Genomic DNA, 1,021,948 nt, shown 5'->3' on the forward strand with positions numbered 1-1,021,948 from the left:
CCTACATGCAATTTAGCATTAAGCTCTTTTAACTCCCTTCTCAGCAGGTTTAATTGGAGCTGTATCCATCATTTTAAAATGCTGCAAATCTGGTAGCAGGCTGTATTCATGATGGATCTGAATATATATTTAGGTGAAAAATATAACACAGGTGTAAGGCAATTTTTGTTCACCAGTGGAATTTCAGCAAAGTGGTGAGATGGTGGGTGAATTATGAGGGTTGTCATCCTCTACTGAAATTAAATTGTATAGTTCTATAATCTGTAACAGACTAGTTTTTAATTACCTAATATTTTATTTTTATTTAATAGGGAGATTAACTGGAGGCCAAAATACTTGTAGATTAACCCAGTTCAGTCTGGAATGGAAATAATATTTTTAAGGGCTAATGTTGAATAGAGCATTACATTTTTAAAAAGCTACCATAGTTCCTTAAGTCTGGTTTTTCTTAAAAGTTGAGTTCTTTTTTTTGTGTATTGGAGAATAACATGGTGAATTAAGCTCTGGCTCTAAGTATTAGTTTTTCATTTATTCTGATGAAATATATACACTCTTAGAAAGCAATAAAATCGAAATTTAATTTTGTGTTACTTTCCTTGCAAATGCATCAAAATGCATCTTGTGCCATCTGTGTAGGGTTTTTATTTAACTATCTTAGTGAACTTCTTATAGTGGGGGTATGATCATTAAATGATGTGCCAGGTGCAGTTACTTTATATGTCAAGTTAAATACTTACATTTTGGTGTCTGGACTGTAACAGTGTTGGTGTATCTTTTGTTTTACCTTTATACCCTCTCATTGTCAACTTAAGACTAGTTATTTATGGCTCATAACTGAGAAACTCAAGTTCTGTCTGTTTTCACCAAAAATGGGGATATTCGAGGCTAGATCCTTAGTTGCTATAAATGGAGTCAAACCAGGGGTGATGCAGGGCTGGTGTCCTGAGCAAGCAGGGCAGGGGGGGCCCTCAGGCAGAAGGGGCAGGATTTTTAAATCGCTGGGCCCTTTAAATCACTGCCGCTACCCCTGGGCTCTGGCAGCAATTTAAAGGGCCCGGGGCTCCAGCTCAGGTAGCGGCGGCCAGTACCCTGGGCACTTTAGATCATCGCTTGAGCCCCATGGTAGCAGTACCTACGGAGGCAGACGGGAGCCCCAGGGCTCTGGTGGTGATTGCAAGGGCTGGGGCTCCAGCCGCTGCCAGGAGACTTGGGCCCTTTAAATTGCCTCCAGAATCCTGGGGCTCCCGGCCACTGCCACTACCCCAGGGCTCTGGCAGCGGGGCTCTGGCGGCAATTTAAAGGGCCCGGGCTCCGGCTGCTGCTGGGAGCCCAGGCCCCTTTTAAATTGCCATCCTGGGGAAGCTGCCCCCTGCCGGTATGGTCAGCTGTGTACCGGTTCTTGCCAGTATGCCGGACCGGACCGGACTGGCTTACTTTCACCTCTGAGTCAAACAGATATGGTTCAACATGAGAGAATTCCACAGGTTAGATGCCTTTTGTAACTGGCCTAGGAAGCAAGAGTCCCTATGCTGAACCAAAATCAAGATGTGCATTATGATAGTCAGTAGATACTTATCATGGCATAACATGTACAGTTTTATATTGTTGTTGTAATAGTGTGGTATACTCTATGGCCCCACCCTCAAAGGATTTTAGGCCGCCTCTGAGACAGTTTGATTTCAGGTGCTTGAAACCTGCATGAAAGTGTATTTTGGTTGGGGTTAACAGGATGCAAGAGAGGTGCAGTTCTGGACGGAAGGAACTAGGTGTTGGTATATGGGAGCCAAACTGTGGGAGAAAGCTTGGGATGAGATGTGTTTTCTTGTGATTTTTTGTTTTTGTTAGCAATAAACCCAAACCCTAGGAAGGGTGTAAATTGAGGGAGTATTGGGTGGGAAACTTTATTTACTTATAACTGTCATAGTATCTTAGCAGAAATTAGCATTGGAAAAATATAAATATTGGATCTATGTTTCTGCATCATCAAAGAGAACCTGCAAATAGCTTCCATGGCCAGAAGAAACCATTGTGATCATCTAGTCTGACCCCCTGTATAACACTGGCCATAGACCCTCCTCAAAATAATCTCTAGCAAATATATTTTAGAATAACATCCAATCTTGATTTAAAAATTGTCAGTGATGGAGAATTGTGATTTTTGGTAAATTGTTCCAATGGTTAATTACTCACTGTTAAAAACTCATACCTTACTTTCCATCTGAATTTGTCTAGCTTCACTTTTGCAGCTTCACTGCAAGATGGTATCCAAGATGGCATTGTGAAACACATGTCAAAAGTTGCAGCAGACCCAGAAAGATGGCATACAGCATTTTCTGGGATATCTACAAAGAGGTGGAAATCTTGTAGGGTGCAGAAAGGCTCATTTGATTGGAAGTGGTATGTATCTGGATGGGTGCTGGTGTAATAGATTGCCTTCAAACATCGAAGATTGCTCAGATTTGATCTGGTGTTAAGGCTGAAATTTGGCTCAGGACTTATTCTTTTTGTCCCCAAATCATTTTGCCTGTCCCTTACTGCTGTTTTTAATGCTTTTTTCCAGTGAGTTAGTAACTTCAGAGGGAAGGCAAGTTTTCCAGAGCTACAGAGGAAGGGAAGTCAGCCCTTTATCAAAATCCATGTGAGTCCAGTGCTGCTCCTATGGCATCTACTCTGACAAATAGTGTGGTATTCTTTGTAGAATGCACAGGGCCTCTGAGATCATTTAAGCACTTCTTTCCCTTGACAAAAACATGTCTCTGGAAGCAACCACTGAGCTATGAAAACTGGATTATTTTGGCCCTTTTAGAGACTTCTGTGTGTACACTTCTTAAACTCCCCAACCCACCAACTATTTACAGTTGCATATTTTATTTAAACATAGTACAAGATCTAAACTTAGCAGACTGGACATAAAACATTGTTCAAGCCTGCTTGAGTAGGACCTCCTCATTAATTTGTATGCTTCTGATCATGCAGTGTTCCTTTTTAAGCCATTGCACAGCTGTAACTTGAGGGCCTCACCACTGTTGGAAGCAGTGGAGGAGCAGTCAATAGTGCATAAGCTTTCAGAGTTCAAATCAGGCAACTGAGTCTATCAATAAATGGTCTTCGATGTATTCTTTGTGTGCTTGGACTGGCTTCCCAAAGTGCACGAACACTCACACCTACTTGGCTCTGATAGAGAGAACACAGAAACAACATATGTCTTAAAGATATCACTAAATGTTACTTCTGGAAAAAGTCAGAGAAGAAACTTTGGCTTTTTTCCAGATCCATATTTATCTTTACTGGCAAATATCCTTGTTTCAAAGCAAACTTTTAATCCAGTTCTAGTACAGTTAAAATCACTCATTCATGAATTTAGCCCACTAGGAAATGCTGAGTGTACATATTCTTTATGGTATCCAACTACCTAGCATATATTCAAGCATGGGAAGTCCCAGAATTCCTCTGTCTTCTTCACTGGTGGTGAAGATTTAAGAACAACAATCCATGAAGCAGCGTTCGCTACATTTGGGTGAAAGAGACTATCAGAAAAGGACTGGTTTGAAGAAAATGAAGTGGAACTGTTACCTCTCACCAACATTAAGAACACAGCCTGTCTGGAACACAACAAGAAGCCAACAGAGAGCACCAAAGTGAGACTTCAACATGCAAAATCCAAAGTACAGCAAGCAAACAGACGCTGTACAAATTATTACTGGATCAAGCTCTGTGAAGAGATAGATGGCATCAAACACAAGAAACCTCCAAGTCATGTTTGATGGCCTGAAGAAAGCTCTAGGCCTCACTGTCAAGAAGGTTGCCCCTCTCAAATCACACAGTGGTCAAATCATTACACATAAAAGTAAGCAGTTGTTCTGTTGGGTTGAACACTATTCAGAGCTTTATGCAAAAGAAAGTAACATCACCAGCGAATCACTGGACCAAATACCAACTCTATAGGTCCTGCCAGAGCTAGATGTGGAGCCCACTGTAGAATAGCTAAGCAAGGCCATTGATTTGCTATCAAGTGGCAAGGCTCCTGGAAAAGATGGCATCTCGGTGGAAATTCTCAAGTGCGGGAAAGACAGCCTATTACCGTATCTTAATCAGCTGCTACTTAAATGCTGGAAAGAGGGTGAGGTACCACAAGAGATGCTTCATGCAAACATCATCACTCTACATAAAAATAAAGGTGAGAAGGGAGACTGCAGGAACTACGGGGGTATCTCGCTACTAACTGTGGCAGGAAAAGCTTTCTCAAAAGTAATCTTAGTGCACCTACAACAGCTGTCAAATCGTCTCTACCCTGAATCACAATGCGGGTTCAGGGCTGGAAGATCAACTATTACCATGATATTTTCTCTGTGTCAACTTCAAGACAAGTGTAGAGAGCCAAGCCAACTATTGTACATCTGTGATGTTCCCCTCTGGTGTTATCTGGACAAGTGATCTGCTAGGTCACTCCAATCCTTGACTCTGGGATTCACATGTCCAGTCTTGCATGCACTTCCTCCACCCCCCATGTAATAGGATTTTCATTCGCAAATGATCACAAGGGACTTCCACTTAGATGGCTCATCTGGAAGATGTGTATATTGCATACACAGTCACCTTTGTACATGTTTATATGTTCGTACAGGCTAAACACGATGCATATGTTTTTGTATTATACAAATAAAAATAAAGGTGACTTTATTGGAGATTTCTAGATGATGCAGCAGGACAGCCTTCTTTTAACACGTTTCAGCCTTATGATGTGCTCACACCTGTGACCTTCTGACTGCATCTTCAGATGTTAAATCCAAATATCAGTCACTTTTCAACCTGCACTTCAGTATTTTTAAATGATTTTTGTAAACTAACTCCCAGTATGTGTTTCTATGGCATCTTTGTTTTAATTGTTCCCCCTCAATTAAAAACAAAATGATATTCAGTAGGGGGAAAACAAGCAGTTGTATGGAAGCTGAGAAACCGCTTTCTAGGCCTCTAGGACTGATGCTGCAGTGAGAGTCTAGTAGAACCTGGGCAGTCTTAAAACAGCTTTTATCAGAGTGGATGTTTATGAGTAAAATCATGAGATTTTACTGCTTAAGCAAATCACAGACTAATTTAGCATGATCTGTTGTACTTCCCCTTGGGGGGAAAAAAAAAAAGGAAATAGCAACAAGGCCACTAATGAAAGCGATGCAATTGTCATGTTCAGACAGGGTCAAGGAGCGGCAGAGAGGGCTGATGCACTAAAAGCTGAAGTATTAAAACACGGTTATTGAAGAGAGACTTGGATCTGCATTTACAAGCAACCTGACGAAACCATCTGTGTGACAGTCTAGGAAGTGACCTATCACTATTTGCTTCAAGGCAATCTATTTTTCTCATGCAATTTATTGTTTAAAATGTGGTGTTCATGTAAATAAACGTTTGTCATAAACATTTTCATGATGTAAATGAATATCCAAGCCGCAAACACAGATAGTGCCAAGGAAAAACAGTGTAGAAAAGGAAACAAAATTTCTAAAGTTCAAAAAAACCCAACCAAACAAAAAACCCACAGTTGATTCTGTAGACCTAAAACGTACTCTGAGGGTTGTATGTTTTATTTGCATATTTTATTATTCCTATGGATATGCCACTAGCTTTTTCTGGATATATGTAACATTTTAAAAATATAATAGTCTGGTTTGATACAGCTTTTACATCTATTAAACTGACGAATTCAAGTAAGAGTAGAATCAGACTCTTCAAAAACAAAAAGTAAACACCAATACTCCTAACCCCATCTTTCTGCTCAGGGTTGGAAGCTGTCCTATAAGATACGCTAGAACACAACCAAAAATTATGAGCTTGATGCTGGAAGAACTGGGTGAAATTCTGTGGCCTCTGTAACACAGGAGGTCAGACTCCATTGTAATGGTCCCTCTTGCCCTTGAAAACCAACAATATGTGAATCAGGCAAAAAGTTTTGCATGCTCGGTTAAGCAAAGTTCAAATGTACATGGCCACTTACATTCATATTTAAGCAGCTAAAGAAATGGCTAAACTCTCAGCTGTTGAGCACCTGTAGCTCTCATTGATTTAAGTGTGAAATACAGAGATGCTGAACACCTGAAAATTAGGCATGTTTTGAATTCAAATGAGATTGCAAATGTGAATTTAGGTGCCTTAGCTTAGATGGCCAAATGTGAAAAATTTGGCGCTAGTTTTCGTGTGGGAGCGAAAAATAGATGCCTACAGCATTGAGCTGTGCGGAAGTTGTTGTGAGGATTTTGTGTTGACTTGGGCTCTGGAATATCAGTTAAATTTAGTGATAATTCTAAATTAGAACTTTGGAAAAATTTTTATCTCATTGTTTTATAGCCACTGAAGTTACCTTTTTCGTCGTGCATTTGGAATTATTAGGCATTCCCGTTAACACTAATGGAGGTTGAATTTTGTCTCCTTCTCTAAGGAAGGTATTGGAAATGTTAAAGATACTACTCGTCACTGTAGTACCCGATTTTGTCATAATCTTTAATAAAGTTACCCTGAATGTTCCCATTTTAAACATGGGGAAATGAGATGAGGAGACTACGTGACTGGACTACGGTCACAGAGGAAGTATTTGGCAGAATCAGAAACTGAATCCAGCTCTCCCAAATCCTATGCTGGTGCCTAAACCACTGGACGATCCTTCCTCTTGAAAATATGGTAATCCTTTTAGTTGGGACATCTGTCTGGGTGGCCTTCCGTGCCAATAAATAGGCATTTCTGGTTAGCAGAAGACACCGCTTCAAGTGTTGCCTAGGTATTGCAGAATTTTGTGGTCAGCCAATGATTACATAAGTGCATAGAAATTAAAGCACACAAGACTTAAGCATCACTAAACTAAGAATACTATCCCTCTTTTGCAGAACTACCACCATCATTAAGTGGTGCCGATTTGTTAATATGTTGCTGGACTTGAATCTGCTCCTTAAATGTCCCAGTTAATTGCACCTTGAATAATTGATATTCTGTATACAGTGATGCTTTCCAGGGTTGAGTGCTCACCACCACCTGCCCTTAGAATTAGGAGGTCTTTGTGCTTCACTCAGGGGTTTCCTGGGGTACACCAATGAGAGCTTCAGGAGGAAGCAGTTGGACTGAATGTGCAATCCTAATGCAGAAAAATTATGCATGACTGTTGATGTGGTTATTTTGGGGGTTAGCCTTTTGGCTCTGTATGGAAGTTCCTAAAAACAAGTAAACAGTGCAAAAGGGAAAAGATTAAGAGCTGACACATGTAATGCAGTCTAAAGACTATAGTAATAATGAATAACCGAGAAATTAGTTATTGTCTTTCATACTAATGAGGAAACGTGTATTTTCTAGTGCCTGACAGAATGATAGCGTGCATCTGTTTTTTTTCTCAGCTATTCGATATTCCTTGTACCAAAAAGGCTATAATGTCTTTTATTGCTTTTTGCAACTAATATTTCTAATCTACAATACTTACGTTAGACTGGATGCTGCAATAAGGTCCTATATGCTTCTGATTGAAGATCTCAAATAGAATTGAGTCCATCTTGTATATTAGTGTTCATCATCTTGGAGATATATTTATGATGGAGGTGGACAGATCTTGGGTATTTCCATGATTTCATGTCGCTGGGACTGGAAGATAGTCCAGTCGATAGTTGCTGTGTTTTGTTCACTCTCTCTGAAACGTTTAGCACTGGCCACTGTTGGAAGACAGACTACTGGGCTAGATGGACCATTGGTCTGACCCCAAAATGTTCATTGTTATGGGAAAAGAATGAAAGGTGAAATTCTGGCCCTGTTGAAGTCAAATAGAATTTTGCCATGGATTTCAGTGGGGGAGTGGGATTTCACACCTAGCTGTATGAAGAGATAATCCAGAAATTTATATCTCAAAGGAAAATATGTAACCATGATATCTTTGCCATTATGTGTATTGTGTATTAGTGACTTATGTAGCACCCACTACCTGGATGTCGAGGTAAAGGGAAACAAAATATTGAATCCTACAAGTAATACATACGCCTGTTACTAACGGTGTTAAATACAATTCAGTATATGATGCATTTTTGCTAGAAACCAAACCTAAAACCTTATCAAATATTGAACCAGATAATTCACTCTGGTTTTTATAATGTGCTTGTGACATTACACTCCATATTGCTTATGAAATTATGCTTATGATATGGATGACATAACTGACATGTACTTTATGCAAGATGGCTCATGTAAGATACCATTGGAAAGGTTATGATTTACTGAAATTGATTATCCAATTTGTATGCATGTATTATTTCTGTATCTAAAGTTAGGAATAGGTACTATGTAACAATTACAAATGGCTGTGTATTGGAAAGAAACCCACCAGATGGCGGGCCATCAGATTTGATGGGCCATTAGGAAGGAACAACAAGACTGAAGATACTAATCACTCTCCCTCCTGGGAGGCATCCTGGGATGTGACTGTAACACTATCATGTCAGGTGATCTTGTCACCTCACCTGATACTAAACATTATCTTGGATTTCTTGTAACCTTTCACTAAAAGGGGAGGGGGGCCAAGTTGGGGAAACATAGGATTCCTGCCTTATATAAACTTATTTAAGGATGGGAAGAAAGGCAAATGGGGCTCTACTCCTGTTTGCTAAAGATACCTGAAGGGCAGGCAAGGGGGAGTCCAGAGTGAGAAAGAAATATAACTGGAACTCTAAGCTACAGAAACTTTGCAATCTGCCCAAAATATCATTTACAGTAAGAAATTTATGTTTTGTAACCTGTTTCTTAAGTGTATTGAACTTAGCTTGTGTATTTTGTTTTATTTGATCAGTAATCTGGTTTGTTCGGTCTGTTATGTCTTACATTCACTTAAAATTCACCTTTTGTATTTAATAAACTTTTCTTGTTTGTAATATAACCCAGTTTGTGCAATTCATAGTGGGGGAAGGGGGAGGGAGGCAGGCAGGCAGGCAGAGAGGCTGTGCATACCTTCCTCCACGTTGAGGGAGGAGGCGGATTTCATAATAATCCTTTGGGTCTGCACTCCAAGGGAGGTGGACACCTGAGTGCTGGGGCAAGTCCCTTAAACTGAGGCTTCCCGGAGCTCATCTAAGTGTCTGTGTCATTCTGCAGTTGGGTATGGCCCTGCCTGTGTGTGTGCTGGAGGAGGCTTAATAGCCTGGCTCAGCAAGGCCGGTAAAAAGGGGGCCCTGGCTGGCAGAACAGGTGAGCTCAGTGGTATCTCAGCACATTAAGGTGTCCAACCCATCACAGGGCTCTGAAGGCCACTAAAACGAATTTTTATCAGAATGCAAAAGGGAGAGAGTTGGAATGGCAAAGAGATCCTCTACTGAGGAAAACTGGTCTATCAGTACAGAAGGGTTCAATAGGTGCCAAATGCAAGAGAATCCCACCTAATCTTAAAATTCTGTGATGCGTTAGACGAGGGGTTCTTTTAGAAATGTGTAGCTGAATCACACGTGCTGTACAGGGCTGTAGTGACTATTATCCCTGAAGTTTATAGCGTACTGAGAGAAGCAAAGAAAACCATTGCACAGTTTTGAGTACAGATGTTATAAAGATCTTAACAGTTTGCCCCATTGGTGGGCAGTTGTCTTTTGCCCTAGCTGAAGCCTCTTGGTGGTTTTAAGAGCAGTGTAGAGTGTCTAATAGTAATCTACTCTGGAGGTGACAAAGAGATGATGGGCATTGTGAGGAGGACTACTTTGGAAAAGCTTACATAACGCTACTTTTAGAATCCAGGTGTAGTGATGGATCCGTGGCAGTGAGGAATGTTAGCAAAAGTTGAGCGAGCCCCTTGAAGAGATGCTTCACCTGCTGCTTCCATCCTTTTCTCTAACTGCCTTGCCTACTTTATGTTGTTCCGTTAATTATGGCTGTCGTGTTTCCAAAAATCACATTTGGCTTCTGTGGTTTTTTTCTTTCCCCTGGAAATGGTATAGGAGGTGTGTGTATATGAAACTGAAATTATAATCCTCAAAATGTTAGATGCTTTAGATACAAACAGACAGAAATATAGTGGGAGCGGTAGTGACCATTATAGCAAAAACGCAATTTCCATTTAGCAACTTTTTTTTCCCCAATTGCTCATAACTTAGATAAATGAAACTGTTTTGTGTTGAAATCTTCCATATTTGGTCTCAGACCACAGACATTTCTTCAGAAAATTTCAGCCAAATTAATTTTGCAATGCCTCTATCAGAATATCTGGTCTTGGAAGGCCTTATGTTAAATAATTTCAAAACATCAAATTTACAAGCACTTTTATTCTTAATTTTTTGGGGGGGGTAAAATTTATTTAACTTAAATGCAGTATTTACTGTGCCTACATAAGGCGTGAATGATGCATATATCTTTCTGATATGTGAAATGTTATATTTATGTAGTCCACTCTCCTTATGTGTGCAAGAAAGTATCAAATGACAAACGTGTTTTGTCACTAAATTTTCAATGGAAAACCCACAGAATATGTCCTACATATAGTCTATGGCATTCAGAAAGTGTTTTCTAGGCAATAGAAGTACATAGAAAATAACTGAAAGAGAATTTGTCATGTTTATTGCAAACAGACGTGTTTTTAATGGGATTGTCTGTGAAAGGGTGTTTGCCTGGAAGAGTTCTGCCACCTCACTTATGTGGCAGATTTCCAGCTATTAGCAACATTTCTATCAGTGGTTTGTTGGTGGAGTGATACAGTCTATCAAGAAAATACACCAGATTGCAGCAGGTTAAAGTAATTTTTTGCAGCAGGCTGAGGAATGATGACTGTAGGTCCCTACTACTTCTGTAAACGTACTTCCTAGGATTTGTCATCTGGAGTTATAAATACCAAACATCTCTCCCTCCCCACCTATATTTTTTTTTCTTTTTATACTGCTTTCTCAAATCCCACAAAAACATCTGTGATAGGGCATGCCTGCCCTATAGCACCCTTGCTGGCTGACCAACACCCTGCTGACATGCTTACTCAACTGGGATTCAAAAATAAACCACTTGCCTACAGAGTCTTCAAACAATATTCCCCTTCTCTGGTGTTCATTTTATTTAGGCTCTCCCTAAGAAATCCCTTTCAGGGTTGGTGTCTTTGCAGTTGTCCTTACGGATGGGGGGATTTTAGTCCTGACCTTCCAGGCCCATAGATTTTCCCCTCCAGGTTTAGGAATTTCAGCCCTCTTTCTTTGACACAGTATGTTCTGTCAGTCTGCTGTCTCCTTGGTGCAGGAGTCCTACAGCTGCTGTATGTGTTACCTTGGGGCATCTGGTTCCTGTCTCCAATGAGTCCCCAGGTGCTGAGGGAATATCTACAGCTCTGTTTTGTCCCATCCAACCAGAATCAGCCCTGGGATACATGCCCTCCTTACTCTACAAGGCTCCTGGTCCCATAAGGGAATAAAATCACAGGTTTCTCCCTAAATACAGACTGTTTGCCTGGGACTACTTTCTCTCTCCCCATATCTGCCTTTTGTCATTCTCCTAGACCCTTGGGTAACCATAAAGGGTTACACCACAGGAAAGGAGTGGGGTGACCCTTAGACCCTGCTATTCCTACAGGAACAAACCACCCTTATCACAACACCCAAACAAATATTTGTGTCCTTTTTTGTAAAATCCAAGGTTATTCCTGACAGATAAAAATAATGTGGTTTGTATAGGCATTGATTTTACTTCATAATGATGTATCTGTTCCATCTATAATGGTCATATGATCTAATCAAAATTCATCTTCTATAAAGGGTAATGCATGGAGAATTAGACTATCGTAACACTGTTTCACTTTAAAAGAAATTCAGAAGCAACAAACAACATTACTGCACTTTCTCACTGTTTTTCGAGGTATAATATCCAGGAGCTGAGAAATAATCAAGTAACACCTGGAAAGGTAGGTGAAATGACTGCAGGTTATTTTCCTCCTGATGTGATTTTCACCTTCCAATCACATACTTAGGATTGCAAATTAATATAGTTTCGTTTGAGTTTCTTATTTCTGTTTACATACACACAATTTCAAATATTTATTATGAATATTGTGCTTGGTAAGGTATCTTAATTTTTCTCACATTTTTGTTGAATCCTTAGTCATTTATTTTCAGAACTATTTCTGCTGAGTGATAGTTGTTGTTTGTTCGTTGCTTTGCAGCTGACGGAGTCCTGTTCTAAGGCCATGTGCCAACTGATGGTAAATTATGATTTGTAATTTCACAAATACACTTTTTTGCTTAGTTTATCTGCTCTCCTTTTCTGCAGACAACTCCCATGGATTTTTTCTGAGAGCTGTTCACTTACAGGGAAAGAAGCATGTCAGTTGTCATCTGCCATGCATGTCTGAGATGAGAACTTTGTTGTCAAAGTGAAGATATTGGGGAGTAAAGTGACAACATGGAAGCATTGTTCTGTAATAGTTTAGAACACCATAGTTTACAGTGGTATTACCACAGAACTTTAGATAACCTTTGTCAAATACTATATGTAATAGTTGAGTACATGGAATTGCACAAACCGGAGTCGCTGCTGATTTTTTTTTTTTGCAGGGGGGAGGAAGACTTAAACAAATGCTTAACTTTAATGGGCTTCATTCTTGTATCAAAATTTCATCATCCCACATGTTCAGTGAACTTTACTTGCTTGATTAATACAAGCTTAATCTTGAAAATATAAACTAACAGGATTAGTGCATTGATCTGTCAAAAGTGTGTGATAGCAATTGCTTAATGTTGACAAATGTATAATTGATGGAATGCTCCAAACTGTTTGTAAGAGAAGAACACCAGTTGACACAGTTTAGACAATAGCATCTGTTACATTCATTGAGTCTATATCCTGCAACGTAATATTACATTAATAAAACACTCAAATTTCATCTTTTTTCAGCACGAAACAGGGATTACATAAAGATGACAACAGTGTTTTTTTTAAAAATTGCACTCATTGAATTACAAAATAAAATGAACAGCTGTGTATACCTTTCTTTTGAAGCCATGACTTATAGTATTTTATTTGTACAGCAGCAATATCCAAAAGCCCCAGCTGGGATAGGGCTGGATGTTGTAAAGGTGCTGAGGCATTAGGCAAGGTACTGAGCCGAGTTGCTCAGCATTTTTCTGGATATTGAGGGAGGCTTTTACACCCAGCTAAGTACCCTAATTGAGCATTCAGGACTTATGGTTAGGGAGGGGCTAGTAGCTGGGTCTTGGTGTGAAAAAGTTGTGCCAGATGCCAGCCTAGAGTAACTCCTTAGATATGTGTGGTCAGTGGCAGGACTTAGCCGTTCTGCCAAGCATAAGTCAAGAAGTGTATAGGATCCATTCGAGGCTCCAGCCATTGCAGTGACTCTATAAATGTACACTAGCATGCCCAGCTGTTAGTCAGGTCCCATCTTTCCAGTGCAATCATAGCCTGGTAGTCCTGACAAATTATAAAACCTACAGTGACTGCCATAATGAATAAATAACATGCTGTCAGTCAGCTATTTGTCAGAGATAAGCAATGAATTCCATTTTAAAAACCATCCACCAAGCAGCTAGCAAATTTTGCTTTTAGAACACCTGGTGTGTGCCAGGAAAGAAGACAATCCATTCTAGAAAACTCAGCTCTGTCACATATTCCTTTCTGCAAAATACAGAACAATAATTCCTGTTTTCCACAGTCAGGGGGTTCTACAGGTTTGGGCAAAAACACAAAAAAAAACCTTGTGAGTTTCAAGTCACTGGCACGGATAATGGTGGGAACTCTTGTGCTAAAGGACTTAGAGAAGTTTTCCAACACTGATGGAAGATAGCAAGAGAAATATTTAAGCCCCAGTTGAAGTGCACTTTTTAAAAAAAAAAAAAGCCAGAGCTGCTCAGTCTGAGGTCTGGTTGGAATTCCTGCTGCTTTACCTGTTTTGATAGCAAAGTGCTTTTGCTTTTGAAAGCTGTGTATTTTCCATGTGCCTTTGATGTGTTTCAGGAAATGTAGTTGAGGGAAAAGGTTTGACTTATGCCATAGGAGTGCCACCGGGAATCATAAGGGGGAGGGGTAATAAAGTTTTCCGATTACTATGGTGGAATAAAGTAGCTGATCGGCTGGGTAGCCTGCTGGATCCTTTTCAGAGTAACAGCCGTGTTAGTTTGTATTCGCAAAAAGAAAAGGAGTACTTGTGGCACCTTTAGAGACTAACCAATTTATCTGAGCATAAGCTTTCATGAGCTGTAGCTGTAGCTCACGAAAGCTTATGCTCAAATAAATTGGTTAGTCTCTAAGGTGCCACAAGTACTCCTTTTTCTTTTTGCTGGATCCTTGTTGGCTTTTATCTTGTCAGAGCCTCCAGCATGCATGGCCCATCCTAGAGACTGCTGTAGTGGGAAATGCCTTTGTTGCAGCTCAAAATATGTTATGCCGAATTGGACAGAGGTTTACTGAACCATGCGCGTATAGTACTTGTTGTGTTTTGCTAGGATGTTTGCATTGGTATGATTACTTTTATAATTGTTCAATGTATTTTCTTCCCAAGATAACTTGTGGTGTTTGGAATGTATTTTACTATGAGTGATACCAGATATTTGTGTCACATACACTCTCTTCATGGGAGAGTTTAGTTTTTGGAGCTATAAATGCAGGCTTCCATTACATTATAGATTTGTGTAACTGGGGGAATGGGATGTTTGAAGCTCGGACTTTTTGCCAGTAAGCAGGGAATGGCCACTGAGAGACCTCCAGGCAGGGTACCCAAAAGATGCAATTTCTATTTTGTAATTTGTCCTTGCAAGAAACAGTCAGGCATCCTGTAAGGGTGTAGTTCGATGAATAAAGAAAGCCTGCACTAAGTGTGTAATCCAAGTCATGGGAAACAAGTGCAGTGATTCCTTGCTTAATGCTGTAGTTATGTCCCTGAAAAATGCTAATTTAAGCGAAACTATGTTAAGCTAATCCAATTTCCCCATAAGAATTAAAGTGAATAGGGGGGGTTAGGTTCCAGGGAAATATTTTTTGGCCAGACAAAAGACATCTATATACACACCACACACACGCACTCCCGCCCCCCCCCCCCCCCGTATAAGTTTTAAACAAACAATTTCATTCTGTACACAGCAATGATCATTGTGAAGGTTGGCTGAGGTGGTAGAGTCAGAGGGTGGAAGAGGGTAGTATATTTCCCAGGGAATGCCTTACTGCTAAATGATCGAGCACTCGGCTGAGCCCTCAAGGGTTAATACATTGTTGTTAATGTAGCCTCACACTCTGCAAGACAGCATGAATGGAGGGACGGGAGACAGCATGGCAGAGAGAGACAGAGACACACACCCTCTGTGTGTGAGAGAGAGAAGAGATGTGCACTGCCCTTTTCAGTAAGCTGATGCCACTGTAAGTACATTGCCTTTTTAAGTAGATTAGCTAATTGAGACAGCAGCTGCTGTCAGCAAGCTCTGTCCTGAGCCCTGTAGTGTCGTCCCCGCCCCCGTGGAGATGGCGTACAGGAGTGGGAGGGAGAGCGACACCCTGAGATTAGCACCCCTCTTCCCCCTCCTCTGCACAGCAAGCAGGAGGCTCCCCAGAACAGCTCCAAGGCAGAGGGTAGGAGCAGCACATGGCAGTGAGGGCGAAGGACAGCTGAACTACTGGCAATTGGTAGCCTCCTGGGTGGCAGCTGCACAGGGAACTTAGGGGAGTTGGGAGCTGACGGGGGGGCTTCCGGTCCACCCTGGTTCCAAGCCCCCACCAGCCAGTTGCAACAGGCTGCTCTTCCTGCAAGCAGTGGACAAAGCAGGCGGCTGCCAAACAACTTTATAAGGGAGCATTGCGCAACTTTAAATGAGCATGTTCCCTAATTGATCAGCAATGTAACAACAAAACACCATTAACTGGGACGACTTTAACTGAGGAGTTACTGTAGTGAAGCTTCTTGTGAAATCTTCTGCCACTTCACAAGCACTGCCATCAACCGCAGATCTGTATCCCGTCAGAGCAAGGTGGTTTTGTTTTACTACAGCTTGCAGGATTTAGAGGTAAACTAAGCACTCAGTTGAGCATACAGAAGAGTTCCTCCCTATGCAGGATCAATCTGATGCAATTTCTTGAACTGTAAAATAGAAATGGTAATACCTATTTCATAGAAGTGTAGAGGCTAAATTCATTCATGTCTGTCCATAATAGTATTTCTTTAAAACGAAACAACAACACTGAACATATTTGTCTGTTACCTCACAAGTTCTGTCTCAAACTTTAGGCCTGCAGTGGTTTGTAGTGACCATTAATGCTTTAAATAGACTTAAAATAATTTTTTTGTTTCCTGGAAAGGGAAATGGTTCCTAGACACTGATATATTAGAGCAGAGATAGCTGTTCTATAGTTAAGGCTGAAGCTGACTTCCCTTTAGAAACTTAATTTTCAACCTTACTCAAACTTCCCCAAAAATAAACCACCACCTCTGAAATTTCACCATGTTAAACTTCATGTACATAACAGTTGTAGATACCAAATGTTAAGCACTTAGTTTTCAATGTGGGCAAAACCTTGTCCATCCACCTTAGACTACTCTCATGACCTGCCCAGGAATAACTCCCTATGACACTATTTTGGGGTTACTCAACATGTCTGGGGTGAATCACTACCACCTGCTCAGAGTGAGATGGAGCCCTGTCTTGTGCCCATGAAGGGAAACACTCATCAGTAGAGCCCTGTGCAGATACAAAATTTGTATCCACATCTGATCTGCAAAATATGGTCCATGGATATCCGTGTCCATGGATGCAGATATCTGCAGATACAAAGCAGATATCGGCAGATTAGCATGGCTCTATCCATCAGCTGCTTGGTAACACAGGCACTCTACTTGGAGGTCCACCAGCCCTGCTCTTTCCCAGTGCAGGCTAACAATTTACATACCCCCCCTTTGTTACACTCAAGTTTGCAGTCCTCTATCTTCTGAACACCCACAATGCACACTGATCCACTGCCTTTGTGGAGAGAGTGCACCACAGTTCACTGACTTCACCTCAGGTCAACACTCTCCTCACCATAAGGTGCATGGATCGGTTTATAGTAATACGAAATTGAACAGTCTGAAGTAAAGGATTCAAATAAAAGCAAGTATAAAGAGTTTGGAAACGTAATCTTACAGGTAAGAGAAAAACATAAGAAGCAATATATAGCCAATAATTATTAACAGGTTACTTTCTTGTCTAATAAGGTATTTCTCACCCAAAGGTTGGTTTTTGCAGCTCTTGACCAGTAGCGGATAACCACATGCCCAATCTTCTGCTCTTATGCAATCCTAGGCTATTGTCTCTTAGCCCCGGGGGCCTCCCCTTTAATGAGAACTCTTGGGTTGTTTTGTCTCTTAAATCTCCTGCCCTCAACTGTTGCACAGAGTAAACATGTCTCCATGGGTGTCCGTTGTTCGTGTGGATTGGGTCAGCTGTTCATGCAATAGGCTTCGCTCCCCACAAATTTGCAACACAATATCCTATGTGGTACATATCTTTAAAATTGTTTACCACAATCTCACAGTAACCATGACAATCAGCTAGATCGGGGTGGGAAAACTTTTTGGCCCGAGGGCCACATTGGGGTTGCAAAATGGTATGGAGGGTCGGATAGGGAAGACTGTGCCTCTGCAAACTAGCTGGCCCCCACCCCCTGACTGCCCCCCTCAGAACCTGTGACCCATCCAACCGCCCCCCCCAGGACCCCACCCCCATCCAACCCCCCTGTCCCTGCTCCCTGTCCCCTCACTGCCCTGACCCCTAGCCACACCCACACCCCCTGACAGGTCCCCTAGACCCATCCAACCCCCCAGCTCCTTGTCCCCTGACTGCCCCCTCCCAGGACCCCACCACCTATCCGACCCCATCCACACCCCCGCCCCCAACAGGCCCCCTGGAACTCTCAACCCATCCAACCCCCCCCATGTCTCCTAACTGCCCCCCCCCAGGACCCCACCCCCCATCCAACCTTCCCTGTCCCCCCCCCCCCGCCATCCCAGGACTTCCTGACCCCCCCCCCAGGATCCCACCCCCTATCCAACCCCCACTGCTTCCTGTCTCTTGACTGCGCCCCCCCCCCCCGAACATCCACCCATCCAAGTGCCCCCCAGGACCTCCTGCCCCTTATCCAACCTCTCCACTTCCCCTTACCACGCCGCTCAGAGCGGCAGGACAAGCTTATTGGAAAGCTTGGGAGGTGGGCAGGCACGAGCTGTGCTGCCCGCGTGGTGGCGTACCTGCGGGGGAGAGGATACAGTGGTGGAGGGGCTGGGGGCTCGCCTCCCAGGCGGCAAGCTGAGGGGCTGGGCAGGATGGTCCCGTGGGCCATAGTTTGCCCATCTCTGAGCTAGATCTTAGCGTTTGGCAGAGACCACACACAACCTGTGCTGGTGTAATAATGAGAAAATGTTGAGACACAGATATCCCTGCCTGGGTATGTCTAGTACACTCTCCACACCACATCCCTTAGACATGCACACTGCCCATGGGCTTGTTATGAAGTCTGCAGAAGGGGGAGTCCCACTTGGATGGGCCCCATAAGATAAGTTGGCATAGGACTCCTCTCCTACAGACCTTTTAAATATCAATCTGATTGAAATAAGGGGCATTCTATTTCCCCAGCTTTTGGTTTGAAACATGAACATGTTCAGCATTTCAGGTGCATGGCAGTATGGGAAATTGACCACATAGAGCAGTTGGTCAAGACACACAGTTTCATCTTCACAGAACAGAGTTATGAAAGGAGAAAAGTTACCTCATCCCACAACACGATGTCCTATATTACAGGTAAGGAGATGGCCAAAAACTTATTCTTCATAAGCATGGGCTAGTTTTGGATAGGAACAGGATTGGATCCAGGAAGAGCAGGATGTTCTAACACACATCAGAAAACATGTCTTGGCTCCTTTCTTTCATACTTGAGGAGCGTCTGCCCTTAAAAATCTGAAATTAGTTTAAAAACAAGTTTTGTGGGATTTTTTCATTTTAATTTGATTGAACAAATGGGGAACAGGGTGGTTTAACCACCACAATAAGAGTAATAAGTCTGGGTTGTGTAATAAACTATGCTGTTGACTGGCTGTGTGACTTTGAGCAAGTCATCTAACCTTTTTGTCTCAGTTTTGCCTTCTGTGGAATTGGGACAATTAATGCCTACCACTGTAAACTGCTTTGAGAGCTATGGAGGAAAAGTGATCGATAACTTTGTTAATAAATGTTTTTTCTCTTGCATATCTTGCTGCTGCAGAAGTCCCTTTAAAACAAACACTTTCAAGAATCACAGGTTTCAGAGTAGCAGCTGTGTTAGTCTGTATCCGCAAAAAGAAAAGGAGTACTTGTGGCACCTTACTCTCTAAGGTGCCACAAGTACTCATTTTCTTTTTACTTTCAAGAATGATTTTTTTTCTCTCTACAAAAAAGCAGAGCTGCATTCACATAGGTGTTAAGGTTTCCAGGTTGTGTAAAGCAATAGCTAGCATCAAACCACTTTCTGTTGTGAGGAAATTTTTATCTCGTGGACAATGCACCCTTCCCTTTTGAGGGTGGTGAGCTCCACTTGTGGAGACAATGGACAACAATGATTGTGCGCAGCTGTCAAAATGAATTTGAAAACTGAAACTAAAATTGCTATCCATTATTTATAGGACTGTGGCGTTTTAAAATCAGCGAGATCTGTTCAGGCAGTACCCAGCTCCAATATATAAAATAATAAGGGAATGATTTTTTTTTTTTAAATGGGAGATATTTATGCCTGGAGCCAAGGTAATTTTATGTGATGCTTCAATAGGCTGTTACATCTTGGCTATGACCTTGCACATTACCTTTGGCTGCACTCCTTTAGCTGCAATACTTATCTTTGCCTGCTCTTCTGTTTTGAAGGGAATTTTTATTCCAGGAATTGGCTAGAATCCACTTTAAGGATTATTGATCATAATGGAGTTTATTTAGGTTAGAAAAAACCTACATGAAGGCATGTTTATAAGATGTTTCCTGTAGTTTATGGTCTGTAGATCATACCTTTCTTTTATCTGCCTCCTTTTCTAAACTCTGTCTCAACTTGCTTTCCACCTCCAATAAATTCTGAGGATGCATTGACCCCCAATTCTGCAAGAGGGTGAACAGCAACTGGCAAATAACATTTATTTTAACAGTAGTTAAACCACGTTAGCTAAAATGTGAGAGATTTGGAGCCTGTTCAGAAATGTCTCTTGAATGAATCAGTGCCAAGTTCAGATGAGTTCATTCAAGCATTTTTTTGTCAAAGAACATGAAAAGACAAGTTATTCCTCTCCCCCTCGCTTATTGTCTCTCAATTCCTATAAGAGATCTCTCTAATTTCACTGTTAGAAAAGGGTGTATAATTTATCTGGGGTTTAAAGAAATCTGACATGCTGTGACTAATTCCAACCCTCAAGTCCTGGAATTTGTTTTAAACAAGAAAACTAGTTTTGTGGCGGAAAATTTAAGTGATTGTTCACCAGAACCAAGTCTCACAAAGGGTAGGTCTTCCTTGTCCTGGTAAACACACAGGAGGCACCACCAACAAATTCTACTCAGTAAAACTGGTATAAAGCTGTAATAACTCCATTGACACCCACTATCTGGGGTTATACCAGCGTTTTTTACAGCATTGTAATGGAGAACAGAATTTCAAAATTTGCCTATTTAACCTTAATGTGATGAGGAAAAACTTGGGAGTCTGAACCTTGGGGCTAATGGCATTTCAGAATATTCATGGCAGTCAATAGTAGGCTGAGAGAAAACTATGTGTATCTGGGGAAAGAAAAACGTTACACACACACACACACACACACACACACACACACACACACACACACACACACACACACACACACACACACACACACAATTCTGTTCTGTTGTTCCATTGTTTCTCCTTATTTGCCTTTATTTGCCTTGTTTCTCCTTATTTCCTTTTCTTTGTCTTTCCTTTACTATATATTCTTCTGTCTTCCTTTCCTCACTCTAACCTAGGGTTTGTTTTCAAAACAGTACAGGGATTTATACTTTGGGGAGTATCACCCATTAAGGTTTGACATTTGAGATCATGTATCCTCTTAGGGGATGACACGGAAGGCCATGAGAGACCCTTGTATCAGAAAGTTGTACTTCCCTCTTGCTTTAACTAGGGCTTCTGTCATCTGGCACTAGTGACTCCAGGTATGTGGAGTCATCCCTACTCTTTGTGGCTTCTCTTTTGACATCAACACCCCCCTCCCTGCAAACACTGTTTCTGCTTGTGTCTTAGGCTTTCTAAAAAAATTATGGAGGAATTGTCATCTTGAGCTGATCTATTGATAACTCAGATTTTATCTTGGCCCACTCTGTTGACATCTTGGTTAGTGGATGACCTAAATAAACTGCTGGTGGAGTTAATCAGATTTTGGTCACTGACTTTGATGCTAAGAGGTTCAAAGTGTCTTAGTCCCTCTGCTGTCACTAGCAGACGTCCTCAGCCTGCCAATATCACATTTACAAAGGACTTGGATTTTCTCCCAGGAGAAATGGGAATTAGATGTTAATGACTAGATTAAACCCTGCCTCTGAATGCGTGTTGCACGATTGAAGTCCTTGCTCTCCACTGAGGGAAAATTCCCAGTGTTAGCATACACACCCGTGCTAACCTCTGTGAACATGTAGGAAAAGGGCAGGGCAATGGTACCCATCTCTTTCTCAGTAGCTACCAGAGCTGGCTGAGTGCAGTGGGAAATGTATGTTGCAGCTGTTACACGGTGGCAGAGTCAGCCCTCCCTCTGTGTTCCTGGATGATTTCATGCTTGCCTGAGGCTCGGTGCCTCAGTCAGCTCTTCTGAGATGATGCAAATTAGCACCTCTCACAAATTGCTTAACATTCTCTCCCTGTTAATGAGCTGTGATTCAGTCTGTCCAGTGTGCATGCGCACGCATGTGCATGTATTGTCAGGACAGTGTGTTCCTCTGAAACTTTTCTTGTAGCATCCTCTTAGAACTTGTTGAATTGCTGCCGAGAATGTGCGCAGTGAGTGTCTTGGACTTCACCATAGGTCAATTACACATTTTTAAAATAGACATTAGAAATTGCTATGTTCTTCTTTTGGGTTGACTTTTTGGTTTCTTTCCCAAAGAACCTGGTTAATGTTTGAACAGACGTAAGAATTTGGAACCTATTCATCTTCTGTAGAAGAGGTTTTGTATTAAAGAAGGGGAAGAATTACTGAGCTTAGTTCAAGGGAGAATAAGCAGGATAACGTTAAAAGAAAAATTGTGGCTGAAATTATGAGAATCTTCTGACAGTGGTGTATTAGACTGAGGAATAGGCTTCCAAAAGAAGTCAAGGTCTTGGGTTTTGAAAAACATTTTGAGCCTCCACCCCCCAAAAAAAAAGCAAGCCAGAAAACGTACAATATGGGACAATCCAAAGTCCTTTTAATCTAGTTACTGATGTCCCCCTCATCACTATAACAATATCCAATGCCTTGTAATAATGGATTTTATCCTAACAAGGCCTGTGAAGTACAGAAATGCTTCTCCCTGCCTTGCACATGGAGACATGAGGAGTGAGTAGATTGTGACATGCTCGAGGTTACACAGGAAGTTGGTGGCTGATCTGAGAACTCACTTCTAGATCTCAGGATCCCTAGTGTGCTGGAAAGGACACTGGACCATCCTTCCTGCATTGTCTAAAGTTCTAATAAGCCCCATGTGCCCCTGATTTTGCTAATTCCTCTTAACGCTACAGAGTAACTCAAGTGCCTTGTAACTTAAATGTTGTTGAAGCATAGTGGATTAAATATAATTGGTATTCACACTATTACAATTCTAACTTAAATATTCAAGATGAGTGAAATTCAGAGAGCTGTCCCTCTCCTAGTCCCTTTTATGTACAGTAGCTTTCAGTTCTTAGGCCTCTTGATTTGAGGACAAAATTCCCTGCTTTTACCTCTGCACGAGAGGAATTAAGCATGGCATGGCGTTATTTTGAGAACGCAGGGCTCACATAAAGCATCTGTAACTACAGGCTAACATTTTCCAAAGTGACGTAAGCTATCTCTACGCTAGGGAGGGCGAGTCCCCCTGCTCGTATACACATAAGCTAGCTCTCATAGAGCTACTGCAGGTATAAGGAGCAGCCGTGGTAGCACAGGTAACAGCAGTAGAGGCATAGCTGACCCGTGTTGAGCACAAACATCACTGAAACCAGTGGGATACGTACTCAGCACAGCTCAGCCATAGCTATTGTGCCTATGCTGCTATTTATACTCACGCTAGCTCAATGAGCCATGTGTACACGGGCAAGGGGATCACACCCTAGTGTTGCATTGTAGACATGGTGTTAGTGACTGAAGAGCCTAAGCCTCCTTGTCATTTTATTGACTGTCAGGGTGCAAAAGCACACTGGGAACACAGCAGTACCTCCATGCTATGGTGATGGGTGTTCTATAAATAAGTAGTTAGGGAGAAAATGCCAAGAACATCAACGGAAGGCTTCCAACTTCTAATAGAAGTATTGACAAAATGCACCAGACTGTAGTGCAGTCTGCAAGGTGGGCTGTGGCAATATGAGGATTGATATTGTTGCTCCTTTGAGCCAGAGGGAATAGCTAATATTTGGGGCCTGGTCAGGTTGTTTCTGTTTAGGAGGAGAAACTGACGATATGGGCCAGGTATTTCTTTGGGGCAGTCCTGTTTATTTTCAAACTATGTACACAAAGTCCTATTTCCCTGAATGCAGGAGGCAGATTACTTGCTCAGAAATCCAGTCCTGCCTTTCCACCAAGTATGGTGCCCCAGAGAAGCTCTGTTGTCTTCCTCACGAAGCCATACCCATAACTGCTTCCCTTGCTTTTTGCTGGCATTATGCCCTACACATACAGGTTCATACAATTGCAAAAATAATTGGGCATGTTTAACCTAGAGAAGGGTTAGGGGGACTTAAGTCTTCAAATATGTTAAGGGCTGTTGCAAAGAGGACTTGGATCAACTGTTTTCCGTGTGCACTGGGGATAGGATAAGAAGTCATCAGTTTAATGTGCGGCAAGAGTGATTCAGGCTGGGTATTAGGAAAAAGTTTCTAACTATAAGGGTAGTTAAGCTCTGGAATAGGCTTCCAAGGGAGACTGTGGAATCCACATCATTGGGAGTTGCACAGAACAGGTTAAACACCTGTGAGGAATGGTCTATGTATATACTTAATGCTGCCTCTGTGAGGGGGGCGGGGACACACTAGATGACCTCTTGAGGTTCCTTCCGGCCCAACCTTTCTTTGAGTCAGTCCCTTAGCCCCTGTGCTTCCAACCAGTCTGAGGTAAATTCCTCAGCCTGCATAGATAAACTTCTGGTCAACCTTGCTATGAAGCCTGTTGCCTTGGGTAGTGGCTTCCTATTGTTCCCTAAACTACGTATAAGGGTATTTTTTTGCCGCTTCTGTTCAGCCTGAAAGAAGACTGGTTAGCACACCCATCTGCTTCAGAGATCTGTAATTCTTTATAGATCCAAGACCCGCTAATACTTACCAGCATAATATGGAGAGGCTGTGGGGAAAGGAGGGTACTAGGGATGGATAATCTGATGAGCAACTTGAACTTCTCAGAGCCTCTTACTTTTTGGGTCCACAAAACTCGCTGAGTTTAGAAAAAACAAGCAAACAACTTTTCTCCTTGTAATTTAAATTTGGATTAGAAAGTTCCAAATAAAAATCATACTGTTCTAAGAAATATGACAAGATGAGGATAAATACAAAGAAAACTGTCTCTGAAAATCAATTTAATCTAGTTTTTTCTAGTAAAATACCAATATGCCCTAATAATTGTATGGTTACAGGTTGGTTTTATTATAGGATGGAATTAAAATTTTTTGAGTGCCTTAGTTATGCCTTTCTGCACGACCATGTTGGCATTTCTTTTAAGTTTAATCTTAACTCTGAATTTCTGTTGTTCGTAATGCTTATTTTGGGGGTGATTAACAGCATTCCTGTGATGTTTTTACCTTAAATTACTGAAATGTACTCAACACTAACTCTATTTTGAAGTAGCTTTTGAATTGAGGTACCTACTGTTTGAGATTTTAAAAAATGAGTGTGTAAAAATAGACTCCTAGGTCAGTATTTAAGCACTTAAATAAGTGGTCTAATTTTTCCAAAGCACTATGTGTCCTGCAGGGCTCAAATGAGGTCAACGCAGGTGCTTAAATATGGACTGGAATGCCTATTTTTCAAAATCTTGCTCATGGTATTTACATATTTATTCCCTTTTTGTAGCTTCTCAAGTGGATTGAATGTGATACTTTGCCTCCAATACAGAAGTCATCCAACTAATGATGTTCCAGTGGGCTAGAAATGAACAAAACAAGGTCACCCATCCCTATCTACTGCATATGCTGCCAGGGCCTTAAGATGATTCGAATTCTATGGGATAGAGCTTATTGCCAAGGATTGACGGACAACTTGGCAACATAACAATGATGGGTTCTAATTAACCTGTGTGGCAATGGGTGGGTTCCAATTGACCTGTGTGGCAATGGATGGTTTTTGGTTGTTAACACAGCATAGATTAATATTAAGATATTAAAACACATATAGGTGGATATGCATAAAGGAATAGAAGGAGCATATACTACTGAGAGTGGTATATGAGATGATAATACTCACTACTTCTCTAGTGTCTTCAATGCAAGCATTTAAAAGCAATTTACAAAGTCTAAATTAAGGCACAATTTTTCTTTTTATAATAATAGCATCCACAGTTATGTGGGACACGTCCATTAATGTTTTAATGGCTTTTAAGTGCATAAAATGCTTCTATTGTATCGTAGTGCAAAACAAATGTCAGTTTGTGAACACTGATTGACCTTGTAATGGCTCTATTAGCTATTATGGTATCAATGAAGCTATAGTGGTCTGAAAATGATGATGGCTCATGTACTGGAGTCAGACGCATTTATATTTATGGTTGTAATCAGCATCAGTTGACTAATTGGTGACTAGTGTAGAAAAGGCATGAGGTTTCCCAGTTAGGGTAAATGTGTGGTCTGTGATGTTGGGTTGCTGGAATCTTATCTGACTTGTAATGTGTATGCTAATTCAGAGTGACACATGCTTGTTGGAAAAACCTGATGTCTTGGCAGATAATGAATTCATTCCTTTCTTGCTTTTGTTCTCATCTGGCCACAAGTTTTGCTTAGTGTGAACTTGTCCTTTTTTTTTTTTTCTTCATTTCCATTGCAGTGCTAACTGTAGAAGGCGATCTTAAAGTTTCCTAAGTTAAATGAAAACTTTAATGATCTCAGCTTCTGCCAATGGATTTTTGGTTTTGCCATTTATTTTTCAATCCTATTCAGAATTGCTTGACCTACTTTGAGTAGCCTATTCAGTAAAACACAGAAGCTTTTCATACAATCATGAGGACTGGATCTTTTTGAGAATGCTTTGAGGATGTCAACAAGCATGTGGAAACGGTTGATCCAGTCAATATAGTACACATTGACTTTCAGAAAGCCTTTGACAAGGTCCTCACTAAAGGCTCTTGAGGAAACTATGTAGTCATGGGATAAGAGGGAACGTCCTCTCATGGATCAATAACTGGATAAAAGGTAGGAAGCAGAGGCAGTGCTTAGCCTACTGGGAGCTCTAAGCAGGAATACTTTTGCTACCCCAACACACATTAAAAAAGTGTATAGGGTGCCCCCTTGAGCTGCTTGGAGCCCTAAGCAATTGTATAATCTGTTTATGCCTAATTCTGGCACTGAACAGAGGGTAGAAATAAATGGTCCGTTTTCACAATGGAGAGGAGTAAACAGTGGGGGTTCCCCAAGAATCTGTACTGGGACCTGTGCTGTTCCACATTTTTATTAATGATCTGGACAAAAAAGTGAAACCATGAAATGGTGAAATGCACCCGATACAAAATTATTCAAAATATTTATGACCAAAGCTGACTGCGAAGAATTACAGGGGGATCTCACAAAACTGGATGATGGTAACAAAATGGCAGACGAAATCCAGCATGGGTAAGTACAAAGTAATGCACATGAGGAAAAAATAATCCCAACTACACACACATAATGATTGGTTATACGTTATCTGTTAACACTCAGAAAAGATCTTGGTGTCATCAAAGATAGTTTACTGAAAACTTCAGCTCAATGTGCAGAAGCAGTCAAAAAGGCTAAAAGAATGTTGGGAACTTTTTGGAAAGCAATCGACAACAAGAAAGAAAATACCATAATGTTCCAATGTAAATCTGTTGTGCACCTGCACCTTGAATACTGTGTCCAGTATTAGTTCCTCCCTCTCAAAAAAGATACAGTGGAACTGGAAAAGGTTCAGAGAAGGCCAACAAAAATTATCAAGGGTATGGAACATATGAGGAGAAACTAAAAGAGATTCGGGCTGCTCGGTTTAAAAAGAGATGACCGGGGGGCGGGAGGGAGGGATTTGATTGAAGTCTATAAAATCATGAATGGTGTGGAAAGAGTAAATAGAGAAGTGTTCTTTACCCTTTCCCACAAAACAAAACCAGAGGTCATCTGATGAAATTACTAGGCAGCAAGTTTAATGCAAACAAAGGGAAGTACTTTTTCACACAATGCACAATTAACTTATGGAACTCATTGCCAGCGGATGTTGTGATGGCCAAAAGTATAAATGGGTTCAAAAAAGACCTGATAAATTCATGGAGGACAGATCCATCAGCCTCCATGGAGGCCAGCCCACATGATGGACAGGTCCATTAGCCAACACGGTCAGGGATGTAACCCACCCCATGCTCAGGGTGATCCTAAACCTATGACTGCAGAAGCCAGGAGGGGAAGATGAGCAAAAAAACAACATAAAAACAACTGTTGTGTACGCTCCCCCTGGAGTTCTAGTACGGGCTACTGCTGGAGACCGGATCTGGGGCTAGATGGACCATTGGTCTGATCCAGTATAGCAGTTATTATGTGCCTTCACTGATCTGAATCTAACTATTGCTGTCCTTAGTAAAAATGCTGATCTAGTTCAGCCAATGTGTCAGTAAGCATGCTTTGACTAAAAACCACTTTGCCTACCTCTCTAGGAACTTGAATTGTAAGAGGCATTTAAGTTTCATAAAATACCGCCCAACAGTTACTGAGGCTTTGGTATCAAGCCAGCTTGGACAGATTTTTTTCTTCTTTCCTAGCTGCATCTATGCACCTCCTCACCTTTTTATTGAACCATTCTTCTTTTCATACCTTGTGACCATTGGTAGGGTCTGCAACACAAGACAAAACCTCACTGGCTTGTTCACCTGGTGCTTTGCGATCACATTTGGTGTTCCGGGTTATCAAAACTCGGTAGGTTCCTGGGTAGTTGCTGTTGTACCAAGTAGCGTGTTAATTTTGTAGAAAGCCCCATAAGGAGGAGGAGTTGTTCACCCGTATGGTAGTGTGGCATGGTTCCAAATGGCTTATGGTGTTCACTTTTCTCTTCTCAATTGCACATGATGCTGGATGTGTCTCAGCCATGAGACTGGATTGTCAATATGATTTCATATTCGGAGAGCTGATGTATTTCAAAGATTTTGCATTTATTCCTCTGCCCAAACAGTTTGTGTTTACTTGTTCAGATTCTGCACAGTTGGCCGGCAATAACTGTCCATTTGATTAAGGTTTGCCAACTCCCATTACTGTTAATCATCCTTGGCTTAATTCCTTGTTTCTCTTCCACCTAAGCACTGAAACTTCTGACAATTTAGGTTATTTCCACCTCTTGGGGCTGATCCTGATGGTAGTATACAAACAGATTAAATTCAGGTAGGATTCTCCAAAACACTACTCTAGCTCCTCTATATTTGCTGGTGGCTCGTGCTTACAGTTGAGCCATTAACCTATCAAAGTATACCTAGTACATGTTCTAGGTAGCCCATTACTCTAGTTAAGTCAGCAGTATTATGCCAACTGAGGAGAAGCTCCTGGAGTTGGAGAAGATCTTTGCACTGCATGAGCTCATTGCCAGATGGCAGGTTTCAGGAAAGGCTGGGTACTTGCCTAGCGTGTGAGGATCATGTAAACAGCTGAGCAAGCCTGCCTCACTGCAGTTCTGTTGATGTCCGCTCTCCATACTCCATGTATGTTGGAGTAGCAATAAGGCCTTAGGATCGTAGGTTAGTGGTGTTACACCAGAAGAGGAAGATATGGAATAATTACTGAAGAGAAAGCTATCTTACTTTTTTTGTTTTTCCTCCTAGGCTATAAAATTGTGCAAATCGGACTAGCAAGGTCTTTGGTCCATATTTCCTTTCCAGGTTTGTCATACCACAGCCTAAATTTAGAAGAGATCCCAGAAGGAGACTAAGTTGATGTAACTTAAACCAACATTTGATCTCCTTTATGTGCACATAACACCATTTTAGATTCTTTCTAGATTCTTGCCCACTTAGCAGTTACAACCCTTTATGCATCATCATTGAATTTGGCAAACTGAGTCTAACATGGTGCAGCTGACAGGGTGAGAAGTGTAGCAACAAAAGCAACTCAGGCCTTGTCTAGTCTTAAAATGCTACAGCTGCGCTGCTGTAGCACTTTAGTATAGACAATACCAATGCTGACAGAAGTGGTTATCCTGTCAATGTAGGTAATCCCCTTCTTTCCCTTGCCCCCCTCCCCACCCCAGAAGGCAGTAGCTAGGTCAACAGAAGAATTCTTCTGTCGACCGAGCACTGTCTATGCGGTGATTTGTGTCTGCTTAACAACATGGATAGGGGTGTGGATTTTTCACACTCATGATTGGCACAGTAAAACTGACCTAATTTTCTAGTATAAATTTTCTAGGAATGGTGTCCCTAGTCTCTGTTTGCCAGAAGCTGGGATTGGGTGACACGGCATGGATCACTTGATGATGATCTGTTTGTTCATTCCTTTTGGGGCACCTGCCATTAGCCACTGTCAGAGGACAGGATACTGGGCTTGATGGACCTTTGGTCTGACCCATTATGGCCGTTCTTATGAACCAGGCCTAACTTAAACTTAATTTCTTTAGTCTGCTTAGCACATTGCATCTGCTCAAATTTTCTTGCCCTGGTACAACATTTGAAATGCATAAGTTAATTGAGTTTCACGTAAATGCATCAGTGCGATGGAAGCCACTCTGGACTTAGTTTCAGTAGTTCCATAACATCTGCTAATTTCCCCCACAGAATAGTCTGTGTAAAAAATAACTGCAAACAAGGCATGGGTAACTTTAACCCCCAGATGTTAGAAACTGAACTTTTGTTTCTTGTTGTGATTATTTCAAAATGTGGCAATACCATGTTTGTTTGGACATCCTATTTATGCTCCTTTTGGCATATTACTCATGTGAGCAGGTACCCCTCTAAGCATGCCTTGGAACATAAGCCACATAAAAGGTATACTCCTAAGGGTATGTCTACACTACGGAATAAGGTCGAATTTATAGAAGTCGGTTTTTTAGAAATCGGTTTTATATATTCGAGTGTGTGTGTCCCCACAGAAGTGCATTAAGTGCATTAACTCGGCGGAGTGCTTCCACAGTACCGAGGCTAGAGTCGACTTCCGGAGCGTTGCACTGTGGGTAGCTATCCCACAGTTCCCGCAGTCTCCGCTGCCCATTGGAATTCTGGGTTGAGATCCCAATGCCTGATGGGGCTGAAACATTGTCGCGGGTGGTTCTGGGTACATATCGTCAGTCCCCCCCCTTCCCTCCCTCCCTCCGTGAAAGCAAGGGCAGACAATTGTTTCGCGCCTTTTTTCCTGAGTTACCTGTGCGGACGCCATACCACCGCAAGCATGGAGCCCGCTCAGGTAACCGTCACCGTATGTCTCCTGGGTGCTGGCAGACGCGGCACAGCATTGCTACACAGTAGCAGCAACCCATTGCCTTGTGGCAGCAGACGGTACAATACGACTGGTAGCCGTCCTCGTCATGTCCGAGGTACTCCTGGTAGCCTGTGTGAGGTCGATCAGGAGCGCCTGGGCAGACATGGGCGCAGGGACTAAATTTTTAGTGACTTGACCAGGTCATTCTCTTTAGTCCGGCAGTCAGTCCTATTGAACCGTCTTATGGTGAGCAGGCAGGCAATATGTCCTTCTGCACCGTCTGCTGCCAGCCAAAGATGTAAAAGATAGATGGAGTGGATCAAAACAAGAAATAGACCAGATTTGTTTGTACTCATTTGCCTCCTCCCCTGTCTAGGGGAATCATTCCTCTAGGTCACACTGCAGTCACTCACAGAGAAGGTGCAGCGAGGTAGATCTAGCCATGTATCAATCAGAGGCCAGGCTAACCTCCTTGTTCCAATAAGAACAATAACTTAGGTGCACCATTTCTTATTGGAACCCTCCGTGAAGTCAATCCTGTAAGCCGTGTCCTCAGTCGCCCCTCCCTGCGTCAGAACAACAGCAAACAATCGTGCATCTGAGTTGAGAGTGCTGTCCAGAGCAGTCACAATGGAGCACTCTGATTGGGCTAAAACATTGTCGCGGGTGGTTCTGGGTACATATTGTCCGGCCCCCGTTCCCTCCCTCCCTCCGTGAAGGCAAGGGCAGACAATTGTTTCGCGCCTTTTTTCCTGAGTTACCTGTGCAGACGCCATACCACCGCAAGCATGGAACCCACTCAAGTAACCGTCACCATATGTCTCCTGGGTGCTGGCAGACACGGTACGGCATTGCTACACAGTAGCAGCAACCCATTGCCTTCTGGCAGCAGACGGTGCAGTATGACTGGTAGCCGTCCTCGTCATGTCCGAGGTGCTCCTGGCCACGTCGGCTGGGAGCGCCTGGGCAGATATGGGCGCAGGGACTAAATTTTTGGTGACTTGACCAGGTCATTCTCTTTAGTCCTGCAGTCAGTCGTATTGAACCGTCTAATGGTGAGCAGGCAGGCAATACGGATTGCTAGCAGTCGTATTGTACCATCTTCTGCCGGGCAGGCAAGAGATGACGATGGCTAGCAATCGTATTGTACCATCTTCTGCCGGGCAGGCAAGAGATGACGATGGCTAGCAGTCGTACTGTGCCATCTTCTGCCGGGCAGGCAAGAGATGACGATGGCTAGCAGTCCTTCTGCGCCATCTTCTGCCAGCCAAAGATGTAAAAGATAGATGGAGTGGATCAAAACAAGAAATAGACCAGATTTGTTTTGTACTCATTTGCCTCCTGCCCTGTCTAGGGGACTCATTCCTCTAGGTCACACTGCAGTCACTCACAGAGAAGGTGCTGCGAGGTAGATCTAGCCATGTATCAATCAGAGGCCAGGCTAACCTCCTTGTTCCAATAAGAACAATAACTTAGGTGCACCATTTCTTATTGGAACCCTCCGTGAAGTCCTGCCTGAACTACTCCTTGATGTAAAGCCACCCCCTTTGTGGATTTTAGCCTCCTGAAGCCAACCCTGTAAGCCGTGTCGTCAGTCGCCCCTCCCTCCGTCAGAGCAACGGCAGACAATCATTCCGCGCCTTTTTTCTGTGCGGACGCCATACCAAGGCAAGCATGGAGTCCGCTCAGCTCACTTTGGCAATTAGGAGCACATTAAACACCACACGCATTATCCAGCAGTATATGCAGCACCAGAACCTGGCAAAGCGCTACCGGGCGAGGAGGCGACGTCAGCGCGGTCACGTGAGTGATCAGGACATGGACACAGATTTCTCTGAAAGCATGGGCCCTGCCAATGCATGCATAATGGTGCTAATGGGGCAGGTTCATGCTGTGGAACGCCGATTCTGGGCTCGGGAAACAAGCACAGACTGGTGGGACCGCATAGTGTTGCAGGTCTGGGACGATTCCCAGTGGCTGCGAAACTTTCGCATGCGTAAGGGCACTTTCATGGAACTTTGTGACTTGCTTTCCCCTGCCCTGAAGCGCATGAATACCAAGATGAGAGCAGCCCTCACAGTTGAGAAACGAGTGGCGATAGCCCTGTGGAAGCTTGCAACGCCAGACAGCTACCGGTCAGTTGGGAATCAATTTGGAGTGGGCAAATCTACTGTGGGGGCTGCTGTGATGCAAGTAGCCCACGCAATCAAAGATCTGCTGATATCAAGGGTAGTGACCTTGGGAAATGTGCAGGTCATAGTGGATGGCTTTGCTGCAATGGGATTCCCTAACTGTGGTGGGGCCATAGACGGAACCCATATCCCTATCTTGGCACCGGAGCACCAAGCCGGCGAGTACATAAACCGCAAGGGGTACTTTTCAATAGTGCTGCAAGCTCTGGTGGATCAGAAGGGACATTTCACCAACATCAACGTGGGATGGCCGGGAAAGGTACATGACGCTCGCATCTTCAGGAACTCTGGTCTGTTTCAAAAGCTTCAAGAAGGGACTTTATTCCCAGACCAGAAAATAACTGTTGGGGATGTTGAAATGCCTATATGTATCCTTGGGGACCCAGCCTACCCCTTAATGCCATGGCTCATGAAGCCGTACACAGGCAGCCTGGACAGCAGTCAGGAGCTGTTCAACTACAGGCTGAGCAAGTGCAGAATGGTGGTAGAATGTGCATTTGGACGTTTAAAGGCGCGCTGGCGCAGTTTACTGACTCGGTTAGACTTCAGCGAAACCAATATTCCCACTGTTATTACTGCTTGCTGTGTGCTCCACAATATCTGTGAGAGTAAGGGGGAGACGTTTATGGCGGGGTGGGAGGTTGAGGCAAATCGCCTGGCTGCTGGTTATGCGCAGCCAGACACCAGGGCGGTTAGAAGAGCACAGGAGGGTGCGGTACGCATCAGAGAGGCTTTGAAAACCAGTTTTATGACTGGCCAGGCTACGGTGTGAAAGTTCTGTTTGTTTCTCCTTGATGAAACCCCCCGCCCCTTGGTTCACTCTACTTCCCTGTAAGCTAACCACCCTCCCCTCTCCCTTTGATCACCGCTTGCAGAGGCAATAAAGTCATTGTTGCTTCACATTCATGCATTCTTTATTCATTCATCACACAAATAGGGGGATGACTACCAAGGTAGCCCAGGAGGGGTGGTGGAGGAGGGAAGGAAAATGCCACACAGCACTTTAAAAGTTTACAACTTTAAAATTTATTGAATGACAGCCTTCTTTTTTTTGGGCAATCCTCTGTGGCGGAGTGGCTGGTTGACCGGTGGCCCCCCCACCGCGTTCTTGGGCGTCTGGGTGTGGAGGCTATGGAACTTGGGGAGGAGGGAGGTTGGTTACACAGGGGCTGTAGTGGCAGTCTGTGCTCCAGCTGCCTTTGCTGCAGCTCAACCATACACTGGAGCATACTGGTTTGGTCCTCCAGCAGCGTCAGCATTGAATCCTGCCTCCTCTCATACGCTGTCGCCACATTCGAGCTTCAGCCCTCTCTTCAGCCCGCCACTTACTCTCTTCAGCCCGCCACTTACTCTCTTCAGCCCGCCACCTCTCCTCCTGGTCATTTTGTGCTTTCCTGCAGTCTGACATTATTTGCCTCCACGCATTCGTCTGTGCTCTGTCAGTGTGGGAGGACAGCATGAGCTCGGAGAACATTTCATCTCGAGTGCGTTTTTTTTTCTTTCTAATCTTCACTAGCCTCTGGGAAGGAGAAGATCCTGTGATCATTGAAACACATGCAGCTGGTGGAGAAAAGAAAAGGGACAGCGGTATTTAAAAAGACTGGCTACACTCTTTCAGGGTAAACCTTGCTGTTAACATTACATACATAGCACATGTGCTTTCGTTACAAGGTCGCATTTTGCCTCCCCCCACCGCGTGGCTACCCCCTCAACCCTCCCCCCCTCCCTGTGGCTAACAGCGGGGAACATTTCTGTTCAGCCGCAGGCAAACAGCCCAGCAGGAATGGGCTCCTCTGAGTGTCCCCTGAAGAAAAGCACCCTATTTCAACCAGGTGACCATGGATTATATCTCACTCTCCTGAGGATAACACATGAACGGATGTTGCTTGAACGCCAGCAAACATACACTGCAATGCTTTGTTGTACAATGATTCCCGAGTACGTGTTACTGGCCTGGAGTGGTATAGTGTCCTACCATGAAGGACGCAATAAGTCTGCCCTCCCCAGAAACCTTTTGCAAAGGCTTTGGGAGTATATCCAGGAGAGCCGCGAATGCCAGGGCAGAGTAATCCTTTCACATGCTTGCTTTTAAACCATGTATAGTATTTTAAAAGGTACACTCACCGGAGGTCCCTTCTCCGCCTGCTGGGTCCAGGAGGCAGCCTTGGGTGGGTTCAGGGGGTACTGGCTCCAGGTCCAGGGTGAGAAACAGTTCCTGGCTGTCGGGAAAACCGGTTTCTCCGCTTGCTTGCTGTGAGCTATCTACAACCTCCTCCTCCTCATCATCTTCTTCGTCCCCAAAACCTGCTTCCGTATTGCCTCCATCTCCATTGAAGGAGTCAAACAACACGGCTGGGGTAGTGGTGGCTGAACCCCCTAAAATGGCATACAGCTCATCATAGAAGCGGCATGTTTGGGGCTCTGACCCGGAGCGGCCGTTCGCCTCTCTGGTTTTCTGGTAGGCTTGCCTCAGCTCCTTCAGTTTCACGCGGCACTGCTTCGGGTCCCTGTTATGGCCTCTGTCCTTCATGCCCTGGGAGATCTTGACAAAGGTTTTGGCATTTCGAAAACTGGAACGGAGTTCTGATAGCACGGATTCCTCTCCCCATACAGCGATCAGATCCCGTACCTCCCGTTCGGTCCATGCTGGAGCTCTTTTGCGATTCTGAGACTCCATCATGGTCACCTCTGCTGATGAGCTCTGCATGGTCACCTGCAGCTTGCCACGCTGGCCAAACAGGAAATGAGATTCAAAAGTTCGCGGTTCTTTTCCCGTCTACCTGGCCAGTGCATCTGAGTTGAGAGTGCTGTCCAGAGCGGTCAAAATGGAGCACTCTGGGATAGCTCCCGGAGGCCAATACCATCGAATTGTGTCCACAGTACCCCAAATTCGACCCAGCAAGGCCGATTTAAGCGCTAATCCGCTTGTCAGGGGTGGAGTAAGGAAATCGATTTTAAGAGCCCTTTAAGTCAAAATAAAGGGCTTCATCGTGTGGACGGGTGCAGGTTTACATCGATTTAATGCTGCTAAATTCGACCTAAAGTCCTAGTGTAGACCAGGGCTAACTCACCTCATTCTTTGGGACCAAAGTTGTCAAAAGTAACTAGTAATTTTGGTGTACCCGATTTGAGACACCTTAAAGGAACCAGAATGTATGTGTGCAGCTCTTACATAAAAATGGGCTCTTTTTTATGCTGTCAAGCTGGGCCCTGAAAAATTGAGATAGCAAAAATCATTAATCACTTCTGAACAGTTGCGAGGAGGAACTTGTTTGTTATGTAGCAGCATGCTCAGTAACGCAGCATCAAGTTCTCTTGCATTCCCTGTCCTTCGCATCACCTTTCATATTGCACTTACACACAAAATGCTCTGCACATGTAAACCCATAATAACTATGGGCCACATCCTGTGCTCTTTTTGTGCATGATGTTCTAAAATGCAAATAAACTGCAGAATTTGGCCATGGAAGAACACATGTAAATAAATATGCCCTCCTTCATTCTACATACAAATAAGAAATATTAGAAGTTAATAGGCCAAATTAAACCATGTTTGCATTTACTGAAATCAGTGGAGTTATATAGGGATGAATTTGGTCCTTGAAGCTGATGATTCCATATGCTAATCTCATTGAATAGTGACTTGGAGTTCAAGAAAAACTCCAGATAGCGTTTTAAAAAAAACAACCGAGCAACCTCTTGTTAAGAGATCTTTTATGCATGAAGTGTTTATGACACTGTTAAGAGATCTTTTATGCATGAAGTGTTCTCAGGTTAGCTGTAACATGATTGGTGTCTTTCCTAAAACAACCAGAACTCAATAAGACAGTAGGTCCGATAAGATTTATTTTGATGGCCAAAAAATGTCTTCACATTTAATAGTTGTGACAGAATATAGACCGAATCCAGTAATTAAATTCCAAGCATTTTATGGAGGACAATCCAGTTTGGGGTGTAGTCACGCTTGAATACATACTGTTTAGATACATAAAGCTATAGGTAATAAAAGAACAGCAGCATTATACAGTAGGAAACTTTTTCAATTTTTAGTGCTGTTTTTCCCTTTTTGGTTAGTGGCCTGAAAATTCTAATTCTTAAAACCCTTTAAAGACTGCTTTTGTTCCAAAGAGAATATAAGTTTTGAGTGCAAAAGAACCACGTGAATTGAGTAAAATTTCCTCCAAGGTTGAGAGTTCATGTCTTGTTCCATACAGCTGCAGAGTTTTACATCCATTATTAGCCTGTGCACATTGGAGGTTGTTATAATGGAAGTGCTGACACATTTCATCTTCAGGGCTGCAAACCATGTTATGATAACTTAACATTCTCTTATTTTCAATTTATGAATATTGTGTAAAAGCCCTGTTATGTTAAACTTAAAAAAAAAAAAATTAAACTGAACATAATGCTCATGAGAGCTTCTGGATTGACAGGCCTGGAAAGTGATATATTTTATTTAACTACACAACAGTTTGAACAGGGGCAGTGGCAGTTCAAGTTTCCCAGCATCATCTTGCCAATGACAAGGAAGAATCAGAGGGTCAATAAATCTCCAAACCCATTCCACGAGAGAATGGCAACACGTGTGCCTATTACAATAGGTTTCTTGTGATACAGAACAGCAAAGGGTTACAGAAAACACCAGTTTATTACATGCTAGGCAAAAAAGAAAAATTTTGGTGTCAAACAAGTTCAAATTTGAACTAGTGACTGTGCCTTTTAGGTGTAACCCTGTGCAAAGGGAGATGTGTAACCTGCACCACTGCCAGGTTTAGCGCAGCAGACACTGTGACTTGACTTATGCTTCTGAGACACAGTTCTCTCCCTGCTTCCTCCTTGTGCCGGGGCTGGGGTGAATTGATATGCTCCTGGTTAATACTAGCAATGCCCCTTCATGTTGTGCTGGCTGTGTTTAGTAGGTGGAGTCAAGGCACTGCATTCCTTACCTTTCCCAGCCCTCCTGCTCCAGGGAGTGGGGTCAAGTGACTATGCAATATACGCCTACAGGCTTAGACCCAAGGTACAGTCAGCTTAATACAGGGCTGTTAGGAGCATTCCCCTGGCTCGATGTGTAGTCCAAGACACAATCAAGCCCTTAAATAGTAAACCTGTTGGAACAGGCAAATCACCTAGCATGTTTCTGGGCATGGTATAAATAACCACAGTGAACCTGCAGGTGCAAGGCACCAGCCCCCTGAATCAGGTTCTGAATATTTTTGAGGGACCTTCTTGAATTCCTAGGCAGTTTATCCCGCACTGGATGTATTAAGATACAACCTTCCCCCACCAGAAATTAAGAATATAGATATCAGACGGCCGTCTTTGTCTTCAACTACAGTAATAACTGAAGGGTGGAGTAGGTGAATACAGCACCATCCTCTACATCTGAACTTGTGCCAGCTGACTCTGAGAGCTTTTTTTAAAAGGCTTGCCCCTTGTTGTAACACTTACTAATTTAAATGGCAAAATGAATGACTCAACATATCCACATTATTTGTGTACATTACACATGTAGCATGTGTTGTTCAGTCAACTGGAATGAAAAATAATTCACTGCAGTTAATGAATGCTATATATGAAGCCTGGCCTGGGGCTATTTATCAGTTGCCAATTGCTTTAAAATATTGTATCCCTTATCATTTTCTTCCTTTTGGTTAATGCTATAAACTATATCGACAAAGTAAAATGTTTTCTTATGACATGAGTGCCCACTCATACTATACAGTATGTATTCAGCAGGTTAAACATTTTAACTGGTAATTCTAGTGTTTTATTACCATTGTAGCATTGGTATTCATTTCTAGGTCTATAGGTTTCTCCTCTTTTTTTTTTGTTTTGTTTCAGTTTTTTTGTGTTTGGGGTTTTTTTTTTTTTGTTAAAATGTAAGCACTGTACCCCTATACAGATGGGATAACCAATTTGGATGGAAGATTAACTGACCAAACTGTAGCCCAGAACTTGATTTTTTCCCTCCTCCTTCACCTGCAGTCTCTTACCTGTCTTCCAATTTGTGTCTCCTTTTTCTTGGACCAAATTGGTAACATCACAAAAAGAGCTATGTCAGCTGTCTAGTGATCTGAACCAAGGAAGTTCACTGACCTTTTTGATGTTCACTGAACACTGATTGATACAAGTCTGATGAGTTCTTTAAGGTGAAATCTTCAAAGCTGCAGTACAAACCAGGATAATTTTGGCCAGCTTTGACTGTTAGAAGTTTTCCTTTCCAGGCGGTATAAGAACCTGCATTATAAATAGATAGGGTTTCTATTAAAATTCTGTAGAAGTTTCATCCTCTCAACTGTCATCAATACAGAAAAATTAAATATATCATTGTTGTACAACAGTTACTTTTGCAGACACGGTAGAACTGTGTTATAGGAAATATAGTTTATGCCAGTCATCAAAAAATCCAAGTTAAGTGGAAAAGACTCATTAGGTCATCTAATTCCACTACCAATACAGGATTCTTTTCTACAATATTTTCTCCAGTGTTTTTATATCAAGGGAGGTGGATTAAGTAGTTGCTGAAAAGTTTGTCTTAATTGAAATCACATGTAAAAACGTTAGATGAGGAGATATTTTTACTTTCTGGCAATAGCAGGTAGTTGATGCTCGTTTGTTAACTTAATCAGGAGCAGAGATGAAGTAAATCTTGATGGTCTCCCAGCTCCATACCAGGCTCCCCTTCTGATTCCCCTTTTCACTAGCTATTAGTGGAGAATTAAGAAACATGAACAGTGGTCAATGGGGTTTCCTCAACAGCAACAGGGATTTGTTCAGGTAACTTTGAAGGCGATTCACTCTCAGCCTAGAGTCAAGGACTCGTTAGCCTCCTCTCCCATCAGTCCCTTCCTGACAATTACAAGACTTTATTTCTAGTCTCACCCTCTACTCTTCTCCCTTGCCGTGCTCTGCATGAGACAGGTTTGTAGAGCTCCTGGGGCTGATGAGGTAGGAAACAACATAAACTGTTGCCCAGAAAGGGGCTGAAAGTAGGAAAGTGGTATTTACAGAAAAGAAAGCAAGACTTATGGCAAAATTGTAGATGTTCTCCTCTCTCCTGCTAAAAAGTCCTCAGCAGATGGATATTTGGTTTGGGTGGGAAAGATCTCAATCTCTTCAAGCTCCCCTGTCCAGTGCTAATATTCGCAAACCTTTGCTAGGAGCTGTAAAAGGAAAGTTACTTCCACTAATACTAATATAGCTCTGTGATTGGAACACTGGGTCTTCAAGTCTCTGTGTAGTAGTATGGAAAGTACTGTCTACTCCATGTATCAGGTGTGTGGTGTACTGGACTGTATTTTGAAATATGGTACCAACCGCTCAGCTTAAAAATACCTGAAAAATAACAAAACACCCGCACATGTTAGAGTTCTGAAAGCTCTGAAAATCCTGAGGGGAATTGGGTGTGGGTTGGAGAAGACTGCTTCCACAGAGCACCTGAAGCAGTATGTCCCCTGCAGGCGTTGGGAAGCATGTTAATCTGCAGCACTGGCTGCACTCATTCGTACTTTGCCGGAAGGGGGATAAAAGGTTGAGAAAACGCTTTGAGGTGTGGGCAAGTTAGAGAGGTAGCCGCAAGCAGAACAGAAAGCTTGGTTACTTTCATCAATCTCCTCTCCCTGTTGTCGATGCAAGAAAATTAAAATCCGCACGCTACCGTCTTTAAAAGGTGTGTTTTAGGGCTTGTTGAATGTTGGTTTTTACTGTAAATTGGCAGTGACTTACTATGGTTGTTTCTCCGAAGAGAATACTTTGCTCTGATCTAACGTCATCCGTCTCAACATGCTTCACATGGTTGAATATTGTTCTAATTTTATGTGAGCCGTTAGCTGGCTTGCTTAAGGCAGAATGGGGAATTAGTGTCAGTGCTGGGAATGGAATGCAGGTTTCCCTGATGCCTGCTCTATCCAGTAATGATTCTGCCTCTGCCTTCACTGCTGCCGGTACCACCCTGAAGCTTGCCCACTGCCCAGGCGATTTAGAAGGGCCTGGGGCTTGCAGCGGTGGTGACCAGGCCTTGTAAATTGCCTGGGCCCTTGGGCAATTGGTTCCCCTCACCCTCTTCCCCCCCGCCATCTGCGGGCTTGACTAGTAGAAAGCCAAGTGAGACTGGGTAATGATAAATGATGCTTTAGTTAGACTTAAAGGGACACTTCTAACATCAGGCATTTAACATTCTCAAAAAACCTCCTCTTTTGGCTGAAATTTTTTTCAACTTCTCAGCCAAATACTAACAATCAATCAAACAAACCCCCCACAGCTTGTTTTCCATGGGGTCAAGTCAAAAAATGGCAAAATGGATTTTTTGATTAAAATGCGTTGTAAAAAGTTAAAATGCTTGTAAGTGCTTGTGGAAGAACTCCAAAACAGAATTCACTTTTAATTCTCAGTTTTGCCATGGCCATAGTCCTCAGTGTGTAAGTTGGTTTTGTTTTTTGTTTTTTTTTTGAAGCTGGAAGAAATTTAATTTCAAAGTAACATAGCTAAAATTGCTTACTGTAATTACATATATTTAAGGCTAAGGTTTTGTTACAGGTATTTTTAGTAAAAGTCACAGAATGGACGTGGGCAATAGACAATAAATCACAGAAGCTGGAGCCCTGCAGCTTGGGGCTGAAGTCACGGAGGTCACATAAAATAACGGATTCCATGACCTTGGCAACTGACTTGTAGCGTTACATAGAGTACATGACTTTCCATGAGATTATTTCAGCAACTTTCCATGAGATTATTTCAGCAACTACAGAGGCAGGCATGATTTATCTGCAGCTCCACACACTGAAGAAACCTAATGCTTATTTCAGGAGTCAGAAACTTTTTAAAAACAAAAACCTCCTTGTGTGCATTTTGAACGCCTCATTACATACAAAAGTGCAGAACAACAATATACATAAACCTACCACCTGTATATGTAATGAGGCATTCACTGAGTTCCATTTCAATAGATGCACATAGTACATGTATTTTAATATGTGGTCTTTCAAATAAACGCTGGCAGAGTGCAGTAATGTGTCTGTAGCAGGAGCAACACACTTGACTCAGGCACCATGCTTAGAAATAAATTCACTGCAATTTAAATCCACGATGATGATGATGATGATCACTTTTGCTGGCCTCAGTAGTAAAAATTAAAGCAATTTATGCTACCTTGCATATATTTCTGTGGCAAAAGCATAACAATAAGAAGTAGGGAAGCGTCTTAAATGTCCTCGGCCTGTATACAACCCTCCTGGGTGGATCTATAATAGTAAAGTTTCCCAGTTTTTGTCAGGGTTAGAGAAACGCCTTACTTCCTCCTTCCTTACTAGGAGAAGAAAGACATAAATGTCAAAATAGGTTGGCTTGCTGAAAAGTAGGACATCTAGTCACCTACACCAGGGAAATTTGGTGTTCATTGGCCATCAGTACTTCACCTTCCTCTGCGCTGTGTGTGCGGTACACCGGTACAGCCTCAGCCCTTCAGTGTGTGTTATATAAAGTTAGTCCCTAGAAACCACTTACTGGCATATTCTTCATATACCACCTTAATTCTGCCCACTTCCTCTCTGAATTTCTACTAAGGGTTTTTCTTATGAACAGACATTGCTTCATCTTGGTGTGTTACTGTGTGTATTGAGTTAATTCTTGAACAATCTTTGGGAAAAGAGCAAAGAAATTTATACAAAAAAGGCTTTGAACACAGGATTTTTCAATCATCTCTGTTGTTAGAGACCTGATCCAAACAGCGAACTTGAGATCTGGCTCCAAACTTTCCCTCAGTTCATAAGCATTTCAGTCCAAGATTTTTCCTCTTGCCTATTCCAACTTGTAAAGAGGATTCATATCAGTTGTTCTCCATGTCCACTGAAGGTAGGAAAAGGAGTAATCACCAAGGTGATTTAGGAAAGAGAGATTTGAGGAAGGGAGATTTAGGTTAGATATGAGGAAAAACTTCCCAACTATGATGATAGTTAAGTGCTGCAAGAGATTATCAAGGGACGTTGTGGAATCTGGAGGTTTTAAAGAATGGTTTAAACATCTATCAGGGATAGTCTAGTATACTTGGTCCTGCCTGAGCATAGGAGACTAGCTGACTTCTTGAGATCCCATCCAGACCTACATTTCTACGATTCTATATGTTTACCCATGTACTCAGTAATGAGCCTTGGGTAACTATGCGTGATGAAACAGGGAGGTAAAGGTGTTCAGGGATTGTGAGATGTGTTATGATAGTTCTGTATCCTTAATGTATCTATTTAATTGAAAACTGCTCTGCCACATTGCTTATATTTTGCCTATATATTATGGCAGTGGTTCCCAAACGCCTTACTAAGGCATCCCACCAACTGGATTTGTCCTTTTTTTTTCAACCCACCATTTTGTATTTGCACCCAGCACGACAACCCTAATTCTGGCCTGGTGCAGAGTGCCAAGAGGAAGTGTTGGAGAGCAAGCCTGCTCCACATTATCCCGCAGTCGTGACTCCTGTCCTGGGAGATTGGGCCCGGCTCCCTGCTCCAGGTGTTGCAACCTGGTGCATGGGGTCACAGTGCTGCTTCGGGTTGGCCAGAGAGGGGAGCTGGACCTAGCCTCATAGGAAATGAGCTATTGCTGCAGGGTGAGTGTGGGGTGGGCTTGGTCTCCAAGACTCCCTCCCACCTCTCCTCCGCATCAAGATGGGAGGAGTATTTGTTTGCCAACATCAGGACCCAGTGATGGGTTAATCCAAATCTGAATATGGCGATGCATCTAGAACCTTCCCGTGACCAACTTGTGTGTTGGGACCCACCACTTGGGAAATGTTGTGTGGGGACAACCCTTCAGCCTGATCTTAACTGATCCGATTTTTGGCATGGCATTGCAGGCATGTGCAATTAGAGCAGTGATTGAAGTTTCTTTGATATCTAAGTACTCAATTTCACCTGCAGATTTTTCTCTTTAAAGGCAAAACAAGAAGTAAAACATCTTGTATGCTGCCATAACAAAGGCAGCAAAGTACAGGTGATAGAAGTAATAAACAACAAACATTAGAAATTATGTACTCTTTTTAAAAAAAAAAAAAAAAAAAAAAAAAGTATAGACCTTTAAGGGAGAACAGTGTCAGTTTTTCATTTTCCTGCATAATCTATTGATGTGATGGTTCAACTAGCAAGCATGTTAGAAGAGTCCTAATAGTTACTGGATTACTCATGATCAGTTAGAGAGTTAATAAAATACCGATCATTGTAAGACTAATTTAAACATAACAGTATTTAAGAAACTCTTGTATATTTTCTCCTTTAAAAAAAAGGGGGGGGAATAAATTACAAAATGTTAAGTCAATCACAATCTGTACCACATAGATAAAACCTCTGTAAAAAATTAAATTGCTGTTCTTAATTCTTAGGTATTTTCAAACACTTGCAGACAAATATCAATGTTTGTCCCACAAGTTGTCACCTCTTGTTATAATAAAGGCTTATTCATTAATGACCAGTATTGACATGCACTATGATTAAATTGCATCAGTGTTATCTAAAATTCATAAGATTTGATTCCATTAACTGTGCTTAAAACACTTATAGAGACGAGATGGGAATAATTACAGTGGAATAATTTCTCATTTGCAATGAACCTAAAGAATAAATAGTGCCTCAAAATGGAATCAATATCTTATTTTGTTTTAAAGTTTTTTCATTAAGAAAGTGAAAAGTAAAAATGGTCACTGTAGATGATGATTTCGACCTGCTGTTCTGAAATGTAGGACGTAGAGTGGGATGTAGGATGTAGAGTGAATAGCAAGGAAGATAAGCTTGCTGATGACAAAAAATTATTCAAATTGCTTAGCAGCAGCAGCAGCGAAGATTTCTAGTAACTAAGTAGACAACATAACAGAGAAAATTAAACATAGACAGGTTTAATATAAATTTTTGCTGCTGCTAGCATGCTGTATTTTGGGAATAATTGAGGGAACCTGCTTATTTAATTGTATATTTTAAAAAAACACTTTTAAAGGTGTCCAGGATGTAAGATAAACACGTTTTTCAAATTAGCATATTGTAAATAACACAAGGTAATGTCCATTGCAAGCCAGATGTCTTAAACATTTTTGTATGGCCTTGTGAACAAACTTTTGTCATCACTCCAAGGACACTTTCTAGTCTAAGCATGCTACTCTTCAAAGGTGTAGCCGAGTATTTGGGCATGGATTAGGTTTTGGGGTGTTCCCAAGCCTGTGGTGTTTGCTTGAATAGGGTTCCTTGGAAGCATTATTTTTGCTAGGAAAGCATGACTGTCCACAGCACCTGCTTTTAGGGCTGGCAAAAACTTTTTGCAGTAGAATACTTTTTTATTTTAAAAATAGCTTTTTATGGAAATTTTCACAATGAATATGACTTTTTCCATTATTCCAATATTCCATTTTCCCACTATTAATGCTGAAAACTGGAAACAGAATGTTAGCTCCATTGGCTAGTGGTTTTTGTTTGCCTTTGCATTGTTAACTTAGTCACTTTTTTTTTTTTTCAAAACTAAAAGCTTTCAAAAATGAAAGCATTCAGCATCAAAACAAACCAGTCAAATCAGCCCATTGCAGCAACACATGGAATTTCAGGACCTTTACACACTGGGGGTTTCTCATCGAGCTGTACAAACTGCAGTTCATGATTTGCCACGGGGGGGCATGTCTGAAGAGAAACAGCACTGAAATTTTGGAACTACAAATCAGCCATAAGGGTCCTGCAGGGAATGTTCCCAGTTCAGGAGGCTGCCTTTACAGGAATCGACGACTGTGCCAGCAGGGCTGTCTTTAGGGAAAATGGCATCCTGTGCAAACGTTTTTTGGTGCCCTTTATGTGCTGCTCAGCAGGCAGAGGAGCAGCAGTGGTGCTGCAGGTGTCATGCTTCTGGGAGGGCCGAGATGGGATGTGTGAGAGCACCTGGCTCCTGCCCTGCAGCCCCCTTTGTCCCCTCCCCCACCTCCCAGGTCGACATGGCCCTTCTGCAGTGTCTTGACCACAATGCTCCCCCCTGACCATGGTGGCCTGGGTGGTTGCTCATGATGCCCAGGAAGGCTGGCTCTGTATGCCAGGTGGGCTGTGGTAGGAGTTGCTGAGAGCAGGGCATTCTTATACCTCAGCTACTGCAAGGACATTTGGGGCTATGGCATCTGTAACCCAATTTAAAGCAGAACTCAGGGCGACGATAATTTATGCTTTGGACCAAACTGGCCCCTGAAAGCACTAAGATCGGTAAGTACAAGCTGCTTCCCATTGGTCCCTCTGCTGGGCTTTTCATCAGCACAAACGATCCAGGGACACAGCTTCATAGTTAAGAAGCTGTACCACAGAACCCCATTCCCAGGGCACTTGCATCAAGTGGATACAAGGTCAGGTTCAGATTCAGCAAACTGGGTGTAGCACCCGAGAAACTGAGCCCAAATTCTCTGGGCTTGTTTATTCCTATATTTAAGTAAGAGTTAGTGTCCGTGATGACTTGTATCATGATGGAACTGTTGACAGTCTTTCCCCACTCACTGTGTGCTAAACTGAGATGTCTGTTATTGATACAGCTTGACAAGAAGTAGCAAGAGGAACCAGAGCCCCCGCAGGAATAGATTGTGTGACAATTGATATCTTTCACAAAAAAGACAGAACTGACAAATTATCTGCAATGGCAAAATGATAGAATGTCTTGGACACACGAAAGCACGGCTTGTGTAATGGATGGGACAGTTAACTCAAAAAGCTGAGCTGCGTATTAAACCTGCAAGTGCGGATTATTATTAAACTGATGTCTACTGAACAGTTCAAGATCCAGTAGGTGAATAGTTAAAAAGAATCGTATGCACCTAAAAAGATAAAATGTAATAGTCTTAACGAAAGAGGGTTTTGTTTTGTTTTTTTAAAAAAAACAGACTGCAAGATAAGCAACAATACTCTAATTATTTCAGTCTTCTGCTTTAAGCTGCATTATGCTGACATTGCAAATATTGTCATCTGTCTGATGAAGTTCTTAGATTCTGATTATCTTTGATAGAGCTTGTCAGTTTAATGTTGTGTGTGATCACAATGGCTGTCAGCCATCATATACTGCAGGGACAGCTGAGTTCCACTTTGACTCAGGAGGGAGGAGATTATGTGAGGAGGGATCCCTTCATGCAGACGTCTGCGTGTCATGACCTACCCCATCTCTGCTGTAATGTTATGAAGAACAGGAGAAGACATCTGAATAATAAACACTGACTGGAAAACTTTTGCTACAAAGGTGGAAGATACTTAGTCTGTTGTTCCTGAGTGGTAATTGCTCTTCTAGTTCTAGACTTCCTGTACTCTAGGTCCTTTCACACAAGCTGAGATCTGCTTAATCCACAGCAAAAGACATACCTTATTTGATGAAAGAGACAGCGGCTTTGTAACTTCATGCAGCTCAGGATGGATTTACCACTTTACAGGTTAGTTGTAATTCTTGGAAGGGATCAGTTTATAATCAAGAGACTATGGTAAATTGATGCTTAAGAAATGTGTATTACAATTTTTAAAAAATTATGCCTGAACCTTGTTTCTCAATAGAAAATTTAAATTGGTATCATAGAGAAGCCTCTTTGGAACCTTCAGGTTCAAATTTTGATTCGTGAAGTTTGACAGATTTTGATGATGATGAGAGCTTGGTGGCTGGTTTTCTTAAAAAAGGAGGGGGACCAAATGCCCCACAACACATTTGTTCAACCCTCCCAGCTGTGTTCTCTCAAATAATCTAAATAACCATGCATTGGAGGAAAGATGGCTTCTGTTTAAAAGGACTGGACTGGGACTTAGGAGGCCTGGATTCCACTCCCAGCTCTGACACAGACTGCCTTAGTGACCTTGAGATTTGGGCCCAGATCCTCAAACCATTGAAGTCAACTGGAGTTGTGCACCTACATTCCTGTGAAGGTCTGGGTCTTAGGGTCTCTAAGCCTCTGCACCTCATTTGTAAAATGGGGAGAACTATACTTCACTACATCATAGGGGTATTACGGCTAAATAAATGAATGTTTGTGAGGTGCTTAGTTACTACAGCGATGAGGTCCATATAAGTAGCTAGATATGGCTGATTACCTCTCTGACTGCTGCATGTTGTGCTCTTTCCCCTCTTGGAGAATGCCATTGCTAGATGAGCAGAGTCATTTTACTAAATTAGCAAGATGTCACTGTACTGTGTTAATGTTAACGAACAAATGTCAAGATTGCACAGGCTGGGAATGCTATTTCTTAACCCCTACCATTAATCTATTTATCTAGCCCCATAGAAAGAGGGAATGTCCTTAAAAATAATTCAAAAGGAATCAATCACTTAAGCCGTTCATACTAAGCCAGTGACATGACCTGAATATTTATGGAACTTTCATTTTAGTTTGAGAAGCTGTCAGATCATCCAGATTTATACTTGCTTTCACATTCCAAATAACTTCATGAGAGCTCCCGCAAAACTCATATAACAGAGAATAAACAAATCATTCACCGCAGAATGCTTTGATCTGTTTGTGCTTAAATCTTCTTGCAGAAAAAAAAGGCAATGAGTTTCAGTAACACAAGATTCTAGACTGACCGACTGTTTCTGGGGCCATGCACCAGTGTAACAAGGAATAGAATTTGGCCCAGTATTTCTGTATGTGTGAGAGTATTCCAGTGAGGGTATTGGTGATGACATTACATCCTGCAGTCATGTGGCAATTTATTCCTGGAGCTCTACAGGGAAAAAAAAAAAATCTGATCTCTCCACAATCCATCTCCATTAATAATACTAAGCAAGAAATATTTTACTCCTGTGATGCTCTGTTTAGAAAGTAAAGGTGGGCTTCTACTCCAGGCAACCCCATTAATTCCTCCCTTTGATTGGCAAGTCGACATAGATTTCAGAAGGATTGCATGTGTGTTGCAGACAGCAGAATTTGGGGAGTTTCTCTCCCAATAAGTAGTGCACTAAACAGTCCTTCACCTTAAAAAGGCAACCTTGTATTGCACAGCTGTTATACAGCTGCAGCAGTCTTACTTTTAGCTGAGGGAAAGTCCAATATATAAAATACACACATGCGCGCGCACACTTTTTAAAAATAATGTTGTTGCTTCGGAGATAACTAGGAACAAGTCTGAGCTCCAAAGTTATGCTTATAGAGAAATAGCATTTACCAGGTACAAGAAATGGGTACTGGTCTGGAGACTTAAATTACTCTAGTACAAACCTATTTATTTTTCATTTCCACACCCCCTCCCCCCCATGTTAAAAGAACTAATTCCGATTTTGGATCCATTTGTTTCCAGCAATACAGATTATTATTATTTATTATTTATTATTATTTTATTATTTTATTATTATGAAATAAAACTTTTCTTTCAAACAATGCAATGTTTAACAAACCAAATCATTCTGGAGTTGAAATACAGATATGTAAAAATGTTTCTGACAGTGAGTTTGGTTCCATGTCCCTGATCTTGGAGAAAGTCAAACAAATCATAATTTATTAAAAGACAGAGGAAAAATTTTGGAGTTATCTTTATTACTGTAAAATGAAAATAATACTGTATTCCTCTCTGCCTATTGCACATTCATCACCAAGATATCAGACTGCTTTCCTGCTCCCATAAGTCTCTACTGCTAAGTATAAAACTGTTCTCTTTGGTTATAACTATATTTTTGGAAGATGAGTAGAGCGGTCAGTATTGTTTCACATAACAAGCATTGCTTGAATATGTGTAAGATGGTTTAATTGAGTCCCTAGTAAAGATAAAGTACTTGGCAATGTAGTACACTAGAATTTGGGGTCCCAATCCTGTAATTAGCTATGCAAGCACAGTGATGTGCCCATGCACAGAGTCGTGTTCATCTATTTTGGGTACTTACATGGCACTCATCACTCAAGTGTCTGAGCTCCTCACAATCTTTAATGCATTTGTCCTCACAACACTGCTGCATGAGGGAAAAGCTATTTATTTGAGGTAAGAAGATGCAATGGGGTCTAGTGAATGGGACACTGGATGGAGGTCAGGAAACTTGAGTTCAATTCCTGTGTCTGCCACTGGGCAGCTGAATGAGTTTGGATGAGTCATTGCCCCTCCCTGTTCCTCCGTTTCTCCATCTGTAAAATGGGTATGACAATGACTTCCTTTGCCAAGTATTTTGAGATCTGTGGATGAAAAATGCTATAGATATGGGTGGAATTTATCCCAATTTTACAAATGGGGAACTGATCCTCCATTTTCCAAGAGCTAGATTTTTAAAGGTATTTTGGGAACTAAAGATACAGACAGATGTTTTTGAAAATCCCACTAGGCACCTATCTGCATCTTAAAGTAGCTAAATGCCTTGGAAAATCTGGCCCTAAGTGACTAGACCAAGGTTAGACGGGTAGTGTGCACTGGAGGGGACAGGGAATTGAGTTTCCTGACTCCAGGCTACCACCTGACTCCAGGCCACCACCTTCAACATTGCACCATTCTTCTTTCTTGAAGTCCCCTTGAAGTCAGTAGGGCTGCACAAACTGCAGGATTTGTTTGTATAACATCTTTTGCTTCATATGTGTCCCAAAACCTTTATAGGTCTAAATACATGATCACATCCTGTAATCCTTACTCATCCCTGCTCAAGCAAAGCTCCCAGTGCTATCAACAACTGTTTTGCTGGCATATGGACTATGGTTTTTGGCACAGTTGCCATTTTCAGTGGTGATTAAACTTTAAAAGGTGTGCACCAAGGAGAAATTTCTCTTCTAATAAGAGATGAAAAGATGCAGCATTTCCACTGTACCTGGCATGACGATTATCTGAAAAGGCCAAGCAGAGGCTCCTTATCTGGGGAAGGTAGAGTAACAAGGAAATCCACTAAGGACTTCATCCTGCAAATGTAGTGTGGTTGGGACGTGTAGATAAAAATACTACAATGATGAGAGCTAGGAAAAACTTAAAATAGATATCTAAATACAGTAGATAGAAAGGACCTATGAAGTTATCTAGTCCAATCCCCTGCCAAAGCATGCTGTTTGTTCTCCAGGTCCTTCCCAGCCCAGTTCTTAACTATCCAAGCTATGGGAGTTACTCCGGTTTATGCTAATGTAACAGAAAGCAGAACCTGGCTTGTAGGTAAGGAGGTTGTGTGGGCATTTTTATCTTACCTTCAAAAGAATATTAAACCCTGTCAGTCGAACTATGTATACTATTCCTCTTTCGATAAATGATCCCCTTAATTACTTGTATTTCCTGTTCTTAGTGTATGTTGAAACATTATTGTATTTATGTACTGCAAACTTGCCTCTGACTTCCACCATTCAAGTATTTTTCTTCTTTTAAAATGTGTCCTTTCTTTTGCAGTAGGGGAGACATGACTTTCCTATAATGAATATAAAGGGGAATTCTTAATTAGGTGGCTAAACACAGATCCTCCAGTTGTCTGTGACTTTCTAAATCAGACTAATCTAGCCAGTGCTTGCCTAGCCTCATCACACCAGGTCTCCCTGAGTCCTGTCCTGGACTAAGCAGTCATGGTCAGCTGACATGACAGTAATAATGTAAAAAGAAAAGGAGTACTTGTGGCACCTTAGAGACTATCAAATTTATTTGAGCATAAGCTTTTGTGAGCTACAGCTCACTTCATTGGATGCGTTTAGTGGAAAATACAGTGGGGAGATTTATATACATAGAGAACACAAAACAATGGGTGTTACCATATACAGTGTGATCACTTAAGGTGAGACATTACCGGGGGGGGACGGGACCTTTTGGAGTGATAATCAAGGTGGGCCATTTCCAGCAGTTGACAAGAATGTCCCCCTCACCCTCTGCTCTCCTGCTAGTAATAGCTCACCTTAAATGATCACTCTGTGTATGGTAACACCCATTGTTTCGTGTTCTCTATGTATATAAATCTCCCCACTGTATTTTCCACTAAATGCATCCGATGAAGTGAGCTGTAGCTCACTAAAGCTTATACTCAGATAAATTGGTTAGTCTCTAAGGTGCCACAAGTACTCCTTTTCTTTTTGCAAATACAGACTAACACAGCTGCTACTCTGAAACCAGTAATAATGTAGAAATCTTTGGTCACTTGGTCATTCCGTTAGCTGAGAAAATTTCATGGCAGTACATCTGCCACAAGTTAATGCTTTTTTCAGAAAGGGGGTGTCAACACCAAGAACGACAGACTTACCCAGTAAAGGCTTGGTAAAGATCAACAGTGCATATTTTTTCTGTAAGACCCTGCTCCGACCCCCCAGATCCAACCACCCATCCACTTCAGGAGTGTTTTGAAATGAGAACCCAGATCCATATTGCATAAATGGCCAGAATAAAACTGAACTCCTCACGTGAACACACCTAAACGATGGGGTGTTTGAAATCCAGATCCAAATGTTGCAACTTCCGCCCATCCCTGTTTCATACATCATATTTTAATGGTGCCCATTTCTGCCAAGTTCCTAGGTTTCCTTCCTCTTTAAAATGCTTCCATTCACTTTTCAAGAAGAAGAAGAAGAGAAAAAGGTTGTTAGCTCACCTGTGCAAAACCTCTGAGCCATGGTCATGAAGAGGTTGCCTCATGTTCTGCCCACTCACTGGGGTCCTGTGCAGCGTAGCCTCTCTGCCTGCACCGTTTGCTTCCAGTATTTTATGGTCAATAAGCTTCACCAAGGTAAAGTTAAATAGTATTTGTGTTTTTTGCTTCATATAATGTGTAACCAGGTAGGGACCTGTGCTGTTAGGAGGCCCAGTAAATATTTCCCTCCCCCACTCTCCAGTTAACTCCTTTAAAATATAAGGTAGGATTGTCCAACGGCTAGGGCACTGCACTGGGTATCGGGAGACCAGGGTTCTGTTGCCAGCTGTACCAATGGCTTAGCATGAGCAAGTCAGTTGCCCTCCGTATAGTTTCCTCATTATTAACTCTACTTTGTAAAGCACTTTCATATGGAAGGATTAAAACTGGAAAATAACAGCTAAATATTATAAATCATGAGGGTCCTTCTGTTGCTCTCCTTGGACTTATTGGGAGTAAGATCACTCCACAATACCTTGATGACAGTCAGGCAGCACCATCCTCTTGCCTTTGTGTTGCCTCACACTGCATTCAGAATGCTCTTTTAAAGAAAACACACCCACACGCACCCTCCACACGCACACCACCAGGTAACATGATGATGGGTGCATGCTGTAAAACTTCCCCACTGTTTCAGCTGCTTCCGCGTATGGACCATTCAGTCACTGTTATCCAACCTGATATGAAGGGACTCTCTCTTTCAAATGAGAGTGGCAAGGGGTTAATTGTAGCCCCTCTCCAAACTAAAGCATGTCAGAGCAAAATACTGTATTAAATGCTTGTTCAGAGATTTTATGATTCTGTCACTACCATCATCTCTTACTGAGCTTGGCTTTAAAAGCTCATGAAAGGCCAGACTTGGTAATTTACATTTGTTTAGGCACAAAGCTGGCCAACTTAGACTGGCTACGTATTGATTATGATCCTGAACTTTACAGAGAAAACTCAAATCATAGTGTCTGATGTTTTGTCAAGCAGGATCTAATCTTTGCCTTCTAGTCTGAGAAGACTAAGTGGATGTTCATTCAGATGGAGGGAAACAGCTGAACCTTCTGCTAGAATGAGTATAAAACCTATGTTCAGCTTTGTAATCACTCCATTGCTGGGGAAGAGGCTCAGGAGTGCTGATATTTTTGCAGAAACTTAAAATAGTAAATTTCCTATTCTAACCCCTAAAGGAATTCTGGGCTTTATAACATTATCTATAAAAGTAGACTGGCTGTTATTTTACTCACTGGTTAGTATATGATGAAAATCAGTGGGAATTTAAACAAGTCTATAAAACCCCCAGTTGTGATGCACTTCAACAGCACTTGGAATACCTTTGCATTTAGTACTTGAAGACCTATTCATATTGTAAATCCTCCTGCTTTCATTATCTATCTGAGTCAATAGCTAGTTCATTCCATATATAAGATATGAATGTATGAAATACATGATGTGATATAATAGTTTAATAGGCATGGATTTGGAATGGCATCCGCAAGTAAGTAATATAGGCTGTCTCAAAAGAGAGCCAATAAAGCATTTATACCTTACCTCACCATCAAGTAATTTGTATAGGCCATGTACTATACGGCTGTGTGTGTGGGGAGGAGAAACTATTTTAGAAGTGTGTTAGATTGCTTGTAAGAATTTTTTTATTGCATCCCTCCACCTGTAAGGCCATTTGCTTTAGATCCCAGGAGTCCAACAGTACAGACATCAGAGCAAGCAGAAAAAAATAAAACTAATGAATTTAAACAACTTTTCTAGCAGCAAAAATAATGAAGCTCTAATGCCTGATATTTTGGGACCTACTAAGGGCAAGTGTTTCGTGCTGTCTCATTGGAATGCTAGGAATCCTCCCCTTTCCAGGAGTAAAGGCTCCCATTACCAGCTGTGCAGTGTCATGAAACATCAGACTTTAAATCTATCAGCATGCATGAGTGCATGCATGCTTATCCTGCACCTCTGACCAGAGTATTTGTAAGGATGGAACGTTGACATTCAGTGAAAAGAGTCAAACATATCTTTAAAAGGTTGAGTTAAAACAAACAAAACAGAGGTGCTTGGAATGTTGTAATAAATTCTGAAAGATTAGTGCTAGGGTGACCATATGTCCCAATTTTATAGGACAATCATGATATTCGTTTTGTGGCTTGGTCTTGTTTAGGTGTCTAATTACACCCCACACCCTGTCCTGATTTTTTCACACTTGCTATCTGGTCACCCTAATTAGTGGGCAGAGAGCTGGTAAAGTGCAATTTAACACTGGTATAGTGGGGCTACCCACGTCATAAATACAAGCTTATATTGAAAACACTTTGGCCCGATCTACGCTACAAAATGCAGCTATATCAGGAAAGCCTGACACCATATTTTGTCGTGTAGAAAAGCCCTTTTCCAGTTCCGTAACTGCCTAAACCTGGTCTTTAACTCGGTTAAAGAATACAGTTGTAGCTCTGTTACAAAATTACCACCACCAGGTCCTTTTGATAGGGCTTTATTTGTAGTATGGATGAGCCCCAGAACTGTTTAGATTAGCTGTTTGTGTTTCAATGCAGGCGGAAGATGCAGAGTGGTGTGATGGTGATTTCATTCCTCAGCTGCAGCTTAATTAAGGAGCCTCAGTGATAGAGAGAGACTAACATTCTGAGTCAGTATTGGCCAGAAGTTACTGCAGAGGGGTATCTGATATAAAGTGAATTTCTTTATACCTACAATAGAAAATAACTCGACTTTTTTGGATATTTACCACCATTGTGTGGCTCCCTTATTAATGTTGGCACTACATGTATTTGTGTGTTGGGACCTATTGTGGGTTCCAGGGGAAAACTAATTTTTATATAGCCCTGTAATTGCATGTACTGGGTCTGAAGGACTCTCATACCAGATGTGATAGCTTTGGAAATTAAGGTGTTTTGTGAGGTTTTTTTATATTAATGTTAAGAGAAAAAATGAGTAAATATGATAAACTCAATGAAAATATTACTGTAGGCTCAATGAGAGTCCTAATGAAGTTGTTGACAAAACTTCCAGTGACTTTAACATGCACATGATTTTGAGCCTGTGAAGGTATGTTGGTGTTTTTGTGTACTGGATAGTTCTATATATGAGATTTATATAGAGAATTCATGTAACTGTTTCCTTTTAAGGAACAGGGGGATTATGTGACTTTTCAGATGTTAGTATCAGGGTGGATTTGATTTAAATCACTAGTCAGAAAGACTCGATTTAGTCATGGATTTCTACATAAAAGTGCATTCTTGTTGGTTGTTATAACCTGAATACATATTCCTCATAGGTAGAGGAACTGCATTAAAATATTCCCAAACTGGGTCTCTTTTATGGCCTGCTGCCATTACAGGTTTTCCCTTCAAGTGAGAGAATGGTGGAGAAGTTGTATTGGAGGGCCTGGGCGGCCCAGCTTGCCGAGCAGCAGAGAGGGTTGCTCTGGCTGTTGCGGGGGTGGGCATCCAGGCCCTATAAGAGACCAGGTGCCAAGGACAGGAGGCCAGGGCCTGGACTCCAGAACTGTTTCGCCTGTGAGCGACTGGGACACTTCAGGAGGGAGTGTCCCCACTGGGAGGGGACAGAGAGGCCCCACCCAGACAAGGTGCCCCCTGTGAGGGTAACAGGGGGGCCCTCAGCTTGTTGGGTCTGTGGGGAGACAGGGCACCTGTAGAGGGAGTGCCCCTGCAGGGCTCCCAAGGCCCGGGCCGGCCCAGAGGGAAGGGCTAGGGCCCAAACAGGCTGTGGTAAGGCCATGGCCAAGGGAAGACACAAGCGGTGTTTCCACTGCCACAAAGAAGGACACTTAAAGGGGCACTGCCCCCAAAGGCAGAAAGGGGGAGTGTCCGAGACAAGGGCTTGGTCTGAGACCAGCCCCAGGGAAGGGGTGGTGAAGACCTGGTAGGGAAGGGGTGGTGAAGACCAGCCCCAGGGAACGGGTGGTGAAGGAGAGAGAGAGGTTGGGGCAGAGAGGTGCCACCTAAACCAGGGAACCCACACTGGGACTGGGGGGGCTACAGTGGGGACCCAAATGGAGATGGGAACCCCCATAGCACCAGGGCAATCTACGGTGGGAACCCAGAGCCTAGAAGAGGGAAGCAGGTGGCTCCACAGTGTGGATGGTCTGCGAGAGGAGAGGGATGCCCTGCGGGCCCAGCTGCGAGGGAAGCTGGGGCGATAGGGATCCCCTTCCTTCCCCCTCCCATGTAAGAATAGTCTTAAGGGGGGAGGTGTGTGGTGAGGTGGTGCCCCACCCCCATGCCAGATTGGGCTACAACTGGCCAGAGCAGCTGTGCAAGGTGGCAGCCAATCAGGGAGGGCCTGTTAAAGAGCCAGTCAGGGCCAGTATTACAGCCAGCCAACCAGGGCTAGGCAAGGCCCTATATAAAGGCTGCCCAGGAAGCGAGCAGGCAGTCTCTCTGACCTTCAAGGGAGAAGGTCTGTCTCCTGAGCGAAGGAGACCAGCACCCAGGACAGCGCAGTGCTGGGCAGGCTTGGGGGAGCTGAGGAGAGCTCCAGCCCAATACCCATCAGGCTACAGGCCCTGACAGAAGGGCCCACAAGGTGCAAGCGGGCTGAAGGGGAAGCGACCCAGGGAGGAGAGGCAAACAAGGGAAGCGAAGGAGGGCAGGGAGGCTGCTGCCAGAGGGTCCCTGGGCCGGGACCCAGAGTAGAGGGTGGGCCTGGGTCCCCCCCTTCCCCCTTGTACTACACCTGGCAGTCAGGAGTGGCCATAGTGGACTGTACCCGACCCCTGATAGAAGGGGTTAGACTTTTGGGATGTGGCTGGGGTGAAGAGAAAAGACTGCTGTTAGTCTCCCCCCCACACCCCTTTGTGGTCTTGGGGGCACTGCTGGAGGGCAGTGTCCTGAAGAGGACGCCGCGAGGGAAGGGAGCAACGCGGGTCCAGAGGATGCCAACAGAGGGCAAAAGACGGACAGGACGCCACTGGCAGAGGGCGCTCTGCATGAACTGAGCTAATTCCCAGACATGCCAGCGGGAGGCGCTGCGGTGGTGAGTGCCAACCCCATCATGGTGACATAGCTTTTGAAAATGGGATTTAGACTTAAGACCCATTGAAAGTCATTTAGGTGCTTTAAATTTTTTTGTCCATTTGTGTTCAACATAATGCTTATTTTCTCTATTGACTCAGCCCAGGAAGGTGGTGAGCATTGCTTCCCTCTAGATGGAACAAATGACAAAATGAGCAGAGGTGAGCTGGAAATCTATAGAATTACGCCAGGATTCGAATAGGCCCAGGATATCCATGAAAATCTAGGAAGAATGATGACATGATGCTTACAGACAATGATATAAATGCAAGGGGTTTTTTTGTTTTTTTGTTTTTTTTGAAGGGAGGGTCCTTAGCCCTGCTATCTCTAGGGTGTTTAGGTCAAGAAAAACTAAGCTATGTTATTGCAATGAAAGAAAATATTACTTTCAAGTGATACTTCAAAAGAAATGATACATGACAAACTAATGAACTTTAAAGTTATTTCATAAGATGTATATAAAAGAAAACATATGACTGAGCGGAATCTCCACTATTTCAGTTCCATTATGTTTAGGCTTTCTAGCACAGGGCCTAGAGCACAGGGCCCTCTATATGAGTGTCCCAAACAACTAGACAATATTAGAGTGTTGCAATGAAAACATAATTTTAGAAATTAAGAAATTTATATATAAAGCAAATATTTTCACCTGGGCATTAAGGCAACACTTGTAATTTGCTAATCTCTTTGTAAGTATTCATCCAAAGTGTGGAATGGCTGCTTGTGGTGTGAACTCCTTTCTGATTGAGGACTGCTAATTTATATCATATGCTGCATTAATGTTCTATAGCATGGATTAATTAAAAGTGCTGTTGAAGCATGATTGCGAAATTCTTTATTCTTGCAATTTCATTTCACAACTTAAATGTAATTTTAATATTGTTTCTTTGCATTTAAAATGTTAGCGTGTTGAAGTTTAATATTCAGGAAAATGTACAATATCCAGCTCTAAAGAATAATCTGTTAGAGGCGCTGTTAAAATATTCATCCTGAGCACCACAGCAGAAAGTTGGAAGAAGTCAATTTACAGCTACCATGGGAATGATGACTGCATTAACTAGACTAGTTTTTCTTCCCTTAGGAGACTGTTAACCTGCTACTCCTGGGGCTGTTCTATCTTGTGTTCTCTTATGACTGGCCTGCTCTCATGTTCTGATTTCAAGACATGGGTCAGCCCTCCAGCAATTCAGGTCATCATTGAGAGGAAATTCACAAGGCAGAGAGCATAGATGTGTGGCCATCCAAAAGTTTTGAGCAATCCATAAATTTTGTGTGCAGCATCAAAGGAATGAGCTGGATTGCAACGAGTCATGAGGAAAACCCAAGGGAATGGTTTAAAAAGAGGTTTACTGAAAAGTTTAAAACAGCTTATATAAATCCTGTTTTGACTCAGGAACTAAACTCTCTGAAGAAATTTTTAAAAGTCAAACAAAATATACATGATGCAAAAGAAAGATGGTTTTAAACTGTAAACTCAAAACATGCCCAGAAGGAAGCTGACTGTTTTGACCCTGACAGGTATAACACAAGTGTGAATTAGTCACTGATAACCTCAGGCAAAACAGAAGCTGCTAATTTTGTCCATTGGCTGATGTATGTTTAATGTTGTTTCTGCTTCATTCCATTCAAGTTCTTACCACCTTAATTAATTGACATAGCCAGTTTGTATTGTTCAATGTCTTTATAGCCAGAGGCATTTGAACAAAACATAAAACTTGTAAAACCTCTGGTTTGCAGTCTGCGGAAAACAATATACTATATTTTAAGTAGTCTAAACTGGATTAATGTTCTGAAAGTCAATGTTACATATATATAGCTCCATAAAATGAGGCGGAAACCGGATCACAGTTATTGCAGCTGTTTCTTGTATTTATAAAGCTTCCAGTAGCATGTACTCAATTGAAGGGCTGCAGTTTGATCGCTGTGCTTGTGTGTCTTTCAGGAGAGTTAAAACACATATATCCAGTGGGGCTCTGTATTATGTTTGGATCTCAGTGTAAATGCAGTTGAACATCTTCTCCTGAAATTTTGGAATACTGAGTATTGATGAGCCTGTTTTGAATCTTGGCATTGATATGACTTACGTTTGAATATATCAGTCTCATTCCACTGACATATGAATACCCAGAGTAGGAATGTTAATCTAACTACAAAGTGTAAAGTCAGGTTTTTTGCCTTGAATCACTTAGCAATTTACCTTGAAGATCTGCCTCTTTCTCCAAATTATTGAAAAAGAACCTTCCCTGGTGTGCGTGGGCGGGGGGGGGGGGGTGGTTCCTGTCACCTGAGTCATATCAGGTCTCAGCAATACCTCCAATGACCAGTAGTCTGTTATAGTCCAGAGAGCGTTCAGTGGACCTTACCCTTGCACATGAATTTCCATCCACCTCTAGATCTTCACGTGTCTCTGGGCCTGGTGGCTGTCTGGAAAGGTGTTAACTGGAATGGATAGCACTTTCATTAGCAACCTCGGTCAGGTTGTAACCTGCACCAATTTCACCTCGTCAGTGACAGTTAAAACTGATAGAGTTCAAATTAGGTTAAAACAGCAACCTTTACCATTAAACTAGCTTATGATTTCGCTAAGCCCTGCAGATGAACCTTTCCAGTGGTAGCTGTTCCAGGCTGGCTGAACAGACAGGAGTCTGATATAGCAGAACTTTTAGTGACTGTTCTTTGTTTGATTGACATTTCAGATTTGTCGTGGGCAAAATATATTGTTCCCTCTCAGCTCTTCGCAATATGGTGCCCAAACAAACATAGTAAGATCAGATGGATTTGGAGCAGATAAAATAAATAAGGGCAATGATTGAAAGTAGTCATTTATGCATCTGTGTTGTGTTTTCTTAAACTTTTTGAATGGCACAGCCAGTGCACACCTGAAGACCACTCGGGTCACTTCATTGGGTGAAAACATGGTACAACTTAGATATAGATATGGCATGTCCAGGGGACCAGTAATGGGTTATAGAAGTTATCAACTCAGTAACATGGTCAAATCCCGCCTTAGATCAGTAATGGCTGAGAGTTATTGCCATATTATGTTTGGTTAGCTGTGTGAAATTGGTTTCAGTCTAATTCTTAGAGCACATGTCCACAGAACAAAATCCATGACCACAACAGGCTTAATTAGCATCCTTGTTGGAAATCTCACCAGAAGAAGCCAGTGGTGATATTTGAGTAATTCCTGCTCTTCAAGGGCCATATTGTGACTTTTCAGCTGCAGCTTATTATGAGTGGGGAGCAAAGAGGCCATCAAGCAACAGGAATCTTTTGAGGAATTCTAGCTGACTCAGCCAGAATTCTTCTGGAGGAGTGGATGCTAGGATGGAGTGGGAAACTCTTTTACAAGGCAGCCTCATGTTTCTTCCCTCATTGACTCTGATGGCTGTTGGAGGAGAAGTTGGGGCCACAACTCCCCTACTTGGGGGCCAAGATTGCCAATACAGCTAACATGGAACTTCAGCTCTCTTCTTGGGTGAGGCTAAGAGAATCAAACTGGAGATTGATTGTGTGAAAGTAGAATGAATTATATTGAAATTATAACTCATTAAAGAAATGCTGCTTGAAGAGTTTGTTGAAATATAGTTGTCAGGAAGAGAAACATTAAGGAGTGTGAGACAATGGGTCCTCAAACTAATTAACGTAGAGTTCCTACTGAGCTAGGAGATTGGTAAACGTTAGTATGCAAATAAGATATATATGTATATTTGTCAGTTTCTGCTTCCTTTTGTTTCCTATGTTAAATTGGCTTTGACTTATCTGTATATATAAGTTAGCTTGAGCTTTTGCAGGGGGCTCACATGTATCTGGGCACATTGGCAAAGCGCTTTGCTAATAAACAGAGTGGTCTGACAAATTCAGGGAGTCTTGAATCTGACTTTGACAATAGGAAGTGGTGGGGAGTATGTAGTCTAGATTGTATGAGGCAAAGTAAACAATAGCTTGGCTTTCTTATTTTTTTTTTAAAAGATAATGTAGCTGAGGAGTAGCATAGATTTGAAGGAACATAATACATGGATTTCAAGAGGACTGAGAAGATGAGGTGGGGGTAAAAGTAGGAAGATTTAAAATAAGGAAGGAAAGAGAAGAATATTCTCAGCTTGTATTTACTCTTCTCTTCCACATCAGAAATCGTTCCCTCCTCAAATCACACTGAGGGAACAGGAATTAAATGTGTTTCATTGATCACTTACAGCAGTTGTGACGACATCAGAAAGATCTAGTCAGAATATGGCTTTGTACAACTGGCTTCCTCTACAAGACTCACGTTTTGCTTTCGGCAGGGGTCACCTTTGGATTACTAGGCTCACAGTTTTGGGTCTTCATTTTCAACAGAAACAAGATAATGATAAATCAGAGGTTTTCCAATAGAAGGATGATGAAAGTAAAACGTATGAAGAGCAGTGAAGGCATTTAACGTGTATGTTACAGTGATGATTGCCTTCCAGACAGATGACTGGTTTGGAGGGCTACGTGGGTGTTGGTGTGCCTTGATTGGGCTAGCTCCTCACTCCAGGCAGGTGTAGGTGCTCCATGACTGTTGCAGCTAGGTCCTTGCCATGGATTTGCTGTGCATCCTGAACATTATCACAGCTGAGACTCAGACTGGGACCATTATAATCAGTAAGATCAGCAGGCAACAGCTCTGTCAGATGAGCCAAAATGGAGTCTCCCTCAAGCTAAACCAGCCAGAGCTGAGCTGTTTGTCTAAGATGGAAGTTGCTCTTTGCATATCCTAGTAGGCTTCAATTTGAATTTCTGTCTGTACAAAGTAAAGATTGCCTTGGCATCTGTTTTACAGACCCCTTAGGGGCCAGTTATTTCTACTTGCATTTTTCATTATCCTACACAAAGGAAATTGTATGTTCCCATTAATTCTCAAGTTTGTTGCATTGGATGTGTGTAGGGTGTGGGGGGTAATCAAGGTAAGTGTTCCTTTTACATTTTTTTTTTATTTACCATTTGTGCTTGTGAAGGCTTCAGACTAAATACTCTGCATTTCCCATAGAGCAGCAGTCAGGGCAGGACACTTCTGAACATTGCCTTTCCAATGATTTCAGCCCCCAGTTTAGAAGGGAGGGAGCTTACCTTAAAAATCAGGAGAAATGATCTGGCCTCCATGCCAAGTTAGACAAAACTCTCCCCTGGGAAGGGGCTGCCCGCTGTAGGCAATTGTACTAATTTATGAGTAGTAGGTCTGTAGCATTGGATCTGTTTTGAGAAGAAAGACGAGAGCTGAAGGTCAACAAACTCATTTTAGTCCTCACCCTACTCACTGAAGGTATTCGAATAACAGTGTCAGGGCGAAAATTCAACCTGTTAAACCCGCAGGCTGCTGCGTGTACACTTGTTGTATGCAAGAGTTAGTTGTAAGCCAAATCAACTGCTGCCTGATGGACACACATTGAACCAGATCAGAAAACATTTGGTATACCTCTTACATTTCTACTTTATGTGAAGAAACATTAATAGGATGAAAAGGTTCTAGCTCTAGGACAATTATGTTGGTGGCTCTTCATTTAGTAGTCTCCAGTGGCAAACCATTTGATTTTAATTACAGATATAACTTTTTTGAATGCCAGGGTTAGTTATCAATTTCAGTTTTTTAAACAACTTCTTGCATACACTTCATTCACAGCTGAAAGCACTGTATCATTGGCAATTCTGCTCATAGTTACTGTCATTTAAAAAACAGGCTATTCAATAGATTTGTCTTTTGTCTTCTGCTGGGATTTACTACTTTGGTGGCAGTGCTCAAATTAGGTTAGATCTAAATAACCTGCTACTTTAACCAGGAAGAAAAGCAGAGAAGAGGATAGTCTCATAAAACACAAGATTTGACATTAGAACATTGTTTCTATACCATGCCCTGCCACAGATGCTATGTGAAATTGTTTCAGGGTTTTGTAGGAGGGGCCTCAGAAACTTGACTGATGTCTTTTACTCTTTCCCCTGCAGAAATAAGTAAATTGTTGGAAATGACTGAATTAAATGGCTGGAAATTGAATCTAGACAAGGTCAGACTGAAAATAAGGTGCAGGTTTTTTACAGAAAGGGTAATTAGCACTGGAACAATTTACCAAGGGTTGTGGTGGATTCTTCATCACTGGCCATTTTAAAATCAAGATTGGATGTTTTTCTAAAAGGTCTGCTCTAGTTCAAACAGGAATTAGTTTGAGGAAGTCCTATGGCCTGTGTTATGCATGAGGTCAGACTAAATGATCACGGTGGTCCTTTCTGGCCTTACAATTTATCTAAATTTAAGAGTTCGACCAAAAAAGAAGTGCCACAATGACTAAGTTCCAGCTGTGTTATTCATGCAGCCCCTTGTTCCCCTTTCCACATCAAATTTTTAATATGTGTTTTCTTTTAAAGGAAATGTAATGATTGGTGTAAAAAGGGGTGTAGCAACTAGCATTGAACTTGAATGCAGTTTGCAAGAGGGAAAAGTTTGGAGGAGGTATCAAGAAACCAGTCTATGTGCAAATGGCTGGAATGCTGTAAATAGTTGTCTTAAGAAAGAGCCAATTTAATGTTAGAAACATGGAGTCCTCTCATGCTGTTACCCAGCATGCAGTGCATGAAACGAGGGACTAAAAGTATTTGTCTGAATACTTCTGAATTGTCATTACGGTCTGGGAATTGGTTGGCTTCTTTAAAATGTATTTATTTATTTCTTTTGGTGCCTTTGTTATAGAAATGGAACATGTTCCATTTTATCTTTCATTATTTGACAGAAAAATAAGTTAGCAATCCTGGTTATCTGTAAACTCTCTAGAATGGGTTACTATTTAATGAAAGAGATAAAAGTTAAACTCTAGGGTCTACCTTTCAGTCACTTTCAGAAAGGCCTCTGAATTCCAGTATAAAATGCAATGAAGGTGTTACTATGGTAACTTTTAAATGTATGAGTGTATTGGTACATGAAACTACACTTCAGTGGACAGTGAGCCAATTAATTCTGGTCTTGTGTGATAGCACTTATGGCTTAGCAATGCCCTGAACTAGGCTGCTTATTTACTTAGCCTCCTTGGTGACTTGGGTGCTTTTCTGAAAATTTCGCCCATTGAGTAGTACCCAATTATATGAGCAGTCCCAGGAAGTGAGGAAGTTAAGTAACATGAGTAAAGCTGGCACAGTCTGGTCTTAAATGAAATAGCAATGAGAAAAGCAATACAGTAATGGATTTCAGCAGGCTTTTAAAAATTGACTCTTTTATTCTAGATTATTACTCTTGTAGACTTTCTTATAAACTTTCAGAAGTAACAGCTTCCAAAAGAAAGTTCATGCTTTACCCCTATCAATAGCAGGCAAGTGGAAGATCTGTGTGCTGGCTAGGGATGGTATTGGTCACGTTTCTCACTGTGTTCGCAAGCAAGTTGCATTATTGACACTGGATCTCAAGGGCTGCTGGGAGGCTTGCACATCTGTGTTTTTCCTCAATTTAACCCTTTCAGTTATTTGTTTTCAGTGCAATATGATGCTAATTGAGGATCAAACCAATGTTTGGTTTCCCAGAGCGTAGGAAATTTGCTCCCTGGTAACCATTATGGCCTCATCATGAATGAAACTTTCCATGGGCAGAACGCTTTGTAACAATTTTGGTGTCACTTGAGACTCTGGCAGTGTTGAGAATAAAATTAAGTACTGCTGAATTGTGTGTCATGTCTTAAACTGGGATTATGAGAATTCTTCCTTTAAATGCAGTAATTTTGAACTAGGAAGCCTCTTTCAAAGGGAGGATGCTTTCACATACCTTCAAAAGTAGGCAGTTCATTGTACATGTTACTCAGCTGCTGGCATTACTTCAGAGGACTCAGTGTTAGAAAAATGCTGAGGCTTGACAGGATTGAGCCCCAGTAGTTCAAGTAGTGCCTCTCCTAATAGCTCAGACCAATTTTGAAAATGAGTGATGACTGGTGGGCGTGTGGGTTGATAGCTTTTTCTATAGTCCATTGTCTGGATTGACCCCCTCAAACAGCCCTCCAGATCCTGGCTTTGTCTGACCACCTACATAGTCCCTTGAGAAATTAACTTCTGCCTCAGGGTTGTGTTATCTTTGGAGAAGTCCATGAGGGACATGGTTATCGGAGCTTCAGGATGGGCACCTCACCACGAGATCCAAAAAAACCCCCCCAAAACTACTTGAAGATGGAGAAGTACTGGGAGGATCTTGCTGCTATCCACTCCAGTTTGAATGTCTGGGTTTAGGGGTCCTTCAACCCCAGTGGGTTCTAATTTTTCCCAGATGACCACTCCATATCAAATATAAGGTCAGCTTCTCAGGCTGGGACCTACTCATTCCCTTGGCTTTTTCCCCAGTGGTTATTCTCACTGGGAACCTCTCCTCAGTGATACCACTCTACCACCTATATCAGGATGGATGGATGGGGAGAGAAACTCCTGCCTCTATCATTGTGGGGTTGTGTGGGTGATGATGGAGTAGCTCTTCACTGACCGCTGCCTCAGAATTTGACGAGTACCCTATAGATGGAGAACCTGGCTCGGCTTTGGAGCTCTAGCTAACCTGAATATACCCAGTGTTTGAGCCACAGCTTGCCCCTGAGAGAGTTGTGTAGAACAAGCTTTGAACATGTAAGGGAAAAGCTTATGGTCTGTGGAGCAATGATGAGACAAAGCAAACTTGTGGGGTTAGTTTTTCAAATATAGGCATGTACACTGGGGCATATACAATGTATCTAACATTGTGTATTTGTGCAAATAAGTTATTGTTGTGAAAATGCATGTGTACAAGCTTGAAAATCTGGCCAGAGAAATGAGGCAATTGAATATTTAGTGACTGGCTAATTTTTTAAAAAAGTCATAAGTCCATAGTGTTAGCTCCAATGTCTTTAAGAAATATAATCTTTCCTTGTGAGATTTCTAATATGATTTCCAGATCCAAAGAAGTTTGTGAATTTAGAATATATTTTAGATAACTTACTTAACCTAAACCCTGAAGTCTTATGAGTTTCATTAATTTTCTATAAAACATTCCCCCTCAAAAATGTAATATTCAGCAGAAATACTCCAAAACGCTGTAGCAATTATAACCCTTTGCATGGAGAGAGCCATGTCAGTGCATCACAATATCTCAGTGACTAGAGAGGTGAGCTGTTCCTAGAGAATGATTTATTCTCATTGAATAGTCAAATGTATCCCCTTTTTCTGTTGAAACCCCCCACCCAAAAAACTTCAATGAACCACATGTTTATGAATGTGGTTATTCAAAATGATTTGACCAATATGTGCTGTGAATATGGAATATTTGGAATTTGCGATTTCAACAGTTGGTGGTTGTTTGGCTTGGTTCTGTTGCTTAGTTGGCTGAGTGATTAAACTTTTATAAGCAAGAGAGAAGTTTTGATTCTGGGAGCAGGTAGGAGCAGTTTATGGAGAGGAGATAAGAGCTGTACAAATGAGATTAGGGAATTATAGGTTTCTAAAAACTTTTCCTGTCTGGACCACATAGGTTTTTGCCTGAGATACCAATACTAGAAAAATTGAGCTATGTTGCTATTGGTTGAGATCAGACTTCTTATTTTTTTCATCACATTCACAAAACAATTCTATCTGGGTAGTTTATATTCTCCTCCCTCCCCCATCGTTAGTATATGTCATCCTAGCTGAAAAGGCTATTGGCATACCTTTCTTTGGTCATTGAATTCCTTTAGTAAAAGGACTTGCATTAAGGCTTTCAGTTGCCACATAGTCCCAAATGTGCTGTGGTAGACAGCATATCCCAAGTCAGCTACAACATTGTTCTATATATCCACCAACTGCATTTATTGAATTCCGTGATTTCCATTTTCTGTCACTGGTAACCACTTTGCATGGTCATTAAAACCAAGTGTATGTGTGTACAGGCACAGTTCTAGTTGGAAAAGATATGATTGTGTCCTATGAATGATCTCTGTGCCAGGGCCTTGAGTATTTCTACAAATCTATTCCTTGACTCTGTTAATGTTAATCATAGTCTGAAAATCTATTCCAAATAAGTGCATTATTTTTACTGCCCTCTAGTTTGTCTGTCTCCAAGCTCATTGCCATAGTTTGTGTGTATTTACATCTGATGTCCTTTTCTGACGGATTCCAGGAAAAGACTTGTGTGAACATTTTATATTCACATGTAAATAAACATATTCACACACACAATCATCTTTCAAATGTTTTTGCAAAGAAAGCTTTGTTCGCTGCATGAATGTTCACGGAAAATAAATACAACTCAATGCAACTGAAACAAAATAAACTTAAAATTTGATAGAATGCTTGCAAAAATAGTTCTCACTATTCAGCCAACTCTGGGACTTTGGCAAGTATTACTGCACTCATTTACAGATTGATGAGCTGAGGCTAGGGTGGGCCCAAATTTTCATTAGCATCTGCTAGTTAAGGGTGCCTTAGTTTTTGGATGTCTAATATGAGACAGCAAGGGCCTGGAGTTGTGGATGTTCAGTCGCTCTGAAAATCAGGCTCTAGCAGAGACAAAATTGGGAAGCCATAGCAAGTGAATAGTTATGAAAATAGACTCCCATCAGCTTGCTTAAGAAATTAAAATGTGTTAATGACGATGTAAACTAGTGTTAAGACCATTGCTATAGCACACTGTTAGTGAGTAGGATCCCTGTTTTTTAATATATAAAAAAACCATGCCTGCACTGAGTAGGGTCTGCATTGTTTGGCACCATAAATGGAGTTTTTCCTCTTTCTTTCACCTAAAACCTGCCAGAAGTTGCTCGGGATTACTGCTGGAAACAAATTAAAGTTAGCCAATAAAGAAAGATGCAAGCAGCTGTTGCTCTGGTGTGTGAATGTTTAAGATTCTGGGAGTTGGAATGAAGGTTGTTATGGGTTCTCTTCTACAGAGTTATTTCAGTGGTGCAGAGAGCAGCTGGTGAGGTTAGGAGCATGTTTCACTCTCTGGTGGCTGCCAAGTACATGCTGTATTAAAGGTGAAGTATGTGCTGGGAAACAGATTCCCTCAGAGTTAACCCTGCTTATCAGATACCTTCACAATTAAGACCAGTGTTAAATGCTTTCTATTGCTTATGCGAATTAAACATCATGTAACATGAATAACATTGAAAATATTCTTCAATAAATTTGGGTCATCATTTCTGAAAGTTAGAGGTCAAGCAGAGCTGAGCAATGAGATGATCTTTATCCAGAGGTCAAAGTACAGTATAATCAGGCACATTCTGTCCTAACAGTGACCTAAATAATATAAAGGGACATTGTTTTCTTCATTCCTCCCCCAATTTTCCAGAGAGCTGGTGGAGGATCCAGCCTGTCATTCTTGTGCCAAATGTTTATTGTACCAATTGACACTTGCAGTTAATAAATTATTGAAGGAAGGTGTCTCAGACTATGAGTTTTTAACTTGGAGTTCTCTGCCCAGATTCCGAAATGAGTCCAGGCTTATTATGAAATAAAGGTAACAGAACATGAGAAACCAGGATCCATTGTTGTATAGCATATTACAGAGACTTGATGAGATACGTTCATTATCATCAATCTTCATTAATGATCTGGAGGATGGTGTGGATTGCACCCTCAGCAAATTTGCGGATGACACTAAACTGGGAGGAGTGGTAGATACGCTGGAGGGTAGGGATAGGATACAGAGGGACCTAGACAAATTGGAGGATTGGGCCAAAAGAAATCTGATGAGGTTCAACAAGGACACGTGCAGAGTCCTGCACTTAGGACGGAAGAATCCAATGCACCACTACAGACTAGGGACCGAATGGCTAGGCAGCAGTTCTGCAGAGAACAACGTAGGGGTGACAGTGGACGAGAAGCTGGATATGAGTAGACAGTGTGCCCTTGTTGCCAAGAAGGCCAATGGCATTTTGGGGTGTATAAGTTGGGGCATTGCCAGCAGATCGAGGGACGTGATCGTTCCCTTCTATTCGACAATGGTGAGGCCTCATCTGGAGTACTGTGTCCAGTTTTGGGCCCCACACTACAAGAAGGATGTGGAAAAATTGGAGAGAGTCCAGCACAGGGCAACAAAAATGTTGAGGGGTCTGGAACACATGACTTATGAGGAGAGGCTGAGGGAACTGGGATTGTTTAGTCTGCAAAAGAGAAGAATGAGGGGGGATTTGATAGCTGCTTTCAACTACCTGAAAGGTGGATCCAAAGAGGATGGATCTAGACTGTTCTCAGTAATAGCAGATGACAGGACAAGGAGTAATGGTCTCAAGTTGCAGTGGGGAAGATTTAGGTTGGATATTAGGAAAAACATTTTCACTAGGAGGGTGGTGAAACACTGGAATGCATTACCTAGGGAGGTGGTGGAATCTCCTTCCTTAGATATTTTTAAGGTCAGGCTTGACAAAGCCCTGGCTGGGATGATTTAGTTGGGGATTGGTCTTGCTCTGGGCAGGGGGTTGGACTAGATGACCTCAAGAGGTCCTTTCCAACTCTGATATTCTATGATTCTAAGTCTCATGGCTAGAATATTGGTATTGAGGGGTATAGCTTTTGCATTGCCTCACCCCTGAACAATACATCAAGAATATATACAATTGTTCTGAGGTCGAGAAGGAGTCTGGGTAAAGATAAAAGGGTTAAATTATGCAATTTATGCACCATACCAGGAAGAGAAGGTAGATGAGATATTTCTAGAACAAATAACAGAAATATCCAAACTAGAAGACATGGTAGTAATGGAGGACTTTAACTATGCAGGCATCTATTGGAAAATAATATGTCAAAACAAAAAAAATCCAATGAGTTCTTGCAATGTGCTGGGGAAAACTTTTTGTTCCAGAAGGAGGGAGTAATCAGGGGGACAGCCATTTCTGACTCGATTCTAGCCAACAGGGAGGAATTGGTAATGAATCTGAGGGTGCAAAGCAATTCAGGTGAAAGTGATCATGAAATGATGGATTTCATGATTCTAAGGAAAGGAAGAAGTGAGGCAGCAGAATAAGGACAATAGATTTTAAATGCAAACTTGAGCAAACTCCGAGAACTGGTAGATAAGATCCCATGGGAAGGATATGTATGTGGAGGAGAAAGGAGTTTAGGAGAGCTGGCAGTTTCTCAAGGAGACAATATTAAAGGCACAACTGCAAATGATCCCAATGTAAAGAAAAGATGTGAGGAATAGTAAGAGGTCTATATGTCTACATAAGTGCTCTTTAATGACCTCAAAAGCAAAATGGAATCCTACAAAAAGTGGAAACATGGACAAATTGTGAAGGAGGAATGGAGTACAAAGGAACAGTACAAGTACATAGGAACAAAATCAGAAAGGCTAAGGCACGAAATGAGTTACATCTAACAAAAGACATAAAAGGCTATAAGAAGAGGTTCTTTAAATACGTTAGGAGAAAGACAAAGGAAAGTATAGGTCCTCTACTTCATAGGGAAGGAGTGCTGTTAACTGATGACATCAAGAAAGCTGAGGTGCTTAATTCCCATTTTGCTTCAATGTTCACTAAAAAGGTTAATGGTGATCAGATACTTAATACAAGTAATGTTAACAAGGGGCAAGGAACACAAGCCAAAATCGGTGGCGAACAGGTTGAAGAATATTTAGGTAAGTTAGATGTTTTCAAGTTGTCAGGGCCTTATGAAAGTCATCCTAGGGTACTTAAAGAATCTCAAAACTGTTAGCAATTATCTTGAGAACTCCTGGAGGATGGGTGAGGTTCCAGGAGACTGGAGAAGGGCAAACATGGAACCTATTTTGAAAAGGGGGAATAAAGAGAACCTGGGGAATTGTAGACCAGTCAGCCTAACTTGGATGCCTGGAAAGATCTAGAACAAATTATTCAACAAACAGTTAGTAAGCACATTCAGGATAATAGGGTTATAAGGAATAGCCATCACGGATTTGTCAAGAACAAATCATGCCAAACCAACCTAATTTCCTTCTTTGGCGAAGTTACTAGACTGGCACGGGGAAGCAGTAGATGTGTGATGATCTTGATTTTATTAAGGCTTTTGATACAGTCCCACATGATGCTCTCATAAGAGAGAACTAGGGAAATGTGGTCTAGATTAAATTGCTATAAGGTGGGTGCACAACTGGTTGACAGACCCTACACAGAGTAATCAGCAGTTTTATGTCAAACTGGGAGGAGATATCTACTGGGATCCCACAGAGGTCAGTACTGGGTCCAATACTAGTCAATATTTTCATTAATTACTTCGATAATGGAGAGTATGCTTATAGAATTTTCAGATGACACCAAGCCAGGAGTGGTTGCAAGCACTTTGGAGGACAGTATGAGAATTAAAAATGAATCCTTGACAAATTGGAGAATTGATTGGGATTCAAAGAGATGAAATTCAGCAGAGACAAATGCAGAGTACTTTACTTAGGAAGAAAACATCAAATGCAGAACAGCAAAATAGGAAATAACTGACTAGGTGCTAGTGCTGCTGGAAAGGATCTGGGGGTCATAGTGGGTCAAAAATTGTATATAAGTCAATCATGTGATGCTGCTGCAAAAAAGACTAATATTCTGGTGTGTATTAACAGGATTGTCATATGTAAGACACAGGAGGTAATTGTCCTGCTCAGCTCGGCACTGGTGAGGCCTCAGCTGGAGTACTGTGTCCAGTTGGGGATGCCACGCTTCAGGAAAGATGTGGACAAATTGGAGAGAGTCCAGAGGAGAGCAGCAAAAATGACAAAAGTCTTAGAAAACCAGACCTGTTAAAAAAAACTGGCATTTTGGTTTTCAGAAAAGAATACTAAGGGGGGGGGGGGTGGGACCTGATAATAGTCTTCCGATATCTTAAGGGCTCTTACAGAGAGGATAGTGATCAATTGTTCACCATGTCTCTTGAAGGTAGGACAAGAAGTAATTAGTTTAATCTGCAGCAAGTGAGATTTAGGTTAGATATTAGGAAAAATGTTCGAACTCTAAGGGTAGTTATGCTGTAGAACAGGCTTCCAAGGGAGGTTGTGGAATCCCCTCAAGGGAGGCTTTGAAGAACATGTTGGAGAAGCTCCTGTCAGGAGTGGTCTAGATTTACTTGGTCCTGCCTGAGTGTTGGGAGCTGGACTTAATGTCTTCCTGAGGTCCCTTCCAGCCTTACATTTCTATGATTCTATAAAACTTTGCTGTCCCAGAAGTGACATTGTATTAATTCTCTTGGGAAAATGTCTGTAGAGGATTAAACTTGGATAACTTACCCCTTGCAAGAGCAAAAAGTTATTTTCATTAGTGTGCAGGGTTATGTACAAAAGCATTTCCATTGATGTAAGCCCAGGTGTGACACTTCCTTGGGACGTGCAGAACTGTAGGTCACCGTGTTACCCCCACCCCATTTTCTGCCCCATCTCAGCAAGAGATTTGCAGGTGCTAAACTTGGTTTCAGCTTCCTGTCACCCCAAACAAACTTCTCAGGATTTGCCTTGCAGTTTAACGCTTCGTGTATTCCAGTTGTCAAATTCCCCAGAAGCATCCCCTGGAGTATTTAGCTGGTCACTGGACAATCACAGAAATTATCAAGTTTGCTATCTCCAAAGAGACAGTGTATGCCCCAACTTGTTTATTCAATTGAGAATTTATACTTGGCTTAATATTACAGCACTGAGATGTACTTAAGATAAAACAAGAAATTTGTTAACAAAGATGGAGATTTAAGTGATATAAAGCAAGGATAATGGAAACAAATATGGTTACAAATTAAACAGAAGTATAACCCTTCTAAAGAGACTAAACACAAGTTTAGCAGGCTAAAATCTTTCTAAAAAATCAGTTTTTCATCTAAAGCAACTTCTCAGGCCTGCTCTACGCTAAAAAGCTAGGTCGACCCAGCTAGGTTACTTGGGTGTGTGAAAAATCCATACCCCCAAGCGACATAATTAAGCCAACATAACCCGTGGTGTAGACAGCGCTAGGTTGACGGAAGAAATCTTCCATCAACCTAGCTACCATCTCTCAGGGACGTGGATTACCTACACTGACCGGAGAACCCCTACCCATTGGCGCAGGTTGTGTCTACGCTGAAGTGCTTCAGCTACAGTTGTAGCATTTCAAGTGTAGCTTAGTGTTATCAGGTGCCAGTGCCATGGTTTCAGCTTTCATGCGTTGACAAACACATGCTGGGCTAGCACACATCACACCACCAATACTTGTACTATATATAAATATGTATTACACACATAATAGCAGTTATAAATCCTAAATTGGCCTGTGCCTGTTATGTTATCCTGCTCACTTACGCTAAGTATCCCACAACCCCTTGCATTCACTGAAGTAAATTGTGGCTTAAACAAATAGGGAGCTGTAAAGACCAGGACAGATTAGTGCTTTATCATAGCAACAGGAAGGGAGTTACTCTCACAAACCAGTACTGAAATCTCTCTCAAAAAAAGGATAAGACACATGGTTGTTCTACCCTAGTACAGACCGAGGAGGTGCCATCATGCCGTATGGTCCCTGAAATACATCTGTTCAGAATAAAGAGATTAAAGGGTACCCAATGGTACCAAAAACAATGTAGAAAATTGATTTGGTTAAATTTAGTTTCAGATGACATACCTAGTACCTTTTACGAGTAAACAGATGGTGTATTAAAAGAGGGCTTTAGGGGTGTAACTTTGGGAGCACACCTTCTGTGTAAGGTGAATGTAACAATGCTTCATGAGACAGCTTCCTGAAGAGTGGTATTGTATTGAACCTCTTTCCTATTCTATATTATTGTTGGCTTACAGCAATAAACTTGACTGATATTGGTTATTTGGTCTCTTAAATATATGTTTCATAATAAACTCAAGTGTAGTCAAGGAATTTACTATACAATTTATGAACAAGTTGACTCAAAAAGTGCTGTCCGTTTTGTTCCTTTGGGGATGGATACCTAAAGAGTGTTGTTGCTCCTTCTTATAGTCCAGTAAAGTTTTCAAATGTCACTTTTTTTGAAGTGTACCCCCAGATGAAGTTGTTCTTCCCGACTGCTGGTGCTCTGGTGAGCTGACATCATAGTAGTGCTTTGTTATCCTCCTGTTAACTTGTCAGTCATATTTACTTGTCGCTTGTCAGATGCAAATGAGCTCCCCTTGTATTTGGCTCACCCTGCTTAATTTACAGAAGAAAGCTAAGCAGACATCTTTCCAGACAAAGAAATGTTATCAACCCTGCCTGGTTACATGGTTTAAAAATATTTTTAAACCATACACACAACTGCTTGACTATCTCCCATATGTACATTTTGCAGGGCTTATGATGACCAGTATGATACAAGCTTTTATGAGATATCTTACATAGCATTCTTTATAGATAAATACCATGACAGCAATGTGCTAAGTATGGTGAGTTTGTCAGGCCTGATAGGAGTTACTCTTACATGACACTGAATTCTTTGCCAGTTGGCACTGAGGGGCTCTTAGGGCCACACCAGCATGCAGGTTTACTGCTACCAGGCAGATAACGTGTTTCATCCACCCCTTCCAGAGGCTAATGTATCTGAATCTGTGTCTGATATCTTCAAAGAACAGTATTGTCAAGGCAGTAGAGCATAGACAGTGTCTTGGTGGTGCACTATGATGACCTTCTGTTGTACTCAACGTATCAGAGTGTCATCTCTTTGCAAGTCACCTTAGTTGTGTAACCTGCAAATTATTTGTGACAGAGAAATATGAGGTAAAGGTTAGTGTGCCTGAGGCAGTCCTCAGGTTCCAAGTCTGATTGTAGCAGCTGTCATTGAGGCAAAAAAGCAATTGCATCTGTAAAGCCTCATCCAGTGGGACTCTTCCAGGTGATTGACAGGTTAGCAAATCAGGACTTCCATTGGCCTGCAAAATCAGTTATAGGGCCAATATTCAAAAGAATTCTGATCCCTTGTAGGCATCTACATGAAGCAGTTAGATTTTCAAAAGTGCTCATCACCCAGCCACTCCTGTTAGTTTACAGTTTGTGATGGGAATTGGTTGTGTGTGTTCAGCAAATATTTCCCGTGACTTGAATATTAGCTGTTTTGACTTTTGCCACCAGCAGACTGAAAAGAAGAAAACAAAATAACACACAAACCTCCCCACCTCTCTCATCTTTCCTTTGCTTGCTGGAGAAATGCAATGTGTTTCACTAGTTGGTTATGCAGGAGAGTGTAGTACGCTCAGAATTAGAACAACACAAGATTCTCTTTTTAGAACAATCTCAGTTAATTATACAAATCATTTGCAGCCAGAAGATGAGCTTGCAGAACAGTAATTCCTTAATCTTTTTCAGCATTGGCAGGAACTGGAGACACAATTTCTTGCCCACTCTCCAGCCTATGGAATTGCCACTCCTCCCATTTCCTAGAAATGTAAATGGGAAACAGGAAAGAGAGTCTGTCTTCTGCTTGTTGCTTTCATGGATGAAAGGCTCAGCTGATGTGGGAGCCAAGCTGCCCGCTTCGCTTTGTAACAAACTACAATTTGCTTATATATTTTCTGTGCCAGAAGAATGATTTGTCGGCTGCTGTTCCTCTGCTCTGACCCCCAATATAAGATGATTTTTGAACCTTGCATAGGGTTTCCTATTTTCTCCTGTGGTAGCTGTCTGCAATCACAACATTCACAATTTACTTGATGTTTTGATCTCCTCAAAGATACTTCAGCTTGTACAGACCTGGAGATTTTTGGATGAAGCTTGGATTTAATTCCTTAAATCTTTGGATGTTAGATTTAGAATTTGGAGCCTTTTCTGATGATCCTTCTTGCGTACAGGAATTTTTCTCTGTTCCCTGGGCTCAAAAGGACCGTTTCCCAAACCATCTCTAGTGAATCAGCCAGATATTTTGTGCCCCCATTGACTTCAATGGGGTCACATAGAATCATAGAATATAGGGCTGGAGGGGACCTCAAGAGGTCATCTACTCCATTCCTTGCACTGAGGCTGGATCAAGTATACCCAAAATGCTTTACATGTACAGTATTTAGTCAGATGCATTCTCTTTGGCTCTTATTTTTCACTGCCTTGCAGCCCATGTCAATTTACACCCACACAATCTGGATATGAAATGCTGCGTCTCACACTCAATTTGTAGAGATGTAAATGACAAAACAGGCTGCAAGGCAGTGGAGAATCAGGCTCAAAGACAGAGCAATCTTTTATATTCTTGTAGTGCAAGTGGTGTAGAAGCCTTTTAAAAGGTGACAGGTCAGGGGAAAATAAAACCTCTGAAGTGAGAGCCAATGATAAATAAGAACAGGTCTGGACTCAAACATGTATCACTGCAACCTATTGCATTCTTCTTAAGCGCCATAAATGCCACTTGGGCTAAGCCCTGCCTATTGTTGTTTTACATGGACTCCTGTTGAAGATAGTTGGAAGTGTGTGTTCTCCTGTTGTATTTTTGGCAAAAGTATCAGTGGAGGAACACAGGTCGGGTGGGAGTGAGGGAAAGAGAGGATGTGTGGCTAGAAAGGAAGAAACCAGGAGTTAAAGGCCTTGTCTATGCTGGAAAAGTTGCACCAGTTTAATGGAACTGATGTAAACACGAACCTAGTTAAACGGATACAAATGCAAATGTAAGTGCACTTAAACTGGTTTAACCCTCATGGACACAAACTAAATTGATTTAAGCAAAGCTTAAACAGGTTTGAGTGAGTCTACTTTATGCATTTGAAACAGTTTAATTAGATTGATTTTAAATCAGTTTAGCTGAATCAGTGTGACTTCTGTAGTATAGACAAGATGAAAGAAGAAGAGGACAGAGAGAACATTAGAAACACTAAAGTTAGAGTATTGATGTTACTGCAAATTTTACTAGCTAATCAAATGAAGCTACAGTATACTCTTATTGCGATTCAAAGCTGTGTAAAACGACAGGTCTTTCTTTACTTTGTGAATGTGGTAGTTGTAGCTGTTTACTAAAAAAGTGGACGTTTATAATTGCTTGGGGTGGGGCATATTTATTACATAGCTATTTTTTGGCAAAATGTCATTAGTGAAAACTCTTTTCTGTGGAGAAAATGGAGAAAAAATCTTCCCCTTTGTCTTGGCAAAAAATTGGCCTTTTCAGGAACGCGTCCCAGAGTAAATTTACCATGTTTTGTTTTAAAGATGGTTTGCTTTCACAGTGAAAGCAAAACTCAGAATTCCTATAAGGTGAAGTTATAGGTTCTGATCCTAAACTGGTGTGATTTAGGGTAACTGCATTGAAATCAATGGAGCTATGCCAGTTTATACAAGCTGAGGTTCCGGCCTTTAACTGTGAAAACTTGCTCTCATTCACAAATACTGAGGCAACAGAGGAAATCATAAAAATGTAAACTGTTCCTGTGACAGCAGCTTTTTTTTCTTGACATACACAGAGTAACAAAGGTTTTTATTCTGGGATCAGCATGTTTGAACACTTGCAGCATATGGAAATATTTCCAGATTAAAGGAATAAATGAAACAAGGATGGAGACTTGTAATTTGCAGTAACGGGATATAAAGCTTTACAAGACTTTTGCATCCAGAGAGTTTATAATTGGCATATCAACTTTCTTGTGGGAAATATTGCTGCTTTGTATAACTGAAAGGACAAATTCCTCACTTGTTCTGTCATCTGAGTTCTTGGTAGTTAGAATTAAATACAATTTTCAAGTGAGGGTTTAAAAAAGTCAGTAATGCTTGTTTGGAAAAAATGTGCTCCAGACCTACTGGAAATGTGTATTTAAGTTCTAAATTACCAGTCTGAATCAATCTTTATGATATAAAGAAGAATTTGAATCTTCTTGATTAATGTTTAATGCTAGTGTTAAGAAAGAAATTGAAACTGTCATGAAGACATTTGCTTCTATAAACGAAGAGCATCGGAATGTTAAAAGGAGAAAAGTTTCTTTAGCTGACTTTAAGTTAAAGGTTGTCTTTGTGTAAGGACATAGTAGCATATAGTACATTGGCAGGAAACCCTGTGGCTCTCGCTTTAACCTGTTTTGCATAGACAATGAGATTGACCACCCAATTTAGGAGTACACGTTCCATAAATGACAACTCTATATCCAAGTAGGATGTCCACCTGAATCTTTGTGGCTGTATCAAGGAGTTGGCAATTTCCTGGCAGTTGAGACTTAATTCCTGTAGCCCCTAAGACATCTGCCTCCAAATTTGAATGTCTGGATTGCGTTGCTGTTTATCCAAGGATTCTTCTAGAGACCAAAAAAAAAGTCTCTTGTGTTGAAGCTTTCAGCAGAATCTAAGATGTTTTAATTAAACACAGGTTTAAAAAAATCAGAGCCTCCATGTAAGCAAAAGACAATTTATTTGCCACGAGGAGAAAATGTCATGAGAATGAGCAGCTGTTAGCATCCTAATTCAGTGAAATAATGTTCCTTCAACATGACCTCTTTAGCCTTCTTGCTGTTGCAGGGTTTGATATAGGATATTAAAACTACATATCTAATATTAGTGAAAAAAATTCTTTGAATTCAAGGGTTAATGTCAATTTAAAATATTACACTGTAGTCTGGAACTTGCTTACCAACTATTTTTACAAGTAACATCTGAGACAAGTGAAAGTTTAGAGAAAAATGCTGCTTTATTAGTTTCATTTAATTTACTTTGTACGTTTGACAGTATTTATGCATAGCTAGTTTCCTTTTTTCCTGTATTGTGGAGTCAATTTCCCATGCTGGTATGTATGCATTTCCCATACAGCAATAGAAGAGAGAGAATCCTTTTAATAAACGGGAAAATGTGACTGTAAAACAACAACAAATTTTCCAAGGGACTCCGTGGCAAGTGCAATACTGTACCTGAATTTGCTTCCAACTCAATTTAAAATTTCACTAGCTTTCAAACTGGCTGTGTCCTTATCAATACGTTTACAGCACGTTAATAAGAATAGATTGTGTAGTTGCACTAAAAAGGTAATATTTACAAGAAGATCTGCCCTCATTTAAGGTGATGCACCCATGTTGGGTGGTGGTGATCTTTCCTCTCAAATAATTTGGTAATATTGGTTACACTCAGAGATTGAATTTAAAGGGCATTTTGTGTACTGGATTTTTCATGACCAAAATGTTGATGGATTAGCATTCCCCTCTGCATAACTAATAGAATAAAATAGGGGGAAATATTTGTTTAATAAATACAATAAGAGGAATCCTTAGTCCCATATATTTAAAGACAAGTCCAGCCATTGACACCATAGCTGAAAATAATTATTTCTGATTAATTTCCCTTAGGCTATAATTTACTTATGCAGCACTTAGTTTCTCCATATAGGATTTAAGTGGGAGGCTTTGAGTGGTACATAGACCTAGTGTTAGCTTCTGCACAGTGACAGGAGCAAATATCACTGTGAATTAATATGTAAACTTTTAATCTCTAAAAAGGTAATTAAGAAGAAGTTAAACATTTTTTCACTTTGTTTTAAATCAGACTGTATCTGAAGCTGCAAAATGTTGATCTGGATCCACATTTTTACTTTCTTAAAATTCTGTCTAAATTCACAAAACTTGGATCTGAATTCACGGTTATATTTGTATTTTGAGCACTTGCAAGTTCCAGGCTGTTTGGATCAGGGTTTTGGTCTGGCCTCATCTAGCTTTCTTTAAAAACCATTATTTAAAAATACTTAGGAAAAGTCCAAGTGAAAATGTGATTAAATGAACATGAGACATTTCCTTTATGAAGACAAAGGAAGCAGTTGGAACTTAAGCAGTTCCAAATAAATAATTTATCTTTTTACAGTTTGTCTCCAAACAGCCCAGTTAAGTTAGACTGTTGTGGAGTTCATAGATCATGTCACATTTGTACCTGGTTACTGGGAGGGAGGGTTCCTGAAAAAAAGTTTAAGCAGGCTCTTATTAGTACTGCATTTATTGTGAAGTTTCTTCATGTACATTTGATAAAAGAATTTCCTTAGCAGCTTATTTATATAATAAAAACTGGTTTTATATAAGTGATGTGGAAATTCAGCTTGATTCAGCAGGGTACAAAATAAGCACAAGTCTTTGAAAATTATTGTTTAAGTAGTGCCCACAGTGTTGTGCAATTCATTTGCCATAGAAATCACCCCTTGCAACAGAATTTGCTTCAGAATCTAAAAGCTTTCTTCAAACAAAACAAAAGGTGAACTAGAATTTTCTTTAAAAGATGATAAAATCTTAAGTGAATCATTTAGTGTCCATTCATTCTTGTAGATTATCTGTTTTTGTAACTGACCACATAGGATTGCTGAGTGGTCAAAGCTTTTCACATACTTAGATTTTACTGGGGACCAAATTTGAATCAAAGTGGAATCTCATATTCAGCCCTTCTGCATTTTGAGTGAGATCAGTTAAGCGTCACGTGATTTACCATGTGTGGGCCTTTTGGATGAAACACGAAATAACAAGTTCCTCTTGGCTCTGCATGGACATTAGGAATCCTGCAATGCTCTACATAGAAGTGAGAGCTGATCCCTGGCCTTGACTTTCTGTTCTTATTCCTCATTCTGCCTAGCACTGGTGGGTGGTCTGCTGCTGCCCACTTCCATAGAGAATGGATTTCTGTGTATTTATAGACTACTAAAGAACACTTGGACAAAGGACCTACGTTAAGTGTGTGTATATATGTGTATATATATATATATATATGTATGTGTGTATATATATATATGTATGTGTGTATATATATATATGTATGTGTGTATATGTGTGTGTATATATATATATATAATGTGAATGAGCATATGTTGTGTAGCATTATTTTATAATCAGGTATTGAATTAGGATATGATTTCAAGTTAATTATTTGCAATCCCTTTATAATTAAAACATTCATAGAAAGTGTTGACCTAGATATCTAATCATTTATTGAACCGGCCGAGCTATGTTTTACAAGTAGCAGAGTAATCATTTGTTGTATACATTCAAAAACTGATGAGGAAAGGTTTTGCTAGCATGTGGTGGGCCTGAATCAGTAGTGGGTGTGCAAACTGGGACCAAGTGCATCTCTGCAAATCAGTTAGAAACCCACCAGGGTGCACAGTTTGAGGGGTATTCATGGTTTTCACCACATTAAGTAAGTTTTGTATTTGATTTGCTCATTGTGCCTCAGTCCAAGCCGATGCCCAGAGAACTTTCCTCAGTGTTGGGCAGTCATCGTCTTATCGAATGCAGAGCTTGCCAAGTCACTTTGGGGCAGCCTCATTAGCAAAATGTGGAACGCTCCAACCACCATCAAATCTGGTCAGAGGGCAGTTGTCAGCGATGTGTGATGTCTGCCTTTGGCCACAGCCGCATGTGGGTTCCTCTTGTTGTCCCCAGGTTCAAAGGCTGGCTGCACGCTGACCCTGGCCCATTCGAAATCGGTTCAGAAGGACATATGCTTCGGTTTGAGCAGTGCGGCAAATCAAAACCATGAACACGCATGGTTGGGTCAGTTATAAGAGACTGATTTCTGATGTCCGCTGCAGACTATTCTTCATGTCACTTCAACATTGCAGAGAAATCTGGGCAGGGCAAGTGGGCCCACAATGGGTGCCTCAATGACAAACGTGCTTTTGGGTGGCGGAAGGGGTCTGTGTATAGTGGTAGGATAAGGTTTGTCCAAGGAAGAGATCATTGTACAAAATAATAGACTACTTATTTATCCACTGGCTTTCATAGCTGGGTTAGTATTGCTCTGGAGGTTTTATCATCAGCCTACTGTGGTACAATAGAGTGTCTGCTAAAACACTCTAGTAAATAACCGTATTGATTCAGCTACACTCACTTATTAGAGGCTGACTATGGTCTTTTTTTAGTTGGCGAGATGACAGAACTAGGACAATATTCTAGTACAAGAAATATTCACAACAGGGCAGGCAAGTCAGAAACAATAAAGGAGTGCAATATATGACTAAATCCTGAGATCCTTAAGTTCCCCTTGAGTTCAGTGAGAGTTTGACTGATATGGACCTTAGTGTTTGGTCCATTATTTGCACTTGCAACAAGGAGGAGGGATGTTTTTAGGCTACTGAAATAGCATTTTCATAAGACACAAGACTTAAGCAGCCCCTTTTAGCTGAGGCTATCTAAGCAATTATAGACCAGTGAATTTAGCTCCTCAACACCTCTGTGGTGGCCTTGTATCCTTTGTACAGAAGAAGAAAGTAAAGGTCATGGATACTAAATAACTTCCCCAAAGACTCTCAGAAATTCTGTGGTAGAACCATAAACAGAACTCACGTTGTCTAATTCCAAGTGCTCAGCCCTAATCACAAAATCATCCTTTTCCTTCATCTTGGATCTTCATGTGCTGATGCGTGGCAATAGGGTGACCAGATGTCCTGATTTTATAGGGACAGTCCTGATTTTTGGGGTCTTTTTCTTATATAGGCTCCTATTATCCCCCACCCCCCGTCCCGATTTTTCACACTTGCTGTCTGGTCACCCTAAGTGACAATAAGAATTTACGTTTCCCACAGAATATTACAAGGCAAGTGAGGAGTAAAAAGGCAATCTGGTAATATATGTGTGAGGCACCAATTGTGACATGCTTGGAACAGCAAGGAGGAAACACGACAATAGATACACAGCACACAAGTGTTTATTTGTTAGCTGGGCTGAAGTAGCCAGAACTCTCAGAGAAGAGACCGATCCTCAGATGGTAGCACAGTGAGAGTGAAACAGTTAAAATTGTTGCGCCACAAAAATCTCAGTACTCGATCCTAAAACCACATCACCTTCTATCATTTCCATACTGAGTGCACTGACAGATTCTCTCTATTTCTGCACAGCTGAATAGGCAATTGCTTTGATTGCAATATAATGGGCACAGGTGGTATAATGACCTGTTAGTCCTTCCATATGGAACACCTGGTGCAATTTCTCATGTACTTAACTTTGCAACAGCTGATGGTTAAACTGCTCATTCAGTAGAGAGAGGATGCTTTTAACGCAACTCTTTTTAAAAGTTTTTTGGAGCTTAGTCTTCCTATGTGACACGCTTACTACTCTAAGCCACCATCTTCCTTTCTTTCTTGACAGGCCCTTTACATTTCCCTGGTCTAATTCCACCTAGCTGACCACAGAAGTCTTTTAAAATAAAATTCTCAAACCCCAAAACCTAAATAGCAGAAGTCCTTCCTCCCAGTGTTCCCAAAGGGGGAAATGATTGTGGTGTTCCATCCTGCTTCCATAGCCTGGAAAGGAGACTGAATCACACCTATTAGTGAGATCAGGGAGCCTTTTTGTACAGTCCTCTCCACTGGGTGTGGATTAATTGGGAGAAGAGTGGAGCAAGGCTTCCCTCTACATCACAAGGCTGCGGGTCCCAGGATCTTAAAGAAATAGTAACCTGGCTTTTCTGCAGTCACTATCTGTCACTCTCAGGGGCCTCTTGTTCTTTCCAGCACCTGCCTCTCTGTCAGAATTGTCAAGTGGCCATCTGAAGCAGGGACAGATGGAGGCTGAAACAGGGGCAGGCTTGTGTAGAAATGGGCACAGGCAAGAGCAGGAGCAAGGATGAGCTGGGGCAGTCTGTCAGAACTATTAGACAATGGGAATGCTCCTAGCCAGGTCCTGACACTGAGCAGACTGGAGAGATTGCTTCCCTTAGGAGCTTACATTCCTGCCTTGGACTCATCTGGGTGGGTCCTCACCTGTGAACTGGGTGAACCCTGGTTGAATAGCGTGGGGCCTATCGCAAAACCCATAAGTAATGCCTTTGATGACTCATTATGCTCTCTGGTTCAGGGATGACTCATCCGGCTTAAAAAAGCTCAGACTCAGAGGTAACCCAGGTTTAGCAGGCTCAAGACAATTCTACATTTAAATGCGGCATCTGCACAGCTGCACCAATGCAACTGCCGAGGTACTGCTTCAGTGAAGACACTCTAAGCCAATGAGAGCACTCTAAGCCAATGAGAGCACTCCCATTGGCATAGTTAATCCTCCTTCCCAAGAGGCAGTAGCTAGGTTGGCGGGAGAAGCTCTCCACACAGGGGATGTAATTGCATCGCTCAGGGATATGGATTTTTCACACCCCATAGCAACATAGTAAACCAGACCTTAGGTTCAGCGGTAACTCTGGGATGATTTATCACACTCTGCCATTTCTGAGGTCCTCGTTTGCTCCAGAATTCCTGGAACTGAGTAGTCTGGCCTTAAAGGGACTAATATAGATCTTATTACATCCAAATTCCATTACAGTTAGAGATCACAATTTGGTTTTAAATCCTGTAATGAACAAATCTCCTGTTGGAGGCATGAAAAAACATTTGTACTCATCAGTTGTGATAAAACTCCAGTGGGTGCGGCTGAGCAGATTTAATCAATTGGATTGTAAATATGAAAGGTACTGAGTATGTACGAACTCCTTCAGACCAGTTGACTAATTTATCAACAAGACAATTTCCTTACCCTGGGGGATCAAATATATGAAGGGTACTGAACGAAAACTGAGATGATCTGCCTTTCAGATCATGCAACTATTTTAAAGAGCTTTTAGCCTTCTCGTTCAGTAGCTGGCAGGAATCAGGCTGATTTGCTGTTAAAATTCTCCACTGAAGGACCTTAAATTTTCTGCCCACGTCTATTGGCCTGCATTTTCTTCGCTTGAGGATCCAAAAAGAAGCATCCCTTTAGTTGCTACATCACTGGATGTTCCTCAGTCCTTAAAAAGATACGATAAGTTGAGCAACTTCTGTAGCTAACCCATACTCAATATGCATATTTGAGTTTAAGATTCACAGTTTAAAACTTGCATTGTTTATCTCTGCAGTTCAAAACTCACTTTAATGACAATATTCAATTACATTTTGCTTTTTTAAAAGTATTCTTGCTCTGTTAAAACTTATTCACTAGCATTTTCATGACAAGAATGCTACAGACAGACATTCCAAATGAATTTGTTTAGAAATTCAAAATAACACATCTACAACTTTTTTGTACAGTATTGACTAACTGTAATAATTCTCTCCACATGCCCCAGAAATTCTAGCTGAAATCCACAGTGTTTTACTAAAAGGGATATCAAGCTATCAAGGCTATCAGACAACTTCTTACAACTACAATACCCACCTGCAGAAGTGAAGAAACAGATTGATAGAGCCAGAAGAGTTCCCAGAAGTCACCTACTACAGGACAGGCCTAACAAAGAAAATAACAGAACGCCACTATCCGTCACCTTCAGCCCCCAACTAAAACCCCTCCAACGCATTATTAAGGATCTACAACCTATCCTGAAGGATGACCCAACACTCTCACAAACCTTGGGAGACAGGCCAGTCCTTGCCTACAGACAGCCCCCTAACCTGAAGCAAATACTCACCAACAACCACATACCACACAACAGAACCACTAACCCAGGAACCTATCCTTGCAACAAAGCCCGTTGCCAACTGTGCCCACATATCTATTCAGGGGACACCATCACAGGGCCTAATAACATCAGCTACACTATCAGAGGCTCGTTCACCTGCACATCCACCAATGTGATATATGCCATCATGTGCCAGCAATGCCCCTCTGCCATGTACGTTGGTCAAACTGGACAGTCTCTGCGTAAAAGAATAAATGGACACAAATCAGATGTCAAGAATTATAACATTCATAAACCAGTCGGAGAACACTTCAATCTCTCTGGTCACGCGACTACAGACATGAAAGTTGCGATATTACAACAAAAAAACTTCAAATCCAGACTCCAGCGAGAAACTGTTGAATTGGAATTCATTTGCAAATTGGATACAATTAACTTAGGCTTGAATAGAGACTGGGAGTGGCTAAGTCATTATGCAAGGTAACCTATTTCCCCTTGTTTTTTCCTACCCCCCCCCCCAGACGTTCTTGTTAAACCCTGGATTTGTGCTGGAAATGGCCCACCTTGATTATCATACACATTGTAAGGAGAGTGGTCACTTTAGATAAGCTATTACCAGCAGGAGAGTGGGGTGGGAGGAGGTATTTTTTCATGCTTTGTGTGTATAAAAAGATCTTCTACACTTTCCACAGTATGCATCCGATGAAGTGAGCTGTAGCTCACGAAAGCTTATGCTCAAATAAATTGGTTATTCTCTAAGGTGCCACAAGTACTCCTTTTCTTTTTTTAAAGGGGATTAAACTGTGTCTTCATTTCAAGAAGAAACCTCCGCAAATATATATAATAAATTGTTAACAAGCAAGAATACTATGCTTTCTCTAACTGTTTCTTGCTAAATGCTGAGAGAGAGCCATTAGTTGAGTTTTACGCATAAAATTCAGGAGGGCTCGATCTGCTAAATATCTATCTGGCTTTTACTTGACAAGATTTTAGGGAGACCTTCAGAAAGGTTTGTGAACTTTATAAAAGCAATACAAGTATGCAGTTGTTGTCATACTATATTTTTTGTACTTTTTTTAAAAAACGAAAGCTACTGTAGTTTTGTTTTGATGCAAAGCTTTTATAGTGATACAGCAAGCAAAACCTTTTCATCCACATCTGATTAAATTGCTGTATTTTTGATTATTTGCAAGAAATAGTCAATACAGCCAGTGTAGTTATTCTTTCTGCAGAAACAGAGGCACTTGATTGTCCCTTCTTAGTTTCTTGAATTGGAAACGAATAATAAACAAAATAAAGCAGGGTTCAGAAATCTGAGGGATTAGTATAATTCTACACAATTGCATTGCACTAAAGCAAACTCTGTAAGCCAGGTGTTAGAACAGGTTATTAATGTACTTGTTTTCCACTGCTGGAATCTGTGTTAGGCTACAAGTGAAAGGAGTTCAGGGATAGTGTGTGCGTTTGCAAGAGGGATGAAATGACATAGACTAACATCCACTTAAGAGTACCAGTTAAAATAAAACTGCTGATTCAAGAAATACCCTGTTCCTCACCAAACCAAACCAAACAAACATAATGGCTCAGGAACTTCTGGAAGGAAGTGTATACATTTTTGCAGGACTGGGGCCGAATATTTCACATGGGGTAACTACACACTGTAGACACCTAGTTCAAGGAGACTGCTCACAGATAGAAACTTACTCATGTGTAAGTGTTGCAGCACTGGAGCCTTACTTCTTAGCTGTGAATATAATATAGGGCAAAATCCTTATTTCAATGAAGTTGGAGTTTTACCATTAACTTCAGTGAGACCAGGATTTGGCCTACAGGAGAAACACTCTGCCCAGTGCTTGGCTTGAGCATCCCAGTCGTGCTCTGGGCAGTGGTGCAGAGCAAGGTGTAGGCATTCTCTTGGTCTCAGCCAAGCCATGGAGCAGCTATGGACGCACAAGAAGGAATTGACTCTAGCTCACTATTTCCTAGCTGCATGGGCTCTGCAGGACAAAAAAGAGTAATCAATGAAGTGACAAGAGTCTGAATACACAACTGTTGAATAAAAATATGCAGAGTACAACCATTCTTTGCTGTATTACCTGCTTATATAAAGACAGGGTTTCAAAAATGCATCTCTTACTTGCTCTCTCCTTGGATGGGCAGTGTAGAGAAGCTAATTTCCAGTGCTTGAACCTAATAATAAAAACTAGAGCTAGAAAACACCTGCCATACATTAGGTTATCTAATCTACGTCACTGCTAGTACAGGATTGTTCCCGAAAGCAGTGTTTTCTAGCGAGTTGTCCAGTGTGGCTATAAATGTCTTTTAGGTCAGAGCATTTATGTTTTAACCTTTTTATTTATTCCTTTTTGTTTTGTAGAAAACAGTACAGTGTATGGAAAAGAGAGGCAAATATAAACTGGTGGGGTATCCATGGAAGCCATTTTACAATTGCAAAGAATGTGGAAAAGTACAAGGGTCACGTGGCCTTTGCTAAGAAATCTTGCTCTTGTTTATATTTTAAGCTTAAGAGCTTTTTCCCCCACTTGTATTTTTCTTAAAATGTATTGTTTCTGCCAGAGGGGGTTGCTGTAACATTAGGGAGGAATGCTGGGCCATAAAGCCAGTATATTTTTTATAACTGTGATATTTTGTAATAGTTTGCTTTGACATCCTTATACCTTGTCTTTCCAGTCAATTTATAGGCCTCTTATTTACCCATCTCCTTTCATCGCTTTCAGTGCCAGCTGCTGTTTTGCCTCCATTATTCTATGGAAAGTTTTTTTTTCAGGGGATGATCTCTTTTCTGTACCAGGACAATTTTCCCAGATTTTTTTCTTGCCTCCTGTTCCTTCTCCTGGAACAGAAATTGAGACTGCTGCAGCTCCAACAGAGGGAAAATTTCCTGGTGCATTGTTGGATATATTCAACAGCCACTTTTTTCACTCTTCTGCCTAGTTGACCTGATTCTCATTTTGACAATTACCCAAATATGTGAAACTTTGAAGCTTGATTGCACTTAGTGGTGTTTCGTATCCACCACAGGTTCCTGAATGGCTGATACGGTACTAGTGAAATACCTAATAATTATGGTTAAAGAGAGTGTAGCCTAGTGGTTAGAGGCTGTGACTAGGAGCTATGGGGTTCTGCCTCAATCTCATAGGTGAACTCAAGCCAGTCAACCTCTGTGACACAGTTTACTTATCTGAAAAATGGGTATAATATTGCAGTGTAAACTGCTAATGAGAAGCAGCTGATGGTAGCCACCAAAGGAACTAGACTTTTTCTGACTCTAGTTGAACAGGTGACTACACAACAGCATGATTGCTATGGATGAACTCTCATGAGAGCAGTGATTTTGCTATCTGTTAAGACAAGTGAGCCCAGTTAGCGCAGGTTTCATTGCATCTGCTGACTTCACCTGGTGAAGATAAACTGGTATTTGAAAATCCTCAGATAAAAGGAGCTATATGAAGGTCTGATCCTGTAAACACTTACTTGAATAGGCCTTAAGGATCTTCCATTAGATTTGTTTCATCGAGACTACTGCTAAGAGAAAAGTTGCAGCATTTGGACAGTAAGTACAAAGTATTATTGTTCCAGTAGATTATTTTGTTACAAGGTGACATCACCCCACCAAGACTTTCAACCTGCTCTAGGCAATGCTGAAGGATTGTTGCTAATGCCAACGTGTTGGAAAAGAGTTTACACTAAAAGAAGGCATATGACCATTTTCTCTCCTTAAATAGATCTAGGTGCTGTTCTCTTATTTTTTTCTCAAGTTAAGGAGAATATTTTACCAAAATGTGTTCATATTTTATTCACACAATCCTTATTTTATTTGCAAAAAAAAGTCAATCAGTAAAGTAGTAACATTTTTTGAGATTTAATTGGGAAGGTAGAAGAGCTAGGATTACTTTTTTGAGGCGTGTATTAGATCAATTCATTAGGTAGGCGACAAGAGTTACAGGAATTAATGGTTAGATAAGAGAGGCTCTTTCTATCAAAATATCTCAATGTCACTTAAACATCAGCACAAATGTGACTTGCAATACTGAATAATTGTTTTTTGTTCCTTTCAATCACTATTACTCATCTGCAAATAACCTAACAGTGAAGGATTTCTGTTTATGCAAATACCTAGAGTTAAATATATAGGGTGACTAATTTGTATTCCACAGTATTAGGAAGAAAGAACTAAATGAGGTACTATCAGGGGAGAAACATTGGAATCAGCTTTATGGTTCAGTTTCTCAGGGGGCAAATAAATGGTTCTAGATGAAATAGTTTTTTTATGTAATATCTTCCATGAAAGAAAACCAATTCTATTGAATATTTTCCTTATTAGAGCTCTGCTAAAAAAATTTTTTTTGGTTTGGGGGTCAAACCAAAATGTCAGAAGAAAATTGGTTTGGTTTGAACCTAGGGTAACTGAAGTGAGGGATCTCCCTTACAGACGCCAACAGGGATTTTACAGGTAACTGGCTGGCTGGGTGTCCATAAGGGAGCTCCCCCTTCTTCAGTTATCACAGAACCGAAACAGGATTTTTTGGCTTTCCTCAACAAAATGAAAGACCTGAAAAATATTCACTTCAGATTGAACAAAATGTTTGCTCTCCCCAAAGTTGTTTTTGTGTTTTTTCTTTTCGTTTTGGGGCATTTTCACCCCTTTTTAAAATTAGCTAAATTTTAATTAAAATGCCATTTTGAAATGAAAATTCAAAACATTCTGCTTTGAAAAAGTCCAGATGAAACATTGTTTCAAAATGGTTTTGACTTATTTTTTTGTTTTTTATTTCAGCAGAAACAGTTAGCCAAATTCAACCTGAATTCATGAATATTTTGGTGCCTCCCCAAAATGCATTTTTTTGGTGAATTTACTGTTGGCTGAAAAAATTTCACTCAGCTGTACTTATTACATGTGCTTCTTTCTCGCGCAGCCCTCATTGGAGCATCTGGACTCCATTTATATAGGAGTTAAGAAAATACAGTATTTCCTGTATTAGGGGTGCCATATTTTGTATTCGTAACCTTTATCTGTTGACCATGTTAATAATGCCTTTCATCAAAATGTGTAAACCTCAAGAATAGTATTTGTTTTATCAAAGTAGACTCCTTTCCTTGCATCTTTATGTTAAAAGCTTTAACATTATGTGCCTTTGCTTCATTTAGAAAACCTATACCATTTCTGGTCCACTGATTTTCTGTTACAGCATTGCAGACTGCAGGTAGGCAGCAGTTTGTGGAAATTTAGTGTCCGATGATAATGTTTGGGTCTTTTCGCCGAGTGTTACACTTCATGCAAATTATATTTAACGATCTTTGAGCTGCTATGCAGCAGTATGGCAACTCTCTCAAGCAACCACAACGTGATCCAGAAACTCAGGTTTCATTTTCAAGGAAGGAAGTTTCTAGACACCCTCTTGCAAAGAGAACCTCAAAAATGTGGAAAGAGAAGTGACATCTGCTTGACTCTGGAACAGTATCTCTGAAAGTGTGAACTCCCTCATGCATCTTGGTGAGGTGTTGACTCAGATGCACTCTGATCATTAAAATGTGAACATTAACTGTTTTGTTGGCTCTGAAAAGTATGTAAGGAAGGAAAGAGGGGAATCACAGATATGCATTATCTGTGGTGAGTGAGGTCTCATTTTGACACCATGAGTGGGGTGGCATTTATGTAAGGTGATGAGTCACCCCCTGAACTAGAGCGTGATTAAGCCATATGCGCTGATGAGTCATTCCTGTGATAGGCTTCAGCCAATCTACAAGCCAGAAGCTGATCTGGTGACTCTCAGCGCAGGCATATGAGCCTCGCAGGTGAAACAGCAGCTCAGTCTGCTCAACCTCACTTCATGGCTTGGAACCCTCCCCTGCCTGATAGTGGTAACAGAGTTTACTTTGTGGGCAGGGCAGGGCATGGAAGAGTTGTACCACCACCATTTTTCAGGTATGACCCTTACAAGAAGTACATTTATGCTACTATTAAAACCCACCCAAAGGGCTGGATTACTCTGCCCCACAGGAAAACCCATGGGAGGGGGCCATAGAACTCTGAGAAGGATCAGCATTGTTTTAGGCAGAAGGGACTCTGGTAATGGATTGAACACAGGTAAGGTCTCTGAACTGCATGGACCCAGGATACAAGGACATTGTCATTCCTACAGACACAGGAGATGTTTCAGAAGTTTATTCCTCTACTGATTTTTCTACTCCTTGGCAGTTAGTTAAACAATAGCAGCCACTTAAAATCAGCATTAATTCTTTTCCAGATTTATGCATGGAAATCTGAGGGCTAAGCCAGGGGACAATAACATGAAGAGAATCCAGTTTCTGCTCTATTCTTTATCCCCCCTGCCCAAGAGCTCAAGAGGTGGGCAGCAGTGCCATGGAGGCAGCATTTACCCATGCTGTATAACCCTGGGGAGTTCTGCCTATGTTGGGTCTACTCAGCTCATGTAAACAAAAAGGGATGAGGCAGCTTCCAGTTATTTAAATTTCCTGGTGTGAAGCTAAGAGACTGAAGCCAAGGGTTTCCTCTACTTTCTGTCTGCTCCCAAAGATCTAGGCTTTAATGATATACTCAAGATAAGTTAGAAGGAAACTGAGAAACAATAAGAGAGGAAATGTTTTGGAGGTAGGAGAAACCAAAAGTAAAATCTGAAGTTGACTTTACATTACCTGTTCTATCAAAGAAGGTTTTAGAAATCCAAGAATAAAATGAAAAATAAGTGTTTATATGTGTTCAAAAGCCTCTAATGGTCTTCATTTTTTTGGTGACTTATTTCTTTGAATGCCCTCGAACACATGAAATTTGGGCAATTTATAATTGGGTTGAATTTGTTGGATCCTGTTTAGGTGTGAAATGGTAGGGGAAATTCCCAAGTGGAGTTTCACAATACCATAGACTGAAGCGGTCAGTAGTATAAACTTGCAGCTAGTGAAGTCTTCAGTGCTCTCGAAAGCTGCTCTGCAAGTCATTCCAGTGTGACTGGGGGCAGGATGTCTCTGAAATAGTTCTTATGAGAATAGGCAGCTAAGGCGGGGCTTCAGACCTGTTGGACAGGGTCAGGTGGATATAAGATTTAGATAAGTATCCGAACTTTTGAGAGGTTATCAGAATGGAATTTCTAAAACTTTTATGATTTGCCCCTGAATAGTATGAATCTTATGATGGAGTTTTTCTTTCCATAAATAAACTCTCACAACAAAGGGTGGAATGCTCAAAAGATATTAGCTCCTGACTTCCATTTAGGCTCCTAACTCATTTTGAGCATTCCATCCAAACACCCTATCTCTTGAGTCCAACCCCAGACCAGTAATCCAGGTTAGGCACTTGAAAGGTCAGTGACTAATTCTGCCCCCTACTGCTTCCTATCTTCTGTCACGTGGAAAATGCTGCTGTTGTACATCCAAGAACTGTGTCAAACTAAGGCGTTGGCGTTGACCAAAAAGGAGTTAGTCATGTTTTGACATGTTTTCCTGACATATGTTGTTTTCATGGGGGTAAATCTCTGTTTCAATGTTTCTTCTTGTACCTCGTGTTCATTTAGAATTGCCACTAGAACATTCCACTCATGCCTCCACTGTGTATGGACTACAAGCATATTAAGCAACAATGTGGTTAGCCCCTTTACATTTGGAATTAACACTTGCTTATGTTCCTAAAGGGGTGACACATTTGTGTTTGGAGACTTGTAAATCCTGATGGTTTTCTTCCAGGGTGTGTTAACAGACCCGTATTATTTATGCCAGTAAATTACATTATTCCCTAAAATTGGCACTCTGTCAGTGCAACACACCTGCAATTTCAGGGGAAAATAACATTATATAAAAGAAGAATAGATGGAGCTGCTGGGAGATGCAAGGAAATAGCTCCATAAAATGATTCTGGTGACACTGTAAACCACTAGAGCAAAGCATGAGTGGTTTATGACATCACTAAAACCTCCCAGATGAAGTTTTGTCATTGTTTCTCTGCTGCTGCTTATCTTGTGGTTTTATATGTAGAAGTAGAGTGAAAAGAACATCCCCAACTCTGAATTACCTTTGACAATCTCTAAGGAATTCTTGAATAAAAATAAAATATTTTTGTTTTCCCTAGGCAAAAAGAAAACAAAATAAATAATAACAAATCAAACATGACCTGACCCTTCCTTTCCCAGTTGGCAACAAAATAAAAGACATGTTTATTTCACTAAAACTTGTAATTAAAAACACCCAAAGCTGGAATCTTCTAAAAAAAAGTTGAAATTATTGCTGACATGCATGCATTATAAAATCTATTAGAGCTTTTTCAAAGTTGCTTCTATTTAAAGGCAAGTCTGAAAATAACACATTAAATACAGTTGTCTGTCCTTTATCCAGCTGAGTCCTTTTTTGCTCCCATGTCTCAACTGAACTTTTCTCTCTTCTGCTCAGATCTAATCTTCCCCCTTTAAGGTAGTAACTGATTGGAATGTTTCAAGATATAGGACAAGATCCTCACTTGGCATAAATCTGTATATCTCCACTGACTTTGTGGTGCTATGCTCATTTACACCAGTTTAGAATCTGGACCTTTCTTTTCTTTCTTTCTCCTGTCACCTTCAGGGGCATAGGGCACCCACCAGTTTCTGTAATTTATTTCAGTCTTGTGCTGGAATGTTCAGGCTTATGAGTGTCATGTTGATGGATTTAGCTTGTTTTTCTATTCTGTGTAATGCTTTTCTAGGTCACCTTCCTTTTCTCTTTCTAGATGGTATCCATGTTTCCACTTGATGTGGAAGTTGTATTGGTGGCACCTTTTAAATGTGTCCTAAATATGACTATTGTCATCTTTATACCATATTTGATGCTTTAGGTTGGTTTGCTCTCCTTTAAAATTTCTGATGTTGCAACAAACTCTTTCTGATGAATTCTGAAGATCTTTCCCAGGCATTTACTTTGGAATGAGTTAATTGTCTTATAAATTTTTGTTCCAGATTGTCATGACTCTGTTCTATGAAGGAGGGCAGACATGACACCCGTGTTTAAAAAAAAATTGCATTTTTGTCACTGCTAATCACACTATTTTTTCCAAATCTCCTCAAGTTTATGAAAGTTGATTGCTGCTTTTGATATTTGTTCCATAACATCTGTCATGGTTTCACCATTATTGCACATTTCACTCCCTAGGTAGATAAAATAACTTGCATCTTCTAGTATTTCTCCATCTACTCTGATGGTTCCTTTTGGGACATTGATAGCCATGTATTTTGTCTTGTTGATGAACAAACCATCTTATTTTGCTGTCTCCCCTGAAAACTGCATCTTTTCTTCCATTAAATGATGTGTGAAACTGAGCAGGACAATGTCATCAGCAAAAACAAGGTCATTCAGTTGTGATTTATCATTTGTCCAAAATATTCTGTTTCCAAGCGCAAACCCCAGATGGACGCGCACACACTTTGTTTTTGATACTAGGCCAGTTACAATACAGTAGAGTCAGTCAAGAAGCACCTGTGGTACTATCTGATACTGTGAATCTGGATGTCCTATTTCTCCATTGTGATTTCAGTGGGACTGTAGTGTTGCATGGGTGTACGAAGTGTGAAGACATTACAGTTTATACTAACACTGTAGCTGTATAGAACTTCTGTCAGTAGTGGAGAGAGAGCTCTGTTCATCTCCTGTTTTTCACACAACAAGCAGTCAACCTGTGGAACTCTTTGCCAAAGGAGGTAGTGAAGGCCGAGACTATAACAGGGTTCAAAAAAGAACTAGATACATTCATGGAGGATAGGTCCGTCAATGGCTATTAGCCAGGATGGACAGGGATGGTGTCCCTGGCTTCTGTGAACAGAGGCTAGGAATAGGCAACGGGGGATGGATCATTTGATGATTACCTGTTCAGTTCATTTCCTCTGGGGCACCTGGCATTGGCTGCTATCGGAAGGCAGGATACTGGGCTAGACCACAGCTGCCAACTTTCATGTGGTAAATAAGCACCCCGACTTTCACAATAATCAAAAAATCAAGCTAATCCCATTTCAAAACAAGGCCAAAACAAGCCAATCCCTAAGAACCCCAACATTGTATGTGACTAGATCCCCCCGGCCTGCAGGCTGGGACTGTGGTGGGCCCGGTATGCACCATTGCCTCTTCCCACCTGCCCCCCCCATTCCCTTGCCCCTGCTTGCCGGGAGCCAATCAAAAAAAAAAAGAAGCAACAAGCTGCAACAAGCTATAAGCCAAAAACTAGCTAACAAACAACTCACAAGCCAATTAAGCCAAAAAGAAGCCCAATATCTGCATTTTTTTTGTGGGTTTGGCATGCCTGAGATGGACCTTTTGGTCTGACCCAGTATGGCTGCTGTTATGTTTATTACCATTTGAGCTCAAGTAGATCTGTAGATATCTATATTAAAGTGGAAGACAGCCGCAGTATAGCAGCAAAGCTATGAACATGTAGGAAGAGCCTTTCTAGGCAGGGTTTGTCAGAGTAGCAGAAATTCTCAACAGACACTGTCCAATAGATTCTGTTAGTGTAGTTCATCCCCTGCTTTAGAATGGAGGCATGTTTAAAATAATACAATCTAAAAGTGCGTAATGGTAGACGGACCTGGTGTTACTACAACACTGTTTTGATTCATGCCACTTAATTTATAAGCAGAGAGTTTTGGTATTTATGAACCTGCAGAATTAAAAGCATAGGGCATGATAACACAGCATTGCAAACATCCTAGCCCAGTGCAGGCATAGAACTGGGTTACTAAGGGATGCAGATAGGACAGTGCCCCAGATATGTGTGTCACCACACAAAGTTCCATATGATAGATAATCACAGTACTAGTATGTTGAGATGATGTGAGAGACCCATCATTAGTAGCAAAGACCAACAAATGGAGTGACAGTAGGTCTCACTGTAGTTTCTGACTTCTACCCATGCTCATGTGCTTCTAATTCCTGGGTCATGTACCTTAAAGCTAACATTGGTAGCTTTATTTTATGAGCCATTTAGTACCTGCTAGTACAGTTTGGTGCATGGAATGTGCAGCATTCTCTTGGATCTCTTTTTTTTTTTTCCTAGTGTTCATGCCTATTTTTCATTGGTTCTACTTTTTGTGGGTGTGGTGACAGTGCTCACTGACGTAATGTATGATGTCCAGTGGAGTTGCACCAGCAGCTATTGTTCGTTATAACTTACCACCAGCTTGGGTGGGTGTCACATAGCTTGTACCTCTTTTGGGTGCTGTATGGAATGGGGTTAGCAACACTGTTTTATAGTAGACATCATAAGCCCCTGGAAATTTGCTGCTTTCTCTGTCTGTGCAACTGATACTAGGGTCACGCTAACTGGGCAGGGGGTCATGTTTTCATTAATGCTGTGCTAATGTACTTTCTGAAATGCTTTGGGGGAAATAGTGTAATTCAGCAGAAATGTCTGCACTGAGAGACAGCCACCAAAATGTCTATGAAATTGGATGAGTTTCTGCTTCTTGATAGACTCTGGAAAGCATTCAGTGCAGATGATTCAGCACCTTTGGAAGAAGATCTCTTATTTTTTGTCCTAAACCATTCCCCTTGTACTGTCCCCATCTCCTTTTAATCTTTTTGGGGAGCCCATACCTGCTTATTAATTATCTGGTGAGTTCATGGGGACCCTACTAAAATGAAATAGATGCTTACAGGTAGCTTAGTGAAGCACTGGAATGTCTCTAAAAGAGCATCGCCCCCATGCCCTTCAAACAGGCGAGTCTGCAGTTGGGGGCTCTGTGGATCTGCAGGGAAGCTACATTGACTGAACCCAATTAGTCAGTAAGATTCAAGAGGATGAGAAATGTTTGGGAAAGTGGCTTTGTCACCTTAGCACTCTCCCTGGCTCATGTGGCTTTCAATACAGGATAGAACAACCTGTGAGCGTGCCTAATTTGTGCCCAGTAGTCAGTTGCCCCTTTGAGTTATTCCAATAGCCAGGAATAGCTGGCAGACTGCCCTTCCCCCTAGAATGCTCCCAGTATGTTCTCTGTACTGGGGGGCTCCTGCAAGGGATGGTACAGAGCTGGCTATGGTACCATTATGCCATAATTACAACTTCTTTGTTGGCAGAAATACTTGGGGTGGTTGGGGACACCTACAGCAGCTTTACAATCACTTAACACTGATGTAGAGTGTCCACATTGTGCCCACTGAGAGTATTGGCAGATTCTTGGCTGCCTTTCATGTTCTGCTGGGATGGGTTTCACAAGGTTCCTTCTTTTCCAGTTTACTCAGAGTTGCAGTAGGTGGGCTATATAAGCCAACTCCACTGCATTAGAAGGAGAGGTATTGTGCCAGATGCTGTGAAAACTGACCTTTGTTTGTTAGAATGGGGTCTGGGGATCCTGAGTTCTCCAAGAGACCCTTTCTCTGTACAGACCAAGAGGTATTTATTGTTTATATTACTGTGATCCTAAGCAGCCCTGTATTCACACTCTACACACTGTTGAAATAATCTTTGTACAAAATACGCCTTGTGAGGTATCATTTGAAAACTAATAACTCACTGATCATTAATATGGTTGCATGATATATGCACAGGATGTCCAAAAAAGGTATGAATGTGTGCTAGAATTACATTCTTAAAATGTGTTTGGCACGGTTTGCCTTAGACAAAAGAATTTGTGTATGATTTTCTGACCATCCTGGTCTTCAGGCAGACATATATTAGGTAAACAAAGTTATCAAGCTAACAAGAGGGGAGGAGGCAGCCTGGTATCTATGCCCTAGTGTGAGAGAGAAGCTTGGTTTGGGCTTTACTTTTCAAAGAATTCATTGCAAAGGGTCACTTGAGGGGCTGAACCTCAAGTGATAAGCAATTGAATAAACTGATTATATACAATATTGCTATATAAGAAAAGTGTATAAAGTGGAGGAAAAGCTGATACACTGGTGATTAATATCATTGTGAAATGTATTAACACTGAGGCTTTATGGATACTTAATGATGTTATGCTTTAAAGTGTGTGGCCAAACAGGGAGAAAGGGTTTCTTTCCCAGACGGGGGGGGGGGAACATCACAGCTATCTACCTGTCTCTTTGGAAATTAAGCAAGATGTGACCAAAATGGTGGAACCCCAATTTATATAGGGGATGGGAAGACTATAGAAAGGGAAGAACAGCATGAGGTCATCCTGACTCTTGAAGTAAGCTAAATGAACTTTGAGAGGTATGCTTTCCAGAGATTTACTGGACTATAAAGGGAGGGGCGGAGAACCTCTAATTTATATATCACTAGACAGACACAAGGGAATAGAGCTCTTGCAAGCTGAGAAAGATGGGTCCTTCAACCAAGGGCAGAGTGGGAGGAGGTTGAATTCTCCGGGAACTGAACATAGGTGAGGAACCTGCTTAGGCAAAGTTCGTTCTCCTAGGACGATAGGGGAAGCCAGCACCTTGTACTTCTATGGAAGGTCCTGTTTGAGAGAAAGTCAGCCATGGCTGGGAAGGAGGAGGATTGGTGAGAGAAAACATCTTGAACAAAGTCTGAACTTTGCTAGATTTAGTTTTAGACTTTTACAAGTGTTTTGTCACTTTCATTTGCTGGTATCTCATTCTAACTTTATTCCTTTTATTTGGCATCATTTAACCTATGTCTTACTGATATTTTACAATAAATTTGTTTTATTTTTACTGAGTTTAGTGCTGTGTTTGAATGGAAGGGTGTATTTTCCCCAGTTAAGTTGTGATGTGGTTTTGTGCCTTTAGGGGAACAAACAAACCTTATTATTTCTCTGAACTGTCCAGGAGAGGGCTGGACTTCACAGAGCACATGGTTTTGGGAAATTCAGGACCTGGGTGTGTGTTGGGATCACCTTGTAAGTAGTAACCAAGGTTGGTAAAGACCATGAATAGTGACTGGTTGTTGCTGGCAGGGTGCTGGGGTCAGAATGGTTGGACCAGGGTTACAGTTATACACAGACACTCGGGGTGTGACCTGTATGCTTGTTGCTGACTGTGAATGTCCCAGGCACGGAGTTGCAGTAATAAAGCATTGTAAGGCACGAAGGATTGCAGGGCAAGTGGTGACACAACCCCTCATTGGTCTGGATTGCACCCTAAACCCTGTGACAATTATCTAGAGTCCCCAACCAAGACTGCGGACAGTATCATTTTAGGCATGGAGCCACATAGTCCATGCCCTGAAGAGATTAAAATCTAACAGAAAAAGTGTGGGAGGAAAAACAGGCACAGAGAGGCAAAGTGACTTGCTCAAGGTCACACAGAAGGTCAGTGGCAGAGCTAGGAATGGCTTTCAGCTCTCCTGACTCCCTGTGCAATGCCCCATCAACTAGACCATGCTGCCTCTTTGCTTTTCATCCTTCATCTCTATCTATTTTCTGAGGCATGCATGCATAATTTTACTCTGTGTACATGCAAAAATTCTAAGAGAATAAGAAGGTCACAAAATTGGCATTCAGAAGTTAGCAAATGCCACAATTACAATTTCCCTTCCAATGGATTTTCTTTGATTGGGACCTAAATTTTCAAAAAGATTTCAGTTACAGGAGGGTCTGAGTCTTTTTACGTAATTCTATATTTTCAACCACTATGATTCCAGGACGCACTTTTGTTCTCATAGTCCCCCTTGGTTCTATTGCGATGTTAACACTCAGCACCTTATGTCTGTCTGGGGAAGCAAGATAGGCTATTCCAAAGCTGCATGCCATTATAATTTTGTTGATAGGCCAGCGAGGAGTGCTTTAAAAACCAATTACATTGGCATCACATCCCCTCTTGTATGCACCTGGTCCCCACTGGCTTGGCTAGCAAGAAGGCTCACGTTTCTGTAAAGCCCAGTTCTCTGTTTGACAGCCAGATTCTGACTGGGAACTATATATATTCTTGGCATTCTCTCCTGAAAGGACTTTGGATTCCGACTGTGCAATTGGTGTTGGAATGCTGTGTGATCTGAGTTGGCAGATTTGTTTCATTTTCTTTCATGCAGCCTCCTTGATTTTTGCTTCTGTAGTTTGTCTGGTTTGGTCAAATTTGAGTGGGGTAAGAGAGACTTGGAAGAATTGTGGAAAAAGCCCTGGAAGTTAAGTATTACATATCTGCCAGTTACAGCAAAATGATTGCTTCTTCAGCCTGATGGCAAAATGTTTGCTTCAAAAGGCCAGGACTTGTGTTCTAGTCTCACCGCCAAGCGTGTGACCCAAATTCATTTAATTGCATGTGTTGGAGTGTGGACCTGGTAATGAGCTCATGTTGTGCGAATGTGTGTGTGCCTGCATGCAAAGTATTGCAGTGTGCTCTTCACTGACCTAATTTGGATGCATATACAGTACAACGCTCCCTATTAATGATAATGTCTGTTTAATGAGATCAGCCTAATAGACTTTGTTACTACTGCAGTCTTTTTTAATGGCTGTTTTACGCAGACATTGTTGTTATAAAGAGGGGACTGCATGTGAATTTTAATCAGCCATTTAATGACCATCTGCTTGAGGCCAACACTGACATCAAAGTCACCTGCTTTATACTCTAGCTTCCTTGGAAAGAGAATGTTGGAGGACTCTCCATATGAGGTATGGTTCTCTGGCCAAGATTTTTTTAAAACAAAAGGGCAGGCTCTTCAGAATGCAGGGAGACTGATATCTGGGGGAGGGAAGATAGTGATATCCAATGTCTCCTTCAGGAGTTAAACTGGGGAGAAGGGGAGAGAAACTTTAAGTTCTCAATGTTTCTTAATACTCCACCATGCAGTGGAGATAACATGAATCAGTGCATCCTGTGGCTGCCCAGGCCCATCCCCTTCCTCTTCCAGCTCGTTTTTGGGTTGAATGTGCTCCCTATTCCTACTGGATATTTCTCTGTTGATACATCCAAAGGTTGTGTCAGCTCTTTGGGCTGCAGCATTGCACTGGGAGGTTCACCATGACCACAAAGTCCTTTTTAAAGTCACTGCTTTTCAGGATACAGTCCCCCACACATTGTGGTTCCTAGATGTGTGACCTTGCATTTGGTTATATTGAAATGACTTGGAAATTGATTGTTAATGGGAGGATTCTAGAAATCTTCAAATTTCTACTTTGTGTGCATTTCCCACCAATTAATTGCAAGTAATAAATTTGGGGAAGAATGATTACTTATTCATCTTTTTAAAGACTTATAATGAAAATATTGCATTGCAATTATTTTTATTAGACTGTATACATTATTACATGAGTCTACCTTTAAGTCTTACAACTGACTGATTTGCAACTGATTAGTCATACAAATTGCGGGGCGGGGGGGGGACAATCTAAGCCCAAGTAATTTTTACTTAGCAACCCAGAACTTTCATTGTCAAATATTTCACTGGTTCACTGAGTATTTCTTGACTGCAACTGAATTCATATTTCCATTTCTTAAAGATTAAATATAAACTTACTTGGATCATTATTGCCCATGTCTTGATCTGATTTACACATCACTGGGCCCTGTTGAACTCAGTGGGCTTACTCAGAGTGTAAGTCAAGGCAGAATTTGGCCCTAAATCTGTCAAAATAGATGCTCCAGTAGTCTGCAAGGCTGTACTAGGAAATTGTAAATAACATGACCAGCTACAGCTCAGATATTCAGATCTGCTCCAGTGCTTGTCAGGCTCAGAGGGTGGGAATAACTTCTCACAGCCTAGTACTGGTTTTAGAGGTTGTTGGGAAAAGTCCTCAGGGCCATTTAGGGCTAAATTGTGCCCTTAGATACCGCCCTTACAAGCCAGACAGACGGATCTCTGAGGTACAGTTCTTCACCTGCTTCCCTTTTTCACTGGGTGGTGGGATTTTCTTACTGCCCTTTAGAGTGCAGCATGTTCTTCCCTCACCTGGTGTCTGGCCAGTATGTAGGGAAGTGCAGCTGTGCTTATATCCCTCTCTACTCATCAATTTATAGGGCAAGTATTGGGCATACAATACCTGCTCTACCCCGTCCCCCCTTGTGCCTGAAGCTCTGGCACAAGGTCTTAGCCTTCTTCAGGGATGTGGATCAAGGGTTGGATTTAGATTCAATCCACCTGTGATTGTACGGCATAATATATCTTTTCCCCCTCCTCATTTGACTTAATGACTTGGCAATAGCACACTGCATAACCAAGTAAGAGATTAATTTTTTTCTTTATGAATTAATGGCACTAAGTATCTCAAGATAGGAAGAAGTGACCCTTTTTTTTATTTGTGCTGATGCATGCAGAGAGAAAGAAAAAGCAAGTCGTTTCCTATCAACATATCTTCATCAAAGTTTTGGAAGGAACAACTTTTCTGCACACACAGGTCGTCAAAACACATTAGTTTCTGAAAGGTAGTCATAAAACTAAATGAGGCATGTGGAGATAAATGCAGCAGCATCTATTTCAATGATTGGACACCCAATTAGGTGGCTTCGTTTGAATGTCTGATACAATGCAACCTCTGCTCAGTGTGTCTCTGTGTCCTGATGTTTTGAGGAACCGTGACAATGTGTTAGGATGTGTGGATACATTGGGAACTGCCAAAGTATTGCAAAGTACTCCTTAGAGGTACTGAAGTAGTCTCTTAGCTATTATGGGCTACATTCTCCTATATGCACCACTAGGTGTGATGGAGGAAGTGTGCAGAGAAGCAGACAAAATTCCTTCTCGGGGTTCCTAGCCAGGGCACACTGTGGCAATATCTTTTCAGGGTGTATAGTAAACTCCTACCTCTATACTCAGCCAGCTTCATTGGCCAGTACAAAGCAGGGGTGGAGCTGTGGCCTATTGCTCCCTCCCTGCCAAAAGAAACTTTAGAAAAGAGCAGGGACTGTGCTGTCTTGTTGGATCTTAGTGAGCAGAGTTGCAAGAATGGGAGTTGGTGTTTCTTGTGCTTCCTCTTGCTGAGCATCTGCCTAGAGGCTGGCCAGCATTTGGTCCTTGGTCATTATTCAAGTATGTAGCTGACTACAGTGGGATTGGGAACTAAATGTGTAGGTAACAAGTTAGCCAAATTAGATGGTGTTTTAAAAGTAAACTATAGAGCCAAGTGTGTAAGACTAAGATTAGGCCAGTCATGATGTATGGGGTAGAATGCTGGCCAATGAGGAAGAGAACTACTAGTTCACACTGCCAAAATGAGAATGCGTGGGTGTATGCTGGGAGCTGATAGGCTATGCAATGAGTGCCCAGGTGGAAGCAGGGCTGGTGCAAGGATATTTTGTGCCCTAGGCAAAACTTCCACCTTGCGCCCCCCCTCCGCCCTTCCCCCTGGACTCACACTTGACACAAAGTATTAGCAAAATGATGCAGCAGCAATTGCCAGAGTCTTAAATCTGAAACAACTCAACAAAAATAGTTAGTCTCAGTTGACAACCTCTGAAAACTAGTAAACGTAGCACTATAAACAGCCTGTCAGAACGGGTGATGGCTGTGCGCAATGAGAAAAATGACGTCATTGCCACTTTGTACCATAGTGAGGCAGTACGCTTGTCCCACCCACCCCGACACTCTCCCCGGAACACTCTCCCCAGACCCCCCCGGCACACAACTCCCCTGCCTCCCCCTGGAGCCTGGCAAGGCACACAGCGTCCCCCCCACCTCCCCACAAAACCCAGACCAGCACACTCCGCCTTACTCCCCTCACTGGCCGGCTTGGCCCACTGGCCCCCCACTTGTCCCCCAAAGCCTAGCCCAGCACACAAGGAGCCCCCAGCCAGGCACACAGCCAGACACGCAGCCCCGCCTCCACCTTTTTTCCCACCCGGCACACAGCACACCCCCCCGCCAGCCCTTCCCGGCACACGGCTGAGTCCTGCTCCCGTCTCCAGAGCATGGCACGCAGCCCAGCTCACCCGTGCCTCAGCCTGGCCAGCCCACTGGACCCTGCCCCCCGCTCCAGAGCTTGGCATACAGCCTCCTCTCCCACCCCCACTGAGCCCAGCCACACCACTCTGCCCCTCCCCCCAGAGCCTGGCACACAGGGTCTTCCCCCCCCTCCCCCGAGCCTCCGGCACCAGCAGGCCCCTGCTTCCCCCCCATGGGGCAGAGCCCCCCGGGCAGCACATGGAGCCGCCTTCCCCCTCGCCCTGCCCCCACAGCCCAGGCACCCAGCGCTCCCTCCCCGCTGCCCGCCTCACCACCTCGGGTCCGGGGGAGCTGGGGCTCGGCATGGGGCTTGCACCTGCAGGGGGAGAGGTGGGGGGGGTGACCCCAAGCCCACCCCCCCTCCGCCCAGCTACCTCCCACCTGCAAGCTCATTGCCGCTCATCCTGCTGGAGCCCTTTTTGCCTCCCCCAAATCTTAGCACCCTAGGCGGCCGCCTAATTTGCCTAGTGGTTACGCCAGCCCTGGGTGGAAGACAAGGGCTGATTGGGTATGCAGTGAAACAGTATGAGCCATGATGCAGGTAGCCCCCATCACTGAAAAGCTGAGGGAATGTCAGCTGAGATGGCTGCGTCATCTGAGGTGACAAGAGGCAAGATTTGTTGGTCTGAGAGTACAAGATCCACTGGTGGGCCATGCGTGCCCCCCCATTTTTTAACTTGGGCATAGTTTGGGGGCAAAAAGGAGGTATTGCTCCTCCAAACTCTAAGCCTCAGGCAGGCACGTGGTGCTGTTGGCAGGGCTGTGTTTCACGTTGTGGGAGCTGATCACAGTGCTGCAGGTGCTGGACTGGGGCTTGTGGGAAGGGCAGAAGGAGGATGGGCTGCATGGCTGGTTCCCAGCAAGCTACGTGTAGCCACTGGAGACAGGAGACCAGCTGCCCCAAGGGTGTGGGGTGGGGAATGTAGGGGGCTAGGGCCACAAAGAAGTGCAGGGTTAAGGGAGAACAGCAGGGGAGTGCAGGTGTAAGGGGAGAAGAGGCACAGGAAACAGAGGTGATGCATGGGGGGGGGCATGCAGGGGCATGTCCCCCCCCCCCGATTTTTCGGAACGCCTCTGGTTGGGATGCCCAGCAGCGAGAAGGCAGTGCTCCCCCTTGCAGCTGCACTTGGAGTGTCCGTGCAGTGCGGGGAGGGAGGAAGCAGCGGGACAGTTGGCTGCTGGCTGAGTTCCTCCACCTCCCCCACCCCCACGTGGGGCTGCTTCTCCTTTCTTGCTTCTGGAGTCCTGGCGCTGCTGCCTGCTTTGCAGACGACCCGCTGAGGTGCGTCAGAGGCAATGTGTGGGGTGATCACGTGCCCCCTCCAGAACCTTTCAATTGTGCCCCCCGCCACAGTTACATGTCACCTTCCCCCACCTTTCTACAACGGTGCTAGTGGTCTTGACCAGATCTCATAGTAATGTAACAAAAATCATGAGGAAGACCCAGAAAAAGATGGTTTGAGAGGTTGCAGTTCATGAAGAAGGGTGGTGTCAACTTGGAAGATGCACTCACTAGGAGCACGTGGAGGAAAAAGAACAAGAGCTGCTGACCCCAACTAACAGGACAGGATGAAGAAGATGCTTTCTAAAGACAACTTTTTCTGTCAGTAAATAGAGCCTGTTTTGTTGGAAGTAAATGTACTGCACCTGTGATTGAAAATTCTGAAGGCATACGTATTAAGGGCTCCGGGATTGAGCCCAATGGCAGCTATATACTCTGAGACTAAAGCTCATGCTGGGGTGTTTCAATCAACACAGACTCAGCAGGGTGGCTGAGAAACACATTTCTTTCTAATGGTCAGGCTAAATTCTGGGGTCTGCTATGGAGTCACTCTTTCTTACATTTCCCATATCCGAAATATACAAGTTATCAATCTAGTCCAACAGGGGGGCTATATTCATTAGGGAGTTCCGGGGGGGGGGGGAGGCAAAGAGGTGATAGTTACATTGCAAGAGCAAACACAGCAGTCAGAAATACTACAGCTCCATCCCAAATGAAAAGATGAGGAAAATGCTGAAATATAAATGGGATTTCTTCTGGTCTGAATGAATACAAGTCCATTTGAATAGGACTCATCAAAGTTATAATGAAAGTGAGGAAAAGGTTGGGGAAATTCTTGCAGAGAGAAATTCTGTAGCAGGGCTGTGGAGAGGTTACGCCAGAAATATGTTTATATTCTATGGCTGACCAAACAGAAAACACCTGTAGCAGAGCGACAATCACCTGAGTTCTTGTCCACTGATATTAGGCGTTATTTCATTCCACTCTTTTTTTTTTTAAATATATGGTGGGGAGATTTTTCTCAGTCACGCAGGTTTACCCAAAGGTTTAACTGAGGAATCAGTGGGGGTTGTGCCTGAGTAATGACTGAGAGATCTGGCTCAGAGGGCCTGGTCGTGATCCCACAGAAGTTGCTGGCAAAGCTCATTGTCTTTGGTGGGAGTAGATTAAGTCCTTATTCTTAAATCCCGCATCATCCATGAGTGTGAAAGCTGCCAGCAGAGGAGCTTCAGTGGTTCCATTTTACAGGAAGAGACAGGATTTCCAGAGTCTGTGCAGGAGGCCTGCACTCCCAGCATGCGGTGCAGCCCGGGACTACCTATGCTCCTTGCTCAGCTGGATGCATCAGCACAGTGGTTGTAGACATGAGGCAGGATGAGAGTAGGGCTGATGGATCTGTCACTCCACTGGTAACTTGAGGCTGGAGTAGTGGTGTTGGAGCAACTTCATTATCATTCCAAGGTCCTTAGGATTCCTTGGTTCTTCCTTTCATGCGGATTCCCAGAGTTATGCCTTGGCTAGTTGAATTAGGTGTTGGGGACTGGAGTGCCCCTTGTGTATTAGCTGGACTGAATATGGCTGAATGTGGGCAAATAAAAGTTAGAGAGAATCTCACTTCAAGGGGGATGGGAAAGGAAAGAAGGAGGAAGAGGGGGTGACTTTAAAAGTCTTGAAATTGCTGCTAGAAAGTCTTGGGAGACTGTCATTTTCAACCCATGATTGGTTGTTTTGAAGAACTTCCAATTAAGCTTTTCAATCTCCCGAAATAAAATATTGTGTAACAGAGTAAACGTTAGTCAGCCATAAAGCCTATGCTCAAATAAATTTGTTAGTCTCTAAGGTGCCACAAGTACTCCTTTTCTTTTTGCAAAAAATTCCATTGAAACTCATGCTGAAGTTAACTTTCTAACTACCAATTCTCAGGGGAGGTGGAGCAGGTAATTTAGTACTCACACCTCTTCTACTTGTTCCCCAAATCTCTGGTAGTAAGTTTATAACTCTTATCTCATCGTTGCAAGGAAAGAACTAGGGATGTGTTTGAAGCTGTTTTCTTTAAAGTCATGTGATTTTGCTAATCTTACTCAGCATTGTGGCTTACTAAAACCACAGTGGGAATGAAACATGATGAGACAGCCTGCATAGGTACTTGGGAGCAGAGTGTAATCATGTCTTGGTACCTGTAGGTCACTAGGAAGTGAAAGGTAAAGTATTTTGGTGCTTACATATTTTTTTGGTTATTTTTATATAGAGTTCACCATCATGTATTCAGGTGCTATGTAAAATACTGAAATAAAGTTGAGTCTAGTGATAGAATGAAGCAGCCACTTTACTAAACAAAGGGCAAAGGAATATGACCCCTGCCCCCCAAAAAAAAGTTGGTGAAAAAGAGGGTGAAATAGTCCAAGATTTTCTGATAAAAGACCTTACATTGAGGCCTCAAGATGTATGCAGTGAGACACTGGTGGACATAAAATGTGACTGTGGAGTTTTCCCTGCTGCTTTCACGCAACCAGCTTAGTATGTGTTACAGTCTGCACTGCCTTGTCTGCATTAGTGTTTTCGAATGTTAGCTGACACCTTCTAACAATACACCTTTAATTCATAGTCAAGGCAATGATTGAATGTAGTGGAAGATGTGACCTTTCTTTAGTTAAAAAGGGCCCAAGAGTCTACTGGGCTAAAGCATGGTAGAATAAAACTTTTATCCTGTAGAGCATATAAATAAACTCTGTTGGTTTAAGGATTTCAGCAACTAATGGTTTTCCTACAAAGACAATTTTGAGGTGAAGTCAAACCTTAGAGTCAGGACCTTCAGATAAGTGAGGGTTTTGATTAATTGTGGGTTGTATGGATAATGGAAGTCCCCCATGCTTAACCCCATAGTGCAGATTTGGATAAATGAGATCCCCAAACCAAGAAAGCCAAGGTTCTTGCTTAATTCAGATAAAATCTCAGGATGGAACACAAAGACAGCTCAGCCAACCTCAACAGCTTTCCGTGGGCAGATAAGATTTTTGGTGCTAGTGATACAGAGAGGCTAGGTCTAATGTTATGAGTACAGGACGGTTAGCCAGCAACTCTTGACTGAGTTCTACACTCAGCTATAAGGCTAACTTCACTGTGGCTTTGGGCTAGTAACTTATCCTTCCTCCCCAGTTTCTACACCATAAAATGAGGACGATACTACCTAGCTCACAGCAGTCATGAGAATTAATGTTTGTAAAATGTGGTCATGATGAAGAGTGCTAAGAACTTACTGAGACTTGAGAGAACACAAGCGCCAGCCCTCAACAAGAGCCATCCCTGGATTTAATTGTTACTTTATTATGAAGCCATGGTCATGGATCTGTAGTCAAGGTTGCAGCCAGTATACAGACATCCAAGCTCAAACCGAGGCAAAACTTCTAGAGCACAGAATATTTCTGAACCCCCTTTCAGTTTGACAGACAAGTAGATCCATGACTGCAGAGCCAGGATATAGACTACATTGTATAGAAAAAGCAGTACAGACTCACACCTGCATTTCAATTCCTACCACCCGCATCAAAACCATTCCACAGCAACTTAATGAAAACACGTTCAGTGCCGGAAGACATAACGTATTCATAGTATTGACAAAAATTGGATGGGTATCCTATGTGGATTGTAAGAATATGGAAAATATTTGTTCATTGTGGATATGTTCATCAGTAGAGCTCAAACTTTTCATATATTGAGGGATCAGGAATTTGAGGAATATTGACAGGATAAATTATTTTCCTATGATTCAGGGACGTAGCAAGTAATAAAACATTTGTTGAATCAGCATATAACTTGCTATGAGATGATTTTTCAGCTCATGAGGTAGCTATAGGACCAGCTATTAGTAGGGCTGTAGGCCTTGATGCTTAGGTACTATAGTGGTGGGGTCTCTAGAAATACTTCTTATTTCATAGTAACAGTTTTCAAGCCCCAGTCGTGCAATCTAGTTTACTAGTGTGATCCGTGAACCCACCAAAGCCCTGTTAAATAGAATAGAACTCCATACGCATTCATGGAATTGGTAGTGCATTCAGCTTCAGAACTGGGCCCCATATAGTGTAAGCAGAGACTGTGCCTTCATATACACTATATACAGCACCTAGCATGTGGGAGGTGCTACTGGAAACAAAAACTATTGAAACAGGAAAATAGGCATTATTTAAAGACTAACACCCTACAGATCGCCTATGGAAAGAGTAGCTGTATATGGTGTGACAGAACATACCCCTGTGGTCACATCTATGCACTGTTGTAATAATGTCCATACAAGGTATGCCTTGTGAGGTATCATTTAAAAACTCATAACTTGCTGTTTAGTAATATCATGGCAAAATACACAAAGTAAAATTATGAACATAAGATGAAATCATGATTGAAGTATGTTTCCAGATAAGTCTGGGGAGTGGCTAAACCAGTTCCTCAGAGACAGAGGGCAAGCTGATGTCTCAGCCAGGTCTCAATAGGGCTGATGGACCACTACCTGCTAAGTGGCCATTCTTTGGCAAGGAAGCGGGTAGGGACAAAAATCTACATCTTGGCAAAGAAATAGCATAGGGTTCCCTTTCTTCACCAGACTGCCTGTCACTTTCCTTACAGCTGGAAATACTTCTCAAAGGGAGAACAGGACTACAAAAAGAAGGAAAACAGCTCTTGGACTGGGGTGGGGGAGGAGGTGGTTCTTGACCTGAAGAGTTTTGCCAGTAATCTGCTGGAGCATGTGGTGACAAATTTTGCTTTGCAACTAAGTTAGTTTCTTAAGCAGATATTAGTAAACATTTTATCTTTATTTTTCTTGTAACCATTTCTGACTTTTATGCCTCATTACTTATACTCACTTAACATCTGTCTCTTTGAGGTTGATGAACTTGTTTTACTGTTTTATCTAATTGGGTGTGTTTATGTTGGAGTACCTGGGTACCCTATTTCAAATAATAAACTGGTATGTTATTCCCTTAAAGGAATAACAAACTTAACATATTTGTACTGTCCAGGAGAGAGCTGGGCAGTACAGGACAAATATTTCTGGGGGAACATCTAGGACTGGGCAGGTGTTGGGGTCACCCTGCCGCATAACCAAGACTAGAAGAGCCAATGTTTGGCTGGCTAGCGCACTCACAGACATAGCTGGGAGTGACTTACATGCTGGAGGCTGTTTGTGAGCAGTCCACATTGGAGGCTACAGCAGCAGGGCATTGTAAAGGTTACCCCAGGTTACAGGTCACACAGCTATTTATTAGTGTGGATTGTGCCCCAGCATGTCTAATTTGGCTTCTGAGGTTTTAGGCACACAATGCAAGGTACTGTATAATAACCATAGTGGTAGTAATATCACAATAATTTGAAGAACATAGTCAAGCTATTGGTAATATTTGAAAATTACTTTTATTAATCATTCATTTTAATGCCTTGGTAATATGAAACTGAAATTGGTTTCCTTATTCAACTGGTTTCTTTCAGTGGCACCTGCCTACTCACATATTATTGTAGGGTTGCTGGACAACCATGACAGAATAGACTCTTCCCACTACCTTATACAAGGACCTTAAAACAAAATCTCATTCACATGGTACACACAAACCTAACTTCGTGATTGGGCTTGCTGTCTGATTAATCCAAGCCTTCTGAGAATAAGACATACACTGAGATGTTCCCTTCAACTTTTGATTGTTCATTAATGTTGTGGACAGTCTTGTCTTTCCACTCTTTTTTCTTTTTCCTTTTCAATTTTGTTTGTCGTATGTTGGAAATCTAGAGAAGAGATTGTGGACACCAATGTGTCAGAAATGCCCGTAAGATTGTTGTCGTGTTCTGTAGGATTCCTCCTTTTAATCTTCCATCAGCGATTTCAGGATAGAGGCTGGTAATGGCTACCAGAATATTCTCAGCTGATTACTCTAACAATAAGTTTCAGAGTAGCAGCCATGTTAGTCTGTATTCGCAAAAAGAAAAGGAGTACTTGTGGCACCTTAGAGACTAACCAATTTATTTGAGCATAAGCTTTCGTGAGCTACAGCTCACTTCATCGGATGCATTCAGTGGAAAAGACAGTGGGGAGATTTATATACATAGAGAACATGAAACAATGGGTGTTACCATACACACTGTAACCAGAGTGATCACTTACAGTGAGCTATTACCAGCAGGAAAGTGATCACTCTGGTTACAGTGTGTATGGTAACACCCATTGTTTCATGTTCTCTATGTATATAAATCTCCCCACTGTCTTTTCCACTGAATGCATCCGATGAAGTGAGCTGTAGCTCACGAAAGCTTATGCTCAAATAAATTGGTTAGTCTCTAAGGTGCCACAAGTACTCCTTTTCTTCTAACAATAAGATGAATTACTTGTGAAAGCAATATTTCAGGTATTGCTGAAATTTTTTCTATGTATATGTTTGTTTGTAATAAAGTACCATTTTTCAATGACTGCCTTATGTACCTGGAAGATATTGTGATGCAGATGGATCTCTATATTTCATTACAATGGTAGATACAGATCTGGGGTGTCTTGATGGAGCCCGAAAATTTTGCCAGGTACAACAACTGCACCTTGAGTAAAAGCAGCATGCGGTAAAACATTAATCTTTTCAGAAGGCATTGGAACAGCATATGTGTACATACAATATCTCCACATAAAGGTAGACCTCTCTTTGGTCTTTTCATCTTTCCTAGTTACTGAGAGAGAAACTCTGACAGATAGTTGAATGACTGCCTTCTGGACAGAACCTTCAGGCAGCTGGATAAAAGCCCTGGGAATTCTGAAATACAGATCCTATGACACTTATAACTTCATTATTTGGAGTTCTTTTGAATTCCTTATCTGTCAACATTGCTATATTAAAAATTCATCAGCTCTGAATCATTTATTCCTGTAGATGGGATTGCTACGAGATGCTTTTTTTTCCTGTTTGATTTATTGCTGCTTTACTAGGTGAATGTTTTTTATTTTTCTGTCCATCATATTAAGAGCTGATGTAACTTGGAGCTCACAGCTGCTATCAATGCATTAAAACGCCAGTTCACTTCCATGCAATTGGAGCACCTCACCAGTTTGATGGTGGGACATCTTGAGTTCTCAAGTTTAGAATCCCCTTCCACTTAACCTGATGAAACTCATGTGATCTTAGCGGAGTTACTCTTGATTTACACCAGTAAAAATGAGATAAGAATGTTATTTAAAATATGGTGTGGCACAAATATTATCACAGTTAGTTCTGCATCTCCACTTCCATCTGTGTATTCAACTCTTATTTGCTTCAAATTTGAAGACCCTAAGTTTTAAGACTATTACTGAAATAAACAAAAGTTTGTTGTTCTATTCGGATTACTCTAAATATTCACCTGCGATTTTTATTCTATATTGCATGAATGTTATATTTTTTAAATCTATGCGAATAGAAAGTCTTCCCTTGGTGCTCTGGGTATAATCTATATTTCTGTATCTGTGTGTGTGTGTGTGTGTATATGTATATGTGTATATATATATATATATATATATATATATATATATATGTATGTGTATATATATATAACTATTTAATGCAGAGTCACAAAGTGACTCTATTTAAAGTTGCATTCAGACTTGTGTCAAAATGGTACTAAAATCTAAACTAAGGTACTATCTTTCCCTGAATGGCCAAACCCCAAGTGTTCAAAAATCATGAGTCAACCCTCCAAAAATAGAGAGAGAGGGAGGCTTAAAAATCATGAGAATAAAAAACAACCAATTTTGGTTTCTTATTAGCCTTTGAGTTTTTTAACTTTTGGAGTCACTTTTCTTCAGGCTTTTCTCCAGCCACAGGGGCTAGACAGTTTTTAAATGAAAGATAAATTGACATTATCACAGGACTTCAGGAGCTAGGCTTTAAGGAAAATACAAAATATTACAAGACTCACAATAAAATTGTGAGTGTTGGCAGCACTGCTTTCCCTATGAGCCCAACTGAGTCAGATGAGGTATTTAAAGATTTTCATCTCATTGAGCTCTGCCTCTATTCCTCTCCATTAATTGAAACAAATCCCCATTTAAAGCTGTTATCTGATAGCTAAATACAGTGATGAGCTGCCAAAATCTTAACAACCGGTTCCCTCCTCACCCCACGAGGGGGTCGTGGCCCACCCCTGCCCTCTGGGGACTCCTGCCCCATCCAACCCCCCCATGTTCCTTGATGGGGCCCCCCCCCACCCCCCGGACCCTGCCCCATCCACCCTCCTCCCCTGTCCCCTGACTGCCCCCAGAACTGGGCAGGAGCGTCTCCTGGGCCACCGTAGTGGGTGCCCACCCCTTCCCTAAGAGCCAGAGGGACCTGCTGGGGGGCGAGGTGGGGAGTTCCGGTGGTGCTTACCTGGGGCAGCTCCCAAGAAGCATCCGGCAGATCTCTGGCTCCTAGGGATGGGGTAGCATAGCTGGGGGGGAGCAGGGGAAGCAGCCGCTTCCCCCACTGATCACATCAAAAGTGGTGCCTTAGGCGCTGACTCTGTGGGTGCTCCGGGGCTGGAGCACTCATGGGGAAAATTTGGTGGGCAGCTCCCCGCCCTGTGTCCAGCCCCAGCTCACCTCACCTCCACTCCACCTCTTTCCCTGAACACGCTGCCCTGCTCTGCTTCTCCACCCCCTCCCCCAGCTTCCCGCGAATCAGCTGTTTGCTGAGACGCAGGCGGCAGCTTCGCACTCAGGCCCAGGGAGGCGGAGGTGAGCTAGGGCGGGGAGCTGTTCCCCTGCGCGCCCCCCTGGGTTACCTGCTGCGGCGCAGGCAGCCCTCCTCGCACCCCGCCGCCCCAGCTCACCTCCACTTCCCTGGGCCTGAGTGTGAAGCCGCCGCCTGCTTCTCAGCCCTCCCAGGCTTCCTGCGTGAACAGCTGATTCGGGGGAAGAGCGGGGGTGGAGAAGCAGAGCGGGGTGGCACGTTTAGGGGAGAAGATGGAGCGGAGGTGAGGTGAGCTGGGGGCCGGGCGGGAAGCTGCCGGTGGGTGCTCTGCACCCATCAAGTTTTCCCCGTGGGTGCTCCAGCCCTGGAGCACCCACGGAGTCGACGCCTAAGGCTCCACTTTTGGCTGGTTGTTAAATTTAGAAGCCCTTTTGGAACCGGTTGTCTGAGACAACAGGTTCTAAAAGGGCTTCTAAATTTAACAACCGGTTCTAGCGAACTGGTGCAAACTGGCTCCAGCTCACCACTGGCTAAATGTGAGTTCTATAAGCTCTATAGCTTCTAAGGGGTATGTAAGACATCCAGATCTATCTATACACAAAGTGGATTTTATATAGACTATAGGAAATGTTCTCTAGCATGCTCAGTAATTGCCACACCCTTGTCAGAAATTTTCCTGCCATTTCTAGCTTTGTCTCCTGCTCTGCCATATGCACAAATGTGGAAAACCAGGTGGCTTCTTTCCTCACTGCTGCAGTCAAAAAATCTCTGGGTTATACAAGAATTTCATGGGTGCTTCATAAATATAGAATGCGGGTTAAACCCTTTACATTTCTTCTAGATTCATAGATTTTTAAGTCCAGAAGAGATCATTGTAATCTGTTCTATGCCCCTCCATAGCACAGGCCATGAAATGTCACCCAATTATTCCTGCATAAAATCCAATAACTTGTCACTGAACTTGAGCATATTTTTAGAAAGAGATCCAATTATGGTTTAAAGACTCTGATGAAAAATCTACCACATCCCTTGATGATCTGCTCCATTTGTTAATTACTCTACTGGTAAAATGTTGTACCCTATTTGCCATTTGAATTAAGTTCAGTTGTTTCCCAAGGGGCATGTGGAAAACGTCTTTCTTCTTCAACACCACCATAAGCACTCATGGTCCAGTATCACATCTCATTGGCTGGGTCTTTTGCAAGGAAACTGACTTCCCTGTCTTATTAATAAAACATCTTATTTTGTGTATTCATGCAAGTATATGAAAACAACATTCAAGAATTATTACTAGGTTTGGAAATATTTAGAGATCCTCACTTACTAGAACAGAATTATTGAAAGGCACTTGTATTTCAAAGGTCTCCAAAGAACAATGGATGCCTCAAATCAGTGATGTTCATGAGAGTAGGGCATTAAACTGGTTTGCTTTATGATAGCAGCTAATTCGCAGCTTTTAAGAATAGGCTTATGTCAGCAGTACAGTGGCACACTTGCAGGGTGAATAACTGGTGGAAAACTCTTCTAGTGCTCAGCACAATCTGAACTCCAATGTGGCAGATCTTTGGAGATGGAAAGAATCTCTGGATGGCTCATATGAGGTGTATGAGGCCTTGTCTACAGTTTAACTGAAATTGGTTTTAAAATGGCCTCAGTTAAACCAGAGCAAAACCTTGCATAGAGACACTTATTTCGGTTTGGGTGGCTAGCTTTGGCATAGCTTAAACTGAATCTTAGTGAAGATTCAGTTAAGATAAACTGAAATAAACCTACTTTAAACTGAAATAAGAGTGGCCACACAGATTTTTACTTTAGTTTTAACTAAGTCCATTTTCAAACCAATTTAATTTAAAGTAGTATAACTCTCTCATTTTGACAAGCCCTCAGGTCTATACAGATTGCTGAGGGAGTGACGGAAAGGTATTAAAATGTGCATGGCAGAACATAACTGCAAGCTAGATTGTATTTTCTTGAAGGGAAGCAACATATTTTCAAGTATTAGGATTCTTCACAGAGAGATGGTCATGGTGACTGTCTTCTCTCCTGCTAGTTTCACTTCCTAGAAAAACTCTCCGTTGTTTTGCTCACTGCCTCTTTTGTTAGAATCAATAGTGTTGTCAAGGTTCCTCCCCCACTCTGAACGCTAGGGTACAGATGTGGGGACCTGCATGAAAACCTCCTAACCTTATCTTTACCAGCTTAGGTCAAAAAGTTCCCCAAGGTACAAAATATTCCACCCTTTGTCCTTGGATTGGCCGCTACCACCACCAAACAAATACTGGTTACTGGGGAAGAGCTGTTTGGAAACATCTTTCCCCCCAAATACTTCCCAAAACCTTGCACCCCACTTCCTGGACAAGGTTTGGTAAAAAGCCTCACCAATTTGCCTATGTGACTACAGACCCAGACCCTTGGATCTTAAGAACAATGAACAATCCTCCCAACACTTGCACCTCCCCCTTTCCTGGGAAATGTTGGATAAAAAGCCTCACCAATTTGCATAGGTGACCACAGACCCAAACCCTTGGATCTGAGAACAATGAAAAAGCATTCAGTTTTCTTACAAGAAGACTTTTAATAGAAATAGAAGTAAATAGAAGTAAAGAAATCCCCTCTGTAAAATCAGGATAGTAGACACCTTACAGGGTAATTAGATTCAAAACATAGAGAATCCCTCTAGGCAAAAACTTAAGTTACAAAAAAGATACACAGACAGAAATAGTTATTCTATTCAGCACAATTCTTTTCTCAGCCATTTAGAGAAATCATAATCTAACACGTACCTAGCTAGATTACTTACTAAAAGTTCTAAGACTTCATTCCTGGTCTATCCCCAGCAAAGGAAGCAGACAGACAGACAGAGACCCTTTGTTTCTCTCCCTCCTCCCAGCTTTTGAAAGTATCTTGTCTCCTCATTGGTCATTTTGGTCAGGTGCCAGCGAGGTTACCTTTAGCTTCTTAACCCTTTACAGGTGAGAGGAGCTTTCCCCTGGCCAGGAGGGATTTCAAAGGGGTTTACCCTTCCCTTTCTATTTATGACAAGTGTAGAGCCTTTTGCGTGCCATCACAGTTAAAGCTCTGTAAAATATTTCCAGCTGAATTAAAAACTTTGAAATCAAAGGCTTTTTTTCATTTTTTGATTCATAGGAAGAAAATCTGAAATTTTGCTTCATTTTGCTCTAGAATAGAACTATGTTCCAGTGCAAATAGGATCCAGAATTCCCATTCTGATAGTTTCCAGTCTTTTTGTGGATACTTGTATCTTGAGGGTCTCTATTTTCTCTTTTCCTTTCAGTCACTAGCATTTCCTCTTGTCCTTTCCTGACTGTAGATAGTAATTTGGCAGCACCTTTTGGGAACACACTATTTCTGACCAAATACTCAAGGTCTTATACTTTTCTGCCTCTCCCCAAAGGTCAGAATTTGGTTTGCCTTTGTGTCTGGAAAGAGGGCAGAGTTTTTATGACTGCAACAACTTAATTCCAAAATAATGTCAAAGTAATATTGGGAGAAAAATCAAAGGTAAGCAGTGTCGTACCAGTGTTTGGTCCGGAATCCTAGCAACTGCGTCGAGAGAGAGAGTAAAACCTTGCAGCTGCTAAGTGCTTAGGCAAAATATTATTTTTAGAGTTATTTTGTGTGTGTATTTAACCTCAGACTGATGGTTTCTCCCCTTCTTTCATCTTCTGTCACAACATTTCTGTGTCTATGCAGCTAATTTCCTCTGGTTTATGCCCACTTTGTTAAAAGTGTGTTGTAGGTGACACCATCCATCATTACAATTTTAGACTGGAAAATGTCTCATGTCAGTATGGGGACAATGGTATTTTCTCAATCACAGCATCACTGAGTAAGTTTCATTTTGTGTCTCCAGTTCAGCCTTGTTTGTTATAGTGTTTTTTAATAGAGTTCTGGACTCATCAATCTGAAGTTGAGACATGGTCCAGATAAAAATTATTTAGTTCTTATCAAAGGAGATGAAATTTGCCCCATGTAGATATCCATCATGATGCTGCCATCCACTTCAGCCCTATTTTGAGGGGGGTTTAAGGTAATTCATGAACTGGCTTTGCACTGGCCCTCTGCACAGGGGGAATTTCACCCAGGGAAAATATTCACTGATTTTTAAGATCAGAAAGGACCACTGTGAAATCTAATCTAAGCTTCTGTGTAACACAGGTGGTAGAATTTTACCAACAGATTCCTGCACTAAGCCCAATGACACATTTGACCTAGAGCATCTCTTTGAGAATGAATTCATAATTAAGTAGGAGCTAGAGGTTGCTAATGCCTTCCTCCAGCTCAATAGTTTATCCTCTGCTGAGTACAGTCCACTAACATTTACATAGCTGCCATTGTCCCATACATAACGGAAGTTTTCATTGTTCACACTAATCTAGCATTTCCCTCTAACCCCCATGGTGTCTCTTTTTTTGCTTCTAAAATTATTTAATCAGACTGTAGAGTAGTCACATGGTTGGAGATCCCCTTACTATTTGTTTATAGCAACAATGATTTTCTTTTTCTTGCTACAACCCTCATCTAATTTGTAATGAAATATTTTCAATTACAAATAAAGACTGTATCATTTTAAAGTTTTACATTTGTTGATTAAATGGCTGGTAGAGCAAGAAGGAAATGGGTCTATTTGATGCTGGCAGTGGCTCGGCTGATGGTGAAATTTTGTCCATTTCCATTAGGATGGAAACTCCAAAAATACTGATAGCAATTAGAGATGGGTTTAACTGCAGTGCTTGGAACAGCTTATCAAACTCTCCAAAGTTAGAGTATTGAACTCAGTCAAACTCTCCAAACTTAGAGTATTGACCTTGTGGGCTTTTGACTCAGCTCATTACAAAGGGAGTGATTCTGACATCTAACACCTCCAAAGTATGGGGGTGGCCAGATCTCAGCTTTTGGTTTGGGCCCATTTCTTAAATTTAAATAATAGTTTCCAGTTTAATTGGGGTTGACACTTTGCAGATGTAGCGAAATTCTCCTCTGTGCAGAAGGCTATCACAAAGCCGCTGGTCAAGTCCAACTTCAGCCCTGTCTAGGACTTATATAAGTATAAGTGGTGCATGGTCTTACTGAGCTGATCCTTTATGAGGATGAATTTTTACCCATAGTAAGGAAAGCTACTCTCAATGAGAGTGTGTAGAGTTCTGACAAAGCAAAACAAGGGTAGCTTACTTCTGCATCTGTCAAGGTTCCTTCCCCACTCTGAAGTGTAGGGTACAGATGTGGGGACCTACATGAAAGACCCCCCTAAGCTTACTTTTACCAACTTAGGTTAAAACTTCCCCAAGGTACAAACTATTTTATCCTTTGCACTTGGACTTCCACTGCCACCACCAAATGTTTATCTGGGTTTATTTTATTAGGAAAGCGTTGTTTGGAAACGTCTTTCCTCCCAAAATCCTCCTAAGCCTTGCACCCCACTTCCTGGGGAAGGTTTGGTAAAAATCCTCACCAATTTGCATAGGTGACCACAGACCTAAACCCTTGGATCTTAAGAACAATGAAAAAACATTCAGGTCTTACAAGAATAATTTTAATAGAAGAAACAGTAAAAAAGAAGTAACAATAAAAAGAATCACCTCTGTAAAATCAGGATGGTAAATGCCTTACAGGGTAATTAGATTCAAAACATAGAGAATCCCTTGAGGCAAAACCTTAAGTTACAAAAAGACACAGAGACAGGAATATCCATTCTATTCAGTACAACTCATTTTCTCAGCCATTTAAAGAAATCAGAATCTAACACATATCTAGCTAGATTACTTACTAAGTTCTAAGACTCTATTCTTGTTCTGTCCCTGGCAAAAGCATAACACAGACAGACCCTTTGTTTGTCCCTCCCCCCAGCTTTTGAAAGTATCTTGCCTCCTCATTGGTCATTTTGGTCAGGTGGCAGCCAGGTTATCCTAGCTTCTTCACCCTTTACAGGTGAGAGGATTTTTCCTCTGGCCAGGAGGGATTTTAAAGGGGTTTACCCTTCCCTTTATATTTATGACAGCTTCTTAAGAAACTGAGTAGGGTTTTACTGTGCATTTTAAACGTGCACCCTGAGAAGAGATCCTTCTCTACATCTTAGAGTAAACGTCACAGGACTTAACAGTGTTTTTCCAAAGGTATTTAAAATAAATCTAAGTACTTGCAGAAATGTACAATGTGCTTGCTTTATTGACCTTAGTGCATTGCCAGGTGCACCCAATGTATTTACTCCCCACCCCTGGCTTTTTTTTTTGTTATATATTTTTATTTTCTCTGTCACTTTCTCTTCCTCATTGTTCCCATATTGCTAGGAACAGAGAATGCTGATTGTTAAGGAAAAAAAACCCTGCTACATTGCACTTTAGATATTTTCTCCTAAATAGGCAAGGACAGGAATATTAAGCAAAGTAGTCTTGTGAGAAAACATCAATAAGCAGAACATCGATAAGTAGCACTTAAGAGCTTCTTTTGTTTGACTTTTAAAACTACTTTACCTGCAAACACAATTTATTAGTGACAATTTGGGACCAATATAATATTGAGTATTTTTGCTCAGTCCTTAAGTTGCCATCTCTTTATGCAATTAATTTTGATGATATTTATTAACACCACCACAGCTCCCTACAGTATTCTGACTGGGAGCTAGAGATCAGCCCTGATGAAAACACTGGATCACCTCTGAGGGAGAAAACTTGGACGGGGGAGAGAGGGAGGCATGAGTTTAAGATGGTGCACCCCATAGTGTGGGTGCTGAAACCCAGTTATCCAGAGTGGAGGCAGGAAGACTTGCAGGACATAAGAGCCAGAAAGAAACTAGAAATAGGGAAGAAATCTATTGTTGAGAGTGCTAAGATGGGGCTGGATTCTGGGAAGGAGAGAAATTTGGCCCAAAAGAGACAGCTGGGCTCTGAGGTCCTTTAAGGAGCCAAGAAACTTTCCCAGTACCAACTGAGCCAACCAATCTTCTCATCTACCCCAGACTGGCAAGGCACCCTGATTTTTCATCATTTACAAAATGTGAGATTCTAAGCACCATCCACCTATTTAAACTCTGGAGGAGTAAGTTGCACAAATTAGCCTCCACTTCACCCTTCCTTGATAAGACAGGTTTCAGAGTAGCAGCCGTGTTAGTCTGTATTTGCAAAAAGAAAAGGAGTACTTGTGGCACCTTAGAGACTAACAAATTTATTTGAGCATAAGCTTTCATGAGCTACAGCTCACTTCATCGGATGCAAGTACTCCTTTTCTTCTTGATAAGACAGCAAACCAACATCTAGTGTTTGGGGAGAGGATAGATGGTCTTGTCACTAAGGCATAGCTCTGGGGGTGCTATGTCTCAGGTTTCCTTTGTGACCATGCAGAAAACAAAGCTTCTAAATCCACATTTAGACACCTATATTAGTGGCCTGTTTTTCCCCCAAAGCTGCTAAGCATCTGTACCTCTGAGTTTTGAGACTGCTCATGCGAGTAACTTTTTTCACTTTTGTAAGTGTTTGCAGCATCTGGCCCCTATGGGAAAGAGAAGATTAAGCTACTGTTCAAGATGTCACCCCGACGTTTTCAAAGGGATTTCATCTGTGCTTCATCCTTATCTTGCTGCTAGATGCTAGTGAGTTATTGTTATAACAGAATATTTATTCAATAAACTGTAGCTGTGCATCATCCACCCTTGTACCTTTCTTAAGGTTCTGTGGAATTCAAACAGATGAATTTAGATCTCTTCTTGTGTACCATAGAAGGGTTAGCTAAAGCAAATAAATATCCAGAAGAAAGTCAAAGTAATAGAACAAAAAATTATGCCATTTACAGAATGCCTTAGGTACTGGGTATGTCAGACAGATTGCAATCAGAAGAGAGTAAGGTACAAAATGAATCTATTGCCATGACAGTGAAAATGGGAAATGCCATATAGTGGGTTCCATGGCTACAAAACACACCAGGAAAGCGTGCGATGTTGACTGTGGTGAACAAAGGAATTTTCCAAAGCAAACAGTGAATTCAATACCTTCTACATCAGTATTAGTAGGCAAATGGCAGAGGTACCAAATGCATTCTTGGGCACTGGAACAGGTCTCCCTTGAATGTAGAGTTGTGAGCTGATGTGGAAAGTTAGTAGGTATATAAATAAGCTAGATAAACTATGAAGTAATGTTTTAAAAACCATATATAATGGTCCAGCAGTAGCATGAACTATTCCTGTCAGATGAGAAAACACCAGCAAGATGAGTATTGTACTTTTAGAAAATGAAATCCTTACATCATGCTCCCTGGGTTTCTGTAGGTCAAAATTCCTCAGCATACATCTTTCAGGTTTGGTGACAGCCACTCTTACTTTCAGCAGTAAATTTTAAAATAAAAATTCTGTTGTGCCCCATGCAATATTAAGGGCTAGGGGTGTGTGTGTGTGTGTAAGTGTAAGTAACAGCCCAATTCTCATGCCATTCCAGTGGCACAAAAGGGTCATAAAGCTGCTCTGAAGGGCCATCTGGGGATTCCTGTGGTTGGAGGGAGAGTGACTGGAGTATTTTATGAGTACTTTATGATACTCCAGTTGCCCCAACTTCTTTTGGGAGTTGTTTTGCTCAGGGAGAAGCGGAGAAGTAGCTTTGAGCCACCTTTGGCGCCCCCCCTCCTCCCCCAGATGCACTGAGGACTATCAGTTATCTACCCAGGATTAATTTTTCCTCTTGGTCTTGCTGTACTCTTCTACTGATTGCAGTGTTATGGGTATCTTACTTCACCCCTTCATATATGAAATTAGTTTTGAACATCTCTAGTGCACTTAAAAAAAACCACTCAGGCTTCTTTCTAATATCTTACACATATCCTTCAATTCCTCCCAGGCCTTGTACCCAGATTGGTAGGTGTGTTGTATTTTGACATGGAAAATGGTTTGGGCACCTGCCAGTATCAATGTGGGTTTTTCTTAGCCTGTATCATGCGTTCCTTCCAGTTTTGTCAATGGTCCTTGACTATGGAAATGCTAATATTCATGCCTGCTTCTTATAGCTAATGAATGACTTGATGATTATGATGTACATTTATAAGGCATTTCCCACAATGAAGGATTCCAAAGCACCTCACAAAGTGGTTTATAAATAGGCATTGCTTTATCATCCTCTGAAATTCAGGGTTGCGAGATGACCTTGATTAACACTGCATGGCAGCACTGTTAGAACAAGTAACAAACCAGACACCACTATATCAATAATAATAAAGAAGTAATCAATAGTAATAAAGAAGTCTGTAATAAAGAAGGAAACCCAACCACAAAAACTCTCTCTGCCATTGTTTGTTATGTATTAGTGCCTGGATTTGATGGGACATGCATGGTTTACAGTAAATATTTTTTTCCAAATGGGCACCTGCCTTCAGAACTAGCAGCAGCAACCTGCTTCCTTCTAGTGCCACGTGTATAAATGAGGCTGGCACAGTATCGATTGGAGCTATATTTACTCATTATTGGCACTAAAAGTTTCATTTTACTCTCTTGCTTGTTTTCTGCCTCTGCATTTAGGCAAGAATGTCTCAGAACTGGAAATGCCCTGGGGTTGTACTACTTTTAACGGCAGAACAGTAATTTCCTATCACTTAGACAAGAGAACTTGTTTGTTCACATGCCGCTCTCATTCAAATAAATGAAAACCAGAGAGCTGTAAGCGACAGAAGAGCCCCCCCTCTGTAGTTTTTGTACAATGCTGATGGTTGTGATCCATAATCTGAAGCTCCCATATGCACCAGCACCTCATTGGAGCAGGCAAGGTTCTTGATGGTGGAGGGCCTCCCAGCCCATTGAAAATGTTTCTTTTAGTATGTCATTCTGGCTGTTCTCTCTGTGAGGTTGCATTTGCCAGTGAACCAAGCCTAAGGCAAGCACAGGTCTCCTGCTGTGCCCATGTTTAATCTCATCCTTTTCCTCCCCATATAGAATGTTTACGTGTTCTGTTTCTGTCTGTCTCCGCCTCTAGTTTGTTAGGCACCAAAGTTGCATCTTCTAAAGGTAATGCTGACACTATCTCAACAAGGCACCGTCCCTCCTGGAACTTCTGTGCTAGCCAGGAGAATGTGCTAACATCTTTATGCTGGGTGAGGCATGCCCTTCCATTAGCAGCCAGCCAAACGTGCTGGCATAGTATCTGCGTGTGGAAGGGAGGTGGTGAAGAGTAGTTCCATGGCTCTGCTTCCTCCTTGCTTCATTTGGAATGGTTTGTTTCGCAGGGGTTGCTAGCAGGGAACAGTCCTTGGGCTCAGGGGAATTGAAGGGGTCCTTGTTTTCAGCTAGTTCCTGCGCAAGGGGATAGTTTCTTGTGCATTCCCTCTCCTCTTGTGTACCTATGCAAGTGCTGGCCACAGTCTGATACAATGTCAATCTGTCTCCCAGGATTAGTGACAGGCAGAGTTGAGATTTGGTGCTGTCTGGATAATTAAGGACCCTTCAGATGCATCTTTGAATCTTCCTTTATTAAAAAAAAAAGCAGTAAAAATCCCTATTACAATATTCAGCAATATATGCAATAATTGCCCCAAACTGCTGTGTCAATGTTGTAAGCTGCAGTGTTTTGCTCAGTAATGAAATTTATATTTTTAATTGTTTTCAGAACCTTTACTAAATCAAAACTTCTTGATCTGCAGAATTGGCTTGGAAATCCTGTGAAAATTATTCCAGTTCCAATATTTCCTGGGTGGTTCTTGTAGTGCTCATGATATTTAAGTACTGCCTTCTTCACTTAGAACTGGAACTAGTCAGCATGGAGGTGTGAGAAATAGTCTGGGGGAGGAGAAGTCCATTATAAGAACACCTCTGAATCTGCAATAGTTAGATACAAATATATGAATCAAGTTTATATGTCACCTAAATCAGTTTTCCTATCTTTTCCCTGGATTCCTCAACTGAAGTATGCAGAAATGCACCCAGATTCTTTGTATGTTAAGTGGCATTTAACTAACTCTATACTCCTAACTTACGCAGTAAACAGAACTCCCCACTGACTTGAACGAGGAGTTTTGTTTGTTTCTTAAAGTATCATATGGTTCTTTATCCCTAGTACAAGGTTATTTATTACCACAGTACAATATCAAAAATGATATTGCTCCACACAGGAATCTGGGAGAGGAGATCTATTCTCTGACTGGAATTTTGTGCTTCATCTGCTACGATAACTTATTAACATTTATAATTTTCCAGTTGAAGTCATACTTCCCCACCAGATCTGTATGATGGGTTGAGATGTGTTGGCATTGAGCAGTATGGTGGAAGGCAAGAATTACAAGTCACTTCCCTTTGTGAATGTGGAGAAAAGAGGACACTGAAGTCTGTCTGAGATACACTCCCGAATAGTCACTGAGTCAGTCCGTGTTCTAATGAATTAGAAGACAGACTGTTGTGTAATTGAGATGGTGAGTAACTCTTTTTACAATTCTGCCTTCAGTTACATAGATATGTTTCCCATAGGAAAACATGAGTTACACCCATGTAACTCAGGGTAGAATTGGGCCTTTAGAATAAGCGCAGCACTCACCTTCAAACCACTCTACCAACCTTAATTCTGAGGACATGTCTTTCAGGCGGGCAAACCGTAATATTTCCCTATTCCTTTTCTTAAAGAGATGGAGAAATTGAGGCAGAGAGGTAAAGGCCAAAAACTTAATGGGAACTGTAAGTACTAAGCAAGGCCTGGCCATTTTAAGTTTCTAAATATGGATTTAGTTATCAAATAATAGAAAAAAATTGCCCTAAGTAGTCTTCTCTGGGCTCCAGATGGACTCTGTGTCAGACCCAGGGTCAGTCTGTGATCATTTCATGTGCATACCCCAGTAGAATTTTTCCTTTTCTTGAGGAAACCCACAATTTACCCTATGTGTAATGTGCTAGGTGCTCCCACAGGTCTCCTGAGATCATATTAGTGAGAGAAGCTGAAGCGCACTCCTGTGAGGCAAGCAGTCTGAGACATTTTCTTTTTCTTTTTAGTGTCTGGCTGCTTGAGTTAACTATAGAACATGGTAATCCCCTCTGCGTGTCATCCTCAGAGCTGTAACAAAGCAAAATGATTTTTGTAATGCCTTAAAATAAGTAGAACAGAGCTGAAAGTGCTTGTTGAAGATAAGTAATGAATGTAGAGGCTGCATGATTTTATAAACAAGCCTGATGCTAGAGATGATGATACAAGATGATGTGGAATTGAAAAGTAATACTTTGCAAAGCATGATGTCAGGAGGCATTCAGGTAAGTTGAGCAGGTTGCTTTCATTAACAGGATGAGATTCATGGACCAGGACCAGCCAGCAGTGAGTGTAGTTAAACAGTGAATGATCAGTATGTGAAGAAGCTTGGCACAGCTGATGGTGCAGTGTCAATCAGGGTTCCAGAGATATATGAGAAGTGAGCTGTATGGCTAGAAGGGATCCTCTCCCACTCAGTAGTACTGCTGCTGGTGTGTTTCAGGGCAGCCAGTTGCCAATGAAATCTGAAACCTGAGGCTGCGTCTGAGGGCTGGCCTTGCTAGGTTGTTCCAGCCTTCTGTACTGTGTATTTACACATCCCTGCACACACAATCACTCTTTTTCTAACTTTCTGGACCACTACTCCTGTGACTGCTAGGATTTCTCAAGTACAGGTGGTGGTAGTGCAGCGCTTCAGAGTTAAAGTAACGCAGTCCTCAGGGATCGAGTCTGCAGATGGTCTGAGCATTCAAGAGAGAGAGGAGAGGAAATTTTTTTTCTTCGCAGTGACAACTTATTTTAGCACCACTGTATTTCCTCTCTGAAACTGCCTTGTGAAGCTACCACGTTTATGGTTCTGAATATTTCCCCCACTTGTGGGAAGTAGAGTGCTTGGTTTTTGGTTTTTTGTTTTCTCCTTTCTTATTCAACCGGGTGGAGTGGTTTTCTCGAGCTGCTGCTGGTCTGGATCAGCGCTGCAGTTGGAAGCAGGGTAGGTGGAATTAAAGTGGTGTTTGTGACAAAACTTTGGAGAAGGGCACATTCTTTTGACAGGACAAACTCTGACTGCAGACCAGGAAGCCACAGCAGCAGCTGTCCGTGACAATGCTGTTCTTGTCTTGGAGAGGGAGGCAGCTCTGAGGATTCTGTTCTGTGCTGCTATTTTTTTAATTACAGACTTTGTCACAATGTTCCTTTTTTATTTCTTCCAGGGATAAAAATAGAATATTCTGTCATCTAACTCTAGATTAAAAATAAATAAAAATAAAGGCTCTTTGTGTGTTTTGAAATTCCCATGTTAATATTCATCTTCAGATTTGTAATAGTTCTCTTTGCATGTTCCTCTTTGGTACAAATGTCTGGAGTTCAACTCTCCTAGATAACAGGCTCACTGGGGCAGAATTTGTAATAAGTGCTTTGATTGTAATCACCAAAGAGTTAGGAAATCTTTAGTGGATTTTAAAGACACCCAAGTGGTTTTGTGTTTAAGATAAGAGAGCTGCAGAAATTGTGGATTTTTTTGTCCCCTCTTTTGAACTTGTATAAAATATATATCTAGTATATCTCAGAAATATGGATATATGCTTGCAGAGCTTTGAGTTCTCTTTTTAAAACAAATCTTAAATAGGATTTCTAGTATAGGAGAGTTACTGAGTACTGTGACTTGTTGTCCGAGACCTCACTAGATATTGACTAGAAATAAACAGCATGATCCTTTTTAGGCACAAATGCCAATATATCATACATACGTAGAAAAAGGGTCCAGATTAATCCATTGTGTAACCACAGTGACTTCAGTGGGGCTACGTTTACCTAGATATGATAGATGAATTCAAAACATCGTTATTTGGGTAACTTCTTTTGTTGTTAGGTATCTTGTCCTAAAAAGAGACATTACTTTTATCCAAGTTTCAGGAGGAACTGATTTATGTTGCGTGTCTTGTATTAAGAAATGAGAGAGGGGGATTGATCCATAAACAGAACAAGGCATGCTACCCTCACTAAGACAAGCTGATTGGAAACTTGTGGTATGTACAGATAAGTACAAAGTATTACCAAAAAGCAGTATGTGCATCCCATAATCAAAAGCAGAGGTAAATGGAGAGAGAGAGATTGAGTGAAGTCCTTATCCCTAGCTCCCCCTGAAATTCAGATGCTATGCTGTGGCGTTGTTTTTGTTGTTGCAACAGGCACTGGTGGCACATGGTACAATGAGTTTAGAGACAAAAACTAAAATGGGCTTACAAGTTCCCTTCTTGTGTGTGGCTGGCATCTTGTTCGTTGCTTTAGTTTCCTGTTTGTTTCTTCCTTGAATGCTGCTGTCTCACTTTCTTGCAGCTCATCTCTCCTATAAAGTTACGCAGGGATAGATTGAGGTTTAAGTGGGTGCCCACCCAGAGAAGCCCCACAGCCAGCCCAAGGACAGTAGTGAGTCCAGTTTTCCTCCCTGCCTCCCTCCTTCCTCACAGACAGAGTACCTCACCAGATGATTTCTGGCTTCAGGGGGATGCTGCATGGCTTTACTTCTGAAATCTGGACTTCTCTGGTGGCTGCAGGTTCAAATCCTGCTGTGCCACGGGCCCTGTAGCTCAGCTTACTTTTCACTGGCTTTTTGTTCTTTGCTAGGAAGATGAAGCTCACAGAGTTAGATGCAGGAGGAAATAAGACCTCTTAGATGTAGTTGTTGCAAAACTAATAGGGTGAACTCTTTATAAAAACATGTCTGTAGGAGCATCAATAACAAAAATCCCCTGTGAGATTAGCTGTGCAAAGCTACAGACACAAAACACACACTGCTTTCAAGGACTTTCATCTACTATGGTTTTATTCAATACATGATCTTAAATACACTAGGAAAAAGTAGGATGTATAGATGAGTCATAGCAGGTGGCACAAAAGTGGTTTGCATCTTATTACTGTAGTGCTTTTTTCTTTAGGCTGTTTGGTGTTTGCTACCAGCATCCTTATTTATTTCTAGTGTGACCTACTGGCTTTTTGAAGGACATGTTATCCCCAGAGTTATTAATTATCTGATATGTTTTTCTGTGACATGAATAAGTAAGCATTGCTGGTTCAGACTGTGCCTGGCATTTTCACTATAGTACCAGCTTGGCATTTCAGTGCCCTAAACCAGTGGCTCTCAACCTTTCCAGACTACTGTACCCCTTGTAGGAGTCTGATTTGTCTTGCGTAGCCCAAGTTTCACCTCACTTAAAAAACTACTGGCTTGCAAAATCAGACATAAAAATACAAAATCACAGTACACTGTTACTGAAATGTGCTTATTTTCTCATATTTACCATATAATATATCAATTGGAATATAAATATTGTACTTACATTTCAGTATATAGTATATAGAGCAGTATAAACAAGTCATTGTATGAAATTTTAGTTTGAACTGACTTTGCTTTTTATGTAGCCTGTTGTACAACTAGGCAAATATCTAGATGAGTTGATGTACCCTCTGGAAGGCCTCTGTGTACCCATAGGGGTACACATACCCCTGGTTGAGAACCATTTCCTTAAACCCCATTGCAGTTGAGTGTGATCCATTAGTTTTCCATCAGGAAAAGACATGCTCTCTCGTCTTTTCACTTCTCTATGTATGTTTTCATCATTCACTGTATGATATTTCTGTCTTTTGTGTAAGTGCAATGCTGCAAGCAGAACAGGTGGTTGATACTGCTTTACCATAGGGAAGCACATGGGCATTTAAAGAAACCCATAACGCTATCGTGTCAGTCTTCAGAGGGGCAGAAGGTTGCAATGACTGTAGAATTTAAAGTATCTCTTCAATCATTCTTCATAGCAGAAAGACAGCAGGGACTGAAAATGAACATATACCTCCTACATATGTATTTTGATGTCTTGGTTAAAGAAACACAAAATACTAGTGCTGTTTTTAGAATGGCTGTTGATTGTGGAGTCTAGGGAAAGTAAAGTAAGTGTGTGTGTGTGTGTGTACACGCACGTGTGCGCGCGAATGTGGGGGTGGGGTGCAGGATTGCCAGGTCACCCTGTCACACACCCTGAAATCTCTCTCTCTTTTTTTTAGTTGCAAAAAGGGGGTTTCTTAGTGCTCCTCGAAGCTGTTGAATTGACAGCCCTGAAAAATCTAAGCTTTTCTTATCTTTAGAGCAGGCATAGCAGATGGTGGGAGCTCAAGCTTCCCCAGCACGAACCAAAAGAGCCTCAACTCTGACCTGGAAGGACCTACTGAAGCCCCGACCTTCTAAGTAATTCCATGCTGGCAAACCTCCACCTTCTCTCCACCCTCTCCCCCCACACACCTGCAAAGAGCATCCTGGAAGTAACTGAAGTTCTGTTTTGGGGACTTTTCTGCAGAGAGCTCCTTGAAGGATCAGGGCCTTTGTTTCCAAGTGCATTCATTTCTTGGCTTCTTCTCTAATATTGCCACTAAGTTTTGTGCTAAGGACACTTGCCTTCGTTGAATTGAAACAGTGAACTATTTCACAGAGATTTATAGATTATGAGGCCAGGAGGCACCCCTGTGATCTTCTAGTCTGACCTGCCATCCTGTATAATACAAATATCCAATCGTTATGTAAAAATTTCCAGTGAAGGAGAACCCATCATGATGCTGGGTAAGATGTTCAATGGTTAATTACCATCACTGTTAAAAATGTGTGCCATCTGTCTAGTCTGAATTTGTTTAGTGTCAACTTCCAGCCATTGAATCTTGTTATATCTTTGCCTACTAGATTGAAGAGTCTTCAGTTATCAAATTTCTGTTTCTTTTGTGGGCACTTATAGACCAGTGGTCTCCAACCTTTTTACGCACAAGATCACTTTTTGAATTTAAGGGCAACCCAGGATCTACCCGCCCCTTCCCTGAGACCCCATCCCTTCCCCAAAGCCCTGCCCACTCACTCCATCGCCCCCTCTCCGTTGCTCGCTCTCCCCCACCCTCACTCACTTTCACCACGCTGAGGTAGGGGTTTGGGGTTTGGGAGCAGGTGCGGAGTCTGGGCTGGGGCCGAGGGGTTTTCAGTATGGGAGGGGGCTCCAGGCTGAGCCTGGGGCAGGGGGTTGGGGTGCAGGAGGGTGCAAGGGGTGCAAGCTCTGGGAGAGAGTTTGGGTGCAGGAGGGGGCTCCAGGCTGGGGCAGAGCATTGAGGTGCAGGAGGGTGTGCGGGGTACTGGCTCTGGGAGAGGGGGTCAGGGCTGGGGCAGGGCTTTGGGGTACAGCATGGGCTATGGGCTGCTGGCTCCAGGAGGGGGCTTAGGGCTGGGGGTTGGGGTGCGACCTCCCGCCTGGCTGCACTTACCTTGGGCAGCTCCTGGTCAGCAGTGCAGGGAGGGTAAGGCAGACTCCCTGCCTACTCTGGCTCCATGCTGCTCCTGAAAGGGGCCAATGTGCCGGGGGGGCCATGTGGCTCCGGATGCTGCCCCTCTCTGCAAGCACCACTCCCGCAGCTCCCATTGGCCACATCTCCCCATTCCCAGCCAATGGGAGCTGCAGTAGCGGTGCTTACAGGTGGGAGCAGTGCACAGAAGGAGACCCCCCCAGCCCCCGGGGCTGCAGGGCAGACGCCCTGTGCCACCAGAGATTGCGATCAACTGGGAGATTCTCTAGGATCGACCAGTCAATCACGATTGAATGGTTGGTGACCACTGTTATAGACTGTGATCAAGTCACCTTTTCTTTGGTAAGCTGAATAGATTGAGCTTTGTGAGTCTTTCAGTCTAAGGCCTGTTTTCCAACCCTGGAATGATTCTCATGACTCTTCCCTGAAAGAACTGCTTGAAGTATTCCAATAGCAGTCGCACCAAATACGGAATGGTAATCAATGTAACCTCCTTACTCCAACTGGAGATGTTCATTTATACATCCAAGGATCACATTAACCTCTTTGGCCACAACATTGCACAGAGAGCTCATGTTCAACTAATGATCCACCCAGACCTCCAAATCTTTTTTAGTGTCAGTGCTTCCTAGGCCAAATATGGCATGGATTTGTTGTTCACAGATGTAGGATTTTATTTGGCTTTACTAAAGTGTATAATGTTTGGTTGGCCCAGGTCAGTAAGGGATTCATTTTGCTCTGTATTGGTGAGCTGTTCTCCTCATCATTTCCCACTCCCTCAATCTTTGTGCAGCTGCAAATTTGATCAGTAACGATTTTTCCCCCTTCCAGGTCATGGATAAAAATGTTAAATAGTGTAGAGCCAAGAACCAACCTCTGCGGGAGCCCACTAGAAACACCCTGTTCAATGATGATTCCACATTTACAATTACATTTTGAGTCCTACAAAATCAACAATACGTCACACATTAAATGGTATCATTCTAGCTTCTTAATCAGAATGTTGTATTGTATCAAGTCAAATGCTTTACACAAGTTTAAGTATATTACTTCAACACTGTTACCTTTTATCTGTGAATCTGTAATCTCATCAAAATAAATATCTTGTTAGTTTGACAGGGCCTTATATACTCCATGGCATAATAGGATTAAATTCCACAACAGTGGCAAAAAATTTCTATGGCAACATTCATTTATTCTCTTGTCATGAAGTACCCTTCATGCCTCCTTTCTTAGCCCCATACAGTTATGGGTCATAGCTGACCAATTTAATTGGCATAACCTTCGGCTGAATATTTTTGATGGTGATAATTTTCAAGGCTGAGTTGCTTTTTCTTCCATGCTGTCCAACTCAGTGGGACTTGGTTCCTGTAGCTCAGAACCAGGTAAGGGGATGTATCAGCAGCTCATCTCCCTGGCTATCTGGGCCTCAGATGCTGCACTGTTCTCTGGGTTTCTCAGCATCCTTCTTTTGAGTTCCTTCAGTTCGTGGTTGCCTGCTGCACGCCAGTCCTGGCTCTTTCACCACTGGCAGCATAGCTGTGTGGAACCGTTCAGGGTGCATGCACTCTAATCAAAGTGACTTCTGCTTTTGGGAAAACTGAGGAGCAAAAGTCAAAGGCAGGTAGGTTCTGGTAGGCAGGGAACCAAAACAAATGTAAAATGATGAACTCTGGAGCAAATATGTGTTTGTTCTGGGGCATCTTGGAAATTGCCAAATTATGCAGTAACAGAATTGCAGAATTTACAGGGCTCTGAGTGAAACAAATCAGGCAGTTTACTGCTCTCAAAGCTATTGTTTCAGGCCCTCTGCAGAGATCACTACATCAGTTTCCAAGATTATCTCCCCAATCATAAGGGCTAGAAATAAATATATTCTAAAAAAGCTGAGATTCTGGAGCATTAATTCTTCAGCAAGGGGTGAATTCCTTGGCACTTGCCACAGCTGTGGAATTGTGGAATATATGAAATCCTGCACGCAGGTCACTGAGCAGCCATCAGATAGTAAAGATAAATCAGTACAACATGGGTGTTGTATGTGGAAACATGGATGCCACAACTGTGCTTCCTTTAGTTCCCCTAATGCTTTTCAAAACTTGACATCAGTGGACTGCCCCCAGCATCTCCAGAACAGGGAGCATTGTACTGATAGGGAAGCGTGACCAGTCAAACACCAGAATGCTCTTGGAGCATGTATAAAAACAAATAAAATTCACCCCGGCAAGTGGTGGTGCTGACAAAAAGGCCAAAATAGTAGTATTTTGTTTCCTTTAAAACGTCTAAGGAGATGGCAGCTTATTTTCCGACTTGCTGGGAGAGAGACCCTGACCACTACCTGGCTCCATCCAGGTCTCCCCCTGACTGTGACTTTTAAGTCTCTCTTTACGTGACCCAGCTTGCCCCACTCCCCTGATTCTGAGGGCAAGGGGGCTGACTGGACCCAGAAGGAGTCAGGATGGTCCCTCACCTGGGAGAGAAGAGGGCAGCCCCAGCCCACCCTATTCACTATGGCCTAATCTTGGGCCCTAAACCCAGCATTCTGGGTTTTCCCTTAACTGTCTTGCTGAAACCACTTCTTCTCCCTCAGTTACCACATCCCCAGTCCTATGCAGGTCTTACGGGAAACCTAAAACAGAGTAGAATGGGCCTGAAAGTTGTTGGTTGTCAATACATCCTGACTAAGGGAGGGTAAAGCAGTATACTCTAATAAATATTCTGTGTGTTTTCAGCCAAATGCTCAAGGATCTTCCGGCAATCTACAAATGTACACAACATATTGCTGCTCTTGTACAGGAGAACAATTAAGAGATGAACCCTGCAGTGACAAAGGGCTGGATTCTAATTGAACTGGAACTTCTTACTGCACAGCTGGTATTTAGTCAACAGTAATATGACCTAAAAAGATAAGCTCTTCTTCTATGTCCTATGTGTGGGACATCAGCAAGCATAAGAGCCTGCTGCTTGCTTACAGCTAGCAAAGCTTGTCCTCTTAGGTCAGGTGATACAAACGTGCTTTTGGTGTTAAAGATTCCAGGCTCAGTCCCAACTAGTGATCATAATGTGTTTGTATGTATGTGGTCATGGATTGTTTTATTAGTGTGCAGTGGCATAATCCCCACAGACATGTGTTTAGAAAAAGATTGAAATGTGTGGTCCACCCGGAGCAGTGGAAAGCTGGCCTGGCCCTGTGGAAGTGTAACCCACGCTTGGTGTGGTCATATGTCCCCCTCTAATGGCGCCTAGATCAGCCAGAGATTGATGACCCTGTTATAGCCTTGGCTACTAGACACATGTCTTTTAGCTCATGCAGTAGAGGCTCATGCATTAAACTCCAAAGGTCCCAGGTTTTATCCAGGCTGCCGCCGACCAAGATCTGTTGGCAGTGGAAGCAAGCCTAAGGCTGGCTTAAGTGGCTGTGCTATATTCACCTTCACAGCCTGTAGCATAGAGAACATACATGGTGGTGGAAAGAGGTTGTGACTAGAGCACCTCTCTTCTCCAGTGATCCCAGTTGCTGGAATGCCACTTTGGAGGGCCACTGCAACCAGATGTTATTTAAATCAGCCTAAGGCTATTCTAAGTTGCTTGAAATGCCATATCACCTAAAGAACGGGAAATGGCATAAAGATGGAAAAATGTAACCTTTGCCTCCTCTTCAAGTCCTGCAGTGAATGCAGTTTAGCTGGACCTGAGGATGGGGCCCTATATTTCTAATTTGCGCACTGGCTGAGGGTTAATTTACTTTGTTTAAAAAAAAATCAGAAAATTGGTAAATTAAAAAAATCCTCCAACCGTTAGAGCTTTGCATGCCATGATACTACCAGGATCTTGTTAGGACTATCATGATGTGTATTTAGGACTGGCTATTTTAATTTAATTTATTATTGTTGTAAGGTGTTGCTAGTCATATTTACCTGAACTACTTGGTCTATGACCAAGAGATAAAAATTTTACCTATTGGTGAATAGCCCAGGACAGGATAAAACAAACTTCTAAAACTTCCTGTTTGAACACACTGTATACTTGCATTGCTATGACAAATACGTGAATGCTGGAGTAACTATGAGTTAAATTACAAATTATGAATATTTTTTTAATTGATATGTTGATTGATATTGACTGCAGCACCTCTTAATGATCAGAGTATTGTTTTGGAAGGTGTGCTGTGTAATGTGTGTTTGTGTGTGAGTGAGAAAATTAAGCCTTTACCTCTTCTCAGAGAACAAGATCAAAATCATGTCTTGCATGCATGGATAGTCACTGGGGTTATCCGCTGTAAAGTGGTTTTAAAAACACAAAACAAAAAATCTGCACAGTGGAAAGAAACCTTGTTACTGGCAGTTTGCAATATTTGTGCAGCTGTTCCCACAGCTCTGTCTTAACTTTCACTCTCAGCCCCCAGAAACAAGTAAATGGATGGCTTTGGAGGGTGGAGGGGAAGGCATTTCTTTGCAGGGCCTGACTGGAGCAGACTCAGGAGAAACAAACTATGCCTTATAGTCAATGAATTGTAAAATACAAAGTTAAATAACAATTCATAGCACGGTTTTTAATACTTGCAACTTTTTAAGTCTGGGTTTGCTTTGTCTTGAGCAGGAATAAATGAGATTCTGGCAAAACACAGGACAAAGAGATATTTTAAAAATGGGTGCCTGGCTTTAAAGTGTGGTTATAATCATTGTGAATTTTTAAGAATGATCTTGTTGGATTCCATGCCTATTCTACCTCAATGACTTCTAGGTCAAATGTTCTGAGTTTAAAAAGTAATGGAAAAAGTCCAACCCTACAAACTCAATCAGACGTCAAACAGTTCTTTCTGGCATATGTAACGTGGCCAATAATAAGAGTCTGGAATCCAAACATAGTAGCTAGGGCCCTGGTATGTGAGTAACTGGGTACACGGTTGGGATTTAATTTAATTTTTGATATATGAGGCAGAATGGAATCTAGCTTGTTCTGTCATAACTTCATCTGCATATCTTTTTTTCCTCAGTAAATACAGATATATAAAGCAAGCAAATATAACTCAGAAACACAGGGTACTGGTATGTTGGGTGGTGCTATTTTTATATAGTTATATTTCTGATATCTGCACTTTAAATTAATAATCTTAATATGATTTAATTTAGATTTAATTACACTGTTACTACGAGCTGAATTAGTAATTGCTGATTATTTATTGCAGTGTAAAATTGAGTCTTAGATGTTAGTTAGCACTGTACAAGTATGACAAGGGTCCTCCTTACAAAGTGCCTTTAACCAAGTTCAAGTATGAATTAAAAAGGGGTTCCAGCTAAAACAGCTTCTAGCATGACATGGCAATACCATACTAGAAGCAAATTTTAAAATTTGTTTCTAATATGTCTATAAGAACATATAGTATTGCACTTCAAAAAATGTTTGGTTTAATTTATCTTGCAATATCAGTATTGCCGGCACTGATGATTTTATTGCAACTTTTGTGACATTTGATATATTTCTCAAAGCCCCAGCACCTGGAGTTATGATACGTGAGAATCTCGGCTCTCTCGCTCTTTTTTAGCAATACATTACTAGTTGCTGTGGTTTTTAGAGGAAAGTTTGAAATCATGAACCCTAAAAGCTCAAAACTCTGAAGGCGAAAGAAAGGAATCTAACATTTATGATTTTTTTGTCCAGTCTCATGACTTTTGAATAGTTGTCTGATAGTACTGGAACTTGGTAAATGCCCCTATAGAATATGAAAAAGTGGACTATTGCAACTAGGTCATATTATATAAGGATCTGATCCTGCAAGGTTCGGAGTGCCACCAACTCTCATTTGTATCAGCTTGGAGTTAAAAATATGCACCTCCCAGGAGACCACAGCATCTGCAGAGTTGTTCCAGCTGGCTTCACCGTTCAGAAACACGTCAGGTGATATATTTAAATCTTACATGTTTGTATACACTTAGATATATGATAAGCTTTGTCAGGTGTCTTTCCTAAGGGATGTTAATGTGAGAACGGCAAGAAATTGAGAAATCATCATATATATAGTGCTCTTATTTTATTTCTATGCAAAATAAACTTAAGGTTAGAGTAAAGGGATATACAGTAAAAGCTGTGTTATCTGACACTTTCCCAACCGGAAATCTCTAGAAACTGGCATTTCTGATATCTCCCAATACAAATCTTCAATAGGGTTGCCAGGTGTCTGGTTTTTGATCGGAATGTCTGGTCAAAAACGAACCCTGGCAGCTCCGGTTAGCACCGCTGACAGGGCCATTAAAAGTCCAGTTGGTGCAGGGCTGGCAGGCTCCCTACCTGGCTCCGCATTGCTCCCCAGAAGTAGCAACATGTCCCTGCTCCTAGGTGGAGGAATGGCCATGGGGGCTCCCTGCACTGCCCGCACCCCAGCCCACGTACTGGCTCTACAGCTCTCATTGGCCGGGAACCGCGGTCAATGAGAGCTGTGGGGGTGGCGCCTGCAGGCAGAGGTAGCGCACAGAGCTGTCTGGCCGGGCTTCTGCCTAGGAGCTGAGGAACATGTTGCCTGGATCCAGCACCCCAAAACCAATCCTGTGCCACAATCCCCTGTCCTGAGTCCCCTTCTTCACCCAAACTCCCTCCCAGAGCCCATGCCCTGCACCCCTAAACCTGAGCCCCCTCCTGCACCCATTGGTAAGTATAACTCTGAGTTAACTGGAATTTTTGACTAACCAGCACCCCCCATTCCACCAACATGCTGGATAACAAAGCTTTTACTGTAAATGGGTAATATCCTTCCCCCACTCTTGGCATATGCTGTGCACAATGGATATTGCCCAGACTGATCCCACCACATTCCTGGGGTTCACTTTTGAAATCCATGGATATATGTAAAACCAAATGATCTTTATTATGTATTTTTAATTAACTAACTAAATGTTAGGGCAGGACTGTGTTTACAAACATGGGCCCTAATCTTACAGCTGACTTTGTAAATGTGCCAGAGCCAGATGTAGAGAGGCAATCCAACCCCAAATGAGTAGGTTAGGAGCATTTGATATGTATAAATAGAGGAGGCAGAATTTAACTTTTATTTTTTATATAATTTCAATGGATAACAGATATTTTAAAGAATTTTTTCAGTTTTAAATTTTCAAGTTCCATGAAATTATGGGAGGGGTCAGGTAATTATTTAATCACAGATGCTGAGATTCAAAAAGTTAAAGCTTCATAACCATTAGGATATAAATGGTCAACATCTCATGTCAAAATATGCAAAGTAAATATCCTTAAATCAAACTCTAAACTCTCAAGCAGCATTTTTCTTTCTTTGCCTACCTTTTTAAATGGAAATATTTTTTCGTCGGTGTTTATGTGTACGGGGAAATCAACATTTACTGATAAAAATCTAACCTTTCCATGCCTACATATAAAGTGTTACCCAACATTGTCTTAAGATAGAAGAAAAGATCCACACCAAATCCATACCTCTCACACAGATTAGATCAGTGGTTCTCAACCAGGGGTACACATACCACTGGGGGTTACGCAGTGGTCTTTCAGGGGGTACATCAACTCATCTAGATATTTGTCTAGTTTTACAACAGGCTACATAAAAGGCACTAACAAAGTCAGTACCAACTAAACTTTCATACAGTGACTTGTTTATATTGCTCTGTATACTATACAGTGAAATGTAAATAGAATATTTATATTCCAAGTCATTTAAAAGTAAGCAATTTTTCTGTAATAGTGTGCTGTGACACTTTGTGTTTTTGTCTGATTTTATAAGCAAGTAGTTGTTAAGTGAGGTGAAACGTGGGATACGCAAGACAAATCAGACTCCTGAAAGGGGTACAGTAGTCTGGAAAGGTTAAGAACCACTGCATTAGATCACTTTCTGTCTTTGGTAACTCTTTACAGTAATGAGCCAATCATTAATTTCTTTGACATTTCTGGTAATAACACTAATCCTGAAGAATTTACTGGCTATGAATGTGGCTGTCATAAACACTTATGCCGGATTCTCATAATAATTCAACTTTTAAGACAGACAACTTATTACAAAGAGCTATCACCTTCTATAACAATTCTTAACACTCTGCCCTTTGTAGTGGTTAGCATGGACCTTGTGTGGGAGAAACCAGTATTAATCATTTTAAGCTTTGCATTTGTCAGACAAATCATTTTGTTCGATGTGAGGGGAATAAGCAGGGAGAAAGAGGTGGGTGGCTGGTTGTGCAGGCTGTTGTGTGAATCTGAGAGCCAGACAGAGTTCTGTCAGTGCAGCACTTATATTACCTCACTGTTTGCTGTGGAGTCCTCCTTTGTTTAATATGTGGTGAATTCCCACATGTACTTCTCTCTCCCTTGTCCTCAGCCTGAGGACACTGCTCACAGGGCTCAGAATGCCTCTCTGCTGATACCAGGAAAGGACCAGAGCTGCAAGTTGAATGTGCACCACATGGCACATATGGTCGAGACTATTCATCATGTAACAAGATTAAGCCTTCATGCAGCAGTGCCGTATAATGCAGGCACACGCTGCTCCAGATATCTTTACCAGGCAATTTGAAAAGTGCAGAACATCAGTTCAGCAAAGGTGGTCTGTTCCTAACACTAAAAAGAGAATCCTAAATGCTTAGACTCCGTTCAGACATTTGCATGGTGTTTGATGGTGTCACTCCTGGGACGCTGCTTCTGATATCTTCATCTTCCAGAGTGAACAGGAAAGCTGTGAATCGTGAGTTTTGCTGTTTTTTATTCTTTTAGGGAGTGACAAAAAATGCTACCCTAGCCACAAGGACATGTTAATTATGATTGTTGTTGTTTTATTATGTCTCTACCTGACTACATAGTAAAGATTTTATAGCTTCTTTAAGTGTCCATGAACTATTGGGAAATTAAAGGGAAATACCTGGTGGAAATACTCAGTTAATAATTTAATTTACAATCTGTGCTACGATACTGAATACCAAATGAATTCAGGACAATAAAACAATAAAGTAAAAGTCGTCAGGGGCATGGTGAAGCTGGTATAATGGGATTATAAATATTGATTGTTACAGAAGAATTTCATAGGGAAGTCATTTGTGGTATTTCAGATTTTTATTTTGAATACACAGCAGACAGACCTTAGTGAGACGATGCTCTTGTCAGTCAGGGATGGCAGGGAATAGATCTGGCTCCACGTAAGAGACTGATTCTCTAATACCACTGGTTGACCAGCAATTTTTCAGCAGAATAATTAGGACTGCATTTGTGGACATAGAGAAAAGGAGTTTGAGGATCAATGGCAGCTAATTATTTCTCAAACAGCTAGGTCAAATTTTGCTTGCCTTGAGTTTGCTACAAGCTTTCTCCTGTCATTTAACTCTTCCATGAGACTCGCCACAAACCTCTCTTTATTATCTTTCTGACAGAAGGGTCCTTAGAATACTGTGTTGGGAATATATATCTGTCTGTTTCTCTTCTGACAAGCTTAGCTTTGTGCTGCTTGACTTGTAGTCATTTCCAGATATCAGATCTTGATCTAGTTGAAAGGGGGAGTCCATTTGGAAGTATTTTGAAGGGCATTTTAAGCAACACAACTATCTGATCAGTAAGTAGGACATGGTGCAAGTCCATGGAATGTTATTAACCTATAAAATTCTTGAAAAAAATGTGAGTGCGCGCGCACACACGCACACACACACGCTGTAGAAACTGTAATTACCTTGGTAGTACAGTATTCGAAACACGTTTTTGAGGAACTAAATGCTACCTTCAGTTACAGCTGTGAAGCCCCACTGAAGTCATTGGGTTGCATATGTATGACTAAGGGCAGAATTTTGGTTTTAAAAGAGTTTACTGGGGATGGCTTTTTAGTTAGGATTTGGTGCATGGTATGAGGAAAATTTATCTGTATAATACTGTCTGTATAGAACTCTTCCTGTCTCTGAAAAACATGAGGTAACTGAAATATCCCCAAATGAGGCATATTTAGTATTTAGTCAGATTTGCTTGTGGAAAGCCATAGCTTGCCTTATTACGCAGAGATTTGCCTCATCCTCTTTGAGGAAAAAGTTGAGTATTTTCTTTTCAAACGCAGATCTGATACTTATTGAATTGTCGTTGGGTGTATATTGTAGATCGGCAAGCCACTTTTATTTTCTTTGTCCTGTCTTTTTAAAAGTAGAGCTCTAAACTGAGTACACTGTCAGAAGTCTTATTGTTGATTTGTATTGTGATTGCTCCTAGAGGTCCCAGTCTGGAGTCAGGTCTCATTTGTACTAGGTGCTCTATACACGTCTTATTAAATGTAATCTTGAACTAAAAAAACAAAAGCTATAATACACAGTTTAAATGTGTACTTTTCCGTAGTGGACAGTCTTTTCCTCTCAGGTTACTGGACTTTTTGAAGTTCTAGTTCTTTAACAACTAGCACGGTACACACTTCCTTTGCATTCCAATCTTAAACAATAAGAAAAAAGAGCTTTTTTATTCTATTTCATTTCAATTCTGTATCAAATAAAACCTGAGATGAAAAGGCAAATGGAGTAACAAAACTGATTTATCTAATAGATTTTCACTCTTTTCCTCCCCCCTGGCTTTTACTAACAATATGTATGGGTTCCTCTGCTGCAAAGAGAGGGGGAAGGGGGGAAGGAGCAGTAGCCAAGTGTTCTGTCAAAGAAATATCCAAACTACACAACCATGCACCACCAGAGAGAACCCTTGAGGTCCGGTTTGAAGCACACTATTGAGAGAGTGTAGGTAAAGCTCGCACTGTAGCTGCCCATACTATTTTCTCTATACCAGGCCGAGAACGTCAGTCATGAGGGTTATCAATGTGGCATTTACTTACTTAAAAGCTTGGAGATAAGAAGTGGCCAAGGTACCCTGGGAGTTCTTTTCTTTGACAATATACTAAAGCCCTAAGGTATAATATACTCTTTATTAGTCTCTAAGGTGCCACAAGTCCTCCTTTTCTTTTTGCGAATACAGACTAACACGGCTGTTACTCTGAAACCTGCACAGAGGCAGCTTCCATCTGAAGATAATGCAAAGATATTTTGGACATGAGTTGTGGAAGTACCTGAACTCTGTTAATCCAGGCTGATGGTTGCCAGGTTTTATACTTTTATATCCCCAGCTGGTGCTAATGTACATCAGTATTGTTCCAAGTACATTCTGCTGTTCTATCTTTCCATGCTAAGATAATCAATTTTCTTTAATCCCTCTCAGTACCAGATACCCTCAGTCTTTGATCTCTCTCTTTGTTAGTGAATTATGCAATCCTCTCTAAGTTGTGGAAGACAATAGTATTTGTCTGCTCACAAGATACAGTCACTTTTTTATGTATTTGCATTTGTAGATGCTCTCATGAATTAGTAGCATTATAGGCTCAGCTGATTTATGACAGCATAGCATTCTTAATCTTGACTCATGATTTATTTATTGTGTAATGTAACTGAGATCTGGGATCCTTGTATCATTGTTCTTTTGGAAAAATTATCTTAGAGTGGCTTAGTTATAGTCAGTATGAGTCAGTTAAAAACATGTGCTAAACAAAATGGAAAAGCAAGTGTAAAAATGGGAATAGAAGTACTCTTTGCATATATTGAGTGAACTTCACCTACTTTGCCCTTTTTTCTGTCAAGGGGAAGGTGTTATGTGTAAAGATGAGACGCAGGCTTTGGGGCCTTGGTTTGATCTCACCATTGACTTCAGTAAAACTACTCTTGATTTACAAGGGTCTAAGTGAGCTCAGAATTGTATCTTTTGTTAGAACTCAGGAATGCAAGCCAAAATCTCCTGAATTCAAACAGTCCCATTGTGGTGTTCAACCAACTCACTTTTCACCTCGCTTAGTTACCCCATCTGGAAAAATTAAGGTAACTATCTAACAATGGTGGCACAAGGATTCAAGCTGAAAAAACAGAATGCATGCTAAATAAATCTGATATATGAGGCAGCTATGCACATTAACCCCAGCTATTTGAAATGAGAAAAATAGGTGAAGCTGACAGTGCCATCTATTCTTAGGGTTGCTTGACAATTCCCATGATAAGATTTTGTTTCCAGTTGCTTGTAAGTGTCCCGAACTTTAATTGTTCAGGCTGAAATTTTTCATGCTGCATGTCTGCCTCTGGCTGAACATTTTTGGGAACTTTCAGCTAAAATGGTTCAGCTGTTTACAAGAAAGGAACTAGAGAAAATATATTGCTTTATCTATTTAAAAAGTTCTTCTGCTTCATTGAGAAATGATAGCACCTCCATGCTTTGGAGCAGGTACTTCAAAATTTGGCAGTGGGCATCCTGGAGTCAGGGATGAGCCATTTTTCATGTCCATGAAAATTGCCCCAAACTTGGCCAAGTTATATGCCTCTAAAAATATCCGTGTGCACATGCCCACGAGAGACTTTTGAGTTTGATTGCTAAATTCTCTGAAGTGTCCATCTGTATTCAACATGCTCCAGCCCAAGGCTGAAGGGCTGAACAGGATTTTTTCTACGATCTCTCCCCGCAGCTACTGTGATGCCAGCAAAGAGAGACACTTTCTTGTGCTCTCAATGCTCCTATTGCTGGACTCAGGCAGTGAAGAGAAGGTGGAGGGAAGAAGCTTCTCTGGAGGGCAGAGAGGAGAAAAATTGGAGGGGGAGGAGGCAGAGAGGATTGTAGAAGCAGAGATGGCAGGAGCCAGGAGCAGAAGAGGATTGACGACAGGATGATTGGGTAGGAGCAGAAGTGGACAGGGACCAGGCTTGGGGCATAGGCGCATAAAGGTTTACAACCACTAAATAATACTCCCCAGATAGAATTGAGCCCAGCAGTCCTCTGTATCCACATTCCTCCACAGTCAGCAAATAGCTGTTACTCCTTGCTAGTGGATTATGTCACCCCCCTTTTAGTGACTGGCCCACATAGGAGGATAACCTACTACTGCTATCAGTTACTCCATTACTTGCAATGACACAGGTCTGTGCCATGGATCTAAGGATATCTCTGCACTGCTGCCCGGAGATACAATCTCCAGTTCGGGTAGACATACCTGCACTAACTCTGATTGAGTTGCCATACTAAAAATAATAGTGTGGTTGCATGGGTGGCAGCATGTGTTAGCTGCCCCAAGTATGTACCTCGGATTTCAGATAGGATTGTGCTCAGAGTGGTTAGCCTGTCTGTCATCCATACAGCTGCAGCTGCCCTTCTGGTTTTAGGACTCTAGCTCTGTCAGATATGTCTACCCAGGCTGGAAATTACACTTCCAGCTGCAGCGTAGACATAGTGCTAGAGTCTGAACTCACTGATGGTCCAATGTGGGTGTCAGGATGATCTCACATAATGGGGTATATTTTTTGTGGGGGAGGGAGGAGACAAAAAAGGGAAATTTTCATTAAACATATGTTAAGAGAACATAAAGGTTGCGGTGTTAAGGACTGAAAAATTAGGAAATGCCAGAGTTAATTTGACCCCCTTGTGTATATGCATTATGATACTGTCTTTGATTACATGATCACACACTATCGTCCCCACCCGACCCCTTCCTTTATTCCATGTATGTGACGGACAGTGCTCAGGGAATGAATCAAGGTTCTGTAGTGTGGATAGTGTGAGTGAAATAAGGCCTGGCCACACATTGAATATGGAGGATAAAAAAATAATATATTGAGTAACTCCATCCTGTGGGGGTCCAGTAGAAAAAACGGTATGTGATCATGTAATTAAGAGCTGTATCTTGATAAATATATGCACAGTGGGCAGAATTAAAGTTGTGCAGGCAACCTTATTTTGGGGAATTTCCTGTGAGTTCTTGACTTTTGCAACTTTCTTTTAATGTATTGTTGCGGAATGTAATTATATTATGGCCCGTGTTATATGTGAGGTCAGACTAGATGATCACAATGGTCTGTTTTGGCCTTGGAATCTACGAATCTATACACCTTGGCATAAAATAGACAATCATCTGGTTATGCAGCATGTAGTAAACCAAGTTGTGCTTTCTGCTCTGTAGCACAATTCTACTCAGACTTCTTCTTGGCTCACAGCAGTTTCCTGAGACCTGATTCTGCACTTTTGTATACCTTCTGTAGTCATGTACACCTGTTAAAAGTGAGTGTAAAGTTTTACCACCAGTGTGAGTGGAGAACTTTGGTTTGCTCGAGATTTACACTCACTTTTGCGGGTATAAATGACTGCAGAAGGGGCAAGGCAATGGAAGATCAGGCACTTCTTGTTGTGGGTTCATCATTGTATGTACTGTATCTGGAAGCATCCCATGACATTGCATTGTGTTTTTAGTAGAACGACAGGGATGATCTTGATCATCCGATGAAGTGAGCTGTAGCTCACGAAAGCTTATGCTCAAATAATTTGTTAGTTTCTAAGGTGCCACAAGTACTCCTTTTATTTTTAGGGATGATCTAGGTTTACTTAATCCTGCCTCAGTGCAAGGAATGGATTAAATGACGTCTTGAGGTCCCATTCAGCTCTACATTTTTATGATGGCAGGAGCACAGCTCTATGTAAGAGGGAGAGGAGGGCCAGCAGGAAATCATACACCTAAATGGGTCAGTTAGGCTTCTAGCCAGCTTCTCCACTTCAGTATGTCTAGAAGCAGGGATGTCTGAATGACTCTTCCAGTTTTGAATTTGGATGCTTAGATTAATTTTGAATTTGGATGCTTTTATGGAAACTGATATTAGTAAACATTTTGAATCTGAGTCTCATTAATTGAAAATTGCACAAAAAGTGGCTCTTATTTTTCTGTTGTGTTTCTTGGATAGCTCATCATTTGCTAAAAGTTTTCAAAGCTACTATGGTAGGAAAGAGTAAAGTACTTTGGAAATCGTCATAGGATACTGCCATTTCTTTTTGTTAACTGACTTGTTAAAGTTTCAGTGGGATCTATAGAGTTACTTTAAAACTATAAATGGTAGAAAATTTTTTGACAACATTTTTCCATTGAAAAATGCCATTCATCTAAATTTAAAATGTTATACAGAAACGTATGGTTTTCAATGATTTTTTTTGGTCAGGAAAGTTTCTTAGGTACAGGATGGCATTTTGAAAAAGAAGGAGAGGTGGACACATTCTCTTTATTTGGTTTGGCACAGATCTGGGGGACTCTGTTTCAAATTCCTGCTGTTTGGTGTGGAGTGATTTGGAATGCAGAATGTTTTGTGAAACAGAATTGTTTGTTGTTTTTCAGCCAGCCCTGTTTAAAACAATGACTATTATTTGTAAGTTGTGAACAGCATAGTGAAAATAAAACTATTTCATTTATTTTATTTTGAATTGCTTAGGTAGCATCTTTTACTGGAGAATCTCAATGCTTCATATAAACATTAAATAATCATTATTACATCTCTGTGTGGAAGGTGGTGTTACCATTTTATTCACAGTCTCTAAGGTGCCACAAGTACTCCTTTTCTTTTTGCGAATACAGACTAACACGGCTGTTACTCTGAAACCAGAAGTTAAATGCTTTGTCACATGCTAAGTCTGTGGCAGAGGTGGGAATAGAACCTGAGACTCTTGATTCTGTTTCTTGTTCGCACCAATAGGCATCTCCATCTTCCTCATCATTTTATTTATTATATAGGGGAAAATATTTCTTGATACCTTCCTACTGTAGTTCTAGTTAGAGATCTGGTCTTTGGACCCAATATGGTACAAAGAGACACTTAGTTTGGCTTTCTCAGTTACATTTACATTTTGAAAATTTGGTTTATTTTAATTGAATAGAGCATATTGAGAAAATAAATCCATTTCCCCCACATAATCCCTTGACCAACACCAAGTTGTCAAAGTTGGGTAAATGTACATGTATGAAAGCAGGTTACTAGGCATGCTAACTAATAGTATGAATTTGGAAAATGCATTTTTGCATGTACAAAGAGATGTACTCTAACATATGAAGAGTAGAGTTCAGGAGAGTCTTCAAAAATTTGACCCTGGATATTTAAATTGGTTTTTAATTTGGACCCCTGTTTAACCTTCCCGCCATACCACCAACTTGGACACTGCCAAGACTGTTTCACAGCTCTGTAAGACAAAGAATGGAAGTACTGTATCTAGTATTAGACTAAAAGAGGTGACTTACAAGACCCCAGTGGCTGATGGTAATGCAAATATGTGGAAAGCAAGGGGGCTGGAGAATACTTGACATTATTAACTTCAGAAGAACTCAGAAAAAATGGCAGGAGCTTTGTTTCCTGACCAGGATTGTGTACATACCCTTGTGAAAAGGAACACCCTGAAACTATTACTGCATTTGGGAGCATTGTATGTTATTTTTAAGGGGTGTGTGGGTAGTAAATGTAACAATTCTTCAAAGCTTTAAAAAGTTGAAACCCCACTATTTCAGTATTGCAGTTGAGGCTGACACAACAAAATCACCCTTTCATATTAGGATTCCCTAGATGTTTACCCATATACTTAATCATAATATGGACGTAAGGATATGCTTTCTGTCTTGTGACAATGTAGTGTGTTATCACAATATGTCTTCCTTTTGGTTATTTTTGCAAGTAAGAGAAGATAGCCAAAGTTTTATGATGGTACCAGGTGGTAAACAGTCTGGGAAGTATGAAGAAAGACCCAATCCTAACACTCTGTTATCTCTTACTTTGGATCAAGGAGCTAGGTTTTTTTTTTTTTTTTTTACCTATCTGCCTGGGCAAAGGCAACTAAAGCAGCAATTCCCTCATCAATTTATCTCCTTATCACTTGTTTGTGGAGGCACCAGCTCTACTTGCTTTTATTGAAAGATGCTGAAAATACAAGGTACTAATAAACTCATTCCTGATGTAACTCTGCTAACTTCAATGGAATGAATTTGGCCTAATCAGTAATTATATCTTTCTGTGTGTTTATCTAGGTTCTCTTTTATTAATTGAGTAGAGAAACTTGCTGGCTCTCAGCATATTCTGATTCATAGTGCCATGTTTTTTTTTATCCTTAGACATTTCATCCTAGTCTACCCAGAACTGTAAGCTTTTCCAGTACAAGCATTTTTAATTGGTACATACTTTTGATTTCTTCAATGCAAAATGATTCTTGACCTCTCAAAAGAATGTCCTGGTACGTTCCTAGGCTGCAGGAATTTTTGAAGGAGTTATAAAAGAGAACTGTTCAAACACATGGCATTAGTAACTCTTCCATACTGTGGACACTGATATTTTCAAGAATTGCATGTAGTGTTAGCTGCATGAATGCCTCTGACTTTAAAAACCTGAACATGTAGTAGCTTATACTCATCATTTGGAATGATCTTACCAGCATCAGTAACTATCTCCACAGCAGCCCATGATGATTTTGGTTTAATCTCAATGGAATATCAGGTTTGGTTGGAATGTTTGTTTACTTTTCATAGCCAAATGTGAGGTGCCATTAATAGATTAAGGAATTCCTTTGGCAGAAAACAAGAGCCGAATTCTTTTCTTAGTTACTCCGAGGTAAATCTGAACTAGTTCCATCAACAGCAGTGGATTTACAGCATTGTAACTGAGTGCATAGCTCTAACTCTTTTAATTGATGAATATTAATTTACATGTGGCCTGATTTTTCCTCTCATTTAAACCAATTTTATAGTGGTATAACTTGATCAACATAGTGGAATTATCCTTGATTTGCAATGCTGTAAGTGAGGGAATAGTCAGGCCCCATAATAACAACATCTAGGGACTGGAGTTCCTGTACTTCTGTGACTGACTAGGACATTGTAATGTGAATATTGAAATACAGGCCTCTCAACTGTGCCTCATTGTGAAGTACTGTATATCAATTACAATAGCATAACCAAAACATTTACAAAGATGTTTTCTATAGACCTAAGCAAATTAGATGTAATGATGTAATCTGTAAAGATGGGAAAGGCCTGTTTTTTTCAGACTGGGGGAGGGGGAAGGGAGAAACCAAGGCTCTTTGTTGTTTGAAAAAAATCACTTTGCCCATGTTCACACCCCCTTTGTGTGTTTGCTTCATATGCACATTCATGAAGAATGAATTTTACAAGCCCAAATGCTTACAAAAAGCAAATGTTAAGGTCTTATGCTAGGGCATTCATGGAAGGCTAAAAATTCCCTCCTATGAACATTCCCAACAGAAATTGCTACTCTCCTTCAATCAGGGAACAGAAACAATACCATGTGAGTTGTAGCCAATAACAACTAAGCAACACAGTAGGACTAGCAAACCAGAGAACCTATCAAATTCATGAAAATTTAGTGTAATAATGTTGAATGAATTCTGGAACAAGATATGAACTATAGACAGACATGTGGGCAGAAAAATGAAAAATTCATGAAATTATTCATAACAAATCATTTGCTGTGCTCTAGCCGTCTGTAAGTTCTTGACATTTTTAGGGTGAATCATGCAACTTGAAGTTTGAAATTTTCCAGCAATGATAAAGAAACAAATCCCATGTCATTTCAATGGTCCTCTGTAATATCTCTGTCCTCATTTTGGGTGTACATTTTTGACATTGGGAGGTTGTAAAATATGTATATTAGAAATTCCCTCACATGCTTCTCAGTGTAATTTAACTCAAAGTGGAAGACTTTGTAACCTTCTTTTTTGCTTCGTTACTGGAAGTTTTTCTGTTGCTTTGTATAACTGAAACAGAGAAGCTGTTCATAATAATAGTCAATCTACACCTCTACCCAGATATAACGCGGACTGCGGGAGCCAAAAAAATCTTACCGCGTTATAGCGAACGTGCTTTGGCCCCCCTGCTCCTTGTCCCCTGACCGCCCCCTCCAGAGACCCCCCCATCCCTAATCACCCCCAGGACCCCACCCCCTACCCAATCCCCCAGCTCCCTGTCCCCTGACTGCCCCGACCCCTATCCACACCCCCCGCCCCGTGACATCCACACCCCCTGGCCTGTGACAGGCACTCACCAGCGGTGGCAGGAAGCGGCGCAATGTGGCCCCAGCCCGCTCCGCTCCGCCAGCTTCGGCGCTCTGCTTCCCACCGCTGGTGGGTGCAGGGAGGTTGGGGAAAGGACGCCCCCCGCACTCACCAGCGGCGGGAAGCAGAGCGCCGAGGCTGGGAGCTGGCAGAGCGGAGCGGGCTGGGGCCAGGTGGCTCCGCTTCTGCCGCTGTCGGTGAGTGCGGGGGTGGGGGAGGGAGAATCCCTTCCCCCAAGCGACATGGCTGGGGCCGGGGCGAAGGAAGTGGAGCGGGCTGCTCCCGGGCCCCTGATAATCACCCGGGCCACTCTGGGCCTGCGGGGCCCCAAAAAGTGCCCCCCCCAAACTCCTGCCTCCCAGACCCTGGGGTGGTGGGGGAGGCCTGCTTTACTGCATTGTATGCGAACCCATGTTATATTGGGTCGCGTTATATCGGGGTAGAGGTGTATTCATTAGCAAAGTACAATAGATCCTTTTAAGGCTTTTTGATGGCCGAATAAAAGTATGTCAGAATAGGAGGGTCGTTTTTGTTCTTCCATAGAGCCAGATTATGATTGGATCTTGTGTGGGGTATGTGCAAGGTTGGAGAGTACAAAAGAAATCTTGCACCTCACTTGCCTGGCCTGTGGAAGAAGGTTGAGTGCAAGGAATCTTCCACATGAAGGTTGCACATCTAAGGGTCAGACTCAATTGCCATGCCTATGTTCAGAACAAAAGGAGTGCTGTTTCTGTGCAACTTCAGGGGTCCCATTGCCCCAAATGGGGCAGGGAGGGGTTGGAGAGACAGGGTCACAGTTCCACCTCTTTTCTGTATCAGTTGGCAGACTGGGATGGCCATACTGGAGGAGCAGGCTATAAAGAATGGTACCACCAATTTAGTCATCCCTTATTAGAGAGAGATTAATCCTCTGTCAGCTCCCCAAGGGATGGTGGGGAACCAATGTCTTAAAGGCACAGCTTTACTCATACTTATTAATAGGGTGACCAGATGTCCCAATTTTATAGGAACAGTCCCCATTTTTGGGTCTTTTTCTTTTTCTCCTATTACCCCCCCACCCCCGTCCTGATTTTTCACACTTGCTGTCTGGTCACCCTACTTATTAATGCTGCAAAACATTGGTAATTGTCTTTCATAAAATACTTGAATGCATGACAGTGCGGGGTAGAATAAAAGCTTTATTGATGAGTTCGGGATGGTGCATTACTGATAGTGGCAAAGCAGCAACAGGTCATTCCAACTGAGTATTGATGAAACCTTTATACTCACATCACACTAGCATATATTCTGTATATGCCATGTACAAACCAAACAAAAAACCCACCTTGTTGGGACTATTTCTCATGTCCCTCTCCCTGTAAAGCCCAAGTGCCTTGAGTTACCAGGAATCCAAATGTATGGGCTCACAGCATCAACAAAAACTTCTTAATGTTAAAACCAGCTTTTCCATACTAAAGTGTTCAGTTCATAGTTGCTGTTTCGGGATCTACCTGGGCTAGAAGCAAGTGCTACCCAGCTCCCTGAGAAGATGCCTTTCACCAGTGATACAAAGCTCGTTTCTAGCCCTTCTGTTCTGCAAGATGATGATGATGCCATGAGGTGCAGCACTGAATCTTCTCCATCCTGGAGCTTAGGGCAGTGGTAAATGGGAACTATAGCAGTATGATAATCAAATTATCCACAAGTGGAACAAGGAGACAGTCTGCTGGCTTAACTTGAGCACTATGCAGGAGACTGGGGTAGCTGGATACAATTACTGGCCCTTGTTCCTTTCTTTTTAGGTTTACTGTTGTCAGACATGTTGAACTCTAGTAGAGCTTGATTTTAGCATCTCTTTCATTGATACAGGTTTACCAGTATCATTCCACAGTAACTTTACAAGGGAAACTATTGATATGGTTTTATTCTGCAGCCCATATTTCCCTGAATATTGCCTGTAACTTAAAATAGGCTAGTCCCTTGAGCAAGAGGATCAGGATCAGACTCTGTGAATGGGCTAGGGTTTTTCTGTAGCTGATATAATTTTCCCATAGTAATAATATTTTTCATTTATATGGTATTCATGCACCAAAGCCTCCAGGAGCATGAATAATAAAATAGAGTGAAAAATATTGCTTAGAAGAATTGCAGTATGGACGAATAAAATCTGAACCAGAGAAACTGAACTGAGATATAAAACAGTGATATGACTGAGATGTAACAGTATTGTACTTATGAAACCATCACTACAGTGAGTCACAGCAGAAGTTAAAGGCTGATTCTATTAACTTAAGAGCTTCCACAAATTAAAAGGGAGGTTTAGATGCCAAATAAAATTTTGCTTTTCATTGGAGCCAAGTTACTGTGACTGTGTGTTCAGATGTCTCAAACTTGTTTCTACTGTTACTTTGTCCTCCATACGTTTGTCTGTCAGTTCACTTGTATTGGCTAAGTCCTAAACTGTGAACTTTCGGACGCAGGAACCATTTTTGTTCTAAATGCTGTACAAATGAATATCCCAATGGTACACTAATCTCTGGGGTCATTATTCACTACTGTAGTAGAGCTGTGAGCCTGGGAAGCATTGACCTTTGTTAAGTTTCATGTAAATTTAAAGTTTGGGGCCGGCTTCTGTCCTTCTGATAGATCAAAACATTGGAATCTGAGCACCTTGGAACTTTTGAGAAAAATCGGATTGGATCTTAATTTTGTGTCTCTGACATATCAGTTATGTAAATGGTACAATATTTTCCTTATTTCATTTATACGTACAGCTTTCATGTAATGTGATGCTTGTGAAAAGTGCTGGGTTGATGGAATCAGAGCCATCAGGAGTGGAGAAGATGTATTAGGCAGGAAGATGGACTGAATAACCCATTACTTATTTCTTAGCAGAGCAGTTCCTGGAAACATCAACCAAGCTTGAAAAACCCATTGTGCTGAATGTTGCACATTAACTCCTTGCTCTGAAGAACTTGCATGAGTGTTCCCTATTGAATATTTTTAGTGGGTGGGGTTTTTTTCAGTCTAGTTTTTTAATACCCCAACCAAATGAAGTTTCTGCCACCCCCCTTGGGAGACTATTCTACAGCCTAATATGAATCGGTATCAAGAAGCATTCCTGATGTCTACCCTTCTCCTCTTTCACCACCCTAAATAATTGCCCTGGTATCTTAGTGATTGCAACCTTCAAATATGTGTAGATTGTTATTGTGTTCCCTTGGTCATCATTTCACCAAGCCAGCCTCCTGCTAATTTTTGTTTCTTTTCTTTGGATTTCTTGCAGTTCATCAATGTTTTTCTGGTTGAAAGGTGCCCAAGAATCAAAATCAGTAGGCAGACCAGTATTACATTGACCTTTTATTGTTTTCCCATATGGAATTGCATTACTAATGTATGCATAATTTGTGATCTATTATCACTGCTAGGTCTCTTTCAGAAATACCGCTTTCCAGATTTCTTCCACCAAATGAGTATATCAGTTTCAGATTATTTTACCCCCAATATGATAGCTTGCATTTTTTTAAATATTAATCTTCTATTTTCTCTCCACGTTTCTTAGTTTTCTTCCATTATTTCTCCATCTGCACTGATATTAGTATTTGTGCTCTTCCTAATGAGAAAATGTCATTAACCTGTTTTTATTTCCTCTTCAAGATGAGCAATGTAGATGTTAAATAAAAACCAGACCTAATGCCAATCATTGTAGTACCCACGGAACACTGTCCCCTAATATGACATAGTTTAACTTTTTTCCCTGTAGTATGTCTGATAAGATTTATTCGTTGTGAAGCAGTGCTGTATATTGGTCATAGATGTGAAATCTTTTGTATTGTGGGCTCTTTTGTGCTGTTTAGACTCTGCCCTGCATTGAGTGAAACATACTGCCACATATTCAGACCCTGTATGTGTAGAGACTCAACATGTGTTTCTTTATTTTGCTGGTAGTAGTAGTTCTCCTTTCAAGCTAGTAAGTGACAGGTCACTTTTTTTCAGATTAGTAATGTGAATATCTACCTTTCTTCTACGTAACAGTCAGTAAATACAAGAATTTCATTCAGTACTTAATAATTTCTCGGAAGTGGTATTGCTGGAGAAGAATGGCACAATATCTCAGGGGAGCGTAAGGGACCGTTGACCAGAGCAGCCCCTGCCTATACACCCTTTTTATATTTTTAAGGGGACTTGAATAATGTTACCTGTGACCTCACCACTCACAAGTAACACATCCATCCCAAACTCATGGTAATAAAAGCTTTATACCGTAGTATATTGTCTTGTATATTTTTTCTCTCTCTCCGCTGGATACATTGATAAAGTGTGCGTATTTGTATATTAAAGCGTTGTCTATATTCAGGGCACCAGCACAGCTTGCTAACTAGCTGCTTTGAAGATCTGAGGCTTAAAGGCTAGCCTTGAATAGGTTGCTTGTATTAGAGCTCTCTCTCTCTTTTTCTCCACCCATAAGAACAACTATATATTGAGAAAATTGTGTATTTAATGAATTGCAGCATGTTAAGGACAAGATAACGCTGATGAAGCTGGCTAAAGATTTGTGTTGTAAGGAGAAGGCAGGCGCTTGCTGCCCCAAGATTGCACTGTCAAGTGCATATGCTTGCATTGCCCCTGCCTTTGCTGCATTTGTCCTGTGACTCCATGGAGAACTTTGTCCTCATTATCATCAGTCTTGCACTTTTTATGAGGACTAAATTATCTTTGTAATAATGAGTGATAAACATGCCTCCCTGTCAGAGAGCAGCCACTTGGTCTCTTTACAAAGAACTGAGAAGCTTTATGATTCATTTTAAATGAGTTATATGAATGATGTTCAATCACTTTCAAATTACTGCTAGTAAAGCCTTGTTTCTATTCGGGATGCCAGTACAGTTTGCTAACTACAGTAACTCCTCACTTCATGTTGTAGTTATGTTTCTGAAAAATGCGACTTTAAGTGAAATGATGTTAAGCAAATCCAATTTCCCCATAAGAATGAATGTAAATAGGGGGGTTTGGTTCCAGGGAAATTTTTTTTTGCCATACAGTACAGTACTGTAGTTGGGAGGTGCCCCCGCCTTACCCCACATGGGCACAGCCCACTGGCACTGGAGACAATGAGGCAGGCAAGGAGGCTGAAGGTGCTGTAAGCTAAGAGAAGCATGTTGTGCAGCGGCAATGGCAGCTTCCCCTACTCTGCAAGCACCGGGGTGAGGGGCTCAACCATCGGCCTGCCCACTCCACCCCTTCCCCCAAGCCTCCACCCTTAACCCACCTCTTCTTTCCCCCACTCCTCCCCCTTTACTCCGCACGCCGCGTCCTCACTCCTCCCCCCTCCCTCCCCTGCCTCCTGCCTGTGGCAATCAGCAGGCTTGCAGCGTTCAAGATGCAGGGGAGGGAGGGGGAGCCTGCACGCCAAGCCCTTGCTCTCCCCCCCCAACGCTGCAAGCCAGCTGATTGCCATGGGCAGGAGGACGACGGGGAAGGTGCTGATCTGCAAGGTCTGCCGGCGGGCGGGAGGCACTGTGGGGGTGGCGTAGGGGAGCTGATGGGGGGCTGCCAGCTGTGGACAAAGCAGGCAGCCAGACAACATTATAGCAAAGCATTGCACAACTTTAAATGGAGCATGTTCTGTAACTGAGCAGGGACATAAGATCGAAACAATGTTAAGTGAGAGGATGTTAAGTGGGGAGTTACTGTAGTTGGTTTGAAGATCCAAGGCGGCCTGGAAAGGGTTTGTCAGACTAGACCACATTGGACACATAAACTAGTCCGATGAACTGAACTCTCGCTGTTCAGTCAAAAACAGCTCCAGAATGCTGCTGTGACTCTGAATAGGACAGCAAGAACCACAGCTATAGATATGGTGAGTTGTCCTATTACAATTTGGAATTAAAAATTTTCAGTGCACACAGATGGTTAGTTGAAAGAAGAAAAGAAAATGTATACAAAGGAGAAAACATCTTTTGAAAGTACTGTATCCTGAGGATGTATGGTAATAAGAACTTGAATTTATCTGACTAGATACCAACATGAATATCATGTTTAGAAAGTAATCCTATCTTAGTGAATGCTTCCAAACGAAAGGTTAGTTGTAGAATGGATCTGGGAGTTGAGAATTCTGGGTTCTGCTCCTGACTCAGTCATGTGCTTACTTTAGGAGTTTGTGTTATATTTTATGTGCCTCAGTCTATGAAGCTGTACAACTTGTATAATGCTTGCCTACCTCAGGGACAGTGAGGCTTAATTATGGGCTGTCCAGTGTTTGGGGCTGTTGGGTAAAAGGGGCAAGACACATACTATGGATGGTAGTTTTTAACTAATAATAATTATGTATTCCTGAGTCAAGAAAAGACTCCCGATTATGGAAAGCACTTAAGCATGCATTTAAAACTCACTGAAGTGTGTGCATGAGTGCTTTCCTGAACTGGTGGTTGTTCCTAATACTACCATTTATCTTTGTTCCGTAGATCTCAATGTGCTTTATAAAGGTGAGCAATATTTATCATCTCAATTTCAGAATGCGGGTAGGGTTGAAATGAGATGCAGTAAGCCTGGCTTGCAGTGTCCAGTCCCCCATGGAGCACCTGCAGAAGGGCTTACAGGATGAAGCATGCCTCAGTTGGGGCTAACCCACCACCATGACCCTCCTCCTTATACCTGCTGCTTTTTGCTCCTCTCAAGTTTGTAAAATTGAGTGAGGAGCATTTGTCAGAATTTCAATTATAAATTACATAGGAGGAAACTGCTGTCTTTCCTGGGTACTGGAGAACACGTATGGCGTGTAAAACGCAGCATATGAGGGCAAAAGAATAAAAACTACAGGAGCTGAACTGTGATGTTTCTTAAAATAGCTAGATGGTGAGCTTTGAGAGATAGACTCTGGGTTCTGAATAAGCTTCTATAATAGAACAGGCAGAAATGCTATAAGCAGCGAGATGAATTGCTGAAAGTGACGTTATCAAACAGCATCCTTGGTTGTATAACCCCTGAGATACTCATGAAATGCTTTGGTTAATCAGATAAGAGGTTAAAAGACAGCTTTATTTATTTTAACAGAGATATTCTTCACATGCTGAATCGCTTATACACTGGGGATATAACTGACCGAATAGCATCTGTGTAGCATGGCATTGCTGCAGATTAAGGAGGAATGAAGAATGTAAAGATTAACTGTCCTGTTTTTGCTATACAGACTTGCATGAATTGATCAATTTGAGCAAGTGGGTGTCATTGTTATAGTCAACAAAACATACCAGTACAAAGAGATTCTGGAGTCTGGTGGATTAAAGTAAAATCCTGTCCACTCAAACATGCTGAAAGGACGATGTCAGGAAACAAATCTTTTAAAATTTAGGAAAGCAGTTTGTTATAGAACAACCCCTTGGAAATGTGAAAAATAAAATGTATTTCTTTTCAGGATTGTTTTATTTCCATCTTGCTCTTATGCTGGTTTGCTGTTAAGGGTGGTTCACATGTGCTAGGTTTCCTTTTGTTTGTCAGAGGAAGGAGAGACATTTAAAAATATATAAAATAATGAATTTTGATAGGGAGGATTGTGTCCTAAGGGATCTGGTCACTGTGGTTTCTATAATTGTGATGCTCTTGCTTTCTGGATACAGCACCTTTGCAGTTTTAAGACCTCTTCCTGTGTGCAAGATGGGGAAGTCATTTTGTTCTGAGTTGTTGCAGCCTGTCACAGAGACACCCACAGAGTACTTTCGCTTTTGGAGATTTTACTTTAATTTGTCTTGTTTTCCTTTAATCTAAAATAAATTGTAGTTGGCTGAAAGTCTAGATTCTGCCATTTTGTACTCCTAGAATCATAGGATTGGAAGGAACTTCAAGAAGTCATCCAGTCCAGTCCCCTGCACTGATGGCAGGACCATTATCTAGACCATTCCTGACAGGTGTTTGTGTAATCTACTCTTAAAAATCTCCAGCGATGGAGGTTCTACAACCTCCCTAGGCAATTTATTCTAATACTTAACCAGCTTGACTGTTAGGAATTTTTTTCTCATGTCCAACCTGAACCACCCTTGTTGCAATTTAAGCCCACTGCTTCTTGTCCTATCCTCAGAGGTGAAAGAGAACAATTTTTCTCCCTCTTCCTTGTAACAACCTTTTATGTACTTGGAAACTGTTGTCATATCCCCACTCCCTCAGACTTCTCTTCTCCAGACTAAACAAACGCAGTTTTTGCAACCTTCCCTAATAGGTCATGTTTTCTAGATCTTTAATAATTTTTGTTACTCTTCTCTGGACTTTCTCCAATTTGTCCACATCTTTCCTGAAATGTGGTGCCCAGAATTGGACACAATACTCCAGTTGAAGCCTAATCAGCGTGGAGTTGAGCGGAAGAATTACTTCTCGTGTCTTGCTTACAATACTCCTGCTAATACATCCCAGAATGATGTTTGCTTTTTTTGCCCCAGTGTTACACTGTTGACTCTTATTTAGCTTGTGATCCACTATGACCCGCAGATCCCTTTCCGTAGTACTCCTTCCTAGGCAGTCAGTTCTCATTTTGTATGTGTGCAACTAATTGTTCCTTCCTAAGTGGAGTACTTTGCATTTGTCCATGTTGAATTTCATCCTATTTACTTCAGATCATTTCTCCAGTTTGTCCAGATCATTTTGAATTTTAATCCAATCCTCCAAAGCACTTGGTTGCAACCCCTCCCAGTTTGGAATCGTCTGCATACTTTATAAGTGTACGCTGTATGCCATTATCTAAATCATTGATGAAGACATTGAACAAAACTGATCTCTGTGGGACCCCACTCGATATGCCCTTCCAGCTTGACTGTGAACCGCTGATAACTACTCTCTGGGAATGGTTTTCCAACCAGTTATATGCACCCACCTTGTAGTAGCTCCATCTAAGTTGTGTTTCCCTAGTTTATTTATTTCTGAAAAGGTCATGCAAGACAGTATCAGAAGCCTTACTAAAGTCAAGATATACCACATCTACTACTTCTATTGAGTAGTACAGTTCTCTGAGTAATCCCATTGACTTTAATGGCATGGCTCACAGGGTAATATACTACTTGATGAAAGGGTAGTCTATGGAAACACAAAAATATGCCTATTTCTAGATTTACAGGCAAGTTCTTCTTTCATTTATATGAATATAAACTGAGAGCAAATCCATTTATTTCAGTGCTTCAGATGTAATCCAGTGTCATTGGAAGAAGAATTTAGCCCGTACCGTGAGGTTTCTGTCTGGTTGGAGTGTTTCCGTAGTAACTTTCACAGTCATGTCCAGGGGCTTTTCAAAGTTATATTTTAAACAGCTGTAGTTCCCTTCTGAATCCTCACCTTATCAGTCTTCACACACCACCATCTGGCTTTCTAGGTGCCCTTTATTTTTCTTGACTGTTGGGAATTTATACCTCAACCAGCACCTCAATTGCTCCAGTCCGTATCACTGTGTTGCTCTGACTTGCAGTGACCTTAGCCTAGACTATATGTTTACCTGATCACATTCTCTCACTTCATTTTCCCCTCTTTCACTGACCTACCACACTCCACTATTTTTCAAGGTAAAGAATTCAAGAGAGAGGGTGCAGCTTGGGCTATAGTATTAGGAATGCAATGGAAATAGGTTGATCAGTTTCTCCTCAGCATCTGTTTTTTAATGGAAATAAAGTTTGAATGGATAGAAAATATTTTCAAAAATGTGATCTATATAATTTCCCACACTATCTCAGCTCTCATTGTAAGGGGCTTTGAGATGTTCAAATGATGTATCATACTGAGATTTCTGACTGAGGTGGAATCATGATCAAGCTAGTAATGATCCTAAAAGCATGTGAATGATCTTGTTAGCAACTCTTACCTTGTACATATGTATTGCTTTTATATTGAGCTGGCAGTAAGCCAAAGACAGAAGTTAACAGATGTCTGTTTAAAGAGACAACCATTTTAAATGATATCTTCTTTGCAAATCTTATTGTTCATTTATAATTCAGAGTAAATATGGTTCCTCCTTTCTTGTTTTGTATCATGGAGGATCTGTCCCCTCCCAGTCCTTCTGTTCTCTCTCCTTGCCATCAAAAGCTCAACATCATCTGACTATCTTACTTCCTGAGTCACCCAGAAGAGTCTGTATGAAGCAACACAACAGTGGCAAGTCATCCAAATGTGACTGGCCTGTGCGGAAATTGACGGCAGCAGTGTGAAGTGTGCAGGTTTCACCTAACATCTGCTAATGAAAAATATATTCTTTTCACATAGACTAATAATATATTAGGGTGACCACTACTCTGTAGGATCTCCTCCTGAATCATGTATATGGCTTTGCAGAGAGCACTCTCAGCCCCTGGTGACTTTGCAGGAAAGGTCAAAAGTGCCTAAGTGACTTAGATGCCCGAGAGCCGTTGACTTTCAGTGAGACTTTAGGCTACTGAGTGCCAAGGTCCCTCTTTTAAAAATGGAACTTAGGAGCCTAAGTCACTAAGTGGCTTAAATTTCAAAATTTTACCCCTACTCTCAGTCTCAAACTCGTGCTGCTCAACCTCCCGGTTCAGCCTCCAGATCTGCAACTTATTACTGGTTGCTTTATTTGAGAGAGGACAAATATGTGCAGAAGTTAATTAGTCCGTGGAGTCCATCATTCTGGTTTGGCTGCCAGCTGCTTTTCTCTACCTTTCCTCAAGTTATATCTTGCAGAATAATGTATCTGAGCTAACTTCACTAGCAAAGCTAACTTTTTGGTTTTGTGTGGGTTTTTTATTTTTTTTTAAAAAAGACTATTCACTTAGCTATTCAAAACCAATTTAATTAGAGACTCTGGCTGCCCTTTACCTCCAGTCATTTAGATTTCCTTGCTTTTTAAAAAGAGGATTCTTCCTCAGTGAAAAGATCTGGGCCAGCATTTCATGCTGCTTGAGGTTTCTATTGTTACATCTTATACATGAAGGATACAAGATTTATGTAGCATATGTGGTGTTGAAGGTTGTCAGGCTCTTTTGTGGGCTTGTAATTCATAATGCCTGTAGGCAGAATGGAAGGGTCTGGATTTGACTGCCAGAGGTTTTCATTATCCGCTTATGGTACAATCTCCTTTCCCAGGTGTTGTGAATTGAATAGTTTGGGCTGGTGCATAGTTTCACATATCTTTCTCTATAACATACAAATCCATTCGTGAAAGGGGAAGGATAGTGGGTGGAATAGTTTTGTGTTTTCAGTGTAAATTCTTTTGGAGGGGAGGATGGAATTTTTCATTACCCTTTATTTCCCCCATTTTTACATCCCTAAAAGGTTCTGAATGGACTCAACTCTTTAGCTACTGAAGTCTGAACACAGACTGTTGTAGCATTGGGCCATTGTTGCTCTTGGGTTTGCCTGGTGGACATTTGTGCAGTGATAATGGTGGGATCCTTCAGGAATTATATCAGGTTCTGTCTTCTCCTCATCAAAATTAAAAAACAGGAATAGTCCTGGTGGCGGAGGTGGGTCAACAGTCCTCGCGTCTCTTCCTAGTTCTGTCACTAACTCAGGAAAATACCTTGAGCAAAGCACATACACCAATATCTTCAAGAATGTCATTCAGTGTGGGTGCCACCGTTTTTGGACACCCAATATGAATATCTAAGGACTCATTTCTCCAGTGGGTGCTATGGCTGGTCAGCAATGCTAATAACCAGGCCCTGGCTATCTCAGACTGAGTATTCAGAATAAGCAGACACTTCTGAACTTTGGCCTTAATCACTCTTCTGTAAAACAGATATAATACCTCTCTCTTTTTAAGGTGTTGCAAAGTACTTTGAGAGCCTTTGCTGACTAGTAATATATACCCAAAGTAAAAAGTATTCTGAATTGTAGGAAACAGTTGAGAGATTTTTGTATTTGTTGAATAGATGGAGATAACACCAGCACATTTTGATAATCGTGAACTGTCAGTCCACCTATCAATAATGAAATCTGATATCATTTGAACTATTTATTTCTTATCTCCTTCAGGTGTAAACAAACAGGAATGCCATTTGTTTCCTGAAATACAGACCCTGCAAATGATCTATGTTTCGATGAAAATGGCCATGTGTGTGCGCGCGCGCGCGTGAGCATGTGTGTGCGCGCACCCACAAACCAAGAACAGATAGAAACAGTACTTCTCAGGATGCCATTTTTTGTCAGGTTTGCACCAGGAATGGATGATGGGATCTTCACTGAACTGCTGTCATATGCAACAACTTGTGTGACAGGGGTTGATGGGATCTTCACTGAACTGCTATCATATGCAACAACTTGTGTGACAGGGGTGTATTAGCTGCAATTGTCTATATGTATTTAACCATCTGTTTCACATGTTGGATGATTGCCTGACAAAGGGACAAACCTGTGAAAGTAAACCTATTTGCCACATTTTGGTTCATACCAACCCTTTGTGAAGACAAATGCGTTTTAAACTAATGTAGTAATAAAGGAACAAAAGTTATAAATTAGCAAAGCCATACTTTCTGCATGAATAGCAGAGATTGTGTTTGGTTAGATAATGCACTTGTTCAATGAATACATCAAAATTGCCAGTGCTAATGTAACCAGAGTAGATAGATTCTTGTACTGGTCCATGAAGAATAATCTTAAAGGATACAATCTGATATCACTATTTGCATTTATCCTCCAGCCTGATCTTTTCATTGTTTTTATTTGTTACATTTCTAGCTCCTTGGAGCAGCTGCTTTGCCTTTTAATATATTTGTAATTTGCGGTCTGCTCCTACTGTACAAATCTATAAATATAATACAGGTGATGCACTGTACAGGCGTACAACTATAATGAAGCTGATGCACTTGTTGATAAACATGTTCTCCAAATTATATAGATTTAAACTGATAGCTTTGCCCACAAGTGAAAATTCCCCATGCACATAAATCACAACAGGAAAAACTCTTAAAACATCTGGGGAAACTCACTCCTGTGCAGAGGGTCAACCACTTAAGTGCTGTTGAAGTCCTCAAAGTTGATTTTGTGTAGGTGCTCTTCTCAGGTGAATTTCACTGCTCATGCATTGAAAAACAGGCACCTGCATGTGCAAAATATCATGCACAAAATTTGAAACCCTGGTCATTTTCATGCCTTTTCTACTGACTGCTTCCATTCACCTGTATGATGGCCGTGTTCTCTGAAGTGAAGGAACACTGGAAAGTCAGAGGATAAGACAACACGGCATGTGTGTGTTGTATCAAGTTTCTGGTATCTTATGCTGAAGACAAATGGTTATATGTGGGCATGCACATGAATATTTCTGCTGTGCACCAGAAGGGCTGATGACGATATGGAGCTATGTTTACAGTCAGACATTAGTTTTCAGTGGAAAACTGGGCCTGACAAATGTAGGTCAGCTAAATCATTTGTTTTATGTGATCATTTTCATTAATAACTGCTTCTCAAGTTGCTTTTAGGCATTGGGTTAAGGACTTCTGGGGTGTGATCATGCAGTCCCTACACAGTCCAAATTCACACAATCATGGAGAAGTTTTGACTGCATACAAGACCTGATTGTACGTTTGAAAATCAAAAAGCAACATAACACAAGAGACTATTAAGAATAGAATGGCAATTGCATGGTGGGACTCAGAGAGGATCATGGTAAATACAGGACACACAACACTGTCAATTTCTTGTCCTTTCCTCTGAAGCATAGGGTGCTGGCCACTGTTGGAAACAAGACACTGACCTAGATGGCCAACAAAATAAACATAACCTTCCACAAAATAAACATAACAGTCTTTTGATGACTCAAACAAAAGGGTGCAGTTGGTTAGGCCCTGACCAAGCCGGTCGTCTTGTGTTAAGACAGGGGAAGAGGCTTTGTTTGGTGTCCAAGCTTTACCCTGAATTGGACTTGTAAGAAGCAGCCAGACCCTATTATCCTGTCTACTTGGCCCTGATTTGACTCCTGGGGGCATGTGTCTAAATTCAGTGCTCCTGTCCCGTCCGAGACATCCTCCTTGGGTAGCATGCACCAAAGCAACAGGTGTGATACACATTATCACCATACACCTTTTCAACTGGAAATGCAAATGTCTCACCTGTTTTATCCTGAGTAGCTCATCCTGTCTCAAATCCCTTTAAACTAATGGTAGTGACAGGAACAAATATGATGACATGCTCATCTGCTCCTACATTGCAGCTAGAAATAGGCCATGTCCAGGGCCGTCCCTAGAGGGGTGCGGGGCCTGGGGCGGAAGTGATGAATCTGTCACTTCTGGGACCAACCCGTCATTTCCGGGACCAACTGCACTGACCAATTGCACTGGTCCACAGGGCCCCCCAAATCACGAGGCCCAGAGCGGTTGCCCCCGATTCGCCGTACCCAAGGGATGGGTTTGGAGTTGGATCCAGATTTGGATTCAAAGCACAGGGTGCTTTGGATCAGTAACTTAGGTTTCAGTTATTATAGAGAGAGGGTCTAACCACAAAGTTTGGATCCAGATAAGAGCTTCCTCAAAGTTTGGGAGTGTTCAGCTGGGCTTTTATCCTGTGGGCTGAAAACATGAAAACTTCTATTGTAGTACTGAGTACTACTCCAGACTACATTACAAGCAATAGCTGGAGGGTGTTATGTGGCTCATAGAGCGCACTATTTCTACTTCCATGCTAAAATGTTAAAGTTGAATAATACAATTGGTTCTCTCTTTCTGAACCCATAATGCGTGCTTGAAGCTGTTTTGCCATTCGTTGATGTTTGCAGGAATCAAAGCTGGCCTTCGGCAGCACGGGATATCTTGTAAAAGGGACTAGTGCTCCTCTTGTTTTTGAATCACCAACTTAGAAGGTGACAGAGTCCTTGATTTCACCTAAATCTCACGCAAAGAGAGGGAGAAAAGTCAAGTGTTGGTGCTTGATTTTCCTATTGCAAGTATAAGACAATTTATGGAACCCCTTCATTGCTACAGTATTCTTGACGTCCATTTCTTCCTCCCACTCTCCGTAAAAATGAGCACAATACCAATTTAAATGATTTTCTGGTGAGTACTGTGGATCCACCAGCCAGTAAGCATGGGTGTTGGGGCTCTGTACATTTCAAGCACTAAGAGTTGGCTTTATATTGTTATGAAGTTGGCTTTATATATGCATCTGATGAAGTGAGCTGTAGCTCACAAAAGCTTATGCTCAAATAAATTGGTTAGTCTCTAAGGTGCCACAAGTACTCCTTTTCTTTTTGCGAATTCAGACTAACACGGCTGCAGCTCTGAAACCTTCTTATAACCTTTAGCCCAGTGGTAAGGGCAGTCACTTAGGATGTGGGAAACCCAGTTTTCGCTTTCTCTTCTGCCTGATGTGAAGAAGGAATTCGAACTTGGGTCTTCCACACTGCAGGAGAGTGCCTTCGCCACAGGGTTCTGGGATATTCTGGTGTGGGTCTCTCTCAAGCTCTACTGTTTAAAGCTGTTCCACTCTGCATAAATAAAGTTATTGGAGCAAGGAGCTTGGGCCTCTTACACCCTGAGTGAGTGCCCTAACTCCCCTGGGCTGTAAATAGAAGCCTAAATCCTGTTGACTTTCAATCAGATTAATGTTCCTAAGTATAGATGAGTGAAATTTTTCAGGTGAGTAATCTGCTGAAAAATACTGTTTTGGTCAACCTGAAACTATTCATGAATTTGACACAAATTTTCTAAATATTTTCAGCCCATTTTTTTCGGGGCTTTGGTATCATTCACAAAACAGTTGGAGGAGGAGATACTGGTGGTAGTGGTAGCCCTGCTGTCGTCATTCATAGTGGTAATTCATTGTCATTCATAATTACAAGAAATAGTCAATGGTTGAGAGAAAGAGGGGGAGAGAGAGAGTGAAAATGAGACTGATTCTAAGTGCCTATATCACCTTTGAAAATTACTTGAGTCTTGTTACGCTGAGCAGAACAATGTCTAAATACCCTTACAAAGCTGGGCCTAAGTACTATTTTCGAAATTGACCGAGGCTTCAAAGTCATGTAAGCACTTTAAAAAATCTAAAGCTATAGCAACATATGTTCTTCTATAGTAAAGCTTGTCTTTCTCTCTCTTGGTCTCTTTATAGTAAAACCTGTGTTTATTTTTTGGTCTAGGAATCTTTTCAAATGTGTATATACATAAATGACATTCAGGCAGAATTTTGTGGTCTAATATTGGGCAATGTCTGTACCCCACAATTAAGAGGCATTTCCCAAATAATCTCTGCCTGGCAAAAGACCTTGGTACAGGCACAAAGTATTGGTCTTTGTCTCGTAAGAGAGAACTGTATGAGCAAGTACAATTCCTAAATATTTATGGAGGTGTGTAGGAGGCAAGTGTAAGGGTGAAGATGCTGGCATGAGGCAAAAAGAAAGGCAGGAAAGAGGTATATAATAATAGCATTTGTATGGGGTTTTCACAGCTAGAAATGGCTGTGCAAACATGAACAAATGTAACATAAAATAGAGGAATTATATTACTTTACATGTGACTGCTAGGATGACATAACAGATATTCCCTCCTTCTCTCAGATATGTAAAGGAAACCTTTGTGGCTTTTAACCAAGTGAAATGTTAATTCCATGAATTCAAATTCATTTTTTCCTGGGCAGAGGACTGAAACGCCAGCTACAAAGCAATGGCACTGATTAGCTGGCTTCCTCAGTGGAAAGACATACCTCTCGGCTTTTAAAAACATTGACTACACTGTCTCCAAAATACGAACGTGGAAATCTCAGTGTCAGTGTGGCTAATATTTTATACGATCGAGGCAATGACAATTTCCAATTAAATAGTTGAATACCCAAATTTGCTGATATTTAACTTTTTTAACTGAGAAGGGATCATCTTAGTTCCGTGATCAAAGTAGCAGGAAATGAATCAACATTAAACATAATTAGCATTAAATATGACAAAAATATATACACTGACTTTTTTATTTAAAAAGATTTGAGCTGTAAACTTAATGTTTACAGTGTTTTCCTTTGGACAAGAGTAATGTGCTGTTGCTTTTGCTGTTACTTGGCTCTTACCTTATAGGCATATACACAAACACTATAAAATAACAGTTTCAGTAGAGATGGGTTGAACTAAAACATTCACCAGTAGGTGCTCCTACTCCAAACACCCACACATCAGTAGATACACCAGTTTTCCTCTGTATCCACACTACTACAGGTCTGACCTCTGTAATGCATATCACTGCGTTGGCCAATTAGTACTTTCAGTGATACCATGTCATTTCCAGACTTGGTACTTTGCTGAGGGCAGTATTTACTGTAAGAATGAGATGAATTTAACGTGTAATGTAAGTAGCAAACAATCCCATCTCCTTCCCTCCTCCACCCCAATAGCCACAAGCCTCACTCTTTCCAGAGCCTGCTTGCTCCTTCATTTTTGAACAGTCCTGTTTCCCCACTGCAGTGTTTGCATTGGATTCTTCTCTCCTTTTAAATAAAGGCCGTTCTGTCTCTACCCATCCTTCAGGATGTCAGTTAAATAGCAGTTCCAATTTGATTTGTCCAGGGGCCACTTAATTTCAGCAGGGTTTTGTTTCTTCTCAGCTGTTGTCAAACTAAAATTTCTTTTGCTGTCTCTGGGCATATTTTTTAGCCATTATAATTTGTAACACACCATCCCATTGGGAAATTTTACACCAAGTGTGGAAAGCCTGACTGTGACCCTGAACTGCTGTACAAAAGATGAAGGAAGAATTCCTGTTGTTTTCATTTTGTGAGAGAGCAGACTGTCCAGTTACATTCTCAGCGGTGCATTATTCAAGAAACCTGGTGACATCCCTGCTCGGATGAACTTTGCTATCACACTTTGATCAGAAAGAGTAACACCAAAATTATTTCTATATGTACAGCAATGATCTTCTGAGATTGTGCCTGCCAGCTCTAATCCATTCATATGTTAATGAAGTCAGCAAACATTAAGTGTTCACAATACAGCATGTACACATCAAATTGTCCTTCTGAGGGGAGGGGAATGGTGACTCTTACTCCATATACTGTATGACACATGATAAACAAGATCAAGAGGCTTTGCAGTGTCTTCAGACCTTCCGAGGCTGCCTATCCTAATGGTTAGGGTAGGGATCTGGGAATCAGGACATCTAGTTTCTGTTCCTGATGCTGCCTCTGACTTGTTCTCTGACCTTTGGCAAATCAATTAACTGCTCTATGCTTCAGTTCGCCAGACTTTGCAGCTGTTCTGAATTTCCCCCACTGGCCATCCCATGTGAGACTGAAATATTTTTCTGCATGTCATTTGGACCTCCAGTTACTAGGTCTTATCGTTCTGGCAGCTTTGTATGTGGCTGAAGCTGCTTCTTCAGGCTCTCACTGCCAATGTCCTGCTGTATGTATTTTCGTTCAGCATAGTGGGTTATATAGAACAAGTAATTTGAGCGAAGCCTAGAGAGCAGGAGGAAGATGAGGTAACCATCAGTTCCCACTGCCTCAATTGCCCCTCCCCTCTTCTAAACACAGAAGAAGTATCTGCCCTACCCCACAGTTAAATATTATATAATGAGGGAGGTGGGTAAAGAACATGAGATAGGATGGGAGTGGGGAGATGGATGCCCCCTATCCAACCAATAATAATCAAAAGCAGACCAGGAGTAGTTGTTCCTCTGTAAATTCCTCTTCAAGGTCCAGAAAATCCTCCTTTGTGGTGGGACAGTTTGTAGTCAACATTGACTCAGGGAGTGCATGTCACATGCTCTACAAATCATACTTGCAAAGAGTTATATAGGTAAGTTTTTAGCAGTTTTGCTAGTCATCTACAAACAGAGCCCCTCTTAAAAAGAACAGGAGTACTTGTGGCACCTTAGAGACTAACAAATTTATTAGAGCATAAGCTTTCGTGGGCTACAACCCACTTCATCGGATGCATTGAATGGAACATATAGTAAGAAGATAGATATATACATACAGAGAAGGTGGAAGTTGCCATACAAACTGTAAGAGGCTAATTAATTAAGATGAGCTATTATCAGCAGGAGAAAAAAACTTTTGTAGTGATAATCAAGATGGCCCATTTAGACAGTTGACAAGAAGGTGTGAGGATACTTAACATGGGGAAATAGATTCAATAGGTGTAATGACCCAGCCGCTCCCAGTCTCTATTCAAACGCAAGTTAATGGTATCGAGTTTGCATATTAATTCAAGCTCAGCAGTGTCTCGTTGGAGTCTGTTTTTTGAAGCTTTTCTGTTGCAGAATTGCCACCCTTAAGTCTTTTACTGAGTAGCCAGAGAGGTTGAAGTTTTCTCCAACCAGTTTTTGAATGTTATGATTCCTGATGTCAGCTCCTCTTGACTCATACCAGTGCAGTGGAGGTAGCAAGTGACAGAGAGACCTGTGGTGTGTGCTTTCTAGTGGTCAGAAAACTCTCTGTAACCAATTAGGCACATTTAGTCCCACCTGGTTGTAGCCCCTACCAGGGTCACAGTGCTGAAAAACAAACATTTGTCTTTTGAATTTTAAAAAAAGAAGGACCCGGTGGAAAGGACAGCAAAAGTTAACCTACATAATCATAATCATCAGGGCAAATCCCAAAAGGATGTAGCTTCCTTTCACGCTGCAGGCCACCTGGATCAATCTCTAGCTTGGTCTGGCTGGATGTACTCCTGTTCTTTTTGCGGATACAGACTAACATGACTGCTACTCTGAAACCGGTCTGTTATTGGCAGTCTGACCAATGTGATCAGCCATGTGATTGCTGACCATCTAGTGGCATTCCTTGGTAAACACACTTGTAGTTGACTTGTTTTCCATCTTAATAATATGTCTCTATCAAGAGAGCCTCTGAAGCAAAACCATTGCTGCTGAAGGCAATTGGTAGGATCAGTTATGAATATCCCCAGTGTTGATTTTTGCCAAGCCACTTAATATGGAGCAACTGACGAAGACAATGAGAATCAAAAATATCAATCCATTGCTTTTCAGCCTTCCTCAGTGCCTGTGTTGCACAGCTGTACGGTAGAGCTGGTATAACCATAGTTCTACAGATCAACAGCTTTGTAGTGAGCTTCATCATGATGTCCCTGCAACAGTTGCTTGATGGGTCTCTAGGATTTTTCCCAAGTTTTTGACAGTTGCCACTTGTTCAGTATTCTGTCCAGACAGGTTAATACTGAGCTGGCTGTAATCTAAAAATGGATAGTAATGGACAAGGAATTAATTTTCTCTAGAATAATAACCAGACCAATGTATGCTGCTTATTGCCTAACCAGATTGGTCACCACCTGCAGCAATTACAGTTGGTTACAAACTGTAACCAAACAGTTACAGCTAAGGTGAGCACGGCACCATTCAGGAGGAGCATCCAAAGGGCAGTTCCTTGGATCCTGAGCTCATTCTATGCCGGGTTGGTCTCTGGCTGTCAAGAGCCTGACATGGCAGTTGAGGACCAGCAAGGATGTAGGATCTGGTACTGTATCTAACTGAAAAGGCAGGTGGTGTTTTAAGAACTTGGAATGTAATTACTAAAACCGTGAAAAATTTCATCTAGAACCACGAATGGACCTGAAACCAGCTGGTTTCTAGACAAACCTGTCAACGATGGCTCACGCTCATGAAAATGTGGTGGACTGGGACTTGGTGCTGTTTGGGCCCATCCTCTCTCCAGGCATTTTGTGGCTAATAAGTGCTACATTTTATGAGAAATGCCTGTTTAATATACAGATAACTGGCTGGTGGAGAGCGAATGTTTCTCCGCTATCACTGTCAGGTGGAAACAGTAACGCTCCCCCAACCCTCCGGAAAAGAAAAGGGAACGGTCTAAAGACCCTAGGGAGAAGGTTGCATGCCCCATTAGGCAGAGGGAAAAGGGAGTGAAGTATGACCAGCAGTGGTCAGTAGAGATTGGGTCTGTGACATTGAGAAAAAGAGCAGCTGGTGAATGTGTGGGAGCATTTCTTAGCTGTATATTCTTTACAACCCCATATCTCCAGGCAAACCCAAGAGGGTTCACTAATAGACAGCCCCAATGAATGGAGTGTACAGGATTTGTTCAGATCTAGTAATTACCTAAATTGGAACTTGGCCAGGACAATCGGGCAGATTCTTTCAGAAAACACAAGTTTTATGTTTCATTCAGAAGATGGGTTTTTAGGAATACTCTTATTTTGTTTATTTAGAAAATGCCATGGCTTTCTGCCTCATGTCTCACAATGGCAAGACAGAGTTGGTTATCTTGAGATAATCCCATACTTGGTCATGTGTTGTTTATGTACTCTTTGCACCTCTCTGCTGTCTGTCAGTGCCAACACCTGATATTCCTGCAGTTTATTTTTATGATGGTGCTGAAGCAGCTGTGAAAACAACTAGCGTGAGTAAGCCAACTGTTGGATTTCTGATTCAAAATCTGGATTGTAGTTTTCAGGTTTGGAGAGTAAAGGAGAAATGTAGAACAATAAAACCCTTTGTAAATTTAGTCTCTTGGGATTGCATGTAATGGTTCAATTGCCAAAAACAAGTCAGCTGACTCGCATTTCTACTAATTTCATGCAAGAAAATGGTTTGAAGAGTGAGGGAATTGGGGGGAAGCAACTCATTTTGTATTACACTCTTTCAGGGATGTAGCCGTCAATATATTTTTAAACAAAAAGAATATATCATACCAATGAATATTTTACCTGAAAGGATGTTCTCTCTTTTTTTTTTTAAAAAAAGAACATTGTTTACTCCCAAGCACCTCATTTACTTGAGTATTATGTGAATAATTTAATGTGTACATGATATCTAGCAAAAACACACAGATCAATAAACATTCTTCGTGGCTAGCTAACTGAAATCCATATACCTACTGCATGTACATTGGTGTCAGTGCCAATGTAGCCAGGTGGTCACCTGCTCTGGCCTTAGAGGGCTTAAAACAGCCCAGGAGAGGGCTGTGGCTGGGAGCTAGCAGTTCCCAGGCTGATTGGAGAAGTAGGCTCAGCGGTGGCCACACCCCAATCAGGGCTCAGCGGGCCCTTATAAGAGGGCAGCGGGCCAGGAGCAGACAGAGTTTCCTCTAGCTGTAGAGTGAGACAGGTCTGGCTGCTGGGGAGTGAACTAGGGTACCTGAGGTGAAGCAGGGCTGGTTTTATTCTCTGACTTCTGATTTATTTGATGATCCATTTCTTAACTTGCTAAAAAGCAAAACAGGTGCCTTTGTGATGACTGACTTGTCTTTGTCCTAGTCATGGCACTGTATATTACTGTATTAGTAAAGGGTTTGCCCTTTTATATAAGGGGCTGTATGGGATTTGATCTCATTTTAGGCTGTTTCAGTACATGTGGTTTTGCATCCTTGAGTTTCACTTGATAATTTGGGTGTATTTGAACCCAGTACATTGAAGGTTGGAAAAAATAAGCTTCACGAGTTTGTTCAACTCCATGCATTGCATCTGGGTTAATGAGGAATTATTTGACCTTGAAAGCTTATCACAAGCATATATATGGTACATGCAAAATCAGTCTAGAAGATTCATGCCTATCCAGACACTGGAAAGTATGGTTTTAAGTTTTGACAAAGGTGTTGCAGGCTTTGAAAGAGTTTTACATGAAACTTTTTTCTAGGTTCATGTCTATGTTCAAGCCCCAAAGTAGTCAAGTTTTTCATGACTTAAGGTTTAACTACAAAAGTTCTGCACTAATTGGAACATTTGATTACCACCCTCCTTCCCCCCCCCACACACTCCCTCCTCTCCTTCCTTCCAGTAGGGGATCTATTACATTATGTGGTAAACCTAGCAACAATTCTATTTTCTGTGTACTACACCTTTACATGTAAGAAGCCTTTCTTTGTTCGGGGGAAGGCTTTGATGGAACAGAGGACCTTATAGCGTGAGACACGCTCATCTTTCTCTGTCATGGAGACTTTATGTTGGTTCTTTTTTGTTGCTTCCCTTTAAACTAAAATAAGGGCTTGTCAACACAGGGAATTATTCTGGAAAAGCTATTGTGCTTTAAACTCACATCTTCCCTTAATCCAAATGAACTGTCGAGTGTGAATAAGTCCTAAATCATCTAGATTGAAGGGGCATGCTTTGCTTGTTGTGAATGGAAATATATATCACGTTGTACCTGAAAAGTTGTTTTGTTTCTCTCCCTGCTTATTTGCTGTTTAACATGGAATTTACTTTTCATGAAACTTTGGAAACCGGATTATACTCTCCCAGCTGACTGACACTGGCATGAAAATAAACAGGTGGATAGTAAAAGCTCTTGTAGGGCATTTTTGTTGTTGGGGCTTATTTGTTTTCTAGCTATGTTGAAAATTGGCAGGCTGCTACTTCTGCCCCCTCCCCCAAAAAGAGAATAATGTGGTTTCCTTTCTTTTCTTTTCCCCCTTTGTTGTCTAAACAGGAGAGTCTGTCGGCCTCATTATGGATGAGAACAATGGCTCTGCAGAGAGTCCCCGGCTAAGCCAAGGACGGCACAATGCCATTAAGTGTGGGTGGCTGCGGAAGCAAGGAGGCTTTGTCAAGACTTGGCACACACGCTGGTTTGTTCTCAAGGGGGACCAGCTTTATTATTTCAAAGATGAAGATGAAACCAAACCTTTGGTAAGCAGGGGGAGCAGGAGGGTGGGAGGTGAGATAGGGAACTGAAAGAACAGTGGCAGAATTTGATGCAAATGGAAGAAACAGGCACCCCAATCTGGGTTGCCTTGTTTGGTTTTTGTTTAGAGGGCTGGCTTAGGCATTTGGCACACAAAACGGTACTTGTCTTATTTAAATAAATATATGGCTTCCCTCAGATGCTTGGGTCCCAGAGGGTTTGTCTGTGCTGCAATAAAATACCACGGCTGGCCTGTGTCGGCTGACTTGGCCTTGCAGGGCTCGGGCTGCAGGGCTGTAAAATTACAGGATAGATCTCCTGGGAGTCTAGGTCCCAGAGCCCAGGCTCTGACCCAAGCTTGAATATCTACACTGCAATTTTATAGACCCACAGCCCAAGCCCGAGTCAGCTGACATAGGCTAGCCATGGGTGTTTTGTTGCGGTGTAGACATACCCTAAGACAGATTTTCTTCCTCAGACCATTTTAAAAGTTGCCTACTGTGAGACAAGTCGCAGTAGCAAATTCCTGCTTTTTTCAAATCAATGAAAGGTGCTTATTTGAGATAAGGTGGATAAGTAAACTATTGTGTATGTAGCTTGCTTGTTACTTAAAGGAGTAGCCATATGGATTTCTCCAGCCTTCAGAGTCACAATCATACAACATGTAAACTCACATTTACCAACATCCATAATGTATAATAAACTGCTGTCTGGAATATGCTCAAAATTTACTGTTCCTTAATGGTCATTTATTTTCCTATTTACGTACTTCTTTTATAGGCCTGTTTTATGGCTACAAACCTCCAAAGTGCCATAAGAAAAGAGTAAATAACTCTGCCTCCCTCCCAGCTCAGGGCAAACCCGGGCATCTGTGATATTAAGTTATTGCAGACAGAAGAACAATGTTGTAGTATATATGGTCTTAATTTTCTGAGGCCCTGAGCACCTCCCAGCTCCCTCTGCCTTGAGATCGAGTTCTATATGATGAGCACTTCTGTTAATTATGTCCCACATTTATACATATAGACATATACACCTACGCTCATATTTTTCACACACATGGTCTAATGCTTAAGATCAGTTTAAATACAGTGTGTGTTTATATAGATTTTTTCATAGTGTGTTATCGTTAATTCAAAGGTCAGTACTGACCATCATCTAGTCTGGCATCCTGTATTACATGGGCTATAGAATTTCACCAGTAATTCCTACATCAACCCCATAACTTGGGTTAGAACTAGAGCATATCTTTCAGAGAGACAGCCAGCCTTGATTCAGGTGTTCTAAAGGAAGTTTCCTGTTGTATAAACCTCAAGAAATGTAAGGTTTAAGTTAAGGCCCATAGTGCAGCAGTTTATTCTCCTTAAATAACCCTTGGTTTCTAATTTGTTTAATTTACACATTTTAGTTATTTCATATTTCACTAAATACCCTTTTAAAATTCATATTTACAACCTCTCTGTATATCTTTCACTATACGCATTTTGAGATTTTAAATACAAGTTGCATCTCCTATTGACCTTTGTGCGTTTCTGGAAGGCAAACAAGAAACCATTTAATGAAATTGCTACAAACTGAATGATGTTTAAGGGAAGTAAGCTATTCTGTGCCTGAATACAAATCTTAATAATCTGTCTTCCCTAGTTAGTTACTTTTCTCCATCAGACCCTGTCTTGCATAGTTCTTTGTTTTGATGCACCACTTAAATGAGCAGCCTGATTCTGCACTTGTTTATACTTTCCGAATGAAAATGCAAAAGCAACTTCCAAACAGATATACAGAATCTTCTTCTTGTCTTTTCTTTCTCCCATTTTGAGGTTCCCTCCATGACTTCTGTGACCATTCAGTATTTGGTTTTGACTCTCTCTCTGAGGATGGAAAAATTACTCCCGTGAACTCGTCTAACTTAATTTCTCCTAGGTTACGTTATATTTTACGGCACCTTAGAGACTAACCAATTTATTTGAGCATAAGCGTTCGTGAGCTACAGCTCACTTCATCGGATGCATACTTATGCTCAAATAAATTGGTTAGTCTCTAAGGTGCCACAAGTACTCCTTTTCTTTTTGCGAATACAGACTAACACGGCTGTTACTCTGAAACCTGTTATATTTTATTGCATCTTAAATGATCGCAGGCTCCCTGGGTGCTGAGCACTGTCAATAAACCTTTTGTGCAGTCAGCAGATGGTTGTGTGTATCAGGAAGAATTACAATATTTGTTTAGAAAGAAACAAAAATTTATAGTTGGTCAAAGGAAAGGAGAGGTTGAGGAATAACTGCCAATGTAACGATTTGGCCAGGCCTAGAAGTAGCAAACTGATACCAAATTCTTGAGTCAGAGTATTAGCCAGCTTGCTAAAGTAATTGCATTAGCCAGAATTTTCAAACTTTGGTGTCTAAATTTAGACTTTTCACTGCATATGTAGCCATCTAAATAAAAATGGCCTGACTTTCATAGGTGTTCAGCACGCTCACCTCAGTAGTTAGGGCACTAGCTTGTGAGTCAGAAGACACAAATTCAGTTCCCTGTTTTGCCCCAGACTCTTCGTGTGTGACTTCGGATGAGTCACTTGGTCGCTCTGGGCCTCAATTCTCCATTTGTCAAATGGGAATAATAGCACTGCCTTACCTTACAGGTGTGCTGTCAGGATAAATACATTGAAGATAGTGAGATGCTCAGATACCATGACGGAGGGACCACATAATTACCTAAGGAGAGCTAGACTTAAGTGAGAACTATAAATGCTCAGTTGTTCTGAAAATCAAACCACTTAGGCAGATGCCTAAAGGTAGGCTCCAAAATCTGTTTAGGCATTCATGTCTGAAAATTCTGGCCACTTGACCAGATCCTCAGCCAGTGTACATCAGCATTGTTCCACTGATTCCACTGGATCTGTGCAAATGCACCCTATCCCAGGATCTAGTCCCCTATCTTCAACACACAGTTAGTGAGCCATAAGAAGTCAGTATATTTGGCCGTATCATTTATTGTTCTGTCAGTATACCATTGTTTAGAATTTGCTATCTGAAGTCATTTTAATCTGTGTAGACCAACCAAAGTGTTATATCATGTAGCAAAATCCAAGTAGTCTCAAGCATGGCTAATTCTAGATACTCACTGATCTAATTTCTATAATAAGCTCCTCTTTCTTATAAAGAGACCAGTCCTGCAAATCCCACCCCTCTAGAACTACAGCTGACTTTTCTCACCCAGAGCATACAATATTTTTGAGTGAGCCAGGGCTACATTCTAAGGAGAGTGTTGCTATTTAAACGTAAGAAAAAATGGTGCCATATTGTATTCACAGTTACATTTGCATAAATATAATAAGCTAGTGAAGAGAGGTGAAGTCTTATTACATGTAGACTTTTCACACTTACAGGCAGTCAATAATTACTCTTTTATGATGCAAAATTTAAAGGACTCTCTGACAACAAAATATATTTAGAAATAAGGACACTTTAGTGTTCTCTACATTTATTCCCTTTATTCACTGATAAAATAAGAAAAACTGGATTTTCTTCTGTACCTGTTTTGTAGAACTGAAGTCCTAAAAAGGTCATGCCTTTACACGATCATCTAAAAAACACTAACCACAATATTTCAGGACACAGAGCTTTACTGGGCTGCTAGCTGAAGGCAGTAATAGTTGTGATAAGGCCACACAGCTTTACATGGGCAGTTATTCAGTGCGCTAAAGCATCAATAAGTGCATTAAATAGTGAGAGGCCATAAAGTATGTAGTGTGTCTCAATGGCTACTAGAGCTTCTTAACTTTTATAGGTGAAAGAAATCTGTAAGTTTGATTCTGAAACCTTTGGTGCTTCTAATTGAGCTCCTTTTGAGTTTCTTGCCTAAAAGTCATCAGTAATTATTAAAACACCCCATGATAGATGTAGGAGGGAAAAAAATCTTCAGAAGTATTACTTGTTTAAAACTCCCATCAATAGTTACGGGAAACTAGTGGACCAGACCAAATTAGGGCTGTTCCAATACCCGCTTTGTTGCAGTTTTGAAATATTTCTGAACCAAATGAGAATGCTGAAAGGTGTCCTGGATTTGATGCCTCAACTTTAACATGTAGTACAATATTCTCATTTAGCTACATAGGAAAGTTATACTGTATGCATTCTGGTATCAAAATTCCCATGACTGTCTGGGAGCCCTAGTCTCTATGCTGAATTTGGGGCAGAGGTGTGAAGCAAACAACTTTACTTTGACCACTTACTGTCTGTTAAGTAACAATGCTGTTATGAGATGGAGAGCAGCAACTTCTAAAATGGATTTATCTAACTTTCTGGAGCCTATAATTAAGAAAACAAACACCTACTGAGAGGAATCCCAATCTGCTGATTTAAAGTCATTAACAGATTTTTAGGTTCATTCACACACACCACTGCAACTCACTTAGAAAATACAACTAAGGAGAACTAATTATTTTTCTTTTTATCTGTTTTCAGTCCAGATCATAGTGTTTGGGCTGGTGGGTGTGAGAAGAGGGAAAGGGTTTGTGAATGATGCAACTGCTTGGGCTGAGTCTCTCTCCCTGTGATGGGGAAAAAAGATCAGGGTACATTTATGGGTCCTGTTGGATAGTACATATAAGTGGTAATGAAAGGTTAGGCAAACATTCTTAGTGAACAATTTATTCAACACATTAAGCCCTGCAGCAGGTTGGCAGTGCTCCCTAGTACACTTGGTCTGATAGCTGGGAATGCACTGTCTGGGAAGACTAACTGCTCCAGGTGGCTTGTTAGACACCTGGCAGAAGGGAACTGTCAGGGAGAGAAAGAATAAGGGTTTGGAACCCATTGGGGAGGAGCCTGAGTGGAACCAGACTTGAGGAAAAGTATACTTATTTGCTCATATTTTTGTCATTAAGGCAAACCCGTGAGGGGCTAAGTTTGTTTGGAGTTAGTTGGTTTGGGGAATCATTTGCAAACACTTCCATTTTTTTATAAGTTTATTTGCTATTAATGATTGTTGGGTGAGCACTTTCTGCAGATAAATTTGAGCTTATGTTTGTTTCCAAACTATTAATTTTGACAGTTACTGACTATTAGTTTTTGTACTGCATGTGGAAGGGAAGAAAAGGATGGAGGGCATGTTGTATGATATTGTTTCTATTTCCTGACTGGATAACTGAATCCTTATAAAAGGGTAAGCACTTGAGGTACACATAGTGAAAAATTATTTGGGCACAAATACCTTTGTTAGCAGATAAGTATTGATAATTGCATAAAGAACAGCCATTTCCCAGTATTAGAATAATGACAACCTGTTCATTCGAACGTTCATAAGGGAAGAACATGGCTTACTAACAACGTAAAAATTTGGGAAAATATTGGCAAATAACTTTCCCTCCATTCACCCAGTACTAGTGTTAAACTGCCTGGGGGATGCTATCCTCTTTTGTGCTTCTGTTCTGGTGTCTCTGCACTTAGGTTCTCCAGCTACTCCATTTTCTTTTTTTTTAAATATTAGCCAAATTAATCCTTAGTGTAACTCCTCTTGACTTACATAGTACATTATAATTTAAAAATCAGTAAAAATCAACCGAACTCCACTGGACATGCTCAGGAAGCATGGATCCTTGATAAAGAAGCCTGTCTGAGTTTTACTGTCTACCTTCGTTCCTGAAGCCAGTATGGAGACCCATGATTGAGTTTACTATGAAGGCAGTCTGCCCTGCCCATTTCCTCTGATTTTCTTGTTGCTTTATTCATGCCTGGGGAACAGGCAAATCAGTCCTGTATCTCCTGCTGCATCTATTCAGGGTGCTGTCAAGTTCTACAGTCCTCCTGTGGAGAGTTGGCAGAAAATTTTCCAAAGCTCACCCCCTTAAAACAACTTATAAAGTTAACCATCTTCTGAAATGTGAAGATTTGAGCTGAAATTTTCAAGAGAATTTGCCAGTAGTGATTTTGCAGGTTTACAGGAATTGGCTGTTTAGTTATACCCTAAATTCAATATATTTGCAGCAAAAACTATATCACAATTAGAAATCAGTTTCACACTGTAGGGTAGCTTCGCAGCATTCCATAAAATAGAAATGAAATTCTCTGCAATTATTTTGTCTTCAGATTTCCATTGTTTTTCATTAGGACATGATTAAATTTGATAGAAACTATGAAGGGGAAATTAGTTATCAGATACACGGTAGCTGTAAGTAAATATAGTAAAGCAATAGCTCTAATGTGTAAAGGAAAACCTTCCTTACTTTCCCAATAAAATTTACTATTAAAAACGTCAGCAACCTCAGGTATAAAGTTGGAAGGCAGTGGGGACTAGAGGAATGAGTAAATGGTTGGGAGTCAGGAGGTTTTAATTCTAATCCTGGCTTTGCTGTTAGCTTTGTGACAGTAGTCACCTATCTCTGTTTCCTTGTCTATACAATGAAGATTGTACCAACTCAGGTACACGACAAGAATGACTGGACAATTAGTTAATGCCTGTTCAGTGCATTGACCATGCAGTTCATTATAAATGCCAAGTGTTATCTTTAGAAGTCTTTCAGTTGTGTGGGCAAATAATGTACATCGTATTTGTTCTGAACACAGGAATTGAAACTTCATGACAACTAAATAATAGTAATGATGAATGGCAGGAACATGTCTGATTACATCGTGTCAGCTCCTCTGCTATTGTAAACCTATGTAGCTTCTTTGAAGTCATTGCAACATTGGCTGAAGGTCTGATTCAAAGTATCCCCACAGATACATACAGATTACGTAGAAAGGTTGAGGGAAAGGTGCAATATATGACCCTTATTTTTCATAACCAAGTGCCATGAAATTTCATTGATTCTTTATTATCATCAAACACAACAGTCGTTCCCTTATATTGTTTTATCAGTCAGAGTAGCAGCTATCTTTTTGTGTGATGCCTTGAAATATCTCAAAGGGCCTTAGGAAGATGGTGTTTTCACTTATTGAAGATGAAGGTAGGGATATAAATAGATTGTTATTTATTGGAGAAGGAAATGAAAGGGCTAAAAAAATGAATGCAGAGCAGATTAATACAATTAATACAATACAATACAATACAATTAATACAATACTAGCTGGGGAGAGACAACTAAATTTCTGATAATTCTGAATAATTTCTCATCTTGGAAATGATTGATTTTTTGGTTAACTTCCTAAGTCTTGTCATTCTTGTATGCCTTGGCCTTTTGTGCTTTGAGATCCGGTCTTGTGCCAGGTCTGAAGGTCAAATATCTTGCCAGAAAAGTGGGCAGCCGAAGAGATCAACATTTAACATTCTCCATTTCACAATACAGCTGTTGTTTGGATGCAGCTGATTAACAGGCTTTTCCCCTTTCTACTCTGTTTTTGACAGAAAATGTTTTCCCAGCAATGTCTGAGTAGGCGATGTCTGGAGTTAAGACAGGGAGGAGAGGGGTGGCGCCTTCTGAGAGGTGGTGTTTTTGTAGTCTTGCAACTGGCAGTAAGAATCTTTGCAGTGTGATTTTTCTTACAATAGTTTCACTATATCACAAATGCTTGACTAGCTTTATTGAGTCAAGAAATCAGTCTCCTAGGGTGAAGTCAAGAATCCAGATGAAGCACTATTGACATAAGGGCATAAACAGTGATGGGCAAACTCATTTTGAACCCACTTCAGTATTTTGGGCTGGATTTTGCACTCGTACTTGTTTTATATCAAGACTAACTCCATTAAGTTGAGGGTCTTAATTCTGGGTTTTGGCCAGTAAAGGGAACCTAACGGGCATGAACTGGCCACCCAGGAATAACCAGTAGTGTAGGGGTTTGATCAGGTTTGGGGGGGGAAATGTAGCAGGAACGTCTCTCTGATTATACTGAGCTGATGCAGCTGCACTTAGAGGTTTCTCTGGTTAATGCTGGGGATTGCGTCATCCCCAGCAACTTCCAGGATCCAGGAGATGCAAAGATGGTGCTCAACCACCCTCTTAAAATCAGGCCCCTTAAAATAGTCTCCAGTTAGGCCCTCCAAAATCACGACTTGCTACTCACCCATACACAGGGAATCCACTTGTGCTAGTTTAGTTTTGGGGAAACTTTGGTCCCTAGTACATAGTACAGAATTCCCTTTAGCTTACATATTGTATATGTACAAAGTAGGTACCTGTTTCTTAAACTCTAGTTCTTTGTAGCTAGCGTAATATCTGTATAATCATATAACCGCAATACCACTGATTCCAGGTGGTAATAACTTTGGATAGTTTCTTTTCTTTAGAAAGGTTGTGTATGTCAAAAATATACATAGTGATGTTACCTAATACACACAAATGCTCTTTTAAGGTAATTATAAGTGATGCTCTGTTTTGTTTTGTTTTTTTTTGTTTATATGATTGATGCAAATTTTCTGATCAGTTTATAGTTATTGTAGTTTCACAGCTTTCTGACAGAGATTTCATGCAATTCAGGAAAAAGATTAGGAAGAATCTCTTGGCTCTGGCATATATATAGAGACTTGTTGGATAGATTAAATATAATAGAGAGAGAGAGAGAGAGAAATCCAACCCATGAGATTACAGAAACCAGGAAGTTCCAGCAAGATGTCTTGCAAATTGGATTTAGAAGTGGCTTATTTATGTATGAAATAAACTAAAATGGAATTGAGCATTTTCCAGGCAAGAAAACAAATGAGGGAGTCATACATCTCAAGAGGAGATTTCAAACTCTTTGTAATAGTGTCAGGACAGTAGCTTCTACTGGCAGCTTTAAATGCCTCTTCAGAACTAGACTGGACAAATGACTAGAAAATGTGCTTCAGAGAGGAATGCTGTATTTCCAGGGAGATTGAGTCAACGATCAAACAGGAATTTTCCACCTGTAGCTTCTTCGTTTACACTCTCTCTCCATTATTTCCTTGTAATCCATGGAACCATGCTTTCACTCTTGAATGTAACTTTGGAAATTCCGCTGTTTGTATATGTGATGCTTTGGGGGTTCACCAGACCAGTAAGGGGCTGTCATTGCCTGCCCTGTAACCCTGGATGCTTCTGTTCTGTACAGCTTTGACTCAGAGCCCTGACACCAGAAGCCTGCTTATAGCTCAATGACTTCACCTTGGCTTCCACCAGCCTGGTTACTCCTTGCAGGGTGATCTCAAAAGACCTTCCTCTCTCGAGTCTCCCCCAAACCATCTCTTCTGCAATGTGACGTCCCTCTCACGGAACCGACAGACGATACACTGGCCTGGTAGTTTGGTTGAGGATTTCACCCTTCAGTTTAGTATACAGCACTGAAATGGTTTTGTAATAAAACCAGATAGAGTTTATTAACTAAGAACAGGTATTTAAGTGATGTGATAACACACAAATATGATAAGTCAAACAAAACAAAACACGCTTTCTAGGGATTAAAATTGTTTAAACTATTTTCTCACCTATAGTCAGTTCTCAGAGAATTCAACCCTGTTGTCTGAAGGATCCAGCCTTCTCAGATTACAAGTGCTCTGGTTCCTTGTATCTGTCCAGTGATGGGTAACAAAATTAGGGTACCTTAGGCACTGCCTGCCAAATATATTTTAGAAACGTATTTCCAGCATACATGTATAACTCTTTTTATACGCTGCCTGTACATACATCACATAGTAATATTAATGAACAGCATGTTACCAGTTTGCATATGACACCTTACACAACACCTTTTTGGTACTGATTATGACAACAGTGAGTTGGAGGCAATGAGTGCATCAGGCCTGAGGAGAGTTATGGTTTGGTGTGCTTTCTGTCAGTGGGCATTTGAGGGGTTCCCTGGGTCACAGTATAACTAATCAGAGGCCTATGCTTCCCAGATCATTCTGAGCTGAAAGTGATGCTTATGTCACTGGAAAGGTAACCTCCCCTTGGTTAGTAATAAAGTCTCAGAAATTATCTACTTTAAGGCCCCGGTGTTGATGTTACATTTAGGGGAGGGGGGTGTCAAAAATTTGAGTTGTTTTTTTTTTTCCACTAAAAGATGGGGTATAATTGAAAGAATTTTTTAGAAGGGAGAAAATTTTTTCAGTGTTTAAAAAAATTACTTCAGGGAAATTTTTTTTCCTATTTGTAAGAAAGTTTTCTTTTCTTGAGCTTTAGTGTAACAAGGTGGCAGTTTCTAGAACTCCATGCTGGCAAACTACTCCCAACCATCACTCTTTTCCCCTCTGCCTATAAAGAGCCTCATGGAAGTAACTGGGGCTCTGTCTTGGGGATTTGTCTGCAGAGAGCTCCTTGTAGGATCAGGGCCTTTGTTTCCTTTCTTTGCTTCTTTTTACTATTGCCACTTAATTTTGTGCTGAGGATGCTTGTCTGCTCTGAACTGAAACTGTGAACTAATTTCAAATATTCAGAGGTTGTAAGGCCAGAAGGGAGCACTGTGATCATCTAGCTTGTGAACCTGATCATGTCTTTCAGAAAAAAATCTAATCTTGATTTAAAAATGTCCAGTGAAGGAGAATCCACCACCACTCTTGGTAAGTTGTTCCAATGGTTAATTACCCTTACTGTTAAAAATTTGCAACTTATGTCTAGTCCAAATTTGTCTAGATTCAGTCTATCAGATTTGTCTGATAGACTGAAGAGGTGTTATCAAATTTTTGTTCCCCATGTAGCTACTTTGACTGTAATCAAGTCACCTCTTAATCTTCTTTTTGTTAAATGAAATAGATTGAGCTCCTTGAATCTTGCTATAAGGTATGTTTTCCTGTCCTTTCATAATGCCTGTGGCCTATCTGTGAACCCTTTCTAATTTTTCAACTTCCTTCTTGAACTGTGGACACCAGAACTGAACACTGTATTCCAATAGCAGTTGCACCACTGCCAAATATAGTGCATCTCCCACAAGGCTTGGTAATCTGAGCCAATGGTTAACTGACCCTCACTGTTTGAATGTCTTGAACTTTAGCTTCCAGCCACAGGCTCTTGTTATGCCCTGGTCTGCTGATTGAAAGAGCCTTAAACATATGCTCATTTGTTCACAGGATCATAGCCAAAGCTAGGGAAGAAGTACTAGATTTGAACACTCATCCAAATCTGAAATTTTGGCTTCTGCCCACCTCTGACTAAAACTGGATAATTGTCCTCTCAAATTGGCCTGCAGTTCATCAGATGTCTGTGTATGAGAGGGCTGCCTCTTGTGTACAAACTGAATTTTATAAGTCTCTCACTCTGGCATAATATATGCTTTCTATCTGATATAACTTGTGTAAAAATTTCATTAACAGAGAAGTCCATTTAAGACATCTGTTAGAAGCTAATGGGAAACCAACAGAGTTCAACTGAATTTTTTAATTAAAATAATGTAAAGCTTCTAATGGAAGCGTTAAATAGAAGTTAATATGATAATTACATAAATTGAAACTGAGCCTGCCGATGGGGAAAAATCCTTTCAGCACTGTAGTTAAATATGGATAAGGAGAGAAATTGTTGCCTTGTCTTACAGATAGCACTGGAATGGATAATATTTTTGTATGCAGTGGAAATTTGCTAATCCACACGCTTTATAATTAGCTTACAAAAATGATGAGATCTCCCCAATTCTCAGCAGAATTTTAATAGCAGAGTTCAACATTCATCCCTCCTGCCAGAAGTCACATAATTCAGGCTTTGTTCAAATACTGAACAGGAGTGGTGTGCAATGAAATAAACTCAATGGAGGGCAACTCAGCTCCTCAGCAAATGTCATTATAAGCTACTGGTGTAAAACCAGAGTATCTCTATGGACAGTAATTTACATCTGTTTAACTGTGATCAGAATGACAGCTGCAGCTTCTCTGTTGTATCTTTGAAGAGGTTTTGAGGTGGTGAATCAGTGCAGTCACACGTGATATGGACTGCATTCCCAAACTTATTTTTCATGCCAGTTTATATAGACCCAGCACAGAGCCCCAGTCCAAGACACCCGCAGAGTGCAGAGGAACCTGCATATCATCTTGCTTTGCTTTTTGGCATTTCTGTGCAAAAGGTCAAGTTGCAGAGCTGATACCATGCAGAGGATCTTGGGTGTGGCTTCTGAAGTGGGGTAAACTTCACCTGTGGGGCTGAAGAGATGGCTTGCATTACTAAGAGTTCCATGTTTTTATAAAATATATTGCAGCCCATTCACTAGCATGTGCTGATGTACAGGATAATAAGTAATAAAAACTTAACTACAAAATAAATTGAATGCACTTTGTGACGCATTAGCCTTTACACTTTTTTGTAATATATGTTCACTCTCTCATTAACTTGAAAAATTCTATAATTAGAGACAGGCCTCCCAGTCACCACTGCAAATTAGTGAGGTGCTATTGTCAGGTTTCAGAGTAGCAACCGTGTTAGTCTGTATCTGCAAAAAGAAAAGGAGTACTTGTGGCACCTTAGAGACTAACAAATTTATTTGAGCATAAGCTTTCATGAGCTACAGCTCACTTCATTGGATGCATGCAGTGGAAAATACAGTGGGGAGATTTATATACACAGAGAACATGAAACAATGGGTGTTACCATACACACCAAAACAAGAGTGATCAGGTAAGGTGAGCTATTACCAGCAGGAGAGTGGGGGGGTGGGGTGGGGAAACCTTTTGTAGTGATAACCAAGGTGGGCCATTTCCAGCAGTTGACAAGAACATGAGAGGAACGGGGGGGGGAGGAAATAGTTTTACTTTGTGTAATGACCCATCCACTCCCAGTCTCTATTCAAGCCTAAATTAATTGTATCCAGTTTGCAAATTAATTCCTATTCAGCGGTCTCTCATTTGAGTCTGTTTTTGAAGTTTTTTTTAAAGAATAGCCACTTTTAGGTCTGTAATCGAGTGACCAGAGAGATGGAAGTGTTTTCCGACCGGTTTTTGAATGTTATAATTCTTGAAGTCTGATTTGTGTCCATTTATTCTTTTACGTAGAGACTGTCCAGTTTGGCCAATGTACATGGCAGAGGGGCATTGCTGGCACATGATGGCATATATCACACTGGTAGATGTGCAGGTGAACGAGCCTCTGATCGTGTGGCTGATGTGATTAGGCCCTATGATGGTGTCCCCTGAATAGATATGTGGACACAGTTGGCAACGGACTTTGTTGCAAGGATAGGTTCCTGGGTTAGTCTTTTTGTTGTGTGGTGTGTGTGGTTGCTGGTGAGTATTTGCTTCAGGTTGGGGGGCTGTCTGTAAGCAAGGACTGGCCTGTCTCCCAAGATCTGTGGGAGTGATGGGTCATCCTTCAGGATAGGTTGTAGATCCTTGATGATGCGTTGGAGAGGTTTTAGTTGGGGGCTGAAGGTGACGGCTAGTGGCGTTCTGTTATTTTCTTTGTTGGGCCTGTCCTGTAGCAGGTAACTTATGGGTACTCTTCTGGCTCTGTCAATCTTTGTTCACTTCAGCAGGTGGGTATTGTAGTTGTAAGAGTGCTTGATAGAGATCTTGTAGGTGTTTGTCTCTGTCTGAGGGGTTGGAGCAAATGCAGTTGTATCGTAGAGCTTGGCTGTAGACAATGGATCGTGTGGTGTGGTCTGGATGAAAGCTGGAGGCATGTAGGTAGGCATCGTGGTCAGTAGGTTTCCGGTATAGGGTGACCATCCGGTTTATGTGACCATCGCATATTAGCACCGTAGTGTCCAGCAAGTGGATCTCTTGTGTGGACTGGTCCAGGCTGAGGTTGATGGTGGGATGGAAATTGTTGAAATCATGGTGGAATTCCTCAAGGGCTTCTTTTCCATGGGTCCAGATGATGAAGATGTCATCAATATAGCGCAAGTAGAGTAGGGGCGTTAGGGGACGAGAGCCGAGGAAGCGTTGTTCTAAGTCAGCCATAAAAATGTTGGCATACTGTGGGGCCATGCGGGTACCCATAACAGTGCTGCTGATTTGAAGGTATACATTGTCCCTAAATGTGAAATAGTTATGGGTGAGGACAAAGTTCAGCCACCAGGTTTGCCGTGACATTATCTATTGTAATTCATTAAGGAGGGCATAGCACATCAACATTTATTCTGACAAGGGCAATAAGAGATGTTTTCAAACCTCCACCGCAACACTAAAGAAATGGCATTTGCTGATTCCTCTGATACGATAACTTAAAAGAACAAAAGGCAGATTATAACACTGATCAGGAGGTTCTCTGCACTTCAGAGTGATATTTCATTTGTCTCTCAATGTACACGAGATAACATTACCTTGAAGATTGCATAGAAATGTATAGTCCTGATGGTGAAAACATTGAATTATACATCAGGGCAAATTATTTGGAAATGTTTTCAGAAACTGATAGTGTTGGATTAAATGTGGAACTTTCGTGAGACCAACAACGTCATTTAGGATGAGGTCCTGCCAATAATGAGGGAATTTACAAAAAAATCTTTTTTGAAATCAGTATCTTTGACTGTTAGAAAATGAAAAGTGTAACTTGGTTCAAAAATGAATTAAGGAGTATTGCCTTTACCATGGATGCAATGAAAAGGAACATGACCTTTGGATCTGTGGCCAAGAGTCCCAAAAATGGGTGCTGAACACTAGGCTTTCTTAAATACTAGGCCTGATTTTTCAAAGGTGCTGAGTTTCTACTAATCTCTCATAGTAATAATGCACTTCTCTAGCATCTTCAGTTGAAGGATCTCAAATTCCTTTGAAAACATAAATTCAAATGTGAAGTAGAAAAAATGTTATTCCCTTTTCTAGATATGTGACTGGAGCCCTAGACCAGTTGTGTGACTTGCTCAGAGTCACACCAAGAGTCAGTTGTAGTGACAGACACTATTCTTTCTTCTTTCTAATAACTCCTGTTTTTATTTTGCTTTCCCCACACGGCTTTTGATTTTGCATTAACTAGTCAAGGGAGAGGATCACTCTTTTCAATGTGCAAGGTTAGTTTTGCATACAGCATGCAAACTTGAAACATGTTCTGGATTTAGACCATCTGTCCCTGATTTAAACTTATTTTCCATTTCCTGAAACATTTGTTGGAGAGAAGACAAACTATTATACAACATACCTTTCCACTTTGGACATTTAGCTATTTTTTTCATGTTTTTTCCCTCTCTGATTATTCATAGCCTATATTAGCTGAGCACAAACCCTCTCATGTTTATCTTAAAGTCTAACTTTCTAACCCAGCGTTTGAATGAGTTTCAGATTCGGAAGCAAAAGAGTTTTGCTGTGCCTGTTTCAGATAGCAGAATCTCATTTACTCTTTTTGTACTTGACATTGAAATAGATGTGGTTTGGTATAGTCTCAGATAAAGGATACGAAAGGCCCATGAGGCCTGAGCTACCTCAACTTGCATTATTGGTGGAAGTTGAGAGCATTCAGTACCAGAGTGGGCTGCAAAGAGAGAAACAATTTGGAAGGTTATTTGGGTTATGTGGGAACAGATTCTGATCTCCATTAAACTGAACTGAATGGACTTCAATAGAGATGCTCTGGTTTTACACCAGTGGCTAATATTAAAATCTAGCCCTTGACAATTTCGCAATATAGAGATGGTTCTTGAATATTTTGCTCAGACTCTCACATTAAGTACAGAAAACTGCCATTTTCTTTTAACTGTGATCAGCGTTTATGACTATCATTTACTGCTACTGCACATTTAGGTGAATTATTGTAGGGACACAGAATCATTACTGTCCCATGACTTAAATTAATGCCATTAGATGCATAATTTACTTTTGCCAGTAGACATCCAAAAGGCCGCTACCATTTTAATAGGTAAAAAATTTCACTTTCAAATGTAAGGTAAATGGGCTAGATCAGTGGTTCCCAAACTTTTCAGCATCATGCCCCCTCTTAAATTTTCAAGAAACCCTCTCACCCTCCACCTTTCCTTTACCATCATCCAAACCCCCCCCCCCCCCGCTCCTTGTCCCCATGACTGCCCCCTCCTGGGACTCTCCACTCCACCGGGACCCCTCCCCCTATCCTACTCCCTCGTCCTCTGACTGCCCCGACCCCTGTCCACACCCCCAACCCCTGACAGGCCCTCTGGGACTCCCACACCTATCTCCCCCAGGAACTCCTGCTCCCCCAGGAACTCCTGCCCCTTATCCAAGCCCCCTGCCCCCTTACTCAGAGCAGCAGGACTGGCTTATTGGAAAGCCTGGGAGGTGGGCAGGCGCGAGCTGCACTGCCCCCACAGCGGCGTGGCTGCGGGGGACAGTGGACAGGAGCGGAGGGGAGGGGCTGGGAGCTAGCCTCCCCGGCCAGGAGCTCAAGGGCCAGGCAGTCTTGCGCCCCCCTTGGAATTTTTTCACACACCCCCAGGGGGGCATGCCCCCCAGTTTGGGAACCAATGGGCTAGATTAATCCTTCATGTAACAATGTTCACTTCAGTGATATCACTGTGGGAGATAATAAACCCAAAAATGTAAAACACAAGACATTTTAGTTATGTCTTGCTTTTGTGAATGCACAGCTCCCAGGATAGTGGCCCTCCCATCCTGACTACGATCTCTGGGAACTACTGAAATGTGAATGAGAGCATTAAAACCCTCTTCAGAAAAGTCCTTATTTCTTTAATTGCTGCAAATTGTTATGCAGTTTGGGCCAAATGAATCAGTCCTTGCTTAGTCCAGTCTCAGGAATACCTCCTGTGGACTTCAGTGCAATGATTTTCTTGAGAGTAACAATCTGGATTTAGCCCTGGGAGGACAGGTGCTAGTGCCTGCACAATATTAGTCTCCTCCCATTTCTGCTATAAATTACCATGGAGGATCTGACACTGTACTTCAGAGGGCAGTGTCCATAGTCTCTCATTTAGTACAGTATTCTTCCCAGGGTCTATTCCCATTCTTCAGTACAGCATATAGTAAGGCAGCTGCTGCTTCTGAAGCAATGTTTTGTATACAGTGTGGGGAAGGGGTGACACAACAACACAGGCAGCTGTGGGGGTCTTTTCATGTACCTCAACGTGCATTGGATTGGATCCTAATCAACTGCCACAGGAGATTTAAGTGCCCATTAGAGCTGTAAATGTGATGTGTAAGATCTAGTTGGCAAAAGCTTCTGAAGCCTAAAAAATAAGTTGTTTGAAAGTCGAGGGGGAGAGAGACAAAGTTCGTAAGTGTTACGTATTTTGGAGGATTAGAAAAGTTAAACTGAATACAAATAATCTATTGCTGGGGGGTTATTTTGCCTACTTTTAATCCCTCACTTCTAACTCTCTGTTGGGACTGGGACTTTTGCTGATAGCATCACACTAGGAGGCCCAAGCAAGTTGTACTCAAGTGGCTAGCCTGAGCTGCCACCTGAGTTACCCCTGGCTACACTGCTATTCTTAGTTCGCCAACTTGAACAGAGCTAGTGCATCTGTCTGCCCAAGATAGGGAGCGTTTTCCCAGTTCCAGTATAGACGAACCCTTAAATTAAGAGTAACTTTTCACTTAAATCAGTGGCATTACAGCAGTGTGAAATGACTGAGAGATCAGCTGTTGGCCCTAACTGTTTTTTTGTCTTCTCCCTTAGGCAATCAGACCTTAGGCTTCTTGCATGCCTCATGCCATATGCTCCTCATGCAATGACCCTGTTCTGAATGTTGTATGTTCCAGCAGTGACCCTGACTGCCACCATTGTAACTGTTGATTTTGGTTGCTGGCTCATTGGCATGAGGTTGAAATATTTCTTAAGCTTCCTACTTGTTTATTTACTGTATATAGTATAGCTTGCAAGCTTCCGGGATTTATATGCAACAGTTCATGTCTTTGTGAAACAGCTTACTGCAGACCTATGCCATATCTTCATCTTTAATATCCTGAGTTAATCTATTTTATTTACCCTCTTATTAAAAGTTGCCATTTAAGCCACCTTTCACTGCAGTTCAAAGAGAGTTGGTGATCAACTTGAATAGACTCAATACAACTCCATAGTGGTACTGAAACAGCAGCTAATGCTAGATAGCACTCAAACCCTTCACTAAAATCATATCACTGCCCAAGTAACTGTCCCTTAGTGCTTCAGATCCTGACTGAATGATCAGTCCAGATCCTGTGTCACCATCTGACAGTGTACAATGTTTATATTGCCAATAATTTACTATTCAAGTTCTAGTTTGGAATTACTAGTTTTCATTAGCTCGTTTCTGCTTCTAGTCTTGATATTTAAAGCCCTGATTGGACTAGGCCCTAGCTATCTTAGAGAGACTGCAGTTCTCTCCTTACCTTGCTGCAGCAGTGATGACTGTTAACTCTGCAGCTGGTGATCCTTAAGGTAAAAGGGAGGCAGCTTGGTAAAGGTCCCTTGTCTGAGAATCTCCATGGCACCAGAAATCAGCATGATCCCAGACCTTGCCCATCTTCCTGCAGATCTTCCCCACTGGAACAACACAATGACCCAGAGACATTGATCTTGCAGATAACTAAGGGAACATGATTGGGACAATGATTTTAACCAGAGAAGGAGAAGCATGTCTAGCTCCTTTTGTGGAAATAATTAAATAGGACTCTTATATTTACACACCATGTACACAGGTACTGTGTTGGCAGATGCATTAGCAATGCAGATCTATAGGCAGCAGGACTAGAGATCAAGCCCAGGCCTTTCACCTGGCAGTGCAAGGCTAGCCCTGATCTAGTCACAGAATCTCACTTAGCAAGGAGAGGAAAGAGAAGGGAAGAAGCTTGACTGACAGCTCTTAAGAGAAATAGTGAAGAGAGTATGAAGTTTAGCATTAAAAGAAATCTCTTGTTGCCTTAGGTGTTAGATCAGAGTCAGAGATGTGCATAGTAATGCAGTCTCTCCTGAAGCCATCTTTTCTTTTACTGACAAAAAGAATGCAACTGTGGTGATAAAGCTTTGCTCATACGTATTATTGATTTTTGATTTTTACGTTACCCTGTCTTTTTAGAGTGTGTCGTGCTTATGGGAAAATGATATAGCCACTTAGAGATGATAGATTCATTTATGAAATAGGAAAAGTGTTGCCTTTATATTCCTTGAAATGAAGTAATGCTCAGGAGACCTACTAATCATAGGTGCTGGAACAAGGGATGTTGGGGGTGCTGTTGCACCCCCTGGCTTGAAGAGGTTTCCATCATACACAGGATTTACAGTTTGGTACAATGGCAGTCAGCCCCCCCACTATAAAAATTGTTCCAGTGCCACTGCTGATAATGCAAGGGTGGAGGGAAATGACATTTCTGAAGGAAGAATGAAAGTTTAGTTGGCCTTTTTGGAAAGCAAGCAAGAGCCTCTATGTCCTATATTTGTTAAATATTTACCAATGTAAAAACTTAAAGTAGCAGGCATGTCAATTAGTCATGTTTAATTTACAGCTAAAGGGAGAGACATCTTCACATATTTGCTGTGATTTCTAGAGGCTGATTCATCCCATCAAAGGTTTGCAGGAAAAAATGCATCTTGCCTGGTCAGATGTCTGGTTGCATTGCCAGTGCAGCAAGCCAACCTGCTGAAATTCATTATATTTTGATTAAACTTTAACATCATATTTGGATTTCAAAGGCTGTTCCCAGGAGGACTCTTCACTCTCATTGTATTGCTGCTGATACTCCGTCTCTTCCCAGGCTGCTAATCAACTCTGATTCAGCTTTGGTATCCCATAGGGTTTACTCTCATCTCAAAATGCATTGATTGGTATACATAACTCTCTGTGCACTGGAATGCGTGGGCCTCTAGCCTTTCATTTCCAAAGCATTCAGCAGGGAGTTAGCTGTATAGCTGCCTCTGACTTGAATGGAAGTCGTGCACCTAAATCCCACACAGTAATTTATGGAAAAGAGGGTTAGATTCCAAGCCCTAGTTTGTTTTCATGTTTGATCACCTTTCCATGCACTGGCTAAGAGGACCTGCAATTCAAGCCAAGTACAGATGTTTGTGTATATTTTCCACCACTGCTTTCCTAAGAAATACTAGTCTAGGTTAATTTAACAGTGAGGCTCAAACAATTTCTGGGAAATACAGATAATACTATAAAGAATCAGGTCTGTACGGGCACAGATCAATAATTTTCCAATTTATCTCTCAATAGTCTGTAAATTCGGTAGTTCTAGCCACAAATAAATCCATGCTATCTTGGAGCATGCATTAGCATTGGTTACTGTCCAGGCACACACACTTGTGCCAGTGCTTTGCATAATAGGGTAAGAAGTTTTAAAAAGTGCTTCCTCCAAAGCAGCTTAAATTAAAAAAAAAATGTAAAACAAAACACATAATTACAAATACTGTAGTTTAGCTTGAAATAAAATAAATGTCAGGAAAAAGTTATTCAGTGTTTACTCCCAACGTGCTTTTCTTTGGTATCGGGCTCTAACTTAGGCTCTGATACAGAAACGCAGGGACTGGTGAAACAGCCAAGAGTAGCAGGAACTCAGCAGTGTTGTGGCCATAATCCCTGTGCTTAGATGCATGAGGAGGTGAGATAGAGTTCCTTTAGCAGACTCAGTGCTGTCCAGGGAGCCCCTTAGGCTGAGGTCATTTCTTGGTGTGGAGATCATTCTGCTTTTCCCTTTTACCCTACCAGAACAGTGTATCAAGGTGACAAGGAAACGAAAATCAGGCCTATAGTGTGCAAAATATCTTTCCCCCGCCCTTTTTTAATGTACGTTGCTGTGAATTGGCACTGGGGGAGATCCTCATGAACTTTTCAATACTTTAAAGTAGGTTTTGAGGCCCAGGTTACTGGGAACCTTTAATGTATTAAGACTGAGTCAAGGATTAATAGCTACATAAGTCTGACACAGCTGTTTTTTCTACCTATTAAAATACACTAAGCTTAAATTTCTGAGGTGTTATATCCGAGCATTCTTGTTTGTTCCAGAGCCCTCATTTGGAAATATGGAGAGCATAGCATCACAGCAGTGTTGTAGAATGGAAGACTGTAGGCACTCAAGGGTAAATTTGTAAATAGGGTTATATTGATCATGGGTCAGGTTTTCAAAGGGATTCAGGCACCTAAAGATGCAGATTGGCACCTAGTATGGTTGTCAGAAATGCCTAGGTTTACTTTCCGGTCAGGGACATCATCTAGTGGGGAGGACGGTTCTTTTTATACAGGGCAGGGTTGTGGTCATTCATTACGCTATGCTGATGCAATGCAGTTGATTTCAGGGTTTCATGAACAGCTGAGAAAGAGAAGGGAGAGGAGGAAAGAAATAGTGGGGCAGAAAATAACACAACAGGCAAGGGAGGCAAAAGAGGATTTTGGATGTCTTTGTGATGCTGGTAGTTAAGTATTTTCACTGATGGGCTGAGGACTGGATGTCATGATATGATTTTCAGAACACACAGGTGAAAATACAGGCTTATTAAATAAGAGCAAGGTCGGCTGGCTGTCGTCCTAGAAGATGGTAATTCAGTCTGGTCTGCTTCTTTTATTTTGGGGTTAGAGATTATGAGATAAGACGAGACAAGCGGGGATGCAAGGTGGGATGGGGATGAGACAGAGAGAATGTTGTGTTGTATTTTTATAAAGTCTTTTTTTAACAAAGCCAAAAAAGGGAAAGGTGGGCAGCATAGTTCACCTCCCTCGTTATTTTGTCCACCAATTAGGCCTAATATCCATCACAGTAATTTTGGTCTATTAAAGTTCTGGTTCTACATCTTTTATTTTTACTAAGCATGATTTCAACAAACCTTGAATCAAATCAATAGATCCCTTTCATTTGGACTAATTCATCTTTTTTGTCTGATTCCCTTACACTTGTTTATAGTATTCATTTATTGAAACAAACTTAACCAATCTTTATGGTTATTTATAAGTAGGTAAAAATTATAAGTTTATTGTGAAAGTTCATAAAATGGTACATATTTTTTACAGTTGAGCTCACAGTTAGAGTACATTTATGATCACAACATAATCTATCTGTAGGCACCTAAATACCTTTAAACAACTGGCCCCATGTCTACTATACAGACTTTGTTTTGATTAAGATTTTCTGGATAGGAAAATGTAGGTAACCTTTTTTGGTGCTTGGAGTTCTGTATACCAACTGTTCTTTCTCATTGTCACCAAGACCCTAACCCAGGAAGTCAAGGAATAGTAATCTCACAAAAGGCTGTCATTGAGATATTGCCACTCTAATTTCTTCTCCAAAGTGATTTTGATACATGCATGCATCTGAACATCTGGATCCTTAATCGGATCAAGACAGTATCTATATGTGGTTGAAAACAAGGGGTTTTTTTCAGCAAAGATTTTCATTCATAAAATTTAAAAGAAAACAATAGAAGAATCTTCTTTTGACCTTGACTGCAAATATGTGAGTGTCTGAAGTCAAAGTCTCTAGACTCTGCCACCATGAGATGTATGTACTCCGTGTCTGAGTTAGACTGGAGAAGAGGACCAGGGACTTTTAATGAGATACCAACAAGTCAACTGCTTAATTTTAAACCTTTGTGCCTCATGCATTTGTTCATTCCAAATGTTCACAGGACTGCTCCCATCTCTCATGCTGTGGTACAGTGGAGCCTCCTTACAGTGAAGCAGAATGAAAGTCCTGTCATATTGCAATTCATTGCATGGGCGAATTGCTATTTCCAGATATAGTGAACCACTGTATAGAGGGGCACCTCCACTCTGCTGTGCCAGAGGGGTTGCCTGCTCTGTCACTGCTATCGCAGGCTTGGACTGCAGCCTCCTGTACCACTGCTCCATGTGAAGTGATGGCCGGTGGAACTGCAGCATAGTGGATCCACCATCTTTGTCCCTACTTTTCGCCCGGCCCATCCTTGCAGGCCCCACAGGCCCAGTGGGAGCCTCCAGAGAGGTTGTGATGAACAGAGGTTGTGCCACCACCTGTTTTGTCTCCAGCTCCTACCCATCTCTGCATGGCGAAAGCTGTTTCTGTGGTGGGGGGGAATGAGGAGCAGGATTTACATGCTACTAAAGTTATGTGGCGGGGGCAGGGGGAGGGCTTCACGGTGCAGTGGTGTTTGCCTTTTAAAATGTTCTTGAGATTTTGCTATGGTGAGTCATTTACTGATAATTTCCAGCTTTGCTGCTGAAATCTTGCCCATCTAAATTCCTAAATGCTTAAAAGCTTCGAATTATCAAATCCTGCTTCGTTCGCAGTGCACATCTTTTGTGATGTTCTTTAGGACAGTGATGTCCTGTCAACGAAAGGGTGTAACGAGGCTTGGCAAAATTAGATTGTTTGTTGCTTTGTAACTTCTGTGGAAACCATCCATGCCGGTGACAGTGGAGCTGCAGGGGACTCCCTGCGGGGTCAGGGAAGGTGGGGCTACGAGGGTGTCTCTGCGGGGCCTGGGAAGGGATACTGGATCTTTGTGGATGCACAGTACAGGGGAGACCGCACTTGCAGGGCAGAGCAGAGATCTCTCACTGGGACCATGATGGCGGAGGCCAGCTTAGCCTGGGGATGGCCCCCACCTCCTGGCCACTGAATGAGTGAGCAGGGCCAGTGACACTGGGCTACAGAGGGCTCTTTGCATCGCCGCGGGGCTCAGGCTACCAGCTCCCTGCAGGCACTAGGTGCAGGGAAGGTTGCCACAAAGTAGAGCAAAGACCCCGGTTTGATTACTATTGATTGATATTTTTTAGTGTATTTCTGTGTGTGTAAGGTGAAATTGACATTTAACAATGATTAATCATATAAATCGAATCTTGCCAAGTCTGGCTTTAACTTACTTTTCCTGGCAGCTGCTATACCTGCGGAATATACCAACTAATTGAATTTCGTCATGCTACACAATTCTTAAGGATGTAAGGTGAAATTCTGTGGAAACCAATCTCTAAATTGATCTTTAAGCCAACTTAATGTTTTCTCTTTCAGAAATACCTGTAGTCTAAACCATTACAGAATTAATTTTTGTTTTTTCATTTCATTAATTTGAGCAGGAGAGGTTATGTGATAAGATTGTCTTTAATAAAAGTTGGCAATTGAGGGGATGAATAATTAACAATGTTCAGTTTTGGAACTCATTTCATCTGACTGATACAATTTATGAGTTGCTCAAATGTCACAGAATTCTATCTCCTGCATTTAACTAGCTGCTTGTGTATGCATTTTAAAAGAGCATTCAAGAAATAGGAAAATTAAACTTACTACTCTTGATGTGTTATTACCTTGTATTGTCCTTTAAAATCAGAAAGTTAATGAACTTCTGGGTGTATCTGCTCAGTTTCTTACATGTTGCTGGACCTACTAGTAAATAATTGCCTATGTTGGGGCTGTAGAAGTCAGCTGAGTTTTGATGGAATGCAGGAAGGAGGTAGTTGTGCTTCCACTTAGGAATGCTATTCCATCTTCCACCTTTACACGCAGGCTGAAATGTTAGATTTGATGCAGTGATTTTTCCCATGTACAGAAAAATGGCAGTTTGCTGCAGCTGTCCGAGGATTTGCATTTAAAAGCACACTGAGTCCTTTATAGCTAAGAGAAGGAACAGGCTATTTACACTGTACCAAGAGCAACCAGTTAGAAAGACAATCTCATGCTGCAGAATTGACATCTAGATCTAGGTTTTAAGGATTATAAAATATGCCAGTGTTCAGATCCAATGTATTAGTTCAGGCCAATCTTTGGTCAGAAATGTCAGTCGTATTTGTATGTACATATAGCAGAGAGAACTAATACCAGGATTATTGTTCTCCCCTTTAACAGTAATAGGAGTTACGTGTGGGGCATCAAGGAGAGGATAGGTTTCTAAGCAAGGGGATGAGAGAAACACTTAGAATTGTGTGTATGTACTATGTATATGTATTACATAAATATGTGTAATGTGAATTACATACATTTGTTTGTAATGTGCACAGATACCACACGCACAGCGTACAAGAGGTGTATATAAACTGTTTTATCTGGAGGTCTGCAAAATCACTTCACCTAGGAAAGGCAAGATCTCACATTCACTCTGTTATCTCTGTGTATATTTGTATATTATACATGCTTGTTTTAGGGTGTCAGTTTATCCGCTTTTGGTGAGAAGGCAAGAAGTATTTATCAGCACACAACATCACTACATAGCAGGTTAGGACAGGAAATAATTTCACTAATAAAATACTGCAGGTTCATCTTTTTGCTTCTAAGGTTTTGCTCAGTTTGAATGGCAGTGGTTTTTAAAATAAGAAACAACCAAAAACAACAAAACTGGGCCTGGAGCAGGGGAACTTTCAACCTGTTTTCCATCATTTATGTAAGAATTATATTCAGAAATATGACATGCACTTTAATTATTGAACATATGCTTTACTGGGAACCTTTCATCCTCAAACATTCAATGTTATTCTTCAAAGCAATGCATGGTAATTTTAGACACACAACTCCAATTGACTTTAATTGAAGTCATATGGCTAAAATCCAACACATGGCTTTGAAACTTGACTGTTTTAACTATTTAGTACACTTACAGCAACAAAGATATGCAGTATGCTTTTCAGATCAGTTAAAACATCTCACAATCTGAGGCCGCAATCCTGTAAAGTGCCTACACATGCACTTAACTTTAAGCATGCAAGCTGTCCCATTAACTTGAAAGAGGTGATCAACATTAAAGTTAAGCATGAATTTATATGCTCTGTTGAAGCAGGATCTACCCACCCTGGTTCTGACGCTGCCTCAGCTGTAAATGTCCCCAGTGTAGGGGGTCTAAAGTCCAGTTCCCATTGCAATCAGTGGGAGCAGGATTGTGTCTGCAGATGTTGTCAGCAAGGGATGATGGACAAAGAATGGATAATGCAAGGAGACGGGCAAGTGTGAATGGTCATTAGATATGATTGCTACTTAAACATCTTGTTCCTCTTAACTTTCCTTTTAAAAGTATTTAAATATCTTGCTAGTTTGAAGGAGCAAAGTCAGTTTGCAGGGCAGGAATGATGGAATGGAATTCTGTGATTGAAAGGTAGGCGAGTTAGACTGCATGGTACACAAGATCAGGAGAGATATTTTAGGTGTGGAATTGCTTTGTGGGTCAAGTAGTTCAAGAGTGCAACAAGACATGCTGAGCTGGCAGATATCTTCTTTGCCAGGGTAACAAGCCTTGCAGATGGGGGGAACCTGTAGATGCAATATATCTTGACTTTAGTAAGGTTTTTGATACGATCTTACATGACCACCTTATAAATAAAGTAAATAAATAATCTAAATAAAACCTGAAATACAACCTAGATGCACCTACTATAAGGTGGGTGCACAATTGGTTGGAAAACCATACTCGGAGAAAAGGAGTACTTGTGCACCTTAGAGACTGACAAATTTATTTGAGCATAAGCTTTCATGAGCTACAGCTCACTTCATCGGATGCATTCAGTGGAAAATACAGTGGGGAGATTTATATACATAGAGAACATGAAACAATGGGTGTCACCGTACACACTGTAACCAGAGTGATCACTTAAGGTGAGCTATTACCAGCAGGAGAGCAGAGCGGGGCGGGGGGGAACTTTCATAGTGATGATCAAGCTGGGCCATTTCCAGCAGTTGACAAGAACGTCTGAGGAACGGTGGGGGGTGGGGAGATAAACATGGGAAAATAGTTTTACTTTGTGTAGGTGAACGAGCCTCTGATAGCGTTGCTGATGTGATTAGGCCCTATGATGGTGTCCCCGAATAGATATGTGGACACAGTTGGCAACGGGCTTTGTTGCAAGGATAGGTTCCTGGGTTAGTGGTTCTGTTGTGTGGTTGCTGGTGAGTATTTGCTTTAGGTTTGGGGGGCTGTCTGTAAGCAAGGACTGGCCTGTGTCCCAAGATCTGTGAGAGTGATGAGTCGTCCTTCAGGATAGGTTGTAGATCCTTGATGATGCGTTGGAGAGGTTTTAGTTGGGGGCTGAAGGTGACGGCTAGTGGCGTTCTGTTATATTCTTTGTTGGGCCTGTCCTGTAGTAGGTGACTGTTGGATACTCTTCTGGCTCTGTCAATCTGTTTCTTCACTTCAGCAGGTGGGGTATTGTAGTTGTAAGAATGCTTGATAGACATCTTGTAGGTGTTTCTCTCTGTCTGAGGAGTTGGAGTAAATGCGGTTGTATCGTAGAGTTTGGCTGTAGACAATGGATCAGGTGGTGTGGTCTGGATGAAAACTGGAGGCATGTAGGTAGTAATAGCGGTCAATAGGTTTCCGGTATAGGATGGTGTTAGCATCGTACTGTCCAGCAAGTGGATCTCTTGTGTGGACTGGTCCCGGCTGAGGTTGATGGTGGGATGGAAATTGTTGAAATCATGGTGGAATTCCTCAAGGGCTTCTTTTCTATGGGTCCAGATGATGAAGATGTCATCAATGTAGCGCAAGTAGAGTAGGGGCATTAGGGGACAAGAGCCGAGGAAGCGTTGTTCTAAGTCAGCCATCAAAATGTTGGCTATCCTTGCAACAAAGCCCGTTGTCAACTGTGTCCACATATCTATTCAGGGGACACCATCATAGGGCCTAATCACATCAGCCACACTATCAGAGGCTCATTCACCTGCACTTCTCACATCCTACTCAGAACTGATAAGGCCTCAAATTAGTACTGTGTCCATTTCTGGGCACAACCTCTTGGGAAAGATGTGGACAAGTTAAGGAAAGTCCAAAGGAGAGCAGCAAAAATGATTAAAAGTCTAGAAAATATGACCTATGAAGGAATTGAAAATGAAAGATTGGAAAAAAAAATGGGTTTGTTTAGTGTGGATAAGAGAAAACTAAGAGGGGACATAACAGTCTTCAAGCACATAAAAGGTTGTTATAAAGCAGAGGGTGATAAATTGTTCTCTGTAACCACTGAGGACAGGACCAGCAGCAGTGGGCTTAAATTGCAACATGGGAGATTTAGGTTAAACATTAGGAAAAACTTCTTAACTGTCAGGGTGGTTAAGCACTTGAACAAATCACCTAGGGAGGTTATGGAATCTCCATCATTGGAGGTTTTCAAGAACAGGTTAGACCAACACCTGTCAGGAATGGTCTAGAGAATCTTAGCCCTGCCTCAGTGCAAGGAATTGGACTAGATGACTTATTGAGGTCCCTTCCAGTCTTACCTTTCTATGATTCTACGTGTAGGGTGCAAGCAGGGAAATGGAGAGGATGGGTAGCTGAACAATGCTGTGCAGATCTTTGACCATGAGGAGCTTGAATGTGATGTACTAGGAGACTGGAGGCCAGGGAAACGATTAAACTAGGGGAGAGAGGGAGGGTGACATGGTCAGAGTGGCATGTGAAAGAGATTTTAGTGTGCAAAATCTGGATGAGCTTGAAGGGTGAATATGAGAACTGGGAAGGCCAGAGAGAAGGGAGTTGAGTTGAGAGAGGACTAGGCCATGGATCAGGGCTTTAGCAGGAGCTGTGGAGAGGAAGAGATGGACTTTGGAGTGGGGATCACACTTTCCCTGTGGTAATAACCACCAATCTTCACAGTTTCCCAATTTCCTTTAGAGGCTAATTATCTACTTTCATCACTCTGAGAAGTGCTAAGCATTTGTAACATCCATTAACTGCAAGATCCAGCTAGTGATGCCCATTCATAAAAGACCTGAGGCACCAATGATTTTTATAACCTTCTGCAAATCACAGAAAGGCACATAAAATAGACCTTGTACATGACGTCGAAACAAATGGACCTGTTTAAAGAAGGCATTCATATCCTGTGTTTGTAGACCCTTTTAAATTAATATTTGGCAATAGAATATTCTGTTAAATAAAACTAATGGCAAAATGCAAAGGCTTTTCCGAACTATTAAAGACCATAAATCTGCTTTTTCACCAGTTAGTGTTAATGCTCGGATTGGGACAAATTGCTGTTGAAGAATGAAACCTGCCAAAGGCAAAAACTGTTCTGCAGTGAGATATGTAATCAGTATGTCCCCAGTGTGTTGCAAGCACTGCTGGAGGAACATGAGGGTCTTTTTTTAATATATAGCATGGCTGTGAGTAATAGATATTATCCAGCAAAGAGTCCTTGAACATTATGGAGTTCATTAATGTGAGTCTAGTCAGTGAGAAGATTGAGTGATCTTCCCTCTATTAACTGCCTGTGCTAGGAGTTGAAGATTAGATTATCATATGCATTCCAAAGGGAAAAAGCTGAAGAATCCATCACTAGACAAGGTCTGTGCTTATCTGCCTTTGGGGAGACCCCTAAAGACAAGGCAGAAGATGTGGGGGAGGCTAAAAGGAGGAGTACAAGGTTCCTTAAATGCATGGTGGGAGATTCTCTAGACCGTTCCTGACAGGTGTTGGTCTAACCTGTTCTTAAAAACCTCCAATGATGGAGATTCCATAACCTCCCTAGGTGATTTGTTCAAGTGCTTAACCACCCTGACAGTTAAGAAGTTTTTCCTAATGTTTAACCTAAATCTCCCATGTTGCAATTTAAGCTTCTCCTTTGACCCAAAATATGGCATTGTGAGAGGGGCATTTATTTGCCTAAGCCTTCTCAACAGGAGACACCTCTGTTGGTGCAACTTCATTTCTCCAGAGGAATAATATATCCCTCGAACTTCCATATCTCAAAAATAGCTGGTCTGTATCACATCCAATCTGAGTAAAAAGATTTGAGGGTCATAAACCAGACATGGAAAGCTCAAAATGAAAAAGGACCTTTTCTGAGGATTGCAGAGAACACCAAAAAATGGGCTTTTAACAGATGGAAAGCAATTCTCAACCCTAACTAAGAGGAGTGATAGTCCCTGCTCCAACTTACACAGTTATCAATTCGAAGTGAAACCAATTTGTACGTATTAAATTTCTGGCCAGTAATCGCACTATATTGTGGTGCTGGATGTTTTCTCTCTAGTAACACAAGCAGAGGGAGGCAAAATTCTGGAGGGAAGGTGGTAGGAACCCTATGAAGGAGCAACAGCTCTGCAATGTTATCCCTCCCTCCCTCCTTCCTTTCTGAACTGGGAAGCAGATGCTTCCCAGTGAAATGCCTGCAAACTTCATGGAAAGCCATGGAGGATATTGCTGGAACCTGGACCAGGTGGGACTTATTAGTTCAAATCCAGGGTATAAAAGAGCTTGTTTTCCATTCTGAGAGTGAAAAGGAAGCTGGGGGAAAGAGGGGCGTGGGAAATGGGACAGCTTGGTGTGATCCCAGGAACAAGCGAAAATCAGAAGAAAGTTTAAGGTGCGGTTTATTTTACTGGTTTAGATTAGCAACAAAGAACAAATTCTAGGAATGAGTAGGTTTTGGACAATTACTGTGCGTGTGAGTGAGAGAGCAAGCGCACATATGCATGCTGTTTGGGGCGAGGAACCTGCACCGTTCGCATAATCCTTAGTTCATAGTGTTTAAGTGAATTTCAAAATTAGATGCACTGTAGTAGTTGGTTCAGTCACCAGTTATTGTTTCTTTTCTTAATCTGTTCTGTTCTCATTCAGTCACACCAGCTTTACTCAGCTCTAGTGTCTTCATGTCCTTCATTCCTGCCAGTCACTGTGACATTGGAGCACCAGACTGCCACTCTGTTGGAGTCAGATGGAGTAATACTGGTGTAACCAAGTGAGGACTCTGGGCTGTTTCTATGCTAGGTTATTGGAGACTGTCCTCTTCTTGGTGCATGCAACAGTAGAGCTGAACAGAACATTTCTAAATTTATATGAAAAGTAGAAGGGGATTTTATTTTCAATTTTGCATCCAACCAAATGTCTGTAACACCAGTTAACTAATGTGAATTAAGCATGTGCAACATGAAGAGATTATAGAATGCTTATAACTGTGCACCTGGTGAGTGCTGGAGTGAGTTTAATTTACAAAACAATCCTAGGAGGGCCCAGACCTGCTGGTGATTTGTGCAAGTGAAAATCAGTCGCAGGGGATTGCACGAAGGCTTTTGTTTTGAAGCTATGCATCATTCAGAAAGAGAGAATAAAGTCAGGGGGGGAATAAAAAAAAGTATGTGGAATGTGCCTTGAAGCTTTTAAAGCTTTTACATGCAGTAGGTGTTTGTGCTGTAATATGCTTGTCAACAGGTATTCAGCCTGACTATCTAGGATCTGTATTAATTAATGGCAAAGTCAAATCTAGCAGTAGTTCCCAACAAAATGCGTACATCTCTAAGCTCCATTTAGCTTTGCTATTTCAATTACCTGGTGCCCATCTGTTTCTTTTCAGTGGCATGAGGGTGTCATTTTCAAGCTTATGAATGTTTTAGAATTTCAGGAGTTAAAATTAAATTTTGTTTGTCTCTTGTGAGACAACAGATGTTCCAGCACTTCAATTACCCTCAGTACAGTTTCACTGATTTAGAATATATTACATTCATTTTCAGATATTTTTTCTTTTTAGTTCCATGGATGGTAATTTATTTTTTGCTTTGGCTATTTGGGTTTTTTTGCTCCTAACCAGTTATTGTTGTAACAAAAAGCAGCATATTAATTCATAACGCCTTAAATCTTGCTGTAAAAAACAGAGTGGCTTTTTATTCCTACAAAAGTCCAACGATATAGCAGAGTGACATTTAAGAAAAGGTAAATCTAGAACCTGACATTGAAATGTATTGGGCTATGGAATAATCTCCCAATAGATGGGGTACAGTCCCCCTTTTCAGGTCTTTTATAACTAGACAGGGAGAAGGCACTAGAAAATGTACTGTTGTGCAAGGCTTTCAGTGGCAGGAGATTGGAATGGATGATCTGAAAGGTCTGTTCCATCTTTAAGTTCCTTTGAGAAGCAGCTGCAGCAGAACAGAGGAGAGGTGGAGTTATATCCCAATGCTCTGAATGCTAACGCTCTCCCCTGGCTTACGTAGAGGTGGGGACAAGCAGGCGAGAAAGAGGACACACATGGGAAAAGTTTTGTAACTGGGGGAGGGAAGAAGCGGGAGGTGCACCGAAGCACTGGGACAACAACAATAATCCCACCATGGTGTGAGTGGGGAAGTGAAATAGAGAGAAAATGCAAGCAGTAAAAGCAAAGGCCTAGACTTTCCAAAGTCACTGGTGACTTTGAGTGCCTCCACTTTTGGGTACCCCACTTAAGACCCCTTGGAATGGCCTGATTTTTCAGAGTGCAGGTGCTCAGCACTTTTTGAAAAAACAGGCCCCTTTTTAGGTGTGTCAAGCTGGATGCCCAGAATCACTAGTCACTTGAATGTTTAGGCCCAAGTGTTTAATATGATGGTGGGAGATTGCATTTGAGTTTCTATAAGCTCCCATTCCACCTCTGACAATTGGATTGTTTGCTAAAACAAACTCTGAAATAAATCCTTTCTTCCTACATAAACGTCCTATGTGTGTAAATATTAGTAAGGATTCTGATGCGATTTCTATTCCCTAATAAGATTATTTTAATGAGTTCTAGTAACATGTTATTTGCTAAATAGATTTTGGTTGGTTTGGTCACTTTCCTTATCTGATCTTTCTGGACTGAGGTCTGGGGGATATACCACTGTGCCATGTTTTAGCCTGAAGCACTTAGGCTTGAGAGAGTCTCTGCAGAAGTGTTAGGAGGACACAAAAAGAGCCCGGGAGTTGCTACATTGATGGGTTGGATAATGGAGGTTGGGGAAAAGGACTATGGATCAGGGAGTAGTTTGGCACGTTTTGATGTGTTTTAAAAATAAAAATATATAAAATAACCCTCAACCACTTCAATATCTGTTATTTGCAAAGAGTTGGAGTCAGTAAGACAAATCAGGCAACGTCTGAGTTCTGGATCATAATTTCTGTTAAAATGGAAATCTCCGTGAAAATTAGAAGCGGGGTTGGGGGAGGGAAGGAGAAAAACAAGTATGTATTTTGTGGTACTAGCACAAAGTTCACCTGTGTGGTGACCTTGGGATGGTACACCCTATCAGTTCCACTTGGATGCATTGAAATTGGCTAGGGATTGTGATTTTCAGGTTTCCAGCAAGGGAAGTGTGGCTTCTTACCATGTGCAGTTTGCAGTCTGGCCCTCTGTATTTGGTAGGAGTTAGCAGTCAGTAATTTTTTCACAATGATTCAAAATGCATTGGGGCCACATTGCCTTGTGTATAACATATTTTGTTAGTCACCCAAATTATGGCATCCTATCAGGGCTTTGGAGCGGAGCCCGGAGCTGGAGCGCAGAGCAGCTCCGGAGCAGTGGAGCTGCAGGTTTTTGCCTGTAGCTGGAGCAGAGCCGGAGCACAGCTCCAAAGCCCTGCATCGTATAAATATCATAACTACAGGTGGGATTTTCAATGGAGCCTACAGCACTTAGGCATCTCAGGGTATGTCTATACTACCCGCCAGATCGGCGGGCAGCAGTCAATCCAGCAGGGGTCAATTTATTGTGTCTAGACTAGACGCGATAAATCAACCCCTAAGCGCTCTCCCGTCAACTCCTGTACTCCATCGGAGCGAGAGGTGCAGAAGACACCGCGGTGAGTAGACCTAAGTACGTTGACTTCAGCTACGTTATTCACATAGCTGAAGTTGCTTAACTTAGATCAATCCCCCCACCTAGTCTCTTTGACTTTCTGTGGGTGTTGGACTCAACTCCCATCGGTTAATCTAGTCTGGAATGTATTCATAATTGTTCCCTTATCCACATTCTGTGAGGAAATATCGCCCAGAGATGTTTTCATGACATAGCATCCATTGTAAATGTCTTGACATAACACTTCAGTCGTAATTAGGGTATTGATGTTTTTCATGAAAGCAATTAAAATTCTGCTTCTACTGAAAAAAAACAGTGGTTGCAAATGTTTTTAATCACTTTCCATGCAATCATCGTGCATTGTGTGTGCTTTTGTATGCTGCGATGAAAAGAAATGTTCACTTCAGATTGACTCCCACACATCAATGGCTCTTGGTCTTCCAAATCTTGAAACTTCTAGGATGTTGATCAGCTCTCTGCTTCTCTTTCCTTCCTCAACTTGCCAAGTTATGATTAGCTTTATATCTTGACAAACAATACATGGTGCCAAATGGTAACTGTTGTAAGTAGTATTCTGTTACAGAGCTACCCTTTCAAAGAGCTAGAGAGAAAGATTGAGATTTGAGACTAATCCCAAAGGCTTTGTTTCACAAAAGACCTAAAAAGTTTAGACACTTCTCTGAAGCTTTTGCAATTTTGCAAAATTGGAATGGAAAGTTTGATATTTCTGGTAATTTTTTGCTTCCATTTCAGCCAGAAATTCCAGAAAAATAGTCTTTTTGTGCTATGATAGCACTTGTGCTTCCAGTCATGTAACAACTGCTGAAGTCACAGAATACTGACCCTTGTCAAGAGTATAACCTGCATAATACATAACATGGACCAATGCTACAAGAAGAAGTGAGATAGTTGGAATCTGGAGTTTTCCTTAGTGTATATTGAAGATCTTTTGATACAATTGGTGGACGGCTGTAAATTGTGTGGTGTTTATTTGATACATCTGTGTCCTGTGACTCTGATTAATTTTATTTGACTTGGAGAATAGGTCTTCTAGCAAAGAGAAAATTTATCACTCAGCTCAGTGCATTGTCAGGGTGTATCTTCATATCACTGCATTTACGTATTTAGGTTTCAGTTTTAATATTGTCATTAAGTATCACTGGTGGGGATTAGTTTTTAATCACGATTATGATTACCTTCCTAAAGAAATGTGTGAAAATACAGTCTGCTGAGTAAGGGCAGAGTACCTGTGGGGCTTGATAGAGAAGTGTGTCATGGAGAAATCAAAAGGCATATTCAGTTCAGCCTCTAGGCTGCAACTGTAGGACGCTCAGACGGTGACTTGTAATAGGCGTTCGTTGGGGTCGGGAGTGTGAGTTTGGTAGGGGTTACACCTTCCTGCTCACTTGTAATCGGGGGTGCCAAATTTTCGTAATACCCACTCACCATAACAACACTCACTAACCATAACTTTCTCCACCCTAACTTTCTCTTAGTGTAGGGCCAACCTGGAAATGGAGGTGACCAAGGATAGAGTAGAAATGTGTGCAGGTTACGGCAGTTGGTTGGGTCTTGGGGACAACAGGTGTTATTTATGATTTGGCTTTCCAGAAATAATTATTTAGACAGCTAATTTTCTTTAACAATCTGTTGGCAGTTTCCTTACTCTTACTTGGGTGAATAGTGCAATACAGCTGTCAAACAAAGTCCTTCACTGCTTGGGTTCTCAAACAGAATCTGTGTCACTGGGACGGTTAAACACACACTGGACTGTGCCTTGATTAACATTTGGCTTAGCCCACTTGTTGCTTGCAGTGCATACACCTTACTGTCTTTGGCTTATTCAAAAAGCCCAGAGTGAACAGATACGGCCCCACAGCTACCAGCATTTAGGAGAAGTAGTTGTGACAGGCACAGTCCACCTTTTTCCCTTCTGAGTGCCAAGATGCTTTTAAAGTGTGTGGGCCTGATTCTGAGCTCACTTCACTATTAATCAGGAGTAAGTCATTTGAAGTCAGTGGGACTGCGCTAGTGTAACACTACGGTAATATGAGAATCACGCTCTGGTTCTTGCGTATGTGGTTGTGGGGGACATGGCGAATAGTTTAAATTAACCATTTTAGCCAGTTAACCTCCAGTAAGCCCCTCTTTGCATTCACTATGCAAGTTTTTCTGCCTGTCCTTCTTGCCACACCTGTAGGAACAAAACACATACAGGACATAGTTACATCACTGCTGAAAGGCTGCACTCGCCCAGGCTTGATGCCCCCAACTCACACACATTTTACTGTTTATATCACCCTTTACGCTAGGTATTTAGCCCCAAAATTCTGTCGGGGAAGTGAGCCAGAAGGATGAGTCCATCACAGCAAGGAGACAGAGAAGGAAGGGCTCTTGGGGGGAAGTAGGAGTGAAGAACAAAAAGCTTTGGGTGATTTGGGGAGCACGGAGCAGGTCTGGGCCAAAGTCTGTATGTAGGAGCCATAGATTAAAATTAAATTAGAATATCAATCCCATCACTTCTGGCAGTTTGGCAATACTTTCAGAAGTGACATCTGAGTTTCAACCAATCAGTGGGGTTGGTGCTAATACTTTCAGTAATGATGTTTTGTCCTTTAGAGGTCATGTTAATGAGGGAACAAAAGCAAATGCTAGGATCTGTAACCTGAAATATAAACAAGGTAATTTTGTAGTCTCTGCTGCAGGCTTTGTTATGCTGGATTCTAGGGATTAGGTTTTCTTTTTATCTGGCCTAGGCCTTTCTCTTAATGGAAAATAGAGAAACATTCCTTTGGAGGAGGAATCAAAAGTGATATGCATGCATCTCATGTCTGTGCAAGCAACCCAACCAATCTTGTGAAATTGAGTGGAGAAATTAGTTTGTTTGTTCACCTGAAAGAATATGGTGAAACTGCAGAGTGAGGTTCTTAAAAGCAAAATGTTTGTTTAAATCCTCAGAAGGGGCTTGTTTGAAATGAATAAGTGGTTGAACTTTCTGCACCTAACCAGAACCAAGAATATGTTCACACCTATTCACTATTGTCTGGTTGTTCTATCCAGGCATACAAAAGTAGACAAACTTTGGCATCTAATTCTACTTAATTCTAGTTAAGTCAATGTCACTGTCTTTAATATGAACAAGTCCTTGAACCATGCAAGACCTTGGAAATGAGAGTGCTTGAGGGATGTGCTCCAGCTTTTAGGGGCAGAATACTGTATGCTCCCAAAATGTCACAGACCAGAGTAATATGATATGATTGCCAAAAATGGCGGATTTGAGCCAGTTGATGATAAAAAGTAGTCATTTTATGGGAGAACTAAATGGACTTTGTATTAGGCTGTAAATGAATTGGAAATTCAATGGGGTGGGGGAGGTGAACTCTTGGCAAGAGTCCAAGAGCCTGCACTTAAAATTTTGTAGCTTTTTATTTAAAAAACATGCTCTAGAATAATGTTAACTTTCTTCAATCTATGTTTATTATTATTTTACTTGCCTTGAAATAGGATAAATTGAAAGGAACAAATTTTATTATAGTTTCTGAATTTCTAACTTTTTACAAAATGCAATACTTGCTGGATCACAAGTGATGCCTTCTGCTGAGGTAACACAGTGGATGAGGGATTATTTTACTGCTATCTCCAGTGGTGGAAGCACATGGCTGTGACCAATACCAATGGGATACTGTACGTTAGAACTGCTACAGTACCAATGAGTTTTACATGTGAAGACCTGGCCAAATATTAATCTGTAGAAGAACATAAACCTTGTAAGTAAGATATGTTTATGGAAAACTAGATGGCATAGTGAATTAGTGTCTGGGAGAAGCCTTTGCGTATGGCTAATTACTAGAGCTGGTTGAAAGTTTTTGGATGAAAAATGGGAAGGTTTCTCAGTGTGTGTGTGGGGATGTAGGTGTGGATGTTGAGGGGAGTTGTCCTACCCCAGAATAGCTAATAGCCTGATCATTAAAGTACTCGCTTGTGATATGAGACCCAGCAAAGTATTTTCTTTTCCTGGTTCAGATCAGGGACTTGATTCTGAGTCTCCCACATCCCTGGTGAGTGCCCTAGCCTCCAGGATATTGGCTATTCTGGAGTGGGATTCTGTCTCTTTTTTTTCACAAATTTTTTTGAAAGGCCTGGAATGTTTCACATAAGAGAATTCTTACTTCCTAGCCAGCTAATACTAATGAATGTGTTTGCCTCAGAAGTCACATCTATGGGAACACCATAATAAATACGAGGACTAATGTGGCCCATAACAATAGGACAGTCCTAGGCAGCTCCTCTCCAGCTGTCATATTTCTGTCCACTGACCCCTATAAGAGGTGTGTCTGTTTTGTATTTGTATGTACTGAGCATCTTTCAGTTTCAGAAATGTTGAAGGGAGCAGCGAGCCTGTCATTTGTGTGTGAGGGAGTGGGTCCCAGATCCCATCTTTCCTAATATACCAGATCCCTTCTAAAACCTGGATTCTTTAAAACCTAGCTCAAGTCAAAAGTGAAAATGATGGTTTTTGTCTACTTATGTGTGCACAGAATAAACATCACCACTCAATTTAATATGAATGACAGTCATAGCTGATAGACAGTCAGGGCCCCCCAGGAATATAATAGTGTTGAGGGCTAAGGTGATTTTTTTTTCAGTTGTCTACAAGGAAAGCTCCCACTGCAGCTGCCTATGTGACTCGAGTTGTTGACCCCTCACTTTCTCAAGCTTCAAATTTACTTGCCAATCTTTTAAAACATCTTTGGAAAAATAGTGGTATTAAAAATTTTTAATTTTAAACCAGCAGTATAAAAATGGCTATCATACTAGGTCTGTGGATGCTTATGGCCAAACTTACAAAGAAATTCCCAAACTAAGTCATTTCCCCTGCAGCCATCTTTTAAAAGGGCTAGATTCTGATCTTGCCTGTACTGATATGAATCCAAAGTTTGTCTGTTGAAGTTTCTGGAGTTACTTTGGGTTTACAGTGGTGTAACTGAAATAAGAATCTGTCCCTACATGCTTTACAACTTAAGCAAGGAACTGGTTTTAATTTCACTTTTTCCTGTTGAAATATTTTAGTTGCTAACCAGAATCACATGGAGGGACTGCCATGCTTTCTAGCTATAATAATGTCATTATAAAAAAGAAAAGATTTTTTTGTTGTTTGTATTTGTTCTATGTATGAGTTTCGCTTCATCATCCTAAAACCTAAGTTTTTTGCAGGAGTTTTACAATCAGATGTTAAGAAGAAATGTAGTCTTATCTGATTTCTGGGATTTCAGATGGCTTTTAAAATAAATACGTTGCACTTGCATAGCACCTTTCATTTGAGAATCATACAGCATTTTATACATGTGAGTAAATATTACTATCCTCTTTTTTTTTAGATTATAAAACTGTGACATGGAGGCTAAGTGGCTACAGTTGCACAGAAAATCAGTAGCAACTAGAATCCAGAATTCTTGATTACGGTTTCTATACTTAAAATGATAAATATCCCTTATGGAAACATCCAATAGATGTTTTTTAAAATAGGGTTTTATAGAGAATGAGAGCCATTGTGAAATATTTTTTAATATATCTATGGGGATGATATAAATCTCTATTAATTTTTACAAGATACTTTTGAAAGAAACATGAAAATATATTTGTCCGTTATAAGTTTTCCATCAGATGCTCATACCGCCTACATAATTACAAACACTCAATACAAAAAACCATACATGACAGCTTTGCATATATTATATCAACAACACGACAGCTCTGCCAAATCATGTAACACCACCACCAACTACGCTCATGAGCATAAAATAAAAATTATCCAAGTAAAGACATCTCCATAAATGATGATGAAACTCAAGATGGTATGTTAAATAAGAACACAGAGGTAATGGGAAGAAACCTTACTGAACACAACAGAAACATTCATACTGCATGGTCTGTTGAGTCGTCGTCATGCATAGATTGCTTTCAGAGAATTGTGTAGAACAGCCATACCTTTCTAGATACAGTGGTTCAGACTAGAATTTTCATCCATTCCTAGTCACAATCTAGTGGTAAAGTTTGACCATTGGTTTCTTCAGATAGGATAATTCCTATATTCCAGTAGTATTATCCATTGTTTTGTATATGTTTCCATTTATTACTGCAGAATGGAAGTTGGCATTTCTAAATTAAGTTTTTCTACTTGCTTCTCTTGCTTTCTTTCAGGAATCACTGTACGATTTTGTTGGATACTTTAATATATGTAGGTCTAGAGGTTTAGATAAAATTCAGATTAGTTTCCCAACATGGAGGTGCTTAATCCAGCCCAGCCATAAACCTTTAGAGTTTGCCTGCCTTTGCATCTACATTTTTGAATAAAATATTAGTGCCAAGATGTTAAGGTGTGATTAAGTATTTCGGTGCCCTGTTTGAGACACTGATTCTTTGAAAATCAGGCCCCTTTAAGGAGTCTCTTGTTGCACCCAGCATCAGTAGCCACTTTTGAATATTTGTCCCTGAAATTTTATTTAAAAATTCAGGCAAGTTAATATTAAGCTAGTGATAAGCAAGTTTCAAAAGATTTAAATATGTGCTCGGTTTGGATGAGAATTTCGCTTGGAAGTTAATCTGCATTTTATCTAGCTTCTGTAAAATTGGGCTAGAAATCTTTCCGAATGTCGAGTCTATCCTGCTTCAGTTTTGGTTGTAAATAGAGCAAGGAAAATCTCTGTCACAGTATTTTGAAAACTAAATATGACAAACGTGAGTTTTGGTGAAGGTGTGGGTTTGGAAGGAATTATTATTTTAAGCATCCAAATCCTCAGTTTTACTTCCAATAGAATATAGGTAGCTCTTGGTTTTCTTTTTAAAACTTACCTGATGGCTGCTGCCATAAGCAATAATTCTCTAGAATGACCACTGCAGCAGCAGCCCTGTCACTGGCAGATGATCGGTTGTCCAGGAGACTGATCTTGTGAAATGCTGAGTGCCCTCCACTCCCATTGAGATAATTGTCCTTGATATCAAAGGGAAGTTTAGGGAATATGCACCACAAGAACAGGCCATTAGATACTGACTATCCCTGGAGTGCTGTTCAAGAAAGTACGGAAGCTGATAAACCTACCAACTTGGCTTCTCTAGCCATATGTGAATCTAAACAGTTACAGTACAGTAAATCATGCTTTCAAAGGCTCAGGTAATCCCCAGGAGAGGCAGTAAATGGGCCTATCACGCTTTCCATTCATAAATTTCTATAATGGCAGTAATGAACTTGGTCTGCCAAAGCATTTCCTGGGAAATTGACTTTTCTTTGCTTCTAGCTATCAACTCACTCATCAGGTCATTAATCCCCGGGAAATGCTATGGTCCTTGTTCCTTATTGCTTAAATGAAGGACTAATTTAATGCTTAATTCTTCCATGTGTAAAATGTAGCTCTTAAATGCTGTTTTTGACTAAAAGGGAAATCTCATTGGAGGTGTTCGTTATGAGTTATACTCTGCTTTCAATGTATTTACATCTCCCACTAATGTTGAGTTGTGTGCCTAGGACGATATCATAATGCATCTATCTATTTTGTATTTTTAAATGCACATCTGGTTTCACACATCCCCCCCCCCCGCTCTGTACCTACCTGACATGCCTCTGTACTGGGTTAGTGATATCTTCCAGGCTTAAAGTATCTCTGGCTGCTGATAGCACATACACATGAATGAACTTGAGGCTTTGCTTAATTGAAGTAAAACATATTGGACTGAACTTTCAAATGTATTTGCTGAAAATGTGCTGTCAGAATGTGTGCACACATATGCATGATACCTGCAAAATGCTTGTGTGTGCAGACGGGTGGTTTGCATATCCACATGGGATTAGTTGTCTACTCAGCTACCCATTTTTACCCCCCACACACAGTGTGGAATATATCTTGAGGGGAATTGAGGGAACACACAGCTTGTCAGGTGTGAACCTTTAGCTCAGTATGAGTCTTCTTATATTAACCTAGCCTGCTCCACCACACTATGAGGTTGACCATCTGATGGTCTTTTGTGCCTCATATGAGCTGAATTTGTGGTCTTAGTGCAGTTCTCAGTGGACATGTCCACATCACAAAAGCAGTATTCAAAACTGGCATGTTTGATGAAGGCACAGAGGTTCTGAATAGGCACAGAAACTGAACTAGCCTCTCACCTTCGAGAACAAGGTTTCTCTGTCAGGCTTAACGCACACTGGTGGGCAGTGTAGGGAAATTGGCACTGCTGCTGCCTTGTTTGTCTCTTCTGTGGCTTACTAATGGGCTTTAATGTCCAGGGCTGGTAGGCAACACAACCACACAATAAGCCATGGGGCCTGCCACTGAACCTGAAGATCCCACAGTGATCAAATGGATCTGTGCTAACAGGAACTCCTCTTTGGCAGTAGGTGCCTCTGGGATCCATGCCCTGGAAATGGCTCTGTAGGAAAACTGATTCAACTCCAAATTCTATTACCTATTCCATCTAATCGCTGTGTGGCTGGAGGGGTGATAAGGTTCATTTCTTTCTGCCATCCAACATGGGCTGCCAGCTCCTTACCTCCTCACTCTGCATTGATCCCCACAGAGTGGAAGAAAGGGACGCTGTTGTGGAGATGGTTGCCTGCATGCTGAAAAAGAAATCTATTCACAAAGGGTGCCTTCCATGAATGGGCCTGGGGAAATGATATATTTATCCCCACAATATGCAGTGGCAGTTCAAACTAAAGGGCCTCATCAAAAGCTAATGGAAAGACACCTACCGACTTCAGTAGGCTTTGGATCAGACCCTACTGATACTGGGGTGGTGTCTCTGTTCCAGAATTCTGGTCATTAACTGTGTTTGTTTCAAAGGCAGAAAGTTGAAAGGCAGGGAAAGGAAAGGGGAAGATGTTGCTGGCACCCAGTGCCCAGAGGCAAAACAACAGCAGGGGTTTGTTACCCGGTATGCTTCACTCAATAATCACACCAGGGTGGAGAAGCAGAAAAGTTTATTTGCAGCTGCAAACAAGGTACAGGGAGAATAGAATCTCAAATCCTGCACATCAGAGCAGGTCATTACACACACTTTTATATTTCTTAATGCTACTGCACTACACATCAGCCAATTAAAACTTTGCACAAATACTCTGCCTTCCTTATATGGGTTACAACAATATTTACTTCTTGCAACCTCTAACAAGCATTCCTAGCAACTTAAACAACCAGCACATTCTGTCTGGCCTTGTAACTGTCTCTCCTATTATTTTTAACTTGGCGTCAGCAAACCTTACACTATAAGGTATTATCTGCGGCTCAACATTGTTTTAAAGAGCAAAAGAGCTTACTCAAACCAGCCAGGCCTGAGTTCTATTAAGGGGGGTTGAGAAGAAGCCCTTAGGCCTTCAGCAGGGAGACCTCCTCGACCCTTATGGCCTTCCATCCCCTCAACTTAACTAGTGGCCATGCCCTGGGGTCTCCGACAAAGAGACTGCTAACCTCTTTACTGGTAAAGCTGTTGCGCTATGCGTAGGACCAAGAAGCAAACTACAGCTGTCCAGTCTCTCCCTGGAAAAACAAAGCGGCTATATGATGGGATTTGCCAAAGTTTGCTCTGCTGGAAAACTGTTGGTAGTGGGAATTTGTTTTGCAAGATGAAGCAGAAACAGACTGTGGAAATAACTGCACGAGAGCCAACTGAGAGAATGCCCTTTCCAGAGCCTATGAGTGGCGGAATTGTGGCTCATCAGCCATGGCTGCCTTTCAGATAGCGTCGCTGTTCTCCTGCCCAAATAGAGCAGCTTAAAACCCAAGTTCAACTGGTTAGAAATACTGTAATCTCCTGTGAAAAGAAGAGCAGTTACAGGACCTCAGGTGTGATAATAATTGAGCCAGGTGGAGGGAGCAGCTGTCATGGACGGTTATTTTGGCATGAAGGCACAGAGGAAGGGCTTTGTCATAGAATCAGCTGGCATTACATGTGGAAGAAATGGAACAAAGCTAGAGAGGGATGAGCTGAGCAGCATCAGCTTGTGACACAGGGAAGAGGAAGTTTTAATTTTGCCCCTAAATGTTGCTAGGCACAATTCCTGGTGTCCCAGTAGCATGGGAATGTGTTTCTCTTTTTGCTTTTTTATTGTATCACTTTTTGCTTCACATTTTCAATAATTTGTTTTCTTCTACATAGTTCAGTTAAGCACAGCTGCAGACAGAGACAGCGTTTCCAAATCCTTCACTGTGTGGAATAATATTAAAGGTCTCAAATATAGAGTCTTAATCACATGATCAGCTGACTCTGCCAAGGGTTCCCAAATACTGCTGTTAAGCTGAGAGGCAAGGGAATTTTTTATCTCTCATGAAACAGTCTCATCCAACTCTATTGTAATTGTATTCAGTAACCTGGGGCCTGATCATCACTTTCTTTAACCATTGTTGACCGACATATTTTTATCCGTGTAAAAGACGTGAGTTAACCATTTAGTTGATTAAGTCTGGGGGCCAAATATGAATGTACATAGTAAGCTCTTGACAAACAGCCCAAAAAATTCATAAAATCAATCTTTGTTCTTCTGAAATTGAGCAGTTTGAAACTGGCACATAAACACCTCACACATTTTCCCTCTTCTTTGAGTAATATAATTCCATATGTTCTTGATATGAACCTCAATATTCTATTTTATGTGTTTAACCAATATTGTGGGTACTAAAAACTACAACATGGACAAAACTGTAAAAACGTGAGATTTAAAACCAATAGTCTGACTGCTTATGTTCCTTAAGGTTCCCATGGCACCTTTCATAAAAGTGACCTCAATATCCTGGCAAAATTCCAACTCAGGTAATTACATGTTGTCCTCCCCTTTTAGTTGGATACATTTTTTTTTCTTCTTGTTGTTGTGTTCGTTGCTGTGATCTGTTCAGAGATGGTTACATTTCAATGATAGGTGAAATTAATCCTAGCTAGTACATTCCTTATGTATTTCACATGAGTGATAGTGAGGCTTAACTAATATATGTAGGTACTCTAATAGGTATTATAGATACACAATTAGTAAATAATTGGTAAGTGAGGTAACCAGATACTTGATTGTATTCAAATCTTTGTGCTCTCCTAATATATTTAGCGTAAGTTCTTCTGTTCCATACAAAACTTAGGCCATCTTCTTTGGCACTTAGAATTTTTTCATCTCCCAGTGGTGGGCATCTTTATTATCTGAGCAAGTTTTGTAAGTAGCACCTAATCAAGGCATTGGGACTGACAGAGAATCTCTGCTGGCTCCTGAGAAGGATAACCCTGGTAAGCCCTCAGTCACTCATTTGATTAAGTGTAGAGGGCAAGGTGATAGTAATGGTCCTTTTCCTGTTAATCTGATTTGTCATTTAAACACTGGATTTTATTGGATGGGTCCTATTAAAACTTAAATTACTAGAGCAGTGTTTCCCAAATTTGGGACGCCCCTTGTTCAGGGAAAGCCCCTGGAGGGCTGGGCTGGTTTGTTTACCTGCCGCGTCCGCAGTTTCGGTCGATTGCAGCTCCCACTGGCCGCGGTTCGCTGTGCCCGGCCAATGGGGGCTGCGGGAAGCGGCGCGGTATCCGATAAAGTGAGCTGTAGGTCACGAAAGCTTGTGCTCAAATAAATTGGTTAGTCTCTAAGGTGCCACAAGTACTCCTTTTCTTTTTGTGAATACAGACTAACACGGCTGCTACTCTGAAACTTGAGAATGATGGGAAGTGTGTGTCTGTTAAAAGGGCGCATCATGAGGACAAGGTGTTTAGGTCCCACCCCGCCCAAACTCCTTTCTTGGATACTGTACAAATGCCACATACCCCCTCAAGCAGCAGAACAAATGGATCAGAAGAAGCCCTCGTTAGTCCTTAACTAAAAAGAAATGTACTTCTTTTAGCCTATTAGTGCATAAGAATAGCCTCCCCTAAGTCCATTACATCGGAGATGAAAGCAGTGTTTGCAGCTGAATAAGCAGCTACAAGTACATGAGTTATTGCTAGGGAAAGAGGCTTATTAGAGCTTTGCCAAGCACAGTGGATTGTGTAGGGAAAAATACTGAATGAACTTGACCTGGGTTTTTTAAATCCTTTTACTCTTCCACTGGAGGCCTGAAAACAATTTCCTTGACTGTTTCTAGAGTTGTGGGTGCTGTTCTTTCTCTCCTCCTCCTTCTGCATGGGTATCTATAGAGAAGTGACACGTGTTGCAAACAACTGCTGGAGAGCAAGGAGAGGGGAGGCTGTGTTGGAGAAATTGAGAGAAAGAGAGAGGCTAAATCTTGCTTAAATGTCAGCTTAAATCCTGATATAAGGGAAAAATACAAATTAGAACAGACACCAATTTGGGAATACACAGGAATCCAAAGCGCAGTGCCCACATGATGTGCATAGCTGTGAAAGGTCGACCTACTATACACATAAGCAGTTGCCCAAGTTAAACGTTTGGGGTCCAATCCTCCAATGCCTTGCATGTGTGGGACAACTTCAGGAAGAATTCTGTAAGGCTTACAGAATTGGGATGAACAGTCTTTCAACTAAATTTAAGGTGTTTCATGTTCTCACCATTACAGAAAATTAAGTGGTGCCATAAATTTTGGAACAAGTTGGTCATAAAATTGCATATGTGGCAAAATGCCATAACTTGCACTGCTCTGGTATTCAGTAGATGAGGAGAACAAATGCAACATACATACCAAGTAGGAAGAATTAGGATTAGCAGAATTAGCAGAAATCATAGCTTAATGAAGCATATAAAGTAAACTGGACCCCTCCCCATCCCCAAGTATCTTAATATATGCCGATGGTGTCCTCAGGTGAGTATGTTGTTTTGTATAACTCTGGTCTACTTACACTACTTTGTGACTTAGGCCTATTTTATAACCAACTTTTATCTGGTGTGAACTTGCCCCATTCCTCCCCCCCTTTTAACTTCATTGTATTTGACCAAAGTTTTCCTAACACGACTGTGTTTTATTTATATTTTAATGGAATTTTTCATATTTAATTTTTACTGTATAGTTCAAAAAATCCTGTATGGGCAAAATCTCATACAAGTTCTGATTCTTCACCTATCCTGATTGATTACACTGCAGAGAGCAGCTTTGGTCCCACCGTTTTGCATGCACATACATTAGAACCTCATAGTTACGAACACCAGAATTATGAACTGATGGGTCAACCACACACCTCATTTGAAACCAGAAGTACACAACCAGGCAGCAGTAGAGATGAAAGAACAAACAAACTAATACAGTACAGTACCTGGTTAACCATACAATACTAAAAAAAAAAAAAAAGGGGGGGGGGAAGTATAATTTTTTTTTTTTTTTGACAGGGTAAGGAAACTTTGTCCTTGTTTCGTTTAAATTAAGATGGTTAAAAGCAGCATTTTTCTTTGTATAATAAAGTTTCAAAGCTGTAGTAAGTCAATGTTCTTTTGAAAGAACAACCATAACTTTTTGTTCAGAGTTACGAACAACCTCCATTCCTGAGGTGTTTGTAACTGAGATTCTACTGCATATGAACCATGCAATTAGCTAATAACTAATTAGCTTAAGTAATAACACATGCAACATGATGAGTAGGAATACCAGTTTCTTTTGCACATATGAAGTTAGGTGGATTCCAAAGCAGCAGGGCCTGAATATTGCTAGAAATGCAGCGTCCTGCCTGGGTCCTTGTGTCAAGTAAGTAAGATCACTTAAAAGATCTGTATAATTTAATTAAACATACAAAAGTCTTTGTTGTTGTTAGTACATATGACATTTATTGCCATACTGGTAAGGATAAATTATTTGGGACCTGCTCCTACTGGTTTCAAAAGCAAGTCTCCTAATTATTTTCATGAGAGCAGATGCAGACTGGAGATGTGTAATTCAGTATTAATGTGGTGGTGGTCTCAGTGTACCTGGGAACAATGCAGGTCAAAAACCTTCAGTGCTTCCAAAATCTCTGTCCACTGTCACCTACATTGATTCCAATGGTATGAAATGTGAAGCTAGAATGTGCTACCATACTCTCACTGAGTAGTGCCTTTCCCCAGGAGGCTGCTTCTGAAAGCAGTAGAACTATCCATGGAGCAAGGTCCTAATCAACACGAATTAGGGTGGGAGAATCAGGCCTATGATGATGAACCGTGATCATTGAGGAACAAATCCAGCTCATGACTACTAACTTGGATCATATAGGATCAAAACCAGCAATCCTTACTCAGTTCTTACTGGGTTAAAACTTTCCTTGACTTCACCGGCTCATTTGTATGCAAGAAAAAATGAACATTAATATGATCCTGTTTGAATTTGAGCTATGGTGTAAATATATCACTATAATGTAGCTGTGTCTAGCATCACACATCTCATACTAATCTGGGCTGATGGCGATTTTTTTCACTCTATCTCTTTTTACAATATAATGGATTCCGATATCATTTACATCACTCTGAGTCAGGAATAACTTCATAGATATTAATCAGCTACACTTAAGTAAAACTGGTGTGGGAGAAGAATCATGCTTAACGTCTCTTAAAGAGAAGTAAACATTTCACCCCTTTTTAGCCTTAGGCAGGTGAACATGCTTACTACTTTTAAAAGCTGTAATCCTTTAAAAGCAGGTGCAATGGATAACAAAAAGATGCTAGTGCATCATACTGATTGGTATGAGATGCTTGAATCTTGGTTCAGTTAGATCACGTTATATTATAGTTCAGTTTCATCAGAGAGAAAGCGTAGACCATATTAATGTCTTTTTTTTTTCCTTTAAAGACTAGGGCAATTTATTAACTGCTGCTTTTTCTTAATAGAAAATCAGTACATATCCTTGGAATCATTGCTCAACTCAAAAGATGATATTGAAAGGTAGAAAATGGATTGTTACCTATTTAAAGTGTGAAAGTTGAAAAATATATATTCAGTATCACTCCGATATCCAATGCATCTTACTTGTAAATGTATCTCTGGGGCAAGGACAGAGCCGCCTTTTGCGTTGTACGTTGCATAATACAACAGGGGCCCAGGACAGATTGGAGTAATAATGAATAACGCAAATCCAAAAAAGTGTGACAGTTCCTATAATGTTAGACTATATTAGACTATTTAAATAGAAACTGTAGCTGCCTCAAGCCATTTAAAGAGGGACAAGAATCCCATAAAGGTGTTACAGTGCTTTCCATTCTATTGAATAGCACTTGTATTTAAATGGCTACAGACCAGACATATCTTAGGTCTTGAATAAACACTAAGAAACAGACAGCATGTCAGTGAGGATGAACTGATGAGAAAGGTGTGCTGAATATCAAGCAAGTGGCTGAGCTGCCATTGGTACTTTGATACAGACACTCATACTGATTCTCTTTTGATATAGATATTTATGTTGAAAAGTCACCTCTTCCACATCTGCATTCTTTTTAGTGCTAGCTGCTTGTTTTGTAATCTTTGCATAGCTGAAGACCAGAGCCTTTGTCTTATTACTCAAGAGGAAGGTCATTACATTACAGTATAAATTTGTGTTCCAAGATGGAAATCTACTCAGTCCCCTAGTGGGGACTGACAATAATGATTGTCAGCAAATCATTTTTTTAAAAAAAGCCATAAAACCCTCCTACTAAGGATAATCAAAACAAACTCTTCTTCTGAGAAGGGAAATAGGCTGTTCAGAGACAGAATTTTTTACTTAGAGTTAAAGAAAGTAGTCTTTGGTTTCATAACACAAATCTGTTCAGAAATGGGCTGATGCAGCTGTTCATAGGAAGTGAATTTTTCCTCTGGGTTTGAGTTACTGAATACAATATTTGTGCATGGTGTGTGCTTCACTGAAGGGACCTGTCTTACTCTGTGTTCTGCATAGCATCTCTCACTCTTGTGGGGTGCGGTGTAAATAGTAATGAAGGCACATGCCAATCTGTTCAGCAGTGTCCTTTGTTCCATGCAAGTAGATGGTTTTAGATGTTTCGTAGAGCCAGTCAAGTGTCCCATCCTACCACAGCAATAACTTTTAGCACAAAAAAGAAGACATGGGGACACAGTAGAATACTTTTTTTGTATCAATATTATGGCACAGGAACTAGTGAGATATATACCTGTAGGTTAGCCAGAAAAATACTGGTAGTGTCACAGGATGGCTAATGTTTTAAGAGGCTGAGCCCAACCTGTGACTTTTATTAGCAGGCTCTCAGCTGTGGCTTTGGGGAAAGGGGTCAGATGGTGCCTAAGGAGCACCTGGTTCTTTAAAGGCCAGTAGATGGTCAGCGGATGACCAGAGGAGTGAAAGGGTTAGGTGAAGGCAGGACCGGCTCTAGGCACCAGCAAAGCAAGCACATGCACAATTCCAGGGGCGGCATTCCAGCCATCCTTTTTTTCTATTTTTTTTCTTTTGCTTGGGCGGTTGCACTCTCGGAGCTTGGGGCGGCAAAAAACCTAGAGCTGGCCCTGGGTGAAGAGCCCAGAAGAGCTGAGTGGGGTGAGGAATCAGCTCTTTGAATTGTAGCCCATGTGAAACAGAGTAACTATTTTTATTTTGGCAATTTGCTTAACGTTTTCTCTTGAGCCAATACGTTATGCCCAAAGGCAAGGGCCTGAGACAGATTTTTGTGTTACATTGATCTTTCCTGGGCTGATGAGACAGCCCAATGGCTTACAGTGGGTTGTAGGAAAGCTCTTCAGATTGCTCTCCTTGGAGACATCTGAAAAAGTTCAAGTGAATATCAGAACTTTTTGCATTAGAATCAAGTATTGATCTCTGAGCCATTAAGTATTTTCCCTAATGTATACCTGATTTCCTTTCTTCCCCCCCAAAAAAACCCAAATACAGCACCAAACATTCATTCACATACTCTGTGGTAGTTGGATATTTTGCAAACAGGGTCAGGAATTCTCCTTGTTGTGACTCTGTTGGTACCAGTAAACCTTTTGAATGGGATAAAAGCAGCAGCAAATCTCAGAGGCCGGGAGGAAATTATCCTGTAATCTGTACTGCTTTCATATTACCCGACAAAACAGGAGTCCATTCAGAATAGTTGTTGCTGGTCATACAAAGCAAACACAGACTCCAAGTCTGTGAGTAACAAAATTTGAAAGTAAATCAAATCCAGCCATTCAGAGTTGTGCTAAATTCCACCGCATGAGCACAGTTGAAAAAGTGCCACACTTCCTGTTAAAGATGAACAGAAATGCTTTTAAAAAAATTCAACATCCCTTCTCACCTTTTTTCACATCCTGTTATGTCTCAGATCTTTACAACAAAGTAACAATGGATACCCTGAATGCTGGAAACATTTGTTAGCCACCTTGAGCATTTCATTCCATCACAAGCAGCTTAACTCTGTTTGGTGTTTACTCCATTCAATAACAATCTGAAGCTACCTCTGTTTTATCCTGGTCTGTATGTCCCTAGCTAGTGATGGTGATGCAGCACATTTAGAACCAATGTTCATATGCTATTCATATGTAATTGTTTGCTATACTCTGTATATCTAACCAACCCGCTTTATAGCCAATGATTGGATTGACTTACTCTATTTACTTTCCATGTTTTGTAGGACCATCTACTTCTGCCAAGTAAAAATGATCAGGCTTGTTCCTAAATTGAAATAGAAAACTAAGGAAAAGAATACCAAAGTTATAAATAATTGATGATAATTATAAAATTGGTGGTAACATTTTTACAGCATAATTTGATTGATATGACAGTTATCACAGGAGCCTTGAACAGGATGCTCTTGTGAGCAAGGTAATTTATCTCACTAAATCTATTCCTGCATAAATATTTTAGAATGAAAGGCATAATAAATCTGTCTACAGCATACACACAGTAGGGCTGCCAGACTTGCCACCTGTTTAGGATTTTAATGAACTGTTTTGTATTCAGCACAAAAAAAAGTCGAATTAATGCTGTCATTTTTCTTTGCTGCAGCTCTACTTATTTCAGGAGCTCTGAGAAATCATTTAGCAAAAGCTTCTAAATGGGGCAACTCTGATCTTTCAATTAAAGTTGCAGCAAACTGGCAAAGAAGGCCATCTGAGTTTTCTACAGCTCAGCTAGGAGTTACTACAGCTCTGCTAGGAACGTGGGCTTTCTGCTACAAGCCTGAGTTCACTCATGAAGGCCAGCCAGCTCTTTATCAGGAGCCTAAGAAGGCCAAAGATCACATCACTTGAGCAGCAACAAACTTGAGCCGCTCTGCAAGTTGGAGCGGCTGAAATGGAAGGTCATGTGTGGAATAAGGTCTCTGTCTCTGTAAGAAGAGTTCAGAGCTGGACTAGGAGGCTCTAGGCGTCAGTGAGAAAAACTTAGAAGTATGGGGGAATACACTGAGTACCATAAGACAGAGTAGACTGCACTTATGGTGAAATCCACTCCAGGGCAGAAGACCCCCATCAGGCCACATGGCTTAAGCCCATACTGAGGAGGTTAGAGTGAGGCAAAAGGCCTTGGAAGCCGTGAATGCCAGACTGTGAAATTCACCTTGTGCAGAGGGCCTGCACAAAGAGCATGCATTAGTCGCTTTCCTCTGGTGAGCTATTAGGAATGATGTGGAGAGCGGAGTGCTATGACCAACTGCAAAGTGGCAATATCCATGCACAGCTACACCTTGGCATGTCTTCTTCCATTTACATATATCTGTACTGTGCGACAAGAAAAGAGGTTCAATTGATTCTTCTCGGGCCCATCTTTTTCTCTTCTGAGCAACAGCAGCTGCTTGGTGCCTCCTAGCAGCTCAGCATGGCTCCCTTTTGTACCTCAGTCCAGTGGAGGGTTTTGTCTCGATTTACCTGATTGTTTAAACAAGCAGCCGCTTCTGACTCATTATGTAGCTATTGGTGTTTAAGCTACAGTGTCTTCTCAGAAGAATGGGAAGCCGCAAAGGAGGGGGAAGAAGCCAAAGCCGTAAGGAAGGGAGCTAGAATAATCGAGGAAGGGAAGTGAGAGGAGGTGTGTGAGGAATATAGAAGGTAGATGGGACTGTTCCACTGCCTTCCAGAGAATCAAGGGGACCAATTGATTTAAAAAAAAAAATCATCTGCACAAACTATAAAACACACAAAACCGGGGGGGGGGGGAGGGGGAGAGAAGCTGATAATGAGGGAATGTGACAATTTGTTTTTATTGCCAAAAATAGAATGGAAAATGTTCTGAATTGCAAATGCCATTAGTAAATCCCACATTTTGACTGGCCGCTATTCTCAGGACTAGCTGTGTTAGGCACCAGGTACAACAAAGGTGGTTCATGCAGGGGCAAGAAAAATGGTTCATCTGATCTACACTACTGCAGGGTTTGGCTGTGCAAGAGGAATCCTTGCTTGGCCATTTAAGCTAGCTTTAGTTGTGCTTTGCATCACTGAGTGGTGCATCCAGTGATTTTCATAATTGGATAATATTACTAAAATTGCACTGTGTAAAAGATAATAGATGAATGAAAATTGGTTATCTAAGGAATAATTATAATAAAAAAAGGAGTAAGGACTTTAGGTTTGGCCCTTAAACTATGGCAAAAGTGACAAATCACGTGAAATGACTTCTGTTTTTTGACTTGCTTAGTGTAAGAAACTTGCATTTAAATCAAAGTGGATAGGCAAGGCTGACTTCCCGGAACTTGAAGCAATTGTTTTGCCAGAAAGCTCTTGGAATCTCTCTTTGAGCTCAGTTGTGGAATATGAGATTCCTTCTTTTATCCTCCTCCTAATTTTACTTTCAACAATATCTAGTCCAACATTTAATGAGTTACTTTCTATAGCTTGCTCTGCCATAACCACTAGTTATCTCCCTCCGCTGCTTCTTAATGTCAAGACTTTCATTTCTGTAGCTGTCATTTGAGACCTTAATTATATAAATGTGTGGTCAATACTTGAAATGGTCTGTCTGCTCCAGAGTATCAAATATTTGGGCAATAATTTCATGGCTTTTAGTTATCCGTTCTAAAGACTCTTTAAACTCAAGATTTCTCTCTTGGGAATGAGGCCTTTAACATTATGGGGGCAGGAGTGTTCCTCCTCAGATATGGTATGTTTAAATGACAATGTTTGCTGTTTTAATGGCCCTTTGTTTCTTGGTAGCCATTGCAGAAAGGGGGATGAATTAGCTCTCTCCAATAACTTGCTAAATTTCTTATAAACAGGATCTACATTAAGTACAGCTCAGCTGAGACACATCTGTCTTCCCTGGTAATTCAGCAGTTTCCCCACCCCCAAAAACCGCTGTTGTCTATTGAACAAAACATAATGTGCAGTATGAAGTCTAATTTTAACGAGCATTTTCATGCGCATAGATCTGTGTGAGAGCTGGAGAATAAACTTTGCTCCAACTCATTAGTCCTTAAATACAGTGTTGTATTAACGTTGATGTGTATTTCTTTCTCTGTTCCTTTTGCATTCAGGGAACAGTAGGGAACCATTCTTGTAAGTAAATTAACCTCTGCAAATTAATTCCATGGATGGTAACAAGACTGTAATTTTTTTCTTTGTAAAGTACGTGCAGAATCTCTGAAACGCTGAGTCCAAGCCCTGTAATGTTGCACTTCTCCGTACAGAATGATTAATTTTTGCTCTATCCCTGCCCGTGACATCTCTCTCAAGTCATTCTTTCCACTGCTCCTCTTATCTATCCAACATCTCCTCCTCCCTCAACCACCTCTTTTCATCAGTATGTATGTAATATATACAAACACACCTGTATCTCTCCCAGTGACTTTCCCTCTCTCCTACCCCTGAATTTCCAGATAAAAAATTCACAATGAAGGGGATACACATGGCAATTAGTGTTTAATGTGCAAAGGTTTCCTTCTTTTAAACCAGGGGTTAACCAAACTCATAAAGGGGAGCTCTGAACTGAGTGGCTTAAAAATTAGTCTAATCATGTCCTTAATGTGAGTGGTTAAACACCTAGGCCTTCTTTAACAGCGTTATCCTCCCCCTCCCCCCCCCAATTCTTTTTTTTGTGGAAAAAATAGTATGTGATCGCATAATTAAAGACTGAGTCATAATGGGCACAGGCAGCCTTCATTTGGGCATTTTCTAATTTTGGAGTGCTTGATTTTGCAACCATTAACAATGTTTTTCTTTATATGTGGCTTAATGTGATTTGTAATGTGGGCAGCTTTCAGGAGCAAGGCTATAGGGCAGCGGTTCTCAAACTGTGGGTCGGGACTGCCAGGGCTGGCTTAGACTTGCTGGGGCCCAGGGCCGAAGCCCGAGCCCCACCACCTGAGGCCGAAGCCTGAGGGTTTCAGCCTTGAGTGTTGGGACTCAGGTTAAAGGCCCCGCACCTGGGGCTGAAGCTTTTCACCCTCCCAAGTCAGTAGGGCTTGGGCGGGCTCAGGCTTCAGTCCCCCGTCCCTGGGTTGTGTAGTAATTTGTGTAATCAGAAGAGGGTCACGGTGCAATGAAGTTTGAGAACCCCTGCTCTAGGGCTTATAGTCCCATTCTGCAGACTGTGTTGCGCTGATTTAACCAAAGAGGTGAATTTTTGGGAAACAGGTTTAGTTAAATCAGTGCAGCTTTCAATGTGGGCCCTCTTAAAACCATTTATACCTGGCTTATATCAGTTTAGCTTACCCCTGTACATTTATAGGGCCAACCTGAAGCAACATAACCCTTTTTAAACCCACAGAAGTTTGTCCACACACAAAATTGCACTGATTTAACTGAACTGGTTTAAATTAAACCAGTGCAAGCTGGTGTGTAGACAAACCCTTCAAAATGTTTGATATTAGGTATGGTGCAGTGTCTGAGATGTACTGAAGTACCTTACACTAACATTACTAGGGGTTTGCTCATTTTTTAATCTCTCCACTTCTTGTGATGAACACAGATAAGAAATGAAAAAAGATAGTGGGATAATTGCTTTCTTCTACTGAAATTGTTCAAGAAAAATTAGCTGCATCTAAGTAAATAAGCTTATGTACTGGGTGGGTGGAGGAAGGATGGGTATGGCAGACGTGTTAAACTAGACTAGGTACCTCAGCAAATCTGCTGTACTGAGAAAAGCTGTTGCCTTTTAATCCAACATCTGTCTTAAAACTTTTAAGATGTCTGGCAGAATTTAGAGGAATTAAAGTAACATATTAAATTTTCTTTTAGGCAGTAAGGTAGCAATTAATGCTGGGAGATAGAGATGGATGGAGAGAGATACTGTGCTGTGTAATTCCAGGCATTCTTTCAGCCATTATCAGGAGACGGTGATTCATCTTACTGCCCACATAATAAATTAACTCTCTCCAAAGTCTTTCATAAAACTAATGAAATCCACTGTCCTGTACTACGCATGCATCTAGAATGTATTTGTATGTGAAGTTAGTTTTGTGAGGCTCTGTGAATGAATCTGGCACAATTTTCCATTTTCTGGAAAAACTCTGGAGATTCCTCTAGTGTTCTGAGTGCTTCATTAGCTTTTCCTGAGGCTGAGAAAGAGAAATTGAATCATGAAGTGAAATATGTGGCAGGAGAAAAAAGAAAACTTAATTATATTCCATTTGGGGGAGGGATAGCTCTGTGGTTTGAGCATTGGCCTGCTAAACCCAGGGAAGTGAGTGCAATCCTTGAGGGGGCCATTTAGGGATCTGGGGCAAAATTGGGGATTGGTCCTGCTTTGACCAAGGGTTGGACTAGATGACCTCCTGAGGTCCCTTCCAACCCTGATATTCTATGATATTCTATATTTGACAGCTGAATTTATTTCTGTGTAGTAAAAGCATTTTGCAAATCATTACAAAACCAGTATTAAAGCAATATGAACAATTAAAAAATTAATGTATCGCTTTTTGTTTAGAGAAACATAATGCAATGATGTAGTCCTCAAGTTTTGTTTTTTTTTTTTCCGGATGGACGATGGGGCTCCCTTAAACTATTGTTTCTGAGGATTTTCGTACACTGAAAGATGGTTCTGTCTTTCCTAATGTTTTAAAATTGAGAAAAAAGGTCAAATGCAATGGTGTTTTTTCAGGCAAGTGTATCTGAGTACTGACTAAATGGTAGTCCAATAACTGTCTCTGTGTAGCTCAAAAGTTTCTCTTTCAGCAACAGAAATTGTTCCAATAAAAGATATAATATCACCACCTTGTCTGTCTATTATCACCTGTCTATCTTCCCATGTAGGTACTTGGTACATTTTTCCATAAAATACAACATCCCTTTTCTTTAGCCATTCCTCTAATGTTGGCCATTTTTTCCTTTTCTATTGGGAACTACCAATATTAGGGGCTAACCCTGCAATTCCCAAAGTGGCTTCTGTACATGTGCAGTAACTGATTTTCCTATAACACCTTAACAAAACAAGTGTTCAGTTTGAGTGAAAACAAGGGAGAGGCTGTTCCTCTCCTATCTGAATTTCACATCCTTTATGACCATTTAGCAAGGAGATCAATCCCCTTACCACCAATGTATCATTTCTACACAAAACCTTTATTGGGCCTGATTCTCCACTGCCTTGCACCTGGTGTAGTCATATACATCTGTGTAAAATACTGCCACTCCTATTTGGTAGCATTTTATGTTGGCTTAGTATTCACTCTGCCCAGATATAAATGGCTTCACAAATTTCAAGACAGTGGGGAATTGGCCTCACTGTGCCTGTCTTATATCCTCCAGTAATAGTGTTACTTTAATAGCTTTATTAATAGGTTAAGGAGTATAATAATCTGTCACACTTAAGTATAGAATGTCTGGTACCTTCCCTTCCTCAGAACTGTCATGCATTTTGTTGCTTTAGATTTTTTCCCTCTGTCTCTATATTCTTCTCTGTGTCATGCAGCACAACATGAAGGGTATTTTACAGTGGCAAGCCAATATTTATAATTCCCTCTGTTTTCATCATAAAATATCCAGTGATGAGATTGAATATCCCCAAAGTACATAGGGAGGAAAAAAATCTCCATTAGAAAACCATCTACCCCTTGAGCTGAAGAGAAGAATAACATTGTTCAGCTTTAAAATACCAGCTAAGCTCAGTAGGCAGAACGTTTGCCCTGTTTGGTTCACAGTTACCAGGAGTGACCCTGCAAGGCTGTAACTATTAGATTGTAATTTGATTGCTATGCAATCACTGCTAAATTATTTGATGGCTTATAACAGCAGGAAGCAAAGTAAATGACTGTAGAATGTTTTAAAATCAACTGTTGTTAGTTAATGATAATGTAATGTAGTGATAATGACTGGCACGAACAGTCAGATCTAATAGGCATAATGGTTTCTCCAGGCTGAAGCGTAATCCCATGAAAGGTTTGCATGCTTTTGTCACACCTACTGATATCTGAGATTCTCTCAGTAGAGGCTGGAGTGGTGTTCTGACCTCTGGTAGATTATTCTGTTTTCGGCAGCTGGGGGGGTCAGAGAGTCATTTTGCTTTCACAACATGTAATATTGTTTATAAACTCCATAATTGTAAATGACACCGGGGTAAAACAAAGCTCAGATAGGCTGTAACATTGTGATAGACCTTATAAAACTAGTCATATTGCATAGCCAAGGTGTTAAAACATTAAATGTGGTAGTGCTTTGTGGCAGAGTGGAGCGATGGATTTTTGTTTTGTAGTTACAGCACAAGATTGGAAGACGGATAATCTGGGTTCTATCTTCAACTCTGCAACAGATTTGCACTGTGATTTAAACAAGTCACGTAGCCAGTCTGTACCTCAGGTTTTCCTTCAGTAAATGGAGAATAACAATGCTCCCCTAAAGGGGATGCATTGATAAATGTCACATTCTCACAATAAGCTAATGAGATCTATGATTACAAAGTTTAAATATGGATTCCTCAAGTTAGGCACCTAAATTGCAGGTGTAATTTCTCAAAGGTGCTGCACATTTACAGCTACCACTGACTTTGTTGGGATCTGGGGAGATGTGGCGGTTCTGAAAATAGGAGGTTGGATGTTCAGAAGTGCTTAGCCCTCACTCCTCCCAAGGAGGTCCATGTGAATTTTATCATTGAGCTCAAAGGGAGCTGAATTTGTCCAGTGCTCAGCCATTTTGCAAATCCCACCCTGTTTTAGATGCCTCACTTCAGTCAACCACATTTGAATATGGATCATTCACTAGCAAATGCACTGTAGCTTTTGCTACCAGCACAGAAAACTCTGTGATATTATGGTTAACCAACTTCCAAGTAAGGACGAAGGAAAAAGCTTCTACATAAAGTAAAACTCATAGTTTTTTCTGAAACTGCACAAAACTTCCATAAAATCTCCCACGGGAGTTTCAAATCAGGTAGGGAAAAATATATTTTAAGACAGCTGCTCTACTGTAAAGTGGAAAGACAGGTTGATAATGTAGAAATGGTACAGATGATTAAGAAGGTTGGGGAGAATAGAAGAAGTGAGAACTGCTGGTTACTTGAGTCAGATCTTCTCTTCAAATGATGTTCTGTAAGGGAAAAAAGAACAAATAGCTAGTCTATATAAATGTAGCTAAGCTCTGTGAAATGCTATTATTTGAGATAATAATAAAGATGTGGTTTCATGACAATACATTCAAACTCTTCCCATGGAGTTCGGAAAACAGTTAAAATGATTTTTTTATTTCCGGAGCTGCCAGTATGTGTCTTAAAACTTATTAAGACTAGCCACTTGTGCAGGTGGAACCACGGAGAGCATGCCATGTGAGTTTTTTTTTTCCCTTGAATTGTAATAACTGATGTATCATTAATGTTTGACTAAAGTATTAAAGTTTAGGACACTTGAGTAAAGCAGCACCTTTGCCAAAGAGAGTCTGAAATCCTAGTTAAGACATTAGCTTGTACAAAACATTTATTCAGAAATATATTCCTTATAGGAGTAAAGGGAAACCAGATATTCCTTCAAGATGCTGCAAAAAGAACAAACAACTATTAATGATAGTCATGTGTCCTCAATCCCATATAACAGAAAAATTCAGCATAATCTATTATGCTTCCTTATGTTATTTGCTAAAGCAGCTATTTCTCCATAACCTTCTTCTGACCTGTACATTTAGATTGCCATTAGGGTTGCCAACTTTGGTTGGATGAATTCCCGGAGGTTTCATCACATGACATTATCTTTAATTAAAGATTAATCTTTAATTCCTGGAGACTCCAGGACAAGCCTGGAGGATTGGCAACCCTAATTGCTGTTTGTGGCATGGATTGGTTTACTATGTGTATGTATCATGACTACTGCAGAAAGGCCCTGATCCTGTTTGTGTCTTTGGATGCTACTGAAGTACAAATAAATAATAATGGCATACCTTACAACTATAGGGCCCAGTGCTGCAACCCTTACTATCGTTTATTTGGAAAGTAGTTGTATTTGAGCAGCATTTGTTCACTACTGACTTCATCTAACGGTTGCATAATCAGGCCCTTACTTTTATAGCACTTTCATACAAACTGCATCTCTAAATTTTTTACAGAGTTCGGTAATAGTTACAAAATGAAAATAATAGAGGAAGGGAGAAGTTAAGAAATTTTGAGTGCAGAAAGAAAATATATGGAGTTCCATAAGGAGACAAACTCAATGGCTAATCAGTTTCCCTGGGGAAAATCTGATGGTCTTGAACACTTGATGACAAATAGGTCTAGTGCAGGGAATGAAGATCAAACAGGGTTTGAGTAGTGTATTCAGGTATCAGAAACTTCAGGGGATATGACAGGTGAACAAATTACACAGCTGATACACCAATCTTACCGTGCTAAATAGAAGGTACAAGATGGAAAAATACTCTGTCATCTGACTGTCATGAGACACTTATGCGGTAAATATTCTTGCTCTTCTTGCTTGCTTAGCATGATATTCACATGCAGAAGAATGCCCCAAGTGTTACAGGGGATTAGAGAAGGATACAGTGTCTATTGGAGAGTACAATTGAGATATTGCAGCTGTGAGTTCATACTGTCAAATTAAGTTTCTAATCCAAACTAGCCTGGCTTCCTTAAATCCACTCCCCATAGAACAAAATATTTCATTTTCCTGTGTTAGAGGCTTCTAATATGTAGCATTCTCATTTCTAGGAAAAAAATTATTCAGCTACCATTTCGGTGTCACTTGGTTTGTAGAAATGATGTGCTGCCAAGATATTAACTGGGGTTTTTTCCATCCCCTTCCCATTGATGGCTTTGGGGTCTGGTTAAAAACTAGGTCACAAATTCTTAAGTTAACCAGACCACTCCTGCCTGCTGTGATATAGTTTATGTGCTACAGAGGTAGTAGGTCTCCTTTGGGTGGTGCAGGGGAGTTGAGAGTAGGGTTCTAGGTTCACCCCAGTACCAGCTCTTCAAACTCCAGGCTGGGGCTGAGTAATCTCCTTGCAAGCGGAAAGTCAGGCTGCAGGACCCTGATGAGTGCAGCAGCTTTGCTCCGTTTTCTCTCTTCCTTCAGCTGCACATTGCTGGAGCTGTTGATGGGACTATGAGCCTTGTCCCCCATGTGCTTGCCACAAGAACGTGTATATAAATAGTGATCCAAATTCAGTGCTTGGGGCGGAGGGGATGGTCAAGGGGGTGGCACAGGGTGTGTGGATGGAACACAGAATTTAGCCCGTTTCAGTAGATTTTCTCTCTTTCTCCATGCTGCTGCTTTTTTCCAGCAGTGGAATGAGAGTCCAGTAACATGAGAGACGATGTCAGACTTTTGAACCCACAGCATTCAGATGAGCTTGAAATTAGGCAAAATACATTTTCCCCTTCCTTGATAGCATCTCAAAGTAATCATTTTGCCGCCCTTCTGCCCTCCCTCCCTGTTCCATGGTTTTATGATGAAGATGAATACCCTTCTTAGGTCTGAGATTTTTTTTCCCCGAGTAGTGGTTCCTTTTCTCCCACCCCCATTAGCAGAGGGTTGGGGGAGGGGGAGTATGGATACTTAACTTTTTGAAACTTCAGAAGCTTGTACGACACTTTGGAAAATTCATGGTTTATCCAAGCACTAAAGAAAGATCATATATTATACACATGGGCACACCAGTGCACCTGAGCAATGAGACTGATGGTAAAATGATGCCTGACGGCAAGCTGTCATCCACACTGTAGTTCAGTCATATGCCGCAGCGGGGAATGGAGTTTCTTTAGTCTACAGATTTATTCTCGGATTGCCTGAATGCTCATATGAAACTTTCTGACAGATCGTAAGACACCAATCAAGTGTTCACTGTCTGATACTCTTGGTATGCTATATAAATAGTTACAGAACTTATAAAAAGGGGAAGTAAATAACATCCAGATTTGTGTGAAACCAGGCAGAATGGGAAGTGAAAAAAGTTCTTAGTTTCATTTTCTTTAAAACTTCCCCCTCAGACTGAAGAAGCCAGGTGCATGTTGCACAAACAAAGCTATATTTAAAAATAACCTTTTCTCTTTGATATCTGTTTGTTTCCAACAACGGATCTGTGGGCAGACCGCAAAATAACCCAAATTACCATTCAAGTGCATCTTTTCTTTATGAAGCTCACTAATTGCCTTGTATGGTGTTTCCATCTGGGATCCTTTCATATAAATGAAAACAACAAGGAGTCCTTGTGGCACCTGAGAGACTAACAAATTTATTTGGACATAAGCTTTCGTGGGTTAAAACCCACTTCATCAGATGCATGGAGTGAAAAAAAAGTAGGCAGGTGTAAATATACAGCACAGGAAAAGAGGGAAAATTGCTTTTTGTAGTGCTTACCATTGGCCTCGTTAGCCTCGTTTGTCGATATTCACCCCTTCTTGTCAACTGTTGGGAATGGGCCACATCCACCCTAATTGAACTGGCCTCATTAGCACTGACGCTCCCCCCCAACTTGGTAAGGCAACTCCCATCTTTTCATGTGCTGTATATTTATACCTGCCTACGTTTTTTCACTCCATGCATCTGATGAAGTGGGTTACAGCCCACAAAAGCTTACGCCCAAATAAATATTACTCTCTAAGGTGCCACAAGGACTCCTCGTTGTTTTTGCTGATACAGACTAACATGGCTACCACTCTGAAACCTTTAATACAAATGTAGATGTCACTTAAACATGGATGTAGGCTTCAAGTTGCAGGAGGAGATGAACTTGCAACAGATATGGGTGATAAATATTATGACTGTCTTGTTCTGGTTTTAGTCATTATTTTCTCTGAAATTTGTCAGAGACATTTCATTGTAAAATATAGAAAATAAGCATTAAAGGCTCTTTTACATCAAATAATTAAAAGGTGTGATATATTGTAAATAAAGCTCTTTGTCACCTATGCTAATGATAAGCTGGGAAGTTAAATACATATTTCATCTATTCCCTCATTTGTAGTTTTATTTTAGTTTATATTTCTGTAGATTAGATCACCTTGGTTTTGCATAGGTTACATTTGATTAATTTAAAAAAATATTTAATTATTTCTCTTGGGTATCCTTTTATGTATGCACTTATTCATGCTCCTGATCCAGTGTCCAATGAATGACACTTATTCCAAAAGCAATATCCAGTGTTATGTATTTTCTGTGTAGAGTTTGAGTTTAAAAAAGCAGTTTCAGATGGAAATCTGAATCAGGCATGAAAACGCTCCTTGTCTTAAATTTTATTTATTATACTTGTCACCAACTGCTTGTAGCCAAGGTTTCAAAATGATTTCCATTATAACTCCATATTTCTGCTTGCTTATAACTTTCAGAAAAGTTCCCCTTTGTGCTGCAACTTTCCATGCTTGGTCTCTGCCCAAAGATGATTTTTGTTTTGTACTATTCTTTTGAAATGTTGAGATAGTTTTGGTTAGCCACGTCTGACTTATAAAAGGGTGATAAAATATACATTTTCCTATTCTTAAAATCATTTTTTTCCTCCTCAGATAACTCAAGAACAGGTGAACGTGGAGAGTTCCAACTTACCATGGAAATACTCTTTTTGGAAATGCTAGGGTTAAAATGTTGATTTTGAGTTAATGAAGTGTTGTGCCTGTTTAAAGAACGCTGTTTGGAGCATCAGCCATGGGAAATCTCTGCACAATACATACTTATACTGTGCAACTGTCCAAAGGCCTGATCATGACATGCCCCAAACTCCTATCATAGGTGTGGATCGAATGTAATCAGTACACATATGCATACACCGCATGTAAGTGCAGTTTTCCCAAATTGCTAGGACACTGTGACGGAACTAGCCAGGGAGCAGGCACTTTGTTTCCTTTTCCTCTTTATCCCTTTAAAAAATAATCCTAGGAAATGAAATGCAAGACCTGTATTAATGCAATGCTAAAACTGCACAATTACAATAAAATCAAGCAATGTGAAAGCTTAAGTTCCCCCAGTGACATTAACATGGCCACACTGTGCATATCTTGCATTTTCTGTTTTTTAAAAAATAACTCTACAGCTTGTGCCCGTATTCCAGTCTGTGCACGCAGGTAAAATAAGTGGGATGTTTGCCAGGAAATAAGACAGGAGTTTACAGGGAAAATATTTTTCTGCCTTCAACTTCAGGTTAGGGTGTGTAGCATTTGCATAAGTTCACTACAGCCACTACTGAAGCTGTTTACTGCAGCAGCCTTCGTTGCTTCTGTAGAGCTCCAACGTACGCTTGAGTTTGGGCCCCTGTCTCCATGTAGGGGTGGACTTATGTGGTGTTCAGATGCTGCTTGTAATTATTAGAACTGGGAGCACTGGTTGTTGGGAGTCTGAAAGGACAGGAAACAGGAAGGAAGGGGGGCGAAGTTGAGGAGGAGGACTGAGAGCTACTGAGGGTGCAGCAGCAGCTTGGTAAAGAGGTTTCCAGTTTAAAAATAAAGTCCTGTTGAAGTTTGTTAGTACCTTGCCTGGTTGTTACAACAACTTGATGGCCATGTCCCTTACTTACCACCACTGATCAGAAGGCTAGTTAGAGCAGCAGCAGCAGGTGTGTGTGAAGCATTCCCTCCTTACCTTCTCCATGGCTTGTCTTATCTGGGCTATCACAGGGCATTTGGCTGCAAACATGACCATTCTACAAACAGGAGAATTTTGCCCCTTGAAATATATTATTTAGCATGTTTAATGCATGCTCTGAGATACAGACAATGGTGTGATGTAGATAAGTTAATGGTTCTATACGAGCCTTAACTTTCTCATTTTAAGGCTTTTATTCCCCACTGCATTTTTCTGGTTAATGTGGATATCTGAGTGTGTTTTTAACTGAAACGTTTTAAAAGTAGTTTCCACAAAAAAAAAAAAACCCTGAAGAAATGAGAATCACAACTTTTGTCCTATTAAGGCTATGTCTACCCTTACATCTGCATGAGATTACATGCACAACAAGTGCAGCTACACGCTGCAGTTTAAAACTGGCTGTGTCAGCACTTATCTCTATGGTGCGTAGCTACATGCCATGGTGAAAGGCTGAGACAGTGGGGAAAGGCTCCGGCAGCCCCCTGTTCCCCACCCTTCGTTGCAGTGAGGAAAGGATCCGGCAGCAGGAGGCAGCTGGGAAAGACACCGGCAGCGGGAAACTACACTGCCTGTAGACATGAGGCATGTAGCATGGGAGGCTTTGCTTGGGTGTGTAGAGAGCCCGTGTAGACTACATATCCCCTAGGGTGTGTAGACAGCCCATATCCACTACATATCCACCCCTACATATCCCTACTCTACACACTATGTCTACACGGATATTTATTCTGTTTTAGCTGGGAGTGCAGTGTCTGTTACTCTCCATGCAGGGGTGAAAGTAAGGCGGTAGGGGCTGGTACGGTGTACTGGTAAAAAGTGGCCACCGGTACCGGCCTGTACAGCCGACTTTAACGTCGCTGCCCCTTTTGCGCCCCACGTTGGCAGCCCTGCTGGGTCCCTGCTGGCAGGGCTGCCGATGGGGGCAAGCAAAAGCGACAGCGATGTTAAAGCGCTGCCGCGGCAGAGGACCCTGCTTAAAGCGTTGCCATGGCAGTGCTGTAACATCGTTGCCCTTTTTGCCCCCGCCCCCGGGCCGCCAACGGGGTGGTGGTGGTGCCAAAAAGAGCAGCAGCCCCGGGCCCTTTAAATCGCCCCTGTGCAGGCCAGGCAGTGCAGATGGGCTGCCTGGGGGATGCTGACCCACCCCCCCCAGCTCCGCCCCTTCCACATGAGGCCCCGCACCAGTAAGAGTTCAGTTTTACTTTCATCCCTGTCTGCATGCCACCCTAAGTGTAGGCATATCCTATGTGTGTAATTCATAGATGCCAGGTCCAGAAGGGACCATTCTGATGATCTAGTCTGGCCTCTTATTGCTTAATGTTCAATGAATAATTCTGTAAAGCTTGTATTAATGGTCAGGAAACTGTGGCAAACAAACCACAAGGTTTTGGTTTTTTTCCCAGTAGAACATATTTTCTTGTAGAAGCGTGACAATCTTTCTTTTTTTTTTTTTCTGGGTTAGCAACTGCCAGAGGTGTCATGAAGGAATTATTAGCATATAGGAATGGTAGGCTTAAATACAGCAGGGAGGAAAAATACATTTCTGAAAAATTGTTTTGTATGGGTTTGATCCTGTGAGGTGCTGAGATTGACTTAGTTGACTGAGGACACTCAGTACTTCTAGGAAGTGCCCAGGATTTCTCAGGATTGGGGATTAAGTATTGCACTGGGCTTTGCCATATAAAGACCTGAACAAACTCAAATATATTGTAACAAATGTTAGAACATATCTTCTCTTGTTGAGGCCAACTTCAGAGCTCCAGCTGATTTCAATGAGAGAAAGATTGATCCCAAAGTATATAGCTAGATATTAACTGCATAAGGCTCTCAATTAAAGCTGGTGGGAAATATTTTTGAAAAATGGCCTTTTTTTTTCCAGAAGTGATTTTTTTTTTTGTAATATTTACATTTTTAGTTTGGGTGCCCTCCCCCCTGCTTCCCCTTGTCACTTCCTTTTCCCTTTTCAGGGGCAAAATGGGGAAGCCAAAATACCTAATTTTTTTAATAATTTTTTTTTACAAGCTTTTGAATAAAATTGTTCCTTTTCAAAATCCGCAGAACAAAAGTTATATTTTCAAAAAAAAATCACTTTTGACCAGCTGCAGTTATTATAAATGTATTGAGCTTAATCCTTCAGTCCCTACTCAGAAATAGAAAACTCTTTTTGGAAATTTATATGGATTGGATTGACTTAATGGAAGAAAATTTTAACAAGACACTCCCCTCAGGAGATCTGTATAGCTGTGGAAATAAAAAATGGGATCAAACCAGATCTCTGGGTCTTAACAGGAATTATTAGGAACAAACCAAAAACTAATATGGATATTCCATCTTGACCTCTAATGAAAAGTGTGTGTCAAATGTATCAGGTTTTCGCTCTAGAAGAGAAAAAAACAAAACATATATAATGTTCTTGTAAACAGAGGAAGCCATTATCAAAGAGTAAACAGTTGAGAATCTTTCAGAGAAATAAGAAGAAGGCAATTAAAAAAAATGGCAGAAGTTTGAAGAAAACCTGCTCCCATTGGAATTTTGCCTGAACAAGGACTGAGTAAAACCTGCAAGATTAGACATGTTATATACATTTATTTAGATGAAAAGGGGGAAAATTAGATGTTGTAGAAGGTGATGAGTTCTGCTCCTAGAACTTTTTTTTTAAGACCTAAATTCTGGTATGCTTACTCCTGCTGAGTATTGCTCTGTGGTTTGTTCCATTGATTGAAATGGGTCTTCTTGCAGACTAAGGTACTGCTCAGTATGTATAAGGGTGTCAGAAATCTGCCCCTAGGTGAATAAAAGCAGTAATGAAGTAAGTTAGCAGGTGTGAGGATAAACTCCTTTCCATAAATCAGTTCCTTTAATCTTTAATGGATAAACTAAAGCAAGTGATTTTTGTTTAATGTAATATGGTTTCCTGTGATGCGGTGCCCCACAGGCAGAGAATCCTAGGCTAACAAGTCAATCTAGAGTCAGACTTACACTGTAGCGCCTTTTGGAAACAGTTTTTGGGCAGCATACTCTTTCTTATTTCTTTTTTTTTTTTCTGATTTCTCTGACAAGCTTCCAGACCCTTCTGTCTGTTGTTATCCTTGCCTTTACAGGAACATTGTCAGATTTTCTGTCTTTGTCTAGTTTCTAATAACTGAAAACACTGACTTCAACTTGTGATTGGCATGTCATGGGCCATTACAGTTGTGATAACTGTGGGTTATCAGTGTTGGGTTTTTTTCTAGCAGCTTAATTTCTATAGCTATGAATACACAGTGTGCACTGACACTATGGTGTGGTGCTTGGTTAGAGAGATGTCCTCTATTTTCCACTACTATTTGTACTTGAATTAAACAGTGATAAAAAGTAAAAACTTACTCTGTTTTAAAAATTAATAGTGAATTTATAAAACTAAAAGGAATACAGAGTTAAAAAACAACAGAGCAGGAGAAGTAAAGGAGTAGGAAAAATGAAGCAGAAAGATTTACCTAGTGGGAGTAATTTCTGTGTGAGCGCGCGCATTCACACATATACTACCCCACTGTACCGGGATATTCCTGGAAGAAAAGAAGCTAAAATATGTGGTTATGGTTGGTCAAGTTCCTAGACCTGGGCTAAAAATAAATCATAACAGTGACACTTCAAAGAAATGTGTTGAGAGTAATAATAAAAAGATGGGGGGGGGGAATAAAAGGTGGTGATTGGAGTGAAAGTCAAAATAGGGGCAGAAGAGAACATTCAAATCAAAGAAGGAAACACATCTTAAAGTGAGTTTTAGAGGACTAAATATATATGTATATACAAAAAAGATGTTTTTTCAAACAAGCTGAAACTTGGCCTTCTTTAGTGAACATACAGCTGTATGTACACAAATACCTGCACGTGCATTTTTCAGGCCCTAAAACACGCATGCACAAAAATAGTTTAGCATCTGCATGCTCTGAATGAATAAATACTCAGTTGCCCCCTTCAAAAAATTGATGTGGGACTACCACTTGGGCACACTGTTTCTATGCAACCGCAAAGAAAATAGCTTTTTACAACTAATCCTTTGGTGGGTGGTACTTCCTGCACGTTTTGGAGGCCAAGGAAAAAATGATGTGCATTACCAGTCAATAGGAGCATAATGTAATCTGAGTGAAGGATTTACATAGTTAATTTAGAGAGCAAAAATCTAGTGTAGATTGTGAAGACCATCAAATGTCTGTACACCATTTGTAGGGCTCTGCGAGGAACTTTAGAGAGAGACGAGTTCAAATAAGTTCAGCTTTAATAGCCAGGCCTTAGAACAAAGATTAGGTAGCAATCCAGGCCAACTCAAGAAAAGTTTGACTTTTGCTATAAATATTAAAATTGCCAGCAGCATAACTAGGTTGATCTTTAAAATGTGGATAGGGAAATGAACAGATGGGGAGGGGTAATGAAGCCACGAAAGAGCTGCCAAATCTCTGAGCAAAAAGAACTACCAACAAATTATTTTCCAAGCCAATTTAATGAGACTCTGATTGAGAGACTGAAAAGATTTGACATGTGGAAAGTTTCAGATTGCAATGTTGAATCATTGTTTTAGATTCTCATATGCAAAAGAGCTGTATTTCTTTCATCCTAGCATAACATAAGGAACAGAATTTGCTCGAACCGTCCAGTTACATGGACCTTTATTGTCGTTTGCATTACAGTAGTGCTAAGAGATGCCGAATGAGATTGCGGAACTGGACAAACATGTTATAGCCAATCCCAGCCTTGAAGAGTTTACAGTCTAAATAGACAAGACAGGCAACAGGTGAGAGAAAGGAAGTATTATTCCACAAGTAGTAGTAAGTGATTTGTATTAAGATTAAATATTACTACACAAGATAGATTAAGTGATTTACCCTGTACCACACAAGAAGTCTGTAGCTGAGCCAGGAACTGAACCCAGATCTCCTGAAACATATTCCATGTAAATACAGTTACCTCAGCATAGTAGTGTGAATGAGAAAAGGGAGAGACTATTAGTGTAACCATAGTTACAGTAAAGTATTTTCTGTCAAGCAATAATTACAGCAAGGAATGTTGTCGTTTATAGTGCACTGGCTAATAAGTATGTGTACCGCTGTCCCTATTAAATAAAAATTTATGTCTGCTGTTGTGATTGATTCTAATGTGCAGCTACAACTGAAGAAGTCTTTGCATCATGTATTAAAGGCTTGTGCTTCTCGAGCTCAGTTTGGTGAGGTGCTGAGTACAATTCTGCCAGGTGCTGAGCTCACTCATCTCCCAATGACTTCACTGGGAGTTGAGAGAGTTCAACACCTTGCAAAATCAGGTCCTTGGAGCAGAAGGACTTGAGTCCATCTTGAATCTGTGAAGGCCTGCATGGCTATGGTGTGTGGTATGATGAGGAATGGAAAACCCTGAGTGGCCAAGGATCCTGCAGGGACTTGCACACTGTTATTTCAGTCAAAGTTCCATAAGGATTTTCAGCCCACACGCTTAGTGAAGGTATGCAGTGCACCAAGTGATCTAAAACACAGCAGGGTGGCTGTTAACTTGAGATGATTTCCTTATGCTCCCTTTGTTAGGAGTCTATTCACAATTATGTTAAAGAGAGAATCTTTGCTAATTATGTATTTCCTGGCTCTACTCTATCTGTTTCACCCCAGATGTTAAACTGTAGTATTTGCACTGTGTGTGCATGTGTATATAATATAATCATGCAGTTGACTTCATGACAGTCACTGTGATTCTCAGTTCTCTTAAATTGTGAACAATGGAAAATGGACTCCAATTATTTAGACGTGTGAATTACATAAGTCGCCTCTCATCTACTTCGAGGATAAGGCCGTACCCTGCTGTGGCAGTTGTAGAGTATTGGGAAGTAGGCATATAACTCCCATTAATGGAGATTATTCATCTAATTCTCTCCCTACTGCTCTGAAAATGTACCCCCGATGTCCGACTCATCATAGTTTAATTGTGACTTGCGTGGAAAGTTGGGAGGATATGACACCATATGAAAATGAAAAAAAGTCTCATAGGAAGGAATGATGTATCTGTCAGATATAGGGTGTCAAGGGAAAAGATCCCAGTGATGTTTTCACTTAAGTGCATCTCACAAACTGTTTTTAATCTTGTGATGGCAAGGTAAACAGGAGACTGGTTTTGATAACCTTTTTGGGTTGAATATTTAGTTTAAAATTCCAGGTATTACCTAAAGGGTATAAAATATGTAACAAAGTCTTTCAGCATATGTCACAGAGGTTGTCTCCATTATGTAGCTGAAGTGGGCAGGATGGGAAGACTGGCTGTGAAGACAGGATACAAAGGATTCCCTGGAAACGGGGGGATCAAGAAGAGAGTGATGAGTTATTGGTCAGGATGGAAGGGGGAGGTGGAGAGCGGAGAAATATACCTGCAGAAAGTGCTGTGAAACCCAATCCTTTCCCACCATTTGTCACAGAATTGTGCTCTAGAATCAGTTTTTTCTTTTTTGTTAAAAAAAACGTTTCTAGCTCTAATAGTTATGAAGATCAATTTAAAAATGTGAAGCATGTGTAATTAATACAGTGTTGTCTTGCTTTGTTTGCAGAAGGTGACGCAATAGCTCTAAAAGCATGAACTTTCACATTTGTCTGCATGGCATCTTATTTCTATTGATAAATTTAAATTCATCGTTGTTGTTGTTACCTGTAAAATCATCAGAAAAATTCTCACTATTGAGATCTCACAATCTACAACTGCCTCTCAGATCTTCCCATGTGCCTTATGCCTGACTGTCCCTTGCACAGCTGCCCAAACTTCCAGCATCCCCCTACGATGCAGTTATGTCATATAAGAGAAATCACAGGAGAAATCACATTGACTGTATGCATCCGATGAAGTGAGCTGTAGCTCACGAAAGCTTATGCTCAAATAAATTGGTTAGTCTCTAAGGTGCCACAAGTACTCCTTTTCTTTTTGCGAATACAGACTAACACGGCTGTTACTCTGAAATTGACTGTACTGTTCATTTTCATATGAAAATATTTTTTAATCCAGTTTTTAGTTTAAATATGCTGCAAAATCTCCAAACTGCCATACCAGAGTGCTGCAGAATCCAGAGATCCTGCAGAGTTCAGTTTCAGATTACCATGGAGAATCCAGGGCTTTATATATTGAGTTCAGTTCAGGAGGTTGTTCATGGTTGAGCTGGCTGGAGTCTCTCTCTCCATATAATTGTTTGATCATGCTGGAAGAAGCCTCGATTGTAGTTTTAATTAGGTCACAACTTTTTTCTTAAATATCTGGGAGTACGTGGCAGATAAACTGGTACAGTGCTGGTAATTCCATTTCCCTTTCCATACACTCGGGGCTGCCTCCTTCCCTATTCTGGTCCCAGCCACCCCACTGCTGGAACCCAGCCACATCCCCACTCATACCAGTGCTAAAAGGGAGCCCAAAAAGGAAGGAGGGGTTAACTCCACGTTGTACCAGTCGCAGGAACCCCTAACCCCCTTTCTCGGCTCCTTTAAAGAATGCCTCCTTTTAATCCTGTACCAATCCATTTTATCTGATCACTGTATCAATTCCCTATGGGAGTTCCTGCACTGAACATCCATCACAAGGAGGCACTAGCAGTTAGCTTGGCTGACTCCTCCCCATACCTAGCCAGGTTCCCAGACATTTACTGATGCCTTCTTTAATAATTTTTATATACCAACGTTTGAGAGAAAAATCAATAATATTTTAAGAGCAAGACAGAAGTTCTGATCCTATTTGTTGATTTTTAGGGTGCTATTTTCCTGCCTGGAAACAGAGTAATTGAGCATCCTGGCAATGAAGAAAGCCCAGGGAAGTTCCTCTTTGAAGTTATTCCAGGTACGATATTCTATTCCCCATAAATATGTCTTTAAAAGTTTGTTCCTGTTGACTAATGACTGGTTTTATTCAGCCTGAACAGAGGCAGAAGATGATTGTTTCTGTGTAAGAGAAAAATTGGTTAATTTTGCTAATGATATAGTCTTTGATATATTCATTCACCCCCAGGCTGTGAAGGAAAATTATGATTTCTTATTTGTGAACATACAGTACAATTGTTCTGCAGTCAGGTCTCTGGGCACTGTGTGAAATGGACTGCTGGAAGGATAAGCACATTTGGCAATGCTTTTGTGACACTGAATGTTACAACGTGAGGTCGAGAATTCTGTGGTACCATAAATGCAAAATGATTTAACAGCCAGTTTGGTGTAGTGCTGCCTGCTAGCATGGCTGGCAGTATTAAGGATCCTTCATTGTGACTAGGGATGCATGAACCTGCTCTTACACAATTAAGTCCCATTGTTTTGAAACTCAGTCCTAGCCCTTTTCTAAAAAGTTGAGGTTGATTTGGTAAAGGAGCACCTCCCTGGTCATTGAGTGCTACTGTTCACTCCACCCATGAGCTGGCTGGCCTTTCTGCCTTCCCAAACCCAAATCACCCTGCTATTTACTAGATGCAACTTGCCGTTTTCCCTCTGTTATCCCTCTCCATGGTTTCCAACTCACTCCACACACACACACACACACACACACACACACACACACACACACACACACACACACACAGAGTTGTGGGGTCTAAATGCATCTGAACTAAGCTCAAGTACCTTCACTTTGAATTCTTATGGCGCCTGAGTTTAATGTGCCCCAGAATGCCTGGTGGACCAGAACATGCAAAAATTGAAAGTCTTTTAGCACAGAAGCAGCTTAGGCCATAACTCATCTTGGTAGACTCAGCGTTCAATCTATTTAGCTTTAACAAAGAGAAGGTTAAGGGGTGACTTGATTACAGTCTATATGTATTTACATGCGGAATACATATTTAATAATGTGCTTTTCAATCTAGCACAGAAAGGTATAACGCTATCCAATGGCTGGAAGCTGAAACTAGATAAATTCAGAAGGAAATAAGGCATGAATTTTTTAAGAGTGAGAGCAATTAACCACTGGAAAAATTTACCAAGGGTGGTAGTGGACTCTTCATCACTGATGATTTTTAAATCAAGATTGGATGCTTTTTTCCTAAAAGATCTACTATTGGAATTATTTTGGGTGCGTTGTATGGCCTGTGTTATACAGAAGGCCAGATAAGATGAACAGAATGGTTTTCTGGTATTGGAATAAATTAATCTTTAGAGATAAGGGAGGATTTGTGGAAGGGAGAGGGTAGGAACTGCAGTGCAAACCTGGAGGCTTGTAGGCCAGACAGTTAGTGGACAAGGATGAGTTGAGCAACTCAGGCCTGAATGAGGAATACTCTGAAGGGGCATGTTGTGTGTGGATAGGTGTTCTCAGTGGTAGCTGATGACAGAACAAGGAGTAATGGTCTCAAGTTGCAGTGGGGGAGGTTTAGGTTGGATATTAGGAAAAACTTTTTCACTAGGAGGGTGGTGAAACACTGGAATGCGTTACCTAGGGAGGTGGTGGAATCTCCTTCCTTAGATATTTTTACGGTAAGGCTTGACAAAGCCCTGGCTGGGATGATTTAGTTGGGGATTGGTCCTGCTTTGAGCAGGGGGTTGGACTAGATGACGACCTGAGGTCCCTTCCAACCCTGATATTCTATGGTTCTATGATTTTCAGAAGTTCAGATAAAGGGCTTTTTCTGTGTGTTTCTTTTTTTTTTTTTGGGTGCTTCTCCGAACCTTTGAAGTGGTCCATCACTAATTGTTAATATTATAATCCCCTTTTTAATTATTTGTTTTATTTATTACATTTAAATAATGAGTCACCTGTACAAAGGCAGTAGGTGTCCTGATGCCAAACTGAATTTACAATATAATAATACCCTTACCAGCATTAAAAACCAACTTTCAGACCAAAACAATAACTTAAATTGGCCACCTAGACAACAATTTACAAAAAGCTCATTTTCCTCTCCTCCTCATTCCAGGAACAGGCCCTTAGCCTTCTCCACATGCCCTATCAAATAGATGTCTTTTGCAGCATGCCTGGAAGGTTGTTAAATGTAGCTATTTCACACCAAGGGTGGGAGCAAGATTCCAATGTAACAGCTCCAAGGTGGAACTTGTCAAAAATACTGAAATGTCTTTATTTCTCTTTCCCTCTTTTAATTCCTTCTTTTTGTATTCATGTTTTAAAAAAGAGGGAGACTTTAAACTACATACTGTTAGTATGAAGAGTGCAAATAAAGCGATAAGGTCACCATTTTATGAGGACTTTTTCTAGTAACTTTAGCTCCAAAAATAGCATGTCAAAAACTAAGTTTTCAGTTAAAGTGGGGTCAAAGTACATTTCATATACTTAAACCAGTGAAATTAACATGTTAATAAAAAGCGGTTTATTATTGTTAATACTGTAGTGGATTCTTGCTATAGAGTGAGATGACTTATTGCTAAGTTACATGTCTTATTCTAAAGGATCTATGCCATAAGTTTCTAATAGAGCCAAAATTTAAAAAAAATTTTTGATGGATTGATGACCAATTCTTGCTAAAAAATAAAATTCAAAACTGACACATACAATTGTCCAAAACTCAGACTGAACTTGAATACATTAAAAGTGTGACAGTCACAATTAATCCGATTAATTGAAGCTGGTGCAAGGAGGTGTAAATAATAGTTTCTTCCACCACTTCTCACGTGCTATAGAAATATGCATGTACAATACTAAGCAAACATAAAACATTAGACACTTTTTTAACCAGCTTCAATTTATAAACAATTATTCATTGAAAAATGACTTTTTGATCTAACCAAACATTTTAAAGGACGGTTTTAATTTTCTGTTTTAATGTAAAACAGGAAAACAAAACCCTCAAAAGTCTCTGTTTAAGGAAAAATTACTGAATACAAATTTCAAAAGCCCCAAAAGTCTAATTTTTAATTGAAAAACTGAAAAATTAAGGGAAAAACTTTCTCCTGAAAATTGTCATCTTTTTTTCAATGAGTTCTATTATAAATGAAGAAGCTATTTCTACAGGCTGGCGGGGTGACCAGGAAAGATAGGTTGAAGTGATGGTGGTGATGGTTGCTATTTTAAAAGACATGGGAGCACTCATACTACAGCAGTGGCACAAGGAGGGAACAAGTAAGTAGCCTGTGAGGAGATGATGAGAAGTAATTTATTATTGTTGCTGTCTGTCCTCCCTGAAGTTTCTGCTGGACAGAAGCAGCTTTAATTCCACTGCAAGCTCCACTGGAAGATGCTGTCGAGAGGAAGTGCTAAATCAGGTTATCCACAACCTACCCTGGCTCTGATGCCTCCCTTGCCAGCATACCGTCTATGTACAACGTGGTAAAGAGGCCTTGCTGCAGCTAGTGCTCCAAATGTTGTGACTCCTATGACACTTAAATCTGCCCATTAACCCACTCTGGCTCTAGGGCCTTTTTGGTCTCTGATGTAGCTTTGACACAAAGGCAGTAGGATGTTTTCTTCCTCACATTTGAAATGTAAGGAACTGTAGGCTCAAAAACACTTTTGTAAAACAGTAGGGGCAGCTGTAGGCCACTGCTCAGCTGGCCAGTGAAGGAATATATGACTAATGTGAATTGAGGCAGCTGAACTGCGGAATGGTTAGTCAGATGCATTTTTTTTTTTATTAAGGGAAAATAGCTGCAGTAAACCTGTATCTAGTTCTCCTTATTAAACTTTCTTCTTGTTTATTTTTTGGCTTTTTTCTCTATGGAACCATGTTCCAGATGTGAAGGCTTTGAATTAGTATTAGAGACAATTCCTTTGCTGATTTGGGCTCTGTAACACTGACCACTTTTAACGAAACAGGTACTGATCTGGCTCTTTTCCTCTTAAAATATCCACAGCAATGCAGTCACTTCATAGTTTTTTGTATTATTATTATTTTATTTTATTATTTGTATTCTAGACTGCCTGCAAAAATGTCATGTTTCATCCTGAGTTTGAGTTATCGGAGCACAACAATGTTTTAGCTAACCATTTAAAAAAAATGTTCCTCTCCTATGGTTTGAAAATTCCTTGCTGATTTCGGAAACATTGGCAAATAAATTATTTACTTCCAGCCTGAGATCTTACATGCCAAGTTGCAGCTTAGAATGAACTTTCATGGCCGAGTTACAAAGCTCTGAGCAATGTAGCCTGTAATCGGAATGCTTGCCATCACATAACTAACAGGCAGTGCTAACATAGAAAGCAATCTGTATCGTGAGTTCTCAAAGTACAGTTTCATTGTACTATCTCTTTCTACAGCCAAGAAGACAAAAAGCAGCTGGGCTGAACTTGGCAAATTTGGATTCCTTCATTGGAAGCTGTAAATGCACATCCTCTTGGAAAATTAGGCAGTTTTTTTTAGCTGGCTAAGTATGGAATTGGATAACCAAATTAGGACAATTTTGCTGTTGATGTTTATGTATAGGATCTACAAGACAAACAACAAGTATGGAAAAGATTGAGTTTCACAATCTTTATGGTGTCCTTTGAGTGGAGTGAATATACATATGGTGATGCCAGCTGACATACAGCATTTGAAAAAATGTTTCCTACTTCATCACATTTGACTTAAACTGAAAAAGGAAATGGGGTAATTATTCTACCAGTGATATTTGTACATATCGAGTAGCCACATGCTCATATCAGTGACTCTGTAGACAAAGATTTTTTTTACTTTATGTCCTGTTTGTGCTCTGAGATCAAACTTAAAATGTGCATAGAAAAATTACATTCATATTAACCAGGTATAAGTGACTGTATTAATATATCTTATAATTATTTTTAGGCTTCATAATCAGATTTCAGAATTGAAAAGTTACTAACTGAACTGAAATCTTCAGCAGTTTAAATATTCTTTTTTATAGTTTTGTGCAGCATCAGAAGTGGAGACAAAACCAAAACCTTAAAACAGAAACTGTATGTGAGGAGAAAAACCAATTGTTCAAGATTGTCTTTAATTAACACTGCCCGCTGTGCCCCCCCCCATATCGGTATCCTCTAATTTTAATGTGTTTAACTCTGAACTTTCAAGTTCTCCCTGTTCAATCATAGGAGTCACTCACACTACATGGTGATAGGTTTTCCTTGATAACATACAATGGTTGCCACTAAAAAGTTGAAATTGGCCAATAGACTCCACATAGTTGTCGCGGTTATTTCCTGCCCCAAGTATGGGGAAATACTGTGGTGCTTCAGATACCATTGTATGATTACTGTTGATTATTACGGATTTCAGTGATGACCACTATAATTTGATAGTGTCTGAGTGGCATTAGTATAGTGCTGTTTTCTTTCAATAAACGTGCAGTTGCAGTTAATCCACACTTCAGCACTATTTCTGATGCAATTCCTAAAATATTGCCTTCTGGAAGTTGAACACACACACTTTGTACCATGGTTTTGGTCTTTTAGAGCCCAAATTAAAATCAGGATCAAAAGGAATAGTAAGCAACTTTGAAAGTGAAGCACACAATCTGGAAAGATTGTAGGGTTTTTAGAAATATCATCTGAGGGGCAATAAGCAAACAGAGTTAACGTTATTACTGCTATTCAGTCACAACCACTGCTTAGAGTATTCACTGACAATTCTCAGTCTCCAGTGTTCTGAAACTGAGCTATTTGTTGGCTCTATCCTCTTAGTGACTCATTATAAAGCCAATGTTGCAGCAGGCTGGAAAAAGAATAGAACTCATGGGGTATAACAAAGGAAAAATATATTGTAGTCAAGCCTGTGTTTTCCTCCCAATAACTTCCATACATGAAAATAGCTTCATAGAAAAATATCTAGTTGGATAGACTGATTTTTTTTTTATTTTACTGAACATTGTGTTACATGATACAACACTGAAATTTTCAGTCTTAGCTTGATGTTATTCCCTTTGCATGTGCATTACAAATTCACGTAATTTTATTTATAATACCAAGATAGCAGTGACAATCTTCTTTTTGTCCATCAGATTTGTGGGCAGAACTAAAGCTTGTGTGTGTGTGTTGGTAATACATGCAAACAATTTTGGGAATGTGAGTGGGAGCTGGGTCCTCATGAAATTATAATTCTCAGAACATGATGATGTCTGAAGCAGAATGAATGAAATGCATTTGTGGAGAAAGTCTTGTGCCCGATGCTGTAATTAAAAATATATTCATTCCATTTGCATTTTAAAACATTCTGTTCATACTTCATGTGTTGGCATGTTTTTAAACCCAAAGTATGAAATTGTCCTCTGAGGGACTAGCACAAGGTCCATGCACCACTTAAGTGCTGATCCTTTCTACTCAGGAGTCAGTTGGACCCCAGTATCACAGAAGAGTTCTCTGAGCCTTTTTGCAATCCCTTTCACCCTCTGAATAACACTGGGTACTGCTGTGTGCAGTGGTGTTGTAGCTGTGTCGGTTCCAAGATATTAGAGAGACCAGGTGCATGAGGTAATATCTTTTATTGGACCACCGTCTGGTGATGAGAGAGACGAGTATTCAAGGTTACACAGAGCTCTTCTTCAGGGTTTTGCTGTCAGTTATGGTTCCCAAATAGGCATTAAATTAAAATGTAAGTTCTTTGATAGAACTGAAATACCCTAGACTAATAAAAAATACAAGACGCCAGATCTGTTGTGATGATTTATGTAAGGTTTTGTGTTTTGAATTGCAGTACTTTGAACATCTACTTTAAGGCATTTATTTTGATTTACTGTTATATATATATATATATATATATATATATATATATATATACACACAACCATAGGTGTGAACATCTCACTTTGTAAAGATATAAGAATAAAAGTTTTTGTCACAAAAAGTGCTTAGTGCCTACTGCCTTAAGTAGGTTTTTGCTTGGTAATAAGTGTTTGTAGGATCAGACCTTAAATTAGACATAATACAGACCAAGGAGTCAGGAAAGTCAGATGAAAGTCACATAATTGGGTTTGTTTATTTTCATTATGTACCTTGTTAGCACTAGTTTTTTTTTTTTAAATAATAAAACATTCAGCTCTTCTGTCATGCTTTTCATCAGTAGATTTCAAAGCGCTGTACAAAGGAGGTATCGTTAGCCTCATATTACAGATGGGAAAACTGAGAGATGAAGTACCTTGCCCAGAGTCACACAGCAAGCTAGTAGTACAGCCGGAAATAGAACTGAGGTCTTGAGTCCCAGTCCAGTGCTCTATCCACTAGGACACACTGCCTCTCAAATAAAAGAGCTGACGCTGGCTAGGATAAGGAAATAATCTTGGAGGAATGGTGCTTCCCTCATCATTCACTGAATCATGGTCTTGCGTCCATCACTTGAAATGCCTACTATTCTTCCCTTGCTGTCCCCTGTTATTTATGTTAACCTCAGCTTGCAACTGGTGGTCCTGCTTTATGGCAGCAGTAAATGATTACACAGTTTGGCCTAAGTGTTGGGAAGCCAGCTCACCACTTTTTTTAGTATTTCACTGTGAGAAGGCATTCTAGTCATGTGTTACTTGTGTCCTTATGGAGTACGTATGATATTACATGCATGTTTCCTGAGGAGGCACAGCTGAAGGAGAACTTGTTTAAAGAACTATATTCTTAAAAATGTGAGTTGTATGGCTCCTTTATGAGTTCCTCATCCCCTGGGACCTTTAAGGTACAAGTCAGTACTGTAAATGTAAATAATAGACCAACTCCTTAGGTCTCCATACAGTTTTCACAGTTTTTACTCTGTCCTTACCCAGGTAGATGTCCTACTGAAGTCAATGGGAACTTTGTCTGAGAAAATATATGAAGAGGACTATATGATGTGGTCCTGAGTGCAGGACCAAATGCATGGGAAATTCCATTGGACAAATTAACACCCTTAACGTTACTTGTTCAAAGCTTAGGTCTTAATATTTTATTAAAACTGTGTTTAAACTGAAATGTATATATTTTTCACCTTTATAATCAACTTGTTTCTCCTTCAGGAATCACTTAATGATAGCATCACACCATAGTCCAGTATGTTTAATTTTGTAGCTTGCTGATATATAAGCAACTATGATGTCAAAATCATTTGAATGAAAGTGAAGCAAAGGATGAGCAAAATAAGGTCTGTCTGAAACGGCAACCCCTTTTAGTAATACTACTACTAACTACCTTGCACTTCTATAGCACCTTTCATTCAAGGACCTGAAAGCATTTTTCAAACATTAAGTGTCACAACCTGCCTTAAACTCATGGCTGAACTATATTCGTTCCCTAAAATTTCCTCAGCACTGCTACCATGGTGTAACTCCTCCTAGTGATAGCCACAACAGAAGCAGTGTAGAGCAGCTGTTGGCATTTTAAAAAACCCATTCTGAGCAGGTTTGGACTACATGGCTGTTAAAAAGCTGTGCCCAGTGGTGCATTTGTTACACCGACAGACCCCAGTCATTGGCAGGTGGGATCGAACCTGCGGCCTCTGGAGCTTAAAGCATGAGTCTCTACCACCTGAGCTAAAAGCCAACTGCTTGTTAGCTAAGGCTGTAGAGGAGACTCATTTTATCTCTCTCTTTAAGTGGTCTCGGTGCCACTAGATGGGACAGAACACCACAGCCAGGAGGTGTGTGGGTTACACATTCATTCCATTAGGGCCACTGCCATTATTATGATAGCAACAATAGGAAATTTTAGGAAAGTGATTCTAGTACAGACAACGCCTTAGGTTTCTGAGAACTTCACAACATTATCAGTGCATCAAAATTACCTCTGAAAGGTAGATTTCTCTTCCCTTTTCCTTTTAAGCCAGTTCCTCACAATAATAAGTGACTGGCGGTTGACATGAGGAGTCTTTTGGTACGGCATATCTGGGAAATGCTGATTGACATAGATGTGTCTTGCAGCACTCTGTAAAGGTTGTGAGATTCAGACTCAAGTGCATCACCTGTGGAAGTTTTTTCCATCATAATTGTGTGCCATTCATGAATAACATTCTTCCCCTACATGTTTTGTTTCCTTGGAGGTCTCGGGAATTATGAGCCTCCACTGGCCAGCATTTTCTTTATTTTGTTTTGTATGAAATTGAGATATTTGAGAACAGACAATTACTTAATTTCTACTTCCAGTGCTACAGGTTCATGTTCCTGCACATAGGTTTCTGCTAATCTCAAGCCCCCAAGGCGCCATGGCTGCTTTGCTATCCATCAGTAAACACAGGGCTCTTAACACACAGTGAAAACTGGAGATGGTAGGAGGCATGAATGATGATTACCTAAAGGATTGTTCACTTCTGTATGTTCAAGAGCCGTCTGTCAGACCTTAAGGGCTGCACTCTGGGAGAAAACACACTGTGGAAGAAAAACACACAAATCCCTGTTATAGTTTGGATGAGCATTTTCAGGGAACTGCTCCTAACCATGCACATATTGAGGGAACATTTTTAGTCTGGTGATGGTGTTTATCATCGCACACAGACATTAGTTCCCTTTGTGGTTCATTAGATGTAAACCAAAATGTAAGATGTGCTTCAGAATTTAAAATAGTGCCATACTGCCCCTTAATACCACAGCTTACAATAGTATTGCTACAGTGTGCAGTGCTACTTCGATAGAATGATCTGGGAAACCTTGTCTAGTGATTCAAGCACAAGACCAAGGGTCTAAAGACCTGGGTTTTAATCTTGGTCTGATGGGCAAGTCACTTAACTGTTCAGTGCCTCATGTTTCCTATCTGTAAAATGGGAGATTAGAATTTACAAGGATGAAAATAAAATAAAATATTTTATTCAATTAATGTTTGGGAAGCACTCTGAAACACTAATATGAAAGGTGCTATAAAAATGCTAAGTAGTGTTATATTATTTTTACAAGGATTGGACAGCTGCTTCTGTAGGCATGTCTGAATCTCTCCTTGCTGCTGCAAGAGGCTATTCTGCTGGGTTTTCTCAGTACAGTGTGAAATACTCTCCATCAGATTGCTAAATTTACTTTATAAACTTGTGCAGGTTTTGTACATGGACCAGTTCCCCAGAGCCCATGGTCTGGTATTAAATCTCCACCATTGTGTGAAAGATTAATTCTTGGAACTCTGAAATCTATCAAAATGATTTTTTTCATTAGTCAGGATAGATGGAGGTGCCCCTAGACTCTCTCTCTCTTTCTTTGCTTTTCTTTTTTTTTTAATTGCACACCAGCTGGTTGGTGAAGGTTTTTAAAGATTCCTTGTTAGGTGGAGAACGCCAGATGGGATTTCAGGTAGTGTACTGCCTTTCTTCCTAATCTCCTTTGTATTAAAAAAGTTGATATTAAACTGTCTTATTCCCACTGATGTTTTCTACTTCCACTCCTTTTAGCAATTCTGTTTTTTTAAACAACTATCTTTGTCTTGTTTTTAAAAATCTTTTTCGTGGAAAAACCATTCTATTTTTAAGTCAGTTTTAGGTTTCTTGGGTCCATCTTCCATCTGCTTAATGGCTTGAGGTGAGTTTTAATATCTCTGTACACTCACTCTTTTGCTATCTGTACTTAGTAGAATATCACTTCTGCATCTATAAATGAGTTTTGAAGTAGCAGGAGACAAGCAGTTGCTGTATGTGAAGCAAAGGTATTAAATAGTAACATAGAAACTGCTCCTCTTTCCCCTTGGCACACACAGTGTTTAGTTTACTTTGAAGTCCTCACTAAATTTGGCCATGGGTTTTCAAGCACCTGACACAGTACACAGCGAATAGAATAAGATTTGCACCTGCTATTATGGCTTTTTTTTAACCCTAAGTTCTCAAAACACTAAATAATTTAGTTGTACAAATCTGAGAATGTTTTATCCCCATCAGGAGAGAAAAGCCAGGAAACTGATATTATAGAAAATGTTAGTGCTGAATAAATGAATCACTTTGCATCACTCAATGGCCTTCAGGTCTCTGACAACTAACATAAAATTATTTAACTGGTCTGTGCTTCAACAGTTTGTCAATCTGTAAAATGGGGACAATAGTACTTACCTTTACAGGAGAGCAGAATGGCTTCATTCATTAATGTGTGATGAAAAAGTGGAGTTCTTCAGATGGAATGTGTGCAATAGCCATTCATATTATTATGATTTTTAATTTATTAAGTTACATTGATGGAGCTCAGCGTTTGGGGAAAGAAGCCCAAAATACAAGAAAGTTAAGCTGAAGAACATACATAGGTGCAAGATTCATTTCTTTAGTCATCAAAATTTTCTGTAACCTCCATTTCCTTGATTCTTCTCTTCTGGCATCATTAATTTGTAATACCAAAGATCATGTAGCAGCAGGATGGGGTGGAACTTAGAGTTTGATTCTAAAATGAGACACACAAACTGGGACTGTTGATGTCAGGATATGTGAGACATTGGAATGCGCTTGCTGCAACTCAGCGTGACTTATCCAAGAGGGGATATTTTGAGAGGGTTTCTGAACTCCGACGTTTGGAACAAAAGCTGTTTTCTTTCCATGAGGCTCCCCTTCTTCTGAGAAATCAGAGACTGGAATTCCCTGGCTAAATCTTCTCATGAGTAATTGCCATGTCAGATTCAATGATATCCATACATGCTACTGGTCTGTTGGTAGCTTACCCAAAATGTTACTGGAGTGTTGGGAACATGGCTCGATAAGCAAACTGGCTTCTCTTGTCTTAGGTAGGAAATATCACTTCTGTACAAACACAGAGCTCTGTTGAAAAGAAAACCCTTTATATAATGCGCAAAAATGCATTTCTGTACTCTCACCACATTTACCATCCTACAAATATTCTGTTCTCCTCACCTTGGGATAACTGCAGATGCTGAAGCATGTTTAACATGTTACCGACTCCTTTGCCCACATGCCATGAAACCTGATGACTAAGTGTTAAAATGGCTTGCTGTTTTAACTCATTCCCCTACACTGATTCCAATCTCAGCCTGATATGAAGCAGGAGACCCTGATGGATTTAATTGCTGCTGCCAAAAAGATGAATGCCTCCCCCTGTACATGCTGACAACCAGCAGTGCCTCTTCATTAGTCGTCAGGAGCACAAAACCTCAAGGGCATTGGTGATACTACCAAGTGAACTAATTGCGCCTGTGATATCTAGTGCACGTAGCAAGGAGGCTGTTTGTTTAACTGGATATCAGTTTTATTGCATACCGATATCTCAGTGCAAACACACGTTACTTTGTATCAAAGCCCCAACTACTATTCTTGTACTGCAACTCTCCTAATCATTGCTGTTCAACTTATTACCAGAGTGAATATGTCTTATTTATTTGGGAGATGGAGCACCTCTTAATTTTTATTGTTTTACGTGCACAAATGTGTACACACACACACACACACACACACACACACACACACACACACACACACACACACACACACACACACACACACACAGTAAGTTTTTAATTCTTCCAAGGAAGTGGTGTAACAAATCAAAAGTGCCACTTTTTAAAATGAGATCAGAGCTCCCAGAGAACTGTAGGGTCAGTGAGCCAAGAAAATGAACCTAGTGCAGACTCTGCTGCTTGTTTCTCACAAGGTTAAAGCCAAGGTCTCAGTGTGAATGAACTCTCTTCCAGCTTGATGAGAAGTCATTAAGACATGTAAATATTTGTGATTCCCATACTAAGCTTGCCTCCTCCAGTGTTCAAGTGAAAATAAATGTTTCTTTAAAAAAATAAAACAATGTAATTACAATTCTGGTTCACACAGTGTTATCCTTGTACCAAAGTCTGTGATATTTCCAGATGCTGATCCCTGCTGATCAGTACTCTGAGCCTCAGGTTTAGCCATTTTGTTGTGTTTATTGCAGCTATGTGCTGTTCAGGACTTCGGGAAGGGCTTTGCTTTCAGGAAACCTGCTTTCCTTCCCAGCATTAGCAGTGATTCTTTGTGTGACCTTGTACAAGTCACTTATGTTCTCTGTGCTTCAGTTTTCTCCTCTATAAAAATTGGTGTGCTGATACTGTTGTAAAGTGCCTTGCGTTTCTTGGATAGATGGTGCTCTGTTAAATTAAATATTGTGGGAGCGGTATTCCAGAAGCATCTATGCATCAATAGATTACCTATTAGGAATATATGTGGAGGTGATTGCCATGTGATAAATCAGAGCCATGTGATTTAAAAATGCCCCAGAAATATTTCCTTCTACTGTCCCAAGAGTGGAATTTCCCCCTCACAATATCACACATGCCTGAGTGCCAGGACTGACAAAATGAAGTCATGGCCTAGTAGAGCTGTGTTTATATATACAATGGCCACAACCCTAAAGTCTATTAACCTGCATAGTTAGATACTGGATCTTAAAAGTCATGAGAGAGTCCAGTTCTCTGATGAACCTTTGCACTCTCTTCTATCACAGAGGGCCTGAGAGATCAGGTTTCTAAAATATTTTATTTTTAAAACTAGGCACACTATTTTAGGTCATTTGTAGGGGATATCAGTTGCTGCTGAGCCCTGATGGTAGCTAAGTCATTTGTCTTTACAGGGAGAAGATGCAAAAATAGGTTCAATAACTTAAAAATCTAAAACATTCCCAAAAAAACTTTTTCTGTGACACATATGGCATATTCAGACTATAGAATAGTATGGTAACACAATTATATCATCTTTTGTCTAGGATCACATGCATAACTTTTATGAAATCATGCTAATAATGTGCCCACATTCACATAAATAAAACCACACCCTATTTGTATTCCGTGTGTGTGGAGGGGGGGCCTTATATATATAAAATACATGTGTTATGTATAAATTAGAAAAATAAGAACTTGCTTAATAAGCACTATTCCCCAGCTACGAATCTAATTTAAATAGATGTGAAAAATAAACCAAAAACCTCTGAATGTTTGTAGCCTTCTTGTACTTTCTTTTGAAATAATTCTTCTGTACTTCTCGGTCAGCTTTTCCAAATGACAGAACATCACACAGGATAGAGTACTGCACAGTTACTTTAAAGTTTCCTATAACTGTATCTTCTTTAACACCTTTTGCTGCTACTCACCCAGTTACCTACAGCTAAGATCAAAATGTTCATTTTATAATTCTCTGCCAATTATTTTAGAAGCAGATTACTACTATTTCTATTCCCCCCCCCCTACATTTGAATATTCCTGTCATATTCACAATCAGGTCTTTTTTTTAAAATGGAGAAGGAAATACTATCACTACTCATTTATATGTTCAGCCCCTTCTGCATAGGCTTTTCTATGGCACTCTTGCTGTAGTATCTGATGGCTGGATGCTGTACAAGACTTCTGAGGAGAACGACAGCTGCACCTTTAAAAGCCCAGGCAGGAATTTTGCTAGAGTCATATCATGGAGCTAGGGGTAGCACATAAACCAAACAAGTTTACACTAGAAGCACCTTGGCAGTATAACAATACCAATAAAGCACTCCTAGCGTGGACACAGCTTGTACTGGCAACACTGTGTTTTGTCTTGTGCAGGGTTAACAGCAATCAGAGCTCAGTTAGCCCACCTGGTTGCACTGGAAGGTAGGCCAGGCCTAATTAATGAATGTGTGATGAAACCCAGTTGGGGACTGGCTGGGTGGTGCTCTAAACAAAAAGTTTGGAGTGGAAGGGGGCTGCAGGGAGAGAAGGAGGAACTCTGCAGTTAGTTTCCCAATAGTAGGAGTGAAGAGACCTGTAAGGCACAGGAGGGCTCTGGCAGGGTAAGGAGAAAGCCCGGAGAAAGGCTTGGTAGGAGAAAGTCCAGGGAAGTGGCAGCAAGGAGTCTGGTGGAGTGAACTTGGCTGCTTGTCATGGGGGCACTGGACTGGAACCTAGCATAGAGGGCAGGCCTGAGTTCCCCTACTAGTCAATGGTAAGGTGGAGTGAAGCCCCTGAAAAGGGGATATGGGCTCCTGGAAGCCGTGAAAAAAGGGTAGACAAACCACTGGACCCAGAATTGAGGGTAGCAGCTCGGATGGAGGGTTTGTATCCTTGGGAGTTTTTTGTTGGACTTTCTTTTGCCCCAGCAGAGGTGGAACTAAACATGACCTGTCTGGAAACCCAAGTCACAAAAAGAGGCCGACCACTGTGGGACTGGAGCAAACATTGCTGGGGAGTGCTAACTGGGAAAGAGCTGCTATGCCATGCCCAGCCACGAGGGAGTGCGTCAGCTGTAAGTCTACTCTTCTGCATGGTAGTATAGCTTGTTCCAGCCCCACCCCGCCCTCTCCAGAGCAAAATACATCATTTTGTTCTGTGTTAGAACAGTGCTTAGGACAACAGGGTCCTGGTCTATGGTAATACAATAGTAACAACAGCTGTGGTTTTTTGTTTGTCTATACTAGGGCTTTTGCCAGAACAGCTGTGTTGGTCAAGGATCATACCTTACCCTCTGAGTGACATAGCTATGCTGGCAAAAGTTTGTAGTATAGACCCGGCCTAACTGTTGGTAAGAAGGGACAATCGATAGCTATAATCTATCTAATTCTGTGTTGCTAATGCCCATACTGTTGTAGTCTCTATGATCTGCAGATGACGTTTGGAATGAAGTACTGACCTTGCTGCTGTGGCAACCTTTTCATCGTAACTTGGAGCTAATGAGTGTGACAGGTTCTCTTTTGTCATTGCCAGCTTTAAGTTTTAAGAAACTCCAGAAGAGGAAGCCCAGCCTGTGATATGTGCATCACATGTGTGCTGGAGCCAGAGGGGAGCTGGTTCAGTATGATGTACATCCATCAGGAGCTGAATCACTTGTAAAGAAAGAGCATCTCCTCTTAGGCACCTCAAAAAAAAAACATACATCCCGTGACCTGTATATTATGCTCTGTTAAGTATGGGGTGCAATAATTTGTTTGTTACTAGCCTCCTATCTTTGTTTTCAGCTTAAGCCCTGGCCCTCTTGTGGTGAGGATCATGAACACCCATGAAGTTATAAACAGATGCACTTTCCTGCTGGATAGTCTGTTTATGATTATGACTATGTATTGTTGCATGCCAGCAATATGCTTGGCACCGTATACTGCACAATATAGATAATCCCTTCACTACAGAGTTTATATTCCACAAAAGATTCAGATGAAATAGGAGGCAGTGGGAGAACCAGAGGTGGAGGCCATTTGGGGATTTTGGTGAATATATTTTCTTAAAAGCCGCAGTTACTAACAATAATGGTGATTTATTAATGCACTAACTATATCTTTTTGCAGAACTTCGGGCTGGTTAATTCAAATCAGCGTGTACAGTTTTTATGCCTATTAAAAGATGTCTGCTAGTTCTATATTTGCATGTCTAAGTCTTTCGGATTCCAGCTGCTAAATGAATTAACCAAGGTTTCATCAAATTTTATTATATTAAGCAAAAAAATAGTGCTGTAGGTTAAAGTGTGTGCATGCTGTAGTTTCTACAGATGTTCCAAACTATCTAAATACCCTGGTTACCTACTGGGATTCCCAAAATGGACTGATGTCTGTCTGTCCTTCAAAATAACATTCTTTGATTTATAATAGTTTATAATAGTATATAACATTCAATCAAGAACCTCGGTGTTTAATAAATGACAATTAATTAAAAGCCTAATACCTGCCGTATTGAGTAAATAGTGGTATCCCATTTTACAGAGGAGGAAAGTGAGGCTAAATGGGTTGCCTGAGATCACATGGTAGGTCAGTGGCAGAACTGGGAATAGAACCCAGAACTCATGAGTTCCAGCCTCTGCTCTTCCTTTTAGCACTCCAGGAAGTTTGTGCTGTGCTTCAGGGAATGGTAATACACATGGTATAAGTGTGCTAATTAGCATATGTCATGCTTGGGATTCAGGAATAAGGATACTCAAGATGGCAACACCCGCTAGGTTAGTTTGGACCAATAGATTATATACCCAGTGTTTGTGAACCAAAGGGCTTACCTTTGATGACAAAGTTTGTTACACTAATGACCACCCAAAGGTATGAGTGGTGTGGGAATAGAAGTTGGCTTCAAATTTCCTCACTGACTTTTAACGACTGTGTTAAGTTTGTAGTCTATTTTGTCACTGTATTGGCACTATTGTGCCTTATTAGCGGTGACCTTATGCATAGGCCTGATAGCTGGCTGCTTAGGGCACTGTAGGAGGCACCAAAGTTCTCTGGCCTCCACCCAGCTGTGCTGCAGTTGGTCTTTCATCCTCAGGTCTCTCCCTAACAGCCCCAGTAGCAGAGGAATGTCAGTCATTATTTTAAGTATTGTCAGCCTTTTCCCCCCTTTCAATCTTGCTGAGAGTGCTGGGGTCCCCCATGCTTGCCTGTGGAGCTGGGAGCTCTGCGGGGTCCCCCATGGCAACTGGGAGCCTGTGGGGGGGGGGTCCACTGTTGCCTGCAGCAGCTGAGAACTGCAGCCCTGCTGCTTTGGGACTGAAGCAAAAAATTTCAGAGGTCTCTGGAATTACGGATTCTGTGACTTTGTTAGCCGATGGCCAGGGATGTTTGGTGAGGTGCCAGCTATGCCCGTTTATACCATCCGTGACTTTAACCGCTAGGACGCACTGTCCCTTCGTGGCGGGCAGCCCGGGCTAGGCTGACGGATGCCCCAAGGTCCTAACCACCCGTGACTTTAACTGCTAGAGCTCAGAGCTCCTTCGCAGCAGGCAGTCAACACTGACTGACAGGTGCCCCAATGGCAGCACTAAGAGCCTCTCCACACCCGTGACTTTAACTGCTAGAGCTCAGAGCTCCTTCGCAGCGGGCAGTCAGGATTGACTGACAGGTGCCCCAAGAGTTTGCCCCGTGGAGGCGGCACAACTCAACGCTAGGCTCTTAGTACTCTCACCTAATGGCCAGGCTTTATAGCCAAAATGGCTGAGGTTCTTTAATTGTGTTGGCTGCTTCACAGTAAACCAGAGAAACAAGTCAGGCTTATGCACAAATGGTTACCAAAATTTATTAAACTAGATTCTAATCATGTGGTTACAAAATTGCTAGTGCCTACTTATTTAAATGTAGAGATGTTACACACACAAACAAGTTACAAAACTGAAGCTACAATCCCAAAGAAAGAAAACAAAGTATAGAGCTCTATTTCAAAATATGTGTACACTAAAGATAGGAGATCAGGTGTGGGTGCTTCTTACCCTCCTTGCATCTCTCGATTCCCGCGGTGCCAAGCCAGGATCGGTCACTCAATTCCGCGGAAAGACGAATAAGGGACAAGGCTCAGGGACCCTCTTAGCTGCAGAAGCCTTGGGAGGCTGTCACTTATCTGACCAGCAGATAGTGAAAAGCACTCAAAAATCATGGTGCTGTAGGTCCCCTACTTATACCTCTGTACTCCTTTATTCTCTTTCTCCTTTCTATGCCAAATTGGGGCTGGTCTATCTGGGTGACGCCAGCTCTCGCAAGAGTAGTTCACACTTGCAAGGGAGAAACAATAAGTGTCGACTACTGGACATTCCTTTTATTAGGGTAAATATTTTCCCACCTAGGATGTTGGTGTGTGTGCATCATGCTGTTTTAGTAGGGGCTAAGAGCCATGTCTGTCACAGCGCCTCTGCCTGCTGTGAGCCCAATCGTTGTATATGTTCCCAGTGGCACATTGTAGCAGCACACCTGTGCTTCTCTCAGCTTCAAAGGCTGTGCTGGAATTCATGTTAAGCACCCTGTGGTTTTTGGCTCCCGTGTGTTTCCAGCAATGCTGGTCTGAGGCGGGGGGGGGTGGCTGTCTGGCTACAGACTTCCATGACCTCAGTGGCATAATCTTAGCTGTAACTATTTGTTGTTCATCATGGTGAAAGCCAGATCAGCTGTGCCGTCTGGTACCCTGCAGAGCTACTTTTCCTCTTCTTAGGGGTGCAGCAATCTGCTAGTACCTGCGTTCCTTCGAGCAGGAGTACCAGTTTGCCAAGTCAGCAGGGTGCTGAGCACATCATTTCCATAGTCTTGGTGAGGGCCTAAGCACCAGGCACCAATCTCTCTTTGGGTTTGTCTACATAGGGACACTCAGGAAAGTTATTCTGAATTAACAAATGTCTGAATTTAAGGTGGATTAGTTAAACTGCATTAACCCCCTGTGTGAACACTCTTATCCAGAATTAGTGTCCTTCAGTGAATTAAGCTAAACCATATTAAGGACACTTTATTTCTGGATAAGAGTATCCATATAAGGGTTTAATGTGGCTTAACTAATCCACTTGAACGTTAATTCAAACTGACTTTCCTGAGTGTCTCCATGTAGACACAACATTTAATCTCTCAATACCAGCCTTTTAAGTGCTGTCCATCCATACAAGAGGTGATTCTGGTGCTGAGCATGGGATGCTATTCACTGCATGGGGCAGTTACAGACTGTGCACCTGCTAGGCATTTGTGTGCAGGTCAGGATATTCTTGTATCTTCTCTCCACGTTGCATAAGGGCTTGCGATATTAAGCCCAGAGATTTCAATCTTTGTTAATTAAAATGAATGTTGAGCGCATAAGTTGCGACACTTAAGTAGTCACAAAACCTGGAGGGCTTTTCCCCTGTGCTGGGGAAGTATTTTAGATCCATCACATCCTTACATACCCATTATTCATAATATTTTCTGTTAAAACTTTTTTTATCTTCTTGCAATAGTAATAATAATCAGGCACAGAGCTTTAAAATAAAACCGTCAAGTTTGATGAAGAGCAATTTAAGGGATGATTTTTAAAAAAATCCTCCAAGGAGCTTTTCCAGTGCCTGATAGTACATAAAGCTGAATGATGTTTTCCGTGGGAGGAGGAAAGGAACTCTGAGTATGTTGAAGCAAGCCAGACACAGTAGCTGATGTTCTCTTTTCATGTTCTGCTTTGTAGGCTGCACATTTATGGGTGCAGCCTGCACTTCAGCCCATGCACTGACTGTGTGCAGCTAAAAGGCCAGAGTCAGAATCTGCTCTTTAAAGGCTTCTTTCAGAGGTAATTATGGAAAATCTGACAAGAGACCCATAAGCCAGTGTGCTGTACGCCAGAGGGAAAGGAAACTACCCAGGGAGGGAGGGTGATCTTTTCAGTTTGCCAACTGCAGCGCAATGACTACAGGGTCTGTTGGGAAGACACCATCTGCTACCATTTGGCATGACTTGGCTGCAAGAGCACAGAGCTTGTTATTGTCCTCGACCTTGGCGGGGAGAAGCTGGCACTGAGCCCACAAGTCTGGTCTCTTTTAGAAGAGATAGTAGAGGCAGGGACATTGTGTTAAAACATCGACCGTCTGTCTGTCTTTTCATCCTGCAGCATAGTCTCTGCTGGAGTGGGATGGGTGAATCCAAGACATTGAATACCTGTCACCTGCTGCTAAAGAACAAATTGTGTTGAGTGAATGGATTTAACTCACCTTAGTTACTCAAGCAAAGGATTCCAAAATTATGACCAATCATATGTCTTTCAAGGACAACAACACTGCTAAGCTCGTATAAGCATAAGAGTAATAACGAGGTTTGTACAGATTGATGAGAGAATGATTTGGCTCTGAATCTTGATGGACTTCAGAGAACATCAGTGTAAATCAGGAGTATAACTTCCATTGAAGATAAAGGTACCACACCGGAATAGAACTAGTGCACGAAAAATCAGAATCAGGGTGGCGGTGTTTTTTATATGTATCTCAAAATAAGAACTGACAAAGTAACCTGGCAAGAAGAGCAGACTGCTTTTTACTGCAAGGTTATCGTGGCACCAAAATAAATAGACATACATATTTAGGTTCCATCTGTTCTGTTTTGGATAATGCAGAGAAGTCATGGTTTTGAGAAGTGTTGTGTGTTTGAAACCATTGCCACTTTAGCTGCTCCAAGATGTTTTGTCAATCTGTTTACTGGACATCTGTTTCCCCATTGGACATATATTGTGGATAAGCTGCAGGAAGCAGGCAGGTGCCTGTTAGCTACAGGTGTTAGATAATGCTTAGATCGCCTCACTCTCCCACCTTCTTCCTTTCCTGTGCTTGCTTTATCTTGCTGTTGAAAATAGAGTGGATCAGATAGTTTCAAGAGTTATGATGTGCAACATTTCAGATAACTCTAGTTGCAGGCTTCATTTCCTTGAAATAATAGGTATTATTTCCAGATAGTGGTATGTGTTTAGAAGGGGTGTGACTAAATCAAGTGTTGCATAAATAATACAAAAGCAGAGCCTAAATCTTCAACTGCTCTTGAGGTACAGAAGTGATCTCGTGAAACCTGTTGTATTTTGTATGATTACTACAATATAAGCATTTATCTTTGGTTTCTTTCTGACAGATCCAAGATTTTATAATTAAAATTCAATGTTTTGATTACCATTATGTATTCACATGCTTTTAATACAAATGCATTAAGACAGTTGCATCATTAGAACTATAATTATTGAAAATCATGATTACAGTGTAGTTACTGCTACAGCATAAAATCAGTTATCTAGTTAGTTATAAGGGAATGACTGTAATCATCCTACACACAATACTGTGGCACTCAGAGCTACTGTCATAGAGGGAAAGGGAAAGGACAGCAGAGAAGAGAAGGAAACAGGTGGCCTGGATACTGTGATACTGGCCCTGAATGTTGATGCTGTGGTTGGTGTTCTGAATGTGCACAGTATATCTTCACTCCAGTATTTTGTTCTCCCTAGGTGTATCTAGAGCAGTCCATGCAAATCCAAGAGAATTGTACCCCAAGAGACTATAAATCTATTTATTGTGGCTCCACATTACCCTTCAGGAAAAGTTTGTGTGATACCCAACCAATCTTTATTTAAAATACAATAATTGCTGTGTTAAAACTGAATGCATATTTGGGAGCTTCTGTTAAAAGCCCTGTTAAAAGAAAGTTAGACTTCAATGCACTGAAAGCCATTAAGAGTATTCCCTAAGGGCTCTTTTCCTTACAGTGCAGGCAAAACATCTTTTAAAACCCAATATATCTCCAGAGAAGTGAATTCCTTTGCAAAAGAGGGGTGTGTGTGTGTCTGTGTGTGTTGATTTATTGTGTGTCAAACACAGCTGTGTCTACACATGGGGATGATGGGGGAGGAAAAATGTAAAAGTCGTTTTCCACTTGAAAGTGCTTTTCCTCTCTTGGAACTTCAGTGATAAAACCACAATTCAAAGACATTTGGCAGTAAGTTTCAACACCAGAGACTGGATAACTTAGGTTTTTGTTCACTAAGTATGATTATTTGTTTGACCTTAAGTACCATTATGGCTGCAGCTTTTTTAAACATTAGCTCTTTTAACTTCTTCTTCTGCCTATATCCTGAACAGTTCCAATTCAATATCAGCACATTATTTAAAAATAAATAGATTGAAAACTCCTTTCTGGAAATGATATGAATGCTTAGTTCTCAAATTACCTTTCTCAAATAAGGATTGGACTGAGATTTGATCAGTTTTTCAATATGTAAATGCCATTTGACTGACAACACTATGCTTACAGAGATTTAACTACTGTGTAAGAAAATAGTGTTTGTCACACAGTGGTAAAACTTTGATCATTACTTAGGAGACTTGAGTAGAGTTCCTGTCTCCTCCACTGACTCATACCATAACGTTGGGCAAGTCATATAAGTGCTGTGTGCCTCAGATTACTTGTCCCATAAAAAAGGGATATACTTTTTAAAAGTGCTTTGAGTTTTTTGTTCAAAAGGGCAAATTCAGCCATGTCACGAGTGCAGTGCCATTGATTTAAGTGAAGTTATACCTAATTTATAATTTCTATGTACTCATTACCATAATTGTTCATTTTATTATTAATATCCTATCATTAGGATCTACATTTAAAGCATCTAATAAATGTATTTTGAACGCTTTGTTAACTAAAGGGTAGAAGGTCAAATTCAACCCTGGTGTAATTGGGAAGAGACTCCTTTGAAGTAACTGGAGATCCATCCTCTTAGAGTTGGATCTGGCCCATCGTATTTTTGGATGCCATGAAGGCAGGGTAAACATTAAATAATGCAGTTTAATTCTTCCAATTTCTCCCTCCCTTCTCCCAACACAAGTGGCTGAAAAGCAAAACGTGTGAGTTTTGCACAGCTCTAATGGTGAGGAAAATTCTGGTTCTCTTTCACAGTTTCAGTGTTAATCTCTATGCCGTTATGCTAAGTGATGGGGAGATTGTTTTATAGGTTGTATGCCAGTTCTTGTAGTGGATACACCATTCATTTAAATATAGGGTTACCAGATAGCAGCTATGAAAAAAACGGGACAGGGGTAGGGGGTAATAGGCGCCTATATAAGAAAAGGTCCCAAAAAACAGGACTGTCCCTTTAAAAAATGGGACATCTGGTCGCTCTATTTAAATATTATGATAGCCAATCATGACAGAACATATTTTTTCCAGGCTTTCTTAAAGAAATTTTAACAAGAGATGGACTTTTTCCACTATCAAAAGGAGAGAGAGACTGCTGACCTCTCTCTGCCCCACATAAATGCTTTGTTCTTCAGCAAAATAAAGAACACCATCTTCTGAACTGACAAGCCTGTGTTTCCTTAAGTATACCATGCTGAGGCATGTGCTTGATTATACTGTGGTGTTGTCTTGGTGAGCATTCTGAGACTAATCTATAAATAGAGACCAGCTTCCAAAAATCTGTTTCTTAATCCCCTGCTGAAGTGGGTGACCAGACAACAGAAACAGCTTGTAAACAGATAAGGCTTTGTCCCTGATGTGATGCCAAGCTATTAGCCCAAAGCCCTGGTTACTTTGCTGCTGCAGCTTCCAATTCATTGTCAACTTTGTATTATACAGCAGCATCCTAATGGTCATGTAACCAGGCCTTTGGCTCTCCTTGTACTTATGCTGGTCTATTCCAGCTTTCTCACTGTACCACTAGGGGAAGGGACTGCAACACTTATTTCTGACCAGCTGTTATCTCCTCATTCCTGCTCTGCCTGCCTTAATGTCAGGAGTATTTTCATCCTTCAAGTTACCCAAAAGTCTGTCATTGCATTACCTCCCAGTTCCTTTTGCAGTATTCATAGGAATACTGATTTGCTTTTACTAAATTGCCTGATCTCATTGACCAAGTGTGAACACCAGGGAACTGCACAAAAATTCATGACAGTGGAAATGGAATTCCACATGTGGGACTTCTGCAGAATACTGTGTGAAACAAAGAACTTCCATCCTGTTTGAAAAGAGAATTTTTACCCTAGCATTTCAGTGCCTAGGACCATGACTGTTGTTTACTGCACAGTTGTTTTATACAATTCCAAGTACAGCAGAAAAGTTGCTGCTGTCTTGAACAAATCTCTTGGTTTCTCCGAGCTCCTATGACTTTGAAATGTTGGGAGTGATATAAAAATGAGTGATAACATTAATGTCTCTCTTTAACTGTTCGTGATGTACTTTGCTAGGAAAGTACACCACAACACTCCATCTGCAGCTTCCTGCCATGGCAGCTGCAATGCCCACAGCGACTAGTACTGTTAATGAAACCCTACCTGGATGAGACCGGTGAGAGGTGCATACCACCATATGATGGTTCTGTAATCTTTCACTATGCCCAGTCCTCTCTGTCATCACCCTACTAACGTGCTTCTGTACAACAGACTCTCACTCCTGCTAGTCAGTTCCAGTGAGCCTTTATTGCTTTTGGGAATGCATTATGTCAGCTATTCTGTTAAGCTTTTCATCATGTGATTTAATAAGCTTTAGCCAATGTGCTTGATGCTCATGTAAGTAAATGACAGAGAGTGAAGTGGCTTAACATGCAGGCACTAAGGTGAGTAGATATCCTTATGTTAAGACACATCTGTATTTATTACTTTTTAATCTGTGTCTTAAAGTTCATGCTTTGTGGGCTAGTATATTAACAGTTCTAACAATCCAGTGTATACACACTTAGTTTTGCACTGATGCTTTTTTTCCTCCCAGAAGTTAGTTTCAGGTATAGTATCATTGGCTCAGTTTTCCTGCCTTGTCTGAGCAGTGTGTTGTTGAGATAGTTTGGAAGAGAGATTGGATTATAACTGGTATTAATTTTTTTTTGCAACTGCAATTTGTATATTTATATGGGCAGGCAGGTGTTGACTGAGAGAGAGAGATAGTATATCTGATGATCCTTTTATAAATGTGATTGTTTTACTTTTATTTGCATACCTGTTGGTCAGGTCTACATAATTGATTCAGAATTCCACATGAGCAGTAACCATGGTATTTTATCAGAAGTCACGCTTTGTTCTCTTTCCTATGCTCTCTAAAATATGTGTGTGAATTTTAATATGTATATACACATATAATATTAAAATATGGTATTACTCATCCAACTTTTATATAACCTGTCTGATTTAGATTCAGATACCTTTCATCAAAATGTAGCTTGCTGTTTGAGAACACTGATAGATTCTGAGCCAGATTTCACCCTCAGAATATAGAGTTGTCACTGAATTTATTTTAGTGGGACTGAGGGCAGAGTTTGGACTTTTTTGCTGTCACTTATAAACTCATCCAGAAATATGGTTTGTTTCATAGCAATAAGGTCTCTTAGTTGCATGCACAGTATCTTGGAGGAATTTATATATGCCTTGACTTTCAAGTAGAGAAACTCCTTTTTAATCTGTCCAAAAGTTCCCAGCTCTGGTTTTGGCAGCAGTGATCTGTTGCTGATTTTGTTATTGTTTTTGATTACTTTGCATAGAGAAATTAAAGATGAGCAATTAAGTTCTTTCTAGGAAACCAGCAGTGCTACCCCAGGGAGGCATTTGGTTCACTGAATTTTGATTATCAAAATGTAAATTCTGCTGGAAGAATGGAATATGCTAAAAACTATTTTGAAGATGTTCTGTGTCCCAGTCACTCGATTATTCCGCCGTCTAGATCCTGACCAGTGTCCCATTGCCCAGCTCACCGACATGGTGGGACATGCTTTATAGAATGGCTGATACGCTAAAGCAGTGGTTCTCAAACTTTTGTACTGGTGACCCCTTTCAAATAGCAAGTCTCTGAGTGCGACACGCCACTCCCCCACCCCCAAATTAAGAACACTTTTTTACATATTTAACACCATGTAACACTGCTGGATGCAAAGCAGGGTTTGGGGTGGAGGCTGACAGCTCGCGACTCCCTGAGGGGTCCCGACACCCAGTTTGAGAACACCTGCTCTAGTCAGAATAAAGTCTTGCTGCTATGCTCAGGAAAGGAAGACTGGAACAAATGGCTGATATAAACCAATTCAATGCGGGCAGGAGACAACCCTGCCAATGAGAATTTGAAGGTTCATTCATATTTATGAGATGTTGTTTTTGATCTTTTTAAGCAAGAGGTTGCAGATGAATGACTCATCTGACATCATATTCAAAACTATCAAAAAAGTTCTATATCTGTAATCGCAAATATTTTCAAACTTCCTTCAGGGGAGGAAGGCAGGGGAAGCTGGTAAATCATGTGTGCTTTTGTCTCCTGCAAGTGCTGATGGTATCAAAGGAAAACTTAGTCCCAAAAAATTAATTGTGTGTATATGAAGCCTGCATGTAACTCTGTGCTACTTTCTTGCTGTAGAGTCTAGATTACATTGAGGGTCAGTCTGATTTTGGAGAATGCATGCTTGCTCTCTCCCAGTTATAGGACAGTTTTAACTATTTTTTCTCACTAGACTTGTCTGTTCTAAGTATACTGTCTGTTGAAAGAGTTACAATAATCATTCCAGGAGGCTTGATTTTGTTACTGATTTCTGTCTGTGTTTGCAGTAGTGAAATGAAGAGACCATAATAGGAGATTATTTGGGGTTGGTACTTGTGTAGACTTCAGAAAGAAAATAAAACGATCTTTCCAAATTATATGGCTACAGAGAGAATTCACACAAAGTTCCATCTCTTTGTCAGTCTTCTTGATCAGATGGAAGGCATTTGGAAACTGTTCAGTCACAGTCTATAAATAAAGCCCTGCAAATCCACGGATATCCCTTTACATCTGCAGACCATTTTTGCTGATTGTGGATGGATGCGGATCCAAATTTTATATCTGAAGCCCTGAAAATCTGCAGATTTCTGTGGATCATTTTTGCAGATTGCGTATCGGATGCAGATAAAATTTTGTATCGTGCAGGGCTCTATCTATAAACACAAGGGTCCCCAATCCATTCTCAAATATGCACATTCTGGGTCACATCCTCAATTGATATAAATTGGACCTAGGTTGACTTATATCAGCTGAGGATCTGGCCCAAAAACTGCAGTTGGCTTCAAAAAGTATTGTAAAATTGCAGTCCAGATGTCTGACAATCCTTCCCTCTATACGTGTCTGATCCAATGCTTATCAAAGTCAATGGCAGTCCACTGATGTTGGATCAGGCCTTAAAACAGAAATCTTAAGAGAATAAAATATTAGAAACACAATGAGCTATTTGATGGTTGCTTTGCAAACTTCTCTTTTTCTAAACATTAACCCGGTGATGTGGACAGCTAGTGATGCCTTCCTGAGGGCCCACTTATCCCATCATCTGTCTTTCTCTTACAGACAAATCTTTCTTTATAAGCCCCTCCCCACCATCGCCACAAACTCCCCCCCCCCCGCCAAACCTAAAACTTTATAAGCAAAGTAAGTAAGTAGACTGTTCAATTTAAATTTAAATAAAAAGCCCTCACCAACTTTGAAATAAAAATTGACTGATCTGTGTAAGTGAAAGGTTTTGTATAAATGTGGTCTTAAAATTGAGTTTCCTTGTGCTGCTGACTTCCCCCTACTTTAAGTTGTATAAAAAATACTTTCCAGGTAACCATCAACACCCCAAAATGTTGTAATATTTTCCATGCTGCCTTTTAACCAAAACGAGTAACACAGTGACAGTAGTATTTCAAATCTGTTGTAGTCCGGGGCTGCTTTGAAGTCCCAGAAAAACAGAACATACAGTAATCATGTACTGTGAAAAACAACTCAAGCTGAATGGTTTTTTGTTTGTTTGTTTTTTGTTTTAAATCCTGTTCTAGTTAGGTAATAGAGGTGTGAGGGGGTGGGTCTTATAATGAGAAGTCCCAACAAAGTTCAGGGCTGCAGCTATGACTCAGGAGTAGAAGGGAATTATTTCTCATGAGCAGAAAGAATCTCTCAGTTGGGGAAGAGATGAGTCTTTGCTCTAGGGCAGTGGTTTTCAATCTGTGGTCCATGGACCCCTAGGGGTGCCCAGACTATGTCTAAGATTTCCAAAGGGATCCACATCCCCATTCAAAAATTTTAGGGGTCCACAAATGAAAAAAACATTGAAAACCGCCACTCTAGGGAATTTGCCATACACAGAACAGTCAAAAACAGTACACGGTGTGTGAGTTGGTTTTAGAATCAAACAGTAAATTGGGGGGGAAAAAGTCTGTTTCTATTAAAGTGGATGCTTAAAAATAAGACTTTACTGGTTTTTAAGGCATATTAAACTCCGTTGAACTTGATATATTATACACCTGTGGGCCGCTGTGCCTAGGCATGGTCTCCTTATGATATAGAAGAGCTGTGATAGCTGCCCAAAGTCAAACAGGAAGTTAGTATCAACCTTTTAAGCTCAATTTTCAAATATCACCCCTCCCTCCTGGCTTCCCCGCAAAAAGAAACTGATCTTCTGAAAATGTCCTGCATTTCATCCCTGGTAACAGTTACTTTCCCCCCACCCGCTCTGGCAGTCTGACAGAAATTGGAAAAGGAGTTTTAAAGTTATGGTGTTTTAAAAATGTATCTGAAATTGTCTTTTCAATTTTTTTTCTAACAGGCCCTTGACCTCTGCATCTTACCCCAAGCCCTGTACCTAAGGCAATTGCTTTCTCTAGGCATCTTTGCTCTGCTGTCTTGCTTCCCAACAAGTTGCCTTCTTTATTGGCAAAAAGAAAAGGAGTACTTGTGGCACCTTAGAGACTAACCAATTTATTTGAGCATAAGCTTTCGTGAGCTACAGCTCACTTCCAATGCATCCAATCAAGTGAGCTGTAGCTCACGAAAGCTTATGCTCAAATAAATTGGTTAGTCTCTAAGGTGCCACAAGTACTCCTTTTCTTTTTGCGAATACAGACTAACACGGCTGTTACTCTGAAACCTTCTTTATTGGCTCTCTCCCATACGCAAGTCTAGGTGTTCTGTTTCCTTGTGCTCCCTTAAAGGTAACTCTCAGAATTACATAGAGACTATCTGAGCCTTTTCTACATTATTAAACAGTTTAACTTAAAACAACACCCCACACAACAAACCTAGGGCGCGAGGTGCATGTACTGAAGGCAGCTGTCTGGTACATAAGATATACTGTGCTGTAATAGTAGAGTAGTTCTTTCTATGAATCTCTGCAGTCTATAGTATTTGATAGGCTGTAGGAATCCCTGGAGATATTGTCAGTTCTCAGCTCTGTCCTGTGTTACAACAGCTATTCTGCTAAATAGCTTCAGAAGGAAGGTCTTTGACAAATGCAGAAAGCTCTAGGCTTGTAACCCTCTGATCAACATCAACACATCTTAATTTTGGATCTGGCAGTAGCCTGTCTGCTTCAGTAAGTCTTGGCATGATGCAGGCTATTAAATCAAGCTGTGAATGCCTGTAGGGGTCAGATCAGATGTCTACACCCTTTTAAAAGGGTAAAGGATAACTCCTGATAGTCTTTCTCACTTGATGAAAAGTCTCCAGTTTTAAACACTAAAAACTTTGTCCTGGTTCATTGGTCTACTTATTTTTTGGTACTGGTGAAAGGCTGGAATTGGTGCTTTATATATACTTGTGATAAGGGTTCCATGCATATCCATGATTATTTGTATCATGAAAGTATAAATGCCTTACTAAAATATAAGGCCAAGTTCTCAGACGTGCTCAGCATTCACAGCTGAAGGCAGATTTTCTTAAAGAGCTCTGTTCCTGTTTATGCATCAGAATGAACTCGCCAGATTATGAGATCTGCTGAGCACTTTAGAAAATCTGACCACTTCATTTAGGTGCTGAGCATGCTTGAAAATCTGGTCCAAATTTGTCTGGATGCATATGGGAAGGTTTTGTTTGGTTTTCTTTTTGTTTCTTTCTCCTCCCACCCACCCCTCCTCACTCTGCTCTGAAATTATTTGAATGCTATACAATGTCTTTCTGCAAGAGATAGCAAACAAGCCAGTGTTGCATCCTGTACAGTTTAAGGGAAAGAAGGGTCGTTTGTAACGCTAAATTAATTTAATTATGGCTTTGTAGGTACTGCTTACAGTGTGTACAGTTCCAATATCCCAATTGAAAATGAAATACTAGGAAATCTGATGGAGACAATTGTCTAGCCAAGGTCCAGACAGCCCAATCATATTGATAAATCCCATTCACAAAACGCCTGCCTAATGCAGATTACAGTATAAAGAAACTCACGATGGAAATACTTAGATTCAAGAGAGGGGAAAATATACAACAGACTATGTTCTGGGTTTGGGTTTTCAAAGTGGGTTTAGAATTATGCTCCCTTTAAATCCTGTAATTGGCACCCTGTGTTTTACAGGATGGATTAGATAAAGCTACGTGAAGTATTTTAAACATAGAGTGTCGGTGTTAAAGATTACACTAAAAAACACACAAGGGATGGCAGCACTACATAGAGATCAATAGCTTTGCTTGGGCCTAGACAGTGGAATCATTACCATAAGATTCAGGACAGGGATTATCCCTCACTATATGTTTGTATAACTTCTAGCATAGTGGGACCCCAAAGTCAGTTGGAGCTACTAAGTTGTACTGTGACACAGTGTATAATAATGTACCTGCTATAATGATTATGCTAATGAAATACAGGCCTTCACAATAAATAGTGACTGAACTCTGAGGAAGTTTGGACGTAGCACTTACAATTGCATCAGACTGCAAACTCTGGAGGGGTACAAGTTTGATTAGCTCAGACTAACTGAGAAGTAAAAGCACTGCAATAGCCTTCCATGCATCAAACTTGTTCACTTATTTATAATTCTTCATTATGTGGGCAGATGTATAGATGCTGCCTTTCAAGAATCAGTGTTTAATAGCTGTTTCCACCCTATAATATCTGAGATATTGCATTTTCCTATTGTTAGAATAGGAAATAAGTGCATATTTCACATAACATTACATTGTAACATTTGGTTAATATTGACCTTTTAATGGAGATCATTTGTATGTCCCTGTTATGCACTAAAATGCTCTATCTCAGTTAATTACACGAATGTGTCTTTTTCCAGTTGTGGAACAGCATTTTGCTGTTAAGTTGTGACATTTGTCCGTTGGCCCCTTTGCAGTTGGAATGGAGCCCAGGGAAGTCTGTAGAAAAGCTGTTAATCTGGGACCCCAGAACTGATTTGGAGAATTTTCTAATGATAGAGGATCATGGTCGAAACTAGCTTTGTACTATGCTTAAACGGCATCCATAAGGAAATTACTTTCTTTTTTTACCACTCCTTTCATTTGTGAAGCGCCCAGTTCTCTGTACTCTGCAACCATTGTAAACTCTGTATTGAAAATATAAAATCTTGTATGGATTAGAAAGCTGTTGTCCCCACAACATAACAGATGCCTATTAGGATGTTCAGCTGAACATGGACAGGGAAATTTTCAAATGCGCTTAAGGAAAATTTAAGAACACAAGTCCCACTGAAATTCAAAGGGACTCTGACATTCCCCAGGGTACAATTTGGATCACTGGTCAGCTCTGTCCCCTCAATACTCCAGCCTGGGGTGCCTTTTACACTGCTTTTCTATGAGAACTACCACTCTTGGCCCGTTCACACACAGCCTGTAGCAGGCAAAATCACTCCTAGCTATATTACATAAATGCTCTGACCAGTCACTCATGAATTACATACAAGATGACACCAGCAAATTCCCAGTCCCAAACCTTCCCCCAGAAATGTGCATCTTGTACTGCCCAGCACCCATTGGACAATAAAAGCTCATACAAAGTCATTTCATCAGTGGAAAATGTTATGTTATCTCAAGTGGAGGTTCCAAAACAATTTAATCCAAACTCACTGGTTTAGATAAAACAATAAAACAAATGTATTAACTACAGAGAGAGAGAGAGAGAGATTTTAAGTGATTACAAATAATAAGCCATAAAAGTCAGAATTGGTTACAAAGAAAATAAAAAGATAAAACACAAGCTAAATGCCTAATTTAACAAGCTAAGTGAATTTAAAAGCAAAAGGTTTTTCTCGCCATAAGCTTACAGCAGTCTGTACTGGCTGAAATGCCTCCCAGCCAGGACCCCTGCTCCAATTCAAAGTTGTTTCCTTTGTCTTTCAAGCATTGTAGCTGCCATGAGTAGAGATTGAGGGGAGGGGAGGGGGAGAGGTGAACTGTGTCCTCCCCTCCATTCTTATACCCTTCTTCCCTCTTTGAGGATTATCTCCATCTGGGGTTTAGACGACAGCCCGTCTGTTTACATGGTAACCCACGCACTCTGTCTTTGCCAATATGTATTTAATATTTATGTAGGTGATTGTCCAGTTGATTAAACTGATATCTGACTGGGGCACCAGTGTGTCTTTGTCTCTGAAGAACTGGTTTGGGCCTGTCTTTCTAACTCTGGAACATGTTACAGCAATGTTAGACAGTAGAATCTTATAACTTTACATGTAGTATTGATGCACATTTTACCAGGACAATAATGTTCAGCAGATTGAATTTTCAGATGATACTTCACAAGGCCTACTTTGTATGGAATTTATTATGGTCTTGTAAAAAGAATGACCATGGGGTACAGGCTGTCACAGACTCTTCTTCCTTAATTCCTGGGGTGCATTTGAAAATCTCACCTGCTATTTAATAATTATTAGTTTCATAACAGTCATACAAAATATTTTCTTTCCCCCCAAAACAAATATAATACAAATTACTTATATCTTCATACATTTAGAATGTTTTTGGTAGTAAGATAGATTAATAACTTTTCAGCTACTAGACTTTTTGAGCATATTATCAAAACTGCTCCAGCTTTCTTCAAATCTATCTCTTCTAAAAATGCCATTTTCCTATCCATTTCTCTCATTTTTCAAAGTGAACTGTTATTATCTATAATTGTTTCTGCAGTCATAAAACACAGAAACATTTCTCTCTTGATTCTAAATTATATGGGATGAAACAGAACTAAACAAAACAAAATTTCCTTTGGTTAGTGTTACAGGGTAAGTCCAATTTCCTCAAACAGTCATACAGGCTATGAAGAACTGAAAAATTAAAGAGAGAGTCTCTCATTCTCTCTCTCTCTGCTCCTCCTTTAGGCCCCACTCCAGCAAAGAGCTTCAGCACATCTACATTTAAGCACCCGAGTAGTCATGAAGTCAGTGGAACTACTCAGGGGCTTAAAATTAAGCATTTATTTAGTTGCTTTGCTGCAACATGGCCCAACTTTCTCTGTTATTCCTCATCTCTCCAAAGTCAGATGGTCAGTCCAAGGGTCCAACAGATCTTAGCACATTTAAATAAAACGATAGGGCAGAACGGAGTCAGCTGAAGACATTCACACAGCCACTATTCATCTCACAAGTGTAGAACCAAAATGTTGCATGCACATAACCTCAGTTTTGTTAAGGAGACTGACTTGATCTAGTATCATAGGATAAGGTCATATATTTGTCAACAGCTGGATCATATAAATGATGCCTGGTAGCTACAAATGCTATTGCTGGACAAAAAGTCATCAGTGTAATTTAAATTTGTATGAATCATTGACCAGTTATGACAGTGTCACCTAAAAGTTAAAAGCATATGTTCCAGGTCCTGCCCTCAGATATGTGCACATAATTCTGATATCAGTCTAGCCCTGGACAAAATATTTATTTGCTTTGGTGATCCAAGGACAGTGGGTGAATGTCTAGAAAAATGGCACCTACATACCCCTGCTGATATTTGCTGAAGGTCTGACTAATCCAGTAAAATTTATTGAGCTGTTGAAAGTCTTGTGACACTTGAATTTCTACTGTTTGTAGCTTTCAAGGCGTTAATACTTATAAATGAAATGACTGTGTTCTTATCCTGCATCTAATAAGGTTATATGTTTATATAGAGCTTCATGCATGATAAACTCACTGGCTTTTGGTAGGCTCTTCCAGTGATTCAATTATAATATTCTTTTAATGGCAGGAAAACTGAATAAAAGCAAGCAAAAAAACTAGGTATGCCATGCTTCCCACTCCAAAAGTTCAGATCTTTTAACATTTTTCCCAAAATGATTTAGTAGCAGCTATTTAATGACCTTAAACGGCACTAAAATAAACAGCTGTTCCCAGTACTTCCTAGACAATAAAACCTATTAGCTCAACGATTCATGGCAAAGTGATTAGATTCACTTCAGTACTAATGGAATAACTGGGAAACCATAGGCAGAGCTGTGTTCGCAGATGAAGATACAGTCTGATTTTCAAAACTGCTGACCATACACTGCTCCCATGGTTTTCAGTTGACTTCCCTGGGATTTGTGATTGTTCATCACCTTTTGAAAATCTGGACAATAGTAGGTATGTCAGAGCACTGAGTCTGTGTGATCCTCCAGTCAAGAGAGCCAGGCTCTGGGTCCCTAAAGGAGATTTTCAGCGGTCTTTCTTCTTTCTTTTTTAAAGTAGGTTTCTAGCAAGAAACAAACAAGTAAAGAGAAATCAATCCAAGTTGTGACCATAGGAGAAGCTTATGTCACAGGAGAATGATGAATGAGGAGTTAAACATGGAATCACCCAAACTTTCCTTCTTTTTAACCAGTCTCTCTCAAAAAATGACTGGCCAAGAGTTTGAAAAATGGGTGTCAAATAAAACTTAGAGGATCTCCTGGATTCTCAGCATGTTTTAAAATTAGGCCACTAATTTAGGTGCCCATGTATAAACTCTAGGAGCCTAACTTTAGGCATCAATTTTTACGTTAGCCCGTATCTGCTAGTAAATATTGTTTATTGAGGGGAAAATGGCAACTTTCACAATGGTGTTTATCATAAGTCTCAAAGGTGAATAAATGAGCTCACCAGCTTTTAGAAAAGAATCCTGGGAAACTCGGAAACCAACAGTTCATTCAGATAACTGGGTCAGATCCTGGCTGACATTCTGCCTGCTTCCATTCCAGTAGTGGAAAACTTGCAGAAAACCATATTGACCATCTGCTTGGGGATTCCTTTGGTGTTGGGGAATTCTCAGCTGGTGTAGGGACATAAAGGTGACATAAAGCCATTTTTGCTTACTCCCCTCTCTCAGCTGAATCTGAGAGTTCAGCCCTCTCTTTCTCTCATATAAACACACATGCACCATTAGCCAGTTTATATCACTTTTTTGCTTTAATTGAAGTTTATCGTCAAGAAGCCACCTTTCTTTGCAGTACTTGTTTATCTTTATTGTCAAGCATTAGTGTGGAAAGCTTCTATTGTTGCTTTATGCTTTTGTACTCAAAGCATTACAAGGTATGGGATTCCACAAAAGAAAACTTACACAATCGATGGAACGCTTTCCCAGTCAATAATATTGTGATTGATCCAATGTAATTTTGTTTTGACCTTTCCATCTGTGTACCGAGATAACCCTTGCTAATACCATTAATCAGACATAGCAGTGATTTGATGCAGGTCTTTTAACTGCTGATGTGGTACTGATTCAGCGTAGAGAGCAGACACATTGTTAGCATGAGCTGTTTACATCATTTACAAGCTACATCTAAGAGAAAATTGTTGTCTTCAATTACTAATGAGAGAGGTGAATGAATTAAAGTGATCTGGCTCCCATTATTCAAATTCAGTTTACTGTAGAACTTGTGCTATGGGAGACTGTGGGTGGCATTTTCAAAAGTGCCTAGGTGACTTAAGAGCATAAATCCCACTGAAAGTCACTTCGGCACTTTTGAAAATCCATCTTATTTCCTTCAAAGTAACACGGGGTATTGCTCCAGTAATTAGCTGAACAACAGGTTTGTGATGATGAAATGAGGTCCCAGGAGAAAGACCTTTATTGTGTCTCCATTAGCCCCCATTATTAAAAACCATTTGCCATATCACTGTTGTTTTCTTTACTCTCAGACGACATCAGGCCTAAGCACAGGACAGGCAAGATTCAATCATGCACCATTAACAGATTTTTTACACATAAATGTGTTCCAACTTCTTGCTCTCTAGGATTAGAAATGGGGGTTTCATGAGCCTGATCCAAAGGTCACTGAAGTCAATGGAAAGACTCCTATTGATTTCACTGGGATTTGATTAAGGTGCTGTACTAATACGAAGGTAAAGTGACAGTCAAGTGGATATATGGGACTTACCTATAGTCCTGAAAGGGCCCTGATAAAGGACTTTTAACATTTTTAGGTAAAGAAAAGCTATTTAAGGTCCTTTTTAGAGACTTTCTAATATTTCTCTGGGTTCTGTACAGTTCTACCCGGTTCTGCTTCACCGCTGGCCATCTCTGAGATGACTTGATGTCAGTCTATAAAATGTACCTACACAGGAAACAAAAATTTGACAATAGAGGACTCTTCAGTTGAGCAAAATCTAATGACTGGAAGTTAAAGTAAGGTGACCAGATAGCAAGTGTGAAAAATCGGGACAGGGGGTGGAGGGTAATAGAAGCCCATATTAAAAAAAAGCCCCAAATATCGGGACTGTCCTTATAAAATCGGGACATCTGGTCACCCTAAGTTAAAGCAACAGACATTTGGAGTAGAAAGAAGATGAACATTTTTAACAGTGAGGGGAATTAACCATTGGCATAACTTACCATGGGCAGTGGTGGATTCCATTGCTGGAAATTTTTAAATCAAGACTGGAAGTTTTTCTAAGGAAATGACTACACTGTGAGCAGAGGTGTGATTCCTAGCTTGTTCAGATGTACTTGTGCCAGCTCTCATCAAGCTAACATGCTCCACATTGTGTTCTAGTTTGATGAGAACTAGCGCAAGTATGTCTGCGTGAGCTGGGAATCACAGCCCTGGTTCATAGTGTAGATGTTGCCTAAAAGCTATGCACCAGTTCGAACAGGAATTAATTCAGGGATGTCCTAAGTCTGTGTTATGTAGGAGTCAGACTAGATTAGGAGAGTGGCCCCTTTTGGCCTTACAACCTGTGAATTAACACCATTGGGGTGTTGTGCCTCAGTGGAAAAGACTGCAGTTCTATCTGCTGTTTGCCTGAGCTGTCTGAATGAGGAAGCTACTTGCCCATTCCTTCCTGTTCATTTGCATGGGGGCCCAGCAGAATCTGACCCTAACTAATTAACCCCCCATTCTTGTAAAGGTGTAGTGGGTACCAGTAGTCATTAAATCCAACTGAATAAGACAAGTTTGGATGCTCTATACTAAGTCCTATTTGACTTGTGACAAGCCAAATAAACATTAGGAACCTTTCCAAGAAAAGGAAAACACCTAATTTTTAAAACTCTCTCCTATCTCTAAAATGCCATGTCTGACTTCCCTCAAACTTTTCAAAAACTTCTCCTCTGGGACATTGTAGATGGAATTGAGTAAGTTTTGCAAGTAGTGGTGTTAACTTAATTTACAATGGAAAACTACTTTCTAGAGCTAGTGTCTCCTCAGAGTTTCCTTCATGGATATCATTGCTTTGCTTAAATCTTTTTGCAGTAAATGGGCCAACACCCACAATAGCTTCCACAACATCTAAGGCTTTCTTGTGTAATGGCAAAGATTGGGTGCACTGCTGTCCACATGGATGACTGCCTCCATACGGCTCCCAATGTAGGCTGCTCTGAACGCATCTACCCAGGGGCTCCATGGAAACAAACACAATAATATATGCTCTCAAAGAACTAACCGCCATCCTGTCCCTGCCCTGGCCCGTTTCTGGACTGCATACTAGCCCCCGGCTGTACTTCAGACAGTGACACATGCACTTACTCTGGACAGTTCGTGTTTACAGGCAGTTCGTTATATTGTGATGTACACGATGTATATGGCATGGCATGAAAGTAATATTAAAAGACTTACTGGTACGGGGGGCTGACTCTAGGCCCCCAGAAGAGGCAGGGCCTCGGGGAGAAGGGCAAGGTTGGGGGGTCACCCTCTCCCAGCCAGCCCATGCTGCCTGGGGCTCTGGCAGCGATTTAAAGGGCCCGGGGCTCTGGCCACTGCTGTGGGAGCAGCTGGAAGCCCCAGGCATTTTCGAATTGCCAGGCCCCAGGACAGCTGCCCCTTTCTTCCTCCCTCCCCACCCTGTTGGTGGCCCTGGGGAGGAGGGGGCAAAAGGAGTAGCAGCATTAAAGTGCTGCCACAGCAGTGCTTTAATGTCGTTTGTGTACAGGCTGGTACCGGCGGCCACTTCTTACCGGTATGCCATACTGGCCCATTTTCACCTCTGGGCGTACTATAAGGGAAGGCATATCTCTGCACAAATGTGTGAATTTCTCATTTAAAAAAAAAATTTAATTTTAAATACTTGTTTGCGTATCTTTCTCTCCATTTTGAATTCCATGTGGTACTGGTGTGAGAGTTACATGAGGGCACTAGCGTGGAATTTGCCATTGACAGATACATGCTGCTGGTCACAGCTTGTAATAAATTTTGCATTGGGTCATAAACTAGAAATTCCTCTGACGGGTTGGACCCCCCTTCTGTGATACCACCTGATGTATTGGGATTTCACTGAGCCTCTTCTGCTCCACCAGCCTGGGTTCCCAATCCCTGTTTTGCTGAATTAGGCTCTCCAGCCTCTTGCAGTGCGCGCGCGCGCGCACACGCACACACGCACACACACACACAGAGGTAGGGCCACACCCAGCTGCAGCCACAGACTGAAGTCAGCTCTGTGTGAGAGGACTCCCCCAGCACTCACACGCATGCCACTTTTGGGAGATAAATGCAAAATAATACTGTCTTGTGCTGTATAGACAAATCTGCACAGCGCAAGCTCATAAAAATCTGCCCTCTTCCTCAAAGTGGTTTTCTTACACAGGCTAAAAATCCATCCAGCCTGGGACCATCACTTCCCACAGTTCAGTCTTTGTTCCTCAGGTGTTTTCAGGTGTGTTGTTGTAGGGAGAGTGAGGACTGCTCATGTTGTCATTGTCCCTCTTTTGTGTCTCCTCTCCCCCCCCCCACTTACTAGGAAGCTTCTTTGCTGTGACTTGGGTCAAACAGTTCCCATTGCGCAGAGCTATCTCTGAGAGGTTTTTGTTGCACACAGTTCCTGGGGTAATCCTTGTGCTTGTGTGCATTTCTTCAATAAGCCACTAACATGGTTTGGCCTCATCCAGCGTAGAACATTTGAAATACAGAGACATGGTCAATATTCCCAGCTTCAGATACAAAAATGATACATGCATACAAATTGGATAAACACATTCAGTAAATTATAACCTTTCCAATGATATCTTACAAGACCCATCTTGCATAAAGTATATCTTTGTTATATCATATTCATATAATAATAATATTTCTATGAAGAATATGGGGTGTAATGTCACACCCTCTTCCATATATTAATAACAAACATGGAGTTAGAAACTTATCAAGTTCAGGGGCTGCTTCTGCCTTTTGTCTTTCTGATGCTGGCTCTGTGGTGGGCAGCTCCTATGGGGGGCATCAAAATGTTCGTCCAAGTAAGGACCCAGAACATGCTGCAGCTGCTCCGGCAGCAAAGCCTCCTCAGGGACTGGTTTGAGTACAAGAGCCACTTCGGCAGCTGCATCTGGCACTTGCTGGCTGCCCTCTAGTCCTGTACTGGATTCAGGGATGAGAAGGTCGCTGACCAGGCTGTCATGAAGCACTGATGTCTCAGTGCAGTACACGGTCAAACTCCTCAGAAGAGGGGCAGGATGGCAGCGAGTTCCTGCTACATTTGGACCAAGAAATCCAAGCTTGACCGTTTTAAAATGACTGCGAACAGTAACAGACCAACAGTAACTATGACTTCAAATTATAAAGTTTTATTTTTAATTGTTGTTTGGATGTCCCTAGTACTAATTTGACAGTGCAGTCAGGGACTAAGATATCTATGTGATGAATATTGAAGACACAAATAATTGTAGGCATAAAACTTTTCCTGAAGTTATTTGCTTCTGCTATTTTTCATCTGTAAAAATGGAAGTGAGGTAAAATAGGGGCTTCAAATTTGGACCAAGAAATCCAAGCTTGACCGTTTTAAAATGACTGCGAACAGTAACAGACCAACAGTAACTATGACTTCAAATTATAAAGTTTTATTTTTAATTGATTTATTGAAAAACAGTTTGACTGTTTTTCAACTTAAATTTCAAGCTATTTTTCGTACGCTGCACCTGTTAATTTTGTTCAACAAAATATTAATAAGAAATGGTAGCACAGCTGCATTTACACAGTAGACCAGAATCGTTTCTTTGGGGCCATTATGGTTTATTATTTGAAAAACAGGCCAATTTTAGAGACTCTTTGACACAACGCTTTGCAGAGTGGGTGTATGCATTATGAAAAATCCCTAAATACATTTTATCAACACAATATAAAATGCATTGTACATATATAAAACAGGACATATTATCAGAACTGGCCACTTGAATTTATTATATAGCTTTGGAGAAGAGATTGCAAAGGTGTCTGTCGAGCTATCTTTATTACTCCCTGCTTCATCAGGGCCTGCATCTTGTCCCAAGAAGCAGCTTTGGACAGCCTCAGGGTTGATCTAAGTTGTATCCTTTGCATTAAACCCCAAAGGACCACTCTAGCTGCCAAGAATAACCAGAGTACTATGCCCCTTTTCCCCTGGTAAGCTGGGGTGGGGGTGAGCAGGTTGGCAGGAGATGGCGCAGAGCTGTGTATATGCTGGGTATCCTTCCATGCCAGGCGAATTTAAGCCTGGTTTACATTGCCAGAGCTTTGCAAAGCAGCCTTACTGGAGGCCAACTACCTGGCCCTGAAGTTTAAAAAAATAATTTTCCCTTTTGCATTTAACATGATGCTGCATTTCAAATTTCAACCCCATCACCAGAAAGTTATATCATAAATATTAGACAGTAAAATCTTTGGGGCAGGAGCTATGTTCAGGTTTTGTGTGTACATTGCAGAGAACAATGGAGACCTAGTCTTGGACAGGGCTTTTATGAGCTACTGCAATACAAACAATATGTAAAAATAAATCTGGAAGTAGATCAAGGACAAGCCTCTCTGCTTTACTCCTTCCTGAGTTTCTGAAGAGGTAACAGTATGACTCCTCTACTAATAGCCCTAGAACACTAACTCGTCTTTCATACCATATGGGAGAGAGTGTCTAGGAGACAGTTAAGAATGAACTTTCAATCTGAACTCAGAATTTCCAGCCTGCTGTCAGTGTGAAACAAAGAAAATGGGTTTAACATATTAAAGGGGGCATATGTATGTATAAACAATACACTACAATATGTGGAGGTGCTATCCCAGAGATAAATAGCAGAATCATGTGATAACTGGATTTATCAGGCACCTTTGATCACTTAACTTGCTCCCTTCTCACTAATCCATCTCCCCTGAGGCTTACGCTAACATTCTCAAAACTCTGAGCAACTTAAAATAGATGGCATTATGTTTTGTTTTGTTTTTTTAAATCAGCCTACTGCAGAAATGTATCCCTCTTTTCTCCCAGTTGTCTCCACTCCCAACCATAATTACACCTTCCTAGGACAGTCATATTCCATTCTGCACTGGTGAGTTCAAGGTCTGATAGCTGAGGCGCTTGCAGGGCTAGAAATGGAAAATGTGAACCTTTGGACATAAGTGTCCCAACTGTGGGGTAGGAGGAGAGACATGGCAACACTTGTTTCTGCTGGTAAAAGGTTCTGACATATTAAGTTGTGATAGCTATAGGTAATTTTTGAGGAGTTTCTGGTACCCTCTCAGCCCTGTGCATTTGGACTCCTGGTAAATAAGGCAACTGCCTTTACATACAGAGACATTCAAAGAATAGTTAATATTTTTGAACTTCCTGAAACACGTGTAACATAGTTTTTCTGTAACACATGCAGTGCATGTAGGATACATATTTGTGTGGGGTGGTATCAAGAATTTATCAGCACTCCTTTGAGATGGCCTGCATTACTTGTGGCTTTTCTGCTCATGAGTATGATGAGATAACTGGCTCTGTGGATATGGGGAAAGCGGTGGATGTAATATATCTTGACTTTAGCAAAGCTTTTGATACAATCTCCCACTGTATTCTTGCCAGCAAATTAGATTGGATTGGATTGGATGAATTGACTATAATGTGGATAGAAAGTTGGCTAGATTGTTGGGCTCAATGGGTAGTGATCAACAGCTTGATGTCTAGTTGGCAGCCAGTATCAAGTGAAGTGCCCCATGGGTTGGTCCTCAGGCTGGTTTTGTTCAACATCCTCATTAATGATCTCGATGATGGGATAGATTGCACCCTTAGCAATTTTGCGGATGACACTAAGCTGGGGGAAAAGGTAAATATGTTGGAGGGTAGGGTTAGGGTCCAGAGTGACCTAGACAAATTGGAGGATTGGGCCAAAAGAAATCTGAGGTTCAGCAAGGACAATTGCAGAGTCTTGCACTTAGGATGGAAGAATCCCATGCACTGCTACAAGCTGGGGACTGACTGGCTAAGCAGCAGTTCTGCAGAAAAGGACCTGGGGATTACAGTGGACGAGAAGCTGGATATGAATCAACAGTGTGCCCTTGTTGCCAAGAAGGCTAACGGCATATTGGGCTGCATTGGTAGGAGCATTGCCAGCAGATCAAGGGAAGTGATTATTCCCCTCTATTTGGCACTGGTGAGGCCACATCTGGAGTATTGCATCCAGCTTTGGGCTCCCCACTACAGAAAGGATGTGGACAAATTGGAGAGAGTCCAGCAGAGGGCAACAAAAATTATTAGGGGTCTGGGGCACATGAATTACAAGGAGAGGCTGAGGGAACTGAGCTTATTTAGTCTGCGGAAGAGAAGAGTGAGGGGGGATTTGATAGCAGCCTTCAACTACCTGAAGCGGGGTTCCAAAGGGGATGGAGCTAGGCTGTTCTCAGTGGTGGCAGATGACAGAACAAGGAGCAATGGTCTCAAGTTGCAGTGAGGGAGGTCTAGGTTGGATATTAGGAAAAACTTTTTCACTAGGAGGGTGGTGAAGCACTGGAATGGGTTACCTAGGGAGGTGGTGGAATCTCCATCCTTAGAGGTTTTTAAGGCCCGGCTTGACAAAGCCCTAGCTGGGATGATTTAGTTGGTGTTGGTCCTGCTCTGAACAGGGGGTTGGACTAGATGACGACCTGAGGTTTCTTTCAACCCTAATATTCTATGATTCTATGAGTAATGTGCCCATCCCAACTTATGCTTGGAAAACTTTTATATTACACCACTGTGCATTCTCATACAAAAATCCACTTTTTACTTCTCCTAGGTACTGAAGTTCATACTTCATGAATTACCCTTTTGTTGGGGGAAGAAAATATATGGGGAAATACGGAAACATACATTGCATATTAGAAAGCAAGAGCAATACACATGGTAGTGCAGTATTTAGAGTGCTGGGACAGTTTATGGATGGCTCTCATATGGATATACAAGGAAACAAATGGGCACAAGGGACCCCCACATAGAGGCCAGCCATTATTTGGCTGGGCCTTCACCCCTAATACTACTTTGAAAGCTAGCAGTTAAAAGGGAACAGGTGTGCCTGGACAGGGGGAAGGTAGTGAATCTCCCTGGGGACTCTGGCTGTAAGATGGCCCCTCCACTCTTGCTCCAGAGGGCCTCTACCTGCAAAAGGTAGAATCTAGCATTCTGTATATAACAGATGATTTGACTGGAATTCCGTTACTAAGCTGTGTGTGGGAAGCACAGGAATAGCTCTTATGGGAGACAGCTTGGATTTGTTCATCTGTTTCTGGGTGGGTTCCAGTGGGCAGGGAGAGGTTATTGCCTTTTTTTTTTAAAAGTGTGTTTATGTATAAACACCCATGCAACCTCAAAAATGTATGTATGCCTATAGTGAGAAACTATATTCTCACACATCCATAGTTGTAAACCATGTCTGTTCTCAACCCACTCCTTCCTGGTGTTACAGCCTCATTTGTTTACTGAGTCCATTATTAAAATTACAACTCTAGAGGCCGGGGACCTGATTTTTAAGTGTATTCTGTGAAGCATGTAGCACATTTTTAGATGCTATAATATAATAAATAATATGCTCTTGGTAAACCAGGGAGCTCGCTAACTACAGTAGTATTAGAACTGGTCTCTAAAGTTGGTCAAAAATTGTGGTAGGAATAGCAAAAAAAATCATGGATATTCTTTCTCCCTTTTTTCAAATTTCATCAGTTTTCAAACTTGAAAAGTTTTGACTATAGATCTACTTTACTGAATTTGACACACCCAGCGACTATGTGCATGTGTATGTATCGCTACGGATGCCTAAGTGTTGTCCTGCTGTGATCGCGGTGGCACAGAGGACTGAAATCTCTTGCAGTGCATTGGATCTGCCATGGGTGCCAAGGCAAGACAAATGAACTTTAATGGTCTTCGTGTATACATATATACACATGAAATTATACATATGCAATTATACAGTTGTGCTGCAGAGATATCATGAGATTTTATGTACATTGTTTTTTGTGGAATCCAGGCCTTTGTTATTTGTGAGGAAGCACAGTACGACACAGAAATAACATCTTGATATTTCATGTCCTATGGGGCACATACAGCACTGCCAGTTAGGAAAGTATTTTTGTTAACTGAATGCATCTCTTATGGAAGGCAGAAAAATATGGAATCCCATTGTGAAGTTTCACATCACTTTTCTGATTAAAGATGCTATTTAATGGTCAGCAATCCAGCATGCAGACCACTCCTACAGTAATAAACCAGTATGTGCATATGATGAATAATATTTTGAGAAGGCTCTAAAATTTCTGGTTATATAATCAACTGATAAAGAAAAAAGTAGTTTATGGTCATTAAAATTGTCTTGTCTTCAACTCTAATATAAAACGTTCCTCAGTTTATAACAAACTTCAGTACAACCCTTGCTCTCTGCTAACATCATAACATTATGAATGCCATACATATGGCAACATTTAAGGAATAACCTTTAAAATATTGAGGTCATAATCTAAAATAAGTAAGGATTACAGGAAGCCTTATGAAAAATGCATAATGGCTTTAAAGAACTCTTCCAGATTAGTAACACTTTCTTTGCTGCTCTAATACTTTATTTAGGCTATAATGCCTTATGTCCCAGCTCCCCTGTAAGTGTCAAGGGAAAGGGGATATTGACTAAGCTATAAAAAGAGGAAGAGAATAGGTCTACCAAGGGTTTATTCATACCCGCCCCCCTTCCCTCTGAGCCTTTAAATAGTAACTACAGTACAGACAAGAGTGGCTTAAATCCAGCTGCTTTTTAGAGACAAGCTAGCAGTGTACATCTTGTCATGAGAAATAAAAGTTTCATTCTAACTGAATGCAATAGTTAAAGCAAGAGCTTGCACTGGAGGAACATTTGTGAATAGACGACATATACTTTTAAGGTACCTTTCTTTTGAATGGCTGAGAACTTTCCTTTTTTTAATAATGTCAAACATATTTAGGTCAAGTTGAATATTTCTTTTCTTTGAAATCTGGATGGAGAAATTTTCTGTCTCTCGACTATTTTGGGACTGTCCATTTAAATTAAATGGGCATTGTTTAGCTGCATTCCCTTGGCAAACAATTTTAAAAAATAATAGTATCCATCTGCAGTTTGTGTAATGGGTAGTTATAGAATTTGTCTTTTGGTCTGGAGAATGCTGGATATATACAGAGGTCAGAAAAGGTACAAACTTCTCCACAGATGATGTTAAAGAGCAATGTGCCTGGGCTTCACAGCTGCAAATAGAAGTCTGGTAACAGACCAGTGCAAGGCAAGGAACCAATTTAAATTCTGGTATGTTGATACTTGGCATTTCTGTCACACCTTTCATCTGAAGAATTTAAAGCATATTACAAATACTTAGTAGGCCTCAACGGGCAGGTAAATATTTCCTTTTTTTAAGTTCAATACAAAATGATTAAGCCTGTATATGATACCTCTTGGTGAGATCATTTCCGACTAGTATACAGATGATTCATTGCTTTGTATATTTAGCTTGGGAACTATGTGAGTTGAGTCTTTATTAGAGAGAGATGCTTGCACAGTGTCACTAACAGGTATTTCAGTCCTTCCTCCTCTTCAACCCATGGAAAAGAGATGTCTCACTGCGTAGAGTTGATCTATATAAAGAGACTCGGTTCTCTTTCATATGTTCACTTGTTGATGGCAGTTGTTGGGCAGTGGTGAGTCAAGTATGTTATCTGGGCATCCATTTGATCAAGGCCTTTCCATCAGAACCTGGTTGTGCAGTTGGCTTGCACCCCTTGAACTGAAAACAGCAACATATTCTCTTGCAACCATGAGGCTTACAGATTGTAATTCCCTCTTGGCAGGATTGTTGTGTTTATAGATGCTTCACAGTGCAATGGCATGGTTTCTCCCTGGTTTGAGATATTGTGATTGATTTATGCCAACTCTGGTTTTTTACACTGCCTGTCTATAAAATGGCATATTGACTTAAAATTGCCGCTCTTGTTTTTTAAAGCTGTCTTTGTTGTTGGTCCGAGACCTGTATCCTAAGTCTTGCACTGATGGCTATCTGTGCTAATATCCCTCTCATTGTTTAGTTTCTACAGTTGTGTAAGAAATGAATCATTATCCACAATTTTTGCTATGATGGACCCTTGTCAGGGGTTCTTCCCCTAGACCCTTAGTACAATGGGAAGGGCGGAGACTGCGGCTGCCCTGCACTTGAAGTTATAGACTCATGCCTTGTACCAAGGCAGAAGTATCGATTGGTGTCCCACATTCTCCTGCCCGTCTCCTGCTCTCTGGAAGTTGCTTCCTCAGTGTGGCTCTCCATTTTTCTGTAGTGTGACTGGGCCACAAAAGAAGTCAGTGAGTCTGCTATATATAGCTTTGGCTACCGGAATTGTTTGTTTTTTTTAGCTCAGGCAGTAGTGGTTCATGTGTTTAGATCCAGAGGTCCCAGGTTCACTCCCCACTCCCAACAACCCATCCAGGAGTGTGCCTTTACACCCACAGCCACCCCAAACCATGTTCTCTATGGAAGGACTTTGAATACAGCTTGATTTTTCAATTTGTGCACAACTATAGTTCCTGGGTCCCCTCTCCGTAAAAGGGAGACCAAAACCTCCATGGGCTGGAAACGTAGATACAGTTCCTGGATACTCTCCTTTGCATGAAGGCAAAGAGCCCCCAGGGAAGGTGAACAAAAAATAAGTGACACACTCATTAAATCCCATCCTGCTCCAGGAAGGAAATCCCTCTTATCCTGAGAGAGATTCAAAATAAACTTTAAACCAGTCTTTAACTCCATCCTTGTTACGGAAGGACAACACACAGATTCCTTAATCAGTAGAACAAAACCCCAAACCTATGGATGGTTCCTTCCCCTCTTTGGGTATTCCTATACTGCAGTCACTGAGTGTAAAAGACAGCTGCTGGGAGTAGAACCACCACCAAACTTTCACCAAGATTGGCATACCTGAGCTAGCTTTAATGTTGCTTGCTTGGGTACTGGAGCAGCGAAGCTGTGGCACAGCCTATACGAGCCCCCCGAGAGCCCTGGGAATAACCTGCAGGGTGAGCCTGCACACTGCAGTTCACTACTCTGGGACCTTCGCTAGCTAGATTGAAGCTACCTCAGATATATCTACCCAAACTGCAGTCATACCCCGTGATTGTAGTAGAGACATAATCTTTGTGGAATTTCTATATTTCTGCTCCAAGAAGGGTTTCTAGAGGGGCTAATGATCCCCAGTTGATTTGGCAGGGGGAAGTGGTGTCTGTCAATTAACGCTTGCCTTCTCATTATGGAACCCTGTAACTTTCTACCTCAGCTCTGATCCCGGCTCTCTTGGATGCCTGAGATGGTGGTAGATCTTGTTGCAACCCTACGATTTGGAAGTTAAAATCCATCTCATTTCATCCCTTCCCAATTAAAAATAAATTAAAATTCCTTCCAGCTTTTCCCCCAAGTGTTCTTGTCCTAGGCCGTGCAGTGACTTGGATGAAAACTCAAAAATGACAAGTGATTTTTGGTGCCCCCCCCCCCCGAGATACCTTTAAAGGGTTTTGAATTTCAGAGGGTGAGTGCTCAGCACTTTGTAGAAATCAAAAGGTTAAGAATCCACAAATGTCACTCTGTGCTGTGCTTTAGCCATTCACTTCCTCTTTTATCCTTTGGAACAGCGAAATGCTGAGAACCTCAGGCTGTCTCATCACGAGTCGTTTGATTATGTCAGTGTTCTGAGACATAGAACCACATCCCCTCCTTTTTATTTAGGCAAGATGTGAACACTCTGAAAAAGGGTGGGTTGTGGGCAATGCTGAAAACCCATTTTGGTGGCATTAATTGTAAAAGCCCTGACAATAGCTATGGGCATAGAACTTATTTGTTGTACCTGATTTCTGTCAGGCTGCGTGAATATATGCTATTCAATGGGCAAATACCCTAAAAAGGTCACAAAAGAGGTGTGAGTTTTCATTACATACCAAACAGGCTGGAGAAACTAAAGCACTGGTGCAGTGTTGTCCCCTGCAACTTTTTTGCCCTGTCATTCACGCTGCTTTGAGGCTGTTTGACGAGCATCCTGCTGGAAGTTCTGCTTATTCTGTATCTTAATAAATGTCTCCAGACTAACAATTCCCATTGGAGCACAAGCAAAACATGTTCTCCTCTCAGATGGAAAAATTTTTTAGCCACTTTTAAGGCTGAACTGTGCATGTCAAGATAGTAGGTAACTTAGAAGGCATTTTTACGTAGGAACAGTAGGTAACTTGGAGGCAGGCACTGCATCTGCCAGGCACGAGGCATTCATCTCTTACTAGCAGGCCTCCTTGTACACATTCAGAACAGAGCAAACATTGCACAGTGTTAACACTTTGAGCAAAGTATTAAAAGTTCATGTTTGAATATTCTTCCTTGAAATACAGAGGGTGCAGAGCCACCCAAAGTTCAGATCAACTCCCAGAAAATTTAGCCCAGATCTGTAGAGTAGACCATGCAGATCCATCAGATGGATTATGGATAATCACACTTCCACACTACACTTGCTCTTCTATTTTATTGTATATAGTATATTATTAATGTATTACTTGTATTATGGTAGAACCAAGAGCCCCCTCAGAGATTAGGGCTCCATTGTACAAGGTAATATGCAAACGCAGAGAGGGGGACAGACTGTCCACCAAACAGCTTACATTCTAGTATAGGCCTGATTCTCCTCTTACTTAATTGGTTGACTTCAACTGAATTCACTCCTGATTTGTCTCTTTATCTATGTTGGTGCAAATCAGGTCTAGTATTTTTATGCTAAGATATACTGATTTACTGCATGTGTACCTCTGTTCTCTAATCTCAGGTAACTTCTGCTTTATGTTTAGTTTATTGTGAAAATCAATATAATTTTTTTCCAAAGATCACAGCAGTACATTACAATAGTGGGTTCCATTTTTAGTGTTCGAGAAATATTCAGGATGCTCTGCAGCAAGAAGTAGGCTTATGAGTCATTTGTTATGATGTCACAATATTTTTGATGTAAATCAATCACTTATGATTGAAATCTTCTAAATTAATTCCTGAGGTGAGTAGTAGAGTTTGGTGTCTTGCCCCTTACTCCTTAAAGTGGAATTGCAGTGCTGTTCTCTAGGCCAGCTGTTTGTTTAAATAAAGTACGCTGAAAGCACCAGACACTTGCACGCTCACGCACACACACAGGCAAGACATTTAAAAAACTTTTTTAGAAAATGTTTATCCATTGCAGCACAATATAAAATCTTGTAAGACTTTTGCTGTGCCTAGTGTGAATATGTAATCTGCCTGTCTGTTACTGGTCACATGATTGCCCTTTGAATCAGTGCTTAGTACAACTACCAGTGTACATGCATGCCTCTCAGCCTGCCAAAGCATAGCTGAGAGGCTGGATATGTGTCCTATAACTCAGGTGTGCCCATTGGAGGGACTCTAAATTGTAAGGGATTTATGTCCTCTAGCTAAGATGATTGAATAATTCTGAGGTGAACTCTGTCCAAAATGGCAAACCTATCACCACTGCACTCCATTTCCCAGCTGTGCTCTGACTCACTGGGGCTGAGGGAATTGAACACAAAAAAGAATGTTTGCCCCTTCTGCTTTGGAGAACACCAGAGAGGCCTGCTGCACGGACTGAGCTGTGCATCTCTCACTGTCTCACTTATCTGAACCCTGAAATTTCCTCCTTGAGTTCTTTTTCACAACAGAAAGGTGTTATGTGTTCCAGTAGCCAATATTAATTCATTACAGGTCAAATCTGCTCCCCCTGCATAAAGGCAGAGGATTCTGGCCCAAGATGGGTGAAATGCAGAGTAGCTGAAGAGGTCACATTCACTCCCTACTGCCCCACACTTAGGGCTTAGTGTGAGGATGCTATGCATCCTCCTCCAACGTTTCCCCTTTGGCTGCTGTGGGCACAGCCCTTCTATGCCAGCTGTTCAGGGTACTGGAATTTCTGCATGTGCCTCAATGTGACATTTTCGCCCCTCTCCTGGTCCATTCACATTGCATCCTTCTGCACCAGAGTATGGAGGGCTGGCGTAGCGACCCTTTTCACAGTATCTACTGGATACACAGTAAGGTTGCCAACCCTCCAGGATTGGCCAGGAGCCTCCAGGAATTAAGGATTAATCTTTAAGTAAAGATTATGTCATAGGAGGAAATCTCCAGGAATACATCCAACCAAAACTGGCAACTGTAATACACAGGCATCCCTTTGTGGCCACTTTGCAGCATACCCTACAGTACCCAGTGCTAGCTCTCCACCTTGGGTAAACTTCATCCTGCCCAGGGACCACACAGCTGCACGTCTGTCACTCAGTCTGTTGATAACAAATGGTACAGTCTCGTTGATATCCACACTCCTCTTCTCCCAGCTCACTGAGCCATCACCAAAGTAGATCAGCATGCATTGTTCTAAGTGACCTGCTTGGCAGTCCAGATTGGCTCTTAGAAAGCAGAGCTTGGCTGTCCATCTTCATCAGCTCATCTTTCAACACCTTCATTGCTGAAATGGGGAAAAATGGCATTTACAGTGCCTGAAAAATAATGAAACATTCATTTATGACATCAAAGTTTCACTGAGCCAGGAGCTTTGCAGTTGTAACAACATTTTCCAGTACTTCTCTTCTATCATGTAAACAAAATGACTAATGTGTGGATTTTCTCAGTAGGATCTGGCAGTGTTGTTCTTATTAATATCACTTTAAAGCAGCCCAGTGGACCAGCAAATGTGTGTGTGAAATGAAGTACTGCATTTCCTTTGGTTGCATGAAAGATCTTGAACAGCCTTTGAGGGATGTATTTCCTGTCAGTATTTTAAGTCCTAGGGACAGTACTCAGATCTGGATGCAGACATTTATTAATCTATATATTTTTGGCTCTTTTTGCTTCCTGAATAAAGGAGGTGCTCACAAATATTGCAAAAGGAGATATTTTAAGGGTAAATGAAACTAAAACTAACCAAACAAAATCATCTTAGTCTAGGAATAATTAAGCCAAAATATTATTGAAAGCAAGAATTCTCCTAAGTAAAATAATTCTACCTAATCTTTCAGAACAGAGGAACTGTGAAGTCTTATGAAGGACCACATTTATGCTCTTAGTTACACCGGTATAAATCTAGAGTATCTCAATTAACTCCGATGAAGTCACTGCTGATTTTAAGTGCCATAATGGAGAGCGCAACTTGGTCCAAAGCTGGCGAGAAATAGTGATGTATGCAAGGTAATTATTGATTTGGACCCCTCCATAGTGTCCCTCCATCTGGAATCCCCTTGCTATCAGAGTTGTGCAAACAGAAAATAAATGCTCCAACATGACTTTAAAAGGTTGGAAATTCAGGAGGCTTAACTATATTTATGGCAGATGTACAGAAAGAGGATCAATAACACACCTTTATCGTGAAAACAGTGTTTACACCAGACACATAGGTGATGTGCTAGCACCTATACAGTTACCCATGTGTGATGGGGTGTGTGCCCCACACCAGCCATGATAAAGGGTTAACGAGGGCCTCAGAGGCCAATTAGATTACCTGTTTCAGAGTAACAGCCGTATTAGTCTGTATTCGCAAAAAGAAAAGGAGTACTTGTGGCACCTTAGAGACTAACCAATTTATTTGAGCATAAGCTTTCGTGAGCTACAGCTCAGTGATTACCTGGTATCAGCTGAGAAAGGGAGGACCAGGATTAATTGAGAGTGAAACTCAGTTGGGAAAGGGGTGGGCCAGCACAATTAAGCCAAGAGGCTGAAAGGAGAAGGGGGCTGCAGGGGTCGAAATCTTGCAGTCACTCCCTGGGATGAAGAAGTCAGTGACAAGGAGGAAGTACGGGAGGAGACTAAGCCCGCAGAGCATGTCCTGGAGCAAGGAGTTGAGCAAGAGACTAGGAAGGGTGGAGTAGCCATGGGGAATAGAGTAAGCTCCAGTGCTACCTTCACAAGGCTATATTTCTGTGCCAGCAGGGTGTTGTTTCCGGTATTGCCACTGTGACAATAGTCTTAAAAAAATAGACTTCTTGGAACAATGGTGGAAACCAAGCAAGGAGTGAGTGCTGAGGTTATGATAATGGAAGGCCAACTTCAGATAGCATCCTGGTAGGTCATTCATCTTCAGAAGCATCAATGTTGATTGTTTGTGACACATGTGAGTTGTAGTTGTTGCCCGTGTAGATCCTGCATCACTCAAATTATGAGTACAGTGGAGGCAAGAGTGGTATCCTTCAATGTTTGAATATAAAGCAGAATTGCTAACTTCCCAGTTGGGAAATATCAGGATAGAGCCACAACATTTTGTGGACCCATTTTGATATGCATAAATACTGTAGTTTAACATTTAATTTTCTATGGAAACAGCTATCTATCTATATTAACTTTCATTTCCAGAGACTGCGTTAGATAATCTGTAGCTATATAGTTTCAGTGCAGGGGGGAGAAAGTGTGTCCCATCAGCACAAGTAAATAGCAGTTTGCTAGCTTAAAGGAGGAAAGGAAATGTATTTCACTTCAACACCGTAGCATTAAAATGTTCCACTGACCCTTTCTAAGCATTTGATCCCCCAGGGATAATACAAATGTAAGTGGTACAAAAGATTGTGTTCACTGAAACTTTACTTAGCTTTCTTTAAATTCAAGGCTGTTGGACTTATTTTGAGGCTATTTTTGTACCACAAGGAGTATGGAGATCTTTGTGACCCTTGAACACTTACCAGTTTGTGAGCGCAACATAAGTCCATCTGCAACTATGCCACTCAGCTCTTTCTCCTTTACATGCTAAATAGACTCCTATCCTATCCTGGCTTTCTCTCCATTTGAGAGATGATATTCCCATTTGCACGCAGGAGGACAGCTGCACAATTTCAGTAATAGTTAAAAGGAACATTCTGAATGTTTTTTTCTGTGTCCGAGTTTGGAGGCTGGTTGGCAGCAGGAGCCCACATGGGAAGAATTTACATTGTCTGAGTGGGCTGAACCCTGAAGTACTGTAAATGGTATTTTCACACACTGCAGCTAATTCCCACAGTTTCCATTGCTCTAGGCTCTTGCTTCTGATGAAAATCAAACAGAACATTCTGAGAGTTGGAGAATGTGATCTGAAGGATGAGACTTACACTGCGTCTCTTCGCATGCACCACATACAGCAAAAAACCGAGAGGTTGTATAACTTGTGTGTATGCAAATATAGACCCCAATGCTGTGTGGCTGAGCACCTCCTGTAGACATAAGAGGTTAAGGCGCTCAACACTTTACACCAGTGGGTCCACAGTTTTCATACACAAAAATGAGAAATATTTTGACTACAGCACTGAAAACTAGGATGGACTTTAAAAAAATAGCTGAAGAAACATCTGGGTATGCTCAGGTAATATAGATATTTACTGTTATCAACAGTGACGTTATCAGTATGAGACCTACCCAGAAGGAAGGCTCAACAGGGAGAAAAATAATATTACACTTTGTATAGTTTATGCTATATTTGATAGTCACACTCCCAGCAAAACGCTTATTTCAGTCCTACCAGAAGACATCACTGAAATGAATGGGGAAGCCCTGCTTCCACACTGAATATGCAGAAAACAGCTCTTCTGCAGCTTGAATGACTTGTTAGGCGTACATTGAATAGTAATGACAGACATAGCATTTGGCTTTGTATTCCACATTGGGATGATCATACCAAAGTAATCCTCCAACTCTTCTTCCATTTCTCTAATCCCTTCATTCACATATTCCTTTATTTTGTTCTTTCTTGCTCTCCACTTTGTTTTTTTACTGGCTGTCATATCCTTCCCTGCATAGGAAAAGAAGAAAGGTCAGCTATCTTCTGTTCCCAAATTCCCCTTTGCTGATTTTATAATCTAAAAGTTCCTCATGTGTCAAGGTATAGCCTTTATTTGTGTCCTGTTGTAGGGACACTGATTAATAACTACTCTTGTACTCACATTATGTGGCATCAAAATTTGATACTGATGAGTAGCATGTACATATCACACCCACAAACAGCTAATTCTCTGAACTTCGCACTGGTCAAACTCCATCTTCCTTGTGGTTGTGCTTGCATGGAGTAATAGAAATCTCATATATTTATGTAGGAAAGCATGTTCTGATTTTTTTTTCCTTAGTAAAATTTTATCGGACTCACAGAATGCCTTTAGAATTCCGGCTCTGTCAAGTTGACTGACTATAGTTTGATGTGCCGCTTTGTCAAGTTTCATTGTCATGAGCTGTTGGAGGACATCAACCAATCATCCTTGCAGCCATCCAGCAACTGCTGTGGAGAATTAATATCAATGCTTGTTAGGAAGCCCTGTCACTTTTTAATTAGGTTCTAAAATGTCATTGCGTACCAAGAGCCTTTTGTTCCCCAGTGCTATGTAGTCTCTTCTGTTGTTCTGTTCAAACAAGTGAATGTTCTTTTTCTGGTGCATGGGATTTCAAAATGAGACATTTTCTAGTTCAAAGATACGTCTTCCTAGGAAGCTTTAAAGGAGTGAATTTGAGTGTTAGTGGGATTTTGTACCACATACCAATGCCTCCAATTACATTAATGTGAAGAAATAGATTTGTAGCTAAATCATACCCTCCTATATAAAGTGCCACAGGAGAGCTGAAATTAGGTGGAAAAAGGCAACTGAGAGGTTAACCTAAATGCCTCATGGGCAGTGACACTAGCCTTCAACCCCACAGATGTCCCAAAATCTGTGAAGAAATCATGCAGATCTTGGGGTGTTCTTAGTAGGTCAGGACACTTGTGTGGAGGGTCAGTGCTTCCAGGCCATTCCCCAGGTTTCTTACCCCCATTTTAGCAATGCTCCTTGAGAAATGTCGGGGCCCGCCTTTTCCCTTGCCGAGAGTGATATGTGGAATGTGATTCTGCAAAAGATAATACTATGAAAGAATCCACTTTATTTTGCACTGAGAATGTCCTACAGAGCAGCTTTTTCCTTAGCTCCTCTCTCCTTCCTCTGTTATTTCCCCTTGAAAACATTAGAGCTGCAAATGTAGAGTTTGTGCCGAGAGTGAGAAGGGATGATAGAATTTTGACTCAGTTCCCCTCCCTCTGACTGAATTTTGGCCAAAGAAGTGAGTCCTTAGGGACATACAGTACTCAGTACTGAATATGTTTAGAAAGATCATTTTCCCTTGAGGGCTGTAGTGTTTCTCTTTCTGGCCACAGTTTAGTTTGAGGTCATTGAAGTTCCCAAATGTCTTCTGTGACAATTGGAATATCTCTAACAAACAAGTAATGTCTACAGCCATAAAAGACCTATATTTAGCTCTGGTCTTTCCTCATTTTAAAGGAGGAATAGGGTCATGTTTCTTTAATCATGTCTTTTTGAGATGGGGAGGTTTTGTCCTTCATACTATTACATTAGATGAAGTATGATGGTTATCACTGAACAAGAATTAATTTGAAAGCCACTGACATCTCATGTATACCTTGTGTGGGAGAGAGGTGGAAATTATTTAGAAATAAATTGTGCTTATGCAATTTATAAACTTGATTGATGAGATCATTTTTCATGGAAAGAGGAACTTTGTTTCTATGAGCTCTGGAGGTTGGATCCTCACCTGCAGTCATTTGACCAAATTCACATTTGGCGTAATTGGCTGAAAAGTGCATTACGTACATTGGGAACCTTCATTGTGTAATTCCAGCCACCTCTTTCATGGGTGGATTTTCACATATATTTTCAGGTGAGGAACTCAGTGGAAGAACAGGTGGATTTCAGGAGCCATGATCTTGTATTCATGATAATGTCCTTACAAATAATCATGAATGACAAAAGAAAGTCTCAAAATATGCATAAGCAGCATTGCACCTACAAGGAACAATTTTCTAAGGTTTCTAAGTGATATCAGTGTGACTTTCAGATAGGCCAGCAGATTGGTTATTGAAGCTGCCAAATACCTGAGATATTATAGATACAGCCAGGTCAGGTCATCACTTAAAAATTGCACGTTAGAAGGGAAAACTGTTAAGTCACAGGCACATTTTTCCCAGAACCCAGGATCTCAAGACCTTTAAACCCAATAATTTTAAATAAATCTTCTGACCTTGACCTGAAACAAAAATCTTTTTTTTTTTCATGCTGTGGGAAGAGGATTATCTCTTTCTCCTTAACCCCCAGCTATGCTACAAAATTAATCTAATTTCCCAGTGAGCATGAGCCATTGTTTCAAAAGCAGCAGTCATGTATAATTTTGTGTTTACATTTCTTTGGTGGATTTTTGTTGTTGCCCTTGTTCTTGTTTTTGGCTCAGCAATGGTTCATTAAACTTCGGTCACAAATTCCAGCTGGGGGTGAAACTGTGAACAAAGAGGTTTTCAGTTAAAGTTTTAGTAAAGAGAGAGCTGAGGATGGGCAACTAAAATACACACCGTTTGCCCTTCCTTAATATTAGGTACTCCCTGATCTTATAAACAGTTGTCAGACTTTATAATAATCAGATTCCTCTCTGCCCTATTCGGCAGGTCTCCTGTTTTCCTTGCATTCTCAGAACTCCCATAAAAGGGATGCCTACCATCTGGAATTTTGTAAAATTCAGTTTCTGACCTTACACTTTTTAAATAGAATGTCCTGAAACGTTTATTTAAAAGTTACTATTAACAATCTTTGTAAGAGATCTGGTTCTCCCTTTTTCATATAGGGGTCTTTTCAGGAAGGGAGGAACTGACAGTTTGACTTACACAGTGGTGAAACCCAGTTGGTTAAACTGACTGCACGCACGAGGTTGTTTGCAGTGTTGTTGTAACTGTATTGGTCCCAGGATATTAGAGACACAAGATGGGTGAAGTAATATCTACACAGAACTTGGGCAGCGGGAATGGGGGTGGGGTATGCCAAAACACCACCTCAGTGGGAATATTGTGAAGTCTGATCTTATGTTTCTGCCCCATGCATCATTCTTAAACAAAGTGTTTTGCTACACCTTCTAGGAACCAGTATTCCCCATAAATTACACAAACATGACGCAACATTCCGCATACTGCACATGCTCAGGCCACACAGGGCTCAGCAGCTAATGGGGGTGGAGGCAAGAGTGGGACGTAGGTGGGATGGAGTGGTCATTGAAGCACCTAGGATTGGGCTGGAGAGCAGGTAAGAACCAGGGTGACCCTACTGGTAACAGCTACCTCCAGCAGGAGAGATGCAAATGCTGAGACCCTGCCTTCCCATCCTGGAGCCAACTGCCTGCCCACCTCACCCCTTGCCAAATCTCAGTAGCTTCCGCTTGCTCCCAACCTTTAGTGCCTATCCCTGATACCCTAACTGTCCCCTGCTCCTCATGCAAAGCACCTACCCCAACTTCCTTGACAGCCCCCCACCCCAGTTCCCCGCTTCTGCCCTGACTTTCCCCACTCCCTATACTTAATACGGTGCTCAGTACCTTTAGATTTCACTATTCACGTTTGCCCCCACCATTTAAAGTGAGTTTCTGCTGTCTCTGGCACACACCGTGCTCTCCAGTGCACAAAGTATGAACATGTTGAAAGGAGGAACTTTTTAGCTAAAATCTTTATTTGCCGCATGGCTTCTCAATATTCACCAACTAGTCCATTCCATATTGCTAAAAGAGAGAGAGGTTCTTGCCTGATCCCAGATAGGTTGTGGGCGGGGAGTTATGGATGGGAGGTAGGTTGAGAACCACTGACTCATATCCTTAGGTGGTTGTGTTAACCATAGGGGTACAAAGTTTTTGAAGAGATATGTTATGGTCTAGGTATATTTGGTCCTGCCTCAGCATGGGGGGATGGATTAGATGGCCTTCCAAGGCCCCTTCCAACCCTACGTTGCTATGATTCATACTGTTGACATCCTTAAATATTGATGAGACTCTTGCATATTTGGGGAAAGCAGAATTATCCCATTTTGTGATTCTAAACAGTGAGTTTATCCCTAAGTCTCCATCAGAATTATGGGTGCAAACCCCGACCTGTTGGGGATCTTCTGACCAGGAATATTGACATATTATCTGCATAATATTCTTCTTAAACAATATACAGCACAGCATTTCTCTGACCTCAGGAGAGAATGCAATTAAAGATGTTATTTGAATATAGAATAGTTCTACTGCCTCCACACTCTGGGTTGCAGATGGGCTTCCTTTGAGAGAGACTAGAACAAAGATGTGATGGTACTCATGCTGATCACGTTGATTTCAGGGACAACACGGACAATTCTAGTTTGCACTAGTGGGTCTTTGTGTGACTCCATAGACCAATTTGGGAAGAACGACTTGTACTGCACTGGCCATGAAGCCATTTGCCTAGTTGTGTTGATTGAGCTGTGCATTGTTTCCGTGCCTGGTGCTTGCTTCCAGCAGCTCCACACTATTTTTCTCAAAGTCATGGACATACACGCTTATGGTGTGGCACCAGGCAATATGATGCATTACCTGTTGCTCAAAGGCCAAGTCAGAATGTTCATTTTGCACAGATTTTGTCTGTGTGTCTCTGAAGTGTTTCTTCTGCCCTCCATGCTTATGATTGCTGGAGCTTAATTCAGAATATAAAACTTGTTTTGATAGGTGGGTCTCAGTCTTTTGAAATACGTGGCCAGTCCATCTCAGTTGGGCACAGATCAAATTACCTCAATGCTGACCAAACCAACTTTCGCCAGGACTTTAATATTGGAAACCTGGCCCTGCCATTTGATGCTCAGCAAGCATTGTAGCTGTTTCAAATGGAAACTGTCAAGTTTTTTAATGTATCATTGATAACAGGTCTGTGTTTCACACTCACAGAGCAATGTCATGAGGACAACAGTATTGACTTTTGTCTGTGGACAGATTCCATGTTGCTTCCAGATTTAGTGATAGAGGCAACCATATGCAGTGCTAGATTTTTGGCTGATTGTTGCTTTGTTTTTCAACATGCTGCTGAGATAAGTAAACTGTTTGATACCTTAGAGTGTCATATCTTCCGGGCTTATTGACGGGTCTTGGTAAGTTTTGTTGAGAAGCTGGCGGGTACATAACCTCAATTTTCGTTGAGCTGATGGTGAGGCCAAAGTTAGGAGCTGCCACAACAAAGCAATTTATGAGATCTTGTACTGCTGCTTCAAAGTGTGCCATCAAGGCACAACCATTGGCATAGAGCAGTTCCTGGATCAATGCTTCTATCGTCTTGGGGTTCACATATATACAGGAAAGACTGAAGAGCTTACCAGCGCAGAGGCATGTAAAGATGTCATCTGAAGCATCATGAGGGCTTTTTCTAGCATTTCTGCAGAGAATAGACCAAAAAGACTAGGAGTGAGGAGTCATCCCTGCTTCACCCTGTTTGTGGTTGGAAATGGATCTGTTAGATCACCATCAATACTAACTTTCCAGCCATGACTTCATGGAATTACCAGACACTGTTAATACATTTGTCTGGACATCCAAATTTAGCAAGCAATTTCCAGAGGATGTGCGGTTGACCATATTAAATGCCTTGGGTAGATGCAAAAACACGATGTACAAAGGTTGGTGCTGTTCGTGACATGTTTTCTGTAATTGTTGAATGATGAAAACCATGTCAACAGTGCTCTACTCAGCATGAGAGCTGCACTGTGACTCAGATAGAGCATTGTCAATTATTTGGGTCAGGAGTCAGTTCAAGAGAATCTCTGCAAGAATCTTGCAGGCCACAGAGAGCAAAGCAATACCATGGTCATTACCATACTCACTTTTTGAGCCTTTACGCTATAAATAGTGACAATATTGGCATCTTTTGGTTGTTGCAGTATAATTTCTTGAAGCCAGAATTTTAAAGAGCCTGACAAGGAGAAGATTTCCTCTGTGTTTGAAAACCTCAGCTGGAATGGCATCAAGAGCAGGGGATTTATTATTTTTTATTACTTGAACAGTCTTCAACATCTCTGCTCATGCGGGTGGCTTGGCAAGTGCAGTAGATGTTGGCAATTTATGGACATTATCCAGCAACTCATCAGAAACAATAGATAAATGATGAAATAGTTCACTAAAATGTTCACACCATCGTTGGTGGATGGCACCATGATCTGTGATGCGAGATTGACCATCAGCACTTATTAATTGTGTAAAGGCAGGTCAGGGCCATTCACAGCTTTGACAGCATCATAGAAACCTTTGGAGTCATGTTTAATTAATGTAATTCCTCTGCTTTATGGCCAAACAACATACTTTGCATTTGGCAGAATTTGCCCTGGCGCGTACTACAAACTGCCCTGTATTTGACCTTTTTCGACTCAGAGAGCAAGTCGGCTAAGAGCACAGCATGTGCTTGTCACTTAACATCAAAGAGATTCAATACTTCTGGATCATTATCGTCAAGCCAATCTGGAAGACGGTATTTGGTACACCCAACACAATGCACAGTGGCTATTGTGGATTGTGTCATGCAGCGGTACCCATTCTGCAGATACGTCAATCACTGATCAAAGATGTAAAGAGAGGGGAAAAGTGGTGTTGGGCGTGGTGCTGTTTATTGTCAGCTATTGCAGTGCATATTTTTGATACTGTACAGAACAATAAGTAGAGATGGTAGAGAAATCCACAGTGACCAGGTTTGTTTTCTTTGCAAGTGAAACATGAGCCTTCATGGATCTGACCCTTGGTGAATCCTTCGTCATTAAGCACAGCTTTTTGTGGCTCAGATGACAGCAACTGTACACACACTAAACAACCAAAATTCTGTCCAGTGAGAAACTATGTATGTATTTCCAGGTTGGATTATGGGCTATTATGAGCAGTTTGCACTGCATATTATAACACTCTTGAATCCAGTGCTCTAAATAATTCAGTGTCTACTCATGCAGTAATCTCCTGAACCTGGATTTTTTTTCTCCCCCAACATCTTTAGTTTGCTGGATACTCCATGTAAAATGCAGTCTCCCTTATGGCTGCTACAGAATTAATTCCAGTAAGACTTTCATGGGCACCATATTTTAAACTCTACATCACTACAAGATGTGCCATTTTTTTCTGTGCGCAAATTTACATCTGTTACAGATCTGGCTGTCCTCACTGTTTATTGCTATGAATTCTTTCTACCAGAACTGCTGAATCTTGAAATTAAAGTGATAGAAAAATGTACACCCACCAAGAAAATGAATCGTATGTCCATTGAAGTTGCATCCTCAAATATTTTTCATCTTATCTCACTTCTTGCGTGTTTTGTTGTCAGCCATTATAAAGGCCAGTATCACATCTATTGGAGGAAATACCTCCAGTGAAGACTTTATTGGCAAAACCTAACCAATGTTTCCATTTTAAAAAAATTATTGTGGAAACTACTGTTTTAAAACTAATAAATTATTCTCTACAGTGTCTGTAACCCAAACAACACTCAGAACTTGGAAATCCTCCTATCAACAAGAGAGTGATTGTCATGGTCTAAGCTCAGAGACATGCAAAAAATCAACGGGCAATAGAAACAGTAAAAAAGTAAACTGGATATTTAAATGTACTTTTAATAATCTAAGAAGTTTTAATAGAAAAAGAATTTTGTCTCGAGTGGATGATTTTATAACTCCAATTTACTCCGATTTATTTCACACTCAGCTCACAGCATCTGGGCTTATATACAAAAAGTTAAATGGCAGAATACAGTGGGTAAATAATTTGGCCACAAACCAGAGTACTCCATTGTTTGATGGCCACTCAAAGGCCAACCTTGAGACTGTTGTCTTTTCTTTGCACATCAACTGGAGAAAGTATTTCTCAGAAAAACTTCAGGAAACTGATCTTAATTATTTTAGAAACAAGCAATGCTTCTGAGATGTGCTGATTCTCTCTGCAGTAAACCAAAGCAGTGTTCACAATGACAGAAGAATCCTTAGTACTCCAATGTTTTTCTCTGAAATAAATAACATCAACCTAAGTTTTCTGAAGTTTCTATTGGAAATCTTTCCTCCAGTGGATGTAATGAAGAAATTATTTGAATGAATTTTAGAAATCCCTTGCAAAGACTGCTTAGCAAAATATGCATTGCAATGAAAGGAAAATGTGAGTATCTTGTTTATGAATATATTCTGTTTCCTTCCCTCATCCAATAAAAAAAAGTGTAGTACAGGTGTCCTTTTAATCAGCATATAATAATGGATATGTGATGGAGGCGTAAATGTCAAGTGGGGGTGGGAAGTATTATGGATAATGTTGTAGGCAGCCTCTGGAAGCTCTGTGTGTATGCAAGTTCCTTAAAAAATATAAAATTTGTTTATTTCATAAAACAAGACCAAATGGATAGGATGATTATCATAGCATGTTGACTACAAATGGACTATATTCAAGGAACACATTGAGATATGTGTTTCCCTTAATTCACATCATCCTTAGTAACTCCCCAATTATATACTGCATACATTACCCAAAAATATCACTGTACAACTGTTTACCAACCAGAGTAATTTCTCCACTAATAGACAAGGTAACAGTATGCTCAAATAACTGTCACTTTCAAAACAGAACAAATCAAAGATGGGAGAATCAGGTTCATGTCTATTTAAAAGAACCTCATCTTCCATGGAGATGAAATCAGCAAATAAGCAGTAGCTTTAGAAGACTCCTATAAGCAACAAATTGAGCATGGACCAAAGCCAGAACTCTGTGTATTGTGCTAACCGTTGTTGGGTACTGTTTCAAATTATCCAGCTGACTTCAATGCTAATAAAAATCACATTGAAATAGAGGGAGAATGCATTCCTAATTGCTTGACAAAGGTCTCTATCCATTCAGCTATCTCATGCAATGTTCATTGCTTTCATGTGGGCACCTCACAGGACCAAGTGGAAAATAAGCAATTGTGAAGTCTTTTTTCTGAATCTGTAATACACTGGGGTTCAATGTATCTCTTTAAAATGAAAGAATGGTGTTTACTGTCTAAGAGATATTTAAGCATGACTGGAATGTTACCTTTTGTACATTCTTCAGGCTAAGAACGCTCTATCTGGAAAGAACCTAGCACATTTTGAGCTCTACTACAGTCTAATGGATGGTATCATGCATAGGATGTAGTCTATCCCTTAAATCAAACTGAGCACAACCAGCAACTCCATCTCTGCTGCACACTGGTCAACTTACCTCCTCCCAGACTTTCCTCTTACCTCACCCTTCTGTGAATTTGTGCCTTTCAGATTCCATCCTGATGAAATCCTGTCTTATGCTCAAGAGACTTTTTCCCTGCTACCTCTTAAGATGTTCAGCTTCTGTGAAAGGGCACATCAGACATTATTTGCTCATGAAAAGTGAGACGAAGTGCTCAAGGTCAAACAGAAGCAGCTCAGACATAATACTGAATATCTGAAAGGGGCGGGGGAGCTGTGTCAGTGGAGGTGGCAGAACAGCAGGAGGAACTAGAAAAGAATCAGGAGAGCAATTTAGGTGATGGTTAGAAAGTGGGATAAGTGGGAGAGGGGCAGACTTTCATGTGAGGCAAGTAGAGCATCAGTTTACCTGTTTGAGAGGGGAAAAAGGAGGGGCAAATTAGCTTCAAAAGGATCTGTGTAAGCAGCATATTGAGAATATTTTCATGATTATCTCAAATGACCCTTTATAGACTGACCTGACCCTTAAGGACCAGTTAAGAGGGGGAGATGGGATAGTATTAAAACAAAAAGAGAAACGGTACAGGTGTGGTAGAAGTAGTTTGTAAGGACACAGACTACCTTAAAGTTTCAGTGCCTCAGTTTCCCCACTAGTAAAGCATGGTGGTGTTAATTCAGTTTTGTAAAGCTCTTTGAGCTCCGCAGATGAAAGGCGCTTTATAACCACAAAGTTGTTGTTATCAAGGGACTTTCTTAAGGCCTGATAGATTTTGCTCAGGACCACCTGTGGGAGGAAGCTCACATATCAGCTATAGGAGGGTTTGAGTAGCTTCCATTCAAACCAACTTTTTTGTAGGATTTATTGTCATGATACTCGCTCTGCAACTTGATGGCTCCAACTGTTTCTTTAACGAGCCTTTTGTGCCACTCCACTGCATGATTTACTGCACAGTACTCCTGTGTGCCTCTTTGGCCTTCATACAAAGCACTTTCAAGTAAAAATGTGCATTGTTGTTCTTTGCCTATCTTAATCTTGGGGAATGTACCTCCTCTGGCTATAAAGACACAGTACCAAACGCATAACACTCCAAAATGAAAAGTGCAGCTTTGACCGCATCAAAAAGGTAATAGTTTGTTATAACAGGCTAGATAAATACACAAATAGATTGAGTACAGTGTCACATTCTTGTTCTGCAAATACTGTTCTCGGAAAGCTAGCTAATTGAATGACTCTGTCATGCCCAATGGCATCATAACACTGTTAGCAACTGTTTAGCTTTTCTGGGTAACTAGGTAACTTTTGGGAGATAGTAATAGCTCTGTACAATGAGTAGATAAGACAGTTATTTAGACATGGTGAGGGCACAAGTTGTGAATCACAACAGGTCTAAATTGATCACCACACTGGGCTATGTGAACTACCTTCTCTTCAAGAGAAATGTGGAAAGTTAATTTATCTCGGGGTTAGTTATAGTGCTATAACCCTGAAAAGATTCAGGCATTTAGTTCAGATGAACATCCATAATAGAGATGCATATCCAAAGTTCATCCACATTTGATGCTGCCCCTAGTGGTAGTTCTCCTCTGCTTCCAACAGATCTTGGCTCCTTCCCTCTCTCTGAAAAATCAGTTTTCCTTGTTTTCCCTACTTCTGATAACCCAGCATGAAGGCTTCTTGGACTTTGCAATTTGATTCAGAGCTCTTTTGTTGACTCCCATTGGTGTCAGATGATCGGATACTACATGAAGATGCAAAGTTGCACCTGCTGGCTCACGCAGCCAGCTCAGTCCTGTTAGTTCCAATCCAGGATATAAAAGGGGTCACGTGTCTCCATAGGCCAGAGGGAACTGGGGCAGAAACATATGAGTTTTTCACTGCAGGACCCCTGGTAGCAGCCAAATTCAGGGAGAAAAGCTTAGGCTGAGGTTTTGTTATAATAAACTGTCAATGCAAACCCTAGGAAAGGCTAAATGGGGACCATACACTGTGTGTATGCACCCTGTTTGGAGTCACCTGTTGCTTCCAGAAAGCAGGTGGCCTGTGACTATTTCATTCCTTTATTTGGGAGAGGGAGCAGTGGGCTTCTTTCCTTCCCCAACGAGATGCAGAAATTTTTAAGGGGGAAGCATAAGTCTTTGTTGCTCACCACCCCTTTTGGAGATGGCTGCAGAAGGATGGGAGGACTGCTGGCCTGGTGAGGGTGGTGATTTTATTGCCTGTCTGCGGGGCTTTGCTGACATTGATTTACCATTTTGGTGTACGTTGGTGCTCTACATCCTCAGCCAAGTCACAGCCCTCCCCAGTGTGTTGATTACAATCCCTCCTGCATGCTACTATTCCACGCAGCATGTCACTTTGTTCTACTGACAGTGAGGGGGAAGCACATGGATCTAAGGCACTGCTTCTCGAACTGTGGTCTGTGGAGAGCTGGTGGTTAACGCTGTTTCGGCTCTTCTCCATTTGAGCCAGTAAATTACATTACAAGGTAGCTAAAAATACTTTTACTGCTTCTCCATGGATGCAATTGCTGTAGTTACCAGGGCAATATTCTGTGATTCTCATAAATGGGAAGGGAACTGGTCCATATGATCACAAGCAGGTGGGGAATGGTCCAATGCACAACCTCTCCATTAAGATGAAGGGAAACATTTTCAAAAGTGCCTGTGTGACTTAGGAGTCTAAAGTCCTATTTTCAAAAGGGAATTAGGCACTTAGAAGCCTTAATTTCACTGGAAGTGAGTGGAAATTAGGCTCCAAAGTCACTTAGGCATGTTTGAAAATGTTATCAATAGTTAATGCTATTAACAAAACAAACAAAAAAAAAAAGAGTGAGATCTCCAGTTTAAAAGCTTTTCAGGGAGGGCCTGTCACCTTTGATTTCCTGTACTACGTTGACTTTAAGCTAATGACCATAGTTTGTATGAACACTATATTACGTAGTTTCATGCTGCTTAATGCAGCCCATATGTTTCGTATACTCCATATAAAGGGGGAGCTATATATTGTATTACGTCTGGCTGGTCTGGAGTTTATTTTTGCATTGCTCCACCAAACTTGTCTCACAGCAGAAGCTGTTTTAATTCAGCTGAGGGCAGGGCCCAACACAGAGGCCAAGCAGGCCAGTAGCACAACTGGTCAGTGAGGTGGTCAGTGAAGGGAGAGCTATTGTACGGCCTTATTGGGAGATCAGAGTAAGAGATGTCTAAAAGGCTTATTGGTGAAAGCTTCAGATTCTTATGTAAACATCTTTGGCTGAGAAATAAGGTACCTGCTGGGTTCTATTCCCAGCTCTACTGCTGGCCTGCTGGGTTACCTAGGGCAAGTCACTTGGCTGATCTGTACGTTGCTTTCCCCATCTGTAAAATGGGGATAATGATACCTTCTTTGTAAAGCACTTCGAGATCTATGAGTGAAAAGTGCTATACAAAAGCTAGGTGGTGTTATCATGGCAAGGGCAGCTTTATTCATGTGATTTCCAGCCCCTTCTGGTTTCAGTCAGCTCAGAAATATTGGATGTAGCTTCTCTTGTGATATCTCAACTTCTTGTCGCATTGAAAACCGGGGACTGCAGAACCACTAAAAGACTGACAAAAGAGCAAAATTTTCACCCCCCAAAAGATGAGGGACAAGAGATCGACTACAGTTTGCATCTGTTCTTATTTTAGCCAAACTAATCTCCCCATTCTTTTTTCTGTTAAGCCTTGTCTGCTATTTTAGTAGGAGTTCTGTACTGCTAACGTATGAAAACTTATAGGACAAAGGCATATTTAAAATCTTGGCACACTTTTCATAATTAAGTGGAGTTTTTTCCCCCCATATCTTAAAAAAGACCACCTATCATCAGGTGGTGACATGCTCTGCTTTTAAAAAGTAAATGACTTTGACCAAGAAACTTGCCTTACCCTGTTTTCTAAAGCAGCCAAAGGAAAGGTAATATTTACCAGGGTTGACATGAGGCCAGTGAGAATGTAAACAGAGTAGTCCTTCAAAGAGGCAGTGAGGTTGGAGTGATCATCCTGCTGCTCTGACATTTTATGAACATCTGTTCCAATGCCATTTCTGCTGCACAGATCTGCCATTAACTAGGGAAAGGAAAGGGTTTTAATTAACTGAGCAGACCAACATGTGAAAATTTGATAAGATCGTACCATCTGGATGGGGTACATTTAAAATCTCTTCTCAGCTACATTGATTAGAAAGAGATTTCATATATATCACAAATTATTTTCAATAAGATGCAGTGAGATTAGAGTAATGCTCATCTATAGGATCTAAAGCCAGTGTAGTATAAGTATACATAACAATGCACACACTATGGCTTCTCATTTCTTGGTGTCACCATTGTTCTTTGACATTTTGGTTCTTCCTTAAGTGTCATAGTGACATGTTGCTAGATAAAAATAACCACAATTGATACGGTAATGTTAGTAATCACATGGTCTGTGTAATGACAGAGGTAGCTTCACTAATCTCTAGGCAACAGGTCAGTCAGTCTTGGCCAAACTTTCACAAGTGCTCTGGGCCCAGCAGCTCTCATTGCTCCAATTCAAAAGGGCTGAGTGTGCCTGGAGACAAAGTTTTTGCCCATGGAAGTGAGCCTTCTAAAAGAGGACCTAGAGTCAACTGGCATTGCTGTGTGGGGAAGCTTGCCCTGCAGTGCTCATGTGCTACCTAGTTTGTGCATGCAGAGAGAACTTTACTCTTCAGGATTTCAAGTGGGCCAGCACCTTTTAAAAACAAACAAATGCCAAGACCTTATAGTCTCTTTCACACTAATAATTACTAAAGAACAAAGAAGAAGAAACCAGGATTAAAACAAACATTGTTCTTTCATTGATTCCCTTTTAGTAGATGAGTTAGTAGAAGATCCTGCAGCCCAAGATGGAATGTGAAAAACAAAAGTATGCAATGTTTTAAATGCCTCTTATGTTGAGCTTATTCACCTGGTGTTTTAGTAGTTGTCACTTTATTAAACCTATACTGGATTAGAATAGGATGTTTATGATGGAGATACAAGCCTGTAAATAGCCTTTTACAGATTCAGAGGAAATCTTTACACACTATAGTTGTGTAGACAGGTTCAATTCCCAAGGCCAAGACATTTTCATCATTTGTTTTAACTTTTCCAGTGAGCCAATTCAGTTTTTTAATGCAGTATTTGCTTCTGCAGAAGTAGTAATCACCCACCATCCTTATGTATTGTTTCTATTGGATGTCCCCTCCACACAGTTACAGTACTCTGCATCCAGTTTGCAAACAGAGATTAAGTCTATTGGAATTTTTTTTAAAAATTCACTGTTTATAAGCAATAAACTAGGAGCAAGATGATGACTGTCAGGAGCACTGTACCTGAGTTATACATTCATGGCTTGCTGCATATGTATAGTCCCCCATTAAAGCCAGTGGGACTGGCTCTCATACACAGCAGAGAACCCTCCATCTGTACCATAGAGAGAGCCTCCAAACAAATCATACTGGTTATCCACATCCAGTGAATCGGTCTCTCAACTGGATCATTTGTCATTCTTCTCTGCAAAACAAATATATGCTTCTTTACCGAGATGTGCATGACAGGTTCACCTTAAAAACAAAATGTGCAGTATGTGTTCTGATGACGTGGTGGCTGAAGCATTTAACAAAACACTGTACATTGCAAAACATATGTACTTAAGCAAGGGAATACAGTTGGTTATCAATCTGTCCACATTCCTATGTCACAGAGAGGAATTTTTTTATTTCAGTACATGATACAACTTGATATATAAAGATACTACATATAAAGACCAGCATTTTCATGTCCTCTTAGTTGCAACACTGTGTCCAAATACAGGTTTCAGAGTAACAGCCGTGTTAGTCTGTATTCACAAAAAGAAAAGGAGTACTTGTGACACCTTAGAGACTAACCAATTTATTTGAGCATAAGCTTTCGTGAGCTACAGCTCACTTCCGATGCATCTGATGAAGTGAGCTGTAGCTCACGAAAGCTTATGCTCAAATAAATTGGTTAGTCTCTAAGGTGCCACAAGTACTCCTTTTGTTTTTGTGTCCAAATAGTCCAGGGAGCATGAAGAAAACTGCTAGATCAAAATTGAGCAAATAAGCTTGAAGAAGAGGAGACAGGATTGAAAAGGCCTAGATAACTGAATAGTACAGGAGGTATAAAAGTTACACTGGAAGTGAGAAGGTCTCAAAGATACTAGCTCTACTCAGCCTCCCTTCTCTGCTAAACTCAAATGAGAGAGACTAAAAATGTTAACATTTACCTTAGTGCTCTTATAATGAGTAAAGCACTTAAAATGATAAATTTAAAAAAAAACACCAACACAAAGCCAGATACTCTTTAGATCTGATATCCAAGCATACCACTGTTCATTCAAACACTGGCTTAACCCATCATGGTGGACACTGTTGGCAAATGATAACTTTTACTGTAGTTCTTGTCAGTTCAGTTTGCATCTTTATTTAACCATTGTAACTGCAGGAGCTCATGGTACTATTTCCAGTTTGTCTAAAAGAGGTAGGTAAACCAAAAGAGAGTGCTGGTTTGTAAGCACAGCAGATAACTGCATCACTGTACCTCATCTGAAATGTTGGGTTCAAAAGTAGCAAGCATTTCAGTTGAAATATTGTGCCTCGCTCTATTACCTCCATCCAAGGAGTGGATTCAGGTCCATTCAATATAAATAACAGTGAAAAAGCCAGCATCAACACTGAGGGAAAATTATAAAGTGTCAAAAGTAGGGGGAAGTTATAAAGATGGGGGAGAAAGGAGTGGGGAAATAAGGGGCATAGTTCTCCTCAACACACACACATAACATACACTGCAAATTTGATCAATTTAAACTATGTGGACATCTAATGAGAAACATATATGGGCTTTTGAATAATTTTTGTTTTGGTGGACATTATTTTCCATTTTGCTAAGGGCTATGAATCTATCCCCATGCCTCCTTTGTGTATGTAAAAGGGGTCCTTCATGGAATGCTGGAAAACAGCCTAGAAAAACATTGACAGAGCTGTGTTCTCAATGCATTTCAGTCCTGGTTTTTGCAAGGGAACTTGTAACCCCACTGTCTTCTCTAGTCAGAGTTTGCCAAGAAATTAAAGGCTATTGAGTATCCACTAAAAGTATCAAATGGGTCACTGTATTGCTAACTAAAATTGATGAGAGGGTGGCAAGAAGTGGATACCCAAATATTAAGTTCTGTGGAGCAGCAAATTTTGAGGCTCTTTAATAATTTCAAGTGCCATGGCTGAGAAAATGCAATTTCAAATAACATTCCTAAAACAGGACAACTGCTAGTCACTGTCATACTCAGTGCTCTGCTGCCCACTGCAGGACAGAGGCCTCATGCCGGTGCAGCCAAGCGTCGCTGTCCTAGGTCAAGCATGTCTACAGGTTGAAAACTTACTTGTAACCTCTAGTTTAGTTGTGTGGTGGCCTGAGTGCAGGTCTGGAAATCAGGAGCACCTGAGATCCTGCATCTGCCACTGACTTCTGCATGTTCTTGGCAGGTCGCTGTTCCTTTTATGTGTCTCTTTCCCTGTCTGGAACATGGGGATACTAACGTTTACCCACTTCACAGTGCTGCTTTGGAGGTGTATTTAATTGATGTTGTGCAGTGCTTTCCTCTGAAGTGTTACATGAGCACTAATTACAGTAATTATTGTTCCTCTTCCTTGTTTCTCTCAATGTGCTCACTGAAACTGAATGTGGTGGGTCTCTGTCCAGCTGGACGGAAGAAAAGGGGGTTGTTGCTAATGTTCCCTCTAATTTTTGACAGGCCGTGTGTGCCAAAAATTTCTTCTGTGCAAATTTTTGACAGGCCGTGTGCGCAAAAGATGTCTTCTGTGCAAATTGTTGTGTGCGTGGTGTTTCGCAGTGTGCGCAGGGTTTAGGATCTGTGTGCACGCGCACAGCTTAGAGGGAAAAGTTTGCCTGGATGGAGTGGGGATCAATATTGTGATTAATTTACGAAAGCCACATGGGTGTAATGTGTGTGCTTTGTCTATCATAAACATTTTATAGATTAGCTACCTGTATGATACACTTAAGAGCCTTTAAAGGTCTCTCAGATGTTGTTTACCTAATAAAAGGACAAGACCCCCTTTCAGGGAAGGAAGGATGTGCCCATTTTTATCTTGACAGTAAAACAGAGAATGTAAATCTCCCCCCTCACAGAGCTTGGGCTCCAGCCCAAGCCCAAACGTCTACACAGAAATTTTACAGCATAACACCCCAAGCCCTATGAGCCTGAGTCAGCTGACCTGGGTCAGCCGCGAGTGTTTAATTGCTGTGTAGACATACCTCATTTGACCTTACCTGCAGCCTTTCCAGTCCAGAGCATGAAGAAAGCATGAAACCCCAGGCTACAGGGGGGACCATGATCATCTACAACCTTCACTTCACATCCCAAGCTATTGAAAATGTCAGGTGACCTAATATTTTGAGTTTACAAAAATGACAAAACATTTCCCCTCAGTATAGAAGCCATCTTGCTGTTGGCAGAAAACTCCTGACAGGAGAGAACTATTTAATTAATAGTAAGGATGGGGTATCTCTTACATTCCCGGATCTAGGAAAGCACAGAGAAAGTGGTAGTGTCCTGACCCCTATCATAAGGTTCCTTCAGAACCTGACTTCATTTTATTCTTTCTCTGATCAATACATTTTTTCCAACTTGTTTTAGAGCTGCTAAAGGGGCAGGACCTATTGTACGGATGTCCTCTGTTTAGCCACAGTATGCTCATGCAGTGCAAGCTTCGACACACCCTACCAATATTTCCCAGCGCTGACTGGAAGTAAGAAGGTTCGTTCTCCAGGACCATTCTCTCCTTGGGTTTTTTACTGAACCTAATATCAAGGCAGCTAGTTGTGACTGTAGCTTTTAGGTAGGGCTGTCAATTAATCGCAGTTAACTCATGCAATTAACTCAAAATTAATCATGATTTAAAAAATTAATCATGATTAATCACAGTTTTAATCACACTGTTAAAGAATAGAATACCCGTTGAAATTTATTAAATGTGTTGGATGGTTTCCTACATTTTCATATATATATATAATATAGTATTCTGTGTTGTAATTTAAATCAAAGTATATATGATTTTTATTACAAATATTTGCAGTGTAAAAATGATAAAAGAAATAATATTTTTCAGTTCCCCTCATACAAGTACTGTAGTGCAATCTCTTTGTTGTGAAAGTGCAGTTTAGAAATGTAGATTTTTTTTTGGTTACACAATTGCACTCAAAAACAAAACAATGTAAAACTTCAGAGCCTATAAGTCTACTCAGTCCTCCTTCTTGTTCAGCCAATCGCAGAAACAAACAAGTTTGTTTACATTTACAGGCGGTAATGTTGCCCTCTTCTTATTTACAATGTCACCAGAAAGCGAGAACAGGTATTTGCATGGCACTTCTGTAGCCGGCATTGCTAAACATTCATATGCCTCTTCATGCTTCGGCCACCATTCCAGGGGACATGCTTCCATGCTGATGATGCTTGTTTTGAAAAAATCATGCTTTAATTAAATTTGTGACTGAACTCCTTGTGGGGAGAATTGTATGTCCCCTGCTCTGTTTTACCTGCATTCTGCCATATATTTCATGTTATTGCAGTCTCGGAGGATGACCCAGCAGATGTTGTTCATTTTAAGAACACTCTCACTGGAGATTTGACAAAACGCAAAGAAGGTACCAATGTGAGATTTCTAAAGACAGCTACAGCACTCGACCCAAGGTTTAAGAATCTGAAGTGCCTTCCAAAATCTGAGGGACAAGGTGTGGAGCATGCTTTCAGAAGGCTTTAAAGAGCAAGACTCCGATGCGGAAACTACAGAACCTGAACCACCAAAAAAGAAAATCATCTGGTGGCATCTGACTCAGATAATGAAAATGAGCATGTGTCAGTCCTCACTGCTTTGGATTGTTATCAAGCAGAACCCGTCAACAGCATGGACACAAGTCCCCTGGAATTTTGGTTGAAGCATGAAGGGACATATGAATCTTTAGCGCATCTGGCACATAAATATCTTGTGATGCCGGCTACACCAGTGCCATAATGCCTGTTCTCACTTTCAGGTGACATAAACCAGAAGCGGGCAGCATTATCTCCTGCAAATGTAACCAAACTTGTTTGTCTGAGCAATTGGCTGAACAAAAAGTAGGACAGAGTGGACTTGCAGGCTCTAAAATTTTACATTGTTTTATATTTGATTGCAGTATTTTTTGTACGTAAGTCTACATTTGTAAGTTCAACTTTCATGATAAAGAGATTGCACTACAGTACTTGTATTAGGTGAATTGCAAAGTACTATTTCTTTTGTTTTTTTACAGTGCAAATACTTGTAATCAAAAATAAATATAAAGTGAGCAATGTACTCTTTGTATTCTGTGTTGTAATAGAAATCAATATATTGGAAAATGTAGAAAACATCAAAAAAAATTTAAATAAACGGTATTCTATTATTGTGTGACGGTGCAATTAATCGCGCGATTAATTTTGTTAATCTCTTGACAGCCCTACTTGTAGGATGATATGGATGCTTCCACTAGGAACTAGACCAAGAACACCGGCTCACTTACTTAAGCCACCAAACAGATGTCAGATTGTGGCAGCTTTTAGTCACTACTGACCAGGATTGTATTTGAAATGGTGACCAGGAAGAGAGGCTTCAAATCTTATGACCAGTTCCCTGAGCCTTCAGTTCTGCCTAATTCATCTTTTTAAAATAACACTGCTTATGAAACTGAAAGGACATAGAACAAACCAACCTCAAATCCTGTCGTCATCCCTGCCAACAAAGGCCATTGCAGGGGACAGGACAATCATTCACACTGCTGCTGAGCAGAATGATTGAGTCTAGGAAGATGCTGGGAAACTGAGGAGGAAAGTTGTCATCTATGGTTCTGTGATAGGAAATGTTAAATCTTTCATTATCAAGAGAGAAAACAAAATCTCCAGCCAATTATAGAGGAACCTGGCAGGCAAAAGCCGAGGAATATTTAATGTTGAAATCAGGGTGTGCTACAGGTCAAGACTGGCCTGGGCAGCCACTGTTTAAGATTGCCCATATGGCGGTACTTGAGAGACTTAAACCTGAGTTGGGGGGAACCATTTTCTCTGGTAGTACATGTGTTAGGCAATACCTCAGTCTCCAGATTCATCACACTTTTTTGAATTGGACATTTAAACTAACATAGCATTTGGCCACAGCTGAGATTGAATGGAAGCAGTGTAGATCACTGTGCTGTGGACCATAAAAGGCACACATTGAGTAGGCAAAAATGTGTATCTCTTTCAGTGTTGCCAACGTTGGTTCCTGACTCATGATTAGGGTTAGCAATACTGGGGATTGTAGGTTGTTCCCCCTCCTTTTTTTTTTTTTTTTTGAAGGTGGAGGGGGCACAAACGTGTCTCCCAGCTGTTACAAGAATTGTGAAGAACTAAATATTGTGGCTTGTAGAAGGACTCAAAGGCAATGGAACTGGTGCAGTTTTTCTTTGCAGAGAAGCTGTGTAGGGGACTTCACTCTAGCTGTGCACAGAGAGGCACCACTCAGTGGTTGTCTCTACACTTCACGTCTGGGGGGGGCCAAAGGGGCTGAGTATTTGGGATGGGTGGTTAGGTAGGCCCACTGGCCAGAACTGTGTGTGCAGTGGGAGCTCATAAATGCTACTGTCTATGGAACTTCTTTGGTCTTGTTCTCCACAACTGGTAGGGGGAGGATTCCTTCCTCCTTTGCACTAATGCAAAGCAAGTTTACATAGGCTTTGCACTGCAGCAGAAAAAAAAATTGTGGAACTAACATGATATTTGCTCCCGTTGTAGTTCAGTCTGCTTATGTGTTTTACACCCTTTTTCCTCATCCTGTGTCTGTATTGTCTATTTAGACCGTAAGCCCATTGGGACAGAGGCAGTTTGTACATTGCCTACCACAATGAGGCCTGCTTCTTGGTTAATCTGTAGGCACTACTGTAGTAAACATGAATCATCATCATCATCATACTTCGAACAGGGACTGTGATTTGGCCCTAATGCACATCTGACTAAAACACTTATTTGCTGTGGTTGGACGTTTCTTCCACAGCAGGGAAGGGCATGAGGTCATCCCGGGAGAGAGTGGGTCAACCTCCTGCAGTAATCCATCAAAGGGTGCAGAAGAAGGAATGGAATGAGGACCACAGGGTACATACTGTATCCATGAGTGAGGTCATTCTTGTTGGCATGTATACACACACAAGGACAGCACCACACTGAACTTATTTGGCAGCTGCCTGATCTTAAGAAAATGTTTGGATAATTTATGAGGACATGGGTCCATTTGTCCAGTGTAGGGTCCTTCTGTGCTATCCAGACATGGAGAATTTGCAGGGTTTTTTACCCCTTTAATGAAGCAAGGATTAAGTCTCTCTGGCTCACCCTTGCATTGATCAATGTCAGATCTGGTTTTTAAAGCATTCTTATACCAATTCTCTTCTTGGGCAGCCCAGTTTTCACTTTTTTGTTCTCCTTGTTTGAATTTGGAACCATGGCAGTGCTGTTATCAATAGAAACTTAGGTAGAAGCAACCGTACCACCCTTTGCCAGCATGGAAGTGTCTTTATATTTGCCTCTAAGCACCTAAAAAATGAAGTCCATTCTTTGCTATTTCAGACAGGATCCTCATGATACATATAAGAAAGGTGCACGGCTATATTTAGGAAACTGTTATATGTAGCAGCATGGGTGGTCTCTTAGACACTCTGCCCCAGCTCAAAGCTTGTGGTGCTGCTTAATAAGTCTTGAACTAGTGAGAAATCTGCCCACATGGGAACTAAATTCTCTATTGTAATTAATAGATTTGTATTTACTTGTTTTCTTGTAAAACTACACACAATACCAGCTGGTGCCTTTTTATGTCAGGAAGATAAATGCATCACAGAGACACTATAATTTTCCATCCTCAAAAGAGAAAAGAAATTACTGTTTTAAATGCTATTTACATATAAATTTGGCTATTTAAATCTATGTATTTCCACCTGCAACACACAGATATACAGGAGAGACAGAAAAGATGTTTTCCTAACAGATTATATACTGGCAGAGGAGGAGTATGTGTGTCCAGTCCGATCTGTTATACTTTTTAATTTTCTCCCCATTTCCCCCTAGAATAAGCTGTTTGAAGGGTAGCACCTTGAAGATTCCTGATGCTCTCACAGCTCTTGACGGGTTTGGTTTTGGGTCAGAGGTACAGGCACAGTGGCAGCCAAAAGTGTTATCACACAAATTAAAGCGTTGTGCAGCTGAGAGCCCTTCACACAGTAGAGCTGAATTTAGGATTCATGAAACGATGTTGCTGTGTCCCATTGAGAATTATCCAGGCAGCTCAGTGTGCCACAAAAAAACTACCTCTGCCCCCACAAAAAGTGCTCATTTAAAAAGTACTGAGTGGAACTGGACTACAGTAGACAGGGAATTGGAGTCAACACAAGAAAAGGAAGCCATGAATGCATTATCCTTACATTAAATATGCACAGAGGTGTACCTTATCTGCAGTAACTGTAATTGGAATCTGACCTTCTGCCTTTTTGTCTCTTCAAGTACTTTTCCTTTAGTTTACAGTTAAAGACTTGGTCAGCTTTATTCCACCAACTAGATTTTTTATATTCTTATAATTGAGTGCATGTTGCACAGTTATTACATGAGAAAGGACTCAAAATAATGGTTTACTTTCCTATAGGAGTATCACATAACATTTGTAGTCACATTGTACATTTTAATTGCTTTCTGAGAATTATTCAGACAGCTCTTTTCTTTGTAAAGATTATTCTGCTCTCATGGAAACTAGAGAAGGATCCAAAAGACAAAGTTTGATTCCAGACCTGAACCATTCCAGACCTGAAAGTTTGGGGATGTTCAGGATGGGGTCTTGGTCCAGATCCATCTCTGCTGGGAAACTGGAACCAGTTCTCTTTCCAAAACCAAACCCTGACCAAATTTATGTTTCTGTATGGCCCTTGAGATCTGGCTTCTTTTCTCACACGAGTATAAAGTATAAATTACTCCTGTTTTGGACATGAAAGGAGAATCGGGCCTAGTGATGTTATGGTATTTTAAATGTTCATAATGGAACAAAAATTGTAGAGACCCTAAATTATACAATATTTTTTAAACAATGCACTCAGTTATCTTCAGTCTCATCTTAATGTCCATCAGGCAAATATTGTCAGCAGCAGGCCCTAGGCCTGACAGGTGGGCAAAGTATTTCATATCTGCCATTTTAGGTCCTACAGAGGGTGAGCTTCATTAGTTTCTGCAAGAGGGTCCTTAGCTGAAGCTCCTGGACATGCTCAGAAGTTACTTTTCACCAGTCATAACATTTTTTTCTTTTTTATTTCACTATCGCTAGACAAAGTACTCCCCATTAAAAAATCATTTACACTGCAAACTTGACCATTGCAAATGTCAGTTGCTTTGGAACAAGCATGACTAAAAAATTGTGGATAATAGAAAAACACTGTTTTGTTTTTACCTAATGCCCCAAACTCAATAATATGAATAATAAATGAATAATGAATATGAATAAAACGTAAGGATTTTGCTCAGATTTGCCTAAAAAATTCACCTCTGAATGGAAGTTTCAGACCCAAAAGTGAATCGTCAGGAAATGATGAACATATGAAAATGGGTTTGTAATGAATCTTTAATACACAGATGCAGCCAGAATGTTAAAACTCAGTAAATTGAGAGCCCCCATATTGAGTCTCGCATGAGACACACAAAAAGCAAAGTCATTCTCCTTGAAGTAATACTAAAAAACAAGGCAATCAGGAGTGTCAGTCACCTACCAGGATATAGCAGAATCCCCAGGTCCTCTGACCCACACATCTTTGGCAGAATGCTTCCTGAAAGGTGTTTTTCAGCTGATGGCCACATATAAGCCCAAGTGATTAAAAAACAGCTACTATTTGGTATAAACATTTGATCCTGACTTTCCAAACAGCCCTCCAGTTTTTGGTGGCATAGAGTGAATAGTGACCAAAATCTTGATGCATGTGGCTTCCTAAGCCTGCAAAACTCCATCCAGCCTTTGAACACAAATGATCCGATTTTTCTCTTTCTTACACCAGTTTTATAGCTGTGTAACTCTATCGACTTTTAATGGAATTACTCCTCATTTATACTAGTATAAATGAGAGGATTATTGGGCCCAAAAAATTCTCTGAAGGCCTGACACCTCACTTTTACATAACCAAATTGAGTGATTCGTTTCCTGGTGGTCTGTCCTATTGACAAAGGTCTTTTTATCATTAAGGTTTCAAACATCTGGTTACTGTGGGCCAAGGAGGTGTCGCTGTACCAGCAGCCTAGAGATCCACAAGCCTGACTGACAGCAAAATTTGCACCACATACTCTCTCCCTGTTACCTCCTTCCCCTTTTCCTTGTCCTCTCACACAGCTGTTCCCTTCTGAAGCAGCCATGGTTATGATGTACAGCCAAGGACTTCAGGAATGTACCAACAGTATTTTGGTCAACACTGGGACAGATGAAACAAACACTGTTTCCAGATGATCCCTCTGAATATGTCATGTATGTAAAAATAGCAAATGTATAAGGGAGAATGGAAGAGCTATAAAACGATAAACTTAAAAAAAGGAGGTATTTTTACTGAATAGTAGTAATCATGAGGTCTGATTCTTCAATACGTTGCACCTTGTATAGCTATGTGCGTATTTTGATAAAACATAACCAAAGCTGATCTGTCCACTCATACATACTGATGAGATCATTATTATTATTAACTTGTATTGTGGTAGCACTGAGAAGCCCTAATCCTGGACCGGAACTTCATTGCACAAAGAGCTGTGCAAACATAACAAAAAACAGCCCTTGTCCCAAAGAGCTGATGTGAGCATATTACACTTCAAACAGGATGTGAGCCAGTGCAGAATCAAGCTCATGATGTCTAAATAGATGTTGAATAGTTTACAGGTGCTGGTGCCACTCATCGGTTTCTTTAGGGTCATCTGACTCAGCATTCAGAGTATAGATTTTTTTTACATTTTTTGTACTTCTATACAGTGGGATTACTCAAGTTTTTGCCAGTTTTGACTGATAAATCAGTCTAGTTCAGTATTTGCAATATCCCCTTCATTTCCTTATTCTTCCTGGAGAAAATACTCAAGAAACACAGGAAATACTAAGGTACCTATGTCATTCATCATCATCATGTTCCTGTTACACCTCTGGCGTTTAGGGTAGTGATGATGCTCCTCCACTCTTATCTTTCTGACAAGTCTTTCAACGGTTCCCCAGCTGTGCCCCAGGTTTTTCAGCTCGGCTTCCACAGCTTTTTGCCATGTTCTTTTTCGGGCAGCCTCATTTTCGCTTGCCTTCAGGTGTCCATCTTATTGCTACTCTGGTGATGCAATCAGTTTCCATCCGAAGCACATGACCAGTCCATCTCCAACGCCACTCAGCAGGAGGGCTTTTCTCTCCTTACTCATTTAGTTTTCCCCAGCACTGAGGTGTGTTACTGAGGCTGTGCACTGGGGAGAGGATTTGGGCTTTGGTGACTACCCTACCAGTGACTTCTAATGATGAATCCTACACCAGAGCACACAGCACCCAGAGGCCAAGTTTCAAACAGCCACAACCTACCCTTATGTATTTTGGATATAAACACACTATCCATTTATAAAAGAGGGAAGTAAAGGAGAAGTTCATAGGATCTGTCTTGCTTTGTGTTGAGTTCACATGATATAAAACAGTGTCAGATTGGTAGCTCCAACATGCCTATGGAACTTGGCAGCCTGTGCAACTTGGAGCAAGTGCATTCACTTCCCCCACATCCACCCCGGTTGGCATCACTGATAGGAAGAAATTAAGCTGTAATCTCTGGATGAGACTTTGCATTGCTGCGGTTAGTCGCAAAACTGCCATTTGCTTCAGTGGGAACAGGATTGGGTCCAGGGACTGGGTGTTTGGCTTGACCATGTGCTACTTACTTCAATATTGGCGGCTGAACAGATAACTATATACTCCTCCTTAATTAAATGTGATGATAATATTCTGAGAGGTTCAGATAGAGCTTCAGAACAGATTTTCTTAGAGGGGGAGAGAAATAGGTTGAGCATCGCTGTTTTCACTGAAGGTTCCCTAATTCTGTTTTAATGCTGTTCAACTGTCTGCAGGCAGCCACGATATTGTTATAATTTCAATGTGATTTTTTAAAAAATCTTGGCCAACGTTGTGTTGCATTTCCACTCTTTTACCATGAAGCTCGATCCATCATCTGACTCCTCAGGCAGTGGCTGTCTGCTGAATATTCATCGTGCTACTTATATTACTTATTCCTGTAGAAGCAGCTGCAAGGAGCTGGCTCATCTGATGCCGAGGGCTTGTAGCTTTCTTATTACTTCTCTGGCAGGGTAGTGGAAGATGGGAGTCTTTTAAAATAAAAAACCTGGAATATTCACTCAATCTATATTTAAAAGGGTGTGACTTAGGGCCAGATTCAGCTCCTTTAGAAATTAATGGCAAAATTCCTGTTGAGTTCAATAAAGCAGGATTGGGCCCGTAGAATAGAGGCAGCAGGTGAGGGAAGGGGAAAATTCATGTTTGTTTTTCTGGGTGCAGGTGGCTCTGGAATTGTCTTTTAAAGTACTTCCTTATTATCATCAGATAGTGGTTTTCTCCCGTAAGACAGCAGTAACAGATGGCTGCGTGATGCTGAGTATAGGCTCAACCGCTCCCCTAATAAATTAGGGGAAAGAACTTGGCATTCTCTTAATGCCTTCTTCCACTAAATAATAGCAAGAGAGATGAATAGCAAAGGAGAAGACTATCTTCTAGACACATCCTTGGATGTAGATTTGGAGGCACTGCTTTTCAGTGTGTTTTTGTGAGTAGTGGGAAGGAGTAGGAGAGGTTTGTAGGGTTCATTGCCAAGGAGGAAGATGATGAAATATTACTTTTGCAAAACAAATACATACAACTGAAAATAGACTGGACAAAGAACATGTTAGATAGTAAATTGAAGGGAACTACCTTCCATTAGCAGCAGAATGGATTACATGATTTCCTAGGTCTTTTCCATTACTAAACTGCTGTGATCGTGTGAAAATAAACAAAGCAAGGTAGTGATTTAAAAACTCTTTCCATTCTCTTCCTAGATTCCCGGCACTACCTTAGCTTATCAGTCTCTTCCTCAGTCTTAACCTTTTTAAAACAAAATGTTTCATCTCACTTAATTCTCTAAACTGCAGATCTGTCAGGATCCTGATGAGGGCAGTTGGGACTAAGAGTCAGAGTAGGATCAAACCTGAGGCTCAGAGTAGCAGAAGACTTTGTAGTCAAGTTCCAGGCTGGGCTTGGTACCAAAGTCTGGGCCAGGAGGTCAGGTCAGAATCAAGCCAAGGTTAAAGCCAGGAGTTCAAGACCAGGAAGCGGGAATGGTCATGGAAGCTACAGGAGATTCATACTGTTGCCTGGATACTTCTGGAACCTTGGTGGACAGAGTGCAGGGAGCCAGTCAGGATCCATGAGGCTGCTACCTGTTAGACCCCTTGAGGCAGAACTTCCCATAGTCTGTGTTCACAACAGGTCATGGGAAGTGGAGTGCAAGCTGGTGACACCTGCCACTGGGAGGCAGCATGAAGGTTTCTGCTGGCTGACAGCTATGCAGGCCTGTTTTCAAGACCTGATGGTCCTCACAGGATCTAGTCTGAAAAGTGACCTTCTGGAAAATGGCATCAAAGGGTTCCACATTTGTTTTGTCTCAAGAACTCCAAATCATGTTTGCTCAATTTAAGTGAAGAGATGCTTTCCCTAACCAATGCTGCAAATCCGCCCCACAATGACATGTGTTCCAGATTCAGTGGTGTGTCTAAGTGAGTGTAAAGGCAGCCTAATTTGGAGTAATGTAAATGACCGTCTTCCTGTTCCTTCCAATGAATATGTTATAACAACTTGGACTCATTGATACATATTTTTATAAACTCACATCCACTTACCAATGACTAGCCTTCTACTTCTCAGTTTGGCTCACTGAACTTAGCTGACTATTAGACAAGCTAAGCTGGTGTAGCTTTCTCAGTGTTGCAAAAAAGCATCTAGAAGAAGGATATAAGAAGATAATAAATTTAAAAAAACCCTCAAATCACTTCCCACATTAACTTACATCTTCCCACTCCTGGACTTGTATGTTACACCAAATTAAGTCCAGGGGAATCTAGTGAGAATGTGTGAAGGAATCTAATATATGGTAACTTAAACATCATCTCTAAATTTACTCTTGAGAGTCGAGCTGGATTTTTTCTGGCTTGTACATCCCCACAAATACTAAATAGTCTGCTGGCAAAATTAAGCTCGGAATTCTCCCTGTGCAAACCCATTGTCTTCAGAGGTTCTTTCCAAGACACAATGATCACTGTTCTTGTTGGGCTCCTGTGGCCTACAGTGCCTGCTCCCTTCACCTGCAGCAGTTCACTTTACTGATTCACAAGTTACAAAGTACTCAAGCTAGTACTATCAAAATTGTGAGGAAAATTTTTTAATTTCGGTATTTTCATTGACATTTGTCCTGTTTTTCAGCCAGTTTATAGAGGTCAAAAATTCTCAAAGAAAATCAATTTCAATGAAACATCTTGGGCAAAAAAATTCCTGCTGACATTTTTCTGCACTTACCATTCAGCTCTACAAACTACCATGCTGAGCGGTCATACAGGTGGCTTTAGTGCTTCTCTTTCACAACTCTTGTGCCTGGCTCTGCAGGTTTGAACCAGCTATTAACAAACCTGTTGATACATTAGCAGAACAGAATCCAGCTCACACTCCCATAGAAGTGTGGCCTCTACAGGGGAAACAGGTGTTCAGACTAATATAAAAAAATCTTTGTGACTCTGTTCTGAATACATACAGAGGGAAAAGATCGATTGAGTGCTACGGCACAATTTTTTATTGAGTGCTTTACCTGATCATAACAGTTTAAGCAACTTTTCCCCAGGGCAAATTCTCAAAATTCACCTTGTCCTTTTTAGTTTTCAAGGTCAGGATTTACTCACTGGTCTCTCTTTCAAAACTTTTATGAGCTTGTTAAAGCATTATTTTTCTCCATGATGGTCTGAACTACATTTAATATTAGTCTATGTTGCTTACTGACAATGAACTCCAAGAATCCCTGGACACATGGTAACTGGCATTAGGGTCACTAAGGCAAGTGCTTCACTAAACATTCATCACTATTTTTAGTTCCCTTACAACAAACTACTTGTTGTGAAGCCCAGGGAGCTGCTATGTTGTGATTAAGAGGGGTCCACCAACAAAGGCAAGAAGACCAGAGAAAACAGCTTTAAGTAATACTAAAGATTTCCAGTTTGGGAAGGAGAGCTAACCAAGATCAGGTATTTTAATAAAAATTATCTTGCTATAATCCACAGTTAGCACAAGAAATTAGTCAGTCAGTTTGAGACAGAGCATGAAAATTTTAGCACGTTCTGTACAATCTGATCAGGTCCTTAGAGATGTCATTCCATAAATTCCTGCTCTGACCATCAGCTATTAAATCATTTAATCTCCACTCGGTATCCTTCTGTGGGATCCTCACAGAAACTGAGGCAAAATACCAAAGGGCAGTAGTGTGGGAGGGGGAAGGGGGGGAATAGTAGTAGAGAAATCTTGTTAAAGTTAGTGTAATATATTTATTTGGGGAATTTTTTGCTGTCTGTAAGCCATGCTGTGATCTATTCCTTTTCTGCTAATAATATTAACTTGCGAAAGAAAATAACCCCCCTTTGACCTACAGTCAGGCTGAGGAGGATATTATAAGAACAGAGTGTTTGGGGCGTTGGTACTGGCAAACACCAGGATGGTTCTTTTTGTGTGTTTATTTATTGCCTAAAAAAGGGTTCTTGGGTAAGCTGATTGGCTCTGTTCCATGTTGTGATTCTCATATTCACTGCTCTTCTGACCTCCCATTGTCTCAGCTGTGATTTACACAGCTCAGTAACCCTTGTTTAGGGTCTCTTTGTCTCCCGTACTTTGTCTCAGCTCGCATTGCGCTGACCTTGTTTGACTCTCATTTTGTTACCTGAGTTCAATAGCAGCCAGTGCACCACCAATGCTAAGGAGAGAGGTAGTTGCCATTCCTGGGTGATGGAGTCATGGGAGAAACTGCAAAGAACAAACAGTGTGAAAAGCGACAGGGCTGGCTGTGCTGTAAGCAGTTCACAACAGCAGCAGCTGCTCTGGCTAGCACACTGGAAGTGCCTACATTGTTACTGACTCTTCAGGAAGTGTGTGTTTGTGCAAGGTGAGAGCTCAAAGCTTTAGATTTATTTGATATTTGCTTAACAAGCACATTTCCAGCTGTTGCGGTGGTCATTATTCCATTTAAGATCTGGTTCTGTCAATATCTATTTATTAGCTTGTCTCTGTGATAGTCAATATATGTAGATTTTTTAAAAATTGTTTCTGCATTCTTGTCCAGAGGCAAGACTTGATGCTGTATTTAGTTGTGACAATTTTTAAAGTAGCGTCTTTAAGATGAAATAAGATAATTAACTACCTAGGCTCTGCAATAAGTCACTGTGCTCTTGAACAGTGACAGGTTTTAGGTGACATAACTTTTACAGGTTGGTAGCCTAAAAAGGGCTTTAGAGTTCTACACTCTTAGCAGTTTTTCTTAGTATTGTGTAATGTATTGTGAATTCCTTGCGGAGGGGAGAGAGAGCTTGCAGGATTGCATCTGCTTTACTGCATATAAAATAACTTTTCAGCACATTTCCCCCCATATTTTAAAAATATAAAAATGCCACTTTGTTACTCTGTAGAAAACAGAAATGGAGAAGAAAAAATTGTGAACTTCAGTTATATGCAGTAATGTAAGATGTTATCTATCAAGCAGGACATAAAAATTACTGCAATAATGTAGAGAAACTACATAGGTATGTAATTATATTCTCCTCAGTCTATTCTCTTGTGTGTAGGTTCTTACACTATATTCATCATTGTAATATCTGAGCTCCTGAGGTCAGGTTTTTCAAATCTAGTTGACTATGCTTTATTTGATGGTCATGAGTAGAAGTGATAGTTTTAATAATCAATTTCTCACCTCATTCCTAGTAAGTGTATATATTCTTATGCTTATTTATAGTGTAGGTAACATGTCTTTGGCAAGGTTCATCGGAGAGTAGCAAAGATGACAGGAATAGGGGTTATAGGTTGGACATTTGACTGGTCATATATGCTTGATTTTTGAATGGCTATTATGTGACTGGTTTAAAAAACTGGTCAGATACTAAAATTAACAGGAATATCTCATTCACAGATTGATTCAGATGATTTATGTCCACAGACAGCTCCTGCAGAATGTAAAATTGCTTAACATTCTGATTGGTGAACTTTCATCCCAGTGACTGAATGTCTTTATTTTAACAATGTAAATTATAAATAACTTATTATATGACCTGAACTGACTAACCTGCTACCCCATAGGCTAGAGGTATGATGGGATTTACATATGTTGAATAATTTTAAAAAACAGTGATTTCTCCTGAAAAGACGAGGAAAATAGTAGAAGAGTTTAAAACTCTTAAATTATTAAAGGTATATTGAAAATTGATCAGCCTCTTTCTGTCACTTAATGCCATCCCATAGTGCTAGGACTAAGGAGTTGCTTAGTCAAACTAATGTTGAATAAATATAGAACAAATAAAAGGATATGCTGCTCCATGCAGCATGAAATCAACCTGTAGAATTAAACACTGCAGGATAATGAGTCAAGCACTGTGTCTGGATTGTTAACAGGTTTGGCTAATTTTATTACCTTTTATGTAGAGTAGGATGCGTGAACTCAAATCTCATGCATCAGGCTGCAAGTTGATGACTGACCGGGTCAGAAAGGAATTCTTCTACCTTCAGTCTGATGTTTAGTATTGCATATCTGGTTATGGTAGTAAGTTTAATATTTGGGTGGCTAAAGTTAAGCACATAAATTCATATTCGTGCACCAGACCAAAACAAAAAGAAGAAAGGAAGAAAGAAAGAAAGAGCAGTGTGATTTTTCAGAGACGCTGAGCACCTGCAGCTCCCTTATAGCAATCAATTTATTTCGTGCTCGATAGTCATTCGTATTCACTCAATGGGACTGCTTGCAGAGCAGCGTGCAATGACTTAACAAGGTCTGAAACCTTATGGGTGTCACAATCTGGCCTTTTGATGCTTCATGTGATGCTTCACCCAAACTTGAAAATGTTGTCCTAGAGGCATTAATGGAGGGTTTTTCACTTTCTTTGAACCATAAGGTATAGATCACTGCCAGAGACCGAGTCCTGGACTTACTGGTCGAAAGATCTTGTCTGCTATGGTAAACCGTGTGTGTGTAAAGAGAATTATATGCACACAGAATACTCAAGACATTGCTGAAGAGTAGCAAGGCAATGTAAAGGTTAATTAGAAATGCCACGATCAAATGATTCATCCACCTGTTACCTTGAATGTCTTGTGTTCTTAGTGATAATCCATGTATAAAAGGAGCAAGGTATATTAACTTCCAAGAACACACTTGTTCATTCCTAATGAAGCTATGTCTCTGCTATTGTCTCTGATCAGAAAGTAGAGGGACTACTGTTTTGCAATGGCAGGTTATTTTGGAGAGAAGAGCAAGGCATTCTGTTGTCATTTTTTAATTTGGAGATGCTGCAGCATGACCATACCGGCCTCCTTCTTTCCCCTCTCCCACTCCTCTTTTCTCTGATTGGGAATTTGGCTCATCTTTATATTCTAAAAATTCTAGCATATTGTGGTATCACTGTGCCAAGGAGACTCTGCTGTCCTTTTCACTTGGTGATCACTGGTTGATTCCATGGTTATGTATGCCCTGAAGAGAAAAATAGCTCCTCGGTACAGGAAACTATTAAGGCTGAATTAAAATGTACAAGCTTTTTGCGGCAGGAACCATGTCCTCCTATGTGTTTGAAGGGCACCCTACACAATGGGGACCAAATCTTGTTTAGATCCTGTGGGTACAGTTGCAATCCAAATAATCATAAACATAGCCCTAAGCCACTTTGGGGGCAAAGAAAAAGGAGGAGGGAACTGGGGGGAAAAACCTTCTACTAGGATGTGAAGGAGCAATAAAAAATTGAAGCAGAGAATGTTTTCTGGCCCCTTCTGAGCCTGGGGCCCGGTTGGCCTGTCTTTTGTTTGCTTGTGAGGTAGACATGGATTTACCCGTCCAAAATCCTCCAAAGGCAAGGCTATTTATGTTCCTAAGATACTTGTATAGCTCTCGTTACTGAAATATCTGAGATTCTTAGTATCTGGAATGGATTTAACCTCACAGTACCTCTGTGAGGTAGGGCAGTGCCACCATGATCTCCACAGAGAATAAGTGACTTGCCCAATATTACTCACAAGCCTTTAGGGTACTAGCCTAGGAATTTAACCTGAGTTCAGGGCTAGTACCCTAACCACTGGATTCCTCCCTGTAGTATGTTTCTAGTTATTCATCCTTCCTAATTTAAAAGTCCCAAACAATGGGGCTTCCTCATCTTTCTTTGGGTGACTGTTCCACATCCTAATATGTCTTGCTGTCAACTCAAACTAAGTTTCCCTTTCCTTACACATCCCAATAAGTGACCAGATTTTCAGCTCCTGTTTACTCATCCCAATAATTTGACCAGTGCATTGGAGTGCTGAGCTCTTCTGGAAATCTGGCCATGAGGTTCACAATGGCAGTTCCTGTGTCTTGAGCACTTTTGAAAACCTGAGCATTATTTAGGCGCCTTAACTGTCATTTGAAAACTTGCCCCCCAATTTCAGAGCTGAGTACTTTTGAAAATATAAAGTTAATTTTAAGGCTCCCAAGAACTCCTGTATGTGCTGGCTTAGGTGGGGGTTAAAGTAGGTGACTAGGGCTTTACTTTCAAGTTCCTGGAACATGAAGCATAAGATTCTACACAGGGGTATTTTTTTATTGTCAACGGCACCAAACCAAAGTATGGTACAATGACATTATCTTCATATAGCCAGTTTTGTGGGGTTTCTTTTTAGAATATATCACTTTTCAAGGTGTACATTACTTAATTCTCTTTGTTTGTATCACTGAGCTTTTGTTCTAATATGGCTATGCAGTCTGAACAGCAGTTAACTTTTTGGATGCTTCTCCAAACTCTCTTCGAGACACTTAGGTGTTCAGAATTGGGTTGGAAGCCTCAATAGAATAGGCTTTCTCTTAAGATATCCAATACAATGCATCAAGAAAGTGTCCAGATTTGTGAAATTCAGAGGGAGAACACTTAATTTTCTTAATATTTGCTTATCTGCAAAAGAGCTGTATTTTTGTTTGGCTTGAGTTTTTGGTGAATGTCAGAATGGGGGGTGATTTTTCTTTGCCCAAATGGGTTTATATGGGTCTAGGGATCAGTCCAAGTAGTCTCAGCTTCATGAGTTATCTTCCAGTACACATACACAATCACACTTGCTAGCTCATCTAGAAACAGGGTAAAAGTTGATCCCAGCTGGAAGCAAAATTGGAAAAGCCTAGTTTTGTGGACAGGAAAGATGTATGTCAGTGTGACACAGTTAACACTTCACACAGATCAGTCAGGAAAGCCGAGGCAGCCATGAATGACAAATAAGGTTCATTAAAACAAAAACCTTGTGTTTTAGACATAATACCTGTAATGCTCATTTATCTTTACTGTTTAATATCGCATCCAGAAACTGAAAATGAAAGAAGCTAACAACATCTGACAGTACTTCCAGTTTCCCTATTTACATTCTGCTCTAACTTCTAAAGTGTTCATTTTGTCCCCCATGGAATATTTGCATTGCTAGCAAGCTGGAAGTTTAATCAGAAAATCTTAACTTTCCAGTAGCAGATGGATTGTAAACAAAAATGTTCTCTCTCAAAGTGCAAAACATACTGAGTAGTGGATTTTGAATGTTGATACTTCTTTAGGGCAATTGCTGATGCTATCGTGTTAGTGATGGAAAGATGCAGTTCATTTTTGCTTTCATTTATTCTACTTCCTACATCCCTTGCCGCTGTGAGCCCTGCTCTTGTGTAAATGTCAGAATGGTTGCTTGGTGGATGCAGAACACTTCAGTCTTCAGAGGTGAAAACTAATGCTGTATACAGTGGGGAGAGCCTGGAAGTGTTGGACGAAAAGGACTAAAATAATTGAGCCTCAGAGTCAAAATCTGAAACCGACATTTAAAGGTCTACGCCCAGGAGTGTGTCATTAATAGGAGTGACTTTTCTAATGCAATATATATTTTATTTAGCCTTTCAGAAGCAGAAGAGCTGTGATGTATTGAGTGTGAACCGAATCACCGAAAGAACATTTTAAAAAAAAACCCATTCAAGGAGAGTTAAGAGTGAAATCCACTGTCCTGAAATTGGGTCACAGATTGATTTTTCTCTCCCTCCTCCCCCTCTCTTCCTCCTCCTTCAGGTTTATGACATATTACAGCTCACTGAACTTGGACAGTTCAGAGTTCTGTAACAAAACACATTCCACTCTTGGCTGTTACTGACACTGATTCTTGCTGTTCAGATCATGGTACTGGCATTTTTGGGGAAACAAATAAACCCAGTGCTGTATATTTGCACATTTTTCAACTCAGAAAGTTGTGGTACATGACTGGAATATCACACTAATGGTCCAGTCATCATGTATAGCACAAAGAAGCACCCAGGGGCTCAATGTTCCCTGCCCCCCAAATTATGCTGAAACAGAGGTATGCTGTGTGTAGTGTTAGAATGCAGGAGGCCATTGGTATGAGCAGAATAGGAACAGAAACAATATAAGAACATGCAGAGGGAGCTTTTGAAGAGGGGTGGTGTAAGTGAGATGCTGTGGGATTCTCCTTGGAAAACTCTAGCTTAAGCAGTCAATGCAATCTTTGGAGTACAGTTCAACTGTTCAGCGCCCCAGTGCAATTAAGTTTAGGCAGCACTGATCTCCTGTATATCATCTTAGTCACCAGGCAAGGTAGAAAAGACAGCAGTGAAGAGTTTCATTTCCATATCCCCTTTGCCATCCACTCCATCACAGTCAGAGGAGCCCCACCATGTAAGTACCAGAGTCAATATTCCATGATACTGGTGCACACCATTCTATAGTCATAATTCAGATTTAGTAACAGTAATTAGTAAATTACTAATGTTAATGGATTATGGAATACATGAGTAACCAAGGACTGTGAGGGACATGGCAATGTTCTCTATCAAACCACAGTAAGATAAGCAGGCAAGTCCTCCATCATGTATCTCTCAGGTTTTCCAGTGTGCAATTGCCCTGAGGAAAGATGTGATGTCCAAGCCATTAATGGTTACCTAGCTATGCTCCTGCTCTGGTGGCTTTTGAAGAGCAGCATGGGGTGAACTGACTGTGGTATATATGACAATATCCTGGACAAACCTTATTGAATTAAGTATTTTAGGAGTTCATTGTATTAAAAACACAATGTTCATGTACTATTGAGGAGACCACAGCCTTTCAGGAACCAAGAACAGTGGGTGGAGGAGGGGGGTGGTTGTAACCCCTCCAGGAGAGAGGCTAACAGATCCTGGTTCAAGCTGGATTCTCCAGGGACCAAGAGACAAAGAGAGGATTTTTTTATATAGCCTGAGTTATACCTAACTTATGGCCTTCTTTCTGATCCAGCAAATGGACAGGGCCTCTTGTCCAAGTGGACCCCAGTTCTTAGGGAAGGAGTTGGAAGGTTTTTGGCCCACTGAGGCCCTTTAAGGATGGGTGTTGGTTCTGAGATGAGGCTTTGATGAACTTGTGACCACAGGGAAAACCCATATGTGGGGTTTGAAGAACTACTCACCAACCAGAGTGCTTGTTGGAGTGCGGGGGTGATCTCTGGTAAACTTATGAGCATGCATACAGATTCTGTTACAGTTTTTAAGATGTTTTCTCTGTAATGCTTTTAACTTAAGAATAAATGTGATTGCTTATAAAGACCTGTGCGGTAACTTATAACTGTGGCAGTTACACTGTGTACTGTTTCCAAAGAGAAGGCAAAACAGGCCTGCTTAAGAAGTCTTTCTTTTGCTGGGGATATGACAGCATAGCCATGGAAATGTGCAACCTGGAAATACGTCACTCAGGAGGGAGAGACGAATGTCTCGGCCCCAGAGGTGAAGGCTGAGGAGCCTGGAGCCGCGAGTGGGTGCCCTTGCTGGACCATAGAGGGGGAATACAGGTGCATTTGCCCTGAACTGTGACTCTAACATCTGTGGCAAGATCACTGTGCATGCTCCAAAGGGTTGCTGCGGAAAGGATGGAAACTTACACGTGCTTCTAGAAGGCTTACGCAGCATCCAGCTAATGTGCCTGCAGCACTCCATGGACCTTCCTCCTCAGAGCAATATTTACACAAGCCCTACCCGTTGCTCACTAACTCCAGAGCACAGCTGTAGTACAGTGCACCAGTGCTGTCACAGGGGGTTCATTTGTAGGGATCGACTTTGCTTAGGCAGCCACATTGTAGTTCTGACTTCACTTGTTTTAATACTTCTGCCTAACTGCACAGCTGAAGAGATGATCAAACCTCAGGTATAAATGAAACTGAATAAATGGGGGGTCGAATTTTGGTCACATTTATAGTTAACGATTCCCTGGCTAGCGCTAAGAATCATTTGACCCAAACTATGACTTGAATCTTGTCGCTAGCCAGGCAGTTTGCTTATATAGAAAACTGGAAAGTAGTTAAGCCACAAGATTAATGGATTCCAAGGCTGGAAGAGACCTTTGTGATCATCTAGCATAACACAGGCCATAAAACTTCCCCAAAATAATTCCTAAAGAGGATCTTTTACAAAAAACATTCAATCTTGATTTAAAAATTGTCACAGATGGAGAATCCACCACAACCCTTGGTAAATTGTTCCAATGGTTAATTACTCTCACTGTCAAAAATTTACGCCTATTTCCAGTGTGAATTTGTTTAGCTTCGACTTCCAGCCATTGGATCACATTATACCTTTCTCTGATAGACTGATGAGCACACTGTTAAATATTTGTTCCCCGTGTAGATACTAAGACTGTAATCAAGTCACCCCTTAACCTGATTTTTGGTAAGCCAAATAGATTGAGCTCCTTGAGTCTATCACTATAAGACAGGTTGTCTAATCCTTTAATCATTCTTGTGGCTCTTCTTTGAACCCCCTCCAATTTATCAACATCCTTTTTTAATTGTTGGCACCAGAACTGGACACAGCATTCCAGCAGTGGTTGCACCAGTGCCAAATATAAAGATAAAATAACCTCTGTACGGCTACCTGAGATTCTCCTGTTTATGCATCCCAGGATTGCATTTTCTCTTTTGGCCACAGCATCACATTGGGAGCTCATGTTCAGGTGATCGTCCACCAGACCCCCAAGTCTTTTTCAGAGTCATTGCTTCCCAGGATAGAGTTCTCCATCCTATAAATATGATGTACATTCTTTGTTCTGAGATATAAAAATTTACATTTAGCCATATTAAAATGAATATTGTTTGCTTGCGCCCAGATTAACAAGAGATCCAGATCACTCTGAATCAGTGACCTCCCCTCTTCATTATTTACCATTCCCGTAATTATCGTGTCAGCTGCCAACTTTATCAGTGATTATTTTGTTTTCTTCCAGGTCATTGAAAAAAAATATTAAATAGCATGGGGTCAAGTACCGACCCGTGAGCGATCCATTGAAAATTTACCCACCTGATGACTATTCCCTATTTACAATTACATTTTGAGACCTATCAGTTAGCCAGTGTATAATCCATTGAATGTGTGCCAAGTTAATTCTGCATCATTCTAGTTTTTTTTAATCAGAATGTCATGAGGTACCAAGTCAACGCCTTACAGATGGGTAGGTATATAGGTCAACACTTTCACCTTTATCAACCAGACTTGTAATTTCATTAAAAAAAACGGTCAGTTTGATGGGATCTATTTTCCATGTTGATTTGTGATAATTGCATTGCCCTCCTTTAATTGTTTATTAATCGAGTCTCGAATCAGTTGTTCCATTATCTTGCCTGGGATCGATGTCAGGCTGACAGGCCTATAATTATCTGGGTCATTCCATTTACCCTTTTTAAAAATTGGCACAACATTAGCTTTCTTCTGGAACTTCTCCATGCTCCAAGCTTTATTGAAAATCAACATTAACAGTTCATTGAGCTCCTCAGCCAGCTCCTTTAAAAAACTCTTGGACTCCAGTTGATTTTCAAGTGTCTGACTTTAGTAGCTTCTGTTTTACATCCTCCAGAGACACTAGTGGAATGGAAAGAGTGCTATCACCATATGATGAGACTATAATCATCTGTTTTTTCCCCCAAATACAGAACAGGAATATTGAACACTTTTCTGCATTATTATTAACTACCATTTTCATCTAGTAATGAACCAATATCATTTTGGGATTCTTTTTGTTCCTAATGTATTTTAAAAACTCTTTCTTAATACCCTTAACTCTGCTGGCTGTAGATTTCTCCTGGTGCCCCTTTGTTTCCCGAATCAATTTTCTACAATTCATAACTTCTGATTCATATTGATCACTATCAATGTCCCCTTTTCTTCTCTTTGTTTGTTGATTGATTGATTGATTTGTTATCACTGCCTTCATTCCCCCTCTAAACCAGCATGGTTTTTCAATCAGCACGGCCTTCTTCCTCAGTTGTAGGATTGTGGGTTTGTGGGTGTTTAGTAAGATGTTCTTAAATGATTCCCAATTACCATTCACATTTTTCTGATGAAATTCTTCCTCCCAGATGATTTGACTCATCTAGCTCTGCACCAGCACACACATACTGAGTAACAATGTGACAAAATCTGCTGATATCATTGCAGCTTGCTTTGGCAGCTCCCACCTTCCCTTCCCCCCACTCTCTATATTTTGTTCATTTAACTTTCAGTTCGGAAGACTCCAGTAGGTAATTCCTGTGACACCAGAGCTTGGAAGACTTAACAGAAAGATACAATTTCCTTAATGGTTTTAGTGGTTAGGACCCACATCTGGGCAGGGGAAGGGGGCAGGGGCAGAGCTGGGTTCATGCATTCATAAATTTTAAAGCCAGAAGGGACCATTGTGATCATCTAGTTTGACTTCCTGCATAATATGGCATAGAACTTTACCCACTAATACTTGTATCAAGACCAGTAACTTGTGATTGAATTAGAGCATATTTTTTGGCAGCTCAGCCACAGACTTCCTGTGTTACCTTAGCCAAGACACTTAATCCTGTGTTCCCTATTTGAAACATGAGGGTAGCCCTTCCTCACCTCACCGGGCTACTGTGAAGAAAAATACCTAGCAGCAATTGTTAGATGCTCTGGGGCCATATGAGTACCCACATAACTATATAGAGACACCAGCTCTCACTGGTATTTTCTGCTCCAAGGATTCAAACCTGGATCTCTCGTGCCCCGAGTGAGTGTTCTAACCACTGTACTAATTGGGAAGGGGGACCACTGCTGCCATCAGCACCTCCTCCATTTTGTGAATCTAGCCCTTCATTTTCTTTGCTTTTGTTAAAGATGCACAAAACAAAATTATTTGTTTGATGGTTTTACAACTTTTTTGATTGGCCAAAAGAACAAAAAAAATTCCCTTTTAGTTTAGCCTGAACGGAACAATTTTTTCTGGAGCTGCCAGTGAACTGAGAAATCAGTTATTCACACAGCTCTGATATTAATGATCTTCAGTGGAAATGAAATCCAGTTGCATGTGGTCTGTAATTCAGTGATGGCCTATTCCATAAGAAAAGCCTTTCACTTAAAGTTAATGATAGTGTATTTTTGCTGCTGCTAGGACTACTCTATGCAAAAACTGCATATACTTCAAGATGGACTAGAATTTATTCCATACAGATAAGATTACAAATGCTGGACATAATTTGAAAATGCAGTTTTCTTTTAGGATGGGACAATACTGAACAATCATGAGCTACAAAGACAGTTGAATATAGCAAATGGAACCTTGGCCCAATTCTCTATCTGTGTAAATCAGTACCATTTTCTTCCCCAGATGTAGGATCAGGACACACATCAGCAAGTGCAGTCATGCAACAATAAGGTTGAATGAAGTGGTTTAGATAAAATAAGAATCAGCCTGAACCTAGCCCCAAATTGAGACTTAATCTGGATTTTATTATATTTGATCTTTGAAGTTCACCTACTTCCCAGAAAATGACTCTTCACCTTGAATGGTCCATTAAAATCTGCGTTAGCTACTTGTGCTAACCAATCTGTTCCACCTTGTATTTAGCTGTGACACCCTGAGTACTTTTCTCAGACCAGAAGAAGAGCTCTGTGTAAGCACGAAACCTTCTCTCTCTCATCAACAGAAACTGGTCCAATAAAATATATTACTTCACCAGTGTTTCAGAGTGGTAGCTGTGTTAGTCTGTATCAGCAAGAACAACAAGGACTCCATGTGGCACCTTAGAGACTAACAAATTTATTTTCCAGTCCATGCATCTGATGAAGTGGGTTTTAGCCCACAAAAGCTTATGCCCAAATACATTTGTTAGTCTCTAAGGTGCCACAAGGACTCCTCGTTGTTTTTACCTCACCCATGTTGTCTCTCTTCCCCCTCGAAGTCAAAGGAAGACTTGGGCATAACATGTTTTTATCCCAGTGTTAACAGGAGGACAGTAGATAGATTAAATGCAGGCTGGGATTATGGTTCTGCTGGGAGAGTGTGCATCATCTCATCTGACAACATAGTTTGAGCCTTAGTGTGCAGCTCATGTTTAAAACTTTTAAGCAGAGCTACTAAACTCAATTGAATTTAGAGCTGTGTATTACCTTGATTTTTTTCCCTCACTGAAGCAAACTAGGCTGGAGATCTTATAGCAGTGAATTACTGGAGCCTTTAACTCTGGCACAGCAGCATAACATTGAATTTTGAAGGGACAATCCTCAGTTAAAAATCGCAAATTCCAGCTTTAGTGTGTTAATCAAGGAGTTCATTATAGACGTGGATTGGATAGTCGTAAGATGTTTAACCCTCTCTATTGACTCGAATACAAATATGCATAAAGAGACTGATGACATGATTTTGATCATTTTTCCTCTAGCACCTGGTGGATGCTTTTTCACATCACTATAATGCTGCCTATTATAGAACTCAGCAATCTCTGCTCTGGCAGCAGTCAGTGCTGCAATAATAAAGGTATATAGGTGATCGCTTGAGCTGTGTTTGTATAAACACTAATGAAATAAGAGATGACATTAGGGCTGTTGTTAAAGAGCAAACAAATAATGTTAGTAAAATGAGAAGAGACAGGCCCGCCATCTCTGGCAGCAATGTGACATTTGGTTTGATAAACGCTGAAAAATCAATTCATTTCTATAAAGATAAACCCAAGCTTTAAAAATATGGAAAAAGCTATTGAGTATCTCCATAGATATGACATGGCACTAGATATGTTGCAAGGCATGAGCAGTCAATATTTAAGGGATTCATTTTCAGTCTCCTACATTACAGATATTGTTAACAAGGCATGTATTAACTAGGTAGTTGTTTGAATAGCAAATTGGAGACTTGGTTGTTAGCAATAGTTTTCCTGAAGTCCTATAATCATTGTTACTAAATGTGGAATGTAAGGGTGTTGTGGTTGACTGAATGCAATTTAAACTGGTATGCTTAAAATTGCTTTTTAGCTGTTGTAAGGCTGTGTGTGAGAGAGAGAGAATATTTTGATGTTTTGTAAATATAAAAATGCAATGATTCTAATATTTTAAAACGTTTCAGGGACTCATTGGTTCATTGGTTCAGGGCCTCGATTATAGGACACTGTTATCCCCATTCACCTCTGGGTTTGCAGTTCAAATCCAGCCCAGGCCAGTAGTGACCACATGTTGTTACCATTTGATGGTTGATACAACTGGTGTTTCACCATTAATCCAGGATTTTGGCACACAGGTCCACGTCACAAAGGGTATTAACCCTGATGGTGGTCTCACTGGAGAGAGCAATGACTGAATGGGAATGGAGAAGACACTTTTAGGTCAAAGTTGGAACACGAGTGGAGTGGGAGGGGAACCTTTTGCTACTGCTGCTGTATTGTACCTTCTTTGGACAAAGGGTATAAAGGATTTCAGAGCACCTTAAGAAACCCTTTACCTCTTCCTTTTTGTCACCATCGCGTTGCTCAGGGGACTTCCCCATCTTCCTGATTGATGGCTATCTTGCACAGTAGTATATTACATCTTTATTGCTTTCAATAAAATAAAAAGGACCACATCACACTCTGGCACTCCATCCAAGGCAGCAGCTTAATTACATGTTAAACTTACAAGGAGTAGCTTATTTCAGAGAGATGAATGTTTGCTGTTTTGAGCTAGGGAGTAGTTTTCTCCTAAATACCAACAATTGTGTAGGTCCCAGGAAGCTTGAAGAAATGACCTAACTACTGATATGTGGACCTGGCAAGATTGATTGGTGGCAGAGCCTTCCTGTCTCTATATAGGGTTCTTAATAACTCTTGTTTTTTGTTGGTTTTCATTTCACATTTGTTATCTGTCTGCACTGTGGCAGACTGACCCCATCATTACTTCTCATCTCTGCACCTTACGATGAACTTCTATAAGTTCAGTCTTCAGAAGGAGAGAAAACATTGGAATGACAGAATGGAGCTGGCTTTTCTCAAATCACACCTCCAGAGTTCAGATTAGGATGGTTTTCTTATAAAGAAGCCTCTAGGTAGGAGAGAGAGAGAGGTTTAATCTCCTCACTAGTTTTAATCTGTTTCATACAACTGAAATCACTTAGCAACGACAATCAAGATCAAGGGGATGTTTCAGGCAAGATACGATATAAAATGTCCCCAATTAATTGATATGTCTGGAGAATGGGACACTGAGGTGTGACTCTTGAAAAGTTTCTACTGTACTCTGCTGGTTTTTATTTTTTGAAGAGAAGACAATTTACCAGAATTTCAAGGTGTGCATGCACATCCACAGAACAGATACTTTAAGAAAAAAAATCTAAGTGCTTTATTATAGAAAGCTAATTTGTAAGGCAAAAGCACGTTTTCTGGTAGGTACGTACTTACTGTGCAGTATTTAATGTACTGAAAGACTAATCATTATTTTTTCTTTAATGGCCCAAGCATCACACAACCTGAAGACAGGCAAGTTTCCCCTGTGACATTCAGTACCAGCCTAGCTTGTCATTCAAACAATTCTTGTAGGTTGAAGGCAGTCTTCAGATACTATCAGCCCTTCTCATCCCTGCTGTTCTAGTGGAATTCTGTTGGTTTCTTTCTTGGGCTTGTCTTCAGGGCCGGCTCTAGGATTTTTGCCACCCCGAGCAAAAAAATTTTTGGCCGCCCCCGTTTTTTTTTGTGTGCCCCCTCTGCCCCCAGCTTCGCCCCTTCCCAGCCCTTTCCCCAAATCCCCGGCCCCACCACCTCCCCCGGGCATGCCACATTCCCCCCGCAGCCCGCGCCCTAGCTCACCTCCGCTCTGCCTGCTCCCCTGAACACGCCGCCGCTCCGCTTCTCCCCCCGCCCCCCCAGATGAGGGAGAGGCAGCATATTCAGGGGAGCAGGCGGAGTGGAGGTGAGCGATGGTGGGGGGGGGAGCGCAGGAAGTAACTGGGGGGGGGGGGTAGAGGAACCGCTCCCTGCCCCAACTCACCTCCACTCCACCACCGCCGTCTCCTCCGAGCATGCCGCCGCTCTCCTTCTCCTCCCTGTTTCGCGCGCAGCAAGCCTGGGAGGGAGGGGGGAGAAGCGGAGCGGCGGCGGCGCGCTCAGGGGAGCAGGCGGAAGTGGAGCAGAGGCGAGCTGGGGTGGCGGGGGCACATTTCTAGGGGCGGCATGGCTGGTGCCAGAATGCCATCCCTAGAAAGAAAAAAGAAAAGGAGTACTTGTGGCACCTTAGAGACTAACCAGTTTATTTGAGCATGAGCTTTCGTGAGCTACAGCTCACTTCATCGGATGCATAGCATATCGTGGAAACTGCAGAAGACATTATATATATAATGTCTTCTGCAGTTTCCACGATATGCTATACATCCGATGAAGTCTTCTGCAGTTTCCACGATATGCTATGCATCCGATGAAGTGAGCTGTAGCTCACGAAAGCTCATGCTCAAATAAACTGGTTAGTCTCTAAGGTGCCACAAGTACTCCTTTTCTTTTTTCTTTTTACGAATACAGACTAACACGGCTGTTACTCTGAAACCTGATCCCTAGAAATATGCCGCCCCAAGCACCTGCTTGTTTTGCTGGTGCCTAGAGCCGGCCCTGCTTGTCTTGCAGCAGGAGGCTTCTGGGGACATGTCTGGCTTGGTTTGGTTAAATGGCTCTCAGCACCCACACTGTACAAATTGTTCCAATATCCCTTTTAGAAGATATTTTACTGAGAGCCACAAGTTGTCCCATATGAAAATGCCACCCTCATGTGGTGCAGTTTAGTTATCTTATGTTAGCAGTTATAGCTCCAGCAAGTACATTTAAGTATTATAATAATAATTAATTAATTTTCGCTTCAGTGCAGGGTGGTACATAGAAATCTATTTTGACTGAGCCTGCACATAATGATGTGAAGGTTCCAAAGTGTTTCAATGCATTGGAGTGAGCTAAATGCAATTCTAGTTGTAGTGAACTTAAATGTGGAACCTGGGGGAAATTATTTCACTATCAGAGAGTTTCATTGTACCTCCAGTATGAAAAGGCATATATATATTTCACTGTGTACCATGAATAATTGTGCTGACACCTCTGCTGGAAGGTAGCCCTGAATTCCAGGGTTCACAATGCTTAGGTTAGTTCAGACCCAAACAAACCAACCACCCTTTTGCTGCCAATGCTTGGCTGGAGTTCTTTCAGCCAAACAATCTTGTATGTGGGTGTCGTAGGTCAAAGGCACTATGGTTCCCACCCCTCCACAAAAAACAATTAAGAGACTAAAGAAGTCCTCCGTTTGGAACTAGTACAGAGTTTGATTGTTTATTTTTCATTTGTCTGATTTACCTGAGAGTTTTTGACCATTCCGTATTAGAAGGCTTTTTTGTTTGTTTGTTTCTTAAGGCCCTATCCCGAACTCTTACTGTATCCATAGGCAGTAGCATCAGAATTGTAACAGAAATGGGTTAAATTTGTGTTAGAACTGTGTTACATTTTAACAACAGCCATTACAAATCAGTGGATAGAATTACAGTATTTATGATAAGCATTCAATTGATAGCATCATTGGCTTAACTATCATACTTCTTTCCAACGTCACTTTGGCGACAATATACAATATAAATGAACAAATAAGGGTTTTTTTTTGTCTTGTCATGTGTCACACAAGCAAATGATTGAAAGCATTAATATGTGCCAAAAATGTGTATTACTGCTTTCTCCATTGCTGGCGATCTATTTTCCCTGCACCAGTCAATAGCTTTATGCTCCCACTGTTTTGTTTTAAATTACAACAAAAATTTGGTTATTGTTGGTGATATAGAATTGTGTATTAGACACTAGAGACCGGAGAAACCTATCAAGTCAGTTAGATCAGTGCAAGATTGTTCCTTTCAGTATATTCATTAGTGCTTTGCTCAGTCCAGTTTATGTTTAGTAGATGATTATAAGGCATTTAACTGGCAGGAAGAGAACTTGGTTCTATTTCTTGCTCTGGCATTTACTCACCATATTGTGTTGAGTAAATCACATAACCTTTCTGCAGCAAAGTTTCCCATCTCTGAAAGTGGGCACAATGACGTTTACCCACAATTGTAAAGTCCTTGAGAGATAAATGCTAATATTATTATTTGGTTTTACAGTGCTGGTAAGGCAGAACACAGAGGAATTATGCCATACCGGCCAAAGTGGGGGAGGAAAAAGGTTATTTGAAGAAATGATAGAATAGTCCTCTTTATTATTCAGAATGTTTAAAATAATTGATACAGAAAACTAACTGTAGAAGAAACAGCTTTCCTTTGAAGAAGTTTTATTAGTTACTATTTGAGATTTGTTACTGTGGGTCTGATCTTGCTCCAGCTGAATCAGCAGAGATGAATGGGCAGATGGGCTGCCATTAATTTCCAATGGCACAGCATCAAGTGGCACAGAGATATTGTGATGTTTTTTGGAAGACCTGTTAGCAACATTCTTAGAATCAGTATTCAAATTTAAAAATTCCTCCAAAGAGCAAGAAATTTGTCAGGACAAAAATCAAGCTTTTTCTTGAGGAGAGCCTCCAAAAAAAGGCTTTAATTTTAAATGCTAGTGCCAGAGATGAGATACACATGGATGAAAAATTGCAAAACTCCCTAGCTGTGTGTCAAATACATCATAAAAACTGGGCGAGCGGGGGGGGAGGGGAGTTAAAGATGAGTTTGCTGTGAAAGGTATTTTAGTGCAGGAGAAACAGAGCAGGGATGTTCAGGTTTAAAAAGATGAGCTGCGGTAGATGAATTAGAGGACAAGGTGCTATTTATGAGAAATATATAGTGGGGAAAATGACTTACTGAAATATGGTGGTACTTGAGGGCATTCTGAAATATAGCTTGGAGACAAAAGCTAGTGATATAATGCAAGAAGAGAGCTGGGATTCACAGTGATGGTCTCTCAGAAGACGAGTTATGAAATACTGGAAGTTTTATTTGTGACACCTCATTGTCACAGTTCTATATTTCAGTTGTCAACCTTTCTATCCAAGGAGAAAAATTCAACAGCTTTCTCTTTGGGTCATTGTGGGAAGATCACTAGATAATCGCCTGAAAGGAATGGTTGCACTTATATCCTCTATACACAGTGGTGGTGCTCAAAGCTGGACACATGATTGCTTCACCTTGTAGGAAGCATCAATTGAAAAAGCAAAGTTGAAGATAAAAGTAACCAGAGTTCCTGGGGCTAGGTTGTGGCAATGAATTGCAAGTGACTGATGATTAGGAGAGATTTTAGTGTTTTTACCTTGTAGGAATTGTGACAGGGTCAGACCAGATGGCTATAGGAGAGTAATAGAAGGCAGATATATTAGCCCCAGGCTAAGTAGGTCCCTTTTCCCTGGGTAAGGTAATGGGGAAGGTTCCAGAACAGTCAGGAACCTTCTGGAGACAATTAAGACAGGCTGATTAGAACACCTGCAGCCAATCAAGAAGCTGCTAGAATCAATTAAGGCAGGCTAATCAGGGCACCTGGGTTTTAAAAAGGAGCTCACTTCAGTTTGTGGGGTGCGTGTGAGGAGCTGGGAGCAAGAGGCACTAGGAACTGAGAGTAAGAACGCAGACTGTTGGAGGATTGAGGTGTACAAGCATTATCAGACACCAGGAGGAAGGTCCTATGGTGAGGATAAAGAAGGTGTTGGGAGGAGGCCATGGGGAAGTAGCCCAGGGAGTTCTAGCTGTCGCACAGCTGTTCCAGGAGGCACTCTAGACAGCTGCATTCCACAGGGCCCTGGGCTGAAACCTGGAGTAGAGGGCGGGCCCGGATTTTCCCCAAATCCTCCCAACTCCTGGTCAGACACAGGAGTCGTCGACCTGGACTGTGGGTTCAGAAAAAACGGCTAAGCTGAGGGCTGCCATGAAGCTCCAAGGCGAGCAAATCCGCCAATAAGCGCAAGACCCACCAAGGCAGAGCAGGAACTTTGTCACAGAATCCAATATGGAATATGCCCTGGGTAGCTGCTTGGTAGCAAGTGGCTTAGCTGCCTCCCACTTTGCACAAAAACTGGGGACACGCTAAACCATTTGGCAAAGAAGCTTTAGCAACGGACACCTGCCTGCCTTCCCTTCAGCATTGTCATTATCTCTGGGTTACATCTGCACTGCATGTCAACCCCACGCTTTTCCATCAAACCATGTAGGATCATCTCTGTGTCAGTAGCAGAGCAGTTTTTGAATTAATAGTGCCAGACTACTCCGTCCTTCGAGATATCCAGATCAGGGGCTTCAATCTAAACTAATCTCTTTGAAAGGTATCATCCTGGACACATGCTATCTTGTATGCTCACAGCGTCAAATTCAGCTAGATACATTGCTTGAAGTCAGGGCTGGTCTCAACTTCATACTTAAAATCACCTTCATTTTTGCATAATATTTTGTAGTGTGATTGTCCTTTTCTGCTTGCTGGTTTTGCCAGCAGTGAGATTTTTTTTTTTTCACAATTCCAACCTTAGCTAATGGAATGGTTCAAAAATACCTTATTAACGGCTCTGAGACTGAGCATATGGCAGTGAATCCACCACTGCTACTCCTGAATTAGTATCACACCAGTCTCAAACTGTGTTTTCCCCCTTCATCTAACCAGAGCACCCTACCAATATTGCATAAAGCATGTGTTCACAACTTACTTTTCTTAATGGTTAGTTGGAAGTGAAGACACTGCCAAAAAAAAATGTTTGTTCTGTAACATGGAGACACAATATGGAAACATTTAAGAACCTCTTGTATAAAGGTAGATGGTCTTTTACTGGGTTTTCGCTAAGATCAGGCTCTTTTGTTCCACTCCACTGGATTCTGAAGGGAGGATCTCACACACTAGTTGTTGTTCATTTGGGTTTTCCAGCAGAAATGCTAACCTGTTGGACAACCTGATCACCTTTCCACACTTAGCTATAAAAGCTCTGAATTGTATGCTGCAACATGTACCAGAGCTTGATGTCTGCCTCCCCTGAACACTTAAGGGATTAACCTTTTGCAAAAGTAAATTCCACAAAGTGAAATCTACTAACTAGTGAAAACTTTCCATTACTACTTCCCTGTCAATTAGGAGATGGTTGTGTATGTGTTTGCCCCAGGGCTGCATCCCTGCTTGTTTTTGTACAAATAAAAATGGCTGGTCTTTTTAAAATAAGAATAGCATTTAAATAAGGTTCTTTGAGACCCTCTCCGCTTTTCACTTGACTTTCTAAATTTTCCTAAGGCAAGGGGTTGTTTTTGGAAACCTGGAGTAACAAAATGAACTCTTTGTTTTAAAGGATCTGAGAGCAGTGTGGTGGTCATGATAGTATTTCTGAGTGTTTAATTAATATTGACTGACATTGCTTAATGTGCCCAAAGTGGAATAAGTGTATTATGTGGTCTGACTTTATGTTGAAATAAAGACAGGAATTATCAGATACAATTCTGACTAGACTGTTGTTACTATTCACCCTCTCAATAGCTTTAAAATCCCTTCTTTTTTTTCCTTCGAGAGAGGTTTATGAAAAAGTCTCATATTGTGAAACTGTTTTAAGGGGGTAAAACTTAGCTCCTCTATGAAGAACTTTGGAGAAATATTTTAACGTGAAAGAATGGAATATGAGAAAGTGTAAATTGGAAAAATGTTGTACAACTATGCTATGCTTAAAACTCTACAGCAGCACATCTGTGCCGCTGTACCGCTTCAGTATAAACACTACCTACTCTGATGGGATGGATTCTCCCATTGGGACAGGTAACCCACCTCTCTGAGAGATGGTAGGCAAGTCAAAGGAAGAATTCTTCTGTAGACCTAGTGCTGTCTACATTGGGACTTATGTCAGTTTAACTATGCCACTCAGGGGTGTGATTTTTCACATCCCTGACTGATGTAGTTCAATAGACCTAATATTCTAGCGTAGACTAGGCCTAAAACTGAATTTTATAAAATTACAGTCTTAAATATTGTAAAAGAGAAAGGTGGAATATAATGTTGCTAAAAATGCTGCCATAAACTATGGTAGATTGTTGTGACTGTTGGTACTTTATACAGTGTTTTAAATGGTTGCATAGCATGTTTCCCAGGGCTAGGAATTAGATGAAATTAGATATTTTTAAATCAAAGCAAGAAGAGACATTGTTCGATGTATGCCAGTCGGTAAGTGAATGAAGATCAAATTCTTTTCTGATATGTGTCCAATGCATGTCCGAGGGGAAGAATTTTGCACTATTCTAGATACTTTAGTTGAGGTGGGTGAGAATGACAGATTTATCTTTAATGTAAATTTCATGTTTTAGTTAGTTTGAAGCAAACCTTTAGCAGTATTGAAATTCATAAGTCATAAAGTAGATTGTTCCTAGAGCTGTTGAATCTAACAGCTGTTCATGTTCCTGTCTATAAAATCATTTCATCCATTCCTACCTCACTTTGCCAGCTATGTAGTTGTGTGTGTGACAGAGAGACATAGATACTGGTAGACAGGAGTATGCGTACTTTCAAATCCATTCCCGTGATAGAGTTTTTGTAGGCAGTGTGTGGCAGTTTTTGTAGGCAGAGATCTTTGTGGTACGCAGTATTTTTCTTTCCACCTTTTTCTTTCAGCCTAATGTCATGAGTCTGTTACTTTTTTGCTGGCTGGCTGATACTGGAGTTTGAGAAAGCACAAGCATAGTAGTCTTCTGCCTTATGAGTAATTTCCTTGCTCACAAAACCCGGGATGACAGGTTGACACCAGGCTGGAGGAGAAAAATAAGTTGCACTTTGCTAAATGTAATCAATGTCCTGTTTTGGGGGGTTGTTTCTTGAATCTGTTTCTGTCAGAATGAAGCAACAGGTAATATGCTTTGATGAAAATCAAAGTGATTTTCAAGAACAACAGGGACATTGTTGTTATTATTTTAAATGTTTACTGTTATGCAAAAGATTAACAGTGAAATATTGGGCCCAATTCTCAGGTGTATTGAGGCCACAGAGTTGGTGTAGCCAGTTGTGAGCAGATCATAAGAAATATAAGTGGCCATACTGGGTCAGACCAGTGGTCCATCTCACCCACTATCCTGTGTTCCTACAGTATCACCCTAGTGCAAGAGGACTGGGGTTTTTTGGTGATGCAGAAATGGTACAGTTGTTTCTGTGTCTCCCCCATCTGCTGCTAGTATAGGGTGTATGATTGGAGGAAAGGTGGGGCAGCTAGAATGATACATCATGCTGATCCTTTTTTCTGGTTTTGTCTGGAGCCATTAGCAACTGGCAAGAGTTAGAGCCCCTACCTTTTCATAACGTGTTTATCATCCTTCTACAGTTATATTGGCCTCCTGTGAAAGGGAGCCCAACACATGGCTTTTGTAACAGCCGGCTTGTGAGCCAAGCTTATTGAGAGTTGTTGTTACCCTGAGAGTTAAAAGCTAAAATGTAACTGACACATAGAAGATGAGATTGTTATAACTCAAAGTATTATGCATATGGAGGTTAATAAATACCGTATTGGCTCAAACAGCAAAATACTGATTCAGATCCAAATCCTACTGAAGCTCCGGAAAGGGGGGTAGTGGGAGGTCAGATACAGGGTTTTGGTTCAGGGCCATCTCTAATGAAAAAGCTCCACTTGGATGGTTACCATGTTTCTGGCTTTGTGATTTCATCTCACTTGATGCTTTGTGGTCCAAGTTGCTGCAGATGTGCCAGCGTGATACCGTGCTGCCTTTGTCCGAGTCACCCTCTCCCCAACAGCAAGAACAAAAAAATGAATAGAAGAGGCTGCTTTTCCAGTCTGTTATTAAAATGTGTTGGTGATGGTCAGCAATTTGAATAGACAGTATTTCCCAAGGGAGTTGTCTCTGAATTAGATAATGGTCCAGCACTTCTGCATGTCTCACGTCCATAAGAATAATAACGATGATGGTGGTACATATTAATGCCCCTTGGTGAATGCTAAGAATGAGTTTCTCCTCTTGTCATCCCAGTGTTAGACAACCTTGAATGTTTAACCCATTTCTGTGGTCATTACGTGGAAGGGATATTGCTCAGGAAAATCCAGCATGTTTCTGACTCCACAGACAGCACTCTACTTTGTCTGCTGTTTGTGATCCAGCATCATTCCTACGGTGTTAGAAAGCACTGTAACATTAGAAGTGCCGTCTTTATGGAGAGATGAAAAAGTAAGGCTGCTAACACTGGCTTTCTGGCCAAATCCCACTTTTGGTAGCTACACTGAGCCTATCTAAATTGCCTTTCTAGCTTCAAGGAGACATGATGCTGTTCTTAACCTAAATTGCTTTGTGGTGTAGCTGCACACTGTCACTTAGCAACTGCATTTCACTCCAGACGTGGTCGCACTTCGGTGTTATGGAAATTATTCTTATTTATTGGTCTAATCATATTCCAATGTTTGAAAAAGAATGTTGATGTCTTTCATGGTGAAACATGGTGTATATTTAATTGTAAGAGCTTTATCTTCCTTCCCAAAGTACTTCCATTTCATGGGACTCAACTAAACTTGTAAACCTTTTGAGGTTCACCCCTCACAAGTGCCTGTGCCTCTTAAGTGTACAGTATAAAGTTCTTGGCCGTATTATTTCATTAGGAAGACAGACATGTTGAGCATTTTGGTGAGATGGTATTAAATTGTGCTGTATATAAAAGTGTGTTTCTCTAGCAGTAATATGTATATGTAGTTGCTTATTTAATTTCTGTGGAACTTATTGCCATGGCAGCTCTGTGCTTTAATAACCAATTCAGACAAGAATTAGATATTAATTCACACAAAGCTAAGAACATTTTAAAAAATCAGAACAAGTGGTCTCCACACACTGCGCAATTAGGGTAGCTAGAATTGGGGGTTTTTGGGGTTTCCAGAGGCCAACAACTTTTAGCCAAGGATCTCAAAGCCAATTGCAAACATGAATAACTATCCATTTAAAAATCAAGCCTGTCTGTAAACAAGCCTGTCTATCTGTGTTACAAATAACACTATAGATTACTAAGATTGCAGACTTGGAGAGCTTTTTAGTAAGTGTAGGTATTTTATATGTATATACATTTTAACCATAGCTCCTTGGAATTACTTTGAAAAGTTTCAACAGTGCAACTAGGTCATTGTAAGAGACAGAAGTGAGCTGAAAAGCTATGGGAAAAAAGGTGTTGTCTGCTCTGGCCTTTAAACACACAATGACAGTAAAATATAGGAAAGCACTTCAAAGTCTGCCTTTAAAGCATTTTAGTCTCCTCATTGTTGAGCCTTTTGTTATTAGGGGACTAGTGGGTGTGATTTTTATCCTGCAATCAGTTTCTGTCAAGTCCAGCCACGTAAACATTGCTAAGGGGGAGTTTAGGAGCTATTATGTATGGTCACTGGTCTCTCTTCTTACACTGACAAAACCAGAGTTGATCTTGAAGGAAGCCAGTAGAGAGGTCTGTGGCACATTTTCTCTGCATGCCTATGAAAACACACACACAAACCAGGAGAATTTTATCTGGAAATGTCAAGTTGTGAAATGTTTAAGTTCCGGCTAGAGAATACTGAAGGTAAAATTGTCATTGACTTTGCCATGTTAATATGGAAGATGCTAAAACATTATTTGCTTGAATAATTATTTTAACTTCTCTTTTCTTATGACTACTCAAAGCTAAAGTTCTGTAAATTGAAGCAGGCTAATTTTAACATACACCCTGAGTGTATTTGCAATGGGAAGTTTAAATGACTAAAGGAGAGGGATAGCAAAGGAGTTTTTCAAATGCTTATAACTCTTCTCTCTGCTCAAAAAATATATTTTCATCTTAGCCAGTATGGTTATATTTTTGCTTGTTGGTTTGTTTCAGGTGTTCGATAGATTTGAGTAGAATCCATAAAAGAGATGAAAATAATCTGTAACTAACATTAAGACTCAAAGATTTCTAACTTCTGCATCTTTAGTTTGTGACCCTTGATGCTGGACAGTATGAATAGCCACCAGAAAGCCAACAGCTCAGCTGGAGGGTCGGAAGGATAGATAATCTCCCAGCTCTATGGTGACAGTTTAACCAATAAGAAAATGAGTTTGAATTTTACTTGGAAGGAGTCTTGCGCAATAATTTTTTCCTAAAAAAAAAAAAAAAAAAAAAAAAAGTACACACAATACAAAGTGTACAGTGCTCACTTTATATTTATTTTTGATTACAACTATTTGCACTGTAAAAAAGGAAGAAAGAAACTGTATTTTTTCAATTCACCTAATACAAGTAGTTTAGTGCAATCTCTTTATCATGAAAGTTGAATTTACAAATGTAGAATTATGTAAAAGAAAAACTGCATTCAAAAATAAAACAATGTAAAATTTTAGAGCCTGCAAGTCCACTCAGTCCAACTTCTTGTTCAGCCAAACGCTCAGACAAACAAGTTTGTTTACATTTGAAGGAGATAATGCTGCCCGCTTCCGATTTACACTGTCACCTGAAAGAGAGAATGGGCATTCTCATGGCACTGTTGTAGCCGGCGTCACAAGATATTCATGTGCCAGATGTGCTAAAGATTCATATGTCCCTTCATGCTTCAACCACCATTCCAGGGGACATGTGTCCATGCTAATGATGGGTTCTGCTCGATAACAATCCAAAGCAGTGCAGACTGACGCATGGTCGTTTTCATTATCTGAGTGTAGCCAGACAGCCAGCCCCCCCCTCTCAGACCAGCATTGCTGGAAACACACGGGAGCCAAAACACCAGGGCACTCCAGCACAGCCTTTGAAGCTGAGAGAAGCACAGGTGTGCTGCTACAATGTGCCTCTGGGAACGTATACAACAATTGGGCTCACAGCAGGCAGAGGCGCTGTGACAGACATGGCTCTTAGCCCCTACTAAAACAGCATGATGCACACACACCAACATCCTAGGTGGGAAAATATTTACCCTGATAAAAGAAATGTCCAGTAGTCGAAACTTATTGTTTCTCCCCTGCAAGTGTGAACTACTCTTGCGAGAGCTGGCGTCACCCCGACAGACCAGCCCCAATTTAGCATAGAAAGGAGAAAGAGAATAAAGGAGTACAGAGGTATAAGTAGGGGACCTACAGCACCATGATTTTTGAGTGCTTTTCACTATCTATCTGCTGGTCAGATAAGTGACAGCCTCCCAAGGCTTCTGCAGCTAAGAGGGTCCCTAAGCCTTGTCCCTTATTCGTCTTTCCGCGAAATTGAGTGACCGATCCTGGCTTGGCACCGCTGGAATCGAGAGATGCAAGGAGGGTAAGAAGCACCCACACCTGATCTCCTATCTTTAGTGTACACATATTTTGAAATAGAGCTCTATACTTTGTTTTCTTTCTTTGGGATTGTAGCTTCAGTTTTGTAATTTGTTTGTGTGTGTAACATCTCTACATTTAAATAAGTAGGCACTAGCAATTTTGTAACCACATGATTAGAATCTAGTTTAATAAATTTTGGTAACCATTTGTGCATAAGCCTGACTTGTTTCTCTGGTTTACTGTGAAGCAGCCAACACAATTAAAGAACCTCAGCCGTTTTGGCTATAAAGCCTGGCCATTAGGTGAGAGTACTAAGAGCCTAGTGTTGAGTTGTTGTTTGGGGCACCTGTCAGTCAATCCTGACTGCCCGCTGCGAAGGAGCTCTGAGCTCTAGCAGTTAAAGTCACGGGTGTGGAGAGGCTCTTAGTGCTGCCATTGGGGCACCTGTCAGTCAGTGTTGACTGCCCGCTGCGAAGGAGCTCTGAGCTCTAGCAGTTAAAGTCACGGGTGATTAGGACCTTGGGGCATCCGTCAGCCTAGCCCGGGCTGCCCGCCGCGAAGGGACAGTGTGTCCTAGCGGTTAAAGTCACGGATGGTATAAATGGGCATAGCTGGCACCTCACCAAACATCCCTGGCCATCGGCTAACACTGAGTCAGATGCCACCAGCAGAAGGTTGATTTTCTTTTTTGGTGGTTTGGGTTCTGTAGTTTCCGAATTGGAGTGTTGCTCTTTTAAGACTTCTGAAAAGCATGCTCCACACCTCGTCCCTCTCAGATTTTGGGAGGCACTTCAGATTCTTAAACCTTGGGTCAAGTCCTATAGCTGTCTTTAGAAATCTCACGTTGGTACCTTCTTTGCATTTTGTCAAATCTGCAGTGAAACTATTCTTAAAATGAACAACATGTGCTGGGTCATCATCTGAGACTGCTATGACATGAAATATATGGCAGAATGCGGGTAAAATAGAGCAGGGGACATACAGTTCTCCCACAAAGAGTTCAGTCACAAATTTAATTAACGCATACTATTTTTTAATGGTCGTCATCAGCATGGAAGCATGTACTCTGGAATGGTGGCCAAAGCATGAAGGGGCATACGAATGTTTAGCACATCTGACACATAAATACCTACAAAAGTGCTATGCAAATACCTGTTTTCACTTTCTGGTGACATTGTAAATAAGAAGAAGGCAGCATTATCTCCTGTAAATGTAAACAAACTTGTTTGTCTTAGCGATTGGCTGAACAAGAAGTAGGACTGAGTGGACTTATGTGCTCTAAAGTTTTACATAGTTTTGTTTTTGAGTGCAGTTATGTAACAAAAAATAATCTATATTTGTAAATTGCACTTTGACGACAAATAGATTGCACTACAGTACTTGTGAGGTGAATTGAAAAATATTATTTCTTTTGTTTATCATTTTTACAATGCAAGTATTTATAATAAAAATAATATACACTTTGGTTTCAATTACAACACAAAATATACATGAAAATGTAGAAAAACATCCAAAATATTTAATAAATTTCAATTGGTATTCTGTTTGTTTAACAGTGCAATTAAAACTGCAATGAATTGTGATTAATTTGTTTAATCGCAATTAATTTTTTGAGTTAATTGCGTGACTTAACTGCAATTAATCAACAGCCGTAAAAATAACCCCAACCACTTTCCTTTTTAATTTTTAGAATGTATTTGGGTTTTTTTCCTGGCTTGTGTTGTAAGGTTAGATTTGTTTGGAGTACTACAATTTAATGTCTGGGGCCCTGTTGTGGCTTTTAGATCCAGAGCACCACTGCTGGAAGAGGTGTGGGAGCAGAGGTGCACCAAGATACCCGTGGCAGTTGCTGGGGGTATTCAGATGGTATCGTTCTGTGGCAGGCAGAATGCTTCAGAGTTATATCTACACTGCATAAAAAGCCTATGGCAGGCCCATATCAGCTGACTTGGGCTAATGGGGGTCGGGCTGCGGGGCTATACATCTGCAGTGTAGACATTCGGGTTTGGGGGCTCAGGCTGGAGCCCAGGATCTGGAGCCCAGGATCTGGGGCCCTCCTTCCTCAAGGAGCTCCCAGAGCCTGTGCTCCAGACAAAGCCTGAATGTCTACACTCAATTTTATAGCTCCGCAGCCCGAGCTCCAAAAGTGCAAGTCAGCTGACACAGTCCAGACGCAGGTCTTCTTTATTGCCGTGTAGACTTACCCAGAACGGGCTGGGGAGAGCGCACTAAGGAGAGACTCTGTCTCTATTTTAGATGTCAGTAATGTACTCTCCCTGGAAACAGGCCTCTAATCATAGCCTCACTGGTTGAGGATCACTTCTGGCTGCACACTCGAATTTAATAAATCCCCCGTTTGTGCTATGGAGCACAAGCACAGCATCCTGGATGCCCTTGTCTCTCCCTATAACATATATGCGTTATAAGTTAAGTGGCTGATAGAGACTGCAAATGCCAAAACTGGATGGTTGAAGATGATTTCTGTTCAAGAATATAAAAGAAAGCCAGAAGAAATGCTATGCTCTTTTTCTTTCCTCCATGACTTTTGCTTCAGTACACTGAAATATGTCACGTACTGAGGCCACACGCAGAGCCATATTACAGCCATGGGGGCAAATCCTGCTCAACTTATGTGCGTGCAGCAGAATTAATATGGTTAGGACAGTTCCCCTGTACATAGTGGGAATAGGGTGTGAGGAGCCTAGGGAGGGGTCCACAACTCCCTCATGCAATGGAGCACCTCCACCAGGCTGCTGAGGGAGTGGTGGAGGGATAGGGCCTGTAGATCTGCCAGTCATTCCTGCTAAGAGAATGCAACCAGAGCCACACCATGGCACACGGTGACCTGGAGGGGAAGGGAAGACAGCTAGTTCCCCCAGATCCCAGTGGATTTATGTCCGCAGTTCATTGTGGCTGAGCGCACGCAAGAGACAATTTGCTCCATAGTTGGTTCTGATCTACAACCTGGACTATGTCACAGGCATGAATCTGTTTGGATTTCTTTTATTAACAGAGTTTAATCCTGGTGAAAGATGCTAAAGCGAGAGCATGGGAAACTTGACCTCGCTTGTTTGTTTATACAAGGGGTGTGGCACAGGGAGTAGTAGTTGAAGCTTCTGCGGCTGCCCTGCCCACGCCTAAATGCTAATTTGGCCTGGCCCCTTTAGCGGTGAGTGAATAGTTTGGCACACGGGCCGCTGAACAGCCATCTGATGGTAACACTTTTCATTCCTGCCCCGCGAGGCCTGGATACAGGCCCGGTGACTGGGAGGAGGAAGGTTGCACGTATCATAACCATTCCCCCCAGATTTCAACAACTCCATCTCATTGTTTATTTAACATATTGATATATTTGGTTTTTAACATTTCAGAGTAAGGTAAGTGTGTAATTCCATTTTGCCTGTCTTGATTAACAGTACCACTGCATGCTCACGTTTATCATGGCCTTATAAGAGCTGTAATCACTGTGCAGAGATTATATACTTGGCCCATTAATATGTAGGGAAGCAGGGAGGATTTTGCAAATGTGACAGAATAATTTAGAGTCTTACACTGTATCCTATATAGCCGAATTTAATATGGCGGTTACATTAATTAGCACCAAAGGTATCTTAATGAATTTAAAACCTGAAAGACAATTGTGCCCCCACCCCCAAACTTTTAAGTGCCTGTGCAGTATATTTCACATGTGCTTTATATGGACTGATGCATTGGAACTGCATTTAAACCAATGAGTGCTGAATTAATCGAAGATGCACATCCTCTTTAACACATATGTACAAGTACTGACATGCAGATCTGAGGCTATTAGTGCTGTTCTTATAGTTGGAACCCCACAGGTCTCTTGAAATTTTTATAATGAAAAATTGCCCGATCCACTGTCATGCCTTTATCACAGCTCCAGGTTATTTTATTAGTGTGCAGCCATAGCATGACTGAGAATACTTTACGGAATACAGAATTATCATATCCTATTTTTATGACGTCTTTAGGAGTTCCGTGAAGCATCTCTGCTGTCAATGAGTTCTTTCTTTATTGGCAGGGAAAGCTGCAAGTTGCTTGTGATTTTAATAAATTAAGACCTAACTCTACTTCCTCTTTTGGGCACACACTGATTGTTAGCAGAATAGAGGGTTCAGAATTTGGGAACGCTCAGTTCCAAATTTCCAGGAAGAGAGATTATGTAGTGAGCTTTTTTGATGGGAAAGTCATTGGTGTAATCAAAGGAAGTTTAAATGCTTTGCTGCTGTAAATAGACACAAACCCTCAATACTCAGTGATGGATGTCTACTTTTTTTTGTTTGTTTGTTTGTTTTATTTTTTTTTATGATCTACTAAAAGGTGGATACACAGCAAACCCCCAAATCTCAGGGAAATTTGGATCCAGATCTGATCTAATTCTGGTAATATAAACATCACTTTATACAGGGGTTAATTTTAATAGCTCACCTTTGTAAATCGGGAGTAATTCCACGTGGTGTTGGGTCAGAATCTGGCCCCCTCATATGAAAATCTTAATTTAGTGAATAGTTTGTGGCCAGGGAAAATTCAATTTATTAGAATCAGGTAGGAGATGAGAGGGAAATTAATTTTTAACTCTGAACCATGGAACATCCTGAAAGCTTTTTTTTTTTTAACCCAGAAAATACAAAAGCCTGAGATTTCTGTTGAATTTCATAAATGGTTTTATTTGTACAGTAGTTGAAATAAACAAACCCCATTGTTTTTGAGTCCAAACAAAAGATCCCAAAACTCACATCTAAGCTGAAAACTCAGAAAACATCATAGGGAGCTCTACAAGTGATGGACTTGGTAATAGTAGGTTTTGTGCATGCTACTATAGTTTATTTACAAGAGCCATAGTAAGTCACAACTGATTACTGTGGTTTCCTGTCTTCTTCCACCTGGTTTAATCTTTTCACCATAGACAATCCCACTGGGTTCCACTGTCTTTGGGTTCACACAACTATATAGCTTTGACAGGTTTCAGAGTAGCAGCCGTGTTAGTCTGTATTCGCAAAAAGAAAAGGAGGTCTTGTGGCACCTTAGAGACTAACCAATTTATTTGAGCATAAGCTTTCGTGAGCTACAGCTCACTTCATCGGATGCATTCAGTGGGGAGATTTATATACACACAGAACATGAAAAAATGGGTGTTACCATACACACTGTAAGGAGAGTGATCACTTAAGATGAGCTATTAACAGCAGGAGAGCGGGGGGTGGGGGGGGGAACCTTTTGTAGTGATAATCAAGGTGGGCCATTTCCAGCAGTTGACAAGAACGTCTGAGGAACAGTGGGGGGGAATAAACATGGGGAAATAGTTTTACTTTGTGTAATGACCCATCCACTCCCAGTCTCTATTCAAGCCTAAATTAATTGTATCCAGTTTGCAAATTAATTCCAATTCAGCAGTCTCTCATTGGAGTCTGTTTTTGAAGTTTTTTTATTGAAGAATTGCCACTTTTAGGTCTGTAATCGAGTGACCAGAGAGATGGAAGTGTTCTCCGACTGGTTTTTGAATGTTATAATTCTTGACATCTGATTTGTGTCCATTTATTCTTTTACGTAGAGATTGTCCAGTTTGACCAATGTACATGACAGAAGGGCATTGCTGGCACGTGATGGCATATATCACATTGGTTGACGTGCAGGTGAACGAGCCTCTGATAGTGTGGCTGATGTGATTAGGCCCTATGATGGTGTCCCCGGAATAGATATGTGGACACAGTTGGCAACGGGCTTTGTTGCAAGGATAGGTTCCTGGGTTAGTCTTTTTGTTGTGTGGTGTGTGGTTGCCGGTGAGTATTTGCTTCAGGTTGGGGGGCTGTCTGTAAGCAAGGACTGGCCTGTCTCCCAAGATCCGTGAGAATGTTGGGTCGTCCTTCAAGATAGGTTGTAGATGTAGAAGCCCTCTATGCCAACATTCCACACAAAGATGGACTACAAGCCATCAGGAACAGTATCCCCGCTAATGTCACGGCAAACCTGGTGGCAAAATATTTTGTTTAAAAAAAAAAAAGCCACCAGAAGTGATGGCAACATGTTGACATGTAGCATTTAAAATAAATAAATACACTAACTACATACACTGCACTGAATACAAGAATACTTAAAATGCATCTGACAAAATTCATCCATCACAGCTTCTTTTTAAATATTTTTAGTCTGGAAGTTGTAAATGGAGACCAATTCAGTACAGTAAGTTAATATTGCAGTAACAGAAAAACTGCAATTTATTTTGCTGAAAAATGACTTGCATAGTCCCTTTCATCCAGAAAGATCCCAAAACACTTTGCTTCACCTATCACTGCCATGCAACCACTTTGCATAACAACACTATGCAGCAACACAAGGTAATGAAGGAGATAATTATTTCCAATTGGTGCTGGAGAGGCAAAGTGGCCTGCTAGAAAGGACACTGAACTGAGATTCAGGAAACCTAAAAACTATTGCCAGATCTGTCGCTGCCCTGTTGTATGACCTTGGGCACGTCACGTCCCTTACCTGTGCCTTTGTTTCCCATCCTGCCGTTTGTCTGTGTTGTCTATTCAGATTGTGAACTCTTTGAGGCATGGATTGTCTCTCGCTATCATACACATTAGATTAGAGCAGCAATCACATGTACAATTGCAATGTAGACCTACTGATACAAGAGTATCATTGCAGTGTAGACCTACTGATACGAGACCATTGTGCAAGTCCACTGACTTCATGGGAATTACTTCTGATTTACACTGGGTTACTTTAGAATCAGGCCCTGGTTTTCTATGCAGTTTCATGCAGTGTACACCATGGGATATGCTAAAGAGGAAGGATTGTTCTGGAAGCATGTACTGCTCTTTGTTCACGGTAATCAGTAAAACACCGATGTCCTAGATGAGATATTGAGCTAAAATTCACGTTTTCAGTGGAAGCCTGTTGAAATCAGTGGAGTTAAATCTGGGATGAATTTGGTCCAAGCTGCTTTAAATTACAGAGGAAAAAAATTCCTCCTACCAAGACTTGGAGCCATACAGCGCATAATAATAAAGTTGTACCTCTTACAGTTGATGGATATTCATGTAAGTTGATAACCTTACATATATATCAACTAATGTATTTTAGAAGCTAGATGGAATGCTGAATGATAGCAAAGAAACAGGGCATTCACTTGCTGAGGGGCAAAATCTAACCCAGCACCCATCCTGAGCAGCTGCACAGGGCAGGTGCTAGGTTGGAGGTTGAAGTAGTCAGTGTAGCCTCCCTGGGTGGAGGTGGGGAAAGGGAGAGAGGCTGGAGGTTCTGTGCAACAACTAATCATCCTGCTCCTCCCCAACCTGGCATGCAGTTGCTGCACAGTGGGCCCCACAGAGCGGAGCTCCATGCTGCACAGGTTCTGTGCATCCCCTATGTTGTCCCTTGGGTTTCTGCTTCCTTGCCCTGTGCCATGGAACATCTCCATTTTCTATGGTCTTCTGGGGAGCTTCCACACTCAATGAGGAAGTAGCTGGGTTTGGATCCAAGAGCCTTGTATGTACTAAATAAAGCTGCAGCACCCATTGAAAAAAAATCCTTTCCCCTCATTTCCCCCTACTTTCCTCTGACTCACAACTACCTCAGTGCAGGGTCTTTCAGAGCCATCAGTGATAGTCTCCAGCCAGTCCTTAAGTTCCATGAAACCCCCACCAGCCCAGCTGTATTATTAGCTAAATATATGTCTTCCTGGACCTGTTGGTCCAGGTCTTGAGGTTGCTGCTGTAACATTTCACTTGTGAGCATTGGGACATAACGTGTTTGTGGTTGCTTCCTCTTCTCACCTCTAACTCTCCTGTTTTTCCTATTGCAGTCCTATAGCAATTCCTGTAGCACTCAGTCCTATAGCAATTCAGTTCTGTTTGTTCTTTTCAGGGAGTAAAGATCATAATCTGTTTGGCTAAGAGTAAAGAGATGCCTACGAAGCCACTGTACGGAGACTGCAGTCAGACAGTCCTCAAGTGTGTCCTTCAGTGAACAATAGCATCTAATCCCTACCATTTATTCGTAATGCTGAAAAAGTGAGATGCTTATCTCTGTGCAGCTGATACTTGAGGCTTTGTTCCTTTTTTATGAAGTTATGAAGACTCCTGATAACGGGCATTTCACTTCTGTTCTTTGTGTGCGTGATTGGCTGCTCATCCTGATTAGGGGAAGAGACAGTGGGTGTAGAGACAGTGGCTAGCTGGATTGTTGTTTCAATAGCTTCAGCCTTCCTGTTGAAGCTGGATCCTAAGGCTTTAATGAAGTTCCCAGCAGATAACAAAGCTGAAAAACTTCAAGCTTCACTTCTAAAAATAGCAAATATTTAGCAGGCTGGGGGCAAAATACAGAGCCTCTGAACCTGATTCTCTTCTCATTCTCTTCTCAGTTGTACATCTTTATAATTCATTAATTTGAGTGGAATTACACTAGTGTAAGTGTGAGGAGAATATAATCCTTTGGATTTCAGTTTGTTTTTTAACCAGAGGCAGATTTTATTTTTTTGTTTAACTCCAAACAAAAGAGATTCTGCTGTTGGAAAATTTTCCTCTGGGTAAGGAATGTGCTTTTAAAATACTTTATATTTAAGGATTTAGAACAGTTCCTTTACTGAATGCTGATATATGATCCATTAAGTGGCTAAATTGTCATCTTGACAATAATAACATCTAACTCTTTAAAACAATATGTCAAATTCTGCTCTCATGTTATGCCAGTACATATCTGCAATGATTCCATTGGACAGAATTTTGCTTAGCTACATCTATGTATATCTGGATTAACTCCATTGATTATCCATGGAGTTCTTCTAGTTTTACAGTATTGTAACTGGAAGCAGAATTGTAGCCTTGTAAGAGATCACAAATGCTAAAGTATTTAAAGAGCTGGTTGATTAAACAGGTTTCACTGAACAGGTTGTTTAAATCTTTGAAAATATAAAGCTTTCAATGTCAAAAACCCACTGTGTCAAGTACTCATAAATTAGTGGGCAAAAGTCTCATATCCATTTCATGTTGTAAATCTCTTCTGTACTTTTTGAACTTGTGTTGTGCATAGATCTTCCATTTGTACATAGAACTTCCATTCATGTCAGTGGGAGAGTACTGTGTTAAATGATTGAATATGCCTTAGAGATCTGCTGGGTGGACAGGAGAGTATGTATTGTTGGTAGATGAACCAAAATGCCATCAGCAAGTCTGTAGTAAGTCTTCTGTTTAACTATCTATTGGTTCACTAATTTATTATCGTGTGTAATGTTTATTAACTAAATGTTGTATATTTTTGGTAATATTAGCAATATAGCTTCCAGGCTGGCTTTCGCTAAAGTGCAAATCAAATACCACTTCCCAGAGCCTGTCTGTGAGCTTTATGGATTTCTCCCTCTTCCACTCCAAAATGATTTAAGGAAATGATTCTCTTTTGCTGTTGTTTTGCTTAATGAATTCAATGATATGCTATATTCTGTATCAGAGATTCTCCCAGCATGTAAGTATAGTCTCAGTAACTAAATTCAGAAGGATAGTTTTATTTAAAAAGTCAAAAACAGAGATATGAGGAATTTGGGGTAATGGAAATGCGACATGGTTTTATATTCTTCCCAGTGTAATGGCATAATGATGATGTAGTAAAGTAATGGATCCTGATTGTTGCTACACAGCCTACAATGCTATGGCTGGAAAAGAAAACTGTTGTTTGCCTTTCTGGCAAAAATAATTTCCTGGCTGTATCTAAAAAGCTCAGATTTGGTCCACTACCCTGACTGTTCTGCACAGGCCCCTGATCAGAGCATTAAATAACAAATTCAAACTGAGGCTCAGGCATACTCAGCCCTTCCCCGTCATCCCAACATTTTCTCCCAAGGAGTTAGTGATGGGGATGGAGGAAGTCTGGGAGAGAAAGAAGTAAATATTTGAGTGACTGATGACTTTTTTAAATAGGGGCCTGACGGATCTATTCAGGGCTTTGGAATGATAGTTTTCCCTGATGGAAGTAAGCCAGAGGGGACTTAAGTCTCTCCTCTCCTTTGCATTCCATGAGCAGAGTCTGGAGACAATTGCATTCTGGCTTCTCACTGCCCCAGTACTGGCTGTGCTTAATAGACACAATCTTGGTTAGCTGGTGTAACTCCATTGTCTTCACTGGAATTCTCTTCTGTTTTACAATGATATAAGTGGGTTTCAGAAGCAGGCTCACTGTGTACATAGGACTGTAGATATAAGGGCATCCAATATATTTGGAATATCTTTCTTTAAAAACAACCAACTAACATTTTAGCTTGTATGTATATTTCATTCCACAGACTAGCATCTTACCAGGGAGACAGTTATAACTGATTTGACTTTTCTTGTTCTCCTGAAGAAACATTTACTGAATCAACTGTATATCGCTTGTGTTGCATGTGCAGTGAGTCTTACCACATAGTTATTCCGTTTCTTATCTGGTCCTATATATGTGACTTGGGTTGATGAGAGGGGAAAAAGTCTGTTCAATCTGACTCATAATTTTTGCATGAGTGTAATTTTTCTCCAATGAAATTTCCATATTGCTAGGCTGCTGCTAATATGGGTCTCCCCACCTTCCACCTCTAGCTATCATCCCCATTCCTTTATAAACACTGTATAATATTGTGTTATAACTTTAGAGGTTCATGAAAAGTGTACGGAAGAAGAACCTGCCTCTCTGAGCCTCAGGCTGTGTCATCTCAGCCATTGCCTCCCACCTGAGTATTGTCCAACATGTGACAGGTCCATTTTCCAGTTTTAAACAAAAAGCTTTAATAAATAATTTATATAGACTATTGAACTGGAATGGAGACTGACACGTTGCCAATGATAGCATCACATCAGTGTGACTGAACAATTGCCCCATCTGGAATCTGAGTCATTTACCTCCTTTTATAAAGTAAAGTGTGCAGTCAAGATATTTCTGTAGGTAGTAAAGATATTTCTATCCTGAAATGTTAAGTGTCCTTCTCATTAATCAGATACCTGTCCTGGGAACTAGATAAGGTGCAACTTTGCTTTGACTGCTTCCAAGGTCAGTGCTATTGTTTGCATTGGTTCAAGGAGATCTGGTTGGCTGCTGATAGTCCTGTCTGCCTTTTTCCCCCTTTGATTCTTTTTGGGAATACATGTCTTGTAAGAAACCATGAAGCACACACAATAAAAGTTCATTAGTGGGCATCAGATCAGAAACTTACGTAGCCCCCAGTTTTTAGAGAGGTCAGTTGTGTGCTCAGTTTTGTTGTTACAGGCAGTGCTGCTTATTAGCACATCCTGTGTTGTACTGAGTTCAAATACCCTATTTTCTTTCCCTGTTCCCAGCAGGGGTATAATCACAGTCTCTCTGTGAACAGTGGATATAGATTTGACAGGAAGAGGAGTCAAATTGAGCCAATTCAGTGGTCCATTCAGGGTTGGATTAGGGCATGTTGGGGCCCTTGGCAAACCACTTTATGGTTGTGGTGGTGGTGGTGGGGTGTCGGGGAACCCCTTTATCTCCTAGAAAGGCAAGGACAGCAGCATTGGAACATCTTCTCTCGCCCCTCCAAGTGGCATCAAGAGAGGGAGGGAGAGGTACCATAACCAATACCCTTTTACTCCCCAGAGAGGCAGGGGTGATCATGAGAGGGGTCTCCCAGTCACCACCACAGAAACCAGGAAGTTGAGGTGGGCTGGACCTTCTCTACTTTTCTCCTCCTGAAACATAAATAATTCTCTGCTGGAATGGTTTTGGAAGAGGCTCCCAGAGCAGTGTGTCTTGGCATTAACACCCCATTGAGCTGTAAAGGGCAGTTCACTCTTCTGAGCAATTGTTTCAGGCTCTCTGCAGACTGCTTGGTCTACAGTTTCAAGCTGTTCTTTGCAGCCACCAGGGCTAGAAACTTACTTTTTCATTTAAAAGCAAACAGAAAGTAAATTTATGATGTGGTCCCATGACTCAGAGCTGGAATCATAGGCACTGATCTAAAGTCCTGTGCCTTAATCCAGCCTGGCATACACCATTCTTGCACGTCTCTGTGGGCCTTCTAGGTTTTGTCAGTATTTAGCTTTTCATTCTAAAAATAATTGCTAGTCCCTATGGTTGTGAAGATACTGTTCCAAATGTAGTCCCTGGATGAGGATTGAGTGATGTTTTAGATCAGTGAGCACTCCTGATATGATGGACACGGAAGTTTTGTCTGCAGACCCTAGCAGAGGTAGTGAAGTCAGTCTTGAGTGGCTCCAGTCCTTTCTCTGAGATAATCTAAAGGGGAGTTAGAGAAGGTTCTCTACAGTGTGGTACAGTACCACAAAGATCTGTTTTGTCATGCTTCTTGTTCGGGGTTCTTCTGAGGCAGCTGAGGTTAGTGAGAGGACATAGGCTGCAATGTCTGCAATATGCTGATGTCACAGCTGTCTCTCACAACCAACCAGGATCATGTAATGAATTGTTTGACCCAGTGTCTATATGAGCCTGGGGTTTGGGTGAGGACTAGCTGCGTCAGGCTCAGTTCAGACAAGATGGAGACAGATCTCATGGGCTCAGGGAAAACAGATGGTGAGCTAAGCAGAACTTACAGTGCTGCCCCTGGTTGAGGGAGAGTGATGTCCATTTTTACTGGAGATGCACAGATGTCATGCTAAAACCTGGTGTCGAGGTAGCAGCTATGGACAAGAGCATTTTTTTTAATTTCATCTGTCTCTGGTGAGAAGAAGCCAGTCACTTTTCCCTCCAAAGCAGAACTTGGCACATTTACCTGGTCCTTTGTCACCTTGGGATTGGATTCCCCTAATGTGCTCTGCATGAAGCTACCCCTTGAGACCGTTCATAACTGAAACTAGTGCAAAATACCATGACCTGCTTATTAAGTGGACTTTCACATGGGGAACACAACAAGAATACTCTGGAATCTGTAGTGGCAACTTAAAAGTTTCTGGCAGGAATTCAGGGTATTGGTGTTAACCTATAAAGCTATCTGTTGTTTGGGCAGTGGTTGCTCAAAACACTGCTTTTTTCCCTGCACCATTCTGTTGCATTGCAGTTCAGGGGACGCACTCAAATGTGGAGCCTCCTTGATATGATTCGGGCTGTTTGTGGCGCATTCTCTGCTTTGGATCTCTCTCTCCCCACCTGGTGTACCATGGCCTAAATGTGTAGATCTTTAGGTCATGCTGTCTCTTTTCAACTAGGCATCTGGAGAAGGATGAGTTGAGGGTTGAAGAGGTTTGTGAGCTGTGGGAGTTATTTTATGTGCTGGTCTGTGTTTATTTTATCCTGGGAAGAGTATTAATGAAATTGAAATTAAGTTGTCAGTGTGCCAGAGTTTGGGATGAGCATCTATATATATCTATATAACTGTTTATCATTGTGTCTGTACACACACACACACACACGCACTCACTCTCTCTCTCTCAGAGAAAAAGCCACTGATAATGAATACAGGAAAAATAGGAATAAAGATGAAAGTGATCTATTTCAAAATGAGAAAAGTTATTTGGGGTAAATAGGAAAAACAGGGAGAAAATGAAGAAGTAATTGGCAGGTGAAATGAGTGCTTGAATAGGCTTACTTGCCAGCAGATTAATTCACATTGCTAAGCATTAAATGTTTCCTTACGTTCTTATCTACATATGTGAATCAACCTTTTGAATGGCATTCAGCAATTTAACTGTTGCAGTTTAGTAGATAGGGCAAGTTATATAGTATGTTCACAAACTATCAGTGTGTGTCTAAATGAAATCCTTGTTTACTATTTTGAATTTAAAGGGACCCGAACAGCTCTGCTTCATTTTACTATAATCTAGCATTCCTTAAACAGAAGGCTAGAGTTTACTCTGCATTATAAGCTGAGTCAGCCCTTTGCTGAAACCAGAGGGCTTCAAACAAATAAGGAGAATTCTCCTGAAAAATTATTAAGCTGAGGCCACCAGGCTCTGCTGAGGTAGGGACTTTCCAAGCACATGGCTCAGATGAGAGCACTGACCTTACTGTTCTTCTAAATTGCAGACCTGTTTAGATGCCAGGCTGCAAATTAATTTCACAGGCCCAAAGGAACATTCTTATGCAGGGTCACTTGGGTGCCTGACTACTGGAAAGCAGAAAATGTGTACCCTTGAGAGTTCACCTTTATTATGTGCTTGTAGAATATCAAATAAGTAAATGTCATCCATGATAGAGCTGGAAAGCTCTTCATTTACAGCTCTGTGTAGTCCATCCCACTACAGTAGGGCAACACTGGCGGTTTTGATAATTCTCTAAGGGCATAATTTTGCATGAGGGGGATTATGACTTCAAGAATCTCATGCATGTAAGAGGAGCAGGATTTTTCCCTAAATGACTTCTTCATTTTTGAACGTTTCTGGTGATGATGGCTTTGACAATTACATTACCCAATTTTAGCATTTTCTCATTGATCTCACACCTAGATCCTCATTCTCGATTCATTTATTTATACAAGTATAACATGGTTTACATCAATGGCCTTGCAACTGATGTACTGTGGTATATGTGAGTAGAGAATCAGGTCCTCTTGTTTTAGTCATGGATTCATGTAACTTCTCATATCACTTATTTTATCTAGTCCCCACAAGGATGAAATATTTTCATTAATAGTTTTGTTCAGAAGGGATTCATATCTTAGGTATTTGATCAACATGAACACAGATATCTAAAAGTTTCAATTTTTGCTTCATGCATGTTTCACAATAATAACTTAGATTTTTGTCAAAATTTACAATTTGGCCTAGGATAAAATTTTATTTGTTTTAATTGCATCTCCTTTTTGAAGTGAAACATTTAATTGGTGTGTTTGCAACTCTCTGTTTGTACAACAATTATGCAATGCTTGGGCTTCATAGAGTCAGGACTGAGTTAACTCCCCCGCCCCCCCCCCCCCACAAAATTAGCTTAAAATCCTAGACCCAAATTGATCCATTCTGCAGCTCCATTGATGTTGTGCTTTGTGTTTATAGAATCATAGAAATATAGGCCTGGAAAGAAGCCATCAAGTCATGGTCAGTGGGTACTGTTGGCTGTGGGAGGCTGTGCTGGTGTGGGCCCCCCTCCCCCCCACACTCTGCCCCCAGGTTCCCTCCTGCAATTCCTGGCACTCTGCCCTGGCCCAGGCTGGCTCAGGCTAGGGCTGGCTGGCCTGCCTCCCACAGGGACTTGGGGTGGTTGGGGCTGGGGCCGCGCTGCCTGCCCTATGCTCAGAGCACACTGCCCAGCGCTCTGGGGCTGGGGGTGCTGTGGCCGTGCTGCCTGGCACACCGGGGCTGGGGGCGCTGCCTGGTGCTGGGCTGGGGTGTTCTGGGCTCCTGCAGGAGAGGGAGTGGCCTCAGGCACAAGGGGAGGGACCGGGAGCTAGCCTTCCCCAGCAGGGGGTCACCGGCCACCCATGCATCAAGTCCAGCCCCCTGCGCTGAGGCAGGATCAATGCTTAATTTGTAATGAAAGAGGTGTCAGGGCTTAAGCAATTAGGCGATGGGGCTATTTTTTTTACTTTCATAAATGACGTGGCAGGACCAGAGGTGCCGAGGCTATGAACTGCCAAGCCTAGAGGTTCTGGGGCTCAGCCCTGCACTTGGCAGGACCAAGTAAACCTAGACCAGCCATGACGGGTGTTTGTCCATCCTGTTCTTAAAAGCCTCCAATGATGGGGATTCCACAGCCTCCCGTGGAAGCCTGTTCCTGAGCTTAAGTGCCTTTAGAGTTAGAAAGTTTTTCCTAATATCTAACCTAAATCTCCTTTGCTGCAAATTAAGCCCATTACGACTTGTCCAACCTTCAGTGGACATGGAGAACAATCATTAACCATGCTATTTGTAGTTGCCCTTAACATATTTGAAGACTATTATCAAGTCCTCGCTTAGTCTTCTTTTCTCACGACTAAACGTGCCCAATTTGTTTAACCTTTCCTCATAGGTCAGTTTTTCTAAATCTTTTATTATTTTTGTTTCTCTCCTCTGTACTCGTCTCACAGCTTTGCAAGAAGAGCTGGGGAGAAAGCAAGACCAAGCTCACAATGCAGTAAAACATGCTAGCTATTCTGGCTTCTACTTAATCCTTATCTGTCACTTGAGATATTTTTAGGGCATCAGTCACCATCTTCTCCAGGCACTAAAATCTTTGTATCCCATAGTACCTTTCAGATTCACCCACTGACTTCAATGGAACATCATAAGGGATGAATTTGGACCTATGTAAATGTGTTACTGTTAATTTACAACTACCGCAATGAGTGTTGCTGAACTGCTGACACACTTCCTTTCTCAGCATGATAATTTTTCTACCGGCATGTACACGTCTGTATCCTAATATGTGGGCTCAGATTCAACATAGCCAATGGAAATTTATATCTCCTGTCTCCCAAGGTTAGCCTAGTATTAATTTGAGTGGCACATAAATACTGAGAGAAAAATAGACCTCAAAGTTTGACTACTGACTTAGCTGATCAAAGGCTGATTTTAGAAAAGAGGCTGAAATTTAATTAGGAGCACTAAGTGAGAGAAGCTGTTTGTAGCTTCTTAAATTTTTTTTACGTGATTCAATTCATGAGAGTTACTTAATACCTTCCAGTGTCACGGTGACAATTAGGTCTGCATGGTCAAATTGAGTTTAATGTAGTAATTCACTTAGTCTGAATCGGATTATTGACGTTATATTTTCACTGTAGATTTGAATTAACCTCTCCTCCCAAATCCTGCTACTTTTCCCATCTCCAGCCAGGAGGCTGCTTTTTCAATAATATTGTTTGCCCTTAAACAGCCGGGTTTTTAATCCATAAATCCTGAAGTACTTGATAAAGGAGGATGCAGGACTATTATCTCCATTTTACTGAAGGAGTAATTGAGGCAGAGAGGGATGAAATTACTTCTCTACGGTCACACAGTAAGTAAGTGGCAGAGTCAGAAATCTAGATCTTCTGGATGCCAGACGTGCTCAGTTCACTAGATGATTAGAGACTTCTTCCTTCCTCTAAACATACTTAATCATATTAGAATTTATTTAGAGACTGCAGTGTCAGGAGGCTCACTCTGTAGAATATAATTAGTTGGTGGAGAAAGGGAAAACTAGGAAGAGCAGAAAAGCAATATAAGTTAATATAAAACATCATCTACAACAATTAAATAGGGAAATACGTGCTTTGTATTTAGATAGCTAGTGCTCGAAAGCATCTTTTGAGGAATCTCCTGAGCACCTTTGAGAAGTTTAAAAACATTAATTAAAGAGGCACCAAACTGCCTGGTAGCTCAGTAAGTATTGTTTCTATTTTATATATGGTAAACTGAGGCATACAGTTGAAATTACTTAACAATGGTTACATAGGACCAATTCCTCTTTCCGGTGCACAGCTTGAGCCAGAGAGGAAATTGTGCCACTTTAGCTCTGCTAATTGCACTGGGCTGGGGGAGTGGAGGAGCATGGATGGAGGGGATCAGATGATCTGTATCTACCAGATGTGTCCCCTTGAATCATAATGTGCATTAAGGGGCAAGAAGCATTGAGAAGAAGAGCTATTTGATCCACAACAAGTGTGAGCATAAGCTTTCCACTGGAGCAGCCCCTGTATCACTGTTTCCACTACATTGCGGACCTATCACACTTGAGGAGCGAGAAAGGGTGAGATTTGCCCCATAACAAGTTAATAGTAGATCCAAAGGTAGAATCCAATGGTCCTGTCTGCCAGTCATCCATTTCATCCATTTCTACATCATACTTTGAAAAACAAGAATATTCTTGGCTGGAACAGATGTAGGAAGTTATTTCTTTCATAATTAACCTCTGTCTAAGAAATGTTACAAGATAGGTTCCTTTGCCAGAGAGTAGCAAATTTCAGGGTCTTCTATGTTGGTTTCCCACTGGAAGAGTGAGGCAGAGATTGTGTTTTCTTAGTGTAATTTGTTTTATTTACACTGTATACACTGGCCCTTGATCAGAGGTGATCAAACAGCATGCAGGCAGTTCCCTCTTTCAGGAATCTCAGCCAAAACACCAGTGCCTAGTTCTTAGAGAGCAACTCTGCCCCAAGAATGGACTCTAGTTAGGGAATTTAAGGCAGAGAGCAAACTCCCTTGCTGCTTGCCACAGCTGCTCCAAAAAGAGACAACATCACAAAATTAACAAAAATGCAGCATTTTTTCAGATAATGTCTGCACACTAAGAAAAAACTATCTGTAAAACAATGTGTAACGGTGCCATTTGATGTCTTTCACCATAAGAATAGTCTACTTAGGGGAACAGTGGGATAAGAAAAATTGTATTAAACTCTATAGACTTTTGAAGTGACATCTGACTATCCGATTGGCATTCTCCAGATTCATCTGGTTCCTGTTGTTTTGTGTATTGTAGCAAATGGATTAGAAAAGCAACTACATTTATATTGTAACCAAACACCAACAGAAACTGCTTTTGTGGTGTTGAGGTTTTGTTGTTCATCCTCACAGCATTTTCGTTCAAGGCAATCCCAGCATGGAGTCTATTAAAGAATGCCCTTCTTTTTCATCTCATCTCCCAGCCCTACCTTCCTCTTCTTCAGCACATATTCCTCATAGTCAGTGGGTGAGCTTCAGGAGGAGGAGGAATTCTGGAGCTTCTGTCTCCATCTCACGGGCCAGCAGCTGGTCTTGACAGACTAGCTGTGGAGCTGGCATGGGTTGGGGGTATTAATAAAGCTTGTTGTCTTAGAAGGGCAGTCAGTAGTCATTCAGCTCATTCCTCATGTAATTCATCGTGAACTGGTTTCCTAAGCGTGGAAAAAGCAGTTGGCAGTTAAATATTCTGTTCATTACAGTCGGTTTAACTTTCCAGTATTCTTGTTTTATGAGGTAATTTTTAATGTTGATGGCATTCAGATTATGTTGCATTTCAAACACCTGGAATGTGGTCAGTTTAATTTCATATTGAACAAAAGCCCATGCCTGAAGGTATCTATTAGGTAAAGCTTGCTGAATAATTTGTAGTAAATCATATTTGCAATAAATGTTGCCTCTTTCTCTGTTTGCAAACGGTGCACAAGCACACAGGAATTATCTCAGCTTCATGCAATATTCAGACTTCTTAGATGAATAATTACTGCAAATATTTTTCTGTAAATACTTGTGTTTACAACTTCAAAATTTGATTTCCACTAATATTGTCATATATTTACAGCTGTGTTCCTGTGAACATTGCTGCCAGGAAATTCATTCACAATAGAATATTCATGAAAAGTGAACACCGGAGGGGCATGAACGTAGCCAAAGTAAATTTAGTCTGAAAAACTGCTTTAAAAATTCAGAGAGACTCCCTGTCCTAATTTTTATATCCAAGAGGCTTAGTTAGGGTAGGACTGGGGGGACAGGTTTTGGAACTGAAGCACAGCTCTAGGAGTCCAGGCAGTGTGCTGCTTTTCCCAGCTACGCCACAGATTTCTTCTGTCTATGAGTAAACCACTTAATTTATTGGTGCTTTAGTTTCCCTATCTGTAAATTGAGATGATAGTACTTCCCTACTACACAGTGGTGCAGTGAGGAGTAGTTGTTTGTGGAGTGTTTTCAAAAACTCACATGAAAGTTGCCGTGGAAGTACAAGATGTTGTCGTCATCATCATCATTTAACCTTTTGGGACTGATCCCAATGATGCCCTCCAAACATTTTGAGATTTGGCCATCGCTACCCTCTCTATGTAACTTGAGCAGAGAGTGGCTAAATCTGCATCTACTTTAATTTCTGTTTTTTCTAGGGACTCCACTATATGAAGTCCAGATTCCAAAACACATTCATTGGTGGCCAGGTAGATCAGTTGCAAATAATTACTACTCAGTTTGAGCATGGCTTGTAGAATCTGGCCCTGAATGATTAATAGGGGAATGGGTAGTCACTAAGGACCAGATTGTGGCCCATGCTGCTCACTGATGCAATGGAGTAAAGGGGACATAATGTGCCCTTACCTTTGTGCAATGATGCACCTCACTGCCGCTTCCTGGGCACAAGGAAAGCACACACCCATAGTGCATCAGGGCAATATGGTTATGCCAGCTTGTCAGGAGAAGTGTATGCAGTTTGCTGTCTTTCTAGAATAGCAAGGCACCCCAAATTAAAATCTCCCTCCCAAGCTGCCCCAAAGAAAATGAACAAGCTGCCCATTGCTGTGGGCTAGATGGCAAACTGTTGATCTAACCCTAACTATATAAGAGTTGGCCTTACTGAGTCAGACCAATGGTCTATCTAGCCCAGTATCCTGTCTTCCGAGGCAGATGCTTCAGAGAGAATGAACATAACAGGACAATTTTGGCATCTGAAGAAGTGTTTTTTTACCCATGAAAGCTTATGCCCAAATAAATCTGTTAGTCTTTAAGGTGCCACTGGACTCCTTGTTGTTTTTGTGGATACAGACAAACATGGCTAGCCCAGATACAGGACAGTTTTGAGTGATCTATCCCCAGTCATCCAGTCCCCGCTTCTGGTGGTCATAGATTTAGGGACTCCCAGAGCATGGGGTTATGTCCCTGACCATCTTGACTAATAGCCTATGATAGACCTATCCTCCATGAACTTCTCATTCTTTTCTGAACCTGATTATACTTTTGGCCTTCACAGCAGTCTCTGACAAGTTCAACAGACTGTGCATTGTATGAAGAATTACTTACTTATGTTTGTTTTAAACCTGCTGCCTGTTAATTTCATTGGGTGACTCCTGCTTCTTGTGTTATGTGAATGGGTAAATAACACTTCCTTATTCACTTTCTCCACACCATTTGTGATTTTATAGACCTCTATCATATCCCCCCTTTGTAATCTCTCTTCTAAACTGAATAGTCTGTTTTTTTTAATCGCTCTTCACATGGAAGCTATTCTGTACCCCAAATCATTTTTGTTGTCCTCCTTTGGATCTTTCCAATTCTAATATATCTTTTTTTGAGATGGGACAACCAGACTGTGCACACTATGCAAGGTGTGGGCATACCATGGATTTATATAGTGGCATTTATGACATCTTGTGTCTTTATCTATCCCTTTCCAAGGGGTTCCTAACATACTCTTAGATTTTTTGACTTCTGCTACACATTGAGTGGGTGTTTTCAGAGAACTATTCATGATGACTCCAAAATCTCTTCACTGAGTGGTAACAACTAATTTAGACCACATCATGTTGTATGTATTGTTGGGATTATATTTTTCAATGTGCATTACTTTGCGTTTATGAACATTGAATTTCATCTGCCATTTAGTTGCCTAGTCACCTAGTTTTGTGAGATTCCTCTGTAACTCTTCACAGTCAGCTTTGGACTTAACTAGCTTGAGCCATTTTGTATCAGATGTTGCCACTTCACTGTTCACCCCTTTTGCAGATCATTTATGAATATGTTGAACAGCACTGGCCCCTTGGGGGACCCTTTGGGGGTTCCCTCTATTAACCTCTCTCCATTTTGCAAACTGACCATTTATTCCTATCCTTTGTTTCCTATCTTTTAACCGGTTACTGATCCATGAGAGGACTTTCCCTCCGGTGCCATGATTGCCTACTTTGCTTAAGAGCCTTTAGTGAGGGAGCTTGTCAAAGGCTTTCTGAAAGTCCAAGTACAGTGTTTTCACTGCATCACCCATGTCCTTATGGATGTTGACACCCTCAAAGAATTGTAATAGATTGGTGAACAATGATTTCCCTTTGCAAAAGCCATGTTGACTCTTCACTAACATATTGTGTTCATTTATGTTTCTGATCATTCTGTTCTTTACTATAATTTCAGCCAGTACCTTTGCCTGGTACTGAAGTTAGGCTTATTGGCCTGTAAGCGCCAGGATCACATCTGAAACCTTTTAAAAATAAATAAATTAATTAAATAAATACAAAAGGTGTTACATCAGCTCCCCTCCAGTCATCTGGTACAGAGGCTGGTTTAAGCAATAGGTTACATACCACAGTTAGTAGTTCTGCAGTTTCATATTTGAGTTTCATCGGAACTCTTGGGTGAATGCCATCTGTTCCTGGTGACTTATTACTGTTTAATTTATCAATTTGTTCCCAAACCACCTCTGTTGACACATGAATCTGGGACAATTTCTCAGATTTGTCTCTTAAAAAGAATGGCTCAGGTGTGGGGGAAGAGCGATGCAAAGAATTAATTTAGCTCCTCCGCAATGGCCTTGTCTTTCTTGAGTGGTCCTTTAGCACCTTGATTACCCAGTGGCTCTTCTGATTGTTTAGCAGGCTTCCTGCCAAATTTGCTGTTAGTTTTTATGTCTTTAGCTAGATGCTCTTCAAATTCTTTCTTGTCCTGCCTTATTACTTTTGTAATATTGTCCTGCCTACTTTTACACTTGACTTACCAGCATTTATACTCCTTTCTATTTTCCTCACTAGGCTTTGACTTTCAGTTTTTAATGATGCACAGTGTTCTAGAAATCTGACACCACTGGAAAGTTGATTACAGTTCTGTTAACACTGTGAGATGCTATGCTGCTCATTGAGATGAGTTTCATTGTTGTGGAACCATTTGTCTCTCTTGGGGCTGGTCTTCACAGAAAAGTTAACTCAGATAATAATTTCGCTCTTGTCAACACACAGCCCTCGGTTTTAGTGTCGTGGTGCTTTAACTCGAGTTGGGTGGGAGGGGAAGGGGAGAGGGATAGACTAAAGCTTGAGTTAGCAAAACTCATGAGCTACTAATATGACCGCTCTGCAGTGTGGACTTAGGCTAGCTCCACTTGAGTACTGCTAGTCTTCTAATGCCTTCCCACAGTCCTATGTAGGCAGATAGGAAGACAAGTTCTTCCAGAATTCACTGGGAAAGAATTTATAAAGTGTCTCAGTTTACTGCAGTGCAAAGAATCATGAGATGTGTCACACACAAGGGAGTGTAGTGTCAGTGTGGGCACAGCAGCTTGAGTATTATTTCACAATATGGCTGCTGGTATTCAAATAACTCAAGTGCAGATAATTCGAGTTAAGTTTACAGTGAAGGCACAGAGACACTGCAACACTTTTCTTTATAACCCCGTATATTCTTGTATATTTAAGAACTTGCTTCAGATGAAAATAATTGACATAGAAGGTCTTGATGTAGTGCAGAGAATTGCAATTTTTCCCTTTCTGTGCCAACAGGGAGTGAATCTCGCCCCAAAAAACAATGTTTTGGCTTCAGGCGTCCTGTTGGTTTTTTCCAACTGTGTTTTTTGCCATAGCAAAATAATTTTAGGTGAAAACCAATTTCCCATTTCTCTCCGTTAGCCGAAATCATGAATTTTCACCCTTCTGGCCAGCAATGCAATTTTTTTCTTAGAAGTCATAACTTTTTCCAGTGTTGCAGAAACACAAATGTCCAGAACTTTATCAGGTGTTGGGTGTATGCTTGGTAATGCAAGCAGATAATGTGTGCGCTTGAGAACCACAGCAAAAACTGATCATGTAATTTCAGAGTTCATCTTGGTTGTGGTTGGAATTCATACCCTTGTAAGGACATGGAAGAATGAGGCCATATGTTTTGTATGGGTATTTATTTATATAAAGGATAATGATATCCCTATTCTGTATGACTGTTTAAAACTATGTTAAACTGAGTGTTTTGTTTGGATGGGAAAGTTAAAATGGGCAGGGACTGTTACTGTTCCAAACTGGACCATTGGGAGGGGAGAGGTGTGGGGAGATGGGACTATTCATTATAGCTCTTGTGTGACAGACCAGGAACACAGTTCAGTACTGACAGTGAAGCATGAGGAGGAGTGAGAGGCAGGAATACTAATAGTGTGGAGGAGATGATTGTACCTTTTAACATGACTGGGGGGACTTTACTGAGTAACTGTTGGACATTCAAAGAAAGAAGAAAAGGAGACTGTACTGTAAGTTACAGTTTCAGACTTAGTTATTTCTGTCCAATTCTCGAGTGTTCCCGTACCTGCACATTCCTCGCTTCGGTTCAGAGTGCCACACTCTCCAGGTTTACCCTGCCCCTGCTCTTTTGTGAGCAGCCAGGTGTACTTCAAAAGGTTCCGAGGTTTGGTTTGGACAAGCATCAAACAGTTTGCATGCTTATCTGAAACTTGTCCTAGCCTCTTAGTTCTAGACATCATGCTGGAAATCTGTCAAGAACAGGCTCTCTTACGAAGTTTCTGGTACTTCCCAGTTCTAGCCACATCATGAACACTGTGACAAATGCCTTTTTGGAGGTACAGTGGTGACCATTCAAAAATATAAGCATTTGCCATCATACATAGTGTTGTCTGAAATGTCAGTTTCCCTTATACTTCAGATAGAATGGATCAGTGGTAAAGTTTGTTGTACCAGCTGGCAAATGTTTAACTATAGTAAATTAAATTTTAGCATTTCCATTTGCCCTCATGATAAAGCCTTCTGCTCTCAGATTGTACAGTGCCCATCCCTAAGGGGGCGCCTCTTTTTATTGAGGCCTTTGCGTGCTACTCCAATATAAATAATATAAATATATCACAAACCCATGTTAACTTGCTGGATCTGCATACGTGTGTTCTGCAGCTTGGGAAGATTAGGAAGTGCTTTAAACTGCAGTCATGTTGTTGATGGGCCAAAGCATGGGATTTTCAAAGGAGTTTGAGAGTTAAGTGCCCAACACCTACTGACAGTCTATAGGAGCTGGTCAGGTAACTCCTTTGGGCCCCTTTGAAATTCCAGCCTGAGTAACCTTTCCTCTGGTTCAGGCTCTATTGTGCCTGTGAGGGTTAATGATTGTGTGCAGGGTAGATGTTGTCTCTTCAGTGCTAGTGAATGTTTGCTGAGTGTGTGTCAATAATCTGCCAGTGTTTTTCAGGTTGTTGCTGATTAATTTGGTCATTGAATGATTGCTTCTCGCATCACTAGACTTTTAAAAAAAGGAACAAACCAGAGATGAATCAAGGCTCAAGTGGCTCTAGGCTGCAAGTAATGTTTGTCTCATCTATTCTAATTTATATAATGAGGATGATTTTTAGAAAGAAAAAATAGTTGTCTTACAAAACTGTTCTCCAATTGATCTTACTTATTCTGTGCATTTATTGATGCTTCTTAATGAAAAAATGAATTGCAAATATGTGGGGATACGTTTTCAGCAAGGTCTCTATCCAGAGGTGCACAATCAATTTGCACATGCATATACTTGTGCTTGCAGCTGGTGTAAGAACCTGCTAATACTGTTAATATTTGTGTGAGTCCTTCTTTTAGTGCAATACTTCTACAAATCATTTGACCCAGAAAATGGACCTGGTGCTAACATGCACATGTTTGCCACTATTACACTCTTTAAAGGACAGGTGCAAGTGTTAATGAACGTGCAAAGAGAAAGTGTGTGTGTGTGTGTACACAAGAGGTACAGAGGACTGAAGCTGCAGGCCCTTGATGTGAATAATATAATAGAAATTAATATTTGCATTCCCAAAGGGTCACAAGGCTTTTATACATCTGTGGTGAACCTGCACCGATTTATGGGTTTCCTTGGAAACCCTAAGGAACTTTGTAGTTTCATATGATTTTTACCCCAAGCCACATGAAATTTAATGTTTTTGGCTGAGTTGAGTTTTGAATTTTTCAAACCAGAACTTTAAGCAGTGCAAACTCTTGAAAACTACTCTTGCAAAGAGAAACCACTAAGTTCCTCTCTGCTTGATATGTGTCTATAACAAAAAATATATTCATTTTATTTAAAATGAACATATCAAGCCAAATTCACTGGTGTAAGGAGTTGCAATTCCACTGGCCTCAGTAGAGGTGCACACTCTGAAGCCTGTTGTGAATTTGGTCTGAAGTCTTTAGCAGATCTCTCTCTTTAATTAAACTGGTTTTGGTGAAGTATATAGGATGAAAAGATACAGGAAATGGCAAACATTCTTCTATTCAGAAAAGCAAATATTGTTACAAAAAAGATGCGTGACCTCATTCTCTGATTGTAGCCTGTATGGTCAAGAGTACTCTTATTTGACATCTCATATTTCATAGGGACAGTGTAAGCAGTGCATGATTACTTGATTTCTTCGATCTAAAGACTTCCTGGGATTTCCCCTTGTGAGACAGACAGCTCTATACCAAGGATTTCCCATAATATAACACTATCATCAAACACATTTGGAAATATTGATACAATAAGAATTTCCTTCTTGTGATTTCTTCTGTTCTGAGAGTAAAGAGTGTGCAGTTGTGGAAAGGAGGGCGTGTCACCCCTCTCTCCCTGTCAGAAATGAAGCTATGACTGGCAGAAGTCTGCGCTTCAGTGTTTCAAATAAGTAATTACATTTCACAATGAGACTAGGTTACAGCTATCTCCTTTTGCACAGGAGGCTTCTAACTGGTATGGATAGTATCTGTTTAATCACTGATATGTTTTTCTTCTATACTGTGATCCTAGTTTTCAGTCTCATCCCCATACTCCCATGCATTTTCCTCTATGGAGTGATGCTGAAAAAGTGTGGCAGCTCCATTTTTTAAATACTTTATTTGCCTTCTAACTTCTTGAAATAAATAATACCTAGTTCTTATATAGAACTTTTCATGACAAATAAAAATCCATAAACATATAGATGCGAGTAAGAAAGACAAGCCCATTGGTACCCATGCTGCAGTTGCCAAAACAAGCTAATATTATTTATCCATTTAAAAATAGAGGCATTCAGAGTAGGGTAGTTACATTGCCAGACAACCAGAATCCATCCACCATTCATGAGTGAGGAGGAGGAAGGCAAGCAGCAATTGCAATATTAAGCTGTTCCATCAAAATGCTTTTACAGATCTTCTACATATTGTATTTTTTGTTTGATTTTGTTTTCTCCCATTCCATTCAGGTGGCTTTATCATGGCCATCACCACTGTATCTGAGTGCCTTAGCCATATCCCCTTTTCAGTAGTAAATGGGTTGTATCTGAGATAACAGTGTTTTTGAGTACTAGTCTGGAGAAACCAATTAATTCTATAAACAAGAAAGTGAAGGGAAACAAAATTATAAACCAACCCAAAATATTTCCTGAATGTATTGACCTTTCAACCACTTCTTGTTAAATCTAGCCTCCTGCCTAACGTTAATTGGTTTCCTGTGTAGATGAATTTACCGTTTTTGTCCATGTCACTTTTTAACCAGTATCAGAGGATTCCTCTGTACAGATTCAATGACTGGCCACCCAGGTTAGGACTGCTTTGTGTTGGCTTTGTTGCATGGTGTGAAGTGGTTTCAATGCAGCCTGAGATCTGGGCTAAATTCTTAAATCAAAGCCTTAGGCTCCTTGTGATGGCATGTTTGGGACTTGTGTTTGGTAAGTCTCTATCTGTCAGTAGGTTTCGTGTAGATTCCAGAAAAGGTACGGCCTCCAGTGATGCTGGGCTCTTAGTTTAAACTCAATGTCCTTAGCAAAATCCTAGAGATGGGCCTGAACCAAAATTTCACATCCAAGTACGGCTCCACAGCTCACACCTGTCTGTACAGTGGGCCAGATCTGGTCACCTTAACATCTGGGGAGGCTGGACTTGGAATTGGACTTTGTACAGACAAGTTTGGGAGTATCTACATCCTGGAATTTTGTGACCCTTGGAGATATGAAATTTAGATATGAAATCCAGATTCAGAATTCAGACCTGAGGTTTTGGTTCAGGCCCTTGTACACACACACAGTTTTACACAAGGTAGAATTTTCAAAAGCGCCTAATGGATTTACACGTTCCTGTTTCAGAATGGACTTGGGCACTTAGCATAAATCCCATTGCCAGTCAATGGGATTTTGGCTCCCAAATGCCCAAATCCCTTTTGGAAATTAGATTTAGGCTCCTAAATCAGTTAGGCATTGTAACCTAAGTGCAGCAGCACTTAAATACCTTTACAGCTCCTGGCCTTAAGACCCTGAGTCTCATGGAAAGTCGAAATGATTTAGGTTCCTAAGTCACTTTTGAAAATGGGAGTTAGGCTCCCAACTCATTTAAGAGCATTTCCAAATTGTACCCTAAAGTCTTTCATCTCAGCGGAATTGACTCCTGAGTGTCCGCAGATGGCCTCTGGTGAGTATTAAGAAGCTTTGAGCTGTTGCTTTTTTATTGAAAATGTTTGTGTCTCTCTTTGGCATATAGAGGCTGAGCTCAGTTAAGAGTCTATAAAGGAAATAGAAACAAACACTGTGGCGAAGAAACAAGACTTAGAGTATATCTACACGGCAATAAAAAGACCCGCAGCACGACCCCCTCAGTGTCAGCTGATGTGGGCTCACACAGCTCAGGCTGCAGGGCTATAAAATGGGGCTGGCGCCCGGGCTCTGAAACCTGGCAACTGGGGAAGGTCTCAGAGCCCAGGCTCCATCCTGAGCATCTATACTGCAGTTTTTAGACCCAAACCCTACAAGTTTGAGTCAGCTGACCTGGGCTCTGAAGCTCAGTGTTGTGGGGTTTTTTTTATTGCAGTGTAGACGTACCCTTACAGATCAATTTCTTCCCCACAGCTGGCCACGTGGCAGATTCCTTTTACTAAGAGTCACAGCAATAACCTAAGAAGTCTGAAAAGGGCACTAGTATTATCTGTAAAGTATCAAGATTGATGGAGAATCAGCTATTACACTGAAAACACCAAACACAGGAACATTCTTTGTTCCTGGTTTTGCACAGATCTGTTCACTCTAAATTCACATATTAAAATTAATTTTAACATTTGTCCTGTTACTGGAGAATCTAAAAAATAGCCAGTCAGACAACCAATAACTGTCTGTTCCATATGTTCAGGGAAACATAACCAAATTCAGCTTCCCTATTACGTGTGTTGTGATCCATGAACATTTGCAGAACACATAGCACACTTTCGGTGCTCTATAAGTAACTGGTAATAATAATGGACGATGGCCCGATCTTGTCGGATCTCAGAATCCGGGCCAAATCGGCACTTGAACCACAAACCTCCAAGAGTCACTTAAGGTGGCCAAACGATGTTGGTAATCCATTCTGTGTCAGTCTTCCTTCTGATTCGGGGCTGAACAAATGCCCAACATGGTGTTAACAGTTACTGTGTTGCAAGAGAAGCCTGATTTTGCATAAGTTGTAAAATAAATCTCCTGACCTGGTTGCTGAAGATCTCATGTCACTTTTTAAGAAGTCCAAGACCTTTAATTCTGGTGTCCTGGCCAGATTTTAAATTGAATAGTTATATTCTGCGTATCTAAATTTGTCCTCCAGTTTCAATTGGATAATTTCTTCTTCATTTTCTATTATAAATTTGCATTATTAAACAGCTGCTGTATTTCACTAGTGGCTGAAATGATGCCTGTGCAAAGTATGTGTTTGCTATGTTTGAAAACCAATTTAATTCTTTGTGATGAAAGATGTATACATGTAAGACAGAACGATTATTGCTATTTATTAGCATGTTGGAAATCGGATATGAACTGAAGTGGTTGGTTGCTCCCACAAATTCCCACCAGTATATTTATGTTTGGATCCAGCTCAGTGCACTGTTTTGGTTTCAGTTATACATAAAGTTTGGAAATGCTGCTGAACACCTGCATAAGAGTTTGACTCTAAAATTCTTCGAGGTGGAAGATCAACTGTATATAGGTGAGATGAACTGACCTGTTTTTCTCTGAAGGTTGGTAAGAAAAAAAAGGTATTTTGTCTCTCAAGAGTTTAAAAGAATAGCACCTTTCTTTGACTTTAAAAAAAAGAAATACAGCATATTAATATTCTTTGGACCACTTTTTTTTTTAACTGTCAGCTTTAAAAAAAATACTATCTGCTTGTCAATATGAGCTTGACAGTGGGAACACCAGCACAGACAAGCTGAAACAATTAGAAGGGCTAGATCCAATTATAGCTGGCAGCAGTAATTTGACAGTTTAGTTATACAAGGAAATAAGCTCATAATCAAAAAGTGTTTTGCGTTATTATTTCTTCTGACTGGTTTCTAAGCAGCGAGCACCAGAACCTAGCTGTTCAAAGTTGTTTATATTAAATCAGTTTTGTTGCTGTTGTGCAGACAAAATTATGTCTAAGCTTGCAAGATACCATCGAGATTGTCATCAGCTGAAGGTTCAGTAGTTCATATTAATAAAGCACAGATAGCTTAATGAGTATTTGTTGACAGTTGAAATGATTATGAGTTCCTTGAATGTCTGTCTTGTTAAATTCTGCAAATCTGAAAGGTCACCTGAGGCAAATTCAGCTCCCTTGTAACTTCTTTAGTATCTTGGCTTGCCAAATTAGCTGACTGAATGTGAATGGATATTAATAACTCACCCTAGTCTCTTTGGCTAAGTTCACACTTAAAAGGCTTTCCTTAGGCTGTGGACCTTTTCTTACCGTAAGTCTTCCACCAGCTGAAATACAATACAAACATGCACCGAGGAGCTGACCTTTTAAGATAATCCACTTCAAATTAGTTCTTGCACTTGACTCAAATGTGAGATATTTTGCTATGATGAACAAGAATAAAAATAAAAAGGGGATTTTGTAACTGTGTGTATCTGTTTACCCGCAGCATAAGGTCTGAGGAACTCGCTCTGTCTCTGTAGCATTTCTTTGGGCAGAGATTACAGCTTCTCCCAGGCCTCTTTTTATGATGATAGGTATGTGTGGACCAGTGAACTCGATCTGCTTTCTCTCTCTCCCTTAAAGAGAGGAGATTAAATGGCTCTTGAAGGAGCATTGTCCAGGTGAAAACTTTTTGGCTGTTGCCAGGTTTGAACACTAGTTTAGAGAGACTCTTATGTAGAAATTGTGGGTTTGAAGTTCTCTAAAAATGCCTTACTTGTGATTTTTGGTATGCAACTTGAAACACTTTCCAGGAACTTGATTTTAAGACGTGGATGCTTAGCATTTTCTGAAAATCATGCCCCTTTAAGGTGTCTAAATGGCAACCAAAAATGGAGGCAGCCAAAATCACAAGTCACTTCGAAAAAACTTGCTCCTTATATTTAGCCTTTCTTTTGAGACAAAATCTTCATTGCAGAAATAAAACTTCAGTTGTTAACCAGTTATGGGTGTTTAAATGGAAAGTGGCATTGAGCCTTTCACGTTCACTGACATGATGAGTGGGCACCAAAAGAGAGAATTTGCATTAAAAATGTATCCGGCTATTACTGGAATATTACTTTCCATAGATGGGAAATAGAAAACCTTGTTTATCCACAAACTGCACTATTATTTGAAAGACTAAGGAAAAAAAGTCAATCAGCAAGAACATCAAAAAATTTTAAACTAGGCTCTGAAGAACTAACAATATTTTAATAGTTACAAGTTATCCACTGGGTAGATTGGATAATTCAATTGGGACCCGTTTCTAACTGATAAACATAATAGCATTTTTAAAAAATCTATGATCCTTCTCTTGTATAATCAAACTCCAATGTTCAGGAGAAGCTACCTCCTCTATAATATTCCCCACTACCTGCCCTCATTTTGATAAATTTGACTGCTTCCTTGGCATTCTTTTGGACCCCTCACTGCTATTGGATACTCAAATAGCCATAGGAAGAAAAGACACCCAATTGAGACTACAACTGGCAATTAGAGGGTACTAAACCTAGGCACAGTGATCCACTCTCAGCTTGATTATTGCAACTCATACATAGACAGGAAACATCTTGTCCTAAAGAATCTCCAACTGGTAGAATACACAGTAGCCAGTCTATAGAGCAACACAGATTGCTTTGAGCATACCACTCCAGTGTTTCTCTCTCTGCACTGGCTCCCCTTTGAAGTCAAGTCTTCTATCCTGCTATTCAAAGGTCTCCATGGGATTTCCCCATCTACCTAAGAGACGGCCTTTCCCATCACAACTTCACACAATAGCTACCTTCCATTGGAACCAGGAAATTGTGGACCAAGAGAGGATGATTTATGACAAAACCTTCAAAGGAGCAGAACCTAGACTAAGAAACTCATTCGTTCCAGAGCTAAGAATTACCACAGGCCTCCCATGTTCAAATTTCATATCTTCAGTGTTGTCGATTCTCATTATTTTTATCACGAGTTTCACATTCTTTATCCAGCTCATATATTTACATGAACAACTCATTTTTTTAGAAAAGTAACTTTCTAGCCCTTGTGGTTGCAAAGAAAAGCTTGAAAATATAACCTAAGTGTACTTGAGTGGTTAAAATAGCAGAAGGCAAATCAAAAGAATCCAAAATGTATAATATATCTTTATTTTAGTTTCATTATTTTGGGAGGGTCTAAGTCACAATGCTCGAATGCTTGGCAATACTGTATCTTTGAGCCATCTTTTCCTCAATATAGAGCATGTGCATATATTATTGTTGAAGGGTAGTAATAAAGGGATTTCTTCCATAGACTTGGAAGTAAGAGAGAGAGATGGTTTTTGTTTTTATTTTTAAATACTTAGCAGATGCCCATATATTGTGGTACAGCAATGGGGCCATATAAGTATCTAGATAGATAACTGTGTATTAAAATGCTTGGGCTGTAACTAGTGCCATTTCTTCCAATCCCGAAAGTTCAGGGTGAGGATTTAGAAAAATGGGTCTGGTTTTGGCAAAATTGACTTGATCTATTTAATGTGCTATGATTCTCACCACAAGCAAAAATACTGCAAGGTTCCATCACAACAGACATGTGATTGAAAGACCAGTTGTCTTGAGCCCATCTTGTTCTTTTTTGTTTCCACTGAGTCTCTTCTCTGTTGCCCTACAGTAGCCATAACACTTGATTAATACTGTGTGCCATATAATGTTTCGAGCAAACAGTTTTCATAAATAGTTTGCTGTAATGTTGTTTGTTAGGCTTCATGTTAATTTGAAAATATTTTGCTGGATTCTATTATAGGATCTTTGCCATCAGAGCTTTGAAGAAGTCTGATTTATTTAAGGTTATGAGTTAAGTGATTGAAATTGAGTTTTTGAAATAATTTTGTCTACCTGCTTTTTTGAGTTCAGCTTCTCTCTGACTGTGGGGGCGAAGGAAGGGAGTTGCAGGTATAGCTACAGGTTTAAAAAACAAAGATTGGACGTCAGTAAAAAAGAAAATCCAGTGTAGTTGCACACAAATCTAGCATAAGCAGAAAGGGAAATCACTAGTGCACATAAAAATTTTCTGTAAAATATTCTGAAAAATGTCAGAAAATCATATCAGTAGAACAGCAGAACTATGAAATTCAGTTACATAGAACCAGGTTTCACATTACAAGCCTTTTCACAACACTAGTAAAAGTTTTCAGCCTCCCAGGAGGAGTTTTTCAAAGTGACAAACAAGAATTCCTCTGAGCCTTGTTTGACACTGATTAACCAGAAAAGCAATGATGTGTGCCATTGCCCTATGGGCTTGTTAAATATAGACCTGTAATGAGGGACATATGGAGTGATGGCCTTTCAATATATGCTGCTATCAAAATAGTAAATAGAATGTTTTGGGTCTTGTCCCTTTAAGTAAAAGAGATATGTAGAGTTGGAAGAGGAAGTTTCTGTGTTTGGGAATTGCACTAGGAGAGAAAAAGATAGGACCGAGGCAAGTGTAGTGACAATAGCAGGGTCCCACTGAAGAGCAGAGAAATAAGGAAGAGTCTATATAGAACAGGTAGGGTTGCCAAGTGTCCAGTTTTCGACTGGAATGCCCAGTCGAAAAGGGACCCTGGCAGCTCCGGTCGGCACTGCTGACTAGGCCGTTAAAAGTCCGGTTGGCGGTGCAGCAGAGGCCTGGGACTAAGGCAGGCTCCCTGCCTGCCCTAGCTCTGCATGGCTCACAGAAATGGTCACAGGCAAGGCTGTCCCTAATGGAGTGCGGGACCCAGGACAAATCAGCCTCCCCGCTAGTCTCCTTGCCATCCACCCGGTGCGCCCGCCCACTTGTCCGCTGCTTGCCTCCTCACCTCCCACCTGCTGCTCACCTCCTCACCAGCCACCCACCCACCTGCCGTTCGCCTTCTCACCTGCCTGCCCGTAGCTCACGTCCCCACTAGTCTCCTTGACATCCGTCCGCTGCTTGCCTCCTCATCTCCGCCCACCTCCCGCTCTCCTCCTTGCTGTCCACCCGCCTGCCTGCCATTCGCCTCCTCACCCCACTCGCCCGTCACTCACCTCCCCGCTAGTCTCCTCGCTGTCCATCGGCGCACCCCCCCCGCCATCTGCCCGATCACCGCTCTGCTCCCCGCTTGCCTGCCTTCCTGCCGTTAGCCTCCTCACCCCGCTCTCCCACCTGCCTTGCCTCCCCACCCACCTCCTCATCTGAATACTGGGACAAATGGCATCCTGACCATACATCGGTCGGGATGCGGGACAAAGTGCTAAATATTGGAATAGTCCCGATTTTATCAAAGCGTGGGGCCCCCCAAAGTATGGGGCAATCTTCACCCTATCCAAGGGATGATTCTGGCTGCAGGTCCCTACAGCCCCTGGATGCATGGGTGGCCGGGGAGGCTCCACGCACTGTGCTCGCACCTGCAGGTGCCGCCCCCACAGCTCCCATTGGTCCTGGGTCCTGGCCAATGGGAGCTGCGGAGCCGGCTCTGAGGGTGGGGGCAGCATGCAGAACCTCTCTGGCCACCCATGCATCTAGGGGCTGCAGGGACCTGGTGGCTGCTTCTCGGGAGCCACAGTAAACGCCACCGGGACTCTGCACCCTGAACCCTCTCCCGCACCCCAACCCCCTGCCCCAACCCTACTAGTTCTGATTTATTTACACAGTTCCAGTGTTTTTATTTATCCATTGTTAATGGCTTGTCTTAACTGCTTATGCAGTACCCTGAGCATCTTGATATGTGGCTATGCAGCCTTATAATTAAAGCCTTGTTGTTATTATCTTAATCTATCATTCATTATGGGGATTCAGGGCTGCAGCTATAACTATTGTACCTAAGTAGGAGGCTACCAGCATAGGTTATTCACCATGTGTTACAGATCCTTTCCAAATGATTCCTGAATCATACCTTAGTGTGAGGGGTCTAATGGCAGTCATTTCACAGCTTCATGCATGCTTACAATTCCCTCTCCTGTTTAGAGAATACAGCTATTTCCCAAGCAGGCTGTGAATGGCCACTTGTGATGGAGTGCAATGCCCAGTCGGGAATGAACTGCTATTATGAGGCTTTTGTCATTTAGGCACTTTCGCTGGACTACTCCGTGGGTTATAAAGCCAGTGCTCACGTGAAATTACAGCATCTCTAATGCAGAGGACTGTTGCTCAGGATTACTAATACAAAAGAACAGTTGGGATGCTATGAATCTGAACAGTAAACATTTGTCGTAGTAAAACTGCAGGTCTTTAAAGATCTGTGCCTTTGCCACAATTACAATATTTTTAATTACCCTTGTTCTATAAGGTTTATTAGTGCTGCATCCGAAGAAAATGTGTAGCTGATACAGTGACTGGGTAAATAATAAATTGTTTAGCAACTGTGTTTATTGAAACCAGTGTTCTTGCTGGCAGTGATGTTAGTAATACACAAGGTTTAAGTTAGATTGGCTTATACATTGGCTGTCTCTACTTGCTTATTGCCTTGTGACTGACAAAATGCACTGAGAACCCAACAGGAGTCGAGTAAATTACATGGTGATTCTGATGAAAATAACTGAAGTTATAATTTGTGTACCTGTCTCAGCCCAATCTCTTACCTGTTATCAAAGATTTAGAGGTAATTCAGTTTAATGGAACTCAGAATAACAGACTGTCCAAAACCCAATTGTCAATATTATGTTCAGAGTCACCAGCACTGGTAAGACAATATTCAGAAAGCACAGCTGTGACTTTCTTTCATGCACCCCTACTCTGTGATATTCTTTTTGCTAGAGAGGCAAATGCTGAATAATAGCTGGCAAGACTGAATACTGGCAGCAGGATCTGATACCAGCTGAGATTTGGAAAAGAATAAATAACAAGGAATATTTACTCATTTTGTGGCACAACTTTTGAAAATGCTTAGAAATGAAATAGTAACAATAATTATTGATGTTTTATAGCATCTGGCGCTCTCTAGATGGATTTGTCGATTGAACAGAATTCAAAGATGCCTACCACTACAGTATCCGTTTGCATAATGTAGTCACGAAGATATACAAAATATTGTCCGTAGTAAAGTCTGCTCCACATACACCTTAGATTCTTGGTATCTTGCTTGCTGTCTCCTCCCCACCGCCCCCCACACCTATAAGTGTAGAAATGTTAGTAAATAGTCCCTTGTTTTCAGTTATTATTGAGGAACATTTACAAACTTAAGGGGGAGAGATGTAGGTGGTTGTAGCTTGACCTGAAAAGTTCAGTGGCTGTAGCAGAGCAGAATTTTCGATTCTTCCCTTGACTCTGAAGTTTTGAATGTTTGAGGTTGACAGTACTGGTAATGAGTGTTCTCAATTCCCTCTGAAATCAGTGACAGATAAAGACACTTAGCACCTCCAGGAGTTGCTCCGCAGTTTGCAGGATTGAGCCCTTAATTCCTGCAGGCAGCTTTGTTTGCTGTTTTTCTGTTTTCCTTGCCTCTCTGGTGCCTCTGATACTTTATCTCAAATCCCAGGCCCCCCCAATGCTATCTCTTGTTCTCCAGTTCTCTCCAGCTTTTGTTTCCTCAGCTCTTCCCAGCCTCTCTGATCCATTGTCACCTCCCCAGGTTGCTCCAGGACTGTCTCTTTGCTTTGTCAGTATCTTTCTGCCTTCACCGCTCCACTTTTTCACAGCATCCGCTTACTCCTGACACATTGCTGAAACACAACTACAGAAACCCTTGCACATCCTGTAGAATTTATACAAATGGTGAACTATTTCTTCCCTCTGTTTATCTGTCAACTGGAGCAGAGTCCCCGATTGCTACAGTAAGACTTTCTCTGTATTTTTCTACTAATAAGTAGACAAGTTAGTAGAGGTTTACAAGATACGAGATTAAAAATAACGAGGAGTACTTGTGACACCTTAGAGACTAACAAATTTATTTGGGCATAAGCTTTTGTGGGCTAAAACCCACTTCATCAGATGCATGGAGTGGAAAATACAGTAGGAAGATATATATAACAGTACATGAAAAGACGGGAGTTGCCTTACCAAGTGGGGGGTTGAGACAATTCAATTAATGTGGGCTATTCTCAACAGGACGACAGATCACTTTTGCAGTGGTAATTAGTCAAGTGAAAGGAAATCTTGGGATAGTATTAGGCTACGTATAAAAATATTTAAAATTTAGTGTACTTAGGGAAAAAATGTGCTGTAGGGGAGGGACTAGACTAGAGGACTAGATGATCATAATGGTCCCTTCTGACCTAAATATATATGAATCTATGACTACAAGCACAGAGATAAAGGGAAGTGGTAGGGCAAATTAAAACTACTGTTACTGCACAGGGTGTTACACTGAGCAGGTCTGTTTCTCATGAGAAGTAATGAAAAAATAAATAAGGTCAATCTCAGCAGTTGTGCCAGGGCATCTGTTAATTCACAGCTCTCCACATATGTATTTTACTTGTGGTTTTCATTTGTTCCAACCTCTGAGTAGGCAAGAAGGGTTTGGGCTTCCGGAATGGGTTGATTCTTTGGTGAGTGGATGCAAACTGAGGATAGATCTATTTTTGCAGTCTCCTTTAATTTACAGTATGCACACAATTCCTGATATTGCTTGGATCAAAGATGGGCAAAACAGCAAAAGTAGTAGCCAAGCATACTGGAATTAATAGTCCTAGTAAAATCACACAGCTCAATCACAACTCCTGTGCAAAACTTGAGTCTCATTTCTCCCTGCCTCCAAACACTTTAAAATCGTACCGTACCACAAGGACTGTCTGTCTTTGGCTGTCAGTCAAGTGATTCAAAAACACCATAAACTTCGAGTAGCTGTTTCTCTCTGTTCTTTCAGCCATGGTTATCTGAGACACATCTGAATGGCTCAGCCTAGCCTGCTCTAAAGAAAGGTCTTTAATTTAGACTTTGTCTTCACTGCAGCTGGGATAATTAATACTATAGGACTTGAGCCAATCTCTAACTATTGGAGATCAAGATGAGATCTAACGTTGGGAACAGATAATCCCACATCTGCCTGCTTAGGAGGTTTTTACACCTTCCTCTAAAGTGGCACTGTCACAAACAGGATACAGGACAAATGGATCTTGGGCTTGATTCAGTCTGGCAATTCCCATGTTACAACATGGCTAAAATTCACAGTGTTGATGAGACCCTCTGTTGTAAATGGGTCACCTGACTCGCTGGCTAAACTGGTTTTCATTAGTACATAATCAGTGTGGCATGTCAAGTTGCTGTGCTTAAACTAAGGTAGATTGATGTGAAATCAGTGCTTAGGTCATATAAGTGTCACCTCTGCTTTGTGCTGTTGCTAAGAAGTGCATAGGATTATTTTAAAAAATCTTGGAACTCCATTAGAATAAAGGGGAAGAGATTATTTGTCTTGACTTTGCAATGGCAATCTTGTACTCTAATCTAGTAACCTCTATAACATAAAGAGGTGATTCATGGTCCAGACCAATAAGCGGGAATGTAAATGCTGTAAAATCAAAGCTGATGAAGGACAAAGAGAAAAGGAAGAAAGAAACAGAAGCTTGCATTTCCAGAGAAGTAGGAGATGAAATACTTCATTTTTCTGGGGAGCTCATTTGCAGCAGATGTGAAGCCTGCCATGGCTATCAGTTATTTTGGTATTGAGAAAAGTTAATCAGAGACCTGAACTGGTAAACAGTTATCTTGACATCCTGTATAGAGTAAGGAAGTGGCTGCCATATGGAACAAAGGGAAAAAGATGAGACACATTTTCCACAGGTGACATTTTCGAAAGGCTCAGACTCGGAGGAGCTAAACAAATTACCAACAGGGAGATGCATAGAATCTGTTGACCATCTAGCTATTTGCATTGAGCAGTATCTTCTATAAAGAAAGATTGGTACAAAACTAGGCACTCCTTCTATGGTGGAGTGTGGATGAACCAGCAGACTTCAGGTGATATGGAAGGAAATGAGGAAGAAAAGATGGGCATTAATCAACACATACATAGAGAAGTGCTGAGCCTTACCTGGAAGAAAGTCCCAAGGCACATTAAGGCCAAAGCTAATTGAAAGAAAGATGGGATTTCAAGGCCAAAAATAAAATAAAAATAGGAGGAAAAGTCTGTAGAGGCAAGATTTTTTTAAAATGAGTGTCTAAAGTTAGGCATCTAAATAAGTGGCTTGATTTTCAAAATTGCTGAGCACCCAGCAGCTCCCATATGAATGCCTATATATGGACAAAATTCAGTGTGTAGACGCTCATAAGAGAAACATTAAAAGACTACAATTATTATTCAGTATTTTCTTCAGAAACTTAAAATGTGGTGATAATAAGTAGTCTAAAATGAGTGAAGGGTTTGCACAGAATCCAGCTGTCTCCCCCTTAATTCTCAGCTGTCTCTAATGTCTCCATTTTCAAACCTGTGCTTTGGGCTTTGAACTGAAAGAAATGCACAGAAAATAGGAAATATTTTCACCTTACAAATGGCTCCAACATTTTTATATTAGAATGTGGAATATATTTTTGAGGTTGGCCATGTTATTTTCAGTTTAAAAAAAAAAGTCATGTTAATCCTAGTTTTGATGTTTCTCCTGGGGGAAAATTCTCTTTTAAGAAAATGTTGGAGATTAATCCCCGTGCATTCCATTTGCAAGAAGCAAAGAACTACAGTTAGCAGTAAATCCAAGATGCTAATAAACAGAAAACTGAGGGTGTTTTTCAATGTGAATTCAGCTTGATAAGCACTTTGAGTAGAGGAAAGGTGATGCAGTTCTAATAGAGCATAAACAAGGCCTGGTCCCCTGAAAGTTTGCTCATTTCTGGGTGGGGGAGGGACAAAGAGAGGTACAACAAACAAGAATGTATTATCTGATAAAGACCTGGTTTACTTTGTTGCATAAGAATTTTATGTACTTCCCATGTTTACTTGATAGTGGGGAAAATGCAGGAAAGCTGTTTAGGTTGGTATTTCAGGAGTCAACCACCCATTAATTTCAGTAAGCACCTCTTCATCTTTTTCAAAGGGTATAGTGCAATGTGGAATAAGCAAAAAAAGGCTATCGCATTTCCTGTTCCTCCAGGAATCATCTCTCTCCTGATTTTAATTATGTGCATGTGTTTTGTTTTGTTTTCCTGTTAGCTGACAGAAGTTCCTAAAATATTCTGCCTAGCTCAGATCCAAGCAGCGCCGGCTCACTGCATAAAGCTGTACCCAGCATGAGTTCGAGTGGTCACAGACAGCCTTGATCAAGAAGTGCAGTAGCATTCTGTATTTACTATTTAGAGAGCCAGTGAATGGGCCAGGAGGGAGAACCCATAAGTCATTGCTAATGGAAAGAGAGGGGAGGGAATCTGACCTGTCCGAGATACAGGACTGAACACGGGGTAGGGCAACTTCACTTTTTCCGTTCCAAGTTGAAATTCTCGATTCCTTTAATAAATCTGACTCTGATTTGATCCAAAAAAGAGAATACTAAGGGTTGCAAAAGGCATGATGATACAGTATATCTTTAAGAAACAGTATGGGCCAGACTAACCCTGGTCCTGGCCCAGGGCTGTGAAGGAGTAGGATGTGTATGATGGTTGTGCAAGCTGCAGCTTTCAACTTTGTGGGCAAGGGCCAGTCTCTGTAGTCAGGCAAGCACAGAGTTTTGCTCCCTCCCCTGGTAGGTGCAGATTGCTAGGGAGGAGAGACAGGATAATGGGCACACCCTGCCTGCCTTCACCAGGCCCTGGAGTTTGCCAGCCTAGGAGAGATGAATAAGCTGCAGCCTTTAAAATGATTGTGCAACTGTTGTGCTTCCAATGTGAGCTCAGTGAGAGATTGTGCTGTAAAGGTATAATCTGACCCTATGTGATGATGTAATTACACCGTATAATGATTTGTGCTCACAAGTGGCAGAGTTAAGGGTGCATGTGCAACCTTAGTGATCTGTTACATTTTCAAAATTGGGGTGCCTACTGTTGGGTATTTTCAGAGGTGCTGATCACCTAAAACTTCTCTTGAAATAATTAGGACCTGTGGGTGCTCAGCAACTCTGAAAATCTTTATACGGATAAAATCGGATTATTGAAAAGTTAGAAATGTCCTATGTAACGATAATTTTCTTTCTCCAAATACCTATGATCTGAAATTCTTATTTTCTGAATTTTAGATATATCTTCTGAGCTGTTCAAATTATCAGGGTTTACCTGTATTTTAAATATTATTCCTACATAAACCAGCATTTACAGTCCTACATCAAACAAATGAACGCAAGTGTATTCGCAAATATCTTCTTTCGAAGCATCGTGCAAACTTGTAGCATGATGTAAATAATAATTTATTCACAGGGAAGATAAGCATAAAAGGCCCAATATTGCAGCACACAAAGGATGTACCAAACATCAAGGGGGACAGATCCTCAATTGGTGTAAACTCCTTTGAGCTCCTTTGCTGATTTTCTCTAGCTGAGCATCTGACCAAAGATATTTTATGCTTTCCTTCATTATGAAGTTAAACACAGATTAAATGTAGCTAAATCGTTATGTAATCAAGTCTGTTGTTTGGAGTGCTACTCTGGAATGGTGTAAACGAACTATCTGGACTTCTGGCACTAATCCAGTTTATAATGTATAGACCCTCTAATTTGACATAAGATCATTTATTCTTTAAATGGCATATGATCTGCCATAGTGGAATGTATAGGCCATTAAAAGAAAACTGAAAAGACTGATGGATCACAAATAGGAGCCCACCCTTCAGCCATGACAGCTGTCCACACCTTTACAATGTCATCACTGCAAGGAAATCACTATTAGCCTCCAAAATGTGCAGGGTTTTGTGTTGGTCACATGTTCTAACGCTTCTAGTTGTAAGGTTATTGCAGGTCTCCTTCTGGAGAGCTGATTGTCTTCACTGTACTCGGAACGTAGTTTAAAGTTCGTCTGTGATCTTTTGGAGGAAGGAGATATGGATTTGGGGTGTGTTCGCATTTATGGTGTTCCTTCAAATATTTGTTACCCTCCGTTGTATTTTACATAGATATAAAAAGGTTTCAGCAACTTCAGGTATTTCAGCCCATTTTCCTGTCCAAATTCCATTCAGGTGATTATATTCTGCTTATGTACAAGAAATTTCCTACCCTCTCCCTCTCCTTTCAGCTGCATACTTCAATTCCTGTCCTAAACTGTTGTGTAGTTTTTGCAGTGCATTGTTAAACACAAGATATGTTCCAATACAGAAATGGCTGAATTTTAGTGCTAGGTGAAATGTAAAATACTTTAATTTCTTTAGGAGGAAAATCTCTCTATAAATACATTGCAATAACGAGGTGCAGAGTAACACAATGTAGTGTTTTTGTGGGGTTGTTTATTTTTGTTTAAAACATGTAACAAAGATCTAGGAGAGATATAATATAGTCCATGTTCAATACCCAGTCGGTGTATTTTGGCTAAGTGGTTCTGGTCGGCTCTAAATCTCAGTTGGGGCTGGGGTCAGTTCTTAGAGAGATTCAGGACTGGTATTTGGGGTTGCATGTAATGATGCCTAATTCTCATGAGATTTCAGCCACAGTTTAAGTAAATATCATGGACAAGCTGATACAATGAGATTTACTGCCTTTTGAATGATGGAACATACTAGCTGTTCCTGAAGGATTTCTACTGTCTTGTCCAAATCCTCTGGGAAGGCCAAAATGAGAACAGACCTTATAAACCTTTTCATCAGATCCAAAAAATAAAAAGAGAGGCTCCTGATTTTGGCTCTAGAGAAGTGGGCTTAAATCTGGGGCCTTGAATCCAGTTTCCAGCCTCTGGACACTGTGTACCCTTGAAGGGAGTTCAGATGCAAAGGTGGACTTTTGGAACATTCTAGCAGACTGATGCACAGTTTCTGTGTTTTTGGTTTTGCCGTTTAGCATTTGCAAGTTAAATGTCTGCTTGTGTAATAAGTATAAGGCACTGACATCCTTTGATTGACAGTGGCGAACCAAATAAGAATCAACGTCAAAAACTAGACGCTGGCACCATTCTCAGAGATAAAGTACCAAGTGGGTAGCAGCAATAATGATTAGTAGTGCTTTTCACTTTTTTTCTCCACTAGCCGGGACCACATTGAAGCAGCTGTCATTTGCAGTCAGTGTCAGGGCTGTTCCTGGCTGAGCATTGGTGACAGAGCAGAATATTGCTGTATATGCTGTAAATCGCCCTTCGGGCAAAACCAGTAATGAATGCTTCAGGCTTAGAATGGCACTTTTATGCTCCTCTCATCTTGTATTTTAATGGGTCAAAAATGCATCTTCTTATTCCAGTCCTCTGCAACTTTAAAAGAGTGAAATGTATCTTCGACGCATCATATGCTCTCTGTTTGTAGTGAGTGAGAGGGAAGGAGAAGGAATGACAGCTGTTCCTTCTGACGCTTTAGCTACCCTGGGACTGGCCAAAAGGAAGGCATTTTTTGTCACATAGCCAAATTACTAACTCTGGAGAGGGATGGAAACTGTAGGGAACAGTTAAAGGGCCCGATTTTCCACTGCCTTGCATCTTCTGTTGTCCTATCCATCTGTGCAAAGTGTGTGTAGAATGTGCTCACTGTATAGCTGTGTAAATCATACAAGATGCAAGGCAGTATGGAATTAGGAGGTCCATGTTTTGTGCCTGTGCTTTTGGATGGTGACTCAGAATATTATCAAAAATGAAACATTATGAATATTCATTTTCTCTAATAAAATATCTGCTCCTCTCAATAGCTTTTTTTAATCAGATGGTGACTATACTCTCAGTATTTTCTTTTCACACTATTGACTGATGATAAATATTCCTGCCTTTCATAGCTAGGCCATGGTATCTATGTCGGAATACTTCAAACCATTGTATTAGGAACCGGGACATAGGTGGTCTTGCCTAACGGTCAGAGCCGGAGTTGGAGCCAGGAGATGAGCCAAGGGTCAGAGTTGGAGCCGATGGTCAGGAATGAGGCATGGGAGTAGGAACCAGAGATGTGGCAAGGAGCAGGCCTGGAGCAGGGGCAAGGCAGGAACTGGGAACGAAACAGGAGCAGAACAGGAACTAGGAACAGGGTTGGATGCAGATCATAGGAGACAGGTAAAAGGCCTGATCCAATGTAGCAGCCAGCAACAGGGATCCTGCACAGTTGCTCAGACAACCCATCTGGATCGCTTCCTTGCTTAAGTAATGGGTGCAAGCCAATCAGGTGCCCCAGGCCTTTGGTGTCCTGATAGGACCATGTGGGGCCTGACCATCCAAGATTAGTGAGGTGGTGCTTCATCTGTCTTCCTTGGTGGCAGTGAGGGAATGGTAAGAGACCTCAGCCTCGCACACTCTTGGGTTCTAGGCCTGCTAAAACCAAGGACCCACACCCTTGGATCCTTACACATTGCTGCAGCTTCCAGCAGTCAGTTTGGTGGTAGGCGGCTGGCAGGAGTTTGGCTGGGCTGGAAGGGATAGAGTTTATATGTGATTGTCTTCTCTTGCAGGAGGAGACCGAGAGCGGATGACAGCTCATCATGAGACGTACCTTCTTATGGCCAGCACACAGAATGACATGGAGGACTGGGTGAAATCCATTCGCAGGGTTATATGGGCACCTTTTGGAGGAGGTGAGTCCAGGAGAGAAAATTTAAGAGTCCCAGGAAAAAGATACATATTGTTGTGTGTTTAGGTCCTAGTGAAGAAGAAAAGACAGTGAGTGAGCCAGATGCTTTAAAATAGTTGGACCAAGCACTTCCCATTCATCTTTCCCATCATGATAGAGGTTTCTAGGAAAATTGGTTTGGTGAAGTCAGTCCTTCATGGGCAGTTTGTCACCTAGGGAATAAGGTAGACTGAGATAATCCCTAGGGGTGACATGCATTAATATTATGAATAAATATTTTTGCTTCTCCCCCATCCAAAAGATTTCAACACACTTTATAGACATTAATTAAATATGCCTTAAAATCTCTCTGTGAGGTAGGGAAGTATTGTCATCCCCGTTTTACAGGTGGGGAAAAGTGAGGCATAGACTGCTGAATAGACTTACTCATGATCACAGAGGATGAAGATAGAACCCAGATTGCCTGACCCCCAGTTCTGTCTCTTAATCACACAGCCATTCTTTTCACCTAAGAGGGTCCTGTTTTTCTTCCCAATACCGAAAATATTCTTCCGAAAAAGATACAGAATGAAAATGCAACATGGCATATTAGAGAAAGTAACTATGGAAGTGTTATTTACTCCTTCTCATAACATGAGAACCTAGGGGTCACCAAATGAAATTAATAGGCAGCAGGTTTAAAACAAACAAAAGGAAGTATTTCTTCACAACGCACAGTCAACCTGTGGAACTCTTTGCCAGAGGATGTTGTGAAGGCCAAGACTATAACAGGGTTGAAAAAGAACTAGATAAATTCATGGAGGATAGGTCTATCAATAGCTATTAGCCAGGATGGGCAGGGATGGTGTCCTAGCCTCTGTTTCCAGAAGCCGGGAATGGATCACTTGATGATTACCTGTTCTGTTCTTTCCCTCTGGGGCACCTGGCACTGGCCACTGTGGGAGGACAGGATACTGGGCTAGATGGACCTTTGGTCTGACCCAGTATGGCTGTTCTTATGTGCTATTGTATCTATTTGGATGCCTGTCTGTTCCCAATGACAACCTAGGTGAGCAGGCTGCTAGTGGGGGGCCTTCAGCACCACTGTGTCAGTCCTGTTGCTCTCTTTCCACTCCTTTCTCTGTTCAGCATGCAGTTGTATTTGCTGCAGTCAGAAAGCACAGAATGGAGTCAGCGCACATAGTGGATTCAGTCTTGTCACCTTATATTAGCATGAGGAGAAGAAAAAAATGGTATAGGCTCCTGAGAAAAAGACATTTTGTTAGGTACGGGGGGGAGTTCAAAACAAAAATACATTGGCAAATACAGTGTATTCATCTCTGCCCAACACAATCATGGACACACTTTCTCAGCAACTCCTACAGCTGGTCAACTGGTTCTAGTCCTTGCTGATGGAGAAGGCTGTTTCTCACGGGGTAAAGATGAGAGGGATCTTGATGCATCTTGGTGTCTAATTCAATTAGAATTTGTACCTGTCACAAGAACTTGGCATTTATGGTCCCACAAAGCCTGAAAGCTGCATCTGACTGATAACATTGTATAAAACGCAGTGAACACTACTAGAAGCCCTGTGGCATTATTTGGGCATTAAGTGTATAAGTTGTTCCTTCTGGTTAGAAATCCTGAAAAGGCAAATGGCCCTACTCAGACTGTCCAGCACACCTGCTGTCTTTGAAAGGCCCCTTATACTGAGGGGGCACCACTGTGCAACTATTATCTATAATACTATTATAGATAATACTATTATCATCATTTCAGGAAGCAAAATGCTTACACATTAATCATATGTTTCTCAGGGCACTTAAGCCCTTACTTTTGGATATGGGGGCTACTTTCCCATTAGGTGAGAGCATCTGTATTTAAACCAGATAACTTCTCTCTTGTCACCATTATTGTTTGGCTATGAAAACAATGTCTGGAACCTCAGCAAGACTGTTCATGCTGTTTTGCAACAGAGAAGAACAGTTGTTGTAGCAGAAAACTGCTCTTACTGGCTAAAAAATCACCTTTTCCACCTATTAGTTAAACTAGAGGAGGCCTGAGCCTGAAGGAAATGATAATTTTGAACAAAATCTTTCAAAGGAACCACACACCTTCCTTCACCTTCTATCCAGGTCAGACATTTCATACTGGGCAGAAACTTTGACCCCCTGCCTGGTGGACTACCCTGTGACCGTCTATCAGCAGGAGGCCTGTCTGGCACTGTCTCAAACATGCCTTCAGTGGTGCTTGGGAATTCCTAGAGAAAATGCCTGCCAAAGGGATGGTAAAAGATGTCCCTCTAGCCTGTAAGGAATTTGGGACCTACATGATAAGCAGGGAAGGGCCCGCACTCTAGATGTGATTCCCTACACAGGACGTTGTTTTTAAAAAAATCTGTCTTATACCAGGCAGTATATTGAACTATAATAGGCCCATTTTATATTCCAATCCAAAATCACTGTCAGCTACCATGGCAAAACACATTTGGGTACAAGCAGTACCGTTTTGAGAAGAGGAGAGCTACAAGTCTACCTGCTTACGTGATCTCAACAACCACAGTATTTGAGCATCTCACATATATTAATGTCTTTATCCTCACAACTCCCCTGTGAGGTAGGGAAGTATCTCCAGTGTACAGGGGAAGACCTGGGGCCAAGTGACATTGAGTGATTTACCCAAGTTTGTACATGAGGTCTGTGACAGAGCTAGAAATAGAACCTTGATCTCCTGAATCCAAGTCTGGCACCTTAGCCATTTATGATGTAAGATGGACTTTGGTGAGACTGGATTTACATATGGAAACCACTGGATGCACCCCAGAAGCTGGCGTGATACTGTCACAAATGTAATAATGTTTAGTGCCACCTATTGGTGCAAATGCAGAGCTGAACATGAGGCTCATTAAAAAGGAAAGGAGGACTTGTGGCACCTTAGAGACTAACAAATTTATTTGAGCATAAGCTTTTGTGAGCTACAGCCCACTTCATTGGATGCTGTAGCTCATGAAAGCTTATGCTCAAATAAATTCGTTAGTCTCTAAGGTGCCACAAGTACTTCTTTTCTTTTTGCGGATACAGACTAACACAGCTGCTACTCTGAAACATGAGGCTCATTGTTTGCATAATACCAATTAAGGCTTGGGCATGGTGGGAGACTATAATTGTTGAACTACTGTTTGTTTGAATTAATTATTAATTGAATTATTTTTAATTTAACTTAAGCCTTTTATAAATGTCATTTTCATGTTGGCCTTCTTGAGCAAATATGTTAACTCTAAAATGAGTCTCTCTAGTGGGCAAATCATCAGAAAATGTGAGGTAAATGATTGTGAGAAGTCCTGGCCAGAAAACAACATTTCTATTTCCTGAAAAGTTTTGAGGCTTTGAAAATTGTTTCTACTGAACATGGGTCCCCAAGACCCACGTCCGTGCCCTGACCACCAAGCTGTTGACTATTCTGCATGGACACACACTGACTAGGATTTCCATCCTGGACCAGAGAAACATTCCTGAGAGAATTCTATTTGTGACACAAATGTTGATATTGAGCCTCACAATCTTGAGTGGTTTTAGGTTTCTAATGTATTTACACGGGGATACCGGACAGTATCCTGGGGCCTGGAGACCTCTGGGAATTGCGCGTCTAGAGAGTTGCCTGTTTAACTGATTCTCATTTGAAGTACTACTTTTGAAACTCCAAAAGACCTAATCAGGTCTCTTATGTAATGTCTTATGTATGACAATATGTAACTCAACACGTGTATTTCCTACCCTTTTTCTATATAAATTACTCCAGAACGAACCTGAAACAGACTAACTTTGCTGAATGAGGGTCCATGTTATTAACATCATCATCATTATTATTAATGGACTTGCTATCTAATTCCGTAGGTATGCATAAGGCTTCACAGAGAAAATAAATACCGTATAAGTGAACTGATTCTCAGCTGATGTAAATCAACATTGACTTCAGTGATTGATATCAAATGAGAGTCAAGCTCAAAGTCTGTGCCCTCAGAGTTTATAATTATGTTATTTAGATAGGATTTTTTTAAATTGTTGTTTAAATCTATTTATCCAAAAGCTGTAGGTATTCTAACAATTAATTAGACTTACAATCACAATGTCGACCAACCAGCAGCATAAAAATAATCAAATACAAAAAACAAATAAACTCAGCCAACCAATTAATCAAAAGGAAAACACCCATTTTACCCCCGCCGCCTAAAGTTAGCACAAAATACAATGAATCACAAGAGCCCTGTCTTACCAAATTATTTGTGTGTTTGATGTGAAACGTAGTTTTATGTAGACCGGTTTCAGAGTAGTAGTCGTGTACAATCATCAATTTTTCTGAGTATTATAAACAAGGTTTGTGTGTATTCCACAGGTGTCTGTGCATATGAGCATAAGCCCTGTTAAATCACTAATATTTAGGGTCTGGCTGGTGACTGGAATGGTATCCCGGTCATGGAGCAAGCAGATCTATAAATAATTAACCAGATAATTAAATTGTTTGTTAACTGGTACTAGGAATGGGAAAGGGGGTGGGGAGCTACCAAGGTGCTCTGAACAAGATTGTTTTTTTAACCAAAAGAGCAGGAAAATACGGAGAACGTTCTTTTTTAAAATAAATAAATGAAAAATCAGCCAGGACTTCTAATGCTTGTTTGCACATGAAATTCCTTTCCTGATTAGATTAAAAAGGCAATTTTTTTTAAAGAAAGGAAAGGCCTGAGCTTTGATTGCAGAGCTTGAAAACAGAAATAAAGTGAAAGAAGGGGGTAGAGGAGAAGAAGAAACAACAGAGTTTTAATGCAGTGGGGGGGGGCGGTACAAGGGGGTAAGGCAGAGCAAGGGCTGGAGCCTCTTGAGAGCCAGAAGGGCTGAGGCTTACTGCCTGCTAAGCTGGCACACGTGACAGTGGCTTGAAGTCAACTCAAAGTCAAAAAAAAAAAATCAAGGTTGCAGCAGCTCCCTCCTTTACATTGTTTTGCCTGCACCTGCTGTATGTGACTGGCTGGAGCAGAAGGCAGCAGCAGCAGCAACAGCAGCAGCATTCGTAACACCTCCAATGAGAATAGTAGTAAAGGGAGGAAATGAGCAAAGCTTCTCCCGTGTGGAAGCCTGTATTCTTCAGCAGATCCCGAGGACCTTTCGGCCAACGCCGCTGCATCTGATGCCTCTCTCCCACAAGAGCTTCTGGTAGTTTGAAGGTAACAAAACAACTGGGAAGCCCACAAGAACATCAGAAGGGGAGGCGGTTACGGAGGAAGGCACTTTGAAAAGAATCCATTATGGACAGAGAGTCTTTCGGGCGAAGGTGCCATTATTTTTGTTCCCTGTTTATAGAGATAAAAGGAGCCAGCAAGGAGTATCTTGGAGAATTCTTCAGGGGCCCTTCTGTCATTGTTCTCTCTTCCCCCGTGCACATTACGATGTGCTGACCTTTTCCAGTGGAATTTGAGCCCCCTGCCACTCTACCCCCAGTTCCAGCTGACAGGGAGAGCTCTCCCTCCTCACCCCCACCAGCACATACCCCTCTTTCACAGACACTTCCATTTGAACAGAAGATGCATCTTTTGGCTGAAATTCTTTTGTTGTGACATTGCATTGTAGCTAGTTGTCTCACCACAGGAAATAAAAGGAAAAAAAGAAAAGGAAATAAAAAGACAAAAGGAAATTCTTCCCAAAGCAGAATTGAAACAAAAAAAAAAAAAACACTACGGAGATCTAGAAGATCACAAACCTCCAACTTTAGATGAAAATGCACCATTAAAACCCCCCAATAAATCAATAAGAATGAACAGTCACAGTCTTTCCTCTGGATGAAGCTTCTAAAGGAGAGCTTTGGCTTGATACTGGGACTCTGGCCTGCATGATGCCTGAAGATAGAAATGATGGGGTCCGCACCTCAGGGGCCTTAGCGTCGGCTCCTTTCATTCCTAAAACTACCTATAGGAGAATTAAACGGTGCTTTAGTTTTCGCAAAGGTATGTACAGCTTGTCACTGTGTTGTGCTTTGCTGTTAGAGCCTTTTATTCTGAGAGGTCGAGGGGGCTGTGTATTCAGTGCCAACGAGAAGTCCAAAACAAAGGGCATGAAACAATAAGGATGCTGACGTTCCATGAATGATTTATTAATTTCCTTGTTCATTTGTAGTTGTAGCATTGTCTTCTATGTATAGCAGTCCATGAATAGTCTGTGAGGGAGTTGAACCTGTGACACCCAGGGTCAGCCATAATATTTGCAAAATTGGAAGAATAGGTCTGATTGACACTTATTCCTGCATGAGGGGTGGGGATGAGAGAATTTATATCTGTCCAGGTGTCCAAATACTTGGATCCAAAGATGTCGGATTTCCACGCATGCATTATGCTGTTGCATATCATTGCCTTGCTTTGTTTCATCCTATTCCACTGCAGCGTGTACTCCCATTTCCACTTGCTGCAGAGACATTATTAAAGCAAGTTTAATTCTACATTGCACATAATCCTAATGATTAAGTATGGTAGTTGTGGGGGTAAAGCTGGCTTTCAAAATGCATCAGCAGGTAAAGCTAGAAGAGAAAAAAAAATCTGAGTAGGAGGTGACACGGAATAGGAGTCACAGCACCAAGAAAAAAATAAATTAACTCTTTGATGAGAAAAAGGAAACTTTGTCTTTTGGAATCTGAGAAGAAGCGTTTCACGGACATTGTGCTGTTTTTAAGAACTGCTCTGAGTACATGAATGGAAATTCTCATCCCCACTCCAAGCACGAGTTAAGAGTTACACACAGGGATTAATAGGGTTGGAATCCTCTCTTCACCCAACTCGCAGAAACATTAGCCACTCCCCCCAGTGGGATGAAGATGAGGCTGCAAGTTGCTACATGCAACTGGATCTGGCCCTTATTTCCCCATAGTTTGCAGGTCCCAGGGCTGTGCTCCCATCTGTCTCCTTCCTAGCCTACTACGAAACTGTCACAGAGTGACCTTCAATATGTGCCAATCTTTCCCAGCGTGGGTGCTCTGCCGCCTGCCCACCATGTTCGGCAGTAACAAGGTGGCTCCATTGCTCTGGGGGTTTTGCCCACACAGGCACAGGTGAACAGGATATGCCCTGAAGGAGGAAGCAGCACTAGCTATGGTTCTTCCAGTGCAATAAAGGCAGAGGGCCTGATTTTTTTCACAAGTGCTGTGCAACTGTTGTAATTGCACATGCAAATTGTGTATCTGTGCACACACAGGGTGCTGAACATCTGGCCCTAGATTTAAATATTGCTGATAGATTTGTTTTTAAAAAATAAAAAACTGGAGCTGTTCAGCACCTCTGAAAATCTGGCTGAGACGGGACATATGTGTCTATGTACATACATGTTATGTACCGGTTCATTGCTGTCTGCCCCTCCATGCGAGCTTAACTATTCGAGGAATGTTCAGAATTTGAGAAAAGGATTAACAGATTAATGTGCAGACTGTTGACCTTAGTGGTGCCGCAGGCTTCTCGTAGAGAAATGAGACTTTCAGCTGTTTCAGTTTTTCTGTATGTTTTGACACAGCAACTCTTCTGTTCTGAAAACATGAGTGAAATCACCCTGTTTACGGGCAGGGGATTGAATGATGCAGCTAGAGCCATTGCTGCTCATTTGCACTTGTGCCAATTGAACCGTGTTTTACGTATACAAGGTCTCTTCCAAAAGAAATCATCATGGAAGTCTATGGGCCAGATTTGCAGAACACTGTGTGCATCGTTATGACACAATCCAAATCCATTGAAGTCAATGGAAAGACTCCCATTAACTTCACTGGCCTTTGGGTCAGGCCTTGACTGTGGATGCACATGCAAATAACCAATTACCTTGGTCTAGTTAACAGGTTGTTGGTTCACAAAAATGCTGTAATTGCACATTGAACTGTGTACCTATGCATGCAACTATGCAAGAAAGGTTTCTGAAAATCTGGCCCATAGACTTAAATATTGGAGAAAATAATTTAAGAACAAAGGAACAGCCAAACTGGGTCAGACCAATGGTCCATCTAGCCCAGTATCATGTTTACCAATAGTGGCCAATGCCAAATGCTTCAGAGGAATGAACAGAACAGGTTATCAGCAAGTAATCCATCCCCTGTCATCCACTTCTAGCTTCTGGCAGTCAGAGGCTAGGGACACCCAGAGCATGGGGTTGCATATCTGACCATGTTGGCTCATAGACATTGATGGACCTTTCCTCCATAAACTTATCTAGTTCTTTTTTGAACCCAGTTATAGTTTTGGCCTTTGCAACATCCCCTGGCAATGAGTTCCATGGGTTGGCTGTGCATTGTATGAAGAAGTACTTCCTTTTATTTGTTTTTAAATCTGCTGTCTATTAATTTCATTGGGTGACCCCTAGTTCTTATGTTATGTGAAGGAGTATATAACACTTCCTTATCCACTTTCTTCCCACCAGTCACGATTTTAAATCTATCATAGCCCCTCTTAGTTCTCTGTTTGTACTCAGCAATACTGGCTGAGAGCTGGTTATGGGCATCTTAATACTATGCAGCAGCCAGCTGCTTTCAATATACCACAGCTTGCACTGCAATGCATCTGCAATTTATAACAATATAGAAACATTTTTCCCCAGTGCCTCAAAAACCCTATTTTCATTTCATTCATTTCAGATTAGACATGATTTGAAAGCTAATTCCACAAGAGGGGGGAAAAGAGCAACCTAATAAATTTATTAACCTGAAATTATGTGTTTTGACAATGCTGTCAGAGCAAATATGAAACTATAAGCAGTTTAATGGCTTTGAGAACTTGTGTCTCTTCTGTGCAGATGTAAGCAGGCCTGTAATATGAACATGAATCAGAAGAACATTAGTGGAGTGAGAAAAAAGTTCAATTAATGAGATAGAGCTCGTTCATATTAATTGTATTTTCAACAGGCATGAGTTGTACTTATAATTGTAGTCCACATTTTTATTATGCTGATTAATTTAACTTCAAAAGTGTTGAATCTTCTGTTTAGTGCCATGAAATATTATGGGCTGTTGGTGAAGGAGGAACTCTGAGTGACTGTCTGCTCATAGCATAGCTTTATCAGGGAAGGCCTTGGGTAGAGATGGCTAGAGCAGTGCAGAAAACTTCACAAGGCTGATGTGGAAAAATATAGATTAGTTAATTTCATGTAAAACAAAACATTTTTCAGTTTCATCTCCGTTACTAACAATGAGCTTCTATTTTCAACAATAGGCAGCTTCTAAAAGGGGGAGTAATTGCTGTTTTTGGTTATGATTTGAAGCCTATGTGGAAATTGAAGCTAGAAATCTAGTAAGAATACGACTTTGTTACGAGATGCCTCTTTTGGCCCAGGTTGGAAACTGTGCTTCTTTTGATATTTCCGTTTCCTAACCTGTCTCACCCCACCCCGTATGTCCCAAGGATATGCCGAATTCGAAACAAATTAAAAGTTTACTACCATTTTTCCTATTTTAACAAATATTCAGATTTATTTCAAGGCTTAGGGTCAATATTTGTCTGGCAAGATCAAACTATGCCCAGTAATAAATCAAAACTCTCCCTTGGCTTGTGAAAATTATGCAGCCAATTAGCCAATTTGCATTCAACTACCTCAAGGCCCTGACTCAGCAGGTCACCAAGAGCTGCTGACTTGTGGAGTTGGGTACAATCCCATGAGCACAATGGGGTTTGAAACCTTGACGCTGCTGTGTGCTTTGTGCTATCACCACATGCTTTCAACTGAGCTCCTTTGGACAGCACTCCTCCTGAACCAGGGAGGGAGTGGAGGAACTCCATTGTTCTGCCAGACAGCAATCCTTAGCTCAAAAACCACAAGTATGTTTAATCCTCCCATCATCCCCGCATGGAGCAAGCTAGAAACCAAAACATTATTTAATAAATAAATAAAAAACATAGTTTCTATGGACTTCTAGCAGCTGAGACGGCGACCTGGCTGGACACCAAACTTTCTGTGCCAGTTAATCTTTCTCTAAGCTTCATTAACTGTGACATTCAAATATTCCTTCTGTAGCTGCTGATGGTTCCCGTCTGGCATTTCTGCAACATGCTCGGGGGGGGGGGGCTAGGAGAGAGAATTCCACCCCCTCCACCTACCAACAGGTAGCGTTCTTAGGCAGGGACAGTGGAAATCAGAACTCTGCTATTCCCCTATCCCAGAATCACGTGGCTGGACACAGAAACTAGAATTTCCACCAGCTTTCTTTATTATGGTATATTAGTGAAAATAAATACAATTTAAAAAACAAAAACAAAACAAACTTTAAAGATTAGATTTAGTTTAAGAAGGAAAGTGGACTCAAACACTTGCTAATTTGAATCTTTGTTTAAAAAAAAATTTAAAGTCACTGGAGCTGTGCATGCTTATCAAAGGGAAGAATCTGACCTATTGGATTTTTCTCATTATATGGCTTATGTAATATGAAAGGAAAGTCTCTCAACTGTAGGTCATTATTTGGAATTCAGCTCCTGTCTGAAAGTTGTTTAGTGTCCCTCTGTATATGAAATGTGTTGGTGCCCTTTAGCCCTCTTGCTAGGAAACAGATGCTCACATCAAAGAGGTTCCAAAGAGGATGGATCTAGACTGTTCTCAGTGGTAGCTGATGACAGAACAAGGAGTAATGGTCTCAAGTTGCAGTGGGGGAGGTTTAGGTTGGATATTAGGAAAAACATTTTCACTAGGAGGGTGGTGAAACACTGGAATGCGTTCCCTAGGGAGGTGGTGGAATCTCCTTCCTTAGATATTTTTAAGGTCAGGCTTGACAAAGCCCTGGCTGGGATGATTTAGTTGGGGATTGGTCCTGCTTTGAGCGGGGGTTGGACTAGATGACCTCCTGAGGTCCCTTCCAACCCCTGATATTCTATTCTATGATTCTATCACAAAACAACCATCACAAATGACATTCTTTGGCAGAAGGGCCCAAGGTTTGAAGGGAGTTGGAGATGCCATTAATAGCAGGGAAGAGGTAGTTACTTCTCCAGATCAGGTTTGAAGTGCATTTCATGAGCAAGCTGTTCATAGCTTTCCTGCCATGTGGATCAATACAAGCATTAGTCTTCAAGGCTGTCAATCTGGCATATTATGCCACCACCTGCTCTTTCTCACATACACGTTTTGTTGTTATTCTAAAAGAAAGTAATTGTGCAACTTGTAGTAAATTATAGGAGTGAGGGGTGAGTGTACTTTACTTATGGTCTAAATCAGAGGAGCTGAACACCAACAACTCCAGCTGAGGTCAGTAGGAGCTGCAGCTGCTTTACATCTATGAAAATCTGGCCCTGGGGGTAAAATTTTCAAAAGAGCTGCCAAAGTCCCATTTTCCATTCTCACTGAAAGTCCATGGGAATTAAGCTCCTAAATCACTTATGCCCTTTTGAAAGTTTTACCCTGAGTGTAATAAGAGTAAAAAAGTTCATATACCTTAGACGTGATATTAGAGCTGTTTCAATGGCCACATACACTTAACCTCGGCTCAAAGAGTAAACAGGGACGTATGTAATATCTTGGGTTTAACGCTTTTGTGACAGAGTTCTATGTCCCTGCGTTGCTTTCCCCTTAGGATTTGAAGGTAATGTTGTGTTTTATTTTTGTTTTCTGTACCAATGGTTCATGATACTTTTACAATTGTGTTTTGGACCATTATGGTAAAATATGGTGTATTGTTTTTTATAAAGGGTGCTAGATGTGAAATGGAGCTCTTTATCCCTGGATATAGGAGCTGACTATCCTTATATTTGACTAATCTGTAAAGAGGGCTGTTTGTGGAACAAATCATTCATGCACGGACTTTCCTCCTTGTTCATTCCAATGCTACCTTTCCCTTAACCCACTCATGTCTCTCCTTATTATGCATAGGTATCTTTGGACAGAAGCTGGAAGACACAGTCCGGTACGAGAAGAGATATGGGCACCGTCTGGCTCCCATGTTGGTGGAGCAGTGTGTGGATTTTATCCGACTGCGGGGGCTGAAGGAGGAAGGGCTCTTTCGACTTCCGGGCCAGGCTAACCTTGTCAAAGAGTTACAAGATGCATTTGACTGTGGAGAGAAGCCATCTTTTGACAGGTAAAATGCGCAAAATTCCCCTCTACTTTAAGAGGTCTAGACCAGAGTTTGAGTGATCTAGTGTACTGTGAGATAAATGGCACTGAATCCTTCCTGAGCTAGCATGGTTTGAACCTGTGTAACTTTTGCAGGCTTTTCCACATTTCCCATTAACAGGCTAGCATTTGCTTCATTTCTCACTGTAGGTTCTGATCTCAATGGTTGGTTTTTCGGGGTTTTTTTTTTTTTTTGAGAAATTCTTTTTGTTTTTGTAATGGCTTAATATTGATGCCAGTTAGGAAGTGTATCATAAGCAATTCAGCTTAATCAAAAATATATAGACCACTTTGACCTTATCATCCCTAGGAATGGTTTGGTGGTGGGTTTTCTTATTCTGTTGCATCAAGGAAAATGTTCTCTTATCACCAGCCTCAGTATGTTCTGTTACCTGATGAAGTAGATGGAAGGAGGAGTCTAAATTAAGGTTGGTGTGAGGTTTATTTTGGGATTTTTTTTAAATAAAAGTAATTTAATTATAGTCCCTTGTGAGGGTCAAACTTCAAATAGTATTGAGGGTTCAGGTCAGAATAGCATCTAAATGTTCAGCTGATTATCCAAAACTGAACCATAAAATAGGAACTTTCTGGACCCAGAAATGAGCCAGTGCCATTCTCTCAGCTGTCGATGGTCTTCACCTTTCATTGGCATCTTCAGCCATCTCTGTGTGCAAGGCTTGGTTTAAAGGGAGTTCTGCTCTGAAAAGGACTATGTAAAAATGGCATCATGTAGCAGAGGGAGCCAATCACAGTCAGATCTCTCGCCTTTAGTGACAAAAATAAATGCTATTTTTTACTACTGCAAGTATAATAAACCCCAACTTGAGCCATCAGCAGGGATTGAATCAGAGATCTTCAGTGCTAAAAGCATGAGACCTCTACCCCAGGAACTAGAGGGGTGCTAGTAGTAATAGACATGGTAGAAGAGGAGACATAACATGCAGAACCAGTGGATTACACCAGCACCACTGAGCCACCGTAACTCTGGGTGAGTGACCTAGATTCGTGTGCCAAGATAATTAACTAAATTCCAATTATAGGCTGACTGTTGAACCTCCATTGTCTTCAAATTATATCCTTGGTGGTACCTCTACCAACTCCTTAGAACACGAGAGGGTTGCACAGGTGTGATGGAGGGCCTAACTTGAGCGGGGCGGGGGGAGGGGTTGCATTTGTTCTTTGACTGTTAGTGGTGTCTGAGCCAAAATAAGTCAGATCTTAGCTGGAGTTTGTGGGTCTGATCATGAGACAACATTTTTGTCCTCTCCAAAAATAAACACATTTGATATGGAATTGGAGCAACACTATAAGTGTCAAACGCTGTGATGCCATTTCCCCCACAATTCTGCATTTTCCAAGCAGATCATGAAAGTGGCAGTGCACAGAAAGAACAAAAGCTATTGCTTCCATGTCAGCTTTATTACTTTTTAAATGAAAAGTGGACCGGAGGCAAGGTTGGCTGGAGAAGGGCTTGATGGGGTTAGAACTCTAGCAAGTGACGCTGTTAGAGGGGTGAATTTTTGCATCAGAATGTAAAAGCATACCATTTTTTAGTTTAACTAGAAAGATATTGCAGAGCTATACTATGGGGAAAGGCATATTTTCAAAAAGCAATGAGAAATCTATTGTAGCCAAGCTTTCGTTGAATGCATTTGGTCTTTGTTTTATCCTTTAAAGCTAAACGTTAGTAATGATATCTCTGGCCAGAGATGCAGATAAACTGACATTGGGGTATAAATGAGCTGGAATGAGACTTTTCAATGCCCCCAGGCCAAATGATTGACAAGAACATTATATTTTTAAAATAACCCACGAAGATGCTGTGTCTAACATTCTGGACAGAAGTGCTTCTTTCAAGTGGTGTGCAGAGCTCATCTATTATCAAACAAATGAATTGTGAGCTGAGCAGCGTGAATATTTCTCTCTGGTTTCTCTCACAACACCTGTATCACACTACTGAGCCGCAGGAACAAGCTTGCTGTTTCAGCTTCAGAGAATGAAATGGAGAAGAGGCTTCATGTGCTGCTGCTGTGAAGCAGGCGCGTAACCGCGGTGGAAGCAGTTAGAAACGTTGGCATTAGTCACCTAGAATTCTCTGGCACTGCAGTTTTTCTTCAGAGGCTTGTGTATTTATAGCTAACTCCTACCTGAGATGTTTGTATGAAAACAAGCGTCTGTGTTTTTGTTGGCTTGTTGGTTTTCCCATGCTTTGGGAGGCAGTGTGGTGGGCTTGGGAATACAGTGCTGGTCTGGGAGCTGAGAGATTTGAGTTCTATTCCTGACTGTGCCACTGTGTGATTTTGAGCAACACACTTCTCCACCTCTCTGTTTTCCCTCCCACCCTTTATCTTTTCTAGTTAGACTAAGAGTTGTTCAGGGCAGGGACTGCCTCTCACTGTGTGTTTGGACAGTGCTTAGCATAATGGGACTCTGATTTTGGTTGGGACCTTTGATTTGGTTGGGACCTGCTGTTCCCATCTTGCTCCTGCCCTTGTGCAGGCATTCAGGATTACCCCGTGCTGTGGAGAAGGGAAGACCATGCTGTGGATATACCCCTTTTCCCCTGCACGACTCTGTGTCTATTTCCCTAGGTAACATTTTTGTTGTTCTAGGCAACTGCATGTTCTTCTAGTTTGGTTGAGCCGGTACTACAAAAGGAACATTGGGAAAATGATTATTGTCGGAAAAGTGACTGTAAAAATGAAATTCTGGGGGGTTCCATATTTATTCTCTCATGGACTTCTGAATTCAGTGTGTTTAGTACACAAATGACTAATGACTGATCTGAAGTCCAGCATTGCAGAACCATCCTGGGATCTAAATATCAAGCGGTGTTCTTTCCTTCTCAGACATCTCCAGCAATAATGGTTTTTGCAGTTGAGTTGGTTGACAGTTTTGTTGATGGAGCATGAAACAGAACAAAATCCAGGTCCCTGTTCCATAGCAGTATTGGTTCTGCATCTCTAATTGTAGGAAGAACTACTATTGGTCAGTGGAGTTATGACTTGGAAACACAAGGAGCTGATGTTTTGCATAAAAAGATGCCATTTTCACTTCGACATTTTTCTGAATATAAATACACTTTAAACAAAGAGTCCAATTCCATTTTTTGTAATAAAAGGAGAGGGCAGTGAAATATTTATATATTAAATGCTTACATTTAAAAAACCACCACTTAGCAGACTGTTCCTCTAATACAGGGGTCGGCAACCCTTCAGAAGTGGCGTGCCGAGTCTTCATTTATTCACTCTAATTTAAGGTTTTGCATGCCAGTAATACATTTTAACGTTTTGAGAAGGTCTCTCTCTATAAATCTATATTATATAACTAAACTATTGTTGTATGTAAAGTAAACAAGGTTTTTAAAATGTTTAAGAAGCTTCATTTAAAATTAAATTAAAATGCAGATCTTATCAGTTTAGTGCAGTGGTTCTTAACCTGGGGTGCACGCACCCCCTGGGGGTGCAAGATGCCCTTTCTGGGGGTGCGAGACATGCGAGATTATTTTAGAAGGTAAATCATCGAAAACGCAAATTAAGCACAGGCACATAAGTATAACTACTTTGTTTCATCAAAACTATGTATTTATTAACATTATACATTTTTAATGATTACTGTAATATACGAAGTTTTTAAAGTTTTCAAGTTTTTAAGCTAAGTGTAATTTTTGATAAGGGATGCGAGAAACATATTTTGAAAACTCTAGACCATCAGCAGGCTGAGCGGGCAGGTGTAGTGTATTAAATTGCTCCCCATAGGAATGTGCTACTTACAGTGTACTACTTACGGCTGCCACTCCTGGTGCTCTGAGCGGCATGGTAAACGGGGGGGCTTGGATAGGCATGGGAGTCCCGGGGGGCGTGTCAGGGGTCGGGGATGTGGATAGGGGTCGGGGCAGTCAGAGGACAGGAAGCAGGGGGGCTTCGATGGGGGGTAGGGTCCCGGGGGGGGCGGATAGGGGTGGGAGGTCCCAGGAGGGGGTGGTCAGGAGACAAGGAGCAGCGGGGGTTGGATGGGTGGGGGGTTCTGAGGAGGGCAGTCAGGGGGCGGGCGGTCCCGGGACGGGGTGGTCAGGGGATAAGGGGTGGGGGGGTTGATGGGTCAGGGTTTATAAGGGGGGCAGTCGGGGGGGCGGGAAGTGAGAGTGGGCGGATAGGGGGTGGGCTGTTTGGGGAGGCACAGCCTTCCCTACCCAGGTGTAGTGGATTAAATTTCTCCCTGTAGGAATGTGCTGCATACGGTGTACTACTTATGGCTGCCGCTCCTGGTGCTCTGCAAGCAGCACATTCCTACGGGGAGAAATTTAATACACTGAGCGGCCCACCGCCAGTCTGGGGTTCCGGCCACCGGCCCCGCTCAGCCTGGTGCCAGCCCGGCGTTCCGTTCACCCAGGCCAGCAGCCCGCTGAGTGCGGGCGGTGGCCAGGACCCCGACTGGCAGAGTGTGCCAGTAAAAATTGCCTTGTGTGCCACCTTTGGCATGCATGCCACAGGTTGCCAGCCCCTGCTCTAATGTTTACATGAAGCTTCTTTGGTTTGGATGGGAGGGAGAAGGCAAGATTTTATAGTTACCATATTAGTAATCTCTGCTTCAAAATAGCATCACTGTGTTTTAAAATGTTGCAGTCTCTCCTTGGACATCTTACAAGCATGAGCAAGTTGGATATTTAAAGAAATGGGTATTTTTTTTTCTGATAAGGATCCTTTAAGACATTTGCTGTCCAAGGTCCTGTAGCTCTTCGCCCCTTCCTCCCCCCCCCCGCAATTTTCTTTTTCCTGTGCACATCCTGTTACCTTGATTTAGCAGGGAAGACCATCAGGTGAACTGCAGAAGAAAGTACATGGTTCAGTGTAAATGAAATGATAAAAAGCCTAACTTGAAATCAATGTGAGCTACATATTTGAAGCACTGTAACTTTCAGCTTAGCTAGCAGTTTGGTACTCAGTTGGTAGCGTTAGTTATACAAATATTTAGCACATCATTAGTACCATTCAGAGAGTCTCAAAGTACCTTAAAGACATTAATGAATTAAACTTCAGAGCAGCCTTATGTGGACAGTATTATCCCTATTTCTCTCTCTCTCTCTCTCTCTCTCTGTCTCTATGTGTGTACACACACACACACACACACACACACACACACACACACACATTCAAATATCCCTCATACTTTCCGTACAGTTCCATTAGACTTTTATTTAAAAACTCTTTCAAACAGTGAATTTTGCTTATCACTTGGATTTTGCTTCATTCTGTTGTGTTGAAAGTACTTTAAATTTACTGTCCCTCAGTCCAGGCTTGTCAGGGGAGGTAAAAATGGATGATTTTTAAAAAAAACTGTTTAAATTGGATTGTTTTTATTAAAATCATATTTTAATTTAAATTAACTACAGTTTTTTTAAAATAGCCCTATTTAAAATTAAATTTGAAATTAACAACATAAGGCCTAAACTATTTATAATCTATTAGTCATATAAATTAAATGCAAAGAATAATATTAAGCAGCACATGTTTGCTGTCAAGTTTTAAAGAAAGTCAAACCATTGAACTGGTGGAAGTTACTGGCTAAGCATCTGGAACCAGAGTTTGCTGATGTGCTGAACCAGTTTCTGACTGCAGAAGATTTTTCTGCACATGCAGAGAGAATCTTTTCTTCATTTCAATTCAATAACTAGTTCATTCAAAGTTAAGAAGCCAATGGAAATTGGAAAATTAGGAAAGTTAGTTTTTCTTGTCCAATCTATGATTAAAAAAACTGGTGAGAGAGGATGACATTTACTAGTTTTAAAATCTTGAAGGGCATGGTGACAAAAAAGAATCAGGTTTCAGAGTAGCAGCTGTGTTATTCTGTATTCGCAAAAAGAAAAGGAGGACTTGTGGCACCTTAGAGACTAACCAATTTATTTGAGCATAACCTTTCATGAGCTACAGCACCGATGAAGTGAGCTGTAGCTCACGAAAGCTTATGCTCAAAAAAATGTGTTCCTCTCTAAGGTGCCCCAAGTACTCCAAAAAACAATCAGTTCAGTTGGCTAACTGTAGATCATACTTCCTTTGTTTAATAAATCTATTAATTTTAAATGCAAAACAGGTTTTGATAAACTTTTTCTTATATATCCAGGACATTTAAGGTAGTTATATTTAATTGAATTTTAAAAATGCTGGTTTTATGCTTTTTTAATTGAATTTGAATTTCTGTCCAAATAGAGCATGACACAAATCACAAGTAAAAAAATAATCTACTAAATAAGAAATGCATAATTCACCATTTTCTAACATAATAAAACAATTAAAAATTAAGAATCTGAATAAATGTAAATTAAGCTATATTATTGTTTAAATATATGTGAATAGGTATAGTGTATTGACCTGTTTAGCAAAAAACAAACAAACAAAAAACCCCACCAAATTCAGTGCAAAGGCTATATTTAGTTGCAACTAACATGTTTTAATGATTACCAACTAGCGAGACTCAACCTTTCTTTAGGAAAATAAAAAGCATAAATGCAAAACATGATTAAAATCAAGGTTTCCAACTTGCTGATTTAAATCATTATTAAAATTGGTCATTGAAATTGCTTTGATTTAAACCAATACACCTTGATGCTTGTATAAATATATTTATAATTATGTGCACAAAATCTATCAAGATCAGCTATTTATTTTGTAAAAATTGGTCTGGAGACGCCTCCTCTGATTAAAGAAAATAACGTGAGATTTTCTTCAGTTCGTAACTTTTTCCTGGAAGGAAGCAAAATTGGATTTCTCTTTTTATATTATTTCTTTCCATCTACTGTTCATCACGATTATTAGGTGATGATATGAAAGTCAACATCTCACAGGAAGGGAAATATTCGAAATGATACTGAAACAGACATAAATATTAATGCAGGAAGACTTTCATAGCTATTTCCATCAATGTGCAAGATCTTCAGGGGAGCTTAAAATTCAGTAGCTTGTCTGTGTGTGTGTGTACACATATGAATACATGCTGAGGGAGCAGCATATATTACTGTTCAACAAATGTCTCCAAAAAACAAAAATCCAAATAGATTTCTTTTATAGCTGTGGCTTCTTCTAGAGAAGAACACAATGTATTAAGAGTTAAAGTATTTCATGCTGTTCTATTCAGTTGCTATCAGCTGAGGAAATAACCTGTAAGTGGCTGTATGTGATAGCTAGCAATCGCTGAAGGTTGAATTGTGTTATTCAAATAATCCAAAATGTGGAATTGGATATGAGGAATGTTTATGTGCATTTAATCACTGGAACTGTCAAAGCAAAAGCAGTTTGGGAGCCACCTGGACAGAAAACATATAAATATAAGATTATCAAGGTCATAAGCATATTATGTTGAAATCTTAGTGTATAGAGAACTGGACTGTCTGATAGTGCTTCCTGTAGCCTCGCTTTTTTAGCAAGAGCATGTTACAAGGGCACCATAAATTACTTCTCACTCAAAATTTGACCTTGTTAGCAATGTTATCAAGTAAGGGAAGTTCTCTGGCTCCTAACGGCTAGGCTGTGTGTGTGCGTGTGCGTGTGCATGAAGCTGAAGATGGTGGGAGTTTTGTGTATGTATCTGGGGACCGAATTCAGGCTATTTGTCTGTCTTGAAACAAAATAGAGAGAAATCACCCCTCCATTTTCAGGAAATTAAAAAAAACAACTTCTAGTCACCTGGATTGTTTTTAGAGCTAAAACGGGGCTTTAAGCCACTGTCCACCCAGGGGCATGGAAGTGGGGAGAGATGGGCTGTGCGCCAGCAGCAAAGAGTTAGGCATGACACTTCCAAAAGCAATGTAGCAGCACATTCTGGGATGGCATCTGCAATACCCCTTTACAGTGTGCTGTATTTGTCTCCCTGCTTCTTCCCAGCTCGTCTGAGGGTGCAGCAGGGGGAACCACATAAGGGTATGTTGTCAGTGCCGGTGCAGGACTGAAATTATTCTGGGCCATTGGCTAACATGAAAGTTAGGGCAGGGATAGGGAAAGACTGCTTGTGCCCTCTGCCACACCTGTGCATAGTGAGGCATGGTCAAGCCCATAATTTACTGAGGTCTTATGCGCTGTCTGCTGGCTCTGAAGCACCTTTTATTCCACCTTTCTAGAGCTATGATGACCTGGCTGATAATGCTGGCACATAAACCAAGCCAATGCTAATTTCAAGCCCCGCTTGGAGCACTGGGCATGGGGTGGGGAATAACAATGTTTGCCAAACAGAAAGAGGGCAAACTTGATAAGGAGGGTTAATTCCTAAGGAGACAAGACAAACCATTAAAACAGACTGAAGCTATAAAGAAATGAACCAGTTGTTGCTTGACCAATGATCATGTGCTTTATGCGTGTTTTCTTTACTGAATCTAGATACAAAAACCAAATGCTAGAAGTCCTAATCAAGACAAAAGCTTATGTAGATTGAAATTAGTGGTGTTTTTTAAAAAAATCAAATCCTCTTTCATCTTGGGGCATCTAGCTTTGGTGTTGGGAAGTCCTTTATTGTAAAGCTCTTTCTGGGAGACGGGGTGTGTGTGTGTGTGTGTGTGTGTGAGTGTGAGAGACAGAGAGAGATATTTATGAGCATTTTATTGAAGTATTTTAATATATTGTAATTCTTTTTAATATTTTGCTGTCCCTTTCATTGTGGTATGGGGGAGGATGTGATGCAAAGAGAAGACAATGCAGCAAACACAATAGAGCAAGCCCGTGGAGTACAATGCTATAAATATCCTTAATCTCGACTCCAGAATTTACTATTTAAGGCCTCAGTGCAGCCCGTACCTCCCAATGGCCACAGAAGTTGCCAAGCAGTGGAGCTGGTGTGGTTCTGATACACAAATGAGAAAGAGGGCTGGATGAACAAACCCGTATGGTACAGAACCCAGTTCTTTGGATGCCAAGAGGGGTGGATGAGTGGGGATGTGGGGGAATCCACCAGGAGTAAATTCTCCTGTTCTCTTTCTTAGAGAGCAATTTGAGCCCATTCCAACCATTTACATGGTCACCCCCCCCGGCCCCCCCAGGCTGCACAGCAGCTGTAGGCCTACTTCCCTGAGCCCACCCAGCTGCTCCATGGCTTGGAGTGGAGTGTTCTTTCTCACATACACATCCCTACCTGTCGAGAGTCCAGACAAGGCTGGGTCCTTGGCAGATGATTTTAGCTGAAGTCCATGCTTCTTACATTAGCACCTGAGAAAGGACTACCAACCTTTCAGTGAGAACAGTCATCTTTTCTTGAATCCAGAGTCTCATATGAGCAGGGACCATGTAGTCCCCAGATAAATGCCATAAAGAAACAGATGAGTTTGTATGATCGTTTAAGTCAACTTTTGCAGCCCAGCAGTCTGAACAATGCTTTGTCCCATTGTTCATTGTAGGATATAACTCCCAGGGAAAGACGCTGCAATGCATGCTCTGCAGATTTAAGTCAGGCAACATGCCTCACATAAACAATGAGGGGCAACTGCATTCACTGTGATCTGAACTGTAAACTTTGTAGATCCAAGGAGTCGGGGAGGGGAATACAATATCAATATATCCCTCTGCATACACCATTAGCCATTTTATATAATAGGTGCGATTGAAATATTGGCTTCATTTATTAGCTGCATAGACAGATCTCCTCTCATATTAAAAATAATGTGGTTGTAGTAGCTGCCAGAAGGAGTTTCCTTCTCCCCTTTCCTCTGCATACCAGCCAGATTAGTACCATGATCAGTGTTCCCCTTTTCAGCTGTTGGTCTCAGCAAGTGCTCTCTCCTGTTAAACTCTGGTACAAGGCAGAGACCACCCTGGGTCTGATAGATCTTCTAGTTAAGTTTCCTCCATCCCTTTTGCTAAGAAGGCTAACTGGAAATGATGTATCTGAGAACACCAAACTCTTAGAGGCTTACACGAGCCGTGAATAGTAACGTGATCGTCAAAAACTCTGGATCTATCCCTGATACATTATTGATGACTTATTGAATAGTGCTCTCTTCTCACAAAGTGAAATTATCATTCAGCATTGAGGGGGAAACTGACTCTCTCAAAATGATGTTTCCCAGTCGTTTTGTGTTGGAGCCCACTTAGGGATGCATTGACAGCTAGTTGCCCTCCCACCACAATGGCCCATTTGCCATTCTTCAGACAGTTGCTGAAATCTCTCCTATTATCTTCCTGTGGCTCAGACCCTCCCTCCATCATGCCTATTTGTGTTTTGCTCCCCATCCCCTGGAAACTTGCACCCTCCATCCATCCTCCCTCTGTGCCCTACATAAGAACGTCCATACTAGGTCAGACCAAAGGTCCATCACGCCCAGTATCCTGTCCTCTGACAGTGGCCAGTGGCAGGTGCCCCAAAGGGAATGAACAGACAGGTTGTCATCAAGTGATCCATGCCCTGTCACCCAATCCCAGTTTCTGGCAAACAGAGGCTAGGGAAACCATTCCTGCCCTGTTTGGTATCAGGCTGATCTGTTAGCGGCTCAAAGGATGAGCTGGGTGCTACAGGAGCAGAGAAGAGAAACTTAAGCTGACATGCTGTTGCCTGAGTTTGCAGCCACATCTGAGCGAGCTGTTTCTGTATTAGAGGCCAATACAGGAGATGGAAGGGAATGGCTTTCAGAAAACCAGACGTTGCTTTACCTGTAGCTGCAAGAGCATATTTGCAGTAGGGTCACAGCAGATCTATCATTATACTCCTTTCTCCCCTGGTCTAAGTGGGCATCTTGTACCCCAGCTTGGCAAACTCTGCACTACACTCTAGGAGACAGAGCAGCAATGCTTCTCTTTGCCCTCCTGCCTTTGTTCAAAACCCTTGTGCAAAACACGTGTTGCCAGCATGATCATCGGTGAGGTGGACTGAAGAGAAATAAACAGCAAGAGGTGAAGAGGAATTTTTCTGGGAAGGACTCACCCCAGTAAATTTGCTTTTTGTTTGTTTATTTGTTTGTTTTTGTGTTTTAATTAGGCCATAGAATTTTGCCCCAAATAAGTGAAGGCTATCATGTAGGTTTGCAAAGTGTTCAGCAGACCTATGTGACTCTCAAGAAAGGGTATTGCTAATTAAATTATACAGGTGGGGAAACTTGAAGCATAGAGAAGTGAAGTGACTTGTTCAAGGTCAGGAGCAGAACCCAACTCTCCTAACTCCCAGTCCTCCACTGGGCTTTGGTTCCCCCATTTGGTGAAACTGTTTCATTAGGAACCAGATTTGTGGAATTTTGTTAGGTGTTGTGTGGAGAACACCAGGAACGTAATGCTTTGGGCTGAGAATTTTGGGTTTTATTCAAAATCCAGAAACTCACAGTAACACCTAATGGGACAGGAATCTACATGAACTGAACTAAAATGCCTTCCCATAAACCCTTGCAGACCAGAACTGCTGAGCTCAAGGACTGGCCCCTAGAGAAGACAGAGAGTTCTTAGCAGTTAGGAATAACTGTTTCTGATTGACTCTCAAAATGGTATTTTAAGGGCTTCAGAGAGAGCCACCTTCAGCCCCTTGTTGGTGCAAAAACCACCATGACTGAAGGTCTTTGAGGGTGGTAAGGGGGGAGGCTGTGGTGCTGCCGATGAAAGCCAGAAGTGACACCCCCTCTACCCCCACCACCACTGTCAGCACCACAACCCCAGCCTGATGTTGATTTGGAACTAACTGAGGAAGAGGGATTTTTGTTTGATTTTTCTCTCCCCTCCCCCCCACCAAAACTTCAACTGTAACCACTTGTAAGAGAGTTTCTTCATCTAAAAATAGCAGGATTTCCATGAAAGGTGCTTCTTTACCTTTCTAATGACTTTGCATAGAACTTTGAAGACTCCTGCAGTTGGCTGCACCTTTAATAAAACAGGAGAAAAGTCTATGACTTTGTCCATTGATTCAAGGCTCGTTTTCCCCCATAATGAAAGTAAAAATAAAAGAGAGAGTGGGGATAGTATGTGTGCATGTTTGTGTTAGGGTGGGTGATGTTAGATCCCAGGTACCTAAAATAAATTTGCAGTGGAAATCACCTTCCGCCTGCAGTTCCTTCATCTTAGCTCTTTTCAGCTTTGTTCTGCTTGCTGTTGACTAAGTTATTTTTTTGTTTGGTTTGTTTAAAGTGCCAGTGTCGCTTAGCAAAGCTCCTCTTGCCTGGGCTGTGGTAGTTTAAGATTTCGCTCAGCAGATGCTAAACAGCTTTCTGCAAAACAGTGAAGGCCTTAGATTTCTGAAAAATCATAGAACAGTATGCAAGGTTCCAAACTTTATTCACTGATCTTTACAAATGAAACTCCAGTGGTGGATTATCTAGTTCCTGTCATTTTCCTGTCCCCTCTAAAACCAGCCCTTTGTAACTGGCTAGTGGGAATAGCATCTAAATAGAGCTTGGCATATAGACATGATTTGGCAATTAACTACTCATTAGGAGGCCAGTTTCTAACTCAAATCCTCGGATCAGTAAATCAGGCTAATTGGTGTCTAGCTGGAGGAGTGTATGTTTTAATTGTCAGACAGCAAAAGAATGTTTAAAGTCTCTTCAGCTGAGTTCCTGAATCAAGTGGATTATGAAACATAATTGCTCCTTAACTTTTACAAATGGGGATTTGATACTTGTTACTGTGAAACTATGATTTTTGAAGAACATGGGAATTGTGTATTTCACATTTAGATGATAAATGACTTCTCAGATGTCCATGAATGCAGTTTTACAAAAAAACGATGACTTCTGTTGTCACATCAAAGCTTTCAGAAATGTTCATTTTAAAGACATCACTGCTCAGGATTTGTAAGATTTGTGACCTTCCAGACTAACAAATAATAACTATTATTATTTTACTTGCTTGGATTTTATATATTTTTACGAGCCCTGAAAAATTCCTATAAAAACCAGTCAGTCTAACTCAAACTCCAATAGTCTGATGAAGTTATTTTACTTTGCTAATTATGAGAATCTGCCTGTATGCACCCACCACAATCTTTCTTACCTCTTCATATCTCTGAAAGCTTATCTCTCTTTTACTTTCCTTCTTTACATTGTGTTTTTACCTCCTCCCATATATTTTCTCTCTCTCTCGCTCTCCTTATTTTCAATTTTAAATTGCTATGACCCTGGCTGCTCTTTGGGCAACAGTTTTTGGCCTCTTCAAATTTGTCTGCTATCATCATAAATGTATGGGCTCATAATTCAGTAGCTGATCCTGCAAATCTTTACTCGTGGGCACCAGGCTTGCTACTATGAATATTGCCTTTGACGTGAATGAGGCTTCTCACACTAGTAATTACTAGAACAAGGGAAGAGACTCAGAGTTTATTTTCCCCCACTTAATAAAAAGTGAGAATTGAGAGTGAATTTATTGAAAATGCAGTCAGTCATTGGGGATGGGAGGGGTTAGGAACAGATGGGTAGGAGGGCAGAGGACCAGGTTGTTCAGGCACAAAAATAAAGTTGAAGGATTTGGCTCTAGAGGTACATCTGTAAGGGTACAGGTAAGAATCAGGCTGCTATTTAGATTATATGCTGTATTATTTGGCAAACATTATACCATACAGTAAAGCTAGAGAGAGAGAGAGACCATGCTCCAAGGCATGTGGACGAGGAAACAGAATTACGGTTGAGCATTCAATATTAACTTTGTATTTCTTGGCCCAAATCCATCAGTGAAGTAAGTGGTCTTGCTGTGCATTAACAGTGGCATAGCTAAGAGCAGAATTTGGCTCCCTGGCTTTTGAGTACTTGGTTTCTCAACTTTAATGTTGGGTTAATTCTTTTTAACTGAGTTGTGTATAATTACAGCACTCCAACAAAGTTTCCACTCAACAGTTCTTCTCATTCCACGGTGTTTTAGTAGTAAATTATTCTGGGGTCTTATCATCTCACTCGTCCAGTAGGGTCTAGTAGCCCTTTGTTTCCTATGTCAAACATTATGTGGAAGGAAGAGCCTCTAGTTGCTCCTTATTAATGCACCCTCAAGCCATTTAGGGTGTGTTGGTGGTTGCTGTGTTCTGCGAGATGGCTTGCTTGGGCCTTCTGTGAATGGATAGTGCTTGGCGTCGTAAAAGAAGCCACTCCACCACTGCTGAAAGCCGCTTGATATGGAAGCAGTAGGTGAGCCATTGAGAGGGGGAGAAGGAGAACTTACTAAATGAGTCAGGGGGCATATTGATGCGGGGGCAGGGGGGTTGCAGAGACAGAATCAGGACTCTGTCTATAATCATTTAAAACAGCAACGTTTTAAGTTATGGGACAGTAATTCCACCTCGGGGTTCTGGTGACTACGCAAAGCACTTGAGCTCTGCTCTCATGGTTTATGATGCTACTGGAGCCTTTCTGTGGAATTCCAGACCCATAATTCACAGCTCCTTACTATTTGTAATTTTACGCACTATTATCCGTGTCCATAGAGCCCCTGGACATAATACTTATTTTTCTCTGATGTGACCTTGCACTGTTATTTTTTCCCACTGGAAGTTTGTTAGCAGCTTGTTGACTTTGCTTTCTGAAGTGCTGACTCAAGCTCCATAAAGGCACCGTGTGTTTGTCTGCGAGTGTGAGGGTTATGCATGCATTTATGGTGACTTGCTGTGCTTCAATAAATTATTGTTTATGGAGGAGAGGGTGAGAATCCCCAGGCTGTGTAATTGGTCTGACAACCACTTACACAATGTCTGTGATAACACAAAGAAAAGTGCTGTCAAAACAGCACCACCATCAGGGATGCTAATGACACAGACATCGGATAAAAAGAACATTAAATCTGTACAGTCTAATTGCAAGGAAGGGATTTGTTGTGTTTGCACAAATAATGCCTTTATATTGAGATGGGTGGAAGCAAACTTTTGGCAATTAATATACGTGTTAACATGCGTACTTGTGTGTCCACTAGTGGGCATATAGGTACATGTTTTGGGGAAACAGTGATTACTCGGAGAGGCAAAGAAATTAGAAATTCCACAGAACTTGTACTGTAAAATTAAATTGTGTGCTAGTCAGCCCAACCAGCTAGCTCTCAATATACTGTGACTATAAGGGATTTATACTGGCTGTGGTAATGCGATTCTCCCCAGAGTGTACAGGTGTCAATGGCTTATGTGAGCCACCAGCTCAGGTGATCAGCTCCCAATCTCTCCTGTCAAAGCTGTCCTACTTTGTATATAAGACTTGAATAGTCACTGATGCAGAGAGAGAACGACGCAACAGTTTGGTACTTAAGGAACCCACTTGAGAGCAGGGGGGACACCTGGGTTCCAGTCCCTGCTCCAATAAATATCTAATTATTTATGCAAAATGGAACAGTTTCAACAGGAGAGTCTGAGACACGCCCACCCATCCCAGAATACTCTATAGTTTGATGGTTAAGGCACTCGTCTGAGTTCATGCATTCATAGGTTTTAATGCCAGAAGGGAACATTATGATGATCTGGTTTGACTTCCTGCATAACAGGCCGCAACGTTTCACCCCATAACGCTTGTATCAGGACCAATAACTTGTGATTGAATTAGAGGACTTTTTTAGGAAGAGATCTGTTCCTAGCTCAGCTACAGACTTCCTGTGTGAGCTTAGGCAAGTCACTTAATCGTGTGCCTCAGTTCCCCCTCTGAAAAATGGGAATAGCCCTTCCCCACTTCATAGGGCTGTTGTAAAGATAAAGTTTATCGATGATTGTTAGATCCTCTGATACTAAGGTGATGTGGGCATTACGAGCAACCACATAGCTATATAAAGATAATTGGCTAAATGGAATGCAGATCTCAATGGTGTGGAAACTACAGTGCAAGAAAACTAAGAAGCAGAGTTGAACACTCCCGAAATGTGGGACTGCTTGGAAAATTGTGCCTCATGTACACAGTTGTCTTCTGACTCTGAAATCAGTAGAGCCACAATCTTGGATTGGAACACCCCAAACTGTGCAGGGTTTAAAATCTGGATCCTAATTTTGCAGTCCAAGTGCATCTCTACTTTTAAAATAAAAGGAAGAAAATTTAGTACTAGACTACAAGATGTAAATACTCTTAGATTATACAATACTCTTACTTTTAATCCCATTATTCTACATATTTTTCAGATCTATTAGTATTTTGCCTCAAAAAATAGAAAGTTTAGTGTTGTTGCTGAATATAAGAAAAGAGTTTGTTTTAAACAGTCTCACAAATATATAGTTATTAAACTATACATGGTAACTTGATAAGTGTTATAGTTACGGATACACTGAGGCTTTCAATATAGCATTCAGGCATTGTTCCAGCACAGCTGAAAGAAATCCTTTGCATTTGTACATTTTCAAAACGTAGGATAATCTTTCTTAGCAATTGCACCATCTAGTGATGGTACACTGATCATGCAACAGTAGTCGGCACATGCCATGCTCCTGATACACTAGAACCAAATTGATATATGCATTATCTCAGCCTAGAATTGGGCATAAACTGCACGGTTCAAATGTAGGGTCCAAACCCCAATCCAGAAATTGCATTCTTAGAGACCTATATCTAGTAGCAATAAGCAAGTAGTATACTGGAGTTTTAGTAAAATGAAATGAGATAAAACCAAACTAACGTGTTTAAATAGCCTTGTGTAGTTTACCTTGGAAATACAAGCCTTATTTTATTGCATTCATTGGCTCACTGATATCAGTATATTACAATCCTCTCCATGTGGACGACTCTGGACACAGGTAGCATTTTTTTTCTTTTTTCTTCCTTCTGTCTGTCTTTCTTTCCAGATACTTTGCCTTCAAGTACTTTGCTTCATATCAAGAACTGTACAACTCTTTATAAAATACTGCAAGCTTTTTCCACGGTACTGGCACTGGCAGGAAGCGAAAGCTGGGCAGTGCATTGTTTAACCTTCTCACCTGGTGAAAACTGCCAGCTCTTGCTAATTCTTTTGTTGTTTGTTTGTCTTAGATCTTATTTTATTTCTGGAAGGTTTGTCAATTTTGGATGCCATATAGGCTCTTTCAGACTGTTTAAATTCCCGAGCCACACCTGTGGGGTGTCCTTGTTCAATAAAAGGTATTTAGGAGAGATCACAAGATGACAACTTTTGGTCTTGAGGCTCAATCCAGTGAGGGGATACTTATGCAATCAGTTCAGGGTGCCTGCTCCCTTTCACCAGACAACTGACAGCTCCAATAATAGGGCTGTCAACAGAGCTCTGCTCCTTAATTAGCTTTCCCTGTTCCTCCTTAGCTTGGTGCAATAGGCAAACAGAAATCATCTCCTACCAATTTGCTTCTTGTGTACCTTGCATGCAAGCTAGCTTGTAAAACTTCTTTAATTTCCTCGCTAAGGCTTACCTTTTTACCTCTATTGTGAGGCCAGCCAGTGAGAACTCCTTGAGTGTACTATTGCATGCATTTTAAAAAGAGAGGAAAAACTGCATTGCTCTGAGTCTGGAGCTTCAGGGTATGAAGCAGAGGCACATGAATTGTACTGTCTGTACTGGGTTGGCAAACAGAGATGTGAGGAGTAGCTGCTCTTCATATCTGATCTGTATTGCACGTAGGCAGAGGTTTCGGAATCTGAGTAAGAGTCCAAATCAAAAATAGACTCATATGATAGTACACAAGTAACACAATATTTTGGACCAGTATGGTGGAAGCTTGTCAATATCTGTGAGATCCACCATCGTGGACCGAAATCTCATGTGTAAAACTGTTCTCATGTGTTTCAGACACATCCAAATGAAGAAATGAAAGAAAATAATCTTCCTGGCATTGGATCCAAACAAGAACTAAAACCATAGTGGGGACAAGTTCAGGGATTTGAATCTGACCCTACCTCAGTAGCCCAAAGGAGTACTGATTCAGAGTTTTGGCTCGAGCTGGCTGAAATTTTTTGACTGAAAATTTTTCCTGTTGGAAAATGTGGTTTTGTTGACATCAACATTTTTCAACTGGAAAATTTTGATTCTAACAGTTTTGATTTTCTACACAGGTAAACTGAAATTAAAACATGTGTTTGGAATCAGTGTTGTGAAATGAATATTTTAGTCTCTAAAATTGAATATGAAACAAAAAAATCATTTTGAGATGTTGAATAATTTCATTTTTATCAAAAAAGTCAAAGTTTTCCATTTTGACATTTCCAGTTCAGACATTTTTTGAATTTTTCATTTTGTGAAAAATTTCAGTATTTCAACTTCTGGTTCTAGTTCTGAATGGAAATTAATTTTAAAATGTCAAAATTTCCCACAAAAGGAACATTAAGTTAGTCAAACTGCTCTAATATAAAATATATTTTATATAAAATATATCACCCCTGTCACCACCACCACCTATACAGCCTTTGTGCTCATTTGGCTCCCTTGGTAGAGGTTTGGTTGTGTAGGTACATGAAGCCTGGGGCCCACAAATGTGGAGACAGCTGAATGCCCCCCCCCATGTTATATCTCTTATATGCGCGTAATCTCAGTGAACCTAGGGTTGTTGCAAGTGTTCTTAAGATATAGGTAAGTAAAAGTTGTTGCTAGTTTAACAGAGGACCTTCCAAAGTCACTGGTTTAAATACCTCTAGCAAAGTGTAAGTGCTTCTGTGACAGATATGGCAATTTCTTCACTATCCTTGAAAAACTTTGTTGTGTTAAGTTTAAGTACCTTTGGATTCCATTGTATTAAATGCAAAGGTTATGTATTATTATGGGCCTGATGATCAAAAGACTGTATTAAACAATGTGGCAGACAAGAATGGTCTTTTGGGACAATATGTGTGAAATGAATTTCCTGGGAAATATCGAGGGGGAGGCCAATGCTAACTCCCTATCTCTGGTTATGCAAAAACCCAGCCTTTTGAAGTTACGGTCTGAGGTGTGGGCCTTTGTCTGCTGATCACCTGTTATGTGAGGCCAAGATCCAAGGCCCAAATTGTATAAAGGGAAGATTGAACTGTTCATGGGTGTGAGAGTTCTGAGCTAAGGCTGTTATGAACTTTAAACCACAGAAAAGCCCCTCTGTGGGGTTTGAAGGATTGACTCCTATCATAGCCGTAGATGGAGTTGGGATGATCTACGTGCTTATCATCATGACACTTAGGCTCTTTTATTGTTTTAAATATGTTTTTTTCTGTAATGCTTTCACCTTGAGAACAAATGTGCTTGCTTATAAAGAACTGTGTGATAAGTCATAATGGGTGGCAAATACTATTGTTTGTAGCGCTGAAAGAGAAGGCAAAGCGTGGATGCTGGCCTGCTCAGACAGTCTGGCTTGCTGGGGGAATTCCAGGGTAGGCAGAGAACTATGCAGCCTGGAAACAAAAATCAGGAGGGGGAGAGAGGTGGATTTCTACCTGAGAGAAGTGATGGCTGAGGAATCCACTACAGAGGGGGAATACAGGCGCAGTCACCTTGAAGTGTGACAGCATCATGCTAGATAGTTGTTCTCTTTATGACATTGTTAATTTTAAAATTATATTATTTTCCCATAAAACATGAACACTTCTAGATGAAAAGGGGCGGTATATACTGAACCTGGTCTGTGTTACAGAAAATGTCTGCAGTTTTCTTTCTATCCTGAATGACATGGGGATAATTTGAAATCAGATTCCCAAGTCTTTCATAAGACTAATAGTGGTTGAGGAGAATTTCAGATTCTAGTACAACCCTCATATCTGAAACATTGATGCCATTTAAAACATTTTGATAAACGAGGATTCAAAAGGAGATCTGGTGGGGTGATTACAGAGCTGATGTTAAAACTGATGTATGTTAGACTTGCTTGTAATCAGCTGGAATCCCTTTGATCTGCTTAAACCCAGTTACTGATGCACAAATGAGTCTAAGGGTATGTTTGCCATCAGATGATGTGTGTGACTTCAGCATGTGTAGACATATACCCAAGCTAGCTCTAGTAAAAATGGCAGTTAAACTGTGGCAGTCTGGGACCCTGGGTATGTACTGGGGCGGCCAACCCATGAAGCCACAGCTTCACTGAACCGGTACTCATGCTAGCTAGATCAAAGCTAGCTTGGGAATGTCCACACGTCCTACAATCACACCTCTGACTTCAGTGTAGATGTGTCCTTCATGGATATAACTTTATACACCAGAGAGCCATAAAAAGGTATGAGAATGTGTAAGATTAAGTAGGGAATGTCCTACTGTAGAATGTCCTTCCTGTTGATTTTCTTATTACTCTTCTGTCTCTTGGTGTGTGTTGTACACTAGCTTAGACTTGCTTAAACTCCAGTAGTCGGAGTGGGCTAACTTCTGAGGTGATGCATAAGGGGGTTGTAACTAAGTAAGTGTGCATCTAAGTCTAAATGAATCTGTTTGTATAAGAGGGATTTTAGAATGTGTGTTACACACAAACTCTTAGACTCACTTCTGAATTAAGCCCTGGAAAACTATTCTTGACAATGTGCTGAGTCACTCTGTGATCTTGAGTCACTTTCTCTCTCTGCCTCAGTTTATCTTTCAGAAAGTGGAGATAATACCAGTTCACAAGGGTGAGGAGGGCTTAAATCATTAGTGTATGCAAAACACGTCAAGATCCTCTGTGGAAAGGTGCTATTAAAATGCACAGTATTAATTATTCAGGGGAACTGCTGGGAAAGTGATGCACACCTGGGGATTTAACTACAATTCAGATAAGAGGGAGCTTTCATTAAACGTGTGGAATAAATCGGTTTGTGCACAACATGTTGATAAAAAATTGATACCATGCAGGGCACAAATATTTGGAACTCAGCTACGTTAGAGGCAGGTGTCAAGAATCTGAGCCAAATTGTTGATTGTTATGAGAATATAATTCCTTGTATTGAAATATTTTGCCTAATTTCTGGTCAAGTACAAATTAAATCTGTCAGGTGGGTAGGTGGTATTTGCATTCCTCATGTGGGATGTTTGTAACTTATATGAAAGGCATGATCTTCCCAGCACCTATGTTGTGAATATTGCAATGTTTATTTTGTAGGATAAATAATTGTTTAAAAATAATATATCATCAGAATTATGAGAGCCTTTGTTACAGGTATTTTTACAAATCCTCAGCAGTACAAAGCAAGCTAAAACCAGACACTGGAGCTATATGTAAGGCTAAAAAACTGATGATTCAGTATTGAAAAGGTTAAACAGTAGACTAGAGATCATCAGCTGTGTATAGCATTTCCCAGATCCCCAGCAGTAATCGTTTGCATTCCATCCCCACAGCAGTACGGATGTGCACACGGTGGCATCGCTTCTCAAACTGTATCTAAGAGAACTCCCAGAACCTGTTATCCCCTATGCAAAATATGAGGATTTTCTTTCCTGCGCCAAATTGCTCAGCAAGGAAGAGGAAACGGTGAGTTTTCTGCTTTGATTGTGATTTATATAGATAGTGGTGTTTTGCAATCTACTTTGGTTTTGGCAAAGGTTCTCTAGTTTTTGCATCAGCTTTCACTCTTTGCTAGATGCACATCTTTGAACCATATCAGGATGTCTTTCTAATGATGTAGAATCGTAGAAGTATAGGACTGGAAGGAACCTTGAGAGGTCATCTAGTCCAGTCCCCTGCACTCAAGGAATGACTACATAATAACTAGACAATTCCTGACAGGTGTTTGTCTAACCTGTTCTTAAAAACCTCCAATGACAGAGATTCCACAACCTCCCTAGGCAATTTGTTCCAATGTTTAACTACCCTGACAATTAGGAATTTTTTTCTAACATCCAACCTAAACCGCCCTAGCTACAATTTAAGCCCATTGCTTTCTTGTCCTATCCCCAGAGGTTAACAAGAACCATTTTTCACCATCCTCCTTGAAACAACTTTTTATGTACTTGAAAGCTGCCCCCCCACGCCTTCTCTTCTCCAGAGTAAACAAATCCATTTTTTTTCAATCTTTCCTTATTGGTCACATTTTCTAGACCTCTAATCATTTTTGTTGCTTTCCTCTGGACTTTCTCCAATTTTTCCACATCTTTCCTGAAATGTGGTGCCCAGACCTAGACACAATATTCCAGTTGAGGCCTAATCAGCGTGGAGTAGAACGGAAGAATTACTTCTCTTGTCTTGCTTACAACACTCCTGCTAATACATCCCAGAATTATATTTGCTTTTTTTGTAACAGTATCAGCATTGTTGACTCATATTTAGTTTGCAATCCACTACAACTCCCCAAATCCCTTTCTGCAGTACTCCTTCCTGGGCAGTCATTTCCCATTTTGTATGTATGTGCAATTGATTGTTCCTTCCTAAGTGGAGTTCTTTGCATTTGTCCTTATTGAATTTCAACCTGTTTACTTCAGACCACTTCTCCAGTTTGTCCAGATCATTTTGAATTTTAATTCTATCCTTCAAAGCACTTCCAACCCCTTTCAGCTTGGTATCATCCGCAAACTTTATAAGTGTATTCTCTATGCCATTATCTAAATCATCTATGAAGATCTTGAATGGAACCCAACCCAGGACCAGTCCCTGTGGGACTCCACTCGATATGCTTTTCCAGTTCGACTATGAACCACTGATAACTACTCTCTGTGAACAATTTTCTTTGTAGGTTATCTTTAAATGAAATCTGTGGTTCACATAGCAATCTAAATAGGCATATGGGAATAAAAGAAACACTTCTCTACCTATATAAACTGCATACCATTGAATTATGGCTGGAAGTGTCTGCTATCTTGTATGAAAGAGACTTATTTTGGGTCATCTAGGCTGTCATCCTCCATTGTAACAGGACTGCTCTTATTAGTCCTACCCAATTCCTGTTTCAGTCAACAGCAAACTATTGATTTAAGTGGGAATTAACTGGGGATAAAATTGTCATAAGTCAGAGTCCATGGGATTTAGGCTCTAAAATTTTCGCCTTGGGTCCATTGTCATTAAAGCATCACTCAGAGATATTTGACAAGTTGGTCTTGATTAACTCTGACATCAGTTACTCTAGCATTTATCTTGGAAACATGCCCCATTGTCTAATGCATCTTAAAGATATAGAGACAGATTTCCAACTCTGTTCTACTGGTGTGAAACTTGTGTAACAGAATGAAGGATCTGACCAATTATATTTTCCCTACAGTAATTTAAGGCCAATATATCTTGCTGTGTTGAAGCCTCCTTTTTACACCCCTCTATGTACTCGTTGGCAGCTAGTATATGATGTTATCTCTGTCTTTTTTTTCAGAGTGATCATTAATAGTTTTGTTCTATTAATTTCAGCCCATCCCTCTAATTTTCCAAAACCATTCTACATTTTAATCCCTCCTACAAAGTGGTTGACATCCTCCCTGTTCTGAGTCACCAGCCAGAATTGATTCTTTCCATCCCCTATCCACTAAATCAATAAGGATCAGATGGAGGGTTGGGGGTTAGATGTGTGGAGGAGCATTTTGTATTAGGTCTAGAAGGGTTTGGGGGGAGCTGTGTGTTCTGCTGGCTGTTCAATGTTTTTGTGTGTGTAATTTATGGCAGGGGCACCTAGAGGTTTGGATAGGCACTGCTGTTTACTTTTGTATAGTCTGTCTGTCTAATTGATCATACTGAACTCAGTACCAACTGTAGTGGAATCCCACTTGAAACCTCCATTCAACTTGTCATCACACTGCTAATAGCTGCTCTGTGTTCCATTCTTTAATTAAATGTGTCCATTTTATAGTAGCTATGTTTGTATAGTTTCTCTGAGAGCATCACATGAAACTTTTTATTAAATGTATTTGAAAACGAGACTTCAGTGACTGTGTGAACCCAGAGCCAGTTCTTGCCATGTGATACTGGCAATGTGAGTGCCCAGTGCTAGAGACTATAAGCCATTTTTTATCCTGTTGTAATGCTGGCTTAGCAATCTGATTGTTAGATCTTTTGACTAGTTTTTTAGTCTTCTATGTTGGACTCTTATACAGTGCAAGTTACAAACGATGCCGCTGTTCATCTAGATAGCTGTTTGTCTTATTTCCTTTTGAGCATTTGCCCAGCAAACATTTGCAGTGTCATGATCTTCCCATCCTGAGTTGCACTTGTTTTGCTGACCCACTGAAATCAAACACCCTATAGTGGCTGGCAAAGCACCAAAGGCTGAATTAAAACAGCATCCAAATGCACTGGTGGCAGGAGCTTAGCCAGAGGCTATTTCCAGTGGGCACAGAAACCAAGTTCACATTGTTCAGCTATTCTGAATCCTAGTGAGAGGACAGACTGAAAGAATCTTCTGCTTGTCTAATGCTAGTGCAGACCTTGGGAGCTAGCCAAAATGTTGCTTTGTCCAAATGAAATGGATACTACAGGCTAGTTGTCAAGGTTCCTTCCCCTAGGGTACAGGTGTGGGGACCTGCATGAAAGACCCCCTAAGATTATTCTTACCAGCTTACGTTAAAAACTTCCCCAAGGTACAAACTTTGCCTTGTCCTTGAACAGTATGCTGCCACCACCAAGCGTTTTAAACACAGAACAGGAAAAGAGACCACTGGGGGACGTCTTCCCCCAAAATATCCCCCCCCCCAAGCCCTACACCCCCTTTCCTGGGGAAGGCTTGATAATAATCCTCACCAATTGGTACAGGTGAACACAGACCCAAACCCTTGGATCTTAAGAACAATGAAAAAGCAATCAGGTTCTTAAAAGAAGAATTTTAATTAAAGAAAAGGTGTAAGAATCACCTCTGTAAAATCAGGATGGTAAATACCTTACAGGGTAATCAGATTCAAAACATAGAGAATCCCTCTAGGCAAAACCTTAAGTTACAAAAAGACACAAAAACAGGAATATACATTCCCTCCAGCACAGCTTATTTTACAAGCCATTAAACAAAAGAAAACCTAACGCATATTCTAGCTAGATTACTTACTAACTTTACAGGAGTTGTAAGCCTGCATTCCTGATCTGTTCCCGGCAAAAGCATCACACAGACAGCCCAAACCCTTTGTTCCCCCCCCTCCAGATTTGAAAGAATCTTGTTCTCTCATTGGCCATTTTGGGTCAGGTGCCAGCAGGGTTACCTTAGCTTCTTAACCCTTTACAGGTGAAAGGATTTTGCCTCTGGCCAGGAGGGATTTTATAGCACTGTATACAGAAAGGTGGTTACTCTTCCCTTTATATTTATGACACTAGTGATCATAGTTTATCTGGATATTTTTAACAAAACAGTTGTTTTTACTCCATTTCCATAAGTATCTTCTATTTATTTCATACCAAAATCTGAACAATGTTGTTGTTGTTGCTTTATTTGTTTGCACAGGGGGTGAAGGAATTAGTGAAACAAGTAAAGAGTCTGCCACCCGTCAATTACAATCTGCTGAAATATATCTGTAGGTAAGTGCTCCTGAAAGATTATCAAACAGGTATTTATTTCTATGCCCTAGAAGACATTGCTGTCTGTCTGGGTGAATATATCTCAAGAGAAGTTTAACAAAGAGAGTCAGAGTACTGGTACATTTAACCTAACACAATCAGAGGTTTGTTTATTGTATTACTAATTACTAACTTACTAATTACAGTTGTACAGCTGGGAGTAGGATTAATGAACAGCCCACACCCAGCATGAAAGGCAAGGAAATATAGCTGGAAAAAGGAATATCACCTTCTACCTACTTCTGTAAGGGGAAGCAGGGCTATATTTGCAGGTCACTTACCTGGAGAGCAGCTCCTGTTGGCCTTGGTGATTCAACAGCTTATGGGAGTCCTGGGTTAAAAAGATCAAAACACCAGAAGGGTAAGGTGGTATGTGTGCATGGGGATATGAGATAAAACACGGCCTCATAACGGGTAATGTTTTGATGTAGTTTGCTGCATGTTAATATCTGTGACGCTCCCAATGGTGTTGCAAGATCGTGAGTACTAACCTCAGGCAGACTGTTACACACGAGGACACAAACCCCAAACTGGTTGTAAATTCCTAACTTGGATTTCACCAACCCAGCGCAAATTCCTCAGGCACTTCAACAGCCTTAACATGGAGTCACAGACAGTCCTTTTGGGTATTCAGGTTTCTCTTGCCACCCAGGTGAACATATCTCTTGGATAGATGGCCATAACACCAGGAATCACAGCAATATTCAAGTTACTCCTAATTCCGAAAGACCAGTCAGTTACCCCAGGTCTGTTGTGCTTTAGGTCTCACACCAAAGACAATGCCTATAACCAATCCTATAGTAAACTATATGACAATTTATTAAATAGGAAAAGGAAAATAAAGAGTTATTTGCAAGGTTAAAGCAAGCAAATATAGACATATGAATGACTTACTGTCTTAGGTTTCAAAAGGTAATATAGGCTTCTATAATCAGTAAGCTCTAATTTGTCTTTTAGGGCTAACCTAGGCTAAGCAGCTGGGAATCTCTTGCTTATGCATAGAAGCAACTTGGTTCCCCTCCCCCAGAGTCCAAGCAGCATAGAGTTCCTTAGCTTCTTTGGTTTGGGGTCTTTATCCTCCTTCTGCCATGTGCTCTGAGCTGCAAACTCAGCTGATGGGAAGAGTCCCTTGCATGACTCATCTTCACAGGGAGGAGAGCAGAGTAATAAGACTTTAGTTCCCATTTCTTGATGGTTTCTCAATCCAGATGTGGGAGTTTCCAGTTGTATGATCCAACCCTAACCTATCTGGTAACGATGTGTCTCCTCTTTTGGGAGATGCATAACAATTTCTCAAATATTACCCACTCAAATATTATGTTACAATATGGAACACAGATATTACAAGTAAGATTAATGCATGCAGTAATTCATAAGCATTCAATAGAGTCTTAACATTTCTAATACCTATTTTATCAATATTAACCCACAAGTGAGACAGATACATTCCAGCTATGTATATGTTAGTGTCCAGTTCAGACATGGGGACCTTTTCATGAGCTGGCACCTGGGCTGCCAGCATCACAGTATCTATGGATTTTGGTAAGACACTGAATGTTATATCAAAAATGTATTTATCAATTAAGCTTTAAAGCTTTTCATATAACATTATGAGAAAATATCGGGGTTGCATGGGGAGGATAAGAAAGAAATAATTTCCCATTTTCAATTCACTTGGGGTAGCACAGTATGCTGTGGAGAATGGGAGGCCTAACTGCGACAGCAGGTTTTCAGAATTTTTCCCCCACAATCATTCTAGAAATGACAACCCCCAAAATAGCCTTGGTTTGGGGTTGAAAAGTCACAGGACAGTGCTTCCTTGGTTAAAGGGCCTGTATGTCTTGTTACAGTAAGATATGCAAAAGCTTCCTTCCCTGGAAAACTTACAAGGTACACTGGATAAGAGCTCAACTCTGCTAGCTCTAAGGAGCATTATGCTCTAGAAAACTTGGGTACATTAGAAAATAAACCCAGGGACCTCTTTCAATCAACTGGCAGAGGGTACAGGGATACATAAGGGCTGCAGGTATCCCTTGCATCTGGTATCTGTGGGATGACATGAATGGACTCTAATGAAAGCCTGTGTCGCACTGGCATAATCATTGTGAGATGTGTGGTGCGTAACATGTCAGAAGGGGTGTGCGTGGATAGAAAGGAAAAATGTTCTTGTAGTTAAAGGCAGGGCACATGTTGATAGCACGCCTCGAGACAATTCTCTACACAAGAGGCGAGAGACCCTTCTCTCCCAAACTAATCTTTGTATAGTGTGTGTCTTACAACCACAGTCTGTTAGCATGTTAAGTCATATGTTAAGGAAGAGCTTGCAGGGACTTCAAAAGAAAATTAACAGGAAAAGGTAAACAGCTGGAGATGAAGGAAGAGAGACACTCTTTTCAGTGAAGATCAAAGGTCTGTCTGGTATATGTTAGGTGAAAAAAGATCCCCTGGCATCCTTCACCGAGGAAGTAAACTGACAGAGGGTTTGCTTCATGAAAAATGGATCCCAGCCAGACTTGGCTGAAAATGCTGGGAAGAACTTTGGGTGAGATAAAACTTTCTTTAGACAGGAGGAAATCTTGTTAGTTAAATTTAGGTCATGGAGAAAGCATGTTATGATTTTTTTATATATATGTGTGTGTATGTGTGTGTATATATATATATATAGCATTTTTCCAGCATTTTGCTTGCTATCATAGGAATCTCTGTCCTTTGTTAAATAAACTTATACTTGCTTTCTCTGTAAACGTATCTGAGTGCTGTGTGTTAAGTGGAGCTGTGTTTTAAGGCAAACTAGTAAGCTGGCATGTAGTATTCCTTTGGAAACAGTGGGCCTGGTGATTCAGTGAGTATCCCATGGAGCAGGGGCTAGATGCTGCTGATGGGTGCTTGGAGGACTCAGGGGTTAGTGTATGCCTATCGCTAACCTGTAAAGAGACAGTGAGGTCTGGAGGGGAGTGCTTGTGTTGCCAGTATCCAGGGGTGTCGAGCTGATTCCAGGCAGGCAGAAACAAGGCTCTCTCATAGACGTTAAGCTTAGAAGGGACCACTGTGATCATCTAGTCTGACCTCCTGCACATTGCAATCCATAGAACCTCACCCACTCCTGAAATAGACCCCTAACCTGTGGCTGAGTTACTGAAGTCCTCAAATCATGGTTTAAAGACTTCAAGTTACAGAGCATTCACCATTAAAACCTGCAAGTGACCTATGCCCCATGCTGCAGAGGAAGGCAAAACACACCCAGGGTCTCAGTCAGTCTGTCCTGTGGGGAAAATTCCTTCCTGATGCCAAATATGGTGATCAGCTAGACCCTGAGCAAGGGGGAAAGACCCACCGGGCAGATACTTGGGAAAGAATTCTCTGTAGTAACTCAGAGCCCTCCCGTTCTGACGTGCCTCAGAACCCTGGGTACCCTAGGGAGCATCACAACTACTGCCCTGTTTTTCCAAGCCTACAACAGTGCTGACCTTTAAAAAAGAGTGGTGACCTTTAAAAAAAACAACAACTAGGAAATGCCATACAAAAAGTACAGTAAGAGATCATCATCCACCTTTCCCTTTTGTGATCTTGGTGCTCACTTTACCCCCTCTATTTCACAGATTCCTGGATGAAGTCCAGTCCTATGCGGGTGTAAACAAAATGAGCGTACAAAACCTGGCTACTGTATTTGGTCCCAACATCCTGCGCCCAAAAGTGGAAGATCCTCTGACCATCATGGAGGGTGAGTTAAAGGAAAATCGTAAACAACTTTAAAACAGGAAGAAGGAACTTCTTTAGATTCATCAGCAGTACATTTTGGGTGGTCTGATGTCAAAAATAACTTTTGCCTGTTTGTGTGTAGACACAACTTTTCTTCCACTACAGTAACTTAAAGTAACTGCTCTGCTGAACATGCTGCTGCAGAGGAAATTGAAATTTCCTTTGTAGTGCATTGACTTTGCCTCAGACACCGTAGCACACATGGCTTCCTTAAAGTGTAGCTCTATTCTGAAAACTGACTGTAAAAAATGGCAACTTCTTACTCAACAGGTCTGTCTAAGGCCACATAGAGCACAGCAAGGAATAGAACCCAGCTCTCGTTCATCCCAGTCCAGCACTCTATCTACTAGGCCACATTGTTCCACTTATTTGCACCTTGGGCAATCCTTTGTCAGCAACAACATTTCATAGGGCCTGCTGTAATACTACAATGCCACTTTTACTGTCACTTTTCAGAGTAGAGTTTAAGTAGTAAATATTATATTATGGAAGTGCCCGAAGACCCAGTCTTGATTACCTTTCTTGATGAATCAAAAATCCAATGCTAGAGCATTTGATTGACAAATTTTACCAGTAAAGAGGTAAAATAACTCAAAATCTACATATTTTCAGCTAATTTTTCCATATGTTTAAGCATCTACCATTTTTTAAAATCTTCTTATCACCCAGAATCTGTTTTGCACTTTAGAGAGAAAGGTGCTAGCTTTGTGCGAACCAGCTTGTTTTCATGTTGCAAATATTCACATTTGAACCCCTGTGTTTTTGCAAGAATTAAGTCTGGTACAAACTTTCACAACATCAGCTGGTGACATTAAGGCCTGTCCTGGGGATCTTTTGTACACGTTACTCTCAGAGAAGACCATTCTAGCTGTGTGTTTGGAAGGATGCCAGATACAGCTGATAGCATTTTACTATGAACATGGCAAAAAAGTCACCATGAGCAAAGTCTTGAAGCTGCTCAAAGGACTTTTGCCTTTTTTATGGTGGAACTGCTTATTTATTCCATCTGGAGACTACACATTCGTTTCTCAGAAACCAGCAGGAAAATACAAAGGCCTGCACAGAATGCCTCTCTAAAAGGCAAGAATGGAATTTTTCTTTGGGTTTTTGTTTTGTTTTATGTTTTTCTGCTGTCTCTGAAAATTTCCCCCACAGACTTAGAGTTCAGTATGATGTCACCTTCTGCAGCCCTTTATCCTCCAATACAATGAGAAAAATTGTTCACAGCAATCCTCATCTCATGCTACCAATCCATAGGGCAAAGAGGGGTCATGGTGTTAAGAATCCAGTGTGGGGCTAAAAAGGTATCTCAACACCCTTTTTAAAAAAGCCCACCGTCCTTTAAAGAATCACCTTCATTTCAATTGCTGTCTATTTTTTTCAGTTTCTACTTTCACTTTGTATCTAATCTTTTGACTACTCAAAGATTACTATAAATGAATTCGCAAAAAGAAAAGGAGTACTTGTGGCACCTTAGAGACGAACCAATTTATTTGAGTATAAGCTTTCGTGAGCTACAGCTCACTTCATCGGATGCATACTGTGGAAACTGCAGAAGACATTATATACACAGAGACCATGAAACAATACCTCCTCCCACCCCACTCTCCTGCTGGTAATAGCTTATCTAAAGTGATCACTCTCCTTACAATGTGTATAATAATCAAGTTGGGCCATTTCCAGCACAAATCCAGGTTTTCTCACCCTCCGCCCCCCCCCCCCCCCCCGCCACAAACTCACTCTCCTGCTGGTAATAGCTTATCCAAAGTGACCACTCTCCTTACAATGTGTATGAAAATCAAGGTGGGCCATTTCCAGCACAAATCCAGGTTTTCTCACCCCCCCCCCACGCACACACACAAACTCACTCTCCTGCTGGTAATAGCTCATCCAAACTGACCACTCTCCTTACAATGTATATGATAATCAAGGTGGGCCATTTCCAGCATAAATCCAAGTTTGACCAGAACGTCGGGGGGTGGGGGTTAGGAAAAAACAAGGGGAAATAGGCTACCTTGCATAATGACTTAGCCACTCCCAGTCTCTATTTAAGCCTAAATTAATAGTATCCAATTTGCAAATGAATTCCAATTCAGCAGTTTCTCGCTGGAGTCTGGATTTGAAGTTTTTTTGTTGTAAGATAGCGACCTTCATGTCTGTAATTGCGTGACCAGAGAGATTGAAGTGTTCTCCGACTGGTTTATGAATGTGTTAACTCAGGCCCTATGCTACCAGCACTCCCAGCTACCTTCAAGACACCACTGACTTCCTGAGGAAACTACAATCCATCGGTGATCTTCCTGATAAAACCATCCTGGCCACTATGGATGTAGAAGCCCTCTACACCAACATTCCACACAAAGATGGACTACAAGCCGTCAAGAACACTACCCCCGATAATGTCACGGCTAACCTGGTGGCTGAACTTTGTGACTTTGTCCTTACCCATAACTATTTTACATTTGGGGACAATGTATACCTTCAGATCAGCGGCACTGCTATGGGTACCCGCATGGCCCCACAGTATGCCAACATTTTTATGGCTGATTTAGAACAACGCTTCCTCAGCTCTCGTCCCCTAACGCCCCTACTCTACTTGCGCTATATTGATGACATCTTCATCATCTGGACCCATGGAAAAGAAGCCCTTGAGGAATTCCACCATGATTTCAACAATTTCCATCCCACCATCAACCTCAGCCTGGTCCAGTCCACACAAGAGATCCACTTCCTGGACACTACAGTGCTAATAAACAATGGTCACATAAACACCACCCTATACCAGAAATCCACGGACCGCTATTCCTACCTACATGCCTCCAGCTTTCACCCTGACCACACCACACGATCCATCGTCTACAGCCAAGCTCTGCGATACAACCGCATTTGCTCCAACCCCTCAGACAGAGACAAACACCTACAAGATCTCTATCCAGCGTTCTTACAACTACAATACCCACCTGCGGAAGTGAAGAAACAGATTGATAGAGCCAGAAGAGTTCCCAGAAGTCACCTACTACAGGACAGGCCTAACAAAGAAAATAACAGAACGCCACTAGCCGTCACCTTCAGCCCCCAACTAAAACCCCTCCAACGCATTATTAAGGATCTACAACCTATCCTGAAGGATGACCCAACACTCTCACAAATCTTGGGAGACAGGCCAGTCCTTGCCTACAGACAGCCCCCCAACCTGAAGCAAATACTCACCAACAACCACATACCACACAACAGAACCACTAACCCAGGAACCTATCCTTGCAACAAAGCCCGTTGCCAACTGTGCCCACATATCTATTCAGGGGACACCATCACAGGGCCTAATAACATCAGCCACACTATCAGAGGCTCGTTCACCTGCACATCCACCAATGTGATATATGCCATCATGTGCCAGCAATGCCCCTCTGCCATGTACATTGGTCAAACTGTACAGTCTCTACGTAAAAGAATAAATGGACACAAATCAGATGTCAAGAATTATAACATTCATAAACCAGTCGGAGAACACTTCAATCTCTCTGGTCACGCAATTACAGACATGAAGGTCGCTATCTTACAACAAAAAAACTTCAAATCCAGACTCCAGCGAGAAACTGCTGAATTGGAATTCATTTGCAAATTGGATACTATTAATTTAGGCTTAAATAGAGACTGGAAGTGGCTAAGTCATTATGCAAGGTAGCCTATTTCCCCTTGTTTTTTCCTACCCCCCTAACCCCCCCCCCAGACGTTCTGGTTAAACTTGGATTTATGCTGGAAATGGCCCACCTTGATTATCATACACATTGTAAGGAGAGTGGTCAGTTTGGATGAGCTATTGCCAGCAGGAGAGTGAGTTTGTGTGTGTATGGGGGTGGGGGGGCGGTGTGAGAACCTGGATTTGTGCTGGAAATGGCCCACCTTGATTATCATGCACATTGTAGGGAGAGCGGTCACTTTGGATAAGCTATTACCAGCAGGAGAGTGAGTTTGTGTGTGTGGTTTTTGGAGGGTGGGGGTGAGAAAACCTGGATTTGTGCTGGAAATGGCCCACCTTGATTTTCATACACATTGTAGGGAGAGTGATCACTTTAGATAAGCTATTACCAGCAGGAGAGTGGGGTGGGAGGAGGTATTGTTTCATGGTCTCTGTGTATATAATGTCTTCTGCAGTTTCCACAGTATACATCCGATGAAGTGAGCTGTAGCTCACGAAAGCTCATGCTCAAATAAATTGGTTAGTCTCTAAGGTGCCACAAGTACTCGTTTTCTTTTTGCGAATACAGACTAACACGGCTGTTACTCTGAAACGTATAAATGAATTATACTTGTACGGAGATATAATATATGCATGAATAAAGAAAGAGGTTTGTGAAAGGAAGCTGACTTTTTCCCACCACTATTTCTTATGGTAGACTCAAAGCTGTTACAAAGCAATGCAGATTTTCAGTATTCCAGAGCAAACGAACAAAAAATGTTGACAAGTCTCCGTGGCAAACTGAATTTTTAGTAGATGTATTTGAAGGACAAAAGCTCAAATATTCAAATGCAAACTGTATACAATTATATTGGCCAGTGGGAAATTATTGATTAAAAGAGCACAGCATGCCACTGAAACATTTCTAGAACTTTAAAATGGTGTTTATAACCATCCTGACCTCATTACTGGAAGACTCTTAATACTCCCTAATAGGGTTCTGTAAAATATATCTATAATGCAATGATACATCATTATTTACCCAAGTCTAGTTCCAAATGATAGTTCTGTAAATTAAAGTGAAGTTGTGTGGTGTGTGCACTTTGGGTTTCTAGAGAAGGAACATTTATTATAATGTGTTGCGAAGTGGGGTGCTGTGTGATTTAAGATTGTGATTTATGTGTTACTGGCAGTGGATTACACACAGCGTGACAGCATGACACACTTTATTGGCCAGTCACAATCTCATCTCTGAATGGTTAAAGGTTTTTATATGAAATATCTCACACAGCTCTGATAGGCTAAAAAGTTAATGGGCCAGAAACCCTCTCCTCCTTCAATCCCTTGTATTAGACTGGCTAGTGCATTCCCAGCCTAGGAGTCCATTTTTAAAGATGTTTAAACTCACTCGTTGAGCTTAAACTCACTCGTTACAATTACATCATTCATCTTATTATTATTCTTAATCTCTCTGTATGGTCCCAGTGGTTTTCAATTGCAGATATTGTCTTGGGATATTTGTTTTAGTTCCCCATGATAATATCTCCTTTTAAAACATTCTCGGCTGCTACGCGCCCTAATATTGAAGTAAGAGATGTAGGGAGCTCTTTTCCTCCCCTGCACTGGCTACCTACACCGGCAGGCTCTTCGCAGAGGGAGAACATCTGCTAACAGGAATGAGCAAAGTCTTGGCTCTGCCCCCAAGATGTTGGCCAGTACACCAGAGCCAGCGCAGAGTGGGTAGGAAGGTGCACTCGCAGACATATGGGCAGATTTTTGTTTCTTCCTTGAAAAGGGGGCAATGCAGAACTGATTGTGGTGTGGTGATTTGGAGCCAGAAAGAGGAGATAGGCATGAAGGTTGTAATAGCAAATATTAAATGCTTAGGTAAACTAAACTACATATATATTAGTAAATGCGTAAATGCATAAATTAAGTGTATATTAACTAGATGCATCTTTATGAACTCTTTAAAGATCTGTTTTAAAAGAATGTTTGTTCACTTCTCAAATGAAACTACCTCATTAATGATCGTTCATTTGCCATCCTCCAGGCACGGCAGTAGTCCAGCAGCTGATGTCAGTGATGATAAGTAAACACGAACAGCTATTTCCCAAGGACACAGACTTTCAGACAGGGGAGGAGGTGTGCAATAACAACAATGAGATCCAGAAGAAAATGGTCATTGGTCAGCTCCAGAATAAAGAGACAAATAACAACAAGGAGATAGCGGTGAGAAGCTGTTCTTGGGACACACCTGAGCCTCTCCAGAGGGGCAGCATGGACAATGGGTCTCCCACCGTGCTGCCAGGGAGCAAGTCAAACAGTCCAAGGAACAGCATTCACAAACCTGATGTCACAAGAAGCCCACCTCTCATGGTGAAAAAAAACCCAGCCTTTAATAAAGGCAGTGGCATAGTCACGAATGGGTCCTTCAGCAGCTCTGTGGAGGGCCATGAGAAAACCCAGACCCTACCAAATGGTACCCTGCAGGCCAGGAGAACATCATCCCTGAAAGGTCCAGTTACTAAAATGGGCACACATAGCATGCAGAATGGAGGCGTGCGAATGGGCATTTCAAGCACGGATGCACACAGCAACTCCCTTAACAGCCGAAACCTGAGCTGGATGCCCAATGGCTACGTCACGTTGAGGGACAGTAAACAAAAGGAATTGGTGAGTGATTCAGGCCAGCATAACAGACTCTCCACCTATGACAATGTCCACCAGCAGTTCTCCATGGTGAATTCGGATGATAAACAGAGCGTAGATAGCGCCACCTGGTCCACATCCTCTTGTGAAATATCCCTACCCGAACACTCCAACTCCTGTCGGTCGTCTACTACCACCTGCCCTGAGCAAGACTTTTATGGGGGTCATTTTGAAGACTCAGTGCTAGATGGGCCACCACATGAAGACCTCTCCAACCAAGGAGACTATGAGAGTAAAACTGACCGAAGAAGCATGGGAGGACGCAGCAGCCGGGCCACCAGCAGCAGTGATAACAGTGAAACATTTGTTGCAAACAACACAAGCAACCACAGTGCTCTGCACAGCCTAGTGTCCAGCTTAAAGCAGGAGATGGCAAAACAGAAGGTGGAGTATGAAACAAGGATAAAGAGGTAAGGTGGTGTATCTCTGGCATAGGTGCTAATTATATAAATGAGAGGCAGAGTAATTCTCTTATGCTCCCATGTCTCAGTGAATCCGAACATAGGAATTGGTAGTAGAGATGGAGAAACTGCTTGGATAAAATAAGAGCCCACCTGAACCTTTCCCCCATAATTCAAACCAAACCTGGTCTGACATTGGGGAAAAAAATCATAACTTTTTCTTTCCATGATATTTGCTATTTGCATATTTGTATGTGCCTCTTGTTCTCAGCCAAGATCAGAAGGATTGGTGTAGCATGAGAATCACTGTTTTCAAATTGATGGCCTAAACCTAGTAAGCAGGTGAAATCTCACTAAAGAGTCTGTTTCCATAAGATCCCCAGCCTAAATTTGCTGATCTAAGAGGAGTGGAGAGCTCACACAAAGGTTTGGAGAAAACTTTCAGATGTTAGGGTGCCCATCCAAATCAAACTTTTAACCCCTTTGAGGATTGCATGGAAGTAGCTGACACACTGGAGCAGATCAGTGGCATGTAGAATGCAATATCCTGCATTCAGCAGTGGCTTGCACTAAATGCTTCACAGGCTAAAAAAGGCTAATGTAATGCCCATCTTTAAAAAAGGGAAGAAGGAGGTTCCTGGGAGCTACAGGCCAGTCAGCCTCACCTCAGCCCCTGGAAAAATCATGGAGCAGGTCCTCAAGGAATCAATTCTGAAGCACTTAGAGAAGAGGAAAGTGATCAGGAACAGTCAGCATGGATTCACCAAGGGCAAGTCATGCCTGACTAATCTAATTGCCTTCTATGACGAGATAACTGGCTCTGTGGATGAGGGTAAAGCAGTGGACGTGTTGTTCCTTGACTTTAGCAAAGCTTTTGACACGGTCTCCCACAGTATTCCTGCCAGCAAGTTAAAGAAGTATGGGCTGAATGAATGGACTATAAGGTGGATAGAAAGCTGGCTAGATTGTCGGGCTCAACGGGTAGTGATCAATGGTTCCATGTCTAGTTGGCAGCCGGTATCAAGCGGAGTGCCCCAAGGGTTGGTCCTCGGGCTGGTTTTGTTCAATATCTTCATTAATGATCTGGAGGATGATGTGAATTGCACCCTCAGCAAGTTTGCAGATGACACTAAACTGGGAGGAGAGGTAGGTACACTGGAGGGTAGGGATAGGATACAGAGGGACCTAAACAAATTAGAGGATTGGGCCAAAAGAAATCTGATGAGGTTCAACAAAGACAAGTGCAGAGTCCTGCACCTAGGACGGAAGAATCCCATGCACCGCTACAGACTAGGGACCGAATGGCTAGGCAGCAGTTCTGCAGAAAAGGACCTAGGGGTTACAGTGGATGAGAAGCTGGATATGAGTCAACAGTGTGCCCTTGTTGCCAAGAAGGCCAATGGCATTTTGGGATGTATACGTAGGGGCATTGCCAGCAGATCGAGGGACGTGATCGTTCCCCTCTATTCGACATTGGTGAGGCCTCATCTGGAGTACTGTGTCCAGTTTTGGGCCCCAGACTACAAGAAGAATGTGGAAAAATTGGAAAACGTCCAGCAGAGGGCAACAAAAATGATTAGGGGACTGGAACACATGACTTATGGGGAGAGGCTGAGGGAACTGGGATTGTTTAGTCTGCGAAAGAGAAGAATGAGGGGGGATTTGATAGCTGCTTTCAACTACCTGAAAGGGGGTTCGAAAGAGGATGGATCTAGACTGTTCTCAGTGGTAGCAGATGACAGAACAAGGAGTAATGGTCTCAAGTTGCAGTGGGGAAGGTTTAGGTTGGATATTAGGAAAAACATTTTCACTAGGAGGGTGGTGAAACACTGGAATGCATTACCTAGGGAGGTGGTGGAATCTCTTTCCTTAGAAGTTTTTAAGGTCAGGCTTGACAAAGCCCTGGCTGGGATGATTTAGTTGGGGATTGGTCCTGCTTTGAGCAGGGGGTTGGACTAGATGACCTCCTGAGGTCCCTTCCAACCCTGATATTCTATGATTCTAAGTGAAAAATCTCTCCAGTGAACAGGGCCAATTGTGCCAAACTGAACTATTGGGGAGAATTTCATTCTGATCCCAGTTTATGCCCTCAAGTTGGACGACTGGTGGCCCTTATGTTTTAATTTAACTAGAGTAGCTGCAGATGCCATCTGTATTCATATTAAGTGTTCAGTCTTTTTTAATCTTACTAAACTATTTAATTTAATAAGATCTTGCAGCAGTGCATTCCATAGATTAATTCTATTTGCATAAAATGATTTCCTTTTATTCATGTAACATATTTAAGTGTGCTGGCACTGAATGACAGATACAAACAAGGCTCTTTTTAACTGGTTGTGACTTTGCAACAATAGTTGTGGAATTTCTAACACACCTATACTAACTGAAGTCAAAAGCTGCAAACAAATCAGAAAACCATTTTTTTTTCATTTTCCCAGGAGTATAATAGGATTTGAGTAATTGTACAATTTAAAAAATGTGGCTGTCTTACAAAATTACTTTGTCACCTTCCTTAGCTTTAAAAATTCCATTAAATTATCCATGATCCAAATGGGTACAAATATCCTGTTGGAAATGTTTAAACAACACGTAGCACACTTTTCCTGAACATGGGCTCAGTATAGAGTTGAGCTGAGTTTTGCTACCCTACATGTTAAGACCAGCATGGATACCAAGCAAAAGCAGCAGACTGGATGTTTGAGAGCACTTTGGAGGAACAATGATAATGCTAGTGTATTAGGAGAAAGGTTATGCATGGTGGCTTTCCAAGTTCTTGGCTGGCTTTATATTTAGAACCGCACATCTTTCTCCTTCATCGGTGGGTACAGAGGGCCTTGCTGCAGTGGAACCAGTAAGGTCCTGCTGCATGGGCAGGATTTTAGGGTTGGCAAGATCCATTGTGCCACATGAAGTGCAGTTCCATGATCGCTTCCAAGATGGCTGTGTACAAAAGATCCCTGAGGGAGGAGCAAGCATCAGGATCAGGAGTGCAAGCTATTGAAGGCCACATGAGGAGATGGAGGAGAGGGCTCCATGGACTACTCTCATTCCTTAGGCCAGAGTAGCTCTACTCCCATTCCACAACCTGGGAAGGTAAGGGGATTCCTCTCACATGCACAGATGTTCCCAGCACCCAGTACAGCTGCTTGGGCTGGGTACCCAAACAGGATTTGCCTGTTCACTTCACTGAAATTAAATCAAATGAGGCAGGAGGGAGACTTTCAATAGGACTTGTGCACCTCACTCCCTTAGGTGAGTTGGATAATCTCCCCCATACCTTCACTACCTAAAATGAATTACACTGTTTACATCCAGCAAAGAATTCTATACTGTTACAGAAAACACTTTTGCCACCATTGAAATGTTGTAAATTAAAATGGTTTACTTGGGCTTTTTCTGTTGTCACAGCGGATGTGAAAATGTTCCCGTTCGCACTGAATGATCTAAGATTTAATAAGGTGGCTTCAGTTTACTTCAGTGCAATGTAAGTGCAGCTCTGATTAACAACTGGAAAGTGGCGCTGCTGTTGCTTAGGCATTTTGAAGGCAGAATGAAAATCATTTGGTCTGATCACCACTTAAAACAGAAGAGGCAATTCTTTAAAATGTGCTGTGCTCTCCAGCAAAAGACTTGGTTCTATTCTTTCACTCAATTTGGAGCATAGGTAAAGCTGTTGGGGTACAAATAAATAATGATGATAGAAGTTAATAATTCTGTTTCATAGGCACATCCCTTCCAAACTGAACAAGCAGTCTTCCAACAATGTAAAGGAAACCCAAAGTATAACACAAATCCCTGGATGGAGTTTGTACAACACACAGAGATGGTTAATATATATAATGGCTATGGCAAAAATCCTGCTGGCAAATAGCAAAAAAAAAAAAAAAGTCATCTCTGAGGTTTTGATGTTGTCAGCGTTGTTTTATTTCATGGCTGTGACTACATATAAGCCATGAAATGCGATTTTTAAGAGCCTGCAAAACTCAAACTGATCTTTATAGTAAATGTTAAAATATTGTTTTGCCAGAAAATTTCTAGAGCTTGAGTCACCCTCTTTGCTAGATTTTCTTCCTTTTTGAGTTAGTCCCACTGGCTGAAACTTAGCCATCGTGAGATAAAGTTTGTTCCAGAAAGTTGCCACAATCCTGACACTAGTATCACAATGTGATAATATTTCTTGAGTACCAACAGTAAAGTCGGGGCTTTGTGAATTCTTGTAGCATTGACTAAGAAAATGAATAGTATCCCACAGATTCGGGGTGGGTGGTAACTCTACCAGTGAGACTTCATTGTTTTAGCTCATGTCAGAAAAGTTTGAGACACTGCTTAGTCAGAGGCTGATAAGCTAGGATGGGGCATTGTTTATCAGTGAAGTACAGGTGCAACCCAAGGGCCCCACCCCTTCACTTCTGTAATTGGGAGAGTGCTGGAATTTCTTGTGAGGGTGGTATTCTTTTCGGGGGCAGGAAGAGAGAGTGCCGGGGGGGGAGGGAAGTCCATGTTTTACAGCCTGCAGCTTGTACATGCTCATTTTCTTCTAGCTGATGAAACTTTAGAAACAGTGCAGTCTCTGTCTGTTCCCTCCCCCATGCACAGTGTCACAGATGCTATGAGGGTATGAGTGTGTGTGCTATTCTAAACCCCTAGGTATCTCCAGAAGGGAAGATGTCTCCATTACTCTACTAGTGCTCTATATTCTCTTTTGTGCCCTGCTCCCTGTGAATAGTTCCAGTGATTGCTACCTCTGCTGCTTATAGATTCCCCCCAACGGTGACGTGAAATTGACATAATTCTTGTCAGCTTCACGTTGTTCCTGGTGTTCTGAATATCATCCACTGTGTTATATAACTCAACCATGCAATCCAGGGGTGATGCATATAATAGGGGAGAGGTAAATTAAGGATGGACAGGTGTTGATCTACTTTAGTCCTGCTGCCTCTCCTTCCACATTTCAAATCATGAGTGCTAGTTGTTATGTATATGCCCATTGGTAAGATTCAAATTGATACCAAGTTACACACCAGATTGATTTTCATCTTCAGCACTTACATCATTGTGGCATGCAACTTAAGATCACTCAAATTGTTTTTGCATAAGGCAGAATTCCCAAATGAATGGGTGGAAACAGGATTTTCCCTTCATCTGTAAATCCAGCCAAGAGGTACATTTCTTCATTGCTACTTTGCATGAAACTTTCCTATGCAGTTCAAGAGCTGTTAAAGTAGGTGAAGCTGAGTCATGTTAGGAAAAGAAATTTCTCATTGTTTTTAAATGGAGAACAATTTACCAGTCGTTAATTCTCCTGCTTCATCAACACAGTCAATTAAATCTTTGTTTAGAGGAAAAGAGACCAGGATGCATGAACTGATGAGTGATTGTATCCAAACTCTATACCTACCCTTAATAATGGCACATAACAGCATGGAGTGGAAAAAGTCATTGTCGTTATGACCTCAGCACAGTTGTATAGTGGATACAGCACTAGAATAGCAGCCAGGAGACGTGGCTTCTGTTCCCATCTCTGCCACTCACAAGAGACAGCACGGTGTGTGCATGTCTCCTCTGTAACAAGCTGTATCTGAACTGGAACACACCATAGCTGCTGATTCCATTGGACTGCAGGTTTTTAGAAATATAAAGGTACAGTGCACAGAAAGCAAAAGGAGGAACACTTCCTTAGCTATGTACATCACAATTCTCCAAGCTGTGCTGAGACTATTGATGATGCTGGAACAAATTGTGTTTGACATGCATTATTATTAATTATTATTATGTATTAGATCATACCAGTAGTGTGCTTGGTCCTTTACCATAAACCCTCAAATATAGTAAGAAAAACAAAAACAAACCACATCAATTGCCGCTTCAAAAACATAACATGTGACCGGATGACTAAGGAAGTTATCATAGACAATAAAGGGGAAGGGATGCAGAACACGTAAAGTAAACAAGTAAAGAACACGTCAGAGATCTTACGACTAATTTGAATCGATTCAAGTCAGCAGGGCCTTCTGCTATTCACCCCAGGGTGCTGAAGGAATTAGCTGAAGAAATCTTGGAGCCACTGGCAATAATATTTACAAACTCATGGATGACAGGAGAGGTCCTGGAAGATTGATGAAGGGCTGACATAATGCCCATCTTTAAAAAGGGGGGAAAGGAGGTGCTGGCGAACTATAGACCAGTCAGCCTGACTTCAATACCTGGGGAGCGACTGGAGTAATACATAAAACATTGAATTTGCAAATACCTGGAGGATGAAATCAGCATAGATTTACTAAGAGCAAATCATGCCAAACAAGCTTGATTTCTTTCTTTGACAAGGTAACTGGTTTGGTGAATAGGGGTATGCGGAGCACTTTATAATAATATACCTGGACTTTAGCAAGGCTTTTGACACAGTCCCACACAACATTCTCAAAAATAAGATGGAGAAATGCAGGCTTGATAGAACTACCATTAAGTAGATTAGATACATAATTGGTTAAACAACTGCAAAGAAAGAGTAACTATTAGTGGAATGATGTCAGATTAGAAGGCACTCTCAAGTGGCCACAGGGATCTTTTCTGGGTCTGGTATTAAATGACCTGGATATTGGAATAGAGAGCATACTGATCAAATTTGCAGATGACACAAAGCTGGGAGGGTTGCAAACACTTTGGAGGATAGAACTAAAATTCAAAGGGATCTTGACAAATTGGAGAAATGGGCTACAGACAACAAAAGGAAATTTAACCAGGACAAATGTAAGGTGCTACACTTAAGGAAGGAAAACCAAATGCACAGATACAGAATGGTGGATCACAACTTCAGCGTGAGTCCACAACGCGATGCTGTTGCCAAAAAAAAAAAAAAAAAGCAAATGCAAATTTGCGTTTCATTAACAGCATAGCATGCAAGTCACAGGAGGTGATAGTACCAATCTACTCAACATTGGTTAGGCCTCAGCTGGAGTATTCTGTCCAATTTTAGTCATTGCGGTATAGAAAGGATGTAGAGAAACAGGGAAGAATCCAGAGGTGAGCGACAAAAATGATCAAAGGGATGGGATGCACGCCCTATGAGCAAAGACTGAAAGAACTGCATACGTTTAGTTTGGAAAGGAGGTGATTAAGGGGGGGACATGATAGCAACTTCAAATACTTGAAAGGCTGTCATAAAAACAATGGAGAAAAAATTTTCCTTCTTGCCACAGTGGGCAGGACAAGAGGCAAGGGGTTCAAACTACAGCATGACAGATTTAGATTAAATTTCAGGGGAAATTTCCTAACTGTGAGAACAATAGCACAGTGGAACATACTGCGTAGGGAAGTCATGGAATCTCCTTCACTAGAGGTTTTCAAAAGGAGCCTGGATAGCCATCTGTCTTGGATGGTTTAGATACAACAAATCCTGCATCTTGGCAGAAGGTTAGATTAGATGATGCTTGTGGCTCCGTCTCACCTATGATTCTATAATTTTTTCAAACAGTAGATCAGCATGGGGAATCGATATTTGCAAATAGAAAAAGAGGATCAGGGACATGTGGTTACACCAGTGTACAACCAGTGTGAGGCCAGAATCAACCCTTGGAGAAGGAAAAGGCCTATTTAGTTTATTGCCTAGCACATGCAGAGCTGTTTTCTACCATATACATTTCCAGTGGTTTGTATCCTTCAATTATAAATAACTCAAGAGATGAAGATTCCATCATTCCTTGTAGGAGACAATTCAACATTTAACATCCAGTAAGAAACATGTTACTTTAACATGGTCTCTTTGAAGAAACTTGGACTAAGCTTTGTAAATTAAAAGCTATTGCTCTGAGCTAGGCTGGGTAATACAGTGAGGGCTGTCATCTGTATACTTCTATTTCTGCAGCTTGGAACAGAGAAACCTCACCCTTGAGGCAGAAATGATGACCCTGCACGACGAGCTGGACCAGGAAAGAAAGAAGTTTACAATGGTAGAAATCAAAATGCGCAACGCAGAGCGGGCCAAAGATGATGCAGAGAAGAGGAACGACATGCTGCAAAAAGAGATGGAGCAGTTTTTCTCAACATTTGGAGAACTAACAGTGGAGCCTCGCAGGCCGGAGAGAGGCAACACCATATGGATTCAGTGAGCATTCTAAGCTGAGACTGTGGGATTCTGGGAAGGGATGTTGGGGTATTATACTGTTTCAGGTGGCTGGTCACCTGACTGAGGCTAGCACTCAACAAAGTGTTGTAAACCATTGAAGGAGGAAAAACCTACAGACATTAACCACCCATACTGCAGTGTGTACTTATCAAGTTATCATACTTTTTGAATGCTTCATAATGCTAGTATCAAGTGTTACAACTGAATGTGTATATAGATTTTAAAAAAAGTCATCTTAAGGAGAGAGCGAGAGACATGTCTCACAAAATATTTTAATGCAAGTCTTGTATTTAAACTGGTAAATTGAAATGTTGTTGCAATCAAGCTTTATATCAAGGCTTTTCTCCCTTGCACTTAACATAATAAGCTATTTTTGGCATTGTGTTACCATCAGCTTATTTTGTATATCAATTTTTTTTGTTACCCTTCTTGCGTGGGGGGGGGACTAAAGATAAACAAATATATATATATATATAATGTTAGTTATTAAAACAAGAGGCTAATGTGTGGCTGTGCTGTTTGTGCCAATGGACTTGCCCATGACCAAAAAGAAAAGTGTAAATAATTTTATAAAAATATACCATTAACATCTGACATGTTTGGGACTTTTCTCTTTGGACTCTGAACTCTTTATAAATAACAATCTTTTGGTTTTTGGAATGTCAGACCATTTTATCCAGGATTTGAAACCCGAAAGGAGATGGTCTGGTTAAGGAATCTTGACCACATGATTTTTCCAGAATAACTGTCTTTTCATTCTAGTTCAGTTTCCAGTAAACAACGGATAAGAACATAAGAACGGCCACACTGGGTCAGACCAAAGGTCCATCCAGCCCAGTATCCTGTCTGCCGACAGTGGCCAATGCCAGGTGCCCCAGAGTGAGTGAACTTAACAGGTGATGATCTAGTTATCTCTCTCCTGTCTCTCTATCTCTCATCCTGTCATCCATCTCCACCCTCTGACAAACAGAGGCTAGGGACACCAATCATGGACTTAACCTCCATGAATTTATCCAGTTCTCTTTTAAATCCTGTTATGGTCCTAGCCTTCACAACCTCCTCAGGCATGGTTGACTGTGCACTGTGTGAAGAGGAACTTCCTTTTATTTGTTTTAAACCTGCTGCCCATTAATTTCATTTGGTGGCCCCTAGTTCTTATATTATGGGAACAAGTAAATAACTTTTCCTTATTCACTTTCTCCACACCACTCATGAGTTTATATACCTCTATCATAACCCCCCTTAGTCTCCCCTTTTCCAAACTGAAAAGTCCTAGCCTCTTTAATCTCTCCTCATATGGGACCCGTTCCAAACCCCTATCATTTTAGTTGCCCTTTTCTGAACCTTTTCTAACGCCAGTATATCTTTTTTGAGATGAGGGGACCACACCTGTATGCAGTATTCAAGATGTGGGCGTACCATGGATTCATAAGATATTCTCCGTCTTATTCCCTATTGCTTTTTTTAATGGTTCCTAACATCCCGTTTGCTTTTTTGACTGCCACTGCACACTGTGTGCATGTCTTCAGAGAACTATCCACGACGACTCCAAGATCTTTCTCCTGATTAGTTGTAGCTAACTTAGCCCCCATCATCTTGTATGTATAGTTGGGGTTATTTATTCCAATGTGCATTACTTTACATTTATCCACAATTAAATTTCATTTGCCATTTTGTTAGCTATGTGTAGGAGTATTTAAAAAGGAGGACTGGGTTTGAACTGGTTTATCATGTCTCTAGTTCTGCATATTATTGGTTGATTCCAAATGCACCAAAGAGGCTCCCCATTCCCTTGGAGATGCTATGTAGGGAAGGCCCCGAATTTGACTTAAAATTCCTTGTTAAAGGAACTCTGGTATTTGACAGTGATGCTTTACACAAACAGAAAAAGAAATCACAGTGAGCAATTAAAAACCAAAAAGCCAAAATAACAATTGCTATTGTGTATGCATGATTTTACAGTCGCAAGAGTAACATTGCCGCATCAACTCTGGGCTGGATCCTGTAGTCCTTTCTCAAGTGAAACTCATATTGGTCTGTGCTGGCAGTATTGATGATGATCAAGATAATGCTGATTAATTCAACTAGGCAAAGCGATGTTGGTTTAGATTCCAGTAGTAAAATTCAGAGGGCGCTGTGCTCCTGGGCCCTGTGCTCCTTAGCCCTTAACACTGGGTTTAAAGAGACGCATGAAGTCTTCTGTGGGACCTCTGGACAGGGGGTAAATTTAACTTCCTATTCATGTTGCCCAAGTGGAGAAGGAAAACACTGGTAGGTGAAACAATTACTTCTTTGCTTCTAATGTGGGTATTAAAAATAGCAAGTTTTTTTTTAATTAAAGTAGTTTGTACTCTATATCCCTTTTTTAAAAAAATTCATGTTATTAGTAAACTGCATTTTAGTTGAATAGATTATTCAATTTTTGAATTTTTGTCAGAGAGAGGGTTGAATAATACTCCCGCTACTCAAATGTTTAGGACCACCTACACTACACCCTTCTGCTTTATATATCCAAGAGGTGCTCCAATGGATGCAAAACAGGGCAAATTCTGAGTCAGACTATTTGCAAAAGCATGACTTTAGAGGGAATGAATAAGGCAAAATGGATTTTGCCTGAGCAGAACACTTGCCCCTAATTCGTCTGGAGGTAAGTTTCTAGTCTGACTGTTTAGCAGCGCTCTCCTTTGGGCAGTGCTTGTTGGAGTGAATGTTAATATATATTAAGAGGTGGTGTGTTCCAGTGGCTAAGGCACTGAACTGAGACTCAGGAGACCAGGGTTCTAGTCACTGCTCTGTCACTGACTTTTGTGCACCCTTAGGCAATCATTCTGCTGCTCTGTGCCTTGTCTATTTAGATTATAAATTCTTCCTTATAGGAACTGTCTCTTATTATGTGTATGTGCAGCACCTAGCACAAGGGGGCCTCAACCTTGCCTGGGGCCTCTAGGTGCTGCTGTAATGTGGCCAATACTAATACTCTTGGAAAGGTAGAGGTGGTGCGAGGCGTACATGAAATAATTCACACTGCTTCTGATTTCAAAGAGTTCTTTTTATTTTCAGTCACACACATAGAGTATTTATTCATACACAGTAAATTTAAAATCTCGAGTGTCTTTTTTTTTCTTTCCATCTAAAAAAATATAATTAGTTCAGGACCGGAGACGCATGTATGTCATTTCCTGAAGTGATTATACTTTTCTGAAAAGTCCGGTGCTGTTTGGAGCTGGAGTTTGGGCATGGGAAAAAAAGACTGTCAGACTTTTACACTGCACTGCTGTAGAGGAACCGTGCACGTACCTCCTTCTCACACCAGAACAAAATCAGTCACAAACAGTACCAAAAAAAATGAACTTCTATTTATTTTACATAAAGGAATTACATCTAGTCTTAGTAGTTGAACATCCTCTTCCTCCTCCTCACTTGTTCAATCTCCATAAGATTCTAACCCTAATCCCACCTGCCTTATTTGGACAAAATTCCTGCCGGAGGTAAAGCAGGAGTTTTGCCTCACTGAGGAATGCAGGGTTGGGCCTAGGTTAGTGTTGTTGTTAAAGTGAGTTCCATGCAGCAGCAATGATTGTAGTTAGTGTAGGAGCTTCGCTTTCCAAACAAGTCCCTAACTCTAAACTACCTGGCATCCACGCATGAGATAAGGAAGAAAACATAATGCATTGTTTGCTAATATACATGGCTTCTGCAGTAGTTGTTTTGGGTGGGAGTGATTTCATTTTCGGGGGTCGGATGTGAAAGGGAAAAGGTTTATTTTGGGGGCACTCCACAATTTATTACCCTCCTGTTAGTTAAAATCGCCTTTCAGTCATTGTTTTAAATCCTGCAGGCCCGAAGAATGGCATTTTCTTTTCCAGCCTTGAGAGCTGCCTGCCTCAGTCTTCTGTGTTTAAGGGGAGGTAAGTCAAAGTCCTGGGAGTTGGTTAAAACAGGCCTGGTGAGAGACTTAATGTAGAATTCTGCCAGCTAACCAAAAGGTCACACTAAAATTCCATGTGAAAACAATGTTGCATTTTCTGTTGCTCAGTGATGGACGTGACAACTAGAACAAAAAGCATCAATCAAATTATGCGTTTGTAAATTCTGAAAACGAGTGCCAAGCCTAAGTAACTGTGTCCAGGACACTGTGCTGAAGCAAGTCACAGCAGAGAAACTCCCCCAGGTTATGGAAGGTGGAACGGGTGCCATGGCCTGCAGCTTCCCTCTAGTGCAGGGGCTTGGCATTTACAGATTCACACTCTGTGTGAACTCATCAGCTGTTCTTTTGACATGCCTCCCCTTACTCCTCTTCCCTCCTTTAGAGGAGGGAGAACAACCAGTGAAGGGGCAGCACACTGTAGGGGAAAGAGTATCTCCTGGCAGAGGGTCTCCAAACCTGGCCCTCCACCAGCACAGGTGGTGGTATGGAATTCCACTTAGGATCTGGGCTGTAAGTAGCAGTTCAATTTTTTTTTTCAAGCATTTTCCTGTATGAAGACCATTTCCAATCGGAATATGTTGCTTTGTCCCACTGTGCTGATTTAATTTGGTATCTATTAACACAGTAATGATTATAATGAAATCATTTCCTACTGACATGACTCTCAGGTGTGCATCCATCAGTTTGCAATGCTAAACGTAGCACCAGCTACAAAATTGCTTATAATGACAGAGTTGTTCTGACTGGCTGATCAGCATGCTAATGTGGTACCAGTTCTTTAATTTATGTAAATCACATGGCTTGGCTGAAACTATTGTTCAGCACTCATTATAGCCTACTTCCTTTTCTTCCCTCACGAAGGTTTAAGCAATAGCAATAAGGCTACTGCGCTACATCTATTATTACGAATGAGACAATTGCATTCCTGGAAAAATAAAAAGAATGACTCTATGCCTTGTAATACCCTTGAATTATGGTTATATAAATCCTAACCATTCATTGTGCCTTAAAAAGTGCACTGAAATTACGTACAGTAAATTCTGAACAAGACACCCTAATTAATAGGCAGTCTCCTGTGCTGAGACCACTCCCAAATACCTTGGGCCTAAGATCATCCATCCCCATCCTATCTGAAAAAAGAAAAGGCTGCTACTCTGAAACCTGTCATAATATCCCTTGTGTGTACCACGCTTCCCAATCAGAATAGGCATGTATTGCACAAATTTTCACGTGTATAAACCATGCCACGAGGCAATACAGAATCAGGTCCCTTAAGACCAATTCTGCACTACCTTCTAACTGACTTTTGCCATCTCTTTGGACAATGGCTTAAGACAGGTCTCATTGTATTTCACATACTGTGCATTTCTAGATACTGTAAATAATGATACCGATTGCATTTCAGGAAAGGTGTTCCGATATTGAAAGGGAAAAAATGTGGTAGATCCTCAGTTCTTTATTAAACTAGCAGATAACTGGCACTTAGAGAAATGCATATGCTTAAATTTCTCATTCAAGAGATGACTGAATTGACACTATTTTACAGAAAAATTGGCTTGGCAAATAATCTCCATTTACTTAGAAAACAGCAGAAACTCTATAGCTCATTCTTCAATTTCTTGGTGCTATGTATTACCCTAAATCCTATTCCACTTGATTTTTTTCTGCAAAAGTAACATAACATGCTCTTGCTCTCATTCACACTGTGATGTCACTGTTCCTTGCATATTACCCTTATAGCATGTATGTCAGTAATTCAGTGGAATTATACCCTCCTTGCATGTTCTTTGCTATAAAATGCAAATTCATTAGTTCCTCAGAGTAAGAGTATAAGGTTGATACAAATATGACTTTTCTTGGGGGACATCTGCTCTAAACAATGTATCATGGATTTGAGTATAATCACAATTTAAAAAAAGCCTTCTGACAGGGCAAAATGACTTCCTTAATCAGTAAGTGTCATACTACATTGTCATCTTTTAAAGAGAATGCATTGATCCTATTTTTACCTATTGTATATCTGATGTAATATCTCTTATTGGAGTGTTCTACTTACAAATAGAAAACATGAAATTAACTTTATGGAGAGACTGTCATAAATTTTGCTATGCTAGGGAGCATTAGGGTTGTGTAGATGATCATACTAACCTCACTGAGCCCTTAAGATTTAAATAGAGAATGATTAATCAGAGGTGATTTGGAAATATGTAGGTTCTTTGGAACACCAGGTAGTTGAAACTATTCCAATTCGATAGGTGGGTATAACTTATCAAAGCTACATCACACTCTCTTTGGACCTGATTCTGCCACTCTTATGTGAATGATACTAAAAGGGACCATTTACAGATGAAGATATTAATTAGCATGGTGACAAAGTTAGACCCTCTCTGATGGCAGCTCCCAACACTGCCAAATTGCAGTTTGTTTCTGGATTACCTGACAGATGTACCACATCAGAGATATAATTTCATTATACACTAAACTGGATCTGAAAGTAGTTACTTCAAACATATAGTATTTTGGATCTATGCTTCCTCTGAGAGACCTCACTGTGTATTAATTTACTATACTTGAAGGCTGGACCTAACGGTAGGGTTTCATCATACATTATATTTTTAGGAAGCAACAAGAATTACAGCTAAATAGGTAATTTTTCTCCAAAGTTACCAGTTGCAATAGATCCCTCACTTTCTACTACCTCAGCAACCTTATGCAGTGTGGGTGCAAATAGAAAGCATATACCCAAGCGTAGGAATCCACTAAATAATTGATTTTAGATGGTAAGAATTACAGGTAGATAACTTGCTTTTGTTTGGGAAGTAGGCTGTGTGTTAAACATACTTTAAATGGGGTTTTCAGCAGGGGTCTACATAATTACAGCATTCTCCAGTTGCTTTTACTGTATCAGGGCTCATTAGGGTTATATTTTATTTCATGTATGCTCTTACAGAGTCCACTGATATGAAACCCCATGGAAAGATGAAAGAAGCAAAGACAACGTGAAGGTGGGGAGAAAGCAATGTAGCTATGCCCCCTGGAAATAATTCCCCTTTCCTATATTACAGCAAACTAAACCACCAAGCTATCTGAAAGAGAGAACAATGCAAGCATGTCATCTCCATTTTGACACATTCATTTTCTTGTGTGGAGGTGAGTTTCATCAAACTAGTCTCATGCTTATCAGCGGTTGGTACCAGTTGGAGAAACCCTAGTGTGTAAATGAACATACTTTCTTCCAACTTTTGAGGGATTTTAGGCACAGGCTTGCAAATGATTTTCACAGGACTCACCATGGCTAAAATCCCATACAATGCTTTGAAAATGTATCCAGTGACACTTCTGAAGGATCCATCTGAGTTTTTCCTGCATTGTCTTCCCATGGAGAAGACACAGCTCACACCATAAAGGTAACTGGCAACTGTTTTTTTTTTTTAAACAGTAAACTTGCTGCAGAAACGTGCTTGTTCCAAGAAAAGCAGCATTACCTGAAATGTCCATGAGCATCAAGAACATGATAAACTGCCCAGTTTTCACAGAGTAGGGGAAGAAATGCAGTACAGAACTGATAGGAGTACTGGTTTGGTTTACAGTGATGCCCTCAGCACATTCTTGCCTTTAGATGATGATCTTGCTTCACCTCATGTTCCTTCACTTGTGTTCTTCTAAAAGAGGTTATACATACAGCTTTACAAGGCCACAATCAGAAGAGTAATGTGAAAACTGCAGTCATAGGAGAAGTAAGTTTTAACTCCCTACAGTAATACAAACCAGCATCGGCAGGGAATAATTGGGGAATATTCTTGGTTGTCAACTCTGCCCTGTCCAGCTCTAAACCCAGTGTGTGCTATGTCCACTAAAGGGTTTGCAATTAAAACAATACTACAGTCAACTTGCTGAAAGAGATGCATTGCAAATCTGGAGTGGAATCTTTCTCCAAGTCCCTGAGCTCTGGCTTCATTGTGTGTCACAATGGCACCAACACATTTTGTGCATTAAAGGGTAGTGCTTTGCCTGTGTAGATTGCATTGTATGCTGCACTGTTAAAGATGTTAGGGGGCGACACTTCTGTTATTCGGTCAATGTCACTAACACCAGAAAAGGAGAAAGGGTAGTTAACACTCATTGCAACAATTCATTCCCTAAGTTTTAGCAATCCTATATTTTGCTGCTGATGAGTGAAAGATTGTAGTGACACTGTAATTTTATTGCCTCTGCCATTAACATACTCATTCCATTTGAACTGATCGTGCAGGAGGTCCGCAAGATAAAAGCAAGCAGCTCAGTAGTGCTGCCACTTGTCCAACTGGAATCACCAACTGTGAGTATTGCTGAATTATCCAGGCAAGTTGAATTTGCCTCTCTTTTGGAGTGGGGAAGAGGATGAGAGGGTCTACAGTGCCAGAGAGAACACGAGGGGTAAGTGCATTTACGCTTAAATAATATGCACCGACCTTTCAGGAAACTAAATACAAAAAGCAACCCTCTGCCACTGCTAAGAACCCACATGATATGTCATTGGGCTTGAGCTGAAGTTTGACCAGGGCTCTGCCTTAGAACTCCAAAGTTCACAATATTTAGATATAAGGTTTCATTTCTCACTAGGTGCAGTGACTTTAAATAGCAGTCCCTCTCTTTTTCTTAGTCCTCCCACTTCTGGCTAGGGGCTCTATGGAAATTAGCAGTTTTGCTTTTTAGAAAGGTTTTATGCAAACTCTTCATTTAAATTTCTCTTTGTTCATGCTCCCTTAAATTGGGGTTCAAATCATGCAGGATTGAGTCTGATTGTTTTACCTGAAACATAGCCTGTCCTTATGTAAACCTTACAGCAAGAGCTGCAACCAGGACAGTTTATGATAGGTTTGCTAATACAGTGTTTGGGGTCATTAAAAAAATCAATATTCTACTATAAAGAGTGTAGGTTCACTCTAAATTTGTTTCAGGTTAGGCTCAAGGCTTGTTTTGTTTACGTTTTTTTAACCTCATTGGCAAACCTGGTCCACATTTGATTTGTAGGGACCCCGCAAATCTCTCCTCCTGGCTTGGGGTCTCATCAGAGTTCAGCCCACTAGTAATTCTTTTCCCTAGTTTTAGGATAAGACAGTAGGACTGAAGCTGAAAAGATAAGATCTGGTTTTGGAGAATGTAAGGCAAATAGTCCTGATGCCTCCTGGCATAAACTGATCACCAAGAAGAACTGTTTTCTGCACCATCATATATACTACGGCACATTGAGGGGTGTTTTCCACCGCCTGATGCCTCAGGGACTGATCCCTGTCACATACTGGACTCAGTGGTCCAATTCCACTTCATTTGTGCTTCTTCAGATGTTAGGCAGGAATTGATGACAGTGTGGTATTTTCATGGCACCTGCAGATGATTTCTTGCCCATATCTATACAGGACTTTTCCCCCCTAACATATGTCAATCAATGAGTAGATGACCTTAAAAGATTTTCCACCCCACACATCCCCTAAACCATTGGTTGTTCCTGGAAAATGAAAGAGAATGATTTCAATGTCTGCCTATATAGTTTGTAGAGAAACAAGATGGATGAGTTAATAGCTTTTTATTGGACTAACTGCTATTGGTGAAAGAGACAAGCAAGAGAGCTTTGTGTAGCTAGAAAGCTTCTCTCTCACCAACAGAGGTTGTTCTAGTAAAAGATATGACCTAACCCACCTTGTCTCTCGAATATCCTGGAACCAAAATTTAGTTTGTATTAAGATGAGATCTCACATCAGCCAGAGCTGGAAGTTGTTAACCATCTTGAAATTCCTTTCACAATCCTCCTTTGAACGGGAAAAGTTTTAGATGCTCAAATCCTTTGTTCCACATTTACAGTATCTCACTGCAGAGCCGAGAACCAGCTGCTCCCTATAAGGAGACTTGGCACAAGCATTCAGAAAAGTAGCTATTTTTTTCACTGGCCCAGTTACTATTATATACAAATGTGTGTCCTGCTGGGATATGGACAGAGCCTTCGACGGAGGCATCAGCAAGACAAACAATAATTAATCCTTCCCCGAGGCCCATTTTAAAATATGACAAATCCATTAAGAAATCACTAGTAATTAAACCAACTAAACTTGCTCACAGTGCACCATATACGCTAAGAGACCCATAATCACATCTTCTTGAAGACATGCTAGCTAAGCGCTTCAAGCTGTGCAGTTAGTAGGAGAGTTCAGAAGACCATTATGATTAAAAATCATGACCATCTGCTGGAGAAGGCACAGTGTATTAACCTAAAATGGAGTTCATGCTTTATTTGTATTGGTTTGAGGAAGGTCTTAGCCAGAGAGCAGTTTAATTGGAGAATGTATTTTTTCTAAACAATAGTATAATGCTACCCCCAAAAGAAAAGGCTTGTGCCATTAGTAAGGTGGAGAAAGCCAAAATGACTGGTTGTTGGCCACAGTTTCCATCTACAGGACCATCAGGCTTTAGTTTCCCATCACACCAATGGACTGAAGCCATACCAAACGTCTAAGATGAATAAAACCTGCACTAATATGCTTAATCCAGCCTTACAGTCTCCTCATGAATTTTTGCCAGGCACAAAATTTACTTGCTGATCTTAATCCCAATGATGATACTGCTCTCTTTCCTATGTGCTCTGAACAAACGGACAGGTAAAGTTTTGCCTCATTTCTATAAATGCTATTCAACATAGATTATTTGCCATAACCAATCTTTCTATAACAAACTACTTTTCACCAAAATAAGTGAAATTAAAAGTGAGACCAGCAGACTAAAGAACTGAAATTTCAAGTTAGAGGTCTATTATTTTAAAGTGCTTGAACCACAGCTCCCTATAAAGGTCAATGGGCATTATGTGATATGCAACAGCAATGGCCAGATCCTGATCTAGAATCACTATAATTTAGGATTCAGGGTTTGTTTGAAGTAAAAATACGGCTAGTGTGTGGATTTGGATACAGAGATCTCATGAAGTGGTCTCACAAAGAAAGATTTTTACTTCTATGCTGGAGAGGTGCAAGCCTCACAAAAACCCTGTGTTGGAAGATTTCAAGTACATTTAAATGGAAAATATTCCCACCACCACCCCGTTCCATTTTGGAACCAAAATCTTATAAAGGTGTTTGGAGCCTGGGTTTTAAATCCAAATTCTGCAGCAAATCAATGGGGTTTGAATTAAATGTTTTAGTTTTGGCCCATTTCTTTGCATGAAAACTGGAAGAAGAATAGACCACAATGCTCGCCTGGTTAGTGCAGGGGCCTCAGCTCTGCAAAGCCTAATCACATCACTATCTAAACACAAAAATACATTTGAATTCCTTGCTTATCACTGATTTACAACAGTAATGTTACCCAAACCCCACTCTTTTCTATTCTGCTCCTTAAAGGCATTGAAGTAAGTTGAGAGTTGCTTTAGGCTGATTTTTATCTCCATAACTTAATAAGGGGTGAAGGAAAGGGGGCAAGAAAACAGAGAGGGCTGTAAGAGCTCACTATGTTTGCCTTTTCTTATTTCACCCACCACATGAAGATCAAATAGGATTTCCTGGATAAAACTATTTTAATTAAATTAGTATAGAGCTAGTTCTTAAAGAAAGCAACCCAAACATTCCTTATTGGAACAGTCTGTCTTGACATACATACATGTTCAGTCGGTGAAATGCACCCCTGTGCAGAGAGCCCTTAACAAGGCCTCCACAACACTAACTCCTCAAAGTAGGGCATAAGTAAAGCACAGGCCTCATACAGGTGCCCTGAGGAGGAGGAGTGAAGTTCACTCATTGGCTACAGCTTCTTCACAGGTAAGGAGGGTCCCATTCTGTAAAATTCAGCAGCTTTTCCAATGTACAGTCACAGAGGTGCACTTGGGGCTTCATACACAGAGTACTTAAAGTATTTCATTTGAATCCTGACCCTACATGACTTGGTGCACTCAAAGTCTCACTGAAGTTAATGGGTGCAGAAGACATGCATAATGAGGTCCTATATCAATATGGTTTACTACACTGTGTTATTTATCTGGAACACTAAAAACCAGCTAAACAAAAGCAAATCAGTACACCAGTGAAAAGTATCTTCACGAGAAGAACTCAGACAAGATTTTCTTTTGACATGAAGGGGGAAGGAAAGTCCTTTCTGCTTTTAATAACTCAAAACTATCGATGAATGAAGCCAAAGCCAATATGGGGCCCTTACACCAACCAGAGGGAACACAGAAGGGGAAAAAGGAAAATAATGTACGGAGGGGGAAATGGTAATATTTTCAGTTTATATATGCTTAGTGGTTCTGGCTACCGCTTCAAAGTTGGACATTTATCCCCCAGTCTTTATGCTGAACTTTTATTGGCTTTGTGGTTTTTTTTAATCAACACTTATATGTTACAGTCCCTAATGTCAGTTATACTTTGAAGTCCGCTCATGCAGGTCTACAGGCAGGTGTCTTATTACAGAATGGACGTGGCAAGGTGAACAGTTCATTTTCCTAGTTAGGTTTTGGAGATGCTGTTGTTTAATATATACTGGCCGTAAGTCCCACTTAATTTACTAAATATACATCATTCTTTATATACACAAGCCCCTGGGATCTTCCTTCTCAGTACATGCCTGACCAAGGAAATAGCCAGAGGTCAACTACATGTAGGCATACAGTGATCTTTTTTTAAAAGATCCAACAAGACGGTGAATTATTACATATTAGATACAGAGAAGAATAGAATCAGTTCAGCTATTTACATTGTAAATATCTGGTTTTCTAGAAGAAAAGGATGGCTCTGTTCAGTGGAAATTAGCAAAGAGAACAGGTGTGCCTGTCTAAACTGATAAGCACAATGAGGGTATTTTAGTTTCCAAAGTGGCCAAGTCTTACTTGAGTATATACATTTCAACTTTTCAGCCTCAGCTGGAAATGACTCACTTGGCCTTGGCAGGAGTTTTCAATGTTCTTTTTGCAGACTTGGACCTTCTCCAAAGGCCTTAACCTGACATTTGTCAACGAAATTGAACAGAAATGAGGTTTAAACAATTCAGCTCTTGCAATCAATACCAAATTAAAAAAAGAGATATTAGGTCTTACTGACAAGTTCCTAATATATCTCATGGATTCCACTAAATTACATTGGACAGAGTTATTTTCCAACTCCTCAAAGATGACAAACAATTTTTTTTCTAATTAAGACATTACATAGTTGTGGAATATTCAAATCTGCTGAACATTGTTTTTTTGTTTGTGTAGGGGGTATATTTATTTAAAGTTCGTCTTCAGCCTGCCACAAGTTAATGGTATCCTTTGAAAACTGATATAAATTGAAACAAGCACAACTATCAGATTCTTGAAGATGCAAGGTTTGATTAAGTTTACAGGGTCATTTTCCACATTAAGAAATTTGGATCAAATATTAGTATATCACAAAGAACCTAAAAATACACACCCACTCGTGCACGCAGAAAAAATACAAACCTAAACACCTAACTCACACTTGTGTTTGCCTGACTATTTAACAGGTTTTCATTCTGTGTTCCTCTCCTCAGAAACAATAAAGAGTATAGCTGGGTTGAGAATTTTAGAGATTTTGAAAATTTGTCTTGTCCCAAGTAGGGAAAATCTTGAAAAATTTCTGCAACCTGATCATAATAATACAAAGCAGATCAGGTCAACTTGGGACTTGTGGCAATTTCAAAACCTTTTTCTCCCTCCAAATTTTTTCAATGGTTGGAAGCTTCATCAAAACCAACCCTGTCTCACGAACAGTTTGGGTTCTGATGAATCAGCATGTCAGATGAAAAAAAATTGTTGTTAGAAAACTTCCAACCAGCTCTACTCAATAGTATCAACTTGGATGGGATTTAATGAAGGGACAGTGTTATGGAAATTGTCCTCAGGGCACTAACATAAGTCTAGTTTCTTCAGTAAGCACCAGGTAACAGCCTGAAGGTGAAACCACATATGGGAGCCTCAGCTTGGCTTGTAAATTTAGCAAAGTGAGTGGTACTGCCACAGCATCATCTGATCTAGCCAATGTTGCCACCTCTTGGAGTTACAGATTTATGCCATGAAGAAAAGAATTTCAAAAGGAAAAATTCACTGAATTAGGGATGTGTTCGTCATCTTGGTTCTGTTTTTGATAAACAAAATAAGCTACCAGAAGTGTACTTCCACGCTATGTGATGTAGTATTCTACTGAACTTGAGGGTACATCAGGCATCTCATGTAAACTAGAATAATTCAGAAGAAGAATGTGAGTTGCAAACATCTCAGTGTTGGACCAACTTAAAGAAATACTTTAATTGTCTAAAGATACTTTACAATCCTCATGGAATGTTTCTTGAGAATTTATTGAAACCAGTAGGGCTCTCTGGATATTATCCTTTATGGAGATTTAGTGAACCAATCTTTAGAATCCTATAGCAGAAAATTATACCTCTATTTAAATTCTATAGGCTGGTGATAATTTTCTGTTACATTCTATATTTTTCTATAAGGGAAATGATTAGTCAGTCATGCATTGCGGGTGTTGCATAACCAGAGCAAGCCTAAAAAGAAACCGCTCTTCCAACAGCCATCAAGTTTGCAGGAGCAAGGTTAATCTCCATACCAATAGCTAGATCTGCATAACCATCTGTTTATTTCAACCTCCTTCACGTTCAAACAAGGAAAAATATCAGTCTCTTAGAAGCATTAGTACACTGTAATTCCTGTCGGGGTCTCATACCATCCAGAAACTTAGGAAGATGCCCCTGAAGATGTAGTAGCCCCATTGGAAAGGTTCTTCAATCATTTCCTCCTTTTACAGTTTCTTAAAGTGACTTTAACTAGTGTTCAGAACAGAGATTGGCAATCGCCTTACTCTGCCAGTGGCTATCAACATGATTTAAGGAAGTCACTTAAGGGCAGGTATTTAAAGGTATTAGACACCTGAAGAAGCAGATAGGTGCCTAGTGGAATTTTCAAAAGCACCTAACTTCAATGGAAGTCAATGACAGTTAGGTGCCTAGTGGGATATTTCAAAAGTGCATAGGTTCCTATCGGCAGCTTCAGGCATTGAATCTAGCCCTTAGCCAGAATGTGTCTCATTCTCTCCATTATTTTAGCTGTAAAGCACTTTGAAAGCATATAAGTGCGAGGTATTAATTAATATTATTAAAAGCAGAGGTAGATTTAAAAATCACTTGCAAGAGAGAGAATAAGAGCAACCATCATTTCATGCTGGCTACAATATTGAACTAAAGGCTTGAAACACCGATGTCTGGAACTTCTAGAAGCTATGAAGGTTTTTATCTACCCATAGGTATTTACAGAGCATCAGTCACTGTAGTTGATCGGTACCTGTATTCCTTTAGGTTACATGCTGACAGCATCAACTTCCTGAGCCAAGGGAAAATGAATGATACTATTCAGGTTTGAGGGGTTGTTACTCCAGCTCTGACAGATCCGACAAGGTCTATTGCTCATTTGCTGATAGCTTTGTCCAGGGTGGAGAGCCTTGCACCCTTCAAAGAGCAGAGCTGCCCAAAAGGAAGATTGACAAATTTAAGGATAAAAAGAAATGCTATGATTGTTTACTTAGGCCACAACTCAGCAAAGCACTTAACTATGGTCATCCCTATTCAGCAAAGAACTAAAGCATATGCTTAATTATAAGTAAATCCCATTGACCTGTGTGTGACTTAGGCACATGCATTGGTGTTTTGATGAATCAGGGCCTTAGATGGGCTTTTAGATAAACTGTATTCTCTATCTTAGGGACTCCTATAGTGCCAATCACTGGGACGTCTTTTATGGTGACCGCATCCCTTTTCATGAGCCCAGGGAAAAATGAATTGTACTGCACAAGAGAGTGGTCATTGTTCTAGTTTTGACAGATTGAACTTGGGAGAGTTTCCACACACTTTAAGTAGCTCTCTACGAAGCACTTCCCAGAAATTGTTCTGAAAGTCTATTGTGGTTAGTTGCACTCATTTAATAATCTGTCACTCCAAGAGGCTCACCCTTTTTTCGGTTGAGAAGACAACCTAAAATGGAGGTGAATTCTCTATATTTTACTAGTGTTAACCTATGATGATGGAAATCTGGAGCTGATAACTGCTTTTATTGCTAGGGAATCCCCCTCAGTGTTATTGCTTTTGACACACCTACAATGCATTGTGGTATCCCTTTAAACACTTTATTTGCATTCACCTGAGGCTGGATTAAGGTCATGTTGCTAAACAATGATTTGATGTTTCATGGCTTTAAGAGAGAATATTGCTAAATCTATTAGCAGTAGTAATTTATTGTTTATACTTATTGCTTTCACACCTACTGCTGAAACTGAGTTTTTTTGAAAAATTACATACATAATTTTGTTTTCAATATATGAAAAAATGTCATGGAAAAAAAGCCACCAAAACATACCTGGGGAAAAATTACTTTATAGTGTAATTTCAAGACCACTCAGAGCTACTAACTCTGAGTTTACATTACATTTATTCTTTATTTTTATTTTACATACTTGAGTGGAAGCTTTATTCTTTGCTTTTTACTTTGGACAAAATCTCAGTTGATATTCAGATATTTTCCCCAGTTTAGGGATGGCAGATTTGTCACCTGTCCAATCAAATATTTGTAGATTCAAAAATTGTCATACATTACAGTTAAATAGAATAAGCTATTTAAATTAACTTTTCCTGCCATTTGGATGAGGCATACATTACAGATGGCACAGCACATTTGGATAAGAGGAGAGAGATGTGAACCCTAGAATCCTGGCTAAATTCCAACTCAGACAGTTGCATTTTGCCTACCTAAAATTCTCATTGCAGTTTCAGGAGGAAAAACAGTTCTTCAGTTTGCCCTAAACAATTGTGTCGTGTTGCTGTATGCTGTTAAAAGACCTGACACTACTCTCTGCTGCAAGTCCAAAGTATTATTATCCATCAAAATCCAATTGATATTTACTCAATATTGGCTTCTTTGGAAATATGCAAAAGCTGCCTGAGATCCTGATTGTTACACTCTCAGCTTGGCTCCTGGCTGTTAAATAAAGGCAAAGCATATTAAATGTATGAGAATATTTGACCATTCAATTTACCCACCTGCTAGGTGTAGCCCAGTTGATGAAGCACTTTGAGGAATCAGCTGATTTGTCACCAGGGGGCGGGGGGGAAAGGCTGAAAGGAACTATAGAATCAATGGTGTCCAAGTAATGTAATTCCCACAAGGGAAATTATTTAAAGGGAATTCAACTCCTTTGCAGCAACAAATACCTAGAGAGGGAGTAGACTGCAAACATCCCTTGTCTGCAATCCTGGCTGACCAAGCACCTAGTCATAAATGATACATAAAAATTGTGTACATCCTTCTTGTTGTTATCTGAGCCTATCCCCCACATTTTAGCCCCTAACACACACATACACATTATAATTAACAATGATAAGCCTATCTATAAGCTAAGAAAAGTAACTCACTGTATTATCACTATGAAAAGTGTGTCTCTGAAGTCCTTGTGGGCTGAGATATTAGGTATTCACAGGACAACTCCTCCATCCTCAACCCCAACAGCTCCCAAAGATAGATGTGCTTCCTTTTAACCTGGTCCTAGCTCATATCTGTGCTAAAAATCAAAGCAACAAATGTTAGCATGCACAACTGATGCACATTTTCCTTGTAAATCTCCATTCCGTGCATCCTCCGTACAAACCAGTATTATTAAAAATATATATATCAGTTGAAATTGGGGTGCTACATCTTCAAGGGTCTGAGAGAGCTCAGGCTTGACTTATTATTTTTGCTTTTACAAATCTTATATGATATACAACTTAATGAACAAACAGAACAGATTATATACTGGCAATATGTTACAGATGTTCACATGAAATGGGCCAATTAGTTCTAGAGTGCACACGGCGTATCTGTATATAATGTATAGAGATACACAGTTGCACATACTATCATACACATTTGTGTATGTTTGCTGTACATGTACTGAGATAAATGTGTGTGTATCTATATCTAACTGGCCAGAAGTAGTAAAATAGATTAGCAAGATAGTGAAATCAGATACACACACATACATATGTAGAGTGGCTACTGCACACCTTGTCATGCCAGTGTGAAAAAGGACAGTTGCAGGTTGCTGGTTTTGCAGCCATTAATTTTACATTTCATGGGGAAAAAAAGGCTTCTTTAATTCCCTTTTTTTTTCAGTAAGCATCATTGGAAGAAGACCAAAGCAGAGCAACTATAAGTTAAATATATACTTGAGCTTAGCTGCATTACATAACTCTGTAGGAGAAGCAGGCTGAAAAGGGTTTTGTTTCATTTAAATCTTTATCTTTTATTTCTCTTCCTTTCCATCGTTTATTCTTGTTGTTATTTTCCCCCTAAATTGCCTCATCTTCTGAAGAACGTTGGGTTTCGCAGGCAGGCGGCTAGTCACCTGCAACAACCGAGGGGTCCTGCAGAAGCTTCCAAGCTGCTGTCGGTGTCAGATGCCAGGGTTTGGTCAGTGGACATGGAGGAGATGTCGTTGACAGATGAGGATGGAGGGAGGCTTTCGCTGCTGTTCACTGCTGCACCTGTGCTAAGAAAATGAACACCAATGTGATTAAACCTGAAATCCAAGGAATCCTTGCAACTTGAAGACAAATGAAGCATTACTTGTTGCAACAGGGATTTGGAACACACACCATTTTAAGCAACAATGGAAGGTCAACAAAAATAGGCCATAGAAAGCCCAATCCTGGAGTCATACAGGTCAACGGAAGTTTAGCTATTGACTTTGATAACAGTAAGAGTCGGACCATAAAGCTTCCTTTTCCAGCCTCAAGTTCCAGTCTTGACTAACATTTTAAACTACAGAAGTTTTGGTGGGAAACTTCTACCTCATGAGGTTGTTTTGAATAAAATCCATGTTGCGTTTCTTATAAAGTGACTTCACTGATGTATCCTCTTAGACCATGAAAAAATCAGGTTAGGGGCTTGTGGTCCACTGAAATTGAGCCTTAACAGACTGCAGGAGGAATTAGTTGAAGCTAAATTAGCCCCCATCATATTGTATGTAGAGCTGGGGTTATTTTTTTCAATGTGCATTACTTTACATTTATCCACGTTAAATTTCATTTGCCATTTTGTTGCGCAATCACTTAGTTTTGTGAGATCTTTTCGAAGTTAATCACAGTCTGCTTTGGTCTTAATGATCTTGAGCAGTTTAGTATTGTCTGCAAACTTTGCCACCTCACTGTGAGAAGGTCACTCAGATGATCCTATTTACCCTTCCGTATAGTAAGAGATCAGAAGGAGTCACCCAATGAAATTAAAAAGCCACAACTTTAGCACTGCTAAAAAGAGTAATTTTTTTTAAAAACAATGCATAATGATCCTAAGGAACTCACTTCCACAAATATTATTGAGGGGAGGAGGTTAATGGGATTCAAAAGAGGATTAGACAGGCATCTGACTACTAAGAGTGGTCATGTTCACATTAGAGAGGATATAAATGTGTACGGGCGACAAATCCTCATGCTTCAGGTCATAAGTCAACCTCTACTAACTCCCTGGGTTAGGAAAAAACATCCCCAGTGGGCATGTTAATGAATAAACAAGTGCACGTGACATAGTAGACCTAAATTATGCAGAGGCATCCAGCAAATATATCAGAAGAACTTCCCTTTTTCATCACATAAAGGGAATTGCCTGCACATTTTATACCACATTCAGCAAGAAAGAAGACATTCTCCATCGATATACAACAAACAAGTTGGATTTGCATTGCAAGGAGAGAAATGCTGCTTTCTGATGCCTTCCACACCACTACATCCATATTCTCTGCATTAGTTCCTACTGCATACTCTAGGGCAATGGGGCATATTTGGAATGTTTTCACACCAATGCTAGGACAACTCCAGTACCCTGAAAAAAATGATCTACTAATGCAGAAGATCATGCTCTGTAGCATTTTGGAAAAGAAAGCTAGCTGTACCTAATATTTTGACAGAAATGCCATATCAAGAACAGCTTGCCTTTAAATAAATATTAATTTTGTAACATGCCCTCGGTCAGCACAAGAAGGGATCTTCTTCCAGCACTCCTCAGCACCAGATACAGATATCTAATATGCTCACCCCACTGCTTTGTAGCAAGTAGCTAGGTTTTACATTTCTGAGTTAGCAAATTGTTTCTTGGGTCACAGTTTTTATGTGCAAACAAGTCAAATGCCTTCTTGCAAGGCAAAAATTCCAGTTAGAATTCAGGATCCTGGTATTCCTTCTCATACTTCTGGTTCAAAATGTTATTATGAATATTGACTTGTAGACCCTATAGCCAATATATGAAAAACAAATCAAAACCCCTTCACTTGGGAGAATGCATTCTGATCTGGACATTGACTACACATTTTGTCTGTTAGATCACTGGTCCAGGAGCCAGTGTTTGGAAACATTTACTGTCCTAAAGCATAAGTGCTAGATTGCCAAAGGGGGTTCTAGCCTTGGCAAATCACAAGATATCATACCTTAACAATCATGTCACTCTGGTTACACTCTTGTTTTTTTTTTCCATTTGAATTCCCAATTGATTTCAACAGCTGATATCACACAAAGATTCATGCTTTAAATCTCTTTAAAGCTAGGATGATAAACAGATTTTTTTTTTTAGATATAAGTCCCTGGGGCTTCTAATTGTCTTTGAGTTCTAGATACTGTGGTACCAGCTAAATTCATGTCAGATTTCAGGTGGGAGAACAAAAGCAAGATGATAGTGAGCATGACTTCATTTTAATGCCTTTAATGCAACCTTCCAGGAAGCGGAATAAATGCTTTATACTATTGGAAAGCCAGGACTCCTTGTTTTCCAATCATGACTCACCTTTGAATCAGCATTGATGTTGATCCATATAGATCTGACATACCGGCCCATAAAGACAATTTCAACCTTTCTGTACCTTGCTGGGGAGGGGAGGGCATTGTGCATCTGAGGTGCAAGAAGAAGGGGGGCCCTAAGGGTATTACAGCAAGCTCCATGATCTGGGAGGTAACAGGAGAGCTACAGATCTAAAGACCTTGCACTGCAGGTTGGCCAGATCACAGTGCCATGGAGAGGAGCAACTTTTCATACCTTGCTGGAGCTTTCAACAAAGTTGCATGCTAGAATGTGTGTCTGGTTCCCTTAGAAGGTAATGAGAAGACCTATCAAACATTTGTGGAGGAAAGGACATCAAGCCTTATGTCTGGGGCCTTATGCCACTTTCCAGAGTACGGTTATTTCAACCACAGGTTCTATTTATAGCCACATACAGAGATGTCTCAATGTTTCTCCCCTGGCTTCCTTTTCACCAGCCACATAGCTGACTGGAAACAATTGGACTACAACTTCCTTCAGCCACCACAGTGGGTTTCAATCTTAATCCCCCTCAGTTACAACACCGGTGAGACGACACAATACAGAATGCAAGAGAGTGATTGATACGTGGTTCCCAACAGAAACTTGTTTCGTTTTAGGCCTGGACCTAAGAAGCTGACAAAGCCTACCAGACCCAAACCTCACAGTTCTCTAATCAGGCAAATATGCATTTATTTTAAGGGGATGGGAATAAAATGCTGCCTTTCTGCCTTGTAGTTGACATACAGGAAGATATGCTTCATATTTGAGACCAAATACAAACTGACACTCGTTATTGTTTCTATGATTATTCACGCCTCTCTTTATTAATGGAGAAATATTTAGGGATTGTGATGGATAATTGGCTGAATATGAGCTCCCAATGTGATGCTGTGGCCAAAAGAGCTAATGGAATCCCGGGATCCATAAACAGGGGAATCTTAAGTAGGAGCAGAGAGATTATTTAACCTCTATATTTGGCACTGAAGCAACAGTTGCTGGAACACCGTGTCCAGTTCTGGTTTCTACAATTCAAGAAGGATGTTGAGAAATTGGAGATGGTTCAGAGAAGAGCTAGGAGAACGATTAAAGGATTAGAAAAGATGACTTATAGTGATAGACTCAAGGAGCTGAATCCATTTAGTTTAACAAAGTAAAGATTAAGGAGTGATTTGATTAAGTATCCACATGGGGAATATTTAATAATAGGCTCCTCAGTCTAGCAAGAAAGGTATAACATGATCTAATGGCTGGAAGGTAAAGCTAGCCAAATTCAGTCTGGAAATAAGGAATACATTTTTTGACAATGAGGATAACCAGTGGAACAGTTTACCAAGGGTCATGGTGGATTCTCCATCACTGACCATTTTTAAATCAAAATTGGATTTTCTAAAAGATCTGTTCTAGGAATTATTTTGGGGAAGTTCTATGGCTTGTATTACACAGGAGGTCAGACTAGATGATCACAATGGTCCTTTCTGGCCTTGGAATCTATGAGTTGACTTTTGTATGAAGCAAAACCAAGTCTTACCCAGCCACTTCTCTATTTATATTTTGTCAAATGACTTCAGAAAAGAGACCTGAGAATTAGGATCTAACAGAAACAAACATCTTGATAACCGGCAGCTATTTTTTATTTCTAAATGGTGCTTTGGATCGCATCATCAGTAAGTTCATGGGTCAATCATACATGACCATTAGTGAATAGGTTATGCTAAAGTAATGACCATTCACTTTCTCTTAAAAACAAAAATTGCTTATAATCTTTAAAGTAATCCATCTAAAATGTCACTATATTTATGGATGTACTAATACAGCATGCCTGAACTGACATAACATAACACTAGAAGTATCCATCCCTACATTTTTGTTCTTCAAATATATGTATATTGCAACCATCAAATCTATCTGAAATTAATTCAGAGACTAAGCATTCAGATTATTCTTCAGGAATTAAAGGAAACACTGTAAAGGTTCAACTCTGAATTCTAATTAAGGGCAAAATATTTAAAACGTATGTTCCAGATAACTGGGCATGAGAGGACTTTTCTCAACTTTCGGGGGGGGGGGGGGAGCTGGAAAAACAAGGACAGATCTCCAGCTAGGCATCATAAAGTTCAGGCCCACTCTGGCACCTAGAAACTAGTTTCATGAAGGTGGTCAAACAGGACCACACTGTGAGATGTAACCTCTACTCCTGCATTCTTAAAATGGCACATGCATCTTTTTGTACATACAAGAGCCATATTCATGTCGGAAAACAGACATTTGGAAATGATGCAGTCGTGCATCTAGCTACCTGCTTATTTTTGTGCACAAATAGACACTTTCAAAATACTCTGCTTGTGTGCGTAAAACGAGCTATATAGCCAAGTCTTGGGACCATGTGAAAATTGGACTCTCACTGTCAGGGAGCTGGGTACAGTTTCTGATTCTCTGCCCCAGCCATGGCACAGGTTAGCTGCAAGAGTTAATGGCACAAGAACACTGCTGGATTGCGGGTGGCAAGTGACCTCTTAAAACTGACCACTTATATGCCAGAGTGCTCCTCATTTTAATAAGAAACTCCCGGTAGAGAAATCTAAGCAGCCCATGTGTAGCAATCTCCTCCTGTGTTCTTTGTGGAAGAGCACAGCAAAGAAGCCAGAGAGTTCCCAGGCACGTGCAGGCTGCCAGCCAAGATATGATGTGACAAGGTTTCTTCTGAAATATAAATATTTCAATGAGGTATGAAACATCTGGATTTATCTGTAACACAGATATATTTAGAGATCCCAAAATGCAGCAAGGTTAAGACTTAAAAAGTAATTAATTCTGACTAATTGCAAAAATGTATACGTATATAAAAAGGAAATGTTTTCAACTATCAATATGCCCTAGCTAACAAGTCTCCAGGAGGTTTCACTAGAGAACGGTTCACAGCATTTACAGCTGTTAAAGGTACTTTTCACTGTGGAGCCAGAAAGACAGCAAATCTTCAGGTGGCAAATATACAAGATGCCTTTTGGATTTGCTTGCAAACTCTAGGGGTCTGACCCTCCACTGATTTTACCTCAGTAGCGTTGTATTAAAATGGAGATTCAGGAAGTTGAAAGGGGAAGCTTGGTGCTTCTATTCTTCAGCAAAACAGCCCTCATTTGCATTGAAAATGAAGGGTGCCTTCATTTGCCAAGAAAGCCATAATCTCTCTCACAATTTATATTCTTGTGATCAATAAATTACGAACACGAAAACAGAAGTGCCCCTGAGGGAAATCTACCAACCTCAACGGGGCTATCTTACCAAGACCTCAAAGTAGAACTTCAGTGGTGCATAAACCTTGTACTGGCCCTCTGCACAATGCTGGATTCCACCCACAATGCACACTTTGGTAGACAGCACTTGCTAAGGAAATCTGCTCCATTCTGTTCATATCTTAACACCTACACAGTGTGTTGAGGCTGCTCTCCTCCATAAATCACTGCCTAAATGAACTGGATGACTAGGCAGGGCAAAATCCTCAGCCAATGTAAATCGGCACAGCTCTGTTATATTAAAAGGAACTAAGCTGACATACATTAGCTGAGAACCTGGCCTACACAGTGCAGCCTTCCTTTACTCAGAACTGTGGTAAGAAGTGCAAATAATCAGACCCCAATTACTGAATATGCATCAAAGGTGTTTTTTCAAATCCTCCTCAATCTGCCTAATCAAATCCAATTTTCACCAGGATGCTCAAAAGCTCAACTACTTTATGAGGGCTGTTTTCTTGGGCAAATGTCTTTCTAGCCTTAGCATATTTTGGTATTTGATTTGCTAACTAATAAAATTTTAAAAGTTTTTTTTTGTTATAAAGGTAATGTTTCCACCCTGCTGTACCCTGATCCTCAAAATTGGCAGATTTGTTTGTCCTCATATTTTTAATAAAATTAAAAATATATCTTTCAGAAACAGAGGCCTGAAAAACTGGGAAGTTAGTGTTTCCACAAAACAGGCTCCCCTCCCCACATTCGATTTTAAAGGAAGTTGCTACCGTTATTTGACACTGATAATGAAAATGCAATTGAAAGGAGAACGGTGAAAGAAAAACACATAAGAAATTGCAATTTTGCATGCTCAAAAGTGTTTAAGTAAATAAAACAAATCAACAAAAACCTTCTGCATAGAGGAAATGGAACAGGGAAGTTCAGTTTTCTTTTTATGCAAACATAATTCTTCGGTTGGCTTTATGAATTAGTTCCCAAAACAAGCAACTACAGTATTATTTGCACATAAATCAGTATCAAGCACTGCTCTTTAGCAGAGCAATGTTAAATTACAAGGACTTATTCAAATACCTGGCAGGCCTTCAGATTTATTTTTTCAGTGACAGTACAATAATTCCCTACGTCAAATCTGCCTGTAATGTACTTCACCAGCTACTCTTCAGCAACACATTGGATTGCCTTTCATATCTTTGTCCTTGTAGCTGAAATCAAGATTCAATAATAGAGCCCTAGTATTGCCAGTCAGCACTGTATTGACTTATCACACTTTCATCATGTTTCCCCGAGTTCCATCGCTGAGTAATGGTGCATCGCATAGTGTCACATTGGGTTAGTTCGCACGAACATTGGCAAGATGAAAGATGGCATGAATATGCTCAGTGCAAAACAGTAAACATACAGGGACACATCACACATTAATAACCTTTTGATTAAATATGACTTTTCCATATTGAATGGTGAACATCTACTCACAAGAAATCAAAGTGGAGAACACTGCAATTAATTATTAGACTGTATTGAAGGTTGTTTCATGCATAGAAACATTCCTACAGGGATGCAAATATTTTAAATCCGGATGCCTAATGTTTGTCTAAAAATGTATGTTTCCACAGTTACCTGTTTGTGTATACACAATCACCATTGGTAAATAATGCTTGTTTGCATGCATGTGGATTTTGCTCATTTTGAGCATATGTATTTTGTGGAGGCAGTTTAGGGATCCTTATGTAAAAATATGGCCCTTCTAGTCTATTTGCTTACCCAATCTCAATCAATATTTCAAATAAAGTGTTTTAACATCATCAGAGTTTCTGAAAGGATCAATTACAGTAGTAGGTCCAAATAGTATGCTTGTGCAGTGTACTTTTATGGACATAGGGCCAAATTCTGTGCTAGAGTAAATGGGCACCAATAGATTGACTTCAATAGGTTTTGCTCATTTACTCATTTAGAAACGTAATGTGTCATCACTGACATTCTTTTTCCTGGTGGTTCTGAAAATATTAACCATTCCCCATCTCCATTTCAACACTGTACAACTATTGTGTTTGTTTAGTCCTTAGAAACGCCAGTGCAGATGAGAACGTGAGTTCAATGTGAAGAAATCCCCAAAATAACATCAAAACTTGCATGGAATCTAAGCAGCCTATTTTTAAATATTAAAATGACTCCGGAGTTCAGTTAATAGAACAACTCATTATAAGCACTAAATTGTAGAATACATTTTCAGCTTCAGATGTATAACTGCAGCCTCTCTATGCTGCTGTGGAGAACATGTTAAGGTTATTCATTGGGGTTGAGTACCTGAAGGAGAAGGCTGTCCTTTTACTACTCCATTTTTAGTTTTTTCTTCAGAATTCATTACTTCCTTGTAGATCAATTCTGTGAAAGACAATTGATGCCGTTATGAAAGTAGCTAGTTCTTGTGCCCATGAACAACTTAATGCTATAAACTGCGAAATCAGTCACTCTCTCTTCTCTTCCCCCACCAGTTATTCCCCCCTATCCTTGTTCCTGCTGCTGGAGCCATTCAAGCAGTTTTGTCATGTCCTCTGTCACTTTAGTAACAGTGAAAGGAATAGGACTGTTGTAACTGAGCTTACGTTCCACGTCTGGCACTGCAAAATAGGCTTGAGCACAGCAAATTCAGTGTGCTGAATTAAGGTAATTTAAGACTCTTCTGTGTACCAAGATTAAGCCACAGACACACTAGGGAGTTTTAAAACTTTTATGCAATGCATTATAATGATTTAACACTGGCTGCATGGGCAAGTCTTTAAAACATACAAACTGGGAATGAAACTAAACCTTTCCAGACGATTATGTAATAAAAGAATGCAAGCATTAAACCAACATTTTTCCATGCCTGTTTGCTGCCTGTGTAACCATTTCCCATTTGTTTTTGCTTGTTTCTTTTTATTTCTCACACTCAGCCCTCTTTTCCCCTACTTGAGAGGAAGAGAGTTTAAGAGCATTCTACCAGCCTTCCACAATCTCATTTTGCCTACTTGAGCTTTAGTAAGTCTTTCCGCTCTATCTGTCAAAGTTCGCTTTTTGTGTGTGTGCTTTTTAGACATATATAGGAGAGTATAATAGCTAAACTGCTTTGATGTTGCATTATTCATAACTAGGGCTGGCAAGTAACTTTAATGCTGTTTATCCTGGGCCAGATTCTGACACCTTACCCCTATTGAATAGTAACTCATTCCACAAATAGTCCCCTTGACTTCCGTGAGTATCAAAATCTGGCCCTATGGTCTTTGCTAAATAGTACCTGATGTATCAAGCAATAAGAACTATAATGTACAGGGCCTATTTTTGTCATCCTTACTCATGTCACACAAGTAGCCCCCAGGAAATCAATGCATCTATTCACACAGTAAGGCACTACTCAATATAAGTAAAGATGACAAAATCAGGCCCAGGATGAGCAATGCCATGTGGTTTCAAATGAGTATGGCATTCCTTTCCGCTTCCTGCCCTGAATTATTGTATAGTGTTAGGGTACTGTTAAAACAACTGTGATTCTCCAAACCCAAGATGGCTGTATTTCAGCAGTGAATGGACTGAATCCCAGGGTTGGTTAAATTTGTAGAGCATCCTTTGGGATGAAATTCACCTGTATGCAGTGGGACCAACATGAGGCTTTATGTACCACTTTAAACCCTATTTAAGACCTATTGCTGGTCCCTTGCATAGGGCAGAAATTTCACCCTATAGAACTATCATCATCAGGCCACGAACTACTGTAAAACAGAATTTGTTCACAGATCAAATATACTACTTATTGGTGTGGTTTTTAAATCCTTTGGAGACTACAGGTGTAACTCTAGAAGCTTTGTCTATATTTACCAACAAAGTATCAGTACACAGGGCTAAACTGACTTCAAAGAAGTTATTCTGGATTTGTACTGCTACATCTGAGAGCAGGATTTTGTCCATGTATCTTTAAAATGGGATTACCTTTCCATTCCTCAATCGTATGTTCTCTTTCATCCAGCTGTTTATCATATATCTGAGGAGGAGGCTGTAGAGTAGAAACAAAGAGAGGTCAACAGGCTATTCCTTTATATTAGTAAGTAAATACATAGTAAGAATTTCTGAATGTTTTTATACTTGATTATTAAAGGGCTAAAATTCCTGGAAATCAGCAGCTCATATAAAAGAACCCGGCTGCTTCTTTGCTCACTCCACCCCTCACCTGTAGTAAGTACCCCTGCAGTTGAATGTATCCTGAAAGCCATGCCATCCTGCCCTGCAATTATGTTATTCAAATAATCAACACTGGCAGGAATGACGTTGCAGCATCAGCCAAAATCTGCATTCCTGATGCTGGAATGTTTTAACCAGAATACAGTGTTTAAAGGCAAGGCTTCAGGAATTCAGCCAAAAGCAGAGAAGTATCAACTGGGAGGGGTCCAGGTGGCAACAGACCTGCCTTACCTGTGGACTCCACATTTTGATTGATTTGAGAGGCATTCGGGTCTGCTGAAAGGCAGCATGGTCTAATAGTTACAGCATGAGACTGGGAACCAGGAGCTTTTGAACTTGACTCTTGGCTCCCTTGATGGCCTTGACAAAGTCATTTGACCTCTCTGCCTCATTTTCCCATCTGTAAAATGGGATGAATAGTACTCACCTGCCTGACCTGAGTGTTACGCCATGCCATGAAGATTTAAAGTCTGATAAAAATGTGAATTTTTCAAACCCAGTTAGCAGATTTCATCTGCAAACCAAGATGACTTTAGGAAGGTCACACTTTTTTTCCCTCTTCTCATTGTTCTCTGTGTGCCCAAACCCACTTCCCCAGGAAGAGAGAGGTTACCCACAAGAATTCTGCAAATTGGTAGTGTATTCAGTTTCCAAGCAACACATTAAACCATGAATTCATAATCTCCAGTCATTATACTGTCAAAATTGTCCGCGTCTTGTGTAACTCTCCCTCCCCAGGCAGAACAATCTGGGGAGGGAGGAGTTAGCCAGCTGTGTAAGTACTACTGGCCTTTTCAACAGAGATTGCATCCCCAGTATCAGCTTCCATGGCTGCAGAGTCCAAGTGGATCATGGGCTCTGCACTGCTGGTTCTGCACAGCTAATGCATCTGGGCCCACGATTTGTCCATAATGAATATTTGAATTCCCTACCATCTTCATTCCGTACCCCAGTGTAGATATGTAAGACTAATGGATTGTTTGGTTTGCTGACAATTCCCCCTCTCCCACCAGTAAAAATATATTACGGTTTGGGCTCAAACTGAAAATGTTTTTAAAATTTTTCAGCACATAAAAATTAATTTCAGATTGAATAAATGTTTCATGCTGACAGAAATCAAAAAGTTTTGCTTTGATTTCAACCATTTAAAAATTGATTTTTTAAAAATGAAATGAAAGAAAATTTCAAAATAAAAAGTCATTTTGTTTCAAACATGTCAGAATGAAATGCTTCAATTTGTCAGACTTTTTTTTAAGTTTGTGGGGTTCCCCCAAAAACCAAATTTGGCAAAACCAACACAAATTCACAAAATATTTCAGTGTCACCAAATCTGCATTTTTTTTGCCAAAAAATATTTTGGCTGAAAAATGTTGCCCAGCTCTACCCCAATGATCTAGAAAAACATAGAAAGTAATCATAAGACATCCATGAGAATTATCAATGTGATGAATCTTGTCTGGATTTGATTCATACATTCATCCAGCATTTTTGCCAAATTTATCTTTCTAAAGAAACAAAGGCTGGATTTGGGACATTTAAAATGGCTGCTGCCACACGGTAGAAGCTGTTTTTACTATAACCCAACCAGCCCAACTAATCCCTCTTACTCCACCACTCCTCTCACCTGGTAGTTTCATCTCAGAGAGGCATTTTTAATTGCTGAGACACTCTCCTGCCTTCCTTTCTGACCCCAAACACCCTCTCCCACCAAATCCTTCTGAACACCCGGCCTGCCCCAAATGCTCCCCTATTATGGAACTCTCCTGCCACCCTCCCTCACAACAGAGACAACTTCCCAGGGACCTTCTTTGTCTTCTCTTCCTTTCTGCTGTGGCACTTTTCATCACTCTCCTCAGCCTCAAGGCCCGTCTCCCCTTCAATATGTGAAATCCATTCTCAGTATCAAAGAGGCCAGATACACAGGGTGCAATGACTCCAACAGTATGGAACTGCGAGATTAATAACTATCATATGCCATCAGATAGGAGGTTGTGCTGTCTAGCATCTGTAACGCAGTATGGGGAGTGGGTAAAATAGATACCCTTTCATCACCAAGCTCTCTCTAACATATGTTCACTTGTCATTCACTGAGAAAGCAGAGCTTTGCTGCAAACACCTTGGATGAGTCTGTTGGATGAATTAGCCAGGAACAGCATGGCAGCTGGAGCCACAATTGGCTGTGTCAGAGGCCCAGTGTCCCAACTTGGACAGCTGCTGGGGTTGCAATTGGTTGGGTCAATGGATCCTTGAGCTGCCTGGATTTTCCCACAATAAGATGCCTAGAAGAGCGACCATGGGTACAGGGGAGGTTCTTTTAATTCCTTCCTGCAGCCTACTCAATATCATGCTTCTCTAAGTCATGTAGCAGGACCAGCCTTCTCGACCAGCTGATGATCTACTATGAATTGGGTCCAATCCCAACTTGCTGCTGACCCCATTGCCCCCCTTTATAAAGGTTCTTAGGATCATCAATATAGAGCCCAGGATGAGCTGGGAGAATGGGCTTTCTTCTTCACCAACACCTCCAGGAGTTTCCAGGTGCATCGTGGGAAGGCGACCATTGTGTTCCTATTAGCACTATCCAATACCAACCACACAATCACTGGGTTGATGATATCTGGTTAACTGGAGAGTGAAATTTTTGTCAAAGGATTTTGGGACCATCATTCCAACAGAGGCTCTCCTTGCAGCAGAAGCGGCTGAGGGTGATCAAAGGAAAGTACGGCAGAGTGACCTCTGTGGAGGTGCAGGAGCGGGTGAATACAGTAGAAGGGACCAAAATTCAAGTACGGGTGATCTCATGCACAATGGCCCAATCCAAAGCCCACTGGAGGCAATGAAAGATAACTTCAGTTGTTTTTGGATTAGGGCTAGAGGTAAGAGAAACTCCTGTATCGTTGTTCTGTCACAGACAAAGACCTCCATCCCCAGGTCTGGTTAGTCAGGGCAGGTAACGAGAGCTAGCTGTTTGGAGGCCACTGAAGTGGTGACTGTGGCAGGGAGAGAATCATTAAGCAACTCACACAGCTTCTCTACAGGTGACAACTGCCTTTGCTGCAAGGCTGTGGGCAGGAGATGAGCTGTGCAACCGTAACTCTGTCCCCTTGTGCACATGCATTATGAGACATGTTTTTTTCTTACACAATCATATATTTCTCAAATAGTCTAAAACACACAAACATACAGTGTAACATGAGATAATTCTCCTAATTTAGGAATGTGAGAGTCATATTTTCTATTACTGGGTTTGTGCTGGAGAAACAGAGTCCATGGAAGTCTTTTCTACAAAAAGAGCCATTTCCTCATCTGCTGCATGCCACACAGTATACACAGTGAACGATGCAACAGCAGTGCCTTTTTCAATGGACACTTGAAGCCTTCCCTCATTCAGTGTGCGCTTTACTCCATGGTATACAAAGCAAGGCTTTTATAGGATTGCTGGGTCTACATGCAGGTCTGCCGAAGCTATACTTCAGGAGATTTGTCTGTGACCTGAGGTGAGGTCTGAGGTACCTAAGCGGATTTGGTTGTGACCTGTGAGGAGGCCACAGTGGCTCAAGCAGGTGGCCAGGTTGGAGCCTAAGCCACATGGTGAAGGGGGAACATTGGGAGCTTTGGCTGTGACTTGCAACGGGGCTCTGCTGTCTCAGCAGGTCACTAGTGCAGATCAGATAAGAGCTTTTGACCATATGGAATGATGTTATTGTTAATAAAGCCATGACCTTTGTTTTCCACACAAACACATCTCTGTCCCTTATTACAGCCTGGCTTGCAGCAGTTAATCACCCTGAAGCTGGTCCAAGATTCAGTCAAAGCCACTGAAATCCCTGCTGGAGACATCTCTTTACTGCTGATCATGGCATTGTGAAGCTCACGACTCAACCTAAGAATGAGAATTCTAGCCTCGCCAGTGACAACAGGAATGCTGTGAACCAAGGTCCTCCAGATCAGCACGCCTGACAGACTGTTGCTCAGCCACCTTGCCAGTTCTACAGCATGCATTCTCTAATGAGGAAGTGTGGAGATCACTTGGGAAGACGAGACAGACAAGGAAATCCTCGAGGCCTATGAATTCACACAAGGACTACAGCAGCTTTCTGCTTCATTAAGCTGCTTGCTCTAGGTTTTGGGTGGTGGTTGCAGGGGGATACATGTGGGTGAGCTGTAGTCTAAATCACATCAGCAGAACTACTGTGTCTCTGTCAGAGAGACAGGAGAGAAGTAGAGAAGAGTAATTGGGAGAGAATATCCCATGATTACCTTCCTTTGTGAAGAGCTCTGGGGAACGGCTTGCAAAGAACACAGGCAGTGGTTAACATAGATTGTAACAGACAGGGAAGCTCTTCCCATGCCATTCAAGGAGAAGGAGGAGTGTTGCTCCCCCAGGTGAGGGAGAACAGAGGGGGCTCGCCCTCTGTTTTAATGCATGGAATTAAGGAGTAAAAAGGAAGGGGTGTTCTCAAGCACATTATCTGCCCCACTTCCTCACAGAATCAACATATCTTTGGCTAGTGTCTCTGCTAATCTACGCCACCCGATGTCTCAAGCAGGCAGCTTTAGTTAATGTAAGAGGCTACAAGAATGGCAGCAAGATTTATTTTACAGATCAACATATTCTGGGAATTGAAGTATTTTGGGGGGATCAGGCACAACCTAATCTAACCCAATATCAAATGTCTATTTAGCTGACAAGGTAGTCAAAGATAAGTGACTAAACTCCAGATTTCACACTACTAGGGTTCCAGATACTCCAGCCGGTTCACCTATTCCAATGCTGTATCAGCAGTTACATTACTAACCTCTATTTTTAGAATTTTAGAACTCTGCTATAAAATTTGGCTCTTGGAAGAAACTTGGCAGGCAGGGATAACTAATATTCAGCATGAGGATAAGATATTAAGCTTGTGATTCCCATTAGCATTAGCATGGGATGAATCCCTGATCATTATGCAGAACATTTACTCTACAATCTGCATAGTGTCTGCAGCGTACAGGTGAATTCAACTGGGCTACATAGGGGTGCAGGGCTCTGCCCAGGGGAGATCCATTTGCAGGATCTAGCCCTAAGAATGAAAACTACGGGCCAGATTGTAGAGTGGCCACCTGTAGAGTAACACATTTACTCCAAAAATGGCCTCCTTCATTTCAGTGGGACTGCAAGGGGGAGATTTGCAGAAGGCATACAGGGAGTTAGGACACCCATTTAAGTCAATGCTTAGCATGATGATCAGGGATCTGTTCATGTGATTCACACTAATGCTAATGAGAATCATGTAGCTTAATAATAAGAAGAATAAGAATAATGATAATCACGCTGAATATTAGTTACCCCGGGCTGCCAAGTTTACGCTGAGCTAAATTTTATTGCTGAGTTCTAAAAATAGAGGTTAATAATGTCTGTGCTGACACAGCACTGCAACAGATAGAGCAGCTGTAGTATCTGGGACCCTAGCACGGTGTGAAATGGGTGCCTGAGTGTGAACCTTTGTGCCTTTCATAATCTGCCCCAAGGTACTATTCAGTGTCAGGAAGGGCTTATTTAGACACAATATTTATAGCAATTTAACTATATTCGTTTAGAAACCAATCCAGTTAAATTGGGGCAACTCTTCAGTGTGTGCAGTTATACGTATATAAAGGTCCTTATAAATAAGCCATTGTGATATAACTACCTTTATGCCAGCATCCCTGTGTCCACATTAGGGGGTTACACCACTTCCACTGTATCAGTTTCTAAACAGATATAGTTAAATTGGTACAAACACTGAGTGCAAACCAGCCCTAAGGGTGGCAGCATCTAGCTTTATTTAGGATAACCATTTTATCCCCCAAATGGGTTGATTTTTAAGATGTAAAAGTGGCAACAACAACAAAGAATGGAATCTATTTTGGGTAGTGCAGGTTTTTGGTTTTGTTGGTTGACATGTTGGCACATGTATACAACGAATAGTAGTTTGGTTTGGTTGGTTCACTTTTAGTTTTTGGTTTTACATTTTATTAAAAATTATGCATTTTAAAATAGTTTAACGGTGTATTCAATTTTCCTTGCATTTAATAACAATTTCTACAAAAGAGAGTAAAAAACCTAGCCATTTATCTTCTCACATCATTTAAGCAACTTTTTTTCTATACATGATGTACCTAATTGATGAGATACACAAACAGGAGACAACTGTATCCAATAAATACCTTTTTTAAGTCTGGTGAGCAGAAAACACTCCACTATGGAAAAAAATGAAAGGAAAGTTAATAAACACCAAGTTTAAGCAGGTACCCAGATGCTAGTGAACTCTCCCTTCCCTACCACATCCAGCTGAATGTAGTCATAGTTACAGCTGGTAAGGGTACGGGAAAAAGAATGAGACTGACAGCCCTTTCCTCCTACTTAGCCAAATTCTGCCCTCACTGGGATGACGCCCATGTCTCTAGAGAGTTAATACCCAGCACAGTAAAGATCTTGGGATTGACTGGAACAAGCCCATGCACTGTAGTTGTTCACAGGATCAGGCAATCTGGCTTGGAAGCTATAGAGCTCTGTGCTGGGCAACTATAAAGTTATCGTTATGTGAATACTGGAGGCAGGGGAGGCTCAAAATATTAATGGTGTGAGGTTAAACAATCTGTTTAATGGTTTGGCTTCTCATAAAGGGGTGCAAAATAAAAAAAACTTTTCATTTTGCAACATTTCAAGGTGTGATTTTTTTTAAAAGTCTTAAAATGTATCACTAGTGAAAGGTGCTAGAGTGAGACCCCTGGAGAACTGAATTTCCTTCTTTAGCCACAGAACAAACGTGCAGGGGCAATGGCAATGCATGTTTTCCTGACGCTACCCTGCCAGTGTTCCTGGATTGGGATGAACCCTCCCTGTAGGTGACAGGGCAGAGGAGTACAATATCCCTCAGAAATCTACCAGCAATTTGTTTGGCTAAAAAGGCTTTTTGTAATTATTATAAAAGGGAGAGAACAGAGGGAGGGAAAACAGGAACATTTCTTTGGCAGAACGTAACTCAGATGCTGATGAACAGGAGACCTAACTCTAACCTCCCCTGTTCAAAACAACTTCTAAAGCCAAGGATACATAAAATCCCACAAGACATCAGGCAGACCAAACCAAAGCTGCATTATAGGACACCAGCAGAAGTGTTTTGAAAGTCAAAGCTAGTGTGCAAAGTCACTCAGATGGCAAATGAAACCAGCAGCTCTGAAGAACACAGAAATATACCTTCTTCATGAATAATTTAAACACACCAGATTAAAACACACTCAGGCAGACAGCATCTGATAAAAACTAGGGAACACACAGAAAACAGAACACCAGATTTGGGGCTTTATCATGGAAAATATAAGTACAGGATGACAAACCTATAGCGTACAAAAGATATCTGTACAGACGAAAACAATGTTTTGAGTGAAGTTTTGGCCAAAGAGAGAATGGGCCAGTGGAGAAGTAATATGCAACTTGGGAGTTATCATGATAAGGTGCAATAAACAGAATACCCTAGATGTGGATGAAACAGAGGCGAGAATAATATTTTCACCTGGTAGGAAAAATATAGCAGTCTGAGAAAGAAATATATACTGTTTATTCACGGTGGTTATAGTCCAAATGTTGAAGACAAATTAACTACCATAATATTAAAGGTTTCAGAGTAACAGCTGTGTTAGTCTGTATTCGCAAAAAGAAAAGGAGTACTTGTGGCACCTTAGAGACTAACCAATTTATTTGAGCATAAGCTTTCATGAGCTACAGCTCACTTCATCGGATGCATCCGATGAAGTGAGCTGTAGCTCACGAAAGCTTATGCTCAAATAAATTGGTTAGTCTCTAAGGTGCCACAAGTACTCCTTTTCTTTTTGCATAATATTAAAGTAATATAATGATATATGCTTATAATTAGAAGTTAAACTGACACTTATCCCACTGAACACATGGGAAAGATGATCTTGGGGCTACAGCAAAGAAATGGAAGTTAAGTGATTTGGATTCTAATTCTGGGTCTGCAATGGATTTTCTGTAACCTTAGGAACTCGCTTTACCTCTTTGAGCTTTGGTTTCCCCAACCATGAAATAGGTGCAATGCTATCTACCTCACAGGGATGCCATGAGATTTATTTATGCCTATCACTGCTTTTTGGAGGAGTGGGTTATATATGTGCAGAGTATTATTGTGGGGCCTGATCAGGCAGACCTTACACCCCCTCGTATCCCAACTTCAGTAGGAATTTAGGACGCACAAGGAAGATAGAACTGTTTACATGGGCAGTGAAACTCCCGTTTCAATCCCAAATAATCTATTGAGTCAGATGAAGGCTCACAATGGTTCTGGTCCAGATTTTTACCAACACTCAGGCTCCTCATGAAGCATGATACATTAAGGACGGAGTAGTCAAACTAAATTTCAGCTCATGTCTGTCATCACAAGGTAATCTTAGTTCCTATGCTAATATAGGCTAGGAGGATATGTCCACCAATGGCTATTAGCCAGGATGGGCAGGGATGCAAAGCCATGCTCTGAAGTGTTCCTAGCCTCTGTTTGCTAGAAGATGGGAATGGGTGACAGGGGATGGATCACTTGATGATTATCTGTTCTGTTCATTCCCTCTGGGGCACCTGGCATTGGCAGGAAAACAGGATACTGGACTAGATGGTCTGACCGAGTATGGCCGTTCTTATGTTCACACCACCTCATGTCACTAAAATAGAAGATCTAATCTCCATTTGCTGTAAAACATACATCAATATTACACCAACCTTACTGCTGGGGAAACTGCCCTAGTATCTATTTATCTATACTGCCACCTATTGAAGGCAGGTGGCAGTATACGAAGCAAACGATTAAGTGTTGGACGGGTAGGAATTGTCCACATTGTGAATATTACAGGAAAAATGCTCCCACCATTTACCTAGAGAACAGAAAAAAGTTGATTGCTGAGACTGTAAATGGGGATTTAGGTGTTCAGTTAAAAAAACAGTTGAAATATTACCAGTGTCCGCATCAATGCATTTTACCTTTATGTTCAGGAGATGGGAAAGACCTGTGTTGTTTTGATCCTATCACTGCAGCACAGACAAAACTTGATTCAGTGTAAGGGAATTTTGATTTTGAATGTGTTTGTGCCTGCATGTTAAACCAATTTCTAAACCATTAGGGATTAGGGTGGCACCTTCATGGGGGGAGGGCAGATTACCCCCACATCTGCCTATTGTGAGGGTTTCTTGCTCCTTCCTCTGGAGCTTTCAGTGCTGGACACTGTAAGAGACAGAATGTTGGAGTAGGTGGAGCATGAGTCTAATCTAGTATGGTAATTCCTAAATTCCTGTTTTCTACACACATTCACATGCACATGTGCACACACATGCACACATAGATTATCTGGGGGAGGGGGAAATGCTTATTTTAATCAAAGATTGGTTGTGAATATAAATGACTCTAATAAAGGATAGGGTGATTCAAATCAGTTTCAGAATAGCTAGGAACAGTTCACTTTGGCTGATTCTGTGACGCTACCCACAGAAGTACTGTAACCATTTTGATGGAGTCGGAACCAGGATCCAAAAGTGTTAATAAATTAGAACTAAGAGTCTATCTGGAATGACTTTAGAAACCAAGATCCAGCCCACCCACACAGACATTCCACAAAATCTATGGCTCAGAAACTGTGTTAAACCTGTTTCTAAACATCAGCAAAACAATTTTGCTACAGAGCTATTGAAGGTTGAGAAGTCTGGTTGGCATTTTTGGTTGGCTTTCTGCATAGAGTTCCATGGGAGAGCCAAACTGCTCTGCGACCTTCACTGTAAGTGAACAGCACTTCTTGCAAGTAATAATATATATTTCCCTCTAGTTAGCAAGAGGTCATGGCTTTGCATTCAAGGAAGACTACAAGATGCTAAGCATATTAAGCCTGTCAGAAGGAGAAGGTAGTTGCATTTCTACAATCTCCCATTCCCATTATAGTCTTTGCCATTAGAATGAGATCAGAATTTTATTGGCCCCCATATATTGTGTAAAAGACCATAAACTTTTAATAGACTTACAAAAAGCGATGGGTGCAGGCTCAATATTCTAGATATTTGACTAGACAGATCATGCATACCTCTTCCTTACACATTCATAATGCTGTAAATCTGGGAGAGACGCACAGGGTCATTATCTCTAGGTTAAACTTTGACAAAATCCTCTGCTTTTACTCCAGACATGAAGCTGTCTTACTCATTGTCTGACCGTGAATAAGCTAAAGCAATTTCAGGGGGGGTCCTTCAATTTTCTCCAGGAGAGGCACCCCACTGGGGCATGTCACACTGGATTATAGCTGTCACAATCGGTTATGTCAAGTGACATACAGCACTTTAAAAACAACTCTTCTCCTGATCAGGCAGACTACTAGAGTTACCTCAATCCTCACTTTAAACAAAGAAAGCTTATCAAGAGCTAAAAAACAGAAATCAATTCACTGACCTGAGCTAACATGACACATGCCAAGATCATAAATGCTAGTAGGGAAATTTAAAAACTCCACCATCAATGCACTTGAGAAGTTCTGGAAAGACAGCATTTTCTAAGAATTTCAGTTGGCTTCAAGTTCTGCCTATTTTCTATAGTTTTTTGGGGGGCGGGGGATGTCTGAGGGGGGAAGAGAGGGAGGCTGTGAAGAGCTCTCAAGAGCCATGCTGTTGCAGTTCTTCACTCTTCCCTACGTACAGCACTGGAGAGCAGAGAGTGGATTGACAAAAGGAGAGAGATTAGCTCCTGACAAGAAAGGGTTTGCTCATGGGAATAAAATGAATACCTAAAGGTTTTACAGATGCTGGTATTCTGCAAAGTATTCCTATTTCAGGCTGTGCAGGGTCAATAATGAATTTTGTTGAACACTTCTGCAGTCGGAGATTCAGGCTTTCCCTGAGACAGATATGGACCAGATCCTGCTACTTTTATGCTGAGAAGTACCTCACTCCACAAGCAATCCTGCTGTGAATATGGGTAGCAGAATCAGGCCCTCGGTGAATGTCTCTGCAGCATTCTCAATCCTCCACAATAATGATTCAGTGAAAGCTATTCTTATATCTTGTATAACCTATCACTCACTTTATCCTCTGTTGCCAGGTTCCCTCTGGCTCACACATTGCCTGCCTAGCCTGAGAGAGGACTACATTATACCATTCAGGCCCACACTGGAGGACAGGTCAAGCTGCAAAGTCTTACAAGAAAGTCCAGGAAGGACTGTGCCTCATTGTGACACAAAAATCCCCCCCAGAACTCACCATCCCAAAGTGGGAGTGTGACCTTTGCACCATTCCTGAGGATGGGGCAGAATGCTTTCCCCTGTTCAGCTGGCCATCATTCCCTTTCTTTGCAGCAGGTAGCCCACATCCAAGGGGGAGGTAAAAAAGAGCTGTTGCTGTACTACCGAAAACATCAGATGCACAACTGTATGGGACAGTTATTTGGGATCACTTTCCCCTCATATATCACATAAGAACACAGCATAACTTGCCCTAACCCAAATTACTGGCTGGGTTTGAGCCCAGCAGGTCTAACTATTTAACCCTGCTGTCTAAGATGATGGACAACTGTTCCACGAACACACACACACACAGAGAGAGAGAGAGAGCTGGGTACAAGTATAGCAATGCTAACTATTGACTCTACACCAAATCCTGACATCTTTAGTCCTTTCATGGCCATCTCCATTAACAGGGTCCTATTGCTAATTTGTCCCTCTGTGCCCAACAGCTACTGCAATTTATTTAATTTTGCTTGTCTCCATTTCACATCTTTGTCACTTAATAGCTGAGTGGTGGAGAAGAAAAGGAGAATGGGCCATTTGTATTGTTCAGCTGAGGTTAGCCGCTCACAAAGCGCCAAAGCCAGAATTCCGTATTCAGGAATAGATTGTGGGGTCCTGAGTGGGACCACAAGATGCTGTGGGAGAGGATGATGGAAGGACCCTCCTCCAACCTGGCACCCCAGAAAAGGGGCCAGTTGCAGTACCCATCAGGGCCAGTTGACCATTTTACTACACTAGTAATAATCTAACAGGGGGCAGGATTACCCTGAGTAACACACACCTGCTACGATCCCCTTTGTGTCTCCCTCCATGCTTTTGTCCCACTCTAGGGACTGGTTCACTGAAAAGAATAAGAGTCTACTAACTAGAGCCACCAGTTAATGAAGAAAAATGGATGTCCAGCAAGTGTTCGTGCCAGACAAGGAGAAAGAAGGAAGGATGCATAGTAACAGGCACAGATATTACTTGGTGTGGCTCTGATGGGAGAAAACTGAATGAAAAGTATGCTAGACAGCTAATAAATCTGATTTACAGCTTTGTCAGGAAGGAACCCAGCTATTATTTAAAATCTGGGAGCCATATACATAGTCAAATATAATGTTCTTTCCTGTGGAAAAGAAGACAGGAAAAGATTTAAAGTGCCCTAATATGTGTTAAGCTTCCTTATAGTGCTCCCGATCCTCTACCTGATAAATAAATTCTGACACCTTATTGTTCACCTTGAATAAGGTATTATTTAATCCGATTGGGGTACCTGAATCTGGCCCTTTGACTATAAACATGCCAGCCTTTTCTGCAGGCCCAGAAGGCCAGGCTTTTTTCTTAAATTCTTGTTCATAAACATTTAGTCTCCTAGGAAACAAGGACCTAACCATGCGAGAGATCTGAATTTTGAACCAGGCAACAATCACACAGACTGAATTTTGATGATCAAATGCTCTAAGAACAGTTGTACAAAAAATCCACAGGCCCCAATACCTGTAAAATTCATTCATCAAACAACTGAAAATACTAAGCAAAACTCATAACACTCATGATTATTTCATGGACAATTCACGAACAGGGAAAAAAAGGCCAAATCCATTAAATTGCTCTCAGTGAACAGTTCAGTTTGTTCTAGTCATATTCAACAGGCAAATGCCCTACTGTGGCTATACTTCAACATAAGCTCATAATGGACTAAGTACAATCACAAAATTATTGCTTCAGGAATATCCTAAACCCTTAATTTCTTTACAAGTCAAATCATTAAAAAAAAATCAATGCTAAATCTAAACACAAAGACAGTAGAATAGAATGAAAAAATAAGAGTGTTTTGGAATAGTTTTGAAAGGTAAATGGCAGTGCAGCAGAATTTTGAAAAAGCAAAAATCTATGAATTAGTATATTAGATAATTAAAGGAGCAAAGAGTTAGAATAGTCAAATTTCCAAATCATTAGAGTACCTCAGGGATTACACCTCAAGGATATTCAGTATAAGAGTTTGACAAATGCTGCAAAATATATTCATTTGAAAAAAACTGGGACTTCATTTCTCTGTATTCTCAGCCTCCTTAAATCACTTTCCAGAAGCATTTATGGAAGTGAATTTTTGTTTGCAAGTCTGTTTACAGAAAGAGAAAGCATCATGCCTACCAATGCAAGCAGTCTCTTTTGCAGGACTGGGAATCTTTCAGCCAAGGAACAGAAACAATACCATATGATCACATAACAAAAACAGGGACTTAAGTATAACACACTCTCAAATAGTTCACAAGCAATCCTCAGGCTGATATACGTTTGCATAAATCATTTGTCAAATAATTCCAACAATGAACACAAATTCTAAACCTGCTCATGAATAATTCACAAAGAAACATGGAGTCTAAATTTCTTGAATAAATTGTTCTAGACAGTAATATGTTTCATTTGCTTTCTTCCCTTCTTTGACAGAAACAGACTCTCAGCACAGTTAAGATATGCAGTGACAAAAATCAAGACCTTGGTGAAGCTTGTTCCTTAAATGCAAAAGGGGAGAAATTAAATCCATTCAGTGAAAAGGTGAATGATAGGCTTACATTGACACAGAACCTTTCACATAAGGCATGTTTATCACAAGCTTTACAAACTGTGCCAATAGTAGAAAAGGGATAAGACTTATAGCTTCTGTATCTGGATTTCAACACACACATTTCTACTGTTTTGGATCTAAGTTTTTGTTACTGTTCATTCTAGACAGGGATCAGCTGCAAAATTTAGATACAGATGGAGGATTTGGATTCCAGCCTCACCCTCCAAAGTTCAGGAGGTTTAGAGCCAGAGTGTTGTTTTGGACCCATTGCTGTTGAAAAAGAATCCCTACTGAAATGCACCAGTTGTCTGACACACACCAGTTGTTCCATAGCACACAGTAACACTAACACTATAGGTTTCAGAGGAGCAGCCGTGTTAGTCTGTATTCGCAAAAAGAAAAGGAGTACTTGTGGCACCTTAGAGACTAACCAATTTATTTGAGCATGAGCTTTCGTGAGCTACAGCATCCGATGAAGTGAGCTGTAGCTCACGAAAGCTTATGCTCAAATAAATTGGTTAGTCTCTAAGGTGCCACAAGTACTCCTTTTCTTTTTTCTAACACTATAGTTTAGGAAGAAAGTGAAGACTGCTTTGTCCAATTAAAATTGGAGGGGGGATTTTAGGTACACAGACTGGAATTATCAACTTCCAATTTGTTCAGGGCACTGGAATTTATATCTCTATTCTTGCAAAAACTGGCCAAGGAAGTTTAATGACCAGAAGTAGTCAGCACCACTTCTACAGCTTTGGTTCAGTGTAGACTGACTCAGGGGCAAGACTGTCTAACGAATCACCATGGCACTTCCTAGCAAATGTATATTTTCTTTGGAGGTCTGTCATACTAGTATTAGCTAGACCCAAGACCACTGGGCTTACAAGATCTAACAAGGTAACAAATTTCCATATCCACTTCATCATGTATACTCAAATGCGATGTTGAAAAATGTTTAGTTATTCACATCCCAACCTCCACCAGAAACTAAAATACAGGGCAAACAGGTCAGAGAAGGACAAAGTGTATAATGTCACTGCTTTAACCCTGGTACATTATCTGGTATCACAATGGTGAAAAATTACAAGAGGCAGCATTACAACAGAGCAATACAGTTAGCACAACAAAGACCCTTCAGGGAGGCCATAGAACGTGTCAAAGTAGAAACTAACTTGCACAAAGTAGTAATTTATAGCACACTCAGGCTCTGCACTATGTTAAAACTGCAGAAGATTCTCCAACAAGACAGTTAAGATATTCCAAGAGATTTGCATAATCAACATCTAAGGCTGTTGACAGGTTAGCAATGACTATCAAAGATTCTGCTATAGCTTCAACCAAGAGGAAATAAGTCTTTGCAGACTTTAAGCAGGAAAAAAAAAGTGTATTGCCAAAGTTATCATGTGCTGGTATCTTCCTTGTAAATGAACCAAAAGCCATTCTGACACCAGCTTTTTAGCCAAGAGCAGAAAGTTAGAAATTGGATTGATGTTCAAGCAAAAGTGAAACTTTTTTTTATTTAAGCAACAATTAATGTCTTAAAACCATGCCAAACTACTGGAAGTCGAAGTCAAAGTCAAACTGAGGGTTGATCTACTGGATTCAATACACTCTTCTGCAAGGCATATAGGAAAATGATAGAAAGAACAGATTGCTAAAGTGCATGCTGCTGTACAACCCCTCCTCATGCAGATACCCCCTCCTCAGTGTAGATGCAATTCAGTCAGCGACTGCACTTTCTAACGGATGAAGCAAGCAAAATCCAACCGAGATAAATTCTCTCTGGAAAGTAATTACTCAATGACTCACAATTAGCCACTGAAGGTGTATCAGCAGGAACAGATGGAAATTTAAGGTTTAATAAACGGTCAATAGTAAAATCAAGAGTCATTGGTTTAATTTTCCTCCTGGAAATGAGATCTGTAAATTAAGGCACCCTAGAAGTAGTCAGGCCCTTTCTATACTTAGACACACATGACCTGTACAAAATACAATAAATATTCATTCAATCCATTTTCCGCTATTTATGCTAACATGTAATCTTCCTTCCTTTCATATCTGCTATGAATTGAATGGGATCTCTGAATGATAGAAAAATGGTATCAAATCAGCTCACTAATGATTCACTGCCCAGGTGCTGAGACACAATTCTATAGTGTGCTGCACATGTTGGAAGAACAAGACATAGCATGTCTTAAAGAAGAAATCCTTGTGGCAGGACAGATGGAGATAACAGCTGAGGAAATTGATGTTCAGCAGGTTTGTTAACTACAAGTCAGCTGGGCAAAGAGCTAGAAGTGTGAACAGAAAAGAGACATTCTAACAAGATGCAATTCAGACACAGACAACAAATTAGAACAAATAACTGGGTGAAAAAAACTGATTGCTTTAAATTTGAACTATCACTAGCCAATGCATTGCTCCTTCTCCAGGCGATCCCTCTGTCACGTGAAGTGCTGCGAAGACGCAACACTATGTTCACTTTGGGTCAGATTCTTCCAGACTTACTCACATTGAACAGCACCTTATTCCACTAAAATCAATGGGGGAATTTCTGGAACATGGAATTACTCAGCACAAGTCAGGGTGGCAGAATCTGACCTTTCAATAATAATAGTGTGGGCCTGATTCTCCATTTCCTTGCAACTTATGTAGACATGCACACATTTGCTGAGTGCAAAATGGGCCTGAAATGCTTCCACCAGTGGAAGGGAGCAGAGAAACTGATCTGGTAGAATTTCATACCCACTTTGTTTGCAGTGTTGTTGTAGCCATGTTGGTCCCAGGATATGAGAGAGACAAGGTGGGCCAGGTAATATCTTTTACTGGATCAACTTCTGTTGGTGAAAGAGACAAGCTTTCAAGCTCCACAGAGCTCTTCTTCTTCCACTTTGCACAGGTATAACTGGTGACACAAGGTGAAGGGCAGTAGAGAATCAGGTGCCCACAAATACATACTGTAACAATACAGTACGACTTGAAATGTGAGACAGTTCCCCTGTGCTGTAAACTGCATGGGGCCTCCATTCAAAGGATATCCCCTTTGAAAAGCTTTCTTATTTTAATTAATAATTTTGGACATGAGAAGGATAAAAAGTGATCCGTTGCTTGCTAAATTCACCAGAATCTCTTCTTTTTCTTCCATAGGCACCTTAATGGTTGCCAAATGGTTGCCACTGTGTCCTTGTAGGACATGATGAAAATGAACCAGAAAAGCTTGTTCCATCCATAAGTGCTACGACATTATTGTTCTGACTTTGCATACTGGATTTCAGGGCACTTTCCTCTCTCCCCTGTCCTAGGCTCAGCTCTGTACAGGCTATAAAAAGATAAAGCTTTCCTTGTGGATGCAGATTTTAGTGCAAACTTTCCCAAAGTACAGAGACAGTTCGGATCCAGGATTCCAGTTGTTAACCACCTCTAGTATATGTATTAATCACAAAGATCTGGGAAAACGGTACAAATCTTTTGCTTAGTAAACAATAGTGGGGCTTTTTATACTTTCATATACTTCACAGCTATATGTCACAGCATAAAATGATTCCGTGTTCGCTGATTTCATCCAAAAGCAGAAGCAAAAGTAGCAACGCCGTGAAAAAAGCCACTCTTGTAGCATTCCTAGCTCAATCAAAACCAGAAAATACTGGAAATCTCCAAAGTCAGCATTGCCCTCTGAAATTTTCAACCTTATTTCCTGAGCAAAAAAGGTTTACACAAGCCCTTAAGCATTCCAGGTGCTTATCCATAATTATCTTCCAAGCCTTTAGAGAATCATGAAGCACAACAATTTCCTTATCCATATTTCTGACTGACAAAGCACAACCAAAGCCGAGGATATAAAAAGTTCCCTTGTGCATTTAAACATTTCTAATTATAATTCAATTCATTGTTATATAACATCATTCCGAAGCAATTTCTCAAAAGATAAAATAAGTGGATTAAGTTTTACAATACTGGATACAGTGACTCTCACACAGGCAAGAAGTCAAAATGAGAAATAAAATGGACCAGAGCAATAAAAGCCAAAACTGTAATTTACATCTTTATCTATACAAGTCTTTCTTCTAAAAAAAAAAAATCCCACTTATGGTAATGGTGTGGACAACTAGTGTGAAAATGTCTCTGATGGCTACTGGCATTTCTATCAGTACATCAGGAAATTAGATGAGAAGGATTAGATGACACAGTGGTAAGAAGATCTGGCAGTCATTGCCATTTTGTCACATTACTGATCCCACCACAGCTGCGGCTGGTGGAGCAGGCCTGGAGTCAGCAATGATGGGAGATTATTCAGAAAGAAGGGTAGAATTGTCACAGTGAGGTGTAAAGGATGCATATGAGAATGAAACAGAATAAGATGAGCAGGGTTTAGCATAAAACATAGGCTAAGGTGAAGTTCAGGAGAGACAGGAAGAGATGTGGCAACTTGGAAGTTTATGAAAAGGACCTCTATCTCTTCTACAGTTAGAGGAAGCAGTACACCATCAATCAGTGACCTTGAATTGTACAGGGTTGGACAGAGAGGAATGCCAAGACTGAAAGAATGGCGTGAACGAGCAAGGAGAGAGTAGATATGAAGACAGAGAACAAGAGAGTGCAAGCAAGTCTATGGGAGTTCCAAAAAGCACTGAAGCCATTCTGAATTAAATTCAGAAATGGGGATGTAATTCAATAAAGATGACCAAGGAAGGGAATGATACCTAGAACAGGCATCTGGAAGTGAAATATGCGCATGTTTGTAAAATAAATTTGGCAGCATGTCAAATATTTTAATTTTCAGATTAAAATACTTTTAAAAAGTAAGCAAAAAAGCCAATAGAAATTAAAGGATATATTCAACTAATTTGTTTGGGGTATAAGGAATAGATGGGGCAAAAGCAAATTAACTCAAATATAGAGTGTATATATATATTTTTTCAAAGTACACTAATTTCAGCATGTACAGTAAGATGTTTCATTTGGAACACTTCTGTAATAATGCCTTTAGACTTGGCTTTGCAAGGTGCTAAGTTCCCTTAACTTCCTTAGTTACTACATAGATAGTGGTCATTACCTTGTAGGATTGGGCCCTGCATTTATCATGTCATCACAGATTTTTTTCATATGAAGCTAACTAGTGACATAGCTAAATAATGTCCTGTCATGAGAAATGCTCAGAAGCGCCATGTGTTATTATAGCCACACTGTACTATTTCCAATGGAAATAATGTTGCTAAGATGATCATTAAAAACTCACATCTTGATTTTGCACATAATAGTATGTCCAGACAAATTACTTGGGGGAGAATGTGTTCTTCAGTTGGGCTGGCAGGAGGAATGGTGCATCTGGGACATTGCAATAAATGGAAGAGGACTCAAAGGTCAAGAAGTGGGGAAACCAGCATTACCAAAGAGTAGATAAACATTCTCCAGGACTAGATTTCAGAGTAGCAGCCATGTTAGTCTGTATTCGCAAAAAGAAAAGGAGTACCTGTGGCACCTTAGACACTAACAAATTTATTTGAGCATAAGCTTTCGTGAGCTACAGCTCACTTCATTGGATGCATAAAAGTGGAAAATGCAGTGAGGATGTTTTTATACACACAGACATTGTAAGGTGAGTGATCACTTTAGATAAGCTATTACCAGCAGGAGAGTGGGGTGGGGGAAGAAAACCTTTTGAAGTGATAAACACCCATTTTTTCATGGTCTGTGTGTATAAAAACATCCTCACTGTATTTTCCACTTTTATGCATCCGATGAAGTGAGCTGTAGCTCACGAAAACTTATGCTCAAATAAATTGGTTAGGTCTCTAAGGTGCCATAAGTACTCCTTTTCTTTCTCCAGGACTGGTTTACTGTTGCTTCCCTTTCCTGTAAACTGTTAAAAAGAAGGTTTCCAGGAAGAATGAGAATGAGGAAGGGAAGGAGGTATTCCCTAGGGGAAAGAAACAAGATAAATGTAGTGTTCAGGCTATATGCTAGAATTATGATCACTTTGTCATTCATTGAGAGCAGGGGACTTCAGAAGCAGGATTTTGAGTTCACTAATATGGTGGCTGCGGAAAGTGGCGGCCAGCACATCCCTCAGCCCATGCCGCTTACCACAGCCCCCATTGGCCGGAATGGCGAACTGCGGCCAGTGGGAGCTGCGATCGGCCAAACCTGCGGACGCTGCAGGTAAACAAACAGTCCCGGCCCACCAGTGGATTTCCCTGATTGGCCGCGTGCCAAAGGTTGCTGATCCCTGCACTAGGTAATAGTGAACTTTGGCCCCAAATCAGGAAAGCACTTAAATAACCATTTAACTTAAAACATCCTTCAAATCCCACTGACTTCAATGGGACCCAAGCAAGGGTTTAAGAGCTTTCCTGAGTTGGGAGCTTAGTTTTGCTTCCTGTTTAGTTCTGCCTGTCTCCACCATATGGTATATGTTTACTAGTAAGGTATAATGTAAACTTGAAAAGTCTTGCTTGTTTTTTTCAGGGCATGATTGGTAGGGCTGAAAGAAATATTATGGCTGCATTTTACAGTACTGAGGTGAAAGCAAATTAAATGTCCATGCTTCACTTACCGCCTCCACTTCTGCAGGGTCATACCACACATTAATGTATGGATGCTGTAAGGCTTCATCCACTGATATCCGCTTGGCTGGGTCAATCACCAGCATCTTTGACAAAAGGTCCCTGGCTTGGCTGGCTAGAGCAATGAAATCAGAGGAACACAGTGTCAGTACAAAATTACTACATGCAGGTATTGGTTAACTGTTGTAAAAAAATAAGTAGGGCAATTTGTTCCCTCCAGTTATTCTTCATTTGGATGAAATTCTGCCACTCCTCAATACAGCAAGAGATCCAAATATATGCAGAGGATGAATAAAGAGCCAGCACAAGACTTGCACGTTACATAAGTCTCATGTATGCCCTCAAAATGGGTCCAAAAATGCTGATTCATCAAAACAATTTTTTTGTGGGACAGGGTTGGTTTTGATCAAATTTCAACTCAGAATAATTCTGGAGAAAAAGCTTTGAAATTGGCAAAATATTTTGTTTCTCCATGGGCACAAAACATTCTGGTTTTCCAGTTCAAAAGGACTTTTCATTTCAAAATTTAAGCTAATTATATTTTTAAAATATTTTAAAATAAAGTGGGTTGAAAGTGAAATGAAACTGACCCAAACTGATTTAATTTCCAGATTTTTGGTTTGAGATTGATTTTTCTTCCTGATAAGGGATGGGAAACTTTTTCAAGTCCTCAAAACTTTTTGCTGGATAGCTCTAGTCCCAGCTCTATCCCTTTTACTCTGCCCTGGGCTGGCAGCAGGAAGAAGGGTGTTATGGGAGTTCCTATACCAGCTATACATCGTCAGCGGTTCCCACTTGCATTGAGGCTTTTCTCCTGGGACCAGATACACTAAATCTGCAGCCAGAAACTGCGAGCTGTGCAGTGCAAATCAGCCATACTGATGACCCTGAGGACCTGGTGTGTGGACCCTGGTTTGGGTTTGCAAGATCCCCTTCATTGGGGTTTTTATTTTGGAAAACCAAACCCAAGAACAGGAGTAGCTCTGGAATCCATTTATTCAAACAACAACAAAGTTCTGGGAGTTTGGATAAAAGTTTTAGTTTTCTCCCATATCTCTTAAGGAGAGTAATATTGAAATTCTGCCCCTACCAACAAGTATCTTTTCAAGTGAAGAAACATTTTATGGGTCACAGAAAGTAGAATCTCCCAGTGTACCAATATATGGCATTCTGATTGCTTGGACATTCACCACCATAGAGATGCTAGATAACATTGTTGATGAAGGCTCTGTCCAAATCCCGATACTCACTCAACTAGTGCTGAAACCAGTGGGCCATATCCTCAGCTGGTGTAAATAAGCATAGCCCCATTTAGACTTGTGTTTGACTTCTGTAGAGCTATGCCAATTTACACTGACAGAACATACAGCTCAGTGCGCTTAGTCTTATTTGTCAAGAAAGTTGGAATTTGTCCAGCATGGTGTTGTAACACAGCTGAATATGGCAAGATTTCAGCAAAAGCTCACAATCTGTGAATTCTCTCTCCCTGATAACTAGCTGAATTTTTCCTATTTATAGCATAGGACCTGAATGGAGGCAGTTGTAGCAGTTGCTATGTGAGTTACTATTCAGAGTGCCTGGGAACAAATTAGTTGGTAGTGGCAAATGGAATATGAGATTTAGCCAAGAAAGCAAAGTAACTCTATTCATTCTGACAGGAGTTTGAATAAGCATCAGATGGAAATTCATGCTGATGTCTGGCTGGGCAAGTATCCAACAACGAAACAACCCCTAGTACCATGTGATGGTCTATACGAAGTACAAGCCAAAACCTCTAATCTGGGACCAGAGCCCATAGTATTCTGTATTCATAGCAAATATGCTGCCAATCAACCCACAAACTGATTTTTTTTCTTATCCCAGTATTGTTTTTTTCCCCCGACTGTCAATAAATTCACTGCAATCTTTTTTTTCTTTAAAGTTAACCAGATCACTTACTGCTAAGAGTACTGCACATATCATATTAAAACTGCTTTCTTGTTTGAAATCATTTACTATTATCTTACTTTTTATACCATTTGAAGTGGACCTCGAATAGAAAACAAAGAACAAAACTAGATCAGTAACTACAAAAATACAACCCCTTCACCAAATGTATCTTATGTACCCCAGCACACTACTAAAGGTGACATCAAAGTGACTAGATACCATTATTTATTGTACTTTTTAGGAAGGTACGAGGATTCAGGATGTAAAAGTACCCTAGGACAGAGGAACCAAACAAGAAATAATCTTAAACACAGACATTCACTCTGTGCTTAAATAAAAGTGTGCTTCCTTTATCCAGGAGATAATTAGTTAACACAGTTTGATCATTATTCTCTGTGCATTAGCCCTAAATCCAATGAAAGACCACTATTCATTTTCTTTGTAGGAGGAGTACAGAAAAGGACTCAATGCATCCAAAAGCATTTGCTCAGACCTTTCACTTTGCTCCCAGATCTCAGACAACAGCCTTGCTATGAAACAGTTGTTAACTGGAAGAGCATTCTGGGTAATGTAATGACATGCAAATTGTAGGTGATTAAGAAACATTATGTGTCACTGCAGCAAGCAACCAGAGGAACCCATGTGTGCAAAATTGATGCACACTGGCAGTTTGAAAAGGTTCCAAAGCTGTGAATGGAAATCCTTTTTATGCTCAACACACATTAATCATTGTTTCTTATTGAAAGTCAACATCCTGTTCAAGTTAATCATAGCTTCAATTTATGACTATAACCATCTTACCACATGCCACTGCATATATTGTACAATGGAAATATGTAGCCCCACTGTAATTAAGATATCATTCTGCTTCACATACCAAAACCCAGTTGCTCCATTTTTCATAGTCACAAAGCCACTTACAGGCAGATATTAAACTGCAACTACATCAAGAGCAATTTTAGCTGGTGGCATTGATACTTTTACTTTTCTTAGTAAACACACCATCACTTTTGTAGTCAGGGCTCTGGCTGCATTGACAGTTCTTTGTTTACAACAAAAGAAGATTTAATGCCACTTTGAGATCTCCTTGGGCTCCAGTATGTCAGAACAAAATTAATAAAAATTCAGGGTTTTCCAAACTTGCTTATGGTTCTATCGGAGTGCATAGCTGTACAGAATGAGTGCCATGAATCTGACATGCTTGATGTATTAATCAACATCAACATATGTACCCTAGAGGCCTGGATGCCCTCGCACCAAATTTCCCTCCAAATCATATTTAGAACTAACTCCTTGCTAGATAAAACCAATGCAAGTGTCTTGGTCATTACAGCACCTGAATCTGATCTGATAAATAAACCCCACAATGTTTTCATGAAAACATCAACTAGCTAAAACATTTTACTTTTTCTTTCTTTACCACACTTTAGATCTCAAGCACTTTTTCTTTTCCTCGCATCAAAGAGAACAGTTTTCAATAAACACATGGATGGAGACTAACTTTGCAGACATTAAAAGTGTTGCCCTCTTTTCTTTCTGGTATGTTTTTTTACATCCATGACTCTCCCTCATCTTAGCACTGAGAAAAAAAATTATGACCCACTATATGAAATGTGTTTCAAAGTACATTGAAAATCAATTAATCTCAGCTGGAGAAAAAACATTTTTTATTGTACTTGGTCATACATGCCCCATGCTCCCTCCTTGGACATACCTTTGAGTTTGTTGTGTTCTGAGTCGGCTGGGAAGAGAGAATCTGGGAAAAGTTTGGGGAAAGTGAGACCAGCATACTTAGGTCGGTTCTCAACGTAGTTCCGCACTGTGGGTTGTAGCTTCTTCATGAATTCTGGGCATGGTGTTCCCAGCTGCTCAATTACTTTATTCCACTGGTCAATATCTGAGGAGAGGTAGTTAAGGGGGAAAATGTGCAGCCTACTAGCTTTTTTGTTTGGCTGGTTTTTAGCAACCCATAAAGGTACTTAATTCCCTCCCAAGATACTTCTCAATCAATGTCTTGGTTCATCATCATGACTTGAAGCTTTATAAGCCATAATGGGTGAGACATTTATAGCACCTAGCCTACTGGTGGACACTGCACAAACAAATATTAATAGTAATAGCTGGACCCCTCACAATATAAAACTCTCTCCCTGTTGGTCCTGAATGCTAGTCTATTTCTGTTTTTAAATCCTAGCTTAATGGCTACTGTCTCTTACACCTGTGTAACCCCACAGACATCAGTAGGGCTACATGGGTATAACAAATCTTATTTGTTCAGCTGGGCATATCAATCATAACTGTCACATTGTGTAGAGTGGTACCCAGTAGAGTGAAAAGGGTGTGAAAAGAGTTCTGCAAGGGGAGAAGTTACCCCTAACTTGTTTTCTCCTTTCTTCATGAGCGATCAATAATTTGTGAAGGACATTTTATTTGGGAACAAACATGTTATGTGACGGAAAAGACATATTTGCCAGAAGTTCCTGGAGAAGCACACATAAACTGAAATGCTGCATACTTGCGTCTTTATTCTTCCCAGCCATTTATCAGTTCCTAGTTTTATAAGAACAACAACAAAAACTGTTTGGCAAATTGTTGTAAAAATGTAATGTGTTTTCTTGATTGTTCACCATTTCCTCTAACAATTATTTTCTATCGGTACACAACGTACCAGTTATACACAAATATTTCTCTTTTATTTTCCTCAAACATGGCAAAAAACAAGAAACAGTTGTTATGCCTTCATCATGAATGCTAGCTTCCACATGCTTTCATACGCCACCAAGAAACCCTCTCTCTTATTCGAGGGCAATGCTTTTAGCTTTCCTGGAGTACCAATGAGCATATCTGCTGAATGATTTGTCACACTTCTAGACATGTTCAGAATATGCCCTACTGTGTCAAAAAAGAAAGGGGAGGGGGAACGACAATGTTTGATCAAGGATATTGCCTTTAAAACCAGTCCCACCTCCCTAACACAGTCCCTGCATTCATCAGGCTAAGGATTTGAAGAACGCGTGAAATAATATACGAATAGACACAGTGATGCACACGTTTCTACCAAGAGACTGTCACAAGCATGTAGCTAAGGAAGCCTCATGGGAACCCATTAGAAAGAAAACATTCATTTTAGAAAGTCTATTTCTGATGCAGCACAGTATGAAGATAACCTTGTTTTCATTATTGTTAATTGTTTATTTACAGTAGTGCCCACTCTGTGCTAAAAGATTTCCAAACACTCAAAAAGAACAGCCCCCACTCTGAGGAGCTCACAATCTAAGGGCAGAAAAGAGGCCAGATGAAAGGGAACAAAATTATATACAATTTGCATTAGAGATGGCTGAAAAACTGGAACATTTGGGGTTTGAAGTTTCCATGAAAAATGTCTCCTTTTGTTGTCAGAAAATTTCAAAATTCAATTTTTTTCAATCAAGTGGCTAAAAAGTGGGATGAATTTTTCATGATAATTTTGTCCCCCATTTTCACTGGAAAATGTAGAAATTCAAAAATTTTGTACCATCTCTAATTTGTATACAGGTCAACATGATTCCCTGTGGGTTGCATGGCAGAAGTGAGTCTTTAAGAGGGGCTTTAAATATGGACTTTGCAATATAAACTCATGGAGGTTGCACTATGTATAGAAAACATGAAGATAACTGTGTGATAAGGTTGTACCATGGGAGATCACATGGAAGAGGGCACAGAAGTGAAAGTGTGAGCAACTAAAAATGGGTAGACAAGGATGGGAACACTGGTGGAGCAGAAGGTATGGAGAAAACATGAAGCTTGATGAGGAAAGATAAGTAGGAGGGACCAAATTATGCAGAGCTCTGAAGGTGGTGGGAAGATGCTTACAGTTGATTTGACAGCAAATGAAAAGCCAGTGGAAGTATTCAAAGAGAGGAGGAGTTATATGAGCAAAGGAAGGGAGTTTAGTGACTGCATTATGTATGAACTGGTGGGGTCAATGTGTATATCTGAGAGGCCAATAATCAAGGCAGGATATAATGAGGGCCTGAATGAGAGATTTGACTGTGAAGATGAAAAAAACAGGATGGATCTTGGAGACACTGAGGAGGAAGATATGTTCGGATTTGGATGTTTGGGGCATGGGAGAGGATTGTCGTCCTGAGGGACAGGGAAGATGGGGGTGATGTTGACAGTGACTGAGAAGGGGAAAGTAGAGAATGTTAGGGAGGGAAGTTCTGTTCCGCATGTATTCAGTCTAAGCAGACAAGACGACATCTGAGAGGAGACAGACAGGCTGAGATGTGGGATGACATTACCCACAGACAGGTGTAAAGTTAGTAAAAGATGAAAGACAAATCTTGGGCAACCCCACTGAGAGTGGGAAAGGGGGAAAAGGGCAATTACTTATAATCTTCTAAATGGTGTTGTGTGTATGCAGCAACTTCCAGCATGGCTCTCATTTTCATGGTCAGTAATTGCTATCGTTTACGTCATCTTGGAACCTCCTCTACCACAGAACTCAGGAGTACTATTTCAAAACTTCTGAAAAGCTTTGGGGACAGAAATAAGTCTCCTTCCAACTAAACTACTGAATGAAAGTAATGCAACAACACCCGCAAAATCAATATAATTATCAAAGTTACATCATCATGAGGTACCATCTCACCTGTTTTTAACTTCTCTTACAAGTTCAAGGTTTGTTTGTTTTTTATATGAATGATTGCTCTTTGTCTGGTTCTTACTTCTGGACTAACGCTAAGCAAATTGTACACAAAATTATTTGTGAACATTTGGTTAAGTAAAAATAATAATTACACTTTGAGAAAATTCAATAGCCCTTTTACTTTGCTTCCTGTGAGCATTCAGATAATGAAACTTTTTGTTGATAAACATTTTAATGTAAAGAGAAAGTATTGCAAATACATATTCATGCCAGTATTCACATATGTATTCATGCTGGCCAGCTTAGAAAGCTCTCTGTAAGTTTTGGAGTCATTCCCATTAAGGGACATTTCCTGTTTGTTCATTATTAAAAAACATTGCTACATGCAAAAATATTTCAGCTCATCAATTATCTGTGAACTATTCACTCACCTTTCTTAAATTATTCTTCTTCTTGTGGACTGGAGAGTTATCACATGGTACTGGTTCTGTTCCCTGACTTGATGATTCCCAAACTCATAAGAGAATTTTCACGATAACTGCTGAACACTTCACATGTGTCTAATTTATACTTTTAGGAGTTGGATTTTGTGATGGTCAATAGATTTTATAGCCTTGCCAGAAATGAAGCTAAATTAGTAGGTGAACCCAAAGGCTTTTCCTGGAAAGATAACATAATTTAGAAGGGGACCTTGCTGAAATACCTAGGTACAGGAGTTGCTTTGAAGATGATACATGGTAGGTATATACCACACAATAAAACAATTAATCCATGCATTAAGCATCAAAGAAATCATATCAGGCAATGGAGGGAAAGGACAGAGAATCTTTTCCATGCATATTTTCATTTGGGGGAGCAACACCAGATTTTCCGATAAAACTTTGCCTCTTTTGTGTACATTTGCTTAAATATATTTGTCAAAATAAGGGGTAACAAAATACTACTACTAAGTATCATCACCACAGCAAGAGGTTATGAGCCTATTCCAGGAATGGGTGGGTGAGGTTCTGTGTCCTGAGGTGTGCATAATGATCCCTTCTGGCCTTTAAAGTCTCCGACTACATAAGATGAACTGAAGTGGGTGTGATTTTAGTTTTGCAAAAGTCAACCCTAAAACCAGTTCACATTCAGGTGGCCATTTGCCCAAACCTGCAAAATCCAGAAGAGAGAAATCACAAATCTTACTATGAAGAATATGGTCTAGCATAGGTGGAGATGAATTTTTCAGAAACAGACCTCTAAGTACAGACGCTATCAAATTAAATTTATCATGGAGCAGAATATGTCCTCATTTGAGCAATCCATGTTACATGAGAAAACCCATCCTCTTGAATTAATACTATCATAACCTACAAAACAAAGTATTCTAGTCCAGGGGTGAAGCCATTGTAGGCAGCTACACCTACTCAAGCTGGAATAAATCTCACCATAATTAAAACCATACACAAATTAAATTAGAATTGATTGGGAATTTTAGGATAATTTTTTTCCATCTGAAAATGTCAATGCATCAAAACTGAAACTGTTTCTAGGAAAGGGTTGGTTTTGATGAATTTCCTGATTAGAAATATTTTTGGAAAAAAAATAATTTTCAAAGTGAAGTTTCATTTTTTGGTTCAAAATGACATTTCATTTTTAAAAATAGTTAATTTATAATAAAAATGGTTTTAAAACTTTAAAAATGTTAAATCTGAAATGAAGTATTTTGAAATTACTAAAATAAAAATGTTTCAGGCGACCCAATCTGGATTTTTTATAATACAATTTCTATCCCGATTCCTGACAGGAAAAATTTAAAATTTTTGAAATTTCATAGGATGGAAAACCTGTTTCCTGCCCTGCTCTAATTAACACAGCAGAAGCCAATATACAATATACTGGGCTCATGACAGAGAGGGGAGGCATTGCTGTCCAGTTAGTGGAACAGGAGACCAGGAGACAAAACTTGAGTTCTACTTCCATTCCTGCCAGTGTCTTACTATATGAACTTAAACCACCCACTTCAGTTCTTTGTACTTCAATTTACCCATCTGTAAAATGATTATAGGAGTGCAGGTTTAGAGTAGCAGCCGTGTTAGTCTGTATCCGCAAAAAGAACAGGAGTACTTGTGGCACCTTAGAGACTAATAAATTTATTAGAGGAGTGCAGTGAGGCTTAATTAATTGTTTAAAAAAATTAAAACAAAAAACTGAGCTCCTCATATGAAAAGGGCTTTCTACATGTAAAGTATTGTCATTACTATATGTAATAAACAATTTTTAATATCTAACTTTTAAATCCATAACAATGTACTGATTAGGAGTTGTTTTTGTAGCAGATATAACATCAATCAGATACCTAGTATGCAAATGACAACATCAAACATTGAAAACTTCATGTTTTTCACAAGGAAACCCCTTAAAGAGCTGCTGATGCTTCATGGAAAAACAGAATTACTTGGGAAATGTGCATGAATAGGGTTTTTATTCCTTAAGATTTCCTTCTGTTGTCTTCCACTTGAATAAATCTATGATTTGTGTCATCATAGCATAGGATCAGAATTTCAAAGGAAGAATAGATAGCAGAAACGGATGAGTTCTGTAAAACAAAAAAGCTGCTTTTATAGATAAATCCCTAGTAATAAAAGATGGGGAAAGAAAAGTACGAGAAAAATGAGTCCAGATTGCTGCTTGCTTTACTCACACTAGTATATTTTAGTTCTACTGTTACTTCTTTCTATTTACCTTGTCCATTACTTTCCAAAAGTCAAATGCATGACAGGGTATAGTCATGATACAGTCGCATATTGGTCAGGCAGTAGCACCCCATTTCCGTGTCTGGTTTTGTAGAGTTACTGGGTCAAATTTATCCATGGTGAACTTTCTGGTGTAACTCCATTGACATAAATGGCTTTACACCAGGAGAAAATTTCTCATCCTAGATACCTTTCTACCCCAATGTTGATCGGAGATCAGTGACAAATACCCAGAGGGAAAATGGGACACATGTAAAGCGTGGTCAAATGCTGCAGTGACACAGCATCTAGATATTCATGGCTTGGAAAACCACTTGCTTACTTTCCACTGCAGAGGCAAAAAGCTTTCCCTGGCCAGTGGGCAGAAACGTCATCAATGCTGCAAAATATAAACTTTAATATAAAACAAATGTCTAAGTTTGAGCCCTAGATGCACATGTCATAGTCAAAAACAGAGATGATGTGAATGGTGGCTCTGCTGCACATCGGCAAATGGAAGTATGTGATGGTGAGTGTAACCTGCATGGCAACAGAAATGAGGTGAAGGGAGTGGCATCAGGAAACACTAACATTGTGATGATATATGCGGACTTAAGGTGAAGTAGGCTTCCCTGGGGCTCAATAAGGAAGAGTGCCTTTCATTAGTTTTGGGTAGTAGACAGGGAAATAATGATTTAGTTAATAAAGTGGGGGACCAATTCATATTTTAGGATAAATGCAGGGTCCAGATGTGTACATTACAATGTGTTTATGGTTTCAGGTAGATTAATTATAATGCCTGCTTGGTCTTTGGCAGCGATTCAGAGTTTTGGATAGACTTTTCTTCTGGTGTATGGTATCTGATGGCACAAACAATTAATTAGATGTCAGGTAAGTGACGTAGCCATTCTAACACGGCAGCGTCATCCACAGATGTCAAGCACCATAAAATTGATAAAGAGTGCAATTCATAACCAGATGGCATGCTGTTTGTTCTTGAGCTCCACAGGGGCAGGATGGGGAGCTCTAGACCCCCAACAGTAAAGATGTAAGTTAAACCACCCGTGAACACAACAGATCTTACTGTAACGAAGAAAGATCTTTCAGTTTGTATGGCTGCTCTGAGGGGCATGTGAGAGCTTATCCAGACAGGCTAGGCGACACAGATATGAGGTGCCTATCTGCCAAGAAATGTACCATCAATCCAAAATAGTGTCCCACATGACATGTTGCTGCTGTGCCTTAGAAAGATCATGTCTGACATCCTGTCTGAGAGGCTCAACTATTTCAGAAAAGGGACGTCTTTGACTTTAACTACTATTTTTTATGGGGCTTTCCAATGAAATTGTGAAGTAAGCTGTCTTGATACGTAGCTGCGCCTAGTAATGCAGCCAGTAATGACTTCTCACCTAATTGCCAGGGAAACAGTGCCAACTGGGAGCAGAAGGTTGGAAACTGGAGTTGTCCAGCTCACACCAGTGATGATACAAAGGCAGAGTTGATCATTAACTCCAATATCCACAATGACGACTGGAGACCCATGCTCCCAACACAGTATTCAGTAGGTGCAATAATTAAGGCATCGGTAGATGTCCATAAGGTTGCAGCGCTACTGCCCTAGGAGTTGACAACAAGCCTGTGGACAGAGAGTGGTGAAGCTTTATCCCCAGATAAATAGAGTACACTTCAAAAACGATTGGCTGATTGCTCAGAAGGACCTGCAGCTGTCTATGAGCTAACTGGTTGGCAAAATGGAAACAAGATGATACTGTCTTTAGTGCATGGAGTTTAAGACACCACTTCAAAAAGTTCTGGGCCAAGGTGTCAAAGTAGGATGACAGGCAGAACTCCAGCACCTCAAAGCGGCTTCTAGTTATTTCAAGCCAGATGTCATCAGTGTACAGAAACTTAGTTGCCAAGGTGGGTGACAGGTCAGGCATGTGTGTGCTGTACGCATGCATACCTTCACACTGGCATCCTCCATTAACCCCCGAGGGGGGGGTACGGAGAGACCAATCCTACTTGGCCTTTGGCACTCTGACAATCTTATAGCTGAATATAGAGGGGATCTCTGCCCCAAGCATGATATTCTTCAGCAGCTAGCCAACAATATGGTAATGGATGTTTTAATGCTTCAAGAAACCCATTCCACCCGATGAAGTGAGCTGTAGCTCACAAAAGCTTATGCTCAAATAAATTTGTTAGTTTCTAAGGAGCCACATGTCCTCCTTTTCTTTTTGCGAATACAGGCTAACACGGCTGCTACTCTGAAACCATTCCACCAAGGATGCTCATACACAGGAAGTCATGGTATATGGCGGCTGATGTGATTCTGGTTTACAAGGTCTTATATGAGACTTTGCTAAGTGCAACTACAAAGTCAATTCCATGTGGTTTTCATAGGACATATATCACTGGCTTGGATGTTTGTGACAACCTCTATCAAAAAGTCAGATAGTCTGTTTCACCTGAGGGGACAAAACAGACTGCTAATATTCTAAGGGACTGCCTTAGCGTTAAGAGGCAGGAAAGGTGGCCCACACATATTGAAAGTCTAGATTTCATCCACTCAAGTGATAGGACTTGGGACTTTTTTGTGGCCATTGGGCAGAAGAGACCCCAACCTGTCCTACACGTTTCAGCAATGTGGAAATTCATCTTGCGGCCAATAACTTACCAGTAATTACAAACAGAGATCGTGATCAGAAGGTATCATCTGTTCTCAGAAACTTCAGTCAATCCCCCCAGCTGACTCCAGCTAACCCCACCCATTCATTAGGGAGGAATTGGAATTAGTGACTTTTCTTTCTTAAAACCTTACAAGGTTCCTAGGCTTGACAAAATCCAGGGAGAGTTCCTGCATCACATGAGCTGATCCTGTAGCAACTTTCAGCTAGGACTCTATAATACTTGTCTGGAATGCTGTCCTGTTCCGAAGGTCTGGTGGCACTGGAAGAAAAGTGGATGACCTGAAGAACTATCAGTTGCGCTGATCAGAGTAACTTTTAAGTTACTTCAGAGACTGGTACTTAAAAGCTTTTAATTGGCCCATAGTTACCACATTACCAGGCAGGGTTCTGAGCAGGCCAAAGTGCTGAGGATCAAATGATTAGACTGACATATTTTATGAAGGATGCCTTTGAGGCAGGACAGAAGATTTGTACCGTTTTTGTTGACCTTTCATCAGCACCAGTTTGGAACCATGAACTAGTCCTAAAATTATACTCCATGATCCCAGAGAAGAATCTTGTAGATTTTATTATGCATACGATTACTAACCAAACAGTGACTGTCTAGTATGAAGCTGGTTCAAGTCACTCATGTCATATGAACAATGGATTTCCCCGGGGATCTGTACTCATTCCGATGCTCTTTGGATAGACCAACATGGTAAACAAATGCCACGCTTGAACCACCAGGTCATGTATTCCTTAGGATATTCACAGCCTTGGGGAAAACATTTTTCACATTAAAATTTCTCTATTTTAATACATGACATTGTTACGCTGTGCTAATTGACTCGGACTTATTATTTAACATCAGAGTCATAAGTACACTCTTTAGAAAGTTACAGGTGACACTGAAGTATCATGGGCATTTATACAAAACCTATTTTTAAAAAAATTCTAAGGAAATTCCCTCCTCCCCAAAAACATTGTTATCTAATTTTAAATGTAAAAATACTGTTTATTAATATCAGGAGGAGACTTTAAAAGAAAGTTTTGTCAAACTACATGAATATTGGAAAGCCAAGAAGTTGGAGGACTAAAAAACAAAACACATTAGAAAATATTGACATGTCACCCAAATCACCTTAACTTATTCCCCTCTATCTCTCTCACTCCAGAACAACCAAATTAAAGCAAAAAATAATTAAAGGCAATGGATATCTTAATCACATCAATGACTCCAAAACAGAGAGGGAATCTAAGTGGACTACCTTATTCTTGTGAGCAAGATTAATTACATGCAATTATGGCATTTTTGACTGAAATTAACAGGTACTTACATTGCTAGGGTGAAATAGTCCCGTCTTCTTTAAGACCATAGACATTCACCCACGAAAACAAAAACAAAAGCAAGATCTTTACATCTCTTCACAAAATGTGACCACATTTGAGTACAATCACTCAGGACAATACCCCAAAAGTACATGTGGTTGCAAATGTAAAAATGTCATAATCTGAGACTTCTAGCTACTGTGCCCAATTTCTTATTTATACTATGACAACTTTTGTCATTCTAAGGGCCAGATCCTCAACTGGTATAAATCATCACAGTTTTATTGAAGTCAACGACATTTTATGTCAAATGAGGATCTTGCCCAGATAGTAAAAAGGGCCCTTGAAATAAGTATAAATATAATTTGCTGCAGCAGCATGAAGTGGACTTAGTGTAAATAAGAATGAGGCTCACTATGTCTAGGGCTACGGCTATTTGGTTCTTGCTCACATGATCAGGGTCTAATAGATCACCATATGCGAGGTCGGGAAAGAATATTCCACAGCTCAGATTGGTAGTGACCTTGGGGTTTTTTCAGCTTCTTCTGCAGTGTGGTGGTGTGGGTCACTTGCTAGGATTATCTGGGTATAGCTCATTTAATCAATCCCCTGCATTGCTGGTGCCTCATACATTGGTGCATTTCAGCTTCTCCTATTGTCTGCCTATGGCACATAACAGTCTAGTCTCCTGCCAGCTGTAATACTTGGTCTTACGTTGGTCATTGAGTTTAGTATGCAGATGCTGAGTTGTGTTGGTGGCTGTGATATACAGGAAGTCAGACTAGATGATCTGCTGGTCCTTTCTGGCCTTAAACTCTATGAGAAGACTTGAACCAAAATTAAATACATCACATGGAATGGTGTGACTGGGGATCACTATCATATCACAGATATATGAGCATAAAAGACATACAGGCCACTTACATATTCCATTGCTGCTCAACAGCACAGGAAAACTATGCACATATGTGGATTTAGTAGACTGACTTCCAAAAGTGCTTATCACAATCTTCTTCATCAAGAGTTCTTCAGCAAAATATCGTCAGCAAAACCCCAAGGGGCAATATGTGTGCATGATGGAAGCTTGGCAGGGGGCAAGTGCAAAGTTATCATTTGGGTGAGGGTTTATCTTTAGAGTGGATTCTTAAACTGGAATTTCCAAAATGTCCAACCCCTTTTTTAAACTACAACATTCTCTCAAGAGTTTTTTTGCCATTACTAGTCAGTAAATAATCACAACCTTATCCAGAGATTAAAATATATATTTTCCTAAAGAAAAAAAATCTATACTGGGAAAATACGTTAATATAAAATATTATTGCAAAGTTAAAATTGCACAGTTAAGCCATAACCAAGTCAGGAAATTCAGAAGTTAAGGTTGAATGTGCAGAAGTTAAGGTTAGCTCCGTCTCCTGGGGCACAGATCAATAATGATACTTGGCTCAATCTTCCTTACCTAACTCAGAGGAGTATTTCCACTGAAGCCACCTGTGAGAAAGGTGAGCAGAGTTTGTTCCACAGTTTTTAATCCAGATTTCGCTCACACACTTCAGTGGGGTTACCTACTTGAGTAAATTTAAGCCAATGGAACTAATCACACATCTATGGAGAGCAGGATTTGGCCCTAAGGGAAAACATACAGTGCCATTAGTTCTCAAAATAATAGAATCCTTTCTCCAACTGTAGACACATAATAATAATAATAATAAAAGAAAGACTGTGGTCCCCTAGTCAAAGACTGACCTCAGACAAACCACTTTAGTAGGAGCATGCTCAGCATCAATGGAACCTTCAGGGAGTTTAGCTACTAAAATTTAAGAAGTCTTTGCCAAGCACGTGCAAATTGCAATTTTTCGAATTGGCCAGAGAGTGGCGAATTTTCAGAGAGATAAGAAAAGGCATATCCCTGAAACATAAGGCCACCTCTCCTGCCAAATTTCAAGTCCCTCACCAGAATTTTTTAACACAGGCAAAGCAACGCATTTTTTCCCTAGCCTCGTTCTTGGAAATGGCTTAACTGTTTTTGCTAAAATATTTAAAAAAACATTGGCCCTGAGGCAGATAAATGATATGGATAATTTCAGCCCACATGGTTAGATTTGGCAAAGTTATAAGCAACTGAAAACAAGATCTTATAATGGGAATTGTCAGTGAACCCGAATAATAGGCGGTGCTACCAGCCCCACCTATAATACATACATAGATACCCACATACCCATACCTTTCTGAAGTAATCGAATAAACTGCATTTAATTTTCACCTTTTTACTTTTTTCCATCTGTGTTCTCATTTTCTCTTTCACGTGCTCTCTCATAGCTCTATCTACACACCATTCCTACAGTGAAAGAGAAAACTATTGACACTAGGTCCTTTATCAGTCCCGTTTCACTTTATCAGTAGTGATCATGTGTGGTGGAAAAAGGTACATATGCTGTTTCTTTATCTGTAAATGTGTCAACTGTGCTCCAAAATTACAGAAGACCAATGTCTAGAATGGGCAACATTTAGTCTTGGACAAACAACAGGTTTGAACTCAGATATCTTGTGATTCATCAGGGTAGAAATGGGAGCTTTTAAATTAGCAGCTAAACCATTAGAAATCTGAAAATCTCCTTTTCCTATGGTATAAGGCATTTGTTCTTAGCCTTGTTAGACTCTGATGTCAAACCACATGTAACATTATTAATTATAGAAAAAACGATTCTAGGTCACTTTTAAAGGCTTCTAAAATGGATTTGATACACTTCCATCCTTGAGTCCTGTACAGTTGGATGCCTGGTATAAGGCACCTGGTTTTCCAGATGGAAGCAATTATTTTTAAAATCACTAAGACAGTTCCAAAATAGTTTTAAAAAATTATGTGGCATACACAGAATTAATGATTGTGTGGTGGAATATGGCTTCACAAATGCTGAGTCATATGGCCATCCCATACTCATGCCAATAAAAGTTTACATACGACACCATCAGATATTCCCCATACATTGTAGTTATATACATTCCCATATGCATTCACACCACTGCATTCACAAACTTCCTAGTGAAAGGCTACAAAATTTGTTTGGAAGTTGTTCTTAAAAAAAAATAAAGCTATGCATAACCTTCGCTTTCATAGCTAACCACAGGAATTAGGGTGACTAAGGCACCCGCTCCTCCTTTGTGCAGGTTACTCAAATCACAGGTAGCATTGTGGGAACAAGAGCATTCTCTGTGGGGCTGCTATGTCCCTTCTCCCCTTACCCAAGAAAGTGGAGTACATGAAAAACAAGAGGAAACTAGGAGGCAGAATCTTGCTCAGAGCTGGTGAAAAAGCCACAATTCATCCCTTAATTGAAGGTCCTGAATTGTAGGCCCTCAACCATAAATTCCAGTGTTGCTGCAACTGAGATTGGACAGAGGCAAATACGGTACCAAAAAAGTGTTCCACCTCCTATTAACCAGCTGCTATAAACTGTAGCACAGCCGAACACTGAAAACGCTAGGAAAGTAGTACAGCTTTTTACAGTTGTGGGCCAATGAAGACTGAAGGGACTGTTAACGATGTAAAACTTCCATCTACAATTTGATCATTTCTCAGAGACGGCTAAATTCTGCTCTCGGTAACACTTGTGTACACCCAATTCATTTGGAGCGTTTACAATGTTAAGACAGAGCTAGTACCTGCTCGCAATTTGTCCACAATCATATTTGATTGTACTATTTGCAATTCTAGCTATTTTGGTTTGTTACATAAGCCATCCAATTCAGACAACAGAAACAATATCATGTGACCTATATACCAAACCAAACTCACGTGACTTGCAAACTGTGAATTTTATAATCAAATATAAAATTTAAAATTCGCATTTGGTGAATATTCAGGCTTTTGAATTTGCAATCACAGATGCTGACTCCATGGGTGCTCCGGGGCTCAAGCATCTAAGGAAAGAAATAGCAGGTGCTCAGCACCCACAAGCCACTGTGGTTCCAGGGCTCCTGGCCGGCTACCGATCAGCTGTTTGGCAAGCTCAGGGTTGGCCAGCAAAGCAGCAAGCAGCTGGCAGGAGGCGCTCGGGGGAGGTGGAGAGGAGTGTGTCAGCAACAGGTGAAAAGAGGGGGAGAAAGGATGAGGTAGGAAGAGGTGGAACGAGGGCGGGGCCTCGGGGAAAGAGGCAGAGCAGGAGTGGGGCCTTGGGGCAGAGCAGGGTTGGAGCACCCACCGGGGCAAAAAAAAAAAAAGAAAAAAAAAAGAGTCAGTGCCTTTGTTTGTAATTGCTTTTCGTGCGTGTGTGTGTTCGTCTTGAGCATGCAAACGTTCCTGGAAGGTGAATGTAAAAGCCTAACAAACACTTTTCAAATCAAGTTTTGTTTGTTAATTGAAACAGATATTTGCAGAAAATTTCCCCACAACTTCTCTCTGCTTGACTGAGAGCAAAATTTGGTTCACTGACTTCCTTAACAAATTTCACTTCTTTCTTATACCTGGCAATAAAAATAAATAAATAAATCAGATTTGTAACTCTTCTGTTGCTATAAATATCCACGGGTTCCTCCTATGTGTTTGATAGAGGAATGATAAAAGTCCTACTTGAGCAAAACATTTAACCACATGCTTAATTTTAGCATACATTTGAATCCAACTGGAATGAATGGGACTGAAGCATATGCTTATAATTAAGCAAATGCTTAAATGCTCTGCTGAATCAGGGTCACAAAGGTTATAGACCTTATTCCCTGCTGGCATGACTCCATATTGCGTCAATATTGGTCGTGTGACTTCAGTGAATTCAGAGTTCAAGAGCATAACTTGAACCAAAGCATAACACATCTTTAGCCTGATCTTTTAAATTTCTGATTACCCCCAATTTCCATTCACTTCACTAGATATTGTGAGCTCAATATCTTTCAGGGGGCACTCAGCACCTTGCAGGATCAGATCCCTTATCCTCTGAAGGGTGAAGAGAGGAGTTGGATTTGGTTGTTATGGCATGCATTAGAAAATAATGTTTTTTCCAAGGATGTTCAACTGTTTGAAAGAGAATTTATAAGTTGCAGCAGAGTACCAGTGAAGAAAGTAAGGGAACTGCTGAAAAATACAGCAGAGTTGCATATAAAACGCAGTGCACATATAGCACCATATACGTATATACAAATAATAAACTTGTGTTGCTAACATCATTTATTATTATAGTAGCACCAAGGAGTCCCAGTCATGGACAAGAAACCATGATGCTAAACATATGAGGAGAACATGAACTCAGTTAAGAAATAATTCCAAACAAATCAGCAGTTGCTAATGGCTGATTTCTGGGAATTGTTGCGATAGTAAACTGAATTTAATAGTTTAATTATAGAGGCTTTTTGTGATCTCTTTTTAACAAGTATAAAGCTGCGTGAGGGAAACTTATCTTTTAAAATCAATATATAGGGCATGTTCAAATAGTTTTATACTTTTTCCTGGTAACATATTTAATTAAATCTAACAAAGCTAAAGCTATCAGCGTAACAAACAATGGAACTACAGCACTGAGGTATAGCAGTCTGAATGCTTCACCCTATCCCACAATTTCCATAGCACACACAGAAACACATCCTGGGCTGAATCCTGAGCTAGTGCTAACTGGAATGACACTGATTCACACAGCAGAGAATCTAGCCCAATCCATGCTTACAGGGTCCAGGTCCCTGTTCCCATAGAAATCTAGTGGTGTTTTGCCATTAATTTCAATGGGAACAGGAGCAGCCCATATTTCAGCCATGTCTTCATCAAACGTGGACTCAAGTCAGAAACTACTGTATTGATGGCAGTCAAGATCAGGAAAAAAAATCTGTTTTTTGTTTTGTTTTTTTAACAAGGCTTCAGATATTATTATTTCTCCACATTAATCAAATAATTATACCCTTTAAAGATATCAATGTGAATATAGCAGGTGCATGAAAAATTCATGTAGCAAGCATGTGATAGCACAAAAAATTACAATCAGAGAGATTACAGTGCACATTGCTACATATCTTTGAGTGACAAATGCATTAACACCTGAAGACTTCTTCCCACTTGGTGTTTTATAAGCACAGGGTCCACATGAGAAATAAAATCTATAAACTTAATGGTCCAAATGGTCCTCATTGTAATTCCTTTGAGTTACATCTGAGTGAACTGAAATTTCAGACTGATGCATGTTAAAATAATGAAGTATTTATTGAAGTTTGTGTAGAAATCTCAATGGTAGCTTTAATCAGAAAAAAAAGAATTCCTCAGTGTAGTAAGTGAAGAACTGTACAATAACTAAAAAGCACACTCTGTTTACTGGGCCTTTATGCCCTCTGATTTAAAATGAGTTTAACTATATTTGTTTGCAGTGTTGCTGTAGCTGTGATGATCCTAAGATATGCTAGAGAGACGGCGGGTGTGGTAATATCTTTTATTGGACCAACTTCTGTTGGGGAAAGAGACAAGCTTTCGAGTTTTACAACGCTCTTCTTCAGGTCTGGAAAAGGTATCCAGAGTGTCATAGCTAAATACTTTGTATTTACAATACAATTTATAATTTATAATGTATTTAAATACAATGTATTTAGCTGTGACACTCTGGTTACCTTTTCCAAACCTGAAGAAGAGCTCCTAAAAGCTCTAACTACACTGTCCATTCTACCTATAATGAAAAAACCCTACTTCCATAAAATCACATTAATTGCTTTAATGGAGAGAGGACAGGCTTATCTGCTCTAGTTTCATTTTTCAAAATCATAATGAAAATGAAGTCTATTACAATGATTTAAAGCAGAGAGAGTCTTGACTCACTAAGTTAGTACAATCCAGACTACTACAATTCCTATAAAAAGTAAAATCCCACATCGGAAAGCATTTCCTAGTTAAATAGCATTGCGTTTCTATGTACAGTGATCACCATTAGAAAATCAACATTTACCAAAAAGTAGTGTTTGAGTTATCATCTCCTCTCCCTAAAGTGTAGTGTCTATGATTTACCACTCACTGATATATATTGTAAGCATGGATTTTAATGGTACCCACTCTAAAACATAACTTGAACATTAAAATATTGTCATTTATAAAAGAAAATAAGAAAAGGTAATTTGAGACATTTATAGTGCAACATAACTAATAAACAGATAGTCACTGGTTGCTACCAGAAGAAGTGATGAACAGTACATAGCATCGTGTTTGATCTTTCATGTACTATACTCACTGTGTTCTCCATGTAAGCCTTTTACTAGGAGACAAAGACATTATAGCAAGGTACAGGCTTTGCAAGCATTTTGTAATGGGACTTATCCCAGTTATTTAGATACATTAAATGTATACCAGCACTAGTCTATTACCGAGGGGCCTGAGGGGAAGGGATTGAAAGTACCTATAGAGACCAATGGCTGCTAGGAAGGATACGATCAGTGCCAGGAAACAACACAGCACCTTTAATCATTTCTCCCATGATGCACCCTATTGACCACATGTCAACTGAAAACAAAAATGAAATGAAGGTAAACAAGAACACAGCAACAGAACAACAAATAAATGAGAAGACAACTTATCCAGTCATGCCAAGTACAGGAGCCTGCAGTTGGTACTTCAGATGCAGTGCCTGCCTTACATTCTTCTGAAAGGTATATCTGGAGGAGCTGTGCTTGTGTATACATGTTTGATGAGAGTACAGCTGGGTTGAGAAAAACTGACTCCAGTAATTTTTTTCTCACAAAAATGAGAGACAATACTATTAAACCCTGGAAACTGAGTAAGACCTATGGCTAGCTACTCTGAGTTCATGCAAGTTTGCAATTATAATTAAATAATTAGTTTCGTTTTTTTAAAGTTCTCATTTGCTTCCATTACCTAGGATCATACTAGTTTGTGCTGTAAATGAATGCTGGTCTTTGTATTCATTGGGGATATGCAAATCACTTCCCTTTCATCCTTTCAACTACAGGAGATCCATGCATATTTTAAAATCTGAACTGCCAACAGCCACAAAAGAAAGTTTGGTTTTGACAAAACATATCCACATCATTCAGAAGTGTGAATAAAATGTGTTGAGATCTTTCAGTTTCAATAATGCATGCTTTGGAGTCTGTTGGTTTGCTTCTATTGAATCTCAACAAAGCAGCTAGTTCAGAATGGGTGTCCTGAGAAACTCATAAGATTTTCATTCTGCATGATAGGAAATGCTAACTTTATAATGGAACAGCTCTGATACAAAGCACTAAGCTGGCCATTCTGGACTGTAATTCAAAGCAAACCAGAGGCCCGATTCCCCTCCTGTGTATATTGATGTATCTGAATTGGTTTCAAGAAAGTTACTCATGATTTACACTGATATAAAGGATATCAGAATCAGGCCCTTGAAGTATAATGTGTAATCAAACTGATGCTCTCCTCCCTGCTATTGCCAGTGAGTATGAGCTGTTTAACATAATACGGCACAAACATGCAAGTTAGCAAGTCCTGACACTAAACTGCACGTGCCAGCTTCTTTCTATGATATTCAATACCAGAAAGAAAGACGTCTTTGCTGTGCCGGCTCTGTGTGGGGAGAGACCAATGTCATGTTGTTTGGTTTCACTCCTCCTTAAGATTCCATGCCAACTCTGATTTTGTAGCAGTAGCTTAAAGTGGGTTTGGTTTGTAAGAAGAATGTACTTATTGTGGAAATCTTAATCCTGACTGTATTTAAGGTTCCCTGTAATTTTACTTAGCATCTGAGAAGCTTTATCAGCACCAAAAAATGGCTACTTACTTGGTAGCAATAAGCAAACCCAGGAGAACTAATTACTGCTGCTTCCATCACAACATGCAGACTATCAGGAAAAGATAGAGTAAACAGTTGTGTGTCCAATCATTATTAATACATTTGTTATCTTAAGAAATTTCTGTCTCATGTTATTGTTGCAAAATGTTCATTAAAAATTATGTCTATGGAAAATCATCTAATAGTTTAATTGTAAACTCTTTTCATACTATAAGCCAGCAATGGAAGAATTCCTTGCATTCTACTTTACTTGTGAAGTTTTGTGAAGGAAATTCTTATAAGATTTCCAATGCCACACAGACTGGGTGAAAACCTTGGGATTTGACCCAATGTCTGTGGAGAAAAGATATGCAAGAACAAATGGATATAAACTGGCCACCAGGAAGTTTAGACTTAAATTAGATGAAGGTTTCTAACCATCAGAGGAGTGACGTTCTGGAACAGCCTTCCAAGGGGAGCAGTGGGGGCAAAAGACATATCTGTCTTCAAGACTAAGCTTGATACATTTATGGAGGAGATGGTATGATGGGATAGCCTCATTTTGGCAATTAATTGATCTTTGTCTATTAGCAGTATATATGCCCAATGGCCTGTGATGGGATGTTAGATGGGGTGGGATCTGAATTACTACAGAGAATTCTTTCCTGGGTGTCTGGCTGGTGAGTCTTGCCCACATGCTCAGGGTTTAGCTGATCGCCATATTTGGAGTCGGGAAGGAATTTTCCTCCAGGGCAGATTGGCAGAGGCCCTGGGGGTTTTTCGCCTTCCTCTGTAGCATGGGGCACAGGTCACTTGCTGGAGGATTCTCTGCACCTTGAAGTCCTTAAACCACGATTTGAGGAGTTCAATAGCTCAGACATAGGTTAGGGGTTTGTTACAGGAGTGGATGGGTGAGATTCTGTGGCCTGCGTTGTGCAGGAGGTCAGACTAGACGATCATAATGGTCCCTTCTGACCTTAAAGTCTATGATTCTTGCTTCCTTTTTCTCTTTCATAAACAGATTTTAAAATCCCTAATAAGACCCTAAATTTGTCACTGTATATGTGTAATAATAGTAAGGCACTTGAGGCTAAAAGCCTCATTGTTACATATATTACAATAGTGCCCAGAAGCCCTAATTAGAGATCAAGGCTCCATGGTACTAGGCTCCATACAAACATGTAGTAGAGAGACCTAAATTTAATTTAGTCCTGTATTAATCAAGACTATCTCCACTGAATTCAGTGGAGTTACATTGGTTAAAACTGGTGAGAGGAGAGAATGTCAATGTCATGGTCACAAAAGGTACCCCTCACTACAGTCTCAGATCCGGGAGACCTCTGTTTATCCACAACAGGTACAGGACAGGGAGAAGCTGTGCAATCTTTCCCCATATTGCCATGCCACTGTGCCTTAGCTCTGACCCTGGAGAAGAACCACTACAAAGATTAAGAGGCTGCTTTATACTCTACCTTTTCACCTCTGCCGAGATGGCCAGTTTAGTCCCATTTGTGATCGTTTATATTTTAATAGTGCAGATACCTGTCCACTGAGAACTGGAAACAGACTGTCCTGCTTTGAATAGCTACTTGTTGTAGCACTGCTGGCTGTGGGATTTCTGAGGCAAACTCTGATGCTTGCTATGCTCATTTGCATATATATAGCCCAGAATATGTAACAGCCCAAACCTATTTTACACAAGTGCTGAGGTCTGAACTCTGGGAACAATCCAAGGAAGTCTGAATATGCTTGTCAGTGCACTAAGTTCACTCCTCCAAGTCCATTTTAAATGGGGTTTCTTCGAAGAAGTTCTGCTGGGAAATACTTCTTCAGCTCTTCATGCTTACTGGAGACTATGGTCTCAGCTACAGAACTGAATCCAGCTGTTTACTTGAAACTTTCAAAGGGAAAAACCAGCACAGTCCTCAGTAGAGTGGAACTGGCTGATAGCAACTCTGGTACATCTCAAGATAGATGCCATAACTATGTACTCACATGTTGTAACCATAACACAGTACCTGGGGTCTGGTTATTGTTTTTTTAATACAACTAAAAAGGAAAATCACTGTAATTCTGCAGTGTGTTGCGTCAGGTCCCACTGCACCACAGAGCCCAACACACTGAGCTGGAAAGACAATGCCCGCAGGGGCATTTGATATTTTGGTGGGAATGGGCAAACTGGTTTAGAAAACAATAAGAACATCTTCCCTTCTGCACTACGAACCTTAGCCCTTTTATAGGCATGAATGCAAACTCAAGCCCTTTAAAGGGTTAGCCTCACATGTCCACCTCTTCTGCCCTTCTTGAATCTCTTCACTGGCTCCCAATCTCTTTCTTAATCCAGTTCAAACTCCTAGTCCTCAACCTCAAGGCTTCACATAGGTCTGTCCTTGCTTATATCTTTGCTCTCATTCTTTCCTGGTCACTCCACTCCGCTCTGCTCTCCCATAATGTACCCTTCATTCCCTTCTCCCATTCACAACCCTGTGCCTTTTTCATGCTTTCCTCTATGTCTGGAGCAGCATCCTACTTCCTGCAAATCAAATTAAAATTACTTTGCTCTCTCTTCCTTCTAACCTCACTTCTCCTGGGTATCTTTCCACTACAGCCTGCTCCTTTTCTGTCACCTCACTATTTCTTTAAACTTTAATAATACACACTGAAACAAAACATGGAAAAATTAACAAAAAAGTAATATACAAAGTCAAAAATTACTTCTACAATTTGCTTCCCGTGGAAGACACTGATCTCCTAGCCTGTGATCCTCTCCGATTGTATAATTGCCTCTCCCTCTTATCAGTCCCTTCCCCCATGATATAGTTATTGAGTTATCTGTCTTCATTAGGATCCAATCCTACAAGATGCTCAATGCCTCCTGTGAGATATCAAGCACCCTCAACTCCCATTGAGTTGAGGACCTTCAGCAGATGATTGCATGTGCTCAATACCACATATGCTTAAGACCTTAGAGGATAAGGTCTTCTGAGCAGAAGACATGCCTTGTTTTATGCTTTTGAAACACCATACACAACACTAGTCTTATATAAACAATACAAACATTAATTGATTGCTTAGTGGCTATGATAGAGGTCAAAAAGGTTTGTGTACCTTGTTGTCTACTTCTGTTTCCTGATCTGTAAATGGATGCAACATAATAGTGTGAGAACAGCTTTGGCTACACTAAGACTGTGAGCAGACTGCATTTACCTCTGAGCTGAATAATTATGTTCCCATCAAGCAAAGGGCTTCAGACGGCTTGCTTTGATAGTTTTCCCTCAATAAATTCCTCTTAAAAATATGGTAGAAAGTTACATAAAATAAAAAAGATTCAGTACCCTCACCCTATAAAAATTTACACCTGCACTATAAAAATGATTATAAATTTTAATCAGGTGATTTGGTGCATACAAATTTATTTTATTGGTACAGTATTAATGCTGCAGATTTCCTGACAGGTTTAGAGCTCTCGCTCTCTCTCTCTCAACATATACTATATATTCATTGATACATAGTAATTATATCTCCCCACTCTGCAATTGGTATCTGAAAGTCTAAGGGAATTTAAGAAACACAAAATGTTAATTTAGAGCTTCTCAGTTTGATACTACTAATGGTGAATTCTAGCATGTACAGTTGTCAGGATACAAACAAATCTAGCATAAGACCATATTCTACTTTCAGGCCTCGATTCAGCAAGGTACTTCAAAGCAGTCACCTGCTGGGAATTCAGAAAAGATGATGTTCACCTTAGTTAAACACAGTCACAGTTTATCCACAGTAAAGCCGCAAGACTAACAGAAGGCCTGATTGTGGCCCTGCCTACACAACCACACATGGGGATAAGGGGGAGAGCGTCATGCCTCGCACCCTGTGTTCTCTCCAAAGCTTGGTTCCAGGCTCTGAGGGCTAAGCACATTCTGCACATTCACTATTTTGCCCCTGAGCTAGCGTGCAGAGATTTGGATCTGCCCCTCCAATGTGCCTATCACCACAGCTGAGCTGACATGGGGGGATGCAATCTGATAAGGGGCCAGTAGTTTGTTACTCCCACCCCAGAGCAAGGAAGGAGAAGATGGCAGGATTCCTTTCCTATGCTGCTCCTGGGCCCATGCAGCTGCACCTCACATAGCACCTCTTGCAAAAAGCACATTGTATATGCTCAATCGAGCCCAAAGGTGTTTCTGAGCACTCGGCGCGCCCACCTTCCAGCACTCAATGGAAAAGCTTCCATTGGCTTCAGGGCGAGGTTTTTCCTGTAGAAGGACTTCAGGATTGGTCCATTAGTGAGTCACGGAAAGCTGCAGTAGTGAGTACTTGAATGTACTTCTATAGCTCTCAGGGGGAAAAAAAAACAACATTGTAATGGGAGTAAATCTGCAAAGCATCTGGGCCAAGCAATTTAAACCAACACACACTTAACCCAAATACAATGAAAAGTAGTCTAAACCCAACTCTTCAGCTTGCAGAGCTCAGGTCATCTAACTGTTGGGTTTAGAACCATTTTCTGTATTATTTTAAACTGCCTTACCTTGAACTAGCTTTTTTTGGGAGCCACAGAGGTTATAGCCAAGCATATTTTAATTATTTCATCTTCTCTATGGAGAATCTTTCCATAGCCTCTCTCTCCACAATATTAATAAAAAATGTGTATACATTTATTAATAAAAATGAAACAATATAATGTATAATCCATGGTAAATTCATGTTTTATGTACTAATTTTGGTAATTAAAGTACCTAGTTGCTCTGACAATCAATGTTTTACCTATATCCCTTTCAGACACAGATTGTGAAACTCCACTCCATTATACCAGCCTAACTCTGTTAGCATCAGTAAAGTTACAACAGAGTCATGGAGTGGAGAATCAGGCCCATGTATACTTCTGAGGCTCACAAAAAAAGCTAGCACAAAGCAAGCAATTTAAAACACAGAAAGTGCTTCTAAACCCTGCAGCTAGATGATCTGAGCTCTGCAAGCTGAAGTGTTGGGTGATAATATATGGACACATGTAGGCACTAATGGCTAGATTTTCAATAGTATTTAGCTGCCTAAAGCAGCAGATAGGCACCAAGTGAGATTTTAAAGTGTACCTGAGTAGATTGGGCACCTAACTCTCACTGACTGAAAAATCCCTGTAGATGTCCATTTGCATCAACAGATACTTAAATACCTTTGAAAATCTGCCTCTTAATTACCGAGATCAGAAAACATGACTAGAAATTTGCCATAAATCAATATAGATATATTGAGCTTGCCAGTGCAGAGGGGAGTGGGCGTGCTCTCCTTTGAAGGGTAGAACATTGGTGTTCTGAGAGCTCCAAGTGATCCTCCTGCTTCAGCCACTATGCCTCCTGGAGCTTCTGCTGGGAGAGTGCACCTCCTCTCACTACTCACAACATGGGACCCTGGCTAAAAGGCAGACCGAACACTTTGCATTGTAGTGCTAGTTTTCATAGTGCCTTGAAAAACATCTAGCACTAAAATACTGCAAATAGATAAAAATTTCTTGCCAGCTTAGTTTTATGATTAAAAAGTTAAAAGTTAAAAGCTAAAAGTTAGATACTCTCCTTTCTGGTTTATACCACCACTTGACTAAATTACTTGTGAAGTCTCCCCTATTTATATGGGGAAATGGCTTTCTCCAGAAGTAAGAGATAACCCTGATCTCCTTAGGAGAAAGCAGAGAATGGATCTGTTAAGATTCATATTATTTGATTCTCATAAAGAGAGAAGCTGTTACGGTAATGTTTCTTTGGAATAGCTCACAGTGCAAACACCAAGGCTAATTAAACCCAGTGCTGATGTAAAGGAAACCCTAACTGAAAGAAAGAAATAATACCTCTGTCCCAAATGAAACCCCAATCAGATGTGCGAAAAACTTTTTTTAAAAAATACTCTCCATTCTAAATCAGGAACTCATCAACCAGTTTCCTCCCTGACTCACTGCCTCATGTTCTATCTTGGAGAGAGCCTGCTGTGCAGGAGCACAGGCAAGATATGGAGAGTTCACCCAGACCAGACCACTATGTCCTACAGAGCTGTGCTCCGGGGGGTTCTACCTGCTTCAGTGCAGAAAAGTCTTGGTGAGTGGACAAGGGAAGTATGGGTGGTTGTCAGTTGGAGCCACCGCTACGTAGATCCACTATCCAAAAACCTCTAAAGCTGGTGTTGTAAAAGCAGCCATGGATTATCTCAACTGCCATTTACGAGGCTATTGGGGATAATCCAGATTCAGAGATTTCCCTCTGTACAAACCACTTACTTGATTGCACATAGGATTTGGCTATGAGTAAGGCTAAAATTTTGTCATGGTTATTTTTAGTAAAAGTCAGGGACAGGTCACGGGCAACAAACAAAAATTCATGGAGCCCATGACCTGTGCATGACTTTTACTAAAAATAATCATACAAGCCATGGGGCAGAGGCACACAGCCCTGGTTTCAGACCACTGTGGAAGCCGTGGGGCAGGGGTACACAGCCCCGGATGCAGCGCCCTATGTGGGGCAGAGGCGGGCAGGGACACTGCAGCCTCTGACATGGGGCAGGGACGCACAGCCCCGGCTGCAGCCCAACATGGAGCAGGGGTGCATGGCCCTGGCTGCAGCCCCTGACGGGGGGCAGGGGTGCCACCTGCACTGCAGGGCAGAGGCAAATGGCCCCAGTTGAGCCCCCGGTGGACGCTCTGGGGCTGGGGTACATGGTCCCAATTGCAGCCCCCAACACAGGGCAGGGGAGCATAGCCCTGGCTCCAGCCACAGCCTCGGCTCCAGCCCCAGCTTCAGCTGTTGACAGTTGAACCCCAAGAAGTCCCCGGAATCCGTGACTGCCATGACCTCCATGACTAAATCATAGCCTTAGCAATGAGTCTGCACATATATGTATATCATGTGTATAACTGACTGTAAACTAAACATGTACGGAATATATATATAGAGAGAGAGAGAGTCCAAAAAGTTAAAAGAATGTTAATGGTCAAGTATCTATATGGATGCAAATTTCACTGATGTCTATTGGAGCCAGATGACCTATCGTAAAGAAAATACTACTGAAACTCAAACTGTCCCCACGCTAACCAAAACCCCATATCCAAGCTTGTGTCTGGATACAAATTCAAAGTGATGCATGCACAAGCCAACTCTGCCAATAAATAGATAAAATCCAAACAGTAAGTCAACACCCACCAAATGATCAAATTGTGAGAAGCATGCCAGCCATTTTGAAACTCTCAGTCTCTCCCCTTACTAAAGTCTCATGGCTACTGATCTTTTAAACAAAAGAAGGCTTTAAAAAAGAAAAATACTACGCTAAACAAATAGAAATAACAGCAATAAATTTTGAACATGAAATTGCATCAAAGGTAAGAACAAATAATTTCTTACACAAAAGCTTATCAGAAACTGTCATTCACAACACTAACCTCACCCACTAACCAACTGTAATTGCCTAAGTCTCACTCAGTATCTAAATACAGATCTTCTCACTGCATCTTTCAAGAACTATGGATGGCAACTCCTTTTTGTAACAGTATTTTTTAGATCACACTGATCACTATAATGTATGTGGTATTTTCTGCGTGTACAGTAGAACCTCAGAGTTATGAACACCAGAGTTATGAACTGACCAGTCCACCATACACCACAATCAGGCAGCAGCAGAGACCAAAACAAAAACAAAAAACAAAAAAAACCCCAACCAAGTACAGTACAGGACTGTGTTAAATGTAAACTACTAAAAAAAGGGAAAACAGCATTTTTCTTCTGCATAGTAAAGTTTCAAAGCTGTATTAAGTCAATATCAATTGTAAACTTTTGAAAGTACAACCATATCATTTTGTTCAGAGTTATGAACATTTCAAAGTTACAAACAAGCTCCATTCCCGACGTGTTCGTAATTCTGAGGTTCTACTGTATATTCCTGTAGAAGTAAATATAATTATGATCCATAACCAAACAGATAAATTCGTCAAAGAAAAATATTGCATAGGCCAGATTTTTGAAGACTTCACCATCTATTAACTCATTATTCTCAGTAGCACTTCCTGGATCCTGAGTAATTTGCAAAATTGGCTACTTTATTTTAGATGCTTAAAATGGGAACTGAGCTCTTCTAAAAAATCTGACCACAGTTGGTCAGCTGGTCACTTTTGAAAATCTGGCTCTCTGTGTTGATAGCGATATACAATAAGTCTGTTTGAACTCATATTCCTATTATTGCTACCTTCATCCTCTTTTCTCACTTAAGTCTTGTCTTAGATTGTAAGCTTTTCAAGGCTGAAACCTTGTTCCCCCCGCCTTTTTTTTAAAAACAGTGCCTGGTACAATATGGTCCTGAGCAATTCAATACAGCAATTCATAACTACAATAATATTTCAGCTTCGATCTTCTTCAGGAATCTCTCTCACACACACGTACCCCGCTTCAAACTAGAGCCATTTTCATGCCAGAAATAAACTGTGTCACTTTCCTACTATAGAAAATAAATGTTCCAACACTGGGGGAAATAAGAAAAGTCCAAGTGAGAATTAATATTTCAACAAAGAATCCTTGAAGGAATGAGTGTGGGTGTCTGTCTGTGTGACGTCAGTCTGGGTTTCAACCCGTATTATCTGTGTAAGGCTCTCATTTAAATCTCTCATTTAAAAATAACTGAGTTCACATAATGTTTCATGTTTTGCTTCCATTACATAGTGCACAAAGTGCATTTCCTATCATTGTACTGAAATCTTATGAGATTTTGTAGACAATATTAGCCAGACCTGAAAATAGAGTTTGGGAACCACAAGAGGTTTCAGAGGTTCTGTCTAGTTTTCGCAGCTTCCAAGAGTTCAGACTTGACTATATCCTAAGGTCCTTACTCTTTTTTTTTTTTAATTAATTCCTTACTCAAGCAAACTCTTACTGACTTAATTAGGAGAAAGAACTGAGTAAAAACTGAGGAAGAACCTCAGGATTTGATTAGACACATTTTCTGAAACATTTTGGTCTGCAACTCAGGCTGGAAATATGTCAAAAGCTGGATTTCTCTCTCATGAGATTGCCTAGTTTTGATTATTACATTTGGTAATAAATCTGGGAGACGTATTCTCATTTTGATGCATAACTTCCATTAACACTAACTGAAGTCATGTGCATACAACCATAGCCCTTGGGATGAGAATATTACCTTGACATCTATGTGGAATTTAGGACTTTTTCCAAAGTCACCTACAAATAGCTCATCAACAATAAACATCAATTAGTCTACAATCTGTCCTCCATGTTCTTTAATTTCCATGCAGGCTTTAATAGACCAATAGACCCAATTCAACAGTTATTCTGCTTTGGGATGCCTAGATATTTAAACCTGCCTTTTCTTCAAACTTGCCAGCAGCTCTCAATCTTTTGTGTTTATTGTGCCAATACAATTGTGGGTTCCTGTTCCAAGCAACAAAATGAGACAGCCTCATGGACCTACAGAAAACCAAACACAATAGCTATTCCCTTTAGTGATTACAAAGAAATAAAGATTTATATTTCTATAGAGAGAGATACCCCTTTCAGCTAGAGGACTTAATATCATCAGAAAGGCCCTAAGGCACTGCAAGAAAAGTTTTGTTAAGAAGGTTTTGATGAGGTTTCTGCTGCTGCATAAGTGCCTTTCAGGGACTTACTGTATCGAGAAGCTTGACTGGACCTGCCCATTCAAACAGTTTGACCAAATAGAGGAGGAAAAGAAGAACCTCAGACACACGCACAATCCAGGCTTTCTGACACTGAAAACTCTTATTATTCTTCTTTGGTTCAGATCGATTAACAAATAAATATCTTGGGAATGAGTTTATACACTGCATTTTTTCTCCCCCTCCCGCAAGTCACCTGACAAAAAACTCCCCTCTCCACCCCCAAAGAAACCAGGGTGATTAATGCTGGCTTTGAAAGGGTCACAGTAAATTAACTTTTTTGGGGAGGCAATTTCCAAATGATTTAAAACAGCAGGTCTATCCCACAGTTTGCCTCGGGCTTTGGGTGGAGAGCCATACAAATCATCAACTATCTTTTTTCTCACATCTTCAGATGATTTTAATGAACATTTGGATGGTGAAAGATTTCCTTTTTAATATTCTCTGGCTATCCGCGGACAAAGAACGATCAGACACTAATAAGGGTGACTTTGACATAGCCAGATGAAAGCACCACAGTAAGAGTCATGTTGAAAAAAGTTTGGGATTTATGTTTTTTAAATGGATTGTTACAAATAGGCAGAAAGACATGACTGTAGCATCCTGTTTGTTGATGGAAAAAAAGAGCTGCAATCAACTATCGTATTACATTTTTCCTTTGCAATTTTTTTTTTTACTGTTTTCCAGTTGATTAATGAACTAAATACTGAATCTGATCTCTTGTTCATTGACTTCAGAAACACTCCCAGTGAATGGAATGGACATTGGATTGGGCCCCTGAAGTTTGATAAATAGTTGAATTAGGCATCATGTACCTTAAGAAAGTCGGAGAAAACAGCAACAGAAATTGATAAAAATTAACGATGACTCCTTGATACCACCATAAAACTGGAAAAGCCACAATGATCTGCTAGCTGCACCTTGAAGGTGCTCAACACCCTTAACTTCCATTGACTTCACTGAATGTGGAAGATACCCGGTACGTCACAGGAAGCACTCAGCACCTTTTAGGATGAGACTCCAAAATCAACTAAAAATAATTCTAAACAGTGATCCAAAGTCTCTTTTTGTGTGTGTGTGTCTCAGGTTTTCACATTCCAGTCTACATTAATCAAGGAGAATACAACAGCAGCCATTAATATTTGCTATTTTCTCCTTGGCAAGTAGGAGATAATATCTGAAGTATTCCCTATTGAATGCACGTGGGGGAAAATCATATATGACTGTTGTAAAGTCCCAGTTCTGCAACTGGATTCATTTGTACACCCGTATGTTATTGCCTTCCATGGTGCTCCTTCCACATAAATCCAATTGCAAGATCCATATGTAACTTTGTTAAACACTACATGAATCACTTGAGAGCCAGCAAAAATAATTAGTGCCTATGACCTTATGTCTTTAAAAATAGATTTTTTTAATCCATACTAACTGCCAATATCTTCTGATGCCAGATTTTTATGGTGTCCTTCTGTCAACCTGTCATAATTAATCCCCCTTTTGGAAAACAGAACATGTGTTATGTTATTGCATTTTTATTCTGATGGGCACAAATACATTTCCCCACACGTCTCATATATCCCAGGCAGGTCCTCTGGCTTAGCCTTTGCCAAGTCAAAAGCCATCTCCTCCTTTGTTTTCATTTTCTAATATTACTTTCACCACCTCAGAGGTGGTAAAAAGAATATCATCCAAGCTTAGATGATCAAGACAGAGAGGGACACAGACCTCATGCAAGTGAAGGAAAGTCCATTTTCAAATCAACAGGAATCTGATTTCAGGCAAATTTGGAGATAACACCAGATATACGGTTGTTTTAAAGTGGGCAAGTCAAAAAATTTTAGAAAAAAAAAATGTTGTATCGACTCAACTTTGAGCCCATACAGCATCGAGATGAATCCATATCAATGATGCATTAGCGAGCAAAAGATTATGATGTCACCACAAACATCATGAAGTTACCATTTCCAAAACAGTAAAGCAGAAAAACAGATTTACAGGATTGGACGGGCCAGGACAGGGTGTTTTGTTTTTTGTGTGAAAGGGTAATCAATAAGGTATGCTAAACATTTGTTTTCTGTATTCTTTCTTATATGGCATACACACTTTTTACATAAAACAGGAGGACTAAAGATTTTAAAATAATAATAAAAGAAGAAGATTGGATTGAAATAATTCAGCTTGTATCTGTTTTTCCATTTTGATTTCTTTATTTTTTGTTCATTTCATGAATTGGGTTATTCCCCCTCAAAATTACTCATACCTCTTAGATTCAACTTTTTGCTTCTATCTTTACAGTCCTGGTATATTTATTATATGTTTAAGAGGGGATGGGATGAAGGAGAGGAATAAATAAATAGGTGAAACTGCAGCAAATGGCACAAGGATACAGTCCCTTCCCGGAAAGAGGATTTTGTGGCGAACCATTTCTCCCATAATGCATCCCACAGACCATATATCCACTAGAACAGCAGAGACAGGGAAGTGTAGAAGGGGGAAAAAAAGCAAAGTTAACTAAGACATTTCACTCCTAAAGGAGGGGAAAAAGAGCAGGTTGATCAGAATAGTACAGTTTTTTCTCCTCCCACCAAACACTAAAATAAGTAAATAGATAAAAGCACCATCAGGCTCAGTAAAATTGGAAAAATATTTGAAATATCAGCGTTGTCAGAGCTTTTGTTACACTAACTGAAATAAAAATATGCACCTTTTTTCACAGGAAAACCAACAGAGGTTTGTCAATACAGTCTCTTTCTGATTCAGGCAACATGAAAAATGCACCTAGACCCAATGAACTCACAAGCAGGCTTCATGTGTTGAAAACTAATCAGCTGAAAGCATGTCTAATCTATGTTAAAACCATCCAGGGGGTTTCAGCGGAGGGCTTACTGCTATGCTTTCTAATACACGTGAAAAAGGAAGGCATGAACTTGAAGGGGAGCTCTCTCATTTTACCCTCATCCTGCTCCTGAGATTGTGTGGAACCCACAGGGTAAAAAGGCACAAAGCTAGCCAGAAAGTAAAAACAGAGACGCAATCCCAGCTGTCTTGGGTCTGCAAGGACAAACTGCACTTAGTGGGTGGGAAAAATACAATGGCAGAGAATAAAAACCCAAATCTTTACTTTAAAAAAAAAAAAAGATAGTGATCATCTGGAATCACCTCCTACTTGGCCTTTTGGGCCAGTTTATGGGTTTATTACTGCAGGACTGAATCTGAACCTGCAGTCCTCACTCACACTAGCTGTCCTAACTGGAACAAAAGTAAGGACTGCAGGTCTGGACACTATCCTACAGTCACTCAGTAGTCCAAACTCCTGCTGCAAGATCCATCTCTATGTAGAGGAAAGAACACACAGTCTGGAATACACTGCCTATCCTGGGTACTGTATAGGTATTGAAATGCAGAATGCTGCATAGAGTGAATACCAACATATCTTATGAAGGTTTCTATGCTTCCATGCTTCCCATCCTGACTTCACGTACTGGATGCAGTGTGCACTGTTGCTCATCTGTTTGGTTTAGGTGGGGTTTTTCTTCCTTGAAATTGTACAAGGAGGGGGAAAAAAAGACAGATACTTGAGGATACAGAGTGCAAAAAAAGAAAGGATCAGCACTCTGAATGGTGAAGAAAAATCTATTTTCAAGAACATGCCATATTTTCCCAACTTCAAATCCTTGTTTTACGATAATTTTTTGTAATGTATAACCAATTTCTCCTCTTTTTCTTCTCCCTTTTTCCTCCTTTAAAAAACAAAATAAAAACAAACAAACCAAAACTTTTGTTTTTGTTGGTAAAACAAAATAAGGGTGAAATGTTTCATCTGGGAAAGGAGGGTAGAGGTATTGGGTGCACAGGACAGCTAAAGCATGCCTGAGGTGGGGTTAGAGTTTTCTTCTTTGTGGTAATTTTGGGTCCTTCCAAGGTAAGTGCAGCAAAATGGTGCAAACTATGCATCGTTAGCCAATCAGGTGCAGAGAGAAAATGAAAGCAGTGAACAATCTTCATAGTCAGCATACAAAGTGGGGAGAAAAAAGTGGGGAAGCTCATGTAGTACAGCAGCACAGGCTTGAGCAGAGGTGCAGAGAACAATCTTTCCCATTGACTTCACTGAGACCTGGATCAGATCCCTCGTACACATCAGCTCCTCAGATTTGCTGATCCATGTTTCCTTTATTCATTGTTTTCAAATTTATTTTATATTTTAAATGTTTGCCTATTTTATCTTGCTCAATTGAAAGAGAAAAGCTCCTTGCTCTCTTTGAACCTGATCCATGGCCCATTGACATTAATGGGAATCCCTCCATTAACTTCTAGGGCACTAGATCAGCCCCTTTGAGGGTTGCACACATACTGAGTACCTCCGCAAATCTGTCTTTCACCTGATGACAAAAGTTCCCCAAAATTTGTCCAGATGCCACAATAATAGCATGAAACCAGAGGAAATTTCTCTGCTGTGTCAAACACAACAAACTCATTAACAATTCCATTTTGTGCGAGAACCACACAAAGCCTGAGCAACTCATTTTGGAATAAAAAGAACCTAATATTTAGATTAGGTAATGATGACATGTGTGTTGATCCCAGTTAAGATTTTTGGAGGCACTAAGTTTATGAGAAAGCCAGGGTGAAACATATTTAGCACTTGTGCTCATTTTTTCCTAATTACTAACTACCATATTAAAACCTGCATTGTGAATCCATGAATATTACCAGCAATTCATGTAATGAAATAGCTTACAGATGTGTTATGAGCATGCCTGTATTATCGCTTGAGTAAAGAAATCCATCTAAAAAACCAAGCATACAAGGTCAGTGTCCGCTGAAGAATGCTGTCAGTATTACTTCAAATTCTACTGCATGTTAATTGGGTTCTCCAACTTAAAGTAAAATAGTTTTGAGCTTCTGCTACTTTCCCATTACATTGGTCATTGAAAAGATCTCTTCATCTAACAGGGAGATTGCTTTGGCATCAGAAATAGTATAATAATAGACTTTTTTCCACTACATTTCCCACTCTTCTTTCCAGCCTGGTCTACCTGACACCTAGACAGTTATAATGTTCAATTATGTTATAGAACAAGACCTACATATTTGATAATGCTTTCCCTTTATCTCTCCTACAATGAACTCTTTCTTATAGGCTCCTCTGTGATATGGTAGCTCTACCTTCATCCCAGAACCTGTCCAATGACAGAAAGAGACACCACCAGTAGATTTTTCACAGCAGAGCCCTCTACCTACAGCTAGAAGGATTACATACCAGTGAAACAGCAGAAAAGTAGTTCAGTTTCCTCCTCTTCCTCCCTTCTCTTTCCACTAAAGATGGGCTCAAGCTGCACAATTGAGCTCTAGATCTTGTATACCTAACAGCAGGTTGTTAGAGTCTGGGATGTTAGTTCAGCCTATTATACATATAGAAGCCACTCTTGAGATTCAAATCTGGGTCTGCATCTTGAAACATTTGGGAATGTTTGGATTCCAAATTTGGTTTAGTCCCATCTCTTCTTTCCTCCTCACTAGAAGAGGTCTGAGAGTCAGAAGAGCTGGCGTTAGATTATTTCATCCATTTGGCAACCCTAACAATTCCCATAATGTTTCTGGGTCACAGCAGCCTTTATGGGTACACACTTTAGTCAGAAAGGGCTTCTTCAGCTGCTCAAGGGAGCGCTGGTCAATCACAGGTTGTTAACTTGCGATATACCATGTAGTTAAATTCAATGCAAACTGCACCACAAGTACCATCAGTTATTGCAGTTTGATTGTAATCCTGGGAAAATTCAGATCTAATGTCACTTTGGTTTTTAAATTCAAGGTGTTCTTTACTGCAATTATTTCCCTCTCCTGGTGCCCATAAATTGTCAAAATAGCCCTCGCCCTGCAGGCCACATAGTCTTTGCTATTGAGGTTCAGCCCTACCATTCTCCTTGTAGCCCATTCCCAAGATGACCTCTGGTGCTCTGTAATAACGTGTCACCACATAGGGAGTCATCATGAAGCTGGTGCCTGCAGTCCTGGCCAGTCCAAAGTCCAGAATCTTCAACGTGCAATCGGACTTTACCACAATATTACTTGGTTTTAAGTCCTGCAAGAGAGACAAAGGAAAACAGACATGACTGCCATCTATGCACACTGGTGATCTGGATCCATGCTTTGGGTGGACCTCTAAACACTTCACTGCTCCATAGCTGCATGTGCAGTCATTCACTTTTTAGCCTGCCTCTGAATCCTGTTGTTGCTTTGGCACCCCCTATTGGAACGTGTGCTCTAGTCTTATGGTCCAGATCCTTCAAACAGCTTGCTTCCATCAAGGATGCTGCTGATAAACTGGAGAAATTTCAGAGAAGTCAGGGAATGATTAAATGATTAGAAAACATGCCTCTCCCAGTGACAGCCTGAAGGATCTCCATCTATTTTGCTTAACAAAGAGAAGACTGAGGGATGACTTGATCACAGTACTTCTAGTACTTACATGGGGAATAAATATTTGATAATGGGCTCCTCAATTTAGCCAACAAAGATATAACATGACCTAATGGCTGGAAGCTGAAGCTAGAAAAATTCTTACTAGAAATAAGGCATAGTTTTTTAACAGTGATGGTAATTAACCATTGAAACAATTTACCCAGGGTCATGGTGGATTTTCCATCAGTGATAACTTTTAAATCAAGACTTTTTAAAGATATGCTGTAGTTCAAAAGTAATTATTCTGAGGAGTTTTATAACCTGTGTTATACAGGAGATCAAAGCAGATGATCACAATGGTGCCTTCTGGCCTTCGAAACTATGAATACTTTCCTCTGGATGATGGAAGCATTCTGCTGTTAAATTAATAGCTCTAAAAGGCTTATAGAATCAGGGTGATGAAATATTTTGTTTGTTTCCACTTTATTCTGAGTGGGGCAGTGCCCACTGTGCCATAAAAATTACTGTTTTTTGAGCAGAGGTTCCCAGGCTATTTTCATAGTGTGGAACACATCTTAAGAGAAAGGTTGTCTCATGGACATTTTCCCATGCATTCAGGGTCAGCTGGACCACCTCCCATCCTGTTCACATTTGCATGGACCATTTACTCTAGTATCAACGATTGCACAGACCACCTATCTTCTCATTCACTCCTGTGGCAACTACAGCAATTGCTTACACGGAAAAATAATGTTGGGAATGTACTTAACATATGTTTAGCAGTCTTTTCATGCATTTAAGCAAATGAAAACAAGGAGAACCAATTAGATATGACCAGACAGTTCTCCATGGAACCCCACCAAATGATTCATGGACCACAGTTTGGACACCATCAGTTTATAGCATTTTAATGCACTATGGGTTACATGAGTTTAATCTGTCAGCCTACAGAGAGCTAGTGACAGTTTTAGGAAAAAGTGAAGTTATCGCCTCCTTCTCCAATAATCATAATCACTTGTGTGTCTTATACTACCTAGGGCTCATTCCCCTTTTCCTTTTCTCTTTTTGATTATTAACTTGACAAACGTCCTCATCCCTAACATACAACCATGCAGCTAACTTGCCAGACATGTAGGCTGTTGACAGATAAGTTTCAATATTTACATTCAGAAGGCTGGGTCTTGATGAAGGGGTTGACTCACAAAGTTTCCATGTTGACATGACCAAGATTCTTAACAACAATAATTATCTTGTCCTTCAAAGTGCAGTCCCCTTACCCTGTGAATGATTCCCGCAGAGTGAAGGTGCTTGATCCCACACAGCATTTGGTAGAGCAGGTAAGACATTCGTTCATGGTCTAATTCCATCTGAATCACCTGGCACAAGTTGGCATCCATCAACTCCATTACCAGGTAACTAGATAGGAGAGTAAAGTCATACCATTATTGCCTGCGCAGGCATGGAGCTTCTAGTAACTTCTGTGCAATAATCAACATTCACTTCTCTCTCTTCACAGTCTGCTTCTTTTTTATTTCCACTGTGAGATGGTAACACAGATGGAGAAAAGGTTTTGAACTGGCCATTCACCTGAGCCCCAGCACAGAGCTCAGTAATACTTAAACCATTCTGTGACTTGTCTCCCATTGCAGCATTCCAAGAATGGCCCATTGACATCCTTGGAATATCAAGGATTACCTGGCACACTCCACAGCACAGTGACTGTGCTCTACCTGGGCACACAAGGCAGCAGGATCCTCAAACATGCTGACGCCACATGCACCAAACTGTGAGCCTTTTCTCATGAGAAATGGCTATCGCAATTTGATCAGAAGATTTCTTCCAGAGATCACTGGACTGATGGAAGAGGTAGGAAGGGTAACTATATATTGCCACAATAAACTTGTTTGAAGTGTTTATAAGACTGGGTGATCCCATATGGTTTTAATGCCAATTAACTAATCTGACTGTACACTGTGCTTTTGCTGAATAAGATTGAGTGATAGTCTTAATCAGATTTTAACTCAGTCCTCCAGAAGTGATAGGTTAATACATTAACCCACCAGCTCAGTTCCTAAGGGACATTTATTCTTAAGTAGAGATGGACCTTAACTGGAACACCGGATTCAAACTCCCTCAAACTTTGGGAAGACTCTAGATCTAGATTTATATATGAGCGTCCTAACTCAGGCTCACCTCACCAATTCTCTGCAGAGGACTGAAATAACAAGATTATTGCAATGGAGCAGCAGATCTTTGTGCAGACACATGAACAGTACTTGCCTGACTCCAAACAACGCTATTAACCCCTTCCTTTTGTGATACTGCAATATGGAACAAGGTGCTGTAGACTGAAAGGCACAAGCCATTTAGCTGACATAAAACAGCAACACTTGTGACTACCTGAAATTTGATTCAGGGCAAGTTCATTAAATGCAGTAGTGCCCAGGCTGTAGACAATGTTCAGTGGAGCTCACATGCCGCCACTATTTCCCAAGGCAGAAAAATTTTACACAGTCAAAGGTTATCCCACAATAAATATCAAAGGGAAAAAATGTTTCACATCAGTCTCTTTTACCAGGAAATTATTTCAAAGTGAATCGCCACCTTTTAAACCAATCACACAACTCAGAGAGTTATACAACATTTCCTGAGCAAACCAACAACACAAAGGAACGAAGTACACTTCCTCATAGATGCTCATATTCCTCCACGCTACCTGTCTTAAGAACAGCCATGAGCATGCTTTGCGGGCATGTTTTTTCCAGCACTTAGATACAAAGGTTACAGGTGCCTTATACATACCTAAAATAGACCAGCCTACATTTTCAAATTCTATCTAAAGCATCATCTTCACAAGATAATTTTCTAGAGGAGCTCATCCTTTTTATTATACTGGGATTTGTATGTTCACTATACAATACCAGGGCCCACCTCCCTCTAAAGCTTTAGTTTAATTACTGCCCGTGTTACTTACACATCCTGGAATTCCTCCAGAGATTTCTGTGGTGTGAAGACATTTAATAAACTGATAATCTGAAAAGCAGAGTAAGACAGGGGGAGAGAAAGGGAAGATAAACATGTGCAGTTGATCACATTTTGAAGGACAGCTGTATTAAATAATAGCATCTGTTTTTCACTGTTCAATTTGCACTGACAAGTCCTGCTATAGTTGGTAGTAAGCAGCTGACAAATTTCAGAACAATTTTTCAGAGCTCCACTATTGTTCAGGATGCATTTGAAAGGGTACGCAAGAGAGGAGTGGTGATGGACAGCAACCGGTCAAAATGCTGAAGGCATTAGTCTTGTGAATTCTGGAGTTGCAGGTTCAAATTCCAGCCTCAACTCAAACAAATGTGACAGTCCTTGTAAAGTCACTGGCCATTTCTGGTATATCAAGGCTATGTGTCTGAGGGGAGAAATAATCAAACATCATCCTATTCAACACAAACACAGGACTTTCCATTCTCTCTGACATTTCTTAAATTTTTTGGCACAGATGCTCTTTCATAAAAAAAAATCCAATTCCCAGCTGTCTTGCTGTAATACGTAGAACCTCAGAGAGCTCTGGAAAGTGGCCAGAGGTGTCCTGTACACTACTCTGTCTTTTAAAGTGAGATTCCAGAGAACACAGCCAGTAGGGAATGCTGCTGACAGGAATCTGCCCGAGAGCCGGTAGTGCCTGGGAGGCAGCACAAAGCAACAGTACCTCTAGGGTGGGAAGGTTGTGGGACTTGGGACCCAAATTCCCTTCCTTTCCATGTGTGTGGGGGGAAAGAGAAGGAAGAATTATGAGGAAACTCCATGAAAAGAACCTTACAGAGTCTTTATCCCCACTTGGTCCCCTTGGCGGGCTTTCCTCATGGGAAAACGTGACCATCTGGGCTTATATTTTTTAAAGAAAGCCTTAATTTTCTTTCTTACTGTTCTACCCGCCTCTTTGCCTCTGCACTTTTATCTTTCCTTCACCATCTTTCCTTGCTTCTTCCCCGTTTTCTCAATATTTTTGAGATCTCTCTCTTCTACTGTTCCTTTGAAAGCTTTAACGACAGACAGCTAGAACTTAAGAGCAGGTAATAGGTTTACAGCTGTTGTGTCACATACAGTAGAACCTCAGAGTTACGAACCCCTCAGGAACGGAGGTTATTTGTAACTCTGAAATGTTCATAACTGAACAAAATGTTATGGTTGTTCTTTCAACATTGTTGACTTACTACAGCTTTGAAACTTTGCTGCTTTTAATTTAAATGAAAAAAATGCTGCTTTTAATTTAAATGAAACAGTTTCCTTACCTTGTCAAATCATTTTTTTAAACTTTTCCTTGTTTTTCATAGTTTATGTTTAACACAGTACTGTACTGTACTTGCATTTTTTTTTTTATTTTGGTTTCTGCTGCTGCCTGATTGCATACTTCCGATTCCAAATGAGGTGTGTGGTTGACTGGTCAGTTTGTAACTCTGAGCTTCTACTGTATAGTACTTTTGTAATAGTCTACTTTTCAAATCAACCCCATGTTTGTAGCCTTCTGCCCCTTCCAGTACATTAAGAATCATGGGTAACAATGCACCATGCAGCCTCTAGTTATGTGCCAAGCACAACTCACCCAGCTCTGCATTTTCAAACTAGCGTGCAGGGATCCAAATCATGCAGTTTCCATCCAAGCCAAAGGGAATGAGACAGCTAGAGCCCTGCACAACTCTTTGAAAATTTAAGGATAACGCAGTGTTTAGAAAAGTACAGCAAAATAACTCTAGGTGGGCTCTGAGAAGTGTCTGCCAGGCACACTATTCATCTGTAATTTAAAGGATCAAACAAATAGTCACTAGAGATAATGTAGTAACAGGAGACTGGTGGTAAATTACTATTTGCAACCTTCAGAGCAAGTCTTTGAATTGCACCGATTTTCAGTCCCTGCTCTTTGTGATTTCAGGGCTACCTCTCATTGAAAGAAAAAAAAAACGTGCAGCCAATTCCTTTCTCTCCCTGTGAACTAAAGATTGAGAAATAGTGTGTCAAACCTCACAGTCTATCAGGCTTCTCATGCTCACTCATTCAGTTTGTGTGGAGAGGAAGAGTCCTTTCAGGGTCTGAGACAAGTGTTTACAGGTAATGAACTGTTATTAATTTACTCTTAATGGAAACTAATGTGCACTGTCAATGATCATTATTATTTGTAGCATCCCCAGTGGGCTAGAATCAGTCCAGAGACATAGGAAGATACTAGCCTTGGATCTTAAGAGCCGGTAGTGACAACATACTATGCTACAAATAAAAGGACATGCTTTTCTCACATGAGTAGTTCTACTGATTTCTTTGGGACTTCCATACCATGGTTTGGCCAATTATGGAAAAAAGGGCAGAAAACAGGAGTGGTGAGTTTGCACAAAAAAGAAACTAGCAGAGAAACATTTGAACAATGAGATGGGGTACCCATGGGTATCCCATAGCCACAAGCAACACTGCACGGTATCAAACATTTCATTCCAATCATTGAATACGTATGCGAGCACCACGAATGTACACCCTTATGATGGCCATTCCAGTACAACTCTAAAGAAAATGTTTATACACAAGGCAAGCGGAGGTAAGGAGAATTAAGAGACTAAAAATCTGCTGTCATTGTTCATTTCTTAAGATTAAGAAGAAATCAAACAAAATAGCACGTGGCTTCAGAGATTCTGGTTACACAGCATTAGTATGAACTATCCAAACTGATGGCAATGAAGTAATCAGTAATAGCTTCTTACATGACAAAGGAAAAGCATATCAGATTCCCATTGTGCTCCATAGGCTCTTTACAGGATTATCAATATAGAGAATCTTCATAATGACAATAAACCAAATACTCCAACATAGGAGGCTAGGATTGTGACTTTAGGCAGAGCTCTGAGCAAGGGGTGTGCTTTCACTGTACCACCACAGAAGTAGCTCCTGGAGATAGCATGATTCAGAGACATTCCCCTGAGTCACAATCCCTTTCCCGCTTCCTCCGTGCTCCTGGAAGGATAGTAATTTACTGCTGGCCAATACCAGCAAATAGAGGGTGAAGCCAAAGCTCCATCCATTCTTTGCCCACCTCCTCTGGAGAAGGAGCAAGCAAGGGAGTAGCCATGCTTATTCACATGTGCCAGGACCCAAAGTTAGGGTAGCCCACGTAGGGATCTTACAATATGTAGGTGTGTAGTCTGTGTCAGGATCTAGCCCTTAAAATAGCAGAAGTCATAAGTTAAAGTATCTCATTACAGCATGAAAGGATGTGACTTTTCCCCTAACAAATCAAGCACACAACATCCCCCAGTCCTCACAAGAAAACTTACATTTTTATGATTCACACACTTCATGAGGACCAGCTCCCTGTAAGCTCGTTTGGCGTGCGTTTGATTCTGAAATGGTCGGCTGAGCTTCTTAATAGCCACATTTCTGTCAAGGACGGCATCATATGCAGCGCTGCAGTGATTACAGATACAAGATTTATACATTTTAAAAGGATATTCTTCAGTTATAAGGGTGAATGGGATGTCTGGAATTTCCATTCAGGTGTCTTCTGAATTAATCAGAACTACCGAGACAGACACGGGAATAACGGGCAAGGGAAATCCACACACGCAGAGGAAGTGAGATCTTACAGCAATGGAACAGAGTACACACCATTACTTATAATTAATTTCAACAGCAGTGTAAGATTTACATGCAAAGCAGGCAAAGACCTATTCAACACAAAAAGTCACTGTAAAAGATGGATTTTACTATAGACTAGGAAGCAAAGAGATTCAGAAGTATCTCTCTATAGGCGAGAGTTCTCATCCTTATTTGGAACACTGGAAGACTGTTTAGGCTTAGAATAAACCTGAGTTTTTGCTGTCTTCAGTGCAAAGCCCACCTCCTTATGACTGCATATACAGTATCATTTATAAGAGCCAGCAACTATTTTTGTTAAATTGATGGAAATTCAAAAATTACATTAATTACTCAGAGATCTGCAATTGATTGGACATAAGCAAGTGCCTGTTGCATGTGACCTACAAAAGATATTAGAGATGGAATACCTAGCATGGCCACAATAAAACTAGTGTTACTGGAGTGATCCTGAAACCAGAACATAACTTTCCTACTCATAACTCCATTGTCTGTGATTTTGCATACCCAGTATTGCCTCTGAAATATTATCTGGATGTATGTTTGGTTTAATGTTTTATTCTTATGATAGTAAACTCACTAGAGAGCTATAGTTAACTCATGCTAAATTGATAAGGACGCTAGTAAAACCTTCCATTCTCATGCCAAGCTAATGCTGAAAACAATAGCATTTGATTTGAATAAGGAATACGTGAGGAACAAGGAATAGGTCCTAAGTTAAATTTCTGGAAAGTCATGATGTTGTTTGCAGACACTCAAAACTCTGTTCCACATGCAATATGCATTTATTTGCTCTTGCCTTCTCTAACATAAATACACAGTGGCATGTCTATATAAGAAACCCAAACAAAACAAAAAACATACTACCAAAACAAGATAGTCCACTACATACATTTTTCCTCTGGGAAGAGGATGAGAGAACAAACATGTGACAGAAGGCAGTCATATTACTTAATGCACTCAGATACTGCAGTGATGACTGCCATATAGGAAGCTACACAGAATAGAAGGACTATTACTGTAGCTTTTCCCACCATCATTAAGGACTCATTCAGCAACTGGCTCAGTGAACAAATCCCAACTTGCTCTAGAGAGAGTTAGTAATAATAATAGTCCCCTTCTGATTTAATTTCTTAAACCATTTCTCTAGAGTGAATCATCATATTCCAATAATACTCCTACTGGAAATGAAAACCTTTCAGAATAATGCTTACTATTTACATATCTGAATTTTAAAAATTAATTTGTAAGATGTGTCTGATGAGAACTCAAAGAACATGAAAACAAATTACAAGAAAAAGCAAGCAAACAAACAAACCCAGGCTCCAATTGTTTTCAACCAAATATCTGTCTTACTTAAGTCAGCAACTAACAAAGTGTGTATGAAACTAAGTGTTTATCAATGCTCTTTATGATAATTTCCCTCCTCTTGGTGAAGTAATTCAATTTTGTTTTAGACAAAAAGAATTACGTGAACCAAACTGCATAATTTACCAAGAATGCTGTGTATGATCTCAGACTGTATATTATCAATTGCCATTGCGTTATACTACCACACATCAAGAGCCTAAGGAATCATTTCTAGGGAGTATTCTTCTAAAAGCAAAGAACAGCATCTTAGTTTAATGGACAAATTAAACCCAAGTTCAGAGGATAAATGATTCTTTTCAAAAACCTAATTTCTCTCATCCATTATTATTCTCTCATCCATTAGTCTCTTATGCTCTTCTGCAGTAATCGGCTTTCCCCCATCTCCTAGTTTAAAACCTGCTCTGCAACCTTTTTAATGTTAAGTGCCAGCAGTCTGGATCCACTTTGGTTTAGGTGGAGCCCATCCTTCCTGTTTAGGCTCACCCTATCCCAAAAGTTTCCCCAGTTGTCATAGATGTCCTGGATTTCAGTTTCTTTCCTAGCAGCCTAAATTTGGCCAACAGGATGTCTCTCCTACCCTTCCCTATGTCATTGGTACCTACATGTACCATGACCACCGGCTCCTCCCCACACTACACGTAAGTCTATCTAGATGCCTCGAGAGATTCGCAACTTTCGCACCAGGCAGGCAAGTCACCATACGGGTCTCCCAGTCATCAGAAACCTAGCTATCTATGTTTCTAATGATTGAATCTCCCATTACTAACACCTGTCTTTTCCTAATGACTGGAGTTCCTTCCCCCGGAAAGGTAACCTTGGTGACAGAGGATACCCCAACATCATCTGGAAGGAGGGTCCCAACTATGGGAAGGTTTCCCTCTGCTCCCATTGACTGCTCTCCTTCCCTGGGCCTTTCATCCTCCTTAACAGTGCAGGGGCTGTCTGACCGGAGGTGGTACAAATCTACAGTCCTGGAAAGCCTCATCAACGTACCTCTCTGCCTCCCTTAGCTCCTCCAGTTCCGCCACGCTGGCCTCCAAAGCCCATACGTGGTCTCTGAGAGCAAGGAGCTCCTTGCACCGAATGCACACATACGCCACCCGCCCACAGAGCAGGTAATCATACATGCTACACTAAGTGCAATAAACAGGATAGCCCCCACTCTGCTGCTGGGCTTCTGCCTGTATTCTCTCCTATCTAGGTTAACGATCGGGCCTTTGTTTAAATCAAGGAAGTTTTGCGATTGACATCAGTGGAGTCAGCATTTCACCCAACCTATTTAACTCTACCACAGCTGAAAAAACCAGCTCAAAATGTTGAGATTGTAATATGACACACAGTAAAGTGATCTTTAAATAACCCTGGTCTACAGTGCTGAAACCTATGTCAGGAGTCAGACTGGAGTGAATCTTTAATCTTGAAATGTGTGTGTGTTATAACAAAAGTAGTGATATAACTTTAACTGACATTCAAGAGGAAGAGCAGTGACCAGTAACCTGCATACCAGAGTCAGAGTATTTTAAAATAAAATCCCTTTTCCCAGGCTTTCCTATGACTTCAAATTCCCTCTTCCCTGACTTTAGACACCTACCACCATTACTATCCTCTCTGAAGCAATCTCTTTTTGAGATTCAAAAAGCCAGATAATTTTTTTCCACCGTAAGCAAGATGTTATTGGACATTTGGTCCATGAATTGATTTATGGACATTTAGACACACAATCACCATATTCCAAATTGAGATCCCAATTCAGAAAAGCATTGTTATTAAACTGATCAAGTGGGAATATGGAGTATAGCATTCCATCTTGTAAATGGAATTTTTTTAAAAAAGTACATCTTACATTTTCCTTGAAGATAGTTTAAAAGAAGAGGAAAGTGTTTCACATAATTAAAAATTAATCATGGACATGGTTCTAAAGGTTTTATGAAACTTCAAAACACTGTAGATCTCTACCATCCCTACACAGGGCATGCTCTAAAACCCACTGGAGTCAATACAGTCTTTCCACTTACTTCAATGAGCTTTAGATCAGGCCTGTATGCTGTAACATCCAGGAAAAATTAATTTGAGCCTGAACAGACAAAAGAGGAAATTTCAGCTTTGTGGTCAGGAAGGAATCTTCTCAACATGCATGGCTTATTGGCAGGGACTTTGGGTTTTTTCCCACCTTCCTCTGGAGCATTACACAGCGGTCTCCTGTGGGGATCGGGTACAAGGAATCCCACATTATCAATTTCCACCAAGTATAGAAGGTCAGGTAGTGATGAACCTTTAAGCTTCCCATCTTCTTCTACCTTTGTATGGTATGTTAATGATCATTACCAAGTTCACCATTTACCAACAGTTACATCAAAGTGGTATCAGAGTAAGTACAGGAATTTCCCATCATAACTACAGGGAAATACTGCACCATCTCTCATGCTGTCCCCAGGGGTCCGTACTGCGACCAGTACTATTCAACATATTTATAAATGATCTGGACAAAGAGGAAAAACAATGAGGGGACAAAATTTGCAGATGATACAAAACTACTCAAGATAGGTAAGTCCCAAGCAGATGGCAAAAGAGTTACAAAGTGGTCTCACAAAACTGGGTGACTGGGCAACAAAATGGCAGATGAAATTCAATGTTGATAAATGCAAAGTAATGCACATTGGAAAACATAATCCCACTATACATATATCCCCATATAAAATGAGGGGGTCTAAATTAGCTGTTACCACTCAAGAAAGAGATCTTGGAGTCATTGTGGATAGTTCTCTGAAAACATCCACTCAATGAGCAGCGGCAGTCAAAAAAGTGAACAGAATGTTGGGAATCATTAAGAAAAGGATAGATAATAAGACAGAAAATATCATATTGCCTCTATATAAATCCATTGTATGCCCACATCTTGAATACTGCGTGCAGATGTGGTTGCCCCATCTCAAGAAAGATATATTGGAATTTGAAAAGGTTCTGAAAAGGGCAACACAAATCGTTAGGGGCATGGAACAGCTTCCATATGAGGAGAGATTGGGACTTTGGAAAAGAGATAACTAAGGAGGGATATGATAGAGGTCTATAAAATCATGACTGGTGTGGAGAAAACAAATGAGAAGTGTTATTTGTTTACTCCTCTCATAACACAAGAAGTAGGGGTCACCAAATGAAATTAATAGGCAGCAGGTTTAAAACAAACAAAAGCAAGTATTTCTTCACACAACACACAGTCAACCTGTGGAACTCTTTGCCAGAGAACGTGGCGAATGCCAAGACTATAACAGGGTTCAAAAAAGAACTAGGTAAATTCATGGAGGGCAGGTCCATCAATGGCTATTAGCCAGGATGGGATGGGATGGTGTCCCTAGTGTCTGTTTGCCAGAAGCTGGGAATGAGTGACAGGGGATGGATCACTTGATGATTACCTGTTCTGTTCATTCCCTCTGAAGTACCTGGCATTGGCCACTGTCGGAAGACAGGATACTGGGCTAGATGGACCTTTGGTATGACCCAGTATGGCTATTCTTATATTGTTCATATTCAAAATTGGTAACATATTTGAACAGCTTGGAGGGTTTCTGAAGCTACAATATGTGAAACTTCATTTTCCTTATTCAACAGCAATTTACAAATATGTGGAAACCTGGAAACTGAGGCAGGAGGCTGCATATGGGCTTGGCAAATAATCCAGTTCCTTGCTCTTCCAGACTGGCCAATGACAAATATTTATAAATACAGCGATAACGCTCATATTTTAGGCGTTTCATTTCCACTAACCTTAAGGAAGAAAAAAAGAAAAGGAAAAAAAACTTGTTCTGAACATTAGATACAATCTCACATATTCTGCTCATAGTCATGCTTTAAAAAACATGCTGGTCTTTTCTGGCTAAAATATAACAAAATCTGTCAAATATGGATCAACAAATTAATTACTCTCTAAGCTTTCTTACTACACTTCTCATTGAATGAACAATTAAAGCTAACCAGACCCTAAGAAGAAGGATGTTGCAGACAACCAATAATTTGCAGTGATAGGCATTGAAATAATCATCTGCTTTTACCATGAAACAATAGCTTTAGAGCAGTGGTTCCCAAACTTGTTCCGCCGATTGTGCAGGGAAAGCCCCTGCCAGGCCGGGCCGGTTTGTTTACCTGCTGCGTCCGCAGGTTCAGCCGCAGTTCGCTGCTCCAGGCCAATGGGAGCTGCTGGAAGCAGCGCGGGCCGAGGGACGTACTGGCCGCCGCTTCCAGCAGCTCCCATTGGCCTGGAGCAGCGAACCGCGGCCACTGGGAGCCTCGATCGGCCGAACCTGCGGACGCAGCAGATAAACAAACTGGCCCGGCCTGGCAGGGGCTTTCCCTGCACAATCGGCGGAACAAGTTTGGGAACCACTGGCTTTAGAGCAAAGGCTTCCACAAAGTTTAGTTCCTCAGACTAACTATACCAGGGGTGACCAAACTTACTGGCCCTCCGAGCCGCATATGACAATCTTTAGAAGTTCGAGAGCCGGGACACACCTGCCAGGAGCTGGGGCTCAGGACTTCAGCACGAGTGGGGCTGAAGCCCCGAGCCTTTGTAGGTGAGCCCCGCAGTGCTGAAGCCCCGAGACCCTCCTCCCTGCTGGACAGAAGCTCCAACCCCACTACCAGGTAGAGGTCCTGAGCTCCTCCCCTCCCCCAGTCTGGTAGGCAGAGAATGAGGGGTGGGGCTCATGAGCCACACTTTAATAGTAAAAGAGCCACATGTGGCTTGCAAAACACAGTTTGGCATCCCTGAACTACACGATAGCTATGAAGTACTGTACAGAACAGATGGGGCCAAAGCCTCTAATGGCTAAGCCTTACTTGGTGCACAGCTGGTTGGGGATGGAACAAACATTACTTTAAGCCATCATTACCCTCCATCAATCATAGGGTTGGCCAGGGGCCTGCCAACACCCTGGTACAAGTTAAAGCATCCTCAGGGCTGCTCTAAATTATGCACAGCAACCTATAGCCCAAAGGGGAAATTCCAGCAAGTAAATATTCCTGGTATAAGGACATCCCAGCCACAAGCTCTAGGATGGCAGTTTTGAAGGGGGAGAGGGGCATGCAGGAGCTGGTATGGCTGCTCTGAGCCAACCTTGCATTGCCTTATTCACGGAGAATCTACAGCTGGCCAATTATGCTGATTTTAGGTCAGCTCTACTGCACTGGAAATGGACCAGAAGATCCAGCCCAGACAATCTGAAGTACTTTTGAAAAAAAAGGAAAAAACTGAATTAGAAACTCAAGTGCTTTTATTAGCTAATGGTGAATCATAGAAATGGGAAGACAGAATGTGCTTTTACATCACTTTTAAATTAGCATAAATTCACTAACATAAATTAAATTACTCCTGATAGAGAGTGCTCACTGTAGAGAGAGCAGAATCGGGCTCTCACACTCGTATCTCCACTCAGTACTACTAAGCATTCAATGTAGCATAGTGTACCAGGTACACAACGTGTAATTCACATCTTGTGCTGCATCATTTACATGATCTGAAATCCCAGCATCCCATGGAATTACAGCACCTGAAAAATTATCATTGGTGGTACAGGGGATAGTCAAAGCAAATGTCTAGCTGATTACTTGAGGAAAACGTGAAAGTTTTTCATTCTCCCAATGAATGTTGATAGTGCTTTATTTTCTGTCTCCAAGGCTTATCCTTCTGCTTCCTTACCCCACTCCCACCCACACAGTTTGTATACCTCAGGCTTAGAAATCTGCAATCCTCTATTTTTCCTACTAATGTGCTCTTTTTAGAAACATTTGCCTTGCTAAAGAATATCAGAGTCAGCAAGGTATTTAATCTGACTCTAGTGGTGTGGGGTTTTTATTGGGGGGGGGTGTTTTGTTTTTGCGGTTAGGATAGTTTATTTGGCTTTTGAGCACTAACATTTGCCAACCAAGTTCTTTTCATCCATCTATTCCAAATAAAATGATTTGCCTTGATAGTGTGTGGTCAAGTGTTCACTGACGTCTACATAGTATTTGATTTCTTCCTTTATTGTGGCACACTCATTAGAGCCAGTATAGTTAAGAGTCAAGTAACTGTTTCCTTTGTAAATACTGGTTCACCACCATTTCAAAGAACACTGGGCTTTAACTTGATGTTCTATTAGATCTGAAGATGCTGCAATCCCAATAGGAGGCAGACATATTTTATTTTCACCCATTGTAAATGCAAATGCATCAGATATTTCTACCACAGAAAACAAAACCATCTCATTTGCATCATAATGGGATTAGAACTATTAGAACAAATTCTCACTAACGGTAATGCCAGCAGGAGGAAAAAAATCACATTTGCAGGTTCATTATCCAGTTTTTACCTTGCTTTATATTGAAAGCAAAAAGCCAGGAGGGAGAATGTCTCTTTAGAGTGAAGATCACAAATTCATCAAAATGTACAGTTCTGCACTGAGGGAGAAATGTCACTATTTTCACACGTAAACCCCATGCATTTGCCATCAGAAGTGCTGACAATTCTTTATGGAGTCAATACATAAAGCACTCACCAAGGTCTCTGAGCTACAAATAGATCTGAATGGGCAAATCCCTGTGGTCCACCCACTCAGATCCATTTGCACTACTGGGCTCTACAGTATCACTGGTCCCTCTTAGCTGCCATGTGCCAGAAGCTCTCAAAATGTGAGGTTCGCCTTCATGGAGAGATACTGACCACTTCCAAGGGTGACAAAAAACAAGCCCAGAGAAAATGGCAAAAAGGACAACTCCCCCCCCCCGCCCCCCACACTCCTCCTACCACCTTTGGCTGTATTATTGTTAAGGCTAAGATTTTGTCACGCACATTTTTAGTAAAAGTTATGGACAGGTCACAGGCAATAAAGAAAAATTCACAGAAGCCCGTGACATATCCGTGACTTTTACTAAAAATATGCATGACAAAATGGGGAGCTGCGGGGTCCCCCTGCTGCCCATGGCTCGGGCCCCCCCCCATGGCTGGGAGCTCCTGTGGTAACCTCCCCCCGCCCATTGCAACTGGGAGCTCGGGGTCCCCACAGTTCCCAGCCACCATGGGCGGCAGGGGGAGCCTGCAGCTCCCAGGTACTGTGCGCTCATGTCACAGATGTCTCTGGAAGTCACAGATTCCGTGACTTTTATGACCTCTGCAAAACAATTGTAGCCCTAATTATTGTCACTTACCCTGGAAGACTCAACAAAACAAAAATCTATTTACTGAGCCCCCAAATGAGCAGGCTGCAGTCTCCCTGCATTTCAACTAGGCTCTCAACATTGTGAATTATATTTAAAGCAGTTGTAATTTAGTTTACCAGAAAGACAATGGTAGATTTGCCCCATCTGTTACTACATTGCCTTTGGAAAAACACTGATAACCTGAGAGCCCTAAAAGACCAAAACGTGCTCTCTTCGCTTTTACAAGGAGAAATGCTGTAACAGCTTTCAGGAGCTCTGTTCTGAGTTGCCTATCTAGTTTTTCCACTTCAAAACTTAGGGACAAATCCTCAGCTGGTATAAGTTGTCATAGCTCCATTAACTTCCATGGAGCTAAGACAATTTATACCAGTGGAGGTTCTGGCTTATAGATTAGCAGCAAGCCACATCTTCCCTGCCATGACTTGGGTATGCAGATAGCCCTCAATAGCCAGGAATCTGTGAATGAGGATGAGCGATATGAAAGACTGAAAAAAATATATTTAACAAAAAAATTCAAAAAAAGCTGTTATTACTGTCAAACAACAGATATCTACATGCAACTGTATAATTACATGGCACTTTACAAAACATAGGAGCAGATTCAGATCTGATTTATACAGGTCTCAATCTCAAATCAGTCTACTGAAGTCAAAGGTGTCAAAGGATTTATACCTGTGAAATTGATTCAGTATCTGGCCCTCAAATGAGACATGATCCTTAGCCATCTTTAACATTCTATGAAAACTCTACGAAAAGTACCGTAGCATAAAATAACAATGTTGAGAAATTATAAATTGAAAATTCTTTCTGAAGTTTTGTCCAAGTATAGAGACGCTTCCTACAAGGAGACCTTTTCAGCACTGTAACACCTTTACCAGAATACTTCAGTCCTTTGCTAACTAGAGCGCATTGCTGAACAGAGATGGAGTTAAGCAAATGCTTCAATGCTTTGCTAAATGGCGCCACACTATGTGAATAAGACAGACTATACAAAAAGTTGGAAAAGACAAAACTAAATATGCATGGTCCTTTTCTGAAGAAATCATTATATAAAAATATTATATCCAATGGAGATCTTCCAGCAATTCAATGTGAACAGATAGCTAGAGTCTTCTTAACCCAACCTTTGAAAATGAAGTGACTCTACTAATGGGCAGGCAAAAAAAACATACTGCACCATATGCCTCATACATAACTTGTCACATGCCTTGTGATATCTCACAAACTCAGACTTCTGTTTTTGCTCAATTATTCGCCAATATTTTTGTCTCCAGGACATGAATTCATTAATATTAATAAACCAAAAAAGAAACTGATTTTTTCATAACTATTCTGTAGTTCTAGAGCAATATTATAGCTACTAAGTTAGGTCCACAGTTCTTTCTACATCAAGTTTACACTTCTTGAGTGACAGCCTCATCCCCACTCATCCCTCATCCCCCTAGAACCTATATACGGGGTAAAAAGGCTAGCAGCATAAAGGTGTCTGTATCCAGCTGGATGAGGGCTTGCCAGGCACAGGAAACGTGGAAGACAGCCATAAGACTATCTTCCAAGGAACCACTTTCAAGCCCTGATGCATCAGGCATGGTGGGACAGAGCTATAGCATGCAGCACTGTGGAGATTTTGGGCAGTATTGTGGCCCATAGGGCAGGCTGGGGAAGCTGCCATATCTTAAGGGAGCCTAAGTTACACAGTGGAGCATCAGGAGGGCACAAAGATGGCTTAGAGCCACAGGATTCCCCTCACCTCCTTTTCCTTACTTTCAAGACACTTCACAAGTCCACCTTACCTACAGCTCTGATCTTCTTTCGGTCTGCTCCCTTGCCCGTTTCTGCCAATTTCAATTTCTAAACAAAGGCTTCTGATCTTGATGCTATCTTTCTCTCTTACTTTCACGCATGACTTTGGCCCTTCTTCCCTTCTGTTCTCTGTGCCTGGATCCTGCTTCCTCTCCAAGCATTTTCTCTTTCAACCTCCAGGTCTTCTTTTAAAATCCACTTCCTTCAGTGAGTTTTCCCACTGAGGAATTCTAATCCAGTTCTCAATATTTCTTCTCTTTCACCTTACTCTGTTCTGAAATGTCATCTGATCTTTCAAACTTCACTCCCAACTACTTGTTTCACATTTTTTTAAATTTGTTTTAACCTTCATCCCTTCTCTCCCTTCCTTTTTTGCCATCATATTGTGATGCTGCATCCCATATTCTTCATAAAAATATAGTTGTAATATGAATATAGCATAACTGAGATATGTTTTATGCAAGATGGGTCATGTGAGGTATCATTGGAAAGGTTATGATTTACTGAATATGATTATCCAATTTGTATGCATGTATCATTTCTGTATCCAAAGTTAGGAATATTGACTATGTAACAATTACAACTGTGTGTGTACTTGGGAAATGCCCACAAGACAGTAGGCAATCAGCCTAAACGGGCCATTAGGAAAGAGAATGGGTCTTTGAAGGTAATGATCTCTCATCTTCCTGGAGTTCCTTCCTGGGGACATTACAAATAAATCTTGTCTCATGGTTGCATTAACACTGCAAGGTCATGTGATGATGTCACCTGGTACGGTGTACAACCTTGGACACTGCTGATATTTCTCCATTGGAAACAAAGGATTCTCACTTTATGTAAATCCTATTTAAGGCTGGGAAGTGAGTTAATCAGGGCTATTCTCCACTGCCGCCCTGCCCAAGGAGGAATACTGCTGAAAACTCCTGAAGAAACAAAGGAACTAAGCTGGGGAAAGGCAAGAGTTGAGTCCAGGCTGAAACAAGCGTCTAGGTTGTGAAGAGAAATAACTGGAAATCTGAGCGGCAGAAACTCTGCAGCCTGCCTAAAACAACATTTAGAGTGAGAAATTACTATTTGTAACCTGTTTCTTTTGTGTATTAAGTGTAGTTTGTGTGTTTTGTTTTATTTGCTCTCTAATCTGCTTTGTTCTGTTTACTATCCCTTATAATCACTTAAAATTTATCTTTTGTAGGTAATAAACTTATTTTTTTTGTTTATTCCAAAACTGAGTTTGTGCAATTCATAACTGGGGAGGGGGGGGGGGGGAAGAGCTGTGCATAGCTTTCTCCACATTGAGGGAGGGGAACATTTTTATCAGCTTATGCTATATAGATCTCTATACAGTGTGCACAGGAGCACTGGGCGTTCCCCTAGCTGAGACCTCTCACAGAGAGCTGATCGCAGACTCTGTGATTCTACAGCTGAGTGTGTCCCTACCTGTGTGTGTGTGCATGCTGGAAGGGGACTTGAGAGCCTGACAGGGCAATACAGAGTTGGGGGGAACCAGGCTGGTAGCATCCCAGGAAGGGGGGTCTAACCCACCACGCATATTTCCTCTGTTTGTTTAATTTAGGATGTAAGGTCTCTGGGAGAAGGACGACTTCCTTTCGTTTTCTATAAAGCACTGTGCAAACTTAGATATAACCTAATATATAAATATTAGAAAATAAATAAGCAATACAGTCTGATAATGAAAGCCACATTTCTTTTATGATTTACTAGCATTTATTTTTCCATTTCTGATTCAATTGCTTCTTTGTTTTGCTGTTTGTCTATTTCTCTGCTTCCCATCCCCTGTCTCTTCCATATGATAACAGTCATTATTTTACTGCAGGAGAGACCCTGTTGTGCTCAGCAAGAGCTGGCACTGGAATTCGAACAAGAGGAAACAGAAGTTTGTGGACTGGTTAATCTAATGGCAAACAAACAACAATCAAGAGAACAGCTATAACATTACCACTGACTCAGGAATATTCCCTTCATTGAGCTACAAAAGTAAAGAATATCAGATACCCCCAAAGCTGTGAATTCCCGCTCAGTTCCAAAAACAAAAAATAAAAAAAAATCTACATTTACTGTTTATATATCAGACAATTCACATGACTTATTTCAGGAAGGGTATTTGAATGTTATTTTGACAGAAGACCATGTTCATATCTTCTATCTTTTAGGGCAGGAAATTAGAGAAAAAGAGAGGGGGAGGGGGTGGAATGGTGTGGTGGGGGGGGGGGGAGAGGGACAGCGAGAGAGAGAAATTCCTAGCTAGTAATATACAGAATAATAGTAGCGATTTATGTGGAAACCGTAAATTCCCATGCCAACAGTATTTGGATCTGTCAGACAGAACCTGACCATTGTAAATATGAGTGGGCAGACAGACTGTGATGCAAAAGCAAGGGTAGGTAATGATCAGAAGAAACTTGTGTGATGTGAGGTCATCACAGAGAGAGTTGAAAAGGAGAGCACTGGCCCCTTTCCACAGGGCCTGCCCTGAAGAGCTTTTAGCTTTAGCTTAGGGTAAAATCCAGAATCCATAAAAAACAATAGCAAAACTCTTGTTGATTTCAGTGAGGCCAGGATTTCATCCCTGGAATGCAGGGGCAAGTTTGAATTCAATCAGGAAATCACTGAGATTTGTGGACAATAGTCAGACTTGAACCAAGCCTTTTCTCAAACCCAAACTTGCCTGCTACTCAACTATAATAGAAAACAATGGCAACTTCAGAAAGGAGGAGAATCAAAGGATCATTTAAAAGAGAAGGGAGCTGTGGAGATCAATGCCAGTTAGGTAGGCCTTGTGTATACATAGAGGTTGAACTGATTGAACTAAATCAGTTTGGAAACTGACTTAATTAAATCTGGCTTAGCCCTGGTCTACACTAGGACTTTAGGTCGAATTTAGCAGCATTAAATCGATGTAAACCTGTCCACACGATGAAGCCCTTTATTTCGACTTAAAGGGCTCTTAAAATCGATTTCCTTACTCCACCCCTGACAAGTGGATTAGCGCTTAAATCGGCCTTGCCGGGTCGAATTTGGGGTACTGTGGACACAATTCGACGGTATTGGCCTCCTGGAGCTATCCCAGAGTGCTCCATTTTGACCGCTCTGGACAGCACTCTCAACTCAGATGCACTGGCCAGGTAGACAGGAAAAGAACCGCGAACTTTTGAATCTCATTTCCTGTTTGGCCAGCGTGGCAAGCTGCAGGTGACCATGCAGAGCTCATCAGCAGAGGTGACCATGATGGAGTCTCAGAATCGCAAAAGAGCTCCAGCATGGACCGAACGGGAGGTACGGGATCTGATCGCTGTATGGGGAGAGGAATCCGTGCTATCAGAACTCCGTTCCAGTTTTCGAAATGCCAAAACCTTTGTCAAAATCTCCCAGGGCATGAAGGACAGAGGCCATAACAGGGACCCGAAGCAGTGCCGCGTGAAACTGAAGGAGCTGAGGCAAGCCTACCAGAAAACCAGAGAGGCGAACGGCCGCTCCGGGTCAGAGCCCCAAACATGCCGCTTCTATGATGAGCTGCATGCAATTTTAGGGGGTTCAGCCACCACTACCCCAGCCGTGTTGTTTGACTCCTTCAATGGAGATGGAGGCAATACGGAAGCAGGTTTTGGGGACGAAGAAGAAGAAGATGATGACGAGGTTGTAGATAGCTCACAGCAAGCAAGCGGAGAAACCGGTTTTCCCGACAGCCAGGAACTGTTTCTCACCCTGGACCTGGAGCCAGTACCCCCTGAACCCACCCAAGGCTGCCTCCTGGACCCAGCAGGCGGAGAAGGGACCTCCGGTGAGTGTACCTTTTAAAATACTATACATGGTTTAAAAGCAAGCATGTGAAAGGATTACTTTGCCCTGGCATTCGCGGCTCTCCTGGATATACTCCCAAAGCCTTTGCAAAAGGTTTCTGGGGAGGGCAGACTTATTGCGTCCTTCATGGTAGGACACTTTACCACTCCAGGCCAGTAACACGTACTCGGGAATCATTGTACAACAAAGCATTGCAGTGTATGTTTGCTGGCGTTCAAACAACATCCGTTCTTTATCTCTCTGTGTTATCCTCAGGAGAGTGAGATATAATCCATGGTCACCTGGTTGAAATAGGGTGCTTTTCTTCAGGGGACACTCAGAGGAGCCCATTCCTGCTGGGCTGTTTGCCTGCGGCTGAACAGAAATGTTCCCCGCTGTTAGCCACAGGGAGGGGGGAGGGGGTAGCCACGCGGTGGGGGGAGGCAAAATGCGACCTTGTAATGAAAGCACATGTGCTATGTATGTAATGTTAACAGCAAGGTTTACCCTGAAAGAGTGTAGCCAGTGTTTTATAAAATGTGTCTTTTTAAATACCGCTGTCCCTTTTCTTTTCTCCACCAGCTGCATGTGTTTCAATGATCACAGGATCTTCTCCTTCCCAGAGGCTAGTGAAGATTAGAAAGAAAAAAAAACGCACTCGAGATGAAATGTTCTCCGAGCTCATGCTGTCCTCCCACACTGACAGAGCACAGACGAATGCGTGGAGGCAAATAATGTCAGACTGCAGGAAAGCACAAAATGACCAGGAGGAGAGGTGGCAGGCTGAAGAGAGTAAGTGGCGGGCTGAAGAGAGGGCTGAAGCTCGAATGTGGCGGCAGCGTGATGAGAGGAGGCAGGATTCAATGCTGAGGCTGCTGGAGGACCAAACCAGTATGCTCCAGTGTATGGTTGAGCTGCAGCAAAGGCAGCTGGAGCACAGACTGCCACTACAGCCCCTGTGTAACCAACCGCCCTCCTCCCCAAGTTCCATAGCCTCCACACCCAGACGCCCAAGAACGCGGTGGGGGGGCCACCGGCCTACCAGCCACTCCGCCACAGAGGATTGCCCAAAAAAAAGAAGGCTGTCATTCAATAAATTTTAAAGTTGTAAACTTTTAAAGTGCTGTGTGGCATTTTCCTTCCCTCCTCCACCACCCCTCTTGGGCTACCTTGGTAGTCATCCCCCTATTTGTGTGATGAATGAATAAAGAATGCATGAATGTGAAGCAACAATGACTTTATTGCCTCTGCAAGCGGTGATCAAAGGGAGAGGGGAGGGTGGTTAGCTTACAGGGAAGTAGAGTGAACCAAGGGGCGGGGGGTTTCATCAAGGAGAAACAAACAGAACTTTCACACCGTAGCCTGGCCAGTCATGAAACTGGTTTTCAAAGCCTCCTGTGCTCTTCTAACCGCCCTGGTGTCTGGCTGCGCGTAACCAGCAGCCAGGCGATTTGCCTCAACCTCCCACCCCGCCATAAACGTCTCCCCCTTACTCTCACAGATATTGTGGAGCACACAGCAAGCAGTAATAACAGTGGGAATATTGGTTTCGCTGAGGTCTAAGCGAGTCAGTAAACTGCGCCAGCGCGCCTTTAAACGTCCAAATGCACATTCTACCACCATTCTGCACTTGCTCAGCCTGTAGTTGAACAGCTCCTGACTGCTGTCCAGGCTGCCTGTGTACGGCTTCATGAGCCATGGCATTAAGGGGTAGGCTGGGTCCCCAAGGATACATATAGGCATTTCAACATCACCAACAGTTATTTTCTGGTCTGGGAATAAAGTCCCTTCTTGAAGCTTTTGAAACAGACCAGAGTTCCTGAAGATGCGAGCGTCATGTACCTTTCCCGGCCATCCCACGTTGATGTTGGTGAAACGTCCCTTGTGATCCACCAGAGCTTGCAGCACTATTGAAAAGTACCCCTTGTGGTTTATGTACTCGCCGGCTTGGTGCTCCGGTGCCAAGATAGGGATATGGGTTCCGTCTATGGCCCCACCACAGTTAGGGAATCCCATTGCAGCAAAGCCATCCACTATGACCTGCACATTTCCCAGGGTCACTACCCTTGATATCAGCAGATCTTTGATTGCGTGGGCTACTTGCATCACAGCAGCCCCCACAGTAGATTTGCCCACTCCAAATTGATTCCCAACTGACCGGTAGCTGTCTGGCGTTGCAAGCTTCCACAGGGCTATCGCCACTCGCTTCTCAACTGTGAGGGCTGCTCTCATCTTGGTATTCATGCGCTTCAGGGCAGGGGAAAGCAAGTCACAAAGTTCCATGAAAGTGCCCTTACGCATGCGAAAGTTTCGCAGCCACTGGGAATCGTCCCAGACCTGCAACACTATGCGGTCCCACCAGTCTGTGCTTGTTTCCCGAGCCCAGAATCGGCGTTCCACAGCATGAGCCTGCCCCATTAGCACCATGATGCATGCATTGGCAGGGCCCATGCTTTCAGAGAAATCTGTGTCCATGTCCTGATCACTCACGTGACCGCGCTGACGTCGCCTCCTCGCCCGGTAGCGCTTTGCCAGGTTCTGGTGCTGCATATACTGCTGGATAATGCGTGTGGTGTTTAATGTGCTCCTAATTGCCAAAGTGAGCTGAGCGGACTCCATGCTTGCCTTGGTATGGCGTCCACACAGAAAAAAGGCGCGGAATGATTGTCTGCCGTTGCTCTGACGGAGGGAGGGGCGACTGACGACACGGCTTACAGGGTTGGCTTCAGGGGGCTAAAATCCACAAAGGGGGTGGCTTTACATCAAGGAGTAGTTCAGGCAGGACTTCACGGAGGGTTCCAATAAGAAATGGTGCACCTAAGTTATTGTTCTTATTGGAACAAGGAGGTTAGCCTGGCCTCTGATTGATACATGGCTAGATTTACCTCGCTGCACCTTCTCTGTGAGTGACTGCAGTGTGACCTAGAGGAATGAGTCCCCTAGACAGGGGAGAAGGCAAATGAGTACAAAACAAATCTGGTCTATTTCTTGTTTTGATCCACTCCATCTATCTTTTACATCTTTGGCTGGCAGCAGACGGTGCAGAAGGACTGCAAGCCATCCACATCTCATGGCTGCTCGGCAGAAGATGGTACAGTACGACTGCTAGCCATCCTCATCTCTTGCCTGCCTGGCAGAAGATGGCACAGTACGATTGCTAGCCATCGTCATCTCTTGCCTGCCCGGCAGAAGATGGTACAATACGACTGCTAGCAATCCGTATTGCCTGCCTGCTCACCATTAGACGGTTCAATACGACTGACTGCAGGACTGAAGAGAATGACCTGGTCAAGTCACCAAAAATTTAGTCCCTGCACCCATGTCTGCCCAGGCGCTCCCAGCCGACGTGGCCAGGAGCACCTCGGACATGACAAGGACGGCTATCAGTCATACTGCACCGTCTGCTGCCAGAAGGCAATGGGTTGCTGCTACTGTGTAGCAATGCTGTACCGCATCTGCCAGCACCCAGGAGACATACGGTGACGGTTACCTGAGCGGGCTCCATGCTTGCGGTGGTATGGCATCCGCACAGGTAACTCAGGAAAAAAGGTGCGAAACGATTGTCTGCCCTTGCCTTCACGGAGGGAGGGAGGGAACGGGGGCCGGACAATATGTACCCAGAACCACCCACGACAATGTTTTAGCCCAATCAGAGTGCTCCATTGGGCTGCTCTGGACAGCACTCTCAACTCAGATGCACGATTGTTTGCCGTTGCTCTGACGCAGGGAGGGGCGACTGAGGACACGGCTTACAGGGTTGACTTCACGGAGGGTTCCAATAAGAAATGGTGCACCTAAGTTATTGTTCTTATTGGAACAAGGAGGTTAGCCTGGCCTCTGATTGATACATGGCTAGATCTACCTCGCTGCACCTTCTCTGTGAGTGACTGCAGTGTGACCTAGAGGAATGAGTCCCCTAGACAGGGGAGGAGGCAAATGAGTACAAAACAAATCTGGTCTATTTCTTGTTTTGATCCACTCCATCTATCTTTTACATCTTTGGCTGGCAGCAGACGGTGCAATAGGACTGCTAGCAATCCATATTGCCTGCCTGCTCACCATAAGACGGTTCAATAGGACTGACTGCCGGACTAAAGAGAATGACCTGGTCAAGTCACTAAAAATTTAGTCCCTGCACCCATGTTTGCCCAGGTGCTCCTGATCGACCTCACACAGGCGACCAGGAACACCTCGGACATGACGAGGACGGCTACCAGTCGTACTGTACCGTCTGCTGCCAGAAGGCAATGGGTTGCTGCTACTGTGTAGCAATGCCGTACCGCGTCTGCCAGCACCCAGGAGACATACGGTGACGGTTACCTGAGCGGGCTCCATGCTTGCGGTGGTAATGGCGTCCGCACAGGTAACTCAGGAAAAAAGGCGCGAAACGATTGTCTGCCCTTGCTTTCACGGAGGGAGGGAGGGAGGGAAGGGGGGACTGACGATATGTACCCAGAACCACCCGTGACAATGTTTCAGCCCCATCAGGCATTGGGATCTCAACCCAGAATTCCAATGGGCAGCGGAGACTGCGGGAACTGTGGGATAGCTACCCACAGTGCAACGCTCTGGAAGTCGACTCTAGCCTCGGTACTGTGGAAGCACTCCGCCGAGTTAATGCACTTAATGCACTTCTGTGGGGACACACACACTCGAATATATAAAACCGATTTCTAAAAAACCGACTTCTATAAATTCGACCTTATTCCGTAGTGTAGACATACCCTTAATTAAATTAAAACTCTATAGTGTGGACACTCAAAGCAGCATGAGAATGCCTTACACTGATATAGCTTATATCAGTAAGGAATCTGTTTAAGCTAAATCAATACAGGACACCCTTAAACCAATGTAAATGTCCACACAAGGGGGTTGTACCAATTTAATTAGTTTCTAAACCAATGTAGTTAAATTGTATGTTTAGACAAGGCCTCAGAGAGGAAATGGGAGCACACTGGTACCTACAATAGCTACTACAATGGAGGGAGCCTTATCAGATCCTCATAAAGAGACAAGCAGAATGTGAAAACACCAGAGATCCAACACCCAGAGAGGGCATGTTACACTGTAGCAGGCTTTATTACATCTTGTCATGGTTACAGAATCCAAATTCTCTCTCTTTCAGATTTCTGCGTACTAACAAAGGAATATGAAATATGAGAAGATAAACATGAAATATGTAGCAACTTCCTTCATACCAGAAGCCTCTCAGGTTACAAGGGGGCATTATAAAAATGTGAGGAATCATTTTTGTCACATAATTACATGTCAGTCCGTCTTTTTTTATTGCTTTAAGCTTTAAAGGGAAAAAAAAGGAAGATACTGACAATAACTCTTGCTCAAACTTCACATCTTTCAAGTCCCCATTTAATTTAGAAATGCATCTTCATCCTGTCTCAGGTGTCTCCAGGCACTACAGGTGGATACATGTTAACGTTTTCAGCCTTTTTCTCCCCACTGTTTCAAGATATTAATAAAGGGAAGAAGTTACAAGAAGCAAAGCAGAGGTGAAATATAAGTCCTTTACTCTTATGCAGACCTCCAAGCCCATTCTGGAGCTTCCTTTCCTCTCCGCTTTGCACAAGAGCTTAACATTGTGGCAACACACCCTCTAAGTAAACAGGGCTGAAGGTAGCTCCCTCTGGAATCCAGCCAAGCTGTTGGAGGGAGAAGAATCCCAGGGCATTCTTTCCTCTCCTCCCACCCAAGTGGCTGAGCAAATTGCCTCTGCAGTCCTACCAGGAGAAAGGCTGCAATGATCACATCTTAAGAAAGATCTTCTGCCCCTGTCTGGTGAAACACAGTTACATAAACATTCCTTAAAGACCCAGGGCCAAATCCTGAGTATTTGTGACCCCTAATGAAGTTAGTGGCAGTAGCGGGTGCTTAGCACCTCAGGATGCAGCAGTCAGCAATACAGATTCCAAATGTGTTTATGAAATTTGATATTGTTTCCTTGGGAAACCAATCACAGACATAACAACGGAAAGTCAGAGTTACTGTTCCAGATGTAAATCAGAGGGTAATCATTTCATCTGGTCAAGAGCTAAATGAAAACGTGCAATTAAATATGGAAGAGATTGTTTAGCGTAAGTAGTTAGCACATATTGTAAGGGACCATTCAAAGTAAAGTGGCCTGTTAAACCAAGTCAAAGCATGGAAACAGCAATGGGTACTCAGTCGGCTCCCCAATATACCAACCTCTTCATGGGCTACCTTGGAGAAAAATTTCTGGACAAATGACCATGATATATTGGAGATAAATCCATGATATTTTCATCCTCTGCACAGATAGTTTGAATTCCTTCATAGATTTCCACCACTACTTCAACAACCACCACCCATCCATTAAACTCTCACCGGAATACTCCCACACTAGCATCAACTCCTTGGACACCATGATCAGCTTCATCAATGGAACTCTACAGACAACCATATACAAGAAACCCATGGATCACCACACCTTCTTTCATAGATCCAGAAACCACTCAAAACACACCAAGATATCTGTTATCTACAGCCCCGCACTCAGGTACCACAAAATATTCTTCGAGGAGAAAGTCCGGAATATACACCTTAACACACTCAAAACTACCTTCAAACAAGGACTCTCTACCAAAAAAGTAGATTGCATCATGGAACAGGCCTCCCGAATACCTTGAAAAAACCTTCTTCAATACAGAAATAAAACCCCTCTGACCACACACCCCAGTTGTCACCTACCGCCTCACACTGGAACCCATATGGTATCAACAAACAAATACAACCCATATTTGATGAGGACCCCATCCTGAAATAAGTCTTCCCTGAACCCCCACTTATGGCCTTCAAACAATCCCCCAAACCTCCCCAACCTCTCCAGGCTCATGATCAGAAGCTAGCTCCCCAGAGACCAGGATACAGTAACTCAAAGCTACACCAGACCCTGCCAGAACAACAGATGCAAAACCTGCAGACATATCTCCACTGCTACAGTGAGCAACACCCCCCACAACACACCTTTCAAGATCCAGAGTCCTACATATGCCTATCACAACATGTGGTGTACTTCATCCAGTTCACCAAATGCCCCAACAACAATTATGTGGGTGAAACCAGGCAATCACTACGCTCTCAAATGAACTCACACAGGAAAATGATAAATGTGATGATGGGAGTTCCTTTCCCAGGCCTGAAGAAGAACTCTGTGTGGCTCTAAAAGCTTCTCTCTCTTACCAACAAAAGTTAATCCAATAAAAGGTATTACCTCACCCACCTTTTCTCCATAATAAAAACTGGCATTTACTGTATATATCGTGCCCTTCTTCCAAAGCACCTTACAGATTGATTTCTCTAAAGGGAACACTTCAACCACTACTGAAATGCAGCTATTTCTGGGGTAGATGGTGTAGGCACATAGCAACATAAGTAATAGCTTAGGATAGAAAATGAAGACTAGAAGCCATTTGAAAGGATACAAACTAGAGAGAAAATTTTTAGGTAGACAGAATGATTGCCCAGTGGAATTTTGCCCATAAAAATATTGCAAGATTTGGTTCTACAGGATTACTTAACTGGAATGGAATTGCCATCACATAGGTGCATTTGCTCAGTTCTGAGTCACATGAAAGAATGTCACTGAATAAATTATCAATACGCTTTCTGGAAAAATTCCATTTCAAATTCTAAGTAGGCCTGAGATACTTGATCATCTGAGACTTGCGATTGCAGCACATCATGGTGTACGTTTTTAAAATTCCTCTGAGTAGGTTGCGTCACTCTGTACTTTTCTTTTCTTAGGCTGTTATTCTGCAGCTATCATTTCCAAATCTGAAATAACTGATTATACATGGTGTAAAATTACAGTTTAGTCTTTTTGTTCAGAAAGAAATGTTTTCTCTCTTCCCCATCCCAGGAAAGTTAGTGTTACATCCTTGGGACCAGATATTCAGGTTAATTTCTATGGAGGTATGCCAAATGACACCAGTTGGGGACCTCGTCCTCTATGTACAATTATTGAAACAGAGGACGACAACTTTTCCTCAGGCTGCTGCATAAGTCAACTAAAACAATGTTACCTGTAATGGGAAGCCACACTGAGGGACTAGAAATCAGCTTCTAACAGCTCCTACACACCAGTTCTCAGTTAGATGAGTGAGTGAAACATGGGTAGGTAAGCCAATGATATTCTTTTGTATATTAGCTACAAGCCACAGAGGATCTACTTTTCTCTGTCTGACCTCTGCTACTCCACACCCTTGATATGCCCTATTCTTCCCCATATACCAGTGGTGGGCTGTGGCTGGTACAGGCGATGGATACACTGACGGAGGGGAAATTGTCTGCTGGCCATCTGCAGACACTCAGGCCATCTGACATAAATTATTATTTATGATTTATAGTGCAGCTGAGTCTAGAAGTCTCAGTCATAGACCAGGAACCATTGCCCTAGGTGCTGTAAAAATAGAACAAAGGAACAGTCCCTCCCTGTAAGAGCTTAAGTGTCCTGTGTAGACTGAAGAATCTAGCCGATATACTCTCCAGCAATGCCAAAGCTTATGAGCTCAATATGATGGTTGAGATAACACAACAAAATGTTTCAGCGTTGCCAGTGGTATTATTTATGTACACATGCACCACTAGAGGATGCTACAGACCCCCCTAAACAAACATACCATTCATACAAACATACACTGCCATTTAATCAGCTAATCTTTTTCACAGACACATCGGTGGCAGGGACAAGGAGCAAAACCCTGCTCATAAACAAGTGTTCTGCCTCTGCACTTACAAAAACCTCCACATGAACTCAGACTAGCAGAAACCCTTATGGTATGAAAAAAAGAAGGAATTAACTTCAGGGTAACCAGATAATATTGAACTGAACATGTTCACATCAACACATCTGAATAGGGCATTTGTCTTGAAACATTTATAATTGTTCCACATGGGTGCAATGGGGGTTGAAAACACTTCATATGGTAGGGTGTCTCTCTCTCTCTCTCTTTTTTTTTTAAACAAAAAAACCTTGGGCAACCTTTATCCTCCCAGGAGCCAACCAGAATTGTGACCAAACCTTCCATTGAGTGCTAGGTGTGGGGCCTGGCTGATTTACCAGGCAGCGCTCTTAAGACCCAATAGGGCATGAATTTGCTCCAGCACAATTTCTTTGGGGGATGCAGGGGTGAGAAAGAACAGCTAAATACAGTACATCTTCTAGAATCAGAGCATTTAGAGATTAAAAAGATCACTCAGTCCATCTCTTTGTCAACGTAAGGAAAAACCCTTCAAGTCCATGTTCTTATGTTTTGGCCAATCGAGGCTTAAAAGTTCCAAGTAACGAGGCTTCCACCACTTCTTTTGGGAGATTATTCCACAATCTAATACATCTCACTGACAGGAAAGTTGTCAGCCTACATTTTCCTTTTCTTAATATCATTCAGTTGCTTTTAGATATATCCACATGCATCACACAAAATACTGTATTTCTGCCTTTGGTGTTTACAACCTTCAAATATCTGTAGGCTTTTAACATATCTCCCCATTTGTTTTCTCATAGCCAAGTTACAGATACCTTTTAGAATGTGTCTTTGTAAATAAATCACTTCATCCTACCCTACCAATGATTCATCTTCCTTTGCACCTAACAGTTTGTCAATATCCTTTTGGTAAACTAGAGCCTAAAACTCAACACAATATTTCAGGTTCTGTATAGAAATGAATCTTATCTTCCTAATCCATGATGTGCTATCTTTACATCTGCAGCCCAAAACTGCACTGGTCTTTTTGCAGTCTTATCCTATTATTCATTTATTCCAGGGGATTTGTATTAGCTTACACTTTGTTTGTTGGGTGGTATTTGGTTTTTGTTTGTTTGTTTGGGTTGGTTTCTTTTTGCTTAAGGCATTCAGATTTTTGGCCTGTCAAATCTCAGCATGAAATATAAATATCACAGGATGTTATTGATTCTATTTAGATGCTTTTAGCTTTATCTGTTCTTTGTTGCTCATAATTGAACTTTACAGCAAATCAGTTATGCATAGGCATAGGAAAATTTGATTTGAGGGGAGGAAGGAGTTTCACAGCAATACAGGGTGCGAAGTAGGAAGAGAAGACAAGAGCTTAATGCTAGGTAGTGAAGGAAAAACATCCTGGGAAAATAAACAAAAGCATTTAATACATATATTCTATTTCTTTCTAAAATCTGACTGTAAACAAAATTGGAAAAAATGTATGATAAAAACAATAAATAAATTCTCAATTTGATGCCATGAAGCAGATTTGAAAATTACACAGTTTGATCGGTGAAAGTGGCATAGGTTCTGTAAGTGATGCAGACTTGGAAGGGGTTGAAGGTACAGATGCCATTCTTCACTGCTAATTTTTAGTGTCCATGCTGAGCAATCTATAGAATTGCACTTGCCTTTGTGATAGAGAAAGTTAGTGTTTCTGCCATTCCGTCTCATGATAAGGTAGCATTACATTAAATTCACAATACTGCAGTGTTAGAGAAGACAGACAGAAAAGGACATCTATGATAAAGTACTTGGGGGGAAAAGAACTATTTGCTGTCTAAAACAAATATGCTGAGTACCACTGGACAGGGGTTCACACTATAAACCATTGGTAGGCAAAAGGAAAGGACCATCTCTAAAACTGCAGAAACAAATGTAAAAGAAAATGTCACATAAGCTTTAAATGGGATTATTTAAATGATTATTTACTCTGTGAATTCTATTAACTGTATATATTATATAATATCAGCTATTACATTTCTGTCATTCATTTGGATTATGTATACATTGCATTGAAATGTCACTTAAAATAAAGGAAAACTTTATCTGTCATGTAGATATGTGAAAGCTTCAAGATGCTATGGGATGTGAATTCTTTCTAAATAGGTCTCAGTGACTTTTATTGTGCCAGGAGTAGAAATTACAGGGTCTGTTTGATATATAATTTGCACTTCTACTGCAAATAAGGGGTATAGCTGTCAATTATTGTAAGATCTGTCTCCCACTTTCTTGCTAGTTAATACTTGCTATGTGGAGAAACAAACCCAATGCTACCATTCACAACAGCAAGAACATTTATTAGCAGAACACTAGGCTCTTTTTATCAAGGGATGTCTGCTGCTTAACTGTTATTTTTACAATCTTAGACAATGTTTGGAACTAGCAAACTCTAAAGAAAGGCAGAAGGCATATCCCATTTAAAAGCATAAATAAAAGAAACTGAAGAGACTTACCAAACTATTCCCTGAGCCCCAGAGCCAATAGGTTTTAAGTTCTGGTAGCGCTTGAGAACGGTGAAGGTCGAGTCACCTACTTCCACGCTGTAGAACTGGTTGTCAACTTTGCTTTTGCTCATGTTGTAATGTTTGGCAATATATGACACATCCACTTGTTTCCCAAATCCCTGTCATGGAGATGAGGAGTTGACAAAAAGACAAAACCAAGACCAGTAAACCATCAGCATAACAATGAAAGAGAGCCTAGTTTTCAAATATGTATCGCTATCATTTTATGCTCATTGTCAGAGACTTGTACACTGTCAGACGATTTCTCAGAGGCTTTCAAATACAACAGTAAACTCTCCTTCACTTAGGAAGCTTCCTTTGCAAAGCCATGAATCCTCGTCTAGCCAGTGTCTGTAGAACAGAAATTCCCAGCCATTGGTATATGCATGCCATTACTGGTACTTCAGGCCTTTTGCAGGAAGGTTCTATATGGTGCTCTTGAAGCGTTTTGGTCTGACTTTCCTCTCACACTGCAATAAACCAGGTGTAGCTGAGAACTCCTTTAACATCAGTGGACTTAAATCAATGTAAAATGGTGCAAATGACATGGGAATTAAACTCTTAAGTTTTGTAAACTGTAGCAGTTGCCTGAAAAAATAAAGGGCGGGTGTGGGTGCTACTACTGCAGAGCATCAGGGCAAAGCCACAAATCATTTCAGATAAGCACAAAAACAAGCCACAATTATTGGACTGATCCTGCCTGAGAGATTCTGAGCAGTTCTCATTGAGCATGGCAGTGCACAGCCCTTCTTTGATTTAGACCCTTGTCCCCTTGTCTCAGACTGCACTAAGTGAAAATTATTAGTAGACATTCTGACAAGGAGGAGGATTCTGGCACTATGACTGAATTTTAAAATGATAGGGCAAATCTTAGACACCTATCAATTTTAGCTCTGTCCTTCCTCAAGCAAAAGTTTCACTGAAATAAAACTGAACCAGAGTAAAAGCAGAGTAAGCACTTCAGGATCTGGTCCTGCAACAACAACGAGTAACTTTCAGAGGGGTACAAAAGCCTCTGAAAAGCAATACAAAGTATTTTATCATAAATACACGAACATCTCCATGTATAACTAAGAACAGTAGCAAATACCAGCCAGTTTCATATCCCTAGTGGTCAGTAAGAAAATAGGAGGGTAATCTGATATGGGATTTATAAGACCCCTCCAATCACATAATGACGTCTTCTGACATCCTCGGCAAATGCCATCTTTTTGACCCTTTGATGATTTGAACATTACATATTTATTTTCCATTTTATCACTCCAGCATATAAATCTTTCAACTGAAAAAAACAAAGACTCTTAAAGCCTATGATTAAAACTTGGTATATGCCTGGATTTTTCATGCACTGAATGCAAGACCCCAACTGAGTACTGTGTCCTAACTGTATACTTTGTATTCTACACACTACAGCAAAAACTCTGGATTTGAAAAATGTGAAAGTACAGGTTCATATAGGTATCAATAACTTTAATTCAGTTTCCCCTGTAGTAATTAGCAAATGATCTGGGTGATTTCCCCCCCCAAAAAAGTCACAGGGACCGATCTCATCAGCTTCTGAGCAAATAGTCAACTGTCCTGAAATATAAAGGGTGGCTGCTATCAGCTCTTTGTGCTTTTTACTGCACCTAGCACAACAGGGCCACAATCCTGATGGAAGCTTCTGGTATTAACTTCATTTACATTAATACAATAATAGTAAACAAACAATAGGTTTAGTGGACTGAATAACAGATGGGATTCTTTTGGGATTAAAATCACTGCAAAAAAGTTAGTAATGTAAGGCCCCATCTTGCAAGATGCTGAACACCTTTAATGCTCATTGACTTCAATGGGAACCAAAGGTGCTCCATATCTTGCAGGATGGAGGGTTAAGTAACTGATAGTACATGCATGGAAGTCAATGAAAGTTTCTCTATTGCCCTCAATGAGCATAGGAACAAGCCCCAAGTCTGCGTCTTCCACTGTCTATCCGCCACCCTCCCTTGTTTTCCATCATTAATTCCTTTAAATCCATCTTTAGTTAGAGAAATCCCTTTCACTTATTCTATTATTAAAAACAATAGATCATAATATATTCAGTTATATAATCAAAACTTTGCTGTCACAATCAACTGTGATACATGGCCATAGAATTCAAACAGTGTGATTTTGATGGGTTGGGGCAAGGAGAAGAGTTCATTGGGAGGATTTTTTTATTTGCTTGTTTGTTTTTAAATGACAATGCCAATACTCCATAAAGTGAGCGTTACAATTCAAAAACTGACCTTGTCAAGATCATCTCTTCTTGGTTTTGCCTTAGAATGCTTAATATTCTAACTGTCAATTTTCTCATGAGAACAACCACTCCACTGGATAGCACTGTTTAATTATAACTAGCTCATTTAGATAATTTGTTTGAAATATTCTGATTAACATGGCTGTTCATTCAGGCAGTAAACATCATTTTCAGAGAAGCAATTAAAATATTACAGTTCGTTATGAGCCTGACAGTGCAAGGATTTTTTTTTTTTTTTTTGGAAACACACACACACAAAAAAAAAGAGTTTTATGGACTCTGGCACAGTGCCAAATTCAAGCTTCAAAACAAAGTCCTGAATGACTCAAAAATACGTTTGCAGAAACAGCCTACTTCTGAATTGCACTGTGAAAGTTAAGCCTTGAACAGTCTTCCATTTTCTGCAGAGAAATATTCACTTGGTTTGCTCAGTCCTGCATACCAGAACTGGAAGTGAGAGGCAAGTACCTCTAAGTAGTCAAACAGACTGCAATGTGTTCTATTCCATTATCATTTTCTGTACAGTGAGGACAAAGTTCACATTGCAAGCCTCCTACTCTCAACCCAGCATTAGTTATTCCATCAGAATACTAGTCACATTCTTTAGTGCTATAAATATATTGATAAAGAAGGTGAGACGGGTTTGGTTTGGTTTGGGCAATCTAATGATACCAACTATTGTCCTTGCATTCACTGATGACATGATGCTACATGGGTGGATATCCAGGGCAGGGAAAAGACATTGATGCAATATTAATTAAGAGAAAGTTCAAAAAAATCAAGATGTTTAGAGCTTAAGTGTCAAATACTGTGTTGACATGCATCCTATGCAATTCCTTTTATAAGTCAGCGCACAATTAACCTTCATCAGTGTTCACTGTAGGCCTAAGCAGACTCACAAAAATAGTTAACAGCCTAGTCAGCAAGTTTGTCATTTGCCCACACATATATTCTCTCAAAATACTGGAAATAAATTTAATTAGTCCATGACAGGTTCCCACCCAAAAAAATTAGAGAACCTACTATCAGGGTGCATGGGCAAGATCATGATTAATACCTAGTGATTTCTGACTGTGAAGCAAAGAGTTGCTTTCATATCTTATCAACATACATTTCATTTAAAAAAAACAATTAAAGTTTATGCTGAGCCAAATTCTCATTTGAGCTATTTCTTTCACACCAGGCCCCACTCAAAATTGGGTTTACTTGGGATTTAAGCAATTTATAGAACTTGTGTGGGTCTTCTACGGAGGAATAACTTTCATCCTGAAACAGTAAAAAGAACAGGAGTACTTGTGGCACCTTAGAGACTAACAAATTTATTTGAGCAAAAGCTTTTGTGGGCTACAGCCCACTTCATCGGATGCATAGAATGGAACATATAGTAAGAAGATATATATATACATACAGAGAACACGAAAAGGTGGAAGTTGCCTACCAACTCTAAGAGGCTAATAACATGGCTGCTACGCTCAATGCTGAAACAGTGTCGCCGATGTCAACAAAGCTTTTGGTGAAGCTGAAATAAGCTTGCAGCAAATCTGGATCACGTTATAGTTTTGGGGTTCCAAACTAATTGTACAATTCAGGTGGCCCAAAACTAAATAAAAAAGTATTCCCTCCTCCCCCTTTGAACAAAAGCCACTTTAGTTTCACACATTTCTGTCATTCACTATTAGAACTAGATGATTACTGCCAAACAATACAAAAAAGTGCCTGGATAATTGCTTGGATTTTAATATGAATTCAGTTTGGGTATGCTTGTGCTTGCTTGCTACATACATTTGTGTGATTAAGTTTTACTGCATGAGCATTCATGGGAACTGAATACTCAACTCGCATGTGTAAGCATTCATGCAGCATTTTCTTTTTCCAGTCAACTTCTGAAAACTTAATCAATTTTGGAAAAGTTAGTGAGTACTACAAGAAAAAACCCCTAGTCATCATTCATTTTATTGAACTAAGTGACAAAAGGGGGGGGCGGTATGAATAGGGAAAAAACAAAAGTTTCAAAATTCAGTTTACTGAAGAAATATTTTGAAAAAAAAAGTATTCAATTTTGAACTTTGCAAAATAGAAACGATGTCAAATTTTCATTTTTATTTTATTTATTTGCAAACTTATTTCTTCATTTTTTGATCAGGTCTAGACATCAGAGCTATGGAGATTTACACCAGCGGAGGATATGGCTCATTATGTCTGGCAAGGGAAGAGATACATCTACAATTTGCTTAATGCCAAAACCACAGAAATAGAGCTGTGAAGACTCCATCAGTGGAAGGGTTGGAGAATGAATTTGCTTCGGGCATTGCTAAATCCTAGCACACTAGAAAACACATTATTGGCTCTTATGGAACAATTAAATGAAAAAATCTGATAAAACTCAACCAGCAATTGCTGCTTGACACTCAACTTTGACTAGCTAAATTATTCTTTTTCAACCTGGAGGGCAAAAGAGAAGGAAGTACAATAGTAAACAGAACCAGATTTATGATTCTCAGAAAGAGTCTTCTCTCGCCTTTGCAGATGAAAAGACCAGAGAACTTTATTCTCATATTATGTAATTCCACTGCTTTCTTTGCCTATTTTCCACTGTAAAAACTCTATGGCTGTCCATGAACAGGTGCAGTTTTATTTTGGCTGTTTTTATGGACACTTTTTACCCATATCCCATGATTGGCAATCCTAATATATCACAAATACTTACGGTTCAATATCTTAAATATGTCTTTACACGTACTTTATACCTCCTTCAGCTTGCCGGGCTCAGCATTTCCCCCTCTGGCGATGTGTGGGTGGGTTGGGGGGGGGGAGGGGGAAGCACACAGAAGGACCTGGAGTAAATCAGCCCCACTCCAGAGAGTTTGTATTCCTCACTCAGGTTTTATTTTCCAATATTTACAAAGTGGGCCTGAGGGTAGGCCCAAGCAGTACTCTTCAGTCAAAACAAAACAAAAAAACCCTTGCAACACAGTAATAGAAAACCTTTCCCTGCCCCACTCTGGGGTGCTGTCTTATGATGCCGGCCTCTGGATGCCAGTCCTTCCCCAGAGTCCCTCCCTCCTTTTCTCATGAGAAGATGGGTTTTTCAAAGGTCAGAAGTTGCCCTTAATTGGATTCAAGTGTACCTAGCTGATCTGAGGTAGCTCCTTTTCAACTCATAGGGAAAAGGACCTTTAGCATTCTAGGGCTACCACACCTGCCTTCCACCACTCTCTGGTCTGAATGTGTCACAATATATACCTATATATATATATATATATGTATATAAAGTACTGTCATTCTATTAGTGGGCCTGACCCAAAGCTCAGTGAAAGTCAATGGAATGACTCCCATTGACTTCTATGAGTTTTGAATCAAGACCAGTATGATAGGTACTTTGTTGAGGGCCAGACTGGTGCTGACCCTATCCTGGATGTGTGGGGCATATAGAGGGAAAGAGAATGGGATGGAAGCCCCTGCGCAGTCAACCTAGCACTAGTGATGTCCTTCCAATGGTGGCCATAGCCCCACATCTCTCTGTCTCATCCAGAAGAGAGTGACCAGCCTCGTGAACAGCATATGTTGCAGGTGGCAGAACTCCTGCTCCAGAGTGCACTACCATAGATCCATAAGAGCAACTGCCACTTATTCAGATAGAATCCCTCCAGGGATTCAGGTGTGTGCAACCCCTCCTCACCCCTTACCTCAAACACAGGCAATGTCTTATACCCACCATCTGGTCCCCAAAGTCAAAAGGAAAGAGTTGTTCACATAAACAGGCTCAATCATGACATCCATAGAGTTTTTTCACAAATTGCCAAAGTGGAAATAAGGGCTTGAATCTGCAAATTCTGACTCTCCTGAGCAACCTTACCAAGTCAAAGATTTTATTCATGTAATAGCTACATGCATAAATAAGGCACAAAGAAAGCAAAACAGACCCACCTCTGACAAGCCAAGTATTCTTTGCCTTCTTGTCGAGTTTGTTTCTATTGATAATTTTTTGAAACCCTTGTCATAGTGTCCCTTCCTCATCTGTGTGGGCAGATAACACAACACAATTGCCATCATTTAGGATTCTGACCTACGGAATGTTTCCCCTACTCAGCCATGGGGCTCAACTGTTCCTTTATGTCCAGTCATTTCATTTTTATGTCCCTTCCCTTGGATCTCTTTCCTTGAGCACACTCTCTTTCATCATCATCCTTTTCCAAATGGTCCCCAGGCCAGTTCTTCCTGATATATGTCTAAAGAGACTTTAATCTTTTCATGTTCACGAACAAACACATTCCTATATGCTGTTCTATTCTATATTCTTTTGGCCCTTTCTTTAATGCCAACAACGCCTAGCATTTGGTTATTTCACTGCATTTCAGAACCCTCACATCTTTTCATCCCCTCTGATGGTGTCAGCTGCTTTAATATTTTAATGGATAACTGCATTTGTAGGATAGTTGAGCTTTTATCCTTATCAGACTCCTAGAAACAGTGAGTGCTACAAGCAAGCGTGTACTCAAAACCTTACAAGGACTTATTCAAACGTCTGTCCTACATATGGGTTCAAAGTAAAATTTGTGCTAACATTGGAGGCGATGATTAGAAATGCTACAGCAGTGAGAGATCATGAATCTCCTCATTTCCCCAAAAGGGCTGTGAGACTATGCTCAGAAGGATATAGCACAAGCAAAAGTGATTAAAAAGTAGTTTGCATGCAGGTCAGATTGGATGTAAATCTTGGCTAAATATTGAATCAGACACACAAAAAGCCATCTAGGCTGTAATTCTGCAAGGAACAATACAGGAATTCTACGATTAACATGTGTTTACTTAAATCACTGGTTATTCTGAAATATGAATTTGGGCTGACCAAATGCATATTGGAACCACAGAGAAGCCAATGAATCATCATATCACACCATCATGTATTCTGTGTATGCAACATATAAATTAAAGATTATTTATATCCCTCTTACTTTACAGTCAGGTGTCAACTATATCTAAGGCTCACAGGTAGCCATAACCCCCACTACTCTAAAAAATAGTTTTTGATACCTAAAAGTGTCACAGTTTAAAAATCTGATTCCTTGAGATTTTCTGGAGCTAGGAGTGAATATTGTGCGACCTATTAGGAAGCCAGGAATCTCTCATTTCCAGTTCTATAAAGCTCTCACGTCTACTCCTGCAGAATCACATAATATTGGAATTTAAACTGGTCTTACTAATACGTGTGCATTTAGAATTGTATTATTAGTGCTCATTTGAAGCTTTTTGCTGAACTGCTTACTCAGGCAAAGCTCCTACTGATCTCAATGGGAGTTTTGCCCATATAAGTACAATATCTGGCCCTTAGTCAACACAAATGTTTTTGGGAAAAAACTGGACTGGGAGCTCTAGACATTAAAACCTCTTTATACACAGAACAGGGCCTACACATGCAAGCTCCTCAGACCACCCCACACAAAGGCATGTGGTGCTTCACACAGAACATAAAAGTTGCATGGTCCCTGCCCTGAAGAGTTCACAAAGCCAACACATAGACAACATAAAACTCAGGTCATAATAGCAAGGAGGGAGGAGGACATATGAGGTCAAGAGAGACCATGGGAGAAAAGATTCTTTGAATAAGTGTGTTATCAACAGGGACATGAAGGAGAGAAGACATTTTGTAAACAAGAAATTGAGCAATGTCCCAAGCACAGGAGGCAGTGAACGCATGAAGCCAAGAATTGGTAAGAGACACCAGAAAGGCAGCAGTGAGCAGGCAGGATTGTAAGGCGCATAGGAGGAAAAAGGAAATGAGAGCAAGGACATAGCTGGGACAATATTACATAGGCCTTTGAAACCTAGCCTGAATTTGATGCTGTCGCACATAGAGAGTGAGTGACAGAATAGAGGAGATAATGTATTCAGAATGGAGGCAATTTATCTTGGATAGACTGAAGTGGGAGAAGTGACAAGAAGGAGACTCATAGAAGTTTGCAATAGAGGGTTTGGAGTAAGGGTTTAGTGACGCCAATAGTAAATGAAGAGAGGGTTTTGGTTATATTAGGAGGAAGAAGTAACAAAACCTTAGAGAGAAACTGGATGCAGTGAGGGCAGGGAAAGGAGGGAGAACAGGAAGGAAGGGAAAGAAGATCGCCTGATGATTTCAAGTCCGGGAGATGGGAAGGACAGTGAATGTATCAACAGCAGTAAAGAAAGGAGGTGGCATAGAGAGTTTAGGAAGAAAAGAAAGACATGTAATGATATGCACTATTTCTCTAGCTTACTGCATACATTGATAATATAATGCAATATTTCATAGTGATATTAAATAGCTCTGCAATCGTTCAAGAAAGTAGGATACATCTGAGATTCTGATCAACATTTAAGAGCTTTTATCCCTACTGTGAATGCAGGGTGAAAAGGAAGATACACGAATGGACATCACTATTTCCATTAAATGGAAGCAACACCTATGGCCACATCACAACAGACTCATCACCCTATAAATTCTATTTTTAAGATATTATTTTATAATGACAGCACTTGACATGGAAATGGTAGCAAACAAAGGAGTCTCCCTTTTATAAATAAATAAGGGGTAAGCAGCAGAGTAATTAAAATTCCCCCTTAAAAAAAATCACTCTTGATATTAAACAGGCAGGATTTGTAACCTAAGGATCTAAACTGCAGGTCAGCGCCTCTCTTATAGATTATAAGAACATAAGAATATAAAAGTGGCCATACTGGGTCAGACCAAAGGTCCATCCAGCCCAGTATCCTGACTACCAACAGTGGCCAATGCCAGGTGCCCCAGAGGGAGTGAACCTAACAGGTAACGATCAAGTGATCTCTCTCCTGCCATCCATCTCTACCCTCTGACAAACAGAGGCTAGGGACATCATTCCTTACCCATCCTGGCTAATAGCCATTAATTAACTTAGCCTCCATGAATTTATCCAGTTCTCTTTTAAACCCTGTTATAGTCCTAGCCTTCACAACCTCCTCAGGCAATGAGTTCCACAGGTTGACTGTGCGTTGAGTGAAGAACTTCTTCCTTTTATTTGTTTTAAACCTGCTGTCCATTAATTTCATTTGGTGGCCCTTAGTTCTTATATTATGGGAACAAGTAAATAGCTTTTCCTTATTCACTTTCTCCACACCACTCATGATTTTATATACTTCTATCATATCTCCCTTAGCCTCCTCTTTTCCAAGATGAAAAGTCCTAGCCTCTTTAATCTCTCCTCATATGGGACCCATTCCAAACCCCTAATCATTTTAGTTGCCTTTTCTGAACCTTTTCTAATGCCAGTATATCTTTTTTTGAGATGAGGGGACCACAACTGTACGCAGTATTCAAGATGTGGGCATACCATGGATTTATATTTCCGTCTTATTCCCTATCCCTTTTTTAATTATTCCTTACATCCCGTTTGCTTTTTTGACTGTCACTGCACACTCCGGGGACATCTTCAGAGAACTATCCACAATGACTCCAAGATCTTTCTCCTGATTAGTTGTAGCTAAATTAGCCCCCATCATATTGTATGTATAACTGGGGATATTTTTTCCAATGTGCACTACTTTACATTTATCCACATTAAATTTCATTTGTCATTTTGTTGCCCAATCATTTAGTTTTGTGAGATCTTTTTGAAGTTCTTCACAGTCTGCTTTGGTCTTAACTATCTTGAGCAGTTTAGTATCATCTACAAACTTTGCCATCTCACTGTTTACCCCTTTCTCCAGATCATTTATGAATAAGTTGAATAGGATTGGTCCTAGAACTGACTCTTGGGGAACACCACTAGTTACCCAAGGGTAACTATCATGAATGTTGATTAATGACCCACCAGAAACCATGGGAAATTACAGGACATTTTGCATGGAAACAACTTTGTTTAAGGCTGCAAGCAATATCTTCATCCAATCTGATTAAAACATTAGACTGATTTATCAAAATTAAGAAACAATTCACAATCAGACCAGATGAGCTCAACCAATGAATAGCTGCATGATTATCAACAAACATGACCTTTTCTGTGGTTCAAGCTAATCTAAGAGCACTCTCAAAATAATCTCGTTTCTAAATGTTCATCAATGACATTGTTATGGAAACTAGGGAGTCTTTAAAGGATTTTAGAGAGCGCGCGCACATATTGATTGGTCAAGCAATTTACACAGGTTGTCACAGTAATGAGGAAAGAAAGCCACCAAGCAAGAAACTAAGCTAAGATTTTCAAAAGGCTCAAAATTTCCACAAAATCCCAGTCTAAAATTTCATTCTAGGTATTTCTTTTGGTGGTCTCAATGCAGCAAGAATTACAATGAACAAAACTGCTGTCAGATCTTGTACTTGAGATACCGAATTGTTCAAATTAACCAATAAATATGACTATGCATGTCATATCTAAGATAAAATCACGATGAATGACTCAGGAAAAAACATCTTCTTAACATGTATGGATGTGTCTCACTGAAAACTACAAAATGTGCCATATTTTTGATTGTGGTATAATATACATATTATGAAAGCACATAATCCAATAAAGGAAATGTTTTAAGTTATTTTTCTTCTAAGACATGAAAAATATCTTGCCTTTCACTGACTGGGTGAAACCACAGGATCATATTATATCCCAACAAAAAATGTATTGGACTGAAAAAGACCATTCAGGAACTTGTACAGAGAACGCACGAACACTTCTTTTCATCTGTGGAGCAAAAGAAGTTGAGAAGTAGGGGTCTGCAAGACTAAACAAAGATACCTCATGAAGAATGGCCTATTGGAGGTATTTGGGGAACAGATGGACTTGCTGGTTTAATTTCACTGCATGTATATCTGTTAACCCATATGGACGGATTCAAATTCTGGTCAGACAGAAACATCAGGAGACATTGCTGAAACGTGATTGTCATCTTTTTCAGAACCAGTTCTTTACATGCCATAATTTTTAAAATGCTGTTGCTTATTTCTAAGGATGTATTTTGTTTCTTAATCTTAAAATACTTTATATTGCCTTCATGTTGAGGCATTTACATTATTGAGCTACTGATAGAGATATTACACTTAATACTGTAACCTGGTTGTAGAGGGACAGTTTATAATTAGGCCTATGCCACTTTCATGTACAACATAAAGAGCTATGCCTACCGTAGGTAGTCCCAGATAAATCCTCAAGAAGAATATGCTACAAGGAAAAGTTTGCATAGCATTACTTAGAGCCCTAAGTTTCAGTTTCCTATTGTCCTCCTGAATTGATATTATAGGACAAACCATTTTTATAGGAAGGAAGCCCAAGAGGTGGATACTCTGAATGGAAGCAGGACTTTATTATAGTGTATTCCAATGATTTATTCAACTTGTCAACAGACCACCAGTTTTAATAATTCCAGCTACTCCATTCTGTGTAATAGGTCTATTTCGCCAGATATAAATGCTGCCCTTCAGAATCCCCCATTGGTTATTTATCTCCAAAAGATTGCATATTCCAGCAGTCCAGCCTTGTATAGAAGGCCAGGTCCTCAGCTGGTATAAATCAGTATAGTTTCACAGAAGACAATGGAGTTATATGTATTTACATCTGCTGAGGATCTGGCCCATGGTGTACTTTTAAAATGTCCCCTCTGGAGACCATCTTATAAACACCCAGAATCTATGGGGGGGGCTGGAAATTAAAAGTTAAAGGGCTACATTCTGCTCACAACTGCATCCTGAATTTAGAATGATGTAACAGAGCAAAATTTAGCTCATTATCTTGCAAGCCAATGGATTAGGATCAAATTACAACAGGGACTCTTCTGATCTCCAACTCAGGCTCATACAACAAGAAAATATTTTGAATGCACTGAAACCCCAGAAAACCCAAGAAGTGGGTTTGCCTTCTGGAAATGATGAACGTATAGGTGCTCTTTCCTATACAAACTGTATGAATGCCCTTTGGCCATAGTCCTGGGAGGATCTGAGTTGCAGGATCAACCCCTTGCTGCAAATGAACATTCCATGTACATATCATTTATTTTTGCTGGAAGCAATCCCTAAATCCCTGAGGCTTACTCACTGAACTGACAGCTGCTTCCTGCAAGCCTTCCCGGTGACCAAAAAACCCCCTCAACTCATTATTTCTTCATCACTGGCTCAGAAGGATTAACTAACTACAGAGCCTTTCACCTCCATGTCACTAGCATGACTTCAGCAGTGACTAAACATTGCTACCATTTGTGAATAAGCTGAGGATTTAGGTCAGTTCTTACAGGACTGTCATGTGCATCACACATCCCCTCCCCATGCCACAATAACTGATGATACCCTTGCTGGCTGTGGTCCTGATCCAACAAAACCACTTAAAGACGTCCAATGGAACTACTCACATGTTTAAAGTTAAGCATGTGCTTAAGTGTTTTTCTGGATCGTGGCCTAGCTTAGCAGAGAGAGTGAATTAATATAGAATCAGAAATGGGGGCTGAAAGGAACCACAAGAGGTCAAATAGTTCATCCCCCACTCTGAGGCAGGACCAACTAAACTTAGACCATCCCTGACAGGTGTTCATCTAACCTGTTCGTAAAAACCTCCAATGATGGGGATTCCACAACTTTCCATGGAAACCTACTCCAGAGCTTAACTACCCTTATAGTTAGAAAGCTCTTCCTAATATCTAACGTAAATCTCCTTTGCTGTATGCTGAGCCAATCACTTCCTGTCCTACCTTCAGAGGACACAGAGAACAGTTGATCACCTTTATAACAGCCTTTAACATATAGAAGTCCCCCTCAATCTTCTCTTCTTAAAACTAAATATTCCCAGTGTTCATAATCTTTCTACAGGTCAGGTTTTCTAAACCTTTAACTTTTTTTTTTTAATCTCCTCTGGAATTTCTCCAATTTGTCCGCATCTTTCTTAAAATGTGATGCACAAAACTGAACAAAATACTCCAGCTGAAGCCTCACCAGTGCCAAGCAGAGCAGATAATTACCTCTTGTGTCTTACATACAACACTCCTGTTAATACATCTCAGAATGACATTTTCCCTTTTTGCAACTGCATCATATTGTTGTTTTATATTCAATTTGTGATCCACTATAGCTCCCAAATCCTTTTCTGAAGCTCTACTGCCTTGCCAGTTATTCCCCAGTTTTGATTTTTCCTTCCTTCCTCAAGGTCATTTTGAATTCTAAATCTGTCCTCCAAAGTGCCTGCAACCATTTCCGGCTTGGTGTCATCCACAAATTTTAATAAGAATACTATCCACTCCATTATCCAAGTCATTAATGAAAATATTGAATAGTATCGGACCCAAGACAGACTCTTGAGGGACCACATTGGATACATCCATCCAGTTTGACAATGAACCATTGACACCTACTCTGAGTACTCTTTCAACCAGTTTTTCCTAGTTCGTTTATGAGAATGTCACACTGGACTCTGTCAAAAGCCTTAATAAAAATCAAGATAAATCATGTCGACTGCTTCCCCAGCCCCATCCACTGGGTCAGTAAACTGGTCAAAGAAGGAAATTAGGTTGATCTGGCATGATTTGTTCTTGACAAATCAATTTTGGCTATTACTTACTACACTATTATTCTTTAGGTACATACAAACTGATTGTTTAATAATTTGTTCCAGTATCTTTCCACGTAAGTTATGCTGACTGGGTCTGTAATTCCATAGGTCCTTTTTGTTTTCATTTTTAATTATAGGTAGTATGTTTGCCATTCTCCAGTTCTCTGGGACTTCACTCATCCTCCATGAGATCTTGAAGGTAATCACTAACAGTTCTGAGATTGCTTCAGCTCATTCTTAAGTACCCAAAGGTGAATTTTGACAGGCCCAGCCCACTTGAATACATCTAACTTATCTAAATATTCTTTAACCTGTTCTTTCCATATTCTGGCTTGTATTCCTTCCCTCTGGTTGTTAATGTTAACCATGTTAAACATCTGGTCACAGTTAAATTTTTTAGTTTCAGAGTAGCAGCCATGTTAGTGTGTATTCGCAAAAAGAACAGGAGTACTTGTGGCACCTTAGAGACTAACAAATTTATTAGAGCATAAGCTTTCGTGGGCTACAGCAAACAGATGGACATCATACCAAAAGGACTAAAGGTTAAAAATCCATTACAATCTACATATCACACAGACTATGCTGAGAGATTGTGTCACACACTCTCAGAGAAACTGCGAAACCACCTGATCAACATCCTATACAGCCAACAAAGAAAGATTAAGAATGAGCTCTCAAAACTGGATACTCTCATAAAAAAACAACCTTCCACACAAACTTCCTCATAGATAGATTTTACAAAAACTAGACAAGCCATTTACAACATAAACTTTGCTTCTCTACAAAGGAAAAAGGACACTAAACTATCTAAACTGCTACATGCAACAAGGAGCCACAACAGTATTTCCCTTAAGCCACCCAACAATATTGTTAATCTTTCCACCTATACTCTTAGCCTGGCAGAAGAGTCTGTCCTATCTCAAGGCTTCTCCTTATGTCCCTCCAGGCCCACGAACACGATACTGTTCTGTGGTGACCTAGAATCCTACTTTCGACATCTCCGACTCAAAGAATATTTCCAACACACCTCTGAACAACATACTAACCCACAGAATCCTTCCTACCAACACTACAAAAAAAAGGATTCTGCGTGGACTCCTCCTGAAGGTCGAAACAACAGACTGGACTTCTACATAGAGTGCTTCCATCGACGTGCACGGGCTGAAATTGTGGAAAAGCAGCATCACTTGCCCCATAACCTCAGCCATACTGAACACAAAGCCATCAACTGCCTCCACAACCCTGACACCATAATCAAAAAGGCTGACAAAGGAGGTGCTGTCGTCATCATGAATAGGTCGGAATATGAACAAGAGGCTGCTAGGCAGCTCTCCAACACCGCTTTCTACAAGCCATTACCCTCTGACCCCACTGAGGGTTACCAAAAGAAACTACACCATCTGCTCAAGAAACTCCCTGAAAAAGCATAGGAACAGATCTGTGCAGACACATGCCTAGAACCCCGACCAGGGGTATTCTATTTGCTACCCAAGATCCATAAATCTGGAAATCCTGGACACCCCATCATCTCAGGCACTGGCACCCTAACAGCAGGATTGTCTGGCTATGTGGATTCTCTCCTCAGGCCCTAAACTACCAGCACTCCCAGCTATCTTCGAGACACCACTGACTTCCTGAGGAAACTACATTCTATCTGTCTTCTTCCAGAAAACACTATCCTGGCCACGATGGATGTAGAAGCCCTCTACACCAACATTCCACACAATGATGGACTACAAGCTATCAGGAACAGTATCCCCGATAATGTCACGGCAAACTTGGTGGCTGACCTTTGTGACTTCGTCCTCAACCACAACTATTTAACATTTGGGGATAATATATACCTTCAAGTCAGCAGCACTGCTACGGGTGCCCGCATGGCCCCACAGTATGCCAACATTTTTATGGCTGACTTAGAACAACGCTTCCTTAGCTCTCGTCCCCCTAAACCCCTACTCTACTTGTGTTACATTGATGACATCTTCATCATCTGGACCCATGGAAAAGAAGCCCTTGAGGAATTCCACCATGATTTCAACAATTTCCATCCCACCATCAACCTCAGCCTAGACCAATCCACACAAGCGGTTCATTTCCTGGACACTACTGTGCTCATAAGCAATGGTCACATAAACACCACCCTATATCGGAAACCTTCTGACCGCTATACTTACCTACATGCCTCCAGCTTCCATCCAGGACACACCACACGATCCATTGTCTACAGCCAAGCTCTAAGATACAACCATATTTGCTCCAACCCCTCAGACAGAGACAAACACCTACAAGATCTCTATCAAGCATTCTTACAACTACAATACCCACCTGGGGAAGTGAGGAAACAGACTGAGAGTGAGATGGGTACCCAGAAGTCACCTACTACAGGACAGGCCCAACAAAGAAAACAACAGAATGCCGCTAGCCATCACCTTCAGCCCCCAACTAAAACCTCTCCAACGCATCATCAAAGATCTACAACCTATCCTGAAGGACGATCCCTCACTCTCACAAATCTTGGGATACAGGCCAGTCCTTGCTTACAGACAGCCCCCCAACCTGAAGCAAATACTCACCAGCAACCACACATCACACAACAAAAACACTAAGCCAGGAACCTATCCTTGCAACAAAGCCCGATGCCAACTCTGTCCACATATTTATTCAAGTGACACCATCACAGGACCTAATCACATTAGCCACGCCATCAGGGGCTCATTCACCTGCACATCTACCAATGTGATATATGCCATCATGTGCCAGCAATGCCCCTCTGCCATGTACATTGGCCAAACCGGACAGTCTGTATGGAAAAGAATAAATGGACACAAATCTGACATCAGGAATCATATCATTCAAAACCGGTAGGAGAAAACTTCAGTGTTTTACTGAGTGGCCAGAGAGGTTGAAGGGTGGCAATTCTGCAACAGAAAAGCTTCAAAAACAGACTCCAACAAGAAACTGCTGAGCTTGAATTAATATGCAAACTAGATACCATTAACGTGGGTTTGAATAGAGACTGGGAGTGGCTGGGTCATTACACATATTGAATCTATTTCCCTGTGTTAAGTATCCTCACACCTTCTTGTCAACTGTCTAAATGGGCCATCTTGATTATCACTACAAAAGTTTTTTCTCCTGCTGATAATAGCTCATCTTAATTAATTAGCCCCTTACAGTTTGTATGGCAACTTCCACCTTCTCTGTATGTGTGTGTGTATATATATATATATATATATATATATATATATATATCTTCTTACTATATGTTCCATTCAATGCATCCGATGAAATGGGCTGTAGCCCATGAAAGCTTATGCTCTAATAAATTTGTTAGTCTCTAAGGTGCCGCAAGTACTCCTGTTCTTTCTGCAAATTTTTTAGTGATGACTAAAGCAAAATAGACGTTAACCCTCATCCACATTCATGGGGTAATGTTGTAGCTGCGAGCATATAAAAATTGCAATAACAAACTAATGGCACTCTAATTATGCTGATTTAGGACCTAGGCACATATACGCAATCCAGGGAGAAAAAAAAAAGTATTTTTCTGTATCAAAAAAAATATGTGGGGTACAAATGTACTCCAGATGTGTTGCACTGTTCTACCTGCACATTTGCTTCTAGTGCGAGTATCTTGTATTATAATAGAAAATGCTCACTGATAATACATTGCAGTGACAGTGGTTGCCACATACAGTCACCCTAAGGTAGAAGGTACTCCAAGGAGGTTGGTCCCTTCAAATCTGGGCATGTTAAGTATCCTCAACTCAGAATGGACTGATGCAGGCCCTCTTTGCCTCACACTCTTGAGGGTGTCTAAATATTGTGCTCCAAACACTGCAGGCTCAGGAGACTCGAGGGAATTTTCTGTGTTGCAAAATTCAAGATGGCAAACAGGCATAATATTCTGCTTCTGACCTTATAAAGTGATTTACAACTCTGAAAGTGAGTTGTCATGTGATTACAACATATTAGATGATAATAACGTTATGCCAGATCATGTCAAGAGTTGCTCTGAAAAGGAAAACCATGTCTCCATCAATTGTTCATCAAGTTTATCTTCAGACAATGAGCAGCTTGTGTTCAGCCCTGTTATAAAATTGGGGAAAATGTAGTTGGGAGTAATTTGTTCACCAGTATTCAGCTTGCTGAAGATATAGTCAACAAAAATGTGACCTATGTTGGAACAATCTCACAAAACAAGCGAGTGAGATGCATCCACACCGCAGCCGAGGAAAAAAAATGTCAGTGTTCAGGTTTGCTGGGCTACTCTAAACAGGTTCCCTATGTTGCAAGAAGGGCAAGTCAGTAATAATTCTATTGACAATGCATCATGATAAGGTTGTAGAAAGAGACAAAAAGAAACTCTACATAATTCTCCACTCGAATGATGCTAAAAGTGGTGTTGATAACACGGACCATCTTGCAAGAATGTAGTCTTGCAGGCATAAGACAAATAGGTAGACATTTATTCTTTTCTTCAACATGCTTGATATTACTGACACTGCAAGTTTCATCATTTGGGTCAGCAACAATCCTGCTTGGCACCACATTTGACCATGACAAAGAAAGTGCTTGTTCTTTGTCAGTCTAGAAAGACTTATAGATGCACATGTAGAAATGAATGTGTATACCCATCATCTCACCATGCCCATCAAAGCAGCTACAATTGAAAACCAGCCACTAGGAGAGGACCTAGCAAACTCAGCAGTGGAGGCTGCCACATGTGCCCAAGGTCAGCTAACTGGAAAAGCCACAAGCAGTGTGAAGAATGCAGTTGTGATGCTGTATGATTGAAGAGGAGCATTTACATAATTGATATTACCACTGTTATACAACTGCAACACATTTTGCAAAAAGTGTATCATGTAAGGTATCAATGGAAAAGTTACAATCTATTGAGTATGATTATCCTGATTACATCCATGTATCACATTTTGTATGTAAAGTTATGAATATTGACTATGTATTTGTATTGCCAACATGTGTTTTGTTCCTGAGTGACACACCCAAGATAGATTTACATTAGGACTAGACTGCTATGTACTGATGGCCCATTAAGGACACTCCACTTTCACAAATGGCCATTGAAGAAACTCATCCCATACAGACAGCTCTTCCTCTGGATGCCTCAGACAGTGAGGACCAATGGCCATCCCTTGTAATTCAGCAAACCATGTAAGGACATGTGATATGCTCTTGTGACCCTGGACTCCATCTTGGGCCATTAACTTTCCATAGGGGCTGTGGGCTTTGTTTGGGATAGTACATTTCCATGCACATGGCAAGGGATATAAAAAGACCCCTGAGAGGCCTCCATTTTGCTTCTTTCCTGCTCCAGTTCTCTGGACTGTGGATTTACAACTAAAACAAGTATTTTGAACTATGGATTGAGGACCTTCCAATCTTTTGGAAGTTACCAGAGAGACTTTTGCAAGCCAGTGGGCTATTCCATCACTGCTACGAACCAGACATAAGGACTTCGCAGTCATTTGTAGGTATATGATCTATTAACTATTTATAACTCTCTTCTTTTCTTTTTATTCATAAATCTTTAGTTAGTTTACTAAGGATTGGCTGACAGCGTGATATTTCTGTAAAATCTGAGATGCATATTGACCCAAGGATAATTGTCTAATCCCTTGTGATTAGCAAGAATCTCACATATGGTGAATTAGGTTTTCCAATAACCCCTTACCACATTAGACCTGTTTGTCTGGATGGGAGCCAATGGCAGGAATGCCTAAAGGGGGACTGTGTTTGGCTTCTGGTTAACCAATGTGGTACTGCAGAAGATCTTTTGTTACTGGATTGGTGAATCTGATTATAGCTTTGGGGACTGTCTGCCCTATTTCTTGCAGTCTGCCCTGACTGTGGCATTCTCAGCGTGGCCCATCCCAGGCACCCGGTCACAGCACTGAATTTGTACATGCTGACCTCTCTACATTGATGCTCACACTGAATGAGACCCCAGCTAGTTCTTTCAATTTGCTACTTAACATTTTTTCACTAAAACATTAAAGAGTTGTTCTTAGTTTCTGAATGCATCTGAGGGACAAAAGTCTCCCACAACACAGTTAAAGTGACCTTTTTCTCAACACTGGATGAAGGTTAAACACTTTCAGCCTTCCTGGCATTGTTTGTTGTTAGCTCTTCTACTCCACTAATTAAGTAATGGACCTATGCTTTCCTTCATCTGTCTCTTGCTCCTAATGTACATATAAAAACTATTTTTCCCCTGTATGTCTTCCTAGGTGCAGTTCAGTTTTTCCTTAGTCTTTCTGATTTTCTCCCTGCATGCTTGTGCTATTCTTCTGTACTCATCCTTAGCAATGTGTCCATGTTTCCAATGTTTGTAAGATTCCTTTTACATTTCAGGTCTTTAAAGAGATCCTGATGCAGCCATACTGGTCTCTTAGTATTCTTCCCATCTTTCCCTTGCATCAGGATAGTTGGAAGTTGTGCCTTTAACATTGTCCCTGAGAAACTGCCAGATCTCCTGAACCCCCTTTTCTCCTAGATTTTCTTCCCATGGGACTCTATCTACCAGTTCCCGGAGTTTGTTGAAGTCTGCTTTTTTGAAACCATTGTCCTTTTTCATCTGCTCTCACTCCTTCTTTTCCTTAAAATCATGGATCACTTTCATGATCACTTTCACTCAGCATGGAGACTGAACTTGCTTTTCACCGTTAAAGGGTCAAGGCTCAGGCACGTTGGTGGACCGATGTGATGGAGCTTGAATTATTGTTTGCGTTGTATCTGCTTTGTGGATACAGTTTACAATTTCCAGTATGTCAGTCTGGCACAGTTCACAACCACTTACTGCATGATTTATTTTTTGGAAACCTTCTACAGTTATAACACAATCAATTTCATTTAGTGTTAAAAATACTGCCAGAGTTGTTGTTACTTTTGTTTTATTTTGCTTGTCCAATTCATTGAACATAAATACAGTTCTACATGTGTCTCCAAATCCTTTTTAATAAGAGTAAATGAACTGAACAGGAATAACTACAGCAGCATTGTCACTATTAGATCTATTTCCAAAACCTTGTATCCAGCAAGAAAAACCGTTAATTGACATGCATCACTGGTCTAACAAGAGGAATTCTGAATATTAAAGAAAAAGGGTGAACACCACCTTTCCCCTGCTCAAATCTAAATCAGGTGTGATAGGTAAGAAGCACACACCATTTGAGATGTCATTTCATCTGAGACTGGAGGATCACAGTGCAGGTGGTCAGATGCCTCTCTTGTATATTAATGCATTATAATTGCATACAGCATACTTCCAAGTGGGAGAGGAGAATTATATGTAAAGATTCCTGTACAACTTTACACTGGGGTCTCAGTGACAGGGAGAAGATAGAGTTAAGAAGTAGAGAGTGTCAGAAAATGATTTCCCCCCTCCCCCCAATGAAAAATTTAACAAAAATAATTGGGGGGGGGGGGAATCTTCGACGAGGGGATATAAAAAACCTAAAACCACTTTTTTTAGGAACTGTAAACATAAAAAATTCATTGAAAATGGGATTTTTGGGGCAGAAAATGTAGTTACATTGAGAAGTCATTTTGCTTCAGTACAAATGTTTTGATGGAAAGAGTGTCCCCAGCTCTGTCAGGGAGTTATGGATGAAAAGTAATAGTAACTTTCTGTGATGGTGACAAAAAAGTGAGTCTGGATGAATTATGAAATGTTGCTAACTGCCATAGATGGTTATAGTACAAGGGGAATTTGAGCAAATAAGATCTATATGTAGATGAGAAACAAAGAGAGACAAAATGCCTCGGGCACAGGAGGATGGGGGGAAAGAAAATGCGTGAAGCAGACTGTCAGATTGAAAAACGAAATTATATGGTCCAGATCCACCCTGAACCTGAATGCCTGGTGAAATGCAGAGAACAGGAAAAGATATTTGTGGGAAAAAATCAACCTTTTTACTGCTTTGTATTAAATGCTGCCAAAGAACAAATATTACTTTTTTTTACTTGAATTTCAGTTACTTGGACCCACTGTAATCATTTGCTGGTTAAGTATTAAATGTAATACCTTTAATGCTCTTTCTAAGGATGCAACACTATTCTCACCAATCAAGAAACACATATTATTCTTGTGATCACCCAGATTACTGGTGATCCATCAGACCATAAAAATGAATGACGAGATAGCGCTCAAGCACTAGTCACGCTACAGGAGAAGTGAATAGGAAAAAAAAACATGCTTACCTAGATAACGAAAATGTCTCCAAGATTTGTGGCTGCTGAACATGTATGAATGCTAAACTTCCCAAATCTAACTAACAGGACCAAGAATTGGACAACTTAATCCGCTTTCATTCTGCACTTAATTTACTGAGTTTAGTTTCAGTCCTGTAGAGTTTAAAGCATCACGACTGAATTTCAAGATCAATTTTAAAAGTACAAAATTGGCTACACTGCTGCTTAAATACAGCGGAACTGCAATCACACACATTTCATTAAACCATACACTTTATACTCCATGCACAAATTTGGTCACTCTTCCTCATCTCTTAGCAAAGATGTAAAAGCAGAGAGTTATACAGTGAGGTTAGAGAACAGTTCTGTAGTGAGGTGTTACCGTACAAAGGGTTTACCTATATAAAGGCGGGAAAGGAAATAAGAAAAATGTGTTTTCATTCATCCTTTTGGATATTTCTGTGCTTGTCTGTATGTGGACACTTTTAAGAGATTACTTCTCAGAGATTAAGAGTGTCCTATTTTGATTCAATTTAAATTGGTGTGAATTAAAACCAAGTTTTATTTCAATTCCACATTGTGTGTAAAAAGGCCTAAGACTGTTATTTGTATAAAAATTACTCCAGTACATTCACTAGCCATTACAAAGCACAGTCATAAATGATTAAAACCAAACTATGATCATCAAACTAAGTGAAAAAGTAAACTCTGTGATGCATTATCAAGCACTTCTATTGTGTTTTTCTGCTGGTTAATTCTCACAATTCAGTAGCCTGCACTGGGCTTCTACTGTAATTCTACAGTGTCAATATAATATAGATGGCAAATATGGAAGTACAAGTATATACTGTACCTTGTTTTACCTGTAAGGAACACACACCTGACAAAAGGCAATCTTCACATCCAGGGTAGGTTCACTGCAGTAGTACAAGAAATGGCGGCTCATAAATACCTGCAATTAAAAAAAAAAGTCAAAATCACCTGCCTGTTGCTGATTTGGAATTACAATTTCTATCCACCTGATTTCACAGTATGAAAACAACATGTGAGTTATTATTCAGTTATATGAATAAAAGAGATTGGGGTGGCTCAGTGGATTGGTAATAGGCTCCAGAGCTTTCAGACTACTAGGAAAGGTTACCTGTTTAAACACAATCTAGCTTGGTAGTAACTTGAAATCATTAGATCAGAATCTTCCCTACGTGCAAGCCAGTGCAATTCACAAATTCCCCACACCAGCTGGAGTGAAATTGAGCCCTTAGAGCTCAGTGGCCAGAATTGCAGGGACAGCGGAGTTACCTTCATTTGGTCTATTGACCCATCATGAAAGAGTCTATGGTCCCTCCTTCAACTCCTACTACTCATCTCAGCCCTACTGTGGCATACTATAATTCTAATATAGAGCACCACAGAAAAATGCACAAGTGCCAATAAGGCTGCTCAAATGAGTAGCTGTGCTAGAGCATAGACAGAAATCTCCACTGGTTTTCTGCCAAGAAGCCGGATTGCTTTAAGGAAAAAGGCAAAAATCTTAATTGCACCAAAATAAAAAAAATCTGCTAGCTTTACAAGAAAAGGAGACAAATATTGAAGAATTTCAATTTTGCCTTGTAAATATAATAAGATTATGTAAAAGCTAATCCTGAGAAATACTATCCTACTTTGATGGAGATACCACCACGGTCCTGAAATTCTACACTGTGGTCTTGAGATATTTATGTGACTGTAATAACGGTGCATTAACGATAGGCTGAAGTACTGTGAATTAGTAATAAGTTTATTGGAGTTATTTTACCCTATTCTGCCTGCACAGGGCTGAAGAAACCATAAAAAGAAAAAAATGCCCACCAGTGTTTGCAACCTGAATTGTACCATATGCTCCCACATGTGCTTAATTTTTAATGAATGAATGAACAATCTGGTCATGAAAAGCAAGTGTATGACTTTCTCTGCATCACATTACAGTGTCTCAGATTGCTGCCTCGTTGCTCAATGAGTTATTGAGGAAGCTCCACATTTCACAGAGGGTTTGTTTATATATATATTTATTAACATTAGTCATAATCTCACTGCTTTCTGGAAACTAGCAGATTATTAAATTCTCTCACTGAAGAGGTTTAGAGGACATATCCCCATTCAGTAGGACTACATGCTGATGCATTATCTTGATATGAACTGGGCAGGAAACAATTTTCTCATCTTCCAAACATTTTTGAGGTTTCAAAATATTTCTCATTTCACATTGAGAGGAAACTGAAACGTTATAACATTTTTCATGAAAAGAGAGAGAATGAGTCAATGTGGGAGACCTGGGTTGAAGTCTCTGCTCCAAAGTAGGCACTTGAACCTGTACCTCCCACATCCCAGTTGAATGCCCCACCACTGCAGCTATTGGCTAGTCTGGGGTCTCTCTTGCTCTCTCAATTCCATTCTAGACCTGAGAAACCCTTCCTGGTGAAGTTTGATGGTGACCCTAACTTGCATCCCAGAGCAAGAGACTCACTGGTATCTGGTAGTGAGTTTCAGTGACCAGTTCAATGCACCCCAGTTTGCTAATATCATAAACTGTATCTGATATGTATCATGTAAGGTATCACTGGAAAGCTACCACCACATATTCTTGCACGATGTGTGTACAGTAATTACCAAGTGACCACACAAATATGAAGGAAATATGGAACTATAATGTGTTTACCAAACAAGTTGGGCGAGTGGGTAAACAGGTTTCTCCCACACAAAGGACAAGCTGATATCGCAAGTAGCCATTCATTTGCATCACAGAGGTCTGGAACAGATCAATTTGCATTTTAGTCAACACCAGAGGGGGAAGAAACCAGCATGGAAATTCCTTCACCACCAGACTCCATGTTGCTTTCCTCACAGCTTAATTTGGGGGGAGGTAACCTTCACTGCATCTTTTAAAAGGATTCTGGACTATGAAAGAGAGGGGTAAAGAATCCCAAGTTGTCTTTCACCTAAAAAACACTTTGGTCTTGGTGGAAGATCCTGACTAGCTGCAAGACATCTTGCTGGAAGATAGCGTGATACGATTTTTACCTTCAATCAAGCCTAATTTGCTAAGTTTTAGTCTCTAGAAAGTGTTTTTCACTTTTGTTTGTAACCATTTAAACTCTATTCTTTGTGACGGAACTCATTTAAAATCCTATCACCTTTTGCTATTAAACTTGTTTTACTTTTCATTTGAACCAAACCAGTGCTGTGTTTGAAGTGATTGTTAACTCCAGTTTATCACGATAACCTGTGTATTTTGTTTCTTTAGAAGAACAAACAAACTTTATTATTCCTCTGAAAGGAAAGGGCTGGAGGTTGTAGAGCACATGGTTTTGGGAAAATTCAGAACTGGGGGGCATTGGGGTCATCTTGCCAGGCATAACACAAAGCTGGTGGAGACCAGAGTGTGGCTAGGGTGTAGCAAGCAAGCTGCTGGAATCTTAGTTGCTGGTCCAGGGCCACTTATCACATAGACACTCAGTACATACTTGTGCCCTGACTAGCTGCATCCAGACAAGGGACCTACAGCAGCAGAGCAATTTAAGGTGCCCAGGGTTACAGGACATTCAGTGACACCAACCCTCACTAGTCTGGATTGCACCCAGAACATGACACTGATGGGTTCCCACAAAAAGTTTTAACTTCGACAAATTGACATTTTCCATCTCTCTCTCTCTCTCTCTCTCACACACACACACACACACTGTCCCTGCCAGTGCTATCATAATACTTCCCAAACATTGTCATTGCATAGCCACAATGGGAGTGTACATTCACAAGCATGACATAAGGAGGGCAATCTAAAAGGAATTCGGCATCAGTAAATATCTAACTACTTTTTTTTTTTTTTTGGTAGAGATGGGTCGAAGCGGTAAAGTTCAGTTGAGATCCAAGCTTTTCCAAAGTTCAGGGATGTTTGGTACCAAGGTTTTGGCACTTCCCATTCAAGACTTAGGGGCTAACTGCAATGTTTGGATCTGCATCCAACACTGTTTCTGGAGGTGTCTACTTTCGGATGAGATCAAGGGGGGAAAAAAGAAGGCCCTGACCACTGCTGGGCACTGAAGATCCCCTGGTGCTTTTCATAAGAAATGAGTCGTTGGCACTGACCAAATTTAATGACACACATGCTACCATAGGAAGGCCACCCAGGAAGGAGTATAAAAGCGCTGCCTGTTGCTCAGAACAAGAAGAGACTTAGGGGTGAGCAGCAGTTGATGGGGATGGTCTTCAGGAAACAAGAGAGATTTGAAAGAGCAGCGGCTGTTGTGGGGTCTTGCCAGGAAAGGGGCCAGGGAGCCCAGCAAGGAAGCCTGGGAGATAGCCCAGGAGGAGGCCTAAAGGCAATATGAAGGGAAAGGCCTGAGGCAATATGGTTGTGGTGTAGGCTTGAAACCTGGTGTTTGCACCTATCCTTGTTTAGAGACCCCAGCCTGCAACTGCCAGAAAGGGCAGGAGGAATGCCCCCGCCCCTTACCCTTCTGCAACAGTGGAAAAGACTAGTGTGGACCCTAGCGAAAGACCTATCGAACAGTTCAGCCTAGAGAGGGTGAAGGAAACACTTGTCCTGTATTGAGGGGTGAAGGACATGCATTCCTGATCATATCTGGACTTTTCTTTAACTTGGAAGGGGAACATTTCATTTGGCCAGAAGATCAAATAACCTAAGCCCAAAAAACTGGGTCATGGCTGGAACCTGATTCCGGGAAGAGGTAAACCATGCTATCACACTCAGTACAGATTTATTTATCAACTATGATAAGATTAAAACCTGAGGCTGTATGGCTGTAAACTGCAGAATTTGATCAGGACTGCAGGATACCCTATGATATATCATAACCTACTCCCAGCCCAACATACCATGACTTTCCCAATATTAAAGTAAGGTTTGTCACTGTAATTTTATGGGGTGATAAATCAAGCATTTCTGCATTTATCACATCGCCATAAGACAATGTACCGTATGTGTGGGGGGTAGAGGTTGAATGTACTGCATATCTTTATATGGCTGTTTGGTTATGTACTCACTTTGAAGAGGAAAAGCTGAAAATAGTTTGTGCTGCCTCAACATATCTGATTGAAACAAAGATTTCAGAAAATTCATGGCATGGAAGAAAGAAGGAGTTTGTTATTCCTCTTATCAAAATTATCTATACATTTTCTAGCAATGGTTTTAAAAAATAACATTCAGTTCCTACTGTCTGAGATAAGGCATCTTCTCATCAATTCATCTGTAACAGACAAACTGTTCTTGAAGAATGCTAATTTCAAAAGATTCATACTTTTGGGGGAGGGGTTGTTTTGTTTTTTAATATTTCCTGTTTTGAAAATTGGTTTGAATTATTCCATGCATAGTTCAAAGAGAGGTAGACCTTTCTCCTTTGCTGGAACATGCATGATCTGAGCACTGAAGTATAATACACTGAATATCTAAAGTTTGGAGTGATGCTACTGGAATCTCACTCTAAGAACTACATTTTTCTTACCCTAAATCTCAATTATTCTCACATATTCTCTTGTAAAGAGAAGAAGAAGAACAAAAAGTTACATGATTCTGGCAATAAACAGAACCAGTTTTAACTCAGACTCTTGAGTATTCCATCACAAAATGATGCAGACCTGACCAAGGTGTCACAGAGTTAGGGACAGAAATTAGGATAGAATCCTGCTTTCCTGATTCTCAGTGGTATGCTCAATGTATTGGGCTATACAGGCACCATCTCCTCTATATGCAGTACTTCATTTTATCTCGGAGAACTAACTACTTATATTAATGATTAAACGAGGAGTTATGAATTTCATAACAATTTGCAATCATTAGGTTTCATTCCCATCTCAGACAGGTGGACACCCACCTCCAGATGTACTGAAAAGTTCCCTGAGCTTGCACATAGTAGATCATGCACACTAGTAGACTGTGGTGCATGTCAACACATCCAAGATTAGAATCAAACACCAAGTTGCTGGTACTTCTAATTCACTTCTAAATGTTTTGGGGGGATTTATGGCCCAGATTGTCCCCTCCAGGGTAAAACCTAACAAAGGGTAATATTTTCCCATGGGAATCTCATCATCTCATGAAGGGGCAATCAGAGGGTGTCTCTCTCCCAAGGAAAAGTCCCCCATCCCCCAAACCTGACAGATTCTCTGGGATCCGCAGGAGGCCAGGACCACATTCCCAGAGGACCTGAAACCCACAGTGACTCTGGCCCTCAACCAGTTCCCTTGTAACCTGATTCCATTGCAGCCACACTACCAAGGACTCCCCTTGTCTACAGCAGCTTCCAGAAGACGTCTGCACTAATTCATTTTACACTATCTTCCACGAGCATAGAGGGGGGGATGATGTGTTTCCCTCATTCCTTCTCCCTCTATACACCTTGGAATGCATGGATCACCCAAAGTCTAGAAATTGGAACAGTTCTGTAGGGACACCTGAAATCCTTCCGCATGGAAGAAGGAAAGCCCATGCATGGAGGCCCCCTCTACGTTCAGATAAGGAGAGGCATAACCTGGGTCCGTATAGGCATATCTACCATTATCAGTAATGGAGAGCTGAGTTCAAATTTCCTGCACATTTAGGCCCCCAGTTCAGCACAGGACTTAAGTATGTGCCTAAATGTTTTGTTGAATTGGGTCCTGAGAGAACAGACTGCAAAATTGTTACAGAGGCTGATTTTCACAAGTGCTGACCCTCATAACACCAAGTGCAGAGGTGCACAGAACCTCTCAGAACCAGGCTCTCAAAACTTTACCAGCTCAAGGACAAAAATATACTTGCCTGCCTTTAGTCAGAGTGCTTGGGGATGATGACAAAAATTAATGATATTTCATTCATCCTAGGTGAGCAAAAATTGCATAGTGGAGAGCAAGAAATTAACTCCTTCTTTGCTGGACACCCAGAGGGTTTTCAGACCATATGTCACTCCTTGCAAGATGTTTCTTATAACCACACAGAACTTTTAAATATAAAATATTAAACAGAGAAGACTTTGTCCTTGAAAAATTAACTGAACTGATGTAAAGGTCAAGAATTAAATAAATACTCTAACTGTAGAAAGCTCTTTGTTTTGGCAAGTACTAAACTCACTGAAAGAATTTTAAAAAATCCCATCACACACTCATTAAAGTCCTTGGAAAAGCAAGTCTGAAGTATTTCTCAGGTGAACACACAACTCTTCAGTTTCAAATTTAAAAAATGTTCTTTGTTTTTTAATTGTGTAGACACTTATTCCCCATTATATATTCAGGTCCTTTTTACTTTGATAGTTAGGGCAATTTGGAGCTTTTAAAAAAAAGTCCTATTCTCAGTAATAAAGGAGTATTCTAACGTAAGAAGAAGAAATAATCTTTTACTGTTTTATAAAAACTCACTGATAACTATCAATTACACAGTCCTAATACCACGTATCTTTTGCTGTAATGGGTAAGCACACAGACTTCTATTCTCAGTCCTTTAATATATGCAAAAAACCCTCATACATAATCCAACACGAACTTTAAAAAAAATAAAATGAAAGGCCTGATTTAGCAGTCCTCGCAGAGGCAAAACTTCCACTGAAGCCAACAGAAATTCTGCCTGAGTAAGAATTGAAGGATAGGGCATCATGGTCTAATGGATCGGGACTGGACTGAAACCCAGGGGCCCTGGGTCTATTTCTGTGTCTGTTATTAATGCACAGTGTGACCCTGGGCAAGTCACTTCAACTATCTGTGACTCTTTTTCTCCTCCCACTCTTTGTCTATCATGTCTGTTTAGATTGTGAGTTCTTCCAGGCAAGGGACTGTCTCTTACTATGCTTGGTCAGTGTCCAGCACAACAGGGTGCTGATCCTGGTTGGGGCCTCTATGCCCTACAGTCATTATAAGGCCAAAACTTTTTTGATTGTAGAATGCTATGTTACTGAATCTCATTTTTCAATTTTTGTGTATAGAAAAGCGAAGATGTGTAAAGGAATATATCAAAGATTTTATGGAGACGCCAGTTGTAGCTCCATAGACAAGGTTGAGTTGAGTTTTGCACACAATATACTATATACACACAGTTGACTTCTACAAAGCAGGATTGGCCTGATAAACTTTCATCACCATTAAATCCGACTATATTAATTTAAATATTAAAAGGACCTTGACCAGCTTCTCGCCTGATTCTCTGGCATAGGCTATCTAGCCTGCCCCTCCCTTCTCCCCATCAGAAGTTTTCTTCTCTTCCAAAGCCATTTGTGCATGAGAGAAGCCTGTCTTTCTCACCTATAACAAACATTCCAAACTTTAACATCCACAATAAAACCACTGCTACCTCAATATAACATACTTTAAAGGATCTGATATTGTATTATTGTCAGTAAAAGCAAAGCGGGAGGTAAGATATTTTAAAAGAAAAAAATTATAAAGCATAGACCAAGTCTTTGCATACAAAAACTGTAAAATGAAGCTTTAGATGAATTAATTTCTCAATCAACCCAGTATTAGTTTGTTTTAATGATTGTGGAAAGTTGATCTTTCAGAAAAAATTTCATCTACAGCTTTCACAATTTCATATGCATTCCAGGGGAGTAAGTTTATGACATGCTAGGAAAAAAATTAATAAAAACTGTTCTTTAGATAAACATCTGTGGTAAAACTGCCGCAAGGTATAAAATGAACAACATTTTTAAAACACTCCAAAGCCAAAGTACAATTTCCACACCTAATACAAATTTAGTTTCATTTGCCTTCAAAGTACATATCCTTGGCATTTAATGATTGGTAGAAATGGCATATATTCCACAAAATATACAGATACTAACGCAATATTAATGAAATATACATTTTGAATATTTCACCCATATTTAACACACACAAGTGGAAAAAAGAAACAGACATTGTCTGGCAGTTTATTAAAGTAATGATTGCAAGTATTTCTGAGTCAATGAGACAGAACTGAGCATATCCTGGAATCAAACAGACCCACTCCATCCCAAGATGCTAGTAATATAAACCCTTTTGCTACTGGTCTCCTTGTACATCTACTGGACTGTTGCAATTCTAGCAATATATTAATGAAGAGCTGATATCATTGGAATGTTACCCTGTACTGGATACATTCCATTGCACAAGTGTGCTCTACTCAGAAGCACCCAAAACCCATCTGTCGAAGAAGTTACAGCACATTGATTTTTGTGTTTTGTTCTTGTTTCCACTATTATCCATTCATGTATTGTTGGTCTCTATATTGTATTATAATTGCTACTTCTTGACTGTTCAGTACAAGTGATTTCTGTAACATTTTCTGGGGACAGAGCAGCTAACAGACAAATCATATGATATTACAATTAAACCTCAATTACCCTATGTCAAGGTTCCTTCCCCACTCTGAACTCTAGGGTACAGATGTGGGGACCTGCATGAAAGACCCCCTAAGATTATTCTTACCAGCTTACGTTAAAAGCTTCTCCAAGGTACAAGCTTTGCCTTGTCCTTGAACAGTATGCTGCCACCACCAAGCGTTTTAAACAAAGAACAGGGAAAGAGATCACTTGGGGACGTCTTCCCCCAAAATATCCCCCCCAAGCCCTACACCCCCTTTCCTGGGGAAGGCTTGATAATAATCCTCACCAATATGTACAGGTGAACACAGACCCAAACCCTTGGATCTTAAGAACAAGGAAAAAGCAATCAGGTTCTTACAAGAAGAATTTTAATTAAAGAAAAGGTAAAAGAATCACCTCTGTAAAATCAGGATGGTAAATACCTTACCGGGTAATCAGATTCAAAACATAGAGAATCCCTCTAGGCAAAACCTTAAGTTACAAAAAGACACAGAAACAGGAATATACATTCCCTCCAGCACAGCTTATTTTACAAGCCATTAAACAAAAGAAAATCTAACGCATTTTCTAGCTAGATTACTTACTAACTTTACAGGAGTTGTAAGGCTGCATTCCTGATCTGTTCAAGACAAAAGCATCACACAGACAGCCCAAACCCTTTGTTCCCCCCCCTCCAGATTTGAAAGAATCTTGTCCCCTCATTGGCCATTTTGGGTCAGGTGCCAGCGGGGTTACCTTAGCTTCTTAACACTTTACAGGTGGAGGGATTTCATAGCACTGGAAACAGAAAGGTGGTTACCCTTCCCTTTATATTTATGGCACCCTAGTTAGCTGAAATTCTTGGTTATCCAAAAGTCAGATAGTCCTCTGAAGTACGCTGATTGCTCCAGCTGGTTTCCACAAGGCCAGTCGCATGAAGGGAAAGGAGAAGAAAGAAAAGCTGTTCATTCCAGCCAGCCAGCTGTCTCAAGGCAAGTATGCACAACAATCAGGGGAAAGCTTGCCAGTGAGGAAGACAAAACTTTCTCAGTGTCTGGTCAAAGACCATGGAATGAACTCCTTCAGGAACTAAAAACTATCACAAACTTCACCACCTTCTGCTCTATTCTTTGACCTTGCCTCCTCTACCATAAATATAAAGCAACATGTAAACAAGACATTCCAATTCTCCCCTGGAGAGAGGATGAGAGAATAAATATGTGACAGATACTAATCACTTAATGCACTACTGGAAGGTGCTTGGTGGTGAGTGCAATAAAATATAAGAATATATGAATAGCCATACTGGGTCAGACCAATGGTCCATCTAGCCCAGTATCTTGGCTTTCAACAGAGGCCGGTGCCAGATGCCTCAAAGGGAATGAGCAATACAGGGCATGAGTGATCCAACCCATCATCCAGTCCTAGCAGTCTATATAGAATATATATAGAAGAGAACAGAATGTCTAAAAAAGGGAGAAAGGATCTAGCCTAAGCTAAACCAACCAGTTTAAGAGGAAGGAACCCTAAGCCTAGAGACTCTCATTAAGGGAACACTTGTTTATCCAAGACACCCCTTCAAAGGGATTATTCACAGAGACTTTGGGATAATTAATAATTTGTACTTATGTAGCAGCTTTCATTCATGGATCTCAAAGTATTTTACAAGGGAGGATGAGCATAACATCTGCTGTTTTACAGATGGGAAAACTGAGGCACAGGGAGGACAGGGTCACACAGTCAGTCAATGGCTGAGTCAAGAACCCAGGCCTCCTGCCTCACAGTCTTGTGCTGTAACTCCTAGACCATATTCCCTCCCCAAGGATTGAAGCTTGACTATGGAACTCCCTATTAGGAAGACAACAATATTAAAATATTTAATTAACATATTAAAACAAGTTATAGTAACAGGAATCTGCTAGCTTTGGGCATAATTCTAACACTTTGGTCGTCAAAGGAGATTTGAACTCCGACATTCAGTTCTGTTATGCATGTCTCTCCCCCAAATCAATGAAAACTCCATATACATTATTCAGAGTAGCAGCCGCGTTAGTGTGTATTCGCAAAAAGAAAAGGAGTACTTGTGGCACCTTAGATACTAAGTACTCCTTTTCTTTTTGTATATACATTATTGTGAGCACAATATCATAGCTGGGATCAGCCATTTTGATCTGAGAGTCAAACTTTATCTGTGAGAAGATTATAGTTGAGGACCGAGGCACCACATAAGAAGCTAGACTTAAACTCTGTTTCAGGCACCTGAATTTTGTGGCACACTGGAAATTCTGAGCCAGCTTCATTTAAAAGGAAAAAAAAAAGGTTACAGTGAATTACAGATCTAAATAAATAAAATAATGAGTATGGTAGTACTTATTTTTATATTAAATTCAATTTATTTTGTGGTGTTCCCACAGGTTCAGTTTTTGATATGCCAAAGACTTTGGGGCATTCCCTGTGAGGTAGTTTGGGACTTAGAATAAACACTTTCGTTGTTAGATTAACAATATTGATATTTAGCTCTGAAATTTAAAAACACAGCTTAATTGGTCATTGAGATGAATGGGGCAGTTCATGCTACTCAGCACTATTGTTTCAGGCTGTCTAAAAACTCAGGATGACAACACTGCATTCGTTTATAATTGGTTTGTATTTTCAAGGTTTATAATTGCTAGCAACACAATCATTTTTAAAAAGTAAAAATGAGCACAGTTCTGTGACTGGGAGTAGATTCCTTTGTAAATTCTGCAGCTATGGAATATACAGTCTTATTTGTCACACAAACAGCCAAAATGTAGGTTTCTTTCATAACCTCACGTTATCCCTAACTTCTAAATTTAATTTCTTTCCTGTAACTATAAAGTTAATAGGACTACTCACCTCAGCAACGCAAATGGGAGTTAAATATGAAGCACAACCTTAATCTTTCCTCAAGAAAATAAAGCATATTTTGATACTTTCAAGTATGTATTGATTAAACTTCCAACTATACTAAAGCAGATAGAAGAGATGCATTAACTTGAGGAAAAAAGGGCCCTGTAGCGCTGGTGATCCATAATTAAATTAAATATGTAGCATTACCAGTAGAAAATTACCTGCTACTGCTGTCTATCTAAGTACTTATGTTGTTACTTTGTGATAGCACCTAGGACAACCAGACTGGGACCTCATTGTGCTAGGCACTGTTCAAACATAGTAAACAACAATCCCTGGTCCAAACAGCTGATATTAGGGCTGATCAAGCATTTTCCACTAAAGCTTTTTTCCAGTGGAAAATTGTTTTTTGATAAACAGATATTTTCATGGAAGGGGTCTGCTTTCCTTTAAAAAAAAACTTGGGTTTTCTTCTGATAACTAAAAAGTGAAGTTTTTTGGCTAAAAATCAAAATGTTTTCGTTTTTAGCATTTTTGTTTTCAGGTTGCTGGGGTTGTTAAATGAAAATTTTCCATGGGGGTGGGGAGGAACATTGTCCAACTAGCTATAGCTTATACAGTCCTTATGATAAAGTATCTGAGCACCTGCCACCCCTTGCTCAGCCCAAAGTTTGATTAATGCACTTGAACAATCCTTCTATTTTGACCTTACTGAGTGGGTGCACATATCTTTGGGTAGCATCACCTTTAATGACTCCAGGACATTGTACTAATCCCTTATGACTGTGTTTTCATTTCTCCAAATGGGGACCTGCTCTCCAGTGTTACATTAGACTTGATCCTGACTTTGATTAATTGATCCAGCCCTGAGCAACACAAAAAGCAGACAGCAGTGCTTACTGCTTTCATTCTGCCAAACTCTCCAAATCCGCACTGCAACTACAGACAGTTTAGCTTGCTCTAATATGTTCAATTTCTGTTTTAGGCTCTGACTCTAAATGAAACAAAAGTATAGGCTAAATAGCCTGCCAGAAACAACGAATGGGAAGAGGAGGTAGCTAAATCCAATAATATGGACATGATTACAAGCTCTCATGTTGGATTTGCTGATCAAATGATCAAAATGGAAACATACATGAGTGCAGAAGACCTGCCTGCTGTCATGAATGCTGTTAGACTCACAGCTAAGCATCATTAATTTTCAAGTAAGTAGAAATGCAGAGTTACGGAGCAGCTGTTTAATGCAGAGATACTGTATCATAGGTGTTCTTGCTTAGCAATTAGTTATATGGATGATTACAATTAGTCTTATTAAAAAAGAATTTGCAGATCATTATTAACTACTGCCCTTTATTGAGAACATAATTAGTTCCAAACAATATCAGATCACTGCATTAGAACTTCGGAAATAATGCTCTGTGCAAAGAGAATCTAAAATTAGAGTGTGGAGATTTGATACTCCATTGCTGAGTATGAAAGAACTCACGGACCCAAGAGGATGAGAGATTCAAATTTCCCATCAGACACATTCATTGGAAGAATACAGTTCTTCTATTAAATGGGAAATTCCAAATGCAATTTTTCCACGAGCAATTCATTTACAGCTAAGCTACTGAAAAAGAGATGAATAGAGGAAATGATTTATACAGACAAACCAAGAGTTCGGAATGGCAACATAAATATTCTGGTGGATCTCGGGCGGCCAGAGGCAGTGTGCCAAAGTTGCAAACATGCATAAACAACAAATTGTTCCCTCCATGTCTATGATCCCAAGCTGAGAGTGAGCACAGTGCTGCCTCCTTAGCAAGCTCCCTTCTTCCCAAAGAAGTGTCTGAGTGGGGAAACTGGGGGGTTCTGGCCAGGTGTTGGGAGATGATGAAATGAGAGGCCAATTGGTCTGTGCTGTATTTTCCCACTCCCCAGCCACACCAAAACACAGAGTATGCACTGACTTGCACAGCTTCCTTGTCTGTGCTGTGTAACCCCATTTTTGAGCAAGGGTTCTATGGGCAGCTGGCAGATTGGACCTAGATCCTAAAGCAGTACCAAAGCAGACACACTATGCAGATATCTTCAGTTAAAAATGTCTGCCTCTCGTTTCCCAACTCTAGGTGCTCTCTCATGGGCTCTCCAGCAGGAGTCTGAATCTCTTGGGGAAACTGAGACATAACAGGAAGTGGGATATGTATGTACCTGGACATGAAAGTGTGTATGGCCAGGGCTACCAAGGTGAGATCACAGATAGCAGGAATGTCTGTGAATAGAGCATCTCACCTGCACCCTGTCAGTCAGACAATCTCGAGAGGGTGTGCTGGAGGAAGACCACTTCCCATTCCCTGTCTGCAGAGAGGATCTGGGGCTGCGGGCAGTGGAGCAGGAGCAGACCCTACCCTACAACATAAGCAGGGCAGAGCCTGGAGATGGCCTCAGCTCTCAGAGAATTTTACTGGGTATGTCTGAAACACCCCCCAGAGCGAGGGTCCCACTGAAAGAACTAAGCTGTTGTGGACTGAGTAACACTAAGGGAGTTCAGTTAACTTGTGCAACCCTCATGCCTTATACTGCAGCACTTGATTTTGTTTCTTCAGGGAAGGGGTCAAGAAGCAATGGGGAGAAGACACGGGTCTTGACTGAATAGTGTGTCTGCACACGTGCAGACAGCGGGGAAGGGCAACTCAGCTAGAAGGATCCACAAACTTCCAGAACAGGGTGTGGAAGCTACCTATTTCAGCTTTGCTTACTCATGAAGCACCCCATTAGGATAGCGTTTGGTCCACTGTGGTGTGATTTATGGACCTGTAGGGAGACCTGGTGGGGGAAAGCACTTGCTACCCCCTAGAGCAGGGTTTCTCATCCCATGGGTCGGGACCCAAAATTGGGTCGCCAGAATGTTTCAAACACGGCAGCTCCTTTGGCTCCTGTCCCACAGAGCGAGCTGAGCTCACCTCCCTACTCCAGGCACTGCAACCTCTGGGGACCCAGCGCCACTCAGGTTTAGCACAGCCATCATGACAACAGGAGTCCAGGTAGGCCAAATTTGAGTGAGTGGCACTGCAACCCCATGAGCCAGGTCACAAATCCACCCACGCAAATTTCGTCCAGTCAGGGAGGGCAGCGCCAAACCTGAATGGCTCTGCAACCCCAGCGGTTGCAACACCCGGAGATGAGAGCCAAGGCCAGCCAGCCCCACAGCACAGAAGCTGCCACTGTGGGGAGAGTGCTAGGCAGGACCCAAGCTCGGGGGGAGGGATAGCTCAGTGGTTTGAGCATTAGCCTGCTAAACCCAGGGTTGCGAGTTCAATCCTTGAGGGGGCCATTTAGGGATCTGGGGCAAAAATTGGGGATTGGCCCTGCTTTGAGCAGGGGGTTGGACGAGATGACCTCCTGAGGTCCCTTCCAACCCTGATATTCTATGACTCTATGACTTCTATGACTCCCTCAAGGCAGAACCAGATCACAACCACCTTAGGCCATTGGGTGGGTCGCAACAGGCCACACGCATTTACAAATGGGTCCTGAGCCCAAATAGAGTGAGAACCACTGCCCCAGAGCCTGTGGAACTTACACTGAGCTATCAGCTAATGGCTCTAAACTGGGAATTCTGCCTCAGTTAAAGAGGGAATGGGGCAGCACTTAGGGGAGGGTTTGAGAATTCTTGTCTGACTTAGCTGGGCTTGTAGGGAGAAGATGGTGCCCTACAGACTGAGGACCTTATAGAGATCCAGGAAATGGATTTTTTATATGCTGATCACTTTCGGTGCAGAATACAGATTTCTGTTTCACCCGCAACTGAGAGGCCCAATCAGCTATGAACCCAGGTGCTGGAATGCTGCTAGCTCTGGAGATCTCCAGAGTATTTGTTTGCTGACAGGGTTCTGGAGTGTCTGAAAGGACTGAAATGTTGACATTTCCCAAGCTCTGAAGAGTCCAGGTGACACACACTACATACTATGGTCACACTGTAAAGCCTGAGAAATAATCTCAATGGGCAGGACAAGCAGCCAAGATTAAACTTCCTGGATTTGGTTGAGAGTATTTTTGCAGCAAAACTGCAACTATAAATGTCCCTGACTGGGCAAACTAGGCACAATCTGAACTAATTCTATGCTCACTCACTTCATAGTGTGTTCTTATTTTTCTCTCTCCTCTTATTTTCCCTCTCCTCCACACAACAAAACTCTGACCTTTACTTTACAGCTCTTTTTCTCAGAAAGCATCCTCCAGAGAAAAACATCTCACATTACCATGATGACCAGTATATGTACAATTAACCTAACAAAACCAACAATTATACTAATGCATCTAAGCCATTAACAGAGCTGGTCAGGAATGAGAACTTAGAATTTCCTGTGGAATGGGACATTTCAGGTGGAAAATTAGTTCTGAATTGGTACAAAAAGCCAAAATTTTGATATTTCCTGAAAACCAAAAATTTCAAAAATATTTTAGTATAATATAAAAGATGAGACATTTCATTCAGAGAACAAAAGGAAACTTTTTGCCATCAAAAAATACATCAAAACAGACACATTACTGCATAATGTTTTGATTTTGACAAAACTGCTGTACTGAAATTTTTCAACCAGCTTGAGCCATTAACATCTATCGGAGATACTTCCAAGTCTAAATGTTTAAGGCTCAGGAAATGTGCATACCCTTTGGGTAAGGGCTAATGCTATCTTACCTTGGTGGTTTCCTTCAGAAGGGGGGGGCAGGAATCTATTCTACCTTTAGGGTCCAATCCTGTGCAGTGCTGGTTCCATCTGCAAGGTACCAATGCCCTCCACCATCACTGACTTGATGAAGCATTCAGCATCTCAAGCATTCAATTAGCATTGCCAGGCACACCTTAGATTTTTGTGGACATCCCATGGAAAGATGAAGTAAGAAGTTATTTACTGGATAATCAAGAAGCGACTTTGCAAGTGAATGCCTAGGAGCTTTCTAGTACATTGGATATATAATGTAGCAGAATGAACAAACCAGCAATGACTTACTAAATGGCTGCAGCTTGATCTTTACCCAGTAAACACTATAATTGTTTCCTTCTTCCAAAGTCAAGTATAATTTTTGACTCGGGAAAATGGTTAGTGGTATGCGACTGGGGGCCACAAGCACCATTAACATTTTAACCACAGAACAACATTGCCTGCACCATCGACTGAATAGTTTAACAGAATTCACTTTGGTCCCATGGTGAGGGAAGGTATTTGAGATAATATATTCCATCAAACACCTTTCTTAAGCCTATGAATAAATTCACTATTGCCCTTGTTATTAGGGTAGCGAATATCAAATCCATTTATCTGGGAAAAGGCTGGTGTATTAGGCAGTTTTAGGAAAGCCCCCAGCCAAACAGGATCACACAGAAACAATATTAGAAACAGAAAAAGGCAAATGCTATGCCAGAAGAAAAGCTGTTTGAGTCATTTCCTACAGTGCAGTAATCACTTCCAAAAAGAAAGGGCTTTAACACTGTATCAGCTAAGTGAAGAAATACTCAGACATGAATAACAGAACAATTCAATGAGAACTTCAGACACAATTTCTACTGTTTATAAAGGACATGTTTGCCTGTGGTCTAATTTCTCTCTCTCTCTCTCACACACACACACACACAAATCATGCAGATGAGTGAAAAATGTGTGTTTATTTTGAATTTTATAATTTTCACACATTTAAAATGAACTAATCTGCAGGTCTTCAAGTATCTGATCCATTGCCCTATTGAGATACTTCAAAGGGCTTGGGATCAGGCTCAAAATGAGGCTCTCATATTTTTGAAGCTGAGTGATTTTTAAGTCATGCATGAGCAAAATAGCATCTTACTTTTTAAATGCATAGAATATCTATCAACTTCAAAGCTTTTCTCAAAAATGAATGAAAAAATTTAGTTCAACTTTACAAATTGTTTTCCTTTGGGCGGAGATCAAGCATAGAACAAGTTATCCTCACGATAATTTTTATGTAGTTATGAACAGCAAAACAGTGAGTTAAAATTAAAATCCCAAGGTAACTTGAGTAAGAGCATTCATCACCTGGTGACTACTATCATTACTCCTAATTACACAGACTCCTAATTACACGTGGAACCATGTGATAAATTGTACTTAGCTGGCTTACCTGACTGCAGAGGTGAAAGTAAGCCGATCCGGGCCAGTACATAGCCGACTGTCCTGGCAGAGGGGCAGCTTCCCCAGGCTGGTGATTTAAAGGGCCCAGAGCTCCCGGCAGTGGCCGGAGCCCCGGGCCCTTTAAATCGCCGCCAGAGCCCTACTGCCAGAGCCCCGGGGTAGCAGCGGTGGCTGGGAGCCCCAGGGCTCCGATGACGATTTAAAGGGCCCAGGGTGGCCAGGAGCCCTGGGCCCTTTAAATCGCCACCTGAGCCCCAGGGCTCCTGGCCGCTGCCGCAGCTACTGCTACCATGGGGCTCTGGCAGTGATTTAAAGGGCCCGAGGTTCCCGGCCACCACTACTGCAGTGGAGCCCCTGGCCCTTTAAATTGCCATCACAGCCCCACTGCCGGAGCCCCGAGGGTGGCAGCGGCGGCCAGGAACCCTGGGGGTAGGGCAGCGATTTAAAGGGCGGGAGGCTCCCGGCAGTGGCCAGAGCCCTGGGCCCTTTAAATTGCCGCCCGTGCCCCGGGGCTCCTGGCCGCCGCCACAGCTATCACTACCATGGGGCTCCGGCAGTGATTTAAAGGGCCCAGAGCTCCCAGCCACTGCTACCACAGCCGGAGCCCGGGGCCCTTTAAATATCGATTTAAAGGGCTCAGGGATTTAAAGCCCCCGCCTTTTTCCGGTTGAGGCCCCGCCCTGCTGCTCAGGACTCCGGCGTACCTTTAAGTAACTCCAGTAAGTCCTTTAAGTTACTTCCTGCCTAACTGGAAAAGTAACTGGGGTGTTGTTACCACTACTTGTAACACTGATCATAACTTGTGTTCTCTCCATCACCTCTCATTTTACGCTCATATTGTAAGCTCTTTGGGGCAGCAGCTGTCTTGGTTGTGCGCACATGTATATACACAGCCCAGCACAATGGGGCTGCTAACCCTGACTGGAGTCATAGAATGCTACTGTGGTTTAAATAATAGTTCTGTGTTGCTGTTAAACACAAGTTAAAGAACCAACTAACAATAAGAGAGAAAAATCAAATCAGATGTTGGCTTCTTGCGAATCCCAACATGATTCGTTCATTATCTTTGATCTGCACGTCTGCAATGCTTGCTATAAAGCACTTTATGAAAGCCTGCCACATCCTATGCTACTATGTCCAGTAGTTAGGGTAGACAGTCATGCAGAGTTGCTCTCTCTAGGATCTCCTCGCCGCTCACTGTGGTTTGAGAGTAGCTGACTGAAATCAATTCCTGGAAGGCAGGATGAGTTTCCAACAGTACAAGATTGCATGGGTTATTCATCCACCTCCATTCACCTGGAGCGCTATATAGAAAGGCCGCATATGAGAAAAAGCAGGCAGACCTGCTGTTTCATTTTCTATACTAAACTGGGTGTTACAGGCATGTTTGAAGCCTATTTACTAAACAAGAATGAAGATCCAGAGAGTCTGATGTGGCTGTCCTTAAACATGTACTGATGTAATTCCAAACTATTATAGAAGCTGCATGCAAGACAAATCAATTTAAATCCGATTTACCTGGCCTCACTTGGTAGGAGTACTCCAACTGGGGGAGTGTTGATTGATTCCTTCCCCTCCTTTTTAAAGTGATATTATAACCTATTTATATGTGGAATGAAAGTCACAATGTTGCATCAGGCAGAAATGACATGGTGTCCAGGAACAAGTTTGAAATTGAAGAGGACATTTCTTCATGTTATCCCCATTTCCCTGCAATCTCAGAAGGAGACCAGGATATAAATTCCATAGTGTAAGCTATGTAAACCACTGTAATAATGTGTACAGCTGCTGTATTTCCTAGGCTACTGTCATTTTTCCATTTTGTCAGCCAAGTCAGTTATAGGAGGCAGGTTCTATGGCTGCCTAAGGGGATGAAAGTTGACACACTAAACAGCTCTTAGCCATCCCCCCAAAAGCACTTCTGCTACGCTGAAGAAAAATAATGGATTAAAAGTAATACTTCACACTTCTATATCAGCTTCCGCACGACAAGCTCAAATTGCTTTACAAACATTGATCCTCACAACACTCTTGTGAAAAATGAGTATACCCATTTTATAGATCAGGGAACCGATTCATATGGAAATTAAATGACATGTCCAAAGTAATTCATTGGCAGTGCCAGAGAGAATACCCAAGCATCTTGACCCCCAGTCTACCCACTGGAAAACACACTATCCATTACTCCCTTCACATTATACTATCAAAATAAAAACGTATCAGACAATTGATGGATTTGTTTGTAAACTGTGTTCAATTCCTACACTCACAAAAACCATTAAGGAAGAGTTATGAAGTGCCAACTCTTCCAAAAAAATTCTAAATATTAAAAAGTCCGGAAATGTTCAGCTAAGGAATCCAGCCACTTCGTCACAGGCACATAAGGTCTACAGGAGGGAAACCCTGCTCAATAGACCTTATGAGGCTCACTGAAACAAGGTTCACTTCCTGCACACTTGAGCAAGCATGGTTGGAGAAATAATAGCTGCAGCTGGATATGGGTTTAGTGAACAAGTGGAGTGGAGAGAAGGTGAGGTCTTTAACAGCAATCAACATTTTCAGTACTTAAAAAGTCTTAAATGCAGCTAAAAGAATCCACTTTTCCTTTCCTCCTCTACTCCACCATCAGGCTTCTGCATCAGCCCCTCCATACCGCTGTGTTGCCACTTCCAGCTGCACAATCCTAGCTGTGCTGGGGCATGGCTAACAATAAGGGGTCTCAAGGCTCTGCAGGCTATTTAGGACGAGAAATCATTGATCAAATTAGGTGTCTTTGATGCAATCCTGTTTGTTTACAAAGAAAGTACAAAGTCCTGTTCCCCTGAGTGCAGGAGGAATCAAACAGCAGGAGACAATGTTCCCTCTAATTTTTTACATCCATGTGTGGCATGAATTTTGTTATGTGCACCAATAGGGAGGTGATGTGTGGCGGGCGTGAGGCTGAGGGGTTTGCAGTGTGGGAGAGGACACAGGGCTGGGGCAGAGGGTTAGAGTGCAGGGGGGGTGAGAGCTCCAGCTGGGGGAGAAGGCTCTGGAATGGGGATGAGGGGTTTGGGGTGCAGGTTACCCAGGGGCAGCGGCGGGGAGAGAGGACTCTCCCAGCCCTCTCTCACCGTAGCAGCCTGGGGCCAAGGGAAGAGGCACTTCTCCCAGCTGGGGCAGCTCCGGGGCTGGGGGAGAGGCACCTCTCCCTCCTGCACAGCCCTTGATAGCCTGCTGCACAGCCACACAGCTTAGACGGAACTTAGGCAGGAGAGAGTTTCTTTGCTCACAGCTGCAAGCCCCGTTCAGCCAGCACTGGGCCCAAAAGCTCCCTGTCTCTAGTCTTCTCCACGCTCCATGTGCACGTTCAGGCTGTGTCTGACTTCCATCCACTTCCCTGTCACTCTGTGTGCTTGTGTTTTGGTTTGAGGCCTCCATTGTTTCTTACATTTATCCCAAATGAAGGGCAGCTGTTACACTCACCAGTTTCAACGAGGTTTACCTAATACTAAGCCCGCTACTACTAAAAACGCTACACTATACCAATTTCTTTTAATAAGAATGAAGTACTATGGAGCTTGGATAACAAACACCATGTCAGCTAAATAAACCTGACCTTCCTGAGAGCATTTTTACGATACCCTGACTGTTTTCATCCAAATAGCCTATCATCTTTAATCATAATCTTCCTAGATACAACTTTTACAAATGCCAATCAGCATTTTCACAAGTATTTGTTTTATCAGGGGAATAAAGTTCTCCAGTTGTAAAGAATTGATCTAAATTCCAGTTACTAACAAGGGTTTTTATTTGCCCTAAGATGACGGGCCCGTTAACAGTTCTGAGATAGAGACCTGTGAGGCCATAGCTTATTAAACCAGTAACAGGCACACTGTCGAAAAATTGAGTTGAGTGCAGTCCTGAACGTCTCATCTCAAGGGATTCAATTATATTGCTGCAAAAGACCTGCAAAAAAATGGTAATCAGAGTGGCAGTGAGCTGTTTGCCAGCGATCTGAAATCTGGCTAACAAATATTGGTAAGTTGAAGTCAAACATTCAGGCTTACTCTTCCATTTACATTTTGAACATCAAATTTTTATTATCTACACTGCATACGCCTTGCTTTCTCCTTTGCTACATTAAAATGTAGGAGTGGATCGAGTGCTTCTGAAAGGTGCCACACTGACTTCACAGAGCAGCTTCAGTTCCAAGTGAACAGCCTCCACCACTATGCCGCATCCTGGGGTAGCGTCTGATGATCATCATCATTCTCCACGCCCCTTAAATCCCAGCTTCCCTGCTGAGACTGCCATTGAGGATGCCAAGTGCTGCCAAACAGTGTTATTGTTTAGGTTATGGATACCTGTCCATGAGGAACTTTGCTGGACCATCAAATGCATTACAAATTGACCAATGACACACATCAAATGGTAAAAAATATATACATTTATTATTTCTGTTAGGCAGATTCAAACCTATGACAGGCCTCTATCCCTTTCCTAGCTTTCTAGAAATATAAACAAGTGGTGCTCAATTATAACTAGAATGATTCAATCATATGCAAAGCAGATACTTAATCGATAAGTGTGCCACCTATTACGTACAATGGAGAAACAGGAAAAATGTCTCCCTTCCCTCCTTTTGATAAATCTGGCCCCCTAGTCTCAGTTTCATAGTTTTATGGCTGCAATAAAAAAGTGTCAAAGTTAATCCATTGCCATCTGTCTTTATTCTGTTCACCCACTTGACTGGATCCCACGCTATATAATTTAGATGAAGTGTATTCACTGGAACAGCAAAAAGGAACATTCCAGTGGAATACTGCATATTGTTTCCTTGTAGCTGACGTAGCAGAAAACCTGATCCCAACTCTATCCTACCCAACTTTTCAGGTTGCACCACGCACCCAAAATAAAAATACCTCCGTGCCCCCACTCTGTAGACCCCTGGGACTGTTATCACATTCAGCACTGTCCAGCCCTACAATAGATTGTCCAGAAGTATTGCTTTGACAAGTTATACACCATTCCAGATGGCAGCGGTTACGATCTCGATGTTAGATTAGATGCCATAGCTTTTGTAAACAGGGCAGGCAAGATGGACAGATTTGCTAAATTAGATAGTCAAGACTATGTGTAAAGTTCATCAAATAATACAAGCAGAGGACTAAATCTGAATGAGGTGGGTTTGAATTTAGTAGACTCAAATACACTATGTTATGTCACCACAAATCTGTTCCAAGAAAGCCTACACTGCAGGAGTGCCTCTCCAGAGCCCCAGGAAGGGGAGATCAACTGCTTCCCCAATGTGGCCTCTCTTGTCATCCATGCACTTTCCTTAAAAGCACAGGTCTCACAATGTAAATATCACTTCATGGTTGCCTACACCCAACCATCCCCTCCTTTTATCTCTAGGTACTTCTTTAAAATGGTTTGGTGAACTGATCTGTAATCTGTGCCACATTCTGTAAGGTTTGTTAGAAATAAATTGCCTGTTTACATACAGACTGAGTGTGTACATGCATTTCTGCTGTCGGGTCACATCCTGAGTTGGTATAAGTTGTCTTCTGCAGCAAAATGGAACTATGCCAATTTGCACTGGTTGAGAATCTAATACAAGTGCATGTGCACATGTGTGGGGAGAGAGGAACGGATGTCTTACAGTAAGCCAATCTTCATAAGTGATGGGATGAGAGGTAAAATCATGAGTCATTCAACAGCAGATGTTGCCAGATGAATGTAAGTTGAAATCAGGCTTTCGCAATCATGTATTGTGCCTTGATCTTGTCCATGCAGTATGTAAAATAGATGCTTTGATGCTTGCAGTCAATCAGGAGATAGAATCAAGCCTGTATACAGCCTGTATTTCTTTTTTACGTGCAGACAATTTTCTCACATATTTTGATGAGATTCTTAAAACACAGCGCTTAAAATCAACATAATTAATTATTTGGGGGATTAGGGCATATTTTGACTCCTTTTCTTGGGCAGCACTTACTGTTCCCCATGCAATGCAGTCTCTGCTCCTACGTTCTGCAGACTGGGTGTGTGAAACATGCATGCACATGGGAACACAACTGGGAGGCATTTGAGGAGCCATGAAGTCAACAGGGGACAAAGCCTCCTGACTTCACAAATCTAGAGGAGAAAGGCACACATACATATGCCCAGGCCATTCATCCAATATCTCTGCAGCAACCACAGAGGGACCTGCCCAGAAGCTAATGTTGCTCTAACTCCTGATAGGACTTCTGCACAGATGTGCCCAAATTGAACAGTGGATGGTGCCAAGCACTGCAGCTGGAACCCTACTACAAACCCCTCCTGTGGAACTCATTCTGTGTAGATCCCCTTGAGAGGGACATCTGCAGGGCCCCAGGGAATGACAGAATGTCACAGAGGGAGCACTCCTATTCTGCACAGACAGGGGGGATTTTGCTCCCCAAAGAGAACTGGATGATGCAAGCCCAGCTGCTCTCTATTCCTGCTTCCTCACACACACCGGTTCCTACATCTCCTGCTTTCTGCTACAATTTGCATCCTTCTATCCCAGTCTCCCCAGACTTCCTTCCCTCATCCATACACTCTGGGCCTTTAATCTCCCCTTCTCTGGCTTCGGTACTCTCTATTTCTCCAGCACCCCCCTCACCAAATCCACTTGAAAACGCTATTTCTTCCCAGTTGCTGGCACCAAATAGTCATATATACATTATATTTTAATATACAAAATAAGTCTTCTGTTCTGCCCAGTGGCAGTGATGAATCACCTCATTTATGCCAACCACCCTTTGGTCCTCTCTGACAGTGACAGGCCAGTGAAACAACCGAGGCTCTTTCTAATAGGTTAGCACAGCTAGAACACGTCAGAAAACAGCCAATCAGTAATGACTTACATAAAGAATGATGTCAAACTGTCAGAGCACCATCTGCAGAGACCAAGGGAAGTGATCCATGAGTGATATTGGGGATTTGGCATCACAACATGTACTGAATGATGCCATAAATACATTGCACTACAGATACCAGCTGAAACTTTTGCTAATTGTGATGCAACCAGAGTTGTCTCATTCTCCTCCTCCTCCACCTACCACATGGAGACCAACTATATGTATACACTGGCAGTATGTAAAATAATGACTCAACTAGTTAGTGCAAAGGATGCCAAGGATGCCTTGTTCCAGCTCAGACAATGTCACTAATTGCACCAGGTGTCTGATTCTGACAAAGTAAAAAAGAAAATGGGCAACTTATGAAATTTTTCCACAACTGATAAACATTTTTTCAGAAATGTATGCAAAAAAATTGTATATTCTTAGTATATAGACTTTTATATTATAACAACAATTATCATGTTTATTAACCTAAGGATCAACCAGTAATGGGGCCCCATTGTGTTAGACATCGCACAAACACAGAGTAGACCGTTTCGAATCCCTAGCCTGAAGAGCTTACAATCTAAACAATATTTTCAAATGTATCCTGTGTACACACATAATACAGAAAACTATACCACAAAAGCATTAAGGCCCTGATCCTGTAAAGACTTACACACATGCCTAACTTTAATGGGAATACTTGCATGTGCAAAGTCCTCAATCGGACTACTCATGCACATAAAGTTAAGCACATGCATAAGACTTTGCAGAAACAGGGCCTAAGACTGCACAACTAAGCACTCAAAAGTCAATATATGCTGAAGGTAAAGTTGCATGCACAACCTTAGCCCATGAGTGTATTGTAATGTGTGCAGCGAAGATAGTCAAGCATGCATAGGGAATGCGACTTTCCTCAGTTGTGCTCTTTCCAAGTTTAGTGCTTTCATTATTCCAAACATCATGTTCATTCATGGAACATGAGTTTTCAAAGATTCATAAGTTGATCAAATCAAAACCAGCTTTGCACATAACACTGAAAAGCACTTTTCATAAATGAAGGTTTTTTCATTGCCAAATGTCAACTTTCTATCCCCCGACATTTCACCTTTAGAGCTAGTTAAAAAATATGGCAAGAAATATTTTCGGATTAGTGATTCCCTCTGCCCTGACTCTCCTCATATTCCTGTCTGTCATGGTTCTTATAATCTTTCCCATCTTTGTGGCATCTGAGACCCTCACAAATGTATTAAAATGAACATAAGAAGTTCTCTGTATCGTTCTCTCCCTTCCGTAGAGATTTTCATTTTCGTGAGAGGAATTTGTTTTTGAATATAAATACACGGCTTTATTGGGGGAAGGTTAGGTCAAATATGTGGGTTTTAGATTTTCTTTGAAGATGCTGTGTTTGGGGCCATTCTCATCTCTCCTCAAAGCAAGCTGCAAAGCTGAAGACCAGTGGCCAATAAGCTCTGTGTGCTGCACGTGAGTCTCTCTCTTGTAGCACTGGAACACGGCTGTCATGGGAGGTCCTCATCGTGTGCGATAAGGCAATCCCATAGATAACATGGGACAGTCTGATCAGAGCTTTGAGGAGGAGGTCTAAAACATTCAATCTCACCGGATGCATGATGGAAAGCCAGAGAAAAAACAGCAAAGCAGAGGAGTAACGTGCTCTCGATGGCCCGGGTTGCCGAGTAAGCCAGCTACTGTCTTTTGAATGAATTGGAGCCTTTTCAAGATCAACAATTTCAGCCTTAGATACAGTGCACTAAAATAGGGTGGTCAATTAATCGCAGTTTCCTCACATGATTAACTCAAAAAAATTAATCGCGATTAATTGCAGTTTTAATTGCACACCAATTGGAAATGTCTTAAATATTTTGGATGTTTTTCTACATTTTCAATTTTGATTTAAAATTTACAACACAACAAAAAGTGTACAGTGCTCCTTTATATTATTTTTATTACAAATATTTGCACTGTAAAAATGATAAAAGAAATAATATTTTTCAATTCACCTCATACAAGTACTGTCGTGCAATCTGTTTACCATGCGAGCGCAACTTAGAAATGTAGATTTTTTTCGTTACATAACTGCACTCAAAAACAAAATGTAAAACTTCAGAGCCTATAAATCCACTGAGTCCTACTTCTTGTTCAGCCAATCACTAAGACAAACATGTTTGTTTACATTCATGGGAGATAATGCTGCCCGCTTCTTATTTACAATATCACCTGAAAATGAGAACAGGTGTTCACATGGCACCATGGCATTGCTAGGTATTTATGTGACAGGTATGCTAAACATTAGTATGCCCCTTCACTCTTTGGCCACCATTCCAGAGGCCATGCTTCCATGCCGATAATGCTCATTAAAAAAAAATAATGCATTAACTGAATTTGTGACTGAACTTTTTGGGGGAGAATTGTATGTCTCCAGCTCTGTTTTACCTGCATTCTGCCATATATTTCATGTTATGGCAATTTGGATGACGATCCAGCATGTGTTCATTTTAAGAACACTTTCACTGCAGATCTGACAAAACGCAAAGATGGTACCAATGTGAGATTTCTCAAAGTAGCTACAGCACTCGACCCAAGGTTTAAGAATCTGAAATGCCTTCCAAAATCTGAGAGGGATGAGGTGTAGGGCATGTTTTCAGAAGCCTTAAAAGAGCAACAGTCCGATGTGGAAACTACAGAACCCGAACCACCAAAAAAGAAAATCAACCTTCTTGGTGGCATCTGACTCAGATGATGAAAATGAACATGCGTCAGTCCACTCTGCTTTGGATCGTCATCGAGCAGAACCCGTCATCAGCATGGAAGCATGTCCTCTGGAATGGTGGCTGAAGCATGAAGGGACAAGTGAATCTTTAGCGCATCTGGCACGTAAATATCTTGCGACACTAGCTACAAAAGTGCCATGGAAATGCCTGTTCTCACTTTCAGGTGACATTGTAAATAAGAGGAGGGTAGCATTATCTCCTGCAAATGTAAACAAACTTGTTTGTTTGAGCGATTGGCTGAGCAAGAAGTAGGACTGAGTGAACTTGTAGGCTCTAAAGTTTTACATTGTTTTATTTTTGAGTGCAGTTTATTTGTATATAACTCTACATTTGTAAGTTCAATTTTTATGATAAAGAGATTGCACTACAGTACTTATTAGGTGAACTGAAAAATATTTTTTCTTTTGTTTCTTTTTTACAGTGTAAATATTTGTAATAAAAAATAAATATAAAATGAGCACCGTCAACTTTGTATTTTGTGTTGTAATTGAAATCAATATATTTGAAAATGTAGAAAATATCCACAAATATTTAAATAAATGGCATTCTATTATTGTTTAACAGAGCGATTAATCGTGAATAATTTTTTTAACCGCTTGACAGCCCTACATTAAAATAATCAAGCCTGGATGTGACAAGTATGGTCAAGTGCAAATTTGACAGAGCTGGATGGGTGTAGTCTCCTTGGGGTATGGCCAGCCCAAGATTAAATAAGGAGCAGCCATGGCTGCTAAGGTATCCAGAGGCAGTAAGGAGTCCAGGTAATCAAACAAGATATCATTCCCTAAACATATCAGTGATCTAGGACTGAGTACTTTCCATCCCGTACCGCAGATGGATGCAATTTGGGGGGGGAAAGGATTAGGGAATGGGAAAATTCCATATTTGGAAAAAGATAAAAACACCTGCCACAAAATGTTTCCGTTTTTTTATTGTGGTATTAGAAGCTGTTCAGGGGGTTGGAATGTTTAAGTAGATGCTACAGGAATGATCAAATGCAGGTGAGACAAAGATACCTGATAAAGGCACAGTACTGTTTGGTCTGCAATTATCAAACAGCTATCGCTATCACATATGTGGTATTAGACAGCATATATCAATGCAGGTGCACACACATTGTATGGGTGTGTATCTATATGGTACATACACACACACACACACCCCTATACAATGCATGTGCACCTACATTGATATATGTAGTCTAAGACCCACCAGTCACCAAGTTCAACCAACTTAAAGATGTACACTGTCATCTACTCAACCTGTTGCCATGTTTTGGTTCACGTATTTGTACAGCACCCCTTACAATGGAGTCCTGGTCCATGAGTGAAGTTCCTTGACAAGACTGCAGTATAAATAAATAATAACAGCAGGAAAGTTCACTTCAAATTTAGCAGAATTTCTCATCTCTTATTTTAAAAACACAAGGAAGCTAACATTCACCAGTCCATCAGAACCAGAAGTATCCGGTTGAATATAGACTGAGCTGAGGCTCCCCATACAAATCTGTACATTTCTTAACATGCAAGCCAAAATGCAATTCTCTGCCCGCCCAAACGATGGACAAATTAATTACTTTTTCATTTACACAAATGGGGGTTTTGCTTTTCTTTTTCCTTGAGAAAGATACATTTGCCCTGGAGGGCGTTTTAATGTATTATTTGTATTACTAATCTTCTCTTTGATATCTCCTTGGCAGCCATTATGAGCCACTGCAACAAATGGATGAGGTTGATGTACGTGACTTGCCCCCCCATCTCCCTTTTGTTTCTGGACATTTTGGACCCTGGCTTCAGTTGTGCCTTGCTGATCTGACCAGCTCTAGAGAATACGTTAAAAAGCAGAGAGAGAAAAATCTTTTCTGAGTGAAATGGAAATGATTTTGCAAGAAGCAACAGGCCAGCTCTCAGTGGCTCAGATGGTAGCTCTAAACACTAGGCAACACCCATAGCAACCTGGAGCTTTGCAGACTGCTCCTATTAATTGCTCCTACGGCTGCTGAAATACATTCTAACAGAGGGCTATGCAGAATATGCACTGAAGGCTACGGTACTGTATTTATCTTCCCAAGCCCTCTTCCATGCACTAATGGCTGTATTGCATGCAGAGTTTGATTTAAAGCATGGGCTAAAGAAAGAACAAATAGCTAAGGAAGAGGCCCCTTTAAAGACCCTTATCTGTCAATGCAAAAGGCAAAGTATCAACAACAACCTGTACATTCTCATCATAACCACCAGTGAGCATGCTGTGCCTCCCACAGAAGCAATCCTAGAAGAGCAAGTCCTTGTGACAAACCACCCTGTGAAGAACAAAGGATGAGTAACTTCTGATCTCTTTCATATACATTCAGTTTTATCTGTTCCCTACCATTTTGGGTCAGATTCTGGCTTTACTATGGCAGATTTAAGTCTGGACAAATTCCAATGACTTCATTGAAAAGATTCTTGCTTTACACTGCTGCAATTTCAATCAAACCATAACCCCTTAATTTATTTTACACAGATTAGAAAGCCAAGCTGGAAGTCAGACCACTTAAGCTTTCAAAAACATATAAATCGATATACCTCAGGCTAAATTAACCACTGGCATAGGAGTTAAATGGAGTTGTGCCCACTTACAGAGTGAATTTGGTCGATGTAATGCTACTAATTAAGTGCCTATATGGTCTATATTATACAAATATAAATTGCTCTATACATACTGTACCAAGCATTATTTTGAACACCTACTGCATTTAGAGTTACTGTAATCTGTTCCCAACATGGGTCTATACACACAAACGGTCGAATCCTGGTCTCATTTAAGTTAATGGTCGTTTTTTTATTCATTTCTGTAAGAACTAGGATTTGGCCCAAAGCAGAGTAGACTGCAGCTGCCTCTTCCAGAGGATACTCTTATCAAACATAAGGAAACAGTACCCCATAATTCTCTTGATCTGGCAGCTGCAAACAACCTCTCCTGCCCCAACTTTCCATTGTTTTTCATAGTATTTATTAGCAATGTTCATTACTGCACTGAGAATAAATGTCACCTACTCTTTGGATGGTCATTTGTTCCACGATTTCAGGTACATTTCACACACCCTATTTAGCTCCTTCAGGCTCATTCCAGGTAGTGGGAAAGTATCCAAGAGGAACAGGTGGTTGTTGTTTTTTATTCCCTCAGGACACCGATATTCTATTTGTATCAGCTGTCCAACACAGGAAACATTTGATGAAGTTATCTAGTTATCCAGCACTAAGATGGCAGAGAGAGAGAAAGCTCCAGCCCCAAAGAGAGCCTTATCCTTTTAGCATTGCTACTTTAGGAGTTATGCTACCTTTGCCTCTTCCATCCAAATCTACCTAAATCCCATTCTCCAATACAGCAGCATGTGTGGAATAAAAACTGGGAGCGGCATTAACTTCTGCACAAATATCCCAATTGGCATGTGGCAGAGAAAAGCTGTTCTCACCTGAGCTGAAAAGCCCTGGGACACAGCGGTAACAGTCTTTCACAGTCTCCCAGATGGTTGGGGGAGCCTGTTGCAGAAATGTCTCTCCTCTCCTTTCCTTTCTTTGGTGTTTTTTTTCCACCTCATCTAAAGCGCCAGGCCTCTCAGCAGAGGGGAACACAACGCCCTTTGTGTGAATTTTCAATGAACACATGAATCAAATTATTCAAATCAGGTCAAATTAGAAGGGCAATAAGTCACTTCAGGAAGAGCCAGGAGAGTGTCAGGACTAGAAGGTGAAATAATGTGTAGGCAGCACTGATTCATTTTTCCAGAATACCTTTATTGTATAAAGTAACCTTATAAAAACCCTAGAGATGTTTTTCCTGTGTACCCAGTGAAAGGCAGAGTATTTCTGGCCTGACAGTCAGTGTTTTTACTGTGTTGAATTTATTGCCTGTGTGGCACTTGCATGCTTCATTCATTCTTCAGCTGGTAAATAAACAGCCCTATCATCTCACAGCTCAAGTTGTTACCTGACATTTGTTGCTTACTCTTTTCTTGGACAGTTGGCCACCTTTTCCCCTGCACTATGAGGGCAGAAAAGGAATACTACATGACAAACCTTTGCCTGCACCTGACAATAGTCATGTCACTAATGCCTTCAGTGAAGTATAACTACCAGCTCTCGTGGCTAATTTTTCTCTAGTGATGATATCCTGTCCCCACAAGCATGACTACACAGTCAGCGTTTGGTGAGTGGGTGGTGAAGACTTCTTGTGGAGTTGCTGGGTATCCCAACATTTAACAAAGGGTTAAAAATCAGATGCAGGTTCGTTGGTTTAAAGCGGGAGCACTAGAATTGCCATACTAGATCAGACTGTCCAACATCCTGTCCATGACAGTGGCCAGCATCAGATGCCTGAGAGGAAACGCAAGAAACCCTGCAGTGGAAAATATATGGGATAATCTGCTCCTCTGGGAAGTTTCCTCTAATCTCTAATGGAAACTTGTTTAAAATGCTAAAACATGGAAATTTTCATCTCTCTTTTCCCAAGCTCTCTCTTTTTTTTTTTAAAGCACGTACAATAACAACTCTGGCTATTCTTATTATCTATATAAATATCCAATCCTTCTTTGAATGTTGCTAAGGAGGAAGGATGGTCCTGTGGTTAAGCCTTAGTTCAGTAGTTCTCAAACTTTTGTACTGGTGACCCCCTTCACTTAGCAAACCTCTAAGTGCAACCCCTCCCTCCTTATAAATTAAAATTTTTATATATTTAACACCATTATAAATGCTGGATGCAAAGCGGGGTTTAGGGTGGAGGCTGACAGCTTGTGACCCCCCCATGTAATAACCTCACAACCCCCTGAGGGGTCCCAACCCCCAGTTTGGGAACCTCCGCCTTAGTTTAAAATGCAGTAGCCCTGGGATTAACATCTGGCTCTGTGATTCTGGGCAAGTGTGTGATTTTTGGGCAAGTCATTTAATCTCGCTGTTTCTCATTTCACCATTTGCAATTATACTTTTCCCCCGCCTCACAAGGACACTGTAAGGACATTGTGAGGTGTTCAGATACTCTTGTGATGGGGTCACAGAAATACCTTGATGAATACTCCGGGTGGAGAGGGGCCCTTCTGCTGATAAATGGGTCAGTTTGCCATAAAAGTTCTCAGGTTATTTTGACAAGAAATAAATATTCTATTGGACCTGAGAGGGGCATTAGTCTGTGATTAACTTTGTTCTTTCAGTAAAGCTCACAGTTTAACCCACTTTGATAGCCTCTTTATCACAGCAGCATGGGGCTGTATTGTCCACAGTGCTGATGTTTGAAGGTGACACGTCCAGTTCCAGTTCCACGCGCAAGGCCAGACAGACAGGCAGAACTGCAGGGTCTCAATGAGTGGATGAGATGATAGTGTAGGGAGGAGGGGTTTAGAATTATTCGGAACCGGGGAAACTTTTGGGAAAGGGGGACTCTATACAGAATGGATGGGCTTCACCTAAACCAAAATGGAACCAGATTGCTCGCAGTTAAAATTTAAAAGCTCATAGAGCAGTTTTTAAACTAAGGACTGGGGGAAAGCCAACAGGTGCAGAGGAACATGTGGTTCGGACAGAAACATCCCTTAGGGGAGGATCTATTAATGGAGATGCTCTATGTCCTAGTAGGGAAGAGAGGATGGAAGATGATAAAATATGGATAGGATTTCATGAGAAACAGTCAAATGAAAAAAAAAAGAGTCCCATTCAATTACATCATGTAATGGCAGATAGGTAAAAAGTGACATGTTTTTAAAGTGCTTATTTACAAATGCTAGAAGTCTAAATAATAAGATGGGTGAACTAGAATGCCTCATATTAAATGAGGATATTTAGTTTAGATAGGCATCACAGAAACTTGGAGGAACGAGGATAATCAATGGGACACAGTAATACTAAGGTACAAAATATATCGGAGGAACAGAAGAAGTCGTGCTGGTGGGAGAGTGGCACTATATGTGAAAGAAAGCATAGAAACAAATGATTTTAAAATCTTAAATGAACCAAACTGTACCATGGAATTACTATCCATAGAGATTCTATGCTCTAATAATAAGAATATAGCCATAGGGATATATTATCGTCCACCTGACCAGGATGGTGATAGTGACTGTGAAATGCTCAGGGAGATTAGAGAGGCTATAAAAATAAAAAACTCAACAATAATGGGGGATTTCAACTATCCCCATATTGACTGGGTGCATGTCACCTCAGGACTGGATGCAGAGATAAAGTTTCTTGACACCTAAATGTCTGCTTCTTGGAGGAGCTAGTCCAGGAACCCACCAGAGGAGAGGCAATTCTTGATTTAGTCCGAAGTGGAGCACAGGATCTGGTCCAAGAGGTGAATATAGCTGATAATAGTGACCACAATATAATTAAATTTAACATCCCTGTGGTGGGGAAAACACCACAGCAGCCCAACACTATAGCATTTAATTTCAGAAAGGGAGAACTACACAAAAACGAGGAAATTAGTGAAACAGAAATGAAAACGTACAGTGCCAAAAGTGAAATCCCTGCAAGTTGCATGGAAACTCTTTAAAGTCACCATAATAGAGGCTCAACTTAAATATACCCTAATTAAAAAACATAGTAAAATAACCAAATAAAGAGCCACCATGGTTAAACAACAAAGTAAACAGCAGTGAGAGACAAAAAAGCATCCTTTAAAAAGTAGAAGTTAAATCTTAGTGAGTAAAATAGAAAGGAGCACATAAACTCTGGAAAATGAAGTGTAAAAATATAATTAGGAAGCCCAAAAAGGAATCTGAAGAACAGCTAGCCAAAGACTCAAAAAGTAATAGCAAAAAATATTTCAAGTACATCAGAAGCAGAAAGCCTGCTAAACAACCAGTGGGGCCACGGGATAATTGAGATGCTAAAGGAGTACTCAAGGATAATAAGACTATTGCAGAGAAAAAATGAATTCTTTGCATCGGTCTTCATGGTTGAGGATGTGAGGGAGATTCCCAAACCTGAGCCATTCTCTTAAGGTGAGAAATCTGAGGCACTGTCCCAGATTGAGATGTCATTAGAGCTGGTTTTGGAACAAATTGATATGCTAAATAGTAATAAGTCACCAGGACCAGATGGTATTCACCCAAGAGTTCTGAAGGAACTCAAATGTGAAATTGCAGAACTACTAACTGTAGTCTGTTACCTATCATTTAAAGCAGCTTCTGTACCAAATGACTGGAGGATAGCTAATATGACACCAATTTTTAAAAAGGGCTCCAGAAGTGATCCCAGCAATTACAGGCCGGTAAACCTCACTTCAGTACTGGGCAAACTAGATGAAACTTAAGAACAAAATTGTCAGACACATTCATGAAAATAATTTGTTGGGGAAGAGTCAACATGGTTTTGTAAAGGGAAATCATGCCTCACCAATCTACTAGAATTCTTTGAGGAGGTCAACAAGTACGTGGACAAGGGGGATCCAGTGGATATAGTGTAGTTAGATTTTCAGAAAGCCTTTGACAAGGTCCCTCATCAAAGGCTCTTAAGCAAAATAAGCTGTCATGGGATAAGAGGGAAGCTCCTCTCTTGGATTGGTAACTGGTTAAAAGATAGGAAACAAAGGGTAGGAATAAATGGTCAGTTTTCAGAATGGAGAGAGATAAATAGTTGTGTCCCCCAGGGGTCTGTTCTGGGACCAGTCCTATTCAACATATTCATAAATGATCTAGAAAAAGTGGTAAGCAGTGAGGTGGCAAAATTTGCAGATGATAGTTAAGTCCTCTTCACAGGCTGCGTAGAGCTACAAAAGGATCTCACAAAACTGGATGAATGGGCAACAAAATGGCAGATGAAATTCAACGTTGATAAATGCAAAGTAATGCATGCTAGAATATATAATCCCAACTATACATATAAAATGATGGAATCAAAATTAGCTGTTACCACTCAAGAAAGATCTTGGAGTCATTGCGGATAGTTCTCTGAAAACATCCACTCAATGTGCAGCGGCAGTCAAAAAAGCAAATAGAATGTTGGGAATCATGAAGAAAGGGATAGATAATAAGATAGAAAATATCATATTGCCTCTATATAACTCCATGGTACACCCACATCTTGAATACTGTGTGCAGATGTGGTCACCCCATCTCAAAAAAGATATACTGGAATTGGAAAAGGCTCACAAAAGGGCAACAAAACTATTAGGAGTATGGGATGGCTGCCATACGAGGAAAGATTAAGATGATCGGGACTATTCAGCTTAGAAAAGAGATGAATAAGTGGGGATAAGATAGAGGTCTATAAAATCATTACTAGAGTGGAGAAAGTAAATAAGGAAGTGTTATGAGGAGAAGTAAATAAACAACACAAGAACTAGGAGTCACCAAATGAAATTAAGGGGCAGCAGGTTTAAAACAAACAAAAGGAAGTATTTTTTCACACAACGCACAGTCAACCTGTGGAACTCCTTGCTAGAGGATGTTCTGAATGCCAAGACTATAACAGGGTTCAAAAAAGAACTAGATAAGTTCATGGAGGATAGATCCATCAATGTCTATTAGTCAGGATTGGCAGGGATGGTGTCCCTATTCTCTGTTTGCCAAAAGCTGGGAATGGGCGACAGGGGATGGAACACTTGATGATTACCTGTTCTGTTCATTCCCTCTGGGACACCTGGCATTGGCCATGGTCAGAAGACAGGATACTGGGCTAGATGGACCTTTGGTCTGACCCAGTGTGGCCATTCTTATGTTCTCATTGTGACACTTATGGCAAAATTTATGCTCAGCACACCAATATGCTGAATGCATTTGAAAATCTGATCACTTATTGTGGTGTTTAAATGTGGGTTGAGCTCCCTTTGAAAATCTGGCCCCAACTGTGCAAGCTGAGTTCCCTGGAACACATAGTCCAGAAAGTCTGCAGTTATGCCAGGAACTGAAGCCAGGTCTCCCAAGTACTAGCCCAGTTCCTAACTGCAAGACAGAAGGGGTCAGTGGATTTCTAAATGGCCCAGTAATGTTCTTTTTACCACAGGGCTTTTAGGAACAGAAGATTCACCATAGTATAAGACCACCAGCCCATCAAATCTGTATTTTGCCTCCAGCCATACCCAATGATTCAGAGGAAAACAAGAACCTCACATACCACACCTGGTTAATTGTACAGTGTTGCACTTGGAAAAATATTCTTTCCTGACTCTTTCAGTCATTATGTTAGGTACTGTCGTCTATATATGAGATGAACTACAAATCCTTTGCATAACTCTTGTAAGGATAAAATCAGATATTGCAGTGTGCATGCATATATTAACACACAGACATAGTGCATGTGTGTGGAGTTATTCATGGAAATTCAATGAGGACATGGGAATTATGGTGCATAGACATAATTAAATGTGAAATATATCTTTTTTTCATGAGAATACTGAAGTCCTGCTTGCCACGGTCTCAGTCTCAGATACTATTCGTTAAAGAAGCTTGCATAATGATTAGCCAATTAAGGACATTCTAACTTCACTACAAGAAAAGTATTGATATCCAATTATAATCAGTTACTCACTAATCTGGTTAGAATGAACATCTTAAGGGAGTACCATCCATCTGCAACTATTATCTGAAGCAAAGTAAATGCACTGTGCTAAATTTCAAAGAAGTGGAAGTGTCAAAATACAAATGGAAAGCAGGATTACAAAAATGTAGCTGCGCTTACCTGAAAACATCCTTTCTTTAAGTAATAAGGTCCACAGATCCAATACAATGGGTGCTGTAAATAAGCTGATCCTGTTGTAGCAGATCTGTGGACCTTTGCATGAAGAAGAATCATGTTATTAGGGGGATATCTGTAAATCACTGAGGTATTGCAGGGGACTCTTGTTAAAATTCTGCCACCAACATGAAGAGATGCTTCGGATTATTTCACCCGTAGGGTTGCCACGGTCCGGTTTTCAATCAGAATACTAGGTCGAAAAGGTACCCGAGTGGCTCTGGTCAGCACCACTGACCAGGCCACTAAAAGTCCGGTTGGCGGAGCTGGCAGGCTCCCTACCTGGCTCCACGTGGGTCCGGAAGCGGTGACATGTCCCTGCGGCTCCTAGGTGCAGGGACGGCCAGGGACCTCCGCACACTGCCCCCACCCCTTTGCACCAGCTCCACAGTTCCCATTGGCTGGGAACCACAGCAAGTGGGAGCTGCAGGGGCGGCACCTGTGTGCAGAGCCACCTGGCCGCCCCTACACCTAGGAGCCAAGAGTAAGCGCCCCTGAGGTAAGCACTACCTGGAGCCTGCACACCCTCCTGCACTCCCAGCCTGGAGCCCCCGCCTGCACCCAAACTCCCTCCCAGAGCCTGCACCCCAAAATCCCTCCAGTACCCCTGCCCCAGCCATGAGCCCCCTCCTGCACCCTGTACCGCTCATTTCTGACTCCACCCCAGAGACCGCACCCCCAGACGGAGCCCTCAGCCCCTCCTGTTCCCAAACCCCCTGCCCCAGCCCAGTAAAAATGAGCGAGTGAGTGAGGGTGGGGGAGAGTGAGTGACAGAGGGAGGGCGGATGGAGAGAGCAGGGGCGGAGCCTCGGAAAAGTGGCAGGGCAAGGGTGTTCGGTTTTGTGCGATTAGAAAGTTGGCAACCCTACTGTGATATGACCACCCCCCCTCACTGAGTGCAAAAATAGGTGATCTAGAATGCCTGGCAATGGAGGAAGATCATGACATAATAGATATTACAGAAAGAAGGTGGAATGATAAATCAATGGGATACTGTAATACCTGGTTATAAATTATACAGGAAGGTCAGATTAGATCAGAGGTGGCGGAGCAGTAGCATTATACTGAAAGATTCCAAAGTTGAATTATACTACTGGCTTCCTGATCAGAACAAAGGATATTGTATAGACAATATTTTAAAAGACAAAACGAAGGCTAATAAAATGGTATTTAACAGAGAACATTAGCTAAACACACTATCTGGTGAAATATCTAGAGCACACAAGTAAAGACTACTCTTGACTTGGTCCCAAGTAACATACATGAGTTGGTTCTAGAACCACTAAGTAATAGCGACCACAATATAAATAAATTCGGTATCCTCAGGGCAGAAATTGTACTCCTAAATAAATACAATACATAAATAAAAAGCACTGTGATGCTAAACCTCAGAAAGGGGTACGGGAAGCTAGTTCAAAAAGACATTAAATTCAAAGTTAAGAAAATTAAAATTCTTCGGAATCAGCATGAAGACTACTTAAGCATACCATAGGGGACTCTCAAAAGGCATGCACACTCACATCCAAAGAAGTGAACAGAAGGGCAATACAAAGAAAAAATCTGTGGTTAAACAGTAGAGTCTGTGAAGTTATCTGAGTCAAAAGTGTATCCTTCAGAAAATGGAAATTGTCAGTTTTAAAGACTTTTACTGACCTGGGTACTAGAGTGCTATTCTTTTTGTTTGTTTGTTTTAATCCTCCAAATACGTTCCTTTTCACAAAATGCAAATACCTGATTCCTAAAGAGTAGCATTCTAAGTAATGGGTATTAATAAGAATCTGATGTTCTAGTTAGCAGGAAGTCAATTAATTCTGGGAGTAAATGCTCAAAGTCAATAACAGGATTTGATACAAAATAATTCAAGTCTTATAACTCGGTTAGTTAACAGAGGATCTCAGGAAATTACTTAACCTCTGGGCCCTAACAGGCTTATTATCTAAGAACTATACATTAGCGTTTTGCTTTGTTGTTTTAAAAATCAGGATAAGCTTTATCATCACTATAGTTATTCCTAACTATAGATATGTGTATCACCAACATGTTTAGGAAACAGCTTTCATATTGTCAGTTATTTTTTCCTGGTGTTGCCTATGATTATCCTATATTAGAAAGACAGCAGTTTGTAAAAATAAAATTGTTTCTGGTTTTAAATCATATAGAGTTATAGTGGTATCATTTTACAGCATCTTACCACAAGTACACCATGAGCCACAGATTGCAAGTTATCCACATTCCCTACAAAATGACGGCTACCTAGATTGCATTCAAAACATTTGGCTCAACCCAAGAGTTGAGCTGTGTAAACTTTGCACAACTGGTTCCCAGGGGTTTTGGCAAACCTTTTTTTTCCTAGTTTACTTTCCTTTATTTCATTTGGAGTTTCTGCTTTTGGGAAACAGCATCTCAAAGAAAATTAGCATAAATCAATTATTCCCTGATACATAAGGCCTGACCCAAAGTTCCCTAAATTCAGTGGGCATCTTTCCACTGGTTTCCAACAGTAGTACCTTGGTCTATACACCTTTAACATATTAGTCTATTAGGTTATTAATTATTTAATGCCCAGAATCATATTCATAGTTCATTGATTTCAAGACCAGAAGGGACGATTGTGATCATCTGACCTGCTGTATAAAACAGGCCATGCAACTTCCCCAAAAATCTGCCACAACCCTTAGTAAATTGTTCCATTGGGTAATTACCCTCACTGTCAAAAACTTACTCCTTCTTTCCACTCTGAATTTGTCTAGCTTCAACTTTCAGCAAAGCACTTAAGCATGTGCTCCAGTCCTGCTGCTTTCATTGGAGTTATGCATGTACTTAAACATTTTGCTGAATTGAGGGGGTGGGGGGAGGGAGAGTGGGGACACAAACTGAAATTTGCTTAATCTTAACTGACAGTCACTGCTCTACCCTAAACCTTGCTGACCTAATGAACTGCTTGCCAATCCCTTCTACTCACAATCCTAAACATTCAGAAAATACCATAATGTGTAACAGGCTAGTACTTACTATTCAATTGTTCCATCAACATCAGTGGTTCTAATACCCATTTTTCACAGTCCGAGTTGTAAAATGAAAAAGTAAAATTAAAAAAATAAAACTTTTTACTGAATAAACCCTCATCATAAACCAGCACAAGATGAGGGGCTAAACTGTAGCTTTAAACCACTGCCCCTGGTAGCAGCTAGCGTAGAGTAGCACTACCTTAGTGCAACTCCTGCAGTCATTAGCCTCAGGCAAGCCCAAAGCCCTGTGGGAACACGGTTCTAACCCATTTTTCAGAGTGCAGCACACACTCCCTTCCAGGTCAGCTCAGCTCTGCTGGCCAATGAGGTCTAGAAGTATGCAGATTTTAATCCATAGTATCTGTCTCCTTCCACCACTGTTCAGGTGCTTCCATTGCCAGTGCAAAATTAGCTACATAATCACCAACTCTTGAAATTTTATTGCCAGTCTGGAGATATCTGATGGAATTTTTAACCCCTAAACCCTGGAGTCATGTGAATACAGCAGAATCTCACATTTCATTTTTACAGGTAAGTTTCTAGCTCTCATGGTTGCAGAGATACACTTGAAAATGTGAACCCTTAAAGGTGCAAAAGCCAGAAAGCAAATAAAAAGGACTGCTAATGTGTTATTTTTTAACCCTCATGAATTTTAAGCCAATTTTGTGATTTTTAAGAAGCCTGACCTGTGATTTCCAAATGCTTGGGGTTGGCAATACTGTGGCCTTGTGATATTATCAGGTACAATCAAGTAACAGCTTAATTTTAATTTAAAATTAAAACCTGGTGGCAGAACTTATATCTCAAACGAGTGTGTTACTGGAATTATATTTCCTGTTGCGTCCTTTGAAAAATTATTTTGCATAAAGAAAGTTGCAATGTATTTAAAAGTTACACTGCCAAGGTAAAATTCAGTAGTTAGTATTTCACTCACCTTGGACAGTGAAACTAGACTAATCCATTCTGAGTCAGTTTCACTCTCTGGTTCTCATTTTTGCTTGGTATACTTCCCTTCTTCCCCTTGGTGATCTATTTTAATGTGTGACTATTTGTTTACCACTAAATTGTTTTACTGAGCCTACAATGGCCTTGAAACATCCAGTCAAACACTGCTGCAATCAATAAATGGCCTCTCTGCTGTATAGAGCACTGAATACCTAAATAGTTTTCAAGCAGATTCAAATGCACAGCAATTCAAAGGGAACATATTTGTATTTCCAGCTAATTGGTGTTTGTTCTTAGGCCTCTGCTGATTAGTCAGCACATAACTTGCCTGAGAAATTTACACACATTTAGAAAGCTCAACTTCTGTCTGAACTTCCTTTTTTCAGGGAAAGCAAATATTAATTCTGCTAACCCAAAATGTAGCTTACTTATTCATCCATTACAGCTATGGCTGTTTGAATGTTTGGACTGACAGATGAGGAATGTATAGAGTTTGATTAAATTATGGATTAAAAAAAATCTTTCATAAGAAGTAAATAACACCAACTTCTACTGTGTCAGTCCACCAAGAGAAAGGGAATGCAAGCATATTTGGCAGAATGACACTGGATTTCAGTATAACATGGTGAGTAAAACAGGGCCTTCGTTGCAAAGCTTATCTCTTGAGGCATCCATGACACATGATGCTACCTGTTTGCTAAATCAGGAAGAGTCATGCCTCCTCTTCTAGCACTGGGGAAGTGCAATTTGTTAGGATGTTGAGTTCTTAGCACTTCAAAGGAGTTGGGGAGAAAGTATGACGTTGCCTTCCCTCCTTCATATCAGTCCACAAAACAGGACTGGCATGCAAGGGTAAGTATGCTGAACTCCACGCAGGGGTGGAGAACTCCCCAGGCCTTTATAGCTGTACTTTAAAAGCACTATCAAGCCCCATGTCACTGATCTGCTTATTAGACAATAGACTTATTGTGCCAGATAACCTGGTATGACTTCAAAGGGGTTATTCCATGGGGTTACCAATGTAATAGATCAAAAATCACAGAGCAAGGATGATCCAGTGGTTAGGACACTAGCCTGGAAGACCTGGATTCAATTCCCTGCTCCACTGCAGACTTCCTGCGTGACAGAGGGCTTGTCTTCATGGCACAGCAATTCTCACTGCAGTGGGGGTGATTTCTACAGCTCACCAATGGGTTGCGCACTGATAGGCCCATGTAAACCCCGATAGTTCGCACTAAAACTTCCTTAAGTGTCCTTTAACACAGTACTGTTTCAAACAGTACTGCATTTAAGTGCAGTAGGGAACTTTTAGTGCACGCCAGCAGGGTCTACGTGGGTCAGTTCATGCGCAACATGTTGATTTGCTTTAAAAATCACATCCTGATAGTGCACATTGCTGCACTGTGTAGACAAGTCCCAAGTCACTTGGTCTCTCTGTGCCTCAGACCTTCCTCCATATGAGGATAATAGCATTTCCCTACCTCAAAACACCTTTGTGAGGATCAGTGTATTGAAGATTGTGTGGTGCCTAGATATGTGGTAAATGGGGCCATTTAAGTACTTAAGAAAGAATCAGACTCAGTTTTCTTCAGCCAAGCAGACTTCCCTTGTTTATTAAATTAATTTTTAAAACTATTTTAATTCCATTTTAAACTATGATCAGTGAGCAAGCATCCAGAGGACAGCCAGAAATTCAACGGGTTGACACAGATACCGTGCACGTTAGTGGAACAACGGTCACTTTACTTCATATCTGTCCCTGGATTTTTAGAGAAAAATTCATCCATAAGTATTGCTGAAAATAAAGACATAGAAACCAGTGTGTATACTGTGTATGATGCACATTATATTTCTGAAAGTATCTAAATCAGCAGCTAAACTGGATATTAAAAGAACGCAATTCGGTTCTGAAATCACAAGTTATAGCTATCCAAGAGAATTGCCTCAGTAATTCCAATCGGCTTCTCCATCAATGCAACATAACGTGACAGCTTTCACAATGCATCTCTTTCCTTAAAGCATAAAAGCTATCTTTCTGTAGTGCTGTCAAGATGTTTGGCACAGTTGCCTGTCTGCATTAAATGGGGTGGCCCTCTTACGAACAGACTTGCTCAGAGAATAATGCTCTCTGAGGCAAATATGTTTACCCTTTTCTAAAAACACCACGGACATGAGGAAAGGTAACTATAATTGTAAAAGAAGTCATTTATACTCTATACATCCACTGGACAAATCTCCACTGATACAAATGTGTATCTATGGTGAGCCAACCGTAACCTGGAATCTATGAGAGCACTGAGGGCCAGTCTGGCCATAGAAGATGTTAGGAAGAGATAGCTCAATGGATGCTATCACAGACTGTATTCATGCCCTACCTCACCAGGGATTTATAAGCCCTGGTTCAATGTTCCCCTCTATGACCTAGATTTCTCTGCCTACTATTCAAATCTACATGAGTCTTAATTCAAGTTATTGGGCTTTACCAATTTAACACTACCTTTTAATTGGCACAGTGGTCTGTTATCCCCTGATTTTAATGTAGTATTATTTATACAGCACCACAGATACAATAGTTGCCACCAACCTTTCGATCAGGCTATAACGGCTATATCTCAGATATTACTGCACTGTAGTTGATGACAAATGTAGGCAACTACTGTATGTACTGTGCATTACTATAGGTAATGTGTGCCAAAAACAGGTCAACAGCTCTTCAGGGGATAAATTCTGCTAAAATGGCACTAGGGAGTACAGAACAAACACACACACAGCAGCTACTGGTCATTACAGCTGGAATGCCTGAAAATATATGCAATTGTTTCAATGTTTTAGCAACGTACATTATTTTATATTCAATACTTTTTATTTCTGTAATGACCAAACAGGCAAGTCAGTGCTTCATTGTGAGGTGACGATGAGGCATCTTCTACAGTCTTCTGTGCTTCATCGGTGGTTTAGACGCATTTCTCATGCCATTCTAGCCTGGACAGCTTCACTGGCAGAGTGAGTCCTACCTCATTAAATCAAAAAGTGTAATGTTATCCGTTTGCAAGAGGCGCTCCTGACATACCACATTCAGTCTCTAGGGGATTTGCCTTTGGATTACAGCAGCAGTGGTGACAGATAATTCCATTTCCAAGGCTGCTTAGAGTCCAGGGAGGAAAAAGAACAAGCTAGAAGCTACTGCAAGAACCAGTCATAAGCCAGAACCCAGAGACAAAGGGTTTGATCTTACTTTTGGTTTGGAGCATAGCAGAGAAAGGAGCTACTCAGCTGGAGAGGACCCTTCTACCCTCCACATTCCAAAGATTTAGTTCCTTTGAGATTTCTGGGACACTGGACAGTGTCATCTCACCAAAGACCAGAAACCCAGGAGGCTGAGGAGAGAGTCAAGATCAGACTACCAAGGGCCAGCCTGACTGCACATTTTAATCCTGACCAGGGAGCCATAAGGATAATGATATCATCCGCTGTGTGGAGACTGTCAGGAATGAGGGCCTGCCCAGTCATCAGAGCAGCAAGGGAGCGCAGCTAGGCCATAGCAGAACCACCTGATGAGCTACAGCAGCTGCAGAGGATCTGTGGCTGCCCAATGCACACACCCACACATTCTCTGCCTCCCTCTGCTTATCTCATTCCAAGCCCTGCTCCTGCACTGCTTGCCTAGACTGTACCATGAACCCAGCCTTGTTCCAGTCCTGATCCTGCCTTTCTGACCCCAGGTAATCTGGTTCTGAACCTTGGCTATGATTCCTGGCTCCGACTCTGCTTTCACCTTTGGCTCTGACATGCAAACTCTAACCACTAGGCCTAACCCCTAGCCACCCATTTCTGTGCTGCACCACCCACCAAAGACTGAGCCTAAACTCATTATTTGCGTAGGTAGGTGTTGTGAGGGAGCAGATTGCTTCATATTTGCTGTAAATATTGGGAGGGGTAGAGTTTACGTAGTGTTAATTTTGTCTTTTATTATCCTATACCTTTTCTTATTATTCCCTATCCTGAGATCCCCATAGCCAATAAAGCCTTGGTTATTGTTTTATTACTCCGGGAATTGTGATAGCTATTATATTTTTATGCTCTGGCTGACACTCCTCAATATGAAATCGGGCGTTGAATATATTCCCAAAGGACAGGCCTTCTGTGTTGTTTGCACTGCAAGGGGTTTCCCTGATTGGAAGCACTAGGCACACTAATAGATGAACTCAGGATCATACCCCTGAGGAGAAAAGGGAGAAGGCTGCAGCAACGCCTCAGAGCTGGATAATATTAACAAGTTGGAAGGGTCTCTAAGGAAGATTTCCATAGCCCCTGCCTTCATCTCAGACGCCTCAGTGGATGCTAGCTGCTTTTCAACTAGATCCAGGGCTTGTAACACCCAAGCATCCTGACACACGTATATAAGACCAAACAACATCAAAACCTAAAGGCAAGGTCTTCGGTGAACTGGTGGACAAAGTCAAAGAATGACTGTGTATATCCCTTCCTTCTCCAAAACCACAGAAGAAACGTTACAGATCCCACTAGGGGCGTAAACAGTCCTGTCGAGATTATGGCCCATCTGGCGCCAGAGAAGAGAAAATCCTATTCCAGATGGATAGACAAAGAGGATGCAGGTGGCACACTGGCTCCTTTAGCTTTATTTTGTACTCCCCTGGAATTTTTCCTGCCCTCATAACCCTTCTCTCAAATCACTAGCATGCTCCCTCTCTGCCCTTAGTATAACCCGTTCTGAGGCTGTTCCAGTGCAGTGCCAGATTTTCATAACTCTTTAAATTAAAGACTAAGCGCATGCATGAACTAGACCCAAAAATGTTTTCACATTTTTATTGCATAATTATATTGCACAGTTATGAAAAGTTCAGCCTATATACTCCCATTTACTATTATTTTGACCTTAGGCGATAGTTTTCCATTTTTGAACATTCATCAAGATCTACTTGTTGTTTGATTCTTGTTTTAATAAGCTAGCCCATTTATGTTTTCATGTCTCCATAATGTAAGTCAGTCTTACCTTTCCATTTAAATTCATGCCAGGCTAGTATCGCTTGCCTTTTCTGTGTTTATTTTGACTCTAATTTATTTGTCTCTATTGCCTATTTTTATTTCCTCTTATTACATCACTTTGTTTTGGACTGGAACTGTGCTCAGCAGAGTAAGGTGATGAGAACAATCTGTTTTGTAATGTTAAAGCCTTTAGCTAAGAGATTTCGTTCTGTTTGCAAACACCAAATGAGATGCTTGCTCCTTGTGAAACACACACACTAGTTTGGGGATGTAATGGTGAAAAAAAAAACATTCACTACACTTTCATTAAAAAAAAAATACATAATTGTCTGAACAAAGGACTCTATTCCCCACCATCCCTTTGCATAGTATAGTGTTCTTAAGAGGAGAAAACAGTTCTGGAAGCAGCAATCATAAAGCTGCCAAACATGAGGAAATCCTCTGACTCACTGGTAACATTTCATCCTTCAGAGCAATTGTGCAAAAGCCTTTTTAACAGTGTTATAAGACCACAGGTAAATGCTAAGTAAACTACATCATAAAGCAACAGATTAGGATTATTCACCTTTGTATTCTGAATGGTTACCATAACTTCAGTCCACCGTGCACATGAAAAAATTAGGGTACTCCAGAGGGAAATAAACTATGTTCTTATACACATGACCATTCCCTCAACAAACTGTTTCCCAATATACAAACGTATAAAATCTCAAAAGGAAGCAGCACCCATTCTTGTCTTTGGCTACACAGCAGTCAGTGTGTTTCTGAAGTGTCTTGCTTATTACAGTCATACACCCTGTAATTTGAGATGTGCTCTGAAGCATTATGTCAATAGTATAGATGGCATTTATAGGCATTGTAGGAAATTGTTTTTTTTTAAATGCATGCATTGTGTGGGCTGTTCAGTTATTTCACTTTCACCTTTTTTTATGCTATGCAAGGCAATATTTGGGTCCTATTCACCATTGCCCTGCACCATGTATATTCATTGAAATTTAAACCAATGCAAATCACTTTAAACCCATTTTGTGCTGCTGTAAATAACTACAGAAGATGCGAGGCAATGGTGACTATGGCCCTAATTTTTATACTCCCAACCACTTACTTTAAAAGCCCTTTCCCTTGGCAGATATGAAGATGGGATTTCCCTGTCTTTTTCAGCCACTTCTGTCATTGACTTCTGTCATTTATTCACCCACTAGACTGAATCTCACACACCGACATCCCTGGCACAAGGAACTGCAAATTCCACCTCCTTGCACCAGCCTGCCCTGATGTCCCATAGGGAAGACAGATGGTGTTTCCACTTCTGTCATTCCTTGGAATTCTGTCACAGGAAGGCAACTTTAATGTCCACAGTAGGAGCTAAAGGAGCCCCCCAGGGAAGGTTTCTGAGGGAATGCTTTGAATCAACACATCCCCTAGCTGCTACACCCACACCCCCTCCATGGCCAGCAACATCCAGGGTTGGAGAAGCTGACTAGACATATTCCTCCATCCCGATGTAAGCAAGATTGTGACTAGAGATGAGTGAATAATTGATTTTTTCAGCTCAGTGACAATCAACAAATCTGGAAAAAAATTCATTTTGGGTCAACTGAAATGAAACCTGTTTGGCTTTGCTCACTGTAATGAAAAAATGGTTCTTTCAAACTGAACAAAATGTGTTTGACCCCAAAAATGTGTTTCATTTTCTTTTCAGGTAGTTTTTTCAATCCTTTTTTGGATTTTAAAATGCATATAGCTACATTTTGAAATGAAACATTGGTTTTCCCTTTCTTTTGGCTGAACCTATTCGCCAAAGTCAACCCAAATTCACAGACAGTTTTGGGGAGCCCAAAACTGCATTTTTCTGTGAATAAACAAATTATTCTAAAAAGTTTCACCCAGTTCGATTGGGACTGCTTTTTGAAAGCTCCTGCTCCCATGGAAATGTTTGCTGCTTCGGACCCTCCTCCAGTCTCTGTGCTGGTGGAATCCACGACCAACTGGGTGAATTTAGCCTCAACTGCACAACAGAGTCATGTAATCTGAACAGAGCCTTAACCATTGTTTATTTTAGTGCAGTCCACAAAAATACACCTGTATGCATGTTCTGTGATAAAGACAGAATGGTACTTTTGGTACCTTTAACGGGCCCTTGTGATGATGGTTCCCCCATGTATCAGTTTCCATAACAATAGAAGGCAATGCCTGTGTGGCAGGGGCAAGCTAGTAGCTGGCTGAGTTCCCTAAAGATCTCAAATGGCAGCTCTACCCAATTACCAGATGCTCATATAAAGCAACCAGACTGATGGAAGGTGGGCTGTTGCTACTGCAGCTGCTCTGGAGGAAAAAAAAGCTCTCCACTTGCTAAAGGACTCCCCCTGCCCCTAAGTCAGATGTACTTTTTCTTTTACTTCTTGTAAACTTTGTTTGAGCTTTATTCTTGAAGAAAGTTCATGTTGAGCTGTCTGTCTACAAATAAGCAGACTTCTTTACAAAGGCTTTGCTCAATTTTTTTTTTAATAGATTAGCAGAGAACTTATGCAAGGTCACTGTAGGCCCAAAACCCAGGTATCTAACATGACAAATGTCAACCTTAGCCATTGCACCACACTGAGTTTAATGTGACTAAGCCAGTTTTAGTTATCCTATCTCTAACCACTCTACACCATACTCCTTTCTAAGAGCCAGAGACAGAATCCAGGATTCCTGATCACCACCAATATTCTTCTTATGTGGAATCTCCATTACCGAAGTTTTGCAGCCACGATAGCCCATTCTGTATGATCCTCTGCTGATCTCCTTGTGGATGAGAAGTCCTTTTGATCCACTCAGGATACATGATCATCCACTGAAGATCATCTCGTTCTGTCTCATGTTCTTCTGCTATTAACTTTCCTTTCCAGAATCCATATACATGCATCACCCGCTGAACCACTTAAAATATGCCATGCAAATCAAATCTCTCTTTTAATAAATTCTCTGACTAGCATTTGCTGAGTTCCAATAATCTCCAATACTTCTTTGTTATTCCATGATATTTTCAGAATTCTTCTATAACACCATGATTTGAAGGATTGTAGCTTCTTTATCATCAGTTGTTTGAAAGCCCATGTTTCACAGCGATAATTTAAGAGACCAAATGTAAGTTTTTAAGAGTCAGAATTTAGCCTTCATTTATGTCATTCTCATCAGATGTTTATTATTCCAGAATTTGATAGAGAAAGAATAATATGAATACAAAGAAATCACCCCTTTGGGCAATTTTTCACTGTACTGTCTCAGTTCTCATGCTGACTTCGGTATCCGACCTGCCATGTTCTGTAATGATGCTTCCTAAGTAGCATTAATTTTTCACTTGCTGTACAACTGTCATCCACTGGCCTTGTGCATGTTGGCCCCCGGATTCTTGCATAGCACCATAATTTTTGCCTTGTCGATATTCAACTTCAGACCATATTCTTTGCCATATTCATGTAGAATCTCTACTAAATTTCAGGCAACCTTCTGACTCAGCCAACAGCACTGTCATCTGCATAGCAAATGTCCTTCACCCATTTTCCATTCCATCTTAGTATCTTCTTCTGTTTATTTGATTAATTTCAAACACTTGCTATAAATGTTGAATAAAGTCAGTGACATTATACAACTCTGTCTCACTCCTCTCAACCTGTATTAGATACTCATTTTTATCTCCCACTATAATTGCCTTCTAATTCTAGTATAATGATTTTATTACTCTGAGTTCATATCCATTGATCCCTACAGATCTTAATGTGTTGAGCAATTTTTTGTAGTAGATTTTGTCAAATGCTTTTTGGAAGTCAATAAAGGCTTTCAGGCTCTTTAGTGCTCTTCAACGGTTTCAAACTCTACTGTTCATCTGTGGGGTGAATGCCATGGTTGGATTCACCCAATGACAAACCTCTCTAAAAACAGATTTTGCTTCCCTCTCCACTGGATACCAAAAAAACAATACGTACCCCAGCTTCATCAAACGTGAACTCTAATGCAAATGCTGAACTGTGACCTCAGCCATGTTAAGACTGAATAATTTCCCAAATACATGGAATGTGCAGTCTTATGTGCTGAGCTGTTGTAATAACTGATATAAAAGCATATGAAGTCACTGTTAAGGTTTTGTGTTGAGGAACAAGTTTCATGAATTTGGGGTACATATTGGAGATCAAAATGGAAGCCTTATGATGCAATGGAGTGTGTTATAGGCAGTGTCATAAGCAATATGAAAGTGAAAAGGAATGCACAAGTCTTTCCCCTTAACCTCCTATTTATATTCTTTTAAGATTTTGGATAGATGAAATGTGTCTTGCCGCAGTCTTACTTGCCACTAAGGGGGTTTTTTTGGTAATAGACATTAATGCATTAAATGCACTTCAGTGGTGTTGTACACAACTAGATCTATAATACCATGAGCCATTTAGAGCTCTTGCTTTTTAGTTGGTAAGTTCTAGCCCCCTGAAGTCAATGGATGTGTTGATACCAGCTTCAGTGGAACAGCAATTTGGACTCAGAGCAGCTAGCCATCATGCCTACCTTAGCGACAGTGAGCCCTAGGAGATAGAATTTCATCCTTCTTGACATCTGTCTCAGCCTATTTCCCCCCCACACACACACACTTTTAAACCACCCATACACTCGACCATTCCCTTTTGCGATGAGGAGACTTTTTTTTAATCTTATCATTATAACATCATATCAGTGATGGTACAATAATAACCAGGAGGGGAAAAAAATCAACAGAATGTTCTCGGCTGGAAAATAAGAACAAAAAGGTCATTTGAAGTGCCTTTCTTCCCTTCTACAAAGTCAATAAAGAGACCCCAGATGTCCATAGACAGAACTGGGAGGGGAACACACACTTTTGTAACTGGTAAACAAAAGAAAAATGTAACACCAGAAATTCCATGAGCACCACAGAGGCAATAAAGGCATTTCAATTGTGATTTATGCAGTGTTACCTTAGAGATGCCTCACAGAAATCCAATTTCATTTAAAAATGTTACATAGAACACTTAGTGTCTTCTAAGAACAGTTTTTAAGAATCTAGAAGGACTGGGTTCTTGGAAATTGAATATCATAACCTCCAAGGTGAGTAAAAATGGTAAAACAATTTTAATCTGCAGGTTTATAAATAAACTGAATTGCATTTGCTACTGTAGATGTTTCTATCAAGAGTTATAATGAAGCCATCTGTCAGCGCATCCCTATGCAAAGCGGAAGGGCAGGAACCTGAATCACTCCCTTCTATTTGTCTTTAAGTTGTAAAGGAGAATCTAATATAAGGATCTAGAAATTGTCTAGAACATAACCATAAATCTGAATACTCCCAACATTTGGGGAAGGGGAGAGTCTTCAAAAATCCAAACTCAGATCCAAAACCCACAGTTTTGCAAAATAACTTCTCTCTTTACACTGGGTTGATGTTAAGCCCAGAATCTGAATTGCCCCACACTCTGGGGCCATTTTTATAAGGGAGCTCCCTAAGGCCAGATTCTGATGCCCTTACTCACACAGAATAGTACCTTACTCCACAAATATTCCCACTGATTGCAGTGGAACTGCTCATGAAGTAAGATGATATTCAATATGAGTAAAGATGTCAGGATCTGATCTCAAAAAGGTAGCCTCTCATCTGCCCTTTTGGGGCTGCTTTGGTGCCATCAAGAACAGTTTGAAAAACCCAGAGATACTGCCAAATATCATGCAGGTCACCCCAAAAATAGTTTCAAAACCAGTTCCAAAGTGCAAGGAGATGCCCACAAGAAATGAGTTAATAGGTTGGAATTAATTCAACATATAAATAGTTAACTCCATTCTCTGGATTTTCCGTCAAGCCCTCTTTGTGTCTGCCTTCTGTACTGGAAGTTCTTTGGGGGCAGGGACACACTTCATATCTGCTCTCTTCACTATTACTGATTAGAAAATACCAAATAGGAACAACAAAAGATGAACAGCAGGATAATGCTCAGCTTCAGGAAGGCAACAAACACAACACTTCTGCTCCTGATCAGAGGGGGCATGACTTTTACCAACAGTTATACTGTTAAAAGCCTCATGTCGACAGAGGTGACTTACACTGGTATAGCTTCTTTCAGTTCCCAAGCTGGAATACGCTATTCGTATTTAAATACTTTTGTAGTGGTATAAGTGCATCCACTCTAGGGAATGTTGTACCACTTTGACTAAATCTGTATAATTAAAGCAATGCAAGTGCATCCATTCTAGGGGATGTTGTACCACTTTGACTAAACCAGTATAATTTCAATAATGCAAGTCTCTAGTTTAGACAAGCCCTTACTATCAATCTACCCAATATTTTGGGTCTTTTTAAAGAACATCCATTCCTCATTTTAACCATTGTATTTGTGGCAATTTTTACAGATGCTGGATTTCATTTATTTCAGTTTCAGCATATTACGAACACCTACTTCAGGATCCAGGTATTCTGGGTGGATATTTAAAAAATAAACCCAGTTAATACAAAAAGAGAAGCAGTAAATCAACCACCTTTCTCCACACAAAATAAGTCAGTCCACAAAAACAAAACTTCCCTAGCTCACAAAATAAATATCCTCCCAAGTCTTATCCCAAAACCTCCATCCTCCCCCATCTGGCTACCCAAACAGTTAACCATTTGGCTTGCTCTAGCTGGAAACAAAGAACATGTCACCAGACAAATAATTGGGAAGGCACAAATTCTAAGTATATTTGAGACATAAAGCCACAGCTATATTTTGTCTGCAGTAAAATGGACCGGGAAAAGTTTCATGATTGAATCACTGTTTTACACTGCCTTAACAATTGTCAACAAGATGGATGGACAACTTTCTGCATGCTAGATTGTTTTAAATGAGCTGCACTGGGTGTCATAAAGCCTTAGTTAATAGGGAACTGGCCTGAAGGCCTCACTAACAAATGTAACCTTCAAAGATGGCAGCTGAAATAGGCTGAATGTACATTAAACCAACTCAAATGGCCATAATTCAGCAACCTCTCAGTGCTGAACTCCCTTCGGTGCAGAGAGAATGCACTATTCCCAGCCCCGGGCATATTCTTCAACATGGACTCTTTGCCCTCATCCTTCTTTGAGCTGGTCACTGTGTGTCAGTCAAAATGTTTAATAAAGCAAGGCTTAGGGAATGGGCTGTGAACTGGAAATATTAGGATACTGAAGACCAGAGGAAGTGTGTGACATGAGAGACATTCCTCAACATGCATGAATCATAGAATATCAGGGTTGGAAGGGACCTCAGGAGGTCATCTAGTCCAAGGTCCACTGTATGCTTCTCAATGCCCAGTGCCAACAGTTTAGGTAAGGAGGGTTCTCATGAAATCCTAGTAAGACATTTTCTAGCATGGTGATAAGAGACAGCAATGCAGAAATCACTTGCACAGTAATGCACTGTGATGTTTAGCAGTGCTAATAGCTACAAAAAGCCAAACAAGCTGCGAAAGTCATTATTTTGCAGCATACTGGATTTGACAACTATATGTGAACCCTCTGACATGCAGATGAGATACACATATACAACCTTGAAAAGTGTCAAAGGCCCAAAATGAGGAATACAAGAAAAGCTAAAAATGCGGTTTTTGTCCCTTGTAATTTAATTCATTTACGTATTAACTATTTTCAGCAATTACAAAATGAAACTGCAACTACTTGGACAAATTCATCCTTGGCATAATTCCACTGCGGTTAATGGAATTGCACCGAGAATGGATTTGGCTCACTATGGCAAAAGATATTTGTTTACCAGGGCAAGAGGCAGAGGATAGCTTTCTTGATTACTGAAATATTGATAAGGATTGTAGGCAGTCCCTTCGCTAAGAGAAAACTGTTTATTTTGTCAAGGTATCCACTGAAGGGCTCATTGGGCCCAATCCTGCAAGGTGCTGAGCACTCTCAAATCCCACTGTTGTCAAGGGTGCTCAGTATCAGTGGCAGCTGAAGGAAGAGAAACAATATTTGTACTTCTATTCACTTCAGAAGCAAAGAGTCGTTTATACACTGGCCCCAGGGGGGAGCATTGCATCTCCCCTCACTGCCCTAGATGGAAAGTTGGGAAGAAATTTTGCCTCAAGAGGCACAATCCCTTTCCAGGCTTCCCAATGCACATCTACTGACTGGTGCACTCCTCTTCCGCTGGCCTCAACCGCTCCCAGCCCCTTCTTTTCACCTTTGGGCAATTTGCATCCATGATGGTGCACAGAGACAGCAGCATTTGAACACCAATGAGGGCATGGAGTGCATTTATCCCTGACCCTTGCACAATATACACAAGAACAGATCTCTTTGCCACCTCTCGCCATTGCACATCCATTGAAAGGACAGGGTAAAATAGCCCTTATTTGATTCCTTCCAGAATTACTTGCTGATCATCTAAGTCTGTTTTCTATAGCACCAATCTCTCTAGTAGCTAAGCATTTCCCAGGTAAATTAAACCCTACATAACCAAATCCCTCAGACTCCATAAAAGGTTTCTGCTTTTCTCCCTTCATTGGTATAGGAAGTAAGACTCCTCCCCCCTTTCTTTCTCCTATCTCAGCCGATCACTCTGATTAGGGGGCAAAATCTTCCTCAAAGAGGTTTTACAATGTGTTTAATCTGACTTCATCCAGGAGATACTTCCATGGGGTAGAATATGTATAAGTTTAACACAAATACAAACAAAACTGGACTTCTTGGTTTTAATTTCTGGGTGGAACACTATAGGGTTTAGACTAATGAGATTTTCATTGTGTTCTTGATTGGTTACCATCAGACACCAACAGTTCCATTAAAAAACAACAAAATGTATTTACATAGGGAAGTTCCACTCATCTTGCTAAATAAAAATGTTTGCTCCTATTTCTGTCACCTAATTATTTGAATTTCCTCTCATGTTTCCCAATCCATTTGTTTCACCGTTATGCATTAAGATTTTAAAAAGTGGGATGAGATTGCGTATTATAAATATCTTATTTGACATGAGAAGGACTTCTTTCTAACAGGCCCCAAAGTTGTGAAATCCTAATGAATGCTGGTCAGTATCAAAATGACTGTCTGTAGAGCACAAACAGGATTCTTCTACTGCCTATATTTCATTGGCATCTTATCAAGTCTGCCTTTGAGAAATTAGTCTTTTTAGTAACAAACTTTAAGAATTTATTTAGTTTTCCTTTGAACTGTATTAATCAGAGGAAGAGAAGGTTACTCACCTGGTGCAGTAATTGAGGTTCTTCGAGATGGTTGTCCTTGTGGGTGCTCCACTTTAGGTGTCTTGGCGCCATACGCTTGTAATTGGAGATTTGTAGTAGTGGTGCCCTGGTTGACCGCGCATGCGCAGCAGCTGTCTCGCACCGCTCTGTGTGGCCACTTAGCATGTGCAGCCAACCATCCCTCTGTTCCTTCTCTGCCCCAGAGAATCAGCATGAAACTCCAAAGAAGAGGGGAGGAGGGAGGACAGCAAAGCACCCAAAGGGACAACCATCTTGAAGACCCTCTGTTACTGCACAAAGTGAATAACCTTCTCTTCTTCTTCTTCTTCTTCGAGGAGTGTAACTGTGGGTGCTCCACTTTAGGTGACTATGGAGCAGTACCCTTGATGGAAGGAGGGGCTTCAGAGTATCTTTGTTGATGGTGGATAGCACTGAGAGTCCGAATTGAGTATCGGCAGAGGAATGTAGTTCCAGAGTATAGTGTTTGGTAATCACGTGGGCCAAGGCCCAGGTAGCTGGCCTGCAAATGTCTACAATGGATTCATTGTTGAGGAATGCTACAGATGTGGATAACACTCTGGTGGAGCAGCGGTCTTGCTCTGATGATAAAACCCTCTTCCCCTGTGTTGGAGCGCTACTATTTGCAGGAGATGGTTTATTTCCTGCTGCAACAGGGTCTCGTGAGAAGGGTCCCTGAAGAGGGATGTGGAAGGTGGGTGGGTAGGGGGAGTAGAAATAAATGGGACAGAGTAACCCTTCTGTACGATTTCCAGCACTCATTTGTCTGCAGTGATGTTGTTCCAGACTGGGTAGTGTGGGAGCAGGCGGTCTCCAAAGAGACTGCATGTCATCTGATAATCCGGCGTGGGCTAAAATAGAGCTCTCGAGCCCTCAACCAATACTTCAAAATGATTGATGGGATGTTAACAGTTGAGACGTAGCAAGTTGATCCTGGTTCTGCCTATGCCTTGCTTGTTTTTGCTTGCAGCATTGATTATATTGTCTCTGGGGTTGCGAATATGGGGTGGGCAGAATCTCTGGGTATAAAATCTGCCCTGGTTTTTCTTGTTTGAGGGGACGTAAATACCTAAAGCCTTCAAGTTGGTTCTTGAGTCCTTTAAGGTATGTATAGATGCACCTGTGGTTTCCACAAATAGTTTTTGTCCCTCAAAGGGCAGGTTCTCAACTGTGGCTTGTACTTCCCTAGGAAACCCAGAGAGGTGGAGCCATGAAGCTCGATACATGACCACAGATGTGGCGATGGAACAAGATGCCGTGTCAGCAGAATCAAGGAAGGCCTACGGTGCTGTTTTGGCAATTAAGGAGCCCTCCACAATGTTAGTTTTATATTACTCCTTTGACTCCTCCAGCATTTGTTCAATTAAAGATGTCATTTTATTAAACAAGTTGTAGGTGTATTTCGCCAACAGAGCAGAGTAGTTTACTATGCGAAATTGCAGTGAGGCTGAGGAATAGGCTTTCCGTCTGAAGAGATCAAGCCTTTTCCAGTCTTTGTCATAAAGGGTGGTTTTTGACTGGTGCTGTTTTCCCCTTTGGTTTACTGCCTCTACGACCAGTGAATTTGGAGCTGGGTGAGTAAATAAGAACTCAGCCTCTTTCGCTGGTACATAATATTTTCTGTCCAAGCATTTACAGGAGGGTGGGACAGTGGCCGGTGTCCGCCATATTATCTTTGCAGGATCCATTATAGCAGCATTAATGGGCGAAGCTATCTTTGCTGATGGGGATGCCTGCAAGATTTCAGTAAGTTTGTGCTGGGTCTCTGGCAGCTCTGCTAAACAGATGTCCAGGGATTCTGCAACTCTTTTAAATAAGTCCTGGAAGGACTTGAAATCATCTCCTGTGGTGGCATAATTGTTTCATCCGGGGACGAGGACGAATATGGGTGGGTGGCAGTATGTCACCTTCAGGAGCCTCTTCCTCAAGGGCCTCCGATGGTGGTTGGTTTATGGGTGAAGGGGACCGGGTGGCCCTTGATGCTGGTGGGTTGGTGGGGAGGTTAAGATCTGGGGCTCTGTAGATTGCCCACGGGTCCCAATATGGTCAATTGGGTGGCATAACAACTGGTGGTAGTATCCATGGTTGTGCCTGCCAGCTTTGACCTGGCATCGTTGGTTGTTGATGAGAGGGTCCTGGTTTCAGGGAGGAATGACAAGGGGTATAAAGACCTGAATCATCCTCTTCATCCTCATTACTAGAAAGTGGAGGTGCAGAGCCACAAAAAGAGTGCCTATTTGGCTCGGTCCTGGTCTGACTGGGGTACCGTTGGTGCCGAAGATGGGTGTTCCCAGCATGGAGGACATTGCCAGGTCCACCTGTCTGGTGAAGGGTTGCGGTACCGGGAAGCTCGGTGCCGTGGATGGCATCACAATATGCTCTGCTGGTGCCGAGGTCTTGTGAGGTTGTGTAGAGGTTTTTAAGGCCCGGCTTGACAAAGTCTTGGCTGGGATGATTTAGTTGGGGTTGGTCCCGCTTTGAGCAGGGGATTGGACTAGATGACCTCCTGAGGTCTCTTCCAACCCTAATATTCTATGATATTCAGCTGGTGGTACCATTTCACTAGCCAGTGCTGAGGCGTTCTTCGGCACTCTCGGTGCTGAGCTAGGGAGCTTAGCTTTAGCTCATGCACCTGAGTGAGAGCCTGGCCTTGTCGGTGCCTTGGTTCCTCTGGACATCTCGGTACCAGATGTTCCTGGTACCTCTTGGTCTGAGGTTCTCGGTGTCGTTGGTAAAATAAGGACAGGAAAACTAAAGAAAAGCGGCAAAAAGGATCAACAGAGATGGGAATATAAGCAATTTTATGAGATAGACAGGCGCTGCTATCGCTCCAACTCAAGCCAAAGGCAGTAGAGAAGGAACTGAGGGATGGTTGGCTGCACATGCTAAGTGGCCACTCGGAGTGGCGCAAGATGGCTGCTGCGTGTGCATAGCCAACCAGGGCACTGCTACTACAAATCTCCGTTTACAAGCACAGGGCACCAGGACACCTCAAGTGAAGCACCCACAGGGACACTCCTCGAAGAAGAAGAACTTGATTCCGATCAGACTGAGTACTATGTAGGATATGCTTCATGAAGTGAGCTGTAGCTCACGAAAGCTTATGCTCTAATAAATTTGTTAGTCTCTAAGGTGCCACAAGTACTCCTTTTCTTATGACTAAGCTGAAAGTATTACTGAATCACCTGGAGCAAGGTCTGAAAGCATGCTGCTTTGGGTCATCTAATCTAACCCTTCTCACTTTTCAGACATATAGAGGGATCAGGTTCTGGTATGTAATAGCACTGGACATCTGGATCAACTCTGCTGAAGTGAATACACTTACACGAGATATACTCAAGTGTAACAGCTGGCTGGCCTGTACTCCTTGTGCACCACCCACTGAAGCCTTATGTAACCTATTGAGGAATATCTGCAGTGATGGAGCCTCAGCCACCTCCCTCTGTTGTTTATTCCATTGTTCAATTGCCTTTCCCATTAAGAATGTTTTCCTGACATCTAGTGCAAACTTTTTCCTATTTTAGCTTCAGGCCACTGCTTCTTGTCCTAGAATCAACTAAAGCATTTGCAAAAGCACATGGGGAACAAACATTCAAGGCTGGTCTTATTTCATTATTCTTCTGTTTGTTTTCTGCACAATAGATAGCATTACTTAGTTGGTACAATAAGGAAAGAAGGGCCGTAGGCAACCACAGTTCTGGCTGTCCATAAAATATCATCAGCTGTTCTGAGGGGGGAAAGTATGAATAATATTTATATCTAGCAGTACACTGCATATTTGAAAGCTGTCCAAGAGAAATCACCCCACCTCTAAAAAATTTTTTACCAGCTAATAGCTAGTTGTTGTAATATTACAGAACCTGGGGTCTGCTCCCATTCCCATTGATATCAATAGCAAAATTCCTACTGATTGCAGTGGATGCAGGATCACGCCCCTAGGTTTATGGAAGTTTCTGCAAGGGCCCCTTTAAAGTTATATTGTAAAATATACATGGCCGAGCATACGAAATCTGGGTCATATTCATTGGAACATAACTCTGGTGACAAAAAATAACCATGAATCCAGTTAACTAGCTGATTTGTGATTTCTTTGCATTGCCAGAATGGCACCACAGCAGCCATAACATATCATTAATCTGAACCCAAGAAAGGTGGAGGCAATTATAGAACGGAAAGACCCTAAAACAAAGAGACATCACATAGATATGTTAACATGCCCATTAACCTAAATAAATTACTTTCAATTTGTCACAGTTAAGTGTTTCACATAGAATGCTGTTTGAGGATAGTACAGAAGGACACAGATGATTGGCAAGCTCTTGGAAATTAAAGAAACAGAAGCATCATTATGGAAATATTTTGAAAATAAGAGATGGCCTAAGATCTCAGTAAATGCAAGTTCCCTTGAGGTGGGAGCTGTTATAAAAGATGAACGCTCAGTGGCATGTGTTTCCAAAGCACTAAGACAACAGAACTATGTCATGATTGAAAAAGAAACACTAGCAATTGTTTTGTTTGTAACTGCATGAAGATTTTAATGGACAGAAGTTAGATGACCTAGAAAGACTATAAACCACTGGAAGCCATACTACACAAAGCACAAGTGCGGATTTTAGAAAGTGATTCACCCAAGAGTTCTGAATGAACTCAAATGTGAAATTGCAGAACTACTATCATTCAAATCAGCTTCTGTACCAGATGACTGGAGGATAGCTAATGTGATGCCAATTTTTAAAAAGGGTTCCAGAGGTGATCCTGACAATTACAGGCCTGTAAGCAGGACTTCAATACCAGGCAAACTGGTTGAAACTATAATAACGAACAATATTGTCAGACATATAGCTGAACATAATTTGTTGAGGAAGAGTCAACATGGTTTTAGTAAAGGGAAATCATGCCTCACCAATCTACTAGAATTCTTTGAGGGGGTCAACAAGCATGTGGACCAAGGGGATCCAGTGGATATAATGTATTTAGATTTTCAGAAAGCCTTTGACAAGGTCCCCCACCAAAGACTCTTACGCAAAGTAAGCTGCCACAGGATAAAAGGGAAGGTGCTCTCATGGATTGGTAACTGGTTAAAAGATAGGAAACAAAGGGTAGGAATAAATGGTCAGTTTTCAGAATGGAGAGTGGTATCCCCCAGGGGTCTGTTCTGACCAGTCCTATTCAACATATTCATAAATGATCTAGAAAAAGGGGTAAGCAGTGAGATGGCAAAATTTGCAGATGATACAAAATTACTAAAGATAGTTAAGACCCAAACAAACTGCAAAGAGCTACAAAAGGATCTCTCAAAAGTGGGTGATTGGGCAACAAAATGGCAGATGAAATGTAATCTTGATAAATGCAAACTAATGCACATTGGAAAGCATAATCCCAACTACACATATAAAATGATGGGGATCTAAATTAGCTGTTACCGCTCAAGAAAGAGATCTTGGAGTCATTGTGGATAATTCTCTGAAAACATCCACTCAATGTGCAGCGGCAGTCAAAAAAGTGAATAGAATGCTGGGAATAATTAAGAAAGGGATAGATAATAGGACAGAAACTATCATGTTGCCTCTAAATTCATGTTTGCAAAATGCTTTAAGACTGATGCCTATTACCTTTTCAAGAGCCAGGAAGAAGAAAACTGATCTCACCTAGCGAATGTAAAGGTGTTTCATCCACTGTTATATAGGTAGCAGGTAATGACTCTGTTCTGAAAGAAGCACCAAAATTCAATATGATGGAAAATAAAACGAAGTTGACCTTTACTGGATTCAGTTATGGACAATATAAAAGATCCAGGGCCTATTCTTCTCTCAGTTGCATCTGTTTAACTCTGGAGCAACTTTATTGACATCACTGGAATTATTCCAGATATACAATGGGGTTGATAAAAGCAGGATTTGGCTCAAAGTATATCTAATTGCCCTTGTCCACTAACAAAAGTATACAATGAGGCTACCTGCAGCAGATATTATGAAGACAGTAGTTTTAACAACATGAGAAATGGAAGAGTAAATAGCATCTTTACTCTGTTAGTGTAAGCTAATTTTTCCTTCTGAACCACTCAGGATTATAGTTCTTACCCCTCTGTTGCTAGGTACCACATTTAACTGCAGTATTAAATAGTTCCCGTACCACGTGTTCAAAATACAGGGAATCATCCTGCTCATATATGGAATCTTCACTCAAGCCCCATCCTGATTCTGTACGCAGACAGCTGTATTTTACATTTCCTTTTTGTTTCAAAGCATCCAAATCTCACTAAATACTAAAAAAAAGGGATAACAGACATGCATGAGTCAAGTAGGTGACCACAGAGCTGTACTGGTTATTGAACTGTGTCATTTGCATCCCCTTACTCAAGGCTTTTTCCTTCCAAAACCCAGAACTTCAATATAACCTCTGGTATGTCTACTCATAGATGTAATTCAAACTACTCAATGATTTTTTGGGGCATGTAAGTCTATATAAAACTAGCCTTTTTCATTTGAGAAACCAAGAGAGCAGTATTTCTTGCCTTCCTGTCTGTCTGTCCATCACAGCTGACTCGTAACCATACTTTAAAACAATTTCACTGAGAAGCAGCCAGTACTGTCAGTTCTCTCAGTGCATATTTGACTACAAGGTTTCTATTAAATGACTGATCTATTTGCAAGCTATACTTTATTGCCAACAATGCACCTTGGAAGTTCTGTGCTTGATCTAAATATACTCCACGTGTTTTCTTTACGCCAGTGTTAAGCATATTCTTAACTGAAGGAGTAACAGATGCCTGCTTTGGATGTCTCTTTTAAAAAAAAAAGTCATAATGATTAACGTTCCACATTTCTAAGCTGCAGGTGTTCTGCTGAACAGCTCTGAGGTTTCAGAATGAAATAAAACCTTTACATTCTCCTGTGCTGGTAGTGCAGCTTCTGTTGTTGAATGTTATAGCAGAAATGTTAAGTATACCCAAGTCAACCATAACTTTGTCTTTGAGTACTCTGAATGCCTAGTTTTGGTTTTGGTTCTGAACTCTCATATGGGACAAGTGAACTGTGAGATTAGACCTCAGTTCATCCTATCATTTAAGCACATGTTCCAACAAGTTAAGCTTGTGCTTACTCTCATTGAAGTCAAGCATATGCTTAGCTATACTGGAACCTTGATAAGGAAAGGGCAAGCAAGTCAGAGTCAGCTCAGAGCGTCACTATCCATGTCTCTCCACCAGGAGAGGCTGCGTCATATACACAACATGAGAGGTGGCAGGTCAGCACCACTGCTCATAGTTGCCAGATACCATTCATGCTCAATAACATCAAACACAGAAGTCATTTTCACCCAGACAGTATTATTATTCCTTCAGGGAACATGGAGATTCTGAACATCTTATATGCATCATGCATCTTGGTCTGCTTAAAAGAAAAAAGGAATCTCAGTTGATCAAAATATTTTGCTACATCTGCTAATAGGAATTTTGAGATGTGACTATATCATTAATTGCTATGGCATGCGTCACCCAATATACTTTGAATTCTGAGAAGGATTCTAATTTTTTAATGAAGTGCCCTTTCCAAAGCTCTAAAATTATTAGTCTGAGGTTGAGTATATTATGCTACCAAAGTGTGTGACTGGCCAATGTTGTTCATGCATACGGCTGAAACACAGGAATAATGTTGATGTAAAGGAAGAAAAAAAAGAGGAAGTGAGTATCTTAACAGATTAAATATTGGACATTCACCTAAATCCCTGATTTCACTCTAAGATCCTCTGTAAATTAGCCCACTAGCACACTGGCTTCATTTGCATCTTTTCTGTACCTTCAATAAAAGGGAGAATGTTGCCACCCACTGAATGAACTCTCACACGTTCCTTACTGTATAATAAAATATAGCAATATTTGACCAATTCTGAACCAAAGCCTAAATAATATCAGTAAGTTTACTGATGCTGTAATATTTTTTATTGATCTATGTAGCACCTGTTGCAAGCTTCCAGGTGCTTTAGTAAATTAATACCTGAGAGATTTAACTTTATTCATCACCAAAACTCAGTCATCTATGTGGTGAAAAGTGTCACCTTTTATAACGATTCCAGCAGAACTACATGAATGGCTAAAGAGTAGGGGAATTTAGACAACCAAAATGTGGCCATCCATATTGGCATCTGACTAGAACATTTCCATGTGCCAATGGATTCTTTAATGCCAGAACTGGACAAGACCACAGTTTTGCATATCACCCATAAACATAATGCATATAAGTTAATTACAAAAATCACAGTTCATTTTTTTCAGTCAGAGTTTGGTCAAATATCTAATTCTGAGAAACCAACAAAGCAAACACAAAGCTTGAGTCACATGTAAGCCACTATTCTGCAGCTTAGGGCAGAGGTCATTCTTGGGAAGTTACATGAGATGCCCCACTCCAGATAACCTCACTAGAGTGGATGGAGATCGACAATGAGTGGTTTAAACCTCTGTGATGGTTTCGGTCACAGAGACCCCCTTGGGATTGATGTGCTGAAGTGCTGAAATTACCTCTGAGCCCGTTTTCCCTGCCAGTTTGGGCCTTCAGAACCTTGTCTTCTTGAGCCAGACATGCTAGCCTGCTGCAACACAGACCCAGGGTCTGGGCCAAACCCCCAAAGCTGCAGGCTTTAACTGAAAACAGCTCAGCAGGTGACCTATCTCCAACACCCAGACACCCAGTTTCCAATGGGATCCAAACCACAAATAAATCCGTTTTACTCTGTATAGAGCTTATACAGAGTAAATTTGTAAATTGTTTGCCCTCTGTATCACTGATAGAGAGATATGCATGGCTGTTTGCTCCCCCAGGTATTAATCACTTACTATGCGTTTATTAATAAACGAAAGTGATTTTATTAAGTATAAAAAGTAGGATTTAAGTGCTTTCAAGTAATAACAGCCAGAACAAAATAAGTCACAAAGCAAAATAAAACAAAACACTCAAGTCTAAGCCTAAAATATTAAGCAACTGATTACAGGTAATATCGCACCCTCAAAGATGTTCCAATAAGCTTCTTTCACAGACTAGATGCCTAGTCTGGGCCCAATCCTTTCCCTGGTACAGTCTTTGTTAGATCCAGCAGACATCTCAGGTGGTAAGCAGGGGTTTTCTCATGACTGGCAGCCCCTTTTGTCCTGCTCCACCCCCTTTTATAGCTTTGGGACAAGGCGGGAATCTTTTCTCTGTGCTTGTCCCCACCCCCGCCTCATGAATGGAAAAGTACAAGAATTAACGTGTCACTGTAAGACCCCTAGTCTCCATTCTTCCTGGGTTGGCCCACACGTACACAGGAAGGCTTGCAGGTAAATAAACCATTTACAACCAATTGTCCTAGTCAATGGGAGCCATCAAGATTCTAAACCACCATTAATGGCCCAAACGTTGCACAATTGTAATAGGACCTCAGAGTTATACTTCATATTTCTAGCTTCAGATACAAGAATGATGCATGCATACAAATAGAAGGAATATATTCAGTAGTTTATAACCTTTGTTATGATACCTTACAAGATACCTTTTGCATAAAGCATATTCCAGTTACATCATATTCACACTCATAAGCATATTTCCATAAAACATATGGAGTGCAACATCACAACTGCCTTTCAATCAATTTTAATAACTAAAAATGTTTGTTATATGAAGATAGATTGTATAGATTTTAAAGACAGAAGGGAACATTACAACTATCTAGTTTGCTCTCCTGCATAACACTTCACCCAATACTTCTTGCTTCAAGCCCATTTCTGGCCATGTTAAAGCATATATTTTAGAAGGACATTCAATCTTGATTTAAAGACTTCACATCACTAAGAATCCACCACTTCTCTAAGAAAGTTGTTCTAATGGTTAATTGGTGCCTTATTTTCTAGTCTGTCTAGCTTCAGCTGTTATTTACGTAAAGAATACATGTTTCTCTTGCTATTCCACTGTCTGCTCATTATTAAACTGCAGAGGCAACCATCACTCACTTGTACTACTTGGCAAATAATGCCAGCATCAGCTGAAGAGGTCAGTTCTGACTCAGAGGAGCCTTTCAAATTTTTTGAACATTACGCTGGTGAGACGAATACGAATGAAGTCCTTGCAACAAAAAAAAAAACACTTTTCTAGAGACAGGAAAACACGTTCCCTGTCACTAGCGCGGTCATTCAGAGCCTTGAAAAGCATGTTATTAGACAAATGAAAAAAAGAAAAAAATCAAGGGGCAAACGAGTCACTTGAGACCTGAGAAGCTACTGTGGACAGCTAGCTGTTAGTGAGTTTACCGTTCCAAAAACTAGAGTAAAAATCACCAACTAACTGAAATGGAGAGTCCCCTTAAGGCAGCAGTCCCTGACTGCTTAGTGTTAGAGCCCCTCTGGTGACAGACTGGTGGCTGGGTGCCCTTCCCCACCGAGTTCATGTCCATTCCCTTGCCTGGTTGCTACCTCTTCCTCGACTTCGAATTCATTTATTAATGCATCTGTTCATTCATTCACTCTCTCATGTGTATCTGACTTTTTCATTTTTTGCGGGAGGGGGATGCCATTTTGGTTCTCTGTGTACATCTTCTTTTACTCTTTCTATTCATTTACTTCCTTTTATGCTGTTCTGTCTCCTTTCCCCTTCTTCCCCAGGCCTCTCTCTTCTTTTTCCCATCTCATCTACTGATCCTCCCATCTCCCACAGTGACCACAACTTGTCATCTTCTCTGCTCTCTCTTTCCCTGTAACGCCTCCTTACCAATCTTTTCTCCTACCTCACCTCTTGCTCTGCCTCTATTCCTTCCCGATTTCTTCCCCAGGAGTTCGCCTCTCCCCACCCCACCCATTTGCCTTAAGCCCTCTCTCTGCCCTGGCTTTTCTCTGCCCGTGATCTCATGAGTTGACCAGCTGCAGGAGATGCCTCCCTATTTGGCCTGATGGGGTTAATCCTCTCTCTCTCTCTCTCTCTCTGCAATGTGTGCAGCCATTCTGGCTTTTCCCAGCTGGACCTGGCAGTAAACCTCTTTTTTAATTCTGCTGCTTGCAGTGGTTAAAATAGATCAACGCAAGAAGGAAAGGTCGCCAGTTTGGGTTGTCAGAGGAAAAGTGGAAATGGCAAAGGATCAAAGTTTGCATTGAAGAAACATAAGGGAACAAGAGCCTGAGTATACTGATGCTGCTTCCCCTACTAGTGAAGGGGAAGGCTTGAAGCCCAAGAAACTTTAGTGCTGAACACCAATTCCTCCTGCTGCTCCGTTTCCTTGTCTACAGAGTCCTCATTTCACCAGGAGTTGGAGGAATGGGGGTTTTGGGGGAGGCTATGCTCTCCAATCTAAGGAGGGGGAATAAAAGGAGCACTGCTTTTAGCTGCACTTTCCCCCTTCTTTATTTAACCCCTGGCTGCCTGTGGTGCCTTTACATCAGCAGCCCGCACAGGGTTTGCTGAGCATTGAAGGTGTTAATGTTTCTAGGGCTCATGCCCTCAAAAGGAGTTTGGAAGCTGGATGGAGGAGGGAAGCAGGTGATCCCTGGTTCCCCATTGCGGAGTCTGACCCACCCTGAGATGAGGGGCCCCACTGGCAGGGAATTTGAGCATTAAGGCCACTTCACCATTGGAACCCAAGAATCCCAGCACTGCTTAAAGTAGTCGAGTCAGCAGTAGCGTGACAGTGGTTACAGAGTGTAAAAGCTGGGCAGATAAAACAGCAATGGATCCACTCCAGTGTACGCAGCTAAAATTAACTCGTGTGCATCAGTAAACTAACAGTGGTCAAGTCGTCCACTGGCTTACCCCATGCCTCTGGACTGTACACTAAATCAGATAAACACCCCGAAGAGGACCCAAGACTGGACCACTCACATTAATTTCATTGTTACACTAATTAAGCCATGATATCTATGTCGTTGTTTTCGCAAGCTCAGTAGTGAAAAAACATGCTTTTAAAAATGTAATCCACTGTAGCACCCGGCTGCCAGGAAATGAGAACAGGCTCTGAGTGCAGATAAAACATGTGTTCTCTGGACAGCAAGATTCTTCTGTAGTTCCCTTCTGAGCAAATCGGCAAGGATGCAAATACCCAAGCCCCTGAACACAGAATATCCAAATTAACAGACTTCCTTCCTGTTAGGGAAACTTCATTAAACTCCCTCCATATGCTGCAGATTAAGAGTAATTGATCACATGCTGAGCTGGATGGAGCCAACAAAATAGCTGTTTTGAAGATGCAATGAACAGTTTAAAAAGCAGCTTAAATAGGCTGAGAGATTTCTCTCTTTTTTTAAAGATAGCAAGAATGGGAACATTCAGAATAACCTCTAGGACTCAATGGAAGGCAGCTCAGAAATCAAGGCAGACAAGAATGGCAGATGTTTTGCTGACCTGAACTTTAAGAGGTATTAAACCATAGTTTATATGCCAGACAAACTGGCTAACTGTCCTATTTTGGCAAGAAATACCCTGAGTTTTTAAAATCAAATCCTGGTTGATTTCCACCCTGGCCACAATCCCAGACAGCTGATTGAGCCGCTTTGTTTTCCCCCCACAAAGAAAAGTTGGTCTCTCACCATTAGCAATTGCTGCAGGGAGTAGACAGAAGACTTCTAGCTGCCTCAGTTTCTGCTTTCCCTGCCTACACTCACTCAACCTTTAGCTAGGGCATGTATAAGAGAGCAGGCAGAGAACAGTGCAGAGGGAATAACCAGGGGGAAAGGCAGCTGCTGCACTGTCCCTTAATGCTATGTGATCAGTGGTCCACGAGTTCTCATCTTGGGGTTGGGGAGGAAAAGGAGAGATGGACAGATGGGAAAAACAAGAGAGGAATTGGGGACACAGTGAAAAGGGGAAGGGGTGATGGGAACATGGGGATGAGGGGACACAGTAATAGGTGCAAGCCAAGCTCAGGCAGATGGCCAGAGCATCAAATCACAGCAAAGATCTTTCCAAGCATAACAGGGGAATCCAGAGGACACTAACTCTAGTAAGCTGGAAGCAGGGAGAGAACCTTCTCTAGAGGACAGGGAAAAACAGAGCTACCAGGAAACATTTGGGGGTAGGAGGAAAAAATAAAAACATCTCTCCTTTAAACGGAGAGAGAACCAAGCATGCCCCCTCAGTCACACCTGAGGAGAAAGTTTCAGCAGTAGAGGAAAGAAAGTTGCCACTTTATTATTCTTTGCTTTCCTGACCTCTTCATCTAATTTAAGACCCTGTGGTGCCACTGGAAATAGCTACACCAGTCAACAGATAGTTGAGTGAAAGGTAAAATTATTTTTATTGCTAGAACTCCCTTTTCCTTTCCAAAAGTTGTGTTCCTTTACAGCATAAATATTACATTTCGTACCAACAGAAATGTTTTCTGTCTGTAGGACAATGACAATGTGCGCCTGGGCGGACGCACATAAGAGAATGAAGGCCTGCCCACCTAATTAGTGGAGCCAAACAGGTGTGGCTCCACTAATTAGGTGCCTGGCCCCTGAGAAGACGCACATGTAAGGTAGACGCACATGGAAGAAGATGCACATGTAAGAGCTGGTAGCCCTGGAGGGAATAGGGAGTAGGTTGTAGAGGGCAGTGGGGTGAGAAGAGGGGATGGGGGGAATTTTGGACGTGCAGGGCTGCGGCAGTCAGAGAAAAAGGCGACTTTCCCCAGCTCCAGCGCTGTGGCTGCCGGGGAGAGACCCCCCCCCCTCCATCTCAGCCCCAGCTCAGGGGCTGCCATGGCAGGGGAGAGAGGGAGAGATCCCCCTCCTTCCCAGCCCCAGCAGCGGGGGAGAGAGGGCACATCCATTGCATTAGAAAGGTAAGACTACTGATATTAAAATATGAGTTGTGTGCTTTTATTTGTAGAACAAAAAAACCTTAATTATTGTTAAGGTTTTTTTTTAATATAGCACTTTTATCCAAAAGTGCTTTACAAGAGTTAGCTAACGGTACAAACAACATTTGGAAAGATCATGAAGTGGTCCGCCGAGACCCTCAGCAATTTCCCAGTTGTCCGCCAAAAAAAAAAGTTTGAGAACCACTGGCCTACAGTACGGTGCAGTGTGGAGTAGCACTGTTGGGGAGGAACTGTTTATCAAGAGGTGCAATCCCTTCCTGCAGCTCCCCAGCACACAGGGTCGCACACAAGCTGCCTCATTCCTTGAAATTGCTTTCCACTGGCAGCCAGCTCCACGGGCTGCAATACCGTTGAGACAAGGCAATGCTCTCACCTCCTCCCCACCCCCTTGGGACTATAATGATCCTTGTGTGTGGAATAGTAGTGAAAGGCTTCCTGCACCCTTGCTCTACACTTTTGCACAATGACCAACGCTACCCAATTATGCACCACTTATAACAGATGTAAGGAATAAAATATTACATTTTTCATGATCTTCTATTATGGTCCATGAGGAAGGAAGAGGAGGGGGAAAAGGCAAGGCGGGCCCAAGAAAGTAAAGTTTTACCTTTTCCGGGGGTCTAGATTCACTGAGCAGGGGCAGATAAACCTCAAGCCCCATCATGCTCAAACTGACAAAACCCAACACAATGAGAAAGCAGTGTCTACTGCCAGAAGAGAACCCTTATTTTTTCTTGGATTTAGGCTATTCATCTCATCAGTTCTCTCTGCCAAAGTCCTTCGCTCCCTGATGCTTAAAAATATTGAGCTCCATTCTCAAATATGGCTGTCTAGTTTAATGGTACCAAAAATTCTCATGCAACCCACTGCTAAGCAAGAGAGAATTTTCACAAGCAAAGGGAGATTTGTACACGTTAATAGTCAATTTGCATCTACAAGTGCAGCTCTTCTATGCAGAATGGGTGCACGCACATTTTTGTGGGTGCTGATTACCCATAAACAATAAAATGCAAGAAAACCCTTTACAACTATCCTCAAGATACATATAGGAAAGGGCATCAGAACAGAATTCAGTAGAATATAGAAGAGTGAATCCAGCAGAGGAAAAAAAATCTTCCTACTTTATGGCAGTGCCTACGTTAGAGAGAACTGAACCACTGGTAATTGAACCAGTGGAACTGCATCAGTGTAAAAACCAGTCGTTCTTGAATAAATGCTAGATCTCCCCAATATCCATGCACTAGTGCTGTACTCTACCCATGCAGGTGCACTGTCTCTGGGTACCTATTCCACAGTTCTCAACGTAGCTCCTGAAGCAGATTCTGATTAGCCATTCTGGTGAGCTCAGGATGATTGTGAGAGCAGTCAAACTTCCTAGGAAATTCCCATAAACCCTTGGGAACTGCCCCAATTTCCAAATCATCTTCTCAAAATGGAGGCCAGGTTGAATGGTCATCTTGATCCACAACAGAAGTTTCCGCTGGAGCTTTAGGAACATAGTCGCAGTTGGCCCAAGGTGGCTGTGGAGAGATAGCCAAGAGTGTGTGCTAGCAGTACCTGCAGAGATCCAGGAAAATGGGGATGAACGATGCTGATTCCTAATGGTGTCAGAAGTAAGCATTAGCAAGTGTTGCCGCTTGCACAGCTGATGATGGATTTAATGTGTGAATTTCTTTTAATAATCACCGTGATATGTTGTCTAAATTAAGGTGAGGGAAGTTTTGGGAAAAGAGAATGGTGGAGGTATCAATGCAATATTAAATGCTAGACACTGCTGGCATGGGGATGTCCTTTTTGGTTTACTGTTGGTGATTTACTGCTCTTCTCTTTTTAGCATGATTTATATAAGTTTTGTATGAGACAAGATGAGTGCATTTACAGATGAATAAATATGGTTATATTGATATTAAAATACAACATACTGGATTTACTCTTCACAGAAAGATAATTTGTCAAAATAAACCATTAAGCTCAGGAAGATACAGGCCAGCTGCAATATATAACCCAATTACCAGAGTAAAGCGGAAGGGCAACAGAGTTTGTAGACTACAGGAACAGGATCTTTATGTAGTAGGAATTCCAATTTTTCTTTCTTATGCACAAATAGGGGTAGGCCTAGAATGTATAGGATGACACTGGAAAAATGGGGAAGTCCGACAGATAGCACTGTCATTGCATTATAAATGTGCAGGTGATACAAAAATATATTTAAGGAACTATTGCTGGAACAGCTGTGCCACCTCTTTTTGGATCTCCAGGTTGTCTTTAAATGATCCCCTCTGAACTTGTTAGTTCTGAAGCCTTGTTTCTAGGTTATGCTGGAAATCTACTATTACAAATCCTTTGTCATCCTCCTTAAAAAAAAAACCTAAACATGCTTAATTTTGTCCTCTCCAAATTTAAATATGTGGTTTCTCCTTCCCTTGTCCTCATGCTAGTCAGTCGCTCAGCCACTTGTAATTCTATACACCCACCCCCTCACCTTATCTGAGAGATCTCTGTTCAAGAACTGATCACTGGTATGAAAAATGAGAAACAATATAGTTAAAAACTAGAGTAATGGCTCATCCAACCTCTGGAATACCAAGGATATGATAAATGGAACCATTACTGTTCAGTTTTGAATCCCAAGCTAGGAGTGGAAAGAACAAAGGGGCTAGGAGTGGAAAGGACAAAGTTACATTTTGATTTGGGGGGAAGGGAAGAAGAATATGGGGTGTAATGGTAGCAACAGAGTTGGAGAAACAGAGGGAGTTGGGTTCATTTCAAATGCAGCAACAAACGTTCCTTGCTGCAGGCTAACAGAAGCCTTGATAACATCTCTGTGGAGAGGATCCCAACAATCAAAAATAAGTTTGTGTTTGCGTGGGCAGGGTATCTCTGTTAGATTTCATTGCATGCATGTGTGGCTGGCAGAAGGCGTGGTAGGCAATGTAATGATTCCCCGCCTGCCCCCCCCCCCGGTCTCGGGTAGTTGGACAGCGGTTTGCTATCAATTTATGCCTACACCTATATTTCATGCAATATATAGAAAAGCAGAATGAAAAATGATTAAAGATAGATAGGAGCAGAGTGCTGAATAGGGGTCCTGGTCCAGCATATGGGCTGACTGATACAATGGTTGGCTCACGGTGCCCACCACGTAGTGCATTGCAGTAAAAATATCCTGTGATTACATTTGCCGTTTGTTTCCCTTTAAAGAACTCCTCTTGTACTCATCCACCATTCTGTATCTGGCCATGTGGCAGGGATCAGCCAGTCACTGCGCATAGCATGCCAGGCACTTCTGCAATTATCAGTGAGAGCAGCCTATGAAAACATCTGTGGATGGAGTTTCTCAGGGGGGGATACCAAACCTGGCAGAGACCCGAGCAACTAAACCTGGCAGCAGGAGAGGGGTTCAGCGGGTGCTATTCATGCTGAAAGCACTGGAGGCAGGGCAGAAGGAAACAGGCTTAGCTGTGGGGGGGAAAAGGGGGTGCTCCATCTTGTGAGACTAGATCTGTCCATTTCATAGCAATTGTGACACTGTTCATCACAGCACCACAAAAATGCTCCCCTCATCCCCAGAGCCTGCAATCAGTACATCCGCTATAAAAGGTGCCTTGCTTGATGTCGAAGGCACCTTTGCCCTGCCCACCATCTTCCTTCACCTGCTAAACAGGCTCAACCACCCCCTCTGCTTCTGTTTCCAGATCATGGGACTTTCCCTCACCCAGTTCAGCTCCTCCTCTCAGGTGTCTGCTTGTGCCATGGATCTGGGGTCCACTCCCTCCCCTGTCCTGCCAGAGTGCAGGATGCCTCTGTACTGTCCACTGCCACATTAGGCTGCACTGAAGGACAAGTCTCAGCTTTCCTGTTCAGCTCCATAGATTTGAGCATGTTCCTTCTCCTTGCCCCAGATCACTGTCACCAGCGTATTGCACTTGAAGCCCTTAATCTATTTCCCAGGGCAGCTTGCCAGACCAAGTGATGTCCTGCTGAGTGAGGCCCTTGGACGTCCACCACAGACCAGGACATTCAGCTATGACTGGATCTTCTCATTGCTCCAGATGGTCACCAGCGGCTGCACACGCACCTTCAGCCAGCTGACAGCATTCTGATAGGAAGCCTCCTTCTGAGACCTGCGCACTGTGAAAGGAGTTGATTGCAGGACAGTGGCATAGAAGCAATCGATGCTGGCATAATAGTACAGAAGTGAACGTTATGGTACGTGCAAGTCCATCTGCATAATTAACTGGCTTACAGCAAGTCTGATCGCTGACCAGTAAAACACAGGCTTCTTAAGCATTGTATTGCATTATGGGCAATAGCAGGACGACTATTTTCACCGCTGGGTCTATTGGTGCTTGTCATACGTACTAGCAATGAACCCACTACAGTGCTTGGTGGTGATCTAAATGCCCATGCACTATGGGCACAACGTTGTGGAATAATTGTTGTTACAGGCATGCTCGACTGCAGATCTGATTCTGTCTGCGAATGATTTCTCTCTCTCTTCAGCACTGAAATTTTTTTTCCTGGATATAAACTCCTCACTTAAGCCTCAGCTCAGCAATGTGCCTAAACATGTGCCTAATTTTAAGTACCCAAGTAGTCCCATTAAGGAACTACTCAGGTGCTTAACATTAGACTTTTAGGGACTACTCTGGTACTTAAAATTAAGTATGTGTGTAAGTACCTTGTAGAATTGGCTTCTTCCCTTTCTTATCAGGGGTGTAATATTGTAGTCAATTATGCTGTTGATAGAAATAAGGAAATTGAAATAGTAAGCATGCAGTTGAATATTTTGTTTTCTGAATGAGTGTGAAATATTAGTGATACATCAAAGTGTATTTTAAAAAATTAAAAGCATTCCAAAGAAATTAGGCAAAAAAACCCGCAGCTGACCAATGATTTTTTTAATTACTTGAAATTATCTGAAATCTGCTTTACGTCAATACTAATCTAATTTTCCTTCACTTTTAGATTGTCAAACTTGTCCTTCTAGAAATAGAGATAAGAACAATAGTGTGCTATTAACAAAGACAATGCAGCAGAAATAATTATATTTCCTATCAGAATCATTATCCTTAATCACTGCTTGTTAATTCCTAGAAGTAATTATACAGAGCACTATTTCAATTTTCTTCCTTCTTTGTCTTGCATCCAAAATACAAAACGTCACCATTGATTCTTTAATCATATCTGGGTCAAACATTAATATGCTTGAAATGTTTACTAGTTAAATTGGAGCCAATATTGCTCAGAGATGCTGAATACCTGAAATTCATATATACAGGAAAGCTAAGCACCAACAACTCCACTGAATTTACTACTATTTAATGCTACTGAATTTACAAAATATTATCTATATATATGATGTAATCAGTTGAGAAAAAAACCTCACAAGCTTGTGGGTTACAGCAGGATTTTCCCACTAACTCCATCAACAGCTGAAATCCCCCCTCAAAAGCCTATCAGCAAGTCGATTAGAGAGACAAAGTGAAGTATTATCGGAACAACTTCTGTTGGTGTGAGACATAAGCTTTCAAGCTACACAGAGCATAGCTCTAAAGCTTATCTTTTATTGGACCAATTTCAGTTGGTGAGAGAGACTTACCTCACCCACCTTTTCTCTCTAATATCCTGGGACCGACACGGCTACAACGTATCAGTAAGTGGTTGTCACTTTACAACAGTTCAATGTAAAATGTACATACATCCGCACGTATGCAGATTTTGAGATTAGTAATCACAAAATCACTCAAAAACATAGTAGCTAATCTCTGATAATTGCCAGTACCATCAATACCACCTGCAGTAAGTGAGAATGCAATCTGGTTTTCTGGTTTGATAACTCCCCTCCTCTTGCTGACCATGGTATTGCACAGTTTACTATTATAATGATCAATTTACTCATCAAAATAAATGGGAGTTTGGCTATTGACTTCAGTGGGAATAGTATCAGGTCCTTAGTGGTTAATAGGAAGTCAGCTGACTTCCAGTACTACATGAACAGATTTGATTACTCTCCCTTGCTCTGTAATGTCTGTCTCCAGCTATCCCCCACCATCCATCACGCTATCTCTCTGGCCAGACTAATCCAAACCTGTGACACAGCTGGGAAGGATAACTAGTCATTCCACTATGTGGCTGAGCTTACTCCTTTATTGCCCGATTATAGGTACTGGCTGATCTTGGTTATGCAGTGTGTACCTGAAGACTTTAGCGGAGTTACTCCTGATACACCCTGGTGTAAATGAGATCAGAATCTTATCCACTAAAGGTAAATGTAAGATGAAACTGAGCCAACAGCAACTGGAGCCAAAAAAATGCCACTGCCTTGAAACATGTCACAGGGAGTTGAACTCACCCGCACCTATGCCTAGTTTGCCACCCGCAGGCAACAGATCTGCAGGCCAGTACACAGCTCAGTTGGGGAGGCCTGTAGAGAGCAGGAAGGCTCTTGAAGAAGACTCAGAGAAAACGATCTGGGAAGCGGAGGCCCTCCACAGTGGTGAGGTGGAAGGCCTGGCTGGACACACCTGCAGTGCGGGCAGGGGCAGAACCCTTATCAGGAAGAGGTTTAGCAGGAGCCAGGGAGCAAGATCAGGTTTTATCTGTTTTAACCTGAGTTGGCAAACAAGCCTATCCCTGAGGAGAAGGGCAAACTAATGCTATTGGACACATTTGACTGTGGAAGCCCACCAGTTTACAATGTGCTTTGTCAGCTTTTCCTCCATTGATAATTTTTACACATCTTAATGGCCTAGTTTTCAGAGGCATGTTGAACACCCACATCTGGTTTTGACTTCAAATGGGAGTTATGATCACATTTCCTGCAGTGCTGAGCACCCATAAGTCACTGCAGCCAGCTCCTACCTTGTTTATTTAAAACACGTTTACCACCAAATGGTAAATGCTATACTTTCCTGGACAGTTAGGAGATGTGAAAAAATACTAACCTCCTGGCCCTCCATCCGTGACAGCCTTGCAAATACATTTACCTCACTTTTCTGCTAGTTGCATCTTCAGCATTATAAATAGCCCCTTGCTGGCAACACCTTCACTATGACACATAATGGCAATGTTGGCTACTCCTAGGAGTGTCATCATTAAGCCTCAGCCTCCTGTTCCAATAGTCAGCATTTAATAATATATCTCAAAAGCTGATGCAGGACAGTATAATCCAACCCTCCCTCTGCGACCTAGCCCCTTTGCACCCAACACGGAAGGAAGGCTTTATTTCCTCCGATGCTCACACTTGGGACTTCCAAGAGGATGCGGTGCATCCACTGAGTGGGGCTACAGCATGCTAGCACAGCCCCCATTTGCACCCCATTCCCAGCCAAGGAGACCTATTTTTGGGTGACGCCAACCCTGAACTCAAAAGAGCTGCTTTCTCCTTTCAGAATTTTCTCCCTTGGTAAATACGGTAGAGCAATATGCCAGGGCATATGCTAACAGAATCCAGCACAGATCTTTGGGTTAATTTAGCTCACTATTGTTACAATACACAATGTCTTTCTTAAGCCTCAGCCATTTATCAGAGAACTACAACAAGCTGGCTTCCACCTTTGTTGTTTCTGCAGCTCTCCTTTCCTGGACCTGGAGTTCTCAGTGCAGAACCGAGACATCTAGTGGCCAGCCATCATCACTGCAAGTTAGCGTCATCACTGCAATTACCTACACAGTATTTCTCTAGCTCTTCCACACACTGACCCCCTGATACAACAGAAAAAAGAGGTTTCAGGACAAGAAGAATAGAATGAGATCATAACACTATGGACCTGTCTGCAATTCCTCTCCAGCTGAGAACGCATGATTTATGGAACAGGTGGTATGTCATGTTAGCTAGAGCTGGGCCTGACCCAAAATCCTGACCCCAACGCTCAATGTTAGAGATGCTCCGCTCAGGCCCAGAGCTTTTAACACCAACACATGATAAACTGTGCACATTTCACTGGCTGCATAATCACTGTGAGCTAAGATGTCTTATTCATTATTTCCTAATTTCCTCTCACCACCTTTTACTTCTGAGGTCCTTCCTTAAAATCTGCACAAGGTGCATTACTAAGGTGATCCACACACAGCCATTTTCTCTCTGCTTTGATTTCTAAATACATTTTCGATGAACCTAACATTTTCTTGTACTGACAACTCAGAAGATCTTTAGAAAGAGAGAACCATTAATACAATGCATACGAGACCCAATCCAATGCCTATGGAAGTCAGGAGGAGTCTTTCCATTGAAGTCAATGGGCACTGGGTCAGAGTCACTCCAAATGTAGCTTATCATAGTGCAGCACCATGAGAGTGAATGGGATACAATTTTTGACTTTATAAAAGCACAGCAGATACCTAAATAATTTTAATTCAGATTTCTACAGGTCACGGCAAATTTGGAAACACCGCTAGTGACTGTTCAGTTCAACCCCTAATCAATCATTTCACTTCTACCGTCCCATTTTTTTCTCCTCTTGATCGTTTCTTCCAGATTTTATTGAACTTCAGGATTCAAGTGGAAAGGGGCATTTTTAAAAAAAAATTGCACAATGTAAGTGAAAATATCTTGCTATAATAGAGTGGTGACATTCACTTTGTGAAATAAAACCCGAGTAATTAGACTTTTAGGAGTCGAGGGAGGGTTAGGAAAGGCAACTTCTTGCCTAAATCTATGACCAGGGAACAAAGCTGCAGAGCAGCTTTCCCAATGCACTACACCAGTCATGAGAAAGGTCTGGTATAGCAGCTGTTCCCCCTCCGTGCAACATAATTATCCAAGGAAAGTACTTCTGTGGCCCCCTTTACTGTGGTATCTGGGCATCTCACAATAGCCCTGTGAGGTAAGGCTATGCTACGATCCCTCTTTTACAGAAAAGAATTGAGGCACAGAGAGGCTAAGGGCCAGATCCGCAAAGGGACTTAGGCTCCTGCAATCCACAGCCCTGAGTTAGCCTCCCATACTCCCTATACAATGCACGGGAAGAGTTAGGCGCCTAAGAATGGGTACCACAAAAGCAAGCACATTGAGCGGGGAGCTGCCTAAACCAGCCAGTAGAAAATGCCAAGAAGAAGGGTGTGACCTAAGCCCTGCCCTCAACGGGAATTAGGCACTGAGCTCCCGGCCAGAGGAAGGCGCCTTTCTTCACTTGGGATTCACAGCCCTAAAGAAAGTGGTGACACTGGCACCACCTCCCTCTTATAACTTTTAGTCCACTGGTTATAGCACTCACCCAAGATGTGGGAGACTCTGGTTCCAGTTCCCCTGCTCCAATGAACATTTAAATTATTTATACACAATAAAATAGATTCAAAAGGACAAATTGAGAGAAACCTACCTGCTCAAGGATACCCCACAGTCCAGTAGTTAAGGTATTCTCCTAGGAAGCAGAAGAGCCAAGTTCAAATCCCTGCTCCATCAGACCGAGGCGTGCCTAAACTGAGGCAGCTGTGTGCAGGCTCACTGACAGATTTTTAATCGCCTGTGGGCTTTAATGGTGGAAATTGAGGGATCTAGGGACTTTAGGCACCTAAAAGTTAGGCGGGAGTTGAGCCAGGGTTTTGAGGACCTCAGTGGCATATTAGATGTGCACTGAGGTAAGAGTAATCCAGTCAGCTCCTCAGGATGGATGTGTCCTAGTTTATCATTAGGTCTACTTATCAGTTGCAAGGTAACACCGCTGAAGAAATTATTGCAGGTAGTTATGGAGTACATTGATCAATCAATTTAAATGTAAAAAATAAATGTCCTGCCTATATAATCACTACTTTTCCATACATGATTTATTATCTAGTCAGTGGCCCTGAACTGTCGCAATCGCATCAATGTAAGGACCAACTGTTTGGATCAGGAAATACAGAAGCCAGACATTTGGCACCCTCACACAGAGTTCACTGATGAAGTCAGTTGGCTGAAAGACAGCGTACAACACGACCTTCCTTGTTGCTGTGGCAACAGAACCATGAAGTGTGAGCTAACATACAGAGAGTTGGGTTTCTTCTCACCTTCATTTTTTAAGTAAATCTTTGTCCTCACAAAATCTACAATCGACAAGCAAAGAAAATTAAATTTAGGACTAAGTGACACCAGCAAACTCACGTGTGCAGGGCAGTGAGCTGGACTCCAGCTGGGTTCGAAATCATGGACAGCTGAGTTCCTGTTTGTGGCGGGTGAGATGCAGAACTATTGTTACAAACAGATTCCAAATACATAACACAACATAAGCTGTTCTTGCAGCCATTTCTCAACCAAGTAGTCCCACTGACTTCCACAGGGATACCTGCCTGGATAAGAATCATAGGATCAGGCCTTACATAGGTAAGGCTCAACATTTTAAACTGCATTACATTCCTAACCAAATATTCACAAACAAGTTCCTCTATTATTTACCGATTTCACCTGAGAGAGATCTGGTGGCCTCCAGCACAGGACGCCACACCTGAAACTTCTGACACACGCACCCCAACCCAGGGCACAGAGAGATGGACTTTCTGAAGTGTTCAGCATTGGCTTAACTCTGCTCCACTGAATTCACTGGAAGCAGCAAAAGCTCCCACACACTCAAAGCCTGGTTTTCAGAGATGCTGGGCTCCCAGAACTTCAAATGATATCAATTGGAGCTGCAGATGCTCAGCCCCTCTGAAAAATACAACTATTAATTCTCCTGATTCAGCATTACCCTGGACATCATTAAAAAACCCTTATCTACCTACTTTGTAGGCATGTTAAAGGATTAATTAGTGAAGAACTCTGAAGATCCTATCAAAGTGCTAAGGCCAAATCCTGACCTGGAATACCTGCTCAGCTCCCACTGACTTAATGGAATTTGTGCACACATGCCCAAGGGAAGAATTGAGCCTTAAGTTTTACTATGAAGAAGCTCTGAATTCAGGTTTCCCTGCTTGCCTTGCAATGATTAAAAAGCAAACACTGCTCATGATGAACGAACCTCAAAAAGCTTCAGCTGTTCGGTTTAGATAAGCACCCAAAGGTTTGGATTCTTACCTAAGATGTGTAGGCTAGAAATAGCCCTAAACAGGAGATTTCCAGTACTGCCATCTTCTAGTTTGGGCCTGAACCCCAGGAAGCTCAGAGGCAAGTAAGTGCAAAGAAAATGTTTGGTTCAAGTTTTAAACCAAGAATCAGTTATTTAATGCAAATAAGTTTTTTTTTCCCCGTTATGGAAAAGTCCTATACAATTTAATAGTAAATTAATAGCTCTTCTGTGAGGTAAGGTTTTTTGGTTTTAACTATTCTATAGTTCTGAACAGTGTTTCTACCAATATTTTTTTCCAAGAAATGTTTATAATTTACTGTATATATTTTCAAAACCCACCTCTTGCCCAGAGAGGGGAACGGATTCCTATTTATTTGCCCCTGCTTTATACCCCAACGCTGCAGCCACGAAATTGGTACTATGGAGCCCTGAAAAGGACTCTCTTCAGAGTCCAGCAATACCACTAAAAGCCATTTTTTAAAAACTTGTAATTTAAGTAAACAATAAGACTTTAGTAGGGCTAGAGTTGCCAGATATAATTGGAGTAAAATTTAGGTACATACGAACGTACATGCGTCTGTCCCAATGTGATCTTTATTTGCACCCTCCCGTTTGATAACACAGTATCAGGCATTGTAGAACATCTCTTCTATAACAGGATACATAAGACGGAACATCTAGATAATTTTAATCTTGGACTCATTTAAACATAGTTGGAATAGGACAGTTTGTAAAGGAGAGGGCTAGACAAGTGTGAGCTACATTTCTAGATGCAGTTATTGCAATTGTGATTACTTGCTCCTGCAAAATAGTTATATACTTACTAAGCCAGTTGTTCATATAATTGTATGATCTGCATGTGAAATTGTGTGTGCAAATGCAGGTATGTAATTGCACCTGAAATTCTGTGCATGGATCTCTCTTTAAAAAAAGTCTTACAATAACCTGAACGTGTTTCAGAGTAGCAGCCGTGTTAGTCTGTAGCCGCAAAAAGAAAAGCAGTACTTGTGGCACTGTAGAGACTAACAATTTATTTGAGTATAAGCTTTCGTGAGCTACAGCTCACTTCATCAGATGCATTCAGTGGAAATGCATCCGATGAAGTGAGCTGTAGCTCACGAAAGCTTATACTCAAATAAATTTGTTAGTCTCTAAGGTGCCACAAGTACTCCTTTTCTTTTTAATGACCTGAACAGTCATTCTTGAACAAGTGCATAACACATCCAGCCCCTGTTGAGAGAACTGGGATTTAAACCCATCTTTCCAGCAAAGCACTATCATTAGATTACCGGTTTGGCGCTGAACTAACTTCATTTGGTCAACATCTACAGGACCTAATGACACATGGTTGTAATGAATACCTTAGGATCCATCAATAACTTCTCTGTGCTTGAAAGGAAAAAGCTAAATACACTTCCGATACATCACACTGTGTTAGATTACATCTCACTGAACTAGAGTGGCCTATAGCTGCAGTACTGGGTACCAATGAAATGGAAAAATTGCAACAATAAAAATACTTCCTCTTTAGAGCGCACATCTTTCTGCATATATCTTCTTTGCTCCTATGAATTTGTAGGGTATCAAGAACAGCCTGGACCAAAGGGGAGAGAAAATCCACTACTAAATGGGATGGAAGGCTTCCTTCAGCCACAGAAAACCATAACAGAGAAATAAGCTATCTTAACTAGAAGTCTGTAATGAGAAATATAGTTCTCCCAGTGTAACTAAAGCAAGGGTCTTCATAATCCTTAATCAGAGATTCACCTGGGATTGACCTGGCCCAATTATTTCCCTGAATGAGGAAAACAGCTTCCAGACTGCTTCCTTTTCTTATTAATATATCTGCCTTCATATCCTGTGGACAGGATCTTCCCTTCTGGCAGAAAGGCTCAGCACCGTCTCTGGGTAGGGTAGGCCATGCCTTCTGCCTTGGTTACCTCTGAAGGAAATTAACCCTTTCCTTTCCTAGTTGAGGGCAGGATATATACACCCAATCAGTTTCCTATTTAAAAAAAAGTATTGTTATAAACCATGGCCAGGATCTCACTCAGCAAAACAAACAACTAGAAATGCTCCGTGTTATGAGCTACCCGAAAGAATTGGGTGTTTTAATTGCTCTCAAGTTGTAATGCAACGCTCAGTGAGACACATCATACAGTACCTTTCTTCACATTTCAAAGACATTACCTGTCCCCCTGACTACTGATGCATTGAGATTTTCAAGCCAATGAATGTTCAAAGAAATTGTCCTTTTCACAGTAATAATTACTGAACTTTGAGTTTCTCCCCAGAGCCTCTTATACTTCTATTAGGTGGAGATTTTAAAGCCACTATCAGTGACTAAATGTCAGCTTGCATGCTGAGATTAAACCTACTATGGCTAAAGCAGGCTAATCCTGGACATAAAGTAAATATCTGAGGAGGAAAATATCCCTTCTGTGTCAGTACTCAACCAATGGACCAGCATGGTGTTCATGCTGGTGCCATCTTTCAGATACCATGTAAAGATAATATCTTGACCATGTGTGATTAAAAAGTGTCAGTGGTATTTTTCATAAGACACCCACTGTTCTAGCCAAATTTTAACACAAGTGGTTACATTTTACTTACTTACATTAAGATGAATATGATATTTTTCCATTTCTGGCCTCTCCTGCAGAGCACCGTTAACACTACAGCTGGTTACATTTCTTTGTAAGATGAAGTGATTTTTGTATCATTTGTAAAACACAGTGATCCTTTGGGATGAAAGGTGTAAATTAAATATTAACCACAGTCTTAAGGAGTTCCTTATTGCAGTTTGGAGTAAAAAAGTACATCCATCACAGAAACAAAACAAGCCTAAGCACAAGTTACATGCAATCAACTGGTGCTTACATTGGACTGGACATATTTTATCCTTACCAATGCTTCTCCAACATCTCAGTGCACATAGGAAACAAAGATCTGCTCCTCAGTCGCATAACTATAGTATAATCTTTCCCACCACATAATCACCAGTCCACCATCAGCTTGCATTCAGGAAGAAATTTATCTCAGCGGTTTAACATGGCACTACTAAATAACTGATAGGGCGAGGGTTGTTCATGCGTCAAATTCTGAGGAATCCATTACTGGAGATACCATTCTAAACTATATGGGTAATATTTGTCTGTGCCATGGTGGCACTTTATTTGCTACTCTAATGAATGCAAATAAGGTGGCTTAATCTTGGGCCTTTTCTACATGAGAAAGTTGCACTCTTATAGGTTAATTACACTGATAAAATTACAACATTAAGAAAGCGTCCAGGCTGCTTTGTTTACACAGGTTTAAGATGCTTTGTTTGCAAAGCATTGTGTCCACACAGTGTGGTGTTGCATTGATATAAACACACTGCACTGGGTTGGCATGCCAGAGGCAAAGCATTGCTAGGGGCAGATGAGGGGAACTTGTGGATATCAGGGATAGATGCCATTTTCAGGTGTGGTGTGTTGAAGAGCATACTATTGAGAAGAGAGCAGAAAAGGTGATCAAGCAGAGAAGTAAGGCCACTAGGCAGGGACCAACACATCCACCCTCTCCTGCAGCTAGCTAGATCCACCAAACATGGTGATGCAGAGCCAGCACCGGGTAGAAAGTTTACAAAATCCCTCCAAATCAGTACTAATTTGACAGAACGTTGTACTATACCAAATGCCTCACCAGTTGAAGTTCACTCAGCAACATTATCAGACAAGCATTCCAGGAGCTTCTCCAGCTGGGTCTCCAGAGTAGCAGAGAGGTTCTGGCTGTTAGGGGGACTCTACTCATGGTCAGCATTGCCTGGGTTATTTCTGCTGATGTTTCCACCTCATTTTAGCCCAAGGTCAAACTGTAACAAATTGGGACTCTGTGATGGCGCCTAGGGCACAAAACTCTGGCCAGATCATCACAGTATGGACGTGAACTCAATGCACTACCAGAGCCCTTTTCAATTTTCCTAGTATTCTGGTAGTTTCTCTGCAGCTCTTTGGCTCTGCTCTGGAACACATCTCTGCTTTCTCCTCCATTTCTTGTAACAGCTGCTTGTAAATCTGGTTACTACTGGAGAGATGAGACTGGATACATTTATATCCCCAAAGGCTAAGGAAGTCCAGGGCCTCCTGATGGGATGATGCAGAAGTACAGGTCATGGCTGTGGTGATGGACTCAAGATGAGCATACTTGCAACAAAAAAAAAACTGAGGAGTACTTGGGGCACCTTAGAGACCAACAAATTTATTTGGGCATAAGCTTTTGTGGGCGAAAACCCACTTCATTGGATGCATGCAGTGGAAAATACATTAGGAAGAGATGTATACAATTTTTTCATGTTCTCTGTGTATATATATCTTCCTACTGTATTTTCCACTGCATGCATCCGATGAAGTGGGGTTTAGCCCGTGAAAACTTATGCCCAAATAAATTTGTTAGTCTCTAAGGTGCCACAAGCACTCCTCGTTGTTGTTGGGTTTTTTGCTGACACAGACTAACACAGCTACCACTCTGAAACCTGTCATCATACCTGCAACAGTGTCAGTTCACAACAATACTCTCTGACTTGTGCCAGCATCATTTAAACAGAGGGGAAGCATCTGGTGCTGCTGATCCTGGAGGAATGGAGTTGGGATGAGGGTCCCAGTGGGGGCCAGCTGAGGTCACTCAGTTAGGGTGAACTGCAAAGAATGGGGCAGACAAATCCCAAAGCTGGTGGATAATTCAATACTTAGATTTACTAAGACAGCATAAAACAGCTTCTTTATTATCTCACTGTTTGCCCAAAAACCCCACAGTTACCTTGGCTTAAAGCAACCCAGCCTCAGGCCTCCATCCAGGTACCCAAGTCAAATATGATGAAGATATCTGAAAATCTTATTTCATCATATAAAAGAAAATGTTCTACCAATCCCAAAGGATCGGACACATTACCTCCCAGGTTATTGAATATTCCAGATCTTACCCCAAATACACGCATACAGCCAATTCTTATTAACTAAACTAAAATATATTAAAAAAAGAAAACAGAGAGAGTATGATTAAAAGATCAACATACATACAGACATGAGTTCAATTCTTGAGGTTCAGATTCATATCAGAGATTATGAGCTTTGTAGTTGCAAAGAGTTCCTTTAGAACAGGGGTAGGCAACCTCTGGCACACGTGCCAAAGGCGGTACACGAGCTGATTTGCAGTGGCACTCACACTGCCCGGGTTCTGGCCACTGGTCCGGGGAGCTCTGCATTTTAATTTAATTTTAAATGAAGCTTCTTAAACATTTTAAAAGCTTTATTTACTTTACATACAACAATAGTTTAGTTATATATTCCAGACTTATAGAGAGAGAGACCTTCTAAAAACGTTAAAATGTATTACTGGCACTGTCATAAATATAAGGGGAAGGGTAACCACCTTTCTGTATACAGTGCTATACTATCCCTCCTGGCCAGAAGCAAAATCCTTAACCCAAAGGGTTAAGAAGCTAAGGTAACCTTGCTGTCACCTGACCCAAAATGACCAATGAGGGGACAAGATCCTTTCAAATCTAGAGTGGGGGAAAAGTTTTTGATCTGTCTGTGTGATACCTTTGCCGGGAACAGATCAAGGATGCAAGCCCTTCAACTCCTGTAAAGTTAGTAAGTAATCTAGCTAGAAAATGCATTAGGTTTTTCTTTGTTTTGGCTTAAAAATTCACTGTGCTCGAGGGAATGTGTATTCCTGTTTTTGTGTCTTTTTGTAACTTAAGGTTTTGCCTAGAGGGATTCTCTATGTTTTGAATCTGATTACCCTGTAAAGTATTTACCATCCTGATTTTACAGAGGTGATTCTTTTACCTTTTCTTTAAATAAAATTCTTTTAAGAACCTGATTGATTTTTCATTGTTCTTAAGATCCAAGGGTTTGGGTCTGTGTTCAGCTGTACCAATTGGTGAGGATATTATCATCAAGCCTTCCCCAGGAAAGCGGGTGTAGGGCTTGGGGGAATAGGACTCCAAGTGGTCCTTTCCCTGTTCTTTGTCTAAAACACTTTGTGGTGGCAGTGTTTTACCTAATCCAAGGGCAAAGACTTTGTGCCTTGGGGAAGTTTGAACCTAAGCTGGTAGAAATAAGCTTAGGGGGTCTTTCATGCGGGTCCCCACATCTGTACCCTAGAGTTCAGAGTGGGGAAGGAACCCTGACAGGCATGCAAACTCTTAAATTAGAGTGAACAAATGAAGACTTGGCACACCACTTCTGAAAGGTTGCCGACCCCTGCTTTAGAATTTAGTTCATAGGTTATAGTCCAATGTCCACTATCACCTTCAGGGAGTACCAGCATAACTGGGACCTCAATCTTGTGACTCAGACTTTCCCTGATGAAGCTTAAGCAGATCTGAGATAAACAGGATCAGGACCCAAGGGTATTTTTATACAGTGTTCTAGTATCCGCTTGCTCATACAGTCCTGGGTAAACAATAAGCTTTTGATGTAACCTTCTGTTTCTAAACATCACCAGTAATTAGTTACACAAATTAACATAGGGCAATTTATCCATTCAGCAGTTTATCACAAACTTCAAAGAGACATATAGACAATGACATTATTTCACCCAAGATTAATCTAAATGTTAATATTCCCTTTTGATCTCTGAATCAATAGTTATTGTGACAGACAGGAAGTGTCTGTTTACATGGCTAACATTCATGAGTACACAATTAGTATTACATCTAACAATATAGGTTTGCATTTCAAAGTTCTAGCCTATTTAGCATGCAATGGCCCTAATTACCATTTGCATACCTTTCTAACATGTCTTTAAAGGTCGGCTTTTGGTTAGTTAGCCTGCAAGCTGTTTAACCCTTTCTGGCCAAGTGTTACACTTTGTATAAGATTTGTTGCAATTGTATAACAGTGGTAGCAATAATGATTTGAATGATTATATTTTTATCAGACAACATCACAGGAGTCCACACAGGTAACCAGACAGGCAAATTCACACGTGAGCCAATGCACTGTCGGATAGGAGTGGGAGAACTAACTGAAGCAGTGGAGTTATATAAATATGTGGATGTGTCCATACAAACCTTTCAGCAATGTAACTCCTACTGAAATAAAACAACATTGGTTCCAAAGCAATTTAATTATTCTGGTTTAAAGCATGAGAAACACCAATAAAAAAAGACTATTTTGTGTGTGGGCACAGGGCACTTTCTCCTGGAAAAATGCAAGTTATCCTATATAATTTTCCTGTGAAGATAAAGCCTTAGCCAGTTTCTTCCCTTTGGCTTTAGACTGGCTCTTCTTCTGTTTGACTTTGTCTTGTTTTACCGAGACTTTGATTTGCTTTCCACGCCCTCTGCCTCATGTTTTGCTTATGAGCAATTCATCATTCAGAATTTCTTGATCGCAGTGACACCTCAGACCATCTCCTACAATAGCCGCCCTGTAGCTCTCATTACAGCCTTGAACTTAGACTATATCAGCCGTGGTTGTATGGAAAGGAAACTCATCTTCCAGGCTTCTGCAAGTTCTGCAATGAGATAGATTTGTTTAAACCAGCAGTGTGACCTAAATCTTTACTGGGAGATTCCAATTTGCATCCTATCAAACCATCCAATGACCCAACATTGTTTTCATCTGTCACAAGTTCCACATGCCTTGAGGCTTTCTGATTTGACAGATTAACTGCTGACAAGTTGTCTTTTTAATCTGCATGCCAATGGATGTTTCAAGGAAGGGAAACACATCCCTTTATGAAAAAGGGAAGCAAAGGTACTCCAAATTTATAATTTCCTAACAAACAAGGGGAAAGTGACACCTGGTGGATAGAGAGAAATCAGCAGGCCACATTTTAAACAATGAACAGGACAGGAGGCTTGGGGGGTTGTTTTTATTAGAACGCTAAATGCTCAATGCATAGGAACATGATCTGGAAAGATTAATTGCTACCAGAACCCGCATCTCTGGAAGAATATGAGTGAGTTGGGTAGTTTTCTGTCCCTCTCCAAGACAAGAAAGAGTAACCACTCATTTATAATAAAGGCACCTCTACAATCAACTATCAGAGAACATGAGCATGGGAATCTTGCTATGAGCTGAAATTCAAGGTAGGCAGATTTGCCCATCTAGATTGCACGGTATAGCCATCAACTGGAAATTCTGCTGACCTCTTTTCAAAGATGTGATAATCCAGACCTCTGGCCAATGGGTCTGTGAACTCCTCTGTGTGGAAGATTTTAATTGTGCTCTTGTAATCACCAAAAGAATTTATTTCAAAAGCCCCAGCTTCTGCTGAAGGGTTTGTAGCCATGCTGATTGCTACACACACATTTTCTGGGAATTCTTCCACATCCAGACATTTTGTTACAAACAACAGTTTGCAGAAAAACTTTGACATACATTATGTTCTGGGAGAAAGTCCCTCAAACCTTCAAAAATACCAAGAAAGATCTGCAAAGAAAGGCATTATCAAGAAAAATCCAAGTTAGCCATGTGGCTAAGTAAAATAGAAGGAAGATGAAATATAAAGAGACCATAGATCAGCCAATCCTAAAAGTGGTTAGGAGCACTAGATGAGAGCCAATGAGCTAGCTGTATGATAGAAGAAACAAAAACAACAACATGACCTGAAGCTAAATCAACACTATTAACTAGAAAACACCATCTTTCAATTATACACCAGATAAAAAACATCTACAAATAAACACTCATGTCCCTATCTTCATATATAAAACATAGTCATTACTAATGGAACTCCGTGTATAAAAAAAAATTGAACTACTTGGAAAATTACTATGGCTGAACAAGACACACCTGCCATCAAACAATGTTTTTCCACGTCTAAAAACACAGTACGTGTAAACGTCCCAATAAAAACACAAACAGTTCATAGGAAAGAAACAAACAAAAAGAATCCTATCCAGTGTTGTCAAGTTGCCAGACCTACATGGAGGAGACAACCAACCATGTAAGAAAGAATCTTATCTCAAAGCTTGCTATCTTGATAAAAAGTCTTTTGAGACTCAGTAAACTGCACAGCTGCATTCTTTAATGTCTACTGAAATATGGTGAATGATTTGTGACAGTTCTACATTTGTCTGACATTTATAATGTCATTCAACAAGCTAATTTTATTAGGATGTAGAATAAATGTGCATTCACTGTACTTCCATAGATGATCTGAAATTCTTATTACCCCCGTAGGCTTTTCAGAAGAAGAAGAGATTAATTGGTCCATGTCTTGATGTATAAAAGTTGGAATGGTTAAATCTTGCCCTTGTATGCTCTCCTTAGGGTGTAGCAACACCAGGGTATTAAAACCAGAGATACATGTTCTGGGTTGCCTGTTTCTAGCTTGTGGGACATAGTTCATAAAAGCTTCCACCATAGCAGGTTCATTTGGAATTTCACATTTGCAGCAAAACACCAAGTGAATCCCAAATAAATAAGCCACACTGCATTGGAAATACCTGGGACCTGCCACAGCAGCATAAGGGCAACCTAGCTGAGCTCCTCTGCCCACCCCCATTCCCTTTGGATTTAGCACAGTGTCCCATCCTCCACTCTGGGGAACCCCATGGGGCAGGAAACCTCCATCTCCCAGCATCAGAGTGGGAGTAAAGAGACACAGCCAGGCCATTTGCATCCCAAACTCTCTCTTTTTGCGCCCAGCACATGGCCCCAGAGGCCAATCCCCTTATCTGACATAACCACTTTCTCGTAGTAGCACTTGCGTAGTTAGTCCTGTAGCTCAAGTGATAAGCTGTGGTGTTTAAGATTCAGGGTTCAAACCCTCCTGATAATGCATGACAAGGAGGTATTTACATTTGCCCAAAATGGCATTTGTTTTTATCTGTTTTCCTTTTAAAAAGCTAGGAAACTGCACACAAAAAACTATGTTGAAAGAAAGTTACTTAGGTTGCAAAGCCAAAGTTAGGAAATGTCAGATTGCCAGGTGCCTGTGCCTGTGTTACTCTGTGCATATGCATTATGAAAGAGTCTTTAATTACATTATCACATACTTTTTTCCACCCCACAGAATCCATGGCTCATTTAGCGAGCAAGAATGGACACAAAGGGTCTAAGTTAAGGTGGAACAAGCTAAAATAAATCTTAACTTTTTCCTGACTTTGCAACCTAAGTAACTTTCTTTTAATGTAAGGATTCGGGGGGAGGGGGTAAAGAGAGAGAGAAAATGTGCATGGTGCAGGCATGTGTACAAATTCAATTTGTACATGTACTGCAGTGCAATCTCTATTGTAAGTTGCACTTTCACAGAAATAGGTTTTGGGTTTTTTTTTAAACACAAAACTGCACTCAAAACCGAGGCAATATATAACTTTAGAGCCTACAAGTCGAAGCACAAAGAGGCATACAAATGTTTCGTATATCTGGCATATAAATACCTTGCAACACCGGCTACAACAGTGCCATGTGAATGCCTGTGCTCACTTTCAGGTGATGCGCTAAATAAGAAGCAGGCATCAGCTCTCTTAAGTGTAAACAAATTTGTTTGTTGCAGCAACTGGCTGAACAAGAAGTAGAATTGGACCTGTATGAGATGAATTGAAAAATACCATTTCTTTTATTTTTTTAAAGTGCAAATATTTGTAATAAAAAATATTAAGTGAGCACTATACACACACTTTGTATTCTGTGTTGTAATTGAAATCAATATATTTCAAAATGTAGAAAAGCATCCAAAAATATGTATAATAAATTTAAATTGGTAGTCCAGTATTATTTAACAGTGTGATTAAAACTGTGATTAACTAGATTAAAAAACAAGTCTCTATTAATTTCTTTTGCGTTAATCGCCTCCATTAACTGCAATTAATTGACAGCCCTAAAAGGAACTCACCTTGAGTAAGGCAAGTGCATGCGTATGCACTTAATTGTGTACACCTAACCAGAACATACTGGCCATGAGTTCTAGATGTAGACATTCTGACTCTTTATCCTCTCCTCTAGATGCAAGTTTTGACATTTTGGCTCGTTATCTAATCAATACTTGTTTTCTTAAAAAAACCACCAGGGCTGTCAAGCGACTAAAAATATTAATCATGATTAATCGCGTGATTACAAAATTAATCGTGATTAGTCATGCTGTTAAACAATATAATTCCATTTACTTATATATTTATGGATGTTTTCTTCATTTTCAAATATATTGATTTCAATTACAACACAGAATACAAAGTGTACAGTGCTCAGTTTATATTTTTTTTTTACAAATACTTACACAGTAAAAATAAGAAATAGTATTTTTCAGTTCCCCGCATTGCATGTATTGTAGTGAAATCTTTATCATGAAAGTTGAATTTACAAATGTAGAATTACATTAGAAAATACCCCTGCATTCAAAAATAAAACAATGTAAATCTTTAGAGCCTAAAAGTCCACTCAGTCCTACTTCTTGTTCAGCCAGTCGCTCAGACAAACAAGTTTGTTTACATTTGCAGATAATGCTACCCTCCTCTTATTTACAATGTCACCTGAAAGTGAGAACAGGCATTCACATGGCACTGTTGTAGCTGGCATCACAAGATATTTATGTGCCAAATGTCCTCAAGATTCAAATGTCCCTTCATGCTTCAACCACCATTCCACAGAACATGTGCCCATGCTGATGACGGGTTTTGCTCGATAACGATCCAAAGCAGTGCGGACTGATGCATGCTCATTTTCACCATCTTAGTCAGATGCCACCAAGAAGGTTGATTTTCTTTTTTGGTGGTCCAGGCTCTGTAGTTTCCACATCAGAGTGTTGCTCTTTTAAGACTTCTGAAAAGCACGCTCCACACCGAGTCCCTCTCAGATTTTGGAAGGCACTTCAGATTCTTAAACCTTGGGTCGAGTGCTGTAGCTATCTTTAGAAATCTCACATTGGTACCTTCTTTGTGTTTTGTCAATTCTGCAACGAAAGTGTTCTTAAAACAAACAACATGTGCTGGGTCATCATCCGAGACTATAACATGAAATATATGGCAGAATGCAGGTAAAATAGAGCAGGATATATATGGCAGAATGCAGGTAAAATACAGTTCTCCCCCAGGGAGTTCAGTCACAAATTTAATTAATGTATTATTTTTTTAATGAGCATAATCAGCATGGAAGTATGTCCTCTGGAATGGTGGCCGAAGCATGAAGGGGCATACAGATGTTTAGCATATCTGGTACATAAATACCTTGCAATGCCGGCTACAAAAGTGCCACGCAAATACCTGTTCTCACTTTCAGGCCACACTGTAAATAATAAGCTGGCAGCATTATGTCTCGTAAATGTAAACAAACTTGTTTTCTTCATGACTGGCTGAACAAGAGGTAGGACTGAGTGGACTTGCAGGCTCTAAAGTTTTATATTGTTTTGGTTTTGAGTGCAGTTATGGAACAAAAAAATCTAAATTCGTAAATTGTACTTTCATGATAGAGATTGCACTACAGTACTTGTATGAGGTGAATTGAAAAATACTATTTCTTTTATCATTTTTAGAGTTCAAATATTTGTAATAAAAAACAATATAAAGTGAGTACTGTACACTTTGTATTCTGTGTTGTAACTGAAATCAATATATTTGAAAATGTAGAAAAACATCCAAAAATATTTAATAAACGTCACTTAGTATTCAAGTATCGGGGTAGTCGTGTTAGTCTGTATCCACAAAAACAACAGGAGTACGGTGGCACCTTAAAGACCAACAGATTTATTTGAGCATAAGCTTTCGTGGGTAAAAACCTCACTTCTTCAGATGCATGGAGTGAAAGTTACAGATGCAAACATAAATATACTGACACATGAAGAGAAGGGAGTTACCTCACAAGTGGAGAACCAGTGTTAACAGGACCAATTTGATCAGGATGGATGTAGTCCACTCCCAACAATAGATGAGGATGTGTCAATGCCAGGAGAGGCAAAGCTGCTTCTGTAATGAGCCAGCCACTCCAAGTCCCTATTCAAGCCCAAATTAATGGTGTTAAATTTGCAAATGAATTTTAGTTCTGCTGTTTCTCTTTGAAGTCTGTTTCTGAAGGTTTTTTGTTCAAGTATAGCTACTTTCAAATCTGTTACAGAATGTCCAGAAAGATTGAAGTGTTCTCCCACTGGCTTTTGTGTGTTACCATTCCTGATGTCCGATTTGTGTCCATTTATTCTTTTACGTAGGGACGGTCCGGTTTGGCCAATGTACATGGCAGAGGGGCACTGCTGGCACATGATGGCATATATAAACACTAGTAGACATGCAGGTGAATGAGCCTCTGATGGTGAGGCTGACGTGGTTGGGTCCTCTGATGGTGTCACTAGAGTAGATATGGAGACCGAGTAGGCAACGAGGTTTGCTACAGGGATTGGTTCCTGGGTTAGTGTTTCTGTGGTGTGGTGTGTAGTTGCTGGTGAGTATTTGCTTCAGGTTGGGGGGCTGTCTGTAAGCGAGGACTGGCCTGTCTCTCAAGATTTGTGAGAGTGAGGGATCGTCCTTCAGGATAGGTTGTAGATCTTTGATGATGCGCTGGAGAGGTTTTAGTTGGGGGCTGAAGGTGATGGCCAGTGGTGTTCTGTTATTTTCCTTGTGGGGCTGTCCTGTAGTAGGTGATTTCTGGGTACCCGTCTCACTCTGTCAATCCGTTTCCTCGCTTCCCCAGGTGGATATTATAGTTTTAAGAATGCCTGATAAAGATCTTGTAGGTGTTTGTCTCTGTCTGAGGGATTGGAGCAAATTCGGTTCTATCTTAGGGCTTGGCTGTAGACAATGGATCGTGTGATGTGTCCTGGATGGAAGCTGGAGGCATGTAGGTAAGTATAGTGGTCAGTAAGTTTCCGGTATAGGGTGGTGTTTATGTGACCATCACTTATTTGCATTGTAGTGTCCAGGAAGTGGCTCTCTTGTGTGGACTGGTCCAGGCTGAGGTTGATGGTGAGATGGAAATTGTTGAAATCTAGGTGGAATTTTTCAAGGACCTCCTTCCTGTGGGTCCATATGATGAAGATGTCATCAGTGTAGCACAAGTAGAGGAGGGCTGCTAGGGGATGAGAGCTGAGGAAGCGTTGTTCTAAGTCAGCCATAAAGATGTTGGCATACTGTGGGGCCATGCGGGTACCCATAGCAGTGCCGCTGACTTGAAGGTATAAGTTGTCCCCAAATCTGAAATGGTTGTGGGTGAGGACAAAGTCACAAAGCTCAGCCACGAGGTGTGCCGTGGCTTCATCAGGGATACTGTTCTTGACAGCTTGTAGTCCATCCTCATGTGAAATATTGGCATAAAGAGCTTCTACATCCGTTGTGGCCAGGATGGTGTTTTTAGGAAGATCACCAAACTTAGTATTCAATTGCTTAACAGTGTGATGAAAACTTCGATTAATTGTGATTAATTTTTTTAATCGTGTTTCATTTTTTTCAGTTAATCGTGTGAGTTAACTGTGATTGACAGACCTAAAAAACAACAACACTTCCTGTGGGCTTTGTTCTTACATCTTTACTCAACATTAAGCTGTATTTTATTTTGTAAGTGTTGCACTGATGAATAATTGGACTATTTGCAAAGTACGGTCCAGTCTCAACATTATTAAGAAGAAAAGGAGTACTTGTGGCACCTTAGAGACTAACCAATTTATTTGAGCATAAGCTTTCGTGAGCTACAGCTCACTTCATCGGATGCATCCGATGAAGTGAGCTGTAGCTCACGAAAGCTTATGCTCAAATAAATTGGTTAGTCTCTAAGGTGCCACAAGTACTCCTTTTCTTTTTGCGAACACAGACTAACACGTCTGTTACTCTGAAACCAACATTGTTAAGGATGACCAAACCAAGCCCTTTACGACAGCTAGATAAAAAGCAAAAATAAAACAAACCTGCCTGATCTGGGACTTAGTGTATGACTGTGTCACTCACTTTGCCTTATTGCTAATGCAATGCACATGTTCTGTTTGTGATGGAAAGTTGCTGGCTTTCACTTATATGCCAAAGTGACTTGATAAAGTATGCAAGTTGCTGATCAATGAGCATGGCATATTGACTTTTGCATTAGCGACTTTCATACACACTACATAAATACTGTGATGACATTTGTAAAAATATCAGCAAGCAATACCAAGGGAGAGCTTAGCTTTGACATTGCTATTAGTTTGCAGATACAACAAAATGCTCACTCCCCTTTCCCCCGCCCCCCCAAGATGTGGGCCTTTAACACTCCAGGTGGCTTTCACTTCCCTGTGTCACTATTTATGGTGGCTTGCTTTCTTTTTTTATTCCTCATTGTATGATTTAGGTTTTTTCTCCTAGGGAAGGATTCCTTTCCTGCTGTGGAATGTTTTTCACAGAGGCAGCTTTAATTATTTACTCCATATATCCTGCTGCAGTGCAGGTTAGAACATATTTCTTAAGGTAGTCGGCTATGTAAGTTTCCTGTGCATGTAAACAGAAAGTCAGAGGGTTGGGCTTCAACTTTATTTATTTATTTTAAAGGTGCTTGTGATTTGTATCCCTTTGCTTAAATGCCAGAAAGGCAAATGCCTCCCTCAGCTAACATGCAGCTGTTTTTGACTGTCTTCTTTTACTTCTGTATGTCCTTCTCATGGACACATGAAGCCTGAAGCACAGGAAAGTGTAACATGCGTGGGGTCTTCAGAGGAATGTAAGGCCCAATCCTGCAAGGTGCTGAGCATCCCCAGCTCCCACTAGCTCTAGTGAGAATTGAGGACATTCTGTATCTCTGAGGATTAGGTCGTTAGAGCACTGCCTGGAGAGAGAATGTAAAAGACCTGACAGTGGGTCTGAAAAACAGCAAGCCTGAGCATAAAGGCTTTGTTCTGAGGAAAATAAGTCTTCCTCCTGCAAAGCATTCAGCACCTTCAATACCTAAGATGTTGTGGCCACTCAGCAGCTCAGGATCTAGCCCAATGTGGTGCTAAATCACAGCTGGGGTGAGGGAAGAAATCCTCAACCTCAATATGTGCCTCAGGAGCTTCTAACCCAGGCAGTTCCTGAAGGGTATGTGGAGGAAGTAGCAGATGCAGCCTAACGTCCCTCCAATATAAGAACATGGATTTTTTTTTTTTGCTTACACACCCATAAGCCATGTCCCCAGTGTACCCTCTTTCCTTATCTCCCTACTACAATGCAGAGAGCAACCCTGGAGACCTCCTCCATGGCACAAAGTGGACTGACTGCACATTACATTTGGCTGTCCACCCCACTTGTGCAGCGAAACACCATAGCTCTAGTGTATCTGGCATTATATAGGCATACAGCCCATTCAGAATGTGACACTATAATCAGGGAGACAGGGAAGTAGGAGATATCAAATAAAACAAAGTATTCCAAATAAACTGAAGTACACAAACGTACACAAACAGTGCAACTTTTCATTCCATTAAACATGAAAAAAATTATAAAAAAAGGAACAGCGTACTTTAAAATGGGCTTCTAGTACTTCTACAAAATAATCTACTTCTGAGGAGGTTACAGACATCACAATGAAGGAATTAAGCAAAAACAGGCAAATATCCTGAGGTAACAAATGTGCCAGAAGACATATCTCAACAAATCCTGATGTTTCCTAAATCTACTGTAAATAGGCTTACAGAACATAAATTCTGCCACTTATACAACATACATAAATGCAAATAAAACAGACTCATCTTCAAACAATGGAAAAATCCCCCCACCCCATCCTTTCAAAGCTTCTCTAAAGAGACAAATCACCATAAAAACTGCTTAAATGAGGCCCTGGCTTATAAATCCTTCTAAAATAGGATAACTATCAGAGGCCAAAACAATGACTCTTTAAAAATCACATCTGCAGCAGAGTGCCTGTCCCACTTGCTATCCAAAATTCCCTTCGTTTTGAGATGGCACTATGGCTCCCAGGGGCAGGGGAAGTTGCACCAAAGGAAAAACTTCACACTTAGAACAAAACAAAAATCCAACACCACCTTCTCCTGATCTATAGGAACAGATGCATAAATAGATGTTCCCCAGTACAAACCAACAATAAACATCTGCAAACAGGATTCCAGTGTAGCTGAGGGACAGATTCATTCTCTACAGTGTTTCAGTAGAACTAGAACCTGTGCTAGATTTCAAAGGCTAAAAACGATGGCTTAAAAAGAAAAAAAGATGTCTGGATCCATTATGGGAAAAGAGCACTGGATGCAAAATTTTCTCATGCCTTCTGGGATTCCCACAAACTATCACATTAACAGCGGCCTGGCCAAGAGGGGCGAGGGAGAAGGTGCACCGTTTTTCTGAGGTGGGGACTAGCCAAAGTCCGGGGGGAACTCCCACACTCTCTGTAAGGTCCATTTATCCTGTGCTCACAGAAGCCTCCTTGTACTTTTGAGGAGCCCACAAAGGGGTTGTGCGGTACTGCTAAGGGACCCTGCAACCAGTGAGCCTTAAGTTCTTTTTTTATTTTCCTGCAAGATACCATTTTACACTGCCACATTCCAAGTGAGGTGCCAGTGGGTCACCTCTGTGTATCATTGAAGCTGTAGCACTGACAGCTGTTCTGAAATGGAGGAAGCACATAGGCAGCCTCCCCATTCTCCTCCCTCTTCCTACCCTTTTGTGCCCTAAGCAATAGCGTATCACAGCACAGTCCCTGTGACATTTCAGTGTAAGTTAATTCAGCTTCTTTCTGCAGAGAGCTCCTCCTCACTTTCCCTCTTTCTACTCATGTTCTCCTTACGCTAATTCTCTTCGGTTATGGATGATTTCTCCAGAAAGCAAAGATTTAGCTGATTTAGAATTCACTGAACAGGTTTGCTTCATTGTTTACTTTTTTACCTTCACTCTCCAGGCTTGATTCAACCTGCATATTGAATGGCAATTTTAAATACTGATAAATTCTGCCTGCTCAGTAGGTAGACTTTTCCAAGGTCTCATGCTCCAGTGTTCCTCCTGCTAAACAACCTCAATAGCAAGGGCTTAATACTATATTAGCAAAAATTGTATTTTCTCTTACGTGAGCACCCTTTAAAAACACTGCGCCTCCTTTGCCCCAGGCACTATTGCACAGACAGTAGAGGGTTTCTCTAACTCAGGGTTGTATCAGACCTGGCAACAAGACATATCAAGACGCAAGTATTTATTTCAAAAATATGGGGTCAACTATATGGAGGTCTCTTGCTGAAACTGGTACTATCAGTGGCATGGTACTACCTAAAGAATGAAGACAACCTGATCACAGCCCAGGACAAACAAACATGGTCTGTGCCACAGTCCCTCCTCTTTGCTCTTCACTTTCTCCTCTCCTCTTCTTTAAGATTAGAGGTTGCTCTTCTTCCTCTGTCCTCTAACCCTTTTTCTTCTCTTCTCCAACACCTTCCTTCTTTGCTCCCTTCATCTATCTCCACTGCTGCCCTATGAAAATGTTCTCCTTCAAATCAAGTGCCAGGGGAATGTGCTTTAGGGAGGAAGGATGGTCTTGTGGATAAGGCACTGGAGAGGTCTGATTTCAATTCTTGGCTCTGCCACAGACTTCCTGTGCAACCTTAAGGAAATCCCTTAATTATTGTGGCTCAGTTCCACATTTGCAAGGCGAGGATAATCATCTTTCCTTACCTGACACAGATAGAAGGATAAATGCATAAATATCTTGGAGGTGCTCAGGGATTGTACTGATGGAGGGCTGGCCATTTAAACAGATAGAGCATCTTAGTGTCAGTTGAGAAGGATACCAGAAATTTGTTTCCTCTCCTCACTTTCTACTCACTGACATCACTTCCCACTGCATCAGCTATATGAACAGAATACACCTGCTCACACTGATAAACTATAGGTCCAGCCATTCCCCTCTTATAGAAAACTCTGCAGGTGGGGAAGCCTCAGCTAGAAAGCCCTCAAGGTTCTCCTCAGAGTTTCATAAATAAGGTAGGCAGCAGGTTATGGCCTCATGGAGAAGAGAGAGCTGAGTTCTGGATACCTCTTGTATTCTAAGATCTACAAGGAAAGCAGAGGGACAATCACATGGATGCAAGAACACTTCACACTAGTAGAAGGATATCCTCACATATTCACTGTACTACAGTCTCCTGAGAAAGCCTGGGGCTACTAGCTGTCTCTTCTGTCCCCAACAGCCCTCCTCGAGGGCCAACAAGCATGAAGGGAGAATTAGTACAGCTGCTAGCAGCGTTAACTTACACTTTTCTACAGTCACAAGGGAAGCATATGCAGAAGGCAGCTGCTGCCAGGCTTCTGCTTCTCCCTGAACCACCTCCTCTTTCCCAGAGAGTTCTGACCAAGCGGAGTCAACATGAAGGAGCTTCTCTAGTGTTCCAAGGGAAAAGGGAGCATGCACCAGAGCTTCAGCTCCTCCCCTTCCAAACTCAGACCTTTTCTAACTCCACTTTTTACCCCTTCCACATCTTTATGGCACATGCCTTTATTTCCATTCAATTACATTAATTTAAGACTGAGTGGGAAAATTGTCAATCGATTGCTGAAAGAGAGAGACAGTCTTACACAGGATAGTTGGCATGTGTGCTATTGAAAAAGGTCATTATTAGGTGACACCTTATCCAAACAACAAGGCTCAGAGTGGTAAGAGAACTATACAGTAAATTCCCACAGAGAGACGGGTAACTTAATCTTATTTTTTTCTCCTTCTTTTGAAATACTTTAAAAATATGAAAGTGTAAATGAGGCAATGAACAGCTATTTCTTGTGTGTGCTCATTACACATTGCAAAGCTCATGTGCCCCCACCTGCAGTAATCATCAATAGCAGGAATTGTAAGAATGTGGATTTAATAGAGGAGAAGTACGAGTTTTGAAGTTACCTGGATTACTATGGCAAATTACATTAAATTGTACTTCTTCATCAACAGAGTTATTTCTGAGGTATTTTAAGTTATTTCAAGGGTGCATAGAGCAGATATACAGATTCCTTTTTCTAGCATTTCTAGGAATCTCAATGAATATATCCCATACACATGAGAACAAATACACTTATTCAGTTAATTTATTTCAAAATCTGATATACTATGAGAAACCTGAATGTGCAATAAAAACCATGGCTTTTTTTTTAAAACTTAGCAAGCAAGCAAGACAATCCAATGAAAATAAACAAACAATCTTAATGCTCCATTATGGTAGAAAATTAAGCCACGCAAGTTAATAGAATATCAAATAATGCAAAACACTGCACATGTGCAAAGAGGCCTAATTCTGTGGCTCTGAGGAAACCATTTTGAATTCCCTGAACTTAGTGTCTGAGACCTCAGTCAGAACATTGCAACAACATACATTAGTTATATCATTTTGTTTTACACTGAATAATAATATTTACTGAATGTAATATACAGAAGTCACCATTACAATACTGATATTTGCCATTCAAAAGCAATTAAGTACAGGAACCACAAATACCGGTAATACTGAGGCAACACGAACCACTTTCCAATGGCAAATATCATCACTTCATGGTAGTCTCTACTCTTTTACTAAATAGGCAGTTTCACATGGCTGGGCTGCACCCAAACAATAAAATGTGTTCACATCATATATTACAATGAAAATATTTAATTTTTATATAGGAGTTTGCCATTAACTCATTCAATTATAAAAGACCTAATTATTAAAACTGAGTTTTGACAACTTATTGCACTTCTGATCTAAATGATCCTTTTTATTGCAAAGATTCTTTTTAATGTAAATGGAAAGAAATCGCTCTAACATAATGCCTACCATTGACGATAGGATAACAACTTGAGTGTGTTTACACCATTACTTATTATTCATGTATGATAATAGAGGGGAGAAAATTATATTACTGCACCTGCAGGAAGTCTAGCAAGAGGTACTATTCACTGTGAATGTAAATGCAATTGCCATTTTATATGTGGTAGTAATATATTAATTACACCTATTGTAAACATTATGAGATTTAGGTGTGGTCAATAGCATAAAACTCTCCATATTCCAATAAGACTAACATTATTAATGTAATGTTTCCATATTAATCCAACATAATAGTGCAATAAAATAATGCTATTTTTTAAGATTAATTCTACTTTCCTCTTTGTACATTTAGAACACAGAAGGCCACTCAGTCAGTCAGTTATCTTCCTGTGTGCTAGTCCAGGTTCTCAACCTTTTCCATTCCACAACTCTATGTTACAACACAAAGAAGGTTCAGGGTTCCCCTCTATGAAGAAAGGAAGGGATGCCATGTCCCCTGTACCTATTCCCAACCCCCAGGTTGAGAATCCAGGCATTAGAGTAATAATACTGCTTCAAATTTCGAAAATGGATAATAAAGTGGAAACCATTAGAATGTTAAATGCAGATGCACTGCATATCAAAAGGGGATAAGTTAAGATAATTCTCCAGAATTAAGATAATTCTACAGTCCCCTTCATTTTTTCCTTTTTCTCTTCCCCTTCCACCCATCTACTCAGTGAACAAAATTAAATACCCATCTTTACTTTGGATGCCTGCATCTGAAGCCTTATTTTGCAAGAACATCCTGGGGAACTTTAATGGACTATACTATGCAATAACTTTAGAGATAATGTTCCTGGGTGAGAAGCATAGAGGAAAGTGAAGGTAGCTTCACCTTCACCATAGCATTTGCAACACCTCATACAGTGGAACTATTCCAGGTGGTAGGAAGATTTGTTAATCGGTGCTGAGGTTTTCCTCACTCTGGGAATTTTCAGGTTATTTTGTTGATAAAATTGCTTGGATCTGGATTAATTTTACAGTCACCTTTGTGTACACACCCTGTGCCACACTGGGCAGCAGGGAACCAATCGTGAGGGTCTCACCCAACATATTTTGGAAAGGAGGATGCCTCGTGATAATTCAAAAGCTGAATGCTACTGCTTTCTTAGAATTTCCATTTGGCATAACTTTGGGCATACATTTTAAAGTAAATAACCATTTGACATTTTCAAGGGCAGATTCAAAAAGCAATTCATCATTTGAGGGTGAAACTAAAAATTAATTTCGAGAGGAAGGGAATGGAAAAGGAAGAGATGAGATGGGACACAGATGGTATCCTAGGGAAGAAAAATAGCCTTGTTAAGGCACAGGATTGCAAGACAGAAAATTTGGTTCCCATGTCTAGCACTTCCTCCATGAAGAAAGACCATTTAAAATCAATCTGCTCACATACTTGTTTTATACTTACCGGTAATGAAAGGGTTGCGTGTAAAACACTTTGAGAGTTTCTATTAGAAAGTATCAGATAAATGCAAAGTATTACTACTGCTTTATTATAAAGATTTCAGTGTCACTTGTGCTGGGATATTTGATTTTTCTATTTTGTAATCTCCTTGCAAATCTTGGGAGTTTAGCATAAATATTATACAATTTTATATATGCTTGTGAAGTTTTGGAATACACTCTTAAGGAGTTTAGAAGTATCTTCACTCTTATATTTAAAGACTTTTAAAAAAAATAATGTAATGGGACAGATCCTCAGCTGGAGCAGTCAACGTATCTTAATTGAAGACAATCGAGCCACTCCAATTTACGACAGCTCAGAATCTGGCCCAGCGTGTGAATTCTACTCAACTTTTAACAATATATAGTGATCCTAATAGTTCCAAAGCAATTAATGGAATAGCCATCTTACAGGCAGAATCATTTGTCATATTCATAAATGTAGCAGTTACAGAATCACACTTGATACATGAAATGAGCTGTAGCTCACGAAAGCTTATGCTCATATAAATTGATTAGTCTCTAAGGTGCCACAAGTACTCCTTTTCTTTTTACTTGATACATATGCATTCTAGAATCTGAGAGACTGATTCAGATGCTAACTTGTGTAATGGTTTAGACCAAAAAACAATTCTCTTATTCCTGATTTTACTATTTTCCCTTAGTTACTGAAGGCTGGGAGCAACAGATTAAGGGCTCAATGTTGTTTTGCCACTGATCTCAATAACAGCATGATGAGGCCCTTAAGATGAGGTGCTGTGAAGGCAGCCACAGTGCGAATGTCATTGGCATGTACAGTACATAGCAAGAACAGAATCAGGAGACAGACTTCTCTCTTCCAAAAGATACCTGGTGGTGGGGGGAGGGAATAAAAAGTCAGTAAGCCCACTATGCCTGCTCTTTTCCTTTTTTCTTTTTTTTTTTGGGGGGGGGGAGGGGAAGAGGAGCAGGCAAAGATTACAAAACAAAATAGAGGGTAGCAGTGTCCTAAGAGCTTTCAAAGGAACAGTGGAAGAACTGCTATGTTTCCGGCAGCAGTCAAACTGTCAGTCATCTGGGTATCTTCAGGTTATTTATTAAGTGTTCTTTCCTCTGAGAGAGCGAGAGAGAGAGAGAGAGAGAGAGAGGAGGGGGTGAGTAAGTGGCACATGAAGGGCTTGGCAGCATGTGAATCATAGAACTGGGCACAAAGAGTTTCAATATCAGCAGCAAGTTCTTTTTAGTACAAAATATCACAGACAAGTGCCCGTTTGGAGGTCATTATTCCATCTTTGCGGTTTGGTTCGAGCTTTTAGAAAGTTTCCTTAACTTTCAAGGCATTCACACCAACCATGGTTGTAACATGGGGTCCAGGCCAGGACTTTGGAAAGCCAGAAAACAGAAACTGCCACAGAGAAAATTTCCCAGATCAGACTGGGAAATGACTGTGGAGTTTGATTAGGAACATGTGGCTACTCCTGTAGGGTATGCCTGAAGAGCTTACCCAATGTTACTCAATTTTTATTGTTATTTTCACACGATCAAGTGTTTTTTTCTTACAATTTCAGAAGTCATCTGATTATATGAGAAGCTTTTTTTTTTTAAGCCAAAAGTTTGAGCCCTCGTACTTACAGAAAAAAAGCTAGAAGACATGATCCAAGAGTATCCTAAAGGCCCAGAAACCAAAAGGCAAATAAACACAATTTTAAAAAAGAAATCTCATGCTTTTTAAGCCAATCTCATGGGGGAGAGGGGCAGTTTAAGCCTTGACCCCATCATTTTTGTTTTAATACTTGGGATTGACAATACTGTTTTACAATTGACAAGAGGCCTTTGCTACAGATAATGTTGAAGGCCAGAAAGAATATTTTACCAGGGTCACTGCAACATGGGGCACGTTGAATGTAGTAACATTCAGGGAAAACTATGGGAAAAGCAAGAAGAATCCCAGAAACTTCGTAACTAAACATACCACAAAAGTGATATATATTGGCTTTGACAGCACATATATGGATTCTTGAGCATCTGCACAAGACATTAAAACAGTAATATTAAATTGAAATTAAGGGCCAGATCCTCAGCTGGTATAAACCACCAATATTCCACAGAACTCAATGGAATATGTTAATTTACATCAGCTGAGGCTCTGACCTTACATTTTAGAAGCATGGTGTGCTCATTTGTTTGCAGAGGATGGCAGGAGTGACATGAATTCATAGTCGCTAAATAAACTTTTGAGATCTATTCTATTCCCCAAGGGTAAGAAAGGCCAAAGCCAAGTGAATACATCTCTGTCTATATTGTTCCCAGGTACAAAAAAGGAAAATCCGTGCACTGCGCTACAGGTTTGCTAGATTAAGAAGAATTCACTGCATTTAAATTTTTCTTATCAATGGCTATATAGGTTATTGCCACTACGATAGCCACAAAAGCTTGTGGCCATATTTGTATGGCATGAAAGCTATTTCTCTTAATACAATTTGGTAAAGTATAACCAAGTTAATTTTAAATACAATTGTAAATCAAGCATTCATAATGCCATAAAAATATCTATCCATGAACTGATGACTGAAATCTAACCTGAAATTAAATGCAGATATTATAATTTGCAATTAAACTGTGGAGCTCTATTTCAGGAAAAGCTCAGAGAGGAATTTGTTTACTAGTTCCAACAACTGCAGCAGAACTAAATGTGTGTGTAATTTTTCTTTTTTGTTGCTTGAGCTTTCTATGTTTGGGGATTAAGTATATTTAGATTATCCCAAAATATAAAGCCTAACAGTGGATGTTAACTCTTCTCTGCAGTAAGTCGTATGTAAATTATTGGGGAAGGGATTGAAAATAAAGGCAGGAGTCAGTAAAAGTGTTCTGTTTAACCTACATTAGAACATTTTGCTTAGGACAGTAAGTAATCTTGAAGGGTAAAATTCTCCTACCAATGACTATTTCTTTTCAGAGACTCTTACTTGTTCAATTACATTTTCAGGAACCTATTTGCATTTTTTTTTATCTCAAGAGGGGGGGATAGTTATAAGTATGGCTAGTAAATCAACTTCAATGCAACTTGAGCAACAGGGATCAGGAAATTCAGAAATACAGGATTATGGATTATTGTGTCTACTGGCTTTGATGGTCAAGGGAGTAAGAAGGTGCCTTACACACCCTTACTCCCTTGCAAGGGCTACTCATATTGTGAGTAGCAGCACAGAGAAAAATTAATCCCCATGAGGGCGTTACTTCCCCCACCCCCATTAAAGTGGGTTGGTTGGGTGTGGGAAGGGAGAGTGATGAGAGACTTGGTTCCACAGACATGCCCCCACCCTGCTCCAACCAGCACACCAATGGGAGTAGCTGTGCCAGGTACAGGGCTAGCACTGATTACATTCCTCCTGGAGCAAGGGGGAACCAGGTCATGATTGTCAGAGTCACAATCTGATTCGAGTTCTGCTCTTGACCCAATGCACTGCCTATCAGGATGCCACTAGCTTCCATTAAATTTTCATGCAGGCTACAATCTTGCAACCTAATCCATGCAGGTGGAATCTGATTGCAGGACTAATGGCAGAGTTTGGATCATAGGCTACCCTTGATCTTGACATTGCAATAAATGAGAATTCTGCACATGAAGGAAGTAGAATCTGTCCCTTCATTTCCAAGCCAGTGTGAAAGCCTGCAAAATAGTTACTGAAAGAGAATATGGAAGTTTGGAAAACCATCACCACAATAAAAACAAAAATCTCAACAAGAGTATCTCAGAAAGCAAAGCTGCAGCTGTTCAAATTTAGTTCACTCTAGAATATATATATATATATAAGTATTCCTCCTCAAACTAAGGTCTCCCATTTATTAATACAGCTGAGACTAATCTATTAATTTCAATAGGAGCATTGGGTAGCCTAAGGATGCACGATTGAGCCATTAACTATTTATATTCACCCCTTCGTTTGCCCATCTGTACTGGCTAAATAAAGTGATGCCCAAGTGCAGTACTAAAGAGTCCCTATAATAGATAGTGATGTTTTGGATGGAACGACTGTCAACACGAAACCATTTACATGTTTGCTTGGTAAAACAACAATGCAAAGCCATGGGACTCGACAGCTACACAGGTGGCATTCTACTGGGGCCTATAGGCATTACCCTGTGCTTGGGATACAGTCAGAGGTGAAAGTCAGTCAGTACGGGCCAGTACACCATGCCGGACCGGACCGGCTTCCCCAGGCTGGCAATTTAAAGGTCCCGAGTCTCCTTGCAGCGGCCAGAGCCCCGGGCCCTTTACATCACCTCCTGAGCCGCACTGCTGCTACCCCGGGGTAGCGGCAGCAGGGCTCTGGTGGTGATTTAAAAGGTCAGGAGCTCCCAGCTGCTGCTACTGCAGCAGAGCCCCAGACCCTTTAGATCTCCGCCCGAGCCCTGGGGTAGCAGCAGCAGCCGGGGAGCCCCTGGGACTCCACTGGCAATTTAAAGGGCCCGGAGATCCGCTGCGGTAGCAGCAGCCGGAGCCCCAGGCCCTTTAAATTGCCCCTGAGCCCCAGGGCTCCCAGCTGCCTCTGCAACTGGTAGCTCCAGGGGTGATTTAAAGGGCCCGCGGCTCCCAGCCGTGGAGCCTTTAAATCTTGATTTAAAGGGCCCGGGTATTAAAGGCCCCGCCTCTTCTGGTTGAGGCCACGCCTCCTGCTCAGGACTCCAGTGTACCACTAAGTCCTTTAAGTTACTTTCACCCCTGGATATATCAACAGGAGCTCAGGAAGGCTTTGTTCCCAAAGCCACCATAATGCCTCAGAAGGGTAATGGCTCAAAGACCTCCCTGTCCCTCCCTCCTCCTTTGCAGAGCCTGTTGCTAACAAGAACATTAGCCCTATGGAAGAGTCAAAGTACTCCCTCTCAGTCAGGCTGCTGCTCCAGCAGTAAGACATTCTTGCACATACCTCCCTCCCTCCCTCCCTCCCTGGCACCCTCATGCAGGGACTAGGCACAATCTGGCCCTCAATGTACCAGGTGAAATTACAAACAAGCCAACATGAAATTCCAGAGATATGCTGATAGATACATTCTCCTTCTTTTTCAGGGGTAACTTTAACACAGATTTCCAAAGAGAAAGCTCACAGAAATGGCTGGTTTGATACTTTCCACCCAGTGTAATAATCAACAGGGCCTGAGTAATAACTCTCTGTTTGACTGCCAGTTCTGCAATGCCCATAAATTGGAGATAGACTGTACGGGAGTGGAGAGAGATTTGGGTTTTGCTTCCCTCTTTGAATACTGCTCAAGTCATTTAATTGCATCCGAGTCTAAGCAGGTACTGCTGCCCTGGGGCGGGAAGAAGATAAAATGAGGCCCAGCCAGGGCCACCTCCCCACAAACCTAGAACTATTCAGGGGTGACTGCTACTTGGGGCACTAGTCATTCAATCACATTGAGCTCATTGATTTCAATGGGAGGCATGGGCATTCTGACCTATTGACAACGAGGCACATCAGATCTTGGAATACACCATTGCCCTACAATTTGACGTAACCTAAGAACTGTCAAACTCCAGTATACAGTACGCAACACCAGCATACAACCTAATGTAACTTCACCTTCATTTTATGCTGGTTTTAATCCTCAGTTGCAAAAACAGAATAAGAGGAAACATCTGCCAGTTGTGACCTGCAGAAATTTCAGATCCGATGGAATTACTATGGCCATATGGGGAGTTTAAGTATTGCTGCCATCTCTAGAAACAAATGGAGACTTGACTCACTCTACTGTTCATCAACTGCCTTCAAATGACTCATTTGCACATTTGATTTTGGAAGTAAGGTGGTAACTGGTTTTATTTACCTATTTTGAGTCTTTTGGGGACCTTAAAATTGGGGGAAATTCTACCATTGTGTACTGTATACGTTTTATATAGCTTTGATTGACTACAATGGGTATCATGTGGCCCTGGAATTTCACCAATATCCCCCAAAAAGGCCACAAGTTAGCTCACTAGAAAGCATATCCCTTCTTTGTCATTTACCCACCTTTGGGGTGTATTTTACACTTGTTCCACATGAAGAATGAGCACAAGATATGACCAAATACCTACATTTCCTACTAGACCACAGCTTCCAATTGGTCTGTACAACTAGCACCTGTAAGAGGCTGATTATTAAAATAAGGGCAAAAACTGAGCTTAAAAAAAATAAAAAAAACTTTGCTTTTCTGAATTTTATTTCCCTTTTCTCTTATCAGTTTGCTCTCCTGTTGTAACGGCATACTCTGCAATCCCCATTATAATCAGCATTACAGGCATGTGAATCTCTGTGCACTCAAGTTCAACGAGCAAATGATAAGAAAAAATATCACGGCCTGACACCTAGTCACTGTTTTTCAGTCTGTTGTGGATTTCTGAAAGGACATTTTTACCATTTTTTTCTGCTTTTGACGTTGGAGAATGTCAACATTTTCATCATGGGCAATAAATCCATCCAGAAAGTTCATTTAATGGAACATGTTGCATTGCTTGCTTCTAGAACAACATAAGTTGTGAGGTAAACGTAAATATATCCAAATCCTGTTCAGAAAAAAAGACCGGACAATGATTTTACTCTGTACTCAACTTTTCTAAAAAAAAAAAAAAATCATTTTAAAATGTCAATAGACAATCACCACCAGTATAATCACAATCCTTCCTACAGCCCCTTTAGAAACATTAACCAATATTTATATATGCAACCTAAGTCACTAATTACTTGAATCAAAGAGTTCAGATACAACATTTATTTGGATTAAAATCTCAGGCGCCAAATCATTTTCACAAACCACACACACTATCTCTCCCTTTCTCTCTTTCTGTCACTACCCTTTTGATTTATTTTGATCAGATTAGGCAAGAATAGTTTGATCACTGTCTAGAAAACATTGCCATTTAACTCACAAGGAAAAAGGCCAAAGTTCTGATTGAGACAGAAGAAATAAAAGTTGCAGAGCCAACTTGAGGTACTTTAAAGGGGCCTGACTTTCAGAAAGAGCTGAGCACTCCTCTTCTGAATATTAGATCCCTTTTAGCCTGCCTCATATTGTCAACCAAAAATCACTACTCACTTTTGGAAATTTTGGAATTTTTGGAAATGTTATCCTTCTCCTCAGTTTAAAAATCGTAAAGCTGGGACACAGAGAGGTTATGTGATCTACTCAAAGCCAGAGAGCCTGTAACAACCAACAGTTCTAAGCTCAAACAACTAGACCAAGTTTCTCTAATAATGGTAGCAATATTGGGGTAAGATTGTATTTATCACAAATGAGACACTATACTGGACTCTAACACAGCCATCATTTTATGGTCCCCACATCCTGCTGGAAATATTTAAAATCCACCTAATATTCTCAAGTGCTGCATTTTTCAGTTGGACAACAGATGTGTAAAAATCACATATCGCCATACTACACAGTTGATGTGGAGATTATACATTACATATTGTGGGTGTGTTTATTTATACATATTATTCACGTGCAGCACTGAAAACTCAAGTTCTCTAAACTAGCTACACATTTATCTTCTGCTCCAGGTTTTCCCTCTAGAGCAGGCAATACAATCTGTCCTAGTGTTTTGTGATAATTCTACCAACTTTTGATCTATCTATGCTGCTTTCGGGAGTTCTGTGATCAAAAGTGTGGAAAAACGACAGGCATCCTTTTCTGGTGGGCAGGAGAAGATCAGTGGTTCCCCATTTTGAGCTGGGGGTTTTTGCTAGACCCTTACACATACCAATGATGTCCGTATTCTAGTTGACTTTGCATGGAGTTGATTGTATCACTGTGAACGGAACATGCTTTTCTCTGTGGAATGCTATACGTTATCATTCATGTTAAAAAAAAATTATTGGTAGGATTTACAATGTAGTGACTCAATGCCACTAAGGAAGTAGTGAAATGTCATCTGATAAATGATAGATCTTTCTTCTCAAACTGGGAAACCTAGTATGACTTCATATCGTATACCAGCTTTTTGCTACCGTTGAAAAAGAACAAGCAAATGCAGACAGATTTTGCCGCTACTAGGCATCTCACTACACCTCAATTCTGCAAACTTTGCTCACCTTAGAGTAGTACTCTTCAGTGTGATTACACGGAACTTGCATGAACTCAATGAGACAACGCACATTAGTAGGTATTAGCGTGGGTAAAAGTTGCACAATCAGGGTCTAAACTTTAAAATCATGCTCTTCTACATGTAAGTATCCAGAATGTTTTTACAGCTCTCAGCTATGACTCCAGAATGCTGATATCTGAGCTCTGGTAACAAGTACAAAGTTTTGAGCTACTCCATATTTATATTGGTGGCTACATCTACACTGCAAGACTGACCCATGTCAACAATTCTCAGTGCCCAGGTCAACTGACTTTGGCAGCTCACACTACACAGCTAAAAACAGCAACGTAGACATTCAGGCTCAGGCTGGAGCCCAGGTTCTGAAACCCACCCCCCACCTCCCCGCCAAATTTCAGAGCCCAGGCTTCAGTCTGAGCCCCAACGTCATCACGACTATTTTTAGTCCCATACGCTCACAAGGCTTGTGCGTCTGAGTCATTTGACCTGGGTTCTGAGATTCGCTGCTACGGGTCTTTTTTACAGTGTAGATATACCCAGGGAAACCAAGATCAGTATATGGCTTACTGTGTTGAACTTTTATAAGGATACCAATGAAAAAGAAAGAGCCACTGATAGAATTAAGGGTTTTATACTGTTATGAAATATTGTAAGATACTGAGCTTAAGATTTGTGAAGGATAAGAAACTCTTTGAGGATCTTTTTTAAGGTGAATTGAAAAATACTATTTCTTTTGTTTTTTACAGTGCAAATATTTTTAATCAAAAATAAATATAAAATGAGCACTGTACATTTTGTATTCTGTGTTATAATTGAAATCAATATATTTGAAAATGTAGAAAACATCCAATAATATTTAAATAAATGTATTTTATTATTGTTTAACAGCGCAGATTAATCACAATTATTTTTAATCATGCAATTGATTGCGATTAATTTTTTTAATCACTTGACAGCCCTAATTTAAACATATCACTGCTCCATCTCAAAATAAAATAAGAAAACTCCCAAACTTCTGATGAGAGTTTTTTGCAATTCTCCATGAACAAGCCAGTAGAAAATGTCTTCTGGTTAGAGCGTGCATGCACTGATTTGTTGCAAACTGTATCTTATCTGGATGCTACAACCTTTAGAGATGTGACATGCCTTCATTACAAAATCGAAACCATACAGACTTTTTCTGGTTTTCAATACAAAACTTGATGTTCAGCCAGAGCCATCAAGAGTGTGGTAAAATTCACACATCTTCTGAGTGAATCTGGGCTTTTTTCTTAGCAAACTTGGATGAAAACCACACGACTCTGTGATTTCAACCTAAACAGCAGCTTCATCTGAATTTCTCCTTTATTTTTGTGTGTTTATTTAAAGCTGAAAGCAAAACCCATAGTTTGTGACCCATATGGATGTAAGCCAAAGAAAGTTTAGTCCAAGAGAAAGCCTACAAACTCAACCAGCTGAACTTTGCGTAGTTCTAACTGCCCATTCATAGTTTAAGAGCTCTTTTTTGGACTGGAGGAATTCAGACTAGTATACAATGTAAACTGGCTCCCTACTAAACGAAGATGAAGACTGATGTGCTTATTAACATGGACACAGAATGGCCTGCTCATGATGAAGATCACGAATCATAGAATATCAGGATTGGAAGGGACCTCAGGAGGTCATCTAGTCCAACCCCATGCTCAAAGCAGGACCAATCCCCAATTTTTGCCCCAAATCCCTAAATGGCCCCCTCAAGGATTGAGCTCACAACCCTGGGTTTAGCAGGCCAATGCTCAAACCACTGAGCTATCCCTCCCCCCAAAACTTGCCTGCAACCCACAAACTTGGAAACCAACACCACTCATTCTTCCCCTAACCCCACCCTTCCTGACCAGAAGTACAGCCCCACATTCCATTCAAGAACCTTGCTCTCATTAAATATCCATGCATCGGCAACATCAGTATTCCAATTGCCACACTTCTGACCTGATTTGTAGTACCCACCCAGCACACAGTTTCCCTATTTGAAAAACCCCTTTGGGTAAGCAGATTACAATACTATGCTAAAGACCACTGGGCAGTTTTTCTTCTGTCACCCTTTCCACTCCCCAAACAGAAACAAATTGCCTCAACTGTTTGCTATTTCAGCCCCAGTCCATATTCCTTTGCAGCAGCTCTCACCAACAATACTGAGGCCATCCTATCACACTGCGAATTTTATTATTACTATATTAAACAAGTTAGCATAACGTACTGGCTGGCATGTGTTTGTGTACCCCTTTATGCTTCATCTATAGAAGATAAGAGTCTGTTACAGCTCCTAGCTACAGAATCTGGCTTTTTAGCTCAAGCTGAGAAGACTCAGGTCCTCTCTTCTTGAGTGGAGCTTACGTGATTCCCCAGGCACAGAGTGGGACCTGGATCACACACACACAGACCATTGGCTTCCACCAAATCACAGAGGATGTGAAGATTTTGCATCTTGCAGAGCTGGTATGGTCCTCAAGGAAAACCACAGGAGATGTAACAACACACAGATCAGACAACTCATCTTGGAGACATTGCAGGCTGTACTTGTAGCTGTTGTCAAAGCTGCTAGGATGCAGTTCACAAACCTTTCTGGTATGGTCGGCTGGGGGTTGGCTTTGCCAAGTAGCAAACATATTTATGGTAAAAAAAAAATAGTTCTCATGTTTTTATAAACACTGGCTCATTTTCAAAAGAAATGTGGTTACTCATAAAATTAAAACATTCACAGGAAATAAAAATCTGGTTTGTGATCATTTTGGGCATCACACAATTAAGTAGGTTTTCCCCTCCTGCCATATAACTAAAATAAAGCCCAATGGATCAATTTAAAGAGAGACACACCATCAAGATCAAAATGATATATTCAGAAAACTTCCTTTCCTGCATTACTAATGACACCCAGGAGGATTAGTAAAACTACAAGAACTTTTAAAATCTTATTTGCCTTTCACCATTCATGCTGCTTATTTATTTTCTGCACTTCACTCAGCTCAGATGGTCAGTTTTACTGTCAATTTCACTTTCTTTTCCTCGTGGTACCAAACAAAAATATCTAAATCCTGCTGCAGCAAACCAAGGAAAATAGGATTTATGTCCAAAAAATCCCACTAAGCACTCCTCATACTGAGATTATTTAGTCACCTCAGAGTAAAAAAAGATACATAAGGTAAAAATGATAAACAATGGCATACGCATGTCCATAACAATGCATGGTTTTTATGTTACTATTGTACTGCCTTCACACCACCTCCAAAACTATATTGCCATGACATTCCAGTGCAGCGGTAATAAAGGTTTTAAAAGACAGACTTATAAGGCAGCTCTGTACTCCTATTGACTAAAAATGACCAAAAAAGATAGCATTTAAAATGACAGCTTTAACAGCCTACATGTTGGTATTAAGTAGTTTTCAAAAGAGTGTGTTGTATTTTTAAAGAATCCATTGTAACTCACCACAGCTTGTCCTATGTCTCATCTATAGGAAATGATTGAGAGGGGTCAACTTCATGCCTGAATTCCCATAGCTGAATCTGGCCTGCTGCTGGTACCAATTTCTAATGCTAGCCCTAAACACAGGGAAAAAAAACAAAGAGAAAGGAACATTGTATTTTACCTTTTAAACATGAGTTTTTAAATTGACCCCAATGCACAAAAAATGAAGACTAAAACATAAAAGGAAGGAAAATCCTCATTAAATTAAAATTCCAACATTAACCCACCATTTTGTGTGTATGATACAAGATTCTTTTATAAGATAATCACCATAGTGAGGGGATTTCTAAGCAAACAAAATAGGTTGCGCGTGTATTTGTCACATGATATGGAAGGCTGCTCCAGTCCAATATCAATGAACCCATTAAGGCTTAGGCAAAGTTTTCTAACCATTCATTCAAAATACACACTGCAAGCAGCTCAAAAGAAGATTGTACTGTGACAGCATAATAAGAACAGCACATTAAGAATCCTTATGAGAAGAGGTTACTCCTTAATCACAGGGGGCAAGCTTTTTACATCATCTTAAGGTATTGGGCCAAACTTTACACTGACTCACATCCTATGCAATCCTACTGTAGTTAATGCTTAATTCAGTATTTGGCTCCTTAGGGTGAGATCCTGGCCTCTTTTGAAACCAGTGGTGCATTTTCCATTGACTTCAAGGGGGCCAGGATTTCACCCTTGGGGCTTTTGTTTTTACCATTTGGTTATATGCCAAAAGCCAAAGTCTGTGTTCTAGTGTATCCATTTTGAACCCTGAAAGTGGGGCAAAGCAGCCCTAAAGGCAACATGTCCAGCCATGTCAGAATCATGCCAGTGCAGCCGTTCCTAACCTATCCCACCTCCTGGCATGGTCAGGGGGATTGTCAGGGCACTCAGAAGCCAGTGGCCTTTGCGGGAGCTGTGCCGAGCACTCCATAGTAGGAGCTGAGAAGCTGGCCAACCCCCACCCTCTTTTTTAAGATACCATTGTGCAAAGGAAAGAGAAAAGCATCAGAACCTACTGAACATATCTGATTAATTTTTTCTGCTCCTATTACTTAAAAAAAACCCTAAAGGGATTGTTCTTAAAGCTTGCTAACAATAATAATGGTGATGCTCTTGAGCTAAGACTTTTGTATCTCAAGTAACCGACCCAACTAAAATTTTATTGCCATCCGATAAACTTCTGAAACTAGAAGATTCGGTACCATTAAAATTACACATCTCCTCTCTCCTTCACAGTATTGCCTTTCATTTGTACTTCAATAATCAGTGTCTCAGTGCAAAGCACAAGAATACGACCCTAACATCTAATATTCCACAGTAATGAAGGTGAAGTTGTATTTTGCTTTCAGTTACTAATAAACAAGGTTTCTACATTACAGTAGACTATGTTACTCTAAAAGATTCTTTTTCCCCTAAGTCTCTGTCCCCAAGGTGGGGGTACTATAGTAAGAGGGGCGGGGGGACAGCAGCTTGCAGCAGATACATCATAGCTTTGGATTAGTGCCAAATCTACCCACCATGTGTGGGAGGAAGTATTTTTCTTGCAGGGTCGCATGGAGCTTCAGAGAACCTGTAGCAAGGGAAGCAGAGAATGGATAGAAGCAGGAAACCAATTTGCATTTGTTTGTTATTCTGGTTCAGCGAAATCTTTTTTTCCTTCCTGTCTGTTACCTCAATGAAGAAATAAAGCAGCACGAACGATAGCAAAGCAATGATTAGATTTTTTTTTAATGTCATCATTTCTACTAGGGCTACTATGAACTAAAAATGTGACCTGGATAATCCGAGGTTTAAGTGATTTGGAGCGCTCTCCACTCTGAACAGCACATCAAAGCCTTGCTTTGAATTTAGTTCTCACCAGAATGATGTTTATAGTTCTTGCTATTCAGGAACCATCTAAAGAATGGTGTTCTTTTGCACTGCATTGTAGTTTACATTTACGTTTTAAAGCAAGGACTTTTTTCTTAATTCTGTATTTTCCAATAATTGGATTTTTTTTAAATAGTGTATGTGTATGCGTAATAAAGGAGTCTGATTCTTTTGAGGCCTGCTTTTGCTCCCACTGAGGTTAAGGAGAGTTTTGCAACACAATGCAAAGCAGGACTGGGCTCTATAATATTCCAAAAGGATAACACAAAGGGAAATTTGGTAGATCTCTCATTGTAATATCAAATCTATCTTTCAAAAAAATCAACACTTGAACAATATCGTGCCTTGCAATTATTGACCAGTACTATGAAATCATTAAATAATGGCTGCAGACATGCCAGAGACTGACAGCAAACAACACATTCACCCCTGCTGGGATCTGCTCATAAACCGACCCTTCCAGCACATACACACTTCTCTCAACAACAAGAGAAAGGTTCTCTAATATCAAGCATGCAAGTAGAGTCAGCTGAAGGCAGCTAATATTTCACGTTAAGTGCTTTTTGCCCTTATCCCCTTTAGAAATGTTTCTGGAATCATAAAGCTCCTCAATAACACCATACTAAAACAACAGGACCCTAACAAATTATCCTGCTGCTGTTTTAGAGCAAGTGTATAACATTGCATGTATGTGAATATGAGAGAGTGGGAGAGAAAATATACAGTTTAATGGCTTTCTGAGGTCCAACCATGTCTGTGATTCACATTTGTGTTCCCAATGGAGAAAAATCAATTGCCCCATCCAACAAAAACAGGTATTTTTATGCCACTTTGGGGTCTAGAAAAAGTACCCAGCAGGCAGAAGGAAAACCAGGGAAAAGAAGGCACTTTACTGGAGCATATACTACGCAGTCACCGATACTGACATGTTTTGAATTAGGGTCAGAGGATCACGGTGTTTATACATCTCCTTATGTCCAGGTAATCTGAATCAAATGTGTTTGCATGTGGCGGAACATAACCCAAACAATTCCAGTATAATGTACATGCATGCTCTCACTCCTCCACCCCCCGTTTTTTAAAAAAAAATTAGCCATGCATGACAAAATATCGATGTCCTGCAGCCAGCTCATTTCAGAGAGGATCCTTGATTTGACAATGCATACTATGTTATTTAATATTTCCCCATAAAAACGTTCCCTCTGTGTCTTCATTTCCCTTGGTAAAATCTGTATTTATATTTTGGCTTGGGGTTCATCTTTCACCAGGTCTCTTGCAAAAGTCACACTGAACAAATCACAGAAGGGGAAGGATGCACTGAGGATATGGTGAGGCTATGCAGTAAAAAGGAGCCCATGTAAACAAGCTAACAATCACTTAAGGTACAAGCCCATTCAGATTCTCCGGGGGAACAGGTTTGCTTATTAGACATGGCTGTGCCATTTCACTCTCCAAGGGAAATGCATATTATTTTGTAATAAGCCCCCCTTTGCAAAAGAAAAAAGCAAAATAGTTAATTCTGTTGCAATAACTCTGCTGCCAGAGCTGCGTGAGGATTTTTCCGTAAAGCTACATTGATTTCACTGCAGTCGAAAAAATTGTTGGATTCTCTTCTGTACCATACCACTGGGCAATTATTTTGCACATAATTTTTCTAAGGGCTTCTGGTGTTTCTATAAAATACAGCAGTTTTTGTTTAATTACATCTGGAAGTCATGCAACGGAGTAAAGCCTACCTTAAGAGACCACTTCCTTCAAGACATCCCTCCATCTGCCTACAATTTCCATCAACTACCACACACATCCCAACACCACAATTTTTCTGACACACTCACTCTTCCCCCCAGACCATCTTTTTTTTTAAATTTAACCCCTATGCAAAAGGCCAGTTCTTTAAGCTTCTGGATCACAAAAGGTGTTTAGTAACAGCAATTCCTTTTTAAAAATGACTATACAGTTATTTTATATAGCTCTAGACCCATACACACCCAAACAAAATGTTTACGTTGCTGAATTAAAAGCCAAGAGTTATCTCCCAAAGAAAGCCCCAGCAGTTTCAGAGGTAAGGAGGCTGAGTACAGCCCTACTGTTTACATGCACCAGCTGTTAAATCACTATCACCCCATCCATGCTGTGCCTCTGCACTGCTCCTAAAACCACCGGTCACCTAAACAGCCCGAAGAGAAATGTTCATACACACCCAAAAACAGGAAAATGATGGTCCTCCGGCCACAAACTCTGTAACACTGCTGCCTTCTTGCATCGGTTAGCAGTTTACTTCGTTAACCTGGCTCTCTCTCTCTCTCTCTTTTTTTTTTTAAATCAACAATCAATATTCATCACCCCACCCTGCAAAGGCAGGTTAGTCGTAGAATATTAGTATCAACCACCTACCATTCCGTGCCTGCGAACTATGCTCCCGGTACAGCAACCCTTCCCTCAAACTGCAACCTTACGTGGTATTTTTAACCACATTCCAAACTGAGGAGGAAGAGATGGGGTATTAAAAAAATAATAATAATTAAAATGATGGGCAGGTGACTTCAAGGCAAACCAATTTTTTTAAAAAGTGTACTAAATAAAATCCCTGGGGAAAAAAATAAAGCAGAGGGGGGAAAAGGGAGGGGAAACATATGATAATAATGAAATAAAAGGGGAAGAAAGAGTGGCTTGCTGAATCACCCTCTTTCACTGCCTGGAAACCATTGTGCAGCGTGATGCTGGCTGTACCATTGTGGAACCTACCAGAGGAGACAGGCAGAGGGCTTGGGGAATGGGGCTGCTATGGCAACTGAAAGGAGCACACGTGACGTCAAAGCTCAGAGGTCTCGAGGGTGGGGGGAGAGAAAAAGAGAGAAGAGAAAAAAGTCAGTCTAATCTGCTGCTACTGCTACTGTATCTCCCTGTGAATCAGGGGCTAGAGCAGACTGCAAAGGGAGGTTGAATAGCCTTCTGTAGCCATTGCCAGCACCAGCAGCGCGGGCATCTGCAACATCAGGGAGCTAGCCTGTATAAAGAGTAGGTAACAACAGAAAGGATTCACTTCACGCAGCTCTGACCTCTCGTTTGCACTGGCTGCTGCGCACACAGGGATCTATGCAGGGAACCCAAAAACACACCTTTTGTGATCCATTCGAGCTTTGTGCTCAAATAGCTAAACTACAACAAACAGCAGGGAGTTACTCCCTTCCCTATACCATCCCTTATATAAAGAAGCATAGGCAAGTAGTGCATCTATGAGGATAGAGCCTCTAGGGCAGCACCACGGCTTTGTTCTTTGTTACCAGTATGCTGTGCCTTTTAGCTGGATACTCAGGATGCCACCGTTGTGTACCTTGCAGCTCAAGATAGCCAGTTGGTTGGTAGATAGATACTAGTGTAGTTCGACTTGACAGACTTTGTTCAGATTTCTGGAGTCTTCCAATTTAGGGGTTATGCAACTAGCACTGTCAAAATAGTTGCCATTTGAGGCACATTTGCTTTACATGTCTCAGCAGTTGCTCTGCCCTTTTGCTGTTCAACAGCAAGGGGAAAGATGGTCTTTGGTTAATGCACTGAACCAGACCTCAGGAGGCCTGGGTTCAACTCCTGGTCCTGCCACAGCCTTCCTGTGTGACATTGGGCAAGTCATTTAACCCCTCTGTGCCTTAAGTTCCCATTTTCTAAAATGAGAATAGCGTTAACTCTCCCTCCCTTTGTCTGCTTAGATTCTAGTCTCTTAAGGACAAAAAGTATCTGTTTGTGAGTTTGTACAGTGCCTACCACAATGGGACTCTGATCTCAGTTGGAGCCTTTAGGCACTTCTGCAATACAAATAATAAAATATAAGATATACAAGCAATGTATTGAAATCCTTCATAGTATTTCATTTCCATTACAGAAAGAACTAAACTGCTGTCACAAAGAAATACAGGGTCAAATATAATGTGAATACTCCATACACCCTAATGGATTTGAGTAATTTTCTAGCCATCACTGCAATCTTCTCTTCTACTAGGGACTCTACTCAATACCAGATTATTTTAACTCAGACCAATATGTTAACTTTGAACTTTGCTATTATATCAGAGATACCCGGTTGCCAACCAAAACAACAACTCGAGTATGTCATGTTTTTGCTAATTATGAGTGTTTTTAAGTGAACCATTAGCATTCATAGGGCATACACAGGAAAATCTGTGGCAAACCCAATGTGAGGATTGATGGGTGGTTCCTTTTTGTTTCAGTAACGTGATGAGATATTCCTTTGGATTACCCAAGAATCAGACATAAAGTTAGCTGCAGCTCATGCATGCCAACTGCCCATGACAATCATTGTAGCACTTTGCAGTGGCTTACAAAGTGACAATTAAGCATCATCTCCACCAGCACTACTCATCCATTACCAGTGCATACTGCAAGGTGGGTGAGCTTCATGTATGGCAGAAAGTACTGAAAGGAAACAGAGGGAAAGGGTGGGAGTTTGGGAATAACTTGAGAAACCAACTACAGAAGGTAAGGTGGGCATGACTGCATATCAGGGACAGAACTTGAGACCTGAAGCAACCAACAAAGAATACATCTCTTATTGACAATATTGCCAACCCTAAGTCTGTAAACTGAACAGAACTAACCTGCCACCTTTATTTTCACTGACATTAGATCTTATTAAAATGTTCAGTATCAAAGAGGTTTCCTCCAAAGAAGTTTCCACCTCAGCTGAATGTGACTTTCCTCATCACAAGCCAATCACGCTACCATCCTGTATGTCACTCAGGCCCATAACCTGAGTGTCCTCTTCAACTTGGACCTCTCTCTAGATTCTCATATCCAGGCTATTTCCAGGTCTTGCTGATTCTTTCTGCATAACATCTTTAAGATACAGTTTTCTTATCCAGCCACAGAGCCAAAACTTCTCCACATCATCATCTCATGTTGCCATTACTGAAACATCCTTTTCTCAGGCCTTGACTAATCCAATCTTTCCCCAATCACGTCCATTCAGAATGCTGCTCCAAAGACAATTTTCCGAGCCCGTAACTTTCACATCATCCTTCTCTTTGCATCAGTCCACTGGTTCCCCCTTCTCTCTATTGCACCAAACATAAGTAGTTTGTATTCACTTTCAAGACCCTCTGCCCATCCCAACCCTACATATCATCCCTAGTTTGTTATTTAACGGTCAACACTCGCCTCTAACCAGTCCATGAGGCCAGCTTCCTCTAGCTACAATACTTGTTAAATTTTCTACCAAGCACTTTTGTGCTTCCTCCCACACTGCTCCTCATGCTCGGGAGGCTCTCCCCATAAACATCCACCAAGCTTCCTTATTATCCACCATATTTAGTACACAAGCTTTCATCCCATGCGCATGGGAAATCTATCAAAATCCGTACAGCTGCTGTCACCTCCTTTTGCTTCAAATACCTCCTGTAGACTTTCTTAGACATGATGCCTACATTACACTGCATTCTGACAATAGCGAGACAGGTGGGACTAATGATTATTTAAAATGTGCTCACTTTACTGATCTCATCCTCTCCACCCTATTTGTCAGTTTCATCTATTGCAAGTTATCATAATCCTATACTGTGAGTTCTCAGAAGCAAATTCTTCCACAGCATGTGTCATAAATATAAAGGGAAGGGTAACAACCTTTATATATGCAGTACCATCAAATCCCTCCTGTCCAGAGGTACAGAATCACTTACCTGTAAGGGGTTAATCAGTTCCATTAACCTAGTTGGCACCTGACCAGAAGGACCAATGGGGAAAGAAGATACTTTCAAATCTGGGGAGGTTGGGGGGGCGGGGGGAGAAAAGCTAGCACTATGATATTTCATTAGGGTCCCTGGGCACTACGGTTAATACAAATAAATAGACCCATCTATTGAGTTCCTCTTTAAACATAATAGGTTAAACATGTTTGTCCTTTGTTTTATTCAGAGATAAAGACATGGTGACTCTATACCTATGAGGTTTTAGAGTGACACATCACCTGAGTACAACAGGCCACAATTTCAGAAGCAATGTTGGAGTGAAGCAGATTGGCTGGAGAGTCAAAGCTCACAGCTCTGTTTTACCAGAGAACTGCTGTGTGGTTATATGTAAAGTCTGCTGCTGATTCTGTTATTACCTTCAGCAAAAAATGGTTAAAAGCAAAGACTGTGTGTGTAATAAAAATAAAAATAGGCTAGAAAAGAGTAACTGGAGCCTGCGTCCAGTAATTTTTCCTCCCAACAAGTGAATAGCCCGTTACAAAAGTTCAAGCTCTTCTTCACCAATCAGAAGCCAGGACAATAAAATTGAAGTAGTATTGTCTAGTGCACAGGCACTCAGCTCGGACTTTGAAGACAAGGTGCCATTTAGGCACCTAAAGACACACAAGCACCTAGTAGAATTTTCAGAAATGCCTAGGCACCTAATTCCTGTTGAAGTCTCCCTTCCACTATCTATGGGGGGCCTCCTAGGGATGACCCACTCTTCCCTTCTCCTGCTCATTGAATAAACTCAACAACGGCCACTGCTATTCATCTTCTAGGCCAAAATTTCTAATCGCATCAATTCAAAGTTTCAATGTATCATTTGTTTCTAATCAAAACATATTTAAAAAAATTCCCACATAATTGACACTTTTTTTTTAACCTCGGCTCTACTACAAACCAAAAAAAAAAAAAAAAAAAAAGATCATCCACAGAGAGTCCTTCCCAAGTTTTACACTGAGCCCCGGGACAGTTTGGGCCCTTGTCCTGCAAAGAGGTGTGTTCCTAGAAATACAAGAGCCAGTGCAAAGCCCTGCTGAAGTCAGCTGTGCTCTGTTTCCTGGCCCATTTACAAGCCACGAAAAAAGACTGGGAAAGAAAGAGCCTACGCTCTTTCAGATGTAGCAAAGGCTTCAGAAAGTAATTAGGGTATTTGTCTTTTGAACAACCAAGCCAATAGAAAATTGCATCTTCCCAAATGCTGGTTTTTGTGATAAAGGAATTGTGCTTCCTACAGGCAGTCACAGATTTATCAGCATTTCACTTCACACACATCTGTAGCAATTACAACTTGCTTTATGCAGTGCCTTGCTGAAATGGCTCTGTGGCTTGGCTAAGGCACAGTAAGATCCTATAAAATGTATCCTGGCTTGGAACTGAGCTCAGGGTGATACTGCAGTGGCCAGATATAATGTGAAAGCATTTTAGCACTCTTTTTTCTTTTTCTGGACTGGACCCCACAGGGTCCAGTCTCCCACATTACCAGGCTCTTTAAAGGTCAGGGGTGTGAAACTCACACCATGGTAAGCAAAGGGAACAATAAACTGAATATAGGAAGGGTTGTGGGGAAGGCAAATGTAATATCTCAATCCTTTCAGAATATCCTTTTCAGAATGTGGGGGTAGGTAGGAAGCCCACTGACTGCAAAATACATTCCTTATTGAATTGCGTGCTTTGGAAACATCTGTGTTGACTTTGTGCTTCTAAAATAGACTTACTGGTAAGGCAAAACTTTGCACAAAAATATTCATATTTTATATTCAAAACAATAGGTTCCCAAATATGCTCTTCTAAATTTTGTAGCCCAGCAAATGAATGGGTGAATAGACATCTGTTATATCCTTTTTGTGGACAGAAAGCACTTTCCTTTGAACTCGATCTTCCTACAGCATATCTGGAATTGCTCATATCCAGTACTGTACCACGCATATAAAAAGAGAATACACTTGGAATACAAGAAGATAGGGGATTGGATGTGAGATTCTCATTCACACTCAGCTCCAATGCTTGTTCATACATTTAGTTAATAAAACTGATAGATGTGGATAAATGATCAATTCCTATGCAAATAAAGAGGCAAATCAGCTGTGTCTTTTGCCCACGATCAATAGATGTTATATGCAACTCTCCCTCCATAGATGGCATTATAAAGGAAGTGGCAACTATGAAAGCAGCAGCTGTGCCAGCACTGGAAGAGTGCTATTGGCATGTCTACATTGCAATCCAAGGGTGTAATTGCAGTTTACATAGACGTACGCAAGCTAGCTTAAATACTGGAGCGGTAATGCTGCAGCTGCACAGACGTCAGCGTGGGCTAGCCACCTGAATAATTACCTTCCGTTTCAGGACAGCTTGTACAGCCCCCACTGAAATGGGGCTGCCATGGCTTCACCACTCTAGCACTACAGCTAGCTAGATTAAAGCTAGCTCAGCCATGTCTACACATTCTGCAGTATAGACATACTCTTTGATTCAGTCAGGAAACAAGGTAGCATCTTTGTGTTCCAGTCAGTGATACAGGATGGAAAGTGGGGAGAAACACTAACATGATTTCCGGCCACACAGCCACTCCTCTGATGGATCTCCTAGTAGAGGGCAGACAAAAGCCTCCTGGAAAATGGACCTCTAAAGCATATACTGCTTTAGAGCCTGATTCTGCTCCCACTATATAGTCTGCAGCAAAACACCCATGGAGTACCACTACAGCAGGATTATGAACTACACCATTGGTTGACACTCTCCTTAGTTGCTAAAATCAACATTTTCAGTTCAACCAGCTAAAATAAAAATTGAGAGGATAAACTGATAATCAGCCAAGACTAGGAAAAAATTTCCCATGTGGTGTAATATTGCAGTCAGAGCACTGATCCGAAGCCTGTGGAAGTCAGTAGAAAGACTCCCATTTACTTCAGTAGGCATTGGATGAGACCCAAAATTGGACCAGAAGTATTTAAGTGCATAAGCGATTGCAGGATTGGGGCTTTGTGATATGAATTTGTTAGTTATTGCAGTTGTGACTTACATTGCTATTTTTAATCGTTTCAAAATATTTTAGTATCTATTCAGCTACTACACATAGTAAAAAGGCAGCAATATAAAACTCTAGTTCATCAGAGGATAAACTTCACTCCCATTCTGCAGTCATTTTAAAGCAAGCATTTCCATCTTCACCACCACTCTCTGTACAATCCTGGGCTACCTGGTTGTTTTTTTTGTTTGTTTGTTTGTTTGTTTGTTACAAACCATAGCAATGAGTCTATATATTAATGAATCACCATCTGAAGAAGACAAAGCAAATACTTAAAACTAAAAAGAATTGCTCCCACTCGATTTAATTTTAAAAATTGTCATTCACACATTTCAAATATGTATTAGGTTTTCCACAGTGAATACTTGCGTGACCAATTTTCCCTGCACATAAACAAGTCATTTATCAATTATAAGTGATTCCAGAGCTATAAAGCAGTAAGGAGAATATAAAATTGTTTCAGAAAAAACAAGTATGTACATCTCCCATTGATAGACTGTGGGAGTACAAGAATCATGCAACAAGTTTCATAAGTTTAATTTGGAGCCTTAACACACCCACTCTGGACTTTTATGGAAAAATTTTAAACTGCAAGTTCACCCTGCTATAGCCAGAAAATTAAATTAGGTTGTGGCAGATGGTGCCCAGCTTTCCCGAAGATATTATTTGCTGTATAAATACTGATCATTTTAACAACTTTTGTGAGTGCATGGTTCAGAAGAACACATTCCTGCATTGAACTTGACTTCCCAGAACAGCCTTACCCTCATCCCCATAATAAAATGGTACTACAAATGGGGTTTAGATTTGTTGGGCCAAACTCTGCTGTGTTACTCTACCATAAATACAGGGTTGCTCAGATATGATGGTTAATGAGTGCGGTGTGAACAACTAGATTGATAAATTACACTGACTTCAATAATTAATCCAGATTTACAGGTAACAAGACTTATTTTTCTACTGGGAGCCATATTTGTTTCTCAAGAATTTCTAAAACCTTTTCTGGTAAATTACTTTTATTTAAAGGTTTCTTGTTGTTGCAAGTGGTGTTCAGCTGTGGCACACACATCCATTTTGTTCAAACTTATTTTTTTCCCACCTGATAAGCCCTGATTCTTTACCTTTTTGCTCCTGAACAAAGCTGTGTGTGTCCATGTGGAGATCAACTAACTTCAGCTGCAACTGCAAGATTGGGGTTATAGGACTTGATAGCCAGCTGCACTTTGTCCTGATGAGCAAGTACCATGTTTGCTGACAAATGGCATGGATTGACTTGTCACTTGCATTTGGTTCTCCCAGACTTATCTTCTCAGGATGTTGTATTAAAAAAAAAAAAGTCACTGGCCAGGCTTGGAAAGAGGACTATAGGATTGGTTCCTGGGTTGGTGTTTTGTTGTGTGGTGTGTAGTCGCTGGTGAGTATTTGCTTCAGGTTGCGGGTCTGTCTGAAAGCAAGGACTGGCCTGTTCCCCAAGGTCTGTGAGCATGAGGGATCGTCCTTCAGGATAGGTTGTAGATCCTTGATGATGCACTGGAGACGTTTTAATTGGGGGCTGTTGGTGATGGCTAGTGGCGTTCTGTTACTTTCTTTGTTGGGCCTGTCCTGTAGTAGGTGACTTCTGGGTACCCGTCTCACTCTGTCAGTCTGTTTTCTCACTTCCCCAGGTGGGTACTGTAGTTTTAAGAATGCTTGATAGAGATCTTGTAGGTGTCTGTCTGAGGCATCGGAACAAATGCGGTTGTATCTTAGAGCTTGGCTGTAGACAATGGATCGTGTGATGTGGTCTGGAGGCATGTAGGTAAGTGTAGCGGTCAGTAGGTTTCCGGTATAGAGTGGTGTTTATGTGACCATCGCTTATTAGCACTGTAGTGTCTAGGAAGTGGACCTCTTGTGTGGACTGGTCCAGACTGTGGTTGATGGTGGGATGGAAATTGTTGAAATCATGGTGGAACTCATTAAGGGCCTCCTTCCCATGGGTCCAGATGATGGAGATGTCATCAGTGTAGCGCAAGTAGAGTATGGGTGTAAGGGGGCGAGAGCTGAGGAAGCATTCTAAGTCAGTAATAAAAATGTTGGCATACTGCGGGCCATGCGGGTACCCATAGCGTAGGTTAGCTATACATGAGGGAGGTGATGAACTGCTCAGAGAAAACAAAAACAATTTGCTTATATTCTGTACATGCACCCCAAAGAAACATTGCTGAGGGCTCTGAAATACTGAATAAGGGCAGAGTGCAGACTACACATAACACTGAGAAGAGATGTTGTGGAGCCCTCCTACCCCAGAGGGCACTCACAAAGAGAGAGTGGCTCAGGAGGCTACTCTAACTCATGCTGGGGCTAGCCAGCACAGAATCAGGGATCCATAACTCAATCCCTGATGGCCTTTCCCCCTAGCCTCCCCAGTGCAGAGCACAGCTTGGATGAGGGGGAAATGGTGCCCTAAGTAATATATCATTATCTCATTGTCTTGACTTAAAATGGAACTTGTTGAAACATGTGACAGTTACACTCAGCAGATGCACAAAAAGAAATCCTCAGACCCACTAGTTCTGCAATGCACCTGTTTACTTGCGTATTAAGAGGTATGCATATTGGACATAGTGAAATTGTTCAGCTCCATATGTTTATACTGACGCTAGCATAAAACAATAGTTAAGTGACCATTATATGCAAGCTTGCTTAGTTGAAGAAGGGGGTATATCATATTGTGCTTTAGTATAGAAGGTTGGTATGAAACTAATTCAATTCCAAACCAAACATAATGGCCTGGATATAGTACAGACTAATTTCTTCATATCTTATTCCCCCACCACCACCACCACCACTCAACTCACCTTCTTTCATGCTATTCTGCCATGGTGCAGGGGAAGCCTTAACTGGAAAGAGGAAAAGTGAAAACTGAGGACTGGAAAACCTACCTTACAGTGAGTAACAAAGAGCTTAATCTGTCCGGTTAATGAAGAGAAAGTTGGCAGGTGATTTGAACATGATCTAGAAGTACCTACCCAGTGAAAAGGCTTTTTAGTAGACAAAGGCATAAGATGACCCAGTGTTTGGAAATTGAAGCTAGCAAAATTCAAACTAAAATAAAAGCCACATATTTTCAACACTGAAGCTTGAGTATCGCTACATGATAAGCTAAGTATTGCTGCAGAGTCTCTATGTCTACAGACAGAGCACTGATTCTGCCCCTTTACTCACTTATTATAGTGACCTAAAAAAAACCAAACCCCATTCTATCTCATCTTCCAGATTATAGAGCAAGTCCAAGAAAAAGAAGCCATTACTGGAAAATATCTTTGCATTTTGTATTAGTATAGTTTATTGTGTACTAGGACAGACTTGTAAAGATGCATCAGCTTATTTAATAGGATGTCCCTAACAATACCAGCCTGACACAATGCATATTACAAATTCTACAGAAGCATACATTATTTAGAATAATTGCAGGGCCTGATCCCTGGGTTCATTCTTAAAGCTGGTTTAATTGTTTCACTGGGTAAAGACTGCAGTAATGTATACCATTTTAATCAGCCACAAAGGAGAACCACTTCAAAAAGATTCATTCCTGTTTATGGAGGCAAAATAAAAAGATAAATAAAACCCAGCATAAAAAGTGAACTGACACATGGGCCGGGGCGGGGGCGGGGCAATGTTTTTCTCTTTACCTAAATTCAGGATCTGAATGAAAGCCTGTGCTGTACCTCAGGAGGTTCAGGGATGGAGCAAAGGGTTGCTTTAAAAAGCAGAGCATATTCTAGTGATTACTAATCATACAGGGAAGAGATGAATCTTGAGTGGAGCGCTTCATTTCAGCCTTTGAATTAAAGGCACAATGGAAGTCTTAGTCTAGGCGCTGCTCTACACTGGAAAGTTATATCAGCATAGCTACATCCACCATGGGTGTGAAATAACTCCACTCTCCCAAATTGGGTCCAGTCATTGGGGCAGGGCCAAACCCAAGCAGCGCTGCAACCCTGGAGATTGCAACGCCCAGGTGTAGAGAGCCAAGCCAAACCAGCCCCACAGCACAGGAGCTGCCACTGTGGGTGGAGTGCTTGGCAGGACTCGACTATAGCCACCACTGGACCTCCACTCCCAGACTATTTACTGGGTCATGACAGGCCATAAAACATTTACATATGGTCTTGAGCCCAAAAAGGTTAAGAACCACTTCTGTAGAAGTACCAGGTCACTAGAGACATACACGTAACCATTTTTTCCTGATGGCTTTGTTTAAAAAAGCCTGGCTAATAGTTTTATCTCCTACACTTCTCTTTGGTGTTTCCACATTACCTGATCCTGGATCCGCACTGGAATAGAATAACTATTGAAGGCCTCCATCCATCAGCAAAATGTGTCAGAGCCAGATCAAATTCTCTTGCTGGATATGAATTTAACATTTGCACTTCCTTCTATGCTCTCCCGATGTAGGGATCATAAAATGACACTGGATCAATTGTACACTAGTCACCGAATTGTTCTTCTCCCTAAGTTACTAGGAAACCTCAGCAATGCAAATCATGCCAAAAACAGCTCTCAAGCTCTGATTTATGTTCCATTAGTTCAGATGGGCAAGCCAAGACTGACTCCTGTGTAGATAGTACTAAAGGACATGGAATACCACGATAAAACAATTGAGATAGTGGTGTATTTGTCCTTTGTGGCAATGAATTCTGGAAGAAAACTGGTGTTCTCAAGATGGATCCCTCTGTGTACGATGTTTTGTTTTCTACCACCCCCACCATAGTACCAAATGCCCCTAACTAATCTCTGACAGGCTCAGATAATGGCCTGCGCAAAAAGGAAACAAGACAGTATTTTATATTATTCCACTACCCTTTATCCCTGCTGTCATAAAAATAAAGGGAAGGGTAACCACCTTTCTGTATACTGTGCTATAAAATCCCTCCTGGCCAGAGGCCAAACCCTTTCACCTGTAAAGGGTTAAGAAGCTAAGATAACCTTGCTGGCATCTGACCAAAATGACTAATGAGGAGACAAGATACTTTCAAAGCTAGAGGGGGCAGAAACAAAGGGTCTGTCTGTCTGTGTGATGCTTTTGCAGGGAACAGATCAGGAATACAGACTCAGAACTTCTGTAAAGTTAGTAAGTAATCTAGCTAAAAATGCGTTAGATTTCCTTTTGTTTAATGGCTGGTAAAATACGCTGTGCTGAATGGAATGTATATTCCTGTTTTTGTGTCTTTTTGTAACTTAAGGTTTTGCCTAGAGGGATTCTCTATGTTTTGAATCTGATTACCCTGTAAGGTATTTACCATCCTGATTTTACAAAGGTGATTCTTTTACTTTTTCTTTAATTAAAATTCTTCTTTTAAGAACCTGATTGCTTTTTCATTGTTCTTAAGATCCAAGGGTTTGGGTCTGTGTTCACCTGTACCAACTGGTGAGGATTTTTAATCAAGCCTTCCCCAAGAAAGGGGGTGCAGGGGGAGGGGGATATTTTGGGGGAAGACGTCTTCAAGTGGGCTCTTTCCCTGTTCTTTGTTTAACACGCTTGGTGGCAGCAGCATAGGGTTCAAGGACAAGGCAAAGTTTGTACCTTGGGGAAGTTTTTAACCTAAGCTGGTAAGAAAAAGCTTAGGGGGTCTTTCATGCAGGTCCCCACATCTGTACCCTACAGTTCAGATTGGGGAGGGAATCTTGACACCTGCCCTTGAGGCAACTGATATTTCTGATCTTCCCCCTTCATGTCCATTACCCTAACATTCTTCCTTCATCTCACAAATAGCCACTTTTCAGCTGCCAAAATGGACTTTGCCATTCTTCTGTCTATAGCTCATTTTCCTAACCTAAATCCCTTTGTTTATGCTCTTCAAGATAATAGAGTACGGGTTCCCTTACTTCTTCCATAGCATGCACCACACTTAATACAGTGATTGTCACTTGGACAAGGTAGAGCAGAAAGGCCCAAAGTAGAGGACTGTGGAAGGGTAGCTATTTGGAGCTACTTCATCTGCATACAATATATCATTTGGAGACAACACTATGGTATCAGAGTGCCTAATTGGGCACAGCGGAGCCCAGAGTTTCCGAAGTGCATTGGATGAAAGGCATTACACCCATTTAAAACATTATTAGCTTAATAACCCATCCACACAGGGTGTCATCTTCCACATAAATGTGAGGATGCCTTGTTCTTTGACTGCTTTTGAGATTCACAGGTAAGGAAGACATACTTTTATTGCCTATAGCTAATGGAGAACTCCAAATTCCTGTCAAATAATGCCCTTAACTAGAAATTAGCCAAAGTGCCTTTTGAAAATCCTAGACAAGACTTAGAAGAGCAATGGAGACTTTATCCTAGTCTATGGTAATCATTGTATTCACTACTTCAGTGAGTCAAGTGTCCAGGCACAGAAAGTATCCAGTTGTATATTTTGTATGACTAAAATTAAATTTTCCTGACATCAAAAATAAGTCATTGTTTGAGACACAGAAATGTTTGTCAGCTGAAGAAAAAAGCTGAGTTCTACTTGGAATCTTTCAGTACAAAGGGTGCACGCTGCCACCCTGAACATTTTTAACCATTCCAATTTTAGCTTTGAATTTGTTGAGCTCGAAATAATTTGTGGGCAAAAGGAAATGTCTTTTAGTCCATTATAAAAAAAAAAAAAAACAACAACAACAAAAAACCCACACAACAAATCTTCATGATGTTCCCCTAATCTGCACTGTTCTATTATTTTCTGTGGAACTGTACTCATTAACACCGCGTGCTCCAGGGAAGGTCTTGGAAATGAGATGTAAATCTCAAGGGTTTTGTGCTGGAGAAGTATGAAAAAGGAACGCAAGTTGAAAGATTTACCATGACTGCCAGCAGCCCTGAGTGGAATTGCTAGCAGATCCAAGAAACTCTTTTCAGTTTTGTGGTTATGCAACAAACATATGTAATGCGCCACCCCCACCCCCACCCCGCCCCACACAGACAAAACCCAGTTTTAAATCAGCAATACCAAAGGTGGGGGGTGCCTGGGTCATTAGAAAAAGATGTCTGGTTTTATAGTTAAAATCTGCAATGCTACTGTATATGTTTGCAGTGTTGGTGTAGCTATGTTGGTCCAAGGATACGAAAGAGACAAGGTGGGTGAAGTAATACCTTCTTTTGGATTAAGTTCTATTGGTGGAGGGGAAAAACATTTGAGCTTCACAGAGCTCTTCCTCAGGTCTAGAGAAAATAAACAGAGTATTACAGCTAAATACAGTAAAAGCTTTTTTTATCCAGCATGTTGGGGGAATTGGGACGGGGCCCAGTAAGTGAAAAATTCCAGTTAACTAAGAGGGAGGAAGTTTGTGTGCAGGAGGGTGGGGCGGGGCGGGGCTATGGGTTGGGAAGCAGGAGAGGGTGTGGGTCCTGGAAGGAGTTTGGGTGTTGGAGGGGACTCAAGATGCCAGATCCAGAGGGTGCTCACCCGGGGCAGCTTCCTGCAAGCAGCAACCTGCCCCTGCTGTTCCTAGGAGGCCATGTGGCTAGGCAACTCTGTGAGCTGCCCCCGCCCTACCCTGAGGCTCCGCAGCTCCCATTGGTTGGGAACCATGACCAATGGGAGCTGTGGGGCCGGCAGCACACAGAGCCGCCGCGCCACACCTCCACCTACGAGTAGCAGAGACATGACACCACTTCCGGGGTAGCCAGGTAGGGACCTGCTGGCCTGTGCCAACCAGACCTTCTATGAAGATTAGAAATGCCGGTTTATAGATCTTTCTGGTTGGTACAAGGCCAGATAACACAGCTTTTACTGTACAAAATGGGCCAGATTAAGCATAAGGGGTTCACACATGTTGTAGGAAACCACTTAAAATAAAGTGAGTACTCAACACCCAGGGGTAGGCAAACGTTGTGGCCCTTGGGCCACATCTGAGTATAGAAATTGTATGGTGGGCAGGGGTGGGGGGGGAGGGGAGGGGTGGGGTGGCTGAGGAGTGCAGGCTCCAGGCAGCACTTACGTCAAGCAGCTCCCGGAAGCAGCAGCATATCCCCCCCCAACTCCGGCTCCTATGCAGAGGCAAGGCCAGATGGCTCTGCTGTTCACTGCCCTGTCCACAGGCACCACCCCTGCAGCTCTCATTGGCTGCAGTTCCTGGCCAATGTAAGCTGTGGGGGTGGCGCTTGGGGTGGGGGCAGCATGCGGAGTGAAGGACCTTGGCTGCCCCTACGCATAGCAGCCAGAGGAGGGGACATGCAGCTGCTTCTGGGAGCCGCGCAGAGCAGAACCCTGACCCTGCTCCCGAGGTGGAGCTCTGGAGCTGGGCAAGTTCCAGACCTCGCTCTCCAGCAGGAGCAAAGTGGCTGGTGGGCCAGATGCAGCCCACGGGCTGTAGTTTGCCCACCCCTGCAATATCTCTGCAGTAGGACGACACCGGAGGGTTACTAGGTAGCAGAGTGCATCACAAATTGTTGTAATGAGCCATAAAACCAGTGTCTCTATTACATCCATGACTTTTAGTGTCCAGCGAAGTTATGAAATTACATTCGCAGCTCATCTTTTGAAGGTGTTGTGCAGGGTTCCTTTGAAGATGAGGACTAGGAGCTCTTGGTGTTGCCAACTTAGCAATTTTGTCACTAGATTTTGCAAATTTTTGGTTTCCATAGCAAGGAAATAATTGTCAAAGCGACCAGTGACAAATCTAGTGACTTTCACTACCAATTACAGTGATATTCAGAGAAAGTCACTGCCAATTTGTACAGTCACAAAATCATTCACAAGCAGTTCAATAGTGTTAATAAAATAAAATTCTGTTGGGAATCAAGTCAGTATCATTACAGCTACTCAACCTTAAGCAGAGGCGATGTGAGCAGCGTCTGCCTGATGACGACCGTGCAGCGTTGTATTTGCCTGGAGGCCGCAGGGGCAGTTATGGAAAGGAACATGCAAAAAGCGGTAAGGGGCTATGGGATCTGGGCCATGCCCCAGGGAACAGAGCCACAAGGGGAGGGCTGAAGGGGCAGCCAAATGCTAGGTTAAGAAGTAGGGTGGACCCCACAGCAGAGCCATCCTTTGGGCAGGGTGAATCAGGGTGACAGCTCCAGGCCCTGAACTTCGGGGGCCTTACGGGTCGGTATGGTTGGCTGGCACAGTCAGTCCTAAGAGAGACGAATCTGGTACTTTGGTCCTAGATCCCGCACCTCCCTAGGGACAGCCATGCCCCCACCCCTTTCAGCCATTAGTGTTAATACTTGAATAATACATTATTAAAAATCCTATAATGTTCAATGCAAATTTACCATCCCTTGTGTATATAAACAAAATTCTCTGTTAAATTCAATGGAAGGTTTGCTTAGTGACATTTGACACTTTTGGAGTGCTTAAATAGCGAGAGCCACTGACGTTTCAGGGTTTCTCCGACTTCCTGCTACGTGCAGCTGGCAACACTGGATATGGAGCGATCACTTCATGATTTTTTTTTTAAAAAAAGTGTTCACCCATGGACGAGAGGGTGGGGGTTTTTTTTAGCATTTTTCTGTGAGAGTTCATTCAAAAGTTGAGTGATTATCTGGTTTCACCCAGAGGGTAGTAGTTGCTGGGACACCTGATGAGGCACACCATCTGTGCTGACGGGCATGTGTCAGTCTGGGAAATCTTGAAAGGTGTGGTGGGGGAGTTATCAAACATAGCAGCAGTGATGTGTGGGTTTTTCATCTGTTCTGGCAGGAACTGGTGTTGCTTTGAGTTGGTGTGTCCCCTAGTCTTTTTTCTTATGACTAGCAGGGGGGGGATGTGGTAGGTGCTGTCATCCTTGTTGTGTTCTTTATTCCAGCATTTACTTTAACAATGTCTCTATAGGTCAGATTCTACTCTCAGTTATATCAGTGTACATTTAGAATAACTCTGCTGAAGTCAGCCGCTAGAAAGGGGAAGAAGTGTTCCAACTTGTGCCCTCTGTCCAGCTCCTCCTCCTCCTCCAAGTCCCCTTCTTCGTGCCCAGGGAGACTGTGGAAGCTCCTTCACTGGAGGCTTTCAAAAGGAGGCTGGATAGCCCTTGGTCTCAGATGATGTAGACACAAATCCTTCATTGTGGCAAGAGGTTAGACTAGATGACCCTTGGGGTTCCTTCTAACCCTATGAGTCTTGTCTTCACTCTATGCCTGGAATATCCCATCACCCCCTCATTCAGCAGGAAGCCTCACTACTTCAAATTTCTCATCAAGATTCACTCCTTTCTATTGGTCTTCCATTGCTAACTTCCACCCCCAGCCTTCACACTGGCCATAAAACTCAGACCAACATTAAGCACCTACTTCCAGGTATATGCATCTAACTCAATGGCTTGGGCTGCAAAGATGCCAAGCATCCACAACTTACATGGACTTTATAGGAGGTGCCCAGTCACACAATGTCATAGATTAAATCCTTCACTGGTGTCAGTCAGTATAGCCCTACTGCCGTGAAAGCAGTTTGTCTTCTTAACACCTTCAGGTTGTACTGGCACAAATGTTCATTTAGAGGAACTACCAAAATCACAATGATTTTGAGGGAGGGGAAACTGAGTCATTTTTGGAATTACATGGAGCAGTACTCATAATGGAACAACTCTGCACTAATGCAGAGGAACAGATTTCATGGAACTGAAATGGTATGCATCTTTTCTGACGTGGCACAAGTAACTAACTCTTTGCTGAATGACAGCCAGGTTGTAATACATTTGCTTATGTTTAACAGTGCCTTAGACTATGAGCAATCTCACTGAAGTCATTACTACTACTTGTGAAGCAAGTAGCTGTTCACAGAGTAAGGTTATCACAATCTGATCTGTACAGAACATAAACTATCATGAACAGGTTCCTGTTCATGAAAGATCAATGGTGTTGAAAATTTGGTATTCTTTCAGTTAATATTGCCTCAAATTTGAGTCATCAGGAGAGCATGGAATTTCAGGAGCAAAAAAAGGGGAAAGACCTAAATTCACCCACTTCTATAAATCATTGTTCCCCACCTCGCATATTCTTCTGAAAGAGTCTCTCAGTACTTCCTAGTCCATCGAGCTGAGCATCTAGGAATCTCCTACAACTCCTCCTCTCCACAGGAGGACAACCCAAAAGACTTTAATTACATCAGGTGCATGCATGCCTGAAAAGATTCATACCTTTCATACCAGGAAAGCACCCTGAAACTTCAAAAGTATACCTGCAGCTCACGAGCAACATCCCAGCACCTCAAGTGGGATTTTTATTTTCCTGGAAATGCAGCCCTAGCCCTAGGGATTCTGGCAAACCTTGGAAAGAACAAGTTGAGCTCGGTCAAGACCTCACACACCGTTGTGCTCCTGGTCTGTAGCCAATTTCCAGGACTAACTTGTATGTTAGCGGACGGGGAGTGCAGATTACTGAGAAACAGCCTAGTGGGTAAGCAAAGGACTAGGACTCAAAACTCCTAAGAGTTCTGTTCCTAGTTCTTTCACTGACCTAGTGTAAACAGCTTGCTCAAACACATGCGACTTAGGCATAGATATGGAAAGGAATCATCCTCCAACCCAAGGGACAGTCCCATTCTCGACGGAGAATGGGCAGCAGCTGCAGTGGTGGATTCCTCAAATGGGTCAGGCTAGTGCCCTGCCCTCTGGAGCAGCTGTCTGGCTGAAGCCACAATGAGGGAAGAACACTCTCTGAAAGCATTTAGCTATTCTAGCATTTGCTCCTCTACCCATGCCAGAGTCATTCTTCAGCACAAGTGGTTGTGGCTACTTCAGCACAAGTTCCTCTGTGACCGAACTTTGGGGCATAGATCTCCTTTCCCAGGTGTCTCTCTGGCATTGAGAGTTATGCAAGAAACCTTAATCTCTTTGTGCATTAGCTCACCCACCTATAAAATGAAAAGAATATTAACATGTTTCACATCATCTCCAAAAGGCTTGGGGTTTGTCTTCACCTATGGTGCAGCTATGCTGCTGTAGTGCTTTAGTGATGATGCTATTATGCCAACAGCAGAGCTTCGCTTGCCGGCTTAGTTCATCCACCTCCCTGAGAGGCAGTAGCTACGTCGATAGGAGAAGCTGTATCGACCCTGGGTGTTAGGTTGGCATAACTGTGTTGCTCAGGGGTGTGAAAAAAATCCATACCTCTGAGCAACATAGTTATAGCGATATAAGTCTGTAGTGTAGATCTGGCCTGAGTTAAACTCTTTCCATCCATGCACGGAGTTAAAGTGCTTTAAGAACCTGGGATGAAAGCTATTAAAGAAGAGAGAACCATTATTAAGGAGCGTGCAGCACAGATAAAATATAAAGTCTCACCCATGGCCCTGAGGTCCCACATAGCCAGGGGGCACTGAATGATAAGCACAGCCAAGTGCCTTTTTTTCACATTTATAACCATGTAATTTTCATATATGGCACATTGCCATTTCCTTTTTTAAAACTCCAATAGCCTTGTACTACACAGCACAGGGAGTACAGAAACTAGGACCAGCCCCCATTGAGGAATGAGAATTCAGCATCTGACAGAAAGAGCAAGTTCTGGGTTCTTTTATAAGTAGCATCCCTCTTCTTTTACTCTTTATGTAGGGAAATAAAGGAATTGTTGACAGTACCAGTAATCTTTAATAAATGTTTTTAGTAACAAGCCAGTTCTTCAGCTCTGCTCCTTTGTGCAAAAGGGGCTTAAAGCTTCCTTAATCAATTGCAAAAAACCTCCCCCAGAGCAGGGGAATCTTTGGCACAGGGGACATTCTAGGATGAAAATGGGATCCAGCCAGTACACAATGCACTCTGCTGATCCTAGGCCAGTGGAATCTGCCCTGTTGGACCATTTCAGGCGGTGTACGTTAGAGCAGCTCAGTGAAGGCTCCAGTAACAGAGGAGTAAACGTGTCTTAGAGCCACCTCTTCCACCCTTCTCCAGCATTTAAGCTCAGTACAGTTGAGGGTCCAAGTCTAAAATTGCAAGCAGACACATTTAGGAGCTTTCAGCCTCAAAAATCAGAAAATTGCCAGATGTCATGGATTTCACAGATCTACCAACTATGCATAGACTGATAATTGTGAGGGGGAAATACTATTTGTGTAATACCACATGTTCCAGATAGTCTATCTAATGCACAAAATGGGAACTGCACGCATGCAAGCGAGCAATTACTTTATTGTTTAACAGCTTATTTTAGCCTGAGAACATTTTTATTTGCAATTGTAACTTAGGTGCCTTTCTTTCCCCTCCCCCCCGAAATGTGACTCTCCGGTCCCATTTTTGTTCCTAAATGCATGACAACTGGGAGCAGTGTCCATGATTCTGGTCTCACTGGATTTACACCACAGTAGTTGTATTGACTTCAATAGAAGTACTCCTGGTTTATGCTTGGGTGAGGACAGAATCGGACCTGCTGAGCACAACAGGAGTCAGACTTGTGTTTTTAATGGCAGAATGGGACCCTTTTAAGCCAAATTCCCTGCTGCTGTAGTCACACACAGCCGCACTGATTTCAGAGTTTGATACACTTTTGCCAGAGGTGGGTGAAGTGTATGCTGTGGGCCAGATTGTGGCTAGCCCTTTTGCAAAGTAAAAAGGGAGTTGTACCGTACAGAGGAGAGGGGCTCCCGAGAGTAAAGACTCTTCCTCCACTCCTTGAGCTGTCCCCACAGGAGCAACTCATTTGAAAAGTGTAAGGAGACATAACTCTGCCCCACACATGCACTAGCCAGTTCCCCAGACCAGCCACACTGGAGAGGAGACCGTACTGCACCCCCTTTATGCACTTTCACAAACTGCACTGGGAGCAGCAGTCTACCCTTTCACATTTGAAGCCTCCATTTTCTGGATAGAAACCTGTGCAGAGTCTAAGAACCAGCACAGTTCACGAATATATTTTCTGAACTATGAAGTGACAAACTAGCAGAAGGTTGTATTAAGATTTTTCATGGTGCGTCATTCACGGCTCTTCTATAGGAATTACCTTTAGGCAGGTTCTGAAATTAGCAGTCAAAACTAAAGCCTCAAAAAGTATTTTGTAACTGCAGAATTTTGTCATCAAGGTAACTAAACATTTTTGCTTACACTTGCAGTTCTCTTAATGTTTATAAGTTACCCAAGGCCCTTGTTACTTTGCTACTGTGTTAGAAATTTTAATTACACACCTTGCCTTTAGACACATTTTTGAACAATTTAACCTCTGCTATGACATTATTTAATGGCGGGTTTCTCTCCACCTCACCTACTGAATGTATTTGTGGTTCCTGGTTTGTAGCATGTACATGCATAAAGAGGACTCCTTATGGCAGCTATTCATGATAAATTAGAGTAGGAGGCAACAGCCTTCTTTCAAACACCATAGATTCCTGAGAACACATAAATATAACTGGAAGTCAGGTCGAGAATATTAGCCATTATTGTCTAAGTCTAGACTATACAACTTGTAGATCAGTGCTAACGCTAACTGAGGTATTACAGCACCGTATATGCACATTATAGCAAAGCATCTGCCATCATTAAGGCTCCTAAATTAATAGTTACACTGTGTCTACCACAGGAACTGCACCTTCATTTAAATGGCCTTAATATGACCATGTCCCCATTACATAGAAAGTATTGTTTCTCAGAAAAGAGCTCATAGTAATACCAAATGATCTTAGACCCTTGGATAATAGATCTTTCATTTATAACAGTACCTGAGACTCCAGATACTTCATAAACTAATCTTAACTTGAAGCCCTGCACATAGGATTCATTTTGCTATGAACATTTGCTGTGTTTCGCCACAGAGGTGGCTGCATGTTGGTGCTGCAGTCAGTCAACTTTAACAATATGCCAGTTACCTACAGTCTTCCTTTAGCACATAAGTGATGCCTTTGACGAGTCTCATTCAGTACTGAGGTGGCTTAGCATTGCGTAGCTTGACCAGACAAGATCACAGCTAGAGGTGATACAGGTCATTCTTCACCCCTTGCAAAAGAGCAGTTGCAGGCTGTACTAACAAAGGTGTTCTGCTTTGAAAATGAAACAAAACCAGCCTGGGGACTTGTCCCCCAGATGGAGTGAACTTGCAATGACTGCTGCAAGAACAAGTGGTGAGTCTTCACCGATCCTATAGATTGAATAGATCCATTGGCGCAACAGGTTCAAAGGCATGAGTATGAAACAATAACTCTGAATTTGCATGCTTGTGTGTGACAGAGTCAGACCATTACCCCCCTTCATTTTCTGAGTGTTGCACAGAATTCAGCTATACAACACCCACTGACTAACACTTTGGAAAGAACTAGGTAAAGTAAGTCTTTGGGAGACCATGGAGTCATGTACAGCAAGAGCAGGTAATGGAAGTTTAAATTTTGTCCTCACTGGCCACTGAGGCAGCATTAACAATTCAAGACACAGAGCCTTCAGCACATTAGGGAGCCACCCTTTCTCTCTGAACAATGAGGATAAAATGAGCTTTGTACTTCAGTATTATATGTGTTGTTTAAACCGAAAGGAATTTTGAAAATTGTGACCAGAGTATTTGTAAGAAAAATGATTTTGGCTTTTATCTAGAAGCAGCTGCTGTGTCTGTTTCAGGTAAGGGGTAAGCTGAGAAAAAAAATAGGTTTATCTCTGCTGGATTTTTCCATTTCTCCTCCCATTTATGGTTCATCAACATTTTGAAAGAAGTGAAGCAGAAGCAGCTTTTAAAGATGACCCTAAGATTAGAAATATCTCCACTAATCTAGAATCCAAGACAGTGGAAGGAGAGGACTTTCAAAATATGTACTAACAGCTCTCTTACTGAACGCTCAGTCTTTGGAATGGGTCTTTCTGATTTTAAGATTCTTTCCTAGTATCACTAATACAGTATTAGCTTATTGCTGTATAGCATTGCTTCAGAGAAGTTAACTCCTCATACTGTCTTAGTAATATTAGAAAAGAATCTAAACAAACCGGAAGGCATATGGCTGTGGATCCTGGAATTTGTTAAAAACTGAACAAGTTGGGATTATAGATAAAACCAAGTTTCTGCCATTTCAACAGGAAGAGCTGAGCCATGCTTACATGCACTCCAAAAACAGGGAATAATATTTAATAAGCAGAAAACTGATCTGGTCATGAATGTGTATATAACCATCACAAAAAGGTATTGGTCCTGCAGATAAAGAGGCTCCCCACAGCTGACCAGATAGAAGAGTGTTCAAAAAAAGTGAACTAAATCTGACTTGAGAAGATGGACAAGCTCCAAATAATATCAAGACTCTCCTCTAATGGGACAGATGGAATGTGGTGTCATAAACCTAGTTCCTGCACTATCTCCTTTCAAGATGTGGTCTGATGATACAAGGGGGTTTGCACTCTACAACTGGATTTTAAATAAACGTACCACCCACACACATATTCCACTAATATGTCTGAGTAGGTTGCTTTCTAGAACCCAAAAAATGAGGGGATGAGAAACCAAGACCTAGCTATCAAGGACTCCCTCTACTGGTAATCAACTAATAAGAGATAGGCACCTTGCTCGTGCACTCACATGCTCTCTCTCTCGCTCACCCACCCACCAGCAAGACCACAAGTCAGAACGCTACACCTGTAATACTACCTTGAACTACTCTTGAGAGATCATACATTGCTCTGTCAAAATGAATTAGCGATCTTTTATATGCATCTTTCCTTTTAAACAACAAATGACTCGGCCATTCTCAGTTAAATCACCAGACAGTATGTACCCTACTTATAAAAAACATGTACATCTCAAAAGTATTATGTGCACTTCACAAACACTAGCCCAGATGCATAGAAGTTTGAGTTAGGAGTTTACTGTTGTTTTCACATCTGGTTAGGATTACAGATTCTCATGGTTACACCTATTAGAACGTCAAGAAAAAGTAGCTTTGAATCATTAAGGTGCCAAGAACTTCTATTTTATATAGGTTCTATATAGCACTCATCACTGTAGCATCTGAGCACCTTTCAGCAACACATTAAGCAATGTGGCTACACATCATTTGTGAAACAAACACTACCAACCCTCATTAACTTTAGTGAGGATTAAGGGTGTTTCACACTTCTCAAAAGCACAGCGCCTTACAGGATCAGGCCTTTAGAGCGTATTAGTGGTTAGTGTGTGATACATATCTACAGTATGGCAATTACAGAAACTTCAACTTAAAAGTCTGACATGTCTAACTTTAGAATTACTTTTGGATGAACTATCACTGACAGTTCCACAGCTTTTGATTGATATAAAGCTTCTATTAAGACGACAGGTACCGCAGTGACACTAGAGTCACCTCTCCCCACCTCCTTTTCTTTTTATTAAGGACATGCTACTGAATGTAAATATTTTGGAGTTTTCATACACTTGTGCAGTTTTTAGCCCTCCATATTTAAAATTTATATTTGGGTATTCTCTCTTGCAATGCTACTTATTCCTATTTTTGTGTTTGTCTTCACAGAAGATCTTTTATTTCACTTTAGCTTTCATTACCATATTAGACAAAGTCTTAAAGTGGGTTATAACAGTGGGAGCTGCCAAGCATAGAACAGTAGAAAACAGATCTACATATTCTTCATATTGCACTATGTTCATTATGCAGAGTTTTTAAAAATAAAAATAGTAGGAATTGTACTAGTATAACTAGAATGTGAATGCAATTCTGCTAGTATAGTTTACTCTGCTTCCCATACATAGACAAGTTATACTGATGTAAGTGTTCAGATCCTGTATTAAATTCATTTATAAACTTTGTTTTAAAGTATAATGGCTATTATACATGTTGTTTTGATTAATAAACCTTGATCAAATACTAATTTCCCAAGTCTGTACTCTAAACTATCCAAAAATCTACTAATTCACATTATCCATACCATAGTTAATTAGTTCAGTAACAAATGTAAAAACACATTTGTTAGTTTATCTATCCTGATGTTCTGACATTGGGACATACCGGTGTTCTGTGGATTTATAATATTTTTTTTTGGTTTAATTTCCTTTGGGAAGGGGAGGTCTGTAAAAATATTTTAAAAGGGAAAATAAACCAAAAGGAAAAAATAGTTCACTGTCTCGGGTCATTAAATTTTATCAAATTTGAAATGACTTACTGCTAATAGCCTGCATAATTTAAATTTTAAATGAAACTTAAGATTCAATCCTAGAATTGTAAAACTCAGCAAGGCTGCTAGTAACACCACTTGATTTGCACTACTCTATCCATAACCCAAGAGGTTTTTTTTTTTTTTCAAAACAGAGATACCTAATGGATGGGTTGAACCCTCTCATGAGGCAAGACAGACAAAATAGCTTTAAACAAGTCTCAAAGTGAAGGATTATGTGGTTCAAGGGGCTGAGCAGATACCAAGAACCAAGATCTAATCGCAACTGTGCACTCTTGGACAAGGCACTTAAGCTCTCTGGGCCAGATCCTCAGCTTCTATAACTGGAATAGCAGAAATACACCAATTTACTCCAGCTGAGGATCTGGCTCCCTGTCTCTATTTCCACCACTTAAACAGGGGTATTGAGAGAATTAATATCAGATAGTTCATGTCTGTAAACTGTTTTAAAAGATGGAAAGCAATATACGGTGGACACAGTAAACAAAAAGCCTCAAAATTTACAGCTTCAAAGTAACTGCCGTTACCCCAGAAACTTATTCCAAATATAAAAATTAGTTACCACAGATACCTGCAGTCATAAACACTAAGTTCTTAAACAGAATGCACTGTATAAGTGTTGTATTAGCCACCAATGCGGTATTGTTAACCGCCAAGTCAGTCTCCCTTTAAATAAAAAAAAAAAAGATTTAAAAAATAAAATGTTTAATTAACGTTCTATACCCTGCATTCCTAAATTTAGGACAGACAGACAGACACGTATATAACTTGCAAGACGCTCAAGGACTGCACGTAATAATTTCAAATTTGCATAATGCAATATTGATTTCTACTTGAATCTTCCCTTACAGTGATAGATCATTTGAATGTTAGCTTTCGGGGGGGGGGGGGAATTATCTTTTTAATAAGTGTTTGCACAGCACCTAACACATTGATGTTGAACAGCAGCAAACGGGGGTTTGATCCTGATTGGGGCCTATTGGTGCTGTTGTAATACAAATAGATAAGACGGATAGCAATTTGTCAGTTTTGTTGACATGTTTTAAAAACTGTACTTGACTGCCTTTGCCCTGAAGTTGCAGGGCAAGAGCCCACTCTTTTAACACTCTTAAGGCCATACATAACGCTAGCAAATGCCAGCGGCAAAGCTACCATTACTTCACTCATTAGAAACAGGATTCAATCCAACATTTCAAGTTCTGTGGAGCCAGTTTGCATTAGTTTAAATTTTGTTCTAAATCACATTAGTATCCCACTTCAAAAATAAAAATATGAATAAATGATATTTCATTCACACAGCAGCAAGGAGAGGTGACCCCATAATCCTGAGGGACTGAACTTCTAACAGGCAAGAAAAGGCTGTTCTGTAGTACTCAGAAGGGTGGATGTCCTTCTCTTATCGATTCTGCTGATGCCTGAGCTTCCAATCAATTAGACAGGATGTGCAGCACTGTGATCCACCAAAGGTTGGCAATGGTTTCAGGGGCTTCTTTGGGCTCAGAGTGAAGAATGTTCACAGGATGAGAGAAACTAGCTGTCATGCCCTCAATATCTCATGTTTCACTCCAGTCATTCCAATTTGCCAGCATTGGCTCTGAGTCTTTAGGGCAGAGAAACTGGACAGCGGAAGGAAGACTTCATGGCAGTAGAAATGTTCTCCTCGGGTGGGCACTAAGCAGCGTTGACAGTTGCACAGAAGAATATTCATGATCACAGGCAAAACACCAGACAGCAATGGCTGGTAAGAGTGAAGGAAAGACAGGCAGCTTGTTTTTAAAATCTGTTCTCATCCTTTTCAAGCAAAAAGGAAAATTTCAAAGAGAACAGAGACTATCAGGGTAAAATGGAGGGGAACAGGTTACGTACTGGTGGCACAACAGTCTTAGAAATGTTAGACTTAAGATTCAGTGGATCAGCTCATATCAGTCAGTCTGTGTTGGGATCCTGCCTCCAGCAATGGCCAGTACTCAATGCTTCACCATGACAACATAATTTTCACTGAGGAACTCAAAGCTCTTTACAAAAGGTAGGTATAGGTATACTTTTTTTGATAGGGGAAAGAAATGAAGCACAGAGGTTAAATGACTTGCTCAACGTCACACAAGTCAGCAGAAAAGACAGGGATAGCAAGAAGTCATCAGTATCAAATATATTCATCCAAAGACTTGAAGGAATTTAAGAATGAAGCGGCCGAGCTGCTGACCAAGATATGTAGTCTTTCTGCTTCAGGGCACCAAATATTATAAGATACTTGAAGTGATTCTGGGAATTCCTAAAATAAGACTCTCTGGTATGTATCAGATAAACTGGAGTGGTAATTAAACATAGCCAAAAGGGTAACAGTGAGGAGAACCATAGATCCATAATAAAAGCAGTATTTGTTTAGTATATTTAGTTACACAGAGAAAATGTTAAAAGAACATTATGGTTGCAAAGTCAAGCATTCAACAGATAGGAAATGCCAGCATTAAGGTTGCAAATTTGGCCCCTTTCTGCATATGGATTAGGATACAATCTCTAACTTCATGAATCACATACTAATTTTTTTGCACTGTCTGTTCACACATAGGAGCTTTGAGTGGAGCGAGCATGGTCACTTACTCTGTGGGGATGGCACATACCGTCTGGTCAGCATTAAGAATTCAGATGCTCAAGCATGCTTAGTGAGGACAGAGTCTGAAGATTTTAGCACTTAGACTCTAGCAAGTCTCAACTGAGCATGCACAAAACATGTTTTTTCAAAGGCTTTTAACTACCAAATTTGGGCAGATTTTCATGTGAAGAGCAAGCCACATCCCTAACACAAAGGCCATCCCCTGCCAAATGTCAACTCCCTGCTCAAAAACATGGGGGTGCTAGAAATTTCCAAAGAAAAGACTGCTAGAATTTCTCTCTCTCACTCTCACACACACACACACACACACACACACACACACAAAAATCAGTGCAAAGCAAACCCCTGGCACAGAAAACTTCAGCCTAAATGGTTCAAAAGTCTGGTAAAATTATAACACAGTCTTATAATAGACAGTGTCAGGCAACCTTCAAAATAGGCAGTGGTACCAGCCCTACCTATAATGATTTGGAACAAGAGCTAGAGAGAGGTTATCAGCAAAATTTTCTGCAACATTATTTAGGTCAGTGAAGAATGAAGAAGCATATGTTCTGGTCTGGTTACCTCATCTCAAAAGAGACATACCAGAAATAGAAGGGGCCCAGAGATTGGTGACAAAAAACAACTAGAGACATGGAAAGACTTCTAAAGGATGAGAGACCGAAAAGATTAGAACTGTACCATTTAGTTTAAAGAGGAATCAAATAAGAAGGGATATAATAGAGGTGTATAAAAGTAATTAATGATATAGAGGTGGTAAATCAGGCATACATATTTACCCTAGAATAAATTGACAGATTTAAATGTGCTGCCTTTAATTGTAAAAAAAACAAACAAACAGGGTTTTATGTAAACACCACAAAGTTGATTTGCAAACTGGCAGAGAACTTGACCAGCTAGCTTTTAATTAGTCAGTGCTCAGACTCATCAGCAGGAAGCCCAGAGAAAACAGACATTGAAAGTGAGGGAGTGAATATCTCCCTCAAACATTTAACCCTAATTCTGAGGAGTTACATGGGAAGGGAGCAGTAGAATGGTTACCTACCAGCCCCAGATTTCACTCTGAACAAAAAGAGCACCGATCCTCAGCTGCTGTAAATCAGTACAGCCCCATGGAAGTTACTTTACAACAGCCAAGGATCTTTGCCCATAACCTTTAATTATATACTACCACCACCAATGGTGTAGCAGCCCTTGATGTAAAGCTGAGCAGAGTCCAACACGAGAAATTTGCACAATGTAGCATCAGCTCACCTTCTTCCTCTCTGCATCGGCACCTCCCCTTTTGTTGCCTGCAGGCGTATAGCTTATAGAGCAGAGCAGGCAAGTTTAACTAGTCAAAGACTATTTAGTGCATTCTCATAGGTCTGGGATTTAGTTAAAGCAGGTTAGAGGGAAAGCAGAAAGGATTTTTGCTGTGGGACACCTCTGACTGCTATTCAGTACAGGATGTATACCTGTAGAGGATGGTTCATTTGGTTAAGAGCACATTGACTGAGACTCTTCCACATCAAAGAGGCAGGATTGCAGATCTTTACTGCTTTGTGAACCATGCCTTGAACTCCTTTTCTATTCAAGTCAGCCCATAGGGTCTTTACCAGATAATGATGTTGCCTGAAAAGCTTCTAATGAATGAATTGTTGGTCTGATGGGTAATCAGAAGACTGTCATGGTTTTATTGATGATGATTGTGGAGTACTTTGACCACTTACCCATAAAAAGCTATTAAAATCAATAGTAACCACCACACTAACTGGGCTTCATAGGAGACTATAAACACTCCTATAAAAGAATACTTAGTTATATACCTTCAGGTATTTTAAAAATACACACCACCACACATCATCATCCCACCCCTGTTCATTTCAACTGTTGTTGAGGTGCTCTTCAACAGAATGCTATTTGGGTGTGTCATTCTCATACCACAGGGCAATGGAATGATTGAGTGTGGTTCCTGCGCTACATGGCACCAGACAAGACCCTTTCTTCTTCTTTTGGGTACAGCTTAACAATCCTGGCCGGCCACAACTATCACAGCAATGGGGCAGAACGAAACTGACAGACAGGGGAAAGCAAGAGATCACTCAAAAAAGGTGCCAAATAGCTGTATTTATCAGATCCCAGGTCCCCTAGAAGCCTTTATTTCAAAGCAGTAAAAAAAAAAAAATTGGTTTTATAATGGATTTTTGAAGAGTCAAGCCTTCAGGGTTGACGACGAAAGTTTTGGTTGCTGGCCACAATACGCTACTTTGTACGAGCGACCGTAGATGGGATCCTCAGAGATAGCTGTTCTTCACTGAGGACAATGGTGGTCCTTATCTCATGGAAAACTCAGCCACTCGATTTTAAAGAGAAGAACTGGTTCAATTCAGTCAGTATTCTTTCCGCACATTGTAGATAATCTTCATATTGGATTGAGATGACAGTTCTGTTCAAGTATTTTTCTGAGATAAAATTTCCAGAAAAAGGTTAAAAGTGAAGAGCAACAGAGGGCAACATTACCACTGTCTGAATGAGCTGATCTAAAACCACTCAAAGTGTAGCCCTGCTCTGAAAAGTCACTCCAAAAATATCATGAGGTTCCCTATTTATTGTTTTAGTAAAATAGAGAGAGCGTGAGCATGCACGCTCTGTTCAGAAGTGAAAAAATATAAATTTAACTTCCAGCCCTGCACTCTCAGCACAAGACCCGAGAGTCTTTTCATACATCATCACCTGTAATAAATAGTTACTCAGGCAAAATTATGCCCTCAATTAAAGCTGTCAACTCCACTGTCCTCAAGTTACACCTTCATTGACATCTGTGCAAGTCCATTCAGTCAGGTATAACTGATTGGCCCTATCATTAGGGCAAAGGGTGAACTTCCATCACATGTACTTGCACAGAGTAGTGTCTTGGTCCACAAAAAGCCCAATTCAAGGCAAAAAAGGTGCTATTCATCATGAGTAAAGATATCAGTCTGGCAACTAGTAAACCACTCTGATGATGCAGAAGAAGAAACAGAATCTAATCTTCCTCTCCCAGAGCTATCATGGCTTTACAGCACTAACTGGAATAAAAAGTTTTAAAAAACAAAACAAAACATGTTTTGGTCACTGAAGTCAATGGTTATGACTACATATGCACAGGGAATAGATCTGTGGGGCCATTTTTACATACCACCATTTTGCAATGAAACTACTTTGAGGCACTAAAATAATTTTATCAAACTGGCTCATTTACCAATTCAACCAGAAGTTCCTCTCTAGTGTAACAGGTTATAATGTATCCTTGTCTAACAAGATGACTCCGATCAGGTGTGACCTTCAGCTGGACACAATGTCTGAGTAGTAATTCACGTGACGCCTATAATAAACTGATTTAGTTAGGGCGTCTAATGCAGGCTTGGAGCAGTGAGGAACAGTCTGTCAAGTAGAACCCAGGAAAGGAGCTTGGTTGCGAGGAACCTTTAACTCGGAGCTTTGTTTTGATGGAGTTCTAGAAATGGTGTTGCACTTATATAAAAGTTGCTACTGTTTCTGCTGTTTTAGACACCTCTGTTCAACTAGAACAGGAGCCATGAACAACATACTGTGAATAAATCCGAGCAGGGAGGACTACCTTGGTCTGCACACAATTTTTTCTCCCGCCCCCCCCCCCCCCCCCAAAATCTTTAGACTGCTCAGAAGCCAGGACATTTTTGTCTATCCTGCTCTTCTCTTGTTAATCTCGCTCCTCCTCCATAATCCTCCAAACTCACCTATTTGTCAGGTTCACTAGGCTTGCTATGCCCTGGCTGTTGAAAATCTTCTTAATTAGCTCAGTGTATTATTCTGTTTCAGCCTATTTCACACCCAATTCCAGTAAGGTAAACATGCAGACCAAGATCCTGGCCCCTCCAACACCCTGTTTGTACAGCTACAACTAGTCAACAGGGGATTCTCGTCGAGTAGTCTCGATGAAAAATGGCAGATCAACGTGACTGCTCAAGGAGAGCAATACTATTCAACATACGGGTGGCTCAGAGAGGCGCTCAGGATTTTAATACGTTTTAAACTCTGCTTTTTCACTACCTGAACACAAGTGTGTCAAAGGCAAATTTTGCCTATAGCAACCTCAAGAGTGAATGGTCACAGCATGTTACTTGTACTGTAGGTGTGTTCCTGTAATTTGATACTATTCAGATCCTTTAATCTTTCTAAAAAAAGAAAAAAGGAGTACTTGTGGCGCCTTAGAGACTAAACAAATTTATTTCTGAACTGAGCTGTATCTCACGAAAGCTTATGCTCAAATAAATTTGTTTAGTCTCTAAGGTGCCACAAGTACTCCTTTTCTTTTTGCGGATACACACTAACATGGCTGCTATCCTGAAACCTGACATTTAATCTTTCTATGTCTTGTTTTATTACTAGAGCTAGTTTTGTGAACTGTAGGGGATGTTTATCTGGTCTTCTGCACTGTGTCACGTTATATGAAGTTGCACCAGATTAAATAATTATGATGTAATCTTATCTACCCATATGCAGTCTCGCACTGGCCATATGTTATCAGAGAAAGTAAAAGGAACACGTTTGGAGTGGGAGGAGAAAAGGGGTGCCAGATGACACAATTAAATCAGAGCTTGGGAATCTGTCCCATGCCATCTTCCTCTGAACCCACTTATTAGTTCACTTTGAAAACAAGCCAGTAAAGAAAGTGTGGAAATATGGGAGGCTGATACACAAAAACTGACTGCTCATGAACATGGAACATAATCGTGAACAATGATCCAAATACATTCCAAGGGGCAGGGACACTGATTTAGGTGGCAGTGATCTGAAGACCCATGTGGGAAAGCCTGGTTCAGTTTTTGTCCTGATCTCACTCTAGGCTGTCAAGGAGCAAGAATGTTCTAGAGAGACTGCTTCATGAAGGAAGTGCCTCAAATTACACAACAGAGAAACCTCCAGGAGACTAGAAAGTGGGAATGAAAGCCACTAAACCAGTTCAACCTAATCCCCGTTGGCCTAAGAGATGGTCATCAGTGGCCCCTCTTATTTGCCTCCTTGTCCCATTAATACCTCAGCACCCCAGACATTATTATTATTTCCATGTTACAGATGGGTAATTGGGGCACAGATCAAGTGACTTTCCCCAAGAACACACAGGAAGCCTGTAGCAGGGCCAGGGAATGAATCCCAATCGAGTATCTTTTTTTTTTTTTTTAAATGAAAAGAATGCCTTACCACAAATAAAACCATGACAGTACTGTGCAGGAAGGCTGTTAGGACCACGCTGGATGTAAACTATCGGGGGGAAATATGCAAGGATAGGAATAATGTTACAGTATGGCAGTAACTACATTAACACCTGCATGAAGATACTCTATGTGCAGCATGAACCAGATTTTTCAGAAACCTCAACAGCCCCAATCTGACCCGGCTGCTCACACAACGCAGCATTCATTGTGCTTCTCCCCTCAGGAAACCATCCTGAATATTTATTAATTACTGCAAATGCTTTACTGTTAAGACAAACTTCAGTGATCATTAAACTTTAAAGCCATACTTCACTTTTTTTTTTAAAATGCCTTTATTTCCCTTTCCTAATAGGAAAGGAATATCTATTACTGACCAAAGTGTTCAGCCTCCTCCTCAGTAGGGAAGATTGAAAAAGTTAGAGGAGAAGGGTTCACTGTTTGCCAAGATATGCCAAAGTACATCTCACATTATATAAAAACTCTTCCCACAGAGACATACCTTTAGTTCCCAAACATAAATGTTTAGAGCATTGTAATATGTATCGGTCTGCTCAGAAGCAATTTGTTTATTGCCCACAGTCACCTCCAGCACAGTGGAACATGCTTATAGTGAACTCTGATACAAGGAAATTCCAATATATTAATTGGAATCAAAGAAGCAATACGACTGCCAGTTGCACAGGTCTAATAAAGGACTAATGTGACTTTAGAGTAGTCTGATTAAGCCACTATAATTGGAAGTATTATCTACACCAAAGTCTTGATTTGTTGCAGTGTATTCAAGTGTGCAAATTTTAGTTTTGTTTATAAGCCTGCACTTAACAGGATCATATCCAGAGCTCCTAACTCAAGATGCTCTCAGAAAGTAATAGGAGTTTTGCCAAAGTACCATCAGTAAAAACAGAATAAGTACCTTAGGATTTCTCACACAGGGAAAGTTCTGTGATTTCCTTTTTCCACATTAAGAAAACTCCACTCATTTTCCACCCGCCACAAATCAGTTACACCAATTATTGGAGTCTTCTTTGTTATTGTGACTCCAATTTGCATGAATTAAAATGAGTTTATTACTTTACATTTCTAAAGGATGTATTTTAGTGAATATGTAGTTCCACATGAGCCTACAAATAAATATATAAAATATGTACTGTAAGCTACAAGTAGAATTATCTATGACCTAACTTAGCCAGGTTCTTTCAGAAGTACTTAGACCATGCTAAGGACAGAATTTGGCCCTGTCTATGTGTCAGAAAGTGACAGAAAACCCTTATACATTCCTAATGCTGCAATAGCCACTGTGCAGTTCCAGCACACAGGAGGAAGAAGAGAGAAGGAACTAAGTCTGGATTATTCCTTCAAAAAAGGGAAGAAGAGAAGAATGTAAAGGAAGATTGCCACTTTATGGCAATGTGAGAAAGAAAGTGGGGAGAAGAGGTGCTGCCATGATCTCTTCCTTTCCTCCAGTTGCTCCTGAGAGGAGATTATTTATCCACGTTTGACTCTTCTCACACCAGCTCTCCTCTGTCTGAAACAGAACTGTCAAAAGAGGGTTTCTGTCTTGGCAACGTATTGCAAAAAAGAACCCCCTCCTATTTGCAACAGAGATATCAGAGAGGCAGTGTCTCCCTGGAGATCATCTCCAGCGACCCAGTAGCTATGTACTGGACTCAAACTGGGCAGATTTATGGATTTTTCCTGATAGAAAGCAGTTGGATCGTCACATCTGTATTAATTGGCCCCTTACACAGAAAAGCTGTCCTCGCAGAACCTAAGGAACCATCTGTGCCTGGAGGTTCTGAAGGCACAGGGTACTGCTGAGGACTCCTTTCTGTGGAGATGGCTGGTCAAGGATTTGCCTTCTGATGCTATAGGGACAGCACAAACACTGAATTCTAATGACACTACACTCTGTCCCTGAGAATATTTTATTTCTAGTAAATGCCTAGAAATTTTAGAGACTTCTTAGGATTTTTTGCTTTGTCTTAAAAACACTGTTTCTAATCAATTTCTGAGTGAAGTATGAAATATTTTGTGCTGGAAGATAAGCTGCAGTGTACATTTTCTATGGCAGATTCCATTTTGCCTTTAAAATTCCTCCTCAAAAAAACTTCTGGAGGTTAGCAGAGAAAGTATGCATTTGATATTTGGGGGGGATACCACAATTTATGCAGCAAGTCTAAAAGTAAAATGGAAATGTAAGTGTGTCAGGAGAAACGGATGGATCATGAAGTTTATCTAATGTTCAAAGCCCATTCACTTGGTATCTACTATATGGAAATTCATTTCCATCACAGACTCTCAAAAGCAGCTTTGTAAAACAGCCATGTGTTCCTTTACCAGTAGACTGTATATGTTGATTTTCAGAGCATTCCACTCAAGGCTGAAATGAATTTTTCACATGGCAGCAGCTTCTTATATTCACCTTTCCCCTCTGAGAGTTTAGAATTGTCAAGCGGTACCTCTATCTGATTCAGTGCTGCTGGTATTAGACAGTTGGGTATGCAAAGTTACATATTTTTACCTGGTGAAAGGAAATTGAAGAACCTGACTTAATTTCCTGTGAGACATCATTTAATGGAGAAAAGACAGACATCTGGACAGGAGATTGGTTTTGGTTAACAAGCACTACTTTGATATATAGATTTCCCTGTTTAATCATCATGAGAGACCTATGACCATGTGTCTATGGTGTAGTGTCATGATCCTTATTGAAATAGGCTAAAAAACTACATCCAAGGCACATCTAAATATTTAGCTATGTAAATAAAAGAATAAGATACGTTGTAGTTAACATCGTGTACAAACACTTAAGTCATATGGGTAACCTGCTTACTAGAAATTTCAATTTACACTACAGAACAAACAAAAGAGCACCAACACCATACGAGGATAAGCACGATTAACACCTCCACATAACACATACTATAACAGGCACATTAACAAGGTGACAACTCATCTCCAGGCCGCCACAGATCTCCGATTTAGCTTTCCATCTTCCTAGTTGCTGATGACCTCAGTCTAAGTCTGGCTCTACTGCTCTCCCTTACTCTCCTAATCCTAGCCTCCAGTCCCACCTGTAGCAAGGCAGTGCTCCACATCTGCCTTTCACATCACAGAAACCACTCATACTCCACTGGCAAGGTGTCCACCCTGTGAATTATATTTAAGTTCCCTCCACCAAAACCTTTAAGGTTCCATGCATAAATACTATTACTTGCATCACTGGCCCTCTCTGCAGGACCTGAGTGGGGACGGTCTCCCTTCTGTGAGAGCTCTCTGAATCTGGGATCAGCTACCTAGCTCTTCCCACCCTGATCTGTCTTAGCTGGTGAGCAAATTAAGCCTCTAGCACTCCCAGCCTGATGAGATAACTGCATCCCATCAGACCACTCTCATGGGGGGGCTAATTAGTGCCACAGTGATCAGAGTGCTGGCTCAAATGCTGGCTCCCAGAACTCTGTCACACCACCATTTTGTGCCATTCTTTCCAACCTCATATTTATCCATTTCTCTCTCCTGTTCCATATGAAATATCCCCTCCAGCTTAAAAACATTGAAACAGCAGTTGTACGTACAGCAGCAAACCTGAATAACTGTAAATTCATGGACACACTCCCTGGCTTTCTCCCTTCTCCTTGGTTGTTGCTCATGTGTTCCATCAGTTGGTTTAAACTTAGACTGCAAATCCTTTGGGGGCACGGACCATCTTTCATTTGTTCTTTAAAACAGCTGATCCCACAGAAGTAACTGTATTGAGTTCAAGGGGCATTGAATGAGGCCTCTAAATCACCTACCCTATTCCAGGCAATTTATTAATTACCACCAATCTTCACCCTGGAGTATATAATTAATACTGTACATAAGAGGAAATTACTGGATAGTGCTTCATGGCCAGATTTTCAGGACTGTTGAGCACCCACTTAACTCCCACTGACTTGAATGAGATTTTTAGGGGCTCAGCAGAGCTAATGTAAAGCATTTGAGAGGCTGTGATTCAGACATTCAGAAGAGACAAACTTCCCCTTTTTAAACCCGCTCTAGAGTTCAATACTTATGCAAACACAGTTGTGGCCAGATTTTCAAAAATGATCAGCATGAGTCTCCTGTTCTTTGGAATAAGTGTGTCTGCATAGCACCTAGCACCCGGGGGTCCCCAAGACTTGGGCTCTGAGGTGCTACTGCAATACAGACCAATAATTTTATAACCTTATATATTTCCCACAAAAAAACCAAGAATGCAAATAGAAAAAAAAAGCATTATTTTATTGGTTTTCAAAACTAAATATAAGTGTCATATATCCGAGGCATGTTATATGTATTTGGGACTTACGTGTTCTGGTAGGCATTGTAAAACCATTGACTATTGTTTGTCAATATAATAAGTGCCTCGTGAGATAAGAATTAGCAAGTGATTTCATAGAGGATTAAGAGGGGAATGGAGGGCCCAGGCCATACCACTGTTTTTAAAATAGTTTTTGTTCTTGTTTGTTCGCAATTCCAACTCAATTGGTTGAAAATATTTCTCCCCCTACACTATCAGTTTTGTCCTCATAATGTAAGCTCTGATGTCTCTCCCCCCTCCTCCGCACCCACACACACACAAAGTTTGCTTATAGGGAGCTGAAATGAATGAGACCGAGTGTTCCCTCTCCCCCATTCTCACTTCTCCCCCTTTAATCACTTACAATAGACGGATACCATCAGAAATGGAACAAACAACTCGTAAGAAGTAATAGTCTACACCCTCAGCTAGTATAAACCAGTACGGTTCCATTGAGAGGAAGATAACTATAACCATGTATACCAGCTAAGAATCTGGCCCAAGGTTGGTTGGTTTTCTTAAGGTTGCTAGGTCAGAAGGGGAAGTACATAACAGTGTCTTTGGCATTTGGTTTTTGTTTTTAAGTTGCTCAGAGCAACTGATTGATAAGTGAAAGAGGAATATGGAATCCGAATGTAACGTTTCCAAAGATGGTCAAGTTGCAAACCTAAACTGCCTCCTAGCATGCCTAGAAATGATGTAGCACAAAAAAAAGGGACAAAAATCTGCAAGAGCCTGTCATCTAATGGTCCGAGCAAAGGAGGGGGAGCCTGCTTCTGAGCCACTGGCCTTGAGTGAGTAACTTAACTCTGTTTTACAGCTGGCACAGTCAAGAAATACAGGTTTTCTGAAAACTAGATGCTGTCTGGGAACTAAGGCTTTTGAGAGAGAGGGAGAGAGAAATTACAAAATGCAATAAAGAAAAATCTGAAGTTAAGACTTTGAGAGCAGTCCTCCTCTGGGAGGATTAAATTTGTTAATTTTTGCTTTGATCAGTTTGTATCACAACCTTTAATTTGTTGCTATTTGATAAGGAGATTGCATTTCCATATATACAGTCCTCGTCAGCCACAACAGACATGAAGTGTTGCATTTCACACACCATTACTTTAACCAAATGCACATGTGTAGCTTTAACTCATGTCAAGTGAGTTGCACCCGTGTAAGTGTTTGCAGAATTGCAGGCTATACCAATACTTTCTATGGATAATTTTGACTACGACTGAGATCAGACTCTGTCCATATGGCTGGATCAGGCTCTGTGTATGTGTAAGGGGATTGTTGCCCCCTTACTAATATTCAGCAGGGGTGTTTTAGTTGCTAGCTCCCAGTACTAAAAGGGGGAAGGGTCGATGGGGAATCAGGACTCTGAGACTACCAGTCCCGAGGAGCAATGGGGAGAGGCCAATGCTCCAGGTCAGCCTGAATGACAGGGTGGGCAGGCTAATCAGGGAGTCAGGAGGCCAGGGAGGTCCCATCCTCCGTGTGAGCTGGAATTGCCTGGGTCAGACAGAATGGGGCCGAACTAAGGAGAAAGCAGGGGCCCGAGCCAAGGTGGGGAGCAGAGCTGTGCCAGATGCAGAGGGACCACAAAAGCAGCCCAGACCCTGTGTTGGGAGCAGAGCTGCAGCCCCAAAGCCAGGGGCACAGCCCAGGGAGAGCAGACTTGCTCCGGGAGGAGAGCTAGAGGGGCCAGAAAAGCAGCCCACGAAGCAGGTCAGTGCTGCGAGCAGAGTCACAGAAGCAGCCTGCAGAGCAGACCTGTCCTGGGAGCAGAGCTATAGCAACCAGAGCCAGAGAAGCAGCCCAGGGAGCTGGAAGCAGAGCAGCAGCCCTGCTGAGGCACAGTGGAGCTGGGACTGGAGCAGTCCGGAGCCTGGTGTCATGAGCAGCTGGGGAGAGTGAGGGGGGACCCTGGGCAGCAGGCCCAGCACAGGCAGACGCCTCAGCCAGGGGGCTCTGCAGGCCAGACTCAGAGAGGGATTGGTAACCCTGACAGGGCAGGGAAACGCTGGGAAGAACCACTTAGAGCCTGAGAGCATGTGGCCACCACCAGAGCGAGTGTCCAACCCACAGCATCCCTGCAGCACAGCCAGAGCCTGAGAAGGAGGCCTGGGACTTACAAGGAACAGACTGAACTGCCCTGACGTTCCAGAGACACTGTTTGTGATGTTCCCTGCCACAGAGCAGGTTGAGGTGTTTCCTTTAACCTTTCCCATTTTTCCTCATTCTTTTTAAAATTAATTGTTGATTAAATAACTTGCATTTGCTTCAAATTGTAATGATCAGTGGGTCAGAGAAGTGCCTAGTGCAGAGAGAGTACCCCGGAGTGGGGACACCCTAGCCCCCGTCCTAGGTGACCACAGCAGAAGCCCCCCAGGAATCCTGGGCCCAGCCTTGTTGGGGTTATGAGGACTCTGCCAGACAGGAGAGTGGAAGGGGAGTCCTCAAGGGCAGGGAGGCCACTGGGTAAAGGAAGTGGGAGCGAGAACTCAGATCCTTTCACTAGCCCACTTCACCGGGGTAGCACAGAAGCCAGGAAAGTTCCCTACAATAGCGGGACTATTCCCCCGCTTACATATGCGGGCCCCTGTATCCAAATAGAACTCCTCTTAGGTCATTGTTTGACTTGACCTCAGTAGGCTTGTGCATGGGCACAGGGATCCACCAGCTCAACGTAGAATCAGGACCTTGTAAGCTTTAAAATCACCTATGCTAGTAAGTGTTTCCATTTTTATTTATTTAAGATAATTTTTAAAGATGCCTTCTTAACATCCAGGTTTAATTTAACATGATCAAAGGAGCACGGCCAGAAGATAGATTTTGAACAGAGGATGGGAGGGATCAAAATGACTCCCGCAGACCTTCCTAAGCACATAGTACAAACTCAGGCAAACAGGGATCCAGAATTAATACCATGTAAATTCAACCATCGATCCCAGTTTCAGGCTCGACATTCAGAATGCAATGCAAAAAGCAGCCCTTCGAAGTTTCATGACCACCCTTATCATATAGTGTGAAATATTGTGCCCAAATTGGACAACATAGTGCTGATGCAAAAAGACTGACAAGACAGTCTGCACTAATGAAAAGTCAGTTGCAAAAGATTAAACACTTGAGTTTTTTTGTAAAAATCTTTGCAAGATTAAAGTATCAACTCTGAGTTCTGACAAAATAGCAATATTCTGAAACACTGTCACCTGGTGGCAGTTCTTAGGTGGTGTTACGTATTTCTGCACTGCGTTAATGATACCCAGTCTTTCTGCAGCCTCATTCAAGGCAAGTGAGGCAAAGCTTCCAGGTAAATCAGTGGGAGTTGTGTCTGACCCCCACCTCCAGCACAAGGACTGCAGAATTTGACCCTGTATCTCTCATTAGCTATTTTAGCTTTCATTCTTATTGCCTCATTATTTCTATTTTGCTACTTCCAGTATATTACTCTTAGTTTCATGTCATATTATGTACTTTCTCTAGCATTAGATTTGTTATCCCTTTCCCCTGGGGTGAGAGGAGGAAATGAATTTTCCTCAGAACACTATAGGTACAGCAGGAATAATCTGTCAGAGAACCAAATACAAATCCATTGCTTCCCCCCGTCTCCCCCAGTCTGTTGAAGAGTGGTGATGCAGATTCAAATGCAAATTCCACATGTGTATAATGAGATACAAATCCTTAATTAAAATGAGCTTTTGAATATTGCAAGTTATCATTCTAAAGCAAATCATAAAATTAAAAAAAAAAGACTTCCATTCTTCAAAGGCTTTTAAAAAAAAAGAGAAAGAAGCTGATTTTTTTGTTGCTATTGTAGACATAATGTGTGTGCATTAATGTACAGCAGAACTTCACTTTCTAGAGACACACATTCCCAGTTATCAGAATAAAGCTTTGATAAAGTTTATTTTAAAATAATGATAAGTCATACATAACTCTCACCCTCATCCTTATCCATCAGTTCAACTCTCCCTATAAGGTTAAAGCAGGCCATCAAAAGCCACTGTATTAACTTCCTTACCCCCGACTCATTCATGGATAAATTCTAATTCAGTATCTACCTTCTCCATTCCATGAAGGCTACCATCACTGAAGTCTCAACTGAACTATGCCTCAAAGCCTAAATTCCATCCTCCTCGACTCCTAAATCTTTGTGCTGCCTTTGATATGGTTGATTGCTTTCTCCTGCTTGACATCCTGTGTGCCACTGGCTTCCATGATACCACAGTTGAGTTCTCCTACCTCTGCAGCTTTTCTTTCACCATCTTTTCAGCTTCTCCCCTCCTCTCCCTGTCTCCTCTTCATTGGAATCCCTCTGGCTTGGCTCCCTCCACATCTTATCCTTGGGTGACTTCATCTGAATTAATTTAACTATTACACTCAGAATTATTTCTCCATTCTGGAAATCTGTCTCGCCATCATATCAAGCTCAATTAAAAATGAGCTCATGAACTTGCATCCCAAATCCTTTTTGCTAGCATTGTCTCATTTACTGTTCATAGTAGCACCATCCTTACTGCCATGCAAGCTTGTAACAAGTGGCCACCTCCAAGTTCTCCCTTTCCTTCTCAACCGCCCCACATCCAGGATGTGAAAAAAAATATTCCCCCTTCCTTCCTATCCCAATGGCACTCATCTCCTACCACAAATCCAGCAAATGCCTCCACTCACACCCTTTTGATACTAACTTCACCCCATTCCATCTGTTAAAAATGCTGCTATCATAAGCCACACCTCAGCTATCATGCCGGCCACCTCGTGGCACTCAGCATGAAGTGCAAGCTTTTTGCCCTTGCTTTTGAGATCCTAAATCATGCAGCCCCTTTCTCCATTTTGGCTTTCCCTACTTTCATACTTCCCAAACCCTTTTTTGTTCCATTAGTGCAGGCCACAAAACCACCGACATGCTTTCCTCCATACTGCCCCTTTGGCAAGTTTCAAGCATTGCCTCATTGAAATGCTCCTCAGGACTCATTTCTGCAATGTCCCCTGCAAAAACCAAGTGTGTTTAAAACCAACAACAACAAATCAAGAGCCCACCTGACACACCAAGCCATATGTATATATCATCCCACCTCCCTGTCTGCAGCTGGAGTTTGTTGACAGCCACTGTTTTGCATATCAGAACTCCCAGGATCCTTTTCAGTCTAGATTTGTTTTCCAGAATATGAAGACTGTTAATGACCTATTTTCCTCTGATCACAGATTCAAGAAAGTGCAGGACTGGAAGGGACTTCGATAGGTCAACTAGTCCAGTCCCCTGCACAAGGGAGGACGAAGTAATAGCTAGACCATTCCTGATGGGTTTGTCTAACCTATTCTTAAAAACCTCCCATGTCAGATTCTACAACCTACCTAGGCAATTTGTTCTAATGCTTTATTACCCTGACAGGAAGTTTTTCCTAATGTCCAATCGAAGCCAGCCTTGCTGCAATTGAAGCCCATTGTTCTTGTCCTTGTTGGATTCTCTGACATGTGGGGAAGCCAATGAAGCTGGTGGGTGCTGGGGATGTCATGGAGCCACTTTTTGGAGTGAGAGAGTAGTTTGCTTTAGCTCAGGGGTGGGCAAACTATGGCCCGAGGGCCACATCTGGATGGGGAAACTGCATGCAGGGCCATGAATGTAGGGCTGGGGCAGGGGGTTGGGGTGCGGGAGGGAGGGAGTGCAGGGTGTGGGAGGAGGTGTGGTGTGCAGGAAGGGGCTCAGGGCAAGGGGCTGTGGTGCAGGAGGGGGCTCAGGGCAAGGAGTGCAGGCTCCGGCCCAGCGCTGCTTACCTGGAGCAGCTCTGGTGTGGCAGCTCTGCGGTTCCCCGTTCCCAGCCAATGGGAGCTATGGGTGGTGGTGTCTGCAGGCGAAGGCAGCACATGGAGCCCTCTGCCTCCCATCTCCACCCCAGGGATGTGGTGCCGGCTGCTTCCGGGAGCGGCGCAGGGCCCAGGGCACCCCTGGGGTGGCTGGATCCAGCCAGCGGGCCATATAGTTTGCCCACCCCTGAGCTAGAGCAAACTACTTTCTCACTCCAAAAAGTGGCTCCATGACATCCCCAGCACCCACCAGTTTCCCCACATGTCAGAGAATCCAACTTAGAACATTTATGAAAGTTTCAAAAAACAGGGTTGTTATTTTCTGCTATTTTGGCCTTATTGTTAGTGGGCATTCCTTCACTTGCCCCTCCATTGATCCCACCAATACTGTGGCTCACACTCTCTTCAGTTCTCAGGTTTCCTTCTCTCTTGAGTTTTACTTTGACTGTCTGTAGAGTATTGGAGACATTATGTAGTGAACTTGACACACACAAATACTTGTATTTTACTTATTTAACAACAGCAGCAGCAAAATACACCTTCTGACAACCGTATGTTCAAGAGAGAATAACTTTACAGGAGGTCTTCATCTTGTCAGTAGAATGAAAAACATCAGAAAGACTTTTGATGAATAGAAATCTCATGTGCAGAGCAGAGAGCCATGATTTCTCATAAATGTCCAAAAAAGCTTAGATATTTTCAGATAAATGCCACATTTTACATACACGACATCCAGAAAATCATTCAGAATGAATTGTACTAACCCTCATTTGAAGTGATAGTATTTTTCTGATAGCCAGACAAATGAATATTTTAGAAGAACATATTCCCACAGTCCCCAATACGTTAAGCAGAGCACTAGTTTGTTCCCAAGGGGTGTGTACTCGGCATGTGAGCTAGTCATGAGTTTTGGGGCTTTGGGTTTTATTGTGTTTTTTTGCTATTATCCTTTACTGGTTGTACAGAGTCATCTTACCTCTCCATTAAGAGGTACAACTATGCCTCAGTTTCCCTTGCAGGTCCACAGTCTCCTCCTGCTGGTAGGTTGGCTTACTCCTCGCCTACCAGGGTATGCAGCCATCTAAACAGAAAACATCAGTCAAAGCTGAGGCACAGGGAAGCCTGTACCTTCCTGTACTACAGGCACTTACAGCAAGACTCTGGCAGTGTGACCATGGCCCATCTGCTTCAGCTTCAAACATCCACTTAATTCTTTCCTCAGGACTACTTGCAACATAGCCCAGCTTCCCTGGCTCTCAAGTCTCCAGTCCAGACCTTCCACAGGCTTCATCAGCAGATGGCAATTAAAGTAAAAGAAAGAAATAAAACAAAAAGACTTAGCTAAGAGTCTCATTTCAGTCCTCTCACCCCTTGTTCCAGGACCTCCAAATCTCAGCTCAGCTCCCAGCTAGTAAGCAAAAAACACCTCCTACTTGTCCCTGGACAAATACAAAGAGGTGCTTCCTTTTCAGGCTTCAGTATGTGCATTCCTGAACCCAGATAGAAACTGTTTCCTTAATTGGAAAGCACAGCTGGTTCTGTGGGGCAGGGTAGGTCATCCGCCTGGCTCTCTTTGCAGAGAATTTTTTCCTTTCCTGCCTAAGCATGGTCAGCTCACCACATGGCTCTTCAAAATTCCTTCTGCATTATAGGAACTGTAATATTGCTCAGTGGAATTCACTCTGCACTGACAGGATAGGAAGGACTGTACAGTGAAATGCTTCAAACTCAACTTATTTTTCCATTAAGAGGAGAATTCTGCATACAGAATTAAGAGTGTTAAAACAAAGTGTGAGATTAGTCTCCTACTTTAAATTATAAAGTATGAAATATGTATTCATTTCCATTGTAAGTGTTGCAACGTTACATGCCCAAAAGATTTATAGTTTCATTGGAATTAGGCAACTGCAGATTTTTTTTTAAAAAAAATACTGTTAACACTTCAAAAGGAGCAGATTGCTTGCAAATGGATAGAAAAATCTAAGTTAGTTAGGCCCTGACCCCAACAATGGACTCTTACTTCAGTGACCGTTGGAGCAGGCCCTTACTGCACACTACGCGGGAAATGCACTTTTCCTCCCAGAAACAGCTCCAGACACTATTTTTTCCTTAGAAACAGTTTAGCATGCAAGGGGGATTGAGATCTTCTGCAGACAGAACACTTATAAAGTTAACAAGGCCATAAAGGGAGGTGGTCAATGAAAACAATAGAGTGTTAAGTGAGTGCAGCCACTAGTAATTTCCAGATTAACTCAGCAAGCTGAGTGTCCATACATGGCAGAAACCCTGGTAGTCCTCAGAACTGGAAAGAAAGGACATTTCTTCTTCAGTTCTTTGACTCCATTACATGATTTTACCTGACACCCTAAAGGTATGTCTACACTGCAACTAAAAACCCCTGGCTGGCCCATGCCAGTTGACTGTCTCGGGCTGTTTCATTGCAGTGCAGGCTGCTGGATGCAGCCCCAGCTCTGCGACCCTGCCACCTTGCAGGGTCCTCAAGCCCGGGCTCCAACCTAAGCCCAGCAGCCTACACTGCAGAGTAGACATACCTTAAGTCTCTCACTGCTTTTATGGTAGCTGCAGGTGAATTTTATTGTATTATCATCACTATTTGTAAGTGAACACTGGATGCGCCACAGGATTGAAGCATCTTACTGTTTTGAGGCTACAATACAGAGGGTATAATAGGATGAGATCACTTTTGATATTAAAAAGAACTAAATGAATAACCAAGATATCTGCTTTTTACAAGGCGGTTACGCATCCCAAAAATGGGAAAAATCCCTGTTCCCCACCCTCATAAAAATACAGATAAGATTTTACAAGCTTCAGAGGAAGGACCATTGATTCTTCTTTATACAGCTCCTAGTATTCTGGGTCATCTGCCCACTACAGCAATGTAAATAGTAATAGTTTACCTGAGTTCCTGATTCAGGCAGGTAATTAAGCACATCAAGTAATCAAGCATGTGATTAGGACCACTGAAGTCAATGAGACTGCTCACATACTTCAAGTTCCGTGCCTGCTTAATTAAACTTGTATATGGCCTCAACTAGCAAAGCACTTAAGTCCAATTAACTTCAGTGGCACTTGATCATGTGCTAAACTGGGGCCTATAGGAATAAACCTTGCCCTCTCAAACAAGATTTTTCTAATTGTATTATACAACATGGAGGCTTTGACAGTAGAAGAATAGTTAAAAATAAAACAATTTGCATTTATAGAGCACATTTCAGTCTGGAGGACCACAAAGCACTTTAATAGGCAGTTTAGCTTGGACTCTGAACTTTGGGCACAAACCTCACAGCACAATTCAGAAGAGGGAGGATATAGAGATGGATTTATCCCTATTAATTCACACTACATTAAAAACACACACACTCTATTAAGAATGTTAAGGTTGCAAAGTCAAGCACTCCAAAATTAAGAGATGCCAGAATTAAGGTTGCCTGTACAACCTTAATTCAGCCTCTGGTGCATATGAATTATGATGCAGTCTTTAATACATGAACTCAGACCATTTTTTCCACAGGATCCCTACCTCATTTAGTGATAATTGTCCATTATTTGCACTGAATGAGTAGTTATTTAATCTTTCTTTTTATCTGCATCAATGTGTCCCCTGATGCATTATTTACTGCACATGATCCAAACTGTGTATGGAATACACAATTATTAATTTCCTCATGGGCAGTTCTATAGCCTGCTGCAGGCTGTGTAGATTTATCTTGAGTGCCAGTAGAGGAGACATTGAAAGAACAGGAAGACAGTCTCCTTGCACTCATTTCTGGTGCCTGGCACCTCAGCAGCCAAGGGGAGCAATTGCACACAATATTCTTCTCAGCCCTTGCAGCACCTGGGAAGGAGCAGAGTCATTTACTCTGTGAGGATTGTGCATGTACAGCCTGGCCAACACAGAGAAGCTGTAAGGGGATGGAGCATGCTCAGCACAGACGGAATTGTCAGAGAATTTAGATGCCAAGCTCTGCTAACAAGCCTCTACTGAGCATGTAGAAATAGCAGTTTTCAGAGGCTCATGACTTGACTAAATTTAGATGAAGGGGAAGCAAAAAGGTGCACATTCCTGACCCTACAGCAATGCGTGTTCTAAATATCAAGCCTCTAGGCCAAAACATGGAAGTACTAAAGCTTCTCAGTGAAATAGTTGTAACAACTTTTTGACACGGGTAAAACACCACACTTTATTAACCCTTTTCTCAGAAATGGCTGAACCCATTTAGCTAAAACTTTCATCCACCATGGAAAATTCCAGCCTGAAGAGTTAGTTTAGCAATATTAGCAACAGAAAAAACAGGATCTTAGAATGGAAAGTACTAAGCAGCCCTAACCATAAAAATCACAACTCATTTTTTGCTTTTTTTTTTAAAAAAAGAGTTTTGACACTTCAGTTACTATGCTTTTTGCTTAATTCCTAGTATAACCACACATTTGATATTAAGGATTTCGGTTCTTGTTGCAATCCACTTTTCAAATTTTAGGCACAGTACTCGGATCAGTATCTTGAACTCATTCAGCAAATTTCATAATACTTACAAGCTAGTGCACATTAACTTGCAAAATATGCATCATTAGTGCATATGGTGCTCTCTAAACTGAAGAGATGGTAGAAGGAATATACAGACAAACATTCTTCAGAAGCTGAACTGAACTTTTCTGTCATGAGTTACTCAATCGCCTACAGAAATTTTTCCTGGTCTCCCTGTAACTTCACTGGCCAGGGCCCTCCTCCTATAGGAGCTCTTCTCAATTACCCTGAGCCCACTATTCATCCTATCATACATTGGGATCATAGCATTTCGCAGCACAGAGTGCATCAAAAACACATTGTCTGGGCACCTTCACTGCTGAAGATAAGAGCTCCACTATTAAAGGAAATCAACAAAGGCTCCATGGCCAAAACAATTTTCTTGAGCACTGCAATTTTACATCAATCCCATTAGTAATAAAACCTGCACAATTATTTTCTACCTCAGAGACGGCTGCAGTGATTCCTGTTTGTAAACATGCTACGTAAATGTAAGATATTTGTGTTTATGAGATTCAACAGCATCTTCTTCAATTTACTAGCTAAGACATTGACTAACATGCATTGTGGGCTGTAAGAGCTAGCCCTCTATATTTTACCACTATTCAGAGAAACTGCCACAGCTGGAATGTCCTTTTCTGTAGATGTAGTTGCTAAAGCTAACCTTTTGCCTCTTGATAAGTGGAGATAGTTATGTGAAGAAGTGCTTTGGTTCCTCGAAGAAAACTGAAAAGAACACAAGGTCCTATTATAAAACTTTCTTAAAGTCTCATTTATCTTTTCCTTTTCAATTACCTCTGGATTACTCCCAGTTTTCACATCACCATTGTGCGTAGTTTATTATTATCCTAAACCTGTGTGAAGCTTCAAACCATGATGCTATGCTAGAAGCCCCATTCTTACTGGGAGTTAAGCTTGTTATACCAGTATCTCTATTATAAGTCCCATTTACTCAGAAAGTTTCTAATTTGGCCTTTTAACAAGTATTACGAGCTAAGAGATGGCATGTCTCAGTTCTGGATCAGGCACTTACAGGTGTGTGGCGGGGCAGGGAAGAATATCATTGTTGACCAGATTTTTTTTCTCGATTTTAACCATGATTTTAATAGGAGGAGTGTCAGGCACTTTTAACTGCTTTTACATGCACAAATGGACAAAAGCCAATTCCTGAGGTTTTATTCAGAAAGGAGGTTTTCTGGATTTGGCCACCGTTATTAATGTTTACAAAGTTTGTACTATATAGAGACCATTATCTCTTAATTCCTATTTCTTTGTGGAATGTGGCTTTTGCCAGTGTTGGCACCTGGTCTGTTTAGCCATGAATCTTTTAGCCAAGCTCAAGAAAGAATGGGAAATGTCTGGACTGGCAAAGGAGGGAATAAGGATAGAGAAAACATAGATGGATCCAAATGGCAGGACTTTGGAGGGAAACACTGCTTACAACTGTTCAGGAAGAACCCTCCTGAGCACTGGCAGTCTGAAGCCCAGATCAGTCGATGTGTACTTAGAGGTGTGTATTGAATGCAAGGTCACAGTTCAACAGGACTCCTCCATGATGGCTTCTCCCCTTTTGGCCCAAGAAGTGAATGGGCATGGAATCTTTCTCTAAGGAGGAATCTGTTCCCACTAAGCTCACATTCAACTGTGAATCACCATAAGGAGAAATTAAACCTGCTATTATGGGAACAAGAGGAAGGTGATGGGAGCACGTGTGCTGCTGGGTCAGAACAAGAGGTCCCCTTCATCCAAACCTCCTTGAGCATGGAATTGAGGAGGTCTCCCAACAATGTCTGGCTTCTGAACAGACGAGCCAGCTCTTAGTTCTTCTGCACTGCTAGGCACCAGCAGGAAGTACTAGGTGCCTGTGGGCTACAGTTATCCACTACGCACCTGCCAATGTTGGTCGTGTAGTATCCAGTACACACCTGCCTGGGGTTGTGTACTAATTGTTGTTGTCAGAAGGGGGTGGCAGTGCAATGAAGTTTGAGAAACCCAGATCTAAACCATTTATATTTTGAAACTGAAACAGTTTTCCTCTTGATTTTACCAAAGCTGAGATACAACAAAGTTAACTGAGCCATAAAACACTGAGTCAGCATTATATCATTTAGGTCCACAACATCCACAACCTGAATGTTTCTCCTTCGGGAACAGTTGCCTTGCTCATGTCACCATAGGTATGTAGATCCACAGATTCAAGAGGTGTCTGGTTTGCCTTTCCCAGGAGCCAGCAAATGGACTTCCTGTGCCAGAAAATAGACTAGGCTTTATATTTTATTTTTAAAACTTTTGGTTTTGCATCTTTTATTCTTATATTTCTAAAGTAGCATTTGATTCCAAAATACTTCCCATGGTAGAAAGAGCCATATTAAAAAGAGTTCTGTAATACTGAAATATATCACCTATATAAAGCCACAACTCTGAGAGAGAGAGTTAGCCAATTAAGTAACCAGATAAGACTAATTCAATTTGATCAATTTGTTTGAGTAGCCTGATGAAGTTCATAAACTCTCACGAGAGCCTTAGAGAGATTACAAGACAAGACAGTCAAATCTAACTCAAAAAGAAAAGGAGTACTTGTGGCACAGTCTCTAAGGTGCCACAAGTACTCCTTTTCTTTTTGCAAATACAGACTAACACGGCTGCTACTCTGAAATCTAACTCAATCACTGAAATATATAGCTACCTCATGGCTCTTTTTTTTAGAGTTACATCCTTGCATAGTGCTCTCTTGCTCCCCTTCTTTAACTTGGCTGGATTTTTCCCCCTATTTGAGCACATCAGATGTTTTACAAAAAGATTAAACACACAGTACTATCGGTTTTAAACACCCCTGAGGTGTTTTCCATCCTCTCATGAAGCAAGGTCATCTTCTGCTATTGCAATGTAGAGCAGGTCTAATAAAAAGATAAGAGTTATCTCCTTTCCTTAGATATTTAGTCTTATCTGGAATTGTGTTTTGAGTATTTAGCTCTACTTCTAAAAAAAAATGTGCATATCTAAACAAAAAAAAAACTAAGTGCATGAATAAGCTATTTGCAAAACCACTTTCAAATCCAATAGGAGTAGTATAAGGGCCCTACCATCAATCAAACCCTGACCCCGCCCCTTGACCCCTTAGCCCCGCCCCTTGACCCCTCAGCCCCGCCCCTTGACCTCTTAGCCCCACCCACCGGAAGTCCCGCCCCATGGGTTATTACTTCCGGGGTCAAGGCTGCCACATGACCGGAAGCAAGGTGTGTCATGTGACACCCACCCCACCCCTTGACCCCTTTAACCCCACCCCTTGACCTCTGCCCCCCCCCCACCGGAAGTCCTGCCCCATGGGGTATTACTTCCAGGGTCAAGGCTGCCACGTGACCGGAAGCAAGGTATGTCATGTGAACCCTCTAACAACTCCTCCCACTGCCCTCTACCAATCAGGATGGGTTTCGCCCCGTAGGACTTCCCCCCCAAGAGGAGCTTTGACCAATCAGGGCGAGTTCCGGAGGGGGGTGTCCTCTCCGGAAGTGGGTCTTGTGACCCCTCTAACAACTCCTCCCCCCCCCACCCTCTACCAATCAGGATGGGTTTTGCCCCGTAGGACCTCCCAGAGAGGAGCTTTGACCAATCAGGGCGAGTTCCGGGGTGGAGGTGTCCTCTCTGGAAGTGGGTCTTGTGACCCCTCTAACAACTCCTCCCCCCACCCCGCTACCAATCAGGAGGGGTTTTGTTCCGATAGGACCAAGAGGAGATTTGACCAATTAGGATGAGTTCCGGGGGCGGGGTGACCCGTCCGGAAATGATTCGTGTGACCCCTCTAACAACTCCTCCCACCAACCTCTACCAATCAGGCCGGCCCGAGAGCAGATTTGACCAAAATAGGGCAGGTTCTGGGATGGGGTGAACCACCCAGAAGAGGGGCGTATGACCCCTCTGCCAATCAGAGCGCAGCACCATCACCCCATAAGGCCCAGTGTCGGGCAGAAGAGGCTGTCTTTTACCAAGAGCGCGTGTTTTAGAAATCGTGGAAACATGGACTCCTTCACCACCCCCGTGAGAACTTCGGACTTTGTTTTAGCCCCGAAGGCCTTTGGACTTGTATGGAGAAAGCGCTACATCAGCGAGAGTTCTGAGGAGGGCCCTTTGGCCCAGCCGTTGATGGACACACCGGAAACCGACCCCGAAACCCGGCTGCTTGTGAGGCCCCACGATGAGCGTGATGGCCTCTTGTTGTCCACCCCCCGAGAGGTGGAAGGTGATCACGGCTTGGGGGAGTTACGGGCGGACAAGGTGAATGAAAAAGACGTGGCTCAGGTAAATGAATGTTTAAGAAGTGACGGTCGGGGTGGGGGTGTGTAATGGGGGTGGGGGGGGGAGGGCTAGGAACCAGGGATTGTGTAAATCAAAAACCAAGCAGTGGTGTGCTTACGCTGTTTCTTTTTTGAAAAAAAAAAAAATCTCTCAACAGCTCAATGATGCCTTTCTGGAGGCCTTTGAGAACTTACACATCGGTAGCCCTGTGGGAGTAAATGTATCATGCGTCAGCTGTTTTTGCTCATGTCTGAGACACAGATCTCAAGAGGAAAAGGACAAAATGGAAGAATGAACCAGCACAGACACCCTCATGTTAGGAGTCATGGCGTCCATTTTTACAGGCGGTTGTAAAAGGTTGTGTTAAACCAGGCGATTAATAAAACTTATTTAAACGTGTTAATATGAATGTTGTCCCCCACCCACACTTGTGTTAGTAAAAGATGGTACCAGTAACAGTCATGTCTCCACAGGCGGCTCTTTTAAAGAAAATATATTACACCCCCGGGGAAGTTGGGAGCTTTGGCGGGGTGAACCCTCTTTTTCAAGTGGCCAAAAAGCATAGTAAAACTTTAAATAGAAGACAAGTAACAGCTTGGCTTTCAGACCAGGATGCTTATACTTTACACAAACCGGCTCGAATACGTTTTAAAAGAAACAAGACCATTGTTTCAGATGTGGATGCGCAATGGCAGGCAGATTTGGTGGATATGCACCAGTTCTCCAAACAGAACAGCAATTTTAAGTACATCTTAACAGTGGTAGACATTCTATCCAAATATGCCTGGGCCTTAGGCCTAAGGGACAAGACGAGTGGTGAGGTATGCAAGGCCTTTAAAGCTATTTTTAGCGAAGGGCGTGTGCCTCAAAAATTACAAACCGATCGGGGGAAAGAATTTTTAAACAAACCCTTAAGCAGATTGTTAAAACGGCATGGCATTCACCATTTTGTTACTAATAATGAAGTCAAAGCAGGGGTTGTGGAGCGGTTTAACAGAACTTTAAAAACTAGGATGTGGAGATATTTTACAGCCCATAACACCTTTCGCTACATCGATGTGTTACCTGACTTTATAAAGAGTTACAACCAGAGCTTTCACAGAACTATACATACCAGACCCGCTGATGTTAACCCTTCAAATTCTCTGAAGGTATGGAAAATGGTTTATGGAGATGATTTTAAAATAAAACCGGTTGTTGCCCCTTTTCGAAAAGGCGACCACGTGAGACTATCTAAAACCAAAGGAGCTTTTGAAAAAGGTTATGAACAGACATTTACCGATGAGATATTCATAGTGGATGAAGCCTTAACCAGGGGTCAGAGACCTGTATACCGATTAAAAGACTACGAGGGTGAGACAGTTACTGGATCTTTTTACCTTGAAGAATTACAAAAAGTAAACCCCAAACGAGACAGGATTTACAGGGTTGAAAAAGTTCTAGCGGAGAAAGGAAAAGGGAGAAAAAAGCAACTACTGGTAAAATGGTTGGGGTGGCCTGATAAGTTTAACAGCTGGGTGAAAGCTTCTCAACTCTGTGACATTTAGACGCAAACAACAAACAAACAAAAGTTATTCCTCCCCGCAAAGTCAGAGAAGATGAGCGACGGCGGGTTTTACATTACTTTGCCCAGCAACGCCAGCGCTGCAGTTTTTCCCCAAAACACCAGCTCGAACTTTACAATACGGCTAATTAAGCCCTTGGATCTCCAGGGTGCCTGGGAGGTGGGGTTAGTGGAAATACAATACCCGCACAGCTGGAACACTATCAACGAAGACACCCCTTTTGAAGTCACCTTTGGAGATATGGCATGGAGTTTCATCCTACGACGAGGTTATTACGCGTCCATACCCGAATTACTGGATCATATGAACAGTATCATAGCTCGTCACCCCGGACCGCCTGAGATGGTCATGAACTATGACCCTGTGGGTAGAAAAATTAGACTTAAATCCGCCGCTTTTACTTATATGTTTTCTACCAGCGGGGAGCTAGCTAACATTCTGGGCTTGGGCCCCAAACACAGCGTCCAAAAATTCCCTTTCTCGGCAGACATTACAGGGGGTTTTAATTCCTTGTATCTGTACACGGATATCGTAGAACATCAGTTTGTGGGGGATTTTTCTGTTCCCCTGTTACGTTGTGTCCCCGTCCAAGGAAGGAACAACGAGTTTGTCACCATCACCTACGATAAACCTCATTACGTCCCTATCAGTAAACACCACATCGACACAATTACCATTGAAATAAAGACAGATCAGAACAAAAGCGTCTCATTTCGCTTTGGCAAGGTGATCATCAAGCTACACCTGCGCCCCCGGAGAGAGCGAGTTTTCTAAAAAAGCAAAACAGTATTATGGCGATCCTAAAAAATTACGGCGACCCCAACGTCTACAGAAACTATTACAAAGCCCAGGCGGGATACGCCCTTCCCGGATATCATGGGGCCCCCGTGATGTATGGGGCAGGCGTGGGTGGAATATTCCGTAGCCTCTTTCGAAAAGCTGTACCGCTTTTGAGGAGGGGGCTAGAGATTATTAAACCCCACGTAAAAACCGCCGCTCAAAACATAGCTAAAGACGTGGTAGGTCACGTCTCCCGCGCTGTTCTGGAGAAGGTGGGGAACACAGCTTCACAGGAAGGATCGGGGCTGATGTACATTAAAAGGAGGAAGAAGAGAAAGAGAAATGCGTCATACCCGCGACGCGCAGGTCCCCCGAAACCCTTTAAAAGAAGGGCTTTGACCCGCAGGGTCGGCCATAAGCGAAAGTCCAAGAGGAAGCCTGGGCGAAAGAGGAAACACTCGCCGGCTGATACAAGAGATATATTTTAATCAACATGGCTTTCGTTCACTGCGGGTCTGAAGAATGCACCAAATCCGAACTAGACTTGTTCCAAATAGCCCCTACGCAGACCAGCATTGAGAAAAGCATCTACATCGAGGTGCCACCTCTGTCGGCCGTTACGGAGTCTGCCCCCATTGACTTCTTTATAGCAGGGAATGGCGTAGATTATATGGATTTAAACAACACACTGCTGTACCTGTGTTGCAAGATTGTAAAAGGAGACGGAACTGAACTCAACGCGGGTGCCGAGGTGGGCCTGGTGAATTACCCAGTGGCCTCTATTTTTAGTCAGCTGGATGTCACGCTCGGAGACCGTCTTGTAAGCCAAAGCAACAACTGTTACCCTTACAGGGCCTTTATAGAATCGGTGCTCAATTACAGCAACGACACCCTCGCCACGCAATTTTCCGCTGGCCTCTTTTACAAAGACACTGCCGGACAACAGGAAGACACAGACTTGGATCTTGAATCTAGGGTTTGTGAGGCGTGCAAAGCTGACCGCTCAAAGCAGAACAGTAGAGCTTCTGGGTCATCTACACAGCGACCTGTTTTTTCAAGAAAAACTATTGTTGAACGGAGTGGATGTGAAAATTAAACTGACGCGCAGTAAAGATCCTTTCTGTTTAATGGGCAGCGGAACCGAAGGCTTTAAACTGCGCATTCTATCAGCATCCCTTTTTGTGAAGAAAGTACGTGTGGCCCCGAGCGTTCGTCTGGGGCATGCCGAGGCCCTGCTTACCGCTAATGCCAAATACCCCGTGGACCGTGTGGGAATGAAAGTGTTTAGCATCCCTGCGGGCAGCAGGGTCAGTAACCAGGAGAACCTGTTCTTGGGACAGTTGCCCAAAATGCTTGTCCTGGGGTTCGTGGATAACGATGCCTTTAGCGGAAGTTACGCTAAAAATCCCTTTCATTTTAAGCATTACGATATTAATTTTGTGGCCTTGTATGTGGATGGTGAGCAGATACCGACCAAGCCTCTGCAACCAGACTTCGAGGCAGGACGCTGCGTGAGAGAATACATGAATCTGGTACAGACGGCCGGTAAACACATGAAAGATCGTTCTCTGTTAATCGACCGTGAGGAGTTTGCACAGGGTTACACCATGTTTGCCTTTGACCTGTCCCCCGACCAGGAATGCGCCGATCACTATTCCCTGATTAAAACCGGGAACCTGAGAGCAGAAATTCGTTTTGGGAAGGCTTTAACCATTACCGTCAATATGATCGTGTATGGGGTTTTTGACAACGTCATAGAGATAAATCAGAGGAGAAATGTTCTGTTTGACTACATGTGAACATGGACACCGTGCAGCTCTCACGTGTCTTATCAACAGACCCTTACACGAAAAAGAATTTCTTAGACGTGTTTCCCTGCGATTGGCTCCCTGGCGGCAAGCTGTCTCAGAGACCCCTAGGTTTGGTGGTCAACACACATCCACACAGCCGACCGGGTGAACACTGGCTTGCCGTGTATCTGGTGGAGCGTAACCTTGGAGAGTTTTTTGACTCATACGGGCATCCCCCGAACAGTGTGTTCTTTCCTAAAAGCATTATGAAATTTTTAAACAAAAATGCCACAGACATTGTGTTTCACAACAGACAATTACAAGACCCCAGCTCCGTTGCCTGCGGCTATCACTGCGTGTTTTTCTTACACCATCGTAGCAAGGGTTTATCTTTTGACCGGATTTTAAAATTGTATTCTAATGACTTAGTGCAAAACGACCGGATGGTGATGAATTTTGTAAAAAATAAATTTAAATACTTGGCCATGCCTAGCCTTGCTCAAAGCATGTTTCAACAAGCCCAGACATGCGTATCTTGCAACGATTTTCATAGTCATGTTACCCAATAAAGCACCCCAGGTGGGGAGTTTAAAGACAATCGATGTTTGGCGTGGTTTTTTTTAAAAAAAAACAAAACACAATGACCCAATTCAGAAATGTTTTATTTAAAGCAAAACATTACCAGTTTTAAAAAAAAATGGAACGTGAAAAAGATCACAAACTGAGCCATTCGGCTCTTTTAGCCAATTTTCGTTTTTTAGATGGCAAAAAAGGGGTCACTGTTTCTTGGTCCACACCGGTGTCGGCGATTGAGGCCTTGAGGCGTTCCAAAAGATCTCTGTTGGTCGCGTTGCCCATGATGGAAGATGGCATGTTCAGTTCCGCCATGGCATTCATAAACACATCCCATCCTTTAGGTACATGTCTGCTAGGAACAGAGCGCGTCTGGGTGACGGCCCTGACTAAGTCGAGCATGTTAGAACCATTAACCACAGAGCCTTTGTACACAAAAGACCCTTTATCGGTCCATGAAGAAATGTTTTTATCTTGGCTCAGCTTATTTAGCAATACTGATGCATTTTTCTTATAACGCTTATTCACGTTATCCAACACCTCCTGAGCAACAGAGTCTGAGGTCTTTGGTGTTTCGGAGGGTTTGGCAGTCACACTCTGTTCCTGTTCTGGTAGAAACAGACTTAGTTTTCCTTTGTCCACATCGCTCTGCTTCACGTACGTTAGGTACCTTTGAAGCACGGTGCTGTAAAGTTTAGCCTTTTCATATTCACCTAAGTCAGTTCTTTGAAGAACAGATTTCATTTCAGCATCCAGTAAGCGAGTTGCAGTCGTTCTGATATTTTCCTCTGCCGGAGGGGGAGCACTTAATTGCTCCAACTGCCGGCTGGGCACCAGGTACATTTTTTCTGCATACTCCATTATCGATTAGTTAAAAGCCCCGTTATCAGAGGGATAGCAAAACTTAACAGGGGTCCTATAAACCCCCCAGACTGCTTCACCAGACGCTTCTTTCTTTTAAGTGAAACCCTTTTATTACACAAAGTTTTTATAAGCGTGTGTTTCTTTTTCAGCACACGCACTTGCTTCGGTGTTAAAGGTACGTTTCCTTTTAAGGTGTTGAGCGCTATTTCTGAGATGGCTGCTACTAGATCGTCAGAGGCCGAGCACAGTATAGCCCTCCTTTGCTGTGGGGACGATTTGCTAAGTAATTTTAAAAGGCCCAGGTTTCTTTTCACGCAGCTAGACATGTTTTCAGTCAGCAACCCCGGCTGCTAAAAAGGGACCTGCCAATAATTCATCTCTTTTTATACAGGGCTGTTGTTCTTTTTAAAGTATAAACTGCCGGCCAGTCTGGAGGGAAAAGACCAGTTCTTAGCCTATAAGCTTCTGGTGTGGAAGCATTTAAATCCACCACCAGGTAGCCATAAGGCCTTTTGGTAGCATCCTCAAAAGCTTCTAGAAAGAACTGAGCTTTGCCGGGGTACATTTGCCGAGCGAGTGTAGCAATTTGTAATCTGTCCCTGGGGTTTTTGAACAGAACCATGTATTTTGTGTTTAGGTTAATAGTGCGACTCTTTTTTCCCTGGCAAAATACGTTCTGAACTATATACATAATGCTCAGGTTCCTGTGATGCACGTACTTGGTAAAGGCTTTCTCGATTTCATCGCTTTCACAAGCGGAGTTCATCAGATCGTCTATGATAATCATGTTCACTTTATTGGTAGGAAACAAACGGTCATCGTCAAAAGCATCAGGCAGACCCTCCACAAAATTGATAAAGGGGTATTTACAGAGCAGTTCTTTATACAAGGGTTGCCAACAACTGTAACACCACACAATATTCTCAGGCGTAACAGACAATGTTTGTTTGGCATTATCCAATACATTTTTTATAAAGTAACTTCTCCCGCAGTTGCTAGGCCCCGCGAGAATTGCAGAAAAGGGGTGTCTCCACCTCGTATCCATTTTTCAAAAACCGTAGGGCAGGGTTTTAAACCCTTCTCCTAGGACCCTCTTGTTGTAAACGACTTTCTGTGTTTTTTTAAGGGTTTTTGTCTCTATTTGCCACTGATTTTTGTTTCTTACAATAGAGGGTTGCTGCACCTCTATCTTTTTTGAGGGGTTCTCTCGCAGACCCGTGCAATAGTCCAGGACTAGATCTTTCAAACTGTCAAAGTTGATCTTTTCACAGTTTGCTACGTTCAGGGTAATACCTTTGACCTTCATACAAGCCTTTCCTCCCGACAGTTTGTACCCGTATGTTTTTGGGCCTGCCGACACAAACTCGGTGATGTGTTGATCTGGTGGGATCTCGCTCGTGAGGTCCCCTAAATAATCCCCCAGAGGGGGATTCCAGGCCCCCTCCCTTTTCACAAATATCACAGAGTCAGTGTCGTGGTACAGGCACCGCTCTTGCAATCCGTCTAGGAGGTTGTATAGTTCTAAGCGGGCATAAGCGGTGGTGAAACAGGCTATGAAAACATTGGTATTGCCAGAGACAGAATAACGGTCTTTTGCGTGCTTCCAAGATACGCACGCTGTTTCATCGTCGATAAACTCACAGGATGAAACCTCGTAGTTGGGGGAAAATAGGTACTGAAAGAGTTCGTCAGGGTCTCTCACGATGCTGGTATTGGGTAGGTTGGTTCTTTGGCCGAATTTACCCCACAGAGAATTTAAAAACAGTTTAGCAATTTGGCGTTTAGCGGGGTTTAGCCTGATCTCGTGTCGGCGTAAAAGCACGCCTTCTTTCTGGTAGAAATCGTTAACATACTTATTTTGTTTCTCTTCGTCTGTGCACCAGCTGGGATACCCTGAAGCCTCTTGTTTCTGGCGGAGGTGTAATTTTATGTACTCCGAAAAGAGTTTATCAGATTTTTCATTAAAATGCCAGATTTCATAGATTTTAGCCACCACGTACCCCTTCGCTATGGCTGCATTCAATTCCACAGTGCACCAAGTCCCCAGGATGGCCCTCTCCTCGTCAGTGTGGGTGCACGTCTCCCGCTGCACGGTTTCCGCACAGGTTCGGCATAGCGGGAACATAAGCTTGCCGCCCACTCTGACAGGTAACAATGGGAAAAAGAGGCCTCGTGGGGGGTACACTTTAACTTTTGCAATTCCAAAATAATTTGCAAGGGGTCCAAATTTGTCATAAACTATATCGGGGTGCCCGATAGGGTAGTCTTTCGTTTTGTTTACAAAAGGGTACAAGCTGGTAAAATCATAATAGTGGATTTCTTCCCCGGGCTTAGGTTTATAATATAGACGGATGGCGTTCGTCCTCCCCCCAAAAAGAGCATCCCTAGGCATGAGAGGCTGGGGTAACTGGGCTCGGTTTAAAAAGCTCGCAAGCTCCCTGTCTGTTTCTTTCATCACCACCCACTCGTGCTCCCAAAGAGTCCTCACTACAAAACCAAGCCGTTTTAGATAGTCGGTCTTGAGCTGCGTCTTGTAATAAAGAAACCCAAAAGTTGTCCCCGTCATAGGATTTTGTGCTTTTTCACAATGACAGGCGACACAGCCGTGAAAAAAACACCCATTAAACTCAAAGGCTATGTGTACCCCGTCAATATTGGCATAACCGTCTAAAAAGTAGGGGCCTACCTGTAGTTCCCCACCCTGTAAAGCGTGCCGTATTTGTATATGTTCTTTTTGAGAGATATACAACAGCCACTGGATAGATGGGGTCGAATATCTCTTTTTCTGTCTGTGATAGTTGTCTGGAGGGAGAAGAGCTACCGTGTTAGGCTCCAAAAACATAAACCTGTACATAGCCATGCAGACGGATGCCAGCGTTATGTACCGGAACGGATCTATACACAGTTTTATCTCAGTGAATTTACCGGGTTCTCTCTCTACTAGATCGACCTTCTCCGTCATATTCATAATTTCTTTTCTGTATAGGATACAAGCCTGTCTCAAAATTTTTACATCCTGCTGGCAGTAATACGCAAGCTCTTTCTGCAGGTCAAAAGTCTCAGAGCTGTGGTCTTGATACCAGTCGAGAAACTCTGCTTTTTCCCTGGGCATCATGCTTTCTACACCGTAGTGCTCCACACCGGGCATAGGCCCCACATAATTTTGATTTTCTAAAGTGTTAAAAAAATGTGGAAAATACCCTTTGCAACCTTCAAACCCCATCGCCTGTGGGAGCTTGCTAAGCTTCATGGGCAAGAAGTTTAAAGAGTCTATAAAACGAATGCCAAGGGCCTTAACTTCCACACACATTAGTTTACTGCCCTGAGTGATCAGTTCTATGCACATCTTTTCCTTCAGTAACTGTCTAACGCAGAAATACGCATCATAACCTTTGGAATTGTGTGCTAGGAACGTGTAGTCCCGGAACTCTTTGCCAATAAAGGTCTTAACAAACATAGAAAGACATTCGTCACCCTTAAATTCCCAGGATTTTTCCGGCTTTAGGGACATTGCAAAAATATAATTGGGAGTGTGCAACCCAGTCTCCTGCATGCATTCAAAATCATAAAAAATATACTTTTCTGATGATTCAGGCTTTCTAAGGCTGTCCATAAAACAGAGGTGAATGTCTACATCTCCAACGATCAAACCCTGACACTGCTTACAGCGCCTCCCTTTACACCTGTGCTGCTTGTCCACGTACGCCTGACACTTACCGCACAAAGTTTTAGACAGGCATTCAACTTGGTTTTTTGACGCACAGTTGACATGTCTGTCTAAACACTCTTTGGACCGACAATACAGTTTACAGCTAGGACACCTCAGCTGCACACCCATGTTGTCAGAGCATGTTGCGCTCAAGCAGAGACGGCAACGATACCTGCAAGAATGGTCGTGACTGTACACCGTGTGGCAAAACTCACAGTAATTTTTTGCTCCGAACAACTTTTTCACATCCAGAACCCCATAGTAATGTTCATTGTGCAACAGGATGAAATAAGTCTTAGGGTACACGGGGCCCCCCGTTTTAAAAAAACCCCAGCCACCTTTCACCGCATACAGCACCACCTGTATGTTAACTCCTAAATGCTGTTCAAACTTTGCTACATCAGTGAGCATAACCTTTTTTTGATCTGACCACCCCAGTTTCTCGTGCAACTTTCTCGCCTCTGCTAACAATTCTGCATCTGTAGGTTTATGACCGGCCATGACAGCCAAGAGCCCTCCCGCAAAACATAGATTGGTACCGGTGTAAGTCAGGTCTACTAAACATTGTCTCTTTTTATGAATAATCTGACTACTAAGGATAGAATTTAAAACTCTTCGAGCGCCCCCACCCCTATTTTTTACAACTGTCACAACAAGGCGCAACGTCCCATCGAAATGCAATTCTCTATTGCTCTGAAGCAGCTTTGAGGTCTGGTTCAAGAAATCCTCAGCGGACAGCTCATCCCTAGTTCTTCTGACTGAAAACAAAGGGTTAGTTAAACGACGGCTCTCTAAACGTAACTGTACGTAATCATCAGGGCCTACCCTACCATTAACATCATCAAGAACTAGCTGTATCCCTCTGTGTATGGCTTCAACAGCCTGTTGAGCTGAATTTATTTGCTCAAGATGGACAAAACGAAACTCCTCACAATACACCGACCCCCCAAATCTAGGTAATTCACGTTGCCAACTTCTCACTCTCTCCATATACACCTCTGCATTTTCAGGGTTACTTGGGGGTTCCTCTACGGAACCATCAGTGGCATCTTCTACATCCGATACTAATTGAGAGTCAGACTCTGAGACGCCTCCGTGAGGGGCATTGGGAGTCGATGGGACTCCGTCTAGAGAGCACTCTGGGGAATTTTCTAAACCAGAGTCTGATTTCGCCTCCCCATTTTCAGACATGCCAGTTTGAGAGCCTCTGGTAGGGGGCATCTCTTTTTGTTTTTTTTCCCTCATTACCTCTTTAGCCCTTTTTAAAATTTTTACAGCGACCCTGGCCTGGAATTTTTTGGCAGCCATCTGTTTATCCCCCAAGCGCCGTCCGCCCTTTTGTTTACACACGAGCTGATGTGCACCCTTGAGGGTACCCCTTTCCACACCTAGTCATGCCTGATCAGAGCCACCCTTTCCAGCCCCCCTTTCTTTTAGGCCCCCTGAGGATTCAGCGTCCATCAGTTTTCTGAACAAAGCGTCGTATTTTTTCCAAATCTTTTTAGAATGCCGTAGTTTTAGACTCCCCGAAGATACAGCGTCCATCAGTTTTCTGAATGAAGCATCAAACTCTTCCCAAATACTAGAATATGGGGGATCTTTGTCAGTCCTTAGTTTTTTATTCACAACCCCTAGAGTGCCTGCTCTGGGTTTGTGAATGTGTGTGTTTCTGCACACATTCAGAGCCCCTAGAGTGCCTACTCGGGTTTGTGAATGTGGACGTTTTCGCTCACAGTTTTCTCAGGGCTTGGTGCGGCGGTGGCCACTGAGGAACTGGAGTTGTGTTTGCATGGTTGCAATACCTTGGCATCGCAGGTGTTTTCAATCCTTGGTTTTTTATTCACAATCCCTAGAGCGCCTGTTCCGGGTTTGTGAATGTGGGCGTTTTCGCTCACAGTTTTCTCAGGGCTTGGCGTGGCGGTGGCCGCTGAGGAACTGGAGTTGTCTTTGCATGGATGTTTTTTACCAGAGTGTTTTGTTTTGTCCTTGGGTTTGACGTAAATGAGGTTTGGACTGGGCTGATGCTTCATCTGCACTCTTGTGCTGTTTTGCGTTGATAAAGGTCTCAAAGCAGATTCCTGGTTCTTTGGTGGTTCTCGGGGAGGGGTCCTTGTAGCTCCCACTACAGCCTTGTCAGAAGGGCTGCATATGCCTGCTTGGGGCAGGAGGGGGGAAAAAAAGCATTTTACAAAAATGTAACTTTGCCAGCTTTCTCACCCACACCTATGTATGTACTTAAAATACAAAACCTCATAAATTAACCAGACTAATAAGCAAAATATATTTACCCGGCTTCATCCATCCGTCACTGATACTTGTGAATTTTTCTTTTCAATTGTCTCTTTCCTTTTTCTTTTGAGCATTTTTACCCGCTCAAGTTTTGACCGTGCTGTAAAGCAAACAACATTCTAATAAAACACATGAAACTGTCTAGTAAACTTTAAAATAAAATAAAATAATATCCATTAGAGTGTTTTTTCTATTTAAAAAAGTCATAGCTTTAAAACAAAATAATCCATTTCAGGCTGTACAACAATCACAGGTTTTGAGTTTATTTCTACCACTTTGAAAACAACCCCCACAAATTTTTTTTTTTTTTTAAAATACATCTCATTTTGCAAAGTAAAAACCCTGCTAATTGGAAACACACCATCACCATCAGTTTGTAGACATATACTTTTTAAAAACCGCCTATGTTTTACACACACACACACACACACACACAGAGTTTAAAACACTGTTTGCAACAAAATACTTTTCAATAAACCCACATGCTTTTAAAAAGATCCCTGGTTGTTCTGGCCCCCGCCCTGCCCCAGCCATGTGTGCTTGGGGTCTTTGGGGTAAGAAAAACAAGCCAAAATGTTAGTTAGTATTAGCTCCCAAATCCCTATTCAACCTATGTAATACCTGAAGTTATTAAGCACAACTACAGTTAAAAATGGTTTTTACCTTGGCCTGGTGATGAACTGCAACTTAAAGTTACTGGCTCCATGCTAAACAGATCACACTGCAATACAGATATGCACCATTATTTACTAAGATAGCATGGCCAAAAAATGGCATTATATAATATATATATATTTTCAGAGTTAAAAAAAAAAACCAGGGAACATACCTCCACTTGCAGCCCAGCAGCAATTCAAGAGAGTTTCTGTTGAAAGAGACAGTCTCCAAGCTACCTGAGGTTTTGTTGTTTTTTTTTTTACACCATCCTAACTCTTTTGTTTCAAAATAGTTAGCAGGTTGATTGGATCACCCCTCCCTAGCATTCCCTTTTGTGATCGGGGGTGGGGAATAAGTTTTTCTGCACAATTGGGCTGCTTTTCTTTTTTAAGTTCAAATACTTTTTGTTCCCCCCACCCTGTAGGGCCTTCTTACAGTAACCATTTCAAGTGAGGGGCCCTTTGCAGATATCAATGAATGTCTTGGGGCTTGTTTTTGTTTTTAAAAACATGTTCTTTCATGCTTAAAGTTTGGTGGGACGGGGGGTGATTTCTAGAAAAAGTGCCCCGTGGCCTTCAACCAACTCCTGGGCCATATTTAGACTGGCCTATAGCGTTCCACCAACTCCAGGGGTTATATTTAAACTGCCCAATAGCATCTGCAAACTCCTGAGGTTTTATTTCATTTCATATTAATCAGAACTCACCATCCTCACCCACCCCCCTCCCTTACTATGGGTGCACCCCCATCAAAATTAACCCTATGGCAACAAGGGTGAGTAATCACAGTCACCCTGGCTATTCAGTGGGGGGGGGGGTGGTTAAACCCGTTCAGTTCAACAGAATAAGTCAACTCTATTGTACTCAACCACATGTCTGAACCATCCCCGTTTGTTTTATTGTAAACACATTTTTAGGGTATTTTTCCCCCTCCCACAACATACATTTCAGCTTTTTTTTTTTTTTTGCTGTAAATGGGTCTCTCTTACACAAAAGACACAAGAGCTAGGTTCTCACAAACAATTTTTTTTATTTAAAAGACATACAGCTCCTTCAAAACAAACCAAGATGCTCCATTAAAAAAAAGAAAGAAAGAAAAAAAGACTTTAAGCTCCCTTAAGGGCCAGAGACCTTTTAACAGAAATACAAATAGTCACAAAGCCCTTTTCAATAGATTTTTTTTTTAAATTTACAGCTACCAAGTTTTATATCGCATGTTTGGCACCTCACCATTTTCTAACTTAATCCTTTTAGATTTCTTACAAATAGCCTTTTTCTTAAGCAGGGTTCTGTAACTTTTTGTGCGGACCAGACGGTCAATATAACGCTCTAAGCAGGCATCTTCCGGTTTGGTCATTTTCTTTAAAACATGGTCAGGGTCTCCACTGAATTGCACAGCATTTATCAAGGTCACCCCTTGTGCTAAATGTTCTTGGGTTAGGCATAGACATTGCATAGCATAACCTATGGCAATCACAGTGTTTAATAAGCTTTCCAAACACAGCTCAGCACACAGGCCCCGGAGCTTGCAGTTTATATCCACTGAAGTCCAAGTCACACAGTCATGGTGCCGCTGGCCTGGTGCATCTATGACACAGCCCTCACAATCTTCAAAAAGCTTTTCCCTAAGACAGTGATTAAGAACAGAATAAACAGCAACGCGTACAATAGTCTGCATGACTTTGTTACGCTCACGACGTGGCACTGGCTCAGTCAGTTCCATGCCAAGCCTCCTCCTAAACTCCTCATAGCCGTCATCCTCGGAGTCCTCTTCAACATTTTGTATTGGCGTTGAGCAAAAACAAGGTGGGCCCGGTTCATCTTCGCTGCTTGGTGCAACGCTGTCCAGAGTCTCTGGGTCCTCTAGAAAGGCATCACTGAGCTGTTGAGAGATTTTTTTCAAAAAAGAAACAGCGTAAGCACCCCACTGCTCGGTTTTTGATTTACACAATCCCTGGTTCCTAGCCCCGTTACAACCCCATCCCGACCGTCACTTCTTAAGCATTCATTTACCTGAGCGTTCATCTTGTCCACTAGTGACTTCCCCGAGCTGCGATCACCTTCCTCCTCCCGGGGGGTGGACAACAAGAGGCCATCACGCTCATCGTGGGGCCCCACAAGCGGCTGGGTTTCAGGGTCCGGGGTATCCATCAATGGCTGGGCCAAAGGGCTCCCCTCAATTGCCCCCTCCTCCTCCTCGGAACTGTCGCTGATGTAGCGCTTTCTCCGCGGTTTCTTGAAGGCCCTCGGGGCTAAAACAAAGTCCGAAGTTCTCACGGGGGTGGTGAAGGAGTCCATGTTTCCACGATTTCTAAAACACGCGCTCTTGGTAAAAGACAGCCTCTTCTGCCCGACACTGGGACTTATGGGGTGATGGTGCTGCGCTCTGATTGGCAGAGGGGTCATACGCCCCTCTTCTGGGTGGTTCACCCCATCCCAGAACCTGCCCTATTTTGGTCAAATCTGCTCTCGGGCCGGCCTGATTGGTAGAGGTTGGTGGGAGGAGTTGTTAGAGGGGTCACACGAATCATTTCCGGACGGGTCACCCCGCCCCCGGAACTCATCCTAATTGGTCAAATCTCCTCTTGGTCCTATCAGAACAAAACCCCTCCTGATTGGTAGCGGGGTGGGGGGAGGAGTTGTTAGAGGGGTCACAAGACCCACTTCCAGAGAGGACACCCCCACCCCGGAACTCGCCCTGATTGGTCAAAGCTCCTCTCTGGGAGGTCCTACGGGGCAAAACCCATCCTGATTGGTAGAGGGGGGGGGGGAGGAGTTGTTAGAGGGGTCACAAGACCCACTTCCGGAGAGGACACCCCGCTCCGGAACTCGCCCTGATTGGTCAAAGCTCCTCTTGGGGGGGAAGTCCTACGGGGCGAAACCCATCCTGATTGGTAGAGGGCAGTGGGAGGAGTTGTTAGAGGGTTCACATGACATACCTTGCTTCCGGTCACGTGGCAGCCTTGACCCTGGAAGTAATACCCCATGGGGCAGGACTTCCGGTGGGGGGGGGGCAGAGGTCAAGGGGTGGGGTTAAAGGGGTCAAGGGGTGGGGTGGGTGTCACATGACACACCTTGCTTCCGGTCATGTGGCAGCCTTGACCCCGGAAGTAATAACCCATGGGGCGGGACTTCCGGTGGGTGGGGCTAAGAGGTCAAGGGGCGGGGCTGAGGGGTCAAGGGGCGGGGCTGAGGGGTCAAGGGGCGGGGCTGAGGGGTCAAGGGGCGGGGTCAGGGTTTGATTGATGGTAGGGCCCTTATACTACTAATAGGAACACTACCCATACTAGAATCTTCCAACACACCAGAACCAAGATTTCTCCCGGCTCCTCCTGACACATCTATTCCATTCACCCCTCAAAAAAAAAAAAAAGCTGGGCAGGAGCAAGGCTGACAGACCTATGAAGTGGAGTGAATCTCACAATTAAAGGATCTCTTCCTGAAAATGCCCTACCCAATTAAAATCAATGAGCTGTTAGTTTGATCTGAAGGTAGGTCTACCTGGATCGGCGGGCAGCGATCGATCCAACGGGGGGGGGGAGAAGAGAAGAGTGTCGATTTATCACGCCTAGTCTAGAGGCAGTAATCGACACCCCCCCCCCCCGAGCGCTCTCCTGTCGACTCCTGTACTCCAGCTTGGCGAGAGGCGCAGGCAGAGTCGATGGGGCAGCGGCAGGAGTCAACTCACCACAGGAGACACCACGGTAAGTCGATCTAAGTACGTCGACTTAAGCAACTTCAGCAACGTGAATAATGTAGCTGAAGTTGCTTAACTTAGATAGACGACCCCCTCCCCCCCCCCAGTGTAGACCAGGCCTGAGATATCTCCTGTAGGAATGATAGCCACCCTGAAATGGGCAGACCCATGCACTACTCCCTATGATGGCCAGAGCAGCAAGTCACCTGAAGAGAGCATATGCTGAGGAAGGAACTGCATGCTAGGAGAATCTGGGAGCTTCCTGCAGGGAGCTCTGGCTCTACATCAGTGTAGAGCCCTGCGCAGATACAAAATTTGTATCTGCATCAGATCCACAAGCTGCAAAAGTGATCCACCAATTTGAAAGTGGAGATTTGCAGGGCTCTACAGTATAGAGCTGTGCCCTCCAGGCAAAAATGAGTTTGATGCTGTGAAGTCTGTGTTTGTTATAAATGTTGAGTCCCTCGTGAGGTGGAATGGATCCTCCTACAGATACTTTTGTAAGTCAGAGGCAAGTCCTTGCTTTTCTCCTTTCAGTCTGTCTTTGCTATTTTCCTTGAGTTTTCCTATCTGTGGTCAGGTAACATTTGCCAGACCTTTCATTCCTGCTACCCTCTGGATACCAGAAATGGCTTCTCTCATGGCAGCCTTCCTACCTGTTACCAGCAAGAGGATGATTCCTCACTCTTTCCTCTATTTTTCCTTTCAAGATTTTCCACCTGTTGCAATTCATTCTCATTGCCTGCCTTCTCTTCTTCCTTTGAGGGTGCCAGTTGGCCTTCTACCTTTGAATGGCAAGCAAATAAAGGACTTCCAGGTAAATTAGTTCTGAGGTTTTCTTCAAGGAGCCAATAAGTAAAAAGTTGTGGAAATTTCTACTACTCCAATTTTGCAATTCAGAGATTTCAGAATTCCCTTTATTTACCACATGACTCCCAATACTGTAACCCTGCCTAATTCAGTGATTGAAGCGAATGACAAATAGTTTCATTGGAGAATCAAGGTAAGTGAGCAGGATTGCACTAAATGGGTAGTTTCACAAAGTCTCAGGGCTACAGCACATAGCTTTGATATGCTCTTTTTATTATGTGAAGCTTAGAGACTGAACAGAAAAGGCATGATTGTTTAGTCAGACAAGACGAGAACCAAGATACCAATCAAACTGGTCCTGTGTAGTTTATGGTTAAGGCTGAATGGCCAACTGGAAGAATATCCATGTTTGTTCCTTCCATATATTGCAGATGTATGCTGCAAACTGCAGAAATGCTACTTTTCAGCAGCCATTCATTGTTAGTCCTGGGGCAAACTGAAACAGCTATGAGGAATTTGAAAATAAAATAAAACAAAACTGTTTCCTGTTTAGTGTGATTAGCATCTGGTCAGCCAATTGTTGGTCAGCCATTCAAATCTAAAAAAGCTGACTTGGCAACATTGTGGACTTCCTGGCTTGCTATTTGTACGCTGGCTGGCATAGCACTGCTTTTTGAACCTCATTACAATGGTATCTTTAAGCAAGATTCATACGAAGTTTACCTTTTATGGACAAGTGCTTTTAAATTGTCTAGCTGCCCATTTGTCAGTAGATATGCTGATCCACTTACACTATAACAGGCTCTTGGTTGTATCACTCCTGCCTGGTATAAGGCAGATTACCATGTTTCCCAATGTCAGGCCCAATATAATCCTTGCCATTAGAACAATATTTCTATCACATTTATATATTGCTTTAACATTGATGCTGCAATGAAGGGAGGTTATAACATGAAAAAGCTTTAACTTCTATTTCTATACTTCAAGATATCATAGGAATCCCGAGAAAGATTGTCAAATAGACAAAGTATGTACACCATTTTAACAGCAGGTGGGGTTAGATTATGTATCCTGCTAATTTCCCTACTTTGAAAAATGAAATCCCCCTCAGAGCTTTTCTTCCTACCAAACCCCAGTAAAACTAATCAAAACATCTCTGCCCAGGCACGTCACCTAGGAAACTCACTTCCAAGAGAAAAATTGGATCATCAGTAAAAATAAGAAATTGTGATTTTCAGAAGATTCTTACTGTCAGGTTAGGGAGTACTTACTAGAAGATGGTGTTTTCAAGTTAGATCTGAACACAAGTTTATCCAACAATGCTTTTTTTAACCCAACAAAACAATGCAGGTAAACAATACTAGGTCCAATTTATAATTGTATGCATACTGAGCAGGATATGAAAGTTTACAAGTCATTTTTACCCTAAAAATTTTACATCTGACTTAAGGGAAAAAAATAAATACCAAAAAGACCCACATCTGTCACCTGACTACAAGGCTTGAATGTAAAAATTCAAACATGTAATCAAAGTGGTCTCAAGCGAAGTTTTGTTCCAGGTAGTTTATAAGACTCATTAAATCTTTGCACAGCCTAAATTGAGAATGGTATTTAAGAAAATGTACTTTTTTTTTTTTTTTTTTTTTACACTGCTTATGCACCAATACAGAAAAAATGCTAGAGAGTTTCCATTCCTTCCAGGTTATATGCTTTATAGCTCAATTCTTGTAAATGCTCTAAAATCTGAATGGTTAATTGGATTATGTGAAATTTAGTGCGCTTCATGAGGGTGCTGGATAGCACTAGCGATCCAAATTTGGAGTCATTTGGCTAAGGGGTCCCCAAGTTACAGAACCTCCCTTCACCATGAAAAAAAAAAAAAGTTTCCTTCAGTCGTCTTGTACTGTTCAGCTGAGAAGTACTAGTGACTGGATGAATCACAGAGCTCTTGATTACTGTGACATCATCCTTTAATTAACATATCTAAGGATACATTAAACATATATACACCCCCCACTTTAAACCAAATCTCCCACCACTTGGACTAAGTGGTGGGAGGTTGCTATAATGTGAGAGTCATGGAGTTAAGGTTGCTTGAGGATGTGTCTCCCCCTTGCAGAATGTTCACTTGAGCAAAACTCAAATTTCTGAAAACCAGGAAACACAGAATTAAGATCGCCCCTACAACTTGAACTCTATTCGCTTTCAGCAAAGCTCCAGGACACCCTGTTAACACGCATACCTCTACTTAGCCAGCCCCAAGGTTGTGGTATGTATAAGCTCTTCACCCCCTTTTACAATTCAGTCACTCATATCCCTGTGACAGTACAAGTGTTTAAGTTTTCATTGGTAGGTTACTTTATTGTCTGTCCACAGACAGAATGAACACTGGATTGACTTCATGACCCTGAGGTACACCTGGTCTTACCCTTATCCCCACTGCAACCTTGTCTCAACATTGTCCCCTCAAAGACAGTAGAGACAAGGTTCAAAAAAATCACACTCATTTTAAATTAGGCCCACTGATTTCAATAGGCCTTGAAGATCTGGGTCAAATTGTAGTGTAGACATAAATTCACAGTGGTACAACTCGGAGCAAAAGATAGTAGTAGCATTTGTAGTGCCGTAGCACTTAGCACTCTGGATCCTGATCCATAATTGGACCCCTAAGCAACATGCAAACCCATAACCAAAACTCAGACCCTGTGCTGAGGCACTCAGGCTAATTAAATGGAGTTATATTGGAAAGACTTTTGTAGCTCTAGCTCCTACCTGTTAAGCACGACCATTATCTTACACCATAACAGTTGTTAAATAAAGTTCATACCTGGATGGAAATTTTCCATTTACCGTGTCCAGCAGTTACGCACCTCTTTATATATTCATGATCCCCTTCTCTTTTGGTGCTGTTTGTTTTATAAAATATACAATCCAAAACCATTAATCCAAAACCAGATTTTTTTCTATCATTCATAAACTGGAAACTGATATTTTAAAAACATCATTTAGATCACCCACTGCTAATCTGTTGCATTTTATTGCTTTTGTTGAATTCAGATATATTTGGTTGCAGACTGGAACAGCTAGGTTAAAGGATTGAAAGCCTTTGTTTGCCTGAAGCATGAAATTGTGTAATTACAGTATTACTATAATGTGTCATCATAGTTTTATATAGACCAAATGAGGGGCATGTCTGTGTCCCACTTAACCAAAAGGTTTGAAGAGGAAATGGAAACCAAAACAGCAAAAATGTCATTCTATCTGCAATTAGCAAGATTCAGATAAGAGACCTTTCAGTAAAATTAGTCCTTGTTTCAATTTCCTTAGAAAACTGCCAAGCAGCTATTTATCAAGAAACAACACACTATCACAACTTAAATTTACTGTATGTGCCATATTGAGTGCATCACATGACAAGTTCATCCAAATTACATATTGCTGAAGAATTCACTTCCCTAAATTGAACAGAGATCCCCACCCCCAACACCGGGATTGAAACCAGCACGTCTGGACTGTGACTGCAATTTAGTTAATTTCTCTAGTTGATTTTGAGCTCTTTATTTTAAACTCACCTGGTTTAGGCCAATCTTAGAGCCAAATCCTGTTTCTTCTGTGGCCTGGGGCACTCTACTCACTGCTGGGTGGCACCCCCTTTGGGCAATTCAGGAGATTAGCTCCCCCAAGTTTGGCACCCCTTGCCTGTGGTTGCACAGCCTGTCCTCCCACTCATTCATTCCACTGTTTCCCGCTCTCAAAGTTGCAGTGCTGCGACCTTGTGACTCAGCCCTCCAGCCAGGTCACATCATGGTTTCCCCTTCCACGGGCGGGGGTGGAGGAGGAGGAGGAGAAGAAGAGAGAAGGGACTGGATACTTTCCAAGTGTCTCTGGACAAGCAGCATCCAACAGTCCTCATGCCTGCTGCCCTGACCCTGTCACAACTCAGGCAATCTGCTAGTTCACCACCCCTGGCATTACCACTTGGTAGGGGAAACCAGGCCCACCTTCTCCTCAGGGTCCCAGTCCAAGTCCCTTTACCAAGGAGTCAAGATCTGCAGCTTCCCTAACTTTACTGCTCTCAACCCTGCACTACTTCCTACCTTGCTTCCACTCTTCCTAGTCAGACCCCTCTCTCCTACGTCTCAGGGATTCCTCTCTCTCCTTCCCTCTTACCCCAGGGAAAAGTGACCACCACTGTTTGATTTATCAACTCTGACAGTACATCGTTAATTGCTTACTACAGTGCTAGTTGTTGAGCAATAAGTTGTCTGACCCTGCAACTCTGGCAATGTTTGAGCAACTGGAGGGAGAAGCCTCGACTACTAAAAATAAATTAGAAATGTGTCCTAAGTGGGGAAGGGCACCCAAAACACTATGGCTGAATCAAATCAATTCAAGTCCATTGGCTGAAACACCATGCTTGTGTCACTGAAATGCTAGTGGGGGTGCTGAGAACCATTGAACCAAACTGTAAACCCTGTATATGATGGAAATCACTTCAAGCCAGGGGTGCTGCCACACCCCCAGCACCACTAGTTCCAACACCTATGCAAGAGTCTGATTGGGCCATAAGCATGTTTACCAAGCTCTTCCGTCCTCTGTTTCTAATCAGATAAAATCAGTAGCCATTGCCATCAGACAGACTCATAATTCACCAAAGAGTTATGAGGTCGCCACTTTCTAGCACCACTAATGTGGGCTGGATTTGAACTGGTGACCATGGCCCAGATCCTCAAAGGTATTTAGGCATCTAGCTGACTGAAATTAACTAGTTAAACACCTAAATACCTTTGAAGATCTGGGTCTGTAGCGTTATCTATCCCATGAGCATTCTAGTTCCATAGGAGTATTATTTTTAAAAGTTTACTGTTTTGAATTTGGGTAGTTCAAGATGTCAAAACCCATCTTGTTCTTTAAACAATGTAACAGGATGGTCACCAAGTGATTTGGTTAAGATCCTGTAGAACTGAGAAAGAGCACACGATTTACAGATAATTTTAACCTACAAAAAAATCCTTTGTGGTTTTGTATTCATTGGGCAGAGGCCAGTGCTTGGAATTCATGGCTATTTTGGAAATGTAAGGACGAGAAGTAACCCTATGGAACTGGATACCAATTCACTACATTTTAGACATGTCAGTGAAGGAACTGGGGATACACACCTCAATTGCTGACAACTTGACCTTGCTGCATCCTTAGAACTCAGGCACTGTCCACAATAATATGACAGAGCACTTTTTATTGCGAAGTATCCTAAACCATGTTGCTAACTACAATATATACAAACATCACCATGTTCACCACTGAAGCAGATTGTTTTGGAGTAGATCAGGGCAACTACTAAACAAAACAAAACCAAAAAAACTACTACATAATTGTTTAGGTCAGGAAACGAAAAGTACCATCATATTCAGTTGAAACTACAGAGAAAAATTAGATACTCCGAATAACATTTGTCCTGATTTGGATCCAAGATAGACACTTCAAATATTATATAGTTTAAAAATTGCAGCCATATTGGGGGATAGTGTTTTGAACTCAGATATTAATCTCAAATAGAGTTCAGTTGCACATAACTGATCTGAAACAAGCTTAGTTTGGAAAGAGTAATGCAAACAGACATACTGAGGATTTTTCTGGTGTGGTGTTCTGGGGGTTCAGAACTGGAATTGTATTGCATATAAAGCTCCTTAAATGCTGGATTCCTAGAGGAAAAGGGGAAGAATAAATTTACATACACTAATGCCCTCCCCTCTCCTCTCCTCACACAGTTCAGAAATCTTCTCAACTCTACATTAAATTTCTTATTCCAGCAGGAGAATCTTATTTTCTTTACCTGCAACAAGCAACATTTTACCCGAGGAAACAGAGCATGACTCTTAAGACCTTTATTCAGGGTGGATGAAAAATCAATGATTTTTTTTGTTAAAAAATCCAATTTAAATAAAATCGGTTTCTTTGTAAAAATAAACCTGTTTAAAATGAAATCTGAATTTAATACAAAATGTTAATTCCAGAAATTATAATTTAGTTGTAAATGTGAAACAAATTTTTATGAGAAGTTTATGTATCCAAAACATTTAAAGTTAACTCTTTAGTTAATAAGCAATATATCAGTCACCATTTTGACGTACTAAAACAATAAAATTGATAATCTGAAAATATTAAGCTATAGAATCACTTAAATACATGTATATATTTATAGTGTACTCTCCTAGGTAGCAAAAAGACATACCAAATCTAGTGTAAGGCCCTATTTAGTTGTAAATCAACATTTTTAATGGTTATGTTAATCAATGAGAATGCATCTTGCTTGAGAAAATAACTGAAGTACAAATAGAAAAGCTGATTAAAGTTGGTGATTTAAATTGCCTTGATTTAAAATCAAACCACAGTGATATTATTAGTAAATATTTAAATGATGATAGCACCCAAAGGCTGCCATGATCTAGTTCAGTCAGTCAACCTGTTCTCAGATCAGGGGTGGGCAAATTATGGCTCAAGCCATTTTAAGCTGGCCCACGAGCTCCCGCTGGGGAGTGGGGTCTGGGGCTTGCCCCGCTTTGGTGTTCCACTGGAGCACAGGGTCAGGGGCCGCACCATGAGGCTCCAGGAAGCCACGGCACTGCCCTGCTCTGGCTCCTATGTGCTCCAAGGACCCCACTCCAATGGCCCCCTCCAGCGCCCCAATGGGAGCTGAAGGGGCGGTGCCTGCAGACAGGGCAGCACACAGAGCCACCTGGCTCTCTGCGTAGGAGCTACAGAAGGAACATGCCGCTGCGCTTCTGGGAGCCACTTGAGGTAAGCACCACTGGGAGCCTGCACCCCTGAGCCTCTTCCCATGCTCCAACCCGCTGCCCCAGCCCTGATCCCCCTCCTGCACCCTAAACCTCTCATTCCCAGCCCCACCCCAGAGCCCACACCCCCAGCCAGAGCCTGCAACCCTTCTTGCACCCCTGATCCCCCTCCTGCCCTCTAAACCCCTCAGTCCCAGCCCCGAGGGCCCTCCTACATCCCAAACTCCTCATCCCCAGCCCAGAGCTCACACTTCCCAGCAGGAGCCCTCACTGCCCCGCGCACCTCACTCCCCCCCCCCCAACCCTGAACTCCTCATTTCTGGCCCTAGCCCAGAGCCCTCACCCCCTCCTGCACCCCAACCCCAATTTTGTGAGCATTCATGGCCCACCATACAATTTCTATTCCCAGACATGGCCCTCAGGCCAAAAAGTTCGCCCATCCCTGACCTAGATTGAAGTTGGCTTCCTCTTTCTTCACTATTAAAGTTAGTGTGTGTGTGGGGGGGGGGGGGGGGGGGAGGCGGAGGGAAGTAGCGCTTGAAGTTCTTGGGGCAGATCCTAACCCAGTGTAAATGGTCATGGCTCCATCAAAGTCCATGGTTCTATGACAATTTACCTCAGCTGAGGTAATGTTTTGCAGACTACTGCTCTGGAGGCTCCAAACTGTGTTGTGTGGGCCACTGGTCACAACAAACATGCTTCTGGCAATCCATGGAGAGCGAGCTCATCATATGACATGTTACTCCCTTGTTTCTAGCTGTTACATTAACTACTTTCTCAATATCATTTTCTCCTGAAAACTAGTCATCATTGACATGGATATATGGAACTAAATATTGCCTCATGTACCACTTCCCTGCTGTCTGTATTCACTGGGGTCCACAATACATAATTTAAGGACTACTGCTCCAAAAGAAATCAAAGACTGTTAATGCTGCACGTGATAACTTGGTTGTTTTTTTTTTTTTGGTGCTACAAAGTTTAAAAGGGATGCATTTAACATTTATATGATGAATTACTACCACCTACACATAGGAGCTATTTCAGGCACATTCACTTTCTTGTTCATCTCATCTCACAGCTGCTCCCTCTATTTTTGGGTGTGGGTGTTCTGTTCTTCCCGTTACTGGAAGCATGGAGCATCTCAATACATTCTGCTTTTTAGATGGCAGACTCCAGAGGAAGCGCAGAATACAGAAAGGAAATTAATTAGGAGTCTCACTCAGTCAGCAGGGTTTAAAGTGTACAGCAGCCTGAGGCAATTCCCTGTTTTGACTAGGCTGTCAAAACATTTAAATTGGTGTCCCTGTTTCCCTCTCTCTTTGCCCCATCCCTACTCCACCCCTCTGGGGACTCTATTTTTTGAGCCTTTGTTAGAGAAGAAATGCTGTCAGATTAGCAAACTGTACCTTTCTGAACGGATCTGTGGCCCTTCCTAGTGTTGACTGTCAGATGATATACAGTTATGTCTGAGTAGAAATCTCTCCTAAATCCTTGGCTCATCACTCATATAGTGAGCTAGAATGCTAGTGTTGTATATAAACAACTAAAGATATATATTTTTGGGTGTCTGGAAAATCCTGCTTTATCTGATGACAGAAAAAAAAAAATCTTTCGTAAAAAGAGTTGTAGGTCTTAGTAGCTTTAGTTCTATTGCTGTACCAAAGTGCCTCTATACCACAAATGAGTGGCTATGCTCTCACAAACAGGGAAAGAGACAAAAGCCACAATGATCTGAATATTTTGCACTAACATTAAAAGGATTGGAGACATTTATTATATACAGGTTATTATAATGCCCTCCTTACTGTAGTACCTAGGTTCTTTCCAGTAGTGCATTAAGCTGTGTGACTAACACATGCAATCATAGACACTAACTCCATGGGTGCTTCGCAGCTCCAGCACCCACAGAATAAAAAGAGGGGGTGCTCAGTGCCCACCAGCCATAGTGGTCCCGGCACCAGGGCTGGCCGCCAGTCAGCTGTTTGGCGGGCCCCGGGGTTGGCTGCAAGTCAGCAAGTGGCTGGCAGTAGACAATCGGGGCAGGACAAGAACAGGCAGAGCATGGGTGGAGCACCCACCGGGAAAGACAAAACTCAGCACCTGTGAAGGTAATAGTGTTCCTGGAGGAAAGCTGTGTGCAGAGTGATTCTCTTTTATACACATGCTACTATATTTATACATTAGTAAGTCAACATCAAGAAAGCACTCTTTGCACATGAAGCAGAAGGTGATGAGGTCTGTAATGGTTCTTATTTCCCTTGAAAGTTCATTCCACAGTCTGGGATCAGCTCCCAACAAAGCTCTAGCTCCTGTACAGAAAAGGTTTACCCTTGAGACAGACAGCTCCAACGTGATAGAGGAGTTGAGCCATTAACCACGGCTCTCACCTTGGAGCTGCCTGACCTATTCCCAGGATAAGCCATTCACAGTAGAAATTCACAAATATACCCTTGAGTCAAAGCAAAAATAAATCTATTAACACCTCTTCCCATCATCACCACCAATCTGACTTGCTATACTTATAAATTAATATGGTCATCTGTGCCTATCATGGGGGTCCACTGACCATAAGCAGCACCTCCTGCTGGCCATCCTGGGCATTAGCTCTGTCAGCTTGCACTCTCCCTCTGGTGTAGTCTTCTACTATCTTGTCTTGGTTTATGGCCCCACTCTCTCCCAAGTCTGCAGCTTCCTCTCTAGTGAGAGGACTGGAGAGCCAAGCCACAAAGTCATCCCCTTCCAGGAAATTCAATCTTTCCAGACCTGCTTCCTGGTGCCTCCAATGCGCTTGCTACTCCGCAGTGGCTGGTAGGGAAACCCAGGCCCACACTCTACACTGGGTTCTAAGCCAGGGACCTTACAACAAGCAGCCGCAGTCCCTGTACAGTTCTACCTCTTACTGCTATTTCCCTGGTTTCTTTGTACACATATAGCTTCCCACTTCTCTGGGTTTGCCAGCCTCCAACTTCCTCCACTCAAAGAGCAACTGCAGCCTGCAACCCTTCTCAGCAACTAGCTACAAAGCTAGGTACAGGCTTTCTGTTCCTGCACAGGTGAGCCAGTCCTTAATTAGCTGCCTTCCACCTAAATCTCCCCTGCTTGCAGCCTAATTAACTGATTGGGCCCACCTGGCCCAATCCAGCTTTTGCTGGGCTAGTGTGTGAGGAACACACCCCATCACAGTGCCTCACAATACTTGTTCTGCTACATACTTCCTGTGGTACAATTAATGTTGTTTCAGCTAAATCCACAGTTTTCCTCCAACACCCTTCACAGTAAGATTTTTAAAGCTATTTCCATTATAAAATATTCACCATGCTACTTCTGCTAGCTGAAGTTTTTAAAACTAGAAGGAAGCAAGCATAATCAAGCTTTAATGGTGTATGTTCTACCAGGTTATTTGCCAATCTGGAGTATTTATTTATAACTTTTTAACTGTTAATAATTAAGATCCCATCACATTTTCTGGAGTATCAACATCCAGATAAAGTTTCAGTACATTCTGACTACTTAAATTCCCTCTGCAGATTCATTTGGATAATATGTTCTTTGTCATCATATTTAAGCACCAATATATAGTTTGCATAGCACCTTGGGAACCTTTTGGCTAAAAAGCATGGCTAAGAAGGTTATGGCACAATGGCTTTTCTGATGTTCCTGGAAGTGTGGCTGCTGTCTTGGTCTCTTTTGTTGATTGGGTTGTTAATTTCTCTGGCTAAGCTAAAACTTCACCCCCTCCCAGATAAGAAAAGTAAAGAAAATATAAGTTCAGACAGAAGCAATTCTTTAGCTCGGGGGTTCTCAAAAATTTCATTGCACTTTGACTCCCTTCTGACAACAAAAATTACTACACAACCCCAGGACGGGGGAACGAAACCTGAGCCCACCAGAGCCATGCCACCCAGAGGGAGGCAAAGCCGAAGCCCCAGGACTTCAGCCCCAAGAAGGGAGGGCCTGTAGCCTGAGCCCTGCCACCCAGAGCCAAAGCCCTTAAGCTTTGGCTTCGGCCCCAAGCAGTGGGGTCCAGGCTTTGGCCCCAGCAAGTCTAACATCAGCCCTGGTGACCCCATTAAAACACAGTCACGACCGACTTCGGGGTCCTGACCCACAGTTTGAGAACCGCTGCTTTACCTGCTTCCTCTCTTCCTGAACAAGAAATTCTTCCTTGCTACAGGGACATCCCTTTTCAAGGGGAACTTATGCCCAGCCTCTACCATGAGCTCCAGCCTTGGTGCTCTGGACAATAAAGTGGGCATGAGGTCTCCATACATCTCTCCCTCAAGACTACCTTCTTTGCTTTGCCATTATCCCTGAATTTCCCTCTTGAAACTTGGCTCTTTACCCTGAGATGGTCTTTGCTATCTTACCTACTGTTGTGGGGTTTTTTTAATTGTTTTTGGACTAGAGAAACTTAAACCTCCTGCATCTTTCCTGGGGAGTCTCCAAAAGAAGTCTTGCTCCTCCCCCAACTATTCTGAGGGAAGGGAGCTGTTTATATCCTCTGACGCTCCTTCACAGAATTCCTCACTGTGACAGCCTCCATTCCCATCAGATCCGGAAAGTACTACTCCCAGAATTCCATCCACTCTGGGCTGACACTGGGAACTGGTAGTGCTGGGCCTGGAGACCACCTTTAAGGGCCAGCATGCCCTGTTACAGGTATGATCTGTATGACGTTACAGGTGTTAGATTAGACACAGGAGGGCTCTTCTATTTTCCCCTGAATATAGAAACATGGAAAATTACAGGTTTTGAATTTTAAAAACCCAAACAGAGTGAGGATAATAGAACTTGAAGGAAGGAGAGATTGAAATAGCAGGAGAACATGGAGGAGCTGCCCAACCTGGGCCCAAAGGGTATTCATAGGGACTTTTAGCAACATCTATGGCCCTGTGCCTGGGACTGAGAAAGAGTTAAAAACAGCAGGTGCAAAGAAGGATTTTTAATCTATGAGAGGCCAGCTGTTATGTGGGGGCTCATTATGGAAAGAGAGGAGAAGCTGATTTGACTTGGGCATATTGTTGCGGAAGAGAGAAGGCTTAAATTAGTAGCCCTGAACCATCATCATGCTTTCTCTAAAAGGAAATCACACTAGCTTTGTGAACTCTGATGCCTCTGCAAAGGAATTCGTGTGGCTTTCTATTGCCAAACGCTCATAACATTGGTTTACATTTCTTTCCCACTAGTAGTTGCCTTCCTTATCCCAACAGGATAAACAAAACCACTTCTAACTCCAGCCCCAAGATGTCCAAGCAAGGACATGGTGATTCATCTGGTGCGAAACTCCATATTTCCCTCGGTCTCCTCGTGGGAGCTGTGATTAACTGTGCAGATAACACAGGTGCCAAGAACCTGTACCTCATCTCAGTGAAAGGGGTTAAGGGGCATCTGAATAGGCTGCCAGCTGTTGGTGTAGGCGACATGATCATGGCTCCTGTCAAGAAGGGCAAGCCTGAGCTCAGGACGAAGGTGCACCCGGCAGTGATAATTTGGCAAAGAAAATCATACCGGAGAAAGGATGGGGACAACGCAGGAGTGATAGTACATAACAAAGGGGAAATGAAAGGCTTAGCAATCACAGGCCCCGTGGCTAAGGAATGCAAAGATCTGTGGCCCAGGATAGCCTCCAATGCTGGCAGCATCGCATAAACCTGCTCCATCCTCATTGTAAAGATAAAATACAAGTGGTTGCACCAAAACAAACAAACAAACAAACAAAAACCCCTCCAGCAGCTAGCAATCCAACCCTTGAAAATTATTAGAAACTGCTATTTGCAGTACAATGATACTAGTCTAATTAGGAATGATCACTGGGGAAATAAGGTTGAGTGGCCAGTCAGTAAACTGGACTCCAATTTTCTCACACACTATTTCAACTGGATAGAGACATAAGTTATAGTATTTATGTATTTTACTAGCAGGTTAACATTCATACCACTCTTTTTTTTTTTTTTGAGTGGTATCAGAACTTACACATTTGTAAGTTAGTGTTTACTGTTTTCCGTTAAAACAGGCCTGATTTCTTTATACAGTGTGAAATAGAAGCATGTCACCCATTGATTTGCAGGACACAGCTTGCTGCAGCTGCCCCCACTTCAGCCAGTATCTTAGTACATTTCACTGTCTGCTTCTTAAAACAACAAGTTCTGCTTCTCCCTTTTTCATGTAAATGAATTTATAGGGTGCAGTCTGTCAATTTCCAGTCATCTCTTCCCCCTCCCCGCTTCCAACACCCACCTCTCTTGTTACAGTATTGTGCTCCTCCATGAGACAATTCACACACACACACACACGGCCTCTTATACAGTGGGGAATTATTTTCTGGCAATTATCCATTAGGCGGAGTTGCTGGATTATATTAGACTTTGAAAATCTAAGTTGTATAAATACACAGCAAGCTTTTGAATGGAATATTTACAAATGCAAATATGTTCTGAGGTTAATTCTCCAAGTAAGAGTGTTCAAAATAAAGAGTATTAAATTAAATTATAATATAGGAAAAGAGTACAGCCTAGAGGTTATAATACTCTACTATGAGTCAGGGTGCCTGGGTGTTACTGTTTGTTCTGCCACTGATTTATGTGTCACCTTGGGCAAGTCACTTAACCTCTGTGCCTCATTCTCCCCTTTTGTCAAATCATGACAATATGAACTACCTAACAGGGATGTTGTTAGTTTTAAGGTCCTAAACCTGCAAGCACACAAATGTTTAGCTGTATGCATGCTAGCAGACCCACTGGCTTCAATACAAGTCACAGGCCTACATTTTATAGTGTTTCCAATAATACCAGTGTTTTACAGCACTTTCAGATCCTCTGCTGAAAAGTGCTAAATGGTATTGTAAAAAAAATACAATTTGACTTTTTGGGAAAGGTATTACAACATATTACAATGTAGGTCAGAATTTAAACCTTTGATACAGAAAATATTTAAGGCCACACTAATTAAACGCTTTGCATTTATATAGCCTTTTAGACATTACTGACCCAAGAGGCCTAAGCAGCCTGAGGTCGAAGACCCTCCTCAGTTATTCATCCACAGGTTCCATAGCTGCCACAAGTTAGGCTTGTTGACATTCCCCTTAGGAAATCCCCGGGCATATCAAGGTAATTGCTAGTAAGGGGGCTGTGTTCCAAGGGACTAGCTCTATGCCCAGCAAGCATAAGAGTGGGATGTAGCTGATTGGAATTCAAGTCTTATGTTTCTATTTGATCCCTGGCTGATGCAAGCCTTAATTTTTCCACTAAGAACTAGACTGTGCTGGTCTGTCATGGAACCATAAGGAAAAGCAGCTTTTTTTTTTTTTTTTTTAAAAACACCAGGAGTTTGGGGGCACAACAGTTCTCCCCCCACGTAGATACCCAAGTGTGAAAAACTGTGATAATGTTGGGGTTAATGAGGGTTGATTTCTTTGCTCTGATGCACACATGGCTTCCACTGATATCAATGGGAGCCACATACATGCATCGGGGTGGGACTTCACCACTAAGGTTAGAAATTGAAAATCCAATTATTAGTACTTACCTGCAATTCATATGTGTAGCATTAACAAAAATAAATGCCTACTGTGATCCACTTAGGAAACAGGAGTAAAAGTAGGGTTTCTATAAAAAAAAAAAAAAATTAACTGCAGAAGGCTGAAAATCCATAGCACTGAACTTGATTAGGATTAGTTTTTAAATGGGAAATGCTGTGTGTAGAATCAAAGGAAAGAGTCCCCCTCAAATACCCTGCCCTGCAGAAATTTTACATTCTACTGGCTTCTACTGTGCAGGCTGATATTGAAGAGGGATAGATAACAACCTATGAAGAGAGCAGCAACATAGAAAAAAAGAAGACGCACTTGAAGCACTGAGTTAAACTAAAAAGGTCTCTCTGAAATGGTTCATTTCTTAGAGATGATCTTTAGACACCTTGAATGAAAAGGCATCAAGATAAGCAAAGAATTCCCTGAACTACATACCTTAGATTTGTAGATAGGTTTTGAAGCAATGATCAGAAGACAGTCACTGTACACAAAGAGTCAGGAATGTGGATTCAGAGTGAATCTACATAAGAAACTTGTTCAAACAAATGTGAAAGGAAAGAATGAAACAGGCAGATATCTTTAAAGCTTCAGATTAATTCCTTTTGACAGCAAAGGATAATAAAAGTTGAGTGGGGACACTTGGCATACAGAATATAAATTCTCCCCTCACCCGGCCCCAGGTACCTATTATCCCAGAGTGCTCATGACAGGCATGAAGAGGAAGTTCTTATTTTTGAAGAATTTTGAGTCATTAACTGAATGTGTATTAAAGGGGGGAAAAGATTGTCCTTCTTGCCAGCAGACTAGCTGGCACCCTTGTAAAAGGAGCTTACTATTTAGTTTTCAGGTGCAACTATTACCTCAGTTCCTGCTCCCCACAAGTGAATTAGTTAAGCATTACGGGTATACCAACATCCATCCCTTCTAGGATATTGTCCTATAGTACAATAGTCCATTAGACTTAACTGCTTAGCTCACTCCCTGCTCTGTCTCCAGGGGAAACAAATCGAACAGTAAAAAAAAAAAAAATCCAGTTTTAGCTTTTATCTGCTTTTCAAAGAAAGAAATATTCTGCATATCATCAATATGCCAATATCAGGTTTTTTTGGTTTGCTGACCATATAAAAAATTGTTTGGGGTCTACCCAAAATATTAAGTTTGAGATTTTCAGTTCAAATAAATATTTTCTTCAACCCAAACAAAAACCTTTGTTTTGATTTTCAGCATTTTAATAGTTAATGTTTAAAAATAAATTTAATAGAAATTACAAAAAAAAGCTGTTTTGTACTGAAAGATTGAAAAGTTTTGTTTTAAAAAAAAAAAAAGTCAAAACAAAAAGGTTCCAATTTTTTGGGAGCATGCCCCCTATTCCTCCTCCCCTGCCCAACTGAAATAATTTGCCAAAGTCTACATGAATTTGCTAAATGATTTGGTCAACCTGATTCCGCATTTTTCACCAGAAAAGTTTCAGTCTCAAAATTCACCCAGCTGTAATGATCAAGTAATTTTTAGATAGCAAGTGACATTATAAACAATACAAGTATGAAATAATGTAGCTCATGATATTACAAACAACTAACATTTATTAGCCAAATAATTAATCCAAGAGGAACTATATAAAATGAAATTTGAAATTAAATATCTTGGCCTAATTTTTCAAGAGTGACTAGTGATTTTGTGTTTCTCATTTTTTAGGGAGTCAACAAGGGCTGAAAGTAACATAAAAGACTTACCAATATCAGGGCCTGGCTCCTTCCGGGGCCTCGGGTGGAAGGGGCGGGGCTGAGGGGGCAACCTCCCCCAGTCAACCCGCCCACGCTGCTTTGGGGCCTGGTGATTTAAAAGGGCCGGGGGCTCCCGGCTGTTGCCGACGCAGCAGCTGGGAGCCCTGGGCCCTTTTAAATCACCGGGGCCCGGGGAAGCTGCCCCTTTTGCCCCTTTCCCCCCCGCCCCGTTGGCAGTGACGGTAAAGCACTGTCAGCTGTGTATGGGCCGTATCAGCGGCCACTTCTTATTGATACGCCATACTGGCCCACTTTCACCTCTGGAGTCAATTTAAGACACGTTAATGAGTCTAGATTTTCAGAAAGTTCTGAGCCTGCTGAAAAATAGCTAGCCTCTTTAGCTGAGTTAAAGCTGAACATCCAACCAACCAAACAAAATAAATAAAAGGGGATGTAAAGACACTATTCACTTTTGAAAATCAAGGTACTTTAAAGATGCCTTCAATTAATCTTATCTATGTGTGTATTTTCCCTGAGCAAATTAGGCAGCATGAATCATATAAGCCAAGAAGAAATTGAAAAAAAGCTGTTTACTATGACTGAGCAAACCAGAATCTCTTTACTTCCTTTCACTCACGTAATGACTTAAATACATTTTAAACATTAAACTATGCCTTCAAGTTTAAAGTTTATTTGTTTGGGAGCCATTAGTGTTGTGCTGGCAGCTTTGGAATAAAAAACTTAAATCCTGAACTGGCTTCAAGGTCTAAAAAATAGTGAAGATGAGGACTGTGTATCAGATCCATGCACACTCATCCTCAGAATAAATTAGGCAGTGGGCAATTTGTGACTACTGCCTGCACGCACATAGGCATCTTACTGTTTCCCTTGTCTCATCATATTTAAACTAAATATTTGGGAGTGGGTGTGTGTGTGTGTGGGGGGTGACTGCAAAGCAAGACCCCGATTGAGGCCTCTGAGCATAACCACAATATAAATAGCCATCCATATACCTTAATCATGTTTGGGCAATACACCATTATATACCCAGTTTTAGTGGGAAAGTTATATTTCTCTAAAATGTAACTGCAAGTCTGTTTTCCAGTAAAAAAAACAAACCCCAATTCTAATCAATATTTGCTTTGTTTTTGAGACTTGATCATAGTTCTTTTCGTACTTGGGATTTCTCAAATAACTGTAGTATATTTAAATACCACTAGAGGGAAGCCAAGTTATGTCTGACAGATCATAACATTTTAACATGTAACATGAATAAAAATGTCTCAGCATGTTTTAGAAAGTGTCAGTTTTACAAAATAAGCGTGAGGAAGTCAAACAACAACACTGCAAACAATATTTTAACATTTACACGATAACTTTGCTATTTTTTCCTTCTGTACATTGCCTTTGGTTTCTTCTATCCAATTTGAATTTAGAACACAAACAGTGGAACATTTCTTTCTAAGTTACTGGAAAATGACTCTAACCGGGTAATTACTGGAAGTCATTCCTGGCTGATGCTCTTTTGGTTACCCACCTGAAGTGACTGTATAGTTTCAGTTCAGTTTCCAATATGCAGATGTCCACTTCACACAGAAAAGCTAATCCTAAATGGCACCCTCAGCATGAAGGCCAGGGATTGAGATGGCATGGGAGATCAAACTTCCCTCTGAACATCCAGAACTCATCACTCCAGTTCAGGGCATATGGAATTATTTTAAAGAAGTTCCATACCACCACCACCTGGAAAACACAAGTTAAGCTATATGAAGTAGTTGAAACTCAGTCATGTTTAGAAAAAATGGAGCACATGGGGGGAAAACCACTGGTTCAGAATTGCCCACTTTTCTCTCCAAATTAATGCCATGCCCTGATCCTGCAAACATTCAAACATGTGCTTGAGTTTACATATGTGAGTAGTCACACCAAAGTCAATAGGACTACTTGTGTATGTAGAGTTATACACCTGCTTAAGTCCTTGTAGGACTGGGGTCTTAAAGTTTCACAATACTTTTAATGTTCTGGAGGTGGTATTGTATCTATTCCAAGCGTAGAGGTCTAAAGTAGGATCATGGTGTCAGTATGTAGCTTCCTTAACAAAATCCATGACTGAAGTTCAAACTACACGAATATGAAGAGAGTCCTAAACACAGTGGGATCCTGTTGCTCTATCCAGGCCATCTTTCGGATAATGTTACTGCCATATCTGTTTCGAGAGGCTTTATCAAATAGGAATGGGACAATCTGAAGGGTAGAAAATTATAACTGCGTATAGTTGCCTTAAACTGAAGCAGGGGAAGAAAAATGCTAATGCTTCTGGCAGCTTGTTTACTTTTAATGATTGATGATAATACTTTATAGTAGAGATGAGTCGGAGCCATATTTAGATCAGGGGAAGGTTAGAATCTAAATTTTCTTGTCTGGGTGTGTAACAAGCCAGGCTGTCCACAAGTGCCTCTTTATGGCAGCAAGGTGCCTTACAGGCACCTGGACTCAGTCCCTGCCCTTCCCTTAGGGTCCCTCCCCGCTCTCTTCTAGCATTCTCTGGGGCTGAGAATTACCCTTGTCACAGGGTAATTATTATACACATCTCAAAGGCATACGCTATACAAGTCCCGTATCATAACTCAAAACATCTCTGGCTCTGCCACCTTTTGTCACTTTTGACTCCTCTTCAGTTCCCAATCTTCCTTCAAAATGGAGGGTTCCAATAGAGTTCAAAAGTTCAAACAAAGCAACTATGCATTCAGTGTCCACCCACCCTGGGCTTAATAAAAGCCCCACTTTCCTCTGAGGTGATTTCCCTGTTCCTGGCCCCTTATATAGAACAGTGGCCACAGAGGCACTCTCTTTACACCAGCACTCAGAGATTAGCATGAAACATCCCCTCGGTTTCCTTCAAACCCTGTTTTCTCCCAGTTATACTTTATACTCTTGATACTCCTCTGACCCTTCCCCCACTTCCCAAGTTTTCTCCACCTCCCACTGCCAACAACTCCCTGTTTCTGGCCCATCTCTCTTTCTTCCCTGCAGCCAAGCCTCCTTAACACTCTCCTGACCCCAGGTGCCAGCTAACCCCCTAATCAGGACTAGGCATGGCAAATCTGTTCCCTCCTCAACTGCATTGGATTAGTGAAGAAGAGGACTAGCTGGCCCCTGTCTCTGGCCCTTAAAAGCGCTTTTCCAATGCAAATTACAACACCCCTCCTGTCCCCAAACCACACACACCAGTGTACAGAAGTGTAAATATAAAGGCGTAAACTCCCCTGTTATCTTACTAATATATTCTACAAAAAAAAATTTAAAAGGCAAAGTTAAATTGAAAAGATAGTCTTGTGATTAGACTAAGGAAACCTCAGTTCAGTTTCTGGCTCTGTCATACTTAGTGTGTGACCTTGGGCAAGTCACAATCTGTGCCTCACTTTCCCCAAGATGGGAATGCAATGAAGATGTTCAAAGGATACATGGAATAATATTTGTTGAGTACTCAGATACTACACTGATGAGGGCCACAGAGGTTGAAAGATAGTTGCAAAGGCTTAAGACTAACTTTGATGTGACAATTCATAGAAGAGGAAAGGAGATCACTGGGCATCTTCTTGTGTCTTTCAGGAAGAGGAGAAGTTCAGTTAAAGATAAAATACAGCATTCTTGAAAAAGATCAGGACTATTTTATAGACTTATATTAGAGAAATTTTCTCAGAAATATTTATTAAATTTCTGCATTATCTACAACATAGTGGAGTGACTAGCACCAGGAATATGAAAATAGTGAAGATATGGTATAATGGAGATATTGTATTATTGGGGCCATAACAAGCATAACTACATAAGCATAACTGATACTGAGAGTATCAGAGCACGTCCTATTGTGTACTTGTGAACGCTTAGCAATACAAGACCACAGTACAGCATTCTATTAGTCTTTATCAGGAGGTTAAAAGATGGAGGGGTGTGTATGTGTGTGTGAAAATTTTGTTTTGCAATTTTATTTATTTGTACTTTTACTGGGAAAAAATAATGCAACAATGTCAGTTTGACAAAAATCTTCAAAAGATCTAAGGAACGGTACTACAGAATAATTAGCAGAGTTTTGTCATACAGTCGTCTAACCTTAGATCAGCCTGAGGAGGACAATAGAGACCAAACATTGTTACCATCAATTAGCTATTCAATGACCTATACAGGAGTTTGTTCTCAGCCCAAATCACACAAACTTCCACCATAATTAATATGGTCAGTATCTACAGAGAAGCCAGGGCAGAATGGGCATACCAAATAAACTAATCTCTTGCCCCTAAAACTGTTCCCTCCAGGTCTTCATTAAAATGTATTGGCAGGGCAGAGTAGAGAAACTTCCACTTTTGCTGTTGGTGTAGGACTGGTTGTGTGGGTAACTAGTCAACTGCATATTAATATATTTCATAAGCAATCAAAAAGTGTGAAGTAGGGGTTATTTTCGTGTGAGAATAGAATTTTCTCAAAGTAACTGTTAGCTAGTCCAATGACTTGCCTGGTGGTGCAATATGGCACTCGATAAGACATCCAGATAGGGGATTTCCCACTGGACTCATGTTCATTGAGGAAGATACAATCTTGGAACTAATGCTCTCTCTTTAGTGGAGACTGCACTACGAAGACTATGGAAAGAATACTTAGTGAACGTAGCAGATTGATAACGGCACATTAGAAGAATTAGAAGGAGGGAGGGAGGGAGAGAGGGGGAACATATGAAGAATGTGGAAAGATTTGCCACCCAAATTTAGAGATGGTCTAAAACCAAAGCCTTGGAATATGAACTTCCACAAGCCTTGGGGAAGTTCCACCAGGATCTAAAAAACTTTGTACCGTGGATCCAGCTCTACCCAAAATGCCTCTGGCAGAAAACCCTAGATCAGGGAAGAGTCAGTCAACGAATCCTTGTGCCAGCCAACTTGGGAAAGAAGGTGATGATGCATTTTGGTATCATTACGTACTCATTCTGAATAAAATTTACTCATCACCATATCTGAGAATTTGATAGACAGAACTGGCTATTACAACTATTAGATCAGTATATTATAAAAAGATCTTACATGCCTACAAAGTGAAAAAACAAGCAAAATATAGATATTACAGATTGGGGCTTATTAGCTGTTTAACCCAACTATCAATCCAATAGCCTTAGACAAGAGGCTTCAGGAGAGTCATGGTAGATTTAATTATTCATAAAGCAGGATTATGCAAGGAAAAATGAGGGTAAATGTTTTGCAATAAGGTCAAATTCACACAAAGAAATTCTCTCTATTATGCCATAACACACAGCAATTCAGAGGAGCAGAATGGAAGGAGAGTGGCTACAAAACTAAAAGAATACATTAAAAGGTTTCATTGAGTTGAGCATTGTGTGTGTTCGCTCTTTAAACTGTCCAACGCTTTCTTGTAACGGCACTTTTGATTGGTAAATGTATTCCACAGAGATGCCGCCCCATCCATCTGCTTCCTTGAAACAGCATCATAGTAGAATGTATTCTGGGGGGAGAAACATAATACTCCAGCAAGCTGTCTGCTATGATACTTCAAAGGAGCAAGCAATGTTGGTGGAAGAAGCATCCATTCAATTCACATGACAGCTCTGCCAAAAGAGTATGGGAGAACTTACAGACATTCTAGTTCCAGAATTTTATTCATTGCTCCACTAAAAATGCTTATAATGTAGAGTATGAAACCGCAGAAGTCTCCAGCACACTAAACTAATCATACAGCTGGTAAAAACTCGAGAAAGCCATTAATATACTACATACGTGTACATTTTTAGATCACATGACATTCATTATTTGCTTTAATATTCAAAGGAAAGGAGCCATGGGTGAAAAGGTTTTTCCCTTTGTTTTTGTTTTAAGATCAGAACAGATGTGTATTAGAGTACAATCCCTCAGGTGTAATGAATATATTTCAGGTCTATAGCATAGATAAGATTACATTAACAAAACCAACTGATGTTTTATATTTGCTTTCCTTGTACAGTTAACTCACTTCGCTTAAAATATCTCCTGGACAATTACTATGTAAGTACTGAGAATATACCCTTAAAATATAAAATAATCACTAATTTCTAGTGTTCTGGCTGTTATATGTGGGGAGAATGCTGAATTATTTGCTTTTAAACTGGTTGCTTTGCCAGTATTCTATTTTAAAAATATCAATAGATTTGGAATAAAGTAGCTTATTTTCCTAATTAATGATTATGCAAATTAACCTTAAAATATGCATCTGAAGAGAAACTGTTAAGCAATGAAGGATTTTACTCTAAATTTTAACAAGCAGGTGGGGCCAGATCCACCACTGGTGTAAATCAGTGTAGCTCCATTGACCGCAATTGAGTTATTTCAGTTTACAACCAGTCAGTGATTTGGTCCACCATGTCTTTATTGAGAGAGAGAGAAACTGCCTACATGGCATTTTCATTTTCTAATGCAGAGGAAGTTTTGTTACAGTTTGTATTTCTTATTCCCGGTCTAAGCATTTGAAATACGGATTTCAGATTTGCAAGAAATGAGCAGCAATAGTAAAAAAAACCAAAAAAATAGTTGCAGTGAGCAGAATGACACTGGCTTTGGAATAGATTAGGGTGGCATCTAGAGCAAACAGGAGCAGGGAGGTTTTAAAATTATATTTCCTGAAAGAGTTCTAATTGCAGGGGAGAACATGAGTGAAAGTAACCTACAGCTAGACGGAAAGGAAGTAGATGCTGAAAGAGGAGAGTGGATGGGTGAAGATGTACAGGATAGAGTGAGAAGATGGAATAAGTCCACAGAGAGTTTGGAAGTCCAGGAAAGCAATTTTAAGTGGGATTTAGAAATGGACAAGAATGTGACCAAGAATGGGGTGATCTCATCCCACTTCCTGGAACAAAGAGAACCATTTGGCCACAGAATTCTAGACTTCTTGAAACAGAACAGAGATATAGGAAGGTTATAGACAAGAAGAGTGAAGTAATCAAGACAAGTAGGTTATATTAGCAGAAAAGGAACTTTACAAGATCAGAAAAGCAAGCAGTATAAGGTAGGTGATATGCTCTGAGGAGCAAAAGATGGCACCAAGTTTCAAGCAATTAAGTTATAAAACTGATAACATTATATACTTTATAAATCAGCTGCTACAAATTGGCACAACTTCCAATACATCCAGTAGAGCAATGCCAGTTCACATCAGCTCAGAACCTAGCAGACATGATGGTGTGTATAAAGGTTTTGTCATGAATTGAGATGAACCAAATGTGGGTAAAGCTGACTTCCCAAATGAGTGCTAATAAAAATCTGCATATCATACCATTTGTATATACCGCATTTAAAATTACAATAACCATGCCATGCAAGTTTTCCACAGTAGAAGAATTTTTAAAAACATTATTGGGGCTATTTTGTATTGCTTCACCTTTAATGCCTGCCTGCCTGAATACAAGTACAATTGTACAGAATTTTTGAGAAGGAGAAGAAATATAACATTTGTTTATATGTTACCTAAGAGCCTACACTCATAAGCATTTCAACATATGTTCTTATAGTGCACTCACCACAGCAGTGTGTGAGCAACTTTCAGCAGTTCACTAAGAGATGTGGCTACACATGGTCACATTTGTCATGTGTTTGTGCTACCAGAAGTGGTATCACTGACTTCTAGGAAGGGGCATGTGCAGGGGCTTAAATTTGACTGCTTTTGGAGGGGCATGTTAAACACAGACGTATTATACATATTATACCATAGCAACACACGCACATACATCATATGTATAGAAATAAATAGCAGTACAATCACCCTTTCAACAAAAATCCATGTGCTGTGGAGCCATCCGAAGAAATGTATCCAACAGGTACTTGGCTGCAGCAGGCTCACAGAGCTCCTCCGGCCCTGGAGCAATGGCAGGAAGAGAGAGTGAGCTCCTCCGGCCTAGGGCTGCAGGAGTTCAGTGCCCCCACTGGAGCCCCGGGGCTGGAGGAGCTCTCTCTCCCTACCACGACCCCAGGGCCAGAGGAGCTCTCTCTCTCTCTCTCTCCCCCCCCCCCCACCATGGCCATGGAGCCAGAGGAGTTCTGTGCACTCCGATTATTCGGGGGGAGGGGGGGGAGAGATGCCCCTGCTTCCCCCCCCCTTGTGCAAGTCCCTGCTTCTAGGGGTTTAGATGAGACCCATTGTACATTAAGTCTGGTATCTTGTCTGTAGTCATGGTAGCTCTCAAGCACTGTATGACCCATTAGGAATCTCCCCTTTTCAGTGGAATTGAATTCCCATATAAACTTTTAATGCCTAGCCTTGAACGGTCATCAGACCTTAAACTTGAATATAACCTTCCATGAGCTTCAGGCCAGTTTAATTTTGGAGGGAAATTCTACCTTTAGAGAGAAAGTAGTATTCAAAACATTTTTGCAAATTCTGATTTCCATTTTGATTCTGGCATTGTCAATGAATGAAATTTTGTCCATATACATGTCACTGAAGGCAGATTTGGAGCCCTCCTGTCTGGTTAGTTACGAAACAAATCTACTTTTGGCCAGGAAAGTTAGGTTATCCAATCTTGCAACAGCAACCATGCCATACTTAGATGACTGTCACAGCTTGACTAGTAAATTCAAAATATTGAATAGTCTAACTATACTTGCTGTGAATATTCATGAGAAATACACAGACTGAAGCTCCTTTACCATGATTGTTCTTTGAACAATTGCACAAAAGGAATAAGTTCCACTCCACGCAGAGAATTCACAAACCTAAGAGGCGAATTTCACTAGCTAAACACTTCGGATGGTTGGAGCAGATCTAGACTCAATTCTCAGCTCCCAGTTCTAACCGATAGAGAATATTTTATTTTCTGTGTACCTCTAACATAGTTCAGCAAATTTTGAGATTTAAATTAGATTTAAACAGGTATTACTGTTACACTTTCCCAATTTATATTAAAACTGATCACTGTTAAAGGGTATTGTGTCTTTTGCTTTTAAAAAAGGATGACAAAAATCACATGGGTACAGCTGAGTCCAAAGTAACAGTACTTATTTAATGTACGCAAACATGCCAGACCTAGTTACAAACATACTGCTGCTCTTACTGTCATCAGGCAGCTTCTAAAAATAAATAAATAAATAAAAACCCACGCACAAACACAGTGACATCCATTAGCTTCCTCACAAACTAAAGGGTTTGCTACCCTATTACTACTGGAAATTTCATTCCCCCCTTTGAAGTGTAACATGAGAAACTCTTCAAGTTTCCAATCATTTTCAAGTAACTACTGCACCACAATGTGCACATTTTATTCCTCATGCTCCTGTGGATTCAGCTCTCGAAAGTGTTGTTCCATAACAGTTTCCTCCACTGGCGTAATTTCTAACAATATTACTAGTGTTACCCAGTAATGATGAGTTAAACAGGAAGTCAGTTGAAAGTAAACTGACAGGTGTATTACTTTATATTTTGTTGTGTGCACGCATAGAATGTGTTTGAGTTTGCTTTTTGGGGTCTCAGTTTGATGATTCTTTCCACAATGACTATCTACCAGCTGAATGGGAAGTTGTTGACTCCAGATTGCTTCCTGTAGTGAACAAAAGACTCTTCCCCAAATGTGGCCAGCTAATGGTTTAAGTCAGCATCAGATCCAGTGGAACATGCCAACATATCTTTATAAAGAACTTATTTTAAGCTTCATTTAACTGTCAGATGAAACCAGATAAGCCAGTGTTAAATCTGATAGTAATGTACTTAATGTGCATTTCCCTGAAAATAATATTTCCAGGAAGAAGACTGATACAGGACACTGTCCAGTGCCTCTGGCCTTCAAAGTGGGGTTTTTTTCCTTCACTTTTTTAATGCTTCCATCTTTTTTTCTAATGGCTGAATGCAGAGTAGTTGCTTTCTACCTCCATGTATGAGACTTCCAAGACAAAATTCGACATTTTTTTAATATGAAAGTCACTCGTTTGAACCGTTATAGAATTGACATTTTCCAGACTGCCAGCCAAATACTGATTACAGGGATACTCACCAAATTGCTTATGGGGATACTTGATATAGTTACACACACACACACACACACACACACACACACACACACTCTCTCTCTCTCTCTCTCTCTCTCTCTCTCTCTCTCTTACACAGATGTACCTAGATTAGGCTTCTTCAGTTTTCCTGTTTCATGACTGGCTGAAAACAGTCACGTTATACAGAGGAATGTGCACTATAGCTTTAAGAGGGCAGAAGTACACAATGCAGAATAGTTCACATCCTATCATCACTGGTATCAGAGACGTTTATTATTGGCTGTCTCTGCTAGCTGCACTGAACATTCTGGTACACTGAGCCCCGCAATCCTGAAGTGCTGGCTTTCTGGGGACATTCACTGAGACGGAATGTGGAAAGGGGTGAGATTATCTTGGCTAGATAAAGAGAAACTCCTGACCCATGTACCATGAAGATTTGGTGGGGAGAAGGGAGTGGTAAAGAGGAGGCTTCCTCTAACAAGTACCTTCAGTGAGGAAAACCGTGATTAGTGAAACGTTCCAGTTGGTCCAAGGGCAATAGCAGAGGAAAAAATACCTTCTGTTTCCTATTGCTTAATAAAGTGCCCACAGAAAAATAAACTACCACCCTGCCCCCACCCAAGTAAAAGTCTATTGGTAATACTGTTGAAGTCAGCCAAGATATCTTCATACGTCTATATAAATGTATGCAACCTCTACAGGGCTAACATCATTGTTAAACAATATTTAGGAAGAAAAATTTATGCCAATATTTTACTCTCAGACTGAAAGCAGTTTCTCTATTCTGACCTCAAGTGGATTTCATCTTCCTGTAATTATATGGAAGTCATTATTAGCGTCATACATTATTATGCTCCAGCTAATGGGTTCATTGCACTAATAACATCCCTATATACTTTATTGCCCAGCCATCATTGGCAGTGTGGTTATGATTTACTACCAAAGCATGTTGTGTAGTTGATTTCCCTCCCCCTTATAAAATATTTCATGCATGGAAAACAGGCTTTTCCTGGGAAAGCAGTTTCTTCTATCACTCTTCACCAAGTGATGAATCTTGTAAGATGAGAGGAAAGCGAACAAGCCACAGCATGAGAAACAGGGATAAGTTAGATAACTATTTTTCACTTATACATGAAAACGTTTCACTTATACATGAAAACATGATTTAAACACAATTTATAGAGTTTCTATGAATGTCATTTTAAATAGATTTCTTGCACCAACAGAAATGAAAGCTCAAGAGCCTTACCAATTCCTCTGCTCTTTCCCATCCCCTAGATGTCAAGACACTGACTATGCTACGAAAAGCTCAACAGAGTTAATTCCTCAGGAAAGCCACTTAGATCTGACTATATGCAATAACTCTGGGAGAAGGAAGAGTATGGAATCAGTTTCACAATCAGGGGTTCCATTAAGGGGAAAGCAGTGCTCCCTCTTCTCTGCTGAAGCAGAGAGAGCGGTAAAGATGCTGAGCACTTTTGAAAATGTATCCCTAAATGCTTTATGCATGCAGTGCCCTATAGTATCCAAACATGCCAACTAAGGAGTCTATTTCAAAGCAGAAACTAGTTGTTATACCGTACAGAAGATGTGAACCAATGAAACCCTTGAGATTTAAATAAGGTAGTTTTCCAAATAAAGGCCTCCACAGTTGCATGGAGAAAAGGGTGTGACTTTTAAATCCAGAATAGTGAAGGAAATAATATGAATGAAACTGAAATGAGGAGTACCTGCAAATATGGAACTTGAGTTAATAGGGATTAAGTCAGTTATAACTGATGCCCATGGACTACCAAGCCTTTCCTTTAGAGTGGATCTAACTATCTGACTTGTCCTTTTTAGAAAGAAGAAACTATGTCAACACCATGCTTCCACAGTGAATTCTTCTTTATTTATAGGGGATACATAGTCATTTCTCATCAAGGTTAATAAGCATTATAAATTGATGGAAAGTGTGTGTGTGAGAGAATGAGAGAGACACTAAAGCCACAAACCAGGGAAGAGGTTTCCAACAATAATACAAGTTAAAATCCAATGTATATAATCAATCAAATAAATGGTGATATTCTGTCCACAGATCTAACTGTATAACTCCCACTGAAGTCAATGTATCGGAGGGTGAAAATTTGGCCCAACAACAAAGCAACAACAAAAGATACCACAGCATTGTCTGCAGTACACATTTAAACGTCTGCCACAAAGGCTAAAGGAAAAGATATAAAACAGATAGTGTAATGCCACAGTTGATTAATTAACTTAGACAATCAGGAAATAAATTTATGTGAAAGCCAGTAACTTAATTTTCTCCCCTTTGATATTTAAAATGTGGTGAAAAGGACTAAGATTCCCTGAAAAATGCCCTCAGGCCTCCATGTAAAATTGGATACCCCACAATAATAATTTAATTTAGCAGTGGAAAAATTTGAGGCAATGTAAGCTTATGTTAATAGATAAAATCAATCCTAAAACCCCTCAAGATAAACATTAAATATTATACTAGATATGCAGTAAAATAATTTCTGTGTGATGGATAAGAAAGGAACCAAGAGGTACAACTACTACAGTAATTCCCTGCCCCTTTTATCAGAGAGGGTGAGAATCCTGAAAGCTTGCCACCACAACCTGCTTCCTTCCCCACAGCAACAATTCTATACTAGGAGTTCTTTTTTTTTTTTTAAAGCTTCTTTAAGACACTCCATTTAAAAAGCCTGACACTAAAACTAATCAGTGATGTTCATTACGAAAGCTATAGTGTAACTTTGGGAGACAGGAGTAATTCAAAAATAAATGTTTGATCCCAAAGAGAGTTATTATGACTTATATCCTACATGGAGTCTCATCGAGTTAAAAGGCATTCACCTCAAGTAAAACAACATAGATTTAACTGCATAGGCAGATATAAATAGTTACGAGATCGGTCCCTCAGTCCACTCAATTTGATTACATTAGTTTTGTTTCATTAGATAAAATTGTGTAGTAGATTAAATATGCCGGTCTTGTCTGTGTCTTATCTAGGTACTGGCTCTTTTGAATGACTCTTCTTTATGTAACAAGTACACCAAAATATGAAGTATATTTTTAAAAGATTTACTCCCATTTAAGATTATACACAGACTTTCAGGAGACAAAGCAACAAAGTTTCAAGAGACTTTCAGGAGACAAAGTTTGGGAATCAGTTCAAGGGAATTCTGAGCTTGTCATAAATCTAGGTACATGTGCAAGTGTTAGTAGATAGCAGAGTTAATAAGGAAAACAATAATTGCCCTATATATCAACCAGATTTTGGTCTCTGCAACATCAGTATAAATCTGGAGTAACTCCACTTAATTCAGTGAAGTTACCCTAGATTTACTTTAGTGAAACCAAGACTAGAATTTTGGCTCTGTCTCTCTCTGGGGTTTGTGATTCCAATTTATCTTAGGATAGAAGAGATTTTGCTTAGTATTCATTACATTCATGCTTCTGTATGGGGTCTTGTAAGCATGTTCGGCCGGGGCTCGTCCCTCTCTGGGGCGGCAGGGAACGAGACCACCTTGCTACTTGTCAGGTGTATTGGGGAATTAGCTTGGCTGCAGGGCCAACAGTCAGTAGCTCAGGCCCTCAGGCAGGGGCTGAGCAAACAGTTCACTAGCAAACCCAGGCTCCTGGCTCCAAGCGGCCTGGGAGAGGGGGAGACGGCCACCCGCGAGATGGGTGGCAGGGGGGATGCAGGCCCACCTACTCCACTGCCTCCCAGCCCTGGGCCCTAACAGCGGCAGAAGACCCACTGCTGTGTCAGTGGGGTTCCTGGCTGCAACACACTGACATTGGCTCGGGCAGTGTTGCAGCCTAATTAGGGTCGGCTGCCCCCAGGCTACTTCCTACCTCCCCATCTAGAGGTACCTGGATCTGGCCCGTGTCCTCCAAGCGGTCACACACCATGGACTCCTCGGGTAACTGGCGAACGGCAAGCTTGGCAGCATCTCTGGGCTCAGGCTAGCATCAGGCATTGGCTGGTCTGGCCAGTCCTCGGGTCGGCCGCTGATAGCCGTGGTCTCCCAGCTGGGAGCTCTGCCACATGTGTCTGGCCTCTCCGGTGGCTGTCTTTCAACTGAGCTCTGGGATTGGGCTTTTATACTTCCGGTCCTGCGCCTTGACCTCTGAGGGGCGGGTGCAGGGTTCGCTGGCTCTGCCCACTTTGGCGTCCAGAGAGGCTCGTCCCTCTCTGGGGCGGCAGAGAACCAGACCACTTCGCTACAGGTCTCCCTATCCTTTTTGGGTTTTCAGAGTACTAGATTTACTTTCTTCATTCTTCTTTTGCGACTCCGACAGCTCCTTTAACATTTCCTTCAGGGGTTCTACTTCTTCTGTTCTGTGACTGCCTGATAGGGTTTCCCAAAACTCTGTCTTTAGGCCTATCTTTCTGGGGAGATTTCATCCATTTAATGTTCAGCTATCACCTTTACACTGATGCCTTCATATCTACCTCTTCCCTTTTTGATCTTTTAATCCTTTGCATTGTCCGATATTGACAAATATATGTCAGACATGTCCTCCTGAACATCTCACCACTACCTCAAATCCAATGGGCCAGATTTATCCCTACTGTAGTTTTGGGGGTTGGGGAGGAAAGAGAATGGGGGAAAACACTGACAGTTCTTTGAGAATGGGAGTTCCCCGTACTGCTAACATCAATGCAGCTGAATTGGTTTTAGCAACAGTGAAAATTGTAAAAGTTATCTAGTTTAGACAATGTTTGTGTGTCAAGACAAAACCGACCTCGGTAAACACAGCTCTGAAAAAAAGGGCTCATTAGGAAAGACATAAGGCAAGAATCTACCCCCCTTGCCTTCAAACTGATTTGAGAATGTATATCTGAAAGCAGAAATTGGCCTCTATTACAGCAGAAATTGGCTAAAACCCCTGAAAGTGTCCTTTCAGAACACTGTCACAATGTGCTTCCAACCACTTCAAGTTTATGCTTGGAAATCTAGGTTCAGATCCAGCAAGGCACTTAAGCACATGCTTAACTTTAAGAAGAGAAGGAGGCGGGTGGTGCTGGTCGGGGACTCTCTCCTTAGGGGGACTGAGTCATCTATCTGCCGCCCCGACTGGCAAAACCGAGAAGTCTGCTGCTTGCCAGGAGCTAAGATTCGCGATGTGACAGAGAGACTGCCAAGACTCATCAAGCCCTTGGATTGCTACCCCTTCCTGCTTCTTCACGTGGCCACCAATGATACTGCCAAGAATGACCTTGAGGGGATCACTGCGGACTACGTGGCTCTGGGAAGAAGGATAAAGGAGTTTGAGGTGCAAGTGGTGTTCTCGTCCATCCTCCCCGTGGAAGGAAAAGGCCTGGGTAGAGACCGTCGAATCGTGGAAGTCAACGAATGGCTACGCAGGTGGTGTCGGAGAGAAGGCTTTGGATTCTTTGACCATGGGATGGTGTTCCAAGAAGGAGTGCTAGGCAGAGACGGGCTCCACCTAACGAAGAGAGGGAAAAGCATCTTCTCAAGCAGGCTGGCTAACCTAGTGAGGAGGGCTTTAAACTAGGTTCACCAGGGGAAGGAGACCAAAGCCCTCAGGTAAGTGGGGAAGTGGGATACCAGGAGGAGGCACGAGCAAGAGCGCGTGAGAGGGGAGGGCTCCTGCCTCATACTGAGAAAGAGGGGCGATCAACAGGTTACCTCAAGTGCCTATATACAAATGCACGAAGCCCGGGAAACAAGCAGGGAGAACTGGAAGTCCTGGCACAGTCAAGGAAGTATGATGTGATTGGAATAACAGAGACTTGGTGGGATAACTCACATGACTGGAGTACTGTCATGGATGGATATAAGCTGTTCAGGAAGGACAGGAAGGGCAGAAAAGGTGGGGGAGTTGCACTGTATGTAAGAGAGCAGTATGACTGCTCAGAGCTCAAGTATGAAACTGCAGAAAAACCTGAGAGTCTCTGGATTAAGTTTAGAAGTGTGAGCAACAAGGGTAATGTCGTGGTAGGAGTCTACTATAGACCACCAGACCAGGGGGATGAGGTGGACGAGGCTTTCTTCCGGCAACTTGCAGAAGTTACTAGATCGCAGGCCCTGGTTCTCAGGGGAGACTTCAGTCACCCTGATATCTGCTAGGAGAGCAATACAGCAGTGCACAGGCAATCCAGGAAGTTTTTGGAAAATGTAGGGGGACAATTTCCTGGTGCAAGTTCTGGAGGAACCAACTAGGGGCAGAGCTCTTCTTGACCTGCTGCTCACAAACCGGGAAGAATTAGTAGGGGAAGCAAAAGTGGATGGGAACCTGGGAGGCAGTAACCATGGAATGGTCGAGTTCAGGATCCTAACACAAGGAAGAAAGGAGAGCAGCAGAATACAGACCCTGGACTTCAGAAAAGCAGACTTTGACTCCCTCAGGGAACTGATGGGCAAGATCCCCTGGGAGAATAACATGAGGGGGAAAGGAGTCCAGGAGAGCTGGCTGTATTTTAAAGAATCCTTATTGAGGTTACAGGGACAAACCATCCCAATCTGTAGAAAGAATAGTAAATATGGCAGGCGACCAGCTTGGCTTAACAGTGAAATCCTTGCTGCTCTTAAATACAAAAAAGGAGCTTACAAGAAGTGGAAGATTGGACAAATGACCAGGGATGAGTATAAAAATATTGCTCGGGCTTGCAGGAGTGAAATCAGGAAGGCCAAATCACACCTGGAGTTGCAGCTAGCAAGAGATGTTAAGAGTAACAAGAAGGGTTTCTTCAGGTATGTTAGCAACAAGAAGAAAGTCAAGGAAAGTGTGGGCCCCTTACTGAATGAGGGAGGCAACCTCGTGACAGAGGATGTGGAAAAAGCTAATGCACTCAATGCTTTTTTTGCCTCTGTCTTCACAAACCAGGTCAGCTCCCAGACTACTGCACTGGGCAGCACAGCATGGGGAGAAGGTGACCAGCCCTCTGTGGAGAAAGAAGTGGTTCGGGACTATTTAGAAAAGCTGGACGAGCACAAGTCCATGGGGCCGGATGCATTGCATCCGAGAGTGCTAAAGGAGTTGGTGGATGTGATTGCACAGCCATTGGCCATTATCTTTGAAAACTCATGGCGATCGGGGGAGGTCCCAGATGACTGGGAAAAGGCTAATGTAGTGCCAATCTTTAAAAAAGGGAAGAAGGAGGATCCTGGGAACTACAGGCCAGTCAGCCTCACCTCAGTCCCTGGAAAAATCATGGAGCAGGTCCTCAAGGAATCAATTCTGAAGCACTTAGAGGAGAGGAAAGTGATCAGGAACAGTCAGCATGGATTCACCAAGGGCAAGTCATGCCTGACTAATCTAATTGCCTTCCATGACGAGATAACTGGCTCTGCGGATGAAGGGAAAGCAGTGGATGTGTTGTTCCTTGACTTTAGCAAAGCTTTTGACACGGTCTCCCACAGTATTCTTGCCAGCAAGTTAAAGAAGTATGGGCTGGATGAATGGACTATAAGGTGGATAGAAAGCTGGCTAGATCGTCAGGCTCAACGGGTAGTGATCAATGGCTCCATGTCTAGTTGGCAGCCGGTATCAAGTGGAGTGCCCCAAGGGTTGGTTTTGTTCAATGTCTTCATAAATGATCTGGAGGATGGTGTGGATTGCACTCTCAGCAAGTTTGCAGATGACACTAAACTGGGAGGAGTGGTAGATACGCTGGAGGGTAGGGATAGGATACAGAGGGACCTAGACAAATTGGAGGATTGGGCCAAAAGAAATCTGATGAGGTTCAGCAAGGACAAGTGTAGAGTCCTGCACTTAGGACGGAAGAATCCAATGCATCGCTACAGACTAGGGACTGAATGGCTCGGCAGCAGTTCTGCAGAAAAGGACCTAGGGGTTACAGTGGACGAGAAGTTGGATATGAGTCAACAGTGTGCCCTTGTTGCCAAGAAGGCCAATGGCATTTTGGGATGTATAAGTAGGGGCATTGCCAGCAGATCGAGGGACGTGATCGTTCCCCTCTATTCGACATTGGTGAGGCCTCATCTGGAGTACTGTGTCCAGTTTTGGGCCCCACACTACAAGAAGGATGTGGAAAAATTGGAAGAGTCCAGCGGAGGGCAACAAAAATGATTAGGGGACTAGAACACATGACTTATGAGGAGAGGCTGAGGGAACTGGGGAAGTTTAGTCTTCAGAAGAGAAGAATGAGGGGGGATTTGATAGCTGCTTTCAACTTCCTGAAAGGGGGTTCCAAAGAGGATGGCTCTAGACTGTTCTCAGTGGTAGCAGATGACAGAACAAGGAGTAATGGTCTCAAGTTGCAGTGGGGGAGATTTAGGTTGGATATTAGGAAAAACTTTTTCACTAGGAGGGTGGTGAAACACTGGAATGCGTTACCTAGGGAGGTGGTGGAATCTCCTTCCTTAGATATTTTTAAGGTCAGGCTTGACAAAGCCCTGGCGGGGATGATTTAGTCGGGGATCGGTCCTGCTTTCAGCAGGGGGTTGGACTAGATGACCTCCTGAGGTCCCTTCCAACCCTGATATTCTATGATTCTATGATAAGCACATGGGTGGTCCTAGTGACTTCAGTGGGACCACTCCTGTGCTTATATACTTTGCCAGATCAGGTCTTGTAGGCCAGTGGTTCTCAACCAGGGGTATGTGTATCCCTATGGGCACTCAGAGGTCTTCATGGCTAGGAAGGTATATCAGCTCATCTAGATATTTGCCTAGTTTTACAACAGTCTCCATAAAAACCACTAGCAAAGCCAGTACAAACTAAAATTTTCATAGACAATGATTTGTTTATACTGCTCTATACACTGAAATGTAAGAACAATATTTATATTCCAATTGATTTATTTTATAATTATATGGTAAAAATGAGAAGGTAAAGCAATTTTTCAGTAACAGTGTGCTGTACACTTTTGTATATTTATGTCTGATCTTGTAAGTTTTTAAGATGGGGGTACACAAATCAGACTCTTGAAAGGGGTACAGTAGTCAGGAAAGGTTGAAAGCCACTGCTGTAGGCAGTTCCACTCTCTGCCACAGCACCTCCTGGTATTAGAGCCTGACATTGCAGGGGTCTTCATCTCCAGCACCCCATTACCCACTTATTTGGCCTTGCAATAGCCTGTGTTTGGCTACACATTCCATGACAGAGCCCTCTGGCCAGGTTGCTTTTTAAGTTCAGACCTCTTCCAAGGTAGCAGAGGACAACTGAAAATTCAAATAAATGTCTAAATAAATTATTTTTCTGCACCTCTTGGATTATACTGAAGTTCCCTGCTCTTCCCACGGACTGTATAACTCCTTCTCTGCTCCTTTAGCTGAACACTGCCTTCCAGGACATATCTCTCTGGAGGCCCTGCTTCTTAGCGGGATTCCTCACTGCCAGCCCTCCCCCGGGGACTCCCTAGCCCTTTCAAGCCCTCCCACGAGAGTCGACCCCACTCCCTTTGATTCTCTCCAACCCAGCTTCCTGAGGCCCTTCCGGGAGAGAAGAAATTTCCATTATTCCTCTTTACTGGCTCTCTTCCCTCACTGAGTTTTCTTCCTGCTCTGACCCTTTCACAGCTGGGATCACTAATTGTAATTGAGTCACCAGATCAGGATCAGCAGGGAGTTAACAGTCACCTCACAGGCAAGGCTGAACCCGACTCATTTTAAAGGGCCAGTCATGCCATGTTGGGGGTGCCTTTGATTTTTCACCTACATTCTTGTGCCCACCCACTCCAACCTCTCACTTGTCAGATCCATAATCTTCACTGCATATATCATGCTAAAAATAAAAACAGAAATATACAAAAGAATTTATCAGAAGATTTTTTTGGTGTATTCATCACCATGTGAAGATATATTGAAGATCACAAGGTAATGTAAGGCTACTATTTATAGGCCCAATCCTACTCCATTAATTGAAAGGGGAAGCTCCCACTGAGTTCAATGGGAACAACATCTGGCCCTACATACAAGATACTGAATCACAATATTGCAGTGAAACAACAGATGTGCTGACGTTAAATACAATGCTTTCTGCTTTTGCAGTGCTGCAAGTCGAAGAGGGTTCAGAGTTCAAATTGCTGGTTTCCCCTTTAAAAATTTGGTTACTTAAGAGCCATCACTTACGGAATTGTAGTGACATTCTAATTTGTGAAAAACATCCTCTTGCTACTGCCCGCCCCACTTGTCTAGACTCCCCTCTGTCCCTCCACACAATCTAGCCAATTTTGATGTGAGAGCCTTTTCTTAGAAACATTCTGTAGCCTTTGTGTGTTTCTCTGCCTCCCTGACCCTTCATCTCATTTCAAATCTCAAATAAAAACAACTCTTATCTACTCCCTTGCCTAAACCTTTTAACAGCTGCTGTTATTTAACTCTTCACTGTATAATTCCCAGACAAAATCTTTATTAAGATAGAATCAGAAGTTAGAATGTGGAAAAGACTTATCTACCTAGATCAGGTCTACCTCCATGCCAATGTAGGGTTATTCCCTATTGTACATTTACTAGTATTTTAACAAGCCTAGCTTTAAATATCCCAACCAAATTAGCTTCTTCTGCTTCTCTTGGGAGAATATTTCACAGCCTAATAGATGTTAGTGTCAGGAAATTTTGCCTGATATTCATCCTAAATTTTCTTTCTTAATTTCATCTCAAGACTTAAGGATATCCCTGTATATATTGTAGGCGCTGGCCCTATTATTGGATTCACGTGGATCGATCCTTGCTCTTGTGTGGCACCCCACTGGCATCAAGGATCTCACTGTAGTATCAGGGCCTTAAATAGTTCCTCTCTCTCTACTTGGTGTTTACCCCCTTCAAATATTTGTCAGCTTATGTTTATCCATGCTCTGCTCATCATCTAGCCAAGCAATACAAACTAGCCAAGATTTTCAGAAGTGAGCAGTGATTTTGGATCCCAGATGGATGTTAAGAAGGCTGAGCACTTACTGAAAATCATGTATCCTTAAGGTATCTGAAGCTGGGCACCAAAAAATTGAGGCATCTAAAATCACTAGTTGCTTTTGAAAATCTTATTCACTCTGTATTTAACTCTTCATCTTTCCTTGTGAATCAGTCCCTCAGTCCCCTGCTCATTTTTGTTGTTCTTCTCTACACTCCCTTCAGTTTCATAGTATCTTTCTGATAATACAATGCCCAGAATTGAATTCAGTAAAGAAAGCATTCCCCTAGTTTGCAGCTTGTGTGTAAGATGCTGAGAGGTCCAGTTGAGTTTTCTGTAAATAGGGTGCATGTTCGGGAGACCTTAAATTGAAAGAGACATTAGCAACTTAAAAAACTTGTATTGTAAACACATTTCTTTATCTGTTACTGAGGACATACTGAAACCGAAACATTTTTTTAAAATCCTAATTATTTATGCCACTTATTTCCTTTTTGTATTTCTCTCAACATGGACAATGAAAATAAAGTCCATTTCACTCTTGTTCTTAAAGCTACAATTATTGCAAAAGCATGTTTACATGTTATAAAACTACTGTTCTCATGGGAATGCTTTAAAAAAATATTGGCCTTTCCTTGGGTAAAAGTTTATTTTTACAAAACCTTTAAATTTTGGATCAGATTTGCATTGACATTGTCCCTTTTAAACAAATGGAAGTTTTCTAAGCCACTCATCTTTCCTCGCTCCTGTCAGCTCATGTTTTCTTGAAAGAAGAGAGCCATCACAGGCACCCCATCCCTCGGAGGAGGACCCAGTATCCCAGCAAGAGTGGGAGTGGGAAATAACTCACACAGCAGAGCTCTTATTCAGGACAGAGGGGGAAAAAAAGCCCCCTTTCTGAAAATTCATCTAAGTGGCAGACATTGTGGGGAGGAGGAGAAAGGAGTCTTTATTCTCACTAGACTTCAGCTGGCCAGTTTTGGAAATTTTGGCTTAAGGGTTTTTGTTTTTGTAGAAAGCTTGTTTTGTATAATATTTTGAATCTCTGGTTATTTGTTGTTCAGCTACTTTTAGCAAAAATCAAACAAAGGCCCTCCTTAAAATCCCCACGTTGGGTGGGGATTAATGCCCCCTTCCCAGGCTGTACTCCCTTGACACTCTAGACATCATACTCATTTATTTCTAAACAGTTAACAATGACTGCGAGCCCATACAATATTACATTAAAAAACTGCTTTAAAAGTTAAGGTTGCAAAGTCAAATACTCAAAAGCTAGGAAGTGCGAGAATTAAGTTGTCTGTGCAACAGCATCAGCAGTAGTTATCATTCTATATGTGGACCAGCGAGACAACAAGGGAATGAAACACATTTTTACAGTGGCTTTCACAGCTATTTGCTAGACAGCAAAGAAAAACAGAGATTTAGGAGTTTCAGGTTCTGGTGGGGAGTGAGTCTGGTGGGCACAGACCCTTCTGCCCCATCTCCAGGTGTCCCTCATTCCAATCTCCCAACCCCATAAGCACCTATCTTCCCCACCCCAGTTCCTGCCCTTGCCCCTCTACCATCCCTGCCCACCTTCCGCTCCTCTCTGCTCCTGCTCCAAGTTCTTGATTTTGTGCCCCATCACGTTGACTGGAGTGGCTCACGAACATGGGTGCCAACCTGAGGACAGATTGTGTGTTCTATAATTAGATTTCACCAACCAAGTATCAAGTGTGAACTGCTCAAGCACTAAAACAATCTTAACATGAAGTCACAGTCAGAGCCTTGGGCACTCTGGTCTATCCTGCCACCCATGCAACCCTGCCTTTGTGATAGATGGTCCCTTACACCAAAAATCACAACAATATTCAGGTTACTCCCAGTCCCAATGGACCAGTCACTTATCCCATTCAGTTGTACTTTACATCCCAAACCAAAGACAACACTTGTAGCTAATCCTGTAATAAACTAACTAAAGATTAACTAAGAAAAAGAAACAAGTGAGTTATTTACAACATTCAAGCAGGTAAACCTACACATACACACACACACACACACACACACACACACAGACGTTACAGACTTAGGTTTCAAAAAGTAATAGATGCTCCTGTAATATGCAAGCTCTATATGTAAGTTAGGACTAAGCAACTCAGGGATCCCTTGCTTATGCTTACAAATATTGCCCTCTCCAATTCCAAGCTGCATAGTGATAACAATTCCTCCTTGACAGGGTTTTTTATGCCCTTCCTGCAGCATTCAAGCTGTGGTGGGACAAGGGCCTGTGCACATACCCTCTTCATGGGTGGAGGAAGCAATCTATAAAGTCTTTTGTCCACTGATGTTCCACAATGGTTTGTCTGGTGCTATAGGCCTTCTTTGGTTGGAGAGGAGATGATACCGCTTGTAGTAAACTAGTATTTCACACTTGGCATTGCTTCTCTCCTGACTGTGGGGTTTTACAGTTTTAGCAAATACTTTTAAAGTTACAGAGCACACTTCAATATGACCTTGTAAGATGGGATACAGATATTATAAGTAAGATTAACACATGTAGCATCCTACAGTCACTTCATGAAGTCTAAACACTAAATGCATTCTTGTAACTCTAATATCTGTTTTAACAATACTAACACACAGGTGACCAGACTGGTTTCCAGTTGTGCATTTGTCAGTGTTCAGTGAGGCCCAGGGGCCTTGGCATGAGCTGGCTGGCACCTGGTCCGCAAGCAGCACACTCCATGCTCTGGATCTCCACCCTGAAACCCCCATACCTCACCCCTCTTCCCAGGCTTCCAGATTGCGTTCTTCTTTTCTTGCATGCTGTCAAGTGGCCCCCAGCTGCCAAAATGAGCAACTGGATGGAAGTCCTGCTGCTGCACATGTACAGCTGCGGCCTGGAGCATGCTCAGTTGCTCTGTGCATGTGCATTCTGGTTGGCATGTAGGATCTGTGCAAGAATGGAGCATGCTCAGTGCTAACAGAATGTTCAGATAGTTTTGCTGCCAAACTCCGACAAGTCAGTATGGAGCACGTGTGGCCTGAAATTGTTCTCGGGCTTTAACTTGAAGTTTGGGCAGATTTTCAAAGGAACAGCAAAAGGCATGTTCCTGTCATGAGGACAAAGCCCTGCCAAATTTCAGGTCCCTGCTTCAAAGCTTGGAGATGCTAGAGCTTCTCAACGAATCAGTTGAAATAGTTACTTTAAAATTGGGAAAACAACATATTTTTCTCTAATCTTGCCCTCAGCAAGGAAATTTCCAACCTGAACAGTTAAAGTTTGGCAAACTTATAAGCAAATGAAAATAGAGGTCTTATAACGAACTGTGTCACACAACCTTAACTACGTGTGCAGTAAAATAGACCCGTATGGATTCTAGTTTCTGATACTGTAGGAAGACAAAGCGGAGCTGGGGAGACCTTGCTGTCCTACAACCCTGAAAACAACGTGGAGAAGACAGCAGCCAGCCACCCTCAAGGAAACAGGCCATCCCTCAAAGAGGATGGGACAAGAGGAGGCATGAAAAATAAATATCAGACTGCCCTCTCCTATTAAAAAGTGGCAAATGGGACACTGGGTAACAGAGAGGTATGGTAGTGTGATTTCTCCTATCTCACTGGCAGAATGTGGCCGCTCAGCTGGGAGCTTAGATCTCCGTGGTAGGGATAGCCTGGTCCTTCTGCCCAGCTACACTCCTGTCCTCAAGTTACAGGCTCCCTCACCCAACTCTTGGGTCCTCTCCCTCCCTTCCGCCCCACCTTAGAATTATGAGGTTCCCAGCTCAGGGGGTTCCTTTTCCTTCCACTTCTGCTAAAGGGACGGTATCCCTGGACAGGGTTTACTGTGGGAGCATAGGTTGGGGGGGGGGATCTCCTTCACTCCCTCACGAGCCCCCCAAGGATGGGGTTCGGTGGCAGATCTTGGCTACTTCCCCCACTCAGGAGAACGGGGTTCCTGGGAATCCTCCTCCTCTACGGGGTGGGGCTCCAGGCAAGGATCCTCTCTCCCTGCCCTCCCTCAGCTGGGTGTCTGCTTCTCCTCTCCCCCCAGGTGGCAAGGGGGTGCCTGGGGGAGGAAGGGAGGGCGCCCCCCCGCACCTTCCCTCCCTGCCTGTGGGGCAGGCAGCGCAGCTCCAGGCCTGGAGGTTGGCTTAGTAACCAGACAGCCGAGACCTGCCAGGGCCCCAGCACGGGGCGGGCTGGGAGAGGGAGGAGGGGGTGAGCCCAGCCCAGCCAGTCTCAGCGGCTGCTCCGCTGCGAGCGGGGCGTGTGCGGAGGCCGGAGGGAGGGACCGAGAGGCTGGCGGGGGAGGCCGCCTCTCCGCTGCTCGTTACAATGGTTGCAGCGCCGGAGCCCCACTAGCCTCGCCTCGCAGGCGCACCAGCCCGGGCGGGGGCAGGCGGGGGTGTCCCGCGGCAGCGGGGCTTGGCCGCGGGGTCTCGGCTGCGGCCACAGGGCAGAGCCGGGGAGCTGCAGCGAGGCGAGCGGGCGGCGCTCTCTGCCGCCTCCTTGCCGGGCAGGAGCGGGGGTGCCTGGGCTGGAGGAGATGCTGCTGCTGCTCCCCTTTGCCTCCCTCCCCGGGCTCTTCTGCAGACTCCAGCCAGCGCCGCTGCACGGGGAGGGTGAAGGCTCAGGGTCCTCGTCTCCATCACCCCCCTGCACGCTGGGCTTGGGGCTCTAGACCGGCGGGTAAGTCTGCGTGGGCTTGGGGTTTGTTGGGGGTTTGTTTTTTCCCTCCCCCTTTGTTATGAGAGAGGAACTCCAGGTGCGAAGTTTGGATCTGGGTCTTGAACCCTCGCAGACTTTGGGAGGGTGTTTGCTTATGGGTTTTCCTCTGGCCCCCCTCTCTAATTATTATAATGACTCTTAATTATGCGTGTATGGTGCCTTGAAGATGTGTAGACCAGTGCCATGTAGCAGGACTTTGCTTTTTATGTCTCCAGTTCTGGTTTTAGGGGGAAGTGTCGGGCTAGATGGATAGGCTTGCCGCTCTTGGGGGGTGGGGCGGGGGACAGGCAGCCCCCTGGAGAAACCGAGCAAACTGGATGGGTGCAAGTCGGTGGTTTGTGGAGTAGTGAGACTTCCAAGCTTGCCTCCTGAGGAAGATCCAGGGTTGGGCTGTGTGGGAGGGTGATAGAGAATATTTACAAGCTATTCTGCTGTAAGGAACATTTTTCTTTAGTTTCACCAGGATTTTCAGGGTGTGTGTGTGTGTGTGTGCGCGCCTGTTTGTTTTGCATGAGGCTCCTTTTGGTGTTAGTCATTCTGGCCGCACATTCTTAAGTTTGTGAATGAAAACTCCAGTAAAGAAAGAACTTATTGTGCATAGGAAAACTCAGTGCATATTAGTCACGCCAGTTGTCTGTATTCAAGACTACATAGCAGGCCCCTGTCTGTTTCCAATTTCTGAAATGATTGTGGAAATTCTATGTCGCATGAGAAGAATGCTGGGAGGAGGGAGCCTAGCACCACATGAAGCAAGTGGTTTTATTATTATTGCTGTTTTTCCATTACTTCCTGTCCAAAGACCTCTGGGTTAAACTAGACTTCAGGGTTCTCAAAACAGTAAGTGTACATAGCTGGAGCAGAGGAATTGCTGTGTATTTGCAGTAAGAGCTGAACAACTGAAGGGTTTATTTTAAGGCACTAAAAGTTAAAAACTTCTTATTTAAGAGAAGATTCTTGCTTAAACTCTATCCACATTTTTGACGGGTGAGGGATAGAAATCAAGAGTAAATCTAATGGCCTGTGATGAGAAATAGTGTAGGTTTCATTGGCTTTTTATCTCTGTATGATCAACACCTCAGCAAACCACAGGATAATCTCTCTCATATTGTAGACTGTGTCGTTCTCTTTAAAAATGGCATGTTTCAAACAACAAAGGCAGTGACTTCATAGGGAGCCATCAGGTGCTTCTCTGTACCCCACCTGTGTATTGGGGAACCGGTTTTTTGTAGGCAGGCTCTAAATTAAATGTAGGGCATGAAGACTGGGGATATAAAGATGACTGCAGATTATCTATGTCTAGGCACCTTCTTAGGGTGTACATTCTGAAAAGTAAGTATAAAAGTCCTTCATTATAGAACTAGCCAGGATGGTAACAATGATGAGTTCCCAAATCCCTGAAATGGCATGTATTGTGATTGTACAGTATAACTGGGTCAATGCCAGACAATTATGCCAAACTTTCTGCTGGTGTTGGAATGTTCTGAGGAAAAGCTGTCATTGAATACATGAGTACTTTAAAGTTAAAGATTTCAGTTAATATAATATCTGATCCTACAAAGTGGGGCTAAGCACCCCCAATTTCATGCTCAGCACCATGTCAGGATCAGGCCTGTCATATTATTCCCTCTCTGTACAAACCTTTGGGTTGGAAAACAATGGATATGTTTAAAGAGGCTTCTGTAAGAAGCTGGATCTGGAATTGAGAAATAAGCAAGCTAGAAATAAACACCAAATCTTAGATAAGAGAACAGTTTAAACAGTAATATTATTTGGTAACAGTGGTTCGACCTTTTTTCATTTGCAGATGCCTAAAAAAATTTGAAATGGAGGTGTGGACCCCTTTGGAAATCTTAGACATAGTCAGCAGACCCCAGGTTGAAAACCACTGTTATATAAGAACAACTGATGGGAGACAAACTAATGCTGTTTTTACAGTGACTTGTTTGGTTGTTCAATTGCAATACAGTGTGTTGTCACTGAATGGCTAGCAAGTCTACCCCTCCATTTATCTTTCATGTAAGGCTTTTGTATTTTATCCTGCCTGGTTCTTTTCTCTGCCACACGTGCAGTCTTTCTGCAAATGCTGTTTACAAATAAGAATGTCTTAAAATAAGACAAGAGTGACAGTAAGAGACAAATGATCTTAAAAGTAGGTTTGGGGGGTTTGGTTTGCTGTTTTGAAGATGCACAATTCTGTTTACACTGATGAAAAAAGTATAATCGTTTTTCAAACAGTGTTGTCTCATTTTTTTGTTTATGTGATAAACAAGCATTCCTGGTACAAATGGGTATATTAATGTTTGGTTTTTTTAATAACGCCCAAATGGATGCTAACAACATTGTAAACATAAACAAGACAGGTATCTTCCCCAGCTAGTTTGCAGTGTAAGGCCCTGATGCTGCAAAGGCTTAAGCATGTGCTTACCTTTACACACTTGGAGTACTCCATTGACTTCAGCAAGATTATTCTCAATATATAAACTTAAGCATGTGGAGTCTAATTACATGTCTAAGTGATGTGGAACCAATGAAGTGGGCTTATAAAAACGGAGTGTGGAATGGTCAGAACCTGAGGGCAACGTTAATTTAGCATTGTCGAATTTCCATGCCCTGGAAGAGACAGGGAGGTGGGTGACAGGAAAGCAGGGAAAGGAAGAGGGTCTCTCAGCCAAGGTGAGAGGTTATGAAGACATGATTTTGGCAGTCGTGATGGAAAGGAAGAGATCGATTTTGGAGATGTGCTTTTTTCCTTCACAACAGGACTTCGCAACCATCTGAAGTTGGGGTAAAGATAACCAGTGAATGGTTCCAAGTGCCTTGCTGATAAGAGTCTATTTTAAAGCACGCTACAAAGCAGATCTGAAACTGGTTGCAGTTCTGAGGTAACAAATCAGTGCAGGGTTTTTGCCTCCACAACTGAGTACATGGATGAGTAATAATAATTAGGACATATACAGTGCTATATATCTTTAAAGTGCCTTCCAAATCTTGGCTAGCAAGCCCTAACCTCTCACCACTCCTGTGAGGGAGGTAAGTAATTAGTCCCATTTTTATCTATCTGTGCAGGATCTTCTATGGAACCCATTTTCATAGCATAAGTAACTTGGGTGAAGAGACATTTAAGGCTTTTTGTAATTGCTGGGGCTTCTGGGCAACACAGTAAGTTAAAGGTTTTCAGATATGTTTATTATAATAGTGCCCAGAGGCTCTAGTCAGGATTGGAGTCCTCCTGTGCTAGGAACTCTTTAAGGCCCTGTGCTGAAGAGTTTGCAATATGGCTGTCCCTTTTCCATTCTTATGAACATACATTGTAGCTAAGTATGCAACAATCTCATTTCGAACTTCATTTGTGCTCCATACTTGTGCAGGGCTCTGCCCTCAGAGGTTCCAACTGCAGGAACAGATTTTTGAGCTTGATCCAAACCCTGCTGAAGTTAATCAGAAAACCTTCATTGGCTTAAATGAAATTCAGATCAGGCCCTTAGAAAGCAAGATTTACTTTTGAGTAGATTTTAGTATATCTATCTTACAAGAGATCCAATTCTGATACCAGTGGCACATCTCCCATTGATTTCACTATGAGCTGGATCAAACTGAAGAAACATTAAGTATTGGCCTGACTGCCATGTCTCAGATATTCTACTTGGAAGTGAAGGGAAAGTGCCATTTCAGGTGTGGATCTGACAGAAGGGTTTTGTCAATATATTCCGTAGGTCATTTTGAATGCACACCCCTCTCTCTTCTATACACAACTCTGCCTATCTTTTAGTTTATTGCGAATTGGCTATTTGAATTTTACTATCTCAAAAGGAGAGGTGACAGTCAATGAAACAAGGAAAGTCTCAATGTATTGTACAACAATGGAGAAAGTATCAGTAAACAGTTACTCTAGGTTATTACTTTCCATTGGACAAGTGAAGTTGGACAACGAACTATGTATGTCATAATAAGTTAATGTGTTAACCACTGTTAGCCACTAATTAACAGTGCACAACTGTAAGGAAGAGTGGAATTTCTTACAGAAGAGTTTCTCACCTCCACCTAAAGTAAAATGGAGAGAAGCTAGCACATACAGATGGGGAGGAAGAAAAAGAATCAGTATGGCTGTATTTATGTTGTCTAATCTTCTGCCTAACCTACACCACTTATGCAGATGGTGAGGATGCAGGCGTAGTCTTGGTGCATCCTTGTCTCTTAGAATGCTTTCAGATTTGGCAAACGAGCAGGTTTCCGTTCAAGGGCAGTAATATGTTTTTTAAATTTGTAAGGCACTTTTCGTGATAGAGCTCTGTCCTAGTTAGCATAAAAAACTTCACACCTAATATCACAGAGGTGAGAAGGTTTTGGTTCTCAAACTTGTTTGCTTCTCCATATGTGTATTTCGGTAAACGTAATGTATCAGTCCAACATGACTTAGAAATGGCTCTTGACATACTTAGTAAAGTTGTTTGTGGCAGTGTTGTAGCCATGTTGGTCCCATGATATTAGAGGGACAAGGTGGGTGAAAGCTTGTCTCTTTCACCAACGGATTTTGGTCCAATAAAAGATATTATCTTGTCTCTGTACTACTTAGAGGACAAGATATAAAAATAGAACTGTACTTGGTGACTTTTTAAAGGGAAAAGCTAGGGAGAACATTCTATATTTAAATAATATGCACTATAATTCTCAGGATGAATGTTGTTTGTTTGTATTACAGTACTTTCTAGTTGATACAGGCATTGTTGGACTCGGTATTGAACAAGCATATATCAAAAGAAGTTACCTGTCCCAAAGAGCTTATGATCTAAGTAGACAACTCAGATAATGGATAGGAGAAAGGAAGGAGTAATAGCTATTCCATTTCATGTATAGGGAAATTGAGGCACAGCTATGAAGAGACTTTCCCAAGGCCACGTTCAATGTTCAGAGTTCCAGTTCAGTGTGTTAATCACAAGACCATACTACTGATAAAACTATTATTTTTCTTGCAAAAACTCAGTCTAACATCTCTTTCAAGTTCTGTGTACTGTGCCTTCATAGGAAGAAAAACGTGTTACAATTTTTGAATTGAGCAGGAATTTTCAGAACTCCAAATCAATGGCTTTCCAGATTAGGGATATTTGTCTAGGATAGAATATTACTCTCTTGCCTTGGGGTAACTTCTAGAAGGAAACTTCTACTGAACTGAATCTTGTTTAAAGAAATAATTTGAAACAGCTTTAGGTGGACTGCTCATGTTATCTTCTAAAACTGGATTATTGTATCTAATGTTTTTCCGGTGAAGAGGCAGCTCAGAAGTGGCATATCTAAACTTGTCCAGTATTGTATAAAAAATGTCTTGCACTGAAAGACTGCCTGGGCGGCTATTCTGCCTGTGCACAATTAGATGGTTTGTAGACATGCTGTAAACTTGAAATTGGTGCTACAACTTTAATAGGAAACACACCTGTTTTCTCTCCTTTCTTTCCCAACGCTGTGAAAGTATGGGTTGGGCATATTTGGGCTCATTTTCAATCCAACAATGAAGATCTGGCACCTTAGTGAAGAACACCTCTCTACTCACTTGGTGTAAATCATCTCCCAACTATAAGTCGAGCTATACATAATCCTCAGTTCTGCAACTCAGAACTTTAAATATATCCCTGAGAAGCACAAGTATTGTCTCAGATCCTTACAACACTCAAAGAATCTTTCATTGCATCTCGTTAAAGCTAATGGAAGGTCGCCCTGTAAATTCTCTGCACATTCAAGGAAGAAAGAGATCTTCAGACCCATACAAGTGCGAAGACGTAGGGTCTCCAAGCGACTGCCAATTCAGAGGCAAAAGTTCACATTGGATAACTTATTAGAAACATCATGTTCACATATTATTTTTCCATTTAATGGAAGGGTAACTCAAAAATCAGCCCTAAGTTTTTAAGAGTCTGATATTTGACTGAGACCTTAACTCTGCCTCCTGTTTTTTCACAAGCAGTTTTGCAGGTACAGTTGATTTCCTTAAGATGTGGAACAGACAGATTGCACCAACACATTAGGTACTAGGAGTCCGTCTAAAACAGTGGTTCTCAAAGTTTTGTATTGGTGATCTCTTTCACACAGCAAGCCTCTGAGTGCGACCCCCACCCCTTATAAATTAAAAACTTTTTTTTTATATTTAACACTATTATAAATGCTGGAGGTGAAGTGGAGTTTTGGGGGTAGAGAGTGACATTTAATAACCTTGCGAACCCCCCCCCATGGGTCCTGACCCCCCAGTTTGAGAACCCCCGGTCTAAAACTATGGATTCTGAAAATCAGGTCCTAAATGTTCTTTTAAAAAGTTAGAATCTTAACAGTAACACAACTTTTATTTTAATTAAGATTGCCTTTTGTGACCCTTTGGCATTAGTATATTCTTCTCAGCTTCAATGTTGAAAACCAGGGTTGTACACAAAGTGGTCCACAGTAGAATGAAAATTAATATTACCCCATTGTTAAAAGGCATGATATACAATACATTAAAAGTTTCATGCCAGTTCTACACTCTTCCTTCTGTTCCTTATCTGAATACAGTACAAAGTGCTATGCTCTTGGATTGGAGAGTCCATCAAATCCTGCTTAGAAAAGAACCAGCAGTTGAGTATAAGGCTTTCTAAGTTATTACTGTGTGCGGACAGAACATGGCTTATCTCATTATCACGAAGATTATAGATACTCTAATTTGAAACGTCTTGTTTGCGCAATGGAACTGGTTCCCAATGATTAACTGTATACTCAGCCCAGCTGAGGGTTTTTCCCCTTTAATATTAATCTCTTCTCTGAACTGGATTTATATGCTGGTCAGATACAGTATCTACCATTTTTCATATAAATATGAGTGACTGGTTTATGTAGAGAGTATAAAAATGAATAAACCTGTAATGATCCTTGTACTAACACTTCAGTGAGGTCAGAGAGGAGAATGAATGTAGATGAGTAATTAAGATAGACGTTACCAAAAACCAGATTAGTCAGAAGCTGTGCTTCAGTTTATTGCTGATATGTGGTTAACTACAAAATTCATAATAACTAAACCCTTCTTGTTCAGTGTTAATTTTATTGTAGTGTAGAGCTTTTTTATTGTTCTGTTTAAATTTATTTATATATTTTAAATAATGTTTCCTCAAAGAGAAGTGAAAATGAATGTAAAGCTTTGCTTTTAGCCCTGATAGAATTAAATAGTTGACATTATTGCATTTTTATTTCAGTTGGAGCTTCTGTTCGTAATGGCAAGGTGATGAACTATTTTAATTATTCTGTGATGTAAGCTTCATGCCTGAATGTGTTACAGAAGGGCTTCATGGAAAAATTTAGATTTTGATATAATTTTATGTATTCGACAGCTCTAAAGTGAAATAAAATTAGTATTTTATTTCTAAGGATTACTCATCAAAATATAAACTGGATGTGCATTGCACATTAATGATGGACATCTGTTACTTGTTCTCACCATCTGTCAATCTCAACCATTTATTTTGACTTTACCGTAAAGGAGATTGGGATATAAATCTAAGAATTGCAGAGATCACGGTAGTAGAAATTGAAACTTTTATGATTTGTGTGACGTTTTGTCAGTAGCATTTTTGTTTCTTTCAAAGCCATAACATGCAGTACTGTTTCTTGAATTGTTGTCTGGATTATTATTTTTTTTGTTGGTGGCATGGATTGTTTAGAACAGTCTAATAATCCATCAATCAGTTTAATCAAACTTACTCACCTAATTGCAACTCAAAGTTCAGTAAACAGTGTTTATAACCAGTATTTTACACTGCAGAGTCTCTTTTCTCATCATGTTATTAAGCTTTTTAATGGGGGAAATGGACAGTTTGTGTCTTAGCATATTTGCTATGTTACTAATAAATTGATAATCCTCCTTCATGCTTGATTATCTATTGTTATGCATAAAATAATGGCTTGCTTTTTAACAGCTTAGCAAAGGGCTCAATCCTGCACCATAGAATTGTATGGGAAAAGGAGCAGACTGGAGGGAGCATTCCACTGTACCCTTGGAGACAGTGTTGTATATGGGAGGAAGTCTTTTAGACCATTGGAATTAAATTAGTTGGGTCAAGCATAGTTACCTCACATTCCAGAGTCAGTTCTGGCTACAACTCTCAGACGAGGAACTCTTCATATTATAAAGTAGTCTGACTGTGATATTATGTTAAGGCTGTGCAGATGACATGTTGTTTAATCCACCCTGGCAGAAAACCTTTTCCAACTGAATAATAGTAAATACAGTTATATGAATTCTCCTCTTCTTCCCTTCCCCCGCCCCTTCAGAAGTGTTAATGTCAGAGACTAGTTGGATTTTGTTTTGAGAGAGAGTCTCAGTAGAATTTGCCACATGTTACTGCAGGCTCAGGAGTTGTACAGTTACGTGTATGGAGGGAAAGTATAAAGTAGCTTAACTACAGAGTATATGTGAGATTCCAAAAACAACAAACTGCAAAAGATAAATTCTTCTTTTCCACTCGGTTTTTGACATTGTCTTTGGTTATCAGCTATAACTGATTTTTTAATACTTTTTGTTGTCATTTTGAAATGATTTTGCTTGCATCTTTATTTTCAAAATCGTGGTTTGAATTATTTTTATTAACTTAACTACTGAGAAATGAAGGAATATATCTACTGAGGTAGTATTTTAGCCTGAAACTACAGTCAAAAATACTAATTTTAAATAAGAAAAAAATGTCTGCCTACTGGCTGCTACTGGAAATCTATAAGTGCTGCTGGGGTTTAAAAATAAGGACACATCTACTAACTCCACTGAAATGCATTGGAAATTGTTTTGTCTGGGTTTCCTTTTGTAGGAAGGGAGAGGGACTATCAACATTCTATTTTTAAAATGGGCAGAGTTGGCATGATGATGATCTACCTGCTAACTGATGACGGAAACCATAGGTTCCGTGACTTCCGGTGAGAAAACATGATTAAGTTAACACTTTAGTATATCGTTTGGAAACCATTCGCTGACTTCAACAGATTTCTTCTGATGCACGAGCTCTGGTGCTATTTATCTTGCATCTCTATATGTTTAAGAAGTAGACAGCTTCATACCTTAAACCTTCATATTTTGTGCCACTATATGCTACATTTCTTGCTGTAGTGTGCTCAGTCATTAAAATCCCTTGATTGACTTTAATAGTGAATTTAAAGATTATCTGATTATAAAAGGTTGGTAGTAGGCAGCACTGAAAAGTTTGTTTAATCAGTTAGAGAGGCTCATTATCATATAGCGAGCAATTTTGTAGTTAAGTTATCACATGTGTGAAACAGTCAAATCATCCTGTAAGGCTTAGCATGTGGGTTTAATGAAATAGTTGTGCATGACACTCTCATATTTCATTAAAATATTTTTGACTGTACAGAGGTATCTGATAGGTGTGTGAAACATGTTCTCCCTTAGAAATGCCATCATTAAAGTCTCCTCGTCGGTATGACGAAGAGTTTTGGGGGGAATTATTTCATTTGTACAACAATGTTTGCATACTTCTGTCAGAAAATCACTCTACCTCTCTTCCTGTAGTTTCCCTTGTTCCTTAGGTCTCTGGCATTACCAATCTTCTATCATTTGAAAGAGCTGCCAGACTCTACTGATTTTTAAGACTACGGCTCTTAAAGGTGAACTGCAAAGAAAAAAGGTTGGGCTTGTGCTTTTTTGCTGCTTTATAATGCATAAAAAAGCCTGCATAAAAAGATGCTTGTTTTTTTATGGTAGAATAGCAAGTCCTTTCTAGCTTGGAGGACTATGGTGACTAGAGAACTGGTGAGATGATGACATCACAAGGACTAAGAGTAGAAGTTGGGCAACAGAGAGGAAGGTTGTTAATCACTGTCCACATTTTTTTGTTTAATTTCAGTGACTAGTGTTTTGGAGAGAAGTCTTTATCAGAGACTCGTAACCCTCACCCCCTCCGTTTAAGGTGTGAAAGCTAATATATATTGTCTATAAGCTCCAAAATCAGACAAAAAAACCAAGGAGAAAATCCTAACATGAAAAAAGGCAGAAATCTTTCTTTACATTTTCTCTTTCAAAGAATCAACAACAACAAAAAGGCCCAACTTTAAAAGCAAATGGATACCCTAGCCCCACATTCTTATTACCCACTGGAGTATGAGTAAGGAACCACAGGTAGATCCAGCTTCCTTTTTCTGTCCGCTAGGTATAAACGAATCCAAAACAGACTTTTTTCCTTTAAGGAATGCCTCATTTATTGATAACAGAAAATAAAATGAGTAAACCTTACTCTTAGAAACAGTCTCTAGTTCCATCTGAACTCCTTCCACCTAGGACAAGCCTCTGGTGCCTTCTTTCCAAACCCTTCTTCTCCACTTCAAGCCCCTTGCCTTCTGAGTATACCTATTCTCCCCCTCCCTCTCTCCGGGTTGCCCTTCAGTTACGAGTCTCTCCACTTCAGAGGGATTTTATTCTTCCCCTTCTGGACTGCTCAGGCAGCCTTCTTATAGGGCTAAGATGCTCCGTTGCTAATTGGCTAATAACCAGACCCCTGGAGCACCCAATTGCTCCCTGCTGGTCATCAGAGGGGTGTCAGGGGCAAGTCAGGCCCAGATTTACCTTGAAGGGCCAGTTGCTCCATGACACAAACCTTTTACAGTTTGTGTTTTGAATTTGTGTCGGTCTGTACAATACAGCGTATCCACTTTCCACTAGGTTTCAGAGTAACAGCCGTGTTAGTCTGTATTCGCAAAAAGAAAAGGAGTACTTGTGGCACCTTAGAGACTAACCAATTTATTTGAGCATAAGCTTTCGTGAGCTACAGCTCACTTCATCGGATGCATACTGTGGAAACTGCAGAAGACATTATATACACAGAGACCATGAAACAATACCTCCTCCCACCCCACTCTCCTGCTGGTAATAGCTTATCTAAAGTGATCACTCTCCTTACAATGTGTATGATAATCAAGTTGGGCCATTTCCAGCACAAATCCAGGTTTTCTCACCCTCCGCCCCCCCCCCCCAAACTCACTCTCCTGCTGGTAATAGCCCAGCCAAAGTGACTACTCTCTTTACAATGTGTATGATAATCAAGGTGGGCCATTTCCAGCATAAATCCAAGTTTAACCAGAACGTCGGGGGGGGGGGGGTAGGAAAAAACAAGGGGAAATAGGCTACCTTGCATAATGACTTAGCCACTCCCAGTCTCTATTTAAGCCTAAATTAATAGTATCCAATTTGCAAATGAATTCCAATTCAGCAGTTTCTCGCTGGAGTCTGGATTTGAAGTTTTTTTGTTGTAAGATAGCGACCTTCATGTCTGTAATTGCGTGACCAGAGAGATTGAAGTGTTCTCCGACTGGTTTATGAATGTTATAATTCTTGACATCTGATTTGTGTCCATTTATTCTTTTACGTAGAGACTGTCCAGTTTGACCAATGTACATGGCAGAGGGGCATTGCTGGCACATGATGGCATATATCACATTGGTGGATGTGCAGGTGAACGAGCCTCTGATAGTGTGGCTGATGTTATTAGGCCCTGTGATGGTGTCCCCTGAATAGATATGTGGGCACAGTTGGCAACGGGCTTTGTTGCAAGGATAGGTTCCTGGGTTAGTGGTTCTGTTGTGTGGTATGTGGTTGTTGGTGAGTATTTGCTTCAGGTTGGGGGGCTGTCTGTAGGCAAGGACTGGCCTGTCTCCCAAGATTTGTGAGAGTGTTGGGTCGTCCTTCAGGATAGGTTGTAGATCCTTAATAATGCGTTGGAGGGCTTTTAGTTGGGGGCTGAAGGTGACGGCTAGTAGTGTTCTGTTATTTTCTTTGTTAAGCCTGTCCTGTAGTAGGTGACTGAAGTCACCTACTTTGGATGAGCTATTACCAGCAGGAGAGTGAGTTTGTGTGTGTGTGTTTTTGGGGGGTGGGGGGGTTGAGAAAACCTGGATTTGTGCTGGAAATGGCCCACCTTGATTATCATACACATTGTAAAGAGAGTAGTCACTTTGGCTGGGCTATTACCAGCAGGAGAGTAAGTTTGTGTGGGGGGGGGGGCGGAGGGTGAGAAAACCTGGATTTGTGCTGGAAATGGCCCAACTTGATTATCATACACATTGTAAGGAGAGTGATCACTTTAGATAAGCTATTACCAGCAGGAGAGTGGGGTGGGAGGAGGTATTGTTTCATGGTCTCTGTATATAATGTCTTCTGCAGTTTCCACAGTATGCATCCGATGAAGTGAGCTGTAGCTCACGAAAGCTTATGCTCAAATAAATTGGTTAGTCTCTAAGGTGCCACAAGTACTCCTTTTCACTTTCCACTAGGACAACCTCAAAGCATTTTTGTTAGCTTCCAGTTTCAAAACAAAGGTATTTACAATAAAATATTAAAACATGGTTTATTCCATTTCCTCACTTTAAACAGGGATTGATTAAAGGATGGGGCAGTGCTCTGCTTCATTGCTGCCATGACGCAGACAAGTCACAATGGTTGTACCTGAGGACTGAGGGACACAGAATAATCTTTGTAGATGAGAGACACTTCCACAGAGCTGAAGCTATGCCACTGAGGCACTAAAGTAGACAGGATTTGCCCTTTCGGGCTGCATTTCTTTTGTTGTTTTATCATCCTTCCTCTCATGGACTCCTTCCAACCACCCTTCTCTCCTCCACCCTGAGAAGAAGGAGAAAATGCAGGAAAGGTAAGCAGTGGTGAGATTAGATTTATATGTCCCATGCATCCAAACTTTGGAGGCAAAAAATGAGTGAGGAGGCATGGGTGAGGAGCAGAGAGAGCCTCTATGGGCCTCTTTACACCAGCTAGGAAACCTGTCCCTGCCCTTTACACAAAAACTATTAAAACATGGTGAGTTGTTAAAGGTTTTTCCTAGTTGTGGAAAGGGCCATATACTGAGTGGTTGAGTCTGTTGCTTCATTTTGATTTAAAAAGCTAAAATGAAACAAAATTAACATGACAAATATTAAATGGATTAAAAATTGGCTAACTGACTGATCACCAAATGCAACTGTACATGGGGAATCATCATCGAGAGGCTCTTGGCCCTGTGCTAATTAACATTTTTTATCAATGATCTGGAAGAAAACATAAAATCATCACTGATACATTTTGTAGATGACACAGTTGAGGGAGTGGTAAATAATGAAGAGGACAGGTCACTTGGTAAGTAGGGTGCAAACAAACAGCATGTGTTTTAATACAGCTAAATGTTAAGTTATTCATCTTGGAACAAAGAATGTAGGGCATGTTTACAGGATGAGGGACTCTATCCTGGGAAAGAGTGACTCTGAAAAAGACTTGGGGATCATGGTAGATAATCAGCTGAACATGAGCTCCCAGTGTGATGCTGGCCAAAAGGGCTAATGATATTCTTGGATGTATAAACGGGGGAATCTCAAGCAGTAGGAAGATTATATTACCTCAGTATTTGGCACTGATGCAGCTGCTGCTGGAACGTTGTGTCTAGTTCTGGTGTCACAATTCAAGAAGAATGTTGGTAAATTGGAGAGGTTTGAGAGAAGAGACGCAAGAATCGTTTAAAAATTGGAAAACATGCCTTAAAGTGATAGACTAAGGAGTTCAACGTATTTAGTTTAATAAAGAGAAAGTTGAGGGATGGTTTGCACACAGTCTACAAGTACCTACATGAGGAACAAAAAGTTTGATAATGGGCTCTTCACTCTAGTAGACAAAGATATAACAAAATCCACTGGCTGGAAGTTGACGCTAGACATATTCAGGCTGGAAATTAGGCACGCTTTTAACAGTGAGGGTATTTAACCATTGGAACAATTTACCAAGGGTTTTGATGGAGTCTCCATCATGAACAATTTTTAAACTGAGATCGGATGTTGTTCTTAAAGATGTGCTCTATTTCAAACAGGAATTATTTCAGGGATCCTATGGCCAGTTTTATACAAGAGGTCAAACTGGATGACCACAGTGGTCCCTTTGGACCTTATAATCTATGAAAATAAAGCCCTCATACTTTGGTGGTGCGTGGAAGTATAAATCTCTAAAATGTAATATAAAAGGTCAGTGGTAAGCAATTCAGAAGGATTTGGAGAGACATAAATCAACTTGTTCTGTTGAGGAATAAGATTAGCATCTATTTGGGCTCTGCTGTTGTTCACCATACCAATTTTGCTTTGTAAAATTGCACTATGATGTTTAAAGTTCTAAACTTACTTAAACAAGCGGGTGTCTTTTTTTGCCACACCCCAATTACCTGCAGTCAGTCCTCCTGGGAAGGACCTGAAAATGGAGGGAAAAAAAATATGATACACTATTTAACAGTGTCAGTTTGTTTTTCAAAGCAATATGCAGACTTGAATAAATTATTTTTCAGTGCCTGCTTTGCTCAGATTGGAGAAAATTGATGACTTTAAAAAATAGTTTGGGGAGCAATTTAACGGCTTTATCTTATTAATCTGAATTACAAGTTACTTTTATTTTGAAGCATATTCTTTGAAGTTGGAAATCATACTGTCACTCGCCCCAGTGTGAGATTCCTGCAGTACATACGCACAACAGTGTGTTTTCCTTTGTGCCGTATGTGCTGAAATAGGCAGATAGGTGGAAAAGGGTGCTTTCTAAAGTTTAAACTGAAATTTTAATTTCAGTTTTGATTTTATGATGCTAATACCATCTGAATGTGGTTTAATACTAATTATTAAGTAGCATGATAGAAAAAGACAAATTGAGTTTACAAATAGTGAACACATTGTATGGATTAGCATTGTTACAAACTGTGCTAGTATTACGGGATGACCTTTGCTGTGCTTGACATTCATTGAGCTCTTTCACACACTTTAATTCCCTCTAACTGCCCTTTGCTATGAGACTATTACAGATCACAGAATTTAACTTTTCACCCTCATTGGACTGAAAGTGGGGAAGTATGCTGATGTTACAAAATCTGCTTCCTTTGCTTCCCTCTTCATTGGTTTTGGAAAAGTAGAAGAGAAACTACTGGCTGTCTAGACTAATAAAATAAAATTTGTTAGTGCAGACAGTATTCATTTCAAGGCAAATGATGTACTTTCAATAATATGCTACCAAAGCCAGTAGAAGATTGCAACTGATATGCCAAGAGCTATTATGTTCCTAATGGAAGTGATGCTTTTTATGACACCGTTTCCAAAACACCCTACAGTATAGTGCCTCAAAATATTTGCATAGAACTAGATTCCCTTTTTATTTTTTCCTTTCCTTAGTTTTATAACAAAAGTCTTAACTAGTGACTAGTGCCATTTTTGGTTCAGATAGAATGATACAAGGGGAGTAATGACCAATCTTGTAAGAGGCTTCTGGGTTTTGTACTCCTTCCTCAAATTGCTTTTTTAACTGGCAGGCAGAATGGCCGTATTTTTCCCCTCTTGTAAACAATGATTGTTGTTGAATGCAGTTCAGAGTTTATAGTCATAACCACTGAATTCTGATTGTTTTGGGAGCCTGCCACTCTTGAGCACCTTTGCTGTTTTCAGCTGCGTTCTCCTCACCGTAGTAAACCAGGAGAAGGTAAAAGCCAGGTTGCTGACAGCTATAACTATCTATTTCATGTTTCTGCTGACAACTAAATGCTAATCTCTTCATCTTCAAGTTTGGTGTGTACATGAAAAACACTTCCATTAAACTAATTTTTCCAGATGGTTTGGCATTGTTTGACTTCTAGTTTTGTGCAGTGACTCTCAACCTTTCTAGACTACTGTACCCTTTCAAGAGTTTGATTTGTTTTGCGTACCCCCAAGTTTTACCTCAACTAAAAACTACTTGCTTCCAAAATCAGACATTAAAAACACAGAAGTGTCACAACACACTATTACTGAAAAATTGCCTACTTTCTCATTTTTACCATATAATTATAACATTAACAATTGGAATATAAATTTTGTACTTACATTTCACTGTATAGCGTAAAGAGCAGTATAAACAAGTTATTTGTATGAAATTTTAGTTGGTACTGACTTTGCTAGTGCTTTTTATGTAGCCTGTTGTAAAACTAGGCAAATATCTAGATGAGTTGATGTACCCCTGGAAGACCTCTGTGTACCCCCTGCAGTATGCATACCCTTGGTTGAGAATCACTGGATTAGTGTGTGCAAAGTGCAATAATTTAAATAACTCAAATAAAAATATTTTCCTTTCAGTTAGTCCACAATGACCCGTGTGAAAACTTATCTTTTAGCAACAAGTTATGTTATTTTTAGCAAATACTTCGGGACATACACATTAATGCTAGCCTAGCCTAACTGCACAGTAATTTAGTCTCCACAATATCACAATTAAATCAGTTCTGCGCCCTCTCCCACCCCAATAAAATCATTTCTGACACACAGCCCCTTCCTTTTTCTCCTCTTACAAACATCATTTAATAAAATCTCTTTCTCCTCTCCTCTCTTCTGCCCTGTTCCCCAACTAATAACTTCTGGACTCTTTCCCCCATCTTAGACCAAATACATCCTGAGCTCCCCTTAAATATGTGAATTTGTAGATCCTTCTTTCTCTTTCCCCTATGTAGTGAATGCTTGGTTCCTCTGACTAATGCATTCTGGGATTCCTCTCTCCCTCAAAGAAATGCATACTGGGAAGTACATACACGAAAACATTTTACCACACTTTGAGGTATATTGATACAGCTGGTCTACTTGTGTCTATTTAAAAAAATAGCTATCCTGTTTCTGCAGATCTCAGCCAAATTGTGGGAGAGGGTGAAAGGGCAGATGAGACTTCATTCTGTGCAACATCTGTGACCACAGCTGACCGTGCGATCACTCTCGCTTTTACAACACAGGAGGCAGTAGTACTGCTTTTCTCCCATTAGTACACTTAATCTAATAATTAATTCAATCAATGCAGAACCATAGCAGGGATGGAAAAGCTGAGGTTTTGGTCGCCACTGACAGGCACACATGACGTCACTGGAGTGGAGAGTGGTATTGTTTATCCCTTCGGCTTCTCATGTTTTCTTTTTAACTCTTCATAGGAAAACTGCTTTACAGGAAGTGAAGGATAGTGAATAATTGAGACAGATATATTGACCTAACAAAGTCACATAATCATCCATTCAGCCTGGACCGTAATGACGACTTAATACCCTTTATCTGCAATATATAGTGTAAAACAGTGACTCTCAACCTTTGCAGACTGCTTTCAGGAGTCTGATTTGTCTTGCATGCACCCAAGTTTCACCTCACTTAAAAACAACTTGCTTATAAAATCACACATAAAAATACAGAAGTGTCACAGCACACTGTTACTGAAAAAATGCTTACGTTGTCATTTTTACCATATAAAATAAATCAATTGGAATATAAATATTGTGCTTACATTTCAGTGTATAGCGCAGTATAAACAAGTCATTGTCTGTATGAAATTGTAGTTTGTACTTACTTTGCTAATAGGGTTGCCAGGCATCCGGTTTTCGACCAGAACACCTGGTCGAAAAGGGACCCTGGCGGCTCTGGTCAGCACTGCTGACCAGGCCATTAAAAGTATAGTTGGCAGCACAGCGGGGCTAAGGCTGGCCCCTGCCTGCCATGGCTCTGCGCAGCTCCCGGAAGCGGCCAGCATGTCCCTGCGGCGCCTAGGTGGAGGGGCAATCAGGGAAGCTCCTTGCGCTGCCCCCTCCAGCCAGCGCCGGCTCCGCAGCTCCCATTGGCTGGGAAGCATGGCCAATGGGATCTGTGGGGGTGGGGGATGCGGGCACGAGCAATGCACAGAACCACCCGGCCCCTCCACTTAGGAGGAGCTGGACGTGCCGGCCACTTCCAGGAGCTGCGCGGAGCTAGGGCAGACAGGGAGCCTGTCTTAGCCCCGCTGCACCGCCGACTGGGAGCTGCCTGAGGTAAGTGCTGCCCAGCTGGAGCCTGCATCCCAAACCCGCTCCTGCACCCCAACCCCCTGCTCCAGGTGGGAACCCCCTCCAGCACCCTGACTCCCTCCCAGAGTCCACACCCCAATCTCCTGCCTCAGCCCTGAGCCCCCTCCTGCACCCCAAACCCTTCATCCCTGGCCCCACCCCAGAGCCCACACCCCCAGCTGGAGCCCTCACCCCTTCCCACACCCCATCCCTCTGCCCCAGCCCTGAGCCCCCTCCCACACCCAAACTCTCTCCTGGAGCCCGCACCCTGCACCCCTTCCTGCACTCCAACCCGCTGCCCCAGCCCTGAGCCCCCCCTGCACCCCAAACCCCTTGTCTCTGGCCCCACTCCAGAGCCTGCACCCCAGCCCTCTGCCCCAGCCTTGATCCTCCTGCTGCACTCCGAACCCCTCGGCCCCAGCCTGGAGCATCCTCCTGCATCTCAAACCCCTAATCCCCGGCACTACCCCAGAGTTCGCACACCCAGCCAGAGCCCTCACCCCCTCCCGCACCCCAACCTCCTGCCTCAGCCCAGTGAATGTGAGTGAGGGTGGGGGAAAGCGAGCGACAGAGGGAGGGGAGATGGAGTGTGTGGGGGCTGGGCCTCAGGCAAGGGGCGGGGCAGGGATGTTCGGTTTTGTGCTATTGGAAAGTTGGCAAACCTATTGGCTAGTGCTTTTTACGTAGCCTGCTGTAAAACTAGGCAAATACCTAGGTGAGTTGATATACCCCCGGAAGACCTCTGCATACCCCCAGGGGTATGCGTAACCCTGGTTGAGAACCACTAGTATAAAATACATGTACTCTGTATGGTTGATGGGGCAAAAATTAATCTCTGTCTAGATTAAGTAGCTCAATACAGTTGCTTAGGGAATCCATTTTCTGAAACTTCAGGGATGGCAGGAATTACAGAAAAAAATGTTATGAGTGGCAGACTTTCAATATTATGTTGTGTAGGTTGTAAAGGATGGCTTGGGTTTTATTTTCCAGTTGCTTAAAATATGTCCACCAGTAGTTTTGTGTGCATATATGTGAATAAAAACAGTTCAACATGAGAGGTGAAAAAAAAGAGCAACTGAAGGATTATTATAGCTATATATTTAAACTATGAAATTTTCTTATCATTCAGTTTCCCGGAGTCTCTTCTTGCTTCTATCTGACCTCTGGGAGTTTATCAGTGGGTGCCATACAGATGCCAACATCAATATCAGTTTGTTTTTCAAAGCAAATAGAAGACCTGAATAAATTATTTTTGGTCAGATTGAAGAAAATTTGATGTTCTCAATTCCAAAGCTCATGTATTTACAGTATTTTAGTACTGTACATTTTTGTAGTAATATCTCTTACTCTCTTGCGTCCCTTTCTGTTGACTTATATCACAGATATAATGTTTTATTTGGAATGGCTGGTAGCCACATAGCAAACTGAGTATTCTGTGGGTGCCAAAAGGAAGAGGGGAAAGTAGTGGCTTCAGTTCTTCATATATATTGCTGGGACACACAGCTGAGTCTTAATGGGACTCGGGCATATGAGGAAAAAACGTGAGTGCCGCAGTATTCTAGAATCCACCCAAAATGGAATGTAGAGAATATGTTTCTATGTACCCTACATTATCGGCTACCCCAACAAATTAATATTTATTCTTTAGTTCTGCATTTTACTAGGTTTTGAAATATTTGAGGATTGAGAAAAGACTTGGGCATCGCTTTCTCCAAGCATTCACTCAGTCCAAACTTGAACATTTTTATGCATGCAAATGGGAGGAAAGTGAATGCTTGTTAAGAGACAATTTAATAAAAATAAATAAATAAAACATGCACCTGACACCCTTAAATGATTTGAGACTGTGGTTAAAATTTTCAAAGTGTGTATGTCTCCTTTGTAATCGTACTTTGGCTACTGATTCCTTCTTTCTTACCCACCCCCGAAATTACTGATTTGCAATCCCCTTAAAGCTTTAATTTGGGGGGTGGAGGGAAAGGAGAGGCTTGCAAACCAATTCTCCTAGAAATACTAAAATACTTTTTCACAGTGCCTCCAGTAGACTTACTGTTTTTCTGTTTGTCTAAAAAGACTGTGAGTAATAAGTTTGAAAGATGATTGTGATTTAATAACTATGTGGGATGGAAAAAATAAATCTGAAATCATATTTTGAGGACTAGAAGGAATTTAAGATTGTCACATAAATTCCCTTCATATACAAAAAAGATGAAAGTGGGTATAAGTTTGAAATTGTAGCTCGTTGTATGCTGGAGAGGATGAGGACTTTCTTTGGTGCAGATATACATATTTGTTGTGTATACCCAAAGAAAATTCCTTCAGCAAATAAACTTATTTCATCTTGTCCCAAAGGAAGTTACTGTGTCTTACAGTCTATTACATTTGCTTGTTAGCTTACTGCTAGGCTGATGAAATACCAAAACAGATTTTTGAAGTTTACCCACCATCATTCCCAGTACAATGAAAGGTTATTACTGTTTCCGTGGTCAGGGAGAGGGAGATTTTAATGTGATGAAATTTGATTATTTTTAAGGAGGGTCAAGGGGATTGCATCTATAGTCTGATACAGCTAAGGGGAGTGACTGGCTCTGTATAGGGGAACATGATGCTAGCTGTAATGACAGGATTTCACAGGCGCAAAGTATGTTCCTGATGAATTATAATATGTTGTTAGGGGAGTTTCTATGCAAGTTGGGATATTTCCCTGGGTCTCTGTCTTTGGTGCCCCTTATGGACTCTCTTCACCACTGTATCCTCAGAGGCATGGGTCTGGAGGCTTACAGCAACTGCCCACTCATATATATTTCCACAGAGTTGCTATCCCTCAGCTCTTCTCCCTGTCTGCCTAAATGCATGCCCTTCAGAAGCCTCTCCTCCCATTGTTCATGCAGACAGGATTACAAGGAGAGGAGGACGATGCTTTGGTTCCTTCTCTCTGTGGGTTTTTGGTTCACTGTAGAGAAGTTTCCAGTAATTTATGTCCGTCCTGCGCAACCACGGGTGTATTATGACACTTTGTCCTGTAATTGTACGAATATGAAAGGATTTATCCATCTGAACATTGTGAAAAGTACCAGGATCTCTGCTTTCTGGCGACAGCAGGCCTGGCCTTGTGTCATGGTAGGAGGAGCTGGTGTTTTTGTTTTTCCTGCTTTCTGGCAACGTGATCTTACAGCTAGCAATATGACATCTCCTGTAGTTTATTCGGCTCCACAGTCTCTCCAGTTACCAAAATATCTTGGTGTAGACAAGTAGTCAGACTCAAGGGTATAAATGTCTTTGTGATAGACTTGATATAGCCCCTTCTGCTTTTAAAAATGAATAATTTTAGGATACAATTAAAGCAAATAATTTAGAATGTCTTTCTGTCCACATTGTTTCTAAGATGGATACCCTTGTCATGGGCATCTGGAGTACATTAGTTACAATTTTGTCAACAAGTGACACTGAAATTACATACTTTGTAATGAGTCTCTTATTCTGGTCCCAGTGCACGGCATCTGACAAAACCCTAATGATCCTCTCCCCATCACTGTTTATCTTTCTAACCAGTTTTAACTCTGTTATTGCATTTTTGTAGATTTTTGATATTTCAGCATGTTAGAAATCATGGGACATTCCAACTATTAGTATAACCAGAGGTCCTCAAAATAGGAAAACATTGTATTAGAGTTTTGTATTACATTGTAAGGGTCCTCTCTAATACAGAACTTTCCTATTATACTATTGCCAATTTGCTTCTGGTCAGCGAAGTCTGTACATGGAAGCTAATTACCAAAGACCAGCTTGTGATACCTGTATTTACATTGAATGTAGTACCTTATTCCACAAGTAGTGGTATTGGGTGAAATCCTCGCTCCATTGAAGTCACTGGCAAAATTCCTACAGACTGCCATAGGGCCTAGGATTTCATCCAGTGACTCCAGTGGGACTATTTGTGGCGTAAAGTACTTGTTCATGAATAAGGGTATTGTAGTCTGGCCCTAAACTAACCCAAGTGTGTGTGTCTGTCTCTGTTGGAGTGTTCTGCCTCGTGCTCTAACAGAAGGAAACAGTATTGTTAAGGACAGGTTTCAGAGTAGCAGCCGTGTTAGTCTGTATTCGCAAAGAGAACAGGAGTACTTGTGGCACCTTAGAGACTAACCAATTTATTTGAGCATAAGCTTTCGTGAGCTACAGCTCACTTCATCGGGCGCAGTATTGTTAATGAAGATGAACATGAGGCTTACCTTACAAAGCAACTGCAACCCCAAAATGATTTCAAAAGCCATATTTCCTAAGTAGCAAATAAAAATTGCATGCGATCAAAGATTTTATTGGCATCTGTAGAAAATACATTTGTATCAGTCACTTTCCTTTGGGACAGATGAATCATAATTAAAAGCCATGGGGCATTACTAGTAGTAGAAATTCTTCCTTTGACAAACATAGTTAGATCTTGCTATATCAAGATTATCTATATATCTTTGATCATCAGAAGTTATTGGGAGGTCTTGTTCGTATGCTATAGTGGAAGTACAGCTCCATTTGCACTTTCAGTATATGAATTCTAATAGATTTAACTTAAACTACATTATCCAAAAATAAAAATGGGGACGAGCCCATCATGAATATGAAGTAGCATTTTTCTGTTATTTGTTAACTTTGAGTTGCTAATATATAATGAATATGATTCAAAGTTAATCCTTATTATTGTTTGTTATTTGTATTACCATAATCCCTAGAAGTCATGAACCAGGAAGGGACCCCTTTGTGCTAGGCACATTGCATTCATCATCAGAAGATATCTTCTTTCTGACAGTGACACATAATAAATTGCTGTGTTTTGCATCTGCAGTTGAATTGGCTACATCTTTATATTGAAAGCAAAGTCATTTTTGGTCGTCTTTCAATTTCTTGGCTCGATAACCAGAAATCTAATGATAATTTGAATTAGTGTCAGCAATAAATGGTAGATTGGTAGATCCAGGATCTGTTTTTTTTTTTTTTTTGTTTGTTTTTAATATCCTATCACATCAAAAGGGAAGAGGGTTTGCAATCCCACAGCCAGAAAGTACAGTTAAAAGACAAAAAGGATCCTGTGTCTGTGTTTATTGTTGGCAGCATCTATATTTAGGATGAATCAGAGCTCAGCTCTATGTAAAGCACCCCCCCCAAAAAAAAACACATTTGAAGGAGCAACATATCTAATGTAGCAATTGTTACATTATAAACAGGGCACCAAATTTTGCTAAGTCATAATTGCATAGTTCCCTGAAGTGCAGTGAATGATGACATGACGAATAATTCCCTGTCCTTACTCACTTGTGTAAATTTCGTACGGAGCCATATGTGCTGTATCAACTAATGTTTTAGTGCAAGATCATGATTTCCTATAGTCTTTCCAAGTCTTTGAGTAGCTTTGTCTTCTGATTAATCTAGAGCTAAAACCTCCTAATTGCAAGATTTAAGCTAGACAGCGTAAGCCTCTCTGTAAGCTTTTGATCTCCAGAAGGAAAGAGGGTTTAAAAAATTATTTACAGCTAAAAAAGAACTTCCCATAACGTGCCTTGTTCTTCAGGTATCCCAGAGATATGATACAAATTGTGATTTGGATAATGACTGTGCAGTTAGCCAGAAAAATGCCATAGATACGATAATGGTAGTGTCATATTTAACATGCTGTTCTTAATACTAGTGCTACTTAACACTTACAGTGCTTTACATCCACAGATCTGAAAACACTTTACAAAGGTGGGTGAGCATTTCATAAGTCTGGATGTGGATTCTTTGTCAGTGAGGTGGAAAAAAACATCTGCTGTGTACTGTTGCATGCCAAAAGCCCATAGTAGTTGCCAATGGAAAAGTCTACAGTTGACCGGCAGTTGCCAGACCATGGCAAGTGAGGTACTGAGTGTGGCTTTTATGCTCTACTGTAGTACAAATATTAGCTATTTAGGGACCTATGGGAAATGCTGAACTACATCATTCCAGAACCCTGACTCCAACTGTGGCTAGTGCCAGATGTTTCAGACAGAATTGCAGGAAACCCTATAGTGAACAGTTGTGGAGTAATTTGCCCATCAAGAATTACTTCCTCATCCCAGGCAATTAGTGGCTGGTGTGTGCCTTGAAGCATGAAAGTTTGTATCCCCCTTATAAATGTGTATGATATTTAATCTGTGTATCTCTCCTGTGACTCATTATGCATGTAAATGTTGCCATTTATATCTGGAATTACCTTTTGACTTCATCTAGTTTAATTGTTCATGATGGCAGAGTAAATTTATTTGTTGAGATTCAGACCTTTTGAGTATCAGTTGATACTATTTCAAAAATGCACTTTAAGGCTGACATTTAAATTTGTTAGTCTCTAACGTGCTACAAGCTTTCTTCTCTGACACTAGCTAATTTCTGTTGTAGAAAAACTGTTCTTTTCCATGCTTTCCTAGGGTATGTCTACACTACGAAATTAGGTCATATTTATAGAAGTCAGTTTTGTAGAAAGCATTTTTATACAGTCGATTGTGTGTGTCCCCACACAAATGCTCTAAGTGCATGTAGTCGGTGGAGTGTGTCCACAGTACCGAGGCAACCGTCGACTTCCGGAGCGTTGCACTGTGCGTAGCTATCCCACAGTTCCCGCAGTCTCCGCCGCCCGTTTGAATTCTGGGTAGAAATCCCAGTGCCTGATGGGGCTAAAACATTGTCGCGGGTGGTTCTGGGTACATATCGTCAGGCCCCCATTCCCTCCCTCCCTCCCTCCATGAAAGCAAGGGCAGACAATCGTTTTGCGCCTTGTTTCTTGAGTTACTTGTGCAGACGCCATACCACGGCAAGCATGGAGCCCACTCAGCTAACCATCACCGTATGTCTCCTGGCTGCTGGCAGACGTGGTACTGCATTGCTACACAGCAGCAGTTTATTGCCTTTTGGCAGCAGACAGTGCAGTATGACTGGTAGCCATTGGCGACGTAGTCCTGGGTGCTCTTTTAACCGGGCGCCTGGGCAAACATGGGAGTGACTCAGCCAGGTCGTTTCCCTTGTTTCGTCTCGTGGCGATTGAGTCCTACTGGCAGTGCACTGTCATTTAATCTGCAGCTAGCAGAAGACGATGGCCAGTAGTCATACTGCACCGTCTTCTGCCGAGCACCCAGGAGAAGACATGGCTAGCGGTCGTAATGCACAGTCTGCTGCCAGCAAGATGCATAAAGATAGATGAAGTGGCTCAAAACAAGAAATAGACCAGGTTTGTTTTGTATTCATTTTCTCCTCCACCCCTCCCTCTGTGAAATCAACGGCCTGCTAAACCCAGTTTTGAGTTCTATCCTTGAGGTTTTGAGTTCTATCCTCGAGGGGGCCATTCAGTTTCTCGCAAAGCCACTCCCTTTGTTGATTTTAATTCCCTGTAAGCCAACCCTGTAAGCCATGTCATCAGTCGCCCCTTCCTCCGTCAGGGCAATGGCAGACAATCGTTCCGCGCCTTTTTTCTGTGCAGACGCCATACCACAGCAAGCATGGAGCCTGCTCAGGTCACTGTGGCAATTAGGAGCACATTAAACACCACACGCATTATCCAGCAATTTATGCAGCACCAGAACCTGGCAAAGCGAAACCGGGCAAGTAGGTGACATCAGCGCAGTGACGAGAGTGATGAGGACATGGACACAGACTTCTCTCAAAGCACGGGCCCTGGCAATGTGGGCATCATGGTGCTAATGGGGCAGGCTCATGTGGTGGAACACCGATTCTGGGCCCGGGAAACAAGCACAGACTGGTGGGACTGCATAGTGTTGCAGGTCTGGGATGATTCCCAGTGGCTGCAAAACTTTCGCATGCGTAAGGGCACTTTCATGGAACTTTGTGACTTGCTTTCCCCTGCCCTGAGGCACAAGAATACCAAGATGAGAGCAGCCCTCATGGTTGAGAAATGAGTGGAAGCTTGCAACGCCAGACAGCTACCAGTCAGTCGGGAATGAATTTGGAGTGGGCAAATCTACTGTGGGGGCTGCTGTGATGCAAGTAGCCAACGCAATCAAAGATCTGCTGATATCAAGGGTAGTGACCCTGGGAAATGTGCAGATCACGGTGGATGGCTTTGCTGCAATGGGATTCCCTAACTGTGGTGGGGCCATAGACGGAACCCATATCCCTATCTTGGCACCGGAGCACCAAGCCGGCGAGTACATAAACCGCAAGGGGTACTTTTCAATAGTGCTGCAAGCTCTGGTGGATCACAAGGGACGTTTCACCAACATCAACGTGGGATAGCCGGGATATGTACATGACGCTCGCATCTTCAGGAACTCTGGTCTGTTTCAAAAGCTGCAGGAAGGGACTTTATTCCCAGACCAGAAAATAACCATTGGGGATGTTGAAATGCCTATAGTTATCCTTGGGGACTTAGCCTACCCCTTAATGCCATGGCTCATGAAGCTGTACACAGGCAGCCTGGACAGTCATCAGGAGCTGTTCAACTACAGGCTGAGCAAGTGCAGAATGGTGGTAGAATGTGCATTTGGACGTTTAAAAGCGCGCTGGCGCAGTTTACTAACTTGGTTAGACCTCAGCTAAACCAATATTCCCACTGTTATTACTGCTTGCTGTGTGCTCCACAATATCTGTGCAAGTAAGGGGGAGACATTTATGGCGGGGTGGGAGGTTGAGGCAAATCGCCTGGCTGCTGGTTACGCACAGCCAGACACCAGGGTGGTTAGAAGAGCACAGGAGGGCGTAGTGCGCATCGGAGAAGTTTCGAAAACCAGTTTCATGACTGGCCGGGCTACGGTGTGAAAGTTCTGTTTGTTTCTCCTTGATGAAACCCCCCGCCCCTTGGTTCACTCTACTTCCCTGTAAGCTAACCACCCTCCTCTCCTCCCTTCAATCACCGCTTTCAGAGGCAATAAAGTCGTTGTTGCTTCATATTCATACATTCTTTATTAATTCATCACACAAATAGGGGGATAACTACCAAGGTAGCCCAGGAGGGGTGGTGGAGGAGGGAAGGACAAGGCCACACAGCACTTTCAAAGTTTAAAACTTTAAAAAAAAAGTACTCCTTTTCTTTTTGTAGTTAGCCCGTTACTTCAACATTTGCAACTTTGCCTCTGCTGAAATCCTTAGTTATTCCTATATCAATTCTTGTCATGATATTTTTTTCTAAATATTTACTTTACAAACTTCAGAGAGTATGGATTTTTTTTCATTTCTCCAGCTAGTGAGACCCAGTCACTTTACCCATCTCAAATGAATTCAAAATCCACTTTATGGTTCTAAAACAACTTCCACTGCACCTCACCCTGCTTTCTTAGTTAGTTCTTCTTGGTCTGTCCCCTCCTGCAACTTTCTACATTCGGGGGTAAGCATGCAAGAATACTTGCATCTTTACCACTTCTACTCTCTTTGTACAGAATAGCCCACTTCTGCCCTGTACATAATATTCCATTCTGTATGTATGAGTTTTATATCCTCTTGTACAAAGGTAGAGTGTGCAGAATCAAGCCTTGAAGGAAGAGCTCTTTAGGTTGACAGTATGGACTATAACTAGTTGTCATGGACCAAGCTAATCTTGTCATGTGCTTAATTTGACATTACAACAAGAATGAACCGTAATGTCTGTGAACTGAGTCAAAGAACAGACATCCTCCGCACCATGTTGTTTTCCCTTGAAATGGCTTCTGTGGGACTTCCCTTGTGAATAAGTGCTATTAAATGTGAGTGAAGGTCATACAGTCTATCCCTCAATCAGTAAAAGGCCTTTTGCTTCCCGTGTACCAGCCTAACTGGTGGCAACGGCAGTCCAATTTATGTTAGGAAAGAAGATAAAAGTTCCTGGCAGTGTTCAAAGTGAATTTTTTTAGACGTGAGCGAGGTTCAGTTGTTTGTGACTGAATCATGTGCCTGATAGACCTAATACTGTGACCTGATTGTGTAGCTCATTTGGCACCTTTTTCTCATGTTAAGTATGTGGTAGGATCAAATTCCATGTCTCTTGGGAAAGTGCAGCATGTTCCTATTCAAGGATAACATTCCTAGGAGAACTCCTGACGGTCTCTTCTTCTGTCCCACCTATTCCCAGATCTTCAACCCTCTAAGAAATTGCTCTGGCTCAGAGTAAAAATCCTGACCATTCCCTTACCAATCTGATTTGCTTTCAAGAAGTGTTAGTCATTTAGGGTCAGATTCCTCTTTGGGCAATCTAGAGTTATTCACATATCTTGGAGTTTCCTTGGAAGATTCTTAGGAAGGCAATTATACTGTACATTTCTATACACTAAACAATAAACTGGTTCTACATCGTTAAACTAGGTACCAGTGCCAGGACCCTCTACTTGCAGTGCCATGCAGAGGAGAGGGAGGTTAGTTTCTGGACAAAGGAAAAGCTGATTCCACAGCCCTAGTTCATCTGGTGGTACCGAATCTATTTAAAATGCTTGCAGACTCCTGCTGTAAAGCTGTCTTTGGTCAAAAACCTTAATAAGCTTTCTAGGCTCCCTATTGAGAACTAAAAACTCATGGCTGACAGCTCCTAAAATAGACCTACAGTTCTGGCCCATTAAAAACCCTCCTGTTTTTCAGGACTATGTCCTATGCTGCAAAATGAATTCAATAAAAATGAGTTCCTATATGAAAGGCACTACTTTCCTTCATGACCGGTAGAATTTTAGAGAGCTAGAATTGAAGTCTTACCAGCCAGTGCTTCTGATTTCCTTTAGAATGTCTCTCTCCTATGGATTCCTTTGACATGATCAATGGAACAGAGTGGGAGTAAGAAATTATGAACCAGTAGCTTGTCAAGTGTCTGTGCTCTCTACTTCGTGTAACTAGGTCCATTATTACATAAATTGGTAAATCGAGTCAGATCCTTGCCCATGTACCTAACTTTGACCAGAGGTGTGCAAGTTTCTGTCTGTGTCGTTTAGAGAATGGAGTGCTGGCAGCCCTGCTCAGGAATGGAGCTCAGTTCTCTGAAGGTAATCCCTTTTGGAAAGCAGAGTTACTCTCCATAAGAAGGCTGTAACCCTTTGCATCTGAATATCGGATTTCTTCAGCGAAATACTTGATACAGATTTTAAAGTACAGTGGGGTGTGGGTGTAAAATACCATTTATTTCTGAAACTTATTTGACGTGTGATATAAGTAACTATGAATTTGATCTTTGCTATGTATCTATCCTTTACATTTCTAAGAACTCAGCCTGCATTTAGAGAGTACAGTCATCTTATTTTCAGAGGAAGAACAATATGTAAAGAAGAGAAATACACATTGAGGATTTTGGAAGAAGCTTTATTTTTGTTCTTTTTGTTGCTGTCCCTAATGTAAAATAAGTCTTAGATTTAGAGTGCATGGTTTTTTCCCTTTGTTTGAGGAAACATGGTATTGAGCATCCTGAACTTTTAAAACTCCCTCTTTGGTCCTAAAAGAAGAAATTTTTCTTTTTTATATCTTTGCTCAAAAAGTTCAAGTAACTGAAATCCAAGTTTATGCCCTTTCCCCAGGACAGAAACTCAAACCTTTCTGTAGTAGAGCAAAGGAACTGGAATCAAAAGATAACGTCTCACCCTCCTTACTAGGAGCTATATCTTTCTCCCATCCATAACAACATATAATGTTGTACCGAATTATTTTTTCCCTTCACACACCAAATATCATGTCCCTCTGAAAACTTCTATTTCCAGCTTCTAGCCAAAGAAACAGAACAAGTTACAGCAACCTAACCACTGTCCACACCGGCACTATGTCAGCAGGAGATGCTCTCCTGCCGACATTGCTTCTGCCTCTCACAGAGGTGGAGAAATTATGCCGATAGGAGAGCTCTCTCCCGTTGGCATAGAGTATCTTCACCAGACGTGGTACAGGGGCGCAGTTGCATCAATGCAACTGTGCCAGTGTAGCGCTTCTAGTGTAGACTAGCCCTAAGGATGACGTCATTAGTCCCTAATAGATTATGAACCGCCATAGAGTAATATGGCTTGTCTGCACTGGAAAGTTATACCAGTATAACCTAAGATGTGAATTTAAACTGATATAATTACACTGGTATAATGCTCTTGGTGGACATTCTTATTCCAGAATAAGAGTGGCTTTTTCAGTTTAATTTATGTGTGTTTGAAAGGAATTTAAGCAAAACTGAAAAAAGCCACTCTTATTCTAGAATACATTTGTCCATGTGGGGAGTTATATCGGTTTAACTAACCTAGTATAATTATACTGGGTAACTAGTAAAATTTTCCTGTGTAGACAAGCCCTTAGTCTACTTTAATACATTTTGAGTGAATGGATAAGTCTGTGGATGAAACTGGTATTTGGTAATCTCCACTTAATTTGGAACTCGTTTGTTCAGAAAATCTGCACTGGGACACTGAACTTAGTGATCCATTGTACTTCTGCCTACTTATTCTAGTGCACCAATCACTGTTATTTTAGTCATAGGCACCTAATAAATACCATAGACTGATTGGAAGATAATAGTAACCACTGCTTCCCAGGGATGCCATCAGGTCATTAGTGATGTTTAAATCTTTTCTGTGTGTCACTTTCAAGCTGGTTCTGTTAATTAACAATACCTGTCAGTTCTCCTTCAGCTGTGAAACAAGCAGAAACATGTACAAATTATATGGCCAGTTCTTTTTCCTAGTTAAAATGGAAGGAGCAAGGTGCACATAATGGGCTGCCGTCCCGAGGTTGTCTTTCAGCAGGGGTCTGTCCCTATCCTAGTACAGACAGTGCCACTTCCCAACTCCATGGGCCAGTCTAGGAAGATAGACTGATTTAAGTGAGTGATTTAAATAAAAAAAATTCCGATCCAATTTTTTATTTTTATTTTTTGGTCCAAAATGATGATCAGTTTTCATCCAACCCTGCTGTCTATGATCATTGCAGTCTCTGTAGCTTCATGGACAGCAGCATTACAATAGTGTCCACACCTAACCATTAAGAGGGATTCCTAGGGATAGAGTGACACCCATTTTCTCTACAAAGATTATACTCTATGTTGTGGAAAGTTACATAGTACATGATTATTACTTCATCAACAGGTTACTTGTTGTGTAGTGCATATTATTCTAGCCTGTAATTATTTCATGCAGCATTAGAATAGTGATTGTTTGTTTTTGTAGAAGCTATTTAATGAGATGATATAATTGGCTCATCTGCCTATTTAAAAAGGGTTATCATTACTAACCGGTCTTCCCAGTTCTGTTAGTCACTTTCATTTACTGGATTTCCATTAGTCACAGGGCACTCTGTTCCTTCTCAGCAATTAAAAAAAAAAAGTTGCTTATGAAAAACACACCTAGGGAGACATGCCTCTTCGTAGCTGACTCCACCTCTATGGAGTCAATCACCACCAAAATAAGGGAGTTGCCCAAGATTCTTATGCTGAAGATTAAACTCGAGATGGCTACAAGTCATACTGTTATTCACATTTACAAGGATTAAGTTTACTTTGTAGTCATAATTATGCAGCGTTCTGAATAGCATTGGTGTGCTAGATGTGAAATGTCATCTTCGCTGAGCATCGTTGACACTTGATGTGTGAAAGAACATTGTGCAGTCGTCTCCTAAAAGACATGACTCACATGAGAATGGTACACAGCTTGGAGTGGATTTGCTAGTTTTGCTCCACATGAAGCATCAAATAAACGAGTTTATCTTGTTCTGGTGAGAGTGTATGGAAGAGAAAAGGGAAGGAGTGTATTGCTGGCAGCAGTACTTGCCAACCTTCCATTGTGGGGTAAGTTCTGTGCCACAGGCTGACCTCGCTCCCCCATCAACCAGAAGAGAAAGCTCATGCTTCTAGAGCAACATAAAGAAAGAGTGTCTTGGAAATGCAAGCCTCAACTCCAAGCATGGCACATTCTGCTCTCTAAAACTCCAGATGTTGGAGATGAAGGCTTGCAAGAAAATGTCTGAGGCTTGCAGTGAATGTCTTTCAAAGAGTATCACTGCATGGCTCTGCTGAGTATACCAGCAGTGTTTGTACACCCTGGATGTGCACTTTGCCAGTCTTCATCCCATTTAAAAAAAAAAATTGCAGAAGCCCCCTATTCCAAATTCAAACAGAAGCTTAGATTACCCACTATCAGTCCTGTTCCACTGAGCTCTCACTCAGAAGAAGAGGTGTTTGATTTCAAAGAAACCTTCCTCATATCCCTCAAAGATTATCTGAGGAAGATGGATGTACCTTGTTTGTAGTGTTTGTTAAACTCCGCATCTGCCTACAAGGGGGAAAATGAGAAACAAATATTGAACTTTGCTGGACAAATATACAAGGAAAGGCTTTCTTTTTACTCCCACACTTTAAAAACTGATTGAATTAGCAATGATCATTGCAGTGGCCACCAGTAAGGGAACAGTATGCATTAAAATAAATAATATCATCTTACTTACACAGGTAATTAATAAGAGCAAAAGGTACCAGAGAAGATTGTTGGTTGGTCATCAAAACTCTGAATTACTGAAATCCATGGGAGTTAATAGAGAGGAAAAGCTGCAATGTCATCTTGGAGCCTACAACTCTTAAGGGTTATGACAGATGGAGGGAGAGAGACTTTTTTTTTCTCCCATCCCCGAATAGAGTGAAAGAACTGGATTTTGCACAAGTTCTTCCGCTTCATCCCTAAAGAGGGTAAAGGAAAAGTTGAGCCACCTATTATGCATTTTCCTGAAAAAAATGGGCTAATTATTAAAAATGTGAATGTGTTTGGACTTAGCACATGTATTTACCATGATTGTATGTGTGAATTGGGTATTTGAACAACAAAATTCCTGATTTGTTTGTGCAATCAGTGTATGTAAATTAGGTATGTAATCTCTTGTGCACACATCTAGGCATGCTCATATCTCGTATCTTCACAGGATACTGTGCCACATCCACAGTAACTTTTTCCCGGGTTCCTCACTTTGGCATATTGTCAGAAACTACATGGAGAGGGGGACAAACTCAAACATACTGACACATTGCATTCCTTGAAGATGTTGCGGGAGGGGAGTTGGTCAATACAAATGCAGAATGTTCTGCAATTTTAGGCCACGAGATTAGCTCCAAAATATTAGGCCCCACAATATTAATGGGGGGAATTTCAAAGGTGCTGAGCACCTGCAGTCAGTGCTTAATTTGCAATGAAAGAGGTGCCAGGGCTCAAGCAATTAAATGCTGTAGCTCAAGCCATTTTTTTTACATTCATACCTGACATGGGAAGCCTAGAGGTGCCAGGGCTATGAACTGCCAAGACCAGAGGTGCCAGCCTGGCACAAATTAAGCACTGCCTGAAGCTCCCATTGCCTTCAACAGGGTTTGAAGATGATCAGCTCATCTGAAAATTGGGCCAAATGTGTATTTAGGTACCTAAATATAAATGTAGGAACCTAATTTATAGGCACCCAATTTTTGACCCCACTGTTATAATAAGCTTTCCCTTGCTGTGTTGCTTCTTGCGGGTCTTTAATCTAAAAAGAGAAAGAAGTGGGGAGAGGTCTATGAAGTTAACCTGTGGCTAAGAGAAGAACAGCTTTGCTGTGGATAGTAGCGTCAACCAATTTTTGTTGGTACACATGCAGTTTGTTCTCTTATTCTAAGTGTAATGCAGAATATGGTACAGAAGAAGATAAGTTTGGAATTCAGGCTTTTATATAAATGAATTGAGGGGTTTTTTGTTTTGTCAATCTGTGGGTCATTTAAGACAGACCTAAAACACAGAGAATCTCTTTATTAGTACTTTTTTCTTTTTTTAATGACATCAAATGGAAAAGAATATTTAAATCCAGAGTAGTTCTATGGCTGAGATGAAATGATGATCCAAAAACTCTAACATCATTCCCAAATACAAGATTTACACAAATTTTAGCACCATTGGAACATCTGTTGCACACATGTTTTGGCAGTGCAAATTGATGACAAAATCCCGTGAACAATATATTAAAGTCAAAATTCAAAACAGGAGGACATATCATACATGGACTCATATAATACATGGACTAAGTAGTAGTTTCGCTTTCTGAAGTGACTGTTCAATTCCACTTTTAATTTGTAGTCTCTAATATATATATTTGAGAACTACTTGACAAAATTGTCTATCATTGGCTTCAACAGTGAGATTTATGAAAATGGTTCCTGCTCTTATGACAGGTATAAAGTGTTCAAACAAAACAAACATGTACAGAGTGTGCACTGAATCATGCATGTGCCATTTTAAAATGTTCTCACTTCGCCATTCTCAGCGGGTATCTCAGACTTTTATTTCAAATTCAGCATGCAGAAGAAGAAACGGGGAAACATAGGTAGGAGAAGAAATGAGAACCTCAAGAGAAAATCTTCACTTACTGACCTACACATACAATAATGCAGATGCAGTCTTGGGACCTATGGGGAATAAACCCATAAGGCAAAGTTATTTTGAAGATTATGTGAGCTGGAGATAATAGCCTCTATATGTCTCTGAATGGAATGATAAAAGCTGCTGTAATAAGCTTTGCTAGCTACTTTACATTTGACATTTAAAAGCAAGTGAGGAGACTGACTAGTTTAGTCAATTAAAAATATAGTAGCAAAAATAATTTTGTGTTAGGCTTTATGGTTACCTAAAGCAAATGTGGTAACCTTTTTTTCTCCTCCCTTCCTGGGCCCTTTGCTAACGTGAACAAGGTTGCTAAAAATAAACTGTAGAGGGACTAATTTACACAGGCCAGGAAACATGTATCAGGTGGTAAAAAAAATTTCAGGGACTATCAGCCTTGGTTGGACTAGAATCAGTGACTCAAGTGAAAGGCTCCAGATCCCGCTGCCATTGATTCCGTATATACATGTCAGTACAAATAAATGTACCTTGCACAGTTACATAGAAGCGTATTATGTGAAGAGCTGTCCAGTTTTATAATCTAACCTCAATTACCGAGGAGCTAAATTCTCTGGGATCTTCTTTATGGCACTGTATTGCGCAAGCTGTCAGCATATACCTCCTTATGGTATGGCATAAGTAGTCAACATTTTGATAACACCTGCCTTCAGTCTTTGCAGGCAGAAGATATCCCTTCTTTTTCCACCTATTTTATCCCATTTTATTGTAAATTCAGATCTCAACATTTGAGACAAAATTCCCTGTTCAAGTCAAATTCAGACTGGAAGCAGGTGCAGGTCTGGCTTTCATCCATTTATGCAAGTCTAAATCTGCCCCTGAATCTCTAAGTACCTAGTCATAACAGGGTGAAGTAGGATAATACTGAAGCATCTTCCCCTTCTTCTCAGATTTTCAAACTTTAATCCTCATCTACAAATTTCCTTGACTTTCTTTTAATGTATTTCTTTCAGTCCTTAATTTTTGTGACTTTACACTTGTAAATTATTTATAATATGCTGATTTGACCTAGTAACTTCAAAGCCTGGTTCCTGAAAACACTTCAGATGAATAAATACATCTAATGAAAATTGAATGTTAAACATAGTTAATCACTTAGAGAGAAATCTAAATTATTTCAGGTTTCAGAGTAACAGCCGTGTTAGTCTGTATTCACAAAAAGAAAAGGAGGACTTGTGGCACCTTAGAGACTAACCAGTTTATTTGAGCATGAGCTTTCGTGAGCTCCATCCGATGAAGTGAGCTGTAGCTCACGAAAGCTCATGCTCAAATAAATTGGTTAGTCTCTAAGGTGCCACAAGTCCTCCTTTTCTTTTTGTAAATTATTTCAGTGACCTAGTGCAACCATGAGTTTGTTCTTTCAAATAGCAGTACAGTCTAGGAGTACTGTGTAGGACGTCGGCAGCAGTGTCTGTGCCACGCATTCTTCTTCTGTCATAAGTGACAATTACATATATTTGAATATAGCATCTTTTTTATTCTAAAGGATTCCAAAGTGTAAACAATTTATAGCTATAGGTACATATAAAAATTTCACCCACTGTTTAAATACCTATGCCACTTCTTCGAATAGTGCCCCAACGGGTGGTCCACTTCAGGTGTGCATGCACCTCTTGAACCCTTGAGATTTTCAGTTAGCAGTGTCTGTTTGGCCCACGCATGCGCCCTACACCTCCTTGTGCCAGACACCAAGGCTATATAAGGGTGCTCAGGCTAACCGCCTTCAGTTCCTTCTCAGCTGCTTCAGCCTGAGACAGAGCCTTAGCCTGTCTGCCTTGAGCATGCCTTGGCTTTTATCACTCTCTTAGAATACTTAGTGTAGTTAGTTTTAGTGTTATTATAGACAGTTAGTAGAGCTAAGTAGGGAGATAATTTTCTCCTCTCTTTCACTATGCGGGATTTGTTTCTCCTGGCAGGCCATGCCTGACTCTCTCCAGGTTTTAAACACTGCCTCTCCTGCTGAGAGGTCATACCAGTGAGCGACGGCTGCTCTAAATGCGTCCACTGCTTGGGGGAGTCTCACATCTCCCAGAAGTACAACTTCTGTTTAGCCAACAAGTCCAGCGTGAGGAAGAACAGGGAGATTAAGCGCTAGCTGTTTATTATGGAGCACTCCCTGGTACCAGCGTCTGAGCCAAGTCAGGAGACTCCCCTTATACATCTGTCTCCAGATAGATCCAGCACCCTTTCTATCTCAGCGCAACCTTCCCTTAACACCACGGAGACATGGGAAGTGTCAAGGAAAGTTTCCAAAAAAAGAGGAGCATGGACTATCATGTTATATCACCTTAAGGGGCCAGCTCTGAAAAATATCAGGTGTCTGACAAGATCCACAGTCTCCGAAGCCTCGATTTCTCGGCTTGGTGTCGTTGAGTTGGACTCCTCCTCCAATATCAGCGGGACTGTGAAGTCCCACAGCTCCAAGGAAAAAGGACACAGCTCCGATGAGACCTCGGTTCTGTGTTCAAGCAAGGAGGGCAGGAATACACATCGGGTCGGGCACCTTCATGTTTGGCCCAGATGTTGGTACCTGCGCATTCAGAACCAAGCACACAATGGCACCAGACACCATTGGTATCAACTTCAGTACACACCAATGATACCATCAGTGTCAGTGACCGTGGCCTTGGATACCGTGCTGGTACCAATCCCTTACGCGGTACCTCAAGAATTAAGGATATACAAGGGATCTCTGGATAACAGATGAGCCAGAGTCCCCTCTTCTCATGGGTACCGAGTGTGTCTCGATACAGAGACACTGATCTCTTGATTACTGCCCTCCTGTACTGCAGGACTCTCCACCGTTTTCTGTGGGGTCCATCCCCCCCATTGGACGAGATAAGGGAAAATGAGGGAGACTTTCAGTCAGTCTCCTCTATTTATTTTCAGGGTTCTCTGACATACCCCTCCAAGAACCCTTTTTCTGACAGTTACAGGAGGATTGCGCTTACTATCAAGGGTGGTGGAACTAACCCTGCGTGCCACTGACTTCCATATGGGCTCCCCTATGGCCGCATTGGGACCCCAGGGACTGGTATCTTCTCACAGGAAGGCCAGAGTTTTTCAGCCCTACCCTCCTTCCCTCACCCCCCTCTCCGCCCTCCATAGGAAGAGACGTTTGAGGAATAGGAGGCTAGGGCAGATAAGGCAGCCACCCTTCAAACACCTACCACTATCCACCCTCCTTCCCCTCTGCTTCGGACTGTTCCTCAAGGGACGTTTGGGTTGAGAAGGAACTGAGGGCGTTCGCCCACATACCCCTATATAGTTTTGGCGTCGGGCACGAGGAGGCATAGCATGCGTGCGCAGGCTGAACAGACGCAGCTAACTGAAAATCTCTGATTGAGGACTCGAGAGGCGCATGCACACATGCAATGGAGCACATATCTCGAAGATCCACAGTTAGTGCACCAGCTGAGTAATCTCTTCTTCTGGATAGGCCTGAACAGCTCTTTAACAGTGTTCAATAACATGATACCTCAGTTTAGGTCAGGAAGTGAAGGATACCAAATGCATGGGGAAATGAGAGATGGAATGTAGCTATTCAAAAAGGCATTTGGCTAGGCCATAGGATTAACATCCTGATGTTGCAAAACCTGCCCAGGATACTATAGTGATGGGACCAGATCATACCTACTGTGACAGGGTCAGGCCAGATTGCTATAGGAGAGTAATAGAAGGCAGATATATTAGCCCCAGGCTAAGTAGGTCCCTTTTCCCTGGGTAAGGTAACAGGGAACGTTCCAGAACAATCAGGAACCTTCTGGAGACAATTAACACAGGCTGATTAGAACACCTGCAGCCAATCAAGAAGCTGCTAGAATCAATTAAGGCAGGCTAATCAGGGCACCTGGGTTTTAAAAAGGAGCTCACTTCAGTTTGTGGTGTGCGTGTGAGGAGCTGGGAGCTGAGAGTGAGAACGCAGACGGTTGGAGGACTGAGGTGTACAAGCATTATCAGACACCAGGAGGAAGGTCCTATGGTGAGGATAAAGAAGGTGTTGGGAGGAGGCCATGGGGAAGTAGCCCAGGGAGTTGTAGCTGTCGCGCAGCTGTTCCAGGAAGCACTCTAGACGGCTGCATTCCACAGGGCCCTGGGCTGGAACTCAGAGTAGAGGGCGGGCCCGGGTTCCCCCTAAATCCTCCCAACTCCTGGTCAGACACAGGAGGAGTCGACCTGGACTGTGGATTCAGAAAAACGGCCAAGCTGAGGGCTGCCGTGAAGCTCCAAGGCGAGCAAATCCGCCAATAAGCGCAAGACCCACCAAGGTAGAGCAGGAACTTTGTCACACTACATAGCTGGCGATTTGACCACGAATGGTCAGGACTTTTGGTTTTCATCTTGTGTGGAAAAAGGTACCTCTGGTGGTGCAATACCCTCTAAAATGATATTAGATGATTGGTTCCATGTTGTCTCAGAGTGATATGTGCCACCTATTGAATAGCCATAGCTCCTTCCTGCAGCTGCGTATGTTTGGCTAGGCTTAAAGCTGGATAACTAATAAAATCACCACATGAGCTACATAAGAATACATATAAGCAAGAAAATATAGACCATCTCTTTTCTCCTACAAAATGTCAGGGCATATGAGCTGGCAATGATAACCGAACCCGAAACTTTTTTTTGTTTTTTTTTGGGGGGTTGTTGGTTGGTTGCTTTAAAAAAAAAAAAAAAAAACCTGCTGCACTTCAGAAATAACCTCCTTTATAGGCACATATGTCACATTCCTAGAAGAACAAGGTACTGACCCCATGAAGTTAGAATTAGGAATTAAATGGCTCTCTCTTAGCAGGACGTGATGGAAGCTGTGGAGTCTGGGGTTCTTGTGGGCAACAGAGGCCAGAATCGAAGTCTTTCCAAATGGAAAATGAAGCAGTTATGATCTCTAATTTGCTATATAAGAGACCTGCGTGCCCCAAGATGTTGCTGCAACAGATGAAAGAAACAGAGAGACTTTCCATCTGATTCTGCAGTAGAATTATTATATGTTTCACTAAAATGACACAGTTGCTTAAGATGAAAACATTTGGCATCCATGCTCAGCTGCAGAAAATTAGCAAGTAAATGTGAGATGCTTTTCAGCTCATAGGAATGAATGGAGCTTAGACTAATAAAAAGAATACATTTGGGATACATTCAATTATTGTCAGACTCATATAATATGTTGATTGATTAAACAACTGTGCACCACATTATGGTGATATTCTTCTGTTACTGTGAAAGCACTGTCAAATTTTTTGCAAAGTCTTTAACTCTCCTAACTATGAAGCAACAAAGTTGTGTTATTTTCAGGGATACAATCTATACACCAACACTTTTCCCCAGGCTTACTAAGCAGACACTGAATACAGCAGACATAAATTCAGAACTGATCTTTCTCTAAGCAGCATACACTGTGTTGTGATTCGGGTAGGAAAAATTTGAAAACTGTGATGGTGGGAGTGGAGGGGATTGTTCTTGATAAATTGCTTGTGTTACTTATTCCAGTCAGAAAGTGTTAATGGGTTTACTAATGTAAATCAACTGAAGATATTAATCATTCTGATCAGTAGTTTAAACAAAGAAAACTCCTGCCCATAGTAGATGTTCAGATAGTTTAATGCTAGAATGTTGCAGTTAATTGTTGGATAGTACATGAAGCTAATGTGTTTTTTTTTTCCCCAAAACTGTTCCTTTTTTTTCTCTGCTTCATTATAATCATGATGTTTTAATTAAAAATTTCAGTCACGATTAAAATTCTGTAGGGGGATGCCCCCCTCACTCCCCACCTATATTTTATTAACAGTAGCATGGTAGAGAGTTTGTGATTTAGGCTTTAAAAATATACATTTCCACTTAAATGCTACGCATAAGGAAAAAACGACTGTGTGTCTGTGTGTGTGTGTGTGCGCGCGCATGCACACATGCCTTCTTAAACCAGTTATGTCTTCTTTCCCAGGTAATATGCATGTGTCGCTGGCTGAAGCCCTGGAGGTTCGGGGAGGGCCACTGCAGGAAGAAGAAATATGGGCTGTATTGAATCAAAGTGCGGAAAGCCTTCAAGAGTTATTCAGAAAAGGTAATCTCTTATGCCTTTAGAATGGTAGCACATATGCTGCTGGAGAAATGTTGAGAGCAAGTTAAATATCTTTGCTTTAATGGAGTAAAAGCTTGAAGAAATGACAATGTGTCAGGCGCCAATCTGGAGCATCTGGAATGCTGTATGTGATGAGTTCTTTAGGCATTACACCGCCCTGGGCAAACCTAAGGGTATTCTCTCTTCCTTCTCCCTGCAGCCATCCTCCTTTCCCCTTTGCAAATTTTTTACAAATGTAAATTAGGCTCAAAGGTCAGACTTTTGTAGCAGCCTTAAGCTGGTCTCTGAAAGCGTACTTGTACCAATGTGGAGAAGTTGTATTTACATATGCTAATTTTTGTACATAAATGTGCACATACAGCTTCATGTGTAATTTTACTCTGAGAAATTGGACCCTACTTTGAAAATTACTTATTTCTGCAACTGTCACAAATCTGCCCATGGTAGGTCACCCTCTTTTAGACAACATGGGGAGTGCACACACGTGAGTCCAATTACTCCACCCCAACCCCAGTGGATACTGCCGGGCATCTTTTTAGCAGGCTGGTGCTCACCTTCTGGCAGGGCCTCTTGACAGTCTCTTCTGTGTCTATGGTGAGGCCACCAAACAGCCTGTAGTCAGCAAAAAGGGTTACACAAAACAAAAGTAAAGAAAAACCTGTAGACAGCTCCTTCCAGGATATGGGCATCTCTTATTTCAGAGCAGTGATACTCACACTGAGGCTTGGGAGCCACAAGTGGCTCTTTAATGTGTCTCCTACAGCTCTTTGCAGCACATGATATTATAACACTGTGTGATTTATTCATTAACCAATCAGGATGCCTTTACTATGTTATTAACCAATTGTAGAATACTTGGTCAGTCATTTTCCTGTGAGAATTACATATAAATTCACACTAGTGTGGCTCTTTTGGGAAATGTTGATCGCTAATTTGTCCCCTGAACCATTGAGTTGTGAGTATCACTGCTTTAGAGGGATTGTTGATGTCCTGGGAGTATCAGTGTGCACTTCAGAGTTCACTAGGCTCCAGTGCAAAGCTGCAGTTCTTTTTCCCCTTCGACTCAGGGTGTCTGCACCCTCCTTCTGGGAGCATAGGGGCTCTGTAAGCTGCCAGTCCTCTCTCCAGGACTGGAGAAGCTCAACAGCCTATTCCCTTCCCAAGGTTTTCACCCATCTGAGTAGAGTTCCTTCTTTTTAACTCTTCCTCCAGTCCTGGCATGATTTGTAGGTGCAGTGGGGCCCAGCCCAAAACAGCTCCGTAACCCCTTCTGTTCTAGGGAGGGGTTTATTTACACAGTCACAGCTACTAAATAAAGGCCCACTAAAATTTTTTTTTTCAAGCATATAATTCCAAACTGATACTTCATATTTTTTAACAGAAGTGTAAAATAAAACATAGGAATTGCCATATAGTATCAGACTCATGTTTTGTCTAGGCTGCTGTCTCCAACAGTGGCCAGTACAGGTTGCTTAGGTCATCTCACATTAGGCAGATGTGGGATTTTCCTGATCTCTAATATTTAAAGATTGGTTTAAGCCCTGAAGCATGAGGTTTAATTTTCCTTCCAAAATTGTCAGTTAGGGTAACTAGGAATATTATTTATATCCATGTTAATGTCCAATCCTTTTTAATCTTGCTAAATTCTTGGCCTCAATGACTTTCTGTGGTTATGAGTTCCACAGTTTAATTATGCGTTGTGTCAAACATATTTCCATTTATCTATTTGAATCTGCCATCTTTTAATTTAAATGAATGTGTCCTTGTTCTTGTGTTACAAGGCAGAGAGGGCAGAAGTTCCTGTTCTACCTTCTTTATGCCATTCGTTATTTTATATACTTTTATAATGCTTTCTTCTTCGGCATACTAGTGAATGCTGTTTTCAGAAAGTGATTTGGACAAAAACAAACTGTGGGCCTAGTCTTATGAGTAGTCCTGCTGGTTTCAATGGGGCTATTCATGTGAGTAAAGTTTTGTAGGATAAGGCCTTGTTGTAGCATTTTTTTGGAAGGTTCAGATGAATCCGAAAGTTAAGAGTTCAAAATGTGGGTCATCTATACTGGACAATAATTTTGTTTTAAAGGGTTACAAAGAAGCTTATGAAAAAACTTTTTCGGTTCACAAACGGGACAGCTTTTCAAATATATTTGAAGAACTGGAATAAATCTTTCAACCCCCTTAAGGCTTTTAATCTTGAAGTAACAAAAGCCTTGTTAGCCAATTCTTTTAAAGTATGTAATGGGCAATAATCAGCAGGAATTACTATGTAGTGACAGTAGGATTATTTTAGAACAAGCATGATTTTCATTGAAGAGTTCCTATTAATTCCTTCCACACAATTTTCAGAGGTAAAAATGGCCTGTGGAAAATATTATTTTAATTGAGTTCATCTGCATAATTGAGAGAAGATTTTCTGTTTGTTGTCCTAAAGTAGGGTTTTCCTTTCTAACTTCTTAAATTTTTTAAAGACCACCACCACCAACAACCCAGCCTTATAATAAAAAGGACAGTCAAAGCCTATTAATCAATGCTTAGTTTATTTGTATGTCTGTACTTGAAAGGTTTAATTAGGAATGTAGCCTGTAGAACAGTGATACTCAGACCTCCGTGGTTCAGGAGCCAAATTAGTGATCAACATTACCCAAAAGAGCCACAGTAGTTTGAATTCATTGTTTCATTTACTATAGTACCCAACCTTTTGGGATTTCCATTAGTTCCCTCCAAGGTTCTCTGGCACACAAGCAATACCTCATAATCAACAGTGTCAAAGGCAGCCAATTATCGGCAGACGTTGAACAATCACTATCGTAACATGGCTAATTTCAGAAATTATTTTTTTCCATGTAATGGAAGAAGATTGGCCAAAACAAACTACTACTATGGATTTGATAACTTCGTTACTTCCAAAAGTCTTGACTGTTTTGAATGTAGCCTTCTGCATTTTTTATGTTTGAGCCCAGAACCTTACCCAACTCAAGTGTTTAATTAAAAACAAAGCTGAAATTACTTCTTATATTGTTTACCATAGATGGATTAATTACAGTATGTATAATTCGTTAGCCAATATACATGCATGCACATTATTATGCCTACTCTTTATTTACAATTCTAGCAGATGACAGAATCATTAAATCTTAGAACTGTAGCGCTGGAAGCGACCTCAAGAGTTCAGCGAGTTCATTACCCCATCTCCCCACACTGGGGCAGGATTAAGTACACCTAGACCCTCCCTGTTCTTAAAACCTTCAATGATGGGGCTCCACAACCTGCCTAGATAACCTGTTCCAGTGCTTAACTATCTTTGTAGTTAGAAAGCTTTTCCTAACACCTAACCTAAATCCCTTGCTACAAATTAAGCCTATTACTCCTTGTCCTACTCTCACTGGATATGGGGAACAATTCATAACCATCCCCTTTATAACAACCTTGTACGTTATTTGAAGACTATTACTATATCTTTAAATACTGTGTCTTCTTTTATGTAGACTAAATGTGCCCAATTCTTTCAACCTTTCCTCATAAGTCGTGTTTTCTAAACCTCTTGCTGCTCTCCTATGGGCTGTCTCCAATTTTCTGCATAAAGGCACTTCATAAATTGTTTCCATAGCTAATCATTAATGGAAAAAATGGTTTGGAGTGTCCTATCACAGAAAAACAAATTTTAAAAAAATCAGCTCTGGACACCGAATTGGCTGCATGTTGTATGATAAGTTAAGTGGAGGAGAAGATCAGGCAGTCTGGTATTGCTAGTTAGATTAGTGATAATATTTAGATTAATCTGTACATAGATTTGAAAAAGCTGATCCTAGACCTCCTCCTACTTAATTACTTGCAACAACAATTTTGTTGTTTAGAGGGTGTCTCAGCTGTTTCAGACATGCTGGGTCTTGCACCGTGTACTCCATGAGGTCAGAAGTAACCAGTCTTTCAGGTGCAATATCTTTGGTGTGTGTCTGTAGAAATGAAAAGGGCATGTCATGTTTTTTGTTGCCAAGAAAAAATAAACCAGGAATCACTTGCTTCAGCTAGATAACTTGTGAATAATCACCCAAAGTTAAAGGTAGAAAGGACCTAATATGTCACCTGGTCCAATCCCATATCAAGATATGTGTGGTGGGGAACAGAAAAACATGTGGACCAGGTGAAAAAAAATGGGGAGCTGAGGTGAAACAGACAACCAATAGGACCAGGCAAAGTTGAATGAGTTAAAAATAATACCAGAGTGGAATGGGGAGAGACCAGGCCAGCTTGCGAACTGTGGCTGTATGGAAGAAAGAGTATGTACGTGCATGCATTGCAATGCAGTATTATAAAACATTGGTGGTAGGGAAGTAGTAATTATGTTTTTCTGGGACCTGAAACTCCTAGCTGAAGTCCTAGTCATAGTATTAAAACTACTAGTGGACCCCTAATAAAAAAAAATCTCTTTCCCTGTCTCTTCACTACTTTGAGAAGGGAGTTAACTGCAACAGGTCACAGTGTACGCTCCCCCCTTGTGCTATTGTAACTATGTTGCTGGTGTGTTGGGGGTACGGAGACAGGGATCTCCCTGCCCCTCTTCTTTCCCACCCGCCTGAATAAGGAGAGGATGTAGTAGTTCTGCAGAGCCTGTTTCTGTCTGTGCACAGGGAATGGTGGTATGGTGCACCATCCACACCCTTCTGCTGGCTCGCAGGATGGGGCATAATCTGGCCCTATCTAAAGACTTGTTGGGTACCTGCCTGACCTCCCACAACCTGGCCTTGGCATACCCTTAAAAAACTGTCACATTCAGAGAACAGGGCATTGAGAAAGATGTGTATTGAGAAGCTGTTACATGGAGAGGCTTTTCTCTATTTTTACTATTTGCTAATGGTCACACACAAAAAGATAGGGACAGGTAAAACAAAATGAAGTTGTAGCTGATAAAATTTATAGTCATAAAGGGGACACTTTATGGAGGAATTGAAGAGTGAGTGTGTGTGTGTGTGTGTGTGTTATTTCTCTGAAGTGAGAAATCAAGAGTACCAGTCATCAACATCTTAAAAGTGACAATTTTTACGGTGCTGCTCAAAGTTATTGTGTGACTTCAGGGATTTTTATTTTAGCTGCATGTGTGTGCATTAAATTGCTTAAAGGGTTATTTCAAAATTACTGCCTTACATTTGTATTGCATACTGTTTACCTGAATAATCTCCCTGGTTTTATTGCCTTTTAAACCAGTTCTGTCTCTCTTTTTTTAAACTGGACCACACTGTTTATCTGTCTTCTGGCAATGCTTAATAAACTCTGCTCTCACAAGTGTTTTGTTACCAAGCTGCATAATTCTGGACTTAGCTCACAAGGCTGGCAACTACAGCTCAGTAAAGACTAGTGGACACATAATTGATCAGAAGCCATACCAAAAATTCCAGTGGTTTTGAAAGGAGGATTTGGAGATGGTTTTTGTAAAGATTATTCCTGTATTTTGGTTAGAAGGAAGGGACCTCTCAGAGGATGTTTCCCTTATTGCTGCTGTTAAGAGTTCTTCTGGAGGAGCAAAACTAAGAAGAACTTCAGAGCAGGCACGAAGAAGCTTAATAATTAGTGAAAAATTCTTTCGCCCTCTCCCTGACCTCTGGAGAAGCTCCTCTGCCTCTAGGAAACGGTCATTTGCTTTCTTTGTACCTGGCTTAATGGCTATGTTGTTTTAAATTACTTTTGTTGATATTCTACTTTAGAAGCTCCCAGTCAGTTACCTTCCCTATGTTTCTGGGAATAAATGTCCAGCCTGAAATAAAAAGGAGAAGGAAGAAAAGATAAAGGTCAGATGACATATTTTTATTCCTATGTCTAAATTGGTCGAACTACGTTAATTTGTAGATTGAAGTGGAGCCTGTCAATGCTTTAGGAGCAAGTCCTGGTCCAAGGGTATAACCTGGGCAGCAAGGGTGTGTGCTGAAGAAGTCTTTAGGGGTTGGCAGGACAAGGAATCCACTTGGTGGTCCGTACTGTGGCCTAAGGGCTGCTATAACCCCCAGGTCCATGTATCCTCCCATATACAGTGAGTGACTGTGCAGTGGGGAGGAGAGCTGGTATAGTCAGGATCCACTTGCCCCACACACTCCCTCTTTGTGCTTGGGGCACAAGTTGCACCTATGGATCACAGCTCCATGGCCACATTCCCGGTCACATCCCCCTACATGGGATCTTGAGCATCCTGTCTGCAGTCTCTGTTTTGCTGAGCAGAACAGTATTGGTTCTGCTGGAGTGAATGTCCTGCAGAGCAGGCAGCAGGATTTACCCACTCATAATAAGCGTTGCATTTGTATTGCTCCTGAATTCCCCTTTTATTTCAAGTAGTGAGTATAGGGAATATATCATTATTCCATTAATATAAATGTGGTGTTCAGAATTATTTTTGCCTTAATTCAAAGTATAGTTATTTGGAATATCAGAGCTTAGATTCCCAACTAGTAGTCTTTATACAGTAATAGCTGAATACTACATATGTTCAAATGACAAACTTGAAACCTTTATTTTTGTAATGTAGCGCATATATGTGAACCCTCAGCTGTGTGTGTGTGTGTGTGTGTGTGTGTGTGTGTATATATACACACACCCATACTCTGTCTTCATACCATAGTAGATAGTTAAAAAGAGAATGTTTGTTTATTTGTCTTTTCCCCAAGGAGAGCTCCCCACCATGTTAAACAAACCATAAATACACAGAAAAAAGTTCTGAGATATTTTGTCAAGTGTTTGAATAAAAAGGGTTCCTCTAAATAAGAAGAGACTACAAATTCCTCCATTATACCTAATACCAGCACAGCTACAAAAACTGCTTCTACTTCTCCGTGGTCTCCCAGCGATGGCACATCATGCACATTTATTTACATGTTATCAGGAACTGGTAGTGGAATAATATTTTAAGTGAGAAATACCCATGGAATGCATATTTCCTAATTCATGTAAGTCTATTTTTTTTTGTATACGTGCACAGAATACTTCTGATGAAGGAGTCTGCCATGCTTTACATGTTAAATCCCAGGTGCCAAAGGTTTGTAAATATATTTAATGATCCTGGGATGAGCATTTTTTGCTGTACGTTGTCAACCAAATTTTTCAATCTTTAAAACTTTTTCTTTGCATTATAACAATCAAGAATAGTTTGTTTATGCACAATTAGTAGGCATCTAGTGCACAATGCAGACTGTTTAGTTTGCGCCATCTGGAGAAAAGTGATTTTACAAGCATGTCTTCTAATTCAGAAATATGAGCAGAGTGTGTGTGCAAGCTTTTCTTCAAAAGGATTTTTAATATATGGGTTCAGTTCCATGACAGGCAGTAATTACTTTGAAGAAGGCCTTGAGGTTTATTGAGTAAATGATCTGGGTTTTTTAAAGTCTGTAAATGCATATTTAAGGGATAGCTTTTACAATACCAAGTCACAATCTGTTTCTAAAGCAGTCATACAAAATTGCTGTATCACCTTCCATGGTTTTTTTAAAAGAAAAGTTTTAGTGCTGCTGTTTTAACACACGTTATTTGTGCTATCTATAGTTTTAACTGAAGCTTGAAAAATCCACTCACCCAGGGCACCTACATAGCTTTCATGAGTGAGTCCTATTCGCTTCTGGAGAATTTAAGACTTGATTTAAAACAAAAATTCCAGTTCTTCTGGTTGTGAAAATGGTCTTCCAGATATAAATGGAGTGTGAACTGATGCAGTGGTGGCTCTCAAAATCTTCAGAGAGTATCCAAGCCTTTACTGCTGCTCCTTGCTTTGCAAAACAGCAGCGGAGTGACGTTAGAGACTCCAGTTTTGCTCCTGGTATCCGGAACCCTTGGGAATCATGGTCCATTGGATAGAATACTAGCCTGAGAGTCAAGAGACCTGGGTTTTATTCCAAGTATGGTCACTGACCTGCTCTGTTAAATTAAGTGATTCATCCCACATTTCTGTACATTAATTTCCTGGCTGTAGAATGGGAATAGTGATGTTTGTAAAAGGTGTTGAGATCTGTGGATGCAAAGCAAACTATTAAAAGCGAATTGTTTCTTTCTTATAATTCTCCTAGTGGATTTAGGGCAGGACTCAGATGAATGGCACATGCAGTCCCCTAATGGCATGACTCCTGCCATAGAGATGGGACCCTGAAGCAAGAAGTAATTCAAAGAGGAAGTCAGGGATGTTTGTCCTGCCTTTCTCAGCATGAAACTGTTAGTGTAACAGGAACACCAGCAGCAGGAATTGAGCTGCCTATGTGTTTTCTTCCAGCAGTAAACAAGTGGTATTTCATTTAATTATTTTGTCCCTGCTATTGTTTGCCTGGGGATATTTCCTCTTTGTTCTAGCTCACCAATAAGCAGACAGTGAGGCCAGGTAAAATCAGGGGAAGAAAGATGGCCAGTGACAACAGTGAGTAGGGTGACATGCAGCAAGACCGGGGTGGGGGGGGGTGGGGGGGGGGAATACACTTCTGTCTTTCTCCCAGAGCTACTTCCTGAGACGGGGTCCTTCTCATGTTGGAGGAGCCATTGCTTTGGGGGTTGTCTGGGGGTGTACCGAGAAATGCTCTTCCCACCAGCATAGTAGCTGTTGCATCATTTTATTAGTTCATGAAACTGCCAAGAACTGGATCAATTTCAAGCTGCTCCTGGGCTGGTTGGGAAACCTAAGAGAGGCAGCAGAGGAAGGCCCTGGATTTATTCGCTGTGCAAGAGAACTTAAAAAACACAACCTGGAAGTTGGAAGAGGGGTAGATTAGTATCCCACGCTTGGAGCACCCAGAAGGTTCTGCAGTGCAAGAATGACAAAGTATGTGCACCTTCCAGCAGCCAGCGGGTTTGGAGGGTTGGGTGGGGACTTCAAATTTGATCAGGCGTCTTTTACCCTGAGTAGGGTCAAGAGACAATACTCTGGCAAGAACTCAAGCACCATTCACTTCTTACCAGCTGAGAAAGAAGACATGGGCACTTGGCTTTTCACATGAATATTTCCCCTGTACAGTTGCACCCCTCATCTTAGTTGGGTCCCCTGGCTCTTAGGAGTCTGCTATAATTTTTCAAGGTCTATGTAGATGGCTGGGTTTGGACAGAGAGTTGTGGGGAGAAACTGATGCGATAAGTTAGAAAAGAGGTAGGGTATTGAGAAAGTGAGAGATGGGTGTCCAGACAGAAAACGTATGAGAAGAGGTAGAGAACGGGTTATAAGGGAATAGAAGGAGAGTGAAAGAAAAGAGGAAATGGCTGCTGAAGGTATGATATACACCATGATCTATTAAAGGAAAGAAAAGAAACACAAAGTGAAGAGAAGACAGGAAGGAAAAGAAGACAAAGCAAAAGCAAGAGAGAGATGTCTACACCGGATCTGGAGGTGTTACTTACAGTTTGAATGAGACACATTCACGCTAGCTCTGATTGTCCTAGCATGCTAAAAATAGAAGCGTAGCTGTGCTGACGTGAGCAGCAAGAGGGGCTAGCTGCCCTGAATTTGTACTTACTGGTTCAGATGGAGATATGATCTGTCTAGCCTGGTCTTCCACTTGCGCCACCATATCTACACTTCTGTTTTTAGCACATTAGCTCAATTGGAGCTAGCATGGGTATCACTAGCTAAGCTGGAAATTACACCTGCAGCTCCAGTGCAGACATACCCCTACTAACTACCTTTTTAAAATGTATTAAACAGATGACCGACTGTCCATATTACAATGAAATATAGGAAACAGTAAACAGTGACTGTTAATTCCGTAAAATTGAGGAGTATGGCCCTGTGTGTGGTAGGAAGGATTTTTTTTGTCCTGGGATAATAAACTGAGTCTTCGGGGTAGTAGGTGTCCAATAAATATTTCAGACCCTAGTAAAAATAGGACTCCAGGCCTAATTCATTGCTTTTATTGGAGTTAACTAGGAAGATGGATTTTGATCCTGTATTTTCAGCTCATAGGGTGTGTTTGTGTTAAAATCCTTGTGGTACAGAAAGGTAATTTAAAGATGGAGTCTAGCCATAACTCTAAGTTTCCTTTCATGTTTGAGTCAGACCCTTAACATTGCTTTAAAATATTTGTTTTTTTGCGGTTTTAATATGAATAAGAAAACCTTTTCTTCCAAATCCAGTAATAAGCTGCAGTGTGTGTTTTGGAAGAGTGACAGCAATAAACTTTGATTTCTAAAGTTGCCTTAATTTTATTATATAGCATACCATACCTTTTTTCGTATTTCAAGACAGTTTGGAAGACAGTTCTTCCATCTCTGTGTTTGTTGATTTAGGTCCTGAGCCTCCAGCCATTGCAGTAAATTAGAGTTTTCTGGTTGGCTTAAGAAGGGAGCATGATAAGACTCTTAATACAGTAAAAATTTAAACTAAGAAAAGATCTGACCAAATAGATTTTTTAAGATTTACTTTTCAGTTGATTGGAGTGACTTTTGGTTATTTTGGTCAAATGTGGTGTCTCCTCAACTTGTTGCTGGTGGGTTTGTTTTTTTTTTTATTTTGGTTTTGGTTTATATTTTGGTTTTTGGTAGCTCTCCTGTTTTATCTTCCAAAGTTTATTACTGCAATTCTCCATAATGAGAAAGCTTTCTGAATACTGGAATGGGAATGTTGGTTTTAAATAGGCTATGTGAATAGAGGGCATATATAAAAGTAAAACGTTTCTTACTGTGAATTTGTAGAGTCCTGATCTTGGTTGAGTCCTCTAGGTGCTACTCTAATGAAAATAATAATAAATCAATTGATTACTCATTGGTGCTAGACAGAGAGTTTCCCAATGTGAAGTGTGTTTACAAGCAGGAATCACTAGTATAGAAAGGTATCTTATGTGGGGAGGGAATTGACTTCAGTGGAAGTCCATTGCAGTCAAAGGCTACAGAAATGGGCCCAATACATGAAGTCGGTTGTTTGGAATTCTCTTCCCACCCCTATATACATCACTATTTATGCAGCTTAATAAATGGAAATTCAGGTGATAATTTGTTTTACAGCTTGATAAATGCATGTATTACAGCCTTTCAAACACTTAAATACACATTAGAGATACTTTTCAGACTATGTTACAGAAGAGTGGCCTTAATTTCATTTGACACAAATTAAGGTGACGTCAGTGTGTTTAATTCATTTTCTTTTAAACTCTTGCACAAGTTATTCAGATATTTCTCATACAAATCTTGGCTTTTCTTTAGTCTTGCTAACACCAATTTACAGTTGATGGATTAGTCAGTTCCATTACACTAATGGCAGGCAAAAACAATGAAGTTACAGCATTTCAGACCATTGAGTAGAATTTCTTTACCCCAAGATTGGGAAAGCACAAAACAACAGTAACAGGCATAACTACGTAGCACTTCAAGACTGATCTCTTTCTCCCTATATTGTTCAGTCCCTCCCACCTACAGGGAACCACATTTCCTTAGGACTTTCAGTGCCTCTTAAACATGAAGGAAGGCCAATAAGTTCTCATATCTCAAGCCAAGAAGCATCAACTGATTACTAATGTTGAGAACCACAATTTTTGCTCTCCTGCTATATGCTCTGCAATGAAAGTAGACTTATTGGAGCTTTTACACTGAGACCTTCTATAATAAGTCTAATACCAAGCACAGGGGATAAATGTTGTCGTCTCTCCACAAAGTCAACAAAGTAAAGTCTGAAGTGAATAGAAAAGGTAATTTTTTGAAAAAAGCTCATGTTTCTTTGTCCTCCTCTACTGCTTTCCAGACAAAGCAAAGACGAGTTTCCTTCAGTACTAAAATAGGTGTTGCCTTGAAGTGAAAACATTCTCAACACAAAAAGCGAAACGGGGAAGACCTCAATGCTGAGTAACTGACTAATTGGCACTCTAGTGGCAAGACGGTCTCAATTGGCAGTAAGTTTAGTCTGACTCATTGCTTTTCAAAACTGTAGTAGTTGCTAACTTGCACTGTAACAATGATAAACAAAAGAAATAGTATTTTTCAATTCACTCCATACAAGTACTGTAGTGTGGTCTCTTTATTGTGAAAGTGCAACTTACAAATATAATTTTTTTGGTTACATAACTGAACTCAAAAACAACAATATAAAGGGCCTACAAGTCTACTCAGTCCTACTTCTTGTTCAGCCATGCTAAGAGATACAAGTTTGTTTATATTTACAGGAGATAATGCTTCCCACTTCTTATTTACAGTATCACCAGAAAGTGAGAACAGGCATTCGCATGGCACTTTTGTAGCTAGCATTGCTAGGTATTTACGTGCCAGATGCGCTAAAGATTCATATGCCCCTTCATGCTTCGGCCACCATTCCAGAGGACATGCTTCTATGGTGGTGATGCTCGCTAAAATAATAATGTGTTAATTAAATTAGCGACTGAAGTCCTTGGGGGAGAATTGTATGTCTCCTGCTCTGTTTTACCCACATTCTGTCATATATTTCATGTTATAGCAGTCTCGGATGATGACCCAGCACATGTTGTTCGTTTTATGAACACTTTCACTGCAGATTTGACAAAATGCAAAGAAGGTACCAATGTGAGATACATAAAGATAGCTACAGCACTTGACCCAAGGTTTAAGGATCTGAAGTGCCTTCGAAAATCTGAGAGGGTCAAGGTGTCGAGCATGTTTCCAAAAGTCTTAAAAGACCAACACTCCCATGTGGAAACTACAGAACCTGAACCACCAAAAAAGAAAATCAACCTTCTGCAGGTGGCATCTTACTCAGATAATGAAAATGAACATGCGTTAGTCCGCACTGCTTTGTATCATTATCAAGGAGAACCGGTCATCAGCATGGACGCACGTCCTCTGGAATGGTGATTGAAGCATGAAGGGACATATGAATCTTTAGCGCATCCGGCATGTAAATATCTTGCGACGCCGGTTTCAACAGTGCCATGCGAACGCCTGTTCTCACTTTCAGGTGACACTGTAAACAAGAAGCGGGCAGCGTTCTCTCCTGCAAATGTAAAGAAACTTGTTTGTGTGAGCAATTGGCTGAACAAGAAGTAGGACTGAGTGGACTCGTAGGCTCTAAAGTTTTACACTGATCTGTTTTTGTACATAATTCTACGTTTGTAAGTTCAACTTTCATGATAAAGAGATTGCCCTACAATATTTCTATTAGGTGAATTGAAAATACTATTTCTTTTGGTTTTTACAGTGCAAATATTTATAATCAAAAATAAATATAAATTGAACACTGTACACTTTGTATTCTGTGTTGTAATTGAAAATAATATATTTGGAAATTTAGAAAACATCCCAAAATATTTAAATAAATGGTATTCTCTTATTATTTAAAATTGCGATTAATCACGATTAATTTTTTTAATCGCTTGACAGCCCTAAAAAATACTTGTATCAACTAATATTGTTTTTATGATTCATAAAATGCCAATACCATTTCAATGGAAAGCTGCTGCAGTGCTGTTTGTGGGTTAAAATCCGCTTCCCTCACGTAACCAAAGATGGTATTCTCCATTTACTCCCTGAAGAAAGTGTGTTCAGGTCTCTCTTATAATGTGAAAGTGGGAGAATAGAGGAAACCAGCTCTACAGTGTGAACCCTGAAGTTTTTTTCCCCTCTCCCATTTTCCTCTTGAGGCTTCAATATAAGGTTCAAGAAAGGGTTTTTAAATTAGGATGCCACTCTCTATTAATCCTTTATAATTCTCCCCTTTGAGTCCACTCTCATCGTCATGGGGTATCTTTTAGTGTAATGCTGAATTACTTAAATAAAAATGTAGAGCAGCTGTGCATAGGAATTAGTTACAGGTAGATATGTCATTATGCCTCTTAAAGAATCAAGCCGTAGAATAGAATTCCAGTCCTACTGGCTGTAACTGTGAATCAAAATCTGTGTCTCAGGGTTTGTCTGCACAGCAAAAGCTGTGCCTGGATTAGCCTACCCAAGCTAGTTTGAACCCAGCTAATGTGGGTAACAGTAGCATTGAAGACAGTAAAGCCTGGCTTCAGCACAGGTAGTACAATCCCAGCACAGACACACTGGGTAAGCTCACTGACCTGCTCTGAAGCTTGTACTATAGTGGTTTTGCTGCTGTTGTTAGCTTAAATCCAGCTGGCCTGCGTAACTCGGGTAGCTAACCTATGCACAGCTCTTGCTGTGTAGATATACCCTGAGTGTTGAAAGTGTAATGTTCTCAGTGTCATGACAAATGCTGAAACACATTCAGTCTTAATTAGGCAACAGGGAGTAGATACTTGAAAGTGAAAGGTGCAGTTGTATATTTTCTTGTTTATAGTATAGTTTTGAGTCTCTAAACATGTAATCATCATTACTTTAAGTAAAGCCCATAGGATCCTTCCTGTTCATGAATATTTGTTGTGTTCCTGTTGCCATAAGTGTTCTTAATTTATGAAGTGAAACTTTCCATTTCCAAGCCAATAGGGACAATAAGCTCTTATTCGAACCCCAAAAAATTACCAAAGGTTAATCCCCACAGTACACATTAAATGGTCTTTAATAGCTATTCTGCTACATACAGATAGGAGTGGACAATTTCTCTGATATCTATAAATTGGGAGTTCTGTCCATTGATCTAGAAAATTAAACCTACATTTCTGAGGCACGTTTTTCTTTTGTTAAATGTCTGACGTTAGAACCAGATGCATAATCTCAGAGTGCTGGAAGGAGTGAAGCCTGGGAATTTGAAGGATTTGTTTGGTAGGTCTGTTTATTTCTGATATCTATTCCATACATAGTTACTCAGTAAATATCCTGGGATATTGGAATTACAGTAAATTACAGGAATATGGGACAGCCTAGGAAACAGCATTGTAGGAGGAAATGGAACTATTGCCGCTCTCCCTAGAATGACAATATTTTTTCTGTTATTACAACGCTACATTAAATCTTTGTTACATCACAATTTGTATGTACTTGAGTTGTGGTGTTCTGACGTTCATACAGCAGTCATTAAAATCTTTTAGACCCATGAGAACAGTTGCTTTTTCTTTGCCCACTTTTATTTTCAAGGTGTGTTTTATGGATTGAAAGCCTCTTTGCAGGTTAGTGGCCAGAGTTTTCATCAGATTTTATCCAGAGAGCTTTAAATACCCAGGTGCCAGAATTGCAAGTTCCTGGTGTAGGAGGTTTTCTCTCTTAAAATGTCAACAGTAGGCTTCATAATCTCAGTGTTTTGTGTTTCTTTCTGACAATATTATTCACACAGATTGAATGGAGGCTCTTCGGTTGAGTGCAGATTCCTTCTTTGCACATTCCACTGCTACCCCAATTAACTTCAGTCTTACTATAGGAATTAGTCTTGATAGTGAGCATCCAACAGGAAGCAATCAAGTAACTTCAGTGGGCAGCTCCATTTTAAAAACAAAAAGACATCCTGAAGGGGGAAATCTTTAATCATTTGGAGGGTTCTGTGTTACTTTGAGGGTATGAGTAATAATACAAAAATGACAGCCAATTGACAGAGGTTACTGTAGTGATTATTTAAAGAAAAAACATTGATAGCCATTGTGGTCATCAAGCAAAATGGGAGGAAAAGAGAGCAGGCATCTAGTCCCTAGTAACCTAAAATATAGGTTAATGTTAACTTACATTTTTGAATGAATTAATAATATCAAACAGTTCACCCTGAAAAGGTTTTAATAAGGTTTGTGTATATTCACTATATTTAAAATTGAACTATACATTGAAGTATGATAACCTTGTAACATTAGCCTCTTCTTAGAGAAGGCTCATCGGCTCAATTGCTGTAAGTAAATGTTAACAAATTAAATCTTGACATATAGCATGTGAAACTTCATGGCCCTTGCGCACTGGATAGTTAAGGTTAATTTCTTTTGGCTATTGTATTCTGATGTATACGTAAGATGTGTTGCATGAGATTGTGCTATTTATATTTTTTTAATGTGTTTTAGTTTAATCTACTTCCTTATTCTGCTCTAGTCTCTGCTACATCCTTATTCTCCTACCTCTGGTCAGAAAAACAATCCCCTGGGATGCTTGCTGTTTTATGACAAACAATAAATAAATCAGAACATATTGGCATGATCAAATGTTTGTCATCAGTCTGGATCATTAAAACAAAGGCCGTGAAAAGTAGCGTAGGAGTAGGAGTCAGGAGTTCTAATCCTGGCTATAACAATAATACTGTCTCTGACCTTTAGGATAAAGTCATTCTCATTTAACCTCAGTGCCTTAGATTCCCCCATCTGGAAAGTGGGAATAATGCTTACCTTCTCAGATGTTGAATGTTAATATAAATAGCAAATATTAAAAATAATATTGATTACATGTAAGTAAAGTAGAGCGAAATTACGGAAAACAAGTGGGTGGGAAAGGGAGGCTTAATAATTCACTCTTCTTGTCTTGAGCATTGCATTTAAATAGCATTAGCAATTAGATGTAACAATTTTATTTCAGTCTATTTCTTTGTCTTCTCAATCTTATTTAAAAATATAAAACAGTAAGGATGGTGCATGTTTTTGGTAGATCTTTTGTTTAAGAATTCCAGATAAATAACATCAGTGTTTTCAAAATAAAATACTGAAACTGTCCGAAAGGTCTTCGCTGCTTATCTCCCATGAACTTTTTGTGATGAAAGCTATTTTAACAATTGTGGTCATAGAAGTTACAAATGAAGAAGACTAATTAGATCATCCACTCCATTTCGCAACTTTCTCTTTGTCAGATGAACACTTACATGGATTTTTGTGGAGTCCTGTTATTTGGTAGCAGCTGCCTTTCAATTGTGTTTATTTGTTTTTTCAAATATAGCTGATCCTACTGACCTGAGCTTCATCATTTCTCCATGGTCTTTGCTGTTGCTTCCATCTGGGAGTGTGTCATTTACAGATGAAAATGTTTCCAACCAGGACCTGAGAGCATTCACGGCACCAGAGGTTCTGCAGAACCAGTCACTGTCATCCCTTTCAGATGTTGAAAAGGTACGTTACCTTCACTCCCATAAAATGTTAGTCTCTATGAAACTGTATTATACTGGTTTCAGAGTAGCAGCCATGTAAGTCTGTATTCGCAAAAAGAAAAGGAGTACTTGTGGCACCTTAGAGACTAACAAATTTATTTGACCTTAAGCTTTCGTGAGCTACAGCTCACTTCATTAGATGCATTCATTAGATGGAAAATAAAGTGGGGAGATTTATATACACAGAGAACATGAAACAATGGGTGTTACCATACACACTGTAACGAAGTCCCCCTTCTCCTCCTCCCTGCCCCCCAAGATTAGGTGCTCACCTAAGTAAGGGTGAGCTTGAACATAAATCTAAATTGTATCTGCATTGTTAACTGACTAGTCTTCCAAATGGCTCCAAATTAGCCTTTTTCTTTTTTCTTCAGCTTTAAGGTTTTCTTCAGCAAAATACCCCCTCAGCCTAGCAGAATATGGACAGGGCTGGGAATGAGGAGGGGATGGGGTTCTATTCCCACCCCTTTCATTTGACTGGTCTTCATAATCCTAAACTCTTCAACTCTTATTTAGGGGGATGTTGCAGGGTATAATAGTGTGGAAGTCACCCTGATATGGCCGCTGTGGTCAGATATGACATTGCCTCAGTTTCCCCCGTGGGCTATCAGTCAATTCTGCGAGGCTTGTATATCATGAATGATGCCCCTTCAGGGTTCTAGAATGGCTCCTTCTCTGAACTCTGGGCCCCTCCAGATGGAAAACTACAGCAGCTTGTTTCCGGAGTGGTGTGTAATTCCCCAAAGACCTGGACTTCTTGCTGCTGTGTGTAAGGTCCCTTCACTGGGATTGGGCTTTCCTAGGGCTTTGCCATTCGTTGCCCTGCCCTTTCCTAGGTCCCCTTTGTTTCTGGTGCTCTCTGAGCTGCTCCCCTGAGCAGTCTCTTTCCTTGGGAACTTCCTCTCTCTGTTCTGAGAGAGAGAGAACTTCCTCTCTGTGTTCTGTTCTTTTCTGGTGAGCTCTCGGCGAACTCTCTGGGAACTTCCTCTTTCTGTTTTGAGGCTTCCTGACTGAGCCCTCGGAAGCCTTTATTAGACTGGGTGATGTTCACCTAATTAACTGCCGCCCAGCTACTTAGTCAGTTAATCTCCAGGTGGATCACTTTCCTTAGTGGAGCCTGTCACAGGTAGGAGGGGTGCTAAACCTCTCGGACCAGCAGCCTCCATGAGACAGGACTACAGCCAAAATAGCTGTGTGTTTGAAAGCTGTTATATGGCTTGGCAGGACTCCTCCTGGAGGAGCAGTTGCGTGGCTTTGTTCTGAAGGAGATTGGTACTGGCACTATTGCTATTACATGGGCAAGGACTAGCTACACTTTGATATATTTTTTTCTGAAAACTTTTTAAATTGTCAATTTTCTCTAGAACCGTATCAATTGAATATCCAGTCTAAAGGATGCCCTCCAAGAAATGTATTTTGGTCCTATATGTTTCTTCAGTGGTTGAAAGCGTTTGGCTTCAGGCCTCTTGCCTTGCAACACAATCAAGGCTATCTATTGTAAGACAGATATATATACCTTGTGGTATGTTAGTGTGTTAACTGTTCAGGGCCAAGAGACAGAAGTCCTTACACAAGTAATGGTAGAACTGAAGTCAGTGGAAGTGTTGCCAGAATAGGGACTGCAGAATCTGGAACTCACAGATAAGAGGGATAATTCCAAACTTTGTGATAGTGGTACTGTGAAGCACCTTGTAGTTAGAAATCTTTACTAAAATTTATAACTTGAATGAGCGGGTGCAGTTGAAGTCAGTGGAGCTGTGCCACTTTGTACTAGCTCTGAATTTGGCTTAAGAACTCTCTTATCAAAAGCACCAGGGAAATAATCAGTAAATTCCTTAAGCAGCTAAACTGTGTGTAGGTGAAATCTTTTACTTCAAAGATGGGTGCATTCTTAATTTAACACTGCATTTACTTGATGGCAATTGTTTGTTTTCTTTTTAAAAATAGAAGAAGAAAACTCTGTTGCAAACCAGAGGCCCTGTGTTTCCTTGTTGCATAGAAAGCAGTTAAAACTGATGGGAACTGATGTGGCATGTTTCTCTTGCACTTGAACTCATTCATTGTTGATGACCAAATTATGGCCTTTGTCCCCACATGCCGCTGTGATTAATTCTCTCAGATTGTGGCTCTTGCTTATGAAAATGTACATTTTGCTATTATATGACATCTGATAACATAATTTTCTGGAAAGTGGTGGTAGTACAGTTGTGACCCTTTACCTCTGCAAGCGTCTGAATTCATATTTTCTTGGGAAATTTTTGCATGTTGACATATATATGCCTTGGTTTGCATAAGGAGATTACTCATACAGTTGATTTAACTTGGTTTATATCCTTTTAGCTTGTGGTATTTGGTTTTAGTGTTGTGTTGAAGTTAAAGTTTTTTACTGGAGTTGAATACATCTAATTTTGGGTTGAATTCTAGCTAACTTTGCACATACACATGTGGCAGGAAAATAAAACCCCAAAACCGAACCACCTCTGTATCAAACTGAAACGATGCAGCAGAATTTGAAGAAAATTGGGTTCCTCGGTTCTAGTTCCCCAGTCAACTTGAGAAGAGGCCATTCTGCTGGGCCTCCAACACAAGAGTTGTGTATGAGTAGGGCCCTACAAAATACATGGCCATGAAAAATGCATCACAGCCCTTGAAATCTGGTCTTTTGTGTGCATTTACCCTATACAGATTTCAAGGGGTAGACCAGCATTTCTCAAATTGGAGGTCTTGACCCAAAAGGAAGTTTCAGGGGAGTCCCAAGGTTATTTTTAGGTGCGTTGCGGTATTGCCACCTTTACTTCTGCGCTGCCTTCAGAGCTGGGTGGCTGAAGAGCTGCGGGTGTTGGCCAGGCGCCCAGCTCTGAAGACAGCACCTTGCCAGCAGCAGCGCAGAAGTAAGGATGGCATGGTATGTTATTGCCATCCTTACTTCTGCCCTGCTGCCGTCAGAGCTGGGCGGCCGGAGAGTGGTGGCTGCTGACTGAGGGCCCAGCTCTGCAGGCAGCACCGCAGAAGTAAGGGTGGCAATAACATACCAGGCCATCCTTACTTCTGCGCTGCTGCTAGCAGTGGCTCTACCTTCAGAGTGGGGATCCCGGCCAGCAGCTGCCGCTGTCCAGCTGCCCAGCTCTGAAGGCAGCACCGCCCCCTGCAGCAGCGCAAAAGTAAGGGTAGAAGTACCACAACCACCCCCCCCCCCCGCAATAACCTTGCAAAAAATATTTTTTATTGCTCTGTAATAAAAGCTTTGCTGGGAAAAGGCATGAGACTCTCAGATGTTTTGGGAATACTGTTCAGTTTGTATATTAGCTAACCTAGAATTAATAAAGTTGTTGTGTAGTACAGATTTAAAGAAAACTTGTTTTTGGGTCAGGACCCCTACAATTACAACACTGTGAAATTTCGGATTTCAATCGGTAAAATAATGAAATTAATGATTTTTTAAATCCCATGGCCGTGAAATTGACCAAAATGGACCATGAATTTAGTAGGGCCCTATGTATGAGTTTAACAAGGTACAGCCATAACATTAGGAGCCTGATCCATATGTTTGTTTACCATAAATGTGTGTATATGAAGCTTGCCTGGCCAAGCCGTGGTTCATGCAGTTTCAGTTCAATTAATTCCTTCCTACTACATGGCAGATGTGCATGCATGGGGCTTTTTAACAGCTGTTAAAGGTGTGTATTAACAGTACTTTTTTACCTGGTTTTGTGGGGGGACTATGCTATTTACATCGTTTTTAGTGTCTACCAGAATTAGGCCATATAATTTCATTTATCTGCAGCTTCTGGCACCAAAAGGTATCAGGAATATTGTCTTGCAGTTATGTTGTCTTATTTTAATTTAAAAGTGCAGCAGGTTGAATAGAGTGAATTTTTAAAGAGTGTGTATAAAGTTTAGAATGTAATAGGAGAAAAAGCATGTGATAAACTTGCATATATCACAGTGAGCAGATAGGCTCCAAGTACAAGTTTATTGTTTTAGGTTACTGAACTCTGAACTGTACAGAAATCATTCAAGTGTAGCTTATTGTAGTGTAGATTAAGGCTTTATGAGGCAGACATTTTTTGAAGGAAAAGTCAGTCTGTGTTGGATAGCATTCCTTCAGAAATATTTCTGTTTCTGTATGTGTATTGTCCTTCAGAGTTAAGTGAAATTTCTTTTGCTAACGGTGACCCTGCCTGCATCTTTGTCTGCATCTGCACTTCATCCCCTGTATTTATTCCAAAATCCTTCTCGAATGTCTCTCTTTATCTCCTTCTCTCAATCCCAATTTTTTCCTTCTTTCACATTGCCCCAGACATTTCAACCAGCTAATATTTGTCAACTGTACAATGCAGCTCTAATCCTGACTCGGGCCTCTGGTTGCTGCTGTAATGCAAATCATAATATAGTGTAGATTTAGCTGAAGAAGGTTTCTTTGGGGTCATATTTTGATGCATTGCAAGGGATGGTTGACAAAGCAATCTAATGAAAAGGATATGGAGGCAAATTGCTGATTCTGGGGGGAAAATATGTCAATCAAAATCAAATACATTGCTCTTCTGGCAACCAAGCTAAGACTTTGGGGGACTGAATATTCCAGTTCTCCCAGATTAAGCTATGGCCCTGATACTGCAACTGCTTGCTACTTGATGTCGTTCCATTGGTCATTATCAATTAAAAGGAAAAAAAAATATTTAAGTCTGCAGTTGATAGAACATGGTTTCAGGATTGGGCCTGTTATCTAATGGGTATCAAGCCAAATTGCACCCTCAGTTGCATCCTACAACACCAGTGAAATCCATGAGATCTTGAACTCAGAAAAGTTTGTGTGGATGTCACATTAGGAAAAAATTGGCCCATTGTCTTCTCCTTAGGCACAGCATTACCACAAATTCCTCCATGGCATGTACTCCAGCTTTGTTTATAATATATAAAGTAATTTACAGAAAAATTCCAAGAAAAATATTTTGTATTTGCATAATCCCTCCTCCCACGTATACCTCAGGCGTAAGCTTTACGATTCATCAGCTTGTTGAACTGAACTCTCATGGTGAATGTAACCATATGTCAGCTGTATTAATTCTATCACAATCTCATATCAGTGCAGCCCTCTGCATGACTCATACACTGTGTGTATTGGGAGACAGACCTCTTTGTAATAACCGGAGGAAGCTTAGGACTCAAGTGCTCTTCTGGATGCCTCTATTTTCAAATGTTATGTGGAAAATATATAATAAAAATAAATAGAGCACAGAATGGGGAATATGTTGCTCCTAAACTGTTGACATTACCATGCCTTGATGTGGAGGGATTAAATAAAAGGAGAATATTGCACCTATTTTGTAGTGGAAAACTGAAAATATTTCATATGTAATTTTTTTTTAAACCACAAATTGGAAATTGGAGATAATCAATTTTTAAAAATTAATACACGCACTGAAAATTTTCAGGAAGAGAACTGAGAATTTGATGAAATGCAAAGGAAAAAAGGTGATCGTTTTAAATTAAAATGCACACCATATTTATCTGTTTCTGAGTCCTATCTAGCTGACAGTAGGCTACTAATTATTTTTGACTGACATCAATGACAGCATGAATATGTAGGTGGTTTTGTTAACAATGGGACCATTGGTTCACGTGTCTGAAACATAGCACTGAATATTTACCTCTGCTTTCCTTTAGCACAAAATATATTGCACTTCTTAAATTTAGGATGGCTGAAAACCATCCATAAGAGCACTTACGAGATATTTGAAAAAGTCTGCTGAAGCACTCTTTAATTTTTTGCTGTTGTTTAGAATTTATATACAGGACTGATACTTGGCAATGCAATGAAGGAGGCTGCCGTTTTCACTCTCACTTACTATTCAGATCACAAGCCACTTGGCATAATACTTTATTTAGGTGAAGCAAGAGCTTTGTGTATATTTCTGCACTTTAATGTTAATTTTGCAATTCAAAAAGCCTTTTTAATAGCGATGTCCATATTTATTGTGTAAATTTGTAAATACAACTATATATATATCAGAGGGTGGCTGGCTCACCCTGTACATGAAGTAGTTCCAGCTTCCCTGTGCCAGAGCAAGTGCTCCCACTCTGGCCAGTTAAGAGGGCAGGGCAACACCTGAGGTAGTAAAGGATAGAGAGAATCTGAGGGGCAGAGACCCCTGGGAGACAGAGGGACCTGGTGATTTCCTCAGGAAAGAGGCAGGTGAGAGCTACCAGGGGACTATGGAGGGTCCTGGAAGGAAGCTGTAGGTGGTTCCTGGGGAAAGACGGAAGGCAATAGAGCAGCAAAGAAGGGTTTGCTGGCTGACATCCCAAAGCCAAAGAGCCAGGGCCAGACAGCAGCAGCAGGAGTCTCCTGCTGACTTCTAAACTGGAGAGATGTAGCCAAGGGCCAGAGAGCTCTGAAGGCTGGAGAGCATCAGAGGAATTTGCCCACTGACATATCCAGGGCCAGAGTGCTGGACCTAAGGGAACAGGGAGAGGGAGGGATGCTTCCCTGGTGAAGATCATTTCCCAGCAGAGAGTTTGTGCGGAGTTACCACTGAGAAGAGTGGGCTCACACTCCAGTTGGAAGTGTTGGGGTGGCCATCTTGACAGAGGGACAGGTGAGACTGGTGAGGAGCCTCGAGTGTGGCAGAAGATGCTGGCTTGTGGAATGTTACGTCATGGGGTTTTGAGGATAATATGCACTGGGATGATAGATGGACTCTGTGGAGGACTTTTGTTATGAACTGAACTGTACTATAGTTTTGATAATAGACTGGCCCCACAGAAGGGCATTACTGAAGCAAGGGGGCCTGAAGTGGAGTTCTTGGGTTACCTGAGGGGGCACACTTGTGCCACAGCCTACCTCAGGAGTGTGCCCCTCGGTGGGGCTGCCATTTGACCGTACCATATTATTGTTTCATAAAAACTAGAGCAATAATAAATATTAACTATGGTAGCTCTCTCCTTTGTCTCCCACAGCATCTTCTGTGTAGATTGTAGATCTCTCTAAATATTGTCTCTGGTAGATTATAAACTCTCCAGGGCAGAGATTGTCTTAATATCTGTGCCTTTTACCAAGTCAAGTGTCTGGTCAGTGCTGAACAAATACATAACTTTGTCCTAGAATTGCTTTAAATATATGTTTATCTTGCTAAAATTATGTAATGCACCTCTTGCTTTAAGTTACACAGTTGTTACTAGCACACGTTCACTGTACAATAGTTGATTTGTCCAGTACAAAGAGTGTCATTACCACATTATATATACAAACAGTGCAGATTCATTACTATTCACTACTTTTTTCTATTGTTATTTATTTGTATTACAGCAAGGCCAGTGGCCCACATTAGGATGATTTGTTGTGCTGGGACATGTACAAATATGTAGGAAAACACATTTCCTGCTCTGAGGAGCTTACAATGATTGACATTTTAAGATGACAACCTCATATGTTGTGTACATAGGTGAGAGTCCATTGGCAACCCAAAAGCCAGTGTTGGTGATCCTAAGCTTTTCACCACCTTCAGAACTATGTGCCTTTTAAGACTTGCAGCATTGGAATGCCCTGCTGCATTTCAGAATATGTTCATCACCATCAAGTGTCATAATCTTATCTATGTATACTGGGGCTTAATCTTAAATGAAGAGTAAAAACTAAATGAAAAAGTTAGAGGAGCATTAATAAGATTTTTGCAAGTCTTTTCCCATAGTGGGATTTGCTGCTCTGACTGTAATGACCAGGGCAAAGGACAGTTCAGAAGTTCTCCCAGGCAAGGAGGCTAATTGAGTCCATAGCTGAGCTTAGTTGTCAAAAATGTAAATGTGCAATAATGCACCTAATTTGGGCGGGGGAAAGGACCACCCTGTTTCAGAATGTCAAGTTCATGACACCCACTTAATACTTGAAGGATGTACTGTCAAATTTCCAGAACTGTCCCTTCTTTAAGTTTACAGATTGTTTGTGTTGTATTACAGATTCATGTTTATTCTCTTGGTATGACCCTTTATTGGGGAGCTGACCATGAAGTCCCTCAAAGCCAAGTAAGTATTTTTTTAAGACTTCTTTTATAAAATCTCACCATTTTGAAGTTTTAAAATGGGGTTTGTTTGATAACCTCCTCCACGTTTCTAAAAAAACAGAGTAACAGGGCAAGGTAAACCCTTGGGATGCTGGTGGGACTGGTGAGACTAAGTGAAAAGCAGAGTTTTTACATAGTTCGGGTTTTTGTAATTTACATAATTACAAGGTGCTTGTGAGAGGGGAAAGATGCCCCAAGGAGCAGAATTTAGGGCTTGTTCCTCAAGCCCTCACTCATGTGAGTAGTTCCATACATATAATGGGACTATTCTAATGAGTAAGAGCTGCAGAATTAAGCCTTTTGGGGCATGAACCCAAGAAGTGCAAGAACTTGCAACTCCCATTGCAGTCATTTCGCAGTCATGGGGGGTTCCAGGTTCTCAGTCTTCCCAGGATCAGGCCTAAATATGTAGGGTTAGAGGTAAAATATTATTATCTGAAGTAGTTTCCTCTTGAATACTGAGGCTTGGTGGCTGAACTGTGGACTTCCAAGTTATGGGTACTTAAAGGTGAGCTTACCAGAGTCTTACTGCAACAGACAAGAGAAAGACTGTTGATGTATTCTGTGATCCTGCAGCTGCAGAACTTGTCACTGAATTCACTCCTAACCATAACGCCGCTGAGAGCAGGGGGTTTTGCTGTAGAATTAAAGACTTTTTTACCACAGAATCCACAGAGCTTTGCTTGTAGTGAAGCAGCTTGCTTTGTCCATTATGAGACAAAACTACTATTCTTCTCTAATTAATACTCTTCACTGTTTCTATTCTGGTTGTTTGCTTCTTTATTTTTCTTGATTAGGGATACCGTAGTGTTGGTTTGAAGCGGGGAAAGCACTGGCATTGTCTTCCACTTTGAAGTTATGTGAAGTCAACTTTGCCCTTATGTCTCCCAATGAACCACAGGTGTTTGAGGCTTATAAAAAACAACTTGCTTGTATATCATGCTGTGAATCTATCAGAAGAAAAATCGTATATCTGTTTTATTAAGGGATTCTAAAGTGGGTTGCTTTTTGTTTGTCATATTGAAATTTCTTTAATGCTGTATAGTAAAAAAGTATTTGTGATTTACTTAAAAAGATACTAACCCACTGTGCTCCATTTGGCCCGAATATAATTTCTGTGAGCCTAAGGTAGGCATGTTTGGGTGAATTCATTACATGACTGCCTCTGAAGGGAGAGTACTTGTTGAGAATAGGGAGTAGACTTCTTTGCTGTTGACTTGCCAGCATCTTCAGACACAGTTATGGCCTGGTTAGAGCTTAACCTCATTGCTCAATTTGATTATCTCGTATACAGTATGTGCACCTGTCAGAACTCCTTCAGTCAGGTTTGGGAGGATTTACTCTTTAGCATTTGACTCATCTTCTTCCAGAGCTCTTTCATCTTAGGAAACAAAAAATAAAACAAACAAAAAAAACCCACACAACAACTACACTTTAAGTCAATAGCTGAAATGGTTGGAGGAGACTGAAAAATTAGGAGTCTGTATCCAGAAAGTACATTCAGTGATGAGGTAGGGATATGCAGATATTATACGTTTGGCCTGACTCCTGCTCAGATGTGGGTGAAAAAACAGGTTTCAGCACAAAACTTACTCAGCTGCTAAAAGATGTATTATTATTACTATTAATTAAATGGAGAAAGCTGTTGATACAGTGTTATGAAGAAATAAAGGGAGAGATTTTCAAAGGCAGTGAGGGCAGTTACTCCTTTGATTATGATTCAAGCACTGACGTATTTCAGCCCTAATAGCTGAATTTTTGGGAAAAACTAGCTATTGAACATAGGGATTTATAATGAATGCTTTCATTACTGTAACTGTATTGTGGCTTTGGTGATGATATAACCTAAAAAAGAGAACCTACAATTTTAAAAACCATTATTTCCTCCCAAAACCAAAGAGTTATCTAGTTGCATGCAGGCATCATTTGGTTAGAATGGAAAAACAAAGCATGCTCTGAAGAGTTTCATCCAGAAATTCATTATGCTGTGCTAACGGACTCTTTGGGTGGTTACAGATTGTCATTGACTTCTTCATTCAAAGCACATGCTTCTGGCGTTTACAAAGTGTCATCTCTTTCATGATAGTATCGATATATTCTGTAACTACTAGGATATTTTTAGAAAAATGTATTCCTTCAATATTATTTATATAACCATAGCACCTTGAGATGCCAACAGAGATCATGGCTGCATTGTAGTAGGTGAGTTCCATAATAAGAGTCAGTCCCCATTCCGAAGAATTAACACTTTAAATAGACAAGACTGACAAAAATGTGAGAGTATTATGAACCCCATTTTACCTAGGGCAAACTGAGACACAGAGAGAGACTGTAACTTGCCCAATGTCATCCTGCTAGTTTGTGGCAGACCTGGAATTGATTCCCAATCCTGTGCCTTAACCATGAGATCAAAGACCAATTATTATTATTTATTATTTGTATTACGGTCATGCCCTAGAGCCCATGGACCGTGACCCCATTGTGCTAGACATTGTACAAACATAGGACAAAAAGACCATCCCTGCTCTGAGGGGCTTGCGATTCTTTCCTTCATTCTGTACGTTAAAGGTAAGGGCCAGATTGTGGCTGACCCCATGTAGGTGTACAAGTTGGGGGAAGAGGATACAAAGATCTCCCTGCTCTTTTGGGCTCCACTTCTGGCACTACGCCCAATCCCCGGTCCTGCTTGATGGTCAGGATTTGAAGAGTCCTAGTGTGGGTAATGACACTAGATTCCATAAAGGGAAAGACTGTGACTGTACTCCTGCATACGCAGCGTCCAGCAGAACAGGGATTATATGGGAGAGAGCAAACTGTGCTCATTAAAAGGATGGATCATCTGCTCCCATATGCCTGAGGGGGTGTGCGTTGCTACACAGCAGTTCTGTAACCCCTGGCTCAGCCCTGGCTGTGGCTTTATAATATACCCCTACTATAGACTGCTTTTTTCTTTGTCTCATGTGTGTGTATGTGTAATATCAGTATAGATTGCAGAATGTTTTTGTAATGGGGAAAGTGTTGTGGGCTTTTCCCTTTTCCTTCATTCTCAAAATCAGCTGACCTGCTCTACTTTATAATCTGAAGAAACGGGAGAAAGAGGGGGGTGGAATCACCCTGAGGCAGAGACCAGGTATGGATAATTTCAGCCCAAAAGGTGAATGTTTTAGAAAGTTACGAGCTACTGAAGACAGAAAGGTACAATGGAAACATGGAGGGAATTGGCTATAGCTGTTGTGAGCACTTCAGCTACTTTAAAAAGAAAATCAACTGTTGTCACCCTAGAATAGATCAACTTTCATCTGGTGGATTTATCTTACCCTACTGTAAGTATGTGGTAAGTGCTAGTAGCTAACATTCCAGTAGAGCTCAAAGGTCTAGCTTTATAAAAAGTTAAAATACTTAAATCTTCACCATTTAATTTGTCTTTAATCCTGGAAGCTTTTCCATTGTAACACAGATGTAAGATGTACAATTTATAAATCTTTGTTGATGTTCTTAGCTGATGGATATGTTGTTTTAGGTTCTTTGCTGTGTATCAGGTTTCATGCAAGAATGATTTCTGTGATTTGAGAGAGAGAGAGAAAAACTGTTCCCATAAAAAAAAGTATTGAAAGACAATAGTGCCTATTAGTGTGTATATGGTAAAAGCCTATATTAATGCTGTATGTTAAATGAGGCTGATGCTGAACAAATTTTTATAGTAAGCTTAAAAATAAATGGAAAGAAATACTGTGAAACTTAATGTGCTCAGTAAAGAACAACACACGACAGGGCATGTATTTCTTTGATAACCGCCCACCTTGGGTGCGTAGTGAGACACAGTGCTGAAGGCCAAGTGTCTGCAGTATCTGGGAAGTGGTGTTATCACTGACTACTGCATAGCTTGGAGTGTTATTCCACTTAGAATATGATAGGATTGACTGTTTGGATGGGAAGAAATTAAGGCTAAGTAGTTCCCAACCCTATGGGTGTTGTCCCATAATTGCAGGGCTTCACTTATTTAGCCAATTACTTTGCTCCCTGAGACCTTACCCTTTTCTAATAATATCTAAAAACTTTTCTGGAATCTGGAAAGAATTTTTAAATATTTGATAATCTTGATAATAAATGCCATCTCCAATATAATTGCTAGCCATAAGGGACTTGGCGAGTCAATCCTACACCTTTCTGGAATATGCAAGTACAAATCCAGTTGAAGTAAAATCTTGGACTAGCTAAAGGATTATAGAAGCCTTTTTAGTATACTTGTCAGATCTCATCAGCAAGTTCCTGCAAATACTGTCTCCAGGCCCCTTATGGTTAGCAGTTACAATGAATATAGCTATTATTCAAGACTGTCTGTGTTTTAAAAATATTAATTAGCCGTAATGTCCTTGGTAGGCAAGTATTATTAAACTCGGTTTACAGATTGTGTGAATAGCCCAAGATGAAACAGGCTAGTGACAGAGCCAGCATTTAAATCTAGGATCCTGAATTGCAGTCCCCTGGATAACCACTAGATCATACTGCTTTCCCTACCAATGAGTTGTGTTTGAGATGGAGCATATCAGGTGGAATTTTCAGAAGTACCAAAATGAATTAGTATTGAAGCTTTAGAAAATCAATCCATTTGCATATGTGTTTGATAGATATTTAAGTGTTGTTGTTTTTTTTTATTCCTCCTCTCCTTTGTAATCAGCCTATCAAGCTTGGGGATCACCTAAACAGCATACTGCTTGGCATGTGTGAAGATGTCATTTATGCCCGTGTGTCTGTACGAACGGTTCTGGATGCCTGCAGTGCCCACATAAGGAACAGTAATTGTGCACCTTCTTTCTCATATGTGAAACAGTTGGTTAAACTGGTTCTGGGAAGCCTCTCTGGGGTAAGTGTTTACAAGCAGTTGAGCAATAACTGAGAATTGCAAAAACATAGTGAAGAAATTGGTTCAAAGTCTCTCTCCAACCAGTCTTGCTTCTTGTTTGTAATTTTTCCCAACTTATATTAAAGGGACACTCAGTCTAAAAATTACACTTCTGTCTGAATGTATTTTACCTGCTTTTATCACAAGCGGCACCAGAAAGAGCAATTACTGAAAGATTATCGGAAAACATTGTGTTCTCTAATTTTTGTTAGTTTACTTTATACATTTGGCAACACTATATATCGTCAGTTTTGCAGTTTCCCTGGTAAGGTCAGTTTCTCGTTGTGTTGGGTCTTCCACACAGTAATGGGGAGACACATTTTTTTAAAAATAGGAAATTGTGATTATAAAAAACAAAAATTTGAATAGATGCTATGGGGCAGGTGTTGAACACACTTGTTTTAGCTAACTGGATTTCGCATATGCTTTTTAAATTCTGTTATGGACAGTTGTTTATTGAAGGAAATAAGGGAATCTGTCACCAGACTTCTGAGTTCTTCTGTGATTCTACCCAGCTGTCAGCCATTATTACTGACAGGGAATTCATATTATTATGACACACGCACTTGCTATTTTCATATGTAAAAGAAACTACATTAATTTATCTCACAAAGTTACCATTCCTGACGGGCAACCTCTCCCTTCGCTACAATGTTACAACATATTCATGGGCTGGTTAAATAATTTTAGGACTCTGAATAGAAATGGAACTTACTAACCGTTAATGGTGCCAAACAGTACTTCTCCCAGTATTTTTCATTTATAAATTATCTCTAATGGCAATCAGACAACTCAAGCAAAGTATTTCTACAGAATTGCTGGACCATAGGTCTTGGATACTGTGGTTCTGATTCACTGCTATGTTACTACAGTATTATACTGCTTCAACCCTTTGGAACTCAATGAGTTATTACACTGGTGTAAAAATGGCTCCCTGGACACATGCCACCAGTATGATCACAGAAAAGTACATTGCTTGACATCCTGTTTCTTGTGATGGGAGAGTCCAGTGCTGTCAGGGCCTTTCTAATCTGGTTGGTAAATTGCTGCATGAAGAGATACGACTCTGGCTCAGTTGAATCTCCAGCCATCACTGATTCCATACCCACGGGCCCTCCAGAGAGTGTGCTGTGGGGCATACTCTGGTCTCGGTCAGCCTAAGCATGGCAGCTGAGTCTATCTCTCGCCAGTGATCATCAATGTGGTATCTGCGCTCCTCCATGGTAACTCAATGTAGCTGTTCTTCTACAATGCAGAGCAAGAGGCAGTAATTGAGACAATCAGGCCCCAGCAAATTCAGAGCTTTTAAAATAGGGTTGGACTGTGACCTAGATAGAGAAGAACCAGTAGAGTGCAGAGCACTAGTGTGAGTGGTCTTGTATGATGTCTCTTTCTTAGCAGGTGAGTTGATCTGTGTTGATCAGTCTTAATTGCCATATGGCTTTTATAGTCAGTCCTAGCTAATAGTGCATTAGAGTAGCATTAGCCTGGAGGCAACAAAGATGTAAATGACTTTCACCAGCCCTTTATCTTGGCCAGCATCGGTGGAGAAGATAGTAGTGGCTGAAAATGCTTATCTGGAAGTTCCAGGATCAAAGGTGAATCCATCAAAAGCCGGTTTGTGCACCATCTTAATAAGTGGGAGGGGTGTTAAAAAAAACTTCAGTTGAGGTGTTGCTTGTTGAGATTCTGCTAGTTCTTGTGTTTCCCTCTACCAATCAACATCACCTATGTTTTGCCTGAACAGAGTCTTAGCCAGCTATCTTTCATCCATCTCCCTGTTTCACCAAGTCATTGGAATATCTGAGACTACACTGTTCACACTAAGCAAGAAAGGAAAATAGAACCGGGTATCATCAGAATGTTGGTGACCTTGTGGTGCAGTTGTTTTCTTTATGCATTGGGCTAGTCTTCACTCCCCAGTTTCATTCCAGTGTACGCAAATAGGTCCCGTTGCTGTTTGTTTCTGTACATATCTTTTGAAAAGTTGACTTAATGATGTACATACACTATTTATTTATATATGGAAACTATGCTGCTCTTGCTCAGGATTATATAGAGCATCCAGTTTAGAAGTGTGTTCCTGTACATATCTGTTGACCCTGATTAGGCATTGTTGTACTGTAAATGTTTCCTCTTGAACTGTATAGGAAATCATCCATTGAAATGTAAAACATTTTAAAATGTCATTGGGTGCATTTACTTTTTAAAATATTTTGTAAAGGGTGAGTGGGGAGATCACTGATTGAATCTATTTAATATTAGTTGGGGTGCATTGTAATTGTACTAGATAGAAAGTAGTTTGATTTTTCACAAGCTTCAATGCTAATTCCTTAGTTAGTTTCTAATTTACAGAAAGGCTAGGGTAAAAATTATCAGTGCAATTTATAGAGATTCTTTGAATTATATGTGTGCAAGTATCCAGAATCAGATAAATATATGTATTGAATTAACTTTTTTTTTAAAAGTGTGGAAGTTGCGATAAAATATCTCAAGAGTTGGAATTTCCTTTTTTGTTCTTTGAATTATGGAAACACTGAAGGAAACATTTTTCTGAAATTATTAAAGCTACTGTATGGGCATCCAACATAGCTACTGTGGGTACCAGCCTAAAATATCATCCATAAGCTTGCATTTAATAGTAGGTACAAACCATAACGTGGCAACCCTGAAAATGCACATCATGGAATATCTAAAGCTATTTTAATTCTTCTAGTTCCAATTTACTGTAATAGAACATATTTATGTTGTAGATTTATGGAGTTATTTTCTGTTTATTTGGGGGGGAAAGTATGCCAAACATGTATTGAACAAATATTACTAAAGTGATACTAATAAGGGAAGGGTTCCTAAAAGATAACCCTGGGGGAAATCCAAATTGATAATCCCAATTCAGTGAAGAAATTCTGAATTTCCACAGACAACCTAATGTAAATATTGGATATTACTTCTGTTGAACGTTTATTTGCCTGAGAAAGGCAATGTCCTGCTAAATATGCTAGCCTTTTGTCCTGAAATATCCAGACTTCATGCTAACGTGGTCTTTTCAGAACACTTGACTTTGTATTACTGCCTGTTTACAGGTCGATCAGCTTTCCTGCAATGGAGAAAGAAAATTACAGACAGACAGAAGCCAGGCCATTCGGGATAGGCTGAGAGGGAAGGGACTTCCCACAGGTAAATGCTCCTTGGTGGTCAAGATGATGAAAGCCTTGTGGAAGAAATCTAGGATTCTTAGCCAGCCAAATGACTGTCCCATTGATAGCAGGTGAATAAGAATTGTGTAGAACATAATTTTTAAAGACATGCAATCAAACTGTGTGTTGAGCTTGGGCTCACTCACATGCCAGATATCTAGAGTGAGATATTTGATAAAGAATAATTAACCACTGGAACAATTTACCAATTCGCCATCACCTGAAATCTTTAAATCAAGACTAGATGTCTTCTAAAAATTATGTTCTAGGTCAACCAGAAATTATGGGTTTGAACCAGGACTCATATTTTTCCTGCATCGTACAGGAGTCCAGACTAAATTATCATAATGGTCTATTCTCGCCTAAAAATACATGCATGCAAATGTAGTATCTCGCTACCAGCAGTTGCTACTCACTTCTCAAACAGGGAATAGACACAATTGCTTAGATTTATCATTGCACAGAAGGTACATAGGGTGTTCAACTCTTCACATGTTACTGTCAGTCTTTGCCCATCTGCCACTACCAAACAGGGTACAAAAGTATTTTACTCTCTGTTGTTCAGCTCTTATATATTTTACTTTTGTGTTGTTTAAAAAACATAGTAGCCTGGAAGGGATTACAAGCATCAAGATAGCTACTAGGATCGCCAGTAGTGCTAGAAACCACAAAGAAGGCAAAACTAGGCAGGACCATGGCCCTGCAACCATTCTGTACTGACTGGAGCTTCAGGGCTAGGTGCTGAGAGGGAATGGTAGGCTGCTCTTCCAAAGAAGTTTCTCTTAAGAGCCCTCCTTTGCTGATTTTTTTTCCTGCTGTCCTCTATCGGCAGTATGCCTTTAGGAACAGTTGATGATGCAGTATCCCTTCTTTCTCACTCTCGCGCGTGCCCTACTGTCACTGGTTTCTACAGCCATAATATAGTACTGTACTTAGTACCTTAGTTTTTTTGCAGCATTTGTTTGTTTCCCTACCACCACAAGAAATATAATTGTCCTTAACTTAAAATCTCTTCTTCTCAAGTGAGTGTGTATTTCCTATTTGTTTGGATTGTTTCTTTTTGTTCATATACACACAACTTATAAGACTGTCTTTAGCAGAAGTAATTTTATGTCTTTACAGTCTTAAGCTTTGTTGTTAACATAGTTATATTTGGGTTTTACTGCTTAACTTCAGAGATTGGTACTATAACAAGCCATCTTGTTATAGCATCTTCATGGGTTTCTGGCTCAGTTCTAGTGTGCAATAGTATCTGTTTAATTTCTAGCATGTCCTCTCTCTAGGGAAAATGCCTTGTATTTGCAGGGGAAGGATGAGATAATCTAACAGGTGTTTTCCCACTGTAACCTGTGTGATTTATTTGTAAAACAACATAGGACAGGATATTCTTCCGCTTACCCTGCTTTCTCTGCATCACTTGGTACATATGATACCTGCTCCTCTGAACTTGTTGAGAAGGGAATTTTTAAAAAAATATTTACTCAGAAAGTTAAGCTGAAATGCAGCATCTGGCTCCCTGAGGTTCTGCAGAGTTAAAGGTTTGGCTGGCCACTTGGCCCTCACTTGGCTTCATACCCTGCGTTGTACGCTCCAAGATGCCAAAAATAACAGGATTCTTTTAGTGCTGATTTATCTTGCGGTCTCCTGGAGTGAAGAAGAGTGTTCATTAGGATTTCCTTGAGGTGGAAGAGTCGACGTTACACAGCCACTCTCTGTAAGCAAGCTCACCACCCTCAAGTTGGTAAGGGACTCTTGATCCAAGTCAGTACTCCTCTTCTGTGCCATGTCCCCCTATCCAGGGGATGTCATATTGTCTAATGAGCCCATGCTATTTACATCCCCACACGCACCAAGTGCATGTAGTGCTTTATGGAAGGTGCTGGACTGACAGCCCTGGAAACTAAAGTCCTCTATCCACAGAGCAAGTACATCATGGTAGCAGCAGGTACTGTGGTGATAAGGCTCATATAAGAACCTGGTTAAATAGAAAGTAGTGTATAGTCCTCACTTAACGTACCTCAACCTGAGAAGGAGGAGTGACAATGTGATTCAGTGACTATGTCCTTTCAGTCCTTGCCCTTCTGTAAGATCTCCACCAGCAATGCAATTGTAGGGATTTTTGTGATATGGATGTGGGATGAGAGGTGGTTGAGACTTCCAGTATATTTCATATAGACCACCAGCCAGCTTTCAGATGGACCAGGTTTGAGCCAGTTATACGTAGGTGATGAAATGCTCACTGTCTCATTATAATTCCCTGGAGCCATTCCATTATGCAAAGACCTAAAGTGTTGTTCATCCTTCCCAAGATTACAAAATACCCACCTCTCAAACCACAACACAGAAAGAGAGAAAAGAAGCTTTCTGAAAAAAGAGTGAATGAAAGAGAAGAGAAGATAGGAAAAAATGAATAAGCAAAAGAAGTGGAACCATCCTTTGGCTCCCATACGTTCAGATGACAAGCACTTAGAATGCTTTGGGTGCTGTATAAATGCTTGACATCATTTTGAATGTCCAGGCGTCACTGTTGTAGAATGAGCAAAATCCATTCACCTCCCTCAAAATCTGACTCTCAAAGGATTAATTCAAGAAATAGTTCTTGTGTGTCTCTTTCCCCTCTCTGGCCAGATGGTGCTATCAACTTGTGAGAGTGTATTTCAGCTACCAAACCCACTTCTGTGCTAGGCTGGTGTTATATGGATAAGGTTCCCCCTGGCTATAAAAACTTTTACTCCTGGGGGGATTCTGCGTGACTGTACACCAGCAGAAAATGCCCCATCCCTCCCGCCCCACCCCCCGCAGAATTCCTGTGCTTCCCTGCAGAAAATGGCAGGGAACCAAAGGGGAGCTGCGTGTCGGGGGTGGGGGGGCTCTGATGGGTTCCCACTTGGAACCAGGGTACCACTGAGCCCACCTGACCCACCAGCCTGAGCTCCCTTTACACTGTACTGCTGTGATAGGCTCTCAGTCCCCTTCCAGCGCACATACAGGTGGAGACACACCCAGCTGCACCTTCACACAGATGTTGAGAACCGCTCTGCATGGGAAGGCTCAGCTAAGGAACTGCCCAGTTACTCAAGTGCACACACCCCTTTGAAGGGTCAACCCAAAATTATACTGTCTTGCACTGCACAGAGAACTGTGCAGCGTAAGCTCATGAAATTTGCTCCCTCTCTCTGTTCTGTCCTTGTTTCTCAGGTGTTTCCAGCACTCTTCTCAGGTGGGGAGTCAGTGAAGAAGAACCATGATGATGTCACTCCCCAGTCTTAAATAGCTTTTGCATATGGTGGGTACCCTTTGTCTCCAGGCTTAGTTGGTTCCCATGCCTTTCCGTGGAAAAACACTGGTATTCCAAGATGGAGTCCAGGGCCGGGTGACTTGGTCACATGTCCCTGTAGGGCCACAGCAGCTATGTCTAGGAGGCTGTTTGTAGCATCCTCAGGAAGGCTCACTGATGGGAGATTAGCATCTTCTAAGACCTATTGTTCTCCCTAATGGCCCTTACCAGCTAGCCATCTAGACTGAGTGCATTCTGCCTGGTGGGCGTTCTCCAGGTCTAAACACATTTGTAATAGATACATAGACAATATTCCTAACTTCATGATCCTTGCATACAAATAGGATAATCATATTCAGTAAATCCTAACCTTTTCAATGACATCTCACATGACTTATCTTCTATAAAATATGTCATCGTTATGCCATAATCATATCATAACAATATCTCTGTGAAGAATATGGGGCGTAGTGTCATAGAGGTGACCATGGGCTCAGTTTTTTGGGGGGATTGCCCCCCCCCCAAACAGAGGTGAGGCATGGTAGGCACACAGGGTTACATGCCACTGCCCTCCCCCCGCCCCTCATTTCTGCAAGCACGGAGCTGCCCAGCTGGAGGAGGCTGTCTCTCAGCTCTGCTGACTGAGCAGCTGAATGCCACCTCCTGAGTCCTAGTGCCAGTCATGCTCCCCTTCTGTGTGCTGGGAGCCTTCCTGTTTTCTGTGCAACAGTGAGTGCCTGGGGCGGAGCTGGGTAAGTGGGGGAGGAAGAGCCAGTGGGGAAGGAAGGGGGGTGGAATAGGGCAGGGGGAAGGGAATGTGGGAGTGAGGGGAGGGGGATGGAGAAGAATAGGGGAAGCGGGAGCCCAGCATGCGGCATCCCCTCAGCAGCAGCTGGGGCTCCCCCGTTAAGTAGGCCCATTGAACCCTCACCCTGACAAGCCCCACCTCCCCCCACCTAGACCCCTCTGACGAGCCCCTCATACCCAGACCCCACTGATCCTCAACCAGCTGCACCTGGACCCCCACCCATCAAGCCCCACTCCCCCAACACCTGGACCCGCCCTATTAAGCCCCCCACACCCAGACCCTGCCTGCTGAGCCCCAACCACCTTCTCCTGGATCCCCTGCAGAGTCCCACTGTCCCTGCACCTGGAACCCGCCAACGAGCCCCTGTGCATCCAGATCTCCCACTGAGCCGCCCACACCCAGATTGCCCCCCACAGAAACCTGGATCTCCCCACACTAAGCCCTTCCACACTTGGATCCCGCTTGGCTGAGCCTGGCCATTCACACTAGCACAGAGAGGCAGGGCCCCGGGCTGTTTCTGGGGCAGGCCCAGCCCTTACACTGTGTCAATGCCCCCAAAAAACTGAGCCCATGGTCACCCCATGACACTACGCCCCATATTCTTCACAGAGATATTGTTATGATTATGGCATAACTGCCGAGTCCCTGCAGGGCCATCCCTACCCATACGCAAAGCACGCAGCTGCGTAGGGCACCAGGAAACTTGGGGCACCACATTTCCTGGTGCCCTGCGCAGCTGCGTGCTGCTCCAGCCCCTGCTCCGCCTCTTCCCCATGGCCCCTGCCCCTGCTCCGCTCCCCTGAGGACTCCAGCAGTGGTCGAGCCTGCACTCACTGATGGTGGTAAGTGGAGCGACCCGGCCTCAGCCCGCTCTGCTGGTGAATGCTGAGGGGCGGTTCCCCCCTGCCCACCAGCCCCCTCCCCCGCGGAGGCCTGGGGCTCATCTTTTCCCCCCCTACCCCCGTGGAGGCTTGGGGCACCAAAATGGCTAGGGACGGCCCTAAGTCCCTGTACTGAGGAAGGTGGGGGCTTCAGGGTGATCTCCCATCTCAATGCAGTCAGGGGCCTGTGCTCCCCACTGCCATGCTGGAGCCACATTTATTTCTTGACAAATAAAATTTGCAGAATTTTAAAATATTGTGCCCATAATTTTTAATTTTTTGGCCAGAATTCCCTCAGACGTAAAAAACAAAATAACTGTGTTCTTACTATATTAAGTCCTTTTTCCTTCCCTGTCTTTTAAGAGACGAACCCAGATTCCTTTCTTTTCTCCGTCTGTTGGCTGCTTGTCCTGCTCCCACGCTGGTTTTCCTGCCTGGTCCACATTGTGTTCAAATCTTGAGTAATCTTTTTCTTCTGCCTACGGTGCATGCCCTCCAGATTCCCAGTGTCTTCTCCCGATCCTTCACCTCCTGGTGCTAGCTTTCAGTTCTGTTCTTCAATACATCTTGCTCTCAACACCATCTTCCAATTTACAGGTTCTCCTTCTCTTTGGTAGCTGCTGTACCTGATTCCCACCGTATTCAGTTCCTGGGGAATACGGAATCAGGATAGTAACCCTGAATGAGAATAATTCTCGGTTCCAATTTGGCATTTAACCATTTAAAAACTAGCAAGGAGCAAATAGAGATGATTATACAGTAACTTACTGAGTGACAACCAGACTGCAGTAGACTCCAGAGAATTTATACCTTTGGTATTTCTATTTTTATAGCTATGTTCCTTGTGGTGGTTAGATGTTGCTTGTAATTATTAGAATTGGGAGCACTGGCTGTTGGGAGTCTGAAAGGACAGGAAACAGGAAGGAGAGGGGAGGAGTTGAGAGGCTGGGAGAGAGTGCTACAGAGGGTGCAGCAGCAGCTTGGAAAAGAGGTTTCCACTTTGAAAATAAAGTCCTGTTGAAGCTTGTTAGTACCTTGACTGGTCGATACAACAGTTCCTATCATTGATACTAATTCTGTCAATATCAGTGTAGCTCAGCTTCATAGAATCATAGAATATCAGGGTTGGAAGGGACCTCAGGAGGTCATCTAGTCCAACCCCCTGCTCAAAGCAGGACCCATCCCCAATTAAATCATCCCAGCCAGGGCTTTGTCAAGCCTGACCTTAAAAACTTCTAAGGAAGGAGATTCTACCACCTCCCTAGGTAACGCATTCCAGTGTTTCACCACCCTCCTAGTGAAAAAGTTTTTCCTAATATCCAACCTAAACCTCCCCCACTGCAACTTGAGACCATTACTCCTTGTCCTGTCATCTACCACTGAGAATAGTCTAGAACCATCCTCTTTGGAACCACCTCTCAGGTAGTTGAAAGCAGCTATCAAATCCCCCCTCATTCTTCTCTTCTGCAGACTAAACAATCCCAGTTCCCTCAGCCTCTCCTCATAAGTCATGTGTTCCAGACCCCTAATCATTTTTGTTGCCCTTCGCTGGACTCTCTCCAATTTATCCACATCCTTCTTGTAGTGTGGGGCCCAAAACTGGACACAGTACTCCAGATGAGGCCTCACGAATGTCGAATAGAGGGAAACGATCACGTCCCTCGATCTGCTCGCTATGCCCCTACTTATACATCCCAAAATGCAATTGGCCTTCTTGGCAACAAGGGCACACTGCTGACTCATATCCAGCTTCTCGTCCACTGTAACCCCTAGGTCCTTTTCCGCAGAACTGCTGCCTAGCCATTCGGTCCCTAGTCTGTAGCTGTGCATTGGGTTCTTCCGTCCTAAGTGCAGGACTCTACACTTGTCCTTGTTGAACCTCATCAGATTTCTTTTAGCCCAATCCTCCAATTTGTCCAGGTCCCTCTGTATCCTATCTCTGCCCTCCAACGTATCTACCACTCCTCCCAGTTTAGTATCATCCGCAAATTTGCTAAGAGTGCAATCCACACCATCCTCCAGATCATTTATGAAGATATTGAACAAAACTGGCCCCAGGACTGACCCCTGGGGCACTCCACTTGACACCGGCTGCCAACTAGACATGGAGCCATTGATCACTACCCGTTGAGCCCGACAATCTAACCAACTTTCTACCCACCTTATAGTACATTCATCCAGCCCATACTTCTTTAACTTGCTGACAAGAATACTGTGGGAGACCATGTCAAAAGCTTTGCTCAAGTCAAGAAACAATACATCCACTGCTTTCCCTTCATCCACAGAATCAGTAATCTCATCATAGAAGGCGATTAGATTAGTCAGGCATGACCTTCCCTTGGTGAATCCATGCTGACTGTTCCTGATCACTTTACTCTCGTCTAAGTGCTTCAGGATTGATTCCTTGAGGACCTGCTCCATGATTTTTCCAGGGACTGAGGTGAGGCTGACTGGCCTGTAGTTCCCAGGATCCTCCTCCTTCCCTTTTTTAAAGATTGGCACTACATTAGCCTTTTTCCAGTCATCCGGGACTTCCCCCGTTCGCCACGAGTTTTCAAAGATAATGGCCAATGGCTCTGCAATCACATCCGCCAATTCCTTTAGCACTCTCGGATGCAACTCGTCCGGCCCCATGGACTTGTGCTCGTCCAGCTTTTCTAAATAGTCCCTAACCACCTCTTTCTCCACAGAGGGCTGGCCATCTACTCCCCATGTTGCGATGCCCAGCGCAGCAGTCTGGGAGCTGTCCTTGTTAGTGAAGACAGAGGCAAAAAAAGCATTGAGCACATTAGCTTTTTCCACATCCTCTGTCACTAGTTTGCCTCCCTCATTCAGTAAGGGGCCCACACTTTCCTTGGCTTTCTTCTTGTTGCCAACATACCTGAAGAAACCCTTCTTGTTACTCTTGACATCTCTTGCTAGCTGCAGCTCCAGGTGCGATTTGGCCCTACTGATTTCATTCCTACATGCCCGAGCAATATTTTTATACTCTTCCCTGGTCATATGTCCAACCTTCCACTTCTTGTAAGCTTCTTTTTTATGTTTAAGATCCGCTAGGATTTCACCATTAAGCCAAGCTGGTCGCCTGCCATATTTACTATTCTTTCGACTCATCGGGATGGTTTGTCCCTGTAACCTCAACAGGGATTCCTTGAAATACAGCCAGCTCTCCTGGACTCCTTTCGCCTTCATGTTAGTCCCCCAGGGGATCCTACCCATCTGCTCCCTGAGGGAGTCAAAGTCTGCTTTCCTGAAGTCCAGGGTCCGTATCCTGCTGTTTACCTTTCTTCCCTGTGTCAGGATCCTGAACTCGACCATCTCATGGTCACTGCCTCCCAGATTCCCATCCACTTTTGCTTCCCCCACTAATTCTTCCCTGTTTGTGAGCCGGAGGTCAAGAAAAGCTCCCCCCCTAGTTGGCTCGTCTAGTACTTGCACCAGGAAATTGTCCCCTACGCTTTCCAAAAACTTCCTGGATTGTCTATGCACCGCTGTATTGCTCTCCCAGCAAATATCAGGAAAATTAAAGTCACCCATGAGAACCAGGGCGTGCGATCTAGTAGCTTCTGCGAGTTGCCGGAAGAAAGCCTCATCCACCTCATCCCCCTGATCCGGGGGTAGATCCTTTAAGGGTAGAGCTTCCAGCCTCTGGCAAAGCAAGTACTTGAATTTAGTACCAATTACATTAATGATAGTCCTGGAGTGAGGAACTTTGAGTAGAAAGCCAATATACAAATGTGCTTTAGAAAAGTAAATAAAGGACAATGTTGTCCTATCTCTTTTTTATATTATACAGTTTATCATTTATGTGGACTTGAGACTGAATTGTTCAGTGTGGAAGTCATTAGGAAAATTTGTCACACATGGAACTAATATAATATATAGATGTGTCACAAGGTATACACTATCAGCTTGAGAATGCTGAAGTGTTGTTATGCACAAATAACTAATTTCTGTTTCCAAAAACGGAATTCATGAATTAGTAGATTGACGTGCTGAATTGAGAAATATGCTTAGGTTGACATTTGTCATGTAATTTGCAGATCTTTCTGCAAAATCTTTGAAAACCATTGGCCTTCTGATGAGTTCACAAGCTAGTTTCCTCAGTTCAAATCCCAGTTGCCATGAGTTCACAAGCTAGTTTCCTCAGTTCAAATCCCAGTTGCCATGACATAATAACTACTGCTGGGCAAATATCTCAAAATATTTCCCTCTTCAGTTGTATAAATCAAATATTTTTGCACTCCTAAAATGCATAGAATGTTTTTAGCATTTTCTTTTTCTACGTTGTTACCCCTTTAAAAACAAAACAAAAAAAACTATTGCTATTTTTTTTAAAATGTGAATATTCACTCCAATAAAAAACTGAATTCACTTTACCTGGTTTGTCTTTGCTACTCTTTTAGATTCCCTGTCCATTAATATTAATATCCTAGTGAATGAATTTCTTGGCAGGGAAAGTGGGAGAAATAAACTTCAAGTAAATATTGGGAAATATCTGCAGATGAGTTTTATACTCAAAACCGTGAGTATTCATGCCATGGACCTATTTCTTGGCTGTCTGTTCAGCCACCGAGAAACCCTCTTTTCTCTTTCTTCCCATCCACAAATTTCTCCGACTTACCATTGATGTGTTTAGGATGCTAAGATCAGTGAGCTGTAGCTCACAAAAGCTTATGCTCAAATAAATTTGTTAGTCTCTAAGGTGCCACAAGTACTCCTTTTCTTTTAACTGGGGGTGGGTTATCCAGCAAACTCTCAACCCTCGACTACCCTAAGAGAATATATGGCCACTGTATAAAGTGAGCAATCATTTCTAAGGGACTCGTCAAAGTGAGCAGCCTTATCTTTGTGTGTGCCTGAATGTATTACAGTAGGGCAGGAAATGATTCAGCAGTCCTGGATGAAATCTTAGGTGTCAACACTCTCCATTGAATTGCATGCTATAATTACAAGCTGTAAAAATAGCAGATGCATCCTAAAGGTAATCATTAAAGTGTTTATAACATCAAAGGAACAAATGAGATGACATTTCTATATGAAAACTGTACTGCTTAATTAGTGGTCTCCTGATTATTTTTTTTCTTTCATTTAGCCACTCAGCAAAAACTGTCAGCAAAAGTTTGTAATGTATAGCTGTGCCTGTTTGTTCGAGAGGCAAGGAGATTTTTTTTAATAACCTGTTTTAGTTTTTATTGAGGAGAAGAAAAGGCAGCAATCAGTCTGCAAAGAAATCAAGTTACTTGGTGTCCTCCACATATTTGAACTGGCATAATTCATTCTAAACTGTTTCCTGCTAAACCCAAGTTTATTGTTTTTTAGATAACAGTAAATATGGCAGAATAGTTTATTCAGAAAATTATTCTCTGGCACTGTCATCTTTTTTTCAGCATTAAAAAACCAGAAATGTGTAGGTGGAGAATATCTTCATGAGTCTTGCAAAACAAATAGCAAGCCAGTAAAGGATTTGAAATCCAGGCCCTTTTTTCTTATTTGTGTCACAGTGGTGCTTTGAGTTCCCAGCTGAGATTCGGGTACTGTTAGGCAAACACATAGTAAGAGATGGTGCCTTCCCTGAAGATTTCAGAACCTAAATAGAGAAGGCAGACAAAAGGCAAGGGGAGAAATAGTGGCAGATATGTAAAATGACTTGGTGCTGGAACTGACCAGCTGTGTGACCTTCGTCAACTTTTGGTATCCTTGGATATCAAGAGGGAAGCGATGTGACCATTTAGGCATTAGTCCGAGAAGAGCACGTATCTCTCACATATCTCAGAGAAAAGAACAATTATCCAATTAAATTCTAGAAGGGATACTGAGAGGGCAAGTGAGGTTATAAAGCCAAAATGCTGCTTGGTGAAGTGTTAGCAGAATAAATTTCTCAGCTACACAAAATCCTGGAGTTCTTTGCTTCCTTCATAACATCTGTTCTAGTGCAAAACATGTGCAGGGCTAAAAGGTTTGCATTCTTGCCACTTTTTACTCTCAGCTCTTCAAAGGGTAATTTCTCCCAGCTCATGTTCTCTACAAGGAATGCAGGTTTCAGAGTAGCAGCCGTGTTAGTCTGTATTCACAAAAAGAAAAGGAGTACTAGTGGCACCTTAGAGACTAATTTATTTGAGCATAAGCTTTCGTGAGCTACAGCTCACTTCATTGGACGCATTCATTGGAATGCATCCAATGAAGTGAGCTGAAGCTCACGAAAGCTTATGCTCAAATAAATTGGTTAGTCTCTAAGGTGCCACTAGTACTCCTTTTCTTTTTACAAGGAATGCAGTAACTGTAATCTGTTACTTGGGATTTCTCAACAACAAAAAAAAGGGTGCGGGGTGGGGGGATGTTTCCAGCAAGCAACCCCCAGGCCACATCTGGCTCATTATCTCCTTTCTGGCTCCCAGTCTGCCCCTAAGGGACTGTAAATTCAACTTCTTTTAAGAGCTTCCCCCTCTCATTTGAGTGACTAGCTGCTTGTTTTGTGACAAGGATTTTTCTGTTTGCATCCTGCAATGATAGCTGGTCTGGGAGATCTTTTTAAACTTTAGTGTAATCACTTCCTCTTTACAGAGCTTCCAGTGCCACACTGATAGCTATGTATAGACAAAAGATGTAATCATATGCCTGAATAGGAAAATATATTTTATGTTGGCCAGAAAAAAAAAAGATAGGGTAAAGTGTTTTAAAAGGCTTGAACTAAATTCACTCAATGAGAATAAATATAGTCTGCATTCTAGAACTGTCAGATAAACTGCATTGACAGCATCCACAGTTATATAACATCTGATCAATTGCCTGTACTGCACAGTTAATGCACCGCTGGAGGCAAACTAATATATGGAGCTTGTTTAGGGCCAGAGTCTGGCACTCATGCTTGGAGGGAAATCAGTGAGACTACTTGGAGAGCATTGTTCTACTTAGTGTGAGTAAAGATGGCAGAATTTGGCCTTTCGGTAATAATTGTACCACAGAAATTTGCAAATGTGGATATCGTTGCAGGGGAGTTGCCGAGTCAATCTCACTCTTTTTTCCTAGCTCAATGACTATTCATTGTCATTCATAATGACCTAATAGTCATTGGGACAGGGAAAGCGAATGCTTATGTATCCTAGAGGTTAGGGTATTCACCTAGCATGTGGGAGACCTAAGTTCAAATCCCTTCTTTGCATCAGGCAGAGAGGGAAATTGAACCTTGGTCTCCCACCTCCCAGGTGAGTGCACTAACCTCTATGCTAAAGGTGATAAGGGAGGCTATAACCTGCTGCTCCTTCCCCCCATCCCTGGCATCTGAGTCTTCCAAGGGTAATTTGGGGGAAAGGCTGAGCGGTCTATCATACGTACTTATATGATCAACATACTTATATGGTCAACAATGTAGTACCTGAATGCCTCACAATTATTCATGTGTTGTCCCTGCAATACCACTGTGAGGTAGGGGAGTACTATCCTTCCATTTTGTGAATGGGAAACTGAGGCAGAGAGCAACTAAATGACTTATCCAAGGTCACACAAAATGTCAGTGGCAGATCAGGAAACTGAAACTAGGTTTCCAGAGTCCCAGTCCACAAATGTAACCACCAGACCATCCATCTTCCGTTTCCTGTTAATAATTTAGATTTAGGCTAAGAAGTTCACAGTAAGTGTGTCATCTTTCAGTCTACTTCAGAGGCACAAAAGTGCACAATCCTGGTCTTATCCAGCCAAATTCCATTTCTTCTCTGTGTTGGCTATTTAATCCTCATATGTGGCTTTCCCTCATAATCTTTCCAGTATTTTAAAGTGGTGATGGTGCACACAGTTAAAAGCCAAGAGTGTACAATAAATAAATAAACTTTCTCCTACAGCTAGAGTGATCAAATCACCAGGATAAAGACCATGTTAAACCAAATCCATAGTGCTGACTTAAACTGAATGGAGGGAAAAGATGTTTTATTTTATGGCAGTACTAGCCTCTGTGCTATAATAGACAGCCTACCAATTGATTAGCTGGAGAAATGGATCTGTGGCTATGAAACTGCATGAGACAGATCTGCTATGGTCCTCTAAAGAGTCTTGATATAAGTAGTTTCAAAATAGCATTTCTATAGAGGATAAGAAAAGTGACTGTCATGTGTAAGGGTCAGCATTGTCTACAGACCTAAGCAAGTGCATTCACATCTTGGTTTGGAATCCTTCTGTGGCTTTGGCCAAGTCACCTAATTTTCCCATCTGTAAAATGGGGTTAATAACTACATCGTTGTAGTGATGACTATTAAACAGCTGCTTGAAAAGAATTACATACTAGTTCAGTCAGTGCTCATTTGGAATTAGCGTGTGTATGTGGTGGGGAAGACCTTAAAGATACAGTGTGAGGAGACCAGGTGAGAATGATGGGATGAGGAACAAAAGATGAGACTAAGGAGGAAGAGAAAATATAATATAGGGGAGAGCAAGGGGGTGGAGAGCAAAGTAGGAATACGAATTGGGAAGAAAAGAATAGCAGGGAGAAAAATAATTAGAATGAGTTGCAGAACAGGAAGAAATAAAAAGGAATAAAGACATCTAGGGAGGCAATAAGCAAGAGCAGTGATTTTTTTAACTTTATTATGTTTCTACAGCTGTGAGCTTGTGGGGAAAGGGGTGATATTTTGAGCACTTGTGTTACAATAATATTGCTGTTTATTCTGTGACCCACAGTGAAATGCAGGAAAGGGGGGGAAAATACTTAAAATTCAACGAAAGTGCAAAAAAATCCCAGTTTAGATGAAGAACTGTTCCTTCGCTTTTTTTTTTCCCCCCGCTTCAGTGTTACAGTACAGGCCTCAATGTAAGCTGGTGGTTCTCCACTCCTCTTGCAACAGGGTGGCCTGGTGGCAGACTGAAGATTTAGGAGGATGCAAACAAACATTTACACAATCCTTCCCAAAAATCCTCAGCCCCATCCTGTGCTTTGTGATGTAATCACAGGAGATTGGAGTGAAACTGTTTTGTAGATTAATGTCTAAATGCTAAGGCCAGCACTGATTTCCCACTGGTCATATGTTAAAGGCAAACATGGGCAGCAAAAGTCAATGTGTGAATCGTTTAAAAATGGTGTTCTAAGCATCCCAATCAGCAGAATGGAATAGCAGTGTGGAAATGGGCATCTATCAGGCATCCACTTCATGCACTGCTTTCTGTCAAGATAGCTCATCTCCTCTCCATATAATTACCAAATGAGTGGCAATGCTGCAGCCATGAGCATTCTCCCAGTCCCTGATGATGAGATATTGGTTAGGGCACTCACTCCTCCTTTCGAGGAAAGATCAAGTGGGCATGGGAGTTAAGGAATGGGAAACATTCCCATATGCTGAGGTCAAGAGTTAGTCTCCTCATTGCTGAGCCTTTGGTTTTAACAGAGCATCTAGTAGGGCTTGCCAGGGAGTCTATTGTAGGGAGTATTGTACCACCTACTGCCTACAATAGACAATCAACGCTTGAGGTTGATGCCCGTCTCTTCCCACTCAAGCTTTCTCATTCCTATATTTGTACAGGTCACAGTCCCTTATGGCACTCTCCGTCAATGTACAATAGACATGCTTGCTGCTGTATGGGAACCTAATTGGTGGTTATAATATGCCTGGACTCAGTGTTTGCTATTATGGCCCCAGTTCAGGAAAGCACTTAAACATGTGCAAGCTTAATTGCCTTCCCGAACAGGGATACTTTCTTGAATTGGGCCTACATGGTTCATAAGTTGTCCTGAAATATAATAAAAGTGTTACATGGGAGTCATAGCCATCCTTTTTTTGGTGGGTGGGGTGGGGGCATTCCTCATTCTCCTTTAACATCATTCTTTCGCTAGATTTACTGCATGCATTTAATTTCAGTTTAGGCAGTCTGATTTGGAAAGTAAAACAGTAAGGTGAATCAATGCAAAAGCAATTTTTCCAGATAAAAATCTGACTTTTAGAATTGAAACTTTGGGGGTGGGGATGGTAAAGTTGGTGATTTCACTTGGATGTGTGTTTCCTTCCCCCCACCCCCAAGAATCTTAAATAAATAGTGAAAATACTGAAATACACTTCTAAAGTTTATGAGTTGACTTGTTGCCAAAGTGCACCCACCCAAGTTTGCATCTGCTGCAGTATTTACACCCTTTTCTAAACCACATTTACAGACAATGCAGGGTGGGGAGAGGGGGCCATTGGCAGCAGCAGACTCACTTGTGGTGGCATTGTGGCCTATGGCCATTTGAAGGCCGTTTATGTGCAAACTGGCTGACAGCCAGCCATTGAACATTTGAGCTAGGCAGGAGCCTTCTGGGTAATCAGTGGCACCGATCATCAACAGATGCCCCATGTAAGATGGTGGCCAGCCATGGGTTATTTTACTTTTTTAATTGAGGCTTAGGGCTTTAACCCTAATTTTGGAATGTTGACTTGGTTGTGTAACAATCAGTTTTGGAATGTTTTTATCCCTTTGACAAAGCCTTGCATTTTAGTATTTTGAATGAGTTGGAACACACAGCAGCTTCTGTGCTGCCTTGAAGACATTTAGTCTCTTCTGAAGCTCAGAACACTAAAATGTTATGACTTTGCAAGGATAAGAAATGCTTATTTTATCATGACAGGTCTTTTTCAGGCCAAAATGGTAACAAGAGAAGAGTAGACAGTCAAAGCTTAGGGGTTCAAATCAGTGAGCTTTCAAAGTGTTTGTAGAAACTCTTAGAGCACTAGATAAAATACAATAAAAAGTAATAGACTCACTGGAAGCTCAGCAGGAGCCTAATGCACAAGTGTGGCTCTTGATGAGGGTTGATCAACTCTGTAACAAAGTGCAGCAGTTCAGATTACAGAACTGTCTTTCACAATAGACAGTTCAGTGCAGCAAATTACTTTGAGCTCTAGGATTGTTTTCTTTTGTGAAGAGGACTTCAAGGCTGACTCAGAGAGAAGAAATATAGGCTAATATCTCATCTGGGATATTGTTAAAAGTTCGCTCTGAGAGACAACGTGCACTACTATATCTCTAGCTGGGTTGGCAGAAGGATTGACTTGGCTACATGCCAGAGACTGTTTTCAATCCGTTTTTTCCCAGCAGGGATGCTATCATGGGGTGAAAATTGACATGTATAACGTGCGTACACCTCAGTAGACACCATCCTTGTAGTTTTTAGCAGTATATTTCTGGAGTTGTAATATACATGGGACTAAACTACTCTATGTTAGGAATACATGGTAGGGTTTTTTTGTTCAAATTTCCATAACTTTGTACTGAAAGTTTTCAAACGTTTCTGTATCAAGGTGTATAGAACAGAGGAGTAACAGTAGTTGGATATTGTCTTATCCTCTTGAATATTAGTAACTAGTAGTTCTACCTCTTGAATATTAGTAATTTTTAAATCTTTACACAGTAGTTTTAAGCAAGTGTCATTTCATCCTTAGACTTTGTCTACACTACAGCTTAAGTCGGCATAACTTATGTCCCTCACGGGGGTGAATAAATCAAAAGCACTGATGTGGACAGCACTGTGTCGGTGGGAGAAGCTTCTGCAGGTGCACTACTGTAAACTCTCTAGTGTAGCCATGGCCTTAAATACATAAATATGTAGTTTGTAGGATCAGGCCTTGTGTTATTTAACAAAATGCTTGCATTGGTGAGTAGTCCCAAGGATTTTGGTGTGGTTACTTATGGTTGTAGGTACTTCTCCTAGTAGTAGCTGTTTGTGAAATTGGGCCCATAGTTTTCAGAAAGTTTCATGACTAAAACCTCTTCTTACACTGACAGTTTTCATGGCTAGTGGGGTGATATTGAGGTTAAGTAAAGTTTTTAGCATTTTTCCACGTGCATTTGTAGAAGAAATATCTCCTTTGATAGTATTATTTGTAAGTAATTTCAAAATAGCCTACTTGCCTGAAATGCTACCTTAATGTAAAGTAGAAAAGCTCATACAATTACTCTGTTGTTGAAAACTCTGTCAGAGTGCCTATCTTAAGTTCAGAAAGTTAACTCAAGAATCTATCATCCAAAAAGAGTAATTACTGTAAGATTCAGGATTTTTTAAATTCCAAGTTACATAGTCATCTCCTACTGCAGCCAATACTGTAGTGTATCCAGGTAATCAGTAGAACAAACCTAGACTTGTCATAAAGCAATAAAAATGTGGATGATGCCTTTAGAGCATGTTGGGGAATTATGTAAACTATAGCTCTAATATTTTCAGGAGTGCTTCAGATTATTTTCAAAAGACCATTTGGTGATGGGAGAAAACTGTTAAAATATTTATTTCACTCTGTATGTTTTCAAATGTTATTAGTTACCCAGCTCCACTAGGCCAGGAATTCACCCTTGCATATTTCAGAAACAAAGAAAATGAATGTTGGAAAGTATCTGATAACATAAGCATTGTTTTGGGTTATTCAGTGAGGAATCCTTTAAAGTATTTTTTCCAGCATTTGCATGATAAACCAAAAGCTGCATTTTAAAATAGTGTATACCTTACAAAGTCAATAACTTCTGTTGCACTCCAGTGCCTGAACTGACAGTACATACATGATGGATTCTTCTCATTCCAGGACAAAGTTTAATGGGTTATGCATCAGAAGTACACAAGGCTCAGTTCTCTCAACAGGCCATGCTGAACAAAGGGCTCAGTAAATCTATGGGATTCCTGTCCATCAGAGGAGCACAAGGCGAGGAAGACTTTTTCCAAAGCATATCCTCAGATTACTACTCTGGACGTGAAGATGCTTGCGGTCCTTATCGGTGTAGAACGGATGACTTGGGGGGAAAAAGTAACGTTGGAGCAGACAGTGCTCCCAAACAGAAGGTTTGGGCTTCCTCCACAGACTTGCTGTGTACAACTAACAAAGCAATTGAGACAGACCATTCTGCAGAGTCTCACAGACACAACAATCACTATGAGACAGTTACAGTACGGACTTCAACTACCACTAGGAACAAGGAATCAAGGTATTCTGATGGAAGCATAGCACTGGATGTCTTTGGCCCTCAAAAACTGGAGCAGGTGCGCCCGGTGCCAGAGTCATCCACCTCTGCAGCAATATCCTGTGCCTTTGACCGAATCAGAGAGAGACAGAAGAAATTGCAGGCTCTGAGGGAAGCCATGAACGTAGAAGGTGAATGAGGTTTTCTACATTTTGTTGGTGAGGGGGTTACTTTATGCAGAGGATTCTTCCGTTTGATTAAGTTAATATCTCCATAGCACCTCTTGGAGGAGGTGAGATTTTGCTTTTCTTCAGTTTTTAAGTAAACGACAAAGCATTAGAATGGCTGCTGCCAGTGCGGAGGTAGGGACAGAGCTACTGCTATACTGGATCGGACCAGTTGCCCATTTAGGCTGGTATCCTGTTTGACATTAGCCCACAACAGATGCTTCAAATGAAATTGCAGTAATTGTAGTAGACAATTATGGAGTAACTCTCCTCCAGAGAAAGCTTCTTCCTAACTCCCAACAATGAGAAGTTGGTTTATGCCCTGAAGCAGAAGGGATTATATCTCTTCCAACCTTCTTCGTTGGTTGTATATTAATAACTTCAAATGATCTTGTTAACCTTTTTTGAATCTTGCTAAGAGGTTGGCTCAATGGTATTGAGTGGCAGTGAGACCCATGGGCTAACTGAGCATTTATATGAAAAACATTTTCTTTTATCAGCTCTGTAGACATTCATCAAATCATCTGCATGTAAAACCCCATGGGTGCGGCTGCAATATTTTGTTTTAAAAACTTGCTCGTGTTTTCATGGGTTTAGTTATGTAAGTAAGGGACAAATAGTAAGACTACGGGACAAATTCTGACCTTGAATAGGCAGCATGCTTTGCTGAATAGCTTGTAAAATCACCTAATGCACAAGACAGAATAGCTATATTTACTTGACATTCAGAGCTAGATAAATTTCACTGCTAGGTTACTGGTTTGAATCAGAATGTGAGGGTCTGTAATGTTGAGAAGTCATTGTGGTCTGCCTGCTGTAAGACTGCCTATGTGAAATGGCTATTTCAGTCCAGGCTCTAGTGGGCATGTCTAAGGCACTATTTCAGGAACGCATCCCCATTTAGACAAGATGGTTAGGCACCTTTCTGAAGTGTGGCTTAAATCACAAAAATTGCTTATTGGCACCTCTTTTGGCCATCTCAGTGGAGATTTAGGATTGAAAGGCGTAGAGATCAAACTACCATATTACTATCGGAGGTGGTTCTTGCCTGTCAGTGGTGAAGCATGTTAGGGATGGGGTGGGGAAGCTTGAAATGCCCTGCTCGTCCTATCAAGTTACCATCTTTGATAAATGCTACATTTTTAAAGCAATAGAATGAAAGTGGGTGAAGATAGATACCTGGAGATAACCGCTGTGTACCTGGAATTAGACTCTGTCCCACTAGAAATGCATACGCTAAGGTAGTAAGTGAAGGCTTTTGTCATTTAAGGATCTTAATTTAAGGAGACTGTATCATCTCTTATTTCTGTCTTGAAAAGTGCAAAAAATATAGTAAATAAAATAAAAAGCATCAGTACTTTCTGAGCTGTGCCATATAGTTACATTATTTTTTCAGGGTTTGTCATGTTGAAACAAAGGGCTTTTTTTTTTTTTCTTTAAACACCCTCACTTCCTTAATTTTGAAATGTCACTATCCCTGGCAATATTATTTGAAAACTTTTAAAGCCAGACTACACTAATCTGACTAATATATGAATTAATTTAACTATCAATATTTGAACAGATGCAGTTTATGAAACCAAAGAGCAGGCCACTCCCTGTAAAGAAAATAATAAATTGTCCCACCCTGTAAGAGCTCTCTGCTTTGTGCATGTTAATCTTGCACAACAGCAAAACCAAAGACAGACAATCCAACTGATGAGCAAGAATTTATCATTCCCATTCAGACAGTTTAGCGATTCTGAAGAAAATCTTGTAGGTCCGTGCCCTGAAAGCTTTTGAGATGATTCCAATGTATGAAACTACTAGATTCCTGTAAGGAAAGGGTGAAAGTGCAGTTAGGGATAACAGATGCTCTGGCTTCCTAGTCAGTGCTGTTGAATGGCAAATTTACTTTGAGAGGGTGTAGACAATACTTAATGATTCATTTACCATCATTATGAATTCGCAATAGCTATTTGATAGAACAGGTTGTAAGCCAGTTTCCAGCAAAGACCTGACTTGTGACATGTACATTTTACATTCTCCTTAAAAAGAATTGTGAAATAAACATAATTATGCATTGATTTATCACATGTAGTCCTTGGCCAAAGGAGAGCTTTGCTTTTGGGTGTTGCGGAATTTTTAGAGAAGCCATTTTGAGAGACAAGTCTTCAAAAATATGGCTTTTCATTTTTTTTAAACTGTTCTGTTTTTTGTGTGTCCGTTATTCACAAATGACTGGACTAAAATCTTGTTTTAAATATGAATTCTCAATAAAACCTACTCTTCATTGGTTTTCTGTGAGGAATATTTTTTATCAAGTTGGAGTGTGAAGGGTTTTTAGAGGCACACTTCATCTGTGTTTATAACTTGCACGAGAAGTCTGTTGAATGTTACACACTTCTCTCTGACTTATTTTGTATGAAGCCAACATTTCATAAAACATGAACTATGTCTACCTCTTTTCATTTCCTCCGTTCCTCTTTTTCTCTCCACGTTTCTTACTATATCATACAGTATCTTGCCTCTTGTTAAAATAGGTTAGACCAGGGGTGGCCAACCTGAGCCTGAGAAGGAGCCAGAATTTATCAATGTACATTGCCAAAGAGCCACAGTAATGTGTCAGCAGCCCCACTCCCTCCCCCATCAGCTCCCCCTACTCCAACCTGCAGCACCTCCTGCCAGGTGGCAGCCCCACCAATCAATGCCTCCCGCTCCCTCCCTACTCCTCCCACTCACCGTGATCAGCTGTTACATGGTGCACAGGAGTCTCTGGTGGGCAGGGGGTGGGGAAGTAAGGGCATGGCAGGCTTGGGGGAAGGGGTGGAGTGGGGGCAGGACCAGGGGTTGAGCAGTGAGCACCCCACAGTTAGCATCTATAGCTCCAGCCCCGGAGTCAGGGCCTATGCAAGGAGCCGCATATTAACCTATGAAGAGCCGCATGCGGCTCCGAAGCCACAGGTTGGCCACCCCTGGGCTAGACCCTTAAAATGTATGACAAGAGTTCAGGAGTTGGAGAGAGTGAGTGCTGGATTTGTGTCTTTTACTTGCTTACTCTGTTGAAGAGATGAACGTAATCACATGCAAGTAGGTTATGTAGTACACTACCACTGTCAACCACTTTTAAAATCTCTCTTTGCTAGGCAGATGGTTTACATCTTCCAAATATGGTGGTAATATTTTGGAGTGCACTTGGAATGGGTACATGAACCTAAATGCAGGCGCAGCATTTTGAGGTAGTTCAGGGGAAGTGCATAGGTGAAGTTAACTGATTCCCCTAGGAAGCTCAGGTAGAATCTGTTATCCATCCTTTGGAAGCAGATAGCAATGGCTTAGGTCAGCACCTCATAGGTGGCTGTCTGACTCTTTCTCACGGAACATCACACAGCTGACAGGTAGGAGGCTGATCTCCGCTTAGGAAGGAACTGCCTGGAAAGAAGAAAGCATGAGAAAAGGAGTGCAGTGTCCTCTCTCCTCCCCAGATCAGATCATCACATCTTCACACCTGACCCAGAGTGACCTGAGGGAAGGGGCTGCTGGAAAATGATGATGTTCCGCCTCTAGAGGAAGAGGTTATGGGGAGGAAAGGGTATCTCAATAATGAGGGCATTTAGCACGACGGAACAGGTCCTTGATGCTGGCCAAGAGCTAGAACTATAGTACTGTCCTGGCTGGAAAGAAGTGTCTATTTGCGAGACCTGTTTTGGGGGGGGATTTGAAATGTTGTTTACTCAAGGTCCCAGCTGTCCTTAGTCCATCCCCGTTACTACATATACAGGTCAATAAATCTCTGCTTTTCTTTGTTTGTTTTTTTCAAATTACAAAAAGGCATTAGATCTTAGTGCAAACTAAACTGTGCTGAATATAACTTTCTTTTTGCATCACAAAGGAACTTTAAGAAGACAAAAAGTCACATCTTACTTTTAAATCTATCTTATTTTGAGTTAAGCTGACAAACTTTAGTGGTGTTCACGTAACTTAAAGGGTTGAATGTGTTTTTTTTTGTTTTTTTGTTTTTTTAATGTTCCCACTCATAGGATCTGGCGTTCAAAGTTTTCACTCAGAACCCATTTGACAACCAAATTACAAACGCCTGAAAAATAGGGCTTATAGTGGAAAGGCTGACATGACCTTAATTATAGCAGCACTGTAATACAGCAGCTTGCAAAAAGCTACAAACCACATAAGCTGCATTATATTAAAATACGCGGTTGGGTTTTGAAACGGAATGTTTCAAGTTTAACTTCATAAACTTGTTAAGGATAACTCCATGCTAGGTGCTTAGTTCATTAACTTGCAGTATTGTGTTCAGCTCAGATATAAGGTCATTTAATTTCTCTATTCTAATGAAAATTTAGGTAGTTGTTGATTGTCAAGGTGCTTAGCTGGAAGATGGTGGGGGAATCTTCTCTGAATTCAAGTATACGTGATCCAATTATGAACACTAAAAACACACCGTATTCAAGGTGTGGGTGTACCATGGATTTGTATAGTGGCATTACGATGTTTTCTGGCTTATTATCTATCCGTTTCCTAATGGCTCCTAACATTCTGTTCACGTTTTTGACTGCCACTGCACATTGAGGAGATGTTTACAGAGACCTAGTCACAATGATTCCATGATCTTTCTTGAGTGGTGACAGATAATTTAGACCCCATCATTTTGTATGTAAAGTTGGAATTATGTTTTCCAATGTGCATTTCTTTGCCTTTATCAATATAGAATTTCATCTGCCATTTTGATACCCAGTCACCCAGTTTTGTGAGATTCCTTTTGTAACTCTTCACAGTCAGCTTTGGACTTAACTATCTTGAGTAGTCTTGTATTGTCTGCAAACTTTGCCACCTCGCTGTTTACCCCTTTTTTCAGATCATTTACGAATATATTGAAAGCATTTGTCCCATATGGACCCTTAGGAAACCCCACTAGTTATCTCTCTCCATTGTGAAAACTAACCATTTATTCCCAAGCTTTGTCTCCTGTCTTTTAACCAGTTACTGGTCCATAAGAGGACCTTCCATCTTATCCCATCATTACCTATTTGCTTAAGAGCTTTTGATGAGGGACCTTGTCAAAGGCTTTCTGAAAGTTCAAATATATATCCACGGGGTCACCCTTATCCACATGTTTATTGACCCCCTCAAAGAATTTTCATAGATTGGTGAGGCATGATTTCCCTTTAAAAAAGCCATTTTGACTCTACCCCCAACATATCGTCTTCATCTGTTTGTCTGATAGTTGTTGTTTGCTGTAGTTTCAACTAATTTGCTGAAATTAAGCTCACCAGCCTGTAATTGCCAGCATTGCCACTGGAGCCGTTTTAAAAAATTGGTGTTACATTAGCTATCCACAGCCCATCTGTTACAGTGGCTGATTTAAGCGATAGGTTACATACCACAAGTAGTAGTTCTGCAGTTTCATATCCGAGTTCATTCAGAACACTTGGATAAATACCATGTGGTCGTGGTGACTGATGCTGTTTAATTGGTTTGTTCCAAAAACTACCTCTCTTGACACCTCAGTCTGGGACAGTTCCTCAGATTTGTCATCTAAAAGGAATGGCTCAGGTGTGGGAATCTCCTTCACATCGTCTGCAGTGAAGCCCAATGCAGAGAATTCAGTTAGCTTCTCTGCAAAAGCCTTGTCTTCGTTGAGTCCTTCTTTAGCACCTCAGTTATCCAGTGGCCCAGTGATTGTTTGTTTGGCAGGCTTCCTGCTTCTGATGTACTTAAAAAAAAATTGCTATTTATTTTTTGTCTTTTGCTGTTGCTCTTCAGATTCTTTTTGGCCCTGCCAAATTATACTTTTACACTTGACTTGCTAGAATCATAGAATATCAGGGTTGGAAGGGACCTCAAGAGGTCATCTAGTCCAACCCCCTGCTCAAAGCAGGACCGATCCCCAACTAAATCATCCCAGCCAGGGCTTTGTCAAGCCTGACCTTAAAAATATCTAAGGAAGGAGATTCCACCACCTCCCTAGGTAACGCATTCCAGTGTTTCACCACCCTCCTAGTGAAAAAGTTTTTCCTAATATCCAACCTAAACCTCCCCCCACTGCAACTTGAGACCATTACTCCTTTAGAGTTTATGTTCCTTTCTATTTTCCTCAGTAGTATTTGACTTCCAGTTTTTACAAGATGTCTTTTTGTCTCTAACCACCTCTTTTACTTGTTATTTAGCCATGGTGGCATTTTTTTGGTCCTCCTACTGCTTTTTTGTTTTTTTAATTTGGCATATACACGTAATTTGAGCCTCTTTTCAATTTTACATTCCAGCAATCTGGTTCCATTTTGGTTGAGGTGGAACGCATCCTTCTTGTATAGGCTTCTCCTTTCCCAAAGGGTCCCCAGTTCCTGATAAACCTAAATCCTTCCTCTGTAAACCATCATCTCATCTATTCACTGAGACCCTACAACTCTGTCTGTCTAACTGGCCCTACGTGTGGAACTGGAAGCATTTCAGAGAATGCTACCTTAGGGGTCCTGGACTTCAATCTCTTAGCTAGCCGCCTAAATTTGGCCTCCAGGATCTTTCCCTAACTTTCCCTATATCGTTGGTGCCTACATGAACCACAACCACATCACTGTGCGTAAGTCTGTCTACATGTCTCAAGAGGTCCGCAACATTTGCCCCTAGCAGGCATTTCACCATGTGGTTCTCCCTGTCGTTACAGACCCTGTATTTCTAGTTATCATATCCCCCATTGCTGTTACCCGTCTCTTCCTAATAAAAGGGGTCCTCTCCTCTCCCCTGGAGAGGTATCCTTAGTGTGCAAGGATTCCGTGACATCATGTGGAAGGAGGGTCCCAACTATGGGATTGTTTCCCTCTGCTCCAGCTTGATATTCTCCTTCCCCAAGTTTTTCATCCTCCTCAACAGCACAGAGGCTGGCAGACAGTGAGGAGATGGAAAGGAGATGTTTGCAATGTCCATATTCATTGTCCATGTATGTCTGCTGTTTCTCAAGTGTTGGGACATCTTTTAGTGTGTTACAGTTTGTATCTTTCTTTTTGTGATCTCAGAGCAGTCATGGGATTTCCAGTTGTGAAGTTATAATACATTATGCAGCTGAGCAGTAAATTTGTCTTTCCAAAGCGAATAATTAGTTTTGTTGTTCTCTGGAAACTTGGCGGCAGTTGCTTGGCACCTGCAGGCAAGCGTCGTCATACAGAGTGGGAAATGTCATTTAGCCTGTACATTTTGCAAGCACTGCTTGCTGTTCAAAGAGCATAGTTAGCATTGTGCATTCCTCCCCACCCCTCACTTTCTCTACCTTCTTAACTATGAAACTGATGGTATCTTCTGAAAGACACAAAGCTGTAAAGCTGACTTTGGTTTTTAGATCCCAGGCCTGCCCCTGATTGGGTCTGGCAGTATAGCATGCTGCAGTTTGGTGATGTTTCCATGTTAGTCTATTTGTGCCCTCCCCCATCCTTTTATGTGTTTATGACTTTTTGCTGTGTTTAATTACCATTTTCAAGGGTAAACATAATAAAAATTAAACTGCTTTATTGCTGTGATTAATATTCATGTCTCTCTCAGCAGTATTGCCATGGTGGTCTTCAAAATTCTGGAGTACTAAGCTCATGTTTTAAATGGGATGCAGAGGGGGTGCCAGGAATCTGCTTGCTTATGCACTGAAGGGATCTTGTGGCACAAAAGTAGGGAAGTATAGATAAGCACTGGTGTTGTAGCATGCTGTGAATGCAATGGGGAAGCAGGGAAGACACAGGGGAGGGATCCTGAATGGCAGAAAGAAAAGGAGTACTTGTGGCACCTTAAAGACTAACCAATTTATTTGAGCATAAGCTTTCGTAAGCTACAGCTCACTTATTTGAGCATAAGCTTTCGTGAGCTACAGCTCACTTCATCGGATGCATCCGATGAAGTGAGCTGTAGCTCACGAAAGCTTATGCTCAAATAAATTGGTTAATCTCTAAGGTGCCACAAGTACTCCTTTTCTTTTTGCGAATACAGACTAACACGGCTGTTACTCTGAAACCTGTCATTATGAATGGCAGAAGTTGATCTTGCTGAATCCAGGTGTGAAGAGGCCAGGAAGGTTAAGAAAACATCCCATGGATGTTTTTGTTAAATGTGCAATCTGGAAGCATTTGAATGCTAAGGAATCCCAACAGCCATCTTCAGTTCTTCCCTCTCTCTTTTATTTTCAGTTTTTCTACCTTTATCCCAGTTGATCTGGCCCTCCCTTTGTGCTTTTCAGTGTCTTCTTGAAACAACCACTAGGTGTGACTGACAACATGTTGTATAGCTAGGAGTCTGGTCTCTGTCTCTTCCTCCTCTCACTGTGTTCCTCAGTTCTATTCTCTGCCCTTGCCCCTGCCCCTCTTACTCTGCCATTCATTCTGCCCTCTTGCATTACACCTTTCCCTTATTTTCAGTCTGTCCCCTGGCTCCACCACTATTTCCCCCTCTCAATTTACCACAGTAAAACAAAACATTTTATGATACCTTAGGCTTTCACCCATTAACTAGTAAACCACTTCCGTGGCCCCTCTGATATTTTCCATGGTGTTGGAATCTCTCTCAGGCTGCTTTCACACAGACTACTGCCAGCTCTCACAATTTTGTTGCAAGTCTTGTGACACAGGATTTTTTTCTTAAAGCCCCAGCTTCTGGAGTGATGTGATAGCACCCTTACTTTTTATAACAGGAAAGTTTCTAACCATCCTGACTGTAGAGAAGAGCTGGAAGAACATGACCCATAAAGGCTCGAAACCCAGCAGGCAAATGAGCAGAATCCAGATTTTTTAAGGTTTCAGAGTAACAGCTGTGTTAGTCTGTATTCGCAAAAAGAAAAGGAGGACTTGTAGCACCTTAGAGACTAACCAATTTATTTGAGCATAAGCTTTCGTGAGCTTAAATCTCTTGATTTTTAAGCCAGTCTCATTATTTTTGTGGCCCAACTCAAATTTGTTTATTATTTGCAATTTGCAATTAGCAATACTGCATTCAGGTGGGCTTGCTTCTTCTGTGCTCTGCTTCTGTAGTAAGAGAATAGTAGCTCAGTTGGAGCAGCACTCTGCCTCCAAAAAGCCAAAGCACCAATCCACATTCCTCTGGCTCTACTCCTCACTGTTGGGAGGAGAATTGGATAAAACTGGTTTCCTTTAATGTGGATAAGTAAATAAGGAGTACTTAAGTGAACCTATTTCACACCAGAGTTACTAGTTGCTCATTTGTACCTAATATCAAGATATTTTGCTCTTATTACTCTCGCTAAGCTTTTGAATGTTTGGCATTTGCAATGAAAACAAGAATCCAGGCTAAGTATTCAGTGAGACTGCAGCATTAATGCTACAGTCCTCTTACATGGCTGAATAAATGTCTGAGCTGATGAGTTGTGCAACTGAAATGTTTTCATGCAGGAGCGTGAACCTCACCTTGTTAATGAAATAGACTCATCACATAACAATCTTTTTACTAGGTTGCCCTTGAGAGTTGCAGTTTTAGGTGCAGTGTTGGAATGGGGGTGATGCAGAAGTTGAAACACACAATGTGAAAGTTGAAGCAAGGGTTTTGTCATGTATGTCAATCATTCACATGCGCAGTGAGGATATTAATGAGAAATAGTACTTGCATCGTTGCTAATTTTTAAAGATGTGTTTTACAGGTTGGTGTGAGCTGCAGAATTCAGATTCCCATTCAGATAATGAAGAAGAGAGAGGTTGGATCTCAGGTTTCATTTCTGGGCCCATCCCCGGTTTATATACCTTTGCGTTTCTGTTTTCTTTCAAAATGTGCAAAGTAGTTACACTGTCCATTGTGATGGCCTTAATCTGGTATTCTTGAATTACACAGTTCAATACAGAGTTTCAATATAACTATCCCAGAAACTAATGTCATTCCATTTCGGATCCTGAAGACCCACGTGATTTATCCAGTCTGTGTTTGCATAACGTCCCTGGAGCAACTACAGGAAATGGAAGAGTGATGTTAGGAACATTTTAAATCTCTCTTTAAGATGTCTTTTAATGTGTTGTAGCAGCTTGAAACAAGGAAAAGAAGCCCCATGTGTCCAGACAGCTCTCAGCAAGTGCACTGTGGACCACCAGAGCGCCACAGACTGTATAGTGGGGACCTCTGGTCTAATCTGGAGCTGGTCAGAAAGGTGGCTGGGGTTGGAATAAAAAATGTTCATGAATTGTCTGGGGGGTTCCCCATAAAAATGTCATGAATTGGCTGGGGGATTCCCCATAAAAATGTCAACACCAATCAGCTATAGACTAAACAGTTGGATACTTTTATGAACTAATCTTACAAAGGCAATGAAATACATATTTTGTCTTCCAATACCTTAGTTACTTGCCCTATTGTACATAGGTTTAGTTAGCAGGAGATCTGAGTTTGCTATAAGTGAGTAATGTAATGTATTGTTTCTGTGTAACAGCAAAAAAGGCTCTGTTCAGACATCTCACAACTGCACGTGTAATCCTCATGTTTAAGTATGGTTTTAAAAAGTTAGTGCTGGTAAAATGGATTGTCACGATTGGTATGTCCAATATGGAGAGGGTTGAACTTTTGTGTTAGACCAGTGTTCAAGAATCATATCTTAGTGGCTGATGAGTAGAAAAATAAAATGATTTTATATGTTGGAGATAATGTTTCATTCACTTACATAAAGAATTCCACAAAGACTTTGTAAATTGGCTTCTCACAGAGGGAAAAAAATACCATAATTTTAAATCACAGGATTTCTTAATGACTCTTTAAAATCTGACTTATTTGTCACTTCTTGTTCTTTGGGGGGGTTTTTTGGTTTGTTTTTTGGGTTTTTGCATTTTTGTTGATTTGAACAGTGAAAACCCAGGGAAGTTGGTCTTGCTTTTCTTTATAGCCCGATTTAACTTTCAATATTTGGGCTCCAGACACTGCAATGGGGTGCTTTCATTGAAATATTTTTAAAAAAAAAATATGGAAACCATTCTAATGGCCTTAAGCTTTATAAAAGCTTGGGTTTTTGTATACCATTTTAATTTGGGCCATATTTAAGTTGACTATGTCCCTTTAAAGGGAAAAATGGTCAGAACTCACAGTATTGGGTTTTTTCCTATTAAATAATAGTCTTTTGAAATGGTTTAGCCATCTTTCTTTAAAAAAAAAAATCCCTCTGCAATACTGGTTTAACTCCCCCATCTCTCACTCTCTTCCTCCTCCTCTTCTTCTCTCTATCCTTTGTAAAGCCAGTAATTTTTGTAATACTGCATTTGAAAACCTGTATCTCTGTAATTTGAGTCATGTGTTCAGGATGACAAAATTCCAGGCTAAATGTGGGTCTTTGATTTCTGTTGTGCAGTTGGCTGGGATGAGCCTTTCTGTATGTTACTTGTCTGGGCTTGCATATCTTGCCTTGGGTACGTGGTGTGTCCTGTTAGTGTTAAGTGCTTTGCTGTAAGGTTGTGCTTTCCTGATTTTGACAGGCAGCTTGAAAAAGTGCAAACCATGTGCACTGGCTTGCGAGCCATAATACTTTGTTCACTGCTAGATTGTGGCTGCTCCTCATTGTAATTTACAGTTTAATTAACAGCTCACCAGTTCTGTTTATAAGACATTTTAATTCAAGGTGGATCTACTAAGATGTTAAATGATTGAGACATTATGGTTAGTAGGAGACTCCACCCTAGTTACAACACTGAAATCTAAACATTACAATATTGCATTAGTTTATACAAGAAACAATATAATGGGTAGTATAATAATTTGTGTAACATGTGAATATTACTACAGAGTGGGCTTAATCCAGAAATCCCTGTTCAATATTTCAACATTTTTAACTACAGGCATTCAAAACTCACAAGTTGGAACCCCCAAAATCATGATATTTTCAAAAATAATAAACTTTGGGTTCTGTTTGTTTCTGGTTTTGAGCCTTTCGGAGGGATATGGTGTTAAGACTTTCTAGTCTGAGTGGTCTGTGGAGTACAGTCCTTGGAAACTTGCTTTCATTTTTAAAATGAAAGCTAAGATTCCCACATAATCAATCAGATGATGCCAGGAGGTGAGGCTTGAATATTGTGAGAGTTGGGAAACTCTGTTTTTTTTAACTTATTCAGGCAAAACTGTCATTCCACTCCCAAGTTAAATCCAAATGTGGTCTATTGAAGTCAATGGGAACTTTGCCCGAGTAAAAAGAATTCATGATTTTGTCTTGAGAAAAAGATTTCATGATTTTGCACAGTATTAATAATATAGTAGATCCAATATACAGTATTATACTGTAGTGTAAGCAAATTTACAGTGTAGAGGTGTCCTGTCTATGACCCTTGATGATGCCTCAAACTGAAGCATCTGAATCAGCCCTTTCACCATATGGAGGTGACAAGAGATGCAGGCTACCCAGCTGCTTCCCATCACTGCTTCACCTACTGCCCCCGGAACAGCTCTGATGTGAGCTGGCAGTGCTGGAAGAAGCTGCTGTTCCTCTCTTCTGCAACTGCTTAGCAGCTTCCTCACTGTTGGTCTGCCCGCATGCTACGTTGCAGAGGGAGGAGTGGGAGACTAATTCTGGCTATAGGAGCCCCATGGAGAACAGGATAGGAGCCCAACTGGCTTTGCTGAGCCTAGGGGGATCCCTAGCAAAGATGGGATCTCTCCCAACACACAGCCACTCAGAACAACCCAGCAGAGGGGGAAATGAAGCTGAGACCTAACCACGGGCAGGTCTGATTCCCTGCCCTGGACCCAGGGACCATATGCCAGCTGGGTATAGCCAAAGAGCAGCACTCTCCAGCTACTCCCCATCCTGCCTTAACATGACCCTCCCCAGCCGTGGTGGGCTCCCTGTGCACCAGGGGCTGGGGCCTGTGGGGAAAGAGTTTCCCTTGCCAGCTGGTGGAGTGCCCGCTCTCACACAGTGCTGGCATTATTTGGAGCTTTTTGCATATCTTGTTAATAAAACCAGCCTTGAAGAAAGAGACCTACACCAAATGGTGGTTGGAGCTTTATTCTATCTTCCGTGGCTGAGGAGCTTGCCTGCTAGTTTGCTGCTGAGTTTTAACACCTTCTAACAGGCTAAGTCAGCAGTAAAGCCCTACATCTCTTTGTAGAGTCAGGTGTCCTGCTGTGCCCTAAAGGAAAACACCACCACAAGTCTTACCTTGTGTATCTGGTTTTTATCCTTTGAAATTTATTTTGTTGCAAATTTTTATATTCCCTGTGACACCCTTTCCCCACTCCCAATAATTCCTTTTTATACTCCTCTGAGCCACAGTTCTCAGTTTGGGAAACCCAGATTGTTGACTAGATGGACTATTAAAACCTTTTAAATTTTCCCCCCTGGAGTCAGCTTAACGCACTTGAAAATCTATCATGAACAAGCTACTGATAAGAGGGGCTGTGGTTTCGAGTTCAGTGTTTTGGTACCAGGTTTTCGGTATGGTATCTTTGCCAGCCTTGTCAGACTGAAGTCTTGCTTGAAACGTAGACAAGTGGTTGTTACATGCATGGAGTTGTTACAAACCCAAGACAAAATCTGCCTGCACAGAACAACTTGCAGAATGGGGCCTTTCTTTTCTCTAATCATGCCATTTTGTATTTCTTACATTTCACTTACCTTGCAAATTAGTCTCTTTCCCTTTCTGGTTCTCATGCATTCAATGCAGCAGTGCTTGTGTAGCAAATACTAATGAGAATGTTGTTTATACAAATAAGAAATATTTTCACAGATTTATTTTAGTTGTTGTTCTCAATTGCAGGAAGCCTTCCCAACAGGAATATTGGTATGTTAGCGTTTAGTGAAATTTGTTTTTAAAACACAGTCAACATATTGGGGCAACACTACCTGACCCAGTGTCCCTTTGAATCTTATAATGCTACAGGACTATGTATAAGAGTTATTGTATCTGAAACGCTAAATCCACTCCTTGCAAACTATTGTGGCAGAAAACTCGGTAATTTTCTGTCTTGGTATCCGTTGCTTGACATGAGCTAAGAGTGCTGCTACAATTGGTTACGATATGTGAAATAGCTAAATGTTACTGATTGCAATATACAGCAATCTTGTTAAACCCCTTTTTGTTATATATATATATTCAGGCAACCAGCTGGCATAAACTGAGTTGCTCTGTCCTTTTGAAAAAAGACTAAAAAGGCTTGTGTACTGTCTCTCTTTAAGGAGTTGGTATTAAATTGAGGGCAGATAACTTTTTTGAGAAAAAAGTAAATGTTTGACATTTGGGCTAAGGAAGTAGAATCTTTTCTTTAAGCCTGATGTATGTGTTTAAATCGGTCTGAACTAGTATTAACTGAATACCCTTCTCGGTTCTTCATACCATCCTCCCTACAGCCCTTATGCCAAGCCATTGGAACTAGGAAGATTTTATTTATTTAGCTTTCAATCAGAGAAACTATTTGAGCTTTGCTGGAGCACACTTCAATATGAGAGTAAGGCAAAGATGAGAGATGTAAGTCTAGATCAGTCATGGTTTATGCTAAGGAAAGTAAACTTATTCTGAACACTGTTGAAGGAAAATCAGAAATAGCATGTGATTATGAACCCATTGTGTCACCACAGGGAAAATACCACTATATAGATGTAACGTTAGTGTTATATTGGTTCTGAAAGGCTATAAGTCTGTGCTGCTTTACAAAATTGTGGTTCTACACACAAATTCATTTACCGGTAATTTAAATAATATTTTATATTCGTATTAATAAAAACCTTAGTAGTCTTCATTGCCCTTTACAGAAGAAAATTAGGATATGGCTCTTGCACTGAGGATTTTAGAGTTGGTTAGCTATTACATGACGTGATGCACAAAGAGATGACATCAAGCTTGAGGGTGGAACATCAAGCTTAGGGGAGGTAGACATCAAGCTTAAGGGAGGTAGATTTACATAAAATAGGATGAATACTGTATTGCAAGAATATGCCTCGTGGGCTCTTTTATTTTTTATTATATTATGTATTTGTTATTATTTTTAATAATTGACACAGTAAATTAATATAATTTTTACAAACTCGCCCAGTTACCCCACCAGATAGTCACCAGTCTGTTGTGCCTGGACCCAGTTACTGGGTCCCTTGAGCCTCCAAGCCAACTCATTATGTTTCCCATGTGCCTCAAAACCAACTGTAGTTTTGGGGCTCTAAGGCACACTGTCAGGCTCAGACCTCTTATCTGGTGCCCTTCCTTTGGCCATGGGATGCCACTGTCTTAGAAACACAGTCAGCTGTGTCTGAGGCCTGGTCTACATCTAAAACTTAAGTCAACCTAGCTACATTGCTCAGGGGTGTGAAAAACTCACACCCTGAGAGATGTAACTGAGCCAACCTAAGCCCCATTGTAGTCAGTACTAGGTCGCCAGAAGAATCCTTCCATCAACCTACCTTTTGAAGGGGTGGATTAACTGCAGCAATGGAAAAACCCCTTCCATTGCTGTCGCAAGTGTCTACATGATGGCATTACACTGGCATAGCTGCAGTGTGATAGCTATGCTGCTGTAGCGTTTGTGGTGTAGACAAGCCCTGAGACCTCCTGAGCCCCAGCAGGTGCTTCCATATGCTCCCTCAGTCCTGCCTAGGCAGTGGTCACTCTGGGCTTACTTGTTTAACCCCTTCAGAGACAAGGTGTGTAGCAGGACGCAAGGAACACAGGCTTAGTGAAGGAATTTCTTAATTTCACTCACTTTACTCTTAAAGCACTGCAGAGTTACAGAGAATTGAAACTGATGAAGTCCTGAGACCCGCCCTCTTCTAGTCTGAGCTCACCTTGTTTACGAGTCTGAAATTTTTCTGTGTTTTAGGCCGGGCAGCATCCCTCCAGCCCTCTCTCTTGTGTCTCATGATGGTCGGCTCCCTGCACAGATCAGACCCTGCTGTGAAATACACCCTTTTCTGTGCCATGTACTCAAACTGAGAAGCTCCTGATCCACCAGTCATCCTTTTCCTTCATGTCCCTCGTGAGATTTCATGTTGAAGGACCATTATGTCATGGGTGGGCCAGTAGTTGGTTCGTTCAAAGAGAGAACCCCAGATTACTCTATAATGGTCCTTCAACATGATGTAAAAAATAAAAACCTGTCTCGGGCACAGGGCAGCTGTCTGGGATGCAGTACAAGACCAGACTAGGGAAGCCTTAGTGCCAGTATTTCCACATGTAGTATAAAATAGAGTACATAGTATCATATCCCACTCTGCCACAATTTTAATACGTATTTTATTTTTGTTACAAAAATGTTTGAGTCCCCCTCTCTCCAAAAAGCATCAAGGCTCCATTGTACTCAGTACTGTCCAGCTGTGTAACAAAGCTTTGGCTTTAATTGAACTAACAGTGATAAGTTTACTGCGAGAGTCATTGTAGAAGAGAGTTTGGAAAGAGGTGGATCTGCTGAGAGGTTAGAAGGAGGTAAGGGAGACTGAACAGTGTGCAGGATCAAGGAGGATATTCAGGCAGGATGGGGCAGCACAATATTCAGGGACTGTTTTTATGTTTTAAAACTGTGGCTACAGAAATGTTTAGACGTTCTGAGGGGGTCGCTTAAAATACCCGTTCACATTTGATTTTGCCTAAGAATTGTTGTTCCTTTGCTTTCCTAACACTTTGCCTTCAACTTTTAGAACCGTTGAGAAGGTACAGATCTTACTACAGCGACGTCTATAGTACCTCCAGTGAAAGTCCATCTGTTACTTCTTCTGAGCCAGATTGCAGACAAGGTAAGACCTGTGAAAAATAAAATAAAGACCAACTCAAAAGAAAGTAAACAAATGCACACACATGGAAGATTTAAAAGAAAATCCGATGAGTACGCAGAAAACAAAAACCTACACTAGAAAATCTGGTAATTGAGAACAGTATGAAGATGTAATTATATGAGATCATCTTACATAGTTCAGCATGATTTGTAGTCTGTTTAGTATAGGTTTGGATCTGGAATACTGGAGATGCGTAAGGGAAATCAACAGGAAGTGGTGGAAATAATTAACATTTTATTACAATGTTTGCTGTAAATAAGACTTGTCATGTCCTCTGAATTTTCAGCTGTAGCAGCAGTAGTATTTATAGCTATATATAGCCATAACTATACATAGCCCTCTGTGAAAGACGTGAAGCTAAATTCTTCTCTGATTTTGGCCCACTGAGTTTATATGGTGACTCAGATAGATGTGTGATACCAGCCAACTGCATGGAGGCATTGGTGGAGGTTTTAATTTAGGGAAGTTTTGTGAAAGCGGGGACTTTTAGAGGCTAGTGTTGAAGTGAAGGGAAAGTGGTTAGTGTCCAGAGAGTGGGGGAGGCTTTTCTATACACAAGATGAGAGAAGATGTTCTGAGCTAATGAAAAGACAGAAATGCAAGAGCAGACAAAAGGAGCATGCAGGAGAGAGAGGAAATGGAGTAGCACAGAGAGCAAGAAGGGTGTAGAGTGAATTGAAGCAGAGAAGCAACAGTACAGACCTGTACAGAGCTTTGAAGGTAAGGGCAAAGAACTTGACCAAACTGTGGAAGGAGAGCAAAAGCCAGTGAAAGGCTTAGAAGATGGGATGTTATGGTCAGAATTACAGGGAATTACATAATATAGCCAGCACAGCACAAAGTTTTTCACTTGAAACCGCTAATATTTTACTGGTAATTAGTCATTTACCAGTTTGACTTTTTGTTCTGTCTGCGTTAGTATTACAAAGAACAACAAAGGTATTTACTTCAAGACAATTGGAAGAGAGAGAAAATAAATTTGCAAAACCTTGAGAGAGCAAATCACTTGCTGTGATTGCATAAACTCCTGAAGGTGAATGCATTTCAGTTCTAGGATATTATAATAGGAAAATTATAGACAAACGGTTTGGTAAATGAATTTCCATCTCATCTGAGAATTGTATGGTGACTGAATCTCAGTGCATGTAATTATATCTCCACTGATGTCATTTGAAATGAGAATTGCATTCTGGCCATAATGGCTACATCTGCAAATGTGTTGCTCCTTGTAACTACTATTATGTTTTCCAATCTTTGGGAAAAATGGAGAAGACTTTAATGTACTTAGATCAAAGGTTCCCGATTGTGGTACGTGAGCTTGTTGGAAGTGGTATGCCAAAATCTCTTCAAATAAACAAACAAACAAACAAAACCCTATCCGTTTCAAACAAACAGTCCATGCACCCACTACAACTCACCAGAAAATGCCTGCTTTCAGCTATAATTATGAGTAATACTTGCTGACCATGCCAACAAAGTAATTTTCTTTAGTAGTGTGTTGTGCAGTGTGGCTGTGCAGATGGGTGCTGTCTTCTCATCTGGTGTGCAGCTGGCTGGCTTTCTACTTGGCCTAGCCTCCAGCTTACCCTGAGTCACACAGGTCAAGCTACTGAGGCTAACTCATGAAGTTTCTTATTGTGCCACCGGAGCTCCTCTTGTCCAAAAAGATGGTCATACACAGGGCGAGTTCAGAGTGACTACGAAACCTGCAACCTCAGCACTGAGAGGGAAGGGCCCCTACACAGGCAGCTACCTGCACTTCCTGCCCTTCAGAAGTTGCAGTCTGGCCCCTGTAGGGCTGGGAGGTGGAAGCTCATGGGAAATTCCCTTTTGTCTTCACAGGGAAGGTGGGAATGACGGTGGTTGGTTGGGGCTTGTGGATGAAAGCCTGGCTCTTCAGCAGCAGAGCAGCCAGCTGGCTGCAATTTGAGATTTCTCCCAGCAGGGGAGCCCTTATGAAATTTGCCCAGCATTGTAGGAGGAGGGGGCAGAGCAGCTGAGGAGCAAGAGGCCTCCTGGAGCAGAAGCCCCTGCTTCCAGCCATCACTCCCCTGCCTCCGTACTTTCCCCCCTGAGCTCCCTTCCCTTTTTTATACACACACACACCGCACGCACGCACATGCCCTTTTCCCCTGAGCTCCCTTCCCTTTTTACACACACACACACACACACACACACACACACACACACACCCGCGCACACACACATGCTCTTCCGCCTCTGAGCCTCCTTCCTTTTTTTTATACACACACACGTACCAGAGCCCTCTCCCGTCTGAGTCCCCTTTCTCTTTTTTGCATGCACCATGCCAGAGCCCCCTGCCCTTTTACCCACAGACCCCCTTCTCATTAATGCCACTCTCCCCCCACTCCCCCAATAACTACTCTGAATGTTTTGTATTGATTTAAATTTTGTAAAGGCAAACAATGTGAACTCTAGCTCCTGTTCAGCCATAATCCAGATCAGAATTAACAGGAACTTCCAATTTAAATTAGACAAGTTACAGACTCAAGCCATTGACATAGTTCAGTAGCACACACCAAAATATGACAGGACATCATAAATGTTTCTTGTAATTTGAGTTAACAAATCATACATAATAACGGCTGCTTCATTGTGTTTCTTTTTCATGCCCTGTCAAAAAACCTGAGATGTATAAAAAGGATGTTCTAATTAGAGCTGGTCGGGAACTTTTTTGAAACTTTTTTGTTGGGAAATACTGATTCATCGGAACCAAAACTTTCTGCAGAAACATATTACTTTTGATTAATTTTTTGTAGGGAAGTTTTCTCAGGCCTGGGATGGAATTTCTAGTCAAAACCAGAGAGAGAAATACAGAGAAATACCTCTGTGGTTAGGGTACTCACCTGGGTCTACTATGTCACAGGTACAAGTGCTAAGCACCAACCTACTAGCTGTTCTGGGGTGGTCTGTCTCTTTCTGTTCCAAAAGGTCTTGGTTTTGTTCCACAACAGAAGAAAAACATAGGGACACCTCAAAGTTTTTCACAAAATGGAATTCTTGTTTTCTGGCTAGCTGTAGTTATAATCAAACACGTTAGGCTTTCTTGGGCCTTTATTTTACTGTAGAGTCTTGAAGTATTTAAGTCTATTAAGACCTAAAACAAATGGACACACACAAAGAAATTTGTGTGTGGTACTTTAAACATCAGTTTTTTAAGAAGCGGACATGTGAACCAATAAAGTTTGGGAACCACTTAGATGACACAGCAGTAATCAGTGACGCATATCTGAGAATGCTGCTGCTATTTTCATATCCTTAGGAAATACATTCTGCAAGCTGCTGAGTACCTCCCACAAAGTGCTGAGGGCCATCCCCTCTTGTTGAGGACAGTGGGAGTTAAAAATAGAGGTCTCTGCATCTTGCAGAATTGTGCCCTAACTGCAGTATCTCTGATGTTACTATAAGTAAATATTGACTTTCTCATGGAGATCACGTTAATAAATAGGACTTCTGTTGTCAAAAAGGAGAATCCAGTATTTCATAAACCATGGAGAGGGAGAAGAATCAAGGCAAAAATAAAAAGTGGAAGCTCCACAAGATAGTGATGTTTAACTCCCTTGTTCTGAGTCAGATAATCTTTAACAGCTGCTGTGAAACTATTCTGGGCACATAACTTTCTACAGATCGGTTTTGCCTCTTCGTATTCAGATGTCTCAAGCCTCAGCTGACAATGAAACATTTGAAGTTACAGAAGTATATTAACAATTCTGTATTTTAAACCCCTTGCAAACGTGTTTCTTCAAAGGATTATGCAGCTCTCATCAGAAGGAAAACAACAGGATCTCTTTGAAAACTAAAATTGACTTCCCAATGCCAATTTCTCTAATACTATAATGCCACTGTGCAGTGCATATGAAACTGATCCTTTCTAAGTAATCTCATGTGTCTGATAAATCCTTGAATTTTAGGTAGGATTACCTTTACATGGTTTCTAGCCCATTCAGGTATTAATTTATCTGTGTTTCCTTTTTATGTGCAAGTGACAAGAAATGAGGGTTTAAAGAGAGATGACTCTGGTGCTGCTTTACCAGGAGCTGATGATATCTCTCCATCAAGTCAAGTTCATCCTCTAAGGTCAAGGTAAACTGCGTGAAATCATGATATTTTACAGTCCTTGCTCTCTCTCACAGTTGTTATTCTTTAGTTGCAATCAAATCATTTATTTCACTGTCTGTCCTAAACTTCCATTTAGTGTTGCAAGTAGTAGTAAATCATGTGCCTTATTCCACTCTAGAGGTGGCAGCATTTCAGCAGTGGGTATTGCTTCCAGTAGAAGTCTCATGACACATCCTGGTAGTAATGTAATCATGGCAAGTAAGAGTCTGATTAATGGAAGTTGGGTTGGGCCCTAAATTATTGTCTTAATTATCAGAGGCTCAGGTAATATCTTCTGCTAGGAGGTATAGTATTCATTTTTTACTTCAAACATGCCTTTTTAAAAAGAGGATTATTGAAAATATCGACACACTGAAGGACTGTATCAAAATTGTTCATTTTTGGATCATTCCCTTATTATAATATGACTGCTAAATGAGTCAAAGGGCCCTACAGCAGGATGTTTACTGCAGACAGCGCACAGATGACTATAAGCTATTGTTCATTGTCTGTACAAGTAACACTAAGCATAATTTTAAACTGACGGGTAGGGCAATTTTATCCATGGTGTACAGTCACCAGAATGTATCATACTGTAGAGTGGACACTGTTTCTTCCTAAGACAAGGTGGATAAGGTAATATCTTTTATTGGACCAACTTACGTTCGTGAGAGAGACAAGCTTTCGAGCTTACACGGAGCTCTTCTTCAGGTCTGGGAAAGGCACTCAGAATGTCACAGCTAAACACAAGCTGGAACCGATTGTTTAACATAATTAGTTAACACGTATTTCAAAGGACCATTCAAGGCGAAGAGGCCTCTTAACACCCCTTCAGTCATGGGGGGAAAGGCAGGGAGGGGAAAGGAGCTTTTTTGGGGGGCTGTTTTTAGGTAATAGATTGTTGTAATAAGACATAAATCCAGTGTCCATTGAGTCCATGATTTTTAGTGTCTAGCAAAGTTATGAATTTAAGCTCTCAGGCCCATCTTGTGAAAGTGTGGTGCAGGTTTCCTTTGAGGATGAGGACTGATAGGTCAGCTACAGGCTATGCCTACGCTGCGCACCTCACAACAGTGCGGCTGTGCCACTGCAGCCACACCGTAGTAAGGTATGCAGCGTAGCCGCTCTTTGTCACTGGGAGAGAGCTCTCCCGGCGACAAAATAAAACCACCCCCAACAAGGGGTGGCAGCTTCGTCTCTGTGAGAGCGTCTCCCACCGACAAAGCTCTGTCCACACCAGCGCTTTTTATCATTACAACTTTTGTCGTTCAGGAAGGTGTTTTTTCCACACCCCTGAGCGATGAAAATTTTAACGATGAAAGTGAAGTGTAGACATGACCATAGAGTGATCGCTCTGTGAAAAGTGTTCGCCCACAGATGATAGGGTGTTTTTGTCTTTTATCATTTTCCTGTGTGAGTTCATTCGAGAGCATAGTGACTGTCTGGTTTCACCCACATAGTTGTTGGGGCATTTCGTGCACTGGATGAGGTACCCCACATGTTGTGACAGACATCTGGAAAGGTATGTTGTGGGGGGTGTTGATCATTGTAGCAGTAGAGATATGTCTGCAGGTTTTGCATCTGTTGTTCTGGCAGAGTCTGGTGCCACTTTTGAGTTAATGTGTCCTGGTCAGAAGGGCGCTTGCTTCTAACGATGAGCTTGAAAAGGTCGAGGGGTTGTTTGAAGGCCATAAGAGGGGGCTCAGGAAAGATTTCTTTCAGGATGGCGTCCCCATCAGGTATGGGTTGTAGTTGTTTGATGATACTCCCTATGGGTTCCACTGTGGGATAGTAAGTGACAACTAGGGGTGTGCGCTCAGAGAGGGTTTTACAGAAGTTGGTCCAGTAAAAGATATTACCTCCCCTACCTTGTCTCTGTAATATCCTAGGAATGACACAGCTACAACAATACTATCTACAACTATTTTTCCTGTCAGTTTTCTCATTAAAATGGCATGTTACTGGTGTAAGTGAAAAAGCAGGTCCTACTTCATGTATCTTCCAGTGAGAGCATGTTGCAACATCTGCTATATACTTAAGATTATATAAGAGTTTCCGTTACAAAGTGCTATTTTTTTTTTCATTTGCTTAAAGCTTTCACAAACTTTCACCTTTCAGGCTTAAATTTTTCATGTCTCATCTCTGCCAGATGACAAATCGCTCTGGAAAGTACAACCAAAAGTGGTTCAGATATTTTTGTATAGTAAGAGAGTGGGAAAAGACTGTTTTAACAACTCTTGGCCTCAACTGTTTGGGGTATATTGGTGGCAGGATCCCTGCCTCATTCTGAAAGATGTTCGTGAACGCATACGTATTAAGGTACAGCTTGCAAAGCAGTCTTACCTCATCTCATGCAGAAAGGAAAAGTACACCTGGAAATGGAAGCCATTTCAGTGAATGTAAAAGGGCTCCTTGAAAGCGCCAGAGAATCCTTCATGTCTAGGATGGTGTGCAGTGACTGAACAGTGAGACTTTGTGCGTTGTGCACCATACACTCAGTGCCCTGAATGAGGCAGTGGTCCTATGGACAAATGGGTGATCATGTAATTAAAAACTGTGTCTTAACACATATGCCCAAAGGAGCAGAATTAAAGTTGCATGAATAATTTTAATTTTGACATTTCCAAACTTTTCAGTGCTTCATTTGACAACTATAACATTTTTACATGTGTATTTTGTGTGAAATTATATTATTCTGTACAAAACTTTGTTTATTTGTGTGTGTATTAGTTGTGTAGGAGACATTCTCAGGGAATTGAATGGATACATATTTTGTTGCATGACTGTATACTTGCACACACATACAAGACATGCATGTGTATATAATGTATAGATGTGTACACAAACAGTAGGTGTGTAGAATGTATTAGGGGTCTGGTTCTTCTTGATGTAGGAGATTTTTGGCCAGTTCATGAATTTTTAAGGCAAGTTTTATAGTAATCTGCTACAGATTCCTGTTTCGTGGAGTCCCATTGGAAAATAGTGTTGTATGTTTCTATTGTGCCTTTTCTTATTCTGACTCCAAATCAAAAGAGACTTTCCTACCAGAGTAAATGGGGGAAAGGAGACTATTTTCTACACAAAGAGTAATCTTATAACTTTCTACATTTCCTTTCCCATCAGTTTCCCTATTTGACTACTTCTGTTGCTGCTGCTGCTAAATCCTGTGAGAATTACCATGGAAATGATGGTAAAATCACAGATGGGGCATTATGACTGAACTGCAGGATAAAGCAGCAGTAGTAGGTAGGCAGTGAGAGAGGGTGAGATCTTTTGGTTTTGTTTACAACAAGGCATTTCGGATATGGTAAGGAATATGGGATATGAAAGTGACTCAGACTGTTGAAGTGCTGCCGATTTTAACACTGAAAGTCCTTCTTTAAGCCAGTGAGAACATGCTTTCTCTTACTTCACCTTATTGTCTTGCTTTCCTTTGTATATATTTTTTAAGTTTAGTAAATTTAATGGTAGTAATTTGTATGATGTGAAATCTAGAGGGAAAAATATTGTTTTGAAAATGCAAATCATTTGTTTTGCTTAGAGTTGAGCTCTGCAAAGTTCAAAGCTGTTCTGATCTTACTCCAAGGTTCAGTGATATTTGGATCCCGAGTTTGTTTAGGCCCGTCTCTCCACTTTTGTTTAAAGTGCCATTTTGCTCTGTAAAATTACTCAAAAATGGCAATGTGTGGGCTACCATGTTTATTGTTTTTATTGATTTCCATAATAAGCTTGCTCTCTTCCCAAGACATGGCTTTTCTAACTGCCAGCCTAGCAAATGCATCTGAGGTCTGAAAGTCAAACTGGATTCTTAAAGTATAAAGATTTTGAAACCACACTTTGCTCTCAGTTATAACTTAGAAGCCCCACTGAAAACAGTGGAGTTGCGCAGATATAACCCAGTGCAGAATTTGATCCTGCAGTAGAAGCTTCGTGAACATTACTATTGATTGTATGAGGCAGAATAGAAAGAAGTTCACTCTCCAATAGATGTATGGACTTTGCAGTGTTTACAGGTGTAAAAATAGCTATAATTTCTTATTGACATGGAAGCGAGCCCTTACAGTACAGCTCAGAGAGCAGATCTGTGAAGTAAGAAGGTGCCATTTTTACAAAAACACTTCTCAGAGTTCAGATGCACTTCCTCATATTATGGAAATTTACAGCTACTGAAGTACATTTCAGTGCCTCAAAAAAAAACAAAACAAAAAAACCCCCACACCTCTAGGGAGAGCAGACTGCCAGGTTTTAATTTTTTCAAGTTACTGTTCCCTACTTGGGGTTGTAAATCAACCCTGCCCTGTTCATCCATCCACAAAAAATGCCCAGTTGGCTGGAATCTTGCATGTATTCGTTAGTTCTGTCCTGTGAGTTCAGGGTACTATGAAGTGTACATGAGTTACTGTGGCATAGTGTCAAGCTTCAGAGGGGTAGCCATGTTAGTCTGGATCTGTAAAAGGGCAAAGAGTCCTGTGGCACCTTATAGATTAACAGACGTATTGGAGCATGAGCTTTCGTGGGTGAATACCCCCTTCGTCGGATCCGACAAAGGGGGTATTCACCCACGAAAGCTCATGCTCCAATACGTCTGTTAGTCTATAAGGTGCCAGGGGACTCTTTGCCGCTATGGCATAGTGGTCCCTTTAGCATTTGATGGCACATTTCTTTGTTTTGATTGACACTATTCAGAGATCATCTCTATACAAACACAAATCTCTGTATCTTGTTCATAAAATTCACTGCCCACGTAGCATGCCCCTGGGGCAGCCTGCTTAATTATCCTTGCAACAACCATTATAAAAGAGCAGGTTTGTAATAGATGCAAAACTTGGGACAATAGAAATATATAGATTGTGTCAGAGGATTGGTAAAGTTGTTCAGAATCTTCAGCCTGTCAGAAGTGTGCTGTTCACAAGGGCCGGTCTAGTAATGAGCTAGTGGAGACGATAGGCATTTCAATTGCTTAAGAATATTTTTAATCCTTTTTGTGTTCTGTAATGGGTATTGTTAGTGTCCTCTGTCTAAGCCTCTTGGAATGCTGTCAGTACCATAGCAATGGATAGTCTTCCTTTGCGTCTGTTTTCCTCTTTTCTTCTTCCTTTTCTTTCCCCCTCTTTATTTCTTCTTCCTTTCTTTTTCCAGGGGCAGCAGCCAATACGGATCTACTCCCTCTCCCACTGCTGTCTTTCCTTTCCAAGTAGCTGATAGGTTTCCATTTCCAGCTCTTATCCCTCTCAGTATGTCCTGTCTCAATCAGTTCTTCTCTTGATCCTTCTGCTGCACTTTTCATTAGATAAGACCTAATTCATCCCTTCCCCCAGCTTCCTTCTCTGATCCAATACCTGGTAATTTCTTGGTAAGTACATTGGGTAATGAATTAACTCATTTCCCACTGTTATAGGAATTAATCTGCCACTTGACTTGTCATCCACCACCACTCTTAATAAATAACTCATTGAGATCTGACTTCAGCTCACAGACCAAGAAACTCAGGGTTGTGGCTGAAAATCCAGGCTGACATTGTGGTCCTAGGCCGTGCGGTTGCACGATGTTGTGGTGCAGCAGGGGATTTTTGGTACAGTAATAATATTTGGCCCTTGCAAAGAGCTGTACATCTCAAAGTTCTTTATAAAAGTTGGTCAGCAGCAGGAATACTCTCCATTTAATGGAAGGGAAAATGGGCTCCCGTTCTGGTGACCTATCTGCTGAATCATGCTGGCTCCCTATGTAAATCATTGCATAGAGTCCTCAATTTGTAGCTCATTTACCTTAACAGTTAAATCAGCTGCATCTGTGCAGATGTTGCATTTGCCCAATATGCCTCCAAGCTTTAAATGTAAAAAGCAAACAAACCCTTAATAAAAATGTGGTGGATCTGCTTAAGTGTATTATGCATTGGCTGTACCTCAAAAATAAATGAATATATAGGTATATTTTTTTCCAAATAATAGAATTAGTCACCATAATGTAGATATATTATTAAAAAGTCATTTTTGAATTTGCAGGGCAAACAATTCCTGATATAGCCTGTTGAAACTTCTCATATTTTTGTATCCCACTTGTTAACTCTCAGAGATACTCGTGTTCCAAATGTGGCTTATCTCAGCCAATGCCCAACCTTTAACCTTGATCCTACCCAGGCTTATATACATACTTAACTTTATTTGAGCATAAGCTTTCGTGAGCTACAGCTCACTTCATCGGATGCATCCGATGATGCATGATGCATCCGATGAAGTGAGCTGTAGCTCACGAAAGCTTATGCTCAGATAAATTGGTTAGTCTCTAAGGTGCCACAAGTACTCCTTTTCTTTTTGCGAATACAGACTAACACGGCTGTTACTCTGATACTTAACTTTGTCCACTGTGAATAATTCCACAGCAGGAATGGGGAACTACTTTAACAGTTTCACAGCAGGAGACTACTCTGTATGTAAAGATAAGCATGTGTGTAAGTCTTTGTGGGACTGAGGCCTTATCTCATTACTTGATCCTGCATGAACATTTGCTTGGGTCTGCTGTAGGATGGAGCAAAGTGTGGAGATGTGAGAGGGGAAACAATATAATAGAAGCTGCAGATTAGGTGATTAAATAAATAGCTTTTTCTGTAAATACTCTATTTTTCACCCAAGCCTCCATTTAAAGAAACATACTAGTATCTTAAGTTTCAGAGTAACAGCCGTGTTAGTCTGTATTCGTAAAAAGAAAAAAGAAAAGGAGTACTTGTGGCACCTTAGAGACTAACCAGTTTATTTGAGCATGAGCTTTCGTGAGCTACAGCTCACTTCATCGGATGCATAGTATATCGTGGAAACTGCAGAAGACATTATATACACACAGAGACCATGAAACAAAACTTCCTCCCACCCCACTGTCCTGCTGGTAACAGCTTATCTAAAGTGATCATCAAGGAGGGCCATTTCCAGCACAAATCCAGGTTTTCTCACCCTTTCCCCCCCCCCCCCCCCAGACACACATACAAACTCACTCTCCTGCTGGTAATAGCCCATCCCTCTTTGAAACCTCTCTTTATAATGCGCATGATAATCAAGGTGGGTCATTTCCAGCACTAATCCAGGTTTTCTCACCACCACCACCACCCCCACACACACCCCCCCCTCCAAAAACCACACACACAAACTCACTCTCCTGCTGTATGTATGTATGTATGTACACACACACACACACACACACACTTTTCCATAACAGTGATTCTAATGAATAAAATGCTAAGAATAGGGCAAGTGTGTATGTGTGTGTATATATATTCTGTGTGTGTGTGTGTGTGTGTATATATATTCACATCTCTGAAACCACACACACAAATTAACGTCAATAACTGCACCATCCGCTTAGCTGGTTTTATCTCTTCTAAATATGTCTGCTTTTTGGATCTAACAATTTCTTAAGTCTAAATATATACAACAATATTCTTTTCTTGCCTTAGAAGGCTGTAAATCAGATTTTAATCTGAAAGACTGTATTTTTATGACGTTTGTTTACTCTTGATAGTAATAAATAATAATGGAAAACCTTAACTACAGTTTCACAAAGGTGTAATAATCTGAATTCATAATTCGTTGTGGTATGTAACTATTAAGATGATTTATTTCTATGATACCCATCACCCTAGTATTTCGTCACAATTGACATGCATGTAGAAGTACCAATAATTTCTTTTAGAAGTATACAAAGCTCTCTAACCTCTTCCATCCCTTCAAATTTAAAGATGATTCTCAAAGATTAAAAAAAAAATTGTGAGCATGCTTTTTATTTCCTTTATGAGGTGTAAAGATGGCCTGAAGAGGAGAGAGTGAGCGAGTGTGGGTATTTTTGGAGTGTGGTTTTTTGGGTTTTTCCCCCACCTTTTTCATATGTGTTTAACATCAGGAACGTCAGGTCTTGGCTTCCCTGTTTTGGCGAGGGACTGCTTGCGGGACTGGAAAATGAGTAAAATTATGACATCTAAGAGATTGGTTGGTGCCCCAGCAAGAGCATTATGAGGCAATGTGCCTGAGGGAGCTCTCTTGGGGTATGTCTACAGCGCAGGTGTGAGGTGTAATTGTAGTGCAGGTAGTTAAACCAGGGTTCGCTTTAATCTAGCTAGCATGAGTGAGATAGCAGAGAAGATGCAGCGGCATGGGCTAGCAACCCAAGTATATACACAGGGTCTCCGGCTTGTACTGGGGCAGCCAATCAGTGCTGAAGCCTCTGCTATTGTATCTTCACTACTATTGTTACCTGTGCTAGCTAGATTTGCCTACCTGCACTACAAGTACACCTTAATTTTCAATGTAGACATGCCTTTGGAGGGAAATGCTCCAGTGTACCCTGCCCCATTCATGGGCACCCAGACAGGGACCAGTTCCAGCAGACTTCTTATCTGCTACAGGACTTCCCCTTCGCAGCAGAGGGAGCAGGTGGGGTGCTTTTCACCAATGGAAAAGTCCTGGCTGTGGGTCCCAAGGATATATACCACACACGTTTGATTCCTTCTGAATAAGCAGCCTGCAAAAGAGAAGAAATGAAGTATATTTGTGCCCTTTTTTGATGTATAAAGAAGTCTTGAAAATAACTTTTGCACAAAAAAGGATATTTTTCCTTCGTGCAAAGACTTTGTTCTTGTTTTGTTTTTGTGTTTTTGGTGGTTTGGGGTTTGTTTTTGTTTTTTGACTTAAGAAAAGTAGTTCTTTCCTCTTTTTCCTGGCAGGCTCCTTGGATGGCTAGCGTACTTGATTCAGAGCTTTCTCTGCCCTCAAATGATAGGCGGGAGGCATTGAGTCGTTCACAAATACCACTTCGGAGAAATGTCTCCCTCCCCCACCCCCCCGACTCTTCGTTATATAGACATTACCAAAAGCCAACAAAGGGGCAAGATTGACTTTTCAGATTTTAAAAGACAAGATCTCTCTTTCCAGCAGAGTGATAAAGTTAAAATGCAACATTTTACAGGAATCTGAATGCCGAATGTTTTAAACTGTATCTGATTCAGGCAAAGATGTTTTGTCTTACAGTCCCATCTAAGTAATTAATAGAGACTTGCTACAGCAATATAGTTGAAAGCGTTATGTAAGCCTGTTAAATGTCATCTAGTTTATGCATTCCGGTTACTTTCAAATGCCAGATTTTAAAATATACTTATCCACTCCTCTTGCTGGAAAAGAGAAGTCTGATCTTTATCAGAACACTCTTAGTTTTTTTTTTCCAGCTATAGAGTTGTTGTTTTTTTGGTGGCATTGTTTTTGGTAGAGAGACTGCAGTTGCACATTTATTCCCATACAATAAATGATAAACAGTGATGGAAACTTGGAGTATTCCTGGTATTTTCCATATTAATTTATTGCTGTAGGCTGTTTTAGTCCAGGAATATTCTGCCTTAACTCCTCAGTTGCTGAATAAATAAATGTCCCAAAAAATTATTACACTAGAATTCCTGCTTTGTCTGGTCTAGGTTCTTACTCTGTACCCATCACCATGGTGTCTTAGTGCTTAATTGTATTTTAATCATAACTGTATCTTTTTCCTCCCCTCCAACTAAGCAGGCAGTATGAAGCAGCACCTGACGGCAACCTGATAAGCCAAGAAATAATGTTAAAGCGTCAAGAAGAGGAAATGATACAGCTGCAGGCTAGAATGGCTCTTAGGCAGTCTCGACTAAGCCTCTACCCAGGAGACCTGGGTAGGACGTCAATGCTGGACATCACTAGAGACCCTCTTAGAGAGATAGCGTTGGAAACAGCCATGACCCAAAGAAAACTGAGGGTAACATTTTAACACATTTGCACTCTTAATATTCGTTTTGGTGGAGCATTGCCTCAACTTATTTTAAAGACTGAAATTCAAGTCTATGGTGTTTAGAGTTCCAGAGTCACTTCTGTTTGTCCAGAATCAAAGCTGCCATTCACAAAATAAATATAAAGATGGCTGGTTTTTCTGATTGGAAAGAAAGCCCTCATGTACACTGGAACTTCTAATGCCTTGTGGATTCTGTACCCATGCATCCTAAAACAGCATCAAGAGACCTGTTTTGCTTAAGGGGATGTTAAGTTAGAAAACAGATCTTCACTACTTAAATGTCACAGCTGTTAACCACTTCACTGCCAAATAGCAGTACAAGCAATTTATTAGGGGTTGTTCATTTCTACTGTCCTGATATGCTCTGCATTTTTCAATCATTTTTATGGGCTTTCCATATGCTATGTGTGGTACAGCACAGAGATCATTAAGCAAACAACTTAGGACAACTGTTTCTGGCTTTGACACCAGTAGGAGTCTCAGTCACGCCAATCTTAATTACAGTTCCTTCCCTCGGTGCCCTATCCCACTTCCCCCAGCCAGTTATAATTCATTATTTATAACAGTGAGAAATGCTTCTTTCCATTCAAACTCTCTGGATGCTGGAACTAAATGGGTGCCACTTCCTGTCGGGTTCTGGAATCCATTTTCTCTGTTGGTTCTCCAGTCACCTGTTAATTGAATCTCATCTTCACCCCATACATGCTTCTCTCGCTCACCCTAGTCATTCTGTAGATTCTCATTTTCCCCAACAGGCCCAGGAAATCTTTTCCCCTGTCCCTCACCAGGCCAGGAGGATGATCTGAAAGCAAAGGCAACTTCTCCCCTTGTAACAGGGTTTGGTTCTCTCTATCCCCAGCAGGTTGTAGGAGGGGCCTACCAAGGTGAAGAGGGACCTGGGGGATTCTGCTGGCGTCTTGGCACACAGCCGTAGGCTAGCCCACCACTGAATCCCTGTACAAGTTTCTCTTTCTACTCCTGAGCTCAGGCCCTTCCCCTCCCATCTTGAAATGTAGGCAGGGTCTGAGGGTTGGAAGAGAGAAGGAGACTCAGACATGCAAATAGAGTGTCTGACGCTAGGAGGAGTCAGTCTGAGGCCCTCTGCTACTGCGTGCCCTGAACTGTATCAGCTTAAAAAAATAAAACTGCTCTCAGGCCATCCCAGCTCCTGTTCATGACCCAGGGTAATGTCCCCTCCATGTCTCTCTTTTTGACCCACAGCACTTTGCCAAGTCATTCATCTAGGATCTAAACTGCACAAATTCTTTGCTTTTCTAAATGAGCTACCATGTAGGCATTTGTATTAAATACTTCTAGAGAATATTATATGTTAACAGGTAAAACCTCAGGCCTCCAGGTATTTCATCCCTCTCCCCTCCCACCCCCAAAAAAGACACATCCTTGTGTGACTTCCTAAAGAGAACAGGAAAGTAGGCATATTCTAGAAGTAGTGAAGTTAACCAGTGTCCTCCTTTAGTACCTACTTGGACTTAGAACTTTGTGCAGCTTTGAACTCAGGTAAAGTTATTTAGTTTACTTAACTATAAGCTGGATTCTGTTGTGTTTTTGAAACTCCTGCAATGATGGCAGTTACATTCCAGTCCTACACAAGGCTGGTCTGCACAAGGCAGATCTTTAAGTGCATGCAGAGCTTCATTCGCTTCAGTGAGGATTCACTCTGGCACAGGGGTCAACCAGAACAGCATTGCAGGATCAGAGCCTTAGATTGCATCAGGGTTTTTTGTTAGCTCATGAGTCTGCGAGTGTAGCTTGTTCATTTTTTTTTAGTCTAACTGAAGAATTGTTTAATAGAACTAAGCCTGTGAATGGTGCACGTCACTGGTGGAATGGAACTGTTGAAGTTTTTAACAGTGTCAGTGAATGTCAGATTCCCAAACATCTGGGACATCAGGCATGGCCATCTGAAGATGATATGACAGCAGGTTCATTCTTGTGCATAGGAGTAAATTAGCTATGTGTAATATTGAAATATATAAATAATGTTGTGCAGGAAATATTTTTGTCATACCATTCAACGTAACTTTGGCCACACTGACACAGTTGAATTCTTCCAACTAACCAAGCTGCTGGAAACAATTTGCATACACGTCTGGGTTTAAATCAGTGTTCATTTCAACTTTCCAGTTCACCTTTTAAGAATTCATTACTTCTCAGTCTGTGGCTGTAGAAACACAAAGAGTTAATTCAGACTTCTGTGATTTGCAGAATTTCTTTGGCCCCGAGTTTGTGAAAATGACCATTGAGCCATTCATCTCCTTGGATCTACCAAAGTCAATCTTGGTAAGAAATGGTCTATTCAGCAATAAGTTGTAGTAGGAATATATTAAGCTATTAATACATCTTTATGACACATGTGACTGGTCTGATACTTTATTTCACAAAATGCAGACTAAGAAAGGGAAGAACGAGGATACCAGGCGGAAAGTAAACATAATGCTTTTAAGTGGGCAGAGGCTGGAGCTGACCTGTGATACCAAAACTATTTGTAAAGATGTTTTTGATATGGTGGTAGCCCATGTTGGTTTAGTGGAGCATCACTTGTTTGGCTTGGCTAGCCTAAAAGGTAAGAATGATGTTTTAATTGGGGAGGTGTAAAGTTACTAGACTTAGCTAAATATGCTGTGTTGGAGACAGGCAAAGGAAGATTTAAGATTTGCAGATGGGAGACCAGAGCAATCAATCATTTATGATCAATCCATTGATTTCGAGTCAGGCTCTGCCACCCTTACCTTGCTCCATGAACAGATCCATTTGCTTAAATTTGTATGGTATTACTTCACCTGAATAACAGTAAGAAAATCAGAGTGGCCCTTTATCTTTGTTACTTTGCATTTTCTTCCTTCCTCCAAGTTGTCTTTCACTTTGTATGTTTCTAGTCAACAGGGACCTCTTGGAGATGGCTTGGGGTCTGATCAAAATGCTCTGTTACAAAATGCTTCTAACATTACTCTTTCTGAGCAGAATCTTACTATACAAGTATTCCCGCTGAGATCAGTGGGGCTACTTGTGCAGAGAGGTATTAGTCACTGAGCCCTTAGTGATTCAGCATAAGAGCTGGTCAGAAATTTTCCAGCAGAAGATCTTTCCACGGGAAAATGCCAATCCAGAAAATTGATTTTGCCAAAATTGACAGAAATCTGTAAGGTTTCCAAGGGACTTCTAGACTTCTGTTTCCCCACCTTGTGGACTGGCAGGTTCCAAATAGCTTGGTGAGCCTGGAAAACATGTAGAGAAAGTGGAAGTGAAATATTGTTTAGATTTTTTCGAACTGAAATTTTGGAATCCCCGTTCTGTGGAATGCTCATTCAGAATGATTATTTTAACTTTTGGAATTTCCCACAGACCAGGAATTCAGGGTTCCAGCCAGTCCTATCCAGTGTGTTAAGGCTTTTACTTACCAGAGTCTCTTCATACATTTAAGTTCTAGGGAGCAAAATGAAATTTTGTAGCGCCTACCAGGGGTGCTGGGTTTGGTAATGTCATTTTCTGACCACAAGGAAATGGATTAAGACCTCCATACTCATTTCATGTAGGCCACCAAATAGCCATCCCGAATAGAAATACTTTGTCTCTACATCCTGGGTTAAGTTTTAAATGGTGAAAGACTTTTTCTCCTTACTAACCACTGAGCCATTCATTTAGCTCATTTTATTGTGCATTATAATTCTCTGCTAGTTGATAGAATATTAACCATCAAGAATAAACTGCAAAATTGTAAAGCTGATCTTAATTCTGCAGCCAGAGAAAGAGTCTGTTTATGAAAATGCTTTCCTCTCACCCATGTTACAGACAATGAATTTTTCTTTGTTGATCCTGACTTAAAACTAACTAAAGTTGCTCCGGAAGGATGGAAAGAGGAACCTAAGAAAAAGAGCAAAGCCACAACCAACTTTACCTTGTTCTTTCGCGTTAAGTTTTTCATGGATGACGTCAGTCTTATACAGTGAGTAGCCGAACATTATTTTCTCATCATCCTCTTAATTGGGTCCTTCCCCATTTTTAATTTCCTCCCACCTCCTCAGGTTATATGTGCACACTGTTAGAAGCATTGCTGAAAGGAACAATATTGTGTGTTGTTTTTCCCCCAGGCACACTCTGACATATCACCAGTATTATCTACAGTTACGGAAAGATCTGCTGGAGGAAAGGATGCACTGTGATGACGAGACAGCTTTACTGCTGGCATCTCTGGCCCTCCAGGCTGAGTATGGAGATTACCAGGCTGAGGTAGGATGTACGTTCATCTATAGACAACTGCTGTCTGTGCTATTCAATTACTGCAGTTGCTCTGTGGTATAGTTTAGGGCTGAATATGTTCCAGTTCTTTGGGAGTTCAATTGATCTGCTGTTTGTAGTTGTTATGCTGTTTGAAGACTAGTGGAGAGAGGACACAGATGTGCTTTCATGCAGAGATGCGCCTCAGCCATAGAATTTCAGGTCTGAATGTTGAACCTCTGCCATAGAATTCAGATCTGGATCTGGATGTCAAGTCCATTGTCCCTTTCAATATTTGTGGGTGTTTGGATCCAGCAATGTAGTTTGGCCATTTCATGGATGTTGGCTCAGACCCAGTGTCTTTGTGATAGTAGAATAGAGAGAAGGGCCAAAAATGAAATTTAGCTCAGCTCTGGGTTCAGAGTCTGAGCTCCTTTCCCCAACTCAGAAAGTTCAGATCCAGGGTTTTAGCTGAAGCCCATCTTTACACACAGACACAAACACAAAAGATGGTTGTTTTTGTAATAACATATGAAGAATAAAAATGCTTCACTTTATAGGTGCATGGCATGTCCTATTTTAGACTAGAACATTACCTACCAGCTAGAGTGATGGAGAAACTAGACCTATCCTACGTCAAAGAGGAGCTGCCCAAGTTGCATAGCACTTATGTGGGTGCTTCTGAAAAAGAAACAGAGATAGAATTTTTGAAGGTAAGTCATAACAGCTCTTGAGTTATCTTGTGTTCATGTGAGCTTCCCTGTACAAGGAACATGGGATAGATAAAAAGCCTGGAATTGAAATGGAGAACAAAGGAAAATAGTTAGTCTTCTAAAATAGCATTGGCAAGAGGCAAAAGTTAAGAGGATTCACTTAAAAGATACAGTTATTAAAAGTGAGGAAAGGAAATTGTACATGATGGAGAAAAGCCTTTAATATTCTTCCTTCAGCTGTTTCACTGCGTGCATTACTAAAATGTCATCAGATATTAAAGAATCTGATCATCGCACGATTATAAAGGAAACTCTTAGTTTATATATTTCCCCCTCTCTGAAATCACCTTTGTTTTAATTTGTTGACTAAAGGTATCCCAGATCGTGATACCGCAAATAACCGAAGTCTTATTGTAACTCATACTATCCATATCTAGGATATCCTCGAGTATGGTGTCTTTCAGGACACCTGAAGCAGGGAGCACTGAAAATATTTTACAGGCATTTAACTCCAATTTTTTTCTTTCCTTTCCTTTGCAGATCACCTTTAAGATAGCTAGTATGTATTAACATACACATTCATCTGTTTTTCACAGATGATAGATAGAATAGAGCCAACTGCCGATTTTATGATAGTTTAGAAAGGAAACAATTTTGGAAACTTAACTACACAGTTTGCTGCTACTTCTGCTATATGGGCCCAGTGCTGCATCACTGAAGTGGATCAGTGTTTTGCCATTGACTTCAATGGGAACAGTATTGACTCCTAAATGATGCTCAGTAGTCTTACAATACATCCAGGGCTGGATTAACCTTTGTGGGCCCAGCGCCAAACATATTTGTGGGCCCCTGTAGAGGCAGTGGAGCATGGCGGGGGGAGGTCAGTCCCCAGAGCGAGGGGCCAGCCAGAGGCAATGGGGTGGGGCATGGCATGGAAGGGGTGGCCCGGCCCTGCTCTGCCCAGTGCGAGGGCACTATTTACAAACCAGCAGTTGCCAGATGCACAGTCGCCTGCCTGGCCTTGTGCTGCCAGCATGCCCCTTCCCCTTGGGGGCGGGCCCATGCCCACCACGCAGCCCTCCCCACTCAACACCCCCCAACTCCCTATGGCCAGAGCCCCCCAGACCCACTACGCCCAGCGATCCCCCAGACCCACCCACAAATGCACAGCGCCCTGCACAACACCACCCCTACCCACAACTACCCAGCATCCCGCCCCTGAACCTCCTCTCCCTAGTGCCCCAACACACAGATCTTCCCCGCCCCTTCACAGCCCAGCACCCCACCCCCAGACTCCCCCCAGATCCACTCCCCCAAGCCCTGCCTCCCGGCCACACTCACCGACCCTGCTGGGAGGTGACTGTGCCTGCCGGGCTGAGCTGGCAGCACAGCCAGGGCCAGTCCCAGGGCCAGGAATCGCTCCGGCCCCTCAGGAGTGGCACGATCAGTCAGGCCAGGTCCTACCCTGGCCAGGCTCCCTCAAGATGCACTTGCCTGGAGGGGTCAAGCTCTCCACATGGTCTGCCTGCCCCACCCCCACCACCTGACTGAGACTGGCCAGGCTTCTGCACCAGTCCCAGGCAGCTCAGCTCCGGGGAGACAGGTGGGGCCCCACAGGTAGGAGGAAGCAGAGACTGCCCAGAGCCGGAGGTGCACTGGGTCCGGCCAGGGGGCTGAGAGGAGCAGGGGGTGGGGGCAGGGAGCGGAGAGGAGCCCTCAGCCAGCCAGCGGGCAGACTGAGAGGAGCAAGTGGTGGGCGGGGGGAGCCAGCAGGGTCTTGGGGCGCAGTACAAGCGGAGCGGGCCGGGGCCCCTTCTGAGCATGGGCCGGGCTCCATGGAGCCACTGGAGCCATTGTAAACCTGTCACTGAATACATCAGTACACTATTGGACAGAGGAACATAGGCAAGACAAACATTTAGCATTAGAAAGTGTCACTGAAAACTGCAAACAGGAAAAAAAAACAGTAACAAAATTTGATCTGCATGCAGGTGAGGAAAATGGGATGTGATGGGAACTCCTAATTCAAGGCTGTCATATTTTGGGAAGTTATCTGTCACCAGGAAGGATTAAAATTGTAGCAAAGGGCTTTCCAGGTTGCATTCAGTCAAGCATATCAGAGAAGATTCATGTCCTTGATCTGCATACAGAGCTTTGGATGTTTGCCCAAATTCTCTCATAATCACAGGATTTGTTTAACCAAAGGCTGGGGGGGCCTTTTTCAAACTTTAAAACCTCCAGTGGCATGTAAAGGTTTGGCTCCACCTCACTTCAAATAATCCAGAGTGGTGTTAGAAACATAAATAAGAGTAAATGTGACCGTTAAAACTTTGTTAATATTCCACTTGTAAATAGGTTATTAAATCTTTAATAAATTTTTTAAAATAACCAGTTGGTTAATTATTATAGACTGCGTATTACCATACCTTATAGTTATTTATAACACCTTCTACTGATGTGCTCACAACTATCTACCACACATGCTGCTCATGTCTGTAACATGTTTTTAACGTCTATAAATCCTGTATGAATCGAACCTCAATGTAAAGTGTGACCATATGATTTTTTTTAACTTATCAGTGTCCCTGTAGATTTTTCTAACATCCTTAACTTCATAGTCTCACAAATGTGCCTCTATGTAGATGTGCCAGAGGCTGACAGAATATGGTGTTCATTTTCATCGGGTGTTGCCTGAGAAGAAATCCCAAACTGGAATCCTGCTGGGAGTGTGTTCCAAGGGAGTTCTTATTTTTGAAGTTCACAATGGAGTCCGCACACCTGTACTTCGCTTCCCGTGGAGAGAAACAAAGAAAATATCCTTTAGCGTACGTCTGTATATCTGGTTTTTAGCTTTGCATTCATTATTTTTGCATTTTTATGTATTTTTATGGGGCATTTTGCAGTGTGATCTGTGAATGTCTTTTGTGGAGCTGGAGTTCCACCTCCATGGGATTAACTCGTGGGTTCTGCTGTTTAAGGTTCTGAGTTACTAGGCCCATACGTCACAGGAGCTCCAAACTCAGCACAGCTCAGGGGCCTGAAGGGTTTTTGCCACCTTCTTTTCTTGTGAATTTTGAGATTTGCTCCCTACTCTCCATTGGATTTACAATAACATAACATCATTCCAAAAGGAAATTGTACTTTCATTAGGAATTACAGTTATTAAGCACCTCCCTCCCTTCCAATCTCACCCTTTTGCTGTTTAACTTCCCCACTCTGGGACCCATCTCTGCATGTTTATACTTCACCTGCAGGTGCCCTCTGCTGCCTCAGATTCCATCACCTATTGTGATCAGCCCCTTCTCTCTACTCCCCCACATCTCATGCAGCTCATCCCGCCCTCTCACTTGTGTCTCCCCTTCAGTCCTGTTTCAGCTCACTCCCCAGCCACTGCTCTCTCCCTTTAGCCTCCAATGCCATCTGAGTTCCTAGCATAGCTCCTCCTAACTCCAATGCCCTGTGGTCCCTCAAACCTCAATTCCTCCCATAACTCTCTTCTCCCCACCCACTCCAGCACACCACTGTCCTTGTGTCCCTCTAATCTGCCCAGGACCTCAGCTCTCCCAAAGGCCCCGTAAACACCCTCCCCACAACTTTTCCAAACCCTCCTATGGCCCTGAAATACCACTTAGGGATCTGTTCCTTTCCATTGTTTTCTGGGAGTAGCTGACTCATCTCTGTTCTCCAGGGTTTGCCAGGTAAGGGAGGAGTGCACTTGTAACCCCCACCAACCCAGCTGGCAACAGGATCTTCAGGGTAGGAATGGCAAGTTCCCCTTCCCCACTCTGAAGGGAGCTCTAGGCTCACTTAGCCCTTTACACACAGCACCTTGTTCCCAGGGAGTGTTGTTTCCCTGAACTCAAGGGGAAGTTCTTCCAAATAAAGGCAAGAATCCATCCTGAAGACAGGGAGAAAGCCTGCCCACTTGTTATAGCCATAGGCGGCACTCCTAGAGTGTGTGCGAGATGGGGCACAGCCTGCTGAGTGGAGCCAGAGGAAGAATTTCAAGGTAGTGGGCTAAGTGACAAATACACTATACTCCACACAGTTAAGAAATCCACTTATGCTGCTTTATGATATTCCCAGGAGCAATTTAGCAAAATGATAATGAGTGGCAATATCTGATGCTTAATCAGGACAATATTAACAAACGCTCAACTCAATAGGGACACTTTCAGATGATCTAATGGGTTAAGTAAGTGTTGATAGGTTTGGATTTCAAGCGCTAGTCTTTTAACAAACAAAGAAGAGAAGTCTTTAATGCAACCTACTAACTTTTGTGAAAACTACAAACTGCTTTGCCTTCACTTCGGTTTAACCTCAAGTTAGCTAACTCAGGTTAAGAGCACATCTCTCTCTCTCTCTCTTTTTTTTTTTTTTTTTTTGGTAGTGAAGATAAGGCCTGTGACACCAGTTAAGATTTTCATAATTATCAAAGGGATTTAGGCACCCAGCTTGCATGAACTTTCAATGGCAGATGGGTTTGTAATTCCCTTAGGGGCTTTTTCAGAATTCTACCCTACAAGTTCAGGTAGAAACTGCGGCTGTTAGTTTGTTGCTGACCCAACAGTAAACAGTGAATTGAATGTACTTTGGGCTGGTTGAGATACTATGTAGTTGTTGTTTTTTGATGCAGGAATGTCACTGTGTAAATCTAACATTATTTTAAATGGATACAATTGTTTATATGTTAAAAATGCATCCGGTTAATGCAATTTGCTTTAGTAAGCCTTATTTCCTGACACCTGGTTGCACAGAAACATGTTACATTCTCTCAAGGCTGAAAAACAGCAACATTTTTATGACCTATTTTTCATCTTATAGAAAAAGAAAGTAACTCTGCAGAATATGTCAGATGGTATAAAGCATGCATTCCAAACTGACACGAGTAAGACTTGCCAATACCTCCTGCACCTCTGCTCTTCCCAGCACAAATTCCAGTTACAGATGAGAGCCAGACAGAGCAACCAAGACATTCAGGACATTGGTAAGGACTGTGGGTTTCTGTTTTAAGAACGACAGCGGTGTATATTTATATGGAGAAAAAAAAAAAAAGGTGCGAGTGCTGTAGTAATTCAATTGAGCCCCATCCACGTACTGCTACGTTTGGAGGGTTTGTATTCTAAGGAAAGTATAGTAGGCCAGCTGTTCTCAAGCTGTGATCTGAAGAGAGCTGGCTGGTCACATGGTGCTGGCTCTCCTTGCTTCCAGCCACTACATTTGTGTAAAAGAAAGCTAAAAATACTTTCCTAATACTGCTTTTTCATTTGAGCAATTTCGGTAGTTGCTACAACCGGATGTGTGAATGCAGATAGGAGAGGAGCTCCGTGTGGCTGCAAACGGGAGGGGAAGCAGTTCATAACACCACATCTCTTAAGCAGTGGGGTGTCTAATTTACATGCTAATTAAAACTTCTAGTCAACCATCAAAAAAAGAACTGTCTCAGTGTGAGTTGGTTTCTTCAGAAAGTAGTTGCCAATTAATCTTAATGTGAGTGGCTAAGATACAAGAAAAAGATTCCTTTGTAGATTAGTAACTTAAATTGGATTGAACAATGCTCTCCTCCTTGAAATAGATAAGCAGTGTTTATTTGGCTTCTACCTGGAATGCAGCCTGGTTGGTCCACTGGCTTTTTATAGAGTCCCCAAAGTGGTATGTTGTTCAGTCTCTTATGTTCATTCTTACTTTGTTTTACATTTCAGTCAGTCTGCAGAGACATCTCCCCTATACAACCAATTGCTGTACTACAGATTTACACTGGTCTAACTGAGATCAGAGTCTGGCCCCACTGGTGTAGAAATGCTGATCGCTGATGAAAGAGAGAATTGATCATGGCAACTGTGCAGCTTTTCTGTTCTATCAGACGCTGCAGACTATTTAGCATAAAGAAATGGAACAAAATGACTCAAGTCCTTTGAGCCATATTCTAACTCAATGTCAGTTTATTCTAAAAAGCACAGAAGACATTGCATGCAAGGCTTTCTTGCCCAGCCAGACTCAGTGACTTTTATACACACAGCTTGTGTTTTGCTATGGGAGTCTGGAGACTAATGGATTTGTTTTGCTTGTGTGCACAGCAGCCTTCTGCGAATTCAGAGGCCTGGGAGTTCATCCATCAATTCTGAGCAAGAAGTAAATTAAGTATCTAAGAGAATTCCATTTGTTCAAAAATGAAACTGATGTAGGGGGGAAATCATGCTTTCCTCCACAGTTTCACAATGGAACTATTAATATGTTTTGATAGACTCCTTTAAAGTGATTGCCCAGCCTGTATTCCCTACAGAATTAATAGAAAAATGTATACAGTAATATCCAAAAAGTTGTGCAGAGATGTTAAACAACATACAGTTTAAAATGAAACAACCACAATGTAAATAAACGGAATAGTGCACTATTATTATTATTATTATTTTATTATTATTATTTATTAATAATAATAATCCTTATATAGCAGTGGTGCTCAAAGTCTTCCATCAGGATCTCTGCTCCAATGTGCTGGGCTCGGTACAAACCTAAGCAAAGAGTCCCTGTCCCAAAGACCTTACAATCTAAATAGGGAACAAGATCTAACATGTGGATGTAGAACTCAGCAGAATGGGGGAGAAAGAAGACATGGGTTCCTGTAATAAGAACACAAGGTGTCTATAATAGAAAGTGTACATCCTTAGATGGAGGGGAGGGCTAGTAGTATAAATTAACAAGAGACGATACTAACTCTAATAGATTATATTAACTAATTAGATAGTGTTCCATGGACAAGGGCAGCTGGCAGGTTATAAATAAGGATTTGAATGAGGCTGTAACCCATTTCTTGGAAGTACAATGTATGGTGTCTAAAAGGAGAGCAGTTGACACTTACCTTGGTTTTAGCAAAGCATTTGATAAAGAATCTCATGGGAACGTAGTAAGATAAAGGGTGCTGGCATCAGTACTTGACCTAAGTAAATTAACTGCAACCAGCTAATTTGTATGAAGAGTAAGAATAAAAAAGGACACACACCCCCTCCCCCCGTATGATGGGTGCAAGTGGGTTTCCTCAAAACTTAATGCTATTACCAGCAATCGCTGTTTGCTATTAAAACAGATGATTTATTGATAGATTTGAGAAGAGTCACACAAATGAGAGGAGCGTAGTGTACTGTGACTGTTGTGCACTTGCTGCAGGAGGATTTCAGCGAGCTAGGGAGGTGAGCAGAAGACTAGAGTGCATGGGATTTAAATGTAAATGTAAGATCATGATTTTGGAGAACACTAATCCCCTTGAACAGCATTCTTGATGAGAAAGTCGGGGGAGACGATAGCTCAAAGGAAAGAGTTCAGTGTGTGATGGCTGCCAAAAATAAAAAGGCAGCTAACAAGGTCTTTCGATGCATAAGAAAGGAGATTATTTATAAATCAAGCCATAATGGTTTCTTTTATGTAACCTTCGTAAGAGTACACTTGGAATATTGAGTACAGTACTGGCCACAAGTTTAAACACTGGAGATTCAGATTCTTGAAAGAGTGCATAGAAGGACTGTGCAGATTAGTTAAGGATTAAGTCGGTCTTAGGAGGAAAGACTTCAAGCAGTTGAGTACATTTGGCCTAGGGGAAAAGACAGACAGAAGACTTGATTAGAGCGCATGTAAGCATTTAAGAGTCTTAGCAGGATTTTTGGAAAGTCCTACACGGGGCTGGCAGAATGAGAGGACATGATGTGAAGTTTGTAGCTATTTGAAGAGTTCTTCTCCAAGGAGATCCACCAAAACGCGGAATAAACACTAGGGGAGATCTTGGAGCAGCAGGTACTAGACCATTTTAAGAAAAACTTGTGTGCATACTGGTTCTCCTTTAAAAACTTGCCAATTGTGCCTTGATTAAATAAATTTTTCCTTGTATGTCTGCATACTTTGTATAGAGAATGCTAAATTATTATCACAGTTATTTCATGTTCTAAGAATTAGAGGAAACTGTTGCATCTCGGATACCACTGTTGTGTGGTAACTGTTGCCAAATAGACTTTAAATGGTGACCACGGTACTTTAATAGTAATATTTAATGGGTGTACTGTACCAGCTGAGAAACAGGGTTTTCCCATCAAATCATACTGAGTTGGAATCGTATGAGCTAAGTTTCTCTCTGTTCTTAAGCATCTTATTTCCCATCTGTGAACATGAACTGTACTAGCATATGTAAATTAAGGATGGGTGAATCTCAGTCTTACTTCTGAATTGAATCCAGAGCTTCCGGGTATATAATGGGCTCTGATCAACTGACTTTATTTAACTCTTCTCTTTCTACTTAGCTTCCAGATCTCAGTATTGCCCCCCTTAACTGAGAGAATCCTGTTACAGGAGTCAATGTTATCTACAGAGCACTGCTGGGCTCCAAGCAACACTTGTGTTCTATTCTATGTCAAAGCACTTTGGGGCTTCTCCAGTTGGGGACATCCCAAAGAGTGAGAAACCTGATTGCAGTGGCACACATCCAGAAGAGAGGCTGCCAAACCTGCTGGACCCTGCAACAGGCACTTCAGTGGTAGTGGTCCCAGTTATAGGAAGATTGTGGGAGCCAGGGATTAGCTGAATGATTGCTGGGAGGGAGGGGCAAAGTCCAGAGTCAGTTGTTGGAAAAGAGTCAAGGATTTGCAAGGACAAAGCTCAGGGATGGTGAGAAGCCTGATGGGGAAGGAGATTGGGAGACTTATTGGGAGGTTTTGAAGAGGAGAGATCCCAGAAATGTTGAGTAGAGTTTTGAACAGGCATCTAAACTCATGGATACTTACCTAGGCCTTTGAGGGGATTTTAACCAACACTGTGTTAAAACTCTTGTGCACTGATGGCAGTGCAGATCTCAGTCTTGTAGTGAAATTCAGGAGAAATATTGTGTGGTTTTGTGCTGTGGAATTGACTCAAGTGTAGACTAAGCTGAGGTCAGCATACTGTAACTAAATCCAAGCTGTTCTCTCTGAGCTAGATATTCCAGGCCATTTTAGTGATACAATCCACTTATACTTAAAAGCGAAGGTTAAAAATGCTCCATGTCCACTAGTTTTAAATATATCGCATCAGCAGATGTTAAATTAAAAGAAAAAGTGTAGTCAGGATTATAATTTGTGTAAATCAGTCCTGTTTCCTTGCAGAGAGAGCATCATTTAGGAGTCTGAACCTTCACGCAGAGTCCGTTAAAGGATTTAACATGGGACGTGCAATCAGTACAGGCAGTCTGGCCAGCAGTACTTTGAACAAGCTCCGACCTTTGTCAGTTCAAGCTGAAATTCTGAAGAGACTCTCCTGCTCTGAGCTGTCACTTTTTCAACCACTTCCTGGCTGCTCCAAAGAGAAGAATGAGAAAGCTTCATGGGAGGAAAGACCCAGAGCCATGAGCAAATCATTTCATGATCTGAGTCAGAGCCAGATCTCTATTTACCCCCATCGGAAAAATGTTATCACCGCTGTGGATTCCTCCCCACAGAAAATGGAGGAGCTGGTAGGAAGAATCTTTCAACAGGTGCCAAAATCTGAAGCTGGGTCAATGGCTGGAGCAATGAAACCGAACAAGTAAGAATCATTCTCGCTTCCCAAAGCTTTGTCTTTTTATGCAATGCAGCTACATTTTTACATCAGTTTTCATTTCTACCACATTTATTATTTATATTATTATTTTATTACATTGACTTCTCCCCCCCTCCCTCCCACCTTCCATTTCTTTCCCCATCCTGTTTAGTTCAAAATCTCTTGCAGGTTTAAATAGAAGCCTTGAAAGGAGGAAAAATGAATCAGACTCATCATCCATTGAAGATACTGGTCAAGCTTATGTTGTAGGTCAGCACGGAAGAAGTATTATTATTTTATTTGCTAACTAAACTCTAGAGTATTCTCTGATGTAAGGCTTTAATGTACAGGGTATCAGTTTGCTTTAGTGTCCTGCTAAGGAACTGTTTGCTACTGGCTTGTGTTGCCTTTACATATGGATTTTTTTTTGGTTGTGTTTTGATTTTTCTTTTTAAAATCAAAATATTTTAACAAATCAAAAAAATCCCCTTTTTGTAAAAGTAACAAACCTGTGTGCAAATAGTGCTTAAAGTTCCAAAGAACTTTTCCCAAATCTGTTATTTGGGAACATCAGTTACTCTGTGGATTTTTGTCTTTCATCACCGGCCTACCTTTCCACCCCCACCCCCACATTTGCAGTGTTCTTTGGAGAAAAGGTTGGTTTCTTGGAGATGGGCTGAATTGGGCATGAACTGGCTATTGTCCCGTATCTCAGAGCAGTACCTACAGAATTCCCTCCATCTCCATTAGCCCTGGTAGCCGGAATCCTGAATGACTAGGATTCTTGCTACAGCAATGTGCATGCTATATCTTTAAATGGTTATTCTGAGGAATTATGAAGCTCTAAAAAGATGCACACGATCAGTGTTTGTGTGTGCACACACACTCACACCAGCACGCACACACGCACATGATGCTACAATTATAAGCCTGTTTCTTCAGCTCCAGAAACATGGGCCTCTAATAACTGAGCTAAAAGAACGGAACTGAATTGCTGTAGCAGGTGGTTGAAGGACCCTTATCCTTATCAAAAGCAATATGTTAACAGGGGATAGAGAACTTAGAATTAAATGTTTCCGATTTTTAAGTGGAAGTGGTCGTGGAGTTCTCTGTTTGTCACTCTCCTGCTGCTCTCTGTAGTACAGCAATATCATCTTGAAATTAAAACCTCCATAGAAAATGTATTCCTTGACACAAATCTGTTGGTAGATAGATATTCAGCTGAGGCTCATCATTTAACTCCAGCAGTTTCTTAGAAATTGTTTTCTGATGGAGGGTGGAGAAAAGAAGTGAGAACATAAGTCAGAAAAATTGTTTGGTTTGTATTAGCATAGCATTGCTAATCAAGAATTGCAGGGAGCAAGGCTATGCATAACTTTCTAAACCTCAGAGACACTTAAAATAAAAGGAGACCATTGCGTTATGCCTGGATTATGTATTGCTGGGGATATTTTAAGAGTACAAAGAGATGACAATTTAAATAGGGCAGTTTCAATCTATGAATATGAATGAGGACTTGTTCATTTAGATAAGTTTTATCTGGAGATGCAAAATTCAGTGAAAAGTTCAACCTGGACAGTTTTGTTGTTGTTGTAATTCTTATTGACCCACAAAGAGAGGAATTTTCCTGTGTCTAGTGTACATTAATTAGTTGTGCGTATACATTGTATGATGTTAGTAGTTTTAGCCTTTGACTTTATTTTTGTTGATAAGATTTTTTTAACGTTAAGTTTTTATATGAAGTTGAGAATAGCCTCAGAGACCCTCAGTTCTTTACTGATTCCTCCTTTTCTCCAACCCACTGCCACTCTGAACTTTGGAACAGAACCGAGATGCACCTGTAATTTGATTTTGCTAAATCAAAACCTCTGGCTTTACCCATGTTCAGTATGAATAAGTAACGCAATATCATGGATCAACTTTTGCATACACTGTATATAGACATTAGCAAGAAGTACTTTAGTTTTATTAAGAAGGTTGAAATATTGTTAGTTAAATCTCTAATAGTTGCATTTACATTCCAGGTATTAGCATGAATAGTTCTGGAAATCCTCCATCAGCGCCACTGAAAGAATATGGTAGGGTTCTAATAAAATCTCTTCATGATATTTAAACACGTGCTTTATGCTTTTACTGCCCTCTTGACTACCGTTGTCACTTGCTCCCTTTTGTCATCTTATCGGACACCGTCTTCAAATAATGGGATGGGTGCCCTTTACTTTTTTAAATTTAACTTCTAACAGCTGATGTTGACTCACTTTCTTGAGAGATTTTCCAAAAGGGTCACAGCTAAATATAGTCAGTCAGCAGCCTGTGTTGTTTGAGATTTGTAGGGATGCTGTCACCTTAAAAATCATGCTCTTTAGGAGTCATTTTTTCCCTTTGGTACGCTGCTAGTAACACCTTAAAAACTGAAAGTGAAGTTTCTTTTCAAATTGTGGTGTGTTTGGGTGTGTTCGGTTTTTGTTGTTGGTTTCTTTTGACCTTCTCCAGTGGTGACTTGTTTTCATATGTTTCCCAAGGCAGTTGGTTGTCATGTCCTGATACTTCCTACTTAACATGCACCAGCACGGTGACCTTGCCAGGGGCAACAAGTTGTATGGGTCCGTGGTGCCCAGGCTCCAGCAATATTAGAGCCCGGGGGCCCAGCTCCAGCAATGTTTGGGGCCGGGTCTCTCCCCTGGCCCTGCCTGCCGCCCCCCCCCCCAACACACACACACCGCCCCCCTTGCTGCCCCCACACGCTGCCCCAGGCCCCAGAGTGTCCCTGCAGCTCCAGGCTGCCTCTGCTCTGCTGGCTCCCAGCAGGCATCAGCTGCCGCCGCAGGGTCCTAGTGCCACCCATCCACTAGTGGCAGGGCAGGCTGCCCTTATCCTGCCCTTCCACTTCGGGCCCTTACATCTTCCGGCAGGACCTTTCACCAATACAGGGCCCCCTGCCCACAGTCACCGCTCCTGCCCCGCGCTGGGCAAGGGGCAGCCCCACCCCTCACCCGCCCCCCAGTGAGGGGCAGCAGTAGTGGAGGAGGCGCACATGTGATAGCAGCCCCCCCAGCACCCACCACAGGGGAGGCGAGGGGACCTGAGGGGCCCTGGGAGCACATGCAGTGACAGTGGTGGGGGTGAGTGTGCTGCCAGCGGGGGGAGGGCTGGGGGGAGTCCTCCTCTCTGGCCCCAGCCCCCCCGGGGCGGCCTGCCTGCACCCCAAACTCCTCATCCCCAGCCCCACCCCACACCCTGCACCCCCAGCCAGAGCCCTCACCCCTCTGCATCCCAACCCGCTGCCCTAATTCTGAGCCCCTTCCACACCCCAAACCCCTCATCCCCTGGCACCCTAACCCTCTGCCCCAGGCCTGGGCCCCCTCCTGCATCATGAACCCCCCAGCCCCACGCCACAGCCCTCACCCCAACTCTCTGCCCTAGCCCTGAGACCCCTCCCAAACCCCTGATCCTCAGCCACACCTACAGTCCTCACCCCTGCACCCCCTCCCTCCATACCCCCAAACTCCTTCCCAGAGCCTGCATCCCCTCCCTCTGCCCCGCCTCCAAACTCCCTTCCAGAGCCTGCACCCCTCACCCCCTCCTCCAGCCCCACCCCTAGCCCAGAGCCTGCACCCCTTACCCCCTCATGCACACCTGCCCCAGCCTGGAGCCTGCACCCCTCACTCCCTCCTGCACCCCCACTCCCTGCCCCAGCCTGGAGCCTGCACCTAGCATCCAAACTCCATCCCAGAGCCTGCACCCCAGACCCCCTCCCCCACCCAAACTTCCTCCCAGAGCCCAACCTCTCACCCCTTTTGCACCCAAACTCCCTCCCAGAGCCTGCACCCCAATCCCCTGCCCTAGCCCATGGCCTGCACCCCAGACCTTCTCCCCCCACCCAAACTCCCTCCCAGAGCCGTAGGCAGGTGCGGGGCGGAGTTTGGGTGGGCAGGTTCTGGGCACCACCAAAATTTCGACAAACCTGCCACCCCTAGACCTCGCAGAGCTGATACTGTGCTCTAAAAGCCCCTATGCAATCTGTAGGGCCAGATTGTGGTGATAGCACCTGTCCCAATCCCAGCCTCCGAACTAGTGATGCCAATATGAGTAAATGCATTTCAGTTGTATAATGTAACCTAGTTGTTCCTTGGTTTTGTTTGATTTGCACCATACTACTGTGTGTTTTGACCTTACCCTATCCCATCTGGCCAATCCCTTACCATCCATCTTCCAAACAATACCCCCAGACACTAGTGTGATTTCTTCTCCAGCCAATCCCTGCCCAGTCTCCCCCCTCCCAAAAATACAGCCATGACGCAACACGACATATTGCACATCACCACACACACAGCACTCGCCAAATATTTAGCCGCCAGCACTAAACATAACACCAACATGATGTGTGGTACGTGCCAACCACCCCTCAGCAGCCACTTACACTGAGAGCACTGGCTGTTCCTTCTACATCCCTCCTGTGTTCGGGAAGCGTCACTTCTGGCAGGTGCTTGCTCTTCTCTCCTTCCACTCTCATCTAGGGGCGGTTGCTCTTTCCTCACTCCTATCGTGGTAGGGGGCTTGGGTTTCCTGTTTCAAGGAGGAGGTAGAGTTGTCTCCCTGGAAGATGTCCCAGTGGCACAGCTCCCCCTACTCCTGATCTGTGTCTCATGGTGAATCATGGAGTGGGATAGGACCAGGGGAAATGGCTCATGTTACTCTCTGCCAAGGAGGCTTATAGTGGCCTGCAGCTGCTCTTTGTCACGTTGCGGGAGACTGTGCTATAGCAGCTCTTCTCCTGTCCTGTGGCCTGCTGTGTAAGCAGGCAAGGGAGCACTTCTCTAGGTGACCCTGTGCACAAGTACAGGAACTCATTTAAAAAAAAAAAAAAAAGCTGGAAAACAGCATTTTGTATTGGAACAGGGTTTTTCCCCCCCCAAAACACTATATTTCAGAATCTAAATGTTGGGGCCTATTTCAAGTTGACAGGGTCCCTTTAAGAATGACATGGATAAAATCTGAGGGCATTCAAAGCTTGTAAGATTAAAGCAACTTAACTTATCAAACTACAGCAAATGCAAAGAAAGAAATTTGCAGATGTGCTGGAGTTAAGAAACTTAGAGCCTCTTCCTGCACACCTGTCCCACATAGTCCCGCATTGAATTCAATAGCTCTGATTCTGTAAAGCGCTTAACCTAGGCTTAACTTTATGCATGTGCTTAAGTCTTTCCCTATTCAGTGAAACACTTAAGCACATGCTTTAGTGCTTTGCTGAATGGGACCAATATGTTGCAAAATCAGAGAGCTTGCAAGATTGTGGCCCCAAACAGTATATCCTAAAGACTGCTTTTTACACGGAGGAAGGAAAAAGAGTCCTTTTGTTTGGTTTAAAAAAGAGAGAATTGAATGGTATTTTAATTCATCTGTAAAGTGGGCAGAGGAGTAGGTAATAGAATCATAGAAATGTAGGGCTGAAAGGGACCTCGAGAAGTCATCAAGTCCAGCCCCTTGCGCTGAGGCAGGTCCATGTTTAGACCTGTCAAACTCGATAGTGCCCTTTGGAGTTACAAGAAAAGTCCTGTAAACATAGTGATATAAAAATGAACATAAAAGGCACATGACTTTGCAGATGTCCAGTCAATATGTTTTATTATCACATGATGACTTTTCAATAAACACTCAATGCTCTGCCTTGTTTGTAGTGTCCTTGCCAGAAAGGGAGATCACCTTGGTGAATCTGAAAAAAGATGAAAAACATGGCTTAGGTAAGTTGCTAAAGCCTTGTGATCCGGTAACTGTATGGAGGACAAAAGTGAAATAGACTATTTCTACTCATATATATGCACATGCACACACACTGAGGAAACGTGGTTGGGGGAAGGCAGCATAGGTCAGTGGAAAGATCTCTAGACTCGGAATTTGGGGACACAGAGTCTATTCCTGGCTCTGATGAATGATCCTTGCCAAGTCTGTCTGAGTTTCCTTGTCTGTCAAATGCAGATAATGATCTGTACATCCCTTTGAAAAGCTCCGTATCAGTAAAATTTCATCTTTAGTTTTGTAAGCCAGTAACCTGCTGAAAGAAACCTCAATGCCATTCCAAATTATTCAAGTTTAAATTGCTCTAAAATGGGGCTGTCAGGTTTGTGTCTGTGTCCAGGTAACATGGACAGCTGTGAGATTTAAAAAAAACATGACAAAGCCATTATGAACTACTTTTACTGCTTTCCTCTGCTATATAACACACAATTTCATCAGAGAGGGAACATTAATTCATGGTTTAAAGCAGAGGAACGAGACACAAAAGAAGTGGATTATAGTCCCTGCTCTGCTGCTGATTGCCTTGTGATCCTGGGCAAATTGTCCCCATATGAAAAATGAGAGTAATTTTATATCTGGCCCACCTTTGTGATGTCCTTTGAGATGGCCTTTTGACAGTTGCTCTGTAGATTCAGTGTATCGCCACTGTGTAATTCCAAATGGGGAAAATACCAAGAAGAAATGTTATTTATATTTGAGCTTTAAACTCGTAGATTGCAACAAATCTCTTAAAGATAATCTTAAGACGTGGGAGAAGTGTGTGTGTGAGGCAGCTGGGGGGGACTTGAAAATAAAGAAGAAGAAAATCAAGTGTGGTCTTCCCAGGTTTACCTGGAGAGACACGTTGCAGGCCTCAGATGAGGGTTGTCAGCCTTAACTACCAGGCCAGAGTGTTACATCTTTAATCAAGAGAGATTTACTCTAAGTCTTCTTCAGACATTTGAGTTCAATGAACGTTAACAAAACAAGCAGGCCCAAACCTTTTAAACAGATAAAAAAATATCTCCAACGTACTCAATGAATTAATTTAGACTTCCTTCATATCTCTGATGTACAGTCCTCCAGGTTTTCCAGTCATCCCTAGAGACTTTCAGGAAAGCCAGTTAGGCAAGGTCTGAATTTCTTAGGTAAAAATCAAGCAGAAAAGAAAATATTATTGAAATAAACCTTTTAAGCCTTCTTCATGCAACATAGAAATGAAAAAAAAATGGAGAAGACAGCAATCTTTTCCTTTTGCAGGTCACTTTTACATATGTGTGATCTTAAAAACTGCTAGAGTAGTAAATCTTTTGTATCAAATGGCAAAATATAAACTTGTAAAGAATGAATGAATGGTTGACATCTTTGTGTGTGTGTTTGTTTTTAAATAGGATTTCAGATCGTTGGTGGGGAGAAGACTGGAAAACTTGATCTGGGAATTTTTATTCATTCAGTAATTCCTGGAGGGCCAGCTGACTTGGATGGGTCCTTAAAACCAGGTAAATTATATGATTAGAGAAAGATGTGCTCCAGACGAAGGACTGGGGGCCAGAAACTCCTTCGTTCTAGTCCTGTCTCTAACTGACTCCATCTCTGGCTGTGGGAGGTCGCCCCTTAAATATCTGTCTCTATTTCTCCATGGAGCGTACATATTGATAATTACTTCAGAAGTATTAATGATTGATTATCGTTATGCACTATGAAATGAAATGTTCTGTAGAAGTCCTAAGTAGTCTGAAAATTATTATAATTCATGTAAAGAAATTATGATGTTTGACTTCACTATTTGATGGATACTTTATTTCAGTTTTAAACAACGCAAAACCACACTTCTATCTGAAAAAATTTAATTTATTGTTGTCACAAGTCACTCCTAAAATTGTGTTTACCTAATCTCAACTTTTTCACTATATTTACTTTGTGCATTTGACAGCACTATGGATAGTCAATTTCACTGTTTCACAATACTCAGTTTCCCTTTTTATTTGTTTGTGTTTCACACAGCAATAAGGAATGTAGAAATGTTTATAAATTAGAGAAAAATGTAGTTGTAATCCCACCAAAATTGTCAGGGAGACAAAGACAGTTGTTTAGGAGCTGAAGTTACTTTAAACTCATTTTAAAAACTTGTCTAGGCTTCAATTTGACAGTGTTCCTTTAAGTTTATTGGCCAAATATTTTGATGTTCAGTGTCAACTACTGAGAATGAAAATGAGCATAGAGCTTTGCACACAGATATAATCTTGCTACCTCATTAAAGTCTGGAAACGTAAATTCTGGATTGTTTGTATCTGAACAAATCCTTTTGTGCAGGAGACCGTCTAATATCAGTGAACAGCGTGAGCTTAGAGGGTGTCAGCCATCATGCAGCATTAGAAATTCTGGAGACTGCTCCTGAAGATGTGACACTTGTCATCTCTCAGCCCAAGGACAAACTTTCCAACGGTATTTTAAAACATCCTTAAATTTATATTACAAATTTTGTTCTTTCCTTTACCTTTCATTATAGGAGAGATTGATTTCCACCCACGCACCCTCAGACCTCTCATGATGGACTTTTAATGACCTTCTGAAGAACCAAATGCCTGATTTAGCTTTTCTAAGGGCTTGTCTATACTGCACCGCAGTGTGGACTACCAGGGGTGTGAATTGCAGAGCTCACCAGAATGTTGCGATCTAATTGCACCGTGTAGACGCTGCTGTCATGAACTAAAAGGTAACTAGCTCACGTTAACATAGTCCTGTTTAAAAGAGGACTATGTTAACATGAACTGAGTACCTTTTAGTTCACAACAGCAGCATCCACACGCGGCAGTTAGAGTGCAACATTTTGGTACACTCTTCAGTTCACACCCCCTGTAGTCCACGCTGCGGAATAGTGTAGAAATAGTCTGAAGGTTTAAATTGTTACTATAAATCTCTGAGTTTGAGTCCATGCTCCAATACTGGATTATATAAGAAATGTATCACTGTAAATTTTGTGTGCAACTAGTGTATGTCCTTGCTTCGTTGATAAGATTGGAGATTGTCATTTGTGTTATCCTGAATAATCATGATTTCTGTATTTGTAGCAGAGTAAATGTAACTTGTTAATTGTTGGATTTTGATCTTTCAGTGTCATCTATAAATCTTGCCAATGGAACAAAGGGTTATTTAAGGAGGCCTTCGTCAATGCAGGACAATGAGGCAGAATCATCTTCAGAGGAACACAGCAGGTCCCAAGGTCACCAGAGGCCCATCTCGGGAAGTTCATCTGGATTGTCTGTGGGCAAACGGGACAGAAGCCTGAGCTCCCAAGATTCCAGGACTGAAAGTGCCAGCCTGTCTCAGAGCCAAACAAATGGCTTCTTTGGCAACCACATTGGTGACAGAGCCCAGCAGGGTTTGCAGCACTGCAGTGATTCTCAGTCTGCCCTTTCCAAAACTAATGAGAAAAAAAGGAACTCTGCTGACGGCATCCAGGCGAAAGCGAAAAGGCCTGGGGTAGTGGAAACCATGGATTATTCTGACCGAGGGGATTCTGACATGGATGAAGCAACTTACTCCAGCAGTCAGGAGCAACAGGCAGCTAAAAAGGCACAGTCCACTTCTGTTGAACGCTTTCAAACAATTTCATATACGTGGCTGACTAGTCTGCTGTAGATTGTTAATGTAGTGCTTGAGGGGAAGGGAGCAGATGGAGGGAGGGACAATCTACAGCTTCCACTGCTAACTGCTAACGCATTTGGTACTAATGTTGAAGTACAGATTTTCTAATGCTAACTCCCTTTGGTGCTTCAAATGTATGGCAGATAAGGGAACTGAATAAACAGACCACGATTTAAAATGTAGCTTTCTAACCCATTCAAGGTTTTTTCAAATTACCTGAAAAAAAAGTACTCCCAAAATTTCAAAGAGGTTATTAGGGCTTTAGCTGCCTGAATACAATTTACTCTAGTGGGAGCCTTCTTGCTTAACCCCAGCATAACTCTTCTTTGAGCCTTAAAGGGGCCAAATTCTGCCCTTGGATGTGTATGTAGGAGTCTCATTGATTGCAATAGAAAATCTGCATGCTCATCCAAAGGCATCATTTGGCCAAGGTGATTGTAGCAAATTACCATATTCACAGGTATCAGTTTCTTTACAGACCAGGTAAATTGAGTTTTACCTGCATTAGGGAAAAGCAGTGATACTATCTGGGATGAACGAGTCGGCTCATAGCAAAACGAGTCGTCCTGGGTAGGGTCTGAGGGAAAAAAAAGGAAAATGTATTTGTAGGTTCTCCATTCATCCAGTGAGCAGAGGAGATCTGATGCTCTGCCTGTCTAAAAGTAAACTGACTGAGGACATTCTACATTCATTCCTAAAGGTAATGGCCCTGATCTCAGTTGATGGAAATGTCCTTTGAGGTCAGTGGAGCTACACCACTTTACCCCATCAGAGGATCTGCCTCTCTGAGTTCCTGGTACAATGATTCCTTCATTTTAAAGACCAGCGCATACAAGTGTACTGGTCTATAAAAACATTTAGCCAATATGGACCAAGTTCATCCCGGGATTAAGAACATTCAAGTACAATAAATGCATTTACAGTAGGAAAGAATCTGAACCCTATTTTATTAACCAGTGCTCTCAGTTAACCCCTTTCTGCTCTGTCTCACCCGTAAACGCACAGTGGGAACTAATAATTAACTTCTGCTCTAACAGGAAATCATTATTTCTTTTTGTCTTTTTTTTCTGTTTTTGTTTTTTTGTTTTTTTGTAAAGGAGTCTTCCTCAGTGAATACAGCAAACAAAATGAATTCTAAAAAGCTTTCTGCAGCACCTCTTAAACCTGGAGATATCTTTGAGGTCGAACTAGCCAAAAAAGATAGCGGCTTGGGAATAAGTGTCACGGTACTGTTTGACAAGGTTTTTAGATGTTTTCTCTTCTTCTCCACTCCCAGCAACCTGTTCAATTGCTAATTTACAGGGAAGCAAGGTATTTTAAAAGGACATTGTCCAGTACCTGCTTACAGATACTTCCATCTCCCTGAAGCTGGAAAATATTAATTATTTCCATATCTCTTTTCTTGTCATCTCCCTATTTATTTATTTATTTATTTATTTATTTATTTATTTTTAATTACTTGCACTACCATACTGCCTAGCAGCCCTAGTCATGGATCGGGACCTCATTATGCTATGTGCTATACAAACACAGAATCAAAAGACTCCAAAAAGCTTACAATTCAAGTGTAAGACACAAGACACCAGACGTATACTGACAGATGCGGGAGTACAGTGGGAAAAAATGAGACAGTATAGATCTGTATGATAGACAGTGGTCTTAGTGCACCAGCAGCCGAGCCGTTGTCAGGTAGGCATCACAGTAAAGGAGAGTTGTAAGGAAGATACACAGGCACAAAGGAGGCACAAAAGTGCTCATTTGAGAATTTAACGAGCGGGCGGTGGAGACTGGCATAATGGGTTGATTGGAGTCAGGAGTCAACCTTCCAATACTGAATGAGAGATGATGGACAGTGAAGGGCCTTGAAGGTGAAGTCAAGTACCTTTTGTTAGGAGGTTGACATTAAAGGGCCAAATTCATCCCTAGCATAACACCATTGAAGCCAATGGAGTTAAATTGGGCCAGATTTGGTCCAGCATTATTTTTGTTTTACTGACTTGTTCACCAGCAGCATCAGTCTCTCTAAAGAGGCTTTGTCACTTGTTCTATGTTCTCCCTCTGGTGGCTGAGAAGCAGAAGAGCACAAAACATTTTTGTCTGGGTAAGGAGTGGCTGGTTGTTATTTTTTGTCATCCTTCTAACAAGTCGATAAGGAGATTTGCCAGAAGCTGGGAATGACAGGGAATGGATCACTTGATCTGTTCATTCCCTTTGGGGTACCTGGCACTGGCCACTGTTGGAAGACAGGATACTGGGCTAGATAGACCTTTGGTCTGAGCCAGTATGGCCGTTCTTATGTTATGGAGATACATATCTATTTTTAATTTAAAAGCTTCACACCCGATTATAATGTTTGTAAACTGGCTCAAATTTTAGGCCTAACCTACTTGACAATGTTGCTTTAAAGGCCTGGTGAATAATATATCATTATATCACCAACATTCCATTTGTGTTTCTGTAGGTGTCAAAAACACCGTTTGGTTCTTAGACAATTTAACTTTCAAGGATTAGTCTAACTGATTCACCTCCCGATTCTGAAAACAATTTGAATGTCAACAGTAGCACGCTGGTAATAGTGAGCAGATATTAAATAGAGTTCAAAAGAGAGGCAATTTCAGTGGCTATTTACTGTATTACAGATGTAGGCATTTTCTAAATAGATCATAGATCCGGACACCTTCTTTCAAGTCTAGCAGATTTTAATGCATGTTACTTTGAAGATGAGGACAGCAGAATAAAGCTGTTTCCTTTTTACATCCCTAATTCAATCTTTTATGCACTTTTTTAGCCATCATTGGAGCAATTTCTAATGTTTTCAGATCAGAAATTGTGATAGTGGGTGTGCTATACCCACAAACAGTAGCTATAGGTCACGGAAGTCATAGCCAGTGCAGGGCCAGCCGCACCAGCAGCTGCTGGGGCAGTCTTGGGCCACCGCACCCCTCCCTCCAATCAGCAGCAGGAATTCAGGTGTGGGAGGGCTCTCAGGGTTGAGGCAGGGGGTTGGTGTGCAGGAGGGGGCGAAGGCTTTGAGCGGCACTTACCTCTGGGGGGCTCCCTGGGAGCATCTGGCATGTCTGGTTTCTAGGCAGAGGCACGGCCAGATGGCTTCGCGTGCTGCCTCCACCCACAGGGGCCTCCCCCACAGCTCCCATTGGCCGTGGTTCCCAGCCAGTGGGAGCTGCAGAGCAGGCCCTCAGGGCAGGGGACAGAGTGCGGAGCCCCCCTGGTCACACCTCTGCCTAGGGGCTGCAGGGATATGCCTGCCACTTCCAGGAGCTGGTAGGGAGCCTTCCAGCCCCACCAGCCCCCTTTGCCCCCCCCCAGCACCAGTGGGGGTCCCGAGCCACCCCCCGGGCTGCCCCCCCAGAGCACCTGCGGCACCCCTGGGCTGCTCCCCCTCCCCCCTGAGCACCCACGTTTTAGTCAGGGGTATATAGTACAAGTCAAGGACAGGTCACAGCTGTGAATTTTTGTTTACTGCCTGTGACCTGTCCATGACTTTTACTAAAAATACCCGTGACTAACATGTAGCCTTAGCTATAGGTAATGCACTCTTCTTAAATATCTTAAACAGTTGAAGGCAATACCTAGTGGTTTCTAACTGGCAGGAGAATTAGATAAAGGACTGTAAGGTTGAGTTGAGTGTGGGGGGGAATCTTTACTACAGATTCTTTGGTCCATAGTCTGGATTATGGCTCAGTTACATATTGTAAACTTTGCCTATGAATTGTAAATGAAAACATGCTCTAAATCTAAAGAAATTGTAGTAATTATCACTTATTGATTTGGAGCCAGATTCACTATGACAGATGAATGAAGGTGAAATTATGAAGTAGTATAATGACGACTTAGCTGTTGACATGCAGCAATCCTGCTATTCCAGTGACTTTGTCGATGCTGCCAGTGGTCACCAGTGCAAGGACTAACAAGTGGTCGCCATATCTCACTTTATCGTTTTCTGCCTCCACCTGTATCCTTGCACTGTTCTAAAATCTACTGTCAACCTTTAGCTTACTCGGAAGTAATATTAAAACAATTGGATCTTTGGGGAACACATGGAGATCATTTGTGGGCTAGCTCCTCCTCCTCCTCCTTTAAAAGTTTGGGGGAATCCCTGAAATAACACTGAACTGTGTGGTAACCGCTATATGCATTAAACAAGTAGGTTGAGTGCCTGAAACCTAAGCAGACCTTCAACCCAAATCTTTATGGCACCTCCTAGCTCAATATATTTTGCTTTCAAGACAGCTTTCTGTAACCTGAGAGAGAAGAATACCTTTTAGTTTCACATTACTTTAATGAGGGTGGACAAAACTAGGATATTGCATGTATGCATCTTTTATTTTGGCAGCTGATGCATGTTGTGCACAAACAACACTTAGCTTTTCCGCACTCATATATGCAGATTCTAGTGCTTTCATAGTTCTGCTTGAAGGACACTTGTTTTACTGGAAAGGTTTGCATTTGAGCCTCATAGTTTTAACCCCCACCCCACTCACACCCCACCACCCACACACACGCATCCACCCCAACTGGTTATGATTTGCATGGATCTCAAAATATTCTATTTACAATAAGTTGGCTGCTGCTTTTACATGCTGATGGCTTGAGTGCTTCCTGAGTTTCTTAAGGATTGTTTACCTTTCTTGATCTAAGATCTTCTGTTTAAGGTTTTAAAGGTTTGCATTTTACCTATTTATTCTCCATTTAGGGTGGCATAAACACCAGTGTAAGACATGGTGGAATTTATGTGAAGGCCATTATTCCTAAGGGAGCAGCTGAGGCTGATGGTAGACTTCAGAAAGGTATATACTTTGCTCTTTCCACAAGTTTTCTTAAATAGCAGTAGAATGAAATCCAGATGACTTTATGTAGGCTTTGGAGAGACATCATGGTCTAGGACCTAAGAACTCCAGAGGTCTACCGACTGCCTGGCCTTGGTTACTTGTAATCTTTTTATGGGTCTGTATTGTCAGTGGGAAACTACCTACCTCTCTGAGGTTTTTCTGTAGCGCGTCACCTTAGTCTCTCCCTCACATGGGTGGTGTAAGGGTTAATTTGTAAAGCACTCTGACCATTTAAAGGATTAATAAGTGCTAAGTTTATAAATTTGACAGAGCTGTGCAATGAGGAGATAAGAAAGGAAGACAAAGTGTGGGACTATTGCAGTATCTGAAGAAACTGCGGAAGCTGTACTGGAGAAAAAAAATGACAAAATATTTTTTAGTCAGTGTTTCGTTCTAATGCGTTCCACTTTAATGGAGCAAATTGCTCTGATTATGCCCAGAGAGAGGAGAAAGAGGCTTTGTGCAATTAGTGACCTCCTCGCTTGACATGCTAAGTATCTCAGTACAGAAAATCCTTGTAATAGCTCTGACAGTCTTTGTTTTTAAGTCAGTCTTCTTTGTGAAGTGGAGTCCCACAGTTAGATGAGGGGTTATTATATTTCTCCCCAGATTTCCCAGTGAAGCATTGCTTTGAGCATTAAAATGGTCCTAGATTTTGGGGTTGGAATTCAGTTACAGAACACTTCTGAAACAAAAAGCCCTATTCTACTCTCAGTGCATGGGGAATTGCCCGAGTCACTGCCCTTGTTCATTGAAAAATGAACAGATCACTGTTGCATGGATTATAAGCGTGTTCTATATGAATTAATTTTTTATTACATTCTTCCTTCTTCTAAATCATGCATTGTTTGTTTCTAGGTGACCGTGTGCTCTCTGTCAATGGGATTAGTTTGGAAGGTGCTACCCATAAACAAGCTGTGGAAACACTGAGAAACACTGGCCAGGTAATATAATATTCTTCTCCTGTCTTAGGTAAATAAACTTATGAGTAAAAGTACAGTAGACGAAACTGACAAGGGGAGCTCTCCACTGTGCACTTCCTTGCTTAGGACCACTTCCTCATATACTTAATCATGTTGAGTAGCACCTCGCTCCAATAGTGGTGCCATTTCAGTGAATGTCACTATTCATGGCATAAGGCTGCTGCTTCAAATATCAGAATTTGGCCCTTAGCTAATCATGCATGGAAGTGCATGTACAAATATTAAATCTCTGGAATAGTAAGATGCCACCAGTACATATTGTAAACTGTCTTTTTCCTCCAGATTCCCTTGATGCAGGACCCATGTATGAAGAATGTAGTCAGTGGCATTTTTTAATTATCTCTCACGCCTCATAATATTGGGGCAGGGGGATCTGAATTTACTTTAGATGCTGTCTGGTTGATATCTTGTGGCTCTGTTTCTCTGTTATTGTCGATGTTGTTGCCATTTGCAGTTCTTAACAAACTAATGAGCTACTTACAGTGATTTATGGGGGATTTTTTTATGAATCCGTAGAATTTATGGCTGTGTAATTTAGTTACCCAGAACAGATTAGACTAGACCCTATACAGCAAAATGTGGTATTTTTGTGGCTTGTGCTAACTAATTTGAATATGTTGTATTTGTGTAGGTAGTGCATCTGTTGCTGGAGAAGGGGCAGCTTCCAGTGGCCAAAGTTCATGCTCCCATTACACCACAGTGCACGCCTCCAAATGAGGCAGGACAAAGTGAGCCCCAGAACAAACCAGAGAGAAAAATGACAAATACCAAAGACTACAACTTTGTCACTGAAGGTCAGTCATGGAGAAAAACTATCTGAGCTTTAGAGCGTCCCCAAAACTTCCATTTTCTCACAGCCAGATGACCCTTCAGTGAAAAGAATCACGGAAGTTAGGGCTGGCAGTGACCACGTCCAAGCCTTGTGTACAACACAGATTCTCTTTCATGTTGTTAAATGCTTTTTGAATATTTCCTGTAATGGTGTCTCAGTCATTTATTTTAGCAGCTTTTTAAATAGTTTCTTCCCTTACCATTCCTTAACCTATTTATAGTGGTCACCTTTGAAACGAAGGGCATTACTTCCTGTAATAGATCATGGCTAGGGCTCCGTGTTTAACACAGATTCCATGACTTCCTGTGACCTCCGTGACTTATGAAGCAGCCAGTGGGCCCTGGGCCCTGATTGAATCTTGCTCAGCGGCCCTAGGGATAGCCACACCGGCCACTGCTGGAGCAGTTCCACAGCCAGCCACTTGGGTGGCCCCGCAGCCAGTCACACCAGTGCTGCAGGAGCAGCCCCAGCCACTGCTCTGGAGGCGCCAAGCAGCGGCTGATGCGGCTGGCCCTGGGGACTGCCTGAGCAGCGGTCCCGGGGGCAGCAGGAGCAACCATAGCTCAGCAGCTCTCAGCAGCGGTCCCAGAGCAGCCGGATCAGTGGCTGGCCCCCAGTGGCCTGAGCAGCCACTGGTACCCCAGGGCTCCCCCACGGCAGCGGGCCCCCTGGGGCTTCCTCTCCCCCGCAGCAGCTGGTGCCGCGGGCCCCCCCCCAGGGCTCCCCCCTCCACCGCTGGTGCTGCGCCCCCACCCCAAGATTTAATTAGGGGTATTTATGGTATAAGTCATGGACAGGTCACCGGGGCCATGATTTTTTGTTTCTTGCCTGTGACCTGTCCATGACTTTTACTAAAAATATCTGTCATTAAATCGTAGTCTTAATTATGGCCAACCTCCAGAATGTTCCTCCTCCTCTATACTTCTCAATTATTTCTACAGCATAATGCCCTTACATCCTTCCTGAATGTCCTCTGAGCTTCGCCCAGGTACTACTATTTTGGGGATAACATACAGCAGTGTGGACATTTCCAAGAGAAGAACAGCAGGGAAAGAAACCATGAATAATTATGGCATGTTTTTTGTCTAAACCGATCATACACAGGGATTCCTTACAAAACTTTTACACACGGTAACCCCCTACCCCAAACTATTAGTGTGATCATTGGTGGGATGCAGTCTGATTGTTATTGCTGAATAAGCAGCCTTCATGGAGAGGGTACTGTAGGAAAAGAGAGTAGTCTATTATTTCTGTTTATTTTCCAGACAACACATTTGAGGTAAAGTTGCTGAAGAACAGCTCGGGCCTGGGGTTCAGTTTTTGTCGTGAAGACAACCTTACTTTGGAGCAATTGGGCTCAAGCATAGTGAGGGTTAAAAAGCTCTTCCCTGGGCAGCCTGCAGCTGAAAGTGGGCAGATTGAAGTGGGGGATGTCATCCTGAAAGTGAACGGGGCTTCGTTAAAAGGACTATCCCAGCAGGTTAGAGTTCTCTCTATTGCCTTACTTGTCAGTAGTAGATATCTTGCAAGTGGGACCTGTGTCTAATACAAAATCAACTGTACCTATAGGAGGTCATCTCAGCACTCAGAGGAACATCCCCAGAAGTCTCTCTCCTCCTTTGCAGGCCACCACCTGGTATGCTACCAGAAATTGATCCTTCTCTGTTGGTAAGGCCTATGGCATATGATCATTAAGTTTTGCTTATTCAGAATACACTGGTTGCACGTGTAAATGAAAAATGAAGAGAGGTGGCAGGGGAATAGAGGATCATACCAATGTGTTTGCTGTGTTAAGTCACAAGATAGAAACACAGCCTATTTCACAGAAATAAGAAAAAATACAAGGCTCTTGTACATTTACAATAGTACAATTTTTTTTAAAAAGGCTCCTAAATGGCTTAAAATACTATAACTACACTTTCCTTGGTAATGTTGATTGTTAGTTTTAAGTTGGCTTCACCGAGGGTTACATTTTCGGTGAGATGTGTGGTGAATTAGTCATGAAACTGCCATTTAATAACAACAAGTATTTATAGTTTAGTTTTGCTGTACATCAAGCTGGAAAAAACTCAGCCCTGTTTTCTTAGTTAAAATACATGATCCCAAAGAGGACTTGTAAAAGGGCTCTATCAAATCAGTCCAAAGAGCACAATGCCATTTTAGAATATTTTAGTGTCGATGGAAACTAGACTGTATATACTGCAGCAGAAAAAAATCGGAACTCCATGATGGAGGAGTCCACATTAGTAGAGTAGCTTTCAGTAACAAAGAACAATTTAAAAAATTATTGGGAAGGAGTCTTCAAATCAAGTCACTTTATTGTTGTTTACCAGATAAAAACTGTTCTTACATGACAATAGAAACAGATTTGTATCCTGTGTGTGGACATCTCAATACAAATCTAAACAAAGGGCAAGAGGAACAAAGGAGAAAATTAAAGTAACGAAAAGCGGTTGATGGTGTTCGGGGTGGGTGAGTACGTGAACATACAGGTTTCCCATGGGATGAATAAATGGAACTGTCAAAGCTTCCATACTCATCATTGATTGGTACATCATGTTTATGGGAGTGTGATTACACAGTTTTTTGGGAAATGGTACTGGAGCCAAATGTTTAAACTTTCGGGGACAGATCCTCAGCTGGTGTAAATTGTCATTGACCATCTATTCTAGCTGAGGATCTGCCTCTCAGTGCCTCCCGGCAGTTTCAGTTTCTTAGAGAGCTGAGCACCCGCAACTCCCATTTTAATTAGTGCTTTTGAAATTACCTAGATACACAGGTTTGAAAATTACATACGTGTTGTGTTACTGAAAATAAGTTAAATTCACTCTGAACTCTGTGGAGTTTATACCAGGGCTGAGTTTGGTCCACTGTGCTGACTTCTGAAGTAAATACAATTAACCTTTGATTAAACGTGTTTGATTATTTCTGCATTCTTTACACATTTTCTGCCAAACCTAAAATAAATAAATGACCATTATAGCCAGAGTCTGATTTCTTAAACATCACATTTGTTGATTAACAGATGTCCACTTCATGCATCTGATGAAGTGGGCTTTAGCTCACGAAAGCTTATGCTCAAATATATTTGTTAGTGTCTAAGGTGCCACAAGTACTCCTCGTTCTTTCTACATTTGTTGCAGACTCCCATACATTCCCCACAACAAATATTTCCAGACATTAGCACAGAAACTTCTGGTGCGTCAAAGGGAGATCAAGGTGACAGCTCAGATGAAAATGAAGTGACCGATAAGAGCAAGAAGCGACTAAAATCCCCTTCTAGGAGAGACAGCTACAGTGACAGCAGTGGGAGTGGTGAAGAAGAGGTAGTGGTGACCCCAACACAGATAGCAAGCCCTGGATGGAATTCTGCGCTGTACCAAACTCTAGACAAAATGATGGCTCCAGCACACACTCAGTATGAAAATCCTTGTAGCCAGGAAGAAGCAATTCGTACCATCTATTACTCTGCTCATGAGACTCCCAGCAAGCCAGAGTTTGAGGACAGGTATGATTGTAAATATTACTTATTTTGCAAAAATAAATACTCAGATTTTGCAAGCCTGGAACAGTCAAAAGGGTGGAATTTGTCTGCAAAAATGGATGATAAGGCCTACTAATAAAAATTCAAGACTTTGGTGTGAAAATGACTAGATTTTATCGGGACAAAGACTTGTGTTGATTTGGCAGTGAGGGATGGTATAATTTGACCCCTGTATCAAGTTTGTAAATGTTTGCAGAAATATCAGAGTTCACACATGAATACCTGTGAAGTGAAACATGGTGTCTTTGCAGAGCTCTAATCATGTAAGCAACAAAGTCTGCCTCAAATATTATAAACCATTCAAACTCTTGTTTCCCTGTCTTCTCGTAGTAATCCTCCATCTCCTCTACCACTGGACTTGCCACCAATACCAAGTTGTAGAACTATTACTGAGATTGCTACCCCTGGTTTAATGGATGATGCCTACATCAGTACCACCTCTGAGCTAGTTCCACAAAGAGAGAAAATAACATCACTGCTCAACCAATTTGAGAAACATGCTGATGAATATGAACCAGTAATTACTTTCTCTCTCTCTCTCTCTCTCTGTGCCATAAATGTGTTAAAGATTGTGCCTCTTGGGGTTTTATTTAGCCATGGTTTTGACCGTAACAAAATGCATCCTATTTATATTTACTTAGAACAATTACCCTAATTTAAATGTATAGTTAACTGAGGATGTGTTTTGCAAAAGGCGCTCATACAATCTACTTATAGAAGGTGGCCCGGCCATTTGTGACAATAGGAATGGCATCATTGTTAAGACAGAGTCCCTAAATGTGTTATAGATGAGGCACTTGAGAGATTCAAATGTTTTACTTAGTCTTTTAAATAAAAAACAGGGTTGTTGTTTTTTTTCAAATCAGACTCTAAAACTGTGCAGATTGTATAACTGCCTGTGCATACATAGAATTTTGGGTAGTTAAATGCTCCATTGCCCTGTGGATATTATGGATGGACGCACACATTTCTTACGTACAGTTTGAATCCATATTTTGAAGATTTGGCACTGTGTGTAACTATGTAGGGACGGGTTTCAGAGTAGCAGCCGTGTTAGTCTGTAGTCGCAAAAAGAAAAGGAGTACTTGTGGCACCTTAGAGACTAACCAATTGCATCCGACGAAGTGAGCTGTAGCTCACAAAAGCTTATGCTCAAATAAATTGGTTAGTTTCTAAGGTGCCACAAGTACTCCTCGTTCTTTTTATGTAGTGATGATGTTCTGAGGCTAAGTTTCTTACTTGTCAATATATTTTTCCCCATTGTTACCCTCGGACTGGTTGGAGCCCTTGTAATCCCATTCATTTCCTCTGCTTTTACATCTGTCTGTCCCCCAGATACACGTCTTTTGGCCTCCGAGGCAATGCATCAGACTCTTCTGAGAACCTTCTGACATCGCTGCCTCGTATCCCAGAGGACGCTGTTGTGCAGCACAAAGCACCTCCGTCTCTCTCGCTCCCTGTCAATTCAGAGTGAAAAACAGTGCTGAAAATAGAGACAGGTCTTCCTCTCTGCAACCCAGAGCACTGTCCATTACAAAGGGATATCCTACACAAGCATGTGACCGGGGGCGGGGGGAGAGTGATTTCTAAAGCATGCTGGGACCCCTCCAGCACACATCAGAAGTTCCCTCGTGCATATTCACATAAACAGTACTATGTTAACGGACAGTAGGGAACTTTTACTGTGTGCTAGCAGAGTCTACGTGGGCCAGTTGGTGCACAAAACATTGGTGCACCTTAGAAATCACACTCCTTTTCCACGTATTGCTGCACCATTTAGACAAGCCTATCAGTGCAATTCTCTAGGGTTTAAAAATCAATGCTAAATTCATCATCACACTATTAATCTCTTCTTTTGATCCTTTCTTCTTCTTCTTGTTCTGTTAATTTCTGTGCAAGTAAAGCACAATCCTAAACAGAGAACATAAAATGCATATAAATTACAAATGTATAATATAAAAGGCATGCATGTGTGTAATACCAAGATGTACAATACAGTACTCCAGTTTAGTAACGGAAACCTGACGTTTTATCGTTTTGTAGGAGAGCATCTTCACCTCTCGTGCCCAGTTTTATTCTAGTTGATGTACTCCAGCGGTGGGCAAAATGCAGCCCATCTAACATTTCTGTCCGGCCCACCAGGCTCTTTGGCTGCCCCCTCGCGACCTCCGGGTTGCTAAAAGTCCCGTGGCACAGTGGGACGCTCAGGCAGGCTGCATGCCTGCCATGGCCCCACGCCACTCCCAGAAGCGGCCGGCTGCTGCTACCATGTTTCTGCGCGCCCCCAGAAACCAGTCAATGTGAGCTGTGGGGGTGGTGCTTGTGGGTGTGGGCAGCGTACGGAGACCAACTGCCTCCCTCCTCCCCAAGGGGCACACAGAAACGTGGCAGCAGCAGCCAGCCGCAGCCGCTTCTGGGAGTGGCGTGGGGCCATGGCATGCAGGCAGCCTGCTTGAGCCCTGCTGCGCCGTTGGCCAGGAGCCACCTGTGGTAAGTGCCTCCCGGCCAGAGTCTGCACCTCACACCCCCTCCTGCACCCCAATCCCCTGCACCCAAACTCCCTCCCAGATCCCGTACCCCCTCCATTAATATAGTAGAAATGTGTGGTCCGTGACGACTTACCAAAATGCATGGAGTGCCCCCCCCCGCCCCCGCAAAAATGATTGTCCATCCCTGATGTACTCAGTATGGCCCTGATCCTGCAAAAAAGACGTTATGCCCATGCTTAACTTTATGCGCATAAGTAGTCCCATTGATTTCAATACATAAGCCTCAGTACAGGTGTGTTTGCAGGATTAGAACCTATGTTTGATTTAAGTAAATGGTTAATGAAGTGTGTTGTCTTAAATAATCTTAATCAAAGCAGCTCATTCAGATGACCCTGCGTTTCATAGAGGATACACTATTTATCCACATTCTAGACCACTGTTTATTTAAAACACTGTTTTTCCCATAGGAAGTGGAACTCCATGTTACCATGACTAAATCAGAAAAAGGAAGCCTGGGCTTTACAGTGACCAAAGGCAATGATAACATTGGTTGTTACATTCATGACGTTGTTCAGGATCCTGCCAAAAGTGATGGGAGGCTACGACCAGGAGACCGGCTTATCAAGGTGAGATGAGTAGAATTTCATAGTGAAACCCAACTCAAGATTAAGGGATCTGTGTGATAATAGAGAGGAAACAAACTAACCTTGGACCAGAAAAATAAGAATTCTGGATCCTGTAGTGTGCGGAGTCAAATGTGTGGATGAGAAGCTGATAACTAAATGCATGTATTGAAATTCATAATATAACAGTTGTTGAACCAACTTAAATATAAGTATAAAATAAAACACATGGAACATGACTGACAAATGTTCACTAAACCTTTTGCTCTTAACATCTGTGTCCACTTAAATGCATTTTGCTGTTAACATCTGTGTAATTCTTCCAGACAGCAAAATAGTAGACAGGGTTGGGCTCAGTATATATGATCTTTTAGGTTACAGTTAGGGGTTCCTTTCAAAATACTCATGGACTTTAAGGTCAGAAGGGACCATCATGATCATCTAGTCTCAGAGAGGAACTGTTCAGGTAAGCTTGGATAAATATTCTTGTGTGACACTCCTTCCAGTAAACAGAACATAAAAAAGTCTATTAATACAGCTACACTGAAGCAAATGCTAACATTATAAGGTGTCGTGGAACAAGAATGTGCTTAATTACATTCTTAGGCCCCCATCCTACAAAGACTTCCACGTGCAGTTCGTAATTCCACTAAGATCAATGAGACCACTCATAGTACAGTACATAGAGTTTAGCATGAGTGCCAGTCTTTGCTAGATCAGGGAATTAAATCCTGTGGAATAACGTTTAACCTTAGGTAAGGAATAAAATCATAAACCAGTGTGGATTAGGGACTGAGTCTGGCTTTCAGGCCGTGGCTTGCTAAAAGCTTATTCTTCCATTTTATGTAAACTGGTATATATTAAACCTTTTTTGTAATATATTTACTATTTTAACATTGCTAGTTCAGGATTTGTTTCTTCTACCATTTTCCATTAAATGTGTTTGTTCGTGGAAATGGATAACCTCATAGATTGCAGTTGCTGTCATTTATAACATTTATATTTTGTCATTTAATATGAAATACAAATAACAGGGACTTCAGCTGAATTTTCTTAGTATCATTGGCTGTCTTAATTGTAACCATAATGAGGATTTTTCTGTTGCTGTTCTCTTTTCAGGTTAATGACATGGATGTCACTAACATGGGTCACACAGATGCAGTCAGTTTTCTTCGAGCTGCGCCAAAGACGGTCAGATTAGTGGTTGGACGTGTTCTGGAGTTACCAAAGATTCCAGTGTTGCCTCATTTGCTGCCTGATATTACATTATCATGCCATAAAGAAGAGCTGGGTAATATAAAATTGTATGGCTGTTTGCCCTTGTGTGAAATGCCTTTCTTCAATGTCCCATTGTAAAAAATCACACTTGACTAGTAAAAGAAAAGATTGAGGATTTTTTTTCTTCTGCACAGGTCTGTCTATATCAGGAGGTCATGACAGCCTTTATCAGGTGGTGTATATTAGTGATATAAAGCCAAGGTCAGTTGCTGCCAGCGAGGAAAGTCTCCGTACGTTGGATATCATCCATTATATTAATGGAGTCAGCACACAGGGAATGACTCTGAAAGAAGCCAAAAGAGCCCTGGAAATGTCACTTCCTAAAGTGGTGCTGAAAGCGACAAGGTATCCTGTGGAAGCTAATTCCTGCATGTGATTTTTAACTGACATAGTTGTAGCCATGTCCACTTAACTGCATTTTCCTGGCACAATAGCTAACCAATTGGAGTGATAATGACAGCTATTTTTTTAAAGGCCTGATCCTTTAGGGTGCTCTGTCCTCTCAATTTTGTTGGCTTAATGGAGTTGAGAGTGCTCGGTATCTCATCAGATTGGGCTCATAGTGAGGCTAAAATTGTCCAGCTGCGGACTGCACCATAAGCGGCATTCTAAGACTAAATTTGATATATGCGCATCTTGTGTGTGGGCATCTATGTAATAAGCAGGGTAGGACAAGTATGTAATAAGTAAGGCTACGATTATGTCACAGGTCATGGAAGTCACAGAATCCGCTGTGATCCCCCACTCCCCATTTTGTCACAGTTATTTTTAGTAAAAGTCACGGATAGATCACAGGCTTCCGTGAATTTTTATTTATGGCCCATAACCTGTCCATGACTTTTACTAAAAATAACTGTGACAAAATCTTAGCCTTAGTAATAAGTTAAGTGGATCAAAGTGCCCTTTAAAAAAAAACCTAATTGTTTTGGAAAGAGTTGTCAAACTTGTCAACATTTTTCTTTTTTTTTCCTCTGAAAGTTGTACCAACTGGAGTGAGCCTCCCAGCCCAGATAGACAGACTTGCTCTAGCACGGCTCAAGCTGGCGTGTTAAAAATAGCTGCATGTTGGGCTGGATCTCAGATTCTCAAGCCTAGGGGGTCTGGTGGGCTTGAAAGCCTGAGCCACCACATCCACACTGCTATTTGTAATGCACTAATTCAAGCCCTGCTAGCACAAGTCGGTCTACCTGGGTTGTTAGGCTCACTCCCAGCTTCAGTGTAGAGATACCCACAGAGTACGGAAATTGCAGATGAAGATTGACGTAGTTCAGGGGTGCTCCAGCCACACTTTTCTCGTACTACATCAGAAGCAGGGAGGGGGAGTGGTGTAAGAGATCACACATTGGCTCTATGCCTCCTTAGGTTCATGTATGTGCTGGAGCAATCCTCCCTGGCACAGCAAACCTGGCTGTAGGTTCAGATTATGCTACCAGGTTGGCACAGAGCAGCTGCATCCTTGACCCTTTAATTTCAAAACTCTTTACTAGCAATAATTTAATCCTTGCAATAATCCTGTAAAGAGGTAGCTATATAGGTATTGGTATCCCTATTTTATAGATGGTGCAACTGAGGCAGAGGAATTACCAAGTTTCCACTACTTTTGTGCGCCTAACTTTCAGGCACCGAAAGCTTGATTTTCTGAAGTGCTGCAGGGACTGAGGAGTTCTCAGGTTTAGGCCCTAGACTGAGGCCACTAGATCGCACCTGTCTACATGAGTCTGGGGTGAAATCCTAGCCCAGTGAAGTTTTCTCCCTCTTCTGAAAATAGATATGAACGAGGATATTATCTGGTGAATACCTTTCTATTATTGGGATATTGAATATTCTTGGTACCTTATTCCAAATCTGTCCAAGGAAATAGGCCTTAACTATGTCAAGCACAATAGTCAACAAGAAATTGCCCTTATATAGATACTTACATATGGTTCCTTTTCACAAATCAAAAATATAGTGTGTTTCTTCTTATCGCAGAGATGGTCACCCATTGGTTCCAAAGTCCAGGGGCTCTGTTAGCTCAAGTCCAAAGTTAATGAAAGCTAATGGTAAGGATCTCTTAGTTACCTACTGCAAATGAGTTGCTTTCTATCAATGACAACCAAAGTGTGATATCTATCTTTTGCCTACAAAAGCCTGTCAGAAACAGGATACATGGTATTCTTTTAAATAAGGTTTGCCAAACTTCTGCAACAAATTTAAGAAGCCACTTTGCATAAGGACATGGATAAGAGACAGTACAGAATGTCACAGATTCTGAGAAATAGAATAGAACCATTTAAACATAATGGAGTGTTGTACTCAGCTTTAGAAAATTCTTGGATTAGGTAATATATTGGCATTGTTACATACAACACAAATAATTTGGTGCTTCCAGTGGTATTGTTTACATATCACTTTGCCTATGGAGGAAAGTTGAATCAGTTTCTACTCTCCCTTATTCCTTTGTAGTCTTGTTTTTTTAATTTCATATCTTTGATAGGTTTTTTATAGTCTTCTGGGCTACCAAAGATCTCCATTTAATTGATGGGCAAATTTTGATAATACCTGAACACTTTGTTTACTCAAAGAATTATACTCGAAATCTTCTTACTATGTTTCACACAATACAAGATAACTATTTCTGTTATTCATAAATCAGCTCAGAATGCCGCACACAATTTGATGCAGATCTTTTAATCAGGCAATGAATAAGAACACAGCTTTTATACCCACTGAAAAAAGTACAGTGTGATATTAAGTTTTGTAATGGTCAAATAACACTTCCCACAGTATTATCATTTATTTCTTAATTGCCAAAGTGTGTTTGGAGCTGTTCTAGCTGCAAAGTGTTACTCTGGTAGTGTGACATAGGAATTGTCAGACTGGGTCAGACCAATGGTCCATCAAGCCTTGTATCCACTCTCCAACATTGTCCCATAACAGAGCTTCAGGGGGAATCTACAGAACAGGGCAGTTGGAGTGATCCACCCTAGCTTCTGGCAGACAGAGGTTTAGAGTCGCCCTGAACGTGAGGTTACATCACTGTTAATAAATGCCCAATTAAAGAGAAAGGAGAGGTTAATATCTTGCACTAGATTTTTGTTGTTTCATATCCGCCATCTCTTGTCTAGACATTGTCTCTTTAGAGCTTGGTCCTGAAAACACTACTACGAGCAGTCTCATTGACTTGGGTATACACTACATCCAGAGATATGTGTTTGCAGGGACGTGCCCTTAGATTTTAAACCTTTGGAGGTGGGAGTTTTACAATATTCCTCTAAAGTGACACACTTGCACCTGGTGCCATATAATTCATATTGTATTGGTATTACTATTTATCAACAATGGTCGTTTTGGAGACTCGGTTATTTATTATACCATTATGGTCTCTTATTTCTCCTAACTCTGCAAACATAATGTTATTTTAAAATGCTGTCATTCGGATATGAGTGTGGTTAAGTACCCCACTATTCCACCATTCAGTTAGGTTCAGTTATTCTTTTTAATAACTGTCAGCAGAAGGAAGTATATTACATTTCATAACAAATGATAAATATTTTTCTTTACTGCCAAACAACTTTTTTTCATAATAACAATGAAGAGTCTGGTGGCACCTTAAAGACTAACAGATTTGTTTGGGCACAAGCTTAAAAAACCCACTTCTTCAGATGCATTAATTTGGACATAAGCTTTCGTGGGTAAAAAACCCACTTCTTCAGATGCATGGAGACTCCATGCATCTGAAGAAGTAGGTTTTCTACCCATGAAAGCTTATGTCCAAATAAATCTGTTAGTCTTTAAGGTGCCACCAGACTCCTCGTTGTTTTTGTGGATACAGACTAACATGGTTACCCCCTGATACTTTTTTCATAATGTGCTCACTACAAACGTTTTGTTATTTAAAGGGTTATCGATTTGTTCTTTTTTGTTTAGGCCATCCCCATGGAAATCACTATGGCAAAACAGAAACAGCACCTGATATTTATGTCCCCAAGGTAAATAAAATGAAGCAACCATATTTAACACAGCTGCTTTATTTTCCTTTGTTCAGTTCTGATAAAATAGGTGCATGTAATCCTATTGGTAGGAATTTTCATTAACTAGAGAAAAAGATAATCAATACCCAGCCCCAGCTAAGGCAAAATTTCTGTATCTTAAACTGTGCAGTTACAGCGCTGTCAGTTGATCTGAATCAATAAGTGCATAAGCTTTTGGAATTATTTTTCCAATGCCCAGAACTGCATTTAAGGAAAGAAGACTGGTCTTGTGGCCAAGGCACAGGGCTGTAACTCAGAAATCTGGATTCTGTTCCTAGCCCCTCACAGTGCTTGTGTGTTACATTGGCCAAGTAATTTAATCTCTCTCCGCTTCCATTTTCTCTTCTGAGAAATGGAGGTAATGCTCACCTCCCTCACAGAGGTACAAGTGATGTGAAGCTAAGATCATTAATGTTTGAGAGTGTTGGATGGAGAACACAATATAAATGCCAAGTATTCTATCCCTCACAATTATTTCTTAGGCTTTGTCTACACTACACAGCTTTTAGCGTCGTGGCTGTGTCGCCACAGCCGTGCCGCTAAAAATCGTGCAGTGTAGCCGCTGTTTGTTGGCTCTCCTGCTGACAAAAAACTTCCACCCTCAACGAGCAAGGTTAGCTTTGTCGGCTGGAAAGTGCTCCTGCTGACAACACACTGTTCACACTGGCACTTGTTACAGCAAAACTTTTGTCTTTCGGTGGACATGGGGGCTAACACCCCTGAAAGACAAAAGTTTTGTCATGCAATTGTCAGTGTAGACATAGCCTCAGTCTGAGGGACAAGAAGAGGAAAGTAATTGCAGCAACACTGCTCTCTTGGTAGGCTGTTCCACAATCTAATAGATCTCCACTGTCAGGAAGTTCCCCCTTACATTCGGGCTTGATTTTCATTTTTCTTAATTTTGTTTGTAAGTTATAGTACAGTTACATTGTCAATTTAAAAAAATGTCAAGCATAAGTTACCACTAAGATTAAATCGTGTTTTCTTAATGGAGTAGAAGGCATGAAAAGGCTGCATTTCTGTGCCTGCACTCCTGAGTAGTACCCTATGCTCTGTTAGAATGGGGCTGTTAGAGGAACAAACAACAAGCCCTTAAAAAAGAAAACTAACTTATGCTACTTTTTGTTTTGTTAGGTTAATGGGGAAAGCGTGATAGGAGTTTCTCATGCAAATGCAGTAAGCAGCATTCATCAGGCAAAAGGGCTAATGAACTTCACTGATTCTAGAAACATGCCCTTCAGTGGTTTTACAAATCAGATATCCGATTTTTCCAAGAACAGTGATCACTCAGGTAAGGAGCAGGGATTTAAATATCTGTGTACTCCTCAGTTCAAGAGTGGGAGAGCGAGTAGGCAATAAAGATTTCAAAATAAAAGACAATTTTAACTTCTTGAATATCTTAAACTTGACATTCATTTCTACAATGTGTTTTTCTGGTCCTGTATTCTCTCCTAAACAAGTTATTTGCCAAGAGAAGGAGAAGTGGAGTCATGGGATCAGAGTTGGAATTCTGTAGCATAGTCAAGGAAGGAGCATCAATAATTATTAGTATCTTAGAGAATATATAGAATATCCGCTTGATGCCCCATTTTTGTCATTCACTTCCTTTATAAGCATTAATCTTTTTATATTCCTTTCCCCCATGTTGTTTGTTTTATTTTTCTAGAAACTGAGATACTGGAGGATGACTATTTTGATGAGGATGACCACAATGACGTTGTCCAGTATCTGTTGAATGTTGTAGACGAGGAAGCCCAGAACCTCTTAAATCTCAATAATGCAACCACAGGTGACCATCTGCCAGGTACCATAAGCCATCAAAAAGCTAAACCCAGGAAATGAACACTGAATGGGCTTTTGGTTAGCTAACAGAAGGTGGTGGAATGGAAGTAGCTTGCAAACTGAATTTTTCCAAGAGATGTGATTAAAGGGATGGTGCATCTAATAAGAGGATCTTTCTGTGAAGTCCAGGTTTTGTAAATCTGGTCTTTATTCTAAATAATTCTGGGGTATGCTTTAGTACCTGCAATTGTTTGTGGGTAGAACTGATTATGTTTAAATGTCTTGGTTTGCAGGTGCAGTCAGGCACCCAAATTACATCCCTGGTGGCTACAAAATTGTGACAGGAATTTTTGAAAAAATAAAATATTTTTTTCTTTGCAAATCTGCTCCTTTAATTTTCAGCAAGTTTTATAGTTTCCTTTCTTTCTAGTGCTGCAAGAGTCAGCACTCCCTTTTCGTTACTGCTCTATCTTCACAAAAGAATAATCACCGTCAACTGAAATGAGCATGATTATGGGAACAGTGGTTGCTAATTGCTCCTGTGAGGTATCACTGGGGGCTTGCACATAGTTCAGTGAATTAAAGCAAACTCTGGTGGCTGTTACTGTGGTCACCAGATTTGAGACACCACTCACCAGTTTATAACTATTTTAACCCTTGTCCTTCTGCTCCTTCCTGAACTTTCTGGCCTATTTTCATCTATTAACATTCTCTTAAAACTACAGACTCAGAGCCTCTGCTGGTGTAAATCTGTGTGGTTCCATTACTGCCAAAGTTACACCCGCTGGGATCTGGCCCATTGTATACAGCAGTACGGCTGGTGTGCTAAACCTGAGAGATGTAGCAGCAGTGACATAGCTAAAGTAGGTCAGATTTTATCCTGTTCAATTTTATGATGGCTCATTAATATAGGAAGTAACTAGAATCCAGGTGTAGACCTAGTCCTACTGTGAATTAGACTCATGTTGCTGGGTTAAGAACTTGTAATCCTTTTATAGTAGGTGCATTAGCTCAAAACTGATACAAATAACCATGTTTTTCCACTGAATGCATCCGATGAAGTGAGCTGTAGCTCATGAAAGCTTATGCTCAAATAAATTTCTAAGTCTCTAAGGTGCCACAAGTCCTCCTTTTCTTTTTGCATGTAGTTAAACTACATTTAAACAACCCCAAATTTTGATTCTGTGCTAAGAATGATGAAGTTCGATGGCCTGATTAATATTTATGTCAAGGCCCCTTTACACCAATCTGGCAATGTGAAGGGAACTTTACTGGGTGCCAGTGCAGTTTGTGCCCACTTTAAGGCTGCTTTACACTGCCAAAGTGGTATAAAGGACTTTTAGTGTAAATGAGAATCAGGCCTGTAATTTACCATTAGTCCTACAGTCTGCAGTGACAGTGAAGAGTTGTTAAGAATGAATGTCAGGTCTCGTACACTTAGAACCAATTTTTTTCTGGTTTCTTAGCTGCAGGCACTATTTTTCTTATTATATTTGAATGGAAATATGAGCATTTTCACTTAACCTACCCATAACATCACTTCTGTATAGCTCTGTCTTCCAATGTATTTCTCCAGCAGGTTCTTTAGAGACCAATGGGAAGCTGGCAGAAGAAAAAGCTGAAGACACGGACTGTGATGGGTCATCTTTGCCTGAAGACTTTCCAGAGGTAAAATGAAAAGATGTTGGCAGTGTCTTTATTTGCCGATTTCCTAGACTATTTACATTGACTTCTCGTTCCCTCGATCACACTGAATTTGTGGAAATAATTTCATCAACATTTTAAATTTAACTGTCACTGCCATTTGATTGGCCTCCAGAAAACAGTGTTTATAAACCAAGAGTATGGAAATAATTTTTTGAAATACTGTATAATAATTAAATTGTGAGAAATTAACCATGCAAGAGAACAAACCAGAAAATTTATGTTTGCTGTTCCTGGCAGGAAGCAATGAAAGCCAACAGTTTTTAAAAGTGTAATGATAATAAAATGCCAATCCAATGCTATTTCATATATTCTAGCCAGAAAGCTCCCTCAGTTCATAGGTTAGGAAAAATCAGAGCATTTCAAATATTTTGCAGAGTATCTGTAAAGAGTCCAAATCTGAGGCTCCTTCTCCTTCACCTTTCTGCTCAGAAAAACTAATGTTCACAAACAGATTCTATACCACCTTCACTCTACACTTCCCCATGTTGTCCTATGTTGCATCAGTTAATAGATGTCCAGACTCCACAGCAAATGTATCCAATTAATAGAATCCCCCATCCAGTGTACACTCACTGTTTGTACTTCCGGCCCAGGTACAACTGTGACTCAACACCAGGGCCCTTGATCTGTAACCTCTCTGTAGGAGATCTAAAAGAGAGACTCCCCTTGGCTAAGGCACCAGCAGCTGGGCTAAGTTGGTCTCAGTTGTGAGTCACTCTTGACATTTTTTACGCTTACACTGCCTGGGCTCTGTTAATCAAAAATAAAATTAAAAAGCTCCTTACCTCTCTTGAGTATTCTACTTCTATTCATGCATATGCGACATATTTCATTTGGGGGCAAAACTCACAGGTGCTCTGTCCTTTCGCTTTCTGTTTGATGTATGGGTACGGGTATAGGCTGACTTGGCAGGGGATTGTCACTTGAGTTATATGTTGAGCAGAGCCACAAGCAGATTTTCCGCCTGATGGAATTTGAGCTCTGCATTGTTTTGGAAGTGAGTATGCTGAACATTTGATTATGTGTAGAACTAGAGACAGGCCATCTCTCCTTCCTAGTCCTAGTCTTCACTATGGTTATACTGGCAAGCCCTCCAAGTGTAGATGCAGCTTATATCACCAAAAGTGTTTTCCCCAATATAGCGTACACCAGTTCTCTGGAGAAAATAAGATGTACACACACTAGGGTTTTTAGCAAAAAAAAAAAAAAAAAAAAATCACACCCCTAACCGACATTACTAGCACAGAGAGACTGAAGCTGGAAGAAGAGCCGGGGAGGGGCTCTAGGCTGGGATATGATTTTACTTCTCCAACTGCTCCACATTCCCCAGTGCAGAGGCTGAATGTTTGGGGATTTTGTGGTTGGGTGGATTTCCTGGAAGAATAGAGATTGTCAGTGCATAATGCTTTCAGTGTGGTACCCTGCACAAATACTTAATTTACTTGTTAACATTGTTCTGGTTTATAAAATAAAAGTGTGCTTGTTGTACAGTCCCCTTCCAACATAACTCACTATACTTTGAAATGCTTCCTTCACTAGCCGACACAAATAAATGGTTGTGAAGAACATTGTGAAGACAAAGTAGTGCCTGAAAGGTGAGATTTTTAAGTGGAATTTAAGAGTAACATAATTTTTACAGCTCGGTGAAGTGAGGGAAGATAAAGCACAAGCAAACCCCAAACCCCGTATATATATATCTGTCTGTTGACATGTTGATATAAGATGGCTTTGTGTCTGTTCATGTTATCTGAGAGGTCATAATATTATTTAGTGCTATAGAACCTGATGTCAAGTGGCGTGTTCAAGGCCATCAGTCATGAATTATGAACAATACAAATTTGCTGTAGGACTCTATTTTGCTTCTCAACTACTGGAACATAATTAGGATGAAAAAATATTCAGATCCTGGCTTGCATAGTCCCCCAGTTGCCTCCACATTGTGCCAGCAATGCCCCTCTGCCATGTACATAGGCCAAACCGGACAGTCTGTATGCAAAAGAATAAATGGACACAAATCTGACATCAGGAATCATAACATTCAAAAACTGGTAGGGGAACACTTCAACCTCTCTGGCCACTCAGTAAAAGATTTAAGGGTGGCAATTTTGCAACAGAAAAGCTTCAAAAACAGACTCCAATGAGAAACTGCTGAGCTTGAATTAATATGCAAAGTAGATACCATTAACATGGGTTTGAAAAGAGACTGGGAGTGGCTGGGTCATTACACATATTGAATCTATTTCCCTAAATTAAGTATCCTCGCACCTTCTTGTCAACTGTCTAAATGGGCCATCTTGATTATCACTACAAAAGTTTTTTTCTACTGCCGATAATAGCTCATCTTAATTAATTGGCCTCTTACAGTTTGTATGGCAACTTCCACCTTCTCTGTGTGTATATATATATATATATATATCTTCTTACTATATGTTCCATTCTATGCATCCGATGAAGTGGGCCGTAGCCCACAAAAGCTTATGCTCTAATAAATTTGTTAGTCTCTAAGGTGCCACAAGTCCTCCTGTTCTTTTTGCGGATACAGACTAACATGGCTGCAACTCTGAAACTTTTCATCTGTAGATCACTTGTTTGAATCCAGCCCAGGACAGCAGTGTTTGAAAGTTGCTTCTTTCTGACTGTGATTTAACTGACTGAATGAACAGACATTTCCGTATGGGAATGCATCCCCATCAATATCACCATCAAAACTGCCAGTAGCTGCCACCTTCCATAGTCCAAAGTCCAGACAGGCTTATGGTGGTGCCTGCCAAACTGGATTGAGGTGTCCTGCTCTGAGAATGTGAGGAATCTGCACTGCGGATATTTTGTGGAGAAATGTTTTAGCTACGTAGGTTCTTATTCCACAAGCATCACCATGGTATCTGAGTCCCTTGCAGACATGCATACAATAACCTAACCGCAAAGGTTCCTCCTCTGTTCTTCTCCTGCTAGTCTTAAATGAGAGAATCTTCAGTCATGACTCGAGCATAATAAAGTAAAATATAACAAAGGCAGCTACACTGTGTTGCTATGAGGAAAACTTCAGAAAACTTAACTGCTTAATGGCTGTTTTTCTCAAATAAATCCAGACTTCAGTTTATTTTTGTATCATCATTTTGCCTGCAAAGATACAGGTCAAACTAGAAAGTCATTGGTATGTGTGAATGGGTGTAAAACATGTCTGTATGTATCATATAATTACATTTGTAACATGCGCGCGCGCACACACACACACACACACACATAGTTGCATGAGCAAACTTAATTCTGGCATTTCTCAATATTTGGGCACTTGATGTTGCAACTTTCGTGCTCTTTAATGTAGCTTTTTGTTTGTAGTATGTGTATTATAAATAATATGTCGTTTAAATTTACTTCAGTAAGGCTAAAAAATAATTAGAAGCTAAGGCTTCTGTCTTCAAGGAACAACAATAAGAATTGGTCCAGAAAATATCCTTTTTGAGTTTCTCTCTTTTTAAGAGAGTTCCCTACATTTGAATTATGTAATATGATTCATAATCTTTGTGTATTACATTAATAGCTATCATCATGGAATTAAACCTCTTATTTTGGTTGAATCTATGGAATACATGAAATATTTATTTTCTTCTTATTGTCGTTTATAAATTTGATCTAAATTTAAGAATTCTGCACTTTTCTAAATGATCTCATGTGTTGTAGGGTCTTCTGTTTACAGAAAATGTTCATATTTAAAATTGAAATGTATTGTTCTGATAGGAAGTGGGAAACCTTCACATTCTTTGCTTTTCTAGGTCACCGCAACAACCTCTGGTGGGACAAGCAGATGAAGATGAAATTACATGGGGAAGTGATGAACTCCCTATTGAATCAATAAATCAGGAACATCGAACTAAAGGCAAGGACTTGAACAAATAAACAATCAGTGGAAAATGAGGATTACAATAATGTAATCATGTCAGAAATGTATTTGAACATGTTCTGGATATTGTTAAGGTCCCAGTCCTGAGAAGAGCAGTCAATGGGAAATCAGGGTGCTCAAGAGCTCATCGGAGTAGATCATAATAATTCAAGCTTGTAAACCCTTTTTCACTCAAGGGTGTAATCCCACTGATTCACTGAATGCTCATCTGAGCAAGGGATTGCAGAATAGAGCCCATAGTCAGAGCTGCAGCCAGTTCCCTTCCATAATAGCTATTTTACGAAAGCTGCAATGGCATATGGTGAAATGTGCAATTGGACTGAGATCCTATAGGCATCTATTGAGTGCTGACTCCACACTCTAAATACCCAGCATTTTCCTCATTACTTCGGGCCTGATTTTGCCATCTTTACTGAAGTCAATGGACCTACTCCCAGAATAAGATTCTGCACAACATGAGTAAGGGTGGCAGAACTGGGTGTCTACCTTTAGCATCTTGAATATGTTCAGGAATATGTTCCATTACCTGAATTCATATTCATAAATCATATCTATGGCATCTGTGCTTCAAAGTGCTTTTTAACTTAGGAAAAATAAACTTCAACATAAACTATTCTCGTAAACTTTTTGTATGATTCAGTGGTCACAAGGTATTTAACTCATGTCAAGGAAACTTGGATTATTAACAAGTTGTGTGGTGTTTGAAAGAATAAAGAAGGACATGTGCTTTCTAAACCAAGATTTTTTGAAAAACTTTAATGCAGTTAACACATCTTACACTTTTATCATTAAAATGCATTTTAAGGTGAAGTTTTAAAGAAAAAACTGCAAGGTGTGAGCTTGCACTTTTAAATATAAGGTCTCTGGCTCAAGTGCAGAGTTCTGCTTTCATATTTATATGTATGGTCATTGATCTTGCAAATTACAGTGCGTCAAGAATCCATTCTAAAAATGCATTTATTGATTATTTCAGCGTATTGACTGCACGGAAATTAAAGATGAAAATTACTCATTCATGGTTTCTCAAATGTTGACATTTTTTATCATGAATTGATCTGTATACAGTTCTGGGGAAAATAGTGATAAAAGGTAGCAAGCATTACCAGTGAAGAGATAATGCTGGAAGGATTGTTTCTCTTATGGGTGATCTTTTCTATAAAATATAACAAATATATGTATAAATAAGCAATTGACCACCTGAAAACTGGATGTGGTGGTACCTGGGAAATCTCTCATTTTATAGCACTGCACTATAGCATGCTATACACTGTCCTTTCTGTTAGCTGTTTTTATATGTGCACATAAATCAATCTTCTTCTGCTGCTAGATTGCCTTTTAGTGACAAATGAAGAGCTCTCTGCACTCCCAATTGTCAGAGTGCTTCCTTCAGGCAAATATACTGGAGCCAAATTGAAGTCAGTCATCCGAATGTTACGTGGACTACTGGAACAAGGAGTTCCTTCCAAGGAGATTGAGGTAAACAAACACAGGCTATTTTCAGTCCTTTGTAAACCTCTTTTAAATATGAATCATGCAATGAAAATACTCTTCACTAGGGCAGTGTGAAGCAGGTAGAAACGTAGTGCTTGATTCTGCACGGCCAAAGCAAAAGATAGGAAAGAATACTTTTCCTCCCCTCTGTTTCAGTTTAACTACATTAACTAGACTGAGCTATATTGGCTTTGGATCTAGAAATGTGATTGAGACTTGCCCGTTTCTTCAAATCCATTAATAATAATACTAATTAATAATAAATAATATATATTTTTAACCAGCACTTAAGATGACAGGTTTCAGAGTAGCAGCCATGTTAGTCTGTATCTGCAAAAAGAAAAGGAGTACTTGTGGCACCTTAGAGACTAGCAAATTTATTTGAGCATAAGCTTTCGTGAGCTACAGCTCACTTCATCGGATGCATTCAGTAAAAAATACAGTGGGGAGATTTATATACACAGAGAACATGAAACAATGGGTGTTACCGTACACACTGTAACGAGAGTGATCACTTAAGGTGAGCTATTACCAGCAGGAGAGAGAAAAACCCTTTTGTGGCGATAATCAAGGTGGGCCATTTCCAGCAGTTGACAAGAACATCTGAGGTGGAAAATGTAATGACCTCTGCAATGACCTCTGCAAAATCCAGCTGCCACGATGAAAACATGAATCTCTACTCTTGTTAAAATTGTTAATATGTTACCAACTATTAAAACTTCCAGGACAAGATTTCAAAGTAATTTACAAGAAGATAGGGTTGTTGTTTTTTTGCAAGGCTGCATGCCTTACTCCCATATGGTGTGACTGTGAATTGTAACTACATGGGGATCAAATACTTGATAATGGACTCTTCAGTTTAGCAGAGAAAGGTATAACAAGATCCAATGGCAGGAAGTTGTAGCTAAACACTTCCATACTAGAAATGAGGTGTACATTTTTAATCGTGCCGTTAATTAACCATTAGAACAATTTACCAAGGGTCATGGTGGATTCTCCATCATTGGCAATTCTAAAGTCAAGATTGGATGTTTTACAAAAAGATATTCTCTAGTTCAAAAGGAATTATTTTGGGAAAATTCTATGGCCTGTATTACACATAGGTCAGACTAGATGATCACACAATGGTCCCTTTGGCCTTGGAATCTATGAATCTATCGGTTTCAGAGTAGCAGCCGTGTTAGTCTGTATCTGCAAAAAGAAAAGGAGGACTTGTGGCACCTTAGAGACTAACAAATTTATTTGAGCAGAAGCTTTCGTGAGCTACAGCTCACTTGATCGGATGCATTCAGTGGAAAATACAGTGGGGAGATTTATATACACAGAGAACATGAAACAATGGCTGTGTTTCATGTTCTCTGTGTATATAAATCTCCCCACTGTATTTGATGACGGTATTTGATGTATATTGATGACATCTTCATCATCTGGACCCACGGAAAAGAAGCCCTTGAGGAATTCCACCATGATTTCAACAATTTCCATCCCACCATCAACCTCAGCCTGGACCAGTGCACAAAAGAGATCCACTTCCTGGACACTACAGTGCTAAGAAGCGATGTTCCCATAAACATAAACACCACCCTATACCGGAAACCTACTGATCGCTATTCCTACCTACATGCCTCCAGCTTTCACCCAGATCACACAACACGATCCATTGTCTACAGCCAAGCTCTACGATACAACCGCATTTGCTCCAACCCCTCAGACAGAGACAAACACGTACAAGATCTCTATCAAGCATTCTTACAACTACAATACCCACCCGCTGAAGTGAAGAAACAGGTTGACAGAGCCAGAAGAGTACCCAGAAGTCACCCACTACAGGACAGGCCCAACAAAGAAAATAACAGAATGCCACTAGCCATCACCTTCAGCCCCCAACTAAAACCTCTCCAACGCATCATCAAGGATCTACAACCTATCCTGAAGGACGACCCATCACTCTCACAGATCTTGGCAGACAGGCCAGTCCTTGCTTACAGAGAGCCCCCCAACCTGAAGCAAATACTCACCAGCAACCACATACCACACAACCAACCACTAACCCAGGAACCTATCCTTTCAACAAAGCCCGTTGCCAACTGTGTCCCCATATCTATTCAGGGGACACCATCATAGGGCCTAATCACATTAGCTACGCTATCAGAGGCTCGTTCACCTGCACATCTATCAATGTGATATATGCCATCATGTGCCAGCAATGCACCTCTGCCATGTACATTGGTCAAACTGGACAGTCTCTACGTAAAAGAATAATTGGACACAAATCAGATGTCAAGAATTATAACATTCATAAACCAGTCAGAGAACACTTCAGTCTCTCTGGTCACTCGATTACAGACCTAAAAGTCGCAATATTACAACAAAAAGACTTCAAAAACAGACTCCAATGAGAGACTGCTGAATTGGAATTAATTTGCAAACTGGATACAATTAACTTAGACTTGAATAGAGACTGGGAGTGGATGGGTCATTTACACAAAGTAAAACTATTTCCCCATGTTTATTTCCCCCCTCCCCCCCCACCACTGTTCCTCAGACGTTCTTGTCAACTGCTGGAAACGGTCCACCTTGATTATCACTACAAAAGGTTTTCTTCCCTCTCCCCTCCCCCCCCACCCCACTCTCCTGCTGGTATTAGCTCATCTAAGTGATCAGTCTCCTTACAGTGTGTATGATAACACCCATTGTTTCATGTTCTCTGTGTATATAAATCTCCCCACTGTATTTTCCACTGAATGCATCCGATCAAGTGAGCTGTAGCTCACGAAAGCTTATGCTCAAATAAATTGGTTAGTCTCTGAGGTGCCACAAGTACTCCTTTTCTTTTTGTGAATACAGACTAACACGGCTGCTACTCTGAAACCTGTCTTTTCTATATGTTTCTAATAGATACTGTTAGTCACTTGACAATTAAAAATTGATGACATTTTGTTTATCCCAGCAGTTATTAATATGAACTGACTATCTGTTTATAGAACCTTCAAGACTTAAAGCCTTTGGATCAGTGTTTGGTTGGACAAACTAAAGAGAACAGGAGGAAGAACAGATATAAAAATATACTTCCCTGTAAGTCCTAAGTAATCTGATGATAAACTTTTATGTTGATTTCACCAGAAAGGCAGTGTGGTCTGGTGGCTTTGACATCAGACTGGTAAGTCCTGACTCCTATTCCCAGTTCTTCTGTTGAGTTAGTGTGTGACTGGACAGACCATTAAACCTCTTTGCACTATTGTCCCTATCTGTAACAAAGAGATAATGCTGCTTGCCCACCCTTTTAAAGCACTTTGCGATATGTGGATGAAAATCATTCTATGAGTGTACCTGCTTGTTATTTTATGCCTCCCATCTTTTCCCTCCACTCTCACATAAACCTTTAATTCTATTTAAGCAGCAGATCCTGTTTGTCACATACGATAGACATAAACATAGGAGGACAGACCGTGCTCTTAGTTATACCATTGTAAATCTGGAGTGACAAAAGTATAATAATTAATATTAATACACTGTGTCAATCTCACTATAAAAGAATTATGTTTATATTCCGTTAGCTGCATATGCAGGAGACGTAAAGTCTGAGTCTAGAACTGGGAGCCAGAAAGTCTTGAGTTCTAATTTCTGCTCTGACAGAGTCTCTCTGAAGCCATGGGTAAGACACTATAGGTTCGTCTACACTTTGAGCTGGGGATGTGATTCCCAGCTTGAGGAGACATATTTGTGCTAACTCATAGCTGTGACAGCGGGAGCGGCAAGCTTCCCCAAGTGTGTATCTAGGGTCTCTGACGGGCATGCACTTGGGGCAATAGCCCATCTCGCTGCTTGCACTGCTGAGGCCACATTCTCATTTTAGTGATCTAACCTGATAAGAGCTAGCATGAGCATGTTTCCTGGAGCTGGGAATCTCACCCCCAGCTCTGACTGTAAACATACCCACAGAGCCTGATTTCTAGGAATGCTGAAAGCCCAGAACTCCAGTTCTTGTCCTGTGGCAACAGCAAGGGCTCTGCACCGCTGATAATCAGATTCTTAACCTTGCTGCCTCTTTTTCCTTATGTGAGGTGGATTTTTTCAAATAGGATGTTGTGATGATTCATTAATATTTGTGAGATGAAAAGTACTCCATAAGTATTTACATGACCTAGGTTTAATTATGGGTATATGGACCAGGGCTGTCGATTAATCGCAGTTAACTCACGCGATTAACTAAAAAAAATTAACTGTGATTAAAAAAATTAATCGCATTTATAACCATAGAATACCAATTTACATTTATTAAATATTTTTGGATGTTTTTCTACATTTTCAAATGTATTGATTTCTATTATAACACAGACTACAAAGTGTACAGTGCTCACTTGTTGTTTTTTATTACAAATATTTGCACTGTAAAAATGATAAAAGAAATAGTATTTTTCAATTCACCTCATACAAGTACTGTAGAGCAATCTCTTTATCATGAAAGTGTAACTTACAAATGTAGAGATATATTTTTTTTTGTTACATAACTGCACTCAAAAACAAAACAATGCAAAACTTTAGAGCCTACGAGTCTACTCAGTCCTACTTCTTGTTCAGCCAATTGTTAAGACAAACAAGTTTACATTTACAGCAGATACTGCTGACTGCTTCTTATTTACAATGTCACTTGCAAGTGAGAACAGGCTTTCGCATGGCACTTTTGTAGCCGACATAGCAAGGTATTTACATACCAGGTATGCTAAACATTCATATGCCCCTTCATGCTTCGGCCAACATTCCAGAGGACATGCTTCCACGCTGCTGACGCTCGTTTAAAAAATAATGCGTTAATTAAATTTGTGACTGAACTCCTTCGAGGAGAATTGTCTCCTGCTCTGTTTTACCTGCATTCTGCATATATTTCATGTTATAGCCATCTCAGATGATGACCCAGCACATGTTCGTTTTAGAACACTTTCACAGCAGATTTGACAAAACACAAAGAAGGTACCAATGTGAGATTTCTAAGGATAGATACAGCACTGGACCCAGAGCAGAACCCATCATCAGCATGGACATGTATTCTGGAATGGTGATTGAAGCATAAAGGGACTTATGAATCTTTAGCGCATCTGGCACATAAATATCTTGCAATGCCAGCTACAACACTGCCATGAGAACGCCTGTTCTCACTTTCAAGTGACATTGTAAACAAGACGTGGGCAGCATTATCTCCTGCAAATTGTAACTAAACTTGTTTGTCTGAGCGATTAGCTGAAGTAGGACTGAGTGGACTTGTAGGTTCTAAAGTTTTGCATTGTTTTATTTTTGAATGAAGTTATTTTTTGTACATAATTCTACATTTGTAAGTTCAACTTTCATGATAAAGAGATTGCACTACAGTACTTGTATTAGGTGAATTGAAAAATACTATTTCTTTTGTTTTTGACTGCAAATATTTGTAATAAAAATAAAGTGAGCACTGTACACTTTGTATTCTGTGTTGTAATTGAAATTAATATATTTGAAATTGTAGACAACATCCACAAATATTTAAATATATGGTATTCTATTATTTTTTAACAGTGCGATTATTTGTGTGATTAATCGTAGCAAATATTTTTTTAACCGCATGATTAATCACGATTTTTTTTTAATCGCTTGACAGCCCTAGTATGGACATATATAATTAAAATATGTTTTCTATGTTGGGATTGCAGATGATACCACTAGAGTGTCCCTAGGAACTGAAGGCGGATACATCAATGCCAGCTTCATTAGAATGCCCGTGGGGAATGAAGAATTTGTCTACATTGCATGTCAAGGACCACTCCCTACTACAGTAGCAGACTTCTGGCAAATGACTTGGGAACAAAAGTGTACTGTAATAGCCATGATGACCCAGGAAGTAGAAGGAGAAAAGATAAAATGCCAGCGCTATTGGCCCGACGTACTTGGCAAAACTATCATGGTCAATGACCGACTCCGGCTGGCCCTTGTGAGACTGCAGCAGTTGAAAGGCTTTGTCATTAGAGTGCTGGAGCTAGAAGATATTCAAGTAAGTGAATCAAGTCAGTCTACACTCTGTGGGTTTCTGGGGTGATTGGGCAGGTTCCTTTTTTGTTTGCTTGGCATGGATCCCTTCAGTCCAGCCAGAGCTGGTCTAAACTTCCGCATCCTGAAAAAACCACAGGATTACTTTTTTTTAAAAATCTTTTTTGTCCTTATTTCTTCTGACTATTATGATTGGGCCACTCTTCCTCCATGTAGGAATTTGAGTGAGCAGCTTCTTTCACCACTGGAATAAAATTCTGCATAAGCTAGGTAGAGACTTTTTCAGCAGGTAGCATTTATGCAGTGCTCAAGGACATCACCTCATAATGCTAATGTGCCTCTGTAACAGCAGGTCAGGACATGGCCCCATATATGCATTCCTGATAATGCCTTAGCTTTAGAAACAGAAAGATTTATTAAAATTAAATTCATTTGTAGGGTCAGTTTACTCGATGGGTGACTTTGTGCTAGTAGTAGGCAGCTAGGACAATGAAACTAAACTGGTCACTTTCACTTTTATTCATAGTCCATGTCCTTTTGCTCTCAAGCTCTAATACACTCTCATCAGGCTTATTTTCCACACATGGCAGGAAAAGGTTGAAATTCAAACAAATTCAGATTTATAATCATGTAAGGCATTGTAAAAATTGTTCTGTTCACAAAACCTAAATTTTGGGTCACTGTTAATTGGCGAGTCTCCCTTCACAATGAGCTGTTTGGCCACAGAATGTTCTTAGGCCAGTCTTACAACTTCTGGCAGTCTGCTTTGCCGTTTCTGCATATATTTGTTCTCTCTCTTTTAAAACCTTAGACTGGTGAATTACGGCGTGTTTCTCATCTGAATTTCACTGCCTGGCCAGACCATGACACACCATCTCAACCAGACGACCTGCTCACTTTCATCTCCTACATGCGGCACATCCATAAATCGGGACCTATCATCACTCACTGCAGTGCAGGCATTGGACGTTCAGGGACACTTATTTGTATCGATGTCATTCTAGGATTAATCAGCAAGGATCTTGATGTGAGTACCCAGAGGATAGATTGAACTGTGCTTTTCACTCAGTGAACTGTGAGCCCTAGGAGCTATTTGGTTATTTTACTAGTGTGCAACTATTTTGAATCAAGGACTCTGGTTATACCTTAACCTGATTTATGAGGTATACGGTATAAAACAGCAATAATTGTGAAAACCAGAAATATGGAGGACAAGAAAAAAAAATCTAAAAACACTTGACCTTCCTAGGTTTCAGAGCCCGAGCTCCAGCCTGAGTCACGACTTCCAAGTGCTGTCTGTGCAGCTATTTTTAGAGCATGAGCGTGAGCCCCTGTAGCCCAGGTCTGTCGACTGGGACGGGGAGACTCCCTCGAGCTCCAGAACACGGTGTAGACATACCCTTATAGGGTTAGGAGGACAAGGCCAAAATTTACAGATCTGCAAAGTAAGAAAAATGCTGCTCGAGAACTTTGAGAGTGGTGTAAGGACATTTACTTTGTATATTTTCACATGTGATGCAGACAATTTGTTTCAGTGGTTATGAAGCTTTTTTTGAATCTCAATATCTGTTGTCATGAAATAACTATTGTCTGATACCCCCACGTAACTTCCTGTGACTGTGAATTTAAATCAATAAAAATAGAAAAATATTCGTAACCCCCGTCATTTTGCACAACTGTGAAAATGTAAATAAACATATTAAAAGCTTAAAAATAAACATGGATACTATCCATCAAAATTGTAAAAAAAATATAATTCTGACAAGCCTAGTTATTTAGTGACTGTAGTAATTCTTTATCCTAAAGAATTAAATACTCACATTTCTTCTTACGAGTGTTTTTATAAAATGTGCTTTAGTCAACATTAAACGATCTAATCCTCTCGTTTTTAAGAAACTCCCTGATTTTACTCTGAGATGTGGGTCTGTTTGAACACTTTACACTGTAACATTTAAATATTTGATTTAATTGAATTATGAAACAGAAAACACGCAGTGCTTTTTTCATAAACGGTTTGGACATTTTGTGGCAGCTATGATAAATACAGTCAGAAGCTGTGCAATGCAGTAGTTAGCAACCTTTTATCCAAACAAAGGAGGCTGCAATAAAGCAAAACCAAAATAGGTCACTGTTCCAGCTCCTATGCCTGAACCTAAATCAGTGATGTGGTAAAAGAGCTTTTGTAACAGAATTTAGGATGCCATGCCATGCTTCACAGAGATTATGTACTCCTTGTCCACCGGAGGGCACTGGCAACCTCATTTTAAAGTCGCCCCATCCACCAATTCATGGAGCAATCACTTTCCTATTTCTTGATGTAAAATAAAGTGTATTGGCAGCACATTAGAGCCCAATCCAGCAAAGCATGTAAGCACATGCTTAATTTTGAGCACTTTTATAGCTCCATGGAAGTCAAAGGGAGTGTATACATACTTAAAATTGAGCCCATACGTAAGTGCTTTGCTTGATTAGGGCCAGAGTGTGCAGCACCCTGGCAGACTTAGCTTTGGTAGAATAAAGACTGGGGAATATAAGGGTGTGCTGAGCAGGTAAAATGAAAGGTAAAAGAAAAGTAGATGATGTACTCAGATCTCACATATTTATTGCACTGGTACAGGCTCTACTGTATGCTTTCCATATGCTGTACTGTATGTCCATAACTTGGCGGATTTACTGGCATTTGACTGCCTACTAGACGAAAGTGAAAATTCCCTGCTGTGCCACAGGTGTATTTTCCTGTATATAATGTGGTTTTGTTATAACATCTCACTTGTTGCTACCGTCTATTTGCTTTTGGCAGTTTGACATCTCTGATTTGGTACGTACAATGAGACTACAGAGACATGGAATGGTTCAGACGGAGGTATGTCTACCTTGGTTTATCAAGTTGTGCTTTAATAAAGATTTTTGACTGAATTTCTGATCTCTCAAAAAATTGTGATAAGCATATAGATTGTGCTAGATGTCTGGATTAGGAAATATTGTAGAATGACTCACTTTGTAGCCCATAAACTCAACCTCAGTGTTGCTGGAGTGAAATCAAATGCTAATATAGAGACAGAATTCATAATAATGCATGTACTTTTGGATATGCTTCACCACGTGCAAATACAAGGGCATGCAAATATAAATCTGACAAGTATAGGTGTGTGCAAATTTACATGTAGTGAACTGTGTTAATCTATGAAAGATCTGACATCGTCTCATTTGAGAATTCTTGCATTAAACCCCTTATTCCATTCTGAGAAACACTTATTTTACTCCAACTGGAAGTAATAGCATATTAGTGTCTTTTTACCTATTCTAAGGCTAAAAAAAGCAATTGCATTTTATCTGCTGCTGTTATCCATAGCAGTATGGTAATTGGATGGATGGCTTTTAGGATGGAAAGGTTGAAAAAGCCTCCTAACCTGAACCTAGAGAAGACAGTGAATACAAGATCAGGGAGTTCTCAACCCTTATTTAGTAAAAAATACAGAATTATCCAGAAATAGCCCCAAACCCTGTGGTATCCTCATTGTAAACTGGGAGGTTGCATCACAGACCTGGGTTCTATTCCCAGCTGTGCCACTGACCAGTTGTGTGACCTTGGTCCCATCACTTCACTTCTTGGTGTTTCCCTTTCCTCATTTGTAAGCTGCTCTGAGGTCTGCAGATGACATGCCCTATATAAGGACAAAGCGATGGTGGGATTAGGAATCAAACTAAATATTAACCAGGAGGCAAATTCACATGAAGTACACTTGAAAACTGAGCAGCCCATTCTTCACCCCCTTGTTCTCTTTAAACATTGTCTTATAACATTCACTCATCACATTCTCTCGTTAATAACGTATATGAAATCGTATTCAAATCAGGAACTCCGCCACCTGTGAAGTACAGGTACAGGCACCTTGTGTAGCGAGTGTGAACGTTTTGTTTAACGTGTTTATGATTCTTCCTCTCACAGGATCAGTACGTTTTCTGCTATCAAGTTGTCCTCTATGTCCTGAAACATCTCCAAGCTGAAGAACAGAAGAGAGGCAAATAAAATACCAGAGCCCGCAGTGCTTTTTTAATTAAAAAAAAAGCAACAGAAGCAGAGGCTCGTGCATATTTTGTTGGTTCTGCCAATATTATTCCAGTCCTTTTCTTCGTTCTCTATCTCTTCTATGCAGTCTGTCTTTCATGCCACTTATAGTACATGATAAAGGGCAAGACAATGCAGTACCACTACTCCCCTCCATAGTGTTGGGGTTCCTTATGTACCAGGAAAAAGAATATTTAATAAAGTTGCATTTTTGCAGCTTCCTTACTCTTTGATAAATTACTGAAGTAAAAATGTTTTAATTAAAAATTTTAATAATGCCTTCTGTGGGTATGCAACTACTTTTTAGCATTTGTTTCTGCTGCAGTGGGAGGAGGGTGAGAAAATAAGGCAGTATTTTATCCTGGTGGACTTTCTTACAGGGACATTTTATTAGTCTATTTTAAAAGCTTGTTTATAGCAGATCTCTCTTTTTCAGCATTTTGATATAGTAGAGTGATTTTATAGGGGATACTTGAAATCAGTATTTAAGCTTTACAAGACACCTATTAGCTTAGAAAAGAGCAGTGAATGTTTACTGTAAGTATCACAGTTTATAATGTTTACTTCATAAGACTGTCATGTATATATTTATATACTTTTACACACAAAAAAAGCTGAATTATCAGGTGCCTAAACTTATAACTGATTAGGCATTTCCACTGTGTAAATAAAAATACACTTTAAAATGTATGTAGGTGTGTTTTATGTCCATGTTTTCTGTCCTTACACTGCAATCTTCACTGCGCTATCTGAGCACCTTATGTGTCAAATCAAATGGACCTATGCCTTTTATCTTACTTTCCATTTCTTCCCCTGCCCAATGCTAGTGTGTGTTTAGTTGTTGGAGGTTTAAAACAACAACATATACTTAGTATGGAACAGTACTCTGTGTAACCTGTGCTGATGAGATGTACTAACTAGCAGTTGCACTGCATCTCACATTTCAAGGTAAAAGCTGGGGTCAGAGACCTGTGAATATGCAATCTTTCATTCCCAAATTATCAGCCTGCAGAGATCTTTTATCCCAAAACTGAGACTCTGGGCATTTTAATTATAATTGATATAGCAACAGCCCAGTTTAAAAATAATTAGAGCTTTTTTTTCTTGTCTCATCAACAGAATGATCATCCTTGTTACAGAAATCATACATGGCATACCCAGTATCCAGTGAACCATGACAGCTGAGGAAATATATTGCTTAAGCTGCAGTGTAGTGTTGTTGGGATTCCCTCCGAGACCTTTTGCATTCAGCTTATCCAGAACACCTTGTCCAGTTCTGGGAGAACACGCCATCCGGTTCCCTTCTCTGGGATCCAAAACACATAGTTCAACCCTGGATTTCATCACGCAGGTTCCTTTATTTGTCATACAGCAAAGCTACACTGAGTTGATCAGACTCAAGAGGAGGGGATGAGTATAGCCCAGGCATACCACGCATTCAGAATTACACAGACCACCGCTCCCTTTTTTTACATTCACACATTACAGTGTATTTGCTGTACATTATAGCACATATTTTTGGATTGGCTTTCTTACTTTGCAGGAACCAATCCCTGTGCTCTGTCCATGTGCTGTTCTCGGGGAACCTGATCTTTACAGTCCAGTTTTATCTTGTCCATAGTCCCTAGCATCAAGGTATTGCTGCTTATCTTAGCTAGCACAGACATACTGACTCCAGCATATTGTTTGTCAAGCTCCTATTTGCAACTTAACCTTCCATTCACGTCCCAATTATGCCCACTAAGAAATTAGGCAAGTTACTTATGTCAAGCCAGGCCTACAAGTGTGATGGAACAATTCAGGATAGATAATGAGAAAGGGAAGACAGAGATTGAACAGTTATTGTCATATTGTGGAACAATGCACCATTTTGAAAGGGATCAAAAAGGAAGACTTAATATATTTCAGGAATGGAGTTGTCAAGGGGTAGTGTAGTTAATGTAAAGCAAAGGAATATAGTCAGCAAAAATGCTAGTTATTGTTTTGACTTAACCAGCGGATGCAACATTTTGGACTTTTTAGGAAATACAATGATGGTATTGAGGTGAAGGCTGCCAAGGTGGCACCCAGAAAGCCTAATTAGGCTTCTTTGTGTAGTAATTGCCTATTCATTTATTTAACTAGCCTGTTGCTTGTTCTGGGTGTTGCCCGTGGGGGATGGGCTTCTGCTTTTTTGTTGGGTGTTGTGTTTTTTTTTTTTTTTTTTTTGAATTTCTGACCGGTGAGCGTGATTGGCTCCTGGTTGCGCAATCTACTTTAAAAAAAGCTTTAAAAGGCTGCTCGCTGCAGTTCATTCACCATACAGGAGAGGAGTGTAATTAGTGTGAGGAGCTGCTCTCCTACAGAAATTGTTACGCCCCTCCTGAAAGAGACGGGATAGAGTTGGATCTTACAACTGGAAACTTCCTACATCTGGATGGATAAAACGTCAACAAAAGGACAAAACACTCTGATTGCTCGGCTTGCCTCCCCATGAAGATGAGTCATGCAAGGGGACTCCTCCCATCAGCTGAGGTTGCAGCTCAGAGCACGAGGCAGAAGGGAGATAAAAACCCCAAACCAAAGGAACGAAGCATCCTACTCTCTCTACCAATATGGTGCTGCTGCATGTCTGAATATGGAATTTAGGGACCACAGTAGGCCTTTAGGGCTTGATTCAAAACTCATTGAAGTCAATCGATAGATTCCTATTGATTTTAGTGAGCTTAGATGGCTTTCTTAGTGAAATGTTCAGAAGAAAACTAAGAAACATGAGAGAAGTTCTGTTTAATATTTACCCCAATATCTGACAGAATTTGATTACAAATTGACTACACTGTCACTTTTAGGTTAGGCCCAACATTTGGGCTTGCTTATTTTTTTTAAACAGGACACACACAAACTCAGAATGAATAGATATTTGTTTGAAATTAAACTTGGATTAGGGGGCTCTAAAAATGGCACCTTCCTATTCAGCTGACCTGCTCCCTGAGTCAAATTCTCCTCTCAATTCAACAATGTCAGATCATAGTAACTCATTAAGTTATTCTAGATTTAAACTAATGTGACAGCAGAATTTGGCCCAAAGAACATATCACTTTAATAGCTAAGTGCTACTTTTACAGTCACGTTAAGTGAATGGAGTTACTCTGATTCGACACTGATTTAACTAAGTACAGAATTTGGTCGTGTTTTTTGGTTTTTTTTTTTTTAAATCTTGGCAGTGTCCCTTTAACCAGTGAAAATATAGGATTGCATCAAATTATTGCAAACTTCAGAGAGACCCAATTCAGGAAGGCACTTACATACCTGCTTAACTATAAGCAAGTAATTAACTCATTGACTTCAGTGGCATTTAAACGTGTATGTAAGTACTGTCCTGAAAAGAATTGCTTTCCTGAATCAGGCCAAAGAGATACACTTAAGGCCTTTCTCCAAATCAAAATTAACATACTCCTGAGAATTGAATCCTTTTCTAAAACTGTACTTTACAAACACATCCTATACAATCTCATTTTGTAGATGCTACTTTATAACCTTGTTTTGGGATCTGAATGTTTTTGTGAGATACTTTTCTTCCCCCACCCCACCCAATTTGTTATCAGAAATAAGAAAACATAAACATGTACAATTAATTTTACATCACAAGAAAATACTGGCAACGTGGCTGTTAGCTTCATTATTTCTTCTGGAATTGAAAAAAACCCGAAAAGTACAAAGGCCCAGATCCTTGAAGGTATTCAGGCATCTAATTCCCTTGTAAATTATTGATTAATAAACTTGTATCTTTTCTGTAGATCATGAACTTAGCCCATTCATGATGCATTAGGATATTCATCCTGGGAGCTTTATAATAGAAACAATGTAAAATGGACGTGAAGGGACTAGTACAAGGATGGAATTTATTCATGACCTAGTCATCTCCTACATCCAGCTTTCCTGTGTATTACAAACTGAGCTGTATGTGACAGCTCATCTTTGCTAGGCAGGTAAGTGTTGAGTCATGAGAATTCCTGGAAGTAACGGGCCAAAACTTGAAGTCCTTACTCACAGCAGAGTTTTTCTGAAGGTCAGTTTTTGCTGGCAACGATCTCTTACAATGGCGTAAAATCAGGCCACAGTTTGCACTGACTGGAGTTCTAACTGAGTAAGAGGCCTGAGTGAGACTAGAGCCAGGGCTTCAAAGATCTGGGCCTAGCATGAGGCCATCAGAAGGGTGGAAGTGGCCTTCTTGCACCAATTCTCTTGCCCTTCAGGTCAGACTCAGTTTGCTGAGCAGTCTTGTTTTCAAGGTCAATCTTATTCAATCTTTTGGATTCAAACATCCTTTCAGCCTCTAATGCTATGAAGAGAGAGAGAGAAAAATGTACTGAAATCTCCTTAAGGCACAACTTATATTTAATATAAACCCCAATTTTGGGTGTTCTCAGGTAAAATAGAATACCACTCCCATTCATGTTATTGGCTATTTTATCCATCTGGATATCTTTAACCAGCTCTCTTGAGGATTTGCATTACAAGTAGGAGCAATGACTGGTTATTAATAAGTATGCATATACATGGGGTAACCATATCCACACAGCTAACACTCCATCTGAGATCAGTTTCAATTTGATATTTTTTTCATCAGTCATTTTTCTAACACTATTTTTCGAAGATTTAGCTAACAAAATTGGGATGGCTCAGATTTGGCCTCCACTCCCCTTAGCTGGACCGAGCATGACGTTGGCAGAGCTGTCAATCAAACCTTTTTAATTTAATTAACTTTTTAAATTTAATCGATGTAATAATTTAAATCATTTGCGGTATTACCGCATCCCTCTATTTCCCCTCCTTCCAGTGTCTTAGCACTTTGGATAGCATACTGGCCTGGGACTCAGAAGACTTGAATTCTATTTCTGGCTCTCCCACTCACCTGCTGGATAACCCTGGGCAAGTCACTCCCCATCCCTATGCCTCAGTTTCCCCATCTGTAAAATGGAGAGAATGCTATTGACCTCCTTTGTAAAGCATTTTGAGATTAACTGATGAAAAGCACTATATAAGCACTAGGTGGTATTATTATTTAGTACTTTCATCTTCAAAGTACTTTACAAACACTAAATAATCCCAACCCTGCCCCCCCCCCAACGCAGGTAAGTATTATCCTCATTTTACAGATGTTAAGTGACTTGCTCAAGACCTCAAAGGCAGTCAGTGGCCAGGCTCTGAGAGACCATTATAGTTGAAATCCACCAAATCAAGGAGATTGGAAGGCACTTCAGAAGACAGAGGACAATGGTAAATGTAAAACCTTTCAACCCTGAAAGAAGTTAACTGCTTGACCAAGTGAAAATCAGGACCCTAAACAATTTGCTGTTGAACAGAGGTGAAGTGAAGATTTTAAGACATATGCTGACTTTGAGGAGAAAGGGTCACACTGTTCATGAAACAAAATGTATATTATTAAACAACCCTACAATGTTGTGGGGGCAGGGGCAACAGCTGCTAGAACTCTCATTTTATCCTCTGTCATGTGCAGTAGCTTTTTCTTCATGATTGGTCTGAGCAGGGTGCAGACGACTTGTCTCCCTTGTTTTAAATTTAAAAGCAGAGCTAGGAACAGCATTTGCAATTTAGCTAGTTTTGAAGTTTCAATTTCCACTCAAAATGGCACACTGGATCTTTAGAAGCAGACCAGAAAACTTACTCTGTACTGATGGGATCAGCCTGCTTTCAACAGTGATAGTTGGCCGCAGAGTTAAAGCATGACACCAAGGGGTGTCTTCAAGGAGAAGCAGGTTTGTCTGTCCCCTTTCCTGGCACAAACGCCTTGTCAGCAAAGCAAGTTCTGCAGCATCTGCCCTGTGACCACAAAAATGTCATGAATGAGTGGTTTGTACAGCAACGAAAACATAAAATCCACAGAGTGTTCAGGTCACCTGTTGAACATTTTCTATAACAAGGCTAGCGATTTCAAATGACACCCATGTTTGTCCATGTAGAGGTGTTATTTTGGCCACCAGAGGGAGCCAAAATAATCTTGTGTAAAAATAAAAGCATACTGAAAAAGTTTAGAAGAAAGGCTTCAAAACTAGTGTGATCAGTCAGTCACTCACTCTATCAGTCCATCTGTTCCCTCATTCATGCCATGATTAATGGAAAAACACACTCTGAGAAAATCAGACATAATTTAGTTTGTATTATTTATGACAGTTAAATAGAATTCCTGACAGTAATTTAGCCCTGTTTTGTTCCTCCATTGAACAGTGAGAAGATGAAGAATTTCCCTCCGAAGTCACTCTTTTTTTGGCCCCCATTAGCAGGGACCTATTAAAATATATACGATGGTAGATGATACCAGCATGCGTCGGTTTGTTCCTAAACACACAAAGAAAAGTACAGCCCATTTTGCTACTGGGGATCCCCACATTCAGCCTAAGTTTCCATCAGATACAGGAGGCAGGATTCGGGGGGCTGGAGCCATTCGTGTGCAGAACAGCTCACCTATTTGGGGGGAGGGGGCTCCCTGCTTGTTCCCATATTGTAGGGCTTAGGGGGCAGGTATGTCTGTATCTTATAAGACCTTCATTATTGCAGTGTCTGATTGCCCCACAATTTCTAATATACTTCATCCTATGAGGAGGAAATATGATCCCCATTTTGCAGTTTGGGGATCTGGGGCCCAGAGGAACTTGCCCAGGTCTGCACAGGAAGTCTGTAGGCAAGCAGAACACAAATCTGCATCCTCCTGAGTGCCAGGCTAGTACCCTAACCACTGGGCCATCGTTCCTTTAAGGTCAGGAGTAAGTTGGCGAAGGTGCACTCATCCACACACCAATCCACCAGCTTCTGAGCAGAGGCAGGGAAGTGGCTACAGCAGCTTCCACCCTTATCCCATTTCAGGCTGGCAGAAGAGGAGCAGGTGAGGGAGGCTCACTCCAGCCATTGCTTAGGATTTTGCTGCAGGGCCAGCTAGGAGAAGATTGACATCTTAATAAATGTAAATAATTTGTTAGCAAGAGAAACTATGAAAACATGTAAAAGGCAAAAGCATCTAAATTGTGTGATTCGTTCCCATTTCTTCCCTTGTACAAAAGACTCTCTAAAATTAACTAACAGGGGAGCAACCCTAAAAACAAGGGCTAATAATGAAACTAAGGTTGAGAACTCAGGCACTCAGGTCAGGAAATGCAAGATTGAAGTTCAAACCTCAGCCTTAACTCTACTCTCTTGTAATTATGCCTCTTATTTTATGTCATTATACATTTTTATATCAATCAATACAAAATATTCACAATGGAACTTCTTATATCCCCTTACCTGCAGTAAGTTACAAGCCAGGACATACTTTCTTCCCACCTGGCTTGAATTTTCAGTTAAAACAAGCTTATTTTGGTGCACATGGATGTGTGTATAGGCAAAGGAAGCCAGTATCCATTCAGCACCTGGTTCTGTGGACAGAAGACTCTATTTCCCAGTGCCAGCAATCTGGCACTTTTCACAAGCACTTAATCCACTTTTAAAAGGCTGAAGAACTGTTAAAAGGCCGATTAGTCTAGACTCTAGTGGACAGGACACTATACTGGGAGTCAGGTGACCTGAGTTCTAGTCTTAGTTTTGTGAGGGCTACACTCCGATACAAAACTCACGACACTGAATCTCACAGCTGCCTCAGGCCACAGGTTTAAAAATAGCAGTGTAGACATTCGGGCCTGTGCTCCGAGACCCTCCCCCAGCTGTGGCCATGCCACAGGTCTTCTATTGCAGTGTAGATGTAGCCTGTGTGACCAGGGCAAGATGTTTCTCCTCCCTGTGCCTCAGATCCCCTCCCACCCTTTGTCTATTTAGACTCTAAACTCTTTGGAGCAGCGACTGTCTGGTCCCAATCTCTTAATTAATATTAACAATATAATGATAATAGACGGTAGTTGTATAAAAAATAGTGACCACTGTTGTGTATATTGACTGTGGGATGTAGTAACCAGCACTTACACTTTATAACAGCTTGCTTGTAAGACAGATTTTACTGTCCTTTTTCTGTGAAAATCATATTCCATGGTAGATCAGTGGATGCAGTTCACTTACACAGACATGTCAGAAACAGACGCAAACTATCCTCTTTTGCTTCCTGTTCATCTATAACATAAGAGATCGTTAGCCAGGAAAACCCATTCCACCTGGGCATTTACTTGCAGTGCAGTAAGTGGAAGAATTAAATGTAAATGGAAAACCTGTTCCAGGAATTAACAGAGTTGCATTTGCCAGTCTTGCCGTCAGTTTTGGATTATTCGATTCTGAAGAGATCAAAAAGAGCAGAATGAACAAAGTCTCCAACACCTGTTTCAATTTTACTCTTACATTTTCCATGCACATAAAGCAAAACCTGTCATTTGGCCGTGATCCAAAGCCAACTGAAGTCAATGGGAGTCCATTCCATTGATTTCAATGAGCTTTGGATCAGGCCCTTTCAGACTAGATGACTAATTTTAAATTAAAGAAAACAAAAGAACAAGTATAAACAATTCTCCGTGAGAGTGAATGGAGAGTGTAGCTTGACTTGGATATAGGATCCTGTAGTTTGACTTGACTCACTGCCCTGCCCTATTGCAGGTGAGCAGAGCCAGTTGAAAAATGAAAACAAAAATAATTAAGGTTTCCCCATGTTTATTCCCACCTCCCCCCCACACCCCCCACTGCTCCTCAGACGTTCCTGTTAACTGCTGGCAATGACCCACCTTGATTATCAATACAAAAGGTTTTCTTCCCCCTCCCCCCACTCTCCTGCTGGTAATAGCTCATCTTAAGTGATCATTCTCCTTACAGTGTGTATGATAACATCCATTTTTTCATGTTCTGTGTGTATATCAATATCCTCACTGTATTTTCCAATGAATGCATCCGATGAAGTGAGCTGTAGCTCACGAAAGCTTATGCTCAAATAAATTGGTTAGTCTCTAAGGTGCCACAAGTACTCCTTTTCTTTTTGCGAATACAGACTAACACGGCTGCTACTCTGAAATAAGGTCATGAAATATTTTTAAATGTTTGTTGATTTCATTTTGTAGGGCTTGAAATTGACCTATTTTTCATTTAGTTTTTAAATTACCCCCGATGTTGATAATATCAAAAGTGTTTCCACCAAACCAACTCCCTCTTAGTCTCAGCCCTGAGCATCACTCCTACAAAATGACCCACAAGAATTATTTAAATTAACTTTTCATTTGACCATCGTAAGGGCTAAAGGAAGTAATAATCAACTGAGTGTAAATTATGGAGTAAACCTGCAGCTGAAGCTTGGGGATGCAAGAAATCTGTAGATCACAAAGCCACTGACCCCTTAACCGGCTCATTTCAACACCCCCACAGCCTTCCTGTGAGGATTTTTAGAGAAGATGTAAAACAGTTAATAAAAATAGGGCTGCACGGCCCTGCTGCAACTGCGTTTTAACTTCTCATTGAGTAAACTGCTAATGCAGGGAACGGATCCCTCTTCAATGTGACACCAGCTACCTGTTTTGTCTCTTTGCAATGAATTTTTGTGTTTGTTGCTTACTCACACACTAATCCACAAACAGAGCACCACACAGGCAGTGTTGTTCCTGATCCTGGAGCCTTCTTTGGTTTACTTTAGGGGATGCATTTCACCCCAAGCCTGAGAGAAATGTAAGGCTACCCCGTGTCGGCACTACACTGACCCCTGACATCTCCTTTGGTGATGTAATAATGGGCTTTGTGGCGCATCACCAGACAACACTTTCATGGATAGACTGGGAGAGGCAGTTCCTGACCGAGACCAGCTTGAATGGCTGCGTCTAGTACCTCCCCATGCTGCAACCAGAAGGGAGGGAGAGAATGGGAGCAGCCTCCCTGTGGTCAAGCTCTTGAAGCTTTGGAGAATAAGTGCCAAGTAAATTCATAGTCTTCTTCGCTTTTCTGGGCCCTGCTTGTGACTCAGGAGCACAGACTATCCCTTGTACACTTATAAAGGTCAATTAGTTTTTAAAACGGAATAGCCCAGAACAGAGCATTTATATTAAATACTACAGGCAAAATTTTCAAAGAAAGCCAACATAAATCCGATGTTTGAATGCAAACTGGCATTATAAGTAGTTTTGCCTGTGCAGGTGCAACTGACCCCAAAAAGGGGAGAAGTGCCAGAGACTCTATGAAGTCCACTAGGGACTTTGCAATTGCTATTGATTTTACGTAGGAGGCGCTCAGATACTATGATGATGGGTGGCTGTATAAAATCTTTAGATTAGATAGATATAGGTAGGAGAAGGATTTGCAAACACATGCTTTTATGACCAGCTTTGGAATTCTCATATTTAGTTTCTCGTTTAGTTACTACAGTTGCTAAACTGGCTACTTGTCAAGCTTTGAGGCTTCCATACTGTGACATTGTCTAACTAAAATATAATGATGCAGATCATTGTTGCTACCACTGCTGTAGAATTGCAACGGAACTTTATACAAAGTGTGGCACATGGCCAGAAAGGGTTAAGCAGCTTGCAGGATAAATAACCCAAAGACAACCTTTGAGACATGTTAGAAAGTATGTGAATGGTATTTAAGGCCATTCCATGCTAGATAGGCTAGAACTTTGAAGTGCAAACCTGTATTGTTAGAGAATTAGAGGTTATCCTAATTGTGTGTGTGTGTTTACTTATATCTTAGATACTAGCCATGTAAACAGACAGTTCCTGACTGTCACTATAGCTATTGATTCAGAGATCCAAAAGGAATATGAACATTTAGATGAATCTTGGGTGCAATAATGTCATTGTCTATATGTCTCTTTAAAGTTTGTGATAAACTGCTTAATGGATAAATTATCTTATGTTAATCCATATAGTTAATTACCGGTGAGGTTTAGGAAACCGAAAGTTACATCAAAAGCCTGTTGTTCACCCAGGACTGTATGATCAAGTGGCTGCTAGAAAAATGTATAAAAGACCCTTGGGTCCCGATCCTGTCATCTCAACTGGCTTGATGCTTCATGCAGGCGAAGCTTAAGTCGTAAGGCTGAGATCCCAGTCTTAAGCTTCAATATGAAAATTGGTCTATAACCCATGGGCTAATTATGAAAGAACTTTTTGCAACTACAGAGCGTACCATCTCTGCTATGAATCTGAATCTCAAGAATTGTACTCATTTCTGTATGTATACTGATCGTTTAACCAATACTCCCTTTTACTTTTCAATAAATTTTAGTTTAGCTAATAAGAATTGGCTGAAAGCATGTATTTGGATAAGATCTGGAATATGCATTGACCTGGGAGGTAATGTGTCTGATCCTTTGGGATTGGTAGAACTTTTTTATATGATGAATAAGATTTTCAGTAATCCTCATCATATCTGACTTGGGTGTCTGGGTGGAGGCCTGAGGCTGGGTTACTTTAAGGGAATTGTGGTGTTGGCTTCTGGGGAACCAGTGAGGTATTATAGAAGCTGTTTTGTGCTGGCTTGGTAAATCTAAGTATTGGAATATCCACCAGCTTTGGGGATTGTTTGCCCCATTCTTTGCAGTTCACCCGAACTGAGTGACCTCAGTTGGCTTCCCTGGGACCCCAGTCACACATACTCACTGCAAACTTTGTGACGCCAAGAGCTGCACTGTCAGTTTGTCAGAAGCTAAAAGGACGTACCTAATGTGCCTGGATGTCCCATAGAAATGTACAGCATCATATCAGTGTTGCAATTTCAAACTGGGTATGGTCATGCCAACAGGCAAATGGGCAAACCAAATGGACATTGAAGAGCACAAAATGGCCATTTGTGTGTGTGATTCCCTCATTTGCACACTCAGCTACACAAATGCATCATTATTAAATATTTGTATTGTGGTAGTGCCTAAAGGCCGTCAAATGCGGGAGCGGGTGCTAAGCACTGTATATACAAACACACAGTAAGAGATACTCTCTTCTCTGAAGAGTTTACAGGCTAATGCTACATCTACATTTGGAGCTAGGGGTGTGATTCCCAGCTCACGTAGACATACTCGCGCTAGCTGTCATTAGTAAGCATGTTAAAAATAGAAGTGTAACCATGGTAGCAAGGCAAGTAGTGAGCCAGAGCACTGGCTGGCTGCACCAAGTACAAACTCACCGGGCCACTGTTGATACAGAATCCGGGTGGCTAGCCTGTGCCACCCCTGCCCATGCTACAGCTGCCACACTCCTCTATATAATGCGCCCGCGTGATGAGAGCTAGCATGAGTATGGCTAATCACGCTGGGAATCACACCCTCCGCTCCAATTGCCGATGAAGTCTAACTTGGGTGTGTCCTGTAGGTGCTGATTTTGAAAAACACAGCCCAAATTATCTCATGAGAACTCCAGAAGGACTTAACATAACTGAGTAAGCAGACAACACAATGGCAAATTCAAGTAAGCACAGGCAAGTATAAAGCAGTTTTACATACACGAGGAATGTAGTGAAATATAATACTTGAACCCCCGAGTGGGTTATTAGACAAGTGCTAAATTCTCAAGAGAGAATATGAAGACATTTACCACAGCGGCACTGGAAAATGTGAATGGCATGCCAGCTAAAGAAAATATTTCTCCTACACTCACTCTTTTCTCGTAGCCAGACACCTCACTGTCTCTGTTCCAGTGGTAATTCAAGACATTCAGCTCCACGCTAGAATTTAGCTCAACACCTAATTTACTGATTTAAAACAAAGAACACAGAATATTTCTTTTGGCATTTCACTACAAAGGATACCGATGGGAATCAACTCTGATTACATTCAGCTCAGTAGCCAGAGCGCTTGCAAATAGAATTCTTGTCTTGAGGACCACATGCTGCCCTCAGTCTCTCCATGTGCAGTGCTTCCTAGTGCCACACAGCTCTGGAAATGCTTTGTTCCCAGAGATCAATCCTTGATGAAAGCAGAGCGTGTGATGAAATCTGCCTGGCAGAAGCCTCTCTCACAATAAAATGAGTTTACCAAAGGTCATGCACATAACGGTATTTTCATTGTTAGTGCAGGAAAGTAAGCAGCAAACACAAGCACTACTTCCACCCAGTGGTACTTTGGATTACAGCAGTTTACGCTAACAGAAAAAGACGTGGAGGTTATCTAAACACAAAAGTTGTACAACGTTAACTGTCCCAGGAT

General features: G+C 41.2%; 6 protein-coding genes and 1 long non-coding RNA gene across 26 annotated transcripts; 3 read left to right on the forward strand and 4 right to left on the reverse strand.

Moving 5' to 3' along the window:
- Window positions 1-29,131: 29,131 nt before the first annotated feature.
- On the reverse strand, window positions 29,132-35,471 carry LOC141986072 (uncharacterized). Its single transcript, XM_074950232.1, has 3 exons — window positions 35,066-35,471; window positions 34,271-34,501; window positions 29,132-29,235 (listed from the first exon to the last, which is right to left on the reverse strand). The coding sequence occupies exons 1-3, from the start codon at window positions 35,469-35,471 to the stop codon at window positions 29,132-29,134; spliced, it is 741 nt and encodes a 246-aa protein (XP_074806333.1).
- Window positions 35,472-140,250: 104,779 nt separating this feature from the next.
- ARHGAP24 (Rho GTPase activating protein 24) lies at window positions 140,251-456,684 on the forward strand. Of its 8 annotated transcripts, none has more exons than XM_074950525.1 (10): window positions 140,251-140,391; window positions 173,828-174,027; window positions 245,719-245,806; window positions 400,351-400,473; window positions 412,313-412,520; window positions 433,663-433,792; window positions 437,664-437,737; window positions 441,376-441,497; window positions 447,268-448,336; window positions 456,189-456,684. In XM_074950525.1, the coding sequence occupies exons 1-10, from the start codon at window positions 140,286-140,288 to the stop codon at window positions 456,430-456,432; spliced, it is 2,364 nt and encodes a 787-aa protein (XP_074806626.1). In that variant the 5' UTR covers window positions 140,251-140,285; the 3' UTR covers window positions 456,433-456,684. The 8 variants fall into 8 exon arrangements, with proteins under 8 accessions (XP_074806626.1, XP_074806625.1, XP_074806628.1 ...); XM_074950524.1 differs by having other exon boundaries at window positions 140,252-140,391; window positions 433,660-433,792; XM_074950527.1 differs by lacking the exon at window positions 173,828-174,027 and having other exon boundaries at window positions 140,300-140,391; window positions 433,660-433,792.
- Window positions 456,685-474,573: 17,889 nt separating this feature from the next.
- On the reverse strand, window positions 474,574-716,156 carry MAPK10 (mitogen-activated protein kinase 10). 12 transcript variants are annotated; one of them, XM_074950534.1, is made up of 16 exons: window positions 715,804-716,155; window positions 711,511-711,623; window positions 598,064-598,162; window positions 581,393-581,482; window positions 575,137-575,306; window positions 549,431-549,560; window positions 546,091-546,149; window positions 544,394-544,532; window positions 542,631-542,796; window positions 525,721-525,792; window positions 508,706-508,888; window positions 505,053-505,177; window positions 490,855-490,887; window positions 484,417-484,480; window positions 482,758-482,835; window positions 474,574-474,909 (listed from the first exon to the last, which is right to left on the reverse strand). In XM_074950534.1, the coding sequence occupies exons 4-16, from the start codon at window positions 581,480-581,482 to the stop codon at window positions 474,767-474,769; spliced, it is 1,452 nt and encodes a 483-aa protein (XP_074806635.1). In that variant the 5' UTR covers window positions 598,064-598,162; window positions 711,511-711,623; window positions 715,804-716,155; the 3' UTR covers window positions 474,574-474,766. The 12 variants fall into 12 exon arrangements, with proteins under 12 accessions (XP_074806635.1, XP_074806636.1, XP_074806644.1 ...); XM_074950541.1 differs by lacking the exon at window positions 525,721-525,792 and adding an exon at window positions 539,102-539,173 and having other exon boundaries at window positions 474,695-474,914; window positions 715,804-716,156; XM_074950535.1 differs by lacking the exons at window positions 525,721-525,792; window positions 581,393-581,482 and adding an exon at window positions 539,102-539,173 and having other exon boundaries at window positions 598,091-598,162; window positions 715,804-716,153.
- A 62,458-nt stretch (window positions 716,157-778,614) lies between these two features.
- Window positions 778,615-779,449, reverse strand: LOC141985771 (uncharacterized). Its single transcript, XR_012639012.1, has 3 exons — window positions 779,400-779,449; window positions 779,234-779,291; window positions 778,615-778,670 (listed from the first exon to the last, which is right to left on the reverse strand). It is a non-coding gene; the product is annotated as an uncharacterized LOC141985771 (long non-coding RNA).
- A 16,325-nt stretch (window positions 779,450-795,774) lies between these two features.
- On the forward strand, window positions 795,775-796,179 carry LOC141985772 (large ribosomal subunit protein uL14-like). The gene has a single exon (XM_074949966.1). It carries the CDS (start codon window positions 795,775-795,777, stop codon window positions 796,177-796,179), a length of 405 nt encoding a protein of 134 aa, XP_074806067.1.
- A 28,908-nt stretch (window positions 796,180-825,087) lies between these two features.
- Window positions 825,088-1,009,466, forward strand: PTPN13 (protein tyrosine phosphatase non-receptor type 13). 2 transcript variants are annotated; one of them, XM_074950546.1, is made up of 48 exons: window positions 825,088-825,317; window positions 865,466-865,585; window positions 882,302-882,471; window positions 890,466-890,531; window positions 895,248-895,433; window positions 898,556-898,649; window positions 916,166-916,729; window positions 933,330-933,425; window positions 937,469-937,568; window positions 947,120-947,342; window positions 949,602-949,676; window positions 949,785-949,959; window positions 951,186-951,339; window positions 951,485-951,623; window positions 952,172-952,324; window positions 954,967-955,149; window positions 957,149-957,311; window positions 961,447-961,864; window positions 962,031-962,128; window positions 963,883-963,936; window positions 967,537-967,599; window positions 969,025-969,132; window positions 969,947-970,078; window positions 970,749-971,209; window positions 972,379-972,522; window positions 975,996-976,089; window positions 976,990-977,075; window positions 977,746-977,908; window positions 979,212-979,426; window positions 979,516-979,614; window positions 981,090-981,454; window positions 981,821-982,007; window positions 984,447-984,605; window positions 985,722-985,893; window positions 986,015-986,225; window positions 987,852-987,922; window positions 989,790-989,851; window positions 991,028-991,184; window positions 991,560-991,697; window positions 993,252-993,343; window positions 994,922-994,977; window positions 997,156-997,259; window positions 998,611-998,759; window positions 1,001,759-1,001,849; window positions 1,004,459-1,004,796; window positions 1,005,604-1,005,819; window positions 1,007,593-1,007,655; window positions 1,008,742-1,009,466. In XM_074950546.1, the coding sequence occupies exons 2-48, from the start codon at window positions 865,471-865,473 to the stop codon at window positions 1,008,820-1,008,822; spliced, it is 7,503 nt and encodes a 2,500-aa protein (XP_074806647.1). In that variant the 5' UTR covers window positions 825,088-825,317; window positions 865,466-865,470; the 3' UTR covers window positions 1,008,823-1,009,466. The 2 variants fall into 2 exon arrangements, with proteins under 2 accessions (XP_074806647.1, XP_074806646.1); XM_074950545.1 differs by lacking the exon at window positions 825,088-825,317 and having other exon boundaries at window positions 865,392-865,585; window positions 991,560-991,682.
- A 3,390-nt stretch (window positions 1,009,467-1,012,856) lies between these two features.
- Window positions 1,012,857-1,016,879, reverse strand: C4H4orf36 (chromosome 4 C4orf36 homolog). Its single transcript, XM_074949967.1, has 3 exons — window positions 1,016,815-1,016,879; window positions 1,014,530-1,014,684; window positions 1,012,857-1,013,182 (listed from the first exon to the last, which is right to left on the reverse strand). Exons 1-3 carry the CDS (start codon window positions 1,016,877-1,016,879, stop codon window positions 1,013,049-1,013,051), a joined length of 354 nt encoding a protein of 117 aa, XP_074806068.1. The 3' UTR covers window positions 1,012,857-1,013,048.
- Between the last annotated feature and the right edge of the window lie 5,069 nt (window positions 1,016,880-1,021,948).

This window comes from Natator depressus, chromosome 4 (genome assembly GCF_965152275.1).
Source record: "Natator depressus isolate rNatDep1 chromosome 4, rNatDep2.hap1, whole genome shotgun sequence".
Classification (NCBI taxonomy): domain Eukaryota; kingdom Metazoa; phylum Chordata; order Testudines; family Cheloniidae; genus Natator; species Natator depressus.

Coding starts and splice junctions, on each gene's coding strand:
- LOC141986072 (XM_074950232.1), bottom strand. CDS start 35,471: ATGAAGGACAGAGGCCATAACAGGGACCCGAAGCAGTGCCGCGTGAAA. Junction 34,502..35,065: donor AGGCGGAGAAGGGACCTCCG/GTGAGTGTACCT, acceptor TTTCTCCACCAG/CTGCATGTGTTTCAATGATC. Junction 29,236..34,270: donor TAAGTGGCGGGCTGAAGAGA/GTAAGTGGCGGG, acceptor TTCTAAATTTAG/GCTGTGGTATGACAAACCTG.
- ARHGAP24 (XM_074950524.1), top strand. CDS start 140,286: ATGCTTAGACTCCGTTCAGACATTTGCATGGTGTTTGATGGTGTCACT. Junction 412,521..433,659: donor GAGAAGCCATCTTTTGACAG/GTAAAATGCGCA, acceptor CCATCCCCACAG/CAGTACGGATGTGCACACGG. Junction 441,498..447,267: donor TCCTCTGACCATCATGGAGG/GTGAGTTAAAGG, acceptor GCCATCCTCCAG/GCACGGCAGTAGTCCAGCAG.
- MAPK10 (XM_074950534.1), bottom strand. CDS start 581,482: ATGAGGAAGGGACACTATGACAAGGGTTTCAAAAAATTATCAATAGAA. Junction 508,889..525,720: donor GTTGTTTCCTGGCACTGATC/GTATCCTTCCTA, acceptor ACCTCTCCTCAG/ATATTGACCAGTGGAATAAA. Junction 490,888..505,052: donor ACCCTGCAGAAGTGGAGGCG/GTAAGTGAAGCA, acceptor TTTTTTCCATAG/TGGAGTGTTTTCTGCTCACC.
- LOC141985772 (XM_074949966.1), top strand. CDS start 795,775: ATGTCCAAGCAAGGACATGGTGATTCATCTGGTGCGAAACTCCATATT.
- PTPN13 (XM_074950545.1), top strand. CDS start 865,423: ATGCACACATGCCTTCTTAAACCAGTTATGTCTTCTTTCCCAGGTAAT. Junction 961,865..962,030: donor GGAGCAATGAAACCGAACAA/GTAAGAATCATT, acceptor CATCCTGTTTAG/TTCAAAATCTCTTGCAGGTT. Junction 972,523..975,995: donor TCACGGTACTGTTTGACAAG/GTTTTTAGATGT, acceptor TTCTCCATTTAG/GGTGGCATAAACACCAGTGT.
- C4H4orf36 (XM_074949967.1), bottom strand. CDS start 1,016,879: ATGGAATATGATTTTCACAGAAAAAGGACAGTAAAATCTGTCTTACAA. Junction 1,014,685..1,016,814: donor CAAGCAAGCTGTTATAAAGT/GTAAGTGCTGGT, acceptor TTGTGGTCACAG/GGCAGATGCTGCAGAACTTG. Junction 1,013,183..1,014,529: donor GCTGATCCCATCAGTACAGA/GTAAGTTTTCTG, acceptor CTCTCTTCATAG/CATTAGAGGCTGAAAGGATG.